Raw genomic sequence first — 1,153,433 nt, forward strand, 5'->3', positions numbered from 1 at the left:
GTGACGTGTCTAGTAGTGGAGCCCTAGACGGAAATCACACAGATAATGACTTTGATGAATAAATGTTTTCAGTTCTACATGTCAAGGCTAAACTCCCTAGGATTACCAAAGGTCAATGTCATTTTCATCTAAGCAATGCATCCCTCTGTTAAAGTTTAATTTTAAAAAGTTGATATTTCAATATTTTCTCAAATAGATATATACATAATTGTTTTAGGTTTGTCACCATTATGTTCGTGGGAGAAAGATATTGTACAAACGCCTAAATTGACCCATTTCTGACAAAGTTGTATTATCAAAAATTCCACCAGCTGGAGGACCTGGAGATGGCAGCTGAAGGGTGCGAGGGGGAGGGTAGGCAGTTAGTCCCTCTTGCCACTTAAATTATGATTCTGTAGATTTTTACATACCTTGCCTTTCTATCACTAACTTGCCACTTCCCCCAGAATGAGATTTGACTACATTATGCTCAGACGAAAATTACTGGTATGAATCCTGACTGAGTCAAAGATTGTGGGTGTGTGGGTGTGTGTGTACTTTAAATATAGACAGAAACAATTTTAAAACACTTTTGATAAATGATTATAGTACACTGATAGCAAACTGTGAAGGGATCAATATATTCAAAGACTTCTTGTAAGCAATTCTATTTTCATGGACTTGGTAGTAAACCTGCACCATATTCTTCCAGACATATTTTCCAGTTATCCTAACAGCTGTTGCAGCACTATATCCTCTTCTTCTGAAATGTTTCACTATTTAATTTACCAGAAGATCCATTTTCCACTGCTGTATTTGGAAAGTTCCTGTCAACTAGACCGAAGAGCCGCTGAGTTGATCTGTACGTCCAGTATGGATTAAGTATTAATGTAAGTGTACTTAACCCCATGAAAAAGACAATAAAATATGGAAGTCCCAGATTTTCCACCACTTCATTCCAATTGGAAATATACACCCACCACATGTGATAAATAAGGACCATGCGGCAGTGAAGCATATGGATATTTACCCATTGGGTTGCCTTCCAAAAAAGGGTATTAGCATAGCCAATCTGGAAGAGACAACAACCAAGAAAGAGAAATGAGATTGCAGCTTCAAGATAAGGCAGTCAGTGTTTTCTATAAATAAGAGACATATTTAGCTTTCCTGTTGTATTTAGTATAAACTGCCATACACACATTCTCTCAATCATTTTTCTCTGGAGTGCAAAGAGATTGCACATTTATATAGCACCTTTTGTCCAGCAGAATTCTAAACCACTTCGCCACCTATGTGCATTTAACATCACTTAGATGCAGCTACCTGTTGAAGGGAGGAAGACAAATCAAAACAAAGCACCTGTCACAAAAGTGCAGGGGGTCTGGGAAGTTATGGCAAACACCTCCCAAGCAAACCTTGACTCTAACTGCTCTAGCACCTACATGCAAAGACAGGACCTTCAAGTTTAAGTTCTCATTAAAAGCATCACAGGAGGGCTGAGGTGAACCTGTCAGGGCTTATGGCTATAGTTTTAAAGAGTCCAGATATTTTAGAATTTATGCTTAAGCCACTAAGACAGACCGCTTGGAACTGATTGTGGTTTCAGAAGCAGGGCTGATTTCTTTTCTCCTTACAAGCATGGAAGATCTCTTCAAAGCTGTTCTCCCTCTCTGCATCCATAGAGTATACATACACACTCAGATGTGTGAACACACATGCACACACCTTTAGTCTCCAGCAGAAATTCAATGGTCTATATTAAGCTTGTTGGAGCTGATGAGCTATTCTTATGTTACTATTTTCAGTCTTAAACAAATATTTTAAAAATATAGTGTAGTTACCTAATCTTTAGTCCTGTGCACTAGATCTCAACTAGTGAGTCTGTAAAGTAATTTTTTTAAATCTTTCAATTTTCTTTCTGTGCTACAAAGTGGGCAAAAATGTTTAATATCTAAGTATATTAGCATGTTATAATTAAGGATTACCATGGCTATTTCACTTCAAGTTTGGAAGGAAAAGTTCTTCCTTGATCCCAGAACTAATCTCTTAATTTGGAGGCCAATATTTCTTTGCAGATATTTTTTGAGCAGGAGGCAATGTGAGCTTTATAATGGAAACGTCTATCACCAATAATTAACACACCAAGTTATTACCTTTAAAAGCACATTGGAGATGCAGGTGGAAGGAGCACTCATCTCAAGTAGCAGTCCGATCAGGGGTAGATAGTGTCCAGACTTTATGTTTGTTATCACACCAAGAAGCCCAACAAAAGCAAATAAATGATGAACCACTGAAAACACATCAAACATCCTGAAAACAATATTAGACATATGAAGAACTACATTTTCATGCAAGAAGAAGCCAGCAGCTATTAAGCAGTGAAACCAGCTCCACTTTTGCTGTGCATACACTTGGTCAGCTTGAAAAACTGGATCTATGAGCAAGGCCCACAAGCCAGCTCCACAACTCTGAACTGCAAACAGGCCACGTGTTATAGACATATTCCAGAAGGCCTTCTCCTTTCCTGGCAAAGCACGATAACTGGCACTGATCCATGACGACAGCCAGTGAGCTAGAAGAAATACTCCCAGGTAGAAAAAAAATCCAGCTGCTAGTAACTTCAAACGAACATTCCACAGAACATAGTCCCAGTCAAATATGTCTCTGGATGTTGCGCCACGATTTGCAAGATTCATTTCTTCTTCTCTAATTCCAAATATTTGGAGGGAGTCTGAAGGTTCTCAGCCACATGTTGGTCTATGTTAAAGCTACTGAGCCTGTGCTGTTACACGGAGCAGAAACCCATCTGCAATTTAAAAAAAAGAAAAGAAGAGACGTGTAGAGAATGGCCCAGTTTATGTATATATATGATCTCCCCACTTATGAAAGCTCCACTAATATTTCCCAACAGTTCAGAACTGACAAAAAGACCCTCAAAATAAAATAACCTACACAAAGTTGGCCCAATTGGCTAAACACTGTTATGTGACCATCTTACTTTTTTCAATAACCTAAAAAAAACACAACTGAGGCTTACAATTGTCCAGCGGAATATTTAAGTATTTCTGAACCTTCATTTTTTCATCTGTAGAGCCCTCTGGATATGTCTACACTGTATCTGAAAACCTGCAGCAGTGAGTCTCTGAGTCCTGATCTACAGACTTAGGCTTGTGCAATGGCACAACAGACTCAGACTAGTGCTACGGCACTAAAAACACCTGTGTAGATTTTCGGGCGCTTGAGTTCTGGAATTCACAGAAGGGGTGAGTTTGAGAGCCCAAGCCACAATGTTTACAGTGCTGTTTTATGCTGTAGCATGAACTTTGGACTCTGAAACTCACTGCCACTGGTTTTAAAATGCAGCATAGTCATACCCTGTGACAAGGTGCATCAACCACACTGTGATGGGGTGCACTCAACCTGCACTGGATGGGGAAGGGTTAACTTCACATGATATGCTGAGGAAGCTTTGCCTGTTAACCCCATGCAGTGTGGCTCAGGCTTTGGCTTCAGCCCTGCCATGACTTGATTTTGTACATTTTTACAATGACTGTTCTGTGAATTTGGGTTAATTTTACTGTGACAAAATCATAAACATACAGGGTCTGGTTCACAGAATTAGTAAGCCAATCATAAAGCCTGTGATACAATGTAGAATGTAATGCACGTTAGTCTGTTTTAGAATATGTGTATAATCTGATTAAAAATTATGTACTTTGGAACTGTAATGCACCCTATCCTGCCCCCACTACTCCTGACCTGATCACCTCAGATGCAACTTTCTGAAACAAAACCTCAGTGATGAGCCCAGATTTGAACTGACTTGTGGATTCCAGAGAATTGGATAAAGTGTTCTGGATAAGCCAAGTGGAAACGGTCTCAGAGGGAATTTCAACAATGTTGCTTTTTGCAACATGGAATATCAGACACCAAAAAAATAGGGCATAATTCTACAAAATCTTATTCTAGTAAATGGGACTACTTACATGAGAAAGGGCTTGCAGGATCAACTTGTGAACAGAATTGCACTGTCAACGTCTGAACAGAATTAGACCAAAAGGTCTTTTATTCCTGAAGCTAACTAAGGGTATGTCTACACTTACAGAGTTTTTGCGCTGTAAGTTTCACCAGTGATAGGGAACTAGTGAAAGTAAAGTGCTGGTTTGTGTACTCACTCAATTCCTCAGATGTCAGAAAGTGTTTACACTACCAGCACTTCCATCCCCAATGAGAGTAACGCTGTAGGGCAGCTATCCCACAGTGCAGCTCTCTCGATAGGTCCTGTGGGAAGGGGAGGGGGTGAGGGGAAGGCATTCTGGGTCCCTGCTCAGTGCCCCGTGTGCTGCCCTGCTTCATGTCTCAGGAGCCCCTTTACTTCCTGGTTTCTTCCATGGCATTCTTTTTAAAACCTCCTGCTGTCTTGCTGCTTTCCCCGCCACATCTACAAACAAAGGGAAAGGGAGCTCCAAACTTCCCAGGGCTTACAGGGGGAGGGGCGGACATCCGTGCATCAAGGCAGATGCTGGCCAGAGTGGCTGCTTTTGGAACTGTGGCATATCCTCCAGAGGCCAAAAGGTTTTTACACTGCTAGAACATGTCTTCACTTTCACAGCCGCTCAAAAAGAACAGCGGTAACAGCTGTATGCCTCTCATGAAGATGGTTTTCTTTTTGCGGTGAAACGTCTGAGTTTCACCACAAAATGTCATTAATAAGTGTAGACGCTCCTGCAGTTTTAGTGCAAAAAAGAGACTTTTAAATGGTAAGTGTAGACATACCTAAGAGGGTAGGACATAGAGAAACAACCTCCCTATTGTCACCCCCAGTATCACAGTTATTACTAATTGTATACGCCAGGATTTTCAAGTTAACAAAAACTTCTCCAACATGATGTGGTTTAAAGAAGCTGAACATTTTCTTTTCTTTTTCTTTTAAAATATCAGTGAGCACTGGTCCATTTTGCCGATGCATTAGACTAGAGTGGCATGAGCACTGGACACAGCACATCCTGTCAATGTGGCTAGGGGAAGAACTGCCCAGAGAGTATCTAATTTAACACAGTTTGACTGGGACATCTGATGGGAGATAGAAGAGGAAGCCATATAGATCCTTAGTAGCATAAGTAAAAAGCTTCTGCAGAGATGCCTTTCTTTCCTGCTCCCCAATATAATAAATAACAGAAGCATCCTTATAGCTAGAGAGCAATGGAATATTGTTTATTTATATTCTCAGAGGGCCTAATTCTGTCCTCCTTTACACCAGAGTAACTCCACTGGCCTTTCCTTCCTACTGCCTTGCATCTTGGACCAGTGGGAGCGTTAAGAATTCTAATTTGGTAGCATTTTACACTCACCCTGCACAGATGTATACAACTACACAATGTACAAGGAAGTGGGGAATCAGGCCATTAACCGTAAGCATAGTTTACACTGGTGTGAAGAGAAAGTCCCAGAAACTTTCCTCTCTCAATTCTGCACAGAGAAAGCAAAACACCCTCCAACCCCTGCCTCCCCTCAGCACAAGCACAGTTAAATCCAGGCTGTGTGAAATTCCCCTGATTTCATGCAGTAGCATCTTTCCAGGAAGTGGGATGTTTTCTCAGCATTTAACCAAAAACAAGTTATTTAAAGCTGTCTAATCCCCACTTCGTCCTCCTCAAAAGAAGGAACAGTACAACACAGAGAAAATATTTGCAAAAGAATCAGTACTGGAGGGGAAACAACAACAACGAAATACTAATACGCAGGTTGTCCTAGGCCCACCCTTCCCATTCAGTAAAATGAGTGTAGTACTTAATAAAAGAAGAACAGGAGTACTTGTGGCACCTTAGAGACTAACAAATTTATTAGAGCATAAGCTTTCGTGGACTACAGCCCACTTCTTCGGATGCGGGCTGTAGTCCACGAAAGCTTATGCTCTAATAAATTTGTTAGTCTCTAAGGTGCCACAAGTACTCCTGTTCTTCTTTTTGCGGATACAGACTAACACGGCTGTTACTCTGAAACCTGTACTTAATAAAGCTCTTCTCCACCCAGCACCATTTGCTTGCTGCTTACTGGGTAGTCTGCTTCACTTGCTCTGCACTTTCTCCCCACAGCCTCTGTGCTTTCCTGTCATGTGCTCAAAAGCAGTGATCAGCCAACTGCAAAACAGAGAAGTCCGGGCTGCTTCTTCCACCTTTGCAGAAGCAGAAGCAGCCGCAATAGCCTTGAATCCCAGCTCCTCACCGCAGCAGGGAGAGACGCCCGCACACACATGGGATAATGTCGCTTCCTCCAGCCCCATCTTTTGTTTCTGTCTGAAGTAAACCTTTGCTCCCTCCCCGGGGTGGAGCGCACCAAATAACCCGCACTGGCAAGCCGGACTCTGGGGTTGTTCACAGTTCTCCTTGGATCTTAATTCTGCAGGGCAGAAGGGGGGGTCAGACCATACTCTGCCCTGGAGCTGCAGCCAAGTTTCGCGTTGCACTGAGCAAAAGGGCGATCGCCCCCCAGTACGGAGTCCTGACAAAACGCTGCACGGTGGATTGTGTTGCTATTGGCAGCCGCAGCTGGTAGGATGCAAAACATGTCAGGTGCAAAGCCAGCCTGAGCCCAGCTAGAACCACTGAGCTGTGTAGAAACGTGGGAGCTGGAACCGAGGGAAAGACCCCTCCAACATCCTGCTATGGGCAGAACGTGTGTGTGTGTCCTGCACAGAAATAGTGTGTCACACACGTGTGTTGGCTGTATCGCACCTCAACTGTGATATACGAAGGGACCCAGGTCTCGGTTTTGCGCAGCTTGGTGTGGGACATTTATCACCAGCCATAGTCACCGATTTCCCTCTCTGGGTGCTCCCCCGCTGGGGTAGGGTGGGGATGCGGCAAGAGCCTCTTCAATGTGCCCAGCAGGACTGGGGTAGGGATGAGCGGGGGTTGGCGAAGGCAGGGTGACTGGGGAAATCGATGGGGATTTAGGGTACTGAGTCGGGGGAGCACGTGGAGTAAGATGCCTGGGGGTTGTTTGGAGGGGGATTGCGGAAGAGAACAGGTTAACTGTGGGGTGGGCGAGGAGAGGCGGGTAATGGAGCCTGGACCAGATTGGAAGCATTTAAAGCCTCAAGCATTGGGGGGGAGGGGGAGAGTTTGGAGCATGCTCCCCGACCTACATTACTTCCAATTAGCTTCCCCCACTCTAGCTCTGTGCCCCGTTATTCTGCTCCTATCCCTGCCTGCCCCTTCCGCCCAGCCCCCAGCTTTGCTGCTCACCAAGTCTCCTCTCGCTGTTGCCTGGAGCGCTGCCATCTGCTGTTTCCTGCTGACACTGGCTGCCGGGGCAAGCCCCGGTTAGTCTCATTTCAGTTTCACTTTGCTTATCTTACGCCCTAGCAAAGCGGTGCAGTGTTCGGGTTCTTGTTTTTTAAGCAATCCTTAATATTTACATTAATTTTAGGTTTTATGAATTTATTTCTATCTGATGGAACCTAAATTTGGGGCTTAAACAACCTGACATTGTCCCTTTAATTATCACAACATTAATTTTAGAAGCCAACACCGAGATGGCCCTGATCAGTATCTTGAGCCTTTTTAGTTCACTAAACTTCTACAAAATATCCCTAAGAGGGGCCTTGTTTTGTTACAGCTCAGTCAATACTGCTTTTTCATAATAAACTTTTTTAAAAAATGCTTCAAATAGGCCTTACTGCATACAGAATATCCTTTAAAACGGTCATGTTATGTTACATCTCAGTCAAGTCTGTATTTTCGTGTTAAATGTTAAAAAACTTTATATAACGAAACACTGCATTGTTTAGCAAGTCTTAAAAGTATGGGGGGAAAGTCAAAGGATAAGGTTCTGTGGTTTTCACTCTGGCGTGTTTTCTGCATGCTCATTTTTTTTAATTGAAACGCATGTAAAAATTTTAAATAAAGGGCTCTGTCTTCATATAGGCCTGTCTTTTAAAGTGTTTATTCCTTTACAAAACTTAATGTAACTTTCACTTGTATTTGTTAAAAAGCAGGCAAAGAAGCAGCCTTCTTATCCCTGATCTACTGGCTTACAGAGGCTGTTTTTGCTGACAGCTGCTTTGCTGCAAAAGCCTGCTGTTCCAAACTGTCCTTACTAAAAAAATGACCAGTGCTAGCCTAAAACCCAGGGGGGAACTTTTTTATCACTATACATTACTTTTATAAACAGGTTCTGTGTTTTTAACCCTCGGTTGTTTCTGCATACTTACGCCAATGGGGCTAAATGAAAAAAGTGTCTTCATGTAGCCTGTTTTTCAAAGGGGTCTTCTTTTCTAATCCGCTACGTTCAAAAGGGTGTTTCAAGTTGTTCTCACTAAAAACATTGGGAAAAAGAGTTTAAAAATTTTTTCTTAGTCAGGGTTTAGGCCAGAGGTGCTTCTGCGTGCTTTCTAAAATTGAAACACTTCTGTAAATAAAGGGATGTATCTTTAGGTAGGTTTGTCTTTTAAGTGTTTATTTAATAAGTTAGAAAAGAGGGTTTTTTTAGGCATTACTTTAAAAAACACGTTTTAAAATTGTTTATATTATGTGTTGGTCAGCTTTTGTTACAGTGTGGAGAAAAAAAGAAGGTCCTGGTTGTTTAAATAAGAGCAGAGCAGTGGTCCTTTTACTTGTTTTTTTCTGGAAGAAAAAAAAAGGCGGGAATCCTCTGGCTACATACTTTAACTTCTTTAAACTTTAATGGTTAAAAAGTTTTTATTTTATATAGTAAGCTTATTTACAGTTAAAGTTACTATTCTTTCTAATACAAAGTATTTGGCATAATTTTATTTTAAAAGCAGGCCTAGGTCTTTCTTGTTATGTTCTGGCCTTCTTATCTCTGATCCACTAACTCACAGATGCTGTTTTTGATGACAATGGCTTTGCTAAAAAAGCATGCTGTTTCAAATTGTTCTTACTAAAAAATAATCCATGTTAGTTTAAAACATAGGGAAATTTTTTTTTATTATTATACAATAATTTTATAAATACGTTTTCTGTATTTTTAACTCGGGGCTGTTTCTGCATGCTCACTTTATATTGAAACACCTATGCTAGGGTTACCATCCGTCCGTATGTCCCTGGACATGTCCGGCTTTTGCGTCTCTAAATAGCCACCCAGGAGGAATTGGTAACAAGGTTAAAATGTCCGGGGTGTTTTTCTCCCTTGCCTCCCTCCCTCCCTTCCATGCAGAGTGCGGCTGCTGATTGGGTTGCTGGGCCAATTGAGCTGCTCCCATTGGCCTCCAGCAGCCAGAGCCCTCCCCTGCACCCCCCTCCCTCTGCCTGCAGCCCTGTGTAACACACAAACCGACCCGCTGGGCAGCGTGTTTTGGCTACACATGGAGCCAGAATGGTAAGGGGAGTCCGGGGGGGGGGGCAGTCAGGGAGCGGGGGAGTGTTGGATGGGTCCCCGACCTCCACCTGCCACCCCCCCTCCACGCGTCGTCCCCCCTGTGGGCCCCTCCCTCCCTGCCTGCCTCTACTGCCAGAGTCAGCAAAAGCAACTGCTGTCTGCTGCCCCCGGGTCCTAGCGTCCCCCATCCACTAATGGGAAGACAGGCTGCCCTTACCCTGCCCTTCCACCCTAGCCCTGAGCCTCTCCAACGCCCCAAACCCCTCATCCTCATCCCCAGCCCTCATCCCCCCGCACCCTAATCCTCTGCCCCAGCCCTGAGCCTCCTCCTGCATCATGAACCCCTCATCCTCAGACCCACAGCCTTCACCCCTGCATCCCCTCCTATCCCCAAACTCCCTCCCCCCTTCCCACACACCCCCTCGTGCCCTCAAACTCCCTCCCAAAGCCTGCATCCCCTCCCTTTGCACCGCCTCCCACCCCCAAACTCCATCCCAGAGCCTGCACCCCTCACCCCCTCCTGCACACCCACCCCCTGCCCCAGCCCGGAGCCTGCACCCAGCACTCAAACTCTATCCCAGAGCCTGCACCCTAATCCCCAGCCCAGGACCTGCACCCCAGACCTCCTCCCCCCACTCAACTCCCCTCCTACGGGGGCAGTTAGGGTGGGGGGTTCTCAGCAGGGGGCAGTCAGGGGACAAGAAGCAGGGGGGGTTGGAGTTCTGAGGGGGGCAGTCAGGGGGCGGGAAGTGGGAGGGAGTGGATGGGGGTGGGGCGGGTTTCCCTCCCCCCCCCAGTCTCCTCTTTTTTGATTGTGGAAATATGGTAACCCTAATCTATGAAAAAGGGGCTAAATGAAAAAACTGTGTTTTCAGATAGACTTGTTTTTCAAAGTGGCTTCTTCTTTTCTAACCCACTAATTTAAAAAGACACCTTCAAATTGTCCTCACTAAAAACATAGGAAAAAACTTTTAAAAACTTTTTCTTAGTCAGGGTTTAGGCCTGGGGTATTAAAAGGGAGGGGAGAGAGAGGAGGGGAGGAGAAAGAGGAGGAAGATGGCTCTTGTTTAAAATCTTGGGACTATAGGATTGGTTCAGGAAAATGAATTCTATGATGCTGTTGTAGAACAACATCTGATTGGTTCAATCCAAAGGCGGTGATAACAAGTCTGAGAGGGTCTGAACCAGGAAAGTTGCCTCATTCTACAGAAAGACTGAAAGGGTAAAGATTCTCTCTCTCTCCAATTCAACCATGTGCTCTTTATCTTTCCCCTTTTCTTTCTTTTAACCTTTCTTTTTTTCTTAACCTACCCTGATACTGAATGCTTTTTTATTCACATTTTTACCATGTGCTTATTAAACAGGCTCTGCCTTACTAAATTTCCTTTTCAAACCTAGATTTTAATGATTTTCTTAGCCACCCTGATACTGAATAGCTTAAATGTGTTTTTCTTAGCCACCTTGATAGCTTTTGGCCATGTGCTTACTAAACAGGCTCTGCGTTAGTAAATTTTCTTTTTAAACCTAGTTTTCTTTTTTATTTAACTCTTTTTTTAACCTACCCTGATAGTTAATACATCTTTTACATTTATTTCAAAATTTTCTATTCTTTAATAGCCTACCAAACTAGGCCTTTACCACCATCTCTCCTTATTCAATCTCACCAAAAATCTCTATTCTTTCAAACTAGCCCTTTAAAAACAAAAATCTTTCTATTCTTTAATAACCTGCCCTTTACCAATAGTTCTCCTTACTCAATCACATCCAACAACCTTTCTTTCCCTTTTTTCTCTAAACCTTATCCAAACTTTCTTTTTCATCTTTAAACTTTTCTCACTCTAGTCTTTCAACCTTATTCTCTCAATGTATACAAGGACAAAAACACACACACATAAATTTTTTCAAAATGGCCGACGGCGCTAAACTTCGGAGCCAATGGAAACGGGGTGGAAATGGGGTGTGGAAACCTGTCAAAAATGCATGGTGATGAATGCTATCGAGGTATATAATACTAATGTAGATTACTCTGTACAGTTTTATTTTACAAAAAATTACTAATTTTTTAGTCGGTTGCTAAATTCTGCAGCATGTTTTTTAATTCCTAGTGTATTAAAACAATATTCAGAAAATTTTATTCACTATATAAAATGTTTCCTGGTCTTATGACATACTGGGCAGCTCATCAAGTATCGTTCGAGGTGGAAGAGATCTCTGATGGAGTCCTATACTGATTTCAATGTTGTACAAAAGATGTGTAATAGATTTGCAACCTGCACACGGTAAGTAAACAAACATACAGGAGTAGTAGGGCAATCTAGACTCCTGCATGTTTATTTATTACCCAGCCAGACCTATATCAATGCCCATTTGTCCATGTTGCCACTACCACCTTCAAATTTGGGACAGGGAGTGCCTGGGCAGAGACTGGAAGTGGTATTATTTATGAAACCTTTCTATCAGGTTGAGTCAGCAGCAAAGGGCCAGGTTCAATGTCTAGGGGATCCTTTTGACAATACAACACAGATCCGGTTTGAGCCACCAACCAGTAATGTGGAAAAATTACACACACCTGAGGGTACCTCTAAGAGATAATACTTCCCCAATCGCAAGCAGTGAGTCTGTGCATAGAAAAGAAAACTTTTACTAAAAAGGGGAAAGGAACTGGGCATTAATTTGGGAAAACACCACAAGCATGATTCAAAATCATATGACTTTGATGAAAACACCCGCCCCAGAGTATATTGGGCAGCATCCTTTGCCTCAGGTTCTCAGCTTGCAGTGCGAAAGTCTAACAAACAAATGTTCATTTCACATGCGGTGCCCCTCTCCCGCCACTGCACCCCACTCACAGTTGTTCCCCTTGGTCAGACCTGTACCCTGATTGCCCCAACCCTTATCCACATCCCCACCCCCAGACAGATCCCTGGGACTCCCATGCCCCATCCAACCACTCCCCACCCCCTGACAGCCCCCCCCCCAGAACTCCCGACCCATCCAAATCCCTCTGCTCCCTGTCCCCTGACTGCTCCAATCCCTCTCCCCACCCCTTTCCGACAGCCCCCCCCCAGAACTCCCAAACACCCCCCCCTGTTCCTTGTCCCCTGACTGCCCCCTCCTGGGACCCCTGCTCCTAAATGCCCTCCAGAACCCCACCCCCTACCTAAGCCTCCCTGTGCCTTGTCCCCTAACTGCCCCCTCCTAAGATCCCCCCCAAACTGTCCCCCAGGACCCTACCCCCTACCTGTACCCTGACTGCCCAAAACCTTCTCCACCCCCCCCAAAACCCCCCCTCGAACTCCCAACCCCCCCCATCTCTTGACTGCCCCCTCCAAAATCTCCCTGCCCCTTCTCCTGCCCCCTGGCCCCCTTACCCTGCCGCTCAGAACATGGTGTTGGGCTCTGTGCGGAGCCGGACACGTGGCTGCGCTCCCCAGCACAACACACAACCCGGTCCCTGCCCCTGCACAGTGCTGCTGGAGCGGGGCGCTGGGCTGCAGGGGAGGAGGAGCTGCCGAGGCCCCGATGCAAATGGCCCGGCAGGCTGGCCGTCTCAGAATGCAGGGGGGGAGGAGGAGCTCTACAGCTGCTCCGGAGTCCAGCCCGGCAAGCTGCGGGGGAAGGGCTCTGGCTGCCAGAGCCCCATGCGAGCAGCTGACTTTCCTGCAGCCCTCCCAGCCGCGCCTCGCTCTGCATGGGGGGGAAATCCCGGACATTTTTAGTGATTTACAAATTCCCCCCCAGACGCTATTTTTAACACAAAAAGGAGGACATATCCGGGTAAATCCGGACGAATGGTAACCCTAGCAGGGGGCTGTCAGGGTCTGAGCAGCAGGCAGAAATTTACTGGCCGGGGGGCTCAAGCTACTGTAACTAGCGGCAGAAGAGGGGCTGAAGGGGGAAAACTCGGGGGTGAGGGGTGGGAGCCGGGGTTAAGCCCGGGGGGGGAGATGCTGCCAGACTCCGTGCAGGGACAAAACCCTCGTTTAGGGAGGGGGAAACAGTGATCCCGTGGGATGAGGCACCCACTGTGCTCGCTAATCTAGGGGTGTAGGGGGTGCAGAGGAGGTTTTCGTTCTGCTCACAGGACGCTGCATGTCAGCCCTGGAGCAGAGGGCGGGTTCCTGGGACCTTAAAGGCACAGGCCTCCAATTCCTAGCCTGCCAAAGCTTAATCACCGCAGCTCCTCTCTATCCTATAGAAGTGTTGCAGGGCCAGCGCCAGGGCTGCCCGGGAGGGCAAGTGGGGCAATTTTCCACAGGGGCCCCCACGAGTATATCGGAGGCTGCCCCGCCTCTGTCTTCCCCCAAGCCCCTGTGTCTCAGCACGCCGCGTCCGGGAGCGGCCCTGGCGCGCTGCAGCACAGTGGCTCAAACGCCACTCCTGGACACTGAATCCTCTGACCAGCCCTGTGCAGTTACTGCTCCAGCCAGGAGACTGAATGCGGTGAAATGTTGTACGGACACTCCCTCCCTCAAACTCTGCCTCTCACATTTTGAATATATAAAAGTGTCTATCAGTTTCTATGTCTATATGAAATCACTCACTAGAGCTCATTTCTCCTATATAACATACTGAGTTGCTAACTCCCTCCCAGAGCCCACATATCCGCACCCCCTCCTGTATCCCAATCCCCTGCCCAAGGTCAGAGCCTGCACCCTTCACTCAAACTCCCCATAGCCTGCAACCCTCCTGCATCCCAGAGCCTGCACCCCAAAAAGGGCTGGATTAACCTTTTGGGGCCTGGTGCTAACCATATTTGTGAGCCCCCATGGGGGAAATGGGGACATGGGGCAGGGGGGCAGAGTCCTCAGAGCGACGGGCTGGCTGGGGAAAATGGGAGATTAGATGGGTATTGGCATGGTAGGGACAGCCCATTCCACCCAGCGCAGTACAAGGGCACTGTTTACAAACCGGAAGCTGCCAGACGCACACTAGCCAGCCCAGCCCTGCGCTTCCATCGTGCTTCTTCCCCTTCGGGGCAGTCCCATGCTGCACCATGCTACCCCCCTGCCCAGCACCCCCCTGACTCCCTACGCCCAGTGCCACACCATCCAGAGACCCACAAAAACCCCCATGCCCAGTGCCCTCCCACAGACCACTCAGAACCCCCCCATAGATCCTCTCACTGCCCAGTGCCCCCTAGCTGGAGACACCCCCCCCCACAGTCCTCCCACAACTGCACAGTGCCCTGCACCTCCCCACCCAGAGGCCCCCCCCAGATTCCCTCACTGCCCAGTGCCCCCCATTGCCACAACTGCACAGTGCCCCACACAGACCCCCACACTTCCCAGCACCCTGACACACACAGCTCTCCCCCACTGCATAGCCCCCCCAACAAACACAGCTCTCCCCAACCCCCACTGCACAGCACCCCACCCCCCACTAGAGACCTACTCTCCCACACCCTAATCCCCAGCCACAATAGCCGGCCCTGATGGGAGGTGACTGTCTGCCAGGCACAGCCAGAGCTGGTTCTGGGGCAGGATAACTCCGGCCCCTTGGGGGTGCAATCAGCCAGGCTGGAGCAGGAGCAGAGCCTACCCGGACCAGGCTCCCTTAGGACCCACATGCCTGGCAGGATCCAGCTGAGCCACCCCCCGTCCCTGCCTTCCCCTGTGACTGGCTGAGACTAGCCCAGCCTCTGCACCAGTCCCAGGTGGCTCTTTCCCTGGGGAGGCAGGTGGGGCCCCCACAGGTCCCAGGCAGTGGAGACAGCTCAGAGCTGGAGCAGTGCTGGAGACTGGGACAGATCCCTGGGATGTGACTCCCGAGATCCCACCCACACCCGTTGGCCATGTGGCCCCCAGCTGCTGGGTGATGAGCCCTCTACAGCAGCAGCATAGCCAGGTTCTAACATTAGGGATTTATTGTATTATGTATAGTAAGTGTTTAATATAAAAATCAGGTAGTAAGGTTTACAATGTTATAACAAGAGATTATGCTATTACCATTATCCAGTCAACTTGCACACTATTTTGAATTAGTGATTGTGACGGGTTGGATCACAGAAACCCCCTTGGGATCTGCCACCCAATGTGCAAAGACCACCTCTGCTCCTGTTCTCCCTGCCAGCTCAGGACTCCAGTACCCTGTCTGGCTCCAGACACAGACCCAGGGTCTGAATCACTTGTCCCAAAGCTGCAAGTTTACCTGAAAACAGCTCACAGAAGTGTGCTTGTCTTTAGCACTCAGATGCCCAACTCCCAATGGGGTCTAAACCCAGATAAATCCGTTTTACCCTGTATAAAGCTTATGCAGGGCAAACTCATAAATTGTTTGCCCTCTATAACACTGATAGAGAGATATGCACAGTTGTTTGCTCCCCCAGGTATGAATATATATGCTGAGTAAATTACTAAATAAAAAGTGATTTTATTAAATACAGAAAATAGGATTTAAGTGGTTCAAAGTAGTAACAGACAGAACAAAGTAAGTCACCAAGCAAAATAAAATAAAATGCGCAAATCTATGTCTAATCAAACTAAATACAGATAATCTCACCCTCAGAGATGTTTCAGTAAGTTTTTCTCAGACTGGACACCTTCCAGGCCTGGGCACAATTCTTTCCCCTGGTACAGCTCTTGTTGCAGCTCAGGTGATAGCTAGGGGATTCTTCATGATGGCTCCTCTCTCCTTTGTGAAATCTTTATATATCTTTTGCATAAGGCGGGAACCCTTTGTCCCTCTGGGTTTCCACACACCCCTCACTGAAAAAGCACCAGGTTAAAGATGGATTCCAGTTCAGGTGACATGATCACATGTCACTGCAAGACTTCATTGCCCACTTGCCAGCACACATATACAGGAAGACTAACAGGTAAATACAGCCATCTGCAGACAATGGGAGTCATCAAGATTCCAAACCATCCTTAATGGCCCAAACTTTACATAACTCTGAGGGCCTATTGTAAATTATGTTTTATATTTCTAGTTTTAGATACAAGAGTGGTACATTTCTACAAATAGGATGATCACACTCAGTAGATTATGAGCTTTGTAATGATACCTTACAAGAGACCTTTTGCATGAAGCATATCCCAGTTACATTATATTCACTTATATTTTTATAAAACCATATAGACTGCACAACGTCACAGTGATAATTCAGAGAGAGAGAGAAAGAAAAAAGCTGAATTTAGAGAATAATTATTAGCCAGATTCTTAGTTATTCACCAGCCACTTTGCTCCAGTCCATAGCACAAAGCACCATAAACCCAGTAGAATCTGGCCAAGAGAATATTCACCTCAAATTGGCATCTGCTACACTCCCCCCCACCCCATTCCCAGTCACCACTATTCAGCAGGGCCGCCGGGGGGGGGGGGGGGGGGGGGAATTTGCGCCAGGCCCCAGGGGCCCCACAGGCCCCAAGTATGTTGGAGGCTCCCCCCGCCTCAGTCTTCCCCCATCCCATCCCCCGGCGTCCTGGATGTGGCACGCTGAGGCTCTGGGAGAGGGGGTAAGAGGTATGTAAGGGAGGGGCCAGGCACCCACCAGACCCCATCCCAAACATCACCATCACCCAGCAACAGCCCATTATGTAATTGCAAATGTATACATACCATTAAAGCATTTAATGTTTTTAAATTATGTATTTAAATTATGTATTTAGTGTTTTTCAAATTACTACAAATTAATTTTTGAATGTATTTCACTGGTTATTTTTTACATTTCCAAATACATGTTACTGTAGTATTGCAACTTTTATTTATGGAAGGGGCCCCCAAAATTGCTTTGCCTCAGGCCCCCTGAACCCTCTGGGTGGCCCTGCTATTCAGGATATAGCTAAGTGAAAAGGTGGCATGTCTGAAGCATTTAGCAGGCCATTGAAAACTAGTATAGAGTTATGTAGCTAGCCCTGAGAACATTCCTTAATTCTGAGCACTAGGTCTGCAGCTAGTCAGCAGTGAGACGCAGGAGACATAACTCGAACCTTAAAGCACCTTTACTCCTCTTTCCTTCACAAACTGCACAAAGCACAGTTTAGATACTGTATCTCAGGGGTAGGGTAGGCAACCTATGGCATGCCTGCCAAAGGCGGCACGCAAGCGGATTTTCAGAGGCACTAACACTGCCTTGGTCCTGGCGACCGGTCCTGGGGGGGCTCTGCATTTTAATTTAATTTTAAATGAAGCTTCTTAAACATTTTAAAAATCTTATTTACTTTACATATGTGACAGGGTCGGTAGCTCACCGCTGCGGCGCCTCCTCCTGGTCGTCTCGGGGAATTAGTTTGAGCCAGTAGAGCGCCCTCTTTGGGTGGCGTCCCGCCTGTCGTCTCACCTTTGTGGGGTGCACAGACTTGCGTTGCGTTGCTCCCAACATTCGGCATCCTCTTCTTCTGGAACACTGTCCTCCGACAGTGTCCCTTTGTCCATTCACACCCCCTTCCGGGGGGGAGAGAGGGGGTAAACAGCAGCCCCAAACCTTCAAGTCTGATCCTTACAGTCTAGGACCCGGCATGGTTCAGGCCGGCCGCTCCCTGCAGCCTGTGGCTGTGCGTAGGGCAGCACCGCAAACAAAGGGGGGAAAAGGGGGGGGGAACTCAGGCCCGCCCACTACTCTGAGTCCCGGTCCAGAGGCCCTCGGGTGACAGTCTCGCTGTCTTCCTTCTCTTTCCTCCTCTGTCTATCCCTCTGGACTGCTTCCCCAACAGCCCTTCTCTACGCGAGGCCTCCTCCTCCTCCTCCCAGGCCTACCGCCTGGCAGGCTATGGAGTAGGGCCTTCTCCCACTCTCCCAAGCTGGCCTGCACTGTGCTGGCCTCCCAGCTCTGGAGACAGACCTTCCCCTCTGAAGGCCTGGGACAGACTGACTGCTCCTGCTCTGGGCAGTCTTTTATATGGCTAAGCCGGGCCCTGATTGGCTGGCCCCAATCTGTCCTCTGATTGGCTCTCTGTAAGCCCTTCCCTGATTGGTTGTGCGTCTGCGCAGGCGCCTAGGCCTGCTGCAGCCCACCCTCTCTGGGCGTGGGGCAATCGCCCCACCACAACATACAACAGTAGTTTAGTTATATATTATAGACTTATAGAAAGAGACCTTCTAAAAACGTTAAAATGTATTGCTGGCATGCGAAACCTTAAATTAGAGTGAATAAATGAAGACTCAGCACACCACTTCTGAAAGTTTGCCGACCCCTGCTGTATCTGATCCATAGTATCTGTCATACTTCTGGGTCTCATGGAAATGAGTACACTTTGTGTATAAAAGAGTGCACTAAAGTATTTCTCTCTTTAAAAAAAAAAAAGTCTTTAACATTCTATCCTAAATTTTTGCACAAAACCAGTGATGTCCATGAGAGGTCTGCACATAGATCAGGGGTCGGCAACGTTCGGTAAGCACCCTGGCGGGCCGGGCCAGTTTTATTTACCCGCTGACGCGGCAGGTTCAGCCGATCGCGGCCCCCACTGGCCGCGGTTCGCCGTCCCGGGCCAATGGGGGCGGCAAGAAGCGGCGCGGGTGAGCGATGTGCTGGCCGCGGCTTTTCGCCACCCCCATTGGCCCAGGACGGCGAACCACGGCCAGTGAGGGCCGCGATCGGCCGAACCTGCCATGTCTGCGGGTAAATAAAACTGGCCCGGCCCGCCAGGGTGCTTACCCTGGCGAGCCGCGTGCCGAACGTTGCCGACCCTTGACATAGATCAATGCCAGTATATAGTAGCCTCCAACTTTTTTACAGCTTTCCAGTGTTTTATAGTGAGACATTCCAAGACCGCCCAGAGGATTCAGGGGGCTTGGGGCAGGCCAGGTCTGAGATGATGCACATACATTGCTTAAGCAGGTACAGTTTCAGCTGCATGGCCCTCAATTTGTGAATCCCCGAAGAGGATTTAGAAATTGAACACTTATTAAGGATCTGATCCTCCCCCAGACAGAACAGGCATCAGCTCTGCCCATTGACCAGGGGGATGAGTCTCTCGCAGGTCAGGCAGGTTTCAAACCCTGAAGGTTTAGAGTCTGCTTGTCGTGAAGCATCTTGTCCCCCCTCTATCGGGGAGGGGGAGAGGTGTTGTATTTTTTTTTTTTGAACATCCAAATTAAAGAAATTAAAGGGATAAGGAGGGTGAAAAGAGATTTTTTTCCCCAGCAAACTAGTTGAGAATAGGCCTTTGAAGATCAGAGAAAGCAGTGGGTCAGACATTCGCCAGGTTTTGTCTCACTATCATGGTTGATAAGAGGGAACTGCAAGGGGAGAAATAAATTTCACCCACTCTACCCGTTATGCCCTCATGCGGGAGCCTAAGGAGATACAGGGTGCATGTGCACCCCCAGACAATGCTGTTCAAAAAAAACCTGACCTCACTCACAAGGCACATATGCACCTACAGTGGGATTCATACAGACACATACCCGAAGAAGAAACTAAAGTTCATTTTTAACTTTAATCATTATACTTTTTATAGATTGTGTCAGAAATAAAGCAAGTGTCCCTCAACTACGCATCAAAATATACATGCAATATGATTTAACTGAACTATGCCTTGCCACAACCAGACATGCCACACTCAGTAAAGAAATAAACTCTATCACCCAGCACAGTGGCACTCAACCTTTCCAGACTTACTGTATCCCTTTCAGGAGTCTGATTTGTCTTGCATACCCCCAAGTTTTGTCTCACTTAAAGACTACTTGCTTACAAAATCAGACATAAAAATACAAAAGTGTCACAGCACACTATTAATGAAAAATTGCTTACTTTCTCATTTTACCATATAATTCTAAAGTAAATCAATTGGAATATAAATATTGTACTTATTTTTCAGTGTATAGCATATAAATAAGTATAAGCAAGTTACTATCTGTATGAAATTTTAGTTTGTACTGACTTTGCTACTGCTTTCTGTAGCCTGTTTTAAAACTAGGCAAATATCTAGATGATTTAATGTACCCCATGGAAGACCTCTTCGTACCCCCAGTGGTACGTGCACTCCTGGTTGAGAGCCAGTGCCCTAACACACCACAAATATTGTATGTCTTTCTACCACTATATGAAGAGACCATCATAATATGGCAAATTTTAGCACCACCCGAAGTTGAAAGCTCGCAGAAGAATAAACTTTCCTGCCAAAAGAATCAAGTCTCTTGGCATCTTTGTCCTTGGGGGTGGGTGCAGGCTGGCCATGGCGTTCCCGATGGTTGACTGACTCCACCATCAGGGAGTTAGGTGCCGGGTGGGAGTACAGGTACTCATGTCCCTTAGCCGGAACAAAGTACTTTTTTTCTGCTTTCTTGGAGATGGGCACCAAGGAAGCTGGGGTCTGCCACAGGGCAGTCGATATGTTGGCCACACCTTGGTGAAGGGGTAAGGCCACACGGCCCGGTGCCAAGGAGGACAGAACATTGAAAAGGGTGTCCGACAGCTCCTCCATCTCCTCAGCCTAGAGTTGGAGATTCGAGGCTACCCTTTTGAGGAGCTCCTGGTGAGCTTTAAAGATCTCTTGTACAATGGACGGAGGTGCTGCTATGGTCTCCTCCGGTGCCGGTGAGGGGGCCTGTCCAGCTACCAGGGCATCGGGAGCTGCCGCTGGTTCGACTCCCAAGACCGAGTCTGGGCCCGGTGCCGCCGGTTCGGTGCCCGTCGACTTCTGACTCTGTCGAGGTGGGGACACCGAATGGGTCTGGGACGCCCTGGCTACCGAGCGGGGTCTCGTCTGGACAGGCAATTGCGGCCACGGTGCCCATTGACACCATTGGCCCTGCCATGGCGCCCCTTGCCACTGACTGGCTTGGGTGCCGAGCGGTGCAGGCTGCTCTTGGGGCCTGGAGCGGCTCGGGGACAGGTGGCTGGGTGCTGAGGCCAAGGTCGCTGTTGACCGCACGGTGCCGTAGGAGCGACTGGAGCATCTACGGTCGTGCCGGTGCCGACCTCAAGATCTGGACCTCGACAACGATGAGGAGCAGTACTCGACCAAAGTGCTGCTCTCATAGTCGTCCCGGTGATCGTAGCTTCGATGCTTCAGTGCCGGTAACGCCTGTCTATGGTGTCTAGCGGAGCGGGCACTCGAGCCCGAGCGTCCATAACGATGGCGTCGGAATCTGCTCCTGTAGCTCCTATCCAAAGAGGAGCGTCGACGCCGCTTGTCTCAGTGCCTCCGCTCCCAATGGGGAGTGGAGGACCTTCGAGGTTCCTGTGCAGGCGAATCTGCCAGTCTGATCGGAGTGGAGGACTGACGTGAGCTATGTGAGGACCTCGGCAAACGGGGCGCACGGTCCTCGGAGCGTGGGCTGTCTCTTGCTGGGGAGGGCTGGTGTGCTCCCAATGGCCACTTCCCTCAGGACCGGGGGCCTGTCTCAGGTGGCGCACCCGGCACCGGGAAGGAAAGGATGTCATGCGCGGCCTGTGCAGCCTCCGGCGTCGACGGCATTCTCACTGCGGGAGAGGCACGCGTGGACGGGACTGGACTACTCCACTCGGCATGAGTCAGAGGTTTGGGTCCCGGGGGGGATCACGGGCTGCCCAGCACGAGTCCGGCCTCAGCCCTGTCCTTTTGTCGGCGCCGCTGAGTCTTCCCTTGCTTCGTAGCAGATGAGCGGTGCCGACTGGTGGAAGGTGCCTCGCTCCGCACCGAGGATGAGGCACCCGGTGCCGAGTCCGATCGGCGTGCCGGTGCCGTGGCCAACGCAGATTCCATCAGCAGGTCCCGGAGCCGGATATCTCTCTCACATTTCGTTCAAGGCTTGAATGACCGACAGATCTTACAGCGATTGGTTACGTGAGTCTCGCCCAAGCAGTGAAGACACTGAGTGTGCGGGTCGCTTCTTGGCATAGAACTGCGACAGGAGTCACACAACTTGAAGCCTGGGGCACGGGGCATGCCCCGCACAAGGCAACAAACTAAAGAAGTTATCCAACTAAGGGGAAGTTGAGTACGACTAAGGCTACTGGAAGGGCTACAGCAAGGCTGGAGCACAAAGTTCCGACTACCTTCACTGGCGGCAAGAAGGAACTGAGGGTGGAGGGCGTGCGCAGCTCCCCTTATAGCGCGCTATAGAGGCGCCACTCCAGGGGTCGCAGCGGTGCTCCCCCACTATGGGTACTGCTAAGGGAAAAACTTCTGGCACCAGTGCACGTGGCAAGTATGCACACCTACTGTGGAATACACAGGAGCAATCACTCGAAGAAGAATAGCTAGTTCCATATTGTTCTTCAAACCTCAGATCATTGAAATGCAGCTGTGCATTTGAGATACTATATGACTGTAGTACATTTTGCACCGCCTGCATCTACACTGACATCAGGAGAGGGGAAGAGGACAAGACTGTCCCTAGCATATATGATTAAAAAAAAGGGGCGAGACACACTCACCCACTATCAATGCAACAAGGAGGGAGAACAGTAGCTGGGGCCAAGAGAGAAGATGCAATGAAACCCTTCTGTACCCACAACTGATGTCTGAAAAGCATCAGTCACTCTGCATATCAAAGAAAGAAAGAGCAGCCAGTATTCAGACAGATAGGATCCTTATGACCTATATAGGAGAAGTGCACTTTCCTAGTAAACTGTAGCAGTTTCCCAATAGAGTTTTCTTATGGACTTATTTATTAAGCAAAAATTAAGATTAAGAGTCTGATTTAAATTATGTAAATTTTCAGTTTTAGTTAACTGTGGAACTATTGCAGCTACTTTTATTTTACTCCTGCCTTCATAAAAAGCTACAGAGTTATAACAGATAATTACAGAGACTAAAGTACATGTTTTAATATAATTAGGACCAGGCCACCCAAGATGAAAACTACACCATGGAAGAGTCCTACAACCAGGTATTTGAGGCCAATCCCTTTGTCAATAAGGAGACCAAGAAGACCAGCACCATTCATATTCTGGTTTTGGATAAAACACCTGATACTGCCTACATCATAGAAACCTTCCTCCCTCCAAGCCTACACCCTACCCCCTTTGGCAATAACGTAACCATTAAACAAGTTCTGAATCAGTAGTCTTTCTTCCCAATTTAGTTTTAACAAAAAAAGCTGCAATGTAAGTAGCTATGGGAGATAACAGTGCAACTACTAGGTATCGGTGGGGGAAAAGTGTGCTAGTAATGTCCTGGATATACTGGTCTGTTAAGTGTTATTGCTTTTAAAATGCTAATGCAAACACGGTAATAGAGTATTAATGTCCCAATGTACTGTAGCTTGTTTTAACTTACCGTAATACTAGAAGTGGTGCATGTGAAGCTCTCTTAAAAGCTGACACTACAGCAGTGATATTCCCAAGCCAGCATGCGTAGGGCTGGAGGTGGGGAAGGGTAGTGCATCTAGGTATAAGTAACATCTCTCACACCAAACAGGAACTTTTCCACAGTTCATTGCAATTTGGGAAGTGTGATTATTATACTTTGTCTTACAAACACCAAACACCATTACATATGCACAAGGTCAATAATTCCCCCCATATACAGAGTTGTGCTTCTGCATATAGTATCTGAGATGAATATTGAGGTCCCAGCTCTTCAGGAAGCAGTAAAGTCATCAGCCAAGCCACAGGTTGAATCCTATTGCAAACAGTATGGGTGAGACATTAGGCATTCTGAAGCAAGAGGAGATTACTGGAAAACTTTAAATAAGAAACAGAAAACAAACTTTCCTAGGTTTTGTTTCTGTCAGATTTATTGTATTATGTATAGTAAGTGTTTAATATAAAAATCAGGTAGTAGGGTTTACAATGCTTTAACAAGAGATTATGCTATTACCATTATCCAGTCAACTTGCACACTACTATTTTGAATTAGTGATAATTCAGGGAGAGAGAGAAAGAAAAAAGCTGAATTTAGAGAATAATTATTAACCAGATTCTTGGTTATTCACCAGCCACTTTGCTCCAGTCCATAGCACAAAGCACCATAAACCCAGTAGAATCTGGCCAAGAGAATATTCACCTCAAATTGGCATCTGCTACACTCCCCACCCACTCCCCCTCCCCCCATTCCCAGTCACTACTATTCAGGATATAGCAATCGTCCAATAGATCAATTTGTCACATTAGCCAGGAGGAAGCAGGTCGTGAGTGTTTTTGACCACAAACCCCATCCCTCCTGATTCGCAACCCCATGGACCAGTGACAGGTGCATGAGCAGCCAAGTCATTGGAAATAAGCAAGGAGGAAGCCAGTGAAAAAAGTGAAAGTGGCCATTCTGGTATCACCTTGGGCTCAGGGGCATGCTAGCCAGGAGGAAGCAGATCAATCAAAGGGGACACTGGTATCCCCTGGGGCTCGGGGGCATGCTCCGTCACCCCAAACCTTACCTCCCTTTTCACGGATTCAAACACAAAAACGTGAAACAGCGCTCAGGGGCATGCTAGCCAGGAGGAAGCAGATCGATGAAAAGGGCCACTCTGGTTTCACCTTGGGCTCAGGGGCATGCTCCGTACCCCCAAACCTTACCTCCCTTTTCACGAATTCAATGAAAGGGGCCACTCTGGTATCACCTTGGGCTTAGAGGCATGCTCCGTACCCCCAAACCTTACCTCCCTTTTCACAAATTCAATGAAAGGGACCACTCTGGTCTCACCTTGGGCTCAGGGGCATGCTCCGTACCCCCAACCTTACCTCCTTTTTCACGGATTCACACACAAAAAAGTGAAACAGCGCGCCTCAATCATCCAATAGATCAATTTGGCACATTAGCCAGGAGGAAGCAGATCATGAGTGTTTTTGACCACAAACCCCATCCCTCCTGTTTTGCAACCCTCCCTGGACCAGTGACAGGTGCATGAGCAGCCAAGTCATTGAAAATAAGCAAGGAAGAAGCCAGTGAAAAAAATGAAAGGGGCCCCTCTGGCTTCACCTTGGGCTCAGGGGCATGCTAGCCAGAAGGAAGCTGATCGATGAAAAGGGCCACTCTGGTCTCACCTTGGGCTCAGGGGCATGCTAGCCAGAAGGAAGCTGATCGATGAAAAGGGCCACTCTGGTCTCACCTTGGGCTCAGGAGCATGCTTCGTACCCCCAAACCTTACCTCCCTTTTCACATATTCAATGAAAGGGGCCACTCTGGTCAGGAAGCAGATCGGGATTGTTTTCGACCACACACCCCATCCCTCCTGATCCGCAACCCCACATTGGGCTTAGGGGCATGCTCCGTACCCCCAAAACTTACCTCCCTTTTCACATATTTAATGAAAGGGGCCACTCTGGTCAGGAAGCAGATCGGGAGTGTTTTTGACCACATACCCCATCTCTCCTGATTAGCAACCCCATGGACCAGGCGGTAGCAAGTAACCCAGATGTCAAGTTACGTGGCAGAAACCGCACCCAGTTGCAAAACGGGAGGGTTGTTATTCGTGGCGTCACAGCCTGCTGCCCTGTTAGCCCGGCGCACGCTCTGCATGGGGAGGGGAAGTCCGGACATTTACAAATTCCCCCTATGCTATTTTTAGCTCGAAAAGCGGACATGTCGGGGGAATCCGGACAATGGTAACCCTAATAGCCTCTCCTGGAAGTATGATATTTTGCAGCATGTAACCAAAACCAGCACTCAGTTAACTCTGTCTAATCCCCATTTCCTCCTCCTCATAAGAAGGACCAGTACAACATACAGAAAATATTTTCAAAAGACTCAGTACAGGAAGGGAAAAGCACAACAACGAAATAACCATATGCGGGTTCTCCTAGGCTCACCCTAGACGTTCGGTAAAGTGCGTGCTGTAGTTAATAAAGCCCTTCTCCACACAGCACCCATTGCATGGTACTTACCGGCTCGTTAACTTCAGTTGCGCTGCAGTTTCTCTGCCCAGCTTCTGCTGTGCTTCCAACCGCAGCAGCGATCAGCCCACGGCAAGATGATGAAGTCAGGGCTGCTTATTCCACCTTTGCAGAAGCAGCTGCAGTTGAAATGCAACAACTTGGAGCCTCAGAGCATCACCACAGCAAAAAGCGAACGTTGCTTATCGCTTCCTCCCGCCCTTACCTTTGTTTCTGCCTGACGTAAACCATGGCTCCCTGCCTGGAGGTGGGAGTGGACTGCACCAAATAACCCGCTTTGGCAAGCCGGACTTTGTGGTTGTTCACAGTTCTCCTTGGATCTTAATTTGCAGGGCAGGAGTGGGGTCGAACCACACTCTGCCCTGGTGCTGCAGCCAGGTTTTGTGTTGCACTGACTAAAAGGTCGATCGCCCCCAGTAGCGAGTCCTAACAAAACATTGCAGTGTGTTAATCTCCACAGGCACGATTAGTCAGTCTCCTTTCAGTTTCACTTTGCGTGTCTTATGGACTAGCAAAATGGTGCCGTGGTCGGGTTCTTGCTTTTTTAGAAAAATCTTAATATTTCTGATAATATTAGGTTTTATTTATTTATTTCTGCTAACGGAACTTAAATTTGGGGCTTAAGCAACCTGACACTGTCCCTTTAATTATTAGGAAATTTTAGAAGCCAACGTATGACACTGAGATGGCCCTGACCAATAGTTTCCAAGAGGACACTTTCTCATGACACCTACAGAGTCACATTCACCTCGTGCAGGGGTTCAAATAAGGCTGTAGCTAGCAGTGATTAGTACTCACCCTTTAAGCAGGTAAACTGAATTTCAGCCCTGTTGAACAAGCTTAAATTAGCTTTTATACATAGCATTTAGAACAGGGTCCATCTATTAACCAGATAGAGTAAATGTAAATTCTTCTGCAATTTTTCAGTACATGCGCAGTTTTTATTTTACAAAAGACTGCTAGAGTTTTTAATAGGTTGCTAAATTCTGCTGCATTTATTTTTTATTCCTACTGTTGTATTAAAACAATATTCAGATTATTTTATTCACTGTACAAAATGTTTTCCAGTCTTATGACATACTTGCAAGGTCATCAGGAATGATAGTAGTTGGAGGTTGGGACTTTGGAAGAGACCTTTCATGGAGTCCTATACTGATTTCTATATTGCACGAGAGACATGTAATAGATTTGCAACCTGTACATAAGTAAGCAAACATGGAGGACTAGAAGTTTAGTCTAGAATCCTGCACGTTTATGACCCAGCCAGACCTATTTCAATGTCCATTTCTCCACGTTGCCACTACCACATGCAAATCTGGTACATGGCATGCCTGGGCAGAGACTGGAAATGTTATTATTTATGAAACCCTGCTGTCAGGTGGAGTTGTTGGCAACAAGGGCCAGGTGCAATATCTAGGGGTTCCTTTTGCCAATACAACATAGAACCAGCTCCTGGGAAAATTACATGCCACCCCTGGATGCCTCTAAGAGGCAATACTTCCCCTGGTGCAAACACTGAATCTGTGTATAGAAAAGAAATCTTTTTCCACATCCTCACATCCTGTGTGGTTCCCTCGTGCAGGCAGGTTTGCCAGACTGCAGCCTCAGTAGGAAGCACTGGGATGGGCTGAGCACTGGCCACAGGCAGGTGTGTAGGGCTGCCACCAGGGAAGGCACTTCCCTGCACTTCCTTCCCTGTCAAAATGTCAGCTTTGCAAACCTGCCTGCAGGTGGGGCTTTTCTTTAAAAAAAAGTTGCTGGTAAGCACCAGGCCATTGCCTATATCTGAGCCCAATTAACACTGATGTTAATGGGATTGGATCTGAGCAATAGGTTGCCATTAACAGAAGTTGCTAATATCAGGACTGCTATTAAGTATAATCTACTGTACATAGATTCACAGCTTTTATGGCTAGAAAGGACCTTTATTATGATAATTCTAGTCTGACATCCTGCATAACACAGGCCATAGGACGTCCATGAATTAATTCCTTCTTCAAGTCCATTAGCGGTGGTTGTACTACAGCATGGCTAGATTTAAAAATTCCCAGTGATGAAGAATGCACCACAACTGCTGGTAAATTGTTCCAGTGGTTAACAATTATCCTCACTGTTAAAATTTGCATCTTATTTTTAGTCTGAATTTGTCTAGCTTCAGCATCCAACCATGGGATCTTTTTATACGTTTGTCCTGTAGGTACTTATAGACTGTGATCAAGTCACCGCTTACCCTCCCTTTGGTAAGAAAAATAAATTGATCTCCTTGAGTCTATCATTGAGACATGTTTTCCATTCCTTTAATCATTCTCATGACTCTCTTCCAACATTTTTCCAACATTGTTCTTAAATTGTGGACACCAGAAAAGGACACTGTAGTGAGGAGGAGTGGCCCTCCTCAGGTGCAGACGTGGAGGGAACGCTGCAAGCCACTTGGTGGGAGGTAGGGTGACCAGACAGCAAATGTGAAAAATCGGGATGGGGGTGGGGGGTAATCGGAGCCTATATAAGAAAAAAAACCCAAAATCGGGACTGTCCCTATAAAATTGGGACATCTGGTCACCCTAGTGGGAGGAGCCAGGAGGGCCAGAAGCAGAGGGGCGGGACAGGAAGGGGAACTATAAAAGGCCAGCCCAGCTGCTTAGTTGGAAAAAAACTGCTAGAGGCAATAAATGTTTCTTCCTTGCTGCTGGAGGTCAGCACCAAGGAGAACTGCTGTTGCCCTAGGGACCGGCAGGAGCTTCCAGGGAGCCCTGATGCTCTCAATGCAGAGGAGCTGCTACCGCTACACTTGGCTGTGTATCCAGAGGAGGTTGAGGATGACCACAGGATCCAGCTACGCCCGAGGGGGAGAGAAGGAAGCAACCCTGGGGAACCAGTCAGTAGTCTGGTGGAGAGTGAGCTTGAAACCATGTCAGCCTTTGTGGGTGGATCCCCACTCGCCCAGTGGTTGACTGCTCTGCCTCTGATAGGGCCTGGGTTGGGATGTGGTGTAGTTTGGTGGGCCTGCGTCCCCCCCGCCACCCTACTCCTGAGGTGGCAGTACTCCCACCCAGGAGGCCTGTGTTCCTCCATGTGTCCCAAACCCCATAGAGTGTGTGTGTGTGTGTGGGGGGGAGAGGGCTGAGCCCCATAGACTGTGTGTGTGTGGCACTTGCCCCAAACCTGAGCCCCATAGACTGGACTGGGGCTACAGCTTGGCCTGATTGCAGGCCAGAGCCTTAACTGCTGGCTGACCCGCCCTGCTTAGAGGCTGGGGAGATAGACTACCGCAGCTTGTTCAGATTGCAGGCCCAAGCTTTAACTGACAGCTGCCCTGCCCTGCTTTAGGACTAGGTGAAGAGACAGCTGTAGCTCCCCCTGGCCACCAGACAGAGCCCCGATTGTGTACGGTCCACCCCACTTGAAGGACAGACTGCTGTGAATTGCTAATTCTCCCCTCACACACTTCTTCTGATTAGAGAAGCCCCTGCAGACCCAACTCACGAGGCGGCATGGCCCCCTGCAGGCGCGGAGGGACGGCCCCACCAGCCTACAGACACAATATTCCCTCAGTGGTCACACTGGTGCCAAACACAGAGGTAAAATAACCTCCTTTCTCTTAGTGAAGATTTACCCTGTTCATACATCCAAGGGTCACATTAGCGTTTTTAGCCGTAGCATCACACTGGGGGCTCATGTTCAGCTGATTACCCACCATGAGCCCAAATTCTTTTTCAGGATCCTTGCTTTCCAGGATAGAATCTCTCGTTCAGTAAGTGTATGTCTATGTTACAGCAGCACAGCTATGCTGCTGTAAATACTTCCTACACAGACAGAAGGGGTTTTTCCGTCAATGGAGTTAATCCACCTCTCTGAGAGGTGGTAACTAGGTCAAAGGAAGAATTTGATATTTTTAGGTATACATCAGGCCCAGATATGGCCTATATTCTTTGTTCCTATATGGATGACCTTACATTTGGCCATACTGAAATGTACATTGATTCTCATCATATCACATCTGGTATGTGTTTATTTTTATGCCAGCTCAGAACATCTGCATCCCATCTCCACTCACTTGCTCCAGTGTTGGAGGTTTCCTGTAACAGATACTTACTGCAATATTGTGCAAATGCTTCTGTATGCATCTTGTTCAGTATCACAGACCCATTCCAGACACACTGTGACAGTGAGATAGTTCAGTTTGCTTTCCCTCCATTCTTGGGTTCATTCTGGCCCTGCTGAATGCAAGTTTTGCCACTGATTTCGGTGGGCCCAGGATTTCCCCCTTGGTGTTTACACTCTTAAACCATTTGTCAACCTTCAGGACTCTTCTTAGACATCTCTGATCAAAGATGCCTTTAGTCTTCCCTCAGATCAATCACTCCATCCCTTCAAATCATTTTTGTTGCTGTTCTCAGAACTCCTTCCAATTTGTCAATATCTTTCTGCTCTTGGCATGGCCAGAAATGCAATTTTGAAAAAAAAAAAAAAAAAAAAAAGATGAAAATCTTGTTGAATCCAGATCAGTCACAATACTGTATCTGTTCTTTAACATTATTAGAGGGGGCACTGGTAGCAGCTCCTAAATCTAGTTTGCCTAACACTTTCCATTATAAAAGATTTTGCAACATTTTTTGAGACTTTAACACCTCCACTGTTTGTAGCTGGTTTTTGAAGTTAAGCTGAGATAAGGCTTTGTGGCCACAGAAATGTCTTTTCTTTTCCTAATGAAATCAGTCAGGTTAGATGTAGATATAAGCTTCGGAAAACTCTCATTTCCCTTCTGTCACATGTGCTGTCAGCCACATGTTGGCAGCCTGCACAAATAACAACTGAACATGAACATTATAATATAAGGCCTGGTCCATGCTGCTATCTGAGAAGGCTGGCTCTTGTAGACCATCCTCCAGCATCTCCTGGGCAGACCACATAGGGATGGAGCAATACCTGCAGGGGGAGGATTCCCTGACAGTGGCCCATCCTACCAGGCACCCTCAAACAGCTGACCATGGCATAACAGGGCACCCTGACTCAGTTTTCCCTTCTTCAGTCCCCAGATCCAACCAAGGCCCATCCTTTCTGTCACAGACCAGAGCAGCAGCCATCAAACCCACCCAGGAAAGGAATGTTGTCCCTCTCAGTCTAACAAAACACCTGCTTCTGGGCATCATTTATTAATTTAAGTGCATCCATTTTCATGTCCTGCCAAGTGAAACAGTTCTCGGGTTCTGAGGTAAAACAAGTAAAAAGGCAGCCATTCACTAGTTCCATTGTCCCTATCCTAGGACACCCTTGCCAGGTCATCTACCCAAGACATAACAATCCCAGTTCCATGATTCCTGTGCCCCCATTGCAGGGCATATTCTCCAGCCCTTTCTACATGCTACAAGCTTCTTAAACTCTTCTACCACATCGCTCTCCCTAGGGCTTCTGTGAGTGGGCTCCTCCCAGTGTTCCACTCCCCAGGCCTCCTTCACCTCTGCATCCTTCTGGGCTTCCCCAGAATCACCTTCTTCTCTTCTGTTCGGCCTGCCTCCGGGTGAGACAGATCTTCCACTTTACCTAGGGCTGCCACATGAATCTCCAGCTCAGTAGAGTTTCCCAGTTCTGGCCAGTCCTCTCTCCACCAACTCTCTCCAGTTCTTTGTCTGTGCAGCTCCTCCCCTCAGCAGCTCCCAACTCCTCTCTTAGGGGGCATATGCAGCTGGGTTGCTTTAGGGAACCAGCACTTGCTCCGGCCACCAACTTTTTCTTCCTCCCAGTCCTAGCCAGTGCTTCAGTTTTATAGATGCCAGTTGCCTTCTGTAAGGTCCCTTTGGGAGACAACTAATTAGTTACAGATGAACTGGATGCATTCCCTCTTAAAGTGCTAATCACCAGGTGATACTCCCTTTGACCACATGCCAGCTCTGACAGCCTTCTGATTCCATTAATGTAGTCATTCCTGTAGCTCAAGTGGTAGCAGCCTATGCTTCAGTGTTCAGACTCCTTTGGTCGGGGGTGTTGTTACTGTTGTGCATAGGAGAATATTGTTTTTACCTTTTTCCTTTTAAAAAATTGCTAGGAAACTACATACAAAAAACTGCCTCCACTAGGTTTTTTTTAAACACAGAGCTCCTGTGGAAAAAAATAGTATGTGATAATGTAATTAAAGACTGTTATAATACATATGCAAAAGGACGAATTGAAAGCCCAAGAAAAACCTAAATTCCAGTGCTTGCATTTCCTAATTTCTGAGTGCTCATTTTTTAAAATCTAATAAGTAACTATATTAAAGAAAATATTTAATAATGGTATGCCCTTTACTTACCTGTTAAGTTTAAATTATTTTCCTATGCAATGGTTGCCAATATCATAAACATCACAAAAGGTAGGTTGCAAGGAAAGAGCGTTCTCTGACAGGCATTTTTGTAACCAAAATCAAGTTCTACAGCTCAGGAAATAGAAGTATTCTTGCTACTCTGTAAAATTAAACAATTCTAAAGAATGAACATCCCTTTGCCAGAGCACTGCCTTGAGTTGGGAATGAAATCTTTGACACCATTTTCAAATGTTTTAATTTGAGTTTAAGGACACATCTTACTCTATCCCAATTGCCAGAGTTGTATGTTTTCATATTTAAATGGGGAAATGCAGTGTGAGGTGCAGCGGCGTATTATCGCCTAGGCCGACAAGGCCTAGGCCTAGGGCGGCAAACTTGCAGGGGCAGCAAATTTGAGCACCCACGGAGAAGCTCCCCTGCTCCAGCTCGCCTCCTACGTGAGCACGCTGCCGCGTCCTGTTTCTCTCCCCTCCCTCCCAGCGCTTGCGCCGCGAAACAGCTGTTTCATGGGGCAGGGAGGGAGAGGGGAGGAGGTGGAACGTGGTGCGCTGGGGGAAGAGGCAGGGCCAGTGCTGGGATTTGGGGAAGGGATCCAATAGGGGCAAGGAGGGGGCGGAATTGGGTGGGACTTTGGGGAAGGGGTTGGAATGGGGGCAGGAAAAGGGTGGAGTCAGGGCAGGGCCAGGGGCGGGCAGGGCGGCAATTATTTCAGGGCCTAGGGGCAGCAAAATCATTAATCCGCCACTGGTGAGGTGACAATATAGTATATAAGGTAAATAGTTACTTTATTGTCTCCTAATCTGGTACTCAAACATTGATTTGTTTTTTATAGAAGGCTATGCTGAATTACGTAATATTGGTACTAAAATTAGTAACAAAGTTTCTATTAAAATCAGTAAAAAATAATTTTATATTGGGATTTGTATATCTATACAACAAATAATGTTTATTAATATATATGTGCCAAAAAATGTGTTTTACCAGGATATTTCTGTTAAAGTTAGTGCTCTTTTGTCTATGCTTTCACAGGAAAACAAGAGGATATATAATTTTTTTTATACCACAAATAAGGAAAATTATCCTTCTTTTCATATGAATAAATGAAAAAAAGGTTTGATAAACTTTGTAGTTCCCTAACAAAATAAATCCAGACTGTATATAAAATATATTTACAAATGTTTATTTCGATTTAATTTTCTCTAAAGTTGGGATTTTTCTTTTGCCATACTATAAAAATACAAACCTGCCGAGCAGAAAATCCCAGTCTTTTTTTTTTTTCTAGGCAGACATCTCTCTTCGCGTTCGCTTTTCTATCCTCTGTCTCCTGCAGGACCCTAATTCATCTCAGGTAAACACCTTGGACACACAGAGTGACAATAAGCTATATGCACGAAAGAGAGAGAATGGTAATCTCTAGACAGGCAGTGAGGGGAAAAACTAGCCTACATTCAAGCAAATATAATGAATATTACAGGCTTTAATAGCCTATAAATCATATACGCACATAGTTTGAAATAACTTGCTCTGAGAGTATTTTGATATATAGGTATCTTCCTTCACTTCTCTCAAACCCTCTATTTATCCTTTCGTCAGCACTCTCTGATATTTACTGTGATGGTTCCCGAAACTGACGGAGGGAAGCCAACACAAATTTATCCTCAAGATCCACTTGACCTAAACTCAATCATGTGAAGCATGGATAGTGCATGAAGCAGAAAGCAGCGTGCACACTAAAATACACAATTGTACAGATCAAAAGAAGAAATAACACACTAACATACAAGTATGAGCTTGGCAGGATTGCTTCACAACACTGCTGTCTCTGACCTCACATTTTTCCCAATTTGATCAGCAGTGAGATTTATTTATTTATTTCAATAAGTTATGAAGGCACGGTCAGAATTTTACCAATAGCAGCTGGCCAACAAAACGCTGCCTTAGGAGACTGATAGCAGATTTACTCGTAGAAATACTAATTTTACAAGTGCAATTACCTTTTTTTTTTCTCAATAATGAACAATTTGAAGGGTAGGATAAGGCTATTTGTGTATCCAGATGTGTATATTTTTGTCATATTTGAACGAAAATGTCTATATTTAGAGAGAATCTTCTTTTTCCCATATCACCTTTATTTATCAACTGATTTGATAACATTTGAAATGGAGTCGGTTTTTAATTGTTTTAGAGGCCCCTCATATTGTGAGGCCCTAAATTGAAGTTTAGTTAGTTTATACCTTAATCCGGCATTGGCAGCAGCCCAGCCACAGTACGAGCCACTTAGGCAGCTGTGGGGAGCCCAGTGGACCCTCCACCTGCCCGTAGTGCAGGGGGCTACTGCTATACACCAAAGATCACACAATACGCAGGTTGCGCCTACTCCCAAAAGACCAGTCACTTACCCAAGGACAATTTTATACTTTAGATCTCACACCAAAGACAACACGTTATCCAATCCTACAGTAAACTATCTAACGATTTATTAACCAAGAAAATAAATGAGTTATTATGAGATTAAAGCAGGCAAACAAATGAGTTACAAGCTATGGTTTCAAAAAGGTGACAGAGCTGTAGTAATCTGAATGTCTTTCAGGGCTAACCCAGGTTCATCCTGGGGATCTCTGCTTCTGGTTCATAGCTCTGGCCCTATGAGAGTTCTAACAGCAAAAGAGATGACAAATTTTCTTGTTGCTTTTTCTGTCCTCCTTCCAAAATTCAAGGGATGAGCCCTTTTGCCTGTAGCCTCTTCATGGGTGTAAGGGGGCAATTAACAAAGTCTTTGTATTGTGATGTTCCACAATGGTTGATAGACCTTCATGATGGGCAGGAGATGATCCCTCCTGACTGGTTTCACAATTTCAGAACAAACATTTTGTAAAACTTAAATATTTACCTTATAGCATGGGATAAAGGTATGATAAGTGAGATTAATGCATGCAGCAATTTACAAGCATTTCATAAAGTCTGAACATTAAACACATTTTTATAAGTCCAATACCCATCTCAACCTCCTAGTCCACAGGTAAAAAAGATTGGTTTCCAGCAATGAATTGCTGTGCTTGGCTGAGGCCTAAAGCCCCGGCAGGAGCAAGTACCTGGTCTGCCAGCATCACACTCAGTGCCCTTATCTTCCATAGAGATTGGACTGTATACTGGAGAACACCGTCATGCAATATGGCCAAGATTTTCAGAAGTGATTAGTAATTTTGGGGGCCCAACTTGGAACACCGCTGAAAATCAGGCTCCGCTAAGGTGCCTCCTATTGGCCACCCAAAATTACTAGTCACTCTTTGAAATCTTGGCCTGTATTCCTACCATTTAGCTATTTTACCCCTTTGATTTCAAACTACAAAAACAAATATAAAATTAATTGTAATTTGATCTCCTTAAAATAACCATAAAGTTGTTTTCCAAAGTCTTATAGCCACATTTCCAGGAACACTAAATGCACTGTAAAAAAATAATAGGGCTGACAAGTGATTTAAAAAAATTAATTGTGATTAATCGCGCTGTTAAACAATAATAGAATACCATTTATTTAAATATTTTTGGATGTTTTCTACATTTTCAAATATATTTATTTCAATTACAACCCAGAATATAAAGTGTACAGTGCTCACTTTATATTCTTTTATTCTAAATATTTGCACTGTAAGAAACAAAAGAAATAATATTTTTCAAGTCACCTCATACAAGTACTGTAGTGCAATCTATTGTGAAAGTGTAATTTACAAATGTAGATTTTTTTTTGGTGTTATATAACTACACTCAAAAACAAAGAATGTAAAAAAAACTTTAGAGCCTATAAGTCCACTCAGTCATACTTCAGCCAATCGCTAAGACAAACAAGTTTATTTACATTTACAGGAGATACTGCTGCCTACTTCTTATTTACAATGTCACCTGAAAGTGAGTACAGGCGTTCACATGGCATTTTTGTAGCTGGCATTGGAAGGTATTTATGTGCCAGTTATTCTAACCATTCATAGGCCCCTTCATGCTTCGGCCACCATTCCAGAGGACATGCTTCCATGCTGATGATGCTCGTTAAAAAAAGAATGCGTTAATTAAATTTGTGACTGAACTCCTTGGGGAAGACTTATGTATCCTGTTCTATTTTACCTGCGTTCTGCCATATATTTCATGTTATAGCAGTCTTGGATGATGACCCCACATGTTGTTTGTTTTAAGAACACTTTCACAGCAGATTTGATAAAATGCAAAGAAGGTACCAATGTGAGATTTCTAAGGATAGATACAGCACTTGACCCAAGGTTTAAGAATCTGAAGTTCTGTCCAAAATTTGAGAGGGACAAGGTGTGCAGCATGCGTTCATAAATCTTAAAAAAAAGCAACACTCCGATGCGGAAACTACAGAACCTGAACCACCAAAAAAGAAAATCAGCCTCCTGCTGGTGGCATCTGACTCAAATGGTGAAAATGAACATGCATCGGTCTGCTCCGCTTTGGATCATTATCGAGAAGAACCCATCATCAGCATGGACGCATGTCCTCTGGAATAGTGGTTGAAGCATGAAGGGACAGATGAATCTTTAGTGCATCTGGCACACTACAACAGTGCCATGCAAACCCCTGTTCTCACTTTCAGGTGACATTGTAAAACAAGAAGCGGGCAGCATTATCTCCTACAAATTGTAACCAAACTTGTTTGTCCGAGCGATTGGCTGAAGTAGGACTGAGTGGACTTACAGGCTCTAAAGTTTTACATTGTTTTGTTTTTGAATACAGGTTTTTTTGTACCTAATTCTACATTTGTAAGTTCAGCTTTCATGGTAAAGAGATTGGACTACAGTACTTGTATGAGGTGAATTGAAAAATATTATTTATTTTGTTTATCATTTTTACAGTGAAAATATTTGTAATCAAAAGTAATATAAAGTGAGCACTGTAAACTTTGTATTCTGTTTGGTAGCCATGTTAATCTGTTTTAGCAAAAACAACAAGGAGTCCTTGTGGCACCTTGGAGACTAACATTTATTTGGGCATAAGCTTTCGTAGGCTAAAACCCACTTCATCAGATACATGAAGTGAAAAATACAGTAAGCAGAATATATATTCTAGCACATGAAAAGATGGGAGTTGCCTTACCAAGTGGGGGTGGGGGGTCAGTGCTAACGAGCCAATTCAATTAAGGTGGAAGTGGCCTATTCTCAACACTTTTAGGTCTGTTATTGAGTGTTCAGGGAGACTGAAGTGTTCTCCTACTGGTTTTTGAATGTTACAGTTCTTGATGTCTGATTTGTGTCCATTTATTCTTTTGTGTAGAGACTGTCTGATTTGGCCAATGTACATGGCAGAGGGGCATTGCTGGCACATGTCATATATCACATTGGTAGATGTGCACTTTTAAAAGTGGCAATTCTTCAACAAGAAAACTCCAAAAACATACTCCAACAAGAAACTGCAGAACTGGAATTAATTTGCAAACTGGACACCATCAAATTAGGCCTGAATAAAGACTGGGAGTGGATGGGTCACTACAAAAGGGATGGTCTAGACAGTATTTGGTCCTGCCATGCGGGCAGGGGACTGGACTCTCTGACCTCTCGAGGTCCCTTCCAGTCCTAGAATCTATGAATCTATGAATAAAAAGTAATTTTCCTTCTGCTGATACTCACATCTTCTTGTCAACTGTTGGAAATGGGCCACCTTGATTGCATTGGCCTCATTAGCACTACAAAAGTAATTTTCCCTCCCTGACCAACCTGAAGCAAATACTCACCAGCAACTACACACCATACCACAGAAACACTAACCCAGGAACCAATCATTGTAGCAAACTTTATTGCTTACTCTGTCCCCATATCTACTCTAGCGACACCATCAGAGGACCCAACCACATCAGCCACACCATCAGGGACTCATTCACCTGCACATCTACTAATGTGATATATGCCATCGTGTGCCAGCAATGCTCCTCTGCCATGTACATTGGCCAAACCAGTCAGTCTCTACATAAAAGAATAAATGGACAGAAATCGGATATCAGAAATGGTAACATACAAAAGCCAGTAGGAGAACACTTCAATCATCCTGGACATTCTATAACAGATTTAAAAGTAGCCATACGTGAACAAAAAAAACTTCAGAAACAGATTTCAAAGAGAAACTGCAGAACTAAAATTCATTTGCAAATTTAACACCATTAATTTGGGTTTGAATAGGGACTGGGAATGGCTGGCTTACTACAAAAGCAGCTTTGCCTCTCCTGGAATTGACACTCCTCAGCAGGGTCGATGTAGTCCACGCCCAATAATTGATCAAATTGGCCCTGTCAACACTGGTTCTCCACTTGTGAGGTAACTCCCTTCTATTCATGTGTCAGTATAATAATGCCTGCATCTGTAATTTTCACTCCATACATCTGAAGAAGTGGGGGGTTTTTACCCACGAAAGCTTATGCCCAAATAAATCTATTAGTCTTTAAGGTGCCACCGGACTCCTTGTTGTTTCTCTCCCTTGGTATTCACCTCTTCTTGTCAACTGTTGAGAATAGGCCACTTCCACCTTAATTGAACTGGCTCATTAGTACTGACCCCCCCACTTGGTAAGGCAACTCCCATCTTTTCATGTGCTAGAATATATATTCTGCTTACTGTATTTTTCACTCCATGCATCTGATGAAGTGGGTTTTAGCCCACGAAAGCTTATGACCAAATAAATGTGTTAGTCTCTAAGGTGCCACAAGGACTCCTCGTTTTTGTATTCTGTGTTATAATTGAAATCAATATATTTGAAAATGTAGAAAAACATTCAAAATATTTAATAAATTTCAATAGGTATTCTATTGTTTAATAGTGCGATTAATCACGATTAATTTTTTAATTGAGATTAATTTTTTTGAGTTAATCGCAAGAGTTAACTGTGATTAATTGAATGCTCTAAAAACAACATCAAAAAAGAGGAAAAAACACCTTATACTTACAGGTCTAGAGAAATGTTGCTTCACCATGTCACTTTACTGCCATCTTGTGTGAAAGCAGAAACACTACACTAATTTATTTTCTATGTATCACTAAGAAAAGGTACCCTTAAAATATACTAACGAGTCAGAAGGAAAAATGGGGTGGAGGGTTATAATAAAATCTGAGATGTAAATATTTGGCCATATTTACTCGTTCTCAGAGCCTGAGCTGGAGGTACTCCAAGAGTACCTTTCAGAGGAGCAGGAAAAGAGATTCATTCATCCTCAGCAGGCACCCCAATTTTCTTTGTGGCTAAGATGGATGGGTTCCTGTGCCCTTCTGTGGACTATCAGGCTTTGAACAAGGTTACCATTCTGAACTGATGCATTTGGCCACTCATGAATGTACTTCTTGAGAGACTTCATTCCACAAACATTTTCACCAAGTTGGACCTCCACGGGGTCTACAACCTGGTCTGTATCCAGGCAGGGAATGAATGGAAGATGATGTTCTGCACCCACTACAGGATCTTCAAATACCTAGCCATTCTCTTCCGGCTATGCAGTGCTTCCACAACGTTTCAGCACTTTATCAACAACATAGGTTGTTGTTTATAGGTTGGACCAGTTTGTAGTCCAACCAGGATAGGTTGGAGCAGTTTGTAGTTATCTATCTTGATGACATTCTTATCTTTTTTTGAGAACCAGACCCTTCCTGACCAACATGTACGCCACGTTCTGGAAAGGCTCCACCAAAACTACCTCTGTTGTAAATTAGAGAAATGCTATTTTGATCATAGCACAATCAAGTTCCTTGGATATGTAGTGTCCTCAGGCAGGCTAACTATGGATCAATGCAAAGTGTCTGGCATCTTCTAATGGGCTGCTCCCATCGACATATGTGGGGTATAATGGTTCCTTGGCTTTAACAACTTCTATCGGCATTTCATCAAAGGGTTTTCCCACCTGGTCATTCTAATTACAGCACTCCTTCAGAAGAGGAGCCTATTCATCTGGTCCCCTGAGGCCCAGTCCACCTTTGACCAGCTGAGGAAGGCTTTTACTATTTCTCCCATCCTTGTCCATCCTGACCCTACCAGAGTTTTCATAGTGGAGGCTGATGCATCAAACTTCGCTATAGGAACTGTGTTATTGGAATAAGCAGGGCTGTTGACTGGTTGTAATCAGCTGGGGACCAGTCCTAGAGATTCGTCTCCCTTGTCCCGAGTCTATCAATTGGGTTTATATGCCCCAACATAAAACTAACAAAATATGTGGGTGCAAAACACGAGGTATGTTTATTAACCAAAGCAACAATTAATCAAGTAAGGATAAACTGGTGTAAACTATAAGGACTTCCAACACAGATAACAAGGAAAACAGGTAAGGGTGACACTGATATACTAGCTGTGACCAAAAAGGGTTTACTCCCTCCCCAGAACGTGTCCCAGGCAGGGGTATGGAGGACTAAAAGGTCTCTACCATCTTCTTGCAGCTTTATCCGAGAACCTCACAATGGTGACCAGCTCCGGATTCCATTTAGGTGGACCTGCAGGTGAAGAGTGGACCTCAGGATACAGGCAGGTGTTGGCTCTGTTCAATGTTGATGCCTCTTCTGTACTTCTTACCCTCTGTGGTCGTGGGGGTAAGTAAGATCCCGAACAAGGATGGCAGTTGGCAGCTCACCCTAAAGCTCAATGCTCAGGGCTATACACCTGCTGTAAACACAACACCGTGATACTCCACCTTCGAGGTATGTAGCAGCACCACCAGCACTCTGCCACTCAGATGGGCAGCCCTGTCTCACTGATCTGCTAGCCCCTATAAATCCTGCTGTTGCTGGGCAGACTTTGGGTCAGGTGACTACCCTGTTTTCTCACCTTACAGTGAAAAGGGTGCCAAAGTGTACCTGGGGATGGGGAAGAAAGGCAACCAAGATGGATTCCTACTTGTTACCTGGAATCCAATATGGCGCATAGGTGTTCACATAAAACAAAAAGGTTTCGCCTTGTAACCAACTCCACCCTTGTGCTTTGTACCCCTCCCATTGCTGTAGTGAGTGTCTACACTGAACTGCTATTGTAGCGTAGTTACAGCTGTGCTGCTGCAGCATTTCTAATGAAGTAGCCTTAGTTCGCTTTCATAGGCACTGCCAATGAATTTTATTTTATTTTTAGTATGTGACACTAAATCCACACTGTGAACTTCAACTGCTGTTCCTCTTTACTTATCTCTATAGCATTACTCAACACAGAGATTACTAATTCAAAGTAAGAAAGAGGTGGACATCACAGGAATGATATTGATACAGCCTAGTGGGTGGACTGTCTATTTCTAACAGGAAACTGATATCAAAAACTTGAGACAGAAGGTACAGATGACAGGGATCAGCCACTGTGCTCCATACTGTGCTGGAATTTCAACTAGGAACTCTAACTGTTCCTTTTGCTTTACTATCTTGATTCTCTCCTGAAGCAGTGACTATTAGTAGCCTCTGGGAAGTGATCCTTTGCTTTGAAAGTCCACAAAAGTAAGCCCCGACTCATCCCTGAACTCTTTTCTAGAGAGGTAAACAGAACACATATTTAATTTTCAGAGGATGAGAACTGAGATACCTGCAAGGTCTTTTCCACATCCTACCTGGAAGATACTAAGTTATGTTACAATCCTCATTAGAGAATGGTTACTGGGCATGGCACAATGCCACCTGGAAGTTAGATTTCCTCTATTGACTCTTCTCCTCAACCACAGCAGACGTAGGACTGGTACATTGCTCGGGCAATTTTGCGCCACTGCACGTGTGCAGAATTCATGTCCCCTGCAGATTTCTTTGCTTCCCCGCAGAAAAACAACTTTCTGATGGGGAAGAAAAGGGAAGCTGTAAGAGCAGTCACACACCACTTCTTAGCTGCGCGGGTACATTGTTTCAGGCACCTGGAGCATCCAGCAGAGAGGTAAATCACTGCAGGGCTGGGGACACCCCAGCCAGTGGCTCCTACCCTGAGCCAGGATCAGCTGCTAGTCCCAGCTGGGTTGGAGGCAGGAGACGATGGGACTTCCTTGTCCCCTGCAAGTAGTGGCTGGGGTTGTCAGACCCACTCCCAGAAACCTTCTCCACCTGCAAAAAACTCAGCATCTTCCCCTGCTTCCTGACCCCATTGCTCCTCAGCTGTGGGGGGATGGGTCACTGTATGGGGAGCTGCCCCCCCATCTGCCCAACCCCCATGCATCCAGACCTCCCATATCCAGATACCCGCACCAAGCCTCACCCAGAACTCCCCTAGCCCTCCATACCCAAACCCACTCCATTGAACCTCAACCCCTTTGCCCCAGACCCCCTACCTCAGTACACCTGCACTCTAAGCCCCATTCCCCTGCAGCACCCTGAACCCCCACATCCACACCCCATGCCACTGACACCCAACTAGTTGCACCCAGACCCTCATCCCACCAAGTCCCATGCTCCCAGCACCCAGATCTCCCTGCTGAGACCTCCACACTCAGATCCCTCCGCTGAGCCCCAACCACATTCACCTGAAAGTCCCTGCTGAATCCCATTGCCCCTGCACCTGGAACCCCCCCCCCCACAACAAGCCTTTGTGCATCCAGATTCCCCCACACCTAGACCCCCCACTGAGCTGCCTGCACCCAGATTGTCCCACACAGACTCCTCTCACCCCACACCTGGATCACCCCCATACTGAGCCCCTCAACACTTGGATCCTGCCTGGTTGAGCCTGCCCATCCATACCTGGTGAACCTGGCGCAGAGGGGCAGGGCCCCAGTGTTTCTGAGGCAGGCCCAGGCCTTGTGCTGTGTCAGGGTTGGGTGCAGCCTCACCACTGACTCTGTGTCCCGGGGATGGGGAGGCAGTAGGGTGATCTCCCACCTTTGTGCAGCCAGTGGCCTGTGCTCCCCACTGCCATGCAGGAGCCTCTGCATTTATTTATTGACAAATAAAACCTGCAGAATTTTAAAATATTGTGCACAAAATTTTAAATGGTGCAGAATTTTTAATTTTTTGGTGCAGAATGCCCTCAGGAGTAATTGAAGAGGGATCTGTGGCGTAGCCAGGTGGAGCAAACAGAGGGAGCGATCACAAAAAAAGGTGCCACCCACTGCAGAGCTTTTACTCACCCGGCGGTGCTTTTACTGACTGGGTCTTCGGCGGCAGGTCCTTCACTCGCTCCGTGGGTCTTTGGCGGCATTTCGGCAGCGGGTCCTTCAGTGAAGTGCTGCCAAAGACCTGGAGCACTGCCGGTGAGAAAAAATTAAAAAGGGGCCCAGAAATTGAAAAGACGCCACTTGTGCTCAGTGGGAGTGTGGCTGCTGCCCCGATCCCCACCCTAGCTACGCTACTGAGACGGATAGCTGAAATCTTCTCAGGACTCATATGTGAGAAGTCTATATCCATGTCTATGTCCTCATCATTCTCGTCTCCATGCTGCCGTCGCCTCCTTGCCTGGTTTCGCTTTGGCAGGTTCTGGTTCTGCATATACTGCAGGATAATGTGCTTGGTGTTTACAGCGCTCATAATTGCCGCGGTGATCTGAGCGGGCTCCATGTTCCCAGTGCTATGGCATCTACGCTGAAAAAAGGCGCGAGACGATTGCCGTTGTTCTGGCGGAGGCAGGGGCAACTGACGACATGGTTTACACCAGGGGTCGGCAACGTTTGGCACGCGGCTCACCAGGGTAAGCACCCTAGCGGGCTGGGCCAGTTTATTTACCTGCTGATGCAGCAGGTTCAGCCGATCGTGGCCCACACTGGCTACGGTTCGCCGTCCCGGGTCAACGGGGGCGGCAGGAAGCCGCGGCCAGCACATCCCTCGCCCGCGCCGTGTGAGTGTCTGGGCTGGGCAAGGCTGTGGCTGGGCTCTGGGGGAAGGGGGTGAGAGTGAGTGGGCAGCTGACCTCTGGGGAGTAGAGGATGTGAGTGTCTGGGCTCGTGGCTAGACACTGGTGGGGAGGAATGTGAGTGTCTGGGATGGGGGGGAAGGAGTGAGAGTTTCTGCACCAGGATGGGGGGGATGCAGCTGGGCTCTGGGGAGTAGAGGATGTTAGTGTCTGTGCTCTGGGGGGGAGAGTTTCGGGGGTGGGGGCTGAAGCTGGCCTTGGGAGGGTAGGGGGTGTGAGTGTCTGCGGCAGGGAGGGCCCCATGGCTGGGCTCTGGGGGAGTAGGGGACGTGAGTGTCTGGCCCCCTGGCTGGCTTACAGGGAATTAAAATCAACAAAGGGGGTGGCTTTGCATCAAGGAGAAACACAAACAACTATCACACAGAATGGCCCCCTCAAGGATTGAACTCAAAACCCTGGGTTTAGTAGGGCATTGATTTCACAGAGGGAGGGAGGAGGGAGCAAATGAATACAAAACAAATCAGGTCTATTTCTTGGTTTGATCCACTCCATCTATCTTTTACATCTTAGGCTGGCAGCAGACGGTGCAGTACGACTGCTAGCCATCGTCATCTCCTGGGTGCTCGGCAGAAGATGGGAATGACCTGGCTGAGTCACTCCCATGTCTGCCCAGGCGCCCCGACCGATCTCACCGAGGTCGGCTAAAAGAGCACCCAGGAGTACGACGACGAAGGCTACCAATCATAATGCACCATCTGCTGCCAAAAGGCAATGAGCTGCTGCTGTGTAGCAACGCAGTCCCACGTCTGCCACCACCCAGGAGATGTATGGTGACAGTGAGCTGAGCGGGCTCCATGCTTGCCATGGTATGGCGTCTGCACAGGTAACCCAGGAAAAAAGGCGCGAATCGATTGTCTGCCATTGCTTTCATGGAGGGAGGGGGGGCCTGACTACATGTACCCAGAACCACCCATGATACTGTTTTGCCCCATCAGGCACTGGGATCTCAACCCAGAATTCCAATGGGTGGCGCAGACTGCGGGAACTGTGGGATAGCTACCCACAGCGCAACGCTCTGGAAGTCGACGTTAGCCTCGGTACTGTGGATGCAGTCCGCCGACTTAATGCGCTTATAGCATTTTGTGTGGGGACACACACAATTGACTGTATAAAAATGATTTCTAAAAAATCGACTTCTATAAATTCAACCTAATTTTGTAGTGCAGACATACCCTGAGAGTCTACAGTTACAAAGAAAAAAAATGAGGGATACTAATGGACAGTTGTTTTTCTCAAGTCAGCCTTCTGTCCACTGTGAAAAATCAGTCTGCTTTTAACTTGCTGTTCTGAGTTCTCTTTTCATTTCCAGATTCCATTTTTTCTTTCCAAATCACAAAAATAATTTTTAAAGAACTTTGTAAAATGTCACTAATTCTCAGGCCACAAGTCTACGTATACCACAATTTTCCACACATGGAATGGCAGCCTATTTGCTAAAGCAAAGATTTAATGGCCATCTATTGTAGTATGGTTTCATGTAACTGACAGTCCATTATATTTACAAAATATACTGCAACTGGGAGACTGACTTATTATACATTATTGAAATTAAATGCCCTTTTTATTGTTCTGTGGTATTTTTGATCTATTGAGTTTTTCATGCACTAACAAGGATTATACATCACCTAGAGCTCTGCTTAGATGTTTTTGTAATTTGAATAAAAACCAATAAATAAAATAAATGAACACCATATATTTTGTGATGCAGCATCCTTGCTTCTTTTTTTTTATTCCCTATGCCTTTTTCCTTGTCCAGTAATTTACAATGGGTCTCCAAGTCATTAATTCAAATTAGTGAAGTTCTTCTGTGTTCAGGTAGGAACTTATCTTAATGCCATAGTGTATAACTCTGCTTGCTCGACTATAAATTCCTGAATTTGCTTATAGCAGCCTCTTGTTTACATGCTACACAATGACATTGACATTGGAATAAGAAGGACATGCAAACAGAATGCAAAAGAAACCTAACTCACACTCTACTGCCCAGGACTTTCTTTGTGACTAGTGGTCTCTGAAGGAAGCTGAGGGTTGTCTAGTGGTGACATTTGCCTGATTCTGCTTCTAGTGAACTCACTGGCAAGACTCCTATTCGCTTAATTCGGAGGAGGATTGAGGCTATTGTCTGCAAATGAGAAATTGATTTTTTTAATGGTACCATGTGACTGACCACTTACAACAAAACAGTTATGATAGGCATGAACTAGTTAAATCACATTAGGCACTGAAGGATACTTTCGACAATTTTGTTGTTCAGTATGTGGAGCAACCACTAACTGGGGTAGAGACAAACATTTTGTCAGTAGGTTTGACAGCTATTTGCTGACAACAAAAGAATATTGAAACTCAGAACCCTGAGTGCAATTCCAGGTCCTGGAAGAGAATGTGCTCTAGTGGTTACAGGTCCTTCTCCATAGCATGTCTCTGTGCCCCTGATTCCTTCCCCTTCCCCTCTGCTTCCTGGATCTTGCTTCTATTTCACCATCCCACACTCTGCTCCTAGCCCATCCTGTTCCTCCTGCTCCCATCCTCCTCATCCCTCTGCATCAAAGTCAGGCTGTTTCCTCCCTTCTGCTTTATGCTTCCTGGGCAATGAGAACACAGGAGAGAGATCCTTCCTTCAAGGTCTTGTGCCTGGAAGCTTACAGGGAAAGTCCTGCCCAGTTGCTACAGGTTTGTGCTGGTGTATATTCAGTTGCTCTGTGGGGATGGCATACACACAATCAGTCAGCACATGGGAGCTGTGTGGAGATGGAACATGCTCCGAAATAATTTAGCTGCCAAACTCTAACAAGCCTCTATTGAGCATGTGCACACTGTAATTTTTCAAAGGCTTACAATATGGCCAAATCTGGGCAGATTTTCACGATGATGGCAAAAGGCATAGCTCTGACACCACAGTGACTCTCCCCCCTTCCCAAATGTCAAGCCCCTGCTTCAAAGAATGCAGCTGTTAGAACGCCTTGGTAAGATAGTTGCAAAAATACATTGTTTTGCCCATATTTAAAATTTCTTGCAACTGGCTAAACTATTTTTGTTGACATATTGCAAAAACTTCAGCATGAAGCTGACACCTGGCATAAAAATGTTCAGGTTAAAGTATGGCAAAGTAATAAGCAATTAAAATCAGAGTCTTACAATATTAACTCTAGGTTGCTCTGCCCACAAGTATAGTCATGTTCAATAGTGACTCTTTCGGGGGAGGGGCAGGGAGGGTAGAGGAGATTATACTGAATGTTTGCAAAGGTTTAAAAGAAACACAAAATAAAAATATTGCAATGGTATGGAAGCCGTCATAGAACTGGATAAATATAAATAGACCCACATTTAATTTTATGAATAGCTTGTTGCATAGGCCATTTTTTGTTCAAAAGCTTATAGACATGAAAAATTTTGTAGGCTACAATATACGTTAAATACAATTGACAGAAGCACTAAATAAAGTCTTTTGCTCTCCAATGTCCTTCCCAAAAAAAACTGTACATGGACAAGCATGGACGCAACTTTTTGTTCCACCAGCTGCAGCTAGCTAGATATATGTAATCAATCCATCTTCATGTACCTTTAAGGCTTCAGCTACGTAAGAAAAATTGGGACCCATGGTAAAGTGCCTGGAGTAAAATAGCAGAAATAATAGGAGCCACTACCCAAAACACAGGCTGCATGCTAAGCCGATCAGGAGCTGAGATGGGGGGGCGGGAGGGGCTGAATGACAGTGCTATTCTGCGCCACTGCACAATTTTGCAGAAATTAATGTTGTGCAGAATTTCCTTTTTTCATCCCAGAAATGGGCTGCAGAGCTGTTGGCCGCCACTAGGGCTGCTGGACCTGGCAGAGCCCAGCTTGCAAATAGAAGACAAGGCCAAGGGGAGGGGAAGGGAACTGGAGGGTTCCCAGCAGCTGTAGTTCCCAGCATGCCCTGAAGGAAGGAGGAGGTGGTACGCAGGAAACTCCAAGCAAGCCCAGAGGCTGTTTCTCCCTCTGGCTGCCTGGACTCTGGGGGGTAGAGGGTGTGAGTGTCTGGGCTGGGCAAGGCTGTTGCTGGGCTCTGGGGGGAGGGGGTGAGAGTGTGTGGGGACCTGGCAGCTGACCTCTGGGGAGTAGAGGATGTGAGTGTCTGGGCTTGTGGCTAGGCACTGGTGGGGAGGAATGTGAGTGTCTGGGATGGGGGGAGGGAGTGAGTTTCTGCACCGGGGTGGGGGGGTGCAGCTGGCCTCTGGGGAGTAGAGGATGTTAATGTCTGGGCTGGGAGGGCGTGGCTGGGCTCTGGGGGGAGAGTTTCTGTGGGGGGGGGCTGAAGCTGGCTTTGGGAGGGTAGGGGGTGTGAGTGTCTGGGGCAAGGAGGGCCCCATAGCTGGGCTCTGGGGGGGTAGGGGACGTGAGTGTCTGGCCCCCCGGTTGGGCTCTGGAGGGGAGGGGCCAGAGAAACATGTTGAAATTGGCGTGATTATATACTGACAATTAAAATTTTGACAATTAAAATTTGCAGAATTTTGCAGAATTTTGCAGAATTTTAAAATATTGTGTGCAGAATTTTTAATTTTTTGGCGCAGGAGTACAATACAGAGGGCTGGGTATTGTGTTGGTGGAGCTGTGTGTAAGAGAGTGAGCATGAGAGCGAGCGAGAGCAGACAGAACTAAAAACGCCACAGAAGCAGACAAAGCAGAAAGCTTAATAACAGCCAGGGAAGCCCTGAAGCTGAGAGTGATCTAAAACAGAAAACTTTTCAGGGAGAGTGCTGGCTGGAGAAAGTTCTGAGATATTGAGCAAGGAACCTATCCCCTGATTGATTCCTACTGGGTTCAGGAAAACAGGACTTTTGAAATCTAAATATGGGGGATCAGATTATGAGCTGCTCAAATCAGCAGGCACAGCCCATGTGTGCTGGGAATAAGGTTGTGTTAATGCTTCTTTATGCCTTCTGAATTTTGGACCTAGCTGGAGGGTGAAAATTAGAGCAACCCCAGAGGCCTGTGCAGAAACAACTTAGAATACATTCCAATTAATATATTTGCTTTTCAGCTACTGCAAACATGTTTGTGAATTTCCTTGTTCTCTGTTACCATCTATGACAATATGGTTCCCACCCATTTTTCTTCCCTATGTAATTTCCCCTAGGTATTTTCTATGTGCACCACACCTTGTCCTTCCTTTCCTACTGACTCAGAGTTGTTGCCACATCTTGCCCCCCATAATCTTTTCCTAGCACAACAGCTGGAAATATAGCAGCAGCATAATCAGAAGCATTAAAACTTTCTGCAGAAAGACCAGGGTCCCAGTGTACTATCTGACACAATATTCCATGATGGATCATCCCAGAAAACATCTACAAATGTGTCACTTGTGACAATAAAGTCAAATATCATGCAATTTATGGGCTAGCTGCTCCATCTGTCATACTTACTGACAGTGAGACGCTAGGTCCCAGAAAAATGAGAAATGGTCGCAACATTTTAGGGCATGCGGGTCAAATGGCACTGAAGTGAAATACTTGTCACAGTTGTCAAAGGCTCAATGGAAATTGCTTCATATGACAAGTCTTTCAAATTGCCAAGCGGCATGCCACATGCAATGAAATATTGCAAACTGCCACTCCATGTGTGTAAGCAATTTCTCTTTCATTCTGAAGTGGTTAATTAAAGAGAATACTTTAACTCTGAACATAACAACCTGTTTTGATTATGTTTGGTTTATTTCACAGATGAAAAATGTCCATATAAAGTATCAAAGATAAGGAGAAAATACCTACATATAGCAGCATATTAACTTAAGTCATTTATTCATGACCCTTAAGGTCCCCTCTTTGGCTATGAGGATACATCCGTGTTATCCCCAAGTGTTGGATTCTTTGCTCTTCAATTATGATTATGATCAGAAAGTAAAATCAGATGCGGTTATACAGCTTCCTATGGATTATTACAAAGGAGATCTGTACATTGTTTATTCCACCTGCACCATAGAATAAGTTAATTGAGATTTCTTGTTGATATGTCTACTTGAGGAAGGTCATGAGAACAGGTGATGAATAAGAGGTCTTGATTTTGACCAAACAATGCGGCATTCTATCCCTCCTACAAAGAAGTAGGTAGCTGTCCTAATTCACAGTCTGGAGGATGCCAGGATGCTGTGAAGTAGTTATCTAAAGCAGTGCCTCTCAACCTTTTCCAGGCTACTGTGCCCCTTTCAGGAGTCTGATTTGTCTTGTGTACACTCAAGTTTCCCCTCACTTAAAAAGTACTTGCTTACCAAATGAGACATAAAAACCACAAAAGTGTCACAGCACATTATTACTGAAAAATGGCTTACTTTCTCATTTTTACCATATAATTCCAAAATAAATCAATTGGAATATAAATATTGTACTTACATTTCAGTGTATAGTATATAGAGCAGTTGAATGTGTGAAATTTTAGTTTGTACTGACTTCGCTAGTGCTTTTTATGTAGCCTTTTGTAAAACTAGGCAAATATCTAGATGAGTTGATGTACCCCCCCACCCCCCAGAAGACCTTTGTGTACCCCTGGTTGATAACCACAGCTCTAAAGTCAGATTATTGGCAACTTCTGAAGGTAAGAGCCTTACAGACAGGTTCATAATGGGAACTAATCAAAAGTTGCTTCTTCACATATGTAATTTAAACAAGATATGGTAAAACAAATTTGTACATCCCCAGAATTAAACTTACATTCCTGATTTGATCATAAGAAATGTAGAATTTCTAGCTGTATTAATGTGTACATTTCCTTTCCGCAGCAGCTCTCTCCTTAGCTTCCTTTTCAGCTTCCCCTTTCTGTGTTCCTCTCAGCAGTGCTCACTGAGCAGCCATGCATGCAAACACTTTGAATCAACTCCTCTGCTGGTGTAAATCATCATTAGCCCCAGTGGAACTACATTGACTTACACCAGCAAGTGGCGTGGTCCATCATATCTATCAGTCTAATTGTATGTATAGATATACTTAAAAAATCAGGTTAATTTTTTCTAAGATGTTGTCAATTGTTTTCTAGTTTAGATGCATTTTTGATCAAATTTATTTGGATATATTCCAATATCAGATAATATTTGTGTGCCTTCTTCACTCTTCATTTGGAGTTTGTTTCCTGAACTGTCAAAAGTGTATGTCCCATCTCTTCTAATATTTCTGATGTCATTTGTAATACTTACATCCTCAATCTTTACAATAGAGGGTTCTGTGGCACCTTTAAGACTAACAGAAGTATTGGGAGCATAAGCTTTCGTGGGTAAGAACCTCACTTCTTCAGATGCAAGTAATGGAAATCTCCAGAGGCAGGTATAAATCAGTATGGAGATAACGAGGTTAGTTCAGTCAGGGAGGGTGAGGTGCTCTGCTAGCAGTTGAGGTGTGAACACCAAGGGAGGAGAAACCGCTTCTGTAGTTGGATAGCCATTCACAGTCTTTGTTTAATCCTGATCTGATGGTGTCAAATTTGCAAATGAACTGGAGCTCAGCAGTTTCTCTTTGGAATCTGGTCCAAAAGTTTTTTTGCTGTAAGATGGCTACCTTTACATCTGCTATTGTGTGGCCAGGGACGTTGAAGTGTTCTCCTACAGGTTTTTGTATATTGCCATTCCTGATATCTGACTTGTGTCCATTTATCCTCTTGCGTAGTGACTGTCCAGTTTGGCCAATGTACATAGCAGAGGGGCATTGCTGGCATATGATGGTCAGGACCCTCTGTTGCTTTTTACAGATTCAGACTAACACGGCTACCCCTCTGAATCTTTACAATATTATTAATATTTATTTATTCATTGTATTACAGCTTAATTTCCTTTTTATAGCCTTTCATTTAAGGAGTTTATTATATTAAGATCCCAGATTCCCTATAGAGCTGTATTGCAATTGGTTGGCCATCATATCTCACATCACTGACCTAAATACAGAGAATTCTGAAGCATTTCAGTGCCGGGTTCTACATCAAGTGTGATGGGATTCAGCTGCAGTGGCACTGAGTTCTTGTAGCATTTTAGGGTCTGATTTTCAGAAGTGCTGAGTGTCACAGCTCCAGTTAAAGTTATGGATGCTCAGCACCTCTGAAAATTGGGTCCTTGGAAACCCTGAAAAAGACTGTCCTTACATATTTGTAGCTAATCATAAATAACATTAGCACACAGCAACACTAAACAACAGTTTAACTGACTACAAATGATTCAGTTTCAAGTATTTTAAATCTGTAAGGGGACGTTATTCTCTGTTAATGAAGAATACTGCATCCACTGGAAATTTCAAAGAGACTTTAGAAAGGCACAATATTATTACCCAACCTAGAACTTGGTCAGGACACCAGGCTCACCATCTCTGTTCACATGGGAAAAGCTAAGGGATCTTTAATGATCACCAGAAGTCAGGACCTTTCTTTTATGTCTCTATCTAAAGACTGCACATCTAGAGTCCCATTTCCTGCTAATATTGTGCTGGGACATTAGCCCAGTACTGACTCAGGGGGAAGACCATCACCAAATAAATCACTAGCACTTCCTGTGGCACCTACAGTTAGCTTGGAGGCCTTCATCCAAGCACTAACCTTGTCTGATGTTGCTTTTCTTTAGATTTGATAGAAACACAGCTCACAGTAATGGCCTGCCCTTGTCTACACTTAAAAGTTTAACTATGCTGGCATAGTTTAAGCAGCAACCCCCTCTCCACCTCCGAGTGTGGACACAACTATAGTAATATAAAAACGCTTATAGCAGAATAGCTTTGCTTATTCCAGTTCTGGAACTGACCTAAGCTATACTGAAATAACTTTATACCCGGATAACTGTGGCCACAACTAGTGCTTTTAGCAGCCGACATATTTATGTTGGCAAATAATCACACACATCTCAACCCCATATATGTACATGTCAGTAAAACTATGTAAGTGAGGCCAGCCCTAAAACTACTGTGCAGGAAACAGTATACGTTTAAAGAAAAACAACATTAACAATTCTGAGAGCAAATGCATTTCCAGAAAGGATCCTTGATTTTAGAGAACCCCCAAAAGTTGATTAGGGAAATGGGTATTGGAATGCCGCTGCTTGTGATCAAGGCATATCTTGGTTGCAGAGTATCAATGCAGAACTGCTACTAATGTCTCTTTCTGCCAAAACAGAACTTGGACTGGAGACAGTGATACAGACAGAAAGAAAAGCTAGGCGGCCTTTGGTCCTCTCCCTGAATTTCAGTTCTTATATGAAAATCACAGACTTTTGGCACTGAGAAAAAAATTCTTGGGATTTCCCCCATCCTAATATTAAAAGCAAAAATCCTCTCATCCAAATTGTGGGCAGGCAGACTACTGACTTTCAAACAGCTGCCCCCAATAAATTCATGGTTCTCACAGGGTCTCTTGTACCTCCTTCTTCTATTCTCAGAGATTCCGAACTCATCTTCATGCACTCCTATTGGCAGTGTGGGCAGTGCAAAGCACTACTCAGGTTTTCTTCTGAGACATGCCCTAAATACAACTTTGTTTGCTCTGGAACACTAAAGTTCTTATTGGCTAATTAGTTGCTAATAGGACAAATACAAACATGGAGAAACACTGGGATACATCTTGTACAACCAATATGATCTTCCGTTGTTTTTTTACATTCCAATACAAACTAATTGCAAACAATTCAGTTTAAATTATTTTAAATCTGTATGAGGCCATTATTTTCTCTGTTAATTAAGCACAATGAATTGATTCAAAATGCATGCAGATTAGATTCTATATCTCTTGTATGAATATTAATCAAACAGTGTAACTGTTAGTATTGCTCAATTGATTCTAAATGTATCACATTCCTTCAGCTATTATGTATGCGTTGCTTTGGCATTCAAACAACTATTTGTTAAAACTATTACATTTAGGTTGCAATTGCAGGTACATGAAACTTTACATCTGTAAAGTCCTTTCACAGTTATCATATGATTTGTTACACAATAATAGTAGGGGGTCTAAGAATTTCCTGATTGGGGAGGATATGCATTTTCCTGTGTATTTTCAACTAATGCAAATTGTTTATTTCAGTAAAGAGTAAATGCCACTTTTCTCAAAAAATTTAATTGCAGAATTATGTACAGGAGATGAACATAAACAATACACAAACCAATTGAAAGAGGCAACTTCATAAAAGAGCATGGGGCAAAAGAGTGAAGCACATTTTCTTACAATCAGCTGGAGGTGAGTAGAGAATCAAGAAAAGGAATAACTCAAGAATAAAACAATTCTCAAAAAATGTCTTCAAAGTAACAAGTAACATTTTGGTAACGAAGATATTACCTAGAAGCAAGTAATTATTGTAGCAATGAAACAGCATACTGTACATTCAATTTAGGTATCCTGCATGCTACTAAATAGAATTTATCAAAAGAACCATAAAAGCATGAAAAGAGAATTACATAAAATAGTTTAATTCTAGTGAAGTGTAGCTTTGTACAAATGGTGAATATTTGGCACTCAGTTCATCCTCATTGTTGATATGATTTCTTATGTATATATATTTATATATATATATTTATATATATTTTAATGTTAACTAAACAGCTAGTTTCCTGGTTCTAACATTCCTTAAAATTTTATAGGAGGCATTTAATTTAGTCCTTAGGCCACACTTGAATATTTTGGCATGTTACATGGTAAATGGATGTATGAGTTTTATCTCTGTACAGAAGAAACTGCACAGTCATAGTGGCTTTTCTTCAAGAAAGAACAGTTCTAGAGCAGTAGAAGTCACACGACTTCAAAGGGAAATTTTGTTAATTCAGAAAAATCACTGTATAAAGTGGAGTAAAGAATAGATACATGCTGAGCCCTTTTAAAGTGAGATGGCCAAACTATTTAAACCTCCACAGGGGGAAACCAAAGCATGAATATGAGGCTGTGGATTCCACAGATAACTATAAACAAAGCTAGTAGTTTTCTATGTAATGACAATTTTCATAGACTTGAGCCCAGTAACAAGCACTCTGTGGTGACTATGACCTACTTGAAAGGGAAGATCTACTACAAAAAGATTTGCATGCGCTAACTTCCACAGTAAGTGTTTTCCATTTCAATAGGACATGCTGCATCAGATTCTGATCTCGGTTGCACTGATACAAATCTGGCATAACTCCATGGATTTCAGTGGAATTTCTCAGGGTTTATATTAGTGTAACTGAGATCGGAATCTAGTCCCAAAGCTAAAGAATATTTATCACATAGAGCTGGAGCTTTGATTGCAGTTCAGCCCCAAAGATGGAAACAGCTCTCCGCTATCTATGTGTAGAATGACAAACTAGAAAGGGAAAATTTTCAAAATGGGCTATACTGATTTGAGGATTTTAAACATCTCTATGGTGAAACTAATGAGCATGTCTTCAAATAAACTCCCATTCGTTCCTCATTTAAATACTGTTTTTTTTGGTCAACTCAGCGTTAAAGGAGTACAAGACTGTTCTGCAACAAAATACCAATTTAGAAATGTGACTACTAATGATCCTTAACTACAGATATAAGGCTAGATTCTCAGGTGATCTATATCGGCGTTAATGTCAGTGGAGCTACAGGGATTTACACCTGCTGAGAATCTGACCCATAAAGCTCAGCGAATGGTAATAGGCACTACACCCATATCACCAAGGGCAGAATTAGGACCATAATGTCGTTCCCCAGTCATTACCTTTTATGAAAGGTGGCACACGTTTACCAACAGGGGTTCTTGGATGTGTCTTTCATATGTAATGAAAAAAACTGTACTGGCTACATACAGTCATTAGGAATTACATTTACTTGGTTATTTATTTTGTCATATGAGGAGGTGTGTTAGTCTCAGTATTCCAGCCAAATTCAGTTTTGGGCAAGTTCCCTTTTAACTTTCACTTTTACACATAGTGTCCTGAACATACTGTTATGTAGTGTTTCCTCTGCTGTATTTCACCTCAGAGATGGGTGCATTTCAGGGATGGACTAAGTGATTCCTATGCTTCTAGAGAACTTAATTCTAGCTAGGAATTTGGGTGTACACATGAGCATGCCACAAAAATACACCTGTCACTTATGATGGATGATGGCTGCCCCAATCTGCCGCCCCCCCCAAATATTGCATAGAGGTTGCCTTATCAATCTTTCATAAAATGAACTGTTAGGGTCATAAAAGGTGTAATCAAAGAGCATGGTCCACACACTGGCAATTGCCTGCTCCCTACGTACAATTTCAGAATATTTTATTCCTTTTTATTTCTACTTATGGCCTTACTACAGTCCACAAGCCGGCAGCGAATAGAGCGAGTTTCTCCTATAATACAGGCATACATCGTTTGCTTTTGCAGCAGATAGTCCAGATCATCCTCTGCTTAAAAAAACCATGGAAGGAGTTCTGCTGGGGAGTTATCTGCTGAAGATCCCTAATGGAGATTCTTCCATATCATGCTATGGGGGAGAGGGGTGGGTTGCCTCAATGGAAAAGACTGAGAGGCGAGATAGAAAAACCTGGCAAACCTGTACTACCTACACACTCTGTGCCTTCAGCACTGGTTGTGGCTCCTTCGTGAATCATTATCCAGTTCCCTGGTAGAATAGTTCCTAATAGACCTTCCCTTGGCCACAGCGGCTCTAAAGACCATCAAGTATCGAGGAGAGGCAAAGGCTATTTCTGAAAAGGTGCCATAACCTGAGGATGCACTCTCTCTCTTCTGCCTAATTTCTTGAGGGATGACCATGTGCATTGCCCCCACCCCTGTTATGGTCATTCCTTTCTCCTGGACCATCCAATTTCTACCTCTTCCTCCTCTAGCCTAGACCCTGGACTATGCAAAGTGGCCTCCATAAGGTTCTGAGGGGATTATAAACCACCCTTTTGGTGTGGAGGGAATGAGGACATGATCTAGCTCTATACCAGTTAAACCACTTTCCCTGCATGAGCCAGAATTTTGCCCACCCTTTGCAAATCACCTAATAAAGTGCTTTGAAATCCTTCTGGATGAAAGGCACTATATAAATGTAAGTGTTGACCTCCCGTACACTGGGGAAGCACCACTCTGAATATTAAAGGATTTACTGATATATGTCACCTGAATTTTAATTTACGTGTGACAGCATTGTCTAGTGATTTGCTCTGAAAGCAGTGCAGAGGAATAACTGATTACTGCTGAGCATTTTAACTCAACTATCAATCAGCATTTCTAAAGCCCCCTCACAGCGGACTTTATGCTTTTACACAATATTAAAGGAGGCAGCTGTACCTAATTTCCTATGGGATAAATTCAGCCTTCAGATTAACATGCACAACACACAATGCAGTCAGACAGGCCAAGCTCTAGCCTCCTCCACTTACGTTAATGTTGTAGTCCAGGTGTAAACAGGAACAGAATTTGTCTCAGAATGCGCTGCATGCAAACGACTGAGATGAATCTGGTCCTTAGTTTGCTAATATAGCTACCAAGTAGACTAAATACGTACTGGAATAAAACAGCACAGGGACCTAACACAAAGTTTACGTTCAGAAGAGTTGGTGATGAGCAGTAGAACTGGATAATGTGTGTTGTGAGAGAGGAATGAACAAAGAAGCCCAGGAAGACAGAGAAGCTGTTGAGAAGCACAAGTCGAAGGATTTGGAGAGATTCCTGGTACATTTGCGGCCTAACCTACATTTGTAGCCTAGTCTCTTAGTAGTAAATTCTATCCCTTTCAACATCACCAGCTGAGTGGAAGTTTCCCCAATTTGTAGAATCAACAGTGTTAAAGTAGTGAAAATTAGGGCACTGATTTATTGATATAGCAGGAGTTATGATTTAAAAAAAAATAACTTGTGTTATATGAAGTGCATTATATGTATGAAATCCACACACCTTCCTATTTATGCTTCAATTCTTTTCTAATTGACCTCAAATTTAACATACAGTGACAAAGTTTAAGCATGAACTAAAATGTAATTTTTGGTATTAAACTGTACAACATTTTCAGTTTTTACACATTGCCAAGGGCCATTCTGATCGAAGCTGTCGAGAAATAATAAAATGCATTGTAACGTATTTCAGCAATTTACAATGAACTTTAAATCTAAAAAAATATACAAAGCAAAAAATAAGTATAACAAGTATCGAACCTTAAACTGGTCAGGTCTTGTTCCTACATCGAAATAATACTCTTGAGAATTCTATTTATTATACTTGTGTTTTACGGACAATGGAATGACAAATGGTGGCTTTCTGTATCTTTCATCCTTTATGGATAAGATCTAGTATACAAATGGCCTAGCTAATGAAATATTTTATTGTTATGAGAATTTTGACTCCTAAAGATGTTCTAAGTATCTGTAGAGCATGAAGTCTCTAAAAAAGAGACATTCAGCTATTATCTTAATAGAACATTGTAAGTTACTGAATTTTCTCCTACATTGGTCCTGTAATCCATTCCTATGTATGAAATGAATGCTATTTCCAGATTTGACATGACCTCTCTGTAAGCGATAATTACTGAATACTGTGTATCTTATAGCAATGATTCAAGCAGATTGGGTGTGACTGACTTTCAACACAAGTATTATAAACATAATTTTATTTTTTCCAACTAATTAGATGTACAATACATAGGTAAACATGGCTTATGATCTGCCTTTATTGATAGAATGTTACCTGCACAACAAGTTGAATATATTGCACTTAAAAATGTAACACGCACAGATAACGTTTTATCAGATTTAGCAGTAGGCATCTATTTTACTTTTAATTCTTCTTCTTTGGAACAGAGGTGGAACAAACAGGGAATCATACATATCCAAAGACTCATATTGAGCATATTCCCATCATTGCATGGACATTGTAAAATTTAGGGTCTGATTTGCTCACACAGGTCTGTTTTAGCCAGACATTTAGAGTCCAATTTAGTGATGACATACTAACATAAAATACCCAAAAATATTTATCAATTACATCTGATGTGCAATTAAAACCATTAGGGACTGCTCCAAGTCAACATTATAACATAATCTGGGATCTAAATTTAACAACTAGTCTTAATTTTTACAATTCGACTTTACAAATTCTGTATACTGACAGGTCAAATGCTGTTTGCCTTAATCACGTGATCCCATTGTCTTATATGGGATTACTCAAGTGAATAAAACAAGTGTGATTTAGCCTGGAAGTATCCAAGGAAATTAGATAAAACATATCAGGTGCCATAAATATATATATAGGTCTATTTTAAATTTCCTACATCTAGGAAATACACTGGCTTTATTTTCATGTGGATAGTTCTAATTCGCAGCTCCACTTAACATTAAATATCACTTTTAAAGACTAAAGATGCCAATACCTGCAAATACATTTGTATTTCAAATAGTACAACAAATATAGGAAGCAGCATCAATATTGTACACTACCCAGGATTCAGCTCTTTCCGTATACAGAAAACGCTTTGAACACACTGGGGGTGAGGGTATAATAAGTTTTCATTTATATAAGAATATTTCAGGGAGGGGGTTTTTGTTGTTGTTGTTTTTGGAAGGGTATACATTCATCTTGGTTTTTGCTTCCAAATATAGTTTAAGGCTATTTGGTAAAATATATACCAGATATCAGGCTCAATTTACAGAGTTTTCTCCTTACAGAAACTTCTCAACTATTCAACTCTAAAGATTCATATCTTGAAGCTAAACATGCTTATATCAGCTTTGCTCCAAAACCAGAACTCATGCTTAACAAAATGCTCAGAAGGAAAAAAAACCCAAGAAACTAACCCAGATTTGAAGCAATGTCAGATCTGTGTAACCTGTGTTACTTAATGTTCTCAGTCATGTGGCAGGTTGCAGGGTGTGCCAAGTACATATTTAAAGTGCTCATCAAGGTGAACAAACCAAAGTGCTGGAGTATAATTAAGTAGCTGTTCTGCCTATGGCTAAGTACATAGTATTTGTTAAAGCAGTAAAAAAAAAAATGTGTTAGTTGGGACTATCTGTGCCATAGTTGTAATACTCTTTTGACCTAGAGTAGTAATCAGAACCCTGGTATCAGGATCTGTGGGCCATATCTTTTATTACATCTTTATTTGAAGACTTCTAAGAGCTGGGATGCTCAATTATCTATGGGAAGGTAAATGAAGTGGAATAATACTATATCTAAATTTATTTCAAATTAACATTTAAAGCCTCTTGATTGTAGTGGTTCCTATTTTTCTCTTGTAGTAATCAGAGGCTTGAAAAAATTACTTTCCTTATATTCCATGTGTGGAAGTCACTGTACTTTCAAATCATTTCTTTAAGTCTGACACAAGAAAGAGAATAATCTTGCCTTAACTGATACTGCATAGGAAAAAGATTTCTGGAAAAAAAAATGTAAACCACAGTTCACCTTTACCTTAAGATAACCATTTAAACTTAGATATACTTACCACTCACATTCATATTTCTTAAACTGGTTACAACATCACAACTGGCATTTTAAACAAGCAAATATTTTTTTTCAAGGATACCCTGGAAACTCAATTGATATAGCATGTTGAGAGTTTAAAATATCACATGTAGCATAGCTTTTGAAATTAAAGAGAGAAGGCTGGTAAAATAAAAAGTTAACACATAAAAGAACTGTTAAAATGCAATGAGTGTTCCAAAGGAGTAAGTATAACTGTTCTCTTTACACATCTTGCTACAGAAGATCTAACTTTTTAAGGCTTCCATTTTCCTTTCCCCATCACTCAATTTCTCTTGCATTATAATTTTGCTTTGATTTCTGAATGTCGTTATACTGCTATCACAAACATTTCTCACTGGGCATTCCCAATTGGACCAGGCTTGTATGCTTCTTGGTTCCTGATGAACTTTGGAGTTTTAGTGGCTGGATATTCCTGTTCATCTCCAGAAACTTGACTTGACGTGAGAGGCCTAATGTTATTTTGCAGTAACAAAGATGAGTAGAATGGCAGAGCACATGGGCAAATTTTTTAGCTAGGTTCAAGGAAAAGAAACTGGAGGTCAGAGAGATAAATGGGTTCTTTCTTTCCTGCACTTCACATTTGTAGCACCTTCTACTTGGATAAGCTAATGCCTCTAGTGAATGGTGAGATGCACCCATTTATAGTTTGTTATTCTTATCCCTAATTATCACACAATTTATAAAAATATAAATAACAAAAAAGTAAGCTGGGTTCCATCTCAAGAGGTGTTTCTTGTTGTCCTCTGAGAACATATTGGATAAGTCAGGTCTCAACAAGCCCTATCCATTGTAGCTGATTGTAAGTCAGACAATAAATACAAAAAGAAGTAGTTCTTGCAATGAGCTCAGCAACCTCTGAGGAAATCAAAAGCATTCCACTGTGCTTATGGCACAAAGAACACAACAGCAAGGGCATATTCAGTGGAGAGAATGAGACAAAAATTACCAGGTAAGTGACAAACTGTACAGCATTTGTTTTAAAAAAGGACACTCTGCAGCATTCTGTCTTTAAAGCCGGGTTTGGGCTTCTGGGATATAGATCTCAATGCTGTCTGCCCGCTCTGTGGCTGAATTCTGCCTAAAGGAGGCTGCTCTCTTAGCAGCCATTAGCCGTCTTCTGGCTTCTTGACGTTGTCTGTCAGGTAGGTCGAGAGACTTTTCTCTCGTTATAGGGAATTTTCCTTTTGGGGGCTTCTTTGGTACTGGAGGAGGAACCTTCCTTTCTTCCTACAATAGTTATTGAAAATTGAAAAGTGAGTTAAATGGGAAAGGCACCACATCAATAAAACATGCACATCAGAGAAATGTCAATTGAAAAAATACTTGTCACACAACTAATAAACATGCTCAATTTATACTCTGAGATGAGCTAATTAATGTATAACATTCATCACCATCAGTTCTGGGGACACAGGGGAAAAACCAGCTATTGCAGAATCCAGTGCAAATTCCAATGGATTGCATTGCAGTAGCACAGTTTAAAGAGTTTATCTCCATTTACTCTCATTGCAGGTACTTTACACATACATGCTGCAAACCTCACTTTCATCTTCGCGTTAATTTTATTTTACCTGGCACATCATTAGATCCATTACGTTCAGAAACACAGGCTGGCTCTCAGATAAGAACTCAGTGTATCTGGGTGTTCTGGTTGAGTGAAAAGCCTGTCTAAGATTAGCAGGACAGGATTTTTAATTAAATTAATCGTACTGAGTTTAGCCTCAGCTGGGTATGAGATAGCAGCTGTGTATACATCTCTATTAGTTTAGTCTCCTCTCTGAACTGCAAAAAAGGTAACATACAAAACCAAACCAAACAGATGGAAATGTAGGGCTAATTGTTCCATACATCAGCCCAAAATACCTTAAGAAAATCATATTGAGAAATTATTAGAATATAAAGTGTTTCTTAATACATGTTCGTATAATGCTTGTTGTAGCTCAATTCTGCAGCTATTAAGCCTGATATTGTTTTGAAAAATGAAATGCAGATTTTACTTCAAAATTTGGATCTCCCATTTCGACTCATTCACTGAGTGGGACTGTGAACTGAAAGCTTTGGATGATATGTATCCTTCTGCATCAGTAGCATTGTTATCATGATGCAGCTTTCCGCCATTAGTAAATGTTAATGCTGCAATAATTATTGATACAGTGGGTCACTATTTACATAGGACACACTGGTTGGTTGTTAATTTAATCCACTGCAAGACCTACATCATAAAGATCTTTTGAGGGGCATGAATTGTGTAGGCCTTCTTACTGCAACTGCTGAACCTAATAGTCAAATGCACTTGTCATTGGTTAGATTTTACAGTATTTGGCAGTCTTGTTCCAATTTTCCAAATTAAAGGACTTATAGCAGAGTCCTGAGAGAGGGCACAAGCACTGTTCTTCCTGAAAGCATGCTCTGCCAGAATACTTTGTTTTTATTTGCTATTTTCAGTCAGGAGCATTACATCCCCATGTCCTTCCTCCCATCTTCTCTCTCTTTACTAGGATTTAGTTCCCTCCTTAGACAATCACCAATGTTGCCACTAGAATCATCTTTTACTTTCACACGCACCATCAGCAAAAGCAAAACTCCCTACCTACCAGCCACCCGGCCAAGCAACCCAAGAGGAGGCGCAAGCAGTTATACTAAACACCTGAATAAGTGAAAGAGCATATCAACTTCTGAGAAGATGCCTCCTGTCGCATTCCAAAACCAAACAAGTATTCAGTTGGGGCCAGCTATTCTATCTCTAAGCTAAAGACACCCTCCCTGTTTGTACTATATTGTAATCAGCAGGGATGGAGCCAGGAGCGGGGACTGTGTAAAGAAGAAAGCAGGTACACAGCAACATTGCCACTGTGGCTCATTTGCAATCTGTGCTGCTACTGCTGTGAACAAGGGGGCCGCAGGGATGTGGAGCCTGAGAGCACAAGTGCAGACAGCATGAAATTACACAAGGATGCAACCTCTATCTACTCACAGGACGATCTGCAGTCCTCGAGGTTCTCAGAGGGATGGTACACAGCCCCAGAGAGCCAGAGATCTTGGGGAGTCAGAGCTCTCCATTAGGAAGGAAGTAGAGGATGCAGTCCCCAGATATTAACTGCTCACAGTGTGACAGCATGAGGGACTTTATTTCAGTTGTATTTGCAATCTGAATGAATCAGAGCATCTTTCAATTCCAATCTGCTCCTAGTCATTTGTTATCAGAATTCAAGGGGCCAAATGACAGTGGCTAGGCACAGGGCTGGTAGAGATAATTATACCCATATTATTTACACCTTACAATTTAAACCAAAAATGGAAGAAGAAAGTAAAAATAAACCTCAAGGCCCTGATTCTGGGCAGTGTCATCTGTTAATGAGGCAATGGAAAATAGTCACTTTTCAGGTTTGAAGCCAATCACTTTCTGGAACTGACTGTAACACCAGGAGGCCTTATCACTACAATCTGAAAGGAAATTTTATTGTCTCTGGCCTGCTTACCTTCCTTTCAGGTGATTCTATTAGTTTCCATTCATTGAGTTTCAGCTGGTGTAGTTCATCAAACTTCATGCTGACGTCTTCAATTGAAAGCTGCAATAAGTCCCAGAATCCTGCTAGGTCCTGGGAAGTTGGCCTTGGCATGGCACTGGGGTCCTGACATATGCACAATAGAGAAAATATAAATAGACCGGAAGCCATTGAACAACATTCTTTAAAGCACCTTTGTATACAGTTGAAAATGCATGGTGCCAGTTTCTATTGTTACAGTGGTACACAGTGCTAAGGCAATGTACTTTATGAGGCTGGGAACTGTGACTGAAAATATGTGCCTTCCATACAACCCCAAAATCTATGAGTTATACATTATATATTGATTCTTGTAGCTTGTGCAGATTCTTGTGCAAAGCTGACCTGCATTTTTAAAATGTAGTAAGCTGTCATACTGACTATGTTTGCTGATCATTACAGAGGAAGGAGAACATGAGAAACCAATTTTTTTATTCCACTAGTGATATCTGATTAGAAGTCAAAATTAGTCATGTTATGAATTAATTTCCAGCTTATGCTTTTTGTTGCTATTACATATTCTCAGGTCTTAGGGTTTATGTATGGCACAAATATCTTATCTGAGACATTTTAAAAGTTCTATTGGTTGGTCCCAAAAGGGCTGGGCAAGCTTTTCCCTCAAGATATTTTGATTAGGTAGTTTCTATGCCAAGGACAGGCAATATGACTTAATGGACAGCCAATAATAGTGGTAATGAGTTGGTCTGAAAACCCTTCATCTGATTATGAATCCATTTGGGTACTAATGGGAAATTATATAAGAAAAGCTATTATGGGACATAACCCTTAGCTGTGTAGGCATTTTCTTGAGATTGCTATTCCAGGTAGGAACCAGCTGGATGACTTTAAAGAGAGATGGCCTTAGTGGTAAGGATCTCTGTGAAGACAGCAGTAAGGAATCTTTCCCTCTAGGCCACAGAGTAGCAGTGGAGACAATCTACAATCACCACAGTAGACTTTTGCCTGCAGCAGCCTCCACACATACTGTACCCCAGTGTGTGGGGAGTCAATGGCTGGTGAATCTGCATGGAAGCAGATCTACTGCCTCTACTCCTGCTCCCAAATCCTGCCTAGGGGACAGTACACAAGGAATCTCCACAGAGCTGCACTGTATGCTGCACAGGAATGCTCATTCCATACACAGCCCCTCCCTAGTTACTGTACAGTTACAGGCAGAAGAACCACAGTGGGATTGTGTGTGGAGCTCTCCACACCTGATAAGGAGAGGAAAGGACGCCCCCCTTAATGAGTAGGTCTCAATTAGTTCACTTGAAATCCCACCTTTTGTTGGTAAAGTAAGTATCTTTTTTTTATGGGAGCTCAGTGGATCCAGTGGAAACTTCCTGGGGGGAAAGATGATGTTTAGATGGACTTAAAACATTTAATTTAAAATTTGTGTCTCTTCCAACATAACTTGCAGCCTGTACCCAAGTAAATCACAGGAGCCAGATCCTGAACTAGTGTAAACTGGTGCAACTCCACTCATTTTAAGATATTGGTCCCCTATATGCAGTCCACCAGGTGAGTCTTGTGGTGATGTACAACATTTAATATAGCTTGTATTTCAACCTGTTCTTCCTCCACTACAACACAGCCCTCTCAATCCTTCTTGTCATTTTCCCAGTTTACTTTACAGACCCATAAAAAGATGCTTGCTGGAGGCTACTTATTCTGAGTCGTCATCCCCTTCTGAATTGAAGGCAACGGCTCTTCTGTAACCCCTGTACACACAGTTCTGCTCATACCTATTTCAGTACAGTATATTTTCCAATGTAGCTGCGGTTGACTGGAGCTTGTTTTGTATTCTCTGGACCACAAGGGGGCTACCTCCTGCTGCTAATATGTATAAATCAATAATGTACATTATTTTCAACTGGTAACCCCAGCCAAAAGGACTAATATTAGAAACGTCTAAGCTTGGAAAAGCCTTGTTCAAGTTTGAATTTATTCAGCAACTTTTCATTTGTTTGTATCTAATTTTGAATTCAGGCTTTGCTTCTAAAACTAGATTATTTATGACTGCAGCCTTTATCCTGCAGGGAGCAAAGAACTAACAAAAAGGACCTTGACAACGCTTATGTGTTGGTCTGCTGCAACCATGATACCCTCGAGTGTGATCTTATTAGATCTCACAAGCTGAGCAGGATCAGTGCTGAATGGAACATTGGTGAGGAATCAAAGAAAACTCAGCAGTTACAAATAGTGGTGCAGTGATTCAGTAGGGAGCAGTAATGAACCAACAATGCACTTTCTAGTTGTTAGTGTGGGCCAGATTCTCAGCTGATGTAAGTCAGCATAGCTCCTTTGAAGCTGAAAGAGCTACGTGGATTTACACCAGTTGAGAGTCTTTGCTAAGAGACTTATAACCAAGAGCGTGACCAATTGTGCTACTCAAAGATCTCAGAGCACTACTCGCAAGTCTAAGGATGAGGGTTCATTGTCTCGGATAAATTCTTTTTTGGGTAATTACATTCTGTCTTCCTAAATCCTCGCTGTAGTTTCAATTGGTATAAGGTGGAATTTCCCCACTTCCTGTCCTAAATATTTATTTAGTCTTACTGCATGCTGTTGAAAAGCTGCTGTGTTCTACCGCAAAGAGAGTGACCGCATTTAAGTGGTAGATTTAATGCAAAATGATATGTATCTGGCTCAGTTCCCGTTGACGTCAGTGGGGTGGGATCAGGACCATACACAATATCTACTGTAGATACACTTCTAGTGAATACTTTACAAAATACAAACAAATGAAAAAAAAAACCAAACCAAACATCAAATATAAAGGAAGGGTATAAAAAACCCCAATCATACTAAGGGCTCAGTCCTGCAATACTTACTTCCCACTGACTCCAATGATAGTTTTACCTTAGTGTGTGCCGCAGAATGAAGGTTAGGGCTTGTCTACACATTAGACCACGGCAAGCTGGGGTGTGAATCTATGCTGTTCTAGCCTGCTGAAGTCTAACTGTCCACAGTGCACCCTCCTGAGGTGTGCTGACAGTTCATTAACAGTCCACTCCTGTTTCAAAGACTGCTAGATCAAAGCACTTAAATGAACTGTTGATGCGCATCAGCAGGGTGCACATGGACCATTAGGCCACGGCAGGCTAGTTCAGGGTAGATTCAGACCCTAGCTTGCCGTACTTTAATTGTTTTGTAGAGTTAATTTATCAACATACCAGACAGCCATGCTGTGTTGGAGGTTTATCAATCAAAAGGGGAAGAGAAAAAAATTCACACCATTTCTTCAATCATCAGGTCATAAAAGTCCTAGATTTTATCATATGTTTTCCTATTGTTTTTTCAGTAAGGAATTGATAACTGTTCCAGACAGCCAATGTATATGCTAGACAGGCAGTGTCTTTTCATCTTATTAAAATAATGTTCTTGGCTACAGTAGCAAGAGAGACCCATTTCACTTAGAGATAAATGAAGTGGGATGGAGGCTACGATTTCTTAATCCAAGTATGGATAGTTTAGCCAATCAGATAATGGGATGATACTTTAGATATGCAGCAAGACTTTTGTAGACATCAGTCAAGATTTCCTTCACCAGCAGACAAAAAGAAAGCATGTGACAGATCTTAATATCTCAAATATGGTTCCTAATAATAGCCTGGCTCAGTCATCTGTTAATATCTATTAAAATCATATTTTTGAAGCAGATAAGTGGATGCTTTCCAAATTGGACCACATAGAATCATAGAAGAGTAGGGCTGGAAGGGACCTCAGTAAGTCATAAAGTCCAGCCCCCTGCACTCAAGGTAAGACTAAGTAATAACTAGACCATTCCTGACAGGTATTTGTCTAATATGTTCTTACCATTCTTTATCAGATATCACTAAGTGAAAGTAAGACATTTTTTAAATGACTTTCTCAGTAACATTTTGGATACAATTTTCAAACCCTGGATGTTTAACTTTGTAGATGACAAGCAACAAAATGTGCATCTGCAGTGTAAATATGCTGTCATGACTTTAAAAGGTTATTCAGTAAATATTAATGAATGATGGATTTTTTATAGTCACCGGTCCTAGGTCATGTCTTCCGTTACACATGCTACAGAATTTAGCACTTTTTAAATAGAAGCACAGAGGGAAACAAAAGGTAAAGATTATATTCAATGTTGAAAGTGAACCTGAGGAAGTAGGAAGGGGTTTATCACAAACTGTACTTAACGAGAAGAATTATCTTCTTGTACAGATAAATATCTTATACCAACAGTTTCCATATTACTGATAGCAGCTGTCATTAGCATATTACTGAAAATAACATTTAGAACTGAATTAGTCTCTTGTGGACTTCCAAAACAATCATTTTACCAGATAATGCACTGTAGCTCCTCTAGCTCTAGGACGTATTATATATAATTGGCTAGGCAAAATATGGGGCCAATGCTGCAAGCACTCCGTGCATTGATTTCCCATTGACTTTACAGGATCAGACTTGTATATATGTAGTTATATAACCGAAACACATGCCATTCTGTTCTCTTTGTACTGCAACTTTAAATCAAGGGAAGTCTTCTCTTCCCTATTTCTAAGGCCGCTGCCATTCTCAGTTTAGATACAGAATGTTACAAAATGAAGTCACTGGATTTTCTGTGTCACAGAGAGTTTATATTTGTTTATTTTCTTTAATCTGAAATAAAAGTTGTCTAGCCTGAAATTACATGTTTATTCTGTGGGAAACATAAGAGGCTCGATGCTATATTTTTATGGCCAGACACAGTTTAAGAATTAAAAGAGAGTTCTATGACAAATATGGGCCACGGAAACCCTCCAAAGTGAAACTTCAGGACCTGTACAACTTTATGCAGTTGCAGTAACTAGATAGTTAAATTTGGCTCTGAACTGGGATGTTAAAACCAAGTTTTTGTGGATCACTGTAGGTATCAACTTGCTTAAATTATCCAATAATATGTATGCAAGGTAGTTGCAGCTGCCAGTCCCAGGATATTAGAGGGAGATGGGTAGGAATATTGACTTACCAGGTTCTGTTGACAAAGCCAATAAAACTGCTGGAACTTCTGAGACATAAGGAGCTGAGCACTTCCAACAGCACTTCGGATCTTACCTAGAACTGAACAAGCAGAAAGGTTTTTTCCAACCGGTATCTTTGAAGCAACATTCATGCAAAACTGTAATTAGATACAAGAAGTGTTGAGCTGAACTCCTATTATTTCAGAATATTAGTAACTATTTTGTTATGTTTTAGAGCCTATGCAGACAAACTACTTCTGAGGAAGATGCAGTTATCAGGAGTCTCTGAGGCTGTGTATAGCATTATATCCAACCGTTCTAGATCCATGGCAATAATAAATAATACATTCATAATTGGAAAGAATGCAGGGAAGGTTGACTTAGGAAAAGAGGGAGAGCCTAACACTGTCTCCACTTCCCACTGTCTCCACTTCCTAGGAAATCAAAGATTTGAGAAAATATTAAATAACTTGCTGAGGCTGGCATTCAGATTTTATTTTTAAGGCAAACCTTGATTTATACAGTAAATGACAAAAACAAAGCTCAGTCACAAGTGTCATCATCTTGAAGTTATTTTAGCAAATACTTTAGTCTCTGTCCAGCAAAGCACTTAAGTATGCACTTATCTTTAAGTACTTCAACAGCCCATGAAAGTCAATGAGACCAGTGGATTGTCACAAGCACTGTTCTAAATTGTTATTCAGCTCCACAGTCCATCAGTTTTTCTAACCTTACCTTACAAGCATCATCAGGCAGAACTAACAATCTGGAGCTCAACCCAATAATATCTTTACTCCATAGTCTTCACAGTGGAACATGATTTATTGTTGATGCCAACAGGCTTGGGATCAGGGCCTAAGAGCATATTGTAGGCAGCAGGCTCTGTTAACTAGGCCGGGCTTATTCCATGCATTAACATTCTAGTAACTAATTAAAGTACTACATGTTTCTAAAGCAGAGTCTCTATCAAATATTAAGTGCTAGCTCATGTGTTAATATCTTAATATAAAATAATTATGAATCAAGAACAATATTGTATTAGTTTTCCTTAAAACATTGTTTTATACTGAAAACAGAGTTTGTAAAATGGCATTGTAGACTTCTCTGTCAATTGTCTTTGAATGATGTTAAGACCAAATTTGCCCAGTTTATGGGTAAAAAAGATGATGCCTGCCTTGTACACCTAGTCTGGGAATCTCACAATCAAAATGTGTTCTCTCCTGGTGAAATCCAACCCCCACTGGAGTTTTGCCATTGATTTCAGTGGAGCCAGGATTTCACTCTCTACCTCTGAAAGCACAAATTATAAAGATCCTTCACTCGGAACTCCACTAACAATTCTGTGGATGCTGCCTTGACCCTGAACAGAACCCGGCTCACATTATCAGAGCTGTATTGGCTGTGCAGTGCTAACAAAGGTAAAATATATGTGAATTACCCTACCACAAGAACCTCAGAGGAACCTGGACCTCATTGACTCCCAGGGATCTTCCTGGAATGGTGCAGGTACATGTTGACCCATACTTAGGACTATCCATAAAGGCCCCAATTCAACAGAGCACCTAAGCATATGTGCTTAACTTTAAGCATACGTATTTAAATCCTGTTGATTTCAATGGGACTGTCATGGCGTTGCTGATCCCTTTAATGGATTGAGATATCTCTACGTGGCAAAAGAAACACTTTGGACACGCCGACGGAAATTACAGAACCGCAAGTCAGCTTGAAAAGCTGCTCAGGACAGTCAAACTCATTGGACAGCAAGTCATGTAAGCCAGTCAATAAATTGGCAGGCCCAGGAGTCTAACTGCAGATGACTCAGGGGTTAGTGCAGGAAGAGATGTTCCAGACACTGAGGCTATGTCTACACTACAGCTTATGATGGCATAATTTATGTCACTCAGGGGTGTGAATAAACTGCCCCCATCCCCGAGCAACATAAATTATGCCAGCATAAATGATACTGTGCACAGGGCTATGTAGACAAGAAAGCTTCTCCTGACGACATAGATTTTGCTTCTCAAGGGGGTGGGTGTTTTATGCCAATAGCTCTCCCATTGGCATAGAGCGTCTTCACCACATGCGCTGCTTCCACGCATGCTTCCATGTAGACATGGCCTGAGTCTCAGTACCTGGGTGGAACAGATGGAGGATGAGAAGAAGCAATTAAAAGAGCAGGTATGTGAAGGAGCCAAGCTAAGCCAAAACCTTGAGAAAGAGGTCTTCAGCCTAAAAGAAGGACAGAAGGAATTGGAATATCTGCTTGCTTTGGAGAGGCAATGGAAACATATTGAAATAGAAGTATGGGAATGAGAGAGACCCTCTGCTTAAGCAGAGCAATAGAGGAAGGCCTGAAACAGAAGCTGGAGTTAGAGAATGTCAAGTGTACTTTGGAACAGCAGGTTACCAAGCTGGATAAGGAGTTGGAGACAGACTTGTGAGCACCAGAAAGTGGCCCATGAGACAGTCGCCCTATACACCCTGGCAGAAGCAGTTGTGTTGTGAAGGAGTGTAGGAACTGACGCCGATGAAGAATCATGCAATAAGTTGGTGAGCACAGAAATGGCATCTTGTGTTGATACAAGGGGGTTGACTGACATGCCAGACCTCCAGAAAAACCTTCCAAGAGAAACTGTCAACTTCTTGACAAAAGATTGGGTGTCCCACGGCACAAACACTAAGATCTCATGCACAACAGAAGCTGCAATAATGGCAGTAACCTTCTCAGCTACACAGCAGACCTCTGCAGTAATGGACAAGAGTGAGCTGAAGGAGAAGGCTGCTACTGCTGATAGGAACCTATCTGAAATCATAGGGGCCGACTCTGTGGGTGTTCTGGGGCTGGAGCACCCATGGGAAACAAATGGTGGGTGCTGAGCACCCACCAGCAGCCCCTCTACCAGTGCCTCCCCATTCCCCCAGTGTCTCCTGCCTGCCGGCAGGCCCTGCCAATCAGCATCTCCTCCTCCCTCTCTCCCTCCCAGCACCTACCACCTGCGGGGGATCAGCTGTTTCGCGGCGTCAGGAGGCGCTGGGGGGCGGGGGAGGAGTGAGGGCGCAACATGCTCAGGGGGAGGGGTGGGAAAAGGCAGGGAAGGGATGGAGTGAGGGTGGGAAGAAGCAGGGTGGAGGTGGGACCTTGGGAGTAGGGGTGGAGTGGGGGCGGGGTCTGGGTGGAGCCAGGGGAGAGCACCTTCCGACAGATTACAAACTTGGCGCCTATTGCTGAAATCCTGGAACTTCAGCTGCAGATGGCTCAGTTCTGGTGGGAGCTGGAAGAGACAGGCTTTTTCACGGTAAAGTGGGAGCAGTAGCTGGCCCACCTCAAAGTTGAAAAAGAAACTGGGGAATAGCAGTGTTTGTTGCTGCAGAAGGAGCTGACTAAGGCACGGAATCTGCTTAAGGGTCCTCTGGGGTTGAAGTCCCATTTGGCTAAAGATAAAGAACTGGAATCATATGAGGTGAGCCCAGTATAAGAGGAAGATGGACAGAGCAAGGAGGTATATCAGCCTGCAGAAGCTAAGAACTACCCTGCCATGGGTCTAAAAACATGGGATCACAATGAAGCTACAAGGCCAAGTTACAAAAAGAGGTCTACCCCAAGGAACAAGGAAGACCCAGACAGAGCTACAGCCCAGAACACTGTTCAAAAGGGACTGCGGGCCTGGGAAGTGCAGAAATGGGTGCTGCTGAATGGATTGTTAACAGCTGTAGGAAAAAGGGTCCAGTCCTTAGTATTAGGAAGCCCTGAAAGGAAGTTGGACTTGGATAGAGGCGCTTTTAATTCTAAGGACTGTGCCTGTGTTTGTGTCCAGGGAAACTCCTCCCCAAAAGACCAAGCTGTTGCCTTAAGTCAGTTCAACGGTGGTGAAAATTCTGTGTTAACCACAACACAAGTAGCTGGGGAACTAGACTTTCAGGGAATACAACAGGTGGTAAATTATTACATTCCAAGAATGGAGGAATATATTCACTGCATGAAGCACTTCCAATATAGTGGAACCCAAATTGTGGTCACATCATATTTTATTGAGGAGGGGAGGAACATTGCCAAAGATTTAATAGTCTTACGGGGTGCTGCTGAACAGAAAATTCCCCATGTCTTGACAATATGACCAAGTGTTAGACAGTGTCAACTCTACATTTGTGTACAGGTCAGTTCTGCAGGGGAGGAAGGAATCATGGGGTTGCTTTAAGAGGAGTGCAGGCCCAGCCTACACTTGATGAGCTAATGTACGGAGCACATCTAGGCAGTTGATTGGATAATGAACACCTATGCCTGTTAAAAGGCTATCAGGGCTCAGTAACAGGGAGGGGCTCACAGAGAGAGATAAACTCTCCTAAAGGAGAGGAACTCCAAGGATTAAAAACCACGGGCCCAAAGGAAGAGGGCTGTACAACCTCTGAGCCAGGGAAACCAGAACTGCGAACCACAGGCCCCAAGGAGGAGAGCTGTACAAGCCCTGGGCCAAGGAGAGTGACCACAGGCCAGAGAGGCCAGAACTGAGAACCACAGGCTCCAAAGAAGAAGGCCGTACAGCTCCCTGAACCCAAGGGGAGAGACTTTCATTCCGGTTTATTTTAGGTTTAATAAAATAGAACCTCAGCAGGAGAACTTTATCTTACATCTGTTTGGACTCTGTGGAGTGCTTAAAGGCCCTGAGAGAAGGGAAACTAAGGCAGGGAATGCCTGCAGTCACACTAGCTCAGCAGGGACTCAAGCACCTGTGTAAGTGCTTGGCTAAATCAGGGCCAGCAAGCACAGTCCATGATAACTTTTCTGACCATAACTGTACTTTACATTTACAACCTGTATTCACATTTTCTCAGGTAACACTATATTCCACTACAAGTTTCCCAATTCTTACTGAAGTTCTAGCTTTTCTTGAAAAATCCAAACTTCCTGTAGTTTCACATGAAACATCCAGACTTTTCCCGGAACAAATAACATTTCCTTCTATGTGCAAGAAAATCTTTTTTTTTAAAAGCTTTGTAAGCTGGGATGGATATCGGATACACTAGGATTTCCTTATGTGGTGGTGGAGAGAGTTTTTGGGATGAGGATTGGGATGAGGATTTTTCTGGTACCTACCACTCATATATATGAAGTTGCACATATGCTTAAATAATTTGCTGAATGAGGGCCTATGTGCTGCAGATACGGTTAGGTACAAAGAAAATTATTATAGCCCTGGGATTGATGAACTAATATGTATTATTAAGAGCCTACTTGTTATTACAGTCTTTCTTAACTTTACTGACATTTAAATAAGTAAATCATATTTAGAAAGTTATAACAAGTGAGAATCTCTCTTATTCATGCCTCTCAGCTTTACTGTAATTAAATTAAAGTATTGAAATACTTCAGTTCATAATCTTTAGCACAGTATTAATACACAGCCAAAACCTTGTTATTAATTTCATGCATTGGAGAGTTATTCTGATGAGTGCAGATTGATTATCTCCATGAAGGGATGATGAATGTTAGAGAGTGTAGAGGCTGAGATGTTTGTAATGCGTAGAAAGAATTTTGCTAATCAATGAACGATGATAAAATTAACCAACATATCAATTCCATATAAGAAAAACCTATTAAGAGAAAATCAAGGTTGCACAGTTAAGCACTCAAAAGTCAGGAAATGGTCACACAACTTTAGCTCTGTTCCCTCATGAGTAGGAATTACAATACACGCTTTAATTAATTAACTAAACTTCTCCCATTGAGTACCACTATTTAGGAGCCTGCTCCTGCTCCATCTGAAGAGAATGGGAATTGTACCACTGACTTCAACAGGGGTAGGTTCAGGTCCTATAGAGAGATTGTGAAAGTTATTTGTATACAAGATGCACAAATAATGCCACAGAAACTTTTCCACATGGACCAAACATGTTACAATACTGTAGAAAATAAACCTGTGTGTTGATAGATCATATTATTTGGGATATATGATGTAATCATATAATTAAGTACAGTTCTATATCACATGTGTACAAGGGAACAGATAAAGTTTATACAGATTTACACAAAAGTAACCATGATTCTGCTTAAGTGCTACTCCTCGTAGGTTAAAATAGTTCTGCTCAGTTGAAGTCGATATGACAATAATGAGGAAACTACCAATAAGAATAAACCTCTTAAAACACTATCATTTTTGAATTCTTAGACATTAACATTTAAGTTATATATAATACATATACCGTATATGAAATCAAAGTTCTATATGAAAGCTGTCATTTTGATTTTAATCTACTTCTAATTTTCTGTGCCAGTGAGTTAATTATATTCAGTACTTACTACATAAACTTTTTTTAAACTTAAATCTTCTTACTGAACTGCAAATCTTATTCACAACACATGTTTTTTAGCACAATGTATAGGTTTGTTAGTCTGGTATGGCATTTTACTGCAGCACAAGTTGTGTCAGTTAAAAATGTCAAATAGTGTAACTGTCAAATATGTCTATTTTAGTTCAATATATTGTATAACCATGAGAATGGAAGATTAAAAATATATGACATATGTCAGTGGGGTGCTTTGGAAATCAGAACCAAACCTTCCTCTACTGAGTCAGTGGGAGTTTTGCCATTGACTTTAACAAAGGCAGAATCAGGCCTATGCCATGAATCTTACATAATTGATAAAGTACACTACAGAGTCTTGACTACATACCAAACCATTGACATTCTAGCTGCTTTTTAAAAATGGAAGTGGAGAGCTGCTGTTTCAAATCTGCAGTGAAATCTTGCAGGGCACGCTCAAAAGCACGACATGCTTAATTTTAGCTTGAGTAATCCCACAGCTATTGAGATATTACCTAAATGACAAATTTCCATGGAATTAATTTTACATTATGTCTTCTGTCACAAAAGTTGCACAATGGAATCTTTGTGAACAGAATGAAACTATATGTAGATCCACTTTCCAGCTAAATGAAGAAGGATTCAAAGAGGGGAAAATTTAGGCAGAACACTTAATATGCTAAGAGGGATTCTTAGATTCCCTCCACAGTGTTTTATTGGCTTTAAAATACTGTTTTGGGTATTTGGGTACTTTAGCCATTTAATTTTCTATTTAAATTCCAACAGATGATGATGGACTGGATACCTGAACAGGAAAGGGAAAATATGTAAGTAAGCTGTTTAGTTAAAATAAAAGTATAACTTTTACTTGGAATAAGACACCTGGAAAGTTTTCATGATTATTAATTGACGGACATACTAAAATAACTAGTTGAGATTTTCAGAGCAGTATCGGGGATTTAGCCACACCTCTTTCATTAATTTTAATATATATTGCTAAATTTCCTGCACTGCTTGGGAAATCCAAACCATTCCATTTAGGAAATGTGTACCCAAAGCATGGACTCAAGAAGAAGGCGGCCCCAGTTACAGACTGAACTTGCTCCCCTCCTTTCCAGGTGTCAAGTATTATGCTAATCCATTCATTGGGAAAGCATTTTTTCCCTCCACTGGGCAGTGTTAGCTTTTAAAAGCCGTAGAGGGCTGCATCCAATTTTCATCACTTGGGGGAAGGGTCACTTCACTGTGGCCCAAGGCTGCTGTGGTGAGAAGGGAAAGCAAAGTAAACTTGTTCATTTCTAATGAGAATCTTGCTTTGCTACTGTTAGTATTTGTAACATGCTGCTGTGGATACCCAGTATTGTGAGCCACTGTGTTACCTCTCTGCCTCAGTAAGGGTGAGCTCTGCTGGCAGTTAGACTGTCCCGGTCACCCTAATTTGTCTCCTTCACCAGCAAACTCCTCAAGGCTCACCTGGCCCAGATCTTGCTAGCAGGTAATGATCAATGAACTTCAGCCCCTGAGTGCTTCAGAGATGTTTCTCTGCAATGCACAGCCCGTACCACTGTGCATCCACAGACGATATTAAGATTGCTGCTCTGTTAACTAGTCAGTACATCACAGCTTATTAATTTAACTGGGGTAAATACACCCTTCCCTTCAAACACAAGCACAGAACTGGTTTAAAATAAATGTAAAACAAGTTTAAGTGATGCCAACTAAAATAGATAAAAGTAGAGATAGTTACAAGCAAATAAAAAGTGAAAACATGCATCTGAAAGTCTAAACCTTATCTAGCAAGATACAGTCTTTGTTCAAGAAGGTTTATTTTACCCCCAGTCTCTTACCCAACTTTTTACTGGCCAGGACACACCACAGATATCAAGTCGCTTGGTTTCTTTGTCTCCTAAGGTGAAGGATCAAGATGGAGTCTCTCTGTGTCAATGAAGTTGCAAGTCAGGACAGCCTCCTGGGGGCTCAGTCTGCTGTACAGGTCTGTCGCATCTTACGCGCATTTAACATGTGCGATTTCAGCTTTACGCGGTCAGGGGGTGTCATAACTATAAAGGGAAGGGTAATAGCTGTCCTGTGTACAGTACTATAAATTCCTCCTGGCCAGAGACTTCAAAATTCTTTTCCCTGTAAAGGGTTAAGAAGCTCAGGTAACCTGGCTGGCATCTGACCTAAAGGACCAATAAGGGGACAAGATACTTTTAAATTTTGGGGGGGGAAGGCTTTTGTTTGTGTTTTTTGTTTGGGAGTGTGTTCGTTCTCGGGGGCTGAGAGGGACCAGACATCAATCCAGGTTCTCCACATCTTTCTAAACAAGCCTCTCCTATTTCAAACTTGTAAGTAAATAGCCAGGCAAGGCGTGTTAGTTTTTCTTTGTTTTTCTTAACTTGTAAATGTACCTTTTACTAGAGTGTTTATCTTTGTTTGCTGTACTTTGAACCTGAGACTAGAGGGGGAGTCCTCTGAGCTCTTTAAGTTTGATTACCCTGTAAGGTTAATTTCCATACTGATTTTACAGAGATGATTTTTACCTTTTTCTTTAATTAAAAACCTTCTTTTTAAGAACCTGATTGATTTTTCCTTGTTTTAGATCAAAAGGGGTTTTGGATCTTGATTCACCAGGAGTTGGTGGGAGGAAGGAGGGGGGATGGTTAATTTCTCCCTGTTGTAGATCCCAGGGGGGGGTTGGAACTGATTCACCAGGAGTTGGTGGGAGGAAGGAGGGGAATGGTTAATTTCCCCTTGTTTTAAATCCAAGGGGTTGGATTTGTTTTCACCAGGGATTTGGTAAAGGTTTTTCAAGGTTTCCCAGGGAGGGAATCCATTAAAAATGGTGGCAGCCGAACCAAAGCTAAGCTGGTAATTAAGCTTAGAAGTTTTTATGCAGGCCCCTACATTTGTACCCTAAAGTTCAAAGTGGGGATCTCAGTCCTGACATGGTGGCAGAGGTGGGATCATTTTAAACCCAAAAGCCAGTGAGATTTTTTTTTCCTTCTAGCTGCTTGGAAAGCCGAGCTGGAAGTAGATAGATGCATAACTTATCTCTCCTTGCCTGAAGGCAGAGGTGTTAAGTTTTTTTTACAGGTCCTTTGTTAAGAGAAGGGTTCAATTAGCAAATGACTGGTAAAAGGTATTTACAAGCTAAATTGTTTTTTTTTCTTTTTACATCCTCGGGAGTAGCTAGTTAGAAAGTTACTGTTAACTCTGCAGCAGCCAGAGCTGAGAGCTTCCCAGTTTGTCAACTGCAAAGGGGGTGACCCAGCACAAAAAACCAGGAAAATAACTACCAAAGAAGAAAAAGCCAAAGAGAAGGCCCACAAAAAAGAGATAGAGCTGAAAAACAAAGAGGAGAAAGCCAAAAAGGAGGCCCACAAAAAAAAGATGGAGCTAAAAAAAAGAAAAAAAAAAGCCAAAAAGGAGGCCCATAAAAAAGAGATGGAGCTGAAAAAAGCCAAAGAGGAGGCTCACAAAAGAACTATGAAGCTGAAAAAAAAAAGATAAAGATAAAAAAAAAAGAAATGGAGGAGAGAGAAAAAGAAAGGAAGCATAAACTGGAAGTAGCAAAAGCTAAGCAGAATGCACCAGCCAATGCTAACAACCCCCCTCCAGGTACCACTTCCCATCCCAGAAAATTCCCCATCTACAAGGCAGGCGATAATACTGAGGCCTTCTTAGAAAATTTTGAAAGGGCCTGCCTTGGATACAGCATCACTGCAGACCAGTACATGGTAGAGCTGAGGCCGCAGCTCAGTGGACCCTTAGCAGAGGTGGCGGCTGAAATGCCTAAGAAACACATGAACAGTTATGAACTTTTTAAAAACAAGGCCAGACTCAAAATGGGGCTAACACCCGAGCATGCCCGTCGGCGGTTCAGAGCCCTAAAGTGGAAACCCGATGTGTCATTTACCCGTCATGCCTACCACATTGACAAAAATTGTGATGCCTGGGTATCAGGAGCAAATGTTAAATCTCTGGAAGATCTGCTTTCCCTAGTAAAAATGGAGCAGTTTTTAAAGGGTGTTCCTGAGGAAATAGAAAGGTACATCCTAGATAGGAAGCCCAAAACTGTAACTGAGGCGGGGGAGATTGGAGCCCAATGGGTGGAGGTGGCAGAAAAGAAAAAAACTAGTAGCAGTTGGAGCGAATATCAGAAGGGGCAAGCCGAAACAAAACCTTACCACCGGGGACAACCCAAGGCCCCACCCACATCCCAAGGGAAACCCCAGACGCCTTCTCACCCCACCACACCGGTCTCCACCAACCAACCTCGTCCCGGTGATACCTTAGCAGGGCGATGTTTTAAATGTAATGAACTGGGACATATAAAGGCTCACTGCCCCAAGAACCCCAACCGATTACAGTTCATTACACCCCAATCACACCAAAGATCCCCAAACCCAGATGCCTCTCTCATACCCTCGGAGCGAAAGGAAACCTTGAGAGTGGGCGGAAAGAAGGTTACCGCTTGGAGGGACACTGGGGCTCAAGTGTCAACTATCCACCAATCCCTAGTGGACCCCAAACTCATCAACCCAGAGGCTACAGTGACAATTCAACCCTTCGTGTCACAATCTGTAACCTTGCCTACAGCCACGTTGCATGTCCAGTACAAGGGCTGGTCAGGAATGTGGACTTTTGCAGTCTATGACAATTATCCCATTCCCATGCTGCTGGGGGAAGATTTGGCCAACCATGTGAAGGTAGCCAAGAGGGTGGGAATAGTCACCCGCAGCCAGGCTAAGCAAGCTTTCACCCCCATCCCTGTTCCTGAGCCGTCCACCAGGGCCCCGTCTGTGTTACCGGAGACCCAGACAAAGGTGGTGGAACTGAATCCTCTGCCAACAACTGCAACAGCCGTAGTGGATCCAATCCCAGAGACCCAGCCAAAGCCAGTCCCAGAACCGGAACTGGCAACGCAACCAGCACCAGAACCATTGCCAGCCCTGAGTCCAGCCCTTGCAAACCCGTCTACAACTCCAACGCCAGAGGGCACCAGCGAGCCTGAACTGGCAGAAGCAGCAGATAACCCTACCCAAGAGGCTCAGCCAGAGCCTGAGATACCACATAGTGCACCAGCGGACAGCGGTTCACAGTCAATGAAAACAGCCCCAGCACCTGCATCGCTTCCAGAGGGACCAAGCCCCAGTCCACAGTCCAAGGAGGAACTGATGTCTCCAGCATCAAGGAAACAGTTCCAGGCCGAGCAGGAAGCAGATAACAGCCTTCAGAAAGCTTGGGCGGCGGCGCGGAGCACCCCACCGCCTCTCAGCTCTTCTAACCGATCCCGGTTTGTTGTAAAACAAGAACTTTTATACAAGAAAACTCTTTCTGGTGGGCACCAGGAAAACTGGCATCCTCAAAGGCAGTTGGTAGTTCCCACTAAGTATCGGGTAAAGCTCTTGAGCTTAGCCCATGATCATCCCAGTGGCCATTCTGGGGTGAACAGAACCAAAGACCGGTTGGGGAAGTCCTTCCACTGGGAGGGAATGGGCAAGGACGTTGCTAATTATGTCCGGTCTTGTAAGGTGTGCCAACAAGTGGAAAAACCCCAAGACCAGGTTAAAGCCCCTCTCCAGCCACTACCCATAATTGAGGTCCCATTTCAGCGCGTAGCTGTGGATATTCTGGGTCCTTTCCCAAAGAAGACACCCAAAGGAAAGCAGTACGTACTGACTTTCATGGATTTTGCTACCCGATGGCCGGAAGCAGTACCCTTAAGCAACACCAGGGCTAAAAGTGTGTGCCAGGCATTAACAGACATTTTTGCCAAGGTAGGTTGGCCCTCCGATATCCTTACAGATTCGGGAACTAACTTCCTGGCAGGAACCATGAAAAACCTGTGGGAAGCTCATGGGGTGAATCACTTGGTTGCCACCCCTTACCACCATGAAACCAATGGCCTGGTGGAGAGGTTTAATGGAACTTTGGGGGCCATGATACGTAAATTTGTAAATAAACACTCCAATGATTGGGACCTAGTGTTGCAGCAGTTGCTTTTTGCCTACAGGGCTGTACCACATCCCAGTTTAGGGTTTTCACCATTTGAACTTGTGTATGGCCGTGAGGTTAAGGGGCCATTACAGTTGGTGAAGCAGCAATGGGAGGGGTTTACGCCTTCTCCAGGAACAAACATTCTAAACTTTGTAAGCAACCTACAAAACACCCTCCGACATTCTTTGGCCCTTGCTAAAGAAAACCTAAAGGATGCTCAGGAAGAGCAAAAGGCCTGGTATGATAAACATTCCAGAGAACGGTCCTTCAAAGTAGGAGACCAAGTCATGGTCTTAAAGGCAATCCAGGCCCATAAAATGGAAGCGTCGTGGGAAGGACCATTCACGGTCCAGGAGCGCCTAGGAGCTGTTAACTATCTCATAGCCTCCCCCACCTCCAACATAAAGCCTAAGGTATACCATGTTAATTCTCTTAAGCCCTTTTATTCCAGAGAATTAAACGTTTGCCAGTTTACAGCCCAGGAAACAAATGACGCGGAGTGGCCTGAAGGTGTCTACTACAAAGAAAAAAAGAATGGTGGCGTGGAAGAGGTGAACCTCTCCATGACCCTTGGACGTCTGCAGCGACAGCAGATCAAGGAGCTGTGCACAAGCTTTGCACCAATTTTCTCAGCCACTCCAGGATGGACCGAACGGGCATACCACTCCATTGACACAGGTAATGCTCACCCTATTAGAACCCCACCCTACCGGGAGTCACCTCATGCCAAAACTGCTATACAAAGGGAGATCCAGGACATGCTACAGATGGGTATAATCCGCCCCTCTAAGAGTGCATGGGCATCTCCAGTGGTTCTAGTTCCCAAACCAGATGGGGAAATACGCTTTTGCGTGAACTACCGTAAGCTAAATGCTGTAACTCGTCCTGACAACTATCCAATGCCACGCACAGATGAGCTATTGGAGAAATTGGGACATGCCCAATTCATCTCTACTTTAGACTTAACCAAGGGGTACTGGCAAGTACCACTAGATGAACCCGCTAAGGAAAGGTCAGCCTTCGTCACCCAGGCAGGGGTGTATGAATTCAATGTACTTCCTTTCGGGTTGCGAAATGCACCCGCCACCTTCCAAAGACTTGTAGATGGTCTCCTAGCGGGATTGGGAGAATCTGCAGTTGCCTACCTCGATGATGTGGCCATTTTTTCTGATTCATGGGCAGAGCACATGGAGCACCTGAAAAAAGTTTTCAAGCGCATCCAGCAGGCAGGACTAACTGTTAAGGCTAAGGTGGGTCAAGGAACTATAAATCCCATACAGGCCAAAGTGGATGCTATCCAAAAGTGGCCGGTTCCAAAGTCTAAGAAACAGGTCCAATCCTTCTTAGGCTTGGCTGGATATTATAGGCGATTTATACCCCACTACAGCCAAATCGCCGCCCCGCTGACAGACCTAACCAGAAAAAAACAGCCAAATGCAGTTCAGTGGACTAATGAGTGTCAAAAGGCCTTTAACCAGCTTAAGGCAACACTCATGTCTGACCCTGTGCTAAGGGCCCCAGACTTTAACAAACCGTTCCAAGTAACCACAGATGCGTCCGAGCGAGGCGTGAAAGCAGTTTTAATGCAGGAAGGACCGGATCAAAAATTCCATCCTGTCGTATTTCTCAGTAAAAAACTGTCTGAGAGGGAAAGCCATTGGTCAATCAGCGAAAAGAAATGCTATGCCATTGTGTATGCGCTGAAAAAGCTACGCCCATATGTTTGGGGACGGCGTTTCCAACTACAAACAAACCATGCTGTGCTACAGTGGCTTCATACCGCCAAGGGAAATAACAAAAAACTTCTTCGGTGGAGTTTAGCTCTCCAAGATTTTAATTTTAAAATACAACACATTTCGGAAGCTTCTAACAAAGTGGCTAATGCACTCTCCCGGAAAAGTTTCCCAGAGTTAACTGGTTAACAATTGTTTTTGAAATGAAACATATTGTTAGTTTTTATATAATCAGTCGTATGTCTAAAGGTACATGTGTCTTATTAACTCTGTTTTCTCCTAAAACTCCAGGAAAAAATCACAGCCAGTGTGGAACCAAACATCCAACACTATCTGTGATTTGGGGGGCGTGTCATAACTATAAAGGGAAGGGTAATAGCTGTCCTGTGTACAGTACTATAAATCCCTCCTGGCCAGAGACTCCAAAATCCTTTTCCCTGTAAAGGGTTAAGAAGCTCAGGTAACCTGGCTGGCATCTGACCTAAAGGACCAATAAGGGGACAAGATACTTTCAAATCTTGGGGGGGGAAGGCTTTTGTTTGTGTTCTTTGTTTGGGAGTGTGTTCGTTCTCGGGGACTGAGAGGGACCAGACATCAATCCAGGTTCTCCACATCTTTCTAAACAAGCCTCTCCTATTTCAAACTTGTAAGTAAATAGCCAGGCAAGGCGTGTTAGTTTTCCTTTGTTTTTCTCAACTTGTAAATGTACCTTTTACTAGAGTGTTTATCTTTGTTTGCTGTACTTTGAACCTGAGACTAGAGGGGGAGTCCTCTGAGCTCTTTAAGTTTGATTACCCTGTAAGGTTAATTTCCATACTGATTTTACAGAGATGATTTTTACCTTTTTCTTTAATTAAAAACCTTCTTTTTAAGAACCTGATTGATTTTTCCTTGTTTTAGATCAAAAGGGGTTTTGGATCTTGATTCACCAGGAGTTGGTGGGAGGAAGGAGGGGGGATGGTTAATTTCTCCCTGTTGTAGATCCCAGGGGGGGGTTGGAACTGATTCACCAGGAGTTGGTGGGAGGAAGGAGGGGAATGGTTAATTTCCCCTTGTTTTAAATCCAAGGGGTTGGATTTGTTTTCACCAGGGATTTGGTAAAGGTTTTTCAAGGTTTCCCAGGGAGGGAATCCATTAAAAATGGTGGCAGCCGAACCAAAGCTAAGCTGGTAATTAAGCTTAGAAGTTTTTATGCAGGCCCCTACATTTGTACCCTAAAGTTCAAAGTGGGGATCTCAGTCCTGACAGGGGGGGAGGGGAGGAAGAGCGGGCAATTCCACCAGCGTGAGATGCGAATCTGCTGTTCCCACTAAAATATTTTTTGGGGAGGACTTGACAGCAACAGCATGTCTTTAGGCCTGTGATAAGGTTCTCCCCTACAATAACCCTGGAGGGTTGGCAAAAACCCCCAACAACCCAGTTTAAATAGTGCGTATGCCCCAGAGTGAGTGTGAGATGGGAAGAGCGAATCTGCTGTTCCCACTACAGTACTCAGTCCCCCTGTGCCTCTCATACTGTGCACATCTTGCTGCGCTGAGTGAGATTCTACTGTACCTGTACTGTTTAAAGATACAGTACGTATTTTTCGTATAACATGGCCCCTAAACGCAAGCCACCTACTTCATCTGGTGTTCAACTGAAGAAACAGCGATCTGTTCCAATGCTGGAGGAAAAATTGGCTGTGTTGGACTTATTGAGAGACGGTATGTCCATAGCCAACGTGGCGCGTAATTACAGCCGCAACAAATCTAGCATCCGTGCCATCAAGATTCGAGAGAGAGAAATTCGCCAAGCCGTGGCATCAAGAGCTCCAGTAACTGCTAAGGTGACGAGCCAAGTGTGTGATAAGACTTTAGTGAAGACTGAAAAGGCATTAAACTTATGGCTGGAAGACATGAACCGTAAACGTGTGCCTATCAATGGCAACATGTTGAGATAAAAAACTCTTAGCATTTATGCGCTGTTCAAACCTCCTGCCGAAGAGGGACAGCCTTCTGATAAGAAGGAATTCATAGTCAGCCAAGGTTGGCTTAACAGTTTTAGGAACTGTTTCAACCTCAAAAACGTGCAGACTACTGGTGAAGCTGTATCTGCCAACAAGGAGGCAGCAAAAGCCTACCCCGAACAATTAAAGAAAATCATAGAGAAAAGGAGCTATCTTCCAGAACAAATTTTTAATGCTGACGAGACTGGACTCTTCTGGAAAAAAATGCCCACCTGCACTTACGCTTTGAAATCAGAAAGACAAGCCCCTGGCTTCAAAGCAGCTAAAGACCGTGTGACTGTGTTGCTTTGTGGCAATGTGGCTGGGCATTTAATAAAGCCAGGCTTGCTCTACAGGGCTGCAAATCCCCGTGCCCTAAAAGGCAAAAACAAAAATCTCCTGCCTGTGTTCTGGCAATCAAATAAAAAGGCTTGGGTGATGGCAGCATTATTTCTGGATTGGTTCCACAAGTGTTTCATTCTGGAGGTCAAGCAGTACCTTGAAGAGAAAGGACTTGACTTTAAAGTGTTGCTGATCATAAACAATGCTCCTGGCCACCTGGCAGCACTCCGGTTTGCGCATAATGACGTTGAAGTCGTCTTTCTCCCCCCCAGTACCACCTCCATCCTCCAACCTCTCGACCAAGGCATCATTAGCTGTTTCAAGGCTATGTACACGAGACTTACATTCTCACGGATCCTTACCGCTATGGATGCTGATCCCAATGTTAATGTGATGGAGTGTTGGAAGTCCTTCAACATTGCAGATTGCATCACTTATATTAAACAGGCAATAGATGCAATCAAGCCTGAAACAGTCAATGCATGTTGGTGAAACCTATGGGAAGACTGTGTGAATGATTTTAAGGGTTTCCTAACCATTGACAAAGAAGTGAAACTCATTGTTCAGGTGGCCAGGCAAGTGGATAGTGATGGCTTCATCGACATCCTTGAGGAAGAAATTGAGGAATTAATTGAGGGCCATAGAGAAACATTGACTAACAAAGAGTTAGAGGAACTAATAAAATCGTCTACAGAAGACGAAGATGATGACGAACAGGAAGAGCCAGCAACTTGGAATCTTCATAAATTTTCTGAATTTAATTCAAGCAGCGAAACACTTGAATGATTTAATTTCTGAATATGATCCTTCTATGGAATGAAGCCTCAAAATCACACGTAGTATTACGGATGATTTGCGACCGTACCAAGAAATGTTTGAGGAGCTCAAGAGACAGCGACAGTTGCCAATTACCATGTTTTTAAAGAAAAAACAACCAGCAGCAGCAGCAGAGCCTACAGAATCAACTTCTCGAGCTGAACCAGAGCCAACCACTTTGTCTACGACTCGCTCTCCATCACCCGAGCCTGGCCCATCATCTCCTGGATCGACATCAAGCCCTGACGACTCAATGATAGTGTTGTCAGGGGAAGAGGAAGACTAATCATTGGAGTGTGTACAGTACAAGATTAGCAAGAATATCCAGGATAACTGGTGACTGTTCAGGTTTACGGTACTGTACTGTTTTCATTTTTTATTCTTTCATTCTTCCGTCTCTCTGTTATGTTATTAAAAATACTGTAAAATTATATTTTGCATATGTAGTCTTTATTATATACTGTACTGTACATTGCTGTATACAATACATAGTACTGTACCGGGCTGTATACACAAAACTGTACTTTATGGGTGATTTAAGGGATTTTCAAGGGTCATTTTGACTATACGCGATTTTCGCTTTACGCGCTGACTGCGGAACGTAACCCCAGTGTAAGATACGACAGACCTGTATCAGTTTGAGGTGCAGGAGCCATCTTAATGCTCTGTCTCTCGAGTTCAGGACCAGGATAACCCCTGCTAGTTTAGCAATGGCTTTGTTTACTGCTAATATGTAAATAGAGGTCAAACCACATTCTTTTGTCTAGCACAGACCTGTTTATCACCTTTACCTAGATTAGGCTGTCTTGTCTTAAACATGCTCTAGTAACATCATATAGAGGGAATTTCTAACTTCACATATAAGGTTAACATATGCATTTTATAATGGTATTAATAATCAGCAGGTTTCTAGCTTTCATATGATACCTTATACTTTGTACAAATATCATTGCAATTGTGTGTAGGGTGTGACTACAGGTGTGTCTAGAGTCCCAGTATTTTGCTGCAGATAACCCTCTTGTCCCTGAAAATCCAGAGTGGTGCAAATCTATGGGTGCTACTGGTATATATGTCTTTGTGTGGATTCTGGAGAAACTGGGAAGGAGCAGCGGCATGGGAAGGGAGAAACAGTAACAGGTAACCACAGAAAAGGGGCTCCACCAAGACCTGGAAAGTAGAAGGAATAGTAGCAGGAACAGGTGAGGGAAGGCAAGAGGGAAAGCTGGAGAATCAGAACAGAGGCACGCAAGCAGGATGGGGGAAAAGTAGTGAGGAAAAGGTAGGCATGAGGTGGAAGAAGGGTCATAGGAGTAAAACAGATGGTGGTGGGTGAAGCGAGTGTGTCGAGATGGTGAGTCAGGAACATATCAAGAAGGTGGAGAATCAGAGAAGCAAGGAGAGATGCAACACTGTAAAAGAGGGATAGTCTGCAAGAGAGGAGCAGATGCTGCTTTCTGGCTGTGTAAGAGTCAGGGTTGCAGTGCAATAGGACCTACCACAAGAAATCCAAATATATACCCTCCACCTGGAGAAATCTACTGCCGTATGGACTGAAGTGGTTACGAAAGGAATCAAGGGAGTCTGAGCAGTGAATTTCATTCCAAATCTTTCCAAGACTGTTTTCTTTTCTCACACTATTCCACAAATAGGAGAATATTTTTTAAAAGTTTGCATTTTAGGCCTACACACACAAGTTGCCCTGATGTATGTAAAGGTGTGATTTTAAATCAGTTCAGTTAATCCAGTACAACTTTGTGTGTAGACACTTAAATTAATTTAAAGTTGGTTTTACTGAAATTTTACAGTACCAAGCTAAGCTGATATAAGTCTGTCCACTCAGGGATTTTCACTAGTTTAATTAACCATTTTAACTAACTTGGTGCAAACTGATATGCAGAGAAGCCTTTAGTTGGTCTTGAAAGCTGCCAGATTGACAACACTAGAATCTGAACTCCTCCCAGTATATTTAGCAATTCAATAGATCCAGCTTAGGTAGCGGCAATGTAGATCTTCTCCATAGTGCTCTGCTAATATGCCTCTCCCATCTAACCTAGAGACACTGCCTCGGGGCCAAAGGGTATTATAGTTGCCATACCCATTCTTTGGCCTCTGGCACCAGCAACAAGGGAGCCAATTGTTGAGGTACTTTGTGATATGGAGAATTTTGCCAGAGAAATGCATTGCCATTGACAAGTAATTTTCACCCAAAGCCCTGAACATCTGGAATCGGAGTGTAGTGACCTTTGGGCTGTCTTAAGCATTCGCTGAGTGTAATTCACCATAGTACTTGGGAATTGGGTACAGTATCTAGACTAGGTTGGGTGACTACACTGAGGCAGAATGAAAATGGTTTTGGACTAGGCATATTTATTTAGGATACTGTCTGAACTGTAAATGCATCTGAGTGTTTATCTACTTTCCCTCATATGTTAATTTCCATATATTTGAATGTTTGGGTGGCTTTGGCAGTTGGTTTGGTTTTCCACTGTAACATTCCTTGATGTGTTACTCCTGGAGGTATTCTGTGCCTCTGTGCATGTGCAGAATTCATGTCCGCCCACAGATTTTTTTTTTCTCTGCAGAAAATACATTCTGACAAATTTCAGAGTAACAGCCGTGTTAGTCTGTATCCGCAAAAAGAAGAACAGGAGTACTTGTGGCACCTTAGAGACTAACAAATTTATTAGAGCATAAGCTTTCGTGGACTACAGCCCACTTCTTCGGATGCATATAGAATGGAACATATAATGAGGAGATATATATACACACATACAGAGAGCATAAACAGGTGGGAGTTGTCTTACCAACTCTGAGAGGCCAATTAATTAAGAGAAAAAAAACTTTTGAAGTGATAATCAAGCTAGCCGAGTACAGACAGTGTGATAAGAAGTGTGAGAGTACTTACAAGGGGAGATAGAGTCAACGTTTGTAATGGCTCAGCCATTCCCAGTCCTTATTCAAACCGGAGTTGATTGTGTCTAGTTTGCATATCAATTCTAGCTCTGCAGTCTCTCTTTGGAGTCTGTTTTTGAAGTTTTTCTGTTGTAATATAGCCACCCGCAGGTCTGTCACTGAATGACCAGACAGGTTAAAGTGTTCTCCCACTGGTTTTTGAGTATTTTGATTCCTGATGTCAGATTTGTGTCCATTAATTCTTTTGCGTAGAGACTGTCCGGTTTGGCCAATGTACATGGCAGAGGGGCATGACAAAGAGACACTGCAGTTACACCTTTTGCCCACCAGGGTCATCTTTAGCACCAGAACAGAGGGCAGCCAGCTCACTGGCCATAGCAGTGAGCTACGGAAGAAGGAAGGAAGAGGAGGCTGCATTCCTCACAGCACCCTGCCCCTGGGGCCAGGTCAGGAGGCACATATGGGGTGAGGGAGATAGAGAGAGCAGGGTACATGGGGTTGTTGGGGGGGTCACATCAACTGGGGTTCAGAAGGGCTAGTGGGGTGTCACAACCTGGGGTGGGGGCTGAATGGGAGTGGGGAGGGGAATGCAGGGACACATGGGAATGGGGGAGGGGTGCAGGGACACATGAGGACACAAGCGAATGTGCCTGACTGGTTGGGAGAGGCTAAGGTCTGCATGGGGGAGGGTCCCCAACTCCCTAACAATCCCTCCTCTCCAAAACAACAACAACTGTTCCATACTTCTCCCATACCCAACAACCTCCCTGGTTCAGTCCCAGGCTCCTTTCCAGAAATTACTTCCCTCTCCCTCAGCTCCTCTGTTACCCCTTATTCTCCCAAGCCTTTGCACTGCTTCTGAGGGGTGCAGGAAACTCTTTTTTGCATTGTAGTTTAAATGAAGTATTATTCAAAGTTCTGTATTAGTATGCCTAGTAAGGAATCTATTTGTCAAAAAAAATTCTTGAATCTTTTTTATCATCTGTATTGTTACAGACATACTTGTTGACAGGTATTTTGAAATAAATTACCAAAATAACTGAAACTGGCACGATCATATTGTGTTATTTTGACACATAACATATGCAGAATTTTGCAGAACTTTAAAATATTATGCGCATAATTTAAATTTTTTGGGTGCAGAATTCCCTCAGGAGTAACAATGCGCATACGTAGTAGTTGCTCGTTAATTTCCAGCTTCTGAAGAAACAGGGCAAATGTGAAACTTAGGAGCACCACAGTATTCCTGGCTCCCCTGCTGCTCTCTATGTTGTGGTGTGGTGTCCTTAGCTCCCACAACTCTCAGTGCCCTGCACAACTTACTTACTCACTGCCTTACTTTGTAAGTCTCCCAGCTCCCATTAGAAACCAATTCCCTGCAGCACTTCTGAGCAACACATGGCTTCTAGCTCTTCTTGTGTTGTGGAGCTTTGGAACATGAATAGTGATCTTCTCATTACCATCCCTTCCACAATGCTAAGTCAAACATGGTTTCCCGAATGCAAAACTGAGACTCTAATTGCTATTGTTTAGAAACACATATCTTTGCAAAATAGCGTGGGGGCACTTTTCCAGTGGACATGGTCAAATGACTTACCCCGTAAACAGACAGAATTTCCTAACTATATAAAAACACCAATATCTACCCACATAAATAATAAATGACGTTTACAGAAATAAATGCACTATTTACTAACTTTACTAACTGAGCAAATAAATAAGTAAAATAAATAAAGTGAGGGACTTCGAGACATGAAAGGTTATTTTTGGTGCAGTGATTATTCTTTCTTTCTCTAAGACTCAATGAGTGAAGATCTTAAAACAACATTATGGGAGAAAGGCTACAGTAAAAGAAAAAAATCAATAGGGCAATCAAACAGTTTTCTAAGATCCCAAGGCTATTGTGCTAACACACAAAGTGAAATTGCTTTTTAAAACATAACTCTATTTTAAGCCCTCTTTTTCAAGTTTATCTGTGAAATATAAATGGTAGTGTAAAATGCGAGGTTCGCCTATGGGATATACATCTATATCTACACTTGTGGTTCAATTAATAGATCTGACACTCAAATAAGAGATTCAGCATTAACAGTGACATTTTGAATGGGTAAACTCTGCTGTGAAGTTTCTTGGGTATAGTATGTTCAAGTGGAAGATGGAAAAATACACTTGGCTGCCTCTGGCCCAGGCACTTCTGATTATTTTCTTCATGGAACTGCCAAATGTTTAAATACATCAAGATACATTTCATGCTGGGTTATCACTAAACCTTGGGTATGGTAGATAGAATACTGCTCAGTCTGCCAAGGCCTAAACGTGAGATGCAATGTGTGAAAAAGACCCAAAAATGAATAAAATTATTCATGCATATTCAAAATGCTGTGGGATTCATTCCTTTAATATAAATAACTCCATTGATAACTTGAGCTTCATGATTCTTTTTTTTTCCCTGAAGTAAATCATATCAATACAAATTTGTTTGTAATTAATGCATGTAAATTTGGGAGTAAAAGGAGGGATGTCCATTAAATGAGGGACATTTGAGACATATGGCTATATAAAGCAGAAGTATGAATGCCATATGTTACAACTAGTTGGAGCCAAAATCTACTCTCAATTACACCACGTAAACCTGTAATAACTCAATTGACTTCAGTGTCAGCAACAGCAGAATCTCCGCCAAAGTGCAGCTCTCTGAAACATAATCCTGTAAAAACAGCATCACAGGGAGTCCATGTTTATTTTATCTCAGGGACTCCATCTCAGCCACAAGAGGCTGGGTTTTTCTCCTTCTCTTGCCCCACCACCAGTAATAGAGTTGTTCAGCAAATGGAAAAAAATAAAATCATGACATTTCAATTCTCATTCCTTCCACATTTATTTTTTTGTTAAAATTGTCTCACTAGGTCTAAACAGCAATAAAAATGTAGCAAGCCAAATGATGCCCTCATTGACATCTGTCCAACACAACTATCTGAAAAGTATGGTTACACCGGCACAGCACTGTACTTTATGGTAATCTAAACTGTAGGATGCTATAAGCAAAGGGGATGTTAAGGATCCAGATATCAATATTAATCCAACATGATATAGTCAAAGCTTCCTAAGGTATTTAGAAGACTGTTTTATGTTCCGGAAAGTAATGACCCCAACCAAACCCAGCTGTATCTACCAGTTGAGGACTGAACAGTGACTGAGAATAACAGAGAACCTTGGAATCTGTGTCTTTGAGCTACTTGACTTCGTCAAAGCAAATGATTTACAGATTGCAATAATAAAAGGGCATTCGATTTGGGGGAACTGAGAAATCTGATGAATAAGGTACATGAGAGGGAGTATTAAAAATCCACTATTATGGAAGAAGTCTAGGGAGTCTTAAAAGCCACTCTAACAAAAGCACAATATTATAAAATTATTATTATTATTTAATAGCACCTAAGATTGTACTAAGCAGTTCACGGTATGAAGGCAAACTTCCTCGTCCGAATTGCTTACAATCCAATCTCAGATATGACATAATGAAAGGAATGACAAAAGAGAAAAGGATGGGGTTGAGGTGGAAAGACTGGCCTTGCAGCAGTATGATAATGCAGCTATTCAGCAAAGGCTTGTGCACAGTATGGTGGAGCAAAATAATTAAGGGTAATTAAATGAATTAATAACAGAACAGTCTGTCTTTCCTCTGAAAAAGAGGAGTGCAAGAAATAGGAATGGGACAGTGGTCTGTGCGACTGTCCAGAGATGTGAGGGTAAAACATGAATCTGACTGGAAGAGAGGAAGCAGTCAAACAAGAAATTCAGAGTCAGGCAGGGCTTGAAGAGAAAATATGTGGGCAGCGAAAGTCTAAATGAATTGATCCTGTGCCTGAGGAAGTCTGAACTGAAAAAAACAACTCAAATTGGCTGAGATAGGAACATTGTTATGCGAACTGAAAACTGGCCAAAAAGCCTGTCGACAAAGGCTAAAAGATATATGGCAATGGAGAGAGTTGTGGGGAGGCATCTAACAGAGTGGTAGGAGCAGTTTTATGTATCAGCATCATTAATGCCAACATGGCTCTTGCTCCAAGAGACCTGCATCACTTTTTAGTTCACTCCATCACTTCTCTCATGGTGTCCACAAGAAGCGAGCAAATAATAATGATTCTCTATAAAAAATGCAACAACAAAATGTAACCGAACCATCTAAAAGGGCACATGCCCAAATAACTACAGAATACTGTTACTGTAACCATTGTCTTTCCTTACTCTATTTCCTCGCCAATGTTTGTTTCCCCCACCATCACTCACGCCCCTTTACGCCAGGAAAAGGGCTGGAGTAGAGTAAAAGGGTTCTAAAAGGCCTCGATCCAGCTGGAAGAAAATGTTTGTGGTGTGGAACTGAAGAAGACAGTTGGAGGCTGTCTCTCAAGGATCCTCTCACATGCCCTGGCACAGGATTGCCAGAAAGGTTGCATCAGGGGTGGGGCTCACGCATGTAGCACTGAAGAGATTCTGGGCAATGCAACTGCCATACATAGGCATGAACAGGTTGCCGCAAGATAGAAGCTCCTCAAGGCTAAATTATGCCAAAGCCTGCTATGACCCCTGGAGCAATTTAGAAATCAGGCGGGCACAAGGATGACTTATTGCCGTATTAGCTCCTCCTCCTTCTCTTGGAGCAGAGCACAGAATCTCACTCATGATGTCAAAAACCATGGCTGATCCTGCAACTGACTGTGCAGATGGACCCTCATTGATTTCAGTGGGGCTCCACTCAGATACAGCAGTTTGCCCGCACAGTCAACTGCAGGATTGGGGGCTTTAATTGTAAGTGCCTCAGGGTGGAAACCTTCACTCTGTTTGTCTTGTAAAGTGTCTAACACACTTCCAAGTGGTATAGAAATTGATTAATATAATATATAAAATAATAACTATAAACCAGTTTCATATTCTCTGTCAAATGTATATAACGAAAGATACTGAGGTGTTCTTACTTTCTTCAGAAAGATCATTTTCTTCTGCTTCTCTCTCCATCTCTTTACACCATCCTTCCATCCTCTTCGTTTCAGTATGTAGCAACTTCATAAACCAAGACCCATCCCGTCGACATGGGGACATCCGACCAGTTTCTACTGTCTCAATGGCTGGCTCCAGCCAGGGTTCTGGTGGTGGAAGATTTGAGGTGTCAACCTGGGTCCTGTAATCTTCTCTGTAACTGAACAGTCCCTGTGTCCGTACAGTTCTTACTGCACCATACTGGGTAGGAGTGCTAGGCTCTGAATGCCTCTGGAATGATGAACCAAACTGAAGTCCCTTGTCCTCCATTGTTATGTGTCCTGGAAAGCCCTCCAGTTCCAGGTCAGCCTGTACAGCTGCTGTTACACTATTTGAACGTTTAAATCGTCCATGTCTTGGGCAAGGAGAAAAAAGAAAGAAAAATAGATATATAGAGAGGGAATAATGTGCTGGCAAAACAAATCTGATTTTCTTTCTGCATCTAATAATAAAAAATATTTTTGCTGGCATACAGGATATTTTTCAATTAATCTTTTTCAAAGTCCACCCTACAACTGATTTAGTTACTTAACGTAAGAGAGTGAATGACAATGCAAAAAGACTATTTATAGACTATATGGTGTCATTATTGATCTGAACAAAGAAATAAATGAAAATAATTTAAACCACCTTTGGAATCAAATATTGATCTTTTCTCACATTACATTATATTGCACATCATTAATAAACAGAACTGGAAATAGCACCAAAGACCTGCAGTGCTGCATATACTGTTGAAATGAAGACTATCAAATAAATATATACAACTATTTCAGATAATAAGGCCCCTACTCAAAGACATTCTGAGTTAAGGCTGTCAAGAATTTTGTAATAAACGTAAAAAGTGGTAGCAGGCTGGTGTGGTTTTATGTTTGTTTGTGCTTAAACACAGTATAGAACTACCATGAAATGGTGAGTGTCTCATGATAATTTTATCTTGGATACTGAAATACTAGAATAAATTTATGTTCAATAGTTGTAACAGAGGATCAAAAGATTGTTCATGAAATATACAGGTCAGTTGTTCAAATTTAGCTCATGTCAGTTGTAAGCAAAGGTAATTACCATCCCCAAAGGCTGTTTGATGGCTTCTGTGAAATGAGATAGTGGTCCCAGTCCAGTGCCAGGTGGACAAGTGTCTAAATAAAAAACCTACCACCACCAGAATTAGCACATTTGTCAGCAGTCTTAGCAGACTGGACAAGGATTGACTCACCATGGAAATTGACTCCTAGAAGTAGTCCCTGTAGGTCAGGGTTGAGATAGGCCCTGTCCTGCAAATGGACTGCATAGCATATAGATTCAGCCATGGGGATCCCTTTGCAGGGCTGGCGCTTCAGTCTGCTTGCACCTGTTCTGTGATTCCTCTCATTAATTAGGAGCACTAAGTTCACCATACAAACATTAACTTCCTCCAAATCAAAGAAAAAAAAACTGGAAACTCTGAGTAAATATGAAGGGAGAGCTAAAGCATCTCTTACAATATTAGCAGTTGGCCAACATACACGTATAAGCCTGGCCTTGTGAATTATTTATAGACAGCACCATCTACGTGTTTGTTCACAACAGTGTTTTGTCTTTTGAAAGATTACACTTTTATTTTGCATGAATTACCGTTTCTCATCTTCCACTTGCACTCCAACGGAATGGTATTCCCGTAGGCCTCTGCTCTCGGTATCTGAATCGGTTGCCGTTTCCACCTAATTCAACACAAAAGATACATCTGCAGAAGTGAACACGGACAATCCAACCTCATATCTACCTACCTTTATTTCAATTAATTATATATTTCCTTAATTACTTCAAAGAAACACCTAACTCAATAAAATCATTTAAATAAGCATTCAGTCTAGTATCATTGTTTTGGTGCTGTGTTTTACAAAACTGTGCATAACTTCTTCTGCTCTGCTCTGTAATTCCCTTTCTTAAATGTATGCAGATACAATTACTCAGTTTAATGCAGGCAGAAAGTAAGATTGGCTCGACTATTCTATTATTAGAACTAGGAACCCATAGGTTAGCCCCATTATATATTATTAGAATACAATCTCATTATATCTCAGGATTTCCAAAATAAAATAAAGAAAAGAAAATAGCCCCATAAAAATTGCAAGTCATAAAAATAAATGTTACAATGAATTGATTCAATTGGCATCTGTGCCAACAAATGCAGAAATATTTAAGTGATAAAGAAGATACAGTATAATACCATAACTCACCTTTCTTAACAACATAATCTTAAGAATGCTATATCAACTAAGTCAGGAATTTTAAATAGTTATCCCCCTGCAATACTCTTACAAAATGTATTCACAATAGTGTTTTCACCTTAATTGGCACTACACTTATATCAAAAATTACTGCAGGATTTTCTATAAACACACACACACACAAGTGCTGTGTGTGTGTGTGTGTTTATAGAAAATCCTGCAGTAATTTTTGATATAAGTGTAGTGCCAATTAAGGTGAAAACACTATTGTGAATACATTTTGTAAGAGTATTGCAGAGGGGATAACTATTTAAAATTCCTGACTTAGTTGATATAGCATTCTTAAATTATGTTGAATCAAAGGAAAGTCAAAGAAAAAATAATTAAAATAGAACATTTTTCTCTTTTGGAGGATATTTTGTTTGTTAAACCAAATGAACGGTAGTTACCCATAAGTATAGGTTTCAGAGTGGTAGCCGTGTTAGTCTGTATCCACAAAAAGAACAGGAGTACTTGTGGCACCTTAGAGACTAACAAATTTATGTTCCACTCTATGTGCATCCGAAGAAGTGGGCAGTAGTCCACGAAAGCTTATGCTCTAATAAATTTGTTAGTCTCTAAGGTGCCACAAGTACTCTTGTTCTTTTAACATACAATGTTACTTTGAAAAGGGATTGTATAAAACTGGCAACTTTTTATTCACAAGGTCTCTTTCTGTGCATTCAGAGTCACATCTGGTGACTTAGTAACAAACATATAGTTCTAGTAGCTTTTACTCCTGTTAGTTAACCGTGTTGAGCCAACACAGCTAAGGCAAAGTAAACTGGATCCTATTCCTTCTAGTCCATCATCAACAGAATTATTCACTAAATTACAATTCAGAAGCCAATCAGTTATACCTGCATAAATATACTGAAGATAATGGTGTTGCACAGATCTCACTAGGAGAATCATCTGAAGATAAAGGTAAACTCATGGCAATTTAGCCAGATATTTAGCCTCCATGTGGATTGCCCAGTGCCTCAGAAACATCAGAGCAGATTTCCCTGTGTGTTCCATATGGGCTAAATCTTTCCACTAATGGAATGATTTGGGAACATCTCCATGGAGAAAGACTTCCTCTTCCAAGGTGCCCTCCTATGGGTATTTCTGCAGGAGCTCTGGATGACTATAATTTGCCCAATATGTAACTGACACAGGAATTTATAGGAATATATATAGTTGATCTAAAGTGAACTTTTATATGATTGAAAACACAGTTATCAGTAAAATTACAGTCCAGGTGTCAAAATGGCCTGGCACACGTTCCTTCTAAACAGAAACTCTGCCAAATTATCCTCCCATCCAGCTTGCCAAAGCTGACACTAACTAAATGCTCTGATGATTGCTTTCACATTTTAATACCTTTCATTTGCTTGCTGTGCCCTGCAGCAGGAGGAGGATGCCAAATAAGGACTTTTGATGTAATTTGGAGAGCAAATATTATAACACCTGACAAACAGAAAACAATCCTGAAAAATGGAGTCAAAGGCTGAAACAAGTAAAAGCGGGAAAACAACAATTTCATCTAACAATGGTGTGGGGGAGGGATGAACAATTCCTACGAAACACAGGCAGCGTAAGGTCACCTTCTGGGAAAGAAAGGGAGATAATTCCAATGTGATCAGATTGGCCAGGCTTCATTTAGAGTTGGTCGAGAATTTTTCAACTAAATGTTTCTTTGTAAAAAATAAAAAATGCTGATTAATCAAAACAAACTTTTTGTGGAAACGTATCTGTTTTGACAAAACCTTTGAGGAAGGTTTCTCAGGATGAAATTTCTGGTCAAAAACAGAGACCCACTCCAGAATAGCTAATAGCCCAGTGGTTGGGGCACTCCCCCGGGATGCAGAAACCCAGGTTCAAATCCCTCTCTATTTGATTTGAAGCAGGAACTTGGCCATGAATCTCCCACATCCCAGGTGAGGGCTACTAGGCTCATGGCTATCCTGAGCTGGGTTTCCCTGTTTTTTTGTGAAATATTTTGAAAGGTCTTAGTTTCATCTCGATGCAGAACAAAAAACAAATGTAGAAACCTTGAAATATTTTGCAAAACAGAATTCTTGTCTTCCAGCCAGCCTTAGCTTAATTTACATAAATTTACATACAGACCAATGGTCCAACTAGCCCAATATCCTGTCTTCTGACAGTGGCTAGTGCCAGATGCTTCAGAGGGAATTAAAAGAACAGGGTAATTATCGAGTAATCTATCCCCTATCATCCAGTCCCAGCTTCTGGCAGTCAGAGGATTAGGGACACCCAGCGCATGGGACTGTGCCCTGATGATCTTGGCTAATAGCTATTGAGGTACCTATCCTCCACAAACTTATCTAGGTCTTTTTTTAATCCAGTTATACTTTTGGCCTTCATAACATCCCCTGACAAAGAGTTCCACACATTGACTGTGCACTGTGTGAAGAGGTACTTCCTTATGTTTGTTTTAAACTTACTACCTATTAATTTGTTTGGGTGACCCTGTTTCTTGTGTTATGTGAAGGGGTAAATAACACTTCCTTATTTACTTTCTTCACACCATTCATGATTTTATAGACCTCTATCATATCCCCCTTTAGTTATCTCTTTTCTAAGCTTAACAGTCCCAGTCTTTTTAATCTCTCCTTGCATTTTTGTTGCCCTTCTCTTTACTTTTTCCAATTCTAATATATCTTTTTTGAGATGGGGCGACAAGAACTGCATGCAGTATTCAAAGTGTGGGCATACCAGAGATTTATATAATAGCATTGTAATAATTTCTGTCTTATTTTCTATCCCTTTCCTAATGGTTTCTAACATTGCTAGCCTTTTTGACTGATGCACATTGAGCAGATGTTTTCAGAGAACTATCCAAAATGACTCCAAGATCTCTTTCTTGCGTGGTAAAAGCAAACTGAGACCCTGCCATTTCGTATGTATAGTTGGAATTGTGTTTTCTTTGCATTTATCAACATTGAATTATTATAAGCTTTTTTAAAAAAAATGTCGTTTTGTTTCAACTACAATCACTTCTGCTAAGCTTTTTAGCAAGGGAAGAAATAGCCATTGGATGAGGCAAGTCCATTAATTGGTTAAATCCATCGTTTTATGTGCTCATATCGGCATAGAACAACTTTTGGGGTCAAATTATGGCTGCTTCACAATGGATGTGCTGGTGGGGGATAAGGAACACAGAGAGATCCTTCTCCGTGCTCTGCCCTCATTGCTCTCATATTTAGTATCATCATTTGACAGCCAGTGCTCTTCAAGTACATAGTGAGTGTGTGTGTGTGACGAGGGTGAGGGGGAGTGAGGGTGAAGGTGGGAATGCTAGTGTGGCCAACACTGGTTACCTGCTCAGACAAGGTGTGTATGGAGGTGGTATAATGAGTGAATATGATTCAGAGATTTTTAGGGCCAGAAGACAGCATAGGGCATACAATTCACCAAGTGATTCCTGCATCAAGCCCATACCTTCTGGCTGGGCTACAGCATATCCTTTAGAAAGACATCCAGTCATATCTTAAAGATGTCAAGTGAGAGAGGATAAGTTGTTTCAATGGTTAATTACCCGCACTGGGTATGTCTACACTGCAGTTAAGAACCCATTGCTGGCCTCTGTCAGCTGACTCGATGCAAACATTTGAGCTTGGGTATGGGATCCTGTGGGGAGGGGGTCACAGCCCAAGCCCAACCTTCTACGCTGCAATTAAACAGCCCTTAGCCCAAACCCCATGAGCCCAATTTGGCTGACACGGGCCAGCCGCAGGTGTTTGATTGCAGCATACACATATCCGCTATTAAAAATATGCATCTTATTTCGAGTCTGAATGTGTCTGGATTGAGTTTCCAACCACTGGCTCTTGTTATGCCTTTGTCTGCTAGACTGAAGAGCCCTCTACTATCAGAAACCTGCTCTCCATGTAGGAACTTACAGACCATGATCAAGTCACCATTAAAGCTCTACTTGGATAAACTAAATTGACTGAACTTCATAAGTCTTTTGTTATAAGGCAGATTTTCCAGACCTCCACTAATTCGTGTAGATCTTTTCTGAATGCTTTCCAATTTGTTTACATATTTTTAAAAGTGTGGACATTAGTATTCCAGTAATGGTCTCCTAATGAATATACAGAGGTAGTAATGCCTCCCTACTTCGAGTTAATATCCCCAAGAAAATCCAAGGTTTGTATTTGCTGTCATAGGGTTAGTCTAAACACAACATTTGTACTGCTTTAAGTATACTTGTATAGTTAAAGCAGTACAACCCCGTAATATGCATGCAGTTATATTGGTAAAGGTGCTTTATACAGGCATAACTGTATGACTAGGGCGTGTGCCAGTATCGCTGTTTCAGTAAAAAAAAAAAAAGAAAAGAAAAGAAAAAAATAATCACACTTGAAGTGAAATAGTTCTTTAAGTACAAAAATCACGTTTAGACCAGTCTTTAGCATCAAACTGGCAGCTCATGTTCAGCTGGTTATTCACCACGACCCCTAACTCCTTTTCTGAGTCACTTCTTTCCAAAATACAGTTCCCTAGCTTCTGCGCATGACCAACATTCTTAGTTCCTGGATGTATGACCTTGGATTTAGCTGTATTCAAATGCATGTTGTTCAAGTTTATCATGCAATCCAGATAGCTCTGTAGAACTGACTTGGCCTTATCATTATTTGCCACTCCACCATTTTTTGTCTCATCCACAAACTTTAATAGCAACAATTTTATGTTTCCTCCCAGATTATAGATAACAATATTGAACAGCACTGGACCAAGAACAGATCTTTATGTGCTGCCAATAGAAACACCTTCACTGGATGATGATTCTCCATCTACAATTACTTTTTGAATTTGCTCACCTCCATGGTGACAGGGTGCACTTAGAGGACTGTTTGCTATACCTGTTTAAAAAGTATAACAAGGGCATATGTACAAATACCAACACTTGGGAGGTGCCGTGAATGCAACTCTTGCTCTTAAGATAGTGTTGCAGAAATCTGAATTTTGGAGCTTCCCAAGAAAGGTTGATACCATAGTAGGGTCTTATAATTAAATGTATGTATCATGACTGTGACTCGGGAAAGTGGCACCTGATAGGTTCTTGTCTCACAGAATGCTACTATGAGAGAAAGGAGAAAAATAAAACAAGCAATTTCTAATAATCTCTAATGTTTTCCATGCAATATATACAAAAATAGTGGAATCCACTTTGCCTTTCATCCAAGGCATGTATTCGGTTGCATCATGTCATAATGTAGAAAACTCATGGAGTCCAGCTGAGACTAACTGTACCACTGCAGCCCATGAAGCTTCATACTACAGCTGTCATACAGTGGATTGGCACAGCATCATAGAAATGTAGGGCTGGAAGTGACCTCAAGAGATCATCTAGGCCATCTCCCTGGGATGAAGCAGGACTAAGTATCCATAGACCATCCCTGACATGTGCTGTCCTCCAACATGCTTGTAACCTTCCCATCCTGGGGCAATCTGCAAATTTTAAAAGCATACTATCCACTCCATTATCCAAGTCATTAATGAGGATGGTGAATAGTACCAGACCCAGGACAGACCCCTGCAGGACCCCACTAGATACATCCTTCCAGATTGACAGCAGAGCATTGATAACTGCTCTGTGAATGTCATGCGGGACAGTGTCAAGAGCATTACCAAAATCAAGATATATCACATCAACTGCTTCCCCCCCATCCACTAGGCCAGCAACCCTGTCAAAGAAGGAAACTAGTTGGTTTGGCATGATTTGTTCTTGACAAGTCCATGCTGACTATTCCTTATAATCCTATTATCCTCCAGGTGCTTACAAACTTGTTGCTTAATAATTTGTTCCATTATCTTTCCAGGTATATAAGTTAAAATGACTGTTCTATAATTCCCCAGGTTCTCTTTGTTCCCTGTTTTTAAAGACAGGTACTGTTTGCCCTTCCCCAGTCCCAGAGACGACCCGTACCCGCCGATAGTGTGGGCGCACAGCAAGAGCAGCAGCTTCAGCAGTCCATGTGAGCATGCTCAGTACAAGCAAAGCACCAAATCTGGAAGGGCATGTGACCCCATGTGGTACCCCCCCATGTCACCTCTGCTCAGTCCTCTGGGACCTCACCCACGCTCCAAGAGTTTCCAAAGATAAATGCCAACAGTTTCGAGATTGCTTCATCTAGTTCCTTAAGTACCCTAGGATGAATTTCATTAGACCCTGCCGACATCCAATTTATCTACATAATCTTTAGCCCATTCCTTTCCTATTTTGTGTTGAGTATCCGGTCACCATTAACATTTTTAATGCAGACTAAAGCAAAATAGGTTTTGGATTTGTAACAATTACTGTAGAGAGGGTCCTGCAAACAATAAATACAAATTACCCATTTTGAAGGGTGCCCTGTACATGACAAATGAAGGAAAGAGTCCATTTTCTATACTACATATCACAACTTTCTCCAATAACGTAATCATGATTTGATCTTGACATACATTGGGTTTGTTTCTATATCAAAGTAGTTTCTTGTACTCTCATGACTTTCTGGTAATTTCACGACTCTCATTACAGAAATGACAAAACTGAAGACTTAACTACAATTCATATAATAGAACAGTGTCTAAATTTTAACCAAAGTTTAACATTTTATAGTTTGCCCATCTTCGGGAATAGAGGGCTATTGAAGTCAATGACTCCCACTGACTTGAATGGTGCAAGATTAAGGACAGAAAATGTTTCTTTTTCCTATAAAGGGCTGGGCTCTGTAGCTGTTCCACATGCAGGAACTGTACAATTCCACATGCAGCAGCATTGCTAGATTGGTGTTAATGTTAGTAATCTATCATCTTCACAACCTGTATGGTTGCAAGACTTTCATAGTAGCAGTTTGCCTTATGTTTCAGACTGTCTCATATTGTCTAGAACTGTAATAGAAATAATTTTCAAACCAATTTGTTAAATCAGAGCAACATTAATAATGCGCTAATTATCCATCCTGGAAGATGCAAAATTTATTAATGCAAATATATTCAGATGCAATGTAATAGCACTGCATTGCATTCTAATGAGAAAGCTAGTAATGCAGTCTATCAAGGTAATATGTAAATAAAAAACATCCTTATCTTAGGTGCTTTGATGCAGAAGGCTAACCGAACTGAAGTAGTTTAGTCTTATTTCTGAGGCATCAACTAAATTTTTTCTGTATTTTGAAATAAAATTATTCTACTCTGCTTTATTATTCATTGCAAACAAAGCAACAGGAATATGTCAAAATGTATTTTCTGCTAAGAAATGTTGCCAATGAATATTTTTCACACAGATGTAACATTTGGAACTTACTGCAGAAATAACCAGTACAAATATATTGTGTCCTGTGATAATTGTGTAATTTTAATCTTATATACAAAATCCTCCAAAAGATGCAGAAGAGCTATCTGCACTTCTGAAAATATATGCTTCAGCCTTTTTAGACTCTGACCTTTCACAAACAGCTTTTGTCATTTACAGTGATCAAACTTGAAAACTAGAATTAGGAACCAAGCACCAAATGCTGTGTTGCTGTAGGTATTCCTCTGTGTCCCTGTAAATCACTGCATGGATGGATTATAAACCCACATTACCAAAAATACTGCACACAAAGAATCATCAGAGCCCTACTAAAAATGTTGGTCATCACCTGTACTAAGAGACTGTATGAAATGAATTTAAACAGATGAGTAGTCTTAAAGTTAAGTATATGCCTAAGTGTTTGCAGGCTCAGAACCTGCTTCTACATCCTCAAAGGGTTCTGAATTGTTTGCAGGGTCACCTGCAGTATATTTATTAATAATCAGCATTTTCTAGAGATATAACTAAATGACAACCAGCACCAGTATCTGCTAGTCAGCAGAAGAAATATGATTTAAAATTTGCATTCTAGATCATCATATTTCATTCAACTGAAATAGTGTGACAGTATGTTCCATAGAACGACAGACATTTTGTAAGCCAAAAAATATATTTTGTGTGTCACACAAATTTACTCAAAGGACTTTCTTATAATTCTACATAATTATTGTCCAGTTTACAATTCCCTGTCCATCTATACTGACACATTTTTTATATTTTTATCCCAAACAAAGCTCCCGGTCCTTGTTTGCTTTTGGTGAGTTGGAGAAGTTATTTTTAAATAATAATTAAACAAAACAAAACAAAACAAAAACCATCCAGCCAAACAATAAACACAGAAGAAGCATGAGCACCCATCCCCCATGGTCAAAAAGGAAAGATAATGAAAAAATGCAGTCCAGGATTTTAAAGCTGACATAGTTCTATAAAAAAAGACTATGAATTCACAGAGTGAAAGAGATGAACATGCTGTTCACCTGTAGATCTTCAATATAATTTTCATATCAAGTGTTAATGACAGGTAACCTCCCTAGAGATTCATTCATTCATTTCACTTCCAGGTTTCTGCACAGCCACTTTGGCATGATGCGAATTACAATTAATGCTAAGCAGCCAGGAGTTGTTTGTTAGATTATTAGAGTCAGTGAAGCTGAATGACTCATTCTATGCTATTTACAGAACCAAGGCAAGCAATTCATCACAGAACAGATGTTAATGATAGGCTACCTGAATCCCTATAGAGGACCGTCGACTCTTAAGAAACTCCTCAGCTTTTGTCACTAAAATGGCCTTGTCACTGGTTCGTACTGAAGTGATTTGACTCTCAGAAGCATGGCGCTGTGCAGCGGCCGTTTCCATGGCAAGATTCATGGCCTTGTTACTGTCCAAACTGTCTGTAGAGTTGTACATCCCTCGACCATCTTGAGGCCATGGGGAAATCCTCTGAGTCCGGCTATCATGATATGCATCCTGGGTGGATTCTGTGCTGCTCTGTGCTGTAATTGAGATGAGTGGCTTGGAAGTGGTACGTGGAGGTACCGGTGGCGGTGTTTTTTTGTAACTTGTATAAGTTACAGCTACAGAAGGAATAAACAAAAAAGAAATCAAGATTAATTTGTTAATGGAAATATTGTGCTTTATTGGAGAAACATGTAAAATAGAGACTGTACTACTTAAAAACCAAAGACAATTGCAAAATAGTGTTCATCTGCAAAGCTCGCTATCAGCACAAACTCTTTCTCATACTAAGATGGGTATCCATAGCAACAGGTTTATTTTATTTCATCAGGGAAGCAAGGATTGAAAACGTTCCTCATACTAAAATGAGAACCCTTGATTACAGTGAAGATGAAAGGAGTTAGCACGGATTTGTTGCGCATGTCTGAGTACTGAGAATGATGTGCAGATTTGTATACGTTACTGCCCATGGGCTGGGTCTCCATGGGATAAAACTGATAGCAGGAATGAGGGATGATTTTTTCACCTCATGTAATCATTTGAACTCTGGACTCTTCACTGATTCAGTGGGGAATTAAGAAAGCGATAGCAATATATTGAAACAAGAAATTCTTCGACAGACTCTTCCACTGAGCAGCAGCACTTTACACTTCTGATCTTTCAATACTAATTTTAGGTTTACTGTTGGATATGGATTTACTATCTGACAGTAATATGACTACTTAAATGGGAATAAGGATTAAAATATATATGATTAAAACAAGCTACAAATATTAGTCAAGTAGGAAATTCTGTACATATAAATGTTTCTAAAATGCAAAGACTAAGAATTACCTTTAAAACCAAAACAGACTAAAATACCTTACTCTACAGTGACATTTTGTCCATATTCCTGTAGTAAATTTTAAATGCAGAGAGAGTATGTTGAAGGGTGCTGTTTTGAAACAGACAGAACCAGCAAAAGTACAGATCTAAAAAGTAGGACAAAAATGATGCTGAAAGAACAGGCTACACATCAGAGGGACAGTGAACTAATATCAACAGGATGAATCAGGTTTGCTTCTGGTTTGACTCTAATCCCATCCTACAGCAGAGAGTTTGACAAAGCATCAAGTGCATCCAGGAGAGACTACAAAAGGGAGAGAATCCTGACCTGGAGAAATCTCTTGCTTTTTGGTATTTCAGGGAACAGAAAAATAACAGTTTGCAGAATGGTAGAAAACACTTTATTTATTTTGTGATCACTATCATACCATAACCAATTGGAATTTTTAAATCCAACCCAACTGACTCGAAAGGGACTGCACTAACGCCAGGTCCATTCACTAGTTTGTACTGTTTTGGTAGAGGAGTGATTTGTTACTGAAATAGTTAGACCAGTACAACTGCTAGGGTGGATGCAATTATACGGATACAATAGTGCCTTATACCAGTATAACTTATTCCCCTTCCCATACAGGAGTAGTTATAGCACTTTCACATTGATATAATTGTGCCCACACTAGCGGAGTTGTACTACTTCAACTATACCACTATTGTTACCAGTACAACTTGTGTGTGTAGATAAGCCTAATAAAGCCACTTTTAACAGCAAGGGTTTTCATTTTGCAGGGTTTTGTAAAGGTGACCCAGGTAAGCCAGAGACTCAAGCAAAGAGTGCCTCCTGCTGTAGAGAGGTCACATGATAAGCAAAGCACTAGGCCTGAGTGACTATCCACTATCAGGAGAGGCTGACTAAGAAGCTGCTAGCCATTGTAACTTCTGCTGAGAAAGAATGAGAGGGTTACCACATGGGGAAAGTGGAGCCAGGAGAAAACTGCTATTCTTCCATTTTCTTTTTATCATTGGTAATCTCAGATGAAACAGGAAAAAGTGTGAGTACTGGGGAAGAAAACCTTTCAGTAGGAGCCCAGTTTGAACCTACCACTTATTTAAACAGCTCCAATTCTGGTGGGAATTTGAGGAGGCTCTTGCCTTTGAGTTAAAGAAGTTTAAAGGAACAGGGACAATAGATAGTGCCATCAGATTCAAGAGATGCCAAAGACCTCACAGACCAGACCATCAAATGTTTGAAATATAGAAGGTGTTGTGGTGTTAGTGGTGGGCTGAGTGGACATTGGTGACCAAATTCTAGACACAGGACAAACAGTTCATGTTTGTCGCTGCACTGACTATTGTTACTTTACTTGAAGGGCACTTGTGGTGACACAAAGACATACAAATCTTAAACTGATTATAATGAGTGGGAATGGGCAAATGACAGGTTAATGTGTAAAGTGATTGAATAAAGAGGAAATATGTTTAAAATGTTGAATTATAAAACTGGAATGTTCATCATTATACTTCCTTACATATTGTTCAGAAATCAGATTATGCTTTTTCTGCCTAATTCTGCTTGTGCCATGTCTTGCTTCCTTGAGATGGAAGGGAAACTGCAAAACTGGGAAGGGGTCTTGAGTGTAAATCTGAACCTGGGGTTCAAAAATATAACTGTTCAAAGTGTGGTGCTACCGTCTAGGTCTGATGGTCATTCTTTAGTGCATTGTATGCCCAGGTAACTAGATTCTAGACAGTAAACATTAAGGTTACTGGACTGAAATGGCTGTTCAGGAATGACTGAAACAATACTGAATGATCTAGAAAAACATAAAACATTTCTCTTTAATCAATAATTACAAATATCTTGATTTATAATTTTAATCAACTATGAATATTTTCACTTCTCTTTAAAACAATGGAATGCCTGTCTCATCAATTTCCCTTAAGCCATCCTTGTCTGTAAACACTAGGGCAACTATTCATAACAATCAGTATAGACTATAATAAGAACAGACTTTAATAAAAGAGTTTATTTGAGAAAATGAGAATGAAGAGACGGTCCAGATTCTGAGAGTTGATGCATTTTTTTAAAGCATGGTTGTACTGTTCCATCACCAAACTTATCTCCTATCAGATTTGTAACTACTGGTTGAGAAGACAAAACCAAACAAAAACACTTTTCAAATGCCAGGGCAGCTTTTCAGAATGTAGTTGTCCTCTCAGAGATGGAGATGAACACAGTATTTGGAAATTACAATAGTATCTGCAAAGCTTAAACAATGGCTCAAATTAATGATGGTGCTGGAAAAGGTAGATGCAGGTGGTCACAGTGCTGGAAAGCATTAGAAATAGCACTACTGGGATGAAATTAAGTGGGTGAAATCCAGATAAGGACATTAAACTAAGACAGGTTATCTGCATTATAACTAATTTATTATATTTCACCAGCTGTCTTCATCCCAAAGAACAGCAATGAGCAATGAAGCATATGGTGAATGTGACAATGAAACCTCATGGGCAAGCATAATCCTAATACACAGGCAATAGGTCCCATTTCTACCCTAACAAAATGTAAATATTGAACTTGTTCAGCATACTTCCACAGTTAGCTTAATTTCTATCTTGCTTTTATAAAGTTCCTCTCTTGGAAGAATTTGTGTGGTAGTTGTTTGAATATTAAATCTTACCCAAAAAAAAAAAAAGTAAGAGTTACTTCTGTGAACTTAATATTGTTTTTGGCCTTCTGCTGGGTGAGCTGTCTTACAAATACAGAGGTAATGATGAAAAAAGATCTAAGAACATAAGCAATCTTAATATATATTTACAGTGAGACATAGCAGCAAAAAAGTCAAATGAATTTCCAGGTTGCAGACACAGAGATAGGGTTTCCAACTTTCTAATCACGCAAAACTGAACACCCCTGCCCTGCCCCTTCCCTGAGGCCCTGCCCCTGAGCCACCCCTTCTCCAAGGCCCTGCCTCCTGCCGTCGCTCTCTCTCCCCCACCCTCACTCACTTTCACTGGGCTGGGGCAGGGGGTTGGAGTGTGGAATGGGGGTGAGGCTCTCTGGTGGGGCTGGGGTGCAGGAGGGGGTGTGGGCTCTGGCTGGGGGTGTGGACTCTGGGGCGGGGCCAGGGATGAGGGGTTTGGGGTGAAGGAGGAGACTCCGGTCTGGGGAAGGCGATGGGGTATGGGAGAGGGTTTGGGATGCGGGGTCACGGCGGTGCTTACTGCAGCTCCTGAGAAGCAGCTGCTACGTCCCTGCACCCCTAGATGTATGGGCAGTTCCTGGCCAATGGGAGCTGCAGAACCTCCCAGGCCGCCCATGCGTCTAGGGGCTGCAGGGACCTGCCAGCCACTTCTGGGAGCCATGCAGAGCTAGGGCAGGTGGGGAGCCTGTCTGAGCCCCCGGCCCCTGCTGCTCCACTGGCTGGACTTTTAACGGCCCGGTCTGTGGTGCCAACCGGTGCCGCCAGGGTCCTTTTCGACCAGAACAGTTGAAAACTGGGTGCCTGGCAACCCTACACAGAGATCAGATCATTAGGCAGGGAAATTAAAATCCATACCTATGCAGCTGGTGAGATCACACCTGGATCTGTGTTCTGTAAGGGCTGCTTTAGTGCCAGAGAGAACTAGAAGCTTGGAGGCACTAACAAAAAATGTTAAAATACTGGATGATCTGATTTATGGGGAAAGATTAAAGGGCCAATCCTAGTGGTTTAATCACTCAAGTAGTTCCAGTGAAGTCAATGGGATTATTTGTATGAACAAGGTGAGCAGGATTTTGCTTTAAATGAACACAAAATGTATTGCTTAGCTAAGTGATAACCAAATAGAAGGTGAGGGATGTGCTGACGGGGGCAAAAGAATCCTGCAGTAGGCAGATGTGGGAGCTGTCCCCTACATTAGGCCTCATCTTGATCTCTAATATTTAGAGATTAGCTAAAACCTGAAGCATCAGGTTTAATATCTCTTCCAAAACTTTTGTCAGCATTAACTATTATGTCTCTGGATAGTCTTCTTATCCATAAAAGTGTCCAATTCCTTCCAAATCTCGCCAAGTTCCTTGCCTCAGTGATCTCCTGTGGCAATGAGTTCTAACTGCACGTTGTGTGAAAAAATATTTTCTCAATTTTGAATTTGCTACCTTTTAATTTCATTAAATTTCCCCTTGTTCTTATGTTCTGAGATGGGGAGAACAGAAGCTCTCAATCTACCTGCTCTTTACCATTCCCTATTTTGTACAATTTTGTCAAGCCCCCTCTTATTTGTCTCCTTTTTAGCATACACAATTCCAGTCTTTTCAATCTCTTGACTCAGTTTTTTCATACGCCATTTTTCCTAGAATGTTCAATTAGCTCCTAAGTCCCGCCCTTCAGTGGAACAATTCACACACACACTGTGAGGAGGCCTGGAGCAAGTCAGTGCAGCCTCTGAATACATAGTGCGGGTTGAGCAGAGGCATGCCTGAGCTTCCTTGGAAATGCCCTGATTCAGTTTCTATGTAAAAGCTTATTTCCAATGTAAAATAGCATTCCTGGATAACACAGAAAATGCCCAATCTATTGAGGAACATGCGAAATTTGATGTGAGTTTTTTATTTCCCTTTTTTAGGTGAATGATTTTGATGTTTAATCGTTGGCCATTTTCAATACACTGTGCAACAATCTTGCTGTTGAACACAGAGGCACATACAAAGTAAAAATGACAGATTGCTTCCACGCTGACAATTGATCTGTGACATCTACAGCAGCTCTGAAGCACAAAGAGAAAAATGAGTTGGCACCAGTAGTCAAGAAATATTATGGGATTGTTTTAACCTGAAGATGTAAAGAAGTACGAATGAAAGAGGTTGAGACTCTCTTTCCTATTACATTTGTAGGTTACCTCAACAAAGATAGTTTTATTTTTATAAACAGGAGAAACCTTTTTCTGGAAATCAGAATTTACAACTTATCTCCATCAGTTAGTTATTGATCATCCCAAAACAAGGAAATGAAGTGTACAGGTCAAGACACACACAAAAACCTCTCTCCTTATGCTAAATTATACGGATGTCTTATAGGCCCCTTAGAATAGCAGTACAGGCTATTTAGATACTTGTCCATATACACGCAATTACCTTGTGTTTTCCTATTAGGAAACAAATTTTTAGGCAAATTTATGTCAGGACAATAAAGTGCTTCTATGTTGATTCACAGTGGGTTAAAGTAAAAGATGATATAAAGTTGGTGTAAGTTAGTCAAGAGAAAGGAGTTGGGTAGTGTAATATGCATAAAATTGGCATTTGGTGGGCAGGAAAAAGAAGAGTAACACCCTTCCCCCCCCCTTTTTTTTTGTAGGGACCAGATTTAGTCCTAGTAAAATATAAGCAGGTGCAACCTCATCCAAGTCAATTCCCATTAGCTGATGTTATTGCTATCTTCCCTCAATATGTAAATTACACATGAATTGCACACCCACTCAGTGCCAAATTGGCACACTATATTGTCACTTATCATATCATGTATAATACATAAAACTCTCTATCACCACTGAGTTTGGCCCAAAGATGCCCATGAATGACACATCCTCTGAACCATGTTCAACTTTCATTAGTACTTGCATTATGATATCTCTTATGAAGCATAATCAGAAATCAGCATGCTAAGCACTGTATAGACACATTGTACAGAAGACAATCTCTGCCCCAAAGAGCTTACAGTTTAGGTTTCAGATGAGACACAAATGGTATAAATCCAAAGTATTTATACTGATTTCTCTCTTCAATGAAAGGCATTTTTAGATGTAACTGGTATAACTGAAAGCAGATTTTCCCTTACACCTCGTTGCATTTGGCTGAATTTTCTGAATGTTGTAGAAACAGTTCTAGGAATAATTCGGTTACCCAGTCTAACCAATTTTTTTCAGTGCAAATATAATTTGTACTAGAAATGAAATGCTCTTCAGACTGAGATTATTACAAATAACTAGGCCTAGGATTATCTAAGTGAATCAGGAGATTTCAAGATGAAAGGCAGGAGGTGAGACCTAGTATTTTGGATTGGAATTTCATGAGGTCACAGTCCAGCCACCTTCAAGAGATGCAGTTTTCTAATTCACCCACAGTTGTCAGTGCATTTGCACGATGTGAGCACCCTTTTCTTATGAATCAATATAGCCATTAAACACTAACTCAAGGGGAAGATGCCATTATCCAGCTGACAGAGATAAAGTTAATTGCATGATGAATTTACTCAAAGATACCAGCAATTAAAAAGAATGGTTTCCCCTTGCTACACATGGGAGAAGATAGGGAAAGTACATGAGATTTCCTGAGTAGCACGCTTTATTCATCCTGGGTACGGTTACTGTGCTGGAGGTGATGCACAGGCACGCTCCCTCAGTAGGTGCTCCAGGGGGCATCTTGCTTCAGGAAGATACAATGTGCCCCAGATTTCAGAGGCACAAGACCACTGAGCTGCTGTTGAAGAGAATGCACTGTGCTTTCTCCTGTGGGTGCTAGTTCTTTTGACTAGTGCAGAAAGAAGGTGAGGATAGTGCTACCTTGGCACGTCCTTTGCTCTGCCACAGTGCAAAGCCTTCAACTGTGCAAGAGGAAAGGTTCCTTGTGCCAGCCACTTTAAGAGCGTGACAAAATCTGGACCCAAACGTAGAGAGTACTACATAAATTCATTATGTGATCTTCTGATCATTATGAGAATTCTTATAATCAAATGCATTTACATAATTGAAAATGGGCACCCCTCAAGTGTCCTGAAAGCACTGCCTTGCTTTGTTAGAAATGCTTTCATATGCAGCAGGAATATGGAACTCTTTTTTTTTTTTTTTAAGTACTCATGGCTGCAAAAAAAAAAATCACTTTTAAAAACAAAGAATAATGAACATTAAAAGACTATTGACTGCAGAAAGCAAATGAGCTTTTGAGTTATGATACCTTGAGCACTTAAATGATTTTATTTTCTGATCAAAGGATGCCCCTTTTCAGGAGTTTCCTATAAATCCAGTCCCATTTGAAGGATAAAAGCCCTTCCTTTAAAAAAAGGGTGTCTGAGACATGTTTTTTATATTTCATAAGCATGTTGTCAATCGACTTCACAATCTGGTCTCTAATGACCATGTAAAACAACTTTCAGAGATTAGGATAATAGCACATAGATTCATTTCAATTTGACATAGACAAAAGGAAAGTAGAAATGTGAGATCTAGCCAGGGGTCTCTTTCCTGCATCATTAATACATTTCTGCACTCAATAATAATGAGATGCTTTAGAAATGTTTAGATATAAAGCATATGTGGCTTTGGGCTATTAAACAAAGATGGATCAACTGAAGGAATGGGCAAAAGTTAACATAAATTAGTCACTTGGGGCTAGCCGGACAGTCTAGTAGCACTTGTAATGCACAGGATCCACATTTACACTCTTGAGCTCGGTCCCTCTCTTACATGCAGAAACAGTATGAACTTAGTATGTACCACAAGGAAAAAATGCCTCACCTTGCTGTGACCCTCCCCTCTACCTGACATTGAGTGCTGAAGGGCTCCCGAGGAAAAGGAGGTCACCATGATGAAGGGCATTTAAAAAGGAGAGCCACAAGAAACTGGGAGGATCCTAAAATATCTCAAACAAAAATGAGTCCTCTGAGTATAGATCTCAGGGAAATATTTCAATTTGTAGGAATTTTTCATGATCCGAATAAAGGAAAATACATTTTTGCACTTCTCCGCAGACACCTGTTACCATGCCCATTCCTTGCCTTCCAATTTAATTACTCCATGAAATTATTATTATTTAAAATCAAAACTGATCCGATAGCAAAAAGTATATGAAAGTCAATTAATTTGGACCAAAGAAAGTTAAATTGCAGGGAAACTTGTAATTTATAGAATACTATTTCAGACACAAAATAGGAGGAGACACAACACTTGCACCTGGTGAAATCAATAGTATGTGTGCAAAGTGAATGTAAAATGCTACCAAATCAGAATGGCAGTGTTTCACAGACACTCTGCATTTACATTGGACAAGGTTACTGTAGTATAAATGACTACACAAGGTGCAGGGTGGTGGCAAATCAGGCTTCAAGAATATATCCTTGTTATCCACTGGCTCTTCCACCCTGCTGGTCTGCTCTTTGGTTTCTTAGCCATTTCCTGCATGGGTGCCCACTTCTACCTTTTGTTCTCCTGGAAAAGGATCTTTTCGTCCTTATCCTGGGACCAGAGTGCCCCAGACTCCAGAGCCCGTCTCTTTCGGAATATTTCTGGGTGTTTTACTTCTAGGATAGAATTGGATATTGCAAACTTACAACCAAATTCTTTAAAAAAACAAGTTATATTGGAAATTAAAGAAAGAGTATATTTTAAACAAAAATAAATGATTTTCTTATGATAGCCAATCTGATTAGCTTTGGGGGAAAAGTAAAAATTTAGCTATCTTAATCACCATTCCAGGACAAAGAGGCTTACATGCTGACATGTTTCCAGAGATCAAATCTGAGGCTTGGTCTACACTACCAACTTATGTTAGGATAACTATGTTGCTTAGGCGTATGCAAAATCCACGCCCTTGAGCGACGTAGTTACAGCAACCTAATCCCTAGTGTAGAAAGCAATATGTTGATGGGAAGGTCTCTCCCATTGACATAGCTATCATCTCCCAGGGAGGTGGAGTACCTACATCAATGGGAGAAGCTCTCCCATTGGCTTATGTAGCGTCTTCACTAAGCACTACAGCAGAGCAGTTGCACTGCTGCAGTGCTGTAAGTGTAGTCAAGCCCATAGTTTGGCCCAATAGCATGTCCTCCTGCCTATTGCCAGGAAGCTTCTCTTGTCTCTCTCTCTCTATCTCTTTAAAAAAAGTCTTTCTTTCTGCTTTCCAGAGATGGGCAGGTGAGAAACCATTAATATAGTCACAATGACATTTGTGTGCTGGTACTTCCTTGGGAAGTACTCTGCTTTCCCTGCACTACAGTTCTACCAACTGTATCTGTTTTTATCACAGACTAGAGTGAAATCTGGCTAAATACTTAAAGTAAAATAGCCTCTTCCGTAGTCTGGTTGTTGGGCCATTGTGTTGTAATAGTTCCTATTCATTTTCCCTGATGGGTGACTCAAAGGTGGATTGGTTGTCAGGGATCAGATTTAATTGATCACAAAATATAATGTTTAGAAATCAAGAACAGGAGTGCACATCTGTCACACATCTAATATATAATTAAGAATTGACCACATATTACCATATTCTGGCACAATCCTTAAGATTAAGAAGCTGCAATTAGCCATGTGCTCAGGTTTTTTGATGGAGCTGTTTAATTACAAAGAATTCTATCATGCCTTTGAGGCACTGGCCTTATGTGGGGGGCAGTATATACATGCTTCATCTCAGGGTATAGCTATATGGCCATCAGAGGTGCAGATGCACCCAAGCTAGCTTTCATCTAGATAACACAAATACCAGTAGCAGTGAAGCTGCAGAAGCCCAGACTTCAGTGTGGGCTAGCTGCTCAAGGAAGTGCCCAGCATGCTGGGCGAGTTTGTACAGCCCATGCTGAAGCCCGTGCTGCTGCAGTTTCAATACTATTGGTACTTGTGCTAGCTAGAGTAAAGATATTTTGATTGTGCTGAAATCACATCCCCCTGATTGCAGTATAGACATACCCTCAGTCAGGGCCGGCTCCAGGGCTTTGGCCGCCCCAAGCAGCCAAAAAAAAAAAAAAAAGCTGCGATCGTGATCTGTGGCGGCAATTCGGCAGGAGGTCCTTTGCTCCCAGTGGGAGTGAGGGACCGTCCGCCGAACTGCCGCTGAATACCTGGACATGCCGCCCCTCTCCGGAGCGGCCGCCCCAAGCACCCGCTTGCCAGGCTGGTGCCTGGAGCCGGCCCTGCCCTCAGTGATAGCTCACCTGGAGCATTCTGGCATGCAACAGAGCAAAGCAACTACACTGAGTATTCCTCTCTGCAGTCAACCAACTTTGCTGGTCCAGATCAAGGGTCCTGGTTGTGACTGGCTTCTGTAGGGAAGAGAGGAGATAGCTCCATGATCTCTTTCCTCATGCACAGCCATGCAGCAAATAGTAATAATCTGGTCCAAAGTCTTGTCTGAAGACCTGCTGTATAGAAATGTTAATGGATGGGACCAAATCCTTTATATTTCTGTAGTTTTGAATTTGCTTGTAAAGTATTAAACATTGGGCCAGATCCTCAGCTGGCATAAATCGGTGTAGCTCCAATGAAGTCACCAACTAGGAAGTCAATGGAGCTAGGCCGGTTTGCACCAGCAGAGGATCTGGCAAATTATCATTATCACTGTGTGCAGTACAGAGGGGCTATGTTAGTGTCTATTGTGTCTGTATTTGAAAAAAATATAGGACCGTTTTCTGAAACACCAGGTCACTGCTGCTGGACAAATCTTACACCAAAGGATACTTTTAATGCAGCATGTGATGTATCCATCTGTTCTTGACATCTCAGCACTGAATCGAATCCATGAAGCCATTTGAGACAATACAAAAGCTTTATTGTTCATACGATACTTAAGATAAATTACAAGCCATTGGGCATGGTGCAGAAATGACTAGGTACAATTCTGTGGTTTACTAGATGATCACAACAGACCCTTCTAGCTGTAAAATTGATGAATCTATGTGATATTGTACAGGAAACCAACAAAACAAAAACTGGGAAATGTGACCACTACATTTTGAAAATGTTGAAGTCTAAGAGTAGCATTTTAACACACAGCAATCTCCTAATTAGAACTTGAAGGAGAACAATATAAAAGGAATTACAATAATCAAGTAATTCAGTGTGTAAATCATTGCTTCCATATTGGAAGAATCTAGCTCTGAAGGCAGTCCATTCTACATAGATGGTAAGATCTATTTTGACAGTGTAATTAATGTTAGTCTCAGAACAGAAATGTAAATCAAGCAAGACATCAAGGTCACACACTGTAAGCGTGTACTAAAGTTAAAAGAGAGATGTGGGAAACACCAACATTGTGGAATCGTTGATGGACTAGTTACAAAGGGTTCTATTTTAGAGCAGTTAATTAGCAAGAAATTATAGTCTAACCAGAATTTAGCATCCTGTAGACAGCAAAGTAGTGTTGACAGCTGTTTCACTGTTCTAGACAATTTCTTTGTTCTTCTAAAATATTTAAATTGCACTACAAAATACGATCTTAGATTTTCAGCAGCAGGAAGGAGGTGGGAAAAAGTGAATTTAATAATGCGACATTTAAAAAATATATTAGAGGCATTGAAAATATGTTCTTCGCTTATCAAAGGGCAGAAAAGAGGAAAAGGAACTACTGGGTAATCCTGCTCCTATTAAAATCAATGGGAGTTTTGCCACTGGCTTTAAGTGAAATAGGATCAGTCCCCATATTAGTATAATTCAGTGTTTCTCAACCCCATCCCTGGCCCAAGGAGGGTCATGAAAGACAATGAGAGGAGTCACAGGCTATTGAATATATTATTACAATCTATAGCCAAGAAAATCTTGCCACCCCCACCTTCCCACACACCTTTATCCTTCAAGGTCAAGTATTCTGTCAACCTCTCTAAACACACACACACACACACAAACACACAGAGTTATCATTATGATTGTTGATACATTTTTACTCTTACTTTTATAGGTGGTTGTGAAAATGTTTGACTTTCACTAAGGAGTCACCAACCTGAAAAAGCTGAGAAACACTGGTACAATCAATTAACCTTAAAAGAAGTATCATGCAATCATACAAGATGGTGCAAGATGACTGTTCTCCTAGATTAATGATCATTATAAATGACTAAACCAACTTTAATAATAAAAATAATACAACAATTAGTTTTTATATGATGCTTTTCATTTTAAAGGGCTCTACAAACAGCTAACCCTCACAATACCCAAGTGAGCTGGATAATTATATCCTGTGTGTATAGATGGGGAAACCCATTTACCAAGGATACAGAAAGAGTCACTACCAGAGCCAAAAATAGAGTGGCTTCCAGTCCTGTGTTCAGACCAAACATCTGACTCTTTTGTACATAGCACATCACTGGTTTAGGTCTTGTACACCTAGGGCAGAATCCTGGCCCTACTGAAGTCAATGAAAATTTAACCAATGGAGCCAGGATTTCACCTCTACTTTCATCCTTATGACTGAGCTGTTTTTGAAAAGAAAAGGGTGAAAAAACACACACTCTTCTAATTCTGATTGTTGAGTTTTGCAAAATAGGGTTGTACTTATATCTATATCTGTATAGATATAGGTTTTGAGATATATTTGAGATATATGTATCTACCATTTCTGAATAGCCCTAATAATTGTAATTGTGGGCTGTTAGGGGGTTTGCAAGACCCCTGATGTAATTTAGACATCCTTGAAGGTCTGTCTTTCCAGGCTACCATACGGGCTGCAGTGCTGTTTAGAACTGCAGCTCTATCCCCGTTGTCCCCTTCCAGCTTTTAGCTCTACTTCATAACCCCTGCATCAGAGCTTGAGAGAGGGTCCTCAGGAGCAGCCACACACCAATATTCTACAGTACCTCAGCCAGAGGAATCCCCGCCCCCCCCCAGCTGGATCTAGGGCTTTTTGGGGCCCCTTTATAGTATCCAAACCCTTCTCTATGAAATAAAGGGTCTAGAGCAGAGGAGAATCTCACCCCTTATCTTATTAATAACTTTATATAATTGGGCCCAGATCTTCAGTTGATGTAAATAGGCATATGTCCAATGGACTTCAATGCAGCTATGCTCATATACACTAGCTGAGGATCTGGGCCCAAGTGCATACAAATTTGTATGTGAACTGGCAGGAGGCTCTGGACAAAATAAAATCAAAACAGACTTTATACACCCAAAAAGAAGAACAGGAGTACTTGTGGCACCTTAGAGACTAACAAATTTATTAGAGCATAAGCTTTTGTGGGCTACAACCCACTTCTTCGGATGGGCTGTAGTCCACGAAAGCTTATGCTCTAATAAATTTGTTAGTCTCTAAGGTGCCACAAGTACTCCTGTTCTTTTTGCGGATACAGACTAACACAGCTGCTACTCTGAAACCTGTCTTTATACACCCAGCACATGAACCTTTTTATGCCAACTCAGATATCAATGTTATGGCTCCCTGCATATATTTCTATAAAAAATGAGGCAGGGTACCTGCAGGGCTTAAGGGAAGACTCCCTACAAGTTTTTCATCATTGCTAATGAAACCTTAAAGGGGAAAAAGAGCTGGAGGAAGGTTCCTGCATGCTTTGTCAAGTATATAAAAGGAAGGTATAGGAACACAACAACCAGTGAAGGTACACTAGGTCTTCCCCAGCTTCTACACAGGACAGAGTGGTTTGGTAGTATTGAACTAAATACTTCCAAGTGATGGAATTTACACATGCTAATGCTAGTCTCTAGCAAGCCAACAGAGTTCAAAGACCCAAGCAGTGAAGTTCCTTCTTTGCATGATTTTATTTTTTAGAATGATAGAATATAACACTGGAAGGGACCTCAATAGGTCTTCTAGTCCAGTCCCCTGCACTCATGGCAGGACTAAGTATTATTTAGACCATCCCTAACAGGTGTTTGTCTAACCTACTCCTAAAAATCTCCAATGATGGAGATTCCACAACCTCCCTAGGCAATTTATTCCAGTGCTTAACCACCCGACAGTTAAGAAGTTTTTCCTAATATCCAACCTAGTAGGATCAGGACATTAGTATATTTTAAAGAATTAGACTCTAATGATACCCTCAGATATATACTGAGAGCAATGGACATTATGTGAGAATATTTCAGTGTAGAATCAGGGTCACTGTGTGTTGATATATAATTTATTCTCATGGTACATGCATGCACATTGGCCCAGTGTCAGAATCCAAAAATGCTGCTACAGATATCTTCTATGAGTCCTAAAGAGAAAGAAATATTAAATAGGAGCTCTGACAGTAATTAAAGTCATTGTGCAAATCATGATATAGAGAAGAGCCTTCTCTATATTATTTTAATTAAATTATTTATATTTGTTTAAATGCACACATACAGTAGTTGCAATTACAAATCTACATTTACCAGCAATCTCTCAGATACTGCATTTATTTCCTGTTCTTTGTGTAGGGACAAAGTGTGGAACCTCGGATACCAGTGTGTGGCACTCAGCCCATTTGTTTGCTCTCATATAGCTGGGCTTTATGTGCCAAACTGCACTGGATTGAAAAAAGATCAAAGCAGCAGTCTGGACCCAATCAATATATCTTTTTTTGGGGGGGGAGGTAAGAGACTAAAATAATTATTTGTATTGGTCAGAAAACGTTTTATTTTTAAGCAATTGGAAGAGCATATTTTTCTTATTTTTAATAGATTAGGATAATACTTGGGCGTAATGCTCATCAATGCATCGTAGCCAGGGCAGTTTTTCAATGAGGTTATATTGCATAGCTCCATCCATGACTGATACATTTCCCTATATTCAGTATATCCATAGTCTTGAAGAAGTGGTGTAACTCATCTTTATGGTTCAGACGGCAAGAAGGATGCTTGCTGGTTCAGTAACAGGCACTGTGCTCAACTGCAGCTCACCAGCTAAATGAAATATCGGGCATCAGGGGAGTCCTGAAGCATGGTTGTTGGAACATAACCTCACAAGTATCATTATCATTAACAGGACTTCTGTGACTAAATACCTACAGATCACACTCAAAGCTTCCCCATTTGGATCTAGTTATTAGAGATCATTTTAAAATTACAGAATTAAAAATAATTTTCAGCAAGAGAAAGGAAATCTGAAAGTCCAAGGATATTTTATTATTGACTGGTGAAGTGAGCTATAATTAGGGCCCTACCAAATTCACGGTTCATTTTGGTCAATTTCATGGTCATAGGCTTTTTAAAATAGTAAATTTCATTATTTCAGCTATTTAAATCTGAAATTTCATGATGTTGTAATTGGAGGGGTCCTGACCCCCCAAAAAGTTGTGTGTGTGTGTGTGGGGGGGTCACAAGGTTATTGTAGGTGGGGTTGTGGTACTGCTACCACTTCTGTGCTGCCTCCTGCAGAGCTCGGCCCTCAATCAGAAGCCGCCACTCTCCGGCCGCCCAACTCTGAAGGCAGCAGCACAGAAATAAGGGTGGCATGGTAAGGTATTCCACTCTTCTGCGCTGCTGCTGGCAGGGAGCAGCCTTCAGAGCTGGGAACCCGGCTAACAGCCGCCGCTCTCTGGCTGCTCAGCTCTGAAGGTAGCAGCGCAGAAGTAAGGGTGGCAATACAGTGACCAACCTAAAATAGCCTTGCAACCCCCCTGCAATTCCTTTTTAGGTCAGGACCCCCAATTTGAGATATGCTGGTCTCCTCTGTGGAATCTATATAGTATAGGGTAAAAACACGCAAAAGGCCAGATTTAACGGGGGGAGACCAGATTTCATGGTCCATGACACATAACCCTAGCTATAACTGAAATCTATCTCATGCTATGTGACCAATTGGGGTTGGAATTATCAGTTCAATAGTTTAATAAATATGGAATTCTATCTACTGTACCCTTTACTAGTCTGAGTGCAACTGGTTGAGATAGGTTCATATAACTAAACCAATTTCCTACTATTCACCTATTTGCTACTCCATAAATTGTCCCAGCTACCAGATGACAGAAAGGGGTCAAATATTGATTCAAATTATGTGACTGATTCCAAGGAACAGGGTCCTTTACAAGTTCCAGAACTGGTTATTGGTCACCCTCTAGAGCAAGAGTTTTCTGCTGTACCAATATAACCCTTATCTCCAGCTATTAAAACTTAAATGGGTCTGGGATTCCTATCTGAGAGACAGCCTCTCACCTTACATCCCAGTGACTCAGTGAAGATCAACTGCAGTGCACTTGCTATTCATTCTTTTGGTAGAATTCTCAGAGGCCAGAGTTGGGTCTTTTTTCATTTAAGAGCTCCTGACTTTGGACCTCATTACCTTTGGTGATGCTCCAAGACCAGTTTAATGAGCTTCAGGGCACACAGTAAGATGATTACTATGCAGGTCAGCTCTGTTTGAATGCAGGTTTTTTTTTTCTTCTCTTTTGGTTTTATTTTAACTGATTATCTGGGGATTTTTTTCTATTAAGGCATTAGGGTCAAATCATGTTTCTCTCTTTCTCTCTCTTTCTCTCTCTCTCACACACACACACACACACACAGATCTTCTATCCAAACCTTCAGTGGGCAGAACACACCCAGGACACTACTGAATGGCAAGGGGGGAGCAGCAGACACCCTGCTTGCCTTAAAGATGGGAATATGAATGTTAATGTCACCATTCGATGTACTTGTTCAGTTTACTTTGATCCACCTTTTATCTTGGAAATAAGAAAATAACAGGAATAGAAACTTGCTCCTTTGCTGCTGAGGGACCTCCTCTAAAGCAAGCATTTGGAGAAGGCAGATAATTTCATTCTTTAGGGCTTTCTCCTGATAGGGATAATTGAAAAAGTACTAGGAAGGGAAGGTCACGGGTCTGCAGAGAGTGAATTGGATGGAATAAACTGTTGAATAACCTCCAGAACTGACTGGTCTGAAAATTCCACTCCCTGCTGCCTGAAAAAAAGAATGTAAGTGGTTGGAAATGGAGTGCACTGGCCCTTTAAGCTATTGAAAAAAATCCGCTGGGCCCAGCAGTATTGCATTCTAGGTTTTTACGCTGAGAACATACCTGGGCAACAAGGAAGGCAGCTAACAAGGAAGAAGAAGTGGTCTCAGGGTTGCAGTGTGCAGTTTGGAAAAAAAATCCAGGCTGCTAACTCTGTTTAGGGCCCGAGGCCACAGTTTTAGAGTGTAGGTGGGTACAAACTCCATATTCCTGCAGTAATGAGGACACATTGAACATGGTAGTTTCCTGGCAATTTTGAGAGTCATGGAGCAGGATGTCAGCAAGGCATGCTGGGAAGCAGATTTTGTATATTAGTAACTTTCTTCGCTCATAATGAGAATTTGACAGACCTGCAGAGATCCAGAAATACTAAGGGTCTCTCACAGAGACAGGAAAGTAAACTGTCAGTTTAAACTATATTTTTCCTTTCAGGACAGTGTTGTCCTGGATACATTTGGGGGTATGCATGTTTGACTTTGAACTTAGCTATAAAGAAGAGTTTGTGATATGTAAACAAGACTGGGGAAAAAGGCATCTCTGGGAATGGGAATTCTTGGTGTTTGCTTTGGACTTTGCCATATACCCTCTTAACCAGAATAAGAACTGGGCTGGGCAGTGGAATCTCAGAATATGGCATCACTACTAGCTTCAGTGACAAGGGTGAGCAGCAGCAGTGACAGCATAGCAACAGTGGCAAAGAAATCACTTGTTCACTCTCCTCGGTCCCCCAGGGCTAGAGGTGAACCCACTTGAGCACACCCCTGGACTCAGGTACTTCATTGAACTCAAGCAAACTGTGAGTGGGGTGCAACAGTGGGGAGTGGAATGTTAAAGGGACATTTGTCCACTGAACTTTCACACCACAAGATGGGAAACTGAGGCAAAGTGTTGCCCAAGATGCAATGGGGCAAGTGTTTTACTTATTGTCTGCATACTGCTGAGTCATTATTTTCCCAGATTAATGCTGGACAACAAAGCATTAATGCTCCCCTTCATAAACGTTTTCTTTTGTTATACACAGACTCAATGCTTGTGAGTGGGGAAGTAATACCTATCGCAGGTACCCACGGGTGGTGTTTAGTTTTCTCCGATTTCTGGGTGGGGGCTTGAGCTGGCTTTGTTTAAAAATTGAACTCAGCCCTTCCTGCTACTGACATCACTGGGCAGAAAGGTTACAACATTATCCCCTTAACAAACCAATGGAACATAAGAACAGCCACACTGGGTCAGACCAAAGGTCCATCTAGCCCAGTATCATGTCTACTGACAGTGGCCAATGCCAGATGCCCCATAGGGAATGAACATAACAGGTAATCATCAAGTTATCCATCCTCTCTCACCCATTCCCAACTTCTGGCCGTTCTTATAGAAGATGGACAGAAAGTTCTTAACCACAGTGAAGCCTAGTTAGTCTTGGCAAGAGTCACACAGAGGAGTGGGAGTTACCATTGGCCTCCAACAATGTGGACTGCTTTGGCTTCTTCCCGATTTAGATAAGGCCAAAAGTACAGGTACTGTCCCTGAGTCTCCAGGTTCACATTCATCGCTAATCTGGTGTTTCCTTTCTTGGAGTAAGATTACATCATTTTGAATTCTACCAAGTAAGTAGCCTGAGTTCACTGTTCAGGTGGTATGGCAAAAAATAACCCTGTTTGCCAACCTTGCTGAGGTTAGGAGAGAGTTTTGCTTCCTCCCACAGAAGAAAAAAATAAATCTGACAAGCAAGGGTGGATAGGGATTCGTCCAGTGGATAGCCCAGTTTACCAGCACAAAAGCTAGCCCATAGTAGTCATCAGTACTCAAGAGCATGTTCTGGGATCACATATGTCCCTGGAAAGTGGTTTAAATATTGGAAGAGATGACCATGGTAACCCCCTTTCCAAATGTTATGAGGATACCCTAATGCTTCTAATGGGATGAGCAAATGTGTCCCACATACTATTGAATAAAGCTGTAGTTTTCCTGCCATTCTGAATGAATCCTATGTGTCCACTGACATTTGTAATCATCTTTTGACAAACTAAGCTATATAAATGTACATCCAAAATAGATAGTTCCATAATTAAATTCAGAGATGAAATATTATACCTTTTCTGCTTCTGATTTACATTTTCTCTTACACTATTAAATCTTTTAGCTTAGTCTAGTGCTACAATTTCTAGTCTGTGCTACAATTTCATTTCATTACAACACTGATAAAAGGCAGCCACCCTCTTATCACTAACGTTTCAACTAATAATGAAATTGTGTTTCCTGTTAATTTTCTAAGAAATGGCTTTAATGACTTTGCCAAGACTGGCTTATAACATCAGCAGTGGGAAAATATCTGACCAAATTAATCTTCCTAAAGATTCAGAAGGTTGAATTTGCACTGAAGGTTGAAATGGAATTTTGACCTTTGTAGCTTTTATTTGAAAGAAGCCTATGGGCATGTTAAATATCTGCTAGCCTCTTATACCGTATTGTATCCAATAACTTCTTTTACAATTTTCAGATAAGTAAGGGAGAAAGTAAGGGGTTATTTGAAATGTAGCAATAATATGAAATGAAGCATCTAACCTGCTAAATACTGAAGACAGAATATGTAAGTGTTATTCCATGGTTTTATAGCTAATGACTTGTTTGGAAACTGGAAATTTCAATTAATATTGAACCACACAATTAGTGCTCTCCCTTGCAAATCTAATAAATATTTCTGATTTGAATATTTGTCTTACATCAGTAACCCCATAAAAGTTAAGAACAAACTTGTTCAGTGGCACAGGGGTAATAATTTTGATTAGAGAATGTCACAAACTGAAAAATCTGAACACAGATCCAGATTTGGAACTCACTAAAGACTATGGTGTTTGGAACCAGAGTTTTATTTAGGGCCCCATTTCTAATTACCATTTTTCCTATAGTCCTTTTCTTACTACGGTGTCACTATTCCCTGACCTTGACAAATAAGAAATATTACATATTTAGGCAACAAAATCTATCTGATAAATCATTCCAGAAATAAGAAGGAAATCATGCGTGAAATGAAGGTTAGAGTTTTCAAAACCACATCATTTAACCAGCAGACTGCTAATCAATGTATAGCATTTTTCATGAGGAAAAACAATGTGATGCAGTCATATTTATGATTTTGCCAAACGTATCATATTCTATTCAACTTTATGACTCCAGGAAAAAGAAAGTGATCTCCTGAATGGGATGGCTCTGTTTAAACTGCAATGCAAAGTCACAGTATCTCAAGTAGATAAATCAACCAACTTGTCTTCTAAGTTAGATCTAGAAATATTCTAACTTTGGTGCCTAAAGTTAGGTACCAAAATCCATATTTAGGCACCCAGGTTTGACTGCTTTGGCCTCAGTCCATGCAACAGTATCTTCATATTCATCATACAATGCTATACAACAACTGGGAAAAATGTAGTCCCATTGGTGGCTATTAAAAGTTTTATTGCTTTATATATTTTATCCCTTGATGACAGAGCTATTAAAGCTTCTAAACACGAGATGAAAATGTGTATACACATGGTGAGGGAAGTTACAATGACTATTTGTATTTTAGGAGTTGCTTACAATATCTCATTAAGCTGTGTTGTATAAAATGTTACATTGAAGATAAAATAACACACAATGCTCTTGGTAGCACTATATGCCAATGATATTGAAAGACAACAAGTGCTTTCTGCTCAAAAGCTCCTACTGCTCTTCTGTATAGTAAATATCAACAATCAATTTAAGTAGGCTTGTATCATTTTTTGTTTGGGTTATATTTTTACTTTCTATGAATGTGGCAGCTCATTTCAGCAATATGAGGATAGGGCAGTATCATTGAATATGATGGAATATATTTGGGAATGTAAAAATAGATTTGGATAACTTCACAAATGTTATAATGGATTCAGTTTAGTTTTCTAACTTATCTGTACAATCTTTGCTCACCTTTCTCTATAAATGACAGTTAAAAATAATAAAATAATAAAATTAATCTCTTTGTTAAGTAACTTAAAAGAGAAAAAAGTAACTCTAAAGGTCTGAAAGAATCATAAAAATGAGTGGAATAATAATGATTACTGATGAGTAACAGTGAAGATACGTGAAATAAGCCACAGTATATGCTCATCTGTCATAGCCTTTCCAAAGTTAAGTAAGTTACCTGCCCTACTCCTAAGAGTTTGGACCAGATATTTAAACCCCATCTTCCCTTTTTGCACCTGCAATTTAAGGGCCCCACTGATTGTGAATGTAACTGATCTCCTTTAGATGTTTACTTCAAGATATGCAGGTACAATCAATTATTTAAATATCTAAATAACACCATTTTTTGCCTGCAATTATTTGCACTTGCAAAACTGTGCAGGTGAACAAAGCAGGTGAAGTTAAGTCTAGGCTGAAATTCAGGCCCATTGTATTCCAGGCCCACTTACAAGTTCTAATAAAAATGAAATTATTCATAACTACACATTCAGACATGCAGGCACTAGTACAATATTAAAGGAAGGCCTGATTCTCAATGTACTATATCAATATAAAAGACAATATCAATTATGATAATTACACAGGAAAAACAGGCTTTCAGTCTCATGCACCATTTTCCATCCTGATTATCTTTACATGTGAAAGAGGCCAGCATAGATTTTCTTACCTGTTGTTGACCTGATAGTTGAGGTGATGTTGGAAGATCCCATAGCAGGGATACATTCATCATCTTGGGAGTAACCTGCCTGAATGGCCCGCAGGTAACTGTGGCTTCTTGTTCGGAAGCATCCAGGGAGGTCAAGGGCATCCATTGCCTGAGCTTCAACTTCGCTAAACACTGATTCACACACCGACTCAAATTGCCCATTGACCTCTGCTTCACTCATCTGAATAAATAACAACAATGCATTTGATTTTTGACTTGCTTTGTTTGTGATCATCACGGCTTCAACATCTCTCAAGTGGACACCTGTGCGTTGATGAAGAACTGTTTAGCAAATAATTAAAGATTAGGAAACCCTTCTGAACATGTTCACATTTTAGCACTTTACATTAGCAATATACAGTATGTACCATGCAATAAGTTTTAGATGATTGTCGTTAGTTTCCATTTGGTATATTTATTTTGAATAAGTATGAAGAACACTAACAGATAAATCCAACATCTGTATACACTGATTAGGAAAGCTATCCACTATCACAACTGGAGAGTCAAGACCCATTCAATACCATTTAATTGTATCTGGTCTTCTAACTGAGACATTGAATCAAACTAGTCTGAATTTTCAGACTCTGAGTTATATTTACCCTAGCCTGCAAGCATAGTGGAGAAGTGGACTGAGTAGTGCCTTCTGTGCACAACTCAACAAATTTACTGGCCACATAGGTGTGAGTGTACAATGCCCTTTAAAGGGGATGTTGCAGATTGTTCTTTTCCCCTTGCTATGAGGGAGCTTCAGGAGGTATCTATGTCACCCAGTGCCACGATTTAAGCCCAAAATGTGCTGACAGAGGAAAAGAATCACTTGCATTGCAACAGAACAGATGCGTCTGCAGCTGTATGAGTTGCCCTCGATTGGGATGGTGAAGTGTCTGTATGTGATTGAGAGCTGACACCACACTCTGGAGCTTTTTTATTAAAAATTGTCAACAAAAAGCAATACTTGGTCCATGAGTAATTGAACATGGGTGAGGCCTTATTTTTTTTCTTTAGAGACAGGTTTAGAGAGGTAAATGGACCAGCAGGCTGGAAACAGAATGTCTGTATTTAGCTAGGGGACACCAAGGAAACCATTTACAATGGACAAGATAAGTTGGGAACATAAAGATGAGGTAAACAGTAAGCTGTACATGGACAGTGCATGGAGCAGGATTGGTTTTTATAAAGTAAACCCCAAACACATAATGGAATGTCTAATGAATGTAATGTGATGTGTAAATGTATATAAAGGAAGGGGGTTTTTGTGTGACTTTGGATGTGTGGTATGCCCCATACCCACCCCTTATGGTTGAGTCAGATCAACTCAACATAGCTTTGATGCATGCCAAATAAAGGAACCAAACTGGCAAGACTGAATCGGACTGAATTTGGGGGAACCAAGTAGAAGAGGCCTCAGAGGAACCCTAACATAGTGGCGCCGTGACTTGGATCTGCTCGTCTGGAGCTGGTAACATATATACCCTTAGTATGAGGGTCGCAACCTAGGATTAAGAGAAATGGCATTGGTAGGGTTTAAATATGAGGTAGTTAGCATCATGCTGAAGAAGTGGATTAAATCTAAGGGAGGACCCTATAGACTCCCCAGAGAAAGATTAGAGGGATCCAGGTGAAAAAGGAACTCCAGGGAGTGGTATTCAATTAAAAAAAAAAAAAATGTTTGGCAGAGCACAGCAGAGGTCTATTGAATGTCACTGACATTTTCAAAAAACAGGACCCATTAACAGTCATAAAAACAGTATCTAGTTTGTTTGTTTTTATACTAATGCAAAGAAAGCCCAGATGAAAGCAGTGGCTTTACAAGGATTATTTATAGTGGCTAAAATGTTACAAACAAAATGTACTACTTTGAAAAATGAATGCTAAAGCATAAAAAGCAAATCAAAGTTGTAGGAGGAGGAAACAAACTAAATGGAAAAGATTCCTAAAATGTTAAAAAAGAAAATCCAAAGAAAAAGGCAGCCACCCTTGAAGGACTGAATTTAGAGAGTATAGCTGTGCAGGCAAAGTGTACTAAGTTAAGAAATAAGAGCAAAAATCATAAAAAATAAGCTTAGACTGCGGAGGAAAAGTCAGCTAAGAAATGTGTTATTCTAGGAAATAAAATAGAAGTGTTATGGTCCCAGACTTCAGTAGCTAGTAAGGTCTAGGGAAATGTCTTATTAAACAGTGAAAAACTGAAGTGAGTACTTTAAAAAAAGTACAAGCAGCTACATTTTTGCACAAATTAACACTGGAGATCTTGGAGGGGACTAAATAGTCAGGGGCAGTAAAAGTAATAAAGTGTTAAAAAGGACTTTATTATTTTTACTACCCCTGACTATTTAGTGTTTAGTGTATAAAATGTTAAAAAGGACTTTAAAGTGTTAAGAAAAAGAAAGAAAAAAAAGAATGCTTGGTTTAATAATGAAACCCAGTTATGGCAATATAACTCAGTGCAGTCATGCCTAGTGAAATTCTTAGTAATCAAATTATGCAAAGGAAGGTCAAGTGGTGACAACTATCACCACTATGCTTTTCTCTCCAACATGACTTTACAGGCACTCTAAAAAAGGGGGGGAGGAGCATTCTGTGTCTGTAATTAATTGTGCTGGCTGCTGCAGGTATAGGGACAATCTAATTTAAATTGTCTGACTATGGATGAGTTAGTTAAAATCACTGAAGGAATTAGGGATTTCTGTATGGCTTAACTGCTTCTGAATGTAGTAGTGGAAATGCAACCTGGGTACAGCAAAGTAGTGGAAATGTAACCTGTGTAAAAAAATAATTAAAAGCAATGCAAGGGGCATTGATCAGATCAAACAGCAAATTGTGAAAAAAAGAAAAAAATGTTTTAAAAAAACTTCTTGTCAAAAAAAGTGAAGTGTAACAGTTCACTTACTAAACTCTCAAATAGCTAAAAAAAAAAGAGAGAGAAAAAAAAGGAAGTAACAGTAGTAAAACAAAATGTTGCTAGAATACAGCGGTGTTTGGATTTTAGCTGTTTGAGATTTTAGTAAGTTTATGTTACACTCTATATAGTATACATATTTCTGTAATTGCTTTTAAAGAAGTATGGCATTAAGTGAATGTCTTTTAATAATAATATCTTGCGCAATATGTGAGGGATACATGCTATACAAAGTAAAAGCAGCCTAAAGTGATATGGATCAAGAAAACTTGCGCTCTTTTATCACCACAGAAAAGTTAAAAATTTGGCACAAGACAGGTAACACCAGAAGGGTATGAAAATTAATCAGGGTCCAATACCACAAAGTTAAATGTAAAACCACTGTGACTCATACAGTGTGGAAAAAGTTTGTTTTCCCTCCTCAAATACCGTGGAAAGACCATGCAAGGTCTGGAAAGCCCCAGACTTGTCCTGCTGTTGGCATCTAGGGGACATTTACGAGTGCAGGGTGTCTGTTTACAGACAGAGTTGCCAGCATGTGAGTTCATTCTTGGGGGACAGTCTCCAAATTTCACAGTTGAGATGCTGGGACATTGGTGAAGTAAAAACTGCTCATGCAGGTAATAACAATTATTGTGTGGTGGCTGAAGAAGACCACTTCCAGTACAGACCCAAGGAATGTTATTTTAATTGGCCTATGTTCTGTTTCACACTTAAATTTCCTGTATTAATAAATGAAAAAAGTACCAGTTTTTATAATGTAATTAAAATAAAAGCAAAGTTAAAATTACAGAAGGAGGCTTTAAAGGCAGAACAAGCCTATAATGTCATGGGTGGATAGACCACCAAACCAGGAAGAAGAAGAAGTGGATGAGGCTTTTTAAAACTAACAACATAATCCAAAATACACAACTTGGTGGTGATGGGGAACTTCAACTACCCAGATATTCATTGGGAAAATAATACAGCAAGGCAGATTATCCCGCAAGTTCTTGGAATGCATTGGAGACTATTTTTTCTTTCAGAAGGTAGAGAAAGCAACTAGGAGATAGACTGTTCTAGATTTGATTTTGACAAATAGGGAGGAACTGGTTGAGAATTTGAAAGTGGAAGGCAGCTTGGGTGAATGTGATCATGAAATGATAGAGTTCATGATTCTAAGGAATGGTAGGAGGGAAAACAGCAGAATAAAGATGATGGATATCAAGAAGGCAGACTTTAGCAAATTCAGGGAGTTCAAGAGAGTTGGCAGTTTTTGAAAGTGATATTATTTAGGGCACAAGAACAAACTATCCCACTATGTTAGAAAGATAAGAAGTATGGCAAGAGACCGCCCTTGCTTAGCCAGGAGATCTTCAGTGATCTGAATCTCAAAAAAGAGTCCTACAAAAAGTGGAAACTAGGTCAAATTACAAAGGATGAATATAAAAAACAACAACACAAGCATGTAGGGACAAAATTAGAAAGGCCAAGGCACAAAATGAGATTAAACTAGCTAGAGACATAAAGGGAAACAAGAAAACATCCTACAAATACATTAAAAGCAAGAAGAAAATAAAGGACAGGGTAGGCCCATTACTCAATGAGGGGGAAAGACAATAATAGAAAATGTGGAAATACCAAAAGGGTTAATAGCAATTGGACATCTAACAAAGTGAATGCCAGTGAAAATGAGGTAGGATCTGAGAACAAGTTAAAAGTTACTTAGACAAGTTATTTGTCTTCAAGTTGGCAGGACCTGATGCAATACATTCTAAAATTCTCAAAGATCTGACTGAAGAGATATCTGAGCAATTAGTGATTATTTTTGAAAACTCCTGGAAGATGGGAGAGATTCCAGAGGACTAGAAGAGGGCAAATATAGTGCCAACCTATACAAATGGGAATAAGGACAACCTGGAGAATTACAGGCCAGTCAGCTTCACTTCAGTACCTGAAAAGATAATGGAACAAATAATCAAGCAATCAATTTGCATACACCGAAAAGATAATAAGATGATAAGTAACTGTCAAGAACAAATCATGTCAAACCAACCTAATAGCTTTCTTTGACAGGGTAACAAGCCTTGTGGATGGGGGGAAGTGGTAGATGTGGTATACCTTTACTTTAGTAAGGCTTTTGATACTGTCTTGCATGACCTTCTCATAAACAAACTAGGGAAATATAGCCTAGCTGGAGCTATCTAAAGTTGAGTGCATAGCTGGTTGGAAAAACCATTCCCACAGAGTAGTTATCAATGGTTCACAGTCAAGCTGGCAGGGCAGAACGAGTGGGGTTGTTTTAAGGAGGAGAGTGAAAAATGGTTCTCCTTAACTTCTGAGGATAGAACAAGAAGCAATGGGCTTAAATTGAAGCAAGGGACGATTAGGTTGGAAAAACTTCCTAACTGTGTGGGTAGTTAAGCACTGGAACAAATTGCCTAGGGAGGTTGTGGAATCTCTGTCATTGGAGGGTTTTAAGAACAGGTTAGACAAACACCTGTCAGGAATGGTCTAATTATTACTTAGTCCTACCTTGAGAGCAAGGGACTGGACTAGATGACCTATTGAGGTAGCTTCCAGTCCTACATTTCTAGGATTCTATGTAGAATTACACTCCAGTGGGCTATACCAAAGGAAGTAAGGTTGTACACTCCGGTTCGTACACTGAGCCTATTATTAATGTTGATTCAAATAATTATAACTACTGTTGTCTTGGAAATGTGTTGATGGGTAATGAACTTAAAAAAGAAAGCATAGAAAACAGAAATAGAATGCAAATAAAACATATGATAATATAGGAAAGTAGTGGAATGTCGGCCCGGCTTGACATGAATAACTGGACATGGGTGAGATCTCATTTCTTGAGTGACAGGATTAAGGAGGTAAATGGATCAGCAGGCTGGAAATGGAATATCTGTATTAACTAAGATAGGTAAATGGGTCAGTAAGCTAAGAAACAGAATGTCTATACTAGCTAAGAAAAGGGACAACACCCAGGAAACCACTTACAATGGACAAGATAACAATGGATAAGATAAATTGGGAACATGAGGATGAGGAAAAGAGTTAGTTGTACATGGACAGTGAGTGGACAGAGCATGATGTACAGGCAGTGGTTTCTACAAAGCAATGCCAAACGAGTGATGCAATGTAAAGTGAATGTATGCATATAAAGAAATGGGGTTTCTGTGTACCATAGGTATGCCCTATGCCCATCTCTTATGGTTCAGTCTGATTAACTCAGCGTAGGTTTGCTATATGCTGGATAAAGGAGCTTAAATGATGAAACTGGAGTTGCACTGAATTCTTAGGTAACACAGTGGAAGAGATCTTGGGGAAACCCCAACAAAAATAATCTGCTCTGAACTGATGGAAACTATATAAATACCATGTGTCATAGCCATAAATGGTGTTAACTGGTGTTGCTCCATTAAATATAATGGAATTATGCTGATTTAAATCAGCTGAGCATCAGTCCTCACATCCTGATTTCATTTTTAAACACTCTTTCTAGCCCTATTGATGTCATATTTTTATTATTATTCTTTTTATTTAGCCAATCACAATATGGACTGAAATAGATTAATGTCAAGTGCTTGGTGTTAAAAAAGAGCTTAATTTTACTCTGTCCATTTACTCCGGACAATTGTTAGTTTCACCATGAATTCGTATGTTTCATTTTAGAGACATTCTGGGATAATTATTAGGAATGTACTAAGTATCTAATTGTAGCATTTGGCTGAGTAACTGGAAATGATATTTGTCCAAACAGAATTTAGAAGCTGAATAATGGAGAGAGCAGTAAATGACAATAATATGTATTTTATTTAATCATTTATTAAAGCAGAATGAAAACAACAAAATAATATAAATATCTAGTCAATCTCATAACCTCACCAGCCTCCACATCTGGATGATATTGCTTTTTATTACATATTGTAATCAATAACTCTCATTCATTTTGGGGAAAAAATCACTGCAAATTTTCCAGTTTTCATTAATCAAGCATATAGAAATTTCATACAGAATCTCTGAACCCAATGAAAGGCTGTTATTCTAATTTTCTAGAAAGGCATCTTGGCAATTAAATCCACTGTGAAATGAATTATTTTGTCCTTCATAAAATTATCATTTTTATATTTCTAATAAAATTAAGTGGACTAATGAAGTCTGGGAAGGGAAAAAAAAACCTTATTCTGAATCATCTTTTGCTTATACTATTGACCAAGAGAGTTATGATAACTTAGGCCAAGATTTTCAAAAGTTACGAGTAATTTTTGGAGCCTCCCAATTTGAGACACTTTAACAGTGCTTAATTCAAAGGATTAACATTCATCGCTTTGTGAAAATCAGGGACCTTAAAGGCATCTCAGGTTGGGCACCCACAAATGGAGGCACCCAGAATCACCTGTCACATTCGAAAACCTTGGCCTCAGTTAATAATTACATGATCAAATTCCTCACTACTTTTTTCAAACAAAGCTTGTTGACACCAGCAAAATAATTTTAAAATACAGATTGCAAGAGTGAATATATACTTCTTAAATATATAGTCCATCAGTATCCCTCAATTCAGTCCTGAGCAGTAGAAGGTGGGAATGGAACCCACTGAAATAACAGAAATAAAAATACTGAACTGCTATCATATTGATGGAACATGAAGAGTGTGATGTCATAGGAAGGGACCAGGAAACAGCAAAGGCTCAGAACTTGTTAACTGAATGTATTTAGTTTATATTCTGTGTTATTTAATATATATGTTACTGAGCTGGAAAAGGTTGAACACTGAAGTTGCAAAATATGTAGATGGCAAAAACTTATTTACGTTGGTCAAGACTGAAGGACATAGTGAGGAACTTCACTAGGATCTAATTAAGAAAGCTAATTGAGCAAAGGATGGCAAATGAAATTCATTGTGGACAATGGCAAGGTTGTGCATACTGAAAGAATCTGAATCATCATATACACTACCTTAATGAGTTAGGAAAAGGTCCTAGTCATCATTATGGACAGCTCAATGAAAAACACTTTCTCCATGCATAGTGATGGTGAAATAAGGCAAAGGATGTTAATTTATATGAAGGAAGAAACAGAGAATAATATTTAACATAATATCATTATATAAAGTGATGGTACACCTCACTGAATTCTGGTCATCCCATCTCGACAAGTATGTAGCAGATATAGTAAATGTCAGACAGGGGCAATGAAATTTTTTAAAAGCCTGGACAGACTTCTACATGAAGGGACATCGAAAAGGTTAGGTCTGTTTAATTGAGAGAGGTATGAAGATGAAAAGGTGACATGAGAGCGGTATACATAATAATGAATGGTCTAGAGAAGGGCTGAGTGTTCCTATTCATGCCCTATTACCGTACAAGACAAAGTGGGAACCCAATTAAACTAAAAGGCAACACTGTATATATTTATATGTAGGGTGGCTTTCTTAAAAGGGAAATTCTGATTTTGCAGTTTTTTGGCATAATTTGCAATTTGACTGTCTCTTTTTAATCATACCATCTTCATTCAATACTAAATTACTTGAAGCTTGAATTACTTTGTGACTACTTACATCCTCACTCCTCTAATATTAATCAAGAAAACAAATTTTCCATTTTTAGTAGCTAGTCCTGTATATGTAGAGAGCCCACAGTAAAAGATTTAACAATAGATTCCCACCTGACTAACACAGCTGGCCTGACTGAGTGTGCTCACTGCTCTCATATAGCTCTGATTCCTTGATCGGAACTTTGGGGAATTGTAGTTTGCGGAGGGATCCATGCTGTGGCCCCCAGGCACATCACTTGCAGCTTGAAGGTAGCTCTGACTATAAAAGAGAGAGGGGAAAAAAGAGGAGGCTATAAAAAAAACTCCAAATGGAATCAGTTTTGACACTGAAAACAGCAATTTGTATTAGCATCATAAATGCACTCCCTGGGGCAAAATTCTTGATCCACATGAAGAGGCACAGTGCTACTGAAGTCAGGAGAGCTGCATCATTTAATATAAGCGGAGAATTTGGTCTTAAGTTCACTACCAAAATGATTTGAAGCATTCAGCATTTTTACTGTAAATGAATATCACTAATATTCCCCCGGCTACAAATGTTACATTTTACTAAAATAAAATGTGAACATCAATATGAAGAACAACTACTGCAGGAATGGAAATGTTTCTACAGGGATAAAAATCGCTCTTCTCTGTTATCCTTTTTTCATCAAGGTGCTGGATTTCAAGATGCCTGATAGGTTAAAAATATCAATACATTTACAGAAGAGCAGCTAAAGAATGTGATTTGTAATGGCACACAGCACAACTGCATAAATCTCCTGAACCGGTCTTTTTACAATGCACCGCTCAAGTTACTTTTCCCTGAGTGTACTGCTGAACCTATGCCACCAACATCATCTCCTGTCCCAGAAGACGGTCTTGTTTAAAGAGACACTGGCCATGTCTTCCCTGCCAATAAAGGTTTTCTTTTTTCTTTAAACACGATAACTAACCCGCAGTAACTCTCATAGTGGAGACAAGGCACAAGTAGGGTTTACAATGATGTAGCGAAGCAAGGTCTGCACTATATCCCCAGCTGCAGTTGACCTCCCCTGGCTACATCACATTAAAAACTACAGAGCCTTGTCTCCAGTAGGATTTTACAGCAAGATATTGCATGTCATTATCTCACGGTAAAGTCACCACCTTTTTAGGCAGTGAAGACTTGTCAACTTGAGTTAAAAGCAGCTGCCCTCAATTCTCCCCTTGCCAATGTTTGCAGTTTTACTATATTGGCCTGGTCTGCTATGCCCATTGCTGTAACTGTCTTTTATGGGACTAGGAAGGAACTTTCCCTTCACTGCCAGATTGATCAGGATGGGTTTTTTGCCTTTCCCACAGCAGCTCACAGACCCAGTGGGTAGGTCAGGAGGTTAAGGTTCAAGTTGTCGCAACTGAACAGGTGTCAAGTGTCCAGGTACTTGTTCGGTAGTGGGTCCGATTCCGTGATACTTGGCATTGGAAGTGGACTTCAGGAAAGCATCACCTAAGGAAGCTGAGGAATGGGGTTGGAGCTCCCAATGTATTGTACAGCAAGGGGATAACACCCTTTCCTCAGCCCCTTAACCCTCAGATGGGAGAGGGCCGTGGGATCCCAGCAATGGGCTGGGATAAGCTGTGGAGGGCTTAGGGTCTGACTGCAGCCCTCCATGAGGTGGACATGATTAGGAAAGGAATCATGCCCTGCACTGTACAAGTTGTAGTTCCTAGATAGTTCCTAGATAATTTAATACATTTGCTGCCCACTTAAACCACATCCCTCACATCTTGTCTTTCCTTCCATGTGTCTGGGACAAAGATGCTCATTGCTCCCTCTCCCTTACACCTCATGCACTAGCACAGGCAAGAAAACAACCTGCACTTGTCCTAGTCCAGGACTTGGACTAGATCTGTGCATATTCACTGGGTGCAGGAAAAAGAGCAGTGAGCCTCCGCACCCATTTACAGCATGCTCAAGCACAATGCACAATCTAAGTACACTAGGAGCAGGGAACTCTAACACCAACAAGATATGTCAACACTAGACTTTCTTTTATCTTGAGTTAATTGTCAATTAATTTGAGGTAGTTAGCGCATTGGTAAGTGCCAGTGTGAACACTCCACAAACATTTGTTGCAAACTACAAAAGTTTATTCTTTGCCCAGGCGAAGTAAAGTTCTTTGTCCTAAGTTAGCAGAATCTTATCATTATTATTATTATTATTATTTGTATTATAGCAGCATCTTGGAGCCCCAATCATGGACCAAGACTGAACTGTACTGTATAAACAAGAACACAAAGATGGAATGCTAGTTTTGTTCTTTACCCAAGGCTGATGGGCAATTAATTCATTTGAGGGTTAAAAAAATACCCTAGTACCAACAAACCCCAACAGTGTTAGGAAACTCAAAATGGGCTGCAATATGGTCCTTTTCAAGAATATCAGGGTTGGAAAGGACCTCAGGAGGTCATCTAGTCCAACCCCCTGCTCAAAGCAGGACCCATCCCCTAACAGATTTTTGTCCCAGATCCCTAAAACACCCCCTCAAGGATTGAACTCTCAACCCTGGGTTTAGCAGGCCACTGCATAAACCACTGAGCTATCCACCCACCCTTTCCCCCTATGTTGGTATGGCATGGGAACAGCACATACTGCACTCTGTTAAAATGTATAGCATGTAGCAGCAACTGCTCTGTGCTCTGACCCAACACTGCTGGAGGCACGGTCTGCCCCAGTACCCAACATACTGTATTTGCACCACTATACTTCCTCACCACCCCATTGTAGGCAGTGGGTTAAAGTCAAAGATTGCCTTTTTGCCAAGGAAAAGTCACTTTTCTGATCTCAGTGGCTGCTGAATGGTCTACATAGCTTATTGCAAATAGTGTTAAAATAAATAAAAAAAATCATTTTTTTAAATAAAATGAAATAAGCGTCAAAGTTTGGTTTCTAATTTGTCCTCACTGGAAATGTATTGGTAGCTATGGGGTTCAATTAATAAACTTTTTATGTAATTTTCCTGTTGACTGGAATGTGGAATAAGATTGACCAAAATTATTTATGGACTAAAATTGGGCAAGTTGTTCCCCTTTATGTTTAAAAAAATCCCACATACTTCCCATGCAGCTTCTTCAGTTTCAACTTTGCATCATTGGGACATGACAGTATAACATTTTCTACATATATGTTCAGCTACAAGACATCACAGAGACTTTCCTAAAGAAGCAAAACAAGGACACCCCAAATAAATATGTCTGACAGTAAAAATAGACATTTCAAAAGAATATACGGACTTAGACTTGTTCTTTGCTTCAAGGCAAAAAGGACACATAGATCAAAGTATGTCACAAGAGGTCACTGATTTTGTGGACCTAACTTGAAACACATAAAATAAGAATAATGGTCCTTATTTGTAAGCACCTAGGCAGGTACTTACGTTTGGGACAACGCCCATACTTAAGCTAAACGCATGCTTGAGTGCTTTGTTGAATCAGGGCTTTAGAGATCTACTGATGAAAAGTGGTAATATCCAGTTTTTATTAAAACCTCCTGGATCTTTCAAAATGAAGCTGGATATTTTTAGTTGAGAAAATTGCCTCAAAGTGGGCACCCAAATATGAAGGCACACAGAGCCAAACATTCATTTGGCATAAGGTTAAAATACGACACACACATTTTCAAAAGTGGCTGCTGTTCCTGGATGTCTTAATTTTGGATGCCCGACGTCAGGTGTCTCAAATTGAGCACCCAAATTCCATGCCCACTTTTGAAAATTTGGCCTTATGCCAGAGGGAGAATGGAGGCCAAAACACCACTGCCAGCCCCATTTGAGTTTCCTAGCACTATTGTGGTTTGTCTGCACTAGTTCTCATGCTTCAAGTTAACTGACTGCAAATCAGCCTAGAATAAAGAGCAAGTGGTTACATAGGAAAAAGACTTTACTCTACGTACAGGAAAGAATAAATAGTTGTGAATGAAATTTGATTTCAGTGACAACTATGCGTTCACAGCACCTCTGAAAATCAGGCAGCTGGTGTCTCAAGTTGGGCACTATGGAATAGCAATGCACAAAATTAGTGAACTCTTCTGAAAATGAGACCTTTAGTCTATAAAGTATTTATTTCTTATACACACTGGACAGTCATTTTTTAAAGAAAATTTCTGCAACTTTTTTCTTCTGTTAGAAACAAACTTATGCCAATTAGACACTGAGACACCAGTATTATTTAAGGCATTATTTCAGAGACAGACCTTTTACCCTGCCCTGTGCAGTACTAGATATACCACTGGGCAGGTCTTACTAAAGGGCACTCAGCATCTGCCAAAAGTTGCTGATGTCACTGCACTATCGCAGTAAAATCATGTTGGAACAGATTCTAATATTGCTAAAACAAAATGAAACCACACAAAATTGATCCAGTGTAAGCTCAAAAGCTTGTCTCTTTCACCTACAAAAATTGGTCGAATAATAGATATTATCTCACCTATCTTGTCTCAAATATCCTGGGACCAACACAGGTACAACAACACTGCATGCACTATCCATGCTTTCCTTTTAGTGTGTCATCATCATTGTTCTCTCTGAACATGGCTCCTTTAAAACTGTTTAGTGTTATTAAATTGGCTATTTTCCAAAAATGGGTGAAAAACATTTTGGACCCTCTGCATGCTATCAGGTGTTACCAAATCCTGGATTCTCAGACCAGAAACAATCTGAAAAACAGAAAGACTTTGGGCTTCTTCACTGAGATTTGGGTTTATCCAGGAGTTGAATCACAGAGGCAACATCAAAAAAAAGTGACAATAGAAATAAGACACGTTGTATTATAAAGTGCCAAAAAATCAATTATCAGCAACAGTTAATAACTGTCTTCTTTCTTTGCCACACAATGTAATGGTCTAACAATCTAGTAATTAATTATGGAGATACTCAGTTTCTCAGGAAGTACTGTTATCATAAACCATAATTGACAATTTAAACAGCAATAATTTACTAAGGGAAAAAAAACAGAGTACTTTAGCACCCTAAGCAATTGAGTTTTGATGGATGAGGGATTGGATACTTCCTGGTAGTTAAGTAATTTTTCATTTATCAGCGCGCAGTAATTTATTCAAAGGTCTATAGCAGAGTAAAAGAAATATTACACACATTAGACACCCATTTAATTAATATTTTGAACTTTTTCTGATCTAAAAAGATACCATAAATTTTTAAATCAGATTAGCATTAAAACATTTATTTCTAAGATATACTCTCAATTTAATTCCTTAGGATAAATGGTTCACTCTATGATGCACATTATGACCCTGATATTAGTTATCAAGGACCAAATAGATAGAGAGACACCAATCACATACAGCAGTTGCCATCAAAAAGTCAGTCTCTATCTTCAGTGCATTTAACGCTCAGTGGTATATGGGATGCAACACAGAGTACGCAGTGTCTCAAATACTACTTTGTGGTAAGCGTTGACTTTTTAATGGCAGCCACAGTGTCTGATGCTGCAGAAACAGAACTCATGACCTTCACAGCCAAAGGTCACAGTTCTACTACTTGATAGAGAAGATAACTGTAATTTATTCTTAGTAGTAGAAGATCTTGTATTCTCCTCACAGACCAATAGCAGAGGGCAAGACAATGCTGGAGAAGATCTAACATTCCATACAGAACAGCACTGTGGTACATATACACGCATTCCAGTCATGAGGATTGCAGTCACTTCCTCTCCTCTTCCCTTTTTGTAGTGGTGGATGTTAATGGAGGAGATTTGGCTACCAGCTCTTTGCCTCTTCAGTTGCTTTCCCAGGAATCCAGGCTCTTGTTCCAATGGATAGCCCAGCATCCATAACAGAAACTGGAAACAAGGAACATCTAGCTCTGCCTTGACCATTAGCAACTGCCCCGCAGAGCACAGTGTGAGAACCACTGCCCTAAGAAGAAAGGCTTAGGGGTTATTGAGGATTGCTCAATGAAGATTTCTTAGCAGCACTTAGCATATTAAACTGGTTGCTCAGGTGCAACTAAAGAGGGCAACATGTTGTGTTATGATGATATAAATGAACCATGGCATGGCATACCAACTTCTGGAGTACTGTGAACAGATTTGGTCATTTCACCTTGAAGATAAGGTGGATTTTGAACAAGTCCAAAGAAGGACAAGAAGGATAGAGACACAGCAAGAAAAAACATAAGAGCTAGCAAAAACTATTTATCTTGTGTAGATGTACCTGCGCTACTCAAGCTAGTGCACTAGAAATAGCAGCATAGCTGGGGTAGCACTGGTGGTGGCTTGGGCTAGCCACCCGAGTATGTATTCAGTGGGTCTAGGTGGGTACATACTCAGGTGGCTAAGCCAAGCCGCCGCGTATGCTACCTCAACTACATTGCTATTTATAGCACACTAGCTTGAGAAGAGATGTTGGGTACATCTGTATGAGCTAGGAATCAGGTCCCCAGTTCCTAGTGTAGACATAGCCTATCTTAAGTATTTAAAGAGTACCAATTACTGTAGTATTTAGGAACCAGGTCTAATTTTATTTATCCTGAAAAGGAAAAAGAAGGAGATCTGAGAAAATTATGAAAGACTTAGTGAAATGTAATCTGTCCATCTTTTCCTCCTACCCAATTTTAGAAGAAGAAAAAGGAGACACTAAATGAAATTAAAGGGTAGTACTGTAGGTTTAGAACCAACAAAAGGAAGGATTTTTTGTTTTATTGTTTTGGTTTTTTTAAGGTAGCATAATATCTAGTCAACATGTGGAATTCATTGAACCAAGGAATAAACATAAAAACTAGTGTGGCTGAATTTTAAAAGACTGGAATTGCTAATAACATCTGCAGTTAGGAAAGATAAGCTAATATCATGGATGATCAAATATCATGCTGTGCCTAGGGATCCATTTCCTCCAGCATTACACATCTAGCTTTGTACTTTACGGCAGAATTTTCAAAAGTTACTGGTGGTTTTCTCAGCTGCCAGAGAAGATAACAAATAGTTTGAACTTTTATGCCTGCTATGGTCTATTGCTATTTTTATTGCAAAGCTAATTTGAAATCAATAATTTTAATCATAATTTTTAAAGCAGGCATTTCTGAGGCGAGTGAGGTGCTAACTTCATATGATTTATAAATGCCCGTATCTCTTCAGACTATCATCACAAAAGGGTCTCCTGTTGAGTTAACAGCAAGCACTTTTATTTTCAGAAATCTGCCTTCCTTTGCTTTTTATGAGGCTGTTAAACAGCTACAATGGACACAAAAATTATTCATGATACAGTCCAATCCTGGGTTTTAGTAGATTTTAGGCAGTTGCTCACTGGGAACAGGCTGTTTTAACTTACGGCTGGTCTTCACTAAGTGGAGAGCGACGCTGCAATCGATGCAGCAGGGGTCAATCTAATGGGTTTAGTAAAGACCTGCTAAATCGACGGCAGAGCACTCTCCGGTCGACCCTAGTACTCCACCTCTCCGAGAAGAGTAAAGGAAGTCGACTAGAGAGCGTCTCCCATCGACACAACACAAGGAAGACACTGGGGTAAGTTGACCTAAGCTATGTTGACACCAGCTACGTTATTCACATAGCTGGAGTAGCGTAACTTAGGTCGACTTACCCCAGTAGTGAAGACAAGCCCTTGGACACCTCTCTGGAGTTACTCTGGGAGTTGATTCAGCCTCTGGAGCAGCCCAGCACAAGAAGGGTGCAAACGGCACCTTAAAACCATGTTAGTGCACTCCCCAGGGTGGTGAGTTCTGTGCTTAGAGGCGAAGCACAGAATCTCACCGTTGAGTTCTTAAAATTCCACCAAGTTTATGAAGGGTGTGTCTGATTTACAGGAACCCAATGTCATTCAATGGAATTCACTTTGAGGGCAAAACATGCCCTGTAGGACTTAGGAAATTGTAATGTTCCAACACTGTATTTCTGACTTTTTAAAAAAATGTCCAGGATCACCACTGTATTAGTCCAAAATCGAAGAATGAATGAATACATTAAAGAAAATACAACCACCTTTAACTGTCAATAAATGAGATGGAGAAGCATTATTCTGTGATAAAAATTTAACATAAAATTTGTTAAAGACCTGAGACTTAACAAGCAGGTATATTAATGTTAGCAGTGTTTCATCAGTCGTCATAACCTATTTTATTGAGGGATTTGCATTTCAATGGATATTAATTTCTCTGACCCGGATGTATCTTAATTCTATGTTTGGATTTACATAAAAAGCTCATAAACCTGGATCTTACAAATGAAGAGTGCCATTCTGTAGAAGCTGAGATTCACACAGTGACTGTGGAGCCCTGCTGAAGTCAATGGGGCTCTCTGCATGGGAGAGTGGATGTACCCACCTTCAGTCAATTGCAAACCCTGGACTCTAGATACTAAGTTTGACTTTCCCTTAAGGATAGAATAGCTATTTTGGGTTCCTTGAAAGACAGCGGGTGTCTATAAATCTAGTTAATTTCTCTATAGTGGAAAATTTACTTTCTAAGCTTTGCCAAACTATAATAGTTTCTTTTTGGTCTGACAATGATAGAGATCAGGTTTGGGGCCGAATGAAATTAAAAAGGTTTTCTGTGTAGGAAAGTAGCCATCTATTTCCCTTTTTTGACAAACTCATCTTAGATATTGCACATTCGAGTTATTAAAATGAGACCATGTTAGGAACAGGGCATAGGATGTTGTTTCTTTCCCTGTGAAATTTCTATTAATTATTGGAAGGAAACGGAGATCCGCTTTTTTATGTCAGAGAAATTAAATGCCTTCTTAATTCTATAATTTTATCTTCAAAGGAGCAATACTTAAAGATGATTTAATGGCTGATTGTTATGGTGAACTATTTATGATGTAAAATTTTTAAAATTATTTTTTAAAAGTTGGTCCTGTTTAGCTGTGATTAATGTATTTAGGCAGTAGCACTACCAACTCTGTGATTTATATCATAACTCAGTATGAAGAATATTTTTATTGTAGCAATTTTCTAATCATTACCCTCACTTCATGATTTGCTTCCCAAAACGGTGGCCTACAGAAATCATAGATATAGGATAAAATTGTCAAAAGTCTCTAAATGACTTAGGCACCTAAGTCCCATTTACTTTCAATTAAACTTAGGCTTCTAAGTCACTTAGGTACTTTTGAAAACTTTATCTATTTTCTCTGAGGGGCTGCTTCTCATATTCTTCTGCTTTTATTTGATTTATTTTTCCATTATGTACATATCTATATTTTTGTAACAGGCCCTGATTCAGCAAAACACTTAAACATGGGCTAAAGTCCATCTGTATTGAACAAGGCACTTAAGCACGTGCTTAAGTTCCATTATAGTTGATGAGATTTAAGCACACAAGTGCTTTACTGAATAGGGCCCTCACAAGATGACTTCATGTAACTTAAAAAAATGAAATAAAAGTCACATCAGGAAAACCAGAATTTAATGTATGCATTTTTTTCTGCTTCTCTAACTAAAAACATCTTATTTTTCAAATTCTTTCCTCCGGCAGAGAGCATTTATACACACTGACTTTTTATTGTAGGAGATTAAATAAGAAAAAAACAAAAACACCTCTTGACTCAGCCTTTTAAATTAAAAGAAAAGTAAAAGTAAGATACAGTACAAGTTGAGAGCAGAAGTTAACAGGCAACTTTGTTTGGGAAAAAAAAGGCTTTGTCATCAGAAGTTGTAAATTCATGGTTGTGATACTTGCCCTTGTAAATGATTGTTTCTTCACATCATTGGGCTGAATTACAGCTTTGTGAAACAATGCTGTTTTATTCCTGGGAAGACTTCACAGATTCTTGTCAGAGCCTGAAGATCTACCCTTATCACCCACTGACATTCCCATCTGGTGCCTTGGATTTCAAGCCAATAACATAGTGGTAGTGTTCACTACCATTCAGGAGATTTGGGTTAGATTACTTCCTGGGTTTGGAATGAATGCTGGTGAAGGGCAACATGCTCAGCAACTGGGGGAACAAGGTATCCTGCATTGTTCAAGAGCAACCACTATTCTTTCTGCAAGGAAGAATGGATGGAAATTCCTTCTGACCCCATAAAATAGTGATATTCAACAGGTGGCCCATAGGCCAAATGTGACCTGTTAAGGCGTCCTGTGTGGCCCTCCAGCTCTCCTTAAAAATATTCATAATTAAATTCATGAACAGTGATGCTCAGCCTATCATTTGCCTATGACTTCCTTAGTAAGTAACTTACTGGCAGTGCTTAATTTGTAATGAAAAAAGTGCCAGGCTCAGCCCTGGCAAGCCCCAACACAAATGAAGCACTGGCTGGGGGCCAGAGAATGTCCGGATGCCGGGGTTATGAACTGCCAATCTTAGAGGTGCTGGTGCTTAGCCCCGGAACAAATTAAGCATTGCTTACTGGATCTTAAGTTCTCAAGGTTGCATCAGCTATGATTGAGACGCCACCTATTTTTCATTAGTGATGGAAATGGAGCCAAAAATGAATGTGAGTGGGAGTAAACGTCATAAAGTCGACAGCAAAAACCGAACTTTTAACCCAATCTGGACAGTGGATTTTCTTTTTATTATGCCACCTCATTTAAATACAAAACCTTTGTATTTAATATGCCAAACCACTGCATCCATCTATAAGGTGGTCAGCATGAGGCACCACTTTGAATCAAAGCACAGTAACTTCAACACAGCCTATCCTCCTGGCAGTGTTGCAAGACGTGACAAAACTGAAAATCTGAAGTCTTCATATCACACTTCAAATGTCATTCTCACAACATCAGTGACTGTGCAGGAAAAAGCAACAGCTGCTCAGAGACATCCCGTGCCTACTGATAGTGGGGAAGCAGAGTGAGGGTAGCCAGCTTCAGCAGTGTTACTGAGATCAGTCTGTGTGACCATGCAAGCCAAGCAGCAAATCTGGGGGGAAGGCACATGACCCTGCATGTCCCCCTCTCCCAGGCATCGCCTTTGCACTGCTTCTCTTTGGATAATGTTGGTACTAGCTAAAAAGAAAAAGCCTTTCCTGGATGCCAAGTCTGCGAGGGAGTGCACGTTGGAAATGCTGGAGGAGCTTTTTCCCGGAGACAAAAACAAAGATGACATTGTGAACCATGTGAAGCAAGATCCCCCTCTGATCCCATGGCAGTATGAAGATGGGAGGTAATTTATGAGGATTATTTGTCAACCCTTCTTTCCAATTAAAAAAACTGCCAAATACATGTCTCTTGCAATGGACGAATCAAGCGACTGAAGTGACACTGCCCAGCTATCACGGTTTGTTACATTTTATGATGGTAAAATTCTCAAGGAAGAAGTTTTGTGCTTAATACCATTAGAAACCTACACAACAGGAGAGATCATTTTTGAAAAGGTAAAAGACATTTTTGAGAAAAACGGTTTAGATCTGCAGAAAGTAAACTTGCTTGTTACACATGGAGGTCCCTCCAGGACACGGAAAGAGAAGGGCTTTGCTTCACATTTGGCAGCAATACACCCATCATTCACCAGACTGTCCTGGGCGGTAAGTTGTCTGGGGACTTGAAAAAAACAATGGGTATTGTAATGAGATTGGTGAACTACATATGCTCAACTTCTAGCTTGCAACATCATCTTTTTAAAGCTCTTTTACATGACGTTTCAGCTAAATACAGTGACCTGTAGTAGCACAACAGTGTTAACAGGTTAAGTGGGAGATGCATGTTACAAAGGCTTTGTGAACTTCAAAAAGAAAGAATAGAATTTCTTTCAAACCACAAGACCAACAAGGCTTGCAAGTTCTTGGAAATTATGAATGATGTCCCTTCCATGTCACAGGTAGCTTTTCTGTGGAATATTACTGGTCACTTCAATTCCCTCAACTTGCAGCTCCAAGGCTGTGCAAGCAGTGTTGGGGATCTGTCTGAAAAAGTGTGTGCCTTTCAGAGGAATCTTGAAATCTTTCAGACAAGCTTAACAGGAAAGGTGTTGCACTTTCCCACATGTGTTGTTTCTACAGATGAAATTTAGAAGAAAACTGTAGTAGAACGAGAAAACTAGACACATGAGGCCTGGTATGAGGCCTAAGGCCTGAACTAAAGTAGTCAGGCCCTGCTGATATAAAGCAAAATCAAGCTGTGAGCAGAAGTCAGGTCCTGTTACAAAACATGCCTGCTTGCCGGTTCCCAGAACCTGGCAAGAACAGGGTTGGGATTTCAAAAATGCAAATGTTCCTAAGTAGTGCTAGGCACAGGACACTCATGTAAACACATTCCAAAAGGGTGGTACCAGAACACACTGATACCAAGTATGGTATAAACACACTCCCCGAAGATAATAGGGACATACTGACTCCTCCTGAAGATAAGATCAGGATAACAGCTGATGGAAAGAGATGTTTTCATCGAACCAACATGTACAATGCAGAGTGATAACTAACCACGTCAGAGGGGCAACAAGTAACTTGCTTGTAACAGTATACAAAAGAGGGGTCACAGAAGGTGTGTCTTCGTCCAGCTGCAAGGGGAATGGAAAGTAACACTAGTATAATTGTAGCACATGTATGCCCATTACAATGTAATTGTACACTGTAATTGTAATTGATCCAGAAAGTTAGGAACATGCTTTATTGACAATAAACCAGGCCGAGTGTCTTTGTTACTGAACAGAATCTGTGGAATCTTGGGCAGTTCAATCGGAGCCCGCTGTACAGGTTACCTGGCCAGAGCCAGTGCAGCACGCAGAGAACACACACACATGAAGCAAACAACTGACGACAAAAACAATGTAAGAAATCCTACCCAATCTGACTGAAATTTTTAAAATGTGATTTGAGAATTTTAAAATTCCCAAGGATTTGCTTTTATTTGTTCCTGAGTGGTTTGCTGGCTCTGCCGAGGGACCTCGCCCTTCTAATGCAAAGACCATTCGTGATTCGTTGATGAAGGTGTCTTTCAATTAGAAACTGTAAAGCTCCAGAGCTCAGATGCCTTCAGAACAAAATTCAAAGGAAGTGGAACTTTGTGATTTCTGGACTCACTAGGCTGAGCAGTTTCGGAATAGCCAGAATCTAGCCAGCTATCTTTTAATGATGTTCAGATCAACGTACCTCTGCGAATCTGGATTTTCTACCATGAACATTATAAAAAACCACCACCACAATCATTTGACAGATGAGCATCTTCACCAATGCATGCGCCTTGCCCTGACCGCCTACAAATCACTCTTCACAAAACTTGCCAGCGATCGTCGATGTCGCTTCCCCATTAGAGATTGCCACAAACACAGGTAATAATGTTGATTTATCAACTTCGTTGGAAGATAGAAAAGTAATACTTATATTGTAATTAAAGTCTTTATGTATTGGCAGCTGAAGTTTTTTTTTTTTTTTTAATTTTGCCAGCCTTCTGCAAACATGGCCTGCAAAATAGCCTGCCTCTTGTCATAAAATTCTCAAATTGGTCCATGGGGAGATCTAATTAAATATCACTGGCATAAAAGATACTTTTTATTTCACAGGTTCATGGATTCCAAGGCCGGAATGGATCATTGCGATCATCTAGTCTGACCTCCTGTATAGCACAGGCCACTTAACTTCCACAAAATAATGCTTAGACTAAATCTTTCAGACAAACATCCAATCTTGATTTAAAAATTGACAGTGATGGAGAATCCACCACAGCCCTTGTAAATTGTTTCAAGAGCTAATTATTCTCACTTTAAAAAATCACACCTTATTTCCAGTCTGAATTTGTCCAGTTTCAACGTCCAGCCATTAGCCAGATGGCTTGCTCTTCAGCACTGCAAAACATCTCTTTTCCCAGGGGCTAAGCCTTTTGCCCCTCAAGCATTCTCTCCCAACCGAGGGAGCAGTCTAACCCAGATCTCCTGAATGACAGTAGAGAAAGTAGCTATGCCATTGGCCTGGCAATTGCCCTGTTAGTTTGATAAGGCTTTGTAACAAGCCATCAAACTGTTCTTGGTAAATCTCCACTTTCATCCCTGTGGGTAGGTCTAGATGAGGAAAAAAACTCGCTGCATGGCTGCGGCTGGCCCGAGTCAGCTAACTTGGGCTTCTGGGCCTCGGGCTGCAAGGTTAAAAATTGCTTTGTAGATGTTCAGGCTTGGGCTGGAGACCAAGCTCTGGGACCCTGCAACTCTAGCCTGAGCCTGAATATCTACACAGGAATTTTTCAGCCCCAGAGCCTCAGCCCTGCAAACCCGAGTCAGCTGACCTGGGGGAGCTGTGGGTTTTTTGAAACTGTATAGACGTACCGTCCGAGACTCCTAGCTGGCTGCTAGTTCACTGCAGAAACTTGGAAAGCTGCTAATGAAGTGTGCTGAAATTATTCCCTCAGCACCACCCTCTAAAGAAGCCATGTCTAAAATAAATACAGAACATATTTTAAAAAATAAGTTTTAAACTTAATAATTTAAACAGGGATGGATCAGCTACATGCTGCAAAGGGTGATAGTGAAATAGTGCATTAATTAATATAGCATGGAAGCAGGATTAAATTTGGCCCCTGCATGATCCTTCACAAGACTACCCAAAGGCAAGCTTCCTGTCTGCCTACCAAGCAGTATTTCATCAAAAGGATGCTATATCCAAACTCACCATAACTGCCACCACCCTGGGAGCTTCGGGTGTTGGCCACTGTCAGAGGCAGATGGTTGCAGAAAAGATCCTGTACAACAAATCCCATATTTCTTTTTTGTTCTTAGATTTTTATGTTATACTTGGGCTATAAAGGATTAAGCTTCAGCAGGAAGTTCAAATGTTTAAAGTGACACTATGCAATGTCATACTTCCTGTTCACTCCAATGGACTCACTCACACACATAGACAGTAGAGTCTCTCCTGAATACAGAATACTGAATACAGCCAGGCTAGATTATAGCAGAATCAATACTATGCTTATTTAATGTTATTTCTTGTTGTTAGTCAAATAAATAATTTGTCCTAAATACCTGTCAGATTCATAAATGAAATATCACAACACATACCATATGTATCCAATGTATATGGAGGATCTATTGCTATAGTAAAGTCTGTTATTTAGAGAAGAAGTAGGCAAAATACTGTATACACAACACATTGTCATTTTTATTGTTACCTCACCTAGCTCATTTCACTTCACTCTTCATGTTTGCAAAGGTAAGTTTCTCTTGAGTGGCTTCAAAAGCATAATGGAAAACACTAGCACCACATGATTATTCATCTACATGACTGTTGCCAATAAGATCAGAAAATCTATAACTTGAGGTTAAATGCTTTTCTACCAGCAAACAGTGGATTGAATTGAAAAAGTTGGTGATTTACTTCCTAAAGTCCATATTTTGATGTAGGATCCCAGATTATATATCAGGCAGCCCCCTTGCAAACTGAACCACAAAGCAAAATATGTTGAATTTTTCCACTCCTGATAAAAGGAAATTGAGACAATTTCCAAGGCAAATATGAGCATTGGCACTATTCCAAGAAGGAACAAACATGAAATAGGACAGATATTTGAATCCGCTTCTGCCTCCAACACAGAAGGCTTTATTATATTATATTTTACTTAAATACAGTAAATTACACTGGTAAGTTTTTCACACAATGTTATAGCAGTAGGATTTGCACTATTCTAGTGTTTGCTTTGTGTATCACAATACTATTCAAAGAAAAGGTAAAAATGCCTCTGTCAGATGAGAGACTAAGGGACAGATTTTTAAAGGGATTTAAAGGTATGCTAGCTTTTGAAAAACCCACTAAATGAGCCTACCTGCCTCTTTAGCCACCTAAATATTTAAAAAAAACCTCTGCCTTAGGACTTGTCTACACTTAAAATGTCAGTGCAGGTTTTTTTTGGGTCAAAGACATTAGTGCTCTTGTAGAGCTCAATTCTGAACCATTTTATGTACCAGAACAAGGGAGTAAGGAGTATAAGTACCTACTTACTTCTCTGTACAAGCTACCTGATCACGGTGGACAAGCCAATCAATGCAGCTGAGCTGGTGCACCAGAGGACATAACCTGTACCTGGTACTGGGCAAGTTGATAACTAGGAATCAGAAAGTGGCTCTCACTCCCAATCTTGTTCATGGTCTGGTCCTGAAACAGTTCACATACGTGCTGCCCTTGGCTCAGGGCTTGTGGCAAAGCCACAAATAAACCTTTAATCATTTTCTACAATGCTAAAATGAACCTGCTCCTGCTCCAGTTGAAATCAATAGCAAATCTGCCAATGATTTCCGTCATTTCTAGTATACTGCATTAGTACTGTTCTGTGTTTTTAATATTTTTGTTTTGTACAGTATATTTGCAAAACATGGCAAAATCGATACACTGTTTTCACAATGACCTATTGATAAACTCCTGCATTATGAATACAGTGAATTATAAAAAGCTCCCCTTTATAACATATAACTTATTTAAACATGTGTAATTTTTGATTTCTAAGAAGAAAACAGAATGTCCTTTACGTTGCACAAATAAATAGAGCACTACACTCTTAGAACTGTCTTCTGAAGCAAGATTTTAGATTCCATGTTGCTTTCATGACACTGGTTATTGTTAGTATTGTGAACATTATTTTTCCTCCAATCTGTTAACTAAATTCTGTTATTTAATGAAGCCAAACAGATTATACTTTGGTTGAGGTTTTTTATTATTACTATTATTATTATAAAAGTGTGCATCACTAAGGTACTTCATACAACATCTTCAGCACAGCTGGTGGATAAAGGTAAAATTGTCAGTCAGTCTCATTCTCAATTTCTTCACTTGGTGCATTTCTCACAGAATTCTGAAGCTATGTGGCATGCCCAATCTCATTAATGGAAGTTGCAGAGTTGGAGCTATGCTACCACTTTGAACATTTACCTCTCAAAAATACTTAAATGTATAGTTTTGTAATGGTACATTAAAAAAAAGACAAATAAAAACCTACTAGAAGCACAAGTCTGTCTCCATTATGTAAATACATATCTAGACAATTATAATATGTACATTACTTATTTGATAGACCACCCATTATGAATGCTCAGAAAAACATGTTATACTGTTTTTTAAATGAGTGTGATACAATATACTTGATACATGGGAAAGTTGCTATATGGAAAGCATCGTGTTGATAACTAAAAGTTATAGATGATATAAAAGTAGTAGTGCTGTATTTTTTTGCTGTGTATATATATATTTCATGAAAACCGTTTGTTGTAATCACATCAAAACATCATAAAAAATGACCTGAGTCATTATGGCTTTCAGTAAGATATGCGACAAAGTTTGGGGAAGCTTACTTTTGGTGATCTCCAAGTGGTCTCTGTCCAATGGATTTTAATAATGACTCTGGTCGAACCGCTACCTTTGGTGATGTTTTAGGGCTAGTGTCAGAATCTCCGCTTTCCTCATCTCCCATGGCTTTAATATAACTCCCACTTCTCATTCTCCTGCAGGGGATCTCCTCGTCTTTACCGCCAACAGGGTACCCTCCCCATTCATCTTGAGGCACCTGGTACCAAACACAAAATATGCAGGAATCTCATCATATTTTAAGAGACAGCCTTAGATATTCCACACTTCAAAGACAAGTCATTTAGGTTTGACCCTTGAGGCACAATGTCATTGGGTAAAATTTTCAAAAGTTCCTAAGTGATTTAAGTAACTGAAAAGCATTCTGGTTACTGGCATACAAGTGGGTCCCTATTTGCTTTATTTCATTTCTCAATTTCCTATATTAAGGATGAATTGCAGCCTCTGGTCTAAACACACTTTTCCAAGTGTCCATAACTTATTGTAACAACTTGATTTTGCTCTGAGATTTTCAATGCTTTGTCTCAGCTCTAAGATGATTTTTTTTAAAAAGTTTGAGAAAAATCAGTTCAGTTGTTTTTGAGTAATTCAAGTAAGAAAAAGCCTACTTTCCCCATATGCTCCAATCTGAAATTCTGTACTTCTGTAACTCAAAAATGGCTGAAAGCTGAACACGTTAAAAACAAGTTTATATTTTGAGATTCTTATTTGTGACTCAAGTTCAACTTAAGCCTTGTTTGTAAAGTTATGAATGTTCAAAGTTTGCAATTTCATCCTAAGGGCAGTTCTAGCTAGAAAGCTGGTAAACAGCTTTTTCAGGACAGCTTTCCACCATGGGCACATTAATATTTCATCCTGTTTGGGCTGATTAGATTTGTATGGCTACATGACCTGATACAGGTAAAGTTGGTTTTGCAGCTAAGTTCACAAGGACACTGGAATCAGAAAAAGTCCTCCGCCAAATTATTCTTGCTTGTAATATAACTGAGAGAGCACACAAGTACACCCAAACCCTTTTACATTAAGAGCCCTTACTGGCCAACCAAAGATCCTGGTGATTGAAAGAAGTTAATTGGTAGTCCAGTCCTCAAAAATGAAAAAACTTCTGGAAGATCCAGGAGAGAGAAGAGGCCACTAACCCCGTAGCAAATGGCAACTGTGAGTGGGAGTTTCTGGATCTTGGGTAGAAGGAGGGATGTTGCCTAGTGGCTCAACAGAAACATGTTTTAGTGTGGGGTCCAAATTTCCTCACATGGGACAAGATCCAAGGCCCAGAGAAGACAATTGGAGTCTTTCCATTGACTTCAAAGGACACTGCATGAGCCCCCTGTGAACTTCTTCCTACAAGATTTGAAAAACATGGCAATACTCAAGCTCAGCTTCAGTATGAGCAGGTTCAAGATTCACTTCAGCTCTTTGTACAATCATTATACTGTAGCTTAAACACCTGAATTTTTAAAAAAAATTCAGCCTCTTTCAGATGCCAACATGTCCTGAACCACAGCACAGCAACAGGGCTATAATACTGCATGAACATATTTCTCTTTTTTTATTATTTTGAAATGCTAACAAAAATCTGTTGCAGATCATGTAGGGGGTATTAAATGTATGCGTTCCAAAATGTTAAAGTGGTTTTACAGCTTGCAAAAATGACTTTTACAATAGTTATCAGTTCCTGAAATTCCCATCTGTAGGGTTTGCAGCTGCTAATTGGGAATAATTACCCTAATTACCTACTTGCATACAGTGATGAGTGCCGATATTTATAATTTCAAAAAAGCCTTCTTCCTGTTCTAGATGTTCACATAAATTCCTGTATCTGCCGTTTTTAATCCACAAAGCAATAGGACTGCATATTACCATATGCATTTTCCTTCAAAAAAACAATAAGCTGATAAGGCCCAGATCTTTTCATTTAATTTATCATTTGCTGCTGATTTGGTTATAACAACTATGGACAATGATGAGTTTTCTTTAACAAATTCTGTGCTCTCGTGGTGTGAGGAGAAGGGAGTGCAGGAGTTAGGGAATCTCTTCATTCTTGTGTTCCTGTTCCACTGTGGGATCTTAGGCTAGTAATTAGGGTCACATTTTCCAAAGAGCCCACCCCCAGCATTTGAGATCAGATTTTCACATCAGGATCAGCTTCCATTTAGGTACATATCTAATTTCCAGAGTTTCAAAAGTGTTCCACACTCACAGTGCTGGACTCATACAAATTAGGCTGCTTATTTGGTGTTTAAACAGGCACTAATGGCTTTTGAAAATCTGGCCTGAGTTTTGGGTTCTGAGCTCTTTTGAAAATCTCACTGTAATCTTTGTTGCTCCAAGGTTAAAATGAGTATTACCTACCACACAGAAAAACTATGATGTTTAATTATCATATAAATGTAAAATGCTTTGAAATTTTCAGATGAATGGGACTATATAAGTTAAAATTATCATCAAAATCTTATCATCATACACAATCTGTGCATGAAATTAGGTTAGAAATGTAAGAACAAGGGTTGAAGCTCTGTCTGGTGGGCATGTGTAGGCAAGGATAAAAGGTATCAGGTATATTTAGGATATAGAGGTGAAATTACAAGACCTACAGTCCCCAGGCTTGTAAAATATTTAGCTTAGCAAAATTAGACTTTAGGATTTAGGATAAATTACTATAAGTAAGTCAATAGTAAACCTGCTGAGCTTCTGTTTCTGTTTGTGATATGCTGATGTTTTGAAAATAACTGCTGAGTTTGGATACTAATACCTACAAGAGATCAGTAGACACCACAAGCTGACCATTGGGTAGGCAGAGTGAAATGTTGGAGACTTCCTTAAGGTAATTGCCTGTTCCTATGGTGATAACATGACATAAATGGGGCATGGACGTTCAAATAAGGAAAAGGGGTTAAAACCTTCATAAATATGTATGAACCCCACTCAGTGTCAGCATAAGACATTATAAAGGCTGTATCACACTCTGTGTGCCTCGGGGTGGGAGACTCTAGGATGAGGCCCACTGGTGGTGATGATGATGGTGCTGGTGAGGACTAACACTTCAGGTTTTTCCACAAGGGATGATGTAAGTAATGCAAATATTGTGCATTTTGTACTGGTCTCTCTGCTTTACCAGATTGCAATGCGTATTGTTTTGATGGCTAACAAATATAATCATTACAGAAAGAGCACTATGTAGCCTCTGCTGTGCACCTGGGGGGTCCCCCTTCTATTGATAACCTCTCTACTGTAGTCAATCTTGGGGGCTAAACTCTCTCAGATTATAGTAGATGTAAACCCACACTTTGGGGTGGGTAATTGGTTAAACTAAGTAACCCATTACTATAGATAAGGTAACACATGTAATTCTTGTTTCATTTAAAGCTTTCTAAGCCTGATCAAGAAGATGCCCACCCCCCCCCCCAAAAAGGAGAGAGCAAGAACTAAAATTTAGATGACAGATTCCCTGCCCCCCCCCCCCATGTAAGATTTCTTCAAGAGAACCCAGCATGTCATTGTATATAGCTATAGAGGGGCAGATAAATGGATGCGCTAGAAACTATTTCTAGATGTGTAGAGAATGTCTTTGCAGCATGAAGAAAACTTCCCAAGATGATAGAGAAACCATTCAACTAGAGCGCTAGCTTTTTTGAAAGACCCACATGCTTGTTCAGAGGGTCCTTATAGGGCAAGCAAGTCTTCCTAGCACAAGCATCCACTACAGAATTTACATTCAGGCTAGTGCCCACACTCTGATTTTGTCATGAGTATAACATGTATCATTTGGAGGAAAAAGTGCATAAATTAAAGTAGATATTGATGCCTGCCTGAATGTTTTCTAGTTTTTGGTCTGCTGGGTGGGAAGCATGAACATTGATGAGCTTATTCTCTCAAGAGTTAATAGGAAACACCCAGCATTCTGCTGAAGAAGGGTTAGGAGAACCTTAGAGGTTTGCACAGAGCCAGCAGTTTCTCCATGGAAAACTGCCAGGATTAGTCTGGAACTTATTTGCTAGTCCTTGCTCTTGTTTTTTGCTTGGGTTTCTCCCGTTTGTTTTCTCAGAGAATCCACTTTGGAGGCCTATCCAACCAGAAGAAACTAAACTAGAGAAAGTTCTGGAACAAGAAGAGGGAGCTCAGTCATGCTGCTTACTTTGTGTGAGGCTGGAGATTTTTGGAAGACACCTGAATGGCTGTTCAGAAAATCAAAAGGACAAAAACACTACCCTGGTCTAAATGTTTTCTTCTGGGGTGGGGATGATGGCTCTATAAAATCCAAACCCAGGGACACTGCGTAGACTATTCTTGGATGTGAAATTAGATGTGAAAGGACAAGAAGAATATTGTGAGCCTGATTGATAGTTACACTGAGACGTGGATTCTTAATAGCTTCTCTCTCTGTTGGTGACTTTTTTTCCTGACGCTTCTCCTTCGCTTTGTGACTTTTCTCTGAGTATAGAGGGCTATGCTTTTTGGTTTTGTTTTCTGCCCAAGCAGCACCTTTTCAATAAGCATCTAAAGACAACATTCTATTGCTGCACTTTAAAAATAAAGTAAAAAAAGAAATTCATTAGGTATTGACTATTTTCCTTGATTTACCTTGTCCTTAGAGGGTAAATGCCACAATGTCATGCTTGGCACTTTGGCAAGCTCCTGTTGGCATATGAAATATTTGCAGCAAAATTTGAAATGCTAAAATTGCAAGTCTTTTCACTTTAGATTGTGGATTTGAGAGTTTGGTCCCAGTTTCATGGGCCCATTTTTGAAAGAAATATTTTTTTCCTGAGAAAACACAAAACCCTGTGAGTAAATGGTTTTTAAGCCAGTTACTGGGCCAAAAACAAACAACAAAACAAACAAACAAACAAAAAAACCAAAAACAAAAAAGAGAAATTCTATGAAAAATATGTATGCAATTTTCCATAACCATAAAAATGCAAATAAATTTATTGTCTCAAATTCTAGAATCAGATGTCTCTAACCCCATACAAATTTGACTGACTCTATCTCCTCTAGCTCTATTGACTATGACTCTCAAGGTTTTGGAAGTAGGGAGGAGTTATAGGATGAATCTGTACCTATAAGGAAGGCCTTGGTTCCTTAAATACATAACCTTTTATCTCCTCAACACCATTTTCGGTGACATATCTTTCTCAATGCACGTATGTTATTTAGTTATTCTGATTTTTTTAATGTGCTGATTCATTGCTCTACGTACATGTATTATATAATTAAAAACATTCAAAAAGCTTTATAAAATGTACCAGGAATTCCTCTTCAACATTAATGAAAGCCACCTTCTCCATTCCCTTCAAATTTCATAAGCCGCCCCCTGAGCATGTGGGAGAACAGAGAGATCTTGCAGCATGCCCTGAAGGTCAACTGACACTGTCAAATAATGGGGAGTTAATTTCAGAGCTGAGGACCCCTTGCTGGGAATGTCCTACCAACAACTCTCCCATTTAAAGCAGGGGGACGTCATCCTGAGAACCTCACCTGATATCATCTGTCATGGTATCATATGCAGAAGGAGGTGGTCAGATAGATCCCAAACCATTTAGGGCTTTTATAGGTCAAAATCACACCTTCAATTGCACCTGGAAATGAGCTGGAAGCCAATGCAGATCACAAAGTACAAGCATAATATGCTGTGTGTGAGACACTCCACGAAGCAAGTCAGCAGCTGCATTCTGTATTAGCTGACATTACCAAACTTTTTTTTTCTCAAGAGTAGCCCCAAGCAGAGCACAACTGCAGTACCTGAAATTTGAGGTGAAGACGACATGGGTCCCATGTATTCAGGGATTCTGTATTCACAAAATATCCACTTGCTACAGAACTGTGCTCCAAAATCTCATCTTAAACTGAAATACATGAATCTAGTATAAATATATGAAGTGTCACCTGCCTTACTCTTCAGAGAGCCTTGAAGCAAAAGCTTGAAGAGGTGTGAAATGCCCCAATCGGGGCCCCACAGTCTCTGTGATTCCATGGCAATGGACTCCATAGCCAGAGAAGAAGAATGGTTTAGCGGTTAAGGTAGCATGAGACTCTGGAGATCTGGGTTTGCGTCCCTGCTTTGCCAAAGACTTCGGCAAGTCTCTTTTTGCCTCAGGTCCCCATTTGTAAAACAGGGACAGCAGAACTTCCCTACCTCACAGGAGTGTTGGGAGGATAAATGCATTATAGATTTTGAAGTGCTCAGATAGATACCATGGTAATGGGGCCACATTGTGCCACAGATAGATAGAGGGACTTTTCCAAGTTGCCACAGAATCCAGTCTTTCTGACATGGTATTCGCTATTTTGTTGTAGCCACACATGCAGCTTTGTTTCCCTACCCTTACTGGGACCTGTCTGTAGATGCACCTTGTTTTCCAGCTTTCCCCAAAATCTGATTTAATTGAATTACAGTGCAAGTTCTAGGGAGCAAAGAAACAGCAGGCAGGGAGCTAGAGCTGGAGTCCAGCTTGTAACCAGGGGAATCTGGAAATGTAAGCTAGCCAGCTGGGCTGCCTGGATGATGGGACAAGGCCCAGAGGACTAGGAGGATGGCCAAATGAACCTGACCACAAGCTTCCCTGGCACATATGGGTGGAAAAAGGCTTTGAATGATACAGGGACCTTTGCCTGGGTTGTGGAGCCAGGCTACCTACAGGATATAATGGAAAAAAAAATCCTCATCCATTCACTATAAAAAGAATCACTGTAAGAATACTCAGATGACTTTCGCATCCCTGAGTATTTTAAACCAGGAGCCATAGTTGTGCATGTTTATATGAAGAGGTGGGAATGAAGGGTGTTTATATGAGGAGGTGGAAATGAAGGGTATTTCATGGTGACAGACAAAATTACATTGTTGTAGAATTTAAGAGTGGTGGTTGTGTAATTTGTTTTCATTGCGCCACAGAGCTCTGGGTATATCTTTTTTGTCACAAGTCTTCTTAGGCAAGAAAGGCTGAGGAAAAACTGACTCTTTTGGAATTACTGGTAACTATCCCCTTCTGAGGAGCTACATCATTCTACCTTTGCATTTCTCCAGTCACTACCTCACAAAAGGGTAATCATGTGTCTTCCCTCTCTGTGGCCATAAAAGGCCCTGCATGAAGTACAAGTGGTGTAGTTCTGATGTACAGAGGAAAGAAATCCAACATGCTGGATTAAAGTCCTCCACAGACGATAGAGCCAAGACTATGGCCTCCCTCTGCATCTTCCATGGATGGATTCGGTGAGGGACAAGGGTGAGTTGGAAGATCAATCATTGACCATTATTTCAAATAGTGAGGACACAGCACAGCCTACAGTAGTAGTCATGGAGAAGCTCTGCTGTTGCTCTGCAGCCTGGGGAGAAGAGAAAAGCCTTTATTTCCTGCTGCCCTGGAAATCCGCACACCAACTTCGGCTATTCAGACTTGATGGGAGGCAAGAGGATTTGGCCCATAAGGAACAAGTGACATGCAGGGCATTATTTCTAGATAACCTAGCTAGTCTAATGTACGCTTGCTGAATGAACCAAAAAGTGTAGCCCACTTTTTTAAAATATTCACTTTCAGGATTCCAAAAATCTTAGCTGTTAAACAACTGTAATCTACAAGAGTGCATCTGTTTATAATCACTGAGGTACATGCAGAAGTTTGGTGATTGTAGGAATTGTAACAGAAAACCTATTTTGTGATTTAGTAAAGTAATAATGGAACAAGAAAAGTGCTCTGACAGCATCTCCAGGCCTGCCTACACCAGCACTTACTGCACAGCAAACTGGGGTCTAAATCTACAGTGCTGCAGCATGCTGTGCACTAACTATTGGTGTGAACCCTTCTACTGTGCACTAGACATTCCATAGAGCACATTGACTTACTGCTATTTCAAACTACCTGTTTAATCCAAGCAAGACACATTTTTCCTCCATGGGCTTTCCCCCCAGTCATTATGTTGGCATTACTGAAATGATAGCACAGATGTCTTTAAAAAACCCTCTTTTTAAAAGGGCTATATAGAAATGCACATATATTCTCTCTCTCATCCTCTCTTCTCACCCTAACAAATGAGTTTTATGGTTCTGATCAGCTGACTCAAAACTCCATTGGTAATTATTTAGCCACCAGAGGAAGGTCGTCATTTTTGTTACTTTCCAGCTGTTAGCAGACATTTTACTATCTGTACAATTCTAAAGGGGGGTATATTTATTTCCTTACTTGACGTAAGTGGGGCTATGAATACATTGCCACTAAGATATTTAAGCACATGAGCAACTAACTTCAAAAACAGCCTTTAAAGATGAGACTATAAGATGACCCAGAAAGGGTGGTAAAATCATGACCATTTGGGCGTCAGAGTCCATTCTTTAAATGATGTTTTTAAAGTGAGTGCTGTGCAATTTCCTCCATGACCCAAAACTGCAGTAGCTGATCAGCTCAGTCCTAGGCAGCCAAGGGGAGTGTGTGGTTATCTAGCATCAGTGGCAGTAGTCCGAGCAGTACCCCCAGCACATGTGTGAATTGGTCCAGGGCTCTAGAATATCAAGTTACTTGTGGCTGCAGACTTCTTGGGCACCTATGGGTAGCCCTGGACAAATGTGAGGAAGATCAACTTTCAACCTACCTCTCTGTTTAATGTTGAACGTTATTTTGACAACAAAAAAGTGCTAGAAATATAAAGGAGAATCATTCTTGATAAAATATTGGTAGGAATACAGCCTCTCCTTTCCCATCCTGGTGACAACACTTGTGCAATAATGTCAACTTGCACCGGCTGTTAGAAAGATATGAAACTATGAATATTTTTGTTATTTTGTTTGGAAAACCAGCCACGTCACATTTGCAGCAATATTTTCATCAGAAATGGTAAATGGCTTCTTAGCACTTGGAGGCAGCACACTATCATGTCATTAATCACGGTAATTACTGGAGACTCTTGGTGGTTTTAGTCATAACCTTGCCCAATGGTTGAGTCCATGTAATTATTTCACTTTTCTCTTGAAAAGAGCAGCACTTGGCCATGTTGATACCTCTGCATACCTGGAAACTGGGAAGGAGGAGTGTCAGTTTAGTGTAAAGTCCCCAGTTCTTTAAAGCCATTCAGGGAGTAAGTACAGAATTGTACAGAGATATAATATACTGGGAACATTATGAAATGAATGCATATGAGTAGTTCATTGTAACACACATTAGGAGTAATTTATATTCAATAGTTATTCAGCACTGGAAGTAGTTTTGTCTAGTTGGAATACAGGGTTTCATGTGACAAAATCTGGAGTTTGTAATCTGCCTTCATGACAGTGTAGTGCATATAAAGTTGGGTTAGGATGAATTCCATCCGCCCAACCAAGAGACAGCACACAGCTGCGGCACAGACCTTCTGAGGCTGTATCTCTACCTTACTGAAGCAACAGTGGCCTCAGTGAGGTTCCAGAACTAGGACCTGTGTAAGTGACAATTCAGTGGTCCCCTTCGCTGGCCTGTCCTCAGCACTCTTCTCCACATCGGCATACCTGAATCCAGAGTGCAGCCACACTGACACTGGGTCTATTTTTTTAAGATAACATGAAATGGAAGGACAGATAAACCCAGTGTTTTCCTTTCATGCTACAGAATCCACTGCTGCTATTATTACCTGCACGCTAGCAATGTTAGTGCAGTTAACGGATGACGCTAGCACTTTAATGCATCAGGAAGGCAGAAGGGGGCTGTGGCCATTTTTAGCACAACATGCTATTTTCTTTTTTAAGTGCTGACTCATTCGCTGTACCATTGATGTGTTTACCTTGATTTCATGCTGCTGCTTCAAATACTGTTGAATGGCTGAGGAAGGAATATCAATCAATGGCACATAATATTACGCTCCCAAACTGTAGTGGTTATTAGTTGTACATTTTTGCCTGAAGTAGTTTCCTTTTTTCTTCCAGCAGTGCTCACAGATATTTGAATACTGGAAACTGTAAAATCCGACTTTTAAGTTTATAATTTTACTACTGATACTTAGTTCACTTCCAGCTTTCTCCCTGAAAATCCTCATCACACCCAGGGATTCATGTCAAACAGTAAAATAAATCAAATAATAGGCTTCAGCTTCAAATGTGTTGTATCTAATTAGCCAAAGAATCCGATAATTGAAGATTTCCTTGCTCCCAACATCTTTCTATATAAAGGGAAAAATTATTTGGGGAGCAGTAACAACCACTATAGTTAAAGCTGCACAAGAGTTTCCATTCTAACCTTCTGTTTTCAGTTATTCATATTTTTTCAAAATTGTCATCTTTCACATTGACATTTTCCTGGCTTGGTCACTCCCCAGAGATGAAAATTTGAGGACACACAGTTCAGCTGTTTCTCAGTAAGAGGAAAAGGAAGGATGATGCAGTGATTAGGGGGCAGCCTGGGACTTGGGACACCTAGATTTAAGCGTGAGACCTCAGGCTCTGCCACAGAGTTTCTAAGTGACCTCAGGCAAGTCACTGGTCTCTCTGGGCCTCAGATCATCACCTGTAATAGGGGGCAGTAGCATTTCCCTACCTCATAGGGGTGTTGTGAGGATAAATATATGGATGATTGTGAGGTGCTCAGATACCAAAAGTGATTTGAGCCATATAAATACCCAAGATAAACAGACAGAAGTTAAAAATATACACTTCCTCTGTATGAAAAAAAATGTGTGCCCAGGATTCCATAGTTACATGACCATGATCTAAAAGGACAGTTCAATGTTTAAATTTGGTATGGAAAACACCCTTGTCTTTGAATGTCACGTACTTTTAACACTATACCCAGAGAGGTGTTTACATGGATTTTTTTTTCTGCAAAACTGATCATGTGGGTACCTCAGGTAAATGCTTTGCATGGCTGATTTAGCTGCATAATCAACATCTTAATACCTTCAATTATTCTGAGCTAGCCAGGATCCATTTCCAAATATGTCTGTGAAAAAGGGGTGCTAGCAGTGCCTTTACTTTTACCTTGGGGTCCTGAGAGCTGTCCCTATCTTTCAGATTGACCAGCCTTAGTAAATCTCATCATTTAGGAGGCACTCCCAAGGTAGGCAAATATTCTCCAATTTTACACATGATGTAACTGAAGCCCAGGGAGATTAACAAATGATTGAATCCACTTCTGATAGGAAATTTGTGGCAGAGCTGCTAACACAGCCCATCTATCTTCTATGAATGATTCATGTCTCATCTAATAGATAGTACATCTAAAAGAAAATGCTTCAAAGCTATATTTTTAATTATGTCATCTGCAGAATGGGATTTCTCATACTTGCTTACCCAACTAGGTCTAGTGCAGAGGTGTCTAACACCCAGCCTGCTTGATGGATTTATGTGACCTACATGTCATGTTCAGAGTCCACAGAATACAAACTTCAATAAAAAAATTAACCATCATATTTCTGAAAAAACTCTCTCTAATACAGAGCTAGGTGCAGTACTTTTTTTTTGGTATTTCTATGGCCCCTATTATTGTGGCATCTAAGCACCTCACAATCTTTAATCAATTCACCCTTGCAACATCCCATGACTTAGGAAAGTTCTATTATCTCCATTTTACAGATGCAGAACTAAGGCACAGAGAGGCTAAATTATTTGCCCAATGTCACACAGGAAAGTCTCTGGCAAAGTACAAGCTTGAACCAGGGCTCTCAAATCCTAGTTTAGAATCCTAATCTTTGAACGGTCCTTCCTTTCTAATATTTGCAAACAGGCTAAAATAATGATTTTGAGAGGTATGAAGTCTTCTGCACCCCACTCATCTCATTGGGCTGTTGACTCTAAAGCCTAATGATAATGCTTCCAATTTCAGCATTAACTGTTTCACTACTGATCATTTGAGCAGAATGAAGTATGGGGGAGTGAGGCTAACTGGGGTTTAGAACTGAGAGTTGCTCAAGGGAGAAAGAAGGAGACACAAAGACAGGAGAGAGACAGAGAGAGTAACACAGAAAGGAGGGAGAGAAAGAAAGTGAAACAAAGGACCGGAAAAGGATAGATATGGAATATTTCTACAGATGTTTGACAAGATACAGCTCTTGCAGAATTGGCTGTTGTGGGAGCGTGCTATTCCACTGTCCACCCCGTGGTGGCATGGTGTGGCCCTGCTGACATGCCATTCTCCTGCTTCTCCCAAATTACTTTAAGTAACATATAACCATAATCAAGTTATATTCACTTTATTGGGGTCCAGTCTTTATAAAAATATAGTCTCCTTGGGCCCACCTGGCCCAAACCCTATCCCCTCATTAAGGGAGTCCACAGCCCTCCTTCATGAGGCTGTGCTGTGCTTCAAGCCAGTTTCCCCAGAGCATCAGTAGCTGGGTTCCAGTGCTGTTTCACAGACTCTCCTTTCTCTCTCCTCCATTAACAGCTGGGTTTTTATCCTGTTCAGGAGATAGCTCCCTGATTAACACCTGGGCCCTATTCCCCTGTTTGTCTGCTGCTCCCTTAAACACCTGGTCCTTAAAGGGCCATGTTGTGGCATAGGGTTGGCTGCATGTAGAACCATTTCCTTAAAGGGGCCAGACCACCCTGTTACAGTCCCTTTCAGCTTGGAGAGACCAAAAGCACTGCACAGGACTAGAGCAAACATCCCTCTCTTGATTCTACATTTATTGGCTTCCACAGAAACCAAAGAGGTTTGGAGATACTCAAGATACAAAAGTTGAGAAGGGTTAGAGTTGGTTAATGCATAGGACAAACAATTTCTATAGGGAGAAAATCTGATTTTAAAAGAAAACAAGAGAGAAGGCACTCACAACAGCAATAGAGTTTTCAGGCCAGTTGTCTAAATATCAGATTTGAAATACTTACTCTCCCTGAGGCCATCCATTCAAATTTCAACAGGAATGGCTCACACCTTCATCCTCATGGTAGATACACTAAATGTCATGCAGCTCAGTACCTGAGTTTTTCAGACCAAGCCTTAAAGAGACAGGACCAGATTCACTGGTACCCTCAGCTGCTTTGCACCACTTCAGGTATGCAAAGCAACCATAAACCCAGTTTCTCCAGCCAATTAAACTACTTTGCATCATGACAGCAGAGCAGCAAAAGCAACTGAGCTTACCAGTAAATCTAGCCCTGCGTTGTTAAGAAGGTTTGGGAGGAGATGTAGGAGTGACAGAACAGAAGGAAAGATCTCTCAAGTTCTCACCCTGACTAACTTAATATCTTTAATTTATAATTGTCTTCTATAAATTTATTCAAGACACAAACTGTTGTGCAAAGTGTCCCTTTCTGTAATCTGAAACACAGACTTCATCAAGATTTAAATACAGGATAAACTCAGGTACTGAAAACAAATTCATTAAAATTAGACTAGTTAACATTATGTCAATTTTATTCACATTTCAATCTGAATCCTATTAATAAAGAATAAATACTGCAGATTTCCCACCTCCAAGATACCATAATCTTTGAGACAGATTTACAGGGCACCCCTATAGTTTTACAATGACTTTCTGGCATAAATTATAACTAATTGTTTTTCTATTGCAAATATTAACCAAATCTGGCTTTTACCTGAAGGTAATGGCACGGCCTCAAGGAAGGTTTGATTTCCTGATGAACCAGAGGCTTATCTAGGTTAAGCGATGACTTGCGATAAGCTTCTTTAGCCTGGCTTACTGTAAGTGTAGACCAAGAACTCCTTTTCATGTATTTACCATCAGGGGTCATTGCTAGCCCTTCACAAGCAGAACATTTCACATCATTGTTACTTTTGGAAGTCTTTAGTGAGAGATCCCCAAAGTGCCCCTGGAGAGTTTCAGGGTAGCAGTGGGAGATATGATCTACATGATGCCTATTAATCACGCTAGGTGTGCGATAAGTGCTATCACTGTCCAAATTATCATCAGAGCTCCACCAGCTACTCATTCCAGATTTATGCTTGCTCTCTGGCTTTCGCTCCTTACTTTTACTCCTTTTGCTATGCTTGGAATGATGTCCATGATGATGGTCGTCCCCTCGACTGTCTCCCTTTGTCCCATTGACATTGCCTTTGGATGATCCTTCCAAAGAATGAGACTTAGTGAAAAGTTTCTGGACTGAATGAACAAGATGGCGTATTCTTCCTGGGCTTTCACTGCGTTGTTCTGCAGCTGTTGAGGTCCTCTGATATTGTAAAGTGTGAAACCCATCCCTGTGGAGAGGAAGTTGTTTCTCAAACTGATCCAGGAGATTGGCAGGAATTCGGTTAATCTTAGGGTTAGCGTGAGACATGGCGCAATCGTCCCTCGTTTCGTAATGTGAGCTGTAGTGCATTCTGGGGAAAGTGCTACTTGACATGTGATCGCCCATAACCATGGGCATCATCATGCATTCTGAATGGATGGAGCTTCGCGGTGAGCAGCGATGATGGTCCAGTGGGCAGTTCTCTGTAGGGCTGAGAAGATATGATTGCCTTTGCTCCTGCCCATGGTGGATATGATCATGGGTGTGTTCACAATCTTCAGGGGATGCTAAACCACAAGTATGAGCAGAACATAATTGTGGTTGGTTGCGACTACCAGATAATCCTTTCATGTTCCTCGGAGCAGGCGAGAATCTTTCTTCATTGAAGTGCTGAGAAGGTGACCAGGAGTACTGCTGGTCTGTTGATAGAACACACACAGTTCAGTATTGTAGCTAATTAAAATATTAAAAGTACAAATATATTATGAAAATAAAGCATTTTTTCATAGAAACTCAATGGAAGTTACCAATCAGGGACTACAATCTCCAAATTAAAGCTGGTTAAATATTTGCTGCAAACAACTTATTTGGTGAATTTAAACCTTTTTTTCTTGTTTACAAGTTGTCTACAAACAGATCTAGATTTTTCTAAATGTGTTCATTATGCAAATCTACTCAAATAATTTTGATGGATACTTTTTGAGCATTTAATTAATTAATTTATATTTTGACTTCACTACTCAAGCTTTGTGACTGGTCACCTAAGTCATGTGGTATTGTTTCTGTTCCCCAATTGGATGACCAAATCCTTATAAACTGTTTTGTCACAAACTGAACTTCATTTTCTGATTAAGTGAATCTCAGCTACAGACCCCAAATTTGCTATTCAAAAAATATATATACAAACTAAACTACAAGTAATAAACAGCAAATAATAAAGGACAATGAAGACACTGACTTCAACCTGGTTTCCATGTCCCTAAATTTTTCATGAGCAGGTGTCTGACACTATTTGAACATCTCTTATCAGTAAAGCTACGTTTGAGTCACGAGTATTTTTAGTAAAAGTCATGGACAGGTCATGGGCAGTAAACAAAAATTCACAGCCCATGATCTGTCCATGAGTTTTATTATATATTCTGACTAAATGTTGGGAGGAGCGGCGGCTCAGGAGGGCAGTCCTGGGGGGCACCATGGGTGCTGGGGAGGCATGGCCCGAAGGACGCTGCGGGTGCTGGAGGGGGAGGAGGTTGGCAGGGCTGGGGCAGGTTCCCTACCCAGCTCTTGGGAAGTGGTTACCCCAGCTCCTAGCTTCACATGCTGCCTCGGCTCCACCCCACGCTGCGGTTCGGCAGCTCCCATTGGCTGGGAACAGTGGTCAATGGGATCTGCAGGAGCAGTGTCTGCAGGTGGAGGCAGCATGTGGAGCTAGGATCTGAGGGATGGGAGTTGCTGTTGCCTTTCTGAGGAGCCCCGCCCAAAGTAAGTACCACCCCTCACCCCAACCCCCAGCTCTGAGCCCCCCCAAACTCCTGCTGCTGGGAGGTAGGGGGCCCCAAGACTGCTCAGGCAGCCCCCAGGCCAGGCGCACTGACTGCTGCAGAAGATACGGAGGTCATGGGAAGTCATGGAATCCATGACTTTCCATGATCGCTGTGACAAACACGGAGCCTTACTCATCATCTATCCAGATGCACTCCCATAGTAGTCACTTTCTTATACTGTACAGTCATCTCCAAAATGTACTATTTGTCCCAGAGTACTGTAATGAGATACCATTTCTTTCAACCACTCAGATACCATATATCTACATGTAGAAGCTACCGCTTCTATTATAGTTAATTATTTGCTCCTGTAGTTTTTATAGTAAAGTTGTGGCTACTAAACAGGAGTGATTACTAATCAAGGGTGGCTTGTAAATGAAGGTATATGGTATTCAGTTTTTGATTAATTCATCTCCTTTTCTTATGCAAGTCCTTGCAGCTGTCAAATTCGGCAAACAAAAACTTGAAAACCTAAAGAATACTTCAGTTTGATTTAGACATTCATATTCCTCCTCAAAATTCAGCTTATTAAGGCAAACATTTCAAAAGCAGATAAATATCTAGGCTATTTAAAACCACTCCTTTAGAGGATCATCTATGCATTTAAGAATTTATACTTCCAATTCACTTCAGCACCGTCTTTCTGCAACTTGCTCTTGAGAACGCAGTAATGGGTAAGTTACTGCAGGTGCATGCTACAAACAAGTAGAGACTTCAACAGAAATGGAAGCCAGAGAATATGCTGCTTGTCATAATCTGACATCAGCAACCAGCTTTCAAAGGTAACACAATAGTGAAGGAGCAGCTGGAGTGATCTTTATACACCTGTGAAAAGTCTCTCCCCCTCTCAGGTCCCCATTGGTGGTCTAAAAATCAAAGCCTGGCTCTGAATACAGGCAAATGGGTATCTTCCTTTTTGCAAATAATACAATATCCATGATACAATAGCAATTCATTGATATTCTTTGGCAAGAGCAAAGTTATAACCAGAGCAGTCTGGTATATTGGGGGATATTTAAGTAATAATTTATTATATTTAATAGAATTTTAAGCAAGGTTTTAAAGGAAATTCAATATTCAATTAAAACAACAAAATCTTATTCTGCATCTTGGGTGAAATCCTGAACTCACAAAAGTCAAAACTGACTTCAATGGAATCAAGATTTCGTCCCCCGGCTTTACTGTGGTATTATATTAATCTTTCTCTACTCTTTTCTACTTCTGTTTTGTTTATATCAATCTATTTTACCTACTTCTGGCCTGTTCTCATATTAAAATGAAAACTCATTGTTCTATACACAGATTCTATTCTAGTCTATTGTACTGTTTAGCTCAGAATCTCCTGCACAAATATGGCTACACAAAAGAAACAAAAAATAGAAATGTTCCATTGGAATGACTTAATTTTGATTATCCAATGAAAAGCAGAACTATTATATAGACAAAACAATAAATTATTATAACAGTCCATTTGGATTTAGCCACATCACTAGCAGAGTATTTAATGGTAGTTAACCCACTATATCACCAAGTAGTATCATGAGAACAGTAATGTTCCATGCTTTGCATTTATAAAGCATCTCCCACTAAAGGATCTCAAAGAACCTAAGAAACATTACTGAATTAGTCCTCACAACATCTCCGTGAGATACTGTAGGTATTACTGACCTCTTTTTTAAAGATGGAGAAACTGAAATACACACAAACTTACAGCAACTTTTTCCAAAGTGGCCAGTGCTTTTAGTTGACAGCCCAAGAGCAGTGAAAGAAGGCCCCTCAGTCAAATCAAGAAACCAGCAAAAGTCAACTCTCCAGCACCTGTTAGGGTTGCCAGCCCTTCCGGATTGGCTGGGAGTCTCCTGGAATCGGCCTCAATCTCCCTGTGACTATTAAAGGCAATACGGGAGATTTTAATAAGCCAAAGTCCGGCTGGCAGCGCAGAGGGGCTAAGGCAGGCTCCCTACCTGCCCTGGCTCCGGGTGGCTCCCAGAAATAACCGGCAGGTCTCTGCACCCCCTAGGCACAGGGGCGGCCAACGGTTCTCTATGTGCTGCCCCCAGCCCGAGCGCCAACTCCGCAGCTCCAATTTGCCGGGAACCGTGGCCAATGGGAGCTGTGGGGGCAGTGCCTTCAGGCAGAGGCAGAGCATTGAGCCACCTGGCCGCCCCTGAGCCTACGAGCCAGACATGCCAGTCGCTTCTGGGAGCCGCCCAAGGTAAGTGCCGCCCAGCCAGAGCCCGCACCACAGAACGTTGCAAATATTTTCAGCTGGCTACAGCTCTAGGGGTGTGATCACGTTAGAATGGGTGATCTAACAGCAGCTTTTCCATCTCTAATGTCTATGATTCTTGCACAGTAAGATTGCACAATGAATGGGTATAATTGCCTGTATACTGTTATACTGTATAAAATCACATCTTTCACATACTTGGGTGGGATTTATGTATTTTTGTCACAATTAATTGTGTCCTTGTTGACTACTGTGCAACTTTATTACAAAGCATATTTAAAAAAATAAAAAATAAAAAAGGAGATCTTTTTTCCCAAGGAGAAAAGCTTATAATATATAAAATTCATAATTACATTGATATGCAAACTATCACCTATATCAAGGTCCCAAATCACTCAGCTAAGGGCTCTACTTTGGACACAAAACAGAATGCTCTTGGGCATCACTAGTTTTCCATTACCAGTCCTCTAAAGAATTTCATTTACTTTATTTACTTTCACTATGAATTTATCAAATTCTTGGAGTTTGTCCTGTACATTCCCACTCCTCAGTCCCTGCCCTACTCCTGAGAACCCAAGTACTTGGCCTAATTTGAATATTAACGTCAGAGCAATCTTAAAAAAATATAATAAAAACAAGCTAGAATGTGGCAGGAGTTTTGCCCTGTTTCTTAAAGGAGACAATAAAAATGACAGAATGATCTTATTCAGTCACTTTTCTACAAGAGCAGGTCGTATGTTTTCTTATAACAATATTTTACATTTTTTCATAATTGAGGATACTAATGTCTCCTACAAAGAAAGTTGCACTGCCATTTAGTATACAAAACCAAAGAAGCTTTGAATATAGCAAATTAGAGTAATCCAGACCAAGTTGGCCAGAGTAACTAGGGGCTGAGGAAATAAATCATGTTAATCCTGCAACAAGAGCAGTGGCTTTTATTGGGGTTCTATTGGAGAAAGAGAGGAATATTTCACTGACTTCAAGGGACTTTGGATGAGGCCATTAGAGACAACAGGGCTAGTCCATATATACAATTTATTCCTTTCATGTCATTGACCCAGATATATGTTGTCATATATGGATAGCATATAAGGATGACATTTGACCCTTAGTTTGAAGGCCCATTAGCAATTTTTAAAATCCTGTAAAACTCTTTAAAGCTGCCCTTTCTATGCAATGGAACACTGTATGAAGATGCACCAAACTTAAACTCTGATGGATGTCAGAATTACCATCCATTCCCTCTCTTCCCCCATTACAGCAACTGTCCCCTCCTCTGCCTTCTTCCACCTTCTCCTGGGTACTCCATTCCATTTCCAATTTTAAAAATGCTGCTCTTTTATTTCAAGTAGCTGCTAGGCTGTTCTCTTCCCTCTAAGCACTGGCCATAATTCTTGAGAACATGACAGTTTCTCTACCTTGTGTCAGCATCAAGGGAGGAGAGGCAGCTAGCATCAGTTTTAATTACTGAGAGCATTGCTTGAAATTGTGAAGTAGTTCTGTTAACATTAGTGTGCTAGGGCAAGAGGCCTGAAAACCTTTAAGCAATGAAAAATCAAGGCTCTGCATCTGTAACTTCCTGGAAGTCTGCTATTTGCTAAAGGGAATCAGTGTGAAAACAACTGGAAATGTCTCAGACATTCAAAGCAAGTATCTGTCATTGCAAATTTAGCTCTGCAAATCTATCTGTATGTCTCATATTGAATGCAAACTGAGAAACCATAACAAATGATAATGCCTGGAAGTAATAAACCATACCCAATACTTACCCACTTGTTTTGGAAAATTACTCTGATTTCCATTGAAAAATTATTTTATATTTGCAAATGTGTCATCAGTCAAGCAACACACTTAATTGTTTTAAGTGGACTAGTTCTTTATTTCTGAGTATGCCATGCAAATAACTTAGAAGCCTAACTACAGCCCATTGCAGGGATTGTGGCACACTAGTAGGAGGAAAAAGAACTACTACTAATAAAAAAAGCTTGCATGGATGTTTTGCCAATATACAGAGTGAATTTAAAAGAATTCCTCTATTTTTTGCAAAATATTGAGGACGTCTATCACTTAGGGCCTGAGCCAATGGTCCTGATCTGAAGAGGTGCTGAGCAACCACACTTCCAGATGAATTCAATGGAGCTGCAACTGCTCAGCACCTCTGAAATCTTGCCATAGGTTTCAACTGGAGCAGGAACAGCCCCTGGGGCCCATTCCTGCAGCCACTGAGGCTTTAATGGGAGTTTTGCCTGCATAAGAACCCAAGAGCAGTTTTCCCCTGTTAAATTGTTTGCTTATAACTTATTCCAGCACTGAAAGTGAACCTTTTGTTGGTTGCAATGGTTGACTAACTGGCCAACTGGAAGGAACAAATACTGGAAATGTCCCAAGGAGCTATTCTAGTCTTATGAGATTTCCAGCCTATTTATGGAGACCAATGAGGTTCATATAACATTTACATAAGCATCCAAATCATTTGGATGCTTACCTGATCTAAACCTCTGAATTTCAGAGATTGGCTTTTACTACTTTTATACTCACTCTGCAGCTGCATTTGCAAATGAGGATGTGTGTGTAATATGCCATATGTATGGATCCAGACATAACAAAATTGCAATTTCATCCAAACCAAACATTTATGCATTAGGGCCCCAATTTTGCAATTTCTCTTGCATGGGCGCATCTCTTGTCCTGCATAGAACCCCAGTGAGATATATTTAGTGAATGGGGCTGAGTATGGGTGCAATGGGTGACTGATGCACAGAGAACTGCAGGATCAAGGCCTTAGTTACTCTGGTGTATATTTTAATAGAAAGGAAATTCAAGCTCTTTGAATTGCTCTGTGGTATGATAAAGATGTTGCAGGGAAGGGATACCTAATATTAAATCTGGATAAAGACTTTGATAACCCAAGATAATGGTGGGAGGCACAATACAAAAGATGTCTAGGGATAGGATACAGGCTCTGTAACGCCTCTGCTAGATTATTGTGAAGCTGCAGTGATGGAAGGGAGCCACACATCCTTCCTCTAGACTAAAGGTAAAGCACCGGATTGTTCTTGCTACAGTGAAGGGACCAAGAATAAATTTTTGAAAAGTGCTTCTGTAACTTGGGAGGCTAAATCCCATTTTCAAAAATGATTTTGGTATTTAGAAACCTACATCCCATTGAAATTCAATGAGACTAGGGCTCTGTCTGAAGTGCCTGAGTCACTTTTGAAATTGGGTTTTAAGTATCTAAGGCACTTGGGTGCTTTTGAAAATTTTACCTCATGTCTCAATTTTAGGCAATCATTAGGGCTGTCAAGTGATTAAAAATTTTAATCGTGCAATTAATCGCACTGTAAACAATAATAGAATACCATTTATTTAAATATTTTAGATGTTTTCTACATTTTCAAATATATTGATTTCAATTATAACATATAATACAAAGTGTACAGCGCTCACTTTATACTTCTTTTTTATTACAAATATTTGCACTGTAAAAAACAAAAGAAATAGTATTTTTCAATTCACCTAATACAAGGACTGTAGTGCAATGTCTTTATCATAAAAGTTGAACTTACAAATGTAGAATTATGTACAAAAAATAACTGCATTCAAAAATAAAATGATATAAAACTTTAGAGCCTACAAGTCGACTCAGTCCTATTTCTTGTTCAGCCAATCACTCAAACAAGTTTGTTTACATTTGCAGTAGATGCTGCTGCCCGCTTCTTGTTCACAATGTCACCTGAAAGTGAGAACAGGTGTTTTCATGGCCCTGTTATAGCCGGCGTTGCAAGATATTTACGTGCCAGATGCGCTAAAGATTCATATGTTCCTGGATGCTTCAAAAACCATTCCAGAGGACATGCGTCCATGCTGATGATGGCTTCTGCTCGATAACAATCCAAAGCAGTGCAGACAAATGCATGTTCATTTTCATCATCTGAGTCAGAAGGTTGATTTTCTTTTTGGTGGTTTGGATTCTGTAGTTTCCGCATCAAAGTCTTTTTTAAGATTTCTGACCTCGTCCCTCTCAGATTTTGGAAGGCACTTCAGATTCCTAAACCTTGGGTCGAGTGCTATAGCTATCTTTAGAAATCTCACGTTGGTACCTTCTTTGCATTTTGTCAAATCTGCAGCGACAGTGTTCTTAAAATGAACATGTGCTGAGTCATCATCTGAGACTACTATGACATGAAACATATGGCAGAATATGGGTAAAATAGAGCTGGAGACATACAATTCTCCCCCGAGGAGTTCAGTCACAAATTTAATTAACACATTATTTTTTTAACGAGCTTCATCGGCATGGAAGCATGTCCTCTGGAATGGTGGCTGAAGCATGAAGGGGCATACGAATGTTTAGCATATCTGGCACATAAATACATTGCAATGCTGTCTACAAAAGTCCTATGTGAACACCTGTTCTTTCTGGTGACACTGTAAATAAGAAGTGGGCAGTATTATCTCCTGTAAATGTAAACAAACTTGTTTGTCTTAGCGATTGGCTGAAAGAGAGGTAGAATTCAGTGGACTTGAAGGCTCTAAAGTTTTGCATTGTTTTTTTTTTGAGTGCAGTTATGTAACGAAATCTACATTTGTACGTTGCACTTTCACAATAAATAGATTGCACTACAGTACTTGGATGAGGTGAATTGAAAAATACTATTTCTTTTGTTTATGATTTTTATAGTGCAAATATTTGTAATAAAAAATAATATAAAGTGAGCAGTGTACTTTGTCAAGGATGCAAGACAGAGTCCTTCAGATGTAAGTTTACCTCCTCATCTTCTTATACACAGAATTGCATGTCAATTTAAGTTATTTACATCTGTTAATAAAGATATTGGACATTCAGTTGTCACTCATCCTATGCTAGAGAATATATTACAATGCTGTCCTTAAAATGTACATTCCTATGGAAATTCTTGTATAAATAATATAACTTAACTGCCTGTTCATTGTACCACAGTAAAAAAAAAATTATTTGGCACCAACACACATGAAGCTCCCTAGCCCTTCAGACAACCTGCTCCCAAATACCTGGAAAAACAAGATGGACCTTGCAAAATTTCCAAGTAGGTTCACAAATTTATGGACATCAGAGATGCCAATCATGAATCTGATGTTATGGTTTCAAGTAGACTTAGAACTTGCTATCTTATATAAGTAAAATAATTGGAATTCACAGGTTTGCAAATGCTATGGAGTCCGATCCTCAAGCCTGCCACATGCAGAACTCCCATTTAAGACTGGCCCCTGTAAATCTTTATGCACATAAGTAATTTTACACACATGAACAATCCCACTGAGTTTAATGGGACAACTCATGTGCATAAATGTGTGCAGGACTGGATCCTAAGTCAATAAGAGCTCTGCACATGGAGGAATTATAGGACGGTACCATATGTTGGTGTTTTTACAGACACTTTTCTGCAAAGCTGACTGCACTTACATCTACAGTACATTTAGCCACAGAAGAAAGGTTACCTTTTCAAAGAAGAGGCCCCAAAACTTCATTTTTTTACATGAAAATTTGGATTCCATAGAATACAACAAAATCTGTGAAAGTAATAATAATACTTAATACTTAGCACTTCACAGTGCTTTACAATTTCAAACTGCTGAACAAACATTTCATTATTCTTCACAATATCACTGTGAGGGAAGAGGGAAGTGAGCAAAATGATTTTTTAAACCCATCATTTTTCACAGAATCTGTCCATATGTGGAATCTAGTGAAAAAATATGAAGAGCTGTGTTTGACAAGACCATAAAGCACTGGCATTTGCTGACCCATGTAAGTGTCATCTTAGAAAGAGCTAACCTAACTTATCAGTTATTTCCTGCCACCTTTTAGACACACAGCTGTTTGGAATTGAAGGATGAATACCTTGTAATTAGTAGGCCAAATACAGCCTGAAAGTAATGCTTCAAACTCCACTGACATCACTGGAATTGCAACTGATTATTCCAGGGCTGAGTTTGGGAAACTCACCAGTTCACCAGGAAACTCAGTAAGAAAGGACAGCAAAATGAATCTGTTAGTCAAATTCAAAGACACATATGAATTTGTCCACTAATCTCCATGTACAGATGAAATCCTGGTCCCATTAAAATCAAGGGCAAACTTCCCATTGAGTTCAGTGGACCCAGGATTTCACCTTAAATGGTTATTGAGAAAGAATCTCAGCTACTTTATTCAAATATCCAATTATAATAAAAACACAGGATCAGCTTTAGCTAGGATTGAATATTATCAAATTGCAATTTGAGCCTGATTGGTACAAGTACATTAGAAGCCTCGACAAATAACACAGCACAAGAAAGTAACACTCAACAAACTAGACATTTACATGGTACAACTCCAAGTAAGCATTGTTTGACATTTACCAGGCCAAATCATTTAGCAATGGCTATCCGTTTTAATCAATTTTAAAATTTCTGTCAGATGCCATTTCAAGCCCAATGGATAGCAGATTTGCTTAAAGTGGAATTGCGTTAACGGGAGGTTGCTGTAGTTGATAGACATTTATGCAAATTCCCCCCAGATACATGATAACATGACCACAGAAAATGGCCATTTTGGGCAACGAACTGAAAGGCATCATTGACTGATTGATTCTCAAAGTGTTCCTATTTCACTATTTTAATGTGGTTTATTTAAAAAAACGTGGATCATGATAATTTTTCAGATTCCCTATTTTTTTTATATCATTCACCCAGTGATCCCTAGTCCTACAATTTATGTGTGGTTGAATAACCAGTCCCAGTGGTCTTTATGATGTCAAGTTAAAGACACACGTTTTTCCTCTTTTTTCCCCTTACGTTAAATAAATCTAAAGATTTAACCTCATACTGTTGGAGTAGGAGAGTTATGACGGAAATGGAAAGGACAGGACAGGCGTTATTAGGGAATTGCTGAAAAGGAGGAAAACTGAGGATGGTGGCTAATTGAGGGCTACAGAAGGTGAGGATCCAGCTGGAAGACTATCAGAAAATAGTTTAATTTTTCTGACTCGAGGCAGAAAGTTCAGTAGTGAAATCCTGACTCTTCTGAAGTAAATGGGAAGTAAATTGGCATTTCTGAACCTCGTCCTGGCAGCGCTCCTCTGTGTGACTTCAGAAATATGGGAGCTTGATGTAAGAGAAAATAAAATGCAGGCTCACTTAAACTACTTCTGTGTCAGTTCACTGTGTAATCATGATCTACCATTTGCACCTCTATTGTATATTACAATAATGTACCTTTCACAGCGCGTAAGTGCTTTCATAAAGCTCTTCTGGCCTTATATATAGTGGATACAATTTAGAGGCCGGCATTTGCCAACTGTTATAATGCAATGGTATCTGAAATATATATCACAAGTCTCCCCTATACTTAGACACCTACAAATGTTGACTTTTTAAATGGTAATAGGTACATAATATATTTTATTTTTCCAATGCAGTTTATAAATAAGCTGTATTCATAACTCTTAACCAAGCTCAGTGAATGGGCAACACGACAGCAGATGAAATTTTGTGTTAATAAATGCAAAGTAATGCATGTTGTATGGAAAAATCTGAATTACTCATACATCTAACTGGGTTCTAAAGTCACTCTAATCATCTCAGGAAAAGGATGTGGCATCCCGCTCAATGAAGACCTCTGCTCAATATAGAGCTGTAGTCAAAAAGCTAACAAAATGCTAGACTACATAAGAAATGGGATGGAGAAAAAATATGGAAAATATTATGAAGATGTTATATAAATCAATGGTTCATCCTCCTCTGGAATACTACATGCAATACTGGTCACCCCATTTCAAAAAGCTTTTCAGATTAGAAGGGGTTCAGAGATGAGCATGAAAAAATTACTAGGGCATACGAAAGCTCTCATCTGAAGAAAAATGGAAAAGATAAGGATTAGCAAGGAAATGATTAAGAAGAGATGCAATAAAAGTATACAAAAATAATGAATGGTATTGAGAGAGTGGTTAAAGAACTTCTATTCTCACTATCTCATAACACAAAACCAAAGGGACACTTAATAAAACTGAAAGCAGCAAATTGAAAATTGATAAAAGAAAATATTCTTTCACAGACTGTGGAACTCATTGCCTCAGGATGTCATTGAAGTCAAGAACTTAGCAAGATTCAAAGAAAAATTTCACATTTATATGAATAGCAAGAACACCCACAGCTATAACAGTAAGAACTACAACAAGAAGTTTTAAAGGGGATATAAAGCTCATGCTTCAGAGTTTAAGCCAATCTCTAAATATTAAGGGTTAGGTGGAAACTCCCGTAGAGGCCAGACTATACCACCTCTGCCCATTGCAGGGTTTCTTGTACCTTCTTCTGAAGTGTCTATCGCTGCCAGATATAGGATACTGGAGTACATGGACCACGGTTCTGAGCCAATATAGCAAATTCCTATGTTCGAGTTGCACTCAGCAACAGCATAGAGCCTCTTAACTTCAGCAAGAGCAGATGCTCCTTGAACAGCTGAGAAGAGATGATAAAAGAGAGGCACAGGGGCGGAGCTGGCATTGCAATGGAGGTAACCAGGTGGCTGCAAGCACACACTTGGTCTGGGTTTCTGGTTGGTGCCCTCACAATCCCTTACCAAATCCAAGTCCTGAAAAGGAGGAACTAACTGAACATTTCCCAGCCTCATTGAGCCTTAAATCCCTAGTGGACATTCAGAATTAAACGACAACATCTGAGATGGTCTGGTTAGGGCAGCAGAGCAGAACTCAGGAAACCTACAGACATTTTATATAGGTTTAGGGAAGTCACTTAATCTCTCTGTACCTCAGTTCCCCACCTGTAAAATGACTGAAGTAATCCTATTTAGTTTGTAAACTCTTCAGAGCAAGTATAAGGGACTCTCTCTTACTGTATGGAATATAAGGCCTCGCACAATGAGGTTCCAATCTAATTTGGGGCCATAGGTGTTACTGTGATACAAATAATAAATTAAAATATAGTTTTATCATAAAAAGATCGTAAATATCCAATCAAAAGAATGGGAACAAGTACGCAGAGACTAATACAATATGACAACTGAGCAGTTCATGAGGGGGCACAGCTAAAATTAAACCATTCTGCATTCTTAGCCCTGCCTTAGATATGGCTGTATAGTGGAACAAATCAGTGCCTCATTTGAATGCTGCATTATGCAGACATTCTGACAAGATATTGTCTAATATAAGGGTTAGTGAGAAAAGATTGGATAATAGCCCAGAATACCAATATCTATTCTTCCAAACACACTTCAAACTCTGATGAAATCAGTATTGGACCCTTGGATATGCAGCAACAGCAAAGCAGCCTAGATAAACACAACACTACAGTGCTGAATATGAGTAAAAGAAAGTTGGAGTGTAATTGCTATGATTTTCCTTTGTTATTTGGAACTTTTCATTTGGATGGAGTTTGAGTGTTAGGAAAAAGGCAAGAGAAACTGTGCCATTCAATCCTAGTTCTTTTACATATGAAAATATCAACACAGCTGGTGGATTGTCTTTTTAAGCACTTTGATTTGCTTTGGTAGAGAATTCCACCATGGATATTTGCTACAAAGTAACAGAACTTTTTGTTACCTTTAATGGCTCTTAAATATGTCAGCACATCAAAACAATGGTCCCTCATGGTTGACAATAGGAACTGCTTTAATGCCTGGATGTTCTAAGGCAAGTTTTATATGTTGTTTATACTTTTCATAGAAAAATATATTCTGAGTAACTGTCTATTTGTCTGTAACTTCTTTGTGTGCCTAAGCAAAGGGTGTTCTAATAAAATGAGTTTCTTTATTTAAAGACTGTCTTTATCAGCCAATGACTATTCTCTGTGCAAATACTGAGATTCCAAAATGGCCCCTGAAAGAAAAAAATAGAAATGCCTTAACCACAACAAAAAAACTTTATACCTATTAATAACCATCACTGAACGGCAGTAAACTTTAAATGAGAAGGGAAGTGTCTATCTCTGATCTTGTATAGGCTTTTTCAAGGTCTCCAATTGTCCCTTTCTATGGTTAAAGTTACACACCGAGACTTTCACTTAGGAATCACCAGAAGGATTTCTCATCAAAAATCTCTCCAAAACTGGCAGATCCCTTTGATCCATGGGAGGCTAGGGCCACTCTGGCTCCTGGCTCCATTTGCAGGGATCCAGGGCTGTACTAACCTTTTTGTGGAACTTTTGGTACTGAGTGTGAGCCACCCCTGTCCTTCCCCATTTCTGCCCTGCCTTTCCCAGCTCCATTCCCTTCTCTGTCTACCTGGCCTCCTGGGCATATGGAGAGATTTAGGGTGGCTGTATTCACATCCTGCATACTGTTGTAATAATCTCTGTACAAAATATGCCCTGTTTAGTATCATTTGAAAACTATTAACTCACTGATCATTAATATTCATATGTGATGTATGCACATAGTGCGTATTACGAGTTATGGATATATGCTGGGGTTATGACTAAAATGTATTTAACCAGGCATGACAAGGGCAGATGATAAATGGATCTGCCCTGGCAAAGAAATGAGTTTACTTCTCTGACCAACCCAGTCATCAGGCAGACAATGATGGCACATTTACATGTAAACAGTAAATAGGGGCATCAAACTAACAAGTGGACTGGGGGAGATTGCAGGAAATAGAACAATTTGCATTTTAGCAGGTACCAGCAGGGGAAGAAAGAGCATGGAGCTTCCTCCACCACTAGACTCCACTTCACATTCCTCACAGTTTGAATAAACTTTACTTGGAAAGGTGACCCTCAGAAGAATCCATTTCAGAGGTTTACTAATTGATAAACATAGGGGGGCTGAACCTCAAGTGATAAGTAATTGAACCAAAGAACTCAAGGATCTGAATGTGGAGGAGGGGAAATTATTAATTAAATTGGAGAAGATAGGGATTAACATGAAAATTGAAAGGTGGATAAGGAACTGGTTAAAGGTGAGACTACAATGGGTCATACTGAAAGGTGAACTGTCAGGCTGGAGGGAGGTTACCAATGGAGTTCCTCAGGAATCGGTCTTGGGACTAATCTTATTTAACATTTTTATTACTTTATGACCTTGGCACAAAAGTGGGAGTGTGCTAATAAAATCTGTGGATGACACAAAGTTGGGAGGACTGGAAATACTATACAAAAACATCTAGACAACCTTAAAAACTGGAGTAATAGAACTGGGATGAAATTTAATAGTGCAAGGTCATGCACTGAGGGATTAACTACAAGAATTTTTGCTACAAGCTGGGGACTTATCAGTTGGAAGTGATGGAGGAGAAAAAAGACCAGTGTATACTGATTGATCACAGGATGACTATGAGCTGCCAGTGTGATGTGGCTATGAAAAAGGCTAATGCAAACCTAGGATTTCCAATAGAGATAGGGAAGTTTTAGCACCATTATAAAAAGCACTGGTGAGATGTCATCTGGAATACTGTGTGAAATTAAGTTTCCCATGTTTAAGAAAAATAAATTCAAACTGGAACAGATGCAGAGAAGGGCTACTAGGATGATCAGAGGAATGGAAACCCTACATTACAAGAGGAGACGCAAAAAGCTTGGCCCATTTAGCCAAATCAAATGAAGGCTGAGGGGAGATATGATTGCTCTCTATAAATACATCATAAGGATACATAGCAGAGAGAAGTTATTTAAGTTAAGTGTCAGTGTTGACACAAGAATAAATGGCTATAAACTGGCCATCAACAAGTTTAGGCTTGAAATTAGATGAAGTTTTCTAACACTCAGACGAGTGACTTTCTGGAACAGACTTCCAAGGGAGTGCTGTGGGCAAAAACCTAACTGGCTTCATGACTGAGCTATCATATTGATTATTAGTGCTATGTTACATTTTAACCTTATGTTTGTAGAGCTGTAAAAAGTGATACTGTTTTAACAAATTTGGAACTAATGCCCAGGCTGGTTTATGTGTCTGTAAGGAGTAGAGCATGACTAGACAGCTGCATAAACAGGCTGAACACAGGGTCACTGAGCCTGTGCATTGGTTGACCTGGGACGAAAGGTAAGCAGAGGAGAATAGTACCTGTCCCACTGTTTGAAACTGTATAGCTACTCAGGGATTTTCAGAAGCTACTGCTTGCTACAACCTCTAACAGCTCTAGCACGTATAATTATTTTTCTCTCCCACTCAAGCCCCCAGAATTGAAGGCTTTCTTCATCCTTAATGAGTTCCTACAGAGACCAGGGAGAAACTCTACACTGGGAAAAAAATTCCTTTTCAAATATGCTACTATGGTAGGCAGGTGGAAAATGCCCTTCTCTCTGCTACCTTCATACTGAGATTTTTTAACCACTGTCGCTATCTCTTTTCTACTGGCTGACAGCTCTATTCTGGGTTTATGAGGGAGATAATGCAAGTTCTCAGTGCCTCCCCTAATTTGCATTGGGACCTAGTGCACCTATATGGCAGACTCAGCCCATGGGAAGGTGTGGCTGTGTATGAGCTACATGACCATCTCCAAAGTGCTGAGCCATTGCCTTGAGAGTGTGTGGTCTAATTCTGCCAATGTCTGATTACTGATGAAGACAAAGTTACTTTTGGCAGTAATGAACTGCACAAAGGAAAGAAAACTGTGCATGAAACTCTCAGTTTAAAAGTCTTTGAGATAGCAAATTAACTCCGAACTGAAGTTTCTGAGCATCTGTATAAGGGCTTGGCTAGAGTTGGGAAATTTGATCTGGTATAATTATGCTGATTTAATTACAGTGGTGTAAACCCCTAATGGAGACACACTACACCAGTGCCAACTGTGACTGGTACTTTGTGAGATTTCCCATGGTCACTTATATCCACACTGGGGCTTGCACTGGCATAACTATATCAGTTCAAAAATTCCAGCATCGATAGGGTCTATGGAAGAGCAGCAAGTGGAGGAAAGGACACTGAGTGCAAATCAGGATAATTATTTTGTTTTTAAGGAATAAAATAAGAAACCCCAGTATATTAGCTGTCTGTAATGAGAGTAAATTTAAAACATACAATATGTCTTGCAAGAGGTAACATTACACTGAAAGTACTTGTGCGTCTCTAGCAAGCTGGCCAGATAAGAGGGCAAAAATCATTTGTACCAAAAACCAACTTTACTTCTTGACAAACTAATGAATAAATAAAACCATTGTCTATTCAATAGTAGAAATGGGTGAATAATTCATTATAAATAATTTATTTTATGAATACTAGCTCTTTTCCTGTTTGAGAATTGACTGTGAGATGATGTGGTGCTAAAGCAAAGGAGAATAGCACTTGCCTCACTGTTTTCATTTTCTAAATGAATTATTTGGAATTATGAGCTGCATCATAATTATTGGTCTATAGACATCGGTAAGCAGTTAGTTGCCAGGGATCAGTAATTAAAATCCAGGCTGTTTAATCAATTTTCATTGGATATTTAGGTCACATGGCATGGTTCTGTTCCCTGGTTGGATGGGTAACACTTAGAATCAGTTTTCAGAGTAGCAGCTGTGTTAGTCTGTATCCGCAAAAAGAACAGGAGTACTTGTGGCACCTTAGAGACTAACAAAATAAATTTGTTAGTCTCTAAGGTGCCACAAGTACTCCTGTTCTTTTTACTTAGAATCAGATTTCAGGTAAGAATATATGCAATTTCAAGTTCAAAATTTGTTTTCCAAAAATATTCTCCAATATTTGATTAAAATTCTCTGTGTTTATGGCCATTCCTGCCAGTAAATGCTCCACTAAAATACTTGCAGGTGGAGAACAGAAAGGGTACAAAGTAGCTATATTTAAAAATATGAATACATGTTCATAGAACTATTTTTCTTTTTAGAATTTGCACAGGTGTAAAGTACACAACAGACCTCAGGCAAGTCACTTAGACACTTTGTGCCTCAGTTTCCATATGTAAAATGGGAATAATAGCATTTCCATCCCTGACGGGGCTATTGTTAGGATAAATACATTAAAGATTGTGAGGTGCTCAGATCCTAATGGGGGCCATATAAGTACCTAAGATCCATTTTTTTCTTAGTGTGTTTATTAATTACAAATGTACATATTGCTCCTGCAATTGGGGGGGGGGGGGAGAGGGGCTTCTGAGTCCCATTGACTCCCATTACATTCCATGATGATGTAATGGTCTGCCATCAGGAACCATTAGGAAGAGGGATCGTCTAGTGGATAGGATACTGGACTGGGATACAGGAGTGTTGAGTTTTATTCACACTTTCTGTGACACCTTAGGCAAGTCTGTAAAATGGGGATAATACTTCCTCCTACTTCACCAGGGAGTTATGAGGGTAAAATCATTTAATAACTGAGAGATGCTCAGTGATGAGGGTGGTATAAATACCTAGTGAGACAGATCAAATTGAAGGATCAAGGGTTAAATGTTCAATTTGTGACATTAAAACCCTTTTTACAGCAATTCTTCATATGAATAGAGTCAAACACAAGACGCTGCCCACTGAGTGGTAAAAACTTGTAAAACACAAATATCTTTATTGCTACAAATGGGAATTTCTATGATTCTATGATTCTATAAAAAAAAATCAACTGTCCCATTACATTTTTGATAATGGTTCTCTTTTCCCTATTTATTCCAGTATGAAAATCACCCATTAAAGCTTTTTTGAAATGCAACCCCCACCTCCAAACTTTTCTTTTACAATTTGGTCCCTTTAAATATAATGTATTTTCCTTATTTCTCTCAGTGACCTTGGACTAGCATTATTTTGTGGTGTCCAAAGTCAATAATCACTTTACAGGCCAAAATGAGACGAGGCCCCTGCCCTAGGACTTTACAATTTAAACACTAGCATAACGCATAGCTTCACAGAATGCTATTCTCTATGGGCCCAATCCTACATTAATAATAATATTAATAAAACTGTGTATTTAGAGATCACACATCATCATAGATCTCAGCATATTGCACTGCGGCAGGCAAGTTTTAATACTTAAGTTTTGCAGAGCCAGAGATTTGAAGTGACTTGTTCAAGGTCACGCAGCATGTCAGACTTTATGACTCCCACTCCCAGGCCCTTCCTGGTTGACCATGTTGCCTCTCATGGATGTTCCCAATGGAAACAATGGGGATTTGGGTATGGGAGGAATGCTGGATCAAACTGGATAGTAGATTTCATAATAACGAAAGCTCTTTCCATACTGTGATCTCCATTAAAGAAACAACAATGTAGAAACCTCTGAAATATTACTGTAGAGAATAAAGTGGGTTCAAAAGCTTTGGTAAGCCTTTTTAAAAGAATCCAATAAGCTTTTGGCTGTATAAACTGATGAGCTGTTTTGCAGAATCAATACTATGCCAGAGTTGATCTCGGTCCTGTCCCTTGATAGCTTCTCTAACTTTATGCAGGGGATTATTAATAATTCTATTTGGCACTTACACAGTGCTTTTAAATTTGTAAAATACTGTACAAACATTAGTTAATCCTGACAATATCCCTGAAAGCTAGGCAGGTAATATTATCCAAATTTTAGAAACAGGAGAATGGAGGCAGAGAGATTAAGTGATTTGTCCTAGACTACAGGCAAATCGGTGTCAAAACCAGGACTTCTTGGGTCAGCGTTCTATGCTCAGATCAAAAGCCCACACCTATGGGATTGGAGTGCATCAAAGACATCATGTCTTTTTTCTCTACTGCAGGCTGTTTCTAAAATCACTTTAATATTAGAAAACAGGGGCCCTATTCTCTGCCAATAGGAGACTTCCACTGATTTCAATTGGAATTACCCATATCCTGCTGGGGACAATAGTTGCCTACATGTGTCCTGTACTAACTGTTGTTTGGATTAGAGTACAAGTGATAAAAGCAAGTTTCTCTTTTAGGATCTGATCTGGTTCCTGCTGATTTCAATGAGCACAGGACCAAACTCCACATCAGAGACATCTTATTCTGGTTCACATAGTAATAAAATGGAAATAATGCATACTGAGCCTTTACATAAAATTGCCATGAGGATGCCTCTTGTCTATCACATATCTTGGTGATCTGTCAGTTAAGGAAGCAGAATCCCTGGTTTCTTCTGCAGAAATAAGGTGGGAGGATGCACAAAAGGTCCATGAGGGAAGAATTAATTGGAAACTTAAATTGAAACTCACAGAACTTCCTACCCCTACATAGGTTATTCTCCTATATGGGAAGAATGGGGACCTCAGATTCTTTGGACTTGGAATCCAAGAGAACAATACTGTGATGCTGCACCCCATATTCTTCATAAAAATGTTGTTGTAATATGAATATAGAATAACTAAGATATGTTTTATGCAAGATGGGACACATGAGGTATCATTGGAAAGGTTATGATTTGCTGAATGTGATTATCCACTTTGTATGCATGTATCAGTTCTGTATCTGAAGTTAGGAATATTGACTAAGTAACAATTACAACTGTGTGTGTACTTGGGGAACGCCTACCAGACAGTAGGCAATCAGCCTGAATGGGCCATTAGGAAAGACAATAGAATGGGTCTTTGAAGATGCTGATCTCTCATCTTTCTGGAGTTCCTTCCTGTGGATGTTACAAATAAACCTTGTCTCATGGTAGCGTTAACACTAAAAAGGTCATGTGATAATGTCACCTGGTAGGGAGTACCACTTTGGACACTGCTGGTATTTTTTCCATTGGAAATAAAGGATTTCTGCCTTATGTACATCCTATTTAAGGCTGGAAAGTGAGTCAATCAGGGCTCTTCTCCACTGCCTCTCCACACAAGAAGGAAGACTGCTGAAAGCACCAAAAGAAACAAAGGAACTAAGCTGGGGAAAGGCAAGGACTGAGTCCAGGCTGAGACAGAGGTCTAGCCTGTGAAGAGAAATAAATGGAATGCTAGGCTGCAGAAACTCTGCAACCTGCCTAAAACAACATTTAGGGTGAGAAATTACTATTTGTAACCCGTTTCTTTAGTGAATTAAGCTTAGGTTGCGTGTTTTGTTTTATTTGCTCAGTAATCTACTTTATTCTGTTTGCTATCCTTTATAATCACTGAAAATTTACCTTTTGTAGTTTAATAAACTTATTTTTTGTTTATTTCAAAACCCAGTTTGTGCAATTCATAACAGGGGGTGGAGGGCAAAGAGTTGTGCATATCTCCCTCCACTTCAAGGGAGGAGGCGATTTTTATGAGCTTACACTATATAGATCTCTATTTAGTGCAAGACAATATCATTTTGGGTTTACACTCCAGAGGGTGTGTGCACAGGAGAGCTCGGCATTCCCCTAGTGAATCCTCCAACAGAGAGCTAATCCCAGACTCTGTGTGATTCTACTGCTGGATGTGTTCCTGCCTCTGTGTGTGCTAGAAAGAGGCTTGAGAGCCTGTCATAGCAGCACAGAGTAAGGTAAACCCAGGCTGGTAGGACAGGCGGACATCCAATGGCACCCCCAAAAGGGATGTCCGACCCATCACAAATACTTGTGTGGTATGACGACTACAGCACACAATATTTAGTGAATGCTTATACTGTAACAATATCACCTCTTCTTGTGTCCTCTGTTCCTTTGCTGATGCAGCTTTTTTTCTTATTGATCATTCTTTACATTTGCTACTGGTTTTAATTAATATTATACAATAACCCCACAATCTTTTCCTAATCAGGATGCTGGATGATAGATCAATGTAGCACACATTCCCAAGGCTGGTCTCTTATTCCTTGATTAATTATTTTCCATTTGCTTACATGGAACTCCACTAGCTACTGCCTACCCAATCACCTAAAGGAGCCACATATTTCTGCACCAGCTTGCATTGACCTATATATTATTTGCTTTGTCTTCAGAAATCCTGCAGGGGAAAGTTCCCAGTAGGTAGGCTGCAGTGGCACAAAGTGTCTACAGCTCCCACATGCTAGGAAGGGGACAGCTGGGAGCCAGAGTGGCATAAAAGGTAGGTGTAGTGTTGCCTCCATTGATAGTAATCCGGTGTTGTGTCCATTGATAGGGATCCTACTGAACCACAATTTTAAACCATGTCTGCCCCCTTACAGTATGAGAACAAACAGAGGGTGGAGGTGGAAATATTTAACTTGTGACCCCTTACTAAACTGAATAGTTTTGATCTCTAATTAGTACAATCTTCTATCCAGCACTATTAATGCCTTATCCCATAACTCTTTCCATTAACCTTTCATCTCTAATGTGCAATCTTGGGAAATGCATGTTTTTCAAAACTCATGTATTCTTCTAGTGATATCTACAAAACTCCCACTGACTTCAATAGGCGCAGAGTTAGGCCAGCACCTATTGCTTTTGAAAATCCCACTCCAAGAGATGAGCTAAACACAATGGCCTCCTGTCCCTGAATCACTGCTCCTTAATCAAACTGTGCTCTTCTGGGGGTTTTCCTAACCAGACCCTTTAGGATAATGATCAAGATTTACTTTCAGTTTACAAGTTAGCGGTCTAGACAGAAATGCTAAATATTCCTAACAAAATGCAAAACTACTCAAAAAGAAAAACAAGCAAATAAACCAAACCCCTAACATTTTAATTTGAAAATATGCACATACGGGTGAAGAACTTTACTAAGGTACATTAACATTTTGACAAAGACTATATACTTTCTTAGTTTATTTTCCTTTAGGGTTTTTTTTTTTTTTAAGGTTTTCTCTAGTACTTCCCAAATAATTGGGAATTGAATCTGGATATCTTAGGAAAAATTAAAGCTCCATCCATTTCCTTGCTCACTACTTTTAGAACTCTTGGTTGCATATTATCCAGACCTGATTCTTAGTCTACTTTAAGTGCCTCTAATCTTATTTAGCATAAAGTTATCTAAGAGATAATATCTGTACCTAGCTCCTCCTCTGTCGTCCCCGGAAAACTGATCCCCGACTTGAGCAGATCGCCACCCTCTTCCTCTGTAAAGACAGAAACAAAGTAACTATTTAATAACTCTGATATTTCCATATTCCTGGCTATAAGCTCGCCATTCATTTTTAAATGATTCACCATACTGTATGTGCTGATTGATGTGGGGGGAGGGGAGAGAAAAGGGATCTTAAATTCTCAAATATTTGTTGCCCTTCTTCCTTTTCTAAATTTATTTTCATGCTTTTCGTTTGGTTTTGTAACTTTCCCACCTGGGCAGATTCTTTGTATCAATAAATGCCTTTTGTTTATCTTGCAGGTTGCTTTTTCCATCTCTACTTAGTCACATTGATTTCTGGTGCCCTTTTAGGTTTTCTTTTTTAGTTACTTTGGAAAGAATTCTTATTGTAACTTCTCCAGCTGTGTCGTAAATGCTTCCCATTTTTCTCTGCTTATTTCACTGCTATCAATGATTTTCAGCCTATTTTCTTCCACTCATGACTTAATCTTTTGAATTCTGAATGTATAAAGTCCAGTAATTTTGTGTTTGTGACATTTTTGCCATTTTAGTTCAATTCTCTTCACCACAGATTTCCTGTGTGACCTTGGGTGAGTCACTTAGCCTCACCATGCCTTAGTAGAATAACTTTACTTGCTCAGAAACTACAATAACAAAGGGCATATAAGTACCTAAAATTATCCTTATCCTTACATTCTCTATTTTTTCTTTGTCATGTCCCTTTTTTTTGCTCCTATTCTTCACTTTTTTTTCCTGATACAGTTCCCAGGAAATTCTTTAAGTCAAGACAGTCTTTCATAGTATTTCTCCCCATACCCTGTTTTTTAATCAAAAGCACAAGTAGTCCAAAGTAGAAGAGTGAGTGGAAGTGAAGGGGGAGGTACTTCCGGTCTCCCACTGCTTAGCCAACTGGGAAACAGGGCACATATTTTCAGGGAACAAACACAGTGACACACTGGGCTTCTCTACACTACTTTTTGTTAAGTTGTAACCTGAGTTGCTGATTTCCAATTAACTCACATTCATGAATACAGCTGTTATTCTTAGGTGGACATTCAAACCTTTGAAATAGGCTACAAATTAGGCCACACCTGCTTTTCTTTTCAGGGACCAAGATTATATAATCACCACATCAGGTATGTAGTTTGTGTGGTTTGACTTATAATGAAAATAAAATTACAGTTTTTGCAGATTTCAATGCTGTATTTAATAAATGTTTATACCTGGTATATTTCTAGGCCTAGTACATTTTCTAGTCTGCAGTTTTTAGTTGTGTGGTAATGTGAATTAACTGATTTCCAATTAACTCAAATTAAATAACATGGTTGCAAATGTTAATTTAGACACTCACAAATGTTTGTTCCTGGTCATGCTTCACTCTAGGCTTCAGCTAATATAATTGATTTTATACGAGTGGGAAGTATAGTCCAGATAGTGTATGGAAAAGAGAATCAGAAAATATTTAAATTTTTTCAGAAAAAGTAACATGTATTACTACATTTATCATAGTTAAATACACTTTTTTATTCACGTTCAACCTCCTAGAAATCTAGTCAGTTAAGTGACAGAAAAGGAATCTCATACCATTTTAAAAATACATGGCACATGTATTCAAATTAAATTTCATTTGGAGAGGTAATGGACAACTCTAATTGAATATAAGCACAAATTAGACAGTTTCCATGGAGACTGTATCCATGTGATCTGCATATACTGTAACTTGTAAGTGAAGCCTCTAATTCAGCTGCATTGGAGTCTGGAATCAAGAGGAAGGCATGAAAAAATAGAGTCCCCCCAAAACCCAGAAGATCCTTTAAATTCTTGCAAATAGTTAGCAAATATCACAGGAAACTTAGTGAAATAGAAGGTTTCCTTTAAGACAGTAATTTTGTGCAAGTAGCTATATTTTGAAATCACAAATGATGTATCCATCCAGAAACACCTAAATCATCACCAAAAAGGAAAACAGAAATGTATGCAGTAACTCCTCCCATGCTAAAAGTCTGTAAAATTCATATTTACTCAACCCCAAGCTACACTAAGATTGTAGGGAACTTTCTGAAAATACCCTGCATACGTTTGACATATTTTAGACAGAAGAGGGAAATAACTCTTCTATCTAACTTAATTCTTTTTCCAACTGCCCTTGCTGCTAAGGAGCGGGGGGAGAAAGGTGGGACAGGAGAGAATGGCTGCTACACAAGAAAAGGGAGATAAAGAAGGTGAATGAATAAGCCCAAAAGAGGTCAGAGAAAAGATGTAAAACAATTAGCACAAACAATCGAGGAAGGTTACAGCACAGGATCAAGACTCAGGAGACCATGATTGTGATTCTGGCTCTGACACATGATTTCCTGTGTAACCTTGAACAAGTCATTTAATCTCTCTGTGCCTCAGTTCCCCGTCTGTAAAATGAAGATAATCCTTCCTTACCTTATTGGTCCCTTGTAAGAATAAACTCCTTACTGCTCGAGATGCATTCCCCTAGTATAATGTATGACAGTAGGTAGATAGTTAAATTGCATAAGGATGTGAGAACTGCCATACTGCAGAGTAGTATTCTGCCTTGAATGGTGGCCAAATGCTTCAGAGCAAGGCATAATACTCATGTAAAACACCTTGATCTATAACTCTGCTGTGGGGGAGAGAATTACTTCCAGTTTAAGTCCCAGGCACGAGGAGTAATTCTCCTTTTATTGTTTTTATCATAAATTTATAACTATTCACATGTAACCTTACTGCTTAGATCTTTTTTTCCCACATGGCTAGTGTCAGTTCAGTCAGCCTTTGAATAAATTCAATTCATGCATTCTGCACTGATGAAGCCAAAGTTAATCAAAGGTCTCAGTGACTCTTGTGGCATTACAAGGATAATCTTTGTCTGAGGTTCTTAAACAATTATTCGAACATATTGTAATTCCTTTAACAAAGGCACGGATGGCTTTTGTTTGGTCTGGTTACATTTTTTCCTATGAATAATCATTTTTATTACCGACTAACAACATTAAAATAATCTTTCATTCATTAGTGTTTTTCCTATTTAACAGTAATGAAGCGGGGCACATTGTTCTACACGCTCATAGCGTTCTTGTGTCATTCTAGCATTGTTCTAACATTCTAAAATACTTGCATGCATGGATCATCTGTTACTTTCCTCATCCTAGAACATAGATCCAAATTGTGCCAGCTGCCCCACTGCCTGCAGTGGCACTAACTCCAGAGGATTTGAAAGCAGCCGCTTTACATGATAATGCTAACCTTAATGTGAAACTACTCAATGAGGGATAAAGTGCAAGGGCGGTGGAAAAAAAGACATTGACAATAAAGGTGAGATTATGAAAATAGCATGATTTACATTTTAAGGATTTGAATAATGTAAAGAACTCACATTCTGCAGACAACAGATACAATTACTACTTAAGTCTCCTTCAAGTGCACACATTATAGATTAATATAAAGCGAAGTCCAAAATCTGTCCTAAGAAGAACATAACACTCCTGGTGAGTATGCTGGTCACCTTGAGCAGCTACTATACCACTTTGTATCTCAGCATATCTCCCTGGGAAATGGGGATAGGCATTGATAACTTGTAAAGCATTTTGAGATCTAAGGCATCATTGTAAATACAGTTGGTTGTATGAATCCATCTAGAATGCACTTTAAGTCGGACTTCTAAAATCCAAAAACTTCTTGCTTTAAATTATTAAGAACATCATGTCAATTATATTAGGCACAACATAATTTTTGTAGCACTGTAGCTGTCAATACAAAGATAGACAAGCAATGTGCCCTTACTACCTTTGAACCTTACTACCTTTGAGTCCAACATGTATTACTTGGCTGTAAGAAATATATACAGCTTTACTGTAATTATTACATAGGAAATCATGGCATTCTACTTTTATAACTTTGTTTGACTGTATTGCAAGAGGCCCACAACTACTTTCAATCACTGCCAGGCTTGTCCAGTTTTCCAGATGTGCTGTTAGTATAACCTCTAACATCAGAGATAAACTGAATTTGCTGAACCAGAGATATTGGGTTAATCATAGTATTGCTGGTTTATGAATACTGAAGACATTTAATATGAGAAGGATCTGTCCCTGATGGGGTATGGAATATGAACAAAAGCAGGAGTTCTCCTTCTGGGACTAAAAGAAAACAGTAATTAGTGTCAGTTGTAGCTTTGATCACTTACAATAAAGCCTTTTGGCACTAGATCATAAAGCCACCATATATTTGTAGAGATGGGACAAGTTTGGGTAGTTTGTTTTTGCAAATCCACACTCCTATTTTGTAAGCTCCAAACCAACACAGTGAAGCTTCTTCTGAATACACATGCCTTGTGAGGAGAGAGAAGGATGGATTTTCAATTAGATGAGACTCAAAATCTGATCTCCTTTAGCATTTTTCTAACCAAGTGGGGAATTTAAGTATTGACTGTAAACAATGCACCATTCCCTCTCAGATAAAATGGAAACCAAAACAAAGAGCCAGAGATCAGTTGCCCCTTTTCAGATATAGTCCTGTCCCTCAGCTCCCCTGAGCGCTTCAGGGCTTTCACCTTAGTTAGGGTTACCATATTTCCACAAGCAAAAAAGAGGACATGGGGGGGAGGAGCCCCGCTCTAGCCCTGCCCCTGCCCTGCCCCGCCCCCATCCACTCCCTCCCACTTCCCACCCCCTGACTGCCCCCTTCAGAACTCCCAAACCCCCCCTCTCCTTGTCCCCTGACTGCCCCCTCCTGAGAACCCCCCATCCTAACTGCCCCCCTAGGACCCTACCTGTCCCCTGACTGCCCTGACCCTTATCCACACCCCCAACCCCATATTCACACCCCCACCCCCAGACAGACCACCGAGACTCCCATGCCCTATCCAACTGCTCCCCGCCCCCTGACAGGAGCCCCAGAACTCCCGACCCATCCAACCCCCTCTGCTTCCTGCCTGCCTCAACCCTTCTCCACACCCCTGCCCCCACGACAAACCCCCCCAGACCCATCTAACCCCCCCTGCTCCGTCCCTGACTGTCCCAACCCCTCTCCACACCCTTGCCCCCCTGACAGCCCCCTCTGAACCGCTGACCTGTCTAACCCCCCCTGCTCCCTGTTCCTGACAGCCCCCCCCCCCGAACTTCCGACCCATCCAACCCCCCTCCCTGTCCCCGGACCAGGGCCGGTTTTAAAGAGCCCAGAAATCAGGCTGCGCTCTGGCCGGAGCTCCGGCCGGGGTTGCGGGGCTTGGGGCTGGGCCGGAGGTGCTCGGCCGGGGGTGGGCCGGCGTGCTCAGCTGGAACCGGGGCTGCTGCCCTAGGGCCCGAGCCGGGCTGGACCGGAGCTGCTGGGGCTGGGGGTGCTCGGCCGGCGCCGCTCAGCAGGGGCCAGGCTGGCGCGCTCAGCCGGAACTGGGGCCGCCGCCTTGGGGCCTGAGCCGGGCCGGAGCTGCTGGGGTTGGGGGTGCTCGGCTGGCGTCGCTCAGCCAGAACCGGGGCCGGTGCCCTGGGGCCCGAGCTGAGCCAGGGCCGGAGCTGCTGGGGCCACCGGTCGCCGCTTGGCCCGGGCCGGAGGGAGCTGCTCGGCCAGGGCTGCACCTCCCCAGAGCTCTCCTCCTCGCGTCGCCCCCGCCCCAGCCCCAGCCCCAGCCCCAGCTTACCTGCTGCTGCCTCCTGCCTGCCCCTGCTTTTTTTCAGACTTCCTGTGAAGATCTGATTCGCGGGAAGCAGGGGAGGGGGAGGAGCAGGTGGGCAGAGCGTTCAGGGATGGGGAGAAGGGGGAAGACAGCTGAGGGGCCGAACGGCATGGTACGACTGCAGGGGCTGCAGGGGATGGGGGGAGCCGGGAAGGGATTTTGGCTGCTGAGCGGTGCTTGGCCGCCGCTTTTCTGTCTATAAATAGCTGACTGGGGGGAAATCCCGGACATTTTTAGATTTTTAAAAATCCCCCCCGGACGGCTATTTATAGACCGAAAAGCCAGACATGTCCAGGGAAATCCGGACATATGGTAGCCCTACCTTAGTACAGGGACTTTGGGGTCTGGGCCCTTGAATAGTCAGGGTCTTCCCCAGCTGCACCCCTTTTGAGGGAAATGCTTCTGTTGTTGTCTGGTCTTTTGGGAGGGGATAGGAGAGCCCAGACTCACTCTCTCCGCCAGGCTCCAATTCAGGGTCTGATGGCAGGCTGCTACATTCTACACTTTGAGGTGCTACGCAGCTGACCCCAGGACCACTTCCTACCCAAGTTTCCCTTTTCCCCATGGAGTAAATTACAGAATTACACAAAGTCTCTGACTTTCCAAGTCAGTCACCAGTCTCTCTTTTGTAGGTTTCTATTGGGTCTGTTTTTCCAGGTCTCTGGTCATGAGAGCTCCTGGGCAGTACTTCCTCTTAGCTCAGAGCAGAGGTCTGTTCCCTTCCCCTGCCTGACCCCTTCTGAGCTACTCTGCATCCCCTTTTAAGCCCCTCCTCCAACTTGTGCAGGCTTTGGAGGTGGAGCTGGGCAGGGCTGCCTGGGCCCAGAGCTGCTCCTTAACCCCTTGCTCTCCAATGTGGGGTTTCTATACCCCATCACATACTCCAATACAAATAAATAATAATATCAATGATGTTGATGCATAAGGAAAAAGATATGCCAGTCTCAAGATGTGTGTGTGTGGAAAGAGGGGAAAGGGAAGAATCAATATATAGGACTTTATTTAAAAATGTGCACAAATGTATTTTGTTCATTTCCTAAACACTGAACAAAGAGTAAAGGACAAATCAAAAACTTGACACGGTCATTAATGTCTATTTCTGCTCTTAGAACAATGACACCTTTTTTCTCAGAGTCATAGTTTCTTAATCTGGGAACAAAAGTATCTACCACCATTCACTTCCGGTATCCAACTAAGATAACACAGCTAAGAAAGAATAAGCCAGATCTATTCTTTCCAATTCATCAACAGAATCACTCACTAAGGTCCTGATCCTGCAAGCTATTGTATATGGGCAGACACCTGCAACCACGCAGAGCTGAAGTCAATGGCATTCCACACAAGCATAGGGGTTCACTTACACAGTACAGCTTACAAAAGCAATCACGTACACCTTTGCTAACCCACTAAAGGCACTGGCATTAGATAAATGTCACTGGAGCATAAATTGGCCTTTTTCCCCACTTGTGACAATGCATGATCAGGAAAGAACCCAGTCTGAGTCTCGGATCTTAGGATGAGTTTGAAGTTAGAAGAAAAACTATGTATCTATTTGCAAGCTGAAAATATTTGAACTGGAAACGACTGAGCCCCTGTAAACATGTAACCTCACAATATTATTTTTACAGAGTCCCTTAGCAGAAAATAATTTCAATTTAAGCATGTCAGAATACATGCAAAAAATATTAAATGTAGTATATTTGTATCCAGTGATTTCTTTTTGAAGTGTATTTGTTTGAATAATTTTTAGGTATAATATTATACATTTGCTATTGTGTTATTCAATTCTGGGGGGACTGGAAGGAGAATTGTGTGGTAATCTTAAAGTTCACATTGAAAAAGTAAAACCAATTACTGGCCTTAGAATTCATATTTTCTGCTCCATGTCTTTGTTTACTGAAAGGTATAGATAGGGGCATAGAGTGGGTCAGGGAAGTGGAACTAGAATATTAACATTATCACTTCTGCTTCAGTGCTCAGTGCTCAGACTGGATGGGTAGTGACAAACTCATTGACTGAAAATGAATCTGTAGGGTCTGTCCAATTCCCAAAGGAAAGGAGTCTACATCTCAAAAACCAACACTCACGATTAGCTGTCTCAGAAGCAAAGGGGCAAGAAGAATAAACTAACCTCTGAACCATTTAGATGCCCTCCTGGTCAAGGTCGAGTCACATCAGTATGACTATGTGAGCAATCTTGCCTCCACATGACCATTAGTTATATCTAATTAGACAAATTTCCAGGGCTGTCACTCTGGCATTTTTAAAAGATACTGCAATTGCTTTAAAATGTAGAGTTTGTTTTATTTTCCAGGAAGCCATGAATAAGACCTACATGTTTTCAGCCAGTTGGTTCCTCAAGAATGGGATTTCCAATGTGTTTAATTAATGCTTCATTGCTGCTCTGCTAGGACAATGGCAGTGATTAGTTTTAATGTTGGACTTCCAGCTCCAGTTTGTGTACAGCCATACAACCAGTCCACATCCCACCACTGCTCTAACAATTACTAATGGCTTTACTTGGAGAGAAATACAATTTTTGCATTTGTACTCTGGATTCAGGGTAAAAAAATAATCTGAATGAAATTATACAGTCTGTCTACACACAATCTTCACATTTGAAACAGACCAGAGGGAAATTCAAAGTCACCAAAACCACACCACCTATCTATGTGTGAAACAATGAACATGATTGTGTGAAAGGGGATAGCAGCTAAAACTAATTACAGCAAAGTCACATTCAGATAAACAGAATACACAAATCAATTCTACAACTCTTCCTCTCTAGCCTACAGGGCTTTATCAGGTTAAAGCCAACCACTGCCACCACAGTTTTTTCATGCAGATTATGAAGTCATCTCCTAAAAGAAGTCAGCTATGACTATAAGATACAACACCTTAATTCCAAAAAGATGTGCATAGCCAGGAAATGCATAAAAGGATCAATTTGTGAAGTACTAGCATGGCTTCTATTCAAATACTGTAAAATTTTCATCATGAACTAGTGGGGTTTTCATTTTTAAGTGCTGTCTGTGTTGAGTAAGGCAGTCAGTCTAAGCATCATCCATACTAAAAGCGGTATTCATTATACCCTAATCTAATTTAAATGCAAGTCCTACCTGAATGCAAAGCTGAAGCCTTCATTCTACCACTATAATTGCATTAGGTCCTATGCTAAAACTTCTGCATGGACTGAGTATCTTATTTTATAAGAAGACTGTGTTCTAATGTCAATATACTGATATTTATCAACAGTTATAGTCCTTTAGATATTCCCAGGCTTAATCAGCAAACAAAATGTGTCTGTTTAAAAACTTCTGAAATATTTCTGAGGAAATGTGTTAAAACACCACCAGAGGTTTCTTTTGGTTATTAATTCACAGCTGTATCATTGGTTACATATATATATTATATCTTGTTCCTCGTATCTATGCGAAACTGAATGGCGGGCCAGGTAGGGAAGGCTGTGCCTCCCCAAACAGCCCGGCCCCTGGCCCCTATCTTCCCCCTCCCACTTCTGCCCCCTGACTGCCCCCCTCAAAACTCCCATCCCATCCAACCCCTCCTGCTCCTTGTCCCCTGACCACCCCCTCCAGGGACCCCTGTCCCTAACCACCCCCTGGGACCCCACCCCCTATCTAACCCCCCCTGCTCCCTGTCCCCTGACTGCCCCGACCCCTATCCACACCCCTGCCCCTAACTGTCCCCCAGGACCACACCCCCTATCCAACCCCCCCTGCTCCCTGTCCCCTGACTGCCTCCGGGGACCCCCTGTCCCTTATCCATCCCTCTCCCCACCCCCTTACCATGCTGCTCAGAGCAGCAGAGGCTCGCAGCCTCGCTGCCCGGCTGGAGCCAGTCACGCCACCCGTGCTGCCTGGCAGGAGTGGCGGGCCAGAGTGCTGGTGGTGCAGTGAGGGGAGGCTGCGGGGGCGGGGGGCAGCAGGGGAGGGGCCGGGGGTGAACCTCCCCATCCAGGAGCTCAGGGGCCGGGCAGGACGGTCCTGTGGACCGGATGTGGCCCGCGGGCCGTAGTTTGCCCACCTCTGGTCTAAGGCCACTTCTGAATCCTTGTTTTGGGGATGAAAGGCATGAGAAATCCCCCAGGTTAATGGAGCTAAACTCATTTCTTACACAGAACCATTCCAGGAAGGTGAGGAAATGTGTGGGAAGGAAATGTATTTCTCATCCCAATCCAAGGATTTATTTCACACATTTTGTTCTAAACTATAATGCCAGGGCACACCTATTGTTTTCTAGTGTTGTGCAACATGCTAAAATTATAATTCATGTATATGTACTCTGTGTCTGAAACCTGTCTACAGCACAGCTGGATACATGCTGTACTATACACACAATAGCAGTCTCTTCATCAGAACAAATCTTTCAATCCCATTCTGGGGAGAGATCCTGCATTCTTGGATTTCAGTGGGACTTTTCATTGCTCACAGAATGGGAGGATCATCTAGCTAGAGCTATGTCTGTGGAGCATTTAGAACCAATGGGGCTATTTTTCAACTGCCTTGCATCGTGTATAGTTATTTATTCCTGGGAAAAGGGTGGGACAAACTCATATAAGTCACTCCTAATGAGAGTAGTAGCATTTTGTGCTTGCTTCGCACAGCTGCAAATGACTTCACAAGAGGCATAAGGGTTTGGGGGTATTGGATGAGGATTCATTTAATTACATTTGGGAAGAATGTCATAATCACTGATATAGTTTCTGATACCCATTCTCTGAAGTTTTCAGTTATGGAAGAAAGGGGAGATATTTTCTCTGAAATTATCCAATTCCAGAGGAAAGTTCCATCCTCTAAGAGTTCAGGGAGCATCAGGACATGGGAATTAGGCATATTTTTGTGCAAATTCCAATCTTATTGTTACTGCATGCGAGCAAGAGGCACTTATCAAAAGCAGACACTGATCATTTGTAAGCTCCCAACAGCTCCCAACTCAGAACCAGGCAGAAGAGATCCTCTCTTTTGGGAGCACTAAGGCTATGTTGTCCCACTCCTCCCACAAGCCATGCATGCGGGCTTGGGGCAAGAAATTGCAGGAAGGAACCAGCCAGAGACTTAAGCTAGGTCTACACTAGAAAAGGTTTTCTAATATAGCTATACCAGAAAACCCTCTTAGTGTAGTCAGATCTTATACTGACAAAAAAGTACTTTTGCTGGTGTAGCTTATACCCATGGCTTCCCAATCAAAATAAACTTTCTTGCTGGTTTAACTAAATCAACAGTAGGGGTTTTGCTGGTATAGCAATGTAAAAAAAAAAAAATCACACCCCCAACTTACATTATTATACCAGCAAAAGTTATTAGTGTGGATGTGGCCTTAAACTGGCAGGAGCAGCTGTGAAGTAGTGTAAGCAAGGATGCTGGATAGTGATGTCATCAGGCTGCTTCCTGCAGTCTTCACTCTAAATGCTCTTGTCCTCTGTACTGATTGGCTGTTTGCTCCAATCTCCTTCCTCACAGGCTCCAAACCTTGCTGGCATGCTTCCTTCCTTTGTCTTTCCATTTAGCCACTTCCCTCCTAACAAAACCCCACCCAAAAGAGTTCACAACAAACACAAACCAATAAAAAGCACAATCATAAAATTTAACGTTTACAAACCATCATGACTCCCTTTGCTCGTGTGTTGTATCCCTTTCCTCTCTATTTTGTTTTTGCTGGTTAGAGTGCAAGCTCTTTGGGATAAGGACTGTCTCTTATCTTTTGTTTGTACAATGCCTCAAACAAGGGGGCCCCATTCTCAGTTGGCCCATCGGCAATACCATAACAAACATAATACATAAATAATCATAATGAAATAAATATGTACAGTTTGGACACAAAGTTATGGTGCTGCATATAATGCACTTAAGACAGCATCATTACAGTTCAGTGCAACACTGAAAAGAAATTCAGATAGCTCAAACTAGACCGAAAGCACTTTAACAATGGCATTTCCCTCCCTCCTCATTTTGTGGAAGACAATAAGAACGAAGATGAGAGACAAGATCAGGAAGAACAATATAAAACATCAAGAAAACAAATGCTTGAGAGTGGTAAGTAGGAAGATGAAATTAAGGCATTTAACTTCAGTTGCTGATAAAGACTGGAATAAAATAAATGGCAAGTAAATATCGTGACAAAATATGGAAACACAAAAGACTTCCAGATTTTTAAATTCATCAGCCTACTGTAATACTAATACAAAAGTACCTATGAATTGATTAGCAGTGTACCTTTACCCTTGTAGCATGGAGGCTACATTGGCAACTTGTCTCAACCGGAGGGCCATGAATAACTTGTACATATATTTACTTTAATTGCCCCCAGTGATGAATCCAAAAATAAATAAAACATAGCATGAATAAAAATAATTGTAACATTACATCCCACATTAATGTAGCTTCTGCAAAAGCAGTGTATTACTGTAATCGATTTATATTTTACGATATGTAATGTACTATAATTATGTTATTGTAAACTATTTCTGGGTCCCTTTCTGCTGGTGGCTACTGACTCCCTTTTTCTCTTGGTGACTTTCTTTTGTCTCCCTGGCATACAACTAGGAGCAATGTGAAGAATTTACGAAAAAAAAAATGTAAGCATGAAAGCTTACATATAAAAGCTATCCACAGAGAGATTTATTAATGGAATAATATTCTTCTAAGGGCAGTGACAGAAGCCACATTGCTTGTTGTTTGAAATTAGACTAGACAAAACTGTGGAAAATATGTAATTTGGAAACATTCTTCATTAGTTGAGGAAATATGTTTCTAGACCTTTTCTATCACTAATTTCTAAGACACCCAAACGTAGGCATAAATGCAGAACACTGATAAAAAAATGTTAACGCTGGTGAAATGAGAATTAAATATTATTTTAGCTTTATTAGCTGAAACTGATGGAACCCTGTGGTCAGTTTGACAAAATTATGAGCTTGCCATGCCAAAAAAACATGGCGTATATTTATTGGAATATCTTTAGATAAAACAAGACCATTTGTAACTTTCTCACAAGAAACCAAAGGAGTCAGAAAAAAATCCAACAAAACAGTTTTCCCTGGAATTCACTGATTCATCAAAATGTTCCATGTAGATGGTTTGATTGACTATTTCCTCCAGAACGCTACTTGCCAGGCAACTTTTGAAATCTGCCTGGTTTCCTGCCAGCTTGCCTGGTTGGCTCCTCGTCAGCCCACCTGGACGGCTGCTGGGCCTTCTAGGATCCACAGCTCTAGGGCACCCAGCCAAGTGGATGGCCTCAGAGTTGGGGACCTTAGGAACTTTCAGGATCTGTTGCTCCAGAACAACCAGCCAGGCAAACTGCTGATGAACCTGGGATCCCAGGGCTTAATGTCCGTGCCCCCAGTGCAGCCTGTCATGCAGACTGCCCCAGAGTCATGCAAGCCAGATTTTCCCTTTCACAGAGATTTTTTTGAAATTTTTGGTTTCAAATCTGAATTGAAATGAAACTAAGTTTCAAAATATTTCCCTGTGACTTTTTTTCTCCTTTGTTTGCTATTCTCCAGTCATACAGTGCCACCCTGATTTGATAGATATTTTTAAAATCCTTGCTACCAAACTTGGAATTTCATGTGCCAGTTCTTTCAGTATTCTATGATGGAGATTATTTTGTGTGTCCCCCACCACCACCCTGACTTGAGTGCATTAAACTCTTTGAAAGAATTTTGCTTCCACTTCAGATGTGGTAATTTCTATGTCCTCATTCCTATTAGTCATCCTGCCTTGTACCTCATGTTCTACATTGTCATCCTTACTGAACACTGAGGCAAACTATTCATTTCGTTTTGGGGCCATACGTAGATTATCCTCAATCTCTATCCCATTCTCGCTGCACGGCAACTCCACTTCTTCTTTTCTTGTTCTTTTTATACTTATATGGGGAAAAAAAACCTTTTACTATAGATTCGAATTTCCTTTACAAGGTCTAACTCAGCTTGTCTTTTGTCCAGTCTCACTTTAGCTCTACAATTTCTGACTTCCAAGACGTAGCTTTCTTTGCTGATCAGTTCCTCCTTCATTCTAGGTAGGCTCTCTGCTTACTCCTACTATCATCGAGTTAAGTCTGGAGTTCTTCCCTACAAGTTTTTTTCCCCTTACTTGGGACGCAAATTCCAGATAGCTTTTGCACTTTTGACTTAAAGAAATTCCACATGTAGGTCCCTGAGCAATTTGGTCCAGTTGAGTTCAGTAACGTCTTCCCTTTATTTTTCAAAATCTGCCCTTTACAACTTGAAAAACCTGCCCTGATTTTGATTATCATTCTCATAGACTCATAGACTTTAAGATCAGAAGGGACCATTATGATCATCTAGTCTGACCTCCTGCACAACGCAGGCCACAGAATCTCACCCACTCCTGTAACAAACACCTAATCTATGCCTGATTTATTTAAGTCCTCAAATTGTGGTTTAAAGACCTCAAGGTGCAGAGAATCCTCCAGCAAGTGACCTGTGCCCCACGCTGCAAAGGAAGGCGAAAAACCTCCAGGGCCTCTGCCAATCTGCCCTGGAGGAAAATTCCTTCCCCAAATATGGCGATCAGTTAAACCCTGAGCATGTGGGCAAGACTCACCAGCCAGTACCCAGGAAAGAATTCTCTGTAGTAACTCAGATCTCACCCCATCTAACATCCCATCACAGACCACTGGGCATATTTACCTGCTAATAATCAAAGATCAATTAATTGCCAAAATTAGGCTATCCCATCATACCATCCCCTACATAAACTTATCAAGCTTAATCTTGAAGCCCGATATGTCTTTTGCCCCCACTACTCCCCTTGGAAGGCTGTTCCAGAACTTCACTCCTCTGATGGTTAGAAACCTTCATCTAATTTCAAGTCTAAACTTCCTACTGTCCAGTTTATATCCATTTGTTCTTGTATCCACATTGGTACCAAGCTTAAATAATTCCTCTCCCTCCCTGATATTTATCCCTCTGATATATTTATAAAGAGCAATCATATCTCCCCTCAACCTTCTTTTGGTTAGGCTTAACAAGCCAAGCTCTTTGAGTCTCCTTTCATAAGACAGGTTTTCCATTCCTCGGATCATCCTAGTGCTCCTTCTCTGTACCTGTTCCAGTTTGAATTCACCCTTCTTAAACATGGGAGACCAGAACTGCACACAATATTCCAGATGAGGTCTCACCAGTGCCTTGTATAACGGTACTAACATCTCCTTATCTTTACTGGAAACACCTCGCCTGATGCATCCCAAGACCGCATTAGCTTTTTTAATGGCAGCTCATAGTCATCCTGTGATCAACCAATACTCCAAGGTCCTTCTCCTCCTCTGTTACTTCCAACTGATGTGTCCCCAATTTATAACCAAAATTCTTGTTATTAATCCCTAAATGCATGACCTTGCACTTTTCACTATTAAATTTCATCCTATTACTATTACTCCAGTTTACAAGGTCATCCAGATCTTCCTGTATGATATTCCGGTCCTTCTCTGTATTAGCAATACCTCCCAGCTTTGTGTCATCCGCAAACTTTATTAGCACATTCCCACTTTTTGTGCCAAGGTCAGTAATAAAAAGATTAAATCAGATTGGTCCCAAAACTGATCCCTGAGGAACTCCACTAGTAACTTCCTTCCAGCCTGACAGTTCACCTTTCAGTATGACCCATTGTATTGATCCCCATCTTTTCCAATTTAGCTAATAATTCCCATGTGGAACCGTATCAAATGCCTTACTGAAATCGAGGTAAATTAGATCCACTGCATTTCCTTTGTCTAAAAAATCTGTTACTTTCTCAAAGAAGGAGATCAGGTTGGTTTGGCATGACCTACCTTTTGTAAAACCATATTGTATTTTGTCCCAATTACCATTGACCTCAATGTCCTTAACTACTTTCTCCTTCAAGATTTTTTCCAAGACCTTGCATACTACAAATGTCAAACTAACAGGCCTATAGTTACTCGGATCACATTTTTTCCCCTTTCTTAAAAATAGGAACTATGTTAGCAATTCTCCAGTCGTACGGTACAACCCCTGAGTTTATTGATTAGTTAAATTTTTTTGCTAATGGGCTTGCAATTTCATGTGCCAGTTCCTTTTAATATTCTTGGATGAAGATTATCTGGGCCCCCCGATTTAGTCCCATTAAGCTGTTCGAGTTTGGCTTCTATTTAATGTAAACCGAATCAATGCACAATTATTTGATCCAAGGTTATTTTCTACAACCAGCTCTTCTATAACATCCTCACTACTTATGCAAAGCAATCTAAAATAGCCTCATCTATTGATGGTTCGGTGACTATTTGGTGAAGAAATCTGCCAGCTATTACATCAGAAAGCCTGTGGGTGGTACCATTACCAATAGCATTCGATCTCTAATATATATCTGGGATGTTAAGGTCTCCCATCAGTTCACAGCTTTTCCATACTTACACTCCCTACTCCCCTCCCACCCTTCCCTTCAATATCCCTCATTCTTTTGCTATCCTCTTATCCCTGTTGACTCATCCTTTCCACACTGGCCTCATCTGGAACAAGCATGGCATTTGCCAAGAACCATTCTGACCACTTTACTTTTACACTCTCTCTTTTCGCTACTCCGTCAGTTTTCTATTTATATTGTAAACTGGTTGGGGCAGGAACCTTGCCATGTTGTGTTTGTACAGAAAGTAACAAAATGAAGTCAAGAATAGAGACTTTGGGTGTTACAATATTTTGGGTCAATACAAATAACAGTAAGAACAAAGAGCCTTTAAAGTGAAGGTAAGGAGCTTGAACTTACTGTGGAAGGTAATGGGGAAACAAGTGATGGGAAATCACACAGTCTAAGCAATAGAAAAGGAAGATGACGTTATCTATGGCTTTTTGGATGCACTGGACGGGAAAGAGAGGAGAGCAGAGAGAGGATGATACTGCTGTGGTTAATAGTGCAGAATATCATGGCAAATAGAGAACATGATTTAGAGACAAGAAGGGGTAGTTCTGAAAGAGGATTTTAAAGAGATAATGATGACAACCAGGTTTTGGGGGATAGGAGAGAAAGGAGTCAAATACAACACTGGGAGCATGTCTGAAACTAGATAAAGTTCTGCAGATACTGCCGGGGCTGCCAGCAGGCTGCAAAAGTAAACCTTGCAGGTCATATTCAGACTGCATATAAAGACTTTTGTCAGCTCAGAGAGGATCCAGTATTTCCAAGTAATTTCCTACTTGTAGATCATTTGCAGATAATGAATCAGGCCCAAGATAAAGCTATTGATTATCATGAACCATTTTAAATAGATTTGGACTCTGCAGAACCACTTTTAACTGTGCAGAACACTGGAAAGACAGAAGAACAGTATATAAGACTCCAGAAGCATAACTCTCTTAGATGAATGGCAATGGGACAAAGCTTGGTGAGATAAGTGGAGAGACTGAATTGAAGCCTGGAGGTAGATAAAGAGTTGCTTTCACTTCAGCTATTCATTGGAGATCTTTAACAACTTTCTGTCAGCTTCTTTGTTACCATGCCATAATGGGAAAATTGATCTTTTCAATGGGGACTCAGGCCATAAAATTAAAAAAAGTTTTTCCAATATGTCCCAATATGATAAATATTTTACCTGCGAACAGGCAAAATGCATGTCAAATTCCCCCTTTCAATTTTCAAGGGGAAAACGGAAGTAGGTCTAATGCCTACTTTGAAAACAGAAAAATTAAAATCAGAGACTTTATGCTAAATAATAATATAATATAATATGGAGATATACCTATCTTATAGAATTGGAAGGGACCTTGAAAGGTCATTGAGGCCAGTCCCCTGCCTTCACTAGCAGGACCAAGAACTGTCCCTGACAGCGTTTTTTTTTTGTTTTGTTTTTTTGCCCCATATCCCTAAATGGCCCTCTCAAGGATTAAACTCAATACCCTGGGTTTAGCAGGCCAATGTTCAAACCACTGAGTCATTCTTCCAGCATGGCTGGCCTGTTTTTTAGACAGGAACCAATACACAGAGCCCAAAGCAATTTGACTCCTTAGGTGAGGGATCACTTAGGGGTTTTCTCCCTCCCCTCTGTATAGTTTAGCAAACCTATGAAATATATTCTTCTGAAGTGCATCCCTCAAAGTGTAGATGCCATGCTGTCTGGTGGAGAGACCAAACTGGCTTGTGTTATTTTTGTGATTTTTACAATGCCAATGAAGATCTTGCTATTTCCGAAACACTGTCCTTGGCCACATCTGGCTTGAGGTGTTAGTCCCTTTTCTTTGTCCAGAAAAACTTTATCAACTTCGACTGTCATTCCTGGTTTAAGCACATTTTAGTCATATATTTCCAGCACATCTGTATAATTCTTTGAAGATTAACAATACATACAACATGCAAGAATATTAATTATCAGTGAGTTATTAGTTTTCTAATGACATATTACATGCCACCTTTTGGATAAATATGACAACGGTGTGTGAGGTATTGTGAGTATGTCAGTCCTGACATGAGTTCCTGAGGCCTTGGCTACACTGGTGCTGTACAGCGCTGCAACTTGCTGCGCTCAGGGGTATGAAAACGCCCCCCCCCCGAGTGCGAGCGCAGCGCTGTAAAGCGCCAGTGTAATCAGCGCCTGCAGCGCTGCACGCTCGCTCGCAGCACTGCAAGCTATTCCCCTCAGAGAGGTGGAGTACTTGCAACGAGCGCTGGCGGCGCGACTACACTCGCGCTTCACAGTGCTGCCACTACATTCTCAAGTGTAGCCAAGGCCTGAGACAGAGTAGCGAACCACCACTAGGCTTCTGTGTCACAGTTACTAACGAAACCTTCTGAAAAAGGGTCAAACCCCTAATATGATTACAGTCCCATATTTCAATGCCATGTGAGTTAGACATTTTATAATCATTTGAAAGGAGGCACACATCCTGAATTGCCACATTTGGAATGCATCATCTGTAAATATTATATATGACTCTGTTAGCCCTAGACTATGCTGCCCTGGACTATTTGTAAAGCCTGTTTCCATGGCATCATTTACTTTTAGATGTTCTGTTTATGTTATTTAAAAGCCTTATGAAATGCAAAATATTTCTCTGTACTGAGTCATCATAAGCTAAGGAAAGGAGGAAACAAAGTAACACAAATTATAAAAAAGTCACTGGACTTACTCCTCCACCTTCTCCCCATTCCTCAGGTCACTGCCTTTTAAAAAAAAAAAATCAACTTGAGCCTACCTTTATACTACAGGAAGGGCCAAGGCACTCCAGTTTACACACAACATTACAATATTGCTTTATGTTTTAAACTATATTTAAGGCTAAGATTTTGTCACGGATATTTTCAGTAAAAATCACAGAAAGGTCACAGGCAAAAAAGAAAAATTCACAGAAGCTGTGACCACTCAGTGACTTTTACTAAAAATGTCTAGGACAAAATGGGGATCTGCGGATCCCCACACTGCCTGAAGGGGGGCAGCTGCTCAGGGACTAGGAGCTGCCTGCAGCAGCTGGGGGCTATGGGATACCCCTGCTGCCTGCAGCTCCGATTTTATAGGGACAGTCCTGATATTTGGGGCTGTCTCTTATATAGGCACCTATTATCCCCAACTCCCATCCCGATTTTTCACAGTGATCACTCTAGTTCCAACCTGACTGAGCTCCCCCTTGTGGGTGGTGACCAGGGACTACCAGCGTGAGTGAAAGCAGAACACGGTCAGCCATGCCAGCCAGCTCTGGCTGAAAGCCCAGGAGGTAGCACCTGAGGAAGGGCAGCACCTGAGGAAGAACATAGGCTAACTCTGCAGTGGAGACATAACTGATGTGCTCCAGAGAAGACTAAGCTTTTCTTTATTTTAAAGAGGCATTTCTATGGCACTCACCATAGTAATCTAAACTTTTAAACAGTGATAGATTTAGCCTCACAATTCCCCATACAGTAGAGAAGTATTTAATATCCCCATTTTACAGATAGAAAATAGGGAAACTAAAAGATTACAGTTCAGATTTTTGAAACCTACCCTTTGAAAAATCAAGCTTCTTTGAGGGGTCTCAAGTTGGGCAGCCAAAAACTGAAGCACACAAAATAGCTTGGCATTTTAAAACTTCGTTGTTTGTAAAACACAGGTTTTAATCAAAACACCATCCTTCCTGCTTAAGGTCCCAAGGTGGTAGTAAGGACATGGACCAAGCCTTGGTCAGCATCAAGCATGAGCAAATCCTCAACAAATCAGCAATAAATAATCTACCACAGTCCATCAACTAACCGTTATGTTGGCATGGGGAATAATATTCAGAATTGTCAATCTTCTGCTCCTCCCAAAATATAGGCTTCTATCACTTAAGCTACAGGAGAATCTCTATCAGTTATTTTTGAAGGATTTGATAAGCTTTTCTAATCAGCTGCCCAGATGGGGAGATGTTCACAAATGTTTAAGCCGTTTGATTTTATCCAGTGGAAGTCAGTGGTGCAGAGCCATAGTCACCAATGCATTACAGTGCCCCAGATGCCATCATCCATTTTGAAGATGAGACCTGTATCATGTGATCTGTTCATGTTCTAGAGCAGGGGTGGTGAAATGCACTAACCCTCCGAGCCACATCCAACAATCTTCAGAAGTTTGAGAGCTGCACCCCAGCAGCCATGCCCTGTGGGGCTGAAGTCCCAAGACAGCCTTCCCTGCTGGACAGAAAGAAGCTCCTAGCCGCACCACAGGGCAAAGCCCCAAACTCCCCATCACGTCTGGTAGGTGGAGAATAGAGGGGCTGGGATGGCGGGGGGGCTCTGTGAGATCCACTTTAACTGTAAAAGAGCCGCATGCAGCTCACATGCCACAGTTTGGCCACCCCTGTTCTAGAGCAAAGGTTCCCAGGTCCATGGACCGCTGGTAGTCTACAGGGAGCAGTCTTCTCCTCCCTATTTCCACATGCTAAATTGCATTAAAAGGTTAGAATAGTTTTCAAAGATTACTTTTCCATTAAAGCAATTGTTGTGGTTGCTACATGGATATTACGTAACTAAATGGAGAGGTGATCTGGGAAACCATCCATATTTAAAAAGTGGACCAAAATATTCTGCACCCCCTCTCCTCCTGCCTGGCCTTCTCTTTTGATTCTGGTCTGGTCCTTTTAACAACTCTTTCTAATACCACGTGTCTTCCTTCACTCCACTGGGGTTTTTATATTTGCTAGTCCTCTGTGTTCGTTACTGTGGATAAAAACAAGTCTACAGTCTTTGACTAGTAATCTACATTGTTGTGCTAGGGCTGCTGGCTCTGCCCTAAAATGAGGTTGGCTCTTTTGCCCCTGGAGAGGGGTAAAACAACAACAGGTCATGGCACCTGTATTGTTTATTAAGTATCCATGATTGTGCTGTCTACAACCATGTCTGCCATTCTGTAGGACTCTGCCTTGTCTATGCTTGAAAGGATTTGCTAGCCTAGCTATAGAAGTAAATCTTACAGCAAAGATACGGCTTATACTGGGGATATGTCTACATTACAGCGGCTACAGTGGCACAGACACGGTGTAGTATTGCAGTATACACAATTCCTACATCAATGGAAGGTTTTTTCCGTCAATATAATTAATCCATCTCTCCAAGAGGCATTAACTAGGTGAACGGAAGAATTGTTATTTAAACCTAGCTGCACCTACAAGGAGTGTTAGTTCGACCTCACTCTATCACACAGGATATACAATTTTTCACAGCCCTGAACAAGTAGATAGGTTGATCTAATTTTTAGGTGTAGACCAAGCCTGGCAAAAAAGAGTTATTTTGCCTACATAGTTTAAACCAGGTCCCCGAACAGATTGCGCTATATCCGCAAAATGACTTTTTTGCTAGTATAACTGTGCTTGCACTAGGGCTTTTAGTGGCACAGCTATGTTAGTCAGGGGTGGGGAGGGGAAATCACACCTTTGACTGACAGATATGCTGTCAAAATTTATAAAATATAAAATAGGCCAGACCTAAGTTAACACTTTGCACCCATGCAGCAGACATCATGATAGCAATCAGATGGAGAGTGGTACACATAATATTCATTACAAATAATACAGGCATCTCATACATTCTTCACAATGTGTATAGGTCCGTCCATTAGCTACAATGGGACTACACACATCCTTAAGAAGTTACGCATGCTGCTTTGCTGGATTGGGGTCACAGTGCTCAGTACTTGGCAGGACTGAGCCCTTAGTGACATGGGCCCTGATTTTGCTCCCACTGAAATCAATACTAATACTTCCATTGACTTCAATGTGAAGTATGAGGGCCTTAAGCAGTCTTTCAGTGTCTAAATATCCATTTACATCCATATTCTTTCTTAACCCTGAATTCCCTGGCTTATGAGGATTTCAGTCAGAACCATTTTTAACATTCTTTTTTTCAACAATCCTGAAGTTGATGAATCAAGTGGCGGACTGCTTTGGAATTTCTATATTTACATCAATGTGCACCTCAGGAATATCAAACTGCACAGCTTTTTAAAGTACTAAAGAGTTTTCTAAAGATTGAAATTCGGTGATTTTCACAGAAAAATATTTTTGAATTTTAACATATGGGAAAGTTATTTGTTAAAATTCAAGAAATTCTATAGGTTTACCCATTACCCCCTTTGAGGACTATTGTCCAAGGTGTCCTACCACATTAAAGCATAAAAAACTATAGTATGTTATTCATAAAACCACATGACCTCACAATATTTAACAAGCACTTTACTTATTTCCATTGATTTCCCTAGTTCTTTGAATTTCAGATTAATTTTTTTGCTGAACTGATTTTGTAAATCTTGACATGATATTGTTACCAGAAACTGTGTTGGGCAAACAGTGGCATCTTGGCCAAATACAATATTTTTCAAACATAATGTAATCGCTGATGTCTCTGGGTTACCTAGCAATGAAAACAGCAACAAAAGAACAGAAAGATTCCCAACAGCGACTCTTCCAGGTATTCCTTCTGTTAATGTTTCAAAGGGTTAGCAACTGCATAAATGCATGTATTTTTACGTAATTTAGTGACACCAGTGCATGATTATCACACTGACAGCTTCTCTGAAAATATATTTGCCTTCAACAATTTATCTTTTCAACAATGAGAATCCTGGCAATTTTATTCCATTTGGCACAAAGCACTTAAATATTCACCGGCTGGAAAAATAACAAAACATAAATACCTCACCATTAATGCTGTAGCTTTCCCCCGCCATGTATACAAGCCCACAGCTGTGCCACAGCTGATTCTAAACTGTTGCTAAGGAAATCAAACAATATGAATAAGAAACTTTTTTTTTTTTTGTCTCTTGGAATGTGTCAAGGAGACAGTGCTTTAATAGAATTTCCTTTTGCTTTTTGCAGCAAAATCGTTTGGGGCATGTTGGGCCCATGACAAACATACCGAAGGTTCTGATAAATGTGATTCCATCCTAGACTGCATTTTGTATTAGCACATATCCTCCACTTCCTTTCTTATTTTTGTCCTTTACATTCTGTTGTTTCCTAGTATTATAAAATTGTAATTAATGAAAAAAAGGACAAACTTTGTCTACATCTTTGTAGAAATGGATGAATCTAAGTAATTGCGGCCTATTTATCATGACTGGGATGTGGCGCTCTGGCCTAGCATGTAGGACCAGGAATCACGTCTAGTCGTTACAGTAAGACTAAAGCCTGGTGGTTGGAGCAGGAGTCAGAAACCAAGAGTCAGCCCTAAGGACAGAGCCAGAGTCAGGAGTCTAGGATCAGGAGTAAAGCTATTATTCCCTTCATGCTTAAATAGTGCATCTGGACCAATCAGAGGCTACAGGGGGCTGCCAATCAGGTTTCCCATGGGTAGTATTTCCTGTGATACTTAGTTCCACAGTCTTGATAGTGCATAGATCATGGCTGTCCCATGGGTAGTGGCATAGAAGTGTCAGTCACTAGGAGCCCCGCAGACCCGGCTTCTAGTTCTCTTGATCCTGACACTGCTTTACCTGTGGGAATTATTCTGTGTACATGTATTACTCTCTTCAAGTTCACATTTGTTTATTTTTTATTTAAGGGATGTTGGCTATATTTTCCTGAGAGGAGGGACAGTTAGCTGAGAACTTGGGAGACTTAAGTTCCTTGGTCTGCCACAGACTTCCTGTGTGGATTTGGGTACATCACAGTCTCTCCGGGACTCAATTCCCCATCTGTAAAACAAGGTTAAAACCTAACAGGGGTATGGTAAGGACAAATATATTAACAATTGTGAGGTGCTCAGATACCATCATGATGGGGGAAGGGGCATATATCTACCATAGACAGAGAAGTTAAAGGAATGGATATTCTTCTTAGTTAAAGTTGTTTTATAGGGGAGAGGAAAGTTTGACAAACCAACCTATTATATATACCCTTGCCTATCATCTTTTCACTCACAACATCCACTCTGTGCCTACAGATTCCAAAATGAACAGGCAGCTCAAAGCTCCTTACAAATGTCCTATTTGTGATATAAAGTGCAAGTAGAACTGGACAGAATGTATGTAACACCTCTCTTTGATTCCCAACTTGAGTAAAATCAAGCAATAAATAAAGTCTGGGAAATAGAAAAGACAGAGGCAGAAGAAATGCCAGTCATTTTTCATAGACTAATGCATAATCTTTACTCAGTTTTCCATTGCAATGGAGAAAACACGGTAAAATTAAGAACATACTGTTACCCCTGTGGCCGAGGAGAAAGCTGAGATTCAGGGCCTTGTGGGGTGGTTTCTGTTTGGATGAGAAATTCGTGATATGCAGTCAGGTTAATTTTTTATGTAATCCATTTATTTGTAGAAATATACGCCAATCCTGATTCTCTGAACTGCAGCAGAACTCTAGGGCAAACGGCTTTTGCAGAAAATCCAAGCTAGACACTCCAGCCCTGTGCTCAAGAAGCCTGTCTGTCAGCCTCCGCTTCTTTTCAGGGTCACACTGCAACTGTTTCTCTGTCAGGGCTCACTCAGACCTCCAACCCAACACTATTTCCAGCAGCTTAACACAAAGTCTCTCTCCAAGATCACATAATTTTACATTACTGTTTGGAAACAGCCTCCAATTGAGAGCTTAATCCACAATACCTTTAATTACCCTTTGGGGGTGCTGATTATATATCATTTCAACTTTCTAATGGCAGTTTTGCCCTGGCTGACTAAATCAAGGAGTGACAACCATTATAGTTGGTCATTAGCTATTTAAAAACAATATATTATCTTTACACATGCTTTTCTAATACACCCATAATCATAGTGTCTAAGTGCCATAGGAAGATAACTGTGTTATTCAGTTTCCTAAAATGATGATGTAATCTTAGTTAAAGAAAAGAGATTCAATATAACAAGTTTGTGTACAATGAATCATATGTAGAACTATAGCCAGATCATGCTTACGCTGTACCTTTGGATGTGCTAGTACAACTCTTGTCGAAGGTGATAAGTACTCTCCTGCGTGGAGCTGAATTCAGGATTGGGGCCTGTGTTGCCCATCTGTTGCTGTAGAGGCAGCTCACAGAGACTGCTTAGCCACTGCTTTATTGAGCTATTTTTGCCTGAGTGTAACTGTTTATGCCTTTGTAAAGAAAAACTAACAATGCAATTACTCAATTTAGGAATATAACTATGTACACATTTGTAAATGCTCATCATAATGCACTGAACTAATGTAAAAAAGAAAACAATCCTGGAAAAACTGGGGAGAGTCTCAACAACTTGCACCTGTACCTCATGTAGATTTTATGAAGTTTCCTGTCTTGTTTTTTTACTAGGTTTGTTTTCCTTTCTGTAGTCTTTCAGGAAGAAGCTCTGCACTTCAGAAGTACCAAGTGATGCAATGGTTGCCATGGTGAGAAGATATTTTTTAACCGAATGGCAAAGTGCTTCAATACATAAAATCTGCATACCTCGTTAGCACATAGGTTACCGCCATCCTGGGGCTGCAGCAACATGTAGCCTGTCTTTTGAAAAGCACAGTATGGAGCTGTGCCTCATTTTCAGTTGTGGCTATTTCTTTTGGGGCTGAGTGCCCCCTTGGGTGCACAACTGAAACATCCACCGAGGCAAAATTTAAATCAGGCACATTAATTACAATGTTTACATGATACAAGGGCACCCTAAATTGGTTCTGTTGCATATGCAATGTGACTTTCACGAGGACAGAGAGCATGCTCTTTTTTATCTTTGTATATATTTATTTAGGAATTAGGCCTCCGGTCACACAGAATCCTTTCTGCCTCTATAGAAAGTATCCAGGTAAACATTTACTATTAATTAGTGGTAAAGATGCCACTAGGTTTTGGCACTTCAGGAGTACAGTAAATCCTGTTATGGCAAATACACAAAGGAGTAACATGCATAAAGATGCTGAGATCACTTTCATCTCTACTTCTTACATCTGTAGCCAAAAGAGCTACATGCAGTGCTGGTGAATGGTGTAATTGATCTCTTTGATGTTCACATTTTATAACAAAGAAATGGGATAGATACCTGAGTTTTGTGTTTTTTAATGATGAAAAGATATAGTCTACCTTCTCATTGGGAGAGCTCACACTAATATGACCGCATCTATTATTTGTTTTATGGAGACTCAGTTCATAAGGATGCTAAAGTTCAAATGCTTATCTGAACCTCTGATTCTGTCTCCTTTGTCCTTCCTTACCCAAACAGTCTCACATAAGACCATAGATCCTACCACACTTTGGCAGGCAGTACAATCTGTGCAGATCCCTTGAATACGGAGATGAAAAATGGGCCACTCTGTCACCTTTTGCTCCATTTGCCGCTAAAAAAGACAGGAGCAGGCCACCTGACCCCATAGGTGCAGGAATTAGGGGTGTGTGTGGGTGTGTGTGCTGCAGCACCTCCAACTTTTGTGCAGGGTCCTGGCTGTGGCCCCAGCCTCGGCCCCCTTACCCCATCCACGTCACCCCCTCCCGAAGCCACAGCCCTGCTCCCGGCCCCAGCTTTAAGGGGCAGTGAGGGGCGTGGACAGGAGTAAGGGGGGAGCACAGCTCAGCACCCCCACTCTAAAAACTGTTCCAGCACCATTGCCTGACCCCATACTTATGTGAAATAGCGGAGAAAAAAAAACTTTCTCCGGCATAAAAAAAGGTTTTCTTCAAGTTCAGTTTCACACTCTTCCACATCTGGGGGAGAGATATGAGTACATTTCACACTTGTCCCGTGAGGAAGGCACTATTCTAGCCCTAACTCCTGTCTACTTGTCTCTTGCCATGCCCCACAATCACTCTCGATCTCCAGACTGCTGCCTTCTCTCTCCCCTCTATCCTGTCCTGTGATTGGTCTCCACCTAGCCTGGGGGGGGGGAATCCCCTAAACCATGACTGATCTCTCTCTTTCACACACACACACACACACACACACACACACACACACACACACACACACACTCTCTCTCTCTCTCTCTTACTTGAAGACGTGTGCTACTGAAAGGGGGCCAGAATTGGGAAGAAATTCCACATAAGCTTCTGCTGATCAAAAGGTTTGGTGTTTATGTTCAGAAAAATTCCCCAGAGTTCAGCTTACCATTATTCACACAACCAATAGCTTGGATGCTTCACCTTAAAAAAATTGCTGCAAGTCTTATACTAGAATGTTTCAAGTAAGCCTGTGAATACTTCAGCAAAGCTTATTCTTACAGTATTTCTGCACTTCTGTAGCCTGGGTGCTTCCCCCCGCTCCTACCTTGAAGGGCTTAGAACAGCCCTGGTAGAGGGCTATGGCAGGGGGAAAGCTGGGCTGATTGGGAAAGCAGCCACAGCTGCAGCCAGTGCAATCAGGGCCCAGCTGGCCCTTATAAGAGGGCGGTGGGCCAGAAGGAAAAAGAGACTCTCTCTCTAGCCTCTTGAGAGAGAAGAACCTGGCTGCCGGGGAAGCTGAGGAGGGAACCTAGGGTGGAGCAGTGCTGGGGAAAGGCAGAGGGTGCTGGGGAGCTCCAGCCTAGCTAAGCCCCAGGCTGCAGGCCAAGTTGGGGGCCCACAAAAAGGGTACTAGGGCTGCAGAGGGGCATCCCAGGAATAGGCAGAGGCAGCTGGTCCAACCCCCTTGCCAATGATGAGTGGTTTACAGACTGCCGTCTGCCCCAGTGAGCGGGGGCTAAATGGAGACTGGCAGTAGCCACTGAGGCAAGGTGGGGATAGGGGGTTGGGGGTTCTCCTGGGAGGGAAGAACCCCAAGAGAAGGGGTCTGGGAGGGACATGGGGCCAACGGCAGGCGAGACACCGGCTTGCAGAGGGTGCTCCGGGCTGGAAGAGCTAATTCCCAGGAAGACCAGCAGGAGGCGCCATTCTGGTGAGTCATCGCCCCGTCACAATTTCACTCCCCTAATTAGAACCCTCTTTCATGGGGTGAGAGTGGTCCAGTTACAAAGGTAAATCTTGGGTTCCTTGGAAATGTTTGGGCTATGACTCAACTAAAGGACAGGATGGCATGAGGTTGACTTTGGCCAGTATTGTACATTACTGGTCAGATTCTGATTTGTATTGAAAATGCATAAAAACACTTAAGCAGAGCTTCCTTTTAAAATCTATTAAATTAAACTATTTCCAGAAAAGGAGAGCGTCAGATATAGGTACAGATACATGTTTTCAAATGCAACTAGTGATTTTGAGTGCCCAACTGAAGGTGCTCAGAGTTCAAAAAATCTGGCTCAATAAGGTGTCTCAAGTTGTGAAGCCCAAACAGAGGCACCCCAAAATTATCAGTCATTTTGAAAATGTTATGTGAGTTGTCCCTTTCTATGGATTAGACAAACAAACACGATTCTGCATCTTGAATACTGCGTGCAGATGTGGTCGCCCCCATCTCAAAGAAGATATATTGGAATTGGGGAAAAAGTTCAGAAAAGGGCAACAAAAATTATTAGTGGTATAGAACGGCTTCCCTATGGGGAGAGATTAATAAGACTGGAACTTTTCAGCTTGGAAAAAAGACGATTAAGGAGGGATATGATAGAGGTCTATAATATCATGACTGATGCGGAGAAAGTAAAGAAGGAAGTGTTATTTACTCCTCCTTCTAACACAGGAACTAGGGGCCACCCAATGAAATTAATAGGCAACAGGTTTAAAACAAAAAAGGGAAGTATTTCTTCACACTACGTACAGTCAACCTGTGGAACTCCTTGCCAGAGGATGTTGTAACCAAGACTATAACAGGGTTCAAAAAAGAGCTAGATAAATTCATGGAGGATAGATCCATCAATGACTATTAGCCAGGATGGACAGGGATGGTGTCCCTAGCCTCTGTTTGCCAGAAACTGGGAATGGGAGACAGGGAATAGATCACTTGATGATTACCTGTTCTGTTCATTCCCTCTGGGGCACCTGGCATTGGCCACTGTTGGGAGAGAGGATACTGGGCTAGATAGACCTTTGGTCTGACCCAATATGGCCGTTCTTATGCAGAAGCACCATGATCCTTTCCGGCTCAACAACAATAAAGTCTTCTCCATATTCTAAGAGTGATTCCTACATGGTGGCTGAATAGATATTTATGAATTCACACAAATTCTCATCCTCTTATGGAGTGAAGTCTGTTATTCTACTAGATGATAAATGGGGATGTACAGAGCATGCTCACTGCTTCCTCTGGTATCTTATCATGACTTCAAGTTGACCTACTGCTGTCTGAGAGGAAAAATACTAATATGGGACACGTGGCCCAAAGCCTACACATAGGTTCCAATTTTTACTTGTTGCATGTTCTCGGGTCACTTTGACAGTGCTATAGCTTTTAATTAGATCAGTACTGATTATACAGTTGAGTCATATGTGCTGATTAGTAATGAAGCCAGCTCATATCTGCATTTATAATTTGATCTAAAGAGAAATACTTAACATTATTGTCTTTTGTCCTAGGATATAAAAAAGAAATATTTCATCAAAGGATAAAACGCAGTATTCTTGTACTTAATTACAATAAGGATGAAATTCATCAATCATTCTGATTGACTGTTCTCCACTGTGAAAGTTCATTTGTGAACCACACACTTGAAACGACATTGAATAATTTATTTTAAAAATACCTTTCATTAACATGAGGTATGTGGTTCCACAATGTCAAGGAGGTGATTCCAGGCCTTGAATATTATGTGATAATCAGTTGTGATTTATTTACCTCATGATGTCCTTGGCTAGGGTGGTTAGGAAAGACTTCATTGCTAGTGGGTTTGAGCCCAATACTGTAAACCTTCAGTATGAACTTCACAGGAGTTACACACCTGGGACTTGCAGGATTTTATTTGATTTTATGTGGGAGTTAATGTCTGGTTGGGAATTACAGGCCTGAGACAAACCTGAACTGGGGAGTAATCCTCACATTCATATTGGTATTATAAAAAAAGAGTAATCCAACCGTCCCTGCTGACAGACAAAACCTACAAAAAGTGTAGGAATGGGCTGCGAGGAAGAGGTAATAGTAAAATGACAGTTTAGCAGATTGAGTAGAAGCCACAAGTGGTCTATAATATTACTTAAAAACAGCTGCATTCACAGACAGACAGTCAAATAGAGAAATGTCATTGATTTGAGTGTTAGGCCTTACTTTGCTCAGAAAATTACTTAAATGCAGCAGACTAAAAACATCTTAAAACAACAATATAGCCATTCAACACACTGACACAGACAAACTGTAAGATTTATAATTGCTGTTGTACTGTGAACGTGTTCTTTACGTTATACTGCGATCCAGTAGTTTTTTTACAATTAAAGTGTTTTTTCCATTTTGCTACCAGAGGTGTAATATCTCAGCCACCCTAAATTCTACTGGACTAACTGGCATTATAATAAAATGAAACTGTCTCAGCCATTCAGGAGTTCACAAATGCTGTATAGTTAGTGCAGCTCAACATCAGTATTTAGTTATAAAGAGACTATCTGGGTCATTAAGGTGATCAGGAGCTGTCTCTTAGACTTTCAGTGTAAGAACTATAAAATAATATGCTCTCCTGAACAACTATAATAGTGGTTCAATTTCTTATAACAGACTTATGGCTCCCTGATTCTCAGTCTATTTCTGACATAGGTTACAGCAGCCCAGAGGCTGCTCTAACTCACACTAGTTAACAATCTAATGATCATAGACCAGCTGGATATAGCTAAATCAAAGCATGGTCTGTACACTCCTCCTTCTCTGAACCTGACGCATCTCCACTGGCCCCTTCCAAACTTCTTGTACCAGAGGAGGTAACGAGGGAGGTATAGGAACTGGCTATGCTCCCTGCTGGTGGTTATCAGCCCCATATCTAAAACTCTGTAAAATGTTTTCTGTTAAAACTAAATCCCATGAAACTAACCAGGTTTTAGTTTTTATTATTAGCTTGAAACTTGCCAAATTAGAAATGAACATTTAATTTCCCTAGATTATGCCTTCTAAGGCTGCCCATGTGGAACCAACTCCAGGACATCATGAACAAGCTGAAGTCCCAAAGAAGAAGACTACAGGTTACAACATCAAGTGATGCAGGTTCTATAACAAAAACAACAGAAAATACAAATAGACATTCATTTGATGCCACTCTCTGCTATTGTGGTATCCACTTGGGGCTTGAAAAGGTGACTGTTTCATTTAAAATTACATTGTTATTGATTATTCACAGGGTGGCAGAACTTGAGAAAAGGCTTATGTACATTAATGCCTATATATTAAAAAAAAAAGCAGGTCATGATGGCTATGAAGTTGCACTCCATATGTTTTATGGAAATATGCTTATGAGTGTAAATATGGTGTAACTGAAATATGCTTTATGAAAAAGGTCTCTTGTAAGGTATCATAACAAAGGTTATAACCTGCTGAATATATTCCTCCTATTTGCATGCATGTATCATTCTTGTATCTGAAGCTAGAAATATGAAGTATAACTCTGATGTCCTATTGCAATTATGCAAACTGTGGGCCATTAATGGTGGTTTAAAATCTTGATGGCTCCCATTGATTAAGACAATTGGTTGTAAATGGTTTATTTACCTGCAAACCTTCCTGAGTACGTGTGGGCCAACCCAGGAAGAATGGAGACTAGGAGTCTTACAGTGACATGAGACCATATCACATGAGACTGAAATCCATCTTAATCCTTGTACTTTTCTATTCATGAGGCAGGAGTGGGGACAAGCACAGACAAAAGATTCCTGCCTTGTGCCAAAGCTATAAAAGGGGGTGGAGCAGGACAAAGGGGGCTGCCAGTCATGAGAAAACCCCTATTTACCACCTGAGATGTCTGCTGAAGCTAACAAGGACTATACCAGGGGAAAGGATTGGGCCCAGACTAGAAAGAAGTCTAGTCTGTGAAAGAAGCTTATCAGAACATCTCTGAGGGTGAGATTACCTGTAATCAGTTTCTTAATGTATTAGGTTTAGACTTGTGTGTTTTTGCTTTATTTTGCTTGGTGACTTGCTTTGTTCTGTCTGTTATTACTTGAAACCACTTAAATCCTCCTTTTAATACTTAATAAAATCACTTTTGTTTATTAATAAACCCAGAGCAAGTGATTTATACCTGGGGGAGCAAACAGCTGTGCATCTCTCTCTATCAGTGTCATAGAGGGTGGCCAATTTATGGATTTACCCTGTATAAGCTTTATACAGAGTAAAACAGATTTATTTGGGATTTGGATCCCATTGGGAACTGGGTGTCTGGGTGTTGGAGAGGTAACCTGCTGAGCTATTTTTGGTTAAAGTCTGCAGCTTTGGGGGCATGGACAAGACCCTGGGTCTGTGTTGCAGCAGGCTAGCATGTCTGGTTCAACAAGGCAGGGTTCTGGAGTCCCAAGCTGGCAGGGAAAATGGTCTCAGAGGTAATTTCAGCACATCAGGTGACAGTCCCAAGGGAGTCTCTGTGACTGAACCCATCACAATGGCAACTACAGACCATTTCGTTTAACCTACACCCAAGTAACATACTCAGTTAATCATTAAGAGAAAGATCATGGGCTTGCCTACACTACCACTTGAGTCGATGTAACTTATGTTGGTCACGGGTGTGAAAAACTCACTCCCTGCTCTCCCACCAACATAGCTTCTGCCTTTCACTGAGGTGGAGTAATTATACTGATTATGCCAATTATGCCAATCTCCTGTTGGCATAGCGCATCTTCACCAGATGTGCTGCAGCTGTGCCAATGTAGCACGGTAGTGTAGACTGGCCCAATGTAATTAAAGGACAATGGGCTAAAAATTGAACATCAAGATAGATTTACTATGAATATATCTTGTCTACGTTTTTTGAAAGGATGACCAAGGAAGTAGATGATGGGAAGTTGATAGAAGCAATCTATCAGAATTTCAGCAATGCAGTTGATAAAGTGTCATAAGAAACTGGTGGATAAAATAGAGGGTTGGCACAAGTACTATATTGACAACTTGGATTAAAACTCGGCTTGCAGCCAGACCTAGCAAACATGAAATATTTGGGTAACTGGCTAAGATAAATAGGCCAGGAAGCACAAGCCTCAGCTTCAGCATTTCGAGACATTTGACTTCATCTTAATATTCTCTTAAATATTTTATGTGGAATTTCTTAGGCTTCCTTTAAAAGGAAAAAAAAGAGGTCTGGGGAAATCCACAGAAGGAGCTACAGCCTTCATGGTTTTGAAACTCTTCTGGCACAACAGATCCCACCATCCTTGACTAAGCCACAAGAACTCAACAGCATCTGGAACTCACCCCTCTCTGCTTATTTCCCCCCATTCCTTCTATTTCCAAACAGCTAAACTGTTCTTCCTCAAACGTAACAGAATAATTCACCTCTGGACAAAAATTGCAGCCTTAATGGTTAAAGTTTCTGGAAGGTCTGAGCTAACAAAACAAGAAGTTACTTTGGAAATTATTTCATGATCAGGGCCCTGCTGTGAGTGATGCTGTGGAAGACACAGAGTAAACCTCTGGTCCACCACAGTCAAAAGCAGAAGTCCCCTTGACTTTAATAGGAACAAGATTTCAGCCATAGTCTCTGCCCTAAAGTACTCACAATCTAAGCCCTTGCTGAGGGACCCATGCATCCATGTGAAGTCCTACTGAAGTCAGTGGGGCTGCATGAAGGTGGGCACGTGAAAATTCACAGCTTCAGGACAAATCTTTGAAATAGAAAGCAAAACTGAGTGGAGAGGCATGAGAATCTATATGGATCGAAAAAAAGGAAATATTTGCACAACGGTCATTCCACACAGCCCTCTATGGTTTAAAACTTGCATTTACTTCACTGGGAGCTGAGGGCCCTCAGCAGCTCAGAGTCATGCAGGTGGTAAGTATATCGCAGGATCAGACCATGTGTAACATATCAGTTTCCATAAGAAAATATACATTTCAGTTTACATTCAGACTTCATGTAAAATGAGAAACCTAGGCAGATTAAAGCAATTGTGACAGAATAAAGCAAAAGAGTGTACTTGCCTAACACAAATCTTCACAAACATTTTCTAGCTTTAATATTAATAATAAATGTATAAAGAATATTAATAACTACAAAACACAAATATGTCATACATAGCTTTTCTTTATTTTACAATGTTCTAAGTAATTGCTTATGAAAGCTTTCGCCTAGTCTCATAAGACTTATTTACAGAGCTGTACATCTGTACCTGGGTATGTGATCAACCTTTAAAAGTTCCATGTACAGTGTAATGTATAGCCTGTATTAGAGGGCTTTTCCTCAACCCTCCCACTTCCCTGGTTCTTGTCACGCAGACAGCAAGCAGCAAAAGACCAGAAGTCTGAAGCGCAGACAACGCAATGTTTATTGGGGTTAGTTTCCAAGCAAGTATATTCCGAAGCCCTTCACGCCGGTTGGGCTTATCTCTATACACTCATAGAGTCTGTTCCCCAGTGTTCCGTCCCCAGCTCTGATGCCACAGAGCGTTTACCCCATGTCCCCCTTCCTAGCTCTGACACCGCAGAGCCTTGCCTGTGTCCCTGTTCCCTATTCCCGTTTCCACCCTCCACCCCGCCTTAGCAAACACGATTCCAATTTCCCCTTCTACTTCCTGTTTGACCCCAGTTTATATAGTAATATTCTCAGCTATGCCTTAACCAATCCTTTTATTGAAATTTAACTAATTGATTCTAACATATTGTAACATAATTCCCTAACCAATTATATCCCACTACCCTAATTAACTTACACCTAGCAAAATTAATTATACAGCAGACAGAAACAATTAGAGAGCCAGACAGATTAACAATAGAAAAGTGGGACCATAAAGATAAAACACTACAGAAATGAGGGTTTCACAACCACAACCATTGATAAGTGATTTCTTGCCAGACAGGATCCCATCTTAAGATCTGTTTCTTTATCTGGTGGTGATGGGCACTATCCAGACAGAATTGGCTTCCTAACAGCCCAATAGCACCTTATTTCAATGTGACTGGTTTGGAACGTGAGGCTGTGACCATACTCTTCCCAGCTTATGGCTGCCTCTGCTGCTTAGCCAAAGGCCTTAGCCTAAGAACAAGGCCTCAGACTATCGTACTGAGAGAAGACCATACACAGGTGGACTGTGATTTTGATTCTTTGTTTTTATACCCCTGTAGCTAGCTAAGTGATAAAAATACACCTAAGTTCTTAAAGTATAGGCTTTACAGGCAGGCCTGAATATCTATATTCTAACAGTCTGTACCACAGAAGTGTAATATCAGGGAAGTAAATATCACAAATTTCAGCTTTTATGATATGCATAGCTGTATTTTCAGATATAACACAGTAAATACAAATTGTATGCTGGGCTAGTCTATGCAAAAACATGCTATTATTAGTTACCTTATCGTCACTTTTTTTATCCTCCTGCCACAATGGAACCCTGATTCCTTACTCCTGTAGGTACTACTGTAATCTAAATAAACACCATCATCATGAAGGCAATCTCTGGGAGATAAGGAATAGAGTAACTGCAACAATTCAAAGGATATAGTGGAATAAAATAATATACTGCAAAATAACATGGGAGATGCTTGGAGTAAAAGTTACTGATACTATTCAATGTATATTTGATCTGCCACCTAGTGCTGGGTAAAATTTTTCAGAATTTTTTTTTGCCAAAAAAATGCAGATTCAGACCAAAACATTCATGAATTTGTGCAGAATTTGTTAAATTGTGCTAAATTGTGTCAGTCAACACAAAACAATGTTTCATTTAGAATTTTATTTAAAAAACAAAATACAAATAGTTTGGGGTCTAATAAAACATTTTGTTTGACCCAAAATTAAGTTTTTTGGTTTTCCATATATGTATGTATATAATCTCCTAGAATAGTAAGAGCCCACCCCTGCCTGGGGTGCTAGCACAACATATATACATACGTACATAAATAAATAAATAAATAAATGAATAAAGTGAAAGCAGAGTTATTTGGGTCATTTGGTTTTTAGAGCAGAAAGTGAATGAATGAAAGGAGACATTTCGTTTTACTACAAAATGTGGTCAAAAGGAATCACCTACCTTGTCTTATCAGCAATTACTAGTGAGATTTTCACTTGGTTGCCTAGACTGCCTCTGTCTAAGGCATGCAGTGGGATTCAAATTGTTAATGATAAAGCCAGCTAAAAAAAGAGCATAAAAGGATGTCTGAATAAATAATAGGCCTTCTCTAGGGAAACTCCTCGATGTAATTATATTTTAAATAACGTCTAAAACAATGGTACTTGTTTTAGAAAAAGATGGTTGAAATACTGCAATATTCCCCTTGGACTCCTTTAAATCTTATCTCATGTTATTTTTAACTTCTGTATTGGAATTATGCTATAGATTTCCTCCCTCTATTATTTCATGCCAACTACAGACACAATATGAGAGATCAGGGTCTCTCAGACACCAATACCAAGTAGACAAACTCATGTATGCATAGATCTGCCTTATAGAAGGAGTGTACTTTGTTGTTATAGTTTATTTATGAGTATAATCAAGCTGGGAGCATCTTCTTTTTTGAAATTTCAGTGTGCTGCCCTAAAAATAATGGCTAGAAACCCTCCTTCAAAATGCCATCACACCTTCGGGAGCAGGATTATATTTATCCCAACAGGTATACAGGTAATTGCTCATACATGGAAGCAAAAATTTCCAGGGAGCATCTCAGATCCGTATGTTTGTGAGTGCTAAAGTTAGTACAGGGACAAGTACATGTTTGAAAATGCAGCCAATCAGGCATTCCTCTAGACTACTCATGAAAAGAGTGTAAGTTATTCTAAGAGAAGGACAGTTACACAATTTTTGGAAATCAGAATAGAAATTTGGGGATAATTTCTGAACTGGTGTTCCTATACAAATACATCCAAAAAGCAATGGCTGAGAGAGCCATAAGGCAAAACTGTTATGCTCCAATGCTGGCTCCTCCCTAACCTGTAAAGTTCATTTGTTGTTTATTTGTTGTTATTTCCATGGTGTTTTCACTGTAACATCTTGGCCCCTAACATGCCACCAGCCATCCACACATATCTCATGTACTGAGACATGAGTGGCCATTTCAGGGTAAGGACCTTTCACACACTATACAGCATGCTGGCTTCAAATGTTTTTGTTTCTGTCTTCAGGAACCTATGCTGGAGGCTGTGCAGGAATCCAGAGTGGGCCAGAATGTGGCTGTAAAATGCTGCTATTTTAGCACTATGAGGACGTGATCCTGCATTTCTTGCATTTCCAAAACTCATTAAAGAGCATTGTCCCTTTTTGGACAATGCCCTTTCCTGTTGAGGCAAACCATTCTTTATGAGACATGAGTACTTGTAGCAAAGCACTTTAGAGAGCATGGTAGAGTCCTGAAGATCAAATTGGGTGTTTTAAATTACAACTTTCAGAGTAACAGCCGTGTTAGTCTGTTTTTAAATTACAACTATTCACACTGTTTCTTCTTTTTAAATTACAACTATTCACACTTGACTGTTATGTTGATAGCATATATACAGAGAAGTTAGATAAAAAGATACTTTTGCTGGAAGGTTGCAAACTAACACTAATTTATTTCTTAGAATCCAGAATACTAACACACACAGTAATCAAAAACAGAGAGAGAGAGAGAGAGAGAGAAACAGAGCAGGTTGCTCCTTGAACAAGGAGGCACAACTCTCCCACCTCACTGTAGGCTGTCTGGCTTCAAACTGCTAGGCCCAGATTGCATGTTTCCCCACAGAGCTACCTACGCTGCAAGCAGGACCAGGAAACGCCACCACTCTTAAAGTGATAGCTTGCAATTCCAACACAATCCTAAATACACATTGAGACACTTTCTTGAGGTCTTATTCTGCTCTTACTTACAACAATTTTTCAGTGGCGTTACTCCATTCACTTCACTCACGTGTGAGAAGAATCAACTACTTGGAATTAAGCAAAGAGTTTGATTCAAAGGCCACTGAAATCAATGGGAATCTTTTTATTGAATTCAGTGGCCTTTGGATCAGGCCCATACAGAGCCAATGTCATCATTTGACCCCAATGATTACTTTTGAAATATTCCCTTATTAATTCATTAGGAATAGCACTCAATTACAGGATAAAAAAAACAAAACAGCCCCAAACACCCCAAAAAAAACCCATCACTAAAGGCCTTTTGGGACTTGAAGTAGGAACAGCTCAACAGCTAGAAACAGCTTGCTGCATGTACTGACTATATATTTATCATGTATTGAAGTATCATTTACACTTTTTAGGACAGAACAACAAAAAATACAATTAATTAGGATTAAGGAACATCATAAACATCTTCTATAAATGTATAGACAAATAGGTTTATAAAACACAGAAATAGTTCATGTATATTTTATAGTAAATTACAAAAATCTTAAATCTGATAGATATTTTATCAATCATTCTCTGCCCATTTTTCTATTGAATGAATAGATTTGTGTTTCAGAGCTTTCTTTGGGGACCACATTTAGTATAATGCTCACTTCAGAAGAAGGGGGCACTTTTGATTTAATTAAAACAAAAATATTTTTGCAAACCAAGGCTGCAAGATCAAGAGATTAAAGTAAAGTTTGCTCACACGCTGGTTATTTTCTAGCTAACAAGATATTTGCTGGAGGCTGGTTTAAATGGTTTAGTGACCACACTACATCTGCATTCTATTTGTAGCATTCACTTTTTGCCTGATAAATCTAATGAACAAGTTGTCTTCATGTCTCTGATAAAACAATTTTTCTCAGCTTAAAAAGTGTAAAAAGAAAAGAGATTTAATGACTTTGTATATACTGTGAGGCAGCAACTATACAGAGCTATGGATATATTGCATAAACCCTGCCATTCGATTGCAAACAATGTTGGTCAGTTAAAAGGCATATCTTTGAGTATCCATAACAACCATATGGAAGTTAAACATACTAATTTCCTTTTGACAACTGACCTCTTTTGTATCTTTCCTTGAACTTTACTTAACTTGCTTCCCTTGAAATGTTTTTTTAGAAGCCCACAGATTTTCATTACTAGCAAACTGAAGAAGTGGCTGGATGGAGTTAGCTGGCAGCCTTTGAAGAGAAATTAGAGACTGTTCAGTGCAGTAGCTTGGAGGCAGCAAAGTTCTTTATTACTGAGATATAATATATGCTCATGTTCTTGTCAGAGCATCGGTATAAGTATCAAGCTTGTTCTCTGTTGTATGTTGACAATTTTCTAACTCTGCCTGTCTGAATTGCTAGGTTCCGGGTATCATTTTTCCCTTGTTTCCTGTGGTTTCTCATTTCTCCCTACTTTGGCTATTTTCTCCTTCCTGACTTTTCCTAGAACATAAAGCACTGAACAAATGTTGATGCATATGGCTTATATTGTACCCCTCTTTGGTTTGGGTTTTTATTCTCCCTTATTTCATTGTAACTGTTATAGTTCTTAATTAAATATATTTTCACTGTATGAACAAAATCAGAGCAAGCAAACACTACGAAGAAGAAAGCCATAGGGGAGAGAGCGAGAGAGCTACTAACGTATACATCCTTTCATGTTATTTATTGTGATGAGACATGTTTTGTTTAGTACTAACATACACCACTAAGTAATCACAAAATACCCACTACTCCACCTTCCTAATTTAATTTCAGATATTATCAATAGCTCAGTAACAGCACTGTGAAGGAATAATAGCAAAAATAACTGATATTGCCATTTCCTCCTTCAGGGATAAAGTAACTGTTCACCTTGCTCTTGAGTTAGTGAGGTACCAGAATGTTACTCTTTGTGAGGCTACCAGAGATTGCTTTACGTGACCTGGAATTAAGTAATACAGTGTTTCTTCGTTAAAACACTATTCTCAAGAACCAAAAAAAAAATAAAAAATAAAAAACAAGCTTTGTTTAACTGTAGTGTTTTTTCTCTCCCTTTTCCTGTTTCTGCTGGAAAACAAAGAGCCAGTAGAAATGGAATGTCATACTGCCCATACTGATAATTGTCTGTTACAGGCCTTCCAACATTTCAGCTGAATTGGTGGGAGGGGAAGGGGTACAGCAGCAGTGTATATAAACATTGTATATAGTTCACTGGACACAATTTTTGCAATCAAGTAAAAAATTAGACATAGTGTATACCATACTGAGGGAGGCCTGTATTTATCCCTTCAAAGAGATCATTTTTGCCATGCCAGTCATTCAAAAAAATCTCACTAGCCTGCCGACGGTACATATGGCAACACTGTTTAATTGGGATTTCACAGGTTCCCCCCCCCCCAAGCACATATCCAAATTTTGTGGCACATAAAGACTCGAAAGACAAAAATAACACATTTGAACATTCAGTTTCTATGGAGACTGAAATAAAAGTGAAATGTCTAATGTGAGTTCTTATTCTGCCTGATGTTTCACAGATTAGAATACTTCACAATGCCTTAGGGACAGTTATTATTCCAAAAAAGAATTTTTCTGATATGCAACCATGTGTTCTAGTTACATAAGAATTACTGCTAACAGTTATTCCAACCCCACCCTACCCCACCTTCTTCATTTAGGGTATTTCATGTCATTTTCAATACCAAAAATAAGTCAGAACGTGATGAATTTCAGACGTCAGGACTCTGAGAACTCTACTGTTTACCCCAAAAGAAGTAGAGAATCATGGTTGCCATCCATAAGAATAAGCAGCTCTAGGATGTCTGATGCTGCTGGCACAGAGTAATGAATGTTACATGAACTGTCTGACCTTTTTATTCAGTATCAGCAAAAAATTCCTGAAAAGCACACCATTGTGATTAGAGTTGTAGCAGTACTCATGAGACTTCTAGCTGACAGTTGGTACAGAGACCAGCTTAAAAAAATCCATTTTAATTGGCACGCTGTTCAGTCTTAAAGATCATAATTTAAAAGATCCTGTTCAAAGTGATCATCAGCATTAACAGTGTTTTCCTGATTTTTGTGCTTTTCTAAGGCTCATTAGCTAACCTAACATAGCAGCCAACTTTTATTTTGCATATGCTGCAGGTAAATTTTACTGAGATGAGCTAGAAACATACAAGATTCAATATATTTAAATATGGATTCCAGTTAGAGGGCCAGAATTTCAACATAGATCCATTGATTTCCATGCTGATATGCCTGTTTGCACCAGCTACAGATCTGGCCTGGTTTGTTTTGTTATAAAGTGTTGATTCTCTGGTTCACTAAGCTCATTTTGTACAAAAATGGAACACAGTTGCTTTAAAGTGGCTGGAGGAGGCTGTGAGGCAAACTCAAAGCCAAACCAGGGCTGTTCACTTAGCTGCCCCTCAAACAGCCTGTATTAATTTGAGCCCTGGGTTCAGAAGCTCCTCCTCTTTGGGCTGGTCTACACTGGGGGGGGGGATTGATCCAAGATACGCAACTTCAGCTACGCGAATAGCGTAGCTGAAGTTGAAGTATCTTGGATCGAATTACCTGGGGTCCAGATGGCGCAGGATTGATGGCCGCGGCTCCCCCATCGACTGCGCTACCGCCGCTCGCTCTGGTGGAGTTCCGGAGTCGACGGTGATCGCGTTCGGGGATCGATATATCGCGTCTTAACGAGACGCGATATATCGATCCCAGATAAATCGATTGCTACCCGCCGATACGGCGGGTAGTGAAGACATACCCTTAGGCTGGAGGGAGGGGGGTTAGATGTGGGCAGGCTTGCATCCACCCATTCCCCCTGACACTTAATAACTGGTCTTCAACAGAGCTGTAGTGAGTCACCAATCAGGTATGTGGCCCCAAGTCAACTGTACTAACTTACTCTTCCCGCAGAGCCTGCAGTGACTCATTCTTCAGGCATGTGGCAGCAGTCTATCCAGGGGCAGAGCTTAGGTCAGATGATCCACAGGCTAAGGTATTTCCCCCACTATGCCAGAGCTGCAGATCAGGCTATGCAATAGCCTGCCAGGAACTCTCTTGGTACCTTACAGTGTATCAGATTCTTGAGACTCAGACTGCTCTTGACCCTCTACCATAGCTCCAGCCCTGTTACTGACCCGCTCCAGGCTTGCTTCTGCTTCCTCACTCTTCCTGGACCCTCAGACTCTGACTGTCCAGCATCAATCTTTGGCCTGTATCTGGACCCCAGCTACGATACTGATTTGGCTTGTCCCTGGACTCTGACCACCCAGCTTCAACCCCTGGTTTCACCTGGACTCCGGCTACGGTACTGATTCTGGCTTGACTATGTACTCTGATTTCGGTTCTGATCCTGGCTTGTTCCTGGATCTGAATTCAAGGACCACCTTTTCCCAGTCCCGACCAGATGTCCAGCTTTGACCTCTGCTCCACTGGCCCTCCACTTATCTTAATGGTGTAAATTAGTGCTGCTCCTGTTCAACTCTGACTTGCACCAAGGCCATATGGCTCTGAATTGAAGAGCCACAACTGCCTCCTTGCACCACTTCATCTCCATAGCCTTGTTTTATTTATGGTTCTGTTCCTCACTATTAGTACCGGATATTATTGTTCTTTACTGGCAATGTACACAAGTGATACCTCTTCCAACTAAACTTGGTGAAGTACCAACATTACTGCAGAATAGCTGGTGGCGAATCACTTGGCTTATTCCCCACTAGAACTCAAAGATTAAATTCAGTTCACTCAATTGGCAATCTTCTAATACATCATAAGGTCTAAGTTTAAATGCCTGAAATGACAGATAAAGTTATAGTCACATTATTCCTTATAATGGGTATAATCTTTAATTCCTTGCATAGCTAAACTTCCATTTGAATCAATGAAAGCTTTGGGTGCACATGAATGAAGAATTGGGTGTTTAATAAATAAAAGTTTTACACCATTACAGTATGTCAAGATTCCACTGAAAGCTCATATGAAATTGCATAATAGAGAAAGATAGATGAAGCTTACGGAATATGAGGTAAAACTTTCAAACTAATTACTTAGACGAGTTTATAAATACTTTTGTCCTATAATTTTAAATGCACTATTTTAAAGAGTAAGTCAGTTTAAAAACTAAATAAACCACCTTCCTAGCTGAAGAGGAAACCTTTGCAACATATTAGATCCAGAACCACAACCCCAAAAGCAATGAGGCTGATACACAGGCCTGTCAAGAGAAATTTGGGGCTCAGTACATCATATTTGTTGGGGCTTCCACCCTCCCATTTCACCCCGCTTGCAGATGTTTTGGGAAGCATCCTGAGCTCAGGGGCCCAGTACAATTGCCCCCTTCCTCCACCCCCCATCAGCCTTGCTGATACATAAAGCTCATGTGTATACGGTAGATATCTTGTATATTTTATATGATGTATATGGCGGGGTAGAGTTTGGACAGAAACACTGGTCACTTGGCATGCATGGGTTGTGAAGGTGGGGGAAATATGCTGTATTGTTACTGCTTTCCCCTTTCATGGTTTTAGCATAGCTTGTCCCTTTTTTCTACATATTACCTCCCTGAACATAGTGAAGAACAGCCTAAGTGTGCTCAACTGTAAATATTCTATAGTCAAAGAAATCAACAGTTATGGTGATATTAACAGTTAGACCAACCTCAGTTCCTGTTTTACTATCCCATCCAATGTCCTTACAATACCAAAATGTACTCAAAGACATATCTCCCCTCTGGATCTTACAGCATCTATCTATCCAAAATGTACACATCCAGTACACTCAGAGGCCTAACCTTAACTCTGCCCTAGATTAAGATCACTTACTAATGGATATACTTTCACTTTCTTACTATCTACATAAACCTGAGTGCTTTTTCTATTATATTAATTCCCTATCTAAAAGACTCTTCAATTATTAAGCTACCAAGGCCCAACTGTACTCACAAGCCCTGTTTTGAGTTGATGTGCAGCCACCATATCACACGGAAGCTAAGGGGGTATTCTGCAGACTCAGTAGGTGCATACTCCCATGTGAGTGGTGGAGGGAGGGGCAATGACATAGTCCTGCTTTCTCCATTCCCTTTTCACTACAGCTATGCCTGTTTGCTATATAGAAGTACAAGGGAGGAGGATCTTCACTGTGCACACCAATGAAAAAGTTGGGGATAATCTGATCCTACATATATGTGCTTATCTACAGTAAAACAGTCTGGGATTTCTAAACTAACAGAGTACTAATTTAGTGCTTGAGAATAGCCATCAGCTCCTTTTCTGAAGAGCTGATGGGAGAGACCATAGGGAATTTTTACCTGGCTGATGTGATGTTTCTGCAAATGGGTAAAAATGATTTTACTTTGTTATTTTTTTTAAGAGTTTACAACATATAGGGTACCATCAAACAGTTCCAATCCTGAAGGGCCTATGGTCTGCATCTTGCTCTACACAACTATGCTAAAATCCAATCCAGTACTCCTTGTGCATCCAACACTCCCAGTGGAAGCTCACTGGAGGAAGGAAAGATGGATTAGACCTTAGACCCTGCAGTTTTAATAATTCACATTATTATCTCAATGCATTCTCATTTCACTCTGCTTCATATCATACTACACTCTGTATTTGAAAATGAACTGCAAAAAATGTTGAACAAGTGCTATATGTGTTATTTTAAAGACTGAGGATTGCAAAATATGATGTACTGAGAGTTCAAAAAAGTCAACCAATAAAAGCTAAGAACTTAAACAACAAAACAAACATATTTTACATCAATTTTTTACACTTTGTAGAGACTGAATAATTCAACTTTTATTCAAAGCATAATGTTCATTAACATAGAAAATATGTGCAATAGTCAATTAATACAGCCCCACTACAATCTAACTCTTTGCAGTGGTTACTGAAGTTTTGCCACTGACTTGAATGGGGTCATGATTTCACCCAATAACTTTATTTTCTCTCATAGTAAGATTGTAACCCTTTATCAGGTTAATTGATACTAAGAGCAGAGAGAAATTTAAAAAAATATGAGACAAAGGAGAAAAGTTTCCGATCAGATTTGAAAACAGAGACAATTGATGGAAAACTATTGCTGATAACAGAAGGAAAGGCTTCCTTAACAAAAGTAGCAAGATCATGTGACGGAACATAGTCTAGTGAGGTAAGTTCAGAGAAATTTGAAAAGAAACAGTCAGTTTTGAACTGGATCATGAAATGCATCCCCATGAGCCAGTGCTTGGGGAGCAGGGATGACACAGTTAATCTTCTTTGTTCAGGTCAGAAAACAAACAACAGGGGGCAGATTCTCAGATGATGTAAACTGTCTGAACTCCACTGACTGGAGTCATAGCTCCTCCATGGATGTAAATGGGCATAGCTCTGTTAACGTCAATGGAGCTATGATAGTTTATACCAGATCAGGATTTGTCCCCCAGACTTCTGCACTGGCTGGAGTCTGGAAAGCTCAATAATAATAAGATTCTAGAGAAGGCAGTTGCAGTGGCCAAGGTGAAAGCAAACTGAGGCATGGATGAGGATTTCAGCCCAGGTTCAGGCATTGTCAATAATATGAGGACTGAACCAAAGGTCCATTGAAGTTGATGGGAGCCTTTCCATTGATTTACATGGACCTGGGAGCAGGCCATACAGAGGGAATGATAGCATCATAGACAGATGTAGGAAAGGAAGAGCTGAGGGGTCAAAGTGGCATAAGGAAAGTAGAGGGAAACTGAACATCTGAGTCAAGAAGGGAGACAGAAGGTACAGAGCTGTGGCTGAGGATGCTTCTCTGTGGAAGAGGGGAAAGCAGTAGTTGTGTTATTCCTTGACTTTAGCAAAGCTTTTTGATACAGTCGCCCACAGTATTCTTGTCAGCAAGTTAAAGAAGTATGGGCTGGATGAATGGACTATAAGGTGGATAGAAAGCTGGCTAGATCATCGGGCTCAACAGGTAGTGATCAATGGCTCCATGTCTAGTTGGCAGCCGGTATCAAGCGGAATGCCCCAAAGGTCAGTCCTGGGGCTGATTTTGTTCAATATCTTCATTAATGATCTTGAGGATGGTGTGGACTGTACTCTCAGCAATTTTGCGGATGACACTAAACTGGGAGGAGTGGTAGACACACTGGAGGGTAGGGATAGGATACAGAGGGACCTAGACAAATTAGAGGATTGGGCCAAAAGAAACCTGATGAGGTTCAACAAGGACAAGTGCAGAGTCCTGCACTTAGGACGGAAAAATCCCATACACTGCTACAGACTAGAGACCGAAAGGCTAGGCAGCAGTTCTGCAGAAAAGGACCTAGGGATTACAGTGGACGAGAAGTTGGATATGAGTCAACAGTGTGCCCTTGTTGCCAAGAAGGCTAACAGCATTTTGGGCTGTATAAGTAGGAGCACTGCCAGCAGACTGAGGGACGTGATCATTCCCCTCTATTCGGCATTGGTGAGGCCTCATCTGGAGTACTGTGTCCGGTTTTGGGCCCCACACTCCAAGGAGGATATGGAAAAATTGTAAAGAGTGCAGCGGAGCTCAACAAAAATGATTAGGGGGCTGGAGCACAAGACTTATGAGGAGAGGCTGAGGGAACTGGGATTATTTAGTTTGCAGAAGAGAAGAATGAGGGAGGGGGGCTGATAGCTGCTTTCAACTACCTGAAAGGGGGTTCCAAAGAGGATGGATCTAGACTGTTCTCAGTGGTACCAGATAACAGAACAAGGAGTAATGGTCTCAAGTTGCAGTAGGGGAGGTTAGGTTGGATATTAGGAAAAACTTTTCCACTAGGAGGGTGGTAAAGCACTGGAATGGGTTACCTGGGGAGGTGGTGGAATCTCCTTTAATAGAGGTTTTTAAGGTCAGGCTTGACAAAACCCTGGCTGGGATGATTTAGTTGGAGATTGATCCTGCTTTGAGTAGGGGATTGGACAAGATGAGGTCCCTTCCAACCCTGATATTCTATGATTCTATGATTTTCTTGCCCCAGAGAAGCATTCTCCCAGAGTGATTGGAGATGAAGGAAGCTCAGATGAACCCACAAGTTCACTTGATCAAGACAGGCAGATAAGAGTCATTAAAAGTGTTGGAAGATCCATATTCAGTTGAATAACTGTAAAAGTGGAAGTTAATGTTAGAGGCAGAAGAAAATGAAGAGACAAAATGCAGATAAAAGGCCAAAGGGCTAAAAATGATACCTTTGTTATTGATGGCTAAGGTGAAACAGGATATGAGAATATCATTTGGAAGAAATGATGATCACACATTGCAACAAAGTGGGAATTTTCTGTAATATGTTTATGATGCCTATGTGTGCGTCAGTTTCCCCCTATACTTTGCACTGCTACCCAGTGGGGTGGGGGGATTAAGTTTGCTCTCAGGGTAGACTAAGGGACATAGGTGTGTGTATGTCACTTACCTGTCTGGAGGGAATGAACAGAGTCATTAAGAAACTGGCTGAAACTGACCCAGTCCAACAAGGGGTCTGGAGACACACTGCAAGCTCCAATGACTCATGGATTGACACTCTCAGCAGGAATATGAGCAGAGAACTCAAGAACAAAGGACAGAGATATGCAGTTGGGAAATAAGTGTGGCCTTTGAGGTCTGGAGGAAGCTTGGGCTGTCACCTGGGAACTAATTGAAGGAAGGAAGGAAAATCAGAGAGCGACAGAGCCTGAAAACAGAGTTCATTGCAGCTTGGCTGGTGAATTGTGGTTTGGCCAGAATGGACTATGCAAACCTAAGGACTTCCTATGCTGTGTTCCAGTTGACTAATAAATCCCACTGTTTTGAAAGCACAGTTTGAGGTACCTGCAAACACTTGCTGAGGAGCATTAGTCCCTGAAGAGTGTACAAGAGTCTACCAGGAGTGCTGAAATAAGAGTGCTGCAGTCCCAGAGGGTGAATCTGGGAGGCTGTGAGTTTGAGTGGCCTACCCTGAAGGAAGAGTGAGATCCCTTGCATCTGGCACACAGAAGGGATTTCTTCTAGAGACTGTTCAAAAGCTGGAGGTGTAGCACAGATCCTGTGGATCTGTGACAAATGTTATTTTATAATAAACCAAGACAAAATTACTTTGCTTTTTTCGACTACAAGTAGTGTGACCAGATAGCAAATATGAAAAATCAGGACAAGGGGTGCAGGATAATAGGCACCTATTTAAGACAAAGCCCTGAATATCAGGACTGTTCCTATAAAATTGGGACCTCTGGTCACCCTAACTACAGGTATATGAAAAGTAACGGATTACTATGACATCTGGGCATTATTTAAAAAGAAATCTGAAATCTCACCTATCACAATCCATATGTAGTGTTGGATCTTTGGTTCTCCAAAAGCTGCTTATTTTAATAATGCTTTGAAATAGGATGTTTTGTTTATTTTAATGAAAACATGAGGCCATTCCATACTTAAAATAATGTAAAGTAGGAGAAAGTTCCCTCACTTAAAAAAGTTGCCTATACTGTTCAAAGTGACTATTCCATGCTATTAGATGAATGAAAAGTATTATCCTGCTTAAGGGAGAAATACTGTTTGGAACATTTTTACATTAATTTTATTTATGAATATAGAGCTGCATTAATTATTAATTGCTTTCCTCTTGTACTTTTTTACATGGATCAGCACTTAATATAAATGCAGTTTTTCCACCCAAGGCATCCTCAAATCAATTTATTTCCAGTTACTTGCATACAGGTAGATAAACCTCAGTTGCTTACCGGGTGCACAACTTCATAAAACAGTGTCCAGGGGGAAAACAGGCATTTCCAACTCAAGCATATCAAATGTGTGTATTCCAGTTTAAAAAAAGACAACACAAAACAGTTTCAAACATGAAAATAATTAGTTTGTGCTTGAGAAAACTATAGTACTTGGTACTAAATAAGACATGAACAGTTATAACAGCTGCCTCCTACTATGGTATAGCATGCATGGTACCAATTTGTAACTGAAATTTTGCAGAGACAAAAAATTATTATAGATGTGTTGGTGTGAAATTTCATATAGTGTTAGATTTCACGCAATTTGAACTTTTTATATAGTTTAGTTCAATTTAATAATTTTTTTAATAGAAAGTATTTGAAATTGGGCTCTGACGAAAATTCCTCAGGGTTTCTAATATTTTATTGTTAACTAATATTGATAAACAACATTGCCTTTCTACATAAAAGTGGATGACAAGTGAATCTTGAGTATAGGGGTGTGACGAACTGGGACTGTTCTTACTGTGGTCTTTGAATGCTGACAGGGGAGTGTGGCTAGGATAGTCTGCATTGGGGGATGGGAGACTGAAGGACGGAGAATACCTGAGCATGTAACATGAGAACCCAGGAAGGGGTTAGAGGCCAGGTGACACCTTTGCCCGGGAAACTGAATAAAGGCTGTGGGAGGGGTCGCTGAAGGCAGGTTTTCAGGAGCTGGCTGGGGTGCTGGCTGGGAGACAGACGGGGCTCTGACCTCCCAAGGGGGCTGGGGCGCCCTGGGAGCTCAAGATGGACCTAACCGAGGGGGGTCCTGTTGTCTGTGCCTGCAAGACCTGTCTTGGACTGTATTCCTGTCGTCTAAATAAACCTTCTGCTTTACTGGCTGGCTGAGAGTCATGGTGAATCGCAGGAAGCCGGGGGTGCAGGGCCTTGTGTCCCCCCACACTCCGTGACAAGGGGGTACAATTCAGTTTTTAAAAGAAATTCTTAGGATGAAAGCTGATATTTTGCTGTTATTTGTTGTTATCGCCACAAATAATAATGTAGTGGTAAAGAGGCTGTGCAGAAGAGAAGGGTGAGGTGAAGTCTATTTCATGATTGCAATGTTCTGAACACATAATGTTTGGTAGCCTTGTTCCAAAGCTCAGGCTTCAGAAATCACATTTTTCTATACCTTTATGTATTTTAAAACATCAATAATGTCTAACTTAAGTAAGGATGCTATCTCCCCATTGTACTGAAAATTGCTAAGTCTATCTTTATGAGGGATGTTTCCCAGGGAATAGTATATTATTTCCTCTTGTAGAATTATTGCTCCATATTCCCAGTAAAAAAATAAAAATAAAAATCTAAAACTGCAGGAAGGATTATTAGTATGTTAGCATAAGATGCCATATAAATTCTAGATTAAGTTCTTATATAAAACATTCTACAGTTCCCATAGCAACAGGCAACATACTTGAGCTAACACAGCTGCTTTCCATTCTTAGACCTTCACTGTCATCACAAATACAAAAGTGATTCTTCTAAGAAGCTCATATTGTGACAGATAAAACACCAGAAAAGGTCTGATGGCCCTCATTTCAGAGGGAGCTTGACAAATTGTTCCCCTCTTTACCCACCTGACTTTCATGGGGTTTTCAATGGTGCCCATCACTGTAGTGTTTTAAGTTAACTATGCTAGGCAAAGTTCCTAGTCTTCTGCTTTTCTCTATTAATTGCTAGAGAAGGCACTGCTTACAATACTCATCTACATGGTTTCCCATCTACCATTAGTTTGGTTATGGTGGGGAAGGTCCAAATGAGAGCCTTGCACAAGGCACTTAAAGTTTGTCAAACTCTGAATTAATCTGACTCCCTCTGGAATTTGAGGAACAAGCTGGATCTACTCCCCTGGGCTCCATCCTCCCCTGCCAGTCATACAGTATGGGTAACATTTACCCTGTCTTGTTGCAGAAAGGCCAGCACAACAAATACATTGAACTGCTTAAGTCTCTTGTGCTTACTCCACCCTAAGTGCACTCAAATCAGATGTACACAGTCCCAAGTTCCAAAATGGATCTTTCAACTTTGCATTCAAAAAACCCTGTTTTTTTTCAATACTTCATAATAAGTAAAAAGTGGCTGTGAAAATTTGTAAACAGCTGATGTAGCACAATGCCAAAGCATATTCTCACCAAAGCGATGCTTCATTTCCATACCCGGGTAGTTGTGGCTTAAATCAGAAGTTTGGAGCCCCGTAACCTTCACATATGCTCAGAGCCAGATTGAAATGACCTGGCTCACACTAAGTAGCTTATCCTAACCAAAAGTGGTTCCAGTGAAGGCAAAAGGACTCTTTCTGCAGAACTACTCAATCATTGAGTCTCATTATGAGTAAGAGTATCACAATCTGTTCCCTTATCATTAATGGTACATTTGAAGGTGATCTTAAGTCCTCCACTGAGCCTGACACCCATCATGAATCTTTTCCCTGACCCACAATATTTGGAAGCTGAAAGTGCAACACTGTACGGGGAGATTTTGGCAAACCAGTAAAGTGCCTAAAACCACTATGGCTTATTGTTAAAAAAGCAACCTAGTCAGCAGGCTGTAAAGTGGCCATACAGCTTGACCAAGGCAGGAGGGGAAGGGGCTTAGGGGTGCCACAGAAAGGGCAGCTTGACCCTGTGTCCTTCCTGATAAGAATTGGGTTGAAGTTGCTGATACATGCATTTTAAAAGAGCAGGATATGCCCCAGGAATGTCTATTGAGGTCTCAAGGCTGCAGACTCCGGAAAAACCCACACCTGGTTAATCAATAATCAGAAGGAGCCTCTTGCTTGCCCATTGGAACTGCTTGCTTGACAAGTTTTCTTTAAGGGACATGTCATTCTATTACTAATGTACAAATAAGGGGGAAAAGCTTGAGATGGGGGGACTCTTCAGGACTGGTCTCTCCCTCTGGATGCATCTTGTGTTCCTCACTGGCAGATGGGCTGCCGCTGTGTCACTCAAGAGCCTCACTCAACTTCGGTTGGGGGTGTTTTACTAATCTGTTGCAGACATGTGTAAGTGCTTGAGACTAAGTAAAGTTTAGCTTTAAGTGAAAGCACTCCTGTGTTGTCCTGTTTGTGCCAGCCATCTATCGGTCGGACGGCAGTGTCTCCCCTGATTTATTTCCTGACACATCCTCGCACAGAACAAAAGTTATCCAGAGCTTTGGGTTGAAAGAACCCCGGGTAACAACACTGTTAACTTAACAGCTGTCAATTAATTATGCACGTCATTGGGATAAAGATAATTTTTTTGACTTTCAATTTATTTTCTCATATTTCCGTGTTGGGCAATGCCTCAAAAGCAAAACTGACACAGTTACTTGGACAAGCAAATGTGGTGCTAGAATACAAATACCCAGCACTGTGGGTAAGTACAGAAAACGGGAAACAAAACGAGGAGATAATATTATAGTTCAAGGATGAACATCTGAAGTACAAGTTCTAATGCTGATGAAACTAAACTAAAAGATGCATTTAAAAATTAAATCCTGGCAACTACTATTTTTCCATCTGCAGTACAGCATCTCTCTGTTCTGTGTACCCATACAAAGTAGTAATCCTTTTTTTTTATTTTGTCTTAACTCCTCCTGTCTACCCTTCTTCTGAACATACATGACCTGCCTCTGATCTCATTTACTCCAGTGTCAATCAGGAGCAAATCCAATTAAGGAAAGAGAATTAAATTGATGTAAAACCAGAATTGGGCCTATCAGGTAGAGAAGGAAAATTACCACTAGAAATAAATAGTAATTATTACCAGAGTAATTTGCTCTTTGCATTTTTACTCCACACACAGGCTACTGTACTTGCTCACATACATATACATAGCAAATTAATCCCTATACTAAGGGTCAGCACAAAGCCATAACGCTCAAGTGGAACTTAAAGAGTGCATTCGCTTTGTACTGACCCACAGCACAGGCATGAATTTCATCCTCATGCTGAAGTACTTCCTCCCATACAGATTTCAACACAGTAGTCTGGTCCTGAGTCACAGGGCAGGTTATCTGCTCCTACAGGATAGGATAAGCAGCAAATTTCCTGCATCTGCACAGTGACAAAGTACTAGCCACCAAGCCAGGAACTGGCTGTCTCCATAGTGTACCAGCAGCGCACAAACTCCAATATTAAAAACCCAGAAAAATATCTGATTTTTAATAGACATATCTCAACTCTGGGACATCAAGGACAACTACAAAATTATAGAATTTTCCAAAATTTCTGGACACAGGACTCATGACCATGTTAGGTAAGAGGGGAAAAACCCAATTTTTAAAATGTATTGTCTACAATAGACCTGATTCTCCTCTGATTTACACTGGAGAAAGATCAGTCGGGCAGCATTTACTGGACTAACTAAAAAAGAAAAACGGTAAAGGCAAGCTTTCAAGAATTACACTAAAATCATACCATCCATCAGTCTAATCTTAAAACAGTAAATACTAAGCTTTATATTTGTACTTTTAACATTCTTATTATAGTAACTGACTGGAGAGTAGATTAATGTCATACCACTACTTATTCTTGTTAAAATCTTTGCAACAGGAAAAGGTATCAGAATTTTATTCTATGCAATACATTAAACTTGTCTTAGTATCCATTCAGTTTTCAGTAAGTTGGTTAGCTGCCAATTCCTCCCCTTCATAGCCTTGGTAACACGTGGGCAAGGCTGGTTGCTTATCATGATGAGAACTAAGAAATAGTCATGGCTTTGTCACAGTAAAAAATGTAAATGTTAAAAATGTACTTAGAAAAAAATAAAAAAAGTGTACTGGGGTCACATTATTTTGAGGACGCTGTCCTTTATGTATAATAATAATGATTATGGTAACTAATAGCTTAAAACTATTTTAAAATATAAGTTGCTCTCCTATATTCCACTGTGCTGGATATATAAAGAGCCAAAATTCATGGAACCTTACTTAATATTGAGCTATCTGGGGTCATAAAGATTATGAATGTTCTTGTAACCCTGACAAAAAGCATACTATGGTATAGAAAAATGTATGATACTAAATGAAGCTGTCATTTTGTAAAGTGTTCTGGGCATAATCTGCAGCTGATATAAATTGGAATCGCTCCACTGAAGTCATGAACTCTGAACTACGGAGCAACATCTATATGGTATGCTAGCGAGGTTAGTTAGAAATGTTACCAAATATTTAATAATAATACTTCTGTATTTTTAGAGCACCTCCTAGATGAAGGGTTTCAAAGCATATGATACATGTTAATGAATTTAGCCTTGGGGATTTTTTTATCCATATTTTTAAGATAAGGAAACTAAGTGACATGCCAAAGATCACGTAAGAAATCTACTTAGAACTGTAACTTCTGACTCTTAGACCACAGACCGGAACAACAGACCATTCTTTCTACTCCATGACAGTATGTTATGCAAAGTAGTTAGTTTCTTTTCAAGCAAATGTAAGATTTAATGAAATATCAGAACAGTACTTTTACATTTTCTGCATGCATCTAACAGGTACAATAATTATACACAATAATTCAGAGACCTGCCAGAATCTATATTTTAAAATATCATATTGGCAGATTAATGACATAAGCCAACCTAATTGACCACTTCTGCAACCCTTAGTCCAAATTAATTTCTTTTGGGATTTGCCCTTGGCTATAATTCCAATTTTACACCTTCCTTCATATGAGTTCCCCTGTAATATAGAATTAGCTTACAATGTCTGAATATCCTTCTTTTGAAAGAATGGAACAGATTCTTCATTCTGACCTGTTTCCTTCAACATACTGATGCACTGGAGCTATTTAAGATGTACTGCAATTTAAGAGGCTTTTGACAATGTCATTTCGAGCAGCGTCCCAGACTAATGTAGAGCAAGAATAGATGACTGACAATGCAGAAAAATCACTGCCTTAGCAGAATGTTCACAATAACTTGACAAGCCCAACATCAGAATTACTGCTGCCTCTGCAGCCCTCAAATAATTATGTTTTAGATTTTCAAGGAAGAAAATGTTTAATTGAAAAGATACCAAGTAATGGATTAATTTATTTTGTAAATCGAAGATACATCATCCTGTAATAACTATGGTCCAGATGAAATTTTCATTTTATTTTCCTTTATATTGCAGCCTTAATGTCAAGCACCTCCAGAGCACTTTACAACAACAACAATTAATTAATAAAATGACAAACAAAATTAGAATAATAGAATCATAGAATATCAGGGTTGGAAGGGACCTCAAGAGGTCATCTAGTCCAACCCCCTGCTCAAAGCAGGACCAATTCCCAACTAAATCATCCCAGACAGGGCTTTGTCAAGCCGGGCCTTAAAAACCTCCAAGGAAGGAGACTCCACCACCTCCCTAGGTAACGCATTCTAGTGCTTCACCACCCTCCTAGTGAAATAGTGTTTTCTAATATCCAACCTGGACCTCCCCCACTGCAACTTGAGACCATTACTCCTTGTTCTGTCATCTGCCACCACTGAGAACAGCCGAGCTCCATCCTCTTTGGACCCCCCCCTTCAGGTAGTTGAAGGCTGCTGTCAAATCCCACCTCATTCTTCTCTTCTGGAGACTAAACAATCCCAGTTCCCTCAGACTCTCCTCATAAGTCATGTGCTCCAGACCCCTAATAATTTTTGTTGCCCTCCGCTGGACTCTTTCCAATTTTTCCACATCCTTCTTGTAGTGTGGGGCCCAAAACTGGACACAGTATTCCAGATGAGGCCTCACCAATGTCGAATAAAGGGGAACGATCACATTCCTCGATCTGCTGGCAATGCCCCTACTTATACAGCCCAAAATGCCGTTAGCCTTCTTGGCAACAAGAGCACACTGTTGACTCGTATCCAGCTTCTCATCCACTGTGACCCCTAGGTCCTTTTCTGCAGAACTGCTACCTAGCCATTCGGTCCCTAGTCTGTAGCAGTGCATGGGATTCTTCCGTCCTAAGTGCAGGACTCTGCACTTGTCCTTGTTGAACCTCATCAGGTTTTTTTTGGCCCAATCCTCTAATTTGTCTAGGTCCCTCTGTATCCGATCCCTACCCTCTAGAGTATCTACCACGTCTCCTAGTTTAGTGTCATCTGCCAACTTGCTGAGAGTGCAGTCCACACCATCCTCCAGATCATTAATAAAGATATTAAACAAAACCGGCCCCAGGACCGACCCTTGGGGCACTCCGCTTGAAACCGGCTGCCAACTAGACATGGAGCCATTACAACTGAAAAAATAATTCCTTAACTTAACATTATATACAGTCAGGAGTTCACCAGACTTTATCTAGAAGGAAAAGTTTCACAAATGACTGGGAAGCAAAAGATAAAGTCTCCTGCACTTCAGCTATATTCAACCGTTGCCAAAGAAAAGAAAAGCATGGCGATAGGCAAAAGAGATGGAAGCCAGCAAATTACGAGGAGAGAAATATACCCCTCTGCAGAGAGTCACCACCTTATCTCTCAAGTGTACTTCTTTTTAAAGAACGTTACTTATTTTAGTTCCAAAGTTATCTTAATTCCTGTGTCCTCTTGGTTTTTCTTGTTGAAAAGTATTTATTTACATCTAAAATAAAGTATCATGAAACTGAGATGATAGAAAAAGTTATTTTCACCGAAGGAAAGAATCCCACATCGTTTTCAGATTCCTGCATGAGTAATTTTTTGTGTCCCTCATTTTGGGTCTTTATCACACATTGTGTTCCATGTTTGGCAACAGAGCTGTTGGCAATTTTCTAACAAACCGTTTTTAATCGAAATTGAAACATTCCACTGGGAATGTTTTGATTTTGACAAAAAACAGCCATGTTTCCAACAGACTCATGCTTTGTTTCCTGCCTCCTCAGCAGCATGCCTTGCTGGCTACCAGGTAGATCAAGCTCCGTGGCCTTCCAGGCTCCTCACTAGCTCACCTGGTGGACTGCCACAGAGCTGGGGATCTCAGGGCTTCCAGGCTTCCAAGTGGCTCGATAGGCAGGCTGCTGAGAACTCAGAAAGCCCTGGGAGCCCCAGCTCTCAGGCTCCTCAACAGCCTGTCCAGCAGGCTGCTGCAGACCCAGAAAACTGAAAAGCCCCTGGGAGGCGGGACTGGAACTTTTTGAAAAATTTCATATTAGTTCTTCTGAAACGGATTCTTTTGATATATCTCCCTTGAAAAATTCTGCATCTCTGTCTTTTTGTTCTGATTCTGAATGCTTTTTTTTTAATTTGGAACTGCAAAATTTTCTGTGGAAGAGAAATTCCAGTTCCTACACAGCCCTGCTTGGCAGACTCAGAGTTACGGTCAGCAAAAAGCATATGCACCACTTAAATCCCACTGCAGATGTTGAGGGCTTATGTGAAATTTCTTTGGTACGTAGGCGTTTTACTGGCATTCTGCTCAGGTGAAAATTTCACCCCAGGTGAGCCGCAAAAGGCCAGGCAAAACTTATACAGAATTAATGCAACTTTAAAATTACTGCTGAACCATGGGCCAGTGGCGCCCACCAAGACAAGTGCAATTTATGAGAATATTCACTCATTTCTGATCTTACCCACAGAATTCTGCAAAACATGGGAAACACAGGAATAGTCAATGAGTCACAATAGTCCTTTTTGTTTTGTCATCATGCCATTCCCCATGCATCGGTGATTTGATGTCTTTACTTTTTGTGTTATCTATCAAGACTGCACTGTATGTTCCTCAGCTTGCTCTGATTTATTGTGATGTAAATCAGGAGTAATCCCAACTAAACTTCAATTTAAGTGTGAGATCAAAATTGAATCAGTCTTCAAGAGGATAGTTAGAAAGTAGCATCTTTATAATATAATTTCTCCAACAATGTCTTTGAATAGATTGATTTGTCATCCAAATGGTAATGACTTAGATGTCAGAGATTTCTGATACTGAGAACCTTGGATTAAACACAGTTCCTGATCATTTGTTTTGCAATGTCCACCTCTTCCTAATGTTCCAAAGAATTCTGAAAAACCACATGGAAAACTTAGAGAATACAAAGTAAGATTTACTCTAACTTATTACTGAATGCCACAGTTGCCAACAGCATGATTGAGCAGACACTGGCTGGTAAACTATGATTTCAACCACAAGCAATGGAGAAGAATACAATGTTCACATGACATCTAAACTTAACAGGTTGGTTAGTCTGAAAAATGAACAGTTCAACAGATTACTTACTAACTGTAACCTATGCAATAACACACACTTTCTAAAAGGCAAAATGCCATTTCTTCAGGTATAAAAGTAGAAATTAATGGAGATATCCTATCTCCTAGAACTAGAAGGGACCTTGAAAGGTCACCAAGTCCAGCCCCCTGCCTTCACTAGCAGGACCAAGTACTTATTTTGCCCCAGATCCCTAAGTGGCCCCCTCAAGGATTGAATTTATAACCCTGAGTTTAGCAGGCCAATGCTCAAACCACTGAGCTATCCCTCCCTGCACAAACCAACTATCTTTCATTGTCAAATGCATTCAAGGAGTTAGAATGTATTCTTATTGGCATTTTTTAGCCATCCCTCTCTTAATTCTTCCTGTAAGGCACTAAAAGAATATGAAGGTTGGAAGGAACCTAAGGAGGTAATCTAGTCCAACCCCCCCTGCTCAAAGGGGGTCCAATCCCCAAACAGATTTTTGCCCAAGATACTCCACCACCTCCCTAGGTAATCCATTCCAGTGCTTCACCACCCTCATAGTGAAATAGTGTTTCCTAATATCCAACCTAAACCTCCCCCACTGCAACTTGAGACCATTACTCCTTGTTCTCTCATCAGGTACCACTGAGAACAGTCTAGATCCATCGTCTTTGGAACCCCCTTTCAGGTTGTTGAAAGCAGCTATCAAATCCATCCTCATTCTTCTCTTCTGCAGACTAAATAATCCCAGTTCCTTCTGCCTCTCCTCATAAGTCATGTGCTCCAGACCCCTAATCATTTTTGTTGAGCTCCGCTGCACTCTTTCCAATTTTTCCACAATCTTCTTGTAGTGTGGGGCCCAAAACTGGACACATTAATCTAGATGAGGCCTCACCAATGTCGAATAGAGGGGAATGATCACGTCCCTCGATCTGCTGGCAATACCCCTACTTATACCGCCCAAAATGCAGTTAGCCTTCTTGGCAACAAGGGCACACTGTTGACTCATATCCAGCTTCTCATCCACTGTAACCCTTAGGTCCTTTTCTGCAGAACTGCTTCCTAGCCATTCGGTCCCTAGTCTGTAACAGTGAATGGGATTCTTCCATCCTAAGTGCAGGACTCTGCACTTGTCCTTGTTGAACCTCATCAGGTTTCTTTTGGCCCAATCCTCTAATTTGTCTAGGTCCCTCTATATCCTATCCCTACCCTCCAGCCTATCCCAGTTTAGTGTCATCTGCAAACTTGCTGAGAGTGCAGACCACGCCATCCTCCAGATCATTAATGAAGATATTGAACAAAACCGGCTCCAGGACCGACCCTTGGGGCATTCTGCTTGAAACCAGCTGCCAACTAGACATGGAGTCATTGATCACTATCCGTTGAGCCCAACGATCTAGCCAGCTTTCTATCCACCTTATAGTCCATTTATCTTGGCCATACTTATTTAACTTGCTGGCAAGAATACTGTGGGAGACCGTACCAAAAGCTTCGCTGAAGTCAAGGAATAACACATCCACTGCTTTCCTCTCATCCACAGAGTCAGTTATCTCCTCATAGAAGGTAATTAGGTTAATCAGGCATGACTTGCCCTGGGTGAATCCATGCTGACTGTTCCTGATCACTTTCCTCTCCTCTAAGTGCTTCAGAATTGATTCCTTGAGGACCTGCTCCATGATTTTTCCAGGGACTGAGGTGAGGCTGACTGGCCTGTAGGTCCCCGGATCCTCCTCCTACCCTTTTTTAAAAGATGGGCACTACATTAGCCTTTTTCAGTCATCCAGGACCTCCCCCGATCGCCATGAGTTTTCAAAGATAATGGCCAATGGCTCTGCAATCACATCCACCAACTCCTTTAGCACCCTTGGAGGCAGTGCATCCGGCCCCATGGACTTGTGCTCGTCCAGCTTTTCTAAATAGTCCCGAACCATTTCTTTCTCCTCAGAGGGCTGGTCACCTCCTCCCCCTACTCTGCTGCCCAGTGCAGCAGTCTGGGAGCTGACCTTGTTTGTGAAGACAGAGGCAAAAAAATCATTGAGTACATTAGCTTTTTCCACATCCTCTGTCACTAGGTTGCCTCCCTCATTCAGTAATGGGCCCACACTTTCCTTGACTTTCTTCTTGTTGTTAACATACCTGAAGAAACCCTTCTTGTTACTCTTAACATCTCTTGCTAGCTGCAACTCCAAGTGTGATTTGGCCTTCCTGATTTCACTCCTGCATGCCTGAGCAATATTTTTATACTCCTCCCTGGTCATTTGTCCAATCTTCCACTTCTTGTAAGTTTCTTTTTGCTGTTTAAGATCAGCAAGGATTTCACTGTTAAGCCAAGCTGGTCGCCTGCCATATTTACTATTCTTTCTACACATCGGGATGTTTTTTTCCTTCAACCTCAATAACTTCTATGCACCTATGTCAATTTATATCAGCTGAGAATCTGGCATTATGACTAGACCCTTTATATCATCCACAATGATGTGTACTGAGATGTATTTGGCAAGTTTTGTGGATGACAAACACAGAAAGGACAGGGTCTACCTGGGAGTGAGATATGCTTGTGATACACCACTTTCTCTACTTAAAACAATTTTCCACCTGGTAAAAATCTATCAGAAACTTCCAATAGACACGATTCCACCTATCTCTAATTCTACTTAGGCATGCTGTACTCAAGACAGAAGTTACAATATGGGATTTGAATCTTACAGTGGAAAAGATTTCTATATATTATAGATTCCTAAAATCACATCAATTTTTAAAAAGAACAGGAGTACTTGTGGCACCTTAGAGACTAACAAATTTATTTGAGTATAAGCTTTCGTGGGCTACAGCCCACTTCTTCAGATGCACAGAATGGAACATCTATTGAGAGCATGTATGTATGTATATATATCTCCTCAATAGATGTTCCATTCTATGCATCCGAAGAACTGGGCTGTAGCCCACAAAAGCTTATGCTCAAATAAATGTGTTAAGTCTCTAAGGTGCCACAAGTACTCCTGTTCTTTTTGCAGATACAGACTAACACGGCTGCTACTCTGAAACCTATCAATTTTTAAATTATATTACTAAATTTGCCTAATGATTCATGTGAAAAGAATGCCACAGGCTTGTAGAAGATATTTGAATGAACTTTATATTGCTATTATTATGTTTAAGCACTGAACAGATTAACATTTGTCATACTGCTACTGCAGGAAAAAACTATAATAATAATAATAATTAATGGAGATATCATATCTCCTAGAACTGGAAGGGACCTTGAAAGGTCATTGAGTCCAGCCCCCTGCCTTCACTAGCAGGACCAAGTACTGATTTTGCCCCAGATCCCTAAGTGGCCCCCTCAAGGCTTAAACTCATGACTGTGGGTTTAGCAGGCCAATGCTCAAACCACTGAGCTATCCCTCCCCCCTATATTGTTGAATCATTTCAAAATTTCTACAATTGTCATGTAAAAATTCAGACCATACGTACAGCAGAGTTAAAATAGTTGACTTCTTGTTTTTAAATGTGTTTTTCTATCTTAAGTGTTTCTTCTCCATATTTTAAGACCTGGACAACATAAAACAGATTGTTATTAATAACCATCTTTAACCTAAGGCACTATGTAAACAATAAAAACAGTCCCATGTCTGTCCCAATCTGCAAGAGTCTAATATATAGGCTTGAGGCAGAAATTACTGAGGGAGATTCAATGGCTGGTGGTATGCAGGAGGTCAGACTAAATAATCATAATTCATTAACAGATTCAAACGCCAGAAGATTCCATTGTGATTATCTAGTCCAACCTTGTGAATAAGGCAGGCGAAAACTTCTCCAAATCAATTCCTGTTTCAACTAGAGCACATCTTTTAGAAACAGATCTAATCTTGATTTAAAAATCACCAGTCATGGAGAATCCATCAAAACCTTTGGCAAATTGTTCTGGGGGATATTTCCTTTCTGTAAAATATGTATGCCTTATTTCCAGTCTGAATTTATCTAGCTTCATATTATACCTTTGTCTGCCAGATTGAAGAGCCTGTTATCAAATATTTGTTCCCCATGTAGGTACTTATAGACTGTGATCAAGTCACTCCTTAATCTTCTCTTTGTTAAGCTAAATAGATTGAGCTTCTAGCCTCTACCACTGCAAGGCATGTTTTCTAACTCTTTAATTGTTCTTGTGGCTCGTCTCTGAACTCTCTTCAATTTATTAATGTCCTTCTTGAATTGTGGTCACCAGAACTAGACACACCATTCCAGCAGTGGTTGCACCACTGCCAAAAAAAAAAGAGAGAGGTAAAATAACCTCTTTACTCCTACGTGAGATTCCCCTTCTAGCAGATGAGAGTCACATTAGACTACTGGAGAAAGTGAATCTATATAGTGAAAGCTGCCACTAAGGGATTACTGGCATAAGAGCCACTTAATTCCTTCTTTTAAAAACTAAAAGGCTTTGTGGCAATTGCCCTTCTTTTCTCCCTTCTCTCCAGCATCACAATGGAGAAAGCACAAGGAGTGCATGAGGGAGGAAAGAAGAGGCTGTTACAGTCTGTCCCTTTAATGCAACCCAATAGAGTGCAGTCAGGGAAGGAGGGACAAGTAGCATCCAATCCGATCAATACAACACCACCAGAGTGCACCACAGGGGAGCAAGGGGCAGGCCGGGCTGGTTGAGGTCTTGCCTCTCAAGTGAGCTACTCCCTCCATTGAAAGGGAGCAGAGCTAAGAGCTGCACATGCTTGCAGGCTGCCTTTGTAGCCCCTATGGGTAGAATCAGAATACCCCCAAAAGGTTTGTGACTTAGATGCAGAGCTCCACCCACACCTCAGCAACAGCAACAGGGACCAATCAGAGGAAAGCTGAGGCACAAGAAGGGAGGAGCTAGCCAGCCTGTGATTTCAAGAGGGCAGAAGGTCAGAGCCTGTGGTCTATATTTAATGGGGTCCTACAAACATCTGTCCTGGCTCCGGTACTATTCAATATATTCATTTGTGGCTTGGATAATGAGTGTATGCTTATAAAGTTTGCAGATGACACCAAGCTGGGAGTGGTGAAAGCACTTTGGTGGACAGGATTAGAATTCAAAATGACCTTGATAAACTGGAGAATTGGTATAAAATCAACAAGATGAAATTAAATAAAGACAAGTGTAAAGTAAGAGAGAAAAAAAATCAAACGTACATATGCAAAATGGGGAATAACACGTTAGGTGGCCATACTGCAGAAAAAAAACATAAGAACATAAGAGTGGCCATACTGGGTCAGACCAAGGGCCATCTAGCCCAGGATCCTGTCTTCTGACAGTGGCCAATGCCAGGTGCCCCAGAGGGAATGAACAGAACAGGTAATCATCAAGTGATCCATCCCCTCTCACCCATTCCCAACTTCTGGCAGTCAGAGGCTAGGGACACCCAGAGTATGGGGTTGCATCCAGTGGTCCCTCTATTTTTTTTATGTCCATGTGCGGAATGAATTTTGTTATGTACACCAATATGGAGGTGGCGTGTGGTGGGGGAGGGGCTGAGGGGTTCGGAGTGTGGGAGGGGGCTCAGGGCTAGTGCAGCAGCTCCAGCGGGGCTGGGTTGGGCTGGGCCAAGCCAGGAAAGTGGCATCTCTCCTGGGCCATGGCAGTTCTGGAGGGGCTGGGCCAGGCTGGGGGAGGGGCTACTCTGCCCAGCAACTCTGGGGCGTGGGTTGGGCCGGGCCAAGGGAGGGGCTTCTCTCCCCGGCGCCTCTCCCTGCCTGCATAGCCCTTGATAGCCTGCTGTGCAGCCGCACAGCTTACAGGGAACTTAGGTTGTATCCCTGACCATCTTGGCTAAAAGCCATTGATAGACCTATCCTTCACGAACTTATCTAATTCTTTTTTGAACCCTATTATCCTTTTGGCCTTCACAACATCCACTGGCCACAGGTTAGACAGATTGTGCAAAGAAATACATCCTTTTGTTTTAAACCTGCTGCTTATTAATTTCATTGGGTGACCCCTGCTTCTTGTGTTATGTGAAGGAGTAACACTTCCTTATTCACTTTCTCCACACCATTCATGATTTTATAGACCTTTATCATATCTCCCCCTTAGTTGTCTCTTTTCCAAGCCTGAAAAGTCCTAGTCTCATTAATCTCCCCTCATATGGATGCTGTACCATACTCTTAATCATATTTGTTGCTTTTCTCTGTACCTTTTCCAATTTTAATATATCTTTTTTGAGATGCAGTGATCAGAACTTCACACAGAATTCAAGGTTTGGGAATATCATGGCTTTATATAGTGACATGATATTTTTTGTCTTATTATCTGTCCCTTTCCCAATGGTTCCTAACATTCTGTTAGCATTTTTGACTGCTGCTACACATTGAGCAGATGTTTTCAGAGAATTATTCACAATGACTCCAAGGTATCTTTCTTGAGTGGTAACAGCTAATTTAGATATAATTATTTTGTATGTAGAGTTGGGATTATGTTTTCCAATGTGCATTACTTTGCATTTATCAACACTGAATTTCATCTGCCATTTTGTTGCCCAGTCACCCAGTTTTGTCAGATCCCTTTGTAACTCTTTGCAGTCTGCTTTGGACTTAACTGTCTTGAATAATTTTGTATCATCTACAAATTTTGCCCCCTCACTGAGAACTCCTTTTTCTGGCTCATTTATGAATAGGGTGACAGCACTGGTCCCATTACAGATCCCTGGGGGACACCACTATTTACCTCTCTCCATTCTGAAAACTGACCATTTATTCCTACCCTTTGTTTCCTAACTTTTCACCAGTTACTGATCCATGAGAGGACCTTCTCTCTTATCCCATGACTGCTTACTTTGCTTAAGAGATTTTGGTGAGGGACCTTGTCAAAGGCTTTCTGAAAGTCCAAGTACACTATATCCACCAAAAAGGATCTGAGAATTATAGTAAATCACAAATTGAACATGAGCCAATGATGTGATACCATTGCAAAAAAGGCTAACATAATTCTTGTGTGTACTGACAGGAAGTAACTGTTCCATTCTGCTTTGCATGGGTGAGGCCTCAGCTGGAATATTGCATCCTGTTTTGGGCACCTCGCTTTAAGAAAGATGTAGACAAATTGGAGACAGTTTAGGGGAGAGCAACAAAAATAATACAAAGACCCATATATTTTGGGTGGTTAGAGTTTCCCTCAATGAAGAGCCTTAAATTTCATAACTAACATGTCCATACAAGACAGTGATTTTATGCTAGGGGTGTGAATCCACTTAAAGATCCACAGCTTTAGACCCATTCACCCCCCACAGTATCCCTATGAAGTCAGTGGGAATGCATATGAATGTAAACAGGACAAGGGCCTAAGTCAGCAAAGCTAACATAGTTACATATATGGCTTGCTGAAATACCACAGGAGGAGACAATTAATAACTAATGACCAAAGATAAGCATACAGTCCTCGCCTAGGGGGCATTGTAAAGCATTCCGCCCTGGAGATAAATCTCTCTGTGAGGAAAGAAAGTGTCATAACTCTGCCAGAAAAATTGTGTGTGTGCAGGGACAGGCTATTTGTTGCATTTGCCAGGGAATTAAATCTCCTTCCATAACAAATGCTAATAAACCAGAAGCTGGTGCCTTGGCTAAACTAAGCTAAGGTGGAGAAGTAGCAGCCAACTGAGCAATATCAAGCAGCACTGAAAACTCAGGAAATGGTTTCTCTGGGTTAAGTAGATCTCCATTTGGAGCCTGTATAAATCAAATCCCCGTTTCCAGGCTTTTACTCCTCATGGACACAGATATTATCAATCTGCATCTCTTTGATGGTTGACTATGCACAGGATATATGTATCCCTGTTATGCGAAGGGCCTTTTGATAGAGTTGCATGTGCTTACACTTGGGATGCATTTGGCCTTTACACTGGATGTTTTCTAGGCAGAACAAACAGGGAGTCTGCTTCCCACTCCTTTGTTTCATACAAAATAATACTGAAGCCCTACTGTTAGTCAGGTTGAGTAATCTCCTTCTGTTAAAGTGGCCATCTTTTCAAACTAAAAAGGCTGTTTTTTGTTGGTTTTAACAAATGTGTACTGATGCTACTTCTGCCAACTTCTGACTCAGCAGTGATTTTATTCCTATATTAAGAAACAGATTTACAGAACCCTTAGATCAACTGGAGGTATATTACTTCATGAATATTCTCATTTATACCAGTGGGACTACTCATAAAGTAAAGTACTTATTGAGTAAGGATGGCAGAATCTGGCCCCCACATGAGCACTTGAAAAACCCAGCACAAAACCTTCTCCCTTCTGTAGTTATTTAAAATAACACATTTATTGTTTGCATGAAAACAAAGATAAACTTGAAGTGTCCCAAAAGACATTCAGGCACTTGGATATTATATGAAAGACCAAGACTGTTCTATTAAAACGGAGACATATAATCTCTACTTTTGGATCAACAACTCCTTGGATACCTAACACGTTATGTCTTGGATTTCACCACCTGTTTCATTTTATTTGACTCATTGCTCTACCATGAAGGGACATTTTGAGTAGAGGTGGACATTTGGACATTTGTAAAACAGAGAAACCTTGCAGCATTACGGAGACTACTCATTTAAAAGCACTATTGCATCATAATTTTGATACATTCAGTAAAAACTACATTCCAGGCACAATGTAGAAATTCACCTGTTCAATGAGCATCAAATCTAGTTGCTGACTGGAAAATTCCCAGCCCAAAATGTTTACATTAGTTAAGTAAACTATGGTTCTGAGGATATAATAATGCTAATTCAGCCATCACAGGGAATATTTTTATTTTAAATCATATTGGTCATGTCATGTTAGATATAATTGTGTGCAGGAAAGTTGTGAGAATTACTATAATGATGTACCCCATCCTAGTTTGACTCTCTATGGGACACCATCCCGTGACTCTTCAAAACTTCAGCAGGATGGAAACAGAATCTTACACTTCCTAAATCATTATCCAGGCATAGGCTTATTAATGTTACCAGATTATTAAACTGAGCTCCACTTTGAACTCATTTCAATTATTCTAAATTTGGACTTGAAATTTTTAGTTCCACAATCTTTTTCCTTTGGTTTGGTTTTAATTTTTAAAGATAGCGTTGTTCCCATTGCAAACAGATTTTCATTTATATTTTTTTAAGATTGATATTGGTATCTCCTCTTCATGTACCTGGACAAAAATCTTAAGGCATAGCTTTCACATGAAATGGCATGTGGGGGAACCACACAATTTGACAAAGAACAAACAAAGAAAAAAACGTATAAACAAAATAAATATAAAACGCACAAGGTTACACAATATCTAACTGTAACTTTACCTGGAAATGCATGCCCTGTTAGAGAATCCAAACCTGAAATTAAAACAGTGAAAAAAATAATCTTTAACACTAATTTAATTGGCACCACAATCAAAACTTTTAATTGGCACCACGATCACATATCATTAATATAAAATTTGTCACAGGAAGAAAAGAGAAAAACCTTGGTGTTACATTAGGTAGTGTGTATAAATTTGGGCATGTATGAGAATAAAAAAAGCAGTATGTAAATATAAAACTCCTGTACACTTTAACAAGTTCACTTGCTTTGTTATAACAACTTTAATCATGCTGCACTATAGTTAGGTTGGGTTTAGCAAGTAATTCCTTTCCAAACCACTGTTTTCAGAGGTTTATTCCTTGAATGTGAACATATGTTCTGAGGTTGTACATATGAATTCTTAGCCCATAGTAATATTTTTCTTTTTCTTACAAATGTTAAAAAAATGATTCTTTAAAGATATGCGTTCAAAAGAAGATGAGCCTGATATATTACTGCAGGAGCAGGGAAGTGTAAATTACTCCTGTATCCCAGGAGAATTCACTTTGAGAGAAAGCATATACAATGATACCAACACAGCAAATCCTTCAGGCTTTTTCCCAGTGGCAGGACAAGAATATAGAATTGTAGCTTCCTGGAGCAGTACCCTGCCATTTACAAGTCTATATTTTTAACAGAGACACATTCAGTAACTTATGAAAAATTCTCTATAACTCACACACTTGCGTTCATATTTAGGTCTGTAGATGGAATTGAACCTAAGCTCTGCTTTGTAAAACAGGGTCACAAAATCATGATTCTTGAACAAGATTAGCAAGTTCAGGCCTTTTGACCATATAGCAAACCCTCATGGGTCAATAGTACCCCATCCCAATTCACAACTATCACCCTCACAATGGTATTATAAAATATATACTGCCATCAAGAGTTCCTTCTTCCTTTCACCCAAATTGTGAGATAAAAGTAAGCAGCTGTGTGTTCCCCAGGACAGCAGAGCAGGGGAGTTCTGTGCTTCCCATTAAAAGAAAAGAGGATAAGGTGTTGGAGGAGGACTTGGAGGAGAAAAGCTTAGTGGCTAGTTTACCCCCCTATGTGTGCATATGATTGTTTTTTTGAGTTCACTTGGTGTTATTCTGAAATGAATTTACTCTTTATTTTTACCCAGAGAAGGGTTGCTCAGGGATCTGAGTAAATGTATTAGAAATGTGCAGTAAGAGTTTTAAATAAACACAGCCTTGAAAAAGGATTTTCCTTCCTGTTTGTAACAAACAAACAAAAAAGCTGATGTGACTTGGATATTTGTTGATGCAGCTCAAATGTTGAGCCTCCTACAGTTCAGTTGTTTATTCTTTAAAAAAAATAGTTGTGGTGAGAAAATTATATCTTCTGCTGGATAGGCTGACACACAGCTTCTCCCGCTGGAAGGTAGAAGGAAAACACTCCTGACTGTGATAATTTATAAATGTCCAAATGAGAGAAATTTACTGGGCACCAATAACATGCTCAATGCTATAAAAGAACAAAGAAAACATGATTCCTGCCCTACAAAAAATCATACGGAGACACCGCACACTACACATAATATTCTAAATGCATGTTAGATCAGTGGTTTTCAACCTTTACCATCTGAGTTACAACAGAAAAAAGTTTTTAGATCTCCCTTTAGAAAGGGATCATAGTCATGACTACTCTCAGTACCTGTTCATGATCCCTTGACCATCCATGTGTTACAGATTATACACAGGTGCTAACATTCACCTGCCCCCGAGTTAGGCACCTAAATCCTTTGGTGAATCTGGGGCTTGAGTAATTGCTTGTTTACATAAAATAAAATAAAATAAAAATAAAAACAAAAACATGGACGTAGACTGTTACCTATGAAATAGGTGCACTGGAAATCTGGGTAGAATGAGTGTGAAATTGGATACTCTGCAGGCAATGCACATAATGCATCTGTCGCAGGATAAATCAGGGCTAGTTTGTTATACTACATGAATAGCTAAATGTTACATGGGCATGTGTTTATTTCCTTGCAACTAGACCTACATGAGGTGAAAATAAGGTAGTTTGTCACCTTCTTACAACTCTTCTGAGTGAAGTTTTGAATAAAGTAAGACCTCCTTTGCTAGTTGAAACCATAGAATTTTAGGATACATTGAACTCACAAATCATGATCCACATGACCCACTTGCATCATTACTGTCCCACAATAAGTGATATGAACTGATACTAAAGAAAGTGAGCAGTGTAAAGGTTTCCCAAATGCAGACAAATACAGTCTGCTGCTCTTCCCTGCTAAACTTAAATATATGCAATTATTACAGTTAATAATGGAATGAAATTTTTGCTGTGCCTGGAACAACTGGGGTTTCCAGTCTCTGCCATAGGGATTCTACAACTCTGTTACACCAATTAAAGGCCAGGATGATAGGAAGGGTTTTGAGCTGCTCTATTTTGTTTCTTATGCACAGAACTGAAAACATTGCTTTGCTACCATTAACTGAAAATGGGAAGAACGGAACTAAAATTAACTACATTGGTAAGAAACTGGGTGGCAGCAGTAGACCATACCATTAAGGTCCATACGTTAACAATTAAGCATATATTAAAGAAATATATTAAAGAAGATGGTTTATAGTTCAAACGTTTGGTAATTTAAGTGTCCATACAATGTTGGCACACAGCCAATGACAGAGAGATGGCAGTTTTGGCCTATGGCTAGTGTGTTGGTAGGCAGATATGGACTGAGGTCAAGTAAAGGTCACTCCAACGCTGCAAGGAGAGCTCAGTCAGGCATGCTCAGTCCAAAACTAGATTAGGATCACCATCCCATAATAGTAAATATCCCATAATACTAAAACTTGTTGTGTAACAGCTTTGATTGACAGTTACATTTAGCAGTTGTGATTGGTCTATAAGTATGGACCAATAAGAGAGAGTCTGAAGGTGATTAGGGGATAGGTATGCTAATGCTAGGATTGGGAAACAAGCAAATCAGAACAGGCCAAAAATTGTATAAAAGACAGAGAGCAAGCAAGCAAAGTCAGTCAAGTCAAGAGTAGGAGATAAAGAAGGAGAACCAAAAGAACATCAGAAGAAGCAGCAGTGCTTCTAGTGCAGACCAAAAGGACCCTGACAAATCAGAGGAGGAATAATCTACGGAGAGTAAGCATGCTAGGTAGAGTGTAGGATATAAAATAGAAGTAGGGTTAATGAATGTGTACAGTTGGGATAATAAAGATGAGTGTCTGTAGTGTGTATGTTTATGTTACCATGTATAAAGTTTAGAGTTTATTAAGATTGCTGGCAGTGTCCTACATATGACTGATCACCATGTGCAGAACATAATCACTCAAGCCATTTCAACTGTATAACATTACAATATTGGGTACTTTAGCTTGTATACCTGTGCTAAGAGATTTATGTGTATGTTTTAATTTAGGTTTAGATTAATTGTATTAGAAAAGGTTGGTTACACTAAATACAGAAAATACTTTGTTTTGGAAAAGTATTGCCTGGGTGTCAATCTTTTGACCAGAGGGATGTATCCGTGTTCTCCCAGGGGTGAACAAATCTAGTCTGTTCTGGGGAGTTTTCTGAAGGACAGATGGGAGATCTTTGGTTAACCCTGGCCATTCTACTACAGCAGGCCTGCTCCTTTCTCCTTGAAGGAACAGATTAACAGATCAGCATCTTGGGAACCTGGAAGTAAGCAACTTGGGTATCCCTGAGTCCGTTCTTGGGGTAACAGCAATAGTCCTTATTATCAAAAAGACTTTGCATTCCCTGGACTGATTTTCAACTAAGTATACAGGATCAGGCGGAATACAAGCTTCTTGCATTCCATTTATCAACTATTGCCCTGATTTGGTGGTTTTCAGTTTGATTCATACAAGATTTCCCAAACAAAAAACAGGAACATTGATTAAAGTGATCTACATGCAAATGAAACATATTTCCAAATAGCATAACTACTATGTCCACAGTAGCAATTAGCAATAAATTATATTCACAAATGCATATCTGATTGAGACAGTAATTCATTCATTTAAATAGAAGAAGGAAAAAACGACTGATTTGAAGTTAGTTCTGACTTCTATTTACACTGTAAAAAATGTAGATGATTTTAGAAAGGGAAAGGGGATATACTTGTTCTTTAGTACGCTGCAATCATTTCATTAGCTCAGTGCAGAACAGGCATTAGAGAGAGTACAGGCTTTTTATACAGATAAGCTCATTGTTTATTTCTTAGCATTGATTTGATTAGGATTTCCAGCATCACAAAGATGAAGTCTTCTCTATTTCCTGTCTCCAGGGCACAATTCCTCACATTTGAATAATAGTACATATTGTACACTGCCATATGAAAAGCTTTGTCTTTCACCTGGGTGGTCCCTTTAAAGCAGGATTTGCACCAAAATAGTGATGTACAATATATCTTCTTCCTGGATTAGCATCCCAAGTGTGTACTGCCGCTGCATTGTATTGAAAGAACACTGACACCTACTCTGGAAGCACAGTCATTGTGATGCCACACTGGGAAATGTACTTCAGGTGTAGAACACATGTAAGTAATTGTAATGTTAGGAATCTTTCCGTGGAATATCAGTGAGATACTGAAATGCCAAATTTAATCTCTGTGCACTGATTCATTCATAGAAGAGTGAAGAGAAGCCAAAGAAATTCTAAACTATGCTTCTTTGCAAATATATGTTCCTTGTTTCTAAATGTTCAATAACTTCACTGTCAGGAAATACATTTTCTCCTCTAATTCTTTGTAGTAGGCAAAAAAATATTACAAGAAGGCTGGACTCTGATTTACTCTGGGCAGGAGAACAAGGAGGCAGCAGTAGAAATAAGGGACCAAAAGTCATTCTGGGTGTGTAGTGTAAAATAGCTCAGAGGACCTGGGGACAGTGCATTTTATAGTGATCATTGGTCCTTTAGAAAGAAAAGGGGGTGGAGTCAAGGGCCAAGGGCTGGATCCAGAAGAATGCCCTACAAAAGTTTGGGATATGAAGGAGGGATATGAAGAGATGAGAAAGACTGGTCAGAGTCTCATGAAAGCAGGAGAAGTGGGATGGGGATGGACAGCAGAGCTGAAGTGGCTGGAGAACTGGGATGACTTGCACAGGTCAGAAGATGCAACTCTTCCAGCCAGGACATGGGAAATAAAAAACTATGTCAGCCAATGTGGGGATGGGGGAGGGAGCAGAAGCAGTGGTGAAGCAGCACTTGGGAAGTATCTGCGTTCTTAAGTTATCTATTAAAAGTTGATGAAAGCTTTTGTGTTTTAATCCCATTATTTTTTCTTCTGATTTAGGAGAAGTGAGACCTGAATCTGAAGCTCTTCTCCTGCATGTCCTATCTGGCAGACAAAGTGATCTGTTTTTGGCAGGATGCATTTTCTCCATCTCTTCCATTCTCTACCTCTTCTCTTACTTCGTTTTTTTCTCTCTCTTGTGTTCCATCTCCCCATGCCTCTCCTGATTTTCTTTCGGTCTCTTCATCTCTCTTAGATTTGGGAGGTTGGGAGCTCAGCGCCTTCTTCCCACCCTTGTATCTAGCTGAGAATCTTGTGAAAAAATTACAAGAGTTGACAAGTCTGCACACCCTAGAAGAAGATGTCTGCTAGTGGATATACCTTCTAGGTTTGGGGACCATCCTTAAGTAAAACTAGTAGGTAAGACATAACGGCGTCCGTGCTTCTGTATGATGGCACTATAATGGAAATTTGCTTCAGCTGCAGAAACAATGTACATTATTAATTAAAAGATTGTTGTTGCTGTAAAGACAATTCCCATATAATTCTCATTCCTAGACCTATATCTTCACTATTTATCATTATTTTATCCTCTTGCTCCCATCTCCAATTGATAAAACTCAGTTTTCAGACTCTCACAGTCATTGCTACATTATCACACTAGTTTGTCATTATTTCTATTAACAGTGCAATTATGATTTTTAATGTGAATTTATGTTTTCTATAATGATCCATCTGATAAAAATGGAGAAAAATGAGTTTGCAGATTACAAAGACATTCATAATGTTACAGTAGTCAGTTTAAGAACCCCATAAATAATTTGTACTGGTTGTTTGAACTCAATTTTTTTACCATCTCAGCAATAATTCAAGAAAAATAATAGTTTGGTTAGATAAGTTATGAAAACTGTACAGCAATGCACTATATAAAGCTATTTATTTCTTGGTTTTATCTAGGTACAGGCATAGTAGTGATTAAACTGTACATCAAAACGGGCCATTCAAATCAAATCTATAGGGGCAATCATGAATTGGTTCTGTCAGCTTTCGATCCAGTGCTGTCATTGGTTTCCCAAAGACACTACATTCATTTTTATCTATTCTGAGTATAACCACATGAACAATGCAAGAACTGTTTGGGATAAATGGTTGTATGGAAAATTAAGTGTCTTACTGTTAATAAACCTGTCTGACATCTCTGAAAAGCACAAGTTAAAGTGTCAGGACAAAAATGAACTTAGCATTGCTAACCCAAAGCATTCAAAACTCATGAGCCAGGCCTTCAGAATCATGACACTGGTTTAAAAATCATGAGATTATGAAATATAATGAAGGTTGGATTCATTTTGTCTTCTGATTTTTGAGCCTTTAGGCTTGAACTTTCAAACCTTTCCCTGCAACAATGCAACAGGGCTAGAAACACACTTTTTTTAAACTAAGGTTGGGATTTTCAGGAGCTGGGACTATAAAAAAAAAAAACACACATCAAACACTGTAAGATTTGTGATAAAATCCCAAGAGTTGTTAATGTTTTAAAATGTACGCTACCTCCAAAGGTACATTATTCCCAGGACATTGTCAACTTACATAATGTTATAAAATTTCTGTACCTCTCTTACTAAAAACACCTTATTAACACAGAAAGAACTGTAAAAATTCTGTTGACTCTTTTGCATTTATTTCAGCTTGGACAATGAAAACCAATTAAATCAATTATCTTTAGTTTAGTTCGTTTCACTTCGTCATTCTTAGTGCTGCATCCTTTGTGCTACAGAAACTGCAGCGGAATGGGTATTTGTAAAATAAATAATGATCACATGGATTTTTAAAAAATGGTTTTAGGTTTTGGATCTAACTTCCTCAAAAATATAAAGCTAAGCTCTAGGTCAACTTTGAATCGATGGAGTCGCATTAAGGCAGCTGAGTATACCCAGAAACATTTTTTTAAAAGAGAAAAACTTGGGGTCTATTGAAACCAGCTATCTTAACTAGATCACACTTTACATTGTCCTCCCACTTTCCTTCTGTTTTCCTTTTTCCTTTTTTTTTTCTTTTTTAACTCTGCTGACAGAAAAATTAAGTTTTCTGTATATTTAGGTAGTGTTCATTGGTCCATCTTTTCCCTTCTGTTGATCCCATGCAAGCTGCTTGCTTAACATTTCTGAGCGTAATCACAGTCTTGAGACTGATTTATTTAAACTCAATAGAGGAGTAAAAAACCCCACCATTCTTTAATATCTTACAGAACATTCAGCCACATACAAGTGCCTTAAGTTTGAAATACTAATGGTTTGTATTTGTCTTACTGCCTTTCATCACAGCAATTCAAAGAACATTACACCACATTCCTCTAATTCACACTCTGACAAAACACTGTAACTCAGCAAGGTCCCCATGTACAGAATACATAAATGCACACCTGATACATTAAAAGTAAATGAGAAAAGTCTAAAATTGGCAATAAGGTTTTGTGTTAAGAGTGTCAAAGAAATATGGTGTGGGTATTGTATTATTTAAATGTTGCCAAATGCAAGGCAGGTTCTTATGGAGGACCATTACCATGAGGTTTAGGTCTTAGACTCATAGACTTTAAGGTCAGAATGGATCATCATGATCATCTAGTCTGACCTCCTGCACACTGCAGGCTACAGAACCTTGCCCATCTACTCCCGTGATAGACGCATAATCTGTGGCTGAGTTACTGAAGTCCTCAAATCATTATTTAAAGACTTCAAGTTACAGAGAATCCACCATTTTCACTAGTTTAAACCTGCAAGTGACCCAGACCCTGTGCTGCAGAAAAATCACCAGGGTCTCTGTCAATCTGACCTTGGAGAAAATTCCTTCCCTACCCCAAATGTCGCAATCAGTTGGACCCTGAGTTTGTGGGCATGTTCGACCATGAGCAATCCCTATTAAGGGATTGTGTTGGATATTTAACACTTCAGTAAGCTAAACTGCAATGAAAAATGAAAGTTTTTGTTTGAATTATATCGATTTACTGATGGATAAACACAGAGGTATACAAGATCCGAAGCTGGTCACTCTGCAGTGGATGGAAGCAAGCAGTAAAGGGCTCTTAGAAAGCAAGGTGAAATCTTAAAGCAGAACATGGACAGTTCTTGTGTTCTTTCTTTTCTAGCTATTAAACTGAGCCCTCACTTACAATATTATTAAAAATAAACCAATTTTCACCATAGTCTTTTCTTTCTTTTAAGGAGACTCAATTAAAAGGCTGCTTTTTGAGCACTGTCATGGTTCCAGGAAAGCTGTACCTTCGATTTCTCTCTCGGTCCCTCATGTGACAATCCTATATCTGCCCTTCTCACACAGTGGAATCCCACAATTCATCCACTTTGAGATAGAATCAATAGGCTACAACACCTCTGTTTATCAACCAAGTTTCCTCAGCAGGTCCAACTGGGTTTGGCCCCTGCCATAGACCTCCCCTTGACAGCTGTGACACCAGACAGCTTTTTCAAAAGAAAGTAATATTTATTTGTCCATAGGAAAATATCTATAGGATAGCAGAAGGTTAATACTCAAAAGCCTAGCATTTCCCTCATGACTTAGGTGGGCCAAACTACTATTACTCCGCAAACCTTATATCTCTTTCTTTCCCACCAGAGGCTCGGCTTTCAGTCTCTGTGTTTTGGATTTCCCACCTGGATCCCCTTGAGGCTACAAACTGGGATGGTCTCCTTCCTATCAACCTGACTCCTGATTCCAAACTAGCGAAGGTAAACGTCAAAGGAATTAACACAGTGATATTCAGACTGAGGCTTCCGAGTTGCAAGTAGATCTTAAATATGTCTTCTGTGGCTCTTCGCAGCACATGATATTAAAACACTGTGTGATTTAATTATTAACAAATCTAAGTTATTAACCAACCGGGATGCTTTTGCTATGTTTTTAACCAATTATAGTTGATAAAATAATAATACTTGAGTCATTTTTCTGTAAGAATATTATATGTGTATATATATATGAATTGTAAATGAAACAATTAATTCACACTATTGTGGCTCTTTTGGGTAATGTTGATCGCTAATTTGGTTCCTGAGCCACTGAGGTCTGAGTATCACTGACTTAACACCTATATTGTCCATTTGAATATCAGCAGTTGACGTTGTCTATAGCCATTGACTTTTGTTCCTACAGACTGATATCTAACTAAGACTGATTTAACCCCTAGTTAACATTTAGCCAGCAACACAGTAATGACCAAACCCACAGGAATCCTCCATGTTGGCAGGGAGTTAGATTAGATGATCCTTGCTGTCCCTCCTAACCCTATGGTTCTATGAATACAGATATCTCCCACATTCTTTACAAGCCCTTTACTTTTACCCCTGGTGTAGTCATGCCTGAGAACTGGCTTATTTCTAACTATGTGAAGCAGCACTTATGAGCGCTGAGTTCTTTTGAAAATACTGGTTAGTTGATGATTCTGTAAGGAGTATTTCCTCAGTATGCTGCAAAATGGCTATCAATAAAATCATTATAATTTATTCTTATGTTAGGTCATTATAAACTTGCCTGCACCATTACTGAATTTAAGACATACATATTTTTCTACATGAGTCTTGGAGAATATAATAATTTACATGCTGACAGTTTTGATTGCTTGTTTTATTAAATGAGACGTTTAGGCTAACTAAAGAAATTCTGCCAAGGGACAAGCCAAGCATCAGGAAAGAGAGCACCTTTTTGACCATAAAACCATGTTCATTATGCCCAGGTGTGTTTATACAGACTCTAACATGCAGCTTTTATAACATCAATCTTGGTTTAACTTTCTATGCTATATTCTTTTCTGCTATGCTTTGGAAGTATATTTAAGCATTGGTTACTGTGATTTGTGCTTTGTATAAAATATGCATTAGAAATCTTTAGTTGAACATTGTAAATATACTGCAAATAGCAGGACATAAATACAAGGCCCATTTTGGTCAAAAGACAAACAACCAATGAATTGTCTTATTAAAGAACAGGACATGTCTCTTGTAGAAGATATCAGCTGATACAGATAAGGTTTTATCTCAAACAACAGGTGAAATATCTAGGTGTGAGAAAGATTCCTGACTTTAAAAAAATATAAGGATTCACAAAGAAGTGATGCATAAGGAATGTTACCAAAAGCTACAAAACTAAGTCGTAAAAGCAGGCTTCTCTTTCCCCAATCTCCTTTGCAAGAAAAAGACTCAGTTTCAAAGCCTCCACAAAGAATTATAGAAATACTAAAAATAATTTCTTACGGTTGGAAAAATGAAGTCTTATAGTTGGGAAATGTTTTGTAGAAGACCTTTCTTCTAAACTACTGTTTCTGCATAAAGGTTAAATTCTTTTAATTCCTTAGATTCTTAAAGATGGCATCAGCCTCTTTTGAGATGTATGTTTGCAAACATTTTGCATTTAAATGCAAGCATCAAATGTAATAACTTCCTACTATCAATGCTATGGTAAGATATTTTATGTACAGATATGGAGTCCAATGACCTCATTATAACTGATTACTAATTAAAGAAGCCATTTGAGTATAGAATATGTATATTAATTGAGAAACGCTTAAGCAATTTCCTTACCAAGCTGAGATAGACAAGAGCTCTCTCTCTAAAGACCTTTTAGAAGAAGAGACGATGTATTCTTGGATGGCTATTTAAAATATTTAAAAGACACTCTAAAAAAAAGTTTTAAAAGACTATTTTTAGAACTGAAAAACTTTTACATAGAAAGTAAGGGCCTGGACTTATCTGAAATAGAATTTCAGCTCGTAGTGACCTCTAATGAAACTGACCAGATCTCTCAGAAAGTGGACTGAATAAGAGAAAAAGCTAACTCTAACTTTAAAGATGTTCTGAGAATTTCCTGTTACAGAGACAAAGGCAGTATAACCATCAGTTGAGGAAAAATTACAACTCCACCACATATGTAGTAGCAGATCACCTATTTATCAGCTGAAACTGCTAATAAGCAATCCATGAAGACAGGGTAATAACAGCCAAGCCTGAAAAAGATGTGTTTTCCTCCTTCTACGAGGTTAGAAAACCCTCTAGATTTAACAAGTAATGTACTCTGATCTCCATCCACTCATCACAGCCACACATCTTTGCTCAGCCTGTCTCTACAAGCAAGGCTACTAAGAAGATAGTCACAGAGCACCATCAAGAAGCAGCAACCTTCCATTTCAGAGGACACCACCACCAAAACTTCAATATGAATTGGTGAGATGAAGTTGTAAAGCACTGCCAAGGAATCTGATTTCTATTTTCCTATGATGATTTTAAGGGGAAACTGAAATGCAATTGTAATTTAAAATACTAAAAGCTTCTCTTGTTAAACTCCAAATTGCACAGACCATGTATTCCTAGAGAGGAGATACAGGCTAACCTTTTGTAAACATAAGGAAACAGTGGGATTTAATTTCTGTCTTGAGATTCTTGCATGAATGCTTTTGAGTAAAAAGGTGGGTGAGGTAGTATCTTTTATTGTACCAACTTCTATTGGTGAAAGAGAGAAGCTTTCAGGCTACACGGAGCTCATCTGGAGGTCTGTGCAGAAGAATGGAAGATACTGATTTTTTTTCTTTTGAGTAACTGATGTAAATACTTTCTTTTCATAGGACTTAGTTAAGATTACTCACTTTTTCCCATTTATAATCTGAATGTTATCTATGGTATACCAAACAGGACTCATTATACCCTTAAATGAAATTTGTTTGCCCATCTACAAACGGTTTTAGTTATCTATGATACACAAAGACAGGACCCTCTATTAGTTTTGGGAATATAATACTTCAGTCCCCTTCAAGATTAGACCCACTCTCAAAGGTGTAATCTACACATAAAGCTCTCCAGAAGAGATTGTAGCAACCACTGAAGTAACCATTGTTCACTGTTTGTGGGTTTTTTCTTTTCCTTTCTTTAATAAGAGTCAGCATTAATAATTGTGATTATTTTGCTTGTCTTTAATTGTGGTGTCCACTAAGGCACGGCAAAGAACCCTATGTGACTGAAATAGCGTGAGTCAAGTACCCAAACTAGCATTAAGAAAGAAAATTATTAAGATTTAGTCTACCACTTCTTGCCTCTCTAGACTATGAATTTTAGTAGTTTTTGAGATAAAATTACTTGGCTCTTAACAAACTGAAATGCCCCTTTCATCCCTACAATTCCCCAGATAACATTTTAAACCCATTTTCTGTGAGTCCACAACTCCATGTGATTTGGACATCCCCACCAACAACTTAGTTTGAAAATCATCTAGATACCAGTATATAGGTATCCAAATGGCTATTTTCTCCTATGCAGCCTTTGGAAAAATGTGCCTTAAGTAATTTGTTAAGATCATACAGCAAATCAGTAGCAATGATGGGAATAAAACCCAGGCATTCTGACTCCTATAACTACGTACCCATTCAATTGCATTCACTTCCTAACTGCATAAATTTATAAATCATTGCTTTATAAAGCAATGACTGTTTTGCATGAGTTAGTGTAAAACACATGCGTGCCAAAACATAGGATAGGCAATGTCAATTTCTGCACTTCATGTCATCACCCATAATGTTGCAACATCATGCCATCGCAATTTGCATCCCTGCATTTTAAGACAAGATGATAGACTAAATAGAGTATAAAACATATTTGTATCTAGTAATTTATGCAAGTCTCAATGTAGAGAGACTAGCAACAGAAGTCTACTGCTCAAATTATGCGTGTTGGCATTGGACATAAAAAGTGCCAGGTTAGATTCATTAGTGATGCAAACAAAGGCTTGTGTTACACAAGAGCTCATTGCATATTAGGTCTAAATGATAAACTTGTTTAATATAGACTGAATACAAAAATCAGTGAATGTACAAAACAAATTACCTTACACACAGAAAGTGGTAGCTGGCCAAGCAACTAACAAAGGTATAATATAAACTACAGCAGCCCTTCACACATGGCATCTTTGTGTCACTCAACAACACCCAACATGTAACATCAAGACTGTTTATGTCATCATGGAATCTGGCCAGAGATGCTTACATTAGGTTTCATTTGGCCCATCATGCCTAGGTGTACACATTTATTTCATTAAAAGAGGTGCATAGTTTCATACAGTCAGACCTAAGAATATACTTAAAATATGCAGAATATTATTCCCCAAAAGGTTTAATGCTGACTGTGTTAATTTAATTTATTTGCTAGGTTTTATTTTAACTAACCTAACTGTGCATAATATGGGCAGAAAAATGCAGAAGGCAATTGTTCTATCTAATGCTGCTATTCATGTCAAACACAACAACATATTCCTTTGAGACCATTCCTTCCTGTCTCCTAATTCTTTCATTCTTTCTTAACCCTGCTCTTTTTTTCTTAACTGCTCCATTCCTCTCCTCTGACTCCTTTCCTTCTTTGTTCAAGTACGCTATAGTAAATCCCTATTCTGAAATAATAATACTCTCTTGGCCCAACCAATATCTGCAAGCACAACACCAATTTCCTCCTCTCTTTTACATCTAGAATCCTTGAGTGCGCTATCTCCTCCCACTGCATCAGCTTCCTTCTCTCGAATTCTTTTCAGAGCACTCTCCAATTTGGGCTGCAACCCTCCACACAGTTGAAACTATTCTCACTAACATCATTGATAACATCGTCCTCACCATCAAAGGGCTTTTTCTCTCTTCATACTACTTGAGCTTTTGCTTGTATTAGACACCATTGAACACTCCCCTCTGTGGGTATAGTGACTCTGTGCTCTCCTAGCTCTTCTCTGTAAGGGTAGAGATCATCTTCTATCAGAGGGGTAGCCGTGTTAGTCTGTATCCACAAAAACAATGAGGAGTCTGGTGGCACCTTAAAGAATAACAGATTTATTTGGGCATACGCTTTTGTGGGTAAAACCCCACTTCTTCAGATGCATGGAGTGAAAATTACACAGGTTTTTACCCACGAAAGCTTATGCCTGATCATCTCCTAGACACTAGTATGGGAATGACCATGCTAATAAATATGTTAAGCCTCCGAGCATGTCCTGTGTGAACTGGACGTTTTCCAAAGCCTGTGAGGAATCCAGTTAAGCTGAGTGTCATAAAACTGACTCAATTACTGTGACTCTAGGCACCCCTGTATTCACAGCCGACATGCTACTGCAATTATTTTTGTACAAAATATGCCTTGCGAGGTATCAATTAAAAACTAACACCACACTAGTCAATAATATTGTAGAATATATGTAACAGTGCTGTATGTGAAATTATGGATATTTAGTGATATTATGCTTTAAAGTCTGTGACTAAAAGGTGATAAACAGGTTTTCTCCTGACAAAGGAAAGAGGCAGATACCTCAAAGCAGGTGCAGCCAAATTCAATGGGCTATTCATTTGCACAGGAGGCTGAAGGAGGAAGAGATAATTCGCATAGTAGCAACCAACAACAGGGTGGGAAGAACCAGTATGGAGCTTATCCTCCAGACTTCATGGGGCCTTTAGTTAGCATGAACTAAGGAATTTATCTGGGGGTGCCCTTCAGAAAAATACATTTCAAAGAATCACTGGACTATACAGAGAGGAGGTATGAGCTTGTAAATTATCCTTCATTTTAAGGAGACAAAGAAACTGAGCTATTTGATCTCTGCCTTGGGTTCTGGCCAAGACAGCCATAAAAAACTGGAAAGAAGACTGGGGGTGAGAGAAACCATCTTGAACACGGGTTAGGTCTACACTGGGATAGCGAATAGCGTAGCTGAAGTAGGCGTATGCTCAAACCACTGAGCTAACCCTCCCACCCTGCCAGAGGCACCTTTTTATTTGGTCAGTGTATTTTAAGATCTCAGGTTTAGGCTTGGAAAGAGTAAAACAACCTAACCTGGATGGAGCCAGCTAGGTAACTTGTTCCCCCAGCTGATAGCCCAGCCATTGTTATCTTAACTCCTTTGAAGCTGGGTACCTGAGAGTCTGTGGCATTGTTTTACCTCTCCTGCTTGGTCCTTTACCAGGTCCTTTACAGCCTCCTTTGATATAACTTGATGCATTCAAGCAGATAGCAGTAGACAATTGAACAAGGAAGCCAAGTCTCACAATGTTCATATTAAATAAAAACAGACATTTTCCCTGTTTGTCACGTGTCATGTTATATGAATAAAAGAGCAATTATTTCCTCTGAGTATGCTGGATTTGCAAAAAAACCTTGTAGGAAAAAAACGGCACCTACTTAAGCAACACTGAAATTTCTCACATCACCGTGAAGGCTGCAGAGAAATCACCAAAGTGCAGGCAATGATGTGTTCCATGTGGCAAGCCCAGGAGTGCTGCTGTTTAATAATGCTTTTACATGGGGAAAGGAGCAGGCGGCAGAAGATAAAGGGGATTTGGCACAGATTATGCATAAATTTTGTAGCCTCCAAAAATACTACTTATGAGAGATGTTTAATAGTCTCAGGAGAAATCTGAAGTAAAGCTTGTCTTATTATCAGGAGGATATAAAATACCAGGGCAAAGGCACGCACAGTGACTAATACAGTTTATTTGAAAAAACACTATAACTTGACTTTCCATATAGAAAACACAGATATACCACCTCTGTTAGGATTAAAAACCTGCCAAGGCATGAAGCTGGTATAAAGAAGCTTGTTGTAAATGCCACAGAACTAAACACAGAGACTACAGGCAACATACTGGGAGAATTCTCAGATGTCTTCCAAGGCATGGGGTGTCTGGAAGGAGAACAACAGATTAAGACTCACAGATCAGTACCAGGAGTGATCCACCCACCAACATGAAAACTTACACTAGATTTAGCAGCTAAAGTAAAATTTGAACTTGATTCTATGGGAGTTAGAGAAAGAATAGAACAACCTATAAACTGGGTTAGTTAATTCCATTATTGTAATAGGAAAGCCAAATAAATTATGGATATGAATTAATCCAAATGATTTAAATAAAATAATATAATTAATATTGCTGACAAAATGGCTGCGATGCTTGAAAAAGAAAAAAATATTCTCAGTATTATATATGGGACATTATTTTTAGCACCTGAAATAGAAACTTTTAATTAATCACCTTAATACACTATTTAGACTTTGTGTGCATAGGCAAATGCCATTTGGCATTAGTTCTCCTCCCAAGATGTCTCAGGAAGTTTAAAGTGGTAAAGTTCTAAATGGATGATATTCTAATTTAAAGCCAGGACTTGTTAGGAGGCAAAAGGTTTGTCAGATCAACAAATATTTTGACCATACTGGTGTTGTGGTTCAAGGAGAAGCAAATCCTTTTTCAAGTCTGCTTTAATTATGGAGAAATGATTGCAGTCAACTCCCATTATAAAGCCCTATTTTAGTTTCCCCCACCCCAAATCTTGGCTTGGAAAATAAAAGATGATCTGAAAATTGCCAGATTTACTATGAAGGGAAAGGAGAATACTTAGCTTCAGACTTTGTAGAAACAGTCAAATTGTCTATGAGTTACAGGACATTAAAAATATACCCTAAAATGAAATTTAGATTTCTCTGTCTCCCTCCAGCTCAAACAGCTTACTATCCTTTCAAACTTTCCATATATATCCACATGCCCATGGCTATATTTGAAGAGATCAGGTTAAAATTAATCAAATCTATTACCAATTTTTGGGCCCAATCTTGCTTCTACTGATGTTGATGGGAATTTTCTTCCTACTGAGATCAGTAAAAGCAGGATCAGGTACTATGTTTAAGCAGGTTGTCCTATATTGGCTGGCTATACCTCAGAAAGAATGAGGGTGTTTCAATAGCTGTCAGCTGTTTTCTCAACACAACCAATAGAAGCCTGTATTTTTAGTTGGGGGAGGGGGGGAGTTAAGCCCAGGGATTGGATTTTTAGCTAGAATGCCAGGTTCAAGACTTGACTATAACAGTCTCTGTGCTATTTCATTACGGAGAGGTGATAGCCTCTCATTAGTTAAGCTTTCATAGTCCCATTTATAAGGCTAATTTTGACCCTCCTAAAAATTGAATTTCTGCTGCTTTCACATTTTTAAGGTGAAGTCTCATTGACAGTTGCAATGTTTTATGAAAATTTTGGTTAGATGGATGAAATCTTTGAGATTAAAAGACAAACACAGCTCCTCTTAATTTTTCTGTGTCTTAACTTTTCCTTCAGTCCTTTTATTACATTACATCATAGCATTTGAGATGTAGATACCTATCATTAACTGTAAATTAAACATGAGTCTCCGTCAATGAAGCAAACAGAGAAAAAAATAACAACAACAGATAATATATTAATGCTCTATTTGTGAGCAAGCTAGGTCTGCTTGGATGAACAGCTAGGTATCAGTACATAACAGTGAGGTATTATTATAATTTTCAAATATGAAAATAAACAGTTCCAGGATGTGGTAAAATAATCCCTCTTGCATACACCACCAAAATGCCCGTTTGGCTTATGTACAGGTCGAGTCTTCAGAGGAGTAATTGAGGTTCAGAGAGTTTAAGTGACTTGATATAGGTGACACAGGCAGCTGCGTCAGAGATGGGACAAAACAGAGATTCTGAAGGATAAACCCTCTTATCCACTAGACCACAGTGTCTCTCAAAATTGATTCAAAATAGCAGCTTGGAGGCCAAATATGAAATGGCAACAATAGTGCCTCTCAACTTTTGTACAGTGCTTTGAGATCTGCAGATGACAAGACAAGTTATAAGTGCAAAGCATTAGCTGACACTTTTTTTCTTTTCTTTTTTTTTTATAGGGCAACTAAGCCAGCGTGGTTCAGTGATAGCTGCTAGGCATTGTGGTCAAGTTTGTTAGGCACTGGCTCTAGAATCAAGAGACTAAGTTCTAGCCTTAGATTAGACACTTATTATGCTATCATTTTTCATGAAGTACTCTTCACTATCATTCAGAATGACAGAAGGCTGTGCTGTGTAAAATTGTGACCTATGCATTTCTTTATATTTGATAAGTATCCCATTTGTTTATTGTGTGGGCAAGAAAAGAATATTGATGTGCTTGACTATTCTTCCTTATTTTTAAGTGCTTGATTCTGTAAAATATGTGGTAAGTGACCATAATCTAATTACCTAGCAACCTTAACTAGTCTTTGAAATGAAGTTATTTTTGTTTGTTTTGGATTTAAACAGTCTATATAACTCATCTCAGCTCTACAAAATAATAAAATGTCACAGACATCTGAATCCAGATACTACTCAAGTTAAGACATGGTACACTCATCCAGGTCTTTCAAAGTCAGACAGTAAGTCACTCTCTCTGAGGAGGGTCCTTTCAATTATAGAATACCCCTATCTGATCTTCTTACAAGTGTAGCTGCCTTCCCTCTTTCTGCCATCAAAGCAGCGGGAGGGTGACAGTCATTTCTAGATAACCCAGGATGTAGAATTTGGACTGCATGTAATGGATGAGGCAAGGCACCACACAATGAATAACGAACATAACAAATAATCTTACTTATCTGTCTCATTCACTGAGCAACATCCAACCTATACACTGAGGGGACAATCATGTTCCCATTGAAGTCAGTAGGAAAACTCCTAGGGTGTAAAACTGACTCCACTGAAGTCAATGGCAAAACTTCCATTGACTTCAGTGGGATCAGGATTTTGCTCCTATTGATTACAATGGGAGTAGAAGAGAACCCTAAACAGGGTAGGGATCTTGTGGGGGCAAAATAGTACAGTATATGATAATAGAACAAAAATCTGTACCATCCTACTTATTTACAAGAGGGCAAAGCTAAGGCTGCACTGACATTTCCAGACTTTTGACTGCTTCACTCAGCTACCTTAGAATTCTTTTATAACATTATTTTGTTTTTTGTACAAAATATATGATCAGAATAGGCCATATTCTTCTATGATATAATCCCATTGGAGTCAGTGGAGTTACTCCAGTATTGCCTTTGGTCCAACATTTAATATACTTACTTTTATAGGTATTAAATACTGAATAGCCATAGTAGCACTTAATGTATAGGCTGAATCCTAGACATAGTCTTTCTGAACATGCTTAGATTAAAGAAACACACTCACATGGCTGTGGCAGAATAAGCAGTTGAGTTGGACTATCTAAGTAATCTCTAGACAACATACCTGTGAGTTGGAAATTAAATCTTGCTCCTGATATGCAAACAAGCACACAAAGCATCACATCTGATTTAAAAGGCCAAATTTTCAGTGGCTTGGTCTCCCTCTGAGCCTGCAAATAATCTCTGGTAAAAATCTTAATGAAATATCTAACTATGGATGGGGGGCAAGTTGTAAGATGTGCAGCTACTAAGATTTTCACCCCCAGCTTCATTTCTGGATGCAAAAACCTGTATTTACATTTCTGTGGGCACAAATTGTAAAGACAAATTGAAAGTCTAGCTCTCAGCCGTAAAATACTCATGTCCATTATTAATACTACATATACGACACTCAGTCGGGAGTTGGTTTTACCCTGGCGTGATATACAGTCACAGACAGACACCTTGCATCCTTTTCAATAATACCTAAAATATTACATCAGAGAGGATTCCACTGAAACATATCATACAGTTAGGACCATTGTAAGACTTGAAGGTACTTGATTTCTTGCCATGAAGTATTCTATTTAGTTAAACACAGAATAAGTGCTGCCACTGATTATAAGGTTATAGATGAACATAGAGGGTGCCAAATTCTGCACTGTTATTCTTGTGTAACTCAGGAGCATCTCAAGTAAAGTTAATGGAACTTCTTTGGAATTACACCAGGATAACTGAAAGCTGAATCTGGCCCAAAATGTGTAATTTTCTGTAATGGTATTTAAACAACAACCTCTCCCTTCCATGATTTTAACATATCTAAATACTGAATGTTCTACACTATTTATAAAGAGTATTACCTAGATATGGGCTGGAATATTCATAAACAGAATAATTTTGCTCAAAAACTGGATCTGTGTTGTCCCTATTTCTCTAATGGATTGAACCAAACCTCTGGAATGCCCCCTGATTTGGGGACAGTTTGGATTTAGAATTGACCTTTGTACTTCAGGCTCATCTCTCATTCTTCCATGAGACACTAATTTTCATGTCATGTCAGCAGTAAAGAATACACAGCAGTTGTATCATAAATAAAACAAAATATGTTCTGTAATTTACAGAGCTACCACACAAAACCTTTCAATGGCCTATTACCAGGAAGAGAAACTCTTGTTTCCATTGGTAACAGTAAAAATGGGAAGTGTTAATTGCCTTTAGTAGCATTGCTTGTGTCACTTTATTTTATAGTATCCCTGCCAGAAACTTGAGTTACACTGTAACAAAAATCAATATTTCCAGCTACAAACAACTTGTGGTTCTTTTTCTCAATTTAATGATTAAACTGAATGGCTTTGTGCTCATTTATTAGTCATAATATCTTCACTGAGTTACATTCATGAAATATTTTATCCATTTTTTGCACTGATTATTTTAATTGTTTTATTGCTATTGAACGTAGCATGTAGAATGTGTGAAATATTGAAGATATAACAGTGAGGTGAGAGAGAATTGCAGTCAACAGCCCAAGGCAAGTTACGTTCTCAGAATTTGCCTTCAAAATCTTGGAAAGATATAATCATACTCAAACAATTTTGCATACTTTATCTTTTTGCTGGGAGGTATATTTTTACTCAAGACTATAGCACTCCAGGGGATGTTTTTTTCAGGCTGATTTTTATCTTGTAAGCAAATCTGCAGTCTTCCAGTTTTTAAACGAATATATTTTTCAGTGATTACAGAAGTGTTAAATTCAAAGCTTTGATTTTTATTTATTGCTTCTGAAACTTGCTTAGAGTCACAAGTGTTATAAATAATTAAACATGATGTTCTATAGTTTCTGTCATAGTTGTCACAGGATTATTTATTATAGATTTCATTTTTGTTTATTTTCTGTATTTGTATTAACAATACCTTATTCTTCTCTTACATGGAATCCTAAAATATCTCAATTAACTCTTGGCCCCTAAAGATAAGTATTCTTAGATCCTGTACCTAAATATTTTCTACTCCAGTACCACTCTTTCCACTCCACTAGAATCCCTACCTTTTTGCTTCTCCTCTTCTCTTGGAGAAAGGGCCGGCTCCAGGCACCGGCTGAGTAAGCAGGTGCTTGGGGTGGCTAAGGGGAAGGGGCAGCAAGTCAGGCTCTTCAGCGGCAATTTGGCAGAGGGTCCCTGTCCCTCTCGGAGGGAAGGACCTGCTGCCGAATTGCCGCCGAAGAAGAAAGCGATGCGGTGGAGCTGCCACCGATTGCGATCGCAGCTTTTTTTTTTCCCGCCGCTTGGGGCGGCAAAAACCCTGGAGCCAGCCCTGCTTGGAGATCCTTCCCACATCCTTAGACTTCTCCTCTCTTCTTCCTGCACCAATCACCAAAATACCTTGCTTCCTCTCTCAGCAGGTCAGCATCAGCATATTGATGGCAGGTAAGAATGAGGTGACTTCTCCCACTTCAGTGCATTCACAGAGAGCACAAGTTTCAGGGTATAAAACTTGAATCTCAGGCAACTATGACAAAATCTCATTATGCAACCGGAAAAAAAGAAGCTCCTGTATACAACAGAAGAATATCAAGAAGATAAATTCGAAGGCAACAGAGTCCAAATAACACAGGAAAATGGAGACAGGGCAGAGATCAGACAGACAAGAAGCCTCAGCACAAAGAAATGACCAGCAATGAGCCTGGCAATCAGGAAGAATGTCCTTCAACAGGAAGCCACCATCAAGCCTCAAGCTTCATTTAGTGAGATAAAGTTTTGCATCTGTGGAGCCAAGGATTATGTTAACTTTATTTCTGATAATGATTTTAATTCAGCCCTTAAATTTTATTGTAATTTGAAGTTAAACAAATAGCTTCTGCTATTAAACCTTGAACAGTTGGACATTGTGTATCTGTGAAGAAAACATAAGCTGGCTGAGCTAAATAGATTTTGTGGCATTGAAACTTGAATGTAAGATTCTTAATTTTTATTTATCTTTTATTAGTATTTATTAGTTGTATGGCAGTAGTGCTTAGAGGCCTTGATTAGGCACTGTACAAACTGATAGTAACATGCCTGTTTTAAATCCCTCTTGAAGTGAGTCAATGGTGTGACAGACATTTCAATCACCTGCAATATCTTTGGGGACCATACTAGATTAAGTGTATTAATAGTGTATGTATTGCTGAGGGCCTGCAACTGTAAGCAACTGCAGTGGTGAGGGTTCCCACAGCTCCTCCAGGAATCAAAAACTGTGTGGGGTGATTAAGGTGACTCACTTAGGTTGTAAACATTTCCAGAGGGGTGCCACAAGAGAGGCTAGCATATACTGATTCAAACTGGGGGGTTTATTTTAGAGACAAAGAAAGTGCTTCTGGCATAAAAAGGGTGGATTTAAACTGACTCAAGCCTTCTTTCTGATCCAGCAATGGACAGGACATTCTGTACAAGGGAGCCCCCAACCCTGGCAGAAGGGGTGAAAAGGCTTTGGCCTACTAAGGCCCCATAAAACCAGTGGGTGACTCCTGGTATGTTTTTTGTGTGTTTAAATCTGTTTAATATTTTTGTGAGTCCTCTGTAATGCTTTTACTTTAAGAATAAATGTACTTGCTTAGAGAGAACTGTGTGGTAATATGCTGTTCATAGCCCTCAGAGAGAACACAGTTCAGCCTTTAAACCTCCAGTCAGAAGGGAGTGGTAGCAGGGTCCCTGCCAGAGACAGGTGATGGCTGGAGCCCTGATACCTGAGTGAGAACTCCTGGAGTGGACCACAGAGGGGGCACACAGGTGCAGTTACCCTGAAACAGAGACACATGGGCTAAGAGAAAGTTGAGATTATTGAGCATTTTGTTTTAGTAATTATTTAAAACATTCTTCCAATCCTTATTGGAGCCTCTGGGGACTTCCATAGTACAATGAATAAATATAAAAATAATATGGGCTACTACCAGAGGCAGGATACAAGATTAACTTGACCAGCATTCTGATCAGGTATTGCAACTCTTATGGTTGTAAAGGGACACTACTCTCATTCAATGTCAAACATCTGAGAGTTTTCTCATCCCATAAAAACTAAGTACGAAAACTGGTTTTGTTCTCTTGCTACCTGACTGTGCCAAGAGAGCCTTCCATGCAAACAGGATTGTTCCTGTTGGAAAAAAGTTTGGAAGAGAGCATTGAAAATGGCTAAAGTGGAAGTAAAATGACAGCCCTGACTAAAATTACTAAAGGAAATAAATATGGAACTTGTTCACTTTGCTAATACTACTCCATAACCTTAATGTCAAGGGAAACTGAACTGGGGCTTTAGTTTCCTCCTGACAATAAAAAGGTGAGAGTTGTTATGTTCCTCAAAAAAATATACTACAATATTGAGCCCATTTTGCCACCTAGTCCTGGATGTGGGGGAGGGAGTCTGATGTAAGTGGCAGAGGGCATGGCAAATTAAACCATCCATGTCCCCTGCTTGCTCAACTGACAGAGTTCTTACAAGCAAGTACCCAAGCACTGAATACCAAATAGGAAAGTGGGGCATAAAGAGGTAATTTTGTTGTGCAGGATATTTTACTGCAATATTTTAATACATTCTCTCTGGCAATTTAAATGACTGCAGGTGGTTTCATATTAATTTAAGAGCTTTCATAGTAAATGAACATGAAGCACTAATCTATCAGGATGGAGGGGGGAAATCCTACAATAGCTGCAACTGCAGTTTTATATTACTAATTAGCTACTCAATACAAGATACATTAATGCAGCTGTTCTGGTGAACCATTAAACTATAAAGATAGGAAGACAATGAAAGGAGAATGACCTTCTATATGTCAAAGTATATTGCTGAAGGCATCTGCAGCTAATGGGCCTGTGCTTGATCATTCAGAAAGAGTAAATAGGTTTATTAGCTTACTCAGCTGGAAATGCTTAGTAGCTGCTGGTCATATGACACCAAATTTAATTCATGGCTCCGTTAGCTCTAAAGTGAACATAATCTTTTCAAACTATTATTCAAATGTCCTGAAATGTGAGTGGAAAGCAGGAGATTAATGTGAACACTGGAGAGAAAAAATAGTCTCTCTATTTTCTGTCCTAAACTCTTACAACATCTGATTTGAATTTGGGGCTCTTACAACGTTAAGTACCTATTTAGGTCTACACTACAGCCGGGATCAACGCTCTGAGATCGATCCACAGGCAGTCGATTTAGCGGGTCTAGTAAAGACCCGCCAAATTGACAGCAGACCACTCTCCAGTCGACCCCTGACTCTATTCCTGACGAGAAAAGTAAGTTTCTTTTCTCCCGTCGACCCCCTGCGGTGTAGACCCTGCAGTAATTCGACCTAAGGTACGTCGACTACAGCTACATTATTCACGCAGCTGGAGTTGCGTAGCATATGTCGACTTACCATGGTAGTGTAGACATTGCTTCGTTTGATGTCTTCAAAGCTGCCTGAAGTACATATCAGGCTTACTGCAACTTTTTGCAACTGCAAAATTAGAGTCACAGAATTATAGATCATAGAAGATTAGGCTTGGAAGAGACCTCAGGAAGTCATCTAGTCCAACCACCTGCTCAAAGCAGGACCAACACCAACTAAATCATCCCAGCCAGGGCTTTGTCAAGCCGGGCCTTAAAAATCTCTAAGGATGGGGCTTCCACCACCTCCCTAGGTAATCCATTCCAGTGCTTCACCACCCTCATAGTGAAATAGTGTTTCCTAATATCCAACCTAGACCTCCCACACTGCAACTTGAGACAATTGCTCCTTGTTCTGTCATCTGCCACCACTGAGAACAGCCGAGCTCCATTCTCTTTGGAACCCCTCTTCAGGTAGTTGAAGGCTGCTATCAAATCCCCTCTCACTCTTCTCTTTTGCAGACTAAACAAACCCAGTTGCCTCAGCCTCTCCTCGTAAGTCATGTGCCCCAGCCCCCTGATCATTTCCGTTCCCCTCCACTGGACTCTCTCCAATTTGTCCACATCCTTTCTGTAGTGGGAGGCAATACTCCAGATGTGGCCTCACAAGTGCCGAATAGAGGGGAATAATCACTTCCCTCGATCTGCTGGCAATGGTAGCCTTCATGGCAACAAGGGTACACTGTTGACTCATATCCAGGTTCTCATCCACTGTAATCCCCAGGTCCTTTTCTGCAGAACTGCTGCTTAGCCCATCGGTCCCCAGGCTGTAACAGTGCATGGGATTCTTCCTTCCTATGTGAAAGACTCTGCACTTGTCCTTGTGGAATTCATCGGATTTCTTTTGGCCCAATCCTCTAATTTTTCTAGTCCCTCTGTATCCTATCCCTACCCTCCAGTGTACCTACCACTCCTCTCTGTTTAGTGTCATCTGCAAACTTGCTGAGGGTGCAGTCCACGCCATCCTCCAGATCATTAATGAAGATATTGATCAAAACCGGCCCCAGGACTGACCCTTGGGGCATGCCGCTTGATACAGGCTGCCAACTAGACATGGAGCCATTGATCACTACCCTTTGAGCCCGACGATCTAGCCAGCTTTCTATTCACCTTATAGTCCATTCATCCAGCCCATACTTCTTCAACTTGTTGGCAAGAATACTGTGGGAAACCGTATCAAAAGCTTTGCTAAAGTCAAGATATATCATGTCCACTACTTTCCCCATATCCACAGAGCCAGTTATCTCATCATAGACGGCAATCGGGTTGGTCAGTCATGACTTGCCCTTGGTGAATCTGTGTTGACTGTTCCTGATCACCTTCCTCTCCTCCAAGTGCTTCAAAATGTTTTCCTTGAGGACCTGCTCCATAATTTTGCCAGGGACTGAGGTGAGGCTGACTGGTCTGTATTTCCCTGGGTTCTCCTTTTTTAAAGATGGGCACTATATTTGCCTTTTTCCAATTTCCGGGACCTCCCCTGATCACCATGAGTTTTCAAAGATAATGGCCAATGGCTCTGCAATTACATCCTGCTCTGGAGCATACACATAGGAACCTCACATTGCCTTTATAATGTCAGATTATTGGACCTAAATCAGAATGTATATTCAGAGTAAAACTATCAAATTTATTTTTCAGACTACATTTCATTGGATTACGTTGGATCTGATTCTGCTACTCATACTTGCATTGAGTAGTACCATACTCCACCAGCTATGCACTACACCTGGAATCATGGTCAGGCACTTTAGCCCTTGGACAAGACTGTACACCCTAGATCCACAGGTGGAAGGGACCCTTTACACCCTTCCCCACATTAGATACAGAAGGAGGTTCCATGCACCTCAGTGACACCTTTCCCACTCTAACTCTGGCCCTATGGAAGCCTTTCCACATGGTCTGCTGAGGAAGGCTGAAGATTGAAGAGAAGGCTGACTGAAAGGAGCGCTGGGTGGACAGGGAAGGATACAAATTACACATGTATTTGCTCCTCAGAAATTAGTAAAAAGGAGATAATACAACTCTGGGCTCTTATTTTTTCCTGCTCCCCAGCAGAGGCCATTGCAACCAGGCAGAAGCTCTAGTAGCACAGATCCAACAGACTCTTACTTCCAGAGAACCAGAGTGGGAGGCGGTCAAGCTCTAGAGCTGATGTAAATGGCCTGGGGTTGCACCAGGTTTAAGGTGTCCCTTGAGGATTTTTCCATGGGGGTGACAAATTCCACCCCCACATTGGACAATATTGGAGAGGTTTCTGAAAAGGGTTTCCTCTGGAGAATTCCTTCCTCCAAGACCCACTTTGACTGTTTTTTCCATGGGAGGGAATGATCTGGATCTTGTAACTAAGTACACCTAAAAAGGATTCAACAGGGATTTGGGAACCAATCCCGCACCACTGAATTCAATGGGAGCTTTGCCATTGATTTCAATGGGATCAGGATCAGACTCTTTGTTTGGGAACAATAATTCTCTAATATTTCATTCCTTGAGCCACTTCTACTTCCATGTAGTCATATTTGTTGTTAAGTTTTTATGTATATGTACATGATGTTTGCCAGAATGAGATTTTAGATCAACAAAGTAATGATGTTAATAGAAATGTTTCTGTGGAAACTCAATTTATTTATTTATTTATTCATTTCCTGGAGGCAAGTAGGTATGGCCATTACCATTAACTCCCAATGTGGCTATTTTGTGAGGAAGTTAAAAAAATTAAAAGGTACTGTAGAAAACAGCAGGGCTTTGCTAAATTCCTGGGTTATGCTTTACAAACCCCAGTAAAATTTGGTAGCTCATATTGTGGTCTGAAATATTGTTCAATTTTTGCAAAGTGTCCATTATTTTGTAAATTGTGGAATTATTCTGAACATTTTCACGTAACTTTGAGAACTCTAACATACTTCAGAAAATTTCCCATTATTGCATTTCATTGTACAAACCACAAGCCAGGTTTTGCTGAATGAAACTTGCCTTTTGCTTATGACAAAATCTATGTAAAACTGCCATGATGACAAATGATTCTAATCAAACTTGCCAGTTTCACTTATCAGTGTGAACTTTCCACACGGTCATACAAAGCACATCCAAGAAGTTGGGGGGTTGTGATGTAATTGTCATTTTTAAAAGATATGATACATATATTTAAATGAAGGTAAAGTATGCATATTCTAAGTCTGTTTTAAAATAAGTTAACACACATATCTTTACTTATAACTGCTTATTCAGTATTGCAACTTAAAATGATATTTACCATATTGATCTGATTACAATAAATGTTGGCATTTTCCTGTCTGTTGAATGTAGCTTAGAGGTGAGGGATTTATAGTAAGATAAAATAAATGCTTCCTTTTAAACTTGCCAAGTATAATACATTCCTAAAAGAAGCAATACTGGCTATGATTTTTATTAGAAATGTTATACTTTTCATATACAATATTAAGTTTAATAATATGTTTCAGATATATGGGGAGCATGTTAATTCATATTTGCTAACTTACTGAAAGGACACGTGTACTAAAACTTGATACATCATCCCACACTACAGCTGCCTGCATTTATTGCAAAACCCATGAAAAAGCTGTTTGGATTTTTTAAAGTGAACACATTTTTCTTGCAATGCAGCCATGAAGGAAACAAGTTTTATCTGACCCTCCAGAAATAGAATCTAAGTAATTTTCAATAATTTATATTACTGTATCTTTAACATTTCACCTTTTCATAGAATCATAGCAGATTAGGGTTGGAAGAGACGTCAGGAGGTCATCTAGTCCAACCCCCTGCTCAAAGCAGGACCAACACCAACTAAATCATCCCAGCCAGGGCCTTGTCAAGCCGGGCCTTAAAAATCTCTAAAGATGGAGATTCTACCACCTCCCTAGGTAACCTATTCCAGGGCTTCACCATCCTCCTAGTGAAATAGTGTTTCCTAATATCCAACCTAGACCTCCCACACTGCAACTTGAGACCATTGCTCCTTGTTCTGTCATCTGCCACCACTGAGAACAGCCGAGCTCCATCCTCTTTGGAACCCCCTTTCAGGTAGTTGAAGGCTGCTATCAAATCCCCTCTCCTCACTCTTCTCTTCTGCAGACTAAACAAGCCCAGTTCCCTCAGCCTCTCCTCATAAGTCATGTGCCCCAGCCCCCTGATCGTTTTCGTTCCCCTCCACTGGACTCTCTCCAATTTGTCCACATCCTTTCTGTAGTTCGGGGCCCAAAACTGGACGCAATACTCCAGATGTGGCTTCACCAGTGCCGAATAGAGGGGAATAATCACTTCCCTCGAGATAGTTGTCAATGCTGCTACTAATGCAGCCCAATGTGCCATTAGCCTTCATGGCAACAAGAACACACTGCTGACTCATATCCAGGTTCTCATCCACTGTAACCCCCAGGTCCTTTTCTGCAGAACTGCTGCTTAGCCCGTCGGTCCCCAGCCTGTAGTGGTGCATGAGATTCTTCCGTTCTAAGTGCAGGACTCTGCACTTGTCCTTGTGGAACTCATCAGATTTCTTTTGGCCCAATCCTCCAATTTGTCTCGGTCACTCTGGACCCTATCCCTACCCTCCAGCGTATCTACCTCTCCTCCGCAGCTTAGTGTCATCTGCGAACTTGCTGAGGGTGCAATCCATTTAATCATCCAGATCATTAATAAAGATGTTGAACAAAACCAGCCCCAGGACTGACCCCTGGGGCATTCCGCTTGATACTGGCTGCCAACTAGACATAGAGCCATTGATCACTACCCATTAAGCCTGACAATCTAGCCAGCTTTCTATCCACCCTATAGTCCGTTCATCCAATCCATACTTTTTTAACTTACTGGCAAGAATACTGTGGGAGACCGTATCAACGGCTTTGCAAAAAGTCAAGAAATATCACGTACACTGCTTTACCCTTATCCACAGAGCCAGTTATTTCATCATAGAAGGCAATCGGGTTGGTCAGGCATGACTTGCCCTTGGTGAATCCATGTTGACTGTTCCTGATCACTTTCCTGTTCTCCAAGTGCTTCAAATGCTTTTCTTGAGGACCTGTTCCATGATTTTTCACCAGAAATCTTTCTGGTTTTACTTTAAACATGTTAAACATATCCAGCTAGATAGAAATGCGTAATCAAATGATCTTTTCCTCAAAAATGCTTACTGTAAATAAATTTTCTGACTTGTTACTCCTGAATGCAGATCTTTAAGATGCTAATTACTCTCATTACTCTATTTACTCTCATGACATCACAAAGGCTACGTCTACACTGCCACGTATGTCGGTATAACTTAAGTCACTCAAGGGTGTGAATAAACCACGCCCCTGAGCAACATAAATTATACTGACCTATGCGCCCGTGTGGACAGCGCTATATCGGTGGGAAAGCTTCTCCCATCAACATACTGCCACTTATTGAGGGTGGATTAATTAAGTCGACAGGAAAACTTTCTTGGTTTAGAGCGGCTACGCTAGAGAGCTTACAGCAGCTAGTGTAGCCACAGTCTAAATTACACACACACACACACACACACACACACTTTTGATGGAAATTATATACTGTATTACTTGTATTATATAATATGGCCTAGAGACCCAAGTCAGGACCTCCACTGTGTTAAAGTGCTGAATAACAGAGGTGGTGGCACAGTCCATACCCCAAACATCTTACAAGATAAATAAAATCTAAACATGTGATACTAATTTTGATAAGATTTGTAAATATTTCATCATAAACTTTTAACTATTAGTTCATTTACAGCTAATAATTTTTTTATACTTAGGATACTTTAGAAATCTTACATACACAAAATACACATGTGCAGGTACAAACACTCGTTCACACACTTCTGTAGTGGAAGACCTATATAAATTGTTATATTCTATATATTCTGTTTGGGCAACAGAAGTGACTCAAGAGCAGGTGCTGAGGATCTGGCCTTGTGAAAGGGCTGCCCAGAGGATTCAGGGGTCCTGGGGTCTTCGGCGGCGGGGGGCCCCCTCCGCCGAATCGCTGCCAAAGACCCGGCACTTCAGCGGCGGGTCCCGGGGTGGGAGGACCCCCTGCCGCGTGTCTTCAGGGCACTTTGGCGGCGTGTCCCAGAGCAGAAGGACCCCCCCGCCACTGAACTGCCGCCGAAGATCCAGAGCGGAAGAAGCTCCGGGGGCCCGGGCCCCACGAGAGTTTTCCGGGGCCCCCGGAGTGAGTGAAGGACCCCGCTCCAGGGGCCCTGAAAATCTCTCGTGGGGGCCCCTGCGGGGCCCAGGGAAAATTGCCCCACTTGCCCCCCCCCGGTGGCCCTGCCTTGTGATGGGTGCGCAGATCCCACACTAGAGAAGAAGGAACTAAGGAGCAGCTCTGGAAGTGACCCTGCCTGTCTGCACCTGCAAAGCCTGCACAAGCTGGAGGCAGAGATTGCAATGGGAGGCTGACAGTGGAAGGGAGCAGACCTATGCTCTGGGCTTGGCGATACTGACCACCTATCCTGCAAAGAAGGGACTGGTGACTTTTGAAGCTTTAATTTTGTGTTTGGTTCTTTATTTTTCCTGTGGCAAGAGGAGAAAATGATCCTGGTAGGAAATGATCCAGATCCAGGAAGGCAGCTACATAGCACCCCAAGGTGCAGGTCTTAGCTGCCTAACTTTTGGCCCTGGATTAGAGTCCAGTAGAGAGTGTAGGCCTGGGCTACCCTACCAACTCTTTCGGAGGGGACAATGACCAAGTCTATCCCTGGGTAGGGAACCTAATTGGGAAAGATCCTGAAGGTGCAAGGGCCTGGACCCTACAACCCCCACCCAAGGGGAAAGCACTGAAGGCCTTGCTGACTTCTGAAGATTTCCACAACACTTATGTGTACCTTAAAGACTTGAATGTGAGACCTGTCCAGAGGACGGAGTCGCTAAAAGGACAGATCCCACACACAGTGGATCTGTTGTGAGAAAGGAGAACGTCCGGGAGGAGGATAGCCTGCCACACCCAGCCTGACCATTAGGTGTCACTGCAGGTGAGCATTCCCCTTCACAGGCCTATAACGTCACATTTTGCAGCTCAATATTGTATTAATTGCTCCACTGACTTTGTAATGTTTAAAAACAATCACTCTATTAATGCTGGAATTAAAAGAGCAATGTGTGCTTCTGTACCAGTTCATCTTTGGGGACTGAATGAATTTATAAAACTAACGTTACGCCTGAGAAAGAGACCCGTCTGTCTTTATGTACTATTGTTTCTTAAGTAGTTCTTCACAAGGAAGTGTATATTGCTTACTTTTTCAGGTTTGCCTTATAGCCCGGTGATGTTATGTATGCGGACTTCCAAATCTAACCACCCACATGCAAAACATAGTTTGCATGTGAATCACTCACTGCAGCAGAAAAGACTCACCAGATTTCCAAAAGGGATTATGTGTATCTAAAAAGAAAGCATATACAAGTCTTAAAATAACAGTAGAGGACACATATATATATATATCACTGTTTGTACATATTTATTCATCATGGCTATTATGGCAGTGTCAGGGTGCCAACTAAGAACAGGACACTGTTGTGCTAGGTACTGGAGCAAAACAGAATGAGGGACAGTCATTGCCCCAAAAAGGTTTAATCTAAACAGACAAGAGAGACAAACAGTGGGGGAAAATATATAACACACAGGCAGAGCAAACAATGGGATGGTGACTAATGTTAGTTCTGCAATTTTATTTATTTATTTGATTTTGTTTTGTTCTGTAAATCCTTTCACTGAGGTTATGTTAGATGGGGATTAGCTAGATGGAAAGGCAAAGGAAGGGAGAGGAAGGGAGGGGCAGGAGGGGTTGGAGAAAACAGCCATTCAACACAGGGGAGAGGATGTTCAGAGTGAAAACGATAGAAAGCAGTGTGATATCATCAGTGTCCATCAGTCCCTGCTTGAACTGTTTTCTAAATCTGCTGTGCTCGCTTCAGTCTCTGGCCGCCTCCCCCCAAATCTCTTCCCCAAAGCCCATATAGGGAGGAGGAGAAACCACATGGGCCACAATGGCTCCAGAGGAAGATGGGGTGGCACCTGCACAGTTCAGAGTCTGCTGCTCAATGTTTAAGCAGACCCTCAGATTCTTCTTCTTTTTTTTAAAGATGGGATTTATGTAAAATTCTGGTGGGAGAAGGTACCACAGACTCTGCAGTGAGGATATTGTCTCTTTCAGTGGGCTTTACAATGACCCTTTTTAAAAATACAGTTATAGAGTCTTCACTACCAGTAACTCATGAAGATATGCTTATCCTAGTGGATATTTGTGATCATATGTAATTTATCATAAAAATAAACATCACAGTGCAACACAGTGTTCTCATTATGCAGCGTTTGATCATTTTGCCTTCAGTACTCTGTTTTGTCACCTTTTAGTATACATGCCTTTTCTATGTCTTCATGTAAGCTACAAGATCCTATTTTTCTATTAGCCTGAAAACCTGAAGAAACCTGCAATGAAACTGATGTGGGAGTTCTGCATCTTATAAAGAGGCCAGGCATATGATGGTCCTTTTCGCTTCCCCCACATTTTTCCTAAATATACTTTGGAAAAGAAGAATCAGGCGAACTGTAGGAAAACAACACAGCTCAGTACCCAGGCTATGTGAGGTACTACCTGGCAGAGTTTTGTTCTTGGGATTCCAAATAGGTACTGTAAAAAGATCTAAATCCATAACATTTGCTTTTTTGTTGCTTGTTTTAATTTCACTCTCTTCACCTGTGTTAGACTGGGAATGCTTTAGACTGTTGTAGGTGAGATACGTGCGCCTCAGAAAAAAAGTGGAAGATGATGATGGTCAGAAGAGCTAACAATTAAGTACTGTGCTATCAAGAACAGTTCATCTCTTTGCATAAGGCAGTGGGGACCAAGAAAAGTATCTTAGCATTGAAACAGTCAACTTATTTAACAGCACACTGTGCTGCAGGATGATCACATGACGGGTTCCACCCAGGGTACCACTTGGAACTGGGGTACTGCTGAGCCCTCTGACTCACCAGCCTGGGCTCCCTCTCACACTGTGCTGCTGTGACAAGCTGCAGACACACTCCCAGTCTTACACTTCCATCAGCATACACACAGGTAGGGACATATCCAGCTGCAGTTACATGCAGGCTCTCTCTCTCTCTCTCAACAGTAGAAAGGCTAAAGCCAAGGTAACACTCAGCTCCCCAGGCATGCTCAGCTCAGTCCCCGCCCCTCAATGTGGAGAGGAATATGCATCAGCCTCTCTGAGATAAGATTCCCATGCACTTCACTCCAAATTCACTGGTTTAGATTAAAACAATATAAATTTATTAACCACAAAAGATAGATTTTAAGTAATTATAAGTGATAGCAAACAGATCCAAGCAGATTACCTAGCAAATAAACAAAAACGCAACCTAAGCTTAGTATACTAAATAGATTGGATATGAATTAGCAGATTCTCACCCTAACCAATGGCACAGGCAGATTTGTAGATTCTTAAGGTACAAGCTGCATTAGCTTTACAGATTGGATTTATCAGGTCTTCATACACAGACTAGAAATCTCTTTAACCAGGGTCCAGCACTTCCCCCAGTTCAGTCTTTGTTCCTCAGGTGTTTCCAGGCGTCTTCTTGTGTGGGGAGTGAAGAACCCCAGATGATGTCACTCCCTGCCTTATATAGGTTTAGCATATGGTGGGAACACTTTGTTTCAAAACTTGGTTTCCAGACCGGTGTGTGGAAAAATATAGACGTCTCGAGTCCAAAATCATGTGGCCTGGTCACATGTCTTTGTAGAGTCATAGCAGCCATTACTTACAGGCTTACATTTATCTCAATGGAGTGTTAACTCTGAAACTAATGGTAATTATTTTAAATATCACACTTAAAAATGCAAATAATTAATTAAATATTTGATATTTGAAGACTCTGCTAGGGAGGAAAGAATATTATTAGGGAGGGGCTCAAGGAATGGGAAGTTCTGGGGGCATCAAGATTCTTTGAGATAAATGTATTTGGGAAAAGAAAGAAAACAGAGCAGAGGATAAATTTTTTTAAAACAAGTATTCATTACTCTACTGGAGATTGAGAAGTTCTGAAGGTTCAGATATTACACTGGAATTAGAAACTCCCAGAATATAATTCTAACGCATAATGGCTAGCTAAAATTACATACATTAGAATTTACAAAGCAGATTCCACCAAAAATAAGTTGAACATTATGCAAGAGTTGTTTAAACAAGTCCTTCTCTCTCTCTCTCTCTCTATATATATATATATACACACACACACAGCTTCGGACTGAGAAGAAATGTTGTTGAAGGAAAAGAATTAGCAGTTGTGAATATCTGATATCTAAAAGTAGCATAATGTACAGGGATCAAGGAGGGGCCATGTTTAGAAAATGTCAGGGTTTTTATGGGCACCCCAGTTAAAAACATACAAAAACGCAGATATATGCCTATGTAACCATGGTATATTGTATTTAAAAGCCCAGAAACTGGCCAACTCTGCTGGTAATGCACCACGTGGCTATGCAGGAGATACTTTCAGGACTAGGGCTCCTACACCAAATGAGGTCCAAATATGCAAGGGTGGCAGAAGTGTCACCATCCTGCTATATGAAGAGCATGCCTAATGTTACTCTATAATTCCTCTCTGAAAAAGCAGCTATGCGTGGTTACAAAGGGAGCACTGAACTGGCTCCTTTGGCCAGGAAGATGCATATCAAACTTGATGATTCAGAGAGAGAAAAAAATGGGGGAGAACATGAGTGGTCTGAGGAGGACTTTGAAGACATACAGGGCACCCCTAGAAAAAATGTATCCTTCTGAATTCAACATGACTATGACTATAATTACCCCCCCCCGGTGCCCTGCACACAAACGCGCACACACACTTAGCACTCAACAATGATGTCTAAATGCTTGTTAGTCAGTTCTGACTTAACTTACCCATTGTTCCTTGAATATGGATCACTGAGAATTTTGTGGTTTATTGTAAATATTGACTGTAGAAGATAAAGGTAACATGACTGTTTATAGTGCAAAGGCAACCAGCCTATCATTAATCCTAACTGACTAACTGCCGCTCTCACCAAAAACTTAACATCAGGATGAAATTGTCAGAAAAAATATCAAAGGAGGTTTTAGGGACTGCTTTCAGAAGCTGTTCTGAATAACCAAATAGTTAGTCCTGATATAAATCAGTTGGCTCATCTCAAAAGTGAGAAATAGTTCGCAACTTTATCTTTAGAGTACAGTAAAAGCTTTGTTATCTGGCATATTGCGGGAATGGGGGGTGCCACTTAGTCAAAAATTCTGGTTAAGAGTTATACTTATCAATGGAATACCAATTTTCAAAGAATTAGAATACAATAAAATGAATAAAGTATAAAATAGTATACAGGTTCTCACCAATCCAGTAGTAGAACTGCACTGCAGAGTGGTTGGTTTCCTGAAGCAATTAGGTGTATTCAGGTAAATTTTTCTATACAGTAGTTTATCTTATGACACTACATACAGTATCACTATGGGCAGTGCATGGCATACACCCAGATCACTAAAAATACACAACACAAAAACTATACAGCACATAATTTAATCTTTCTTTTATGATTCAGAAGGCACTTCAGGAGCTTGCAGTGTCTCAGGGTCATCATTGTCAACATCAATTATCATTGTAGATAGAGTCATTACAGATTCAGCCCAATGACACACCCTGGAAGCTGCTTTTTTGAATAAATCTTTGATATCAGCTTGCTTACTTGTCTTCTGCCTTTTTTGCATAAAAGTAGAGTGCAGAATGTGCAATTGCATAACCTCCTGGGCAGTATACTAGTTCTGGTTACTACATTGAAGATTTGTATTGGGAGATATAGAAATGTCAGTTAATTGAGCTTTCCAGTTTCATCATTGTTATTAATTTGTATTACAATAGCAACTAAATCCCCAGTCAAGGGCCCGGGACCCAGTGTGTTAGCTGTTGTCCACACACGGAATAAAACAGAACCTGCCCCAGAAAGTTCATACTTTTGGCTCCTGACACAATTCAACAGGTAGCTGAAAGTGGAACTAAATCAAGGTAACAGTAAAATGAACATATTGCATATTGCAGACCAGGAGTCGACAATCTTCAGCATGTGGCCCATAAGGGTTATCCACTGGTGGGCCACGAGACATTTTGTTTACATTGACCATCCGTAGGCATGGCCCCCCGCAGCTCCTTCTGGCCATGGTTCACCGTTCCCAGGCAATGGGAGCTGTGGGAAGCGGTGGCCAGCACATTCTTGTGGCCCACGCCATTTCCCAGAGCTCCCATTGGCCAGGAACAATGAACCACGGCCACTGGAAGCTGTGGGGGGCCGTGCCTGCGGTCGGTTAACATAAACAAAATGTCTCATGGCTCGCCAGCAGACGATAGGCCACGTGCTGAAGGTTGCCGACCCCTGTTGCAGACAATACTCTCAGCTCACCATCTGACTACCCAAGAATACAATTTAGACTATGTTGTCAGATTGCAGTACAGCAGCATTTGCCATTTTGCATGAATAGCTCAGTGTTCTTGGTATTTCTAAATTTCACTCTAACAGAAAATGTGACTATCACAGGACAGGAAAGAACATGAGAAGCAAGTTTTAATGAATATCAATTACTTCATAATCGAGAAGGTGTATTTCTAGTGTGATCCCACAGGGATTGGTTCTCAGTCCTACACTATTTAACATTTTTATAAATAACCAGAAAGAAAACATAAAATTGTCAATGATAAAGTTCACAGATCCACCAGAAATTGGGAGAATGGTCACTAATACAGAATAATCTGGATCATTTGATAATCTGGGCACAAGCAAACCATATGCATTTTAATATGGCTAAGTGTATACATCTAGGAACAAAGAACGGAGGCATACTTACAGGATAGGGGACTCTATCCTACAAAACAGTGCTTCTGAAAAAGATTGAGGTTTATGGTGGATAATCATCTGAACATGAGCTTCTAGTGTAATGCTGTGGCCAAAAGAGCTAATGCAATTCTGAGATGCATAAACAGGGGAATCTTGAGTAGGAATAGAGAGATTTACCTCTGTATTTGGCACTGGTGTGACCACTGTTGGAATACTGTGTCCAGGTCTGTGGTCCACAATTCAAGAAGGATGTTGAAAAATTGGAGAGGGTTCAGAGAAGAGCCATAACAATAATTAAAGGATTAGAAAACATGTTTTATAATTATTGAACTCCCTAAATCTATCTATTTAGCTTAACAAAGAGAAGGTTAAGGGAAAACTTGATTACAGTCTATAATTACCTACATGGGGAAAATATTTATTAATGGGTTCTTCAATCTAGCAGACAAATTTAATGTCTGGAAGTTGAAGCTAGACAAATTCAGACTCGAAGGAAGGCATAATTTTTTAACTATGAGAGTAATTAACCATTGGAATAATTTACCAGGGATCACGGTGAATTCTCCATCACGGCTGATTTTTAAATCAAGATTGGATGTTTTTCTAAAAGTTATGATTTAGGAATTATTTTGGGGGAAGTTCTCTGGACTGTTATACAGGACGTTGGATTAGATTATCACAATGGTCCTTTCTGGGCTTGAAAGCTATGAATCTTTTATAACCTTTATAAAAAACATAGGTAAAGACACAAAGATGGCATTTAACCATCTCTGGAAAAAAAAATAGCCTGTCGCATGTGTCAGCAAACAAGAGGCTGCTGATCAACACTTAGTCAATTAAAACATAAGAATGGACATACTGGGTCAGACCAAAGGTCCATCTAGCCCAGTATCCGACAGTGGCCAATGACAACATCCTGTGGCAAAGAGTTCCACAGGTTGACTATGCGATGTGTGAAAAAATACTTCCTTTTGTTTGTTTAAATAACACTTCCTTCTTCACTTTCTCCACACCAGTCATGATTTTATAGACCTCTATCATATCCCCCCTTAGTCATCTCTTTTCCAATCTGAAACATCCGAATCTTATTAATCTCTCCTATTATGGCAGCCATTCCATATCCCTAATCATTTTTGTTGCCCTTTTCTGAACCTTTTCCCATTCCAATACATCTTTTTTGAGATGGGGTAACCACATCTGCACACAGTATTCAAGATGTGAGTATACCATGGATTTATATAGAGGCCATATGATATTTTCTGTCTTATTATATATCCCTTTTTTAATGGATTTCCAACCATTTTTTCACCTTTTTGACTGCTGCTGCGCATTGAGCGGATGTTTTCAGAGAGCTATCCACAATGACTCCAAGATCTCTTTCTTGAATGTTAACAGCTAATTTAGACCCCTATCATTTTATTTGTATAGTTGGGATTATGTTTTTCAATGTGCATTACTTTGCATTTACCAAAATTGAATTTCATCTGCCATTTTGTTGCCCTTTTCTGAACCTTTTCCCATTCCAGTACATCTTTTTTGAGATGGGGTAACCACATCTGCACACAGTATTCAAGATGTGAGTATACCATGGATTTATATAGAGGCCATATGATATTTTCTGTCTTACTATATATCCCTTTTTTAATGGATTTCCAACCATTTTTTCACCTTTTTGACTGCTGCTGCGCATTGAGCGGATGTTTTCAGAGAGCTATCCACAATGACTCCAAGATCTCTTTCTTGAGTGGTAACAGCTAATTTAGACCCCTATCATTTTATTTGTATAGTTGGGATTATGTTTTTCAATGTGCATTACTTTGCATTTACCAAAATTGAATTTCATCTGCCATTTTGTTGCCCAGTCACCCAGTTTTGAGTGATCCTTTTGTAGCTTTTTGCAGTCTGTTTGGGACTTCACTATCTTGAGTGGTTTTGTATCAACTGCAAATTTTGCCACCTCACTGTTTACCCCTTTTTCCAGATTATTTATGAATAATCCCTGGCGGACTCCACTATTTACCTCTCTCCATTCTGAAAACTGATCATTTATTCCTACTCTTTGTTTCCTATCTTTTAACCAGTTACCAATCCATGAGAGGACCTTCCCTCTTATCCCATAACAGTTTACTTTGCTTAGGAGCCTTTGGTGAGGGATCTTGTCAAAGGCTTTCTGAAAATCTAAGTACACTAAATCCACTGGATCACCCTTGTTCACATGCTTTTTGAGCCCCTCAAAGAATTCTAGTAGATTGTTGAGGCATGATTTCCCTTTACAAAACCATGTTGACTATTCCCCAACAAATTATGTTCATCTGTGTGTCTAACAATTTTGTTCTTAGTTTCAACCAGTTTGCCTAGTACATCACCTCTGGAACCCTTTTTAAAAATTGGCATCACATGAGCTATCCTCCAGTACAGAAGCTGTTTTAAATGATAGGTTACAGACTACAGTTAGTAGTTCTCCAATTTCACCTTTGAGTTCCTTCAGAACTCTTGGGTGACTACCAGCTGCTCCTGGTGACTTATTACTGTTTAGTTTATCGATTTATTACAAAACCTCCTCTAATGACACCCTCTGATCCCATATTATCTTATACCAACAGTTGATACCTGAGTCAATCTGATTTTCTGGCTTGTTTAGATGAGTGTTGGCCTACAATAGGACGGAGTTTGATTTTGGGATGATGTGCCAATTTAGGGAATCCCTCTGTACAAATTATGAATACTTTGTGAGATTATGAACTCTATGTATGTATCTGTGCCAAGCTGCAAACTCCATTTTGAAGATGCAGCCTTTTGTCTTCTCTATCCTTTCATCTCTTTGTTGGACTGAAATTACAACAGGGGTAGTGGCAAAGACCTAACAATAGATGGTTGTTATACTGTGATGGACCCTATTCAAAAAGGAAGGTTAGGGGAGAGGTTGCTTTGACAATAAAGTCATCTGGCAAGAGTCTGTGATCACCTGAGGAGACAGAGCAGGACATCTGCTGACAAAAGGGGGAAAGGGGTGCAAAAGGTAGGAGTTACTTTATGCAAGGGGCCATTTTTCTCCAGCTCAAGATGAGGGAGAAGCAACTAAACATGTCATGGTGCATTGGGAGGTCCTGCCACATACCTGAACACAAATGGCCCCCAAGGAAACCCAAGGGAAGAGTGCGCTAATAAGGGGCATTGTGGTTATGGTTTTCTAAGTGATCTGTGCTCTCTTGTGCTTATCTGTTAAGTAAAAGAGCAAATCGTGTTGGAATCATATGTGAAGCATTTGTGTGCATTTATAGATGTTACACTTCCCACATGCCTCCTGAGAGAGCTAAACAGGAAGGCTTATGCCTTTGGAAGAGGGTGTGTTTAGACTGTAGAGAAGTCTGACGAGTCAGCACTGAGTGTAGGCAGCTGAACAGTGGGTTCCAGTTCTCAGGAAGGGGTGCGAGACACAAGGTCTATGCCCCGAGAGTTTCCCTAGGGACCCAAAGACTTGTGCAGTGGCTGGGCTCTGTTCAGGCTCAAGAGGCTTAAAACACCCAGGAACCCAGCAGCTGTTCCCCTCAACAGCATTCTGGTAGGTGGTCAGTAGGGGAAGCCCGACTGGATCTGTGATAGAAAACAAAACCTTGCAAAAACCATCTAAGGTCTAGATTGACAAGTTTTGTGTTTTAAAATTGTTCTAATACACTTAGAGAACTTCATAAATATCATTTAAGAAAATAACTAACATCTCTATTGTAACCATACATTGTGAGTTCTTTGGGAAATGACCACGGGATCTGGACAACACTGGAAGTGAAACTTGAAAGGGGGAATCCAGTTGCTGAACTAGGAATCCAGGTGCTGAACTGAGCTATCAGGGATTCAAAACCGTCTCCTAGTAACTTCATTTCAGATCTGAATTTGCCTGAAAAATTGAGTGCATATGTTAGACTAGGCTGTAGGAAAATCATCCTTATCTAGCTCATCAGCAATCCCTTGGCATTTGAGGATGATTGTCTTCCATAAAATTATAGCCAGTTATCACTGGTGGATCTGCAGGTGGCTAATGAGACCGATCTGGGATCCACAGATTTTGTCACAATTGGGGCAGGCATTTCTCAATGGAAGGGGAGGATCTGGATTGTTAAATCAGGCTGTGGGGCATACTTTCCTCATTTCTCCATTTCTTGTTGTTTCAGTTGGATCTCAAAATACTTGGATCCTTGCCACAGGGTCCCTTTCCAATTTGCTTGGTTGAGGGGTGGATTTCCTATGAGTTTATGTCAATATTGCACTTCTTCATGTTGGCTTATGTAGCTATCACATATATGGTAAATAATTTAGGACCAGATTCTGCCACTTACACTGAGTATCAATTTACTATGCACATAGTTCTATAGATATCAGTGAGACTAACTGCAAAGTAAGGTATCATATCAGTACAACACAGCATGAACAAGAGTGGCAGAATCTGGTTGTAAGTTTTGGACATAATTACAGGGGAAATATTTTATAAGGAAAGTGCTATTATACAATTTCTCTAATGTATTAGGGGCATGTTTTATTCTTCAGCATCAGCCATTTATGTCTCTTCTCCCCTGCAGACCATCACCCCCACAACAGACAAACATCTATTTTGGCCAGTGCAAGAGAAATGACATAACATTTATATCTGCATTCCCCATTCTCTTGTCTCTCTCTCACTAGGTATTGGTGCAGAAAGGGCTCTTGTTCCACATGTCCTTTTATGCAGGAACCTCTTACAAGACTTGAGCGCCTTAGAGGAATTGGTAGGATTTAGTGATCTTCTGCATCAGTAGGTCTGTCTGTTGCGGACAGAGTGATTTTTGTCATCTTGGCATATCAAATTCCATGGTGTCTAAGACTGTGCAGAGGCTGCAGTGGCAGGGGACACAGAGGTGGAAGCTTAGACTGTTTTCAGGCCATTCTTCAATCTTAGACTCTTACCTTGTCTAATGCATTTGACAGGGATAGTTTCCATATAAATGAATACCAATTAAACAAAGAATCCATAGAACAGATTGTGTAGTTACCGTTTATGTCACACTACCAGTTTTCTGTTAAAATAAACAGGATTGTAGGCCTGCTTCAGAAATCAGTTAATTGCAGATAGGAATGTTTAACTGATTTTCTTCTATTTCACCATTTTCTTCTCTTTCTGAGTTGTTTCAGAGGTGATGGCTAATGAGCACAAATGTGGATTAATATGCATCTTCAAAGAAGCAAAAGGAATAAAAGAGGGTGAGTGATGAAAAGGTAACAGTCTGAGGCTATCTTATATTTTCCATGGTGCTGAAGGAAGGCAGTTGTGCATCCCAGAGAACCTCAATACTGCTTGCGCACACCTCCCTACATCATCACAGAATCAGACTTGCAGAGAGGACTCTGCTGAATCTGAGTCTGTTTTCCTGAAATAGTGATTTCACCCCCAACCCTCTGAAAATAAAACACGAGTAGCTCAGTGATCATAAACACCTCTACAACATCTAGTGATTGGATACATGTTTGGAAAGGGAAAATGGCTAAGGAATAAGATTTCAGTGCTGTTCTATTTTTAGTGACACAAAAGAATTCTTTGACAATGCTCTTAATTTTTATAAATTGAGGGGTTTGTATTTTCATCAGGTAGCTCATTAAATGAGAAAACACACACAGACTGTGTCAGTAAGCATTTGACTGAAGGAAAGCAAAATTAGAGAGACAAAGTGGGTGAGGTAATCTTTTATTGGACCAACTTCTGTTGGTGAAAGAGACAAGCTTTTGATCACACAGAGCTGTTCTTCAGGTTTGGGAAATGTGCTCAGGCCTTGGCTACACTGGCAATTCACAGCGCTGCACTTGCTGCGCTCAGGGGTGTGAAAAAACACCCCCCCCAAGCGCAGCGAGTGCAGTGCTGTAAAGCGCCAGTGTAATCAGCGCCTGCAGCGCTGCACACTCGCTCGCAGCACTGCAAGCTATTCCCCTCGGAGAGGTGGAGTACTTGCAGCGCTGCGCAGCGCTGGCGGCGCGACTACACTCGTGCTTCACAGTGCTGCCGTGGCAGCGCTGTGAATCCGCGAGTGTAGCCAAGGCCTTAGTGTCACAACTAAATACCAGGTGGAATAGATTGTTTAGAATAAGTAGTTTACCTTGAATGGTTCCTTGAAATATGTGTTAAGTGGCCCATTAACACCTCTCCAGTCATAGGGGGGGAAAGGGGGAACAATGTTGGGTGGGGGAGGGGACCTTAAATGGGTTATAAGCCATAAATCCAATGTGTCTATTCACTCCATGATTGGTAGTGTCTAGCGACATTATGAACTTAAACTCCCAGGCTCATCTTTTGAAGGTGTTGTGCAGGTTTCCTTTGAGGATGAGGTCATAGAGTGAACCTTTTATTAAAGAGTGTAGTGATTATATCTCATTTCTCCCATGTAGCTGTTATTGGGGCACCAAGTGCACTGGATGAGGTACATCACACGTTGTGATAGACATGTGAAGAACCCATAGATCTTGAAAGTTATGCTGTGTGGGGTGTTAATCATCATAGCAATGGAAATATGTCAACACGTTTTGCATCTGTGGTTCTGGCAGGCTCTAGTGCCGCTTTGAGTTGGTGTGTCCTACCCCAGGGACTTTCTACATGCTTCCCAAGATGCACAAACATGGGAACCCAGGCAGATCCATCATATTTGGCTACAGCAGTCTTACTGAAGGAACATTAGGACTCACAGAAACCATTGTCAAACCACTCACCACACAAAGGGCCAGGTTTCTCCAGGACACAGCTGACTTCCTCCAAAAAGTCCGAAACATTAATGACCTCCCTCAAAACACCATCCTAGCCACTATGCATGTCACTATACACCAACATCCCTCAAAATGACGACATTTACAAGACACTCCAAATACATCAAACTCATCCATTTCATCCTCATCCATAATAATATTACATTCAACAATGAACACTTTGTCCAAGTCATCGGAACAGTTATGAGTGCTAGGATGGCTCCCCAATATGCCAACCTCTTCATGGACCATCTTGAAGAAGAATTTCTGGACAAATGCACCCCAAAATCAATGGCATACCTTAGATATATCTAGGATATTTTCATCTTCTGGACAGATGACCTAAACTACCTCACAGATTTCCACCACAAATTCAACAACTACCACCCATCCATTAAACGCTCTCTAGAAAACTCCCACTCTAGCATCCACTTCCTGGACACCTTGATCAGCTTCAACTGTCCTTCAACCCTACAGGCAACTGTCATGCTGTCTGGAGTGGCTTATCACTGTGAGTGCCTGCCAGAGAGCAGACTGTCAAAAACAGAGCAGACACTCCAAATCTCTGGTATGTTCTATAATTAGATTTCACCAAGCCAGTGACAAATGCAAACTTCTGGATCACTTGTAACAGTTTTACCATGGAGTCATAGACAGTTCCCTTAGGGCAGGTCTACACTAACCCCCCAATTCCAACTAAGGTACGCAACTTCAGCTACGTGAATAACGTAGCTGAAGTTCGACGTACCTTAGTTCGAACTTACCTCGGTCCAGACGCGGCAGGCAGGCTCTCCCGTCGACTTCGCGGTACTCCTCTCGCCGAGCTGGAGTACCGCAGTCGACGGTGAGCACTTCCGGGTTCGACTTATCTCGTCCAGACAAGACGCGATAAGTCGAACCCAGAAGTTCGATTTGCTTGCCGCCGAACTACCGGGTAGTGTAGACCTACCCTTAGACTCTCCAGTCAATCTTGCCACCAAGGCAAGCTGAACTTAGTGATAAATGGTCAGTTACATAAAAAAAAAAAAATCACAAAATATTCAGGTTGCTTCCAATCCCAGGAGACCAGCCACTTATCCCAGATCATTTGGTACCCTAGATCTTACACTAAGACAACGCCTGTATCCAATCCTGTAATAACTATCTAAAGGTTTATTAACTGGGAAAAAGAAATAAGAGTAATTTACAGGTTAAAGCAAACAAACATATACTGTACACACAAATGAGTTACAATCTAAATTCTAAGAGTGTCAGATTCAATTCAAAATGTCTTTCAGAGCGGACCCAGGGGGAACCCCTGGGGATCTGACTTCAGTTGAGTGTGTCTGGCTCTGTGAGAGTTCAGGCAACTTTAGATGAAAAATATTCATGACCACTTTAAGTCATCCCGGTTAACGTTGTTTCGTTGTTACGTTGCTGATCAATTAGGGAACATGCTCATTTAAAGTTGTGTAATGCTCCACTCTTACATTGTTTGGCTGCCTGCTTTCTCCACAGCTGGCAGCCTCCTTACACTCCCCCTCCCCATAGCGCCTCCCGCCCACCAGCAGACCCTGCAGATCAGCACCTTCCCCCGCCTCCTGCCTGCGGCAATCAGCTGGCTTGCGGCATTTTGGGGGCAGGAGGGACGGGGGAGGAGCGAGGACTTGGCGTGCAGTCTCCCCCTCCCTCCCGAACGCGGCAAGCCAGCTGATTGCCCCAGGCAGGAGGGAGGAATGAGGACTCGGCGTACAGGCCCCCCCTCTCTCCCCCCCAGGGCAATCAGCTGGCTTGCGGCATTTAGAAGGGAGGGGAGGGAGGGGGGAGGAGCGAGGACGCAGCCTGGGAAGTAAAGGGGGAGGAGGTGGTGTGGTGAAGAGGCAGGTTAAGGATGGGGGCTTGGGGCAAGGGGGGGGAGTGGGTGGGCTAAGGGTTGAGCCCCCTGCCCCTGGTGCTTGCAGAGTAGGGGAAGCTGCCGCTGCTGCGCAACATGCTTCTCCTAGCCTACAGCACCTTCAGCCTCCTTGTTTGTGTCATCTCCAGTGCCAGTGGAGGGTAAGGCAGGGGCACCTCCCAACTATAGTACAGTACCTGTATTAAACTGCTTGTTTAAAATGTATATAATGCCTTTTGTCAGGGAAAAAAAAATTCCCTGGAACCTAATCCCCCCCTATTTACCTTAATTCTTATGGGGAAATTGGATTCGCTTAACATCGTTTCACTTAAAGTTGCATTTTTCAGGAACATAACTACAACGTTAAGTGAGGAGTTACTGTATTTTTATTTCCCTCTTCCAGCATTCAAATGGATGGGGCAAGGACTTCTGCACATACTTCACCATGACTACATGGGGCAATTAACAAGGCTTTTGTCTTATAATGGCCCACTTACTTTTCAGAAGTCCTCCTGGATGCCTCCCAGGCCTGGGTTCACAAGTTCAGAGCATTTTCACATTTACTAAGCAAATCTTACATATTTCCTTATACTATGGAATACAGACATTACAAGCGAAATGAATGCATGCAGCAACTGACAAGTGTTTCACAGAGTCTAAACACTAAATTCATTTAGTGGGGGGCAGGGATAGCTCAGTGGTTTGAGCATTAGCCTGCTAAACCCAGGGTTGTGAGTTCAATCCTTGAGGGAGCCATTTAGGGAACTGGGGTAAAAATCTGTCTGGGGGTTGGTCCTGCTTTGAGCAGGGGGTTGCACTAGATGACCTTCTAACCCTGATATTCTATGATACATTCTTATAAGACCCATACTGATTTTGAACAAAATTAACATACAGGTGAGCTGGTTTGGTCTCCAGTTATGAGTTTGTCAGTTCATAGATAATGCCTGCAGCCTTGGCAAAAGCTGGCACTTGGTTTACCAGTGTCACACCAACTATACATAATTGCAACACCTACTTTCACAGATCCCATAACCACTCCAAATACACCAAGAAATCTCATACATATAGCCAGCCAGCCACTCCAACATCACAGAATATGCTCTGGCGCAGAAAATCTAGGATATGCACCTTAACAGACGTGAAAATGTGCAGGTTTTCTTTGAAGATAAGGAATTGTAACAGGGCACAGGTGAGCCCCTCAAACTTCTGCCCCCACAAACCAGCCAGAGACCTCTGCTTTGGTGCAATCACCCATGCTCTTTATTTACAGGTTACTCATAGACTCATAGACTTTAAGGTCAGAAGGGACCATTATGATCATCTGGTCTGACCCCCTGCATGCTGCAGGCCACAAAACCATCCCTATCCCTTCCCTTGACTCTGCTGTTGAAGTCCCCAATCCTGTGTTTTAGTGACTTCAATTGGCAGAGACCCTCCTGCTAGTGATCCCTGCCCCATGCTGCGGAGGAAGGCGAAAAACCTCCAGAGGCTCAGCCAATCTACCCTGGAGGAAAATTCCTTCCCGACCCCAAATATGGCGATCAGTAAGACCCCGAGCATGTAGGCAAGAGTCTCCAGCCTGACCCCTGTTAGCCATTATACTATTTATCTTGGCTAATATGTTTTACCATTAAACCATTCCCTCCATAAACTTATCTAACTTAATCTTAAAACCAGACAGGTCCGTCGCCCCCACCGTTTCCCTCGGAAGGCCGTTCCAACATTTCACCCCTCTGACGGTCAGGTTAATAAAGGTTCCCACCACCTTGTAGCTACAGACAGCGTCAGGCTTACAGCCTCAGGGACTGCTAGCTTCTGCAGCCAACAGGAAAGAGCCACCTGTAACTCCCTGGTTCCTCCCCTTCCTCTCTCCTTGGCTTCCTTCCTGCCAGCCTTTATGTAACCCCTGGCTAACACGGCCAGCAGCTGTTCTCTATTTGCCACTTAGGCCTGGGCTTACTCAGCCAGCTCCAATTCCCCTTTCCTGATTGGAGCTGGTGTGATAGAGGTCTGGCTCAGGGTTTCCTAGCCAGCACCCTGTCACAGGACACATAGGTCAGACAGAGTGATCACTTTGTGAAAATTATCCACCCAGAGGTGTTTTTGTCTTTCACAAAGCAATCACCCTATATCTGACCTATCAGTCCTCATCCTCAAAGGAAACCTTCATAACATTTTCAAAAGACGAGCCTGGGAGCTTAAAAATCACCACTCTGCTATACACTAAAAATCACGAACTGAACAAAGACACTGGATTTATGGCTTATTACAACAATCTGTAACCCACTAACCCCTCTTTTTGTCCTATGCCTGCAGTGGTGTTAACAAACCACCAGGGCCGGCTCCAGGCACCAGCTTAACAAGCAGGTGCTTGGGGCGGCCAAGGGAGAGGGGCGGCACTTGCGGCAATTCGGGGGCAGCAGGTCCCTCACTCCCTCTAGGAGCGAAGGACCTGCCGCTGAACTGCCGCCGCCGATCGCGGCTTTTTTTTTTTTTCCCAATTGCCGCCGCCGATCGCGATATGGTCCTTTACAATATGTGCTAACTATGCTAAACAATCTGTTCCACCTTGAATTTTACTGTGACACTAACAATGCCTTTCCCAGCTCTGAAGAAGAGCTCTGTGTGGCTTGAAAGCTTGTCTCTCTCACCAACAGAAGCTGGTTCAACAAAAGCTATTACCTCACCCACCTGGTCTATCACAACATATGGTGTACCTGAACCAGTGCACTAAATGACCCAATAACAACTAGGTGTGTGAAATGAGACAATCGCTGTGCTCTTGAATGAAAACACCATTTCACCCACAGGTGAACACTTTTCACAAAGCAATTACTCTATATCTGGCCTCTCAGTCATCATCCTCAAAGGAAACCTGCACAACACTTTCAAAAGATGAGTCTGGAAGTTTAAGTTCATAATGTTGCATGACACTAACAATCATAGAGTGAATAGAGACATTGGATTTATGGCTTATTACCACAGTCTAAAACCTATTATCCCATCCCACCACCTGCATCCCCCCCTCCTCTCCTGACTATGATTGGGGACGTTTCACCAGGCCACTTCAGCTTGAATGGTTCCTTCAAATATATGTTAACTTCTTATGGTAAACAGTCTGTTCCACCTGATATTTAGCTATGGTACTCTGAGTACATTTCCCATACCTGAAGAAGAGCTGTGTGTAGCTTGAAAGCTTGTATCTCTCACCACAGAAGTTGGTCCAATAAAAGATATTACCTCACCCTCCTTGTTTCTCTAATGTCCAGGGACCAACATGGAATACACGAATGACAAATGGCAGACTGTTGTCATATTTTGTTATTGTTTTCATGCAAAATGAGCAGCAGCAATGATACATAGAATTTATTGCTGATTAATATGAAAAAGGCATGACTATGAACAGCTCAACAAGAACATTTGGGCATCAATCCCACTGCCATTGAAATAAATGGGAATTTTGCCATTGACTTCAACGGAAGCAGGATCAGACCCTACATAAATGTGCTCATAACTATGTGATAATAATTCAAAAATTACCCAGAGTTGAGAGTAAGGGTGGCTGAAAATAACAAAGACAGGAAAGAGATTATATTACATAGACTGTCTAGAACAGGAGTTCTCAAACTGGGGGTTGGACCCCTCAGCGGGTCGTGAGGTTATTACATCGGGGGTCACGAACTGTCAGCCTCCACCCCAAACCCCACTTTGCCTCCAGCATTTATAATGGTGTTAAATATATAAAAAGGTGTTTTTAATTTATAAGGGGGGGGTCGCACTCAGAAGCTTGCTATGTGAAAGGGGTTACTAGTACAAAACTTTGAGAACCACTGGTCTAGAACATGTAAAACAGGATGCCTCTTCTGGAAGTTTCTGCTGTCTCTGCACCACTGGAACATTTGTTTAAAAAAACAAAACCCTAAGCTTTGTGCTGGAAGAAAATCTTGTGATTATGAATGGATGCCCTGGTACATTCCTGAGTTAACAGTAGGGAGTTCTTGAAGAGGCATCAATGGGGAGTTAATTCTAAAGCTTATTTATGTAGATTTAAAATGCTAACTATTTCACATCTAACCAAATTAGATGATGAACCACCCAGACTGATGTTATATAACAGATACTTAAGACAGAAAAGATTTGGGCTATTGTCATCATATCCACCCACTGCATGATTGTTCCTGACAATATTATTTGGGCATAATCTTTCATGCGTAAAAAAGTGGGTTTTTTACCCACGAAAGCTTATGCCCAAATAAATCTGTTAGACTTAAAGGTACCATCTGACTCTCTGACAATATTGTTGACCCACCACTCAAGCAGTTAGCCAATATTTGGAGCCTTGCCAGATTGTTTCCATTAAGAGGAAAAATTAGAACATAAGAACGTAAGATGGGACAGGATGCAGAGATAAAGTTTCTAGACACCATTAGTGATTGCTTCTTGGAGCAGCTAGTCCTGAAACTTACAAGGGGAGAGGCAGTTCTTGATTTAGTCCTAAGTAGAACACAGAATCTGGTCCAAGAAGTGAAAATAGCTGAACCACTTGGTAATAGTGACCATACATTTCATTATATTAACATCTTTGTGATGGGGGTGAGGGCTTGAGGGGAATACCAAAGAAGCCCATCATTAACTTCAGAAAGGGGAAACTACACAAAAACGAGGAAGCTAATTAAACAGAAAATAAAAGGAACAGTCACAAGAATGAATGTTAGGAACCAGTAGGAAAGGGATAGATAATAAGACAGAAAATCATAATGCCACTGTATAAATCCATGGTACGCCCACACCTTGAATACTGCATGCAGTTCTGGTCAACCCATGTCAAAAAATATATGTTAGAAATGGAAGAGGTACAGAGAAGGGCAACAAAAATGATGAAGAGTATGGAACAGCTTCCATAGGAGGAGAGATTAAAAAGACTGGGACTTTTCAGCTTGAAAAAGAGACGACTAAGTGGGGATATGATAGAGGTCTATAAAATCATGAATGGTGTGGAGAAAGCGAATAAGGAAGTGTTATTTACCCCTTTACATAACACAAGATTCAGGGGTCACCCAATGAAATTAATAGGCAGCCGGTGTAAAATAAACAAAAGGTACTTCTTCAAACAACACACAGTTAACCTGTGGAACTCATTGCAAGGGGATGTTGTGAAAGCCAAAACTATAATGAAGTTCGAAAAAGAATGAGATAATTTCTTGGAGAATAGGTCCATCAAACTCTATTAGTCAAAATGGGCAGGGAGGGATGCAAACGTGAAGCCTCGGATTGCCAGATGCTTGGACTGGATGATAGGGGATGGATCACTTGATAATTGCTCTGTTCTGTTCATTCCCTCTGAAACATCTGGCATTGGCCACTTTTGGAAGATAGAATACTGGACTAGATGGACCATTGATCTGACCCAGCATGGTCATTCTTATGTTCTTAATATCTGAAGCCTTGCCAGGTTGTTTCCATTACGAGGAAGAACTGACGATACGAGTCAGCTATTTCTTTGGTGCAATCATGTTTATTTACATAGAATGTACACAAAGGCCTGTAGGAACAAACAATAGCAGGCAGTTTCCTTGCTCATAATGTCCAAGCTCCCCCTCCCCCGCCAGTCCCAAAGAACTGTTTCTCCGCTCCCTCTGAAGGCCACACAGTGTTCTGTTTGTTCTCTCTTGGCTTTCTCATTGCTTTGTGTTTGCTTTCAACCTCTGACATCCACAAAAACAAACACAGCTGCAACCAATCAATGCCCAGCCCCCTGCATTTACAGTCAATCCCCAGGAAACTCCTCTTATTCTCAAGTTACTTCTTGCTCAGGCCTTCTCGTCAGGCCCAATGTCCTGGATGGTGGCTTCTATTGTTTCAGCTATTTTACTCCATAAAAGAGCTTAATGGCTTCTTCCATTGAGCTGGAATGAAGAGTGACTACCACATCCATCAGTTTTAGTAATGTCTGTGATTGCCTATAGATCAAAGACATGACCACTGGCAGCTATTAACATCTTCCAGAATAACAATGTATTTTCCAGTCTAGTTTCAAATGTCCAAGCAATGAGTGCATAGTTTCCCAAGGGATGTGGTATATTTCTCGCTGTTAGGAAGGTCCCTGATTTTACCAACCTACATTTTTCTGAATTCCATCCCTTTTCTTCCACTGCCCACTTCACCCACCCTGCCATCTGCATTCTTCTCTCCCTCCTTTTTTCACATTCCCTTGCTTTTACTTATTCACCCTCCTCCTGTAATCTGCCTTATTTCAACCCTGCCTCCATAATAATTTAAAAAAAATGAAAAATGAATATTTTTAGAAAGGAAATAGCACTACCAAGAGTTGCCCATTGTCACCTGATCACTTTGTTTGCATGTCCTGCCCTTTCCTCCACTCTTTTGTCTGTTACCTTGCTTTTAGACTGTAAGCTCTTCAGGACAGGCACTTTTCTGTGTCTGTGCAGAGCCTAGCACCACAAGGTTCTTATACTGATTAGGGCATTTGAATATAATAAATAAATAACCACACTTCTAGCTAGCCTCCAGAACAATGTGTGCCACCAGATGAGGGACAGGAGCAGAGGAGGAAGATGGGCAACAATTTCCAGGTGTGAAGAGAAGGTGTTTACCATCCACTCATGAGATGGTATGAGCAAACAAGGAAGATGACAAGGTAAGTTGAACAAGAGAATTCCACCAGATTTTTCCTCTACTTTGACCCCTGAATTAGAATAAGAGCACAGCTAGCCAACCAAATAATTTTTTCAACAGTCTGCTCACTGCTTTAAAGCTGTGTCAGGCATATGGGCAAGGATGACTTCACAAATATATAGAACCAATATTCAAAGCAAGGTTGAGGCAGTTCTTATATTTAAAAGGCAGTTCCATAATTCAGAAACCATAAATTGATTGAATGCAACTGAAGTAGTTACAAGTATAAGCAGAAGGTAAAGATAGAAATTAATCTTTGTGATGATTTATCTCTTTGGGAATTTCTGCATCTGTACGATTTTCATAAAAAATGGAACTCAAGATAAGAGCTCACATTTTTCAGTTATGATGGTAAGAGCATCATTTGACCTCACAGATTCATAATTAAGGAACAAAAGTTAAAAATATTCTTTTGCATATTGATTTATCCTATTTTATTAACCAATTTTTTATATTCTTGTATCCAAGTGTCCCTCCATACTCGTCGTAAAATAATCAAAATGTCCCTTTAGATTTATCATTGAAGGTTTAATATTGTTTAGGTCTACACATTCATTCTTTTTTAGAAGTTCAATCAATCCTTCTCTGAGTAATGATTATTCCCTAGGATGTAATAGGACTAGGCCCTTTTCTGTTTTGTGACAAGAATTTTTACTGTTTTTCTACCTCAGGCATAGTAGCAAATTAAAAATTGCAATTTAAAAAGAAAATCAATCCTCTTTATTTTAAGACCTTTATTCTCCAAAGAGTTTGCAAAGAGATTACTCCACCAATTAGAATGCAGTTTGTTTAGGAGTAAACAAAAGCTGTGGACTTGGAGCTGAAGTTAATACAATGTTCATTTCCCAGTTGCAAAGACCTGGTCAGTACTGCTGTGCTACAGTGTAAGGAACCCATCCATCTTGAAAGGATAGTCAAATTAATGTGAGCAGAGCAGATGCCTCAGCAGATCAATAATATCCCCTTGACAGTCACTAACATATGGCAAAACATAACATCTGAAAAACAATGAGGAAGCATAAAACAATAAGCACCTGTTACACTACCCTGGTTTTATAGGTAAGGTGACACTAAGCATTTTGAGTTGAATGCAGAGCATCAGACACAAAATTTGATGTCTTGTCGAAAGGTTTAAACTACACCTAAATCAGTCAAAAATGGGTGTCCTGACCCAAAAGGGAGTCACAAGCAGTGTTCCCCCTATTTTTTCCCAAGCATGTGCAAAACACATTTTATGTGCACTAATATGGAGGTGATGTGTCACACAACAAAATTCATGTGGTGGGTATGGGGTTGAGGGGTTCGGAGTGTAGGAGGGGACTCAGGGCTGGGGCAGTGGTTTGGGGTTCAGGGGGGTGAGGACTCCAGCTGGGGGGTGCGGGCTCTGGGGAAGGGCTGGGGATGAGGGGTTTGGGGTGCAGGTTGCCCCAGGCTACAGCGGGGAGAGAGGACTCCCCCCAGCTCTCTCTTCCCGCAGCAGCACCTGGGCTGGGGGGAGAGGCACCTCTCCCTGCCACAGCAGCTCCGGGGCTTGGGCTGTGGGATAGGCAGCTCTTCCCCTGCCGCAGCAGGCCTGGGCTGGGGCTGGGCTGGGGCCGGGGGAGAGTTGCCTCTCCTCCAGCTGCGGCAGGTCAGTCTGGGGCTGAGTTGGCGCATGGGGAGGGACTCCTCTCCTCCCAGCCCTGGCAGGTCCGGGGCTGGGGGAGGGGCGCCTCTCCCCCGGTGCGGCAGGTCTGGGGCTGGGTTGGGACCGGGGGAGGGGCACTTTTCCCCGGCCGCGGCAGGTCCAGGGCTGGGCTGGGGACTGGTGGGAGAGGCGCCTCTCCCTGCTGCGGCAGGTCTGGGGCTGAGGCATCTCTCCCCGCTGCAGCCCCTGAGTGCCTGTGTGGCACTTAGTAGGCTGCTGCGTGGCTGCACAGCTTAGAGGGAATTTAGGTGACAAGGCTGTTGTAGGGGGTTGCAAGATCAGAACATAACCAAGGCAGGGTGACGGGGGCAGCCACTCAGGGTGCAAAGCCAGGGAGGGGAGGAGTGGAAAAAAGGGGCAGACAATTAAAAAAAACCCCAATAGTGGGTAGAGCCCTGCAGTGAGCACGGTAGTACCACCTTTAGTTCTGCACTGCTGCTGTTGGCAGCGCTGCCTTCAGAGCAGGGCGGCTGCAGAGCAGCGGCTGCTGGCTGACCTCCCAACTCTGAGGGCAGTGCCACCACTGCTTTACCATTGGGGTTTGCTGTTCATAAATATTCCAGCAAGTGAACTCACTTGCAGTTTACAGGAGTGTTTCTGCCAACTATAAGGAACAAGTGCCAATTTTTAATCGAAAGTGAATTATGAATTGGTAAAAATTAGCATTTGCATTTTTGAACTTCTTGGCCTGATATGATTATTGCAGGATAAGGCAAGAATAACAACAACATTTGCATCAGAAGTCTGAATCTATGAGTTATACTCATCCAATCAGGAATCAAATGTATCATGTGACCTGTGTGTCCAATACAAATTGAATTTCAATTACTCAATTTACTGAATATTTGCAACAAATTGCACATGGGCAGTCTAGATACCAAAAACTTTTGGAAGAAATTATTTGCCAAGTGATTTTGCATAAGAATAGATTTAAGACAAATATGCTGTTCACCGAGAATTTGCAGAGATAGATGAAATTCAATCTGTTATGAAATTCAACCATTACTCATTGCAAAATTGTTCACTCAGTTTTACTTCTTACAATAGTTATTGGTCATAAAGGGTTAGGTGCTGCTTGGCCTTAATGTCAGCATACTGAAGTCTCCCTCAATCTAAATAACATGCAGAACCATGTTTCTGACCACATGAAGGGTAATAAATTGAATCTCATAAAGGGGTGCAGCAGTGTAGTTGCCTCTGCAAAACCATGAACCCTGAAAGTCTTTTTCTCCTGCCACTCATTATTACTTACTCGGAGCTGTGCCTAACTGGCACAATGTGGTCCAAAGGAAGTACATTTGTTGCAAATCACTAGTAAGGACAAAAATCATTTGAACAACAGGGGAAGAATATGTGCTACATCAGACATCCATGCAGGAGAATTGGTCTCCTACTGGCTCCACATCACGGTCTGCCACAAAGCAGTAACAGAGCAACTACTATGAAGAAACATATTATTGAATGCAAGAATATTAATAACCTAACAAATAGTATTCTCCAAAAAATATTAATGACCTCTGGAAAAAAAAAAAGGGGAAAATGCAAATAGCAATATTGCATTTTGAAAAAAGGACCAAGTACAGCTAACAAACCATATAGCAAAACAGAACACAAAGTAGTCTATTACTGTTAGACATTGAAAAGACAACAACCCACTGATCAAAATCTAACAATCTCTCACACAATAGATAGCTCTGTAAGAGACCCATTAACAGCACACAAGAGCAGCTGCTGTGTTTATAAACCCACAAGGGACATAATACAGGTGCACAAAGAAAAGCTGTGTCTATAAATGTAAAAACAACAAACCAGAGAATTGCCTCTACTTCTAGATATTAGCCCTACTAGCAAAATTAATATCTGTATTTGTAATTACAAGGCTCTTTGCAAATCAGCAATATATAACTCATAATGGGGCCTGATCCTGATTGGGACCTCTGGGTACTGTTATACTACAAATAACAACAGCAGCAGATCAAAGCTAGAGTAGCAGTGCAGAGCTCTAGATTCATAGATCCATAGACTCTAGGACTGGAAGGGACCTCGAGAGGTCATCGAGTCCAGTCCCCTGCCCTCATGGCAGGACCAAATACTGTCTAGACCATCCCTGATAGACATTTATCTAACCTACTCTTAAATATCTCCAGCAATGGAGATTCCACAACCTCCCTAGGCAATTTATTCCAGTGTTTAACCACCCTGACAATTAGAAACTTTTTCCTAATGTCCAACCTAAACCTTCCTTGCTGCAGTTTAAGCCCATTGCTTCTTGTTTTATCCTTAGAGGCTAAGGTGAACAAGTTTTCTCCCTCCTCCTTATGACACCCTTTTAGATACCTGAAAACTGCTATCATGTCCCCTCTCAGTCTTCTTTTTTCCAAACTAAACAAACCCAATTCTTTCAGCCTTCCTTTATAGGTCATGTTCTCTAGACCTTTAATCATTCTTGTTGATCTTCTCTGGACCCTCTCCAAATTCTCCACATCTTTCTTGAAATGCAGTGCTCAGAACTGGACACAGTACTCCAGCTGAGGCTTAACCAGCACAGAGTAGAGTGGAAGAATGACTTCTCGTGTCTTGCTCATAACACACCTGTTAATGCATCCCAGAATCATGTTTGCTTTTTTTGCAACAGCATCACACTGTTGACTCATATTTAGCTTGTGGTCCACTATAACCCCTAGATCCCTTTCTGCCATACTCCTTCCTAGACAATCTCTTCCCATTCTGTATGTGTGAAACTGATTGTTCCTTCCTAAGTGGAGAGCTTTGCATTTGCCATTATTATACTTCATCCTGTTTACCTCAGACCATTTCTCCAATTTGTCCAGATCATTTTGAATTTTGACCCTATCCTCCAAAGCAGTTGCAATCCCTCCCAGTTTGGTATCCTCTGCAAATTTAATAAGCGTACTTTCTATGCCAATAACTAAGTCGTTGATGAAGATATTGAACAGAGCTGGTCCCAAAACAGACCCCTGCGGAACCCCACTCGTTATACCTTTCCAGCAGGATTGGGAACCATTAATAACTATATAACACAATGTGGAATCCAGTGGCACCTTAAAGACTAACAGATTTATTTGGGTATAAGCTTTCATGGGTAAACAACCCACTTCTTCAGATGCATGGAGTGAAAATTACAGATGCAGGGAATATTATACTGACACATTAAGAGAAGGGAGTTAGCTCACAAATGGAGACAGTGTTGACAGGGCCAATTCAATCAGGGTGGACGTAGTCCACTCCCAATAATTGATGAGGAGATGTCAATTCCAGGAGAGGGAAAGTTGCTTTTGTAGTGAGCCAGCCACTCCCAGTCCCTATTCAAGCCCAAATTAATGGTGTTAAATTTGCAAATGAATTTTAGTTCTGCAGTTTCTCTTTGAAGTCCGTTTCTGAAATTTTTTTGTTCAAGTAAGGCTACTTTTAAATCTGATATAGAATGTCCAGGAAGATTGAAGTGTTCTCCTACTGGCTTCTGTATGTTACCATTCCTGATGTCCGATTTGTGTCCATTTATTCTTTTACGTATAGACTGTCCGGTTTGGCCAATGTACATGGCAGAGGGGCATTGCTGGCACACGATGGCATATATAACATTAGTAGACGTGCAGGTGAATGAGTCCCTGATGGTGTGACTGATGTGGTTGGGTCCTCTGATGGTGTCGCTAGAGTAGATATGGGGACAGAGTAGGCAACCCTAACCCTGTAACAAACCTCGTTGCCTACTCTGTCCCCATATCTACTCTAGCGACACCATCAGAGGACCCAACCACATCAGCCACATCTCCTGTTCACTATGAGCTTCGGTGTGTCATTTGAAGGACTTAAAAATATGCACTAATTCCAGAAAACTTGGTCATCTTTTATTATATTTCACCAACATCCTTTTTATTTTTGCCTTGTAATTGGAAAAGGGAGCAGGGGGAGAACATTTTGAAACTAAAACCCAGGAAATGACATCACTGAAGGAACGTTGGGGAGTTTTTCTTTCTTTCTCTCTTATTATGTATTATTTGTATTTGACATGCATTGGGACCCCACTGTGCCGGGCATTGTAAAAGCATAACATTCCTCCCCCATAGAGCTTACAGTCTAATAGGGATCAGATGTGCGGTGCGGGTGGAAACCCCAATGGAGAAGGGAAGGGGTAAGACAACAACAACTGCAATAGCAACATTAGCTAACATCAGAGTCATTGCTTCCCAGGATAGAGTCCGCCATCCTGTAAGTATGGCCTACATTCTTTGTTCCTAGATGTATATATACATTTACATTTAGCTGTATTAAAACACATACTGTTTGCTTGTGCCTAGCTTAGCAAGTGATTCAGATGGCTCTGTATCAGTGACCGTCCTTGTCATTATTTACCACTCCTCAATTGTTGTGTCATCTGCAAACTTTATCACTGATGATTTTATGTTTTTTTCCTGACCATTAATAAAAATGTTAAATAGCACTGGGCCAAGAACTGATCCCTGCTAGAAAACACACCTGCTCAATTGTGATTCAATTTTTACAATAGACCTATCAGTTAGCCAGCTTTTAATCCACTGAATGTGTGCCATGTTAATTTTATATCATTCTAGTTTTCTAGTCAATGGGGTAACAAGTCAAAGCACCTTAAAGAAGTCTAAGTTCATCAACACTATTATCTTTGTCAACCAAACTAGTAATCTCATCAAAGAATTATATCAAGTTAATTTGACAGGATCTATTTTCCATAAACCCATGTAGATTGGCATTAATTATATTACCATCCTTTAATTCTTTATTAACCCAGTCCCATATCACAGTTCCATTATCATGCCCAGGATCGATGTCAGACTGACAGGTCTATAATTACCCAGACAGGCCTTTTTAAATATTGAGACATTAGCATTCTTCCAGTCTCCTGAAGCTTCCCCAGTGTTCCAAAACTTATTGAAAATCAATAGCAATGGTCCAGCAAGCTACACAGTCAGCTCTTTTAAAACTCTTGGATGTAAGTTATCTAGACCTGCTGTTTAACATCCTCCTGGGATACTAGCAGAATGGAAAGATTATTATCATCATCATAAGATAAGACTACATCATCTGTTTTTTCCCACCAAATACAGAACAGGAATATTTATTGAACACTTCTAGCTTTTTTGTGTTATTATAGATAATTCTACTGTTTCCATCTAGGAGTGGAGCTATACACTTGTTAGGATTCTTTTTTGTTTCTAACATACTTAAGCAACTGCTTCTTATTGTCCTTAATTCTGCTGGCCATAGAGTTCTCATTGTGTCCCTTTGCTTCCCTTATCAATTTTCTACAATTCCTAGCTTCTGTTTTATATTAATTATCATCAAATTCCTCTTTCTTCCATTTGTTACATTTATTATTATTATTATTGTTATTTTATAGCTACCTTCATTTCTTCTCTAAAGCAGGTCATTTTTTAACCAATGTGGCCTTCTTCCTTAGTTGTGGGACTGTGGCTTTTTGGGCATCTAGTGCAGTGTTCTTAAACAATTCCCAATTATCATTCACATTTTTCTGATTGAATTCTTCCTTCCAGTTGATCTGGCTCATAATTGTTTTCAGCTTTGTGCAGTTGACCCTATTAACGCAGCAAGTATATATATTACTGGTCTGGACTTTATTCTGTTTGCACATTATAAATGTGATCAAGTCCTTTCCATTTGCACCTAAGCTGCGATTAATTTTTAGTTCTCTGATTTAGAATTCCCCCATTTTGGATGTGACACTTTGTAAGTTAGAAAATTGTCATCTGTAATATTTAGAAATTCCAAGGATGTTTTAGTCCTGGTAGCATGAGACCTCCAACATAAGTCACTTAGATTGATTGTCCCTGATGATTACATAGTTTATTCCCTTACACATTGTAGGTGGTCTGGAGTAGACACCAACTAATACCCCATCTTGTGCTTATCTGTTAGATCATTGATCCATCCACATTCAAGATCCTTTTCTTCTGAATTATCAGTGACTCCGAAACAGGTAATGCCATTTTTTACATAGAGTTCCACTTCCCCTATTTTTTTTTCGGCCCATAAATCCTTCTTAATAGGTTATAACTCTCGATTTTAACATTCCAGTAATACGAATCACCCCACCATGTTTCAGTAATCAAATTTATGATCATAAATTAGCATCTCCAATTCCTCTTATATTTTACCCAGGCTATTACCATTTGTGTATAGGCAATTAAATAATTTCTTCTGTTCATGCCCCTTGGTTCCTTGATACATTTTGTTTTCACCATCTCGATTTTATGCTAGATCGGTGCTTATTTCTTCCATCTTTTTGCCCTCCCCCTTCCTGTTATCAGTTTAACACCTTCTTGACTACTCTAGCCTGTCTGCCCTTGAGGAGATTGGTTTCCCTTCTACTGAGGTGGAGGCCATCCAAAGTATACAGCCCCATTTTCCCATAGAATGTAGACCAATGTCCCACAAAATTGAAACCCTACAACTTGCACCACTTACCTAGTCAGACAGATACTTGTGCAAGCATAGAAATGCATAGTTGTGCCCCAATTCTGCAAACACTTATGCACAGGAGTATCTTTGTAAGTCGAAAGTGTTCCATCAACAATCTTTTTTGACAGAAAATGGCTTTTCTGGAAACAAAATATTTATTGGTTACGGGTTTTCGGTTTTTCAACAAAATCCCCTAAAAAATTCAAAGAAAAAAAAAAGATTTCTATGAAAACAGAAATCTAAAGTTGAATTGGGAATTATCTCCTCCCCCTGAGAAAATTTCAATGAAAACAATAATCAGTGGGACTCAGGGTCCTAAGTGACGTAAGCATTCTTGAAAATTTTATCCATATTCTTTACATTTGTGATTACTTTATCAATGTTATCATAATGCTAAGTATACTATATGAGAAATATCTGTTGACATATTTTAATATTTATCATAACCTATAGACTCAAGAGGGCACTTAGGGTCACCTTTATCAGGTTTATCATCAGTTTCTGAGTCAGAATAACTCACTCATACCCATTTTACAGATGCAGTAAACTAAACCAGAGAGAGATTAAGTAAACTAAAACAGAGAGAGAGATTATACCTAATGTCACACAAGGTGGAAATCATCCCCGATGAAAGGGCCAGCCTGAGACCTATGCACCACTTAATTCCCTATTTTGGGGACTCAAGTGGTGTATGGATATTGTACAGATCCTCTGCACAGGGTTGAATTTCTCCAAGACAAATGAAGTGACAGGTACAAAAGCATGTCCCAGAAGTCCTAATTCACGGTCTGTTGCTCTAACTAGAGAGATCTATTACCGGTACAAGGACTACTACTGCTGCCAAACAGAAATAGTTTCTCTATCACATTTTTGCTTTCTGAAAAGGGACAGATTTGTAATGGAACTAGAAACTGGAAAAATTAGCTTATATAAATATATATGTATATCATACTCCTTTAGTATCATATTAACTTTGTCTTTAGCAAGCCTAACACTGAAATGCTACAAGATGGATTAAAAGTTTGTCTACTCATTAGAAATATTTATACATATTATTCCTATGAGGCTGGCAGTAGTGTGTTTAAAAGATATTTAGACAGAAGTACACCTATAATTCAAACCTACCCACAAAAGCAAAGGAAACTGTTTAGTGTTTAAAATTCATAGCTGTGTTTTAGAGAGACACAGATGTTATCAAAAACAGGAGATGTAGTCAACCAAGTGATAATAGCAACTGTGCATTGGTTTTACAGCCGAAAGACCCAACAGATGGCCCCAAGATGGTAGCAAGAGAGCTCAACGTGTATGTGACGTGTCTGGTGTTAAAGAACAGGACTACAGTCACAATATTAATTTATTTAACACTAAAATGCTTGGAAGCACAATTATTGCTTTTCTTTCCCACAAAACATGTTTAAACACTAGCTGTACTCATGATCAATGGGAATTGCATTGCATAATTCTTTTTTGAGCAGGCTATCAGCAGGAAGATGGCAGCTGGACATCCATTAGACTAACAGAAGGATATGGAATGCAGTCAAAAAACCCTTGCAATGATGGGAAAATGCCATAAGGAAACCATCCCCTTTCCCAAGAAACTTTTTCTAGTCTTAAGAGCTCTAATAGATTGAAGCCTCACATTACTGTTCTGCCTGCAGAGGGTCTATTGGCAATAAAGGCAAATTTTTTACTCATTTCACTGTGATTTTACTGTATACACTTCAGGCAGAAATGATTGTTCTTAATTCAGAGGAACTAATAAAAAGTCAGAACTGAACCAGTTTTACTTTCCATTTACTTCTCCTGTTAAAACCAAAGGGCCTGATTCTCATTTGGTGTAAACTGGCATGGCTCCACTGACTTCAAAGATGCAACACTGATTTATATCACTGAAGGATCTGGCCCATGATATGATTACATACAATAAGCTAATGGAACCATTAAGCATACAGAAGAATATCATTTGTAATGTTTGCTACCTTATGCTTTCCATAATATATCTTAGTTTTTTATACAGTTTCTGTGCTGGGGTGTATAGACCCCACACAGATGAGCAAGATGCCAGAGAGGCCCTGGGAACAGAGCTAGCCCCTCCCCTCAGGCCCCGTCAATCATGTATGATAGGGAGAAGGCCTTTAAAAGGGAGGAAACTGCAGCCAGGGGGAGTGGGGGAGGGAAGAGAATTTAGGATTGCCATAAACAGCAGACTGCAGGAGCAACTCCTAAAGCTACAGAGGGAACTCCCAACCAGAAGACCCTCATCCTCACCCTATAGAGAGTGCAGCAAACTCTCAGGGTAAACCAGACAGACTGAGCTTGACTCAGAAGCCCAGCCAGGGAGATTTCTCAAAACCCATGATGTGGGTGCTGTATTGTTGGCACTTTTTCCTACCATCCTTTTGAGGTTCCCTGGGAAGGGGGTGTACCCTCCAATGCATTGGTGTTTGTGACTTTCGTTTTGATCCCCCATCTGGGGTGACTTAAGAAGGCCTACAAAAGGCAGCCCCTCCCCGCCCCAAGTAGTAAGGAACTGGGGTCTGTGTTGGAGCCTCCCAATACAAATAACTGGGTGTGGTCAGGTTCTCCCACCATCTGGGGGAAGAACCGCAGGGGACTCTGTTACAGTTTCATATGGTTTTTATATATCTATCACCGTGGTATTAGCATTAGGACTATCTCCATGCTTAACATTAAGCACATGCTAAAATGCTCTGCTGGATTGAGGCAGAAAATATTCCACTTGTCATCTCAGGGAGAGACTGTGTAAAGTCTCCATACTTCATGGAGGTTCCTAGTAGTCTTTTTAGTTTATCTTTAACAAGAACATTGTACGCATGGTAATGAGGTAGGGAAAAACAAACAAAGAAATTCCAAGATTATTAACAGTGTACTAAACATATTCAGGAGACTAAGGAAAATCAGCAATACTAGGTTGTGGTTTTTTTTTGGGGGGGGGGGGAGGTTGTGTGTGTGTGTGTGTGAGGTTTGTGGTAACTGGTATTGGTTAGTTTGTTTGCATTATGGGGAAGGCTTCTCTCCTTACAAAACTTCCCACCAACTGCAGAAAAGAAAAAAACAACAAAAGAAGGAAAAACACTTAAATATAATAAACAATAATGTAGGGGTTTTTGTTTGTTTATGACTTATGCATTCGTTTAACTTTTCGGAACGAATACTACCCTAGCATAACAAGGTACAACTCCCAGTCTTGTTCTTGGAAGTTATGTCATTAAAAAGCCTTCCCCTCCAGTGGAGCCCATATTAATAAAATATACTTGTGATATGTGGGCTCGTGTCTCCATGTATTTTGATAAATATGCAACATTGAGGATCCAATGAGGATATATACAAAGTACATACTGGTACATGATCATGAAGCATTAAAGAATTTAATGCAACATTTACAATTTGCAGCAATGATTGCAATAAATCACAGACTTTAAGATTGGTATTGGTTCATCTTACATGCTCTTTACTAAAGTAATAAAGACATTTCATTGTCTGCAGTTCCTCTTCTCCCGCCATCACTATCCACAACCGGAACACCCATCCATATCTGTCCTGATGTTTCCTCTCTCCTTCCTCACCAATCACCTCTTCTAAATGAGCCTTCTTTCGCCTTGCTAGCCAGACTAATTGCTCTCAAAAATCCCAGTCTGACTTGGCACTCATTTCCCAAAACATGCTCTCTTTCCTTGTACAGCCCCCAGGCTATGCTCCAGCAACCCAACTGAATTAGTAGCAAACTGTCCCAATCCAGATCTCCTACCGTGAATATTTCTCAAAGTTCTCTCTTGGCTAACCTGGGCACTGGGACAAGGTTTCATTTCCTTAGCACTGCAATGACAGCAAAGTCACATCTCTTTAAGTTAATAAGACAGAAAAATGTAAGTGTAGGTGCACAAGTGTGTAATATTTTTAGTGTCTAGGCTCATTGAGCACAGCCACTGACTTCATTCTCCACACACCGAGCTGACAGCAATGTCACATACTCTTAAGTTAATGTGTGTGAGAAGAAATAATCATAAAAAAGGATAGCCGGAGGCAGACTGGACCAAGGGCAAAAATAGAAGTTTTAATAATAGTAGGGGAGGTTTTCTTTCTAAGGTCTGTTTTAAAGTTAGATCCAGAACAGAAAAACACAATAGCTACCACACAAATGTTTTTACATATCCATTCTTGCTTTCAGTCCTGCTTGACACTGAACTATGCTGGGTGCATACACATGTATGATACACTTGGGGTATGGGTGTGTGCGTGTGTGCGCCCTATCCCTATCATCAAGATACTGACATGCCAGGGGAAGACTAGCTGGCCCAATTATTGTAGCCCAATAAATAGTTTCCTGAGTCATGAAAAAGCTAAAAAAAAAGTACAAATAAACAATAGTATTGAAAATACAAAGAAATTCCCATGCTCAGGCCTTGTCTCAGACTATAACGCTAGGATTTAATGTAACCCTCCCTATGGCTGGGAGCCACAGGGCCTTTAAATCACCCTGGAGCTACCAGTTGCAGAGGCAGCTGGGAGCCCTGGGGCTCAGGGGCGAATTAAAGGGCCTGGGGCTCCAACCGCCATGGACCTCCGGGCCCTTTAAATCACTGCGGGAACCCGGCTGCCAGAGCTCAGGTGGGGATTTAAAGGGCCCGGAGCTTCCTGCAGTGGCTGGAACCCTGGGCCCTTTAAATCACCACTGGAGAAGCCAGTCCAGTCCGGCATGGTGTACTGGCTATTACCGGTACACCGGACCGGACCAGACCAGCTTACTTTCACCTCTCTTTCTCCCTTATGTCTCTTGTATGCTAATTTACACCTCCAGAACATTGTGAGAACTCCTCCTAACCCTAAATGAACTGATTAAATCACTATTTATCTCTTAGCTTCCTGCCTCAATCATTTTACTATGCACTATGATCTTCCAAAATCTCTATTCTCCAAACCTCAGGGTTTCCTGAATGCTGCAGCCAGAACTCTAATCCCAGAAAGCAAGACCATATCACCTCTGTCTTTACTGGCATCCTATCGCATCTTAAATTGTGTTCAAAAGCCAGTTCCTAGCCATGGGCGGTGGGTGAAACACTGACTGGGGGAGGCTAGCCCCCAGCTGGTCCCGCCCCCCATTCTGGCCCTGCCCCTCAATCCTCCACTGGAGCCCACAGCCCACTCTCCCTGCCGCCCCCACCCCTGCCCCAGACCCGGAGCACTGGGCGGGCAGGCAATGCGTGGCCCTCCCTAGCCCCCAAGAAGTGGGCAGGCAGGCAGGCGGTGCGTGGGGCCCCCGGCCTCCGAGTGCAGGGCGAGCAGCACACGGCTCCCCCTGGCCCCAGTGTCCCCAGCCCCCCCAGGTACAGGGCAGGCAGCTTCAGCATCCCCACCTCCTCCTGAGCACCAGGTGGTGGAGCCCCAGCAGCTGGGGCCCCCGCAGCACTGGGCAGCCCCAGGCACCCCAAGTCCCGGCCGCAGCAGCACTGAAGAGGAGCAGCCTGCCTGGGACCAAGGGAGAAAGTGCAAGCAGGAGGGGGCTTTGGGGAGGAGCATGGGTGGGGCCACACGGGGCTGTTTGGGGAGGCACAGCCTTCCCCAGCCTATTGGATGCACCGCCCATGTTCCTAGCCATACACTACACTCTGGTTGTGGCCTTCCTATTGTCCTTTCTTGTCTATTTCCCACTGTTGTGGAGGTTTAGTCTTTCTTCTGTGTTGTCCTAAACAACTGGCACAATCTTCCTGCACTCAGTAATTTTATTTCTGTACATCATAAGATAAAAATTTCCTTTACGTTATGACTCTCTGTGTAGAGCTTTTTCTGATACTAGGAAGGATGCTATAGATACAAATCACATTCTACTCTGGAATACGGATATCACTACTAGCGACACATGGGTGGGGAACAAACCACACCTTTTGTGTTATTTCACAGGAGTGCTGAATGCATAGGAACAAGTTACAGCAGGGGCTAAGGGTTTTGACAAAAACTAATGCAATGTGGTGCACAGATGAAAATCCAAACTCCTATTTCTTATTGGTTGCACTGGATTTTGAATTTAATCGCATCAGGTAGGATGATCCCAGACCTACATGGATTTGATAAGATCTTACACATGTATGCATACAACATACATTTTATTAAGTCTTTATCTACACTGTTACTGCTTTAGCATTACTTAACTCATTACCTTGGGAACCACCTTCCATAGCTTGAATATGAAAGTTCCTGTATTCCGTTCCATATTTTCCTTCTGAGTTAATATCTCATTGCTTATAGAAAATTATTTTTGGTGCAACAACATTTATGTGGAAAAGAAATACACAGAAATATTTTCCATTTCTGTTTACATATTTGAATAGGATGCAAATAAAAAATCCCACAAATCATTTTTGGCACTCAGTGGAAGCATTGATTGTAGCTCCCAGTAAATGTTCCTGGTGCAAAATATATTTGCCCCATAGTACAAAAAGGACATTTATTGAAAACCATTTGAAAAAGTACCCAAGCAGCTACACTAACTAGAAAATAGCGGAGCCAAGCCAGGCTTCCTTGCTCCTTTGCATGGCCAAGAAATGGATGTAAAAATCCATTCCTGAAATGTTGTGCTACTACTGGCTTGCTAACACAAGCAGCATAGACGCCAACTCCGTGGGTGCTCCAGGGGTCAAGCATTGACAAAAAAACATAGGGGGTGCTCAGTGGGACCACCAATCAGCTGTTTGGTAGTTGGCAGGAGGCACTTGGGGGAGAACGGAGAGCAACAAGCGACAGGCAGGGAGCCTAGGGGAGAGGCCGTAGTGGGGGCGGGAAGAGGTGGAGCAGAGGCAGGCCGTCAGTGAAGGGCAGAGTAGGGGTGGAGCATCCTCGGGGAAAAACAGAAGTCAGCACCTGTGACAAGCAGTACATTCCTGTAGAGAGATTCTGCCAAGTTGTATAGCTGTGGCATTGATATCAAAGGCCCTGTTATTGTTGAAAGCACTTCTCATGGGGAGGAGAGCTGAGGGATAAGTGTCTCTCTCTAGTCTTCTCTTATACAAACAGCACATGTTCGGTCCTACTAGGTGCTGCTGGAGTGTTATCAGAGCTGTTGCCAAGTTGTACATTTCTTCTACTGATATTAAGGGCTCCTTCTATATGTGCCACTGCTGTTTGTGAGACATTGTGAATCTGTCCTTCTCTGAAACAGCACACGTGCTTCCATCATGCCCCTGAATATTTCACTCAGTACCTATTCCAACAAAATTTGTAAATTGGAGTCCCAGGTTAATTTTCAGTACAATCTAGCAGTTGAGATTCCCCATGTCCAAAACCACTTGAAATTGTCTGGGCTTCTTTAGGATTCTGACTAAAGGAATAGCCCCATGCAAAGTGATCTTTTTAAGTTTTCTTCACAGATTACATAGCGCTGGCTTCCCTTAGCAGTAAAATAGATTTGAAAACTGAATCTCCTTTAAAAGAGTGAGGGCTTCATTTATGGAAAAAAGAAAGGTTCTGTAAAATGAGCTTCTTTGTAAATTGGCCAAATGTTTTTAATACACTGTGGCCTGGTCTACACTAGGCGTTTATGTCGAAGTTAGCGCCGTTACATCGAATTAACCCTGCACCCGTCCACACCGCGAAGGTATTTAGTTCGACATAGAGGTCTCTTTAATTCGACTTCTGTACTCCTCCCCGACGAGGGGAGTAGCGCTAAATTCGACATGGCCATGTCGAATTAGGCTAGGTGTGGATGGAAATCGACGCTAATAGCTCCGGGAGCTATCCCACAGTGCACCACTCTGTTGACGCTCTGGACAGCAGTACGAGCTCGGATGCTCTGAACTGCCACACAGGAAAAGCCCCGGGAAAATTTGAATTTGAATTCCTTTTCCTGTCTGGCCAGTTTGAATCTCATTTCCTGTCTGGACATCGTGGCGAGCTCAGCAGCACTGGCAACGATGCAGAGCTCTCCAGCAGTGATGGCCGTGCAATCTCAGAATAGAAAGAGGGCCCCAGCATGGACTGATCGGGAAGTCTTGGATCTCATCGCTGTGTGGGGCGATGAGTCCGTGCTTTCCGAGCTGCGATCCAAAAGACGGAATGCAAAGATCTACGAGAAGATCTCTAAAGACATGGCAGAGAGAGGATACAGCCGGGATGTAACGCAGTGCCGCGTGAAAATCAAGGAGCTGAGACAAGGCTACCAGAAGACCAAAGAGGCAAACGGACGCTCCGGATCCCATCCCCAGACATCCCGTTTCTACGAGGCACTGCATTCCATCCTCGGTGCGGCCGCCACCACTACCCCACCAGTGACCGTGGACTCTGAGGATGGGATAGTGTCCACGGCTGGATCCTCGGACATGTTAGCGGACGGGGAAGATGAGGAAGGAGATGAGGAGGACGAGGCAGTCGACAGCGCTCACAACGCTGATTTCCCCGACAGCCAGGATCTCTTCATCACCCTTACAGAGATCCCCTACCAACCCTCCCCAGCCGTTACCCCGGACACAGAATCTGGGGAAGGATCAGCCAGTAAGTGTTGTAAAAATCTAAACATTTATTTGTAACAGAACAGGAATATTAACAATTTAAAAAATGGGTTTCTCATGATTAGTTTGATTAGCTTAACGGTTCAGTCATGGGCAGTGCAACTATTGAAAAAAAATCTAGCAATGTCCGGTTTTGCATGATTGTCCTGCCCAAGCCGCTCTACTGGTTAGTCACTGCTACAGCAGCTACAGTAAAATGCGGTCTATATGTCCGGGGATGGAGCAGAAATCCTCCTGTGACATCTCGAGGAAGCTCTCCTGGAGGTAATTGGAAATCCGCTGCATTAGGTTCTTGGGGAGAGCGGCCTTATTGGGTCCTCCGTAGTAGGACACGTTGCCACGCCACGAGACTATCAAGTACTCTGGAATCATTGCTCTGCACAGCATGGCGGCATACGGCCCTGGTCTTTGCAGGCTTTCCCGGAGCATTCTCTCTTTCTCGCTGTCAGAGATCCTCATGAGGGTGATGTCGCTCATGATGACCTGCTTTGAATGAGGTAGGGGAATGTTAGTGTTGGGACTGCTTTGCCGTTCCTTTACAGAACTGTAACCGCTGGTTTGCAGCCACGCGGTGGAGGCGGGAGAGGGGCAGCCGAAAGGGATCGTTCCCGGGGACAGCCGCGAGGGTGTGGGACAGGAGCAGACTTCCTGCTTGCCGAATTGCTGGCAGCAGGGACCGACATTGATTTCAATGTGAAATGAGGCCATTGCTAATATTAAAGTTTTAAGCTGCCACAAGTCTACGGCTTACCATGTCTGCCTGCAACAGAAATTCCGTTCTCCTGAGCGGCTTCTCAAATGTGCTGTAGAAGACCCCAGGCACTGAATGCGAAGGCCGAGAATTCGACCTTGTGCTGAGTGCGCATGTGATAGGTGCTGTGCATGGTCTTGTTAACAGAGAAAGACTATGTTCTTTGTTCACAACTACATTTATCTTTCTGAGGAATTCACTCCCTTTTTCCCATTCCCACAGCCCCATCTGCGACTGTCTCACAACCTAGCCTGTCATCACACTCCCAGAGGCTAGCGCGGATTAGGCATAAGAAGAAGAGGACACGGGAGGACATGTTCTCGGAGCTTATAGCCTGCTCCAGAGCCCAGGCAGCACAGCAGACCCAGTGGCGGGAGAACTTGACCCGAATGCACCAAGCCAACATGGATCGGGAGGAGAGGTGGCGTCAGGAAGACCAGCAGGCGACTCAAACCCTGCTTGGACTAATGAGGGAGCAAACGGACACGCTCCGGCGCCTTGTGGATGTTCTGCAGGAACGGAGGCAGGAGGACAGAGCCCCGCTGCAGTCCATCTCTAACCGCCCTCCCCCGCCACCAAGTCCCATACTCCCCTCACCCAAGTGCACAGAAGGAGAGGCGGCAGAGTCCCTGCTAACTCTCACTCCACCCCTGCAGAGAGCTCGAGCAGCAGAAGGCTCTCATTCCCCAAAATTTGACAAGTTCTTTCCTTCCCGCCTGACACAAGCCCCCGTCCAAGTTTCACTTTCCCAGTTCCATGTTTGGTTGATAATAAAAAATACGTTTCTGTTAACTACTGTTTCCATCATGTTCTTTTGGAGGAGGGGGGGATAGGGGGTTGGTAATTCGACAGGACAGTCACCTTTGGCAGGGTATATAGTCGGGGGCAGGCACAGCAGCAGGGCACATACATAGTGCAGTGATGCAGTGACTAGTTACCCTGGTTAGTCTGGGAGGTTGTTTTCATGTTATGTGGTGGGGGGTGGGTTGCTCTGTGACTTTGTGGCAGGGGAGGGCAGTTACAGATCTTAAGCGGCGGTCCTTAGGCAGGATCACAGAGTCACACAGCAGGGGATCTGTAACCGTCCTCCCCCTGCCACAAAGTCACATAGACCACCCCATACACACAGTCCCTATCAGGAGGGGTGACAGGCTCCGTTGAAACAACCATCCCACCGCAGCGGAGCCTGTCAATCCTTGAGTTTAGAAGCTGCATTCGCGCCACTACAGTACACCCGCTCCGCACCACAGTCTGCGTCCCAGTTTTAAAAAATTCCCGCGAATACAGTATTAAAGAAAACGGTGTGCTTTAACAAAGTAGAACTATTTTTATTTTGAAACGTGTGTTGGAAGTGGGGTGAAGGGGGTATGTAACTGGATAGGATAGTCAACATTAACTGGGTAAAGAAACGGGGGCAGGTTTAGCTTCTCAATACACAAACTTTAAAGTCACAGGTTACCCTGCTCACTCAGGAACTTTGCTTTCAAAGCCTTCCGGATGCACAGCGCTTCCTGCTGGTCTCTTCTAATTGCCCGGCTGTCTGGCTGTGAGTAATCAGCAGCCAGGCTATTTTCCTCAACCTCCCACCCCGCCATAAAGATCTCCCCCTTGCTCTCACAGAGATTGTGGAGCACACAGCAAGCTGCAATAACAATTGGGATATTGGTTTCGCTGAGATCACAGCGAGTCAGTAAGCTTCTCCATCTCCCCTTGAGACGTCCAAAAGCACACTCCACCACCATTCTGCACTTGCTCAGCCGGTAGTTGAAGAGTTCTTTTTCAGTGTCCAGGGCGCCAGTATAGGGCTTCATGAGCCAGGGCATTAGCGGGTAGGCTGGGTCCCCGAGGATGACTATAGGCATCTCCACATCCCCAAGAGTTATTTTGTGGTCCGGGAAGTAAATACCTTGCTGCAGCCGTCTAAACAGACCAGAGTTCCTGAAAACACGAGCGTCATGAACCTTGCCCGGCCATCCCACGTAGATGTTGGTAAAACGTCCCCTGTGGTCCACCAGTGCTTGCAGCACCATGGAAAAGTAGCCCTTTCTGTTAATGTACTGGCTGGCCTGGTGTTCCGGTGCCAGGATAGGGATGTGAGTTCCATCTATGGCCCCACCGCAGTTTGGGAATCCCATCGCTGCGAAGCCATCTATGATCGCCTCCACGTTTCCCAGGGTGACTACCTTTGGCAGCAGTACATCAACGATTGCCTTGGCTACTTGCATCACAACAACCCCCACGGTAGATTTGCCCACCCCAAACTGGTTCGCGACTGACCGGTAGCTGTCTGGCGTTGCAAGCTTCCACAGGGCTATGGCCACTCGCTTCTGGACAGTCAGGGCTGCTCGCATCCGGGTGTCATTGCGCTTCAGGGCAGGGGACAGCAACTCACAAAGTTCCAGGAAAGTTCCCTTCCGCATGCGAAAGTTTCGCAGCCACTGGGATTCATCCCAGACCTGCAGCACTATGCGGTCCCACCACTCAGTGCTTGTTTCCCGTGCCCAGAATCGCCGTTCCACGGCATCAACATGACCCATTGCCACCGTGATGTTCTTGGCGCTGGGTCCCCTGCTTTCTGAGAGGTCTGTGCTACTCTCAGACTTCAGGCCATCACCGCGTTGACGTAGCCTCCTCGCCTGACTTTTCTGCATCTGCCTCAGGGAAAGGTGTATGATAAGTTGCGAGGCGTTGAGAGCGGCCACAACTGCAGTGATGGTTGCAGCAGGCTCCATGCTCGCAGTGCTGTGGCGTCCGCGCTGTCACTGACTAGAAAAGTGCGTGAACTGATTTCCCGCCGGCGCTTTCAGGGAGGGAGGGCGGGAGTGATGGACGGATGACGACAGTTACCCAAAAGCACCCTGGACACATCTTTTTTACCCAGAAGGCATTTGCGGCTCCACCCAGAATTCCAATGGGCAGCGGGGACTCCGGGAACTGTGGGATAGCTGACCACAGTGCACCACTTCCAATGTCGACGCTTTCCCCGTTAGTGTGGACTCACAAAGTCGAATTACTGTCCTTAGTGTGGACACACACGTTCGACTTTGCAATATCGATTCCAAAAATTCGATTTAAGTAAAATCGAACTACTCTCGTAGTGTAGACAAGGCCTGTGACTCTTGCAATTTCTCTCTGCCCTGGCTTTGCCCATCCCTAATTAAGAACATAAGAACGGCCATACTGGGTCAGACCAAAGGTCCATCTAGCCCATTACTGTGTCTTCCAACAGTGGCCAATGCCAGGTGCCGCAGAGGGAATGAACAGAACAGGTAATCATCTAATGATCCATCCCCTGTCGCCCATTCCCAGCTTCTGGCAAACAGAGCCATTGATGGACCTCTCCTCCATGAACTTACCTAATTCTTTTTTCAACCCTGTTATAGTCTTGGCCTTCACAACACCCTCTCGCAAGGAGTTCCACAGGTTGACTGTACGCTGTGTGAAGAAGAACTTCCTTTTATTTGTTTTAAACCTGCTGCCTATTAATTTCATTGGGTGACTGCTATGTTATGGTGTTATGAGACGAAGTAAATAACACTTCCTTCTTTATTTTCTCCACACCAGTCATGATTTTATAGACAGCTATCATATCCCCCGAGTCATCTCTTTTCCAAGCTGAGAAGTCCCAGTCTTATTAATCTCTCCTCATATGTCAGCCGTTCCATACCCCTAATAATTTTTGCTGCCCTTTTCTGAACCTTTCCCAATTCCAATATATCTTTTTTGAGATAGGGCGACCACATCTGTACGCAGTCTTGAAGATGTGGGCGTACCGTGGATTTATATAGAGGCAAAATTATATTTTCTGTTTTATCATCTATCCCTTTCTTGATTCTCAACATTCTGTTTGCTTTTTTAACTGCCACTGCACATTAAGTGATGTTTTCAGAGAACTATCCACAATGATTCCAAGATCTCTTTCAAGGCTGTGAATGGCTAGCCAACTACAAAAGCAGTTTCTCCTCCCTTGGTATTCACACCTCAACTGCTAGAAGAGGGCCTCATCCTCCCTGACTGAACTAACCTTGTTATCTCTAGACTGATTCTTGCCTGCACATTTATACCTGCCTCTGGAAATTTCCACTACATGTGTCTGACAAAGTGGGTATTCACCCACGAAAGCTTACGCTCCAATACATCTGTTAGTCTATAAGGTGCCACAGTACTCTTTGTCACTTTTTAACTCCAGTACTGATTTAATAACAATAGTTGCTCAGATTCTGCATTAGTTTCAAAATGCAGTACACACTTCATTTGATCTACCAAACTCTTCAATCTTTGTCCAAGTGGTCTTTCTGACCAAGCCTGCTTTTCACTCACTACTGCCAGTGGAGGTAATCTGATGCTATCCTACATTCACCACCAGTATCTACACAGTCAGTGCTAGGTGGAAGGACTATTGCTTTAACCATTCATCACATTCTTTGTGGAACTCTATGCCCAGCTATGTCAGGGATATCACCTCTCATTCACTCTCTAAATCAGAACTAATAACTCACTTCTTTCCCCTTTGTCATTTTGATCAGCATTAGAGCCTATATTATTAAATGATTGTACATCTTCTGCAAAGCGCCTTGAGTTGTAATGGCATGATAAGGTGATACAGCACATAACTCAAAGCTGTTTTCTCTAGCTTTCTTTCTTACAAGGTACACCAACTCCCTTTCATAAGATGTATAACTTCGTGCACTGCAAGAGGTAAATGCCAGGACCACTGAGTGATTCTGCAGCTATGGAAAATGGAATGTACAAGTGTGAGAGCTTCAGGAATTAGGTAACAGACGGTGGAATTGTCACTGGCTAAAAAATGTTACCACTGCAACAGAAGGTTGCAAAATACCATCAAATCTAAGGGATTCTTGGCATTGAACTCAGCCGTGGAGTAGCATGCTACCTCAGAAAATGTAGAGAAAAGCCACTTTATGAAGGATTCCACCCTCTAACACTTGCTGTTATTAAGAAAATGTAATCCAAAAGTGGAATGGAAACTGAATTTTACCTGATGTTTCATCTCTTTCTAGCTGTCAGATCTTTTAATAATCATAGTTTGAAAAAAGAAAAAAAATCTTGGTGTGGACAGAATCAAAAGTAGTAGTACATGAGGCAAGATTAAATGGCATATGGGATCAGGGAGGTGATAGAGATGTTATGGGAGAAAGTGTGAAGGCCCTTTTGTAAGAAGATTACACAGAAAGCATGAAAGGAGGCAGAGTGCATGGTGCAAGCAGGAAAAAAGAGGCATGATGTAGAAAGGAACAGAACTGTAACTAGCCATGAAGATGAGGAGAAGAGTTTGAATATGATGTAGATACGCAGCCGGTGAAGGGAAATGAAAGGTGGAAGGATTATAGGTAAGAGTAATGCGAGAGAAAAGTAAGTATGGAGGTGGCATATTGAGTAGAGGGGAGAGGTGCAACATGATAGTCAAATAGGCCAGAAAGAAGCAGGTTGTAGTAATCTGGCAGAAGATTACTAGTGCATGGTTTTGGTAGCAGGGATTGCTTTTTGGAAGCAAGGTTTGCTTTTGGAGATGTGATAAGAAACATAAGTTAGCAACAGGTTGGATGAAAGAGAGAAAAGCCAAAAAAGAGTTGAGCCTGGGAGAATGGTGGTGTTATCTAGTGTGATGAGAAGGGAGGGGGCAGGGAAGATCTGAAGGGAGAAAGATGACAGTTCTGACAAATACGGACAATAAATGAAATTGTCCCCAAGAAAACCATATACATAATTAGTTCTTGTGAGTACTGGTGGTCTAACTCTGCAAGGATCTGCTTTTAATATTTCCTCACTCTTCTTGTTTGAAATGATCAGTTCCAGTGACAAGCATATAAAATCCAATTACTGTACCTCCTTTGCTCCAAGAATTTTTGATAAATTAACAGTTTTTTCTGGCACAGTCAATACAATTGTTGCTTATAAGGACACTACCCCATACAATCAAAAGTGATCAAAATTATTTTTTTCTTCAAAAATACAATACAAACATTCTATTAAGATAGGGAAATAGTTTATAAATAAATACAGTTATCCCAGTGCTTTAAATCAGAAGTACTGTACATGCACATTAAAGTTTAGGTCAATAAAATAGTCATTTTTTATGAATTGTCAAGAAAATTATCGACTTCTGAGATAACAGAATATTGGCATGTATCCATTCAGGGGAAAAGTACAGAATAGAACTACAATATCTTATTCAACATCCCTCTTCTGCTGGACTGCACAGAATGAAGAAAGCACAATTAGTGACCATCTCTGAAAAGTTTGGTTTAAGTGACTTGACTAGCATAACACAGAAACTCTATGGCAGAGTCAGGGAGAGATGCCAGTTCTCCAGGGCAGCATCCAACTCACTAAATCATAAGACCACCCTTTTCTTCCTGCAGTCTCCTGCCTCATTCTCAACACAACCCTGACTCTTCCCTAGCACAGGTCCATCCTGTGCACTGAATGAGGAAGGGGCTCCGGGTGAAAAAATAGTAGGAAAATCATGTAATAAATGATTGTATCATAATACATGCACATATGGGAGCTGGATTAAGGTCAGAGGTGAAAGTAAGCCAGTCCGGTACGGCATACCAGCAAGAGCCAGTACATTGTGCCGGACTGGACCGGCTTCCGCGGCTGTGGTTTAAAGGGCCCAGGGCTCCAGCCACTGCGGGGAGCCCTGGGCCCTTTAAATCACTGCCGGAGCTCCAGCAGTCGGGCTCGGGTGGGGATTTAAAGGGCCTGAAGCTCGGGCCACTGTGGGGAGCCCCGGGCCCTTTAAAGTGCCACCGGAACTCCGGCAGCCGGGCTCAGGCAGGGGTTTAAAGGGCTGGTGCTCCTGCCGCTGCGGGGAGCCCCGGGCCTTTTAAATCCCTGCCCGAGCCCGGCAGCCGGGCTCTCACGGTGATTTAAAGGGCCCGGAGCTCCGCGGTGGCCGGAGCCCGGGACCCTTTAATTTGCCCCTGAGCTCCCAGCCGCCTCTGCAGCTGGTAGCTCCGGGGTGATTTAAAGGCCCTGGGACTTCCAGCCACAGCCGGAGCCCCAGGGCCTTTAAATTTTGAAAGGCCACACCTCTTCCGCCTGAGGCCACACCCCCGCTCAGGACTCTGGCATACCGGTAAGTCCTTTAAGTTACTTTCACCCCTGATTAAGGTTGCACAGGAAACCTTAGTTTTGATACTTCCTAACTTTGGAGCACTTGACTATGCATCCTTCAGTTTTACTGGGGCAGCAAAAGACACAGGCGACAGCCCTGCCAAATTTCAAGTCCCTGCTCCAATATATAGGGGTACTACAGCTTTTCCCCAAAAAAGGTCACCATTTTTGTTTGTTTGTTTGTTTTTTAACATGGACAACTTATTTTTCTCAAGCTTCATTCTTGGTAAGAGCTGAACCATGTTGGCTGAAATTTTCCAAAACCCAAACTGAAGCAGACACCTGGCACGGAAAGTTTCAGCACCAAGGGTTAAATTTGGCAAAGTATAAGCTACTAGGAAACTGAGTCTTATAATGGACAGGTTTGGATAATGTTAATAATAGGCAGTGTTAGTGGTCCCAGTTTAACATATAAATGTGCATACAAAACAAATCAAGCAGCAGCTTTAGCACCATTCAGTGACATAGCCTCCATTTTCCCTCCAAGACCTGTCAAACATCATTTTCAGACTATTTCAAACCAAGGAGCAGAGCAACCTCCAAACTCTAAGGGACATCACAAAAGCCCCCTGAAAGTGTGATCTGGCTGAAACCATACTCCTTTGCAACTTAGAAAAAAACTTGTATACTAAATATCCTCACAAGTTCACAAATTGTACCTTAGTCTGTGCAGCTGAACCTGTATGCATTATACCACAGGTTAAAAACACAAGACGACAATGGCAGAATTAAAATTTTTGCTGTAACTAAAATGATAAAAGTCCTATTCTGCATTAAGAACAAACAATTGAAATTGGATATTTTAGTATACTTTAATCAAGATCTTTTTATAAAGACCAAAAATGTGAAGTATTTTTCATAACTAAGTACCATATATTCAAAATTATCTTTGATTAAGATTGAACATGAAACCATTTGGCTTCTAAAACTCTGCAACGCCATTGTGTGATTATGTCAAAATTGATTTCCATTTTTTTCCTTCATAAGTGATTGTCTACTATATATTAGATAGGGCTGTTAGCAAGGGTCACTAACTTCCCCTGAAACCTACGTCTGGAAACTGACACATTAGCAGTTATATAACTTTTATATTTCTTTTTAATAAAATATTACATTAAAAAAAACTTTTGGTACAAAGAGCACAGTGAAAACTTAAATACTCAAAAGTCTGGAAATGCCAGAAATAAGGTTGTCTGTGCAATCATACTTTTATGTGTATGCATTTTGATACGGTCTTTAAATTATAGGATCACATACTATTTTTTCCCCACAGGGCCCCTGCCTCATTCAGTTCATAGGAAACTTTCCTCCACATCATCTCTCTCTCATATGTAATGTTAACAGAAACAATTTGGTTAAGGGTATTTTCATCTTCAAATAGCACCATTTAAATAAATACAAAATCAACACAGATTGAGCATCCATCTTTTCTTTTCTAAGGCCCAATCCTACATATTAAGCATATTCATGCATGTATTCATGTGAATAGTCCCATACAAGTCTGTTGGTTACTCATATGAGTAAAGCTATGGAAGGGCTTAAGAACTCCCAGGATCAGGACCTATATGCATATTTATTTCAGAAAATGGGGCCTGATTTTCTGTTGCCCTACACCTTTTATAGTCATCACCACCTGTGGCAAGTGATTGCAAAGTGGATGTAAAATGCTACCCAATCAGAATGGTGGTAGTTTAACAGACTCAGTCTCCCACCCCCTCCACACCCCCCACTTGACCCCCACCCCAGGTTCGATAGTAGCCACATTGCTTCACAAGTTATCAGCCCATAAGGAGGGACATGAAAGAATAAGGATACACAAGGCATGTAACCCCATGCTCTGGGCATCCCTAAACCTCTGACTGCCAGAAGCTGGGACTGGATGACAGGGGATGGATCACTCAATATATTGCCCTGATCTGTTCGCTTACTCTGAAGCATCTGGCATCAACCACTGAAGGCAGGATACCAAGCTAGATGGACCATAGGTCTGACCTAGTATGGCCAATTTTGTGTTTTACACTTTCAATTGTTCTGATGATGATGTCTGCTCTCTCAACTACATTTAAAAATGGCACCATTTCAAATTGCGTGAGATTGCACTGAGCCTTGAAGTCCACATAACGGTATCTGACAAAATTCTGAAATGTATACGTGTGTCTGTTCCAGTGTGTGTGCGGTTTTTCTACTAAAGGAAAAATTACTTCAACTGGTCTATAAAATATCATCTGGCACCCATACTTCTTAACTTTCAAATTACTTTTCAACCCAAGCAACTGGTAAACAACCAGAAATGACTGGTAACAACTTTAAATTATAGCTGGCCTAGGCCAGATTCCAAACAGCAAGCTTGAATTGAAAAGCTGCGAATCTCATCAACCTCCTTAAACTTTTACTATTACTATCAGAATAATTCTGGAATGATAAATGATGTTAAATAAATTGTGCTAATAAACATAATACATTGAATCTAGCAACAAAACCAAACCAAAACCAAGATGAAGAGAGAAGAAACATCTGCAAAAGTGGCCAAAATACATTTAGAATATCTACCCACTCTGGATCCAATCTTGCTCCCAGTGAAGTCAATTTTAAACATATGCCTTTTGAAGATTTACTACTGTTCTTTTTGTGGAGAAATTTTCTTAAAGACCTTTTACCCTAGTTCAGACATTCAGATGACATCATACCAGTTGTACTGCAAATAGGAGAACAGATGCGTATTCTGCATACCTTTAGGATTGTACCCTTACAAAAGAATTTGTGTACGAGGAATGCATACAGACCTCAGCAGCAGAACTGCAGGCCATGATATGATTTTACTACAGTACTACAATATATATCAAAAGAGGCTTGTAATTCCCATTGTGGATTTTGGTGGAGACACATGGGGAATCAGAAGATTGTCGCATACATTTTCTTAGTCTCAATTTCTGTATGTTATTTTCTCTGTTGCTTTCAATAGCCACTTAGAAATAATATTTGTTTTGTATTTTATTCTTCTTTACCCAGAAAGCATTCACTTCTCTGATGGTTCCTTTAGAGAAATGAAAACAGCAATTTTCCATTTGCCAATGTTAAAAGTATGAGGACAGAGTTTGTTAGCTGACTTGCTCTCTCTCAGGAGACTGCCTGTGTGGCAACCAACCAACAAAACCAAACAAACAGAGTAGTCTTTCAGACATCAGTCATTCAGTCATATAGTCTTTCCTGACAGTAGGGTTACCATTCGTCCGGATTTACCCGGACATGTCCTCCTTTTTGTGCTAAAAATAGCGTCCGGGGGGAATTTGTAAAGCACTCACAATGTCCGGGATTTCCCCCTCCCCCGGCACAGCAGAGCGAGCGGCTGGGAGGGCTGCAGGAAAGTCCCGGGCTGGACTCCGGAGCAGCTGGAGAGGAGCTCCGCCCTGCATTCTGAGCAAGTGTCTCAGCACAAAGTGCAGCCCTCCCCTTTTGCAACTGGGAGCGGTTTCTGCCATGCAGGGTAGCAAAACGGGAGCGAGAGCACTTTGTGCTGATACAAGGGCAGCTCTCCCCTGCAACCCGGTCCGGACCTGGGACCGGGTTTTGTTGTGCAGGGCCAGGGACCGGGTTTTGTTGTGCTGGGGAGCTCAGCCACGTGTCCGGCTCGCACAGAGCCCAACACCCTGTTCTGAGCAGCAGGGTAAGGGGGGGCAGGAGAAGGGGCAGGGAGGTTCTGGAGGGGGCAGTCAAGAAACGGGGGGGGGCTTTTTGGGGGGAGTGGAGAAAGTTTTGGGCAGTCAGGGTACAGGTAGGGGGTAGGGTCCTGGTGGGCAGTTGGGGGGGGGGTCTTAGGAGGGGGCAGTTAGGGGACAAGGAACAGGGAGGCTTAGGTAGGGGGTGGGGTTCTGGAGGGCAGTTAGGAGCAGGGGTCCCAGGAGGGGGTAGTCAGGGGACAAGGAGCGGGGGGGGGTAGGGGGCTGGGAGTTCTGGGGGGGAGCTGTCAGGGGGCAGGGGTGGGGAGAGGGATCGGAGCAGTCAGGGGACAGGGAGCAGAGGGGTTTAGATGGATTGGGAGTTCTGGGGGGGGCTGTCAGGGGGCAGGAGTGCGGAGAGGGATCGGAGCAGTCAGGGGACAGGGAGCAGAGGGGTTTAGATGGGTTGGGAGTTCTGGGGGGGGGCTGTCAGGGGGTGGGGAGTGGTTGGATGGGGCGTGGGAGTCCCAGGGGTCTGTCTGGGGGTGGGGGTGTGGATAAAGGTTGGGGCAGTCAGGGGACAAGAGGCAGGGAGGCTTAGATAGTCCTGGGGGGCAGTTAGGGGCAGGGGTCCCAGGAGGGGGTAGTCAGGGGACAAGGAACGGGGGGAGGGTTGGGAGGTCAGGGGGGGTGGGAAGTGGGAGGGGCAGGGGCGGGGCTAGGGCGGGGCTCCTCCCGTCCTCTTTTTTGCTCGCTGAAATATGGTAACCCTACCTGACAGCAAAGTGAATTTTATATATATTTGCAGTGTGTGTGTGATAAACCTAAATTCACATTAGATCCAATTTTGGACCTTAGTTACTTCATAATATCCCTTTAAATTATAAAGACTTTTTAGAAAGAAAATGAGTCTCAACTGGATCTCACATGTCTCATTTTTTTGTAAAAGCAAGGACTTAACCTGCTTAATCTGTATGGGTGCAGTGTCTTCCCTTGCAGATTTTTTTTGTGGCTTTAATGTACATAAGGAATACATGTTTTATATACTATAAGGCTAATCCTGCTCCATGTGAGAAAGGAGAGGAGGATTTGACCTTATGTCATTGATGATGTATTTTCAAAACAAGGCTTTGGTTATATTCAAACCAGTCATGTAGATTTGTTCCTGTACTACATTTCCACAAAACAAAATGATTATAAAATAAGGCAGACACAATAAGAAGTTACTTCAAAATCTAGTTGACTTTAATAAGAAAGTGACAGTGCAACTTGCTCATTTTTTGCAATCCATGTCTGTACAAAGGCAGACTGGAGACAGTACTGATAGTCTTGGCTAGGTCAAAATGACCTGTAGCTCACTCAGATCAGCAGCTACTGAATTATACAAAACAGACTTTTTATTTGGTCCAAGCACTAAATAGTTTGTCCTCAATTTAGTAAAGGTTAAAGGATATACAAAACAGACTGTATTAGTAAACACATCTGTGCACATCTTGCAAATATGTTCTATTAAAAGAGTAAGAATATTCAACAGGCCTTGCTAAATTGAGACACTGTTCTCTGGACTGGAGTGCATAGGAGAATGATGATAGATAAGTCTATCTATCATCTAAAAAAAGTAAATGACTACTAAAATCAACCTCATTTTAGAAAAGGAATTCATTTAATCAAGAATAATTTTTTACACTCTTCCTTACTATCTCATAAATGTAAGCATCAATCCTACTAAATGGTAATTAACACATCCAATGATCCACGAAGCATATGTTTTTGTTGTACTGTATAATTACCCATAGCTTTCTACTAAACAAGGAACTGCGTTAAGATTTATGAGAAAAGTAAAGGATTAAACAGTTTTTATGTTGTGAGTTTTTTAAAGTGCAAAAAAAAAAATGTTTTCTGCACTAGTCAGACAGCCTGGAAAATGCATAAGGCCTTCCTGGTGTTATGCAATACATGATTTAAATAATATGCCATGGTCTTACTGTTGTGGGGCTTCACTATTCTTCACATACCTTAGGTCACTGCTGGTTGTGAAGTAAGATACCAGAGAGCATGACAATGCTCTTTAATGTTCCCACTTTCACAAACAGCTTACCACCAATGGTTCACTTTACTGCAGGAGGCTAGTGCTAGTGGGGGCCGATGCCTCTGCTCCCTTAGCTGACAAAAGAACAAATTCGTGCCTGGAAGAAACAAACACAGCTAATTTGATCCATAGTTGGGGCCCCTCCTGCAACACTATATATTAGATTTCAGTGATGCAGGAAAGCCTCCGATTTATGTGCTTGAGCTGTGTTTAATAACATGGCAATGATAATTGATTATGAAACCATTCAGTGATATTCCATTTTAATCAAATACTTCTAGCAACATAACAAATGGTTATTACATTACAGTAAAATCCAAACTACAGAAGGAAAATGCTTTAAAAAAGAATCTGTTAAAAAAAATCAGGAGCTGCTAAGCATCTTAGGAGATCTTCATGGCAGCTATTTATCCTTCCTATACAGCTGCCAAATTAAACTTCCACTCTGTTACACTCAGTTAGACTCTGGACTAAATTCAGAAGTGATATGTAAAGGTGATGGGCAAGTTACACATTGGAAAGTGAGTATGAGTCTATGTAAGTAAGCATATGGGAATCTAGAAGGTGTCTATGTTGGGAGCTAAAAGACAGTATAAGTTACAGTAACTCCTCACTTAACTTTGTAGTTATGTTCCTGAAAAATGCGACTTTAAGTGAAATGATGTTAAGCAAATCCAATTTCCCCATAAGAATTAATGTAAATGAGGGGGTTAGGTTCCAGGGAAATTTTTTTCACCAGACAAAAGACTATATTTTATATATATATATATATATAAACACACACACCCACACATGGTGTACACACTATAAGTTTTAAACAAACAGTTTAATACTGGTACACAGTGATGATGATGGACTCCTCCACCTCAACCAAGCTTCACAGAGGGTGGGATATTTCCCTTACTGCTAAATGATGAACTAGCAATTGGCTGAGCCCTCAAGGGTTAACTCTCTCACGCTACAAGGCAGCAGGAATGGAGGGAGATATGCACATTTCCCCTTTAAGTACACTGCCTTGTTAATTACATCAGCTTGCTGAGGCCGCAGCTGCTGCAAGCTCCCTCTGTCCTGAGCCCTGGGGTGTATCCCCCCTGCTCTACAAAAGATGGTATAAGCGGGGTGCAGGAGCAGAGGGGAGGGGGACACCCTGACATTAGACCCCCCTCTTCCTTCCCTCCCCCCCGCAGGAGTCTCAGGGAACAGCTCCAGGGCAGAGGGCAGGAGCAGCACATGGCAGTGGGGGGAGGGACAGCTGCAATTGTTAGACTTCTGGGTAGCTGCTGCACAGGGAACTTAGGGGAGTGGCGAGCTGATAGGGGGGCTGCCGGGCCACCCTGGTTCCAAGCCCCCACTAGCTAGCTGCAACGGGCTGCTCTTCCTCCAAACAGTAGACAAAGCAGGTGGCTGCCAAACGATGTTAGAAGGGAGCATTACACAACTTTAAATGAGCATGTTCCCTAATTGATCAGCAACGTAACAAGGAAACAATGTTAACCGGGACGACTTTAAGTGAGGAGTTACTGTACATCAGTTCAGACTCCCTTATTTAGGCTGAACCCTCAACTTCACCCTGCATTTTTAAGTGCTGAATTCTTGTGCTCTATAGTCCAATTTTGAACTGTTGAGTATCTTGTAGTAGTGAATGGGCTCTGCCGTAAGTGGAGGAGTGAAATGGAGAATGCAGTTTAGCAACATGAGTCTGCCTGTTTCTAAAATAGAATGCTTTTGTACTCTACTCACTTGTCTAGAACTACTTAAATAAAACCCTTATTATATGTGTACCAAAAATAATTACAAAACATCTAAAGGTTTTGTTTTCTTGCAGCACAAGGATAGAAGCAAAGCAAAACATTGCAATGCCTCCATTTAAAGTGAAAAACAGCATGAGCAACTGAAAAGGATAGACCCCTGAAATTCATACCAGGCAGGCAGACAGTACAAGGCCAATGCACTCAATATGGGACCTAAGTGATGTATGGTAATTGTAATCCTGAGTTCCCACCAGGGACTGAACCTAAGGATCTCTAGTACTAAAAGCATGGGCCTCTATCATTTGAGTTAATGACATAGATAATTATGCCAGCTGGTTTTAGTAATAGTCTCATGTTTTCTGTGGAATAGTCACTAGAGGGGGATGCATGATACACACTAATCATGTAGGCTTAATGCCGACCTGATGAACTCCACTCTCGGTCCCCGTGAGTAACAGATCTAATCCCTCTGTCCTTTTAAGGGTCCAAAGCCAAAAAAACCCCATAGAAATATATAAAAATTTCAGTTGAAACGTCTGGAGTAAATTAAGGTGTATAACTCCAGTTAGAAAAAACACATAAAACAATCCAGAGGAGGAGTTCAATATTCTGTGTGTGTTAGCCAATGCAGATTGAACAGCCTGGAGCATTTCTGAAGGTTTTTTTAATCTACTCCTTACCTTAAATCAAGAGATGTAAATTGAAATCATAAGCTGTACTTTACACAAACACAAACCTAGCTCTGCAACAGACTGATCTCAGATGAACTGCTTGGGAAAAATCATTCTGGGATGTAGCTGTGGGTCATGACTGTTGACTCTTCATTATGTGATGTAGATCATGTGGTTATATATGTGACTGATGTGTTGTGTTTCACTACTATATATGATGTATACATTTCTAACAAGACAGTTCTGAATTAAGCTCCAATGGCCCCCTCCTCAGCCTTTTGGAACACTGTCACTACTAGGGTGACCAGATGTCCCGATTTTATAGGGACAGTCCTGATATTTGGGGCTTTGTCTTATGTAGGTGCCTATTACCTCCCACCCCCGTCCCGATTTTTCACACTTGCTATCTGGTCACCCTAATCACTACAGGCCAGAAACCAATCTGAGGATGCTACACCTACACAGAATCCCGTCTTGCTCCTCTCCCCTCAGTCCCACACCAGAATATTATACCAGATTTGCCCCCTGTAGGCCTACTTAGCCTAACACTGATATTGTAGGTCTGATAGGTCTTAGTTTTCAAAAGAAAAGGAGAAAAACATTCTTAATATGGCTCTAAAGTAATAAGGAGCACCTGTGCTATCTAATGTACTTATACTCAACAAAACACATTGATGGAACATGCATGACAAAAGAAAATAGATCTACATAGTTTATATTCCAGTCAATATTTTGAACCTTCCTATGCAACCTTCAAAAATCAAAACAGATTAGTAAAGGGAGTGCAAATGTTGAGCTAAAACTGAATTGTTGGTTTTATAATTCAAATGATGGCTCCAATCCCCCAAAGATTTGCAGAACATCTGTCACTGTTAGAGTGTGTCATATGATGTAGTTTATACTTATAGGCAGTGCTTAATTTGTGCCAGGGCTGAGCTCTGGGACCGCTAGGCTTGGCAATTCATAGCTCTGGCACCTCTGGGCTTGCTGCATCAGTTATGAATGTAATGAAACTGCTTGAGCTGCTACACCTCTTTCATTACAAATTACAGAATAGGGGACTTTATCATGGGAAGCAGTGACTGAAAAAGATTTGGGGGACATGGTGGACAATCAGCTGAGCATGGGTGCCCAATGTGATGCTCTGGCCAAAAGAGTTAATAATATCCTTGGATACATAAACAGGGGAAACTCAAGTAGGAGTAGAGAGGTTAGGTTATTTTACCTCTGTACGTGGCACTGGTGTGAATGCTGCTGGAATACTGTGTCCAGATCTGGTGCCCACAACACAAGAAAGATATTGATAAACTGGTGAAGGTTTAGAGATTGAAGTATTAAAACACATGCCTTGCATGACTCAAGGAGCTCAAAGTATTTAGCTTAATAAAGAGAAGGTTAAGGGGTGACTTTATTACAGAGTAAAAGTACCTACGTGGGGAACAAATATTTAATAATGGGCTCTTCAATCTAGCAGAGAAAGGTATAATACAATCCAATGGGTGGAAGCTCAGTGGTTTGAGCATTGGCCTGCTAAACCCAGGGTTGTGAGTTCAATCCTTGAGGGGGCCACTTAGGGAGCTGAGGCAAAATCAGTACTTGGTCCTGCTAGTGAAGGCAGCGGGCTGGACTTGATGACCTTTCAAGGTCCCTTCCAGTTCTAGGAGATAGGATATCTCCATTAATTTATTTAATTTAAAGCTAGAAAAATTCAGATTGGAAGTAAGGCTCACATTTTTTAATAGTTAGGGTAATTAGCTGAAGGAACAAGTTACCGGAGGTTATGGTGGATTCTCCATTACTGACATTTTAAAATCAAAATTGGATTTTTTTTTAAATATATGCTCTAGGAGAAGTTTTATTTTGGGGAAGTTCTGTGGCCTGTATTATACAGGAGGTCAGACTAGATGATCACAATCGTCCCTTCTGGCCTTGGAATCTATGACTCTATTATAACAGCCATGCAATTACCTACTGATGGGAAGAAGGCCAAGAGTGTTTCCCCCAGGAATTATATTTCACATCTAGAAATGCTAATATATTTAGCCTGTAATGTCATTCCAACTGAGTTTTTCTAAAGATGGTGTGGTTAGGACAGGGTTGCCTGCAGGAACTAATCTAACTCAGCAGCCACTTGGGAGTCCCCCTCAGTCATGTCCTGCTCAGAAACTCACCACTCATCCCTTCCCCACCCCCCTTTGCAACAGAACCAAAAGTGGAAACAGTTTTCTTCCCCCTTTCCTACAGCAGTTTGAGTCACAGTCAGCTGTAAAGCTGGCCTTGTCCCAGGATTGGCATGGCACTGCACCATGCATTTTGGAAGAGGGTTGTTTAAAATTGGGTAGATTAACAAGCCTGGCAGGTATGGGTATAAAAGGCAACATAGTCAGAAAATGATGATCCTCTACCCCTTATGTAGCTCCTGCTCCTTCCTCTCCTTGCAAGGAATTACCTGCCTCCCTCATACCCCTGGCAAATAAGCTCTCCTCCTTAGCCATTAGGCAGTACTCCGTGGTGGTGTCCTGGAGTGCTTTAACATTCTACCTCCAGATGCTCTGACTCCAGCAACACTAACACTTCTCCCCCATTCCAGCTAGCATGCCCCAGCTAACCTTCCTTCTGTACACAGGTCAGTAGCACTCCCTCCTCAAGGGGAGGATTAGAAGACCTTGTAGAGGCCCCAGAGGTAGGACCAGGGAACCCAGGTGGCACTTACTGGCCTTGCTTCCTAGGTGTGTTATCAAACACGCCAGGACTTCCAAAATAGGTTCTGCAATTAAGAGCTCTTCAGGGCAAGTGCTGTCAGTTTCTAAATGTTTAGACTTTATAGCACCTAGCTCCATGGGGCTCTGACCTGGTTAAGGCCACAAAGCACCACTACAATAGAAGTGTTAAACAATAAATAATAATGCAGTATATCAGGTAATGTCAAAAGGAGACAAAAAAATCAGGATGCAAAGCAATGAAAATGGAATATAATGGCAATATACAGAGATAAGCATTGGGACAGGTGGGAGAGAGTCAAACAAGAACTGGATATGGGAAAGGAGAAAGAAAGAGGAAGGGGAAATGAGAGAAATCACTACATTGAAGAACAAACACTCTATATGCATCCGAAGAAGTGGGCTGTAGTCCACGAAAGCTTATGCTCTAATAAATTTGTTAGTCTCTAAGGTGCCACAAGTACTCCTGTTCTTTTTACTAGCAGGTTAGTGGTTTCTATTTATTCAGGCTCCTAATTGAATTTCTTGAATTACTCATTCTTTACATAGTACAATTGGTGCACTCAGCATTTTAAAGACATAAGAAGAAAGTTTACAATCGAAACAGAATCAAACCAGAACTAAGATTTTTTTTAAAAAACACCGAAGGTAATTAACCATAGGAGCAGATTACAAGGGTTATGGCACTTATCCCATTACTTAGAGTCTTTAAATCAAGAGTAAATGACTTCCTAGAAGACACTGTGTGTCTAGTTCAACCACAAGTTGTTAAGCTACATCCAGGAATCACAGGGAGAAATCAATGGCCTGTGTTATACAGAAAGTGGGACCAAACGATCATAATGGTCCTGACTGGCCATAACATTTATCAATCTATGAAACTACTGACATCACTTGTGAGAGGGTAAAGTTTGTTCAATTGAGTTAAATGAATTATTAAAGTGGTTGAAGGGAGGTGGGATGCTAACTGGAAGAGGTGGATTTTAAGGTGTGAAGGAGGACTGAAGCTGTTCAAGGCACAAGGAGCAAGATGTATATCTTATAGATGTTAAAGGTTCTGAAAGGAGGGTAGAGTGTAACATGCCCAGAGTTCTGGATGGGGGCATTTTGATTAAACAAATTTATAGCAAGGCATGGTGAAAGCCATGCCATAGACAGGGTTGTCACTATATAGATACTTACAGGTGAGAGTGAGGAAGTGTGAAAATGCTGCGGAATGAGATTGGACAAAGACAAAGGAATATGAGAGCTGGCTGACATGCACAGAGTGAAGAGCAAGGATGGTAGCTGCAGCTGCAATATGATGGCGCGACCAGAGTGAAGAGAGAGAGAGAGAGAGAGAGAGAGAGATGTGCAGACTGGAGAGTAAATGGCATTAATTCCCTGGCAGATGCCTCATAACCCATGCAGACTCTGCCTTTGAGGGGATTCCCAGCTTATTTGCCTTTTGGGTCCTTATCTTTAATTTTAAGATATAGCACACTCCCAACTTTTTAAATAATTTGTAAAGTTATATATACACACACCATACACTATTCTGCTGTTAACTAGCAGTATAATGCACACTTTGTGTATTTAAATATTAGATACGCAGATTCACAAATAGATGGTTGGATATATCTAGCTAAATACATTCATTTTGCATTTCAAAGCAAGTTGGCCCTTTATCTGGTAATTCCTCCTATTGGGGAATTGTGCAGCAGGTGAGTAATCAACAGATAATCTACTTAGGTTCTTAGAAACAAGTTTATGAAGCTCTGTAGAGATTAATAATAAAACATGTTATTCAATTTTGTTCCCCAGGAATACGACAAATTGGATTTTTGTGTTTGAAAAGCAGATTAACATTTAGTTCTTATTGAGAGAGCCAACACTTTTAAAAACTGTTTTATGTAATTACAAAAGTAGTTTAGTGGTTGTGGGGTGCAGAAATATACCTGCACAAAACAAAAGCAAAACAAATGTTCATTCAAAACGAATATTATAGAAATAAGTGTCCTTGTGTTAGATTACTGCCATAGCAACATATTCCCACCACCCCAAGAGTACTCTTTTTCCCTGATTTTTTCTTAACCTCATATCAATAAAGGAACAAACAGCAATCAAGTAGCAATCTAAGAAAATAAGAATGTTATCTTGTGAGCAATGTGGGTGTGAGGCCAGTAAAACTAACCTGTCTACTGTGGCTGGTACTTTGCTATCAGATCACAAGGTGAGGTAAATGCTCGTATGGCTGGATTGCCTGAACCACCTAATGCAGGGGCGGGCAAGCTTTTTGGCCTGAGGGCCGCATCGGGTTTCGTAAATTATATGAAGGGCCGGTTAGGGGAGGGGGTCATGGCCCGGCCCCCACTCCTATCTGCCCCCCCCGGGACTCCTGCCCCATTCAACCCCCCCTGTTCCCTGACGGCCCCTCTAGGACCCCTGCCCCATCCAACCCCTCCTCTCATTCCTGATGACTCCCCCAGGACCCCTGCCCCATCCAACCACCCCTTCTCCCTGTCCCCTGACTGCCCCCAGAACCCCTGCCCTTGACTTCCCCCTGCTGCCCCATCCAACCCCCAGTCCTTCCTGACTGCCCCCCCGGAACCCCCGGCCCCCATTCAACCCCCTGTATCCTCTCCGACCACCATCCACACCCCCGCCCCCTGACCACCACCCCAAACTCCCCTGCCCTCTATCCAACCCCTCTGCTCCCTGCTCCTTACCGCGCTGCCTGGAGCACCGGTGGCTTGTGGCGCTACAGCCGCGCTGCCCGGCTGGAGCCAGGCCACACTGCTGCCGCCACTACACACACAGAGCACTGGTTCAGGCCGGGCTCTGCAGCTGCGCTGCGCCAGGAGCTAATAGCACCCCCCGCCCAGAGCATTGTGCTGGCGGTGGAGCAAGCAAACGGCAGCTGCGGGAGAGGGAGGACAGCAGGAGAGGGGCCGGGGGCTAGCCTTTCAGGCCAGGAGCTAGCCTCCTGGGCCAGGAGCTCGGGGACCAGGCAGGACGTTCCCATGGGCCGGATGTGGCCCACGGGCTGTAGTTTGCCCACCCTGACCTAATGGTACCAGCTAGGACAGTGTTTTATAGAAATGATAAACACAGATTAGGTACACTGAAACGCTTCAATTTGATGCCATTTATCCTCTGTTCACAAACACACACACACATTTGTATACTGAGATCCCCAATTTATGGATACAATTATGGTAACTGTGCACAAACATTGGGTAAACCAGTACCTACCTGTCCTATCCAAAGTCAGGCCCACATAATCTGTATTTTGGGACCCGATTCTAATCATGCATTCACTCATGTAAAGCAGGAGTAATTTCAACAGATGTCAATGAAATTATACTGATTTAAAACGGTGAGAACAGTATCAGGTCCTTTAACTAAAACACAGAAAAATATTTAGAGATCCTTACCTACTGCACATATATATTTTAGACAAACTTGTGATCTATTGTTAGAATATTCTCAGAATGCAAAGTTTCATGACATGCTAAATTCAGTGACTGTAAAATGAAACAGTTACAGTAGAAGAGCCCTAGTTTTACAGACCATTAACTAATGATATTTCACATCAGAAGACTCTTACATGAAATATTAAATAAATTAAACATTTTAATTAAACTGACAGATAAATAGAATGCTTTTGTTGCCACTAGAAAGATATATAAATGTTAAGATGAATATCTCCTGCACACACAAAAAAAGGCTGCTTGGACTGTTTTTGTAACATCCATTGTTCCCCAAAGGAGGCTCCATCCAACAGCAAGCTATGCTGCTTTCCTTACATTTACAATAGATGAATTTGCCCTTAGGTTTCTCAAGACATATGTCTATAGACTATGCACTTGTATGATCCTACAGCGACCCCCCAAACCAGTTAATGATCAGAGCAATGTAGGCATGGAAGTCAGGTTTTCAGAAAAGGAGTAAATATGGAATCATAGGAGATTAGGGTTGAAAGAGACCTCAGGAGGTCATCTAGTCCAACCCCCTGCTCAAAGCAGGACCAACACCTACTAAATCTTCCTAGCCAGGGCTTAAAAACCTCTAAGGATGGAGATTCCACCACCTCTCTAGGTAACCCATTCCATTGCTTCACCACCCTCTCCTAGTGAAATAGCATTTCCTAATATCCAACCTAGACCTCCCCCACTGCAACTTGAGACCATTGCTCCTTGCTCTGTCATCTGCCACCACTGAGAACAACCTAGCTCCATCCTCTTTGGAATCCCACTTTATGTAGTTGAATGCTGCTATCAAATCCCCCCTCACTCTTCTCTTCTGCAGACTAAACGAGCCCAGTTCCCTCATATAATACTATATGAATGAATTGTGAACTTCAACAATTTCTCTTTCAAGCCATAACTCATCATCCTTAATTTAGCTGATTACAATATTAACATAACCATATAAATTACAACATCCCACCCCACCCCACCCCCACAGCCTTGGATTAACATCATGTAGGCCAAACATTACAACATAATTGCTCCATTCACTTTGCTTTTTTGTTGCATTCCTTGTTATCTCCTTGATTATGTTTACAATTCAGGGCCAGTCAAAACACTTAATGAATTCACTGGGAGTTGAATCAGGCCCATCGATTGTAAACTCTTTGAAACAAAAATATTTTCTTCTTATATGGCCATAGGGACCTGGAATTAGGAGTGCTGGGGGTGCTGCAGCACCTCTAGATTGAAGTGGTTTCCATTATATACAGGGTTCACAGTTTGGTTCAAGGGCTCTGAGCACCCCCACTATAAAAATTGTTCCAGCACTCCTGTATATGACTGTAAAGCACATGCATCCCAGCAGCATTATGGCTGTGATTCACCAAAGAATTTAAACATGTAGACGCCAGTCACTTAAAAATGAGCATATGCTTCAGTGCTCTGCTGAATCAAGACCTTAAATAATAATCTGCTAAATTATTTTAAAATAATACTAAGCAATTTACCACAGTTGAATTTTATATTCAATGATGTGTCTACTGCTCTTGATCCAAGGTGCTGACAGCCAAGTACTTCAGAATGTCTCCTGAGATCCTGCTGTGAGATTTCTTTCATTTCCTCATGGCCCTATGGGTCAGTAGCATAATGCAAAAGGGTCTTGTGATAATGATGCTTTGATTAACTCATAGGCCTCTCTGATTCATAATACTGCATGAGCCATCTTTTCACTGCTCCCAAGCCAGACTAAAGACTCTCCTTTTCTGGATTCTCTCCATGTCCAACATACTTCAGCTTCTTCTGCTGAAGATGTCAATAAGAACTTTGTTAATCTTTAGATACTGAAATATTTATCTTATGCTCATTCCAAACATGGCCCACATCATATTAGTAGTTGTTGCACATCCCAAAACATTTCCACTAACTGTGATTCTGTTGTTTTTATTCAGTTCGCTCAGCCACACTGAGCTTTGGGACAAGCCAAAGCCCAGAGATGTCTATTCTTTGTAGTTACTGAAATATTTCAGTCTCCCTAGATCTTTAATAGTTATTCCATCATTGATCAAACTATTGCCAGTCTGCTGCAGACCTCCTGAGAGCTGTAACAGTTTTCATTCATCATCATGGAGTCCAAGTAATTGAAGCTCCAGGGCAACTCTGTCAACTGTCATACTTACTGGGATATGATACTTACGGTGTTGTCATGACTGCAGTTTCATGGACAATCTGTTAGAGAATGCATTGGAAATGGAGCAAGATTACTCCTCTTTTTACAGATATAGACACTGTTTTCTATATAAGATGAGTAATAAACTGTTCCTAAATCTTGAATTATGGTTCATTTTGTCATCCGTTCTGCTCTCTGTCCACAGAGCATCAAGCTGATTTTTTTTCTTTGAATAAGGCCCTGGCAAATAACTGCTAAGTGACCTGAAAGATAATGAGAGGTAATGATCTGATACTTGACTCAGTTTTTTAAGAAATCTACTATATTGAAGAAGAAGAACATGAGGTAAATACATAATATTTCAAGAGTGGCAAAAAACTCTTTCCCGGTGTCAATTCATCTCATCTTCCATGTAGATCAGCATTTGGCCTAAGCTGCAAAATCTGTATCTGGATTTGGATCTCAACTTCCCCAAGCTCCTGGGATGTTCAGACCTAGGGTTTTGCCTCTATTCCAATGTTATGTATAATTACAATATTTGATATCTTTGAACACCTAATTTAAATACCTAAATTTTTCATAACAACAACACACTACAGCCAGGGGCGGCTCTAGGCACCAGCTAAACATATGGGGCGGCATAATTAACTTCAAGCAGCGTCCTGGGCTGGATCCTGACCGCCCCGGGGTGGGGCGGTAACCAGCCTGTTGTTCTGCTGCCGGGTGCGTCGAGGCAGGGAGCCGACTAAGTGGGGAGTGTGTCCCTGCCGCTCTCCCGCGGGCAGGGGCCATCCCGTGCCCCTCAGGCGGGAGCCGTAGCACAACCCTGCCCCGGCTGCAGAGGACGGACCGTTCCTCCTCGGCTCGTCCCCACCGCTGCAAGCCGAGGAGCGGCCCGTCCTCTGCAGCTGGGGCAGGGTCACGCTACCGGCTCCGCCTAGGGAGTGGGGGTGGGGTGGCCACTGACTGCGGGAGAGCGGTGGGAGCTGGTAGCGCGGCCCTTCCCCTGTTGCAGAGGACGGGACACTCCTCGGCTTGTTCGCGCCGCTCTCCCACCGTCAGTGGCCACCCCACCCCCCCACCCCCCCAGGCGGGAGCTGGTAGTGCGGCCCTGCTCCAGCTGCAGAGGATGGGGGGGGGGGGAAACATGGCGCCCAGGCGGGCCGCTCCTCATCAGCTTGTCCCCACCTCTGCCTCCTCCTCCTCCTCCCCTGGAGGGGGGAGGGGAGTGGAGTGGAAGCCCAGGCTGAGCCCAGCTCATGCCAGGGCCAAGGTGAAGACCAAGGATGAGCAGGGCTGGGATCCAGCAGCAGCTCTAACCCCTGGCCCTGGGAGCGGCGGTGACAGAAGATGAATCCACCTCGGGCCAGATCCGCAGCAAGGTAAGAGTCGGGCCGGGCAGGAGAGTCCCCGGGACCCCTGGGGAGCTTCTGCCTGCTGGAGCCCCAGAAGCTGCTGCCTCCCTCCCCAGACCCTCACAGCACTCTAGTGCCTGGAGTCTCCTTCTGCCTCCCCTCCTGCAGGGGGCGAGTGACCTGGCAGAGAGGGGCAGCATCTGTCCAGCAAGCCCAGCACCTCTTCCTTGGCTCCTCCAGCCCCAGAGCTCTCTCCATTGCATGCCCCTCGGGCTCCCAGCTGGGCAGCCTCAGCGCTGGGAAACGCCAGCAGAGCTGGGTCCAGTGTGTATCCGAGCTCGTGGGGAGCTCTCTCGCCCCAGTGACTAGCACCTTACCTACAGCAATTACAGTAGTGCAATAGGAGTGTGACGTGAAAAATTATCATGTCATGTTGTGACACGGTCACTCAAATCACAATTACGTGTGTGTACTGTGCTGCCCTATTGGCGCCATTCACGCTAATTTCCGTTTCGCGTCGGTGCCAGTGGTTATAGGACTAAAATGCCGGGACAAAACCGAAAACGACTTTCCGGTGCTGCTTACCGGCAACAAAGAGAGAAACAGCAAAAAGTATTAGAAAAACTCTCTCTTACTTCAAAAAAGTATTTTTAAAAAGTCGACAATCAAGGAGAAAGCTCTAAGCAATGCATTGAAGGTGATTATTCATCAACTGATGAAGACCGATCGAACCAAATATTACCTTTATCAACTGATAAAGATGAACAAGAATCTGACCAAAGATTATCTTCGCTAACTGATAAAGACGAACAATCACAATCCATCCAAAGATTTACTACTTCAGCTGAAGAATCCAGAAATGAAAAACTGTTATCCAAATCTAAAACTGAAGAACAATTATTGGAAGGTGGAGAGACTGACATAGGATCAGATCCAAGTACATGGCCGACAATAATTACTGATACAATGCGAATTGTTATTGTGAAAAAAGGTCCTTCAAAACTAGATCCTATATTTGAATATCCATTTAATGAGTCGAATCATCAATTTATGCCATCCAGTATGAAGAAAAAAATGAAAAATGGCGAACAAATTAATAGATCGCGGTTAGTGTATTCACAAACCAAAGATGTAGTTTTTTGGTTTTGCTGTAAACTGTTCTGTAATTCGGACATTCTTCTGGCAACTGCAGGTTTTAATGACTGGCAAAATTTGCATCAGCATTTGAAAGAACATGAAACATCCAAAAATCATTTACGCTCATTGACAAATTGGATTGAGCTGTCAAACAGATTACATTCCGGTACAACAATCGATGCAGTACAGCAACGTCAACAAAATTCAGAAATTCTACGTTGGCAGGCGGTGTTGGAACATTTACTGGCAATAATTAATTTCCTAGCCAAGCAGTGCCTCGCATTCTGTGGATCCTCGGATATTTTATATGAGAATAACAATGGACATTTCTTAAAATTGGTTGAGTTATTGGTAAAATTTGATAATGTTATGGCTGAGCATGTACGAAGAGTGAAAGATGGAGAGATTCACACCCATTATTTGGGTAAAAATACACAAAATGAGATGATAGAATTAATTTCTAATAGAGTGCGTAATGAAATTTTATCGAATTTGAAACATGCCAAATATTACTCAATTATAGTTGATTGTACTCATGATCTGAGCAAAACCGAGCAAATGTCAATAGTTTTACGATTTCTGAAAACTGATGAAAATGCAGAAGTGAAAATTTGTGAACACTTTCAAGAATTTATACCAGTGAACAAAACTACTGGGAAAGCCCTCACAGATGTAATTCTACAGAGAGTGGAACACTATGGAATACCTTTAGAAAATATGCGCGGCCAAGGGTACGATAACGGCTCAAACATGCGAGGACAACATGCAGGTGTACAGCAAAGAATATCAAATTTAAACAATCGAGCTTTTTTCCTTCCTTGCCATGTGCCTTCGCTCAATCTGGTTGTCAGTGATGCCACCAAATCATCTAAAGATGCCGTTTCATATTTTACCACAGTGCAAGCAATTTACAACTTTTGTAGTGCTTCCACACACCATTGGGCAGTCTTGAAGAAGCATCTTGAACAAAAACTCACACTTAAACCTCTGCGTCAAACTAGATGGGAAAGCAGGATAGATGCTATTAGACCATTCCAATATTCATCAGGAGAGATTTACGATGCACTATTCAAAATAAGCCAGGACTTGTCGTATGATCCTTCATTTCGACATGAAGCTGAAACCTTGGCTCAGAAAATGATGCAGTTTCAATTTTCATGTTGCACGGTTATTTGGCACAATATTCTAAATCAAATTAATTTGACCAGCAAAGTTATGTAGAACATAACCATAGACATATCCGAGGCAAAGACGATTTTGAATAAAACGCTGGAATATTTAAAAATATACCGTTCAGATAAAGGATTTGAAGAAACTGTCAAAGAAGCAAGAACAATAGCAGAGGATCTTTATTTTGAACCGACGTTTGCACCTCAACAATTCATTTGTCCTTGGAAAAAAACAAGACAGTTTTGTTATGAGGCTCATGATGATTCTATTCTTGATCCAAACGAAAGGTTTAAAGTTGAATGTTTCTATTGTATTTCAGATGTAGCTATAACTTCCATTGAAGAAAGATTTTGTCAGTTGCATGGTCATTGTGAAACTTTTAAATTTTTATACGATATTGGACATATTAAAAATCAGTTTTCCAAAGAAGCCCTCATGAAGCAGTGCAAAGACCTACATTTAGCACTCAGTACTGATAACGCTGCTAACATTGATGCAGTAGAATTGTATGATGAATCAATAGCTTTATCTGAGCTAATAAGTCCTAAAACTTCTCCTCTAAAAGTATTAGAATTTATAGCAAGAAATGATTTTTTCACTCCAAACACTGCTATAGCATTACGCATTCTTTTAACATTACCAGTATCAGTGGCTTCTGGTGAGCGCAGTTTCTCAAAACTGAAATTACTAAAAAATTATTTGAGGTCCACCATGTCTCAAAATCGTATGTCAGGACTTGCATTAATTTAAATTGAAAGTACTATTGCAAACTATTTAGATTTCACTGACTTATTAAAAGACTACACAAGTATAAAAACCAGAGAAATTCAGTTCATATAAATACTTTTAATTTATGAGAAACTGGAAGACACTAACGTTTTTCATTACAATGTACAGTTGAACTCAAATTGTTTGTAATTGTGTTTTTGTTAAAATTAAACGTTAAAATTACACTAGTAGGAAATTGTTTTATTTCACTAACTACAAATTCTCAGTTTTCATTTTTTTTAAATTTTAAACAGTCAAAACAAAACTGCAAAGTGCAAACTTGTAAAAGCCCAAAAAAGCGGGGGGGAGGAGGGGCAGACAAATTTTTTTTTGCTTGGGGCAGCAAAAAACCTAGAGACGGCCCTGACTACAGAGCTGTAAATGTCACTGAGATAGCTGAGCTCTTGAGACTGTTACCTCTCATTTGCTTCGCGTGTGTCCATTTGATTTGAGGATCAAGATCATTTCATCACTCACCCTAATAAAATGGTAGGAGTCACAATTAATTTGATTGTAAACAAAACTGGCTAATGAATAGGATATTTCTCCTTCTCCTTTAGCCCCTCATAAACATTGAAAGCATGAAATTGAACATTAAATGGCCAAGCTTGGATTAGTCAGTTATTGTAGGAAGCCATCTGTTCTAGATCCAAAGTTTGAAATTAACACTTGGGTACAGATGACTACAGGAAAGAGACTGCTCCGATAGGTTGTGCCCACAAGAACCAATCACTCGCCTATTGTTTAAACTGGGACTGTCAACTCAAGCACCTGAGCTGGTGCAACTGCTGCAGTGTCACACAAAGGGTATGTCTATACTGGCAGTTATGTCGCCACTCAGAGAGCATTGAAGCACTGTTGTGTGTTCACTCTGTCAGCTGCCTGCGCAATAGTGTGTGCACACTTGCGGCACTTGCATTGGTATTCGGAGCAATGCACTCTGGGCAGCTATCCCACAGACCATCTCTTCCTCTTCTGCTGCAAAGAGTTGTGGGAAGGCAGAGGGGGTCGCGGGGCATCCTGAGTCCTTTCCCAATGCCCTGTGATGCATTGCTCCGTATCCCAGCAACCCTTGTGCTTCCATCTGCATTTGGTGCCATCTTTCAATGGTTTGTGTATTGCATGCCCTGTCTCTTTGGTCTGCAGGAATGGATCATTGTTGATCAGTATGCTGCTCACTCTCACTAAACACGTCACGAGTGGCAGTGGAGTTATTCCTTAAACTATGAAGGCAAGAGGAGTTCGACATTGATCTTACCACACATAGTAGCTATGGCACGAGATTGCTTGTGGCATTCACGGAGGTGCTGACCACAGTAGAATGCCGCTACTGGGCTCGGGAAACAAGCACTGAATGGCAAGATCACATTGTCATGTACGTCTGGGATGACTAGCAGTGGCTGCAGAACTTTCAGATGAGGAAAGCCATATTTATGGGACTGTGTGATGAGCTTGCCCCAGACCTGCGGCGCAAGGACACGAGACTGAGAGTTGCCTTGTCGCTGGAGAAGCACATGGTGATTGCACTGTGAAAGCTGGCTACTCTAGACTGCTACCGATCGGTCGCTAACCAGTTCGAAGGTGGAAAGTCGACCATTGGACTCGTGTTGATGGAAGTGTGCAGGGCCATTAATCGCATCCTGCTCCGAAAGAGGTTGATTCTGGGCAACATGCGTGACATTGCGGATGGCTTTGCACAAATGGGCTTCCCTAACTGCGGAGGGGTGATAGATTGCAACCATGTTCCAATTCTGGCACCAGACCACCTAACCACCGAGTACATTAATCGGAAGGGGTATTTCTCAATGGCTCTCCAGGTGCGTGTGGATCACTGTGGGTGTTTCACGGACATTAATGCAGGCTGGTCCAGAAAGGTGAATGACACACACATCTATCGGAACACTGGCCTGTTCAGGAAGTTGCAAGCAGGGACTTTCTTCCCGGACCAGAAGATCACTGTAGGGGAAGTCGAAATGCCCATTGTGATCTGGGAGACCCTGCCTACACCTTAATGCTGTGGCTTATGAAGCCATACATGGAGCACCTTGACAGCAGCAGGGAGCACTTCAACAACCAGCTGAGCGAGTGCAGAATGACTGTTGAGTGTGCTTTTGGTCATTTAAAGGCCCGCTGGCATTGCCTATATGGGAGGCTGGACCTGGCTGATGACAATATTCCTATGCTTATAGCCATGTTCTGTACACTCCATAATATTTGTGAAGGGAAGGGTGAAAGATTCACTCAGGGCTGGACCACTGCGGCTCAGTGCCTGGAGGCTGCATTTGAACAGCCAGAGACCAGGGCTATTAGAGGGGCGCAGTGCGAGGCCATAAGGATCAGGGATGCCTTGAAGCAGCAATTTGAAGCTGAAAGCCACTAATATTTGTTACTATGCTCGGGAGTGCAGTGCTTGTAATGCTAGGAGGTGATTGTGATTGGTGCAGACAATGCACTGTGAAGGTTTAAGGAAATTTAAGGGCTCTGTTTGCTTTCAATTAATGGAATGAAGATTGCTTTCAAACCAAACCAATTCTCTTATTAAAAAAACAACAACTGGAGGAAAGAGACAAACAAAAAAACACATCAGCACTTGTGGAGGATTGGAGAAAGGAGGGTCCCAGGAGGAGGTGGAATCCCGGGACGGTTAAAGATTTGTGTATGTCCAGGTATCATATGCAACCTTGTCCTTTGGAGTACAGTGCACCGGGTACTGTTCTTCAGCAGGGCTAAACTGCAGAGGGATGAGTGCAGAGGGTGCTAGGAGTCCGCAGTGCTGGACTGTGATGGGGAAGGAGTGGAATGCAGTGGGTACAGACTAGAGCCAGGAGGTTGATAAGTGTGTTGGCGGTGTCTGGGGGGCACATAGGAAAGAGTTTTGTGACAGTCGCTGCAGGGGAGGGCGGGCGCGGAGCTGCTCGGTTTGCAGTGCTAGTAGCTCTTGGAGCGTGTCTGCTTGGCACTCCATAACGTTTAAGAGTCACTCCATGGCTTCGTTCTGGCGCACCGTGTTCTCCTTTCAGTCTCTCTTCTCGCTGTCCCGCCAGTCCTTCAATTCTTGTTTTTTGGCCATGGAGTGCATCATGATATCATGCAGAAAGTCCTCTTTATGTTTTTGTGGCCACTTTCTAATTCTGCGCAGCCATTCAGCCAGCGATAACAAAGATGGAAGCTGGGCTCCCAACGTCTTATCTGTGAATGTAGTATTTTACAGAAGCAGTACTGTTTGCAACACAGAGACCACTGATTCAGTGATTTAAAACATAGCCACTATTCACATACCTGTCACTAACTGGCTGACACCAGGCAAGCACACATGAGCCACAAAACCCCCAAAATGATGAGTAACTGCAGGGGCCAGGGAAATCAGTGTTCCAGGACCATACTGTATGCTGGGCACATGGCTCTTGTGGAGACTCAGCCTTATAACCATTACTGTCCCCACATTTTCCACAGGCTGTGTTCATTATGAAAGATATCTCGCTTCTGAGGGAGAGTAGGGAATCTAAGGAGGGTCTTCTCCAAGACTGAAGCTTCCACCCTGGCCCTTATGTGGCTCGCCTGTGTGCAGCAATGGTCCTTCCCCCGAGTGACAGCACAGTGGCGTTTGAAAGTTACCCTTAGTGGAGCAAGAAACAAAACAGCTCTGCCAAAGAACCTGCGGCAGCGGATTGCCCAGTATCTCCTTGAGAATTTCGTGGAGATCTTGGAGGCAGATTCCCGTGAAGTGAGAGAGTCAATCAGCACCCTGTTCCACCACTCAGGCTAGGCATGTGGTGGTACATGTATCATACAGACACAAGCCTGCTTTCTGAAACCCTCCTGCCCCCAAGAACTCGCTTCAGTGATTCCCAAAATCAAAGCCACTCATCAGGGGCCTCCTCTCCATCCGACAGCTGTGACTGGCTAGCCTCCTCCGGGGTAGACAAGAGTTCCTGGCTGCATGCATCTCTGACCTCAGAGTCGTCCTCTGGCTCTGGGTCCCCCTGCCCCTCCACATCCTTGTCCAAGATTTCCTCCTCCTGGCTCGGTCCACTCTCGACTGGCATGCGAGCCACTGAAGAATCCACAGTGGTCTTTGCACTGGAGGTGGGGTCACCACCGTGCATCACGTCTAGCTCTTTGTAGAACCAGCAGCTTGTGGGCGCAGCACGGAGTGGCGATTTGCCTCCCGTGCCTTGTGGTAGGCGTTCCGCAGCTCCTTCACTTTGACCCTACATTGCAGTGTGTCCCGATCATGGCCCCTTTCTATCATGCATAATGAAATCTGTCCGTAGGTATCATAATTCCTACAGCTGAAGCGCAGCCTCCTCTCCTGAAATGCTGATGAGGTCCTGCAGCTCTGCATTGCTCCAAACGGGGGATCGCCTGGTGCATGGCGCAGGCATGGTCACCTGGAAAGATGCGCTGAGACAACTGCACACGTCACTGAACAAACAGAAAGGGGACTTTCAAAATTCCCAAGGAATTTAAGGGGTGGGGCTCACAGTTGGTCACCTGAGGTCAGGGCAGTAGAGTTCAAACCAATGACCAGAGAGGCAAGAACAGGCATTGTGGGACACCTCCCGAAGGCCAATTGCAGCACTGTAATTGACCGGGGTGTCTACACTGGCACCACGGCGCTGTAGCCCCAATGCAGAAAGCTGTACGCCTCTCGTTGGGGTGGTTTTTTTACAGCGCTGCAACTGTGCAGTGTCTGTGCACTAAGTACCTTGGCAGTGTGTACACCTTGGGAGTTACACCGCAGAAAGCTGCTTTACTGTGCAGAAACTTGCCAGGGTAGACAAGGTCCCAGAGGCAGTCAGGATGGTAACCGGAACTGAAAATATATATGTAACCCTTCTGCTCATCTAAGTTGGCAGCAACAAGGGCCGGGTTCTGTATCTAGGGGTTCCGTTTCAATAACACAATGCAAAACCGGCTTGAGCCCCCACCCAGTGACCTGGGACAATTACATACCACCCCCCGAGCGCCTCTAGGAGGCAATACTTCTCCTCTCACAAGCACGGAGTCTGAGTGTAGCAGAAAATGTTTAATAACATGAGGTAAACGACATCAGCATTAAATTGGGAAAACACCACAAACAGGATTCATAACACAAACCAGGAGCAAAAGACCCACCCCAGCAAATTGGGCTGTGTCCTTTCCCTTTGGTTCTTGAATCCAGCAACCCAAAAATCACCCAGAGTCCTCAAAGTCCAATACCCCCAAAGTCTCTTGGGTCCAGCAACCACCCAAAGTCTCTGTCCCTGGTCAGTGCAGCCCCAGAGTAAAAGGGAGGCACGCAGGGTGTTAAGGGGCACCTTATGTGATCTGAGGCCGGCCGTCCGTCTCTCTGCAGCCTTCACCACGAGCCAGTCCACTTCCTGCCGTCCCACGAACTGCTCTGCTCTAGGAGCTGCTCCGCTCACCGACCTGTGAGCCGCTCCAGCCGTCCCCGCAAACAGCTCCGCTCGCCGTTCCTTCCGTCCCCGCAAGGCTGCACGCTGCTCGCTGCTCCTCCAGCCGTCCCCGCAAACTTGCTCCGCCAGCCGCTTAGTAATATAGCTTCAGGCTCCCGCACTATTTAACACAGCACTCAGTGATCTCAGCTCTTAATAACTTTAGCTCTTTTGTGATTTCAGCTCTTAGTGATTTCAGCTCATAGTAGGGGAGCCACAGTGCTGGTGCACCATTGGCCCAAAGTGAATTCAGCTCAGCAGTCTGTAACTAGACTCCTAATGGAATCAAAGTTAGCTCTGACATTCAACAGTGGAGAGAGGAAATGATACAATTGGTGTTTCAAGCCCTCAAAGGGGGCCCATACCATCAGGTACAAATACCTGTCCCCATCCTCTCTCAATTCACTGGGTTTTGTAACCCATGCCCCTTGTCTAGCAAGTGCTACTTAATTACTGGTGAGTCTCTCTGTCATACAACAGTTTCACTGGCCTTGATTCACCGAATCAAGGTAACAACACTTTATTCTTCCTGCCCCAATAACAGAGAAACTGGGGATTCCACACCAGCCAAAGTAACCACTTTCAGTTGTTGTTGTCCCAGGCTAGGCGGGTAGGTGTGCCTATGCAAACAAGGTCAGCCCCTGAAGTTCTTTTCAACCCTCACCATAATTCACCACCAGATGTCAGGGTAGAGCTTATCCTGACTCTGCTTACATATAGGTAAAAACTAGCTCCAGAAACTTCATCAAGAAATCAACTGGCAACCAGTGCAGTAATATTTTTGTTTTATTATTTCAAGTAATAAACATTAAATTTGCCTTTGTAAATACAGAATCATTAACCCTATTAATTTAGCTTGTTCCGTCCAAAACATGACATTTTTGTAAATGACACCAAAATGCTGGTTTTGTTTTTGATTATCCATATCAACATTGTTTATGGGGAAAATGTGACAAAGGGAAATATTAGACTTGCAGTTAGTCACTCAGGAGAACATGGAACAAATAACTAACTGCGTGATCTCGTCTGTATGCAGCAGTGTGATGAGTTCTCCTTCATTTCACTCTTCCACCATGTATAACTTGGGACTTCACAAACAGGACAGCAGGGAAGTTCACAGTCATTTACTATCATTAGTGGAGGCCCATAACACCCCACACAGATTGCACCTTTTGTACACAAAACAAACCACACCCCTGAAAAGGTGAGTTTATATTGACTGTTTACACTCAGAGGGGCCCACTTCCGTTCTCAGTTACATCACTGTAAATCAGGAGTAACCCTGAAATCAATGGAACTAAACAAGTATAAGCGGTAGCAAAAATAGGTCCGGCATGTGAATCCCTACAGGAATTGGCATAGTATGAATTTTGAGATGGAGACAAATATAACCGTAGTCACGTTAATGTTATTACCACTTCTTCTGAGCACGGAAGATGTTGAATGAGTTTATTCTAACTAATATTAGAAGTAACAGAAACAGAAATAGGGGTTTGGCAAGAAGTCAATAGTGCTGGGAAGCAAGACTTATCACACTAAGAACAATCATTTCTCCAATAATTTATGTAACAATAATCAGTGTTACCTGTGCAAACAAGTAAAAGCCCCTGTGTATGTATATAAACACTGTTTAGAGTAGTCTTCATTTTTATGAAAGGAAACAGAATGAAGAGTGGTGTGGAAATCCAGAGTTATAAATACAAGGTGTGACAGAGAAGATGATTTCCTCTGGGTGAAAAATATTGTATAAGGAGGTGGTGAGTTGGAGGAAATGTTAAAGCTGTGAATATTTACAATGTGTTTACCTATTTCTAAATTGGTATGAGAGAAAAAATCCAATGTTTTCTGGAATCACCCTGCTGTGTTCCCACATTTTGGTGTAAAAACAATTACCATTTGTTTCCTACATTGCAGTGTTGCTTCTTCTGAAAAGTGTCACTTTCCCTGTGCAAATTTTATTTGGCTTGGCTGTAATGCATTATTGATTCTTTTCTTAAATCGCTAGGCCAATTAAAATGTATCAAGGAAGTTAGCCAAAAACACAGTAGACTTGACCTTATAGATCCAATGTACAAAACACTTTCATAATATTCCCAGAGATTATTTTAATACATAATAATTAATTATTTTTAATTATTTAAAATTAAATAATTAATAATTAATAATTGGGGGGGGAAAGATTCTCAGCCATTGCAAATCAAGCATGCCTCCATTGACTTTAATAAAGCTAGACCAATTTACACCAGCTGAGGACCTGCCCTAGATTTTTTATTACAAAATATTTTTAAAATTGATTCCCCAAAGGAGTACTCATTTATAAACAGGGGCTATAAACCCACCAAAATATCCTAATTTGGCATGCCTACAGCGCCCACATATTTTTAACAATTGTTTTAGAATATAAAATGCACTGCTTAGTACTACATCTCTGAATGCTTGAGGGTCATCTAGGCATGATTTGTTTTCTTCATAGTTTTCAACTGGAACACTTATATTCTCTTTAGGCAATGCTATCCATTATAATTTAGCCTGGAAAAAGGACCTCTGAGACAGAAAAAAAATACACACACACACCCTCCATGTCTTGTTGGTCATTATCTCTTTTTCTAGCTGGATCTTTAGCTGTAATTATATGTTATATTTAATAATGGATCAGACACAGTGGCCTCAAAGCTCCAGTGTGAAGCCACTTTTGTTCTTTTTATTTATTAATTTTTCAAGTAATTCTCTCATCATTTTCTTTCTAAAGATACCCTTGGGAAAAAAATAAACTGACATATAGTGATGTAGTCCAGCTGCTACAACTGACAGTCTGTTACTGTGATTTTTCCTAAAAACAATAGTTTATTCATGGGGCGCAGGGTTGGCTTTGAGACACATGGGACCCACAGGCATAATTCTTTTGATTGTTGTGGATCTCAGCAGACCAGACTAGTTTTCAGCTGTGGAAATAATGCTTGATCACTACAAGTTCCCTCCAGCCACTTCTGACAGGTGAGCTGGCTCCTCTGCTGAGCAGTCAAGGTGGCCTCTCCACACAAGGCACACACTCAGTATCATGCGAATCAACATGGTCAAGTGAAATAAGTATAGGACTTATTCTTTGTCCAGCTCAGGCGGTGGCTGCCTTTGTCGCCTTGGTCAAGTCCTGTAGCCTTTCTGTCTGTGTTATTCCCATCTGCAACCTCCCTATCTTCCTGCTGAGATGTGATAATTAATTAATTAATGACTAGTTAAAATTCTCTACAAAACCTCAAGCAGCCCCCACACCCTCACTATGGTTGCAGACTTGTCTTTTGAAAAGTTAAAATGCTGGCAACAATGAACGGCCCCTGGCACAAGGATCTGGGCTCCTGTGTCTTACAGCAGGAGGCTAGTGAAAAGTTCCTCCATTCCCCTTTTTCCTTATTGTATAAGTTTGGTGTGTGCTAAAGAATCCTCTTACTTATCCAACCCAAAATCCTGTGGCTATTACAGTGGACAGTGATTTAACCATGATGGACAGGAGTTGGGCTGGGCAGAATAGAAAAATTGTTTTACAGGCCTACCCTAAAGCAGGTATTTTATTACAAAAATCACAGTAGGCTTCAATACTACCATCACTAGCCTAAAGTAAATTCTAGTTAGTGACTACTAGCAGCTATCAAAAGGTTTGTGCTAGAAATAGACGATCTATGTGAGCCAGTTATCCCTGAAGTCAAAGAAAGTTCTGCAATTGCAGGATCGGTCCTCTTCCATGTTCTATCAGACTTTTAAAGGAAAGAGGTGGTTATGGGCTAGAATTCATTATCACTCATTTCCACTCCAATTGTTTTTTTCAGACTTGTGCTCTCAGCAGCTGGCTAGCTAAACTATGCAAGGTTGTAGAGTAGGATTCAGATAAAGGAAAAAAGAGACAAAAGTTGAACAGATAGACTTTACTTGATCGTAAACTCTCTACTATCTTTGTGTAGACATAAGTTGAATATTTTGGCCAAATTCACAAGCACCTTACAGCTGCTTTATGCTCCTTTGATGCAAAGCAACCATTAACTTAAATAGCCAGTTAAGCCAAGTTTTCAACTGCTTTGGGTTGGCAGAGAAGTGCAAAATGATCAGAATATAGCAATGAATCTGGCCCTTTAATGTTTATTTTTAAGCCACTTATATACCCTCCCCCCCAAAAACCCTAACAAAAATTAAAAAAGGAATGTTTTTCTTCAGCACCAAAGTATTTCACTTTTCTTCTGTGCCAATAAGATGATCTAAAGATTATTGAAGAAAAGGTGAAAGAGATAATCTCAAGGGCTACAGCTCATGCTCACACTAAACTGTTGAATGAAAAAAACTTAGAAGCCTCAGTTCAATTCATGATTAACAATAGTGCACATCATAAATGTGATTCTGTTGCTCTAGTTTTGAGTTCTCTCCCTGAAACATATCAAAGTATGGGCTGTTGAGTTAGAATACTCTTTCCAATTGCTGAACACTAATCTCTGCAGGCAATCTTTTATATGAGTGATAAAGCAATAATTTGTAAACCAGGTTCAGCTGTGCTTTATTCACAGCTGAACCTGGTTTATAAATACAGACATTAATTTTTTTTCAAAATAGATTACAGTTTATTGACAGGACTTGAAAGATGCAGTATTAGCAGTTTTGGAAGTTGCAACTGTAACGCCGACAGACCCTGGCTGTCGGCAGGCAGGATCAAACCTGGGGCGTCTGGAGCTTAGTGCATGAGCCTTACCACATGAGTTAAAAGCCAACTGGCTGTTAGGTAAGGCTATAGGGCAGACTCATTTTATCTCTCTCTCTCTCTAAGTGGTACCAGTGCTACTAGATGGGACAGAACACCAAACCCAGAAGTTTTGAGGGTTACACTATGAACAAAGAACATTCAAGTTAAACTTTTGTCAGGTATATAATAATATAATGAAAATATAACATTAAATAAATACTGTGGGATAAGGGTTTCTACAACATTGTAGAAGGCAAAGGCTTCTGCTTATTAAAACATGGGCATATTATATAAAAGAAGTTTGTATTGCAATGCACACAAATGAACACGAGTGCAACAATGGATGTTTCTTGTAGTCCGTGATTTTAGTTTATTATTCATTTATTGTGTGATGTTATGATTAATCAATGTTATATGACATATATTCATTTTATGTTAATTAGAGTTAATTTGTAGGATTAAACACATATAAGATTGATCAGTATTTAGAAGAATCATGTATTAAGACATGAGTAAGACAAGCTAAAATGCAAGAATCTGTAGACTGAGACCTGCAAGAGTTTAGCTTAGCTATTTTAGACCTTGGAGACAAGAAATGATGACATAAGTGACCAGAAAATAACCCGATGCCCTAAGATTATGGGAAAAGAGGTACCAAATGGTAATATTGCAAAAAATTACCCAGAAGATTAATATTAGATCACAAAAATACTGTAAAGGTGCATCTGTCTCCGACATGCATCATAACCACAGCATACAGGTTGTGCGTCAATGCTAATAAAAATAAAGGGAATTTACACAGCCTATAGAAAATTAGGGTCCCTTAAGTTTCCAGGTGACACAGAGAAAAGAGGGCTAACACTTTTATGGGCATGTGCATAAGGTATGTACAGACAGAATCACATTATAAAAAGGGGATGCCCCAAAAGGGAAAAATCGATCTTCCTATGGGAAACTCCAGCAGGAACCATCCCTCTACTGATGATCAAGCCATGAGAGACCCATCAGACCCTCATATTATTGTTAAGGATGTGAGTATAACTATATCGTGTAACTTGTGTATAGGTCTGTATAGACTTTCTATAAGCTTGGGTACTCATAACTTTCATTGTAACTTTAATAAAACTTGTAAAACAGTCGACACATTGTACTACTGAATATATGTATGGTCACTACCCTTGTCTTTATGTGTTTCTACAGACTAACTGTAAAACAAGTAGCAGAGGTTACTTTCAATCTGTTAAGCTTGAAACTGTAGCTGCCAGAGCTGAACCCACAATGGTGTTATACCACATTACAAAATTCACTTTAAATAAAATAAAAGGCTACATTCTAATTTAAAGAATGGGTCCACTCTGAAAAGTGACTAAGTAAAATGATTCTCCTTTTCTTAGCAGAAATGATTCTCCTTTTCTGCTCCTTTTATGTATTTGAGTCATATCTGTGACAAAATATATTTTACTGTTATTACTGCAGAGTTTATGAAGGTAACAGAAAAGGAGCTGGACTACATGCCATTGTGTACCATCAACAGAACAGTTTATTACATCACAACAGTTACACCTCTAGAAACACACTGAAGGCAGTGGATTTGTAAAAGCAGCATTGAGGAAAAAATACTGGAAGTCTAATTTGGCCTGCAGAATCTTTATCATAGGTGATAACGTGTAAGAAGAAAGAATCCACACTGATTCTCAAATCTCAGCTAGATGGTACATGGCTAGCAGTTAGAAAATTATCCTTTTATTTGTAAAAAGATCTGAAAGTCAAATTAAAATGGAACCACACAATAACTTATTTCAGAGTCAAGCAAAAATGTTCTAAATACTATAAATGGAGCACTAAAGAGTATGCATTTCATGGACCTGTGCAATGCCATTGCAATTAACAGTCATTTGTATCACATAACTTATCATAATAGGTAGTCAGTTACAAAATACAATAAGGTTCCAGCCACATATTCAGTGCTATGTATTTGTCACTGTCAAGGCTGCTTTCCCACTTTGAACTTTACGGTACAAATGTGAGGGCCTGCATGAAAACTTCTAAGCTTAACTACCAGCTTAGATCTGGTCCGCTGCCACCACTCCCAATGTGCTAATTCCCTGCCCTGGGTAGCCTTGAGAGACTCTTCACCAATTCCCTGGTGAATACAGATCCAAACCCCTTGGATCTTAAAACAAGGAGAAATTAACCATCCCCCTCCTTTCTCCCACCAAATCCTGGTGGATCAAGATCCAACCTCCTTGGATCTAAAAACAAGGAAAAAATCAATCAGGTTCTTAAAAAGAAGGCTTTTAATGAAAGAAAAAGGTAAAAAGCATCTCTGTAAGATCAGGAGGGAAAATAACTTTACAGGGTAATCAAACTTAAAGAGCCCAGAGGAATCCCCTCTAGCCTTAGGTTCAAAGTTACAGCAAGCAGAGATAAACACTCTAGCAAAAAGGTACATTTACAAGTTGAGAAAACAAAGATAAAAACTAACATGCCTTGCCTGGCTGTTTACTTACAAGTTTGAAATATGAGAGACTTGTTCAGAAAAATTTGGAGAGCCTGGATTGATGTCTGGTCCCTCTCAGTCCCAAGAGCGAACAACCCCCAAAACAAAGAGCACAAACAAAAGCCTTCCCCCCACCAAGATTTGAAAGTATCTTGTCTCCTTATTGGTCCTTTGGGTCAGGTGTCAGTCAGGTTACTGAGCTTCTTAACCCTTTACAGGTAAAAGGATTTTGGAGTCTCTGGCCAGGAGGTATTTTATAGTACTGTACACAGGAGGGCTGTTACCCTTCCCTTTATAGTTATGACAGTCACAGATTATCACAGACAAATTTTGGCTCTAACATTTTACTAGATGTCTGAGCTACTCTCATGTCTAAAGAGGAGGAGAAAGCTGATGGAAAAGGATCAGAAACTCATTAAGCCAAAAATCATTCTTCTTGAAGGTATGCACTTTAAAAATTCTATTGCATGTTCTGCACTCCATCTCTACATAATACTTTGATTAATATCAATAATAGTTCTGCACATGGTAAAAATGCAGAATTTTCATGGATCATCGAAGTGAATGGTGCCCTAAATTATCTAACATTTGTGCAAACAGGCTCTAGGAGAATCCAACATTATTTCTGCATGGAAATGTCATTGCAATTAATGCATGGTTTGCCTGCAGGATACAGGATTCCTTTACTTAGTCCAGTGTTTCACAACCTTCTCAGGTCCGTGACCCTTATCAAAATCATAAAATATCCACAAGACCCTTACATTTAGTGTAAGAGTAAAGAGCCTATCAATGATAATCCTAAATGATTTATGTGTGTTTCAAAAGAGGAATACTTGACTGTGAAGAGAAGAGGTGTGTGGGGAGTGAGATTTTCTTTGCTTAGACTGTAACCACATTTTTGCAACCTCACACCACCTCTGGATTGCCTTTTGTGATTCCCTCCCCACCTGCATTGGGAGTTGTAACTCACTGGTTCAGAAACATTTAATCTGATACTTTCTGGAACACCAAGAGACAGACAGCATCTTTGCACCTTGCTGCTGAGCAACTCTGTCTGTAAAACTGGTTTAACTGGTTAGTGCAAGGGGGAAGGGTATTCTCCAGGAGCACAGAGGCTGCTACCAAGGGGCTCTCAACCTATTCACCACTGCGGACCGCATATGCGACTCTCTATGTGTTATGTGGGGTGGGCTGCACCCACACAATATATATACTACCTGTATGGCCCTGAGGATGTCACATGGGCTGCAACTGTGTGCTGATTGGGTAAAGTGTTGAGAACCACTGCTCCTACCCCACCCTGTCTCTGCTGCCAGCATAGAGGTTCTGTATGTTTCAGTAGAATTATACACTCTTTATACATCAGTCAAAGGGATATTGAAGATACACAAAGTAATAAGATTGAGGAAAAATTTGGGAGATGTTACTGTGTAACTTAAAGGCTTAAAAATTGCTGCTTTACATATTGCAAGAAATAGTACAGTTCAAAAAAGGATAAACCTGAGCATTGCAATCTATTGAAATGAGCAGTTAAGGGAAAGCAGAAAATCCTCAAACACTCAGACTATTCATACAGTCTAAATAAAGAATGGGTAAGATACTGCATTGCATATTCAAAGAACAACCTTAACTCTACTAAGAAGTCTAAACAAAATGCTGAAGTAAAAGACGGCATATAAAAAAGAGACCTGAAATCCTCCAACAGCCCTCAGGTAATGCAGTATTTATGTCCACTTTTATTTTAAAATGCAGTGTAACAAATAGTAGAATAGCAGTAATCAACCAACCAAAGAATTTATTCCTAAACCAAAATTGCTTTAATACCACATCTTGGAGGTGATACTGACCTCGTTTATAATGGTTCTAATCCTGCAAATGCTTAAATATGAATGTACCTTTATTCATGTGGATATTGACATGAAGAGAACTAAAGAATGTGTGTAACTTTACTCAGATGAACAGACCTATTATCCATAGGAATATTCACTTTATAAATGTTACACACATCCTTAAGTGTTTGCAGAATGTGGGCCTTTGAGACTGACTCTCCAATTATTGAAATGAAACAGGGTTTTGCCATTGACTTCAAATGAAAGCAGGTTAGATGCACATTTATTTTAACCAGTGGCATGTAAAATGAATGGCCAGACCTCACTTTCTATGGCTGGGATTACATTTCATTTGAACAAATTAATTTGGTTTGTCTTTATCTGTACATCCCAGTAAAGTGAATCAGGAGTTCAGAAAATGAAACCCAGTGTTGTAGGATTTCATACATTTGAAAAACAGGGGTATCTGAACAATAATGTGCTGAATTTCTCTTCCACACAAGTGACGTAAAGATAAAGAGAGGCTTTGTGAAAAAGAATTTGAATCTTTAAATTAGAGTGATCTTACCGCAAATTAATCGCTGGGGGCCGTTGTCTGGCTTGTTGGAAAGACTATCTGCTGCCAGGGCTGGCTCCAGGGTTTTGGCCACCCCAAGCAGCCAAAACAAACAAACAAACAAACCAAAAAAAGCCGCGATCGTGATCTGCGGTGACAATTCGGCGGGAGGTCCTTCGCTCCCAGGCGGAGTGAGGGACCATCTGCCGAATTGCCGCCAAATACCTGGACGTGCCGCCCCTCTCCGGAGCGGCCGCCCAAAGCACCTGCTTGAGAAGCTGGTGCCTGGAGCCGGCCCTGTCTGCTGCAGCGGCAGACAAGATCAGCGTGGGAATTTTGACCCATTTCCCCACCCCCCAGGTGACCGGAAGAGAGGAGGGACTATATAGGTCCACGCTGGTGCAGGAAAAAGCCCTCTTTTACTTGGACTAGATGGGGCAGCATCCACCCTCCTAACCACGTGAGTGGTGAAATACTGGGTTTGTTTGGATCCTCTGTGGGCATTGCGCTAGTCATTCGTTTCCTGGGGGTCTGGGAAGGAATTTCCACCTCATCATCAGATTGGCCAAGGTGAGCGGAGGAGAGGGAGCTTATCTGGGGTAAAACGTGGAACGGGAGTTAGGCTATAATGTTGCAACTCATTATATAAACAGGGTAGTTGTCCGGAGCAACAGAGGGCCAACTCTCCCCTCCTGTATAGAACCCCCCTTATTCAAGGGGGCTGGGGAATGGTGAGGTCCCAGCAGAGGGTTGGCTGGGGATCAGGATGGGTAAGTGGGAGGGCTGGCTGAAGCCCCCGGATATATATTGAAATGATTATGGGGATTACCTTCACTGTGCACTTTTATCTGCTTAGTACTCCCAGACATTTAAGAATAAAGTTGTGGCCTAATTAAACCACATCCAGTGTCTTCCAGCATAGCCAGACAACATGATATTGCAGCATTTTCATATGTTGAGATCCTTGGTTTAATTACCAAAGGATCCATTGTAGAGAAAACATTTATCAAGTTTTAGAATAACACATGCATAAAATACAAATATTGAAAGATTCCACTGTTGCTTCAGCAGTTTGAGAAATGCTCTAGACTACACTAGGTGTAAGCAGCTGCAGAGAGGTTTTTTCATGAACTAGTCCATTAGCTGACAGACTAGCTGAATAAATCACTTCTCTATGTGCCCAAATGCAGTTTTGAAGACTATCATGTCAATACAATAGCAACATGCTGCTCAATGTGGTTTTAAAATATTAAAATTATTGTAATTTATTAGACAGCATTGCTTAAAAACCATAGCAGACTCCATGAATTGTCATACGATACATATATTACAGAAGGAAGTGACAGGAAGCAGTATATTTCTCTCCTCACATCATGTCAAAAACAAAACAAAAGCGCACACACACAAAACAAGACTCAATGAATAATGTAGAAAACATGCTAATTTGTTGCTATCAAAAGATATTAAAGAACCTTGTGAAGATGCATCAAAATTAGAGATATTGAAAGACATGCAGGACTACTTGATTTCCATTCTGTTTCACTAATGCCTGAACACCTAATGGGAGCAATGCATACAACTGATGAAAATACAGTGGAGTCGGTTAATCCAAACTGTCAGCATTTTTATTATTTTTTTTATTATTTTTTTATATTTTATTAATCTCATTGCAAAAATCTCTAACATATCCTTTTGATTTCCTATTACCATTAGTCTTATTTAAGATGGGGGGATACAAATACTATGGAGACATCATATAGCCATACAGATTGTGAACAGTAATATTAAGAAATTCTTTCTGAACTAAATATTGCCCAGATTCCTTATTTTAATAAGGAAAACAATGAGAATTTCTCCAGAAACACTAATCTTAACCAGAAGCACATCTGGCATGAAAGCTGGCAGTATTTGAAATAGTATAGTTCTACTTTAATAATGACCTTTAAAATGACGGATCTTAATTTAAAGAAGCAACTTTTTGCATAGAGCAGGGTTTTTTGTAACTAAGTTATTCTTCGATTTAGTTTTTAATTTTTTCAAAATATTACCAGATAATTAAGCATAAGTATAATTAGGCAGCCACAAAAAGAATTTGAATAGCAACTAGCCAAAGGTTCAAAAATTCACAGCAAAAAAATGTTTGAGAACATCAGAATTAGTGGGGCTACTGGATAATAGAGGTGCTAAAGGAGCACTCAAGGAAGATAAAGCCCTTGAGGAGAAACTAAATGAATTCTTTGCATCTTCACTGCAGAGGTGTGAGGGAGATTCCCAAACCTGAGCCATTCTTTTTAGGTGACAAATCTGAGGAACTGTCCCAGACTGAGGTGTCAACAGAGGAGGTATTGGAACAACTTGATAAATTAAACAGTAATAAATCACGAGGACCAGATGGTATTCACCCAAGAGTTCTGAAAGAACTCAGATATGAAATTGCAGAACTAACTGTGGTATGTAACCTATCATTTAAATCAGCTTCAGTACTAGATGACTGGAGGCTCAATTAGAGGCAGGTAAGGCTAACTTCAGTATCATAGAATATCAGGGTTGGAAGAGAACTCAGGAGATCATCTAGTCCAACCCCCTGCTCAAAGCAGGACCAAAGCAGGACCAATCCCCAGACAGATTTTTGCCCCAGATCCCTAAATGGCCTCCTCAAGGATTGAACTCACAACCTTGGATTTAGCAGGCCAATGCTCAAACCACTGAGCTATCCCTCCCCCCATACCAAACATTGGTTGAAATTATGGTAAAGAATAGAATGATCAGACACATAGATGGACACAATTTCATGGGAAAGAGACAACATGGCTTTTGTCAAGAGAAATCATGCCTCACCCATATATTAGAATTCTTTGGAAGGGGTCAACAAACATGCGGACAAGGGGGATCTAGTGGATATAGTGTACTTAGACTTTCAGAAAGCCTCTGACAAGATCCCTCACCAAAGGCTCTTAAGCAAAGTAAACAGTCATGGGATAAGAGGGAAGGTCCTCTCATGAACTAGTCACTGGTTAAAAGATAGGAAACAAAGCATAGGAAGAAAAGGGTCAGTTTTCAGAAATGAGAGAAGTAAATAGTGCTGTCCCCCAGGGGTCTGTACCAGGACCAGTGCTGTTCAACATATCCATAAATAATCTGGAAAAAGGGTGGAAAACAGTGAGGTGACAACATTTGCAGACAATGCAAAATTACTCCAGATTTTTAAGTCCAAAGCAGACCGTGAAGAGTTAACAATGAACTTACAAAACTGGGTGATTGGGCAACAAAATGTCAGATGAAATTCAGTGTTGATAAATGCAAGGAAATGCAAATTACAAAACGTAATCCCCATACAAAATGATGGGGTCTAAATTAGCTGTTGGCACTCAAGAAAGAAATCTCAGTCATTCTGGATAGTTCTCTGACAGCTAGATACTTTATATATTTTATGACTAGTTGTCTAAAACTCAGCAATATTGTTGGTTTTGATTATAAAACATTTATAATTTATTTTCTTTTATTTGGGAAAAAAACCTAACAAATCAATATTTCTAGTTGTTTTTCCCCAGGTGGTAGAAAGACAATAATATGTGGAAATTAGCATATTTTTCGGTCCAGGAAAAAAATGATTTTAAAAAAAAAATCACATGAAAAAGCCTTTAATCAGATCAACCACTTGCTAGTGTCAACAATGTGAAGCTATTTAGAGTCTAGCATTTTTGAAACTTCAGTTTTTTGCTAAAATGTAGTACTTAACACAAGTTGGTTTCTCCTTAGATAAAAATACAACAATCTAGATATGTTCTTCATTTGAAAAAGGAAATCTGCAGCAATACAGATAACCCATCTTTTCATTGTTAAAATGTATCCAATTATTTACTTTGAAATGTCCAGTGGTTAGAACCACTAGCCATAAAGGCAATGAGAATAAACCCTATCTTGATTTACAGGCACTTGAAATTAAAAAAAAAAAAAAAGTCATGTCTTACACATCTTGCAGCCCTTCCTCCAACTTTGCAGGATATAATACAATCACATATAATATTCTGTATGCTGATATAACTTTGCATATGGAACCCCAGAATATTTTTTGAAGTGCTTTAATGGTACAATTAAGATAACAAGAAGACCAGCCCTGATTAGCTGAGTCACCAGTGAGGCTCAGCTGTCTTGTCTGAGCTCATATAGTGTGGCACGGGAGAAAGGCACCTGAGAATCTGGGCCTAACTCCCATTGATTTCAGTGAATTGATATCAATGGGAGTTTGGCCCAGATCCTCAAAAAGTATTTAGGTGCCTAAATTCTTCCCTTCCCACTCACTCAGAGATTTGACTCTCAGGGACCCACATGATCCAGTTAAAATCAAGATTCACAGGACCATAAGAATTGTCATACCAGATCAGACCAATTAGGACTACAGCCAGTACCAGAGGCTTCAGAGGAATGGGAAAGAAAATGGGAAATTAAGAGATAACCTGCTTGTAGTGTCAAAGTTTCTTTCTAATCCCTTCAATTAGAGGTTGGTCTCTGCACTAGTGCCTAAGAATTTATGTACCTAACATTTGTTTTTCTTTAATCTTTTCTAATGTAGCTGTGGACATTCTCATTATTCATGGAAGCATCTAGTGCTTTTAAAACCCACTGTAACTCTTCTCCTCAAAGGTATCTTGTGGCAATGAGTTCCACAGGTGAATTGAACATTGAGTAAAATAGTATTTCCTTTAATTAGTTTTAAATTTTCAGCCTTTGTAACTCGTTCACTGTCCTCTTGATTTGGTATAAGTACGGATAATTGAAAGGGCCCATTTTTAATAGAATTTGTTGGTTTGTACTTGTTATGTTCCTTCATTTGCATCCTCTTTAGAGTAAAGGGTCCCAATCGTTCCAATTTCTATTCATGCGATTTTTTTCTCCATGCATCTGAATTGTATTTGTCATCTGTTTCCACACCTCTGCTATTTCTACTAAATCCTTTTTGAGATGGAGTGATCGCCAGATCATCTAGCCAGACTTCTGCACATCACAGGCCACCAAACCGCACCCAGTTACCCCTGTATTGAGTGCAATGACCTGAATCAATCTAAAGTATTACAGTCCTCTGGAGACTAAGCTAGTGTGTGCCACTGGCTAAGAATAGGAGATACCAAGGTGCACTATTATGTGCCACAGGCAGAGACCAAGAGGGAATGAGGGGCATCAATTCCTGAGGCCCTTGCAATGGGAACCGATTTGGAGAGATATACCCAGATGAATCTTATCAATGGGGCCAGGATCATACCCACAGCCTCTGACATTACTCTCAAATATATGGCATAGTATTTCTTGTTCCCCACTCCCTCTTCTCATCTCAATCTTTTCCATATGCACCAGATGGAGAAAAAGTATAAAACAAATTTCATTGTTCATTTTCAGTGTGATTTAAAGGCAAGCCCTTAAATGAACATCGTCTCCCTGATGTTTGTTCTGTAACATGAAGCACTAACAGTAGTTTGTATTTGCTCTAATCAAGGTCTTTATCCTTCTGTTTTTCTGGCAGAGTTGACAGCAGCTTAGTATGGTATATTATCTTCCACTTTTTCTGCCCCTAGTTCTGAAGCCAATTGTGCATAGCCTGATGAATAAACACTCCCTCCCTCTCCTTGAATATGCAATATTCAGAGTAAAAAAAGTCTCATCAAAATATGATCGCTGGTATGTAAATTACCTTGTGAATATGTAAATGTGTGTATTTCTTAAACTCACTGAAGCAAAAGAGCGTCAGTGGCACTTCAGTGGGTACATATCTAAAAACAACATGTAAAAACAACCACCTTTTAAATTCCATATGCAAACTAAGGGCTTCATTCAACCTTTTTTGTGTATATGTGCATAAATCCAAAATCATGACAGATCCTGTAATGCTATAAGGTCCTCCAAGATCCTCCTTTTTTAGATCTGTCTGGGAGCATAGTCTGAGTGTGTGTTTGGAAGTAGTCCTGATAAACTTCCAAAGAGAAGGTTTTAAAGAAAAAGGTTATTTATCTGTTCAAAATGACACTTTATATGAAATTCTGAGTGAAAAGAAATGAAAAGTGATGATCTCCAAATAGTCACATGATTGAACATGGATACTGTTCTGACACACCGTTCATTTAAGACCAGACAGCACAGGGAGCTCTCCACATTCCACAACAATGTGAAGCTCTCATATGAATACATCAGGGCTTTTGGAAAATTCAATCCAACTGACTACACACTAAGGGATAGTTTTTCACAGGGTTGAAGCCAGCCTCCTTCTTGTAGGCCAAATTTGTGCAGGCATTTTGCACCTGCAAAAATCAATAACTCAGGGGTGGAGAGAATCTTAGTACTTATCCCTCTGAAGTGCCTGACCGGCATCCAAATGCAGGTAGTAGGTTTGTGGGTACATGCTCAGGTTGTGCCCACACATGAATTGTAAGCACAAACTGCAACAATAATTCAAGCATGGTTGCAATTACTATGGAATACTTGGCCCTAAGATCCCAATTGTAAAATCTAACCCCTTGATAACATACATTTAAGATATGATTATACTGAATACATACAAAATATATTAATTATTAAGTTGCAAAGTCAAGCATTTAAAAGTTACGATATGCTAGAATGAAAGTTAACTTAATTGACCCATCTTTTGTATATGCCTTATGATGCAGTCTTTAATTACATGATCAAACTTTTTTTCCACAAGACCCCACCTCATTCAGTATACAGGATGGACCTACTTTAGAGATGAATCAGGACTGTGTAATAAAGGAAGAGCCTGTGACAGATAGGGCAACTTCTTGCAATATAGTTGGGGGTCCATTGTTTTAAACGAATGGTTTGTGTGTGATTGTATTCTACTTCCTGCGGGAGGACTACCACAACTCCTCCTCAACAGCAACAAAAAGTGATGATTAATGCAAGTCAGCCAGGTTGAAACCCTGCCAGAGAGGTACCACCTTCTGGGAAAGCTCATATAAGAAAATTGAAACTGGATCTTTCAGAGACTAGACAAAGAAAGGATTTTTGGATAAATAGCTTGAGTTTAAACTCACTCTTGGGGTTCTTTTTAATGCAAAAAACAGACAGAACCTTCTGTCCAAGAGTGGGCTCCAATCCTTGTGGAAAGGATGGAAAGACATGACCTACTAAGGGCCACATAAGACTAATAGATGACCTTTGGTAAGCTCTTAGCAGACGTGTAGGTTCTTCTATTGTTTTAATGTGTTTTCTCTGTAATGCTTTCCCCATGAGAATAAATGTGCTTGCTTAGAAGGAGTTGTGTGATAACATAACTGCAGACAATACACTGGCCATACTGTTCTGAAAGAAAGAAAGCAAAGCACAGGTGTGCAATGAATGAGGCAAGGGATTGCAGGAAGAGAAGAGAAAAGGATGGTTTCAGGATTCAAGAAGTTGAATGCTGCCCTTGAGAACTGGATTCTATCCCTGCCTTAGCCACAGAGTTCCTCTGTGATGTTAGTCAAGTCAGTTGAACCAAACTTCTGACAGGTGATCACTAATTGTATGTTCCTCCTTTTGTAGTGCCTGATTTAGGACCTTGAGATCTGATTTGTAGAAGTGCTGAGCACTCACAACTGCAACTGTAAGTCAGCATGTCAAGTGAGCTGTGCTTTGAACACTAAAGAGCACCTTATAGGTTCAATATTGTGAAAGATCAGGTTGTAGGCATCTCAAACTGGGGATCCAAAAAAAAAAAAAAAAAAAATCATGGGATACTTTGAATTAAGTCTTCAGTTTCCTACCATTGGTGGTTCTTATTTTGTTCTGCTAGATTAAAGTCTCCTTGACTACCTGGCATTTTCATTCCATGGAAGTTCTTATACTTATACTAAGAGTCACCTCTTACTCTTTAACACCCTTTAAATGTGGACACCAAAACTTTACACCGTATTCTAGTGTCAGTCTCACCTGTAATCTATACAGAGGTAAAAATCACTTCCCTGCTTCTATTCATCATGCTCTTTATTACACATTTAAGGATTGCATTAGCCCTCTTTGCCACAACATTGCACTGAGAGTTCATGGTTAGTTGCTGATCCACTCTGACCCCTAAATCTTTTTATAGAGTCACTGTGTTCCAGGATCAGTCCCCCATTCTGTAGGTAAGGCCTATATTATTTGTTTGTTTCTGTAGAACATTGCATCTGGTTGTATTAAAATACATTGTATTTAAATAGACCCAACTTCTCAAGCAACTCAGATCACTCTTTATGACTTCTCTGTCCTCATTATTTAGCATTACACCAATATTTGTGTCACCTGCTAATTTTATCTGGAGTGATTTTACATTTACTTCTGGATCATTGGTAAAAATAGGGAATAGCCCAGGGCTAGTCCCAATCCCTGTGGAATCCCACTAGAAACACTCAAATTCAATGATGATTCCCCTTTGACAGCTACTTGTAGATTTGTCAGTTAGCTAGTTCTTTGTCCATTTAATTTGTGCTTTATTTGTATTTTATAGGGCTAATTTTTTAATCAAAATGTAGTGCAGTACTAAGTCAAACACCCTACAAAAGTCAAAGTATATTACATTTATGCAGTTACCTTTGTCAACGCAAGGAACACAATAACGATGGAATACATAAGCTACAAGCCAAAAATGGAAGTGAAAGCTTTATGAGAGTGCTGATGTGTTATTAATACTGTAAGCAATATGAAGGTGGAAAAGAATGCACAAGTCTCTCCCCATAACTTAGTTCCATACTTTTAAGGTTCTGAGTGGCTGGAGTGTGCCCAGCAACCAAATTTAGGTTTTGTTTGCTAATTTCCCAATTTTTTTAATACAGGTTTAGTGTATTTCAGAGGATAGCTCAGGAGAGTCAGGAAGAAGAAGAGCTACATCTGCCTAGAGATCACAGGGAGCAACTGCTGCTGAAGTTACTCTTCACTTCATCCATGCTCCTCAAGAACATGAGAAATTATGCTGTGCCTCAGTAAATTTTTTGTCTACAACATTTTATCTCTGTTTAAAACGTTACTGAAAGTCAGTACAGCAAGAGCAACCCTCTATGCTTAGCACCAACAAACTTTCAGCACAAGGGAACTTCCGTGAAAAAATCTGTACCATCACTCACTTCCCAAAACAGCTTGTAGCCTCTCATGGACTCCTGGAAATTAGATGCCACCAGAAGCAGCTGCAGCAATAAGGTGAGAATGTCTGTATTGTACCAGCAGATCTGACTAATGCACTCCCCCTTCCCTACTAATATGAGGAATACCTCTCAACAATTAAACATGCTAATATGGTACAGCTGCAAGTGTGACAGTCGCCATCTTAGACAGTAACAGGGATTGAACTGATGAGCTCTGGATATAAACACTTGAGTCTTTACAGCTTGTGCTAAGAACCAGGCTTTCAAGCTGAATGTTGTCACAGTCACATCCTCTGTGAGCTTAGAAAAGGCATGTTACACATACACTGAACAGTTGATTGCACAAGCAAAATGTGTGATAAACAACAAATATGAAAAGTGTATTTTAATGATTCACATGACAATTTACAGATCATAGATTTTTAAGTAAAAAAATCTGCTTTGGAGTGGCCTTTTCATCATGAGAATCACATAATCCTTATCATGCCTTCAAACAGATCATCATCAGAGTTTGAATCCCTTAACCTTCAGATCACTAGCTTAAATTCTTACTATTTGAACTGCAGGAGTAAGCACAAACTCCTTTCTAGATGAGCCACCAGAGAAGGACTTCACATGCTCTTCCCAGTGTGTTCCACAACTAGTGACTAGTCCACAGTAGAATATTGGTGATCAGGAATCCTGGATTCCTCCTGGCTCTGGACGAGCAATGTGGTTTATAGTGGTTAGAAATAGGAAAACTCAGTGTGACTAAACCAGTATGGATGGCAATGTGGTGTAGTGGATCAGATGGGGGTTTGTCATATTAAAGATCTGGTGTCCGGGCCTGCTCAACTTTGAATAAACATTCTGCTAATTTATTTTAAAAATGGGGGTTGGCGGGGAGTGTTCAGAAGCACTTTTCTAACTGTTTTCTAGGGCAGGTTCATAGCCTTAGTCAATAGTGAACATAATCGACTGGATAGGAATTTAAACAGCATTTAGAAGAGGTAAGAAACTTGCGGCAGCCTCTTTCCTAGATCAGGGAACTGCCCCCTAAGTTACAGAAGTAGTGGATGAAACAGTCTCTGCCTTCCTCCCTTGGAAATGAACAGAAGTGTATTTTCCATGACTAAAAAAAGTTGGAAGGTACTCTAAAGACAAATACTATCTATGTATAGCTGAGCAACAGTGTAGCCAATGGACAGATCCCATAGTGTTTTAGATTTCTGGAGCGGGGAGGAAGAGATAATCCAATGAAATAATTGCCAAAATGGGTAATATTTGAACTCTCATTAGTCTCTCCCTATCAATTTATTTTTCATCAAACCACAATGAAAAATTCATATAGTGCTCAAAATTATATTCTGTGTATGGGTTTTTTTGCCATTTTATTGAGACTGCTACAAAAGTGTAAAGCTAGTGTTAAAATGGAACTTCATAAAGTAACCTTAACTCTGGTGCAGCTACCACTGCTCCATAATACTATGGTTAAACCCACTGAGCTTGCTCAGCACCTGGAGATCAGTGCACTCAGAAGCAAAGAAAAAACAGACTGTAAAAATCCTTTTCACTTATCTTTACTGAACTTAATGAGTAGGCTTTAAAAACTGTAGCTAAGATTTAACAATTAGCATACCAGCAGCACTGCACTCAAGGAGTTAGTTGGCGCGCCAGAAGAAATTTCCATCTATAACAGTTTGTTTTTGCTCATCTAAACAGCTGAATAACAAGTTAATACCTGTCCCACCAACAAAACAGTCACTCACCATTTGACAGATTTTTTTTAAACACATAAAAATGAAGGGCTTGTTATTGAGTACTTTAAAAAAAAAGTCTGAACCCTGTTATTCACTTTTAAGAACACACAAATGTTTTACTTCAAGTTTGCAAAACTGAGTATGTACTTCTAGTTTTCTGGGGAAAAGTGAGCATGATTGTAGAAAGTCAGTTTAGTCATGCACAACAACAGTATTAATCCAACACACAACTGTACACTGAGATAGTAAAGTCATCAGTTTGCCACATAAGGCCACTGAACATCTGTTGAATGCTTTTCCTTTATTTGGTCTAATTTTTTATAAGCTACAGGGAAAAAGCACAGCAACTAGTACTATAGCTTTTTGGTAAAAGGAACGCAAAAATGTCAAAACAAACCTCTCAGGACGGTTAATAAATTAATATGCAGATGAAAAATGTTCTTATGAACTGGATTGTTTCATTAGTTGCAAAGCCCCAAGACTTATCACATCAGACACCATCTTTAATTCTCCTGAATACGGTTATTAGCTTCTCCTCCTCCCCAACCCAAAATATAGAAAGCTTTGTTTTGCTTTTCAGAAATTATTCTGAGCATATAAAGTACTGAAAAATTAAGCTGCCCGTCATAATCAAGCTTCTGAGTTTTGTAAAATGGCTGAAAATGGATCCATCATGGCCAGTATTTTGGATTACTTTTGACAGAGAGGTTCCAGATAGCTGGGTTAGAAGATAATTTTCCTCTTACATTTTGTTTAATAGCAATAAGGGTAATAGAATGCGAGGTTTTTCTCCAATAATGGACTATCTGCTTCAAAAAGTAAAACCCTCAGATTCACCTCAATGCTTATTTAGGTAAATCCGACATCTCATCTTGGTGTTAATTTGGCACTGAAAAATAAATATCATTGGTGCATACGTTTGCATTAATGTTATTGCCTAATTATCCTTGTTTCAAAAGCAGTATTTATTCACTTCACCTGTTAAAAAAGAGCTTCTCTTAGTACTCTGAGTTACACTAAACATGAAAATGTGACCCTTTACAGATTAACTCATCTTCATTTACATTATCCAATGTCCTTTTTTTCCAAATGATGTCTTCAAGTGCCTCATCAGTGTTTCGTATCCCAAATTATACTGGCAAACACACAAAAACTGAACAAAAAGCAAATATTTCCATTTTTACTGTAATGGAATATTTGTCCTTTAAGATAATTTCCTTCTGCCTGGAGCGTGTGCTGTGCTTTACTCAGTTTAATTTGATTCATTTTGGTATCTAGCACAGCAAAGTGTGAGTGTTTCTTGTGTTAGCATCATTTTTAATACCATGTTCAATCTACTGTTACCTGTACAAATGAACTAGCAGACTAAACAGATCACTTGAGTCAAGCCTGTGCACTTTCAGCTTTGAAAATGATTAAGAATATAGAAACACACTCACCTTCAGGCTCACCACAGAGTGTACACTGTGATTCTGAAAAGAAAAAAAAGAGAGAGATAAAAGTCATTTCTTCTGCTCATATTTGAGATCATTACTTCTGCTCAAGGGATATCAAATCACAATCATTTACAAATGTAACCCAAACTGGCAGTACTCAAATTGTGCATGAATGAGAAGTATCACAAGAATGACCATAGTGGGTCAGACCAATGGTTCATCTAGCCCAGTATCTTTCTTTCGACAGTGACCAATGCCACATGCTTCAGAGGGAATGAACAGAACAGGGAAATTATCATGTGATCCATCCTCTATCATCCAATCCTAGCATCTGACAGTCAGAGCATGGGGTTGCATCCCTGACGATCTTGGCTAATAGCTATTGATGGACCTATCCTCCATGAATTTATCTAATTCTGTATTGAGCCCTGTTATACTTTTGGCCTTCACAACATCCACTGACCACAAGTTCCAAAGATTGACTGTGCATTGTGTGAAGAAGTACTTCCTTTAGTTCGTTTTAAACCTGCTGCTGATAAATTTTATTGGGTGACCCCTGATTCTTGTGTTATGTGAAGGGTAAATAACATTTCCTTATTCACTTTCTCCATCCCACTCATGATTTTATAAATTTCTATCATATCTCCCTTTACTTGTCTCTTTTCCAAACTGAACAGTCCCAGTTTTTTAATTTCTCCTCATATGAAAGCTGTTCCATACCCTTCATCATTTTTGTTGCTCTTCTCTTCACCTTTTCAATTTTTAATATATCTTTTTTTATATGGGGTAACCAGAACTGCATGCAGTATTCAAGATGTGGCCGTACCATGATGGCATTATGATATTTACTCTCTTAGTGTCTAACCCTTTCTTAATGCTTCCTAACATTCGGTTAAGCTTTTTTGAATGCTGCTGCACATTACATGGATATTTTCCCCAAAACTACCTACAGTGACCCCCAAGATCTCTGTCTTGTGTGGTAATAGCAAATTGAAACCACATCATTTTGTATGGATAGTTGGGGTGGTGTATTCCAATGTGCATTACATTGAATGTATCAACATCGAATTTCATCTTACATTTTGTTGTCTAGTCACCCAGTTTTGTGAAATCCTTTTGTTAACTCTTTGCAGTTTGCTTTGGACTTAACTATCTTGAGTAACTTTGTGTTGTCTGCAAGCTGTGTCACCTAACTGTTTACCCCTTTTTCTGGATCATTTATGAAAATACTGAATAGCAGTCGTCCCAGCACAGATCCCTGGGGGTCACTGCTATTTACCTTGGTTCATTCTGAAAACTGAACACATATTTCTACCCTTTATTTCCTGTCTTTTAACCAGTTATTGATCTTTGCGAGAACCTTCCCTGTTATCCCATGACTGCTTACTTTGTTTAACAGTCTTTGGTGAGGGACCTTGTCAAAGGCTTTCTGAAGTTCAAGTACACAATAGCCACTGGATCCCCCTTGTCCACCTGCTTGTTGAACCCCTCAAAAGAATTCTAATAGATTGGTGAGGTATAGTTTCCCTTTACAAAGCCATGTTGACTCTTCCCCCCATCAAATCATGTTCCTCTATCTGTCTGATAATTCTGTTCCTTTACTATAGTTTCAACCAATTTGCCTGGGACTGACGTTAGGCTTACCAGCCTGTAATTGCCTGGAGCTTCTCTTAAAAATTAGGGTCACATTAGCTATCCTCCAATCATCTGGTACAGAAGCTAATTTAAAAAGTACCACAGTTCTTACTTCCGCAATTTCATATTTGAGTTCCTTCAGAATTTTTGGGTGAATACCATCTGGTCTTAGTGACTTATTACTGTTTAGTTTAATTAATTTGTTCCAAACCCTCCTCTATTGAAACCTCACTCTGGGACTGTTCTTCAGATTTGTCACTTTAAAAGAATGGCTCAGGTGTGGGAATCTCACTCAGATCATCTGCAGTGAAGATCAATGCAAATAATTCATTTAGCTTCTCTGCAACATCCATGTCTTCCTTCAGTGGTCCTTTAACACCTTAGTCATCCTGCAGCCCCACTGACTGTTTGGTAGGCTTCCTGCTTCTGGTGTACTTAATTATTTTGCTGTTAGAATTTGAAGAGCAACTAGCAAAAGACTTTTAACTTATTACACTTTTACATTTGAGTTGCCAGAGTTTATGCTCCTTTCTATTTTCCTCAGTAGGGTATTCATGACTTTCAATTTTTAAAGGATGCCTTTTTGCCTCTAACTGCCACTTTTACTCTGTTTAGCCATGGTGGCATTTTTGGTCCTCTTACAGTTTTTTTAATTTTGGGTATATATTTAATTTGAGCCTCTATTATGGTGTTAAAAAGTTTCCATGTAGCTTGCTGGCATTTCATTCTTGTGACTGTTCATTTCAATTTCCACTTAACTAGCTTCCTCATTTTTGTCTAGTTTCCCTTTCTGAAGTTAAATACTACTGTGGTCAGTTTCTGGTATTTCCCCTCACGCCCAGGATATTAAATTTGATTACATTATGGTCACTATTGCCGAGCAGTTCAGTTATATTCACCTCTTGGACCAGAACCTGTACTCCATTTAGGATTAAATCCTAAACTCCCCTTGTGGGTTCCAGGATTAGCTGCTCCAAGAAGCAGTCATTAATGGTGTCTAGAAATTTTATCTCTGCATCCCATCTTGAGGTGAATTGTATCTACTCAAATATGGGGATCGTTTAAATCCCCCCATTATTACTGAGTTTTCTATTTTTATAACCTCTCTAATCACAATTATCATGACCATCCCAGTCAGGTGGTTGATAGTATATTCTTACTGCTATACCCTTATTATTCAAGCACAAAATTTCTATCCACCGAGATTCTATGGTACAGTTTGATTCATTTAATATTTTTACTATATTTGACTATGTTTTCTTTCACATATAGTGCCACTCACCTACCAGCACAACTACTCTGTAATTCCTATATATTTTGTACCCTGGTATTACTGTGTCCCATTGATTATCATTGTTCCACCAGGTTTCTGTGATGCCTATTATATAAATAGCCTCATTTAATACCAGGCATTCAAGTCCACCCATCTTAGTATTTAGACTTCTAGCATTTGTATACAAGGACTTATACAATTGGTCACTTTTTAGTTGTCTGGCTCCATGTGATGTAATTGAATGGGACTCTTTTGTTTGACTGTTTCTCTTCAGTTCCTACTTGTACTTCAATTTCTATTCTCTCCTCTTTATCAGGATATAGAGAATCCCTGTTAACAGATCTTCTCCAATGGGATGTCTCTGTCCAACTCATGTGCTCCTCAGCACAAGTCAGCATTCCCCCAGTCAGTTTAAAATCTCTTCTACAACCTTTTTCATTTTACATTCCAGCAATGTGCTTCCATTTTGGTTTAAGTGGAGCCCATCCTTCCTGTATAGGCGCCTTCTTCCCCAAAAGGTTGCCGGCTTCCTAATACACCTAAAACCCTCCTCCCTACACCATCATCTCATCCACTCACTGAGACCCTGCAGTTCTGCCTGTCCCTGAGCATGGAACTGGAAGCATTTCAGTGAATACCATTATGGAGGTCCTGGACTATCATCTCTTACCTAAATTTGGCCTCCAGGCTCTCTCTCTTGCCTTTCCCCTATGTCATTGATACCTACATGTACCATGACCACTGACTATTCCCCAGCACTGCACATAAGTCTGTCTAGATGTCTTGAGAAATGCACAACCTTCGCACCCAACAGGCAAGTCACCATGAGAGTCTCCCGATCATCACACACTCAGCTATATGTATGTCTCATGATTGAATCCCTCATTACTATTACCTGACTCTTCCTAGTAACCGCGATTCCCTCCTCTGGAGAGAGATCTTCTGTGCAAGAGGATATCATGATATCCTGGAAGGTGAGTTCAAACTATGGGATCATTTCCCTCCTCTTCAGTTTGATGTTCTCCTTTCCCAAGACTTTCATCCTCCTCAACAGCAGAGAGGCTGTCAGACTGGCGGGTTGGACTGCTCTATTGTATCCATGAAAGTCTCATTCCATTTTTATTACACCAAAATTGCAAAAATTACTTTTAATGAAAATAAAGTTTTGTACAAGGATTTTTTTAAAAATAGGTTTTACTCAAATGGTTAAACAATGACAAATCTGACTCTCAGTTACAGCCATGAAATCCCACAGAATATAGTGGAGTGCAAGGGTGTAACTAAAAATATTTGGTCCCTTAGTATTTTGGATATGGAAAACTGCATGGAGTCATTGGCATCTGAAATCTATAATACCCTCTTAATTTTATTACTAAGAATAATAAATAATAATGGGGGCAGAGTTTATACTCTTTTCTTCCAGAAGGTTTCTAAATTCTCTGGGTCAAGTCCTGCAAATTAGTGAATAACCTGAGTTATGCCCCTCTTTAGAATATTCAGCAATAACGCTAAGGAATAAAGACCCCTGATGCTTCTGTCCCCAACGCAGCATTTGGCAAAGCATGTGAGCCCTTCTAGTCAGACCTACAACATGCTCCTTTCCTCCTCTCTCAATTGCACTGTGGGGAGCTGCCAATGCTGCTCCTCAGCAAGGAGGAGAACACAGAGACTTCTTGCAAAAGATTCCTTCTTCCTGATATCTCAACACTCACACTCACTGTTCCAGCTGAGTTTTCATCTTTACATGGCAATGAAGGGCTGCCTGTGATTAGACTGTTTGTCTTACATGTCTTTTGTATAGCAAACACAAAAAATCTCTATTCCCTGAAATACCACTACCTCTGGTGTGGTGACTGTATCAAATTGTGGGATAACTCTATAATGTAGGACAAAACCTGAAAAATACTATCATCAGTTGAAATCACAAGGAGTAATTAAATCAGTGGAATATAATGACCTTGGAAGTAGCCCATTAACATCTCTACTCCTAAATATATAGCACCATATACAGGACATAATGACCACAGTCAGTCAGAGCCTCTGCTTATTTCCCAGATGAAACATGGCACCTCCAACAGCAGAGAAATTGCTACAGCCATGCTGAGACAGAAGTTCAATACTGACTCAGAGAACACTGCCATACCCTGAATCACCATCCCAGAAGCATTTTTTTAAAACTATCCGCATATGTTGATAAGTGTTAATCTTCAAATCTACATTTTTAGATTATGTCCCTTTAAAAAAAAACAAAAAAAACCCCCTCTTCTCCTTGCCAAAATAATGTCACTCCAAGGAAGTATTTTTAAAATACTCTGCAAATAGATAAGAACAAATTGCATATAAGCAACATGTACAGCATAGATACAACCACATGAGTGAGATTTCAAGACTTCAAGCAAAAAATAAATGTGAACCAATGCATTAGTACTAAAAGTTTAGCAACTAATGTACTCATCCTCTCAGTGGTATATGTTGCAGCCTTGACTATGCTTTATCTAGGTAAATGTTACGTAAATAAATAACAGCATTCTCCCCCTCAACCTCTTTGCCTCCACCTTTTTAAAGTTTGTTTCCATCAGAATCACATGCAAGCTGTCTTGGTGATGCATATTTAAATTTTCAATTGGCAGGCACAACTTCTAAAATGCGAATAGAAAAGTATTCATTTAAATCATCCAGTAACATTATTTGTACTGTAGCAGGAACCTCAGAACTTAGTCCATAATTCATCCCTTTTATTCACTTAACTCTTATAGGCCTTCCATTGCATTTTGTCCTTTTAGGCTCTGATACCCTGAACATTTAAACGAGTATTTAACTTTAAAGCATTAGCACTTGTGAGTAGTTATTACGTATTACTCAACTTGTGTAATTAAATAATTAAGAACAAGACACAATAAAATGATTGTTTTAACAGGTTTATTTAATTTTATTTCATGTTTCTTATTCTTGCTATATTAATGTGAACAATCTGTCTGATGGGTGGTAAAGTCAGATACACTTATAAGCAGTTCCTTCTGGAAAACTCTGAAACTGATTTAAAAAACAACAACACCACCACCACCACCACCACCACCACAGCCCTAAAGCAGTAATGGAAGAACCTCAAGAGTTTCAATATGACTGATTGAGACATGGCGCCCAAATACATTAGCTTGACTAAATTATCTCATCTTCTTTGGCTTAAAGGCCCAATCCAATTCCTACTGAATGGCAAATAGTGGACTGGGTTTAAAATCCCCTAGAAGCTGTTAGTCTTGACATTAAGGAAGAACTACCTCTGTGTAGGAAAAGGGGCATGGGGACTGAATTGATTACCAGCTTGACATTTACAGTGAATCCATGATATTATCCAATTTATAGAAGTATCTCTCAAGACAGAGAGCTAAGTCTGACAAGGCAATCAGAATCGTATAACAGGAAACCAGCAAGCCCTTCCTATATTTTAATACTGTCAGTTGGGTGTAACATGGGAAACTGAGATGTTTGAGAAGAAAAAGAAGGAAGTTAACAGTGTAGGTAACAGTACAGTTGGTAGATGGTCCAGAAGACTAAACAAAGGGTAAAACAGTGTAAAAAAAGATAGTAACATATGTTGTGTGCAGTTTAGTAAGCGAGTGATACTGACAAACATGTTGAGGGTTGCTAAGGCAGAGCAGAGGTGGACATACTGACTGCCTCAGTGCCACTATCAGTGGAAAGTTAGAAAACATATACCAGCGTAAAGCTTAAAAACTAATTTAAACCAGAAAAAAGAAGAACAGGAGTACTTGTGGCACCTTAGAGACTAACAAATTTATTAGAGCATAAGCTTTCGTGGACTACAGCCCACTTCTTCGGATGCATATAGAATGAAACATATATTGAGGAGATATATATACACACATACAGAGAGCATAAACAGGTGGGAGTTGTCTTACCAACACTGAGAGGCCAATTAATTAAGAGAAAAAAAACTTTTGAAGTGATAATCAAGATAGTCCAGTACAGACAGTTTGATAAGAAGTGAGAGCATACTTACAAGGGGAGATAGATTCAATGTTTGTAATGGCTCAGCCATTCCCAGTCCTTATTCAAACCGGAGTTAATTGTGTCTAGTTTGCATATCAATTCCAGCTCAGCAGTCTCTCGTTGGAGTCTGTTTTTGAAGTTTTTCTGTTGTAATATAGCCACTCACAGGTCTGTCACTGAATGACCAGACAGGTTAAAGTGTTCTCCCACTGGTTTTTGAGTATTTTGATTCCTGATGTCAGATTTGTGTCCATTAATTCTTTTGCGTAGAGACTGTCCGGTTTGGCCAATGTACATGGCAGAGGGGCACTGCTGGCACATGATGGCATATATCACATTGGTAGATGTGCAGGTGAACGAACACCTGATGGTATGGCTGATGTGATTAGGCCCTATGATGATGTCACTTGAATAGATATGTGGACAGAGTTGGCATCGGGGTTTGTTACAAGGATAGGTTCCTGGGTTAGTGGTTTTGTTCAGTGATGTGTGGTTGCTGGTGAGTATTTGCTTTAGGTTGGGGGGTTGTCTGTAAGCGAGGACAGGTCTGTCTCCCAAGATCTGTGAGAGTAAAGGATCATCTTTCAGGATAGGTTGTAGATCTCTGATGATGCGCTGGAGAGGTTTTAGTTGGGGGCTGAAGGTGACAGCTAGTGGTGTTCTGTTATTTTCTTTGTTGGGCCTGTCTTGTAGGAGGTGACTTCTGGGTACTCGTCTGGCTCTGTCAATCTGTTTTTTCACTTCAGCAGGTGGGTATTGTAGTTTTAAGAATGCTTGATAGAGATCTTGTAGGTGCTTGTCTCTATCCGAGGGATTGGAGCAAATGCGGTTATATCTTAGAGCTTGGCTGTAGACAATGGATCGTGTGGTGTGTCCTGGATGGAAGCTGGAGGCATGTAGGTAAGTGTAGCGGTCAGTAGGTTTCCGGTATAGGGTGGTATTTATGTGACCATCGCTTATTAGCACAGTAGTGTCCAGGAAATGGACCGCTTGTGTGGATTGATCTAGGCTGAGGTTGATGGTGGGATGGAAATTATTGAAATCATGGTGAAATTCCTCAAGGGCTTCTTTTCAGTACTCCTGTTCTTCTTTTTGCGGATACAGACTAACACGCTGCTACTCTGAAACCTGTCAATTTAAACCAGGTGACACAGGCTTGTTTCTGGGTCACTGATGGGTGAATGATGCAAGGGGCAGCTCAGAAGATTTTTTTTTTTGAAGTCTTTCTTGAGGTTTCATTGACAGAGGCAGCAGACCATGCATAGCTGCTTATATTGATCTCTGGGAAAGAATGGGCTCCAGACTCAGAACTTCTGGCTCGTTTGCTGACCCTGTGTGTTTTATTAACAACTGCTATTCTGGTTCGTAGGTTTTCACAGCATGACCAGTGTGGCGCTCTCTCATTATTCTCAAGAATTCTCAGCACTGTTTTCAAAAGGTCCTCATTCACTGATGTAATCACTATTCACTGATGGCATCACCATCCTCTTCCTCCCCTGTTTCTAATGCATCATAGTACCAGTTTGTTTGTTTGGCCAATATTGCTACAGGATTGCTGTAAATCTGTAGCAGAGTATCTCCTCTAATAGCATGCATTGAAAAATAAGGCTCAACCACCACGGCTGATGCCAGGTAGAGCTTTCCTATCAAGACTTCACTGGCACTTTCTTCCCAGATTTGTTAGTTTCAGGTCCTTGCTATAAGCAAGTCATAAGCTTCCTCTTTCACCTCTCAGCACACTCAGAGAAGGCTGACGGGATTTTCATTTTGAATTTCTCAATTCTTGCCCTGCTGAGAATGAAAAACACTTGAATTGACTGCGATGTCTCTGTGTGGATTGGGAGAAAGCAGACTAAGTGGATGTTGATGATTCATAAGTGATCTTATGCTTACAAATTTCCTCTATTCCAACCAGCTACTTGGGGCGGACCAGGCCTCCTTAAAGTTTTGCTTGGCTCATCAATCACAAAAATAAAAACAAGACTTGTTCTATTAGACATGTATATAAGAAAATGTTTGAGAGACTGTATGGAGGGAGTATTGTTTGTAAGAGTACCACTCACTGATGGTATGTTTGAACATCCAGCATAACTATAGTAAGGTTTCTATGGATATCCCAGTTGAGAAAAACCTTGAAGGACACACTGGCTTTGCTGGTATGCATGGCAGCACATAATGTATTTGTATGCTGCCTATGAGAGAATGAACAATGTTCTGATTGGTACTCACAATGGTACTGTTCTAAAATTAGATTCACTAGATTTCCAACGACCATACAAAAATACACATATTATGGATGTTTGTACACACTTACATATAAAAAACAAAGGCTTGAAATCTCATTAAGTTATTTCTTAAAAAAGTCTTTCAACTTTTTTTCTCAGCTAGATCTTATATCTGGGCAGGGAAGATTTCTCTGTGAGGTGGGTTCATATAGATACCTATTTCAGTGTACTCTCTCCTGTTGGTCTATTAGCCCTCAATTCTGTAAGCACTCACATGTGAGTTGCCTGATTATAGGAAGTATTTGTGACAAGATCATTTCTAGGCTCCTGACAAATTACTCCTGGGTCCCTGGTGAACTGCAAAAGACAAAACGGCTTTAATTTGGCTGTTCCCCCTTCCAGTGTGGGACCATCTGGAGCAGTCATACTCAGCAACAAACAGGCAAATCACTCAGAGCAACTCAAAACAATAGTCCCACATCAAACCTACCTTCCCTCCGGAAGGTTCTGTCAGGCAGTCTACTCAGTTCCTGGCCCTAGCCAGGCTGCTCTCAAGGACTGGAAGCCGAAGGACTGCTCTTGCTCCGAGCCAGTTCCTAACTCAGCTAGACCCTCCCCTTTTCATCTGCCTCTCTAAGCCTGACACCTATTGCACATGTAGCAGGGCAGAGCTGAGTGATCCCACAGCAGATAGTTAACCCTTTACAGTGTGGGGTTTTTAATACCCCATCACAGTATTATGTTAAATATCATATATTAACTCTACTTGGGGAGTTGAAGGAAGGTTTTCCCACTGCTGATGCTGGTCGTTTCACCAGGTTCACAAGAGCTATAGATAGATAGATACCTAGATATAGATTAGCACCTTATTTGTTGTTCCTCTCTTGACCTGACATTCTCAATTCAGTCTTTAATTCTTTTTCTCCTTAGTACACTGCTGGAGACATATGGCTAACTAAGGACCTCTCAATCTTGTAAACACTTAACGTGAGCAACTTCCATTGGACTAATAATAGTTATGATTAGTTTATGATTTTAAAGTGATTTCAAGTAGTGTATCTCCATACTGTGTACAAGGACTAAGTATTATTTTTGGAATAAGCATGAAGTAGATATCTAACATTTTTTGCCTTCACACTGACTTTCATTTCTCCTTGTTTTGACATCAAAAGAAATAATAAAAAAAACCCATAAGAATAGCTGCATCATGAAAAGCAAAACCCGGAGTTATATTTATCCTTATATTTCAGTGTCATGATTTACAAAAGAAAATATGCCAAAAAGGCCAAATATTACTGTTCGTGAAGCAGAACATTCATATGTTACACATAGCACACACCACAATTATGATTAATTATGCCATAAACTGAACTCAGCTGGCCAAATTCATTCCTGGTGTAATTTCACTCTCGTAAATGAATGGGCTAAATTTGGCTTAGTCACTAGTTATTTACCAAACTGACTAATTAAAATTTTTTCACATTTTGAGTATTTTAATTAAGATACACAGAACACACAGTATTCTTTTCTTAACCACTTGCTTTTATATAAAGTAACACAGTTCCCCCCCCCCTTTAATATGGCCAGTGAAGTCAATAGGAGTCAACATATAATACAAAGAGATTTTAAATACATTTTAAAGCCAGGTGGGAGCATCATCATAATCTAGTCTGACCTCCTATGTAACAAAGGTCATAGAACCTCGCCCAATAATTTCTGCATTGGGTCCATAACTTCTATTGGGCTATAGCACATATTTTAGAAAAATATCCAGCCTTGATTAAAAATTGCAAATGATGGAGAATCCACCATGTCTCTAGGTTTGCTTCAATGGTTAATTACTCTCAGTGTTAAAAATGCACCTTATTTTTAGTCTGAATTTGTCTAGCTTGCACTAAAAGATCATCATCAAAGAGACACAATACTCTTCTTCCTATAAAGTAGTATATGCTAGCCAAGACTTTCAGAAGTGACAAGTGATTTTGGCACTTAAACTGAAGCACCTCAAAGGACCCTTACTTTCAGAGGATGGATGCTCAGAATGTTCTAAACTGTTATTCCACCAACACCAAAATATACTATATGTAGCACACAGAGTTCTCCTCTGTAACAAGGCCTTGCTTTGTAGTATCCCACAAGGTTCATTTTTTGGCTCTCTGCTCTTTTCTATCTACCGTCTATCTTCATGCTTTTATCTCTATCATTATCCTTAACTACAAATTAAACCACAATAAATTCTAATTTTTCATCACTTTTAAAGACTCTTATTTGTCTATCTTGAGCAGGTAAACTTGTGACTTCTTCTCAATTTGTTTCAGCAACAGTAAATGCTTCAAAAGAAAGGTCTTCTCTTGGGAACAACGAACATCCTCAAGCACAATTTCACGTTCTTCATCTCACTTCTTAGTGTATGCACAATGTGCTTTAGGTGGCACATGACCAGGATTCATCAACATATTTGGTCTTCTGGTTGGATCATTAGCTGCCCTGGCTGAGGCCAGGTACTGACATGGAGTGCGATATGAATTCTGATCACACTACTTGATTCCTATTAGCCTACACAGACCATAATCTGAAGCTAGGTCTACACTACGGGGGGGGGGGGTGTCGACCTAAGATACGCAACTTCAGCTACATGAATAGCGTAGCTGAAGTTGCATATTTTAGGTCGACTTACCTGGCTGTGAGGACGCCAGCGAGTCGACCGCTGCCACTCCGCTGCCGACTCCGCTTCCGCCTCTTGCCACGGTGGATTTCCGGAGTCGACGGCAGAGCGATCAGGGATCGATTTTATCACGTCTTCACTAGACCCGATAAGTCGATCCCCAATAGAGCAATTGCTACCAGCCAATCCGGCGGGTAGTGAAGACATGCCCTGAGTGTGATCCACGACCTTGAACTCTTCTCATCCTACTGTATGTCCTCTTTCTGAAAACCTACCTATCACTATTACTGCAACATATGTCACTGTCCTGTGTCACTCCACCTCTCCTAAATCATCATTCACATTCTTGTCTTGACTCAGGCAACATTCTTCTCCCTGTGGGTCTCCCTAAGCTCCAGCATGGTCAGAAGGATGGCCACATCATCCCATAGTCAAACAAACTCATTCTTTTTAGGATATAGCTCAAAGTTGGTCTCCCTTTTTATAAAAAAATCTTCCCACCTATTGAGGAGAGATGGTCTTGTGGCTAAAGCATCACAATGGAACTCAGGAGATTGGGGTTTTGTTATACCTTTTCTGTGTGATCATGGACAAATCATTTAACCTCTCTACATCTCAGCTTCCTGTCAGTAAAATACTGACTACAATACTTCCCTGCCTCATAAGAGTGTTTGTGATGTAAAATTCCTTAGCACATGAGGTGATCCAATACACTGATGAGCATTCTAAATGAGACTACAAATAAAATACTTCACAGACCATGTGTGTGTGTCTCTCTCTCCTCCACTTCCCTGCACCCTCACTCTCTGTGTAACACCAGTCTTTTCTGTCTCTCCCTCATGTGATCTGTTGATTTAAAGGAGAAAAAAAAACCTTCTCTGCTGCAGCTCCTGTCTTCTGGAATAATCTTCCTGAATCTCTCTGCCTCAACCACTCTCCATCTCATTTTAAAGCTCAGCTACAAACATGTGTAGTCTCTCTTGCTTATATTTCTTAAAATTTCTTCTCTCTTCCAGTTACTACCTAACTCTGTAGGTCACAGGTTTGAATGAAAGAAGCTATAAAAATAAAATATTGTACTGCATTGTGAGTTTCACACTGATGAAGAAGGGAGTTCATAGGATTTTGAAAATACACCAATTTACAGACCAGCAAAAACCCATAAGCTACATAATATCACTGAACACTACTGTTGAAAAATCAGAATTCCAAGCATTACAAGAAGAATGGAGATTATTTCTGTTATGGAGTGAAATACACTTGTCCTCCCAGTGAAATATAGTTTTGTTTGTTTGAACATAAATCTTTTGGAATGAAACATAAAATCAAGTAGGAATTCCAGTAAAACTTTAAAAATCCATTCTAACATTAGCATTTAATACTTCAAATTTTCATTTCACTGATATCAGAGGAAGAAGGGTGCTGCAACTGTTTGTAATACTATTGCATTACCATCAGTATGTGTTTACCCTGATGTCACTGAAACAGAATTCCTTACTGTGCCATTTAAAGAGAAATAAAGTATCTGTATATTATATTGGGATTTAGCGAAGCTAGTAGATAAGGCATAATTTAGGGCTGTGCTGAGAGACCATTAGTCATTTTCAGGATTTTGGTCCAATATTAGTAACTAAATGCAACTATGAATAGTGTCCATAAAAGCTGATTGTATTATGAATTGTGTTTCATTCTCTCTTTTTATGTCTCCCAATTTATGACTCCCTATATTATCTACTATCCCTCTTCTTTTCTTTATCTGGAGCTCTCTCACCCTGTTGATTTCGCACTGTAGCACAGTGCTGTCAGATGAAATGTAAATGTGACGGACTCTGATTCACAACTAGCATGTATGATTCACTCCAAAGATCGAGTGAGTCCTTCTGACAGCTTCCCAGTTCAAAATGAATGTCTTAGCATTTCCTGCCCTATGCTCACATATCCACATAACTAAGAGAGGTCTCATCTCGCAGAGATATCCATAGGCAGAATTTTTAAACTCTACAAAAATGTCTTTAAGGATCATATGAGTGAAATGGTGCAAGTACAGAAAACTTTGTGAATGCAGGGGCGTCTCGTGAAACAAGGTTTCACCAGAGCAAGGACTCAGTCCTATTTTTGCAGTAAGGGCACTATTAGCCTGATCCAAAGGCCACTGAAGTCAATGGAAAGGGTCCCGTTTTACCTACCTGTCATGCAGCCAAGAAGTGGTAAGAAGAATTGTGTCAGCATCACTTCCTAATACACCGCTACCTCGATATAACGTGACCCGATATAACACAAATTCGGATATAACGAGGTAAAGCAGTGCTCCGGGGGGGCGGGGCTGCGCACTCCGGTGGATCAAAGCAAGTTCCATATAACGCGGTAAGATTTTTTGGCTCCCGAGGACAGCGTTATATCGAGGTAGAGGTGTACTGTATGACTTTTTTATTGAGTGTGTTCATGCTTGCAACAGTGCAAGCAAAAAAAATCAGACTCCAGAGAATATTAAAAACATACCAGGGTTTAAATAGGAACTTGGCTTATTTCCATGAACAGTCATAGAAGAGCCATATCGGAACAGATTCAGATAAGTTAAGCGGTCAAATAAATATTAATAATATTTCTATTTTAAAAGACCTTTCCTGAAAAGCACTGCACTAACATTTAAATGCAACATCCAACCATCAAAGTATCACAAAGAATGTATATAAAAATTGAATGATACTAGCTATTTAGAATCATTGTGACTGTAAGCCAATAAATGCCTTTCATCCCTGTGGATCCATTTCTACAAAAACACTTATGACTGAGCATATTGCTTGTTTCCATGAATAATCTCCTTCATTGCTAATCTAACTCTAACCCTTCCCTCTGTTCATTTACAGCGTGGCCACTCTTGAACGGGGTGTGCAGTTCCTGCCATATGGAAAAGACGTCTTGAATATCTTATACCTTCCGCATGGGTCAATTCTATTTGCTATCTTCAGTGATTTAGATAATGGCATACAGAGTGCACTTATAAAGTTTGTGGATGATTCCAAGCTGGGAGGGGTTGCAAGTGCTTTGGAGAATAGGATTAAAATTCAAAATGATGTGGACAAATGGAGAAATGGTCTGAAGTAAACAGGATGCAATTCAATAATGACAAATGCAAAGTATTCTTCTTATGAAGGAACAATTACACCTCTACCTCGATATAACGCTGTCCTTGGGAGCCAAAAAATCTTACCACGTTATAGGTGAAACCATGTTATATCGAACTTGCTTTGATCCGCCGGAGTGCGCAGCCCTGCCCCCCTGGAGCACTGCTTTACTGTGTTATATCCGAATTCATGTTATATCGGGTCGCGTTATATCGGGGTGGAGGAGTAGTTGCACACATACAAAATGGGAAATGACTGCCTGCGGAAAGGGATCTGGGTGTCATAGTGGGCCACAAGCTAAATATGAGTCAACAGTGTAACACTTTTGGGAAAAAAGTGAACATCATTCTGGGATGTACTAGCAGGAGTGTTGTAAGCAAGACACAAAAAGTAATGCTCTACTCTGCACTGATTTGGCCTCAACTGTAGTACTGTGTCCACTTCTGGGCACATTTCAGGAAAGATGTGGACAAATTGGAGAAAGTTCAAAGAAGAGCAAAAGAAAAATGACTGAAGCTCTAGAGAACATGATCTGTGAGGGAAGATTGAAAAAACTGGGTTTGTTTAGTCTGGAGAAGAGAAGATGGAGAGACGACAATACTTTTCAAATAAATAAGAGGTTGTTACAAGGAGGAGGGAGGAAATTAGTTCTTGTTAATCTCTGAGGATAGGACATGAAGCAATGGGCGTAAATTGCAGCAAGGACGGTTTAGGTTGGACATTAGGAAAAACTTCCTGACTGTCAGGGTAGTTAAGATGTGGAATACATTGCCTATGGAGGTTGTGGAATCTCCATCATTGGAGATTTTTAAGAGGTTAGACAAATGTGTGTAAGGGATGGTCTAGATAATACTTAGCCCTGCCATGAGTGCAGGGGACTGGACTAGATGACCTCTCTAGGTCCCTTCCAGTCCTACGATTCATCAGGACTACTCATGACAGCAAGCTCTACACTCACAAGGATCAGGCCTTAGGGATAGAAAACAAAATATCCACTGCAAACGTGGTCAAGAGCTGAAGAGAAAAGGAAAGACCTATTGGCTATATTAAATTAGCAACTGAACTACATCAGGAAAGATGGCTCAAGTGGAGTGAATGAGTTAAAAATAAATTAGACATAACTTTTATAACAAACATATGTATGCTTATTGTGACTCATCTTACTGTACTTCAACCACACTATTCTCTTTTCTTGTATATACTGTACCACCTTCCCTTTTGCTGCTTACATAAGATAATAATTTTGTACTGTCAATTCTGCTCATCTTTAATAAAAAAATAGAAACTAAGAATCCACAGTGGCATCAACAAAAATAAATGGGGAAACTGTGGGCTAGAAATGGAATAGAACAACAAAAATGGAAAGTATTTCTTAAAAATAACTGGTCAGTCAATTTTCAAAAAGGGGGAAGAAGTCAGGGACAGATGAATGAAGCAGATATTTGTGACACCAAAATGGCCAATCAATTTATACCTAGAGCCAGGAGCACCACCAAACATACTCCGTCTCCATCCCCCTTTTATTTCTTGTCTGTCTGCTGCATCTTCAGTTTTGGCTTTGCTGCTGGTTTTACTGTTAGCTATTAAAGGATATGCAGAAGAATATGCACGTAATATCCCCCTCCCACCCAGCAATGCACGAGCGCTGTCATAATACTTGTTCATGAGACAGGAATTGCAACTATTAACAAAACAATTAAACTGGCTACACAGAAAGTGCTGCCAAATACACAATAAGCAAGCTCCGCTGTAATATTTTAGTTATAGTAATCTTAGATGTTCCTTGTAACAATAGCAAGTACAAAGTTTCCAGACGAAGACATGATTTCCAAGGTGAAAATGTTCCATCTAATCATGATGGTCAAGAGCCAGAATGGCAGATCATAGACATTTGGGATCCCAGAAAATCACCATCATATAGGTTAAAATCCACTTTGAACCCAACCAGGTGTAGCGCTAAGAACTTAAGGTTCTTCTGAAGATGGAATAATAAAAGGAAAAAATTAAAGGATTCTGGCTAAGGTTATCAGTGAAAAACTGCAACATAAAAACATTTGAGAGAAGAGATAACAAGGTTTTATAGTGAAATGTCCAAAAGCATATAAACGGCCTATGGGACCACTAAGAAAATAAGAAAAACACAATTATTATATAAAACTTCTTCCCTTATCAAGATTCTAGTCAGGAAAATATCAAAGTAGTTTTTGACAATTATATTTGAAAGGGATGGGGACTAAAATAATCTACAATTAAAACAGAATATAAAATAGCCATTAGAGAGAGGAGCCTAAAGCAGAAGAAACTCAACAATTTTGCAATGTTCCAAAAACTTGACAACTAACTTCATAACATCCTTTAAAACAAATGAAATGACACACAATAAGATGTATGCAGCAATCACTAACACCTCACTATTTTACCCGGATGAAAATGCAAGGTTAATGCTCAAACCATTGCTAGAGTGCACTGGCAGATCTTTCACTATAAAGAAAAGTTATAGTTGATAAGCAATAGTAAATAATTGCTCAACCTGTGCTTCAAGTTCATTTCCAAAATTGGCATTCCTAAAGGATAAATGAATAAAATGCATATGATTGCCACACTCAGAAAAGTATATTTTATTTAAAACAAATCAAAAGAAGTGAAAACCTGCTGTTGATGCAATTTACAGAAAAAGAAAAGGACTGGTAACCAGCAGACATCTAATCTGAGTTGAGTCAGGAACTCACAGTGTGACCTTAAGCAAGTCCTTTGATCTCCTTGTATCTCATTTAACTAAATCGTGAACCTAGATTCTGCTTTTAAGAGAAGCTTCTAAATGTAAGTAAATTATGATTGCTGACTCAAAAGATCAGATATTAGAATAAAACAATAGCTATGTATGACTTCATGGTTGTCACTAGGTTGCACACCATGGCTACTTGGAACTCCACTACTGTGGTGGGAATAGACTACAGCAGCGGTTCTCAAACTTTAGCAACCCAAGGAACCACATTTTGATTTTAAAACTTTCAAGGACCCCCAAGCCCGCCTGCTCAGGCCTTGCCCCGCTCCCTTCCCTGCCCCTTCTCTGAGGCCCTTCTTCCCGCTCACTCTCCCCCACCCTCTCTCAAATTCACCAGGCTGGGGCAGGGGGTTGAGGTGCAGGAGTGGGTGCAGGCTCTAGGAGAGAGATTGGGTGTGGGGTGCAGGCTCTGGTCTGGGACAGGGATTTGGGGTGGGGGAGGAGTTGAGGCGTGTAGGGCTTACCTCAGGTGGCTCCCGAAGTGACCGGCACATCCCTCTGGCAGCGGCTCCCAGGTGGGCGGGCCAGTGGTCTCCGTGCGCTGCCCCTGACCACAGGCACCACCCCCGCAGCTCCCATTGGCCTCAGTTCCTGGCCAATGGGAGCTGTGGAGTCGGTGCTTGGCGCGGAGGCAGCATGCAAAGACCACCTGTCACACACATACCCTCCGCTGCAGGGACATGCTGGCCACTTCCGGGAGTGGCGCGGAGCCAGGGAACGTAGGAAGCCTGTTCCCCGGAATGCTGGGAGTGTGGAGGAGGAGTTGAGGAAGGGAGGGGAAGGAGTTTTTCAGCGGGGCCCACAGACCACTTGGATCACCCTCGGGGACCCCCAGGGTCCACAGACCCCAGTTTGAGAAATGCTGGGCTACAGACTTGCCTGCTTCAAAAGCACAGGCCCACACCACTTGAACTAATGGAGACTCTTTTAGCAGTAGACAATCTATAAGACACAACAAGATCCTTTTCACTAACTTCAGTGAGCCTTGGATCAGGTGTTACACACAGTAGAGTGCACTAGTACACATACAACCTAGCTATTCATTACTATTAATCATGGACTGTATCTCCTAAACCAAGCATACCATATATATATTACTGCACCAACAAATTAAAAATTCTGTGCACAATATTTTACAATTCTGCAAATTTTATTTTTCAAATAAATGTGGAGGCTCCAGCATAGCGTTGGGGAGCACAGGCCACTGGCTGCACAGAGGTGGGAGATCACTGTGCAGCTGCCCCCTGGGATATGGACTCAGCAGTGATGCTGCACCCAACCCTGACCTAGCACAAGGACCAGGCCTGCCCCAGAAACACCCCAGGGCCCTTCCCCTCCATGCCAGGTGCACCAGTTGTGGGCAGGCAGGATTAGTGTGGGAGGGATTCAGGGGTGGGTTGAGAGGGTTCTGTGTGGAGCAATCTGGATAAGGGCAGCTCAGTGCGGGATCCAGGACCGGGGAGATCTGGATGCACAGGGGCTTGTTGGGGGATTCTGGGTGCCATGGTAATGGGACTCTGCAGAGGGGTCCAGGTGAAGGTGGTTGAGGCTAAGCAGGTGGGGCCTGGGGGGGGGAGACAGAGCTCAGCAGGGGGTTCTGGGTGTGGGGGGGCTCAGTGGAATGGGTGCCAATGCTGTGGGATTGGGGCTCAGTGGGGTAGGGATCTGTGTGCAGGTTACTCATTGGGTCATGCAGGTATAGGGGGAGTGGGGCTCATCAGGGAGGGTTCTGAGTGTGGGGGGTGAGGCTTGGGTATGAGGGAATCTGGATGAATGGGGGTTGGGCAAATGGGGGAGCAGCACCCTGTACAGGGATCCCTCCTCCTGCAGCTAAGGAATTATGGGTGCAGGAAGCAGGGGGTGGAAGTTTGCAGAGCTTCCTGCAGCTGGGGGAGAAATCTGGAGGTGGGTCTCACTTGGCCCTGGATGCCGTGCAGGGGAAGAGGAAGTCCCGTCCTCCCCAGCCCAGCCGGGACTAGCAGCTGAGCCTGGCACAAGGAGGAGCCACCAACCGGGTCTTCCCCAGTCCTGCCCCCCTGCCGCACAGTGTTTTATCTCTCCGACGGCTTCCCTGGGTCAAAGAAACATACTGCTGGGGAGGGTCACATGACTGCTTGTGTAACTTCCCTTTGCTTCCCCCATCAGAAATTCAGTTTTCCATGAGAAAGCAAAGAAATCTGCGGGGGACATAAATGCTGTGCATGTGCAGTGGTGCAGAATTCCCCCAGGAATAATATAGTTTTATGCAGCTCCATACAGGGTCTGATTCAGAATATAGTGATATCAATGGGATTCTTTTATTGATTTGTTATTAAACTTTATGTTGTCATTTGTCCCAGCCATACCATGGGCCCAATCCTGTCCCCAGTGAAATTAACAGAACATTTCCTTTAGCTTCAATGGAAGCAGAAGTCCCCATGTATTTAAATGAATTTATTTAGTAAGAAATTCTCATTCTTGACCTTTTGGGACTGACAAAAAAGCATGTACCTTGTCATAACATTTTAGTCACATAGTTCACATTGAAGACTAACCTCAGGTTGTACTTATATATTTATTTATTTTATTTTCATAATGAAAAATAGCACTGTTCAGGTTGCATTAAGTTGATTAATGGATTACCAGGTATCTGTTGGTATAAGAAGGAACCGTGGTTACACTTTTCCAAAATGTTTTTGGAATTCATACTGAAAATGATTTCACAACAGTCACAGAATTATATCTAATGAAGCTGGTAAAATTGTTCAAATACATTTCAACTTCCTTTGAATTTTGCATTTTCTATAGTTTACTCGGGGAACTTAACCTTTTTGAAAAATTCCATGATCTGTGAATGCATAGCCTTAGAAACACAGAATTAGAGAAATGTAGGACTAAAAAGGACCTTACAAAATCATCAAGTCCAGCCCCATGAGCTGAGGTACAACCGAGTACTGTAACTTGGACCATCCATGACAGGTTTTTGTCCAACATGTTCTTAAAACTTCCAATGACAGAGATTCTACAATCTCTCTGGGATGCCTATTCCAGTACTTAACTACCCTTATACTTAGAAAGTTTTTCTTAATCTCCCTTGCTGATGATTAAGCTATTATTTCCTGTCCTATCTACAGTGGACATGGAGAACAACTGATCAGTCCTCTTTATACTACCTCTTATCATATTTGAAGACTGAGGGAGGACCTAATAACAGTCTTCTTTTCTCAAGGCTAAACATGACCAGATTTTTTTTTTTTAAATCTTTCCTTATCCTTCAGGTTTTCTAAACCTTATACCCGTTTTGTTGTTCTCCTCTGGACTCTCTCCAATTTGTCCTCAACTTCCCTGATTTCTGGTGCTGAGAACTGTATACAGCACTTCAGCTGAGGCCCCACCAGTGCTGTACAGAGCAGGACAATTATCTCCCTTGTCTTACATATGACACTCCTAATAATACACTCCACAATATTAACCTCATTTGCAACTGCATCACATTATTGACTCATTCAGTTTGTGATCCACCATAGCCCCCAGATCCTTTTCAGCAGTACTACCGCCTAGTCACCATTCCTCTTTTTGTAGCTGTGCTTTTGATTTTTCCTTCCTGGGTCCTTTGCATTTATCTTTACTGAATTTCACCTTGTTGAATTCAGACCAATTTTCCAATTTGTGATGGTTCTTTTGAATTCTAATCCTGTCCCCCAATATGCTTGCAATCCCTCTGATTTTAATGTCATCTGCAAATTTATATGCACAATCACCACTCCATTATGCAAGTCATTAATGAAAATATTGACTAGTACCGGACCCAGAACTGACCCAGCAGAACCCACTATATACACCCTCTCCGCATGAGAGTGAAATTGGACAGCAGTGCTGCTGGGTATTGACCAGATAATCTAAAATTCTAGAAGGACAAGATTGTATCAGTATTCTAAGTACATTAGCAAGGACCCCAATGATACTGAAAAACTGTTGCAAATTAATATTGCCATGAGAAATGAACATCCATGAGTACCCATGCCAGAATAACCACAGCAACATTAGAGATAGAAATAGACGGTGGGAGAGAGACATGGGAGGAGTCTAGAAATAAAGAGATTGGCCTGAAAAAGAAAGAAGGAAGGACAACTTGTCATCAAGGAGATTGATTGGTTCTTGGGAGGAATCCTTCAGTGCCATAGGCAAAAAACAAAGGGTCTAGAATAGCCAGACTGAATCTTTAAACAGCAACAGTTAGAAGCTAAAGAAAACCAGACAAGGCCGGGGAATAGAAAAGAGAAAGAGAGAACAAGTGTGGATTGATGTAGGGGACATATTTACTCTGCATGCAGTGTTTTAGATTCTGTCCTAAGTGATCTGATGGTAGATCATCTGCAATGTTCAAATAACTACTCCAGGCCTGTGTTCTACTAATGTACTCATGTAGTTTAGAAATGCCATAAAGAAAATCCAATGGATACACTATGACTAGGGATTTTAAAAAGCATTAAGAGTATAGGCCTAGCATGAATGAATAGTTAACTTAGATACGCATACAAAATAAGGTGCTGATAAAACTTGGCCCAGGAGCCTACCTGAGAGACAAGATGGTAATATTATAGACCAAAGTTTGTGGGGCTGACTAAGGCATTTATATTCTCTGGGAGGATAGGGATCTCAGAATTGGCAATGGTACTGTTGTGGGATTCTCTACTCACCTCTGGGGAACCTCCATATGGCTGCATCTGGGGAATAGTTCCATCCAGTCTGACAACCCTCTCTATCTCTTGTTCATGCTGTGGCCTCTCTCACATTCCAGGAGTTGTAGTACTTCCTCTTTGAGACCCGGGATGCTCCCTCTTCATGGCTTGGTCCTCTGGCCAGATCACTATAGTTTTCCCCATCTGGGGTATCAGTCCCACTAGACTGGCTAACCAAGTATCATCCCCAGCAGTCCTCCACTTCAAGGCTATGCCACTTCCTTATGGAGTAGTAGGGGAACCTGGACCCACCCTCTACTCCAGGGGCTCTACAATCAGCAGTCAAGGTCTGCTCTATCCCAAATGCTGCCATTTTCCCTGCTACTTCCTATTCTGCATCTAGCAGCTTCATTCTCCACCACCTCTCTGGGTAACCCTTCTTTCAGGGCCTGGATCCCAGAGTGTCTCCCACTGTGTTTCTTCCTTTCCCTGTTTATGTCCAGAGAATGACTGTAAGCTTTCACCCTGAAGCCTCCGTTGGTCCTCAGTTCCTGGCCATATATCAGCCCCACCTGCTCCTACACAGCTTGGCTCCATCCTCAAAACACTGCTCGCCTATCAAACCTAACCTTCCCTCAGGTGTGGCTTATCAGATTATTTAACCTGTTCTGAGCCATATTAACCCTTTCCAGGCTGTATGGGGTGAACACCCCATCAGAGGTGCAAACAAGAAAGGGAAGCAATAAGCACAACTCTGTTGAAATCAGTGGAGATACTTGACTGAGGTAAATTGGTGTATCTGGCCCAGCCTCTGCCAATTTGCAAATGATAATACAATTAGAGACAGAAGCAATAATTTAAAAGAATGCAATCAGATTCAAAAGGGTTTGGATTATTTTTGTGATTGGATGAACAGATGGTGAATGCAGTTTAATGCAGAAAAATGTGAGATAATTAGCATGGGAGCCAGGCATCAAGTTAGAGAATATGTACTAAATGGAAATCTCATCCTGCATGCTGATGAAGAAAAGAATTTGGGGGCTATTGTGAACAAATAATTGAAACTATCAGACCAGTTCACAGCTGCTGTAAGAGGCAAGATGATAATAGGTTATATTAATAGATGCAATATGAAATAAAAGAGGTTATATTATTAATGCCTAACACACTTGTTAAGAACCATCTGGAATGTATAGATCTGGCATGGGCTGAAGTGGGTAGAGAGGAAGTGGTGTTACTGACCAAAAGCACAATCCTGCCAACCGATCCACAAGTGCACATTTTTATTCCTGTGCAGAGTCCCATTGAAATCAACAGGGCTCCATCTTTGCAAGATTCATATTCCCACTATTACTTATTTGCCACACACATCTTCTCCAGTATCACTGCTTATCTGATGGTTTGGTAAATGATAGGAGCAGCAATTGGGGGTGGAGGATCTGGGAGATGCCTCTGGAAATGCAAGGCATTTTAGGTCCTGGATCCTGTAAACTCTTACCAATGTGAGTAGCTTAATTATCTCACCAAAGTGAGCAATGTTAGTCATAACACATGTGAGTCAAGTTAGTTGTGTAGGTGTTTGCAGGATGGACTGGGTACTTTATACAAAGATTGCCTTAGAATATTGAGTTTTGGTCCAGTCTTGCACCAACAATGGAAATCATTTGGAGTTTTGACACAGATTTCATTGTCACTATGTTAATTATGTGATTTAACACTGACTTTATCAATCATTATATTAATGATAATTTGATCAGAGAATTTGATTACATTAAACTATAATATTTATAAAAGTTTCCTTTAATTGTGTTTGATTCTTTTTATTTTAATAAACTATGTTAAATGATCAGCATTTGATTTGATATCTTATCCAATTCAAGACCACAGATAGGAAAAATCTATGCCAAGATCCAAGATAGCTTGTTTATATTCTCAAACAATTTCAGTATTGATAGTGTGCATAGCTCTAAAAACAATTGGAAATAAGAATTTTCTCATCGTAATTCCCCATTTTATCCAAAGAAGAAATATTCTGAAAAAAAACAAACCAGAAGAGTCAAGTGAAATATGTTTCTTATAGACATTTGTTAAGATAAAAGCCTCCAATCCTGCAGTGTGATCTGCCCACCCAGCCCCTTACACCAACACAGAGTAACATTGACTTTTTAAACATTTTTTATTAATCAAGATTGAGAATCTTTGGCCCAGAATTTTAGGAAAACTGCAAATCTTTAAATTATTGAATTTCAGCATATTTTCAAAGGGCTTGTTTGTCTTTTGGCTTACATTCCCCCACAAGGCTGTAAGGAAGAGTAAAACCTTCCCCTTATGTTTCTCTAGGGGTTACGTAGATCTTGGGTTCAGATGTGCAGGAGCAAACAGATGCTTTATGCCTTCTACTTCCCACCTGCTCCTTCCCCATACCTAGAGCAAGTGAGTGGGAAGTGAGTGGAGCCTTGTCTTCATGTACCAATGCACTGGGGATCAGTGGACATGAACCAACATGGGGCAGAGTAGTAATTTGCAGCAGGTATTGTCCACTATTCTTCAACTATTGCTGCACCTACGCAACCAAGTTAGTTAAAAAAAACATGAGAATTTCCATGTCAGGGGAAATTTCAATATTTTGACATTTGTTTTCATCCTGAATTGAGACATAGTCAAAATGTCATTTTTTTGTGGAATTAAACATTTGACATTCCTAAATTGAACTACACTGAAACATTTCATTTGGCTCAGTGCAACATGGAACTGAGTCTGTTTGTGTTGCCACAGTGCCTCATTGGAGTTGTGGTTCAGGTGCCTCAAGCTTCTATAGGCTGGGCTTCCTAGCTAGACTACATCTTCCATGATGCACCAGACATGCGACTCCTATAATGTGCCGCAGCATTCTGAAAGACTGTAGGTCAGCCAGAGAGTCTGGCCAATAGATAGACTGGGGGCATGAGGCATCTGAACTACAAATCCCATGAGGTGCCAGAGCTATTAAGGGGGATACAGTTCAATATTGAATTGACTCAAAACAAAACATTTCAACTTAATTCAAGAAACTAAAATATTCTGATTTGGGTTGACCGAACCAAAAATGGAATGACTACATTTAGACTTTTCTGATGGGGGGAAAAATTTCAGAAAAATCAAAATTTATCTGGGGAAAAATGTGAGTCTGCAGAAATAGCATTTTCTGAAAGAAAGAAAGAAAGAAAGAAAGAAAGAAAGAAAGAAAGAAAGAAAGAAAGAAAGATGATGGATGGAAATTCCTGAGCAGTTCTATTACACCATAATCACCCTTCCATAAAGTATGGAGAATACAATCTACTCCATGTGCAATAAGTTCTGAATTCAATTAAGCGTGGCCAATACAAATCCACGTTTCTGCCATCCCACAAGAACATTTATACAGTATAATTGCCCTTTTGATTAAACTCTTCGTTTTTTCTAAATTAATTATCGTCTTATGCACAGATGGGGAAGCAGGATACAATTTTTAATATAAAAATATGTATTGGAAAAAAAATTCCTTGTGGCCATTACAGGCTACCTTGTTTGTTTATTATACTTCCACCTTGGGCAATCAAAGCAAGGCTTTCTCCTTTCTACTGGTCACTACCCAAGTCTGTCACCCATTTTCTCTCTCCACTGACCTGGACTGTTCTCAAATGGAAAAGCAAACTCCTCTTCCTCATGGACTAAGGTCAGTGACAAGGAGCAGAGTTTTTGACTACTATAAAAATACATTCAGTCATTTAAAATCTACCTATAAAAGAACCTCAGATGCATTATAATGCCCTTTTAAGTGCTCCCTTACTTGTCTCCATTAGATATTATGAAGTGATGGGGTTTGATGTTTGGTTTGTTTTGTTTTGTCAGGGCAATTTATTGCTGAATAGTTTTTCAAAGAAAAAGAGTAATTATGAACTGGACCTAGTGGGTGTTTGAGGCTAGAGATGTTATGATTTTGATTCTAAGAATATATGTGAAAACGCACTATTAGTTAGTAATTCATATGTGTGTGTAAATGGTTTCTGGACTAGTCTCGCTGACAGTCTGTTGTGTACAGCCCATTGTAAGCAGGATGTGGAGTTGCAATACCCCAACAGGAGCAATGGGAGGCAAAAATGTCAGTGTGACATGAGTGAGGAGCTCACCTATTTCTAACAGGTTCATGCGCGGGGTATGATGTGAAGTGGAAGCCAGGGCACAGGGTACAAAGCAATCCCTGCACTCTCCTCTGCACAGAGACTGAAATTATCACTGGCCCTGATGAGAGCTATGTGAAGGCTCCTTGCACCCTCCCCAACCTATGCACCTGCATAAGTCAGACAGTATCTGTTGTTAAGTGAACACATTCTTCTCACACTTTCATGCTAACTTGGAACTGAAGTAAACAAAAACATTTCCACAGACTTAACATCGATTAAATGTGTCTTATCGGTAGCTCCAAAGACATTTTTAATCTCATGCATTTAAGCTTTTGTAGCTCCCTAACTTCTGCTCCCCCATTGATTATTCCTCAAATATATAGTTATAGTCTTTTTTAAAAAAGAATATTCATTCATTGGAAATTACTACATTTGACAAATACAACTGAGGTGCAGAAGCTCTCTCTCTCTCTCGCTCTCTCTCTTTCAGCTACAGAGCTGATCTTTATTAAAATTGATTAAAGAAAACACCTTCGAAGGAGGTGGGAATGGTTTCTCTGTCCCTGCGCCTGTGTTGTCTATCAACTCAGTCTCTTCTGATGAGAGTTTGTGTGTGTTTGTGAAGAGCGGGGTGACGGATTGGCTGGCAAAAAACGCTTTCGGTAAGACATTTGTAGACAATTATCCTCTTTGCTCAAAAATCCCACCTTTCTAGGAGAGTTTAATCTTATTATACCTATTTGTTTAATCTTTCATTATGAAGGAAAAACAATGCAGTTACAAATCAATTGACATCACATTTATAAGTTAGATCACATTGGCTGGAAAGATAAAGTATTTATGTGAAAAACATTAAGACAAAGCTTAGTTAATGCAGGCATGTGGAAAATACATTAAGATGTATTAGAAGGTAAAATGATGTATAGGGACTCTTATCTAGAATTCACAGTGGCAATCTCATATCCCTTGCCAATTTACAAAAAAAAAAAAAGACAATAGTAAGTTCAAAAATTCTGGCCATTTAAAAACATTCATGCTACAATATAAACCCCCCGAAATGAAACCATTCTCAGCCAGGTATCACTTTACCCCTCCTCAGATTTCCATGGGATTTGCAGCATGTCCAAAGAGTTAACAGATCTGAGCTCTGGCAGACCACTGGGAAAGCAATTCTAAATGAAAGGCAGGACTGCCCGAGAGTGGGCGGGTAAGTGGGGCAATTTGCCCCAGGCCCCAGGCCCCGCAGGGTCCCCCACAAGAATATAGTATTCTATAGTATTGCAACTTTTTTTATGCAAGGGGACCCCGAAACTGCTTTGCCCCGGGCCCCCTGAATCCTCTGGGCAATCCTGATGAAAGGAGCCTTTCACAGAGAACTCCCTGCCAGCAGCCCCCTCCTGTTTAAACTGAAGGGGCTCCAGTTTGAGAGTGTCTATTCTGATTGCAACCATGGAAGGGTGGCACACAGGCAGAGGTGGCAGAGATTACAGACCGTGGGTGTAATATGCTCTTTCTGTGAAGCTCCTCTGCTAAAAAAGCAGGTAGCCTCATTCTGCACCAGCTTCAAATTCTGAACTGTCTTAAGGTGCAGCCCAGGGAAGAGCCCACTGCAGAAAGGCACCATTGCAGGGTCTGTATCTGGAAGGAAAAGGGGGCACAGTACTTGAATTATAAATCTGCAGGGATTAAGGCCCAAATCCTCTCCCTACAGTACAAGTGCTAATTGGCTAAAAAAGGCAGTTTGCATGGATTAGGGGCAGGCTGTTAAAACCCTATTCATGAGGTAGAATTGCATCTCCCTGTGCATTGCAGGGCTGTATTCCATGAAAGGTCCATCCTAGCAAGATGAAGGAAGTGGGGTTTAGAAGAAAGCACAAAGAAGTATGGAACTCTGCAAACCAACCAAACCTCCCATGTGTGGAGGACATGGTCACTGTGGAGGCTATTATAGCCAAAGGATGGCAGTAGAATCTCCACTGGCATTCTGTGGTCTGGGAGTGGAGGGAGGATTCCCCATCCTGATACAAAATAATATGTTGGAACTCTGAGGTACTTCTAACAGCTGCTATTTAATATATATAAATTATATATATATCTGCGCCCTAGAGAAATGTTCCATTCTTCTCCTCCAACATGTGTGCACTTTTTACATCAACACTTCTGCCACTCTCCCAGTAGACACTGTCCTGAGGCCCATCACATACATTGAACAGTTCTACACCTGCAACAGGCTTAAAATTCACTTTCTTGCAATCCCACAGAACTAGTAACAGGAGCTTCTTCTCACTGGAAAGTCTATTTGGGAGCAATAAGTAACATCAAAGGCTAAATGGGAGTTTTGTCTAAATAGAGACATCTGGATTTTGACCAAATTACTAATACAAATATCAAAACTATCCTATTTCTGTGTTTTAAACTAAAATATGCTATCTGGCTATATCAGAAAGATGAGGATAATCCCAGTCCACCTTCTTATTTTGCTTTTTTGTTATAATTTGTGAGCCTGGCACACTAGAAGACAGTAGATTATTTCACTTGGCATGTGCACCATAATAGTTCAATAGCTGCAATATACACATTCTACATTCCTTACTCAAATGAATGACACAAAGATTGGCTGTCATATGTGAAGTCAGTGAACATAACATGCCAAAGACATCAGAACAAAGGAGATAATTTGCAGATGTTAGTTATGTGAGAATAACAGTGATATTTTATCACTGCAGAGTCAGAACAATAGAACTAATTTGCAAGATAAAGTTTGAGACAGAAGCTAGAAAAATGGCATTTTAAATCACAGTTAGAATCTTAAATTTGTGATTTTTACTTTCTGGGAGATTGGTATGATTCACTGTGAAAAGATGAGGCTAGATTAGATATTCTCCTCCTCCATCCAGCAGTACTTTGCTGACTAGATGCACAGGGGGCACTATTAGGTGACTGCCTGGAAATTTAGAAAAACAGCAATCATGTCGAAGTTCATGAACCTCTGAGCAAGTCAGTTCAAGTTTGGATAGGAATGCATGGCAAAGCTTCACCTCCTTTTTTATATTTCCCTCCCCCTCTCAAGCACCCTTGGTGTCATGAAGACTCTGACTTCCAAAGACTACCAGGATAAGATCCTTCCTTAATTTCCCCGTGGCACAGAGATATCTGATAAGAAAAATAAAAATATTTACCTTCTTTCTTGCCTGGTGATTGATTACAGCTGGCTGGAAAGTAGGAAAAACCCCTTTCACAATGAATGTTGTGTTTATTGTTGGTTTTTTGGGGGGAAAAGAAAAGGAACAGATTGCTTTTTCTGACCTTCTCTATTTAGTATTGAAAAGAATGAGTTTGTATTGATTATGCTAAAAGGCAAGATATACCCAAGATTTTTCCTGGAAGTATTAAAAACAATAGTCTTTTCCAAGTATAAAATTGAAAGAAGTAATCCTTTTAAATGTGATGAGCTGATGTCTTAGTGCATTTCCAAATGTACAGGAGTCCATATGAGGACAAATGCTGTGGCGTGGGTTCAAGACTGAGTCAGAAGGGAAAGTGCTAGTTTTGAGTTAACAAAACCATTTCCAGAAACACATGTATAGGGTCTCCTGTAAAAATATTGAGAGGCATGACTTACCCTACTTATTTTATGAGATTTCATAAATTAACCAACTGAAATGGTTGACATAGCTGTAGGATTAACAGATTAGAAAAAAATCACACTTTAATTTACATCATCACTTGATGAAGCTCAGGATATTATAGAGATACTCCTATTGCTTTTTCCTGGTAAGTATTATTTTTAAAACACTAAAAACCTGATCCTGTAACAGAATCCACATGGGCAGATCCCCATACAGGATAGGGGATTCTATCCTGGGAAGCAGTGACTCTGAAATAGATTTGGGGGTCATGGTGGTTAATCAGCTGAACATGAGCTCCCAGAGCAACACTATGGACAAAAGGACAAACGCAATCCTTGGATGCATAAATGGGAGAATCTTGAGCAGGAGTAGAGAGGTTATTTTACCTCTATTTGGCAATGGTGCAATCATTGCTGGAATACTGTGTCCAGTTCTGGAGTCCACAATTCATGAAGGTTGTTGAAAAATTGGAGAGGGTCAGAGAAGAGCTCTGAGAATGATTAAAGGAGTAGAAAATCTGTGTTATACTGATAGACTCAAGAAACTTAATTTATTTTACCAAAGAGATGGTTAAGGAATGACTTGATTACAGTCTATAACAGGGATCGACAATCTTTGGCATGCGGCCCGCCAAAGCAGGAAGCTTCCTGCAGCCCCCATTGGCCTGGAACGGCGAACCGCAGCCAGTCAGAGCCGCGATTGGCCGAACGTGTGGATGCGGCAGGTAAACAAGCCATCCCGGCCCACCAGGGTGTTTACCCTGGCAGGCCGCATGCCAAAGTTTGCAGATCCCTGGTCTAAAATAATGGGCTCTTCGATCTAGCAGACAAAGGTGTGACATGATCCAATGGTTGCAAGTAGAAGCTTGACAAATTGAGACTGGAAATAAGGCGTATATTTTTAACAGTGAGAGTAATTAACCGCTGGAACAATTTACCAAGGGTCATGGTAGAGTTGCCATCACTGACAATTTTTAAATTAACATGTTTTTTCTAAAAGATGTGCTCTTGGATTATTTTGGGGAAGTTCTGTAGCCTGTGTTATACAGGAGGTTAGACTAGATGATCAGAGTGGTCCCTTCTGGCCTTGGAATCAATGAATCTGTACCTAACACAGAGTTTGTTGCAGAATTAAAGCCTGAAACAGTATCACATAAAATAAATATGAAAGCAAGCTCTGTGGTAATTTGGTGAATAGTTAACTTTCGAATTTATTTATTTAATCCTACTCATGTCAGTATACAGCATCTTCAATTAGACGTTGCTACGGAAGGAAGATGCATGAAAATCAGTGAAATAAACCTTTTGGGGGTTTTGGTGGGGAGGAAAGGTTAATCAGAAGGGTTGCCTTAAGACTGCTAAGGCTATATTAATACTATTACACAGTATAGTATTTCACAGAAAATCATTAGTGATTACTTGCAGCAAGGAAGATTCTACAGAAAAGAAGCTGTACTACATATGATCGGTATAAAGACAGTTTCACGATGATATTCCTACTGATATACAGAACATTCTCCGTTCTTTCTGTTAGGACTTCTCATTAGCCTAATGAGCTCAAAAAGGAAATAAACATAAAACAACACTATTAGGATATAAAACAACACCCTTGACATCTAAAAATGTGGGCTGTTCAAGTCTGTTTTGGCAAACTAAAAGCAAAATGCACATTACAAGTGATAACAATTCATCCTTTGAAAGGTTACCAAAGGTTTCACGTGCTGCAGACATACTAGAAATCTTATAAATGTAGGGCTAAAAGGGATCTCAAGAGGTCATTTAGACCAGCGGCTCTCAAACTGGGGTCCGCAGACAGGCAGTCCTTAGAGACCGTACAGGAGTCCGTAAAATCATCTCACTGACAGAGGATGGATCATTTGATGATTACCTGTTCTGTTCATTCCCGCTGAAACACTTGGCATTGCCCACTGTGGAAAGACAAGATACTGGGCTAGATGGACCATTGGTCTGACCCAGTATGGACATTCTTATGTTCTTATCTGCTGGGTGGCCCACTGAGGTGAGTCAAAGGGTGGGAGTAGTGCTCTCTCCCCAAGCCCCACTGTGTGGGGCTGGCCTGAACCCCCTGGTGTCGCCGCCGCTCACCCCCTGCGTCACTGCTCGCCCCCTAAAAATGCCTCCGTGCCCCCCCATAGGGAATGTTCGGGGGGGGAGTGGCGATGCCAGGCGGCGCGGGCTGGCCACACACAGCGGATGGGAGTGCCTATGGGGGGATGCGGAGGAACGGTTGGGGGCAAGTGGCGACACAAGGGAGGTTGGGGCAGGAGCACCACCTCCACTCCCTGACTCACCTCAGTGGGCCACCCACCCTGTCTGAGTTGGGGAGGGGGCACAACTAAAAATTGCAGGATCACTACTGAAGAGAGATCTTCCTGTGGCATCAGATGGGGTGGCCTCACAGCTATTGACTCCAAGAGAAGGTAGCAGCTAGCTAAGGTGACACCCCACTGCTCTGCCCTGATACATCAGCACTTCAGGGAGCAATAAGAAGTAGGCACACCCATCTCGCGGATATCTGTAAGTACTATGATACCCTTTCTTAAAGCATTAATAACATTTATATGAAGTACACATATACTTTTTTCAATCAGTTTCTCAGTTGGGGGTCTGTGATTAACATTGCATTTGAAAAGGGATCCATCAACAAAAAATGTTGGAGAACCTCTGATCTAGACCGTCCTCCCATGCTGAGGCAGGACCAAGAATATACATAGAAATCCCTGTCAGGTGTTTCTCTAACATGTTCTTAAAAACCTCCAGTAATGGGGATTCTATAACCTCCCTTGGTAAACTATTCCAATACTTAACTGCCCTTATATTTAAGCTTTTTCTAATATCTAACTTAAATCACCCTTGCTGCAGATTAAACCCATTACTTCTTATCCTACCTTCAGTGGACATGGAGAAAAATTGATCAGGGTCCTCTTTATAATATCTCTTAACTTATTTGAAGGCTGTTATCAGTCCTCCCTCCCTCATCCCAGTTTCAAAGATTCATAGGCTTTAAGGTCAGAAGGGACCATCGTGATCATTTAGTCACTGCAAGACACAGAACCTCACCCACCCACTCCTGCAATAGACCCCTAACCTCTGGCCGAGTTACTGAAGTCCTCAAACCGTGGTTAAAGATTTCAAGTTACAGAGAATTCACCATTTACACCAGTTTAAACCTTCAAGTGCCCTGTGTCCCATGCTGCAGAGGAAGGTGAAAACCCCCTGGGGTCTCTGCAAATCTGACCTGGGAGGAAATTCCTTCCTGACCCCAATTTTGGTGATTAGTTAGATCCTGAGCATGTGGGCAACACCCACCAGGCAGATATCTGGGAAAGAATTCTCTGTAGTAACTCAAAGCAGTCACCATCTAGTGTCCCATCTCCACCTGCTGGGGATTTTTGCTACTAGCAGTCACCAGTGGGTCAAATGCCATCATAGGCAATCCCAGCATACCATTCCCTCCATAAACTTAACATAACTCAGTCTTGAAGCCAATTAGGTTTTTTGCCCCCACTGCTTCCCTTGGAAGGCTGTTCCAGAACTTCACTCCTCTGATGGTTAGAAACCTTCGCCTAATTCCGTGCCTAAGCTTGTTGATGGCCAGTTTATATCAATTTGTTCTTCTGTCCACATTGGCACTTAACTTAAATAACTCCTCTCCCTCCCTGATATTTATCTCTCTGATGTATTTAGAGAGAGCAATCATATTTCTTAGGTTTCAGAGTAGCAGCCGTGTTAGTCTGTATCCGCAAAAAGAAGAACAGGAGTACTTGTGGCACCTTAGAGACTAACAAATTTATTAGAGCATAAGCTTTCGTGGACCCACTCGAGTGGGCTGTAGTCCACGAAAGCTTATGCTCTAATAAATTTGTTAGTCTCTAAGGTGCCACAAGTACTCCTGTTCTTCTTTTTGCATATTTCTTAGTCCTCTTTTCTCAAGACTAAGCATACCCAGTTTTTCAAACTTTTCCTGATAGGTCAAGTTTTCTAAACCTGTTCTCATTTTTGTTGCTCTCCTCTGAACTCTCTCCAATTTGTCCGTATCCTTCTTAAAGTCTAGTCAAAACTAAAACTGGACCCAATTCTCCAGATGAGGCCTCACCAGTGTCAAGTAAAGAGGAACAATTACCTCCTATGTCTTATACACGACATTCCTGTTAATGCATCCCAGAATGATATTTGCCTTTTTTGCCACTGAATCTCATTGTTGGCTAATAATCAGTTTGTGATCCACTATTAAACCCAGATCCCTTTTTTCCTACAGTGCTACTGCCTAGTCAGTTATTCCACATTCTGTATTTGTGCATTTGATTTTCCCTTCCTAAGTATAATACTTTACGTTTGTCGCTATTGAATTTCATCTTGTTGTTTTCAGACCAATTCTCTTATTTATCAAAGTCATTTTGAATTCTAATCCTGTTCTCTAAAATGCATGCAGTTCTTCCTAGGTTGGTGTCATCCATATATTTTATAAATATATTTTCCACTCCATTACCCAGGTGTACTGAGACAGCATGGCCTCCCTCCAAGACTGACAGGGAGAAATCATTCTCCACTGCCACGTGGGCAGAGACAGACAAGCCACGCCCCCATGCTGGAAGCAGGGGGACGGGACAGGACATTTAAAAGGTGGGCTCTGAACTCAGTTGTGAGAAAGCCAGGAAAGGAAGCAGATATCTCTCATCTGCTGCCAAGCCCTGTGCCTGAGACTGAGCTCTACAGAACAGAGGACCCAGAGGAGGTGGCGAGATCGTCAGTCTAAGTCAGCATATTTTGGTGGGATCCCCACTGACTCAGTCATGGAACCCTCTGTCACTGTCAGGGCCCTGGGCTGGGACCCAGTGGAGTAGGGTGGGCCCGGGTCCCCCTAATGCCTGCTGCCAGCTCACCCTTGGGGGCAGCAGCCTACCCACCTTAGGCCAGATGACCTGTGTTGGCTTGTTGCTTTGCCCCACCCAGAGGTGCCAGACCTCTGAGACTGCTAATTCCCTTGTGAAGCATTGTACTTCTAGGCACAATGGAGGGGTGTATGTGGCCTCACTCCAAGACTGAAGGGGAGGTTATGGTCACAAATCATTACACATTAATCAAAATATTGACTAGTACCAGATCCCGGACAGGCCCCTGTGGGACCCCACTAGTTACATACTCCCAGTTTGACAGTGAACCATTAATAAGTATTCTTTTGAGTACAGTTTTTCAACCTGTTGTGCACTCACATTACAGTAATTTAATGTAGATCACATTTCCCTAGTTCGCTTATTAAAAATCATGTGGGACTGTGTCAAAAACCTTACTAAAATCAAATCTACTGCTTCCCTCCTTTGACAGGGTCACTGGCCTAGTAGATGAAGGATGATAGATTGGTTTGGCATGATTTGTTCTTGACAAATCCATGTTAGCTGTTCCTTCTCACACTATTGTCCCTTTAGGGGGAGGGATAGTTCAGTGGTTTGAGCATTGGCCTGCTAAACCTAGGGTTATGAGTTCAATCCTTGAGGGGGCCACTTGGTTCTGCTAGTGAAAGACAGAACAAGGAGCAATGGTCTCAAGTTGCAGTGGGGGAGGTCCAGGTTGGATATTAGGAAACACTATTTCACTAGGAGGGTGGTGAAGCACTGGAATGCGTTACCTAGGGAGGTGGTAGAGTCTCCTTCCTTGGAGATTTTTAAGGCCCGGCTTGACAAAGCCCTGGCTGGGATGATTTAGTTGGGAATTGGTCCTGCTTTGAGCAGGAGGTTAGACTAGATGACCTCTTGAGGTCCCTTCCAACCCTGATATTCTATGATTCTATGAAAGACCTTTCAGGGTCCCTTCCAGTTCCAGGAGATAGGTATATCTCCATACATTATTTTTTATTTTATTAGATAATCAGTTTCTAAGTGTTTAATAATTTGTTCTAGTATTTTTCCAGGTATCAAAGATAAGCTGACTGATCTGTAATTCCCCAGTCATCTTTGTTCCCTTTTAAAAAATAGATACTATGTTTGCACTTCTCCAGTCCTCTGGGATTTCACCCATCCTCCACAGGTTCTAGAAAATAAATCACTAATCTTTTTGAGATTGCTTTAGCTAGTCCTTAAATACCATAGGGTGAATTTCATCAGGCCCTGCAGACTTGAATACACCTAACTTAACCTGTTCTTTCCATATTCTGGCTTGTTTTCCTTCACTCTTGTTATTAGTTGTGTTAACAATTTGGTCACCATTAACCTTTTCAGTGAAGACTGAAGCAAAATAGACATTCAACACTTCAACCTTCTTTGTGTTGTCTGTTATCAGCTCTCCTTCCCCACCAAATAGCAGACCAATATTTTTCTTCATCTCTCTCTTGCTAGGTGTAACTCACTTTGAGCTTTAGCCTCTCTGTTTTTATCCCTACACGTTTGTTATTCTTTTGTACTCATCCTTAGCAATTTGTCCATGTTTCTACATTCAATATATGCTGTACATTTAACCCCCATAGACCTCCAATCCCTTTAATCCTCCCATACCTCATAACAAAGTGCTTCATTTGGATCCTTCTTTTATGCTGCCCTTTCCATCTATTGTAGTGTAGCAAGCACTATCCCTCTTCCTCAAGAACAAAAATTTTAAAAGTTACTGAACGCCACAAATACATTAGTTTGGGTTCTGTTAGATTTGTATTAAGGCATTGGACTGGAATCAGCATATCTAGGTTCAGGTCCTTATTCTGTGACAGACTTCCTGTGCAACCTCAGGCAAGTCACAATCTCTGTGTGCTTAAGTTCAGCATTGGTAAAATAAAGGAACTGTCACTTTCCTATCTCACATGTGTTTTGTGAGGATAAATCAGTGAACACTTTAGAGGTGTTAACTTGTAATACTATTGTAATTAGGGCTATCAATAGTACTGATACCTTAAACTAGAAATAAGATTTGTGTTTAACCACAGACTAGACAGGGAGTAGGATATGGAAGTCCAAACTTCCTCATATCCTGCCCACAATTATAAAAATTCTAAGACATCCATTCTGTTCTGCATATTACAGATTAATTATTCACAAGTATGGTAGAACAGACCTCCTAGAGTTGATGTCATTGGATAAAATGTCAAAGAACTTGCAATCGAGCTGGGAGTTTTGTGGTATGTGTCAAGAAGAGAACAGACCTTCCAGGGACTGCTAGATTCAGTCCTGAGCCAGACTGAAACAGAATCTATACACCACATTAAATTATGAGAAGTTTGATAAATAAAAGATTAGTTCATGGATATGAGTCCAATGTCCAAGATTTTTCAACTTGTCTTACATGGATCATTGATCCAAAATAAAGTGTTATTTATTTGATCTATGCTACCTGATCACATTTGCAGTTTCCTCTAGGAGGTCTAGCTTGTAACTATGCATGCATACACAAGTGTATGGTAGAATAAGAACCCCACCCTGACAGCCCTATGCAAGCTACCTAAACTTTGGGCCTGAATGAGTAGGAATAAGTCAGACTGTTCACCTGCTTATTCCCTCCTTGGAGCAGATGGGCAGACAAAGGGCATGGCTGGAACTTTAGCTCTCTACTCCTACTTGCCGACCAGAGCATCTGAGCTGCTGCAGAGGGGTCCTAATTTACTAATAATAAATTAGCAGTAAATTACTATTTCCTGGGAGTAAGGAGGAAGCAGGAGAGAAAATGTGAATCAGAGGGTATCTGAGTCACCATGCTTCACAGGGCTAACATCAGGGTAATACAGCATACACTACACCTGGCTTGGGACTGTGCCTAAAGGCATGATGTAGCCCCGCATAAAAATAGTAGAATTGTGTCAGCAGTTGCCAGTTTCTCTTAAGTAAGCAAACAAGCTTTATATAATTCACCTTTAAGAGTTAGGGGAAGAGGAAGAATCTAGGAAGATATGAAGCAGAGTGTTTGCTGTGTTCTTGTACTAAAATAGCCCTGTATTTCATGTTTGTGTCTGTACATAGCACAGAAAGTCCCCTCTGAGGAACAGAAATCCAGATGGGTAGTTTTATAATGATGGTTTACATGAGATACCATGAATCATTTTGGAAAAAATGCCGGTGATTTGTCTTGGAAATGAAGCAAAATAGTTTACCAAGGTGTTTTATGAGGAAAAGACAGGAGTCACCGTGGGCATGTGATCAATAAAAAAAAACAAAACAAAACACATAAATCCAGAAAATTAGACAGGAGTGGTTTAGAGGTTTTGTCAGTGCATTCCACAATGGTTGCTACTAAAATGTGGACATTCACCACTTGCATTTAATTAATGCTACTGTAGTATTTGCAGTGTTCCTTACTACTAAGTATCAGGAACAATGTGATAGTATTAGCAGCATTTTAACAGGAAACACTCCACAGCAGTCACACTTTAACAATTTCTCCTGATTTGAATGTCGTATCAATCCAGGAGAGATTCTCCTATACTTAAAATAAGGATCTCTCAAAATAGAAGAAACTTGTGAAATGTGACCACTCTATCTGACACAGCAAATGGAATAAATTAAAACGAAATGAGAGAAGGAAGACAGTATTATACAATGAACAGGAGAGCAAGGAGAAAAATTGCGAGGTACAGTGATCTCCATTAAAATGTCAGGGTCCAGCTATGGAACCCTTACTCATATGAATAGTTCCATTGATTTCAGTGAGACCACTTGTGTGAACCTTCAATATTTGCCAAAAGATACCATATAACTACCAGAGATATTCTTGCTACTACATACAGGAGAAAACTGATATTTTAAATACACAGCATGGAAAATGTTAGTATGTTCTGACTTTTTAGTGGGAAAAGGGAAGTGAATGCCACAAAACAGTTAATGGGGACAAAGACGTAAAACCAGGAAGGAATATATTAAAAAATAGAATGGCATGTAGACTATCTCAAACAGGCAGTGATGAGACACTAGATGGGGAAGACACTGAATTTATACAGAGAATTCTTTCCCTGTGTCTTGCTCCTGGGTCTTGCCCATTTGCTCAGAGTCTAACTGACCACTGATTTGGGGTTGGGAAGGAATTTTCCCCCATGTCAGATTGGCAGAGACCCTGGTGGGGGAGGGGGGTCCGTCTTCCTCTGTAGCATAGGACACAGGTCACTTACACCTTTAAACTATTTTAAATTCTCTTTGACTTGAGGTCTTTAAATCATGATTTAAGGACTTTGGTAACTCAGCCAGAGTTTATGGGTCTGTTACAGGAGTGGGTGGGCGAGGTTCTTTGGCCTACAATGTTCAGAAGGTCAGACTAGATTATTATGATCCCCTTCTGGCCTTAAAGTCTGAGTGCCTATGAGAAGGAATTCAAAAGAGCATGAGGTTTTAATTTAAAAAAAAATTGGAAAAACTATTATCTAGGTAAAAGAACTTACATAAATGTGTCTCAAGGTCACTTTCCAACTCAAAGTTACTGGTATGTCAAAGTAGTGGCATGAAATTAGCAGCACTGGTATAACAAAGTATATGGTGAGCAAGTATCTGACATTTGGTAGCATTTTCCTGCTTCAGCAAAACAATCTACATCTCCCTGTCCAGAGGTACAATAAGTTAGCCACACACCCTGCCCTTTGACACTACTGTCCTACTTTGTAAGAATAAGGCATGAGTTAAAGTAAAGGGAATGGCAGGGAAGAAATCTTCCTCTGTGATGTTGTGATGGGGTCTATCAGCCTCCTCTTCCCCTTGTTGGAGGTATAAATACCCAGACACTCCCCGCCCAAGAAAAATCCACCCAGATTGGGTAACCAACATGACAGTTCTCCAAAGGCCTACAAGGGCAAGGAGGAAATGCTGACTAATCAAGAACCAGCAGGCCAGTTAAGAAGGCTTGCCCACTTTTGCTCAAAGACCGAGCTGGACCAGAGGAAGAGCTCCTCAGGGTCAACCCAGAACCTTGCCCTGAGTGCTGCAATCAAGCATTTGCATTTTTTCTTCTGTTTAACGGTGCAGACAGAAGAATCCTGAGTAGCTATTTTTGTATAGGAACTGACACCAAGCTTACAGCCCAGGCTACCCTGCCTGAGTTGGCCAAACTTTGCAAACTAAGGTGGGGAGTAGCTACAATACCACATGTGGTCCTTAAGAGGGCACTGCAGAGTAGCTGTGCCTGCCATAGACCTGCTTAAAAAGTAAAGTGGAAAAAAACAAAAACAAAACACCGTTTTTTGAAATTTTATAGGATTTTAATTAAATAACATGTCTTATTTACATATAGTTTACCCTTTTACAATATATACTACGTGTTCCTCCCATAGTGCAATGTTTACCTTTTACTTGCCATAAAATTGTTAGACATATTAATTTTTACATGAACTCTAACTTCATTTTGTGCTTATAGAGTTTTTATGTACCCACCCCATCAAAGTGATTGTCTGATATCTCAGAGCTACTTTAAGGCTCAGTGTTTCTAACATTGCTACTTTTGTGACCCCTCCCCACTTGCTGTTACTTTTGAAGTACACTGTGTCCTCAGGACCGGTGCAACCACTAAGCGAACTAGGCGGCTGCCTAGGGCGCCTAGTGGTTGAGGGCGCCTAAAAGCCCGCTCAGGTGAGGAGATGGAATGGAGATGAGCTGGGACAGGGGGGCGCGGGGAGGGCCACCCGCAGTAATGGGGAGGCGCACAGGGGAACCGCTCCCCGCTCCAGATCACCTCCACTCTGCCTCCTCCGCTGAGCACACAGCCCCCGCTCTAATTCTCCTCCAATTAGTGCCGCAAGCCTGGAAGGGGAGGCGAATTAGAGTGGCGCTGGCATGCTCAGTGAAGGAGGCGGAGTGGAGATGAGCTGGGGGGGCCCCCTGGGCAGGGGTAGCTTCCGCGTGGGGGGAAGAGGCTCCCCGGGCGGGTTAGCTGCGGGGGGGGGTAGCTGCTGTGGGGCGGGGGGCTCCCTGGGTGTGGGAGGTTGCGGGCTGGGTTAGCTGTCGTGGGGGGGGGGCTCCTCTGGTAGAGGGGGCGGGTGGGTGTGGTTAGCTGGGGCGGGGTTGACTGGGTGGGGAGGGGTGACTCAAGGTGCACCGGCCCTGCGTGTCCTCAATTTTTTATCCTCCTTCTGCAGCTCTTTCAGCGGTTTTATTAATACAAAAGGATTTAGTGTTTTTTTTTTTTAAACTATCCTGGTTCTAGCCATTTCTACCACAACTACAAACTTATTTAAAAAGAAGCCTTTTTTTTTTTAAATTCAACAACCACACTGAGGTACTTAAAATGATTAAAGCTAAGTAATAAATCCAGATAACACCTGCTACTTGGGTCTGGCTTGAGAAGAAATAAAAGAATTTAGCAAAGACTACCAGGAAACATTGACAGCTGCTCAAAAAGTGTATCTTTCAGTTTTTGTAACTTTAAATGAAAGAGGCAAGTGGATTTGTAGTGGAAATAAAAAAAAATCATTTTAAACATATAAAATCGGATTTTACAAGCCAGGAGTGTGTGTTTAGGTCTTTAAAACCTTGCATAATTACACAAAATGTATTTTGTATTTCTTTTAAATATTTTTGTCAACACCTCTTGTATTACTCTAAATTATTTTTTACAAAACTATACCCAGATTACATTCCCTCCTTGTACCATCAGAGGCAGCCAAGTTCATATGGAAATCCCTTATTTCCTTTTTAGTGATTTTGACTAAATTGTCCATAGTCAAATGATTCAAGTCAAATTCTCTCTCTGCCTACAGCAGTCATTTATAATTATTTACAGATCATTCCTTTTGGAAAAGGCCCATTTTCCATTAGAATGACTGTAAAGGTTTCTGGGGACAGAAGCATAGTGGTAGTGTCACCACCTGACCTCCCTTTGCATAATTTGTCTGACTACCAGGGTTCCACTGGGTGAGACTACACTGAGTTGTACTGCCATAACCAGGTTTTACTATCAAACCAGGCATTCTTTTTTCCCTTCTTATTTAATGTTATGTTAACTTAACTTTCTTCTTGCATTTCTTGTCTAATACGATTTTCTAGAGTTTCTTTTTCACCCATCCCAGTCTCCTCCATCACTTCCCGGGGAGTCCATGCTGACCTCTTCAGATCTAACCCACTCCTCCAGTGCCTTGGAAACCTCAAATTTGAACCCTTCCAATGCCATTGCTCATTGGCTGTGATCCTTGTCACCAAGGCTACATGTATAATAAACTTTATGTTACCTGTTCCAAATGAATAGGATCTGAGTCAAGGCACCACTATGTTGGGATTCCCTCCAAGACCTCTTTCCACTTGGTGTCCCAAGAACTCAATCTGACTCTATATTTCGTCACTCAGGTATCTTTATTTGGCATACAGCAAAACTACGCTGAGTTGATCAGACTCAAGCATAGGGGGTGGGGATAGGGCATACCACACATCCAAAGTTACAAAGAAATCCTCTTCCTTTATATATATTTACAGGTTATATTGTATTTACTATACATTACATCACTTGTTTTGGGATTGGCTTGGTTATTTTGTAGGAATCAATCCCTGTAAAGCAAGCTCATCCACGCACTGCCCATGCATGATTTACTCTTTACTTCATCTTATGTTCCAGGCTTATCTTGTCCATAGGAAATGGCTCCCTGTGTGTTCCCTCTTATCTTAAATAGTACAGACATTCTGCCTCTTAGTTTACTAACCCATTTACCTATCTTCGTTAGCACAGATATTCTGTTTACTGCCTGCTAATGCACAGACCTCCCTAATCCTGTCTCCCAAGAAATGAAGCCTCACCCATGACTAATTACCTGTGTCAAGCCAGGCCTACAGTAAGAAATGCTCCACCAGAGCTGTGCCATTCTTCTTTGATGGAGTGGTGAGAGCCCCACTTCCTGTTTCTATCTACTTTAACCACTGCAGTAAGGCATCCTGTGCCTGCCCGACCTGTTACAAAAGCAAGAATGTTCACCCTGCATGATATAGGATTTCAAAGCTGTATAACTTATTTTTTAATAAAACATCTACAAGTATCAACAGCACTTTTCCTCATCAGGAGCTAAATCGATAAGAAGTTTGGAAATCAAGTCCTTAGCCTAAAAAAATCATCTGAGCAAATATCTAATGCACAAAGAAAAAATAAGAACAACTCCCACCCATCCGTTCTTGCTGGGATAGCTCTGAGATGGCCAAACTAAATTCTTATGAAACTTTCCAAAATTAATTCATTTTTAGGCTGAGGAAAAACAAGAAAAGTTTAATCCCCAAAATAATTTTTTCTAAAAAGTTACAATTATCCAAAAATGGGATGTGGGGCTTGGACTGAAAGTGTGAAGTGTCATCCCAACCATAACTACAGCACAGCCAGAGTGCACACAAGTCACCATTTTAAAGGTCTGCATTTGCCAGTAGTTACAACCTAGTGGAATATGAGATGCCATAATTTATTCCTATACTTGTGATAACACTACAATTTCCTATCTCAAATCCCTGAATAATAACTGTCAGAAAATGCTGAGTTTTAATAGCATACACTGTCATGTCAAAATCATTTATTTCTTTGGCCTGGTCTACACTATGACTTTAATTCAGATTTAGCAGTGTTAAATCGAATTAACCCTGCACCCGTCCACACAACGAAGGCATTTATTTCAAAATAAAGGGCTCTTAAAATCGATTTCTGTACTCCACCCCGACGAGCGGAGTAGCACCAAAATCAATATTGTCATTTCGAATTAGGGTTAGTGTGGCCGCAATTCGATGGTATTGGCCTCCGGGAGCTATCCCACAGTGCACCATTATGACCGCTCTGGACAGCAATCTGAACTTGGATGCACTGGCCAAGTAGACAGGAAAAGCCCCACGAACATTTGAATTTTATTTCCTGTTTGCCCAGAGTGGAGAGCACAGGTGACCACAGATAGCTCATCAGCACAGGTAACCATGCAGGCCGATAATCAAAAAAGAGCACCAGCATGGACCGTACAGGAGGTACTGGATCTGATCGCTATATGGGGAGAGGATTCAGTGCTTGCAGAACTTCGTTCGAAAAGACGAAATGCCAAAACTTTTGAAAAAATCTACAAGGGCATGATGGAGAGATGCCACAATAGGGACTCAGATCAGTGCCGCGTGAAAGTCGAGGAACTCAGACAAGCCTATCAAAAAACAAAGGAGGCAAACAGTCGCTCCGGGTCAGAGCCGTGGACATGCCGCTTCTATGCCGAGTTGCATGCAGTTCTAGGGGGGGCCGCCACCACTACCCCACCTCTGACCGTGGATTCCAAGGCGGGGATAATTTCATCAGCTACACCTGAGGATTCTGCGGACGGGGAAGAGGAGGAGGATGACGAGGAGGATGACGAGGAGCTTGCGGAGAGCACCCAGCACTCCGTTCTCCCCAACAGCCAGGATCTTTTTCTCAGTCTGACTGAAGTACCCTCCCAACCCAGTATCCAAGACCACGACCCCATGGAAGGGACCTCAGGTGAGTTTACCTTTTAAAATATAAAATTTGTTTTACAAGCAAGCGTTTTTTAATGATTTTTTTAATGACTGCCGAATTAATGTGCTTAGTGTGGCCGCATACATTCGACTTTATACAATCTGTTTCCAAAATTCGAATTATATAAATTTGAATTAATCCCGTAGTGTAGACATACCCTTTAATAACTGGCCAGGGCTTTAGTTTCATTTTTTCCCCCTGTAAGTCTGTCCCCTTTCCTGTGTCATACTTTCCTTTCTTACTGTTTCTTTCCCCACCTCCTTGTGTGCTCACATCTACCTTGTATATTCTCAGCTTTACACTAAGCCACTAGAGGAGCTTCGCCTTCATAAAACTATGAGGAGACAAAAGGCAACTCTTCCTCCCCCCTGCCCAGGTGTTGACCTCACTGAATGAGGCTGGATCTGAGCTCCACATTCAGCAGCGTAGAGCTGCTTTTTGAGAGGCTGAAGTAATAGTTCTGAAGGGGAAAAAGGGAACTACATCACACCTACATCCAGTCTGCTGGTCAGCCCACATCCTAACGAGTGACACCAAACGTTTCCACTCATCTGGAAAAACATGCAGCTATTCCTCCTCAAGAAATGAGATGATACGACTAGTTTAAAGCTGTAACATCCCCTGGAGCACAGGTGCAGCTGAAAACCCAGGTTTGTTTATGATGCTGAACGTTCTCTTTCTAGTAGATTCTCTTAAGTATCCACACACAGAATCAGCCAGGATGGGCCATGCTCTTAAAACATGCACAGAATGCTCCAGGCTTTTAGCTAAGTTATGCTTGCTCAGGCATAAGGTACAAATATTCCAAAATACATTCACCTTATTGCATTACTTTCTTGATGAACTAATGAAGTGTCCATTTTGAAATCCTGCCAGGGAAATTTAGGTGCCTCACTTTTTGGCTGAGGATATCTGGTCAGATTAAGAACATAACATAATGTAATGGGAATATAGAAAACCGTTTTTATTATGGACCTTTCTGACTAGCTATGAGTGGGAAGTTTGATAGAAAATGAATTAGGAAAAAAGAACAGATGAACAATGTTCTCAGAGTAAGAGACAGCTAAACATAGTTAATCACATGGAACAGGCAGTGTATGTAGGGGGAAGTTAACACTGGCAACAGTGCTCTTGCACTGAACAGCTGGTTTAAGTCAGTGGTTACCTGGTTTTGAATATAGTTTGTTAAAAGAGGGAGAGGGCCTCCACAGCCTGCTGCAATAGTGCAGCCAGAACTCCAGGGAAAGACTGGGATATCATTTTAGTACTGTATGGGGAAAAGTAATGAACACATCTTAAATCCTCTTTTTATTCTCCGAAACCCATGCTGAAAAATATACCAAATTCCCTCTGTCTAGCAATGACACTAAACTGAGAAAGGATGAGACACCAGAAAAACTTGTGAGGAACTTTTGCTATGATGAACCCATCTCTCACTTTTTAGGTTGCCAACAGCATACTCATCTGTCTTATAAAATCTTCCCCACTAGAATTCCAGCAGTTATCTTTGCCCTTTCAAATGCTACGCCCACTCCTACTCCATTATACTCAGTTGAACTGTCTTTAGGCTTTCAGAGTAACAGCCGTGTTAGTCTGTATCCGCAAAAAGAAGAACAGGAGTACTTGTGGCACCTTAGAGACTAACAAATTTATTAGAGCATAAGCTTTCATGGACTACAGCCCACTTCTTCGGATGCATCATTATAACTTCGGACAGTTATATGGAACCCAACAATGTCCGAAGAAGTGGGCTGTAGTCCACGAAAGCTTATGCTCTAATAAATTTGTTAGTCTCTAAGGTGCCACAAGTACTCCTGTTCTTCTTTTTAGGCTTTCAGACACTACTCTTAAAGGAAAACTACTTTTAAAAAATATACTTGCTTTATCTTAGTTACAAAAATGTGTTACCATAATTAATATAATACATTAAAGTGAAGACCACCATCTTATCTGTCTGCTATCTTAGGTACTGATCCTAAACCTTGTGCCCATTTGGAGTACCACGTCCTCAAAGGGTTTCATAATGGAACAGGAGTCTGCCCACATGGATCCAGTCAGAGGATAAGGATAAGTGTACCGGAACAGAGCAGTATTCCTTTAAATAATCATGAGCCTTCCAGTGGCACTGACTGTGCTCTTTGTTTTAGAAACCAGCCAGAGATGTAGTAAATAGGCAGTTAGACCTTTCATATCTGTGTATAGTTATTAAACACAGTTATATGGAACCCAACAATGTCCATGAATACTGCCCAATGTTCTCTAAAGTGGGTTGGGTCCTGCCCCTAAGGGGGAAGGGTGCTGCTTCTGAGAGGGAAAAGGCCAGGGGAGGGAATTGCAGAGTGAGCCCACCCAAAACTCACTCCACAGTGGCAGTTCCCTATCCTTTGGGCGTGGGAAAGGCCAGTGTGCATGTGTGGGGAGGGTAAGGCTGGGAGCAAGGAGCAAATGGGAGAGCAGGTGGGCTAAGAGGGAACTGCAACCAGATAGTCCCTTAGGATAGGAGCCATTTTAACTGGGAAAGCAAGATTTGTAGGTCAAAGCGTGACAATCCCATGAAACCTGGGACTGTTCAGAGGTCTGCCCATGTGGTTTCTTCATGTTGTTGTTGTGTAAAGAGCAAAAGACATAACAAAGGGACTGGATGATGAAGCCAGCTTCTTATGTCTTCCACTTAAGAATTCAAGAACATAAGAATGACCCTACTGGGTCAGACCAAATGTCCATCTAGCCCAGTATCCTGTCTTCCGACAGTGGCCAGTGCCAGATGCCCCAGAGGGAATGAACAGAACAGGTAATCATCAAGTGATCCATCCCGTTGCTTATTCCCAGCTTCTGGCAAACAGAGGCTAGGGAAATCATATAATAAAATGTTGCTGCACTATGTACAGAAATATTGCAGTACATACGGTGGTTAAGTGATATCATTAGTAATGTGTACTTTATGATGCAAAAGTCCCATATAGGAAATAAGAAAAGAGAATTATTATAAACTGTATATTTTATTTCCTGCTCTCAGATATGTTGGCTAAGCTGTTTAACAAAATGGCTATGAAACCTCTGCTTTATTCCTCAGAGTAAGGCAAAAAGTGCTGCACAAATTGCAAATTACAGCTGAGGGGCAACTGTATTCTACTAAACTGGCCAAGTGGGATGGAGCCAGGACTACAGGGATCTGTTCCCATCTATGCAATGGATTCCCTGCATGACCTAAGGCAAGTCACATTTTTTTAATCTTCAATTTTCTAGTTTGAAAGATATGGTGATAATATATCTTTATCACTTTGATAAAGAGCTTTGGTTGATACTATATATAATATAGCAAGCTCAGTGTAAGTGCAAATTATTTTAATACCTTAGTTAAAAATACGAATAAGAGTTGTTCAGGATGTTAGTATCTATTTTAACACTGTTCGTATTTATCAGAAATATAGATGTGGAAACCATGCCCCTAGACATACCCACAAATAAAGCCAGCAGTATGCAATGTGAGATGCTTGGCCCTATAAAGTGCAGAGAAATACTTCACTCTTTATCTGTGTTTTATTGATTCTTGAAATAAAGATCTCAAAGAGTCCTTAGTTACTGAAGAGTTTAAAAAAAATCAAAATAGGACAAAGTACAATACCTACTATTATACATGGGCCTGGACCCAGTCCTTTAGTCATTTCACATGAGTATTCTCATTCAAATCAGTGGGAGTTTAGCATGTGAAGGACTACAGGTTTGGGGGCCTTAATATATATTATAATCCTGGCCTATAATCAAGCCATCTTGTTCAGTTTCCTGTGTCCACTAATTCAAGACCACTCAAGCAGTCCGCATTTTCTTCTATTTGTTTTTTTACAATTTCTTCCTCTCAAAGCAGATGCTGTGCTCTTATATTCCACAGCTTTACAGACAACTTTATCACAGCTCAATTAACAGTGCATATTCTCAGCAAACAACCACTTAAAAAGGCTTTTTAGACTACATTCTAAAGTTAATAATTTATTGTCTAGCTTCATTAATAATAAAAGGTTTAAATTTTGCTACAGACTTTTGTGTAAAGGAGATCTAAGGAAGACCAACTTTGGATGTACTATATAAAAGCAATACTCCTACAGAGCAATGTTATTTTAAATAAGGGAAACCTGTCTTTATCAGCATTCATGAATAGTAGCTCCTATTGTGGAGCTTGACCAGAAGATCACTGGCCTCAAAACAGGTTATGCATCTTCAGTTCAGGATGCATAACAACTCACAGTCAATTAAGACATAATAGAGCCTGTAATTGTGAAGCCTATTGCCTGATCTGGAGGATCCACATCCAAGGGCACTGCAGCTTAATTTAACTTTAACATTAGTTCACAGCTGACCTAATAACTTGAATGTTTCAGGTGCTCAGATACCACAATGATGAGCTCATTAGAAATACTTAGATATACAGATGTCTAATAAATATTGACTAGGGTTACCATACGTTCGGTTTTTCCTGGACATGTCTGGCTTTTCGGCAATCAAACCCCCGTACAGGGGGAATTGCAAAAAAGCCGAACATGTCCGGGAAAATGCCGGCCGGGCACTTCCCCTCCCGCGGCGGCTCTGCTCCTCCCCTGACTCTTCGGCTCTGTTTAAGAGCCGAGCTGCCTGAGCGCTATGGGCTTCAGGCAGTCCCCTTGCCTCCGGACCCCAGCCGCTGGCCGGGCACTTCCCCTCCCGGGCTCCGGTGGCGCAGGGTCCGGAGGCACGGGGGCTGCCCAAAGCCGGTAGCGCTTGGGCAGCTCGGCTCTTAAACAGAGCCGAAGAGTCAGGGGAGGAGCAGAGCCTCCAGCCGCAGCGGCTCTGCTCCTCCCCGACTCTTCGGCTCTGTTTAAGAGCCGAGCTGCCTGAGCGCTATGGGCTTCAGGCAGTCCCCTTGCCTCCGGACCCCAGCCGCTGGCCGGGCACTTCCCCTCCCGGGCTCCGGTGGCGCAGGGTCCGGAGGCACGGGGGCTGCCCAAAGCCGGTAGCGCTTGGGCAGCTCGGCTCTTAAACAGAGCCGAAGAGTCAGGGGAGGAGCAGAGCCTCCAGCCGCAGCGGCTCTGCTCCTCCCCGACTCTTCGGCTCTGTTTAAGAGCCGAGCGCTACAGGCTTTGGGCAGCCCCCATACCTCCGGACCCTGCACCGCCGGAGCCCGGGAGGGGAAGTGCCCGGCCGGGGGCGCAGGGTCCGGAGGCATAGGGGGCTGCCTGAAGCCGAAGCGCTACCGGCTTCACGGTTTGCCGGGCAGCCTCCAGACCCTGCGCCCCCGGCTGGGCGCTTCCCCTCCCGGGCTCCAGCTGCGCTGGGGAAGCGCCGGCCGGGGGCGCAGGGTCTGGGGGCTGCCCGGCAAACCGTGAAGCCGGTAGCGCTCAGGCAGCCCTTTTCGCGTGGCTGGGAGTGGGAGGGAGGAGGGGCGGAGTTAGGGCGGGGTTGGGGCGGGGCTGGGGGTGGGGAAATGGGCGGGGCCAGGGCCCCGTGCAGGGTCCTCTTTTTTAATTTGTTAAATATGGTAACCCTAATATTGACAACCTTCAGCAATGCTCAAAAGTGAACTACAAAGCTTTTTATAAAACAAATCATAAAACAAAAATCAGACCGCAGCCAAAACCCACTTTTTAAAACCACTAATGAGTGAAAACATGGGCCAGATCCTGCTGCTTTATGCAATTCTAGCAACCATAAGAGCCAGTAGAGCCAAACACTAGCATTCCCCATACCTAGGAGTAGCTTTGTGTGGCAGAAAGCTACTGTCCAGGGAAAATGGATCATGACTATTCCCTGTTGATCCACAGCTGTTGAGACAGCTCATTGCAAACATGGGTGGCTGCTCAGCACGACCACAGGATAAGACAAGTGTAATGGAGAGTGAATACCCCACCCACACTCTTCTGCCAGCAGTCACTTGTCCAGATTGGATGGCATGTTTAGATGTAAAAGGATAACTGGAAAGCTACAGCAGAAAGTATGAGATCATGCATTTGAGCTCATAAATCAACTGCACCCATAAAAGTGAATGGGCATTTTTTAAATGTGCACACTTGTAATAGGTAAGCACCCTCTTTTGTTACACAAGAGCTCAAAGTCAATGAAACCATACCTACAGACTTTTAAATTTTTTGTGCACACTCAGCTTCACAACGCAGAAAGACGAAATAAATAAAAAAATCAGAAGTCAAAAATTTAGCCCTAGAATTACAATTGTTTTTAAAATTGGAAATCAGCTCTACATTTGTCCTGTAGCAACTGATAATAAATTAATAATAAGTAAGAATACTTTACAATTACAGTATTTGGAGCCTTTAATCTGAGGATTTTAATAGTGCTTTGAAAAACATTAACTAATTAAGTCTGACAACATTACTGCAAGGAGACAAGGCCGTATAACTCAGTCCCTTCCTTTTAGCTCAGGATAAAAAAATTAAGTGGACACTTACCTTCAGCGAGAGTACAAATGTGTCTTTTTCCTCTCTCTCTGCTCTGTGCTAGTTCAAAATCAGCAAACCTGCCTGTTCTCTCTGGGCATGTCTTCACTGCAGTGTTAGCACAAGGTATAACTCAAATGTTTCCCCTAAACCAAGTCCCATCTACACACAAAATTTCCATTTTCAGGTTAAGTGGTAGTTTAATCTTGAGCTAGCTGGCCCTGCAGGGCATGTGGGTTGAAGCTTGAGTACACTGACATTGGTGCTAGTAATGCAGTGAGGACATAGCTACTCTGTGCTGTTAATCCAATCAGTCTATGCTGATCAGCTGTTATTTTGCAGTGTGACTGCTGTCACTCAAGCTAAACTAAGTCAAGGGAATTGAAGGTGGAGATAGGTTCCGGAGTGACCTAGACAAATTGGAGGATCGGGCTAAAAGAAATCTAATGTTCAACAAGGACAAGTGCAGAGTCCTGCACCTAGAATGGAAGAATCCCATGCATTGCTACAGGCTGGGGACTGACTGGCTAAGCGGCAGTTCTGCAGAAAAGGACATGGGGATTACAGTGAACAAGAAGCTGGATATGAGTAAACAGTGTGCCCCTTGTTGCCAAGAAGGCTAACAGCATATTGGGCTCAGTGGCATAGCCAGGTTCTAAGAGCTGGGGGAGCAAACACATAAAAAAAGGCGCCCCCCCTTGGCTCCTCCTCCGGCCATGCTACACACCCTCTTGCCTCCTCTTCCAGCTGCGCCTCTCCTTGGCTGGCTCCTCCAGCCATGCCCCCCCCCCCGGCTCCTCCGGCCACACTGCAGCCATGCTGCGTGCATCCCCCCTCGCTCCTCCGACCGCGCCGCCTCCCCCTTGGCTCCTCCAGCTACGCTGCGCCCCCCCCCCGACTCTTCTGGCCACGCTGCGGCCATGCTGCACCCCCCCCGGCTCCTCCGGCCGCGCCGCCTCCCCCTTGGCTCCTCCGGCTGTGCCGTGCCGCCCCCCCCATGGCTCCTCCGGCCGCATTGCAGCCATGCTGCGCTCCACCCCCTTGCTCCTCCAGCCGTGCCGCGATGCCCCCCCTTGGCTCCTCCAGCTGCGCCGCCTCCCACTTGGCTCCTCCAGCCGTACCACCTCCCCCTTGGCTCCTCCAGCCGCACCCCCCCCCTCGTGCCTCGCTCCTCCAGCTGCGCCCCCCCGCTTTTTTTTTTTTTTGCTTGGGGTGGTGGCAAAAAAAGTTAGAGTCAGCCCTGCACTCCTCGCCCCAGCTCACTTCTGCTCTGCCTCTGCCTCCGCCTCCCTGGGCCTGAGCGCACTGCCGCTTGCTTCTCCGCCCCAGGCTTCCAGCGCGAACAGCTGATTCGCGGGAAGCGGGAGGGGGGCGGAGAAGCAGAGTGGGGCGGCGCCTTCAGGGGAGGAGGCGGAGCGGAGGTGAGCTGGGGCTAGGGGGCGGGGCGGGGAGCTGCCGGTGGGTGCTCTGCACCCACCCACTAAATTTTGGAGCACCCACGAGTCAGCGCCTAAGGCACTACTTTTGGATATGTGCTCAGTGGGGGAGCAGCCGCTTCCCCTACTCCCCCCCTAGCTACGCTACTGATTGGGCTGCATTAGTAGAATCATTTCCAGCAGATCGAGGGAAGTGATTATTCCACTCTATCCGGCACTGGTGAGGTCACATCTGGAGTATTACATCTAGTCTTGAGCCCCCCACTACAGAAAGGATGTGTACAAATTGGAGTGTGTCCAGCAGAGGGCAGGCTGGGGCAAATGACTTATGAGGAGAGGCTGAGGAAACTGGGCTTATTTAGTCTGCAGAAGAGAAGAGTGAGGGGGGATTTGATAGCACTCTTCAACTACCTGAAGGGGGGTTCCAAAGAGGATGGAGCTAGGCTGTTCTCAGTGGTGGCAGATGACAGAACAAGGACCAATGGTCTCAAGTTGCAGTGGGGGAGGTCTAGGCTGGATATTAGGAAAAACTATTTCACTAGGAGGGTGGTGAAGCATTGGAATGCGTTACCTAGGGTGGTGGTGGAATCTCCATCCTTTGAGGTTTTTAAGGCCTGGCTTGACAAAGCCCTGGCAGGGATGATTTAGCTAGGGTTGGTCCTTCTTCGAGCAGGGGGTTGGACTAGATGACCTTCTGAGATCTCTTCCAATCCAAATCTTCTATGATTCTGTGAACGTTGATAATCAAGTCACACCTCTCTCTCTCTCTCTCTTTAATTTCTAAGGGGGGATAGTTTCCTATTTTACATAAATGGGGTTACTGGTTTGGGGTAGTCCAGGGGAGAAGGGGAAAGTTGTTCTGAGGGAGGTATCATTTGCAAATCCTAATGAGAGTGTTTATTTTGGGAGGAGCTCTCCACTTCATTTTGGTTTTTGTGACCCTTGCTCTCCTGTTGACTAGGGACATGATGAAAGCTGGTGACTCAGGATCCCTGCATTAGGGTTAAAACGCTTTACAGCAGAGGAGTTATGTGTGTGTTGCTGGTGAAACCAGTGAGGATTAACCAGCAGAATGCAGGCTTTGTAGGAACAAGGGAAACCTTTGAAGGAGATCAAACAACTAAAGGGAGGCGAAGGTGTTTTTTTCAATAGTCTAATATAAGTTTAAATATTGCTATATTGGTCTAAACGCTTACTGGTGTCAAGATTTGTGCTCTATGTCATACAGAAATGTCTAGACTGTAATGGGATACCCCTCCCCCATTACATAGGTTGCAGGTGGGTGTTGTTTGAGACAGACGGGGGGGGTAGGATTTCAATCAAAGGTTTTTTTTGTTTGTTTTTTTTTAACACGGGGCAATGTTGCCTATCACCAGCTCTAGAGGCAGCAGATGGTCATGTGTGAAGATGCAGCCTGCATTGGCAGGATTGGTGGGTTGCTAGACAATGTGGTCTCCTCTCATACCCCTGGTGCTACATTATTACTCATTAACTTTGTACTGGAAATGGTTTTAGATCATGGAAAGATCCTAAGACAGGATTGTCGGGCAGCCAACCTCTCTTATTAAAAGCTCAGTTCCATAGAAAGCTTAGAACAGTGCGTTTAGCATTCTCAGAGTCAAAGTAGGGAGCAAAGGGCTGTCCTGAGCCTTTCAAGTGGACTACCCAGCGATTTGCCTTGGGGTCTGCTGAGAACATCTATTCATCCTATTTAAGGCTATGTGTTCTCAAGATCGTCTTTCTATTAAAATAAAGCAATTGATTGGAGCCCCAGAACTGATATCTCATGGAAAGCTGTTAAATTTAAACAACCATTTTTGACACACCATTTCACATGATTGTGACAGTATCACCATTCCCAAGACTTCAGATGTCATGAGATGAAAAATAGGGGGGCTATTTTATTTCCCTTTGGCCTGCCTGTGATCATGCAATCTACCTGGTCCTACAAGCAATCTCCACACTTCTAATCCTCTGTTGCTGAGGCCAAAGGCCACTCTGCTATCAGAATAATTTAGAGTAGCCTAGGGACCACAACTTAATTATGCTGATTGTATGGGTTGCCCCCTAGAGACAATTTCACCTGCTAGGAATTCACTGGAGTGAAGTGTGCCTTGCCCCCACTCTCTCATGCCCTTAGCCACAACCCTAGAATGCCCTCTGTGCTGAGGAGGGGAGCAGACCCGTCAACTTTACATCACCCGCGGTGCCTAAGCAACTCAAAGCAGCCGGACAGTGGCTGAACATCTGACCCTATATTTCTAACTAACTTTTAGCCCAAAATTTCTTAGTGAATGATGCTAAAAATGTGTACTTATGTTCCCTAGCACTGGTATTGTATATTGTTATGCACAACATGATAAGATTAATATTCCAGAGTAAACTTTAAATGAGACTCCTAATTTGAATCACTCTTTCAAGCAAAGGTTGCCATCACCACCTTCATCAGAGGCTAGTATGTAGTGAAGTTCAGTTTCGGTATTAGAGCTGAGCATGACATTTCTAGAAAGCCTAAAAGAGCCTTAAGTTAAAATTCATGCCAGAAAAAACAGTAACTAGAAAATATGTATTTTTATATTCAAAATTAAAATGCACATGACAAATACAGTAGCACAACTCTTGTGACCAATTGAAAATAGCACTTCCTTGAAGTGGTAGCTATCTGTATTATATCAGTTTTACAAGTGACCTAAGTACAGGACATTTACCGATAAATATTGATTTTTAATAAGGTCATTATGAAGATTTAGTGCTGAGAGGTTAATACCAGAGTATGGGAATCAAATTTCTATTGACTGCAAAGATAAATAGACTTTAATAGTGGCCGCAAAAAACGAACATTTCAGGTAATATATGTGTTTGTCACATCTATTTTCTACTTCCTTTCAGATGGAGCTATGTGAAGGACAGATGCAAAGTGCATGGAAAGTATGAAGATCTGGAGCCTGATTTCTCTCTCTCAGTTATAAAAGGAGGAGAAATAGAATGCATAAAACTAGAGAACGGAAGTTAAGGCAATTGGACAATCTATCCAAAATCCATCTTTAAGACAGCTGCAAAGCCAGCACTGACTGGTGTCACACAGAGTACACTGTGACCATATGAAGAGAGCTTTCATAAAACCTTCCTCACCAATGAGAGCACAGATAGCATAATATGCCCAAATAAATCTGTTAGTCTTTAAGGTGCCACCAGACTCCTCTTTGTTTTCGTGGATACAGACTAACACAGCTACCCCTCTGATAATGGGCCTGTACATTCCAGAAGTTTAGGATTCACCCCTCATATTTGCCTTACAACAATGCTGCTTTCTGTAAGTAACCTAGCATAGGACAGATTTTTCTTGCTGTCTGGAACAAGCTTACCTTGTTATCTCACTCACCTTCACATCTCCTACCTTGATGAGTGCCTAGCAGCTCTTATTGCCATTTCTAATTCCATTGTCCTGCCTACTCTAAATCACAGGCTGAAATGTGTCATTTAAAGTAGCTCCAAGCAGCTTTAAATTGAAACTCCTTTGTGCATTATGATTATGGAGGGTAGAATTCCACACAGTAGGTTTAATATTGACTGCACCTACATTTGTCCTGGCCATATCCTCTAGTCTCAACTGACTGGTAGTTCTGATGAGCACAGTCACATACATCACAATAGTCAGTGGGAGTACAACAGCAATACTTTCCCCTAGTCTGCAACACTTTACATCTGGTGCAATATGCAATGGTTGTCACCTATGTACATTGGAATTGATATTTGGACCCCTGGAATGAATTTAAACAATGCAGGTAATAGTGCCAATATGCAAGTTTAAGAAATCCAGTTAAAGAGTGTTCTGACCCCACCTTTTTGTATACAACCAGTAGATTCAGGAGCAGGTGGTTATTTATTGGTGAAACAATTATCAGTATTGGCAATGATCAGTTAGGAGTGAAATTTTCAAAAGCATCCAAGGAACTTAGACACATAATTCAAAATGACTTTTAATGGGACTTGTGCACCTAAATCCCCCTTAGGTAACATTTGAAAAGACTTCAGTCAAACCAGGGAAGGAAGTTACTGTTTTATTTCATTTTTACCTCCTTGCCTTATCTTATACTTGTCTTGTTTATTTAGACTTTAAACAATTCAGGTTAGGGCTTATTTCACCATGTATTTGTCCAGCACCTAGGACAATGGGACCTCTATTATTACTTATTTATATTACAATGTCACCTATAATAAAATATGCTGTTTTTCTTACCATTTCTTCATTCTTCTTTCCCACAAATGCCTCTAAATGTCTCTTATTTCTGTTCTGCCTCTCTCACCAGCATCTCTCCTCCTACTAGCCTCTCACCTGAGCGCTGCCTTGTTTCATTGCTGCTATATTTCTTCTTTCCTTGCCCTTTTTCACCTCTGACTTTCCTATTGATTTTGCTACTGCACTAAGTTTTGCTTTTGCAGAATAAGTTGTATTTGAATCTTTATTAATATTTAAGTTAATGAAAGTATCATGTCATGAAAACTAGGTCCATCAACTGTTTCTTCCAGTTAGGAATTATGCTAATCCTTTCAGAATTCAAAGCATTAATATTATATTGCCCAGACATGACAGCTTGAATAAGCTTTCAGGATCTGGTGTGCCACCCATTTCATTGTTCCATAGGGAGGATGATTAAGAATACAAATAGATCATTGGATAAGATAATTTTGCTGAATAGGAAGAAAACGAATTTTTCTTTGGGGCATGTAGCAGAGACTCACCAGTGTGGCGCCTCCTGCTGGTTGGCTTGGGAATTAGCTCAACTCCAGCTATGGAGCACCTCCTTCTGGCCAGTGTCCCTCCTGGACCCTGGTAACCCTTTCCTCAGGGTTCTGCCCCCAGCAGTACCCCCTAACTCTGGGTCTTCCCTCCCAGAGAAACCCCCAACCCTCTGTCCCCACCTTGCTTTAGTGGCTACTCCCAGTCATCATCTAGCCCCTGCTTACTGGGACAGACTGCAGCCTATAATGGCCACTCAACATTGGCAAGGAGGTAGGACCTGCTGCCTTTGCCTATTCCCAGGCTGTATCCCTGCAGCCCCAGTACCACTGTAGGCCTTCAACAAGGCCTACAGCCTGGGGTTTTACCAGGCTGGGGCTCCCCAGCCCAGCCCTGCTTCAGGTACCTTACTCCCAGACAGCTAGCTCTTCCCACTTCAGGGCTAGAGTGAGACTCCTCTGTCTCCTAGACCCACAGCCCTTTTATCCAGGCCAGCTGTGGCCTGATTAAGCCAGCCACACCTGGGGCCAATGACCTTGCTAGCCTCCCTCAGCTGCTCTGAATCCCTTTTACCTTGGAATGGGGCAGCTGCCCTACTACAGGGCATATACTGTCTTGTAATGGATTGGTTGAAACTGGTGGGTATAACAGCTGCCCTTCATTCAGGATAAATGTAAAAACAATTGAGTTCCTTTATGAAATGGTAAGCTGAAATAATACAGGCCTCCACCCAAAACAAAGCCACATGCAAGGCTGGAGTAGGAATTAGCTGCGTGGCACAAGGAGGGTCCCCTGTGATATGATAAACTCAGGGATGAGGGAGTGACTAAATTGGAGGGGTGTATGTGTGTGTGTGTGTGAGAGAGAGAGAGAGAGAGAGAGAGAGAAGCAGTGAGAAACAGCACAGAAACAGACACAGAAAAGCCCTGGTGGCAGCAGAACAAGCACTGGAAGCCTACAGAGAGTGCCTGAGAGAGAGCTTTTGGGGCTGACTGCTGGCTGAAAGAGGATAGGAGTTGTGAGCAAAGAAACTATCTCCTGTTTGATTCCTCCTGTGTTCAAAATGACAGCGGGGCTGTGTACATGCTTTGGAAATAAACAAGACTGCTTCTAAGAAATATCTGACTCCATTGTCAATTTCATGTCCTAATGAAAAGTTAATGAAAGTATCATGTCATGAGAACTAGGTCCATCAACTGTCTCTTCCAGTTAAAGTGATGAAAAGGAGCCTTCGGGTAACCGAGAATTCCCAGTCATGAGGCTCCCTAAGCAACCCTAGGAACACTCTGTGATGGAAGGCACTCCTGTATTCACACCCTACACACTATTGTAATACTTTTTGTACAAAATATGCCTTGTAAGATATCAGTTAAAACTGGTCAATATATCACGATAAAATGTATATAGCAACATTTTATGTAAAGTTATTAACATAAGCTTAAATCATGACTCAAGTGTGTTTATCAGCCAAGTCTAGGAAGTGGGTAAACCTGTTTCTCAAAGAAAAAGGGTAAGTTGACGCCCCAGCCAGGTGTCATCAAAACTGATGGGCCACCACTGATCAAGTTGGCCATTCTTTGGCAAGGACTGGGAGGTGGAGGGGAGGAGGCGGAGGAACAAAGCAATCTGATCTTAGCAAACAACAGCATGAAACCTTCCCCCTCGCCATAAGAATCCATGTCTCCTTGCTCTCCGCTGAAAATAACTTTATCTAGGGTCACTCTCAGGGAAATGCATTTTCAAAGGGTGTCTGAACTGTAAAAATGAGTAGCAAACCCACACCAGGTTCTCTCTCCCTGTCCATCTCTCTCTTTTCCATCTAAGAAGACAAAAGAAACAATCTATAGACTTTGGATGCAGCTCCTGACCTGAAACTTGGTCAGCAATGATACTGAGAACCTGTGGTTAGAACTTCACCTTAAACCAAGGCTAGTTTGTTAAATTTAGAAAGTGTTTTATCTTTATTTTTCTTGTAACTATTTCAGACTTTAATGCCTTATTATCTGTACTCACTTAAAACCTATCTGTATTTAAATAAACCTGTTTTTGCTCTTTAATTAAAATTAATCTAGTGTTGTGAACTATATGTGTAACTCCATTTAAGGTGGCAAATTGTTGTATATTGTTCCCTTGCAGGGAAAACAGATCTTTGTAATCGGAACTGTCCAGGAGAGAGCTGGACTGTACAGTACAGAATACACATTTGGGGGGGGAGGGAGGGAATCCAGAACTCTGAGTGTGTTGGTGTCACCCTGCACGTGGTAATCAAGACTGGTGGAAGCCAGAGTGTGGCTGGAGTGTGCTGACAGGTTGCAGCTATAGAAAGACACTCGGATTCTGAAAGGCTGTTTGTGAGTGGCCCATGTGGAAGTGACAGCAGCAAGGATTATAAGGCACCCAAGGTTGCAGGGCAGGAGTGACACAGCCCCTCACTGGTCTGGATTGCAGCCCAGAATGTCATATTCTCAAGCCTAGGGAAAAGGCTTGAACTGAACTTCATTATCTTATTGTTAATAAAGTAAAAGCAAACATCAGGAAGGGGAGTAAGGTTTTACTATTCACATTCTTATACTGCACTCATTACCGAGGTTTCTGAGGGCTGGTCTTCACTACCCGCCCGGATCAGCGGTAGAAAATTGATCTCTCGGGGATCAATTTATCGTGTCTTGTTGGGACGCGATAATCAATTCCCGAATCGACGCACGTACTCCACCAACCCAGGCAGGAGTAAGCGCCGTTGACGGGGGAGCCGTGGTGGTCGATTTGCCGCCGTCCTCACAGCGGGGTAAGTCGGATCAGATAAATCGAATTCAGCTACGCTATTTGCGTAGCTGAATTTGCGTATCTGAAATCGAACCCCCCCGTAGTGTAGACGTAGCCTGAATGCCTATCTGACTCACTGCTCTTTGAGCTATGATATGTGACTCTGTACAGTGCAGCAACTTCCTTGTAAAAGCACACCGGGAAAGGCACCTACTCACACTGTCCAGCAGTATAAATCTGCTGATTTAATAAATTGGAATCAAAACAATGAAGCCAAGAGCATGCACTAATCATGAACTCTTTGGGAATTCACACTGCTTCTCCTTCCATCACAAGGCAAGGATCAGGGTTTGAACTGGAGTTTCTAGTTTGAAGGATAGTATACTACTTCCTATATTCTCTGAAGAATGAATTTATACGATCTAGAAGGAAGAGATTTATGGTAAACTCAATATATTGAAGCAGAAAAAGCAGATGTTAATGCAGGACACGTTTGAGAGAAGTGTCCTCAGGAGAAAACACACTAATAGATGATCCAATAAGAAAGGGAAGTTGGCCAGCCATGAAGGAGGCCATAAATAACACAATATTTCTTTTCTGTCTTCCACACAACCTACTAGTAAATTACTTTAATATCTTCTGTGCAAATCCAAGACATATTTTCCCTGTTGGTTGTTCATGATCAGCTAATAGAAGTTAACATTCTAAGAGAACATAAATATGACAAAATCAGCAAGGCTGAAGGTGAAGAGAAGTAAACCATTCTGGATGAGATTGCATTCTTGCAAACAGATTTGAGGCAATGGAAACATTTACTCTATTAATAATTATGCTGTTTTGGACTACTAATTCATCTAATAGTTTATCCTCTAAATATGAAAAAATGAATTAGATAACCTCATACCGGCAAAAGGCTTTAAACTGCAGATTGTGATGTGCCTGCCAGGCAAATGTCATTCTTTGGGCATTCATAAAAAAGCTTTGTTCTTCTAATTAACAAGAGGAAAAGAGCTGATTCCAGATATTCAGGGAGTTCCTTACAATGCAGGAACAGTGGGAGCATGTTCTGCATACATACAGTAGTATTCTCACTTGATAAAATATTTATCTACTAATGCGTGAGTTAAAATGTTTCCTCTGATGTTTTGAGGTAGGAAGCTTTTACTTAGGTTTGAAGAAAAGACCTTGAAACAGCTTTTATGCCACAATAGAATTTTTTTTTACAACTATCCTGTAGGTAATTGTAATTAATCTTAGATGAAATTTAAATGTTTCTTGTAAATTAATATACATTTTAAAATATGTAATTTTTCAAATGTAATTGAGATTTTTCCCCTGAGAATTGATGATAATTGAATTCAATTCCACTAGGCTTGATATAGACTTAATGTGCCATTGAAAATCTATCGGTAAATACTGATAATTCCATATTCAGAACATGCAAAATAATTTAAATAAATAATCCAAATCTATGATATATTAGAATAATAGAAGATTAGAGTTGGAAGAGACCTCAGGAGGTCATCTAGTCCAACCTCTGCTCAAAGCAGGACTAACACCAACTAAATAATTCCAGCCAGGGCTTTGTCAAGCTGGGTCTTAAAAACCTCTAAGGATGGAGATGCCACCACATCCCTAGGTAATGCATTCCAGTGCTTCACCACACTCCTAGTAAAATAGTTTTTCCTAATATCCAACCTAGACCTCCCACACTGCAACTTGAGACCATTGGACCTTGTTCTGTCATCTGCCACCACTGAGAACAGTCTAGCTCCAACCTCTTCAGGTAGTTGAAGGCTATTATCAAATCCCCCCTCACTCTTCTTTTATGCAGACTAAATAAGCCCAGTTCCCGCAGCCTCTCCTCATAAGTCATGTGCCCCAGCCCCCTAATCATTTTCGTTGCCCTCCACTGGACTCTCTCCAATTTGTCCACATCCTTTCTGTAGTGGGTGACCCAGTACGCCAGATGTGGCCTCATCAGTGCCAAATAGAAGGGAATAATCACTTCCCTTGATCTGCTGGCAATGTTAATGCAGCCCAATATGCCGTTAACCTTCTTGGCAACAGGGGCACATTGTTGACTCATATACAACTTCTCATCCACTGTAATCCCCAGGTCCTTTTCTGCAGAACTGCTGCTTAGCCAGTGAGTCCCCAGCCTGTAGCAGTGCATGGGATTCTTCTGTCCTAAGTGCAGGATTTTGCACTTGTCCTTGTTGAACCTCATCAGATTTCTTTTGGCTCACTTCTCCAATTTGTCTAGGTCACTCTGGACCCTATCCCTACCCTCCAGCATATCTACCTCTCTCCCCAGCTTATATTAAATTTGATCTAATTTTACCTGAGGGTTTTTTCCCTCCTCTCCCCTTACAGATACTGTTAAAAAGTAAAGAAAATGAGTGTTTTAATTTTTTCAGCCCAGAGAAGACATGGCACAATCTTCAGTGGCCCCAAAGGAACTGAGATGCTCAGTCACCTTTACATTTCCTCTGAACCCTCTGCAGTGAGGCGGCAGAAGCTCCTGGCACAAATTAGACTAGCCAAACAGCTGCTCTAATTTATACTGTTTAGAATGGTTCTAGGGTGAAAATCCTGCTGTTCAGGGATTGGTAGAGTGCATCATGCTCTGGCTACTCCTTTCCCTTCCTTGGAATGCCTCAGTTAGCCCCAACATACCTCCTACATCAAAAGTACCAGGAGAGCTGGCATAAAGCTGGTCAGTCCAGGATTCTCCCATGCAGGGGGGATGCTCTCTCTCTTTATGTCAATGATAAGGTCACTTTGTGCCACTCCAGCAGTGACTTCGGGGTTCATGCTCTGGATCACAGTTTTCAGCATTAAGACTACCACTCTATTTGTAACTAACTGAAGATTACCTAAATTTGCATTTTAAAATTCCTTAAACCAGCCCCTCTAATTTGTTGCAAGACTGTGCTGGAGTATTATATTATATTTTCTAACTCCCTGTGTTATGGCGCTGCTAAATTTGGGATTGAGTAAATAATTGTAAACATTTTTTTTAATTATTCAGAATAAAGTCATTCTATCTAGGGGAAGAAAGTTAAAGTCTGAGCAAATCAAGTTTGCCTATCTGCTTACTGAAGTATTCTTACTGTTCCAGTCGCTAATTCAGTTGTGAGGTTGTGTTCTGAAAGATATCCTCATAACCCCAATGTCTTCAAGAGCTGTGCACAGGTTTAGCTGAGTAGAATTTGCTAAACAATCCTATTGAGGATACACAGGAGGAGGAAGAATCCAGCTTGATTTCTGAACTGTGTTGGCTCTGTAGATCTAACAAAAACACAATAACTTTGGGAAGGATTGCCCCCCGCCCCTTTCGGGTGCCACTTGATGTACTGGGATACTACTGAGCCCGCTGGTTCCACCAGTCTGGGTTCCCTTACACTGTCCTGCGGGGCCAGGCACTCAAGCCTCCTCCAGACACACGCAGCTAGGACCACATCCACCTGCAGAAAGACACAGACACTGAGATCAGCTGTGCATGGGAAAACTCAGCTCAGAAATTGCCTAGCATTCAAGTGCACACCCCCTCTGGGGGGTAAACCCAAAATTGTATGGTCTTGCGCTGCACAGAAAACTGGAGAGCGTTAAGCTCATGAAATTTGCTTCCTCCCTCAATGTGGAGGAAGAGATGCACAGCCACAGCTTTTGAGCCACAGACTCTTCCACATTGCAGACATGTATTTCCAAGCAGGGTGGGTGAACCTGGGATGTTGGTTCATGCCAGGGCATGCTCTTTCTGTTGCTCCCATTTTTCTGTTACATGTAGTTGTATCTGGTTCTCAAATTGCTGAGTTCCCTGCCTCAAGCAATTCCTCCATTGTTGTCAGTCCTAGGCTATACATTCCCAGGAGTTAATGTCACTGTTGCATTTCCTCATATTAGCCTTCAGGACATCTCTATAGTGTTTTTTCTGCTCTCCTATAGCACATTTGCCTTGGCTGAATTGAGAAGAGAAAACTTGTTTTGGTAGTCTGGAATCAGGCATCTGAACATGACTTGCCCAGTGAAGATAATCATCACCTCGATGCTCGTTATATCGGCTTGCAAGAGGACACTGATATTAGTGCATCTATCAGCCCATTTAATTTAAATAATCTTACTCATACAGCATTGCTGATACTTTGCCAGTCCCTTAAGATGTCTCCTATACGTTGTCCACATTTCAGCCCCATATAATAGCTTTATAAACCATATGTTTGGTTTTAATTCTGATGTTGCAATCTTCAACAGCCTCTTTTTCAGACGACCCAAAAGCTCGGCTAGCATATTTGAGCTGGTACTGGATTTCTCTACCGATGTCATCTGTCTGGGAGAGTTGGCTTCCAAGATATGGGAAATGCACAACGTTCTCTAGAAGGTTATCCTGAATCTTTATTGCTGGTGCTACTAGTTGTGCACTAGTAGCTTGCTCATAGTGGACCTTTGTCTTCTGGATGTTGTGTGTCAGTCCCATTATCTGGTATGCTTCAGCAAAGACACTGATGATCACCTGAAGATCTGTTTCCAAGTGAGCGACGATGGCTGGACGACTAAAGCCGGCAACATTTTGGTTCTCAATCAAAAGTGGCCCAGGTTGAACAGCTTACTATCCATTTGATAGATTAGCTGCACTGCTGTCAGGAACTTGTTAGTGATCAAATAGAGCATCACAGTGAGGAAGTTGGAGAAGAGCATCAGGGCAATGACACAACCCTGCTTAACGCCATAACCTTAAAAAGAGCCATAGTAGATCCATTACAAAGGAACTGCTTTGCAGGACAAAAAATATACTAGTTGCTTCACAGAACACATGGAAAGAGATTACCAATCTAAGTTTATGATGTGGTCCAATAATTATTGGTGATCAACAGTAGAGAACGGTTAGGGTTCAGAAGGATGAGGGCTACTGATTACTCAGTTAAGGCATATGTACATCTTGGTAGTTCACTAATCTTTTTTTGGACTGTATATACACAGACATAGCTATATAAATCTATATCCATATATAAACAGGGATAACACTATAATTATGGAACAAATTACTTCAAAATCTGATCCTTGGATTGGTTCCTGAAGCCAATTTTACTTCATTATTTAACAGATCAGAAGCTGTATTATGCGGCTAGCCAAGCTACTGCTTTGGGCCATAGTAGAGAATAATAAGGTTTACAAGGCTATTCTTTTATTATTTGATGGATGATAATGATGCTCTCAGTGCTGTGCAGAATATAAAGATGGGACTGCCAGATGACAATGTTTTCTATAGCCTAAGAGGTTGCCATGTGGAAGAGATACCAAATATCACAGGTATGCTACAGAGATTCCAGCATGCTGGAATTGCAGTACATGAGAAAATATGCCATGTCAGTGCTTGGGTTATTCATACAATTTGGGACAAGCAGGAAAGGACTAGCAGGCCTCATAATTCTTAGGGGTTTTGTACATGTGTAAACCCTCCATGGGCTCAGCTGCGCAAGGGGGAGCGCAACTCCTGGAGGTGCTGAGTCACTTCAAGCTCCTGTTGACTTCAATGGAATTTAAAAGCACTCAGCCCCTCCAGAATGTGCTCTGCACCTTGCAGGGGTGACCCATCTATGGTGCAGATTTAAGCCCTCATACTGCAAATACTTCTGCATGTGCTTAGGTTGACACAGAAGTAGTCTCATTCAGTCAATGGGATTACTCGTGTGAAGTTCAGCATGGCAAAATCAGAGTCTGACACAGTAAGTAAAGATCTCTAAGAGGAATTCTCATGCTAGCGGTAAGAAATCAGTGGTAGAAAGGATTTCATCAGACCAATATCAGGACTACAAAGGGATGGCATAACCAGTGCTTGGACTGGGGAGGCAAAGAGAGGGGAGTGACCGTATGCCTCACAGAGAGCAACAGTATGCCATAACTTAAGTGTATTTGAATGGGAGTTTTGCCTGAGTGAGGACTTTAAGATTAAGACCTTGGAATTCTCTCCTTAATTCGATAAAATGTTTGGGAAAGTCCTCCACCAATGTAAATCAATGCCAAATTTACACCGGCTGAGACTCTGGTCCACTGTGTAGAAATAATGTGAATTACAATAACAGGACTAAATCTGTCCTATTACATTCCTGTAATAAGGGACTGTTTATTCATTTAACATCAGGTTTGTCATATGTAGTCATCCCAGGAATGCTAATTAAAATCCCACAGGATCAACTTGGTACATCCATACAGAGGTAGATAAATTGATAGCCATGAGACTTATAATGTGAGAAAGCGTCTTCTGAGCTAGCTGTTAACCACTTTATATGCAAATTATCTACTTTAAAGATTCCATAGCACTGCATGGAAATAGAAGTTTGTCCCAGTGAGCTAGATCAAAATCTCCACACATCCCAGTTGTACGGCATATCATGTGCCACTTGTCTGCATTTCTGCCACCCTGAAACCAGAGGATCTGTATTTCTCTGGTGCTGTACAGTGCTCTGGGATCTTTCATGGTGAAAGGAATTAAATGTGAAATGGTTTTCTTTACAAGACATCAAATCTCTCTCTCTTAGGGTCATATCATCACAGTAAAATTAATAGGAGTGGCTTCTGTGGATCAAGGACAGTACATGGCCTTAAGTACCATGAATTGAAGAATTTTCCAATATGTTTCTATGTGACAGAATTCTAGTTGTGTCTGATCCATTACCTAATATAATTTGTATGCTGTTGCTTATAATCATATCAATTTCACTAAATGAACTTAGGTTTTTTTTGTAAAACATGCAGTATAACTTAAGTGTAAAATGTATCCAGAATGTATACCAATGTATCAGTACACTATTTAGGCATGCACTCTTGCAATATTACTGTTAGCATGCTACTTCATTGTCACGTTGACAGTCCACATATCCAGAATTCACACACAGAAACAGGCTTTCTCCTCACTTCTTGGCAAAGGTTTAATAGCCAAGAGCGTACTTCCATGAAGATCATAATTTATTTTAAAAAATGTACTATAGAACCATTTATCAATGCACTATGCACTTAAACATGGCTAGTTTATGTCATGGCCCTCTTACAGCTACATTTGATTTGGTCTGCCACATTATCTCCATTCATGTTCACCTGCCACTATAGATCCAGTACCGAGAGGGAAGAAGAGGTAGTTCCAGTGAGTGGCTGTCCTGCAAGAGGATGTGGTACCATAGCCTAAGTCAAGGAGAGGATGGCAGGCAGTCGCAGCAGCCCTGAGGCATTGGAGTGACAGCCCAAGCTGAGGTAATTGACAGTGTATTACACTAAAATACATACACCCCTAACAATGCCAGTAATCTGTGTATTGGCACAGTGGGAGTTTTAGTGTAGAAGGTGCCAAACACCACGGATGCTGCCTTTTGGAGTGACTTGTCATTTGTGGCACTTGGCCTACATGCTTGCACTTTTTGTTTGGAAGCCATATACTCAACTGCAGTCTCCTGAGGCTATTTGAAACCTGCCCTAACAAATTCTCTCAAACCAATCCTTCACCTCCAAACACACCACAGACTTTCAAGAAGATAACGGTCTAAAGAAAATTGTAGATTGGATAGTAAATAAAACAGTTCAGATGCACCAGCTCCAAGTACAATGAGTTCCTTACATTATATACCATATATATAAATTACTATACGTGATGTACACCGATTTGAAGGATTTTCTACTTTGTCTATGTAAAATGCTCTGGAAATATAAAAGCCATGTTACTAGAATGTAATAACATTGTAATTCAATAATTTTGTTCAAGCTGCTAAATCTCTAGTAGAAGGGTGACAGTTTAATAGTAATATAAGAAAGGGGTTAACACAACATGCAGGAAAAGAATACTGTTAAGTAATTCCCTGAATTTACAGAAGGATAAATCCTCTAGTCTTTAATCATGAAATCAAAGAGAGTTTTCCCTCAAATAAGAAACTGAGAATCTGGCCCAATGTTATTAAGAATGGTGATTGTTTTAAAAAAGGAAGCAATGTCAATGCCCTAGTATTGTGTGTTCAGATTTTCAAAGCCAATTTAGCTACACACTGTCTATTAATTGTAAAGAAATACTGGCAGCTAAATCTCCTGAACTGCTCTGACAATCTCAAACATAATTTAATGGATGATGTATAAACAGAATACTTAAAATAATATATTTTGGAGTTAGGAGTATTATTAGCATGCAAACAACTTGATTCTATATATTTGGTACTCATGTAAGTGACAGGCTCTTGGAGAGTTTGTTTTCAAAACTTTCAGAGTTAATTCTTCTCTAGTGACTGCAATTTGGGAGCATGACTGGATATAAAGTAAATGAAAGCTGACTCAAAACCTTGTAGAGATCTTTGAGATACTCTCAGGAAAACTCTGAACAGCTATTGAGAGATTATGCATTGTGGAATGGTCATGAATTTCATCTGCCTCCAAATATATGTACTCTGTTAGAGTAAGGTAAAAACTGTAATCTATTCAATTCAATTAATATATGGCAGTTCTACTCATAACTCCTAATGGCATTAGTAGAATACTGTTGAAAGGATAGGCAGTCATGGAGCTACCTATCAGGATCCCCAAATGAGAAGAAACAAGATAAACCTACTGGGCTCTGGTAAAGTATTCAACAGTGGTAGCTCTACTATGCTTTCATTTTCTATACCATGCTTTTTTTCTTGAAGTAGGGCCACTGTATAAAAGACTACAAAGAGACTTTCATTTAAAAACAATGACACTTGTATCCCTTCTGGTTCTGAGGATTCCCTTCTAAATATGAGTTGATGCAAGATTGTCTTCCTGAGTCTACAGAGGCAGTGTGAAACAATTGTTCTAAAAAGGGTGTTAAATGAAGGGTAGATATGTGACCATATTCCTTTTGAGAGTCTCCACTTAATATTTCCTCAGGCCAGTGAAACAGCTAGCATAATAAAAATAATACTTTGCACATATATAGCACCTTTCATCTGAGATGTTTGAGCACTTCACAAATTTTAACTGAATCTCATATAACCCAGATCAAATAATTATTATTCCCATTTTGCAGATGGGAGACATTGATGCCCAGGCAATGATGATGGTTAACCATCAGCATGTATATACACTTCTATCTCGATATAACGTTGTCCTCGGGATCCAAAAAAATCTTACCGTGTTTTAGGTGAAACCATGTTATATTGAACTTGCTTTGATCCACCAGAGTGCACAGCCCTGCCCACCCCGGAGCACTGCTTTACCGCGTTATATCGGGTCACATTATATCAAGGTAGTGGTATACTGCATTTCATCCATATACAGGATTTCAAAGCTCTTTACAAAGAAGGATAAGTATAATTTTCTTCATTTTCCAGATGGGGAAATAGAGTCACAGAGAGGTGAAGAGCTGACTCAATATCACACAGGAGGCCACTGGCGGAGCTGGGACTAGAATCCATGTCTCCTGACTCTCAATCCATTGTTTTAGCCACTGGACCCACTGCTCCCAAAACCTTAATAACGTTACTGCGTCCATGGTATTTAAAATCATAAGGTCTTGCTTCTTTACCCAAGACCTCAAAATAGAATACATGCATTCTGACTTCTAGCCTCAAGTTGTAATCACTAGACCCCCAAATATCTTTGCACTAAGGTCTGGTCTATACTCCCCGCCTGAATCGGCGGGTAGAAATCGACCTCTCGGGGATCGATTTATCGCGTCCCGTCGGGACGCGACAATCGATCCCCGAATCGACGCTCTAACTCCACCAGCGGAGGTGGTAGTAAGCGCCGCCGACAAAAAGCGGCAGAAGTCAATTTTGCCGCCGTCCTCACAACGGAGTAAGTCGGCTGCAATACGTCGAATTCAGCTACGCTATTCACGTAGCTGAATTTGCGTATCTTAAATCGACTCCCCGCTGTAGTGTAGATGTACCCTAAGAGTAACAATAATACATCTACAACCATGTAGGAAATACAGATACTTTTGCTTAGCGAAACTCTGAATAGAAATGTTGAGCTAATGTGCATATTTCAGGAATGTCTTTTTTAAGAAATGTAACCTCCTCAAGCAGTGGTATAATTATTGATTGCCATCATAAAAAATCTATACTGTAATACCATACAGTTTTTACAAAGTTCCTTTAGCAGTTGGGTATGTCAAATCAATGCACAATATAATTTGAAAAATTACAAAATCATTCATGCATAACGTAAAATATCAAGCAAGACAAAATTAAATAATATTAAGCTCAGGGGAGATTATTTTTAGATGGGGATTGAGTTTCTCAAATCTCCTGTGGAATTCTGTGCTATTGCGTGGCAGGTGCAAAAATAACTGCACAGTCCTCAGTGTAATACTATAAAAATATTCTTAAAAATTAAACTAATCAAAAACATCACTTTGTTTCTATTGAATGTATGTACTCACAGGGGGCCCATTACCCTAGCATCTGTGCTGACGAACCCCTGCACCAGTACAGAGCCTCACTGACTTCAACAGGGCTCCATGCAGGTGCAGGTGTCCACCTGTACGGAGTCACATGCAGGATCAGGGCCAGAGAGAGTGTTTAGGAAACTATTAAATGGTCACTATTTACCACATGGCTACGTTCCTACCTAGAACAACTGTGCTACTTTCAGACAGCACTGTGTGGTAATGCTGATGACCATTGTATGTGTTGAAGGTGTGTGGATAAGTCTTTGAAGGTGGGTGGGTACTTCAAGAAAGTGATAGAGACAACTGTAACAGAAGCCCTGAGAAAAAAGGAAGGAATGATGCATGGATCACTTGATGATTACCTGTTCTGTTCATTCCCTCTGGGGCACCTGGCATATCGGAAGACAGGATACTGGTCTAGATGGACCTTTGGTCTGACCAGTATGGCTGTTCTTATGTTCATCTATATCAGGGGTTCCCAAACTTGGTTCACGGCTTGCTCAGGGTAAGCCCCTGGCGGGCCGTGAGACGCTTTGTTTACCTGAGCGTCCGCTGGCCCAGCCCGCACCGCTTCCCGCAGCTCCCATTGGCTGGGAACGGTGAACCGTGGCCACTGGGAGCTGCGAGCGGCTGTGCCTGTGGACGCTCAGGTTTACCCTGAACAAGCCATGAACCAAATTTGGGAACCCCTGATCTATATCATTCTGTATCAGGATGTGTTTTTGCTGCAGGTGCATTGTGAGCCCCCTGTAAAATGCACTGTCTATTTCTGAAACCACTTTTCTTGGCATATGTATTACTTTCATGCCACAACCTTATGTTAACAGTGATTTCATCTCATTGTGTTACTTACAGAACTCTTGCTAGCTAAACAGATTCTTTTTCTTATCCAGCTTATTTTATACATCATTACCCTACACTTTTCTTCTATTATGTATTTGTAATTTAACGCACAACATTAAACTATCTTCATAGTGTAGTGCACTCTGACACAGGATTCGATGCCTCCTTTTTAACATCTGCTTCCATGCTGATGTTTCTATTTAAGGGTCTAAAACAATTCCTATTGAAGTCATTGGAGATCTAACTCCCCACCTACTTTCTGCTATGGATACTTCTAGCAGCTATTTTAAAAAATGTGTTTCCCTATTAAAATAATCACAACTTAATCTTAATGATGAAAACTTGATTTTTTGGCTTTCCTAAAAAGGCTAATGCTGGCAATGCATTGAGTAAGCACTATATAACCCTACAGTGAGACTGAAGCTATGTGTTTTCTTTCCCCTTGATTACGATGCTAATCACATAACAGCATGCCAGCTATATAAAACTTATGTTAACGAGAGAAGAGATTTTAAGGAAAATGTTTTACTCCTAGTGGGCCAAGTCCTGCAATCCATACTCAGGCAAAAAACTCAAAGTGAAATTCATGTTCTTTAAAAAAAAAAAATCTTTGCTCTTTTTTCATTGCATTTATTCCTATGCTGTAGAATTTTTCACTCTTTTAAATTCTCCTCTTTTCATGTTAATGATGTTGACTTGTACAATGTTCTTGAGATGGAGTGAATGAAATCCACACTAGAACAGGCTGGGAACGGAGTAAGAGTCTGTCCTGAAAAGAGGCAGAGAGAACTAAAGGTGTAGGCTGAGAAGGGCTGCCCAGATCTAGGAACCATGGGATCAGATAAACCTGGTTGAAAACATAGGCCGGACTTTATGTTGTCTTACAGAGCATTTGTTCATTGATAAACTCAAACCACAGGAAACGGCGTTTTATTTTGACCCTACACACTGTGTTTTCACGTGCTCAAAATTGTTATGTAGCCCAGGATTTGAAACACTCTAACTGTCTATTCTGGATTTAAACTCAAAAAAGCTATACATGCATTAATACTCATGGAACTTTTTATGAACTGAAGAGCTTTGCCCTGGCATTATGAGTACAGAAGGATAAATACTAAAGTAGAAGGGCTAAGCAGACTCTGCCAGCCTTTCAACAATTCTGAATGTTGCAGAAAGCCCAGAAGAAAAAGGGTGGACAACATAAGACCAAGGATGCCAATAATCCATTTTTTCTCCTATTTCCTTTCCTTTCTCTCATCATATATTTGTTCATCTGTCTTTGTCCCAAGAGGAATCACTGTAATTGTGGTAAATGGTTCAAATAAAGGAGGGTTATGCTAACTGAACTATGCAAAGATGTATTGTTCCTGCTTGAGATGGGGTGTCCACCCCACACTTACCCTGAAGGGGTCAATGTAAGCCAGCTACAGTCTATATCTCCCTGACAGATTATATCCTTGATTAGAAGGAATCTCACCTGAGCATAGGTGGACGGAGCTAATATAAACCCAGGAAGTTAGCAGCACCAAGGGTGGCTGGGAGGAAGTTTGTGGTCATCCTCTGCTTAGTCTGGCCCAGAGGCAGGGTGTACCCTGAAGAGAACAAGGTGGAAAAGAGAGCCTGTGGGACATGGGTTAGGGAGCAACCCAAGGAGGAAGCAGCAAGGTTGGGGACTGAACAGACCTTGGCTGTGTGTTGTAGGGTCCCTGACCTGGAAGCCAGAGTAGAGGGCGGGCCTAGGTTCCCCTACCTGCCACTGACGAAGTGGATCCGGCGGAACAGTGAACTGGATGACTTCCTGGGTCACTGTGGGAGAGAAGCAACAGAGCGTCCTGTGGCACCTTTAAGACTAACAGAAGTATTGGGAGCATAAGCTTTCGTGGGTAAGAACCTCACTTCTTCAGATGCAAATAATGGAAATCTCCAGAGGCGGGTATAAATCAGTATGGAGATAACGAGGTTAGTTCAATCAAGGAGGGTGAGGTGCTCTGCTAGCAATTGAGGTGTGAACACCAAGGGAGGAGAAACTGCTTCTGTAGTTCGATAGCCATTCACAGTCTTTGTTTAATCCTGATCTGATGGTGTCAAATTTGCAATGATGCTTGGTGAGCATTCTCAAAACTACGATACCCACACAAGAAAATAAAGAAACAAATCAACAGAGCCAGACATGTACCCAGAAGCCTCCTGCTACAAGACAGGCCCAAAAAAGAAACCAACAGAACTCCACTGGCCATCACCTACAGTCCTCAGCTTAAACCTCTCCAACGCATCATCAGTGATCTACAACCCATCCTGGACAATGATCCCTCACTTTCACAGACCTTGGGAGGCAGGCCAGTCCTTGCCCACAGACAACCCGCCAACCTTAAGCAACCACGCACCGCACCATATCAACTCTAACTCAGGAACCAACCCATGCAACAAACCTCGATGCCAACTCTGCCCACATATCTACACCAGCAACACCATCACAGGACCTAACCAGATCAGCTACAACATCACCGGCTCATTCACCTGCACGTCCACCAATGTTATATATGCCATCTTGTGTCAGCAATGCCCCTCTGCTATGTACATTGGCCAAACTGGACAGTCACTACGCAAGAGGATAAATGGACACAAGTCAGATATCAGGAATGGCAATATACAAAAACCTGTAGGAGAACCCTTCAACCTCCCTGGCCACACAATAGCAGATGTAAAGGTAGCCATCTTACAGCAAAAAAACTTCAGGACCAGACTCCAAGGAGAAACTGCTGAGCTCTAGTTCATTTGCAAATTTGACACCATCAGCTAAGGATTAAACAAAGACTGTGAATGGCTATCCAACTACAGAAGCAGTTTCTCCTCCCTTGGTGTTCACACCTCAACTGTTAGCAGAGCACCTCACCCTCCCCGATTGAACTAACCTCATTATCTCCATACTGATTTATACCCGCCTCTGGAGATTTCCATTACTTGCATCTGAAGAAGTGAGGTTCTTACCCATGAAAGCTTATGCTCCCAATACTTCTGTTAGTCTTAAAGGTGCCACAGGACCCTCTGTTGCTTTTTACAGATTCAGATTAACATGGCTACCCCTCTGATACTTGTGGGAGGGAAAAAGACTTTGAAGGGCAATACCCCAGAAGGGGGGAATGCTGAGTGACCTTGCCAGATGGCTGAGTTATGAAGAGGATGCTGCGGTTACAGCAGTGAGAGGGGGCCATAGGCTGACAGGGAGATGGTGTGCAACGCAGAAAGGGGCTTCGGCCTCACATAGCTAATCCCCAGAATGGCCAGGAGGAGACACCATCCCTGCGGTGAGTGGAGCACCCTGTTACACACCTCCCTTACTGGACAAAATAACCTCAATTTTAATATCCAAAGGCATCTTGACAGAGTAAACTAACATGCAAGCCAGTTATCAATTAAAATATGGCCAATGATTAAATCAACTCTTCAATCTGTAAATACGACATTTATGACTGTTATATCAACTTCTTAAAACAAAATTGTTTTGAACAACCTTACCATAGTTTTAACTTTTGTCGCTTTCTAGCTGTGAGCTATCAGCTCATGCTACAGGCAAAATCATGTTGTGCTGCTTTTGTATGTATGGCTAATCACTCTTGTCTTAACTGTGATCCCTACATAAACCTGCGTACAGCTTGTCTTGCAAACAACAACTCTAGCCTAACTATGCTTCAGTGGAGCAAAACTCCCATTGACTTCTGTGGGAACAGAAATGGACCAATACTCTAGAGAACAACATGACAGCGTTTAACTCATCAGCAGTGATTTAGGCTTCTGTTCTGAAGATACTTTGCTTTGCAAGAGAACCAGAGCCACCCTTCACCAAAAAATGAATGAAGTTTATTCTATCAAACCATACTCCTACTTTGCTCTTAATCAACAGACTATTTCCCAATGCTGTATATCTGTAGGTCAAAATTTACAGCTCTGTAACTTGCTTATTCCTTGGAGGCTTTCTGTGCATGTGTCATGGTTGCTCCTGTTGCCACTGAGGATTTAAACATTTCTATGTTATTTTTAAAATATAATTCCCATCTTTGAAAATACAGAGTTGCAAGATGTTCAGTCCCGGAGCTCTATTTATTTCCACTTATAAACTTTTTGCCACAGGTGAGCAATCGTTTCCATGTTCTCTCTACAGGTACTAATGCGGAGAGTGGACTAGATGTCCCATCTGAAGGAAGGGAGCAGAAGGAGACTCCACCGATTGGAAGGCAAAAGATGCACTGTCCTAGGGATGAGGGTTCCACAACCACCATTCCCAAGAGGAGGAGGAGGGTGGTGGTGGTCGGGGACTCCCTCCTCAGGGGGACTGAGTCATCTATCTGCCGCCCCGACCGGGAAAACAGAGAGGTCTGCTGCTTGCCAGGAGCTAGGATACATGATGTGACGGAGAGACTGCCGAGACTCATCAAGCCCTCGGATCGCTACCCCTTCCTGCTTCTCCACGTGGGCACCAATGATACTGCCAAAAATGACCTTGAGCGGATCACTGCAGACTACGTGGCTCTGGGAAGAAGGATAAAGGAGTTTGAGGCGCAAGTGGTGTTCTCGTCCATCCTCCCTGTGCAAGGAAAAGGCCTGGGTAGAGACCGTCGAATCGTGGAAGTCAACGAATGGCTACGCAGGTAGTGTCGGAGAGAAGGCTTTGGATTCTTCGACCATGGGAATGTATTCCAAGAAGGAGGAGTGCTAGGCAGAGACGGGCTCCACCTAACGAAGAGAGGGAAGAGCATCTTCACAAGCAGGCTGGCTAACCTAGTGAGGAGGGCTTTAAACTAGGTTCACCGGAGGAAGGAGACCAAAGCCCTGAGGTAAGTGGGGAAATGGGATCCTGGGAGGAAGCACGAGCAGGAGAGCGTAAGAGGGGAGGACTCCTGTCTCATACAGAGAAAGCGGGACAATCAGCGAGTTATCTTAAGTGCCTATACACAAATGCAAGAAGCCTGGGAAACAAGCAGGGAGAGCTCCCAGACTGCTGGACTGGGCAGCACAGTATTGGGAGGAGGTGACCAGCCCTCTGTGGAGAAAGAAGTGGTTCGGGACTATTTAGAAAAACTGGATGAGCACAAATCCATGGGGCTGGATGCGCTGCATCCGAGGGTGCTAAAGGAGTTGGCGGATGTGATTGCAGAGCCATTGGCCATCATCTTTGAAAACTCATGGTGATCGGGGGAGGTCCCGGATGACTGGAAAAAGACTAATGTAGTGCCCATCTTTAAAAAAGGGAAGTAGGAGGATCCGGGGAACTACAGGCCAGTCAGCCTCACCTCAGTCCCTGGAAAAATCATGGGGCAGGTCCTCAAGGAATCAATTATGAAACACTTAGAGGAGAGGAAAGTGATCAGGAACAGTCAGCATGGATTCACCAAGGGGAAGTCATGCCTGATTAACCTAATTGCCTTCTATGATGAGATAACTGGCTCTGTGGATGAGGGGAAAGCAGTGGATGTGTTATTCCTTGACTTTAGCAAAGCTTTTGATACGGTCTCCCACAGTATTCTTGCCGCCAAGTTAAAGAAGTATGGGCTGGATGAATGGACTGTAAGGTGGATAGAAAGCTGGCTAGATCGTTGGGCTCAATGGGTAGTGATCAATGGCTCCATGTCTAGTTGGCAGCTGGTTTCAAGCGGAGTGCCCCAAAGGTCAGTCCTGGGGCCAGTTTTGTTTAATATCTTTATTAATGATCTGGAGGATGGTGTGGACTGCACTCTCAGCATGTTTGCAGATGACACTAAACTGGGAGGAGTGGTAGATACGCTAGAGGGTAGGGATGAGATACAGAGGGACCTAGACAAATTAGAGGATTGGGCCAGAAAAAACCTGATGAGGTTCAACAAGGACAAGTGCAGAGTCCTGCACTTAGGACGGAAGAATTCTATGCACTGCTACAGACTAGGGACCGAATGGCTAGGTAGCAGTTCTGCAGAAAAGGACCTAGGGGTCACAGTGGACGAGAAGCTGGATATGAGTCAACAGTGTGCTCTTGTTGAAGTCTAACGGCATTTTGGGCTGTATAAGTAGGGGCATTGCCAGCAGATCGAGGAACGTGATCATTCCCCTGTATTCGACATTGGTGAGGCCTCATCTGGAGTACTGTATCCAGTTTTGGGCCCCACACTACAAGAAGGATGTGGAAATATTGGAAAGAGTCCAGCGGAGGGCAACAAAAATGATTAGGGGTCTGGAGCACATGACTTATGAGGAGAGGCTGAGGGAACTGGGATTGTTTAGTCTGCAGAAGAGAAGAATGAGGGGGGATTGGATAGCTGCTTTCAACTACCTGAAGGGGGGTTCCAAAGAAGATGGCGCTCGGCTGTTCTCAGTGGTGGCAGATGACAGAACAAGGAGCAATGGTCTCAAGTTGCAGTGGGGGAGGTCCAGGTTGGATATTAGGAAACACTATTTCACTAAGAGGGTGGTGAAGCACTGAAATGCGTTACCTAGGGAGGTGGTAGAGTCTCCTTCCTTGGAGGTTTTTAAGGCCCAGCTTGACAAAGCCCTGGCTGGGATGATTTAGTTGGGGATTGGTCCTGCTTTGAGCAGGGGGTTGGACTAGATGACCTCCTGAGGTCCCTTCCAACCCTGAGATTCTATGATTATATGGGAGGAAACATCTTTGCAGTTTGGACATAAAACTGAAAGCTCATGATGGACAGAATGGAAAAATATTGATCACCATTCCAAGAAGTTAACTTATCACATGAGATATGAGAAAAGCTGTCTTGTCTTAAAGACCAGAATGAGAAGAGACATAAAGATACTTCTCTGGAAACCAGCACCATAATTTCGTCTTAGTCCATACCACTGCCCCAATGTTTGGAAATGTTTAGCAAGACCTAAGCACAGCAGAGTGATTAAGGGCAATGTTTAGCTTTCAGCTTGAATCTCCTAGTTATTATGGTTAAATAAGATCTTAAACATTGAATCTTAATACTAAATGGTGTTGAGCAAATCTTGGGAGATGAGAACCATCCTCTTCCTTAAAAACCTGCTCTTATGTGCAGATATTCATTTTTACGTGCAATGGATGTTTGTGCATTTCAGTGGATGTAGTCATTGCATTTGCATTTAGGAGTCTGATCTTTAATGCTATTTCAACAATTTGGCTTTGTATCTTCTTTAAAAAAATAGATAAAAGTACAAATGGCTGTCATTTGACTTGGCACTGAAATACTTTTTGATCTGAAAACAAAGTGTTCATAATGTGACTTGACTGAGCCAAGTGAAATGTAATGCACATATTTTGTTGAAGATACTGAAAATACCAGTAAATTCATGGTCCCCTCGTATTATAAACTTTCCTTTTATGTATTCATGTGACTATTGGATTGTTTGGACAAACTCCTGTTGTCTTCAATAGGCAATGGATGGGGCCCAAAGTGAGCAACCAAAAGATGTTTCCAGCTCCAAACAATAAAATAAAATGAGCATATTCATAAACCATGAATTGCAGTGTATAAATTAGCAATTATAGTGAAAGAGACCAAAGCAAGAGGGGAAGACTCCAACCCTTTTAAAAATGAACCAAAATCAATATTCCTTTTCTATTATCTTTCATCCTGTAAAAAGTCATTTCAACCACAGCTTCCCTCAAGTCTCTTCTTGTGATATTAGAGCAATTAACTTTCCACTCATGCAGTCTCTAAAAAAAATCTTATGACCTCAAAATATTTTATCTTACACGGTCCCCCACCCCTCCACCCTTAACATATCTACAGCTCCTGAAGGACTGTAGCTTTACCTTGCTCAGCTGCCATTAAATATAGCAGAATGACAATTTTCCTTAAAGCTTCTACTAGGATATCCTCAACATTCTCATTACAAACCAGTGGAACCACTGAACATGTGAACAACTTTTCTGTGAGGAAAAAATGAATGCTACAACCTCCCTTCTCTATTCAGGAAGCCAAATTAGTAGAAAGCGACCCAGATATTTCTCCCAAGCACTTATACAGAATATTGGTTCTTATACATTTTTCTCTTTGCATGCTCCTCTTTATGTAGCCAAATACTACTCAAATTATTCTTCAAAGATTTTATACATTATTAATCTCTTAAACTCAGGAGTTTCTTACAAGCATAAATCAAATATCACTGAGATTTTAATCTTGTAGTCACCCCTTATCTCCATAGGATATACTGGTTCCAAGTTATTAGAATAATGTATCAAGTATTCTACTCCATGATTCTGAAGAGAACAGTGGCAACTGCTTACATGATGATACAGATTAAAGGAACTGTACTGTATTTTTATTCATTGTACTATATGTAGTTCATTAGAATGACCTAGGCTTTGAATTACTCTTACAGCAAGTGTAGACAATTTTTGTCATATACTAAATGGTGGAGAGAGAAGTTATTGATGGAAAGAGAAGAAATTGATCATGAATAGCTTTCTCTAGTAAAACATTTATTTTAGGTGCCAGTGAGCAGGTAACTTTGCTCACTTGTACAGCCCACACTGTACAGAAAGTCCAAACTTATCCCCTTCCTGGAGTTTGGCTTTAACAAAGAAAACAATAAGATTAAAAAAATCAGCTTGAGTCTTCTCCCCAGATCCAGCTACTCCTATAGATTCCCCTTCAAGACCTCTCAGGCCACAACACAGAACATCCCCCCAGGCAGAGAGCAGTTCCCATTTCCCTGGGAGAATCGGCATGTCACAGCAGGGTATCGGTACCTGCTGACTTGGTAGGGTGTTGCAAGCAAACACTGCTAGCCTGTAACAGTGCCATTGAGAAATCATGACCGTAGATCCTCCTGAGACAAGGAGGAAATATTGCAATAATCTAGAATTGCATTATACCTAATTTTCAGTTTTATATGTTACTTGGTTTAAAATATCCCTGAATCATATTCAATGACTATGATCCATAAAACTTATTTGGAGAGGAGACCTTTGAAAGAAAAAAAAAGATTGATTAGTGTTCCATTTGTGAAAGCTTTGAGAGATGCGGTAAGCACCTAGTCTTATTTTTTTGTCCACCCCCTCCTACATACACACTCTGTTCATTCCTTTTTAAGGAAGATTATTGTTCTACATTTAAACAGAAGAATAGATGGAAGAGAATAACTTTCACTTTTTTCCTTATGATGTATTCTTTCCATTGCGCCATAAATGATGCAATTCACTTCATTTTATACATGAAAGGTCTTTAGTTTTTAAAGACAAGCCATCAGTAGAGATGCAAGTCATACACAATATGTGTATGAATTCATCTCAGAGGAAAAGTCCTTCGTATGTTCCACAATATAAACTAATAAATAGATGTGATTAATAGTGGAATCTCATGACCTCTGCAAAATAGAAAACTCACTTTTTTTCCAAGAACAGATACAGAAATAAATCTAGATACTTTTATACATAAAGAAACTTTTGTGGTGCTTTTAGACACAATGAGAAATAGAAGAATTTTTTTAACTGCAGCTGTTTAAGGTTACAGTGGTTTATATATATTAAAACGCAGTTAAGTTATTCCAAAGGCAACACCTTTCTGTTCAAGGTATAAATATCATTGGAAATATACAAGGATGTCTCATTGAGAGAGGTATTGTCCAGTGTTTTAAACCCATTATTTGAAATTAGGAACCACTGAGCTCAAATCATTGTGCACTGTCATTGACTTGGCTTGGGGCAAGTCCCTTAACAACTCCGTCTGTCTCTCCTTTGGTAAAATATTAAAAATAATTCAAATTACATAATGTGTGTTTGACTATGAAGACCACTATCGTTAAATGCTAAGCAGTAGGGGTAAGACAGAACTTCGGGATCTCCAAATAGGAACTAAACACCAGTGCTAAATTCCACTTATGATTGAACTGAGAAAACATTTCCCAGAACAGTAAATATCATGAAAATGCAAAAATAGTAAGATTATGTTCACAATTTCTTCTTGGACAGTCATTAACTAAGAATTCAATTATTTTATTGTCATAACTTTGTATAATGTATTTGGATAATTGCTATTGTTCAAAAGAGCCTAATTCCTGTAAATATGTTATGGAAATCATCATAGGGCTAAAAGATGCTAGGAGGGCTACTACATTAATCTAGTTATAGGACTCTTAAATAATAGTGCAGAACAGTTGTATTCACAAAGTAAACATTTACTCTTCTACTGCTTTCACTTTATAGTTTCCCTTTTCGTGGGGTAGACTGCGTCCCCCGCATAAAAGGTGGTGGATAGCCGTCCTTCCCTCAAGGAGACATACCTCAAAGTCACAATTCCTTCCTTGCTCCGGGGGAGTAATAAGGTGCTGCTGGCTCATACCAGTACCAGATTCTTTCCCTGGCCCCTGTGCTGGCACAGCTATGATGGCAGGAGCATTGGAGAGCAGAGCCAAAGTTCTCCATCTACCCACGCCTGTCTGTCTACACCCTACACATCCGCTTCAGGGGGGAATTCAGGGATGCATATTGCTGTTTTACCCCTACATGCCCAGAGTGGTCTGAGGAATCCAAAGATGGGCGTGGAGGAGACTCACTCAACCGTACACCTTTAAATGACCATGCAGTTCAGGATATAATCTCACCCTTAGTTATTATGTCAGTAGCAACCAGAGGCCCCAATACAATGTATTTGTGCCAGGTACTTTGCATACATGCGTAACTCAGACTGTAAGCTCCTTGGGGCAGGGACTGTCTTTTTGTTTGTAGAGAGACTAGCACAACAGGGTCTTGGTCCATGAGTGGGGATCCCAGGTGCTATGGTAATACAAATAATTAATAATAATACTAATATGACACAATCTAAGTATTTAACTCTTTTCAGATGCATGTAAGATACTATCCAAAACAGAGTTGTAATGTCTTTTAATTTAATCTATTGAGAAAATAGGCTCCACCTATCTGAAAACACTGCTAAAACTCATCACTAATAAATGAACTTGCTAAATACAATTATTCTTTAAAAAGCAATAATGTATTTCAAATAATTCCCTTGTCACTTTCAGTCTATTCTCTTAACTGACTTAAATGTTCTCCAGTGTTTTCCCCCCACTCATTCAGATTTAGCCAGGAAGTAAAATGGACAGCTGCACTTTCTCCTAACTCCAGAACTTCCCCCTAGGTTTGCTCATGGGTAGAGTAATTTTTAAACTGGGAAACTAATTTGAACTTATGCACATACCATGCCTAAAATGGTTACTGAACACTATATATAAAATTGAAAAGGGAATATTGGACTGGTTTTAATTTTTAAGCTAGTTCTGCCGTATAGAAATACTTGTTTTAAATAATTGTTTATTAAAATACATTTTAAAAAATTAACTGTGTTGTAACTATAGGGGAGTGATTTTACAACCATCTATAGCCGTAACGGGGCATAAGAAACAGCTGCCTCACCCACTACTTTACAGGCATCTAGCAGCCACTGCACCAGTGCAGTTCAGTCCCAGCTTCCTGGAACAGCCAGGGGATGGGATTGATCCCCTTGTGGACGGGACCTCTGCCACTGAGAGCACATGTACATTGCAGCTGGAGGTGTGACTGGCATCTCATATAGACATACTCACACTAGCTGTACTCTAGCTAGCTCACTAAAAGTAAAATATAGGATGTTGTACGTAGGCTTCAGCGCGGGATGCACAAGCCCACCTAACCTGGTAAGTACTTACTTGTGCAGCCCCTACTGAAGCCCGTGCCTCAGCAGCCTTGCTTCTATTTCTAGCAAGCTAGCTAGAGTGCAGCTAGCATGGGTATGTCTACACAAGCTGCCATTCATGCCCACAGCTGCAGTGTAGGAATACCCTGACAGGCACTCCACCCAGTACCCTCTGGTAATTGTGGAAGAGTGTGTGTGAGGTTTTTTGGGGGTTCTCCCTTTGGTTGGAAGTACTCTGGGCTAGGGATGTACCTCGGAAGGGGCCAGAGGATTATGAGAAGTGAGAAGTTGCTTTCTGTATCTTGATTCAGTATTGGTCGGTGTGAGCCTTCCTACCCTTGGTTACGTGTTGACTACTGTCCGCATTCAGTGGCAGAGAGTGGCAGTAACTGTAGGAGGTATCCCTATTCCATTGAGGGTGACATCCCCTTCATTGACTCTTTACTTCCAACTTCCTCCTCTCTTGTTCACATTCACCTATTACCTAGCCTCAGTGGTGGGGGTGGGAATTGAGTAAGCTGAGCATCATGGGTGTGTGAAAGGTAATAGATGAGTGCCTCGTAAGGAGATTCACTTCACTTCTAGGGTGACATGAAAGAGAAGAGGGGGATTTAATGGATTTAGGCAACGGAGAAGTTATGCAATGCATGTGGCCACCTCTTCCTTTTTTTGGTCTCCTGAGGTTGACAACTCTGGATCTGCCTCTGCTTGTGGTTCAGATTTGCTGTGGGTTTGGCTAGATTCCCACCTGCTGTTACTAGCAGCCATAGTCAGGAGGTTGCAAGCATCTCTTTCAGGGGTGGATCTCTCTGCCACCATCCACTGTTCAAGACTGGACTGCTTAATGGTGCATATCTTAAATTCATCTGTAAACTGAAGATGACACAGCATGCTTGGTAAGTGGTGTGAACCCCAATGCTCCACAATCTCGGGTGGCTGCTGTTGATTTCCAGGTGACTTCAAAGTATTAGATTTTTAATCTCAGTGGCTAGGGGCCCATTTGAGGCACTGCCTTGCTCACATTTCCATACTGATGGAATTTGCAGTCAGCAGAGGTGCCTGCGCTGGAGAGCTGCTGGCAGGGAATTCTCTGTTTGGGCCCCTCAGCTTTAGAACATCGTCCTGTAACCTTAGTCTACAATAACTGCAATGTAGAGAATGCTGCAAAACTCATCAGTTCCATGGGAGGAGAGAGAACAACAAAGAGAAGGTGTGTGATGGGATGGGTGTATCTGTGTTCAATTGCTTGGCTGGATATTTCTGGCTATGGGAGTTGGGCTGAAATTGCTGGATGTATAATTTATTAAAGAGACTGTATTTTAAATATCTGGGCAACGCTACAAGTGCTTGGGATTAATGCCTTTTGTTATTCTGTACAGAACAAAATACAGATGACTAAGAAGTCTGGATGCAGCTGTCTGTTTTGACCTTCAAAGGTTTTTACTTAAACTTTTATTTCTGATGCGTCACTTTAGGCTGGAATTTGCAAGTCTGCCTAGGGGATTTAGATGCTAAAATACCATTGATTTTAATAAGAACTTAAACATCATTGAAAATTTGAACCTCAATGTATTTGAATGTGTGGACACTCCAGCCCGACTTCACCACCCCCTTCATGGCACACAGCTGCCTCTACTGCATGACAGAAGGGCACAGCTGTCACTCTGCTTTTCAACCAACAGAGCTGCAAATGTTGCCTGCTAGCAGCTCTTCTGAGTGTTCCTGCCCACTCCTCAGCACCTCCTGCTGCTCAGCCATCCCCACCAGCATGCAGATCTCCCTCTCCCCTTCTATATTCGTGCACCACCAGAATCATCTCTCCTTACCCCATTGCCACTTAGTTCCTGTTCCCACTCTCCCTGCAATCCTCCTTTCCAGTGGGGAGTGGAGGGGAGAAATTAAAGATCAAAGATGTTACTATCTACATTTATGTATAAAAAATCATGCAAATTCAACTGCATCACAGTTCTCAATTTCTATTCATTTGGAGACCAATGGTGTTCCTATTGAAACCAATGGGAGTTTTGATAATTGATTTCAATGGGAGCAGAATTGGGCCCTGCATCACTAAATGCTCAGGACGTGCCTGAATAAAAATATATGTAGTTCAAATAGTACAAATATATGGCTTTCAAAGTCTTAATCCATAATGTATCAATTCCGAAGGGCACAGCTGTTAGGCACACTTTTATTTAACTGGCAGCTGTAGAAATATTTAAGCATCCAGTTCAATTCTGAAAAGAAAAACAGAAAAAACTTTTTGAAAAGCTAAGGAAGTCTAAACAGTGAGAGCAGGCAACAGTAGATTGTAATAATATTATATGTATGCAGTGAACCTCAAACGTTGTGATCAAAACATCAATTCGGTCAACTTCCCCATCTTCAAATATGAAGATGCTGTAAATCTCCTGGGCCTGTTCTCCAGCCCAATCCATTCAAAAGTATTAAGTACTGCAGGGCTGTGGGGGTGGTGGTTGTTTGTTTTGGGTTTGCTTGTTTGTGTTTTTCCTCCGATTTAGATACTGGTGCATCTGTATATAACAGAAAATTTGTATCCACTGTTTCCAGATTCCTGCTTCCTTCCTTTCTAAATTCATCTTGGACAAAATCTTCAGTTTCACTTGTAACCCCATGTGATATTTACAACACATGCACAATCTTATTAGTCAGCAATATTTTTATTCAGCTGTTGCTTTTGCAGCCTCCTGGCAGAGTAGCAATAAACATTCCAGTAACAAACAAGCTTTTAAATGCACCAGTCTGAACTACACAGCTGTTGGTGGTCTCCAATCAAACCTTCAAAGGATTTATACAATCTCTGTGGCAGCTTACAATAAAAATCATTGTTATATAAAGACATATCTGATCTTAACCAGTGGGCCTGACTCTCCTCCAAATGACTCCAGTGCTTGTCTATTGATTTCCATGCGGTTTCTCCTGACGTGCATTGGTACTCTGTTGAATTATGCTGGTATAAGTAATAGGAGAACAAGGCCCATTAAAGCTGCCTAAACAATCTATTTCCATTGCTTAACTCTAAGACACAACGGTGTGTGTGTGTCACAATGGGATATCCCTTCACTTCATGCTGCTCATTGAGCATGAGATAGAAGGCTTAGCACATAAAGAGCAAGACATGTCTGGATATCTCACCACCACACACACCCTGAAAAGTCTTACTGGAAATATAACCTGGGCCTAGAGCAGCAATAGGCAAAATAATAAATGGATACCCCACACTTAGTGAGTGTGTGTGTGTGTGTGTGTGTGTTTTAAAAGCACCATTAAAAATAGCCCCACAAAGTGTAAATAAAATGCAAAAAAAACCCTGAAACTTACCTCTTAGTTTACATTGATTTAATATATTTTTTCTTCTATTTTTCCATTTTCCTTGCATCTTGGGAATATAGTGGTTTTCTCCACCCACTTCCTTCCTCTCACCTCCTCCCCCTCCAATCTGGCCTCCTTTCCTTCCTGGGAGGTTTTTAAGCTTTAATTTGAGAGGGTAAAGCTGAAAAATATTTGATACAATTTGTTTTTAATTAGAGAACTGAGCTCCTCATCATGATTGATGCATTCGTGGGAACTGCCCCAAACCGCTTGGAGTTTAACCACCCTGTTTATTTTATTCCAGACTATCATTGAAAGGTTATTTCACTGTTTTATCTGTAGGCATTCCAGTTTAGAAGGCTGCAGCTAGAAATAGGGCTGAATCCTAAAGTTCAGATGTGAATCTGAACCTCAGATACCACAATTCCAGTGTGGGCCCCATTTCCAGCTGGAACTGGAGTAGGAAGCACCAGCTGGGATTCTAGCAGATGCTAGAATGTGATCTCAGTCTTGACCCAGTCATACAGGTTACAAGTCATGTTTTTGTATGAGTTTAACAAGTCATTTGAGAACAGGTTGAAAATGACCTTTCAGAGTTGGCGGGGAGTTGTCTAATCTTTCTGCAGCACGTGAGTTACTGGAAGAGGAGGAGATGAGTGGAAAGGAAGATGTAATTCATTTGAGTCTGAGATTGTGAGTAGTGAGAGGACGGTGTGGAACACTTTGGAAATGTCTCCCCTCCAACAGGCAGAAGTCTGGACCTAGTGGGAAGCTAGCAGTTCATGAGTTCAGTGCTGCAAGATTCTGGGCAGCTCCAGGGTGTGTCAGGTGCCTGCAACTCCCAGTCATGTCAGAGGGAGTTGAAGCCATTCGCCATTTCCAGGAGCAGCTCAGCACCCTACAGGGTTCAAGCACTGTAGCCTGTTTGTGCTGTAAACTAGCAGATAACACCTTGCACTAGGACAGTGGCCCCCAAACTTTTCCCAGTCATGTCCCCCCTTACCTCTATCTGCCCCTCTCCCTCCCCCAGGAGCCAGGGCCAGGAAGGGGGATGGGGGGATTGTGGACAGGGGTAAGGGGCCGGGGCTGCAAATGGAGGCAGGTCTGGGGCCTGGTGCATGGAACGGCAGCTGAGGCTGGGGCTAGGGCCAGGGCTGGAACGGAGCTGGGGACAGAGCAGGGCTGGGTGGTGCTCCCTCCCCACTCCCTGTGAGGGCTGGCCCAGGCCCCTCCATGCACTGCCAAATATTCCTCTGTGTCCCCCTAGTGGGATGTGCCCCACAGTTTGGAGACAGCTGCACTAGTAAGTAGTTTGTATCTTGGCTATATTTTCTTTGATATAATTTTTTGCTGATGCTTTGCTGAGAGAGTCATCCTCTCACACCCTGCATAACTCACCTACCTCTTGGAAGTTTACAAATATTTCAAGGGTGTAGACTGTTTTATTCCCTCCATCCCCATTGATTACTTAACCAAACCATGTACATTTAGCTCCTTCAATCTTTCCTCATAAGTCAATCTCCTTAACTCCTGAATTCTGTTTGCTCATCTTTGAACTCCTTCCAATTCACCTATTCATGTAAAAGACGACAGTATCCTCCCTGTTCTGTTGCACAAGCCATCTGCACATGCTTCCAAATATTGCATAGGCTTTTTTGCTACCATACTGAATTGCAAATTTACTGTCTTGTATCACCCACAGGTGTCTTTCAGGATTACTGTTTTCCAGTATATACATATATCTGCTTTGGATTAATTTATCCCAGATGCATTCCCTTCCATTTTCCCAACTGAAATATAATATTACTTTTTTGCCCATGTTTCTAATCTTTAAGTATCTTGTATTTTCTGTGCTCCCTGCTGTTTACATCATCTGCTGATTTCATTAACATGCTGTTATTCCTGCTTAATATTGTTAATGAAGCTATTAAATAAGGCCGAACCTATGTCCAATCCAAAGTGTGGTACCACACTGGACAATGGATATTTCCCATCAGGAAAGCTCCTACCATCACATTGCTTTAGAACAGACTTACAAACTGATCTGTCAAAACCACTTATTTTAATTGATTTTAGTACATTAATTATTGCAGGATTGATTGAGCTTTATTTGTCATGTGCCATAAAAGATGTTTGGAAAGCTTGGCATAAAAAGGCTCAGTGTTTATCTAGTTATGTGGTTGTACTGGAAGAATGACAGGAGACACTGGATATGTTTAATTAGGCCACAACTTTATTATTAACTGTCTGGGAGTACCCAGCAGATAAAAGAGTACAGTGCAAGTAAATCTATGATCGTTTCACTATCTCTCTGAGGGGGGAGTAGAGGGCATCCATTAGCCCCCCTCCCCTTTTCCATCCTGATTACTAGCCAATCCACTGCCAGGATCTTTCCATGCCCTTGTCTGAATGAGGGTTAAGGTGGACTATAAATGGTTGTGGGGCAGTTGGCTCCCTGCCATGCCAGTCAAGGGAGTTCAACCTCCCTTCCCCATTTCCACTCCTTTAACAAACACCTACTTTAAATCTTTTACCAATCCATTTATCTGATCACTGTATCTCTTTCCTATGGAGTACCTGCACTGGTCATTCCCCACAAGGAGGTGCCAGCTATTAGCTTGGCTGCCTCCCCACAGCTGGGTTCCCAGACATCTCCTAATGCCTCCTATAACATCGACCAAAAATGTGTCCGTCTCCAAATCTGACAGGTCAACTCCATTCTCCCTGAATAATTCAGGTGCCCCATATGCTATGTCAGGATGAAAAATTATTGACTCCTTTATGACCCCCGATGAATTTGGGTCAAAAGACAGTGGGTGAGAGGGGGCTTTTACTGCCCGGCTTACCCCTATATATTCTCCCCTCCCTTCGGGTCAGGTCACCTGGGGGGATGAATCATCATACCCACACTGATCTGCTCTGATCCATGCTTCTCTGCCTCTTAATGAAGTATACCCTTTCTCGGGCAAGCCAGACAACGCGCCTCTCCACCCTCCCTCCCCAGCTTAAGGTGCGGTGAGGTCATGGAGTTTGGATTGATACTTGTTTCTGTTCTCTTTTTGCCTCAACCCATTCCAATTCTCTATTTTACACTACATTTTTTCTCTTTATAGAGCATAGGTGCTTCAATGAACTCTATGAAAACCATGAAACTGATTTGTCTGAAAACTGATCAAAAAAGTTGAACAGCAAATAAATAGAATGTTATAGTTATCTATCTATATATTGTAAATACACAACAGACACATAGTTACAACTAGAGTTCCATTATAAGCTCTATACTGACCTAACCAAAGAAACAAAAAACAACTTTGAACAGAAACATTCCTTTGTCCTCAAAACTAGTGATTATTCTTGGGTTAATTTTGTTGACTGTTCAAACTTTTTTTCATTATAGGATTTTAAAAAACTTGAAATTAGGACAAAATGTCTAATATTTTTAGTACTCTAAGACTAAATAAATCCTTGCTTTTAATATTTCACACAACTTAAAATTCTGTATGCGAAGGCCACACTTTAAAAAAATATTGAAAATAAAATCATCAGTATTTTTCATCATTACTGATTAGCTCCCTGTCAAAAATACTGGCATGTAAAATTTTAAATGTTGAAGTTGTAGCATTTAAAATATAATATATGAGTGAATTTGTGCAGGAAAAGGCTTCACGTGCAAAGGGAGTCTTGAAAATGATGGACTTCAACACATATAATTTTGTGTGCTGAAAGGTTTTTGTTCTCTCCTCACTCCACACTGCTGCTACTCTCCCCAGAGAAAGCCAGATCAAGGGTCCACATTCCCAGATAACAAAAATTTTCTAAGAGCTACAAACACAGTTAAACATTGAGACCAACGAGACAAGTCCATGCTGTTCTTCTAAGCTCAAGGTCAGTGAACCTGGAAGCCCCCCATGGATTGGAGCAGCTGGGAAATGTCTGGATCTATAATCTAGGTCCTCAGACTTAGTTTTGGATCAGAGGGAGGAGAGAGCTGATAAGAAAGGAAGACCAGGTATATTTAAGTTCATGGCGTTTTTTTCACATAATTAATTATGCACTGAGGTTTTGATTTCAGAGAGTCCTTTCTGCACGGAAATAATTCAGCAATTCAGTTTTATGCATAGAAAGCTATGCACAATGAAAAAAGTTTAGTGCTTAAAGATTTGAATGGAGCTTGGTACTCTGGAATCCCCTCTCTAAATTTTCTAAATCCTCATTTTTGGGAGTATGGACCTTAATAGAAGGACCAATGTGGCTTTAACTATGTCTTGTTTACATTGACCATTCAAGTTGTAAACCCATTTCTAACATGGCTATTTTTCTAGATTATCACATCTTTATATGCCTGAATTGTTCTTTTTCTATATTAGCTTGCTGTTAACACATGACATACCTTTTCAGGTCCATCTTTTATAATGACATGAAGAAAATCACAGTAACAGCAGAACCTTTATATAAGTTATATTTAATAAGCTTTATTCATCCCTGTTCTAACTCCACCAACTTCTGTCAAGAACAGGTTTATGTTTAACTATATCTGTTAGGGTACATAGTTTTAGTTAACATCCTTGGGAAAGCAGTGTCAACAAACAAATTTAGTGATTTAAAAACATTCAAGATGGAATGTAAAGATCCATAAAGGTAAAAACAATGCCCATTCACTGAAATGTCCTAAAAATTAGGCTTAATGTGCTGTCTATTTTACTATGTTAGTTCAGCAACAAAATGAGAATGAGAGGCTCAAAAAAAATCATATATTTCTTGGCTATAATAATATCAGTTACTAACATACATGGTAAATACATTTTATTTTATTTATATTATTTATTGCCACAGTGCCTAGGGACCCCAACCACAGACCAGGACCTCCTTGTGCTTGGTGCTTTACAAACACACAATAAAACAGTCTTTGCCTTGGGGAGATAACATTGTAAGTGTAAGACCAGAGACAAGAGATACAACAGACAGATGGGGAGCACAAGGAAACAACCAGATCAAACTGATCAGCATGTAAAGCAGTGCTCTTAGTACAACAGTTGCCTAACAATTATATATCATCTTTTGCATGTAGCAAGGTGACTGTGATGGGATAAACTAACTCCACACTGGACTGGAGGGGGGTGAAGCACAGTACTGGACCCAGGTTGCTCCAGCCCTGCAGAGCATGCTCCAACTGGAGACAGGGTTTAAAAGGCAGCAACCCAGTTCAGAAGGCAGACAGACGTATCCAGAAGGCTCCGTACAAAGGCACTGGAGACTTCTCCCTGAGGGAATAGTTCTATATACCCAGACTAGCTGGAGCTGACAGTTTAGTTTATTTTTAATCATAGAATATCAGGGTTGGAAGGGACCTCAAGAGATCATCTAGTCCAACCCACTGCTCAAAGCAGGACCAATCCCCAGACAGATTTTTGCCCCAGGTCCCTAAACGGCCCCCTCAAGGGTTGAGCTCACAACCCTGAATTTAGCAGGCCAATGCTCAAACCACTGAGCTATCCCTTTGCTGATTCGGGGCCAGAAGCTGAAGAAGGAAAGCAGCGGCAGGACGTAATCCTGGGAAGGTATCTCAGAGGGCCCCTTGGAGGCCAAACACTATTGACCTTCCTACGGTCCTGGGTCAGTGCCCAATGGAATGGATGGGCCAAGGCTCCCCTACCACTGCCCCAACTTGGGGCTGCTAGCCATTAGGCCACCCAGCCCACCAAGAACTCTTTTACAGTGACTTACAGAATTTCAGCATACACACAATATATAACTTTAGTGTTAGGCTTGTGCAAGTTCTATCTTACAATACTTGAGCAGAACACCTATTTATTTCAACATAAGATGATTCCTTTCCCATCCCCCCAAAAGAGCTTCAGTTCTTGGTATTGCCCTGACAAGCTTTGGCTGGTTGATTGTCAGCTGGGTGACATCTTACCTCCAGTGAACTAAATGAGAGCTTTGCCACAGACACTTCATGGAGCCAAGATTTCCTTTGGTAATGGGAGCGCGCTTTGGCATCATGTCACCCTCATGATTCTTATTAAAAATGCTGTATACCTTATAGTATACTTCTAATAAAAACAGTAAGGTTTGCACTTACATTGTGCCCTTAGTCTGTGAATCTCAAAGCACTTTACTAATACATTCGGCTGCAGAATACAAATGCTGGCTTCAATGGGAGCCATGGACACACAGGCGCAGAACATGGCCCTACATAATTAAGCCCCATATCACTACCATGTGATAACTAAATGTTATTAACCATCTTTTACAGATGAAAAAACTGAGGCACAAATAGGTTAAGAGACTTTCTTGTGGTAGTGCAGCAAGTCAGTTAGTGTGAAAGGAATAGAATACAGAGATCCTGATCTCTTGGGCTCATCACTATACCGTACTTCCTTCCTGTTATTTAAGAGGTCTGAAGTATCATATGATTATCTTATCTATCATGCCATATACAATATAAGTAATGAAGCTTAAGATTACACTCCAGCTAAATCATAAGATAACCATGCTGGTCTGTACCATTAAGCTTAGAGAAGATCTTCTGTTTACAGATAGGCCATGCCCAACAATTCTAACACAATGCTATATACAATACCAGTTTGTCTGTGCGTGTGTGTGTGTTTGTGTCTGTGTTTGCATTAAACAAACAATAGAGAGCACAGTATACTGATTAAGTTCAAATTAAAAGAGAAAAATGCAAAGCATTGGGAAAACACTGAAGCAACCTAGCATTGTGATGTGCAGAAGAATGCAAGCTGCAGTTCATGGGTGTCTCCATAGAAACAAGACATATTGGAGGGTGTAAAACATAGTCAGAGAACTAAAAAATTTAAGCCTCAGCAGAAAACAGAAAAGCACCTAAGGGATTTTTTTTTTAACCCAGGAAAACAAATTAATTATTCATTTCCTATCTCTGAAGCATCTATATTTCCAGATGAGGAGTTATTTGATATACATCAAGGATTAATCTATGGACCATCCAATCCTGCAATTTTGTAAAACATAGAATCTATATAAAATGTATGGTTAATTTTAAAAAATAGTTATTATAATAATGTGAAACAAGAATACAAGTAAACCTGTAATGATGAATAATTAAGAGCTCTATTCAATGTACAATAAATGTTCAACACTGTTTTCATACATGATTTCCACAAACTGCTAATTTATGCAGATAAATCCTGGCCTGTTTGCAGGACCTTGTCTTGGACAGTTCATGCAGGCTTCCTGAGGAGAGGAAAAGGCAGCATAGAGATGCCAGTTCAATAAGATGCCACTCTCCAAACCTGTACAGCATTCCTCTTATTTTAAATGAGCAGAGAATCACTGTGTGTAGCTGCAATAGCTATTTATAAAGGCTCATCTCTTTAACTAAAAATGCCAATTCTGAAGATCATAGATTCCAAGACCATTGTGATAATCTAGACTGACCTACTGTATAACACAGCCCATAGAACTTTTGCAAAATAATTCCTACAGAACATTTTTTAGAAAAATATCCAGTCCTGATTTAAAAACTGTCTGTGATGGAGAATCCACCACAACCCTTGGTATATTGTACCAATGGTTAAATACTCTCACTGTTAAAAATTTACATCTTATTTCCAGTCTAAATTTGTCTAGTTTCAACTTCCAGACATGGATCATGTTATACCTTTCTCTGATAGATTGAAGAGTCCATTATTAAATATTTGTTCTTCATATAAATTCTTATAGATGGTAATTAAGTCAACCTTTAACCTTCTGTTTGTTAAGCTAAATATATTGAGCTCTTTGAGACTATCATTATAAGTCCTGTTTTCCTTTAATTTTTCTTGTGGCTCTTCTCTGAACCTTCTCCAATTTATCAATATCCTTCTTGACCTGTGGGCACCAGAACTGGACACAGTATTCCAGCAGTGGTCACACCAGTGCCAAATATAGAGGCAAAACAACCTGTCTACTCCTACTCAAGGTGTTCATCTGATTATCCACCACCTATCCCCAAATCTTTTTCAGAGTCACTGCTTCCCAGAATAGAGTCCCCCATCCTGTAAATATGGCCTACTTTATTTGTTCCTAGATGTATACATTTACATTTAACCATATTAAAATGCATGTTGTTTGCTTGCACTGAGTTTACCAAGCAATCTATAACGTTCTATATCAGTGACCTGTCCTCTTCATTATTTACAACTCTATCAATTTTTGTGTCCTCTGCAAACCTTTATCAATGATGATTTTATTTTTTCTTCCACACCACTGATGAAAATGTTAAATAGAGGAGGGCCAAGAACCAATCCCTGCGGTACGCACTGGAAACACACTCTTTCGATGCCGATTCTCCATTTACAATTACATTGTGAGACCTAGCAGTTAGCCAGTTTTTAATTTATTTCATGAGTGCCATGTTAATTTTATATTATTCTAGTTTTTTTAATCAAACACCATACAGAAGTCTAAGTCAATTACATCAATGCTATTACCTTTATCAACCAAGTTGAAATCTCATCACAAAAAGGTATTAAATTCATCCAGAAACCCATGTTGATTTGCATTAAATTACATTACCCTCATTTAATGATTTATTAATTGAGTCCCATAGCAGCCGCTTTATTATCCTGCCTGTGATCATTCTGAGGCTGACAAACCTATCATTACCCGGGTCACCTTGTCTACCCTTTTTAAAAATTGGCACAATGTTGCCTTTAATCCTGTCCTCTGGAATGTCCCGTGTGCTCCAAGACTTATTGAAAATCAGTATTGATGGTCCAATGAGCTCCTTAGACAGCTCTTTTAAAACTCTTGGATGCAAGTTATCTGGACCTTCTGATTTTAAAATGTCTAACTATAGTACTGTTTAGCATCCTCCAGAGATACTAGTGGAATGGAAAGGGTGTTATCACCACCATATGATGAGACTATATATCTGTTTCTTTCGCAAATACAGCACAAAAATACGTATTGAAAACTTCAGTCTTTTCTGCATTATTATTGATCATTTTACTATTTACACCCAGTTACATTCCATTGTTAGGGTTCTTTTTGTTCCTAATATACTTTAAAAACTTCTTATTGTCCTTGACTCTGCTTAGCACAGATTTCTCCTTGTCCCCCTTTAATCCCCTTATCAATTTTCTGCAACTCCTAACTTCTGATTTATATTCATTACCATCAACTTCCCATTTCTTCCATTAGTTATATATTAAGTTATAGAAACATAATTTGTTTGTATGTAATCAAGAAGTCTGGTTTCTCTGCTTACAAGTTTTCAAAAGTGGTGAGGCAGAGGCACCATCAGGGACCCAGTTACAGGTCCCTGATTTTCTGCCCAGACTTGGCACATGTTAGAGTAGCCTCTAATCCCATCTGCTAACTGAGCATAGCCAGAGTAAAGCATAACCCAGCCACTTCTGTTTACTACCCTAACATATCCCCTTCACCAGGCGCTGCAATGGTTAGGAGAGGGCTACACTGGTTCTGTGTCCACTGAGGAATATCCCATGCTGGGGGGAATTCCCAGGTAGGAAGATATGTGTGGTTTCCATTCCCTTTGTGCCTCCAAGTAGAGTGAGGCCATGAATTTGCCAGTTTCCAAGAAGCTGAGATGATGGATGCAAATAGCTATTTTGTGCGACAAAGGTGAACAGGACTTTGATTTGGTCAGAGATACTCTAACTTTTGATAGAGGTCATTCTGCAGGTTCAAGAACTCCTCTGGAGGCTACATTAGCAACATCCTTCACCAATAAAGAATCTTGCCTGCCCGGCATGGAACATGTTGTTACCTACCAAGATGCCATGTCAGCAGCTATGGCGGCTTCAAAACTGGGATTTTAGTTGTTTTAAGGTAGCTAAAACTGTGAGGGTTGGGGAAAAGAGGAAGAATCTTCTAAAAATACCCTACTGGCAGATGAGAATGAGGGGCTACAAAAATACATAGCAGTGGGTGGAAAGTACAAGAGGATGTAAGTTAAATATGAGTGGGGACTGTTTTTATGTTACACCTTCTTCTGGCTCCTCAGGGTATAAGTCATATCCAATTATGTCTCTTACAGAGCAGCAGAGCTAGTGAAAGTAGTCAGTGATTCTGAGAGCACTATGGAGTCTAAACATCTTATCTGAATTTGACTGAAATTATCCAGGCCCTAGCATTTTCCCATAGAATGCAGAAAGGACTCTCCCATTTTCTTCAGACTTGTATCCAAGAGCAGAAATATTTCTATAATTACTAAAGCATATCACTTTCCAATAAACAATCAACATTGATTATAGACACCTAGGGTTAGGAATAAAAGTGATTATAGCTCAGTTGTGCTCATGTGTATGTTTTTCAATATTTCTAGGAAAGAGAAAATGATTGTTATATACACAGGGGAAGAGTGCAGGGAAAGACACTTATTTACAGTAGAAGAAGATATACAAGTTTTCTGATTTGTGCACAGTAGCTGAAAGCAGCTCATTGGGGCTGCTTTTGGTTCACAAATGGCAGTCTTGCACCCTGCACAAATTGGAGTCAAATGCTAAAAATAAAACCTGCTTCTCAGAGAAGCCTGGGGAAGTTAAAACTTTATTAAAAGCATATACATGGGATGAAAATAATTTGGAAGACACAGCAGAAAAACATGAAAGAGTTACAATTGGAGGGGAGGGATAGCTCAGTGGTTTGAGCATTGGCCTACTAAACCCAGGGTTGTGAGTTCAATCCTTGAGTGGGGGCCACTTGGGGATTTGGGGCAAAATCAGTACTTGGTCCTGCTAGTGAAGGCAGGGGGCTGGACTCAATGACCTTTCAAGGTCCCTTCCAGTTCTAGGAGATGGGATATCTCCATTAATTTAAAACAATTAGTGACTCCACTCTGGGTGGATAAATGAAGAAAGATCTATTAGGATGTATTTTTGCTCCATGTCAGTCTTACTATTGACTTTGGATCAGGTGCATAGTTATTGGTTTGATCTTGCAATCCTAGCTCATGTGTGGAGCTCTTGCTCATACAATTAGTCCCATCGATGTTAATGGGATTTCACATATAATTAAGGATTATTGACAGAACGAGAACGGTCCATTAAAAAGCATGAAGAAAGTTCTGTGGAGGATTTTACATTAAGTTGTTTGCTTTGATGGCTTGCAAGACTGAATATGCTTCTCCTTTAAAATTAAAAAGAAAACAGAGCTGCAAAAATATTTCATTTTAATTTAGTTTGCCGTGGTCATCTCTCTATTCATCTTGATTAAGTATCGATGCTAACAAAAGACAAAGAAAGAATAGAAAATTCTGAATTCTACCCCCACATCTCCCTATTTGTACGTGTTGTCCATTTGCATAACAAAATAGTTTAAAAAGAAAAGATCAACATTTGCATTAGCCAAGTTATACATGAATAAAAATGAGACTGAATCACAGATGGGGACACCAAGGGATAGCACTCAGGAACAGTCAGAGGGAGAGAGGGAGGGAAGGAGTGGAGGAGTCACACACACACACACACACACACACACACACACACACACACACATACAGACGCACGCATGAACAATGCATGCACACAGAGGGATAGCACTCAGGAACAGTCACACACACACACAAACACACACACACACACACATAGCGTCTCAGAGCCAAATTCTGCCCTAAATCAGATTGGTATAATTCCAGCTGATGTTAACGGAAGTGGTGGGAATATACTTGAGGACAGAAGGAACTGCAGTCCAACAAATGTAGGTCCTTTTTTATCATGGAAAACATTTGTCATCCACTTTTATTGATTAAAATATGGTACATTCTGATAGACTATCAAAATGTAATCTGAATAATGCTTTCTTTGATCATTGTTTATGGGCGTATTCTTTGAAATGGGATTTTCAGATTCATATACTAGATTGTTCACTGAGGAAACTTAACCCTGGATTTTGTATATTTGGTGTAATACTCTCTGAATTCTCATTAGTGGGATGTGAAAATGTTTTCAAGACTATTTTGTAGCTAGGAAACAGATAATGATGGGGCTGGTTCGTCCAGCTCCATCATGCTTAACTCCATGGACTGAAATATTAAGATGATTTTGATTCTACATCAGTAAACCAGGGAAAATTCACCTTTCTGGATCTGGGTAATTTACCTTTAGAAAGACTAAGGGCCAGATCTCGTCTCCCAAATAACCCAAAGAAGGGTCAAAATTATGCAGAAAAATTCAGCACTCCCAACAAGTCATCTTGCCAGGAGGACTCCTTTAGTAATATTGTGGAGGAGATAGGAGCATGGCTGAATATCCAGATACATACCATGACTAATGCATGAAGCTGAAGTGCACAACCTGCAGAGAGTCACTGCAGCCTTGGAGATCAGGTGGGACAGAGGCACAAACCTATGAGGTTGTGAGAAATAATTATTAAAAAATAGGAAACTATCTTACTAGATCTCTCAACTGGCCCAGTGGTTATGGCACTGGCCTGGGGCTAATGAGACCTAGGCAGGGCTGGCTCTACTGTTTTTGCCACCCCAAGCAGGGTGCCGAATTGCTGCCACCGACGGTGGGGGCAGTCTATGTGCCTTTAGGGCGGCACGTGCGTTTCCGCAGCGGTGGCAATTCAGCGGCAGCTTCTGTCTTCAGCCGTAAGACAGAAGCTGCCGAATTGCCGCCGCGGCAGCTGAACATAGAAGCTGCCGCCGAATTGCTGCTGCCGTGGAAACGCGCATGCCGTCCTAACGGCACACACACACGGACTGCCCCTGCCGTCCGCGGCAGCAATTTGGCGCCCTGCTTGGGGTGGCAAAAACACACGGACTGCCGCCCCTTGCAGATTGCCGCCCCAAGCACGTGCTTGGAATGCTGGTGCCTGGAGCCAGCCCTGGACCTACGTTCAATTTCCTGCTTCATCACTAGCTTCCAGTGTGACCTTAGGCAAGTCACTTAGTCTTTTATTTATGCCTTAATTCCCCCCCATCTGTTAAATGGATATAATAATACTTCACTGTCTCACAGGGGTGTTGTGAAGATAAAGATTGTGAAGTGCATAGATAATAAGGTGATGCAGGCCATATGAGTACTTTAGAAAATGTATGCTCATCATTCCAGTACAGTATATGCCTCCTAGTGATGGATGAAACTCAAAAGAGATTCAAAGGTTCAGTTTGGTTGAACATCCCTGAATTCAAATGCTTATTTAAAAAAAATTTAAGGCAGCAAAGCTTGTCTGAATTGGTAGCATGAGGTTATTTTTACTTCCTGAACTCATTCAGAACACAGCCACAGTAAGGAGGTTCTTTCTTGAAGTATTTTACCACTTTTGATTCAAACCTTGGCCACAGCAAGGAAAATGTGAAAATAAAAACTAAAATTAAAAAATGGGTGTGTTACACAAAGGTTTTTAGATCTCAGGATTTTTTTTTTATTATTTAGGCAAATTCAAATTTTGGGTGAAGATATAGAGTTGGTTCTTGTATCCAACCCAGTTTGCACAACTTTAATGCCTTTCCTAATAAAAATATTACTGAAAAACAGAAAAGGGAAAAATACATGCCAGAGATGTATTTTACCTAAAGTGTTTTGTATAGGGCACAACACATGACATGTTGCACACTAATTCTGCCTGAGGAAAATCCCTGATATTACATTGACAAGTATAAATCAGAACTATGTATATTTCCTTGTAAATTTAATTGTCTATGTGCAATCTATTAGTCTACCTTTGGACTGGATTTTCCTATCAGTTTATCCTCATGGAGCATTTTATCTGAAACAATATGATTTTATCAATTAGATTATTTCCTCTCCATGATAATCTGAGCAGTTTGATCAAGGCCTGGGCTAGAGTTGGATGACAACAGTATGAAAAATAAGTGTTTGATTTTGAAAGAGTACATAATATTTAGCACAGCAGGATGGATCTCGGCAGATATTCTGAACATTTTTTTTTTTCCAGTATGGATCACTTTATAATAGGGGACAGTCATGCAGACCATCATCCATTGCTATTTCCATAGCACAGGCCTTCTTCTCTCCTATTTGTGATCACACAACATACCTGTGATAACTACAGCAATTATTTACACTGTAGAGTGACATTAAGAAAATATCTAAAATCATTTGTTGTCCTGGATTTGAGGGGTATGTATACCTGAGAATGTGATCGAGCTAATTGCAACCATATTATGTGCACTCAGCCACCCTGAAGTAATGAAATAGAATGCCACATAGTTAAGGGTTAATTTGGAGACAGGCTTTCAGAAGCAAGGTCAAAACTAGCTACACTTTCTGCTAATCAGAATGGAAGGAGGGGACAAACAAGTAAACAATTGAGACTAAAAACCTTGGTGGTTGGAGAACCTCGAGTCTAGACACCTCTGATATTAAAAGTTTATTGAAAGTTAGAAAAGTGATGATATAGTAGGGGTCATTATGACCTATGTGTTTTGTAGAAGTTAGCTATAAAAGATTAGCTAATAGATTGTACTTTGGAGCAGTCCTCTGAAGCCATCTTGAGAGATGTTTTTCCTGACACCCTTTCTCCCCGGTGGGTGAGCAACTGGCCACTGCAAACCTGCTGTTAATTACTCAATACTGTTCCAGATGTTAAGCAAATGTCTGGGATGTTCTAAACCTATTGCTTATGTTTGTGTTTGCTTAAATCTAATAAACTGCAGTGTTAGACAAGAGCATGCTTACTTGCATGAATCTTATCAGACGGAAGTCCAGTGTTCCTTACGCTGCCTGGAGTGAAATAGTTAAGTTGCCCCTGTTGGGGGTTCTGAAAACCTCAGGTAACACATTTAGCAGTTGGAAACAAGATCGGCCATCACTGTGTCACCAACAATTCTCCATGGACCAGCTATGATCCTTGGTCTACAATATGGAGATCACTGGTTCTGGAAATTGGTAGTGGCATACAGGGCTCAGATTACTGATTTAATGACCTACATGAAAGTAGTTTGTGTTCTCAGTATAGTTACTCGTGAAGAGCTGTCCACACCACAGTTGGAAGCTGGGGTAGGTCAAGGATTCATTGGGCCTGGAAACTAAACTAACCTCTCAACCATATAGGATAGTTTCTCCAGATCATGTCTCAGGCACATCACTGAGGCAGCAATGGGGATGCATGCATGGACACTGTTCATGGTATACCTGTCTAATACCTTTCATAATCACTACATTCACTTTTTTTAAAAAACAGGCATGGATGAGTGCTAAAGTCTATTTAAGCACTGTGGCAATTCTGCTACAAAAATAGAGACTGAGCGTTACATTGGTCCGTTCGCTATTATTGTTAGTGAATATTTAATAGCTAACTAGTCCATCGGTGAGCGGATTGTGCACCTAATTTTACTATTTAGAAACAGTGTTACATATTTCAGATTTCCTTAAGGAAACTCCATGGATGGAATTGAGTTGATGGTTACTCCGTTAATAGCAATCAAAAACAGTCTTGACACAATAAGAAAAACCCACAGAAATGAAGACATTTTGAGTGAAAACTTGGAATTCAACACTGCAGCACAAAGAATAATGATACAAAGTATGCTGAGTACTTATCAGTGGTGTATCTAACTCTCTATGAATGAATGTCACAATGGTAGGCAATCTTCTATACCCTGGCTGAACATCTTCAAATTGTCTACATTGGTATCATCGGTATACTCCCGGATACAAAATCCATGCTTTTTTAGGTTTCCCTAAGTTGTATTATTTTTATAATTATATAAATTTAATTCCCTCACTTTTCTTTTTTCATTTTAAACTTTAGAAAAAATATTAATATCATTCATTGTGATGAAGGCTCTGTAGATTTATACTGATGTCACTTTGCCAGCAGGGTTCTAGAAAGACATGCACTAGTATAGTTTGTCATTGAAACCATTTAGCCATTGTACATTTGCATTATGTCACAATCCCAATACATCTGCATCTGCAATATTGGCTTGAAATCAGTGTCACAATCAAGTCCCATTCAAACGAGCTGGGAATTAGCCTTAAATATTCTATGTTATATGAAGTAACTCGTGTTCACAAACACAGCCAAATCCAAATCCTATCCTGAACGCAGACACACTGGCTGATACCTCCTTTGTAGATAGAATCCTGGAGAGCCAGGTAGAATCGGGGTGGGGTCAAGATGTTCTGGAATGCCCTGACAGCAGCGTGCATGCTAGATTTCTGGGGACTGGACTCTCCATGCTTTCTCTTTCATGGACCATACCCCTGTGCGCAGAGGTGAAAGTAAGCCGGTCCGGTCCAGTCCGGTGTACCTGCAAGAGCCAGTATGCCGTGCTGGACTGGCCCAGCTTCCCCAGGCTGGCGATTTAAAGGACCCGGGGCTCCCCTCAGCGGCTGGAACCCCAGGCCCTTTAAATCGCCTCCCAAGCCCCGTTGCTGGAGCCCTGGGGTAGCGGCGGCAGGGCTCCAGTGGTGATTTAAAGGGCCAGGGGCTCCGGCCACTGCGGGGAGCCCCGGTCCCTTTAAATCACCGCTGGAGCCCTGCTGCCGCTACCCCAGGACTCCGAGGGGCCCGGGTGGCGCTTTAAAGGGCAAGGGGCTTTAACAGGAGTAGCCGGAGCCCCGGGCCCTTTAAATCGCCCCTGAGCCCCGGGGCTCCCAGCCAGCACTGCAGCTGGTAGCTCTGGGGGTGATTTAAAGGCCCCGGGGCTCCCAGCCACAGCTCGCACCCCGGGGCCTATAAATCTTGATGTAAAGGGCCCGGATATTTAAAGGCCCTGCCTCTTCTGGTTGAGACCACGCCCCCTGCTCAGGACTCCGGCGTACCGGTAAGTCCTTTAAGTTACTTTCACCCCTGCCTTTGGGTTAAATTGTTTAGGCCAACATGTCACTCTTCTTTCTACTGCTATGGAGAGATTCTAGCCCACTGCTTGTATGTGGGAGAGGAGAACATGCCTCAGAAGAGCTGGTCAAAATTTTTTGAATGATTTTTTCCATAATAAATACCCTTTTTCCTAAAATTGAAATATGTTATGAAAAATTGCTGATGTCAAAATTTGGGTGTTCTGAAAATAATGCTAGGAAAAAAGACTTGGAATTCTTTGCGAAATGTTTATTGAAAACACTATCAAGCTTATCTAAATAGTTACCAAATTTTTCAGTGTACTGAAAATTGGCATTTTTTGGCAAATGATAAATCTCAACTGTTTTGCTAACGTTTTTGATAAAAATGTAAAAAAAAAATCAGGAAAAAATGTGTAAAGTTTTGAACATTTGTAATTGAAAACAACTTTGATTTTTTTGTGTGCAAATCTAACTCACACTCTTCCACTTTATGTGCACTAGTGTTTCAAAAGGGCAAGTTTTAGCTGTGTTTGCTTTTCGATTGTGCATGCTCATAACTAGCTATACTTTTCCATATTTACTATCTAAGGATTAAAAAACATTTGCTGAGTTATATGACAATCTATATTGGGCACTAATTATTATTTTTTAAATCATTTTTACAAATAGATTATCAGACCAAGTAAAGCATTGAAATCAGAAATAAATGCTACTCTATAAATTACTCATGTTGAATATTTTGGTATTTAAAAAATTGTTTTTGGCTCTGTCTTAATATTAGATCATCAGTATAAAAAATACTGTCTATATTCTGTCCAAATATATAACATATGTTTTAAGTTCACTAAATATTTGTTCAAAGTGGAAGACAACAGCTGCTAGCAGTGTAGTCACAATATCCCCTCTGTGCCTGAACCAGTCGCTGAGAGACATTTTTCTCTGTTGTTATTTTCCTGATGCTGACACAATATAATTGCATGGCAAAAATATTTAATTTTAGCACAAAAACATTACTTTAAAATGGACATGTTGGAAATATGCCAGTTATCCAATAGTTCAAATAAAATAAAATAATAATAATATGTAACTCTTTAGATAGTGCTTTTCATCAGTGGATCTTAAAGTGGTTTATAGAGAACAGTGGAATCATTATCCATTTTACAGATGGTGAAACTAAGGCACCAAAGATACTTGCCCACATTCACCTAGCAGACCAACGGCAGAACCAGGAATAGATCCATAAAGGACCTGATTAGTTCAAAACTTACAACATTTTTAACAAAATTAAAAGCATATTGTCATTGATTTCATGTGATGCACATAACCAAGTGCTAGATCCATGGTGACTAGGTTTTACAAAAACTTACTGTCTGTACTCCAGGAGAACAGGATTTTTTTTTTCTTTTAAAATGTAGCACCTGTCCCCAAATTAGATTCTTAATGGAAAACTGACTTGACAAGAATGATGTAGTTTTTTTTGTTTTCAGACTAAATCATTTGAAGATCTCCTGGTTGTATATCTGATTTCAGAACTATCTTGTACTCATGAAGAGTGGAAACTCTAGAAAGCAGATACACTATCTCACCCTTCAGAAAAAAAATGAGGCCCTATCATTACATTCTGAAAACATGCAGCCCAACTAAGATGGCTGTCAATACAGTGATATTTAAACTGCTAAAGGGACGCATCCAGAAATGCCGAGTTGAAATTTTTAAAGAGGAGTTGTCTAATTAAATGAATACCCTAACGTTCTTTTGAAATTCATCACAATTTAGTCAGTTGGGAAGGTTTCCAGGGCACCATGCTGCTTATAGCCATGTACAGCAGTTCTGCAGCACTTTCATGCCAAATGAAGCATAACTCATGGGTGTCTAACAGTTTAGACTCATCTGTAGACTTGTATCAAGCTGCCTACTCCTCACTGGACACTCATGGGGAGAGTACCAATGAAAACATGTCTTTCCTCTTGTAGAAATGATTTCCTCTTCTGCCAGCAAGTACAGAGGGACTTGCTGGCAGAGTCAGGTGCAATTTCTATTTAGGTACTGACGTGGCCCCCATCTTCATAGTATCTGAGCACCACCCCTATATTTATCCTGAAAACAGCCTTGTGTGAGGGAATTATCAGTATCCCCATTTTGTAGACAGAGCACTGAAGCACAGACGGATCAAATGGTGGAATCAGCATTACAAAGGAAGTCTGTGGCAGACCCAGATCTTCTGAATCTCACTATAACACCTGAACTACAAAACCTTCCTTCCAGCATCTCCTCTTCATCAGAGAAGAAGAATATAACCCAGATTAGTTCTTTCATATGTCCACATCCTTTTTCACTGCTGTCTAGCATATTAATGATGGCATCATAAAAGTGAAAGGAGCACATCTGAACCAGTTGGATGATAATGTGTACTTCAGGCACATGCAGGAAGCTGATATAATTGGCCCGTCACACTTCAGGAGTCTGGCATGTTGGTGTCACAGACCGACAGAATTAGACTCAGAGCTGCTATGTAGACTGCTGAAGGTTGAGATCTTTATGAAAGGATTAATGAATGACCCTATGGACCAGATAGTTTTTGTTTGTCTATTTAAGTTAGGAGTGGGGTTCTCAAAAGCACTTAAGTAATCTTATGAGTAGATGTCCTATTTAGTTTCAAATCCCACCCTATGACAATATAACCAGACTTGGTCTTTTGCTCACTTAATTACTTGATTTCTTTAAGCAATTGCCCACATTTTGCTTGAATAATTACACACCTAAATAATAAAATCAGGCCAAAATTTCCAGGCCTGCCACTGGAGCGATCATACATCCTAGAGTTCCCATCTAAAGGAGGCATTTGTGGTGTATGCAGGTGTGAAAGATGTGCAGTACACAGAAATCAAGGCACCATTAAGCATCTACATTCTTCCTGTGCCTGGAGTTCAGAAACAGTGGTTGTTCTCACACTACAGAACAGACTCTCAGAGGACAGACACACTGTGCTCTCTCTCTATGTCTGACCGAAAGTATGTTAGCTCTTTTTTGTGTGTGGATGAAGCATACATAACAGCATTCCTTTGGGAGACCTGTTAAATAAGATATGAGCTTCTATGAGAACAGAAACTGCAAGTGTCTCTCACTTTTACATAACAAGCATAGATGTGCTTGGTCCTGTCTTAGCGTTGGGGGCTGGACTAGATGACCTCTTGATGTCCCTTCCATTCCTACATTTCTATGATTCTATAATAGAGGCATATTAGTGCTTGCTTACTGAAACACAAACATACACCTAGACCCTAGTCCTCTATTCTCACATTCACAGATTTAATAGAAATCAGTCAGGATCTGGACAACATTGTGTTATCTGGGAGCCAGGAGAACAATGAAATGCACCTCCTCACTGCACACAAGTTCACATGTGGGATGTGTGAGAGTGCTTCAAAGGAATTAGGACACAAAAGGCTGCAGGAGGTGTTATGCATATTTCAAAAGTGCCCGATCCTAAGCCAATGGGAAGCCAATAGTCATTTACATCTACAGTACACATGGTGTTTTTTAAGCCCTTCTACATTCTTTTCGGAGGCACAGTTGCATTACAAGATTGGATTGAATGGGGAATGTAACAAGGAAGCTAGCTCCCATAAAACTACGTGGGGATTTTCAGTACATGAGAGAAGTATAAGACTCAGTCCTACCACATTTACATGAATAGGCCCAAGGAATTTAATAGACTACATATGTGTGTACAACAAGATTAGATTCTAATTACACAAAATGATTTTATGGCTTTATATTTGCGTATTGTGTGCTAATTTAAAAAACATGCTTTAACTTAACCTTAAAATTAACATCTGTTTTTTTCATTTTGTTACTTCATCATCCCAACTCCCATTTGTCTGCTTGATCCACCTACTGAATCCTGTCTGATACCTACATTGTAAAGTCTCTGGGGCAGAAACTATCTTCTTTGTTATTTGTTTGTATGGGGACTAACACAAGGGGGCCCTGATCCTTGATTTGGTGATTCAAAGGTGCTTCTGTAATAGAAATCACAATAATAAACGAGTTGCTCTAGTTGTTGCAGCTATATCAAAAGACATAAGGTTGAAAGTCTGGCCCCCATAATCTCTCTGAAACTTTTCATCTGAGGGTAGAATGTGGGCATGTGACAGACGTGAGAACTGCAGCCTTGAATCACTCGCCACATGAAGTCTATATTTAATGCTGGCTACAATATAGTACACTATATGGCCTCAGTCTTTAGTCAGACTTTGTTATAGTTGGCTTTCAGTGTCTGTTTGATGATCGCTGGGCGAAGGGAGGGATAGAAAATCCAGATGAATCAGATCACTGATTTTAAAGGTTTTTGTATTGTGTTAATTCAGTTTTAAATATTATTTGGGAATTCACAAAATCTAGGCTGCCAAAACATTTGGGTTGCAATATTTACAGAAGGGATACCATCAACTTCACCTAGTCAGTTAAAAAAAATTAAAAAGGCATCCACTATGAGTTTCAGGTATTTCACCTGCAGAAATTTGTGGTAATACCATCAGATTTTCCTGTTTTAAGATGTTTTCTCGTTTCTGCTGCTGTGTGTAAAAGCCTGCACAAACAGGGGGAAACCAAATGACTGTACATAGAGAACAATAAAGCTGAATAGAAACAAAGGGCTGTCAAATACACCAAGTGAACAAACAGAAAAAATATTTCTTTAATCTCTTTCAGTTACTTCTATCAATAGGAGGCACAAAATACATCTGATACAAGTGTGAATACTGAGCTGACAGTGACCTGTTTAAAGAGATACTGATAAAACTGATAGGCTAAAAGTGCAACTAGAAAAGTAGTTCGGGTTAGAAAAGTAAATTCCATGGAGAACTGTGCAAAGAGGCCAAAAAATTCTGTGCACAGTCAAATGTAGTGCTTACTACCTTGAGTCCTCATTCACCTGAATGGGACTATTCACAGTACTAAGTGCTGTGCCTGGTAGTGCGGGCTTGCAGATTTGGGCTATCTCTGAGACTAGCCTTCCAGAGTTACCAACCAATCGCATTCTCTTAAGTGAGCTGGAGGTTTACTTCCGAATCATGGACACTCACAGGAATGTAAAGACTTAGCCCCACAAAGACAGAAGGCATCAGTCTAGAGGCCAGCTCTCCATGCATTGCTATGCTGCCTTCTGCTTCCAAATTGTAGCATGGCTCCTTCAAGAGCCACACTACACTACCTTTGCTTTGGGTTCCCCTGCAGCTGCACAGTACTAGCCGTGGAATGAGAATTAATGTTGCTTCATGCTGCATTAATGCCTGATCTGTTTTCTGCTTGCAAACACACTGGTTTCAGCAGGGGAAAATATAACAGAGAATGGCTGGTACCCCTATCAATCATCTCCTGCACCAGTACCCCACAGAACTCTGGCAGGGTCCTAAGGAGCTGCAGGTGGATGACACTACAGCCTCAAAGCTCCCCTTTGTGTCAGTTGAGGAAATCTGCTGGATCTGACTCCCCTAGCAACACTCACAGAAGTACAGAATATTAAGCATCCATTTGCTTTGGTTCACAAGAGTGTGCATCATGCCATCCATTCACTCTGCCTCTTCCCCTCTTGTGAGCAGGATTTGTATACAAAGTCCACAAGAGTCTTGGAAAATTCCAGTAGCCTGTCTGCTCATAAAAATAGTTCCAGGCAGCTAGCAGGTGAGGAAGAAGGACAGTATCCATTAGCCCTCCAATGAAAAACAATGTATTGCCCTCATCTTGATCCCAATGAAGTCAATAGAACTTTTGTTATCAACTTCAGTGGGAGCAGGTTTGGGCCCTCTGTGTCCAGAATTTGATTTGGTGGGTCACCCATCAGATTAGCTGAGATTTATAACCACTGTTGCAGGTCTCATTTTGGAGTGGCTGATAAAATGATCAAGATCTAGAGGAAATGTTTGTTACCATACAACAACAGGTTACTAAGAGGCAAGTTTAATTTGGGATCTACCAACCAAGACTGTTTTTCTAAGAAACTGCATATTACTGTACAATATGCATGTGACTTTCAGCTCTGGATTTTTTTTTAATGGTCACTGGTCATTTTTAAAAGCTTTACAATTTTGCCATTGTAACTAATTACCATTACTGCTTCCTCGGATATTGCAGTAATATTTATTACTTGCAAATAGCATCTGTCAAGATTTTAATAGTGTCCACTGCACAATTTCATTTCACTACAGTAAAGCAAGATATGCACTACTTTGTGACTCCTTCTGTCTTCCCATAAATGCTTTCTGGTGATTGCTTGATAGTAACAGACCCGTTACCCAATTTTTACTTTGGCAAGATACTACTAAGAAGAATTCCTAGCTTAGTAAGCAGAATAACTTTGTTCTTTCCTGTATACTTAGCTGACATTAATACTGTTCTGTATGATTTTCAGGACATTGTCAGTCTTAATATCCTTTTTGTAAATGTACCTGGTAAAGATGTACCTTAGGTACAATTCATGGTAGACCTATGAATACAAATATTTCATTGTTGAATTTATAAATATTTCCTAATGTACAATGAGAAACCAAAAACAATGTAATTAAATTTAACTGCAGCCTTTCTGGTCAATGGTGTGTGGCCTACCGTGTACTATACCCCACAGCCAAATGTTTGAACCATGCTAATAAAAGTAACGGCAATAGTTACATAGTGTATATGAAGTTGACAGCCAGCATAAATGTCTTTCCATGAAATCATATTATGCATTCATGTGTATGAAGAACTCCCCTTTGAAATGAATGTGGAAAGTTAGCAAACATTATTACACTCAAATATCTCATTATTATTTAATATTTATATTATGGTAGCACCGAAAGGCCACAAAAAAGCAGGGCTCATATTCACTCCTTCATGTGTGAACATAGCTCTTTTATGTGTACATGTCAAGAGTTGACCAGCGGCCTCTATCAGAGATCCCTTACCCCAGTATTATCGTAGTGTTATTCCAATGCACTTAATGCGCTTACTCTTGATTTACATTGGTGTACATTGATGAACTAAGATCACATCCAGGCCTTTGTCCCCTAAGAATATATTTAAATTACAAACTGTGCAAGTTGTTTAGATTTAAGCTAAGAGCAGCCTTAGTATTAAAAAAGCTTATTTTTTTTTAACTTTCCAAGCGCACAAACCCCAAACTTTTCAGAAAAATATGTTCAAGATACTACTAATATAACACTGCTTCAAAGAATACTTACAAATAAAACCTATGGAATGTCTGTAATATGACACAATCTATATTATTTAGCTGTATGACAAAATTTCCTTACCTGACATAACTGTTTTGAAAAGTAGAACATTTTATATGCTCTTTGCCATGATTACTTATTAAGTTCCCTGTATCTGTTAAATATTTTTATGCATAATATTAAAGCAATAATAATATGAAGTTAAAGAAATAAAATCATGATTGCATAGCTTTCATTCATATGATCTTCAGAATAGCAATTATTATTCTAATTATGTAGGTTTACTTTGTATTTCATATATTAATAAGCTGTTATAAAATAATTTTCTATTGCAAAAAGGCAATAAAGTATATATCCAAAATTGCTATCAATCTTAATTTGTTGAAAATAAAATTTTAAAACTGTAGATTGTTTAACAAAAAAAGAAGATCAAATTGTAACTTGCTCAAAATTCTTCTAAAAGATACACTATATCAACCACATTTTACCTCAGATTAGATGAACCAGGATACATAAAAGGTTGCATGCCAGAATTACAAAGTATGTAGCAGTATGACATATAATAAATGCAGAAACTTAATTACATCTTTTGCTTAATGTGGATGCATGCAGTCTATGGAAATCATTTCCTTTTCTAGTTCACTTTAAGATGTATTTACAATTAAATAACTTTTACAGAATATATTTAGAATGCCAACTCTATGCATGTTTTAAACTTTAAAATAGTTATTATTTGGCGAGATGTTAGCAAAACCAGAGGGTAATGCCTGATAGTAATCTGATGCTTAATGTGCTTATGAGCTGAAGTAATTTCACTTGCCTTCCAGCATTTCAAACACAGTATATGCAATGTAAAACTGGATACTTAAGGCCACAAATGTTGTTGAAGATGTAGATTTTATAAATCTAGTAAATATTATCTAACTGTATTTACATATCAAGGCTTGCATTTTAAAATGTTCTGTATTGTGAGCTGAATAATCATGCTGATCACTTGTTGCTAAATAAAGAGTACATGAAATGACTGGAAAGCATGCTGGATATTGATCCTATCAATGACTTATGAACAAATGTAAAGCACTGATATTAATGCATGTGTACAGAATAATTATTCTGCTAATGCACATATCAAGCCAAATCTAAAAATTAGCAATAGGAATGAAAATAATTGAAGGCCATTAAAACTTGTGAACATATTACAATTATCCTATAGCCTTGTTTTTATATATATAATACACAGTTTACTTCGGTTTTCTTGGTCACTGAAGAGGCTACATCCCTGTACAAATTTTAAAAAAGATAAGCTATTTTAGCTAGATATTTGAGAGTTAATTAAAACCATGGGCAGTGTCAGTAAGTATAATTTTACTAACAACTTTTGATAGGTATAATCTGGTGTGTCAGTGCTAAATATTCAAGACAAGTGTTGAGAAGCATGAGCCATGAAAAATAGCTGTGTAGGATGCACATAAATTCATACATTTCAATCCATCCAGACACCACTCACTTGTTACAAAGTTTCCTTATCCTAAAGACCCTACTTTAAGAGACCTAGTAACCTAGTGATCCTCCGGACCCCTGCTTAAACATATTTCTTCTAAAATAATTCTTAGATAAAACAGAAACCTTCACTATACAATTCATATATCAACTAATTTGGAGTACTACATTTGAGTGCATTGACACTAGTATTTTAGGTTCAAAGCTTTTTAAAGAGTGTTTCTTTTAAATAGCATATTTTTACCAATATTGTTTCTATAATATGAACCAACATAGCACTTCACAGCATACTAAATCTATCTTTTCTCTTTTATCCCATTTAGTGCAGTTGATAAGAGATACTACTGAATCTTCTTCTGCACTCTGCACTACAGAGAAAACTGCCTTTTTGTAAGGCTTTTCTTTTCACAGCTTTCAATAAAATAAAGGGTTTTGTACCTGCAGGTCCTTATATTTACTAATTCCCATCAGCAACACACGTACTTTAACAGAAGTATCAAAACAAAATGATTCTTGCCTTACAAATTATTACAGGATTTACTGTAATGAAGGTTAATACCGGACTGAACTTATTTTATTTTAGTATCACATGTTTAGTACTAGACTTCTTTGTACAATCTGTTTTCCTATTTACCACTGCAATTAAGGTATACCATGTAATGCAGCAATATTATAATAAAAAATAATGTAGCAAAAGCATTTTCCGTAAAGACAATACAAGCCTATTGCTTGCATGGGGGAAAAAACATGGTGCAAAGTACTGGGGGAGGGAGAAAGACAGCATGTATTGGAAATTAACTAGTTTAAGGATAATTAATACATTATTTTCTGATCGATAACATGGTGTTGAAGAAAGTATAAACTGAAGGTAAAAAAGTAAGAAATGAGTCATCTTTGACTTACCGTCTTAAAGACTAATGATGTATTGCAGGCAGCATCCAAATACAGAGCATGGAGCTTCTCACAAATCAGAAAAATATTCAGGCAATGAACAATTCAAATTCATTGTAAAAAATGAAGGCCAGAAATTAAAGTATGTATCCAGGGGTCTGGTTAGTCACAGCTTTGACTTGCCTGCTAGAGAGCTCTGCAAAACAAGTATACTGCAGCATTGTGGCAAGCATAGGATTGCAATGCATGTCCCATATATTCAAGCATAATAGAAAACATGGTCTGGAGCTTATTCCATGTGGATGTGGGCTTTGTTTTGTATAGGCAGAAAAAGGAGGGTTTTTTTCACATAATAGAATTGGAAATGAAGATTTGTCTTGATTATTGTACAATATGATTCCCCAGGATATCAATTACATAAAGCAGGTGCCTCTGTCTCCTGTTTTCCAGATAAATGCTTGTAATCTCATTTAACAAATGATCCCTATTTAGACAGGAGCCACCTATTGTGATGATATCATTTGCTCTAGTATCCATAAATGGACAACTTCCTACACAGCGTCACAGCCCCTGAAGACACAAATCTTTATAATATTGAGGGGGCAGGGTGATTGATGGGGTCCCATCAATCTACAGCAGCTTCTGCTGATGTGATATCATGAATCCTGCATAATCATCCACAGAGCCGCAAATGAAGAAGAAACATTCAAACTGCCTGGTTGAGCTCATTACAAAAAATATCCTTTTAGAAAGGTGGTGAAGACAAATAAGATAAAACCACTGGCACCTTCTCAGAAACCTCATGTTTTCAGGGAAACACTGGGGAGTTTAGAAAAGCAAAATCCATCAGTGGTTAAGATGTATGGGTGACTATTTCTTTTTAGCAAAGTAAGAAATACTGTATTTCTTGTTTCTAGCGACTGCAAAATATATATTGACAGCAAAAGTACCAATGCTTCCACGCTGCACAAATATTAGCCATCCTTGTGGAATATTTTTAGGACTCTGCTTGCCAGTGCTATTTGCTCAATAGAGAAACTTCTAATAAAAAATACTTAGACTGTTTTCCTTTTGTGTTTCAAATTCGTTCAGTTAGATTGATTTGGTTAAAGCTCCAATTGCATCAGAGCAACGTTCAAGCTAAAATTTCCTCAGCAAAGCATTCCATTAGATATGTTTATTTGTGAAGTTTTATGGTGGAGGTCACAGCTAGCTAAAATCAGTTGCCACTTTGCAATACCTTGTTCCACATGTGGACCCACTGGTTTCAATAGGACTGTTTGTGGAATAAGGTACTATTCAATGTGACTCAGGGCATTGCAAATTGACACATGGTGAGCAAATCAAGATTTGAGGGGACAATTAAAGTAAATGGTAATACAGGGTGTTCTTTCTCTCCGTCTCTTATTTTTTTAGTCTAGTGGCTCAGTTGCTAACAAGAGGTAGACAGAGTTTCTGCACTTAGTGACTGTTATTCCTCTGGACAGCAATTGATGAAAATGGTGAGATACAAATATTCAAGGCAGAAAAATGTCAAGCATTGAGAAGCATGAGCCACAAAAACTAGGTATGTAAAAATGTGCCTTAATCCACACATCAATCTTTAGAAAGGCAAGGGATTGACAATATAACCCATGGGAATCTCCCAGAATCTAGTTTAATTGCCCCTTTGTCAAACAGACCAAGAAGTGGCTCAACTCCTCTTTAGTCCATAAACAGAAGGCTATATTTCCTGCCATTCAAGACAGTGTATTAGGACCCATCTACACTATGTCTTGAGCAATGCATATTACAAACACGTTCAAGATGGTTAAGCATGTTTCTCTGAAAATACAGACAATGCCACTGCAATAACAAGCATAGTTGTAGCTACAATAAATTCCACATCCGGGTGTCCAGGCTTTTCTTCTAAACAAAAAGGCTAATGGGAAAGCATTCTATAGACTTTTGCACAGTTTCTTAACACAGTTATAGCATAATTAGTCATAACTGTTTAAATATGGAGCCATGCTTGAAAAATTGCCCATTGATATGGGTAGACAGGTGGCCTTTTCAGAGATTTAATGAAGTATCTTCATTTACATGAAAAGCTTTATACCTAACAGTTATGCACATAGCTACCTCTGAAATTGTGTCTTCCCATTACTATTACCCTCATCTTCTCACCCATTCCCTCCATTGTGTACTACACTTGCCTGTTGTATCTTGGATTTTTTTAGATTGTAAGCTCTGTGGGGCAGGGAGTGTCCTTTACTATATGTTTGTACAGCTCTCAGCATCATGGGGCCCCTATTGCAAGCAGTACATCAATAAATAATAACATTTCAGACATGACTAACAAGCTCTGTGACTCACAGCAGGACTACAGCCACGTCCTGGCCACACTAGGGCTCCCATTGTTCCACCAGTGAAGCTACACTGGTGGTACTGAAATATGAGAGATTTCCTACAAATGTCTAATGTAGACATGGCATCACAGGGTTCCAAGTGAAGTAGACGAAGATGTCCATTTGAGAACATTTAAGGGTGATTTAAACACTGGTAAGTACTTTCCTTCTCATCCTTCATTTACTGATTGTGTACTTTGGCACTGCTTGTCCTCATGTTGCAGTTAGTTCCTCTTTGCTCTGGGTGTGGCAATGGCAAAAATGCAGCCTTGACAGAGGCATCTGGGGATCATCACACCTTCGTCTTGGTATTGAGATAACATTGGGAGGAAGCAGAAAAGCATAACATTGGGGTCCAGAGGACACTAATACTTTTCATGCATTTCCATGATAAAGTGTGAAGAGAGGCAGTTAAGGGAAAAAATGGGGCATATGTGGGTATAAGAGGTATGCAAGACTTCAATTTCTCCATAGCCCAGAAATTGTTGTTTTGGCCTGGTGTGAGATTATAAAATGGGAAGGGGAAAGCAGCAACCTAAAATGAAAGTTTGTGAGAGTACCATCATCCACAGAGTAGCGTAAGGAGAGGGCCTGTTACATGATTGATATAAAGATTCTCTGAAGGATATGCCAGAGTTAAAATGAAAATCATTTCTTTTCTTAAGGCTAGAGCACAATATAGGATTCCTTGTGGGACCTGAGCCAAGAGACACACATACCACACACCCCACCACTTTACATTAAACTGGTTTTGTGCTCACCAGCAATACATAGCAATATATTTAGAGAAGAGACTACCTACTTATTTGCCTTCCTAACCAAGGGTATATGCTAAATGGGGTTAAGTAGAACCATTGGCTTGGGCCTTGTTGGAGAAGCCCAGATTTAGCAGTAGGTGAGAGGCAGAACAGTAGGTAGTGGTATTGCATGCTGCTGATTGCTGTCAGACAGACAGCAGTTAGGGTAGACTAGGCTGTCCCACTTCGAAGGAAGAGATGAGACCATCTGAGTGTACTGAGAGAGGAAGAGTTCAGTTGAAGGATTAGGTTCGGAGGCACAGTCACTATACTGAAAAGGTATCTGGGAAATTCTTTCTGAAGGGCAAGGTAATAAACCAGACCAAGTAGAATTGATTGAACAAAAAGATTCTCATAAATGATAAGTTTGTACAGAACACAAAACAAGATCATGCCCCTTTAAGAGCAAGTGGCTTTCTTCTGTCACAATGCCAAACGTAAAGCAGTACTTCAGTCAAGCTCACAGCAACACTATCCATTGTCCACCTCTGATCCTGTCTCTGGATTTCCTTTCTGTCCTTCCTTCCATTCAGGTTTGTCCTTTTCTAGCATACTTGGGAATTAACTTTGTCCCCACAGTTGGGCCAGTCCATAAACCTGCATGTTCCTGCACTGGGGGTAGGCAACGTGGACCTTCTGTGACATTTCTATGCCCTACACTAAGTATAACGCATGACTTAAGTGGTGATGGAATGTCCAAGCCAGCATTATGGTGACTATGAACTGATCCCTCCATTTATTTGGCTCTCTGCGTTTATGAACTTGAAGGAAAAGATGAGACCATCTCAGGGTACTGAGAAGAAGAGTTCAATTGAAGGATTAGGCTGGGAGTCCACTTTGCTTTGTGGAGTTAACACAAAGCATCTCATGACCCATAAGTTTCTGAAGCTCCATTCTAGTAGGGAGGAGAGAGAGCAAGACATTATATCCCAGCCTTAGCTTCCAAAATACACACATTGACATGTCCAAGAGCTAGTCGCTTTTGAGTAGAAACAGAAAGATCTGCTGCAGTGAAAAGAGGTTTATCTCTTGAATTAACTGAGAGGAAAGCCTGCCATCCGCAGTACGTGCCATTGTAACTGATATTAATTAGTTTGGAAATAGAAATATTACAACAAGCAGAGGTATACAACATATGATTTAAAAACACACACCACATTGGAGTTATTTACCCTTAAACTGCAACCAACCAGTAGTAATAAAAATAAAACAGAGCTCCTCACATGTCGTCCAGTTACAAGTGCACAGTATGAGAATAATTACTGTGCACTATGTGAAATTTGATGCTTCCTTCTTTAATTGTATTACTAAAGATACTTCTTATTTGTGACTATTAACTAGAAACAGGCAAATTGGTACATGGAAAAAGCCTTAGGAGATAACCTCCACCTGTAATCTTTTCTCATTTCTAGAACAAAACTGAAGTTTTATCAAGGTTCCTGAACATTCAGATTTTGTAAGTTGTTTTCACATTTGGTTTCCAGCCAGGACCAGAAATATCCTGTAAAGGGCATTTTTGTGATTTCTCTAGCTAGGGGTAGACATGTCAGAAATCTCTTGAGGAAGCCTGGTCTTCCAACTTTTTAGCCCAGCTTAGTGGATCATCGGGTTCAAATAACACCACAATGAGATATGCCTGAAATAGGCATGAAAACTTAAGCAATGCTTACGCAAACCTACATACTGGACCTTCTGGGATTCACCATCAGAGCTTTAGTATGAATGTTCAAAGGGACATTTTCAAACTGTTCAGGCCCAAATGTAATTTACTTTAACACTACTATGATGTTGGGGAACAACCTCCAGTTTCTAATTATTTTTCAAACCTTACTATACACATATTACATAAGTGTTATACTATCCAGTAGGAAAATAAATGACTTTCTATCTTCTATATGAATATTAAAATAATGGAGAATAAAAATCATGCAAAAAACTGCAGATGGGACAATGAGGTATTTTGTTTTTGCAAAACCTGGCTACTCCAGTCTTAAAAATCAAGAAAAGCAGCAGCAGTTTGGATCTAAGACCATTTTACCTAATTCATTAATAAATGGTAATGTCACTCTCCAGTTAAAACTGAAAGCACAATACCAATGGGCTATCTTGTGTCATCCAATCTTCAGTGGAATTTCCCTATTGATTTGGAAAGGGAGTTTTGTTTAAACACTCATGGCACAATATGGCTTAAGTGTCCATTTAAGCGGCCTCTGAATATAAACAGTAACTAAATACAGTCTCCTACAACAAACCTCAACACTGTTATTGAGAGAAAGATATTGCAAAGAGGGGGGTCCATAGTCATCGTAACATCTACTAAAAAGCAGTTTCACAGCTGCAGGTGAGCCAGTGATGATCCCCTGCTTCTACAGGTCTAATGTTTGGTGCTGTTGGCATCATTCCTGATAACTGCTGCTGTTGTGGCAAGACAACAGCAGGGACAGCAAGAGGGTCTCTAAAAAGCTAGGGCCCTGTACATTGATGATCAAAGCCATACATTTGTCCCATCAAAGAACCAGGCCATTGAGATGTCATAAACTTGTGCTGCTCAGAAAGAGGGTAGTTGTGTCTTGGGATATCTAGGATTTCTTCATCCCAGCCTCTGTCATTACCCAGGTGCAGTGTGTTGCTGTAATTAAGCCAGGAAGTGATGAATATGTGGATTACATGTCTTCATTCAACAGGAGGAACACAATTTACTGGCCAATCAAAAAAGTATAAAACAAAACAAAACAAAAATCCTACCATATTCCTGGCTACTCTGTTATATAAGCCTCCAAGAGCAGAAGAGAATTTAGAAGACTCAAAAACCATGGAGCACCATGAAAAAAGGAGGCCATCCATCTTCAATCAATCTTGGACAGCTTTTCAAAATATGTTCCTCTTCTAATCGGCAAACCCTCAGTCTTACGAGGGTTTCACTTAGAGATTGTCTTGTTCCTGCTAGTCTAAACTTTTTCTTTTACTTTTAAAGTTTGCAACCTGTTTTCTTGTAGAGATGCTTTCAAGGTGTAACCAGGCACTAGGCTACTCATTGTGATTATTAGGAAAAAATATGCTACTCAGTCACCAGGCCTGCACTATCATGTATAAATTTACAATGGTCAAGACATAAAGCCTTACTGTGTTTAAATTTCAGTCATTATTAAAATGATCCATAACTGAATTGCAGCATTATTTTAGCCAGACTTGCAAATAGTTTTCATAGGTAACATTATCTCAGGCATCCCCGGATTGGGAATGTTAGCTTTGCCTACCCAGTTGCAGAGCTTCCACTGATCTGAATAATAATTACCTGAGGTGACCTGTGCCATGTGATTGTAACATTTTACAATCCTGACCCTTGTCATGCAACTGTGTTCAGGAAATAAAGACCAGCATCTTATCAGCACTCCTATGTGTTGATTTATTATACCCTGGATTAACTGGGTAGTTCAAAAGGTTAAAAGGGACCTCCAACAGTGATTCTTGGTGAAGCCATGGCTGTTTTTCTTCCTCTCTTGGGGCTTTGTACATGTTCCCCTCCTTGAGTGCCTTTCTGGGGTAATTAGATAGACTAAGTGACATCTTTGGTGGAGGTGGAGGTGGAGGAAGAGGGGGGATGCGGATGTGGGACAGGGAGCTGTTGCTACAAAAGTCATTCTGGTTATGATGGAAACGTTTTGGCATAGAGGCATGACCTAAAAGTGATCAGACTCTGGTTAAGTATCATCTCTTCTGGAAGTCTTCTCCCTTGACCAAGAATGCCTTACATCTCCAGGTCTCTCATGTTTCAGCCTAGATTTTGTGAACTGCTGACATTCACTGCCAAGTGTTCTGGCTTGGTCTCACAATGAATTAGAAGATGTTGGAAATCAGTGAAAGGGCCATTGCCATTTCTCCAACAGCGTGCAGAGCTGCTGCAGGTTCATAAGAATTTAAGGCCAGAAGTGACCATTAAGAACATCTAGTCTCTATGTCACAGGCCCTTAAATTTCACCAGTTACCCTGTACTGAGCCCAGTAACTTGTGTTTGGTTAAAGCATAACTTGTGGTTGGGCTAAAGCATATCTAAGCATGTAGCTTTAGGATTGATCAAAGACTGATTCCTCTCAGCTACTAGGTCACATTGGGATGGTACTGGAGACAGAAGACATCTTGGAACACTGGACAGTAAGGCAGCAGCTCTGGGAAGCAGAGAAAGCTCCTAGGACCTGTCCTGAGGGAGGAAAAGTGTGAACAAAGAGCTTTTCACTTCAGACACAGGCAAACTTCTGGTTTGAAGAGAGAGTTGGAGGGTTCATGGATCCAGCCTTGGGAAGGAAAGGCCTCATACAGGCTTGAATATGATACCAGAGAGAATGGACTCAGGACAAACTGTGTGAAAAGAGAGGGCTCTGACGAACCCAGGAAATGGCCAGAGGTAGCTAAGGGGGTGGGGTGGGGTCAGTAGGGCCAGAGAATGGAAGCAGACATGGGCTTACAGTGCAGCCTGTAGTTATCACTGTTAATTTTGCTATGCGCTAACAATGTAATCTATTGCTCTTTAGTGTAATCCCCTTACCTGCATTCCCTTTACATTGTGTCTGACCTCATCTCTGCCAGACTGTAAGTAACGCTCCTTGTTTGTTTTGTGACCCCTGCAGAGAGTGTCCTTCCTGAATGAAGCCAGTGCGTGTTAGGTGTCTACATGGCTGTCACAGCTGGAGCACCTATAGCACTTGCTTCCAGAGTTTGTGGTGCGGTTGTGACTAGAGCGACTCAGGACATTTAGTCACAGCTGAAACATTTTATGGAGATGTATGTTTTGACAAAGTTTTCATGAGGAAGTTGTGAGGGAGGGAGGGAGGGAGGGAGCGAGCAAAAGTGTGATCTCATGCTCTATAGCCTTGTGCAGTGTTTCCCAAACTTGGGACACCGCTTGTGTAGGGAAAGCCTGGTGGGCGGGGCCAGTTTGTTTACCTGCTGCATCCGCAGGTCTGGCCAATCATGGCTCCCACTGGCTGCGGTTCGCTGCTCCAGGCCAATGGAAGCTGCTGGAAGCGGCAGCCAGTACGTCCCTCAGCCCGTGCCACTTCCAGCAGCTCCCATTGGCTGGAGCAGCGAACCGCGGCCAGTGGGACCTGTGATCAACCGGATCTGCAGATGCAGCAGGTAAACAAACTGGCCCGGCCCGCCAGGGGCTTTCCCTACACAAGCGGTGTCCCAAGTTTGGGAAACACTGGCCTAGTGGTTAGGGTAGTAGTCTAAAATAGGGGAAATCCACATTCTAATCCCCATACTGCCTCATTCAGAATGGCTTGGGATGAAAATCTGTGCTCTGAATGTGAAAGGAATATAAATTCCAAAGCCTCAAATGTTTCTGTGATATGGAATTGTCACCCTCTGCTCAGCTAAAGTCATGGCTACTGGCTCTAACCAATTTCTGAACACCACTGCTTGCTCAGGCCTATCAAGGGAAGGATGAGATCATTTATTGAAGTTAATTGAGGTAGAATCCTTTAGCTGGTCTGGAAGGGAAAATGAAGAACAGTATTTTTCTTTTTACACCTGTGACTGAAGACACTTTTGAGAGGCAGCATGGTCTAGTGGATAGGGCACTGGACTAGGCCTCAGGAGACCTGGGTACTGAGCTTGCCACTGGCCAGCTGTGTGATCATAGGCATGTTGATTCATCTCTCTGTCCCTCTGTTTCCACATACAACCTTTGTCTTATCTATTTCGTTTGTAAGCCCTTCAAGGCAGAGACCACCTCTTACCATGGGTTTGTATAGTGCCATGCTTAATGGGGCCCCAATCTCTGTTGGAGCCTCTTCATGATACTGTGACACAAACAATAGCAACAACTTTACACTCTACTTATCTTCTATAAATTTGAGAGGTCAAATTTTAAAATATCAGCAAATCAATGTTACGCTCCTCAAAGGCCGATCAACCACTGTGATTTGTTCAAGAGAGTTTTCCAAAGCTTCTGAAATGGGAATAGAAATTAAAGAAGCTGAAGTGGTGGTGCTGAGAGGGGATGCAGTGCACTAGTCCCTTTAATTGTTCATTACAGAAAGTGAATTATGAAGCAAATTATTTTAGGCAGGTTTTAACCTTGCAGTCCTCAAAACAATGCAGCAGTATTAGTGTGTGCACTTTATTGCTGCCTTACTGAAACACACACCATACATAGATCTATGGATTACAAATGTCAAAATAGTGAATAAAGCCTGCTGAAACTTGCAACACAATATTTAAAAAGTAAGATTGTTTTACCATGTGACTTTGCTTCGATGTCTTAGGAACAAATAGAACTATACTGAATGCTGCATGTGCTATTTACATGCTTTCAGAAAAAGAACAGCTAACTTTTTCATGGTAAAGACTAAGAAGGCTGTGGTTATTTTGTTTCATTGGGTTTGAAAAGCAAAAATAAAAGGCATTAATGAAAAACACATGGCAGTGAAATCCCCTGCTTCATCACATTTGTTTTTATAGCAGTTTGTTCCCAGTCCAAATAATAAGCTTTTTGGTTTGAACCACAGTAGTTTCCTAACCCGTTTATGAGTTGTATCACTCCAGAGGCTTATAGCAGAAACTATGATGGTTGAAATGTGCAATAGGAAGACTACTTAATTGTGGCTCCCTAAAAATAGTCATGTTATTTCTGGCACAGCAAACAAAATAGAGGTATGCATTTCACCAAGTCCTGTGTGTCTGCAGAATGATAAAAGGAGCTAGACTCTGCCAATAACAGCAGAAAGGAACAACAAATGAAACCCCCTAGAAATATCACAGAATATCATTTATATTGCAGGTATCATGGGGAATCCTGTTAATTCTGGCTACAGGCCTGGGTATAATATGGCAAATATACTGGTTTCATTGATAGATGATCTGTCCCTAACAATGGACAAAGGTAAAGTGCCCATGCTATTTTTTATATATCTGTTGGCAGCTTTGAAACCTTTGATCATGAGGGTTTTTTGACTATACTCGGACACCTAGCACAGTTGAGTTATACTTCCGTGATTCTAGTCCTTTGGGGACAGGATACTTATACACCTGAACCCACTGTATCACATTTTTTGTAATGGTTGCCCAAATCTGTTCAGGAAAAGCTCACTGATTTTTAAGTTGCTAGGATGTTGCAGACTAGGACCAAAGAACACTGGCAACGCTTATATGTGCAGAAGTCACTATGGTTACTGCCTGCACTCACTATGCCTAGAATGAAATCCTTCATTTTCATAAGCATTAAAATTCAGCAAATGCACCAACAATATTGAAACAGAGAGAAACGTTCTTCATATGATGCAGATCTTTTAACTGTGTTGCTTTTATCATTTTAAAATATAGTTGCGTGTATGTATATAATTATTTTACATCTGTTTAAAGTGAAAAGACTTGCATTAGAAATCTTGCAGTATGAATACCCCATTAGATGCAAGTTTCAGCACTCAAAGATGAACAGCTCCCAGTTGCTGAGAATATAAAATCTGCAACCCAGGAAATATTTCATGTGTAATGCCAAATAAATAGCACTAGTTGTGGATTTGGCATGCTGATTCAGAGTAAATGCTGATAATAATATAGGAGTACTTTCAGTCTAAGGGTATGAGCCAAACACTGCCTGTGCTGTGGGAAAAGTTAGTCTTGGTTAGTTTCATTGTCTCTTGTAATGAAAAATGAATGTATAAATCTAGAATCAAAACTTTAAAACATTACTAGGACTACACATACATATTTGTTTTACTTTATTTTTGGTGTCAGAGTGAGTATTTTTTTAACCTTCTTATACGCATTACTTCATTTGCTACCTATATAACATCCACTGGTGGGGTGTTTCACAAGATTTTGTTCTCACTTTATACTCCATAAAATCCCAGCAAATATGCAGTCTGATTAAGTTGTGTACACTATCTGAAACCTTCATGGCCACTAAAAATCTTTCCTTACTTTTTCTCTTCCACTAGCTTCTCCTCATTGCAGTTCCTCTCAGCATGTCAAATGACTTTGCTGACCATGATTACCTGTTACTCTGAAAACCGGACTAAAAAACAGTCACCACATGCCTACATCTAACTTGGTAACCTATGCCACCAAATCCTTATTACAGCAAATTCTCTCCAGTAAAGGAACAATGACCTCTTAAAATTTTCTTTACCCTTTTCTAGTTTTATTTTCCCTTGAAAGGTAGTTCAAGGTCTTTGTACATTAATTTACACCACTGAATTGGAACTTCTTGGTTTCTATGATACATGGAGCCTGCAGATGAGATGGCAATCTAGGAGTTTCTAACAAAAAGAATGTCAAATCAAAGGTGAACAAATGGCTTTGCACTTTACAAAATACAATATTTTGCATAACTTTCCAAACTTAACATGAGGACATCTCATGTGTTCTTTCACAGAATCACTTAAATTGCCTTTTTCTCCTTCAGCCAGTAAAGCTAGAATGCACCAGTTGGGCATGAGACATACAAAAAGGTTCAATAACATATTAGTAGACAATTAAAAATTACTGTATTGAACTACATTTATAGATATTTAACTACTCTACCATCGCAATTAGCAGCTATTCTAACAGGGCTTTCACACAGCTTATATGTGCCCCCCTGGAAGGCAGCTCAAATTTCCCTCCCAGATCCTCCCCTCCCCCATACACACACACACTGCATGCATTCTCCTGGTGGTATTGCTCACCCCAAGCATTCAAGAATCATGATCCCCGCCCCTGCCACACACGCAAAATAAATAAATCATGAAAGTAGCTTAAAAATCATGAGAACTTTATAAAATAATAAATTTTGGGTTCTATTTGCCTTCTGGGGTACACTTGGATCATGATTCCAAGCTTTTCTCAACAACCGTGAAAGCTAGAAACTTACTTGTTTTTATTTAAGGAAAGCTAAAATTCTCATGTAATCCCCTGAGTTCAGCATTTTGGGCACTCAGTATCATGAGAAATCATCAGGAAACACTCTCCTTTTGATGCACAAAAAATATTAATGTTTATGGTAGTTGGGTAAATCAAGGGGGAATGTATTACCCAGAAGTTCAAAGTGGCTCAGCTATTAGTGAAGAATAGTTGAATGCATTGACTGTGTCTACAAGCTTCAAGGAAAAGCATACCACAATCTGTCTACCTGCTGCCTTTAATAAGGCTTGGCACCAGTCAGACAAACTATAGTACACCCTCGCTATAACACCCTTCAAAATTACAAATCTTCGGCTGTAAGGAACCTGGTCCCTGGATCCTAACTACAATACGGTAAAAAAAAAAAAAAAAAAAGGGCTTATGCACATACGTGCACAATTTTTCTCCAGTGTCATGCGTTCATGCTGTGCTTCTGAAATGGAAGTGTCACAAAAAATCGCATTGTGCCTCTGAAACAAAAGTGTCACAAAAGTATGAGCCAGTGCCCTGAAGTGAAAATCAATTTCTGTTGCAACAAAGCTAGAAATTATTGAGCATTTGAAAAAGGAGCAATGCAGGCAGATCTCCATTGTGAGTACGGGCTATCAAAAAGCACAATTGGAACATTAAAAAAAAATTCTCCAAGCATTTGTCCAGAAAGTCAACATTGACAAAGGACTGTCACAAAAGAAATTAAGAGAATCTGATGATGCACTAGATGAAACAGTCTTGTTGTGGTTCCTGCAGTCCAGAAGCAATGGCAATCCTGTATCTGGACTGATCATTGGCAAAAAAGTAAACATCCAGGCAAAGCAAATTAATCCTGAAACAACATTCAAAGCATTTGATGGATGGCTGTGGCAATTTCAAAAAAAAGGTCTGGCATTTGTGAACTGAATATTGTTGGTGAGTCCTGTTCATGCAATGACAAGGCTACAGACAGCTTTCTCCCAAAACGAAAGCAACTTTTGTTAGAAGGAGGTTATACACTGGAGCAGACATACAATGCCGATGAAACAGGGTTGTTTTGGAAATGTGTGCCTGACAGAACTTTTTCCCAGAGGGCAGATACAGTGAAGGGATATAAAGTGCCGAAGGAAAGGCTGTTCTGTACATATGCAAGTGGAAGTCACAAAATTACCCCACTTTGCATTGGGGAGCCACAACAGCCATGATGCTTTCATCACGTTAATATGAAGTCACTTCCAGTCAGTTACAAGACCTCCAGAAAAGCCTGGATGATGGGGGGAAATTTTAATGTCTGTAGTGTTAAGAAACATCAACGACAAGTGCATCAAGATGGAACAGCCCAGTGACCCTTGGACAACCGCCCACACATCTCCCTGCAGCCCAGTTAGTGACATCTGATGGAAAAATTAAAGTTGTCTACTTATCTAAAAAGACAATGTAAAAAATCCAACTGATGGATGGTGGGATCATTGCAGCATTCAAGAAGCAGTACAGAAGAAGGCTACTGAGAGAAATCCTAGTCACAAGGAATACAGGCTATGTGACTTCTTTGACGTCCTTCACCCTGAAAGATACGATATATCTTGCAGCTGATGCGCAGTCCAGTATTCATTCAGGAAATGTCAAAAGCACCTTCCCTGCCAACTGTCAATCAAGATGCAGAAGTGCTGCAACTGGAAAACGACAGCAATGAGCAACTTCTGTCAGATGTCCAGACGCTTCATTTGCTGGATGGTGTAGAGGATCCTGAAACTGTAGTGAATGACTGGCTTCATGTGGATGATGAGTGTGCAGTGACCACCATTTTGACAGATGAAGCCATTGTTGACAAAGCATTGGGGAGGTTAGATGCCCAGGAAAATGAAATTGATGAGGCAGACAAACCAGCGCCCCCACTGCATCTGAGGCAGTAAAGGGGTTAGAGGCTGCTCTTGCATGGATGGAAACACAGGATTTCGAGGCAATAAAAATCCTGCAACTCCATCCAATGCTGATGTTGGCTCAGACAGCTTCCATGCAACCGGCACGGCAAAGCAAAATTGAAGATCTTTTTTAGAACTGAGACTGAAATCAACGTTTGGAATTTTTATTTTTTCAATTGAAAGAAAACTGAACATTTGTTGATGCACTTTTACATTTTTCATGTTTGACTGGTTTTGAATGTTCTCTTTCAATTTGGGATTTGTGGTTTTTTGTACTGTGTTCTTTAAAGAATTAATGCAGAATACTGGATGCATATCACAAATAGTTATTAATTATTATTATTATTAATTAATTAAGCTAACACCTTTATCCAAGATGACTTCATTAAGTTACTCCAGCAGTCTATTATTCATTTTGATTGTCCTTTCATTATAACGAACCCCTGGCTATAACGAACAAAAGGCTTGGATCCCAACAGGTTCATTATAGCAAGGGTGTACTGTAATTTTAAAAGCTACAACAAATACTTCTGAACAGCTCTCTTTTTTAGCATTTTTCAGCATATATGAATACGTGAAATGGGCCTGCCTTCTGATGAAGTACTATTAAATGCAATGATTATTGGGTCCAAAACAAATAGAATAGCAATTTAGTACCAATTCAGCAAAACTGTGTAATTGTGGGATGGGATCATGCTAAATGGCTAATCTGTATTGGGAAAGTGCTGCTCAATGCATTTGTTTTGGTAGTTTTGCTGTCATTCTTCACCTCTTATTTGAACTCCTGACCTGTTCGCAGGGAGAAATGCCAAACAATAAAAGTGTGACTATTTTATGCAACGTATCTATTAGCTTTGTAATGCCATGTAATATGCAGCATGTGACAGGCTGGTTGGCATGTAAACATTCTCTTTGTTTAATTAACATGCATGCAACGTATCACAAAAATGCTGCAGCCCTATAGTTTTCATTTGGAACCTAACATCTTGACAACAAACATGACTAGACAGAGGGTCTGGCTGAGATTTTACAACATGTGGCCCATGTGTGACTTTTAACATTTTGAAAACATGGTCTGGAATAATCCACTGTGGAACATTATGGACTAGCTCCTGTGACAAATATGGATGTGCTTCAGATAATATCACTCCTAGTTAGGGATCTAATGGTCCCTTCTGGCCTTAATCTCTATGACTATGAATTATTATTTATGGAGCACTGTACATAACACCACAAATACATAGAAAGCATGGTCCCTCTGTAACATAAGGACCGTGCGGTCTAATACAGACTCACAAATATAGTACATGAGAAGATAGTACAAAGGGAATATGGCCGTGGGAATGTCATCATCATGGAGAACCCCACTAACGGGTTAAGGAAAGAGGTGGGTTTTAAGGAAGAAAAACTGAAGATGGAGAGGAGATGCCACCGGGGGACAAGAAGGAAGAGCTTGTTTCAGTGCTGGGCATGAAGCCTGGAAGATGATGCTAAGCAAAGTGTGGGATAAAGAGATAAAGGAAGCTGCTAGGAGTGAGAACTAGGAGGAGCACAGAAAGCTTAAAGAACAGTATATGGGGGACGAAAGCAGAATTTAAAGGTCAAGCTGTAATTGGGGAGAAACCCAACCTACAGCTGGAACCACAATGTCCAAATCTGTATGGCAGACAGAGGAAAATTTGTAATCATATCCACTGACATGCTCATGTATGGTAATTAAAAGGCAAAAGCAAGTTCTGCCGACAGATCTCCAGAAAGATTTCACCCTTAGTAATTATATATTTGTAGTCAACTTTGTTGTAACACAAGTGGACAGCTCCATCTACAGGGCAAACAATCCTTCAGCTGTTCAAATTTCAAAACCATAGCTCTAAAGCCTTTTATTTATTTTTATGTCAGCACATAATCACAAAAAATACCCATTCCAGACACCCTTGACAGATATTTTAAACACTCAGTCCAACTAACACCATAGTAGCCAACCAAAACCACCTCTCCATAAAGAGAAGCCAGTTCATAGACTCAAATCTCACCTAACGTACTTTCTGTAAAACTTTAATCCCTGGGAAAAAAAAAAAAAAAAAAAACCTCCTCACCTCCACCAATCCTACTCCCAACCTCCACCCTCCTCAGTGGCTGCCCATTAGACTGACTTTGCTGAATCCCTAAAAGTCAACAAAACCTGGGCTATTACAAACCTAGTGGAGCAGAGGAAATGAATTCCAAAGTCAAAGGGCATTTGAATGCTTTCCAGTAATTCCTTCTTTTATATACTAAGAGTTGCAGCTCAGGTGTTTCACACTGATCTGTCAACAAATAGAGAGGTTTACATTTTTATTACATACCAAACTGAAGTCAATCGTTTGAAGTGATAGCTTAAAATTGTTCTCATGGACTACTGAGAAGGATGTTTACAGCCCTTTCTGTGACAAAGAGCATCCTTATTGCACTTAGAGAAAGTCAATTTACTATTAATTAATAAATATCTCCAGCCAAACACCAGCAGCATTAAGGAGCAAAGCAATCTCGAAAACAAACACTAAATCACACACCTTAAAAAACTTCATTACATTAAAATCTCACCCCACCTCCTCCATTGTTCTGGTTTCAACTCTCTGCCAAGCATTTGTTACGGCAGAACTTTCCTGCTGCACTAAACAGGCTAAAAAAAGTTGCTTTGAATGGTTGTTTCTGTATGTTTCATTTGGCCCTACAGTTACACAGTAAATTAGAACTCAAAAGATGTGTCACAGTTTAATTAACACAATTAATTCCACTATAGGTCAAGTACTGCTACCATGACTTATATAAACAGGGAAAATTCTATATAGATGTCATCCGATTTCCTCAGAATTGTTTAGGCTCCCTAGAAATACATTGCCAGATCTACAGCTGGTATAAATCTGTATTGCTCCACTGAAGCTACTCAGATTTAAACCAGCTGAGGATCTGGGCCACAGCACAGCAAGTAGAGACTCTGACTGTCATTGCATTAAATTAACTCAGATTACCCATTTATGCTTGTTTAAAAAATGTCATAGTATATTACGTTCTGCCCATGACTAGCAGATGCGTTAGTTTACTGTATTCATTAGTGAGGAAAGGTGGAAATCAGAGAGTGAGTGAACTCATATTAGCACATTATGAAAGTTACGCACGTGTAATTAATTTTTACCAGTTCAATATGCATAATTTATAGAAAATTGTTGTATGTACATGAACTGGGTACCACAAGCAAGATACTCCTCACTTAACGCCATCCCGGTTAATGTTGTTTCATTGTTACCTCGCTGATCAATTAGGGAACATGCTCGTTTAAAGTTGCGCAATGCTCCCTTAAAACGTTGTTTGGCAGCCACCTACTTTGTTCACTGCTTGCAGGAAGAGCCTCGTTGGAACTAGCTGGTGGGGGCTTGGAACCAGAGTGGACTGGCAGGCCGCTATCAGCTCCCCTAAGTTCCCTGTGTGGCAGCTACCCAGCAGGCTATTAAGTGTTGGGCAGTTCAGGTATCCCCCCACACACACACTGCCATGTGCTGCTCCTGCCCTCTGCCTTGGAGCTGCTCCCGGGAGCCTCCCGCTTGCTGTGCAGTGGGTGGAGGGAAGACGGGTGCTGATGTCGGGGTGTCCCCCTCCTCCCTCTCCTGTACCCCATCTCCACGGAGCTGGGGAGGGACAGGACAGGACTCAGGATGGAGGGAGCTTGCTAGCAGCAGCTGCTGTCTCAACTTGCTGATCTACTTAAAAAGGCAGTGTACTTAGAGTGGGGTCAGTGTACTTTAAGGGGCAATACGCATCTCTCTCACACACACACAGTGTGTCTCTCTCTCTCTTACACACACACACACACACACACATATGCACCCTTCCCCGGCACTTTGGAAAGTGGAGGGAGTGGTGCGCTCTAGTGGGATGGTGTGGGTTCATCATCACATTCAGTTTCTTCCACAGGGAATGTTTGCAGCCACTGCCATGCTGTGTCTCCTCCCTCTATTCCTGCTGTCTTGTAGAGTGTGAGGCTACATTAACAACAGTGTGTTAACCCTTGAGGGCTCAGCCAAGTGCTAGTTCATCATTTAGCAGTAAGGCATTCTCTGTGAAATATCCCACGCTCTGACTTCATCACCTCAACCAAACTTCACAAACATCATTGCTGTGTACAGTATTGTTTGTTTAAAACATATACTGTTGAAAAAAATTCCCTGGAACCTAACGTCCCCTATTTACATTAATTCTTAGATTAGATTCGCTTAACATCATTTTGCTTAAATTAGCATTTTTCAGAAACATAACTATAAGCAAGGAGTTACTGTACCTCCCTGTTCCTGGTTTTTCTTATTTCCCCTTCCTTTTTTGTGTTCTTTTTACAGTCGGCAAATAAAGCTAAACAAGCTAAACCACCTTTTTTTTTTTTACAATGCTACTGACATTTTTCTTTAAAAAAATCAGGCACTTCCCCCCTAAAGTAATGTGTATTCTTTAAAAGGCAGCATCATTACATTTTTGTAAACCATTACTTCTAACAACTTCTTCATTCTTTCAAGATTATAATTAGACTAAGAATTCCAAAACATTTTAGCATCCTAATGTTATCCAACACAGAATTCTAAAAGTTAATGTACTTCTATATTTAGGATAAAAATATAGGGGCAGGTTACAGGATCCAGATATAAACCAGCGACTAGAAAGTGGATAAAGCAAAGAGCTAGGAATCAGATGAGGACTCTATTCCTGGATTTACCAGAAACTTGCTTTGTAACTTTAAGAAAATTTTAACCTCTCTGTGGCTCATTTTTACCCATTTGTAAATTGGGGAATGACACAGTGACATGGGCCTTCTGTGATAGTGGAGACTATTAAGAAATGAGTGGGTGTCTGACTACAAAATTTGTGATAGTTTGCTTGAAATGTTGTGACTTCTCTTTTGACAGAATTTTGAAGTCATTCATGCTGGGCAAGCTTAACTGCTTTAGACACAATTGCTATGTATGGTCTCAGATGTTTTATACATACAAAGTTGCAAAACTGTATGTTACTCAGTGGGGTTGAACATCTATAAACACACATGTGAAGGAATGTCTATAGGCCAAACAGACATTGACTTTAAATGATACCGACTAGTTCTCCTTTTTGTTTTTGCTCAAGTAGTTTCTCAGGCTGTGAACTCAGTATGATGCCATGAATTCTACTTGGAATTCACAGGTCCTGCAGGCATAAACTGCCTTTTTGCTCAAATTGCTTGCATTGTAATTCTCTGGCCATGCTGTACAGAATTTTGAATGATTTTAACAGGGCTTAGTCATGGCTTGGGCTCCTGGGTAAGGGAGGCTAAATGGCTGCAGAGGTAGAGGCACCAGTGCACCTTATAGCTACCTATTCTCACCCTGTCTGAAACAGGTCCTTGCATAACTGAAACGAGTTAGTGCTCAGCAAGCTACGGTGTGTATCTACAGTGCACCAGCTAGCCATACACCAACTTGTGTGGATCATACTACAGTGGAGTAAGTCCTGGAGCATCGATTAGAATCATAGAATCATAGAATATCAGGGTTGGAAGGGACCTCAGGAGGTCATCTAGTCCGACCCCCTGCTCAAAGCAGGACCAATCCCCAACTAAATCATCCCAGCCAGGGCTTTGTCAAGCCTGACCTTAAAACTCTCTAAGGAAGGAGAGTCCACCACCTCCCTAGGTAACCCATTCCAGTGCTTCACCACCCTTCTAGTGAAAAAGTTTTTCCTAATATCCAACCTAAACCTCCCCAACTGCAACTTGAGACCATTACTCCTTGTTCTGTCATCTGTACCACTGAGAACAGTCTAGATCCATCCTCTTTGGAATCCCCTTTCAGGTAGTTGAAAGCAGCTATCAAATCCCCCCTCATTCTTCTCTTCTGCAGACTAAACAATCCCAGTTCCTTCAGCCTCTCCTCATAAGTTATGTGCTCCAGCCCCCTAATCATTTTTGTTGACCTCCACTGGACTCTTTCCAATTTTTCCACATCCTTCCTGTAGTGTGGGGCCCAAAATTGGACACAGTACTCCAGATGAGGCCTCACCAATGTCGAATACAGGGGAATGATCATGTCCCTTGATCTGCTGGCAATGCCCCTACTTATACAGCCCAAAATGCCATTAGCCTTCTTGGCAACAAGGGCACACTGTTGACTCATATCCAGCTTCTCGTCCACTGTAACCCCTAGGTCCTTTTCTACAGAACTGCTGCCTAGCCATTCGGTCCCTAGTCTGTAGCAGTGCATGGGATTCTTCCGTCCTAAATGCAGGACTCTGCACTTATCCTTGTTGAATCTCATCCAGTTTCTTTTGGCTCAATCCTCTAATTTGTCTAGGTCAATCTGTATCCTATCCCTACCCTCCAGCCTATCTACCACTCCTCCCAGTTTAGTGTCATCTGAAAACTTGCTGAGGGTGCAGTCCACACCATCCTCTAGATCATTAATGAAGATATTGACCAAAACCGGCCCCAGGACCTTGTGGCACTCCGCTTGATACCAGCTGCCAACTAGACATGGAGCCATTGATCACTACCCGTTGAGCCCGACAATCTAGCCAGCTTTCTATCCACCTTATAGTCCATTTATCCAGCCCATACTTCTTTAACTTGCTTAGCATACTGCTGTTATGCTGCAACATGGACCACATGGTGAGTTAGGGCATGTCAAGTTGCTGCACTTAGATTCACACTGTGGCTTGCTGCATACTAACTCTCTTAGTTTTTTTGCATGACATTGAGAGTGAGACAGCTGCAATGCACCTTTATAGACACAGAGGTCAGTTGATTTGATTCATACCGAGAAAGAACGATGAGGTCACAGTGCCCCTGCTGAATGGCATCCTATTTTTGCAAATGAATGTATTAAGCAGAAGGCCTATTGTAAAATTAGCGACTGGTAATCACTCTTCTGGTCGCTATTGTGTTCTGCTTCAATAAGATGCATACCCATCCAATGAAAGAAACATTACTTAGTGTAACTGTGGTTCTTCAAGATGTGATGCAGACATGTATTCCACTGAGGTGTGTGTGCACTCTGCGTACTGGAGCTGGAGATTATGCCTAGCAGAACCTGTAGAGGGGCAGTGCTCACACCTTGTGTCTGTAGTCCCTTCCCCCTCAGTTCCTTTGCACTGAAATTCCAGAGGAAGACTCTGATGCAGAAGGAACAGCGGGTGGGTCGGGGAATACTCATCTGCATCATATCTCGAAGAACCACATTTAGAGTAAGTGTTTCTTCTTCTTTGAGTAGATGGAGATGTGTATTCCACTTAGGTGACCCACAAGCAGTACACCTTGTAGAAGGTGGGACTCAGAGTAGAGATTGCAGGACCTACCTTCTGACATTAGCGTTCACTCTGGAACATGCAGTGATAGCATAATGATTGGTAAATGTATGTCTGGATGACCATGTGGCCGCCTTACAAATGTCTAATATGGAAATGTCATTGAGGAATTCTACCAATATTGCCTTTGCTCTCATCAAATGAGCCTGTATCTGCTGAGGAGGCGTAGCTGATGCTATTTCATATGCAGTCCTGATACAATATATTATCCATCTAGAGATGGTCGGGCCAGAGACTGCTTGTCCCTTCATGTGATCCACATTTGACATAAACAGGTGAGGTGAAGCATAAAATGGTTCAAACCTGTTCAGATAAAGGCTAGACACTAACATCTAACATATAGAGTTGCTGCTCCTCCAGGGAGGAATGCAGCTTAGGGAAGAATGCACGCAAGTACACCATTTGGTTCAAATGAAACTGAGAGACCATTTTGGATAGGAACTTTGGGTGTGTCCGAAGCGTTACCTTGTCCTTGAAGAACTCTATGTAAGGAGGCCACACTGTCGGTGCAACTCTATGTAAGGGGGATTGATCCAGATGCAAACAGCCGTGCCGGAGCACCGTAATGCCTTGACAACAAGGATGGGGACAGCCACCACAGAAGCATCTGTAGTGTCAATGAATCGGTACTGAAAAGATCCTGGTACCTTGTATTAATTCTGGTGCCATGTCCATCCCAACCACTGGGAGGGGTGTATCTGAGTGCAGTGATGAAAGTCCTGATGATTTGGTGGTACGCTCCATCTCGGGGGGCCACTGAAGGCACCAGTCTTGGAAAGTCTTGGACCAATGGTGAGAATGGGACCGAAAGGCATAGTAGGTCTGCCACAGCCTGGTATGCTGACGTCACAGACATAGTCAGTACTGGCATCACTCCCATTGGTACTGGACTCGTTACCAGTCCCCAGCCAGTCCATGCTCTTCTTAGGGAAGGCAGAAGAGTCTCCCGTGACCTGTTCTGCTCACAACTGGTCTTATGAGACCTCTTCTTTGGTGCTGACAATGGAGACTGACTCCTGTGCCTCTTCAGAGAGGCACCTACCCCGACAAGAGAGGGGGCAGCACTTTCCAAGTCCAAGGGTGCTCTGTGGCCCAAGGAGGGTCTCAGTACTGGGACTGGCCACGTGTTTGAGGCGAAGATGCTGTGCCACCTGAGTCCTCTTTTTGAATGATCTACAGATTGAACCTGCATTCTTTAAGGTGGGCTTCACCAAGGCAGAGCAAGCACCGCGTGTGTGGGTCACTGGTAAGAATTCCCACTCCACACGTACGGCAATGTTTGAACCAGTGAGCACTACCTCTAGCACCATACTCTGTAACTTTTTTTAAAAAATGACACTAACTAAGTGCAATAAACTAGGCTAAGAAAAGGATGAATGCAAGGTTGTGACACTACAACCACATAAACCTCTGACTCCAGCCAGCAGGCGGTGAGAGGGAACTGAGGTGGGCCAGGCCACTGCCACCTCATGTAGCCAGGGGAGAGGCTACAGACATGAGCACTGCCCCTCTATGGATACTGCTAGGCAAAACTCTCCAGCTCTGGCATGAGGGGCATAAACACACCTAAGTGGAATACATGTCTGTATCTACTTGAAGAACCATCAGCGGTGTAAAGGAAGAGACAGCCTTTCATCATTAAAAGAGCTAAAAGCAAAACCTATAGCTTGTAACATGTTACTCTGCACCTTTCTTACTATCTTCTAACACACTTCTGTCATAACTAAAAAGGGAAGGGTAATAGCTGTCCTGTGTACAGTACTATAAAACCCCTCCTGGCCAGAGACTCCAAAATCCTTTTCCCTGTAAAGGGTTAAGAAGCTCAGGTAACCTGGCTGGCATCTGACCTAAAGGACCAATAAGGGGACAAGATACTTTCAAATCTTGGGGGGGGGGAAGGCTTTTGTTTGTGTTCTTTGTTTGGGAGTGTGTTCGTTCTCGGGACTGAGAGGGACCAGACATCAATCCAGGTTCTCCACACCTTTCTAAACAAGTCTCTCCTATTTCAAACTTGTAAGTAAATAGCCAGGCAAGGCGTGTTAGTTTTCCTTTGTTTTTCTCAACTTGTAAATGTACCTTTTACTAGAGTGTTTATCTTTGTTTGCTGTACTTTGAACCTGAGACTAGAGGGGAGTCCTCTGAGCTCTTTAAGTTTGATTACCCTGTAAGGTTAATTTCCATACTGATTTTACAGAGATGATTTTTACCTTTTTCTTTAATTAAAAGCCTTCTTTTTAAGAACCTGATTGATTCTTCCTTGTTTTAAGATCTAAGGGGTTGGAACTAATTCACCAGGAGTTGGTGGGAGGAAGGAGGGGAATGGTTAATTTCCCCTTGTTTTAAGATCCAAGGGGTTTGGATCTGTTTTCACCAGGGATTTGGTGAAGGTTTTTCAAGGTTTCCCAGGAAGGGAATCCATTGAAATGGTGGCAGCCGAACCAGAGCTAAGCTGGTAGTTAAGCTTGGAAGTTTTCATGCAGGCCCCTACATTTGTACCCTAAAGTTCAAAGTGGGGATCCAGCCTTGACATGGTGGTAGAGCGGTGGGATCATTTTAAACCCAAAAGCCAGTGAGATTTTTTTTTTCCTTCTAGCTGCTTGGAAAGCCGAGCTGGAAAAAGATAGATGCATATCTTATCTCTCCTTGCCTGAAGGCAGAGGTGTTAAGTTTTTTTAACAGGTCCTTTGTTAAGAGAAGGGTTCAATTAGTAAACCTGACTGGTAAAAGGACTTTACAAGCTGAATTGTTTTTTTTTTCTTTTTATATCCTCGGGAGTAGCTAGTTAGAAAGTCTCTGTTAACTCAGCAGCAGCCAGAGCTGAGAGCTTCCCAGTTTCAGTCAACTGCAGAGGGGGTGACCCAGCACAAGAAAACAGGAAAATGACTACCAAAGAAGTAGCTAAAAAAATAGAACTGGCCAAACTAGAAGCAGAAGAAAATGAAAGAAAACATCAGAGACTGCTTCAATTAACAAAACTCGAGACAGAGCAGAGAGAAAGAGAAGAAAAGGCCAAAAAGGAGGCCCATGAAAGAGAGATGGAGCTGGAAAAAGCCAAAGAGGAGGCCCACAAGAGAGAGATGGAGCTGAAAGAAAAAGAGATGGAGCTGAAAGAAAAAGAGATGGAGGAGAGAGAAAAAGAAAGGAAGCATGAACTGGAAGTAGCAAAGGCTAAGCAGGATGCACCAGCCAATGCTAACAACCCCCTTCCAGGTACCACTTCCCATCCCAGAAAATTCCCCACCTACAAGGCAGGCGATGATACTGAGGCCTTCTTAGAAAATTTTGAAAGGGCCTGCCTTGGATACAGCATCACTGCAGACCAGTACATGGTAGAGCTGAGGCCGCAGCTCAGTGGACCCTTAGCAGAGGAGGTGGCTGAAATGCCTAAGGAACACATGAACAGTTATGAACTTTTTAAAAACAAGGCCAGACTCAGAATGGGGCTAACACCCGAGCATGCCCGTCGGCGGTTCAGAGCCCTAAAGTGGAAACCCGATGTGTCATTTACCCGTCATGCCTACCACATTGACAAAAATTGTGATGCCTGGGTATCAGGAGCAAATGTTAAATCTCTGGAAGATCTGCTTTCCCTAGTAAAAATGGAGCAGTTTTTAGAGGGTGTTCCTGAGGAAATAGAAAGGTACATCCTAGATAGGAAGCCCAAAACTGTAACTGAGGCGGGGGAGATTGGAGCCCAATGGGTGGAGGTGGCAGAAAAGAAAAAAACTAGTAGCAGTTGGAGCGAATATCAGAAGGGGCAAGCCGAAACAAAACCTTACCACCGGGGACAACCCAAGGCCCCACCCACATCCCAAGGGAAACCCCAGATGCCTTCTCACCCCACCACACCAGTCTCCACCAACCAACATCGTCCCGGTGATACCTTAGCAGGGCGATGTTTTAAATGTAATGAACTGGGACATATAAAGGCTCACTGCCCCAAGAACCCCAATCGATTACAGTTCATTACACCCCAATCACACCAAAGATCCCCAAACCCAGATGCCTCTCTCATACCCTCAGAGCGAAGGGAAACCTTGAGAGTGGGCGGAAAGAAGGTTACCGCTTGGAGGGACACTGGGGCTCAAGTGTCAACTATCCACCAATCCCTAGTGGACCCCAAACTCATCAACCCGGAGGCTACAGTGACAATTCAACCCTTCGTGTCACAGTCTGTAACCTTGCCTACAGCCACGTTGCATGTCCAGTACAAGGGCTGGTCAGGAATGTGGACTTTTGCAGTCTATGACAATTATCCCATTCCCATGCTGCTGGGGGAAGATTTGGCCAACCATGTGAAGCTAGCCAAGAGGGTGGGAATAGTCACCCGCAGCCAGGCTAAGCAAGCTTTCACCCCCATCCCTGTTCCTGAGCCGTCCACCAGGGCCCCGTCTGTGTTACCAGAGACCCAGACAAAGGTGGTGGAACTGGATCCCCTGCCAACGACTGCAACAGACGTAGTGGATCCAATCCCAGAGACCCAGCCAAAGCCAGTCCCGGAACCGGAACTGGCAACGCAACCAGCACCAGAACCATTGCCAGCCCTGAGTCCAGCGCTTGCAAACCCGTCTACAACTCCAACGCCAGAGGGCACCAGCGAGCCTGAACTGGATGAAGCAGCAGATAACCCTACCCAAGAGGCTCAGCCAGAGCCTGAAATACCACATAGTGTACCAGCGGACAGCAGTTCACAGTCAATGGAAACAGCCCCAGCACCTGCATCGCTTCCAGAGGGACCAAGCCCCAGTCCACAGTCCAAGGAGGAACTGATGTCTCCAGCATCAAGGGAACAGTTCCAGGCCGAGCAGGAAGCAGATGACAGCCTTCAGAAAGCTTGGGCGGCGGCGCGGAGCACCCCACCGCCTCTCAGCTCTTCTAACCGATCCCGGTTTGTTGTAGAACAAGGACTTTTATACAAGGAGACTCTTTCTGGTGGGCACCAGGAAGATTGGCATCCTCAAAGACAGTTGGTAGTTCCCACTAAGTATCGGGTAAAGCTCTTGAGCTTAGCCCATGATCATCCCAGTGGCCATTCTGGGGTGAACAGAACCAAGGACCGGTTGGGGAAGTCCTTCCACTGGGAGGGAATGGGCAAGGACGTTGCTAATTATGTCCGGTCTTGTGAGGTGTGCCAACGAGTGGGAAAGCCCCAAGACCAGGTTAAAGCCCCTCTCCAGCCACTACCCATAATTGAGGTCCCATTTCAGCGCGTAGCTGTGGATATTCTGGGTCCTTTCCCAAAGAAGACACCCAGAGGAAAGCAGTACGTACTGACTTTCATGGATTTTGGTACCCGATGACCGGAAGCAGTACCCTTAAGCAACACCAGGGCTAAAAGTGTGTGCCAGGCATTAACAGACATTTTTGCCAGGGTAGGTTGGCCCTCCGACATCCTTACAGATTCGGGAACTAACTTCCTGGCAGGAACCATGGAAAACCTGTGGGAAGCTCATGGGGTGAATCACTTGGTTGCCACCCCTTACCACCATGAAACCAATGGCCTGGTGGAGAGGTTTAATGGAACTTTGGGGGCCATGATACGTAAATTTGTAAATGAACACTCCAATGATTGGGACCTCGTGTTGCAGCAGTTGCTTTTTGCCTACAGGGCTGTACCACATCCCAGTTTAGGGTTTTCACCATTTGAACTTGTGTATGGCCGTGAGGTTAAGGGGCCATTACAGTTGGTGAAGCAGCAATGGGAGGGGTTTACGCCTTCTCCAGGAACTAACATTCTAGACTTTGTAAGCAACCTACAAAACACCCTCCGACATTCTTTGGCCCTTGCTAAAGAAAACCTAAAGGATGCTCAGGAAGAGCAAAAGGCCTGGTATGATAAACATTCCAGAGAACGGTCCTTCAAAGTAGGAGACCAAGTCATGGTCTTAAAGGCGCTCCAGGCCCATAAAATGGAAGCGTCGTGGGAAGGACCATTCACGGTCCAGGAGCGCCAAGGAGCTGTTAACTATCTCATAGCCTCCCCCACCTCCAACATAAAGCCTAAGGTATACCATGTTAATTCTCTTAAGCCCTTTTATTCCAGAGAATTAAACGTTTGCCAGTTTACAGCCCAGGAAACAGATGACGCGGAGTGGCCTGAAGGTGTCTACTACGAAGGAAAAAAGGATGGTGGCGTGGAAGAGGTGAACCTCTCCACAACCGTTGGACGTCTGCAGCGACAGCAGATCAAGGAGCTGTGCACAAGCTTTGCACCAATTTTCTCAGCCACTCCAGGATGGACCGAACGGGCATACCACTCCATTGACACAGGTAATGCTCACCCTATTAGAACCCCACCCTACCGGGAGTCACCTCATGCCAAAACTGCTATACAAAGGGAGATCCAGGACATGCTACAGATGGGTATAATCCGCCCCTCTAAGAGTGCATGGGCATCTCCAGTGGTTCTAGTTCCCAAACCAGATGGGGAAATACGCTTTTGCGTGGACTACCGTAAGCTAAATGCTGTAACTCGTCCTGACAACTATCCAATGCCACGCACAGATGAGCTATTGGAGAAATTGGGACATGCCCAATTCATCTCTACTTTAGACTTAACCAAGGGGTACTGGCAAGTACCACTAGATGAACCCGCTAAGGAAAGGTCAGCCTTCGTCACCCAGGCAGGGGTGTATGAATTCAATGTACTCCCTTTCGGGTTGCGAAATGCACCCGCCACCTTCCAAAGACTTGTAGATGGTCTCCTAGCGGGATTGGGAGAATCTGCAGTTGCCTACCTCGATGATGTGGCCATTTTTTCTGATTCATGGGCAGAGCACATGGAGCACCTGGAAAAAGTTTTCGAGCGCATCCAACAGGCAGGACTAACTGTTAAGGCTAAAAAGTGTCAAATAGGCCAAAACAGAGTGACTTACCTGGGGCACCAGGTGGGTCAAGGAACTATAAATCCCCTACAGGCCAAAGTGGATGCTATCCAAAAGTGTCCGGTTCCAAAGTCTAAGAAACAGGTCCAATCCTTCTTAGGCTTGGCTGGATATTATAGGCGATTTGTACCCCACTACAGCCAAATCGCCGCCCCGCTGACAGACCTAACCAGAAAGAAACAGCCAAATGCAGTTCAGTGGACTGATGAGTGTCAAAAGGCCTTTAACCAGCTTAAGGCAACACTCATGTCTGACCCTGTGCTAAGGGCCCCAGACTTTGACAAACCGTTCCTAGTAACCACAGATGCGTCCGAGCGAGGCGTGGGAGCAGTTTTAATGCAGGAAGGACCGGATCAAGAATTCCATCCTGTTGTGTTTCTCAGTAAGAAACTGTCTGAGAGGGAAAGCCATTGGTCAATCAGCGAAAAGGAATGCTATGCCATTGTGTACGCGCTGGAAAAGCTACGCCCATATGTTTGGGGACGGCGTTTCCAACTACAAACAGACCATGCTGCGCTACAGTGGCTTCATACCGCCAAAGGAAATAACAAAAAACTTCTTCGGTGGAGTTTAGCTCTCCAAGATTTTGATTTTGAAATACAACACATTTCCGGAGCTTCTAACAAAGTGGCTGATGCACTCTCCCGGGAAAGTTTCCCAGAGTTAACTGATTAACAATTGTTCTTGGAATGAAACATATTGTTAGTTTTTATATAATCAGTAGTATGTCTAAAGGTACATGTGTCTTATTAACTCTGTTTTCTCCTAGAACTCCAGGAAGAAATCACAGCCAGTGTGGAACCGAACATCCAACACTATCTGTGATTTGGGGGGCGTGTCATAACTATAAAGGGAAGGGTAATAGCTGTCCTGTGTACAGTACTATAAAACCCCTCCTGGCCAGAGACTCCAAAATCCTTTTTCCTGTAAAGGGTTAAGAAGCTCAGGTAACCTGGCTGGCATCTGACCTAAAGGACCAATAAGGGGACAAGATACTTTCAAATCTTGGGGGGGGAAGGCTTTTGTTTGTGTTCTTTGTTTGGGAGTGTGTTCGTTCTCGGGACTGAGAGGGACCAGACATCAATCCAGGTTCTCCACATCTTTCTAAACAAGTCTCTCCTATTTCAAACTTGTAAGTAAATAGCCAGGCAAGGCGTGTTAGTTTTCCTTTGTTTTTCTCAACTTGTAAATGTACCTTTTACTAGAGTGTTTATCTTTGTTTGCTGTACTTTGAACCTGAGACTAGAGGGGAGTCCTCTGAGCTCTTTAAGTTTGATTACCCTGTAAGGTTAATTTCCATACTGATTTTACAGAGATGATTTTTACCTTTTTCTTTAATTAAAAGCCTTCTTTTTAAGAACCTGATTGATTCTTCCTTGTTTTAAGATCTAAGGGGTTGGAACTAATTCACCAGGAGTTGGTGGGAGGAAGGAGGGGAATGGTTAATTTCCCCTTGTTTTAAGATCCAAGGGGTTTGGATCTGTTTTCACCAGGGATTTGGTGAAGGTTTTTCAAGGTTTCCCAGGAAGGGAATCCATTGAAATGGTGGCAGCCGAACCAGAGCTAAGCTGGTAGTTAAGCTTAGAAGTTTTCATGCAGGCCCCTACATTTGTACCCTAAAGTTCAAAGTGGGGATCCAGCCTTGACAACTTCTAATGTGAACAAGGTAATATAGTTTGCTATTTTGCTTGGAAAGATGGTTGGTCCGATGTATGTTTTCATCAAGGTGAAATAACTCTTCACTGTTTAAAATCAAGCTAAAAGTTCTCTTAATGATGGGGGAGGGAAACACAAGTAAAGTGAATGTAAAATGAGCAAATTACATACTTCAGTCTGTTTGACTGCCCAGCATTCCAGCCCTTGTGTCATATGTCATCATTGCTATGCATGCAGATAGTTAACTCCATCAGTCTTATGTAACCCTTCTGCCCATCAGAGTTGGCAGCAACAAGTACCGGGTTCAGTATCTAGGGGTTCTGGTTTCAATAACACAATGCAAAACCGGCTCGAGCCCCCACCCAGTGCAGCCCCAGAGTGGTTCTTGATTCCAACAACCCAAAAGGCATCCCTCCCACAGTTTCTGTCCTTCGTCAGTGCAGCCCCCAGAGTTCAGATGTTCATCTGCAGAGTTTGCCTCCCAGCCTGGGTGGAACTGAGGAGAAGTATGGGAGCATCTTACATGCTCCTCTGCTCGGGTTAATGGCCGATTGCCATGCCTCTCCGTGGGGTTCTGCTGCAGTCTTCACCACCAGCTGCACCGCTCTGCTATCCGTGCCTCTCCACTAGCCACCCTGCTAGCCCCCCACCACATAACACAGCTCTCAGTGATCTCAGCTCTTAGTACCTTCAGCTCTTTAGTGATTTCAGCTCTCAATGATTTCAGCTGTTAGTAGGAGGGGGAAAGCCTCAGCGCTGGCACACTCAGAACCACTAGCCCAAAGTAGATCTAATGCTTAGACCTAGGAATCAGAGATTTCAGCACTGCCTGCAACACCTAACAAGACTCCTAACTGAGTAAAAATTTGCTCTCTTTTTACACCGTGGAGACAGGAGGGGGTAAGGCAGTGTTTGGGGCCCTCAGACAGCCTCCCCCACCAAGTACACATACCTGACCCCAGCCTCTCTCAATTCACTGGGCTTTGGAATCCCTGTCCCTTGCCTAGCGACTGCTACTTAGTTGAGGGTGTGTCCCTCCGTCATAAAATGCCAAGTATAGTTCTACTGTCCTTGATTCACATAGCCAGGATTACAACACTTTATTACTCCTGCCCCAATAACAAAGAGACTGGGGATCCCATAGCAGCCAAAGTGACTATTTGGGCAAGCAGTCCATCATGCTAGGCAGGGTGGGTGTGCCCATGCAAACGAGATCAGCCCCTGAAGTCCTTTTCCACAGCTCACACCAGATGTCAGGGTAGAGCTCATTCTGACTCTGCTTACATCATATCACTACACTGATGAAGGGAAGGAGCTGCAAAAAGTGTAAGCAAGTATTATTCTGATTTGTCATTACTATTTTTATGTTAATTTGATAAGAAATATACCACAGGAGCCTAAACCAGTCAGCGTTTTTAATAAATGAAATTAATCAGTCTGATCCATACTGACTCAGTCTTGCTATTGTTCTCTTTACTTAGACAAAATGTCCATTGATTTCATTGAGTGACTAGGGATTGTTGCAGAGAGCCCACTTTAAATTGAAAAATAAAAATATTTTTCTAAAATGCTTTAACTAAAAATATTGGGGTTTCAGCACTGGGGGCCAAACTTCAAATGAACTGTTTGATGATTTGGCACAGCTTAAGCTACTCTTTAAGCTATTGTGAGCAGATCTGTACTTACATTCAGTTACAGTGAAATAGGATAGGATATAAACAGATCAAAATTAGGCACAGACTCTATGCAGAGAGACTGTCAACAGCGGGATCAGGACCTTGGTTGAGAAGAAATATCTAAGATATAAATGAAAGCTTTTTAGAAAAGGGTATTCTGCTCACTGAAAAAGGATTTTCCTAGTATAATCTATTTACAGGAAACACACTTGAAGAAAATTGAAGATATATACCTGAGTACTTCTTAGACACAGCTACCACATGTCTCTCCAGGGCAATCTAATAGAAGAGAGGCGGCAATGCTCTTTCATAAACACTTCCCTTTTATTGTCTCAACACAACTCATAAATACAGAGGGCAGATATTTTTCAACTAAGCGGTCCCTGAAACACCTTAGCCAACGTATACGCTCCCAATCAAGATCAAGCTTCTTTTTTTGATTAGTTTGTTAGGGATTTAGAAAATTTTAGATAAGAGGATATTATTCTAGGGGGAACTTTAACAAGGTGCTTAATTCCATTTTGGATAATGCAAATGTACACGGTGGGCATTTGAGAGGAACAAGTGCAAATGTGTTGCATCGCTAATTAACCTGGACATCAGGGACTATATTATTCTGTTACTCATAGATTTTATTCTAGGATTTATATGAATTTTGTTTCTAAGACCCCGGTTAATTAGAAATAAAAATGGTTATTTGGTTGATTAGGACAACAAACCTAATCTGGGAGTTATAAAGATTGGGACTCAGTGGAAAAACAAAGGGCCTGGCAGTTGCATGGAGCTTTATTGTATGGCTTCCTTAGAAGTCAAGAACTGGAAGAAAATTTTCAGAAATATATACAACAAAATGATAAGGAAGGGATCAATAAAAGTGTTCTCTCGGATGCTGCAAAGACAGTAATGAGGGGAACCCTTAATAAAGCATCATACCTCAAAAAGATGAGTAGTTAAATAACTTTATCTTTTGGAAGGTAAACATAAATCAACAGGATCTAAAAGAGTATATAAGAAAATAATTGAAATAAGAGGGAAGATTAACCTGTTGCCAATAGATAAGGCTGACCAAACAATTAGCTATATTAAACAAAAATAGTATGACAAAGGCAATCAAGGTGATTGGCTTTTAGCCAGACAATTCAAAAAGAAACAGGATAAATCAGCCATCCCTCTGATTAGAAATAAAAAGAGAGATTTAGTAATGGACAAACGTCTCTGAAACATTTGCTAACTTTTTACACACTTTCTGTGCTTCAGAACATCCAAATCCTGAATGTGTAGATATTTGAGATGTGTGAAACTACCTCAGCTCTCAGAGGATGATGTGGCACTCTTGATAGGCCAATTGCTTCAGAGGAAGTTGAAGATGTAATTAAGAAGTTACAATCCAATAAAGGTCCAGGTCCTGATGGGTTTTCTGGGGAGTATTTAAAGCTTTAAAGGAAGTAGTGGTCCCTATTTTAGCTGAATTGTTTAATGATATATTTCAGGGGAACAAGATTCCAGATTCATGGAAAGAGGCAAAAACTGGGGTCATTCCCAAAGAAGGAAAAGATCTTATTGTGAATCATAAATTTCTTTAATTAATATGGATACTAAAACGTATGCCAAGATGCTAGCAAACAGATTGAGTGTTATCTTGTCCAAATATGTTCACCCTGACCAATGTGGCTTAGTTGGTGGCAGGCATCTATCTCATAATACCAGAAGAACTCTGGATTTGATCTAAAATGCTAATTCTACAAATTTTTCCTATGTGCTGCTTTCTTCGGATGCTGAAAAAAGCCTCCAACCAGCTGTAATGGGAATACCTTAGACAGATTTTGGTAATGTTTGGTTTGAAAATCACTTTATAGGGGAGTATTGGCCCTATATACTCATCTTCAATGTGTCTGCTTTAGTTAGTGGTCATCAATCTCCTCCTTTTAATTTATCTAGGAGTACGAGACAGGGTTGCCCATTATCCCTCTCCCCTGTTGTTTGCTTTAGCAATGGAGTAGTCATTTGTAATAAATGTGAAAAACAGTCCCTTGGTAGAGGGTATCAAAACTTCTGGATTAAAACACAAAATAGCTTTGTAAGCTGGTGTCTTTTTATAATTGCAGGAGCCAGAAGCCTTGTTAAAAATTATAGAACAATTGACTTTGGAATTTGAACAGGTATCTGGCTTCAAAATACACCTGTGGTTTGCAGTGTCATTACAGCCATGTTGATCCCAGGATATTAGAGAGACAAGGTGAAAAAGAGCTCTGTGTAGCTCAAAAGCTTCTCTATTTCACCAAGAGAATTGGTCCAATAAAAGATATTACCTCACCCACTTTGTCTTGACAAAGAATCTGAAATTTGAGGTATTTATATTCCCCAAAGGCTCAGAACAAATAGTTTGCAGCAAAATAAATTTAAATGGATAAAGTAATCTTTAAAATATTTAGGAATAAATATTTTGGAGAAATATAAATATCTTTTTAAGGTAGATTACCCCCTATTGTGAAGTAAACTAATAAAAGATTTGGAGTAATGGAACAAATAAGAAATTTCTTCGTAGGCAGCGTAGCTGCAGTAAAGATAAATGTCTTCTCAAACTTGTTATTTTTGTTTCAGCATCCCTATTGATATCCCTGACATGACATTAAAAACGTGGCAGGATGCACTATTAAAATTCATAAGGAAATGTAAAAGACAAAGGATGAGTTATAAAGTTCTGATTAAAGGCTACAAAGAGGGGTGGTTTAGCTTTCCCTAATTTTGCTTATTATTATGCATCACAAATCAAAGATGTGATCAACTGGGTTAGCAATAGACCATCCAAGCACTGGGGAAAATTCAAACAAGACTGGAACCCAAATATAGCTATTCATAGTAACTGTTGGGTTAAAAAGAAATTTAGGTAATCAAAAATAAAAAAAAAATCTTACCCATTTATCCCGCTAAGCAGCTTTGGACAAATTTTCTAAATTCCTGTCGCCTAGGTCCTCTCCCTTAGCTACTTTAATGAATAATCAGGAATTTATCCCTAGGAAATATCAAAGTGACTATTTGTTGTGGGTAGGAGCTGAGATTACTGAATTTAGACAGTTACTCCTTGGATATCATACCAATAGATATGTAGTAATGGAAATATTTAAAGAGCCTGTATTTTCAGTATTTACAACTCAAACGTTTTATTGTGAAATCTGGACATGAGGCAGCTCTATCTAGACATTTAAACACAGTTAAGAAATTGACCCAGATTCAAGCTGGAACAAAAAGTTTAATTTCTAAGATATATATAATTTTGATTGAAAAGGAAGTGAATAATGAAAAGATGGGAGAGGGATTTGGACAAAGATATTTATCTGGATGAGATATATATATCTTCAATTTGTGTAGCTCTTCAAGAAAAAATGCATAAATTACTGTATAGATGGCATCTGACTCCAGTTAAGAGGTTTTTTTGCTACTAGAAAGGGGTTGGACAGGTTGTGGGGAAAGGGGAACATACTGAAACATGTGGTGGTGGTGGTATCTAGGAATTAGACCGTTTGTGAAAAAAATTATTTAAAAGATTAATCCTATGACAAAATGCTGGCTTTCTAGACCTGCTTATTTAATGCCCCACTAAAAGATCTACGTTTTAAACAGAATAACAAATTTGCAAGTCTTTGTACTGTGCATAATTGGAAAAATGTGACCCCCTCCTTCTATGCAATTGTGGTATAGTAAAATATGGATTGTCCTTGTAATGGAAAAGCTTTCACACCACAGATGTACACAAGAAAAATGCCAAAAAGAGGATAAAGAATGAGGAGTACTTGTGGCACCTTAGAGACACAAATTTAAGCTTTCGTGGACTAAAACCCACTTCATCCGATGCATGCAGTGGAAAATACAGTAGGAAGATATATATACACAGAGAACATGAAAAAACATGCACTGCCATACCAACTCTAACGAGACTAATCAATTAAGGTGGGCTATTACAGCAGGAGAAAAAAGACTTTTGTAGTGACAATCAGGATGGCCCATTTCAACCAATTGACAAGAAGGTGTGAGTAACAGTAGGGGAAATATTAGCATGAGGAAATAGTTTTTACTTTGTGTAATGACCCATCCACTCCCAGTCTTTATTCAAGCCTAATTTAATGGTGTCCAGTTTGCAAATTAATTCCAATTCTCGTTGGAGTCTGTTTTTGAAGTTTTTTGATGTTGGAGAATTGCGACTTTTACGTCTGTAATTGAGTGACCAGGGAGGTTGAAATGTTCTCCGACTGGTTTTTGAATGTTATAATTCTTGATGTCTGATTTGTGTCCAATTATTCTTTTGCATTGAGACTGTCCGGTTTGGCCACCCTAAAAAGAGGATAGGTATTTAGTAATTTGGTCAGTCTTTTTAGTGTAGCCAGAGAAGGAGACCATCCCAGCCAGCAAGCTAGAATCTTTAGCCTGCTTCTATGAATATTAACCTGATCCTGAATAAGTAATGTATGATGTAGTATGCTAACTTCCTATTACAAGTCTGCCTTAATAAAAGGGGATAATGACACTTTCCAAAAGACAGATTGCATTTCCTGGGTTCTTTATATCACAGCTGATATTTCTAAGGAGCCTAAGGGTGGGGGGAGGGAGAATAAAGGGTTTAATATCCAAACCCCAACTGAATTTAGACCCCTAAATTCCATTGGCTTCTTTGAAAATCCCACCCTACCACTCTGTCCCTCTGCCTTGTGTTTGTTCCTTTCATAACAAAAAAACATATTAAAAACAATGAAATGATTCAGTGTCATTATAGGATCTGTTGTGCACATAAAGCAATTCATTTTATATTAATAATATAGGCTGTATCATATTATATAAATAAAATCCATATAGTGTGATACAACCATCTGCTAGAAAAGTCACAAATTTGACTGCGACAGATGCTATGAAAAACCTACAAAAATACAGGAAGCAGACAACAGAGATCAGTGAGAAGAAAAAGACTTTTCTGGACAGTTTTGCATGAAAAACATTTCTATCTTCAAAAAGGAACAAAACTCCTTGCCATGATCTTGTTTGTCTGCAGCAGATGCTATAATTGTGAACCCTTCTCCTTTCCCATCACCTTCAGCCCCTTAAGAGGCCCAGAGCTGAAGATAGTGTCTTCATGAGGGATGGGATCTCTACCAGCATGTGCCATTTTCTGCTGCTCAGACAGTTCTTCAGAGATTTTTTTTCTTAATTGTGTAATTTTTCTGGAGATATAACTTGTCAGCTTTTATTAGCATTTTTGTTAGCACTGCAGCTACGTGCATACATTTAACTGCTAAGCAACAAAGAGTACGTCTGCATAGCGCGTTCAATTACTGGCATTCCCTGTGCCATGCATTGGTACTAATGCACTTACATTAAAATATGTATTATTTGTTTGCAGTAGCATGTAGAAGCCACAATCAGGGATGAGGCCTAATTATGCTAGGCATTGTGCAGATGAGGGAGCGGGGGAGGAGGGGGAGAAGGAAGTCCCTACCCCAGAGAGCTCACAACCTAAGAGGAGAGAGAATAAACAGACCCCTGCAGACATCAGGAGAGGACAACAGTTAACATTAAAACTGAGTTTAAGTATTTAAATAAATGAGTTGTCTAATGGTCACAGGTGACTGCCTGCCTAAACAATACTAGATGATTTACAGGCATTGTGAGAATACTCCCATTGATAAAGTTACTTACGTGCTTAAGCATTTGCTGCATTGAGGCTCAAAGACACAGTCCAATATTGTAGTGTTACAATAGCTTTTCAATTTGGGAAAAGAGATATGTCTACAGCACAGCAGGAAACAATCTTTGTTCCCCTTGTCTCCATTTAGGGCCCAGGCAAACTGAGGTGATAAGGGTTTGCTTGCTGAAAGTAACTTGAGTTTCATCATTGCCCAGGGTTTGCATTTAACTGCATTTTTGGTTGCTATCATTTAAGTACTGCATGCACAATGATGGGTTATTTGGAGGAGAGTTAGAGTTGATATTCCTGAGTTATATGCATTTCATCATGAGAGAGGCTGTGAATCTCCTTTTGTTTGGATGAAAGATCACTTGGTAAAGAGGTTCAGCATTTGTAGACCTGAAATATGAACAGATTCTCTTTCATGTCCAATTTTGTTATTAATGTTCCATTAGCATTAGTTATTATGGCCAGCACTATCAAACTTGGATGCCTAAATAAAGGCAGATAATTTCAGGTATCAGTGGGTGTTGCAGGTCCTCAGCAGTTATGAAAAACAGGCCATTTTTATTAAGTGCCCAAATATGGATTAAAGTAACTTTCACAATGATATTTAACCATTTTGTAGCATGGATGGGAACACAGAGTGTCATTTTGGCTTGATTCTCCTTGAAACGGGGTGTCTGGCTCCTGTGATTAAAAATGGGTCCAGTGCCCCTGTGCCAGTGCAGGTGTTCCCAATTAAGCCAATAAAGGCGGTGGGGCTGCAGCTGGGCTATCAAGGGTGAGAGGGAGTTCAGGGAGGGCAGAGCTAGAAGTGGGGCTGCAGAGTGAAGCTGTAAGGAGACAGGATCTCCTGCAGTGGTGTTGGGGCTGGGAAAAAAGCCCAGCGGAGACTACCTCAGGGAGGAGGGGCTGTGCCCAGCTTAAAGCTGGCTAGAAGATTTGTTTGCTACTTTTTTGCTTTCTTTTCTGTACTTTGTAAGTACAGGGCAGTAACACAGGACTTGAGAGACATGGGTTCAAGTTTCTGATCTGCCACGGAGTCTCTGTAAGTCACTTAGTCTTGGGCAAGTCACTTAGTCTTTCTATGCCTCAGTTCCCCATCTGTAAAACAACAAACTCCCTACCTCACAGAGATGTTGTGGGGATAGAGATTATGAGGGGTGCAACTACTAGGGTGACGCATACTATGCAATGGTATGTTATACTGTTCTATATGCAAATACCAAAATGTGCATAATTGCTATCAACATATTGCTGAATTTTTCTAATTACCTCCGCTTACTCATTATGCACCAGAAAATACACAATTTGGGATATATCTCCCCTGTATCAATAAGTTATATTTTCTAAAATACACACCTAAGATATTCAGTATATGTACCATGGATCTTACTCTTTAGCCATATTTATATACGTAAGGACAGCAGGATCACATCCCTCAATGTGTTTTGTCCTTAGCATGGGCTTGGTCCTGCAAACAGTTTGGGCCTAATGCTTACTGTCATTATTATTCCTATTGAAACCAATGGTTTCTAAGCCCAAGCTCCAGTAGTAAATATTTACAGGATTAGGCCCTTACTGACAAATTGAATGCACATATAGTCTCCCATTTTATTGTGTATGTTCTGAATTTATGTTTCAATATAAAAATGTACAGTGTAGCTCAGTTAAAGTTGCAGAAAAATAAAGAGGGATGACCAAGCCATCATACTCTCAAATGCAGGGCACTGCTAAGGCACACAGCAACAGCTTTACTACTTCTATTTCTCCGCAGCTTTCTTTTTTCAGTTTTTCGGGATGTGAATTTTAGTGCCAGTCTATTTGACCTCCAAGATGGTGGGGTGATGGGATTGGGCCACAAATACACAGAGGTCAACTAAGGGCAGGGGACATATGAGAAGTATAGGGGGATGGGAGCAAAGGTCAAAGAGATAAACAAAGGAACTAGAAGTGGACATTAAACAGAGCACAAAAAGATGCCCGACTGTCATCCTTGGAGACCAAAGCCCTCCAACTATATATCAGATACATCTCATGCAGTAGCAGCAAATGCTTTCTCTTGCTCTCCCATAAGATAAGTACATAAGATCGGCCATACTGGTCAGACCAAAGGTCCACCTAGCCCAATATCCTGTCTTCTAACATCAAGTGTTGCCCATTCCCAACTTCTGGCAAACAGACACTAGGGACACCATCCCTGACCATCTTGGCTAATAGCATGTGCTAACAGATGTATCTGTATACTAAACTGGAGGGACCACCTCTCAAGATGGAAAGGCATGCGAGTCAGCAAGCCTATTCATTTCTTCTTGTCTCTTCTGAGACTGGTAAAAATTGATATAATTTTTGCCCACTGTGATGATGATTTTCGTTATGTACCAGGAACTGGACTGAGACCAAACTTAATTCACACAGACCACTAATGAGACATAAGATAATTTTCTATCAGTATGTAAGCTGGAGAACTTAATTTCTAACTCTAATGTCCTTATACATTCATCACTGAAGATCAAGTCCCAGCCAAATATGAATTTTGGTTTTAAAATCAATTTTCAATTGATTTGAGTGTAAAAAAAAAATCTGAAACAATTCTGAACTGGTAAAAGATTTTTTTTCAACAGTTGGTTAATTCAAAAGAAGCCAAACAGGTAAAATATTTTAAAGTAGTCACTTTTAAATTGAGAACAACCATTTGGAAGCAACCAACTGTCCCACTGCCCAATGGTTGCCTGTCCAACATAGCTATTGCCAGGTAACTCTCCTAACATCCTTTACTCCCCACTACATTCTTCACCTCCTTCATTCTCACTTTTGTGTGATATATTTATTAGTTATTAGATTTGAATACATTTTATTATTGCTCTGTCTTTGTGATACAAGACAAGAAAAGGTCTTGTTCATTATTAGGTCTGAGCACTATCATGGTGCAAACAGCAATTCTCCAAGGATCTGAACATCAATCAACATGGTTTTTCTTGTTGGGATACTTCTAACTAGGGACCAAAGCCTTCCAGAAAAGGACTTATTAGATGTGGATTTGGTTGCAGGAGATAATGCAAGTTTTCATAATGTAGTGTCTCAGAGGAAAGGAGGGAAGTACAGTGAGACTTCAATAACTCAGTCCTGGAGTCTTTGTTCTGTACTTGTAATGTGAATGTGGGCAAAGCTTCACCCAGAGTGCTTCAGAGGGGATAAAAACACCACAAGGGATAACATTTTCAAAAGCACTGGATTGACCTGGAGCCTAACACACTTAGGATTCTAACACACATTGAAAACAAATGGGACTTAGGCACTTCTGCAAATAGGACCTGGGGCTCCTATATAGACAAGACTTGGCACCCTTAAATTAAAATTTTATCTTCCATCTTTGCTCTGATCATGATAGAGGGAAAATTCCATCCTGATCCTGAAGCTTGCAGTCAATCCAACCCAAAGCATGTGATCAAGATTCGCCACTTGTAGTTCAATACAAGTTCAAGCATGCAGAATTGCAAACTATGAGAAACGAGGGATAATTCAGGTCCAAGACCAATAACTCTCTGAACTACTATAATAAATTAGTATAATCTTATCTTCTTGTAGAGAGATCCTCAAGACATATTTCATCTAAAGAAGTCTAACTTCTGATTCCATGATCTTACATCAGCACATTTTAATATGACAAAGAAGAACACACACAAACTTTCAGTGGTCTATGAGACTTAAAATTCTGCATGCCCAGGCAAAAGTATTCAAATTTGCCTCATCTGCTATGAAATCCATGCTTCCTCTAACCTTTCTATGACAAGAGAGAAGCCAGACACAGCACTTTCATGGTTGTCTTGAATTTAGACCTCTTCAGGAGATTCAAAGAGTAGTCCACCGGCACTAAAATTATGATACTAATTTCTTTTTTGTTTCATTTGCCTTTGTCTGGATTTATTCCAAAATTAGGTCAGCTGCAGCTAGATCAGGAGACCTATAGAAAAAAAAATCAGAAACATTCTAACATTCAAGAAGATTAAATTTGCCTCAAAAAGAGTATTTAGTTGGTGGGAGGAAGCCTGCACTCAGTTTCTGATATAATCAAGATGTCGGATGGGATATGCTATGGGATTTTGTTTGTATTACAGACAGACAAAACATTTATGGTAAAATAATGTTTGAATGTGAAGAGGGGAAAAAAAATCAACAAACCAACCAACCAACCAACCAAAACCTAATCTGAAATACCAATGGGATATACAGGCGGTAAAATGTAGTTAGTTGTACAATGGAATACTCTATTACACTCAATATGATTTTCTATGTAGTAGTACAGTGCAGTGGGTTGTGCCTTAGAAGCACTGATAAATACCAAATGCTTTCACAAATGGAACAGAATCTTTCATGATATTCACTTGGATATAAGTGTGCTTCATAACTTCTGCCACAATAGAAGGAAAAAGAAGAACAGGAGTACTTGTGGCACCTTAGAGACTAACAAATTTATTAGAGCATAAGCTTTCGTGGACTACAGCCCACTTCTTCGGATGCATATAGAATGGAACATATAATGAGGAGGTATATATACACACATACAGAGAGCATAAACAGGTGGGAGTTGTCTTACCAACTCTGAGAGGCCAATTAATTAAGAGAAAAAAAACTTTTGAAGTGATAATCAAGCTAGCCGAGTACAGACAGTGTGATAAGAAGTGTGAGAGTACTTACAAGGGGAGATAGAGTCAACGTTTGTAATGGCTCAGCCATTCCCAGTCCTTATTCAAACCGGAGTTGATTGTGTCTAGTTGGCATATCAATTCTAGCTCTGCAGTCTCTCTTTGGAGTCTGTTTTTGAAGTTTTTCTGTTGTAATATAGCCACCCGCAGGTCTGTCACTGAATGACCAGACAGGTTAAAGTGTTCTCCCACTGGTTTTTGAGTATTTTGATTCCTGATGTCAGATTTGTGTCCATTAATTCTTTTGCATAGAGACTGTCCGGTTTGGCCAATGTACATGGCAGAGGGGCATTGCTGGCACATGATGGCATATATCACATTGGTAGATGTGCAGGTGAACGAGCCCCTGATGGTATGGCTGATGTGATTAGGTCCTATGATGATGTCACTTGAATAGATATGTGGACAGAGTTGGCATCGGGGTTTGTTACAAGGATAGGTTCCTGGGTTAGTGGTTTTGTTCAGTGATGTGTGGTTGCTGGTGAGTATTTGCTTTAGGTTGGGGGGTTGTCTGTAAGCGAGGACAGGTCTGTCTCCCAAGATCTGTGAGAGTAAAGGATCATCTTTCAGGATAGGTTGTAGATCTCTGATGATGCGCTGGAGAGGTTTTAGTTGGGGGCTGAAGGTGACAGCTAGTGGTGTTCTGTTATTTTCTTTGTTGGGCCTGTCTTGTAGGAGGTGACTTCTGGGTACTCGTCTGGCTCTGTCAATCTGTTTTTTCACTTCAGCAGGTGGGTATTGTAGTTTTAAGAATGCTTAAAACATTCTTAAATGCTTAAGCATTCTTAAAACTACAATACCCACCTGCTGAAGTGAAAAAACAGATTGACAGAGCCAGACGAGTACCCAGAAGTCACCTCCTACAAGACAGGCCCAACAAAGAAAATAACAGAACACCACTAGCTGTCACCTTCAGCCCCCAACTAAAACCTCTCCAGCGCATCATCAGAGATCTACAACCTATCCTGAAAGATGATCCTTTACTCTCACAGATCTTGGGAGACAGACCTGTCCTCGCTTACAGACAACCCCCCAACCTAAAGCAAATACTCACCAGCAACCACACATCACTGAACAAAACCACTAACCCAGGAACCTATCCTTGTAACAAACCCCGATGCCAACTCTGTCCACATATCTATTCAAGTGACATCATCATAGGACCTAATCACATCAGCCATACCATCAGGGGCTCGTTCACCTGCACATCTACCAATGTGATCTATGCCATCATGTGCCAGCAATGCCCCTCTGCCATGTACATTGGCCAAACCGGACAGTCTCTACGCAAAAGAATTAATGGACACAAATCTGACATCAGGAATCAAAATACTCAAAAACCAGTGGGAGAACACTTTAACCTGTCTGGTCATTCAGTGACAGACCTGCGGGTGGCTATATTACAACAGAAAAACTTCAAAAACAGACTCCAAAGAGAGACTGCAGAGCTAGAATTGATATGCCAACTAGACACAATCAACTCCGGTTTGAATAAGGACTGGGAATGGCTGAGCCATTACAAACGTTGACTCTATCTCCCCTTGTAAGTACTCTCACACTTCTTAGCACACTGTCTGTACTCGGCTAGCTTGATTATCACTTCAAAAGTTTTTTTTCTCTTAATTAATTGGCCTCTCAGAGTTGGTAAGACAACTCCCACCTGTTTATGCTCTCTGTATGTGTGTATATATATCTCCTCATTATATGTTCCATTCTATATGCATCCGAAGAAGTGGGCTGTAGTCCACGAAAGCTTATGCTCTAATAAATTTGTTAGTCTCTAAGGTGCCACAAGTACTCCTGTTCTTCTTTTTGCGGATACAGACTAACACGGCTGTTACTCTGAAAATAGAAGGAAAATTACTGTAAAAGGAAAATACTTTGCAGATGTGTACATTAACATCCAAAACTACAATTAGCTGTCAACACATCCAGGATACTCTACAGCCATGATAAATCTGGCTTCAATTTGCAGACATCTCAAGTTCGCAAGCTCTCTCATGGATAAATAAGACAACTGTAAAATTCCTTCCAGACTCTTTCCAATTCCTCACTTGCTGTACACATTAAGAATGTAAGTGTCTGATCATGAGTATTGGTTTGTTCTAGAAAAGCAAATAAGCTTTATTAAATACTATTTCTGAATCAAATTTTGCAATTTTATCAATAGATTTGGGTGCTATAAAACACTGTAAGCAAATACCATGCTATATAGTGATCTTATCTTATATTTCCATGTTTCAGACTGAATTTTTGATGAACATCTTTCCCAGTTGAGTCTGATATTCTGAGGCTGTCATGCTGAAACAACTGGACAAAGACCTGCTGGCTTCTAGCAACTTGTCCCCTTCAAACATGTCTTCAATGGTCTTATCAACCTCACTATTTGAGTGAAAAAAGATGTGCTACATAGTTATGTTAGCTGGTGCAGTACCATTCAATATGATGCTTAGAGACTACCACTCACAGGAGATTCCAAAAATGGCCAATATTTTACAATATCTTGTTCATTTTAGTGGTTACTGCTTTATTTCTCTATTTGGCAGAAATGTATCTTGAATTCAGAATTGGAATCTCGATGCCTGTCTTCTGTAGGCAAAATAGGAATTCAAAGCATTTTTTTTTCTTTTTAAAAAATTCTACTTAGCTGACTGTTGATCTTGGTCTCGTTTGAGTTCTGTTTGCTTGACATTTTCTCTGTCCAATGACTGCGAAAGGAAGTGTGTTAGATGCTACTATATTGCCAAATTCTCCCTTTGGATGTGTAGGCAGGGCTCCCCTTAAGATCACTAGATGATAAAATTCAGTCACTAACTTTTTGCATGCTGGCAGTTGCTCATTTCCTTATCTGATGTAGCACAAGAACCAGGGGAATGTTTATAATATTATCCCAAACCTCATGAAATAGTCATCCGCTTTATTTTTAACACTCGATTCATGCCTATGGATCAGCAAACTGAAGATATGCTATGACAAGAATTGCTTTTAAGATGACTGTCTTACTGCACACTGCAAGTTCCACATTCTTGACAATGATAACTGGCACAGACACCACACACTGCTCTGGTGAAATGAGAGATGTAGGATTGACCTACTCGAAGCAAACCTAAGGAGATGATATTTAAAGGGATTCAGAAGTCAAGATTCACCAGCTGGGATGTACGATCTCATTCTCTCCATCTTTAAAAAGCTGCATTCTGATACTAGATGCTGCTGTTTTACAGAGCTCTTATTGTACCCAAGGGTGGTACAATCTTTTTCAGATCTGCAGACAGGAGTGATGTTTGAGAAATACACCAAGATATATTGGGCATACCAGGGCACAGTTCTGATTTAAATTAGTGTGTGTGTGTGTGTGTGTGTGTGTGTGTGTGTGTGTGTGTGTGTGTGTGTGTGTGTGTGTGTGTGTGTGTGTAATACTCTCCCAGGGTTCACCCACGAGCTACGCTCCACATACTTGAGCTGCTACTCACAGTAGACTGTACAGATGTTCAAGATAGGATCACACACATGCTGAATGTATTCATCAATGGGGTTCAAATGTACTTTTGGGCAAATCCAGATAAAGTACAAAATGGTAGGCCCTGGCCTTCCCACAGCCAGGCAGTGACATCAGAATCTAAAAATTGTATTTTAAAAAATAAATATAATGTTAGCTTCAAAGTTGTGAAGAAAACTTTGCAAATGTGATCTGGGTATAACCAGTGGAGTGATGTCCGCATAAGAACTTGTCTACCTTAAGAAAATTTGCAGTGGTTTAATTGCATTAGTGTAGTTATACTGGTGCAAATCCCAAATGAACATGGGCTACACCAGCACAGAGTGGGATGCAGTTTACTTTAGTAAATTGCTGAGCTAAGCTATGTGGGTGTAAGTCCCTCTTCAATCCAGTGCAACTCATCTTATTTAGGGGGCTGCACCAGTCTAAGTGCAAATTTTCTTAGCATGCACAAGCCCTGAGTCTCCAGAGAGCTCCATCAGAGGGCAATGCAGCAGCTGCTAGAGCCAAGGAGGAAGCCGTTTAGTCCCAAACCCACCCACCAGAGTAGACCAGGACCCTAAACTACACTGGGGAGAATTTTATAGCATTAACCCTAGAAAAACAGTCATGGAAGTAGAACAACTTTTCAAGTATGCCAACAGTACAGATTTCAAAGAAATCTCTGCAGGATACTCATCCATATACATCTGACGCCCCTCTACAGAAAGATCAGTACAGCGGAAAGATTGCATGGAAACATGGCTAGTGCTACACACTTTGATGTCTTAGGCTGCTGCTAGATGGTAGTTCATGGGGGAGTCCTTAAAGGGAAAGAATCCAACAGTGCTCACTCCATTGTTGGACAAGAGCTGGTCTGGCTTGTTGGAACTGCTTCAGTGCAGCAGTTCCCAGCCCTGGCCACTGTTGCTGTCCCAGCAGTACAAGGGGATGTGCACCTGTAAAGGGGCAAAGTGCTCTCCCCTTCAATAGAGGTGATGATGCATGAACAAAAATAATCCATTGTGACAAAGTTCCTCCTCTATCTTGGTGGATCCTGCGCTTATTGGTGGACTTTCTTGCCTCAGAGATTCACCATGTGGGTTGGGGAACAGCCCAGAGACCTTCCCCTCTGGAAGAACCCACAGTCCAGGTCAATTGGGAGGTTTGGGGGGAACCCGGGCCCGCCCTCTACTCCGGGTTCCAGCCCAGGGCCCTGTGGACTGCAGCTGTCTATAGTGCCTCCTGTAACAGCTGCATGACAGCTACAACTCCCTGGGCTACTTCCCCATAGCCTCCTCCAAACACCTTCCTTATTCTCACCACAGGACCTTCCTCCTGGTGTCTGATAACACTAGTCTACAATTTTTGAGAAGTTGTCTGCTTCAGAGATAAAATGTGCTATTTATTATGTATTTTGATGTGCTGAATTCAAATATGACAATTAAAACAACTGATTGGCTACTGTTCCTAAGATATTTAAGTTTTTACATTTTATGTCTATGTATATTGTGTAGATAGTAGAGTTTTAATCATAAATTGTAAACCTAGGTCTTTTCATGTGTTTATGGTTGCTTTACATGATAATATTTCACCTGTCCTGTTTATGTAACACTTTAAAAATCAGCAAAAGGGTTATATAAATAAAATTTATTATGAAACAAAAGGCAAAAAACTATTCTGTACATAGTTTAGTCCTATTCAGTGTCTACTCGGCGCTTCTTGGCTTGTCTCTTGTATTCATTAAATGGAGCATCTCTTGTCACTGTCCAGCAATAGTCTGCAAGCATTGATGGGCTCCTTTGCCCTGATAGCATTTCTCCATTGTTGCAATGTCCTGGTGAAATCGCTCACCGTGCTCGTCGCTCAGTGCTCCGCAGTTCAGTGGAAAAAAATCTGGATGAGAGTGCAAAAAATGTATCTTTAGTGACATGTTGCAACCAAGGCTTTTGTATGCCTTGAGGAGGTTTTCCACCAACAACCTGTAGTTGTCTGCCTTGTTGTTTCCGAGAAAATTTATTGCCACTAACTGGAAGGCTTTCCATGCCGTCTTTTCCTTGCCACGCAGTGCATGGTCAAATGCATCATCTCGAAGAAGTTCACGAATCTGAGGACCAACAAAGACATCTCCCTTTATCTTAGCTTCACTTAACCTTGGAAATTTTCCACAGAGGTACTTGAAAGCTGCTTGTGTTTTGTCAATGGCCTTGACAAAGTTCTTCATCAGACCCAGCTTGATGTGTAAGGGTGGTAACAAAATCTTCCTTGATTCAACAAGTGGTGGATGCTAAACACTTTCCCTCCCGGGCTCCAATGACTGTCAGAGTGGCCAATCTTTCTTGATGTAGTGGGAATCTCTTGCACGACTATCCCATTCGCAGAGAAAATAGCAGTACTTTGTGTATCCAGTCTGCAGACCAAGCAAGAGAGCAACAACCTTCAAATCGCCACAAAGCTGCCAATGATGTTGGTCATAGTTTATGCACCTCAAAAGTTGTTTCATGTTGTCATAGGTTTCCTTCATATGGACCGCATGACCAACTGGAATTGATGGCAAAACATTGCCATTATGCAGTAAAACAGCTTTAAGACTCGTCTTCGATGAATCAATGAACTGTCTCCATTCATCTGGATCGTGAATGATGTTGAGGGCTGCCATCACACCATCAATGTTGTTGCAGGCTACAAGATCACCTTCCATGAAGAAGAATGGGACAAGATCCTTTTGACGGTCACAGAACATAGAAACCCTTACATCACCTGCCAGGAGATTCCACTGCTGTAGTCTGGAGCCCAACAGCTCTGCCTTACCCTTGGGTAGTCCCTGACAAGGTCATTCAGTTCACCTTGTGATATGAGGTGTGGTTCAGAGGAGGAGGATGGGAGAAAATGTGGGTCCTGTGACATTGATGGTTCAGGACCAGAAGTTTCATCCTCTTCCTCTTCTGACTCAAGTGAGAATGATTCTGGTGCATCAGGAACTGGCAGTCCTTCTCCGTGGGGTACTGGGCGTATAGCTGATGGAATGTTTGGATAATGCACAGTTCACTTTTTCTTTGACACACCTTTCCAAACTGGAGGCATCATGCAGAAGTAACAATTGCTGGGATGATCTGTTGGCTCTCTCCAAATCATTGGCACTGCAGAAGGCATAGATTTCCTTTTCCTGTTCAACCACTGGCAAAGATTTGTTGCACAAGTGTTGCAGCATATGTGTGCGGCCCACCTCTTTTCCTGATCTCCAATTTTGCAGCCAAAATAAAGGTGATAGGCTTTTTTAACCATAGTGGTTATACTGCGCTTTTGTGATGCAAAAGTCACTTCACCACAAACATAGCAGAAGTTATCTGCACTGTTCACACAAGTACGAGGCATCTCTGCTCACTTTGGATAAACAGAAATGTGTCTCTTTGCAAAATCAAACACTGACAAATAAGAGAGCACGACACTGTATGATTTCTAGAGCTGATATAGGGCAATTTGTTCAGCAGAGTGATGTAAGCTTCGTTATGATTGCATCATCCATGACTTCTAGGAATAACATGATGCAATTCATATCATGTATGACGCAATACCAGCTTCAGATTGCATCATTCATTGTTTTGCCTAAAAAGCAAGTACTGTCCAAACCTAGTCATAGATTTATTCATAGATCCAGTCAAAGATGTATTTTGGTCATTTCTGGTTTAAATTGAGATCCCTTCCCTTTATAACTCACTTATCCTCCGCCATTCCCAAGTCAAGGGTCGTATATAGTGACCCAATAGCATATCTTGAAAACTAGAGCCAATCAACAATTTTAAGCATCATTTTCGTTCTCAGTGACCCAGAATTAGTAAAGTTTGACGACATTTATTTCAGAAGCATTTTGGCTGTAGAGCAGTGTAATGCTTGTGCTCCTCAGTCCTCCAGCAGCACACCCTCTCACTCTCAGCTCCTTGAGCCTCTTGCTCCCAGCTCCTCACACTCGCCCCACAAACTGAAGTGAGCTCCTTTTAAAACCCAGGTGGCGTGATTAGCCTGCCTTAATTGATTCTAGCAGTTTCTTCTTAATTGGCTCCAGGTGTCCTAATTAGCCTGCCTGCCTGAACTGGTTCTAGCAGGTTCCTGATTACTCTAGTGCAGCCCCTGCTCTAGTCACTCAGGGAACAGAAAACTACTCATCCAGTGACCAGTATATTTGCCCTCTACCAGACTCCTGTACCCCACTGGTTTGGGTCTGTCACATATCCCTCCCCCCTGCTCAACGCCAGGGGGTTGGGCAGCTTGGGACGCCAGACAGTGCACATGTGACAAGCCATCGGCGTTGCCATGACGGCTCTCTGCTCTGTGTTGCACACGGAACTGGAAAGGTTGGAGGGATAAGAACCATCTGGTCACCCTTGTGTTCTTCTCCTTGTTCCGCTGCATCCATTGAAGAGGGACATGGTCGGTCACAAGGACAAATCTGCGCCCGAGCAGGTAGTAGCGCAATGTTTCCCTAGCCCATTTTACAGCAAGGCATTCTCTCTCCACCACTGCATATTTTTGTTCCCTTGGAAGGAATTTCCGACTGAGATATAGAATTGTGTGTTCCTCCTCCCCAACCATCTGTGATAGAACGGCCCCCAATCCTACTTCCGATGCATCCGTCTGCAGGATAAACTCCTTGGTGAAATCAGGGGCTATCAGTACAGGGTTACTGCAGAGGGCAGTCCGTAGGTCCGTGAATGCTTCCTCTGCTGCGTCAGACCATCTCACCAGATCAGGTCCACGGGCTTTCACTAGGTCTGTCAGGGGGCTTGCCCTTGTGGCAAAGTGGGGGATAAATCGTCGGTAATACCCCACCACACCTAGGAACGCCCAGACTTGTTTCTCGCGACTTGGTTGGGGCCAATTTTGGATGGCCTCTAACTTGTTCACTTGGGGTTTTACCAAACCTTTTCCCACAATGTAGCCAAGATATTTGGCCTCTGTAAACCCTACAGCGCACTTGGCAGGGTTTGCTGTAAGGCCAGCTCGCCTGAAGGTATCGAGGACTGCCTCCACCTTCTCCAGGTGGGTTTCCCAGTCGGGGGTATGAATGATCACATCGTCCAAGTCTGTCACACCATCTTGACTCCCTGATTCCAGGTTCAGATTGCAGGGCTGACAGTTGGGAAAGATGCCTTTTTATTTGTAAAATGAGAAACTTTGATGTGAGAAAATGAACATGGCACTTTTACTAAAATAAAATTTTAGAGTATTTTTCTCTTTGTCTGGTAAATGAGAACTAAGGCCCCCATTCTGCAAACAGCTTCATTTTAACGGTTAGCCCCTAAACCTATGTGCAGTAGTTTTGGATACTAGGGCATAAGAGTTTCATATTTCATATGCCAGAGTCCATGCTGAAATGAACTAAAACAATATTTATGGAAGCCTACTAATTTTTAATAATGGTGCAATTTAAAAAAAATGCAATCTAGTGCCCAAAAAATTATAATTTAATCTGCTTAAACCAATCTCCAAAACTAGCACCAGAATGAAACAGGATCCATATTTTTATTAGATCTGTTTCCTGAAGTTCATTTTTAGCACTATTTCACTGTTCACCACCTGATTAAATTGCCTACTGTTTCTAATTTAATGAGAGACTAAAAAATTCTGAATGATATTTGAGGACAGTTGTGTTTTTAAAGGAAGAAAGTGTGTGGGTAGCTAGCTGAGACAGAGAAGAATGCTTATTAGTGTGGAGGTGGAAGAAGGCCTTACAGAGAACAACAATTAAAGTCTATTTTACTGGGAAAATACTGTACTTGACTTATGCTACTCAACTGGAACTTTGTATCTCAAGCCTATATTGGCCAAAAATTCTCCCTCTAATGGCATATAATATGGGAAATCTAATGTTTTGAATTTTACAATATTTTAAAAAATGTAAATATAGCCAGGAACCTGTTAATATTTTTGTTGTGGACTGCTTTCTTTTGGAAAATAAAGTGCTGTTAGTGGAATTTGAGGCCATTCTGGATTAATGCAAATATATGAAGAAAGTAGCAGCAGTACAAGTTTTCTCACCACCATGTCTTATGCTAGAGAACTTGAAAGCAAGAAATGAATCCAACTTGACTTTAGTTGAGTCCTGAGTATTTACTGGACAAGGTCTCCAGATTATGCTGTACTACCTGTAGTGAGTCTTTCACAGTGTCATTTCAATCCCTAGAACATATTTATTTTTTCTTCTATTAAAGTAAGTCACGCTGTGGCTTCAACATGGATCAGGAACACAGATGAAAGGGCAGTTTTCTTATTCAACCTGTTTCTCTTGAAATTTTGCTGTTTCTGTCCTACGTCATCTTGATACCAACATTTTATAGGAAGTCAAGTGAGTAACTGTGTAGAAGTCTGAATTGAAACACATATCTATAAAGATATAATACATCACTAAAGCAATACTGCATTTTATTAAAACATAGTTGCAACCAATTAAAACCTGTTTCTTCAAAGATCTTGGGGGTGGGGGGTGGGGGAAGGAAAGTTAATTAAGTGGATCCTGGATTGAAAGGAAAAGTAATATAGTACAATAGGAGGGCTTCCAAATTAGCCTATTCTGGTATTGTGATCTGAAGATTCCATTGCCCTTTTTTGGATCTCAGCAGAGAACAACAAGTGAGACAGAAGTTGACTGATATCACTATCTAATAGTGTTCCACCCTGACTGCCCCCACAACACAGACCAGAACAGCAATGACCCCAAAAGGGCTGTTTTGAGTCAGGGATCACCACAACACAGGGGGAGTTACACAGAGTTTGCTAGGATGTTTCTGTTTCTCCTGATGCAGGACAGATCTTCCAAGAGCTGGATCTGCCTGCTTTGGGGCACGGTGTGCAAGTGGAGTGGCAAAAAGCAATCAGATTATGATTTAGGAGTAGGGCCAAAATCTGCCCTCAATTCAAGGTGATTCTGGTTTATGACTATATTCAGTGTCGGAGTCTGTTTGTGTGTGTGTATATATATATATATAAAAATCTTGATTTTCTTCCTTGATGACAGTTAGTTGTAGGGAGTCACAATTGCCTATAGCTAAGTGAAGAGGGTAGACATCAACTTGAAATTCCTCGTTCTTTATTGTTCTGGTATCATATGTTTACAAGGCTTTGTGCAAGTGGCAAAACGTGCAAAACAAAACAACCACCAAGTTCCTCCTCTGAAGAGCTGTAGTGGGGCGGCTGCCCCGCTCCATGAGAAAAAGGGCTGGAACAGGCCAGAGAGGCTGTGCAGACTGACAGCCAATCAGAAAAGGCCTGTGGAGAACCAATCAGTTAATTAAGTGGTTTCAATAAAAGAATAAAACAAGTTTATTAACTAAAGAAAGATTTTAAGCGATTACAACTGGTAAAAGCGTAACAGTAAGAATTGGTTACAAAAGAAATAAAAGATTAACATGCAAGCTATTTCCTAAATGTTACCAAGCTAAATAACATTTGAAAGCAAAAGGATTTCGCTCACCTAAAACTTTCAGCAGTTCATACCAACTGAAAAGCCTTCCATTTTGGACCACTCCCCCCAGTCAATGATGGTTCTTTGTCTTTCAAATGATTTACTGCTGTGAATAAAGATGAGGAAGGAGAGGTGTTTAGAAGCATTTCTCACCCCTCCTTTTCATACTCTAACTCAGTGGTGCACAACCACACTGCATCCTGCAGCTCCCATTGGCTCGAAACGGCGAACCACGGCCACTGGGAACTGCGGGTGTCTGTGCCCGCAGACGGTCAGTGTAAACAAACTGTCTTGTGGCCCACCAGCGGGTTACCCTGATGGGCCGCATGCAGGCCACAGGTTGCCCACCACTGCTCTAACTCCTTGTCCTGGAAAAGTCTTTGCTGGGTCATGGGGACAGGCAGTTCCATGGCGTTTATGAGCTGCCTACAATTTTTTCTGGTTGCACAAAGGTATTTCCAGTCTGAGGTTTTATTTGTGCCTTGGACTCTCTCCCCTCACCTTCCTCCACAAGTTTATTCTGTGTTCTTCTCAGCAGCATCTAATGTCCTTTCCTCCCCGTCAAAATGTTTCACCATAAGTGGAAGCTTACTTTTGGCCTGATTAAAGTATGTGTATAACTTTAAATATGCCTTTAGTTTCATTGAAGTCAATGACACTACTCATTCTTAAATCCTTTCTGAATCTGGGCCTGTACATGCAAATGCATTTTGGAAATTGCAACATTCTGAAATAAGCATGACAATTTTATTATGTTTCACTATAAACAAAGTTTTACTGTATCTGAGTTCATGATATGTGAATGCTACTCTGTGATCCTGATTCTCATTTACACTGAGGTCCCTTTCCACCACACTGGCCTTGTAAATAGGCCTTAGAGTTAGCATAAATTACATCTTATTCCCATATAAGGCCACTAAACACAAAGTGAGAATCATGTCCTGAATCACATCTCATGTAAAAGTATAATAAAGCATGTGAACATACAGTGTAATGAAGCAGCCCATACTGAGTTTATTTTAATCTGGGAGGTACACATGTTACTAATTTGGCATATTTTACAAAGATACAAGGGCATTTAGTTACAAACCTACTGTACAACTAATTGATAACTGACAAGAAACTGTTCTGCATAACACTTGTTTCTTCTGGATTTAATTTAACTTTTAAAAATCTGAATATTAATGTGCAGCAAAAATAGTAGCTTGTGTGTGAAACTGCTGTGTTTCTACTGAAGACACCCCCACTTCCTCCTACCAAACAGCTGTCTCCAATAGTATATTCCAATTATTTTTTTAAATGCTAGGACACCAAAGAATGACTGAGAAGACTGGGAAGTCTTTTTCTTCCTCACCCACCTGGTTTATTCAAGGCATTTTAATTTATTTTAATTACATTTTATTAATTATAAAGCTGCTGTTGTGTTTCATAACTTATGATTCTGTAATAAAGCAGTATCAAAGATCTACATGTAAGGTTGTGGTCTGAATATCCACAGAGAAGGAGCTCTCTGTTACCATCTATTGGTGAACTGGAGGAAGACATGGAATGAGTTGGACTATTTGCATGTTTGTTATGCATCATTCCAGTGTGACAATTCTAGTTATTTTGTTTAAAAAATAAATATTGGAAGTAGGGATAATGAAATGTTATCATCTTTGGTGGCACCATCAGTCTTGGATAGCTGGGTAATGGACATGGACAAAAATTGGGAAGAAGAGGAGAAATGGGCTCCTATCTTTGGCTACCGTTAAATCACTTATGACAAAGACTCGGCTCAAGGTTACTATATATAACTTTAGCATCCTCGTGGCCAAGATGGAGTCTGCTCTGCAGGCAGCTCTGGCCAAGAGATGGTGCACGCAGGAATGCAGCAGGAGAAATCCCTTCCACCCCAGGGGAACCTGTTCCAAACCCCCCAGAGTGAACACACACCCCCACAGGAAAAGTACAGTGGATATAACAAGGGAAATATTTATTTACAGAGGGATGAGAGGAGAAAAACAACAAGGGGAAATATAGGGGGAGCAGTAAGACAGGGCTGCATCCAAGCCAAGGCCCCACAGGCCCAGTGGTAGCACAGTCTGGAAGGGCAGACACTGAGCAATGCATCTGCACACAGAGTTCAGAAGTCCTGAGCAAAGTTCCAGTCCAGTGGTGAGTCTTGGGTGCTCCTGGTCGTCTTCGGCGCCAGTGAACTTCCCCCCAACAAACCCCTCTGGTGCCCTCTTCTGCCGCTCTCTGCAAAGCCAAACAGAGCGACCCCCTCCCCACTTAACTAGCCAGCAACCTCCCTCCTTGTCCCCAACGCAGAGTCACAAGCCCCAGTACTCACAGCCCCATGCAGCTCTGGGCAGCAGTGATACTGGGTCCAGCTCCGGCCTGTCCTTCTCGAGCAATTCCTCCCTGGCACAGTGCTCCTCCTGGCTCCTGTCCTGAGCTGTCCCCGATCAGCCCTGTCCTTCCCAGGCTTCAGGCAGCTTCTCTGCTGCTTCACTTTTCCAGGGCTGCAGGCTGCCCCTCCCTCTCCCTCAAGCTCCAGAGCTGCCCCCTGGAGTTTTTCTTACTCTCCCCCTCCCCCTTAGGAAAAAGATTTAAAGGGCCAGGCTCTCTAAACCCCGAAGAGGTTACATATATGTCATTGGAACACACACACACACACAGTGTAATGACAGAGGTGAGTGAACTCTGATAAGGACCTGTCCACTTGACACCCCTAGAGATAAATCCGAAGAAGTGGGCTGTAGTCCACGAAAGCTTATGCTCTAATAAATTTGTTAGTCTCTAAGGTGCCACAAGTACTCCTGTTCTTCTTTTTCCGGATACAGACTAACACGGCTGCTACTCTGAAACCTAGAGATAAAATCACATAGCTGGGTTAAGTAGTGTCAGTCTGAGGACCCGGACTCAGTATCAGAGCAAAAAGTGGCATTAAGGTAACACTGTGGTGATATACAGGGCAGTAGCAAGTCTTACCCAGCACCACTAGAACTGTCATCACTGAAGCTCGCCAAACTTTCTCCTTGATAAAGTGGGGTTTTGTTTGTTTGTTTGTTTATAGACAGACTCCATGCTTGCAAAAGGGGAAGCATTGTTAAGGGTGCCCAGAGAAGGTATTTAGTTTTTCCCATGTTTCTGGCTGGAGTTTTAAGCCTGAGGTCTTTGCATATTTAGAGGACCCCTCTATATATTTGGAGCTGGCCCTTTTTGCTGCCAACAATACAAGACAGAAGCGTTACATACATTAAGTGCAAAATATATGTCATTATTTGAAAACCTCCAAAATGTCTTACCTTGGTTTAGAGTCTCCATATTTGCAGATATTTAAATAACACCACTGCTCAAAAAAATAATGTTGATTTAAGTACTTGAGCTTTGAAATATTCATATTAAAAGTGGATGTTTAAATTCAAAGTAAAGCAGGATATTTACAATTAACTAAACTGATGAGGATGTACATTTCGTTTACTACATCCATCAGTCATCTGATGCATTCATATAATTATATAGATAACTGCCTCCATTTAGTCCATCTCCTTCCTGGCCTGCCATTTTTTGAAGGTCCATTCTGAAGAGGTACCTTCCTTGATCCAAGAGAAAGCATGAGTGTCCCCCTCCATATTACATGGTCACGGATACTTTCCTACAGCCCAGAGCAGAGGCCGACTCTTCCTTGACCACCTAGTGTATATGCCAACTGAGTAATAATTAATTATGTTGAGGGAAGCTTTGAGCATGCTCACTCCCTCCCTCTGGTGAGCTAGCAGGTTCTGCTACATATGCTAGGCCTATCCTGTCAGTGAAAATAGAACTTCAACCTCCATGGCACTCAAGCTGCCACTGTTCTAGTGCCCTAGCATACCCTTTAATTTTTTTAAATAATATGTTCCCAATATTCATCATCTTTTATTTTGAATAAAAAACAAAGGGTTAATATACCTGGGTGTTCCTATCTAATGGTAGAAGTCTAATAGAAATGTGGGGAAATTCCTTTTTCTTCAGGCTTCAGTGGAATGAAACAACAGATTTCAGTGCATAACAAAATCTGCACTTGGTGGTCCATTTACTTAGATTTGGCTTCTGGGCAAGGATCCAACAGCAGAGGGATTAAAACTGCTAAATTATATAGTTTGCATAGTTTGGTACTTGTGTTGATCCCAGGATATGAGAGACACAAGGTGGATGAGGTAATATCCATCCAAGTCAGATCTGAAGATGAGCTCTGTGTAAGCTCAAAAGCTTGTCTCTTTCACCAACAGAAGTTGATTCAATAAAAGACATTACCTCACCCACCTCGTCTCTCTCAAATGATGTGGTCTCCTTTAGAAATTCAACAAAAGTACCAGATACATGTTTCCATATAGAATGTGTGTGGGACCCGAATAGGAGCAACACATAATAATTCCTTTCATTTATATGCAAAGACAGCATAGAAACAATGCCAGAGAGGCGAAGAAAAGCATTCTTATGTTAATACTACACTGAAAGACTTAGTGCACTGGTAATTGTCATTAACAGAATTTGAAAAACTAATTTCCCAGTTGTATATTAAGTTAAAAAATTCACACAATCTAAAATCTTCATTATTAACTGAGGGAAAATACAAGATATGTCACAAAATTATTGTACAGATACACTTATCTTATATCAAAACCTCAACATTGTACTTTTATGAGTGAAACCAGTAGGAGAAGATGATGAAGATGTCATCAATGTAGCGCAAGTAGAGTAGGGGCGTTAGGGGACGAGAGCTAAGGAAGCGTTGTTCTAAGTCAGCCATGCATCCGAAGAAGTGGGCAGTAGCCCACAAAAGCTTATGCTCTAATAAATTTGTTAGTCTCTAAGGTGCCACAAGTACTCCTGTTCTTTTTGCAGATAGAGACTAACACGGCTGCAACTCTGAAACCTGTCATTATGCAAGGCACTGCATTTAACCGTATGGAGTGGAAATCCATCAACTTCATGAAAAAACTCGTACAGATACAGACAGACATCATCTTCCTTTCCAAATGCAAGCAGATGGACATCATACCAAAAGGACTAAAGGTAAAAAATCCATTACAATCTACATATCACAAAGACTATGCTGAGAGACTGTGTCACACACTCTCAAAGAAACTGCGAAACCACCTGATCAGCAGCCTATACAGCAAACAGGGAAAGATTAAGAATGAGCTCTCAGAACTGGATACTCTCATAAAAAAATAACCTTCCACACAAACTTCCTCATGGATAGACTTTACAAAAACTAGACAAGCCATTTACAAGACAAACTTTGCCTCTCTACAAAGGAAAAAGGACACTAAACTATCTAAACTGCTACATGCCACAAGGAGCCACAACAGTAGTTCCCTTAACCCGCCCAGCAATATTGTTAATCTTTCCAGCTATACTCTTAGCCCAGCCGAAGAGTCTGTCCTATCTCGGGGCCTCTCCTTTTCTCCCTCCAGACCCACGAACATGATACAGTTCTGCGGTGACCTAGAATCCTACTTTGGACGTCTCCGACTCAAAGAATATTTCCAACATACCTCTGAACAGCATACTAACCCACAGAATCCCCCCTACCAGCACTACAAAAAAAAGGATTCTGCGTGGACTCCTCCGGACGGTCGAAACAACAGACTGGATTTCTACATAGATTGCTTCCGTCAACGTGCAAAGGCTGAAATTGTGGAGAAGCAACATCACTTGCCCCATAACCTCAGCCATGCTGAACACAATGCCATCTACAGCCTCAGAAACAACCCTGACATCATAATCAAAAAGGCTGACAAAGGAGGTGCTGTCGTCATCATGAATAAATTGGAATATGACCAAAAGGCGGCTAGACAGCTCTCTAACACCACATTCTACAGACCATTATCTTCTGATCCCACTGAGGATTACCTAAAGAAACTACACCATCTGCTAAAAAAACTCCCTGACAAAGCACAGGAACAAATCTGTACAGACACATGCCTAGAACCCCGACCAGGGGTATTCTATTTGCTACCCAAGATCCATAAACCTGGAAATCCTGGACGCCCCTTCATCTCAGGCATTGGCACCCTAACATCAGGCTTGTCTGGTTATGTAACTCTCTCCTCAGACCCTACGCTACCAGTCTCTAAGGTGCCACAAGTACTCCTGTTCTTTTTGCGGATACAGACTAACAGGGCTGCAACTCTGAAACCTGTCAGTATGAGAAGAGAATCAAGAACCTCCACACCAGTAACTGCAGAATGGCCAATACGTAGTCAATATCTGCTTCAACTCAATTATACTATTTATTCATTTTATTTCATTGCTACTTTGTAGCCTACAATCACTCATTTGTTCAACATTCAACAAATGTCTAATGTATTTTTTTTCAGTGGCAGCATGTGAACATGTAATAACATCAGAGCATACTGCATGTGCAAGAGGAGATGAATTTATGGTAGCAGACAACCTTAGCTTTGCTGTTTTCTAGATTTTGTTTTAAAAGAAAATAAAAAAACAGAAACATTCTATCAATGTGCAACTATTTACTAGACAACAGCACAATGCTCTGTCCTGCATGATACATGCAGTAATCGGGGCAGGAACTCTTGCGTCTTTTCACATGCATCTTTACATATTATAAGACAGAGCCCTACCACTTTCCATCTTTGTCTCAGACGACCACAGACACTATCTACCTATCGAGTTTCCTAAATGGTCTGCCCCCACAGTGTCTGAGCAGCTCCAAAGTAGTTACAGGAACAATAATCTGTCCTCTCCTCCCCCCACACACACTTTTCAGCATATAGAAGTAAATCACTTTTTCCATGCATATGCACATGTCAAATAAATGAGTTTTGTGTGGAGTTTGGAGGTCAGTAGTCATTCTTATCTTATACGGGAGGTATTCCATGGGTTAGTGCCAGCTCCCAGGAAAGTTCTGTCTCCTGCATATCCAATCTTCTCCACACTGGAACAACAAAACTATTGAACCAATGGAAAGTAGCTGTTGTGAGTGGTGAGGGTTATAGAGAATGCCAGACACACCTACATATTAAAATACAAATTCTCACTGACCTGCCTAATGCACAGAAATGTAATTCCACTGTTCTGTCCTGTCTTGTTTCATGTGTGTGGCCAATGGAACCTTGACAGATTGTTAATTTTAACATTTAAGAGAAACCAAATTCCAAGTCCTGAACTACTTTTAGCTAAAAGACTCAAAACATTGTTTGAACTGACAACAAAATTAGCAAATATTAACTTTTATCAATCTCTTATCTTTCATGCTAACAATTGAAAATGACTCTTTCAAATGATCCTTTCTGTAGCCTTAACTATAAGAAGAACAGGAGTACTTGTGGCACCTTAGAGACTAACAAATTTATTAGAGCATAAGCTTTCGTGGGCTACTGCCCACTTCTTCGGATGCACGAAAGTTTATGCTCTAATAAATTTGTTAGTCTCTAAGGTGCCACAAGTACTCCTGTTCTTTTTGCGGATACAGACTAACACGGCTGCTACTCTGAAACTTAACTATAAGGCTTCACTTACCTTTTAATCTCTATCCTATCTCTAGTAGATATCTGTATCTCATATGCATGTAGGGTCATTAGGTTTGGGCTGCGCTGTATTCAATGTGCAGATGACACCCAGTTCTATAGCGCCACTCCATCAGATTGATAGTGTAGTTAACTGGTTTACCTAGTGTCTGATCTGAATTGGGGCTTGGATGAGGACAAGGTAGCAGAGACCCAAGCCTAAGAAGATGGAGGTAATGCTGTTCAGCTAAGAGAGAAACCAGAAAAAATGGAAGAGATAATAATAACTTCTTCCAGCTGAGGTGCCCACTTTCGTTACTCAGGTTTGCATTATAGGAGGATTATTTGCTCCTCTGATGTTTCCAGAGGTCCAGAGATGAGCAGTGGCCAGGAATGCTTTTAACCCTATATTTCTGATGACGGGGCTGTGACCTTTTCTTTCAGATGCTCAATTTCCTACAATAATCCACAACTTGTCACCTCCAGACTGAATTTCAACAATGCACCTTAAGAACACCAAGAAACTAAAAAAGTGTAAAATGTAGATCTCCTGGTGCCTGATCCAAAGCCACTGAAATGAATAAGTCTTTCCACTGACTTCAGCAGGATCTGGATCACACCATTGGTTAGCAGTTTTTCTCCAAGAAAGCACATTCTGTTTGCTTTGGTCTGCATTGGGTACCAAAAATGTTATAAGCAGAACCCTGCTTGCTCTCTCTGCATCAATTATAGATGGGGCTGGTATCACCACAGATTAAGGTTGCCTGACACCCTACTTAAAACTTTACCAAACTTCAACCGTTTGGGTTGACATTTTCCATGCTGGGTGTCTGCCTCAGGCTGAATTTGTCTGGAAAATTTCAGACAAAACACTTCAGTTATTGAGACAAGGGTTGGGAAACATGTTTTGCCCATCTTAAATAAATTCTGGTGACCTTTTCCTTGAAAAGCTGTAGAACACCCATACGTTGCAGAATAGACTTGGAATTTGGCAGGGAGTGGCCTTTGTGGCAGGAATATGGCTTTTGCTGTCCCCATGAAAGTCTGCCAAAATTTGGCCAAGTTGTAAGCCTTTGCAAAAACAACACACTTGCACATGCTGAACAGAGATGACTTAGATTTTAGCAGCTCAATTCCCCAAATATTCTGTTCACAGAGTACACTGCAGCCTGGGGTTCAGCAGGTCTTTCATTGCAATTGCAGTTCTGGGCTGGGACTCAGTAACTGAACGGAGAGCAGGGAGCCTGTTTTTCCTGGGCTCTTGGGGTATATTTACAGTGCAATTAGACACCTGAGTCTGGTCTCAGCTGGACTTGGTGTCAGGGGCTTGGGCTAAGGGGCTGTTTAATTGCAGTGTAGACTTCCAGGCTCGCACTGGAGCTGTGAGGACCCTGTGAGATGAGAGAGTTCCAGTGCTCGGCTTCAGTCTGAACCTGAACATCTACATTGCAATGAAACAGCCCAGCAGCCCAGGACCCAGGAGCCCAAGTCAGCTGGCACAGGCCAGATGCAGGTTTTTACTTGCAGACATACCCTCAGTGACCTCCCTGCTAGACCCATGCAGCATGGAGGGCAAAGCCACCTGATTTGAAAGCAAAAGGAAAGAGAGCCAGACCTGCAGGTAGTGTGGGAAATAAAATGGGACAGGGAACCTGGGTGGGAGGAAAGGCTGGCCATTCAAGGAGACTGGAACTAGGACTGGGAGCCAGGGAGGGAAACAGCGTGGGGGAGACTGGGAATCAGTAGGTTCAGTGTGGGATACTGAGACTGGATGAGAAGTGGTAGGAAGGATATTGGGGCTGGGACCATGGAAGCCAGCCTAGAGAAGAGAGATTGGATGAAGAGCTGGGGAGGAGGAACTGGGACTGGCTAGGCAAGGAAATTGGGGATAAGGAGTGGGGGAACAGGGATGGAGAGTCCAGAGGGATAAGACTAGGACTTGCTGGCAAGGAGATTGGCACTGGGATGAGAAACCTGATGAGTCAATACTGGTACTGGGTAAGTGAGACAAATGAAACTGAGACGAGGAGCCAGAGATGGAGAAAAGACAGGACTGGGACAGGGATAGTTTGGAGGAGATGGGGCAGGAAGGGTGAAGCTTGGAGGAGAAACGGACAGTCTGCACCCACTACAGCACACTCATTATTCCTTTTCTGTCAGTAAATACCTGGGAAACCCAGTAGCAAGTCCCATCCCCCTATAGTGCAGGTCCACATGGAGGATGACAACCTACTCCTGCTATGTTACTCCATTAGCTTAAGCAGCAGGGATCTGTGCAGTGGATCTAAAAGTTCCAAACCTAATGATGGACCATGTGAGTGCCAATATGGTGACTCATGATGGATTTTCAGTTTGTTCAGTTTGTTTTTTAAAAACCTAGAAAATTGCGCACACACAAATGACATTAAAATAACATTCTTGAGGTTACAAAGAAAAGCACTAAAAATTAGGAAATGCCAGAATTAAGGTTGTTTTTGCAACCTTAATTCAGTCTACTCATGCATCTGTATGTATTATGATACAGGCTTTAGTAACATGATCATATACTATTTCTTCCACAGGATCCCTGCATCACTCAGTGCACACTGAATGCTATTCAAACCTTGCTCTGAAGACAGAATTATTAATTTTGCGTGGGCTTTTCTAAGGTCCTCATCACTATAGGGTCTGAGTATCAGAGGAGTAGCCATGTTAGTCTGGATCTGTAAAAAGCAACAGAGAGTCCTGTGGCGCCTTTAAGACTAACAGATGTATTGGAGCATAAGCTTTCGTGGGTGACTACCCACTTCGGGTGATTCACAAATATTAAATGAGAGAGAGAGAGAGAGAGAGAGAGAGCAAGCGCACACTTCCCAGGATGTGCAGGTAAGCAGACAGAAATATTGTAAACCTAGACGAGAAATACATATTTCTCATTTTTAAACAAGTTCTCCTCTGACTTGTAAAAATGGGAAGAGATGTGACATGAATGCACCCCGTCTGGAGAGGGAGTGGTTTTATAAATTCAACAAATCAAAGATCTATTTAAAATATATATTACAATTAAATAAGAACAATAATGCTTCCAATTTACAATAAACCCACAAAGGCAAATAATCTTAAAAAAGCTGAAAATCTCTCTACAAGTGTCTGTGGGGGGATTATTGTGCACATATTCAGGGCAGCATGAATTTGCATCCAAATTAACAGTGCACATTATTAACTTTGACAATACTGATATATTTGTACAGCACCTAGCACAATGACATTGTGGGGTCCTGAATGAGGCCTTTGCGTGCTACCAAACACAAATAGCGATACCTAGTTCTACTTCTTACTATTCAATGCCCAAGTTCCAGAGTCTGATGTGCTTACTCACACTGGATAGTACCAGTGGTGAGTGGTGCAAGAGGACCATTTGTGGAGCAAGATGTTACTCAGCATGAGTAAGGGTATCAGAATTTGGCTCCTAATGAAGAGAGATGGATTGTATGTATCCCTCTGCATTCCCCTCCTCTTTCCACATTTTTTTCATATTTTATCCATAGATAAACATCATTTTTGGTAGAGTCATCAATTCACAGGGAGCAAAGTCTCCGTATTACACAATAGTTCCTTTGCAGGGCAGGCACACAGTCAATTACTGCCTCATCGGGTTTTATATATGTTCCTCATCTGCTATCTCTTTGCAAGCTATTGTCAGGAGCTCTATATATTTGATAATGTAATCTTCATTTGCTTATTATTTGTTTTTTATTATTATACCATTATAATCTCATTACAGTCTGTACCAGTTTCAATTATTTTATTTATTTTTTCTGAGTCATTGTAATTGCTTTAAGTTTTTAATAATGTTTAAAACTTCTAGACTCTGAACAGGCATCATCATTCAAATTATAAAATTCAGTTAAGGGGTTGTCACTGACTCTTGGATTACACAATAAGTGATCCTTTTGCAGTGCATGATACATGGAGCGTGCCCTGGTCAATGACTCAAGCTTAGGGTTGCCAGGTGTCCAGATTTTGACTGGTATGCCCAGTTGATAAAGGACCCTGCCAGCTCCGGTCGGCACTGCCGACAGGGCCATTAAAATCCTATCAGTGGTGCAGTGGGGGACTGGGGCTAAGGCAGGCTCCCTGCCTGCCTCAGCTCCGTGTGGCTCCCAGAAATGGACGCCAGGTCCCTGTGGCCCCTAGACTCATGGGCAGCCAGGGAGGCTCCGCGCGCTTTCTTTGCCCCCAGGGCTGGCTTCGCATCTCCCATTGGCCAGGAATCATGACCAATGGGAGCTGAGGGGGTGGTGCTTGCGGGTGGGAGGGCAGCATGCAGAGCCTCCCTGGCCACCCATCTTGGGGCTGCAGGGACCTGGCGGCCACTTCCTAGGAGCCACGGGAAGCATCACCAGGACCCCGCACCCTCTCCCACACACCAACTCCCTGCCCCAGCCCAGAGTCCCCTCCCACACCCAAACTTCCTCCCGGAGCCTGCGCCCTGCCCCTCCACATCCCAACCTCCTGGCCCCACCCCAGAGCCCACACTCCCAGCCAGAGTCCTCAAAATGTAGACAACGATTTTTCAAACTGTATGTAAGTTTTTCATTTCAGAAATAGGGAGTTTTGCAAAAAGAAGTAGGCCAGATTCAGCAAGGCGATTAGGCACATGCTTATAACCATCTCTATTCAGAAAAGCACTTAATTTCCTATACATAATTTTCATTCTAATAATGGACAAAATTTGAATGCATAAAGGTTGAAGAAGAGTTTTAATATTTAAACATATTAAATGTAATGAGAGAAGAAGCATGGAATATGATTTGAGATTCATAACTCAACATCTCATGAAAGGGATAAGAAGTTTACCTATATATGTGTTTACCTAATAGGTATTCACACCTAATAACATTATCTATTAGACACAGAACTTCAGAGTGCTACACATTCTTAATACACTTCTTAATTTCACATTTAATTCAAACATGCTGTGCCCTGCAGCATCTTCTGTTTAATTTAAAAGATGCATATGTCTCATATGGTTTTAGTAAAGCTTTTGATAGAGTCCCACATGACATTCTCATAAGCAAATTAGGGAAAAGATGGTCTAGATTAAACTACTAAAAGGTGGTTGAATAACTGGTTGAAAGACTGAACTGAAAGAGTAGTTATCAGTGGTATGCTGTCAAACTGGGAGGACATACCTATTGGGTCTCGGAGGGATCTGTGCTGGTTTAGTACTATTCAATAATTACATGAATGATTTGGATAATGGAGTGGAAAGTATGATTATATAATCTGCAGATGACACCAACCCGGGACGGGTTGTTAACACTGTGGACCATAGAATTAGAATTTAAAACAAACTGAACAAACTAGAGAATTCCTCTGAAATCAGCAAGATGAAATTCAATAAAGATAGGGCAAAGTACTACACTTAGAAAAGAAAAAATCAAATGCACATGCACAACCACAAAATGAGGAATAACTGCAAAGGATCTGGAGGCAGGGCCGGCTCTAGGCACCAGCAAAACAAGCTGGTGCTTGGGGCGGCACATTTTTAGGGGCGGCATTCTGGCGCAGGCCATGCCGCCCCTAAAATGTGCCCCGGCCGCCCTAACTCACCTCCGCTGCTGCCGCTCGCGCGCTGCTGCTCGCCCTCCCTCCCAGGCTCTCAAACCAGGGAGGGAGGGGGAGACCCCGAGCGGCTGCGGCGCGCTAACCAGCTGATTCGCGCGCCACGGCCGCTTGGGATCTCCCCCTCCCTACCGGGTTTGAGAGCCTGGGAGGGAGGGGGAGACCCCGAGCAGCTGCTGCGGCGCACGCGCTGCTTCTCCCTCTCTCTCCCTCCCTCCTAGGCTTGAGAGCCTGGGGGGAGGAGGCAGGGCTGGGGATTTGGGGAAGGGGCGGAGTTGAGGCGTGGCCGGGGGGTGGAGTAAGAAAAAAAAAGGGGGAGGGCGGCCAAAATTGTTTTTGCTTGGGGCGGCAAAAATCCTAGAGCCGGCCCTGTCTGGAGGTTATAGTGGATCACAAATTGCATATGAGCCAACAATATGAAGCAGTTGTAAAAAAGGCTAATATTCTGGGGATCTATTAACAGGAGCATCATATGTAAGGCGTCGGAGGTAATTGTCCTACTCTCCTCAGCACTGGTGAGGCCTCAGCTGTAGTACAGTGTCCAGCTTTGGACATCACACTTTAAGAAAAATATGGACAAACTGGAGGTAGTCCAGAGGAGAGCAATAGAAAGGATAAAGGGTTTAGAAAATATGACCTGTGAGGAAAGGTTAAAAGAAACTGAGCTTCAGATATGTTAAGGGCTGTTATAAAGAAGATGGTGATCCATTGTTCTCCACTCCACTGAAGGCAGGACTAGTAGTAATGGGCTTAATCAGCAGCATGGGAGATTTAGGTTAGATATTAGGAAAAGCTTTCTTACTATAAGGGTAGTTAAGTCCTGAAATAGGCTTCCAAGGGAATCCCCATCATTAAAGGTTTTTAAGAACAGGTTGGGCAAACCCTTGTCAGGGATGGTCTAGGTGTTCTTGGTCCTGCCTCAGCACAGGGGGCTGGACCAAATGACCTCTCAAGGTCCTTTTCCAGCCCTACATTTCAATGATTCTGGCCTTGAGTGTGATGTTAGGCACCACCAGGAATATTCCTGGTGTCCTTGAATCCTCTTATTTTGAGAAACATTCACTTTGATTTCACTAGGAGCTTCGCGTAAGGTCTGCAAGATGGTGTCTATATTACTTTGTACAGTTGGCTGGTTAGCTCAGAGGGAAGCAGAAAGGCACTGTGACATGACACAGAAGAGCAACAGAGGGTCCTGTGGCACCTTTAAGACTAACAGAAGTATTGGGAGCATAAGCTTTCGTGGGTAAGAACCTCAAAGGTGCCATAGGACCCTCTGTTGCTTTTTACAGATTCAGACTAACACGGCTACCCCTCTGATACACAACACAGAAGAGTGTTTCTAAGAGACAATGCTTCCCAGGGCTACTCCTGGAATAGTGCAGCTTGGTTGCAGCTAACTTCAGAATCTATCCCTTAAATAATTATCATCTGAACACAGGTCCATAACCACTTATCTTCCCAAATTAAAGAGTCTGAGAGTGCCTAAAGAAAACCAGGAAAACTGAAGCAAATAACACAATGACCATCATACCAATGGTTTGGCAGGGCTGTGTTTTTTAAGTTGCTGAGCATAAAAGTTGATGTGAGTTGAGGATGTTCAGCACTTTACAGGAGTCTCTGAGCAACTTGTAGGATTGCGCCCTAATACAATAACCAGTTGCATCATACAATGTTAGAGTAATAAAAATATGCTAGCTGGAAAAAGGAAATTGCTCAATAGACTTTAAAGTTAATATTTAGTATAATGTCACCAAAAAGGGAAATGATCAATCCAAACTTTAAAAAATAGATGGTGAGTTATAAACCGAAATATTCCAAGAACCAAATTAAAATGCCACATCTATAGAGAGACAACAGTGAATGCAAGAAACCCTCCAGGGAACAGCAAGATATTATGTAAAGAAATCAGCAGACTATCTAACAACATGAAAAAGCTACTGGGTAAAAAAATAGATGGGAAAAAAAATACCAACAAAGGGGAAAGATTGAAATTATTGACAACATTGAAACATGAAAAAAAAAATCTATGTGGTCTGTGACTCTTGTTCCAGTGCTGAGGAACCCTCATACAGAAGACTCTACTGCCACTCCTCTCTTTTTTAAGCCAAGGGGATCCATCTTGACTGCCTAATTGTAACCATCACAGTATGGAACAGGAAGAGAGGTAGGAAAATGTCAAGCCATTTAGGGTTTTATACATCACAACAGACACCTTAAATTCAGTCCACTAGCCTTCAGCCAGTGCAGATCACAGTGCACGGGTGATATGTGCTGCCACTGAGAAGGCCTGCTCAGTAAGCAGGTTGCTGCATTACATGTGCCAGTTTAAAGGTTCTGAATCAGCCCAGTTCATATCCCACATCATCTAAAGCTTCAGTGATATGCAATGCACTGCAAGACAAATGGAAAGGGAGCGCTACAGACTGATTTCAGTTTAAATGCAGCAGCAGCCAGGCCCTACAGCTGTCACTTCTGCTTCTGGTGAGAGAGCCAGCATCTCTCCCACTCACTTTCCCTGAGATCTGTGCATCTTTCTAGGGTATTTATAAATGCAGCTATCACCAAACTAAATTATAATCAACTGATCTAATCTAATACTTAATAGAACAGACATTAAGTGATGAGCACATGAGTCAGTCACTACCCAAAATAATAATAAATAATAATGATACCTGCCTCTTATACAGAACTTTTCATTAGTAGATCTCAATGTGCTTTACAAAGGAGGTCAGTATCATTATCCCCATTTTACAGATGCAGAAACTGAGGCACAGATGTAGAGTGACTTGCCCAAGGTCACCTTGCAGGCCAGTGATAGAGCTGAGAATAAAATCCAGTTCTCCTGCTCTATCCACTAGGAGAAAAACAAATGGAGATTGTCCCTGTTTCAAACATTCCTAAGTTTATGTAAGCCACTCCTCTCAGAACATTTCTTCATTTGAAAGATGCTTTCTTTTGTGGACAGATTGTGCCATTACATCAATGAGCTACAGGAAATAGCACATTAGTAAGTCATAGATATATGCCTCATAGAGTGACCAGACAACAAATGTGAAAAACCGGGATGGGGGTGGAGGGTAATAGGAGCGTATATAAGAAAAAGACTCCAAAATCGGAACTGTCCCTATAAAATTGGGACATCTGGTCACCCTAATGCCTCATGTGAGTTCAACCTCATGGCATCAGCCATCCAAGAAGTGCACCATAACCTGTGAGGGCCCAGTCCAATGCCCATTAAAGCTAAAGGAAAATGTCCCATTGAAATCAACGGGCAACGTATCAGGATCCAAACGCACAAGCTGGAGTAGTTTATTGCTATCGGTGTGGTTTGTTCATTTTCCATTTAATCTAAAGAAAATATATGAAATATTTTTTCTAAGGGGTTAGGTGCCATTTCAGCCCATTATGAAAAGTAGATTCCTGGAAAAATATATTTACTGATTGTTAATTTATTCTAATGCTCTCATTGTACTGTTCCCTGGACCACTTGGCCCCCTTCCCTCAGCAATTTTACCTGACCAAAATCTGGCTGTCTTTCAGCAGCAGTTGTTGGCCCTGAAGCTTGTTGGCCCCTTTAAAAAAAAGAAAAACCAAACAAACATATGTCTATGCTGCAATGTAAGCCCAGGGTCAGCTGACCCATATTAGGAACCCCTGGGCTTGAGCATCTACATTGTATTTTAACCCTATGTTAAGACTTTTCTAATCTGTGCTCAAATCTAGGGCTCTGAGTTCACGCTGCAGTGTGCAGACCTGAGTCAAAATAACCATATCCCAGAGTCCCTAGCACCTCTCTCAGCCTGCCCTCCCCCCTCCCCCTAAATGTGGCCAATCTAGTCCTAGAACCATGGTGTACTGTGGGAAGACCAGGAAGCAGCTCACTTTGCAGAAGGCTTGATAGGTTCACTCTCCATTGCAAACCCAGGAGGCTCTCTGATTATGTGCTTGCAGATTGGTGATCAGAACAGAATGGGTTGACACTGACCTGAGCTACTGCCGTTTGCAAAGGGGGGAGGGGGGAGGCGATGGCGGCTTCCATTTTCAATAGAGTGGATTGCAGACTGTTAGGATAGAAAGGACTAGAAGTTGATCCATGGAATTTGGGATACTCCCAGCTGACTCCCAGGACCCAAGTCCAGCGAGGCTGCGTCTACACCGCAAAGCAACAAGGCTCGGACCCTGGGTCCCAGTTTAACTTGAGCTTGGACAGTCCAGCCCTGCAGGGTCCTGGGAGCATGGGTCAGAGCCCGAGGTTTGCGCAATTGCCTTGTAGGTGCAAGGGGGTTAGGCTTGAGCCCAGGCTTAAGCCCGGATTTATGGTGCAATGTAGACAGTCATTAACCACAGCCTGACTCCACTATAGCTCAGGCCTGCACTGGGGCACTGCGGAGCTCTGCCAACACAGGGCGGAGCTCCATGAGGCATTGCATCTGCTACAGATGGGGGACTGTCCTCAATCCCCTTTGGAAGGTGCAGCACATACTCCTCTCTGCAGTCAGCCAGCTCTGCTAGCCAGTATGGAGGTGGCAGGGGGGAGGGGAAGAAGGGGCATGGCCAGCACCATGCTCCTCCCTTGGTGTGCATAGTACTCCAGGAAGTGCTAGGTGGGAGCAGTGCCTGTGCTGAGAGTAGTGGAAGGCCTGCAACAGCACCTGGCTCAAGGTGAAGATGCTATTTACACTCTCCACTATTGCCAGGCATAATCTGGCCCACGAAGCTATTTCATCTCACCCACTCTTAGCAACTGAACCACATCTTTTAGAGCTATGCCCCTGGAAAGTCATACATAAACAGCCAGGGCAACACACGGGTCCCAGATACTCACAAAAGAAAAGAGCATGGTTTGTGATGTAATCATATGAATCACACTTGGCATTTTTATAAAGCTATTAATCTTTGAAGCACTTTACAAACATTAACAAATAAATCCTCACTGCACTCCTGTGAACTAGGTAAGTATTATTAGCAGTAATGTCTAAACTAGAGTTAGGTGAAACTTAGAATGTCCAGTTTGCAGGAAGTTTCAACGTTTCAAATTTTCTTTTTGATTTGGAACAAATTCAAATAATTTTGGAAATTTCCCACAAACTGGAATTTCTGAAAAATATCCAGCTATGGAAAATTTTTGTTTCAGAATTTTAAAGTTTCATTTTGGATGTTATTGTGTGGAGATTTTTATTTTTATAAATATTATTTTTACAGTATATCATGACATAACAGTATTAGTGCAAAATATGCACTATTATTGACATGCCATAATATGACAATATCATAGTTGAAATAGTCTATTTAAAAACACTAAGGACCATTGCTACTTAGTACTGATTGAAACATTTATTTTCTTTTCCAGATGAAAGTGTCTCTTGATTGCACTGTAAGGGAAGAAAATTTTAAAATTTTTCATTTTTAAAAAATTGTGGGAACTTTCACTGAAATCGACATTTTGTAAAATATTTTTATTTTGATGAAAATGGTATTTTCTGTCAAACATTTTGCTAAAAAATTTCTGACAATCACTAGTATAAACCACTGGTATATACAATCCCATCAATTACTTGTGAGAATGATCAAACACCAAAGTGAAACCACTACATTTGTTAACATGGATTTATTCACAATGGAAAGAAAAAAATAAGAATACCACTTGTTGGATGGCAGCACAGCAACAAATATTTCACTTGTCATTGGAACAATTTGAATGGATATTAATCAAATGACTACACTATAAAAGAAGACTCATATAATGCGGTACATCTGTTTACTGTATCTTCTTACTATAACAGTTTCCATAGAAACAAGATGGAGTTAGAAAATTTCAGTAGTGGGCAACAAATTCAAATGTTTTTTTTAAATGAATCATTATAGTATATAGTTATACATATATGTATATATACACACACCTTGCATATAAATTTATTTTATGCATTTATGCCACAAGAAATGGTTCACTAGTCCTAATATATAAATACTTATTACTATACATTATTTCTAAGCCTCCACAGTAGCTAAAGATTGAGTTGAAACATGAAAAAGGTGTACAGTTAATCTCTTTAAAAACATTTTAAATAAGGATTTTTTCCCATTAAGTGGGAGAGCATCATCAGCTGTGAAGAAATTATTTGAAAATCAACTGGAGAGGCTAAAGTGGTATGGAATGAACACAGCCTGAAGAATTTTATTTTTAAAATTCATTCCCTTTTAGTCTGAGGCTGATTTGATTTTCTTTACCCCTTATATTTATATCACCTACAGTTTAATTGTGATGTAATTTCTTATGCACTGTGGGCAGACTTCAGTGACTCACCACCTCCAAATATATTTGTGAAGGTCATTCATGAATTAGAATTCTATCAACCGGAACCTCCTGCATTGTACGGTCTATATTTGACATGGAAATTCCAGGCTCATATAAAATTTCAATGACAGAGTAAGAAAGACTGGTCCTTATAGATTTATAAAGGAGGCACTGAGATCATATCCTTTAAAACTGTCCACAAATGCCCTCAGGGCTCCAAAATCAGGTCTGACAAACCATCTACAATTTGCAGCCCTCAAGCCCCTGCTGGTTAACCCACTGAGGCTGCTATCAGAGGAATATAGCTATGAGCTACAGCTACAACCCCTTGGGTACCAGCCTCTCCACTACTTCTTCTATGACTCCAGTGATGTTTGGATTGGGCAGGCAGGGGAGTGAGGCACACAGCTCCCAGCAGTTTTCCTCTAATAGCTGCTCCAGCTGTTGACACACACTGGTATTTCCTGATTTGAATGTTTAACCATACCGTTTTAATATTCTCCTAATACAGTTTTTTGTTTGTTTGAATTAAATGGAGTAAACCATATATGTTATCACCTGCATGCACTAGCAAGTGTGCGTGTGATTCTGTGCAAATTGTTATGCTTGCCCATCTAAAGGTCAAATTTTGAATATTTCACCATAAAAGATGTCTTTTGCCAGATATTTTCCTTTAGTGATTGTGATGGGTTGGATCACAGAAACCCCCTTGGGAGCTGCCACCTGATGTGCCAAGACTACCTCTGCTCCTGTTTTCCCTGCCAGCTCAGGACTCCAGCACCCTGTCTTGCTGGACCAGACACTTGTCCCAAAGCTGCAAGTTTACCTAAAAACAGCTCACAGAAGTGTGCTTGTCTTTAGCACTCAGATGCCCAACTCCCAATGGGGTCTAAACTCAGATAAATCCGTTTTACCCTGCATAAAGCTTATGCAGGGCAAACTCATAAATTGTTCGTCCTCTATAACACTGATAGAGAGATATGCACAGTTGTTTGCTCCCCCAGGTATTAATACATACTCTGAGTAAATTACCAAACAAAAAGTGATTTTATTAAATACAGACACTAGGATTCAAGTGGTTCCAAGTAGTAACAGACAGAACAAAGTAAGTCACCAAGTAAAATAAAATAAAGTGCGCAAATCTATGTCTAATCAAACTAAATACAGATAAGTTCCTCACCAGTTCCAGAATGTTCCCTTTTACAGGCTAATCTCCTTTTAGCCTGGGTCCACCAATCACTAACACCCCCTGTAGTTACTGTTGTTTGTTTCAGTTCCCTTCAAGTATCCTGGGGGGGTGGAGAGGCTCCTTCCTTAGCCAGCTGAAGACAAAATGGAGAGGTCTCCCACGGGTTTAAATAGACTCTCTCTTGTGGGTGGAGACCCCCCTTCTCCCTCCTATGCAAAGTCCAGCTCCAAGATGGAGTTCTGGAGTCACCTGGGCAAGTCACATGTCCCTGCATGACTCAGTCTTTACAGGCCAAAGCCATTGTCCACATGGTATCTTGCATGTCTCCAGGAAGACTTCGTATGTGGATTGGAGCATTCCAAGATGCATTGTTCTCCAATTGTTTCCTGATCAGGTACTTAAGCTGGCGAATTCCTTCCTAAAGAAGCTGACTAAATGCCTCCCAAAGCTTACTTAGAAACCAAGCCAGCATACAGCCCATATTCTTAACCTCAAGTAGAAAATGATATACATGTACAAATAGGATGAATAGATATAGTAGACCATAACCTTTACGGAGATATATTACATGGCACAGGCAGCACAAAACATATTCCAGTTATGTCATACATACATTTATAAGCACCCCCCCATAAAGCCTTATGGGGTACACTGTCACAGTGATTTTACAGGATGGAGAACGTTATGGTGGAATTAATACATTTCCTGCTGCCTCTTGGTTCTTCAGCTACTTAGGAGATTGTTTGGAGACTGTCAGGAGACTGGGTCATAGGCAATCAGGCCTAACTGTCAGAGCAGGAGTAAGGACTACTGGTTAAAGTAGGAGTCAGGCCTAGTGGTCAAAGTCTGAATGCCAGAGCCCATGATCAAAGCAGAGTCAGTCAGGAATTGGAGCTGATGGTCAGAACTGGATTATCTGGAGTCAGGAAAGACAGGAGCAAGGCTGGGACAGAACTGGAACAAGGCCAGGTGCAGAGCAGGGTCTAGGCAAGAGCAAGGCTGGGTGCAGGGCTTGGAGTGAGGCCAATATAAGAAGGCTTAGAATCTGCAGACATATGTGTTCAAGAGCAAGCCACCTGACTGTCTTAGCCAATCAAGTGGTTCTGTTGTGGCCCAGCTGCACTCATTCGTTGCCCAACGACCGGGCAGATTCAGCTGCAGGTCCTCATTACCGACAAACCTCCACTGAAAGAACTAACCATCATCTGTGCAAACTATCACAGGGTTTCATATCATACATAGTGCACAACATGGGCTATATAAACCACCAGTAACAATATCGGTCATCATACACATTATGGTGCAGAAACATCTGCCATTTCCTATCACAATGAAAAGGAGACAAATTACTGCCTATGGTAGATGACTGCAGACACTGGTGACTATTACTGTATTATTATACAGTAGTATCCAAAAGGGCTGTAAAACCAAGCCAGCCAATGTTACAAGTAAAGCTATGCTAATTTAGCAAAGTCCTTTTAAACTTATAGGGTAACTATAGCTTGTTGGGTATCTTTAAACCCTCACATTTTGATTAATAACTATATATTTCTACAGTTTTTAGTGATAGGAGATGAAATGGGAAGTGAAGGGAAATTTACGTAAAAGGAATTAGCTGAAAAAATATATATAATCAGAAAAATCTCCCCATGCTCTGAGGGTCTCTTGAATGTAATCTTTGAATGAAGGAGGATTTCTCAGATCCTCTAGAGAATGGGCATAATTAGAGAAAAGCTCCCATGCTTCTTTGGTGACAGAGAGGCTTGCAAGTTCACTTCAAAAAGTTGAGTTTGTTTCCCTTTCCCTGCATACTTGGGTTCTCCCCATCTTATTATTTGCCTTAAGAACATATCTTTCTCCTATTCAAAAAGAGAAAAATCACTGGCAAAAGAAAGAAGTCACAGACTAGAACCTAGGTGCTGGAAAAACAGCAGAGGATCAGGACAGTAATAGTTCCTTCTTGTCTTCACTTGTTTCTTTTGCTTCTTATTGCTGAAATAAGAGCTGTTAGCACATTCTCACTCTGCACCTGTGTTTGCAGACACAGTATCTTGAAAGTACTTCCAAGTCACCTCTTCACATCTGGCATGCAATCAGATAGTATTGAAACAGGGAATGCAGATCTCGCTTGAACATTCCCTGTTGCCTTACATAGGCCAGAAGATCATTTCTGTTTGCTAAGAATTATAACAGGACCCTGATCCTGCAGTGAGAAGAAAATGCCAGCACAGACTTCAGCACCTTTGCAGAATCAATGAGCCCTAAGTCTACTTTGGCATTACCTATTCTGATTCCTTGAGACCTATGAAAACTCTTTTCTCCTTGCCATTGATTGATAGCTATTCCACAATATGGTAAGGACTAATATTTTACTGTGTGTATACACAAGAATTTTACCTTATTGACTTGAAACTGACAAGGAATTTCCATTGTTTGATTTTTCTGTTCTCAGTTACATGCTTCCTTTGACTCTGCCCATATACTGCACTGTGTTGGCATGCCATGCATTTTGGACCTGGATTTCAGTACTTTATCCACACAACTCCCAAAGAATGACCCCATAAAGTAGACTTCTTCTAATGTGATATACGTACTGCCTGAGTATTTATTTAGCAAATAAACTGAACCAGTCAATAAACAAACTCTGGCTTATTGAAATCAATCATTCTTTGTACCTGCTGTTTTCATTTAACTTTATAGTTAGCCTCATTATAACTATTAAGAGTTGTGTGCAGTTTGTGTTGCTTATTGTATATATTTTTTCTGCCTTTTCCAGGTGGTTACTTGTGTACATTAGGAATTCTCTATTAATTGTGTAAAAAATATAGAGCAAGGCAGTGTTTTCTTTTCTTCCTTTCCTTCTTTTTCTCATGATATGATAAAGGTATATAAAATCATGTGTGGTGTGGAGAAAGTGAATAAGGAAAAGTTATTTACTTGTTCCCATAATATAAGAACTAGGGGCCACCAAATGAAATGAATGGGTAGCAGGTTTAAAACAAATAAAAGGAAGTTCTTCTTCACACAGCGCACAGTCAACCTGTGGAACTCCTTGCCTTAGGAGGTTGTGAAGGCTAGGACTATAACAGGGTTTAAAAGAGAACTAGATAAATTCATGGAGGTTAAGTCCATTAATGGCTATTAGTCAGGATGGGTAAGGAATGGTGTCCCTAGCCTCTGTTTGTCAAAGAGTGGAGATGGATGGCAGGAGAGAGATCACTTGATCATTACCTGTTACGTTCACTCCCTCTGGGGCACCTGGCATTGGCCACTGTCAGTAGACAGGATACTGGGCTGGATGGACCTTTGGTCTGACCCAGTATGGCCATTTGTATGTTCTTATGTTCATCTTCCTTCTCCCAAGAAATGCTATGTTTTTGATAGACTTGCCTAGCTACATAGTTAAGTAGCACCATCATTGCCTGAAAGAAGACAACAACACACTCTCCCTCCCATTCTGCCTGTAGGTTTAATCTTGAGTAAACTAGTAGATTTTTTCCCCTTTTGCATTTGGGTCTAATTGTGTATGTGCTAAGATTATTGTGGGAAAGCTGAGTCAGAGATATGGGTTTAATATTTAATGCAGAAAGGGGTGAAGCTAGTGGACATTCTGGTCGCTTGTGGGAATGAGTGCCGTAATCCAGGAATGGTTGTCTCCCATAAACAAAAACCTCCCCATATACATCCACAGGTCCATGGGTTTGGGGAAACATAACTTTTGTGGGGAAGGTCAGGGTCACAGATGGGGAAGTGTAACTAGTACCAAACACATGGAGGGATTTGACTATCAGGTGAGAAACCTTGGACTGGACTTTGCATTCAACAGGAAGCATGTACAAAGACTATGGCAGTGGGGTGATGTGTTCAAAGCACACCTGTGTTACTTAGCAAATGGGCATCCAGGCTCTGTATCAGTTTGAGGTTTTCCAGATAGATAGATTTCATTCCTAGATGTAACAAATTACAATATTTGGGCCTCGAGGTCATGAATGTATGCACAACAACAACCTTGGTTAGGTCTGTCTGTGTGGATTGAACTCTCAAGCTCTAGATCTGAAAACATGCACTGCTGCTGCTTGAGATAATGGATCTGGTCCCTTAGCTTGGAGGCAATAGCAGACTAATAAACCTCTATATCTTCCCACTAGAGGAGGTCAAAAAACCACTCTGGGTTCACGTGGGGACCAGTAGTTTTCTGACCAGTCACAGATGGAACTTCAAACGTTTACAGCAATGGCTATTTTGACATCCAGCAGCACTGAGAAGTCCAAAGGGATCCTGACGATGCAAATTCATTTTACAATCAGCACGATATTACAAAAAGAGGCTAGGGAGCCTACGTGCCACACTAATAGAAGTAATAAACGTTTCCCCTTCCTACCAGCATCACTTCCATCGTGCCAGATTTCAGGTTTAGCCAGCTGCATTTTATCCAGGTGCTGTTCTCATATAGGCATTGGGAAAACTTGGGATGACGTTAGTGACATAGGAGATTTAGAGTCTGGTCTGGTCTGCATGCTGCTGGTAATTCAGCCCATGTTGTCTCAGCAGCTAACCAATGATTTCATGCAGATGCTGAAGAACTGAATGTTGAACCAAGCTAGAACTCTGGCAACATTCTGTCAATACGTAATCAGGTGCCTTCATACAGCTTTTTGAAAAAAGACATGCTTTAACTCATATGAAACCCACTGATTAGGAGAGTTAAAATCCTATTTTACCATCTTTACTGCATACCTCAATTTTCTGCTCCCTTTTTTTATTAAAAAAAATCATTTTATTCCCACTTATTACATTGCATTTCCTTTACAAAGTGAATTGGCCCTTAGGAGAGTACTGCTTCCTCTGCAAGTGTAGTGCTGAGAAGACAGACTCATAGGACTGGAGGGGGGGCATGCCTGTGCTCTGGGGGGAGAGGAGGCCTGTGTCTGGGCTTGGGGGGCCTGCGGCTGGGCTCTGTGGGGGAGGGGTGTGGGTATCTGGGCTCGGGGTCATGGCTGGGCTCTGGGGGAGGGGTGCAGGTATCTGGGCAAGGGGAGCCCCAGGGCTGGTCTCTGGGAGGGTAGGGAGTTCAGGTGTATTGGCTGGGGAGGAGAAGGGTTGTGGGTGTCTGCCCCCCCTCAGCTGGGCTCTGGAGGGGGCAGAGAAACAAAGAACTGGGTTGTCATAAGAGTTTCTTTAACTCTCTACTCCTGGTGGAATTTTTGTGTGTGTCTGGATTGTTACAGACATACTTGTTGACAGGTATTTTGAAATAAATTATGGAAATAAATGAAACTAGTGTTATTGTGTAATGTTAATTTGACAAATAAAATGTGCAGAATTTAAAAATATTATGCGCAGAATTTTTGTTTTTTGGCGCAGAATTCCCCCCAGCATATAATACATCCTAGAATGATGTTTGCTTTTTTTGCAACACACTGTTGACTCATATTCAGCTTGTGATCCGCTATGACCCTCAGATCTCTTTTCACAGTACTCCTTCCTAGGTAATCATTTCCCATTTTGTATGTGTGCAACTGATGTTCCTTCCTAAGTGGAGTACTTTGTATTTGTCTTTATTGAATTTCATTAGATTTATTCATTCATACCATTTCTCCAGTTTGTCCAGATCGTTTTGAATTTTAATCCTATCCTCCAAAGCACTTGCAATACCTCCCATTGGTATCATCCACAAACTTTATAAATGTATCTCTATGCCATTATCTAAATCACTGATGAAGATATTGAACAGAACCAGACCCAGAACTGATCCCTGTGGCACCCCAAACCCTGCCAGCTTGACTGTGAACCATTAATAACTACTCTCTGGGAATAGTTTTCCAAGCAGTTATGCACCCACCTTATATTAGCTCCATCTAGGTTGTATTTCCCTAATCTGTTTATGAGAAGGTAATGAAAAACAGTATCAAAATCCTTACTAAAGTCAAGATATACTACATCTACTGCTTCCTCCACCCCCATCCACAAGGCTTGTTACCGTGTTAAAGAAAGCCAGGGTAGATTGGTCTGACACAATTTGTTCTTGGCAAATCCATGCTGAAACTTATCAACTTATTATCTTTAGGTATTTGCAAAGTGATTGCTTAATTATTTGCTCCATTATCTAAGATGATTGGTCTGTAATTCCCCGAGTTGTCCTTATTCCCCTTTTTATATATTGGCACTATATTTGACCTTCTCCAGTCCTCTGAAATCTCTTCCATCTTCCGGAACTTTTTGAAGATAATTACTGATGATCAGATATCTCCTCAATCAGCTTCTTGAGTATTCTAGGTTGTCTAAGTAATTTTTAATTTGTTCTTTCCCTATTTTAGCCTCTGATCCTCCCTCATTTTCACTGGAATTCACTATGTCAGATGTCCAATCACTGCTAACTGTTTTTGGTGAAAATTGAAACAAAGAAATCATTTAGCACTTCTGCCATTTCCACATGGTATCAGGGGGTAAAAACACTCAATAGAACATGTGGAAATGGCAGATCTCCTGGTTAAGCCAGGGTGGTCTCTTGCCATACTTCCTATCTTTTCCACGCTGCTAAATAGGCAATTTAGCCTATAAAGAGATTGAGGGGGTAGCATATATTTGAAAATAAAATAAGGATGTGTATTTTGTAAAAGTGTGCATTTATAATAAAGATGCTTGTGTTGTGACATAGTACATCTGGAAATAGATGTAGTCAGGGTCCCCGATCGGCAAAAATAAACAGCTTTTACGGGAAGTTTAACATGGACTAAAATCTTTACCTGAGTTTTTTCCCCCAATATTGAAGGTCACTAGAATAAGGAGGATTTATATAGGAAGCACAGTCAGTCCCTATGTGGATGCTTCAGTAATCCCTTTTGGCTAATCAAGAAACACTCATCAGCCTCAGAGCCTGCTGTCCCCAGCCCTCCTCCGCTAAAAGAAGGGTTGATGTGATACACAGTTTAGGGAAACAGATGCAACTGGGGGGGAACGAGGAGGACATGTCTCTCTCAATGGTTATCCTCTTTGTGTGTCCCTGTGTTTCCACTCCTGCTCCCTTTGAATTGTTTTATGTTGCTTCACCACTATTCGGAAAGAGGAGAAAAAATAATGGATCTTTAGGTTACAAAAGGATCTTGCATTAGATTCTCAAAGTGTCAAATTTAACTGGAGGCTGAAATCACAATTTAAGGAATTTTTCAGACAAAAAATAACATTTTCCCCAAAACTGTTTCTTGTACAGCAATAATTGTTTCCTTTTTTAATGCAGTTGAGATGGATGGAGTCCACATGAATTATGAAATGCATAATTACCAAACCCAAAAGAAAAATCCATATATAGGCTGAATTCTGCCCTTCTGAGCCCTCAGAAGGGCATATGTGGCTTCCATTAAAGCAAGTGCACCACAAACCACAATGCAGGAATCCATGCATCTCAAATTTTTTCATAACATAGACCATGTCTTGACAGAGAAATTGCTTTACTGACCACCACCCCTCCCATTCACTACTGCCTAGTCCACCGCCCCTCCACTTCGTTGCTGCACAGTCCTTTTTCTGTCCCAGTGATGATCCCATATATACCTACAGCAATTACTTTCATGACAATAATATTAGGATATATTTCATGTATTTTTAGCTTCTATTAATGAAATTTGGCAGGAGGAAATAAGGAGCAGAGCCAGCACCATATGACTAGCCAGCTCTTCACAGAGCAAAGCAATCTGGAGACCACAGTTTGGGAACTTCTGGATTAGATAGAAGATTAAGAAAGTACTTATCCTTGCTTTATTTTCACCCCTCTAATTCCCATTTCCATGGAAACAGGGCTGGAAAGTATCAGCAGGCAGTCTGCAGATGAGCATCCGAATGAGAACACTTGTAGAACTCAGCAGGCAGACAGCAGGAGAAGTCTACAAGCTCTGGTTTCAAAACCCAGCTATAGATTTTAAGCAAAGGGAAGTCTTATGACTACAGCAAAAGGACTTGTAAACAGGTCTGGGTTCTATCCCTAGCCTTGCCACAGATTTCTGTCTGAAACTGGCAGGCAATTTAACTTCCTCCATTTCCTCATTTGTAAAATTAAGAAGGAATAATACTTTCTGCCTCAAAGAGGGCATTGGGCAAAATCCACTATGATTAGCCAAGCATTTAATATACAAGTAAAAGCCTATTTTGTTATTGTTGTAGTGTTTTGGATCCTAAACTCTGTAGTGTAATGCTCTCTGAGAAATCATACTGGCTGCTACACAAGTCATGTACACCTGGTCACAGAAGCCAAAAACCAGAATGTCTGGGTAAAATCCAGACAGGTGGCAACCCTATCACGTCCATACATTTTGAACATTTACCAGCCCTTCAGATAACCCATTACAAAAAATCAAATAATTAACCACTGGTTAATAATATAATAACTGGAAAAACTGCACTTTTTTTCCTGAATCCTGATCCAAAACTCTATTCTCTAACAAAAGCAGCTAAACCAAATGATAAATGAATGTAGATATACTTTTTAGAGGCAAGTGCACAAGTTTAATTTCTTTAAGTAATTTAATGAAGTCAAATATAAACAAAATTACATCTGAATATAAGAATTCTTTTAAAATCTACCTTAGATTTTCTCCTAGCAAGTATTTGCTGTTCAAATAAATGGGAAAAACATAAACAAAACAGTGAAATAGTATTTTCTTAGCTAACTACTTTTGGCCAAAGAAGTAGATAGGTTACCAGGGTTGTGTCCCTGATACTACATCTATGCCACTTTATCAGGTAGAAATTATAAGTTTTGTAAAAGAAAGAACACCCAAACAGAGTATGACTGATGTGATTTTAGCCCATATAATGGCCTCATGAAAATGAAAGTGGATATAAACACAGAATAATGAGGGTTTTACTGTCCTGTGAAAATACAATAACGAATAGCAAAAGCTGGAAATTGAATTGATAATGAAGAATGACACAACATAAATCCATATTTTGCTAGAGTTGCTGTATAACAATTTTTACCAAACTCTTTATCAAACTCAGATTAGCAACATAGGTTTGAAACAGTGTATTGAACTTATGTTTTACTTCAAAATCACAGATATAAACTCCCCCGCAAGGTTTTAAAAGGGCAGGAGGACATCACTAGTTTAAAACCAGGTGGAGAGGAGTGCAAGGCCTACTATAACACGGTGTCAACCTCTTTAAGGTTTAGCAGATATTAATATTTCTTAAGGAGGCTGTAATGGAAACAGTGATTCCAATCTTAGCAAATATGGAACTACATAAGGGGGACTCAGATGAACAGTGTATTCTACTCAAGTGGAATGAGAAAGGATAGTACAGAGCATAGATAACTGTATACTTTGGTTTAATCTGTTCTATGCCATCTATGTCAGCAATTCACGGTTTGACAGATCAAACCAGCACAAAATACACATAGAGGTCAGTTACCCTACTACCTTTGTCCCATCAACAAGGATACATTTATGAAATGTAACAAAAGTAATAATTAGATTGATCACAATTTGATAATGTTTCACTGCTTTGGGGAGAGCAAATAGTAAGGTGAGGCTGGACAGAAGAAGAAAATGGAGCTTTGAAAAACCAAGGAGCTGATTCTCATTAAGTCCAGAATGCCTTTAAGACCACTGTACATTGTCAGAGTTATGTAAAGTGGGAGTGACTTACATTTACACTTCCTTTAAGGCTGTTTTACACTGCCAGAGCAGTGTAAAGGTGGCCTTAGTGTAGATTCAGTCCCCAGTCTAATCTATCCTTTTTTTGAATACACCAGTCACTATTGAGTATGTTTACATATATTTTTCTCTTTTTAGTAAATAACAATGTCTGAGCAGACCACTTGCTCTCTATTTAAGGAGCCTTCATCACCATCTTCAACAAGGTTGTAAACAAGAACATGCGTCCAACAGCAATAACTCAAGGTTCTGTTTCAAAGTTGTAATTGTACCTATGTTCAAATACACTTTTTAAAAAATCTGCCAAACAGACAGTTTTAAAAGGCTAATAAGCGGACCTGGAAATGCTGCCTCCATTTCAGATGTAGACACCAAGCAGGTGCCATGTGATCTAGTCAAAAACAAGCACTGCACGTGCCATGGGAAAAGCTCACTGGACCAGTATTGTACCTGGAATCTTGCCAGGGTATACTACAGGTGTTATCACTTGTTTTCAATATCTCTGAATGATCTCAGTTGAGAAGGGACTCTTGGTTGGCTAAAGATTAGGCAGAGCTCTTTGTGAGCAGGGGACAGAACACAGTCAATAAATATTTATAAGGGGAATTCAGGCTGGCAGTATTCTGCACACACACAGAGGGCAGATGGTGGTGATCCCAGTGAAGTCAGTTGTAATTCCCAGTTGGAGCTCAGTGGAAAAAGGGATACAATACAACAGATTGCACAGTAGGGCCCTTTTGAGGTCATTAGTATCTTTGTACTGTACACTGTGATTGCCTTACAAGAGGTTTAATCACACTGTCCAACAGGTTATTCAACCTTTTTCTTTGGAATAACTTCAAAGCCATTAATTTATAAGTAGCCTTGGCTGGTTAATTTATGGGTAACAGTAGGAGAGTGAGAAGGTATGATCATGTCACCATAACATTCAGGATATGGCTTTAGCACATAAAAAGCAAGGAAACACAGTGTTTGGGTTTCAGTTCTGTGACATTCCCTTGTCCCATTGTGCCAAAGCATTGTGCAATCAAAAAATAAAGTGATGTCAAGTGAAGAACACAGATCTCATATAATGGACCCTTAATGCAAGAACTACTGAAGAAAAGAACATATATAATGCCTGTGCAAACTGTGTACTATTCAATTTGTAAATTCCTTATAAAAATGTATATGATTAGTAGTCACTTCTCATATGTCAGTCATTCAGCATATTTAAATACCACTAAAGGACACCAGTCTCCCTCATAGACCAGTGACCAGCAAAATGTTCAGTCTTCTACTTCAATGTTAATTTATATAAAAAGCTTTTTTTTTAATAAATCCATGACACATCAATACAGAAACCATTTTGAACCAATATCTTGATATTCTCTTTAAAATGTTCATTACTGTGGAACAGCTAAGTTACTTTCTCCCCTATTTTGCTGAGAAACATAACTCCATGGGGATAGATCCTGCTATGTCACATTTTAGCTTGGACTGTATTTTTACAGTCAAGTTACAAATCCTTGAAAATAAGTTTACAGAGGAAAATCTAAAACACCTTCACGATCGGAGTAATACAAGTAACACTACATTGAGGGTATAATAAACTAACTGCATTATTTAAAAATATTCAGTATCAAAATTCACAGAAAATTAATCTTTACCATTTCAGCATCTGAACAGCAGGTGCATAAATAAAAACAAATGTGAGAGTCTACCACTGTACACCAGATTTATTTCCTGACTGCTTTGCATCTCTTTTGGCTCTCACAGTTAGATCATTCTCAGACGCTTCTCTCTCGTCTTTAGAGGTTTCTTCCTAGGACTTAATAGTTATAGAATTTTCTTCTCTTAGGTTCTTTTCATATAATCATAGAAGATTAGGGTTGGAAGAAACCTCAGGAGGTCATCTAACCCCCTGCTCAAAGCAGGACCAATCCCAAATAAATCATCCCAGCCAGGGCTTTCTCAAGCTGGGCCTTAAAAACCTCCAAGGATGGAGATTCCACCACCTCCCTAGGTAACCCATTCCAGAGCTTCACCACCCTCCTAGTGAAATAGTTTTTCCTAATATCCAACCTGGACCTCCCAAACTATAACTTGAGACCATTGCTCCTTGTTCTGTCACCTGCCACCACTGAGAACAGCCTACCTCCATCCTCTTTGGAACCCCACTTCAGGTAGTTGAAGGCTGCTATAAAATCCCCCCTCACTCTTCTACAGACTAAATAAGACCAGTTCCCTCACCCTCTCCTCATAAATCATGTGCCCTTGCCCCCTAATCATGTCCGTTTAGGCCTCATCAGTGATGAACAGAGGGGAATAATCACTTCCCTCGATCTGCTGGCAATGCTCCTACTAATGCAGCCCAATATGCCGGTAGCCTTCTTGGCAACAAGGGCACACTGTTGACTCATATCCAGCTTCTCATCCACTGTAATCCCCAGGTCCTTTTCTGTAGAACTGCTGCTTATCCAGTTGGTCCCTAGTCTGTAGCACTGCATGGGACTCTTCTGTCCTAAGTGCAGGACTCTGTACTTGTCCTTGTTGAACCTCATCAGATTTCTTTTAGCCCAATCCTCTAGTTTGTCTCTTTTCTCTTTCCAGTACCAGCATTTTTAAAAATTTGCTGTTTCATTCTAACTCTTTTTTTCCTTTTAATGTTTTTGTGTTTCATTTCATGCCTTCCCCACCCACACACTTTTTCTGTCCCTCCATCCCTCCCTTTTTATTTTTTAAATAAAATTATTTAAATTGTATTATTTATTAGGATCAAGGAGCCACAGTCACACTCCCTGCCCCAAAGACCTGACAATCCTAATTCCAAGCACTCTCAAACTTTGGAGGAGTTCAAAATCTGGACCCAAACCTGGATCTAAAGTTTGCCAGTAGGGCATTTCTCAGGACTCCATTGTCACCAAGCCCTTCATAGCATAGTCGCCAATTCTGGAGGTGCTCCGGGGTCCATTTTCAGAATGGGGAGAGGTTTATAATGGTGTCCCACTAGGGGCTTGTACTGGTCTGGGATCAGTGCTGTTCAACATATTCGTAAATGATCTGCAAAATGGGTAAACAGTGAGGTGGCAAAGTTTGCAGATGGTACAAAATTATTCAAGATAGTTAAGTCCAAAATAGACCACAAAGAGTTACAAAGGTATCTCATAAAACTGGGTGACAGATACAACTCAATGTTAAATGCAAAGAAATGCACATAGCAAAATATAATTTCAATAATGCATACAAAATGGTGGGTGCCTAAATCAAGAAAGAGATCTTGGAGTCATTTGATGTACTCTGGAAGCACTATGTTTCCAGAGTACTTCAAATTTATAAGAATCCTTCTCACTGTGCCTGTATCATCCTGAACTGTGAAATGCTCATTCTCCTGCTTCAGAAGACTTAAAAATTATCTCCAGTCATCAGTGGGACAGATGCTACAGAATAATGTAGCTGTCCTTAACATGCATCAAAATAATACCAGGGAACCTAGATGTAAATAAGATTGCTGAAAGTTTCATCCAGAAAGCTACAATGAGACATAATGTCTTTAAACTGGGATGTTAGTGAAGACAGCTTGTAGGTGATTGCAATGATCTTAATATACAGTAATTCACGATAATGTAATTATGTAGTTCATAACAATTGAATCATTATTAAAATAGTAAAGATACCAATGATAAACATATTCAGCAACTAGAATATGAAATAAGTGTATAAATATGCTGAAAATAGCCTCCCCCCAACACACACACTCCTCTTCAGAAAAACAAAAGTCAGTACCTGTGCTTCATAGCCACATCCCTACCTCAGCACAGTCTGCAGGACCAGGAGTCCAGTAACAGAGAGAGAACAGGTTCTCCACTGATAGCAAGTGTGTGGGAAGTGGATATGGAGGAACAGGGAAAACCCTGATTCCATTCTCTGCCAAGGGCCAGCCAACAGAGTTGAGCCAGTATGAGATGGGAAGACTTCTCCTTGCTGGTGGACCTGCTTGGCACCCTTTATTCAGAGCTTAGCAAAGGCACAATCTATCCTCCTATGAGCCCTGAAATCTATACCACACAGCTCTGGCTAGAGTCAAATCAAGGCAATCTATAGGCCTTCCCCTGAGTTTTGGTTAGCCCCTTATTCACTGGAATCCAGCTGCTGCACATGCAGCCTCTTTGCTTCCTCCCAAAAGGAAATGCAAGAAAAAATACTCTTGCTGCCCTATTTTGTTTTCCAAATATATTATGCATTGTTATGGGAGCCAGGAACACACATATTTACTTTGAGCACTGCTGGCAGCGCTGAACTATGTAAAAAAACCCAACAACTGGGCATATGGTGACATACCAGCCACATGCATGCATGCAGTTTGTACAGCAGTGTCACAAGGCAATTACAGAAGACTGGAGTTATTTATATAAAAATGTCATGTGAATGACACTGTACAATGAATGAGGTGCACCAAATATAAACAACAGGTTTCTCTCTCCTAGAACATAGACCAAGATTTTTCAAAACTAGGTGCATTAAGGCACCTAAATAGGGGTTTGACTTTGAAAAGTCAATGAGTGGTGGGTGTTGAGCATTTTTGAAAATTGAGCCATTTATCCAAGTGGATGGATTCAAAAGCCTAATTTTAGGCATCAACTTTTGAAAATTTTGGCCTTAATATCTACAGGACACAATTACGTACCAATGAAATCAGTGTGAATTTCACCATGGACTTCAATGGGATTGGGATCAAGCCCTATGAGTGAGCCAGAACAATACACTAATGAACAAACATTAATGGAAATGGAAACACTAAATGGAATGTTGTCATTATAGCCATTATCTTGCACAGAATTTTTCAAGATTGTTTGAAAACAGGAAGGAAGGAACTTTGGCTTTTACACGTAGTCTATGCTCATGTTATTAATGACTTCCAAATTTGATAGGCAAGACAAATTATTTGTTTTATTATTATTATTTTATGTCTTGCAGCTTCTTCACAAACAAATATGTAAATGAAATTTCAACTTATCTTTAATTACAATAATATACCCATGAGTCACATGATGTATGGGTCACGTTCAACATGCAAGTGGGCTGAGGGAAAGAAATCAGGTTTATTTTAATTTTAGTTATTTTTGAAAAAATGGAAGTGCCTCATGCATTGATATATGTTCTCAACAGATCACACAAATGATAAGTTGGTGTTTGTGTATTTTCTCAACCTCCATGAAATTAATGCACAACTACTTCAAGTATTTTAAAACATTCACACAATTTGTCACACAGCCAAATTTCACCATATTTATGATGATGAATAAGTTTTATAAATCTTCACGTTTTACAATGACTCCAAGTTTCAAGCAAGGGCTTCCGATTAAATAAATGCATTTCAAATTGATATTTTGTTTTTTTCAGGGTAGAGGGGGAAATATTAACTCAACAAATCTCTCTTCTCTCACTCACTCGCCTTGAGATTTTCCTTCCATATAATTGTTCAAAAGCCAAACTTACCACATCATAATCCATACACAAGAGTAAGAACTTACCCAAAGAAGTAATTTCACATCATCTTCCACTTTATTCTTTTATGCATTGAGAAACAGAGACTTTAAATATATACAGTACCAACATTTATAACTCAACTGTCAGTGTGAAAAGCTAAGAACCACAGGGACCCAGTCAAAAATGGACTCAAGTGTTGAACCTCTTTGCTAGCCAGAAAACTACTTTTATAATTAATAATACAAAGTAGTTCAGGAGTTAACATATTCAACTTTATAAAGCAAGATCTGTTAGCAATTTCCTACAAAGATAATAGCCAAAAATAGCATGTAACTTGTAAACCTACTTCACCTGAAAACAGATCACTTAAACACAGGAGTCAACTTACTGTTTGAAATAAATATCCAATTTTTCACTTCTTTCAGTGATTTTCAAGTCCTATTCTAGAAACAACAAACAAGAAATCTTCTCAATCTTATACAATTGTGCTTTCATGTTTCTCTGTATCTCACACGAAAGCCACATTAACAGATCAAAAAATAAAAAAGGAAGATTTAATGTTTACCTGTATTCCTGTCTGGTAAAATACAGCAATGCTTCTGCAAAATGCCAGGCAGAATCTATTGCAACATAAAAAAAAAAGAGTAAGTTTTATTACTATTTGAGGGAAAGGTGACATTTATTATTCAACATAAAGTAAATAGTTCTTATGATGCTCTGACAATCCAATCATTCAGCTTTTATACAGCTGAACTTCCACTGAAGTCAATAGGAGTTTTAAATGCTTGATGGCCACAATGAGAATAGTTGTCTCCTGTCAGCAACAACTTCCTTGCAAAACTATACTCGCCCAACTTCCCGTGAGTTTAATATTGTATTTATCATCAAGTATTGATAGACAAGTACATTAAGTGCCTGAGCTGGTATGTCTCCATAACAATTTTGCATAGCTTGTCTTCAAGGTCATCTAACAAACTGCAGCACAGAAAATGCTTGAGAGATATACTCAACTAAAATAAGGTAACACTTAGATCAATAGATACAGAGAGTATAATTTTCTCTCAATAGGCAATCATTCCCCTTCAGAGGTGTCAGAGTAATAGGGTAACGGAAGCTGAAGAGGTAATATGATGAATGGATAAAGCAAAGGACTGGGCATCAGCAGATGTGGATTCTAATCGCCCCTTAGGTACTGATTCACTGTGTGACCTTGGACTAGGGTTTACAACAGTCCTTTATTACAAGGGACATTCCTTATTTTTTCATCTCTGTACGAGATCAGGAGCTGCTGAGTGCTGCAAAAAGCAGCAAGAAATGCCCCTGGTGAATGCAGGTGAGTATTGCTTATTAATACAGTAAACCCTCAGCGTTATGAACACCACAGTTACAAACTGATCGGTTACCCACACACCTCATTTGGAACTGGAAGTACGCAATCAGTCAGCAGAAAAAAAAAAGGCAAATAATGTACAGTACTGTGTAAGACGTTTTTGACATAAACTGTGATCGTATAGATCATTGTTGCAACCAGAGTCCTATGGTTGCACCAGTTCTTATACAGAGAAGTCCAAGTGGGGTGTCTATGGAAAGGTTGTAGTTTGCTGATTATGATTATGCTGTCTGTATGTATCATTTATTTTATTTAAACTTATGAACATTGGTTATGTACTTGTTTGATTCTAAGTAGCCTCAGTGAAGCATTTGGTCAGCTTCTTGAGAAAGAACTATTCTCAGTAAGTGCCCAATCAAGAAACACTTAACTGACAATGGACTTTGGGAGATGCCATTCCACATCTGAGCTCTCCTGGGAACGTTCAAACTAACATGTAAACAGTGGCACCGGCCAGCAAAAAGCTGAATCATCCATAGACATGTGACTTGCCCAGGTAGCTACAGACTCCATCTTGCTTAGGGTGACCAGATCACCCAAGTCAAATATCGGGGGGGGGGGGAGGGGGGAGAGGGTGACGCGGGGGGGGGGGGGCAAAAAAAACAAAACAAAAAAACCAACCCTTCCTCCGCAAGCGCTGGAGGGAGGCCCGGGAGACTCAGGGGAAGTGTGGGGCCGGGGTGAGTAAGAGTCCGGCCTGATCCCGAGCAGGCAGGACTCAGTTGGGTGGTAGGGAGAGGAGGGGGGCGGCCCGCGGGGCCAGGCGGCAGCTGTTCTCACCTCCGGGCAGCGGGACTCGGGAGCAGCCGCTGCTGCAGCTCCCACTGCCGCGGGAGAGGAAGCGGCAATGGAGCTCGGCGGCTGTGGCTCTGGCGCCCCCGAACCCCCCGAGCCGGGGCCTGCTGCGGGGACCCAGCAGCGCGCACGCTGTGCCCAGCCCCTGGCCAGTCGTGTCTGGGCTGCTGCCCAGCTGGTACTATCCCGCGGTGGCCCCGGAGCGGGGGCAGCAGGCCCCAGCCCCCCGTCCCACTCGGGTCCCGCAGGGGAACGAACGGGGCTGGGCTGCCGATGCCTCTGCCCTGGGGCCGCCGTGGGATAGCACCAGCTGGGCAGCAGCCCAGACACGACTGGCCAGGGGCTGGGCGCAGCGTGCGCGCTGCTGGGTTCCCGCAGCAGGCCCCAGCTCGGGGGGTTGGGGGGCGCCAGAGCCACAGCCGCCGAGCGCCATGGCCGCTTTCTCCCCGCGGAAGTGGGAGCTGCAGCAGCGGCTGCTCCCGTGTCCCGCTGCCCGGGGGGGAGAACAACAGCCGCCGCCTGGCCCCGCGGGCCGCCCCCTCCTCTCCCTACCACCCAACTGAGTCCTGCCTGCTCGGGACCAGGCCGGACTCTTACTCACCCCGGCCCCGCGCTCCCTCTGAGTCTCCCGGGCCTCCCTCCAGCGCTTGCGGAGGGAGGAGGAATGGTGAGCCCGGGGAAGAGGCGGGGATTCGGGGAGGGAGCCAATCAGGGGAGGAGGGGTGGAGTCGGGGCGGGGGGGAGTGGGTGCGAGCACTTCCGGGCTCCAGGCTCCGGCGCATTTCCTTGTTTGTCCCGTGTCCCGACCACACGTCGGTCGGGACACGGGACAAACACGGAAATATCGGGACAGTCTCGATAAAATCGGGACGTCTGGTCACCCTAATCTTGCTGTTGTAATTTTGCACAGGAGAACAAATGGGTTTCCACCCACAATAGAGAGAACATAAAAGGCCCTGGAAATCCCTAATCTTTCTAGTCTTTCCTCATATGGAAGCCACTGCATACCCTTGATCAACTTTGTTGTCCTTCTCTGAATCTTTTCCAGTTCCACTATATCATTTTGATATGGGGTAAGCAGAGCTTGACACAGTATTCAAGGTGTGGCATACTATAGATTTATATAGTGGCATTACGATATTTTCTGTTAGCCTTGTCCACAGTCTTGTTGACTCCTTCAAAGGATTCTAACAGACTGGTGAAACATGAATTCCCTTTACAAAAATGTGTTGCCTCTTTCCCAACAAATCATGTTTATCTATGAACTTGATAATTCTGTGCCCAAATATAGTTTCCACCAATTTGCTTGGTACTGAAGTTAGGCTTACTGGCCTATAATTGACAGGGTCACCTTTGGAACTCTTTTTAAAAATCTCTGTTACATTAGCTACCTTCCAGTCATCTGGTACAGCAAGTTATAAACTCAATGGTGCTGTGTGCTGGAACTTCCCCAATACAGAATCTTCTGAAGAGATGTTACACACTTAAGTGATTTCAGTAAAAAACTGTCCTTTCTTTAAAACTAAGAATCTGAAAAGTCACCAAGGGAAAAGACGATTTTTCTGATTGTTTGGATGTAGAGGTGATCTGCCTAATCCAAGAGATGCAAGATTGGGCCTCTCAATTTATCCCTAACATTACTGAGATGAACCCCAAAAGCCATCTGATTCAACTTCTCTGCCCTCTTTTGGATAGCACAGAAAACTTGTCGCAATCCCTAAGCCGACCTACTTCATAATAAAGATTCTCTGTTTAGTGAGGAGGTGTGGCCTCCCTGTGAGCCAAAGGGGGAGGAACAACCACCACTGCACTACACTCTGTTTGCAACTGACAGGACACTCTGGTACACTATTACCTCAAATGGAGACAGAAAATATCTTTACTTGTTTAAAGATGGACAAGATTTCTTATAAACTGCAGATAGAGGAACAGCAAACATTACATGTCACATTTGAGAATACTAGTTGCATCTCCTGTCTTTGTAAAAGAGAGAAGCTGGCAAATACCAAGATCCCAAAATGCTCAGCAGGGAACTTGGCGCTCTATGTCCTGTTGATGTAAGTGGCAGAGAAGAGGCATGGCTAATGATTAGAGCAGAGGACTTGAGTGTTAGGAGTTAGGCTCTTCTCACCTTTGCCACTGATTAGCTGCATGACCTGTGTAAATCACAAAACCTCTATCACAAAAATTGAGACAATAGGTACCTCCTTCATGGGGTCAGGAGGCTTAATCCATTATCATAAAGCACTCTGATATGCTCAGAAAAAAAGTGACTATACAAAAGTTACTATACTTGTGGCATCTTAGGCCTGGTCCACACTAAGCCCCCAGTTCGAACTAAGATACGCAACTTCAGCTACATGAATAACGTAGCTGAAGTCGAAGTATCTTAGTTCAAACTTAAAAGTACTTACTGCGGGTCCACACGCGGCAGGCAGGCTCCCCCGTCGACTCTGCCTACTCCTCTCGCAGAGCAGGATTACCGGTGTCGAGGGCGAGCACTTCCGGGATTGATTTATCGCGTCTAGACACGACGCGATAAATTGATCCCAGAAGATCGATTGCTGGCCGCCGAACCAATGGGTAAGTAGAGACGTACCCTCAGAGACTAACAAATTCATTTCAGCATAAGCTTCCGCTGCAGCTCACTTCTTCAGATGCATAGAGTGGAATACACAGAGAGAAGATATTTATACATACAGAGAACATGAAAAGATGGAAGTACGCATACCAATTGAAGAAGTGAGCTGCAGCCCACGAAAGCTTATGCTGAAATAAATTTGTTACTCTCTAAGGTGCCACAAGTACTCCTGTTCTTTTTGCGGATACAGACTAACACGGCTGCTACTTTGTAAACTTTCATTATGCAAGGCACTGCATTTAACCGTATGGAGTGGAAATCCATCAGCTTCATGAAAAAACTCGTACAGATACAGACAGACATCATCTTCCCTTCCAAATGCAAACAGATGGACATCATACCAAAAGGACTAAAGGTAAAAAATCCATTACAATCTACATATCACACAGACTAGGCGGAGAGATTGTGCCACACACTGCGAAACCACCTGATCAACATCCTATACAGCAAACAGGGAAAGAGCAAGACTGAACTCTCAAAACTGGATTCTCTCATGAAAAACCAACCTTCCACACAAACTTCCTCATGGATAGACTTTACAAAAACTAGACAAGCCATTTACAACACAAACTTTGCTTCTCTACAAAAGAAAAAGGACACTAAACTGTCTAAACTGCTACATGTAATAAGGAGCCACAACAGTAGCTCCCTTACCCCACCCAACAATATTATTAATCTTTCCAGCTATTCTCTTAGCCCAGCAGAAGAATCTGTCCTATCTCGGGGCCTTTCCTTTTGTCCTTCCAGAAACACGAACATGATACAGTTCTGCGGTGACCTAGAATCCTACTTTCGCCGTCTCCGACTCAAAGAATACTTCCAACACACCTCTGAACAACATACTAACCCACAGAATCCTTCCTACCAACACTACAAAAAGAAGGATTCTGCATGGACTCCTCCTGAAGGTCGAAACAACAGACTGGACTCTACATAGATTGCTTCCATCAACATGCACGGGCTGAAATTGTGGAAAAGCAGCATCACTTGCCCCCTAACCTCAGCCAAGCTGAACACAATGCCATCAACAGCCTCAGGAACAACTCTGACATCATAATCAAAAAAGCTGATAAAGGAGGTGCTGTCGTCATCATGAATAAATTGGAATATGAACAAGAGGCTGCTAGGCAGCTCTCTAACTCCACATTCTACAAGCCATTATCCTCATCCCACTGATGATTACCAAAAGAAACTACACCATCTGCTCAAGAAACTCCCGGAGAAAGCACAGGAACAGATCTATACAGACACATGCCCAGAACCCCGACCAGGTGTATTCTATTTGCTACCCAAGATCCATAAACCTGGAAATCCTGGATGCCCCATCATCTCAAGCATTGGCACCTTAACAGCAGGATTGTCTGGCTATGTGGACTCTCTCCTCAGGCCCTACGCTACCAGCACTCCCAGCTATCTTCGAGACACCACTGACTTCCTGAGGAAACTACAATCCATCGGTGATCTTCCAGAAAACACCATCCTGGCCTCTATGGATGTAGAATCCCTCTACACCAACATTCCACACAAAGATGGACTACAAGCCATCAGGAATAGCATCCCCGATACCATCACGGCAAACCTGGTGACTGAACTTAGTGACTTTGTCCTCACCCACAACTATTTCACATTTGGGGACAATATATACCTTCAAAGCAGCGGCACTGCTATGGGTACTCGCATGGCCCCACAGTATGCCAACATCTTTATGGCTGGGGACTTAGAACAATGCTTCCTTAGCTCTCGTTCCCTAACGCCCCTACTCTACTTGCGCTACACTGATGATATCTTCATCATCTGGACCCATGGAAAAGAAGCCCTCAATGAATTCCATCATGATTTTAACAATTTCCATCCCACCATCAACCTCAGCCTTGACCAATCCACACAAGTGGTCCATTTCCTGGACACTACTGTGCTAATAAGCGATGGTCACATAAACACCACCCTATACCGGAAACCCACTGACCGCTATACTTATCTACATGCCTCCAGCTTCCATCTAGAACACACCACACGATCCATTGTCTACAGCCAAGCTCTAAGATACAACCACATTTGCTCCAATTCCTCAGACAGAGATAAACACCTACAAGATCTCTATCAAGCATTCTTAAAACTACAATACTCACCTGCTGAAGTGAAAAAAACAGATTGACAGAGCCAGAAGAGTACCCAGAAGCCACCTACTACAGGACAGGCCCAACAAAGAAAATAACAGAACGCCACTAGCCGCTACCTTCAGCCCCCAACTGAAACCTCTCCAGCGCATGATCGAAGATCTACAACCTATCCTGAAAGATGATCCCTCACTCTCACAGATCTTGGGAGACAGACCAGTCATCGCTTACAGACAGCCTCCCAACCTTAAGCAAATACTCACCAGCAACCGCACACCATACAACAAAAACACTAACCCAGGAACCTATCCTTGCAACAAAGCCCGATGCCAACTCTGTCCACATATCTATTAAAGTGACACCATCATAGGACCTAACCACGTCAGCCACACCATCAGGGGCTCGTTCACCTGCACATCTACCAACATGATATATGCCATCATGTGCCAGCAATGCCCCTCTGCCATGTACATTGGCCAAACTGGACAGTCTCTACGCAAAAGAATAAATGGACACAAATCTGACATCAGGAATCATAAGATTCAAAAACCAGTGGGAGAACACTTCAACCTCTCTAATCACTCAGTGACAGACTTGAAGGTGTCAGTTTTGCACCAAAAAACTTCAAAAACAGACTCCGAAGAGAGACTGCTGAACTCAAATTAATGTGCAAATTAGACACAATTAACTTAGGCCTAAACAGAGACTGGGAATGCTTGGGTCATTACACTAATTGATTTTTTTTTTCCCCCCATGTTAAGTTCTCCTCACACCTTCTATGGATCATCTCGATTATCACTTCTAAGTTTTTTCTTCTGCTGCTACTGATAGCTCATCTCAATTGATTGGCCTCTTACAAATGGTATGCGTACTTCCATCTTTTCATGTTCTCTGTATGTATAAATATCTTCTGTCTGTGTGTTCCACTCTATGCATCTGAAGAAGTGAGCCCACGAAAGCTTATGCTGAAATAAATTTTAGTCTCTGAGATGCCACAAGTACTCCTGTTCTTTATACAAGTGCTTTCAACCTAAATGTAACTGTGGCTGAAAACTTAATAAATCTGCCACTGCTACTCCAAAGAGAAGCCAATTAGAAACTATTAAGGTATTTGACAGCCTTCTTTATATCTATCTCTGCCATACCTAGCTGCTGATCACTTAAGACTCACTGAACTCCTTGCGAGTATCAGAAAAGCCTGATTAAGCTCTGACTGAAAGGAGAATACTGCCACTCTCAGAAGATACCGGTCATGCTATAACTCAGGGGTAGGCAACCTATGGCACGCATGCCAAAAGTGGCACGCCAGCTGATTTTCAGTGGCACTCACACTGCCCGGGTCCTGGCCCTGGTCCGGGGGGCTCTGCGTTTTAATTTAATTTTAAATGAAGCTTCTAAAACCTTTTAAAACCTTTTAAAAACCTTATTTACTTTACATACAACAATAGTTTAGTTATATATTATAGACTTATAGAAAGAGACCTTCTAAAAATGTTAAAATGTATTACTGGCATGCGAAACCTTAAATTAGAGTGAATAAATGAAGATTTGGCACACCACTTCTGAAAGGTTGCCGACCCCTGCTATAACTGTTGGGGGTTTTGTTTGTTTATGTTTGTTTTGGCAAAATAGCACCATGGGGGAGCTGGCATTGCCATTGTGGTTAGTTCAGCATAATACTTTCCACTAGAAAAAGTTCTTGCAATTTATTTGCATTTATTGCTTGAGGAAAGTTTTGGCAGTGTGCCAAAAGAATAGCTGAACACAACAATTCCAAAGACCCAGGCTTGCACTGTCCCCCAAACAGCAGCAGCCCCATAAATACTACACTGGGAATGCCTGGGAGCTGCCATATAGGGGACGTATGAGAGGAGCATCCCCAACTTTCAATGCATTTGAGGGAAGAAAGAGGGCCAGGTTGGACTCCCCCCAACCACTCCCCAGACCCAGTACATGCGCCAGTACATGCCCACTCCTCCTGCCCATCTCCACCCTCCCATGGTAACAGTGCTGCCAGCTAATGTAGTTAATCTTTTAATTCAAGGCTGACATCTTCTGAGAGTGGCAGTGTTGGTCTCCTTTCAGTTCAAAAGCAGGTTTTTGTGATATTTGAAAGGACTTCAGTGGGTCTTAAGGGATCAGCACCTAGATACTGCAGGGATAGATATAAATGAGGCTGTCAAGTACTTTAATAGTTTTTAATTGGCTTCCTTTGGGTTTACACCCAAGAGAGGTGACAGCTAGGAGCCAGAAACCTTACGTGGGTGCCCTCAAGGGATCATGGAGGAGTACAGGTGCAGTTACCCTGAAACTAAGACACAAAAGATTTACTGTTGCCTGTGCAACCTTAATGCTGTTCCTTTATGCATATGCATTAGGATACGGTCTCTAACTACATGATCACATACTATTTTTTCCACAGGACCCTAGCCTAATTCACTTAATTGGACATAGGACACCAGGGGACAGAATTGAGGTTGAACAGGCAACTTCAAAGCTGCCATTTCTGGACTTTTGAGTGATTGCCTTTGCAAGCTAAAATCGTGTTCTTTAATACACGTTCTTTTGTATGCAATACACTTCTGAGTAGATAAGTTACAGTAAGTATTTTCCTATGGCACTACTTATTACTGTCACAGAAACCTGCAGACCAGAGGCCAAATCCTACTTAACCTAATCATAGAAATAGTCCCATTGGCTTAAATAAGTAAGGGGAGCAGGATTTGGATTCAAATATCCAAGTGTTCTTATACCAATTCATAAAACAGCTGGAAATTTGAGTTTTAAAAGAATAGCATTATTATTACCATAATTTTCAGAAAACTAAAATTGTTCTATTACATTTCATGGAGGGTTTTTTTTTAAGTACAATGTAATAAATCTGAACTATGACATTTTCTTTATACCTATGGATATAAATAACAGCATCAGAGTTTAGGTACCGAGAGTGAAAAATCAAAAGCAGAGAACAAAGAAATCCTAAAATGAAAAGGGACAATCTTTTAAAGCAGTCTTACACAGATCCGGAGTTTAGAAAACACACAGTCTTATTGAGTTATCTTGTACCAAAGCTGAACATTTAGTTCCTTCCCACTCAGGCACAATTTTTTTCTGCAAAATTCCAAATCCATGAAGAAGCATTACGTATTTCTTAGGAGGGCTTGATTTTTCAATCAAATTAGACTGAAATTAAGAAAAATAAAGCAGACATTAAAGAAAAAGCAAGTATACAGGAGACAGACTAAAGCTTTAGAACTCAGTTATTTGCTCCCTAGTGTAGAATAATGGAGAATCAGGCCCCTAGGGCAATTTATTGCCCATTTTCTACATCAGGACCAGAAATAGTGCAGAAGAGACTATAACAATTCTTGCTGTCTTTTCTTTACGCTGCTGCCCTGCATAAAACCAATTTCTGGCTGGCAGGAGTTTAATATCAACCTACCACCTACTGATCTACAGTATCTAGATTTTTATACTGTACCCATCTCCATGGCACCCGAATGCCTCTTCTCACTGCTCTCCTCCCACTTTCTCCCCTCCATTTCTTTACTCAGTAGAGGGAGTAAGAATTCTTTAGCAAATTATCTCCCTTCCCTCCACTTTTTTCTCCTCTCTCCTGCTTTCTTCCTTTAAATTAACTACATACTGCAATCCTATTTCTTAAAATGCCTTACTTTTAATTACATAGAGAAATCTTGGATTTATGTTTTAATTTTTTGCATCTCTACCTAAACAGGTAATCCTCATTCAAATTAGATCAGATCTGGAGTGACTGGAACAGCGGTAAGCAGAACTGTAGTATGTTGTAGACAGAAAAATATAAAAATGCAGATACAGAATGGAATGTTGTTTTAGACAATGCCCTTTTTCCGCAGCAAAAGCAGAAATAATACAAGTTAGCAAGACAAAGCCTTCAGTTGTGTGATAGACCCCAGTGAACAGCTCAGGAATTCCCTTACTGGATATGGGACACTTAGTTCAGAATTCTGTCTCTGACAGTGCTCAGCATCAGATGCTTCAGAGAAAGGTGGAAGAATATCACCGTAGGCAGCAGATGTGGGGTAACCTGTCCCCCCACTTTACATCTCATTTGCATCTCTAATAGTTAGAGACTGACTTAAATGCCAAATAATAAGGTTTAAGATCCCTTTCAAAAATTCTCTTAGCATTAAGTATTCTGTTCAGCAAGATATTTCAGCATATTCCTAGCTTGAAGTCAAAGACAACTGGTCACATGCTTAGTTAGAAATGTGCTTATGTAACCAAATCAGAGCCAAAGTTTCTCGCAATGTGAAATGAAGAGGTAGAGTGACATGTGTTTTAATGCAGACACTTTGGAAAATAAGAGGATTTACGCTTTTTTTTTTTTTAGGTCTCATAGGGCAGAGCAAGTTGAGCCATGTGGTCACTTGCCAAGGTCTAGCATTCAGATAACTCCCACCTGCAAACGCATGTTCACTCATACTGCTGTAACTTGGCAGAGTCACTAGCAAAACCTGGCATTTTGCTTCTTTTCTATTTTCCCCTTTCACTCTGTGTTTCATCTTTCCCACACCTGAACTGAAAAACAATTTTACCTCCCCCCCACCCTAGGGTCTCCCAATCTCCCACACACACACACCCCACATACCAGGGGTTCTGTTGATCACCCATTTTTCTCTTTCTCCCAATCTCCCCCCACTTCCAGGGGTTCTATGAGTACTCCTTTCCCGAATTCATCCCTTCCCTGGGTCTCTTTCTGTCCCTCATCCCCACTCCCCCTATGCTAGGAACACTGTGCCATGATCTCAGCATAGCGGGGCCCCCAGATTCTCTCCCAACAGGGGACCTATGTGCCTCCGTTCCCCATGCTCTCCACCCCCTCATCCCCATGCCAGGGGCTATGGCATACCCCCTTTCCCCTCCCAGCTTATTAACTGCCTGGGAGATAAATCATTCAGGGTATCAACATGTTAAACTCTATTAGGAGGAGTTTCAGAGTAACAGCCGTGTTAGTCTGTATCCGCAAAAAGAAGAACAGGAGTACTTGTGGCACCTTAGAGACTAACAAATTTATTAGAGCATAAGCTTTCGTGGACTACAGCCCACTTCTTCGGATGCATATGCATCGTGGCTGTAGTCCACGAAAGCTTATGCTCTAATAAATTTGTTAGTCTCTAAGGTGCCACAAGTACTCCTGTTCTTCTATTAGGAGGATAAGCAAAAGTTTTGTTATACCAGAAAGATCAAACCAAGGGGCACTTGAAGCTGTGGCTGTGCTAAATAGATGGCAGGGATTCCATGTATTCCCCATTTCCGGCACGCTCCCCATCAATAGAGTTTTGTCCATTGATGCCTAGAATATTCCCAGAAATTTTGGAATTAATTGGCTGCAGAATCCAGAAGTTACAGTTTGACAGCCAGACAAATACAATAATGTCATCAAGTTGAGAGGAAGGCGTTATAAGCTCAGCCAATAAAATATTTTGTTAAGAAAATACAAATGAGTACTTGGTGAATTTTGAGCAAGCAACAATCTTTGAAGTTCTTTAACAAAGAGCATTACTTAATTCCTACTAAACCTCTTTGAGGTTGGTAATGATTATTAAACTCCAGTCCCCTTTTTTTCTTTCACAGACAGAGAATCTAAACTTTTTGTATTAGAATTGTTCTTTAAAGTGACTATGTAAAAATTATACCAATTTACTCAGCAGTTCTGGTCTGTGTGTGTCTCCAGGCATCCCTATGTCTTTAGTGAGAAGCATGTTTTAATGCTCATTATTCGTGTTAGCACTACACAGCTAGTATGGCTGTAAGAGAGTGAGTTTGATTCCATTTTTTTCTTCTCCATCAACGTAGTTGTTTACTAAGTTACAAACAATTACAATTGTGCAAATCAACTGACGATGAAAAGGCTGCATAGGTCCTAAGTTACTGAGGGCCCAATGGTTTTGTTCTGGTGTAACTCAACGCAGAATTCGACCTAGAAAACTTTTATTACAGTAGATATGTGAGAAAAAAGAGCCCAGCTTGATTTTAAGATTCCATGGTGAATCCCTGATAAATCACATCTGGCTGAGCAGCAGCTCTATATCGTATTTGCATCCAGTAATCCCCGATTCCCTGGAGCCAGTTCAGCCCCTGACATAAACTGGAGTAGCCTCAGAGTTACTATCAATTTCAGCTGCCTGCAACCACCTCCAAAGACCACGCCCTGACATGCCCCCAGAAAAGCAGGCAAGTTTACTTTATATGGTTAGAAGTAACTTGTGGAACACATTGCCATAAAACAGAATTGATTACAAGAGCTCAGTAGGATTTAAAAGACTAGACATTTATATGGATAAACATCCACAATTATATCACATAAATTAAAAATATATTAGGATATGAACTCATTCTTCAGGACATTAAGACAGCAGCTAACTGCTGAACATTAAGAAGAAACTTCTCCTATGATGTGGTTAGTCCACAATTGTCCACTAATGAGCTTTTTGCACCTTTATCTGAAGCATCTTGTTACAGGTCAGTTGGAGGCAAGATACTGGACTAGATGATGTAGTTTGATCTAGTAAGGCAACTCCTATCTTCTCATCATCATTTATCCTTTGTTTTCTTTTTTCTTAAAAAACAGGCACACCTTTAAACTTTCGTGTTATTTGCAGCTTCTCAGTGCTAAATATTGCTGGTTTCTTCTTTCCCAAACCTAGTGGAATCAGTCTTACTTGTTTTTCAGATTACAGATCACATTATTTTGTTTGCTTTTTCATATTTTTTATATGAGGCTCGTGTTTTGTGCAAGATTTCTCCATAATCAGGTACAAGGACACTTTGGGATAAGTTGTTTGTACCAGTGCAGAATTTGTAATGCTAATGATTTCTACAACTGTGCTGAAATTTCACTACTTAGAATTGTCCTTTGCTTCCTCCAGTTATTATAGATGCATTTTCTATTTTTGCCTCTACTGATTTGGGTTTTTTTTGCATTTGGAGATTTATTCTATTTTTCCTTTATTCCTTTCTTTATGGATATCATACTGTGAGGTACCTAGCATCACGTGAAAGATGCTGAGAACCCCAACTCCGAGTGATGCATTGGGAGTGGAGGACACTCAGTATCTTGCAGGATGAAACTCTTGCTGCTTTGGGGAGTTATTCCACACTCCTTACTTAGGACAAATGAGGTATGTAGAACTGAGCCACTTATAATCACCAGTTTTCTACCAGATTTCTGAAGGGATACTTCTCTTCTAGGGGGAAAAATAGCTCTCCTATTTGCAAGCCGTTGTGAGCTGCAAACTATTATAAATCAAATGTTGTTTTCCTTTATAGCATTACTATATTTCATTTTTCAGAACATACAAGCAGCACTAGTGGCAATAGAGGTGCTGAAATGCTGCATTGAAAAGCTGTGTTTGCGGCCTAGACAGGGACGGTGCAACCATTTAGGCAAACTAGGCGGCCGCCTAGAGCACCTAATGGTTGGGGGCGCCTAAATGCCGATCCACGTGGTGCTCGGACACCAGCAATATTCAGAGCCAGGGGCCCAGCTCCAGCAATACTTGAGGCCGTATGTCCCCCCCTGGCCCCACCTGCAGCCCCTCCCCCATGCCTTCCCCGAGTGTCCCCTGGCTCTGACTTGCTGCCCCCACCTCCCCGCTCGCCTTTCACGGCCCCCGGAGCCTCTGTCTGGGAGCAGAGCCTGTCTGTCTTTGTCTCCTCCATGCTGCTTCCCTGCAACAACTGCTGCCTCAGGGTCCTAGTGCCCCCCTTCTCCACTGCCAGGGCAGACTGACTCTGATCCTGCCCTTCCCCCTCAGACCCTTTCATTTTCCAATGGGACCCTCCAGCAGCACAGGGGATCCCCCTGCCCGCAGTCACTACTCCTGCAAGAGGCAAGGAGGCACCCCCATCCTTCACCCCCAGTGAGGCTACAGTCAGGGGCAACAGCAGGGGAGGAGGCGAACGCAGCACCCCACCATGGGGGGATGCGAGGGAGATTCCAGGACCTGAGAGGGATCCTAGGAGCACATGCAGTGACAGTGGTGGGGGTGAGTGTGCTGCTGGGGGGGGGCAGGAAAGGGGGGCTTGTACCCCAGAGCTTGCTGCTGCTGGCAGGGAAAGAGCTAGGGGAGTCCTCCTCTCTGGCCCCTGTCCCAGAGCAGCCTGCCTGTACCCCAAACTCATCCCCAGCTCTGCCCCACCCCAGAGCCCACACCCCCAGACAGAGCTTTCACCCCCCCACTGCACCCTCAACCCTCTGCCCAAGCCCTGAGCCCCTCCAGCACCCCAAACACCTTATCCCCAGTCCCAGCCAGAGCCCTCTCCCCCCACACTCCTACTCTCGCCCTGAGCCCCTCCCACACCCCAAATCCCCCATTCCCAGTCCCAGACAGAGCCCTCACCCCCTACACCCCTACTCTCGCCCTGAGCCCCTCCCACACTCCAAACCCCTCATCTGCAGCCACACCCCACAGCCCTCATCCCTGCACCCCATCCCTCTGCACCCCTCCCATCCCAAAACTCCCTCCCAGAGTCTGCACCCTGCACCCCAATTCCCTGCCCCAGCCTAGGGCCTGCACCCCAGACCTTCTCCCTCACCCAAACTCCCTCCCAGAGCCTTGGGCAGGTGGGGGGCAGAGTTTGGGGAGGCGGAGCTTGGGCGGGGGCAGGTTCTGGGCACCACCAAAATTTCTAAAAACATGCCACCTCTGCAAGGAGGTGGAGTGAAGGTGAGCTGGGGCGGGGAGGGCCGCTCGCAGTAATGGGGGGACGCACAGGGGAACCGCTCCCCGCCTCAGATGACCTCCACTCTGCCTCCTCCGCTGAGCACACAGCCCCCGCTCTAAGTCTCTTCCAATTGGCGTTGCAAGCCTGGGAGGGTTGGAGAATTAGAGCGGCACTGGCGTGCTCAGCAGAGGAGGCGGAGCCGAGGTGAGCTTGGGGGGCTTCCCGGGCAGGGTTAGCTGCCGCGGGGGGGGCTCCCCGGGCGGGGTTAGCTGGAAAGGGGAGTTAGCTACTGCGGGGGGGAGGGTTCTCCCCAGGTGGGGGGGTGTGGCGGGAAGCTGGGGGGGGTGTCCCCGGGTAGGAGGGGTGGCGGGCTTCCCGGGTGGGGGGCTGGGTTAGCTGCTGTGGGGGGGGGCAGGGTTAGCTGGGGCGGGGCGCAAGGTGGAAGTTTTGCCTAGGGCGCAAAACTTCCTTGCACTGGCCCTGGGCCTAGGCAATGCTTAGAAGATTCATCTTATATGGAGCCAATGTGACCAACTTTCTACTGTCAAGAGTATTACATTTCACTACACTTTTTTAGGGGCGACTAGTCTTGATAATATCAGTGAGATCTTTGGTTTCAACTCAATTCCCATAACTATTCAAAGGTGATCTAAAATAACCAGCAACTCCATTGAAAGTATTACTTTATACTATGTTATTAGGTGCCATATCCACAGGGATTAGCAACGGGTTCCCCGATTATTCGTGAAATTGCTCTTTGGAATATCTGGTTGTTGAAGACCAAGCATAAATAGAGTGATCTTGCTTTCCACTTCTAACCCAGACCTGCATATACTCTTAGGTAGGTTTTTACTGTAGAAATCTATGTCAAAGCAACACTGGCCTTGCCATTATGAATGGAATATCTCAGAAACTCAGTATTAGTGCCAGAAATATTAATGCCCAAGTTTTAGTGCTTCTAGTGCTGCTGAAACTGGCAAAGCATTTGCAATACCTCTCAATCATTCTCCGCTAATTGTCAGCATCTCTGCCATCCCTAAAGAAACAATCTTACACAGTAGCTCTTTATTAGTTCCCATCTGCTGGCAAAGGCAGGCTGTAGAAAACTTCTCCCACCCACAGGGATTCCAATAAAAAGTCTATCTTGTCAGTTGATTTCATTGTATTCTGATGATATGTCCCGGACTTGTCCAATTATGTTTCTTCAAAATTTTACCAGACTGCTGTTGTCCAATTCTCTGTTTCATATTCATACTGGTCAGCTTTCATACCAAGTTAATGTCAAAAACTAATCTCTAATGCTAGAGATTCACTTTGGGGGGAAAAAAGCATTTCTCCCTCCTCCCCCACCACCACTCCACTATCAGTCTCTGCAAAATTCCACCTTTCCAGCTAGATCAGTGGTTTTCAACCTGTGGTACGCAGACCCCTGGGGGGTCTGCAGACTATGTCTAAGATTTCCAAAGGTGTCTGCACGCACCTCCATTCAAAAATGTTTAGGGGTTCACAAATGAAAAAAGGTTGAAAACCAGTGATTTAGATAGCAGGAGCATACATGACACAGGTCCAGGATATTTTGTCAGGAAGGACAACTTTTGTTGAACAATTTAGAGGAAATAAAGAGAAATCAGATTTAAATTATATACATTGTTTTCCTTTTTTTGCCCACTAAAACAAAATCTCTAAGGTTAAAAAAGGAAATGCTCAGCAATAATAAAAAGTTTGTTGAAAAATATTTTATATGTGAATGTATAATCTATACTCTGGAATCAGAACTTTGTTCTTCTTAATGAAATGAAGCCATCAAATAAGACTTTTATAGAGCCTTATTTCAGTTTCAGTTTCTTTATGTACATATTTTAAGAATTGTATTAATTTAGAATTCTCTTTCAGATAGTAGCAAATCTGCAACCAGATGGAAATTTTCTAAAACCTTTTCCATGATTAAAAAAAGATCTGGAAGAAGTAACACAGGGCTGTAATTTGAAAAGACGTTGTGGGCAAAAGCAATAAAGGTTGTTTCCTTTTACCCCCAAATTAAGGATTAATGGGAGAGGATTCCAGTAATGGTGAACCCAATGAACATATAATATATGTTGTATATCAAAATCAAATTAAAACAAAGGAAAGTCACCTTCCCCCCAACAAAAAGATAAAATCTCATAAGGGCTAGATTTTCAACTGGTGTAAACGGATGCAACTCAATTGGCTTCAGTTTACACCAGCTTATGATCTGGCCATCAATGTCACACAACAAAATGAAGCCCAACTCAGTTTTTAAAACGTTACTTCCCGATGTCCCAGGAAAGAAAACATGAGTTAGCTCTACCGCAGATTCTTGTCAATACCAACAAGAAGAGTTACAGTAGTCCCAAGCTTGAAGACCACTGTTACTTTTAATCACCAAATCCTCACACAGGCATCATATCATGCACATTTCCTGAACACAGCCTTTGAAGAGCAAAGGTTTATTTTGAAAAAACTAACTAAAACAAACATCTCAAAGGGATTGAGGAAGACTGCACCACTTTCTGTTTTTAAATTACTTAAAATAATGCCAGAAGTTAGCCTTTTTTCTATTTGATAATATTTGAAAATAAGAGTTGGCAGCAACAACAGCCTCAAGCCTGTCCCTCCTGGACTCCTCTAATACTAGACACTCAAATAGCAAGAGCAACAAAAACAACACTTCTTCCTCCTTTGACTGGTCAGAAGGTTACAACCTATTCTGTCAGACGCAGACCTGGCTATGGAGATCCATGCACTTGTGACTTTCAGATTCAATTATTGTAATTGACTGTACTTACGAAGGAATCCACAGCTACTAAAAATCCCCCACCCCTCAAGCTAGTGCCAAACACAGCATGATAAATGCAGGTCAATGGGAGCATGTCTCGCTAATGCTCAGACAGTTGCGCTGGCTGCGCATTGAATTTCAAGTTCTAATCTTCACAATCTGAGATAGCTTGGTCCCAGCTCATACAAAGACCATGACTACAATCTCCTGAAGCATCTGTGATCCTCAGAGATGATGAATCTCTCAATTAATAAAGTAAGACTGATAGGAGCAGCAGACAGAGACTTTTCAGCTGACGCTACAGTTCTTCATTCCAGAACACCTGAGAATGAGGACAAACCTGAAAATGTTCAGAACAAAGTGCAACCCCCACTGGTTCAGTGTAACTTCCCCTATACCACCTGTGCGCTCAAACAACCCAGTAGCTATGTACACACACCAATGAATTTGCATGAGCTCAGAATGGGGCACTCAAATACAAGGAAGGGCAGGAAGAGAGAGAAGACATTCTAGCTACTCCTACTTGCCTATTAGCACCGGGGGAAAGGGGTTGTAATGGGGGGAAATGAAAAAATTAGGTTTCCAAGTAGAGCATTCATATAGCATATTTAATTCTTTAAGATGTTCAGCCACCACACTGAGAGGCATAGTATTAACAAAAACCCTCTAGCTACAGAAGTAGGTGAAAACCAAACTAATGTTGCTACCAAAAAAGCAATTTCAAACAAACACAGACATATGCAATTCCCATTCCAATTTCCTGCTAGTGGATTATTAAGTTTGAATAATGCAGGAATTTGCTGCAACTAGCAAAGGAAAACAGGGAGAAATATAATAGGTACTCACCAGCTGGAAGAAAGTGGGAGAAAAAGATTCAGCCAGAAGCTGCTAGTTACAAAATACCTACACTAGGGCTGTAGAGCAGGGATCGGCAACCTTTGGCACGGGAAGCAGCGCGGGCCGAGGGATGTGCTGGCCGCAGCTTCCCGCCACCCCCATTGGCCTGGAGCGGCAAACCGCAGCCAGTGGGAGCTGCAATTGGCCGAACCTGCGGACACGGCAGGACACAGCAGGTGCTTACCCTGGCGGGCCGTGGGCCAAAGGTTGCCGATCCCTGCAGTAGAGGTTTAACTCTATTAAATTTAAAGAGCCAGCCCTAGAATGGCATGTGGGGAGGGGGGAAGTTCATATAAAAAGGCAACTTTTCATTGGAGACAGTTGTTGAAGACTATGTGTGTTTAGGAACTTGACTGCAGAATTTGGGATGATTCCAGGATCTGTTGCAGACATCTTGTATTATAATGGGCAAGTCACTTAGGGCTAAATTCACAAAGAACATGGGCATGTTGATGCTTTGGTGTCCAGGAAATCACTGGAATTCACAAAGCCTGAGTTTGGTGCCTAGGCTGCCTGTACAATGAGTGAAGGAAGATGGCACCTCAGAATGGGATTCACAAAAGCCAGCACAATAGGAGATGCCAAACCAAAGAGTGTGTCCTAAGCCCTACCCCTCTCAAAGGTAGGCACCTATGTCTGGGTTACAGGGAGGCTCCTCCCTCTGCTTGGGATTCTCAGCTGCAAACCTGCTCCTGGCATTAGGCGCCTATGACATTTTTGCAAGAGGTTGGGGCAGCAGCCCTCCCTCATAATTTTTAGCCCAGTGGAGAGAGTACTCATCCAGGATGTAGGAGTCCCTCAATTCAAGTCCCCTCTCTGCCTGAGTGGAGTGAAAGAATTTGAAGAGGGATCTGCCACCTGTAACCACTAAGCCAGTAGTTCTCAACCAGTGGTATGTGCACTCTTGGGGATACGCAGAGGTCTTCCAGGGTACATCAACTCATCTTATTTGCCTAGTTTTATGACAGGCTCTAGAGCCATGCAGCAGGACTGGGAATCCAGGGGTCCTGCTGGACCCACTGCCATAACAGAAGGAGAAAGATAATAATTCAACAATGCAGGAGTGGATGGGAGTGAGTATTGCAGGGCGGGACAGGATTGGAGCAGAATTAAAAAAAAATAATCCTCCCATGCCGCAAACAATATGAATACCCCGGCCAGCAGCCACCACTAGCAGCAACTCAGAAGTAAGGGTGGCAATACCATACCATGCCACCCTTACTTCTGCGCTGCTGCTGACGGCAGTGCTGCCTTAAGAGCTGGGTAGCCAGAGAGTTTTTAAATGAGGTGAAACTTGGGGTACACAAGACAAATCAGACTCCTGAAAAGGGTACAATAGTCTGAAAAGGTTGAGAACCACTGCACTAAGCTTCGGGATATCCTAACTGCGGGGAGGCTCCCTCAATCTCTCCTGTTGAAGCTGTTGCACTCTGAATAAATACTGAAAGCATTATCATGCCAGAAAGAGGACACAAGCATGATAATGACTCTGTAATCTGGTAGTTAGAGAACTCATGTGAGGGGTGGGAGACCAGGATCCAGGCCCCTTACTTCAGTGACTTTTTAAAAATTATTTATTCACTGGTTCAACAGGAGAGAATGAGGTAACCCTACATCAAAATATCCCATAATCCAGTGGTTAGGGCACTCACCTAAACAGAGGCTGATCCCTGTTCAAATTCTTTCTTCCCCTCAGGTGGAGAGGGGGAGACTTGAAATGGAGTCTTCCACATCCCACAGTGAACATAAGAACATAAGAACGGCCATATTGGGTCAGACCAAAGGTCCATCCAGCCTAGTATCCTGTCTACCGACAGTGGCCAATACCAAGTGCCCCAGAGGGTGTGAACCTAACAGGTAATGATCAAGTGATCTCTCTCCTGCCATCCATCTCCACCCTCTGACAAACAGAGGCTAGGGACACCATTCCTTACCCATCCTGGCTAATAGCCATTAATGGACTTAACCTCCATGAATTTATCTAGTACCCTAACCCTGGTCTAGAATTTATTAGAGAAGTCCACTCCCTGTTTTGTGTGAGCTTATCTATAGGGGCCCAATCCAAATCCAGTTAGCATGCTCAGAGCACTCTTACTGGATCGGGCCCTGTAGGTGAGTTAAGCAGAGGAATGCCTAGTTTTGTGAATCACTCTGGGCCTTAGGATTCCTGACACACATGCACACAGGCAAATAGATAGGTGTCTAGGGACCTTTTACTGTAAAATTTAGGGACCAAGCAAATTTAGACATCTACAAGGTTTGGGGCAGCTGAGCGAGGACTTGTGAATTCCAATGTGGCCTGATTCTGGGATGTAGGCACCTAAAATGGCAGTTAGGCGCCTAAGTCCTTCTGTAAATCTAGCCCTTAAATCCGTCTGTACCTAGAAAACAGAGCTATGACTCTTCTTCTCCCATCCTTTTCTGTCTTCTCTAGTTAGATTATAATATGAACAGAGCACGGATTGCCTCTTCCTATGCATCTGTACTAGGCTTAGCACAATGGGGTCCTGATCTTCATTGGGGCTGTAATATAAATAAATCACAAGACAGTCACAAAGGGCCTTCAGAAGCGGCTGCTTTGGTACGACACTTATCATCATTATATCACACTGTTCCACATGAAATGCTTGTGTGGTTTATACTGATACAATATGGACAGACCATATTAACAGCAAGCATAGTTAAATGTTCTCAGGCCACTGAACTTTAAACCCTACAATAAACAGGTGGATCATAGTCACCTCAAAGCACACTTCTCTTTCCAGTGCAGTGCTGCAATAGAAAGGTCAGCTGGTGCACTCTTGCTATATGTCATACCTTACAAGTAGGGACAGATTCAGAGCCTCTGTAGTAGATGACCGCTGACTCAGAATTGCTTCCTCTATTGATAGGGTGACCAGACAGCAAATGTTAAAAATTGAGACAGGAAGTGAGGGGTAATAGGAGCCTATATAAGAAAAAGACCCAAAAATCGGAACTGTCCCTATAAAATCGGGACCTCTGGTCAACCTATCTATTGATATGATATGTCCAGAATTACTTGACCTTTAGGACAAATAGTAAAGCTCATATTTACTCAAGGCTAGAAACCCAATCCTACATAGCAGGAGCTCAGCAGAAGTTCACAGTAATTCTGGCTGATTTGGGGAGGGTAATTAACCATTGAAACAACTTACCAAGAGTGGTGGTGGATTCTGCATCACTGTCAATTTTTAAATTAAGATTGAATGTTTTTCTAAAGTATATGCTGTAGTTCAATGAGGAATTGTTTTGGGGAAGTTCTATGGCCTGTATTATACAGGAGGTCTGATGGCCTGATCATAGTGGTCCCTCTTCTGACCTTGGATCTATGAGATTCCCTCCTGGGAGCCCCCAGAAATGCATGCTGCAGTGGATAGAGCATGTACTCTTCCTGTTGTCTGCCCAGTGATGGTTGTACTGGGTCTGATGGCATCAGCTGTGCACCATCCCTCTGCGCCTTAGCCATGCGGTAGGTAGCCCCTTAATAGGACTGCAACATCAAATGGAAGGCTCCAAGGCTCTCCCAACCCCACCCACATGCAGCTGTCCTGCAGGCTTTTGTCTGGGAAACCGCATTGGGATACGTTTATACTCTGGTTTCTCAGGTGAGACATATATTTAATTTACGGTTGTGCGATTAAATAGTATATTATTTGAATGTACACAAGAACACAGAGAGGATGTATGTATGTTTTAAGAAAAATGCAAGCAACCTGAGTACTGGTGTCAAAAGCTTTGGGTGTTATTCCCCTTTGTGTGGAATATAATACTGTATATCAGATTTATACTAAACTTGGCAGTCTAAAAGGTTTTGATAACTCTATGCAGTGCAACCAAACAAGCAAATCGATTAAGTGGTAAGAGTAGAATTATAATCATCCACTGTATCTCAAGTAGAAACAAGCTGATCCTCATTAAAATTTAAAATGGATAGTTTAGAGCTAGGACATGAAGATATAAAACTGTCCGAATAGCATGCTTTGGTTTATTGCCTAAAGCCACAGGTGTGTAAGGAAAATCCATCTGAAAAGTGATGAGTGAGGTCAAAAGTGTGAAAATGCAAAACAATCAATCTTTTTATAGGAGATCAAGAGAAAGACCTTTGAGAATGTCCTTTGACTACAAATACAGTGAATTAAGTTTAAAAGGCATCCCAAACTATGGAAAGTTCGCTAGCATTTAAGGGCTTGGTTCCATGTGAATAGGCTCATGTCAATAGTTTCACTGTGGATAAAGGGGCTACTCACTTTTGCCAGGATTGTATGCAGGATGATACCCTAAATTAGTAGGGAAGTCCTCAGCCACTTTATGAATAATGTAATGAATGGTCAGTTAACTACTATACATGATTGCTTTTTAACGTTACTCTCGTATATCCAGGGCACATTTTAGTAATTAAGAAATAGTAGATCTGGAGTGGGATGGGGTGTAGAAAAAAGAAACATATGACAAGAGAACTCCTCTCTCTATCAGAATCTGAGGATTATAAAAGTATTTATCCCTTATGGTTCCAAAAAAATTTTTTCGAATGTAATCAGGAGTAACAGGCTAAGAGTGTAAAACAACACCTATAACCAGAAGTGTGAATTCCTCACCTTCAGCTCAGTGAGGTATTTACTCTGAAGAGTTAACTGTTAGCACTATTAACTATTCATTTCACTGGTCAGGTGAAAGGCGGGTTAAGAACAGGACACCAGCCTTGGCATTTCCAGAGATAGCTTCTTTATTAATAAATAAATAAATAATAATAAACAACTTCTAGCTCTTATGTAGCACTTTTCATCAGTAGACCTGAAAGAGCTTTGAAAAGGAGGACAGTATCATTATCCCCATTTTACAGATGGGGAAACTGAGGCATGGAGCAGCAAAGTGACTCACCCAAAATCACCAGGCAGGCCAGTAGCAGAACCAAGCTTTCCAAGTCCCAGAACCACTAAGCTACACTGCCATCCAATGTGATCACCCTTTAGCCCACAATACTATCTGAAGTAGCAGTGTTCCCCAAGGATTCAAGATTACTTATACAGACAAGAACAGAGGACTTCAAGCAAATCATCCCATCTGGACAAGAGTAAATGACAGCAAAGAAAGAATGAAAGAAAGAACACATAAAGTTTATTTTTAAGAACAGTCATTACTTAAATTTAGGTTTCACAAATCTTGCATGCAAAGGACAGGGATGGTAGAGCCTTGTTCATGCCTTAAGCAATGTTTGAAGGTGCAGGAAGGATTCGCATTCATAACATGGTTTGATTTTTTTTCCTCTAGCACAAACACACTCTCTTATAATGAATGCCTTTCCCTTAAAACAATAACTTTGGTTTTACTGCCCGCCTGAGCTTTGTCTGAGATTGAACAATATTGTCGCTTGTGGCAAAGCCCGGCTCTTTTTCAGGGCTTTGGGGAAGGTGGATTTATTGAAGGATAGGTTCTGAGACAGAGTGAAGCATCAGCTGGCTATTATGATTGGACTAATTTGCTTATGGCTATATTCTTTGGGGAGGCAGATTATATAATTTGTGGGGACTATTGTCAATGTCTCTCTTGAAAGCATAGCATAGGAAAAAACAGCCCAAAAGGCAGGAGGGCAAGGATGGTTTTAAGTCACCTTTCCACTGCCTGGATTCTAGGCTAGCTGGGAACTGATGAGACTCAGTGTAAATAACAGCAGCCCCCGGGCTTGCTCTAATTTAAGGCAGCCTCTTGGGTAATGACCCAGACTCTCCCTAGTGTAATGTGCTATTGCAGATGTGCCCTTTCATCCCTAGCAAACCCCCATCACCTTTGAAGAGGCTTGCAAGCAGAGCAGTGTTTACAGTCCCCATACACCAATAGGGAGGCATATGGAGATTGGGTTGGCAGAAGAATCTCTCCTTGTATGTGTATCTAAATAATGGCAGGCTGCCTAGAGCTTTTAGAAAGGTGCTTTATTTATTATTTTTATTGTTATTATTTTATAAATCCAAATAAGCAAACTTTTTTAAGGGGGAAATTTTTGCCAGCATGGCTTTGGAATAGATAATTGGCTGATTTCAGCCTATTTATTTTTAATTCAATTCATGCTGCCTTCAGGAAAATGCCACCTCCACAGAAGAAAAGGTTAAAAGACAAGCAATGCTGGACTATACAACCAGACTGACTGACAAGCCCACCCCATTGAAACATACTAAAGAATCAGCATCATGACTACCAGACAAACTGTCTCCATTGACATGCGCTCCTGTCTTAGCACTTTAATTATCCTCTTGGGTCATCTCATGTTCAGATGCTTCTGCACTTATATTACCTTGTCATTTGTCTACTCTGGCCTCTTCTCTGTTTTCAGCAACTGAAATCTCTTCTTCTCACCTCCCAGATACACGTGCTCCAGAATCACTAATGAAACTACTTGAACCTGCCCCATCAAGAACTGTCTGCAAAGGATGCTGGACTATTTTTGAATAGCAACCTTAACACCCTGGTGTTCTGCTATGTACAACAGTGCCAGGTTGCAGCCATATTATGCTTCACTTCATCACAAACGTTATCCAAAAGGTTAAGGAGAAATGGTATTTTCATCACAAGCATGTTCCAAAGAATGACCAGTTTATTTATTCAAATGTTCAGAAGGGGTTTTAAGCAACTATATATAGTGGGTTTGGGGGGCAACAGAAACATGGTTCACACACTTGGGGTTATTTGTGAAAAAGTCCTTCATGCCCCTCCATAAAATACCGGCTATAATCTTGAATCACAGCAAAACAGAATTTTATATAGAACTTTCAGATGGGGGTTAAGAGGAAATATACATGGGTGGACTCTCTTACCAGCCCTGGGAAGAACCAGTGTCATGCCCACATCTGTTTCAGGCCCTTGTCTGAGGGTACAATTTATTACTCAAACACACAAAAACTCATGAAGTGTAACACAAAACAATTCCCCTGATGAACACCAGCTGCAGTCCCCAGAAACCTTTCCTCTTGTGTCTTTCAGCTGGAAAAAGACAACATGCCCCTGCTCCTTCAATCCCTTGCTGAGTCATGACAGTCAGGCAGCCCTTTATCTTTCATGTGTTTTTTACTCTGTGACTAAGAGCCTGATATTTGAAGTCCACTCAGTTAGATCTGGCATAATAAGGTTAGGAAGAACAGCAAGATTCTGTATAAGATTATATAGGGGTATGGTTCTCAATCTCTCCCATGTCATGATGCCATGTTACAACAGAAAAAATGTTTCAAGGCCTCCCGCTCATGTAACCACAAACAAAGGAAAGGTGGTCATGAAAGTCCCTCTGGATCTATTGGCAATCCACTCATTATACAGACTGTTCTTGTTCATGGATGTGATGCGGTTCACTCTTTGATACAGAGAGGGAGCTCTGTTTAAACTAAGGTTCATCCACCTCACAGTGCTGGAATCCTGTGGGAAATTTGCTGTGTGCTTGTCACGATTAGTGACAAGAAGCTAGAATCTTCTAAACTGCGGTCCTGGAAACACACAGCGCATAGTTAGCTTGCCTAGTGTTCTTGGCAAGACATAAGACACTTATGAAACACATCAGCAATTCAATGTTTGTGATGTAGTTGCAGATTTAAACAACTAACACTGAAGAAATGGAAGGAACAAACCCTATGCTTAAATTATTTGCACAATAATGTCATCTTAGAGGACTTCAGGGAGGAGGGTTTACAGAAATCAATAGGACTGGAAGAGGCATAGCGAAAAAGGTATTAATTGAGCTGCAAACGCAGGAGTGGCTCTCAAGGGACTTGTGTGTTTGGGCTTTGACGGAGCTAGTATAATGAATGGATGTTTTGCTGGCGCTCAGGAGCTCATTTGCAGTTAGTTCTCAGTTGCATTTCCATTGTGCAAGTCACTATCAAGAGCTCTGATTCAGCAGTCCATCTCCAGGCTTAACTTTAAGCGTGTGCTTAGGTGCTTTGCTGAACTGCATTCTTGACTTTGGTGTCAGTACATCCACTGAGATTCCTGCAGTTCTTATATGTTAGGGCATGTGATGGGATGTATAAACCTCATATTGGTAGACAAGGGTTAACAGGAGTCGGAAAGCTCAATTAGCTCACTCTGTTGCACCTGGAGGGGTATCAGACTCAACTACTTATCTGATGCAGCAGGGGAAGGGCTTGGGCTGTTTCAGAAAAGAAGGAGTGGTGCTCTGGGGAGTGAATGGGTGACTGATGAGGGAAGGAGAGATTTGGAACAAAAGGGGCCCAGAATTCCCTTTCTGTAGGAAAATGACTACAGGGAAGTTATGGAGTTGGAACTAGTCCTGTGGTGGTCTGTGAGACAGGCGCAAGGCTCCAGAGAGGTAGCCTTGTGGGTTGGTGTTCCCGAAGAGAAACAGTGAGCTGTGGAGAACCCAGAGGGACTACAAGCTCAAGCCCAAGTCAGACAGAAGTAGCTTAAGATGTATTTGGTTTTATTTGGGGGTTGTGTCTCCTGCTGGGGGATGCAGAGAGGAATCTGAGAGCCTGCTACTCAGAAAGAAGAGTGGGATTGAAGAAGACTCTAGGAGAGGCAGAACATATGGTATTGATGACCAGTATTGTACTGGACACTGTTTATTTGAGACACTTTCATTCTGGAGGGGATGAGACTGCACATGACTTGGCCAGACAGCCAAGCCATGAGGAGAACTGGCCCACCACAGGTCCTGAAATGCTGTGTCCAGCCACAAGCTGGTGAGTCACTCTTCTACAGAGCACAACTACAAAAACAACATTCATAGTATTTCAGCACCACTCAAAAAAGTGACCTTACTAAAACATCATGTAAAAAAAATGTTTGAGGTGATACCTCTCTGCAGACTTACTACTATTGGATGACTTAGTGCTGTGATTATTTCCCACAAACTTTATATATTTTGGATATCTGGACGGCATAAAAGACTGCAACACACCAGGAGATGCAAATATTCCTCTTTATACTTTGCCGGATGTAGTTCATCATGGCACTTAACATTCCTGAAGCAGCTTTCTGAGACAGAAAGGGGTCCTCTTGGACTACCTTGCATTGCAACTGACTAGCCGGGGCTAATAGACATTTTTAAATAGTGAAATAGAGCTTCCAGGATTAGTTGCAAAATAAGGATGAATTTGACAAATTATTTGCAAAAGCAAAACAAAGTGCTGTTGACATAGAATTGTTAATGTCTCATACTATCAAGAGATGACGTAGCAGCATAATGTACCATCAGGCAATGCCTAGCAATATTACAAATGTTTTTTTTTCCCTTCCCATTTATGGATGCTTTATGCACATAGATAAGCAATAAATTTACAGTAACATTTCTTCTAATTATAGTGTCTATGGGATAGACTGGGCCATCAAGCGCAGCTCTAAGCAAGGGGTGGTATATAAACTGAATCATGGCAGAAGTAGCCCCAGGAGGCATTGTGACTCTGAGTCACAATTTGAGTTCTGCTAATAGCAAACTACAACACCCCCTGTTCTGGCTCAGCTTGCTCTGGAGCATATGGGTGGGGAGTATGTGGGCAGGCAGTACCTGCTTACTCCTACCTACCCAGACCCATGTTTCTGGGCAACTCACATAATGGGAGTTTGACTCCCTCTCGCTCCCCTGTGCAGGCATATAATCCAAATAAAAATCTAGCCCTGTACATATCAGAAAACACAATCACAGTGAACTTAATGTATTTACTAGATTATATTATAAATTTAGGGATCTGTTCTTGATTTCACATACACTAGTGTAAGTGCAGTCTACACTGGTGTAAATGGAGCCTAATTCTGATCTCAAGTCTTCAGCAAGCACTAGGAATGGAGGAAATACTGGCAAAGAAGGCAGGCCCTACCCAGTGCAGTCACTGAAACTCCGGGACAGATTCACTGCTTTGGCTGCTTTGTGATCCTACAGCAAGGCAAAGAAGCCATACTGCTGACTTAACTAGCTGCTGTGCAGCGTGATCACTAGCTTGCCTCACCAGAATGGCACAAAGCAGCCAGTCCGTAATGGTGAATCTGGCCTTATTCATCAGCGTGAGACAATATTCTTTCACAATATCCACACATGAAGGATATGTGTTGCATCTAGGGTTGCCAGTTTTGGTTGGATCTATTCCTGGAGGTTCCATCACATGATATAATATTTAATTAAAGATTAATCTTTAATTCCTGGAGACTCCAGGCAACCCTAGTTGCACCTGAGATTAGGCTCACTGATAAACTGTTGTTCTTTCTAGTTTACTTGGAAAACTACTGCTGTACTAGAATGAATGGAAGATGTTACAATGGACTAGCATTTTTGTTTCATCATTCAGAGATGACCCTACAGTCAAAAAGATAGAAAATGAAGCTGACCACTTTGCAAGAGAGACAAGATCTCAGATTCTTGCTTGCCTAAAGTATTTGGTGTCAATCAGTCACATCCATGTAACCAGTTTGTGTACTTGTGTATACATACATCATCTATTGTAGCATCCTAGATTTTCTAGTTAAAAACCCCCAAAATCAGAATGTAAATTAAGAGGGACAAACCTGTAACTCATAGTCTTTCTGTATCTGTAAACTGATGAGGTGACTTTATATCTTTCACATCAGCCAAAACTATAATTAAGTCTCTCTCAAAAAACAGAGCAGTTATAATAATGTGCCTATTCCCTTCTCCCAAATTACCCTCCCATAGCTGACTTCAGCCAAAAGGTAGCTGAGTTATTTGGTTTGAGTTCAGGTGTTTTTATCTACTTATTTATTTTTTGTTCCTGTTGTTTTTGGGACGTTTGAATGAAATCTGTTCAGCTCTCTGAGTTTAGTGTGTAGGATAAAACGTACTGCTCCTTTCTAGAAAAAAAAATAACCTAAGGCATTTTTGTGCATAAATAGCTGAAATTTTAAATTTCAAATTTCATATAGAAATAGTAGTCAAGAGAAAATAATTGCTTTGTGAGAATGGGGGTGATTGCAGAAGAGAATCTTCACTAGAAATGTTTAGCATGAGGTCAGTGCTATTGTGACCAATATGCTTTCTACTGCAGCATTTGACTTTGTTTCTCTAGGGGAGTGGAAGGGGGATGTTAGGGCTAGTCTACTCTTCAAATGCTACAGTGGCACAGCTGCAGCTGCGCTGCTGTAATGATTCAGTGTAGACACTCATTACAGAAAGGGATGGGTTCTCCCGTCAGTGTAGTTAATCCATCTCCCTGAGAGGTGGTCGCTAGGTTGACAGAAGAATTCTTCTGTTGAACTAGCGCTGTCTACACTGGGGAATTAGGTCATCTTAACTAAGTTGCTCTGGGTCAGAGGGGTGGAATTTTCATACCCCTGAACGACGTACCTGGGTCAACTTAACTTGGACTTAGTTGGATACTCTGTCTCTGCACCTGCGCAGAAGGCACAGCAGGACAACTCAAAAAGACACAGAACAGGCTGTGGTAGCTACTGGACATGCTCAGTAGATGTTCTGAGGCTGTATAGGAAGCTTTTATTGGGGGCACCCCTCGTGGCAGGTCATATTCTAGTCACCCTCTGAGCCAACTAAAGAGAAAAGGGCGGGAGCAGAGGAATAGAAGTTTATAAATAGAGGAGTTAAAAACAGAAAAAAACTCAGTGGCTGGCTGACATAGGACTAAGAACATGAGAATGGCCATACTGGGTGAGACCAATGGTCCATCTAACCCAGTATCCTGTCTTCCAACAATGGTCAGTGCCAGATGCTTCAGCGGAAATTAACAGAACAGGACAATTATTGAGTGACATTGTCCTGTCCCAGCTTCTGTCAGTCAGAGGTTTAGGGACACCCAGAGCATGGGGTTGTGTCCCTTTCCATCTTGGCTAATAGCCACTGATGGACCTATCGTCCATGAAATCATCTAATTCTTTTTTTTAACCCAGTTATATTTTGGCCTTCACTACATCCCTGGCTATGAGTTCCACAAGTTGATTGTGTGTTGTGTGAACAAGGACGTCCTTTTGTTTGTTTTAAACCTGTTCCTTATTAATTTCATTGGGTGACCCCTGGCCCTTCTGTTATGTTCAGGGGTAAACTCTTCTTTTTTCACTTTCTCCACACTAGTCATCATTTTATAGACCTGTCTCATATCCTCCTTCAGTTGTCTCTTTTCCAAGATGAACAGTCCCAGTCTTACTAATCTCTCCTTGTATGGAAACTGTTCCATACCCTATGTCATTTTTGTGGCCCTTTTCTGTACCTTTTACAATTCTAACATATATTTTTGCGATGGGGCAACCAAAACTGCATACAGTATTCCAGAGGTGGGCATACCATGGATTTATATAGTGGCATTGTGATATTTTTTGTCCTAATATAAATCCCTTTCCTAATGGTTCCTAACATTCTGTTAGCTTTTAAGACTGCCTCCACACATTTAGCAGATGTTTTCAGAGAACTATCCAGATCTTTCTTGAGTGGTAACTGCCAATTTAGAACCCATTGTTTTTTATGTATTGTTGGTATTACATTTTCCAATAAGCATCATTGTGCACTTATAAACACTGAATTTTATTTGCCATTTTATTGCCCAGTCACCTAGTTTTGTTAGAACCCTTTGTAACTCTTAGCAATCAGCTTTAGATTTATCTTGAGTAATTTAGTATCATGTGCAAACTTTCCAATTCACTGTTTACCCCCTTTTTCCAGATCATTTGGGTATACAGTGAACAGCATAAGTCCTATTATAGATCCTTGGGGGACCCCACTACTTACCTGCCTCTACTGTAAAACTGACCATGTATTCCTGATCCATAAGAGGACGTTCCCTCTTATCCCACAACTACTTACTTTGCTTAAGAGTCTTTGGTGTGAACCTTGTCAAAGGCCTTCTGAAAGTCCAAGGACGCTATATGAACTGGATCACCCTTGTCCACATGCTTGTTGACACCCTCAAAGAATTCTTATAGACTGATGAGGCATGATTTCCCCTTAAAAAGTCAGTATTTGGCTCAGTTCAAGAGAAAGAATGGGGCAGCAATTGGTGAAGTGAGGGTTTGTTAATTCTTGCACAATTTAGCTGGGCTTATAGGGAGACTATGGTGTGCTATCAAGTGAGAGCCTTAGACAGATCCAGGAAGTGGATATTTTATATGATGATTCCAATAGCTTTGGATATGAGCTAGAGATCTTAGTTTCACCAGCAACTAAGAGGACCTAAGCTATTAACCCAGGGCTGGAATGCTGCAAGTTGTGGAGATCCCCAGACTGTTTGTTAGTTGACAGGGTTCTAGATTGTTTGAAAGGACTGAGACACTGGCATTTCTCAAGCTTTGAAGAGTCCAGGTGACCCTGCATACTGTGGTCACACCATAAAGACTGAGAAGTCATCTCTGAGAGAAGATCAGAGGGGAATGTGTTTTGATGTGTGCTAAAGTATAGAAAATTTTATGAAAATTGACTAGGATCTATTAACATCCATTTATCAGGGTTTTACATACAATAGCCCCAAGGTTTAACTCTGTGTGCTATTTTTGAAAAGTCAGAATTCTGGCAAGTGCTTCTGCAAAGAGTTAAGCTAAGGTGCAGGAAAAAGGAGGAGTGTAATAATTATACAGTATATTGCCTGAGCATCCCCTGCTCCTCCTCCCCTACACCCTCTAATTACACTGCAAAAAGCAGGAACTCCATTTTGGCTGGAATCCCGTTTGCTCCACTCAGCAGCACCAGCAACCTCTACAATTAATAGAACTCAATTGTTCTTGAAGGAATCCAGATAAGAACATGGAATCCTGATGGATAAGCTATACTGTGACAAGGGCAACAGCACTTCCCAGAGGACAACATTGTTCTTATAGAAATGTAGAGCTGGAAGGGACCTTGAGAGGTCATGTATTTTTTCCCCTACCCCTGCCCTCCCATGCTGAGGCAGGACCAAGTATACCTCCTACACCATTCCTGACAGGTGTTTGGCAAATCTGTTCTTATAAACCTCCAGTGATGGAGATTCTACAACCTCTCATGGAAGCCTATTTCAGGGCTCAACTATCCTTATAATTAGGGAGTTATTTCCTAATATCTAGTCTAAATCTCCCTTCCTGCAGATTAAGCCCATTACTTCTTGTCCTGCCTTCAGTGGACATGGAGAACAATTGATCACCATCCTCTTCATAACAGCCCTTAACATATTTGAAGACTTACCAAGTCCCCCCTCAGTCTTCTTTTCTCAATATTAAATACACCCAGTTTTTCTAACCTTTCCTCATAGGTCAGTTTTTGTAAGCTTTTTATCATTTTTGTGGCTTGCCCCTGGACTCTCTCCAATTTGGCCTCATCTTTCTTAAGGTGTGATTCCCAAAACTGGACACTATACTCCAGCTGAAGCCTCACCTGTACCAACTAAACTAGAACAATTACCTCCATGTTCTACATGCAACATTCCTGTTAATATACCCCAGAATTATATTAGCCTTTTTTGCATCTGCATCACACTGCTGATTCAATATTCATTTGTGATCCACTCTAACCCCCACATAATTTTAGCAGTACTACCATCTAGCTATTATTCCCCATTTTCTAGTTGTGCATTTGATTTGTTTTCCTTCCTGGGTGTAGTACTTTGCACTTGGCTTTGATTTGTTGATTTCAGACCAATTATCCAATTTGTGTAGGTTCTTTTGAATTCTAGTCCTGTCCTCCAAAATGACAGCAACCCCTACAGTTTGTCATTCACAAATTGTTTAAACACACTCCCTGCTCCATTATCAAGTAATGAAAATATCAAATACTACACGAAAGACAGACCTCTGTGGGACCCCACTAGATATATCCTCCCAGTTTGATAGCAAACCTATTGATAACTGTTCTTTGAGCCATGATTTATAACTGTCTTAATAGATGAACAGGAGGGGCCTGATTTGCAAAGGTGTTGTGCACCCAAAACTCCAATTGGAGAAGACGTTACTTACCTTGTGCAGTAACAATGGTTCTTCAAGCTGTGTCTCCCTATGGGAGATCTACTGTAGGTGTGTCTGTGCCCCCGCACTGTTCATCAGAGAATTTTGGTTACGGTCTGTCCCACCTGCACATGCACTGCTTCTTGCCTTGGGCATTCCCTCCTCAGTTTCTTTTCTACTGCCGAGTCAACTACTAGAACTCCAAAGTAGAGGAGAGAAAGGTGGGTCGTGGAGCACTTATAGGGACAAACATCTCGAAGAACCATCGTTACTGCACAAGGTGAGTAACTTCTTCTTTGAGTAGTGTCCCTATCGCTACTCTACTGTAGGCAATCATTGTAGGCTGGGACTTGGGAATCAAGTCTGATATAGATATAGTACTGTGGCACCGAATTTGGCATCTGCAGCTGAATCCCCCAGGATGGCATTGTGACAGTGTACCCCATAAGGCTTTATGGGGAGGGGGTGCTTATAAATGTATGTATAACATAACTGGAATATGTTTTGTGCTGCCTGTGCCATGTAATATATCTCCGTAAAGGTTATGGTCTACTATATCTATTCATCCTTTTTGTACATGTATATCATTTTCTACTTGAGGTTAAGAATATGGGCTGTATGCTTGCTTGGTTTCTTAGTAAGCATTGGGAGGCATTTGGTCAGCTTCTTTAGGAAGGAATTTGCCAGGTTAAGTACCTGATCAGGAAACACTTGGAGAACAATGCATCTTGGAATGCTCCAATCCACATAAGAAGTTTTCCTGGAGACATGCAAGATACCATGTGGACAATGGCTTTGGCCTGTAAAGACTGAGTCATGCAGGGACATGTGCCTTGCCCAGGTGACTCCAGAACTCCATCTTGGAGCTGGACTTTGCATAGGAGGAAGGAAGGGGGTCTCCACCCACGAGAGAGAGTCTATTTAAACCCATGGGAGACCCCTCCATTTTGGTCTTCAGCTGGCTAAGGAAGGAGCCTCTCCACCCCCCCAGGATACTTGAAGGGAACTGGAACAAACGACAGTAACTACAGGGGGTGTGAGTGATTGGTGGACCCAGGCTAAAAGGAGATTAGCCTGTAAAAGGGAGCATTCTGGAACTGGTGAGGAACTTATCTGTATTTAGTTTGATTAGACATAGATTTGCGCATTTCATTTTATTTTACTTGGTGACTTACTTTGTTTTGTCTGTTACTACCACTTAAATCCTACAGTCTGTATTTAATAAAATCACTTTTTATTTAGTAATTTACTCAGAGTATGTATTAATACCTGGGGGAGCAAACAACTGTGCATATCTCTCTATCAGTGTTATAGAGGACGAACAATTTATGAGTTTGCCCTGCATAAGCTTTATGCAGGATAAAACAGATTTATCTGGGTTTAGACCCCATTGGGAGTTGGGCATCTGAGTGCTAAAGACAAGCACACTTCTGTGAGCTGTTTTCAGGTAAACTTGCAGCTCTGGGGCAAGTGATTCAGACCCTGGGACCGTGTTGGAGCAGATGGGAGAGTCTGGCTCAGCAAGACAGGGTGCTGGAGTCCTAAGCTGGCAGGGAAAACAGGAGCAGAGGTAGTCTTGGCACATCAGGTGGCAGCTCCCAAGGAGGTTTCTGTGATCCAACCCATCACAGGCATAATGTTCTGCAAAGGTATGCGCAGATGCCTATGTAGCTGCTCTACATATTTCTGATATAGGGATACCATTGGAGAAGGTAATGGACGAGGAAACCGACCTTGTAGAATGTGTGCGTACTGAAGATGGGGGTGCTATATTACACAATTGGTAACAGAGTTTAATACAGCTAGAGACCTACTTAGCCTCTGAGCTGAGATCACAGTACCTTTAGACCTATCTGCAACGGAGAGGAAAAGTCTTGGAGATTTCCTAAAGGCCTTTGTCCTGTCCAAATAGAAGGCCAAGGCTATGGGATAAAAGGCTGGAAGCTGAATAAGATGATTCATGTGAAATGCAGAAGTCACCTGAGGGGTGAACTTTGGAATGTGGTCTAAGTGTGACCTTGTCAGGGAAGAACACATTAAAAGGGGGATGCACCATCAAAGCCATTATTTCCCCTATCCTTCTGGCAGAGGTGATGGCAATGAGGAATGCCATCTTCATGGAAAGGTGAGTTAGTGAACAAGTGGCCACTAGTTCAGTTGGCAGTCTAGTCAGTCCTTAACACTAGGTTGAGGTCCCATAGGGGAGTGGGGAGCTTGGGTTATGGGAAAAGGTTTGCTATGCCCTTACGGAACCTCTTTATATCTGGGTGGGAGCAGAGTGAGTATCCTTCTACCTGTTGCAATTGCTGCTAGATGAATCTTCAGCAAGTTAATAGAGAGACCTGATTTCTTTAAAGTCAACAACCAGTAGAATAGTCACAGTAGGGGTGATATCCTTGGGCTGGCACCAGATCTGGAACCTTTTCCATTTCTGAAGGTAGGTATGAGTAGGTCCCTTTCTACTGTATAATAGCACCTCTTGTACCTCCTCTGAGCAAGATGTCTCTATGTGCTGGAACCATGAAGGAGCCATGCTCTGAGTCGCAGAATCCACATATTGGGATGGACAGTGCATTTGTCGTTCTGCAACAGGAGGTAAGGAGTGTTGTGAGAGTTATTGGTGGACATAATGCCAGCTGTGACATTTAAGGGTACCACATCTGCCTGGGCCAAGTGGGAGCAATCAATATGACGTTTGCTTTCTCTCTTCTTATTTGCAACTGGACCTTCAGTTGTAGAGGGAATGGGGGGAAAGCGTAAAGAAGGCCCTTGTCAAAAGGAAGAAGGAGAGCAACTCCAATGGAGTGTCATCCGATCCCCACCATGGAGCAGTACTATTGACATTTCTTGTTCTGGTAAGTAGCAAATAGGTGTATTGCCGGCATCCCCCATTGCCGGAACATGTGGTGTAGTATCACTATCTCCCATTCATGGTCGTGTGGGAATTTGTGGCTGAGACTGTTGGCCATTGTATTGTGTATTCCCAGTAGGTAGACACTGATATTAAGACATCGTGGGAGATGCACCAGTTCCATAGTTTAAATGCCTCTCTGCAAAAAGAATGAGACCTGGTGTCTACCTGCCAGTTTATGTAATAAATGCAGGCCAGGTTGTCTGTCATGACCCTTGTGTGTGTGTCTGATTAGTGAGAAGTGAGCATAACCATTTCTGACTGCTCAAGCAGGTTGATGTGGAGGCATGTCTCTGCTGGAGACCATTTGCCCTGTATTGTGCTACCATTGAGATGTACACCACATCCTATGAGGGAATGCATCAGTGGTCAGGAGTAGAGATGGGGAAGACTGAGCAAATGGAATTCCCATACATACGTTTACCAGGTCCTTCCACCAGCCCAAGGATTGCTTGACCCTGGTGGGCATCGATATAAGTTTGTTTATGTTGTTTCTGTTTGGCTTGTAAACCCAACTGAACCATGCATGAAGGCATCTCATGCATAATCTGGCATGAGCAATGACTGATGTGCCCATGGCCATGTGCCCCAGGAGGCAATGTCTGGCTGAAATTTGTGGGCTGGATTGTACTGTCTCTATCAATGAGAAGAGACTGAGAAATCTGATGTGGGAGGAGCGCCTTTGCCTGAATGGAGTCGAGGTCGGCTCCCATTAATTTTTTAGTCTCTGTACCAGTGTTAAAATTCATTTTTGTTCGTTGATCTGTAGGCTCAGATTCAAAAACAGGTCCTGTGTGGCCTGAGTGACTCGTTGGGCCTCTGTGAAGGACCATGCCCTCGTAAGGGCAAATCATGATGCCTTGAGAGCGTAAGTGGGCCGCCACTAACGAAAGGACCTTGGAGAATACCCTGAGGGCTGATGAGAGGCCAAAAGGAAGTACTCTGTAATGGTAGTGGGCCCAGCGCAGCATGAATCTGAGATAATGCCTGTGACTCGGAATGATGGAAAAGTGGAAGTTTATGTAATCTTGAAGGTCAAGGGCCCAGAACCAACCTCCTTCCTCTAATGTTAGAATGATCATTGATACAGTGACTATCTTGAATTTCCGTGCTTTGACATATTTGTTGAGCGCTCTGAAGTCCAGTATGGGTCTCCAATCTCACTTTTTCTTTGGTAACAGGAAGTAGTGAGAGTAGAAGCCTTTGCTTCAGATATATGGGCACAGGCTCTATAGCTCCAACGCTGAATAGATGGTTTACCTCTTGATGTAGTAGACTCTCATGAGAAAGGTCCCTGAAGAGGGAGGGGGAAAGGTGTTTGGGGAGGGTGGAGGGAGGAGAAATGGATAGTATACCCCAAGTGCTGCGAAACAGGGTAAGGCGGTCTCCGAAAGGGTGAGCAAGGTCTTCCAGCCTGAGGGGCATGGAAGTGGCTTAGAGGTGCCTCAACTACCCCATCAAAACTGATGTCAGCTTCTTCCTCTGCAGCTCATAAACTCTTTGTGACAAGAGCTGAGACATGTATTGTGATGATCGGGATTTAAACAGTGGCTTAGGGCTTATTTTCACTTGTAGGCCAACGTGTATATCGCTTGGGATCCTAGAGTTGCCCACGAATCCTTCAACATGTGAAGAGATGTGTTGGTCTTTTTGGGGAATAACTTCATCCCCTCAAAAGGAAGGTCCTCCACTGTGGTTTGGACTTTCTTAGGGAAGCTGGACAAATGCAGCCACAGAACCTTGCTCATAACAATGACTGTTGAAATTGAGCGTGCCACCGTGTCAGCCATGTCTACTGTGGACTGGAGGGACATTTTAGCCATCAGTTTGCCCTCACTGATTTTGGCCTTGAATTGATCTTTATGGGAGTCCAGAAGCTGCTCAATAAAGGAACTAGTTTTGTATAATTCTGGTAGCTGTATTTTGCTAGCAAGGCCTGGTAACTTGCCACGCAGGACTGGAGGGTGGCTGATGCCGAACAGGTCCAGACGTTTCCCATATTAGTCATACGAGGTGGATTTAAACTGGTGCTGGGGGCCCCTAGAATTAACCACCTCCACAATGACGGAATTGGGAGGTGGGTGGGAAAATAAAAATTGCGTGTCCTTTGCTGGCACGTAATACTTTTTGTCCGCCTGCTTACATGTTGGTGGGATGGATGCAGGTGTCTGCCATATGACTTTGGGAGGATCCAGGAGTGTCTCCTTGACTGGGAGGGCCACTCTAGAAGAGGTGGAAGAGTGTAAAATGTCCACCAATTTGTGGTGAGGCTTAATCACTTCCTGTAAGTGTATTTTCAAGGCTTCTGCCACCCTCTGACCTAGACTCTGGAATGATTTCAAATCATCAGCTATGGATGGCGGAGGGGGCATCACTACTTCTTCTGGTGAGAACAAATGAGAAATGAGCTTGAGGAGTGTCTTCTCCTCTGCCTCCACCCCAAATTCCTCCCCCGGCTGCTCAGGGGGTTCCAAAGCCTTCAAAGTCGAAGCTGCAGGAGGGTGCCTCCTTGCCTGTTGGTATGCCACACTAGGGGACTGGGAGACTTGCTGCCTCTGGGCCAGCTAAGGGTCCCAATATGGCCATTGAGGGGTCTGGCAGCTGGTACCACAGTTGGCCAAACCATGGAAGCTGAGGGTCAGATGGACGATATGCCTGGTACCCATAGTGAGATTGGGTTCCATATGGCGGGTAAGAAGAGCAGTGGAAACCCAAGTCCTCTCGCTGACTTTCCAACTCAGATGATGAGAAAGGCGATATGTGGCAGGGAGATGTCAGCGAGTCCAGTGCTCTGGGAGAACTCAGTACTGGGGCCCCAGTACTGAGTAGAGGCGAGTCCGGTGAGTCGGACACAGAGAGATCTGTCATGCACTGGAAATCCAGCGGTGCGGATGGTTGTCAGTGCTGAGAGGCTTTTACCAATGGAGTCAGAGATGTGGACCTGGCCATACAGTCCATCGGTGCCATTTGCCGATATCTGTGCTGACATAGCGTTCCCCGGGGCAGATCTTCCATGCCTTTCACGCCCCACACAAGTACTTCTTTGCCCATGTCCATCGGCTCTTTGGGTAGATCGACTTGATTTGTCGGCTCGGTACCATTCATGCCCTGGATACCAGCTTCAGGCGGCTTTGGCGCCATCGGTACCAATGATACTGATGGAGCCGGAGATCATTTAAAGCTCAATCACAGTTTGCTACAAGTCCATGGGGCCAGATGCGCTGAATCCGAGGGTGCTAAAGGAGTTGGCAGATGTGATTGCAGAGCCATTGGCCATTATCTTTGAAAACTCATGGAGATCCAGGGAGGTCCCGGATGTTTGGGGGTGTTGGTTTCCTTAAATAAACTTAGCTTCACCCTGCAGCAAGTGGACAAAAACTGCTCTGTAGCACAATTCTCTGTTATGATATGGCCCCTCTGTGGGTGCAAAGGAGCTGAAAGGCCATATATCTGGCTAGGTGGGAATCTCCTGCTAGTGTGTATTTGGCATTGCAGATCTATGCTACTCCCTGCAGCTCCTGGCAGAGGGTGTGGCCAGAGAAAGGGGCATGCACTCTGGCTGAACAACCCCTTGGCTACTATAACTTGCACCAGGTGTCAAACCAGATGGACCTAGAATGTGGGGAGCACAAAAGCGGTGTGATGCTAACTTCACTACTCTTTAGACATCCCCATTCCTGGGCTGAGCAGAGTTTGATCAGAACAGAGCATCAGTCCATTTATCTCTTTAAGGAGCAAGAGTCTTAACAACAATTTCCGGAATATGCTTCACCTAACATTTCTCATGAATCAGGTTTTTCCAGCTCTCTCTCTTTTCAACAGTGACTATGAAGACCAATGTAGCTCAAAAAGTTCCCTTGAATTTAATTTTCTGTGCAGTAGCATATGGACCCATGCACATGAGTTCACAGTACTTTATGAAATGCTGGCAATGCAGTAACACCTGCTGTCTTCTCATTGGCCCCCAAAAATGATGTCTCCTTGTTTACTAAATTTAAATGTTCAAATACTGAAGTCAATGAACAAGATGTCTTACACTAATGACTCATAGACTCATAGACTTTAAGGTCAGAAGGGACCATTATGATCATCTAGTCTGACTTCCCGCATGATGCAGGCCACAAAGCCGTCCCAACCCTTTCCCTTGACTCTGCTGCTGAAGTCCCCAAATCCTGTGGTTTAGAGATTTCAATTAGCAGAGAATCCTCCAGCTAGCGATCCCCGCCCCATGCTGCGGAGGAAGGCAAAAAACCTCCAGGGCCTTTGCCAATCTACTCTGGAGGAAAATTCCTTCCCGACCCCAAATATGGCGATCAGTAGAACCCCGAGCATGTAGGCAAGATTCTCCAGCCAGACTCTCATTGGCCATTATACTATTTACCAGCGATGGCACGCTGTTCCTTTGACAAAACTCACGTTATCCCATTAAACCATTCCCTCCATAAACTTATCTAGCTTAATCTTAAAACCAGACAGGTCCGTCGCCCCCACCGTTTCCCTCGGAAGGCTGTTCCAATATTTCACCCCTCTGACGGTCAGAAACCTTCGTCTAATTTCAAGCCTAAACTTCCCCACAGCCAGTTTATATCCATTCGTTCTCGTGTCCACATTAGTAGTGAGCTGGAATAATTCCTCTCCCTCCCTAGTATTTATTCCTCTGATATATTTAAAGAGAGCAATCATATCCCCCCTCAGCCTTCGTTTGGTCAGGCTAAACAACCCGAGCTCCTCGAGTCTCCTTTCATACGACAGGTTTTCCATTCCTCTGATCATCCTAGTGGCCCTTCTCTGTACCCGTTCCAGTTTGAGTTCATCTTTTTTAAACATGGGAGACCAGAACTGCACACAATACTCCAAATGTGGTCTCACCAGTGCCTTGTACAATGGAAGCAGCACCTCCTTATCCCTACTAGATATACCTCGCCTAATGCATCCCAAGACCAAAATGATAATCTGCAAAGACATGATCAGCAATTTACTGGATTCCCTTATGCTTTAGATACTTTTTTCCCAGCTTCTAAATACACAACAACAGGCTCACATCTCCACATTGTCAGTCTAATCATGTATTGCTGTCTCTGTCCTTTCCTGAGGCCTTTTCTCCTTTTTCCATAAATCCAGGTCTGTAGTTGAGACAATCTGATGTAATTGGTCTTTTATGACACAACATCCCAGTATAATGTGGCAGTGGATGACAGGAAAAAAAAATCAGAGCTAAACAAGGCTGCATTTCTTTCTACCCTTCTTATTAGGCGGATAATTGACCCAGAGGGTAAATGAGCAGCAGTTCCTTAGAGAGTTGTCAGCAGTTCTCTGTGGATCAGCTGATTGTCCAAAGCACGAAAGCACTGAAGCCAGCTGAAATGTTATTGTCTATTATGTTGTTAGCTGGAGCATAGAATTGAACAAACAATTCCCCCTACAATTGCTTATTTTATTCACTTTCAAAGGAGATTTTAGGTATAGGGGCACCGGAACGGGTGGGCCCAAGGGGCCATGGCCCTCCCACTTTTTGCCACGGGCTTGGCCTCCTGCCCTTCCTTTTCTCCCTAAGACCCCACCCCTCTGCCAGGCCAGAAGCTGGAGTGTGGCCTGCAGGGCCAGCCTTAGGGAAAATATTACCCTGGGCAAACTTGTATTTTGGACCCCTAGCCCCAGCTGCCTTCCCAGACTCCACACCCCACCTCCATCACCCTAGCCCCCACTGCCTCTCCCTCCACCCCTCATTGCCCCAAACTCCTTTCCATGACCTCGCACTCCAGGCCCACCCGGCTTCTTGCCTCTTAACCACAGCACCCCCCTGACCACGTCACCCACACATAGAGCCAGTCTTGCCCTGCAGTGACTCACCTCTGGATGCCATGGTGATGGGCATCATAGGAAACCCCAAAGCAATAACTTTGACTCCCCCAGCCAGTGCTACAGGGACCCCCCTCATGTGGTCGTTGAGCAGGACAGCCAGTCAATGTAGTAGGTGGTCTTCCACACTCTGACAAGGTAAGCAGCTTCTGGGACAGAGTTGTATCTCTCCTGCACCTCCCAAACTCTTCCACTCAGCACAGCATCCAGCTCTTCTGCCAGATCCCTAGAGGGTCAGCAGCCCAAGGGGAGGCACAGTGATAGGAGGGCATCAGAGGGCTGTGGTGACAGAGGAGCATGGTAACCTGAGAGCCCCAGAAATGAGGGAGGGAACCAGAGGTGTACAGATGGAATCACATTGGCGTGGGGATGCCAGGAGCACAGTGACATGGGGGCTCCAGAAGGGCAGATCTCTCCCCATCCCAATACTGTGCATCCCCAATATTCAAGTATCCCTCCCCAGGGAAGAGGGTTATTGGGGGAGGGGGAGATTTAAATGCTCGAGCACACTGAAGATAGGTAGGATGGGTGGTGATGATGAAAGGTTGGCTCCCGAAATATCCCCAACCCCCTGCACTAACACCTCCCTTTGAGATGAGTAAGAAAAAGGGGGAGCCCCTGAGAGCTGGGGAGCATGGGGAACTGTGGGGTCAGAGTGTGTCATGCAGGAGGGGGACCTCGAAGACATGAGGGACACCCTGAGAACTGGGGAGAATATGGGGGCCCTGAAAACTGGGAGGCTGGGGCCTGTGGGGCAGAGAGAGGGGCCTCCTGGGAGCTGTATGGGCATAGAGGGGGACTGTGAGCTGTGGGCACAGGGAGGGGTCCCTTGGGACCTCAGAGGGGAATGGGACCTAGAGGCACAGAGAGGGGTCCCCTGGGAGCTGAGCGGGGCTGGGAGCTGGGGGCACAGGGAGGGGTCCCCTGGGGGCTGGGAGATGGGGGTCCAGGGAGGGGTCCACTGGGAGCTGGGTCCACTGGGAGCTGGGGACGGGCTGGCAGCTGGGGCACAGGGTCAGGACCCCCTAAGACTTACTAGTCTCTTTGCCCTGCAGTTTTAGTTCCCAGTCCCTTCCCTTCCCCTCCCAACCTGGAAGAGGATGGCAACTTCCAGCTCCTATTGGCTGGCCAAGACGCCACACTCACTGTCCATTGGGCGGCATGGCTTTCATTCAGGCTGCCCATGGAAAGAGGAATGGCAGGGCTGGGACAGTCTGGGGGGAGGAAGGGGAAAGAGCCCAACTCCCAGTTGCAGCGTGCAGAGGCAGGACTTGGAGCTAGGCTGGGAAACCACGTGGTGCAGTGAGCAGGGGGCCTCTGCTCAGGAGAAGGGAAGCGGACACTTCTGCCAGGCCAGGCTGCACCCCGCAGGCAGCGAGGGGAAGCCTGAGCCCCTGGCCTCTTCACCACAGCGCCTCCTGGCCACGTTGCCCTGCCCTAAGGCCGGCCTTGACGGCCAGGGGAAGAGCAGCCCGGGCAGCTAGGGGGAGCCACAGACGTTCCACTTGCCTGCGGTCAGGGGGGCCGAGAGCAGCCCCTGTCCCATTTCCCTGCTCCCCTCCCAAGGTAAGTGAAGGGTCCATGGCTCCCCAGAGCTGCCTGCATGGCTCTTAACCCAACCTGGCTCCAGTTTCTGGCCTGGCCTGCGGGCAGGGCCTCGGGAGCCAATGAGCCGCCTGGGCAGCTGTGGGGAGCTACGGACCCTCCACCACTCTCAGGGCCCTCCCACTCAGGGCAGGTAGAGGGCCAGGTTCCCCAGCCTGGCTCCGGCTTCATCGGGGGCAGGGCCATGATAGGGGTGATGACTCCCCCCCCAGTTTTAGGAAGCATCCGTCACCCCTGCTTAGGTACAAGGTGTGACGATTTTGAGAATTTGCTGTATAAGTGTATTTGGAGTTCATCCATATGCTGTCAGGGCTGTGTCACATCTCCCAGACCAGGAACAATGGAGGGTCGTTAAACCTTAATGGTGCCCATTCAAACAGAAGCCCCTGGGGACTGGATGGCCTGTCTCAACAAGTTTGCTTGAAGGACCTGGGATTTGGAAAGTGGGAAACACCCAAACCTGCAATCAAAGAAGTGCAGACAAGGGTGCAGACAAGATTGCAGATTCAAAATCCAAAAACTCCTCTCACTTGCCTCCCTGGGACTTTCACAGGTCAACTTTGGTCCAACCATACAGCCTGATCTACTGCCTAGATATCAAGATAGAGGACATTTCCACCCAGATACTGTCTTGGACAGACCAACTCCTTATTAAGGCAGTGATCAGAAACCTTCCATTGCCCAGGCAAGAAGAAAGACCAATGATCCTGATGTGACAACAAAGACTCATGGACTCCAACAAATTCTGAAGCCTGCTAAAAGACTACAGCATTCCACCCGCAGGCTGAGGAGTCAAGCGCCTGGTGGATCCTTACAATTCCACACTGGTCTTGACCATTGATATGCTGGCCCACCAAATGGGTTCTTCCTCCCCATCATCCACATGGATCTCCTTGGTTTTCTGACACCCTGCAACAGAGATGGGTTGAAACTCAAGCACTGATGGTAGAAAACAAAGGCTGATACAGAAAAGAAGAAAAAAAAATCCTCATTGCCTGTGCTGAGGGTGTATTACTGGACGAAAGAATCTTTCTATCAGCCTCCATTGAGGCTGCCAAATCCCACCTCAAGGAGTTATCCAGGGTGGTAAACCGCTTCATCAATTCTGAATGCAAAGGCTTTGGTTGTCAACTTTGCTTCTCTGGCCCAACCAAACTTTCAGCGGTAAGAACAAAGCTTGTTTGTGCAGGAGACAAACTTCTCTGGACATGGTCTGAGACTGTGGCATGAACTCCCCCAAGAACTGAGGGACCATCACAAATCTCACCACTTTCCACTCTAAGTTCAAGGCACATTTTTTTGACTTTGCCTTCTCTAATATGAACACACAGCAACAGGTATATTTAATAATTTTCTTAAAAAAATACTTCCCAAACAAGACACTTCACTGCATATGCTTCTCCTTCTGAGGTGAGGATGACAGAACAAACAACACCTGACAGGTGTGCAGTAACATTTGCCTAACGCACAACTGGAAGATGCTCAGATACTATGGTGATGAGCATGGTATAAAAACCTATATAGAATGGAATAGGTGTTAACAGTGAATCTCAAATGCCACTGAGCCTGAGAGGCTCAAGAGGAACATTGTGGGACTCAGACATGGGATGTTTGGGCAGGAGAAAGGAAGAGAGGGACATGCTTTTGTAGCCAGGGCTTCTTTTTTAAACTGCAGGACCAGCTGACAAAGATAAAGTTTGTGGATGACACACAGATGGGGGAGTGGTAAAAAAATGGAGAGGTCACTAATAAAAAGCAATCTGGATTGCTTGGTGAGATGGGTACAGGCAAATAATGTTTTAATACAATCATATGTAAAGTTATGCACACAGGAACAAAGAATGCTGGCCACCGACAGGATGGGAGACTCTATCCTGGGAAGCAGTGACTGAAAAATACTTGGGGGTCGCAGTGGGTAATCAGCTGAACATGGGCTCCCAGTGTGATCCTGTGGACAAAGGGGCTATTGTGATCCAAGGATGTATAAACCAGGGAATCTTGAATAGGAATATATTACCTCTGTATTTGGCTCTGGTGCAACAGCTACTCTAGTCACAGAATAATAGAAATGTAGTGGCTGGAAGGGATCTCTAAGTCATCTAGTCCATCCCCCTGGACTAAGACAGGACCAACCTGTTCTTATAAACCTCCAGTGATGGAGAGTCCACAGTTTCCTTTGGAAACCTATTCCAGACCTTAACTATCCTTACAGTTAGAAATTTTTTCCCTAATATCTAACGTAAATCTCCCTGGCTGCAGATTAATCCCACTACTTCTTGTCCTACCATCATTGGACATGGAGAACAAGTGATCACCATCCTCTTTATAACAGAGAAGCACTATGCCCCGTGTTTTACATGAGTCCAGAACCAATGATCACAGTGGCCCCTTCTGGCTTTATCTATTAAACTAGCTTCATAAGAGAGAGAGATTCCATGATTGGGAGGAGAAGCTACATGCAGGAAGGGGGATCCAGTCTCCTTTAGAAGTTGTGAGGAAATTAAGGCAGGGAAATGTGTACAGGTGTTTATTATTTTTTCTAGTTCTCCATATTTCTTGTGCTATCTAAATAAAGAGTGATTGATTGGGGGAACCCTGACAAAGCTTGTCTGTTTGCTTGCATTCGCTATCACATGTCCCTAAAGAGGAACGGTAAACCCAGTGCACCCACAAGACTGGACCTCTGGAAAAGGGTGTGCTTAAGCTACAGGGGAGTCTGAGATGTTAATCCTGGTCCTTGGGCCTAGGGAAGCTGGTCTGTGGTCTGTGCCTCACAAGAGTCTGTGCCTCACAAAGGTGTCAGAGAGGCCAAGAAAAGAGACAATGCTGCAGCCTACTCAAACTAAGGAAAGCTGAAAAGCACAAGGGCCCAGTTTGGTGGGACCCAAACAGCAGCCTGGTAAATATCCACAGAGGGAGCTTTACCAGGCTGTATGACACAGGGATATATTACTTTTGGAAGATCCTATAGTCCAGGGGTTCTCAAACTAGGGGTCGGGACCCCACAGGGGATCACAAAGCTATTACAAACCCTACTTTGCCTCCGGCATTTATAATGGTGTTAAATATATAAAAATGTGTTTTTAATTTATAAGGGGGGTCGCACTCAGAGGCTTGCTGTGTGAAAGGGGTCACCAGTAAAAAAGTTTGAGAACACAGCTATAGTCCTTACATAGGCAAAATTCTCAGTACTTTCAATGGAAACTTTACCTGGGTCTGTACTGTAGGATTGGCATCTTCAACACATTGTTCTTAGGCTTTTATAAACCTAAGCATCTTTTAGCTTTTCCTTTTCTGTCTGCCATTTCAACATCGTTTGGATAGAAACAAGCATTGTGGCTAACGGTATTGTGGACATTGCTGCTGAAAACTGGGGAAGCTGCTTATACAAGACATGTGGGAGGCTGTTCGGTGAAAACATTGAGAGCAAATGGAGAGGTGGGTGGAAAGAGATTGGATAGAGGGAGTGTGGACTGAAGAAGTGTGAAGCTGGCAGCAATAAGCCGGGGGAGAAGTCTGTTCTATGGAGAAGAGAGGTAAAACAAATGAAGATTAGAAAAAGAGACAAAGCAGAGACAAGAGAGAGCAGAAGTCAGAACAGTGTGATCAACATATCTGGGGACCTTCCCATAATTCATAGTTCATGACAAAAGGAAAATAACTTGCTTAATGGCCTAGCTTAGATACAATAGGCTTGACCAAAACTGGGAATAAGCAGACAAGGTGGTCTGTAAATAGTGGTATCTAAGCTAGGCTATTAAGCCTCTGAAAGGCAGCCATTAATCATCATTAAGAGTCTTTGTATCTTCAATGGTCCATTTCCTAAATAAATCCTATTGTGGGAGGTGCAGAAAACTGTTTTTTTAAAGCAAGGATAGTGGCCCAGGATGGCAGAGGACTTCATAAGAAAGATCTTTGCAGACAGAGCAGAGAGTTGTGCTGCTCTGGGCAGGCAGTGAGGAGAGGAATTTGCTTTCAAGGGGTGTGAGCTATGCACTCTTCCTTTTGTCTCTGTAACTAATTGCCTTATCTTATGAGAACTGTCAACCTAGATATGTTAAGCAAACTATTTCTTCCATGTTCTTGCTGTTTTTAATAAATCTTGCTGCAATGGGTAATTTCCCTCAGACATGTCCCACAAAAAGAAAACTCCACAATCCAAGGAGAGATGCTGAAGTGTAAAGAGATTCTGGAATCTACAGTCTCATTCAAGGTGCATGGACAGAAATGGTGCTCCCACTAACTTGTGTTGCCATCAAAGTATGGCAAGTGAACACAAAGGGAGAAGCGGAAGGCTCAAGCAGGAGAGAAGAGCTGGTAAGGGTGTTGGTCACACATTGCAAACCAAAAGATCCCTGTACAAATATATGCACACAAAGGGATGGGGTTGGGAAGGAGAGAAATAAGTGAATAATTATAAAGTTCAAGTAACTAAGTGCCAAATTCTAGCATGGCCTAAACATGGTCCAACTCCATTCAATACAATGAGTTACCCTGGGTGTTGGTCAGAGTAGAACTGGGCCATAAGTAGCAGTATCTCAACTACATTAAGAAAAGTACACATAAGTAAGGCTACAATTTAGTCATGGGTATTTTTAATAAAAGTCATGGACAGGTCACAGGCAATAAGCAAAAATTCACAGCCCTGTGACCTGTCCATGACTTGTTACCTATAAATACCCCGACTAAATCTTAGCTGGGAGGACCCCGGGGCCCTGCTGCTCGGGAGGTGCTGCTCTGGGTGACTCCCGGGGGGCTGTTACTCAGGGAATAGTGGGGTAGGAAGGCCTTTGCTTTGGGGGGAGGGGTCTGGAGGGCTGCTGCTCTGAGAAGGGTCTGGGGGGGCCACTGCTCTGGGAGGGGCTAGCAGCACCAGCTGCCGGGGGCCACGGAGCAGCAGCTGCTCCAGCCCTCTCCCCGCTGCTGCTCCCGCTGCCTCCAGGACCGCTGGTCCCTGGGGCCAGCCGCACTGGCCACTGCTTAGGCAGTCCCCATTGCCAGTGTTCTTATTAAAGCCCTCCTCCTAGAATCAAAAAATTGCAAGAAAATCTAAGTCTCCATTTCAAAAAAAAGTTTCTAGCCATCAAAAAGAAGAACAGGAGTACTTGTGGCACCTTAGAGACTAACAAATTTATTAGAGCATAAGCTTTCGTGGACTACAGCCCACTTCTTCGGATGCATATAGAATAGAACATATAATGAGGAGATATATATACACACATACAGAGAGCATAAACAGGTGGGAGTTGTCTTACCAACTCTGAGAGGCCAATTAATTAAGAGAAAAAAAAAAACTTTTGAAGTGATAATCAAGCTAGCCGAGTACAGACAGTGTGATAAGAAGTGTGAGAGTACTTACAAGGGGAGATAGAGTCAACGTTTGTAATGGCTCAGCCATTCCCAGTCCTTATTCAAACCGGAGTTGATTGTGTCTAGTTGGCATATCAATTCTAGCTCTGCAGTCTCTCTTTGGAGTCTGTTTTTGAAGTTTTTCTGTTGTAATATAGCCACCCGCAGGTCTGTCACTGAATGACCAGACAGGTTAAAGTGTTCTCCCACTGGTTTTTGAGTATTTTGATTCCTGATGTCAGATTTGTGTCCATTAATTCTTTTGCGTAGAGACTGTCCGGTTTGGCCAATGTACATGGCAGAGGGGCATTGCTGGCACATGATGGCATAGATCACATTGGTAGATGTGCAGGTGAACGAGCCCCTGATGGTATGGCTGATGTGATTAGGTCCTATGATGATGTCACTTGAATAGATATGTGGACAGAGTTGGCATCGGGGTTTGTTACAAGGATAGGTTCCTGGGTTAGTGGTTTTGTTCAGTGATGTGTGGTTGCTGGTGAGTATTTGCTTTAGGTTAGAATCATAGAATCATAGAATATCAGAGTTGGAAGGGACCTCAAGAGGTCATCTAGTCCAACCCCCTGCTCAAAGCAGGACCAATTCCCAGCTAAATCATCCCAGCCAGGGCTTTGTCAAGCCGGGCCTTAAAAACCTCCAAGGAAGGAGACTCCACCACCTCCCTAGGTAACGCATTCCAGTGTTTCACCACCCTCCTAGTGAAATAGTTTTTCCTGATATCCAACCTGGACCTCCCCCACTGCAACTTGAGACCATTGCTCCTTGTTCTGTCATCTGCCACCACTGAGAACAGCCGAGCTCCATCCTCTACAGCCGAGCTCCATCCTCTACAGCCGAGCTCCATCCTCTGGTTGGGGGGTTGTCTGTAAGCGAGGACAGGTCTGTCTCCCAAGATCTGTGAGAGTAAAGGATCATCTTTCAGGATAGGTTGTAGATCTCTGATGATGCGCTGGAGAGGTTTTAGTTGGGGGCTGAAGGTGACAGCTAGTGGTGTTCTGTTATTTTCTTTGTTGGGCCTGTCTTGTAGGAGGTGACTTCTGGGTACTCGTCTGGCTCTGTCAATCTGTTTTTTCACTTCAGCAGGTGGGTATTGTAGTTTTAAGAATGCTTGATAGAGATCTTGTAGGTGCTTGTCTCTATCCGAGGGATTGGAGCAAATGCGGTTATATCTTAGAGCTTGGCTGTAGACAATGGATCGTGTGGTGTGTCCTGGATGGAAGCTGGAGGCATGTAGGTAAGTGTAGCGGTCAGTAGGTTTCCGGTATAGGGTGGTATTGATGTGACCATCGCTTATTAGCACAGTAGTGTCCAGGAAATGGACCGCTTGTGTGGATTGATCTAGGCTGAGGTTGATGGTGGGATGGAAATTATTGAAATCATGGTGAAATTCCTCAAGGACTGGGAATGGCTGAGCCATTACAAACGTTGACTCTATCTCCCCTTGTAAGTACTCTCACACTTCTTATCACACTGTCTGTACTCGGCTAGCTTATCACTTCAAAAGTTTTTTTTTTTCTCTTAATTAATTGGCCTCTCAGAGTTGGTAAGACAACTCCCACCTGTTTATGCTCTCTGTATGTGTGTATATATATCTCCTCATTATATGTTCCATTCTATATGCATCCGAAGAAGTGGGCTGTAGTCCACGAAAGCTTATGCTCTAATAAATTTGTTAGTCTCTAAGGTGCCACAAGTACTCCTGTTCTTCTTTTTGCGGATACAGACTAACACGGCTGTTACTCTGAAACTTTTCTAGCCATCAGGGCTGTGAAGGAAAGATTGAAAATGTGAAGTGAGTGCACACAAAAGGCTCAGAAACCAGAAGGCAAATAAAAAGAATTCAAAATGAATTATTATTTTTTAAATCTCATCATTTGTAAACTAATTTCATTAATTTGGGGGGACTGATTTTTGAAGGGTAGAGGCCGACTGGCAATGATTTAGATGACGAATCACACCCTCTGCATTTCTGATAGTCAAAGTAAACAGTTTGTGAATAACCGACAGGCTAGAAAATGTTTGTCTAGACTCTAAACTATCCAGGGAAGTCTTATACAAAACTGGCAATGATCAGGATCATTTCTTGTGAATGATTCACAAACAGAGAAAAAGAGCTGAATCAATCAAGTTATTTTATTTGCAATACATACTTCCACCAGATGCAGTAGTGAGTATCAGCAGGAACAAAAAATATAGAGAGCATAGCAGAATAATGTTTAAGCTAAAAGGAAACAAAGAGGGTTTACAGAGATCAGCGTATTTAAAATACAAGTAAAAACTGATGAAAGGGCATATGCAGTAAGATTATGCACCAGAGACAAGAAAACAAAAACGGGGAAGAAATACAAGAGGTAATCAAGAGGATGGGACAGCTTCCTGTGGTAAAGAGGTATGAAATCCTGCTACACAAATCCAAAAATAGGAGAGCTAGAGGAGTGAGTGTATGCAGAGAATTAGAAATGAGTGAAACATGAAATTAATGGAGAATGAATATGGAAAGCCACAATTAAACAAAAATTGGAATATAAGTGGGTCGTGTCATATGTGAAAAGGCCTTGAAACAACAAGGTTGAGCCTATAAATAGAAAAATCGTATTAGGTTACCTCGTATATCACCCTGTCAGGGCAAGGGAGTTTCCTGCTGAATACTTTCTCATGTTTTGCTCAGTATGTTTTTAAACAGATAGTATGAAAATGTGGATCTAGTGTATGCTCAGTAGTAAGTTACAACCCTGCTCATCCAATGTATGGGGCAAATAGATCCTTGGCTGACCAGAGATGAATGACATTCATAGAAGCTCAACTGTCTAAACATATGACATCACTCTGGCTAGGTAGAGCCCTGGAATGGAAATGAGGAGGCACTAGAATTTATAATTAAAAAGTTACTTAAAGTAGAGATGGGGAATCCTAGTGAGAGGAGAGGCTAATATGACTGGGAACCAGACAGTATTGGGATGTATTAGCAGGAGTATTGTAAGCAAGACATGAGAAGTAATTATTCCGCTCTACCCTGCGCTGATTAGGCTTCAACTGGAGTATTGTGTCCAATTCTGGGTGCCACATATCAGGAAAGATGTGGACAAATTGGAGAAAGTCCAGAGAAGAGCAACAAAAATGATTAAAGGCCTAGAAAACATGACCTATGAGGAAGACTGAAAAGATTGTGGGGGACTGGACTAGATGACCTCTTGAGGTCCCTTCCAGTCTTATGATTCAATGTTTATCAGGTAAAGTAAGAAAACACAATAATTACACAGAGAAAAAAAGACTATTCATTTATATGAATATTTGTAGCTATGTTAGATAGAGAAAAGTTATAAAAAATATACAGCCTTCTCTATCAGGTAAATATGCCTTTTAAAATAATCACTAGAGTTTGGGGTTAAAGGAAAATTTCCCTGTGGGCATACCTCTTTGCAATTATGCAGTGTGGAAGTTTTATACCTTTCTCTGAAGCAGTATGACAGTTCCTATGTTCCCAGGGTAGGAAAGAGGAAACATTATTGTAATTGAAGGTCACACCAGAGCAAGTAAAAAAATAAATAAATCAGTGAGTAAAACAGAATGATCTATCTACATTAGAGCTCTCTGTGGCACCTGTCCTCTTGCACCCATCACCATATCATCTAAACTGCTCCGTAATTTGGAGTTGATACTAAAATTCTAAGAGAGATTGTAGATTACATTAAAAAGAGGAGGAAATGTATTTTATAGCTGTCAGCAGGATAGGTATTTAGGGTCCATCTCTTTCAGCAGATGGAGAGTTAATGCAACTCCCATATTCAGGCAGTGATTAGGGGCAACTGAGATGCACAAGTCCCTCCATAAGACACACACAATGCAGCCTTTCATTAACCACGTAGCAAGAAGCTCTCTATCTCTGCTGCAGCAATATGCATGAGTCAGGGGAAAATCAACATAATTAATCACTTGGATTAGCAGGAATAGGGTCACTGGAACCCAGTGCTGTCACAGGATAAATGTCTCAGCCTCAGAAAGAAATGTCTTGGCTTCTCTTCTATGTTTATTTTTAATAAATGCCTCAGCATTAAGTACAGCACTGTAACTGTGGGAGACCACTCTCTTGTGACAGCTTTCTATTCCATTGACATTATCTCTTAATTAACTGTGAGTGTCAGGGTTGGTCAAAATAATAGAATAGGCACCTGGCAAAAAGATCTTTGAGAACTCAGAGGAAAGAAAAGGTTTTCATCAGTATGTGGGGAAAATAAAATCAGTTGATGACTAAGAGCCCTTACACTACATCACACAAAAAAGAAAGCAAAATAAAAAATGGAAAGCTCTCACACACGTACGTTTGGTGGACATGAGTAGCTGAAAAATATTTAAGGAGCATAGCTTTGTATGTAGTATCCTTACAAAGCACTGCCAACATAACAATGTGTATTTTAAAAGGCTCGTTTTAAATTTCGGTACAAATAAACATTTATTTTACCAAAACAAGCTATTCATAATATTTATACAAAAATGTACAAAATATAAAGTGAAAGTAGTCTTCATTATTTTACCATGGCCTATAGATTTCCAACAAACTACGCTGCATATTCCAGCTACTCCCACTATTCACTGGAATCTGAATCTTTCCCGCACTTTCAGATGTTCACTTGGGGCACAAACAAGGTTCTGCCATTCCTGTCCATTACACTGTTTGCTGGAATGATTGCCTTGTTGTGTTTCTGTAACTTAACTTTTGTTCGAGGATAGGTTGTCTGTCACTGTCGAGGATAGGTTGCCTGTCCCTTAACCCCTAATCTAGAGGACCAGTGGATTGTTTTTCATTTGGTCCTTACTGTGACGTTGTGCAGTCTATATGGTTTTATAAAAATATAAGTGAATATAATGTAACTGGAATTTGCTTCATGCAAAAGGTCTCTTGTAAGGTATCATTACAAAGCTTATAATCTATTGAGTGTGATCATCCCATTTGTATAAATGTACCACTCTTGTAACTAAAACTAGATATATGAAATATAACTCTGAGGGCCTATTGTAAGTATGTAAAGTGTGGGCCATTAATGATGGCTTGGAATCTTGATGACTCCCATTAACAAGGACCATTGTCTGCAGATGGCTGTGTTTACCTGTTAGTCTTCCTGTATATGTGTGGGCTGGCAAGTGGGCAATGAAGTCTTGCAGTGACATGTGATCATGTCACCTGAACTGGAATCCATCTTTAACCTGGTGCTTTTCCAGTGAGGGGGGGTGGAAACCCAGAGGGACAAAGGGTTCCTGCCTTATGCAAAAGATATATAAAGGGCTGGAAGAGAACAAGGGGAGAGAGGAGCCATCATGAAGAATCCCCTAGCTATCATCTGAGCTGCAACAAGAGCTGTACCAGGGGAAAGAATTGTGCCCAGGCCTGGAGGTGTCCAGTCTGAGAAAAACTTACTGAAACATCTCTGAGGGTGAGATTATCTGTATTTAGTTTGATTAGAGCATCTTCGCCAGCAGGCTGGCTAACCTAGTGAGGAGGGCTTTAAACTAGGTTCACCGGGGGAAGGAGACCAAAGCCCTGAGGTAAGTGGGGAAATGGGATCCTGGGAGGAAGCACAAGCAGGAGAGCGCAAGAGGGGAGGACTCCTGTCTCATGCTGAGAAAGAGGGATGATCGATGAGTTATCTTAAGTGCCTATACACAAATGCAAGAAGCCTGGGAAACAAGCAGGGAGAACTGGAAGTCCTGGCACAGTCAGGGAACTATGATGTGATTGGAATAACAGAGACTTGGTGGGATAACTCACATGACTGGAGTACTGTCATGGATGGATATAAACTGTTCAGGAAGGACAGGCAGAGCAGAAAAGGTGGGGGAGTTGCATTGTATGTAAGAGAGCAGTATGACTGCTCAGAGCTCCAGTATGAAACTGCAGAAAAACCTGAGAGTCTCTGGATAAAGTTGAGAAGTGTGAGCAACAAGGGTGATGTCGTGGTTGGAGTCTGCTATAGACCACCAGACCAGGGGGATGAGGTGGATGAGGCTTTCTTCTGGCAACTAGCAGAAGTTGCTAGATCGCAGGCCCTGGTTCTCATGGGAGACTTTAATCACCCTGATATCTGTTGGGAGAGCAATACAGCGGTGCACAGGCAATCCAGGAAATTTTTGGAAAGCGTAGGGGACAATTTCCTGGTGCAAGTGCTGGAGGAACCAACTAGGGGCAGAGCTTTTCTTGACCTGCTGCTCACAAACAGGGAAGAACTAGTAGGGGAAGCAAAAGTGGATGGGAACCTGGGAGGCAGTGACCATGAGATGGTTGAGTTCAGGATCCTGACACAAGGAAGAAAGGAGAGCAGCAGAATACGGACCCTGGACTTCAGAAAAGCAGACTTTGACTCCCTCAGGGAACAGATGGGCAGGATCCCCTGGGAGAATAACATGAAGGGCAAAGGGGTCCAGGAGAGCTGGCTGTATTTTAAAGAATCATTATTGAGGTTGCAGGAACAAACCATCCCGATGTGTAGAAAGAATAGTAAATATGGCAGGCGACCAGCTTGGCTAAACAGTAAAATCCTTGCTGATCTTAAACGCAAAAAAGAAGCTTACAAGAAGTGGAAGAGTGGACAAATGACCAGGGAGGAGTATAAAAATATTGCTCAGGCATGCAGGAGTGAAATCAGGAAGGCCAAATCACACTTGGAGTTGCAGTTAGCAAGAGCTGTTAAGAGTAACAAGAAGGGTTTCTTCAGGTATGTTAGCAACAAGAAGAAAATCAAGGACAGTGTGGGCCCCTTACTGAATGAGGGAGGCAACCTAGTGACTGAGGATGTGGAAAAAGCTAATGTACTCAATGTTTTTTTTGCCTCTGTCTTCACGCACAAGGTCAGCTCCCAGATTGCTGCACTGGGCAGTACAGCATGGGGAGAAGGTGACCAGCCCTCTGTGGAGAAAGAAGTGGTTCGGGACTATTTAGAAAAACTGGACGTGCACAAGTCCATGGGGCCGGATGCGCTGCATCTGAGGGTGCTAAAGGAGTTGGCGGGTGAGATTGCAGAGTCATTAGCCATTATTTTTGAAAACTCATGGCGATCGGGGGAGGTCCCAGATGACTGGAAAAAGGCTAATGTAGTGCCCATCTTTAAAAAAGGGAAGAAGGAGGATCCAGGGAACTATAGGCCAGTCAGCCTCACCTCAGTCCCTGGAAAAATCATGGAGCAGGTCCTCAAGGAATCAATTATGAAACATTTACAGGAGAGGAAAGTGATCAGGAACAGTCAGCATGGATTCACGAAGGGGAAGTCGTGCCTCACTAACCTAATTGCCTTCTATGATGAGATAACTGGCTCTGTGGATGAGGGGAAAGCAGTGGATGTGTTATTTCTTGACTTTAGCAAAGCTTTTGATACTGTCTCCCACAGTATTCTTGCCACCAAGTTAAAGAAGTATGGGCTGGATGAATGGACTGTAAGGTGGATAGAAAGCTGGCTAGATCGTCGGGCTCAACGGGTAGTGATCAATGGCTCCATGTCTAGTTGGCAGCCGGTTTCAAGCGGAGTGCCCCAAGGGTCGGTCCTGGGGCCGGTTTTGTTTAATATCTTTATTAATGATCTGGAGGATGGTGTGGACTGCACTCTCAGCAAGTTTGCAGATGACACTAAACTAGGAGGCGTGGTAGATACACTAGAGGGTAGGGATCGGATACAGAGGGACCTAGACAAATTAGAAGATTGGGCCGAAAAGAACCTGATGAGGTTCAACAAGGACAAGTGCAGAGTCCTGCACTTAGGACGGAAGAATCCCATGCACTGCTACAGACTAGGGACCGAATGGCTAGGTAGCAGTTCTGCAGAAAAGGACCTAGGAGTCACAGTGGACGAGAAGCTGGATATGAGTCAACAGTGTGCTCTTGTTGCCAAGAAGGCTAACGGCATTTTGGGCTGTATAAGTAGGGGCATTGCCAGCAGATCGAGGAACGTGATCATTCCCCTTTATTCGACATTGGTGAGGCCTCATCTGGAATACTGTGTCCAGTTTTGGTCCCCACACTACAAGAAGGATGTGGAAAAATTGGAAAGAGTCCAGCAGAGGGCAACAAAAATGATTAGGGGTCTGGAGCACATGACTTATGAGGAGAGGCTGAGGGAACTGGGATTGTTTAGTCTCCAGAAGAGAAGAATGAGGGGGGATTTGATAGCAGCCTTCAACTACCTGAAGGGGGGTTCCAAAGAGGATGGAGCTCGGCTGTTCTCAGTGGTGGCAGATGACAGAACAAGGAACAATGGTCTCAGGTTGCAGTGCGGGGGGTGCAGGTTGGATATCAGGAAAAACTATTTCACTAGGAGGGTGGTGAAACACTGGAATGCGTTACCTAGGGAGGTGGTGGAGTCTCCTTCCTTGGAGGTTTTTAAGGCCTGGCTTGACAAAGCCCTGGCTGGGATGATTTAGCTGGGAATTGGTCCTGCTTTGAGCAGGGGGTTGGACTACTGTCTGTTCCTGAATGGGGGGACTAGGTGGATGAGGTATTATCTTTTATTGAACCAACTTCCGTCTCATCTCTCTCACTAACAGAAGTTGGTCCAATAAAAGATATTCTCTCACCCACCTGTCTCTCTCATATCCTGGGACTAAGACGGCTACAATTACACTGTTCCTGAATCCAGAACAGTTGATAAGGACCATCAACAAATGAATAATCTTGCCCAAGCAGGACAATGGATACTACCAGCCAAGGGCCATTCACTTGCTAATGACTTTTATCAGTTTCACCACCCCCTCTGAAACAAAGGTTGGACTACATGGGAAAGCAGCATGGCTGGGTCATGAGATCTCATGCAGATGAAATTGAATAAAGAGAAGTGCAAAGTACTACACTAAGGAAGGAAAACTCAAATGCACAGCTACACAATGGGAAATTAGTTTCTCTTTGGAGTCTGGTCCTGAAGTTTTTTTGCTGTAAGATGGCTACCTTTACATCTGCTGTTGTGTGGCCAGGGAGGTTGAAGTGTTCTCCTACAGGTTTTTGTATATTGCCATTTCTGATATCTGACTTGTGTCCATTTATCCTCTTGCGTAGTGACTGTCCAGTTTGGCCAATGTACATAGCAGAGGAGCATTGCTGGCATATGATGGCATATATAACATTGGTGGACGTGCAGGTGAATGAGCCGGTGATGTTGTAGCTGATCTGGTTAGGTCCTGTGATGGTGTTGCTCGTGTAGATATGTGGGCAGAGTTGGCATCGAGGTTTGTTGCATGGGTTGGTTCCTGAGTTAGAGTTGTTATGGTGCGGTGCCTGGTTGCTGGTGAGAATATGTTGTCTGCCAACCTTAAGTATATTCTTCAGGACCAGACTCCAAAGGGAAACTGCTGAGCTCCAGTTCATTTGCAAATTTGACACCATCAGATCAGGATTAAACAAAGACTGTGAATGGCTATCCAACTACAGAAGCAGTTTCTCCTCCCTTGGTGTTCACACCTCAACTGCTAGCAGAGCACCTCACCCTCCCTGATTGAGCTAACCTCGTTATCTCCATACTGATTTATACCTGCCTCTGGAGATTTCCATTACTTGCATCTGAAGAAGTGAGGTTCTTACCCACGAAAGCTTATGCTCCCAATACTTCGGAATGTCAGGGTGGTTTCTGAGGCTGTGGATGGCATTGCGTTCTGCACTACTTAGGTTATGAGGCAAGCGATGTTGTTTTTCCACAATTTCTGCCTGTGCACGTCGGCAGAAGCATTCTATGTATAGGTCCAGACTGTCATTTCGACCCTACGGAGGAGTCCATATGGAGTTCTTCTTCCTGTGTTGTTGGTGGGAGGGTATCTGTGTATCAGTGCGCTGTTCAGTGTTATCTTGAAAGCATTCTTTGAGTCGGAGGTGGCGAAAGTAGGCTTCCAGATCACCGCAGAACTGTATCATGTTCGTGGCGGTGCTGGGGCAAAAAGAGAGTCCCCGAGATAGGACAGACTCTTCTGCTGGGTTGAGTGTGTAGCTGGATAAATTGACGATATTGCTGGGTGAGTTAGGGGTACCCCTGTTGTGGCCCCTTGTGGCAGTTAGGATTTTAGACAGCTTGCGGTCCTTTTTCCTTTGTAGAGAGGTGAAGTGTGTAATGTAGATCTCCTGTATTATTTTAGGAAAGTCCATTTGTGTGGAGGGTTGGTTATTTATGAAAGTCTCCAGGTTGGAGAGCTCTTCATGTTTTTCTGTTTGCTCTATAGGATGCTGATCAGGTGGTTCCTCAGTTTCTTTGATAGTGTATGGCATAATCTCTCACTGTGGTCTGTGCAGTATGTAGATAGCAATGGATTTTTCACCTTCAGTCCATTTGGTATGATGTCCATCCGTTTGCATTTGGAAAGGAAGATGATATCTGTCTGTATTTGTGCAAGTTTCTTCATGAGGTTGATAGATTTCCATTCCATACGGCTAAATGCAGTGCCTTGAATGGTGTCAAGTATCAGAGGGGTAGCCGTGTTAGTCTGACCCAAAAGGCAATTTTCTAGATAAAAGATTGGTCCCTGCGCAGAAAAACTGGTTTAGCAGGGAGGGAGTCACCTTGGCAACAAATTCACCTGGCAGGGGTTTGTGCTCCAATGGGGAAGCTGGCAAAGGAATCACTCAAGACAAGGATGAAGATTTTAGAAGGGCAGAGGCTGTTCTGCTAGTCAGGAGTCCAGTCCAGGAGAGAAAGGTCAGCCAGTATGTAGCATCCTACTGTGTGCTCCTGGGGGAGTTCTGTAAACCAGAAGCTTTACACTTTTGGATGGAGTTCTGGGAGAAGGGTGTGTTTGAGTATCTCAGGGGTCAGCGCTGGCTCCTGAGGGCCTAGGGCAGGTGGCCTGAGGAGCACCATTTCTGAACAGGAGTAGCAGACTGATAGTGCCCAGGAAATGTGCCAGAGAGGCCAAGGGAGGAACCAGTGCTGTAGCCTGCTGAGACTCTAGAAACCTAACACACCCCAGGGGATCCAGAGCACAAAGGTTTACAGCAGTCCTAGTGGATGGCCATGAGGGACCGCTTGCTAGGATCTGGGACAAAGGGGGATCTCAGCTAGATCCCCAACAAAAAGAGAAGACAGTCTTCAATCCAAAGGTAAAACGAAATCCAAGGCCAATGATGTGAGGTATTTTTAAATGTCATTTTTTTATCAACATCAGATCCATTCATTTTATACAAATCAGATTAATTATAAACATTACCATGAAAAATTCAATTTGTACATTAATCTTGGGCATCTATCTCCTGATTTTCCACTGAGGCCTTAATGGGATTTAAGTGCTGCATAAGCCTTATGCTGGGTCTTTGCATAAGGGCAAATTTCACCTAAAGGTCACTGTATAAATTCTCCAGTTATAATCAGTTTTCAAGTATTCAAAATGAGCAAGAATTTGCAAAGGCTATGTGTTTGAACTTAATGAATGTAATAAAATAAGTTGGAAAATCAAGGGAATAATTTCATGCATTTAAATATTGCAGTATGTTTTTGCTTACAAATTGGTTAAAATGCATCTCTCCTGTTTAAGGTCACTTTTTTAAATGATTGAAGAAAAGCCTTTTCTCCTAGAGAACCTACTGAACCATGGCCAACATAGGCCATTTTAATTAGTTTCTTAATTTATCTCCATTTCCAAATATAATATGGAAAGAACTTTGTTTCTGGTTCCATGAATATGTTTCTATGCACGCTAAAAACACTTCACTAATCATTGTACTACAAAGTTTAAAGTGATGTGTTTTGCAAAAAGCTGAAAACTGCACAGAACAGTTTAAATTATCTTAATTTGCAAACTTCTGGAAGAACTTACAAAGGTACAGCAAAACTCAAATGTCACTGTAAAGTTTACAAGGGTTAGATGGCCTGGACCCATTTAAAAGCTAAACATGATGCTCAATCACTTCAGCTCTCTTTCCAAAGAGACTCTTAGAAACCTACCCCTTTCAAAATTAAATTATTTTTTTTCCAGATCTCTCAGGCATTTAGATTTGGGCTTCTTCTCAGCTATGCCAGGTGTGATCCTAGTGTGTCTCAAGTGTGCTCTGGCCTGCCTGTGGTAAGATTGCAGCCAGTCTGAGAAAGTACTTCAAAGGCTGTCACTTACCCTTCATTTTCAAAAGTCTTTTTACACTAAGCCATCCTCTTGACATCTTTTGCTCAAGTCACAAATGGAAAGAAGACTGAGAGGCATTAGGAAGTGCAGCACACAGAAACATGCATCTCAAAGGAAGGTATTTTGGCATAATAAGACATCATAAATGAGTTTCTAACTTTTGTTGCTAGACTGGACAAAACTGTGCTTTTGCAGCCCTAGAAAACTAAGACATTTATTTTGCAACCTCAAAAATTGCCACGAAATGGAACTGTTGTTTTCTGGACAGCTCTATTAAGAACGTGCTTATATGGTTTCCTAAACAGGGATGGACTTAAGTATTTGCTTAAATACTTCCCTGAAACAAGCAACAGAGGGTCCTGTGGCACCTTTGAGACTAATAGAAGTATTGGGAGCATAAGCTTTCGTGGGTAAAAACCTCACTTCTTCAGATGCAAGACTTGCATCTGAAGAAGTGAGGTTCTTACCCACGAAAGCTTATGCTCCCAATACTTCTGTTAGTCTCAAAGGTGCCACAGGACCCTCTGTTGCTTTTTACAGATTCAGACTAACACGGCTACCCCTCTGATATTTCCCTGAATCAGTTACTCTGCATTTAATATAGTTGAGATATTACATATTTAGTGCCCAAAAGTGCTAGGCATTTTAAAGACATATAAGACAAGGCTCTTCCCAAGGACCTTATAATCTAAATAGACAAGGAGTAGCATCAGATGGGATGTGACAAAAGCAAGTGAATGAGCAAATGGTGATGTTCAGCAGATGTCATGTTAATTCTATATTTTGTTTTCCTTTTCAATCTGACCACTCCAAGAAGGGTACAAGGCTTGCTAGGGATTGCAGTATTTCCCTATCCTTAGAATGAAAACTAACTCTACTATTTCAAATGCCACTATATGGCTACAGAAAATTGTAACTTTTTAAAATGATGACCACAATCATCACTTAAGCATCAGTTATGCATTTCATCCCAAATGACTGGTATCAATATTAATACTTTGAATCCACAAGGACACTGTTTGGGTGGATAAGCACAATTATCCTTATTTTATAAACCAAGTAACTGAGAAATGGAGTTAACTGATTTGCTCCAACACCAGCGAGCTTGGAACAGAATCTAGAGGCTGCATTCTCTGGGGTGTTCTATCCCCACTGCACTGCTCCAGTGGTGCACAGAGATGAGAAAGTGGATATATAGAATCATAAAAGTGTAAGACTGGAGGATACCTTGATAGGTCATCAAGTCCAATCCCCTGGACTGTGACAGGATTAATTATTTAATCTAGACCATCCCTGACAGATGTTTGTCTTACCTCTTCTTAAAAATGTCCACTGTCGTCTTTATAAAAAACTTGTACATACTTGAAGACTATTATATCTCTCCCCCATGCTCCAGTCTTTTCTTCTCCAGACTAAAGAAAACTATTTTTTTATCTTTAATCATTGTTGTTGCTGTCCTCTAAACTCTCTCCAATTTGTCCACATTTTTCCCAAAGTGTGGTACCCAGAAGTGGACATAGCACTCCCACTGAGGCCTTATCAGTGCTGAGTAGAGTAGAAGAATTACTTCTTGTATCTTGATTACAACACTCTTGTTAATACATCCCAGAAGGATGTTCACTTTTTTGCAACAGCATTACATTGATGACTCATAGTTAGTTTGTGATCCACTATAATCCCCAGGTCCTTTTCTGCAGTACTCCTTCCTATGCAATCATTTCCCATTTTGTATTTGTGCAATTGATTATTCCTTCCTAAGTGCAGTATTTTGCATTTGTCCTTATTGACTTTCATCCTGTTTATTTCAGACCATTTCTCCAGTTTGTTAAGATCATTTTAAATTCTAATCCAGTCCCCCAAAGCGCTTGCAAATCTCACTGCTTGGTATCATCCACAAACTTGTTTGGGTTTGTTCATCTAGACTCCTTAATTACTTGAATTGATTCCCAGTGTCACTGTCTGTTTTAACTTTGTCTCTGTACACAGTGTTTGTCAGTTGTATAATGCAAGTCACTACAAGGTAAGAATAAAAGCACCTTTCATATAAAGCAATCAAGATGTATTTTTAAAATCCAAAGTACAAACAAACGTGAATCAGAACAGGACTAAGAAAAGAAAGATATTAGATTGGATTGAATCTATTAACCAGAATTATAAATTATAAAACCAGGACTATTTTTTTAGCACACAATCCACATTTTAGCTTTCATTCAGAAATAGTAGCTGGGTCCAGACAGCTCATAAGGAAGTAGATCAGAACCAGTGATATAGAGTCTGGCTTGTGCCTTACTCTCCACTTTTGTGACCTGAATTGGAGTTGTAAAGAATAAGGCTCATGAAAAGCCTTATATCCATTATTGGGCAAAAGAAACGTCTAGTGCTGTGAACATTTTATAAAATCCCCTCAAGGAAGTGTCCAACCCTTCACAAACCAAAAACCAAAGTCAACTGTATGAATTCAGTTTGACCCCATATATCTGGTTTATCACATATAGAATTTGACACTCTACCCCAATGCTTACTGAACATTTAACAATATACGCTCTACTTTCATTCAACTTTTTTGGAGTAAACTTTAATTAGAGAAGATTATGGTATTCTTTAGTGGTTAGGACAAAATGAAATCTTTAAGAAATCTTGATGGTTTGTCATGTAGGATGGGACTGATTTCTTATGAAAGAAAATGTAAGAATATAACAAAAGGGGGTGTTCATTATCAGTCTAAAAATACCTTCAGTTGAGAGCATAACACAGAATGCAGAGCTGAGCCCATCAGACTTCTGACCTAAATTGCACTCTGCTTTATAAGGCATTATCCAATTTCAGAGTGATTTAATATTTCCCAGAGAGCCAGTAAAATTTCTTTATAGCTGCAGTTACTCACTTCAGTCTATTGTGAGTGAGTTAAAATAAGAGTAATATCATTGTGCACAAGTTGGAGCCCATGCAGAGGTTCTTCAGGGAGACCACAGGACAAGTCATTGCTATAGTCTAACTGAGCAGTTATCAAAGTAAGCTCTATAGTCCCCATATTACTCTGAAAATATTTTCTGAAATCTGGAAAGTAATTAGGAAGTGGTAGCACTAGAAGATGATTATAGTCCCAGATAGAGCGAACTCTGCTGTAATCCAACCATAAGAGATCTTGTTTGTGACAGAAAAGATCAATCAAGTCAGTGTTAACAGAAAATACATGAGTTTGAATAAATGAGGAATAACACTGAAAGCCTGTGTTTTTTAGATGTGCCATCCATAAATAAGCTTCATTTATTCAAGACAGCAGTACTAAGACCACTGCAGAGTGATCAGTCAGAAGCATGGAATAATTCTGAGTACTATCCTGATAAGAGCCATGTTTCAAACTCACACAGATGAAAAATAGCAGGAGGAGAAAGAAAGCACCATATAGAATAAGACCCCCAAATGGTTCCTGGAATATCCTTCAGTGTATGTCAACGAAGACCAATGAGCCAAATAAAAGGTCAAACTGCTGTCCCATCCAACTGCAAGATTCAAAAGGCTCGATTCTGTGCATTGAGTTCCACTAGGTATAAGGGAAACTTTTAGAAGCCAATTATATCTCCCTCATTCTGTGCCAGCCCAGGTCAAGTAGCAGTTAGTGAGTGCAGCTTAGTAGCTGCTCTAACTTATGCCACTGGCATGAGGTCCTAATTGACCTTACACTTGTTGAGAACCAATAAAACAGAGCATCCCTTTCAGCATGCCCCTATACCACCATCTCTCTCTTCTCTGAAGGAAGAGGGGATTGCTACACCAAGCAAAATAAAATAAAATGCACAAATCTATGTCTAATCAAACTGAATACAGATAATCTCACCCTCAGAGATGCTTCAGTAAGTTCCAGGCCTGGGCACAATTCTTTCCCCTGGTACAACTCTTGTTCCAGCTCAGGTGATAGTTAGTGGATTCTTCATGATGGCTTCTTCCCCTCTTTGTCTTTTCCACCCCTTTATATATCTTTTGCATAAGGCTGGAATCCTTTGTCCCTCTCTGGGTTCCCACCCCCTCCTTCACAATGGAAAGACACCAGGTTAAAGATGGATTCCAGTTCAGGTGACATGATCACATATCACTGCAAGACTTCATTGCCCACTTGCCAGCACACAGGTATACAGGAAGACTTACCGGCAAAACACACCCATCTACAGACAATTGTCCTGGTTAATGGGAGTCATCAAGATTCCAAACCACCATTAATGGCCCACACTTTGCATAATTACAATAGGCCCTCAGAGTTATATTTGACATTTCTAGTTTCAGATACAAGAGTGGTACATTTATACAAATAGGATGATCACACTCAGTAGTTTATAAGCTTTGTAATGATACCTTACAAGAGACCTTTTGCATGAAGCAAATTCCAGTTACATTATATTCACTCATTAGCATATTTTTATAAAACCATATAGTCTGCAACGTCACATTTTGGTTTTGTTTATTTACTAGGCAATCTGCTTTGATCTGTTTGCTATCACTTATACAGGGAGTCTTCGGTATACGTCTGGTTTGCGTTCTTGAAAAGGGCAATGGATACTGAAACAACTGATACTGGGGAATTTTTCCCCATAAGAAATAATGGAATAAGATGGGGATGCATTCACAGTGTCGCTACACTCACCTATGACAATTCTCTTTTTGCCTAAACAATGTGCCTTTTTAAAATGAGAGGTTATATAGTACACATTTTACACATAAAACATTGAATAATGTAGAATCATACTATCACCATTCAAACACATAGAACATTTTAATACAGTAAATACAGTAATATAAAACAGTGTCAATTACGCTTAACTTAGGTAGGAGTGGCGGCTGGGTTTTCTTGGGCTGGCTTTTCTGTGGCTGGCTTTTCGGTTTCAGAAGTCCTAAAAAGGATTTTATCAATGTCTGCTCTCCTGCATGAATCTTTGAACGATAGATCTCCCTGTAGCAAGCCACTGCATCATTGAGAACCCTAGAGACTTGGGCAGACCATTCACGAAAAGGATCACCGGTCTGCATGATTTCCGTCATATCATCCAGCAATCCAAAGAAACAGGAGAAATTCTTTGTTGTCAGACTCCTGGCTTCTTGCCCTATGTCATCTTCATCGTCGTCCTTGCTTTCTTTGGATATCCGTTGTTGGTCCAGCTCGATCAGTTCCTCATTTGTCAATTGCTCAGTGTGAGACTCCAACAACTCCTCTACATCATCCTCCTCCTCCACCTCCTTGAAGCCGACATCCTTCGCCAACTTGATGATTTCTTGCTGGAGAGCAGGAACTGCATCAAATCCCACAAAGCTGTGAACAGCATCTGGCCATGCATGGTGCCAAATGCTGTTTATACATTGTGAAGTGACTCTTCTCATGACGTGTCAATGTTTTCCATGCCGTTCAAGATGTTGTAGGACTTCCAAAACTCCTTTACGGTGGGCTTTTACTTCACCTGCTGTTTCCTTAATCAACATGGAGAACATCCTCCGTAGGTAATAAGCATTTAATGTGGCCATTACACCCTGGTCCATAGGCTGCAGCAATGATGTGGTGCTTGGGTGGCAAAAATAGGACCTCGACGTTCAGGCAGAGGGCTTCATACTCCAGTTTGTGGGCACTTGCATTATCCAGCAGAAGGAGAATCTTAAAGGCCAAATTTTCTTTCTGACAGTAAGCCTTAAATTCAGGGACAGCATGGTCTACAAATCACTCACTGATAATACTGTGTGTTATCCAGTCCTTTCTTTTCAACTTCCAAATTATGGGGAGACAAGATTTGATGTCTCCTCATTGCTCTTGGGTTTTCACTGTAGTAGGCAAGCAAGGGTTTTAACTTGTAATCGCCTTCTGCATTTCCCCCAAGCAGGAGGGTTAAGCAGTCTTTTGAGGCTTTGAATCCAGGAGCTGTCTTCTCATCATGAGAAATATAAGTCCTCGTTGGCATCTTCTTATAGTAAAGGCCCATCTCGTCGACATTAAAAACTTGTTTTGGAGAGTAGCCACCTTCCGAAACAATTTTCTTTAGCTGCGCAGGAAACATTTCAGACACTTCTTCATCCACATTAGCCGCTTCTCCTGTGAGTTTTACATTATGTAGGTTGGCACACTTCTGGAATCTGTGGAACCACCCATGACTAGCATTGAAGGTCTCCTTTTCCCCACTCTCTCCCCCTCTCTTTCCTTTAAATCGTTATACAGCCTTTTGGCCTTCTCCTGAATCAAGCTTAAACTCACAGGCATTTTCTTTTGATGCTGGTCATCAATCCAATCAGCCAGCAAACATTCCATCTTCTCCATTGTACTGCTTCTCTATTTTGTTATCTTCATCTATGACAATTTCATAGCACTTCTAGCACTTTCATGAATTCGATCAGCACTCTTAAAAATCCTGTGCGTACCGTCATAGCAGGCAAACAGAGAATACAAGCAACATCGGCTGCACGCTCACCTCTTTCAATACGCTTTATAACATCTAATTTCACTTCTACTGTTACACTTTAACGTTGCCTCCTAGACACAGGCCCACTCTTAACACTTTGAACACATTTTCCACTCATGATGGGTAGTACTGTACAGTACTGTACTCAGAGCCTGCCCCACCTCTTCTCGCCTAGTTCCGCCCCCTCCTCCGAGCGTGTCCCATCCCTGCTCCTCCCCTCTGTCACAACGCCTCCTGCATGCCACTGACCAGCTGATTGCAGCAGGCAGGAGGCACTGGGCAGGAGGGAGAGGAGTTGATCAGCGGCCCTGTGGCCACCAGCGGACAGTAGGTGCTGGCTGCTGGTGGGTGCTAAGCACCCACAGAAAAGCGACACAAAAAGCGAAGCAAGTTGCAAATGACAGATATGCGGATGGGGACCAACATGAATTGGAACACGTTCCCCTATTGATGAGCGACAGATATGTGAAACGATGGATAAGGGGGAGATGTATACCGGGGACCCCCTGTAATCACTTAATATCTATATCCTTTTGTAGTTAATACACTTATTTTATGTTTTAATCCAAACCAGTGTGCATTTGACTAAGATGTCTTGTCCTCTTCACATTGAGGGAGAGGCGAACTGGGTATTAAACCCATATGCTGGCCAGATTTGACCAGGGCAGGATGGTACTTCTCTGGGGTCCTAGGCTGGGAGGCTGGTGGTTAGAGGGCCTGCATGTGACTGCAGTTGGGTGTGTCCCAATACTTTGTTTACAAAACAGATCAAGAAGTGAGAGCCATCAAAACAAATGACCTCAACTGCTCAAGGTTAGGGAACCTACAATGTAAAGTTCGAAGCAGGAGTTTGGAAAAGATAGTGATAATAAGTTGGTATATTTCCTTTCGCATGTTGAGTTCCTTTCCAGGAAATTCCTGTATTATCAAACTCATTCCCACAAAACCATTAATGATATTCAAGATATTTTTAAGATGTAAGTATTTGTTGAAATAGTTTATTCAAATTTTTCTGTGAGGGTGTTCATATGCTGTTCATTTGATATTTGTGGTGTGTGATTAGTCACCAAATTCGCATGATATTGTTTCTGCTCTTTGAATGGATGAGTTAAACTTAAATGATCATAATGAATAATTCACCTCTGGTGTGATTTTTTTTAGATGAATCACTCATGTAAATTTCAAGATTTATTTACACTTGCACCAGTACACTGTGGCCATATGAAAAAATGACCACCCAAATAGGAAACAAATACACTTCAATACATGAACTACTTCTGTATTATTCAAACACAAAACTATGATTAGTCAAGCTCTGTGGTTAATATTTCATACAACTATATGAATAACCCAAAATTTTATTTGCAGGTCCTGCCTCTTTCCTGTTACAGCGTTAAAAGAAACTAAAATATTTTTTTTAAAGTTCACTGTTGTCAAGGAAGTCAGAATTCCAGTAACAAATTGGTCCTTTTAATGTATTCAAAACTAATTAAAATCAAACTCCAAAAGAACTCTAAAAATGGCATGAGGCCTGGACTTTTTATTTAGTTTCAACTTCCGGATATGCAAATAAAAACTCCTACAAACAACAAAAATAATCAATAAATATAGTTCTTTTATAATTTGATAAAAGTGACATTTCCCCAATTAAAAACAGTTTATAAAAATACTTCAGGTTTAACAATACCATATTCAGAAATTTAAAAACAACACCCCCCCGCTCCTTCCCCCCCAAAATAACCCACCCACATACAAATACCTGGAGTCTGATCCTTCTCCACTTTGAGAGACAAGGTGGATGAAGTAATATCTTTTACTGGCCCAACTTCTGTTGGTGAGAGACACAATATTTCAAGCTTACACAAAGCTCTTCTCCCCTTACTTATCTGCATATTTTAATGACTTGCTCATGTGAGTAGAGGATGCAGGATTGGGCCTCTAATAAATATATTTCTTAAAATGGGATTTTATCTTGACAACACTGACACCTTAACTAGAGCAACACTAGGGGGCACTGCTGTAATAGTCTTTATATGGTGCTTGTAAACATAAGTGCACTTCTTTCCACACATTTTAATTTCTTCTGGTTTTAACAAGATTGCAGAATTTGTTGGTTTGTTGTAATATTGAAATGTTAGAAATTAAACTTTGTTGCAACTAAATTGCTAACTTGAATTCTAATTAGAAAACTTTATAATGTAAACATTCTTATGTTACAGCCAGCATGAATGTTCAGGACATCAATGGTTCTTCTTTGGGCCAGATTCTGCTACTTCTACTCACCTGGAGTAAGACCACACTCTCGGAGTAGTCCCACTGATTTCAATATGACTCAATATCAGTAAGCATGGCAGAACTAGCCCCCATATGATGTTATTTAACACTAGGAATCCAAATAACCATTTTGTATTCTCAGTGCAGTAGGGAAGTAATTTCTTCACTGGAAATAAAGGCATTTCCTAGGAGGTTAAAATAGTACCTGAGTTGTCCCCATAATGTCTGAGCCTTGTGCACGTTGCAGGCATTCGCAAGTAGCAGCAGTGGATGAACTTGCAGTGATTACACTCGCACTTCAGAGGATGTGAAATCCTAAGATGAGGAGTGAATAGAAATGGGGAAAATATGATAAAGATGCAAAAGACCCCCCACCCCCACCAAAAAAAAGTAAAGTATAAATCCATGTGGTGTGCACATACAACAAAAATAAAACCATGGTCCCAAGCAGTATTTAATTAAATTGAGCACAGCAATGTAGCATGAAAGCAAGCAAGCATAGAGACTGCACATCTACAATCATACCATAGAAAAAGCTTTAGAGGTGTTTAAATTTGCCACTGTGTATTTGTAACAGTTCTCATCACTTCTTCTGTTCTTTACATGCAAAACCATGAGCTAGTTCCTATTGAATTACAGATAGAATTTAGTATCCGATTCCTCTGCTTGCACATTTGCTAAATAGAGTATGTATTGTACATTGGACACTTGCATACAAGTATTGGATTAAAATAAGTATTGCTGTTTCTTAGACTAATCAACTTAGCGTCATATTTCATTAATAGCCCTCACCAAATGGAAAATGCAATTTATTCAGTATCCACTAACCTTTCCCTTACAAATCCCAAGAAATGTGAGGCCCATCTCAGATAAAAAACAAATAGTGTTTTAATTAAGAAAAAATAATTAATATAACTTTTCTGATTCTAGCAAACAGTATATCCTAGGTACAAATCAATAAAATGAGCAGTGAGATCACTCAGTCAATTACGTGGTGAAGGAGAAAAAAATATCCATTTCCATTCCCCAGAAAATTAAACACTGGGCTAGATTGTGACTTGGGTTATATGTTCATGCAGAGATCCCTCTGACACCTCTACATGGGCTACCCAGATCTTGAGTGTAGCCTCTACTCCCCACACTGAGCAGAAGGGCAGGAAATGGACAGTCTTGACTCTGCTTCCCCACCCCAGTGCAGAGGCCAGTGCAGTTGAGCCTAAGTGAGGGTGTCACTTACTTCTGCCCAGGAACAGTAAGATGATTTGGAGGCACAAGACGATAGGTCTGCAAAGTGGAACTTGTTCAGCTTTGCACTGACTATTAGGCACCGTGCCACCTAGTGGAATCTACAGCTCTGAGTTAGGCACCCAGGCTCCCTACACCAGGGGTCTCAAACATGCAGCCCGCGTGCCCCGCGCCCGCCCCCTGCCTCCCCCGGCCTACCTCCAGGCCAGGGATGGGCAAACTACACCAGTGGGATTGCCCCTCTCAAGCCCCGTGCCAGCTGGCATCACGTCCCTGCGGCCGGAAGGGGTGGGAGGGAGAGAAGCAGAGGGTTCCGTCCCTGTGTTGCCCTGGCTTCCAGGCACGCCCTCCCCCCCCAGCTCCTATTGGCTGGGAACGGGGAACTGCGGCCAATGGGAATTTCGGGGGAGGTACCTGGAAGAGCAGCAAGCAGCGTGCGGAGCCCTGCGTCCCCCTCCCCCAGGGGCCGCAGGGACATGGTTGCAGCTACTTCCAGGAGCGGAGTGGGGCCGGGGCCAGGGCTGGCAGCCTGCCCTGACCCCGGCCCCAGTGTGCGCCGCTGCCACCCCGGAGCCCGAATCCCTCCTGCACCCCACTCCCCAACTCCCTGCCCTGAGCCCCCTGCTGCACCCCACACCCCAACCCCCTGCCCTGAGCCCCCTGCTGCATCCCACACCCCTTCTGCACCCCGAGCCCCCTGCCTGCACCCCAACCCCTTGCTGCACCGCAACTCCCTGCCCTGAGCCCCCGCCACACCCCTCATGCACCCTTTGGGGGCAGGGAGGGGGCGGAATTGGGGTGGGGACTTCAGGGAAGGGGTTGGAATGGGGGCAGGGCAGGGAAGGGGTGGGAAGAGGCGGGGCCTGATGGAAGGGGTGGAGTGGGGGCAGGGCCGGGGGCAGCGAGGGTGTGTGTGTCAGTAATGAGGCCCTCAGGCCAATGAACTAGCCCTCATGTGGCCCTCTTGGTCATTTGAGTTTGAGACCCCTGCCCTACACAATGCATGGATAGAGATAGGTGCCTAAGTACAGGATTCACAGAAGCCAGCATGCTGAGCAGGGAGCTGCCTAAGGCAGCTAACAGAAAATGCTAAGGAGAGGGGTGTTGCTTGAGCCCTGCCCCTCAAAGGGAGTTAGGCATTTAATGGGAGGAGTCTCCTTCTGCTCAAGATTCTCCGCCTTGAACGTGTTCCTGGACGTAGAGCTGACCTGGCTCAGGCACCCTACTCACTACATATACATATATACACACACACAGCTTCAAAACATTCATTGGGCATCATGGGAGTGAGAATTGACTCTAAAACCTGACGACTAGGACACACAGCTTGGAGGGGGTGTTCTGGGTTCTGGTCCCTGCTCCAATTAATATTTAATTATTTTGTAAAAAGTGGAACAGCTTCGACAAGAGAGATAGAGGGCTTAGCTGTGAGCTGGGTGCCAGGTTTCAGGACTGAGGGAACTTTGCACATGCTCAGTGGCAGAAACATAGGTGCCTTTGGGAATTTATTGGCAAAAACATTGGCATCTAGGAAATGTAGGTCCCCTGCAGTTAAAGGGTAGCTGAGCAGGGTTTTGAGGGTCTACATTCGATTCGGGGATCGATTGTCGCATCCCGACGAGACGCGATAATTCGATCCCTGAGAGATCGATTTCTACCCGCCGATTCAGGCGGGTAGTGAAGACGTAGCCTAAGTCCCTTTGTGGATCTAGTCCAAGGTTCGTGGGGCTAGCCTTGGAATGGTGCAGCTTACACACTGCCCACAGCTTGGGGCTGTCTCTAATAGCACACTCCAGCCCTGGGTTTGGAACACAGCTCTATAGCTATAGGTCCTTAGATTTTTAAAACTTTAAAGGAAAAGAAAGTAGCTAAAGCAAAGCTTAACAAAGAAATATATTGCACCCTATATTTTACACAGTGTTATTTTAATAAAATTATTATTACTATAACAATAAATGCATCTGTATTATTGACATAAAAAGGTGCCTCTGCTACTCTGGATCTCTTTAACATTATTTAAAATAACAATAAAAACAAAAACAAACAAGGAGCAAATCCCTGGCTGAAAAACTCCAACAAATCTCCATCCCCAACACAACCCAATGGGTGAGTCTGAGGAACAGAGTTCTGATGGGAAAAGAAATAGTCAGCCCTGAAAGGGATGGAGAGGAATCTTCAGTTGTTATTGGGACTTCCAGTTTTCAGTAGTCATTGCAGTAAACAGTGTATGTTTAAATACATGCACAAGAAGAATGAGAAGAGAAGGGGCTAATTGGGTGGAAGTAGCCCCAGCAGCTATGACTACACCTCTACCATGATATAACGCTGTCCTCGGGAGCCAAAAAATCTTACCATGTTATAAGTGAAACCGTGTTATATCGAACTTGCTTTGATCTGCCGGAGTGCACAGCTCTGCCCACCCAGAGCACTGCTTTACTGTGTTATATCTGAATTTGTGTTATATCGGGTCGTGTTATATCAGGGTAGAGGTGTATATAAGCAAACTGGAAGGCTATGCTGGGAAGGCAGAAGCAGGCAAAACTGGATGCTACAGTATTCTCTGGAAGTAAGTGAAAAGGCTAGCTATTGATTGTAAGTATAACATATAATAAGGCACAGTGGTGGTTAAAAAGAGCAGGAGGATGATTGTGGTCAATGACTGATATTGGAAAGAACTCAGGGAACTACCCTATGACAGTACCCTACTGCAGGACTAAAAGTTACCAGGGAACTCCTACTCATTCCCTTCTTTGTGGGTTTTTGGGAGAGGAATACCTATGTTTAGGAGTTTAGATGCCATTGCCTACACTGAGGCTGCAGAAGCAGAAACATAGGCACATAAACAAAAATCTAGCCACCTACAAGGTTTGCGAGTGGCTGAGCAAGAGTTTTGTGAATCCCTGTGGGGGCTGATTCTGGGATTTAGGTGCCTAAAGTGGTAGGTAGACCCTTAAGTGAAGTGAAGTCCTTTTGTGAATCTAGCCCTCTATGCTTCAGTTCCCTATTTGCTAAATGGGGGTGTTATGAAGATAAGTATATCAAAGGCTGTGAGATGCTCACATAAGTACCAAAGATGTAAGAGCATGTGCTTCTTCTTCTTTTTTTAAGGCTAGTTCTTTGGTTTGACTTACAACTGAATATTTACATTAGCAAAAACACTTGTAATTTTTCAACACAAGTTCATTTTTACTGAAGAACCAGTAGTGTGATATTCATATAACCTTTAGGATCAAAATTAAAATTAGCTTGCCTTTGCCTACCAGCATTAAACATTAAATCACAACTCTTCTTCCATCACACTGATAAAGATTATCTACTGTGACAGACCCAGACCAGTGGGGTACAGGAGTCTGGTTGAGGGCAAACATACTGGTCACTGGATGAGTAGTTTTCTGTTCCCTGAGTGACCAGAGCAGGGGCTGCACTAGAGTAATCAGGAACCTGCTAGAACCAGTTAAGGCAGGCAGGCTAATTAGGACACCTGGAGCCAATTAAGAAGAAGCTGCTAGAATCAATTAAGGCAGGCTAATCAGGGCACCTGGGCTTTAAAAAGGAGCTCACTTCAGTTTGTGGTGCGAGTGTGAGGAGCTGGGAGCAAGAGGTGCAAGGAGCTGAGAGTGTGTGCTGCTGGAGGACTGAGGAGCACAAGCACTATCAGTCACCAGGAGGAAGGTCCTGTGGTGAAAATAAAGAAGGTGTTTGGAGGAGGCCATGGGGAAGTAGCCCAGGGAGTTGTAGCTGTCATGCAGCTGTTACAGGAGACACTATAGACAGCTGCAGTCCACAGGGCCCTGGGCTGGAACCCGGAGTAGAGGGCGGGCCCGGGTTCCTCCCAATTGACCTGGACTGTGGGTTCTTCCAGAGGGGAAGGTCTCTGGGCTGTTCCCCAACCCACATGGTGAATCTCTGAGGCAAGAAAATCCGCCAATAAGCGCAGGACCCACCAAGATAGATGAGGAAATTTGTCACACTGCATACATCAAATCATTTGTATATGTTGCAATTTCCGCCTTACATGTTTCATTGTACATACAGTGGACTAGAGCCTCACCTGCTATAAACTGGTGCATTTCCATTGAAGTCAAGGGAAACACTGATTTATACCGGTTGCAGTGATAAACTCCGGTTGCACTGATAAACTCCGTTTTCAATGTAAGTTTATCAGTCAAGAATAAAGTTACAATCTGGCTCTCCCAGTATTTTAGCTCATATTCAGATGTAATGATTTCACATATATTCTGAACAAACTGGAAGATATTAAAGAACTGATGACTAACAATGGATCCAACCATGTGTGGCACACGGTCATAAAAACACAAACTGTACTATCGCCCTTGTGTTATTTAAAGGTGAGGGTGGGCCTTTAGACAATGTGTTGTGATTTTCTCAAAGAACATTAAGAGTTAGAAGCCTCAAAATTCAAATGCAAGTTTGTACTTTAAATCTCATACCACCCATACAAGCTTTTTCTGCCTCTGCATCAGTGTCACAGAACCAAAAAATTGAGTCAATCATATCATGACCTGATATACATCCTAATAATACATGACTAGATAGTGACTTGGACTACATTCCTCTGCAGAGAATAAGAAGGAGTAAAAGAGCCTCCCCTTAAACTCCTCTGTGGGCCACTCAGAACTTGGAGCCAGGCCCACATGGATAACCAGGTACTGCCCACCTGCTTACTTAAAGCTGCCAAAAATCTCAGAGCAAACCAGTAGTAGACTACACATTTATGTAAAATCTCTCTCTATATATGCATACATGTGAATTGATTTGCATAAACATGCCTTGAGATGCACAGAAAGAGGTGAAGGGGGACAGAGTGAGAAGGGAGAGAGAGACTCCAGTAATTCATCCTCTACCTGTTACCTCCCCCTCCCCCCATGGAAGTATTTCATTCTTCTTTCCCATCTCAGCATCAACATTTCAGACCAACACCCACCAAAAAAACAAACTTAGTTGTGCTAAAAATAAATAACCCCCCAACCAATTTCACATCAAAAAGACCCCTCCCACCCTCGACTTTTGGAGACCCATCGAATGGACAACAGTGCAAGGAAGATCATCTTTTCTTTCCAACCTCCCAAACTTGGGAGAAGGGACGGGGGGGAGCTAGACTTCAGCTCTAGGAAGATCTTCACTCTCCCCGCCCCACAGACAGCACAAGAAACCATAACAGGAGCTGCAGAGCCCGTAGGAACAGCTGATCCCTAATTGGCTGTACTAAGAAGTACCCCGAGCCCATCAGCTGGGAAGTGGGAAGCAGAAGCTCTTCAGGCTTCCTGACTTGAGACACTAGGCTGACCTTCAGCACAGAAAGCAGTTTTGATTGGTTGTCCCTCTTCACAGATCCCTAGCAAGGTCTGAAAACCAGTAGAGTTGGCAGGCAGGTCTGTTTATTCCCTCCATGGAGCAAGTGTATAGAATAATGGAGAATTTCCTAATTCCCTTGGCAAATCACTATCCTGCTACTGCAAGGTTGTGTCTGTGGCATAATCCCTCCTAGCATTACATCTGGGGTCGTGAAGCTTACTCACCACCCCTTGCTCAGGGCTGTGCCTAAAATCAAATAATAATAACTGACTTGAGAAGTGATGTAACTGGACTACCTTATTATTATTGGCAGACTGTTTGTCCAGCTACTGTAGGTCAAGCACAGTGTAGTGGGGTAGAGACCGTCGAATCGTGGAAGTCAACGAATGGCTACGCAGGTGGTGTCGGAGAGAAGGCTTTGGATTCTTCGACCATGGGATGGTGTTCCAAGAAGAAGGAGTGCTAGGCAGAGACGGGCTCCACCTAACGAAGAGAGGGAAGAGCATCTTCGCCAGCAGGCTGGCTAACCTAGTGAGGAGGGCTTTAAACTAGGTTCACCGGGGGAAGGAGACCAAAGCCCTGAGGTAAGTGGGGAAATGGGATCCTGGGAGGAAGCACAAGCAGGAGAGCGCAAGAGGGGAGGACTCCTGTCTCATGCTGAGAAAGAGGGACGATCATTGAGTTATCTTAAGTGCCTATACACAAATGCAAGAAGCCTGGGAAACAAGCAGGGAGAACTGGAAGTCCTGGCACAGTCAGGGAACTATGATGTGATTGGAATAACAGAGACTTGGTGGGATAACTCACATGACTGGAGTACTGTCATGGATGGATATAAACTGTTCAGGAAGGACAGGCAGGGCAGAAAAGGTGGGGGAGTTGCATTGTATGTAAGAGAGGAGTATGACTGCTCAGAGCTCCGGTATGATACTGCAGAAAAACCTGAGAGTCTCTGGATAAAGTTGAGAAGTGGGAGCAACAAGGGTGATGTCGTGGTTGGAGTCTGCTATAGACCACCAGACCAGGGGGATGAGGTGGACGAGGCTTTCTTCTGGCAACCAGCAGAAGTTGCTAGATCGCAGGCCCTGGTTCTCATGGGAGACTTTAATCACCCTGATATCTGCTGGGAGAGCAATACAGCGGTGCACAGGCAATCCAGGAAATTTTTGGAAAGCGTAGGGGACAATTTCCTGGTGCAAGTGCTGGAGGAACCAACTAGGGGCAAAGCTTTTCTTGACCTGCTGCTCACAAACAGGGAAGAACTAGTAGGGGAAGCAAAAGTGGATGGGAACCTGGGAGGCAGTGACCATGAGATGGTCGAGTTCAGGATCCTGACACAAGGAAGAAAGGAGAGCAGCAGAATATGGACCCTGGACTTCAGAAAAGCAGACTTTGACTCCCTCAGGGAACAGATGGGCAGGATCCCCTGGGAGAATAACATGAAGGGCAAAGGGGTCCAGGAGAGCTGGCTGTATTTTAAAGAATCCTTATTGAGGTTGCAGGAACAAACCATCCCGATGTGTAGAAAGAATAGTAAATATGGCAGGCGACCAGCTTGGCTAAACAGTGAAATCCTTGCTGATCTTAAACGCAAAAAAGAAGCTTACAAGAAGTGGAAGATTGGACAAATGACCAGGGAGGAGTATAAAAATATTGCTCAAGCGTGCAGGAGTGAAATCAGGAAGGCCAAATCACACTTGGAGTTGCAGTTAGCAAGAGATGTTAAGAGTAACAAGAAGGGTTTCTTCAGGTATGTTAGCAACAAGAAGAAAATCAAGGAAAGTGTGGGCCCCTTACTGAATGAGGGAGGCAACCTAGTGACCGAGGATGTGGAAAAAGCTAATGTACTCAATGATTTTTTTGCCTCTGTCTTCACGCACAAGGTCAGCTCCCAGATTGCTGCACTGGGCAGTACAGCATGGGGAGAAGGTGACCAACCCTCTGTGGAGAAAGAAGTGGTTCGGGACTATTTAGAAAAACTGGACGTGCACAAGTCCATGGGGCCGGATGCGCTGCATCCGAGGGTGCTAAAGGAGTTGGCGGGTGAGATTGCAGAGCCATTAGCCATTATTTTTGAAAACTCATGGCGATCGGGGGAGGTCCCAGATGACTGGAAAAAGGCTAATGTAGTGCCCATCTTTAAAAAAGGGAAGAAGGAGGATCCGGGGAACTACAGGCCAGTCAGCCTCACCTCAGTCCCTGGAAAAATTATGGAGCAGGTCCTCAAGGAATCAATTATGAAACATTTAGAGGAGAGGAAAGTGATCAGGAACAGTCAGCATGGATTCACGAAGGGGAAGTCGTGCCTGACTAACCTAATTGCCTTCTATGATGAGATAACTGGCTCTGTGGATGAGGGGAAAGCAGTGGATGTGTTATTTCTTGACTTTAGCAAAGCTTTTGATACGGTCTCCCACAGTATTCTTGCCACCAAGTTAAAGAAGTATGGGCTGGATGAATGGACTGTAAGGTGGATAGAAAGCTGGCTAGATCGTCGGGCTCAACGGGTAGTGATCAATGGCTCCATGTCTAGTTGGCAGCCGGTTTCAAGTGGAGTGCCCCAAGGGTCGGTCCTGGGGCCGGTTTTATTTAATATCTTTATTAATGATCTGGAGGATGGTGTGGACTGCACTCTCAGCAAGTTTGCAGATGACACTAAACTAGGAGGCGTGGTAGATACACTAGAGGGTAGGGATCGGATACAGAGGGACCTAGACAAATTAGAGGATTGGGCAGAAAAAAACCTGATGAGGTTCAACAAGGACAAGTGCAGAGTCCTGCACTTAGGACGGAAGAATCCCATGCACTGCTACAGACTAGGGACCGAATGGCTACGTAGCAGTTCTGCTGAAAAGGACCTAGGGGTCACAGTGGACGAGAAGCTGGATATGAGTCAACAGTGTGCTCTTGTTGCCATGAAGGCTAACGGCATTTTGGGCTGTATAAGTAGGGGCATTGCCAGCAGATCGAGGAACGTGATCGTTCCCCTTTATTCGACATTGGTGAGGCCTCATCTGGAATACTGTGTCCAGTTTTGGGCCCCACACTACAAGAAGGATGTGGAAAAATTGGAAAGAGTCCAGCGGAGGGCAACAAAAATGATTAGGGGTCTGGAGCACATGACTTATGAGGAGAGGCTGAGAGAACTGGGATTGTTTAGTCTCCAGAAGAGAAGAATGAGGGGGGATTTGATAGCAGCCTTCAACTACCTGAAGGGGGGTTCCAAAGAGGATGGAGCTCGGCTGTTCTCAGTGGTGGCAGATGACAGAACAAGGAGCAATGGTCTCAAGTTGCAGTGGGGGAGGTCCAGGTTGGATATCAGGAAAAACTATTTCACTAGGAGGGTGGTGAAACACTGGAATGCGTTACCTAGGGAGGTGGTGGAGTCTCCTTCCTTGGAGGTTTTTAAGGCCCGGCTTGACAAAGCCCTGGCTGGGATGATTTAGCTGGGAATTGGTCCTGCTTTGAGCAGGGGGTTGGAGTAGATGACCTCTTGAGGTCCCTTCCAACTCTGATATTCTATGATTCTATGATTCTAGTGTCTTTACATCACTGCAGTAGAGAAGACTCAAGCCTTTCTTAACTTCACAAAAAGACAGGTGATACCAAAAGAGACCCCATTCAAAATTCCCCAGAAAGAAAAGGGTTTCTATTAATGTTATAGGGCCTTACTCTCATTTACATTAAGGTCTTTCAGTGATATCAGTGTCTAAAGAGGGTGTAAATTATATTTTTACTTCGTTTCAGGTCTCTTTACATTTCCAGAATGGTGTAAAGTGGCCTTAGTGTAAAGGAGAATCTGGCCCACTATGCTCTACACATAAACTAATGGCTGGATCAAAAGTTAAGTAGCTTACACATGATGCAGCACAGTGGTAGAGAATCACAGTTGTATAGCATAGGCTTATATATACATTGCCTTTTCTTAGTCCTAAAATTTCTTTCAAATTACAGACTGCTGTGTCAGTGTCTTCAAATAACCACTATATCAAAGCTTTTGCATCAACTATAAATCAAAGAATTGAATGAACAACATATATATTCTATGGTAGATGCTATACCCCCTGGGGATTCAGGAAAATAGAGGTGCAGTATTACAGGGTCAATTGGTTTAGGTTCCCTTTGAAGTCTGAAGGATATGTGTAACAACTTAGACAAGTGTAACCCAGAAAGAATTGAACACTAAAACATCCCTCACTCTAACATTTTTGTGTTACTCTAAGCTAATACACTACATAATTGCTTACGTCTCTTTGAACTTAAATGAGACTCAGGGAATTTTAAGCATAAAGCATGCAATACATGAGATAAAAGGAAATGTAAAGCATCTTAACATCAGATGAATCTTTACAAGTGACAGCTTTAATGTAGGGATTATCTGTATTTATGAGTACATATTTTACATGATAATCAGGGGACTCATTTGCAGACCCTATGTAAACATATGTTTGGCCATTCATCTAGTCATGTGCATCAGCAAAGGCGTACATGCAACTTGAGAATTTATGTGGTAATATGTATTGGAAAGGAGAAGCATAAATGCATAGGCACAAAGATGTGTTTACCTAGGGAATTAAAGTCAGAACTTCTCTTTCTATGAAATCTCTCATACCAACACAGATACTAGAAATTTGTTTCCTCTCTGGCAATTGCTAGAAATATTGCATTTTTCATGGCTTTCCCTATACAGACTGATAAAAGCATAGGGTTGCCAGTCATCTGGTTTTCGACTGGAATGCAGTGCCGTAGCCAGGTGGAGGGAACAGGGGGAGCAATAAAAAAAAAAAGGCGCCACCCGCTGTGGCGCTTTTACTCACCCGGCGGCACGCCGCGTCTTCGGCGGCAGGCCCTTCACTCTCTCCGGGTTTCTTCGGCGGCACTGAAGGTCCTGCCACCGAAATGCCGCCGAAGACCCGGAGCGAGTGAAGGTCCCGCTGCCGAAGACCTGGACTGCCGCCAGGTGAGTAAAATAAAAGCGCCGCAGCAGGTGGCGCCTTTTTTTTTTAATCGCTCCCCTGGGTGAGTAAAAAGGTGCCAAGAAATTGACAAGGCGCCACTTGTGCTCAGTGGGGGAGCAGCTGCTCCCCCGCTCCCTCCTTAGCTATGCTACTGCCAGAATGCCTTGTCAAAAAGGGACACTGGCGGCTCCGGTCAGTATTGCTGATCAGGCCGTTAAAAGTCCGGTCGGTGTTGCAGCAGAGCTCAGGTAGGCTCCCTGCCTGCCCTGGCTCCGCATGGCTCCTGGAAGCGGCCAGTATATCCCTGTGGCCCCTATGTGCAGGGGCAGCCAGGGAGGCTCCACGCGCTGCCCCCACTCTGAGCACCAGCTCTCCAGCTCCCATTGGCAAGGAACCACAGCCAATGGGAGCTGCAGGGGCAGTGCTTGTGGGCACAGGCAGTGCGCACTGCACAGAGCTGCCTGGCCACCCTGGCGCATAGGAGCCGGACATGCCAGCCAATTCCAGGAGCCGCATGGAGCCAGGGCAGGCAGGCAGTCTGCCTTAGTGCTGCTGCACCACCAACCAGAAGACGCCGGAGGTAAATGCCGCCCAGCTGGAGACCGCACTCTGAACCACTGTCACAGCCCTGATCCTCCTCCCAGAGCCCACACACCGCAACCCCTCCCGCACTCCAAACCGCTGCTCCAGCCCTAAGCCCCCTCCCGCACCCAAACTCCCACTTGGAGCCCACACCTTCTCCTGAACCCTACCCCCTGCCCCAGCCCTGAGTCTGTTCCCGCACTCTAAACCCCTCAGCTCCAGCCCAGAGCCTCCTCCCATAACGCAAACACCTCATTCCCAGCCCCACCCCAGAGACCGCATCCCCCAGTCAGAGCCCTCACCCCCTCCCACACCCTAACCCCCTGCCCCAGCCTGGAGCCCCTTCCCGCACACTGAACCCCTCAAGGCGGCACGCAAGCTGATTTTCAGTGGTGCACACACTGCCCTGGCCACTGGTCCGGGGGACTCTGCATTTTAATGTAATTTTAAATGAAGCTTCTTAAACATTTTAAAAACCTTATTTACTTTACATACAATAGCTTAGTTATATATTATAGGCTTATAGAAAGAGACCTAAAAACATTAAAAATGTATTACTGGCCAGCGAAATCTTAAATTAGAGTGAATAAATGAAGACTCGGCACACCACTTCTGAAAGGTTGCGACCCCTGATATAGTCTCTTCATATGGTGATAACTCTTTCCATTCCACTATTATCTCTGGAGGATATTAAACAGAAGCTACTAAAATCTGACATTTTTAAATCAGCAGGTCCAGATAAATTTCATCCAAGAGTTTTAAAAGAGCTGTTGGAGGAGCTCACTGGACCATTAATGTTGATTTCTCAATACGTCTTGGAGAACTAGAGAAGTTCCGGAACACTGAAAGAAAGCTAACATTGTGTCAATTTTAAAAAAAGGGTAAATGGGTTTACCTGGGTAATTATAGACCTGACAGCCTGACATGGATCCCAGCCAAGATAATAGAGCGGCTGATATGAGACTCAATTAAAAAAAGAATTAAAGGAAGATAATCTAATTAATAAAATCAACATGGGTTTATGGAAAATAGATCCTGTCAAACTAACTTTTTTTTTTGAGATTACAAGTTTGGTTGATAAATGTAATAGGATTGGCATAATATAATTAAATATCTGTAAGATATTTAACTTGGTATCACATGCCATTTTGTTTCAAAAATAGAACAATATAAAATTAACATGGCACACATTAAACTGATTTAAAAACTAGCTAAATGATAAGTCTCAAAATGTAACTGTAAATGGGTAATCATCATGAAGTGAATGTGTTTCCAGTGGGGTTCCACAGGGATCAGTTCTTGCCTTACACTATTTAACATTTTTTTATTAATGATCTGGAAAAAAACATCAGTGATGGTTATATAAAAAGTTTGTAGATGACACAAATTGGGAGGTAAATAATGAAGAAGACAGATCACTGATCTTGGATTGATCTAGATCGCTTGGTAAACTGGAGGCAAGTAAACAATGTGCATTTTAATACACCTAAATGTAAATGTATAATCTAAGAACAAAGAATGTAGGCCATACTTACAGGATAGGAGACTCTATCCTGGGAAGTAATAATTCTGAAAATGATTGGGGGTTGTGGTGGATAATCAGCTGAACATGAGCTCCCAATGCAACACTGTGGCTGAAAGAACTAATGCAATCCTGGGATACATAAACAGGAGAATCTCGAGTAGGAGAAGAGAAGTTATTTTATGTCTGTATTTGGCATTGGTGCAACCACTTCTGGAATACTGTGTCCAGTTCTGGTGCCCACAATTCAAGAAGGATGCTGAGAAATCGGAGAGGATTTTTATGAAAAAAATCTTTGAAAACGATAAACTGTTCATTCTAGAGACAAAGGAAAAAACTCTGACTTAAGCTTTTTTAAATTCCACAAAATACTAAGAAAAATTATGTGTAATATAAACACAGCACTCAAGTATTTTTGAACATCTTCTATGCAAAAATAAATCACTTTCTCTCCAGAGATATTTTTGATGGAGTGAACTGAAAGTGTATTATAGGGGAGTGGGAGGCACAGTGGGTGAATACAAAAGATCTTCACCTACGAATGGGGTGTTCAAATCTATAAGGAGGATTGTGTGATTGTCTTGTTTAATGGACATTAGCCAGAATAGATGTCATATAATTCATCATTACTGGCTACTCTGGAAGGTAGGTAGGTGGTAGTAGTGGGGATTTTTAAGGCACAGCTGTAGATCAGAATTAAACACAATTACAAATTGGATGGTGAAGCTTGCACAGCACTTCTGTTTCTGGCAAATGCTATCATCCCTCATTTTCATGAGCACAAAAGACAGCGAACATTGTTTTTTTAATTCTTCAGTTTTCAACCTCAGCTTTCTCCGCTCGATCCCACGTGGTTTATATGTAATTTTTTCAAATACTATTCACAGTATTTAAATATCAAACTGTAATTAGAGACTAAAGATTTTTTTTAAGATATACTTTGAAATACAAGGAGAATTTCTTTTAAATATATAGAATAATTTTATTTTTAATCATTTTGTTAGTATAGTAGGTAATCTCTCATATAATACATTATATGAAAATTATCTTCTCTGAAGCTGATAAAGAAGTTGAAGTGTTTATCTGTAAGGGAGTATCTATATGCTGTTACATTCTCTCCCCAGCCCAGGAAAGAACCTCTGCCACCACTGAGCCTCTTTCAGGCCCTTATTATTTGATTACAAAAAACACACAACAAATCTTTCCCCCTGACCCAAGCAGACTGCAATGGCTGAGAGGCCTTTATCTTTGTCTTGCCAAGCTAGAAAAAAAGACATACCCCTTCCTTTAAACATATGAGAGATAGGCAGCCCATAACTATTTCCTGGCTGTTTTGCTTTCTCACAGTATTGCTACATTCTGTCTCCATGTGTGATCCTCTTTTCTGTAGTTTCCTAGAAGGACAAGGTCACTAGTGAGGAGGGCTTTAAACTGGGTTCACCAGGGGAAGGAGACCAAAGCCCTGAGGTAAGTGGGATACCGGGAGGAAGCACGAGCAGGAGAGCGCAAGATGGGAGGACTCCTGCCTCATACCGAGAAAGCAGGATGATCAGCGAGTTATCTTAAGTGCCTATACACAAATGCAAGAAGCCTGGGAAACAAGCAGGGAGAACTGGAAGTCCTGGCACAGTCAAGGAATTATGATGTGACTGGAATAACAGAGATTTGGTGGGATAACTCACATGACTGGAGTACTGTCATGGATGGATATAAACTGTTCAGGAAGGACAAGCAGGGCAGAAAAGGTGGGGGAGTTGCATTGTATGTAAGAGAGCAGTATGACTGTTCAGAGCTCCAGTATGAAACTGCAGAAAAACCTGAGAGTCTCTGGACTAAGTTTAGAAGTGTGAGCAACAAGGGTGATGTCATGGTGGGAGTCTGCTATAGACCACCAGACCAGGGGGATGAGGTGGATGAGGCTTTCTTCTGGCAACTAACAGAAGTTACTAGATCACAGGCCCTGGTTCTCATGGGGAACTTCAATCACCCTGATATCTTCTGGGAGAGCAATACAGTGGTGCACAGACAATCCAGGAAGTTTTTGGAAAGTGTAGGGGACAATTCCTGATGCAAGTGCTGGAGGAACCAACTAGGGGCAGAGCTCTTCTTGACCTGCTGCTCACAAACAGGAAAGAATTAGTAGGGGAAGCAAAAGTGGATGGGAACCTGAAGGCAGTGACCATGAGATGGTCGAGTTCAGGATCCTGATACAAGGAAGAAAGGAGAGCAAACCGTCCCGATGTGTAGAAAGAATAGTAAATATGGCAGGTGACCAGCTTGGCTTAACAGTGAAATCCTTGCTGATGTTAAACACAAAAAAGAAGCTTACAAGAAGTGGAAGTTGGATTGGACAAATGACCAGGAAGGAGTATAAAAATATTGCTCAGGCATGCAGGAGTGAAATCAAGAAGGCCAAATCACACTTGGAGTTACAGCTAGCAAGGGATGTTAAGAATAACAAGAAGGGTTTCTTCAGATATGTTAGAAAGTTAAAGGAAGTGTGGCCCCCTTACTGAATGAGGGAGGCAACCTAGTGACCGAGGATGTGGAAAAAGCTAATGTACTCAATGCTTTTTTTGCCTCTGTCTTCACGAACAAGGTCAGCTCCCAGACTGCTGCACTGGGCAGCACAGTATGGGGAAGAGGTGACCAGCCCTCTGTGGAGAAAGAAGTGTTTCAGGACTATTTAGAAAAGCTGGATGAGCACAAGACCATGGGGCCAGATGCTCTGCATCCGCGGGTGCTAAAGGAATTGGCAGAGGTGATTGCAGGTATTACCACAATATTCTTGCTGGCAAGTTAAAGAAATATGGGCTGAAAAAAAGAGAGTGACACAAGAGAACTTTCTAAGCATACTGCAAAACTCAACAAATCTGGGCTGAGGTTAACAATAGGGGAAGCTATTTCCAAACCTAGGACCTATAACAGAGAAGGCTCTACTCGCAGTCCCCTTGTTTTGTTGTGGGACCCCTAAAATCATGGAGCAGGTCCTCAAGGAATCAATTCTGAAACACTTAGAGGAGAGGAAAGTGATCAGGAACATTCAGCATGGATTCACTAAGGGCAAGTCATGCCTCACTAACCTAATTGCCTTCTATGACGAGATAACTGGCTCTATGGATAAGGGGAAAGCAGTGGACGTGTTATTCCTTGACTTTAGCAAAGCTTTTGATACAGTCTCCCACAGTATTCTTGCTGGCAAGTTAAAGAAGTATGGGCTGGATGAATGGACTATAAGGTGGATAGAAAGTTGGCACTGCTACAGACTAGGGACCGAATGGCTAGGCAGCAGTTCTGCAGAAAAGGACCTAGGGGTTACAGTGGACGAGAAGCTGGATATGAGTCAACAGTGTGCCCTTGTTGCCAAGAAGGCTAATGGCATTTTGGGCTGTATAAGTAGGGGCATTGCCAGCAGATCGAGGGACATGATCATTGGGATGATTTAGTTGGGGATTGGTCCTGCTTTGAGCAGGGAGTTGGACTAGATGACCTCCTGAGGTCCCTTCCAACCCTGATATTCTATGGTTCTATGATTCTATGACTATAAATCATCTTGTATGGTGTTTTCGCCAAACTAGTTTAAAAAAATAGTAATTACAGGTACAGCCTTGAAGCATTATCTACCATGTGCAAGTTTCTTCAGATTACTGAAATTCATTTAAACTAAATAGCTTTCTCTTTAATTTACTAAACGAAGCAACTAGTAGCTTGCTTTAATTTAGTGAATTAAGCATACATAGCTTAAGCATATTTTTGTTAACATTTTAAATTATTTTGATTAAGTCTTCATAGTATAATGAACACAATTACAGTTTCAATTATTTTTTCCCAAAGTTACACTCTACCTTTAGAATTATCTTTGCTGAATATCAACATTTGACTTGCAAAATCCAGGGATGCTGTCCAAAAATATGTTCCAGCTACTGTACAGTATGTACTATCAACAGAACAGCTCAATTTTGCATTTTTAGTTAGATCTGAGTATCCCATATTAAGCTTAGGTCTAGGTTCCAGCTTTTATAATTATATTGTTTAACCATAAAAATGAAGCCAAGATCTAATTTTCTTGGTCACATCAGTGAAAAACAATCAGCCTTCGTATAAACAAAAATATTGGGTCATATTCATCCTTGGTGTAATTCCATTGATATCAACAGAACTACTCCAGAAAATAATTTAGACTATTAAGTTGTCATTCAGCTATGAATACTTACCTTCAAGCTTCGTTATTAAACCATGGTTAAACAAAGCCATTGCTTCATTTACTGGCTCCAGGCCTGATCCAGTGCCCATTTGAAACAATGGGAGTCCTCCCATTGACTTTAATGAGCCTTAAATCAGGCCCATAGTGCACCACATGTGAAGTTTACATTCAGAAGCAAAACTGAGGCTGACTATTTAAGGTAAGAGTTCCAGGAACTGACCATGCAGCTCTGTAGCAAGAGAGGTGGTCAGCTCTCCCAGATCCATGGCCAGAGCAGCACAACAAAATGGGAAGGGGAGGGGGCAGCGTGGAATTACAAATCATTGCATGAAATGGCATCCCAGAATTAAAATCCAAACAACACATTTTGTTATCTTGATATTCTGATTCACTGCACTATGAACCTCTCTTATATAATCATCTCCTGCAACACATAAATAAGTACAGTCTATCTTTCATAGCCAGAGGGCCAATGCAGAAATGGCAAGCATTTGATAAAGAAAAATGCCTGCATCTGTGCTATAAACATAATGCAAGTGCAATAAGTTTCAAGGTGTTCATTTTATCCTGTAAAGCCCTTCCTGGTTTAGGACTATGCAGGGATGCTGGGAGCCAATGAATGAAACTGTAAACCCTGTATATGATGGAAATCATTTCAAGCTAGGTGTGCAGCAGCACCTCTAGTTCCAACACTTATGGGACTATGTTACCTGAGAAATTGCCTCTCTCCCTCTATCGTGGAGTCGTGGTTCGCCGCTCCAGGCCAATGGGGGCTGCAGGGAAGGGCGGCCAGCACATCCCCCGGTCTGCGCCGCTTCCTGAAGCCCCCATTGGCCTGGAGTGCAAACCGAGGCCAGTGGGAGCCGCGATCGGCCAAACCTGTGGATGCGGCTGGTAAACAAACCGGCCTGGCCCACCAGGGGCTTTCCCTGAACAAGCGGTGGACCGGCTTTGAGAACCACTGAATTAGGGGATTGAGACAGAAATTACTGGGTGAGGTTTCCAGATTCCAAGGCCAAAAGGAACCATTATGATCATCTAGTTTGACCGTCTTTATAACACTGGCCATAGGACTTCCTCTGAATAATTCCATTTGAATGACAGCATCTCTTCATTAAATTCAAGCTTGATCTCATGACTCAGCACTTCACCCAGATCACTTTAAAAGTCTCTCCCATCTTGGGTGGCAAAGTCCAACAAATAATCCTAAAACCTTGTATCAGGTCTCTAGCCCCTGACTCAGAGCCTAAAGGTCCTTATGCCCCTCTCTCTGGGCTCTGAATTGTCCTGACCCCCTTTACAGAAGGGGCTTCATGCCACCTGCTCATTGGCTGGTAGAAGATGGGCCTGTGTTCCCCTACGTTGGGTTTCAGTCCAAGGTCTGCTCTGTCAAACACCTTTCCACTGCCTCCTTGGACTCCTTCCTACCATTAGCCTGTTCTCAGGACTTTTCCCCAACCCCTTTCTTGGCTCTTTGTAATAACACCACCTCTCCAGAGGTCTGGCTTCTATCCTTTATGTCAGGATCCACCAGTGAAGCTAACACCAATCCTGTGTCTTCCAGAAATCTTCACTTTCTAGTGCCCTGAGTGTGACTGCATAGTTCTTCCTCCTCTCCCTGCAGCGCCTTAAATTCCAGTTCAAATGCCCTTTATGCTTTACCACTACTACCTCTTGTGCTTCACTGTCTTTGGCCAATGGCAGAGCCAGGTTTTGCTACAGGGGCGGGAGGGGGAAAGAAGGAGGCTGTTCTATGGCCTGGGTTATGCAGGAAGTCAGACTAGATCAGGGGTTCTCAAACTGGGGGTTGGGACCCCTCAGGGAGTCACCAGGTTATTATGTGGGGGGTCACGAGCTGTCAGCCTCCACCCCAAACCCCGCTTTGCCGCCAGCATTTATAATGGTGTTAAATATATTAAAAGTGCTTTTAATTTATAAGGGGGGGGGTCGCACTCAGAGGTTTGTTATGTGAAACAAAAGTTTGAGAACCACTGCACTAGATGATCTAATGGTCTCTTCTGGCCTTAAAATTTATGAAGTGCTGTGAGTCTTTCCTCACCACACTATGATGTTCTCCTCTTTCTAGAGCATCTTCTAGAACAAATCAGTTAGCGTTATCCAGGCTGTGCCTGTACCTCACAGTTGTGTCTGAAGCACATTGAAATTGGCAGGTGACTATGTTGTGTTCACACTGCTAATGGTGCAATTAGATGGAATGTGTACTATGCAAGAGCACAGTAAGAACATAAGAACATAACATAAGAACATAAGAATGGCCATACTGGGTCTGACGAAAGGTCCATCCAGCCCAATATTCTGTCTACCGACAGCGGCCAATGCCAGGTGCCCCAGAGGGAGTGAACCTAACAGGTAATGATCAAGTGATCTCTCTCCTGCCATCCATCTCCACCCTCTGACAAACAGAGGCTAGGGACACCATTCCTTACCCATCCTGGCTAATAGCCATTAATGGACTTAACCTCCATGAATTTATCCAGTTTTCTTTTAAACCCTGTTATAGTCCTAGCTTTCACAACCTCCTCAGGCAAGGAGGTCTACAAGTTGACTGTGCGCTGTGTGAAGAAGAACTTCCTTTTATTTATTTTAAACCTGCTGCCCATTAATTTCATGTTGTGGCCTCTAGTTCTTATATTATGGGTACAAGTAAATAACTTTTCCTTATTCACTCTCCACATCACTCATGATTTTATATACCGCTATCATATCCCCCCTTAGTCTCCTCTTTTCCAAGCTGAAAAGTCCTAGCCTCTTATCTCTCGTCATATGGGACCCGTTCCAAACCCCTAATCATTTTAGTTGTCCTTCTCTGAACCTTTTCTAATGCCAGTATATCTTTTTTGAGATGAGGAGACCACATCTGTACGCAGTATTCAAGATGTGGGCGTACCATCGATTTATATAAGGGCAATAAGATATTCTCCGTCTTATTCTCTATCCCCTTTTTAATGATTCCTAACCTCCTGTCTGCTTTTTTGACTGCCGCTGCACACTGCGCGAACATCTTCAGAGAACTATCCACAATGACTCCAATATCTTTTTCCTGATTAGTTGTAGCTAAATTAGCCCCCATCATATTGTATGTATAGTTGGGGTTATTTTTCCCAATGTGCATTACTTTACATTTATCACATTACATTTCATTTGCCATTTTGTTGCCCAATCACTTAGTTGTGTGAGATCTTTTTGAAGTTCTTCACAGTCTGTTTTGGTCTTAACTATCTTGAGCAGTTTAGTATCGTCTGCAAACTTTGCCCCCTCACTGTTTACCCCTTTCTCCAGAACATTTATGAATAAGTTGAATAGGATTGGTTCTAGGACTGATCCTTGGGGAACACCATTAGTTACCCTTCTCCATTATGAAAATTTACCATTTATTTCTACCCTTTGTTCCCTGTCTTTTAACCAGTTCCCAATCCATGAAAGGATCTTCCCTCTTATCTCATGACAACTTAATTTACGTAGGAGCCTTTGGTGAGGGACCTTGTCAAAGGCTTTCTGGAAATCTAAGTACATTATGTCCACTGGATCCCCCTCGTCCACATATTGTGTTGACCCCTTCAAAGAACTCTAATAGATTAATAAGACATGATTTCTCTTTCAGAAACCATGTTGACTTTTGCCCAACAATTTATGTTCTTCTATGTGTCTGATAATTTTATTCTTAAAATTGTTTCAACTAATTTGCCCGGTACTGACGTTAGACTTACCGGTCTGTAATTGCCGGGATCACCTCTAGAGCCCTTTTTAAATATTGGTGTTACATTAGCTATCTTCCAGTCATTGGGTACAGAAGCCGATTTAAAGGACGTTACAAACCATAGTTGTTAGTTCCGCAATTTCACATTTGAGTTCTTTCAGAACTCTTGGGTGAATGCCATCTGGTCCCAGTGACTTGTTACTGTTAAGTTTATCAATTAATTCCAAAACCTCTTCTAGTGACACCTCAATCTGTGACAATTCCTCAGATTTGTCACCTACAAAAGCCGGCTTAGGTTTGGGAATCTCCCCAACATCCTCAGCCATGAAGACTGAAGCAAAGAATTCATTTAGTTTCTCAGCAATTATTTCATCGTTTTCAAGTGTTCCTTTTGTATCTCGATCGTCCAGGGGCCCCACTGGTTGTTTAGCAGGCTTCCTGCTTCCGATGTACTTAAAAACATTTAGTTATTACCTTTTGAGTTTTTGGCTAGCTGTTCTTCAAACTCCTTTTTGGCTTTTCTTATTACGTTTTTACAGTCTCAGTGATACTAACTACATAGGACTCCCCTATTCAGCACAAGGAAGGGAGGAAAAAGCAAGCCAGCGTGGGACAACTTGGAATTCACGATACTGCACTGAATATGATGCACAAGGATTTTTTCAATAGTGATGTGCCCTGTTCAGAAGGACATATCAGAAAACATGAGTAGTTAGAACTGTCAGGATACCAGTGTAACAACTAAAGAAGATATAGAGGGGAAGAGGACTTTGAGGTATTATTCATTAGGTCCAACAGAGAATTTTGATAAAGCTGGAATAGCATCTACAGTACAGAGTGGGAACAAAAGGTGCACTGCAAAACTGCAGAAACTGGAATAGCATCTGCAGTACATGGGCTCAATCCTGACAACATAAAATTAATTGTGAATAATCTCATTGATTAAAGTAGGTCTGCTCACATGTGCAAGTGTCTGCAGAATTGTGGAATGGTAAATTGTATTACTAATTGCATGTTCATACATACACGCACACACACCTCAGCAACCACTATATTTAGTTACCTAAAACTTTCTATTATAAAAAATTCTTTTGACGATTTTTGAAGAGTTCTTACATCATTCCCATGGTTTGCTGCAGGACTTAGAAATTTGGCAGGCACACATGTCTGGGGTCAGGGAGGTGCCTGCCAAATTTGGAATTCACATGCTGCACTGAATGAAGCACAGAGAAAATCATGAATCATAGAGTTTAAGGCCAGAAGGGACTACCAGCTCATGTAGTCTAATCTTCAGTACATCACAGGCCACCAACACACTAAATCCAACAACTGGACATAGATTACAGGCTTCAGGAGACTAAACTACTCAGAAAATCCAATGCCAGAAAGGACACTGGACCATCTCGACTGACCCTCTCCATAACACAGGCTATAGAATTTCCCCAAATTAATTGAGTGACACAGGCAGAGAATAGGAGGGATTGAGGTGCACCAATGCCCCTGTAATAGCAGGGAATTGTTTAAGTGAGATTTACCCAGATGATCCCAGCAAATAACCGATGCCCCACACTGCAGAGGAAGGCAAAAAGTCACTGACCATCTGACCTGGCAGGAAGTTCCTTCCTGCTCCACCTAAGGTGATCAGCTAGACCCTAAGCATGTGAGCAAGAACCAGCCAGCCAAGCACTCAAGAAAGAGATTAGTCAGTACCATTGCCATCTCTGATGCTTGAGACAAAACAAACAAACAAACATAATAGTAGGAACAAATCCCTTCCTGCTCCCTGTAGCTTACTGGAGATTTTAGTGAAACATGAGATTTTAGGAACATAAGACGTAAACCACTAAGGACCCTCAGGTGGCTGAGCCCCGCACCACCTTCCCAAGCAGAAGTGACCTATCACACAATCCCACTCATAAATTTGTCCAGCTCTACCATAAAATGAATTAGGTTGTTTGGCCCCACAATGCCTTCTGAGAGACTATTCCAGAACCTCAGTTCTCTGATAGTTAGAAACCTCTTTTAATTTCCAGTCTGAATTTATTCATGGCCAGTTTATACCCATGTTCTTGTACCAACATTGTCCTTTAGCTTAAAAAGCTCTTCACCCTCTCTGCTGTTTACCCCCAATATATTTATAGAGAGCAATTATATCCCCTTTCAGTCTTCATTTTGCTAGGCTAAACAAGCCAAGCTCTTTAGTCTCCTCTTATAAGATCATATAATCATAGGTCTGGAAGGGACCTTGAGAGGTCATCTAGTCCAGTCTCCTGCACTCTTAGCAGGACTGAGTATTATCTAGACCATCCCTGACAGGTGTTTGTCTAACCTGCTCTTAAAAATCTCCAATGATGGAGATTCCACAACCTCCCTAGGCAATTTATTCCAGTGCTTAACCACCCTGACATTTAGGAACTTTTTTTCCTAATGTCCAACCTAAACCCATTGCTTCTTATCCTATCCTCAGAGGTTAAGAAAAACAATTTTTCTCCCTCCTCCTTGTAACAACCTTTTATATACTTGAAAACTGTTATGTCCCCTCTCAGTCTTCTCTTTTCCAGACTAAACAAATCCAGTTTTTTCAATCTTCCCTCATAGATCATGTTTTCTAGACCTTTAATCATTTTTGTTGCTCTTCTCTGGATTTTCTCCAATTTGTCCACATCTTTCCTGAAATGTGGTGCCCAGAACTGGACACAATACTGTAGCTGAGGCATAATCAGCATGGAGTAGAGCAAAAGAATGACTTCTCATGCCTTGCTTACAACACTCCTGCTAATACATCCCAGAATGAGGTTCGCTTTTTTTGAAACAGTGTTACACAGTTGACTCATATTTAGCTTTTGGTACACTATGACCCCCAGATCCGTTTCCGCAGTACTCCTTCCTAGGCAGTCATTTCCCATTTTGTATGTGTGCAACTGATTATTCCTTCCTAAGTGGAGTACTTTGCATTTGTCCTCATCGAATTTCATCCTATTTATTTCAGACCATTTCTCCAGTTTGTCCAGATCATTTTGAATTTTAATCCTATCCTCCAAAGCACTTGTATCCCCTCCCAGCTTGGTATCGTCCGCAAAGATAGGCCCTTGATTCTCCTGATCATTCTAGTAGCTCTTCTCTGCAACTGTTCCAGTTTGAATTAATCTTTTCTGAACATGGGTGACCAAAACAGTACACAGCATTCCAAATAAGGTCTTAACAATGCCTTGTACAATGGTAGTAGCAATTCTCTAGCTCTTTTGGAATTCATTTTGAGTTAGCCAAGGTATAAGCTGCTGAAAATGGCCATTACTTGTCAGTGTTTCACACAGCAGTTTTTTGGCAGTGTGGCAAAATCCCTCAGCATTCCATGAGCACTGCACAGACACTACCCCAGCAGCTCACTCCAGCAGAGCAGAACATCCAGGTGAGACATTGAAAATGTGGAAGAGGAGGGTCATTATCATTTCTCCTGCTGCAAACACCTGTCAGGGATGGTCTAGATCAGTGATTCTCAAAGTCAGGCCGCTGCCTGTTCAGGGAAAGCCCCTGGTGGTCCGGGCCAGTTTGTTTACCTGCCGCGTCCGCAGGTTCAGCTAATCGCGGCTCCCACAGGCCAATGGGGGCTGCAGGAAGGGCAGCCAGTACATCCCTCAGCCCACGCTGCTTCCCGCAGCCCCCATTGGCCTGGGACGGCAAACCACAGCCAGTGGGAGCCGCAATCGGCCAAACCTGTGGACGCGGCAGGTAAACAAACCGGCCCAGACCACCAGGGGTTTTCCCTGAACAAGCAGCAGACCGGCTTTGAGAAGCACTGGTCTAGATAATACTTAGTCCTGCCTTGGGTGCAGAGGACTGGAGTAGAAGACCTCTTGAGCTCCCTTCCAGTCCTACGATTCTATGATTTTATGATTTTCTCCATCAGAGCAGACTTATAGAATTCAACAGATCTTACACAAGTGAAGTTATTCTCATGTATGTTTCCAGGTCTGGACCCATACAGTGGGGCTTCCTTAATTTTGCCAGGACTTCTTCTCTCCTGGCTCCTCCAGATCTTTCTGTTGTTCATCTTTTCTCACTCCTTCTTTTGAGTTTGATGTGATTACTCAAGATAATAAGCACTATGATAGATAGTATGACGATTGCAGTTCTGGGCCCTAAGTTAACAGACATTAACAAATGCTGGGGTTTAGGAGAAGGAGAAATCGTGGTTCCAACAATAAGATTACAGGATTGCTTTGGTTGGTAATTCTCTGAGAGAAAAAACGAGGGCTTATAGGCCCCTGGAAAGAAGCATGTTCAAGAGGAGGTTTGGAGAAGCTGCAGTCCTGGTGGATTGGATCAGGACTGAGAGGGAGGGGCAGAAATTGGAAGATGTATGGAGATAAGAGTGAGACTAGAAGACCAAGGGAATGAGTAGGGTGTGACTTGGGTAGGGTGAAGGAGGGGAGGTAAAAATAAAAAGATGAGAGGTAGCCAGGAGCCATGCTAGGAAGGGTTTTGAAGGCAACAAGAGCTTTAATATGATGAAGCCATATGGCTGAATTAAATATTTTTTTTCCATTGAATACTCTGATACTGTAGCTCTTAACTGCTTGTGCAGTATTCACTCTCATTGATATAGTGCAGACTTTTGGCCAATTCTTTGTTTTAACAAAAGGTTGTTAACACTAATACATTCATGATTTATTACAGTTACATCTATACTGGATTTCAAAATCTGCATTTTACATTTTTGCTCATTATTTTGGTTTGAATTTATTGAATAGAAAGAGGTAAAAGGTTACACTATTATTCAGCTCTCTCTTTTCTGCTTAGGGAAGGAGCAGTCTTAATAAAGACACAACAAAACAATTAATGAGGACTAATTAACAAAATATTTTTAAAGAAGGACTTCAATACTGGACATGAAGATTTAAAAGAGAGAAACCACAAGTATACTCATTCATATTACACCTGATCTGGCTCTTATTGAAATTAATGGAGGGATTGGGCCCTTAGCTAGTCTTTGTGAATTCCCATTTCAGAGCTTTCTCCCTCAAAGTACTACTTCCCCTTCTGCCTTAGCTGCATTGACATCAGAATACTCCATTTCTGACATTTGTAAATTGTTATGGAAATCACTATAATATCACAGATTCCACACACAGACATGATTCTCCTTGTCTTGCCACTTGTGCAGTCATTTATTTACACTTTGATAACTAAGTGCAAAGTGGTTGTAAAACACTAGCATTCTGTTTTACAGTTTCCCCAGGTGAAAAATCACTTCACAAGGTGCAAGGCAGGTGAGATTTAGACACTGTAATTTCCCTACAGGCACACATACTGAAGAAGAGGATGGGTTAGTGCAAAAAAGATACTTGTACATGTGGCTTTATTAGCAATGACGACTTTATCTATGCTAAGAGTTGAAAATTAATTTAAATTATCATAATTGAAAATGATGATAGATGTAATAAGAAGCCTCCTTCTCACTGTGCTGAATTTGAAATCTTTGTTATTTTCTTATATTTTTCCTCTTCATTTTAATTAACGGAATTTAGTTGATTGAAGGAACATGACTTATTGTGCACCTGGAAACATAACACACAAGTATTTAAACTAGTTAGGAAAACCAGCAAGTTAGATTCTAAAAATTGCAATATAGAAACCTAAACATACACAGCCACATCCTGGCCCACATTCCAGATGCTCTGCACAGGACAATTTGGTATTCCCACTGTGTGTGTGAATCCCTGACTGGTGTAGAAACAATGCTGTAGGCCTCATACCATCCCGGCACACATATCTCATAGGCACTGGGCTCTAGATTTGGTTCTAAGGGAACAACCCTTCACATCTGAAATCAATGGAATGTTTACATTTCTTTCAAATTGAAGTCCTACATTTACACCTGTAATTCCTTACATTCACAGAATGATAGAAATGTCTTTGTACTTGAATGCAAATCACTTAGCATGCTTTTGCTACTATTATGGAAGTGCCACTCATGGTTCTATAGTAAAGGTTAAGTTGAATTTTGTACTTAAAGCAGGGTTTAAATTATTTTTTTATGTATTAAGAACAAAGTGTATGCTCCCCAAATTTACAGAACTTACTGTTTGAGTTCATTATTCATTTTCTGAAAAGTTACAAGTAAATTGACCAGGGCCCTCTGTGAAATTTAGTACCATGTCTGACCATTTCTTTGTCTCAAATGATCTTAACAATAGAATAACACAGACTCTTCAGAATTCCTATATATTTAAAATTCACTAAAACCTTGTGCACAGGCTATATTTGAAGAATCTTTTAAGGATTAATGGTAATTTGCATACAAGCTTCTTCAGTAGAGGCTGATCAATAATGTCCTTCATGGAATTCCACAAAGATCTGTCCTCTTTCAAAATGGCTACTATCTTCCGTTGTTCTCAATTACAGTGAAGATCCCCTTTGCAAAATGAGTTATCACCTCCAAGTGTTCCCCCTGAGAGGAAGTGCCATTTTGAAAATAGTAGGAACCAGGCAATTCTTTGTGGAATTTGTTGGACAACATTTGCTTTTAGCCTCTACTGAAGAAGAACCATTCATTTATGAAGAAAGGCAAAAGTGACCATTAATCCTAAACATTTATTTTAAATAATTCTTGCACCAGATCTACTTAACAAGGACAGGAGGGGGAATATGAAGGAATGTAGGAGGAGGACATTGTGCATGGGCAGAGGAGCAGGTTAGAATTGTGTGTGTGTAGAAGAATGTGAAGGATAGCAGCTGTGAGAAAGTGGCTTATATGTTCTGGTTGCTTTGTGGTGCTCCAGAGTTGATACTCGCTATGTTTCTTTGAAACTCTCACTTCTGGAAAACAGTCAAGAGCCTGATTCAATCTGGAGAGGGGAATGACTTGTTTCTATGGCTCTTCCCTGGTACAGAGGGTAGAGCATGGTTGTGTGAGGGGGTCATCTGTTCTGGACATTCCCCCAAGTTATTAGTACAAGATTTTTCTTGTTTGCTTGTTTCTCTAGCATACTCATGTGGACTATTCCTTTAGGACTTTTTCCTTACGGCTTGATATACTATATCAGGTGGTTGTGTGGAACAACTAGGGGTTTATTTATTTTTTTCATTAACTGAAAGTGTTTGATATAAAAATTAGTCTTTTTAGTAACTGCTTGAAATAAACTCTTTGGAGATGCTCCTTCACCTGATATTTGATGTGGAGCAGAGGATAGTTAAATGCATACTCTTAAACAGCCAACCTTTGAGCTGGAGCTATATATAATCTGCTTAAAAATAATTTAATATCGGAAATGGTTCTACCTATATTGCACTTGGTGAACTATGGCAAATAACCACATGATAGGTGAAGCTGCACCCTCTGTGTTACAATGTTTTTGTTGTAATTAAAAAATAACACTTAGCACTTTAGACATTAACTAATTAATCCTCCCTCTCCCCTTTGGGTTGATAAGTACCATCACTGTACTGATGGCGAAATGGCAGCAAAGAATGAATGACTTTCCCAAGGCCTCAGAAGAAGCTTGTATTAGAGCCATGACTAGAACATGGGAGTGCTGTGCTCAGGCTAGCAGTGCACACCTCTCTTGGTTGTGACTCTTTAATTGTTTGTAAAGCACTTTGAAATCCTTAGGTGAAAGGTAATATAGATATGTGAAGTGATGGTGTTATGAGATCTGATTCTTCTCTGGTTCTGGTTTACTTATCTGTGTTTCATTGATGAGGTTTGCATGAACCTCAAATTCCCACAACATATGTTACTATTGGAAGTATTAGAACATTGTCTAATTGTGCTCCCATTGAACTCAACAGGAGTTGACGGGAACCAAGCTAGGACCAATGTTGAGTGTTTTTGAAAGTCCCAAACAAAGTCTACAAGTAACATTCTTGATTTCCTAGAATTCCATCAGTTAATAAAGTCTTAGCAAGATTTGGCTGTTCTTAACGACTAGAGGGCTGTGTTTACAATAATAAATGTCAGCAGTTTAATATTAATGACTAAATTCCTCAGATGGGGTTCAATCCATAAGATGGAGCCCTACCTCACCAGACATCTCCTTCTGTCTCCCAAGAGGCAACTTTTACAGAGCTTTCCTGATGCATCTATGCCAGGGGAAGAAAAGGCTAATCTGCAGGAAACACTTTGCTCATCAAGAATCAAGCATTATAATTATTTACTGTTTATTGGTATTGTGATAGCAACTCAGAGCCCTAATCATACCCCCGCATCCACTGTGCTAGGTGCTGTAATAATACAGAACTGACAGTCTCTGCCCCCACAAAGCTCACAATCTAAGTAGTGCCACTATACCGTGTCACAGTTGTGGAGAACAGAATAAAGTTATGGCCAATTTTCCTTCTGTTGGTATATTTACTCTGGGAGTAGGAAATATAAAGAATTATCATGGAGATTGGTTACTTAGTTCTGCTGTTATAGCCTTCTCTAATTTGTTAATACAATGTTTTATTTAATTTTTTAAAAAAAGATATCAGTTGATACTAAGAATATAGGGGGAATAGATGGAGGAGAAACAACCGGTTGTACCTTTAAACTTATTAAAGGGTTATTTTGTTGTTCTACAACTCAGTATCTCATTCATAAGATTCAACAGACATAAGATACATGTTTCAGTGGGAGCATTCACTTCATAAGAATAGATTCAAAACCTAATCCAAAATTCAGTGAAGTGAATAGGAGTCTCCATGTATATTAAGGGCATTTTGGTCAGGCCCCTTCATAGCTAAACATTATTAACATGATCCATTGTGGCCTATTTTTATGTGTGTCCAAACTTCCAAATACGGACAATGTGTACCACTTAACTCCTATTTTAAGATTAGGAAAAAAATTATACTTTCAGATTCAAACTATGCAATGCTGGTCTTAGTTTGGGAGTGATTATAAATTTGTTTTTGACTGGGTTTGATTAAAATTTACCTCAGTCAATTTTGACTCATCTAAATACAGAATATAAAACACTGACTTCAAGACTTTTTTCCATGCTTCAGCCACTCAAGCATTTTTGTTTTACAGTCTGAAATTTGGCATTCCTTTAAGCGCTAAGGACTAAAGACTTTACTAAATCAGGAATAAAAGAATTTTTTAAATTGGCAAAGATATCTGTTACTGGAAAAGACATAATGAACATGGACAATTCATCATTTTTATGTTCCTAGCATTGCTGAAGTTTAATTTTGACCAAACATTCCATTGCTGTGGCCAATTTATATTTAACTATTAGCACCCATTTTGACTCATACAAATGGCAAAGAATATTTACTTGGTATGTTAAGTCTACGTGAATTACTTTAATGGAAAACATCTTTCACTGACATTTGAGAGTCATGTGAAACATAGGTTTTCTGCAATTCTATGTCTAAGGAAGGGCAGAAAAAAGATATCTTTCTTAATATAAAAACAGCAATGTATAGACTGCTGCTGTTTATAAAATTGATAGCCAAATCAACCAAATAGAAGAAGCATATATTTTGGGAAGAGGAAATTATCCTCTTGCAGTCAGATCTGTTAAAGCTGAAGATTCTAGGAGACTGTGATGTTGTGTAATTTATAGTGTCAGGTAGCTAGTACTACTGCTGACTGCAAATTAAAATTCTTCTCCAGCTTAAAAGGTAGAATTTTGAGATAAAAGGTTTACCTGAGATTCATTCCTCACAAATAAAGAAACACCAAATGAGGCTACTTCTTCATTTGACTCTCACTTGCGGCTAAACATTGCCTTAGATTACAGGCATGCAACTCTAATTGAAGCCAGTGCAATTTATGTACATATCTAAGGACACATTTTTAGCCTTGCTTATCTTCCTAAATCTTGAACTGCACCTGTGATTTTTACCTACCAAACTTTCTCAATGTCAAGATGTTTTATGCATCTGATTCTTTTATACAGTTAACTTCAAGGAGTGATTAGAATGACACAACACTTACCACTAGAAGAGGCACTTCATATGGCTATGAGAAATAGCATCATTAGCACAAACTGCTATCATTGGCTTACTCTGTGCATGCACCAGCTATGCCCTGTACTCCTTCTTAACAGTGATAATCAGCTCCATCTAAGAGAGCAAATCCCAGAATATTTTAGCAGGTTAATCCACAGTCAACTGACCTACTTTAAAAGACTGACCAGGTACCAAAGCCAACCCCTTTGGTTCTAATTCAGATTTTTCTCCCTTTAAAAAAAAAGCCTAATATTCAGTGCAAACAACTCAAGTTAATGCAATGTTAGGAAAGAATTTTTAAATGCACATAGATGAGAATATAAATCTTAAGCACCCCATGACAACTGTGGGCCTGAATCCAATCACCAGTGCAAAATCAGGAATATATCAGTGTAAATCAGGAATAATTCCAATGAACTTGACTGAATTATACTGGTGTCAATCATTGTGAGAATTGTGTCAAACCTATGAGCTCTAACCACCTCACCTCTCCCATGAACCTCAGCTCTGAATTTCTTGCTTTTGGACGCTTTAAAATCTAAACCTTAACATTGAACTAATAGATTTTTTTTCACTGAATTTTTAAACAAGCTGACTTGACATAAGGTGTCATGAAGCATTCTGGTAAGAGGCTGGCAATACAGAAGGTAAGACATTCAATATCAAAACACCTGACAGGATAAGTCTGTTTGTCTGATCTCAATTTCTCAATGTGCATCTTCAAATGTTTCCAAAACCAGGATCTAGCCACACAGGCATTCAAAACATATCAAGTACTGTTGCTAAATTTTGGCTATGAAAAGTAGATATAACATGAAAAGGAACTAGCAGAACATGTTCCATAGAGGTTGCTAGGCAACACTTGATAATAGCATACATATAATACATATGCCATTGGCATTATCCACAAAGTGTTTTTCAAGTGTGAATATGAAGATCATTCTATACATTCAAATGGGGAATTAATAGTATTAGGCATCTAATGACGAGAGGGGAAGGGAGGTGAGGAGAGAATTTAAAAAAAGTTGACAAGGAACATCTACTCCCGTTTTTAAAAACAGCTTTAAAAGAATTGCTTTGATTATAGAAATCACGTAGAGTTGCAACATATATAAGGATGGTGTGGTCACACTTCTTTGCCCTTGTGGGAAGCTATTCAGCAGTATTCTGCACTTGCCAGAGTTTGGAGAGCTGGAGCTTGAGAAGACAGCACAGAAAAATTTGCAACAGTCTAAATAATGAAGGCACGAATGCAGACTTCAGCAACACTGAACTTGGCAGTGGAATGTAGAGGTGATGGGAGGAAGATTTGCTGAAACAGATGTGGGAGCAGGGGAGTTTAAGGTCAAGAATTACACATCAAGATACAGACACTGTAGACAAATAGGAAGTCTGAAACGAGGGGGATACAAAAAATGGAGCTGTGCATATCAATATGCCATTTTAATAACTTAAATGAGGTGGGGTTTTTCAGCAAATGTTTAATAGAAGGTGGATATTAGTTGGTTCAATTGTTGTCAGATGTCATCTGTACTGGCATATAGAATAAGCAATGAAGATCACTTAGTTATTACTCATGTAATTTTAATTTTAAATTTAGTATTGCTATTGTCTGACAGATTTTATTTAAACCATAAGTACTTTAATCCCCTGAAGTATTCTTAAAATAAATCGTGCGATATCAGATCTTTCAGAGATAATTTCTAAAAGTTACCAAAATTATATACAGTTTTGTACATGATGAACAGTGAAGGAATCCTTATTCCTTTGTTTGGAATCATTTAAGGGAAGTGCAGAAGAATGTTAACTGTGATTTTCCTAGAGTAAAAGGATTCAAAGAAAAGTCTGAATTCTAGTAATGAATGAGGTGGCAAGTTATGACAGGATTTGCACTCTTCATTTGCTTCTCCAGTGCAGAAACAAATGTAAGAAAAATAAAATTTAGACAGCAGAGGGCACCAAAGCTATCATGTCATTGTAGTATCTGTCCATAAATACAGAGCCCCAAGAAAGTCAGCGTCTCTTTGTTCTTATGGCCCTGATTCAACAAGGTACTTAAGCACTTGTAGAAAGTTAAGCATTTACTTCAATAGGACTACTCACATGCTTAAATTCTGCATGTGCTTAAGCACCTTGCTGAATCAGGGGTTTAGACACCACTTTATCTGCTTCACAATAAAACTACAGTAACTGAAAACTGATTTCTTGATCTTCTCTCTCTGAAACAGGACAGAACTAGGAGGCACAGCCATCTCTGATAAATAATTAGCCAAAGTTTCTGGCGTTTCTAAAAACCCTGGGAAGCTGGAACAAAACATATATATTGGAGTGTTGAGGGGAGAAGATGTAAGAACTGGTATCTTAACCTTTTTTAGAATTCTGGCTTTCCTTTAAGCTCCTGCTCTTGGAAAAACTGCAGCTGAGGTTTATTGATACAAGCTTCATATTAGAGCCTGTGATTTTAATAGTGGCACACTGTATAACTGCTTAGTGGTAAGACTGCCTGAATGCAGACTCTATAAACAAGGAAGCAGCCTTCGTGGGGACAGATGGATGGACACACACATATACACACACCCCAAATTGTGGCCCACATATTTCAATATTAATTCCTGCCAATTCCAGCAGCTCAGGGGATCTGGTAACCCTCCATGAAGAGACACACAAGTGATCTTAATGACTGAAAGTAAGACTTATCCAGCTGGTAACCAGTCTCCATTTAATCATCATAAGCCTAAACCCAATGGCTTACATATAGCCTGGGAGTTGGGACTGTCTTTCTGTTATGTGTTTGTACAGCACCTAGCACAGTAAGGCCTTGGTTTATGATTGGGGATACCAGGCATTACCACAGTACAAATAATAAATAGTAATAAAATAATAATTAATAATATGGGTAAAATAAATACTAGGAGGAGGATCATTATCCTAGCAACAAAAGACAGAACCTCTTTGGCAAAGAAACTGGCCTCTGGTAACACCAAATGCTATATAACAGTCAAATCACCTTAGCTTGTGAGAACCAACAAGACCACAGCCCAAGTAAACCCATAACTGGTCACCGTTTGGATGGCAGAAAAACAGAGGTGATAAAACATGCTACCTATATTCCTAAATAAAGATAAGTGCTTTTTGTTAAACCTATTTATTACCTGAAAGGGTGAAAAAATACATATTCCCATATAATTAAAAATATCCTTGTCACACTTTTTATAGATAGGGCTACAACAAAAGCAGATGAAGTTTGAAGCTTAATATATTCATAATCCTAATCTCACATGCTTAATGTTAAGGACTTGCTTAAGTACCTTTCTGAAGTGGGGCCTAAAGCACTAGACTGGGACTTCATTGCAAAATCTGGCCTTAGGGAGCTTTTAAGATGATTTTTTGCTCACACACACAAATGGCTGAATGTTAATATTTGAAATATTTAAAATGACTAGATGTCACTGAGAAATGGGCTAATTTGTGACAACTGAATAAAAATTAACTGAATTATAAGCATTTAAAAACTCAGGTTTGCACATGGGAAGTACAATGTTCTTATTAGTTTCTTTGAGAAAGAACACATGTTTATTATGGACTTGCCAAATTTGAAGCCACTAGCTTTAAAACTCTGTGACCAACCCCAACCTTTTCTTAATTTTTCAATAATTTTCATTGATGTTAATGGGACTACTCAAATGCATAAAGTTAGACATGTGCTTGAGTATCTTTCTGAATTGGGGCCTAAATGTGTTAAAAGTATACATTTTTTTCACCTTCATCTAATGTGAAAATTGACTGAAATAATTTTGCTTCAACTTTCCCAGATATTTACTTCTTGAATGACAGCAAGCATGAAAAAAGTCACCCCAGAAATGGAATTTTTCAAAAGTTCTGAGCACGTGAAATTGGGGGTTTAAAATAAAAGTCTTAATTTAATCTTATCTACAGTGCTTATTAGCAGGTGAGTGCTATTCAGTATCTACTTTGGAAATTCTTCTTAATTCTAGGTGCAGATGGAAAAAGGTGGAAAGGATTCAGAGAATAAGCATTATGTATTTACTCAATGTTATATAATGCTCCTACACACATCCACACCCTCACTTACAAAAAATTACAATCAACCATCAAGATTAAATACTTGCAAACCTAATGTTAGCCAATATTACCAAAATAAATCCCTCATTATAACAAGCAAACTCCAAAACCAACTCAAATGTTAGTTTGAGAATAGAAATGTCTTGGAAAATAGAAGTATGGAGAGATGGCTTGTAAGGTACACAGGACCTGGACCATGAAGGGCTGTAGAAATTTCAATCAACCCCTTGAACTGCATCTGGAAACTGAACAGAAGCCAATGCAGCCTATAGAACAAAGGTGTAATGTACTCCCTGCAAGTACTGCTAAATAAATATACAGATATATTTTGTACCAGCTGAAGTGCCGAGGGGTCTGTTGTTACCATCTATAGGGAAAACAAATAGTGAGATTTTTATTAACATATTTATGTTATGGAAGTTCTCAAAGAATGTCATTATTGTTTCCTGGTGATGTACATCTACATTACAAGAAACTGTTTCCTTTTTTTTTTTTTTTTTAAGTCTTTGTTTTTACCTATACATGAGGGAAAATGAACATAATTTTTCTTTGAATAGTTGTGAAATGACAATCTAGCATATATAGATTGCTAAAGGGTTTTAGTCTATTCCCATTCCAGTCAATGGGAATTTTGCCATATACTTGGATAGGAGCAAGAGTGAGCCTGCACATGGAATTTTGAAATTAAATCAATAGGAATTTCATCTCTATAATGGCTATAATATTATTAGTACTAATTTGTTGTGTCTGGTAATTCTCAGTTCTTTGGTATAGTAATCTTCCATGTCTTTCATTCATTTTAGTATGTTTTAGTCATTTATATTTTGGATTTTTTCAGTGAGAAAACGTAGTTTATTTTAAAAAACATGGGAAATTAAAAAAAACAAGTACAAAGGGCTTTTTAAGGTTGTGTAGTGAAAAAGTACGTAAAACTGGAAATGCAAAAGTTATGATTATATGCATAATCTTAACCCTGTCTCCACTCTCCCTTGTAGAGATGCTTTTTAATACTTTAATTAAATTATCACAAAGTATTGCTCAAATAATAAACAATTTTTCTAACTTACAGTAGATACCTGTGAACAGCATCTTGTAGTACTGTTTAGCACAAAAAACAATGCATGAAAAATCATTCATATGAAAAGTACACAAAAATATAAAGGCAACACACTATTACCAGTTTATAGTAAAATGTAGTAATCTTGGGTAACAAAAGTGGGTTTTCATAAATAGAGTTTTACAATTAAACACTTGAAAACTTTTTCATCTGTCTAGGTATTTAAACCATGTCTGATCCCCTTACAAATTTATTTGCATGAATATATAAAGTTATCTGTTTCTCTACATCTCTCAATATACATCTGGAATTTGTTGACTTTTCTCAGGAGAGGATGGTACTATTGTGGGAAGGCAAGGCTGGTGAAGTGGTTCACATTTTGCTATGAAGATGTGAATATTCATGATCATTTTGATTTCTTCCTGAAGGGAGTACCACAGACAAGGGCTTGAGGCCAAGAAAGCTCTGCTGCCTGTGCTCCCAAATCTGAGACTGAACTTTGGAGCTGGTAGTTCCATTGTTCCAGACAAATGTAATTGTTGCAGGAAGTCATGATCATGCCAAGTGAGCCATTCCTCCAGGTAACTTGGACAGGCTGTATGAAAGGCTTTGAAGATGAGGAGTGAACCGTAAATTTGATTCATTATTCAGCCTGGAGCCAGTGAAGAGATAAGAACACTGGGAAGATGTTCTGTTGTTCAGGGATTAGACCATTGTTGTCGGAACCAGTTGTAGCTTTTTAAGTTATCCAGTTTCAACCTGATAACTATGTCATCATCAGTTAGGCTTCTTTAGTAATTTTTTATGGAAATACAGTTAAATATTGAGCAACTATGAAATAACTATGTCAGCTTAAAAAAATAAATTTTCAGTTTGGTTTAACTTGCAGGATTGGAAATATGTTTTCCTTTCAAATCCTGTACATTATATAGTTAATGAAGTGTTCGGAGATCCTTCAGAAACAAAGATCAGGGCCACTTCTAGGGGCATGTGAGCAGGGCAGTCTCCCAGGTTGCCAATTTCCAGCAGGTTGCTGTACTGCTCAGCTTTTTTTTTTCTCCACAGATTGGCCAATTTTGGTTTTTCTCCTCAGCTGCTCATTGGGTGTGGAGGTAAATGGCCAGGGGGTGCCAAACAATGTTTTCTGCCCTGGCTGGCAAAACAGCTAGGGCTGTTCCTGGCAAAGGTGCTAAATAACTTCATTTCCAGCCACCCACCCATATCTTCTCCAGCATAACCATAAAGTTGCAGCTAAAATAATCTTCCTCTCCCACTTCACTAACCATTCCCTTCCTTAACTCTTTCTCGTTTCCTCGTCCAACATCAGGTTCAAACACTTCATCCTCAGAGCTTTGCCCCATTCATGTGTCCATTTTCATTTCCTTCTACTCCTCCATCACTGCATGCTTCCATCACTCTTATCCTTTGCTTGCTCTCTTTTATAGTTTCTTTGTCTCTCCTCCTACTCACAGATCCATAATTATTTCCTACCATCTACTTTGCCTGGAACTGCATTCCTCTTCTTGGGTGCCAAGCAATCTCTTAATTCTTCTTCAAGTCCCTCCTCAAGACTCTTGGCTAGCTTTCCAACATTAATCTAAGCCCACTCTTTCACATGACCTTTTAAATAATACATCGTGACAAACAACAAATGCATGGTAATACAAAACAGTTTGTGACCAGCTTTCCTTGTAAAGCAATGCTCTCTCAAGCTGGGAAGTAATACAACTTTGTCAGTCTTCCTTTTGGTATTCAGTTGCTTTGCAATGAAACCATCAATTTAATGAAAGTTTTGTTTCTAACATATCAAGTCTGGTAACTTTCAATGGCTACATATATGCTATGGAATTCCAATAACTCAGACACCACATTTTCTACAGTGCTTTGAGAAAGTGTGTGTGGGGAGCGGGGGAGGGAGGGAGAATCAAAAAGAAATTAAGCATAAAAACAATCTTTCTTGGGGAAAATATTTTATTTTTATAGACCTATCCTCTTCTAAAGCCACACCACCTCTCTTATAGTCAATTATTTTAAAGCATTAATCCATAAAAATGGTTGAGTATGATTTAAAAAAAAAAAAACCAACAAAATAGACACTATGAAAAGTGATGCAACATTAAAAGAAGTCAAAGGGCTGTATTTTCTCTATTTCTAGAAACCCTGTCCTGAAATTAAAAATGGTTTACAAGACAGAATGTGTTGTATTTGAGTTAATAACCAAGCTGAAAAGATTATCCACAGATAGAAGCCAGTAGAGTTCCTGGAAGGAATTTTTGCCAGTCTATTACTAATCAAGGGGATCATTAGCTGACAGTTCTAGTGGAGAAACATCTCTATCAAAGTAAATAGGGCAAAATTCTCCAGTCAGATCTGCATTGTAATTTTAATATTTTGCTCTCCCTCGATTTAATTTGTGAGGCTCCCACTGATATCAATACTATCACCTCTCCCTGACAGTTTTTTTTCCCCACAGCCCTGGGCAAGCTCTCCCTACTGAACACTAACCAGGCTACTGTGTTTGAATCCCACACTGGATCAATGTGCTTTTGGCTTGTTGCGTCTCTGGCTTTGCATCTCTAGGCAGGCTCTCAGAGTACAGCACCTCCATCTACCACCTCCTTCTGGGAGCTGGGATTTTGCAGCCCAACTCTCTAGATTTAAATGCCCCAGGAAATGATATGCAGAGTCGGAAATGATATGCAGAGTGTGTCCTAAGCAGGGCCAGCTCCAGGCACCAGCAAAGGAAGCAGGTGCCAGGGGCGGCCATTAGAAAGGGGCGGCACTCCATCCGTTATTGGGGCGGCACGTCCGGATCTTCAGCAGCAATTCAGCGACGGGTCCTTCACTCCCTCTCTTCCTCTTCGACGGCAGTTCAATCGCTTGGGGCGGCAAAAAAGCTGGAACCGGCCCTGGTCCTAAGTGTCAAAATCTTCCTGGGGTCCTCAGCAGTACAGTGACACTTTGCCATGGTTGTAGTATGTCACAAATGTACAGCCGAGTGGCAACTTAGCTACCACATCTGTGGCTTCCCCTTTCCCTGTGATTGGAGATGCAGTAGTACTTGTGTCTCCTCTGTTGCAGGGGCTCCACTCAGGGGGTTACCAAGGATGAGAGTCAACTGAAGGGAAAAGAGGCATTTTTAGATTCTGAAGTGGGGTCTTTTGTTTTTTTTCTGGATCCTGAGGTCCCCAGCAACATAAAAGGAAGTCCCAGTGCTGTTGTGAGTACAACTGCCTATTTTGAGTGAGCATTTGAGGAAAAGTGATGATATGGAAGGACCTGGGGTGTTTGTTTCCAGCCCTGGAGCTGCCAAAGAATCATATGCAGAAATCACAGCTGATCAGGATCAGGCTTCCAGTCAGGACTAGTCACAGTTGGAAACATTTTCCTAAGATTCCTTGGCCGAGATACATGATCCAAATGCACTACACGGGAGCTGTAGACAAATGTCCCACTAGAGATTTTATTACTGGGACTCTGTTAAAAACTGTAGGATTCTCTCCTGCACAAGTCATAATTCATGTGCTAGGCAGCAGAGAATCTGATACCAGCTTTTACTCCTACGGTAAAGTGGAATTTTTCTTGGAATGGTTTGGATTTAGGAAGGGAACCAGGGACTGAGATGGTACAGTAGCCATTTTTTTATTTCAGCCTTCTATTAACCCAGTGCCTGTTTTTTTCCACAATGAAAATATACCGGGAGCAGATATTCTGCACTGGTTTCCCATTAAGCTTAAATCTAAAATCTACAATACATTTAGGAATTGAAACGGTGAATTTAAAGGCTCCTTCAAACTTTTCCTGATAAATAAAATAGTGCAGCATCTTCCCAATATATTATATTTAGGTTCTGTGTGTGGTTACTTTAGGTATCCCTGGAAGCCATACACTTGTTTTACCTGTGATTCTACAGAAAATTTTAGTAATGACTGTGGGGTGAGAAAAGGCATGCCCTGTTGATCACATATTCACAAGACTGACAACTGCAGGGACCTTATTAGATGCTATATGTGTGGGAACAGTGGACATGTTTATAGAAAGTGCCCAGAAGCATGGCACAATAGGAAAAGATATCACTCCCAGTCATACAAAGCCAGGGGGTCTGAGGATTCCAAACAGCCCTGCAAGGATTGATGAAGGGCTTATTTTGAGCATCTGGGCCTCTCTACCTTTGGGGAAAGGACTGATTTTGTCCTTCGCTGATACAGGATTGGGGATGGGTCAGGGAGAGGAAGTGGGAACCACTGAGAGTCAGGATGCTAAAGACTGGGGCATGAGCTCTGGTAATATCAGAAACAGAGATAGGGAGGGGGCAAAAGAGAAACTGGAGGAGGAACACCTGCAGGCACAATTGGTTACATAGGAATCTCAGGCACCAGGGATGGATAGACAGGCTACCAATAAGGCAGACTCTCTAGTTGGAGAGCACGTTTTGATGTGCCCATCTTCAAGAACAGCAATGTTTCTTGAAATTGTAAAGTGAAACAGAGGATCCAAAGACAATGCTCAGTTTATCCTGAGGGTGGCCTGCAGTTGCCTGAATTACATATATGGTTGCCAAGTGTCCGGTTTTCAACCTGAACACCTGGTCAAAAAGGGACCCTGGTGGCTTTGGTCAGCACAGCTGACCAGGCCGTTAAAAGCCCAGTTGGTGGTGCAGCAGGGCTGGCAGGCTTCCTAACTGGCTCCACAGAAGCAACCAGCAAGTCCCTGCGGCCCCTACGCAGAGGCGCAGCCAGGAACTGTGGCCAGTGGGAGCTGCAAGGGTGGTGCCTGTGGGCAGGAGCAGTATGAGGAGCTTCCCTGACCCCTCCGCCCCTCAACCTAGGGGCCACAGGGACATGCCGGCTTCTTCTGGGAGATGCCTGAGGTAAGCACCGCCTGGAGCCCGCACCCTGCACCCTCCTCCTGTACCCCAGCCCCATCCTGTACCCCAACCCCCTACCCCAACCCTGAGCCCCATCCTGCACCCAAACTCCCTCCCGGAGCCCGCACCCCAAACCTCCTCCTGCATCCCAACCCCCTGCCTCAGCCCTGATCCCCCTTCTGCACCCAAACTTCCTCCTGGAGCCTGCACGCCACACTCCCTGCTGCACCCCAACCCCCTGCCCCAGCTCGGAACCCCCCCCCAAACTCCTTATCCCTAGCCCCACCACAGAGCTCGCATCCCCAGCCAGAGTCCTCACCTTCCCACTGCACCCTAACCCCCTGCCTCAGCCTGGAGCCCCCTCCCGCCAGGGCCGGCTCCAGGCACCAGCGCAGCAAGCAGGTGCTTGGGGTGGCCAACGGGAAGGGGCGACATGTCCGGGTCTTTGGCGGCAAGTCCCTCGGTCCCTCTCGGAGGGAAGGACCGGTCGCCAAATTGCCGCCGAACAATGAAGCGGCGGAGGTAGAGCTGCTGCCGAAGTGCCGCCAATCGTGGCCTTTTTTTTTTGGCCGCTTGGGACGGCAAAAACGCTGGAGCTGGCCCTGCCTCCCGCACCCTCAAACCCTCATTTCTGGCCCCACCCCAGAGTCCCCAGTCTCAGCCTAGAGTCTGTAAGCCCTCCCACACCCCAAACCCCTGCCTCAACTCGTAGCCCCCTCCCACACTCTGAACCCCTCAGCCCCACCCCCCGATCTCCCTCCTGCATGCCAAACCCCTCAACCCTGGCCCCAGCCCAGAGCCTACACTCCCAGCCAGAGCCCTTACCCCCTCCCGCACTCCAACCCCCAGCCCCAGCCTGGAGCCCTCTCCCACATGCTGAACCCCTCATTTCTGGCCCCATGCTAGAGCCCACACCCCCAAGAAGGGATGAGGCAGGGGCGGGGCAAGGGTGTTCAGTTTTGTGCAATTAGAAAGTTGGCAACCCTAATAGCATTTTCACCAATCCAATGAATAACAGGTTTTCTGTATTTGGTGCTGCCTCGGGCAAGGGGGAGCAAAGAGAGGAGCTTGTGAACATGTTACAAACTCAGAGTAGATAAAAATTGATGATTTCAAAAACATCTGTTTTTTTAATTGAAATCAGATTTTATTTAATTAAAATTAAATGCACATTGAAATAAACCTATTTAAAATTAAATCTGGAATTGACCACCTAAATTAAGGTGCAAATTTATTAAATTTTAAATTAAATACAAAAATAATTGTAAGTGCTACATGTTAGCTGCCAAGAAAGCTAAACACATGCAACCAGAGTTTGTTGAAATGCTTCTGACAGCAGTAGCCTCTTCTACAGGTGCAGAGAGAATATTTTCTTCATTTCAGTTTATTCAGCTAGTTCAGTTCAACTGCTAGTTGGTTCAAAATTAATAAATCAATTGAGTGCTGACAAAGCAGGAAAACTTGTTTTTCTCTTCCAATTTATAAATAAATACTAGATAAGATAATTCCTTTGTTTAATAAATCAGTTAGTTTTAAGTGCAAAACTTGTTTTGATAAACCTTTTTCTTTTGTATCCAACACTTTTAAGGTAGTTTAATTTTAAATAATAATACTAAAACAACTGCTCTTTGGTACATTTTTATTTGCATTTGTATTTGCATCCAAATATAGCTTCACATAAATCATAAGTAAAATGTTAATAATCACTTGGTAAATAAGAAATGCATTATTCACCATTTTCTAACACAATAAAAAAGTAAAAAATTAGAATCTGAATACATGTCAGTTACACTATGTACTTGTTTAAATAAATGTGTCTTGATAGCGTGTATCATCCTGGTTAGCAAAAAGAACATCAATTTTTAGTGTAAAGGCTATATTTAGTTGCAAATCAACATGTTTAGCTGCAAATCAAATAAGAATCAACCTTTCTTTAAGAAAATAACTAAAAGGTAAAAATCCAAAACACAATTAAAACTGATGAGCTAAATCACGGTTTCCTGCTTGCTAATTGAAATCATGATTAAAATTGGTGATTTCAGTTGCTTTGATTTAAGTCAATCTGCCCTGAAAGCACATTTATGGGGGGATGAAGATTGGGGAGTTACTAAATTTGAGCAACTTCAGGAAGAACCATGCTCATTGGGATTGAAATCTGGGACTTGGAAAATTAATGAATCAGTCAAAAAAAAGGGGGGGAGGGGAACAAAAAGGAAAGGATGAGAGAAAGGGGTAAATCAGAGGGATTAGAAACAGCACCAAGATGGTCAACTAGGCAGGGATTGCAAGTACCTATGATGACTCAGACCTGAGCCTTTGTTTAGAAGTTACTGAAAATAGCAACTTGGAATGTGCACTCCATCCTGTATGTGTGCTAGCGACAAATGGTCTTTAGATTTTGAAGGGTCTTTAGATTTTAAATCCATGTTTTGGATTTAGTAGGGCTCCAGGAAACAAGATTATGTTCTAGGAATGATGTTTTGGTGCTCAGAGGACTTGGAGGAGGGGCCCATCCTTCTGGTCCACTGGGCCTGCTACTTATGATAGAGTAATGGTAAAATTTATACATCTGCAATATTTGTGCAGAGAGTAGCAGAAATGTAATCAGGAAAGAGATTGTTATTTGATTTCTATTTTTGGGGTGTGAGGTATTACTGTGTCGTCATTTATAGCCCAGAGCATCAAAGGCTGACGAAAGATCTTTTTATGGAGATTACTCCTTTCTCATTGCTGTCTCAACAGCTGGATTTATTTGTGTGTGTGTGTTGGGGGGGGGGTTATTTTAACAGTTTATCTGTAGTGACCAACAGACAAAATAACCTAAAGGCTTATGAGTTGATGAAACTTATTTACAAGCAGTATGAGTTGCCACAGGGTTGCAAAATGTTTCAGGCATTCTCATTTAAGAATGGTTGGGGCTTTCCCATTTTTTAAAAAGGGAATCAAGTAGTTGATTGGACACGCGTATGTGAACGCTACTTCAGTGATACAAGATGTGTAGTGCAGCTTGTAGAGTTCTCTGACCGCTGTTTGGTCCAGGTTGAATGGGACAGGGATTTTTTTGGCTGAGGTTACTGGACACTAAATACTTGTTTACTTAATAATGCTGTTGTTAATTAGGAAGGCTGAAGGTGTCTTTATGGAACAAGAAACTGTCGGGAGTTTTATGCATCCCAGATGAAATGGTGTATATTGACCACGTGCAACTTGGAGCCCTCTCTGTTTCATTCAGAATGTTGATATACAACTGATTACAAGTGTTATTTAGCATTGCAGAGTCATTTGAGAGTTCATAGTTGACCACAAGCTAGAGAACATGTAGACAGGAGGATCTTAGAGGAAGCAAGAAATGATTTAATACCAAAGGAGAAAGCTGGAATCAGCTACATTTGAAAAGGACTTCAGGACAAAAGGCAGGGCAGCCTCCTCTGATGTATTTACAGGATGTAAAGGAAAGACTGCAGTGGGATATGGTAGAATTACAGAATCCTAACATGGCAGGTCTGCAGGGTCCTACTGCTAAACTGAGGTAATTCCAGAGTATTACAGTGAGCTCATTCAGGGACAAAGCATTCCTCCTTTTCTGCAGCTGCAAGTTGTTGAATATTATTGCAGGTTTTCCAGCTTTGGCAGATGAGGAATGGTACTGGTTTGTGAGGCCAACAGGGGAGACAGAAGTTCCTGCAGCTATGTTGTCAATAAAAAAGGAAACTCCTCCTAGGGCTGATGCATAGATGGCAAAATCAGAGATTTGTTGTTCCCTTTTCTATTGTGCTTCCATGGACTTTCACTGATGCCTTGACTGGAGGTAAGTTAAAAACTTCCTTTTCTGAAGGCCCTTCCCCCCCAACCCAGAAAAGGGGGACTTGGAAGATATCAGTAACTGGAAATCTATTGTCCTTTTGAACATGAATTACAAATGTTTTGCTTCCATGTTAGCCAAGAGTTTGGGGAAAATAGCAGGGAAACTATTACATCCCAGACACTATAACACAGTTAAAGGTTTCAAACACTTTGTCTAGTTTGCAGGAAATATTTGAAATTGGGCTATGGAGAAAATGGGAGGGTAATGTTTGACCTCAGATCAGGCTAAAGCTTTCAGTAAAGTAAACCTACCTTATTTATGGTTTGTCCTGTTCAATCTTGTATTTCCCTGCAGTTTATTAACTGGCTACAGACCTTGTATCTTCATGCACTATGCTTCCCCTACTTATGGGTGGAGGGGAGAGGTGATACAGGCACATTCTGAAGTAAGACAAGACAAGAATCTTTAAATTGCTAATCCTCAATTCAAGTGAGGTTGTGAAGGATTTTAGTTGTTCCAAGTTTCCCTAAAGAGATCAATGCTGCGAGTGTATTGATCTACAGAAAGAAGAAGAAGAAGATATTGTAGTAGTCCAGAGATATTAGAGCAACACTTTTAGAAGTGAATACCTACAAATATTGGAATTTTTGCAGCGCATTCTAAATTAATACTTGGGGGAAACATTGACTGAATTAGTCTTACATACAGTATTATCAACTGGTGCATTATTAGCAGAATTAGAATCTCATCATTGATGGAATTCTTAGTTTCTCAGGTTTACTAATTTTTGAGACCATCAACACTTTAGTTCTCACCTATTAGGGGGGTAAAGAAACTTGCTGCAAGAAGATGGGACCCTCTGAATTTCAGGTTCTCATTTCATAGCATAAACAATGTTGGACTTGTAAATGCACAGCTGCACTTTCTAAATACTATACTATAAGCAGCTCTCTCAGCAAATATTCCTGACAATTTCCAAAATCGACAAATTATTTAAGATCCCATATAAAATAATCTACCCAATATTAATGAAACTTAGCTATTTTGTCTGATTTTTGAACCTTCAGCCAAATGGAACTTACTAAAAAGTGATTGGCAGTCAGCAGATCATATGTTTTGTCTGCTTCCATTTCAGAAAATAAAATCAACAAACTTAAATTTCTGAATCGATTGATTTTGCTGCTTTCTTTCCATTTAGCCATTCTGAGAACTTCATTAATAGTGGGATCTTTATTATCAAGATCTCTTTAGTACAAAATTAACTCTCTTAAAACTGAAATAGTTAAGAGCAACTCCTTGAATTGAAAGAATATCAGATTCAGTGTTACAGATGCAACTTCCAAGACATTAAAATAAATAAGTAATTTTTAAAATTAGTTGTCCTTAAGTAACACATAAGTAGCAGATCAAAGTAAGAATTACAGTCAGCCAGAAAAAATGTGCCAGTGGTTAGAAGATAGAGCTATGAGCTGCCATGAAGGAAACCATGCAGCCAGCTTCATGTTTCAGCAGCTAGCAAGAAAAGAGAGAGGTTTGCATTTTACTTCTAAGGGAAGGTGAGCTTTATTCTCTTAGCAGCCATCTTTCTCACCAATGGGAGCCCAAAAGAATTACCAATCAGTGGAAAAGAATAATATTTTGCATATATGTAGCATTTTTCAATTGTAGATGACAATGTTTTATAAAAGTGGGTAAGCATTATTAAAACTACATGTTACAATCAGAGATCCTATTCAAGGAGGGGGCATAGAAGGAAGAGAGTTTATGTAGACAAACAAGAGACTTCAAATTTAATTGTTTTACTGATATCTCCTCTTGTATGAAATAAGATCTAGAAAGCTACTGGTAATGCAGATTTATAAGATTTGGAAGTGAGATGGAGAAAGATAATTCAGACTCAGTAAAGTAAGCGATGTTCCCCTCCTATCTATCAGAGTGAGGATAACTAGTATCATCCCCTTTTCATTCATTTAGGGTGAAATCTACTGCTGTGCAGAGAGTACAAGATAGGCCTTGCACTGATCCACTGCACAGAGTGAATTTCACCCTTAGGAAATCTCTGCACTGCAAAAAAGGTGCGTTCTTAACACAGTTAAAATAGCAGTGAAGACACAACAACTCTGCTTTTAACTTAGGCTAGCAGCTTGAGTTCAACTTGAGGCTGCCCTATAGGCTTACACTTGACTTTACACTTTAACCTGACTTAAAAATCAAATTGCTGTATCTTCACTGCTATTTTAACTAGAGTTAGCTAAGTCAGGTTATCTAACCTGAGTTAGGACACTTTTTGGGGGCGGGGGGGGGGGGGGGTTGAGTGTAGACAGACCCTAAGTGGATGAAGCAAAGGTGTCAGCTTCTCTCCCACTCTTTTAGGGCTCTGTTCAGACAAAATCTGATTTGTACCAAAGTTCATGCTACATAGCTTCATATCCCAGTGGCTTATTAAACCATAAATGGTCAAGGATTGAACAGGCATAGGTCATAGGTCTGTTTTATGGGCTGCCCAGGGAGCGCAAAAAGGAAGTGGAGAGTGCCTGAGATTCTCTCTCTTTCCTGCCTTCCATTCAAAGAACAACATTCCAGGAACAAAACCTTCACACACAGCTACTGAAGCAATTTGTTTTATGCTATTGTTATGGGCTACTTGTGAAGGTATGAGAATGACATGAAAGCTGGGAACTTCATTCTATTCCTTGCTTCAAACAAGACACCCACTAAGGGATTTGGAGCAATCAAATTTTTGAATTGCTCCGCTCATGCTCCAGGCAAAGACCTACTGGTCCATGCTTCAGCTCCAGGCTCTGCTCCAAAGCTCTGCACCCACGAATACAAAACTGGTCCTCTCTGGTACCTGACTGATAACGTTTCTGTAAAGCACTGAATTACCCAAAATCATAATAAACACTTTTTTTTTACTTGCTTGAATTTTATTCCACAATACAGTCACTGGCAAAGCAGTCCAACTTCTCATTGTAGAATATAGGTGCACAAACTGATGTGTTCATAGAAGCTGCTCTGATTACACTGCAAATGCCATATACTAAGTGTTAAAGAGGCAATGTCAATATTAATAAAAATACTTTCATGAACAAAGTTTACCCACTAAAGTTATCCATGACAACTAAGAGTAAAGAGGAAATATTTTGTTTACTCTTTCAATTTGTTTACTTTGCACTCTGATAGCACTTTGTATGTAATCAGTTTCACTACTGTCAGATTGGCCAGTTATTTTTTTAGCAACAACTGTAAAAGCAGTCACTGGAGTTAGTGGATGCTGACTCCTATTCTGTGATGGGAGTATTAACTATTAGCATATCTGACCTATATCAGGTGACTGCAGCTTTGAAATAAAGACTCCACTATTCCTCTGTGTCACACATTTCATTATGAAAAGGAAAGAGAAAAACATTTTTAAATGATAGAAGAATGTGGCTATAAAACACAGAAATTAGTAGGAGAGCTAAGGGCCAATGTCTTGCTTGAAACTATTTGAGAGACATAAGAGGGTAAGGTAATATCTTTTATTATCTCACCCACTTTGTCTTTCTAATAGCCTGGGACCAACACAGCTACAACAACACAAGCTATCTGCAGTTCACTTCTCAAAACTCACCAAGACAGAGAAAAAGGAAAAGTCAGTGAGGAAAATGGAATAGTTGGGTAAGCTGTGTAAGAAGTATAGTGTCTAGGAAATCAGAGAGCAGATAAAAGTAAAAAGCTAAAACTGAGAGTCAGAGAAAGAAACATAGCAAAAAAGGTTACTCACCTTTGTAACTGTTCTTCGAGCCCTGGAATGGCGCCTGCATGACGCTCAATATATGACCCTGCCAACCCGGTGCCCCCTCAGCTCCTTCTTGCCGACTACTCCAACGGAGGGAAAGGGGGGTGGGTTTGGAATGGATATGAGCAACATATCTTGAAGAACAACAGTTACAAAGATGAGTAACCATTTTTTCTTCTTTGCTCATATCAATTCCAATTAGGTGACTCCCAAGCCTTGCCTAGGCGGTGGGTCGGAGTGAAGGAATGTTGACTGCAGTACCGCTCTACCGAAAACCGCATCATCTCTGGTGTGTCGGACGATGGCATAGTGTGAGGCGAAGGTATGGACCAAGGACCAAGTCGCTGCCCTGCAGATTTCTTGGATTGGTACCTAGGCCAGGAACGCCTCTGATGAGGCCTGGGCCCTAGTGGAGTGTGCAGTGAGAGCTGGGGTCAGCACACCGGCCAGGTCATAGCAAGCGTGGATGCAGGATGTGATCCAGGAGGAAATTCTTTGAGAGGAGACCGGGAGGCCCTTCATCCGGTCTGCCACCGCAACGAAGAGCTGGGTCGATTTCCTGAATGGCTTAGTGTGTTCAATGTAGAAAGCAAGGGCCCTGGGGACATCTAGGGAATGCAGCTGCTGTTCCCAGGGACCAGCATGAGGTTTAGGGTAAAAAATGGGCAGGAAAATATCCTGACTGGTGTGAAAGGCCGACACCACCTTGGGGAGAAAAGTGGGTGTGGTCTGAGTTGTACCTTGTCTTTGTGGAAGACCGGTAGGGCGGTTCCGAGGTGAGGGCCTTCAGCTCGGAGATGCGTCTCACCAACATAATGGTGACCAGGAAAGCCATCTTTCAGGAAAGATTCAGGAGGGAGCATGTGGTTCAAACGGGGGGCCCACGAGTCTTGAAAGGACCACATTAAGGTCCCATGCAGGGACAGGCTGGCGGATCGGAGGATAGAGACGGTCCAACCCTTGAGAAAGCGACCAACCACTGGGTTAGTGAAGACAGAGCGGCCAGACGCACCCGGGTGGAAGGCCGAGATGGCAGCGAAGGGAACCTGCTGTTTCAGGTGCAGGAGGTACTCCAAAATGAGGGGCACCTGCACCCAGAGGGGGTGTGTGTGGTGCTGGTGCCCCTCATTTTGGAGTACACACCAACATGAAAACAGTTTCCACTTTGCCAGATATGTGGCTCAAGTAGAGGGTTTCCTGCTGCCCAGCAGGACCTGACTTACGGGGTCAGAACACAGAAGCTCTGTAGGGTTCTGCCATGCAGCATCCATGCCATGAGATGGAGAGACCACAGGTTGGGTTGACAGAGGCGACCGTGGTCCTGAGTGAGCAGGTCGGGAAGAAGAGGCAACGGGACTGGAATGTCCACCGACAGTTCTAACAGTGTGGTGTACCAATGCTGGCAAGGCCACGCTGGAGCTACCAGAATCACCCTCGCCCCGTCCCTGCAGATCTTGAGCAGGACCTTGTGCATGAGGGGGAACAGAGGAAAGGTGTAAAGCAAGCAACCTGTCCAGGGAAGCAGGAATGCGTCCATGAGGGAGCCCGGGCTGTGACCTTGGAAGGAGCAGAACGCTGGGCACTTCCTGTTGCTGCGGGTGGCAAACATGTCGACCTGGGGAAACCCCCACCTTTGGAAGATGAGGTGAACAACATTTGTCCAGAGGGACCACTTGTGCGAGTGGAAGGACCTGCTGAGGCAGTCCACTAGCGTTTTCTGGAGCCCGGGAAGAAAGGATGCTACCAGGTGAATAGAGCGGGCTATACAGAACTCCTACAGCCGAATGGCTTCCTGGCAGAGGGGAGAGGAACGGGCCCCCCCTTGCTTGTTGATGTAGAACATGACCATGGTCTTGTTCGTGAGAACGCCGCACAATGACCATGCAGGTGTGCCTGGAAGGCTTGACAAACAAGGTGCACTGCCATCAGCTCCCTGATGTTGATATGGAGGGAGAGCTTGGACAGAGACAACAGGCCCTGAGTAAAGGTTTCCAAGATGAGCACCCCACCACAGAGCTGATGCATCCGTGACCAGGGACAAGGAAGGCTGGGGTCTTTGAAAGGGGACTCCCTCGCACACTGCCCAGGGATCGAGCCACCAGCGGAGGGAGGCGAGGACCCACTCCAGGACGGTGACCACCGAATTCAGGCTGTCGTGCACCGGGTGGTAGACTGAGGCGAGCCATGCTTGTAATGGCCGGAGCCGGAGCCTGGCGTGCCAGGTCATGTACGTACATGAAGCCCTATTGCCGAGGAGACTCAGGCAACTTCTTGCTCTCAAGGTCGGGAAGCTCTGAAGGCCCCAAATGAAGCCCACGATAGCTTGGAAACGGGAGTCCGGTAGGACGGCCTGCACCTGAACGGAGTCCAGGACTGCCCCAATGAACTCTATCCTCTGGGTCGGTTCCAGGGTCAACTTTGCTACATTGAGGAGGAGCGTACACCTGACCAGGTGGAGATGGGACTGCATCTGCTCTCTGGTGCAGCCGTGAAGCAGCTAGTCGTTGAGGTAAGGATACACTTGCACCCACTGTCGACGGAGGAAGTCAGCCAAGACCGACATACACTTGGTGAACACCCGGAGGGCTGTGGAATGGCCTAATGGGAGGGCCATAAACTGGTAATGTTCGCAGTTGACCACAACCGCAGGAAGCGCCTGTGTGACGGATGAATCACTATATGGAAGTACACATCCTTCATGTTGAAGGCAGCGTACCAGTCTCCAGGATCCAGGGAAGGGATAATGGTACCCAGGGAGACCATGCAGAACTTCAACTTGCCCATGAACTTGTGGAGCCCGCGCATATCCAGAATGGGCCGGAGGCTCCTTTTGGCCTTGGGGATTAGGAAATATCGGGAGTAAAACCCCTTGCCCCTTAGTTCCCACGGAACCTCTTCTACCGCCCCCAAGGCGAGGAGCACCTGAACCTCCTGGATAAGGAGTTGCTCATGAGAGGGGTCCCTGAAGAGGGATGGGGAAGGGGGGTGGGAGGGCGGGCAGGAACAAAATTGGAGAGAGTATCCCGCTTCCACCACGTGAAGGACCCGGCGGTTCGAGATTATTTGAGACCAAGCACGGCAGAAATGGGATAAACGATTCAAAAAATGTGGGGAAGGATCCTGGGGTAAGTCTGGTATGCCGTCCTCAGGCGTCCCTTCAAAAGGCCTGCTTGGAACCCAACGATGGTTTGGTCAGGCCCTGGCCTTGCCCAGACAAGGGGTTGGAGGGCTTCCTCCTGCCATCCCATCCCCACCGCCTGTAAAAGTCCTGCCCCGGCCAAGGAGAGTAGGAGCACTGCTGTGGCTGCTGGAGCTTGAAGTGCTTTCGCTGGATTGCTGGGGTGTGCATACCCAGGGACTTCATGGTCACCCTCAAGGCCTTAAGGCTATGTAGCCTAGAGTCAGTTTGCTCTGCAAACAGACCCTCTCCATGAAAGGGTAGATCCTGCAGCATCTGCTGAACCTCCAGGGCAGGCCAGAGGCTTGCAGCCAGGAGGTGCACCTCATGGCAATCCCGGAGGACAAGGTACCCGCAGCTGAGTCTGCAGTGTCCAGTGAGGCCTGCAAAGAGGTCTGTGCCTCTGTCTTGCCCTCATCAACAAGGGCCCCAAACTCCTCCCTGGACTCAGGAGGCACAAGCTCCTTGAACTTCAGCATGGAGTTCCAGGAGTTAAAGTTGTAATGGCTCAGGAGTGCCTGCTGATTGGCAATCCGGAGCTGGAGCCCACCTGTAGAGTAAACCTTGTGGCCAAACAAGTCCAGCCGCTTGGCATCCTTTGACTTGGGCACAGGGGCCGGCTGTCCATGCCTCTCCTTCTCGTTCATGGCCGCAACCACGAGCGAGCAGGGCTGCGGGTGTGTGAACAAGTAATCGTATCCCTTCAAGGGAACAAAGTATTTATGTTCTACCCCCTTGGCCATAGGGGAAATGAAGGCCAGATGGTTTTGGCATTAGTCTGGATGAGGGGTAGGGCCACCCTCAATGGACCTTCCGGGGCCAAAATGTCCACCGCTGGGTCCTCCGATTCCACCACCTCCTCGGCCTGCAGGTTCATGTTGCATGCAACTCTGCGCAGGAGGTCCTGATGGGCACAGATATCAATGGGGGGTGGCCCAGAGATGGAGGTGCCCAACATAGCTTCATCAGGGGAGGAGGATGAAGAGGCCACGGGGGGGAAGAAGGTTGTCCTGACCCCCCTGTGCCACGGGGGCCCAATGTCCTGCATCGCCGACCGCAGGGCCCGGCTCAGAAACCGGAGTCAGAGGGGGTGCTGAAGTGGGAAGAGTGCACGACATCTCCTCCATGCCCCCATGAGCGGGCTGACTGGCGGAGGCTTCCAGCACCCGTGGTTCAGAGATGGCCGATCGGGAAGCACCAGACGGTACACCCATGGCGTCCAGAACAACTACTGGGCGGGTCCCTGCCCAAGGCCCTGCCCCCACATCAGGGTGGCCACAGTCCGACTGGCGGCAGTCCCAGTCCGAACGTAAGGAACGAGAACCGGACCGTGAGGGCCAGGGCAGTGCTCAGCAAATCTGCTTCGGTGAGCAGTGACGAGGAGAAGGGGAGTGATGCCACGAAGCTGAGGAGCGGTACCATGGCCTGGAGCTGTGCTGAGACGATGAATAGCGCTGGGATTGGTGCCAGATCCGGGATCTGCTCTGTGACAGCAACCGGCGGGCAGAGCGTGCCATGATCAGGAGCGTCGGCACGAACCGGAGCGATGCCACGAGTACAACCAGCAGCAGGACTCCGAGCAGTGCCGGGAACGGGAATGGTGCCAGGAATGGGAGCAGTGCTGAGGCTTGACCACTGGTGCTGACAGTGCCGACAGGTGGATCAACGCCGGCTTGCCCTGAGATGGTGCCATCCGCTGGGGCACCAGGAGCTTGGCGTGGAATGAGTAGACCCCGATGCTATCATGGCAATAGGTCTTTTGCCACCGCAAAGGGGTCCAGAGTAGAAGGCAGCTGGACTTCCACCATGCTTCGGGTTGGGGAGTCCTGCGACACCGGACTCAACTGTTTCCCCCAGTGGGTCTGGAGTCGACGGCGCCGTGGCCACGATCTTTGCTCCCAGATGCTCCCCTCTGGGATGCTCCCCAGTGGCTGGGGCTCCAGGGAAGCGGGTCTCTGCACAGGAGAGCCACCCTTCTCCGGCTTCCAGTGTCACTTCGGTCCCGGAGAGTGGGAGCAGAACCGAGCCAATGTCGCCAACTGAGGTGCCGGGCAGCGGCGGTGCCATGGGTCTCGGTCACAGTCCAGCCATGGTGCTGCCTCCACCACCACCGCCACTGGGGCGCTGCATACCAAAGAGCTCGGTGCCGGGTCTTGCTGTGCCAAAGGAGACTGGGGACTAAGTGCCACCTCCATAAGGGGCTGCTTCAGGCGAAAGTCCAGCTCCCTTTTAGTCAGAGGATGAAAACCCTTGCAGATCCTGCACATCTCGACTTGGTGAGCCCCCCCCCCCCCAAACACTTTAGGAAAGAGTCAAGGGGGTCGCCAGTTGGCATGAGCTTGGAGCAGGACCTGCAGGGCTTGAGTCCCAGGGACTTGGGCATGGAGCCCCAAAGAAAAATAGTTGGGATGGAGGGTAACTAAAACCAAAAAACAAGAACTACCAACAAAACAAAACAACAACTATCTATAGAGCTAGGGAAACGTGGAGAACTTGCAGAGCAAGATGCCAAGGTTCCAACAACCGTCACGGGCGGTAAGAAGGAACTGAGGGGCGCCAGGCCAGCAGGGTCATATATTGAGCGCCATGCAGGTGCCACTCCAGGGGGCTCCACAGCCGACCCGATGGATGCTGCTAGGGGAAAATCTTTCTGATGCCATGCACATGACACGCGCACACCTAATTGGAATCGATATGAGCAAGCACTCGAAGAAGAATAATTAATTCTGCTGAAGTGTAATATGGTTCAGGGGACATATGCTTATTATTGAGGTATTTGCGAAATGTAGCATGACAATTTGTGGTCACAGTCAGGTCTATTATAATAGGGATTCTGATTCATCCATACCTTTATACTTATGTTTGATCATAACCGTTGACATACTGTCTATGTTATACACAGGTATTCTTAACTAGTATAAGAAAGGAAGCTGTACAGTTCATGGATATCTATGAGTTTAGCAAAGTAAGCTGTACAGCATTTATTCCCCCCGCCCATATATTAAAAGGAAGGGTCCTCCCTCTACCCTAATAATGAAATACTGTATCAATACAGAAATATTTTGTACTGTATAGTACATTTCTAACAACTGATATAAAGTATCTTTACCATCATACTTGAGGGGCTAACATTAGTTTTCTGCTTTAATGGACCTAAATTGTCTGTTTTATCATGCATGTTTAAATAAGCTAATTCACTATGGTGATGAACAGAAGCAGCCGAATAAGGATTGTCTTGTTCATGCGCTAAAATTGCAGCAGCTGTTTTTGTTTGACTGATGTAGTTTGAAAGAGCCCCCTGACGGCAAACCATAGAAAAAACAAGGGACGTTTCAATGTTCTCTCTATTACCAAAATTACTCATAGGATTATAATAGTCATAAAAGGAAATTGCTTTGTCCACATGTAACTGCAAGAGATTTTTCCCCTTGCATATTAAAGGTAGGTGTACAATTTTAACACTTTTCTTAAACCTAAAAAAAAATTATTCCATTGAGTATTCTGCATAATGTATTCTAACAAAGTTCTCTATCAAGCCAAAGTTCCATCACTGAAGATATCATTTTTATGAATCCCTTTCTAATAAATATTATTGTAGCATCCACTATCAGTAAAATGCTGTAATTGTGAAGAGAAGGGACAGCTCTATCAGGATAATCAACATACGATGAAGACAGTAAGGGAGATCTCATAGTACTGAGTTTCAATGGGAATTTTTCATAGGTTCCAAGGTCAGATGGGATCATCATGATCATCTAGTCTGGCCTCCTCCTTTAAATCATGATTTAAAGACTTCAAGTTACAGAGAATCCACCATTTGCACTAGTTTAAACCTGCAAGTGATCCATATCCCATGCTGCAGAGGAAGGCAAAAGAATAAACAAAGAAAAAACCCCAGGGTCTCTACCAAAAATTCCTTCCTTACCCCATAATATAGGACTTAATTCAGGGAAATCCTATTTGAACTATAATATATCGTGCAGAAAACACATCCAATCTTGATTTAAAAATTGTTGTGAGTGCTCAGAACCTTTCAGGATCACATATGTTGAATACGTAATAGAGCAACCACTTGCCTTCACAGTTATCACATTTTATTTTAATAATGAATATTCCAGTAACTTGACTTTAGGCATGAGTGAGGGCTTTATTAGAATACAATTATGCCTGAAGTGATCTCAGTCAGATTTGAGGGTTCTCAGGACCATGCAGATTGAAACCCTAATCAAGCAACTTTTTTTTTTCTTGAGAATATACCATTTATAACAGTGTTAAATTCTGTGGGACTTTTTCCTAAGTAAAAGCTGTGAGTGAAATCCTGGCCTCGTTGAAATCACTGGGAGTTTTGCCATTTATTTCAATAGGGCCAGGACTCCACTCTGTAGATTTTGGCTCTTGCTTAATATAGTACTGCTCCTGATCACCTCTGTTAAGTACTCTTTGTTTATTGAGTGCTTATTTTAAAAAGGTTTCACTGTAAATTTAGTTTAAAATTACACTAGATATTTAAATAATCTGCAAAGGAGGACTACAAATTATAAGAAGCTAGTCAATAAGTATGTCCTACATTTTTTTCCTAATGGAAATTAGGTATATTGCTTGAAAAGTGTAATTGCGTGCAAATACCATTTTACAGCACTAAGAAAAAAAAACACTAAAAAAAAATCTCAAATAGAATCAACTACATCTGACAGATCTAGTCTTTATTTTTTGTTTAGTTAAATAATGCAGGCATAATAAATGTATTCTTTATTCTAGGATCACACAGGGTCTGAACGTAACACTCAGAATTAACTCTCCAGTGCATAACATTCTGTCATAAAATCATTAACATCATCTGATACAATTTTAAATTACAGACCAGAAATCTTCAAAAGCATACAAAATGATTCATGAACAAAAACAACAAAATCCATTTTAAAAGAAAAAGTAGTAAAATCTGGTTGATCTTTTTAAAAATAATGCAGCTGGAAAAATATAAAGTTGCATTCATGAAACTAAATGCTTTGTTTAATGCATGTGGAATGACTTTTTAATAGGTTTATTTTACGTATAATTGCTGAGCTCTGAAAGTACAAAAAATGGAAATCTTCTACTACTCCTGTTTTGTCCTAATAACTTTCCAGAGAGAACACAAATATTGAATGGAAACTGATAGCGTAGAGAAGCGGAACATTAGGTATCTTGAATATATTTGCAGTAGAAAATAATTTCAACATCTGCAACACATCTAGAATCATTTCTTAAGATCAATCCTTTACAGCTAATGTACTCCCATGGTGTATTCCAGGATACAGTACAAAGAATTAAGCTCACACTACCCTGAGGAAAAAAATAACCCACACCAGGGTTGTCAGTTATCCACAGTTGGGCTACTTCACATGTTCAAGAAAAGCTTTGGTGTAGAAGTGTTCATATTTCTAGTCATGTACTACATAGATAGGGTGACCAGATGTCCAAATATTAAGGGCTTTGTCTTATATAAGCAACCATTACTCCCTCCTCACCCCCGCATCTCAATTTTTCACTCTTGCTATCTGGTCACCCTATGTAAATGATCTGAAGTATTGGATTTCTTCAAATTTTGTCAGTTCTCCAGTTTATGCAACATTGTAGCTTCCAGAGAAATACAGATGAAACACACCAACAATTAAAGAGCACTTCAGTTTCATAGTCTTGTTCCTGGGTCTACACAATCTGGAGTGATTTAAGTTTAGTGGAACACTTGATTTTGTTTTAAGTGCTTTAATTTGGAAGTGTGTCAACTCTCACTTGCTTCCAAGACAATTAAACCAATTTAAACCTGTGATGTAGTAAAATACAAATGGAAACAAACTGCAAAAAGGGCATATTTAATGTCTTGAGTTAAAAAAGAATTTATAATGCTAGGGGGAAATGCCACTAGTTGTATGTATAATGCAACTTGAAGATATACACATATATAAAATGAGTTTATGGATAAGAATACACAAATTACTATTGAAAAAAATCAGGGCCTTAATAGTGAGATCATTAGATTGCAAACTGTCAAAACCTGGACAATTAAAGAAATAAAACATAGTCTCAGCATCTTGACTAATTTTTGATATCTATATATTTTCATCTTTGGATAGTGAGACTTCCCCATTGAATCAGAATTACTAGATTTGGTCTAAAGTTGACATTGGTATTGTTTAGACAAACAATTTAAAGCCCTAATCCTGCAAAGCCTTATTCAAATCCAGTATTTCCATTGAAGTTAATTGGACTACCCATGTCAGGAGGAACTCTGTAAGGGTGCTGAGGATCCAACTCTAGTGAAAAACTTCACCATCTATTTGATCCTAACCCCTCAGAGTTACAAGGGAAAAGAGGAGGGATGAGAAGAAAATGGCTCTGGGAAGCTTTTTTTAAAAGGTGAAAATTAGGAGTTCTTTATGCTTTTGCTGGCATATTATTCAGCTGAATTTTGCATAACTGATGTTACTGAACATATTGGTCTTGGTAAAATGACGGGGGGGGGGGTTAATTATTTCTATTTCTGAGTTGAAAGATTTGAATACCTACAGAATGCTATTGTACTCCTCCTTTTCCCCTCATCCTCCAATATGTACTTGGTGCATACAAATTTTTAATCTGTTCTCTGCATCTAAGGAAGTGATCACACCATCTGAAATTCACCATCTGAATTGCCATGAAATAGAAAATGCAACAAAACACACTGAAAACGGTTGCAATTGCTAACACAGCCTTAGTCACCAGCAGCCACCACAAGACAATTTGGCTGATAGAAAATCCTGATTAATGACTTCTTCATTTTAGCATCAAGGCAACAGCCTGAACTGCTATGACTATTGGCTCTTCCTCTTTACAAGCCTTGTATGATCTACTAGTTTCCAAGAGCAACTAAATATCGTGGGGGGGGGCATATTAGAAGTGTTTTATAACTTTCCAGTCATGATATGCCTACATAGAAATTAGCTCTGACTTTGTTATAGTAGGGGGAGAGTGTGGGTGTGGTCCTAGCTCCCTAGGGGGTTTCTAGAGAGAGTGTGCAACCCTTTATTCCACAAAGTAATTAGACATGGTAGCTGGTAATTGATTCCCCACCACAAAGGGTGTATTTCTATTATTATTATTATTATTATTTTTATTAATAGTTATAATTCGTTGTACATAACAACGTGTCTAGTACATCAATGCAGCTGCATGAAAATACCAAGTGACAGTGATTTTGGTTGCTACAACGGCACTTAACCTGGGTTTCCGAAAAGCAATCCTCAAAATTCCCTGATCACTATGTGGGATATAATTCCGACCTATGTATCTCTCCCCCCTCCCGCTCGCCCCTCCTTTTATCTCCCTGTTTAGGAAGATGGGAGGAAGTCACTGGAGCTTCATCTTTCCCAAGTTGGTTACATTGATAAGACACACGCAATATGATTTATTGCCTTAGCCTTATTTGGTCTCTGATACAAGATGTAGACTGCACAGATCAAGCTAACCGACCCTCAAAGCCGGAGTTACCCTCCCCAACAGGCAGCACCCCAAATCCGGGCAGGGGACAACGCCAGCAGCATCTCGGTTCCATTTCTTGAAAAGAGTCCGGACTGAGCTATCAAAGCAAGGGAAATGGATCTCCCCCTTTTCGCCAAATCCAAACTCCCTCCGAGCCCGTTCTCTCTCGTCCCTGCCCCTCCCTTCACTTTAGCAGCACCCTGCGCAGCCCTCTCCATGGCACCCTTGTTCAGGGCTGAGCCAGTTATCAGTTACCTCCGCACACACCCCAGCATCCCCCCCTACCTCCAAGCCATTGCCCCAGGACTAATACTCATTGCTGGCCGCGTTAGAGAACAGCCGCCGCCGCCAGTGCAGTACACCACGAAAAGGAGGTGGAGGAGGCGGCTTGGTTACACCAGCCTTTTCTCTGGTTTCATCCTCACATAGCAACCCTTAAAATGATGGTCTGTTAAACCCCACCATCCTCGCTTACAGCACTTTCCTCCCTTCCAGGCAAAGAAATCAGATGCCAGGTGTCCCCCTTCCCACACATCAATTCTCCATTCCAGCCAAAAGCCTCACTCTGCCCTACTGCATGGAAATAAATCCGGGAGGGGGACCCCCGGCCGGTCAGCCTGTAACATACACGTTTAACATGTTCTCGGTGTGTTTCTAGGCATGGTGCGCGCGCGCCCGCGCATTTTGTGCAATGCTTCTTTTAATCGCAAATCCCCTCAGCCCGTTTCACGCTCCAGTCAGCTGTATGGCTTCCACTTTTGCACGCGGGGCCAAAAAGCGCAATTGTCACCGTCTCTTGCCTTCTGCAAGAAGAGCCGCAGCTGACGGGTTCACACCTTGTGCCGCCGGTCAGCACCTTGGACACCCAGCGGCGGCAGCAGCCCAGACAGCTTCGCAGCGGCAGCCCCCAAAATCAGCTGCATCCTCATCAGCACAGAAGTGCTGGGACCAGAGCGAGCGTAGCGACAACCAACAACCCCAGCAGCAGCCGCTCAAACCCAACATCCCAGCGGTGCTCAGCAGCTGATGCGCCCCCAACGCAGTGCAACGAGAAAGACCCTCTCTTGCAACTCTCACGCCGATACCTAACAGTAGCAGCCCCATCCCTAGGACCTGCAACAACCCTGCTAGCATCTGCTGCCGCTCTCTAACGTTGCCCTCCTGAGGCACAGCTGCAGATGCCCCCTTCCCTCCCCCAACCCGATAGCAGCAAAGCAGCTCCTGCTAAGACCAGAATGACACAAAAAAACCCTGACACCTCACCAGATGCACTCCCCCCCAGCAGCCACACCGCCCCCACTATTCCAACAGGATTAGCTGCGCCCACAAAACAAGCCCAGCAGCAGCTGTACCCTCGCCCCCAAACGCGCTCAGCAGCTGCACTTCTCATTGTTTTTAAGAAGAGTCTGTCAGACTTTGCAGCCCAAGACCCACGCTCAGCCCAGTCGGTTCACTCCCCTCTCTTCATGCTTACACCCCAAGCCCTGCAAATCTTTGGCCACTGTGTCCCCTGGTTCCCCGCCTGCAGAGGCTACATTAGCCCGGGAGTAGCAGTGCCCCCAGCCTGGGGCGCCCAGCGGCATGAGACAGAGGATACCCATCTTCGTCTCCTTACCTTTTTCAGCGCTGACATTCTAGTACATTATTGATTTAGCAGGTGCCGGGTTGCATGTTGGGCTGGCGGGTCAGGTGAGGGGGAAGCCAGGGCAGGAGGTGGCGGCGGAGGAGGAGCGGCGTGTGTATAGCATTCTCCCCGCGCAGCGGTCACACACGCTGGGGCATTGCACCGCTTGCCAGTCCCCTCGCGCTAGCCATGCGCTGCTGCCGCCGGGGCTGCTGCTGAGCTTGCAGCTGTCAAACCCCGCTCTACACACAGCTCGCGCGCTCTGCGCAGCCGCGCCCCCCCGGCCGGAGCCCGGCAGGCGCGGCGCGGGGCTGTCCGGACGCAGCCGCCATGCCGAGAAGGTCCGCTCTGCGCCCCGGCGCGGGCCGCCCCTCCGCCGGGAGCGCCAATGGGCGCCGTCCCCGGCCTGGGGTGGGCGCGGCTGGCAGGAGACTGAGCAAAGGCGGAAGCCTGGGGCGCGCTGTCGGGGCCGTGCGCTGCGGCCGGAGCTGCTTGTGGGACCATGTCTGTCGGCAGGAGGCAAGGTGCGGTCGGGGGTCCCTTGTCTGCTCCGGGGCGTTGGGGGCTGGCGGTTCCGCTCGCCCACTGCTGCGGGGGCTGCGCGGCTAGGTCCGGGAAACGTTTCCAAAGTTCCCGTGTGAGCCCTGCCCCGGGGAAACAGGTGTGGAGCCGGTTTCCCCGCGAGCCTCGGAAGTTGCGGGAGCCGGACGGGGAGCTAGCGGACAGCAGGTGTTGGAGGGAGCCTGGGCGGCTGGTTGGGGGCGAGGAGCCCCGGGGCCAGGGAATAGGAGCGGGGAGGAAGCCTGGGGGCTGCATGGGGGTTGTTACTGGTGGGGGGAGCCCATTAGCCCAGGTAGGGGAGGCTGGAGTGGGAGACCGAGTCTGAAGCAGCCTGTGGGAAGGGTGCTGTCTTGAGGAGAGGATGGGTGAAGAGGGGATCGCCTGAAGCAGCCTAGGGGGTGCTATGGGGTGGGGGGGTGCTATGGGCAGCTGCCTGGGAGAGAGTCTGGGGTTTGCCTACAGTGCCTGTGAGATTTGGTGGTGGTCTGGAACAGTCACTGCCCTACCTCTCCACTTCCCTCCCCCCCCGCCAAAGCTCCTGTCCCATGCTGCTGCTGCTTTACTGCCAGCCGCTCCACCTGGGCTCAGAGCTAGCATGAAGAGGCTGCCTGAAGACCCAGCACCACAACAAATCCAGGTGGCAGGGAGGAAAAACTATAGCCAAAACCTGCTGCATGTACGAAATTCCACGAAGTATACAGATAGGCATGGACAGGCAGGGAGCTGGCTGTGTGAGTGTCATGTCCAGTGTGTGACACTTAGGTCTGCAAGGATGGACTATATTTGTAGATGAACATGTGGCAGCCTCTGGATGCTCTAATTAATTGGCCTTGTGTCATTAGAAAGAGTACCTTGCAGGGTGGGTTTTTTTTGCGGGGGGGAGTGTGAACGGGGATATGCAACAAGCCATTAAAACAAGATCCTGCCTGCCCTATGTGGATCCTGAAGATTGCAGTAATTTTAGAAGACTAGGTGCTTGTACCTGTGGTGTCGGGCAAAAGTTACCCTTCTTTCGTTGTGCACTTGTTGCTGCTTCTTCCTTTCAACCCAGAAGTTGAGTTCCTGTTAAGGTTGTGTAATGCTTCTATGCAACCCCTTTCTAAATTCATCTTAACGTGCCCCCCCCCCCAAAAAAAACCACCCCCTCTCACTTTTGGCTGAAACTGTCAATGCTTTTTGTTGTCCTCGAGATGAGTGTGTGTGCACAAATGCTTGGAGCTGTTTTATGCAGTTGGAGTTATAACATTTTGGGAAAATAGACTTTCCTGTTTGTGCAATGTGACTGTCTTTGAGGGATTTTTGGTTTGGGGGGCTTGTTTTTGTTGTGTGCATCTAATTCTAAAAATCTGAACTTTGAAAGTTGAAGCTTTGCACTTAAATAATCCTAATGCAACAGTGTAATTGCTAGGCTTCTAAAATGCAGTTGTTTTTCACAATTTTTTTATCAGTTTTAAAACTTAATATGGAGTATGAACAGTAGAACATTTTATGTTGTAAAGTGTGTATATGCAGAGATGCACAATGAGCTTGTATATGCAGCTAGTTAAGTATATACTGGCTGGTTCTCGATCTTGTAAGCTCTACAAGTCTATCCCTTACAGAGCAAAGACTTTGCAATTTCTGCAAGCGAGATAACTATGGATTGTATTTATTTATTTGAAAAACAAAACCGGAATTATATAAACTTAATGCAATGTTAGGGATCCTGAAATACTCCGTCAGAGAATCAGAAGGGATCCTCTTTGAGCCCCTGCTTCATAGAACCTCCTGCAGTCCATATACGTCAGGTTCTTCTCCATCAAACAAGGGAATAAAACAGTGTTCTGAAGGATTAATTCTTGACGCTCTGCTTCTGTATCCTCCTCTTATCTTAGCATAAGGAAGAACCAGCCACTGCCTGAAGACAACTGCAGCTTTAGCCTGTGGAGGCTGGCCTGGGACTCTTGATATCAGACTTGGTAATGCAGACAAGGTTGATGGGCTGATGCCCAAAGAATTGATATTTCTTTCACCTACCTTCTCTCACATCATCTGATACTACTGAGAAAGAAATTTAAGTAACAGTTGAAAGAAACATGTCTTTTTGGAACATTTGTTTTTGTATGATAGGAGTAGAACAAATAAGGCAGGCAACTCCTAATCCCCTTAATTTGGAGGAATTTTCAGTGTGAAGTAGGGTGCGTATAACTCTCCAGCTGTTAAAAAAATGTTTATATGGCCCCCATCTCTGCACTGTTTGCCTAGAATGTGATCTATTTAGCTTCTTGTAAAATAAAGACAATTGAGTGAGTTTCTTCCCTAGGAAAAATGCATGTGTTTCCCCCTCCCCCTTTAAAAATAAATATTGAACCCATCATACATAATGCTCATACAATAAACCAGGGTGTATAAGAATTATATATCTTGTTACTTATAAGGATCTACATGTGCATAGCTGGGAGCTGCAGTGGGCATTGCCTCGCGGCCTCCCCCTCCCCCCACTGCAAGTCTCAGACAGGCAGGGAATTTGCCTCCTCCCCACTTGTGGCTCCATTGGCCTGACTGGAGATGCACCCACTCCCAAAGAATAAAAGTCAAACTACTCCTATGCCTATTACCATAGTATCTGCACACCTCAGAACACAAACAAATTAATCTCACAGCACTTCAGTGAATTAAAACAGTATTACTATTCCCACTTCAGTTTGGGAACTGAGATATGGAGTGATTTGCTTGTCCACAGTCACACATGTAGTGGAACTGAACCCAGATTGTCTCAGCCTCAGTCTACTTCTTAACCACAAGACTGTCCTTCTTTCAAGCAGAAAAGATATTGCAATTTGTGCAATAAGTTGTTTCCTTTCTGAGCATCTATCAAATTCTTTTATTTTAAATGGTGAAACATATTTTGAGTACCTTTCATCTTACGATTTTCAGTACTGCTCCCATTAGAAACACCATGTTAAGGTATTACTATGTCAGGTCAGACACTAAAGTGAGATGTTTACTTCCCAGACTGTGCTTCAAATCTGCCATACTCATGATCGCAGCATCAGACTTTAAATCAGTGAATAAATATTCTCCTTAAACTGTGTCTAAGCCAATGTGTAATTACCGAACAGCTACCTAACATAGGGAATCAGAAGAGAAATGGAACCTAGCCCGTCTAGGCTTTTATAGAGAACCCATCACCTATGATATCTGTGGAAACCCAAAGTTAGATCTTAACCTAATAGAGAATCTTTGTCTCTTCAAAGCAACGTGTAAGCAAGAATATCTCTGTGGCAGAGAGGTTTGCTGGAAGAGGAGGGGAGGGGCATGAGGCTGGTACGCACAGCATTAGTGTGTGTGATGAGCTTACCTATATTTTTTATTAATATGCTGCATGTCTATGTGCGTTCATGATAGATTACTTGTTGTGGAGTTAGGTCAAAAGGGATTGCCAGGGGAACCAAGCAGGAAAGGTAAAACAATTCTCTAAATAAAGAGCATCCCAACAAATACTCAAACATGATAGTCAAGCTTATAGTCCTGAAGACATGACTCCTCTGGTGCCCAAGCTGTCTTGTCAGGGTTGAGAAGAGAAAGATCAAAAAGAACACGCTAGAGGACCCTGGGCTGAGAAAAGGGTGGCAACTCAGTGAGTGCCCAGAAGTTGCTCAGAGTGTCAGCAAGAGCTGGCAGGGTGGCCAAGGATAGGGTGACCAGATAGCAAGTGTGAAAAATCAGGACGGGTTGGGGGTAATAGGTGTCTATATAAGAAAAAGCCCCAAATATCGGGACTGTCCTTATAAAATCGGGACATCTGGTCACCTTAGCCAAGGAACACACACAGACAGACTGTATCTACACTGAAATAAGTAGATAAATAAATATGTTCTTAACTCGGGTTAGCTAACCTGCTTTCAGACTGCAAATAAGACATAAATTTTTAATGGTGGCAGTAATTAGCCATTGGAACAATTTACCATGGGTCATGGTAAACTCTTCATCCCTGACTATTTTAAAATCAAGATTAGATCTTTTTCTAAAAGAGATGCTTTAGGAACTTAACATACCACAGTACAATTCAGACTAATGGGCAACTGGGTAATCCCTGCCTTGGTGAAGTAGCTCCCACTTGAGCCACTCACAAACAACCTTCCACCATCCAAGCCACAAGCCGAGTGTCTATGTAACTGCAGCCTCCCAGCCACACCTGGGTTACACTCTGGGTCTCACAAGCCTTAGTTATTTTGCAGGATGATCCTAACACACCCCCAGTACCAGATTTCCCCCCAGAAATGTATGTCCTATACCACCCAGCCCTCTCCTGGAGAGTACAAAATATCTAAAGTCTGTTATTTCTTAAAGGGAATAATATGCCAGTTTATTATCTCAAATAGTTATTCAGACACTTCCGTTTCAGACACCTTCTACACCTTTTTGAGCTTTCTTTGTTTCCCTTCCCACTTGATGACTCGATTTGCTGCTTAAATGCAAATTAAGCAGAGCAATATTTCTTTGGTTAGGACAGACCTGTTTTCTGCTTGGGCAGAGCTGTGGGGTTTGGAACACACAGTGTTAAAATCATACAGGGAATTCTTGTAACTTTACAGTGTTGCTGCAATTTTATCAATATGATCCTGACTAGCAAATTGAGATTTAAAATGCTACCTTATAAGATATGCCTGTGACATTCCCCTCTGGTGTTATCTGGACCAGTGATCTGATAGGTCACTCGAATCTTTAACTCTGAGCCAGCCTTACTCTGCTGTGAGAACCCCCACTCCGGGGTTGTTCACGCACAGCCTCTGGCATATAAGCTGCTCCTTGTATTGTGCAAGCGAATGACACTAACCAATATCTCTGGTCCCAGACACAACCCTAGGATCCTCTGTCTTGCAGTGTCCAGTTATGCCCGCTGGACACTGCAAGCTTATATGAGTTGGTCGGTTTCACAAAGAAATGGATATGTACTAGGCTCATTATCCCAGGGAGAGTCTCTGACACGCTTCAAACCAAAAACACTGCTTCAGGTAGAATAAACAAATAGGTTTATTAACTATAAAGATAGATTTTAAGTGATTATAAGTCAAAGCATCACAAGTCAGATTTGATCAAATGAAATAAAAGCAAACGCATTCTAAGCTAATCTTAACACTTTCAGTGCCCTTACAAACTTAGATGCTTCTCACCACAGGCTGGTTGGTTGCCCTTCAGCCAGGCTCTCCCCTTTGATCAGTGCTTCAGTTGCTTGGTGTGGTGTCTGTAGATGTAAGTGGAAGAGAAAGGAACACATGGCAAAGTCTCTCCCTTTTATCATGTTCTTTCTTCCCTCTTGGCTTTGCGCCCCCTCTCCCTGCAGAGTCAGGTGAGTGTTACCTCATCACAGTCACAAACTGGTTAAAAGAAGGGGGATGACTCGAGAGTCCAACAGATCCTTTTGTTGCTGCCTAGGCCAGGGTCCTTTCTTCCTGTGAGGCTCGGCTGGGTTTGTCCCATAACTGCCCTGATGAGGTGTGAACTGCCTCTCTGCTCTTGGAGAGTTTTTTGCCTGGGCTTATTTTAAGTCCTGAGGATACATTTTCAGCCTCATAACTACATACATGAAATTATAACCTATAACATTATTGTAACAACAATGCTCAGTGCATCATGAGCCTTCCAAAGACCCCTGACATGACAAACTTTGCATTAGATACCACACAATCATTTTACAAGAATGAACATGAGGGTGCTGGGTGTTATCCTGAGGTACAGTGCATCACACATCCTCTTAGTTTACTGCAAGAGGGTTAGTCACTGACTAACTCAAAGGCAGTTTGTTATAGTTCTCTTGGCATCCAGCCATTAAGGTTGTGAGACTATGCAGTTCCATAAGTTTGGAGGGTAATAATATGACAAGACAGCCTGATCTAATAAAATCGTTAAACAGAGGTCTCTTAACCATGGCTCCTTAATTGGGGAACATGAGTTTCCAACTATTTGTTTAATCTTTTTATTACTGACCTTGGCACAAAAAGTGGGAGTGTGCTAATAAAGTTTCAGAGTAGCAGCCGTGTTAGTCTGTATCCGCAAAAAGAACAGGAGTACTTGTGGCACCTTAGAGACTAAACAAATTTATTAGAGCATAAGCTTTCGTGGACTACAGCCCACTTCTTCGGATGCATCCGAAGAAGTGGGCTGTAGTCCACGAAAGCTTATGCTCTAATAAATTTGTTTAGTCTCTAAGGTGCCACAAGTACTCCTGTTCTTCTTTTTGCTAATAAAGTTTGCAGATGACACAAAACTGGGAGGTATTGCCAATACCGAGAAGGACCAGGATATCATAAGAGAAGATCTGGATGACCTTGTAAACTGAAGTAATAGTAATAGAATGAAATTTAATAGTGAAAAGTGCAAGGTCATGCATTTAGGGATTAATAACAAGATTTTTTGTTATAATCTGGGGGACTCATCAGTTGGAAGTAACAGAGGAGGAGAAGGACCTCGGAGTATTGGTTGATCACAGGATGACTATGAGCCGCCAATGTGATACGGCCATGAAAAAAGCTAATGCCGTCTTGGGATGCATTAGGCAAGGCATTTCCAGTAGTGATAAGGTGTTAGTACTGTTATACAAGGCACTGGTGAGACCTCATCTGGAATACTGTGTGCAGTTCTGGTCTCCCATGTTTAAGAAGGATGAATTCAAACTGGAACAGGTACAGAGAAGGGCTACTAGGATGGTCCGGGGAATGGAAAACCTGTCTTATGAAAGGAGACTCAAAGAGCTTGGGTTGTTTAGCCTAACCAAAAGAAGGCTGAGGGGAGATATGATTGCTCTCTCTAAATATATCAGAGGAATAAATACCAGGGAGGGAGAGGAATTATTTAAGCTCAGTACCAATGTGGACACAAGAACAAATGGATATAATCTGGCCATCAGGAAGTTTAGACTTGAAATTAGACAAAGGTTTCTAACCATCAGTGGAGTGAAGTTCTGGAACAGCCTTCCAAGAGGAGCAGTGGGGGCAAAAGACATATCAAGCTTAGTCTTGAACCCAGATAAGTTTATGGAGGGGATGGTATGATGGGATAGCCTAATTTTGGCAATTAATTGATCTTTGACTATTAGCGGTAAATATGCCCAATGGCCTGTGTTAGGATGTTAGATGGAGTGGGATCTGAGTTACTACAGAGAATTCTTTCCTGGGTGTCTGGCTGGTGAGACTTGCACACATGCTCAGGGTTTAGCTGATTGCCATATTTGGAGTGGGGAAGGAATTTTCCTCCAGGGCAGATTGGCAGAGGCCCTGGGGTTTTTTTTGCCTTCCTCTGCAGCATGGGGCACTGGTCACTTGCTGGAGGATTCTCTGCACCTTGAAGTCTTTAAACCATGATTTCAAGACTTCAGTGGCTCAGACATAGGTCAGCGGTTTGTTGCGGGAGAGGGTGGGTGAGATTCTGTGGCCTGTGTTGTGCAGGAGGTCAGACTAGACGATCATATTGGTCCCTTCTGACCTTAAAGTCTATGACTCTAAAAGTCATGCTTGACATAATTCCAGCGAGCATAGATAGTAAAGTGCCATATATTCAGTACCTTGGAAATACCATTGTGTGTATTAGGATTCTGCCCTGGCCAGAGAGACAGCTGGCTTTGCTCATAATTTTACCAGCAGTACAATGGAAATTGACATTAACCAGGCACTCTTAACAGAATCCTGAAAGAACTGACCAACATCTTCAGACCACTTATTATTTTTTGATTTATGCATGCAAAAAATAACAGTACTTATCCTACAGATTGTTTAGAGCTAGGGATAAGTATAAAATTCAAAAATAAAGTTATATATATTTCCCTAACCAATAAGCTGTGTTGTAAAAAAAGGCCCTGACTAGTAAGAAGGAAGGAAGGCCTTGAAAATAATGTTTTAAGGCCAAAAGGAATCAAGTGTAGAGAGGATGTCTGGTTCAAAGAATAACTAATGAAATAAGGAGAAGTTTCTAAAAAGAAGGCCTCTAACTGATAGGAGTGACTGATTTAAAACTATCTGCGATCAAAGAGAATTTGTCTTAAACTGAGCCAACACTGACCTTCCCATCCCACATATCTATGTGAACCCCAGTGCAATGGAAAAAACTATTGGACACCAAGAAGGAAGGGGAGGAAAGGTCTTGGGGACAAAGGAGGTTATAAATCTTATCTGAATTAAGACTGGACATAATGGTAAATTGTCTCAAGTTGGATTTTGGCTGAAGTCAGTAATTGGCAATGACATCACTTGCTTGTTAAAAGGAATAAAAAGACAACTCTTAAAGGGTTCATTGCTAATACCTACCTGACCACGCTGAAGCCTACCAGCATGGGTCTAAGCACCTCTTAGTCTAGCCCATTTGTCAGTATCTTGATCAAATACTTATAAAATTATTTGTTACTGTTTAGATATAGTAAATTGCTTATTATTTAGGATTTATAGGCATGTTTAAAGCAATTGCATAAAGTACCTGTACTTTGGATTTAGTAAAAGAATTTATAGTTAAATTAGTATTTGATGATTTCCTGTATTAATAATAATAATTTCAAATATTATTTATTCCAAAACTGTCCTTGACAATGTTTAATAATACAGTCCTCATAGTGCATAACTCCCATCAGTTTCTCTAGGAAGAAGCACGTGAATTGTTAACTCAAATGCAGCCAAGATTTTTTTTCCTCATTGACCAAAGCAGTTCAGCATTACTGATCCAAGTGTTTCCGTAGAGACTACCCGATATGACCAAATTTTGATCTTTATGGCAATGTGGTATTTCCTGCACTTTTACTTCAACCTGTGACCTTGTCTTAAATTCACACTGGAGTTAAATCATATTAGTCTCTGACACCTGTACACCTCTGTCACTGAGTATCGAGTATAACAGAGAAAATAGTCTTGATTGAAAAGGAAGCTGACACAGTACACTTGTGCTACATAGCACATAATTCACACTACACCAGTCCCAAAAACTAACTAGATTCAATTATAGTCAGCCAGTCTGTAATCCAATGCAGTGACAAAAATAGATCCATCCACTTGCGCTTCTCATGAGTGGCAGGTCCTGGAAAGACTGACTGAAAGGAATTCTGTGTAAATAGTAGTAGAAAATGTGGATCTTGTTTGCTAACAGGTATTGGGTTAGGTGAAAGGTGGTAGGAGGGGTGGGGAGTTATTAAAATGTAATCTGCATAACATATCTTTTCAAAACCAAGCAAATTCTGGGCAATCTGGGCTACAACCTAGCCAAAACTGACAGTTTAGGCTTTGGACCTCTACCTGCAGCATGATGATGTGTATTTTTGTTAGATATGTTTTTAAAACAAACAAAAAAAACCACATAAGAAAATAAGAATGGCTGTACTGGGTCAGACCATAGGTCCATCCAGCCCAGTATCCTGTCTACCAATAGTGACCAATGCCAGGTGTTCCAGAGGGCGTGAACCTAACAGGTAATGATCAAGTGATCTCTCTCCTGCCATCCATCTCCACCCTCTGACAAACAGAGGCTAGGGACACCATTCCTTTCCCATCCTGGCTAATAGCTATTAATGGACTTAACCTACATGAATTTATCTAGTTCTCTTTTAAACCCTGTTATAGTCCTAGCCTTCATAACCTCCTCAGGCAAAGAGCTCCACAGGTTGACTGTGCGCTGTGTGAAGAAGAACTTCCTTTTATTTGTTTTAAACCTGCTGCCCATTAATTTCATTTGGAGGCCCCTAGTTCTTCTATTATGGGAACAAGTAAATTACTTTTCCTTATTCACGTTCTCCACACCGCTCATGATTTTATATACCTCTATCATATCCCCCCTTAGTCTCCTGTTTTCCAAGCTGAAAAGTTCTAGCCTCTTTGGGACCCATTGCAAACCCCTAATCATTTTAGTTGCCCTTCTCTGAACCTTTTCTAATGCCAGTATATCATTTTTGAGATGAGGAGACCACATTGGTACGCAGCATTCAAGATGTGGGCGTACCATGGATTTATATAAGAGCAATAAGATATTATCCGTCTTATTCTCTATCCCTTTTTGAATGATTCCTAACATCCTGTTTGCTTTTTTGACTGCTGCTGCACACTGCGTGGACGTCTTCAGAGAACTATCCACGATGACTCCAAAATCTCTTTCCTTATTAGTTCTGGCTAAATTAGCCTCCATCATATTGTATGTATAGTTGTGGTTATTTTTCCCAATGTACATTACTTTACATTTATCCACATTAAATTTCATTTGCCATTTTGTTGCCCAATCACTTAGTTGTGTGAGATCTTTTTGAAGTTCTTCACAGTCTGCTTTGGTCTTAACTATCTTGAGCAGTTTAGTGTCATCTGCAAACTTTACTACCTCACTGTTTACCCCTTTCTCCAGAGCATTTATGAATAAGTTGAATAGGACTGGTTCTAGGACTGACCCTTGGGGAACACTATTTGTTACCCCCCTCCAGTCTGAAAATTTACCATTTATTCCTACCCTTTGTTCCCTGTCTTTTAACCAGTTCTCAATCCATGAAAGGATCTTCCCTCTTATCCCATGACATCTTAATTTACGTAAGAGCCTTTGGTGAGGGACCTTGTCAAAGGCTTTCTGGAAATCTAAATACACTATGTCCACTGGATCCCCCTTGTCTACATGTTTGTTGACCCCTTCAAAGAACTCTAATAGATTAGTAAGACATTATTTCCCTTTACAGAAACCATGTTGACTTTTGCCCAACAATTTATGTTCTTCTACGTGTCTGACAATTTTATTCTTTACTATTGTTTCAACTAATTTGCCTGATACTGACATTAGACTTACTGGTCTATAATTGCCAGGATCACCTCTAGAGCCCTTTTTAAATATTGGTGTTACATTAGATATCTTCCAGTCACTGGGTACAGAAGCCGATTTAAAGGACAGGTTACAAACCATAATTAATAGTTCCGCAATTTCACATTTGAGTTCTTTCAGAACTCTTGGGTGAATGCCATCTGGTCCCGTTGACCTGTTACTGTTAAGTTTATCAATTAATTCCAAAATGTTCTCTAGTGACACTTCAATCTGTGAAAATTCCTCAGATCTGTCACCTACAAAGGACAGCTCAGGTTTGGGAATCTCCCTAACATCCTCAGCCATGAAGACTGAGCAAAGAATTCATTTAGTTTCTCCGCTATGGCTTGATCGTCTTTAAGTGCTCCTTTTGTATCTTGATCATCCACCGTCCCAGATACTTGAAAGAATAACCATGCACCAAAATGAGTTATGAAAACACTAATGACTTGCATTAGGAAGGAGGGGGAAAAGTCTCTCACTGTGTATGAGTATGATTATAGTGTTTAATGGCACGATCACTTTTTTTTCCTGTGAATCCTGCCTTATTTGGTGCAGATATTGGATGTATAAGGAAGCAGTATATGCACAGGGAACTAAAAAAGGCTTATATTTCCTCACTCCAGAAAGTTTGACCTTAAATGATCCTTGCATCAACCTAAATCATTTGGTCTTTGTGTAAACACACACACATACAATGTACTCATTAGAAGGTGTGTAAAAATAATTGTAACTTGGGTATTTTGTTATAGTTTAACATGACTCTTGATTTGCATGGTGGTGAATATTTTCTAAAATGAATGTATAGAATTCATATATTCTGTTTGGAAATAATTATAGGATCAAGTTATACTAAAATAGGTGTTAGATTTCAGAGTAGCAGCCGTGTTAGTCTGTATCCGCAAAAAGAAGAACAGGAGTACTTGTGGCACCTTGGAGACTAACAAATTTATTAGAGCATAAGCTTTCGTGGACTACAGCCCACTTCTTCGGATGCATATAGAATGGAACATATATTGAGGAGATATATATACACACATACAGAGAGCATAAACAGGTGGGAGTTGTCTTACCAACTCTGAGAGGCCAATTAATTAAGAGAAAAAAAACTTTTGAAGTGATAATCAAGCTAGCCCAGTACAGACTGTTTGATAAGAAGTGTGAGAATACTTACAAGGGGAGATAGATTCAATGTTTGTAATGGCTCAGCCATTCCCAGTCCTTATTCAAACCGGAGTTGATTGTGTCTAGTTTGCATATCAATTCTAGCTCAGCAATCTCTTGTTGGAGTCTGTTTTTGAAGTTTTTCTGTTGTAATATAGCCACCCGCAGGTCTGTCACTGAATGACCAGACAGGTTAAAGTGTTCTCCCACTGGTTTTTGAGTATTTTGATTCCTGATGTCAGATTTGTGTCCATTAATTCTTTTGCGTAGAGACTGTCCGGTTTGGCCAATGTACATGGCAGAGGGGCATTGCTGGCACATGATGGCATATATCACATTGGTAGATGTGCAGGTGAACGAGCCCCTGATGGTATGGCTGATGTGATTAGGTCCTATGATGATGTCACTTGAATAGATATGTGGACAGAGTTGGCATCGGGGTTTGTTACAAGGATAGGTTCCTGGGTTAGTGGTTTTGTTCAGTGATGTGTGGTTGCTGGTGAGTATTTGCTTTAGGTTGGGGGGTTGTCTGTAAGCGAGGACAGGTCTGTCTCCCAGGATCTGTGAGAGTAAAGGATCATCTTTCAGGATAGGTTGTAGATCTCTGATGATGCGCTGGAGAGGTTTTAGTTGGGGGCTGAAGGTGACAGCTAGTGGTGTTCTGTTATTTTCTTTGTTGGGCCTGTCTTGTAGGAGGTGACTTCTGGGTACTCGTTGGCTCTGTCAATCTGTTTTTTCACTTCAGCAGGTGGGTATTGTAGTTTTAAGAATTCTTGATAGAGATCTTGTAGGTGCTTGTCTCTATCCGAGGGATTGGAGCAAATGCGGTTATATCTTAGAGCTTGGCTGTAGACAATGGATCGTGTGGTGTGTCCTGGATGGAAGCTGGAGGCATGTAGGTAAGTGTAGCGGTCAGTAGGTTTCCGGTATAGGGTGGTATTTATGTGACCATCGCTTATTAGCACAGTAGTGTCCAGGAAATGGACCGCTTGTGTGGATTGATCTAGGCTGAGGTTGATGGTGGGATGGAAATTATTGAAATCATGGTGAAATTCCTCAAGGGCTTCTTTTCCATTGGTCCAGATGATGAAGATGTCATCAATGTAGCGCAAGTAGAGTAGGGGCATTAGGGGACGAGAGCTAAGGAAGCGTTGTTCTAAGTCAGCCATAAAAATGTTGGCATATTGTGGGGCCATGCGGGTACCCATGGCAGTGCCGCTGACTTGAAGGTATATATTGTCCCCAAATGTGAAATAGTTGTGGGTGAGGACAAAATCACAAAGTTCAGCCACCAGGTTAGCTGTGACATTATCAGGGATACTGTTCCTGATAGCTTGTAGTCCATCTTTGTGTGGAATAAAATAGGTGTTGTGGATACCACTGGGGACAGAGAGGAGATAAGGATATATTGGTTACAAAAACAGTATAAAATAAAGAACTAACGTGGAAAAACCAAAGCAGGAGATCATCCAAAATTCAGACATTGATTAAAATAGAAGAAACCTGTAATTGCTAGAAGACCCCCTCCCCCCCACCAATAGTAATGTAATTGACATTCAAAATGGTAGCAAGTATGTTTTTTAATTTTACAGATGTATTCATAGGTGTCCATTAGACAAAGTCGCTCAATATAATTAAGTGCCCCACAGTTGCACCTCTTGTGTGTGAGGCTGGCTGGGGTTGGCTCTCCACTCTGGGTGTTACACCCTGGATGCTGAAACCCCAGAGATCGTAACTACGGCGGGGCGATCAGGGCAGCTACCCCTGGTGCAAAGTTGGGGGTGTGGAAAAATGGGATGGTGTGGGTAGCACGATGCCCCCTGGAGCCGGCCCCTGCCCACGGAGCCTGGCTGCCACGAGATGCTCCCCTGGGCAATAGCAAGGAAGCGTCTTCATTTCAAAGAGTTTGAAAACCTCTGTGCTAAATGGAGGTCAGAAATCTGGAGGGCCCCGTGGCTCCACCTCCTACTGCCCTGTTTTTTCCTCCCCATGGCTTTGCATCTTGGGCGGCTGCCCCACTTGCCCTGCTGTGGTTATGGCCCCGCATTATCATGACAGCTGGGCCAAACCTGGGTGGCACTAGGACCCCAGAGGTTGCTGTGCCTGGGGCAGGGAGTCGAGCCCACACACCCACTCACAGCCCCTGACTGTGGGCCCTGGCTCCGCTCCTGCCCTGGCTCTCAGGGACAGAGGGGACGTGGACTGGGTAAGGGGGGGCGTGACTAAAATAGTTTGGGGACCCCTGGCCTAGGATGACCATATGTCCCATTTTGGCCCCAGATGTCCTGACTTTTTTGAGGAAACTGGGCACTTGTCCCATTTGCTCTCGTCAACTGATCACCAGTTGGCAAGAGCAAACGGCACAAATGTCCAGTTTTGCCAAAAAGGAGTTGCAGGAGGGGGGGAGGAAGTGGTGGTCTTCGGGGCAGGATGGCTATGAGCGGTGTGGCTCAGGCCAGCCCTGCGCAGGGGAGGGAAGAAAGCCAGCTCTGTGTGGGGCAGGAGACAGGGGCTTGGGGGAGCTCAGTGCTACACGGGCGTGAGAGGGCTCAGAGCAGCGCCACGCTGGGGAGGGTGGAGAGGGGCTCAGAGCAGTGCCACGCCGGGGAGGTTGGAGAGGGGCTCAGAGCAGCGCCATGCCAAGGAAGGGAGCGGGACTCAGGTGAGCTCCGTACCTGGTGGGGAGGGGAGAGAAGGGCTCACTCCAGCACTGCCCTGGGTGGGGGTGGAGCTCAGTCCAGCATGGGGTTGGGGGCAGCACGGAGGTGTGAGGGGAGAGCCTTGGGCCTGCTCAGCATGAGGCTTGGACAGCACTCAGCCAGCTCTGCCTAGGGGCAGGGGGAATTGCTCATCACCTCCACACAGTTTCTCTAGTTGGGCTGGAGGCAGGGCCAAGAGGAGGAGCATGGAGGGGGAGAGAGGAGGAGCAGGGGCTGTGGCTAAGATTCCAGCCGCTCCTGCAGGGCTCCCCAATTGGTCGGGGCCCCAGGGCACAGGTTCCATTGGCCCATACGGTAATCTGCCACTGGATCTAATGCTGTCCTTGTATGCATAATCAGAGGAGTAGCGAGTAGAGGGTGACTTTAATCTCTTATGTACGTCATTGGTGAAATGGAAATTGGAATACTGTATCGAGTTCTGGTGTCAACATTTTAAAAAGAAGACTGAGCAATTGGAGTGGTGCAGAAAAGAGCCAAAATGATTTGAGGGCTGAAGAAAATGCCTTAGTGAAAGACTTAAAATTGCTTAATCAGTTCATCTTATCAACAAGAGGATTGAGGGGTAACTTGACTACAGTGTATAAGTACATGAGCAGGAGAGAACACTGGGTACTAAGGAACTCTTTAATCTAGCAGAGAAAGGCATAATAAGAGCTATTGGCTGGATCCCAAAGCCAGGCAAACACAAATTAGAAGTGGGTGCAAAGCTTTAACAGAGGTTGATTTAACCATTGGAACTTGCCAAGGAAAGTGGTGGATTCTCCATCTTTTCATGTCATCGAATTCAGACTGGCTGCCTTTTCTAGAAGAAATGCTTTAGCCAAACACAAGTTATTGGAGCTCAGTACAGGGGTAACTGGATGGAATTCTGTTTCCTGACAGGAAGTCGGAGTAGATGACCTTCTGGCCTTAAAATCTAGGAATAGTATTTCTACCCAGAAGCCTGTTGGCAGCCAGTGAAAATCCTAAAGCTCTGGTATAACGTACTTCCAGTATGAGACTCTGCTTAATAAACAGGCTGTGGCAAACTGCCTTAGCTTCAGTTTCTAAGTAATCGTCATGTCACCCCATGCACAGTTTGTTGTTGCTCAGCAATCTAATCTTGAAGTGACCAAGATAAGGATACTTGGGATACAGCTCACACCTGAAATAAACTGCAGCACTTCCTTGCCATGTGCAGATTTAGGTTGGGATAGGGAGGGTAAGCACTCTTGGCTACAACTGCTATGTTAGCATCAAGGAACAGCACAAATGCAACAACACACCTAAAATTGTACAATAGTAGTCCATCTAAGTCTAGCTGCCACCTAAGCCTGGGGGGGAGAACCCAGAGTTAGACATGACTTGTTATCATAAGCACTCTATATAATATCATATGCAATATTTCAAGGCATGTGAATGGAAAATTGCATGCTGTTCTGGGCACTTCAGTATCAGACACTGACTAATGGGCAGAAGTTCAGAGAGGAGAATGAAAAATTATTAGGAGACAGGAGGGATCACGCTAGGAGGAAGGATGAAGAACTAAATATGTAGAGCTCTGTTCGGTACAAAGGAGCTTTAACTAGAAATAATGTGACTACGTTATGAATAAGCTTAGGCTGGATAAGCCGAGGGTTGGGGGAGCACTTTCTTTACGGAGAAATTTATTATACTATTCCTTAATCTTCCAAGGAAAAGTGTGGAAGCTCCTTGACCAGAAATGTTTAAAACAAAGGACAAAACCCTTAAGAAGGCCAGTGGAGAAAAATCATGCAATGCTTTTATGTATTTTCTTTATTGTGTGAGAGATGAACTAGGTAACCTAAAATGCGTGTGTGTGTTTTTCCATCTGTGTTTTCTGTGTAGACTACCGAATCAAGATAATGTCTCTTTTTCCCCCCTCTCTGTCTTATTGCACACTGTCATTCCATACTTGGAGGAACAGATGCTGTTGCATTTTACACATGGAAGGGCTTCAGAGGAAGTCCTGATCCCTAGTCGCTTTCCTATGTAGCCTTTCTTAGTTGAAAAACACTTCTGTTTTTGATGGAGACAGCAACTAAGTAGAGAAAATCTCATGTTTCTAGTCAGTTTTTCCTTTTAATCCAGATGTAATATGTAGAGCATGCTTGATATTATTTGCTTTCTTTTGGCTGCCCAAGATGCATCTGAATAGGCAGTGGGCAACCAATTGCGTTACATGGTAGGGGTGCTCACAGTATGTATGGCAGGTAGCCATCAGTGTATATCAGGCACTCCATGCAGAAGGCCTCTGGAGGAAACTCTCCTCGTACGCTGAGCCGAGAAAGGAGCTATTGTGATGTTGATTGGGGCTTTAATTTTGTGTAATCAGCACAAGCGGGATAACTAAACAAACTAGATGCTCAAATAAGTGTTAGATAACTTTAGTAACAGCAGGAGAACCTTTACATGTGGAATTTTATGCTGGTGTTGGCCTATAGCAGGGGTCGGCAATGTTCGGCACGCGGCTCACCAGGGTAAGCACCCTAGCGGGCCGGACCAGTTTATTTACCTGCTGACGCGGCAGGTTCGGCCGATCGCGGCCCCCACTCGCCGCGGTTCGCCGTCCCGGGCCAATGGGGGCGGCGGGAAGCGGAGCGGGCCAAGGGATGTGCTGGCTGCGGCTTCCCGCCGCCCCCATTGGCCCGGGACGGCAAACTGTGGTGAGTGGGGGCCGCAATCGGCCGAACCTGCCGCGTCAGCAGGTAAATAAACTGGCCCGGCCCGCTAGGGTGCTTACCCTAGGGTGCTTACCCTGGCGAGCCACATGCCGAACGTTGCTGACCCCTGGCCTATAGTGTTAACTTTTGCCTTGTTTTTCAATTTCTCTTATACAGCTTTGGTTTTGGTCAGCACTTTGTACTGAACAGCGAGTCTACGTGGGGTTACAGCTGTCTTTGCATTTCAGTTTCTCTTACTAATATTGGGTCTGTCTCTTCTGGGAGTGGGTGGGAAGTCTCTGGATACCACATTGTGTTCTTCTATTATGTGAGTTCCAGCTTGAATACCTCTCTTTTATACTGGCTTGCTTTCTCTTTAATGGGGATTAGTGCTTGGTGAACTGTGTATGGGGTTTTGTGGGATTTTGTTCTGGTTAAACATTTGTTGCTTTTATTTTTGCAATGTATTATATGCCTCTTTCTATATACTGCTTTTATGTTTAATTCTGCAGTGACTAATGGTTGTCTAGCAGTTTAGTATCTGTCACAACTTGCTCTCATTGCTAAAAATAGCAATAGCAATGTGCCTATTGCCCACACTAAGTACCAGGAAAGATAAAACATGGTCTTTGGTTGCTGCTTCAACTTTCTTGTCCAATTGGAACATCCCACATTTTTAGCGCTTATTTTTCATATATTTCAGCCTTTCACCGTGACAAGAACCTGTGAACTACTTATAGATTTCATTTCTCTCCTACCCTATCCAACTAATCCAAGAATCACTAAAGCTAAAATTTGTATCTTTCACTCTTGGATTTAAAATGTCAACTGAAAAATCCACAGGCTGTTTGACATGATCACACTGAAATACCATCTTGTATTTCTACTACTAGCTCCTCAGACACAAAACACTGGGTACTCATATACAGCAATGGGCACTCAGTGTTCAGAGATTGCGCCTGTGAAGTGCTGAATGTTTACAGCAATGGTTCTCAACCTGCAGCCCAATCGGTGCACAGCTGTGGCCCATGTGACATCCTCAGGGCCATACAGGTAGTAATGGATGCAGCCCATAATGGTAAATAGGTTGAGAACCACTGGTTTACAGTGTGACGCTGAACATCCTCAACTTTCTTGGGCTTGAATGGGACTTGTATTAAGTGCAAACCTTGAATTTGTCATTTAGCACCTTTCAAGATTTAGCCTTTCTTTAATATATATTTAACTCTATAAAAGCCCCTCTCCAGTTCCTTATAATGATTTGTACAGCATCTGTTTGCAATGTCAGAATGATTACAGGGTTTTAAACCTTTCTTACTCCCTGCTGAAAAGTCTTTCCTCCCAGAAATCTATGCAAACTAACACCTGGCAAAATAAATCAACCTTGCAGGATGTCATGAAGATCAGAGAATCTGGGTTCTCTTGGACACAGTGAAGAAGGGAGTTCCAGAATTGATGACCCTTGCTTTAAAAACTGACACAAGCCCCTCCCATTTAAACAAGAGGAATAAAATCAGACTCAGGAAAAGATGTCAGGATGTGTGGGCAAGAGGCCTGTATGTTCATGCGTGCTTTCAGAATCAGCCCATTTTCTTCAATAGTGAAAGTAATAAGCTCATAACTTGTTGGAAATTCTAGCTGGTATTGTGGATGGGTTTAACTATGCAAAAATTAAATTGATATTTAAATGGATCCCAGGTCCTTTGCATTTTCATTTTATATATGGATACCATAAATGGTGACTTACTTGTTGTAGTTTGGCAGCTGTTTTTCTCTCTTGAAATTTACATCTGCTATTTGTATCTTCTTAATTCATATTTCCAGTAAAATTTAACTGTTTTTGCTAAAACACTCCAAAACCCTTCATTCTAAATATCATGTGTAGATCACAGCTCTTCATAAAGGAGAGGAAGCCAGGGTACAGAGAGGGAGCTAGGTTTTCAAAAGTAGACTCTAATTTTGGGTGTCTGAACTTGCATATCATAGGGCCTGATTTTCAGAGGTACTAACTAAGCTTATGTAACTTCAGTTGATGTAAGTGGGAGCTGGATAGTCAGTAACTTTGAAAGCCAGGCTATCTGCTGGCCTACTGCCTTCAGTGTCTGTTTAGATCTTAATCTTCTGCAGATGTATCTGCCTGCATTTATTTTTTTAGGTTAAAATTTTGTTTAATTTCCTTCAGTCCATTATATTTTTCTCTGCTGGTGTTCGAAACACACTCCAAACTTCCAGAGCAGACTAAATTAATGTGTTGCTTTTACCTGTAAATGTTTAATGAAGAGCATAGCTATAATTTAGCATTCTTCCCTATTTTACTCAAGATAAAGCCCCTCCCTCTTGTTTTGATTTACTTTGTATTTATCATTGGTTCCTATGTGTAGTCCTTTATTTGGTCTTCAGATCACACGACAGTGCACATAATCCAATCTGAATTAATTGTCCTAGTAAAATTTCCATTTATGACTCTATCAATACTTTACCAAGTTCTGGCACTGAATAAATTAAAACTATTTCTGTTCAAGCCAAAAAATAACCTTACCTAAAAAGGTTATCTCCTTCATAGCCCTAACTTCAAATGTTCTCAAATTTATGTAAATATAGAAAATGGTCTCCTAGATTAGAACACGCTTTCATCTCAAAAGGGTTGTAGGGCACCATAGTGACCAGTGCAAATAGTTGTTACTGTCTCACTGAGCAAAGAATATATATTTGCACACTGAACACACACAGCATGGGGAAAATCTTCTCTGTACTTAACCTCGCTATATCTTTCCTAACACTTCTAGGAAGCTTTTTCTTTAATGAATTTAGTGGTCATGAAAGGTGCTGGATTGGAACCAATTTGTTTGGATCGTTATCTGTAGTGGCCACTTGAAGGGATGACAGAACACAGTAATGCAGTCTCTGCTGTTGTAAATTTGGCACCATTCTTGAGCACAAAACTTTAATTGGGCTAGATTTTGATTTGCCAGAAATATAGCAAGGCCAGGGGGAAAGCAAGGCCACACCCCCTGCCATGTGCAACTGCATTAGAGCTGCTTAAATCAGAGCTTGGCATATGGGAAAGGAAGACAAAGAGAGCACAAAATGCATGCCTGATGCACCTACCTTGACTCCCATATGTACACACACAGGTCAGTAGCAGGCCAGGCAAATGCTCCATGAAAATGGGCAAAATAATTTAGCCTTCCTTTCCTTTTTCCCCCTCTCCAAAAGCAGGGTGTAGGCACTGGAGGAACTGAAAGTGATTCATTATTTCTTCTTGGGGTGACATGTAGCTGCACCATCCCATCCTCTGGACTGAGTCTAAAGGCTCTTTTACCCTTTATTTCCCCACACCACCACATTATTCTCAATATGCTTATTGAATAAGAATCTAAGTCACAGTCGCAATGAAACTACTCCTCTAGTTAATGAATAGAAATTGTGATTACAGCATAAAATGCCTTTTCTCCCTGAATGTCCCACACTCGTTGTTCATCCCTTGTCATTTCCTAGAGGCACAAGACTTCATTCGTAGTAAAATAATTTAGGCTTTTAAATAGTGCTATGAGACAGTTTAAATATTTAAAGAACATCTTGTTCTGAATGAAATTGCAATGGGTGTATGTATACTATGGTCGATGACTGTTTCCCCGGTGTCTTTTAAGTTGCGTAGTACTAGTACCGCTAAGTGCCAAACTGTGCTCACTTTACTGATGTAAGTTGTTCAATTGAAGTCAATAGGACTAATCCTATGAGTGAGATGAGCAAAATTTGGCCCTAAAATGGGACTGATACTGCTAAGGACCTGGCAAGAGTACTACTACTGATGTCAATGGGACTAATTATTATAAGAAAGGATAGAAGCATCTGGCACTACATTAGGGACCTGTGATGGGTTGTCACCCCTGGGGTGCAGTCTGAGAGCTGTGGGAACCACTGCACCCCTCTAAGATACACAGCTGGGTGGGGACACATCCAGCCTAACCCAGGCCCCGTTATCATCCGACATGACAGCAGGTGGTGCTACCTGAGTGCAAACAGACACCAGCCAATTTCCCAGCTCCCCAGGCTTCTTCTCCCCGCCACCCCCCAGAGTATAAACCCAAAATTATACCGTCTTGTGCTGCACAGGAAACTGTACAGCATACGCGCATAGAGTTTGCCTCTCTCTCAATGTGGAGTGGAAATACAACAAGCCCCTCTGAGCTAAGATTCCCAAACACTACACTCCAAACTCACTGGTTTAGATTAAAACATAAAATAAGTCTAATCACTACAAAAGAGAGATTTTAAGTGATCGCAAACAGATCAAAGCAGATTACCTAGCAAATAAACAAAAGTGCAACCTAAGCTTAATATACTAGATTGGATATAAATAGCAGATTCTGACCCTGAAAAATGATACAAGCAGGCTGCAGATTCTTAAGCTTGCTTTACAGCTTGGAATCCCCAGGTCTTTCATACACAGGCTAGAAATCCCTTAGCCTGGGTCCAGCACTTCCCTCAGCTCAGTCTTTGTTCCTCAGGTGTTTCCTTCTTGTGTGTGGGGGTGAAGACCTCCCAGATCTTATATAGCTTTAGTATGTGGTGGGAACCCTTTGTTTCAAAGCTTGGTTCCCAGGCCAGTTTGTGGAAAAGTACTGGCATCCCAAGATGGAGGGCAGCATCATGTGGCCTGGTCACATGTCCTTGCAGAGTCATAGCAGCCGTTACTTACAGCAGCGATGGGCAACCTTACAGGGACATGCTGGCTGCCGCTTCCCACAGCTCCCATTGGCCAGGAACGGCGAACTATGGTCACTGGGAGCTGCAGGGGGCCGTGCCTGCAGACAGTCAACATCAGCAAAATATCTTGTGGCCTACAATCAGATTACCCTGACGGGCTGCAGGTTGCCCACCACTAGCCTAGAGGGACTACTATTCCTTAAAAATGGCTTTATAATGTAAAAGGGAGCCCTTCCACCTGCCAGTCTGTTAAAGTAATAGAACCCCGTTTCTCCAGGCCACATTATAATTACACCTCTACCTCGATATAACGCTGTCCTCGGGAGCCAAAAAATCTTATCACGTTATAGGTGAAACCGCGTTATATCGAACTTGCTTTGATCCACTGGAGTGTGCGCGCGCACACACACACACCCCCGGAGCACTGCTTTACCACGTTATAGCCGAATTTGTGTTATATCGGGTCGCATTATATCGGGGTAGCGGTGTATTTTGTTAGAATCCCACAGTAGGTTATCCTTAGGATAGGTGTGCCTTTTCCTGACAAAAATTTAAAAGTGGATCAAAGGTTAAGTAACTACCTTCAAACCTGTTCTCCTCTGCTCTGTAAAATCTCTGCTTGACCAGGCATACATTATAACCCAAGAGTGTGTCACTCTAGACACCAGCTTTCTGTAACTAAAACAAAATATGGCTTAAGTGACTAAAATACTCAGGCATGCTCATTAGGAAGAAGACAGTTTTAGCTATAGTTTGGTTTTATCTAAATGACCTTTGCATTTAAATAATTAGTAGCAGTTTGTACTGCAAGCCTGAGATGATAGGGTGGGGTGGAAGGCAAAAGGGCATGTGAGAAAGCTACTTCTTTAATAGCACATGCTAACCCTATTATTTCTATTGCTGCCATCCTCGTTATTTTCATGTATGATTAAAATGACTCAATTATGACCGTTTAATCAATGGCTCAGAGAAAATGTCTTGCTGTGCCAACAAGAGACTTTAAGCAATCTTAAGATGCTTGTGTAGGATTCTTGTAAAATGTCCTGGCCTGGCTGCAGAGGATAGTAGTGTACAACTGCTGCCACCAGCTAATATTTACTCCTTTAGCTCGGGGAGGGGGGATGCTGACTATTCCAGGTTGAAAATTTTGCTGATGACCCTTGGGGGGGTTTTACATGAAAAGATGGCAGCTTGCGTTTACAACTGGAGGAATGGGAAGCAACTCTTAATTGATTAGAGGGTAAAAATGGATCTCAAAATACAGTGACTTACATCTATTGTAAAGATGTTTCTGCTTTTATTTATTACAATTATTTTTATTATCCCATAGTGTTCATAGGGAAAGTACTGAAGAGGCTCTTTGCTGCTACTCCCTCCACTTCTTATATGCCTGTTCCAAGTGGAGAAGAGATGGTACTAAAAACTCCTGCCTCAAAACCACAGCAGAAGGATTCTGAGAATGCTCAGGCTTCATCAGAATGTGCCAGTTCCCCAGGTAATATAATCTCCAAATTACTACAGTGTGAAAATATTTGGGTTTTGGTCATTGTTTTTAAAGAGAAAAAACAGTTAGTGCAGAGCCTTGTCCTATGTATGCATTGAGCCCCAAATTTTAAACGCAAAATAGCTTTTGGGTCTGTCTATAAGTTCTATGCAGTGCATACCATTCAGCATCTTGATCAAACTAAATTTTTCACTGACAAAAAAAAAAATCCTTTTGTTAATGTAAAGTTAGGGTTGCCTGGTGGTATCGTGTGTCCTTCAAGAATGTCAAGTTCAGCAAGACTCAGAAGTCTGAGAGTTAAGGTATGCACCAGAGCAACCTTGATTTTGTACGTTCTGGTTTTCAGAATTCTGAGTTTTGTTGAACTTGAAATTCTGGAAAGGCACATAATTCTATCAGGCAACCTTAACTCTGCACTAACAAAAGGATATTTTGTCAGTGAATTTCCTAACTCTTTTTTTAAACATAAAAATGCTCTTTGTAGGAGTTCTTTATTTGGACAGCTCTCGTTATTACAGAGATGTACAGTAGGGATGCTACTGTGACACTAAATGCAAAAGATGCAATGTGATTCCTAAGTGGTCTGTAGTTCACCTCACAGTACGTTTTGTTATAATGTAATGGTTTGTACTTTGAAATGTTAGGAGGGTGGCTGACAGGGCAGGCAGAGAAATGGGCATTGACTGTCACAGAATGTTGATAGACATTCTGTGTTGGTTACAGTAAGTTTAAGCATGTGAGAGAAGACTTTGTGTGTCTCCTTCTCTACACAGAACCTTTCCCATATTTCCAGCTAACCCTCCCCTTCCTGTCTTGTAAATTATTACACTCTAGAAGCAAAGTTGTCCGTTGCTGTTTGGTGCCCATTATTGGTGCAAACAAATCATAGGCAGCACTTTTTTTTGTTACATAGGCTGAGCTTTACATTGAGCTGCTTTCCATGGAGAGAGGACTCTGCTGGACTGGCAGAGAGAGGAGGTGATGATGGCCGAGGCAGTGAAGGGATCAACATGCAGACAGGGTAATCGTTGCTCTGGCTAGGCTCACCCACACCACTCCACACCAGCCTGCCTGTCCACATGGGGAATGGCATGTACCTCAACTTTGTATTTCCTTATTTAGCCACTCTCCTCATTCTGGAATGCTACGAGGTGCCACAGTGCAACCCAAACTCTGTGTCAGTTAGGTTTTAGAATAATCACTCAGAACTCACACTTACCACAGCCCAGTTCTCCCCTACCACTGTTTTTGCTGTCATCGCCTCATCGCCCCTCTCTCTGCCAGTCATGAGTTTCCAGTGCAACATTGTGGCTAAAAAGGCTAATGTGATCCTTGGATGTTGTAACAGGCCTTTAAAGGCCGGAAGCCTGGGGGCAGCCAGCCGTGTTTATTTACCCCATGAACATGAATGGGGGTTATGTTGTACTCCACGAGCATGTAGTGTTAACACATGAACTAGTGGTCCTCCAACTATGCTGTTCTTCGGACATGTGTACTTGTGCTTAAGTGACAAATTCAGCAAAAAAAAAAAAGTTTTTAATTTAGTGTGACAAACACTTTTTGATAACGGGAAAAATACATGTGGGTAAAATGTACCCCAAACATGTTGTACTGTTATCCTGTATTTTTAGTAGTTCTATATACACTTTTGCCTCTAAGAGAGTATCTTTTATTGTAATAGAGGTAACTGTCTTCCTCACTAGCAAGCTGGGTTTTTTTACATAAATGTAACTTGCATATGATAATTGATAAAGTATATGTGGAATAATGTGGCTATGTTGCAATATCTCATGAACTGGTGGTCATCCAACTGTGTCGCTTTAGGATATTGCATATGCTAACTGATAATGAATTGCAGTGACAGTAGTTGCTGCATTCAATTACAATAAGGTAGGAAGTCCTCCAAGGATGTGTGAAAATTGCATATGGGCCCATGCTTAATGAGACTCCTGCTAGTTCTTTCAATTTCCAAGTTAAATAAAGTTGTTGGGTTTTTTTCATCGTGAACATTAAAGAATTATTCTTCACTTCTGAATACACTTGCTGGACAGTTCCCCACAACACAATTAATGTAACTTTTTTTTCTCAACACTGGGTGAAGATTAATCACATGAGGCTGAGAAGGGGACAGCTGTTAGCTATAAAGAGTTGTGGGGGCGGGTGGAAGGAGGGAGGGAGTAACACAGAGAAGCTGCAGGAAAGAACCATCTAGACAGACTGGGTGGGAAGTCCTAGGACTGGAGTTGTGACTGAGTAAAAAGCCCTATCTGGAAGTTTTTTGTTTTCCTTTGTGAGTTTGTGGTTGTTTAGACAAAAATTGGAGCCTGGAGGGAAAGACTAAAGACTGATTTGGGTGTGGCTGATTCCCCAGGCTAGTGAGTGAGATTGGTAGTATACAGATGTATAAGCAGGGGAATCATGTATGAGTAGGAAGTTTATATTAGCTTCCTTAGCAACTGCTCCTGGAAAACTGTCCACAATTCAAGGATAAGGATGAGTTGGAGAGGGTTCAAAGAGCCGTGAGATGGATTGGAAAACGAGCCCCTCAAGTCTTTCATTATAAGGCATAATCTACTTACCTTAACAAAGAGAAGGTTAAGGGGTGACTTGAACACAGTCTGTAAGTACCTATATGGGGGGGAAAATTGATAATAGGGGGCTAGCAGACAGATCTAACAAGATCCAGTGGCTGGAAGTTGAAGTTAAACAAATTCAGACTAGAAATTATATTAGCCAAGATGGGCAGGTATGGTGTCCCTAGCCAATGTTTGACAGAAGCTGGAAATGGGCGATGGATCACTTGATGCTTACCTGTTCTGGTCCTTCCCTCTGAAGCACCTGGTATTGGTTGCTGTTGGAAGACAGGATACTGGGCTAGATGGACCTTTGGATGTGCTCTAACTCTAACAGTAATTAATTCAGTGAAGTCCTATGGACTATGTTGTACAGAAGGCTGAACTGGGTGATCACAATGGTCCCTTTTGGCCTTCTAATGCATTAAACTGTTTGCTCCTCACTGCTGACCCTCCACATTCTCCACCTACACACTCCCAAACTAGTCAGACTCCCTCACCACTGCTCCAACATTCTCTCCTCTTGCCATGCCAACCTTAAACCTTCCACATCTCCGCTGCCTCCCCCATCGTGGAATTCAGTCTCTGCAACAAAGCCTTCTTGTAGTGTGGAGAAGGAGAACAGTGCTATGAGGGTAACTGAAATGGCTCCCTCTGCATTCAGATTTGTTAGATGATCTAGGCCTAATTTTTTTTCTTGTCTCGATTACGAACTTCCAAATTAGTCAGTGGCAGTGCCAAATATTACGTGCTTTATATCTTCAATGTGCTTTACAGATATTAACTACTATTTAAAAGAATCCTACAATGTTTGTGAGTAACTATTATCTTCATTCTCCATCTGTGTAAAAAATTAGGCATATAGAAGTGATTTATCTGGCTTTGTTGATGGTAGAACTGTGATTAGAACTGAGAAGTTCTAGCCCTGAGTCCTTTTCTTATACCAGGCTGCCATTCAAAACTAACACCTTCCAAAAAGACTGTCTTGTTCCTATGTAAAATAGTATGTAATTTCACATGGACACAAGTCTGTCTCTTCTGAAGACTGCTGCTTTGTTTCCTTTAGACTTCATGTATGAACACAGGCTCTTTTTTTAATTACCTTCTCATAGAATAAATGTTTCTTTCTAAAGCCTATGAATAAACTCATCTGACTAGAGTTTCCTAAATGTGCAAGAAAAAAAAGCCCAAAACACAACAGTCCCCTTTTCTGGGAGTGCAAGCATTGATAGTTGCCCACTTTATCACCAGTAAATGCTAATAATAACTTGATAGTTGGAATTCTGGTAGGGATAAATAGCACTGCTTGTGTTTTGTTGTATTATCACTGTAAAGATAAACAAAACACACTAGCACAGTAAGAGCCCTATTTTTGGAAAGATGCAAAAAATAGGAACTCCTTTTAAAAGACAGTTATTTTTTAAAAACACTCAGGCAGCACCTGCCTAACTGTTTAAAAAACACTTTTCATAATGTATGGTTTTAAATAGGCTACAATTTAAAATTTGTTTTAATTCTCCCAAAAGTGACAAATTAGTAGTACTGCATAGTATTAATAAGTTCTGGGATGAAAGCTCAAGAAAAAGCCCCAAATAATTGAGGAACTCCAGGGAGAAATCCATGTCCTTTGTGGCGGAGGACTTGGAGAGTAGATATCATTCACAAGCTCAGTCTAGTCAGCATTCCCTTTAAGAAAGGAAAGCTGTTTGGCACTGGAACTAGAAGATCGCCTCTGAATCTAAGAAATGCTTGTATCCTTCTCTGCCTTTCTAAGGGGTTCTATTTTTCCTATTTCTTAGGTCTACCCAGGAAACTAGCATTTTGCCTTTGGTAGCTATCTTTTGGTCTTGAAGGTACTAATATCACTGCCTGTCTAGAACACTGTACAACTTTTCAAATTCAAAATTGGTCATGGTAAAATCTTCACTCTTTGACAACGGTCATATTGGCTGAAATGATTGGAAAACTGAACCCTGCTGATATTGGTCCTCTTCAAGTACAGATAGAAAGACCAAATTGTTCTCCATCCAGCTTCCCAAAGTGTTTCCAAATGCCATATTAAAAAACATGTTTCAAAACCTGTATCGCATCAAAGAAATGCCTGGCAACATTTAATTTATTAGGAAACTTGTTTGATATGGGCACGAAAGACTCACTTTAATAGACAGCATTAAAACTTTACACCTCCTGGCTAATGGAAGTAATGTTCTTGGCTTTTGTTAAGGCCTGACCTAGCTATAGCAAGGATAAATATTGGGAAAGATGGTTTCTTTTGAAATCTACAAAGCCTGGAACCTGATGGGTGGGGGGGTTCTGTCTTTAGAGCTCCAGTCCTATGGTGGAGGGGCTTTGTAAGTAAGTAGATGGACTATAAAGTAGGCTTGCACACTTTTGACAGCAGATTTCTAAGGGTGTCTTAGAATCATGTTTTCTCTTAAAATTGTCTACAGTTTCCCACTTGATCTGCACTATAGCCTCATTTGGGATTTGGTACTGATTGATTCTAAGAGGTTCTGAGCAGCAGACCTGTGCTGAGGAAGAGGCTGAAAAATAATTACTCTACGAATAACATCTATAGTCTTCAATTATTCTCTTCTCTGTGAAGGCCACCATTCCACTTGGCTTTTTCTTTTTCTTCACCACTGAGAAAGGAAACTGAAGTGACTAGAGCTATTCTCAGTTTAAGGTCCTGCAGAAAGAAGTCACTTGAACTGTTTTGTCTTTTCAAGTCTGAAGCAGCACTAATGGGGAAGGGAAGCAAACCTAACAAATATTATTTAAGTTTAATTAAACAGCTTACAGTGCAGCATACTAGAACTGCATGTAATACTGTATAATTGACCACAGTACAATTAAAATCCTGAGAGTATAAACTGCATTCATGATGAATTTCCAATAGTAAAACAGGCTGAATACATTCTTTAATATGAGGTACTTCCATTTCTTCTTTGAGTAGTGTCCCTGTGGGTGCTCCACTTCAGGTATCGGTGCGTCACTGCGCTGCAGACTGCAGATTTTCGGTAGCAGTGCTCGATCAGGGCACGCGTGCGTGGTAATAGTTTCGCGGTGCCATTGGCACCTCATGTAGGGTGCACACGACCTGACCCTTCAGTTCCTTCTCAACCGTCCTCGGTTGCAGACAGAGCTCAGTGGCAGTGAATCCTAGAATCCTAGAATATCAGGGTTGGAAGGGACCTCAGGAGGTCATTAGTCCAACCCCCTGCTCAAAGCAGGACCAATTCCCAACTAAATCATCCCAGCCAGGGCTTTGTCAAGCCTGACCTTAAAAACCTCTAAGGAAGGAGATTCCACCACCTCCCTAGGTAACCCATTCCAGTGCTTCACCCCCCTCCTAGTGAAAAAGTTTTTCCTAATATCCAACCTAAACCTCCCCAACTGCAACTTGAGACCATTACTCCTTATTCTGTTATCAGGTACCACTGAGAACAGTCTAGATCCATCCTCTTTGGAACCCCCTTTCAGGTAGTTGAAAGCAGCTATCAAATCCTCCCCTCATTCTTCTCTTCTGCAGACTAAACAATCCCAGTTCCCTCAGCCTCTCTTCATAAGTCATGTGCTCTAGCCCCCTAATCATTTTTGTTGCCCTCCGCTGGACTCTTTCCAATTTTTCCACATCCTTCTTGTACTGTGGACACAAGTACTCCAGATGAGGCCTCACCAATGTCAAATAAAGGGGAATGAGAACGTCCCTCGATCTGCTGGCAATGCCCCTACTTATACAGCCCAAAATGCCGTTGGCCTTCTTGGCAACAAGGGCACACTGTTGACTCATCCAGCTTCTCGTCCACTGTAACCCCTAGTCCTCTTCTGCAGAACTGCTGCCTAGCCATTCGGTCCCTAGTCTGTAACAGTGCATGGGATTCTTCTGTCCTAAGTGCAGGACTCTGCACTTGTCCTTGTTGAACCTCATCCGGTTTTTTTTGGCCCAATCCTCTAATTTGTCTAGGTCCCTCTGTATCCTATCCCTACCCTCCAGCGTATCTACCACTCCTCCCAGTTTAGTGTCATCTGCAAACTTGCTGAGAGTGCAGTCCACGCCATCCTCCAGATCATTAATGAAGATATTGAACAAAACCGGCCCCACGACCGACCCCTGGGGCATTTCACTTGAAACCAGCTGCCAACTAGACATGGAGCCGTTGATCACTACCCGTTGAGCCCGACGATCTAGCCAGCTTTCTATACACCTTATAGTCCATCCATCCAGCCCATACTTCTTTAACTTGGTGGCAAGAATACTGTGGGAGACTGTATTAAAAGCGTTGCTAAAGTCAAGGAATAACACCTCCACTGCTTTCCCCTCATCCACAGAGTCAGTTATCTCCTCTGTGACAGACCCAGACCAGTGGGGTACAGGAGTCTGGTAGAGGGCAAATATACTGGTCACTGGATGAGTAGTTTTCTTTTCCCTGAGTGACCAGAGCAGGAGCTGCACTAGCATAATCAGGAACCTGCTAGAACCAGTTAAGGCAGGCAGGCTAATTAGGACACCTGGAGCCAATTAAGAAGAAGCTGCTAGAATCAATTAAGGCAGGCTAATCAGGGCACCTGGGTTTTAAAAGGGTGCTCACTTCAGTGGTGAGAGTGTAAGGAGCTGGGAGCAAGAGGCGCAAGGAGCTGAGAGTGAGAGGGTGTGCTGCTGGAGGACTGAGGAGCACAAGCGTTATCAGACACTAGGAGGAAGATCCTGTGGTGAGAATAAGGAAGGGGTTTGGAGGAGGCCATGGGGAAGTAGCCCAGGGAGTTGTAGCTGTCATGCAGCTGTTACAGGAGGCACTATAGACAGCTGCAGTCCACAGGGCCCTGGGCTGGAACCCGGAGTAGAGGGTTCCCCCCAAACCTCCCAATTGACCTGGACTGTGGGTTCTTCCAGAGGGGAAGGTCGCTGGGCCGTTCCCCAACCCACATGGTGAATCTCTGAGACAAGAAAATCCACCAATAAGCGCAGGACCCACCAAGATAGAGGAGGAACTTTGTCACACCTCATAGAAGGCAGTTAGGTTAGTCAGGCATGACTTGCCCTTGGTGAATCCATGCTGACTGTTCCTGATCACTTTCCTCTCCTCTAAGTGCTTCAGAATTGATTACTTGAGGACCTGCTCCATGATTTTTCCAGGGACTGAGGTGAGGCTGACTGGCCTGTAGTTCCCCGGATCCTCCTCCTTCCCTTTTTAAAAGATGGGCACTACATTAGCCTTTTTCCAGTCATCCAGGACCTCCCCGGATCACCATGAGTTTTCAAAGATAATGGCCAATGGCTCTGCAATCACATCCGCCAACTCCTTTAGCACCCTCGGATGCAGCGCATCCGGCCCCCTTGGCTTGTGCTCGTCCAGTTTTTCTAAATAGTCCCGAACCACTTCTTTCTCCACAGAGGGCTCGTCACCTTCTCCCCATACTGTGCTGCCCAGTGCAGCAGTCTGGGAGCTGACCTTGTTCGTGAAGACAGAGGCAAAAAAAGCATTGAGTACATTAGCTTTTTCCACATCCTCTGTTACTAGGTTGCCTCCCTCATTCAGTAACAGGCCCACATTTTCCTTGACTTTCTTCTTGTTGCTAACATACCTGAAGAAACCCTTCTTGTTACTCTTAACATCTCTTGCTAGCTGCAACTCCAAGTGTGATTTGGCCTTCCTGATTTCACTCCTGCATGCCTGAGCAATATTTTTATACTCCTCCCTGGTCATTTGTCCACTCTTCCACTTCTTGTAAGCACTGTGCTGCCTCTTTGTTTTTTCTCTCTAGAAATAATTAGATGTGTTGTAGTTTAGTGTGTGTTGTTTAATTAGTTAGTTACCGTTTTACCCAAAACCGCATGGAAACTCACAAGAGGCTATCCTACACACACTCAATGTCAGACGAGCTATAGCATTTTATTTAGACAGAACCAAACCGTTCCAGAAATCTACAGGACTTTATTTTCACAACAGAACGCACCAAGGGCTGTGCTATATCAACCCAGAGACTATCTAAATGTATCCAACTTTGCTATCGACTGCACAACAAGGAACCCCCAATGAGGATCTGATCCCATTTTACGCATACCAAGGCCACATCTATAGCCTTCCTGAACAATGTCCCTATAATAGATATATGCAGGGCTTGAGAGCATACCTTTACAAAACATTATGCCACCACTCAATGCTCTATGTCAGACACTATACTATGCCTTACCATGCTCTCTGCAACAACACACATGACTCCAAAGCTCCTACCATCTACAGTAGGGCACTGCTCTACAGACACCTGAAATGGAGCACACATAGAGACACTACTTGAGGAAGAAGAGGAAGTTACTCACCTTGTGCAGTAACAAGGGTTCTTCTAGATGTGTGTCCCTGTGGGTGCTCCACTACTCACCCTCTTCCCCTGTACTTTGGAGTTCGTCATCGAGCTCTGCAGTAGACAAGGAACTGAAGGGTTGGGTCGTGTGCGTGCTACGTGAGGTGCCAACAGCACCACGAGGTGACTACTGTGCACGTGTGTCCCAGCCGAGCAGTGCTACTGAAATGTCCCTGCGCAGCAGATCGGAGATTACCGACACCTGAAGTGGAGCATCCACAGGGACACGCATCTCGAAGAACCCTCGTTATTGCACAAGGTGAGTAACTTCCTCTTTTATTCAGTGTCCATAGATTAATTTTTTCTACCCCCCCACTCCTTAATTTTTGACTTATGCAAAATTATGCTATACAGGGATACCAGTGCTTTCAAAAACCTTTTCAGCCGTAATATCAGAACTGGCCCTCTGACCTCCTGTTGTGTTAATTCTTTGGGCTCATGTATTCCATCTAAATTAAAGGTGTTAACAAGACCCTGTCACTGTCAAACATTTAACAGTTTTAAACAAGGTTGGGTACACAGAGACCTCAGCCTCCATAGTATCATAGAAAACAAACCACTAAAAATAATTTAAATGTTTTATTAAAGATAGAGAAAAGAAGGGGAAAAACAGTTCAAGCATTTGAAATGTAAAGTATTAAATGAGGCTTTCATTTTAACAACCTCCCTTGTTCCCTTTTCCTTTAACTGGAGAGAGGTTTTTAGAAGGAAAACGCCCTTTGTTTGACTGTCTCTTGGAGTTAAATGTGGTAACTACTGGGCTTTTTGGGAAAAGAAAAGAAGTTAGTTGGGATGGGATGAGGCGGGCTGGTGTTATCGCAGCTGCTGTTAAAGTTTTGATTCTATTTGCTAGAAGGCGAAACAAGACCAACACATACAAGGGGAAAGGAAAGAACAGCAAAGGTAGAAAATGCGGCTTTAGGCCTTGGCTATACTTGCAGATGTACAGCGCTGTGAGTTAAACCTGACTTCGTGCAGCTGAGTAGGGAAAGCGCTGCAGTCTGTCCACACTGACAGCTGCCCAGCGCACAGTCGTGGCCGCATTTGTGGCAATTGCAGCACTATTGGGAGCGGTGCATTATGGGCAGCTATCCCACACAGCACCTTTTCCCATTCTGGCGCCATGGGTTGTGGGAAGGGGGCGCGGGTGCGGGGCATTCTGGGTCCTGTCCCAACGCCCCATGATGCATCGCTTCGCATCCCAGAAATCCCTTTGTTTCCATTCACCTTTGGCGCCATCTTTAAAAGGTTTCTGTGCAGCGCCATCTGTGTGCGAGAAATGGAGCCCTAACTGCTGAGGCGTATGCTGATTTATCTCGCCAGCACGTCACCTTTGGCTGTCTAACTATTCCTTAAGCTCCAAAGTGACAGTGAGAGTGAGGAGTCTGACGATGCTATCGAGCCGCGTAACGCATATGACACGAAATTGCTTGTGGCATTCACGGACATGCTCAGCACCGTGGAACGCTACTCTTGGGCTCCGGAAACAAGCACCGAGTGGTGGGATCACATCGTCATGGAAGTCTGGGATGACTAGCAGTGGCTGCAGAACTTTCGGATGAGAAAAAGCCACTTTCATGGGACTGTGTGAGGAGCTTGCCCCCACCCTGCGGCGCAAGGACACAAGATTAAGAGCTGCCCTGCCAGTGGAGAAGCGGGTGACCATTGCAATCTGGAAGCTGGCAACTCCAGACAGCTACCGGTCAGTCGCAAACCACTTTGGAGTGGGAAAGTCGACCATTGGAATCGTGTTGATGCAAGTTTGCAAGGCCATTAATCGCATCCTACTCAGAAGAACCATGACTCTGGGTAACGTGCAGGAAATAGTGGATGGCTTTGCACAAGTGGGGTTCCCTAACTGTGGAGGGGCGATAGATGGGATGCACATTCCTATTCTGGCACCATCCCACCTAGGATCCGAGTACGTTAATCAGAAGGGGTATTTCTCTATGGTTCTCCAGGCGCTTGTGGATCACCGTGGGCGTTTTATTGACATTAACACAGGCTGGCCCGGAAAGGTGCATGACGCACGCATCTTTCGGAACACTTGGCTGTTCAGGAAGATGCAGGCCAGGACTTTTTTCCCAGAGTGGAAGATCGTGGTAGGGGAAGTTGAAATGCCCATTGTGATCCTTGGAGATCCTCCCTACACAGGGAGCCTTGACAGCAGCAAGGAACGGTTCAACTACAGGCTGAGCCAGTGCCGAATGACTGTGGAGTGTGCCTTTGGCCGTTTAAAGGGCCGCTGGCGATCTCTGTATGGGAAGCTGGACTTGGCCGAAAACAGCATCCCCGCTGTTATATCCGCGTGCTGTGCCCTTCATAATATTTGTGAAGGGAAGGGTGAAAGCTTCACTCAGGCATGGACCTCCAAGGTTCAACACCTGGAGGCTGAATTTGCACAGCCAGAGAGCAGTGCTATTACATGGGGCCAGCGCGGGGCTGCAAGGATTAGGGATGCCTTGAGGGAGCAATTTGAGGCTGAAAACCAGCAGTGATATGTGGTGCCCTGCACGGGAGTGAAGTGCAGTAGTTCCAATCTTTAGGAATCAGTGTCTGCTTAGCAGACAAGCAGACTTGCAGTGCCTGTTTATTTCCTGGGCTAAGGAGTCTTTTACTTTATGCAATAATAAAGAATGTTTTCAAAGCCAAAGAATCTATTTAATGAAAAGAAAAAAAATTATTTATTGAAAAGAAACAAGGGGGTGGAGTGGGGAACGGTGCAATCACAGATTCGCATATGTCCTGTCTGGTGTGCTGTGCAGTGAGTGCTGCACTTCAGGATAGCTATACTGCATGGTGATGGGGGTTGAGTGCAGATGGTAAGGGTCGTGGTTTTCAGGGCTGGGTGGTGAAGATACTGATGTTGGAGGCAGCGGATGGCGTGAAGAACACGGAAGTTGGGGAAAGTGGGTTGGAGGTGATAGTGGGGCACAATGGAAAGAGTTTTGGGACAAGGGCTGTGGGGCGGGGGGAACGTTTGCGTTTGTGGTACTGCTCCTCTTTCTGCATGGCTACGAGCTCCTGGATGCTTATGAGCCGATCCGTGCTTTGCTGCCAGTGCTGCGTGCTTTGCCGCCGGTGCGCTGTGTTTTCCTGGCGGATCCTGCTTTCTCTCTCCCTCCAGTTCTGTGCTTTCTCATTCTCTTTAATAGATTGCCGCATCACTTCTTGCACCATGTCGTCTTTGCTTTTTTGCGGTCTCTTCCTGAGTCTTTGCAGTCTCTGAGCAGGCGATAAGAGGGACGGCTGAGGTCTCAAGGTTGATGCTGCTGTATAGGCAAATGCAACATTTAACAGAGGCAACATTGTTTATACCAGACAGAGTAATGATTCTCCCCCGCACTTAAGGAGTAGAAAACACACAGGGTCTACACAATAGCATAATTTTCCCGTCCGAAACAGAGCGCACACATCCAACGGGAGCCTCAAAATAGTGAGTAAGGGGGACTGATTGTTTCAGGGCTGCACTGTCCTCTGGGTTTCTGTGCCCTGGGGAGAGCCAACACCGAAAAAATCCCTTCCCGAAAAAAAAAATGCTTACCGGGAACCTGCTCTTCTGTTTGTCCTCCACCAAGTACCGGCCGCTATGACTGGCTACCTTCCTCCTGGCTCGAGAAGAGCTCCTGGCTTCATGGCTCCAGGGATTCCGGGGTGTCTCCATCCAGCCCATCACCATCACTCCCATTTTCTTCCTCCTCCTCCTCTTCCTCCTGCCCCCCCCCCAACACCAGCTCTGAAGTGTCCATGGTGGTGCTCGGAGTGGAGGTGGGGTTAACCCCAAGTATCACATCCAGCTCTTTGTAGAATCGGCAGGTCGTGGGGGGAGCACCCAAGCGGCCGTTTGTGTCGCGGGCTTTACGGTAGGCACTCTGCAGCTCCTTCACTTTAATCCTGCACTGCAGGGCGTCCCGGTCATGGCCCCTTTCCATCATGTCCTTTGATACCTTCCCGAAGGTATCGTAATTCCTACGGCTGGAGCGCAGCTGGGACTGGACAGCTTCCTCCCCCCAAACACTGATGAGGTCCAGCAACTCACCATTGCTCCATGCTGGGGCTCGCTTGGCGCATGAAGGCATGGTCACTTGGAAAGATTCGCTGATAGCACTCCACACCACGCCGGGCTGAGCAAACAGGAAGGGGATTTTTAAAATTCCCGGGAAATTTAAAGGGTGGGTCACATGGTTGGTTACCTGAGGCCAGGGCAGTAGAGTTTGAACTGATGACCAGAGTGGCTAGAACAGGCATTGTGGGATACTGCCGAATAATTCTGGAGGCCATTCACAGCGCATTGGGTGGCCACGCTGGCGCCGCAGTGCTGCAGTGGTAGCGCAATACTCGCTATTCCTCTCGGGGAGGTGGAGTACGTGCAGCACTGCAACCATGGAGATACAGCACTGCAAATGCCTTGCCAGTGTGGACGGGGAGTGAGTTACAGCGCTGGGAGCGGCTTTACAGTACTGTAACTCGCAAGTGTAGCCAAGGCCTTAGTCTCTGGTGTTGGCTATCACTTGTAGCCTCACTGCTGGAAAAACACAAGCATGGCACTCAGTCTTACTAGCGACTCTGAGACCTGGCAAACTTGTACCAGCACCAGGCTATTTAGGGCATTGCCTTTATTTGCTTCTTTGGTCACACGCTTACAACAGTGTTGCAAGATGTGTAGTCTTGGCCAGCTAAGCCAGACTGTTATTACAGAAGGAAAAAGAAGACCGATAGGAAAGACAAGAAATCGGGTAGGGAAGGAAAAGGGGTGTGTGGAAGGGAGAAAAATGTCTGATATCCCACATGGTGGTCAGGATTCAACAAGAGGTGGTAGGGGTGGTGATGTCATCTGCCTCGCTTTCTCTGGTCCAGTTAGGTTAGGACATCTTTCAGGATTGGAAAGAAGATGATCTGTGGTCCCAGCAGATGGTGGGGGTGGCAGCCATGATGGTGAAGCTGATTCGTTCCCATTTTTCTCATCTTTCAGTCAGCTAGTGTCAGGGTTGCCTTTGGTCATCTATATTTCCCCCCAAAGTAGTTTCTTAAAATCCCAAAGAGGAGTGATAGGCAGAATAGTCTGTCCTCTTATTATTTTGTCTACTAATAAACTTCTACTTTTCGACACACCAAATTTGGTTAATTGATTTTCAGACTCAATTCTCCTTTTTTCCCAGGTATAATCTTGAATTAGATCAGGAAGCCTTTTTATTTATACCAATTCAGTCCGTCTCCCTCTTGTAACTTTTTGTCATCAACGTTTATTATAAGTTATCGTGATTCTTTATGAATTTTCACAGTTGAGCTTATAGTTAGGGTCTGTATAATAATGTTTTATAGGAAAAGGTTAAAAAGATTTTTAATGGTGTGTTGCCATGGTACTAAGCAGTTTGAAGTCTCTGTAGACCAAACCTTGTTTATATCTGTTTAATATTGGACAGCAACAGGGTCTTATTAACACCTTTAATTGTTTGGGCCCATCTATTCCATCTAAATTAATAAACACCCCCCTTCCATGGCTGCTTCAGAGGAATGCCCACTCAGTCTAAGGCCCCCAGCTGTTGCCTTTATCTGGGCAGGGACCTACATCCCACTCTTTGCTGGCTGGGGGCTTTGAGCTGCAGTCCTCTTGCCCTTCACTGTGATTATCCCCAGGCAGGTCTGACAAACATCTAGCCTCCTGCTTTTTAGTTACTCTGCAATGATGGTGACTTCCCAGATACCATGCAGCTGTTTCAAAGCAGAGTATGTTTATTCAAGGATAAAAGCATACAGAGAAAACCTAGAACAAAAACAGGGATTTAAATGCTTTATCAATAGTTCTGTAGAGACCTTTGCAGGTTCCAATTTTTCCAAACCTCCAGCAAGTTTGGGTCCTGACCCCTTGCACAAAAGGTGATGTCTTTTTGCTGAATCAAAAAGACTCTGTCTCAGTTCAAGATGGCCCTTTTAACCCAAAAGCCCTTTCTTCTTGATCTCTAGTACTGCTCTGACCCAGAATATGCACGCCACCCTAGGGGGTGGTACTTCTCTGAAGCCGTTTACAATCACAGGGAGTGCAATTATTACCCCACACACTGTTTTTAGTTCCTGGAGGAGCTGTGGTAACCCTACCTGGGTAGTAGAAGAATTCCTCGCCCATAACAATATAAAGAACATTGATATATTTAAAACAATATGGTTCCCAAAGATACTGCATGTGGTTGCAATGTCTGTCACATTACTATTCCAGAGATTTTTAACCGAAGCGACAAATGTCTAGGAAAAGAAAACTTAAAGATGCAGACAATATTTGGCTTGCTGATTTGTTAGAATTGTTGAAGTGCACATGCTTAAGGATCTCTTGCAGCATACAATGCAGTAAACCGCTTTGGAGACTAAACAACTCATCTTCCCTTTCGTTGTTAATTACTCCTGATAAGCTGTCTATTGTGAGTAAAGGAAAGAGCTGTAGAGATAACTGTCATAAAACAAATTGGAATGTCACACATTTTTGTTTGTCCCTCAAGGGTGTGAAAGTGCACAGGTGTCTCATTCTAGTGGCATAAATAATCAAATGTGAATGAATATATACTAATACTCCATTCACAGTTAGAAACCATCATCCTGTCACCATGGCAAAAGTGGTTTTCAATTGATGCATTTTGCACTTGGCATCAATTCCCTTCCCCACCTCCTCCTCCCCCCCCCAAGGTCTGAGTGGGCTACATCTGTTATACGTGCAACCCTGGCCATCACAGGAATGGTCTTGACACCAAGATTTAAATCCCCCACATTGAAATGTGTTTTGCTGCTGGATGGACTCTTTCCACCCCACCCGCACGCACACACATACTTCTCTTTTTGGTTGCATCTTAATTTCAAATAATTTAGCTGTCAGAGCGCTGCTTGCTTCTGCAACAACCAAAAACAATTTAACAAGTAGTTCATCTAATAGTATGTAACAGTTGCCTAATTGGAGTAGAAAATGCTAACATTAGCTGTAAGTAAAAACACTCTAAACCTAAATGTAGCCAGCTGCAGGGAAACTAATATCTTAAGAAAAGAAACAGTAAAAATGGTACATATATAAAAACTTGATAAAATGGACTTGTCTTAACTGGCTGGGATAGAGGATATAATGAGCTAAGTTTGTCCCTTTTGTAACTCCCTTGACTGTATTGGCAGTAAATCAAGTAAAGTTGGGCCAAATATATTTTTTTATTTTTGGGTGTTGTCCTTTTTCCACTGGAGTAGAATGAAGGGAGTGTTTTTCTCTTCAGATTCAGTCATGCAAATCCCCACCTATCAGAAGCTTAAATAGCTTAAGAGATGTAGTTCCAAAATGTCCTCTAGGACAGGTATTGGCATGTCTGTTCTGTTGTAGCCAGAAGAATCTCTAGACTACCCATGGGGAAAAAGGAATTTCTAATAATAAACTGAAAATAATAATCTAACTGGGAATGAGCAACAGGGGATGGATCACTTGATTACCTGTTATGTTCATTCCCTCTAGGGCAGGAGTGGGAAAACTACGGCCCATGGGCCGCATCCGGCCCATCGGACCTTTTAATCCAGTCCTTGAGGTCCCACCAGGGAGTGGGGTCGGGGACTTGCCTTGCTCCTCTCTGCTTGTGCAGCAGCTCCGGTTGGCTCCCAGAAGCAGAGGCAGCCAGGGGGCTCCGCACACTGCCCCCGCCCCAAGCACCAGCTCCGCAGCTCCCATTGGCTGAGAACTGCAGCCAATGGGAGCCGCGGGGGGGTGGTGCCTATGGATGGTGCAGCGCACAGAACAGTGTGGCCCCGCCTCTGCGTGGGAGCTGGAGGGGGGGATGGGCTGATGTTTCCAAGAGCCGCTTCAGGTAAGCACTGCCCGGATCCTGCACCCCTGAGCCTCCCCCTGCGCCCCAATCCCCTGCCCCAGCCCTGATCACACTTTAAACCCTTTGATTGCAGTCCAGAGAACCCTCCTGCACCCCAAACCCCTCATCTCCAGCCCCATCCCAGTCTGCAGCCCCAGCCAAGAGCCGCCTCCCGCCCTCCGAACCTCTCCATCCCAGCCCAGAGCACCCTTCTGCACCCCAAACCCCTCATCCCCACCCCCAACTCAGTCTGCACCCCAATCCCCCTGCCCGAGCCAAGAGCCGCCTCCCACCCTCCGAACCTCTCCATCCCAGCCCAGAGCACCCTCCTGCACCCCAAACCCCTCATCCCCAGCCCCAACCCAGAGTTTGCACCGCAATCACCTGCCCCAGCCAACCCACCATACAATTTCCATACCAAGATGTGGCCCTCAGGCCAAAAAGTTTGCCCCCCTCTGCTCTAGGGCACCTTGCATTGGCCATGGGCATGCTTAATGTGTGCCTGGGACTGAGCATCAGCACCTCTAGGCTTGGCAGTTCATAGCCCTGGCACTCTGGGCTCCCAGTCAGTAGCTGCCGCTCTCTGGCCACCCAGCTCTGAAGGCAGCACCACCGCCAGCTGCAGCACAGAAGTAAGGATGGCAATATGATACCATGCCACCCTTACTTCTGCACTGCTGCTGGTGGCGGCATTACCTTTGGAGCTGGGTGCTCGACCAGCAGCCGCCGCTCTCCAGCCACCCAGCTTGAGTTCCGGCACCTCTGTCATTGCAAATTAAGCACTGCCCCACTGCCTCCCCATTCATCCCCACCCCGAGCCACGTTGCCTCCCCACCTTCTATTGCCCCAATTAGATAGCGTCCGGGTCGCTTGTTCGAGCAGGGGCAAGGTCCAATTCAGTGCATCTCCCATTACGAGGCTAGTAATGAGTTTTCCTTTTGCTTGATTGATGGGGTAGTATTGGGGTTGAAGCAGAAACAGCAGTTGGCATTGGTTAATAACCCCCCCCCCCCTGAATTTTTGGTAGTCCCCATTAAAATGTTCTGAGAAGGGGTCACAGGACTAGGTGTTCTGGGTCCGGGTACAAGGCCATAGCGCATACCCCAGTGCAGCATTCTCGCCCACAGCTGAGCCATTTGCTCTCATAGCATCTGCGGCATGGTGTGCCAGCTGGGCCCACAGTCCCACATTTTCTTCATTGAGCTAGGTAGATTGCCTGCACAGAGCTTGGTTCTCTGTTGCAAGCTGTGATACTTGGGCTCACAGCATGGGGAGCTCCTTCTGGGAGCAATCAACTTATGCGGGCATCTTGGTAGGGAGTGGACCGTTACCTCCATATTCCCTCAGAGTAGGCCTTCGCCACGGACTATAGTGGTCCAGGCAAACTGTCAGGATCCTGACAAGGGCAGTTGGGACCAAGGGTCAGAGCAGGGTCAAACCTGAGGCTGAAATAGCAGAGGAGTTCATAGTCAATCTCTGAGAATCAGCATCCCAGTATGGTTTCAGGGTGTGGATCAAGAGGCAAGGTACAAATCAAACTGAGATTTTGCCAGGAATTTAAAAGAGGAAAGCAGGAATAGTCGTGGCGGCTACAGGAGATCAGTGCTGTCACTTGGATACTTCCTGAAACACCCCTTTGGATTCATATAGGGGCAGGAGCCAATCAGGATGCATGAGGCTGCTGCCTGTTGGATCCCCTGAGGTGGGACTTCCTATGGTCTCTGTCTGCAGCAGATTGTGGGTTGTGTAGCATGAGCCAGTTACAGCTGCTACTGGATGGAAGCGTGGAAGTGTTTGCTACTGATCAGCTTTGCAGGCCCAGATTCAAGACCCACTGGGCCTTACACCTGGGAAATTTTTGCAAGAGATTGGGGAGATGAGTTGATAGAAGCCTAGTCTCTAGCCAGCTTTGTTTTCATTAGGTATGTTGGAGTATCTGATGGATGAGTCATTGGGAGCCTTCTAGGTTAGCATCTTTTTATTTCCATTTCTTAAAACTAGTCACTTATTTTAAATGTCCAGTTAGATAACATTCCAGTGGTAGCTGCTCTTCAGAGGCAAAACCATGGGCATTTTGGGCCAAATTTGACATTGTCTTCTCTTACAAGTGCCTGCCTCCTCTACCCTCCCCCACAATACAAAACCATTATTTGAAGTCAGTAGGATTGCTTAAGATGTAAATCTGTGTTGAATTTGGCATACTATACATTGTTTTTTCCCAAAATATGTTTCTTACTATAACTCTTGTTCTTAACAGGAACTAATTGCTATATTGATTATTTTTCAATTATCCAAAGTAAGGAAGGATATTAGAAGAAAATTCAGTTTAAAAACGAAATCTTTGAGCAAACTTGTACTTTGTATAGGGTTATGGATAACTTTTTTTTCCTATGACTGTTCCAGGAAAATGTCCCAGTAATGATATAATCAGTTAATCATTGAAGGTAATTAACAAATTGCAGCATAGACATGGCCTTTTGGATTTGAAGCTGCTGCATTCTATAAAAATTACATTGATTGACAGAGGGTTCTATTATTAGACTTTTGGAAGGAACATTCAACCAATGAGATCTACAGTTCTGGCTGAAATAATTGGCAAAGTGCTAACTTAATTATAAAGCCATATTGGAAATATCACTATGTGCTCTCCCAATATGTCTGAAATCTGTAGACATCTGAAAAAATAATGCTGAACACAAAATATAATTGCCTATGTCACAGTTCAAGGCAACTGCAACCTGTATTCATTCTCCAGCAAGCACTCCTACTATAAGATCCCAGCTCCTCAGTCATCACCTCTGTTGAATAGACACCCGTGTCTCTCTCCCTTCTGACCAGGGTTTTTCCAAGCAGCACAGTTCCCTGCCTACCCTGGGAGTTCCCCAGCAAGGCAAACTGCCTAAGCAGGCTCGCTTTGTTTTCTTCCAGAAGCTATGTAGCAATGTAATTGCCCACAGTTAAGTTACCTCCCAGCTCTTTATAAGCAATCACATTTATTTTTAAGGTGAAAGCATTGAAGAGAAAATATATTACAAAAAGTAAAAGAATTTACCCGCATGCTAATAAGCTTACCAGAGATCACCCCCTCACTCCAACAAGAGCTCTGGTAGAAGTCAGTTCCTCAAACCCCACAAAGGATTTTTCCCTGTGGCTACAGGTTCATAACAGCTGTTACCTCAGAACAAGCACCCCTATGAATAGGTTAGCCTTTCTTTTATACAGTCTAGGACAGTGATGGGCAACCTGCGGCCTATCATGGTAATCCACTGGCGGGCCTCCAGACAGTTGGTTTACATTCGCACAGCCGCGTGCAGCTCCCAGTCGCCGCAGTTCACCATTCCCAGCCAACGAGAGCTGCAAGAAACGGCAGTCAGCACATCCCTGTGGCCCACGCCACTTTCTGCAGCTCCCATTGGCCGGGAACGGTGAACTGCGGCCACTGGGAGCTGCAGGCGGCCATGCAAATGTAAACAAATTCCCTAGAGGCCTGCCAACAGATTACCCTGACGTGCCACAGGTTGCCCACCACTGGTCTAGGACTTTGATCTTCAGAGACTTTGAGTAGGTAATCAGCCAGAGAGTGATCCTCTCCTTAGGGCATAGCTTCTGTAGGTTAGGTCTGATGGTGAGAATTTACATTCCTCTCCCCCTAGGTATTTCCTAGGAAACCCACTTTATTTTGTCTATCCTGCATGTTCCATTCTGTCTGGCACATTGTTTAAAATACTCCTTTTGAAGCTCAAAACACTTCCCAAGGTATACACTGGCCACGTTTCCTCCCTAGAGAAGTTATGTAAAATCCCACAATAATAGATAAATGCAAAGTTTGTAGTACAAATGACTCCACAGCTATTTAAATTTAATTCAATAAGATCTTCCAAAGATATTGCAGGAAATTGGCCTATACATCACAGCCTATATTGATTCACAAGAAAGTACATGATAAATAGCTTGATACTTAACTCTATAATTTGTTTTTATCCTTTTACATAAAACAGCTGATGGAGACTAAGCTACTGTATTTACAGAATAGCTTAATTTCAGTTAATGGCCTAATACTGTTGCCTATCATTGTAGGTGGTCAGACTTTGGATTTGCTAAAGATCTGTAGCTGGATCTCCTCAATCATGATTTGTCCCTAGCTCTCATACACTTTGTTCTGAGCTTTGTGATCTTCATTTTCCCATAGGAACAAGGTTGTCTTTAGCAGTTCGTGGATAGAAATTTGGTCTTTAATGTAGCTGGGGTCTAATCTAAAACCAAGTGAGACTAAATAGAGAAGAATTGCTCCAGTTTTTTAAAAGCTACTTTATCCCTGTAACAAAGAGACTATCTAACATTTTTAATGTAGTTAAATTGAGACTGATTTTAAATTAATAAAACTGATTTTCAATAAAATGTACTATAATCAATTTGTTTCAATGTTAAAGGGGTGCAGAAATTCCAGGATACTGTAAAAAATGATCTTCATACTTCAGAATGAGAATTATGCATTGAGCCACATTTTCTTCCTTTTTTGTGATTCCCTTGTAGCCAAATTCAGCCCTGCTAAAAGCAGCAATGTCACTGACTTTGCTTTCTCTTTAAATTGGTTTCTGGTCTTCCAAAGATTTAAAATTTAAATTTTCCATTGGGTAAACTTATCTACATTAATAGATTCAGAGGTTGACTGTTCCAGATGAATCCTTTTGCTCAAGCATACATTTTGGATTAATCCATAGGGAGCCTGTTAGGAAACTCAGTAGCCTAGAAGCATATCTTTAAGCCAGTCTTCTAAATGGTGATGTCCTGGCCTGATTGGTCATGGTCAAACTTATTGCAGGCAAATGCATGGAATGGAGGAAAGGAGAGACACATGACAGTGCTGGGGTTTTTTTCTTCCATAAGAAGACAGGGAGGAGTTCCTCCTCCTACTTGTAAGCCTGCCTGAAAATGTAAAAGTAATTATGTAAGAGGGGTGGGAAGGAGTAGAATTTGCTTCATGTCCTTATACACTACCTCTATATAACACTGTCGTCGGGAGCCAAAAAATCTTACCACGTTATAGGTGAAACTGCGTTATATCGAACTTGCTTTGATCCACCGGAGTGTGCAGCGCCCCCCCCCCCCCCCCCCCCCCCCGAGCACTGCTTTACCACGTTATATCCGAATTCATGTTGTATCGGGTCGTGTTATATTGGGGTAGAGGTGTACTTTGATTCCTTAAGAGGAATCAAAAGTCATTAATTTAGGGCCTTTGCTTAGCTATAATAAACTGAAGGGGTCACATAAATACCTGTTGACAATATGCTTTTGCTCTAAACTCAATTTTATATAAGGAGCATATGCCCAGCTTTGTGTTAAGTACTACAGTTTAATAGAAGAAAAGTCAGGTTAGGAGAACAATTTAATTTTTTGTAAAAATTGATTGGAAATGAGAGGCAACATATTAGAAGTAATTTAAGTGATCAATGGTTAGTATAAGAAATGACATTTTAAAAAGATATTTAAGAAATCATCGAATCATAGGGCTGGAAGGGACCTCGAGAGGTCATCTAGTCCAGTCCCCTTCACTCATGGCAGGACTAAGTATTATCTAGACCATCCCTGACAGGTGTTTGTCTGACCTGCTCTTTAAAATCTCCAGTGATGGAGATTCCACCCTTCCCTAGGCAATTTATTCCAGTGTAATTAACCACCCTGACAGGAAGTTTTTCCTAATGTCCTACCTAGACCTCCCTTGCTGCTATTTAAGCCCATTGCTTCTTGTCCTATCCTCAAAGGTTAAGAACATCATTTTTTCTCCCTCCTCCTTGTAACAACCTCTTATGTACTTGAAAACCGTTATCACATCTCCCCCTCAGTCTTTTCTTCTCCAGACAAAACAAACCCAATCTTCCCTCGTAAGTCATGTTTTCTAGACCTTTAATCATTTTTGTTGCTCTTCTCTGGATTCTTTCCAATTTGTCCACATCCTTCCTGAAATATGGCACCAGAACTGGACACAATACTTCAATTGAGGCCTAATCAGCGCCGAGTAGAGTGGAAGAATTAGTTCTCGTGTCTTGCTTACAACACTCCTGCTAATACATCCCAGAACGATGTTTGCTTTTTTTTCAACAGTGTTACACTGTTGACTCATATTTAGCTTGTGGTCCACTCTGACCCCCAGATCCCTTTCTGCAGTACTCCTTCCTAGGCAGTCATTTCCCATTTTGTATGTGTGCAACTGATTGTTCCTTCCTAAGTGGAGTGCTTCACATTTGTCCTTATTGAATTTCATACTATTTACTTCAAACCATTTCTTCAGTTTGTCCAGATCATTTTGAATTTTAATCCTATCCTCCAAAGCACTTGCAACCCCTTCCAGCTTGGTATCATCTGCAAACTTTATAAATGTGCTCTCTATGCCATTATCTAAATCATTGATGAAGATATTGAACAGAACTGGACCCAGAACTGATTCTTGCGGGACCCCACTCATTATGTCCTTCCAGCATGACCGTGAATCACTAATGATTACTCTCTGGGAACGGGTTTTCCAACCAGTTATGCACCCACCTTATAGTAGCTCCATTAGGTTGCATTTCCCTAGTTTATGGGAAGGTCATGGAAAACAGTATCAAAAGCTTTACTAAAGTCAAGATATACCATGTCTACCGCTTCCCCCCAGCCTCAAGACGTGTTACCCTGTCAAAGAAAGCTATCAGGTTGATTTGACACTATTTGTTTTTGACAAATCCATGCTGACTGTCACTTATCACCTTATTATCTTCTAGATCAGGGGTTCCCAAACTTGGTTCACGGCTTGCTCAGGGTAAGCCCCTGGCGGGCCGCGAGATGCTTTGTTTACCTGAGCGTCTGCAGGTACGGCCACTCGCAGCTCCCAGTGGCTGCGGTTTGCCATTTCCGACCAATGAGAGTTGCGGGAAGAGGTGGCCTGGCCTGCACCACTTCCCGCAACTCCCATTGGCCGGGAACGGCGAACCGCGGCCACTGGGAACTGCGAGCGGCCATATCTGCGGACGCTCAGGTAAACAAGTGTCTTGCGGCCTGCCAGGGGCTTACCCGGAGCAAGCCGCAAACCAAGTTTGGGAACCCCTGTTCTAGATGATTGCAAATTGCTTAATTATTTGCGCCATTATCTTTCCGGGTACAGGAGTTAAGCTGACTGGTCTGTAATTCCCCAGGTTGTCCTTATTTCCCTTTCTATAGATTGGTACTATATTTGCCTTTTTCCAGTCTTCTGGAATCTCTCCCATCTTCCATGACTTTTCAAATATAATGGCCCAGATATCTCCTCAGTCAGCTCCTTGAGTATTCTAGGATGCATTTCATCAGGCACTGGTAACTTGAAGATATCTGATTTGTCTAAGTAAATTTTAACTTGTTCTTTCCCTATTTTAGCCTCTTCTCATCCTACCTCATTTTCACTGACAGTCACTATGTTAGATGTCCAAACACCACCAATCTTCTTGGTGAAGTCATTAAGCACCTGTACCATTTCCACATTTTCTGTGGTTATTTCTCTCCTCCCCCCCCCCCCCCCCCCGCATGATATATGTGGGGGAAATGGACCATGACGTATTTTATACCTTTCTGTTTGAGATCTCATTACACCTGATTTTTGCTTTTGTTGAAGGAAATGAGTTTTTCCATTAACATAAATATGAAAGGAATTGGACACTATCCCTTAGAAGAAGTGAAATATGCCAATGAACCATGTGGGTGTCAATATGATGCCACATATGAAATTTCTCTTTTCGGTTAGCTTTGTTAAAAACCTAGGAAATTATACACACATCTCCCAAAAAAAACTACCCCAAACCAAAAACAAAACTATGTTAAAAGAAAATTAAATTTGTAAAATCAAGCGCTGGGAAATGTTAGAATTAAGGTTGTCTGTGCAACCTGAATTTGACCCTCTTGTGCATATGCATTATGATAGTCTTTAATTCTGTGTCCACATATTATTTTTTCCACAGGACCTCTGCTTCATTCAGTATACAGAATGGACAATGCTCACTTAATGAGCTGCCATTAAATATTGTGTTTTGAACATTGTTCAGTGCGTATGATATCTGACTGCTTCTCAACTGTTAATTTATCTTCACAGCATCCCTGTGAGATGAAGTATTATTCCCATTTTACGGGTGGGGAACTGAGGCACCGGGAGATTAAAGCTAAAATTGTCCACTAATTTTGGGTACCTTGAGATGAGATGCCTAGGACCAACCTGACTTTTCAGAGTACATAGCATTATAGCACTTCATGTTTTCAAAGCACAGCTCCTATTGAGGTGAGATGTAGTTGTGAGTGCTCAGCACTTCTGCAGATCAAATCCAAGGGCATCAGGCTGGACAAGCATAAAATTAGGTGTACACAGTTAGTGACCACCTGTGAAAAGTTTGGTTCATGGGACTTGACTAGCATCAAATAGGAGCTCTTTGGCAAAGACAGGGTTAGAGGCCAGTTCTCCAGGGTAGCATTCAACAGCCTTAACCTCTGTTCTCTTTCTGCAGTCTTCTGCTTCATTCAATACATACCTTCCAACTTCTGCAACAAATGAGGCAGACAGCAGTCTCCTTTACCACACAACTCTGACTGATCCTGAGAGCAGGTCCTGTGCATTGAAGGAGACACTGGTCCTGTGGAAAAAATAGTATGTGATCATGTGATTACAGTTGCGATGATAGTCTTTAATTCTGCCTGTGCAGCCTTTAATTCTAGCACTTCCTACCTTTGAGTAGGGCTCTACCAAATTCATGGTCCATTTTGGTCAATTTCATGGTCATAGGATTTTAAAAATCATAAATTTCATGATTTCAGCTATTGAAATCTGAAATTTCTTGGTGGTGTAATTGTAGGGATCCAGACCCAAAAAGGAGTTGGGCGGAGGGAGGAAGTCACAAAGTTAGTGTGGTGGTGGGGGGGGGGGGGAGGGTTGCAGTACTACTACCCTTACTTCTGCGCTGCTGGTGGCGGCGCTGCCTTCAGTGCCGGGCAGCTGGAGAGCGGTGGCTGCTGGCCAGGATCCCAGCTCTGAAGGCAGAGCCATCGCCAGCAGCAGCACAGACGTAAGGATGACATGGTATGGTATTGCCATCCTTATTTCTGCTCTGCTGCCTGCAGAGCTGGGCCCTAAGTCAGCAGCCGCCACTCTTCCGCTGCCCAGCTCTGAAGGCAGCAGAACAGAAGTAAGGGTAGCATGGCATGGTATGGTATTGCCAGCCTTACTTCTGCGCTGCTGCTGGCAGGCCGCTGCCTTCAGAGCTGGGCACCTGGCCAATAGCCACCACTCTCCGGCCTCCCAGCTCTGAAGGCAACACAGAAGTAAGTGTGACAATATAGCAACCCCCTGCAACTCCCTTTTGGGTAAGGACCCTTAATTGGAGAAACGCTGGTGTCGTTTCCCCTCCCCCCCCCCCCCCCGTGAAATTTGTATAGTATACAGTAAAAGCACACAAAAGACCAGATTTCATGGTCTGAAGCGTTTTTCATGGCTATGAATTTGGTAGGGCCCTACTTATGAGTGCTTGACTTTGCAATCTTAATATTTCAATGTATTTTTGGTGTGTTATATATAATTAGTTTTTATCCTGTACATTGTCTAGTATAAATGAACTGTGCAATCCTAATTCTACACTGTTGTGCATGTGTGTTATGAAACAGTCTGTGGTTATGTAACTAAATCCTATATTTTTCCAGGGGACCCTTGCTTCATTCGGTGAACAGGAGGGATGGTGTATACTGAAGAATCAGGGTTGCTCATTGAATGAGACTATTGTCTGTAAGATCTCCGCCTCAGTTGCTACAGCTGCTAGGAGTGTAGTGAATGATTTAGGGAACTCTATAGGAAGGGCAAGGGTGATATACCTATACAATGTTAGCAAAAACTGAGGGTTTATCTGCCCTTGAAATGCTATAGCAGCACAGCTACAGCTGCACCACAGTAGTGCTTCAGTTTAGACACTGCCTACTCAAACAGGCTCTCCCATCGGCGTAGGTATTCCATCTCCTCAAGAGGTAGTAGCTAGGTCAATGGAAGAATTCTTCAGTCAGCCTAGCTTTGTCTCACCAGGGGTTAGGTTGACTTAACTATGTCATTCAGGAGTATGGATTTTTCACACCCTGGGGGACATAGCCAGGGTCGACCTAACTTTTAGTGTAGACCAGATCTAAAATGCTGTGCATGTTAAAAGATCTATACGTCTGTGCCCTAGACTTTTTATTGAAGAGTACAAATTTAAACACAAATCAAGTAACCATATGGTATTTTTTTCAAAGTAGTTAAAATTACCCCTTGAATTAATCACTTGTCTACCTTGTCACAGTAATTATTGCTGTCCTGAAGAGAATTTGGTGATACACGTTCACAAAAAAAGCATATTTTGCTTAAACACCTTTTCCTAAAAAGGCTTGAGATTCCTGCAGTGTTGGTGCTGCAGTTTACTTTAAATCAGTATGAGGCAGTAGCTGTCATCACAATTAACTCAATGGAATTTCTTCAACCATTAGACATATTAGTCTTTCTTGCATATCTATCAGCAACTGTGAGTGCTTATCATTATCTTATCATTACATAGTGGCACTCTAGAGTCAAAAGATTGAAACTGAAAATGACCTTGCAAATTGTATTTAATGTTTTGAGTAAAAATTTTTTGTAGGACTCAAATCCAAAGTATCCAAGAATATTGCACTGAAAAATTAGCAAACGTTGATATTTTTCAATAGAGTGTAACACATTTAAGAACATTCAGATGTCCTTGTCTTTTAATTCTAGCACTGATTAACACTTCATCGTTAATCAACACTGGTGGAGAAAAATCAGTCCCAAATACTGGCAGTTCAAGGTTTTGGCATCAGCGTAATGAAATGAATTCATTGAAGAATAGTTTAAAATTAATTTTGGTGATGTTTTTTTCCAGAGTGTATAATTAATTAGTTTATATCTTATATCATATTTCTTTGTTTTCCTTTGTTAGCCTTTAAAATGAAAAGATTTTAATCAGCATCTGTCAAATGTTCTGGCTTGCTCAAAAAAGCAAATTATTTTCCAACATGCTGTCAGAAATAAATGGGTGCATCCTGATGATGCATGGAACTGTGATACAGCTTTTCTGAAACCCTGAACTCTCTGAAATGTCCTTATTGCTGAGATATAGCGCCACAAATCAAATGGAAGTTTCTTTATTTTTAAAGAGTATTTTATATGAGACACGACCAACTGCGTGGTTCAGCAATCTGTGTACTTGCCTTTCAGGCTAACCAGCAGCTGACCTGGTTGATATCCTAATCAAAGCAATCTGATCTTGGAAAAGTGCATCCTCAGCAATGTGTTCCTTTTCTAGATATCCAAATAGTTAAAATACCATCATTGCATAACAATAGTGACAGCACTGACTGCTGCAGTTTAGTACTGGGTTCAGGGCAGGACCGGTTCCAGGCACCAGCTCAGCAAGCAGGTGCTTGGGGCGGCCAAGGGGAAGGGGCGGCACGTCAGGCTCTTCGGCAGCAATTCAGCGGCGGGTCCCTTGGTCCCTCTTGGAGGGAAGGACCTGCTGTCGAAGAAGAAAGCAGCATGGTGGAGCTGCTGCCGATTGCGGCTTTTTTTTTTTCCCCGGCCGCTTGGGGTGGCAAAAACCCTGGAGCCGGCCCTGGTTCAGGGAGAAAAGCCACCCCTTACCCAAATCCCCTGCACCTGACAACCACATTGGCAGTGTCTGCATTTCAGGATCATATGGACTGGTCCTTCTCTTACTCCCAAGGGCACAAATCAGTCCAAAAGAACAGAGAAGTAGAGCCATGGTTCTGCCCCTCACAGTTTGCAGAGTTAACATGTGCAGACTTCCCGAGCCTCCTGGACCTCAGGGAAGGATTGTCCACCCTCAGTACAATTCCTCCTGTAGTAACTCCAAACTTGTCATTTGGACAAATCAAGTCTAGCCCTTAGTGTATTGAAATGGAATGGTTTCCTCCCATTGAAGCTCAGGGATGCTGTATGGTTACTGACTCACACCTCAGCTTCTCACTCTCACCCATTTCCCAGTCCCTTCAGTCCTCTGCTCTTCTGAGCTGCTGAACAAAGCTAGCCTTCCCATTCTCTAAAGTGGCTATTTTAAGAGGTGCTGCCAACACCACCACCATAACAAATCTTTCCTATAAAAGATATGTAAATGGAGAACGGCAACTCACTGGGCACTCTCCTCCCACACAACTCTGCACAGAGCTGAGCCACACCCAGACTGCCACTGTGAATGGAACTATTCAGACCTGGCCAGGTGGTGGTTTTCAGATTCTCTATAAACCTTCAGAGCCGCAGCCACATCTGAGAAGTCTCTCCAAATGGGGCAGTAGAACCCCACTTCTTCCTATTGCTTCATTATTGTCTCTGCTGATGGGAAAGAATTTATTACTCCCCATCCATTTTTTTTAATAAACACTTAATAGAAAAAGTGCCCATTTCATTCAAAGGGGGAGGAAGTAGGGCAGTTTAAAAAAATATAACTAAAATGGCTCATTGTGGGGGACACTCCTTCCAAAGCTTAGAAGAAGGAAAGCTCTGAAAATAGGGACAACACGTTTCTGAATAACTTCAGGGTCCTCCCTGATTGTTCTGTAGCAACCATAAAATTTAACCTCCATAGTTTGTTTGTTCCAGTTGTTTACAAAATAATTTGACAATTCTCCGCGTTTGAAATGCTCTATCTTTTTGGTCGGTTTTCCTAGATGTCATATTGCCATTGTGACTATGCATGGGTGAAAAACTTGTATGAGCAAATCTATGCCAAAATCAATAGACAGACACTTTGTTTCTCCCTTACAGGTAGGGAAAATGAAATCCTGCTTCCAAGGTTATACACAGTAAGTCTTCCTCCTGAAGGCTACATCCCAGATAATCCAAGAACAGATAGTCCCACAAATGCTGAAAACTCAGAGAGTAGTGATGATGCAGCAGGTAAGGAATTGCTCTAAATGACATTTTCTATAATACATTTTCTTTAAGAAAGAGATGTTAACAACACAAGTATCAAGTAAAACCTAACTGGAGCAACCTGGTATTTAACTGTTGCTGCCAGTAGGTGTCGCTGTTTTGCAACAAAAAGAAGTGGCTTTTCTTAAGATGTGTGTCCACATGGGCTGACTTTCTATTTTAGAATTAAAGAGCCAAATTCAGCACTTGGTTACATCTTTGCAATGCCATAGATGTTAATGAAGTTGTAGAGATGTATCTAAGGATAGAATTTGACTAGCTCCTTCTTTTGTAGCTCAGGTGCCACATATGAAGAAAGAGCTCAGATTAGCTGTGCAGTGAAGATGTACTTTAAGAGTTAATTCCTGCTGGAGTTCTCCACATGTACATGGCAACCAAGCAGTGGCTGAAGCTCACCCAATTGCTGATACTCAAATGGACAAGGGAAATATTAATTCTTTTGAAGTTTATCTCCACCAGTATGGAATCAGGAGTCTGGCTGATCCTTGGAGGTGTGAGGGTGAAGATCCCAGCTTCTGACCTCATGGGATCTACAAGCAGGAGACTGGAAACAAAGGCCTTGAAAGCCTTTAAAAAGAGCAGCCTGGGGAAATGGGGTAGGGGAAAGGAGAGAGAAAGAGAGACACTGGAGAGAGAGAAGCAGACTGTATCTTTTACTTAGTCTACTTAGTCTACAGGATTAAATTCAATAAGGACAAATGCATAGTACTTCATGTAGGAAGGAACAATCCGTTGCACACATGCAAAATGGGAAATGACTACCTAGGAAGGAGTACTGCGGAAAAGGATCTGGGGGTCATAGTGGACCACAAGTTAAATATGAGTCAACAGTGTAACACTGTTGGAAAAAAAAGCGAACATCATTCTGGGATGTATTAGCAGGAGTGTTGTAAGCAAGACACGAGAACTAATTCTTCCACTCTACTCTGCACTGATTAGGCCTCAACTGGAGTATTGTGACCAGTTCTGGGCACCACATTTCAGGAAAGATGTGGACAAATTGGAGAAAGTCCAGAGAAGAGCAACAAAAAATGATTAAAGATCTAGAAAACATGACCTATGAGGGAAGATTGAAAACTGTTATCCTGTCCCCTCTGTCTTCTCTTTTCCAGACTAAACAAACCCAAATTTTTCAAAAGGTTGTTACAAGGAGGAGGGAGAAGAATTGTTCTTTTTACCTCTTATCCTCTAACCTCTGAGGATAGGACAAGAAGCAATGGGCTTAAAATGCAGGAAGGGTGGTTCAGGTTGGACATTAGGAAAAACTTCCTAACTGTCAGGGTGGTTAAGCACTGGAATAAATTGCCTAGGGAGATTGTGGAATCTCCATCATTGGAGATGTTTAAGAGCAGGTTAGACAAACCCCTGTCAGGGACGGTTTAAATAATGGGGGACTGGAGTAGATGACCTCTCAAGGTCCCTTCCAGTCCTATGATTCTATGATTTAAAAGTCAGACCAATACAGCTACGTTGGTCAGTGATGTGAAAAAAACACACTCCTGACAGACATAACTATGCCAGCCTAACCCCAAGTGTGGACACAGTTAAGTCCGCAGAAGAATGATAGAAGTCGGCTAACTAACTTAGTTCGAGGAGGTGTAGGCTGTTGGGAGGAGTTCAGAAAAAGTTCTTCTGTTGGTGTAGGTTGCATTTACACACTAGGGCGCTATGCTGGCACAGCTAAGCTAATGTAGCTATGCTAGTATAGTCTCTGTAGTGCAGACACCCTTGGCACCCTCCTCCTCTTCCCAGGGACCAAGGCTGTAAGTCAGGCCTACCTAAATCTTGAGAGAAATGCTAATCTTTGGTGTTTGTTATTTTAACCCTTTTTCTCTTTGTTTGATCTGTTCCTACAGATAAGTACATAATACTTTGTGTTGAACAAACTTTTCTCTGTCCTTTTTCATGCTGTTCTCAGTCCAGGAGGGAAGTCTGTAGCACAGCCAAAACAGTTGGACCTGCAGAGTAACCTGGGTGTTAAACAGGGATGCTGTAATGTGGAGACTCAGGCTCAGAATAGAGTAAATCATGGGGTTCCCCTACAGAGACAGAAGGGCAAGCATGAGCTTGTCACTCGAAAGAGGTGCCCACAGAGAGAATGAGTGAGGGATCAAAGACATAGGTTACCCTGGAACTGTGACATCACAAAAAAAAGTTTAGGGTAATCTTTCTCCATATAAAGACTGTGGACAGTCTTTTTCATTTTAAAAAAAATCCATTTATAAAAACAAAATATACACTAGCAAGGTTATTTTATTAAAATTCTGTTGGGATTTAAAAATAAAAACCAATTTTGCTAAACCATTTCTCTTCTTCTAAATGCCCTTTAAGGTGGTTGATCTTCCCTTGTAGGAAGCTATTGGAGAACCAAATTTAAACTGTGCACTTTTTTCTTTGTGTTAAATCAGACTCACATTCTGAATAATACACCTATTCTTAATTTATTGTTAAGATTTATTTTAATAACACAATTATCATAGACAGGTTACTGGGTTTCTACTTTGCAGTGCATATAATTGAAACTTCTTGTCCTAAGTTTCAAGGCCTTGATGGACAATCTCTGCTGACCCCTTTAACTTGGTCTCCTTTCATGTCCCTTACACAGACAGGTGTACACACATGCCCCTTTTCCACATTTCACAAACATGAGTGAATTAGGAATCCCCAGTCTCATGTGGTAATATCATTTTACAAGTGGAGAAAATGAGACACTTAGATGACTTGAGAGTAAAACATGGGATGATAAAGAACACAGGCCTGAGAGTCATCTCAATGCTCTATGCTTTAACCATCAGACCATTTTCATTATGATAACCACAGTAGTCCAGGACTGGTATGTTCCTCATCTGCTGTTTGAATATTTAACTGAAGCAATATTTGCATATTGGGTACCAATATATTTTATAATGAAGTATAAAACTTACAATGGTATTATAGCTCCTCCTTTAAAGATAGTACAAACATTGCGTTCAAATTTTTGCAATGACTACTTCACTGATATATGGCTGATCAACTCATGGGTATAGTCACTGTAACTCATGAAAATAAAACATGCCTCTCTCCTCTTAAGCATCCTTTCATTCTTTTTATTTTAAGTGAATAAATGTGTATATCTAATACATCTGTTTCACTCTGCCAGTTCCAAGCTCACTTTTGTGGTTTAAACTTACTTTTTCCAGTACTCCAAAATTTTGATTGCAAATAGAGTTTCTCGACCTCTTTTTTGCAAGGAGTATTCGCACAGAACCACTCATTGACTATTCTGACCAATGGAAGGCAGTCTCTGATTTACTTGATGCCTCTCTCAGATGTTCAGAAGGAGTCAATTTAGACTCTGATCACTTGTACAATAGTTGATAAATGCAACTGTATTTATTTTTAACAGATTAATGCTAATCCTACAAAGATTTACCCATATGCCTAATTTTATGTACATGAATAGTCGCATTGAAATGAAAGCGTATAAACTTCACCAGTAAAATTTAATCCATGCATAAATCTTTGCAGGATTGAGGCCATAATCTCAAAGAAGGCTCAGACAATACAGCAAGAACAGTTTAAATAATTGCAGGGTGGAGATTTTTCCCTGGGCTTTTTTAACTAGGTGTAGTTACAGGCTGTAAAAATAAGATGTATGTAAAACAAAATTTCTTAAGTGAAAGTAACAGCATCTTGTGATGTGATCCTTAGGGCAGATACAAAGCTATCCCATATCACTCCCTTGATGCTCTCTTGCTAGCAGAGTCTCAAAGCTCTTAACACCTAAAACATATTGCCTGCTTACTGACATTTTACTGCTGCTAATAGTTTTCCATTTCTAACTTCCTGCCTCAGAAAAGTAACTTTCTTTCACAGGAGCCGTATGAAAATATTTTTAATTAGACCAAATGAGGGTTTTGTTTAATCAAACATGCACCCAGCTAAAGACTTTGCCCAGATGAATAAACATCTTGGCCTAATTCTGGTCTTAGTTATATCCCAATAGTGACTCTCTTGAAGTGTAAAATTACTGTGACAGTGATCAAAACTAGGCCCCAGGTGAAGGTTCATTATTGGGTATTAACACTCCCATTAATGGATGGCTGATTCTTCACATCAACAGCTATAATGTTGCTTTATAAACATATCTGATGTTATAGCTAGATAATTCCTTTGTTTTTAACATACTGGCAGTGCCGCTACTAATGGCACTATAACACAACTTCGGAAATTAAGACACAATCTTTTCTGCATATGTAACTCTGTTGCAGCAAACCCTTAAGAATAATTTATCCAGGCCAGACTCTGTCTATCGCCACCATCCGGATCAAACCAGTTCAAAATGAGAAAACAATTCCCTGTTGGCTTAAATTCCCCCTTTTTTTCCTACTTCATCATTTTCTGTTGTGCTGATTGTTTTATTTGGAATTTATGCCAGTAGCAAACAAGACTTCATAGAGGGTGTCACAGTTTAGGGCAACTGTATCCCCCCCCTGTGATCCAGCAAGTGCTTCCACTTTAGACTCCCAGCTCTCTAGCTGTCATCTCTATTGAGCAGATACACATGTCTCTCTCCCTCTTGACCACGATATTTCCAGGTTGTAGAGTTCTCCGTTTACTCTGTGAATTCCTCAGCAAGAAAGCTTGCCTCAGCTGGCCTGCTTTGTCTTCATTCCTCAGAGGCAATATACAGCATGACTGCCCAGAGTTATATTTCCATACAAATATTTCTAAGCAAGCACATCTATTCTTAAGATGAAAACATTACAGAAAAAAAAGTATTGAGAACAATAGAAGAACCTACATACATGTTAATAAGCTTACCAAAAATCACCCCAGCTCCAGCAAGGCCTCTGCCAGGTGAACAGCTCTTCAACCTTCCTTTCCCCTCTCCTCACTCCCCTGTTGTTTTTTCCTCCCCTGTGGCTACAAGTTCATAACTACCTTAGCTCAGAACAAGCCCCACCGTGAATCCGAGTCACTGCTTTAAACAGTTTGGGTCTTTGATCTGTCGTCCTGTAACAGGTGATCAGCAGACAAAAGGTTCAGGGCTCCAGAAGGATCCTCAAGGCAAAGCTTCAAAAGGCTGAGTTCTTTGTAACCAAAGCGTTTACATTTGCATACATCTTCCTCTGAAAATTTCCTGGGAAACCCACTTAACTTTAAAAGTTCACATTGTTTCAACTGGTCCCTTTTGACGCTCATAATACTTCTACTCTTGGGGGAATTCTGTGCCACTGCACAATGCAGAATTAGCACAGAAATTATTGTTCTGTGCAGAATTTCCTTCCACCAACCTCTCCTCCCCACCCCCCAAAAAATGGGCTGCAGAGCTGCTGCACGTGGCAGAGCCCAGCTCACAAATAGAAGAGACTGCTTGGGGAAGGGGGGGGGAGCTGGAGGGTTCTGGGCATCTGTGCTTCCCTGCTATGCCCTGAAGGAAGGAGGCAGTGTGCAGGAAACTCCACACAAGCCTGGGACCCACCATCAGGCTGTTTTTTCCCTCTGGATTCCTGGGCTCTGGAAAGGTAGGGAGTGCAAGTGTCTGAGCTGGGGGGGCCTACAGCTGGGCTCTGGAGGGCAGGGGTGCTGGTGTTTGGGCTTCGGGGGCCCTGCTGCTGGGCTCTGGCGGGGAAGGGGTATTAGTATTTGGACTGGGGTTGCCCCGCTGCTGGGCTCTGGTGAGGATAGAGAGGGTCTGGGTGCCTGGCCTGGGGGGTGCCCTGCAGCTGGGCCCTGGGGGTAGAGGGTGCAGGTGTCTGTGCTGGGGGGTCCCTGCAACTGGGCTCTGAGGGGAAGGAGGTGTGGGTGTCTGGCTCCCCCATCTGGCGGGAGGGGACAAAGAAACAGGAACTGTGTTGTCATAGGAGTTTCTTTAACTTCTACTCCTGGGAGAATTTTTTTTTGTCTCTATTGTTACAGGCATAGTTGCTAACAGATATTTTAAAATAAATTACCAAAATAATTGAAACTGGAGTGATTATATAGTGTTATTTTGACAAATAAAATATGCAGGATTTTGCAGAATTTTAAAATATTGTGTGCAGAATTTTTATAAACCCCAGGAGTACGCTTTCCAGGGTTTAGGTTAATCAGATCTCCTTAGAGAAGTTACATAAAATCCCACAATAATACATAAACATTTTCATTTTTAATATAGTGAACTCCTAAGATACTTAAACTTAATTTAATTAATTCAATAAGGTTTGTCCAGGATATAGCAATATAGAAATTGCCATATCTGTCACAGAAGGTTCATGCCACTAATCCCCTCTTTGGTTGTGTCCAAGTCCCTCCTTCAGTATTCCTTGCAGGAGCTGCAAAAAGTGATGAGATGTTACTGTGAACTTCAATTACCTAGGGAGGAAAAATGGGCTAGAAAGCCATAGAAGCTTTTCTCAAAATTCCAGAATGACCACACAATCCCAGACCTTCACTACACAAAGTTCTGTTTGAATTCTTAGCCTGTTTAGGTGTGTTGAGGAGTGTCTGAAAATAAATACAATTCCATGTGCACAGAGGAATATATACCCTCACACATCTGTCTGTGTGCATGCATGATTCTTTGAAAATGTGTATTTATATGATTGCTTTATAGCTCCTAGAATCATAAAATATGATCATTTCAAGTGAAACACAGGATGCTATGGCTATGTTGATCAAAATAATTATAGTGATATTCTTTTGAATAATATCTGTAAAATGTTCTCATTCATATCTTTTTACTGTGATCCTAGTGTATGGAGTGCTGCCATCTGTTTAGGCATTAAATCTAATTTATTTCCTTTAGAAGTGCAACAATAGTATAATGACAAGAGATTAATTGCATTTGGGTACAATATCAATGGTAATTGGATTGTAGACTTTTCTAGGTTTATTCCACTGCAAGGTCAGACAGGAACTAGCTAATGTATTCCTGCAGGTCAATTTGCCTTCTGAGATATTGCCTCCTGAATTGATGGGCCCTGCTGCTAATCCCACGTTCATTCATCTCTATTTATTTGACCTGTATAGTTTTTTTATGGCCTGATCCAGTGTTCACTGAAGCCAATGGAATGCCATTGACTTTAAAGAAGGAAGATACAACATCATCAGACATAAAAAAAATAGGAGCAGATAGCCCAGAAAAAGACATTTTACTAAATAAAACTGTCATGGTAAAATGGAATATCACGCATCTAGATTGAGAACTTAAACACAGTCTGTTTTGTTTTATAAATTGAAATACTTTTTCATTTTTAATATGTAACTATTTGTCAGCTTTGGAATGTAGCAGGGTCAGCCCTAAGATGCTGCACATCTCTATATCCGTTATTCCTCTTCCTCTTTTCTGTGATAGTTGCCTTGTGGTTGATCTGGCTAGAAGATGAGAATTCTAATTTATGACAGTCTTGTCGAGGCTTGAGTCTGAGGAAGAAAAAGAACAATAAAGTATATCTAGGTGAATATCCATCACTCTGTTTGCACATTATTCTAAGTGCTTCAAGCTCTTTTCCCTATCGTGAAGGATAAATAATATACATTGCTACTGTATTTACCCTTAGTTTAATTACATATACATCATTGTGACTGCATACGTTATTTTCAGGTATTTTGAGGTAAAGCCTTGGGTTGCATCTTAATGCTTGATGTTATACCAATAGAATAAAAGCCAGCAGGATCTTATTAAGAGGGATAAGGCAAAGATGCCACATTTATTGTAAATATACTGATAAAGCAAAAGATAAAAGTAAACAACGTTGTTTGACTACTTATTTCTTATATATATATATATAGACACAGAGAGGTTCATTCACACAATCATTCATTCAAGTTCTGTATAGGTGTTATAGTTACCAGCCTAGAAGTTGCTCACGCCAAGTTACTGGCTAGGTATCTTGGTCATGAGGATGGAGCCGAGTCTGTGTCAGGTGTACCTGATGCTCCTGGAGGTTGGCAGCAGAACCAGAGACTCAAAGTCATCAGTCTTGAGAGTCCATTCTTATAGGAATTAATTCCTATGTTAGTCTATGGGAACTGTTTCATCCTGCTGTTGCTGACTCAATCAGCAGATGGCACATTCCTGTCCAAAGTGGCACATTCCTGGTGGCTCCACACTGTCCAAAGTTTGTGTTTCTCATCCTTCCAGGTGATGGGGTGGATCCCAGTTTACCCTCAGGGGGTTGTCTGGTGGTCCTACTCAACACGTTCTTCGGCCGATGGATACTCCCTTTCTAGGCTGGCACCTCCCTAACCATCCATATATATCAAGCATTCATCAGCATACATTCCATACCTTAACCATATTTTAATATACTGGCCTGGTCCCCACTAACCCCCCACTTCGGACTAAGGTACGCAAATTCAGCTACGTTAATAACATAGCTGAATTCAAAGTACCTTAGTCCGAACTTACCGCGGGTCCAGACGTGGCAGGGAGGCTCCCCTGTCGATGCCGCGTACTCCTCTCGCCGAGCTGGAGTTCCGGCGTCAATGGCGAGCACTTCCGGGATCGATTTATCACGTCTAAACCAGACGCGATAAATCGATCCCAGAACATCAATTGCCTGCCGCCGGACCCAGAGGTAAATGTAGACATACCCACTGTCTCCACCACTTTCAGGGTGTGTGCTAATTCATTTGAGACTCCCGGCCCTTTAATCACAGAGGGTGGGGGTCTGTCCTAGGAGCCCTTGAATGAAGTGAAAATCACGTAACAGCTTATAGTGTTTGTTTACATTGTATCAGTTACTTCAAGAACAAAGTCAATTAACTTGTTTGTAAGTTTTACATAGTAATAAAGTATCTTTCACAGGATAGATATAATCAATGGTTTCTACAGACAATAGCTTACAAGTTTTAACAGAAGACCCAAGAGATTTTTGTACTTGGTGAAACTGTTGGATTTTAAAGTGTGGGGGACAAATTATGAGGAGGTCACTGTCACTTGGGGGAATCACTGTTAGCACCTTCTTTAATATCCCTACATTATCCCCCTTTTGACACTAGGATATTTATATAATCGTTATTGTCACTTTCTTTTTAACCTGTTTAAGAGAAGGTACTGTGAGGCAACATGTGTTTGTGATTCCAATTTAGCGTACGTTCTTTTTATCTGAACATACATGCCATGCATACCAATTATACAAATGCAATTTAATATCAAGACTACCATCAAAGGGTGTAGCATTACTGATAGGATGCCAGTGGTAGTCGAGGACCATCCAGAGAAAATATCATACCAGTGGTAGATTGTAATTTGTTTCTCTGCGGTGGCAATCGTAACATGTCCCCACTGGCATGTATAATAGGACTAATCCGATTTCCTACTTGGTCATCTGTCTGTTCTAAAATTTGGTCACTTCTTTGCTTTTAATGAGGCTATCAGTAAGGTCTTGCCATCTAATTCCAAGGTCAATTGAGAAGTCGGCCAGCTCAGCTGTTGGTGTTAGCTGGGACTTCTTTTGGCCACGGTAAATAGTAAGTGTGATTTCTAGTAAAAACAGTACTGACATTGCATTTACATTCATCTACTGGGGGGTTGCTAACACTCCTATCCTCCCAAAATACTTCCTTCCACGAGTGGATACATACACATTGTCCATTGTACAATACTTTGGTATCATTATCCAATTCATCCCACATACATGATCCCAATGAAACATCTTTACTACAAGGCTCTAGGGCAACAGGTAAGGTGAGGCATACCCACTTTTGAGGAGTCCATTTGGTACAACCTCTGGTGTCCAATAGTTTTCCTCCCTCCCCGGCCCACTGTCTCGAGGTCCGAGGCAGCCAGAATGATCCCATGTGTAATATGGGGAGTGGACTAACCTTCCACACCTTTTCCTCCAGAGACTGTTGGTGTGCTATTTTTACAATTATTTCCCCAATTAACAAGTCTGATTTCAGAGTGCTGGAAACATACTGCATCCCGTCATATTGGTAAGTATCAAACAGAGATCATTTCCTTTGTTTTAACAAATGCATTAAAAGCTTAATATTACCCAAAACATTTTGTGTTCCAAAGTAGATAGGGCAAGTATCTGCATTTCAGTGCATCCCATAGCTATAGCCGTTTGCATACAGATCACTGCTGCTCCTACAACACTCCGCCCCTTGATCTATGATCATTACAGTACAGTAGTTGTTGTCATTGTAGGGCACAGGTGATCTGTTGTAAATAAAACCAAACAATTATAAGCAGGTGAGTATAACTAAAATCATTACAATTGACTAAACACCAGATATAATATAAACAGAAATGCAAACAATTATAATAATTGGGAATACAGTAAAACCTAAAACTATTACAATAATTAGGTACATTGACAAATAAAATGAGGCCCAAGTTTGATGCTGCAATAGACATCAAACAATAAAAGTTACTGAGATTAGGACCTTTTTAATGCAGAATCCCCTATTTCTAACAGTTGTTCTTAAGAGGTTGCCTGAGACCTGAAAGATGGGGCCGTGCAATCATGGGCTAAGGTTTTACAGGTTATGAGGGCCCAAGAACTACCCTTCAGGGCTTGGGGAAGTAGAATACAGAGTGCATAGAGGAAAGTGTGGAATTAACAGTACAAGCAAATGTAACTAACAATACAAATGTATCAATAACAAAAATTAACAACAAAATGACTATTAGAGAATCTAACAAAAAATAAACTTGATGTACTGGGGACCAAAGTCTTTTGGACACAAGTGGTCATTGATAAGTTGGATGGATATGGGGGAAGTAGAGAGAAGAAAAGACATTTGTCCTGTCTAGTGTAGTATCCCCTCTTTCTCTGGACCCAATGCTAGCACAGGACACCACTAGAGACAGACACAGAATATGCAACACAATACAGAACATGCAACACAGAACTCTGAACACAGACTTTGTCGCGACACTTTAACCATGGTATTTTATAACTCTTCAGCTGGTACCAGCTCTCCTGATGTTCTGGTTCAGATCCTGAAAGATAGAAGCTTGGAAACAAATTAGCACAGTGCTCCCACCATGGCAGAACCTGATTAGTCTCTACCACAGTGTGTTCGGTACTTGGGGCTGCACAAATGCTAATTAAGTGGTGCATTTCTTTGTGAGTTAAATTTTTTTTTCTTTCCATTTTAAAATCCCCAGCCACTTTGCCATGGCCTGGAGGTCTGAGGCAGAAGCAGGCACTGTTGGTACTGTTGCAAGGGCATTCTGGCCCTGGGAGGAGGAATTTACCCAAATATCTCCCTTCCTAATCTCCAGAGGGGTCCCAAAAATCTGTCCCTTCTGGGGTCTTAAATGTTCCTTCTTCTGATGTTGCTGTTGCTATAAGATTTGAGAGTGCTGTTTTAACTCTCTGTACCCAACCTTAAGGACATCTAACTAGATTTGGGTACTAATGGACATACATTTTATTTCTCTGCTTTTGCAGCAGAGGCTTGTAAATCTTGGTGCAGTTTTTCATTTTTGCATGTAGCCAATTGAAGGAATTTGCCTTGTTACAGGTCTTCCATAGAAGCCAAACTGCAGCTGCTTCCTTTTGTTTTCACAGAGTTTTCATGTACCCTCGTCAAAATGACAGTCTGATTACACGGAGCCATCTTAAGGCTCTGTTTCTAGCAGTGCTTCTTTTTGTTTTGTGCACCTTACCCCTGGTGTTGCTTCAGAGAGCACTGTTAATTTCTTATTCTTTTACAATAGCTCTCATCTGCTATTTTGTTACACATTAGAAACAAAACAAAACTAATTTATCTTAAACCTACAAAACAGGAGTTTTACAAATCAGATGTGTTGGTTTAGGTTCTTAGAACCTTACATATTTCCACAAATAGATACATACACATTTTCTTTTCCTTAACATCTCTTCTATATTGCTGTTTTTACATAGCTGTACATAGATTATATTCCCTTCATACATTTGGGTCAGTTAAGTTCCAATAGAATCCCCTCATGTTTTTAACAAATTTGACTAAATTGTCCATAGTCAAATTATTTCAAATACCTGGATTATTTACAGACATTCCTTTGGAAAAGGGCCCATTTTTCCTTCAGAATGGCTGCAAAGAAACCAAGAATTCCTTTTCTCTTTAACATGGTACTTTTTAACATTTTCACAAAGTTTAACTGCTTAATTCTCTTCAGCCTCTGTAGAGTTAACTTTTCAGGGTCTTTCCTTAAATTACTGTTTATCTCCCAAAATGACACCTTTATCAATTAGATTTTACCATTTTAAGTATTGTTTCAGGGATTCATGTCTGCACTTACTGCTTTCTTACTCTTCCACTATGCCCTTTAAGGCTTCCAACCAATTTTCCAATTTCTCTATTTGTTGCTTGCCTGCTTGTCTGGGCCTGATCCTGCTTTTTCCAATGAACCTTTCCTTTCCATGGGCACAAGCTTTGTTCCACTACCAATTTAGCAAGGCGGGTGGGCTTCTCAACCAGCCCCCACCCTTCCTGGTCCCTTTCCTTAAACATTTATTTCAAAATTGTGAAATGACCACAATATCACTCACACACAAAAAACAAACCAAAACAAACAAACAAAAACCACACTACATTGCCCAAACTCCTATATTCTTCAGAGTTTGGTTTAACAGAACGAGATTTGTATCTTATGATTTTAACCCACTCTGGGCCAGAGGGAGAGACGCTAAGCTTCCCTCTGTATTACTCGGGCTTCTACCACCGAGGGTTCATACACCAAATATAAAAATCCTTCCCAGGATCAGAGCGAGAAACACTAAGTTTTCCTCTTTACAGGCTGTTAGGTGGAGGTAGCTGTCATTACAAGCCTCCCACAGCAGCCAGATCCCTGCAGCGTCTCTTTTTGCTGCATTTGGGGGTTTACATATGAGGATATATTGGGCCAATATAATCCTCTAGATCTGAAATAGAGCAAGCATCTGCAAGGGCTTGTTCAGTCCAAGGACTGTGCCCGTATCTCTAAAGGATTTGTTTAAAGGGTGTTATTTCTTTTACAAAAGGTGAGGTTGGAGCTCCTTCAAACTCCATTCCTCCCCCTGAGACTGTTCTCCCTTGTCTTTTCTTAAACATTTTTAACACATGTATAGTTTCCTTTGTCACCCCTGAACCCTTGCAGCGAGTGACACAGCCTAAATTATCTTATCCTGCTACCCCTGATCTCGTTCAGCGAGCAGCTTTACCTATAGGCTCTTGTTACCCCTGATTTCTCAGTGAACACTTTGGATAAGATTAATTGTAGCTTAAAGTTTCTATGAGCTCTTTTATGAAGCCTCTACCCTCCGGAGGTCAGTAGGCTTTGGTTATCCAAAAATAGAACCGCTCTCTATAGAGCCGGCTGTGTGCACACCAATGTTTACAATAACTGAGGCATTTTACCAATATTCCCCCTTTCGCAATTCTCCACCAAAAAGTTGTTTACTTTTATCTTTTGCTTTATCAGTATATTTACAATAAATGTGGCATCTTTGCCTTATCCCTCTTAATAAGATCCTGCTGGTTTTTATTCTATTGGTATAACATTAATACTTGTTTTGTACAGTTCCAATACATATTACAGGATTGTTTGAAGATGACTGGGCTCCGCTGTTGGGTTCCTTCTATAAAAGATCTTGCGGGGAGGAGGGAGAGTTGTTTTGTTTTTCCATGTAGGTGCTTGTCAAAAACTGTGTTTTCTTTCAAGAGAAACATGCAACATAGACTCAACAAATACTCTTAAGATTAGGATCTGAGAGAAGCTTTGTGACACTGAGAGTCATACCACTTGGCTTCTAGGCTCCTAGAAAATCACTAATTCACAGAGCCTGATTTAGGTGCCTAGGCTCCTATACAATGAAAGGGGATAGTTAGGCACCTTATACTGTGATTCACAAAAAAACAATATGCTAGAGAGGGAGCCGTCTAAGCTAGCAACTGGGAGATGCCAATGCGATGGATGTGTGATCAGACCCACCACTCTCAGACAGAGGCAACTATTGCTGCTAGCAATTCATAGATGGGGAGGAGGTTGACTTCCCTCATCGCTTGTAGCTTGGTAGTTAGAGTACTCATTGGGATGTGGAATACTCCTGGGTTCAAGTCCCCCATCCCCATGAGGGGGAGAAGGGATTTGAACCCAGGAGTATTCCACATCCCACGTGAGTACCCTAGTCTCCAGGCTAAAAGTTCTGAGGGAGCTCCTTTTCCTCAGCTGTCTTCTGAGAACTCGCCTGAGGGGCCCAATGAGTCAGCCTCTGAGCACAATGGAGGCAGCCGAAAGCCTGTCTACCCTAGTTCATTAACTTCTCTAGGGCTTAAGTGAGAGGTAGGCATCCAGATGCCTAGAGAGAGGCAGCAACTTGCATGCTCAGAGGCACAAACGTTGGTGCCCAAGGAACTTTTACTCAAAAACTTTTTGGGGCCAAGTGAGTTTAAACACCTTCAGAATTTGGCTGGAGTTTTGTGTATCACGGTGGTCCTGAAAGTGGGACTAAGGCACCTAACATAGGGACTTCATTTTGTGCACATATTGAGATATTTGCAGGAATTGGGCCGTAGTGATTTAAAGCCTGATCAGTCTCGTTTGATGCATTATAGGGTTTTAAACAGAAGAAGGAATAGAATAAAAGGAAAAATGCAGAGTTCTTACTTTCTCTTACAAATATTTCTCTGTATTCACTTTGATATTACATATTTTTAAACTCATGTAGCTAACTTTCTTTTAGCACTAGACTTAATGCTTTCTGACAAGGGCATTAACACAAACTTCAATGTTGAAGCTATAGATAAGCTATCATCCATCAAATTCTGGTAGCTAAGTCAATATCTTCATAGCTTCAAGCTCTTTAATTTTGATCTCTGACTGCCAATTTTTTTCCATATTATCTCTCTACTTAAATATACTTCTCCAGGATAAGCCCCTTGCGATGCACCATCTTGTTTATAAGGGCATTCTGAATGAAAGTAGAGCAATGAGAAGTTACGTTATCGTGTATTCACTTACTCTGACTTGGTACGCAGCATTAGCTGAACATTTTTTTTAAGCTAATGAACTAGAGTTGAACTGCAGACTTTTTATTTTTTATTTCAAGGTAGGTTAAACAATAATGCTATACCATGCAAAAAAATGTTAACTGTTTTTGTTTATTTAACTCCCTCTCCTCAAAAAACTAACCCTTAAAAGGAGCAGTTGCTCCAATATGTTCAGTAATGCTCTCCATGAGAGCCTGTCTGTCATAAGCAATAATAGCGTATAACATATAAAGTAACTTTATCATGCTTGATGTGAAGCACAGGGATCTACTCTCTCTGTGAAGTGCATTCATATTATGTTTATTTTTTGTGTAGTGCCCCAAAGTGTGTTAGGTGTTTTCCAGGATGCAGGGTAGAACAGATCCCTGTGCCAGAGATCTTGTAGTCTAAAAAGACAGTATGCAACCAAAAGAATAGGGGAACCTAGATCAGCAGATAAAGAAAGCAGCAGGTTTTTTTCTTCCTTACTTGGTCACCCCTGTTTTATTCCTGCCCCAATCTCAGTTATGTATTTCCTGTTTTTTAAACTGTAGTGTTGTGTATGTAATATACTATTACTGCCAACGTGGTGATGAGCTACATAATCTCAAGTGAGATAAGACCATATACCATTCTTTCAGTGTAGGAGAGTAGGGCCAGATTGCACTTGGCCTTTCCGCTCACATAAGGCCCACCCCCGTATGGTCTCTCCAGACTAAGTCCAAATACAAAGGAGATAGTAAGTTCTGCATTTCCCCCACTGTAAGCAGGTGGACAGAAAGCACGCTGGGAGTGGAGCGACGAGGCGTTGCAAACTCCCCATCCTCTGCCCGCTACCCTCCCATCCTCCCATTTTAGCGTTTGGGGGTGAAGGGAGAAGAGGAGGAGGAATGGGTAGGAAGCATTGCACCATCATTTGGGAAGGCTGTGCAGGGGTATGACAGGGGGGGAGGGATAGCTGTGGTTTGAGCATTGGCCTGCTAAACCCAGCGTTGTGAGTTCAATCCTTGAGGGGGCCACTTGGGGATCTGGGGCAAAATCAGTACTTGGTCCTGCTAGTGAAGGCAGGGGGCTGGACTTGATGACCTTTCAAGGTCCCTTCCAGTTCTAGGAGATGGGATATCTCCATTATTTTATTTTATTTTTTTTTTACTTCCTGCTATGTCCCTGTGCAGACGCATAAGCTGGTCCATCATCTAGCCCAAATCTCAGACTACACACTGCCTCTTTTACTGGGCAGGTTGCAAAAGTACAATATAGCCTTACATAAGTACACTGTTCCAGATTTCCTTCCTGATAAACTGGGGCAACTAAGCTTCTTGGTAATAGAGCTGAGCTTTGAGCTTCATGAAGGAGAATCTCATCTTGTGATTTTACTTTTTTTTTAAGTATAGTTCTGTTTAAAAAAAAAAAAAAAAAAGTTTTTTGAAAGTAAGAACGGCCATACTGGGTCAGACCAATGGTTCATCTAGCCCAGTATCCTGTCTTCCAACAGTGGCCAATGCCAGGTGCTTTAGAGGGAATGAAAATATAAATGAAAGTGACTACTGGAGATGAAAAATAACCCAGTACTTCTGCACCAGGAGGCTGGGGCAGAGAGGGAGAACATAAAGATGTCCCTCATCATACTTTTTACATACAGTAGAACCTGAGAGTTACGAACACCTTGGGAATGGAGTTTGTTTGTAACTTGGTAATGTTTGTGACTGAAGAAAATGTTATGGTTATTCTTTCAAAAGTTTACCACTGAACTTTGACTTCATACAGCTTTGAAACTTTATATGCAGAAGAAAAATGCTGTTTTCCCTTTTTTAATAGTTTGTTTAACACAGTACTGTACTGTATTTGCCTTTTTTTTTTTTTTTTTTTTTTTTTTGGGTCTTTGCCGCTGCCAGATTGTGTGCATCTGGTTCCAAATGAGGGGTGTGGTTGACCGGTCACTTCATAACTCTGGTGTTTGTAACTTTGAGGTTCTACTGTAAATAAGTCAGTTAAATATAGGGATTTATCCCAAAGAATTCTTAGGGCAGTAATTTGATCATGTTAGACTAGAATTTTTTATATTTCAGGGAATGGTGATTGTTTCACAGGTCTCCCCAAAAATATAAGTCAGTTCTATTTGTAAAACATTCAGCCCTCATTGAAATTGGGTTTTTGCTGCCCATGGCTTACTCAGGCAGCTGCTGCTTCTTGTGCATCTATTAGGGTTGATTTGTTAAAGAAGATCTGGTGCAGGCATGCGAGGAAGGCTTAATAATATAAAAATCTGTTGTTGTTGAGGCGATTCATATTTGACTCATGCTTGGCCACTTGCTCACTAGATTTATTAAAACTTGGAGTGAGTGTACAGAACCAGTGCACCCCACACCTGTAGGAAGGAAGAGGGTTAGCCTTACAAGGCAACAACAAGCCTGTTTGATTGATCAGTAGCAGTGTTTGAGTACAAATGACTATTGCAGCAATATGGAGTTTATGCAGAAACCAGGAGGGAAAAGAACTAAGGGGAATTGACAAAAAACTTCATGAAGGTACATGAAGTTGGACTCTTACTACTCCTCCCTCTACCCTCTTTGTCTCATATTTGTATTTTTTGTCCCTACCTTCTCTTTAATGCTGTCTAATGTAAACTAGACTGTGCAAGCTATCGTCTACTTTGTGACCTTGAACAAGTCATTTAATCTTTCTGGCCCGGTTTCAGCAAAGCATTTGAGCATGTGCTTAAGTCTTATTGAAGTCAATGAAACTTACAAATGTGCCTAAAGTTCAGTGCTTTGTTAAACTGGGGCCTCTGTGTTTCAGATTCCCACATGTAACATGGCTATCAGAATACTTGTCCGCTTTTGAGAAGCACTTTGAGATCTATGGTTAAGAAACATTCTCCAAGTGTGTGATTATTTACTACAGTAACCTGAGATGACCTTATGGAAGAACAGATTGGTCAAAATCCAGAATTATAGTTTGTTTTTAAAAGTATAATTTGAGAGCCTCTTGGAATCTTGACTCAACCACTGTTACTTTTGCTTTCAGTTAATTTAAAATAACTTTAAAAATTTCTGAACAGTTCTTTGCTTATCCATCATTAACAAGCTCTGTGAGTAACTTATTAAACACATTAGAATCACACCATATAATTCGGTCATGACAGTGCCAATAATATAATATATTATTCAGTAAATCATAGAGTTAATTATAATATTTCCACTCTTGGATACTCTCTCTTTGTCAACATTTATTGTCCCTGAGAGTTTGAGATTAGTATTCTTTTATCTATTTCTCTCTCTCTCGTGTGTGTGTGTGTACATGGCAGATCTTAAAAGATGTAATACTAGAGACAGAGGCCGGAGCCCCAGGCCCTTGAAATCACCGCCAGAGCTGAGGGAAGATGACCCCTGAGGCCCCGCCCCTTCTGCCCAAAGCCTCGCTCCTTCCAGAATTATGAACATCTTGGGAATGGAGGTTGTTCGTAACTCTTAACAAAACATTATAGTTGTTCTTTCAAAAGTTTACAACTGAACATTGACTTTAATACAGCTTTGAAACTTTACTATGCAGAAGAAAAATGCTGCTTTTAACGATCTTAATTTACATGAGCAAAGCCCAGAAACAATTTCCTTTCCTTGTCAAATCTTTTTTAAACTTTCCCTTTATTTTTTAGTAGTTTACATTTAACACAGTACTGTACTGTATTTGCCCTTTTTTTTTTTTTTTTTTTTTTTTTTTTGTCTCTCTGTCTCTATTGCTGCCCGATTGCATGCTTCCAGTTCCAAATGAGGTGTGTGGTTGACCAATCGGTTCATAACTCTGAGGTTTTCCTGTATAACTTCCTTCCTCATCACAGAATCCAGATGTTTTTTACCCTTAGAAAGAAAAAAAAAAAGGCATATACTTTTAAAGGGAACCTACAAACAAAATCACATTTAATTTAGGATTGTATTGAGAATGTCCTCAGTAGTAAGGGTAAGAGGGGCATTCAGAGTTTTATTTGACTTAAATTTAACATAATATTGTAGTCTGTTTTTTGAAGCCCATGATGTGTCCAGACTCACTAATTTCTGCTCCATGGAATGGCAGTAGGCAGGCGATATCCAGTTTACCACAGATTTCTTTGCGATTGCAACTGGTTTATAAGGGACAGGGATTTTCTCATCTCACACCCCTTCTTTTTTAACCTTTTTTTTTTTTTTTTAAATCTTTTTACACTCTATCAGCTTGATTCCACAAATGCCTAGTTACAGGAGTTGTTCCTTCTCATGAGGCTATTATGGATTTGTAAGATGGGGACCTTATTTAGTTTTTTTTTTAAGTAAGTAATACTTTTTTAAAAACAAAACTGGAATTTGACATACCCTGCGTGTCCAATAGCTCAACGAGCAAGTAACAGTGATAAATGGTGGCTGTGGCTTTCCTGGGACATTGAGAGGTTGGGGAGAAAATGGTAAATGTTGTGTTTGAATAATGTGCTTGATATTCCAGCTCCCGGGTTATTTTGGAACATTCAGCCTGTAATTCTCACCATATTCAAATAATTAAAAAAAAATTTATCACCTTGTAATCAAGAAATCAATAATTTTTGCTTATTGTAAAACTCTAGGTGTTTGGACCTGACTCACAGTCGGGATCTTTCTTGTAGAAATTAATATATGGCTAATGTTTTATAATTAGCAATTACTTCAAAACTGTCAAGACCTCTTGTGTTTGCCATCCTGGGAATGCAAACTAGGGCAACAAGGATACTTATATTGAGGCCCTTAATACAAGCCTCCCCTGGATGCTGATGATGTATTTAGATTCATCAATAGCTACAGAAGGCTTGGTGTTTATGTGGTTAGCGACTTTCTCCTGTATAGTCAGTTTCTTTTGTTTAAGTGTACTTGACATTTTGTAATTAGTTGCAGAATAAGGAGCATCACTAACTGCTACAAATGTTAGATAACTTGGAAGAATTGTCTGAGAAATTTGGGCTTTCAAAGTGTCTCTCCTTGAAGATCCTTGTTAGTTAACTCTTTTTTTATGCAATTGCTCAAGCTTCTTCCTTTTGCAATACTGTACCTTTTCCCACATATATCATACTAATGGATGCAATCACTGCTATCATTTTTAGATGAAATGTTAATCAGGCAGCTTTATTTAAAGAGTTCAAATAAATACCCAGTGTTTGATTAGTCTTTCTTACTACATTTTGTCTTGAGTTCATGAGAAACTCAAGGTCTGATGGTGATCACACACTGTTGTAAATCAGGAGCAGCATCATTTAAATCAGTGGGATTACTCTAGTTTCATGGTGTTGAGTGAGATCTGAATCAAGTACTCTGCTTGGTTTAAAGTTATCTGGGTGGTGGTGAACTTGTCTTTACTAGTCACTTCCCAGTTGTGCTAAATTTGGAAAAGGTAAAGATATATAGGGATCAGTTTTTAAAACTTATTAATATGAGGCCTGACTCGACCACCTTTTATTAAGGCTCCAATGCAGCAACTTTAAGTATGTTCATTTCAAGTGGATTAATCAATGCTTGTATTTAGATACGTGCTTATGTACCTTGCTGAAGTAGAGCCTAGATGAGTAGTACTCGTGGGCTACTCCAGGCGAAAAAGGGCATCACTCTGTCATAATCAAGCTTGTGAACATTTCCAGACTGACATATATCTACTGAACCCAGTAAAACTTTGCCTCACTATCCAGCCAATGTACTATAACTTTGACATGCTAGTATAATGGCGATTTTTGGTGATGCGTATAGCTGTCCACTAGGACCTTAAAACAGACTCTTATTTCAAATGAAAGCAAGCCTAAATCTCATGTAGATGAGTATGAAACTCATTGAGGAATTGTGCCATCCACTGAGGAAGTATTCAAGATTGTTAAACGGAGCTTAGTTTTTATTAAATTGTATTTATATTCATTTCCCCCCTCAAAGTGTAAGTTTATGTGTAACAGAAGTACCATTCCTTCCATAGCCCTCACCATCTGTATTTCTGTTTATTTCCCAAATGCCAGCATCTCCACAACCACATGTATCATGGTAAGAAGTCTTGAGCTTCTACATACTATTGACTTTTTAAGCTGCTATTCCAAGTGGCGTTAGACATTGTTCTTACAGCAACTATAAATACAGTAGGCCTTTTCAGGAACCTAGAAAGACAGGATTTCTACCTAGAGAGCTAGCTGTGATGTCAGTTAAAGACCATATACATTAGGGTGGGGATGTGGTAAGGAAAGGCAAAGATTACAGCAATGTTATCATACAGTGATTTAGTTTAGGCTTGGGCATAAATTAATGGTTCAATGGAGATTTTAAAATTATATTTATACACTACTGGTTCACTTTGTGTATGCATTGGAGAAGAGTGAGTCTTGAAGATTTGAATGACACAGAGTAGGTTATAAAGTATTTGGAGCCAGGACTATGAATGTCAAGAGATGGAGAGAAACACCACCCACACATGTAGTGAAGAGACATTTAAATGCTGTTTATGGCATTTACATTGTTTTATTTAGCTCTGTATAATATATTCCTCCCTTCGCCATCTTTTTGCCTTCCTGAATTAAATTCTTAGTTTCTCAAAGGACCTGACTGGCCTGTCTCTCTTACACTCCTGTAAATCAGGAGTAGCATGAAGTCAGTGGATCTACATGGGTGTCAGACTGGGGTAAGTGGGAGGAGAATTGGGGCCTTTGGCTGACTGTTTCCAGTGTTTCCAAGCTTGTTTGGTTAGACATTCCCCCTCCTCCCCCCCATGACAGGTTGTGCCTATCAGCCACTTTGTGCTTTCACACCATGCCATGGTTCAATGGCAGTGTCTCACCAATTTTTTTCTCCCTTTCCTGGTTGTTTTCTCATTCTTTCCTCTATCTTATACTTTTTATTTCCTGCCCCCGCCCACCCAGTCTCTTTTCCTCTCTAGACTGCTGCTATATGTTCTCTTTCTTCCCCTGCAGCTGTGCTGCAGGCTTCCTGTTGTCATAGTGATAGCAGGCAACTTGCAGGAAGGGGAAAGGAAGAAAACATGCAGCTTCTGTCTGGTTGCAGGGACCTACAGAGGAGGACAGGCACGCAGACCTGCCTCAAGGTCCACCTCATTCAAACCCCTAATGCTGCTAGGAACTCTAAAGGTGTTAGAACATACCAATTAACCCTTTCCTCATTAATGCACAATTTCCTTCTGAACCTGTACTTCTGTATTAAAATTGGCCTACAGCAGCATGATACAGTGAATAGGGCCCTGGACTGGGAGTCAGAAATCCTTAGTTTTGTTTGTGGTGCTGACTCACTGTGACTGACTTTGAGTAGTTTGCTTCACCTTTCTCCGCCTCAGTATCTTCGCCTGTAATATGGAAATAATTATCCTAACCCTCCTTTTATAGATCTCAAAGAACTTTACAGATTATTATTCATACACAGTATTCTGATTTTGGCATCAGTTGCGTGGTTGACAGCATATAAAACTATAATCCCCAATAGCGCCCCCTCTATCTACTAACCTTCCAATATCACCACTGAATGGTATATTGTTTCTCTTACTCACCTAGGCCCACGTGTCCACTGGTGCACATCTAATTATGCTCTCTGTTTTGCACACACCAGGCTCAAGCATATGACCCTGAGCCACTGCTACCCCAAAAATATACATGTGCAAGATGAGGTTGTGCTGGGTCATGTAGGTTTACACATACATTTGGAAGCTTGTGCACCTATGACAGGTGCAATCACTTAAGTGCACATCTACTTGAAACTGGCTCTTACTCTCCAACCTAACTTATTCCAATGGACTTGATTCAGTTCTCTCTCATCATTAAAAAAGGGGGAGGAAGCATTGTGAGTGAATTTTCTACTAAAGGCTCCAATCAAGATCAGTGGCCCATTGTGCTAGAAATTTTACCAAGACAGATGAAGAAACTCTCCCTGACCTGAAGAGCTTACAGTCAGCTTAAGGCATGATTCAACAAGTCCATGTAACAATCTGTCTGAATAATATGGGGAAGGAAGATGAGGGCAACAGGAAAAAGAATGTATGTTACATCATAAGTTAGAGAAAACAATGCTGAGGCAGTCTCCATAGGAATGCTCACAGACCTCTTCTAGAAGATAGAATCATGCCAGTCCAGTGATTTCCTTGTTATGGTTGTCTCATTCTACTTGCTGATATAACAATAATGGCCCTTTGTAGGGTCATGGCCACAGGTTGTTACCGCTTTTAGGGTACTGGTTCAATTCTGTCTCAGGTTAGGAAATTTAATGGCTCAAAGGATGGTGCTTTAAATGTCTACGTTACTGACTTCTACCAGCACAGATTAGCAGTGACTGAAAGTCATTAAGTTGCTAGTGGACAGTTATATTCAGTAAGCATTAAGGCTTTAAAGTTGACTTAATCAGCACTTTGTAGCAGTGTTGTCGCTCTGTTGGTCCCAGGATATTAGAGAGTCAAGGTAGGTGAAGTAATATCTTTTACTAGACTAACTTCTGTTGATGTAAAAGGAAAGCTTTCAAGCTATGTAGACCTCTTCTGGTCTGTGTAGCTCAAAAGCTTGTCTCTTTCACCAACAGAAGTTCATCCAACAAAAGATACTAATCAGCATCATTGTAGGTCATGGGTTTTTGTTTGTTTGTTGTTTTTTGGTTTGGTTTGAGATACTCAGATGCAGTGGAAAATGCCAGGGTTAAATGGACATAAAAACTCACTTTTATGAATTATCTATCTGGAGCAGGGTTGAAGTTACATTTGAGTGGGGTGGTGTATTCCAAAAAGTTACACTTAGTTGCTGTATGTATTATACTTGTTCTCTAAATAAATAATATCTATACCCTGATTATCTCTCATCCTGCTGTTGTAATGTACTCCTATCCTGCTCTCCATGACCAATATGGTACTATTCAAAATGAATCTGCTGAAATTCTTTCTTTCCCATGGATCAAATCACATCATGTCCTTCTTCAAATTCCTTCACTAGCTTTCCCTTTGGACGCGGTACCAAGTTTGAACTGCCTGCAATGCCTTGCGCAACTCTGCTCTGACCAATGTCTTGGATCTTGTTTATCATGTTGCTAACTCCAATTATGTCAGCCTTCCCACCCCATTAATTTATTTTTCTTGTTCATATTTCCTTGTTGCTTTCAGTGCTTGTGGCCTCAGAATTTGCAGATTTTTTTTTAATTGAACAACCTCCTGGTCTTGTACACCACACAACTTTATGAGCATAAAAAACTCCAATTTTTCTAACTGCTATGCTTTATAGGTTTGTAAATTTCATGTCCATTGTTGTAAAAGCTGAAAATGGTTTACACCATGGTCAGGTGTATTTGGGATAGAACTACTAGTAACTTGGGGCCAGATCATGGCCTGTTGTGGGAATGTAATGGAGTACGTTACTCCGCAGCAGAGCTCTGGTAACATGCCAGTCAGTGCCAGGGAGTACACACCTCATCAGGTATAGAGTGGGTGCCATACATATATATCACCTATTTCCCAGGTTCAGCGGGGAACCAGGAGGCAGATTATGACTAAGCATCAATCTGCTTCTAGGCTGCTTTGACAGTATGCAGCCACATACACAGGCCTTTTATGGCACAGTCACAATTTAGCCCTTGATAAAGAAAGCCAATAACTTAAGTGACTGGACACATAGTTCACAAGCTGCAGCAAGATACTTAGTTGCTTGGACCCAGTGTGGTGATGCTATATTTCAAAAACTCCTCTGCAAGAAATCTGGAAGTTCTGATTGGTTCAAACATGTTGCTGCCTATGGGCCATATACTCAGCTAGTGTAATCAGCATAGCTTCATTGAAGCAAATGGTGAAACGCCAGTGTTCGCCAGCTGGGAATCTAGCTGTGTGTGTCTGCAGTGGTGAAATCAGCCTTTTCCCACCTGTGAATCGTTGCCAATATCCAACTGTTCCCTTCCTTTGTTGATGCAGAGACTTTGATCCATGCCTTTGTGGTGTCCTCTTGGATCAATTATTATAATGCTTCACTTGGCATTCTAACCCATTTGTTTAATAGGTTTCAATTTAGCTTAGATTTTGAGTAGTTCTAGGAAGTTCAAATTTGAGTCTGTCTTAGCTCAATTGAACTAATGACCTAGTTAAGTCTTTCATTAATTCTAACTAGCTTTGCTCGTATACCTTATAAATAAGGATCAAGTTACCTTCCTGAGTAACTCCTTACTTTCCCACTTGGTTGATGGTTGTTGGCAAGAGCTTCCTTGCAGTTTCACCTGGAAAAATGTTTCTCTATCTGATTTTGTTGAGGGCATGTGAGAAATACAGTAGAACCTCAGAGTTACGAACATAGAATCATAGAATATCAGGGTTGGAAGGGACTTTAGGAGGTCATCTAGTCCAACCCCCTGCTCAAAGCAGGACCAATTCCCAACTAAATCATCCCAGCCAGGGCTTTGTCAAGCCTGACCTTAAAAACCTGTAAGGAAGGAGATTCCACCACCTCCCTAGGTAACCCATTCCAGTGCTTCACCACCCTCCTAGTGAAAAAGTTTTTCCTAATATCCAACCTATACCTCCCCCACTGCAACTTGAGACCAATACTCCTTGTACACCAAAGTTACAATCTGACCAGTCAACCATACACCTCATTTGGAACCAGAAATACACAATCAGGCAGCAGCAGAGACCAAAAAAGATAAAAAGGAAATACAATACAGTACTGTGTTAAATGTAAACTATTAAAAATAAAGGGAAAGTTTAAAAAAAAAAGATTTGACATGGTAAGGAAACTGTTTCTATATGTGTTTCATTTACATTAAGATGGTTAAAAGCAGCATTTTTCTTCTGCATAGTAAAGTTTCAAAGCTGCATTAAGTCAATGTTCAGTTGTAAACTTTTGAAAGAACAACCATAATGTTTTGTTCAGAGTTAGGAACATTTCAGAATTACGAACAACCGCCATTTCCAAGGTATTCGTAACTGTGAGATTCTACTGTATGTTGCTTTTCTAGCCATTATGAACCTGCTTTGTGGAACTAGTTGCTTTCTTAGGGCAGATGTGCCAGGCCTCCACCAAAATAATACTAGAGGATTGAAGTTTCCCAGAAATATTTCATTAGTGGGTATTTATTAAAAAGCTGCATGTGTGACACTTTAATAGGGAAGGAGAGTGGAGGTGGCGTAGGTTTGAGAAAGTTCAGGTGGAACACTGTATCAGGTATCAGTGTTCCTGTACAGCATGTTTAATCCTTAGTACACAGAAATTACTGTGTATTGTTGTTCTGTTGTATTTCTGACAGATAACGATTACACTGTCACCATGTCAGATATAAAATTAAGCAAAGATTTTCATACTAGTGCTTGAGCAATAGAGTGATAATATAGCAAAGGTACAAGTAGTTTCTATGAACATCTAATGATTTGTACCTTTTGTCATGTAGTCTGTAGTGGCTCAAAACTGTGAGTGCCTATTTCAGAGCAGACTGTCAAAGAACAAGGACCGACATCCCAAATGATAGATTTATTAACTAAGAAAAGGAAATTAGAGTTATTGAGAGGTTAAAGCAGGTAAACTGTATGCACAGGTGAGTCACAGTTTGTAACTCCAAATGATGGCAGTGATATAATAAACTGACAGTTTTCCAAAAATCTTTCAGGGCTACCCAGAATAATTCTGGGGATCTCCATCTTCTCGATCACTTATTCTGCCCTGTTAGAATCTAAACAGTGCAGAGATACAGGATTTTCCTTTGAATCCATATTTATATCTTCATAAGAATGGCCATACTGGGTCAGACCAAAGGTCCATCAATCCCAGTATCCTGGCTTCCGACAGTGGCCAATGCCAGGTGCCCCAAAGGGTATGAACAGAACAGGTAACCATCAAGTGATCCATCTCCTGTAACCCATTCTCAGCTTCTGGCAAACAGAGGCTAGGGACACAGAAGACAAGCTGACAGTCTGTCTACACATGTGGCTTTTTCCTTTGATAACAGTGAGTGAGGAAGGCAAATAGAATTTTGATCTTGGACCATATGCATAATGGCCACTTGCTGTGAAGTTAGCATTTTCTTTTAAAGTGGTAAGTTCTTCATTAGCATTTCACAAGATTTATTTGATGGGTAATTTAGTTAAATGTTTATTACATTATGACAGGAACACATAAGTGAAAACAATGCATGTAACATCCCATTAGTTTTATGAAATTTAAACACCCAAAACACCTACACATTTACAATCTGGCTGATCTAATACACGAGTGAATTGACCTGTATACACTCTAGCATGACCTGGTCAGCCAGCATTGCACCTTTTTAATAAGCACTTCATAAATATGTATTTCTATCCATCCCAAATATATCATGAGTTAGGGCAGTTAGCCAAATACATTTCATGACATTGTCTCAAACAACTGAGGCAGCTTCAAATCTAGCCTTGCAATGTTTTATGTATCATCTGTTTGTATTCATAGAGTTTAAGGCCTGAAGGTACTATTAGCTCATTTAATCTGACCTCCCATATGACATAGGACATTAAATTTCATCTGATTACCCTTCTGCCGAGTGCAGACTTGTGTTCAGCTTAGAGCTGGAGGTGAAAAGGTTTTCCCATCCTATACAAATATTTGTGATGTCAACATCTCTGTCTATGTGAGTGTGAGAGAGACTCCTTTTCTCCTCAATACTCCAGTGGTTATATAGGCACCTCGGATGTGGGGGACTCAGTTTCAAGTCCCTCTTTTGCCTGAATTGGAACAAGGACTTGAACATGTGTCTCCCAGATGAGTGCCCTGACCACTTGGCCATTATGGGGTGTATGTCTCTTTCTCGGATTTTGACCAGAAATTTCATCCTGGGCCTGAGAAACTTTCCTGACAAAAATGTTGTCTAAATTGATACATTTCAGGTAAGAGTTTTGGTTCTTCTATTCTGTGATAAAAAACTGTTTTGTCAGGAAATTCCCGACCAGCTCTAGTTTAGCTACAGCATGTCTTCTAGAAGAGCATCCAGTTTTGATTTGAAGACATCATCTGATGAAGAATCCACCACTTCTCTTGGTAGTTTGTTCCAATGATTAATCACCCTCACTGTTTAAAAATTTTAGCCTTATTTCTAATTTGAATTGGTGTACTTCAGCATTCAGCCATTGGATCTTGTTATACCTTTCTCCACTAGACTAAAGATCCCTATCGTATCCGCTAGTATTTGGACAGAGAGTTGAGGTACAGAAATTGGAACAGTATAATGATAAAGCAGTACAGAGAGGCAGACAGCAATTGTTGCTGCCTACATTATTAATCATAAATAAAGCCTATTTCTTATGTAGCACTTTTAATGAGTAGATCTTAAAGCTCTTCCTTATCTTTTAATGTATTTATCCTCACAGCACTTCTGTGAGGTCGGGAAGTAATATTATCCCCATTTTACAGATGGGGAACTGAGACATAAAGAAGCTAAAGGTAGGTCTACACTTACCCGGTAGTTCGGCGGCGAGCAATCGAACTTCTGGGTTCGACTTATCACGTCTTGTCTGGACGAGATAAGTCGAACCTGGAAGTGCTCACCGTCCACTGCGGTACTCCAGCTAGACGAGAGGAGTACCGCGGAGTCTACGGGGGAGCCTGCCTGCCGCGTGTGGACCGAGGTAAGTTCGAACTAAGGTACTTCGAACTTCAGCTATGTTATTCACGTAGCTGAAGTTGCGTACCTTAGTTCGAATTAGGGGGTGAGTGTAGACCTGGCCTAAGTGACTTACCTAAAGAGACATAGGAAGTCCATGGTAGAGCAGAGAATTGAACCAAGGTCCCCTACAAACTGGCCACTCCCCTAACTACTGGACCATCCTTCCTCTCTAGCTTTTCCTCTTCCTTCATGTCTGAGTTGGGACACAACTGTGCGTAGCTGGTGCCTTGAAGATGGACTTGTCCTAGTGAAGCTTTGCTTTTATTTTTGTACAAAGTATACAAGAACTAGTGTCATTATCATCATCATGTTCCCATTATGCCTCTGGTGTTTTAGGGCAGCAACAAAGCTCTTCCACTCCTGTCTGTTTCTGGCAAGTTTCAGTGGTTCCCCGGCTGTGCCCCAGGTTTTTCAACTCTGCTTCCACAGCTCTTTGCCATGTTTTTGGGCGGTCTCATTTTCGCTTGCCTTCAGGTGTCCCATCTTATTGCTACTCTGGTAATGGAATCCGTTTCCATCCAAAGCACATGGCTAATCCATCTCCAGCGCCTCCTGGCAATGATGGTGCTCATACCCTCTTGGTTCTATTGTGTCAGTAGATCTTGGTTTGAGATTGTTCTGAACCAAGAGATATGGAGGATTTTTCTGAGGCAGGTTGTATGGAATGAAGACAGTTTGGACATCATACTTTCTCATTCCCCAGCATTCTGCACTGTAAAGTAATGTTGAAAGTACGCAGATCTGATAAATCTTGAGTTTGGTTTTGGTATTGTATTTTGATGATTTCTGGACTGTATTTAAGCTCCTGAAGGTGTTCCTGGCTTTAATGATTTTGTTCCTGATGTCCTGGCTTGTTCTACCGTCCTGGCTGATGGTGCTGCCCAAGTATATGAATTTTTCTACATTGGTGAGAACATAATCCTCTATCCGTACTAGTGATGGTGAGGCAATATTAAATGTCATGATATCTGTCTTATTGAGATTGATTTTCAGTACAATTTGCTGGCTGAATGCATTGAGTCGAGTTGTTTTTTCTTGTATATGGTGTTGGGTATGTGATAGGAGAGACAAGCGAGATCATCTGCGAAGTCCATGTCTTCAAGGGATAAGAAGGGTGTCCATTTAATGCCTCTTCGCATGTCTTCTGTTGTACGCTGCATTACCCAGTCAATGGCAATGTTGAAGAGGATTGCAGACATGTCACACCCCTGACATACTCCTGTTTTGACTTCAAAACTGAGCTCCCTGTGATCAACACTGCATATAAAGTTGAAATAAAAGCTTGTGATGATGTTGATTATATGGGGAGGGCTTCCATATGCCCACAGAATGCACCATAGGCTGGTCCTGTGAATGCTGTCAAAAGCCTTCTCAAAGTCTATGAAGGTTATATAGAGCTGCTGTTGCCATTCTAAGCATTGTTCTATTATACACAGCTTCATTCTAAGCATTATATATCTTTAATAACTAAAATACTTCTCCATATGTTAATCTAAGCAAAGCTTTAATGTATAACTGACTTGAATATGCAATAGTGTGACTGATAACAGTTCTGTTCCTCTAGCTCCATAGCTACTGTATTTTTGTGCCTTTTAAAATTCTTTTTTAGCACTAGTTTAATTATGCGCTTATCAAAATGAAAGTCCTTGCTGAAATATCATGGGTTGTGTAAACTTTCAGTGTATTGTGTGTCTTTTTAGCTCAAATATATAGAAATTCTGTAATACACTTTCCTTCTTTTAAAGGTACAATACATGCTATACAGGAAAACAAAGTTACAATGAAACTGTGCAATTCCACAATGTGTAATTCTGTTGGTGAACCTGTGCTGTTGGTTTCTGTGCAGTTATATAGCTTGTTAATGCAATGGAAGCCCTCTTTTAGCAGCGAGAGTGCAAGATGATGAAAAAGGGACAGTTGCTTGCCTGTTGTCATGAGTAGCATGTCTTTCTTTCACTGATTGAGAGAAGTTGAGCGCTATAATTTACAACCTCCTTTGTTCTTGTCTAGTGCCAGCTGCATAGCCAACCTAGGGAAAAGCATATCCGCTTCTTCTCTCTATCAACTGGCCCTCATTCTCAGTCATGGCCTTACTATGGGAAATGATATTGCTGCTGTCTCCAGGGAGCTCACAGCCACACACTGCAGTGAATCACTCAGGTCACTTGCTTGCAGGATTTTTCAGGATGTACATACATTCCAGCATGCAACACAGACCCATAGGCACAGACCCTGACAAACTCAAATCTCTCCCCACCAAAGCTCTGAAGTGTGTGTGCCTCTGAACATATTGGTGAATCTCATGCCCACCACGTACACATTTCAAGCTGGCTCAGCTGATGTGGAGAGAGTATTTTCAAAATTCGGCTACATCCTGGGAGAATGAAAAGATTGCTGTGAGCCTACACTACGCAGGACTTTTGGCAATTGCACTGAAAGACTTCACATAAGCCAGTGAACATTTATAAATATTTTAAAATATTGGGCCCAATTATTAAATATAAATATTTATAGGCTAATAGTTTTAAATCTACAAAAGTAAACTGTTCATTCAAATGAAAAGTTTTATTTGGGGATTAGAGATATGTTTTCTTAATTTCTTAAACTGTTTTGAGTTCTCTTTTAGTTCTGCAGCAAACCACGTTGAATTCCATGCATCAAAGCATTAATTTACTGCATACTTTTTCCCCCTATCCTTCCATCCACCAAAATAAACCCCAGTATTTACCCAGAAAAATTAATAGTGTTTTGAACCAATTTTCAGCTGTTTTTGTTGTTGTAGTAATAAACATTGATAAATTCCTGGGGGGAAATTAAATAAAATAAAAACCAAAAACAAAGGGTCCTATTAATATTGTACTTTTGTTTTAAAAAAAATCACTCCTTTTATTTATTAAAAATATATACATCCAGTGGTCTGGCTGTATATCCTCATATATAAAATTTAAACAAAAAATAGGTGAATATCACAAGAAACTGAATCCTTTCCACCTCCTGAGTCTCTACAAAAATTTAAAACTGAAAAAAGGAAACAATTGTTTATCCCTGGCATAATTTACCTTTAAAACCACTGTTACAGCTGTTTTTGAGGCAAGAGTTTAGTAGAATTAAAAACATGATTAGATGTGTGGATGGGAACATCCACAATTACAAGATATGAATAAAACGTATAAGGTATATAAAACTTCATTACAGAAGCACCTTGGGCTGGGTTCCATCAGAGCAAGGATACTGAGCTAGATGGACCACTGGTCTGATCTGCTATAACAGTTCTAAGGTTAAAAAAGTCTACAATAAATCAACAACAGAAGTGAATTCTAGTGAAAGACCGCTTCAGTGATAATACCATGGGGCAGCTCTTCATCTGGTGTAAAATGGTCATAGTTTCTTTGACTTCAATGGAGTTATGACCGTTTATACCAGCTGAAGATCTGTCCCCATGTCTCCGGCTCCTCACAACTAAACTAAGAGCCTCAGGTTGTGCCATCTGCCCCCTGTATTACAGCGGAAGAGAATTAGGCTCTGCGGTCACCAGAAACCCACCTATGCAAGGCTCCCTTTCCATGTAAACAGTAAGGTAAGGTGGTACAAATACTGTCTTGTTTGTAAAGCCTTCTGTACAGATGCTTCACTACTGCATGTCTACAGACGTTGGTTCTTAAAAACTTCCTAAGATCTGGCTGCCCTAAATTATGTCAGATTTGAGTTGTGCAATTTAAGCACAGTGTGAATTAACACTTTCTCAAAAACAGATGTCAGTCAAATCAGAGAGACAAGAGCGTGTAAGTGGAGTCACAAGGCGTAAAAAACTTTGTTCTCTAAGAAGATCCAAGGCTCTGGAAATTGTCAGATTAAAATGTTTGGCAGAAAGCCATTGCAGATACCACAGCACATCAGTAATGTGATTTGTAACCCTAGCACAACTCTGAACATGTGTAGCTTCATTGAAAATCAAATTAGAGATGCCTTACTTGAGTTGTAATGAAGTCCTGACAGTTCTGAATATCATGCTACTGGAGAAATTCTGAAAGTCTTCATATTTTCTGGAAATGAGGAAACCGTACTTTTCACTCTAGTGTTGAAAGAATAATGTCAAATGATAAACAAGAAGGAAAAAGGACTCCAAGATGTTTGGACAGGGATAGCATAACAGACACCTCCTAAAATGTGTTTAAATTGGGGTGGTGACAGACTTCCTGACAGTGAGTCTTGGGGGGTTTTTAAATGTTTTAACAATATTGATCATCAGCTTATTTGTAACCTCCCATACTTCTACAAGCCACTGGAACAGTAAAACAGTAATAGTTGCTAGATGTAGCTGGGTGTCATCAGCAAAAAATGCCCACGCTTATTTTAATGGTGAATAATGAATGATAGAGACAGCATATAAATGTTAACAAACTTGTATAGCAAAGGGGAATTCCAAATCTAGTAACAGAGATGGATGAGAAGCTACCCATAGATGCTAACAAATCTATAAGCAGATATGATGAGAAGGAGGTCAGAACAGTGCCAACCAAATTTACTTGCCGTCACAATCACTACATCAGTCTGTTGTGGTACACCATATTAAACATTGCTGAAAGGTCAGGAAGGATGAAAGAGAGAGAGTTCCCTTCTCGCTATGTTAAGTAATGCACTTGTAAGATGCCACAAGGCAATCTTGACACTGGGTGCAGATCTCCAGCCACCTAACTACATTCTGCATTTTTGTACCTGATGTAGATAACAGGCTGCTTATTAATGATTCACCAATTTAGATAATGAAACCTTCATCCATTTCTCAGTTTGGCATTTAGGACAATAAAGGTGTAAAACACATGAAGACTGTGCCTCGTTTCCCATTCTTGTCCTTATATGTTGATAGTGTACAATAAACGATGCAAGGTAAAGATTTTATATCTTCTAATCTAAATAATGGGTTTTGGCAGTTGTAATTTGAGACCAATCAAATACTGTAATCCACCATAATCCAAAAGGATTGATGGGGTAAATGCTAGAAGAAACACTCTAGCCTGCTGTCTTGGTGTATCAAGATCAAATAATCTTTCAGTTTTCGGCTGTCTTTGACCATTTTCCATTTCTCATTTTCAGATTGGAAGAAATCTGACTAAAATTAAACCAGAGGAATTGTGAGTTCCTCTGAAGCTTGTGTTCTTCCCTGTCACTAAAGAAGTCTTTACTATTAACTGCATACTGAAGGGTACATACAATGAGAGAATCAGATCTAGCTCAAGGTACTCCCTACAAAATGCATGTTTCCCAAGCTACACACATACATATAGTAATACATTTAAGAAAGTTAGATCCTTGTTTCTTTGGTATCAAATCTCTTCACATATCAGTGTCTGCTACCCCAAATCTCCAGTTCTGTGTGTGCAAATATGGAGAGGAAGAATGCCCTTGTCCTTAAGAGACTGGACTGAGACTTGGGAGGGCTGGGTTCCATTACCAGCTCTACCCCTGACTTCCTGTCTGATCTTGAGCAAGTCAATCAGGGTTTGATCATATGCCCGTTGATGTTAATGACAAACCTGCCATTGGCTTCAGTGGTGAAAGATCAAGGGCCACATTCACAAAGATACTTAGGCAATGAGTCCATTCTCAAAGCCACTGCTCAGCTGTTGCCTAAGTTTCTGCTGGTAGGCATGCACAAAGCTGCCTAAGTCCTGACACTGACCCACAGGCAACAAGCAGCTCAGAGCTCTGGAAAAACCAGGCTGTGACGCAGGATTCTTAAATTAGTCATTAGTCACCTGTCCATTTTGTCTGTGGGGTCTGATTCCCTCCTAATGGGAATAACAATATTTCCCTAAATCGTGAGCCAGCTGGGAGAATCAATTAATTCATTAAAACTTGTGAAGTATTCAGATATTTCAGTAATCGGCACTTTATAAATACCTATGTAGACAGAGTATCAGAAAAGTGAAAAGAATTACTGTGCATGCTTGTAAAAATTATATAGACACTGATAGTTGAAATAGTATGAAGTGAAAAAGATGACACATTTTCAGTCTATAAAGATGCTGGGCAGTGCTCCAGTAAATAATAAAAGCAATAGCATCACCACTAATCTTGGTTTGTGGTGTTAAATATGTAACGTGAAAAGCTTTATTTTGGATGCAGATGCCATATTTTTAGGCTTATATGAAGTATAATGTCAAGCGCAGAGAGGTTTGTGTATTTTCCCTTATTACAGCAGGGATCTTATTTCACTGATGGTGCCATATCACTGAACTGAGATAATAAAGTCCATCTCCTTGGTGTTTAAAGGAAGAGGTGCTAAGCAACCCCGGCTCCCACTGAAGTAAATGGGAGCTAAGGGGCACTGCACGTGGCAGAATCAAGACCCACACATCAACACTTCCAAGAATCTGCTAAGTTTAGGTGCCTCTGTGTTTGGGTGCCCAACATGAGACACCTTGGGACTGATTTTTCAAAGTACTGAACACTCCCAACTCCAGATCACCACAGTAGCATTTTACACAGGATATTTGTTATATCCCTGACTAGAATCCACATATTTGTTAAAATAAGTTTAGTTGTTTAAAAAAATTATGTGTACATTTCATAACAAATTTAAATCAGTGGGGAAGATTCTTGAGCCAGATCCTCAGTTGCTTGTAAATCGACATAGATCTGTTGACGTAAATTGGTGCTATGCCAGTTTACACCACTGGAGGACCTGGTCCATGATGTTCTTCATTCCATTTCTCAGAATATACCTGGGGTGTAGTTAATGTAGCATTGTGCCTCCTCACCCATGTCTTATTGCTTACATTAAGAAGTTTCTAACTTAATTGTACATTTTAAGCTATTTAATAAATGAAATGAACTTTGAATAGCCAGTGTTAGGAAATAGCTGGCCCTGCACCTTGACGCATGCCTGTTTTCATCCACTATTTTATATGTTTACAAATTTTAATCCAAATCTGAATGAATAGCACAAAATAACCCTTCTGGAGGAGATACTGCAAAATAAAAATACTCCAAAGCTTTGCATTCCTTATAATACTTCATTATACTTCATTCTCCACTCTTTTAAAAATGGTTATATTGGCAGCTAAAAATTACTAATTGTAGCCTTAGGAACTACATCATAAACAAGGTTACACCATAACTAACAATCAGGCATGCTGTCAGAAATTAAAAAATCAGTAGAGTTTAGTACAATGCAATAAATTAATTAAAGCAGAATTTAAAATATTTAAATATCTGATAAGCACATTAACTAAAATTGATAAATTAGGGCAGAGTTTTAGTGTTCAACTATATCATTTTGGTCTTTCAGAAGTCATTTTCAAATTGGAACTAAATTTCTGTCCTTCATACTATTAATTATCAGGAATTAAAATAAATATCACACTTTTCCACATTAAATCACTTGTCATTTAATAGTCTGTAGTCCACTAGTCCAAATTAGGCCTTATATCCTACATCAGTGTATCCTGACTAACTGAACATGCAAATTTTAAATGCTGCTCAAGTGTTTTAATAGTCTGGCTTTTCTCATAATTTCAGTTTTATTTTTCTGAGGAAATGGGAACTCTTTGGGTTCTTTAAACTTACAATTCATTGAAGACCAAATCTGAAAAAATGATTGTAAAGAAGACTCTTTGAAATGTTAATCTGTGGCCTACAAAACTAGAAGAAAATCAGATTGATTTTATTGCAATTACCTGTGCTTTGAAATGTTTAAATGTCTTCAGTTTTATTAATATAAATGATTTGGGGGGAAGACCTAGCAAGCACACAAACTTGATGATACTTTCAGTTCAAATACAAAATCATAATCTTATTAAGAAAAGATTCTCCCTATTTAGCAGCAATTAGGCTCTGCAGCTGCTAAGTTGTAAAAGTTCTGTGCGCACCCACAGCTTGGTACCTTTACAGCATTTCTGATTCAGTAGCCCTAAAAAAAGGATAATGATTGTCATAGAAACCTGGCTTTAACCTTCATTGCCACTTCTCCCCAGATTGTCAATCTTTAGATCTGCCTACTTTTTTTGCTCGAAAAGTCTGTCTTCACCACAAATTAAGGTGTAATTGTAACATGGGTAGGCAAATCCATGCTATCTTTAATCTAGTTAGCAAGGATAATAATAGCAGTAAAGACGTGGCGGCACAGCAAAGACTAGCAACCCAAATATGTATTCAGGATCTTCGGTAGGCTTCTACTGGGGCTGCTAGCCTGTGCTGAAATCTGTGCCACCATGTCTTCAGTACTGTCGTTACATGTGCTAGCTACATGAAAGCTAGCACAAGTATGCCAACCCATGCTACAATTACACCTTCAACTTGCAGTGTAAACATTCCTTTTGTGTCAAAAGTCATTACAAATGGTGTTGTAGAACACCATTGAGAAAACGTAGGAAGTGCTGGTTAGGGTCTAAATGTGAAGGTGGCTGATTGAAAGGTCCTGGTTGGAAGTCAGTCAAGAAAAGCCAAAATGCATAAAATGGAATTTAAAATAAAAATTGATAGAGATCATTAAGCATTCAAGTTACTTATGTTCAAAAACCAAGCCATTGAGTTGTCATAGCTCCAAGAGGCAGATTCATTCCTATTTTTTAAAATGTATTATTTGTATTATTGTAGCACCTAAGAGCTCTAATCATGCACTAGGATTCCATTGTGCATATAAGCACAGAGCAAAAAGACAGCCTTCTCCCCCCCCAAAAAAAGCGCTTACAATCTAAGCGTAAGCCAAGAGATAACAGATGGAGACAGACTGACAGGAGACTACAAGGGTACAGTGAGGCCGGCATTGGTCAGCATGATAGGCTGTCGTCTCTGCACGCCAGCAGCCTAACTGTTGTCAGATTTTTGTAGGCATCATGGCAAAAGAGAGTTTTGAAGGAAGATAATGAATTCGCTTTGTGGATGTATAGGGAGCTCCTCCCAAACGTGAGAGGCAACATGGGAGAAAGCATGAAGGTGCTTGTTTGAAAATGTAACAAGTGGGTTGTCATAACTATAAAGGGCAGGGTAACAGCCCTCCTGTGTACAATACTATAAAATCCCTCCTGGCCAGAGACTCCAAAATCCTTTTACCTGTAAAGGGTTAAGAAGCTCAGGTAACCTGGCGGACACCTGACCCAAAGAACCAATAAGGGGACATGATACTTTCAAATCTTGGTGGGGGAAGGCTTTTGTTTCTGCTCTTTGTTTTGGGGGAGTTCGCTCTTGGGACTAAGAGGGACCAGACATCAATCCAGGCTCTCCAAATCTTTCTGAACAAGTCTCTCATATTTCAAACTTGTAAGTAAACAGCCAGGCAAGGCGTGTTAGTTTTATCTTTGTTTTCTCAACTTGTAAATGTACCTTTTACTAGGGTGTTTACCTTTGTTTGCTGTAACTTTGAACCTAAGGCTAGAGGGTGGTCCTCTGGGCTCTTTAAGTTGATTACCCTGTAAAGTTATTTCCCATCCTGATTTTACAGAGATGATTTTTACCTGTTTCTTTAATTTAAAGCCTTCTTTTTAAGAACCTGATTGATTTTTCCTTGTTTTTAGATCCAAGGAGGTTGGATCTTGATCCACCAGGAGTTGGTGGGAGAAAGCAGGGGGGATGGGTAATTTCTCCTTGTTTTAAGATCCAAGGGGTTTGGATCTGTATTCACCAGAGAATTGAAGTCTCTCTCAAGGCTACCCAGGGCAGGGAATTAGCACATTGGGAGTGGTGGCAGCGGACCAGATCTAAGCTGGTAGTTAAGCTTAGAAGTTTTCATGCAGGCCCCCACATCTGTACCCTAAAGTTCAGAGTGGGGAAGAAGCCTTGACATGGGTGATAGAGGCTCGCATCCTGGGCTGATTGGAGATGGGAATCAACATCTCAATAGCAAATGAGCAATGATAGGTAGAGTGGGGAATGGGGATAGCCTATGACGGGCTTTAGAAAGTAAGATAAGCAGTTTATGTTTGATGCAATGGAGAAGGGGGAGCTTGTGGAGAGTTGTAAAAAGAGGGGCAACATGGTCAAAGTGACAGGTTAGGAAAAAGATCTTTGCAGCAGCATTTTGAACGGATCTGAGCAGGTCAAGATTGCATGTGTGAAGGTCAGAGAAAAGGATGTGTAGTAATCAAATATTGAGGTAATCGGATCTTGGATGCAAGTTTTAGCGGTGTGGATGGTTAAAGAAAGGCCATATCTTAGAGATGTTATTCAGAAAGAATCTGCAAGATTTAGATGTAGCCTGGATATGAGGACCTAGAGCAGTGTTTCTCAAATGCAGCCACCAGCAGATTTTTTGAGGGCCATGACAGCCTCCAAAGTATGGGCAGAGATTGGGGGGGGAGGGGCAAAGTAGCAATCCTTCCCTGCAGCGCCCAGCTGTTGCTCCTGAATAGCTGTTACCAAGGGCCCCCGCCTTGGTGTTTGTGCTGACGCCACCAGTGGGGATCAGTGCCCTGCACTGTGCAGCCTCTTCAGGGGCTCCAGGCATTGCCTCTGGAGACACACAGGGATGACGTGCAAGGTATCGGAGGCAGCTCTCATCAGTGGAGGCAGCTGCAGTGTTCAGTCAGCGGGGCACTCCCTTGGGCGGCTCCCCCGCTCCGACCCGGCCAGGGCACAGGGAGCCTGAGACTCCGCAGTCAGCTGGTGAATTCCTGATCCACCTTCCCTGGGGTGGGCTCTTGCTGAAGGACCACAGGAGGCAGGGACAGAGAGATGGGTTTGTCAGAGCAGCCCCCAGTAAACGTTGGTGGCCACACTCTGAGGCCACCAAAAAAATTGTTGTGCGAACCTCTAACGTAGAGAGAGATCCAAGTTCAAGATGGCACCCATATTCTAGATCTGGCAGACAAGCAGGGTGGTGGTGTAACCACAGGTCCCTATGTAACATACCAGCACTCCTGATCACAAATCTATTGAAGTCAGTGGCATTCTTTTAAGTGACTTCAAGATGCTTTGGATTGGGGCTTTCATGTATTGGGTATAGATATTACTAGGGAAAACAAATTCATTACTAGGAGCTCTTTGCAACCTGTGGATTAGTGCAGCCCACGTTTGCCTGAAGTAAGAACATATAACATGAACCAAGCTGAAACTAGACAAATTCAAATTAGAAATAAGACACAGTTTTAGCAGTGAGGATGATTAACCATTCGAAGAAACTAGCAAGGGAAGTTGTCAATTCTCTATCTCTTGATGTCTTCATATCAAGATGGAATGCCGTTCTGAATATATGCTTTAATCAAACATACAAATTATTGGGCTCAATACCAGGGTAACTGGGTGAAATTTAGTGGCCTGTGATATACAGGAGTTGAAACTAGATGATCTACTGGTCCCTTTTGGCCTTCAACTCCATAAAACTGTGAAGAAGGTGTCTGGTGCAGGCCTACTCAACCTTGTGGGATGAAAAAGTGAGTTTATCATAGAGAGTAGAGATTTTTACTTTATTGTTGTTCATTTTTTTTACAGTAGTGCTAAGATATAATGGTCCTTGCCTTGTAGAGCTGATAATCTTTTGTTGTCTTCTTCAGCACCAACAAAATTACATAAGAGTAAAATCATTACAACTGCATTTTCTGTGTTTCAGAAAATCAAGAGACTGAAAATACCAATTTCTAGTGCTATGCTCTTGAGATCTTTTCAGAATTGTTATCATTTCCCATGCACCATAAGTCTTAATGCATTTGCTAACCATTGTTTTTCTCTCTTGGACAAGTTACAGCCTGCTGATAATTTAAGTTACACCAAATATAGCGTATTTTTTCTCTCTCAAACAACCTAAACCAAAATGTAATTCATCTTCAGTTACTGCTTGGTGCACCATGGAAAAATATGTAATGACAGGGAAGGAAAAAACAGCTTAAAACAGATGGAAAATAGGGAGACACAACTGATTTCATTTGAGCAAAAGAAGATGAATGCTGTTCTCTGAATATAAATAGCACAGACATCTTCCAAAAAGCCCATTGTGTGAATTAGAAAGTCCCTGAGCAAATATGGTAAAGTTGACTGCTACAGTTGCCCTATCTGTCACTAACAATGCATTTTAAAATAATCTTTTCATAAACCTGTTATGTACAAGAACTATATTTCATCAGACATTACACTTGACTTTTTATCTTTCCCCATCTCTACTTTTTTTGTACATAGCTATCTTTTTGGGGGATAAGTAGTAAGAAAAATCACAGTGCCCTCTTGAGTTTGTGCTGAACCATGTCCAGCTTTGTCTTCCTTGTCATAGTTTTCTATGCACGTGTTACCACCATGTTGTACTATTATAATGCATACTACTTTGAAAACCACTAGGACGCTTCAGCTAGTGAAGAACACTGCAACCTTCCTGCTTTCGATTGTGTCAACATTAGCACACTGTAGGGGAGATTTTCAAATGCACATAGGATTTCCATGTACCTATTCTTTGTGCCTTTAAAAATCTCCCTCAAAATCTGTGCTCTGTGCACTGCACTGTCTTTCTATCAGTTTGGGGTGCTATTGACTCTAATCTTCAAAGGTCTGCCTGCCTGATTTTCAGAAGTGGTGAGCACCCGCAACTTGAATTAAAGTTAGTAGGAGCTGCGGATGCTCAGTGCCCTAAAAATCTGTCCCTATGTGGTGTAGGACCCTCTACCTTAGGCACCACCTCTCCCTATCATTCCTTTATTTCATATATTTTTATCATTGCCTCTCTTATTCATCTGGGCTGTAATTTAAATAGTCCCACTCTCTTCAGTCTCTCGTTATATGGTAGTTTTTCCATTCTCTTAATCATTTTCGTTGCTATTTCCTAACTCCCCTCTGTTCTGCTATATTTAGAGGGCTTTCCCTTCACCCTCTCCCCTGGTTCTTGTCATGCGGACAGAAAGCAGAAGGCTGAAGTGTAGACAATGCAATGTTTGCTGGGGTTAGTTTCCAGCAAATGTGTTCCATAACTCTGATGCTGCAAAGCCTTGTTTCCCAGTGTCTCATCTCCCCCCCCCCCCCCCCCCCCCGGAGGCATAATTATACCAGAAATGCTTGCCCACAGTCCCAGCCCTTACAACTTAGGGTCATGTTCCATTTTGGGTCTGGGGTCTTCATCCCACCTCTTTTGTATCCTATGGCAGGGGTAAGGAGTGAGGTTGTGCTCAGGGACAGGCATTTCTTTGGTCTGTTAGTGTTTTATACCTTCCCCCCAAACCCCTTTGCCCCTCCCGACCGCTTGCTTGATTTTGCCTTAAGATGGGGTTGAGGCGGTCTTAAAGTGTGCTCTGAGTAACACTTTAACTGCTCTTATCTATTCCCATTGTACTAACAAATCCATCTGACTAGGCAGAAGCAACATCACAGTGTCTTTGTCCTTTATTTACACATATTCGTATCAGAGTATCGAAAAGTCAAACTCAAAATTCTATCCCAGGCTAACAAATAGACCAGTATACTAACAATTATCTATCCCATTTCTTATCCATCTTAACATTTTTGTTTATTTTTTTGGTCAGCGATGCACATTGAGCAAAGATCTTCATTGTGCTGTCCACACTGATGACCAGGTCTTTTTCCTGCATTGATACAGTTCATTGAGAACCTAGTATTGAGTTTTTCAAATTATTCCCTCCTGCTGTGTGCATTACTTTGCATTTATCAACACTGAATTGTTTTTGCCATTGAGCGTCATATCGGTGATACAGTATCTGAGGCTGCACTTACTGATTGGCCAGCAGGGAGTGCCATGGAGTAATCAAGCAAAGTGGCAAGTTCACTTTTTTGGACTATAATACCAGAAAAATGTAGAAACACTGGAAGATGTTCAGAAAAGGCCCACAAGAAATGACTAGAGGACAGGAAGTTTAACTTAAGAAAGTTGAAGAGAACTAAGTACACCTTATAAAAATGCTGGGTCTGATTCTGCTCTAACTTACACTGGTTTAAATCAGGTGTGACTCCATTGAAATCAATGGAAGTACACCATTGGGGAGCCAGTATACATGAGAGAAGAATCAGTTCATTCTGCCTCCTCACCCCGCTGTCTCCAGACCTCCTCCTGTCCTGAGCTACAAAGGATAGGAAAACCTTTGGACTTAACTCAAAATTTCTATTATCTTAAGCCCTTTCCTCCCTTTTGAGACCTTTACATGGCGGTTTCAAGCCTTTTGGGGGTGCCTTGCTCCACCGTATGAAATTGCTGCCCTGAGCCTTAATGGTCTCAGGCTACCTTAAAAATGTCTTGGAGCATTTGGCAGCTGAAACAGGTTACAGCTGCTTTCATGATCCAAAATTGATGTGCTTATGTAAACAGGGTTAAGTAATTTCAGAGAAGAAAAGTTATCAAATTTTACCATAAGATTTACTTATTATTACAAAGTGAATCCAGTCAAGGCCAAAGTAGATCTTAAAATGCAACTTCGGTGCTTTGCTTATATTTTCTTCCCCCATTCATCCCTGCCTTTAGCTCTCATATTTTACTCCTCCAGGGCTACACAGACGGTATTTTTCCTACATCCCATATGTCCAAATCCTACATAAAGATGTTTAGCTCAAATGTCATGCATGTGAAATGCTCCACAGCCTCCTTCATAGAAAGTATCAAAAACGTCTTTGCAGTGAGTCATCCATAGCTAAAGAGGAACTGAGGGTCTTGTAGTAATATTAAAAGAGAGAAAGTGGCTCAGAGCTAATAGAGTTTGAGACAGAAGAGGAAGCACAAATGCTTCCCAACTATTGAGAAAATAGAGGCCATGATTGGAGGATCAGATCAGTTGTGGATGTCAAAGGCAAGTGGACAAAGTGTGCAGAGCAACCAAGAGTGTGGACCTGATTCACTAGCATAACACTGGTGTAATGAAGTAGAGAAACTCCTTTGACTTCAGCAGAGTAACACTGGTGTAAAACTAGCTTACAGAGAACCAGGGCCTGTGTTTTCAATTGAATACAGAATGCGAAAATAAAGGATAATAAGGGTTAAATGGTCTTGCTTTCTGAAGTGAGACAGTAGAATGGCAGCAGTGTTCAGGGCCCCCTGAAGTTTAAGGGAGTAAGGATGTCATTAGACCATAAAAGAGAATTGCAGTTAATTAGACAGGAAATTATTTTAGGCATAAATAAGGATTTCAGCAGCAGCACAGTCAAAGTTAGGGTGGATTTTGGCAATCTTCTGTGAGTAGTGACAGGCAAGATTTGAATTCTGAGGTGATGTGTGGGAGAGGAGGTAAGTTCAGTGTTATGGATGACGTCAGAGTTTTGGCTTTGGGTGCAAAGATAAGCTCTGAATAAAGGAGCATGAAAGCAGAAAGAGGGACTTCATCCCCTTGACATTTCAGCCTTTTAAAAAATGAAGCAGTAGGGAAGTTAGTGTTATAGCCAGGGAATGACAGTCAAGAGAGGCAGTTAGAGAGATCAGCAATTGTGAGTCAAGGACATTGTTACCTTAAATGTCTTTCCCCATAAAGGTGATGTCCAAGGCTAGAGCTATCAGTGGTGTCAATGGAGAAGAGGAAAGAGCCAAAGACTGAGAACTAAATTGTGCCTTTAAGTTGGGGCATACAGGAGCTCCATCAATTGTTTGTAGGATATTGCACACAATGTTCTTCTGTGCTTGGTCAGCTCCACTAGCTGGTGTTCGGACGGGTGGGGTCTTGGCTCTGTTATCAGCCACCAGTAGTAGCCTAGCAGAAGCTCCACCCTCATTATGTTGTGCCCCCATGCGTGGTGAAGGAGGGATGCTCTTTTGTCCTCTTCCCTATGTAAGGCCATACGTAATATGGCCATGAGTCTTGAGGCCTTTCATACCAATGGGATGAAAAGAAGTAAAGTCTCCATCAGCAATGGAAGTGGAGAGACACTGGCCTTCCTGTCTGATGCATTCAAGAAGATGTTTGCAGTGTTGTTGTAGCTGTGTTAATTCCAGGATATTAGAAAGACAAAGTGGGTGAGGTAATTTATTTTTCTGGACCAATTGGACTCAAGAAGTGTCGTTGATAGGTAGTACTGAAAGCCACACTGAGGAAAGAGAGTAAGATTAGGGTTACCTAGATATGTCAGAATTGGGCGGGAGAAGTGGTTAATATGCCTCTTTTAAATCTACAGAGGAGGATTCTCATGGACAACCCAAGAGAAGGCGCATTCGAAGGAAGAAACGAAAGAACACTGTTGGAAATCCTGATAATTTACATGGCGAACAAACAGAATCTGGGAAGCATGAGACTCTGTTTCAAGATAATTTACAGCTGCAGCAGACAGACGGCACAAAAGTTAGCAAAAACAAAAAGAGGAAAATGAAAAAGAAACGACAAAAAGAAAAGATGAAAGCAGCTGGCATGCTAACAAAAACCACTGGTGTGGATTTTACATATCAGCCTGAGAAGGACAACAGTGAAAGAGCAGACTTTAAAGACATATATGAAAAAGCAGATGGCGTTCTGGACTTCTTGCAGGCAACACAAGAAATCTATTTTGCTGACAGTATGTACCAACTTTTTTTTTCCCCCAGTAACAATAACAGTTTGAAATTAGGGAAAAATATGCTTATTATTTCTATATAAAATGGGCTATATCCATTGCTAGTATAACTGCATTGAAGTCAGTAAGGGCTGCAAGTGCATAGCACTTCTAAAACTCAGTTCCCCTTTTTAGGTCTCTAAATATGCAAATAGGTACCCCGATGTAAAAGATGAGATCTCTGGTTCCCCATCTTTACAATGTGTATAATATTTTATAATGCATTTTGTGAACCTTGGATAAAAAGTGCTAAATCATCCAATTTTTTTTTTTCTTCTGTGAATGAACATCTAGATGAATTGCTTGATGTCAGAAACATTCAAATTAGAGAAGTAATTTCTGTTCTAATCTGAGTTTTCTTGTCCTTATCTTCCAACCTATTTTTCTGGAAGCCTCCCCCTTCTCCAGTGTCTGATTCATTTGTGATGTACAGGGAGAGCTACAATGACCTTCCAACTCACCAGTCACCCAGAGGAAATGGGGAAGCACAGTAGGAGCTTTACTGGAGGGCCTAAGGATCTTGTGGATGGGATGCATAGCTGAGGTTTTAGTAACCTGTGGTCATTAAAGATGCTGTAGCACCCTTCAAAAGACTATCAAGGTGTTAGATCTGATGTCCTATTATATTCTAATTCAGGTGACTGGGATCAGGCAGATCCCTATTGTTTCAAGTGGATACAATATTCTTACTTTGTCCTCCTACTAAAGTATTGTTCTATGGCACTTCTGTCATGAATCCACTTCAGAAGTGACTAGTGATGAGTGAAGTGACTTAATTATGGGTGAAGTGATTCCCTGTGCATATTCTAAAGCAATTTAGTATAATGAAGAATGGAACATGCTTTGTAAGTCCAAAATACTGTTGTTTACATTGTTGGGATCCAGAACATATCTTTAAAACTGGGACATGTAATGTCACCTTTTCACAACTCACAGCTTTGACATTCCCGGTGAAACTATGTGGAGAATTTTAAATAGTTTGCCTGCATATAAAATGTCCATCATAAGCCAAAGCTGTCAGACCCCAGTCTCATAAAATTCACCTTTAAGGTATAGAGCTTTTTTGAAAATGACTGTAAAAATGGCATTTTGGGAATTCATATTTATTTTTTCCTCAATGATTTTCAGATAAAATTTGTTCAGTTTACACGTAAAAAGATGTCTACTCTATCTCAGGTCTGTATACTAAGGGCATGTCTTCACTAGTAACATTATAGCGCTGCTGCCACAGTGCTTTAACATGACTGTGTAATCACCGCACCAGCGCTGGGAGAGAGCTCTCCTAGTGTTGTAAAAAAACCACCTCCACAAGGGGAATAGCTACCAGCACTGGGAGCGCAGCTGCCAGCGCTTGTGCACTGCCTACACTGCCACTTTACAGCGCTGAAACTTGCTGTGCTCAGGGGGGTGTTTTTTCACACTCCTGAGAGAGAAAGTTGCAGCGGTGTAGACAAGGCCTAAGCCTGTTATATGAAAGCCAAACACAGTTTTTTCAGGCTCATATGTTGTCATCAGTAATAAAGATTTTGCAATTAGAATTTATGACTAAATTACGCTCTTGTTTAAATCGGTGTAAATCCAAAGTAACTCAAGTGGCCTTAACAGAGTTACTCCTAATTACACTGTTGTAATTCTAGAGTATGTCTAAATTTGAGCTGGGAGTTGTGATTCAGACCTGTGTACCCACCCAGACACCTTAGACACATACTCAGGCAGCTAGCCCAAGCTGCTGCCTATGCTACCCCACTTACACTGTTATTTTCATCATGCTAGCTCGAACAGAGCTAGTGCAGCTATATCTACGCAAGCTGAGACACTCACCTCCCAGCTCAAATGTACCCTGAGAGTAGAATTTGACTCTTAGTTAACAATTCATTGAGCCAGAATGGAATCCTGTTCACTTTTCCATAGCTGTGTTGGCTGCACAGTTCTAACAAAAAGTATTCAGACTGTCAGTTTCCAAAATAGGCAAAGCTAAATTCTGTCAGTGATTGACAGATTGGCCCTAACTCCAAAGCTGCAGAGCAGACAGTAAACCCAACATGGACCTGGTTATTCACAAAAGAGAAATTGTCAGGCAAAAGCAAATCTATGTTTTGGATTATATGTCACATCTACATATCAAGGTATGACTAACTTGCCTGTTAGGCAAACAGAGTTTTATATATAGATCTGAAATTATGCTGTTTGTTTTTATCACAAACTTTCTCATTGGGTACCTTACCACCCCACTTCCCTCCCCATTTTAGATAACATTGGAAGTCACTGCTTTCAGCATCATTTACCAATGGCCACATTGCATTATACCTTTATATTTCTGTTAGAAAGATTAATGAGGAGGAATCTAAACACATTGCTAACAATTGTTTTTATTAGAAAAGCTAACTTTAAAGAAAGCCTGTCTAGAGAGGGTTTATAGGGACAAACCATTCAAAGGTACTGGAATTGGAGAAGTTAGGAGAAGCAATGGCACAGTATGAAAAATCATAGTCTCCTTTTGAGTTTTATTGCATGCTATAATATATATTTTAAAGCATAAATATTAATACGCAGGAATAAGATAACCAGTTGTCTCCCAAAATGCTTTACAGCAGACCCTCTCTATATATATGTATATCTATAAAAATATGTTTGTGTACTCTACACAGACACGTGCTTTGACTATAGTACAGTTTTTTCCTTAGTCCTTCCTACTTTATCATAAATCACAATTGTTTTTATTAGAAAAGCTAGGTGGTGAGTTTAGATTTCTCACAACTCATTGGTAGTCCTATTGGCGTATTCTTTACTTTTCATATTCAGCGTCTTCCTGCCTATCATGTTATTTTAATATCTAAGAAGAAATAAGCTGCATGTCAGTACAGCATAGTATTGGTTTTAAGGAAGTGTAAATAAAAAGGAAGGAAATATATTTTAAAAGTAAAGGTAATTAACAAATTTTCAATAAAAATGGAGAAAGTTCCTACATTTATTTGGTGTTCTTTGTTCAGATAAATCAAAATGCACAGATTCACCTATGAGTTCAGCAACCGTCCAAGAGATTTTACAACATCTTGAATCTCACAGCATGGCTTCCTCAGATGTGACACTTCTACATCAGATGAAATCCCTTGTACTTTTGCAGGATACTGAGAGATTGAAGGGCATTTTGGAACAATTCCAAGAACATTCCATGATGCTGCCTGGTATGTACAATTTACTCCTCATACTGCTGATGTTCTTCTCAACATTTAGAAATGTTCAAATATTCAAATTTGTCATGATTCTCATACAGAGATAAAACAGTAACTAAATAACTACACAATGGTGAAAGTAAGAGTATTACAAGATTATGAAAGCATCATTCTTCACAAGGAAGACATTAATTTGCCTTTGGGGGAGGAGGGGTTATGATTGATATGAAACCACAGCAGAGGCCAGTACTGCAAGGTGCTGAGTGTCCTCAGCTCCCAAAGAAGTTAGTGAGAGGTGAAGGCTCTCAGAATTGCATAGGAAGAGATCAACTATTTGAATAGGTTTAGTTCCTGTTTCTTCTCAATGCTTAGAATAAGAAACCAGCATTGTGAACTATACCTATACCATTGTATATAGTGTTTTAAAGTGTCTTGAAAAGTAATGAATAAGATAGTGGTAGTTGTGACCTATCAAGATACAATTCAAACTAATAAATAGTTGTGTCATCCCTGCCATTTAATCTGGGGTGCCCTTTCCAGTGTCTTGCTGCTGTAGTGGCTAACCTGGACTGCTCACAAACAGCCTCCAGCATGGAAGTCAATCCCAGATATAAGAACAGGAGTACTTGTGGCACCTTAGAGACTAACAAATTTATTAGAGCATAAGCTTTCGTGGACTACAGCCCACTTCTTCGGATGCATATAGAATGGAACATATATTGAGGAGATATATATACACACATACAGAGAGCATAAACAGATGGGAGTTGTCAACTCTCTGTATGTGTGTATATATATCTCCTCAATATATGTTCCATTCTATATGCATCCGAAGAAGTGGGCTGTAGTCCACGAAAGCTTATGCTCTAATAAATTTGTTAGTCTCTAAGGTGCCACAAGTACTCCTGTTCTTTTTGCGAATACAGACTAACACGGCTGCTACTCTGAATCCCAGCTATATCTATGTGAGCTGCAGACAGCCAGCCACACCTTGATTCTTACCAGACTTAAAAATTACCACAGGGTGACCCCAACACAGTCCTAGTCCCACATTTCCCCCCAGAAACGTGTCCTGTACTGCCCAGCCCTCTCCTGGACAATACAAATATATTAAGTCCATTATTCGTTTTAGGAAATAATATGCATACAACTTGTTACCCCAAATGGAGTTACCCAGATGCTTCAGCTTGAACACACTGGATGAGATAAAACAATAAAACAAGTTTATGTAACTACCTCTTTCTTTGTAGCTAAACAAAAATAGAGATAAAAAGCTTACTGGTACCTAACTTAACAAACTATATTAGATTCAAAGCAAAGTTTTTTCACTACATGCTTCAGCAGTCTTACTGGCCAAACTCTTTAGGTCAGGACCCCTCTCCCAGACTCCAATGGCTGCTTCCTTTGTCTTTTCAGATGTAGTGAATGTGATGGTCTAGTAGAGAGAGGGGTCCCTTGTACTGTTTTTCCCTCCCTTTTTTAGTTTCATTTCCAGCTGAGACGCAGGAGACAAAGGGTCTATGTGGAAAGATATTCCTCGCTGGGTTTTTTTTTTCCACCTGTTTGAACTTCCTTTGTTTTCCCTCCCTGTTTGATGACTCTATTCACTGCTTAAATGCAATTTAAGGCAAGCATACAGGACCAATCCACATAAGCAGTCCATTTCCTGGACACTACTGTGCTAATAAGTGATGGTCACATAAACACCACCCTATGCCGGAAACCTACTGACCGCTATACTTACCTACCTGCTTCCAGCTTCCATCCAGGATGCACCACACGATCCATTGTCTACAGCCAAGCTCTAAGATACAACCGCATTTGCTCCAATCCCTCAGACAGAGACAAACACTTACAAGATCTCTCTCAAGCATTCTTAAAACTACAATACCCACCTGCTGAAGTGTAAAAAACAGATTGACAGAGCCAGAAGAGTACCCAGAAGTCACCTACTACAGGACAAGCCCAACAAAAAAGATAACAGAATGTCACTAGCCATCATCTTCAGCCCCCAACTAAAACCTCTCCAGTGCATCATCAAAGATCTGCAACCTATCCTGAAAGACGATCCCTCACTCTCACAGATCTTGGGAGACAGACCTATCCTCGCTTACAGACAGCCCCCAAACCTGAAGCAAATATTTACCAGCAACCACACACCACAGAACAAAAACACTAACCCAGGAACCAATCCTTGCAACAAAGCCCGATGCCAACTCTGTCCACATATCTATTCAAGTGACACCATCTTAGGACCTAATCACATCAGCCACGCCATCAGGGGCTCATTCACCTGCACATTTACCAATGTGATATGTGCCAGCAATGCCCCTCTGCCATGTACATTGGCCAAACCGGATAGTCTCTACGCAAAAGAATAAATGGACACAAATCTGACATAAAAACCAGTAGGAAAACACTTCAACCTCTCTGGTAACTCAGTAACAGACTTAAAGGTGGCAATTTTGCAACAGAAAAGCTTTAAAAACAGACTCCAATGAGAAACTGCTGAACTGGAATTAATTTGCAAACTAGATACCATTAGCTTGGGCTTGAATAGAGACTGGGAGTGGCTGGGTTATTACACAAATTGAATCTATTTCACCAGGTTAAGTATCCTCACACCTTCTTGTCAACTGTCTGAAATGGGCCATCTTGATTATCACTACAAAAGTTTTTTTTCTCCTGCTGATAATAGCTCATCTTAATTAATTAGCCTCTTACAGTTGGTATGGCAACTTCCACCTTTTCATGTTCTCTGTATGTATACATGTCTTCTTACTATATGTTCCATTCTATGCATCTGAAGAAGTGGGCTGTAGCCCATGAAAGCTTATGCTCAAATAAATTTGTTAGTCTCTAAGGTGCCACAAGTACTCCTATTCCTTCCTTTGTTTATGAACTGACTTCTGCCTGGGCAGGGCTGTGGGGTTTGGAACAAGTGTTAACAACATCATATAGGGGAATCTTATAACTTCACATACAATGTTGCCACACATATTTTACCAGGACAGAACTGACCAGCAAATTATTTTTCGAATGATACTTTACAAGCATACTTTGTACAAAGATTATTACAATAGAGCAGAGGTTCTCAACCTATTTATCATTGTGGGTCACATATGCAGCTCTTTCTGTTATGTGGGCCACATCCACACCATATAAAAATACTACCTTTATGGCCCTGAGGATGTCATATGGGCCACAGCTGTGTGCTGATTGGGCCACAGTTGGCCCATAGGCTGCAGGTTGAGAACCATTGCAATAAAGTTTAGGGTGTGAATACAAGGGTGTATTCTGTCCTAGTAGTGCAGTAACCGAGTAAGCGAAAACAGTAGTCATTGGATACCTGACAGTAATTCTCATAAAGGACTGGGCATTAGAACCTACTATAATTGTATATGATTGTAACACACAAGCCCCCAGTAGGGTTTGGAGCATCATTGTCCTGCCCTGAAGGGTTTACAGTCTGAGGCTATTAACCAGAACTCAGCTATTATTCCCTAATCTTTCAAAAAGTAAATTTGAAATGTTTCAATATTTGAAGACCTGGTGGGTTGACAGTGCATCTGCATGTGGAATAAAATGCATGTCTACAATAAATGTAAAGAATCATCCTTCACTCTGATCACAGGTGAACTGCCTAAAGTTGCAGCTGGAATTTTAGGGCCAGATTCTGCCACCCTTAAGTACATTGTGTTATCCCACTGATTTCAGAGTAAATACTCACAAAGGAAAATACAACTCGGCATTAATAGGGTTAACAGAATTGGGCCTTTAATAAAAGGCCTAATTCAGCATCCATTAAGTCAATGAGAAGTGAGAGTTGAGTCATGTGCAAAGTCATTTTAGTCACTGGGCGTATGACCCAGAACCCATTGAAGTTAATTATCAGAGGGGTAGCCATGTTAGTCTGAATCTGTAAAAAGTAACAGAGGGTCCTGTGGCACCTTTAAGACTAACAGAAATATTGGGAGCATAAGATTTCGTGGGTAAGAACCTCACTTCTTCAGATGCAGCTGAAGAAGTGAGGTTCTTACCCACAAAAGCTTTTGCTCCTGATACTTCTGTTAGTCTTAAAGGTGCCACAGGACCCTCTGTTACTTTTTATTGAAGTTAATGGAAATCTTTCTACTGGCTTCAGTGGGCTTTTGGATTAGGCTCACCTTTTCTCTCTTGGTAAAACAGGACTGTTGAACAGAATAAGGAAAAGAAAACAAATTAATTTGGAAATTTGTCCACTCAGAAAATGTAAAATAAGCATTCACAGCAGAGGTACCCTTTGAAATAAGTATTTTTCCTCTTTTAGAAGACTGAAAACATCCCTGCTGGTGTACAGCCTTATTTATTCTTCCAGTTGATTTTCTCCTCATGTATTTAGTCATTCCTAGTTCAGTTCTACTGTCACTCACACCTATTTTCCACTGGTCAATACAGTCAAATTTCTATTCCTCATGTACACCAGTGTAAGAGAAGAACCAGCCTTCTGTATTTTAAGTGTTATTTAAAGGCCTGCTCTATACTAACTTCGTAATCACTTTTCAACTTTATTTTTTGAAATCTCAAAGAGCTACAATGTAATGGTAAAAATTACTTCTGACATAAGGTTTTTAATTATGCATTTATTTTTATAACTTTTTAATGAATAAACTTTTTCTTTCACAGTCCAAAAAACCCCAGATTTAATCTACAATAGACAGCTGATAAAAGCAGAGAACCTTCCTTGTAGCTATTACAGAAGTTTGCTGCCTCAGCAAACTCCAGCTGCTCATTACAGAAACGCTATTCAGGAAGATAAAACATGAGTACTTCTTAGTAACCCCAATATTTCCCAAACATGATATCTAAATTCCATCAGGACTTCCTCATATGATTCTCTTGCCTTTGTTTCTGGTGTGTGTGTTTGTTTTTTTACTGGGCCATGATGCCCTAGAATAAAGGGTCATTCCTCATTAACTTCTTGAAAGGAGAACAGTTTTTATTAGTATTAGCATAGCAGGGAGGCTTATTTTTGCAAAACAAACCAATTCTTTTTCCTGTTTCAAGAAACAATATGTTAACAAAAGAACCCCTTTTTCCTGTGGTTATGATTCAGCGTAAGACACCTGGGTCAAATGGCTAATAATTTGTGTGGGTATTTTTTCTTTAATGAAGGATGTTGCAGTGGGGAGTCATGAAGAATGAATAAGTCTTTAAGCAGACCCTCTCCTTATACATAATAATGTATCTTCCTCATCTCTGAACTTTATAATGGTGTTATTGCTTTACCCTGTTATTGAAAAGATAATTGAATAAAGCATTCATGTGGAATTCTCTTCACACCTCCCAGAACATTACTGTGATTGGGAGGTATTGTTCAGTAGACAGAAGGAAGAAAAAAGAAAAGAAGAAAAAGGAAATGTACATTTTATTTTAAGTTCTTAGTTCCTATTCTTTGGCAGAGCATGGAATGGTGGTGGTAGAGATGCCAGGAAGAGGAGAGGTGGGAAACACCTCAGAGTTGCAGGGAGATGACATGGCAGAGACTTCTTAGGACAGTGAAACTGTAGAGATGCGCACTTCAAGCTGTCATTCTCTCTCTGGCCCTTAGACCTTCATACCAAGTGAGGAAACATACCTGAAAAGAGAAGGGGAAATCCAGGATGCCTATGATTATGTGGTGCACTCTAACCAATCTAGAGGTGGTCCCCTAGATCACTCCAGAACCAGAAGAAGGGGATTGGGTGGACAGACTGATGGTGAGCAGACTGATTGCAACGTGAAACTGCAGAACTGGAATTAATTTGCAAACTGGACACCATCAGATTAGGCCTGAATAAAGATTGGGAGTGGTTGGGTCATTATAAAACCTAAACCTAATTTCTCCAATACTAATTTCCCCCTGCTGTTACTCATACCTTCTTGTTAACTGTCTGAAATGGGCCACTCTCATTACCACTTCAAAAATTATTTTTCCTCCCTTGGTATCCTGCTGTTAATTGAATTGTCTCGTTAGACTGACCTCACACTCGGTAAGGCAACTCCTATCCTTTCATGTATTTATACCTGTTCCTGTATTTTCCACTACATGCATCAGATGAAGTGGGTTCTAGTCCATGAAAGCTTATGCCCAAATAAATTTGTTAGTCTCTAAGGTGCCACAAAGATTCCTCGTTGTTTTTGCTGATACAGACTCACATGGCTACCACTCTGAAACCCAAAGTTAGAGGTGATAAAAAATTTTCATTTTAAAAATAAGATTAAAAAATGGCTATTTTTCTAAAAATATTTTTGTTCATTTTCAAAATTTAAAAAATTGTGAAAATGTTTGCAAGGAAAACCTAACATTTTTCAATTCTTTTGAAATTTTTTCACAAAAAATGTGTACCATTCTCTAGCCCTCTCCACCCAGAGTCTTCCATACACCTGAAGAGGGTAGGGATAGGGGTCAAATATAAAGGAATCTCTCATAGTAGAAGCTTCACTCACCTCTTCCAGAAAATGTGGGAAACAGAATGCTGCTTGTGAGTCTACTTTGGAGGGGAGGTTGGGCTGCTTCATGTCACCTTATTGTGCATCAGACAAAAAATGGTCTGTGACTAGAAGATAAAGCTTTTATATGCTGTTGGGAATTGCAAATTTTAGAATGAGCGATTCTTAGTCCTAATCCTGACAGTGTGTTAAGAGCATAGGTAATTATCCAATAGAAAAATAATGTCATTATTCCCTGATATGACCTCATTCAGTTTCTACTCATTAGCCCTCTTCACTTGTCTGTTAACATTTTCTCTTTGTTGGCGAGTATCAAGTCTAAAATAGACTCCTCTCTTGTTGCCTAGGAAATTATCACTCTCTAAAGAGCTGAAAGCTACTTTTTGCTGGTTTTCTTGGAGAGATGTCCCCTAAAAATATTTCGTTTGTGTTTTGCAGGCCAGGAAAAGTAATAGTTATGCTGCGCCTACGTACAGTACATATGCCTTCACAGTGTTCAAAATAACATTTTTTGCAGAGTATTCATACAAAAGGAAATAAAATAGGAAAGCTGCGTTAAAATGACTTTATAGAGCAGTCTTAAATGTGATAGAACAGCAATAAGTACCGTAGATATACCTATCAAAATAGAGTTAAATAAATGGGAATCTCTGTGTTAAGGCTGAAGCTCTGGCCATACTGTGCTTTTAGGTAGCTGCACATTGCTTAGCACAAGCTCAGGTGGGGCTCTGAGTGCTGCTATAATACAAATAATAATAAATAAAGGATAGGTGAAATCACTCTCCATTCAGAGAATACCTAAGGAAATGGTGCAGATCACAGACTGTTTCAGCCTCAACTATACACTTGCGGTTGTGTCATTTTAATCCACTTTTCATCGTTGATTAAGAAATAATTCAGTGGTTGCACTGAACAGTATAAGGCCAGAGTCAGCCCTGGTACAAGCAAATAATCGCCTATGAAGAGCTGCGCTTGCTTATTCCGGGAATGAATTAGGTCTGTTGTCTTCAAATTTATATTGGTGTCTCAAGCTCCAAGGGTTATTTTGTTTTTCTTAAATGCTAATGTCAGATGAAAACAGATGTTTATACGGCTTTTCTTTAACCTTCATCTATTTGATTGCTGAAAAATACCACAAAAATATTTCAGGAAGAATTTGTTTTTTCTTTTCAGATCATGCCAAGATAATCTCTTCTCTGTTCCACTACTGGATTACAGATATCCTTCCCGTGAAGAACAGGAAATAAAGCATGTGTGTGTGTCCATCTGTGCAGAGTTAAAATTTAATGTACAAACTGTAAGCTGAATAGCGAATGTTCAGAAATAGCAGTGTACATGCTGTATATTCAGCAAGGTAAATGAGGTATTTTTCATATCATTGACTTCCTCCAAAAGACAATGGGCAATATAAAAGTACTTTGATTTTGTATTTTGGTTGGTTGGGAACATCTTACATATGAGCATGCATCAACCAAATCATTTAACATAGACCCTGTGCAAACAGATGCAGCTTTTTGCCGGATTAGGGACATATAGGATGGTTTCTGGTGCTCAAACCCTTTTGATTCAAGAAAAAAGAACAGGAGTACTTGTGGCACCTTAGAGACTAAGGCCTTGTCTACACTACGAGAGTAGTTCGATTTTACTTAAATCGAATTTTTGGAATCGATATTGCAAAGTCGAACGTGTGTGTCCACACTAAGGACAGTAATTCGACTTTGTGAGTCCACACTAACGGGGAAAGCGTCAACATTGGAAGTGGTGCACTGTGGTCAGCTATCCCACAGTTCCCGGAGTCCCCGCTGCCCATTGGAATTCTGGGTGGAGCCGCAAATGCCTTCTGGGTAAAAAAAATGTGTCCAGGGTGCTTTTGGGTAACTGTCGTCATCCGTCCATCACTCCCGCCCTCCCTCCCTGAAAGCGCCGGCGGGAAATCAGTTCGCGCACTTTTCTAGTCAGTGACAGCGCGGACGCCACAGCACTGCGAGCATGGAGCCTGCTGCAACCATCACTGCAGTTGTGGCCGCTCTCAACGCCTCGCAACTTATCATACACCTTTCCCTGAGGCAGATGCAGAAAAGTCAGGCGAGGAGGCTACGTCAACGCGGTGATGGCCTGAAGTCTGAGAGTAGCACAGACCTCTCAGAAAGCAGGGGACCCAGCGCCGAGAACATCACGGTGGCAATGGGTCATGTTGATGCCGTGGAACGGCGATTCTGGGCACGGGAAACAAGCACTGAGTGGTGGGACCGCATAGTGCTGCAGGTCTGGGATGAATCCCAGTGGCTGCGAAACTTTCGCATGCGGAAGGGAACTTTCCTGGAACTTTGTGAGTTGCTGTCCCCTGCCCTGAAGCGCAATGACACCCGGATGCGAGCAGCCCTGACTGTCCAGAAGCGAGTGGCCATAGCCCTGTGGAAGCTTGCAACGCCAGACAGCTACCGGTCAGTCGCGAACCAGTTTGGGGTGGGCAAATCTACCGTGGGGGTTGTTGTGATGCAAGTAGCCAAGGCAATCGTTGATGTACTGCTGCCAAAGGTAGTCACCCTGGGAAACGTGGAGGCGATCATAGATGGCTTCGCAGCGATGGGATTCCCAAACTGCGGTGGGGCCATAGATGGAACTCACATCCCTATCCTGGCACCGGAACACCAGGCCAGCCAGTACATTAACAGAAAGGGCTACTTTTCCATGGTGCTGCAAGCACTGGTGGACCACAGGGGACGTTTTACCAACATCTACGTGGGATGGCCGGGAAAGGTTCATGACGCTCGTGTTTTCAGGAACTCTGGTCTGTTTAGACGGCTGCAGCAAGGTATTTACTTCCCGGACCACAAAATAACTCTTGGGGATGTGGAGATGCCTATAGTCATCCTCGGGGACCCAGCCTACCCGCTAATGCCCTGGCTCATGAAGCCCTATACTGGCGCCCTGGACACTGAAAAAGAACTCTTCAACTACCGGCTGAGCAAGTGCAGAATGGTGGTGGAGTGTGCTTTTGGATGTCTCAAGGGGAGATGGAGAAGCTTACTGACTCGCTGTGATCTCAGCGAAACCAATATCCCCATTGTTATTGCAGCTTGCTGTGTGCTCCACAATCTCTGTGAGAGCAAGGGGGAGACCTTTATGGCGGGGTGGGAGGTTGAGGAAAATAGCCTGGCTGCTGATTACTCACAGCCAGACAGCCGGGCGATTAGAAGAGACCAGCGGGAAGCGCTGTGCATCCGGAAGGCTTTGAAAGCAAAGTTCCTGAGTGAGCAGGGTAACCTGTGACTTTAAAGTTTGTGTATTGAGAAGCTAAACCTGCCCCCGTTTCTTTACCCAGTTAATGTTGACTATCCTATCCAGTTACATACCCCCTTCACCCCACTTCCAACACACGTTTCAAAATAAAAATAGTTCTACTTTGTTAAAGCACACCGTTTTCTTTAATACTGTATTCGCGGGAATTTTTTAAAACTGGGACGCAGACTGTGGTGCGGAGCGGGTGTACTGTAGTGGCGCGAATGCAGCTTCTAAACTCAAGGATTGACAGGCTCCGCTGCGGTGGGATGGTTGTTTCAACGGAGCCTGTCACCCCTCCTGATAGGGACTGTGTGTATGGGGGGGTCTATGTGACTTTGTGGCAGGGGGAGGACGGTTACAGATCCCCTGCTGTGTGGCTCTGTGATCCTGCCTAAGGACCGCCGCTTAAGATCTGTAACTGCCCTCCCCTGCCACAAAGTCACAGAGCAACCCACCCCCCACCACATAACATGAAAACAACCTCCCAGACTAACCAGGGTAACTAGTCACTGCATCACTGCACTATGTATGTGCCCTGCTGCTGTGCCTGCCCCCGACTATATACCCTGCCAAAGGTGACTGTCCTGTCGAATTACCAACCCCCTATCCCCCCCTCCTCCAAAAGAACATGATGGAAACAGTAGTTAACAGAAACGTATTTTTTATTATCAACCAAACATGGAACTGGGAAAGTGAAACTTGGACGGGGGCTTGTGTCAGGCGGGAAGGAAAGAACTTGTCAAATTTTGGGGAATGAGAGCCTTCTGCTGCTCGAGCTCTCTGCAGGGGTGGAGTGAGAGTTAGCAGGGACTCTGCCGCCTCTCCTTCTGTGCACTTTGGGTGAGGGGAGTATGGGACTTGGTGGCGGGGGAGGGCGGTTAGAGATGGACTGCAGCGGGGCTCTGTCCTCCTGCCTCCGTTCCTGCAGAACATCCACAAGGCGCCGGAGCGTGTCCGTTTGCTCCCTCATTAGTCCAAGCAGGGTTTGAGTCGCCTGCTGGTCTTCCTGACGCCACCTCTCCTCCCGATCCATGTTGGCTTGGTGCATTCGGGTCAAGTTCTCCCGCCACTGGGTCTGCTGTGCTGCCTGGGCTCTGGAGCAGGCTATAAGCTCCGAGAACATGTCCTCCCGTGTCCTCTTCTTCTTATGCCTAATCCGCGCTAGCCTCTGGGAGTGTGATGACAGGCTAGGTTGTGAGACAGTCGCAGATGGGGCTGTGGGAATGGGAAAAAGGGAGTGAATTCCTCAGAAAGATAAATGTAGTTGTGAACAAAGAACATAGTCTTTCTCTGTTAACAAGACCATGCACAGCACCTATCACATGCGCACTCAGCACAAGGTCAAATTCTCGGCCTTCGCATTCAGTGCCTGGGGTCTTCTACAGCACATTTGAGAAGCCTCTCAGGAGAACGGAATTTCTGTTGCAGGCAGACATGGTAAGCCGTAGACTTGTGGCAGCTTTAAACTTTAATATTAGCAATGGCCTCATTTCACATTGAAATCAATGTCGGTCCCTGCTGCCAGCAATTCGGCAAGCAGGAAGTCTGCTCCTGTCCCACACCCTCGCGGCTGTCCCCGGGAACGATCCCTTTTGGCTGCCCCTCTCCCGCCTCCACCGCGTGGCTGCAAACCAGCGGTTACAGTTCTGTAAAGGAACGGCAAAGCAGTCCCAACACTAACATTCCCCTACCTCATTCAAAGCAGGTCATCATGAGCGACATCACCCTCATGAGGATCTCTGACAGCGAGAAAGAGAGAATGCTCCGGGAAAGCCTGCAAAGACCAGGGCCGTATGCCGCCATGCTGTGCAGAGCAATGATTCCAGAGTACTTGATAGTCTCGTGGCGTGGCAACGTGTCCTACTACGGAGGACCCAATAAGGCCGCTCTCCCCAAGAACCTAATGCAGCGGATTTCCAATTACCTCCAGGAGAGCTTCCTCGAGATGTCACAGGAGGATTTCTGCTCCATCCCCGGACATATAGACCGCATTTTACTGTAGCTGCTGTAGCAGTGACTAACCAGTAGAGCGGCTTGGGCAGGACAATCATGCAAAACCGGACATTGCTAGATTTTTTTTCAATAGTTGCACTGCCCATGACTGAACCGTTAAGCTAATCAAACTAATCATGAGAAACCCATTTTTTAAATTGTTAATATTCCTGTTCTGTTACAAATAAATGTTTAGATTTTTACAACACTTACTGGCTGATCCTTCCCCAGATTCTGTGTCCGGGGTAACGGCTGGGGAGGGTTGGTAGGGGATCTCTGTAAGGGTGATGAAGAGATCCTGGCTGTCGGGGAAATCAGCGTTGTGAGCGCTGTCGACTGCCTCGTCCTCCTCATCTCCTTCCTCATCTTCCCCGTCCGCTAACATGTCCGAGGATCCAGCCGTGGACACTATCCCATCCTCAGAGTCCACGGTCACTGGTGGGGTAGTGGTGGCGGCCGCACCGAGGATGGAATGCAGTGCCTCGTAGAAACGGGATGTCTGGGATGGGATCCGGAGCGTCCGTTTGCCTCTTTGGTCTTCTGGTAGCCTTGTCTCAGCTCCTTGATTTTCACGCGGCACTGCGTTACATCCCGGCTGTATCCTCTCTCTGCCATGTCTTTAGAGATCTTCTCGTAGATCTTTGCATTCCGTCTTTTGGATCGCAGCTCGGAAAGCACGGACTCATCGCCCCACACAGCGATGAGATCCAAGACTTCCCGATCAGTCCATGCTGGGGCCCTCTTTCTATTCTGAGATTGCACGGCCATCACTGCTGGAGAGCTCTGCATCGTTGCCAGTGCTGCTGAGCTCGCCACGATGTCCAGACAGGAAATGAGATTCAAACTGGCCAGACAGGAAAAGGAATTCAAATTCAAATTTTCCCGGGGCTTTTCCTGTGTGGCAGTTCAGAGCATCCGAGCTCGTACTGCTGTCCAGAGCGTCAACAGAGTGGTGCACTGTGGGATAGCTCCCGGAGCTATTAGCGTCGATTTCCATCCACACCTAGCCTAATTCGACATGGCCATGTCGAATTTAGCGCTACTCCCCTCGTCGGGGAGGAGTACAGAAGTCGAATTAAAGAGACCTCTATGTCGAACTAAATACCTTCGCGGTGTGGACGGGTGCAGGGTTAATTCGATGTAACGGCGCTAACTTCGACATAAACGCCTAGTGTAGACCAGGCCTAACAAATGTATTGGAGCATAAGCTTTAGTCCACGAAAGCTTATGCTCCAATAAATTTGTTAGTCTCTAAGGTGCCACAAGTACTCCTGTTCTTTTTGCGGATACAGACTAACACGGCTTCTACTCTGAAACCTTTGATTCAAGAGTTACATTAAACTGAAATGTTTATTGGTAATTTCTTTCTAGAAAGTGTGGTTCTTAGCTATTATTGTTTACAGAGTGTCAGAATGTATTCTAGGTGGAATTTATAACACCACCTATTGGTAAGGTAGCCCAACACTTCCTATATAAGACCCTTTTTTTAGTTGTGTTTAATTTTGCCAAACTTTAATAATTTGAGCTGAAATTTTCCGTGCTGAGTGACTGCCGCAGGCTGACTTTTTTGGAAAGTTCAGCCACAACAGTTCCGCTGTTTTTGAGAAAGACAAAAAGGAAAATAAAGTTGTTTTTAAAACTTTGAGAAATCTCTTTTCTAACTATGCTGTTTTATTAAAAAATTAAATAATTTAAAATTGCATATATAATTATAAATGTATTTAAAAAAAAAATTCTGATGATCTTTTCTTTAGAAAGCTCTAGTAAGTTCCTCCATGCACTGTAGCAGGGACTTGAAATTTAGCAAGGGCTGGCATTTGTGTCAGGGATGTGTCTCTTGTGGTCATTGTGAAAATCTGTCCAAATCTGGCAAAGGTATAAATCTTTGAAATATTGCAGTTCGCACATGCTCAGTAGAGATTTTCTAGAGTTTAATAGCTACCATCTCCAAAGATTCCATCTCCTCACAGTTCCTGTGTGTGACTGGTCTGTGCCTGCTCCCTCCAGCCCAGAACTACAGGGTGAAGTCTGACTTTCCCTGTAATGGCTATTCTGGGCAAGAGTGGAGCTGGGTACCAGAAGTGAGCGCAGGGAACCTCTCTCTCCTGTGCCCTTAATAACCCCCATATTGGCACACAGGCTGGGAATGAAGAGGGAGACTGGGACCCAACATAAGGAATATGAAGGGATGGGACTAGGACTTACCAGTGCAACTTTCATTCAGCCCCCTTATGCATATACATTATGATAGTCTTTAATTACATGATCACATACTGTTTTTTCCACAGGATCCCACCTCATTCAGTGCACGGGATGGACCCCTCTGGGGATCAATCAAGGTGGTTTTGCGGAAGTGGGAAGATGTGCAGTGAAGGAAGCAGGGTATTGTTTAAAGAGAAAGGATTGCCTCCTGGTTAAGGCAGCTGAATGCTGCCTTGGAGAACTGGATTTTTTACTGCCTCTGCCAGAGAGTTCTTATGCTAGGCAAGTCACTTAAATCAAACTTTTCACAGGTGATCACTAATTTCGTTCTTCATTTTCTGTTTACCTGACTTGAGAGGCTGGGGTCTGTTTTGCAGAAATGTTGAGTACTCACAGCTGCAAACATCCGCAGAGCTACTTCATTGTCCTTCAAATCCCTCCATAAAACTCTTCTTTCCTGTGAGGCCTACAAACTTGACAGTTTAATTATGCTGACCAAAATTATCTAATTGTTTCCTTGTACTCCCCTGTCGGTCTGTCTGCTCCATTGATTAACTCTTGTTGTATACTTACATTGTAAGCTCTTTTGGGCAGGGACTTTCTTTTCTGTGTTTGCACAGTGCCCGGCACAATGAAGTTCAAGTCCATGACGAGCTCCTAAGCACTACTGCAATACATATAATGATGGTGATAAGTGAATGTATAAAGTGCTATACAATGCTAAGCACCTGGAAAAGTCAGGTACTGGGTATCTCAGATTGGGCACCCAAAACCAGTTGACACTTCTGACCTTGATCTCCTGTGCCTCAGTTCCCCACACCTTCACATCACAAGGGTGTTGTGAACATTCGTGAATGTTTGTGAAGTAGTTGGATGCTATAGTGAGAAGCACCATAGAAAAGGAAATTAATAATTATTTTTTCAGAGCAGGGTTTGAATAGTGCGCAGCAAATAAGGCCGGTATTGCACCACACATTGAAAAACGAGGAGAAGACAAAATATTGAATAGCTGCTCATTAAGTGAGCACTGTCCATCCTGTGCACTGAATGAGGCAGGGGTACTAAGCACAATATACTTCGTGTTCATGTAATTAAAAACTATATAATAAAGAACATAGGAGCCAAATTAAGGTTGCATGAGCAAGCAGCTTTAATTTGACTGCTTGCACTTTGGCAGCACAAAGGAAAGGAGAATTAGTCAGTGCTGCTGGGAGCACACCCCAGGCATGTTGGGACTGGATGGGGTGTGGTCCATGGTTCCTATCCATTTACTAACATTCTGTTGCTGGCAAGACAGGCCCGTTACAGTGTAAGAGGGTGGAGATCACTAAGTGATTGGAAGGGGTTGAGATGTATAATAGAAATAGTTTCATATCCATTCCTCCCAGTGCTGGGACCTATTTTATTGTATTGTTCCAGATGGAAGAACGTTGTATTAATAATGGTAGAACATTGATTAATGTAGTTGATCTTCCACAAACATCTTCTCTGTACTGTAATATTCATTTTTAATTACCGTATATACTCGTTCATAAGCCAAATTTATTTTAGTAAAAAGGGAAGCACCAGAGAAGGGGGTCGGCTTATGAACGAGTATAGAGAGGGAGAGGTGGGACACAGCCCCTCCCCCCAACAGGGGGAGCAAGGAGAGGCAGCAGAGCCAGAAGGAAAGAGGCGGAGCCAGAGTCTCTCCGCTTCTGGCCACGCTGCTCTACCGCCAGCCTCTGAAGCAGCTGCAGCTCCGGGGCTGGCAGGCTACAGCCGTGCCACTCATCCCGCTGCCCAGGGCAGGCTGTGGCCGCACTGCCCGGCCCGCCGGATCACGCTGCAGCCATGCCGCCCGGCCCAGCCCACTGGAACATGCTGCGGCTGTGCCACCCGGTCTGGCCTGCCGGAGCATGCTGCAGCCGCGCTACCCAGCCTGCCAGAGCAGCTGCAGCCAGATAAGGTGGGAAAGGATGGGATGGGGGGAGTGTGGGGGTCCCGGGCTAGGGGTGGGGTCATGTGGGGGGTAGTCACAGGGGTTACTCCCCTGACCCCCAGCTTCTCCCCCCCAAAAAATGTCCCCACCAGTTGCTGTCCTGGCCCATCAGGGTAAGCAGCTGACACACCGGGACAGTTTGTTTCCTTAAGTTACCTCCATGCCTGCGGACGCTCGAGGTAAACAAACCATCTCAGCCCACCAGCGGCTTATCCTGATGGCCCGGGAGCCAAAGATGGCTGACCCCTGAATTATAGGGTCAGCTTATGAACGGGTCATAAAAAATTTCCATTTTTACTTACCCATCTTGGGGGCGGGAGGGGTCGGCTTATAAATAAACTGGCTTATGATCGAGTATATACGGTAATTAATCAATGTTTTGGTGGATTAGACAATTTTGTCCTCTATGTAGTTAGGATTGGAATGGAAAAGGTGCTGTCCAAGTAGGAAATGACTCTAAGAAAACGAGCCAATAGTGAAAGGCTGTGTTCAGTATGATAGAATTCTATAGTTGGAAACTCTAAACCATGTCTTGTAATAATATTTCCATTTTAATGCTTGGACTGTTCCCTCACCATACAAAGGATTTGATCATGTGCAGTATTTATTTAAAACAGTGCAACTCAATTTTAAGTTGCTACATACATATTGGCCAGATTCTGATACCCTCACTCACAAGGAAGAACATTTTACTCCATGTGTAATCCCAATGACTTCTGTGGAACTACTCGCAGAGTAAATTGCTACTCAATATGAACTAGGCTATCAGAAGTTCGGCCAATAAAAGATATTACCTCATCTGCCTTGTCTCTCTTCTTCTTGTTTGACAGTTTGAATTCTAATCCCTAATCCAGAGGTCCGCAAACTGTGGGATGCAGCTGGGGCCCAAGCCAGCCCCCACAAGGGGTAGGGAGGGAGCACCACCCAGCTCTACTCCTGGCCCCGGCCCTGCACCCTGGGTTCCAGCTGCCAGCCCCACACCCAAGACCCCAGCTGCTGGCCAAGGCTCCACTCCCAGCCCTACCCCTGCCTCCAGCTATGGCCCCAGCCTCAGACCCCTTACCCTGTCCGAGTCCCCCCCCTCCCGGAGCCACATCCCCGCTCCTGTTCCTGACCTGGGGGGGGACGGGACGCAGACTGGGGTAAGGAGGGGCACAAGGTAAAAAGTTTGGGGACCACTGCCTTAATCCATTTTAACTAACTGAGTTGCTAGTTTGATGTTTTGTCTTTTTCAGCCATAACAAGTTCCACTTAGATATTGACATATTAGGGTAGAATTAAGACACAGGGAATATTTCACTCCTCTCCCCAATTTTTGTAAATACTCATTAATTAATAAGATTCATTACCTGGTTATCCCTTGTAGTAAAATGCCTTATGCTCCATTCCTCCTCTTCACTTCCAGAAATTCCCAAATGTTTGCTGATTGCTTCTTCAAAAGGCTCCAAATTTACCATACACCGTGATGGTGATAGTGGACAGCACTAATCCTTCTGTCTTTTTTTTTTTTTTTTAAGGGACTGATTATTAGAAAGTGGAAAGTTCTTGTGTCCTGTTCTTGTACTCCTGTTCTTCTTTTTGCGGATACAGACTAACACGGCTGCTATTCTGAAACCACTTTTTAAAGACTGTTATGTTGGCATAGCAGAAATTACTTTGTGAGCATCTTCACTTTTGTCATTTGTCATGAATAATTTCATGCAGTAGGGAAGAATTTCTATGTAAAGGAAAACACAAATGATTATGAGATTGTTAAGGAAATAGTGTCAACTGAGAGATGGTATATCACTTGAGGATTTTGTTAGGATTGAATAAGGACTGGGAATGGCTGAGCCATTACAAACATTGACTCTATCTCCCCTTGTAAGTATTCTCACACTTCTTATCAAACTGTCTGTTCTGGGCTAGCTTGATTATCACTTCAAAAGTTTTTTTTTTTCTCTTACTTAATTGGCCTCTCAGAGTTGGTAAGACAACTCCCACCTGTTCATGCTCTCTGTATGTGTGTATATATATATCTCCTCAATATATGTTCCATTCTATATGCATCCGAAGAAGTGGACTGTAGCCCACGAAAGCTTATGCTCTAATAAATTTGTTAGTCTCTAAGGTGCCACAAGTACTCCTGTTCTTTTTGCGGATACAGACTAACACAGCTGCTACTCTGAAACCTATTCATAGTTTGTTATTCTTATGTTCAATTTGTAATAGTATTTTAAAGCCATTTATTTAAAAATTGAAATGTACCTTCTGGGTTACACGCTATTATATAGGGATATTGTCTCGTAAACCATCTAGTCCCAAGAATCATGAAAAGAAATTCCTCACTCAAAAAAAAAGTAATATGAATTAGAAGTGGAGAGAAGGGTTGTTTTTAATCTCTTAATTTGTTTTCACTGTAGCCACTTTAAAATCCATAAAAAGAAGAACAGGAGTACTTGTGGCACCTTAGAGACTAACAAATTTATTAAGGTGCCACAAGTACTCCTGTTCTTCTTTTTGCGGATACAGACTAACACGGCTGTTACTCTGAAATTTAAAATCCATGCATTTTGTGCAAAAAAGTCAAGTACTGCAAACAAAACAAGCCTAAGAAACATTTAATGGTTTAGCTGTTTGATATCTTTATAAATGATGTGCAATATGAGATAAATTGTATGCTAATCAAACCTGCTGCTCTGAAACTAACTAGGGTTATAAACGCAGTTGAGGATAAAATAAATCTGCAGGAGATTTTGGAGAGTTATTAAATTTGGGCCAGTTTCAATCAGATAAAGTTCTCTGTGGATAAATGCAAGGTTATAAGTGTGTGTTTGTGTATGAGTGTATATAGTAATGCCATACTAAAATATAAGATGGAAGAAAGCTGTTTTAAGAGCAGTGTTACAGAACGACACTTTTGAGTAATAAATGTAAGTGCACAGACAGACCATGTGGATAAATAAAGCAAACCCTGTTTTTTTAGTAATATCACAGGGGTAACTAATATAATTGTCATTTTCTTCATAGTTTCCATTCTAACATCCTGTTTTTAGTTCTCAAAACTTACCAAAATTTTGACCTTTCAGGCTGAAATTTCCCAGGCTTGTGGTCACTGCCTAATTTAATTTAATTAAAAAGCTAGAAATTCAAAACGAATAAAAGGAGTACTTTTTTCACACATTAAACAGATTAAACTGTGGAACTCCCTGCTACAGGAAATTACTGATGCCAAGAACCTAACATGATTCAAAAAGGGATTGGACATTTATATAAATAACAAGAATATGCAAAGTTATCATTATTAATGGTAAATTTTGGATGAGATATTAAACCTTATGCTCTGTTACAGTTTAGCATAAGGGGGGCAGATTACCCCATCTCTGCCTGTGTTAGGGTTTTTAGGTTTCTTCCTGTGAAGCATCTGGCCACTGTCAGAGACAGAATACTAGATTAGTATTGGGTCTGGTCCCGAATGACAATTTCTGTGTTTTTTGTATTTAAGTTTTAGCAAAAAGAGTTTAGCTGTATAGAATTCTGAGGAGAGTTGAGGGGTATACTCTCACCATTATTTTAAATACATCAAAAATCCTGGAACAAAGTTATTGAAACAGCCTTATAACCAACATTGCTGAGTTATGAAAACTGAAAATTGGAATAATAATAGTCCCCACTAAGCAGAAGTGCCTCGTATTGGTTACGTTCTGAATTAATTGAATCATGACCCTTTCAAAGATGCATGCTGTGCATGTGCAGTACATTTTACATTGGACTTTCTTGCTAAGTTGGTAAGGAGCACAGGTGGGAGCCTAGAAATCATGCACCTTATAAGCTGTTCAGCTCCTATTGAGTATAAGACAGAGATTTTCACCTCTGGTATGCAAGAGAGGGACAGTGTCCTAACATATGGAGGAAAGAGGTGTTCCAGCATCTTCGAGCCTGATAGTTTCAAACTGTGAAGTATACATTTTCTATTATCAATTTTTTGCAAACCACCAGAACTTCAAAGCCTGGAAGAGGTAAGGTTTTTTTTTTTTTTTCTCTTAAACCCCCTCCTAGGAAATGCCAAACAAAAACCTAAATCAAGAGAACATTAAGGACCAAATAGTGAGTGGCCCACACCTGGCTGTGCAGGATCTTCAAGGTGTGCAAGAAGGGCTGTTCACAATTAGAGCTGGTTCGAACATTTTCAGCAAAATTTCAGTTAGCCAAAATATACTATTTTGTCAAAGCTGAAATGTTTTATGGAGACATATCAGTTTGAAAAAGTTTTCATGGGGAAAAGGAGAAGAGAGACTCATGATGTATAGACTGATGATTATGGCACTGGTCTGGAATGTGGGAGAATCAAGTTCAAATCCTTGCTCTGAGTGATCTGGGATGAAAAACTCTGCTTTTAATCAGACAGAGCAAGCTCTTAAATCGAGTGCCCTAACCACCAGGCCACATACCAGCCTTTCCACCTTTATCAAATCAAAAAGCCCAGGTGGTTCTTCCAGTAGTGTCCGTATGGGTGCTCCACTGTAGGTGTATTCACATCCCTGCACCTCAGATCGGAGATTTTAGATAGCTGTGTCTGTTTGACTCACACATGCGCTCTCCTAGTCTCTTGCTCTACCTTGCTGCTATATAGCACTGTGTGGGAAAACTGCCCTCAGTTCCTTTTCAGCCGCCCTTGGCCTGAGAGAGCCTTAACAGATCCCGTTAACAGAGTTTCTTAGTTTTCTTGTTTGTTTCCTTCAGTATATAGATTAGATTAACAGGGGTCAGGCTGGAGACTCTTGCCTATATGCTCGGGGTCTTACTGATCGCCATATTTGGGGTCGGGAAGGAATTTTCCTCCAGGGCAGATTGGCTGAGCCTCTGGAGGTTTTTCGCCTTCCTCCGCAGCATGGGGCAGGGATCACTAGCAGGAGGGTCTCTGCCGATTGAAGTCACTAAAAACAGGATGGGGGACTTCAACAGCAGAGTCCAGGGAAGGGGTAGGGACGGTTTTATGGCCTGCAGCATGCAGGGGGTCAGACCAGATGATCATAATGGTCCCTTCTGACCTTAAAGTCTATGAGTCTATGAGTAATAGAGCTTCCGTTAATTAGTCTTAATACTGCCTTCTTTGCATTTCTCTCCACCCCCCCCCCAAAAAAAATATTACTTCGCTTGTAGAATAGTTATCGTCCTAGCGTAAGTTAGTTCTCCTTAGTTTCTTCCCATTCAGGATATGAACCCTAAAAGGGTATGCCCAACTCCCTCGGATTTAAATGCTGCCTCTCCTGTGAAGAAGCCTTTCCTATCAGCGATGGCCATTTCCACTGCATTCATTGCCTCGGAGAGTCACTCATGCCTCAGAAGTGCACATTTTGCCTCAAACTAAAATCGAGAGTTAGAAAGAACCACGAGCGAAAATTAAGCCTGCTCATGACGGAAAGCTCACTCCGACCAGCCTTCAACCCTGGACTCAGTACCCCGCAGTACAGTGATCCCCGACAAGGCCAATCTTGTCAACATTGTGGGCTAAGTACTCTCTAGGGACTTCAAAGAGGATTTGGATTTCTCTCAAAAAGTCTCAAACGTGCGACTAGTCCCCGGAATAAGGAATCAGCCAAGAGAAAGAGACCCCTTCAACCTCCTTCTGGAGCTCAAACTCCCTCTGCAAGATCTTTCTCCATTTCCATAGCTTTCCTCAATAACATTCTGATCACAGAAATATGCAGAGCAGTGATTTGGGCATCTACTCATACATTTGCTGAACATAATGCAGTCACCCATGACTCAGCTCGACCGTACTATCTTCAATATTGGACTCAACTCCAAAGCCCCACCCCTCCATTAGAGGTACTGTTGTAGAGTCACCTAGAGTGAAGCATCCATAGGGACATTATTTGAAGTAACCTCATCTTGTGCAGTAACTGGTTCTTTGAGATGTGTGTCCTTGTGGGTGCTCCACTACCGCCCTCCTCGCCTCTGCTTCGGAGCTCTTATCGATGAGCTGTGCGGTAGAGAAGGACCTGAGGGTGGTTTGCCTGCACGGCAATATATAATAGCAAGTCAGAGCACGCTACAGAAAGAGCAAATGTGCAGGCCGAACAGACACTGCTACCTAAAAATCTCTGATCTGAGGTGCAGGGACATGGATACATCTACAGTGGAACACCCATAGGGACACACATCTCTCTATATTATATACACTATACTAAACCTTGAGGACAGTGGAAACTACTATAAATTTTAAAAGTGTGGAAAATTGTATAAGATGTTATATATATATATGTGTGTGTGTGTGTGTGTCTAAAGTTACAGAAAAAATGTGTGATGAATTCTATTTGAGAAATAGTATGTGATCATGTAATGCAATAGCATTTTAATGAATATACTCAAGGTGTCAGAGTCAGGATCATACATATAACTTTAAACATTGGCATTTCATGACTTTAGTGCTTAAATGTGTTACCTTAATATTCTCATTTCAGTGTTTTTGTATGGAATCTATACTTTTTGTAAGACCAATCAAGTAACAATTTCTCTTTTACTCAGCCTTACTAAGAACACATTATATAACTACAGCACTGCATATGAATTATATGAATAAGCATTGGTTGCTTGGAGTCAAAATAAAGGCTACAAAAATAAAGGTTGTAGGACATGAATGTGAGACTGAAGGAACCACACGCAGCAACAGGAAGTGTCAACTATTTTGTTCCTTCATGAATCACAGCCCGGGTTCCATCGCAGATGCCTTCCTTCTCCTGTGGGGGGACCGTCTGCTTTACGCGTTCCCACCGATACCACTGGTCCACAAGGTGTTCCTCAAGGTCCACAGGGACCAAGACCGGGTCATATTGATAGCTCCAGCATGGCCACGCCAGCACTGGTTCACACAGCTCCTGGAAATGTCTGTGGTGACCCCGCTCACCTTACAGACCTAATCCCAGACCTAATCACGCAGGACCACGACCTAGAGTCGCTTCACCTCACAGCCTGGATGCTCCATGGCTAAATGCTATGGAACTGTCCTGTTCTGATCAAGTCAGACAAGTTCTCCTTGGCAGTAGGAAACCCTCGACAAGGGCAACGTACCTTGCCAAGTGGAAGAGATTCTCTCTCTGGTCAGAGCAGCACCATCAGTTGCTGATGCTCACCCCAATCCCATTCATACTGGATTACCTCCTCCATCTTAAACAATGGGACCTGTCCTTGTCATCGATAAGGGTCCACTTGGCTGCCATCTCCACATTCCATCCAGGTGTAGACGGCTTCTTGGTTTTCGCGAACCCTATGGTCAGCCGTTTTCTCAAAGGTCCTTGCCAGGCTTATGGGCCCTCCATCTGAGCCGCTGGTGACGTGCTCCCTGCTCTATCTCTCTTACAAGGTGGCCTTCCTGGTGGTGATAACCTCAGCTAGAAGAGTGTCGGAGCTCAGGGCCCTTACATCTGAGCCCCCTTGCACAGTATTTCATAAGGGAAAAAGTTCAGCTCAGGCCACACCTGGCTTTTCTCCCTAAAGTTGTCTCCCAGTTTCATATGAGCCAGGACATCTTCCTCCCAGTGTTTTATCCCAAGCCACATTCCTGCTACAGGGAGCGAAGGCTTCACTCTGGATGTCTGCACAGTGCTGACCTTCTGTATACAGAGAACTAAGCCATTCCGAAAGTCCATCCAATTATTCGTAGCAGTGGCGGACAGAATGAACGCCTCCCTGTCTCATTCTAACACATCTCGTTGTGGATCACATCATGCATTCGGGAGTGTTACGGCCTGGCGAAGGTGCCCGCTCCGCCGATCACTGCTCACTCCACCAGGGCTCAGGCCTCCTCAACTGCATTCCTGGTGCAGGTTCCCACCCAGGAAATCTGCAGAGTGGCAACGTGGTCCCCGATACACACGTTTACGATGCACTACGCGATCACACAACAGGCCAGAGACAATGCGGCCTTTGGACGAGCCATGCTCTAATCAGTGGATGACTCCAGTCCCACCTCCTGAACTTTAGCTTGTGAGTCACCTGGTTGGAATGGACATGAACAAGCACTCGAAGAAGAAAAAACAGTTACTCACCTTCTTGTAACTGTTATTCTTCGAGATGTGTTGTTCATGTCCATTCCAATACCCACCCTCCTATCCCTCTGTTGGAGTAGCCGGCAAGAAGGAACTGAGGGGGTGAGGGGTCGGAAGGGCGCAATATTGGGCACCATGAAGGTGTGTCTCCAGGGGGTGCCCAGGTCGACCCTACGGATGCTGCTAAGGGAAGAATCTTCCGGCAGGTGTGCACGCAGCGCGCACACACCTGGTTGGAATGGACATGAATAACACATCTTGACGAACAACAGTTACGAGAAAGTGAGTAACCGTTTTTTTCGTTATGCAGAGACTCATGTTATGCAACGCTGATCAGTTAGAACTCAGACTCTGAATTAAGCATGCCTTTGTCAGACTCTCTGGCTCTGAATGTTTACCGAATGCCACATAGTACCAGAAATAAAATTAATTAAGAAAATACCCTAAGTAGAATGAATGGACCAATTTAAAAGCCCCTCCAGAGCTGAAACTCTCTGAAAATATGGAAGACAATTGGAGAAGGTTTAAACCATGCTTCACTCTTTATCTGCAAGCAATGGATGCCATCAGAAAGGAAGACAGTCTAAAGGTAGTCTTGTTTCTGACAAAGGTGATTCTGAAGCACTTAATGTGTTTTATTGTTTTCATTTAACTCAGGCAGAAGAGACTAATTATGAAATTTTATTATAGAAATTTGAGTACTGCACTCAACATAAAAATGAAACATGAGATTTTTTTAAAACTGAGTACAAAAAGAATGTAAACCTATAAAAGGGTTTGTGACTGATCCAAGTCTGAAGATATAATCTTGCAATTGTGAGGGGTTAACAGAATTCCTGATAGGAGACCAGTTTGTGATGGGGATCTGAGACAAACAACTCAGAGAGAGAAACTATTGGAAGACCCAGAACTAACCATTGACAAAACAATTACAATTTGCCAAGCAAAAGAAGTCCCCTAGTCCAGATTGAAGCTTGAGGAGGGTGGATAGTGCCCTGACAATGTAGAGATGATAGGTAATCCAAAACCACACAAGAGAGACATGAAGTAGAAAAGCATGCAAAGCTCAAAGTCGGAGTCCATCAAAAACAGCACATGGAGTTGCACATGATGCAGCAAAGAGCACAAGCCAAGAAGATGCCCTGCATATGAGAAAAGATTCAAGAACTACAATAGATTACATCATTTTGCAACAGTTTGCAAGCACCAACAGACTGTGCACAGCATGGACATAGAGGCTGACCACAGCACCTTTGGCTGAGAGGAATTCTTCATAGGAGCACAAGATGATTGGACTACCAATCTGAAAGCAAATTTTAAGTTGGACATAGATGTACAAGCCACTGTGGTGTCAGAACAGTGGTATTATCACTGAAAGAAAAGCCATAGTGGAAGGTAAACAGGTAGAACTCAGGGCTGCCTGTCATGTATGTATGGGTAAATAACATATTGGAAAAGATACAATTTGTAATATTACCAGCAGAAAGAGAATCCGCTATTGGATTAAAAACATATCAAGCCCTTGGTCTCGTCAAGAAGGTGCACTCATTGGAAGGCAGGGGACCAAAACAACTGAGGAAGTGTTTGAGCTCTCAATATAGAATAGAACTGAAAGAGCCCAAGTGCCCCACAATTCACATCCCTAGGAAAGGGAAAGTTCCCCTTGCCCTAAGGCAGAGGCTAAAAGAGGAGCTGATTCAGCTCATTGCTCTGAGAATCATAGAGAGGGTATCAGAGGGGTAGCTGTGTTAGTCTGGATCTGTAAAAAGCAACAGAGTCTCCTGTGGCACCTTTAAGACTAACAGATGTATTGGAGCATAAGAAAGCTTATGCTCCAATACATCTGTTAGTCTTAAAGGTGCCACAGGACTCAGAGAGAGGGTAGAAAAGCCAAGAGAATGGTATACTTGTTGGTCATTGTAGAGGGAAAAAATATGTTCTTCTTATGTATAGATCCAAAATAATTAAATAAATATGTTAAAAGGGAACATTTTTCACTGCCTACAAGGGGAGAAAGTTTCGGAGAGATAGCTGATGCCAAATGATTTTGTATGTTTGATGCATCCTCCCATGAAGGAGTGACCAATTCCCTTCAGGCAGATGCATGACAGATATGAATATCCAATAACTGATCACGGACCAACTGATGGCATCTCTTAGGTGGCATGATGGGGTAGGTAGTGGTGCAGCTACCTGTATAAAATGCACATAGACCCTTTGAAAATGGATGTCAAAGCCAATAAACTTCTCCTTAAAGTCAGGCTTTCCGGGGCAAGTGGGGTTTCGAAGTCTTGGTAGGCAGCTCACTTAGAAGGCAAACTCCGATTTTAAACCAAGGGTATGAGGCTTGGACAGCCAACTTGTGAAGCTTGGACAGTCAATATACTTGTGAACTGATATCCATGTCATTGTACCTCAGAGGGCTAAGACGTTCCCTGCAAGCAATGTACAACAGCCTTGCCTAACTGTTGTAACTGGGCACAGGCTGCTAAAGTAGGAAGCGAGTGATTAAGTGGAGTAAGCAGTGATGTGCAAGTTGTAATGTAGTAATGCTGACTGGAAGAAGCTTGGAGCGATGTGAGGGCATAAAGAGGAGAAGAGTAAATATGGCATGTGTACAGGACACTAAATGAAAAGGTTGTAAAGCTAAGATACTGGTAGGGGGTTACAAAATCTACTATTCAGGCAGTAGTGTTGGAGTTATTCTGAATGAAACCATGGAGTGGCATGTGTTTGAGGTTACCAGAAGATCAGAGCGACTGATAAGTGTTAAACTGTGTTGGGAAGAGATAACTATCCATACAGTAAGTGGGTATGCATCACAGCTAGGAGAGGATCAAAAGGTAAAAGAGGAGTTTTCCCATACCTTATTGGAAACATACCACCCAATGAGAAGATAATTATCAGAGCAGATCATGCACATGTTGCAATTTTAAAGGCTGGATATGAAACATTCCACAGAGGATACGACATTGGAACCAGAAACCCAGAGGGGTAAACATTCCTACAGAGTTATCTGGCACTAGACTTGGTCATTACAAATGCACACTTTCAAAAGAGGTAAAGCCTTCTCATAACTTATGCCAGTGGAGGACGCAAGTCCAAAATTGATTTCTTTTTAACAAGAAGTAATAGATCACGAATAATCAATTGAAAGATAATACCTGGTAAGTGCAGCATGAACCAGCACAGACTTGTTGTGGACTTCAAAATGCAGAGAACTCGGAAACATCTGAACCTTTGCCATTGGAAATGCCTAAGTGGTAGAAACACAAAGATGGAAATGAAAAAATCTTTAAACAAGAAGTAATGCACAACTTCCTTCCTAAACGCAGTGATGTGTGGAGGTTAACTGGCATAAACCGAAGTTAACATTGCTGGAAATGGCACATGGAATCCTAGGAGTGATTAAACCAGTGCCAAAAAGAATAAGGAGGGAGACTTGGTGGTGGAATCCTGAAGTTAAAGAATCTTTTGAGAAGAGAAAGATAACTTTTTTTAAAAATGGCAGGCCAGTGGCATATAAGATTATAAAATGGCATATATGGAGGCAAAAAAGAAGTGTTGCAATAGCTAAAAATTTGGCCTTTGAATGAACAGCTATATAACTGACTGGGAGGATATAAGGGAGAAAAGATCATCTACAAACTCACCTAGGAAAGAGAGAAAACAACGAGGGATGTTCATGTTAGAAATGAACATATTATAAACAAATAGTGAATCAATCAATAAAGTCTGGAGTGATTATTTTGAAAGAGTGATGAATGAGGAAAACCCAAGAGAGGAACTAAGAACATGTAAACCAAACCAGGGTGTGATAGATAGCATGCAAGAGGAAAACATTGTACAGGCACTTAAGGAAAATGAAAAAGGAGAAAGCACAGGGCTAGATGAAGTACTGGTGGATGTGCTGAAGTCATTACGAAGGGGAACCATTGAACATTTTACAAGTCTGTTTAATTATATTGTTAAGAAAGAGAAAATATGAGATGAATAGCATAAAAGCTTTATGGCGTTCATTTTTAAACATAAAGGAGATATCACACTGATTGTAATTATCAGCCAATTAAGGTGATGTCACATGCTATGAATGTATGTAAGATTATTGAAAAGCATCTGCGTGGAAGAGGTGAAATTTGGAAGGGTCAGTACAGATCTATGCCAGGAAGAAGTACAATTGACACCATATTTGCTGTACAATTCCCCATGGAGAAGTTCAGAGAAAAGAGCTGGCAACAGGGCATGATTTTTGTGGACTTGGAGAAGGCTTACAATCATGTACCAAGAGAATGAGTTTGATGGCGCTTGCGATGGAAAAGTGTGCCGGAAGGATATGTCTGTCTTATCCAGGATATATATGTTGGAGTGACTACCGTAGTCAAAACTAAATGGGGCTACACAGAGAATTTCCAGTAAACATTGGCCTACATGAGGGGGTCAACGTTCAGCCCTTTTTTGTTTTTCATTTGTCTTGATAAGTAAGAATCTATGAAAGGAACTGCCTTGGAATATGCTGTTCACTGTTGATGTAGTTATATGGATGGAACATTGTGAGACCCTGCAAACCAACTTTAAACAGTGGCAACACAGTGTTGAGCAGGTGGAACTTAGAGTGAATGTTGATAAGACTGAGGCTATAATAACTGAGGGAGGAGGATCCACCATAAAGGATAACACAGAAAGAGAACTTAGAAGAGTGAAAGAATTTAAGTACCTTGGATTAATGGTTGCTGACAATAGTGTTCTCCTGAGCGATTCCTGGCATTGTACCAAAGGTACTTAGTGCAAATGACCCCATTTCTCTGTGATAAAAATATGCTAATAAAGTTAAAAGGTAGAGTATATAAAACTATACTTTGACCCATCCTAATGTACAGAACAGAGACATGGCAAGCCATAAGAAAATAAATCAACATGCTCTCCACCATGAAAATGAAGATTTTGAGATGGGCAAATGGTTGGACACTCCATGACAGGAAATTAAATGAGGTTGTGAGGGGCCTAATGCTAGGTGCCCCAGTTGAAGACAAGTTGAAGAAGGCTAAGCTATGTTAGTATGGACATGTCCAGAGGAGACCCAAGAGTTATATTGGTTGGATGGCTGTTACAATGATCGTGGATGGAAGATGAACAAAGGGAAGACCAAAAACTCAATACATGGACTGGATATCAGTGAACCTTAGAAAGACCAATTTGCACAACACCCAGGTTTATAATCTTGAGTTTTAGAAGAAGGCGGCTATAAAAGTAGCCAACCCTGATTAGATAAGTGGCAGGAAAGAAGAAGCTTAATACATCAGCAGGATTCTGGCAGATGCCATTAGAAAACAGTGCACATGTTTGTGCATATTCAACAGCTTCTCCAGATTCCAGAAGGGAGGGAGATAAGTAGGGCCCTACCAAATTCACGGTCCATTTTGGTCAATTTCAGTCATAGGATTTTTAAAATAGTAAATTTCATGATTTCAGCAATTTAAATCTGAAATTTCATGGTGTTGTAATTGTAGGGGTCTTGACCCAAAAAGAACTTGGGGCAGGGGGATCGCAAGGTTATTGTAGGGGGGAGGTTGCGGTACTGCTACCCTTACTTCTGCACAGCCGCTGGCAGTGGTCCCGCCTTCAAAGCTGGGCAGCTAGAGAGCGGCGGCTGCTGTCTGGGAGCCCAGCTCTAAAGGCAGAGCCGCCACCAGTAGCAGCGCAGAAGTAAAGATGGCATGGATGGTATTGCCACCCTTACTTCTGTGCTGCTGCCTGCAGAGCTGGGCCCGCAGTCAGCAGCTGCCGCTCTCCAGCCACCCAGCTCTGAAGGAAGCGCAGATGTAAGGGTGGCAATACTGTGATACACACGCCCCTAAAATAACATTGGGGCCCCCCCTGCAACTCCCTTTTGGATCAGAACCCCGAGTTTGAGAAACGCTGATCTCCCCCGTGAAATCTGTATTGTATAGGGTAAAAGCACACAAATGACCAGTTTTCACGGCCCGTGACGTGTTTTTTCATGGCCGTAAATTTGGTAGGGCCGTAGAGATAAGGGTCCCTGAATTGGCCATCTTTCCCAACAAGGTCTTAGACAGGGGTGAGACAGCTGAGCCTCTGGATAAGGAACAACCAGAAGTAATGGACTTACTGAGAACAGTGGTGCTGATATCTCCGGGGTGCCTTGTAGGTGTATAAAACAATGATGCAAGGCACCTCAGAGACTAACTGAATATTCCTAGTTAGTTTAGTTAGCAGGTTGGTTATAAGTATTTCACATAATGCTGATCAGTTAGAACTCAGACATTAAATGCAGCAGAACTCTGTCAGACTCCATGGTTTTGAGTGATCAGTGGACACCACATCATTGTTTTCTTGTATCCTTTCATCTGTCATTTCTTACCTTATTCTTAGATTGTAAACTCTCTTCTGTGTTTGTACAGCACTTAGCACAATGGTGTCCTGGTCCGTAACTGAGTGCTACGATGATGATGATAATAATTAAAAAGTATATGCCAAAACATATGTTCACTAAGGCTGTTTTATGACTACAAATGAAATAATATTTTTATATTAACCCTACAATTAATGTATAGAATCAAGGGACCAGATTTTGCCTGATAGGTGCTAGTTGCTTGGGGGACAATACCCAGCTGCACCTTATCAGGGAGAGCTTCAAGCCAGAATGTGCCTCCCCGTGATTCAAAGCAATGAGGGGGAGCATGCCCACTGCACCAACCCTTAAGATGGTGCTGCATGCTCTCCCTGTGTTACTGGTAAGATCTACTGATGAGGGTTGAGTCCATGGGCCCACCTCCTCCTTCCCCCTTTCTGCCCCCTTTTGGATAACTAGTATCCCAGGGGGAGCTAAGAGGAAGTAGTCCAGTCTCAGGAGAGTGCAAGGGCTGCAATTATTCCTATTCCTGGCCCAGAAGATGCAAGAAGAAGTGCTTCTTTGTGCCCTTCTCCTCAGTTCTTCTCTGTGCATGGGGCAAACACAATCTGGCTCCAACTGTTTATCAAACGGCTTCAATAATAGACTGCTGTCTGATTTATGCCCTTTCCCGGTGACAATAATAAAATGGAAGTGAATACAAATGCACACCCAGGAAGTAGCCATCACTAGAAATATTTAACTGATTACCCTTTATTTGAGTTTAGAAAGTGAATCGATAAGTGAATATATAATTGAATAACAGAGGTTGTCACCAAATTCTACAGACATAATGATAGCTGTTTGATCTATATCTGAGCATGTTGAAGGTCATAAAATGAAGGTCATGTTCAAATCCAATTGCAATTCAGGAAAAGTATCCTGGCTTATTAGCATTAGTGTAGTGCTAGATTCTGTTTACACTGGTAAACAGATTAAAATACTTGACATGTTATTCAATTAAATGTGAGATTGCTAACTGACAGACCAAAGTGTATTGATTTTTCCAGCCACATTAAACTAAATACATGGCACAGTGTTTCATTAGCTTTTGTGCTTAACCCTTTCACATTAACCCAGTTACCCAGTGTAACATGTATGTGCATCAAATAAAATAGTCTTAAACTTCTAAATTGGCAGTCATTGGAAAAAATGGATTCTTCTTGAGGGATTCTGATATATTCTTATCACTGGATGTGTTTCGTCTTTGCCATGAGTCAGTGTTCTCTAAATGTCCAAAGACATGCAAAAAGACTCTCACTCCATGTTCATTCAGCAAGTGCATAGATTCATAGAGTTTAAGGCCAAAAAGGACCAATAGATCATCTAGTTTGGCCTCCATTAAATGTCATCCATTTACTCCTGTACTGAGCCCAATACCTTGTGTTTGGCTAATGGATATCTTCCAGAAAGGCATCCAGTCTTGATTTGAAGACATCAAGAAATGGAGAATCCACCACTTCCCTTGGTAGTTTGTTCCAATGGCTAATCATCCTAATTGTTAAAAAATATGCCTAATTTCATAGATTCTCAGGCCATAAGGGACCATTGTGATCATCTAGTCTGGGGTTCTATAGAACTTCACCAAAATGATTCCTAGAGCAGATCTTTTAGAAAAACATCCAATCTTGATTTAAAAAGTCAGTGATGGAGAATCCACCATGATCCTTGGTAAACTGTGTCAATGGTTAATTAGCCCCACTGTTAAAAACGTACACCTTATTTCCAGTCTGAATTTGTCTAGCTTCAACTTCCAGCCATTTGATCGAGTTATACCTTTCTCTGCTAGATGGAAGACTCTGTTATTAAATATTTGTTCCCCATATAGGTATAGACTGTAATCAAATCACCTCTTATCCTTCTCTTTGTTAAGCTAAATAGATTGAGCTCCTTGAATCTATCACTAGAAGCCATGTTTTCTAATCCTTTAATCATTCTCATGGCTCTTCTCTGAATCATCTCCAATTTATCAACAACCTTCTTGAATTGAGAACACCAGATTTGGATACAGTATTCCAGCAGTGGTTACACCGGTGCCAAATACAGAGGTAAAATAACCACTCTGCTACTCAAGATTCCCCTATTTATGAATCCCAGGATGACATTAGCTCTTTTGGCCACTGTGTCACACTGGGAGCTCATGTTCAACTGATTGATTATCCATCATGACCCCCAAATCTTTTTCAGAGTCACTGCTTCTCAGGGTAGAGCCCCCCATTCTGTAAGTATGGCCTACATTCTTCATTCCCAGATGTATACATTTACATTTAGCTTAATTAAAACTCATATTGTTTGCTTGTGCCCAGTTTACCACGTGATCCAGATCTCTCTGAATCAGTGACCTGTTCTCTTCATTATTTACCACTTTTCCAGTTTTTGTGTCATCTGCAAACTTTATCAGTAATAACTAGGTTTTCTTCCAACTCATTGATAAAGATGTTAAATGGCATAGGACCAAAAACCAATTCCTGCAGGACCCCACTGGAAACATACCCACTCAATGACCATTCCCTGTTTACAGTTACATTTTCAGACCTATCAGTTAGAATTAGTTTCTAATTTGAGTTTTTCTGGCTTCAACTTCCAGCTGCTGCTTCTTATAATGCCTTCCTCAGCTAGATTACAGAGCCCCTTAGTATCCAGTATTTTCTCACTGTGAAGGTAGTGACACACTGTAATCAAGTCACCATGCAATCTTCTTTTTGGTAAACTAAATAGATTGAGCTCTTTAAGGTCTCACTGTGAGTCTCCAGCCCTTGAATCATTTTTGTGGCTCTTTTGTGCACCCTAACAATTTTTCAATATCCTTTTCAAAATGTGGACACCATTACTGTGTGCAGTATCCCAGTACTGTTTCACCATTGTCATATACTCCCTGTTTATACATCCAAAGATTGCATTAACATTTTTTGGCACAGCATTGCACTGGAAGCTCATAATGGTATGCTTGTCCACTATGACCACTATATCCTTTTTAGTCACTGCTTTTCAGGAGACAGTCTCCCACTCTGTAGGTATGGCCTATATTCTTTGTCCGGGGATGTTCAACTTGCATTTGGCTGTATTAAAATGCATTTTGTTTCAGTGGGCCCAGCCTACCAAGCAATCCAGATTGCTCTGTATGACTGCCTTGTCGTCGTCATTATTTGCCATTCTGCCAATCTGTGTGTCATCTCCAAATTTATATTTATACACTAAATTTATATTTACTTCCAGATCATCGATGAACATATTAAATAGCATCACGCTTAACATCAATCTCTGTGGAATCCTCCTAGAAACACCTTCATTTGATGATGATTTTCTATTGATACATTTTTTTTTAGATCTGTTAATCAGTTCTTAATCCGTTTAACCTGTTCTTTATTGATATTATATAGTGTCATATTTTTAATTGGAATGTCAAGTGTGTTACTAAGTCAAATACCTTACAAAAGTCTAAGAACTAGCCCATATTGATGGTCATAGTATACTACTATCCATAATATTTTCTATGAGTGGGACATATTTTAAAAATGCAGTTACAGGGAAAGAAGATAGGGTTTCCATACGTCCGGTTTTTCCCGGACATGTCCGGCTTTTTGGTAATCAAACCCCCATCCGGGGGGAATTGCCAAAAAGCCGAACATGTCCGGGAAAAATACCGCCGGCCAGGCACTTCCCCTCCTGGGCTCTGGCTGCTGTGCTCCTCCCCTGACTCTTCAGCTCTGTTTAAGAGCCGAACTGCCCGAGTGCTACTGGCTTTGGGCAGCCCCCATGCCTCTGGACCCTGAGCTGCCGGCCGGGCACTTCCCCTCCCTGGCTCAGGGGGCTCAGGGTCTGGAGGCAAGGGGGCTGCCCGAAGCCGGTAGCGCTCGGGCAGCTCGGCTCTTAAAAAGAGCCGAAGAATCAGGGGAGGAGCACAGCAGCCAGAGCCCGAGAGGGGAAGTGCCCGGCCGGGGCGCAGGGTCCGGAGGCTGCCATAGTCCAGAGGGGAACACAGGCAGATTCCTAGGAGGATTTTTAAGACAGACAGAATTCAGTGCCTCCTCACCCAACCAACTCCCCACACTACAGGCTGCATCACAATCTGGAGCTTCACTATGAAAAACAAAGGAAAAACAGTTGCATAGTAGCACAGTAACAAACACAATCACAGCAGGACCAATTAAAACAGGAACTATACATGAAAGGAAAAGGAATTGAAAACAAACTGTAACTTGAAGTATCCCATCCTTCCTACTGTAAGGGCCACAATTAGATTTGTTTAGTTTTAAGGGGGAAGGGAGAATTGAAATGTTTCGTACCATACACAATAAAATAAAGGAAACAGAGGGACATGATTTTTACAGCTACTCGATGTGAATGATGACCATGAGCCAGTTTCTACTGCTCTCAAAAGTCTCATTGACATAACATAACAGAATTACATTAGAATTTGGCCTATTGTGGTCTCTGTGTAAATGACCCACATGTAAAGATAGGAAAGAATGAGTTCCCCCAATGCTGATCCTCACGAAGGGATCTGAGGGATTCTAACCGTCTCTTTGGCTCAGGCCTCCATTGGAAGGCTAAAAAAAAAAAGTCTGCCGGTATGGCCTGGGAGGGTTCCTTCCTGTCTTCAAATCTGGTTAGCTACTTAGCTTGTACACATAAGCCAAACTAAGTTAATCCTCTAACCCTCTTTTTAATCAGAGGTATCCTAGCTACCCTAGAAATTGCCTTTTTACTTAAATCCTATGGAAAGGGATAGGGCCCTGACTCATCTCATTGGGGAGGAGGGCTTTTTAAACTCTTCAAGAGCATTTTCTTTGCTTGGAGCTAATCAGAAAATAAACTATAAAACCTATAAGCCTACAAAAGCTATAAGCTGTAACAAACCCAAATCAAGTCAACCTTTGTCATTCTTCCTTTTTGGAGAACTGAGAGAGAAACATTTTGAATGAAAAATGTGCATGATCAAGCAGACTACCCAAAAGCCTGCTGGAGAAAGGCATCTTAGGGTATGTCTACACTACGGGATTAATCCGAATTTATATAATTCGAATTTTGTAAACAGATTGTATAAAGTCAAATGTATGCGGCCCCACTAAGCACATTAATTCAGTGGTGTGCGTCCATGTACCGGGGCTAGCGTCGATTTCCGGAGCGTTGCACTGTGGGTAGCTATCCCATAGTTCCCGCAGTCTCCCCCGCCCATTGGAATTCTGGGTTGAGATCACAGTGCCTGATGGGGCCAAAAACATTGTTACAGGTGGTTCTGGGTACAGCCTCACCCCTCCCTCCATGAAAACAACGGCAGACAACCATTTTGTGCCTTTTTTCCTGGGTGAACACAGCAGACTCCATACCACGGCAAGCATGGAGCCCGCTCAGCTCAAGACAGCAGTCATGAACATTGTAAACACCTCTCACATTCTCGTGCAGTTTATGCTGAGCCAGGACCAGAAAAACGAGGCGAGGAGGCGGCGGCGACGGCAGCGCAGCGACAAGCGTGATGAGGACATGGACATGGACACAGAATTCTCTCAAACCGCGGGCCCCGGTGCTTTGGAGATCATGTTGTTAATGGGGCAGGTTCTATCCATGGAACGCTGATTCTGGGCGCGGGAAACAAGCACAGACTGGTGGGACCGCATAGTGTTGCAGGTGTGGGATGATTCCCAGTGGCTGTGAAACTTTCGCATGCATAAGGGCACTTTCATGGAACTTTGTGACTTGCTGTCCCCTGCCCTGAAACACCAGAATACCAAGATGAGAGCAGCCCTCACAGTTGAGAAGCGAGTGGCGATAGCCCTGTGGAAGCTTGCAATGCCAGACAGCTACTGGTCAGTCGGGAATCATTTTGGAGTGGGCAAATCTGCTGTGGGGGCTGCTGTGATGCAAGTAGCCAAAGCAATCACTGAGGTGCTGCTATGAAAGGTAGTGACTCTGGGAAATGTGCAGGTCATAGTGGATGGCTTTGCTGCAGTGGGATTCCCTAACTCTGGTGGGGCAATAAATGGAACCCATATCCCTATCTTGGCACTGGAGCACCAGGGTACCCACTACATAAACCGCAAGGGGTACTTTTCAATGGTGCTGCAAGCACTTGTGGATCACAAGGGACGTTTCACCAACATCAACGTGGGCTGGCCGGGAAGGGTTCATGATGCTCGCGTCTTCAGGAACACTACTCTGTTTAAACGGCTGCAGCAAGGGACTTACTTCCCGGACCATAAAATAACCGTTGGGGATGTTGAAATGCCAATAGTTATTCTTGGGGACCCAGCCTACCCCTTAATGCCATGGCTCATGAAGCCATACACAGGCAGCCTGGACAGGAGTCAGGAGCTGTTCAACTACAGGCTGAGCAAGTGCAGAATGGTGGTGGAATGTGCATTTGGCCGTTTAAAAGGTGGCTGGCGATCGTTACTGACTCGCTCAGACCTCAGCCAAACCTATATCCCCATTGTTATTTCTGCTTGCTTTGTGCTCCACAATCTCTGTGAAAGTAAGGGGGAGACCTTTATGGTGGGGTGGGAGGCTGAGGCAAATTGCCTGGCCGCTGATTACGTGCAGCCAGACACCAGGGCGATTAGAAGAGCACACCAGGAAGCACTGTGCATCAGAGAAGCTTTGAAAACCAGTTCCATGACTGGCCAGGCTACAGTGTGAAATTTCTGTTTGTTTCTCCTTCATGAAAACCCGCCCCCTTTATTGACTCATTCTCTGTAAGGAACCCACCCTCCCCCTTCCCCCAGCTTGCTTTCAAAGGAAATAAAGTCACTATCATTTAAAAATCATTTATTCTTTATTAATTGATTATAAAAAGAGGGAGAGAACCCGGGTGGGGTTTGGGAGGAGGATCGGCGGGAAGGAAAAGGCCATTAAAAAGTTAAAAAAAGACAGTCTTTTGCTTGGGCTGTCCACTGGGGTGGAATGGGAGGGTGTACGGAGCCTCCCCCCCCGCATTCTTATACGTCTGGGTGAGGAGGCTATGGAACATGGTGAGGGGGGGTGGGGGGTTATACAGGGGCTGTTGCGGCACTCTGTTATCCTGCTGCCATTCCTGAAGCTCCACCAGACGCCGGAGCATGTCTGTTTGCTCACGCAGCAGCCCCAGCGTTGCATCCTGCCTTCTCTGATCTTCCTGCCGCCACCTCTCATCTCGAGCGTCTCTCCTCTCCTCACATTGGTCCCTCATGTCCTCACGTTGGTCCCTCCTGTCCTCACGTTCACTGGCTTCTTTCCTATACTTTGAAACCGTGTCCTTCCACTCATTCAGATGAGCTCTTTCACTGCGGGTGGATTCCATGATTTCTGCGAACATCTCGTCTGGCGTCTTCTTTTTCCGACGCCTTATCTGAGATAGCCTTCGGGACGGAGGAGGGAGGCTTGAAGAATTTGCAGCTGCTGGAGGGAGGGAAAAAAGGAGAGAATTTTTTAAAAAGATACATTTTGCAGAACAATGCTTATACTCTTTCACGGTGACCAACACTATTCACATTACATAGCACATGTGATTTCTATGCAAGGTCGCATTTTGCCTCTTAATATTGAGTGCGTGTGGCTTTGCTGCTAGAGATCACAGACGCAGGTCCGGGCAACAGAATTCGGCTTGCATGCGGCCATGGTAAGCCATTGTCTTTCGGCTTCTGTGCCCTCCTTTCCCACATACCAAGCAAAGCCCGTTGAGTGCTGCGGTTTTCCTGTTAACCTTCAGCAGCAGAAACTAACCCCCCCCCATCCAATTCTCTGGATGATCGCTTTATCCCTCCCCCCACCACGTGGCTGGTATCAGAGAAGATCTCTGCAGGAACCAAACTAACACCCCCCGACCCCGCCATGAATTCTCTGGGATGTTCACTTTATCCCTCCCCCCACCGCGTGGCTGGTATCAGGGAAGATCCCTGCTAGCCAAACGCGAAAAGCTCTGGGCCAATTCCCATCCCCTCCCCCCGCACTTGGCTAATTGCAGGGAAGGATTTCTTTTCAGCCACAGGCAAACAGCCCAGTAAGAACGGCCATCTCTGTCCCCTTAATTAAATTCCCGTATTTCAACCAGGTTACCATGAGTGATATCACTCTCCTGAGGATTACACAGTGAGATAAAGAACGGATGTTGCTTGAATGCCAGCAAACACCGGGACCATACGCTGCCAGGCTTTGTCATGCAATGATACCAGATTACTTGCTGCAAGCATGGCACAGTCAAGTGTCCTACCATGGAGGACGGAATAAGGCTGCACTGCCCAGAAACCTTGTGGCAAGGCTTTTGGAGTACCTCCAGGAGAGCTTCATGGAGATGTCCCTGGAGGATTTCCGCTCCATCCCCAGACATGTTAACAGACTTTTCCAGTAGCTGTACTGGCCGCGAATGCATCCCAAGTCCTCAGGGCAAAGTAATCATTAAATAACGCTTGCTTTTAAAACAAGTTTTATATTTTAAAAGGTAAACTCACCTGAGGTCCCTTCCATGGGGTCGTGGTCTTGGATACTGGGTTGGGAGGGTACTTCAGTCAGACTGAGAAAAAGATCCTGGCTGTTGGGGAGAACGGAGTGCTGGATGCTCTCCGCAAACTCATCCTCCTCCTCCTCCTCTTCCCCGTCCGCAGAATCCTCAGGTGTGGCTGATGAAATTATTCCCGCCTTGGAATCCATGGTCAGAGGTGGGGTAGTGGTGGCGGCCCCCCCTAGAACTGCATGCAGCTCGGCGTAGAAGTGGCATGTCTGCGGCTCTGACCCGGAGCGACCGTTTGCCTCCTTTGTTTTTTGATAGGCTTGTCTGAGCTCCTTGACTTTCACGCGGCACTGATCTGAGTCCCTATTGTGGCCTCTCTCCATCATGCCCTTGGAGATTTTTTCAAAAGTTTTGGCATTTCGTCTTTTCGAACAAAGTTCTGCTAGCACTGAATCCTCTCCCCATATAGCGATCAGATCCAGTACCTCCCATACAGTCCATGCTGGTGCTCTTTTTCGATTATTGGCCTGCATGGTTACCTGTGCTGATGAGCTATCTGTGGTCACCTGTGCTCTCCACGCTGGGCAAACAGGAAATAAAATTCAAATGTTCGCGGGGCTTTTCCTGTCTACCTGGCCAGTGCATCCAAGTTCAGATTGCTGTCCAGAACGGTCACAATGGTGCACTGTGGGATAGCTCCCGGAGGCCAGTACCATCGAATTGCGGCCACACTAACCCTAATTCTGCACCAAGTGAACCTTCCATTTCTAGTGCCCTATGTGTTTGTTGCTGTGCCTTGCTTTTCTATGACAATTAGCAACAGTGTGGTAAGGTGGCCTATGCACCTGTTTCACAGTACCACATTCAGATTAGTGGCCCGGTAGGTCTGTATTGCTGCCACTCTCGGTTGGGTTAACCTTTGTCTGGATATGGTGCTTCATCTTGTATGGTGCCAAACAAACTCAGGGAAATTTCAATAGCTTCCTGAAAATGTGCACTTACTTTCAGCTCAGCAACTGAATTACCTCTGTAGGATAAAGGCTTTTAGTACTGCAGATGATGTTAGAAATAAATTGATCTGTACACTACATCATGGAAAGTGTAAGGAATGAAACTTTTGTAAAAACTGAACTGCTAGCAGGTTAATGAAGGGCAACTTTGGTCCAACAGTTATTTCAGCACTTTTCCTCCCATCTTGGCCCATGGCTTCATCTTGACTCCATGAAGCTGCATGAGCCAAGGAACAATATCAGGAATCACACAGTGGCTTAATGTCTATCTTTGGCTCAGATGGGAAGAAACTCATGCTTCTCGGGTCTGACTGGATTTCAGAGCTGGCTTGAGCTGAACTGGTTGATCAAATCATCAGAAAGCATCAGTGCCCAGTCGGTTTTTATAGTTACTGCACTGCAACAAAAATAAAAATCCATATGTGAAATGCAAAATTGAAACATGCAGTTGAAACCATGCTTGGCTAAAAGCATTGTCCATCTGTCAACAGTGAAGCAGGTACCTTGATTGACATTGAAATTATTGTGATTAGACTGGAAAGTTAACGGTCTTTTAAAAGGAATGCGAGTGTGAAATTCTCTGAAGGAAGAGACTGTGCAGTGCAGGCCCCATGCAGTATCCCTGCAGTGCAGTCTTAAAGCATTGAGGTGGAGGGGAGTCTAGATCACAATTTTAGGTTCCCACTCTGCATGAAACTCACCAAGCAGTGCCTATGCTTGGGAGTTAGTGAAGATCCGAGACCATAGCTACGTACTCCGGTGGCTAGCCCCTCCCACAGCTAATGCCACCGTGGCTACATTTCTATTTTTAGCATGTTGTATCTTTGCAAATTGGAATTTACACCTCCAGTGCAAACATGTATTTACAGTGCTTTTTTGCTGTTTGGGTTATTCAGCACTAGCTGTTCCACACCAACTATTTTGGGCTTTTTCCACCTTGCGAACAAGTCCTAAATAAGGGGTGAATAAAGGGGAAATCATGAATGAAGAGTGAAAATAGAGGGATAAAGAGAGGAGAGAGTGGTTGAGTTTAGGGGAGAAAGTGGGAGCGGAGGAAAGTGAATGTGAGTGAAGGTCACAAGGACTGCATTTACCACTGTCACATTTGTGCTTAGTCTGGTTGTCATTCTTGCACACAAGAAAAATGAAAATGGGTCCCCATGATGGTTTTTAGCCATGTCTGAAGTCATTTGACACGGCAAAATGATAGAACAAAATGGCATCTCTACAATCAAAAGGGCTAGAAACTTTTTTTAGGCCTTTATTCTGGAGAATACAGCAAAATCTTAGGAGAAATCCCAAATCCCCACATCCTACGGCTGTCAGAAGTGTAGATTTTCACTGTTCCTCCTCTTGTGTTACACTTTCACTCCACTAAGGTATTTAAATTCTTAATATCCTTTCCACCTCACCTCACCTCACAGTCAGGAGGCCTCAGCAGTGAATCAGAATAAAGGCCGCCTAATCAAAAAATAAACGTTGTACAAATGTTTCACTTTTTAATTAAAATATTTTCTATGATTTAGTTACCTGATAGGTTCTTTTACCCTGTGTTTAAGTTAATGTGAGAATCTTCCAGTGATAGTGTGTACAGCATAATTAATGTACCTTTACTTGAGATTATACCTAAGAATACCTATCTAATCAAGTTAAATAGCCAACAACTGTGCTGGCACAATGCCATTCCAAAAATAATAGATGTCTTGTTAAGGGATTAGGACATTTAAATAAGAACACAGATAGGAAAAGATAAGAACCATACATAATCTACAATGTAAGGCAATTACAAGAGAACAGAAACAGCAGTGAATGTGTCCAAAAGGGTGCAAGAATAGAAATTCAGCTGGCAAATTCCTCACCAAAACTCTTTAATTTAATTTAAAGCTTTGAATCATTTTCTATCACACTAAGAAGGCTACAGTAATTTATCTCGTGGTATGTTGTTGGAATGCACTTTCTGTAGTTTAGAGACAGCAAGCGAATTCTCTGACATTTTATATTTATTATTGGCCCGATTCACTAATGTATTACAATGGAGTTAAATTGGCATAAAACTGGAGTAGCACAGTGGTGATTCAGGCCCATGAATGTTTCCCAGGGTAGATACAAGCATGTACAATTTCTAAATTAGGAAGTATTTGTGGATTCTGAAAATCTCCTTATCAATTATTGTTGAATTTAAACAAATAACTTTCTTAGAAGATTATTTAGATAGAGGGTAATTTAGGGTTTTTGCTCCTTGTTCCAGTACACTTTTCTGAAGCTGTAATAATTAAACATGTCAATATTTTCCACTTTAATATTAATCCATTGATTAATTTTGACCTAAGTCACATACAAAATATTGTCCAGCCCTGCCCACCCCCCAAAAAAAATATTAAAGAAAGAGGTTTCTACAGCTTTGCTGATCAGATATTTTGGAGGTGACATCTAAAAATGTATTACTAGGTTAAAAAAAAAAAACTAGGATTCATGACTCACAACTTCTAAAAAAAACCCACATAGAATACATTAACCCACACAATCGGTGTTGGTTTGATAAAAATCTGAATGTTTGGTTTGCGGGGAAAAGTGACATGTAGGTTCTAAGAATGACTGGAATTATGTATTTCTGGTATAAACCTGTGCTGTGGAATTACAGCTAAATGATGGCTATTCTACTTCATCAACCTGCTGTGTGCTCTTAAAACAGCCACTGTGTTCCACCTGAAACATTTCAGCATTGAGCGAAGTGAATTATATACCACTTGGTAAAGCCTTAAAAATAGAATTTATGTGGTGTTTAGACCTTGTGTCGGCCCTCTGCATTAGGGGTCAGTTCATCTTAAAGGCATATAGTCCCGCATCTTCACAAAGGCCTATCATCACAAGAGGAGCTGAATAAAAAAAATCCACCACCTTAGATCTTTAGTGAGCACCGAACAAGATCCTTATTTGTACGATTGCATCGTAGCAGTGAATGGAGTTGAAGCCGCATTACTGCTGGCAGTCCTCTATCCCAAAGTAGGGCTAAGAATTGGGCTGGCCAGAAAACAGCAATTCCACTTTGTGAACAATTTCGAGGTTTCAAAAAAGGAAAGAAAATGAGACCTTTTGATTTTTTTCTTTTGTGTTTAAAAAAAAAAAACCCTGAGCAAGACCTAAGCCAGAATAGTCAATAGCTGCTGATTAGGGCACTTGTCTGGGAAGTGGGAGACCAGGTTCAAGTCCCTGTTCTGTCTGATTTGAAGCAAGGACTTGTACCTTGGTCTCCTACAGGTAAGTGCCCTAACCACCAGGTTATTGGCTGTTGGGAGGTCTCTCTCTGGCTTTCATTTTGACCTGAGAAATTTTTGTCAAACCCAGTACATTTCCGTGAAATATTTAGATTTTGACAAAACAGCATTTTTAATAGAAAACGGTTTCTTGAAAATTTTTCAACCAGCTCTGTCTATGAATGACCCATTTTTCCAGACCCTGCACTGTCTGAACGTTGGAAGCAGATAAAAAATTGAGAAAATCATCATATGTTTTCTGCAGCAGTGCAACAGGTCCCTTGAGAGTTCCAAGAGCAGTGAAGCTTGTCTCTCTCACCAACAGAAGTTGGCCCAATAAAAGATATTACCTCACCCACCTTGTTCCTCTAAAAGCAGTGAAGTTAACAGAAGGTAAATGACATAGTCAGAGCCAGGTTTTCTGGAGTGGCATTTATGGCTGCAGCTAGAGTCTCTCAGTAAAATGTTGTACTGTAAGGCAACATTACAATGTAAAGTGTAGTAAGGTTGAACTACTTTATTGCCAAAGTGCTGTGCTATGCTAAGAAGACAAACACTGATTTTTGCTGGAACATTTTTGTACTGTCACATAACTGCAGTATCCATCCCAGTCACTAAATAAAAGTAGGATTGGAAAAAAAAATCCACCTCCTGTCATATGATCCTTAAAATGCATGAAATTTAAAGCTCTGCTAATAATGGGCCAACTGCTGAAGATCTTTGCTGTTTTTATACAGGCTTTCCTTAGGGAAGACTCCTGTTAACTTGATACTTTATTTTTAAAGTAGCAGTCACATTATACAAAGTGAAAGAGTGACAGGCAAGGAGTCATTATCAGACCTAAAAAAATTGATATTTTTGCTAAAATAAGATTAGTCAAATAGGATTTATATATATATATTTATATATTTTTCAGTGCAAGACAGAAGTATATGCACAGTATACATCTAAACTCTGTATACTATGCGTATACTTCTGTCTTGCAGTGAGAAATATCAGAAGGGTCAGAATGGCAGTCATCATTAAATTCAGGTCCCTTGGGCCATCCCGCACCGGAGCCACTCCCCATGGTGACAATAACTTGCATTTGTAGCTTTGAACTTAATCCCTAAAACTATCTACATACAGCACCAAAATACAGCTACTTGGCAGTCACCATGACGACCTGATGCCGCACTGCAATGCAGGAGTAAGTTTGACCAAAGACAGCTTGGCTGCATCCCAGTCTTTGAGATAGTGCCAGGAGACCTTTCTTGTTCTCAGAGAGCAGATGGGACCTCAGATTTTTCAGTTCAGCCTTTCTTGTACACAGAGAGCAGACGAGACCTCAGATTTTTCAATCCAACCTGAAATCATGGATCTCAGTTTATCTGCTTTGAAGGGCATGCAAAAATATCTGCTGTAAGAAATGGAACAATAAACAATGATGACTTTCAGCAAAGTTTGAAAAGTATTTACATGTTTTGTTGAATATCTTAACTGATATAATTGATAGCTGTTAGTGTTTAAGACTGCCTCTCATGTATATACATCTGCTTTGCCCTTTTCTGGGTTTATGCTGAAGCTTCTCGTACAAACATTTAATAATTTCAGGTTGTCTAATCACATCTTATTGTTTGTTTTTAAGTGTCATATTTTCTCACTGGTGTCTTGCTATAGAGTGAAAGCTGTGTCAAGTTTATAGGAATATCCTGCTAAAAATACTGGACCTGAGTCTGCTTTCAATGTTTGGTGTAAATCAGGGATAACACCACTGAAGTCAATGAGGATATATTGATTGTATGTCAGTGCAAAGTGAGGTGAGAATCAGGCTCACTTTAAAAAAGAAGGCTGATGGACTGAGCCTCTGTTGCTGAACTTCAAACCCATGGCTCTAGGGAATCTAGGATTTAGTGAAGGAATCTGCCGATGCAGTGGCCAGGAAGAAAGAGAAGAGAGATCATTGCTGTTTTTAACTCAGATATATGGAGGTGAAGGCCCCCTTTAATCCAGGAGCACAGGAGAAGCCATCAGTGCCAGTTTTCCTACCCAAGGATTGCCTTCTTGAAATATGTGAGTGGATTAGAGACTGCAACTAATTAATATTCTCACATAAAACAGCATGGTGGCCAAAACTCTAGTGAAGGCATCCATTGAAATGAATGAGTACTAGTTTATATTCTCTTTATTTTAATTCCTTCACGCTGCCAATTTGAATTCTTTCTCTAGAGGATGGTGTTGGTGTCCTTGTCTTTCCTCATGTCCAAAGAAGGCTTAGAAGGAGGCTTGTTTAAGAAACAAAACACAGAGGAAAAAGGGATGGGTAAACTGCTGCAAGCTAGAGGGAGGTGGCGCCAAAGGCTTCCAGTACTCTCATTTTTGCATTCCTAGCGCAAGAAATCATTTTTATCCAAACACTCGTGACATTTTGATCTGAAATAATGATATATAATATAGTATATAATATAATAAAGTACCATAAACCATGTAAACAATGTACAGTAAGTGCTAAGTCAAGTTATTTTTGAGGAAAAAATCTTAAAGATAATGAACTTTTCTTAAAATATTGTTATGCTGGGGGTTGCATGAAACCTTGGAGCTAGCAGGCCTAAAAGTTGCCCTTCATTCAGGATAAATGTGAAAAGCAATTAAGCTTCTTTATGGACTAGATAGCTGCCAGTAGGAGCCACTATCCAAAACACAGATGGCATGCAAGACTGGAGTAGAAGTGAGCCATGAGGTCTGAGGGGGTTTTCCCTGGAATCTTACTGCAAACACAGGGAGGTGGGTATTTGAGGGAGCTGCGTGTGAGAGAGAAGTGCCAGAAACACTACAGAAGCACCCAGAGACGGCAACAAGGAAGCCCTGATTCTGAGAAAATGAAGAGACAGCTTTTTGGGTAGAATGTTGGCCAAAAAGAGGCTTAGAACTATGAGCAGAGACAGTAAGGAGTACAAAAATATCGCACAAGCCTGTAGGCAAAAAATTAGGCTACAGTACAAAATGAGTTACACCTAGACAGGGACATAAAAGGAAAGAAGAAATTCTTTAAATACATTAGGAGCAAGAGAAAAACAAAGGAAACTATAGGTCCACTATTTAGCAGATAAGGAGATCTAATAACTGATTACGTCAAGAAGGCTGAGGTGTTTAATGCCTATTTTGCTCTGGTCTTCACTAAAAAAGTTGAGGGTGCTCATATTAACAACAAGAGGAAAGGTATGCAAGCCAAAATAAGGAAAGAATGGCTTAGAGAATATTTAGATAAGTTAGACATATTCAAGTCAGCAGTGCCTGATGGAATTCATCCTACTGTATTTAAGGAACTAGCTGAAGCAATCTTGGAGCCATTAGCAATTATCTTTGAGAACTCATGGAGGAGATATGATGTCCCAGAGGACTGGAGAAGGGCAAACACAGTATCTATTTTTGAAAAGGGGAATGAAGAGGGCTCGGGGAATTATAGACCAATCAGCATAACTGGAAAGACACTGGAACAAATTATTAAACAATCCATTTGTAAGCAGTTATAAGGAATAGCCATCATGGATTTGTCAAGGACAAATCATGCCAAATCAACCTAATTTTCTTCTTCAACAGGGTTACTGACCTAGTGGATGGGAGGAAGCAGTATACATGATATATCTTGATGTTAGTAATGCTTTTGACACATTCCCACATGATATTCTCATAAGCAAGCTAGAGAAATGTGGTCCAGATGAAATTACTATAAGGTGGGTGCAAAACAGGTTGAAAGAATGTACTAAAAGAGTCGTTATCAATTGTTTGCTGTTAAACAGGGAGGGTGTGTCCAGTGGGATCCCACAGGGATCAGTCCAGTACTGTGATGGGAAAAAATCACGTTTGCAACTAGATACACTTGGTACCTGTTAGAAAATGGTACCTACACCAAATGGTGAAGCCATGTTTGGATCGATCAGATGATCCAGACTCTGTTCTAAAGTTAGGGCCCCCAGTTTTTCCCCAGGAGGTCTGCTGCTTGTGGAGTCTCTGTTCCAGCACCAACTCTCTGGTCTTTCCCCCATGGGCATTTTGGGGAAGTCACATTGTTATCTCTGCACCATTTCTGGCTACTCCAGTAGGTAGGATCCTGTGTTCACATAGGCTAGGATTTTCAGAGGACCCTAAGGGAGTTCGGTGCCCAAAATCCCATTGGCATTCACTGGAAGTTGGTCACTTAACTGGCTTAGGCTCCTTTGAAAATCCCAACTATAATCAATAATGATTTTAAATATCCATGGTATCCCAAAGGAAGTTTGGAGATAAGGCAACCACTCTGTCATCATCTTGTCTTGCAAAATATTCAAACTGCCTTTTAAACTCACACCTGCAAACTTTGTATGTGCACACTGTCCACCCCAGTGAGGAAGTTAGGTGTGCTGTTTCCTACAATACATATTAAATATCTTGCAGATTTAGGTTTGGTGCTTGAAAATGGTTGTGCATGTAAAGTAGTCGTGGTTCATGAGGAACACTGGCTCAAATTCATCCCTGCTGTAACTCCATTGACTTCAATAAAGTTAGGGATGAATCTACCCCATTGTGTACAGATGCTACAGCCAGGGCCGGTGCAACCACTAGGCGAACTAGGTGGGCACCTAGTGGTTGAGGGCACCTAAAAGCCCACTCAGGCGAGGAGCTGGAGTGGAGGTGAGCTGGGGCGGAGTCGGGGGGGCACGGGGAGGGCCGCCCGCAGTAACAGGCAGGGGCACACAGGGGAACCACTCCCCGCCCCAGATCACCTCCACTCTGCCTCCTCCACTGAGCACACAGCCCCCGCTCTAATTCTCCTCCAATCAGCACTGCAAGCCTGGGAGGGGAGGAGAATTAGAGTGGTGCTGGCGTGCTCAGCGGAGGAGGCGGAGCGGAGCTCCCTGGGCAGGGTTAGCTTCTGCGCGGTGGGGGGCTCCCCAGGCAGGGTTAGCCGCCACGGGGAGGGGGTTAGCTCCCGTGGAGGAGGGCTCCCCGGGTGGGGTTAGCTGCAGAGGGGAGGTAGCTGCTGCGGGGGGGCTCCCCGGGTGGGGGGGGTTGCAGGCTGGGTTAGCTGCTGCGGCGGGTGGGTTTAGCTGCCACTGGGGGGGGGGCTCCTCTGGTACGGGGGGCGGGTGGGCGTGGTTAGCTGCCGTGGGGGGCAGGGTTAGCTGGATGGGGGGGATGTAGGCCTGGCTACAGCTATGGAGGAATGGTGTATGAAATACGTGCTAGAGTACAGACGCCCAGCAAAGCAAATTTAAATATAGAACTACTGTCTAAATTTTGAATTTTCTCACTTTCAGATTATGTAACTGCCTCAAAATTATTGGGTCAAATTCTGCTCTAAATTACATACATGGGAGCAGAATTTATCATGCTTAAATGTGTTTTTTCACATGAATTTCAGTCTGGTTTTTATTTTAAGGAAAAAAGACAAATATATTGGGAAATTGTGCAGCTGCTGTTGTACAATGCTGGCCCTTCTGGAGTTATGTAAATCTGACATATAAATACATATTTCTGCTTTTTGAAAAAATGTATTTACCTAATAGATTACTAGCAGTTTTGGTTAATCTCTGTTTTTATACAAGTAATAATTTTGAAAATGTGTGCTGTTAATCTAGATTTGACATGTTCCAAAAGTAGATTTTGTCAAAAGAAGCCATTTGCAGAGCTCTCACAATGTAAGGAATATTTTCACTATAATATAGACTGTGGTAATGCCCTATGTGTAAATACATTTCTACAATTTAACTGTCACTGTTGTCCAAGAAGCTATTTTTAAGGAGAGCTGAAGTACTCAGGAAATACCGATTTCCTTTCCTTTTCTTTTTGAATCCAAGTATTATAGAGCTTGCACAGAGTGATTTAAAAATTCACCATTTCTGAATGCAGTACACAATCAGCTGTTTTCTGATCATCTATGTCAACACCACAAAAAAGTTACATTTTCAAAGTGGAATATAAGGAATTGCACACAAAATCCTGTTATCAGTAATGAAATTTGTGCAGGTACTGTAATTCCTCTAGCACAGCTCTTAAGCTCTAGTTCTCCAAGTATGTGCGTGCATCCACATCTATATGTGTATCTACTCAGACCCATCCATTTGAGACCTGATACTGCTCCAGCTGAAGTCAATGGGAAAATCCACATTGATTTGAATGGGAGCAAGACTGGACTCCAAAGAAAAATTCTGTTTACTTCCAAAGGGATGCAGTTCTTCTGTCTGATGATTTAGTATGCAAGCTTTTTTGTGCAGGGATCATGGCTTCTTTTGTGTTTGTACAGCAGGTAGCACATTGTATGCTGCCAGAACCAATTATTAATAATAAGAAAGGAGGCTACCCTTGCTGTTTTTATAATACATCTCCGTGTGTTCAGTGACTTTAGAGATGCATTCCATTTCAGTTGGTTTTTCCACTTATAATGGGAAGACCGGCCTGATCCAAAGTCCACTGATATCAACGGGAGTCTTTCCATTCACTTCAGTGCCCTTGGATCAGTGCCCTGAATGTTTTCCAGTAATATATATGGGTAAAATGAGTCTCATGGGGCTGTATTCACAAAGGAACGTAGGCGTTGTGATTGCCAGGCATCACAGTGCCCAGCTTTTAGGTGCCCAGAAAGTCACTGAGATTCACAAAGCCTGAATTAGCCTAGACTCCCTGTACAATAAATGGGGAGAGATAGGTGCCTAAGAATGAGATTCACATAAGCCAGCATGTTAGGTGTCTCCTTGCCAAAGCTAGCCAAAGGGGGATGCCACGGCAAGGGGTGTGTACTAAGTCCCACCCCTTAGAGAGTTCAAAGAGCCTAAGCGTGGGCTGCAGGGAAGAACTGGTACAAGAACTAGGGGTCACCAAATGAAATTAATAGGCAGCAGGTTTAAAACAAATAAAAGAAAGTTCTTCACACAGCGCACAGTCAACTTGTGGAATTCCTTACCTGAGGAGGTTGTAAAGGCTAGGACTATAACAGCATTTAAAAGAGAACTGGATAAATTCATGAAGGTTAAGTCCATTAATGGCTATTAGCCAGGATGGGTAAGGAATGGTGTCCCTATACTCTGTTTGTCAGAGGGTGGAGATGGATGGCAGGAGAGAGATCACTTGATCATTACCTGTTAGGTTCACTCCCTCTGGGGCGCCTGGTATTGGCCACTGTCGGTAGACAGGATACTGGGCTAGATGGACCTTTGGTCTGACCCAGTACGGCCGTTCTTATGTTCTTCTTATGTCTCCCTCTGGCTGGGATTCTTCGCTGCAAACCCTCTCTTGGCATTGGGTGCCTATGCTGTTTTGCAAGAAACTGGGGAGGGGGAGGCCCTTCCTCATAATTTCTAGCCCATTGGTTAGGGTGTTTACCTGGGATGTGGGAAACCCCTGCTTCAGGTGTCCTCTCCACCTGAGAAGGAGAAGGGATTTGACCAGAGATGATGTGCCCCCTCGTAGGGGCTTGCCCTAACCACTGGGCTCTAGGATACTCTGGTTTGTTGCAGGGGAGGCTGCTCCACTGTGGATAAATAATGAAAGAATCATTGGGCCAAACAGAGATCATGAGAATGACTCGGCACTCACCTGGGATGTGGGAGCCCCAGAATCCAGTCACCCTGCTCCAATAACTTTTGTCTTAATTATTTAGCCACAGTGAATGAGGAGAGACAGGCCTATCTCCATGAGAGGGGTGGGGCTGAGCACCCACCTCTTAGCTTTGGCATCTCCCATTGACTAGCTTAGGAGAAGCATCGTCTAGCCTGCTAGCTTTTGTGTATCCCATTCGTAGGTGCCTGTCGCTCCTCATTCATTCTATAGGTGCCTAACGCAGACTTTGTGAATCCCGGTGATTTTCAAGGTGCCTAAATATTAGGCTTATCTAAGATCATGCTCTTACATGGGGCTAGGAATACTGTGGGCTCCCAGTCTCCCAGCTGTAAGGAATATAGCAGACACCCTGGATCTGATTCTGTCCTCAGTTACATTTTTATAAATCAAAAGTAACTCCACGGAAGTCAATGAAGTTAAACTGGTGTAAAATTGTTGTGAATGTGTTTTGTGGGCCATATCATCAGCTAGCGATCCTCCTTTATAGAAGTCTGGGGGCTTGTCTACACAGAGCAGCAATGTGCACTACAGGGGTTTACTTTCTGAAGCACACTAATGTGTTGCACATTCATCATCATCATCGGCAGTCCCTCGATTTGAGGATGATCTCTACCACAGATTTACATATGGATCCTGAGATGACTCAGAAGTCTGATCCTGGAACTACAGATCCGCCCAGAGTAGATACAGAGATTTCTTGGTGGGTCAGCTGCCTGCTGAGAGAAAGTTCTCTCTTTTTCTTTCCTTCTCTCTCTCTTTTCAGCTTCGAGGGCAAGGTGCTTCTCCTTGAAGTGGGCAGGGGCGGCTCTATGTATTTTGCCGCCCCAAGCACGGCAGTCAGGCAGCCTTCAGCAGCATGCCTGCGGGCGGTCCGCTGGTAACGCGGATTCGGCGGCATGCCTGTGGGAGGTCTGCCGGACCCGCGCTTTCGGCATACCCGCCACCGCTTACTGTGCTGGTGCCTGGAGCCGCCCCTGGAAGTGGGCCACTGGATGGTGATTTGTGGTCAGGTCATGTGCAAAGCCTGAGGCAGGCTGATGGAGCACTTTAGTCTTCTCAATATTGAGTGAGGATCCTAGGCTTTGGTAAGCTTGTGCAAAAAAACCCAGTGTGGCCTGTATCCTCTTAAACCAATTACTTCCCTTTGCTGAGGAAATATTGCTGGAATCTCAGTGCAGTTTTAGACCATCCCGCAGGATAACTGCCAAATCCAGGAAAAGTCTTGGGAGCAAAATCAAGATCTGTATATGGCCTTCATCGATTTGACAAACTCCATCAATCGTGAAGCCCAATGGAAGGTGCTGGCCAGATTTGGCTGCCCTCTAAAATATATTAAGGTCCTAAGGCTTCTTTATGATCAGATGACTGCCACCGTTTTCTGTGATGGCCCGGAGACGGACCCTTTCATCATCAAAACTTGGATTAAGCAAGGATGCATTATTGCCCCAACACTGTTCTCCATTTTTAAGCAGTCATTTTTGTCCTCGTTAAAAATCACCTCCCCAATGGAGTTGACATTCAATACAGAATGGATAGGCAGCTTTTTAATCTTCTACGTCTCCGCTCAAAGTCTGAAGTCCTCAGGGCATCCATTAGTGATCTTCAGTATGCTGATGACTGTGCCATCCTCACGCACACTGAGAATATTGCACTCTAGCTGTCTTCTGGTGTGAACTAAAGGTTCCCTCAATTGCTTATGCAATTGACTTGGGCTTTATGCTGTTTCAATCAGTACTGCCTTAAAGTGCACCGGGGAACGTCCAGTGTGCACCAGCAGAGCCTACACGGACCAATTAGTGTGCAACACATTAGTGCACTTTAGAAATCACAATCCTTAGTGCACATTGCTCCTCTGTATAGACATGCCCTTAATTAAGCATCTGCTGAAAAGTAAATGAATCATGATAATTCTTGATAATTGCTGTCATGCTGGAATACCTAATGCAGAATAGTTGGAAGGAGATGCATTTCATCTTTTTGCTGTATTTAAGTGATGAATATTTCTTCACTAAGCATAAGATTTCAATATTCAAGGACAGATTGTGCTAAGATAGAGAGATCCTCAGCTGTTGTAAATCAGCCTAGTTCCATGGAGTATTTCACATCCTTAGTTGGTGTAAATTTGTGTAGCTTCATTGTGTTCACTGGAGCTATGCTGATTTGTGCCAGCTGAGGATCTGGCACTGACTCTGTGTGTGTGTGTGTGTGTGTATATATATATATATATATATATATATATATATATATATATATATATATATATATATATATATATATAAATGAATATAAAAATATTTGGGAGTAAATTCTGCCTTGCCCTTATTCATGGGGGCACAAATTAATGTAAGGGATCTTCCCCATATTTACCACAGTCTAGCCCTGAATATTTCTATTTACAGAAAGGGAAATGAATGATAAAAGACCAGATTCTGCCACCCTTATTCACACAGAGTAACACCTTACCCCATGCGTAAGAAGGGCAGCATTGGGACCAAAGTCACTACGGTAGATGGCATCCACAGTTAAGAGAAAATGTATTTGTATTATTATTATTAATTTGCATTTGTCTTTTAAAATTAATTGAAAATGTTCAGCCAAGTGATGGGGACCCAATTCCATGAGTTAAGGATGTAGCAGTAGAAAAAGGGACCATACCTGTGATGCATACAGAATATAATAGACTACACATAGAAAAGAAACAGCCTACTTCTCAGTGTCTACTCAAATTTATATAACCCTAATATAGTACATCCTTTTAAGTTGGATCATGGCTCAATTAAACTGACTACATAGTAAATTGGCATTCAGATGCAAATATATGTACGTAAGATATTAAATCAGTAGAATCCAATTTGCTCTGTCACTGCACAATGCTTCAATGACCTCCTTCTTTATCTCAAATACTATGTATTACATAGGCTTAGGGCCTTTTGTTCTAAAGCAGGGCAACTGTTCCTTTCTTTTCCTAATGAGCTTCGGACATATCTAAAGAGTTTTCCAATATTGCAGACATACCTAGCCCCAGGCATGATAGTTAAGGCCTTCTGCCAACACCTAAGCTTTACAGATGGATCACATGTGACAGCTTATGCAATTGACTTGGGCTTTATATACTAGTAGGACACTGTCATGTAAAGGGCTTATGGAAAGAACTGCACCAGGTCAGGAAAAATGTACTCATTCTTCTAATATTGCTTCTCAAAGTGCTTTGGCATTATAACAAACGAAATTTGATTTAATCTTTTATTTCATTAAGATGTCGTCTTGTAAAGAAACCCCCAGAGTTTAGTAACACTGTGTTCTAAAATTTTAGGAACTGAAACTCCACAAAAACTCTGGTAAAATGGTTATTCGTCTGCGGTGGATCACTCCTGGGTATATAAGATTATTGCAGGTATGAAAATTCTCTCTTCTTCCCGTCTCTTTTAATTAGAACTTTGAAATACTGATATCTGTCTTGCTCAAAGGGATTCCAGTTCATAACATCATGTGACCAACCCAAGAGAACATTGGCTTCTGCTGGGTTAACTTTCAGAAGAATTCATAGAAGTCTTAATTAAACATCTGCTGAAAAGTAAATGAGTTACAATAATGCTTGATAATTGGTGTCATTCTGGAATACCTAATGCAGAATATTTGGAAGAAGATACATTTTAAGTTTTTAATGTATTTAAATGATGAATATTTCTGAGTGAAGCTTTAGATTGCAATAACTTAGTGTATTTGAGACAGTAGGGAAATGCTAACAACAAAGAGAATGGCAGCATTCCAAAACAGCTAAAACAGATCATTAATTAAACATACCTACCTAGTTTGGTGATTTGGATGAAGAAATCTGGAACAATTATGAGCTCCGGAAGTAAAGTACATGAAGAAATAATTCTGCTAATATATAAAATGCCTTTAAATAAGTTTAATACTTTGGAATTAAATATCAATATAAAGGAGATTGTGACTAAAGGCTGTTGGGGCATCCTCCTTAACTCAGTTCATATCTTGGTATTTGCAAAACTTATAATTTTTTCATCAGTGGGTCCAACAGCTGTAGGCAATATAACACACATACCCGAAAGCATGAAGTATTGTAGCTTACAGACAGTATGGTTGAGCTTAGGATGCTGTTGCGATCTTAACACAGAATTTCCTTCCTGTTTGCCTCTGACTTGCGATATCTTTATATAGTAATTTTTTGTGTCGAAATCTTTCTTTTTACATGTTAAAGCATCCTGTTGTCTACGACATTTATCAGGATTAGAGCAGCAAACTCTCATTCACCTATCCATACAATAACTATGGTCTGGGAGCAAAATCCTGGCTCCACTGAATGAGGGTTTTGCCACTAATTTCAATGGGGCCAGGATTTCGCCCTGGGTGAACAGGGAAAAGAGTAAAAGAAATAATCCCTGAACGGTGCTTAAACAATATTTAATGTTACAAATGCTGCCACTGGAAAGATACGCAGTACATTGTAATTAATGATTGATGTTCCAAGGACTTAATTAATTAATTTCCATGCATTCATTTCTTTGATTCTTAAGAAGACGTATGTACCAGTCAACACCAGTCAGCTATAGTCTCCATTCCTTATTCAGACTTTCAGTAAAGAATTAATGTCTAACATTCAAGAAAGTGAGATTGCAATCATAGCTGGCTTGTAGAAGGCAAGAAATCTTAATATTTCTCAGTACAAGGAGGTTTTGCCTGATATTTTTCAGCAGAAAGCAAAGTCGTGCCATATTAAATAATGTGAAATAGGGGGAAGGGTGCGGGGGGGAGGGGGGCGGACTGTCTTGGAAGTTGTAATGAGCTACCTTAGTATCAAACTCAGCAGAATTGGCATGTAACTTGTCCTGGTTTTCCCATAGACTCAAGCTGCTGGAAAAATTGTTATCAACACAACAGACATATTGATGCAACGTACAGCTTTGCTCCTAGGAATGTTTGGGATCAGTATATCTGGTTATAGCACACGCCAGCTAACTCAAGAGAAGAGACTCCCCTTGACCCTTTAAACTGATGGAACATGATCCAAGAAATAAAAGTTTATGTCAATAGAGCTGATGAATTATTTGTCTCTCCATCAGCTTGGAGGTCATGAGACACTTTTCAATCTTGATTTTCAAATGCAAGCTGGAAAAGACGGAAGAAGGGTTGTAGATCTCGCCGGCAAAAAAATAAAATAAAATAAAAAAAGACTAATGATTTGGGGAAGCATTAGATTTGCAAGCAAGATGGAGTATTTGTAAATGTGATGGATTTCTGTCAATATGCAGTATGTACATTGAGAAAAATGTAAATGTATGAAATACAATTAAAATCAGAATAAGTGCAAACAGATTGATGGGGGGTGCTATGCTCAATTAGGGTCACCTTGTTACTGCTTCTGCAAATCATCTACAATACAAAGCCTTGTTTTGAAAGGGAGGTTGGAAGCAATATATTTTTCATGACAAGCAAATAGCAAAACACATCCCATGGACTGTTGGCACTGTTTTATATATATAGCTATGTGTATTACAGAATGTGCAGGATCTACCATCTAATATCACATGTTACAGCTACAATCCTTTGGTTACCTTTGTCTGGAAATGTTTATACAAAAATATATTCAGATATTCCAGTGTAATAAACAAAAAAATGCTGCAGATTATATACTGTGCATATGGTAGGAGAAAGGAAGGATAATGCCAAAGCAAATATATAAATGTCTTTATTGGTGTTTTATGTCTTAATATGATTTTTTTAAGTCTGGTTTGATTTTGTGTATGTGGCTGTGTAGCTTTTGAAATTTTCTATTCTAGAAGGGAACAGTACAAATAAAGAATTGTCTCTTGTGCAGAGTTCAACCTGTCTGATCACATTCCTCTGCTTAGCCTGTTGATCCCACAACACATATTCTGATTAAAATAGAATTGGAGTTTGTGCTTTTCCCTTCCCCCATTTGTGTTTCTGTGCAATTTTATTTAATGAGCATTTTACTCAGGCAAGCTCTATAACTATTATTCATTTTGTTTTAACTGTTTCAGAGATTTTGTGCAAACATAGCTTTGTAGGCACTTTTCTGTATGGATGTAGTTAGTATTTAAACTCTTGTGTTCTAACCTAATAACCAAACGTAATACTATTTCTTCTGTCAACAATATTTATAGTCTGCCACTAAGGGGCATCCTACACAGCTGAATATTTTCAGGTCTCAAGATTGTTCACTGAAACATTCTAAATCACAGAGAGATTCAGATTTAAACCCTGCTGTGCTATTTTTTGTTTGTTTGTTTGTTTTCCAGTAACATTAAATTCAAGCAAATTAGAAAATGAGTTTTTAGCGGGTCGTTTTCCGACAAATTACCTAGCATCTGCTATCATTTTGTTTCTACTTAAAATATAAAATGGTGTGGTGGAATAGTCTATCTTTTGCCTTCACTTGTGAGGCAGTAGAGAAAACATCAATCTTTAGGCAAAAATAAAAGTAATAATGCGTTTGGAAAATATTTAATCATGTCAGACCTCTCATCTATCGCGGAGGGATTCAGTACATAGATTGTTACACAAAATGTCTGTATTTCTTACAACTTTCTAATCAATGTACATTACATTGATCAGCTGTATTTTTGTACTATATCCAGTTTGCCATTCATTCAGCTCGTGTGCAAAGGTGAATATAAGATAACTGGATTTTACCACTTCCACTAACTGTGTTAAAATAAAAGCTTTTGCCTCGATAAGTGTATCATGTATTGGACCTGCTTTTAAGTAGAATAAACACAACAAAATAAGATGCTCAGTAGATATACTACAACTGTATACAATGGCTGAAATGCAGCTATAATTTCAAAGTTATGAAAGTCATGAGGAATGTGTGTTCTTTTTCTCAACATTTGCTTTTAATAATTTTACCAGATTTATTTGGTGCTGATAAAAGTGATGGATTGACTGCATTGGTGATAGGCAAGGATAGTGTGGGGATGTTTGACATAAGCATATGTCTCTAGAACATCAACAATATCCAGCCATAGGCAACTTATGTGACCACAAAGTTAATTTTACTATAATCCAAAGTTTCTAGCAGTGAAAAATTAGGGTTGTAGGCAGGCTTAATTTTCAGCATGTTCTTAGGTCCCAATGAGGTAAAAGGGATTTAAGCATATGCTAAAGTGCCTTGCTGAATCAGGTATTAATGTGCTGATCTCCTTGCCTCTCCTTGGACCTCCAAAGAGAAATATTTGTATTTTCGACATCTTCACCTTTTTAGTGTATATGACTTTAAATTTGAAAATCTTGGTGATTCAGTGATTCATCAGCAATTTAACACAGAGCAAAAGTGTTGAGTGCTTGTAAGTTAAATCTGCTTACTTAATACTGTAAAGCTTTTTAGAAACACCAGAGATGTATTTAATTTGGCACATAATTTGTTAGTTTTGAGACATTATACGCCAAGAATTACTTTTTATCTTCCCTCGCTGTGTGAAAATATTTAAATAGCAGCGCTGTATGAGTAAACACTAGGCCTTGCTCACTAATGTGTGTTAAAAGCTGCTTCACAGAATTTATCTCTTGTTTTTATTAACTCTCAAAGTCAGGCACATCTAAATGAATGTCTCTTGATGCCAAACAAACTTTAAACTAATCCACTTTGGTCAGCAATAACTTCTCAAGTCTGCATTACAGCTTGATGGTTCAAGTTAATTATTATATTCTACCAGCAGCAACCTCAGAAGATTTTGTAGCTGTTTAGTTTGCATGCGTAAGTGTATCTCTTAAAGTCAAATGAAATGAAAATGTTAAATAGTAAATCAAATATTTTCATTATTCTTCTCATCAGCCAGAGATACTGAGTTTGGTAAGGGATCCTGTGGAGAAATACACTGGGATTGGTTTTGAGCTATTTGAGATAAATGCTGTAGCCCATGTATATCAAAGAATGTCCAGAAGTCCAGTATAGAGACTTGAATAATGTGTTTTACTAATGACTTATGTTTATATATGGATTTACTGAATATATCTCCTAACATAATGATTCTCAAACTCCTCCATATCTGGACCACCCCAAAACCACCACCTCATCCCAGCTAGCTGGGATCTAGCTCTCCTTTGGCAATATGGAAAGGGCTGTATGGTTGCAACTCCCCCGGGGTCACAACCTCAAGGTTGAGAATCCCGGCACTAAAATAATGCCTATCTGTAGAGACGCTTGGATATAACAGTAGCTATGCTAGTACTTTTCCTTGGAAAATATGGGGTGGTAGAATCATAGAATATTAGGTTTGGAAGAGACCTCAGGAGGTCATCTAGTCCAATCCCCTGCTCAAAGCAGGACCGCCCCAACTAAATCATCCCAGCCAAGCCTTTGTCAAGCCGGGCCTTAAAAACCTCTAAGGATGGAGATTCCACCACCTCCCTAGGTAACCCATTCCAGTGCTTCACCACCCTCCTGGTGAAATAGTGTTTCCTAATATCCAACCTAGACCTCCCCCATTGCAACTTGAGACCATTACTCCTTGTTCTGTGATCTGCCACCACTGAGAACAGCCTGGCTCCATCCTCTTTGGAACCCACCTTCAGGAAGTTGAAGGCTGCTATCAAATCTCCCCTCACTCTTCTCTTCTGCAGACTAAATAAGCCCAGTTTCCTCAGCCTCGCCTTATAAGTCATGTGCCCCAACCCCCTAATCATTTTCGTTGCCCTCTGGTGGACTCTCTCCAATTTGTCCACATCCCTTTTGTACTGGGATGACCAAAACTGGACACAGTACTCCAGGTGTGGCCTCACCAGTGCTGAATAGAGGGGAATGATCACTTTCCTTGATCTGCTGGCAATGCTCCTACTAATACAGCCCAATATGTCGTTGGCCTTCTTGGCAACAAGGGCACACTGCTGACTCATATTCAGCTTCTCATCCACCGTAATCCCCAGGTCCTTTTCTGCAGAACTGCTGCTTAGCCAGTCAGTCCCCAGCCTGTAGTGGTGCATGAGATTCTTCCTTCCTAAGTGGAGGACTCTGCACTTGTCCTTATTGAACCTCATCAGATTTCTTTTGGCCCAATCCTGCAATTTGTCTGGTACGTCAAAAGATTGCTGTGGTTGTGTATCTGTGGCAAACAAAGTTGTGAAAGATTTGATCTTGCTTCTATTGAAGTATTTGTATTACTTTAATGGGAGGAAGATTGGGCCCCAAGTATCCAGAGTTTGGCTAGGGGACTACATAGAGACTGAGGGAAAAAGCAATGGAGGTTTTGGAGTCACAGGATATAATTTATGTAAACAGCTTGTTAAAATGAATGCACCGTAGAACAAATATGCTGAAAACTCAGGAAAGGTAATAAAAAAGATTACTTCAAAGGGGCTCCGTGTGGGCTCAGGGGCCTAACTCTGTGGAACAATTTGCCTAAATGACCTAAATGATGAACAAATGTGGGAAGAGAACTCAGAAAAAGTATTTCCTGAACTATGAATCCATTGAAAACAAATTCACGGTATTCACAACGTCTGTAGCTATGATTGTTTAAGTTAGACTCCACAGTACTCAAATAATAATCCTCATAAAGCTTAAATGGCAACGTGCATGTTTCCTTCCCTGAATTATGTATATGTTTTCACTATGGAGAAGAGGTGCTGCAGTTTGAATAATCAAATCACTTTTCTAAGATATTTTCTGCCCTCCAAACATTGTAGGATTTTAGACTCTGTAAAATTGCTATCAAGTTTCTAATTAAAAAATGAAAAGCCACGAGGGAGATTTTTATCTCTATGTCAGATGCTTCACTTTTGTAACTGTATTGATAACACTACAGTTGCCCCAGGGATGATGATGACCCAGAGAGTCCACACGGTTAGTAAACAGGGAGGCAGTATTGTCTAGTAGATAAGGCATTGGCCTAGGGGTCAGGAGAGCTGCATTCTAATTCCAGTTCTGCCAGTGATCTGTGATGTGGCCTTGAGCAAGTCACTTCACCTCTCTGTTTCGTCTCCCTCTTTTTTTCTTGTCTGTATAGTCTATAAATTTTTCAGGGCAGGGATTTATCTCTCGCTGTGTGTTTATTCAGTGCCTAGCATAGTAGAACTCTTATCTTGGTTGGGGCCTATAAGGTGTAACTGAAATGCTGTTATTACTACTACTACTACTACTACTAATAAAAAGGATGCCCAGGTTAATACAGACTTATTCTGTGCAGAAGCTTCCCTTAAAAGATACACCTTTCCATGTCATCATCTGCACTGTTAGATGAATAGACTACATCTAAATTGCAGACTACCTTTTTATGCTTATACAGGTGTTTGCTTTCAGAAGAGTCCTTTGAAATGTTATACAGGTTACAGTGATTGCAGGTTTTTTTACATTGTTTTTGATACTAGTGCTCATCATTTCATGGCCTTTACCCTTTGGTTTAAAAATAGTGCAACAGCACTAACAAATAGAATAAGTGGATACATTTGTCTGTTCTTTTCTATATGACTCTCGTGTTACTGTTCTACAAATGCAGTAGTTTAATCACGTTGCTGAAAGTTTAATCAAATAGTAGTGTATCAAGGTTCAAGGAGCTCCATTCACTTCAGCTTTTAACTGAGCATCTAATCACTTACTTCCGCAGTAATCAAGAGCCATATTGTGCCATTGATTTGTAAACAGTGCTTCCCACTGCTTCTAATGGAGAATTCTGTTTAAAAACCCATGACACAATGTGGCCTGAAAGAGATGTTTCTTCACTTTCATATCGGAATGTTATGTATACACACATCATTCTTGCCTAAAAGCTGTTACCCAGTAAGTTATGTGAGTGATTTTACTTCAGTCACTCTTGTGATCTTACAAAATACAAGCATTTTAATCTCCATCTTCAATAATAATAATAAGCATTTGTCAACTTAAAATAAATTCTATGATCAACAACACCCCCAGAATGCAGGTGGGTAATACTGATAGCCCTATTTTACAGATGAGGGAAACTAAGGCAAGAGGTTAAATTATGTGACAAGTGTCACAGAGGAGACCCAAAGTTAGAGCCACAGAATTAGATCTCAGAAGTTCATGGAACTCCTTTCTGTTTACAAAGCACTAGTCCATGTTTCCCTTGTCTGATGGAATGTGAATGTTCTTACTATACATGTAAATGTTCCTTTTTTTTTCTTTTAATCATGCTGATCTCTTGTTTATAAAAGTAGAGGAAGAACAACCTTGCTGCTAAGGACTTTGGCAACTTAAAAAAGGTATCAGAGTAAACAAGAGAATTGTTTGTCCTCTAATGTGTGTTATACACTAAGGAATTTACTGATCTGAAATTGCACACTGGAGAAGTGGTGATGGTGCATAGCTGGGCAATGCACAGAACCTTGAGCATAGCCCCCTCACTACTGGTTGTGAATAATTCAGAGAGTATAGCTCATGCTTATACTTGAGTTATACCTAAGTTACTATAGTAAATTCTTTCTCAGGTGTCTGACTGACATACTCAGGGTCTAACTAATCACCATATTTGGCATCAGGAAGAAATTTTCCCCCAGGTCAGATTGCCAGAGATCCTGGGGCTTTTTCACCTTGCTCTGCATCATGGAACATGGGTCACTTGCAGGTTTAAACTAGTGTAAATGGTGGATTCTCTGTAACTTGAAGTCTTTAAATCATTATTTGAGGACTTCAGTAACTCAGCGAGACGTTATGGGTCTATTACAGGAGTGGATGGGCAGGCGAAGTTCTGTGGCCTGTGATGTAAATAAGATGAAATTCAGTGAGGGCAAATGCAAAGTGCTCCACTAAGGAAGGAACTATCAGTTGCACACATACAAAATGAGAAATGACTGCCTAGGGAGGAGTACTGCAGAAAGGAATCTGGGGATTATAGTGGACCATAAGCTAAATATGAGTCAATAGTGTAACACTGTTGTAAAAAAAGCAAACGTCATTCTGGAATGTATTAGCAGGAGTGTTATAAGCAAAACATGAGAAGTAATTCTTCTGCTCTACTTCACGCTGATTAGGCCTCAACTGAATTATTGTGTCCAGTTCTGGGCACCACATTTCAGGAAAGATGTGGACAAACTGGAGAAAGTCCAGAGAAGAGCAACAAAAACAATTAAAGGTCTAGAAAACATGACCTATGAGGGAAGATTGAAAAAATTGGGTTTGTTTAGTCTGGAAAAGAGAAGACTGAGAGGGGACATAACAGTTTCAAGTACATAAAAGGTTGTTACAAGGATGAGGGGGAAAATTGTTCTTAACCTCTAAGGATAGGACAATGGGCTTAAATTGCAGCAAGGGAGGTTTAAGTTGGACATTAGGAAAAGCCTCCTAACTGTCAGAGTGATTAAGCACTGGAACAAATTGCCTAGAGAGATTATGGAATCTCCATCATTGGAGATTTTTAAGAGCAGGTTAGACAAACACCTGTCAGGGATGGTCTAATACTTAGTCCTGCCATGACTGCAGGGGACTGGAGTAGATGACCTCTTGAGGTCCCTTCCAGTCCTATGATTCTATGTGCGAGAGGTCAGACTACATGATCACGATGGTCCCTGCTGACCATAAAGTCTATGAGTCTATGGTCTGGATTTCTTTCAAAAAGATAGTAAGAATTCCATCTATTAAAAACTAGTGCATATGATTGTGCTATACTCTCTGAGCCAGACCTGCAGCAACACGAGAGCTCTGCTTGACACAGATGGAGAGAAGGGGAGAGGAATGGTGCCTTAAGACTGTCTTTGCACTACCTTGCTCCCTAGGCTTGCCAGGTGCCATTCAACCCCTTGCATAATTTAAAGGAGCCTCAGAGCTCTTCTAATGTCTCCTGGGTTGTAACAGCCCCCTAAGGATTAGGGTTTCCTAAGTATTATGTGCTCTGGCTGCACATCAAGATACACCAGGGGGATTGGCACAGAGCTGGCAATGGAAGCTCTACACTAGCAGGGATTCACCATACTGACTCCATGTCATCATTCCCCATATCAGCTGTCCTGTTAGAGCAGCTTTCTGGCCCCTTTGTGCTACAGGTTTAGAAAGAGAGATTGAGAGAGAGCATTCAAGGGCAAGGACAGAGCTCTGATACTCAAATTACAGAAGAGCTTAATAATGAAGAGGTGTGAAGAAGAATGCCATTATATAACCTACTCTTTGTGCAAATCCTTGACCCTTACCTATCTAGAAAACTATAGCCTTCCTTGGTTCTGAGTTTCTGTCTGTAGCGTAGATCTGGTAAGAATCTGATCTTTCATCAGACAACTCCGATTCTTTTTATCCTTCCATTTCATTCATTAAGGGATTACACACTGTGTTTCAGACCTTGAGCTTGCCTTGGTATTATTTTCACCTTTTGCCTCTTACTGGAATTTGATAATATCAAGTTTCAAGAGGAGGTGTCTGAATAGAAGCTTTAAGAAACTGCAGGGGTATTTTCCATATGTAAAATAAAAAGGGTCATTTCCCCCCATAATTTGTAAATCATTTTTCTTCATTGTTGTTGATAACATTTTGGAACATATTTAAATCTCCTCCCTCCCCCGCTCCTTTCCACCCTTTCTGTGTGTGTCCCTGTGTCTCTTTCCTTTGCCATATAAAAAAGCACAAAGGCCTCAACTGACACTATCTTGCAAAAAGGAGTGAAAGGAAAGGAGATGACCATAACACTGTGAAGAATATGGGAAGCACAACGTGCACCCACCTGTCTAGCTGAGATGAGCTCAGATAATCATATGCAGAGGGCTTTGGGATGAGTTTGACTATCTAGTGCTGTAAACACAGCAGTTCGGCCAAGTGAGGGAAATGGACCAAAGCACCACATTCAAAATGTGTATTGTATCAGGCCATTGTGGATAGAAAGTATTAGGTGAGAATATACCTTTGATTTATATAATGGCATTATAATATTTTCTTTATAACTTGTTATCCCTCCTTAACACAGCCCAGCTTCTGCTTTGTTGACTGCCATTGTGTATTAAGCAAACATTTTCACTGAGCAGTCTATCAAGATGCCCTGGGAGACAAAAACTCAACATCCTTGTGTCTGCAAAATGCTGACTAGCTAGAGATGTTCCAGATGGTGGATCAATTTAGTGCATTCTCCCAGATGAACACATCCTGCTGTGTAGGGCACTCCGTTTGTTTTTCAGAAAAGGTCAGCTGAGTTTCAGACTCTTTCCAATGAGTCTGAGGAACTGGAATCGGAGCAGTGGCCAGCAAACCCAACTTCTTCTTTGATAGAGGCTGCCCAAATCTCAAAACCAAAGGTTGTCAAGGCAAGAACAAAAATCTGTGCATATGAAATAGAACTATGACTTTCATGATTGATGAATGCTAATGAGGAGTGCCTGGCCTGAAGCCACTGCTAACTTAGACTACAAATGCCCTTTTCAGAAATGACAGCCTTCCAACCATTCTGAAAATTTCAATAGTCCAATCACACCTCAGGAATCCACAACTCAGCACATACAATCTCATCAACTACTGCCTTATACTTTAGCTCCCCTTCCTGGACAAAGTTATCAACTGACCCTAACACCTGATCTTACCATATCCTGATCTGAATTCCTCCCAGTCAGGATTCATACCAGGATACGGTATGGAGAAGACATTGTTTACTCTTGAGCTTCTTTCACTTATAGAGAGAAGGCAAACATCCATCTTAGTAGTGTTAGATCTAGTGACAGCTTTCAATGCTATTCATCATGAGATGGTCCTGACTCATTTATGAGTCCTGGCAGAGGTGGCTGGAATTGCATTAAGCTGGTTTCCTTCACACCTTCATTGCCAACAATATGCTGATAACACTTATCGCTACATCTCTTTCACATTAACTGCAGGCATTGCCATTGGCCAACTGTTTTAGTGCCAGAGAGAAGTAAGTGACTGCCTGAAAAGCAGCGGGCTCCAGCTGAATGCACGTAGGACTGAAATAATGTAGGTACAAATGGAGTAGCAGTAAGCTGTCTTTGCTCATTCTTATTGGATAAATCCCAGAAAGTTATGATGAGTAATTGCTCATTTTGACTTTCAAGAGCTCTCACCTTTATGTTAAACCATTAACAGAAATAGTGCGATGCTGTGAGCTTTGATGCCAGGCATACACTGACAATACCCAGCTGTACATAAATCTAGCAGAGACAGTGCCATCATCAAGCATCACAGTTCCTGGGAAAAATAAATATCTGGATGAAAAGCAGCTGACTCAAGTTCAACTCAGGTAAATCAGATGTGATGCTCACAAAATGGAGGAAGCAGGTTGAGAAACTGGCTGGGGGTCTGCCATCATTGTTCATTGAGATCATTTGCTTTCTGATTGTCAAGAGGGTGAACAATGTTGGATCTAGAATGATCTCCAGATCTGGACAGAAGCTCCCAAAATGTTGACCTTCTAAGCAGATGGAATCCTGGAGTCATGTTGTTCAGAACATTAACAGCAATAAGGCACTTTGAGAGGTTTTTGTGTACCAAGAAAGGCAGCTTGGAGTAAACCACTTTGTCCTCCTGGAATCCATGAGCTACTGGATGGCCATTCTCAAAGTGTGTGAGGCACAGATTGTGATAACAATCTTAGTGTCCCCAGTTTGAATGATTGTTTAACAGCCCTTTCTACATTCCAGGCCAGAGTGGTTATGAAGAAAGTTAAGGTTTTTGTCCTGTGGAAGACCAAGTATCCCCACTGTTCCAGCATGATCTCCTAAGGTTTTCTGAGGTGTTTGGCGGGGAGGGGAAGGGATTGTGCTAAAATGCATGGGTCCCGCTTTGATTCTAGTTCACCCTCTGGATGACACTGTCTGAGCGAGGGAAGCAATAAAGGACAAGGATTTTGTTGCTTTAGGGGTGGAGAAGAGGTACCTTCAGACAAAGCAGAATGGCCCATTTAACTGCTCACTAAGCATGGGGAGCTCTCCTGGGAAGCCTCTTTTGGAGGGGAGGAGAAAAGAGCCATTGTGCGAGAGAGCTGGAGCCAGCAAAGGCCCTTTGTATCTGAGCTATGGATCTTGGATGAAAGGCCTCCCTTGTGCTGATGGTAAGATAGGGCCCTCAGACTAGATATCCTGAGAGCCCCCCCATCTGAGATGTAGACCTCCTGAAGATCCCTTTCTTTGGTGTTGGAACAAGGGGGACTTTAAAGTAGTCTTATGGGTATTGAGTCCTAGGATGAGGACTGAATTCAGACATGTTCATTAGATTTAGAACCATCATGTTTTGTATGAGACTGTGGTGAGCAATCTCAGAAACCACCTCTCTTTGTGTGGCCAACTATATCAGCTATACTCTACTGGGGCTTTACTACCACTGAGGGTCCCCAAAGTGAAACTATCAGGGGCTAGGCATTCTCCCTCAGGCCCTCAGCTATTCTCTACCACAGAAGATCAAGCTGAACTTGAGTCCTGCCAACTTCAGGGCAAATGTAGGACACATCCATTTGTATTAGCCTTCCCTAAATCATGATGCCATGCTCCTTGTCAGACAGAAACAATGCTATTATAATGTATATCCATGGCACTTTGATATGATAAGGATACATTTGATAGATTAACAGATACTTGTATTGACTGTGTAGAAATTCATCTGCCATTGGGCTGCATTGTTTGTGTGTTTTGTGACCATTCCAAAACGGAATTAAGAAGGGAATTGTGCTGCACAGCTGATATTTTTGGTTTCTTAAAACTAGACTTATACATACCTTTTTATAGCCTAGTAACCTTTTTAATTGAATATTAATATGGCAATACCTTTATTGTTTAATTCTTTCTGTAAACGAAGTGTTTGCTATATAGGGGTTGTTACTTATTATTATGTTGTTCAGCCATGGGTAATGTTGAAGGATTGTATATAAATATTTTTTTCATTTATTTTCAGTACATGCATCTGTGTGTACATAGTTGTGTAATAGCTCTGTGGGTGATTACCCGTAGATCCATGGTGTACTGTAAATAATGTGCTGTGAGAGTTCACAAGATGCCAACGACCTGCAGTCACCCACTTTACTAAGGGAGAGAGAAATGGAGACATGGGCTATGGTGAGTAAAATTCAAACTTTATATTTACCTCTGATCATGGAGATTATTCTTCGCCTCCCTTCCTCATTTGTAAAATGTGGATAATAAAACTTCCTTTCTTCTACTCTTTGTCTGTCTCACCAACTTGGTTTCTAATTTCTTTGTGTCAGGAACCAACTTTTCATGATACGTCTGTACAGTGCCTATCACAGTGAGGCCCTGATCCTTGATGGGGGCCGCTAGGTTCTACTTTCATTCAAAAAATAAATCATTTTAATTATAAGTTCTTCAAGGCAGAGTCTCTTAATATCTGTTTGTACTGTGACTAGCACAATTATAGAATCATAGAAATGTAGGGCTAGAAGAGACCTTCAGAGGTCATTTGGTCCAGCCCCTTGTGCTGAGGTAGGATCAAGAACACCTAGACCATCCCTGACAGGTGTTTGTTCCACCTGTTCTTAAAAACCTCCAATGATGGGGATTCCATGACCTTCCTTGGAAGCCTATTACAGAGCTGAACTACCCTTATAGTTAGAAATATTTTCCTAATATTGAATCTTAATTTCCCTTGCTGCAGATTAAGTCCATTACTTCCTGTCCTATCTTCAGTAGACATGGAGAACAATTTATCACCATCCTCTTTATATCATCCCTTAATGTATTTGAAGACTGTTATCAGGTCCCACTTCACTCTTCTTTTCTCAAGACTAAATATGCCTAGGTTTTGGGGTGTTCAACCCACACTGGAAAGAGAGGGTTTAAAAGCAGCCTAGGGAAGCTGTGCAGGGAGCAGCCAATTGGCAAGAGGCTGCATGGGGCAACCAATCAGGGCCCAGCAGAAAAGAGCTGCAGGGCCAGAGACAGTCAGTAGTTGCTGCCTGGAGTTCAAGGAGGGAGGCCTGGGCTCCTAGAAGGTGGATAGAAGCAAGCACCTTGGACAGAGCAGCTGTTGGCAGGCAGGGACTGAAGGAGCAAGAGGGATCTCCTGAATGGCTGCTCGGACATGCTGTCTGGAGTCTCTGAGAAGAGGGGGAAGAAGATGCTGGGACTGCAGGGAAGTGGCCCAGGGAATTGAAGAGCACTGGCGGAGAATTAAGGAGAGGCAGCAGGAGGCTGTTCTCTACAGGGTCCCTGGGCCAGGAACCAGAGTAATGGGTGGGCCTGGGTTTCCCCCACTTGCTGCTGGGGAAGTGGCTGGACAATAGGATGGGAATACTCACCCCTGCAAGGGGGAAACCTGGATGATGACACAGTAAAGGGCTGAGTCGTGAAGAGCTCGCTGCAGTTCTGGAAGCTGAGAGAGGGGCTGTAGGCAGAAGCAGAGACGGAGTGATGGTGTGCAGATTGTCAATGGGGGTTTTGGCCTCGAGCTAATCCCCAGAGCAACCAGGAGGATGTGCCAGTCTGGTGGTAAGAGGTGCACCTCATGACAGTCAGGTTTTCTAAAGCTTTTATCATTTTTGTTGCTCTCCTCTGGACTCTCTTCAATTTGTCTACATCTTTCTTAAAATGTGATGCCCAGAACTGGACACAGTACTCCAGCTGAGGCCTCATCAGTGCCAAGTAGAGTGGGATAATTACCTCTTCTGTCTTTCATATGATGGTCTTGTTAATACAGCCCAGGATTATATTAGCCTTTTTCACAACTGCATCACATTATTGACTCATATTCAATTTGTGATTCACCCTAAACCCCAGATCCTTTTCAGCAGTACTATCACCCAGTTATTCCCCCTTTTGTAGCCGTGCACTTGATTTTTCCTTCCTAAGTGAAGCACTTTCTATTTGTCTTTATTGAATTTCATCTTGTTGATTTCAGACCAATTCTCTAATTTGTCAAGGTCATTTTGAATTCCAATAGTGGCCTCCAAAGTGCTCGCAACCCCTCCCAGTTGGGTGTCATCCACAAATTTTAGAAGCATACTCTCCATTCGATTATCCAAGTCATTAATGAAAATACTGAATGGACCAGATCCAGGACTGACCCCATGGGACTGCATTAGATTTGTCCTAGTTTGGCAGTGAGCCCTGATCTTAGTTAGGGTGCATAAAAGTTACTGTAATACAAAAATGTGTAAAACTAAAACTGTAAAAACAATTGCCTTTGACAATTTTCTTTCTTAAAATCTGTTAATTAGAACTGTGACCTTCTGGACACCTGCAGTCCTAGCTATCACAAGAGTCCCCCGCTTCCCCCGCCATTCCATCTGACACCTCCCTATATTCCATATCTTTCTTTATTAGTTTCTATATTTTCCCCTCCCCAGCTGTTTATGCTGTGTGGTAGGTGTTTTACAGGGAGCGATGGTAGCAGCCTATAACAAATTAATTATTATTTATTTATTATTTGTATTCCAGCAGTTCCTGGAGTCCCCAGCTGAGCTCAGGGCCTTATTGTGCTAGGTCCTGTACAAATGTTGGTAAGAAACAGTTCCTTCCCCTAAGAGTGTAAAAACTAAACAGACAAGAAAAACAAGGGGTGGAAGAAAGAGAGACGATATCCAAGCAGAGTTTAACAAATTCCAAGGTATTAGCTCAGATGAGCACTTCAATGGTTGAAATGTGAAAGGACAAACTAGTGATCTCTGGTATTCTTTGCTGGAAAAGTCAAAGTTGAATGTTGGGATTTGTTTTTTCCTCCTGTACTCAGTGCCTCAGAATGACCGAGTGTACCAAACATCAATACTCCAGTTCAACAGGAACTCAATCAGTCACCTTGTTGCAAATATCTGCATTATATAAGAAAATGTTGAAATGGAGATGTTGTACCAAGAATCCTGGGATGCTGTACAATTACTGAAGCTGAAACTGGCAGGTTATTTCCTAGCTATGGAATTCTTTGAACGCTGGTTATCTAATAGATATAATCACTATATGATTATTTTCTAGAATGAGAATCCATTTACTTGGATGAGCTGCATGCCATTATTACCAGAGTGCATGCATTTCCCTGTACCATTATTTCTCTATAACTACTGTTTTACAAATCTCTTTACTCTGATGGGCTACTATAATCCCTCGGATCTGACTGGCTTAGATTTTTAATCTGTTTGACTGCAACAAAAACTGTCCTCTTATATCTTGTTACCCTCAGAGAGACTCTTAAACTGATATGGAATGGAAAACAATACAAACAAGCAAAGAAAACAGGGCTGTGAAACTCATGAAAGGGGAATAGGATGAATTAACATGTTAAAAATCCGTGGACTCATTTCACTCCTTACTTCTGTTTCTCTCTGGTCTCTTCCCCTTCAGGACAGTTCTTATCTCTTTAATAGCTGCTCTATCTTGCTGTTTGGTTTAGTTCGTGACTTACATCAATGGTTTATATTGTTCACAACACAACTCCTGCCTCCCAATTAAATTTTTAAACAAATATAACTAAAAATACACCCAGAACAAGCAATTCCTTACCCACATGAGTAATCTTTATTCACTGGAGTAATCTCGTTGATTTATTGGGCTACTTCTTCACGGAAAGATTGAACACATGAATAAGGTTCTGGAAGATTAGTTCCATCTAGTGAAGCTGATCTACTTTGTATGAGACCTGTAAATTCATTGGTACAGAGACAAAGTGGGAATGACTTGATAGCTTAGTGCACTCTCCTGGGAGACCCAGATTCCAGTCCCTGCTCCAATTCATGTTTAAGTATTTCATACCAAGAGGAACAGATTCAGCAGGAGAGATTAGCTACCTTCCCCCGTGTGTTTAGCATACTCATGTCAGAGGGAAGAGATATGGGTTCAAGTCCCTGCTCTGAATCCAGCAGAGGCGGTGATTTGAACTTCAGTCTGCCTACTTGTAGGCGAGAGTTCTGACCACTGGGTTATTGGGAGGGAGGTGAGTTATCACCCCCTCTCTGTTTTGTACAAGGCCCAGTCCAATAGGTGATCTTTTACGTGGCATCTGAGCATGCCAACTGGATCAGGCCCCACAGGTGAGATAGGCAAGGAAACTCCTAGCTTACAAATCCCACTGAGGCTTAGGCATGAGTTAGGTGACATGCTGCTTGGCAGTGTCAGGTCTTAGGTGGCTGTGCATATGTCCAGCAGCAGAAATTTAGGCACCTCACCAACTTTACTGCTGAAAATGTAGCCATCTAGGGACCTTCAGTGCCTGCAGGGTTAGGTGGCAGCTGATCGGCAGTTCTGTGGATGCCAATGGTGCCTAAATGTTGGACTGAGGTGCCTGATGTGCCAGTTAGGCACCTGAGTCTCTCTTGTGAATCTAGCCCTTAGCCTCTCAGTGACTCAGTTACCTATCTGTAAAGTGGGGATAATAGCACTTCCTTGCCTCAAAGGGGAGTTGTAGAGATAAATACATTAAAGATTGGGAAGTGCTCATATACTATGTTAATAGAGGCCATATAAGTACCTTAGATGGATAGATGCCTCTCCAACTCATGCTAAAGTTGTTCTCTAAAGCAATGGTATTCAACCTGTGGTCAGCAGACTATGTCTAAGGGGTCCATGGATGGTGACTATGAAAATACGGTTTCAGATCCCAGTAAAGGCATTCCGTTTTTCTGATCAATCAAAATTATGTGAAGATCCCCCACCTCCAGGTCAAAACCCAGCAGAGTTGTCATTACCATAGAAACCCACAGTTCAGTGCCCTTTCTCATGCTGCATCAAATGCCGTGCTGAGCACGTGCAACATTTATAGTTGAATTCTGTTCAGTCTAAGAATCCATTTTGCTTCCTCCAGGCCATATTGTGATACCTTACTCCAATTTAGTAGCACTTACTTATTGGTGTCAATAGGTCTACCCATGGAGGAAGGTACTATTCAGTGTGAGTTAGGGGATCAGAATCTGTTCTCTTTTCATTGGGGAGATGTTTTTAAAGGCTTTATGCATTTTATTGAATCTCATATTCATTATAAATGCTCCAGGACTGGAACAGTGTTCTGTATAATGCTGACTAGATTGTCGTTGCAAATAATAAGTAATAGTAATGATCTCTGATGAAATATACATCTCCAAATAAATATTATGCAATACTGTAGTACTCAGCACACCTGCAGCACTACACATATCATTTTTCAGAAAAATAGTAAGAGAAAATATTTCGTCACCCATTAGTAGTGCTCTCCAAGGGAGGATGCACTGATGAGGAGTTGAAGTGGCATATCTGAATTTTACTTTTAACTTTTGTGTTGGCCACAGGTAAGTTGCCAAAGAATTGCTTGGAGTGGAAGTGAAATCCTGGGCTTGCCTGAGGAGTGAACTGAAAGGCCTGAAGTGTTATCTTTCACTCTCAGGGAGTGAGCAGCAGGCCAACTGGCAGGGTTGAGACATTGGATAGCTGACATCATCCATTTTCAAAGCAGAAACATAGATAGCTGGTTGTGATGACTGGGAGAACTGTATGGTGACTTGCCTGCCTGGTGCGAAGGTTGCGGATCTCTCGAGGCATCTGGATAGACTTATGTGTAGTGCTGGAGAGGAGCCGGTGGTCATGGTACATGTAGGTACCAATGACATAGGGAAGGGCAGGAGAGACATCCTGGAGGCCAAATTTAGGCTGCTAGGGAAGAGACTGAAATCCAGGACCTCTATGGTGGCATTCTCAGAAATGCTCCCAGTTCCACGCGCAGGGCCAGGTAGGCAGGCAGAGCTTCAGAGTCTCAACGCGTAGATGAGACGATGGTGTAGAGAGGAGGGGTTTAGATTCATTAGGAACTGAGGAAACTTTTGGGATGGGGGGAGCCTATACAGGAGAGATGGGCGCCACCTAAACCAAAGTGGAACCAGACTGCTGGCACTTAACATGAAAAAGGTTGTAGAGCAGTTTTTAAACTAGGAAATGGGGGAAAGCCGACTGCTGCAGAGGAGCATGTGGGTCAGACAGAGACTTCTCTTAGAGGAGAGTCTATTGATCGAGATTCTCTAGGTTATAATCAGGAGCAGAGAATGGAAGAGGATAATGTAAGAGCCAGATCAGATGAGAAACATTCACATAAAAAATCGGACACATCAGAAAAGGGCAGACAAATAAACAGTGATAAGTTTTTAAAGTGCTTGTACACAAATGCTAGAAGTCTAAATAATAAGATGGGTGAACTAGAGTGCCTTGTGATAAAGGAGGATATTGATATAATAGGCATCACAGAAACCTGGTGGACTGACAGCAATCAATGGGACACAATCATTCCGGGGTACAAAATATATCGGAAGGACAGAACAGGTCGTGTCGGGGGGGGAGTGGGCACTATATGTGAAAGAAAATGTAGAATCAAATGAAGTAAAAATCTTAAGTGAATCCACATGTTCCATAGAATCTCTATGGATAGTAATTTCATGCTCTAATAAGAATATAACATTAGGGATCTATTATCGACCACCTGACCAGGACAGTGATAGTGATGATGAAATGCTAAGGGAAATTAGAGAGGCTATCAAAATTAAGAACTCAATAATAGTGGGGGATTTCAATTATCCCCATATTGACTGGGAACATGTCACCTCAGGACGAAATGCAGAGACAAAATTTCTCTATACTTTAAATGACTGCTTCTTGGAGCAGCTGGTATGGAAACAAAGGGAGAGGCAACTCTCGGATTTAGTCCTGAGTGGAGCACAGGAGCTGGTCCAAGAGGTAACTATAACAGGACCGCTTGGAAATAATGACCATAATATTTAACATTTAACATCCCTGTGGTGGGAAGAACATCTCAACAGCCCAACATTGTGGCATTTAATTTCAAAAAGGGGAACTATGCAAAAATGAGGGGGTTAGTTAAACAGAGATTAAAAGGTACAGTGACTAAAGTGAAATCCCTGCAAGCTGCATGGACACTTTTTAAAGACACCATAATAGAGGCCCAACTTCAATGTATACCCCAAATTAAGAAACACAGTAAAAAAACTAAAAAAGAGCCACCATGGCTTAACAACCATGTAAAAGAAGCAGTGAGAGATAAAAAGGCATCTTTTAAAAAGTGGAAGTTAAATCCTAGTGAGGTAAATAGAAAGGAGCATAAACACTGCCAAATTTACTGTAAAAATGTAATAAGAAAAGCCAAAGAGGAGTTTGAAGAACGGCTAGCCAAAAACTCAAAAGGTAATAACAAAATGTTTTTAAGTACATCAGAAGCAGGAAGCCTGCTAAAAAACCTGGATGATCGAGATACAAAAGGAGCGCTTAAAGACGATAAAGTCATTGCGGAGAAATTAAACCAATTCTTTGCTTCAGTCTTCACGGCTGAGGATGTTAGGGAGATTCCCAAACCTGAGCCGGCTTTTGTAGGTGACAAATCTGAGGAACTGTCACAGATTGAAGTGTCACTAGAGGAAGTTTTGGAATTAATTGATAAATTTAACATTAACAAGTCACCAGGACCAGATGGCATTCACCTAAGAGTTCTGAAAGAACTCAAATGTGAAGTTGCGGAACTATTAAATAGGGTTTGTAACCTGGCCTTTAAATCGGCTTCTGTACCCAATGACTGGAAGATAACTAATGTAACACCAATATTTAAAAAGGGCTCTAGAGGTGATCCCGGAAATTACAGACCGGTAAGTCTAACGTCGGTACCGGGCAAATTAGTTGAAACTATAGTAAAGAACAAAATTGTCAGACACCTAGAAGAACATAAATTGTTGGGCAAAAGTCAAGATGGTTTCTGTAAAGGGAAATTGTGTCTTACTAATCTATTAGAGTTCCTTGAAGGGGTCAACAAACATGTGGACAAGGGGGATCCAGTGGACATAGTGTACTTAGATTTCCAGAAAGCCTTTGACAAGGTCCCTCACCAAAGGCTCTTACATAAATTAAGATGTCATGGGATAAAAGGGAAGGTCCTTTCATAGATTGAGAACTGGTTAAAAGACAGGGAACAAAGGGTAGGAATAAATGGTAAATTCTCAGAATGGAGAGGGGTAACTAGTGGTATTCCCCAAGGGTCTGTCCTGGGACCAATCCTATTCAACTTATTCATAAATGAGCTGGAGAAAGGGGTAAAAAGTGAGGTGGCAAAGTTTGCAGATGATACTAAACTGCTCAAGATAGTTAGGACCAAAGCAGACTGTGAAGAACTTCAAAAAGATCTCACAAAACTAAGTGATTGGGCAACAAAATGGCAAATGAAATTTAATGTGGATAAATGTAAAGTAATGTAAATTGGAAAAAATAACCCCAACTATACATACAATATGATGGGGGCTAATTTAGCTACAACAAATCAGGAAAAAAATCTTGGAGTCATCGTGTATAGTTCTCTGAAGACGTTTATGCAGTGTGCAGAGGCGGTCAAAAAGCAAACAGGATGTTAGGAATCATTAAAAAGGGGATAGAGAATAAGATGGAGAATATATTAGTGCCCTTATATAAATCGATGGTATGCCCACCTCTTGAATACTGCATACAGATGTGGTCTCCTCATCTCAAAAAGATATACTGGCACTAGAAAAGGTTCAGAGAAGGACAACTAAAATGATTAAGGGTTTGGAACGGGTCCCATATGAGGAGAGATTAAAGAGGCTAGGACTTTTCAGCTTGGAAAAGAGGAGACTAAGGGGGGATATGATAGAGATATATAAAATCATGAGTGATGTGGAGAAAGTAGATAAGGAAAAGTTATTTACTCATTCCCATAATACGAGAACTAGGGGCCACCAAATGAAATTAATGGGCAGCAGGTTTAAAACAAATAAAAGGAAGTTCTTCTTCACACAGTGCACAGTCAACTTGTGGAACTCCTTGCCTGAGGAGGTTGTGAAGGCTAGGACTATAACAGCTTTTAAAAGAAAACTGGATAAATTCATGGAGGTTAAGTCCATTAATGGCTGTTAGCCAGGATGGGTAAGGAATGGTGTCCCTAGCCTCTGTCTGTCAGAGGGTGGAGATGGATGGCAGGAGAGAGATCACTTGATCACTACCTGTTAAGTTCACTCCCTCTGGGGCACCTGGCATTGGCCACTGTCGGTTGCCCCAGATACTGGGCTAGATGGACCTTTGGTCTGACCCAGTACGGCCATTCTTATGTTCTTACGTAGAAACTGAGAAGAGAAGCCTAATTTAGAGCTTGATGGGGTGTTGTTGCTGCTTGGAATTCAACCTAAAATTTTAGTTTGTTTTCCCCAAAATATATGTAAATATTTGTTCTTTTAACAATATATCATATTGTTATCCTTTCAAGCATGCTTCAGTTCCTTTACTCTTTCTGTGTATCTGTATATTACCCAATACCTAGTGTTAGACTCTCAGAGAAAATCGGATCCCATTTTTTTTCTGGATATACCACCTTATGAGATAATAGAATTATAGAATGGAGGAAAAGTAATCTAATGTGACTTCTTTTAAGGAACACTACTCATTATTATAGAGGGATCAGGGAAACTGCCCTTAGCCCCAAATATATTTAAACAATTCAAAGAGTGTTAATGGGTATCAACAAACTTGTAATTTATTTTCCCTGAGTTGAAATGGTCCATTGAATTGCGTTGCACAGATAGTTGATCATCTAGGGACTGGAACTCATCACAACCACTTTGTTTGTTCTTAATTCTGTATGGTGCTTAGATACCACAGTGATGGGAGCACTAGAGAACCAGAAAAGAAGAGAAGAGAGTTCTCCTGTAGAAAATAAGAAGTCAGCAGAGCTGGTCAAAATTGGCAAAAATGTTCAGTGAAAAGATTCCGATTTTTTGGTCTTTCCTTGGATTTTTAAAAATCTTTTGGCAATCTCTAAAACTAGACAAAATATTGTGGGGGACCCGGGAGGTATTTAAGTCAACATGTTGATCAGCCTTCATAGTGAGGTCAGGCAAAGCAGCTTTCATTTTAACTGCTACTGCCAAGATTGGCCCCATTTTGTTGTAGTAGCAAACGTCAGTGGAACACCCTTGCCATGAAGAGGGTGATTACATCACTGTAAATCCCAACTGAAATGTCAAGTCACTATAAATAAGCCTTCTGAATTAGCATAACATTCCAGCAGATTGCAAATCTCAGGAATGAAGTGCATTTCACAGCTCAGTGGGCCTAAGGAGTCTTATTGAACACAGCTCTTTGATTTGTTGTACAGCATTTTGCAATATTGCCTGTTAAGGCTGTTCTATAAAAATAATCCAATGTGTTCCATCTTAAGTTAGCTCTGATGCCTAACCCATCTATAATGCCAAATAACTCCAGTTGAATACTCACCTTGAGAAACCACTGCTATGCATAAAGGGGCAGCAGATTTCCAAACAAGTCTCCTAAATTATGCCCGTAAAATATGTGCATGCAATAGTCCACATGTAAAAATTTCTGTATTTGTAAATGTAAATGGGCAGGTTTTGTTTTCATTCACATTTTACTTTCAAAATAAATTGCACAAGGAAGGCACAGCAACATGTGGTGATGTAGTGAATTCCTTCCACATCTATTTACAAAATAAAAGAAGAGGCAGAGAAGAAGGAAAAGCCACAAAAGAATAAAAACAACTCCTCACCCAAAGTGAAATTATTATTTCAAATGATGTGTAAACCATCCTATTGGCATGAAAATACACCATATCACATGGTTTGAGATGAGAATTAAAAACAGAAAGAAAGAACATAATTTCCTTCCTTGTTGGGGGGGGGTGCATGTGGGTAGATGGAGCCATTAAAAGATATTACCTCACCCACCTTGTCTCTCTGGCTCTTTAAACAGCAGACGAAGATGAAATGAAATCTAATGGCTGGAAGCTGACACTAGATAAATTCAGACTAGAAATCTGATTAAAACTGAGGGTGATTAACCATTGGAATAGTTTACCTGGGGATGTGGTGAATTCTCTGTCACTCCAATTCTTTCAATCAAGATTGGTATTTTTCTAGAAGATATGCTTTAACCCAGTCCGAAGCTGTGGGCTTGAGGCAAAAGTCACTGGGTGATTCTGCCCATTGTTATACAGGAGGTCAGACCCCATGATCATAATCGTCCCTTCTGGCTATGTATCTCTGAAAAGCATGCAATAAAATGTGCAGTATTATTAAGGGAGCGAAGGGGTGGTGTGGATGGAGAAGAATTTTCAAAAGCACTCAGCGGTGGCCTACCTCAGTGAAGTAAATGGTGAAAATTTCATTGACTTCAGTGGGAGCGGAGTTAGGCCAATGCTAAGCTCTTTTTGAAATCCCACCCATGTGTTGATCTTACAGCTCAAGGAATCAAGGCCTCTTCCATGCTATGTTTGTTAAGTGGGGTTCTCTGTAGAAAACATGTCATGTCAAGCACCTCTGCATGCAAACAGATTTCACTTAGGCAGCTCCTTGAAAAATCTGACCCATAAACTTGCCATTTTAGATATTTAGATTTATTGGGCCAAATTCACTTTTGGGGTAAGTAGGCACAAATGTGATTTCAGTGGGGTGTGTCCACTGATGCAAGCAATATAGTCGGTTTGTCATCTTAAGACTTACACTTTTCCAATAATTTGGCCATTTCCCCCTGTAAAACCCCAAACTGAAACTTAGGTCTCCTGAAGTACCTCCATTCTTCTCTGGGAAGAATGGGCTTGGACTAACAAAATACTGTCTGACCAAAGGTCTGCCCTGGTTTTCCCATTGCTTCCTCTGCCCTTAGAAGCAACTGTTTTTTTTGTCCGAAGAATTTCTTCCATAGTCAGTGTGACTGAGGTCTGAGGTACTCTGGTGACACTGAAAGCAGAGAGTTGACACTAGAATAGTCAATAGGACGTTAGTGTGCTGAGCCAGCATAAGCCCCATTATAAGATATTGATTGGGTATAAAATGCTGTTCTCCATTTTATGCTTTTTACAGCTAGATAGGCAACAGAAATGCAGAAAGGCATATCTCATGCTATAAAAGCCACATACATGCACATTGCAACCATATCATCTCGAGGCCAAGAAAAAGAGCCTACTGGTGAAATATAGACATATGACTGGGATTTGGTTATAAGATGGATTCATGGTGACAAATTCTTAAGAGAAAACCATTAACAAGATTTCCTATATTAAGGACATCTAGGGACAAGATGATCAATAATGAATTTCTGCTTTTTAGTAGCTATGAGCCTCCTTCCTTTATTCACTAACACCCTTTAACCTCCTCTACTCCAGCTTCTCTTGATAGGTTTATGTATTTTTTTTATTAGTGTGGCTTTTTTAGCCTGTGTTTCAGGTTCTATCACTACCTAATTTTATTTATTTCTCATAACATAACCAATACAGATCTTTCCAGCTGTTGCCATATGGAACCTAAAACTTGTTGCAGTGTTTGTGGAAAATGGCTGTTTTGTCTGAGGCAGTTTGGTAAACAGACACTTCGACGTCAGTGCTGCTGGATGAGAAATGGTACTTGTTTGAACATCGGGTTTTTTTTACTAAATATGCCACTGTCTCGTTATCAGAGCATGTTAAAATTGTTGAAATGTGCCCCTTGTAAGGAAAAAGAACCTCATGATTTTTTTAAAATGTCAATTTCTAAATAGACCCAGCATTGACTTAAGTCAGTTTGTATGAGTCCAGATTCTGACACTCTTACTCACATTTGGTTGTTACACTTCCAGGAGCCTTATTGACGTCAGTGAAACTACTTGGTGTTACTCATTGTGAGGGGGGTGTCAAAATCTGGTCCATAGTGTACATAATCTGTACAAATGTCACCTCCTGACGGTTTTTCCCTTTGACCTTGAGAAAGCTGTGCAAATGGCCCTTACTTACAGTCAATGGGAAGAATCTTTCCTCTTAATTTTTCCTACCCTTATTCATGTATTGATATAAAGAAGGGCAAGCAGGCTTTTGTCTCCCAGATCTTACAACTGTAATGAGAGAGATGCAGGAGTTGGAATAGTCAGGGTACGTCTCCACTGGCAAGTTTCTGTGCCACAAGTTATACCACTTTTATTAAAATGGTGGAATTAAACCGCTGTTGCGTGTCCACACTGTGCTCCTTGTGATGCTGGAGTGAATCCACATTAGCAGCTCTTGCAATGGCAAAGACAGCAGTGCATTGTGGAAGCTATCCCACTGTGCAACTGGCTGCAGGGTGCTTTGGGAAGTGTTTGCAATGCCTCATGGGGCAGGCACAGCATCCCATGATGCAGGTTTCCCAATCCCATTATTCCATGGGCATCCTACTCCATTGCCAGCTGCTTTTCAACTGAAGTGGAGGGCGGGAGGGCGGAGAGTGTGTGGCAGGGAGAGTGTGTGTGTTTGGAGGGCAGGAACGAGACAGTGTGTTTTGGGGGACAGAGAGTGTGTCAGCATGCTCTCTTGTGTGTCAGCGGCAGGAAGCAACCAGTCCTGAGGCAGGGGGAGGGGGAAACCCCAACATCAGCCCCCGCCTCCTCCCTGGGCTCTCTGCACAGCAGTGTCTCTCTCTCTCTCACACACACACACACCTGCCTCTGTGTTCAACAACACGAGCATTCCACGCAACGGCTGTCAGAAATGGTGCTTTGAAAGGGGAGGGGCGCATGTCTCCAGGGCAGCCGAGTTCAAAACAATGAGCAGAGCAGTCACTTGAGGCATTATGGGACAGCTCCGGAGGCCAATTACAGTGCAGAAAGCAATCAAGTGTCTACACTGGCAACAGAGCGCTAGAGCCTCTGTGAAGATAGCCTTAGGACTCTCGTCAAGGTGGTTTTTTTGAAGTGCTGCAACTGAGGAGTTTCTGTGCACAAAGTGACTTGGCAGTGTGTACACATCTGCAGTTTGAGTGCAAAAAGCTGCTTTACTGTGCAGTAACTTGCCAGTGTAGACAAGTCCTTAGTAGTCAAACTCATTGATCTACAAGAGTAACAGTATATGGGCCTGATCTAAAGTTCATTGAAGTCAAGGACAGTCCTTCAGTTGCCTTCAATAGGCTTTGGATTTGGACTTAAGTGCATTCTACACTGCTGTCAAGGAAACATTACAAAAATGTAGCCAGTCCTGTGTGTTGAGGCCCCTAGGCCGATTTGAGAAAAAGAGAAAAGTTTGAGATGTTTCTAGAAATCAGGGAGGAGGAAACTATTTCATGTATTGATGTTTTTATATAAAAATATTGCTACTGTAAAAGTAGTAAGAAAAATATCAACGTAGTCTCTTAAGTAGAGACATCTATCTTTTTCAATTAATAAACTGTAGGCTCATTAATAATAAATAAAGGCCAGATTTGGAGAACCATAGAGGACAACTTTAGAAAACAAAACAAAAAAATATCACTGGTCTGATCAGCTAAGTGTCAGTGTGGTTGGAAAACAGCAAAATGCTCATTCTTTTTGGCAAACTGGAAATTTGTTCCCGGGTTTGGTTGATGGAGGCTATTTCTGAAAATTCCAACCTGTGAAGTATTGGTCTTCTAGAAAAATCTTTAGGAGAATACATATCCTTCCTTTTTCAGGGTCTTCTGAATATTCTGTTTTATCAATTAGAGAATCCCAGTGTCTGGCATTAGTGTCTGGAAGTTTAAAAAGCACATTTATTCTGAGATTTTTTTTTAACCCCTCTAACTACTCAGTCTAATCAGCTCTTCATTTACTTTAGTAAAGTGTCTTCGTGATTATGACAAATAGCAAAGTGAACAGTGCATATTACTTTTCTTAGGCTGTGAATCTTATATCTCCCTAGGAAATATAATAAAATCCACGTTCTCAGTAAAAGAGCCACCTTTAGAAATCTTCGCTTGGTATTTAATCTTAGTCCACATTATTGCTTAGGAATTTAAAGTATTCCCCAAAGAAAAAATAAACATGGAGACAGAAATGTCAAGGTCAGTGATTCGCAGCAGGATGTCATTAAAAGAAATGGAAGCTTTGTGCTTTCATATCCACTGTTATTTCCTTAATAACAGTATCTTGCGTAACATCTTTAACATATAACTGAAAAACCAGCCAGGAAAAAGAACTAGACACCACAGTATTATTTCTCAAAATAAAAATTAACGGTGCTCTGCAAATGCTCATATAATAATACCTCTGCTCCCCCATTCTCCTGCATGAAGAACTTGATCCTACACCCATTTGAGTCAGTCGCAAAACTCCCATTGATTTCAGTGGTTCACAATCCAGGCCTAAGGCTTTATTTGTATACTTCACTGACTCTTGTCTTTATGCCTTGTTTCATACTGCCATTAAAGCTTAGTGCTATATGCCCCATCTAACAGCAATGTAATATCTTACTCTGGCATCTTTATTATATTTGCATAGCCTCTGATGATCATGGTGCCAAAAAATGCATAAGGCCTGATATGTTTGCAGTGCAGTAACTCCTCTGACCAGATCCTCAGGTGTGCTAGAATTCTACTGAGGAGAGGGAATTGAACAAGTGGCTTTAAGCATCTTTCTGCTTTCCTGATCCCTAGGGCTTCCAGAAGCCAGGTCAGCCCCCTGTGTAAATTAGAGCAGCCCCAGGGCAGCATGTAACTAATAAATTAGAATTTGGTCAAGATGGCAAAATGGACACATTTACTCCTGCCAAAAGTGGGATATGAAATGACTGCAAATGGTCAGGAACTCCAGCTTTTCATCTCATCTGAACCATGGGACTCCCAGCAGCACAGTGCTCTTGGCCCTCACACCATGTTAGGACTTCAGTTCAGTTCCAATGAAGCAGGAAAAGTGATACCTACTGAGTCACTAAGATCTACAGCAACATGGGGTTTCCTGGGAAGTCCATCATCGAAGTACTAACAAGGCTCAAGCCTGTTTATCTTGGGAGAGTTGTTCAGCCTGAGACAGTAAGGCTGCAGGCTAAAGAAAGGAGCTAGCCTGAAGGCTAAGGCTTGCCTTATATTTTCCCCACTATTATCTGGTACTGCAAAGTTAAAAAAATATATATGTTATACATTTTAAGTTAAGAAATAAATATATAAGAAGCATTTTCAACAGTATACAATAGATTTGTTTAAAGGTACTTATCTTACTTCATAGTAAGACCATGCTCCAACAAGCTTCCATTGTAAAGGTAGAATTACTAGCATTCTGCATGTTGGCATGTCTCGTAGAGGTAAGGTTTACATTATGAATATGCCAAATGTCCATTTTAGGGTTTGTATTTGGAGCATAATGCGAAAGTTGGCAGATTGACAAACTGGCAGCAGAGTTTGTTTAATCAGGTTTATTGAGACATGCAAAATCATTTAAATCTCTTTTTTTAAATAAAGAGAACATTTTCCCACAGAACCAGAATTAAGCACACATGTAAAGTTCTCATTGGATTACATTTCTTCATCCATGAGTGAGAGTACCCTTGCATTTTCATGGTAAGATTGTCCTCCAGAGGCTTGTCCTCTGGAGAGCACAGTATACCTCAGATTGGCAATTTTGTAATCAGCTTATCATGATTATGTGCTTGCTGCTATACATAAACAAAGGAAGAGCCAACTAAAATATCAACAAACCAATTCAGACCAACAAAGTACCACATGACCAGGAGATGGATCTATCACAAAGCAAAGCTGAAAACAATATACATGACAGCATAAGATTGATTAAAGATTGTACTCTAGGTTCCATGGAAAAAATGTGTTTCAAGAAGAGATCTGGATGAAAAGAGGGAGGCTATCTGGTGTACCCAGAGAGGAAGAAATAAGGGGCAGTGTGAAAAAAGGTGAGAAGAGAAAAGTGGGTGATGGATCCAAAGGAAACAGAAATACAGACATGGCAGAGCAGAAGGGGTGAGTTAAAAAGCAGAAATAGATTAGAGCAGATATAGACAGGCACAGAATTGTGCAGATCACTAAAGGTGATGACAAGATGTTTGTGCTTGATGTGGAAGACAATGAGATTTCTTGTAACCTCCTCATTGCATTCTGCAACTGGATCTCAGCTGCACAGCACAGCAGGTGAGATACACATGAAAATGAAGATTTTTCTATATCTGGCTGTGGCAAAGTAAATTATTGCTCTGTTTTATACCTGATCACCAATTTTCCTCTTCTGCTGCACTGAACCAGTATCTCTGAAATGAGCAAAGAAAAGAAAGCCTTGAGTCTGAAGCTTCTGAGATTCATAGCGATGCTCTTGAAAGAGGGATCGGCAACTGCCAGTAGTAGAATGTTATTTGGTAGGGGAGGCAGGGGAGGGCGCCGAGCCCGGCTGTGGGCCCACTCTCCCCGGTGGCCAGAGCGCCGGGGGGAGGGCAGAGAGCCCCCGGCGGCCAGAGCGCTGGGGGGAGGGCGGCGAGCCCAGACGGGGCCCCGCTCTCCCCGACCGGATGGAGCACCGTGGGGAGGGCGGCAAGCCCAGCCGCGGCCCCGCTCTCGGGCCAGAGCGCCCCGCTGCGCCGCCCCCCTCCAGGCACCGCCCCAAGCAGATGCTTGGTAGGCTGGTGCCTGGAGCCGGCCCTGGGTCTCTCAAGCTGTGTCCTTTACTCAGAAGGCAAATATCATGCCTGTCAGTATGTTGATGGATATCATTATTGTCGATCCTTGGGCCTAGTGGCTACCCAATATTTGGGGTGTTGCTGGGTAGAGACAAAACATTGATGATAGTCAAATACTTCTTTGGTGCAATCCTGTTTATTTGTGAGGAATATACACAAGGTCCTCTTTCCCTGAACACATTGGGAACAAATAGGAGGCAGTTTTGTTGTTCAGAAATCCAGCCCTGTGCCCCAAAGAGCTCAGTCGCCGCTTCCTCTCAGGACCATCCCACCAGTGCGTCTTTAGCTTTCTCCCAGCTTTCCAATTTCTTTCTGCTTCTGACACTCACAGACACAAAGAGCTGCCAATCAATGCCCCAGCCTCTACATTTTCAGTCAGTGCCAGTGAAGCCCCTACTGTTCTCCCTGAGTTTCTTCATGCTTAGGCCTTCCCGTGTGGTCTAGTGTTTTGGGCACTGGTTTCTATTGTTTCAGCTATCTTAGGCCATAAATACGTTTAATTGCTTCTTCATTTATCCTGAATGAAAGCTGGCTGGCATGCACATCAGCTTCAGTGAGGTCCATGATAGCCTGTAGATCAAAGCCGCTCCCACGGGCAGCCTTTAACATATTATTTGCATTATAATAAATAAGATAACAAAATGGCTGTTCCACTTGCTATACTAGTATAAAAGAATGATTATTTACCTTATAGTGATGTTTTCATCCATGCGCATCCCACTGTAAGTTCACATGAACCTCCATGCATGCAAGATCCAACTCATTTGAAAAGTAGTGTCCATTGGGCTGCACCTGCCCTCTGCATGACCCTCATTACCCTCTCTCAACCCCCAAAGGCAAAAAGGGCAGAGCAGCCACAACGAACCCTCAGTTTCCTGGATAATTCAGAATTCCAGATAATAAGGACTCTAAAAAGCAAGGATGGTGGCCGGATCATGGATCCACTATAAAGTACATAAGTGTTCTCTCTTCAAGTATGTGTCTGTGTGGTTCCCATTCTGAGTAACTGATATCCAGTGCCCAAGCTGGAAGGTAAGATTGAGTAGTCCTGACGCTAACTAAAAAGTTATTGCAGCACTACCCTCCTGAAATTAGCATCTGATCTTGCTTCCGGTCAAGAGCATAGTGCTTAACAAAAGCCAGTGGGTTATTCCATGTAGCTGCCTTGCAAATTTCAGATATGGGGATAGTTCTGAAGCATGCAGAGGGAGCTTTTGCTCTAATGAAGTGCACTTTAACATTGAGGGGAGAGGTATATTAGCCATGTGGTATGCTGTGCATAGCCTGTTTTGATATTCTCTGAGAGGAGATGGCTCGACTCTTTGAAGCACCAGAGATGGCAGTGAAGAGATGGAAAGAGAATCTAAAGGACTTTGTCCTGTCAAGGTATATACTAAGTCTAAGGTGTGGATTTTTTTCTCTCCTAGAAGAGAGAAATGGGAGGGTTAATGAGGGCCTGTGGAGCCAATGGACCATGCACCACTACACCTGCACTAGGTGTCAGACATGGAGAGGGGGATTAAAGGGAGGAGATCTAGCCTAGTTCAGGGCTGTACAGGAAGGAAAGTAGAGTTCTGCAACTCCTAATGTGAGAGAAGCCGGGTTGCAGCCCAGAGACTGAGCTGGCTTACTGGCAGGGCTGGCTCCAGATTTTTTGCCGCCCCAAGTGGCGAAGCGGGGGGAAAAAAAAGGGTAAAGCCGCGATTGGCGGCACTTCGGCGGCAGCACTACTGCGCCGCTTCATTCTTCGGCGGCAATTCGGCGGCAGGTCTTTTCCTCTGAGAGGGACTGAGGGACCTGCTGCCGAATTGCCGCAGAAGACCCGGACCTGCCACCCCTTTCCATTGGCTGCCTCAAGTACCTGCTTCATTCGCTGGTGCCTGGAGCCGGCCCTGCTTACCAGATGGACAAGCCTCCTGCTAGAAGCTTGGCTGAAGTATGGCCTATGTGAAGACAAGCTCTGAACAGAAGGGGGGAGTCCCACTGATGGTTCATTGGATGAACCTCTTTTTGAGTTGTGGGGTTTGGGGTTTTTTTTTTTTTTTTTTTGGTTTTGTTCCCAATTTCTTTAAAACTATAGCACCCTGGAAGGGTAGGACTGAAGTGTGCCTTGGCCAGGGAGCCAAAGCACTGCTACCTCAGACTTCCCAGAGACAGCACTCTACCAGTGAAGACTCATGGCTAGGTGATGCATGGCCTTACAGCAGGATGCAGGTGTGGAGTGACCAACTGTTGAGGAAGATCGTGGTGTTCTTTGAGAGTATATAGGCTTTTCCCTGGGAGGATAATTGGAGGATCTGTTCTGATGCTGGGTAGATGTGTTTTGTACGCACTGCCCTTGGTACTTGAAGGGCTTATAGTGCAGGGCTGAGGTGCATATGCCCAAAGAATAGAATACAGCCTTGGAATTTTTGAGAGAAAGCAGTGCATTGTCCATACACACGCTGAGTAGTTCTCTTCCCTCAACTGGCAAGTCCCTTGGTAATGCCTTGCACTTCTTTTGGAATGCAAGAGGCTTGGAGCCATGAATCTCTGCACATGATCACAGTGGTGGCTATGGATCTAGCTGCTATATCCAAAGCATCCATGGAAGCTTGTAGTGATATTTTTTGCTACTAAATAGCCGCCTAAGATAATATCCTTTAGCTCTTCTCTGGCATCTTGTGGGTGCTTAGAAATGAAGGGAGATACGCTCACCCATTTTGAAAATAAGACCTGATAATCATAGAATCATAGAATATCAGGGTTGGAAGGGACCTCAAGAGGTCATCTAGTCCAACCCCCTGCTCAAAGCAGGACCAATTCCCAACTAAATCATCCCAGCCAGGGCTTTGTCAAGCCGGGCCTTAAAAACCTCCAAGGAAGGAGACTCCACCACCTCCCTAGGTAACGCATTCCAGTGTTTCACCACCCTCCTAGTGAAATAGTTTTTCCTGATATCCAACCTGGACCTCCCCCACTGCAACTTGAGACCATTGCTCCTTGTTCTGTCATCTGCCACCACTGAGAACAGCCGAGCTCCATCCTCTTTGGAACCCCCCTTCAGGTAGTTGAAGACTGCTATCAAATCCCCCCTCATTCTTCTCTTCTGGAGACTAAACAATCCCAGTTCCCTCAGCCTCTCCTCATAAATCATGTGCTCCAGACCCCTAATCATTTTTGTTGCCCTCCGTTGGACTTTTTCTAATTTTTCCACATCCTTCTTGTAGTGTGGGGCCCAAAACTGGACACAGTATTCCAGATGAGGCCTCACCAATGTCGAATAAAGGGGAACGATCACGTTCCTCGATCTGCTGGCAATGCCCCTACTTATACAGCCCAAAATGCCGTTAGCCTTCTTGGCAACAAGAGCACACTGTTGACTCATATCCAGCTTCTTGTCCTCTGTGACCCCTAGGTCCTTTTCTGCAGAACTGCTACCTAGCCATTCGGTCCCTAGTCTGTAGCAGTGCATGGGATTCTTCTGTCCTAAGTGCAGGACTCTGCACTTGTCCTTGTTGAACCTCATCAGGTTTTTTTTGGCCCAATCCTCTAATTTGTCTAGGTCCCTCTGTATCCGATCCCTACCCTCTAGTGTATCTACCATGCCTCCTAGTTTAGTGTCATCTGCAAACTTGCTGAGAGTGCAATCCACACCATCCTCCAGATCATTAATAAAGATATTAAACAAAACCGGCCCCAGGACCGACCCTTGGGGCACTCCGCTTGAAACCGGCTGCCAACTAGACATGGAGCCATTGATCACTACCCGTTGAGCCCGACGATCTAGCCAGCTTTCTATCCACCTTACAGTCCATTCATCCAGCCCATACTTCTTTAACTTGGCGGCAAGAATACTGTGGGAGACAGTATCAAAAGCTTTGCTAAAGTCAAGGAATAACACATCCACTGCTTTCCCCTCATCCACAGAGCCAGTTATCTCATCATAGAAGGCAATTAGGTTAGTCAGGCACGACTTCCCCTTCGTGAATCCATGCTGACTGTTCCTGATCACTTTCCTCTTCTCTAAATGTTTCATAATTGATTCCTTGAGGACCTGCTCCATGATTTTTCCAGGGACTGAGGTGAGGCTGACTGGCCTGTAGTTCCCCGGATCCTCCTTCTTCCCTTTTTTAAGGATGGGCACTACATTAGCCTTTTTCTAGTCATCTGGGACCTCCCCCGATCGCCATGAGTTTTAAAAAATAATGGCTAATGGCTCTGCAATCTCACCCGCCAACTCCTTTAGCACCCTCGGATGCAGCGCATCCGGCCCCATGGACTTGTGCACGTCCAGTTTTTCTAAATAGTCCCGAACCACTTCTTTCTCCACAGAGGGCTGGTCACCTTCTCCCCATACTGTACTGCCCAGTGCAGCAATCTGGGAGCTGACCTTGTTCGTGAAGACAGAGGCAAAAAAATCATTGAGTACATTAGCTTTTTCCACATCCTCGGTCACTAGGTTGCCTCCCTCATTCAGTAAGGGGCCCACACTTTCCTTGATTTTCTTCTTGTTGCTAACATACCTGAAGAAACCCTTCTTGTTACTCTTAACAAGAATTACCTGTTACTCTTAACAATAATAAGACGTGATTCGTAACTGTAATCATGATGAATAGGCTTTTCTCCCAATTGATGGCTCTTAGACTGGTGCTTGGTGAAAGTATGCATTTTTAAATAATCTTTGATTCCAAGTTGATAGGCACCTTGTAAATACCTAATATAGACTACAGTAGACCAGATTTACCTGACAGACCAGAAAAGGGGAATCCATCTGGTGTTTAGAGCAGAGGTCAGGGAGCTGTGACAAATGGGTCATACTTCTTGTTTCAGCTGCTACCTTCTTGTGTGTCCTTGAGCAAATCACCTCTCTCTCTGTGATTCAGTTTACCCATCTAACCTTCACAGGGGTGTTATAAGAAGTTAGTTGATGTGTAAATTACTTTCAGGTCCTTGGATGATGTGCAAAGTATTGGTATTCATAACAAAATAGCTTGCAAATTTCAAACTCTAAGAGTTTTTTCAGGGTTATACTGAAATAGTATGGTTTCAATCAATCAAAGCAGAGGAATTCTGTAGAGTTACAGACCACCCTACACAGTTATTTCTAATAAAGCAGTTCTTTGCACTCTGATTGACTGAAGGGTTCTGATTTGCATAGTTATTATATAACTAATAATTAATAGCTATGTTATTATTAGTATTTTTCACTGTCCAAAAATGTGAGGTGCTTTTGGGTGCTGAAAATACAATGAACAACCATTATTTTTCACTAACTATACATCATGCAGATCCCTGTACTATGAATAACTGAGGCCTTTTATTAGCCAAACTGAGCAGAAGGATTTGTATAATCACATGACAGTTATCTTTTGGGCGTGTAACAGTAACCAATGGAGTCTGTGGATGCTGACTTCTGCCATGTAGCACGTGTATTAACCTTTTCTAAACTAGACCCAGATGATGTGTCTGGGACCAAGAAATAAAGTTGAGTCTTCTCAGCATTCCTGGGACTCATACCTTTTATAACAGGCCTCTTAACTTGCTTTCTGCAAACACCTTGGACTTCCATCTTTAAACTGTATGAAACTGAGTATTACAGTCTATAGGAAAACATACCAGTTACATAGTACTTACTGGGATATGAACAACACTTGAAACATATGTACTGTATATGATCTGTCCTATCCTCTGGTCTGACAGAACTCCAGATTCAGGGCTGCTCTAATTTGTAGCTGGCTGCAGAAGCCACAAGAGGTAATTCCGGCAGCTGGAAATCACTGGAGTAAAGCAAGAGAACTCCAGGTGCAAATTCTCCATTGGCCATGCTCCTTATGTTTAGGAAGGGAGGGGGCATAGAACCAATTACATCTACTTTGTACCACCAGAGGATTCCCTAAAGTTAGTTAAACTGGCTTTATAGTCCCTTTCAGTGACAAGGCCCAGTATCTGTCCCTGTAACTATAATGAAAAACCTCAGTAACAATGCAAGAGAAATGAACCAATGCATCATTTCAGTATTCTAAACAGCATTTCCTTTCCTTGCCATTAGATACAAGTGAATCATCTTTCCCTATTTAAGATTAAAGCAACTCAATGAGTAATACAGTGATGCAATACAAGCTAAAATTCTGGTTTCACTTCTTCAAGCTCCAAAAATAAAGTGCAGTGCCTATTGACTGATCATTTGTCACAACAGCTGCAGATAACATTTTTAAAGATTTTTCATTTATCTTGTAAGACTCTTTGGCAAAAGGATTTTCCTTTCCCAGAAAAGTACAGGTTGCAGAATGCTAAGAGTTTGTCTACACTTGGCAATTTACCAAAAAAGCTATTCTACTTATTATTCTGGAATAGTTATTTCATTATAAGCCCCCAGGTGGATACTCTTTTTCTGATTTTGCTTTGAAAGCGTGTTAAGCTAAATTGGAAAGAAACACACTTATTCTGGAATAAGAGTATCCACATGGGGGCTTATACTGAAATAATATTCTGGAAAAATTATTCTGGAATAGTATCAGAGGGGTAGCCATGTTAGTCTGAATCAGTAAAAAGCAACAGAGGGTCCTGTGGCACCTTTGAGACTAACAGAAGTATTGGGAGCATAAGCTTTCATGGGTAAGAACCTCACTTCTTCAGATGCAAGACTTGCATCTGAAGAAGTGAGGTTCTTACCCACAAAAGCTTATGCTCCCAATACTTCTGTTAGTCTCAAAGGTGCCACAGGACCCTCTGTTGCTTTATTCTGGAATAGTTATTTCAGTAAGTTTCCAACTCAGACAAGCCCATAGAGAAGGTGATCCAAGAACTTCTTCCACTGGAGCAGGAGATGCCAAGTACTGCATTGTGGTGCTAAGAAGCTGCTCTGCACTGTGTATCATCATACCAAAGGCTGAGTCAAAGATACAGACATAAGGGTATATTTTTATCTATAGCAGTAGCAGAAGCCAGAAGAAAGTTAAGAGCTGTAGAAGGCACAATATAAAAGGAAAGAAAGTTGATACTTGTATTTGTTAATATTTCCATAGGACCAGATTATAAGTCAATATAACGTGGCTGGCACTGCGGAGTAAGATGCCCTCTCCTCCTCCTCACCATACACAGGGATGGTAACACTCCCCACATCACAGCTTCAGTAGGTGAGCATGGAATGGGTGGAGTCATGGTTCTGCCTTCCAATGCCTTGAGCCAGCAGTGGTCAGACAGCACAAGGGAGGAAGAAAGACAGGAGTGAGAAGAAGCAGAGAAGGAGCTATGAGTCAGGGGATATGTCTACACAATAGCTGGGAGGTGATCCCCAATCTGAGTAGATGTACATGCACTCTGCTTGACCTAGTGAAGCAAAAATAGCAATGTAGCCACAGTGGCGTGGGCGATGGCTCAGGCTCGCTGCCCGAATCTCATACAGGGTTGTTCTCAAGCAGAGCTAGAGCATGTACGTCTACCTGAGCTGCGAGCCAAACCTCCTTCACAGGGCTCCTTGTGGGAGGTGCCGCAACTGTGCAATGACCTTTACACAGGGCTGAGCCTAACGTCTCTATCTGGGCCACTGCATCTTCCATCCTGAGCAGCCTTGAAAACTTAATTGCAGATGTCCAGTTTCTAAAATGCATTTCCTCATTTTTGAACTGGTGTGTATCTAGATTAATAACTTGTAAGTCAGTGTCCACATCTTCCAGTAACACACTGCAAATATTTTAACAAAATGTTTCCCCTGTAGCCTACAATAAAACTCTATGTACCGGGGCCATATCATGACCAATTCAAAGCCAAGCCACCTTCACCCACCCCCCAAAAGCTCCCTATTTTCTGGAAAAAGAACAGGAGGAGTCCACACAGGATCCTTCTTTTTGTAGTGCTGGTAGGGAGGACTCTGTGGGTTAGTATGTTGTTCAAGGCAGCGGCACTGCTATGGGTACCCACATGGCCCCACAGTATGCCAACATTTTTATGGCTGACTTAAAACAACGCTTCCTTAGCTCTCATCCCCTAACGCCCCTCCTCTACTTGCGCTACATTGATGACATCTTCACCCATGGAAAAGAAGCTCTTGAGGAATTCCACCATGATTTCAACAATTTCCATCCCACCATCTACCTCAGCCTAGACCAATCCACACAAGCGGTCCATTTCCTTGACACTACTGTTCTAATAAGCGATGGTCACATAAACACCACCCTCTACCAGAAACCTACTGACCACTATACTTACCTACATGCCTCCAGCTTCCATCCAGGACACACCACACGATCCATTGTCCTCAGCCAAGCTCTAAGATACAACTGCATTTGCTCCAATCCCTTAGACGGAGACAAACACCTACAAGATCTCTATCAAGCATTCTTAAAACTACAATACCCACCTGCTGAAGTGAAAAAACAGATTGACAGAGCCAGAAGAGTACCCAGAAGTCACCTAATACAAGACAGGGCCAACAAAGAAAATAACAGAACGCCACTCTCCGTCACCTTCAGCCCCCAACTAAAACCTCTCCAGCGTATCATCAAAGATCTACAACCTATCCTGAAAGATGATCCCTCACTCTCACAGATCTTGAGAGACAGACCTGTCCTTGCTTACAGACAGCCCCCCAACCTGAAGCAAATACTCACCAGCAAACACACACCACAGAATAAAGACACTAACCCAGAAACCAATTCTTGCAACAAAGCCCGATGCCAACTCTGTCCACATATCTATTCAAGTGACACCATCATAGGACCTAATCAGCCATGCCATCAGGGGCTCGTTCACCTGCACATCTACCAATGTGAGTGATATATGCCATCATTTGCCAGCAATGCCCCTCTCCCATGTACAGTGGCGAAACCAGTCTCTATGCAAAAAGAATAAATGGACATAAATCTGACATCAGGAATCATAACATTAAAAAACCATTAGGAGAACACTTCAAGCTCTCTGGCCACTCAGTAACAGATTTAAAGGTGGCAATTTTGCAACAGAAAAGCTTCAAAAAGAAACTCCAAGGAGAAACTGCTGAACTTGAATTAATATGCAAACTAGATACTATCAATTTAGGCTTAAATAGAGACTGGGAATGGCTGAGCCATTACACACATTGAATCTATTTCCCCATGTTAAGTATCCTCACACCTTCTTGTCAAACTGTCTTAAATGGGCTATCTTGATTATCACTACAAAAGTTTTTTTTCTCCTGCTGACAATAGCTCATCTTAATTAATTAACCTCTTAGAGTTGGTAGTGGAACTCCCACCTTTTTATGTTCTCTGTATGTATATATATCTCCTCACTATATATTCCATTCTATGCATCCGATGAAGTGGGCTGTAGCACACGAAAGCTTATGCTCAAATAAATTTGTTAAAGTGCTACAAGTACTCCTGTTCTTTTTGCGGATACAGACTAATACGGCTGTGACTCTGAAACCTATTTTTCTGGATCGCTCATTACAGGGCCTAAAATTCAGGGTGTGAGCTTTTCATCACCACTTGCCCCAAGCTTCTTTACCCTAGTTTCTGGGTGTGGAAGGGGAAGGCAACAGCGAATGTACCCATAAATAGTGTGTTTCTAAAAAAGAGTTCTGAGAACAGGGGAGAAATACTTTTATTTAAAAGGAAAAAAGGGAGAACCCCATGAGCCCCAGCCAGAGCAAAAGCAGACGTCATAATTCTGTAAGGTGGCTTAAGTGAGCTCGGTCAGCTCAAAATAGCTTGCAGCTCCGCACCATGTAGCACTGGAATATGATCAGGAAAAGAAAGCATATTAGCCTGTCCTCTGTGAGGTAAAGCTTGCATGACCTGAAGAGCCCTCTTTGGGTGCAGGTTTGGCATCATTGGCTGACCAGCCCTGTGGCATATGCTTTCAGAGGGGAAGACTGAGAGATTGGAGAACCTAACAGTTTCCCATTTAAACAAAAAACAGTGTAAGTGTCCTTTTACAGGAAAAGGTTATACGTTGTTCCTGACAAACGTACTAAAGATAGTGTTTAATTGAGCTCATCTCAAAAAATCTGAAGTCAAGAGAAGGGATGAAGGTATTTAAGCGGAATATGGGGGGAAACTTTGTTGAGGACTTTTTTAAAAAAAATTCAGCTCCTGTTGCAATCTAGTTCCATTCAAAGAGAAATGTTTGCTTCAGAGTACTCCTGAGTCTGAACAATAAGTCATTTCCAGTAAGGGTGAACTAAGGGTATGTACGGAACTTTATCAGAGGCAGGGAAATCAGACCAATTTTTCCGTCAAAATGATGCTACAACTTTAACGAAGTGGCCCCTATGAGACAGCTCCAACACATCAGTGGCTTTATCTTTATTGTAGCATTAATTATAATGTTACTTTAAAAAAGAAAGGCAAACCCCACTGTGTTTGATATACCAACCAATATAAATTTTAAATAATAAAAAAAAGCCATTCGTGTTTTCCTTCAAAGGTTATGCTCACATTCTCAGTCCACCCCGTCTGTTCATGAAATCTGCTGAGATTAAAAATAGTAAGGAAGATAAATATATCATTGCCCTAAGCAATTTGAATGGGAGCACCCAAGAAATGATGATAGCTCAGTTGTGGACAGTAAGGAGGAAGTATTACCATAATCTCCTTATTTTGCCAAGTTGTGGCTACTGCTCTTATTCTGCCTCATCCTCCAGACTATGCAGTTCCTGCTCATACCCACAAATCAGAGGATTTGACATAATCCACATAATCTTCTTGTAACATATCTATCTTGCAAAAATCAAGAGAGTAGCATAATCAGGGGATGGTCGTTAACTTTCACTCAACTGTAGTTACAGAAATACAGACATATGGTGACACAAATAAGAACTTAGCTAATGTGGCTGTAAATTATTGAGTATGTAGAGGAGGCAGAGAGGCCCTCTAACAGACCCATACTGTCTGAAGATGAAAATAAAGCCAATATCACATCATGCAATCTCTCTTGAAGGAGAAGAAACTGAGGAACTGACAGCTGTTTGCTTTATAAGTTTCCACTCCCAGAAGAAGGAAATCTATATCTGCTTTGTCAAATATGCAACTGATATTTTTTGAGACTGTTGTAGAAGAGAAACTCCTGCATGTCTTCCCAAAACAAAAATTCTTGGCATGGGGGTGATTACCAGATGACAAGCTTGGGGGTTGTTTTCACTACAGTTGGTTGGAATATTTTTATAATATTAATTTTGATAAAAAAAAAAACAGAAAATGGGGAAAATGCAAAATGTTTTTCCATTTTCTGAGTAGCTTTAGCTTTAAACTTGTTCTCTGTAGTGAGCAATACATAGTTTTATAGTAGGAATTAAAAACAATGCTCATTTCTCTGTAAGTCTCCTTCCATATCTGATTTTTATCTTCCCCATGAATCATATAGAGATATACACCTACCTATCTCATAGAACTGGAAGGGACCCTGAAAGGTTATTGAGTTCAGCCCCCTACCTTCACTAGCAGGAACAAGTACTGATTTTGCTTCAGATCCCTAAATGGCCCCCTTAAGGATTAAACTCACAACCCTGGGTTTAATTTCCATTACTTGCATCTGAAGAAGTGAGGTTCTTACCCACGAAAGCTTATGCTCCCAATTCTTCTGTTAGTCTCAAAGGTGCCACAGGACCCTCTGTTGCTTTTTACAGATTCAGACTAACACGGCTACCCCTCTGATACTTGGAACCTTGGGTTTAGCAGTCCAGTGCTCAAACCACTGAGCTATCCCTCCCCTACTTATACTATAATGTTGTCTGTTTTCTATATTTTTCTAGTATTTACTCTTATATTGTTGGATGAATTTTTCATATTTTGTACCCTTTCTATGTGAAATAGTTGCACACCTCCTGAATTTAGTTAGAATTTTCTACCATGTTTATGCTAATACACTGGCAATGAAGATGGATTTTTTTTGTGTGTGTTTCCAAGTGTAGGCTTATTTAATAAGTTTCGTCTCCATTAGAGAGCTTGAAGGAGCCAAGAAATGAATAATCAAAAGAAGCATCCTTCTTTCATGTATAAAAATTAACAATCAGAAGTTACAGGCTGAACTAATGACCGAGTATTCATATAGGAATATATTCTGTTTAGTAAACTAAATGTTAATATATGATTAAAATGGCTGCTGTCTATATGGTGTTATAGAATTTAAGGTCATATCTACACTAGAAACTTTTGCCAGTATAATAATGTTGGTTAGTTGTGTGATTTTTAATACTAGCACAAGCCCTAGTGTTGATGCAGTTATACTGGCAAAAAAAGCATTTTCACCAGAGTCATTTATTTAATTTGGAGAACTAGTATAAACCATACTGGCAAAAATCACATTTTTTTCCCATAGAAGTTGCATCTACACTGGGAGGGTTTGCCAGTACAGGTATACAGGTATAGCCACACTAGCAATCCACTTGCGGATGGCAGCAGGTGACAGCATCATGGTCTGTTGCCAGAAGAGACTTGTAATGAGCGGGAGGGTATAGTGGATCAAACCGAATGAGTCAACAATGTGATGTGTTGTGAAAAGGCACGTGTTATTCTGAGATGTATTAACAGGAGTGTCATGTAAGCCACATGAAGTAATTATTCTACTCAGAACTGGTGAGGCCTCAGCTGGAGAACACTGTGTCCAGTTTTGGGTACCCCACATAAAGAAAGATGTAGACAAACAAGAGAGAGTCCAGAGAAGAACAAAAAATTATATTAGAAAAATTATTTAGAAAACCTGACCTATGAGGAAAGGTTGAAAGAACTAGGCATGTTTAGTCTAGAGAAGAGAAACGAGAGAGAGGACCTGATAACAGTCTTCAAATATGTTAAGGGCTGTTATAAAGAGTACTGCAATCTATTGTTCTCCATATCCACCAATGGTAGGAGAAGTAAATTAAGCCTATTACTACAACAAGAGACTTAGAAAGATTCCATGATGTCAAACCTAACTATGAGGATAATTTACCTGTTCCAGTGCTTATCATGGGAGGTTGTGGATTCCTTGTCATTTGTGATTTTTAAGAACAAGTTAGATAAACATCTGTCAGGGATGGTCTAGCTATAGTTCATCCTGTGTTGGCATTGGGGGTTGGACTAGATGATCACTTAAGGTTCCTTCTAGTGCTGCATGATTCTAAGATGTTCCTCACCCACAGTAGACATGCCAGTTATAATGCATCTTTCTTAGAAATAGCTGGGTTACTAAGTACAACGGGCCTAATTTTTAAAGATCCTGAGTATTCCCAGATCCCACCTAAGACAATAGCAGCTGGAGCTATTGAAAGATAGCTAAATGGAATGAACATAAGTATGGATTTAGAAACTTATGTTTAAGTACCTACATTGGAAAATATTGGCCTTCTTTCCTAGTCATTCCTTCTCCTTTTTTAGTATCTGAACCTTACATTAAATCTTATGGCTAAATCCCACCTTCCTCATTCAGTCAAAATTCCTTTTGCCTGTGGTCTACAGAATTTGATTAAAGTGGATCATCACAATTCTTTTCATAGTAACAGACTGACAGTATAAATATGATTATAACTTCAATTAACAGTATAATACTTACTAATACTTTGCACTTCTACAAGGCCTTTCATTCAAGGATCTCAAAAGGCTTCAAACTTTGAGCCCAATTCAATGCAGGGATGAATTTGACCCATTCATTTATATTCAAAACACCTCTGTGAGGTACATAATATCACTGCTGGATCATGGGCAGTCAGAGATTAGAGCTCACTGTCACACGACAGGAGGTCAGCTGGGTCAGCAAACTGGGGATCAGAAAACAATGCAGGAACCAGGAAACAAATTAGCAGTCAGGAAAAACAAGTCAGATGCCAGGAATCAAGGCCCATTGGAATGCCAGGTGATCAAGCCAGGGAAGCAGCAAGCACAAATCACACAGTCCAGAGGAGTGGGAAGTTCGGTTTTTCAGACAGCTTCCTGGGTTTGCTCTTGGCTTAAGTAGGCCAGCAAGCCAGTCAGTCTGCCAATTGGACCTTGGGCCACAGCTTCACATTGGGGCTGGGGTTCCTGGGTCTCACGATATGCTCTTCCTGGCAGGCTGCCAGGTGGAAGACTGGAGCGTGGCTTCTCCCAGGAACCATAACAGCCTGGGTTTGAAACCTGCATAACATAACAGTTAAGTATTATACCAACTTTACAAATGACTCTAACACACAACAAGAAATACTAGAACAGAAACAAAATCTGGATGGTTGATAAATATCTTTAAGAATAAAAAGGACATACAGAAATTTGTAGCCAAAAAAGTGCTTTTTGTAGGTGTTCTCTTTTCCTGGGCAACATATTAGATCCCCGCCTTCCCCACACTACATAATTTTTACCTTCCTTCTCCCCCTTAAAGACCCAATCTCAGAGCATCCTGTCTTTCCACACAATGAGGGTTGGACATAGTTTCTTCTGCCGTTCCTGGTTTGACAGGTAGGGTTGCTTGAGAATGATATGAGGTACTCCCTATGATCTGAACTTGCTGCTTTTGCTATGGTTCCAGCCTAAATTGACCTGGATAGTGAAGAATGAGCTAGAACCAGGTCTCTTTTGTGGCAGCCCAGAGGCATTTCTCACAACCTTAATATCATTTAAGTTTGTTTTATATGTTAATCATAGAATCATAGGACTGGAAGGGACCTCAAGAGGTCATCTAGTCCAGTCCCCTGCAGTCATGGCAGGACTAAGTATTATCTAGACCAGTGGTTTTCAAACCTTTTTTTTTGTGGATCACTTGAAAAATTGCTGAGGGTCTTGGCAGACCACGTAATGATCTTTCCAAATGTTTGTACCGTTATAAAAAAAACCTTAATAATAATTAACATTTTTGGTTTTACAAATAAAAGCACACATCTCATATTTTAATATCAGTAGTCTTTCCTTTCTAATGCGATGGATGTGCCCTCTCTCCCACACCACGGCAGCCCTTGAGCTGGGGCTCTGGAAGGAGGGTCGTCTCTCCCTGGCAGCTGCAGCCCTTGAGCTGGAGAAAGTCGCCTCTTTCTCTTGCCGCTGCAGCTCTGCATGTCTCAAATTCCCTCCACCCTCTCTTCTCACCCCACTGCCCCCTCCCACCTATCCTCTATTTCCCCCAAGGCCACTACCTCACCTTACGTGTGCATCTTCTCCAGGGGCCAGGCCCCTAATTAGTGGAGCCACGCCTGCGCAGCTCCACTAATTAGGTGGGTGGCCCTTCATTCTCTCGTGTGCAGCCACCCAGGTGTGCAACTTAGAGGGAACTATCCGTGGACCACCCGAATGGAGCTTGCGGACCACTGGTGGTCCGTGGACCACAGTTTGAGAAACTCTGATCTAGACCATTCCTGACAGATGTTTGTCTAACCTGCTCTTAAAAATCTCCAATGATGGAGATTCCACAACCTTCCTAGGCAATTTATTCCAGTGCTTAATCACTCTGACAGTTATGAAGTTTTTCCTAATGTTCAACCTAAATGCCCTTGCTGCAATTTAAGCCCATTGCTTCTTGTCCTATCCTCAGAGGTTAAGAAGAACAATTTTTCTCCCTCCTCCTTGTAACAACCTTTTATGTACTTGAAAACTATCATGTCCCCTCTCAGTCTTCTCTTTTCCAAACTAAACAGACCAAATTTTTTCAATCTTCCCTCATAGGTCATAAATATATGATTATGTGTTAATATAGCAATTGTGTTAAACTATGATAAACTGACATCTTTTCAGCAATTGAAGTTCCATCAGAAAAGCACTCGTCTCCAAAGCAGTTTTCATTCAGAGCTTATGAGACTCAGAACTTAATTTGCAAGCCTCCCTTAAATACTTTAAAATGTTATATTGCAGATACTTGGTAACATCCCAATGACTGTTTCAAATTGGCAGTGCTAAGTATTAACTGCTTTAGAATTATGTACAGTATTTTAAAATAAAGTAGCTGGTGTAATTTTCAAGAGAAATAAACTTTTATTTTATTACAGGCTCATATTTTATAATATAATTTTCACCAAGCAAAAATTGACTAGCTGAAAAGCAACCGAAAAAAGGGGACTTTTTCTGCTTGGGTTTTTAATTTTAATTACACTGCACTGTAACTTCAGCTTCTTTGTTGGGAAATAAAGGAAAAGATACCTTGAAATGTTCTCTTGCACTGCATTATAAATTTCAACAAAGTAGCATTGTTGGTCAGTTATAAAGTGAGAAATGTCACCAAGAAAGCAGTTTCTTTCAGAAATGCTCACCACTGTCTTACATTTGTATTAGTAGATTGATGTTATTTGCAGGCTGTGAGTGACTGCAATCTGGTTGGGTATTTTATAGAAATTGTAACTAATTTTCTTTGCAAAAGTAAGAAACAGTCCTTCCCTTCTGCTGGGAGGCAGTACATAATCTTGTCAAAACATACAATATGATATATACTTTGTATGATAAGGTTACATAAATAGTTTATAAAGTATTAATAAATTGTTAATAGATGTTTTAAGTATTTATAGATGCCAATAATATGTTATAGATTATTTGTAACATTGGCAAGCACCCCTCATGACCGAAGGTCATTCTATGGCTAGGGCCCTACCAAATTCACGATCCATTTTGGTCAATTTCACGGTCATAGAATTTTTTAAATTGTGCATTTCATGATTTCACCTATTTAAATCTGAAATTTCATGGTGTTGTAATTGTAGGAGTCCTGACCCAAAAAGGAGTTGTGTGGGAGTTGCAAGGCTATTGCCCAGCTCTGAAGGCACCACAGAAGTAAGGGTGGCAAATACTGCCTAAAATAACCTTCTGATCCCCCTGCAACGCCCTTTTGGGTCAGGACTCCCAATTTCAGAAACACTGGTCTCCATCATGAAATCCATATAGTATAGGGTAAAAGCACACAAAAGACCAGATTTCATGGGGGGAAATCAGATTTCATGGTCCGTGACGCATTTTTTCATGGCCATGAATTTGGTAGGGCCCTATCTATGGCACCTTGCCTCTGTATTCCCCCTCTTCTTGGCCCTTTAAGGACTCACAGTCCACAGGTAATTCTAGTAATCCCCACAAGGGGTTGCATTTATTTAGTCCTCTTCAAACAAACTGGCCCGCCAGGCCCCCAAACTAGGTCAGTATATCGGTATAACTATAGCTGTATAATTACACAGCTATATAAAATTATAGTTATGGAAGTAAATTTCCCCATGTAAACAATCCCTTATGTTAAAATATAGATATGCAGGCCTGCCTGTAAAGGTCTATACTTTAAGAACTTAGGTGTATTTTTATCACTTATCTAGTTATAGAGGTATAAAAACAAAGAATCAAAATCACAAGTCTGCCTGTGTATGGGCCTTTTCTCACTAGGATAGTCTAAGGCCTGGTTCTTAGGCTAAGGCCTTCTGGCTGCCTCTGCTGCTTAGCCGAAGCTGGGAAGCATATGGTCACATCCTCACGTTCCAAACCAGTCACATTGAAATAAGGTGGCATTGGGCTGTTAGGAATACAATCCTGTCCTGGTAGTGCCCATCGCTACCAGATAAAGAAACAGATCTTAAGATGGTTAAAGAAAACTTAGTTTGATAGCATCCTGTCTGGCAAGAAATCACTTATCAATGGTTGTGGTTGTGAAACCCTCATTTCTGTAGTGTTTTATCTTTATGGCCCCCACTTTTCTATTGTCAATCTGTCTGGTTCTCTAATTGTTTCTGTCTGCAGTATAATTAATTTTGCTAGGTGTAAGTTAATTAGGGTAGTGGGATATAATTGGTTAGAGAATTATGTTACAATATGTTAGGATTGGTTAGTTAAATTTCAGTAAAATGATTGGATCAGGTAGAGCTGAGAATATTATTATATAAACTGGGGTCAAACAGGAAGTGGAGGAAAGGAAAATTGGAATCATGTTTGCTAAGGGGTGGGAACGGGAATGGGAATGATGAACAGGGACACGGGCAAGGCTCTGCGGTATCAGAGCTGGGAAGGGGGACACGGGGTAAACGCTCTGTGGCGTCAGAGCTGGGAAGGGGGACAGGAGGTAAATGCTCTGCGGCGTCAGAGCTGGGAAGGAGGACACGGGGTAAACGCTCTGCGGCGTCAGAGCTGGGAACGGAACACTGGGGAACAGACTCTATGGGCGTATAGAGATAAGCCTGACTGGTGTGAAGGGCTTTGGAATATGTTTGCCTGGAAACTAACCCCAATAAACATTCATTGTCTGCACTTCGGACTTCTGGTCTTTTGCTGTTTGCTGTCTGTGTGACAAGAACCAGGGAAGTGGGAGGGTTGAGGGAAAACCCTCTAACATCTTATTAGACTATACACTTATGCGGGGGAGTAAGAACCCTCATCCACTCCTCTATGCCCTACTCAGATTTTGGGTCCAGATGCACAATTTCCCTCGCAAAGCACATGCATGGCGAGCATGCTTAATATAAGCTCCTTCCAAAATACAGTTGCAGAATTTACATATGAGGAGGTCATAATTTGCTGATAGAGTCTGGAACCAAATTACTAATCCTCCTAGCTCCAAAAGGGGGAAACAAGGAGGGATTTCTGCCTCAGAGGGCTATCTGTGAGGCACCAGGAATCCTGGAGCTACTCCCGTAGTGGTGTAATTTACATAATAAACTTTGTTCAGGTTGTACCTTTGTTCAGGTTGCACATCTAGCCCCGGATTCCTGGTGCCTCACAGATAGACCTCTGATGCACAATTCTCTTCCTGTATATCTTGATAATGGAGTATATATAATGGAGTTTCTTTAAATTTAGTTTAAAGTCAGTCATTGTATTGTTTCCCAGTAATTCATGTACATGTACCCAGATGTAATGTAATCAAATCAAAGAATAAAATTAAAATAAATATTTCTAATGAGTGTTTCAGAACACTAAAATCAAACCACCTGAGCAAAGGATGTAAGTTTTTATACATTGTAGTAACTTTAGCTGCCCAAGGGGGAAATCCACCCCAATCTTCCAAAGGTATGCAAGACCTGAGATGCAGTGGAACTGCTAGGAGGCTACAGGGGGAAATGTGTCTCTACTAGTGTGCCCTGGAGGTGACGGTTCAGGGGAGGAGTAGGTGCGTCCAGTGGGTCTGTGCACTAAACCACCTGATCACTGATCACATACGCTGCAGTAAAGTCTGGAGTGAGTGCCTGGTGATTGGTTTGTTGAAGGAGCACTTATGCAGGTCACCTACACAAGTCCTGTTTTATTGAGCACTGCATGGGTGACAAAGGTTTCCCCCTAAGTTACTAATTATTTTTATGTACCATATTATATACATAACCCCTGAGATATATTGCCTCTGGCTCCTGATGAGTGTATGGGAAAGGCACAAGGAGCATCTTCCCCTTGTGTGCCCTGTGTAAGGACCAGCGACAGTTGCAGTTCATACGTTTGCAGAAACACAATGACAGCTTCCTCTATGCACCTTTAGGGGCAAGCATCACCAAAAAAGCCTTCAGGGAGAGGTGGGAAAGGAGCAGGGACATCCCTCCTTCCTCTACCACAGTGGCTCTCAACCTTTCCAGACTACTGTATCCTTTGAGGAGTCTGATTTGTCTTGCATATCCCCAAGTTTCACCTCACTTAAAAACTACTTGCTTACAAAATCAGACATAAAAATACAAAAGTGTCACAGCATACACTATTACTAAAAATGGCTTACTTTCTCATTTTTATCATATAATTATAAAATAAATCAACCGGAATGTAAATATTGTACTTACATTTTAGTATATAGTATATAGAGCAGTATAAACAAGTCATTGTCTATGTGAAATTTTAGTTTGTACTGACTTTGCTAGTGATTTTTATATAGCCTGCTGTAAAACTAGACAAATATCTAGATGAGTCGATGTACCTCCTGGAAGACCTTTGCGTACCCCCAGGCATACCTGTACCTCTTGTTGAGAACCACTGCCCTGCCACACTGGCCCACTGAGGAAGTTGGACATGTAGTATCCCAAAGTGTGGTGCAACCTGCACAATGGCCCTCCACCTCCTCACACACAATTGAGCTCAAAGAGATTGTGCCTCCTTAAGGGACAATCTCTCCCTGAACTCCCCAACACAGGGTTTCATTTTATAGGTACAAGTGCATCTCTTGAGTTTTGAAATGTTATATATAAAATCTAATATTTTAAAGTTATAATTAAAATGAGAGCACTATTGGATTTTCATTGTCTTATACAAAAAAGACATGATGTAATATAACATTTGGTATCCAAGCCTTGTTTTCTAAAGAAAAATACTTTCTTCTCAGTACTGTAGTGTTAAGATCTGTTGTATTTAAGTTGCTTCTTAGGGGGGTTGATGGCTGAGCTCACCTATACCATCTGAAGCACTCTTGAATATTTGCCATTAAAGGCAATGGGAGAACTGCTCAGCTGCTTCTTTGCCACTGATCATAGCCAAAAAAGTTTCACAATATGATTATAGCAGATGTTCTTTGCTTTTTAAGTCCATTGGCATTTTACATACTAGATGTTTGAGGGCAAATGGTAGCATGGATGAGATTACAAAAAAAAAAAAATCAGTTTAACTTCAGGATCAACACACTGGTAGCCTAACATGAAGATCTGAACATATATTTACAAAAACAGGTTTTAACAATTATAACCCTATGTTATAGCATTATAAGTAATATATAATTATTTGTGATGGCAACTCTTAAAAGTTTAAAGGTTTGAGCTTACTTCAGATTTGGTTCCAAAAGTTTTGATGCATATGCGCAAAAGAATAAATGGACACAAATCAGACCTCAAGAATTATAACATTCAAAAACCAGTCGGAGAACACTTCAACCTCCCTGGTCACTCGATTACAGACCTCAAAGTCACAATACTCCAACAAAAAAACTTCAAAAACAGATTCCAACGAGAAACTGCAGAATTGGAATTAATTTGCAAACTTGACACCATTAAATTAGGCTTGAATAAAGACTGGGAGTGGATGAGTCACAAGTAAAACCTATTTTCCCATGCTAATTTCCCCGCCCCTACCGTTACTCACACCTTCTTGTCAACTGTTGGAAATGGGCCATCTGGATTATCACTACAAAAGTTTTTTTTCTGCTGCTGATAATAGCCAACCTTAACTGATGGATCCCGTTATAGTTAGTATGGCAACACCCATTTTTTCATGTCCTCTGTGTGTGTATATATAGCTTCCTACTGTATTTTCCACTGCATGCATTCGATGAAGTGGGTTTTAGCCCATGAAAGCTTATGCTCAAATAAATTTGTTAGTCTCTAAGGTGCCACAAGTACTCCTCCTTCTTTTTGCTGATACAGACGAACACGGCTACCACTCTGAAACCTGCATAGAATAAGGAAGCCTCATATTAAAAACTTCTTTCCCAATCCATCTATGCAAAAGCATTCTTCCTACCAAACCCAGTAGTAAACCTCCTCAAGCATCTGAGTGAGTTAAATGGATGGACCTAAAGATTTGTCTTCATGAAGAGTTTTCTCTCCTAGAATCATAGACTATTAGGGTTGGAAGAGACCTCAGGAGGTCATCTAGTCCAATCCCCTGCTCAAAGCAGGACCAACACCAACTAAATCATCCCAGCCAGGGCTTTGTCAAGCTGGGCCTTAAAAGCCTCTAAGGATGGAGATTCCACCACCTCCCTAGGTAAGCCATTCCAGTGCTTCACCACCCACCTAGTGAAATAGTTTTTCCTAATATCCAACCTAGACCTCCCCCACAGCAACTTGAGACCATTGCTTCTTGTTCTGTCATCTGCCACCACTGAGAACAGCCGAGCTCCATCCTCTTTGGAACCCCCTTCAGGTAGTTGAAGGCTGCTATCAAATCCCCTCTCACTCGTTTCTCTTCTGCAGACTAAATAACCCCAGTTCCCTCAACCTCTCCTCGTAAGTCATGTGCCACAGACACCTAATCATTTTCGTTGCCCTTCGCTTGACTCTCTCCAATTTGTCCACATCACTTCTGTAGTGGGGGGACAAAAACTGGACGCAGTACTCCAGGTGTGGCCTCACCAGTGCTGAATAGAGGGGAATAATCACTTCCCTTGATCTGCTGGCAATGCTCCTACTAATACAGCCCAATATGCCATTGGCCTTCTTGGCAACAAGGGCATACTGCTGACTCATATCCAGCTTCTCATCCACTGTAATCCCCAGGTCCTTTTCTGCAGAACTGCTGCTTAGCCAGTTGGTCCCCAGCCTGTAGTGGTGCATGGGATTCTTCTTTTTTTTGCGACCAGGGGCTGCTAACAGGGAGTTTTGCAAGCGTGTTCTCCAGGTGAAGGAGGAGCAAATACAGGACCCTTGGGGTAAGTGATTGTCTGTAGTGTGTGTTTGTTTGTGTTTGGGGGTTACTTGCTGTGTGCTGAGCTTGTGTTTGTCAGTCTGTTTGTTTGTTTGGTTGTTTGAAGGACCATGTACTATGGCTGGCAGTTGGAAGCTGTGAGCTTCAAAGGAACGTCTGAAGGCTAGAAGCCTCTGGTAATTGGCTGAGCCTTAATCAGTGGGTGGGGCATTTATAAAGCAGCGCACAAGCGACCAGGGAGCTTTTGCGACCAGGGGCTGCTAACAGGGAGTTTCGCAAGGGAGTTGGGAAGGGGAGCAGGAAGGGGGCGCGGGTCCCTTGCCGGTTCTATCTTATACCCTTTATTCCCCTTAAAACCTATAGCCCAAACTACATTCAAAACTTCTTTCTTTAAACAACCCCTTCATTAACTAGGAGACAATGCAGGCAGAAGCCCAGCTGCAGAGTGGGGGCTATCCAGTTTATTGCACTGAGTGTAGCATGTATGATTACCTGCCCTGTGGGCGTGTGGCGTATGTGTGCATTCGGTGCAAGGAGCTCCTGGACCTCGGAGACCACGTATGGACTCTGGAGGCAAGGGTGGCGGAACTGGAGGAGCTAAGGGAGGCAGAGAGGTATGTTGATGAGGCTTTCCGGGACACTGTAGAATTGTCCCACCTCCGGTCAGACAGCCCCTGTGCTGTTGAGGAGGATGAAAGGCCCAGGGAAGCAGAGCAGTCAACGGGAGCAGAGGGAAACCTTCCCATAGTTGGTACCCTCCTTCCAGACAGTGCTGGGGTTGCCTCTCGCACTGAGGTTACCTCTCCAGGGGAGGGAACTCCAGTTGCTAGGAAAAGGCAGGTATTAGTATTGGGAGATTCGATCATTAGAAACATAGATAGCTGGGATTGTGATGACCGGGAGAACCGTATGGTGACTTGCCTGCCTGGTGCGAAGGTTGTGGATCTCTCGAGGCATCTAGACAGACTTATGTGTAGTGCTGGGGAGGAGCCGCTGGTCATGGTACATGTAGGTACCAATGACATAGGGAAGGGTAGGAGAGATGTCCTGGAGGCCAAATTTAGGCTGCTAGGAAAGAGACTGAAATCCAGGACCTCTATGGTGGCATTCTCAGAAATGCTCCCAGTTCCACGCGCAGGGCCAGGTAGGCAGGCAGAGCTTCAGAGTCTCAATGCGTGGATGAGACGATGGTGTAGAGAGGAGGGGTTTACATTCATTAGGAACTGGGGAAACTTCTGGAATGGGGGGAGCCTATACAGGAAGGATGGGATCCACCTAAACCAAAGTGGAACCAAACTGCTGGCACTAAACATTAAAAAGGTTGTAGAGCAGTTTTTAAACTAGGAGATGGGGGAAAGCCAACTGCTGCACAGGAGCATATGGATCGGACAGAGACTTCTCTTAGGGGAGAGTCTAATGATAGAGAATCTCCAGGTTATAGTCAGGAGCAGAGGATGGAAGAGGATAAAGTAGGGGCCAGATCAGATGATAAACATTCACATAAAAAAGAATCTGATACATCAGAAAAGGGCAGACAAATAAGCAGTGACAAGTTTTTAAAGTGCTTGTACACAAATGCTAGAAGTCTAAATAATAAGATGGGTGAACTAGAGTGCCTTGTGATAAAGGAGGATATTGATATAATAGGCATCACAGAAACCTGGTGGACTGACAGCAATCAATGGGACACAATCATTCCGGGGTACAAAATATATCGGAAGGACAGAACAGGTCATGCGGGGGGGGAGGGGGAGGAGTGGCACTATATGTGAAAGAAAATGTACAATCAAATGAAGTAAAAATCTTAAGCAAATCCGCATGTTCCATAGAATCTCTATGGATAGAAATTTCATGCTCTAATAAAAATATAACATTAGGGATCTATTATCGACCACCTGCAAGTAATCCCATCATCCAGAGCATTAATAAATATGTTGAACAAAATCGGTCCCAGGACCGATCCCTGGGGCACTCCGCTTGATACCGGCTGCCAACTGGACATTGAGCTATTGATCACTACCCGACAATCTAACCAGCTTTCTTTCCACCTTAAAGTCCATTCATCCAATCCATATTTCTTTAACTTGCTGGCAGGAATACTGTGGGAGACTGTATCAAAAGCTTTGCTAAAGTCAAGATATATTACATCCACCGCTTTCCCCATATCCACAGAGCCAGTTATCTCATCATAAAAGGCAATCAGGTTGGTCAGACATGACTTGCTCCTGGTGAATCCATGTTGACTGTTCCTGATCACCTTCCTCTCCTCCAAGTGCTTCAAAATGGATTCCTTGAGGACCTGCTCCATGATTTTGCTGGGGACTGAAGTGAGGCTGACCGGTCTGTCTAGGATGACCAGATAGCAAGTGTGAAAAATCGGGACAGGGGGCTGGGAGTAATAGGTACCTATATAAGAAAAAGCCCCCAAAATCGGGACTGGCCCTATAAAATCAGGACATCTGGTCACCCTAAGTCTGTAGTTCCCCGGGTTCTCTTTCTTCCCTTTTTTAAATAGGGGCACTATATTTGCCTTTTTCTAATCATCCGGGACCTACCCCAATCACCACGAATTTTCAAAGATAATGGCCAGTGGCTCTGCAATCACATCAGCCAACTCCTTCAGCACTCCTGTCCAAATCAAGATATTTTTGGGGTGAAATTCTGACCCCAGTGAAGCAATGAAAGTTTTGTCATTGACTCCAATGAGGCCAGGAATTCAACCTGTCTCTCTAATAATGGAACTTTAAAAAGTCTGTCATTTACAATAAAAAGAAATTCTGATTGAGACAGTCATATTCCAGTGAATCACTAGAAGAAATGAGGAAAAAAATTAACAGGAGTGCTACATTCTCTAGGAAAATATAGGGGTATACCACTGCTATCCTGTACACATTTACTAGAAAATTAGTTTATAATCCTAACTATGCAAAGAATTTTGTAAACCTATATATAGTTCTCTTCCCTCTCCCTCCCACTGACTCAGGATTCTGCTCTTATCAAAGGCTGTAGCACTACTGCATTGTCTCTGATCACCTTCCTGGACTTCTGTGTCACTCACTGTACAGTATTTCTAAGTAATTATATGGGCACATTTTATGGGCCTTAACTCTGTACTCTATCTGTTGTCTCCCGATTGATCCAGCTCATTCTCTATTTTCCTCAGTTCAGCCCAGTCAATGTCAGATGGAAATTATATTGAAACTGAAATGTTTCCTTAATTTCTCCATCTAGATGGCATGGCGTAATGTTTTTCAATTCTCTATAGAATTCTCATTTCTCAATGCACTTGGTAGTGACTTTTTATTTATTTAAGGGCAGGTCTACACGTAAAACACGGGAGTGGCAGAGTTGCACCAGTGCAGCTGCAGCTCTTCAGTGAAGATGCTACCTATGCCAATGGGAGGGCTTCTCCTGTCAGAGTAAGAACTCCACCTCCCCAAGAGACAGTAGCTATGTATATGGGAGGAGCCTTCCCGTTGACATAGTGCTGTCTACACTGTGGGTTAGGATTTTTTACACCCCTGAGTGAGGCTCATTAAAAAAATGTGTTAATTAAATTTGTGACTGAACTCCTTGGGGGAGAATGCAACAGAGGGTCCTGTGGCACCTTTAAGACTAACAGAAGTATTGGGAGCATAAGCTTTCGTGGGTAAGAACCTCACTTCTTCAGATGCAAGCATCTGCAAGCATCTAAAGAAGTGAGGTTCTTACCCACGAAAGCTTATGCTCCCAATACTTCTGTTAGTCTTAAAGGTGCCACAGGACTCTCTGTTGCTTTTTACAGATTCAGACTAACACGGCTACCCCTCTGATACTTGGGGGAGAATGAATGTCTCCTGCTCTGTTTTACACACATTCTGCCATATATTTCGTGTGATAGCAGTCTCGGATGAGGACTCAGCACATGTTCGTTTTAAGAACACTTTCACAGCAGATTTGACAAAACACAAAGAAGGTACCAATGTGAGATATCTAAGGATAGATACAGCACTCATCCCAAGGTTTAAGAATCTGAAGTGCCTTCCAAAATCTGAGAGGGATGAGGTGTGGAGCATGCTTTCAGATGTCTTAAAAGAGCAACACTCTAATGCAGAAACTATAGAACCCTAATCACCAAAAAAGAAAATCAACCTTCTGCTGGTGGTATCTGACTCAGATGATGAAAACGAACATGCATCTGTCCGCTTTGCTTTGGATCGTTATTGAGCAGAACCCGTCATCAGCATGGACATGTCTTCTGGAATGGTGACTAAAGCATGAAGGGACATATGAATCTTTAGCGCATCTGGCACGTAAAAATCTTGTGATGCCGGCTACAACAGTGCCATATGAAAGCCTGTTCTCACTTTCAGGTGACATTGTAAACAACACGTGGGCAACATTATCTCCTGAAAATTGTAACCAAACTTGTTTGTCTGAGCAATTGGCTGAAGTAGGACTGAGTGGACTTGTAGGGTCTAAAGTTTTACATTGTTTTATTTTTGAATGCGGTTATTTTTTGTACATAATTCTTCATTTGTAAGTTCAACTTTCATGATAAAGAGATTGCACTACAGAACTTGTATTAGGTTGTAATAAAAATAAATATAAAATGAGCACTGTACACTTTGTATTCTATGTTCTAATTGAAATCAATATATTTGAAAATGTAGAAAACATCCAAATATATTTCAATAAATGGTATTCTATTATTGCTTAACAGTGTGATTAATCACACAATTAATTTTTTTATCACGCGATTAATTGTGATTAATTTTTTTAATCGCTTGACAGCCCTATTTTTAAGACCTGCCAGTATGAGAAGCAAGTAACGAGCTCCACTGAGGAGCTGGAAATCTCCCCTTTTTAAGGAATAAAGTGCTTGTTTGTAATGAGACAAGGCAGTGAGATATAAGATTTTAAGTCATAACATCTTTATGTATAGAAAAACTGTTTCTGCTTCAGGAGTAAATCTTGCTCAGCCTTAAGCCAATGTAGTTTTTTAGTGGAAAAGCAAAAACATTTTCCTAATAAGCTGCTTTTTTAGAATTCGAGCTGTTTGAAGAGCCATTTTAATATCATGTCTGTGCAAGACTTCAGTCAGTCAGAAGTGTGAACAGGTGTGATACCTGACTAACATAGCTACACTGGCAGACGTCCTTAGTGTAGACACAGATATACTGGCAAAGCTGCCTTTTTATCAGTATAGCATGTTTCACTTGTGGGAGATGGTTTTACTATACTGGTACAAACCTGGATTTACAAGAAAAGAGTCACAAATAAAAAATTGTAAAACTCTCTAAATCATTTATAAATTAGCTTCTCTGAAACAAATATGACAAACAGAACATGATGGTGTGATGTAATATAAAGTTTTTATTAGTATGAGTTCAGAGTTTGGGAGACTTATATAACTTGTGTACTGTTGCCATCCAAAACCTGTTATTGTCCTGCTTATCACCCATGATCCTAGATTTTCTCATGAGGTGGACATCATGGGAAAATGTCGAGACCCCTGCAGGGGACTGGAGTAGATGACCTATCAAAGTCCCTTCCAGTCCTACATTTTGATGATTTCTTTGATTACTGCCATGAGATTGGGAAGAAATTTTCATTTATTATAGCAGTTTATTGTGCAGAAGCCTGTATTCTATGTTGCCCAAGGCAACAAAAGTCCAACTCAGCTTATTATACCATATTGTATAGAAGGGTAAGAAGAAGTTGGAGACAGAACGACTGGTACGAACTAGATTGTTTAAGTTAAAAGAAAGATGAGGGGTCTTTAAAGCTCCTGACAGACTCGTGTTTGAGTGGGTTTTGAGTGGTTAATTTTAATTGGATGAAGTTGCCACCCCTTTTTGGACATTGCTTATTTGGGGGTCCCTGAAAGAGAACAATGGGATGAGTGGATTGGAAGGAAAGAGTTTTGCCATAATGGCTGCAACTCTCCCCGCCCCCTCCCAGAAATCTCTTGGCATCCTGGGCTCTACCGTAACACCATTGGGCCTTTTTTGTCCTGATTCAGACAGAGGTCCTGACCACACTAATCAGAGAGAAAAAAGGAGGACATCACCACCTCTACCGGCTTCAGCTAAATCCTGAAAAACCCTGGGATGTGAGCCTTAGGCCTGGTCCCCACTAAGCCCCCACTTCGGACTAAGGTACGCAAATTCAGCTACGTTAATAACGTAGCTGAATTCGAAGTACCTTAGTCAGAACTTACCGCGGGTCCAGACGCGGCAGGAAGGCTCCCCCGTCGATGCCGCGTACTCCTCTCGGCGAGCTGGAGTACCGGCGTCGACGGCGAGCACTTCCGGGATCGATCCCAGAACATCAATTTCCTGCCGCCGGACCCTCCGGTAAGTGAAGACGTACCCTTAGCTTCTGACTGTCATCATCTTCCTAGTTTGGCATTTTCCTTCCTCTACCCTAATTGTCTTCTTTCTTATCCTGCTCATTTTGCCTTCTATCTAATAAGAATCTGGATTAGTCAGCAAAAGCAACCTCACTTTTTGCAACACTGCTGAGAGCCTGTGTTGAAAAAGCCAAGGTCAAAGTACTGCTTTAAACAGCCTGAGGCTGGTAAAAAGTATGCAGGCTCTCATTGTGGTATATACGACCCTGTACTCTGCCTTCACTTTCCCAGCAGCTAGTATGCAAGTAAAAGTAAGGACCAGAGACAGAAGCTTCATTTTCTGTGTTTGTTGTTCTTTTTTGGTCCCATTTGGCATATGTTTTTCTTAAAGGAAACAGGATTGAATTTCAAAAATAATAACAGCTCAAGACCATATAAATGAATGCTGTCTCTCTTCTTCCAAAAAGAACTTTTAATACAATCTATAATGCTGTCTAAGTTTTTCCGTATGGAGACTTTGCACATCTAAAGGGAATAAGGAAAATTGTTAAAATGAAAGCTTTCCTTAATTCTTAGTCTTGAAATGCTTTAAAGATTTTGTTTATTTTTCTGTGAGTTTAATAATGGGTTAAAGAGATTTTAACTGGTGGTTGTTACAATGGCCATAAGCCAGCAATAACTTGGCATGAAACCCTGAATCATACTTAACCATTTAATGTTGCAACAGTAAATGATATTTTTTAACATCTTATCCCTTGCTGGACCTGGGACACAGCCTATTCAATACAATAGGTATTGACACTGATTTGTTAATTTTTTAAGAAGTTAAAGTTAAGAAGTATTTCCTTTTTATAATGGTTGCACTTACTACTTTATTTTCCACCTGTGACAAAAGCTTTGCCCTAGTTGGAGCCATATTACTAATGTGGGTGGATCAGATCATTTGGTATTTTATAGCAGGGCTTGATAAAATTTTATTTATTTTTTTTTATAATTTCAACTGATATTGATATTTATCTTTAAACTTTTTTAGATTTGTATTGATTTACATTTTCACAGTTGTGTACAAATATGAATTTTAAGCATTTTATTCTGAATTTTATTGATTTAAATTTTCAGTTGTGAGAAACTATGGGGTGTCAGAAAATAATTATTTAATGACAATAGATGTTGACGTTCAAAAAGTTAAAACTTTATAAACATTAACGCACAAACTGTCAACATCAAATTTCAAAATATACAAAGTACATAGCCTTAAATCAAACTCTAAGAAGTTTTCAAACAACAATTTTCTGACTTTGCCTATCTGTAAATTTTGATTATTCGTAGATGAAAATATTTTTGAATTAGTTTGTGTGTATGGTGAAATTGGTTTTTATTAATGTTTACTGATAAAAATCTAATATTTCCAAGTCTGTTTATAATCACTATTGCCACTTCTCTTCTCATCAGTTGTGGACCTAGGTTTTTACTTCCAGGAAGACATCACTGATGTTGGGGAGAGTGGTGATTCGCTTTAATAATTAGATAAGAGCTTCTCCTTTTCTGAGGTGTGGAAATGATTTGGGAAGTTGGGTTTTTATATATTATTGGTAGGGGACACTCACTATGGAAGGGGTATATTTTTAATATTTTTTTCTTGAGTTAATATTTGAGGCATAATTGGTTATGTCTTGGTGGGATTTCTCCAGACACAATCTTCCTACATTATAAAGCCAATGCATTCTAGGAAATAAGTCACACTGCTAGAGTGACCGGATGTCCTGATATTATCAGGACCATCCTGATATTAGGGTCTTTGTCTTATATAGGCAACTTTCCCCCCTGCCACCTGAAAAAAATGTCCCAGTTTCTCACACTTCCTATCATGCTGCTGATAGCCACCACCGAATCAGTTTTTAGACGATGCTGTAGCAGGATAAAAGATAAAACATTGGAACTGAGTGCATCCCTTAGGAGTCTGGCCTCCCCTTCACACCAGGCAAGCCTAGTTTATGGGATGCACTTTCTAATCTGAAGGACAGAGGAAAAATTTTGATATTTTTATATAATTAGTTTTTAAAAGAGGATGAAAAACCCAAAGGTTTCTAAACTTCAGAAGTCTGTAAAGTAACTGAATTGTTTAAAGAAACAGGATTATGAAATATTGATACTGCCCAAGAGTGTGCTAGGCATCTCAGAACAAACAGAAAGGCAAGGGGTGAAATCCTGACTCCACTGAAGTCAATATAAGTCTTTCCATTAACTTCAATGAGACCAGGATTTAACTCAAGGTTCCTGCCCCTGAAGAGTTTGCACTCTAAGGCCCTAATCCTGAAAACATACACATGTGATTAATTTTAGTCATGTGACTAGTCCAGTGGGTCCACTCATGAGAGCAAAATTAAGCATGTGCATAAGTATTTTCAGGGTTAGAACCTAATGTTAGACATGATGTTTCAAGTTAGGGTAACAAACAACAGTGAGGGGAAAGGGTGAAGAAAGACAGAAGGTTGAAACTGTAGGATCATGTATTCATAACTATTTATTTATATAGTAACTAACATGATCAAATGAAAACTAAATTAAACAACGTAAGAATCATTATCTACTATTTTAATATGAGAAAATATAATTAAATGTAAATTAAACATGTTAGAGATTGTCTCTTGCACTTGATTAATCTTTGAGTTTTAGATATGAATGAGGAGTAAGAGGCTAAAAAACTAGTTACAAAGCAGCTTGCTCTTTTAAAGGGAACTTTCATGCTAAATATGATCTGTCTTTAATAATTGAAAACGTGCTTTGTCTTTCAGCCTCTCAAGTTTCAGTTACTATTAATGGAGGATGTGGAAAGGAATTTTACCATACACTGTTAATAGATTTTAGTTCTATGGGAGATGGGATAAAAAAGAAAATAAAGCAGACTTGGATGGAAAACCTATTATAACATGTAAGGCCCCAGTTCCACAAACACTTATGCATTTTAAACTTAACACAAATGAATGCCATTGAACTCAATGGAATGCCTCAGGTGCATTTTCCAAGGTGGGGCCTAAAACGGTATTGCTGTAGATTGTATGACTGCAGGTTCAAGGGAAGTGCATGCATGTGTGCGCATGTTTAAATTATACATTATAATTAACTAGAAAAATCAGAAACCCTATCTTCATTCAGAATAGACCGGTGCTATGGTTAGAATGATGATACATCTAAGATTTCAGTTCATGTTATTCAGACATTGTTTTATGACACAAAATGTGATACTGTTATATTGAACCTGCAACCTTTGACTCAGTGTGGGATCAGAATCCACTAGCATTGAGGTAAACTAACTCTCCTTTTGTAAGTACAACATGTTGAGTAACAGGCCTTGAGGACTCAGCATTCCATCTTAAATATGCCCACTTTTCCTGACAGGCAGGTAGGAGTGCATTGCAGCCCAAAGGGCCCTAAGCAAAACACTGCTATATGTGCTTATAATTGGTTCAGAAGAGCAGAGCAAGTAGGCTACAGATATACTCACTGAGGCCTTGCTGCTGCAAGTCCTTGTATGGTGCACAATAGGGAGTGCAACATTGTCACTCTCCATTGTGAGTAAATGTGCTGGATATGTAAGGATAAGCAATTCATAGTCTCAAATGGTATCAGTCAGCTTCCAAGAGCACTGTGACAGATCTCTGGACATCTATCCCTAATTCATAATTCATGACAATGAAAAATGAGTGCATGTGTGGGAATTTCTATTGAAGAAAATACCAATCTGTCTATTTGAAAAAGACAAAACAGAAACTGGCTGGGACAGACATGCAGATTAGTTTGTGAGTAATGGTATCTAAGCTTGATTGTTCAACCTTTGAAAGGTGAATATTAATTTACATGAAGGGTCTTTGTATCCACAGGGATCATCTCTTGGAGAAAGCAGCAGTTCCAAACCTTATTTCATGCAGATGTCTCTGGAGAAAAGAGAACCCTGTAACTTTCAAGGAGAGGTACTGGAGGTTAAAGAGTTTCTAGAACTTACACCAGCCTCTCAGCCTTGCTGAACAGGTATAGACAGAGATGTTCTCTCCTCAAGAGGTGTGCTGCAAAAGGCTATGGCTGGTAGTACACAGGGGATTTAATCTTTTAGTGTCTCAGTTTCCCTATGTGTAAAATAAGTATTAGAATAAATAATAATAATGATTCCACCTTTCCAAAATTCAGGGAAGACTGATGAGTGACCTAGATTCTCCTACATACTTGTCCCAAGGTTTAATTAACATTTGTAAATTGTATAATTACTCAGATCTTTAAATTTAATTTTGATTTGAAATGTTAAGTAGATATTTTTGGTGAAATTTGAATGAATACCTAAAGAAAAACTTTTATTTACTGTTACATGTTGTTATTACTGTTGAAGGAAAACTCACTGCTCTTTTGCTCAATGGCAAACTCCTGTTTCTGTCACTAACCAGCAATGATAAATAGACACCACTTCATTACAGTCCATTTCATAGTATGCTCTTAAACTTTTCCATTAACTTTTTTCCCTGACAGCATGAGCTAAAGTTTAAAGATATTTGCCTGCTTATTTTTTACCTATAAAATATTAAAAATATCAAATCTGGTATTTCCAGGTTGAACATACAGAGAAATGCCATTGAGTTGAGTGTAAGATCTCACTTTGCTCAGCTAATTAGAGATTTCAGTCTTTTCTCTCTTGGAAATCTTTATGGATGGTTGAAGAACTAGTGGGATGAGAGGGAGGTAACTGCATGTGTGGGGACACTGGGTGGAGTGCAGTCTCTGCATGAGTGAGGAGGCTACTTTGTGTAGAAGGTGATGTTTGTGGGGTGAATTGTGATGACTGGGTGCTGACTGTGTAGTGGTGACTGTGGAGGTGGGAGGGCACTTTTAGGGATGCTGTGTGTGTGCAATGAGTGAGAGGTGATTGTGTGTAGAGTACTGTGGGAATTTGTTCTCGGGGTTGTCTGTGTGGGGGTTATTGTATGGGTGGTGGGTGATCAGTGGGAAGTGACAGTGTACAGATAATGTGGCAGAGTACTGTCCGTGTGGGAGTAGTGACTGTGTGGGTTGCTGTATGTGTATGTATGGAATGCTGTGGGGGATACTGTCGTATGTGAGGTACTGTCTATGGGAAAGTATTTGTGTGCAGTGGCATACTAATATTATAATAATAAAATAATGATACTGATATTGGTCTATAGTACTTTTCATCAATAGATCTCAAAGCACTTTACAAAGGAGGCAAGGGGCACTGACTGTGTAGCATGCTATGTGTGGAGACTGTACTGGGTGCTGTCTCTGTGAATGGTTTGTAAGGGGTGCCATCTCTGTGTTTGGGGGGAAGTGATGGGTGGGGTGCTGTGTGTGTGGAGGCTATTGTGAGAAATTCTCTCTGTGTAGATTGCTTTGTGTGTGGAGTGCTATGAAAAGTTGGGGTGTGTTGTAAGGTGCTGTGTGGGGGTAGTGAGAAGTACTCTTGGTGTGGGGGGCCTTGGGAGTTGCTGTCTGGGGGGTGATGGGTGGGGTGCTCTCTGTGCATGGGGTGCTATGAAATGATGAGGTGCTCTCTGTGTGTAGGGTAGCCCAGAGATCTTGTCTGTGTGGCGAGTAATGTGCAGTTGCTCTCTGTGTGGGTGTTGTTATGGGGTGGATTGGTGGGTGGGGTTGCTCTCTGTGTGGGTGGTGTGAGGAGTGGTGTGTAGCCTGCTCACTATGTGCAGTGCTCTGTGTGGAGGTGCTGTGAAGAGGTGGCATGCTGCTGTCTATGCGTGGGAGGTCTGTGTGGGATGCTGTCTGTGTTTGAGGTGATGTGACGAGGTAGGGTGCTCTCTGTGCAGGGTGCTCTATGCATGGGGGTGCTGGAAAGGGGTGAGATCATTGAATCACAGAAGATTAGGGTTGGAAGAGACCTCAGGAGGTCATCTAGTCCAACCCCCTGCTCAAAGCAGGACCAACACCAACTAAATCATCCCAGCCAGGGCTTTGTCAAGCTGGGCCTTAAAAACCTCTAAGGGTGAAGATTCCACCTCCCCCCTAGGTAACTCATTCCAGTGCTTCACCACCCTCCTAGTGAAATAATTTTCCACTGTCTGTGCCAGGTGTTTTCTGTGTTGAGGCTGGTCTAAGGGTGCTTTGAAAGGGTGGGGTCCTCTCTGCAAGGGTGCTGTCAAGGGGTGAGGTGCTGGCTGTGTGGGGGTGGTCTGAGGGTGCTGTGAAAGGGTGTTGCCTGCATGTGGGTACTGTGATGGGGTGGGGTGCTCTGTGCGGCGTGCTGAGTGTGGGATGCTGTGAAGGGGAGGGGTGCTGTCTCTGTGTGTGTGGGGGTGTGTGGTCTGAGGGTATGTGAAGGGGTATGATGCTGTCTGTACAGGGCTCTATCTGTGGGGGTGCTGTGAAAGAGTGTGGTGCTGTTAAGGGCTGGGGTGCTCTCTGGGCAGGGGTGGGGTGCTGGCTGTGTGGGGGTGGTCTGAGGGTGCTGTGAAGGAGTGGGGTGCTGGCTGCGTGCGGCACTCTCTGTATGGGATAGTGTAAAGGGACGGGAGGCTCAATGTGTGGGGGGCACTGGAAAGGGGGCGCTCTCTGTGTGGATGCTCTGGGGCAGCGCGCGCTCGGCAGCGGGCACGTAGAGGGCCGCCCCCCCGGTAGGCCCCGGCGGGATGTCGGAGGCCGGACGGAGCCGCGCTGGTTGCCGTGGTGACCGGAAAGCCCGTGCTCCCCCCGCCCTCTCCCCGCAGCCACTCGCAAACATGGCAGCGGCCGCTCGGCGGCTCCGGGCCGCGGCTCCGGTGGGGGAAGGTCACAGGTGAGAAGGGGACAGAGAGTCGGCGGCATTTCCCTCCCCCTGCCACCGCCTTCCGGCCCCGTCCGCCCCGCGCTCGGACCGCTCCACCGGCCGGGGGCGGGACCTTCCCGGCCGAGCTCCTCGCAGCCGCTGCGACGAGGGGACAGAGCGGCCGGCGGGAGGGGCCCGGGAAGGCGCAGCCCCCTGGTACGGAGCCGGGCACTGGGGCCGCGGAGTCACTCCCTTCCCCCCGTCCCAGGGCTGAGTGAGGCGGAACCCCCACGCCCCAGCATGTGGAAACTCAACAAGAGCAGCAAAGTTCTCCTGGACGATTCTCCCGAGGAGGAAGAGACCCGGCTCCGAGACCCGCCGCCGCCACCTCAGCCAGCAGCCAGCGTCGCCGCCTCCGCCGCGCAGGTAACCGGAGTGGGGACTCGATTAATAACCAGAGTGCCCAGCATCTCGGCACCCCCGTGCGCTCTGGGGGACCCACTCCCCCCGGTCACTTGTCTGTACCCGTTGGGTGGCGAGGCTTGGCGTGACTCGGGAACGACGAGGCATTTGTAGAGTGGGTATAAATTGCTGCTGTTTGCTGGGATTCTGGGTTTCCCTCCTTAAAAACGGTCCTCTAGCAGTGCTGGGACCTGCCACCCTTCATTCCCACGACTTCATACTACAAGATACTTTCTTTCTCCCACCCCAGGCACAGGCACTGCAACTAGTCCATTAAACACAATAAACAAATGATCCCCAAAGGCATAATCCCCATTACATATAAAAGGGGGGTGGAGGGGACTGCGGTTATAGCTGGAGTGTTTTTATACTTAAAGAGAGGCAGCTGTTACTATTATTAAAGTAGACACAATGTTGTTTCAAGACTTTTCGCTGTCAGATATCCCTCAGCACACAAAAGATTGTATAAATACTATAAAGATACATTTACAGGCTGGAGTAAAAGCTGTGTTTGGGTAAGGGAGAGGTATCCGTCAAATGTCAAACAGAACAACTAAAATAGTTACTGATTACATTAGTAATTGTGAGTCTAATGGCTTACCTCTGTTATCAGTTTTGATAAATTCTTTTTTTGCAAGTGCCTTGTAATTATAGCCTTTGATTGAAGTTTAATTTTACTGGATGGGTGTGCCAGCACAGGAGTATACCGAGTTATTCATTCCATAACGCTTGATGTCTTACCATTAGTGTGTAGTCAGAAATTCTTTACCGATATAAATATATAAATTATAATATATGTTATATTAGTGCAGTAATTATAGAGATGTCTGTAAATCAAAATAAGCTATAATTGCCTTTGTTGAAATCAAAACAACTTTGATTGTAGTAAAATATTAAATGTAGTGTAAAACATTTGTTTAGTTAACAAGGATTTCCTTTATTTAAACCTTTTATTATGAGAGAGAGGGAGAAAATGAAATGTCAGAGTATATGTTAATGTTTAAAAATATGGCCAAGGCTGTTTTGGATAAAAAGAATGAGGAGTACTTGTGGCACCTTAGAGACTAACAAATTTATTTGGGCATAAGCTTTCATGGTCTAAAACCCACTTCGTCGGATGCATGCAGTGGAAAGATATATACACACACAAACAGAGAACATGGAAAAAAATGGATGTTGCCATATCAACTCTAATGAGACTAATCAATTAAGGTGGGCTATTTGTCAACTGTTTGAAATGGGCCATCCTGATTATCACTACAAAAGTTTTTTTTCTCCTGCTGATAATATTCCACCTTAATTGAGTAGTCTTGTTAGAGTTGGTATGGCAACACCCATTTTTTCATGTTCTCTGTGTATATATATCTTCCTACTGTATTTTCCACTGCATGCATCCAATGAAGTGGGATTTAGCCCACGAAAGCTTATGCCCAAATAAATTTGTTAGTCTCTAAGGTGCCACAAGTACTGCTGTTCTTTTTGCTGATACAGACTAACATGGTTACTACTCTGAAAGCTGTTTTGGATTAATCTATTTTAATTCTAATGAACTATCTGGATAGAACATCACTCAAAACAAAGATGCTGTATTTTTACAACTCAGTATTTAGATAAGTCTTAAGGAGGATGTATAACATAAGGAAATAAGGTTGTACAACCAATTAGATCGGAGTTGATATGGTTTAGGGCCTGATCATGCACCATTGAGATAAATGCATTTTGCCACTAATTTCTCTAGGACCAGGATCATGCTTCTAACATATAGCTGTGGAGTTGGTTCTGCTTCGGCTATGAATTCTGCTTGAGAGTGATTCAAGCCTCACCCACTAATACTGTGTACCTCCTCACTGCACAGCCTGGCTAATCATGCTGTACATAGCATAAATATTTGGCCCCGATCAAAGAGTTAGCTCAACAAGAACTAGGAGCCAGGATCTCTTCAATTATCTGAATGTATGTATCTGAATGTATCACAAAACTAATATTTGTTTGCATGCTTGTAAGTAAATGAGAGAGCTCAGTATTGTTTTTTGGCATAGACTTACTTTTCATGGGACAAAATAGATCCCCTTAATGTGATCATTATTCCTTTTCCTTGAATGTACATTTTCTTTTGCTAATCTTCTAGTTTCTTAAGAGAAAATCAATAATTTCAGGTTGTGTTATGAGAACATTTCAATCTCACTTTGAATTTGTGATATATTGTCTTCCCCAAGCATTAAAATCAGATATCTATATTTTTATAAGTCAAGTCTAATAGGATTTTCAAAGACTTCTGGCATACAGTTTACATAATTAGTGTTAAAACATTTATAACTATTATAGTTTCTTACTTTTAAAAATAATTTGAAATAACATCTATGTTGTCAGAGATAGAGCTGGTCAGAACATTTTTAGACCAAATGAAATCTTGTAAAAATATGCTTTTTGCTGAAGCCGAAATATTTTGCAAATATATATCACTTTTTCAAAAGAGATATATATTTGCATTTTGGGGAGAGAGCTCAAGCTTTTGCTGTATAGACTGGTGGTTGTGGGAGATTGGGAATCAGAGTTCTTACTCTGCTTGCTTCAGAGTGATCTGAAACTGCTTTGAATCATCCAGAGCAGGGTCTTGAATCTGGGTCTCCTACACCACTGGTTAGTGCCCTAACTGCCATACTATAGCAGCTAAAAGGTATGATTCCCTGTTTGCTTGTACATACATGCATTTTCTTTGCTAACCTTCTGACTATGTACATAGGGAGTCTGGTGGGTGTAGTTAGATGGCTGGCCTGAGCCGTCTTCCATGCTGCCACAGCCACACTGCAATTTTATCCTGCTATCTTGAGCAGAGCTAGCATGTGCCCCTGAATTGGAACCGTAGCTTCTGTGTAGACATACCCTTAACAGACACCAACCTAACCCTATCTTCCCAAGTCAAAAGGCTCAGGTTTTGATCAGAAAATGGACATTTTGACACCATTTTCACAAAAATGTTGAAAAGATTTTCATTCCAATGCAATTTCAAAAGTTTTCTAAAACAGAATCATCATCCTTGAGCTACCTGAAGATGGAAGCGTCTGCATAACACAAAGGTGGGTTTGGTTGTTGACGCTGTTTAAAACTGTTTCCTGAGAGTGAAACGACAGACAAACTCTGAAAGATTAGTCAGACAATAAATTTGACTTCATGTACTTTTTACTAGACAATTTTTCCTTAAATCACAAAAATGCCTTTAATTATGTGTATAAACCCCTTTGCGCACAAAATGTACTTTGTTGGCTAAAGTAAGAATTAATGCACGAGTAGATTTTAAATAAAACTAAAGAGCACAAGTATTTAGTAAAATCTAATGTACGTTCCTTAACTTTTTACTGTGTTTTCAAAGAGCTTTTCAACTTTGCATGATGAATATAAATTTACTTTGTAAGATACTCATTGTGATTCAAGTTGTCAATTGTCTGTACTTGAAAATATGTTTTGTACTTTTGTAGGACTTAATGCGTTGGCATTCATATTGAGTAAGTGCTCATTGACTTAAGTTCTTATGTATGTTTAATATTTTTAAAAGTATAGTATATATCAAATGAAACTTTAAGAAGTCAGTGATGTGTCAATATGATATGCAACTCTATACATGAGATGTTGTTGACTGTTTTAGTAAGATAGCTGATTACATATTGGCGGGAGGGAGAATTGAACTAAATTTTCATTCTTAAATTAAAGGAAGAAAATAAAGACAATATAAAATACTGGAGTTCCTCTTCCTTGACCTGTTCTCATTTGATCTTAATTTCTATTATATTCAAATAGAAAGAAATGCAGAGACTTGTTTCATGTTAATTACAGTTTAGACCTGCTCACTGAACATTTCAAAGCTGGGCTCTACAGAAATGTAGTTATCTTTTTAATTAATGTGTTTAAAAGTCTTTGGTACAGTTTTGACACAAGCTTTCATGTTAAATTAATAAAACTCAGACAGGCCCTGAAGGAGTGGATAAGAAATCAGTAAAGCTTTCAGATGTATATTAGTGAAATAAATCAAATAAGGGCAATGACATCAGTTTTTGATGTTAAGGATCAAGAAACAGTAAAGCTCCGTGAACAGCTTGGCTAAGTTGACTGAATTGGAGAATGAGGTCTTGGTCTTTTCGCTTCAGAGAAGAGATTCTGCTAACAGGCACATTCTGATTTGGACTGTAAGCCAGACATATTTCTACTTTAATTTCATTCCTGGTTCTTCATTTAGAGATTTGGGATACCCTACTAAAAGTCAGAAATGGACTAAAGTATTAGTATTTCAATTTTGTTTATAATTAAATCAAATTATTTTTGTTAAGTGAAAGCAGTAAATGTTCATCCAACTAGCTTCTCCCCTTCACTTTCCATTTCCTCAAATTATGTCGCTTACAACGTTGCCTCTTTCCTGTCTTTGCAATTGCATCGTGGGTCTCCTCCATTCTAGCTTCAGTCTTCTCCACTTCAGCAAAACTTCTCTTGACAAGTTCTTCAATAACCTTTTCCTGGCCAAAATCGAAGTCTTCTATTCCATCCTTATCATTCTTGAACTCTACTGGTTTTGACTCTGTCAGTTGTACATATTTTCTTGAAACATTGTTTTTCCTTGGCTTTCATGACTGTCCTTTCATGGTTCTCCTCCTACTTCTCTGATCCCTCCTTCAGCAACTCTTTAAGTCCTCCTTCTTACTCCAGCTCCCCACAAAGGTCCTACAGAGTTCTTTTTCTGTCCCGTTCTCTCCTCCTTTTACACCTTCTGTCTGGATGACCCTATTTGCTCATATTGTTTCTATTACCATCTTTACATTGATGACTTGTAGGTCAGGAAAAGAGAGGTAGATCAGTCTACTTCTGTCCAATCCTGCCTATTATTCTTTCTCTTTGAAATCACTGCCAAAAACAAACAAAAAAACCTCTTTCTCTGTATCCCCAAACCTCTACTTTCTGCTTTCTCCCACAGTAGTCAATATCACTGTCCTTACTGTCCTCTGTTGTATTTGACTTCTTCCTTTCTTTACACTGCACAGTTCATCTGTGTCCAAATCTTGTTGCGTCTTACTCCGTAACATCTCTAAACTCTGCCTTTTTCTTTTTGTCCAAACAACTGAAACTCTTCTGCAGGCCCTTATCTCCCATCCTGATTACTGTAACCACCCCCTCTCTGGCCTCCCTAATGCCTACATTGCTCCCCTCTAGTCCATAAAAATCACAGCTATTGACAATGAGGCCATATCTACACTACAAAGTTTTGCTGACACTAGTTATGTTGGCATGCAGCCGCCAAAGTTAGTATATTGCTTGTGCACAGGCATACTTGACTCCTTTCGTTGGCATTGTGCATACCCACCAGGAGTGCTGTGTTGATGCAGAGTGTGGTGCACCATGGATAGGTATCCCAGTGTGAAACTATTCAGTGCAATGTCTTTTGAGTAGTTTTGGCAATGCATGGTGGGACAGAACTGAGTCACACAGGGGTGACTGGGAGCGAAGGGTCAACTTCCTATAATGCAGTGTTCTTCATCCCATAATATCTCTGTTCCATAATATTTGTGCCTATTTTCAAATTCCTATGAATCTGCGCAAGACTTGTCGCTGCCTGCCATCTCTGGTAGAAGCATGTAGCCTGCACAAATCTGCACTATTGTCATGAGCATTGCAAGCACAGGATGTACGATTCTCTGGTATTTGCAGAGCTTCAAGAAGAACTGCAGGGAACATGATGGCAGTTGTTTTGTTTTGCTGTGGGACCTGGTGAGAATTATTTCAAGGTTATTGGTGTCAAGTATCAGAGGGGTAGCCGTGTTAGTCTGAATCTGTAAAAAGCAACAGAGGGTCCTGTGGCACCTTTGAGACTAACAGAAGTATTGGGAGCATAAGCTTTCATGGGTAAGAACCTCACTTCTTCAGATGCAAGGCTATTGGTGGCGTTCATGGAGCAGCTGGAAATGGTGGAGTGCTTCTTCTGGGCCCAAGAAACGAACACTGACTGGTGGAATCTCATCATAGTGCAGGTTTGGGATGATGAGTAGTGGCTGCAGAATTTTCGGATGCTCAAGGCCACATTCCTGGATCAGTGTACTGAGCTCACCCCAGCCATCCAATGCAGGGACACCAAACTGAGAGCTGCATTGACAGTGGAGAAATGAGTAGCAATCACACTAGGGAAACTTGCAATGCCAGATTGCTACTTGTTCATGGAAAGTCATTTTGGAGTGGGCAAATCCACCGGGGGGCTTGTCATGCAAGTGTGTAGAGCCATTAATTATCTCCTGCTATGCAGGACTGTGATTCTCAGCAATGTGCTGGATGTAGTGGATGGCTTTGTATCTATGGGGTTCCTGAACTGTGGTGGAGCAGTTGATAGCATACACATCCCTTTTTTGGCCCCAGAGCATCTTGCCATAGAGTTCCTCAACAGAAAGGGCTACTTTTTCATAGTTATGCAAGTGTTGGTGGCTCACTGTGCATGCTTCACTGACATTAGCGTTCACTAGTCAGACAATGTACATGATGCTCATGTCTTTAACAACACAGGCCTGTTCAGAAAGCTACAAACAGGGACTTTTCCCCCCAACCTGTGGATTACCACTGGCAATGTTAGAATGCCAAAAGCGATCCTGCGGGTTCAGCCTACCCCTCACTCTTCTAGCTCATGAAGCTGTACACCGGCCATTTCAACAGGACTGAGGAAAGATTCAGCTACTGGTTCAGCAGGTGCAGAATGACAATTGAATGTGCTTTTGGTAGATTGAAAGGGCACTGGTGTTGTTTACTCACCAGATTGGATCTCAGTGTGAGAAATATCCCAATGATTATAGCTGCCTGTTGTGTCTTGCTTAATATCTATGAAGCGAAGGGGGAAAGGTTGCCGCAGGGTGGAGGGCAGAGGTGGACTGGCTGTCGGCTGTGTTTGAACAGCCAGACACAAGGGCTATTAGAAGAACTTAGCACAGAGCTATGTTGCTCAGAGAGACTTTGAAGGAGAGCTTTAACAGTAAGCCACATTAATGTGCTGCAGTGTACTGTGCTCAACCTGGTGCTGCAGTTTGGGGGCCTGCTAGGAATTGTGTGGTGCTAGATGCCTATCTGTGCATCTATCACTAACAGTGGACCTATTAATATTGGGGTGCTTGCTGTGTGTTTATAATGTCTGCACTGTTTGGCACTAATATTATGGATTGTGAGTGTACAAGACCACAACTGTCACTGCAAGCAGGATTTATATACCATGTGTTGTAAACTAACAATGATGAATAACTTTCAAAACAAAAAAGTTGTATTTACTTACAAAAAACAGCTCCAAAAATACCCGAAGAACTTGCAAGTAAACACATTTTAATTTAAAAAAATTGAACCTTAATAAATGAAAAGAGGAAGGAATACTGATCTCCACTATAGCTACACATACATCAACTGTGGTTCTAACAGATCAGTATAGTGAAGTGGTGGTTGTCCATGTTTGCCCAGGTGTAGAGTGGTAGGGGTAGGCATGCGGGCGCTGAGGCCATGTGGAATGCTGAGGTGGCATGTAGGGAGGTACTATGCTGCAGTTCTTCACAGACTGCAATGGGAGTCGAGCCCAGGATTGTTGAACTTGAATGTCCACAAGAGTCTGCAGCATCTTAGGGTATGTCTACACTACGAAATTAGTTCGAATTTATAGAAGCCGGTTTTATTGAAATCGGTTGTATACAGCCGATTGTGTGTGTCCACACAATAAAATGCTCTAGGTGCTCCAGTCGGCGGACCGCGTCCACAGTACAAGTCTAGCGTCGACTTCCGGAGCATTGCACTATGGGTAGCTATCCCACAGCTATCCCACAGTTCCTGCAGTCTCCGCCGCCCCTTTGAATTCTGGGTTGAGATCCCAATGCCCGGATGATGCAAAACAGTGTCACGGGCGGTTCTGGGTACATGTCGTCAGGCCCCTCCCTCCCCCGTCACAGCAACGGCAGACAATAGATTCGCGCCTTTTTACCTGGGTTACCTGGGTTACCTGTGCAGACAACATGGAGCCCGCTCAGCTCAGCTGAGCTCACCGTCACCATATGTCCTCTGGGTGCCGGCAGACGTGGGACTGCATTGCTACACAGCAGCAGCTGCTAACTGCCTTTTGGCGGTAGACGGTGCAGTAGACTGGTAGCCTTCATCGGCGATCTGGGTGCTGGCAGCCGTGGGGCTTGCCTTTTGGCAGTAAATGGTGTATTACGACTGTTAGCTGTCCTATTGCAAGTCGGGTCATCGTACGTTAGCAGAGTCTTTCCTGAGCAGCCGATTGTGCAATAGGCCTGAAGACCATCGTCATACACCGCCCCGTATTTGCTGCCAAGCACCCAGAAAGATGCCGAGGGCTATCAATCACGCTGCACCGTCGTCTTAAGATGTAAAAAATAGATTTGCTCTGTATTCATTTGCTTCCCCCTCCCTCCATCAAATCAACGGCCTGCTAAACCCAGGGTTTTCAGTTTAATCTTTGGGGGGGACCATTCTGTGACAGTTGTTTGTGTCTCTCCCTGATGCACAGCCACCGTTCTTGATTTTAATTCCCTGTGCCTGTACGCCATGTCGTCACTCGGCCCCCCTCCCTCCTTCCCCTAGTCCGTCAGATACTACGTTTGCGCCACAGCTCAGAGAGCCGAGAAGCGGTTCGCGCCTTTTCTTTGAATTCTGGGTTGAGATCCCAATGCCCGGATGATGCAAAACAGTGTCGCGGGCGGTTCTGGGTACATGTCGTCAGGCCCCTCCCCCCTCGTCACAGCAACGGCAGACAATAGATTCGCGCCTTTTTACCTGGGTTACCTGTGCAGACAACATACCACGGCAAGCATGGAGCCCGCTCAGCTCAGCTGAGCTCACCGTCACCATATGTCCTCTGGGTGCCGGCAGACGTGGGACTGCATTGCTACACAGCAGCAGCTGCTAACTGCCTTTTGGCGGTAGACGGTGTAGCATGAGTGATAGTCGTGGGGCTGGCAGCCGTAGGGCTGCATTGCACCAGCCCCTTGCAGGAGATGGTATATTATGACTGGTACCCATCATCGTCATACTGGTATGGCTGTCAATCATGGCCACCTGGGCAGACATGCTACTGTTTTGATGATGATGGTTACCAGTCGTAATATACTATTTTCTGCCAATTGCCCAGTATTGTCTGCTAAGCACCCAGAAGAGGCCGAGGGCGATGCTGGGTGCTGGCGGACGTGGGGCTGGCAGACGTGGGGCTTTTTGCAGATGATGGTATATTATGATTGGTACCCATCGTCATCATACTGGAGAGGCTATCACTCATGCTGCACCGTCGGCTGCCACCTTAAGATGTAAAAAATAGATTTGTTCTGTATTCATTTGCTTCCCCTTCCTCCGTGAAATCAATGGCCTGCTAAGCCCAGGGTTTCCAGTTTAATCTTTGGGGGGACCATTCTGTGTGACAGTTGTTTGTGTTTCTCCCTGTTCCTGTACCTGTACGCCATGTCGTCACTCGGCCCTCCCTCCCGCCCTCCCGCCCTCCCTCCTTCTCCTGGTCCATCAGATACTACTTTCGCGCCTTTTTTCTGACCAGGCGCCATAGCTAGCACTGGGATCATGGAGCCCGCTCAGATCACCGCGGCAATTATGAGCACTATGAACACCACGCGCATTGTCCTGGAGTATATGCAGAGCCAGGACATGCCAAGGCGAAACCCGGACCAGGCGAGGAGGCGATTGCAGCGCGGCGACGAGAGTGATGAGGAAATTGACATGGACATAGACCTCTCACAAGGCACAGGCCCCAGCAATGTGGAAATCATGGTGTCACTGGGGCAGGTTGATGCCGTGGAACGCTGATTCTGGGCCCGGGAAACAAGCACAGACTGGTGGGACCGCATCGTGCTGCAGGTATGGGACAATTCCCAGTGGCTGCGAAACTTTCGCATGCGTAAGGGCACTTTCATGGAACTTTGTGACTTGCTTTCCCCTGCCCTGAAACGCCAGGATACCAAGATGAGAGCAGCCCTCACAGTTGAGAAGCGAGTGGCGATAGCCCTGTGGAAGCTTGCAACGCCAGACAGCTACCGGTCAGTCGGGAATCAATTTGGAGTGGGCAAATCTACGGTGGGGGCTGCTGTGATCCAATTTGCCAGGGCAATGAAAGACCTGGTGATAGCAAGAGTAGTGACTCTGGGCAACGTGCAGTCAATAGTGGATGGTTTTGCTGAAATGGGATTCCCAAACTGTGGCGGGGCCATAGACGGAACCCATATCCCTATCTTGTCACCGGAGCACCAAGCCACCGACTACGTAAACCGCAAGGGGTACTTTTCAATGCTGCTGCAAGCCCTGGTGGATCACAAGGGACGTTTCACCAACATCAACGTGGGATGGCCGGGAAAGGTACATGATGCTTGCGTCTTCAGGAACTCTGCTCTGTTTCAAAAGCTGGAGGAAGGGACTTTCTTCCCGGACCAGAAAGTGACCGTTGGGGATGTTGAAATGCCTATCGTGATCCTTGGGGACCCAGCCTACCCCTTAATGCCATGGCTCATGAAGCCATACACAGGCAGCCTGGACAGGAGTCAGGACCTGTTCAACTACAGGCTGAGCAAGTGCCGAATGGTGGTGGAATGTGCATTTGGCCGTTTAAAAGCAAGCTGGCGCAGCTTACTGACTCGCTCAGACCTCAGCGAAAAGAATATCCCCATTGTTATTGCTGCTTGCTGTGCGCTCCACAATATCTGTGAGAGTAAGGGGGAGACCTTTATGGCGGGGTGGGAGGTTGAGGCAACTCGCCTGGCCACTGATTACGCGCAGCCAGACACCAGGGCGGTTAGAGGAGCACAGCAGGGCGCGGTGCGCATCAGAGAAGCTTTGAAAACGAGTTTTGTGACTGGCCAGGCTACTGTGTGAAACTTCTGTTTGTTTCTCCTTGATGAACCCTCCAACACCCCCCCCCCGACCCGGTTCACTCTACTTCCCTGTAAACCAACCACCCCACCCCACCCTCCCCTCCCGCTTGCAGAGGCAATAAAGTCATTGTTTTTTCACATTCATGCATTCTTTATTAGTTCCTTACAGAGGTAGGGGGATAATTGCCAAGGTAGCCTGGGATGGGTGGGGGAGGAGGGATGGAAAAGGACACACTGTATTTTAAAACTTTAACTCTTATTGAAGGCCAGCCTTCTGATGCTTGGGTGATCATCTGGGGTGGAGTGACTGGGTGGACGGAGGCCCCCCCACCGTGTTCTTGGGCGTCTTGGTGAGGAGGCTATGGAACTTGGGGAGGAGGGCTGTTGGTTACACAGGGGCTGTAGTGGCGGTCTCTGCTCCTGCTGCCTTTCCTGCAGCTCAACCATACGCTGGAGCATATCAGTTTGATGCTCCAGCAGACGGAGCATTGCCTCTTGCCGTCTGTCTGCAAGCTGACGCCACCTATCGTCTTCAGCCCGCCACTTGCTCTGTTCATCCCGCGATTCAGCCCGCCACCTCTCCTCTCGTTCATATTGGGCTTTTCTCATCTCCGACATTGACTGCCTCCACGCATTCTGCTGTGCTCTATCAGCGTGGGCGGACATCTGCAGCTCCGTGAACATATCGTCCCTCGTCCTACGTTTTCTCTTTCTAATGTTCACGAGCCTCTGCGAAGGAGAAACATTTGCAGCTGGTGGAGGAGAAGGGAGAGGTGGTTAAAAAAGACACATTTTAGAGAACAATGGGTACACTCTTTCATTACAAGGTCGCATATTTTGGCTTGCAGGCAGCCATCGTAGGCCACAGTGTTTTGGCTTTTTTAACCTTCTTAACATGCGGGAAAGGTTGCAAACAGCAGCGCATTTCCCATATCAAGGATGAATTGGGTTGTCCATTTAAAATGGGGTTTCAATGTAAAAGGAGGGGGCTGCGGTTTCCCGGTTAACATGAGGCACAAACACAAGTAACCCCCCCCCCCCCCCCCCACACACACACGATTCTCTGGGATGATCACTTCACCCCTCCCCCCACCGCGTGGTTAACAGCGGGGAACATTTCTGGTCAGAAGAGCAGGAACGGGCGCCTCTGAATGTCCCCTTAATAAAATCACCCCATTACAACCAGGAGAGCTTTCTGGAGATGTCCCTGGAGGATTTCCGCTCCATCCCCATACACGTTAACAGACTTTTCCAGTAGATGTACTGGCCGCGATTGCCAGGGCAAAGTAATCATTAAACACGCTTGCTTTTTTTTTTTGTAATGTTTACAAATATTTACAAAGTTACACTCACCAGAGGTCTCCTGTGTGACCTGAGGGTCTTGGGTGAGTTCGGGGGTTACTGGTTCCAGGTCCAGGGTCACAAACATATCCTGGCTGTTGGGGAAACCGGTTTCTCCGCTTCCTTGCTGCTGTGAGCTACCTACAGTACCTCCATCGTCATCTTCCTCGTTCCCCGAACCGTCTTCCCTGTGTGTTTCTCCAGTGAGAGAGTCATAGCACACGGTTGGGGTAGTGGTGGCTGCACCCCCTAGGATCGCATGCAGCTCCGTGTAGTAGCGGCAAGTTTGCGGCTCTGCCCCGGACCTTCCGTTTGCTTCTCTGGCTTTGTGGTAAGCTTGCCGTAGCTCCTTAATTTTCACGCGGTACTGCTGTGTGTCCCTGTTATGGCCTCGGTCCTTCATGGCCTTGGAGATCTTTTCTAATACTTTTCCATTTCTTTTACTGCTACGGAGTTCAGCTATCACTGCTTCATCTCCCCATATGGCGAGCAGATCTCGTACCTCCCGTTCGGTCCATGCTGGAGCTCTTTTGCGATCCTGGGAGGACTCCATCACGGTTACCTGTGCTGATGAGCTCTGCGTGGTCACCTGTGCTCTCCACGCTGGGCAAACAGGAAATGAAATTCAAACCTTCGCGGGTCTTTTCCTGTCTACCTGGTCAGTGCATCTGAGTTGAGAGTGCTGTCCAGAGCGGTCACAATGAAGCACTGTGGGATAGCTCCCGGAGGCCAATAACATCGAATTCCGTCCACACTACCCCAATTCCGACCCGCAAAGGCCGGTTTTATCGCTAATCCCCTCGTCGGAGGTGGTGTAAAGAAACCGGTTTAAAGGACCCTTTAAATCGAAAGAAAGGGCTTCGTTGTGTGGACGTGTCCAGGCTTAATTCGGTTTAACGCTCCTAAAGTCGACCTAAACCCGTAGTGTAGACCAGGTCTGAGTTTGTTGATGGAGAAGCTCCATTATGTCTCAGTGAATCTCTCTTCCTCCTGTGCCCCACATCCCTCTTATCTGGGTCAGTCATTCCACTGGTGTGGAGAGGTACCCCTCAAGGCCTCACTGGCCACAGCTGGCTTCCCCTGCTTCATTACATTAAGTTCAAGGCCCCTCATAACTCTGCTCCTCCATACTGGTTAGCTCTTGTCTCTTGTCATGTCATTTCGTGTGCCACCTCTGCTCTGCTCCCAGGCATGCCAATGTCAGCTTTTCACAGAAATACTTCCACACTGGCCTTTATGCATGGAATGCTCTCTGTTAACTGATCCATAAAGCCACTATCCTCTTCTCCTTCAGTTCTCTCCTCAAGATCCCCCTCCGCTATTCTGCCCATAAGAAATCAGGTAATTAATGTCTTTCTGTATGTTTGAACAGTGCATATTGTTTGGGGCCTCTTGGTGCTATTGTAATACATATACAATAATGACTTAGAGGAGGTAAATTAAAATATCCAGTTTATGAAAGAGAATTAAGCTTTTTCATCTGGGTTAAACTTTTAATCATTTGAGGATTCAGTAGAAGAAGATGGTTTAAAATAAAAAATGAAGTTAGTAAAAGAGTAAAAACCTTTTGCCAATAATTGCACACTCAAGTTACAGATTCCCTTATGGAGACTAATTAAACAAAACTAGTGAATGAATTCTGCAGCAAATAAATAGCGTCTGATCTTCTGGTCCTTACTTAGATAAAACTCCCAAAGAGTTCAATGGGAGCTTTGCCTGAGAAAGGACTACAGTATTAGGCCTAATACAGAAGTACAGTACAAATAGGCCTATGTTAACACCAAAATTGGTATTAAAAGCAACATACCATACATACCTTTATTATTTGATAATAAAGTAAATGCTAAATCTCCAAAACAGTGTGTTCAGCTTCAACATTTGAAAACTTCTTTTCAGATGCTAAACTGGCATATGTTGCCAGAACTGATGGGGGAGAACTTTTGAGTTTTCAGATGTAGTGTTTATGTCCTGTCAAAATGCCTCTGGGTGCTTATAAATATAGGCGTCAAATACTGTGTTCTTTCAAAATGGTGTGACTGCATTCTCAGTTTTGGAGGGCTTATTTTCTGGATCAGGAGGCATGTAACAAATATGCACTTTACTGTGTGGGTGAGATGTCACCTTTTAGGTAGAGCATGGCTAAAAAATGTGGATGAAACCGTATTCCCTCAAAAATGTTGTTTGGTAAATCAAAATGTTTCAGAATTTCCATTCCGCAAAATATTTTTATATTTTTACTTTTTATCCTAATTTGAAATGTCAGAATTTCCAGCATCGTGGACATTCCTTTTTCTGACCAGCTATACTTTTAGGTTTGTATGGTTCAATGGTGTTCCTTTTTAAAAAACATTCTATAATGAGAAAAGTCTAAATAACATGATCTTTTGGACCTAACTCCACTTAAGAAGGTTGAGGTGGCTCAGTATGGAGGTACACAAAATAATGGGAAGAATTAAAATATTTAATAAAAAGAAACACCTCATGTTGGTGGAAAAAGTCTGTCAAATGATATCACAACCAATGTTGGCATTCAGGTAAAACGTTCACAATATTTCACATAAAGTATTAAACCTGTGGAATTAGTGCCCAAATAAGGGCATTTAAGCAAATAGTTTCAACGAATTTGAGACTCCTAGATGCTTTTGTTAAGAAAGAGTGAACCAAAGGATTCAGCAACCAAGCAGGAAAATGCAGAAGAGATATCCTTAAAGGAATTGTATATTCCAATTCAGTAGTTCTCAACTTGTGGTCCTTGAAGCATTTTCTGATCACAACGTGCTGCTCCTCTCTTGTTTGCATCTGCTAAACAGCATTTGAAAAGTTTTTAAAATACATTAAATACTTCTTACAGTTAATATTCTTACTTGTGGTAATGACAATAAAGTTACACAATTGTGAATGGGAAAGGAGGTGGTTCGTGCAATCTGGAATGAAAGAGGTGGTAGTCCATGAAACGCTCTCTATTAAAATGTGGTCAACATATGAAAGAGTTTTTGTGAGCATCTGTGCTCGATCACCTTTTCCCCCTCCAACAGTCCTTTCGCGGTTTTTCCTCACAGTAAGGTGATAAAGTAATCCTTGAAGATGAAACATCAATCTCATTGTCAGCAATGAAACAATAACAGTAATGTGATGGTCTGGGGATTGGAAGATGTTTGCAGTTGTGTTGTCTGGTGCTATGTTGTCCTGTGTATCTGCACACTTATGTACTGCATGAGTGGTGGAGGTGGAGAATGGAAATTGAAAATGCAGAAAATTATTATTTGAACTCTTGGTCTAATAATACTTTCACATATCTATTGTCTTTCATCCAACAATCTAGAGACACTTCACAAAGGTAGACAAGTAATAATTCCATTTGATAGATGTAGAAAACTGAAATGCAGATACGCTGAGCCTCTTGCACAAGAACACACAGTAAGCAAGTGGAAGAGTCAGGAACTGAGCTGTTGTATCCTTATTCTAAGTCTTCTTTTCTAACTTCAAGCAAACAATGCTGCTTCCCATTCAAAGATGAAAACACGTAAGGGAAAAATGATGTGCAAACACAATGTAACTTAAGATTATTTGAATATGATCAGAAGTGGCAACAAACAACTATACTGGGGCTCTGCTACTTGAGCCTCATCTGCATCAGGGAATTTCTGCAAAAATTGCCCATCAGTGCCATCACAGACTTTTTTGTAAAAATTCCATACAGTAAACAAGATTTTCATAACTAGATCAAGGTAAGACTTTGATTACTACTTTTCAGGCTGGTAGAGATCTAACTGTGATGACTTTCCATAGGCCAGTCTTCTGAACATAGTCACATTTAAGTATGGTTTTAAAACATGCTTATTACCCAGTTGCTTTACAGTAGTTTCTTTTATGCTCTTTATGGACAGAAAAAAAGTTGTTTTAATCTAGATATTTACCTGTGTGTTTCTTTCCTTTGTGGGCAGAACAAAGCATAATATAACATGTTTTATTCACAATCACGTTTAAAGATGGTTTATTTTGTAGTGTAGATACGTTTTAGGTTTGATGATGAATAGCTTTGGGGGTGAAAAAGTATTATTTTTTTTGTATAAGAAAACAGTGGTTGACCCCTAATTCATATCTTGAATCTGCTCTTCCTCTGAAATAATCTAGTTAATACTTTTCACCATTGATAGTATTGGGAAGTCTGAAGTTGTATAATCTGTCCAAATTGATTTTAGCTACTTTGCCAAGATTTTAGGCTTCGTTTTGTGAGATTCGTTTGCCTATTTTCAGAGCAATCTTATAATTAACCTGTTCTAGTTCCCATCCACTGTTTCTAGCACAAGGATCTTTGATTTATGAATTTTTGAAAGGCTGGCACCTTACAAGGTGAATTTTTGAAAGGCAGCACCTTTAGTAGTCAACATTGGATATACAGCCAAATCATTGCATGGTACTTGAACATGTAGCCTTATGTCCTAGAGGTAAAAAATTATTGCTGAGTAATATTGACAAACAACCCTTCTTAATTTCTTCTTCTGAAATGTGCAGATTTAGTTTTTCTAACATCTGCATGCTCAGTCATGTGACAGCACTCATCTCCGACCCAAGTTTATTTTATTTCAGGTAGTTGTCGTAATATTAAATGAAATATGTCACTAAAGCTTTTACTATGTCCGTTCTTTCTGTGTTCATTTAAACATGATCACTCATCTTCTAATGTTGACATGACTGTAAATATGTATATCTTCCTGCACAGTCCCTTTTCCAGATATATTCATGCACAACGAACAAAATGGAGCATAATACTAATGTCACTCCAGTCCCTCTTGTTGCTTCCTTCGTACCTGAAGCTGTTGACATTTACCATTGTCTTTTGTCCTTGAAGCCAATTCTTAATTCAGACAAGAAGAAATTTTGCCTTAATAATATACTTAGCCCTGTGTATCTTTTTTGACACAGTCCCAAAGCCACCTTGAACTCCAGTAAACTATCTACTACTTTGCAACAGCTCTCATTGTCACTTCTTCGAAGAAGTTAATCAGGTGGCATGACTACCTCTTCTAAATCTGCGCTGACTGTCTCTGATCAGCCTATATAGTTGTTCTACTGTTTGATCTGTAATCTGTGACTCAGGAATCTTTCCAACTATTGAGGCTAATTTGCAGGTTTGTAGTTTCCTGGGTGATTTTCATATCCCTTTTTCAAAGCATGTTTTCAGGCATGGAGGGAGGCTGGGAATATCCTTTGATCTTTTCCCTGAGAAATTAAATATCTCAAGTTTTTAACCTAGCCTAAATTTGTAATCACTACAATATAGACATTTTAAAATTACAATGCCTAACTCCTTGATCAATTGCGGGGAAGGGGGGGGGAGGGGATTAAGAAAGGTGAGCAGCAAAGCAACAATTTACATTTAAGGATTTACCGTAAAAGTGATCATTACCCAAATCTGTCTTACAGATGATTTATTTTTGCTATCAACTGTTCACTTTTTTCATGCTTTTGATTTTTGACATCCAGACTTACTTAGTATGAGGTTGACGCACTGATTGGAAATAATTAATAATTTGCCGTTTATGTAGTAGGGCAGCTCTTGTCCTGTATGGCCCCTTTTGATACATTCTTTATTATTAACGTGAATGATCAAAAGAGACTAGTTTATTACTTAACCACAAGAGAAACTGAGGAAAAGTGGATCAACAGTATAATCTTTGTATAAAAAAGTTTGTTGCTTATTGAATTAATCCCTTGAGTACTTTATGATTTACAGTATGTCCAACAAAAGGACACTTGTGTTTCCTTGTGGAAACATTGTGTGTACTGACATTCTATTGCCAAACCGGGAAAGTTGTTTTTGATCAGAGTTTCCCAAATGCATGGAACATCCCTACCAAACTGGGAGGGATTGCAACTACTTTGGAGGACAGGGTCATAATTCAAAATGATCTGGACAAATTGGAGAAATGGTCTGAGTTAAACAGGATGAAGTTTAACAAAGACAAATGCAAAGTGCTCCACTTAGGAAGGAAAAATCAATTTCACACATACAGAATGGGAAAAGACTGTCTAGGAAGGAGTACGGCAGAAAGGGATCTAGGGTTTATAGTGGACCACAAGCTAAATATGAGTCAACAGTGTGATGCTGTTGCAAAAAAAGCAAACATGATTCTGGGATGCATTAACAGGTGTGTTGTGAGCAAGACACGAGAAGTCATTCTTCCGCTCTACTCTGCTCTGGTTAGGCCTCAGCTGGAGTATTGTGTCCAGTTCTGGGCGCCGCATTTTAAAAAAGATGTGGAGAAACTGGAAAGGGTCCAAAGAAGAGCAACAAGAATGATTAAAGGTCTTGAGAACATGACCTATGAAGGAAGGCTGAAAGAATTGGGTTTGTTTAGTTTGGAAAAGAGAAGACTGAGAGGGGACATGATAGCAGTTTTCAGGTATATAAAAGGGTGTCATAAGGAGGAGGGAGAGAACTTGTTCACCTTAGCCTCTAAGGATAGAACCAGAAACAATGGGTTTAAACTGCAGCAAGGGAGGTCTAGATTGGACATTAGGAAAAAGTTCCTAACTGTCAGGGTGGTTAAACACTGGAACAAATTGCCTAGGGAGGTTGTGGAATCTCCGTCTCTGGAGATATTTAAGAGTAGGTTAGATAAATGTCTATTAGGGATGGTCTAGGCAGTATTTGGTCCTGCCATGCGGGCAGGGGACTGGACTCGATGACCTCTCGAGGTCCCTTCCAGTCCTAGAATCTATGAATCTATGAATTAGCATTTAGTTACCTGTTCAGCAACAGAAGACTGTAGCCCTAAGAGTTCAACATGGAAGCAAAAAGAAATAGTGTAATATTATACATTATCTAAACCTAAATTACAGTGAATAATTCTGAAATAATCAGAACATCAAATGTTATTATGTAGGAAAAATTGGCATGGTAAAGGAAACTGAGCATGAAATATGCGGGTAGAGAAATTCTAGAATAACACCTTTTTTTTTAAAAAAAACCCCTCTAATCTCTCCCCACCTATAATAATAGGAGTAATAAATATATACTGTTATTTATCAATCACAAAAGCATTTAGTAATGTGTGGTGTTGAGAGAAAAAAAGCAGGGAATGTAGTTTCATTAATAGTAATAATTGTCATCTTGAAATCACTGTGTTCAAAATATATATTTATAAAGATATAATAAGTGTGGAGGGAAATGTTTAACTGGCTTTTTCCTCATCTGTTTCTTTCCTGGGGGTTTCACTGAGCTAATTTGAATTTGTTTAATTAACTCTGTGGTGTTTCCCTACCCTGCTCACATCTCCATTACACAAGCATATTTGTATGTGTGAACACATACAAAGAATCTTACTTCTCAGACTGCAACAAAAGATCAGCAGAGTTTTGGACTAATGTTGGTATTAATTGTGTGCCAAACCCTTAGTTAAAATACTAGTAGGCCACACATTGTTGCTTGTGTAGGCCAAGCTCATTGCAAACAGCAAGGGTACCTTGCATTCTTTCACTCTCCTGTGTCAATCTCCCTTGCCTCTTTATTTAATAGACTCCCTGCAGATCCCCACCCCATGCCAGGAGCTCCCTCCCTTCCCCTTCCCCATTCTTTTTCTGTCTAAATTGTAGTGGGAGGATGGGCTGAGCTGAAATGAGGAGTATTGGTATGATGGACTGTGTTTACTGGCTGCTATCAACTGGTTCTTTGCTCTATAGACAATGAAAGAGGTGTTTGAACCTGGTAGTTCTGCTAACCAGATGCCAGGTGCTCTGTGTGTCCCCCATGTCCTCCTTTTATTTTTTTTACTTTTTACCAACATGAGTAAGTTTCTCCCCATTGATGCCTAGAACATGCTCAGAAATTTTGAATTGATTGGATGCAGCAATGAACACATTATATCTAAACATCAAAAAAGAGAAGTGCCATCAAGTAGAGCGTAAGGTCTTGTAAGCTGGGCCAACTCTTTTAGAGCTGACACAGGAGTGAGCTGAAAATGAGGGGTGGAGGATGACTTTATTTTTAATATAGCTCCTTTTCAAAGCCTCAACATTTTTTAAAAGAAAAGTATTAACCATTTAATAATACTTAGAATTTGTATAACACTTTTTCATCGTTAAAGTATTGTATAAGCCGTAACTCTTTAATCCTTTCAACTCCCATCTGTGATAGTATTCTCCCATTTTAAATATAGCTAACCAAAATGCAGAGGTTAACTGACTTGCCAAAAGCCCCAGCAAGTAACTTTTTTAGTTTTTTTCTGATCCCAGGAGGTCCTGACATTGTCCTGTACTCTAACAACTAGGCCTGCTGCTGCTAATGTAGAGATCACTATACTTATCTCCAAAATGCAGCTTTCTCTGGGATGTAACAACCAGTGTAATGGTTCCAGAAACACTACACCACATTTAGTGACAGGAACTGAAGTAGGAGACTATAGCCCATGGTGGGGAATTTGGGTAAGCAGAATAAAATTTGGGTAGGATGTTAAGGAAGACATGCATAGAGTCTCTAATTATCACAAGTGATTAGGATCTTACTTTGTCTCATTTTGAAGACTGCACCTGTGGCAGCATGGTGTACTAGTGCCTCAGTAGGATAATAGTTTTAGCTCCGAGTTGGAGAGAAATGTGCTACTACTTCCCGCAGTACTTTGGTTTTCCTTGGAAGTCTCCAGTCTATATAATGAGCAGGCTTGACCTGTTGAGAAGGCTTCATCTTGCTTAACTCGTGAGAACTAGTAAGATTACATCCAAGGAAAAAAAATAGCTCTATACATGAGATAGTAATAAAACATGGTCATCGAAATGAGACTTCAAATATAGTTCAAAACGACATCAGTAGAATGTTGAGGTAAAGATAATCCCTGGTGGAAGTTTATTTCTTTACTTTTATATATTGCGATGGTTTGTCTATTTATAACTTTTGAAACACAACTTGGCATTGATCTGAATGAGGTTTTGTTTACATCTTTCATTTTTCATTAGGTTTTATAAACATTTGAGTTGCATATTATATCTTCATAATTTACCGATGAGATGAGTAAAATAAAGACACGTGAATATTCTGAAACAAGTATTACTTACTGTTCAACTGTAACTGACTGTAGTATTTCCTTTTCTCTGCCTCTCCCCCGTCCCTCCCCCTCCCCAAGAATAAGGACCAGTTTCCTCATGATGAAGTTACATCTTCTGTGTCACAACTTGCAACAAAGGTAAATATTTGTTCCTTTGGTAATGATACTTGTTTCATGTTATGCATTTTTCTGTTAATGCATGTTAGGAAAATCCTTATTTCTTTTCTGCACCCTGACTTGAGTTTTTATTAGCTATGGCTTTGTACTAATTCTTTTTTTTTTTTTTTTTTTTTTTTTAAAGAAAAACATTTTTAACATCTGTTCAAGTCTTTTACTATTTTTTTTCTCAAAAGTTGGAGTACTATTAAAATAAAATTAAAAAAGCAAGGAACCACAGGAATAACTGAAGTAGAGGGCTAAGAAAATTTTCAAAGGGTATGTATAACAGGCTATAAAAGATAAAAAGTCAAATGGATGTATCTTTCCACGTTTGACTTGCCCTCTGACCACAAGTGGTTTGGGACTCTGCTTTTGCTTAACATGTAAAACAAATTAAAACAATTTGTGCAGCCAGTAAAATTTATTACTTTAAACCTCCCCAGAACAAACACTCTTTTAAAAATGCATGAGTTGAAGGTTAAAGGATCAGAAGTTGAGCTTAATTATTGCAAGTAAGAACTTGTTTTGAAATTCCAAATGAATTGAGCAAAGTGATTTAACTATAGTTTAATTAGTGTAAAAGGATACTTTCTATTAATAATGTATGAAAGTTACTTCTTTGCCTCATCTTTGTTAGATCAGTGGTTTTCAAACCGTGGGTCGCAACCCAGAACTGGGTCCTGGAATGGAAGGGACAGGGCAGCGGCTCTGGTCAGCACTGCCGACCAGGCCATTAAAAGTCCCATGGGTGGTGCTACCCAGCTAAGGCCGGCTAGTCCCTACCTGTTCTGACACTGCGCTGTGCCCTAGAAGTGGTCCGCAGCAGGTCTGGCTCCTAGGCGGGGATTGCCCCCACCCTGAGCTCTGCACTCCCATTGGATGATTCCTGGCAGGGGCGCGGGAGAGGGGAGGCCCAGAGTTGTCCACGGTGCCAGGACAGGCAATAAGCCTGCCTCTGCACCCCCGCTGCGCTGCTGCCTGAGAGCTGCCTGAGGTAAGCCCACACCCCAGTCCCCTGCCCCAGCCCTGAGCCCCCCCAAACCCAGAGCCCCTTCCTAGACCCCAAACCTCTCATCCCCAGCCCCACCCCAGAGCCTGCAACCCCAGCCCAGAGCCCTGACCCCCTCCCGCACCCCAACCTCCTGCCCCAGCCCAGAACCCCCTCCCACACCCTGAACTCCTCATTCCTGGCCCCACCCTGGAGCCCTCACCCCTGCACCCCAACCCTTGACACCAACCCGGAGCCTCTCCCACACTCCAAACCCCTCATCCCCGGCTCCACTGGGTCGTGGGCATCAACAATTTTCTTCAACTGGGTCACCAGAAAAAAAGTTTGAAAACCACTGTGTTAGATGATGGTTTTTACTGAAATTATAAGATCAAAGTGCACTATAATTTTCCTGGATTTTTTTTTTTTGCTTCATGTAAAATATGGTAGTGGAAAAAATTGACTCCATGTATGAAAGATAAATTTAAATAGATTTCAGGCCAGATGTTGGAAATTCAAAACAATGAAAAAGAATTCTTTAAAATTGTTTCTATTTTGGGACTTTTTGTAGACTTTCTTAATCATTTGTAAAGACTTGTAACCCTTGTTTTGGTTTCAAGGAAACATTTCACCAGCTAAATCAGTGAGCTGTCATTATCATACAAACTTCTGTTAAACAGATACATTAGAGAAATTTTTTGGCAGCTCTGCCTTTTCCCTTTATTGCCTTTTTCTCCAACTGTTAGTGTCTGTGGAATCATTTCAGTTCTTTATTTGGGTAATCTAAACTTTTAAAAACTGTGATGCAGTGAGGTTCTTTGGAACATTTAATCTCTGATAAAGAATTACACATGTTGGGAGGCCATTCATGTACTTCATGGCTATAACAGAATCCCTGTACTGAATCAATATAACTAAGGACAATAAAGCACAGCTGGAAGTTTTCTGTGGTTGGAGAGGGAATCTGGTGACTCTCACAGTGACTAACAAGACAGTTTTGGAAAAGATGGAATGGAGCTGGTTTGTGGGGAAGTAATTCACTTTTTACCATGTGTATTGGAAATTGTAGGTGGATATGAAGGCAGCTTAGGCGCTGGAGCTGCAGCCTATTCAAACCACAGAGCAGAGTGGCCTTTTGTCAGCAATTGAGCCCAGAAACAGTTTTTCTTGTCTTTTGGTATTTGGGGACAAGTTCCAGATTGGATAAGAGATTTATTTGATATTATATTTAAATTCATACATGCAATAAAGCCTAATGTATTTATTATAGATAGTGGAGTTAGCAACACTTGTAGTTAAGGTTGCCTGACACTTTCCATTATAAGACCTTGTTTTCAGTTGCTTATAACTTTGCCAAACTTCAACCATTTGGAGCAAAAATGTCCATGTCAGGTATCTGTATGAGGCTGAACTTTTTTGGAAACATTCCTGTGCAAACAGTTCACTCATTTCTCAGATCATAGTTAGTAGAAAATACATTATTTTGCCCAGGTGAAATAAATTCTTACAAATCTTTGCTGAAAAGCTCTAGTGCATCCATGCGTTGGGGAATGGGCCTGAAATTTGGCAAAGGGATTGACCTAGTGTCAGAAATGTGCCTTAAGCTATCCTGGTGAAAATATGGCCAAACTGGGTCAAGTTATGAAAAACTCAGTTCACAAATGCTAAGTAGAGACTTGTTAAGAGTTTGGTAGCTAAATTCTCTGAAGATTCCATCTGCACAGCATATTCTCCATTGTATGGCTGTGGGAGCTGAGCAAGACTTTTCTCCAATTGCTACTCTTGGAAGCCAGGGACTGCTGTGGCACCAGAACTGAGAGCAGGGAGACCCTCTCTTGTTTTCTTAAAGCTCCCCCCACTTAGAGTCCATGTAATCAGGAGGAAGAGGAAAATGTCTGGGTGGAATGCAGTCAAATTTATAACCAGTGTTTACTTTAGAAAGGAATTATTTTTTTGTAGTAAACCCAAGAGCCCAAACATATTTTACTCTCCTATTTTGACACCATCTGTGTCACACCTGTACAATCTTATCTCCAGATGTCTAACTTCACTGTCTAACTCTTACTGAATTTTGTGATTTCTCAAGATAAGGTATTCTGTATGTTTTAATAACTGCCATCCTACCTTCAGGTACATTTACAATAGTCTCTCATTTTTATTTTTGTTTAAATTTAATTTAATTTAATTTTTTTAGTGGAGGTTCATCATGTACTTAATGTGTCAGACTTCTAGATAATGTTTTGCAATTTCCTTTTTAATACTGTCAGAATTCCTGCTCTGTTTCCTTTTAACTGTGACTCTCATTCTTATAGCTTCCAGTTCTTCATGCCCATTCTAGCCCTCTGGCACAGTTTTAATGATGAATTATGTACCTTTGGCAGTAAAATTAACTTAAAAGGGACTCTTCAGTGATGATTTACTTCTTCTCAGAAGGATCTTATGTTGTGTCATTTCTTGTTTATTGGCTAACAAAGGTGCCTGCCTAGTATAGAAATCTAGCATAATATGCACTGTCATGCTACATTGAGTAAATATTAGTATAGTTGTGGAGAGTTATTTATTTCTAGTAACACTCACTAAGTGGGCTTTCTAAATGCATAAGAAGGACGGCCCCTCATCTGAGAAGCTCATAATCTAAGGGCAAACTGTAGATCCAAACAAGTAGACAGAGCGGTCTGAGGAAAAGGAGTAACAGTAGGCAATCTATACGCAATTTATATAGAAGTCAACTTGAATCATTATAGTCAACATGACAGAAGGTATTTTAAAAAGGACTTAAAGGAGGACAGAATAGGGGCCTGTGGATGAGTTCAGGGAGATTGTATTGTGCAGAGGATGCTGTAAGAAAGAGGGAACAGAAGACACTGAGAATCTAACAGATAGGTGATGAGTTTGGAAACATTGGTGGAGTGGAGGAAACAAAACTAAACTATGGAGTAGTAGATTGCATCCTGTTGTGGAAGTGACTATGCAAGATCCCACTTTCAGCTATGCCAATTAAAGGCAGCTTTTTCATGGTACAGAAAGTAGAGTACTGCTGGAGCTGGAGTTTTAGCCAGCTGAAGTGGAGGAATTTGCTCTGAGGGCATCAGATCCTTAGAAACCTGTAAAGAGAAGATGGTTTCCCTGATGCTAGTTGATTGATCTTTAATCATTAGTCCTATTGACCTTGAATGGTACTGAAGGAGGGTTGTGTGGGACACTGCATTACAGCAGCCCAGTCCTTTAATCACCTAAAATGTCAGATAGGATAAGAAAGGGGGTTCTTGCAGTGGCTGGCTTTTCTCTGAAGGGAACACTCCTTGCTTTCATGAGTCCAGCCAACATAGGTCAGACCTTCATATACCTCCAGTTCTATTGGTGAGTATTGGACTTCAAAGGGATGCTCCTTCATTAGTTTCTGTTTTGTTTCTCAGAGACACTATGAGAACAGTTGACTGCAATCTGTAAGATGGATTCTGGCCCCTCATGGGTCTACTTTAAAGTTACATTTCTAAAAGGCTAATATCACAGGCAAATATAGTTTTTAATAGTATTCTATTTTCTTGTCAGACAAGAGATTTTAGTTGAATTATAGCTTTGTTAAATTACATCTCTTTAATTTTAAAGGTCAATGTTTGAATATATAACTGAGTTTGGGCTAATGATACCAATAAACTGTGGAAATTAGATTGTTTCCTGTTCATCAGAGATGTGAAACAACACTCAAAGAGATTGGGGATCTACAAATCATCCAATTACCCTTCAATGGATTTTTCCCTCTAAATACTTTATGGAAAAGAGACTTCTAGAGATGGGAGTACCCACTCCTGCCCTTTACATTGACAGTGGAGACTTGCAAACTAACTATGAAATCATTGGTCATAACTTCATAGGTAAGGTTGAGTGAGAATTTTTCAGTTTAACTGGAGCTTGAAACCTTTATTTTGTAATAATGTCATTACGATGACAAAAAATTAACAAAGTAAATTTTTACTACTATGACTTTTTCATTGTGGTTTGAAAATTGGGTTTCTACGGAGAAAATTATAAGGTTTGCAAAATGACCTTTTTAAAATTTTCACTGGATGTCTTACCTCTTTTCAGACACCCTTTGGAAATCTAAATACTCTGGGGTTTGTGCTTTTCTTCATGAGCTGCTCTTCATGTTCTGGTTATACAATATCAGTTATATGTTAGGTAATCTGGGTCATGATTTTTCACTTTCTTTCCATAACTGAAAAGAAATGAACCAAGTCAAACCTATCAGATTTATCAGTAGGCTTGGAAGGATTAGTTTTTATTGGTAAATGTCAGTAAACATTGATTTCACAGTATACATACAAACCTACTACAAATTATTTCCAGCGATGATCATTGAAATTTACAGATAGGCAAAGTAAGAAAAATGCTGATTTAGAAATTAGAGTTTGATTTAAGAGTATTTAATTTGTATTTTTTGACATGTGATATTGACAGTTTGTATTTTAAAGCTTTATAAAACTGTTAACTTTTTGAATCTCCTGTATGGTCATTACATCATTATTGTCTGATCCCTCCCATAATTTCCCTCACTGTGAAAATTTCAATTGATAAAAATAGTAAAAAAACAAAAAAACAAAACAAAACAAAAAAAAAGCTTAAAAATAAACATTAATATTATATATCAAAATTGCAACAACAACAAAATCAAATTCTACCAAGCCTTTTATCAGTAACAACATAACATGACACGTCTACGGAGGTGGGGGGAGACAGTGACACTCCCCCAGTAGTTTAGGGGAAAGTTTGAAAGAGGAGTTCATGAGTTTAAATCTTACGACTGATGGGAAAACAACATTTCTGTTTCACAAAAAATGTTGATGTTTTGACATTTGTTTTCCTCCCTCATTGGAGGAATGATACCTTTGGAATGTTGGGCGTGCGTGTGTGTGTGTGTATGTGTGTGTGTGTGTGTGTAAAATCATAAGAGCAACCCACTGCAGAATAGTCAATTGCCCAATAGTTGGGGCATTCACCTGGGATGTGGGAGATGCAGATTAATGTCCCTGCTCTGAATCGGACAGGTGAGGTGAGTGTCCTGGCTATTCTGGAGGGATCTCTTTGTCTCAGACCAGACATTCCATCCTTGACCTGAGAAACCTTTCCAACAAAATTTTAGCTGAAACCAAAATGTTTCCACAAAATATTTTGGTTTTGATCGGCAAAATGTTTCATACATTTTTTTTTTTTTTTACCAGCTCTAGCTTTTATTCCCATGCACTTAACTGCTCGAGAAAGCTGTCACGTATGAGCTGCCTACCTATTCAACAAATAAATTATAGTGGTTACATCAGGTCACTGCAGATAAACAACCCAGGACTTTAATGTGATAGACTCAAATCCTAGCTATCCAGCTGCAGTTGAATACATTTTGTTGTTCTGACTCTAACTGCTAAACCACACTCTTCTCCTGGTACTGAACTAAGAATTTCTGACTTTCAGTATACTACTGTTGTCTAGAAAATAGATGTATTGGGAAAGTGTGCGTAAAATCATGTGCTAGTGGCTGAACTAATTAGAGACTTGCAATTACTCTTGTAGGTCAAATGGTAGATTTCTGGTCTGATGGTTCAAATCCTGCTATTGACCTATGTGAAAGGGTGTTATGGTTGTACGTGACAAATGTTGTTTATAAAGTTTTCTTTTTAAAAACAACTGATTTATTTAATTCACACAATGAGAAAACACCCTGTAACACAAATTTGTAGTTTTAAGAACTATTATGTATAAATTGTGGCTTTGACACATTAAAATGAAGGTGTCTTCACATTTCAGTCATTTGTCAACTCTTCCTCTCACCTCCCTGACCCTGGAGAACTATCTACTAAGAACTATCATCAACCCTGTGCAAGTGTATGAATGAATGTGTGTCTTATATATAAAACACTAAGAAATAAACATACACCATCTTCATTTAGTGACAGTTAAGGTTGCATTAGGACACAGCCCATGAACTCAAAACCTGAAAACCATGGAAATAATGTGACAGATGAAAAGCCTTGTAGATTCCTTGTATTTCTACTTCCAAGAGATATGAAAAGCAATATGTGTTCCAATTTAGTCATAATCTGATGGTAGTGTACCACTCTAACGATGATCTCAGCAAAGTTAAGGTAGAATAACTTCCCAAATAATGGAATGTGTGATGATACAATTATGAATCATGTTTATTATTACAGTAGTCTCCAGGTCCAATTGAGAACAGGCTCCCAGAGTAATAGGCACTGTACAGACACAGAACAAGAGACAGTCCTGCCTCAAAGCACTTACAATGTAATTAGAAAAGTCATACATAGAGTAGGAGAAAGTAGTAGAACTTTCAAGCAGAATACACAATGAATTGATTGCAAATGTCATGTTAGTTCCACAACTTTTTGGTTTGTTATTTCAATGCTTCCAGTGAGGTTATGTTAGAAAGAAATTAGCTAGACAGAGAAACAATGGAAAGGAGAGGGAGGAAGAGCATGAAGGAAGGGCGGGAAGGGCTTGGAGAAAACAGTCAGTCAGCACATGGGGGAGAGCACATCAGTGCAGCAGCATTTGAAGTCACTGTTAAGGTACTGCGCTAGAGTGCGAGTTTGAGGAAGTTCAAGTATGCATTGTTTTTTGGTTTCTGTTGGAGTTGAAAGTGAAGGAGGGGTGGGGAATTTTACTGAGCGAGAGGTAGACAATGTGAAAATGGCAAGGAACACAGGAGACTTTACCGTTAACTTATTTCCATACTTTTCAGGTTTTGAGTTGGTGAGATGTGTCCTGATTCAAATTTAACAGTCATTAAATGAAGTGTGTGTGTGTGTGTGTGTGAAACTTTTTAATAATAATGGCTTTTAAGGATTCCTCTTTTACTCACACTATTATTATTATTAATTTGTATTATCGTTGCACCTAGGAACCCTAGAATCCCATTTTGCTAGGATCTGTTCAGACACACAAGAAAAAGACTCTTCCTGCTCCAAGAAGCTTACAAAGCCAAGACAAGAAAGAAACAGATGGATACAGATGTACCTATTGGGGGGGAGGGGGATACGAGGAAACCATAAGACACTGTTGGTCAGCATGATAGACTGTGGTCTCAGTGCACGAGCAGCCTAACTGTTGTCAAGTCTTTTGTAGGCATCATGGCAAAGGAGAGTTTTGAGGAGGTTTTTTAAGGAGAATCATGAGTTAGTATTGCAGATTCATAGATTCATAGATTCTAGGACTGGAAGGGACCTCGAGAGGTCATCGAGTCCAGTCCCCTGCCCGCATGGCAGGACCAAATACTGCCTAGACCATCCCTAGTAGACATTTATCTAACCTACCCTTAAATATCTCCAGAGACGGAGATTCCACAACCTCCCTAGGCAATTTGTTCCAGTGTTTAACCACCCTGACAGTTAGGAACTTTTTCCTAATGTCCAATCTAGACCTCCCTTGCTGCAGTTTAAACCCATTGTTTCTGGTTCTATCCTTAGAGGCTAAGGTGAACAAGTTCTCTCCCTCCTCCTTATGACACCCTTTTATATACCTGAAAACTGCTATCATGTCCCCTCTCAGTCTTCTCTTTTCCAAACTAAACAAACCCAATTCTTTCAGCCTTCCTTCATAGGTCATGTTCTCAAGACCTTTAATCATTCTTGTTGCTCTTCTTTGGACCCTTTCCAGTTTCTCCACATCTTTTTTAAAATGCGGCGCCCAGAACTGGACACAATACTCCAGCTGAGGCCTAACCAGAGCAGAGTAGAGCGGAAGAATGACTTCTCGTGTCTTGCTCACAACACACCTGTTGATGCATCCCAGAATCATGTTTGCTTTTTTTGCAACAGCATCACACTGTTGACTCATATTTAGCTTGTGGTCCACTATAACCCCTAGATCCCTTTCTGCCGTACTCCTTCCTAGACAGTCTTTTCCCATTCTGTATGTGTGAAATTGATTTTTCCTTCCTAAGTGGAGCACTTTGCATTTGTCTTTGTTAAACTTCATCCTGTTTAACTCAGACCATTTCTCCAATTTGTCCAGATCATTTTGAATTATGACCCTGTCCTCCAAAGTAGTTGCAATCCCTCCCAGTTTGGTATCATCCGCAAACTTAATAAGCGTACTTTCTATGCCAATATCTAAGTCGTTGATGAAGATATTGAACAGAGCCGGTCCCAAAACAGACCCCTGCAGTACCCCACTCGTTACGCCTTTCCAGCAGGATTGGGAACCATTAATAACAACTCTCTGAGTACGATTATCCAGCCAGTTATGCACCCACCTTATAGTAGCCCCATCTAATTTGTATTTGCCTAGTTTATCGATAAGAATATCATGCGAGACCGTATCAAATGCCTTACTAAAGTCCAGGTATACCACATCCACCGCTTCACCCTTATCCACAAGGCTCGTTATCCTATCAAAGAAAGCTATCAGATTGGTTTGACATGATTTGTTCTTCACAAATCCATGCTGGCTATTCCCTATCACCTTACCACCTTCCAAGTGTTGGCAGATGATTTCCTTAATTACTTGCTCCATTATCTTCCCTGGCACAGAAGTTAAACTAACTGGTCTGTAGTTACCTGGGTTGTTTTTAGTTCCCTTTTTATAGATGGGCACTATATTTGCCCTTTTCCAGTCTTCTGGAATCTCTCCCGTCTCCCATGACTTTCCAAAGATAATAGCTAGAGGCTCAGATACCTCCTCTATTAGCTCCTTGAGTATTCTAGGATGCATTTCATCAGGCCCGGGTGACTTGCAGGCATCTAACTTTTCTAAGTGATTTTTAACTTGTTCTTTTTTTATTTTATCCGCTAAACCTACCCCCTTCCCATTAGCATTCACTATGTTAGGCATTCCTTCAGACTTCTCGGTGAAGACCGAAACAAAGAAGTCATTAAGCATCTCTGCCATTTCCAAGTTTCCTGTTACTGTTTCTCCCTCTTCACTAAGCAGTGGGCCTACCCTGTCTTTGGTCTTCCTCTTGCTTCTAATGTATTGATAAAAAGTCTTCTTGTTTCCTTTTATTCCCGTAGCTAGTTTGAGCTCATTTTGTGCCTTTGCCTTTCTAATCTTGCCCCTGCATTCCTGTGTTGTTTGCCTATATTCATCCTTTGTAATCTGTCCTAGTTTCCATTTTTTATATGACTCCTTTTTATTTTTTAGATCGTGCAAGATCTCGTGGTTAAGCCAAGGTGGTCTTTTGCCACATTTTCTATCTTTCCTAACCAGCGGAATAGCTTGCTTTTGGGCCCTTAATAGTGTCCCTTTGAAAAACTGCCAACTCTCCTCAGTTGTTTTTCCCCTCAGTCTTGATTCCCATGGGACCTTACCTATCAGCTCTCTGAGCTTCCCAAAATCTGCCTTCCTGAAATCCATTGTCTCTATTTTGCTGTTCTCCCTTCTACCCTTCCTTAGAATTGCAAAGTCTATGATTTCATGATCACTTTCACCCAGGCTGCCTTCTACTTTCACATTCTCAACGAGTTCCTCCCTATTTGTTAAAATCAAGTCTAGAACAGCTTCCCCCCTAGTAGCTTTTTCAACCTTCTGAAATAAAAAGTTGTCTCCAATGCAGTCCAAGAATTTGTTGGATAGTCTGTTCCCCGCTGTGTTATTTTCCCAACATATATCCGGATAGTTGAAGTCCCCCATCACCACCAAGTCTTGGGCTTTGGATGATTTTGTTAGTTGCTTGAAAAAAGCCTCATCCACCTCTTCCACCTGGTTAGGTGGCCTGTAGTAGACGCCTAGCATGACATCTCCCTTGTTTTTTGCCCCTTTAAGCCTAACCCAGAGACTCTCAACACTTCCGTCTCCTATGTCCATCTCTACCTCTGTCCAAGTGTGTACATTTTTAATATATAAGGCAACACCTCCTCCCTTTTTCCCCTGTCTATCCTTCCTGAGCAAGCTGTACCCATCCACACCAACATTCCAATCATGTGTATTATCCCACCAAGTTTCAGTGATGCCAACAATGTCATAGTTGTATTTATTTATTAGCACTTCCAGTTCTTCCTGCTTATTCCCCATACTTCTCGCATTTGTATATAGGCATCTAAAATACTGGTTTGATCTTTCCTCCCAGTTTTTTCCTGACTCTCCTTTCTCTCTGCCAATATAGCCCACACTCCCTCTTGTTTCCGACTCATTTCCCCGGTCTCCATGTTCCCCACTTACCTGTGGGCTTTGCTCACCTGTCCCCGTCGAACCTAGTTTAAAGCCCTCCTCACTAGGTTAGCCAGTCTGTGTCCGAATAGGGTCTTCCCTCTCCTCGAAAGGTGAACGCCATCTCTGCCTAGCAGTCCTTCCTCGAATAGCATCCCGTGGTCTAGGAAGCCAAAGCCCTCCTGGTGACACCATCTTCGCAGCCAGGCATTCACCTCCATGATGCATCTGTCTCTGCCCGGGCCCCTACCTTTAACAGGAAGAATTGAAGAGAATACCACCTGTGCTCCAAACTCCTTCACCCGTGCTCCCAGAGCCCTGTAGTCACTCTTGATCCGCTCAGTGTCACACCGCGCAGTATCATTTGTGCCCACATGGATGAGTAGCATGGGGTAGTAGTCAGAGGGCCGGATAATCCTCGACAATGCCTCCGTAACGTCTCGGATACGGGCCCCCGGCAGGCAGCATACCTCTCGAGATGAAATGTCAGGGCGACAGATGGGCGCCTCCGTCCCCCTCAGCAGAGAGTCTCCGACCACCACTACCCTACGTTTCCTATTCGCAGTGGTGGCAGCAGACTCTCCAGCCTTAGGGGTACGAGGCTTCTCCTCCTTTACTGTAGGGAGTGATTCCTTCTTTCCTGTATCAAGAAGAGCATAACGGTTACCTATAACCACGGCAGGAGGGTTCGGAGCAAGGGTGGAGCACTGCCTGCTGCCAGAAGTAACCAGCTGCCAGCGTCCACCCTGAGCCATCTCCTCCTCCACCAGTGGTGTATCAGCAGTCCTGTGTACTGGGACAGCTACCTCAGCTGTCTCCACATGGACACTGTCGAGGAATTGCTCGTGGATACGGATGCTCCTCAACCTAGCCACCTCCTCCTGTAGCTCTCTCACCTGCTGCCTGAGAGATTCCACCAGCAGGCACCTTTCACATTGGATGGTCCCCCCAGCCTGGATATCCGTAAGTGGAAATTGCAAGTTACAGTCTTTGCAAAACCACACCAGGATCTGGGTAGAGGCATCCATGCTTAGGCACTCTGTCTGGCTACAGGCACAGGTGGAGGAGACAGCAGCAGTGCTGGCACAGGTGTTGCGGGTCTTCCTAACCATCGTAAGCCTCCCTCTGTCAAACTCCCGTCTGCAGCCCCCTGTCAGCTGAAAGGGTTGTTTAAGCAAACAGTTAGAATGTAGTTGCTTTATAGGTATTAAGGGGAATCAAGAGAAAACAGATGGAACCGGCAAGGGACCCTCGCCCCCTTCCTGCTCCCCTTCCAAACTCCCTTGCGAAACTCCCTGTTAGCAGCCCCTGTTCGCAAAGCTCCCTGGTCGCTTGTGCGCTGCTTTATAAAGCCCTGGCCTGTATGAATGCCCCGCCCACTGATTAAGGCTCAGCCACTTACCAGAGGCTTCTAGCTTTCAAACCTTCCTTTGAAGCTCACAGCTTCCAACTGCCAGCCACAGCACACGGTCCTTCAAACAACCAAAACAAACAAACAGACTGACAAACACAAGCTCAGCACACAGCAAGTAACCCTCAAACACAAACAAACACACACTACAGACAGTCACTTACCCCAAAAGGTTGCTGTATTGCTCCTCCTTCACCTGGAGAACTCCCTTGCGAAACTCCCTGTTAGCAGCCCCTGTTCGCAAAGCTCCCTGGTCGCTTGTGCGCTGCTTTATAAAGCCCTGGCCTGTATGAATGCCCCGCCCACTGATTAAGGCTCAGCCACTTACCAGAGGCTTCTAGCTTTCAAACCTTCCTTTGAAGCTCACAGCTTCCAACTGCCAGCCACAGCACACGGTCCTTCAAACAACCAAAACAAACAAACAGACTGACAAACACAAGCTCAGCACACAGCAAGTAACCCTCAAACACAAACAAACACACACTACAGACAGTCACTTACCCCAAAAGGTTGCTGTATTGCTCCTCCTTCACCTGGAGAACTCCCTTGCGAAACTCCCTGTTAGCAGCCCCTGTTCGCAAAGCTCTGCTCTGCCTCTCCCACCGTCAAGGTTCCTTCCCCACTCTGAACTCTAGGGTATAGATGTGAGGACCTGCATGAGAACCTCTAAGCTTAACTACCAGCTTAGATCTGGTTTTGCTGCCACCACCCAAATTATTTATGAGTTATTTGGGAAACTCTGTCTACCTCCCCCCCAGAATATCTCCCTCCCAAGTACTCCCAAAAAAGATGTTTACTGGGAATAGGGTTGCCACCCAGACAGTCCAGTTTTTGGCTTCTGTGTCCAGGTGCCATTTAGAGTTTTTGACTGGAAAGTCCAGTCAAAAAGGGGACCTGGAAACCTTAAATGGAATTCGAACCAAAAGTCTTGTTACCATGGAGTGGGGGGAGGCGCTGGGTCATTAACCCATGCCAGCTCAGCTGGGGCTGCCTCCTGCCTGCAGGCAGGCTCCTTGAGACAATCCATTGGGGTGGGCAGAGAGGAGTGAGCAATGGGGATGGGGCCCTGGGGGGTGTCATAACTATAAAGGGAAGGGTAACAGCCCTCCTGTGTACAATACTATAAAATTCCTCCTGGCCAGAGACACCCAAATCCTTTTACCTGTAAAGCTTTAAGAAGCTCAGGTAACCTGGCTGACACCTGACCCAAAGGACCAATAAGGGGACAAGATACTTTCAAATCTTGGTGGGGGGAAGGCTTTTGTTTGTGCTCTTTGGTTTGGGGGTTGTTCGCTCTTGGGACTAAGAGGGACCAGACATCAATCCATGCTCTCCAAATCTTTCTGAACAAGTCTCTCATATTTCAGACTTGTAAGTAACAGCCAGGCAAGGCGTGTTAGTTCTATCTTTGTGTCCTCAACTTATAAATGTTCCTTTTGCTAGAGGGTTTACCTCTGTTTGCTGTGACTTTGAACGTAAGGCTAGAGGGGGTTCCTCTGGGCTCTTTGAATCTGATTATCCTGTAAAGTTATTTTCCATCCTGATTTTACAGAGATGATTTTTACCTTTCTTTCTTTAATTAAAAGCCTTCTTTTTAAGAACCTGATTGATTTTTCCTTGTTTTAAGATCCAAGGGGGTTGGATCTGGACTCACCAGGAATTGGTGGGGGGGGGGAGAAAGGGGGAATGGTTAATTTCTCTTTGTTTTAAGATCCAAGGGGTTGGATCGGTGTTCACCAGGAAATTGGTGGAGAAGCCTCTCAGGGCTACCCAGGAAAGGGTTATAGTACTTGGGAGGGAGATATTCTGGGGGGGAGGTAGACAGAGTTTCCCAAATAACTCATAAATAATTTGGGTGGTGGCAGCAAAACCAGATCTAAGCTGGTAGTTAAGCTTAGAGGTTCTCATGCAGGTCCTCACATCTATACCCTAGAGTTCAGAGTGGGGAAGGAACCTTGACGGTGGGAGAGGCAGAGCAGAGGCAGGGCTTTGGGGGAATAGGGTGAGAAGGGTGGAGTCTGGGGGAAGAGGTGGGGTGGGGCCTTGGGATGGGGCTCAGGGGTCCGGTTACCAGCAATTAGAAAGGTGGTAAATCTAACTGGGAGTTCCTCCCAAATATGAGGGTCAGTAAGGGAGAAAGTACAAAGGTGCTTCTAGAAAATTTAACAAGTGGGCAATAGAGGCTGAGATCATAACCCAATTGTAGGCGAAAGTTGTCTTCTATATAACAAATGAGAGATGATAGGTAGGGTGGGATAGGCTGGGAAGAGTCTTGCAAATGAAAGCAAACATCTTATGCTTGATGTGATAGCGGGTGGTGAAGGGGCAGTGGACTCTGGCAAAGAGAGAGGTGACCTGGTGAAAGCAATGGGCTAGGGAAATGATCTTTGCAGAAGTATTCTGAATGGATATGAGCTGGGCAAGGTTGTATTTGTGAAGGATGAGAGAAGGATGTTGCAGTAATTGAGATGTAAATAGTGAGAGCTTGAATGAGAGTTTTAGTTGTGTGCATAGGAAAGGATATATCTTAGAGATGATTAGCACATAAGAATGTCCATATTGGGTCAGACCAATGGTCCATCTAGCCCAGTAGCCTGTCTTCCAACAGTGATCAATGTCTGGTGCTTCAGAGGGAATGAACAGAACAGGCAATCATTGAGTGGTCCATCCCCTGTTGTCCACTTCCAGCTTCTGGTCTTGACAGCAGATGGATGACTCTGTCCCCCTTAGGAGCGAGTCCCCGACCACCCGTCTCCTCTTCTTGGGAGTGGTGGTGGTGGAACCCCCATCCTAGGACAATGCCTCCCATGCCTTCTGGTCGATGGGGTCTCTTTCTGATCCCTTCCCTCAGATGACTCTCCCAAACCATTTTCCGCCATAGTACCTGTGCAGAGAGCCTGAAAATGGTTTCTTACCTCTATCTTCATTGGGGGTAGATCTCGCTGTTTACTCCTTTTTCCAGATCATTTATGAATATGTTGAACAGTACTGGTCCTAGTACAGACCCCTGGGGGACACCACTCTTTCCCTCTCTCAATTCTGAAAACTGACCATTTATTCCTATCCTTTGTTTCCTATCATTTATCCAGTTACTGATCCATGAGAGGACCTTCCCTCTTATCCTAGGACTGCTTAGTTTGCTTAAGAGCCTTTAGTGAGGGACCTTGTTAAAGGCTTTCTGAAAGTTCAAGTACACCATATCCACTGGATCACCCTTGTCCACATGTTTGTTGACCCCCCTCAAAGAATTCTAGTAGATTGGTGAGGCATGATTTCCATGTTGATTCTTCCCCTTCTCTACCCCTACCCCCCCCCCCCAACAAATCGCGTTCATCTGTGTGTTTCATGATTTTATAGTTTACTATAGTTTCTACCAATTTGCCCGGGACTGAAGTTAGGCTTACCGGCCTGTAATTACGAGGATTGTCTTTGGAGCCTTTTTAAAATATTGGTGTCATATTAGCTATCCTCCAGTCATCTGGTAGAGAAATTGATTTAAGTGATAAGTAACATACCACACGTAGTAGTTCTGCAGTTGCATAGTTGAGTTCCTTCAGAACTCTTGGGTGAATCCCATCTGGTCCTGAGATAATACTGTTTAATTTATCAATTTGTTCCAAAACCTTCTCTATTGACACCTCAATCTAGGACAGTTCCTCAGATTTGTCACCTAAAAGAAATGACTCAGATGTGGGAATTTCCCTCCCACCCTCTGCAGTGTATACTGATGCAAAGAATTCATTTAGGTTCTCTGCAATGGCCTTTTCTTCTGTGAGATCTGCTTTAGCACCTCAAATGTGCCGTGCCCCCACTGATTATTTGGTAGGTCTCCTGCTTCTGATGTACTCTTTTATTTATATATATATATATAAAAGAAATAAATAAATTGCTGTTAGTTTTTGAATCTTTGGCTAGTTGCTCTTCAGATTCTTTTTTGGCCTTCCTAATTATACTTGTACACTTTACTTGCCAGAGTTTGTGCTTCTTTCTATTTTCCTCAGTAGGATTTTACTTCCAATTTTTAAAGGATGCCTTTTTGCCTCTAATCACTTCTTTTACTTCGTTGTTTAGCCATGGTCCTCTTACTATTGTTTTTTAATTTGGGGATATATATTTTGTTTGAGTCTCTATAATGATGTTTTTAAAACTTTTCCATGCAGCTTGCAGGCATTTCACTTTTGTGACTATCTTTTAATTTCTGTTTAGCTTGCTTCCTCATTTTTGTCTCCCTTCCTGAAGTTAAATGCTACTGTGGTTGGCTTCTTTGGCATCCCCTCCCACAAGAATGTTAAATTTAATTATATTATGGTTGCTATTACCAAATGGTTCAGATATATTCACCTCTTGAACCAGATCCTATGCCCCGCTTAGGAATAAATCAAGAATTGCCTCTCCCTTTGTGAGTTCCAGGACCAGTTTCTCCAAGAAATAGTCATTAATGGTGTCTAGAAATATTATCCCTGCATCCTGTCCTGAGGTGACATGTATCCAGTCAATATGGGGATAGTTGAAATCCCCTGTTATTATTGAGTTTTCAATTTTTATAGCCTCTCTAATCTCTTGGAGCATTTCATAGTCCCCATCACCATCCTGGTGTGGTGGTTGGTAGTATATTCCTACTGCTATATTCTTATTATTCAAATATGGAATTTCTATCCATTCTATCTGCGAGATTTAGACATAGCCTGGGTGCGAGGACCTAGAGAGGAGTCCTGGTCGAAGATGATGTACAGCATGTTTAACTTTCAGTAAAAGTTATATTCATGCTGTTTTGGATGTTAAGACCTTTCTATAAATTGAACTGGAAGTTTTAAATTTGGAAATTCTGAATAAGCTTTAGAAGTTTCCATTAAGGGGTAGGAAATATAGTAAATAATTTTTGAAAGACTTCTGGTACAGAACTATTACTATAGCTATATATCTGACAAGAGCATAGGCTTGTGTTGAAGGCACCCCTTTTTTTTGTGAATATGTAAATTGCTATGTATTGAAGGAATAGCTCTCTGAAGAGGATATTATATTCTTATTGAATAACATCATGACAGATAAGAGATTGGCTGTTCATTCTTTCTCTAAAGTGCATCTGCAGACCTATACATTTTATCGGTTTGGAGTACTAGACCTGTTAATTATTCCAAATATAGATCTTTAAATCGATATCAAGTTCAGTGAAATTAATTTAGATATTTTAAATTGAATATAAAACACAGAAGAGATTACCAGGCTTTCACTGGGAAAATTACAGCTTCGGAACATTTTGTTCTTTGGTCTCTGGGTTATCATGCTAGAGGCATTGCTGGAGGAGTTCTCAAAACAGTGCAAGGCAGGTTAGGGATGCAGAAGTTGCAGCTGCACATCTCAATTCTGAATTAAGGAATAGTGCTGATAAAAGGTGAGTTTGAAGCGAAGTCTGCAAAATTCTTGTTTTAATCCCTACACTTCCTCTTTAAGACACTTGTAATTTAGGCTGGATTGCATGATTTCTAATGGGTTAGACTGCCATTTGGCTAAGGAAAAATAAGTTATTTATAATTAGATCATATTATAAAAGATAAAAGGCTATTGTAATAATTTTCTTTCTCCCTTCTCCGACATTTTGTTCTCTACCTTGTGTGACGTGGGGTGCCTAGGGCAGCCCTCATTGGAAATGCCAAGGTCAGGGCAGGTCGCAAAAGGGAGGGCAAATACTCCCAAGACTGGTGGGTGACAGTGAAGTTATTCTCCTCAACCAGTCACAAACTCTGCTTCTCATTCCCCACACTGGTTATCAAGAAGCAAAAAAAGAAAGCACACAGACCCCTTTATTGTATTCCAGTTCTCTGGCTCCCAGTCAGCACATAGGTCCAGTAAAGTGAGAAGTTGTTTTAAAAACAACATCCTCACATATACATATGACCTCAAAGGGTCAGCCACATTACCAGGACAATATAGGTTTGGATCTTACCCCAAAATACCATGCTGCCAGCCAATCCTTTAGTGTCTAAAACTAAAGGTTTATTATAAAGAAAAAAGAAAGATAAAAAAGAGAGATGTTAAATGGTAAAACAGTCACATACATACAAAGACTTCAAAGTCCATATATCAGGTTCCTAGCAGTATTGGTGAGTTTGCTGGCTTGAAAGTCCCTCTGGAATACATTCACAGCTTGGATGGGTCATTCAGTCCTTTGTTCAGAGCTTCAGTTTGTAGCAAAGTTCCTCCAGAGGTAAGAAGCAGGATTGAAGACAAATGGAGAAGATGCAGCTGCCTTTTATAGTCTTTTGCCATGTGGCCTGTGCTTCCTTTGTTTCAAGCACAAGCTGCCCAGATGTAGCCTGAAAGCCTTAGAGTTCTGTCCATAGGCTTCCCCCTGCATGTTTTGCTGAGGGACCATTATGATTGTCCTGCACAACGCAGGCCACAGAATCTCACCCACCCACTCCTGTAATAAACCTCTAACCTATATCTGAGCTATTGAAGTCCTCAAATCATGGTTTAAAGACTTCAAGGTGCAGAGAATCCTCCTGCAAGTGACCCGTGCCACACGCTGCAAAGGAAGGTGAAAAAACCCCAGGGCTTCTGCCAATCTGCCTTGGAGGAAAATTCCTTCCTGACCGCAAATATGGTGATCAGCTAAACCCTGAGCATGTGGTCAAGACTCACCAGCCAGACACCCAGGAAAGAATTCTCTGTAGTAACTCAGATCCCACCCCATCTAACATCCCATCACAGGCTATTGGGCATATTTACTGCTAATAGTCAAAGATCAATTAATTGCCAAAATTAGGCTATACCATCATACTATCCCCTCCATAAACTTATCAAGCTTAGTCTTGAAGCCAGATATGTCTTTTGCCCCCACTGCTCCCCTTGGAAGGCTGTTCCAGAACTTCACTCCTCTGATGGTTAGAAACCTTCATCTAATTTCAAGTCTAAACTTCCTGATGGCCAATTTATATCCATTTGTTCTTGTGTTCATATTGGTACTGAGCTTAAATAACTCCTCTCCCTCCTTGGTATTTATCCCTCTGATATATTTATAGAGAGCAATCGTATCTCCCCTCAGCCTTCTTTTGGTTAGGCTAAACAAGCCAAGCTCTTTGAGTCTCCTTTCATAAGACAGGTTTTCCATTCCTTCGATCATCCTAGTAGCCCTTCTCTGTACCTGTTCCAGTTTGAATTCATCCTTCTTAAACATCGGAGACCAAAACTGCACATAGTATTCCAGATGAGGTCTCACCAGTGCCTTATATAATGGTACTAATACCTTCTTATCTCTACTGGAAATACCTCGCCTGATGCATCGCAAGACCATATTAGTTTTTTTCATGGTCATATCACATTGGCGGCTCATCGTCATCCTGTGATCACCAATGCTCTGAGGTCCTTCTCCTCCTCTGTTACCTCCAACTGATGAGTCCCCAGCTTATAACAAAAATTCTTGTTATTAATATCTAAATGCATGACCTTGCACTTTTCACTATTAAATTTCATCCTATTAATATTACTCCAGTTTACAAGGTCATCCAGATCTTCCTGTATGATATCCTGGTACTTCTCTGTATTGGCAATACTTCCCAGCTTTGTGTCATCCGCAAACTTTATTAGCACACTCCCACTTTTTGTGCCAAAGTCAGTAATAAAAAGATTAAATAAGATTGGTCCCAAAACTGATTCCTGAGGAACTCCACAAGTAACCTCTCTCCAGCCTGACAGTTCATCTTTCAGTATGACCCGTTGTGGTTTCCCGTTTAACCAGTTCCTTATCCACCTTTCAATTTTCATATTGATGCCTATCTTTTCCAATTTAACTAATAATTCCCCATGTGGAACCGTATCAAATGCCTTACTGAAATAGAGGTAAATTAGATCCACTGCATTTCCTTTGTCTAAAAAGTCTGTTACCTTCTCAAAGAAGGAGATCAGGTTGGTTTGGGATGATCTACCTTTTGTAAAACCATGTTGTATTTTGTTCCAATTACCATTGACCTCAATGTCCTTAACTACTTTGTCCTTCAAATTTTTGTCCCAATACCTTGTATACTACAGATGTCAAACTAACAGGCCTGTAGTTACCTGGACTACGTTTTTTCCCCTTTCTTAAAAATAGGAACTATGTTAGCAATTCTCCAGTCATACGGTACAACCCCTTAGTTTACAGATTTATTAAAAATTCTTGCTAATGGGCTTGCAATTTCATGTGCCAGTTCCTTTACTATTCTTGGATGATGATTATCTGGTCCCCCCGATTTAGTCCCATTAAGCTGTTCGAGTTTGGCTTCTACCTCGGATGTGGGAATATCTACCTCCATATCCTCATTCCCATTTGTCATCCTGCCATTATCCCTAAGCTCCTCATTAGCCTTATTAAAAACGGAGGCAAAGTATTTGTTTAGATATTGGGCCATGCCTGGATTATCCTTAACCTCCACTCCATCCTCAGTGTTTAGCGGTCCCACTTCTTCTTTCTTTGTTTTCTTCTTATTTATATGGCTATAGAACCTTTTACTATTGGTTTTAATTACCTTTGCAAGGTCCATGGCTACATGGCTTTTGGCCTTTCTCACATTAGCCCTATATGCTCTGACCTCAATAAGGTAGCTTTCCTTGCTGATCCCTCCCATCTTTCATTCCTTGTAGGCTTTCTGCTTTTTCTTAATCACCTCTCGGAGATGCTTGCTCATCCAGCTTGGTCTACAACTCCTGCCTATGAATTTTTTCCCCTTTCTTGGGATGCAGGCTTCTGATAGTTTCTGCAACTTTGACTTGAAGTAATTCCAGGCCTTCTCCGTGTTTAGATCCACAAGTTCTTCAGTCCAGTTTTATAGCTGATGGGCCTTAATGGGCCATTAAGCAGGCTAGGCAATGCTGATGCCAAACAGTCTGCAGGGTGTTACCCAGAAGCATAGTACAAGTTTGAAATACAGACATCTCTTTAACTCATAATACAAAGGTGATACAAACACACAAATTATATTATAATATTTGGCAAATTATAACATTTTTGCAGATACCTTATGTGGCCTATCTGGAATAACTCATTACAAATTTACAATATTGATATTCATAATATCCTCAAGCATCCCACAGATTCCATACAGCATCACACCTTGCTTCCTGTATTTTTCCCCTTCACCCACACTTATTCCAGTCTTTCTTACCCACCTCTTCACATTCATCTGTGTATCCTTGTGCACTCCCACATAGGACTGGAAGGTGTACTAAGTTTTTTGTAGCCAAAGGACTAAGTCTACTCCCGAAGACCAGTATGGAAAAATAGGAAGGTCCCAATGATGATATCTGGGAGAGATCCTTTTCATTCTTCTGAGAAAAAGGAGTGTGCCTGGACTCCTACTAGAGTGTTGTTCTTGGATTCTGTTTAGAGTTTCTTTTGTATCTACGTCTGACTAGTTAGCTGTGGACTAAATTTGAAGCTACCTCCAAATCCCCTCTGGCTACTGCAAGGTAAGAAGATTCTCTCTCTTCTTTCTTCCTCCTCCCCTCCCCCCCCCCCATAAACTTATAATCACAGAGTCTCCTGGCTTCTATGCACAGGGTGTCTTTGCTCCTCTACCTTGCTGCTTACATGACCTCTGTTTTTGTGCCTCCTCAGTGAATAACTCCAATGTCTTCCTCCATTGATGTTTAAGGGCTTTCCCAAACAGCCACTTCAGAGTGAAAATAACCTGATTCATGTCCATTTCATTGCTGGCCACAGGGTTTTAAAAAGTAGCAGTGAAAACTAAGAGGACTGGTCAGATTTTACTATATTCCAGCTCAGGAAAGCTCTGAATAGCGGCAGAGGTCCTGGAGCTGTCTGTCTGCAGACTTGGGAAGACTTCATTTTACACGGTGGTCATGTTTGGAAGATTATCTTCACAACCAAAGGGCTAAGAGCCATTCTTTGGTGTGTCTGTGCAGGACCACAGCACAGATGGAGAAAGGTTGACAGAGGTGGCTTTAAACTGTCTTTGCATTCCCCAAATCCTAAGGCCATGAGACTGCTGGGGTATGTCTCTGGCATAAAATAGCCTCAGGCCCCAAGAAAGGGGTCTGGTAGCTGTTTGAATGCCTGGATGTAGAGACACCCTAGCCACTCCTATTGTGCCAGAAAAAGAGAAGCGGGCTGGAGGTTGTGACGTTGCACTCCATATGTTTTATGGAAATATTCTTATGAATATGACATAACTGGAATATGCTTTACGCTAAAACCTCTTGTATGGTGTCATTAGAAAGGATGAACACACTTCGTAGATAACAAGCTATTTGTTTGCATGTATTATTTCTATATCTGGAGTTAGGAGAATAAGATATAAACTTGTATCACTGATGTAAACATATTAAGTGGAGGCCATTAAGGGTGCTCCAGAAACAATCAATTGTAAATGGCCTTAGTTATTTGCAAAAAGAAGAAAAGGAGTACTTGTGGCACCTTAGAGACTAACAAATTTTGCCACAAGTACTCCTTTTCTTCTTTTTGCGGATACAGACTAACACGGCTGTTACTCTGAAACTTAGTTATTTGAAAGCCTTCCTGTGTATGTGTGGGTCAACCCAGGAAGAATGGAGACTAGGGGGTCTTATAGTGACATGTGACCATGTCACCTGATAATGAAATCCATCTTAAATCTAGTACTTTTTCCATTTAGAAGGTGGGGTGGGGACCCAGAGAGACAAAAGATTCCCGCCTTGTGCCAAAGCTATAAAAGGGGGTGGAGCAGGACAAAATGGGCTGCCAGTCATGAGAAAACCCCTGCTTACCACCTGAAATATCTGCTGGAACTAACAAGGACTGTACCGGGGAAAGGATTGGGCCCAGACTAGGAAGGAGTCCAGTCTGTGAAAGAAGCTTATTGGAACATCTCTGAGGGTGAGATATTACCTGTAATCAGTTTCTTAATGTATTAGGCTTAAACTTGTGTGTTTTGTTTAATTTTGCTTGGTGACTTGCTTTGTTCTGTCTGTTATTACTTGAAACCTCTTAAATCCTACTTTTTATACTTCATATAATCACTTTTGTTTGTTAATAAACCCAGAGTAAGTGATTAATACCTGGGGGAGCAAACAGCTGTGCGTATCTCTCTATCACTGACATAAAGGGCATACAATTCATGAATTTACCCTGTATAAGCATTATACAGAGTAAAATGGATTTATTTGGGGTTTGGATCCCATTGGGAGCAGCGTGTCTGGGTGCTGGAGAAAGGTAACCTGCTGAGCTGTTTTTAGTTTGTCTGCAGCTTTGGGGGCATGGCCCACACCCTGGGTCTGTGTTGCAGCAGACTAGCATGCCTGGCTCAACAAGGCAGGGTTCTGGAGTCCCAAGCTGGCAGGGAAAACGGGCTCAGAGGTAATTTCAACACATTAAGTGACAGTCCCAAGGGGGATCTCTGTGACCGAATCTGTGTCACAGGGTCATAGAAGCCACTACTTTTGTCCTCACTGGCCAGCTCAGCTGGTTTTAAGGTGCAAAGTAGCTTTAATGGACCAGTGAATCTGGCCCAGGATATGTCTTTAAGAAATGCCTTTCTCTCAGAAGGATGATTGGGAGGTAGGGGGAAGGAGGAGAAAGAGATTCTGTGTAAGCTGATGGTAACTGCCTGGAAAAGATTTATTTATACTTGCCATAGAGGGTGGGCTTTTCAAGCGCTGGGAGTAAGTTTGTAATGCATTTTCATTGGTATTTTTACTACCTTGTGTAGGTTCAGAGTGCAGGTTTTCGGGGTTGGAAAGAAGTGACCTCTATGTTCAATAAAGACGATGAACAACAATTGCTAGCAGGATGCAAGGCTCCAAAATCAAAAGGGTAAGTCAAACTTAGTGGCAAATGAATTAGAAAATCAGCAAGCTGAGGATAATGGCTGCAGGATCACTGGAGTTAGTAAAGATAGGACCTAAAGAACCAATGTAGAAAAAAAATATTAATCTATTGAAAATTTCTGAAAGCTAAATGGTTTATATTTTTGAAACTATTAAATTTGCATTCTTCATATTTGATCTTTTATTTAAGCTTTGAACTTAAAATGTGTAGGACCTGCTCTACTAGGCTGGGTGATCTCCTATACATACTGGGGGACAGCCACAATAAATGTAGTTGGAATAACAGCCTTTTACTGTAGAATGAAGTTTTTTGAATTTTTTTCCCTCTTAGGTATAATTTGGCACTTTAAACTGTGATTAATGCTATATGCATAATATCTATTGCACTGCAATTCCTCCTCTGGTTCAACTAAATTTCATGTTGTAGAGAAAAAATCAGTCCAAAGCTTCTTTTAATACTTATGACTGATTTTTCTGTATTAATCAAAATTAAGTAACTGATTGGGGTGCAAGTGAAGTGCTGGATAACCAATAGCAGCACTCTGAAATTTTAAGCCAGTATTACTTTTTTTATTTAAAAAACACAAAAACAAAACAAAAACCCTCTCAAATAAGTCCTTAAAGTGTGATTGGATATTGAAAGGGGACAGCGTAAAGTAGTACTTTCTAATCCATCATATCTGTTCCTTGCATATAAAGATTTAGTTTAGCAACAAAAAAAAGTTTTGACTACTTTTATTCTTAATAACACTCCAGAACAAACATAGCTTAGAAAGAATCTAACTTTCTCTCGCTCTTCTGCTTCGTTTAGTATAGTTGTTTTCTAAGCTCCAGTGACAGGGCCAATCAAGTTACACCTGAAGACAATAGTTACACAGTCACTTTGAGGCCAGGTTACTTATGGAATGCTAATGTGAAAAGAAAAGAACCCAGTTTAAGTCCAGATTCTCAGGTTGAGTTTATAGAATTGCCAGTTGCATAATATCTTCTGACTTGTAAAGCTAGCACACATGATATGGAAATTGAGACTGTAAACATGATAAAACATTGTGGCACCTTAGAGACTAACAAATTTATTAGAGCATAAGCTTTCGTGGACTACAGCCCACTTCTTCGGATGCATATAGAATGGAACATATAATGAGGAGATATATATACACACATACAGAGAGCAAGGTGCCACAAGTACTCCTGTTCTTCTTTTTGCGGATACAGACTAACACGGCTGTTACTCTGAAACATGATAAAACATTGTCATTTTTAATCAGTTTTCAGAGTACAACTGCATTTTAAGGTTAATTTTGTTGTAAACAGCTCTTGATTTTTTTTTTTATTATTATTATTTTATAGAAAATGAAACTAAGTGATCTAGCGATGAAAAATGAGGAAATCACTGGGAAATCTAAGGCTGAGTCTAATTAGATTTGGGGTTGGAAAGGAATTTTCCATTGTATCAGATTGGCAGAGACCCTGAGGGTGTTTCACCTTCATCTGCAACATGGGGCACCGGTCACTTGCAGGTTTAAAGCACTGTAAATGGTGGATTGTCTGTAGCTTGAAATCTTTAAATAATGATTTGAGGACTTCAGTAACTCAGCGAGAGATGTTAGGGGTCTGTTACAGAAGTGAATGGGTGAGGTTCTGTGGACTGCAAGGTCCAGGAGGTCAGACTAGGGTGCTGGTCCCTTCTGACCTTAAAATCTATGAGCCTGTGAGATTAAAATAGCTCATGATGGTCCCTTCTGACCGTAAAAATCGATGAGTCTATGAGATTAAAATAGCCAAAACAGATTTTTGGTTTTAATAACAGAGGAAAGATTGCTTAAAGTACTGATATTCAGTCACTTCTGTTTAATTGGGATATTAACAATTTCCCTATTGCAGAGGTTGCAAGCTGAAATTGAAAACACTGTTTTCATCTTTAACCCCCTCTTCCACAACTACATTCAGTGGGTACTTTAACTGCAGTAAGGACATTTAACTGTGCATTATTAGTGGGTAATGGAAACTTTGAATCTGCTTCACTTCATAACTCACTGCACATCGAAGGTGATGTCTGTATCAGCACTAGTACCCGATCTTCTGTGGCTTACTAATTACTTATATACAAACTTACTTGTATAAACACTTGATATTTTGTGTTTTTAAATGCTGTACACTGTTTATTAAATGCTGTACATGTTTATTAACCTATACACAGCTGAAAATCTAAATTATTATTTCAAGTACCCTCTATAAAGTCTTTTTTTCTTTTAAAGGAGAAAGATAGCAGAGATTTCATAAGGTGATTTTTATGGCAATGCTTTGTGGCCAATATAGTACAAATCTTTTCAGGAAATCTGGTAACTATAAAAGCATTGCAATGCACATTAAATATTTTTGGACATAACCTGGCAGGGTGACAATTGATGTATGAAACTTAGCCCTATAGTTGCTAAATACTAAAGCTGGTTGGCAAATGATAAACATTTTCATAATTCAATTTCTTTTACCACTGGGGTAAATTTGCCTAATTGTCTTAATGTATGTTATAATGTTATTAAGCATAGTTCAAAAATAATGTAATAAAAAGATACAATTCAACCAGATCTTATGGTTTATAACACCTAATTTGTCTTGCGTTCACCCACATAGCTTGTTCTAGATTATCATATCACTGTACCTTGCTTGGGACCAGAAGTCTGGCGAGCTGCTCTTTCTGAAGCTGACAGTAGGGAAGCCTGGATATGTTAGCGTGGCATGGTCACCATCAGGGGCTGACACCTTAACCTTAGTGAATGTGTCTGCATGCTCAGTTTTGGATAAACTGCAAACATAATTTTAACATATAAGAATTACTGCATGACCTTGTTGTTATTTCTGGAGGACAAGACTATAACTTGGAATTGTAACCAATTACATTAGTATTATGAATGACCATTGTACACTTTGCTTAATTAGAGAAATGAAATTACATAACTTCATATGCATGTGTTAAGTCAAACAAAGTAGTTTAGATAATTGAACGTTTCTCTATGAACTGCTCAAAGAAAGCTGGAATAAATTATTTTTAGGATGCAATATATTCTTCAAAGTTGATGGTTATAAACACTCTTTAAAAAGTCTTTAGAACTTGGTTGCAAACAAAATTTAACTTCTCAAAACTTGGCTCCGTTTAAAAAAAAAACATACAAACTCTGGTTTAGTGCAAGGGTAAGTTAGGGCATTAAATACAAAGGGGGTACAGAGTATCAGGTTCAGTAGCACCTTACTTAACAAGTGATTCCACTAATTGCAGTGTGATCATTCATAGAGTAATGAATACTATTCCTTATGAATAAAGATAATGAAATATGGCACAAAATATTTCAAATGCTCATATTGATAGCTTTGTTGTTTTTTTTTGTCAGAGTATTTCTTTGGGAACTAGGAAAAAATCTCTTGTCTCTTTCCTCCTTTTCTCGTATCTAATTATTGTATTCCTCAGTCAGCCTGGAAAGTTTTTGTGGTTGTATGTGTTTGCTCTTTATTTTTAAAATTTTTATTCATGATCTCCCAGGGCACAGATCCTGCAAGTTGTTCATATTGGGAGACTCATGTGCACATCCATTGACTTCTTGGAAGCTTAACACAGACAGAGGGGCCAACTTGTGAAGAACAACTTGCAGGAACATCTTGCAGGGTTAATCTCTTCTTCAGTGTATAAAATCTTTCTATTGAAAAAATGTAGAGATTTGATTTGCTTGTGTGTTGTTAAAAATATTCTCCTTTTGTTCAAAAGAAAAAATGTGCAAGGATAACTTTGAATTTTCCACACTCTCAATCAAGGGTGTTGCAAACATATCCTTTTTGGTAGCTGGAGATGTGAAAATATAGTAGAGGAATGAAGTCCCATATAACAATTATAAATAATTTAATGATACAAGGATTTGTTACATATTTAGATATTTATTTTGTGGTAGCTTTGTATGAAACAGAGAGGATTTTTTAAAAAGCTATTCAGTTTTTAAAAAATCGTCTTACACTTAGGCAAATCTTTTGTTTTTGAGAGTTGCTTTGGCAGAACCAGTTTAGGAAAGTTTATCTTTTGCTATCTTGAATAAGTATGTGCGCTAAAGAGAGTTTGATGTTTTTAATGGGGAGAAACATCAATGTTTAAATAACACATTTTTGTTATTCTCCAGAACTAATTTAAAATTAAAAGAAGATGTGAAGTCAGAAAAGAAATCTGGATTTTGGGACAGTTTGGCAATAAAACAGAACACCCAAAGCAGGAAACCAGATCAGATTGAAGGTTGGGAACCACCACAGATTACTGCTGGAGACCCCATCAGTGATGCAGGAAATACTTTAAGTGACTATCCATCCTGGTCAGGCTGGGAAGATGAGACCAAAGGCTCCACAAAATACACAAACCTAGCCAGCTCAGGAAACAGTTCCAGGTGGAGTATCAAATCAGCGGGAAAGCTGGTTAGTATTAGAAGACAGAGCAAAGGTAACCTTACTGATAACTGGGAAGAACTAGAATGACATTGATAATGTGAAATACTTTACAAATAAGAATAGAAAAGTTCCATGATTTACATGTGTATTTAAACCAAAATTAAATCTGCTCAATATTGCACCTTTATACTGTACTTTGTTTTATTCAAATTGTTAGAGATTTTTTCTCACATTTTCTTATTACATTGTTGGATAGTTAGGTTTTCCACACTAAAAAGATGGAGAACCTATTTGTGCCTATATTTCATATTCAGACGCTGCAGTATGTTGGGCTGTTGGTTTTACCAAAAAGAAGAAAACAAGTAATTCCTTAGTGAATGTAAAACACAGGTTGTAAATTTTGACTGCCTTATGTAGGAACTTCCATGAGCCTGGGATCCCGGGTTTTCTGATTCTTAAGGGTCACTCAAGGTTTTATTTTTGATTCTGTCTCTTTAAGTAACAGTGCCGATCTGCAGCTTGCCACAACAATGCTTCCATTTGGTACACCCTTTTCCATATCTTCAGCGTGAGCCCATGCTTCTCCGGGAGTTTGTCCATACAAGATGCTAAATTTTCACAATGTGCTATGTATAGTACGTGAAATGTGAGAACACCAAATGAGTCTTCCAAAGTTTATACTGAATGGTCCTTATTGTTGTGAAAAGTTGGCAGTTTTTAAAAACAAATTTGTCACGCTAAAAATAAAATGTAAAAAAATGTATTAAACATCAGGAAAACAGACATTACAGTTGGATGTAAGGAGAATTCAATATTCAAAACCCTTACCCTTCAATCTAGGGATATATTGCTTCTCATGGAGGTGGTGAATGTTCTTGTTTTTTACAAAAGCTGGTCCTTGTTCTCCTTCAAATTGTTTAATCTTGGTCCTACGTTTACTTTTTGCTAAGAAAGGATCTGATGATGCCCTTTGGCATTTTCAGTATAGCTAAGCAATTGCAAGTACATTCACACAAGTTTTAATGCTTTTTTATTATAAGGCTCCATCTTATTAGCTACTGATACTTTTATTTTTAGTGAAAAGGGGCGAAGCATGAAACTTTACACTAGAGATATGAGATGTATATAAAACACTAGAAGTGCCTCTTTATAACATGCCATTATTTTAATGACATAATTAGCAGTATGTCCAACATCAGATCTAAAACCAGTTTCCATTTTGTTTTATATATACTGTATAAACACTACTTTAACACTTAGGGGTGAAAAAAACCTAATGTTTCATCAAATACAGATGTTAGGATTTTTCAATCCTGAATGTTAAACTGGTATTATAGTTACAAATTAGATAGAGTATAACATAACATATGTCATTTGTAACTCTTTCTATATTATATATTCTACAGCAATATGACTACCATGAGTAGGAAGATCAAATACCCATTTCAAACAAAATCAAAACCTTTATAAGAAATTAAAATGTACTGTTAATATGCTAAGCATGTCTTGTTATATAAATATTTTTCACAAGAAGTCTCTGCTAACCAAAAGGGATGCTTGCAATTTTCTTAAAACGTTTCTGCTGTTGCCTCTCTTTCCACTGCCACATTTGCCCCCCCAACACATACACATATGTATGTCCCCCTGGTTTGCAATATCCAAATGGATATTTTTTTGAAATCAGTGAAATCTCTGCTATATAGAGCTGTCTGTAGGGAAACAGTGTGTCAAAGCATGTCTTTTTTAAAAATAGAATGTTATGAGACACTATTTTAAAATTATATAAAGGAACATCAATGGTTGGCTGCTGCAAAACTGGGTCTCTTGGTTTGTAAATGTATTAATACAAAAATTAATAGGAGAGAAAAGGCTGAAGTTACGTTATGCTGTATACGAGTTAGGTATTATTATTATTTGACCCCATTGGGAAAAATACAAATTAACCTTAGGCAAGAAACAGGCTTATACTTCTGTCCTGGGCACGAGTATAGAAAATCCTTGCTAAAAGGATGCTCTGTTCTACAGTTTATGGAAAGCATTTGCAGAGCCGGAGCAAAAGTGTGGCATGTTGGCAGTTAGTGCTAACATAAAGGGATTGAAGCAAATCTACTGGGAACCCTCAATGTTTGACTGGGGGAGGAGAGTCAAGGATGCCATTTTTTCCTCCAGTGGAAGCTCCGTTTATACTGTTACCAGTAAAAGTTATGCCTTGCACATTATACTGTTAAGTGCCTGTATTTCACCTTGATGATGTATTTGTGATGCACAGCTTAACTGAGAAGTTAATTTTCATTTTTTGTTTTTAAATTTCCAATAAAGGATATAGTCTCAAGGCAGAAACTTATTATAAAAGAAAACTGTATCTAAATGGGAACTTGAGATATGTAAATGTAAGGTCTGACTTTCTTAGATATACAAATGTTTTTTAAAAAGTGGTTTCCTCAGACATAATTCTTTAATTATAAAGACAAATATTAAATTTAATATAATTTATTGTTATGCTTTGGTAACATTTCTGTTTTGAGAACACAGTGGTGTGACATTTTCTTTTGTAATGTTCATAGACTTTTTGTTAAATATCTATCCGGAGATTATGATTTTTTTACTTTTTAAATGTTTAACTAAACTATACATTCATGGATTTATACTATACATAACTCCATGTGTGGAACAGGAATAGAATATGCCCCTTAAAGTTTGTTTTGAAATTGCATTTCAGTCTATGTGAACTGATTTAGAAGAAGATAGCATCAAAATTGTATACTAAGATTGCACAATATGAATAAAATCTTGTTTATATTGCTTTTTCATTGCCAATCTGCATGATTGTTGTCTTGAATTTAATTGGAGTAAGATGCTCCATAGCTGTAACTAGTCACTTAACATTAAATAAAAGTTCTTTACTGGGTATTTTTATTTATTAGCATCACTTGCAAAAATATAGTATTTTCACATCTTAATAAAGAATCAATTTGAACTGAAATGCCTCATTCCATAATTTTTGTTCCATATTCATGCCTGTATATCTGATCTTATTTGCCATAAAGCTATGTGATTAGTGTTTGTATGTAACTCTCAGGTTCTTGAGTCATCTTAGAATTCATCCAAGGAAGTAATAGATATGTCTAAACAAATACATGTATATAATGATGCACGTTTGAATTCTCCTAGAAGTAGCAAATATCATAGCTATGAAGCATTGCCCAGGGTTCTTGTAGTGAGAGAATTTGATTGTCTTGACTGATATTCACTTTTTTATTAATAATTCCATAATTGTTGTGAAAGCAAGAGCAGAATGGTACCCTACTGAATTCTGAAGATTTCAAAGTTAGTAATATGTTATCTTTATGTAGGAAGGACATCTCAATATGCTGATTCCTCCTTGCTTGTTTACTGATTTTGTTGGGATTGTGATATATAACGAAGGCCTGAAAGATGTTTGGTGGGTTTTATTGTTGTATGTTTTGTTTTGTTTTGAGTTTTTTGCTTGGTTGTCCTTGCTGACTGTTTTTCCCAGCCACAACTAGTAGGATTGTAAGAGTGGTATCCTTTATCATTCCGTGCTGGATAATCAACAAATTGATAAAAAGCACAATGTTGAGAAACAAAGGATATTGAATGTAGTGTACATTTCACTTAACTTCAGATTTCTCTGTAGGAATAGGGCAATGAAGCATGTGGTGAAAAATCAGGCAAAAGGGACTAAAATACTTGTATACTCTTTAATCTCATGTAAACTCTGAGCTAGATTAACAGGGAAGGAGAAGAACTGCTTGTAAAGTAAATTACAAAGACTTGTCCGCTATCTCAAATGGAAGAGGATATTTGCTTTGGAATTTGGGAAGTCAGATGCATCAAATTTTAGCATTCACTGAAAGACACAAGAAAACAATTATATTGTCTTCCCTTTACCAGTTTATTAAACGGTTCAAGAACTTGTCTGTTTAAACTTTTATGCTGCTGAGAGCAGGGTGGATAAAAATGGATGATTTATAAAAATCAGATTTTTAATACACATATATTTTTCTTTTAAAAATCTATTTAAAAGTATTTTTTTTAAATCAATAACCTGTGTTACAGCCTAAATTTAATGTATTACATTAATTTAAATAAATAAAATTAAGCAGTACTTGTGTAACCCTTCTGCCAGGTGGTGCTGGCTGCAACCAGAGCCGGGTTCAATATCTAGGGGTTCCTTTCCTTTCCATTGATACAACACATAACCAGCTCAAGCCCCCCCCCCTCCCCACCCAGTAACCTGGGAAAGTTACACAGCAACCCTGGGCACCTCTGAGAGACAATACTTCCCGAGTCACAAGCACAGAATCTGAGAGTAGAAAAGAAACTTTTAATGAAAGGAGAGAAGTCACCTGACATTAATTAGGGAAAATGCTACAAGCAGGATTCATAATCATAAAACTGTGATAGGACACCCAACCCAGAGTACATGGGGCAGTGCGTTCTGCCTCATATTTTTGAGTTCTACAACCAAAAGTTCCTTTTCTGTGACCTTCTGCTCCCTCACCATATCCCACTCCCAGTGGTTATCCTTGGTCACCGAGGACCCAGGGTTCAGAGGCACATCTGTGTGAGTTCACCTCCCACCCAGGGAAGAAAGCACCTTGCTTGCTCTGAGCAATTATTCTTGCTGGCCACCCTGTCAGTCACTCGTTCTGCTCTGCTGGCTCCCTGCCAGCCGCTCACTCTGCTTGCTGCCCCCCTATTCCACTCACTGGTCACCTTCTGCCACCTGCCTCTCTGCTGTGACCTCTGCAAGTCAGCTCTTAGGCTGGGCAGAAACACTGACCCAGCACAAGTGATTGCCAGATCTTTGGAGCACCTAAAATAACAAAAGGCTCCTAAAGGAGCTTATTTAGCTCTATCTTTGAAAAGTGGGGGGGAACAGGTTAAACCAAACCGGGGACACTTGGAGAGAACCCACTCCTCCTGGCTCGCTGTCCCCACCCCTCTTACTTGCACAGGGGTCTAGTATTTGAGCCCCTGGCTCAATCACCCTTTCAACTGAAGACAACCCCCTCATTTGGGACAGGTTAAGCACAGTTCTGCTCCCCTTTATTTATATATTACAGACAATAACATTGATAAAATTTCACTACCCCTGCATTCAGTACTAAAGTGATTTGTAACCCAACACTAGCCAAACTTGATCACGTGGAGCCACACAGCTCCTGTCTGCTGGACACCTATGCAAAGTAGGTGTGTTCATGTAAATACAGTTTGCTCCTGAAGTCTCTCCTCCCAGATAGCTGTCAGGGGAGAACTCATTTAGACCTAGCTTACATCTGTTTGTTGCCAAAATTTTAAAGCAAGCCAAACTAATGAACAGGCTAAGCACATGAAATCTGGGTTTTGTGTGTGTGCTGTGTGTTTGTTTGCTTTTAAGTGCCAAACCAGCTTTTGATAACAATATCTTCATTTCACTTATTCAGGTAGTTAAGTTCATTTAAAGTTAAGAAACTGATTGGAAGTTGAAAAAGCAGGAAAGCTTGTTTTCCTCTTCCAGTGTATAAATAAAAACTAGTTGTGGGGATGAGATTTACAAGTTCTAAAGTCTTGAAGGACATGATGACCAGAAATAATCAGCTAGATTCACTACCTACAGGTAATACTTCTTTTGTTTAATAAATAAGTTAGCTTTAAATGCAAACCATTCTTTTGTATCCAGCACATTTAAGATAGTTTAACTATTAAAAGTTTTAAATGCTATTTTTATACATTTTTAATTGAACTCCAATTTCTATCCAAACAGAGCTTGACATAAATCACAAATAAAAAATTAATCATCTAATAAATAAGAAATGCATCATTTACCATATTTGTAACATAATACAAAGTTGTAAAAATTAAGACTCTCAATAAATGTATGTTAAGCTATATAATAGCTTAAATAAATTTGTATACATGGTATGTCATCCTGGTTAGCAGAAAGTACCAAGTTTAGTGTGTGTGTGTGTGTGTGTATATATATTTTGATGGTTACCAACCAACAAGAATCAACCTTTCTTTAGGAAAATTATTCAAACACACATGCAAAAAAAGATTTAAATTATTTATGTAAGAACAGCCATATTGGGTCAAACCAATGGTCCATCTAGCCCAGTATCCTGTGTTCCTACAGTGGCCAATGCCAGGTGCTTTGGAGGGAATGAACAGAACAGGTAATCATCAAGTAATCCATCCCCTGTTGCCCATTCACAGCTTCTGGCAAACAGAAGCTAGGGACAATTCAGAACATGGTTTTGCATCCCTGCTCATCCTGGCTAATAGCCATTGATGGACTTATCCTGCATGAACTTATCTAGTTCTTTTTTTAACCTTGTTTTCGTCTTGGCCTTCACAACATTCTCTGGCAAAGAGTTCCACAGGTTGTCTTTGCGCTGTGTGAAGAAATACTTCCTTGTGTTTGTTTTAAACCTGCTGCCTATTAATTTCATTTGGTGATCCCTAGTTCTTGTGTTATGAGAAGGAGTAAATAACACTTCCTTATTTACTTTCTCCACACCAGTCATGATTTTATAGACCTTTTCTAAACTGAAAAGTCCCAGTCGTCTTATTAATATATCCTCATAAATCAAAGATTTCCTGCTTGCTGATTTTAAATCAGGATTTAAATCACTTTGATTTAAATCAACCCATTCTGTCTGAGAGTAAAGAATACAGATGAAAATTAACTATTGTAATTTGAATATGGTTCTGAGGGCTTTGTTGGCCACCTTTAATGGAGGTCTCAGATTTCTCCAATTCTAAGGATACAAATATTCAACATGGTCCACTGCTCTCATTCTGGAAGCGTGACTACTGAAGGGTTCCAATGGCACTGTAGCAGTTCCCCACATTGGCTTACCAACAGAGCTGGTACCCAGCTCCTTGGACACAGGTTCAGCAACAGCAGGATCAACTGCGTTTGTCATAAGTATTAGAGGGATAGCCGTGTCAGTCTATATCCACAAAAACAATGAGGAGTCTGGTGGCACTTTAAAGACTAACAGATTTATTTGGGCATAAGCTTTCTTGGGTTGAGGCCATAAACTTAAGTGGGTTTTTTACCCACTAAAGCTTATGCCCAAATAAATGTTAGTCTTTAAGGTGCCACTAGACTCCTCGTTGTTGTTGTGGGTTGGTCATAGTGGAACTCATGGCCTCAGTATTCGTTTTCAGAATGGTCCTGTTCAACTCGGGAGGACTCCATCATCTTGCCCCCACAACCTTTGTCTGGTAGACATTCAGAAATGGGGTTAGATGATTAGCCCAACTCTGATGGTACCAGTGAATCCAGAGAGACTCCCTTCGTTGTCTCCAGATGCTGCAATGTCACCGAACCTTCCTCTCCACCAGACAACTACTCACAGTCTCAAGAGCTGCTATGGATGATAGCCAGTGCTCTAGAGATCCACTAGAAGAGGTGCAAGACAGTCAGCATCAGTCACTAGACATTCTGCATGCATTAGTACTGGCAAGGGTGACTCTGCCAATCAATGAGGCCATTCTTCAATCAGTGCACACTGTGTGGCATACCCCAGCCATGTGCGCGCCAACCTCAAACGGGGTCAAGAAAAATACTGTGTCCCCCCCATAAGGGGTCAGAATTTCTATTTTCACAATCTTCCACCTAACTCCTTGGTGGTACAGGCTGTGTCAGAGCAATCCAAACACCACCCACACTTTACCTCGGCAGACAGGTAGGATAAGAGACTACACCTCATGGGTTGAAAGGTCTTCTCCTTGGCTGGACTGCAGTTCCAGATCTCTAACTACTTGGCACTGATGGCCAAGTATGACTTTATAAACTATGGCTGGATGGAGGAATTTGCAGATAAGCTCTCTCTGTCAGATCGTACTAGATTCCAAACGATTTCACAAGAGGGCAAGTTGGTTGCCAGGTCTATACTTGAGGCTGCAGTTGATTCAGCAGACATGTTCTCGCGTGTATTGGTGAATGGAATTGTCATGAGGAGGGAATCCTGGTTACACTCCTCAGGTTTCCCTAGAGATGTGCAGAACACAATTGAGGATCTTTCCTTTGATGAATCACACCTCTTTGACCAGAAAACTGATGGTTCCTTTCACTCTCTAAAAGACTCCAGAGCCACCTTAGGCATATATATACCAGCACCAAGGAGAAAACTTTCACTCACCACCAGTCCAATGCTATAGAACTCCTCACTTCTACCACCAATGGGCCTATGAACCTCCTCAGAAGCACCCTCAGGTACACAGAGCCTGTCCGCCTGTTCTGGCAATGCAGACCTCTGCAGAACACACTTAGTCATTGCAAAAATGATGCATAGAGAGCTGTCAACCACTTTGTACACCAGTGCTTCTACCTGCCACACCTTTTGGAGGTCATCTCAAACTTTCTACCGGCTTGGAGAGCTATAACAATGGACAAGGGGGTCTTGGACGTTGTTCGATGTGGCTACACTAGAGGTTTATGACGAATCCTCCTCCACATATCCCATTCCAACCCTCTTCAGAGATCCCTCTCACAGCAGTATTCTTAACCTAGAGATAGACTCCCTTCTATAGAGAGGAACAGTAGAGCCAGTCCCTGAAGCCTTTCGGGGCATAGGGTTCTATTCCAACTTTTTCCTGGTACCCAAAAAGAAAGAGGGATGCAGACCAATCTTGGATCTCTGACACCTCAACTGCTCAATTAGCAAGCCGAAATTCTGTATGGTCATGCTTGCAGCCATCGTTCCCTCACTAGAAAAGGGCATGTGGTTTACAGCTCTTGACATGCAAGATGCCTACTTCCATATTGACACACATTCAACCCACAAAAAGTTCCTGAGGTTCAAAGTGGGGCATTGACACCTCCAATATAAGGTTCTCCCATTCGGCCTTACCACTGTCCCACGAGTTTTTACAAAGGTTTTCTCTATGGTAGCGATGCATCTATGACATCAGGGAATCCTTGTCTTCCCATACCTGGATGACTGGCTGCTGGCAGTCTGGCCCAAATAGGAAGCTCGAGCATCAATCTCCCAGCTTCTACTCCTCTCCTCCGTAGGAGTGAGCATCAATGTTGAAAAATCAACTTTGCACCTTACTCAGTCCCTGGAATTCAACCTCCCCACAAGCTTATCTGTCAAAGAACAGACTACTGGACCAAATAGGCTTGATAACCTCCAACCCTTTTGTCTCAGCCAGGACCTGACTCTCCATCCTAGGTCACGTGGCAGTGTGCACATTCATCATGCCCTTCGCCCACATATACCTTTGCTGTCTACAGCTATGACTGCAAAGAGTCTATTCCCTTATGTACCAGTCAATGGACATCATACTCAATATTCACCAGAGGTCATCTCTTCTCTTTGATGGTAGATCAAGTCTGCTCTGGGATGCCCTTCCTCTCATCCTTGCTGACCATGACAGTCATCATGAATGTGTCATTCTCAGGCTGGGGTGCTCACATTGGAGATCACATGACACAAGGCACCTGGACTACGCGAGAGGCCAGGATGCACATAAACATTCTTGAACTTTGGGCAGTACGCAAAGCATGCCACGTGTTCTTTCCAACTATCCTGTATCACCACATCCTTGTCATGTCAGCTACCACCAGCACAGTATACTACATAAACATACAAGGGGGCATGAGGTCCCCAGTGCTGTAATGGAGATGATTCACCTTTGGGAATGGTGCATCAAACAACATATCCTTTTGTCAGCAGCCTACCTGTCAGGCACCAAGAATGTGATTGCAGATTCTTTCAGCAGGAACTTTGCAAGCGACCACAAATGGGAGTTGCACAACACTATAATCATGGACATCTTTGGTCACTGGGGTACACCAATCAGAGATCTCTTTGCATCTTACAGCAACACCAAGTGCACCCAATATTGCTCCAGGGAAGGACTCGGTGCCCACTCATTGGGTGATGCTCTGGTTGTCGATTTAGTCAGACAGGACAAACTACACCTTCTCTCCCACCACCACTCCTACCCCATGCCCTCTATGAACTCCAGCAGGAGAAAATGACAGTCATTCTCATTCTGGTTTTCCCAAATTTGGTTCCCTCTTCTTCTTCACATGTTGAAACAACCTCCGCTCCTGCTGTAGCCATTTCCAGAGTTGCTGACACAACGCAATGGCAGACTATCATCCAGATCCATGGATGCTACACCGGACAGCATGGTTTTTGAATGGACAAGAGAATGTTCATTGGCGGTGCAAGACATCCTCTCCAGTAGCTGAAAGGACTCCACGAGGTGATCGTATCAGGCCAAATGAACATGGTTCACCTCCTGGGCATCCCCATGCTCTTAGATTATTTCCTCCATCTGAAAACTCCGGGACTTGCTCTCAGCTCTATCAGCACTTTCCATCCGCCAGTCGAAGGGAATTCAATTTCTGGAAGGGCCTTTTACATAAATATCCACCCATTCAGCCAAATGGGATCTCAACCTAGTCCTTACCTATTTAATGAATTCTCCCTTTGAACCCTGGCCTCCTGCCCTCTCTCTCGTCTCCATGAAGGTCCCTTTCTTATTGCCATTACCTCAGCGAGGAAGATTGGTGAGCTGGGAGCCATGGTGACAACCCTCCCCCCCCCGAATCCTTTCATCACGTTCCATATGGACAAGGTCTTTATGATTGAATCCCAAGTTTCTGGTAAAGATGGTTTCCCAATTCCATCTGAACCAACCCATACATCTGCCAACCTTCTTTCCAAAACCACATGCCTTGAATGAGGAACGGTGGCTTCATTTCCTCGATGTGCGTTGGGCCCTGGCCTTTTATCTACAAAGTACAAAGCCATTCTAGAAGTTTCCCAGGCTATTTATCACCATAGCGGAGAGAATTAAAGGACATGCCCTTTGCACCCAGAGAATCTCTAAGTGGGTCTTAGGGTGCATTACACGCTGCTATCAATTGTCAGGGCATTCCCCACCAGATGGGATATGAGCCCATTCCACAAGAGCACAAGCATCAACCATAGCTGTGCTCCACAACATGTCACTCGCGGACATACGCAAGGTGGCCACATGGAGTTTGGCACAGACCTTTCCCTCTCACTATGCTCTAGTATGTGATTCCCCAACAGATGCCTCGTTCAGCACAATGGTCCTCTGTTCTAAGGTTCCATCATTTTCCTCGCATCCTTGTATCTAGGTACTGCTTGTCAATCACCCTGAGTGGAATTGCAATAAGGACCATCACTTGAAGAAGAAGGAGAAGTTACTTACCTGCAACTGGAGATTCTTCGAGATGTGTGGTCCCTATGTGTATTCTGATACCATTTTCCTTCCCCTCTGCTGCGGATCTGATAGGTCTGTGATGGAGAAGGAACTGGAGATGCTGGTGGTTTGCCCTGCCCTTTATCGCCTCAAGAAACCATGAAGAAATATAAAAGGCGCATACATGGACCGCCGAATGATACTACTTTCAAAAGCTCTGGCTCTGGGTGCATGGCACATGCGCATAACTCTCAGTGGAATACAGAGAAAGTTCACACATCTAGAAGAACCTCTAGTTACCCATAAGTAACCTCCCCTTTCTGCAGATGGGCTTACATTTGGGTTGACTCCGGTAAACTGTTTACCTTTTAAACATTCAGACAATAACTTGCATTCCAGCATATGAGAGAGGCAAACAAAGGGAAACAAATCAAGTATCACTTCCCATTAGGAAGTAAACTGTTGTTTCATAGGATGAGGACCTTCATTTCCCTAAATTCTTAAAAGGATTATGAAATTCATACTACAGATCTAGTAAAACTTTACTGCAAAATAAATAGGATTTTTATATAAAACTGCAACATGTATCAAAATAGATGTAATTTGCTTGAAATTTAAGTATAAATTTCTGACTGAGGAGATTTGAAATTATCTTTGAATTGTCATAGAAGACAGGAGAGGTTATAGAGGACTGGAAAAGGGCAAATATAGTCCCCATCTATGAAAAGGGAAATAAGACAATCTTGAGAATTACAGACCAGTCAGTTTCAATTCAGTACCTGGAAAGATAATGGAGCAAATAATTAAGCAATCGGTTTGCAAACACCTAAATATAATAAGGTGATAAGTAACAGTAATCATGGATTTGTCAAGAACAAATCATGTCAAATCAGCCTAATAGGTTTGTTTGACAGAGTAACAAGCCTTGTGGATACAGGGTCAGTGATAGATGTGGTATATCTTTTGACATTGTCTCGCATGACTTTCTCATACACAAACTGGGGAAATACAGTCTGGATTGAGCTACTCTAAGGTGGGTGCATAACTGGTTAGAAAACCATTTCCAGAGAGTAGTGGTTCACAGTCAAGCTGGAAGGGCATATCTAGTGGGTTCCTACAGGGATCAGTTCTGGGTCTGGTTCTGTTCAATATCTTCATTAGTGATTTAGATAGTGGCATAAAGAGTACACTTATAAAGTTTGTGGACAATACCAAGAGAGAGGGGTTGCAAGTGCTTTGGAAGATGGGATTAAAATTCAAAATGATCTGGACAAACTGGAGAAATTTATATGAAGAAAATAGGATGAAATTCAATAAGGAAAAATGCAAAGTTCTCCACTTAGGAAGAAACAATCAGTTGCACACATATAAAATGAGAAATAATTGCCTAAGATGGAGCACTGTGGAAAGGGATCTAGGAATCACAGTGGATCACAAGCTAAATATGAGTCAACAGTGTAACACTGTTGCAAAAAAAGCTAGCATAATTCTGGGATGTATTAGCAGGAGTGTTGTAAGCAATACATGAGAAGTAATTCTTCCACTCTACTCTGTGCTGATTAGGCCTCAACTGGAGTATCATGTACAGTTCTGGGTGCCACATTTCAGGAAAGATGTGGACAAACTGGAGGGAGTCCAGAGAAGAGCAACAAAAATGATTAAAGGTCTAGAAAACATGACCTATGAAGGAAGATTTGAAAAGTTGGATTTGTTGAGGCTGGAGAAGAGAAGATTGAGGGGGGACATAACAGTTTTGAATATGTAAAAGGTTGTTACAGGGAGGAGGGAGGTAAATTGTTCTTGTTCATCTCTGAGGATAGAACAAGAAGCAATGGGCTTAAATTGAAAAGGGCAGTTTAGGTTGGACATTAGGAAAAGCCTCCTAACTGTCAAGGTAATCAAGCACTGGAATAAATTGCCCAGGGAGGTTGTGGAATCTCTGTCATTGGAGATTGTTAAGAACATGTTAGACAAATACCTGTCATGCACAGGCACTGGCTTCTAATTTTCCCTGGGGTGCTCAACCCCCGCTCAGCCCCAGGCTCCACCTCCACCCCTTCCCCCAAGGCCCCACCCCACCCCCACCCCGCCTCTTCCCTGCCTCTTTTTCCCCCCTCCCCCAAGCGTGCCTCATCCCTGCTCCTCCCCTTCCCCCCAAATGCCTCCTGCATACTGTGGAACAGCTGTTCCATGGTGTGCAGGAGGCACTGGGAGGGAGGGGGAGGAGTTGATTGGCAGGGGCCACGGGTGGGAGTGAGGGAGGAAAGCGGGGAGCTTGGCTGCCGGTGGGCACCTGTGATGTCAGGGATGGTCTAGATTAGGGGTTCTTAAACTGGGGGGTTGCAACCCCTCAGGGGGTCATGAGATAATTGCATGGGGGTTGCGAGTACATGCACGAAACAGAGCAACTGCTAGCAAGTCTGCTGCGAAGTCTGCACTAATAAATCTGTTGTGAAAAGTGATATTGACAACGTGTTTGTGGCCTTTGTAGTATTAAACACTAAGTAGTTAAAACTTTTCTGCTTATAACAATAATTGGATAGAAGTGTGTTTTAGTCTTAATTTAATAGCGGTCAGAGAAGATAAACTCATTTTAAACTATAGGGTTATAAATTTAGCATTTATAATAGCAATAACAATGTTTTTAATTTATAAGGGGGGTTGCACTCAGCGGCTTGCCATGTGAAAGGAGTCACCAATACAAAAAGTTTGAGAACCACTGGTCTAGATAATACGTAGTCCTGCCTTGAGTGCAGGGGACTGGACTAGAAGACCTTTCAAGGTCTCTTCCAGTCCTACGATTCTATGAAATTATTAAATCTAACTTACTAGAAGTGCTAACTGAAATGTGCATCTGCAGGATGTAAAAATATTGTTGCTATAACCTAGAATCTTCCCTCCAATGTTGCACTGTGAGGATGGAGAAGGGAACAGAGGGGAATGTTGGCGGAGGCAGAGGGATCAGTTCTTTGCTTTAAAACAAACTAAAAACAAAAAAGCAAACCCCACCATTCCTACTGAGCCATCGTTCTTTGCTCATCTCCTCAGCTCTGATAGTGTTCTCACGTAGGATGTGTTGCCATACTGCACCCAGCATGAATGGCACATTACATAGATTGTGCTGAATCAGGCCCATAGAAAGTGGGCGGCCTGATTTGACAGCTGATTTCAAATATTTGAGACTGGGGTGGAGGTCCTGAACTCATCACCCGTATAGTACTGTGGGAGCTAGGTGTGGAGGAAAAAAGGAATGTTAAGGACAAGTGATGGAGCGGATGTGCTGGCATAAGGAACGAATGAAGGATGGTGAGGAGTAAGGAAATGGGAGCAAGAGAGAATGTAAAATTGGAGATTGCTCTTTTTATGTTCTATTGATACAATGTCATCTTATATTAATTGTACTCCATTTCTCCATATTTCAGAAAGAGCTGTAATACAGGCTGAAACGCATATCCAAACAGGCTCTCTTACATGCCAAGTGAAATCATTTAACAGGGTAGTTTACCACCTTCTTCGAGTGTTTGCATGTGAATTCCACTGCAGGTTTGTGTGCACCTCATGCACAGTTGTAAGAGATTTTTCCTTCAGCAGTGTGAGCACCTTCTGATTTTCTCACCCCACTGCACACAGGTATAAAGGGCCATGCTTTCCATGCCTCCCTCAGTTCTTTCTTACCGCCAGTGATGTTTGTTGGACCCATGGTCTTTGCATTTGCAAGTTTTCCCTCCCTTCTTGTATCTATATAGTACCTGTCATGTTAGTTTAGCCTAGAGTAGTGGTTTTTGTACATGTTTAGTGACTAGAGTAAGTTTAGTTCATTTCTTAACTAAGCTCGGTCTCCAGTGCCTGTTTGGGTACTGGGTCTGGTTCCAGACTAATGCTGCTTTCTCCTGGCTTCCAGGCCTGTCACTCCTGTGGCAAACCTATGCCAGTGAGTGACCCTTACCCCAGCTGCCTTAAATGTCTGGGGGAGGCACATATAGGTGACAAATGTCACATTGGTAGAGGGTTGAAACCTTGTTCCAAAAAGGCTAAGGCTGCCAGGCTCAACTACTTCCTCCTGGAGCCTGTGTTCTGCCCTCCATCAGAACATTCCTGCTCAGAACATCTGATTCTGTCAGGCTAGTCTAGCTGAGTCTATAAGCAGGTCACCCTTACTGGTACTGAAGAAAATATTCGGTAAGTCTTTGAATGACTCCAGGCTGGGGCCTTTGAAATCTTCAGGCAAGGCACCGAGTTGTGGCAAGGATGCTGAAGGGCACTCGAAGAAGAGGCACGCCTAGGAAGGGTCTGTTGAGTCTGATCCCAGGACTGGCACAGCCCTAGTTACACCAATCAGTATTGGTAGCTGCTACTGTTAGTGTCTCGGTGGCTTCCATCAAGGGAAAAGCCTGCGATGGTCTCCCTGGCAGGGAGAGAGGATCAGTCCTAATACCATACATTTAACGTGAGGAAAAACAGCCAAGGTACAAAATGAGAGATATATCTAAACAGCAGCAAGCATCGTATTAAAACAAATTTGTTTTTCTTCTCTTTCCATGCTACTGCCACGATATTACTTTTTCATCTAGCCCACAACGTATTATATTGTTGCACGGCAGTTGTGTAATCCACTTTAGGAAGGGAGTGTACACAAAAGAGTCCGTGGTGTTAGTGGATCCCAGGAGGAAAAAGTCGGAGAATCACAGCCCCTGCCCCATGCTTGTCAGGATAAAGGGTATTAAAGCAAAGTAGAAAAAATGCTTTGTGAATGAGGAATTTTGATCCACAATCTGATCATTGTATGGGAACAGAGAAGTATGACTTTGGCAAATTAATTACATTTCTTCCATTATTACTTAGTTTTAAATAATATAGAAAAAGTGACCATTCAAGTGGAAAGAGACTATATAAAAATTAAATACGTCCAACTTTAAGTAAGCTCAGAATTAAGCAGTAACAGTTTGTGCGTGCCTCAGGGATTTTTACACAGCTTTAGAGCTGAAAGTTAAAATTACCCATAAAGTGCAATAATCCCTTAGAAATGGATGCCTGAGCAAGTTTTAATCATATTTTAAACAGAACTTATACAGAAACAAAATTGGGGAAAACATTCAAAGCCATTTGTTAGCTAAGTGTTATTAGCAGAATGACTGAAAGACAATTAGACAAGTATATGTGCTTCACAAGAGAAAGGACATGTATAGCCTGTGTAGGAGATACAGCATCGCCCAAGAGTTGGACTGCGAGCTGGGAGTTCTAGTTTACTGCCCCACCTCAATTACTAACTGGGTCAGTTTTCCCATCTTTAAAATAGGTATCATCCCCCTATGGCTACGCTTACACTGGCATGCATGCTTGGATACTTGATCGTATGCATGCTCACACATGTTCCCTTCCTCCTGCAGTTTGTCCACATATGTTGTGCTAGAAATGGGCATAACACTACATATATATGTATACCTGCATCCACACTGTCACTATTATTATGTGACATCAGCACTACCATTTCAGGGATGGTATCCCAGGTTTTAGTGCATCACAGGGAGACACTCTAGGAACTTCTTTGCTTTGTGGTGTTGATACTGTCTCCCCCTCCCTCCCTCGACCTTTGCACACTTGCTTATGAGAGTTCCTGCTCATATGTCCCTCCTGCCAAACTGGGTGGAAGACATAGCAATTGGATAATGATCTGGTTTTGCTCCTGCTTCCTGTTGCGAGACAAATGTTTATGCAGTGGAGTAGGTGTACGGCAACATGCTAGCTGGAATTTCTGACACATCCAAGGAGGCTGACTTTGAGGGTGAATGACAATTCATCTGGTTCCCAAGGTAGATATGGTAAACGCTGGTAATTGCCCAGGGTGGACCGTTGCTTCTGGTGCAGAAGAACCAGCATGGTGTAGTGGGATCACATCATTTTGGAACCCTGCTGTTACAGAGTGGGAATTTTTTTGTAAATAATTTGTATGAATATTGTGTACCTCAGTTTCCCCTATATCCTGCATTTTTCACCTGAAGGGGTGGGAAAAGGCTGTTTACTCTCAGGCAAGCATAACTGATATCTGGCTGTCTTGAGTTTGAGGCCCATGTCATTGGAGAGTCCATGAAGACAGTGGCAAAGCCAACCTCCAGGACATTTGTTATCTAGCAACTAAAGACCATGGATGGTCCACCCCTCTGCAGGAAGCCTGCTGTGTTTGACCAGCTGGGAACAAAGGACTGAGGCGGGGACTGGCCTGGGAATTTGAACAAAGAAGACAGAGGGGGAGCCAAGGATGGACACCGCTTGGCTGAGACCCTTGGTAACCAGAATGGACCATGCTGTAACTTTTTTCTCTATGCTAACCAAGGACTTTCTAGGCTGTGTTCCAGACATCTAATAAACCCTACTGCTTTTACAGCACTGGCTGAGAGTCACTGCAGATGCTGAAGGCGGGGGGCATTGCTGCCTTTGAGTGTAGAAGTATCTCTCAGGTGCCCATCTGAGGTGGACTCACTGACAGGAGCTCACTGTGTGAAGCAGGGGTGATGAAGGTGTGGAGGTTCAGTCCAAGGAGATGATGAAGCCAAGTGGCTTACCCTAGTGAAAGAGTGAGATCCTAAGAGGGTCTGTCACACTGAAGGAATCCTCCCAGGGACTGTTCCAGAGCTGTTCCAGAGCACCGTCCCTGACCCCTGGAATGATCAGCAGTGGCATCAGAACTTCTGAATGAGGAACCAGACCTTCATGGAGCTGTGTGAGGGGCTTGCACCACGACTCTAGTGCAAATCACTTCAGGGTTGGAAATTTTGTTATCAGGGTCAGGATTGTGCAGGTTTGCAAGACTATTAACACTGATCTACCCATGGGTGGTTGCCATAAGCAGAGTTCCAGAACTAACAGCTCAATTACAGAGGATCAGGTTTCCAAACTCTGCCATCGATAGTGCTCACATCCCAATACTGTGCCCGCCAAAAGGGGCGAGTATGTGAACCTAAATGGTTACCATTCACTTACTCTGCAAGGATTAGTGGACCACAGAGGCAGATTCATCAGTTCCATCGTGGGAAACACTGGAAAGTTTCATGATGCCAGGGTGCTGAGGAGATCGGGATTGTACTTGAAGAAGGAACTTAACGTCTCACAAATGATATTGTTCTCTACGGCATGTCTGTGCCAACTGTTATTTTGGAGGAATCCTGCATACCTGCTCCTAATTTGGCTTGTAAAACCCCAAGATAACTGAATCTGGAAAAAGGGAATTTAGTTACAAACTCAATAGCTGCAGAATGATTGTGGAATATGAGTTTTGTAGGCTGAAATCTCAGTGGTGCTGTCCACACACGTCTGGATGCCAGCGTGGCCAATGACATTCATATAACTGTTGCCCCCTGCACTCTCCATAATGTTTGTGAAGGTAAAAGGAAGTACTTGCCTCTTGTGTAGGCACAGGACAAGTTGGGTTTACAAACTCTATACAGGAAGCTAGATCTCACCCACATGCATGCTGGTCCTGGGTCCCAGAAGTCAAGGGAAATCAGAGATGCCATATGTGCACATATCTTGGCACAGCAGGGAGGCAGAGGATGACGTTTACCTGTGCTGAGGAACAGTGTCACCCACTACACAGCTGCTGGAAAAGCACATGATGGAACATTGGCACATACTTGTGGGGCTACGTGGTTTTGTTCACTTGTAGCTGGAGATCATTAGCCCTTCGTTCCTGTGATAATTCACAAATCACAGACTATAAGAGGGCATCTCTACTGTGTTATCATCTTAGCGTTGTGTTAGTGGTGGGTGAGTTGTTCTGCAGTGATTGTGGAGAGCTTTCATCTTAACTTTTCACACTTATTTCCAAACCTCTGGTATCGGGAGCACTCAATCTCTCCTAATGACCTTCTCAACATTTGCTTTATGGGGATAGTGTGGTGTGGGCACCCAACCCTTTTTTAAACTATTCTTTACAGCAGTGCTACCTGCACTTAGTGGCTGTTATGGAGCACGAATCCCAGAACTGAAACAGCCCAGAGTTTGGAAGGCGGGGGAGAGAAGGGCTGTTTATCACAGGGTAATGGCAGAGGCCTGTATTGTTACTTGGACTGTGCTTTGTTTTCCTGCATATGAGGCAAGCCATAAAGATATTTCTCTACCTATTTTTAGTACTGTGAGTTCTGTTGATTTAAAACTAGCAGTGCTCTCTGTAAGCACATCACACTAACCAAACTTTTCCCATTCCGCCCCTGTATCCTTCAGACTGTGGCTATTTCCTAACCTAGGGGAGGAGCGGGCGGGAGTTGTCGGTGTGGGATGGACAAAATTGTGTTGCACTGTGATGGCACCAGACAGTTACACTATTCCAATTCACGTGCTGTGATTCAAGTGACCCAATCCAGAACCTGAAAACATCTTACATTCATCACAGTGAAGAAGGAGTTAACACAAGTGAAGAAAAGTATAACATCTATTAAAAGTACTATATGGAATGGGTAATTGAAATAGTTTTAAAAGGCAATGTAAACCAGCAAAACATAACAGGACTGACTCCATGAACAACAGCCAAATTTTAATGTCTCTGTACCTGTCTCTTTGCCCTTGCCCAACAAGGGGGGGATGACTGGGATCAAACAGAGACATCTCCTGTTTGGGGTTTGGGGGTTGGGCACTTGGTGGGGTTCAGGAAGTCCTTCTGGCTTATTGTTCTCCTCCTGGTTTAGGGGGCCAGTGGGGGATGTGATCCTGGAAATCCTGGAGGCTCCTCCTGGTTGCTCAGGGGTGGACTGGGAAGAGGTGGTGGTGGTGATTCATGGAGAGAGACAGTGGCCGTGGCAGCAAGTGGACCTCAAACGCATTAGGTCCCCAGGTCTATCAGTCTCTCCATTATGGCATGCTCCTGTTTCCTATGGTGTGCAACCTGATCTACGAACTGATGCATCAGTGTGTCTTCCTGCTGAAAAGCCTGAGCCTAGTTTCTCCTGTCCATGCCAATGAACAGGTCCTCCAAGCTTCTCCTCCCTCTGTGGTGCTGCTCCTGTCCACCTGGTGGAATGGTTTCCCTCTTGGGAGCCAGACATCCTGCCAGTCCAAAGACAAGGGTAGTATTATTTTTTGTCCTTTGGAAGAAGCCAAGAAATTCCCCCACGTAAGTTTGCTGTGGAAGGCCACAATCTTGATGCTTTTCAGCATTCCAGAGCTGTGGCTGTTAGACTACCCTGGATTTTCAGACTTTTGCAGCCCATGAGGAAGGAGCAGTGGCTACGAAGGGTAAGATACATGTACTAATGTTTTATGAAATTTCCATAGTGTCTCAAAGGGTGGGGTGGGGGTGACAGTTCCCTCCAAGTTACCAGTTTATGATTTCTTTTTTTAAAGGCTGGGCTACCTTTGGAGAACATAGAATGTTTTCAAGGTACCCAGGCTGAAAAGAGATGTGGCTTTTAACTTCTGTGGAGGAAACCTATGCCAGAGAGATGTTTCTGCTAAGGGGCAATGTTAAGAGGGCTTTCCCTTCACACTCTCCCCTGGTTCTTGTCACGCGGACAGAAAGCAGAAGGCCGAAGTGTAGACAATGCAGTGTTTATTGGGGTTAGTTTCCAGCAAACGTGTTCCATAACTCTGACGCTGCAGAGCCTTGTTTCCTAGTGACTCATCTCCCCTCCTGAGGAGGCATAACTATACCGGAAATGCAGGCCTACAGTCCCAGCCCTTACAACTTAGGGTCATGTTCCATTTTGGGTCTAGGGTCTTCATCCCACCTCTTTTGTACCCCATGGCAGGGGTAAGGAGTGAGGTTGTGCTCAGAGACAGGCATTTCTTTGGTCTTTTAGTGTTTTATACCTCCCCCCACCCCCGCCAAGTCCCTTTGCCCCTCCCGACTGGTTGCTTGATTTTGCTTTGAGATAGGGGTTGAGGCAATCTTAAAGTGTGCTCTGAGTAACACTTTAACTGCTCTTATCTATTCCCATTGTACTAACAAATCCATCTGACTAGGCAGAAGCATCATCGCTGTGTCTTTGTCCTTTGTTTACACATATTAGTATCAGAGTATCAAAATTCTATCCCAGGCTAACAAACAGACCTATATACCAACAAGCAACCTCTACATATTGCTGAAGGGAGGGGTTTGGTCACCTACAACAATGGACCAAAATGATTTGCACTTCCATTGAAGCTCAAGATGCAGCTGGAGTTTTTGCTACACCAAAAGTTTGCTGGAATATGCTTCCAGAACTTGGAGGCAAGTCAATTGGAAATAGACTATATTCTCAGCTAGCATACGGAGCATTGATGGAAAGGGAAATATGAACAATGCCCACCCCCTCTCATGCACCCTGGCATCCCCACAAAATCTTGCCCCTGTGCTGCCTAACAACGCTGAATTAAACAGAGAAAGAAAAAGACACAGTACAACTTTATTTTTGTTCCCTGACCTTTCAGGTCAGCACCAGGTCACTCTTGCCTCTCCACTGCAAAGGGACATCCTCTTGTGTTTATGCAACTGCCAGTTAGGATCCTGCTCTCAGTCCCATTTTGTGCAGCATGTCTCAGTGTGGGGTAATGACAGAAGACAACAGAATTTTTACCATTCCTGAGTCTAAGTGAGAAAGGACTGTTGTGACTAACTTTTCCTCAGACAACCAAAAAGTGTTCCCTTCTCCTTCCTGGGCCTACCCCCATCCACCACCTCAACCCCTGCCTCCATTCTTGGGTGGTTTCTGTTTGTAAGGGGACAGCATGATCAGGCGTGGCTGGGAGAGGAACTGAAACTGTATAATCTTCCAAGGGAAAAAAGACAGCTGTTCCTAACTTTAGACAAACTACTATGTTTTCTATAATGACCCATCCCCAACTGGGATTTTTCTAAACCCACTCCCTCTTCCTCTGAGCCACACAGAACCAAGACCATCACTGCCTGCATGTTGGCTGAAAAATGAACAGAGATTGTTAATCTGCTTTATTGCTTCTGCAAAATGCATAATAAGGGCTAACTGGCAATCAGTAAAATCATTAATTTATAGCTGGGTTTTGCTCAGGGACCCTGTAAAGATGGAAGTGGAGTGGGGAGTTGGATTTAAAATTAGGACTATAGCACCAGAGCAAGAGGGGATATTGGCAGGGAGGGTGAGGGAGTCCATTCTAACTCACCAGCCTTAGGTCCTGCTGTGGTTCAGGTTTGTCGGGGGCGGGGTGTGTGTGGATTTCGTCAACCAGCTTCTCTGGGTAGAGGGGGCAGAATCACATGCTCAATGTCCTGCAAGTCTTCAAGGACCTCCTCCACGGTCCCTGTTGCCACCTCATCCTGGTCTCCATTGGCATCCCAGCAATGAGGCTGGCAGGGTTGGGCAGCGGTGGGGGTGGAGGGTTGTGAGCAACTTCAGGCTCTGCACTGGCAGCCCTGGACGGCACCTGGTCCAGCTCATCATAGAAGGGGTATGAACGAGGAGCCTTCCCAGAGTGATTGCTGGAGTCTTTACTCTCCTGTGCAAGAGCCTCACATGCTTAATGTGTTCCCAGCACTGGGCCAGAGTCCACTGTTTGCCCACATCCACCAACTTTGCTCCAGGAGAAGTTGTGGAGGATGCTATACCCCAATCGCACTGATTGGGGGCCAGCTGGCTGCTCTCAGAACAGGCTCCATGTTCATGGGTACTGGTAAAAAGAGTGCAGTGGAGAACAGTTCTAGTGGGGTCAGCACAGTTTGCTCCTACTGGTGAAAATGGAGCAACAGGGATCTTTATGGATGGGGTAAGGGACAGACAGAAAAGAGTTCAGTGCATTGTGGGTATTGGAGGACTACTGAAATGCAGAACCAGGTACATGCCCATTGCCTCTATCCACCCAGCCCACCGGCAGATGTACAGGGCCATGCCACAGCCCACGATGGGTCCTTACATATACCCCTCAGGCATGGTAACTTATTCATGTGTACTTACGTGCAGTTGTGTGTTTCCAGGATTTAGCGGTGGAAAATAGTGGGCTTCTGGCACAACCACATGCATGAACATGTGTACAGTCACTAGTGATGATGTAACCTATGAGTGTGAGATTTATTTAATGTTTGTAATGCATGGGGCACCTCAGCTGACAGCACTAGACAAAGTAACCACCTAGCACGAGCTCAATCTGTGCAGTACTGTAGTAGGTCAAGTACAGTGAAGCAGTTAATAAATATTTACTGTGCAATGCTCCAGAGGCCAGAGCACACATTTGTTATAATTTATGCTAATGTGCAAATCCAGGGGTTCCCAAACTTGGTTCGCGGCTTGATCGGGGTAAGCCCCTAGTGCGCCCCGAGACACTTTGTTTACCTGAGCGTCCGCAGGTACAGCCGCTCACAGCTCCCAGTGGCCGCGGTTCGCCATTACTGGCCAATGGGAGCTGCAGGAAGTGTCACCGGTGCAGTGGAGTAATTGGAGCCCAAAGGTTATGTATGTATGGTGGTCTGTCCCGTAGAGGAGGTGGCAGCTGCATTCTGCACCAACTGGAGTCTCCGCCCAGTGTCACATTCAGCCCCGCGTACAGCAAGTTACAACAATCCATTCTGGAAGCGGTGAATGGATTGAGAATTTTAGGCAGATCCTGTCCTAGAGGGTGGAAGAAAGCATTTATCACCATGCTCCTTGATCCTTAAGCTTTAACAATAAGTCAAGCAGGACAGAGTTTGCAGCACTCTGGCAAATCGGAGCAGATGTCTTTGATAGAAGGAGAGAGAAGTGAACCTGAGTTCGATGTGTTTCCCTCTGCCAATCAGCATCACTTCAAGGTTGCCAGATGGAGTCTGAGCCAGTTACTGATCTCCTGTAGGTATTGAGGTATTTGTTGAAGAGCACTGGTTATACCACTACAAAATTAAATATGAAATAGGGTATGATTGGCAGCAGAGGCAGCCATGCCATCATCTGTCCAAGGGGGGACTGTAGATGTTGAAGTGAAGGTAGCCAGACCAACCCCTGATGAAAGAATCATTGGTTAATGGGTATAGCTGGGAGCAAGAGCTAATGCTTTATTATGGACATGTTGTATGTCCTTGGACAAGTCACTTAACCTCTCTCTGCCTACAGTTGACCCAATTGTAAAATGTGGGATAAGCTATGACTACATCCCCAGGACTGTGAAGCTTCAATAATGTGTGTAAAGAGCTTTGAGAGCCACTTACTACACTGACAACCCCAAGTGCTCACAAATCACGAGTGAGCCCCTGCCCTCCCCCCCCCACTCATGAGACTGGCTTACAAATCATGAGAGTTCTTTTTAAAATCTATTTGAGGACTCTTATTTGACCTCTGATGTTGAAACGTTTTGGGTCCCATTTTCAAGCTTTTTCTCCACAACTCTAAGAATAGAAACATAATTTTAATGAAAGCTGAGGTTCTAACACAAGTCACCTGACTCCAGAAGCTGGGACTTAGGAAAACATCACGTCACAAGACTTGCAATAAAATCAGTTAGCAATCAAGCAAATGCAAAAATAGTAAACCTTGCTTCTTTACCATCAGATTCAGTTTCTTTAACCTTTTACTTGGGATGCTTGGAATGTAAACTCAAAACAAAACACCAACACAACCCCAAAACCAACTGCATCAAGGAGGGAGTCTTATGAGCTCAACATCTGATTTTTATTTATTTAAGCTTTAGGGCAAAAAGGTTTGTGACCTTTCACATCTGCATTGATAAGGACAGGTCATCGGTATTAAATCCAGGGAAGAATAGTTCACTTATTGTGAAGAGCTAACTTCTTTTCAAGCACTTAAATATTCTCTCTTTCCTGCACAATCCACTAGTGCTAAAGTTCTGGCTCTGTTAAAATAAATTAAAAATGATATGGGAACAGTAGATATATACATTTTTCTTGTTCAGTTAGCAAATGCTAACCTGCATTGGTGATGGACACAGAAGCCAGTGCTATAAATTCAGACGGACTAATTTCTAAATGCAAAAGAAATTGCTAAAGAATAATAGGTAAAACATGATTTATTACATTGTATACAAAACTAGATTGAAAACAAGCAGTGTGATATATAATATGTTTTGTATTTTGTCTTTACATTACACAGTTGGTAAATGATCTCTCCAAAAAACTTTGTGAACAACTTAATTATTTTTTCCTATCTCTGGACAGCGCCCCCCCCCCCCCTTCTGTAAATTTACAAGGTATAAGAAGGTAGCTTCTTGCAGAATTCATGTCACTATGGGGTTAGTCAGCAGAAGGTGCTTCAGATCAACAAGCTGCCTTTTAGTGCAAAGAATTTCCAACTCAGAGCCTCCGTTACTAGAACAATGTAATACCACCACTATACTAGTGGCCTAGCAACACACTGTATTCATTTTCTGCATTAAAGCTCAGTAATGTGTCCTTTCTCGAGGATGTCTAAAAGTCCTTCTGCAATAGTTTAACACCTAATTTAAAATAAAAATTAAATAAAAATAAAAAAGACTGTGGCTACCATTGGAAAAACCCATCATTCTTCAGCAACCACTGAACAGCCTCCCATACTATTTAGGATGTCTTTAAAAACAGGTTTGATGTGGATAATAAAATACCTTTTAAGAAAAATAAATATTCTGCATAATGTATGTACAGAGGTTGGTTTCCTTCATAACAGGTTCAACAACAGATAATCACAACTCTATATTTTATTCACACACAAACTCACAATGATTAACGCCACCTTGGTAATTGACTTGATATTTATGAAGGAGTCCAAAAAGGAATCAGATGAATATTTATAAATGTGCAAATTGTATGTAAGTATTTGGAAAATGGTGGCATAAAAAGAGTGAAGGATTAAGACAAATTGCTTTTGGTCACTCCAAGAATAGCCCTTCCAACAACTCTCTCCCCCCAAGTCTCAATAGCCTTAATGAAATGTTAAATCAGTACAAAATGGACTTAAAGGCAGGACTAAAAATGTACTCTTTCTTGGATTCAAAAGAGCCTTTTGTAGACATCTCTACAGAATGCGTCTTCTTTGGAGATATTTATCCCTCTTCAGTTCATTTCTGCACACAAATAGCATTTGGAATACACCTCTCCAATTTCCCCCCTCCCTCCTAGACATCCCTTTTTACTATGAAGTACATTTAAAAAGATATTGCACACAAAGCATAATACATACTGCATGATTCTTCACAAAGATGATCAAAAACAAAAACAAGGCTATTGGACCTCTTAAAATTTGAAGAGATCAATGAAGTGCTGCGGAGAAACTGGCATGAAACAGGTGTCTGGATCATTGGCTGTGCAGGGATGCCCTGTATCCTAGTGAAATTAAAAGGAGGGGAAAAGGTTATTTTCTCCTTTAAAAAAAATACCCACAAAAACAAAAAGCTGCTGAGCATTGATTATAAAAGAAAAGAATTGCAAGAATTCACACCTCAGTTTTACATTTTAAAAAGACAAATTAAGTAGCTGGGCAACTGACTACACCAGTTTTTAAGTCACTGGCCTTTTGGGACTCTGGTTCAAAGCCTACAAGGCCCTCACAGAGAAAAAATTGCCAAGAACATACAGTTACTTAGATTGTAAGCTCTTTGGGACAATGACCGTCTCTTGTTATGTGTACACAGTGCCTATATAGCAACACAATGGGGCTCCAAGCCCTGATTGGGGTTCCTAGCCACTACAGCGATATAAACAAGAAATCATAACAGAACAAGCTTTTCCACATTCCCTCTCCCTTTGTCCCAAGGGCTTTTGGCCCTGTATAAAACAGACAGAGACAGCCTGTACTCCAGCAAACTTACAACCTAGAAAGCAGAGAAGATGCACTGGGTGGTGCAGAGGAAATAGTTACCGTAGATCTTTACTCTAATCTAATTTTGCCTGGCTTTAGGCCTTAAGGAAAATGTGGGCCTTTATGATGGATACGAATGGGGAAGGGGTGTGTGTGTGTGTGTGTGTGTGTACACGTACGTACGTACACACACACTGGAATAGGGATGACCCACCATGAGCAGGTGCAGCATGGAAAGTAGGGGTTTGCGAGGCTGGTGGCACTGGAAGAGAGAATGGGGAATACAGTAAGTGATTAGATCTCTAGGCAGACAGTTGTGTGGGACTCTGAAGGCAAGGTTGAGAGCTTTAATCTTGATATGGGGGCCAAGGCAAAGCCAGTGGTGTGCTTCAAAAAGGGAAATGATATGGTCTGATCAACCACCAAGGAGCATAATTTTGGCAATGACACTCTGAATGGCTTAGAAGAGAAAGAGAGAAGTGCTAAGGCAGTGGTGGTGATGGTGGGAGTCGCATTAAAGGTCAGAGATGGCATGGGTATGAATTAGTATTTTAGTGATATGCCTTAACTCACTTTTGGGCAGATCATTTATAGAGAGGAGAGAGTACACAAGTAAATGGGAGAAGAACTGTAATTAGAGCTTCGGTATTGGATACCATACATTACAATATTGGCTTTACACACACACACACACACACACACACACACACACGGTATGGTTAACACTCCTAAGGCAAAGTGACTGGGGAAAGGAAATGGAGAGAAAACTGTAGAGACAGCTAAATAAAAGTAGCAGCATTTACATTTTATCAATCCGAATGACCAATTGTTTATCAAACACGGCTGGTGGATCAATATGTTTTGGAGCAATATCATTCTTGGAGAATTGTACAGTAGCACAACTTGTGTTTCTTTTTTCTTCTTCCTCCCTATATAATTATTTTTCCTGTCTTCTCTCACTTTAGTGCTAGCTATGTGCTCAGCAAGACAATCCCTACAACAAACGTGGTTACACATGAAGAAACAGAAATACTGGAAACATCTGTTTCTTGTTTTCCCTTTTTTCCAAGCTGTTCCCCCCCCCTCCACCTTCCCCTTCTAGTATTTTTTTTTAAAGGAGTAAGCGCAGGAGCAATGTGGAACTTTACAAGTGGAAAATTCTGCAGAATCAGATTCTCCTTCTGCAATGGGCTCAAGTTCTAAAGAGCTTCAGTGCTACTTCCTTTCCTCTTCTGCAAGGGAGGAAGTGGTCAAGTCATTGAAAGCTACTTCAAATTGTTCCTCAGATCTGTTGGGAATCTACGGCAGGAAACCCAGGGCTCTTCCCCTCTACAAATACCATGGACTGGAAGGAACCAGTAACAACATAGTTCTTGTGTTGGAGCTAGCTGTATTTGTAGTGGGGAAAAGGCCCTTTCCTGTGCATGCCAGGAGGCTTAAAAAGCAGTGGGGATTGCCACATACATCCATTTGGGAGAAACTCTCAAGGGGTACATATTGTTTGTCATTTATAATTTCAATAGCATCACTTTTGAGTTTTAAAGATTTCACACTCTTAATGCTTAAGTGGTAAACTGTGGACAAAGAGCCGTGTGTGGCAGCATAAATTGTAACAGGAGACAGAGGTGAAAGCAGCTACTTTTATTGCTGATCCCTGTGCTGCTTCTAACTCATAGCCAACAAGCTATGCTCCATTAGTTTTTCCATTTCAACACTTCCTTTATCGTCTGAAAAGATTACTTTCAGGAGAAGGATGACAGAAAACTGAAAACAAAAACTGTCAAAATGTATTAGTTATATAAACTGGGCCACATCCTAATTTCCATGCTTTGAGCTGTAAGGAGACCAACATGCACACTTCTATGTAGTTTTTAAGAACTCCTTCCCTGCTATGGTTATTTTACTATTTTCTTATATTTCACGGTACCAACATAAAATGCAACCGCAGGGATCGGCAACCTTTGGCACACGGTCCTGGTGGGCCGGGCTGGTTTGTTTGCCTGCCGTGTCCACAGGTTCGGCCGATTGCGGCTCCCACTGGTGGCGGTTCACTGCTCCAGGCCAATGGGGGCGGCGGCAAGTAGCGGCCAGCACATCCCTCGGCCCGCGCCGCTTCCCGCAGTCCCCCTTGGCCTGGAGCAGCAAACTGCAGCCAGTGGGAACCGCGATCGGCTGAACCTGCGGACGCGGCAGGTAAACAAACTGGCTCGGCCTGCCAGGGTACTTACCCTGGCGGGCCGCATGCCAAAGGTTGCCGATCCCTGTACAACAGCATTCAGAAGGAACGTGAGACAGGGTGTGTTTTAAAGTTATGTGCATTCTGGTTAATATATCTTGCAAATACTCAACCATATACTAAGCATGCCTAAAATGCCAGTCATACCTTCAGTATTTTACCATGCATAATTCTTTTCAGTGATTAAATTCAACAAGTCTAAAAAATCCTATCAAAGGCTTGCCTAAATTTGGCACTTTAAAATGCAAGCTTTCATAACAGTGGAAAAATCATAGAAATTGGATCACTCCTCCTCACCCCCGCCACACACACATTTACTGTACTGTATTTAGTTATTGGGGAAGATACAAGGTTGATGTCTCATTTCCCCCATGCCCTCCCCCCCCCGAAACAAAACACCCCCCCACACACACACATATATACACAAAAGAAGGACCGCAACAGAGCAAGCTTCCTTGTTCTAGGCAGAATATTTGTAGTAGGGGTGAGGAGAGTGTAATTCACACCCAATTCTCAGTTTCTCAGATACAGTCAATTGTGACACTGGAGGAATGGCTGACAGAGCACCAGTTTGTTTTGCATATGGCATTTTCAGTCACTGACTTTTGATCAATACTGGACTGGTCAGGGTTTAAATTGGTGACTTCAAGTTGAAAGGCTCCGTCAATGCTATCCCACTGAGCCATCTGGTCCTGCTTTAAAACTGTTATTGAGAGCCTAGCCTCAGCATGAGGCTCTTGTATTGCTGAAAACTCAGGATTTGAGTTAATTTTATGATTAAATGCTAACATCTCTTTTGTAACCTATAATAACAATTACCAGAAGGAAATGCTATAGCTGCAGTAAGCACAAAGTCCTGAACAAGTCTGGATAGTGAGGTTAGTAAATATCTTAAAAGACAACGTTCATAAAGCTCATAAACACCTGCTTTTTAGTGTACTTGCTATATATAACCATAAATCCAGTGTGTTGAGCAGGGAAGTTCAAAGAAGGTAAAAACACGTTAAAGAAATCATACAGCCTCTACCATTAATGTTATGCACTACTGCTGTCGATGGAAGTATTCCACTGACATGTCAATGAGGAAAAAAAGAACTGTATTTCATAGAAAGCAAGAACTTTAAATGGGAGCTCTGAATTCAATTCCTTAAAACCTAGGTATGGAAGCACACATATGTAGGCACAATAGTACAAGCTAAGGATGAAGCATCCATTTTAAATGGGGGTCTAGATGCCATGGAACTTTTGAAAGTTATAAATAAATACCCTAATCTGGGTTTAAAGAAAAAAAGTGTTAAATGAGATTTTAAAATTAAGATCTATTTATGTTCCTTCTTTTGCTTACTGCATAAGGACAGAGTCTGAGAGCAGGGTGCTCTTTTAATGACAAGGGAAGCAGGGAGAAAGGCCGTTAAAAAAGCAAACATCTAACAATAAGGTCCCTAACTGAACTGCCTTCAGAGACAGGGAGAAGAGGAGATGCTGCAGTCAGCAGAGAAAGATGCCAAGGGCTTGGATCAGATGAAAACTGAACCTCACTTATTCTCTTGAGAAGGCCTCTTCTACAAACTGCAATGGCAGAGGAGTCTTTCTCCCTGAAAATCAGATACTGTAACTAGCCAACTAGCACCCCCCTTCTCCCCATTGCCACCAGAACTATTTCCCATCTTCTCCTCATTGTCACCAGAATTAGATTCTTGGAGAAGAGTTAGTTTTGTTTCCCTCGACAGTCTTTCTAAATGTAATTCTAAGGCATAGCCTGTCAGGTGTTGTCTGTTTTGCTCTTCACAACAGCATGAAAAACACCCTCACAAGTTCCTCCTTTCATTCAGGAAGAGAAGCTGAAGAACAATCTCAACTAAAATCCATTTTTGTTTTTTAAACCCAGATAGCAATTTTACTATGGAAGAGCCTATGGATTTGAAGAGCTATGTGCATGTTTTTTTATCAGAGGTAAGACATTGCATATCCACTGGTGATTTTGAATGCTTTTGCTTCTGAGAGTTATTTTAATTTAAAATCTTGCTCATGCATAATGATTCACTTCCAATCAAATTTCAATAAATCTATTTAACTAGATCAAAATAAATGTAAGTTGCATGAAAATGTGCACTGTCTACAAGGAGCACCAAATGACAAATATAATTGTTTTCTTCCCCAAATTTCAGCTTAATTGCAAATTATGAAGTTCCCATGACAACAATAGGCCTCTGTGTAATTCTTTTCTGTAAATTTCTCATTCAGAAAGCAATGTCATAATTTCCTTTTCCTCCAATCACAAGAGGTCTTCTTTAAAAAACTACTATTTGTAGAAGGCCTTTGAATAAAACAGGTTAAAGTGTAATTAAATTATTCAGTGGGGTAAAAGCAATTTCAGTACCTTTGTTTCATACTGCAGAGACAGAATTCTGTGATGTTGCCTTTACTGTTCTTAGATTTCAGTGCGGAACTAAATCCATTAGAATGTGGAAACAGCCATTAATGCCTACTTTGTGCAAAATTCATCCGTAGTGTAAAAGGGCGTAACTGTCTGAATTCAGTGACAGCTGCACCTGCTTACATCAGAGGCTGAATTTAGTCCCTTGAGTTGAAACAGTACAGTGAGGAACACTGCAATAAAAATAGCAATAACAACAACAAAAAGTGCAAAACTGAGGTTGGAAGATGAGAGTATCTAACATAGTGTCAACAGCTGCAGGAATAGCTTGTTCTTAGCCAGTCATGACAAACTGAAACATAAATTACAACTGAACATCTTGTTCACTTCAACATTACAGAACCAGCACAGATAAAAGCAGGGATGAAACACACATGAAATACCTTGAGTAACAAAGCAAGGTGGTAGTCCTTGGGGATCATGAAGGAAGAAGCAGGAAGGAGCGCAATAAAGTAAAAGAGAGGAAACATTAAGATTTATTGGACTGGCTGTCATTTAGAATAAGAATCTTAGTACATGATTTTGATTATTATTCACCACAAGAATATTCTGCACTAGATTATTTTAATCTGTTGGAAAACAAAGCCCACATACAAACTACCGCTAAAACTCTGAGAGGAGTAAGAACAGGTGTTAGATTGCATCATCTGCTTGAAATAGCTTTTAGTCACTGCGTAGTGCTTCAATGATCCGCCTACCGTTGAAAAAATTACCATTAAAGAAGGACAAATACTCCATCATTCTTGTCCATCTTTAGACCTGCTGAAACGTATCATCCAGTTACCAATGGAAGAAATTTACCCACATTGGTGACACCACATAATAATGTAGAAGAGTTATGATATAAACAAAAAGCGCTCACAAAAATGCATCACTTAATAGTACTAGATGCCAGCATTTTTACTCCACTGAGTAATTACATATTTAGTCTCTATTAAAAATGAACATCAGTCTTTTTTTGAAAAAATCACTTTTCAAAGTGTCATTTGAGGTGATGAGTGTGCGCTATATTCATTTTCTCTTTTAATATTAAAGAGTACAAGATATTCTTTTATATATTATCACACCTCCTATGAAGTAGGTAGTAATGGTTTCACTGCTGTATTTAAGATTTCTATGATCATTTGTTTTAAAGGAATGCCATCAATTAAAAAAAACCCTATACATTGCTGTCTGAAGGTTTTTTAAAACTATTATTGCTACAAATAACAGCTAAGATTACTAGAACTGAATGACTGAAAAACTGAAAAGTCACTGCTTCCATGTATAGTCAGACAGACATTCTCCTTTTTGTTTGTGTTTTTCACATAACAGGAGATAAAACAACTTTTTTTTTTTTAAAGATAGGAAAGCAACTGTAAAACAAAAACAACAAAAAAGCAAAGTCTACAAAATTACTTTGAACTTTTTAAAAATTGACCAGCTTTTGAATTATAGGCATTCAATTAAGAAAATATCTTCCTTTATTTTCTTCATAGTATGTACTGATAATATATAATTTAACGAAGTGTAAATGTCTCATCAGTTCCTCCCCACACACACAAAATGTAAAGTAACTAACTAGCGTTTTTCCTTTAAAAAAAATAAAGAAATCAAAACACATGGAAATTTTAAAGTTACAGAATAAATCAAACATTTAGAAAGTGTCCAAAGTATTGTAAAGGATCAAGTTTCAGTTTGGAAAAAATAGGTGTTAATTACAGATACTATAGTGATATTTGTCAATCACTGTACTGTGTATATTTTATTGACACCAAGTTAAAACCATGTACCACACTAAACCCTAACAGACGGTTTGTCACAACTAGGTTTACTACCATTAATATATTTAAACTGGTATACCTTTTTTTCCAGTTAAGATAGCTGTTTCCAAAGAGCACAAAGGCTCATCAGAGATGACAGGAGCAGAAGTTTCATTTCCCTTGGTTGATTTCTCTTTTTTTGCTTAAACAGCTTGTGAAAGGGTCAGAGCAAGGAGGCAATTCAGGCTCTATGCTGATCAAGCCTTTGGCATCTCTGCCAACAAGGGTGCCAGTTATAGTGCAGAAATCATCCATTTAGAAATGAAGTAACACCACTAATTATTTCAGCAGTGTCAAACATTTGTTAGATGGTATTGATGTGGTTCACATTCCAATGCTGTAGAGGAGATAAACCTCCATATCTCATCACTAATCCCAAAACACATCCATGCTTATTCTACAACAGAAGTCATAATCTTATCTGATATCACGATCAGTTGCTATGGAGGTGATTATGGTGTCACAAAGATTACTAAATTTGCATTTGGAGTAATGCGTTTATTAACTCTGCAGTCATACCACTTCTACTAGATCCCTCAAGTCAGCAGAATCAGGCATGGTCACAGTACTGGAATGGTAATTCAGTCTTCTCAGCATATGCACAACATGCCTCAGGTGACACGTGACTAGGATTCACCATCGAATTTGGTCCTCTGGTTGGATCATTAGTTTCTCCGGCTTGGGCTGGGTATTGACTGGGAATGCGACATGAATACTGATCCATGCTCCCCGGTAATTCAGTAAGTGGCCCTCTTTTCCCAGCTTTAGTGCTGAATCAATAACCCACAACAAAGTTGTGTGTGTGTGTTCGTTCTGCTCCAGCTACCATCTTTTGGATGATGTACACCAGAGATTCTGAGTCACTAGCAATCCTATAGCAATTCCTACAAGAAAGAGGTATTAGCCTGGGTACACTGGCCATACCCCTGGTTGGAGGAGTAATTAAAAAGGTACACAATACACAGAAGACACTCAACTTTACAGCACCTTCACATCAGACACAAACAACACATTCTTCCAACTACCCAACAGCTTGGCTTATATTAGCAACTGGAGGAAATGCAGCTGGCTGAAGCAGAATCCTGGAAAGACTGAAATGATGCTGGTGGAATGACAGAAACACTCCAAAGAACTCATCATTTTTACATCACCATCTTCCTTTGAGGGCATCTACTTTCAGATAGTTCTAGTTCATAGCCTCAGGGACCATTTGTCCTGTGGAGGCCAAAACTGCCACTGCTGCAAAAAGCTCCTTCTTCATTCACAGCTGGTGGGAAACCTATTCAGATTTAGCCACGGTGTCCAATGATTGGCATGTTCATCACCTCTAAACTTGACTATTGTAATTCTCTGCACCCAAGTACAAAACCATCAAAATAAATAATAATAATAAAAAGCTACTACTGGTTCAGAACACAGTAACTTCTCTGCTCAGCCACAATGGTGGCCCGGTGCTCTGCCTCCTGCTCTTGTTCCCCTTGGATTCAAGGTTTTCATCCTCCTCTTCAAATGTCTTGATGTGACTGTCACAAGTTACCAACAGGACCTCTCCATCCTGCATGATCATGACCTCCCATGAAACCTACATTCCAGTGGAACTGGAAACATCAAAGTGAAACATGCAGAAGATGCAGTTTTTTTGCCCATAGGCCCATGAATTTTGAACCTATTCCCTCATGAGATCAGGGTGCCAACAAACTTCAGTACCTTCAGAACCAAATGCAAATACCCCTTCTTTGACCTAGCCACCTTAAGATAACACAACAATAAAAAGTCCCACCAAAACAGAATTAGTAGCACTAAGCTGAGCTGTTAGACCACTTTGCATAGAGAAAGAATGAAGTTCCCCACTACTGGCAAACTTTAACAATTTATTTTAAAAGTTGAAGTTTTTTGTCACATTCCCATATCCGCTTTTTCTGAGAGCCTGAAAACTAAAGCCACTCCTTAATTTGAGAACAGTTTAAAAACGGTCTGAAAGAAGTTATGAAAATCCACAGTCAGCCCAATCAAACAACTCACTTCTGTATATGAAGTCTTGCAACAGCTATCACTAGTGCTAGTGCCACCAAGAAATTATTGTTACTCCTGCCTGGGAATTGATCTGTAGAGCAGCATTCATAACTCCTATCATAGGCGGAAGGAATCAATAAGTATACTTGCATGGAATACTCCACAATTCTTAGTACACCTCTACCCCGATATAACGCTGTCCTCAGGAGCCAAAAAATCTTACCGCGTTATAGGTGAAACCGCGTTAGATTGAACTTGCTTTGATCCGCCTGAGCGCGCAGCCCCGCCCCCTCAGAGCACTGCTTTACCACGTTATATCTGAATTCGTGTTATATCGGGTCGTGTTATATAGGGGTAGAGGTGTATCTAGCCATTCTATCCATGTACGTGGCATTTCTGCTTCCTCCTATACTCCTCCATGATCCTTCAACTTAAGTTCTAGACTCTTAAGAATACCATGAAACTGGTCATTCCCAGCATTAAATGCATGAAATACACTCTGAAGCACAACAGTTAGCAAACATTTGAATGGAGGCAAAATGTCAAATAGTATATGGTTATTCCCTTATACAGGAATACTCCAACAACAAAATCCTTTAGAAATTAGAAGGGAAACTAGTATACACAAGAACTAAAAAATCCAACTCTCTCATAACTGCATCGTTATGTCACCAGCGGCATTTTATCAAGGGAAAACTGTCTTCTACTGACTAGGCAGCAAGTTACAGGACAGAATCTACTGCAAAGGAAAGCTTTTATTCCCTAGCAAACCTTTATCAGAAGTGCAAGAACTATATATCAATAGGTTGTCTAGACTTTTTTAAAGTAGAAGGCTATACTGACTGTATGTTTTTGTACTGCTGATTTAATTATTAGTGTCTGCAGGTACAGACAAGATAACAAGGATATTCAAATTCAGAATGACATAATTCATACATTGCTATTGGCATACATGCTATTACTCCTCATTGGACAAATTATAAAGTCACACAGAGGACCCATCATCACACAAGAAGAATTATCTTCTTTGGGAGGAGAGGGAGGAAAGAGCAGAAAAGGAATCTTACACAGTCTTGCTTTCATGTAAATGTCTTTAGAATTTCAGAATAATGGAAAAAGAACAAAATATAATGTATAAAAGCAAAATGATTTCTCAGGAGAAGATTTTTCAAGGTTTCCAAGCAACTCTTGCTTCTTAATTTCCATTTGAAATCATAATCTACTGTAGTCTTTGGGTTGCAAATTGAAGTCAGTCAGAAAGAGGCATCTAATCCACTTTTCCAGCCATCAAATGTTAAACCAAAATAGGATTATTATGACTTCAGGTGAGAGTTAAGAAGCAGATTACCCTCGAGAAACAAAATCCTCCTTCAAGGCCAAATATACTTACTACCAAAGAGCAAGATAAGGGAAACACAAAATGCATGTTTAGAAAGATCATTTCTAACATGTTCTTCAGTGCTTTTCACAAGACACAGCTGGTTACTAAATCATGTAAAATATTACATCACTGCTGTGGAAATACTGTGGTAAAATGTTTTTACTATTGATCCTTTTTATTGGCTGCCATAATGTTGAAGTTAGTCCTCTGCCTGCTTCCTCCTCATCCCTGAGCATTTGTGCATTACAGCTGTCTAACAAAAAGGCTGCTGGAAGGTAGGGAGTAACACTCTTCCCTCCTTTCTTTATAAAAGCACAGAATATGAATTTCTGGTACAGATTTTAAAACTAAATATAGCACAGAACTGAACTTTTGATTTTTCATTTGGTCTGGAATCCTCTTTTGGAACAACACACCAAGCTCTGTAGGTGTGACTACTTTACTTAGTTTGATTTAAGGCCCAATTACTTTCCACCTGAGATGGCACACAATTATGCGACACTAACATTTTCCCTGTCAACTATATTTTTTTCAGTAGCTAATTCTCAAAGTATTTTCTAATGTTAATTTATACATTGCCAGTTCTTACCTTCCAAAATAGAATACTACAATGTCGACAAAAATGTAATGTGTCCCCATATTGTTCCTTTATTGGATAACACTTCTGAAGTGCAAAATACATCAGCTTCCAGTCAATGTGACCTTTTTCCGATAGGATCAAATGCCTACAGAACTGGACATAAAATTAATATTTTTCTTTAAATTGTTAGCAGAAAGTAATCAAGTCAATCAAAGACTTAAGTATAAAAGAATAGTTCAACATTAATTATTTTATAATGGGGGCTCTCTCAGGCTAATATTCTGACTCATATACACAACTTCATGGACTGTCAACTTGAAACTCTGAAGCACAGTTTTAGAGACCCATCCATATAAAGGTGATTTATGCCATATTCTGGTCCATACCCCTCTAAATATTTGAGACCTTCCCAATGAAACTAAATTAGGTAGAACAATAGAAAACAGAAAATACCGATTTGTTAAACTACATTGGGCCATACTCCTAATTGGGGCAACTCCACTGACTTGAAAGGGCCAAGTTAATAATTCTCTTGTTGCATACGAGTATTTTTTTAAGAGTTATATAGAAAAAATATTGCACTGAATATTTTCTTCACTTCTAAACTGATGAAAGATGATCATGTATTACAACTGGTGGCTTATTGTGAAGACCGCAGCTGTAAAACACTCCCCTGTAAAGTACAGACAAAGCAACCAAGGCTTTAGACTTTATAAACCTAGCCTTAGGCTACATATTTTTCACAATTAAGGTATTTTACACAACTATTATTAGAAACTTAAATAATGTTTTTCTTTTAATTTTAAATAAATGCATGCTAGTCTTACTTGCACATGCTTTGTATATCCTTTTTGGAAGCATGGGACATTGAAGCACATGGACAGCTGTACTGCCTAATTTTTCCAAGCAACAGTGCAAGAATCCTTCAAATCAATGTGGTTTCTACTAGCGTATTGAGAAGACAGCAGAAAACATTGGAACATGGTGAAGGTTAAGGTCATATTGCTGCTTGTAAAGGGACACATTTTTAACCTGAGGCAAATTACAGTTTAATAGCCCCCCCCAAAAAACCCTAAAGATTCAGTTATGTTATTAGTCCACTTACAAGCTGCTTGGAAACTCCATGTTAGAGTTCAGAAATACTTAAAAAAATAAATAAAAATTAAAAAAAAAAAGTATTTTTACACTAGTATGTAGAGATCCTGAATCTGACATGTTACACTGATGTGCTGGAGTGATTTTTATTTCTTATACTATCTTAAGAAAACAGCTTCCTCTCCAGCCATTGTGATCTTTGTTCAGAATCTTTCTCCCCTTCCCCTCTTCAAAATTCCCTGACTTTGTACATCAAATTCAAAATGCTCAACCCCACCCTGCCTACTTCTTAGCTATTGTTCTTCCTACGCCTGCTCTCATAGCCTACATTTCCCACAAATCACCCTCCTAAGCTCTCCTTTGGCATACTACTTCTATTCCCCTGCCTTTGCATCTTTTGCCAAGATGCCATGTCAGTTTGGGACTCCTTCCATCCCCCTCCTTGTGAAACAATCACCATTTATTTATTAGTTAAGATACATTTTGAGCTCAGTGCTATATAGTCAATAAAATAAAACCATTTTGCCCCAAGAAGTTTACAGTCTTAAAGACAGAGGAGACAGGATGGGATACGCTGGGCAACTCAGACGATGAAGGGACATTTAAAATCAACGTTTCTTGTGAGCATGTGGAATTAGCAAGTCTTTAGAACCACTGTCTCTATTCAAGCCCCAACTTAGAATGCCTCTATGAAGATATTCACATTAATATCACCTTGCTGGATTACAAACAAACAATCTCAAAATAGTACAGATTTTTTTTTATCATCAAAGATAATTTGTTGTGGCCAGTTTGTATAATTCACTGAATTTAGTATTTTTTGAGGTGGCATTGATGCCTTCTTTGATGCTTTGAATGGCAGAGAGCACACTGATGGCATTCAAAGAATACAGTAATACTAATGTGGGACTTTATCCTGAAAGAATAAAACATTGGTACAACTGGATTAGCTCAGCCCAATGATCAGAGAACAATTTCTGGTCAGCTCTTCTCCATGATGTTTGCAAGAGTGCCACCTGGAATACACCCCTCTCAAATCTTCACAAAACAGTGGCCATGCCTACCTCACGCTTGCAACTTCTTGAGAATCCCAGAATTTCCTGTAGTGGAATATTTACTATTCATCTGATCAGGCCTTCATTCTTGCCCTCTGTATCTCTTTATATCTATTTTCAGTGTGCACTGTATTTTGTACATATATTCAACATTAAGTAGTAATTTAGTTTATTACAACATTAAGTAGTAATTTAGCTCAGTGTTTGTATAAAGCCACGAATGGTCAGACATGAAGTTCTACACTATTCTCCTCTTTGACTATTAGGAGTGGAAGGAAGGTTAATTTTTCTAAGTTTGGTCTAAGGCCTTAGAGTTCACCCAATGTAACAGGAAGAGGCTATTCTGACTCACTTCCAGCCAGTACTGGAATTTCTTTGACAGTTGTTTGGAAAGCAGTTCTTAAACTCTTAGCCTTGTGTGTTAAAGGGCAAGGGTGCGTGACACACAAACACACACCACTAGTGGGGGTTTAAAGAATGGGTAGGTTAGCATAACAACATAAGAATGGCCATACTGCTTTAGATCAAAGGTCCATCCAGCCCAGTATCCTGTCTGCTGACAGTGGCCAACGCCAGGTGCCCCAGAGGGAGTGAACCTAACAGTAATGATCAAGTGATCTCTCTCCTGCCATCTATCTCCACCCTCTGACAAACAGAGGCTAGGGACACCATTCCTTACCCATCCTGGCTAATAGCCATTAATAGACTTAACCTCCATGAATTTATCTAGTTCTCTATTAAACCCTGTTATAGTCCTTCACAAACTCCTCAGACAAGGAGATCCACAGGTTGACTGTGTGCTGTGTGAAGAAGAACTTCCTTTTATTTGTTTTAAACCTGCTGCCCATTAATTTCATTTGGTGGCCCCTAGTTCTTATGGGAACAAGTAAATAACTTTTCCTTATTCACTTTCTCCACACCACTCATGATTTTATATATCTCTATCATATCCCCCCTTAGTCTCCTCTTTTCCAAGCTGAAAAGTTCTAGCCTCTTTAATCTCTCCTCATCTGGGACCCATTCCAAACCCCTAATCATTTTAGTTGCCCTTCTCTGAACCTTTTCTAATGCCAGTATATCTTTTTTGAGATGAGGAGACCACATCTGTATGCAGTATTCAAGATGTGGGCATGCCATCGATTTAAATAAGGGCAATAAGATATTCTCAGTGTTATTCTCTATCCCCTTTTTAATGATTTAACATCCTGTTTGCTTTTTTGACTGCCGCTGCAGACTGCGGGGACGTCTTCAGAGAACTATTCACAATGACTCCAAGATCTCTTTCCTGATTAGCTGTAGCTAAATTAGTCCCCATCAAATTGTATGTATAGTTGGGTTTATTTTTTCCAATGTGCATTACTTTACATTTATCCACAATAAATTTCATTTGCCATTTTGTTGCCCAATCACTTAGTTTTGTGAGATCTTTTTGAAGTTCTTCACAGTCTGCTTTGGTCTTAACTATCTTGAGCAGTTTAGTATCATCTGCAAACTTTGCCATCTCACTGTTTACCCCTTTCTCCAGCTCATTTATGAATAAGTTGAATAGGATTGGTCCCAGGACTGACCCTTGGGGAACACCACTAGTTACCCCTCTCCATTCTGAAAATTTACCATTTATTCCTACTCTTTGTTCCCCGTCTTTTAACCAGTTCTCAATCCATGAAAGGATCTTCCCTCTTATACCATGATAACTTAATTTACGTAAGAGCCTTTGGTGAGGGACCTTGTCAAAGTCTTTCTGGAAATCTAAGTACACTATATCCACTGGATCCTCCTCCAAATGTTTGCTGAGCCCTTCAAAGAACTCTAATAGATTAGCAAGACATGATTTCCCTTTACAGAAACCATCTTGACTTTTGCTCAACAATTTATGTTCCTCTACGTGTCTGACAATTTTATTCTTTACTATTGTTTCAATTAATTTGCCCGGTACTGACGTTAGACTTACCGGTCTGTAATTGCCGGGATCACCTCTAGAGCCCTTTTTAAATATTGGCGTTATATTAGCTATCTTCCGGTCATTGGGTACAGAAGCGGATTTAAAGGACAGATTACAAACCATAGTCAATAGTTGCACAATTTCACATTTTATATCTTTCAGAACTCTTAGGTCCCAGTGACTTGTTACTGTTAAGTTTATCAATTCATTCCAAAACCTCCTCTAATAACACTTCAATCTGTGACAATTCCTCAGGATTTGTCACCTACAAAGGACGGCTCAGGTTTGGGAATCTCCCTAACATCCTCAGCCGTGAAGACTGAAGCAAAGTTTATTTAGTTTCTCTGCAATGACTTTATCGTCTTTAAGTGCTCCTTTTGTATCTCAATCGTCCAGGGGCCCCACTGATTGTTTAACAGGCTTCCTGCTTCTGATGTACTTACAAAACATTTTGTTATTACCTTTTGAGTTTTTGGCTAGCTGTTCTTCAAACTCCTCTTTGGCTTTTCTTATTACATTTTTACATTTAATTTGGCAGTGTTTATGCTCCTTTCTATTTACCTCATTAGGATTGGACTTCCACTTTTTAAAAGATGCCTTTTTATCTCTCACTGCTTCTTTTATGTGGTTGTTAAGCCACGGTGGCTCTTTTTTAGTTCTTTTACTGTGTTTTTTAATTTGAGATATACATTTAAGTTGGGCCTCTATTATGGTGTCTTTGAAAAGTGTCCATACAGCTTGCAGGGATTTCACCCTAGTCACTGTAGCTTTTAATTTCTGTTTAAATAACCTCCTCATTTTTGCATAGTTCAACTTTCTGAAATTAAATGCCACGGTGTTGAGCTGCTGAGGTGTTCTTCCCACCACAGGAATGTTAAATGTTATTATATTATGGTCACTATTTCCAAAAAGTCTTGTTATAGTTACCTCTTGGACCAGATCCTGTGTTCCACTCAGGACTAAATCGAGAATTGTCTCTCCCCTTGTGAGTTCCCGTACCAGCTGCTCCAAGAAGCAGTCATTTAAAGTATTGAGAAATTTTGTCTCTGCATGTCGTCCTGAGGTGACATGTACCCAGTCAATATGGGGATAACTGAAATCCCCCACTATTGTTGAGTTCTTTATTTTGATAGCTTCTCTAATCTCCGTTAACATTTCATAGTCACTATCACTATCCTGGTCAGGTGGTTGATAATAGATTCCCTACTGTTATATTCTTACTAGAGCATGGAATTACTATCCATAGAGATTCTATGGAACACGTGAATTCATTTAAGATTTTTACTTCATTTGATTCTACATTTTCTTTCACATATAGTGCTACCCTCCCACCACACCCCGCACAACCTGTTCTGTCCTTCCGATATATTTTGTACCCTGGAATGATTGTGTCCCATTTATTGTCCTCACTCCACCAGGTTTTTGTGATGCCTATTATATCAATATCCTCCTTTATCACGAGGCACTCTAGTTCACCCATCTTATTATTTAGACTTCTAGCATTTGTGTACAAGCATTTTAAAAAACTTGTCCCTGTATATTTGTCTGCCCTTTTCTGATGTGTCAGATTCTTTTTTATGTGAATATTTCTCGTCTGATCTGGCCCATACTTTATCCTCATCCATCCTCTCCTCCTGACTAAAACCTAGAGAATCTCTATCAATAGACTCTCCTCTAAGAGAAGTCTCTGTCCGATCCACGTGCTCCTCTGCAGCAATTGGCTTTCCTCCATCTTTTAGTTTAAAAACTGCTCTGCAACCTTTTTAATGTTAAGTGCCAGCAGATTGGTTCCACTTTGGTTTAGGTGGAGCCCATCCTTCCTGGATAGGCTCCCCCTATCCCCAAAGTTTCCTCAGTTCCTACTAAATCTAAACCCCTCCTCCCTACACCATCGTCTCATCCACGCATTGAGACTCTGAAGCTCTGCCTGCCTACCTGGCGTGGAACTGGAAGCATTTCTGAGAATGCCACCATAGAGGTCCTGGATGTCAGTCTCTTTCCTAGCAGCCTAAATGTGGCCTCCACGACATCTCTCCGACCCTTCCCTATGTCATTAGTACCTACATGTAGCACTGGCTCCTCCCCAGTACTACACATAAGTCTATCTAGATGCCTCGAGGTTAAAGTCCAGATGGTCATGAATATCGATGTTATTAGGTGAACGCTGAGACTAATGCATGCATGGTAAAAGTTACGTGTATACAAGAAAATCTACTCATAATAGTCTAGGTAGAGAAATATAATCTAGAAGCTCATGGCTGACTGCTCAGATTTGTACAATTTATGAAAAATCTTAGCTTGAAGCACCTATTACCTTGGCATCTAAAATGCATATACTAAAGCTTTAAGAGTCCAATCTGCCACAGTTGACAGGAATGGTGGGAAAAATGGAGGAAAAAAAGCTTAGTGTAGACACTGCGTCTGGCCATTCAATGTCAGACCTGCGGGTGGCTATCTTACAACAGAAAAACTTTCAAAACAGACTCCAACGAGAGACTGCTGAGCTGGAATTGATATGCAAACTAGACACAATCAACTCAGGACTGAATAAGGACTGGGAATGGCTGAGCCATTACAAACATTGAATCTGTCTCCCCTTGTAAGTATTCTCACACTTCTTATCAAACTGTCTATACTGGGCTATCTCGATTATCGCTTCAAAAGTTTTTTTCTCTTACTTAATTGACCTCTCAGAGTTGGTAAGACAACTCCCACCTGTTCTGCTCTCTGTATGTGTGTATATATATCTCCTCAATATTTATTCCACTCTATATGCATCCGAAGAAGTGGGCTGTAGTCCACGAAAGCTTATGCTCTAATAAATTTGTTAGTCTCTAAGGTGCCACAAGTACTACTCCTGTTCTTCTTACTGCCTCCACTGTCCTCCCCACCACTGCACGGGGAACATCCGGATAAAGTCTCTTGGGTTGATGTAGAGAGCACATTTCTCACAGAAATCAATGGGAACTGAGGTTAGACACCACCTCTGAAAAAAACAGATCACTTTCCTGTTACCCACACTGCCATAGTTCAACGTGAAAGCAAGGGCAGATTCACTGAGGAATTCATACTGAGATCATCTTCATCCAGTATGACAGAAAACAGTATCAGATTTAACACACACACATAACTCTCTCTCTTGTTACCTGTTTTTCTGCAAAATGGTACTGGCAAAGTTTTTTCCACAACTGCCTGTCTTCGCTGAGCATGTACAGTGTTGGGGTCACTTGACCTAGCGTAATAATGTCCCAGCCATCTGAGAACCTGTATAAAATGTTGTTCAGCATATGCAGAGGGAGATCACTGAGCGTGAGACCATTGTTGACTTGCTGAAAAAAAAAAAGTTAACTTTTAACTGCATGGAGTTGTTAGTATAACATAAGTAGGGTTTCAAGTATCAGGGGGTAGCCATGTTAGTCTGTATCTACAAAAACAACAAGGAGTCTGGTGGCACCTTAAAGACTAGCAGATTTATTTGGGCATAAGCTTTCGTGGGTAAAAACCTAACTTCTTCAGATGCAAGAAGTAGGGTTTTCAATTTTAGGTTTAAACCAATAAAGCTACCTCCGTTTTTTTTATTTCACCTTTTAAAATTTAATATTTTTTATAATTATATATATATGTGTGTGTGTTTCCCTGAAAAAAATATGGACCAGGTTTTTTTTTTTTTTTTTTTTTTTTTTTTTTTTCCAGTTTGATATTTTGATCATTTGGTTTTCAACATTTGTTAGATTATTCTGCAAGTTTGTTATTGAAAATTAAATACCTCAAGGAACAGAAGTTGAAAATATGGTTTTGCAGCTCTTAGTTTTTCTGGTTTTAAGTGAATGAGAATTCTTAGAACCTAAAGTTATGCTTTGGATGAAAAAGCTTTTGGAAAGCAGTCTGAAAATTAGTTAAAAGTTGCACACAACACCAACTTTCAGAAAAATGCACACGTTAAAAACGTACTCATAGTTTCCCTGCACTATAGTCAATCCTGAACCTTATTATAGTTAATTGGACAATCAGAAATAAGAGAAACCATTATTAAAAAGCACTGACGTTTATGTTAATTACTCAACAGGATATGCAATAGATATGGAATGTAGGATTCGGAGGGAAGAGGCTAGGACAAATCCCACCTCTGCAGAGAGCCCCCAACAGATGAAATAGTGATTCTGCCACACTGATAGGAGAGCGAATATAGAGTGGGCGACCCAAAAGAGTATGTATCACTGACCAGAGTCCTCTTCTATGGGGGTCTCTGTGTAGCAGCACCTAGGGTGGGTACTAGAGAGGTTCTCTTCCTTGCAGCAGGGGCATGGGAGATGTAAAAAGTGCCTCGTCCTTTTCTCTATTTGAACCTACTGGAAGGGGCTGGGCACAATAAGAGACATTGTTAGGGACTATATAGAGCTAGCACTGCTGTCACTGTTTTGTGCGAGGGATGACAGTGGCCCCACCTAGTGGAACTGACCAGATGCAAAGGGAAGCATATGCATCATTCTCTTCAATCATATTACAGCAGTTGCACTCCCTAGGGTGGCTGGGTCCAATAGACAGCTCTAGCTTAATGCCACAATTTAGTTCTTTACACTTATTAGTCTTGCTTATAGAATATACTTTCTGTAGTGACATCTTGTGTATAGTTTTTCAGAGTACATCATGCTCAGGCATCTGTGAACATAATGACTCCAATCTTGCATTTGTAATACATAACTAAAGCAAAAGCACTCAGTGGAAGTTACTGATATAAAATAAAGGAAATAACAAGTCAAGCAACTATCTGTCAAGCAAGGATGGTGTTTTGGTTTGTTGGCCACATGACAAATATCTTCAAGGCTGAATTTCCCGGGTTTTTTTAGTGTGATCTATCTTCTATTTAAAAATTTATTGTGATTTATTCATGGCAGAATGATAAAGTAACAAGTCAGAGTAAATTCCTGATTCCATCCCCGCTACCCACCAAATAAGCAAAGTTGCATATTAGATAAGCAGTTATATTAGTTTATTTCTGCCAAGATCTTGTAACTTTGCTTCAGGGTGGATTGATTTAAATAATCTATTTTAATCATGTTTTGCACTGATACTTCTTTCTTTAGGAAAATAACTAAAGTCTATTCTCATTGGTTGGTGTCCATTAACACATGTTGATTTGCAGCTAAATATAGCTTTTACACTAAATTTGCTACTTCTTTTTGCTAACCAGGAGACACAATGTATCTATCCTCATTTATTTAAGCACTTAGATAGCTTAACATACATTTATTCATTCTTAATTTTTATAATGTTAGAAAATGGTGAATGATACACTTCTCATTTACTGGATGACTGTTTACTCGTGATTTGTGTCAAGCTCTATTTGGAAATTGGAATTGAATTAAAAATGCACAAAAACAGAATTTTAAAAGTGTTTTTGTTCATTAAATTAAACTACCTTAATTGTACTGGATACATATAAAAAAAGTTATCAAAACATGCTTTGCATTTAAAACTGACCGATTAAACAAAAGAAATATTATCTGTAGTTAGTGAATTAAACTCCCTGTTTCTAGTCACTATGTCCTTCAAGACTTTAGAACCAGTAGGTCTCATCCTCTCACACCTAGTTTCTCTTCCTAGACTTGAAGAGGAAAACAAGTTTTCCTGCTTTTTCAACTCCAAATTAGTTTCTTAACTTTGAATGAACTAGTCGTTGAACTGAAACTCAAATAAACTGAAATGAAGAAAATATTCCTTTTCCACCTCCAGAAGAGGCTAGTGCTGTCAAAAGCATCAACACACTCTGGTTCTAGGTGCTTCACCAGTGACTTCTACCAGTTTGGTGGTTTCACTTTCTTTAAAACTTCACTAGCAAATGTGTGCTGTTCAATATGATTTTAAGAGATTATAATAAATGTAGGCCTTAACATATGTAATCCATTTCAAATTTAGTTCTAAACGGGTTTATTTTTAAAAAGAAAAATGCATTTAATTTAAATCCGATTTAAACCAAAACAATGTGATTTAAATTTATTTTTTTTTAAATAAATGTGTATCCCCCATGATTATCACACAGACCCTTAGAAACTTCAGACATCTTATCTTATTTTCAAAAATTGCCATTGTACATGCTTAAAGTGATAGACACAGCATTGGGGTGGGTAGTGGAACTGGGTGAGATAGAGGGCTAGTAGGGGGGAGGGATAGCTCAGTGGTTTGAGCATTGGCCTGCTAAACTCAGGGTTGTGAGTTCAGTCCTTGAGGGGGCCACTTAGGAATCTGGGGCAAAATGGGTACTTGGTCCTGCTAGTGAAGGCAGGGGGCTGGACTCAATGACCTTTCAAGGTCCCTTCCAGTTCTAGGAGATATGATATCTCCATTAATTTTTTTAATTTATTCCACCCCTAGGTAAACTTGCGCACACCTCAGGGAGGAGGGGGCTGGAGGAGGCAAGAGCCCAGAAGCAGAGAGAAATACCTGGGACTCTCCTTCCCAGCCTGCAGCTGAGTGCCCTTCCTCCTACTCCCCCCACCGAGTCTCAGTACTTCCCTTTGCTGCCTCTCCTAACCCTCTGTTGCCCCCTACAGTATGCTTAAAAAGAAAAAAAAAGCTGTGACCCAGATCCAAACTTTGCTTCCAGAAGTGTTACCTAGTTTCATAGAAAAAAACACCCTGTTGGCTTGCATAGCTTTGGAATCTCTACTTCAATGCTTTATTCATGTTTTCTTGGTCCTTCTCTAATCTTGGATTTCAGGTCTGTGTCTCCTTAGTAAGGTAGAGTTATTGTATCTGTCTGACCAGTGAATAATTATCTCTAAATAGTCAGATTAAGGTCAACAGAGAGCTATCAGTTTTGAAATTTATGGTTGGGCTATCAGAAAATTAAGTCTGTGAACATCTGCCAGCAGTCATTTAATGCATGTTGCTAAAGTTTAAAGTTACTGTTGTTCTTTTCACAAAAAAAAGGATATTAAAATGCTTAGTGAGTGTAAAATAATTGAACTTTAATTTTATATCTTGATATCATCATTTGTGCAGAATAACTAATGAACTCAAGTAAAAATGGCTTTAGACATATTTAAAACTTTGCTTGTACAAAGATCAAAAGCCAGTATTCAAAAGCACTTTCTCCCTTTTTACCTCGTATTTCTGATTTAACAAATTTAATATACCTTGTTCATCTGAAGATTTTTTAGCTGTTGTTGCCATGTAAGGATAGTTTCTAATCGGCAAATCCAAATATTGATGTTCCCCACCAACACAGATTTCCCTACTCCCCTAATTAGTATACAGAGAGTAGAACTCAGATCCTGAAGAAGATCTTTGATTAAGCGTGGATTGTGTTGGTCTTCCAAAACTGGAAAAGAAGAATAAGAGGTACTCTTTTGGTTTGTTACATTTAACCCAAGTTATTGACATTTCCCTATCTAAACTAACTCAAACTGCAGTTGAGCAGTGGTTTCACTTCCAAACTAAATGCCCTGATCCCACAATGGAATTTGCTCTGGTAGGTCCCACAGGTGCAGGATTGATGCTTAAGACAATACTGCTATCAAGGCATCAGTGCAACATTTCATGCCATGTGTTAATAAAATTAATGCTGTATCTTAGTTATTCAAGTGGATTGCCTATTTTCAATAGATAGTATTAAATGTCTTCCATATACAGTGGTCACCTTTAAAAAAACCCAACATTTTCCAACATTAATATGCAAGAGCCCAGTTTTCTTATTATACACACTGGGAATAACTGCAGTTTCTTGCATACCTCTGTTGGGCAACTTGGCAAATTTGGACTAAAATGTTTTAGTTCACCATGCAAAGGAATTTAAAAAAAAAAGACATACACATGTATTCATGTTAATAAAAACAGGAATAGTTTTGTTCAGAACTAAGAAATTTTAGATTTGATAAAGAATACAGAATAGTAAAAGAGAAACCTTGAACTTCTGACCGTGAAGGATAATCTCGGATTTCACTTTATACATTTGTTTTAAATGATATTCTTCAATGTAAAGAAACTGGTTAAAAAGTATATTAGATTTCCACTAATTAAATATGCCATTACCTTTGTTTTGTGACATAAGCAGTACATATAAAAATAATGAAACTAATTGAAAGGTCAGAAAAGCAACTCAGTCAATGCTAATGAACCCTGAACATACCCTTTCGTACAATTTTGTCCAAAATATTAAAGTAGTTCTTCTGTGCTGCACCACTCAGTGACGTTAGCTGAGATTTTGCAATTAACTGCAACAACTAAAACAGAAAAAAATTAACATTAGAATGAAGTACTTCAAAATCAAACATGCTTTAAATAGATATTCTTCTATGAAAGATTGTAGCATCACAGTTATGGCTTATGAAAAAACTTTAGTAGCTACAGTGCTAGGGAGAGAAAAAAATAGGATATAAATTAAAGAAAACTGAAAGTATACAGAAGGTTCCCCTAACTATTTAAATAACCTCCCATTAGTAACTCATATTGCGACATACATTTTCATTGTACTGTACAAATATTAATTATATTTCTATAGTTCCAAATAGACTTCAGAAAAAAATCCACATAGTCTAAGATTAGTAAAATATAGTTACATTTCTTGCAGCTCATGGGGTAATTCCTCTCTTCACCTTAGTTCTTAGAAAAGCTACCATGTACAAGAAAAGCTACCATGTACAACTGCAAAGGGCACATAATTCAAAACTTGCTTTAAGTGTTAAGTTTTCTGACAGAGCATGTACACTGATGGTCATAATTTTTTCCCTTTTAAATCTTAACATTCTGATTTTATTTTAAATTGCTATGCCATATTCAAAATTCAAATTGAAGGACTGACTCTAAACAATGTTAACAGAAGCCATATATAGCTGTCTGAAAGGCGCTACTGCTGAGAATTCTCAGAAAGGGTAGCTGTGCATCTAAGGGCTTTCTGCAACTCCATGATCGCAGTATTCAATTGCTCATGAGATAAATTACATTTGCCTACTGAGGTCCACTGAACATCATGGAGTTGCATTACTTTAGATAGAATACACAGGCCAAAGGCATTAGCATAACTCAGTCACTATCCAACATTCAAATTGTGTATCAAACCCTGAACCTTGTTTAAAACTGAGACTTCAGCCTGCATAGTACCCTAGTAAAAAAAAAATTAAATCTACTTTAAAGTAGAGGAGAGGAAAAGTGATCAGGAACAGTCAGCATGGATTCACGAAGGGGAAGTCATGCCTGACTAACCTAATTACCTTCTATGATGAGATAACTGGCTCTGTGGATGAGGGGAAAGCAGTGGATTCCTTGACTTTAGCAAAGCTTTTGATACGGTCTTCCACAGTATTCTTGCCGCCAAGTTAAAGAAGCATGGGCTGGATGAATGGACTGTAAGGTGGATAGAAAGCTGGCTAGATCGTCGGGCTCAACAGGTAGTGATCAATGGCTCCATGTCTAGTTGGCAGCCAGTTTCAAGCGGAGTGCCCCAAGGGTCGGTCCTGGGGCCGGTTTTGTTTAATATCTTTATTAATGATCTGGAGGATGGTGTGGACTGCACTCTCAGCAAGTTTGCAGATGATACTAAACTAGGAGGCGTGGTAGATACACTAGAGGGTAGGGATCGGATACAGAGGGACCTAGACAAATTAGAGGATTGGGCCAAAAAAAACCTGATGAGGTTCAACAAGGACAAGTGCAGAGTCCTGCACTTAGGACGGAAGAATCCCATGCACTGCTACAGACTAGGGACCGAATGGCTAGGTAGCAGTTCTGCAGCAAAGGACCTAGGGGTCACAGTGGACGAGAAGCTGGATATGAGTCAACAGTGTGCTCTTGTTGCCAAGAAGGCTAACGGCATTTTGGGCTGTATAAGTAGGGGCATTGCCAGCAGATCGAGGAACGTGATCGTTCCCCTTTATTCAACATTGGTGAGGCCTCATCTGGAATACTGTGTCCAGTTTTGGTTCCCACACTACAAGAAGGATGTGGAAAAATTGGAAAGAGTCCAGCGGAGGGCAACAAAAATGATTAGCGGTCTGGAGCACATGACTTATGAGGAGAGGCTGAGGGAACTGGGATTGTTTAGTCTCCAGAAGAGAAGAATGAGGGGGGATTTGATAGCGGCTTTCAACTACCTGAAGGGGGGTTCCAAAGAGGATGGAGCTCGGCTGTTCTCAGTGGTGGCAGATGACAGAACAAGGAGCAATGGTCTCAAGTTGCAGTGGGGGAGGTCCAGGTTGGATATCAGGAAAAACTATTTCACTAGGAGGATGGTGAAACACTGGAATGCGTTACCTAGGGAGGTGGTGGAGTCTCCTTCCTTGGAGGTTTTTAAGGCCCGGCTTGACAAAGCCCTGGCTGGGATGATTTAGTTGGGAATTGGTCCTGCTTTGAGCAGGGGGTTGGACTAGATGACCTCTTGAGGTCCCTTCCAACTCTGATATTCTATGATAAACTTTTTACTGAAGTTATAGAAAAGAAGAAAAAACAGTTAAAGCATTTGAAATGTAGAGTATTACATAAGGCTTTCGTTTTAACAACTTCCCTTTCTCTTTAGCTACAGAAAGTTTTCAGAAGAAAAATATACCCTGTGTTCGACTGTCTTTTAGATGGTATCAAAGATGGCAATAACAATCCTTTCTGGTAGAGCCCTGAGCGGATATGAAATTTATATCCGCATCCGATCCGTGGATATCCACATCCCCGGATGTGGAGATCTGTGAATATAAGTGGATATCTGCAGATTTGCAAAGCTGTACTTTTTGGGAAAAGAAGTTAGTTGAGATGGGCTGAAGCTGTCATTGTTGCTCTTGGTGGTCCTTTCTCTAGACTTTAACAAGGAAAGAAAATGCAGCTTCTGTCTCTGAGATGACTCTCATTTGCAATCTCACTGCTGAAGAAACACATGCAGATCTCACAGTCTTATCACCATTCCGAGACATGCAAAACATATACCAGCATTAGACTCTTTAGGGCATTGCTCTTAGCTGCTCATTCCTGGTCACAGGCTTACAGCAATATTGCACAACAGAATCATGGAATCACAGAATATCAGAGTTGGGAGGGACCTCAGGAGGTCATCTAGTCCAACCCCCTGCTCGAAGCAGGACCAATTCCCAACTAAATCATCCCAGCCAGGGCTTTGTCAAGCCTGACCTTAAAAACCTCTAAGGATGGAGATTCCACCACCTTCCTAGGTAACCCATTCCAGTGCTTCACCACCCTCTTAGTGAAAATATTTTTCTTAATATCCGACCTAAACCTCCCACTCTGCAACTTGAGACCATTACTCCTTGTTCTGTCATCTGGTAACACTGAGAACAATCTATATCCATCCTCTTTGGAACCCCCTTTCAGGTACAGGGAAACCCCGCTATGACGCGCCCCGCGATAATGCGAATTCGGATATAGTGCAATCATAAGGTGGCTCCCGCTGCCCCAAGCGCGCAAAAAAAAAAAAAAAAAAAAAGCAATGTGCCTTCCCCACTGCCTCTTCCCCCTTACCCCTGCTTCTCCTTTTGGCAGGAAGAGCCATTCTCCTCCCCAGCTGCTCCTCACTCTTCCTCTGCCCCTTGCACATCTCCCCTGCTCTCTGCCCAAGAGAAATTGACCGGCTTGAAACTGACCGGCTTTAAATGGTAAACTTTTCGTTACCCCGCTATACTGCGACCCCGCATTTATCGCGATCGAATTTTTTGGACCCTAATCATCGCGTTATAGCTGGGTTTCACTGTAGTTTAAAGCAGCTATCAAATCCCCCCTCATTCTTCTCTTCTGCAGACTAAACAATCCCAGTTCCCTCAGCCTCTTCTCATAAGTAATGTGCCCCAGCCCCTCTCAATGATAGGTGGGTGGTGAGAAGAAGGTAGGGTGACCAGATGTCCCGATTTTATAGGGAAAGTCCCCATATTTGGGGCTTTTTCTTATATAGGCTCCTATTACCCCCCACCCTCTGTCCCGATTTTTCACACTTGTCATCTGGTCAGCTAGAAGAAGGGTTGGGACTGGCCTGAAAGGGGAAGCAGCCAGAGATGATCAAAGTCCTTCTGCACATGAATGTCCAGCTTTTAAAAAGTCAGGAGCGATTTTTCCCCTCTGTGTCCCCCCCCCCTTTCTTTCCTTCTTTCAAGTTGTACTTGTAGGCTTCCCTTGTTTTGAGGCTGAAGAGGGGGCTATCTCCTGGACAAATAGGCTGCTCTGAGCCCTTAAGTGGTGTAAAGGAGCTTCAATTGAAATGCATGGAAGGGAAATCCTGGTGCAAGAGACACCACTAAAACCCATTTCCACTGAGCTCTTTAGACAGTTCTGTTACAAAGACCAGAAGGCATGTCTAAGGGAAAAATATTGCTTTTTGTCACAATTAACATAAAATCACATTAAACGTAAGGTAGAAAATAAGAGAAGTTACATGTTGGGGCCTACATTAATGATAAATCAGAAGTTGGAGATGGAAATGAGACTATAGAATTTTGATATTGGCACAAATAATTTGTTTGCATAGTGAGACATCAGAACAAAAACAAAAACCTTATTCACAGCTGCAATCACTATATTAAAATACTTTTACATATCAGCTTTCTAGATGTGTTGATTGAATTCACACTCATCTCCTACCATACCACAATGGGAAAACTGGATAGTTTGCTACTCACACTACTGATTCTCAAAATTTCTCATAAATTTTCTGTATTCATAATAGAAGAGTTATATGCATAAAAAGAGCTTGTTTAGATAGACTTTTTCCTAAAGGAAAAAGGCAGAAGTTACAATTTCCAGCATTCACAAACTGACGTTTAACTAATGTGCACTAAGTGTGCTCAGCCTTTTTAATTTCATTACTTTAAAAAGGAGATCCAAGGTCAATTCTTTTTGACTACACTGTAGTTAAGTCACATTATGAGAGAGAACTTTTTGAACTTGGGACTGGACAATTTCAGCAAAGCTCAATTAATCATTTTACAGGATCTAACACTTCAAAGGTGGTATTCCCGATCCCTTGAAAAGCCGTACGGACAGTTTTATTCTATACTATAGTACCTTTCTAATTGGTGCTAATAAGTGGGAAGCCCATTGCCATTTTGAAGGTGAACAAATAAATGCATTAAAGCTTTTAAAGTACAATTAAAAATACATTTTATTGTTCTGGTCTATAGTAGTTGTTTTCTTACTGTATAATGTATTAAAGCATATTTTACAAATATAAGTGATGTCATAAGACTTTATTATAAACCCTCACTACAAAACTCTACTAAATACTTACTTGAGAAGTAGGGGGAACAGACTGCTAGGTTTGCTGGGGATTTTTAATACAGATTAGGACTGTAGTTTTTGTATGGGGCTTTCATTTATGCTCCTGAAATATTAATTTCTAGCTTCCTCTCAGAGAAGATAAATTCCTACCAAAGGAGAGATGCATTAGGTCATTAAGTAGGAATAAAAAAATAACAGAGATAGAGAATACCCTTCTGGCTCCTAAGGGGAAGAAAAAGGAGAAATAATGCCACTTCATGAAACACTAACTCAATTTAGATAAAATTGGAACTGTGAGCAACTGATAATTGGGAACTATTTTATTTCAAGCAAATCCACATGAAGCATTTGGACCTTGATGCAGCACAGGGATCGGCAACCATTGGCACATGGTTCACCAGGCTAAGCCCCCTGGCGGGCTGGGCCAGTTTGTTTACCTGCTGCCTCTGCAGGTTCGGCCGATCGTGGATCTCACTGGCCGCGGTTTGCCGCTCCAGGCCGATGGGGGCTGCGGGAAGTGGCGGCCAGCACATCCTTCGGCCTGCGCTGCTTCCCGCAGCCCCCATCGGCCTGGAGCGGCAAACCGTGGCCAGCGGGAGCCGCGTTCGGCTGAACCTGCGGAGGCGGAAGGTAAACAAACCGGCTTGGCCTGCCAGGGTGCTTACCCTAGCGGGCTGCATGCCAAAGGTTGCCAATCCCTGCTACAGCAAATGTGCAGGCAATTTGTAGTGACCAGCTAGGGAGATAAGAGAGTCAGCAAATCCTAGACCAAAACAACCACTGTCTGCTGAGCTAAGGGCTGACTGCTTCTCCCCTCTCTTCGACACTACTGAATGCAAATGCACAAGATGTGGCAGTTTTTAAGAATCCAAAAGCACAGAGCACAAGAGCTTAAAAGATGTATTTAGGATGAGATTTTAAAACATTTTCTAGACACGCCTATAAACTCCACTGCAGAATGATGCAGATAAGTGGAGGAAAATGAAACTCTAAGCTTTCCTACATAGTATGAGCTTCGTAATTGGTTGACCCTTTTCCAAATATTGCAGAGATTTGCCGACATCACTGACTGTTGGGGGATTCCAATGTTGTTACAATGGACCTAAGAAAGGAATGAAGTAGAAACTTGAAGCGTGATTGTGTTTTTATTGAGAGCCCTGAGACATCCAGAAAGGGGCTTTTACAATTTTTCAACAAAACAAGTGTCATTTCCCACACCATAAATAGGTTTGCCAACTGTCTAATCAAACAAACCCAAACACTCTTGCCTGCCCCACCCCTTCCTTGAGGTCCCACTCCTGCCCTGCCCCTTCTCCGAGGCCACGCTCTGCTCATTCCATCCCCCTTCCCTCTGTCACTTGCTTTCCCACACCCTCACTCACTTTCACCAGGCTGAGGCAGGGGATTGGGGTGCGAGCTCTGGGCTGGGGCCGAGGGGTTTGGAGTATGGAAGGGGGCTTGGGGCTGAGCCTGAGGCAGGGGGTGCGGGATGCAAGGAGGGGGTGCGGGCTCTGAGAGTGAGTTTGGGCACAGGAAGAGGCTCCAGGATGGGGTAGGAGTGCAGGAGGGGATGTGGGGTGCGGGCTCTGGGAGGGAGTTTGGGTGCAGGAGGGGCCTCCGAGCTGGGGCAGGGGGTTGGAGTGTGGAAGGGGATGAGGGGTGCAGGCTCCAGCCACGTGGCGCTTACCTCATGCTGCTCCCGGTCGGTGGTACAGCCTGCCCTGGCTCCATGCTGCTCCTGGAAGTGGCCGGCACATCCGGCAGTGGCTCCTAGCGGGAGGTGCGGCCGGGGGGGTCTCTGTGTACTGCCCCTGCCCTGAGCGCTGACTCTGCAGCTCACCTTGGCTGGGAACAGTGGCCAATGGGAGCTGTGACGGCGGCACTTGCGGGCACGCACAGTGTGTGGAGCTCCCTGCCACCCCCCCCCCCCCCCAAGGGCCGCAGGGATGTGCCAGCAGCTTCCGGGAGCGTCGCGGAGCCAGTGGGCCTGCCTTAGCCCCGCTGCACTGCCAGACTTTTGGTGGCCTAAAATCTCCCGGTTTGGCTTCAGTAGCCTCCGGGAGATAGAGCCCGATTCCGGGAGACTCCTGGTGAAACCGGGAAGGTTGGTAACCCTAACCATAAAGAATGATGTCTTCCCCTTCTGGCCAAACATTTTCATTGTACTGCACATACTGCTCACCATTCCCATGTCAGGACAAGAACTTTCCCCATATTAATTATTTTGGAAATAAAGTTTTAATTGAGAGAGCGGCAGCTCTGGTTGGAAAATGCTGTTTCTCACAAAGTCAGCTTTTCTGATTTTCTTACTAATTTGACAATAAAAAAGTCAGATGACTGTTCTGTGTTTGTTTACACTTTGCCATAATACAGGCACCTACATAGAGCTGGACTGGTGCCTCAGAAGAGTTACTTCGTTCCACATGACAATGGAAGAAATTCTTTAATTACATCACACTGCTTTAACTTGACACAGCAAACAGAAGTATGTTACAAACACACTGTATAAACATAGTCAGCATTAGGTCCATTGACAACTAAAGGTTACTCTTGGACACCAGAAGAAGACTGCAACATAGGAACTGTCCTACTGAATCAGAACTGAGGATCATCTAGTCCACTATTCTCTCTCCAAGAGAGGCCAACACCAGAAGCTTCAGTAGAAGATGTAAGAACTCTGCAACAGGAAGATGTGGGGTAATCTGCCCCCCTGCATTAGGTCTTTTTCTGATTTCCAATAGTTAAAAAAAGATAGGCTTAAACACTGAAGCATGAGGTATAATACCACTTCCAAAATTTATCATAAAATATCACTACTTTGGATATTATTGATATCCATATAAATATCCAATCCCATTTGAACCTTGATAAGTTCTTGGCCTCAACAACTTTCTGTGGTTAAGAGTTCCACAGCTTAATTACAGGTTATGTGAAAAAAAGTATTTCTTTTTATTGGTTATTTACTTCCCCAACTCTTACCTTAATTCAATGTTCCTTTGTTCTTATGTTATGAGACAGCAAAAGCCTAGGTTCCTAATTACTTTCTCTCTATTATTTATTTTAGATACTTTTACCTTGGGTCACAAAAGGACAGGATATCTCTGTGTTCACCTGCTACACACTACTGCAATGATATTTGTACAAAATATGCATTGTGAGGTATCATTTGAAAAATATTATCACAGTGGTCAATATCATCATATGTAAAGTTATGAATTCTCTCTGTGTGATGTTACTAGAACGTGTTTAAAACCAGGCGGTTTAGCCTGGGCAGAGGTAATAAACAGGTTTGTCCTAGACAAAGAAATGTGGGTTTACCTCAATTTACATATTAGCAGTAAACAAAGCCATCAAGCGAAACCAGCAGGGAATACCCTGAGACTGAACTCAAGAGATGGAGAATTAGCATGGCTCCTGCACCACAGAGAGAAATAGGAGACTGAATCTCTCGGAGACCTTCCTGACTTTCAAAACAAAAAACAATACTTTTGGGAATGTAAGGGACAGATAGAGACTCCATCTTTATCCTACCTCGCAGGGAAAAAGAAACCAAGCAGTTTGTGTTCCATGTGTTGGGTCCTGGCCAAAGAATGACTGGTGAGAAAACTACCTTGAGCAAAGTCTGTAGCTTTTTAAGGTAGGTCTTAGCCATTAGAAAGCGTATTTTAACTTTGGTTTGTTTGTAACTTGTCCTACCTCCAATATCTTCTACTTTGTATCACTTAACCCATGTCCTTTTGTTAATGAACTTGTTTTACTTTTAATCTAAACCAACCTAGTGCTGTATTTGAATTTAAGTGATTCTTAACTCCAGTTAAAGTGATAAGCTGTACTTTGGTCTCTTTAAAAGAGCATCGAACCTTATTATTTCTCTGCGTGTGCCAGAAGAGGGCTGGACACTTCAGGGCAGATGGTTGTGGGGAAATTTGGGACTGGGGGTGCACTGGAATCACCCTGCAAGTAGTAATGAAGACTGGTGAAGACCACGGGCTGCTGGGGTTGCACCAGGGCTGTACAGCATACAGACTCAGGGAAACTATCTACATGCTTCTCTGTTGGCTATTGGTATCCGGGCTGTGAGCCATAGCAGAAGACCATGGCAAGCAGTGACATAACCTCTCAATGGTCTGGGCTGAACCTCAAGATGTTACACCCCTCTTACTCATCTCTTTTCTAGAGTAAACAAACACAATCTTTTCACTCACTCTTGCTATGAAAATTTTTCCATGCCCTTGATTGTTCTTGGCATCTTTCTCTGAACCCTCTCTAGCTGTGCAATATTCTTTCTGAGATGGGGTGACTAGTACTGCACACAGTGTTTCAGAGGAAGCCACACCTGTTCTATATAGAGACATTTTAATATTTTTCATATTATTCACTGCAATCCTTATGCATCCAAGCTTTGAGATCTCTACAATGACACCCATGTCCCTTTCTTGATTTGATACTGCTAATTTAGAACCTTTTAAGGTGTGCACATTTAAATTTTTCCCTCCAATGTGCATTAGTTTGCATTCATCAACATTTAATTGTATATGCCATCATATTGCCATTCCTGCCTAACCTAAGTAACTTAGTAACTAGGGCTGTGGATTAATTGCAGTTAACTCATGCGATTAAGTTTTTAAATCACGATTAATCACAGTTTTGATCACATTGTTAAACAATAGAATACCAATTGAAATTTATTAAATATTTTGGATATTTTTCTACATTTTCAAATATATTGATTTCAGTTACAACACAGAATACAAAGCGTACAGTGCTCACTTTATAGTATTATTTTTTATTACAAATATTTGCACTGTGAAAATGATAAACAAAAGAAATAGTATTTTTCAATTCACCTCATACAAGTACTGTAGTGCAACCTCTTTATCATGAAAGTGCAACTTACAAAGGTAGATTTTTTTGGTTACATAACTGCACTCAAAAGCAAAACTTTAAAGCCTACAAGTCCAGTCAGTCCTACTTCTCATTCAGCCAATCACTAAGACAAACAAGTTTGTTTACGTTTACAGGAGATAATACTACCCACTTCTTATTTACAGTGTCACCAGAAAGTGAGAACAGGCGTTCGCATGGCACTTTTGTAGCTGGTATTTATGTGCCAGATATGCTAAACATTTGTATGCCCCTTCATGCTTTGGCCACCATTCCAGAGGACATGCTTCCATGCTGATGACGCTTGTTAAAATAATGTGTTAATTAAATTTGTGACTGAACTCCTTGGGGGAGAATTGTATGTCTCTGGCTCTATTTTACCTGCATTCTACCATAGATTTCATATTATAGTAGTGTCGGATGATGAGTCAGCACGTTGTTCATTTTAAGAACACTTTCGCTGCAGATTTGACAAAATGCAAAGAAGGTACTGATGTGAGATTTCTAAAGATAGCTACAGCACTCGACCCAGGGTTTAAGAATCTGAAGTGCCTTCCAAAATCTGAGAAGGATGAGGTGTGGAGCATGCTTTCAGAAGTCTTAAAAGAGCAACACTCTGATGCAGAAACTACAGAAACTGAACCACCAAAAGAGAAAATCAACCTTCTGCTGGTGGCATCTGACTCAGATGATGATAATGAACATGTGTCAGTCTGCACTGTTTTGGATTGTTATCAAGCAGAACCCATCATCAGCATGCATGAATGTCCTCTGGAATGGTGGTTGAAGCATGAAGGGTCATATGACTCTTTAGTGCATCTGGCATGTAAATATCTTGCGACGCCGGCTACAACAGTGCCATGAGAACACCTATTCTCACTTTCAGGTGACACTGTGAACAAGAAGCAGGGAGCATTATCTCCTCCAAATGTAAACAAACGTGTTTGAGTGATTGGCTGAACAAGAAATAGGACTGAGTGGATTTGTAGGCTCTAAAGTTTTACATTCTTTTATTTTTTGAATGCAGTTTTTTGTACATAAAGTCTACATTTGTAAGTTCAACTTTCATGATAAAGAGATTGCACTACAGTACTTGTATTAGGTGAATTGAAAAAATACTCTTGTTTTTTACAGTGCAAATATTTGTAATCAAAAACAAATATAAAGTGAGCACTGTACACTTTGTATTATGTTATAATTTAAATGAATATATTCAAAAATGTAGAAAACATCCATAAATATTTAAATAAATGGTATTCTATTACTGTTTACCAATGCAATTAATCGCGCAATTATTTTTTTTAATTGCGCGATTAATTGCCCGACAGCCCTATTAGTAACATTTGCAAATGTTACTCTCTCATTACTTGCTGCCATTTCCAGATAATTAATAAATGCATTAATCACAGAACCTAGAATGGAACCTTGAGATACCCTGCTGGGAACCTTTTGCCATGATGAAAATTAACCATTTAATTTTACTCTTTTAGTTTTCTGTCTCCCAGCTAGTTTTTAATCCATGGCAATATGTTGCCTGTCACCCTGTGACTACTTCACTTCTTTAGTAGCCTCTTGTTTGGGACCTTGTCAACTGCTTTTTGGAAATCTGAAGAAATGGTTATATACAAAAACTACATCAGAAATATTAAGGTTACAATCCAAGCACTCAGATTAAGAAATGCTGCAAATAAGGTTGACTGTGCCAACTTTTAATGTAATATTTTTGTGTATAGTTTCCTAGATTTTTAACAAAGAAAACTGAAAAAAAAAAGTATATCACATTGCATCATACTGATTCCAGCATGGGTCAGTAGCAGGATTGGAATCTTTAGATTCACAGCACAGACCTCTAACACTTGAGCTAATGGAGTAAATCAATAGTAGTAGGATGTCCTCCTGTGTAGTTGTGGCAGGGTGGACTAGGTCCAGAGGCCCCCTGCTGGAGGACTCATGGCCCTGCATCACCCTGTCCCAGAATAGAGCAGCGAGAAGTCCTCCAGGCAGCCTAGAATTGTGTTTGTAGGAACTATCGGCCAAAAAAAGGGGGCACGCACAAGAGGCAGGTGCTGACTCCGTTACATTATGGTACCAGAAGTGGGATCTTCAGACCAACCTTGTCTAAAGAGGGTTGGATCAGAATCTACTGGGGCAAGCTTTTAACTGTTTTATTGTGTGAGGCCAGAGGCAAAGTTCAAAGGAGGACCAGAGGCAGCCATGGAAAACAGGCAAGATTTTAATTATTTATGGGGTAGAGCCAGAGGCAGAGGCCGAAGGGAGGCAGAGGTAGCCCAAGCCGAGTACAACCTGACTAACGGGGCTTGAGAAAATACTGAGTGGAAGAACCACCACCCCAAGTCTGCCTCGTGGCCTGCATCACCCTGTCCCAGAATAGACCAGTGAGAAGTCCTCCAGGCAGTCTAGAGTGGCTGCAGAAGAGCGGCCAATCATAGGGGCTGCTGGAGTGACCAATAAGGGGCCAGAAGAGATAGATAAAAGGCAAGCAGCAGAGCAAAGCCTTCAGTTGTTGTGTGGAGCTTGATGAGGGAGGACCAGGTGCCTGGCTGGTTAGACAAGGGCAGCTCACTGCAGAGAGTTCACCAGGCAGAACTGAGCCCAGGATTGGTTGCCAAAGACCAGGTGCCTTGCTGGATGGACAGAGTAGCAGCAGGACCATAAAAAGGTCAGAGTGGGCAGGCTGAGACCAGGACCTGGCCAGACCAAATGAGAGTACTGAGATGGGCCCTGCTGGTCTCGTTGCAGACTGAGCCCAGAGAGGACTGCTGAAAAGGACACCAGCTGAGGGTACCGACATGGGCCCCAGCTGGGTGATTGAAGGAGGCAGTGCCTCTGAGGAGAAGCCTTAGAGCTACGACCCTATACCAGGGCCAAGAAAGAACTTGGAGCGTATACACCGGAAGGGGGTGACAGCGTGTGCAGCTCAGCTGGAGGGCTGACCTGCCAAAGACCAGCCAAGAGAAGGGATCGGTGCTCCTGAGAGGCAGGTGCCAGCTCATACCTAACCGAGAGAAAGGGGGCCATCCACAAGAGGTGGGTCCCCCCCACCCCCATGAAAAGAACTGTGTTTGCAGGTACTATCAGCCAGACAAAAAAGGGGCTATGCACGAGAGGCGAGTGCTGACCCAGTTACAGTAGTCCAGTACTATAGAAGAACTGGGACACACACTTTGCCAGGGGCTTTCACAGAGATTTGTTGACAGAGGAATGGTAATACTAAGGAATCTTGAGTTCCATTCCAGATTCTGGAGGGGAATGGGCGTACATGCCACTGTTCCACCTACCAAACCTGAACCCTCCTGAATCAGTCCCAGTCTTGTCTCTCCCCTTCAGCACACAGTTAAATTTTGGAAAAGCTAAAAGTCACTGAAAACAGGTTCTATAAATGGGAAGAATTATGTAACCTTAACTAATGCAGATCTGGTTGCACTGCTTATAATGCCAACTAGTTCTCCTTTATTTACTACTTTTGACATGTTCTTTGATTAGTTGTTTGCAAAGACCCAGATGCCTAGACTCTATTATATCATGATCTGCCATGTGCTTTGTTAATCTTTTGCTAAATTATTGTTTCAACCAATTGGAGAGGTACATATGTAAGGCTTACAGGACTGTAAATTCACTGGATCAACCTCTAGAGGTGGTGTTTTTTTTTGTTTTGTTTTGTTTTTTGTTTAAAGCTTGTTACCCTCCAATCCTCTGAACAATGGCTGTTTTTAATTATTGCATGTTTTTGTTAACAGCTCAGCTACTTCTGCTTAGACTTCTTCAGAACTCTCGATTTACCATTTGGGTCTGGTAACTTACTGCTTTTTAAATTAACAATTTGCTCCAACACCTATTCTGACACCTCTGAATATATCACATTTATTACAAGAAAAGAGCAGGTCCTGGATAAGAAGCTCTTCAGCATTCTCGGTGGTGAAGATTGATGCAAAGAAATGTCCTTATCGTCCTTAATTGCCCCCTTCAACTATTGATGATTTAGTGGACACATTGATTCTTCTGCAGGCTTCCTGCTTCCGATACTTAAAAAAAACCAAAACCCTTTTTTACCTTTAGCTGTTTGCTCTTTTAAATCAATTTTGGTCCTTCTAGTTCCATCTCTTATTGGCTGCTGTAATTTATGCCTGTTTATTGGTTTTACTATAGTCAGATTTTCAAGTTTCGAAGTATTTCTGTTTGCTCAAGTAGCCTCGAGTACTGTCATTTAGCCACATTCGTTTAAACACTCTTCGCTTTCTCGCAGTAAACATTTTCTGAGACTGTTACTGTTTTTAAGTGCCATCCCTGCATTCACCAAGGATTTAAATTCCTTTATTTTTAACTTCAGAGCCTTTTTGACTAACCTTCTCATTTGACTAAAACCTCATTTTCTCAAGTTTAATGTCACTGTCACTTTATAGTACACTACCTGCCCCTTGGCTTTTGAATCTAGATACAGTGTGTTGCTTAAAACTAAGTTAAGGCTAGCCTCTCTTGTTGGATGCTCTAGGACAAATTGTTCCAAGAAGCAATCACTAAAGGTGTTGAGAAATTGTTTCTCTTAAAAATTTTGCCTTGTTGTATCATTTGTGAAATAGATGAAGACAAACATGACAAGAACAGCTTCTCATTAAAGCCATTTTTGGAAGATGGACAGGCTAGAAGATTTTTTAAAATCTGGGTGCTGTTCCCAAAGTTTTAGAGGAAATAATAATAACTGGTATTCCCTTTCTACTATCTCACTAAGTACCTGCCACTTATAAAGCATGTGGAGCAGCAAAGATTGACAGAGGGGTGTAATGACACCCATAGCTAGGGTTGCCAACTTTCTAAATACAGAAAACTAAACACCCTTGCCCCACCCCATCCTGCTTCTTCTCCTGAGGCTCTGCTCACTCCTCATCCCCCTCCCTCAGTTGCTCGCTCTCCACCCCCCACTTTGCTCACTTCCCCCCTCACGGGACTCACCTGCTGCCTGCAGAGTCAGGCTGGGAGGAGCTGACATGGAACCTGCCCGTCTGCAAAATCAAGGCACAGCAGAGGTCGATCCCCGGAGCAAGAAGCTGGGGGGGGGTGTCAGTCCCCATAACGAGGGGTTAGGGTTGGGGCAATCAGGGAGTGTTGGGGCAGAAAGGGGGATGGACAGGATCCCCCCGGGTGGTGGGACCTACCTCTTGGAACCTGGTCCGGAAACAAGTCAACACTCTGTCAAGCAGCTGAGCAGAGAGCAAGCTCCTCTATCTAGGGTGACCAGATAGGGACAGTCCTGGTATTTGGGGCTTTTTCTTCTATAGGCGCCTATTACCCCCCACCCCCTGTCCTGATTCTTCACACTTGCTGTCCGGTCACCCTAAGCTCCCCTCCTCCCCCAGTGGCAGAGACCAGTTACTGCGGTCAAGTGGACTTTTAGCATCCGGTCAGCACTGGACATTCCTGTCAAAAACCAGACACCTGGAAACCCTACTCATAGCACTAACACTGCATTGTTTTCAGAAACAAATACGCTACAGAAAATGTACTAATTCATAATGCATTATCAAAAATTGTTAAAATTGCAATTGTGAAAATAAGTTAAACAAACATGATGTATTATAGTTTATTTTGCAGAATATTAATAGTGGGGTCTTAATTTGCTGTTTTATGAATTTTTTTTTTATAATGCAAAAAAGTAACTACTGAAGTTACCAATGTTTCTCTGAAAAGCCATCAGAAAAGAGTTATTGGCCTATTTTCTTCCTTCTGCAGTCTGAGGAGTTTCACAGTATAATAAATCAGTTTTCAACACACACAAAATCAAAGTTTACTCCAGAACTTGGATTTTATACATTTTAAATGCATATTTTTATGCAAACAGCTTATTTATGTAGTTGCAAATTGCCAGTGTATAATTATACCAGACAAACCAGCAAAACATTTATGAAATAAATATAAACAGCTTACTTTGACCACATAATTGAATCTTCTGATGTCCTGAATTGCACTTGAAAAATCTAAGCGATTAAAAGCTTCTCCCAATGTGCAATAGCCATGTCTCTTGAAAAAGAAGAAAACATACTTTTAGAGCAAACAAAGAAAAAACTGGTTCGGTTAATCATCACTAATGTTCTGATTCAAGAATGCACTTAAGCATGTACTTAAAGGTAAACATAAACCTAAGCACCCTTATGGAACAGGGATACTTTCCTAATCTAGGCCAAGCATTCATTTGATTTCTTAGGGTATGTCTACATTACGAGAGTAGTTCGATTTTACTTAAAGCGAATTTGTGGAACCGATATTACAAAGTCGAACGTGTGTATCCACATTAAGGACAGTAATTCGACTTTGTGAATCCACACTAATGGGGCAAGCGTCGACATTGGAAGCGGTGCACTGTGGGCAGCTATCCCACAGTTCCTGCAGTCCCCGCTGCCCATTGGAATTCTGGGTCGAGCCCTCAATGCCTGCTAGCACATTTTTTGTGTCAAGGGTGGTTTTGGGTAACTGTCGTCATTCAACCCTCACTCCCGCTCTCCCTCCGTGAAAGCACCGGCGGGCAATCAGTTCGCGCACTTTTCTGGTGATTGACAGCATGGACGCCACAGTACTGCGAGCATGGAGCTGCAGTTATGGCCATTGTCAACACCTCACACCTTATCATCCACCTTTTTCAGAGGCAGATGCTGAGAAATCGGGCGAGGAGGCTATGGCAGCGCGGTGAGGACATTAAGTCTGAGAGGGGCACAGACCTCTCACAAAGCACGGGATCCCGCACCGTGAACATCATGGTGGCAATGGGTCATGTTGATGCTGTGGAACGACGATTCTGGGCCCAGGAAACAAGCACGGACTGGTGGGACCACATAGTGCTGCAGGTCTGGGATGAATCACAGTGGTTGCGAAACTTTTGGATGCGGAAGGGAACTTTCCTTGAACTTTGTGAGTTGCTGTCCCCTGCCCTGAAGCGCAAGGACACCCGGGTGCGAGCAGCCCTGACTGTCCAGAAGCGAGTGGCCATAGCCCTCTGGAAGCTTGCAACGCCAGACAGCTACCGGTCAGTTGCAAACCAATTTGGAGTGGGCAAACCTACCGTGGGGGTTGCTGTGATGCAAGTAGCCAACGCAATCGTTGAGCTACTGCTCTCAAAGGTAGTGACCCTGGGAAACGTGCAGGTGATCATAGAGGGCTTCGCTGCGATGGGATTCCCAAACTGCGGTGGGGCTATAGATGGATCTCACATCCTTATCCTGGGACCGGACCACCAGGCCAGCCAGTACATTAACCGAAAGGGCTAATTTTCAATGGTGCTGCAAGCACTGGTGGACCATAGGGGATGTTTTACCAACATCAACGTTGGATGGCCGGGCAAGGTTCATGATGCTCGCGTTTTCAGGAACTCTGGTCTGTTTAGACGGCTGCAGGAAGGTATTTACTTCCCGGACCACAAAATAACTGCTGGGGATGTGGAGATGCCTATAGTAATCCTCGGGGACCCAGCCTACCCGCTAATGCCCTGGCTCATGAAGCCCTATACAGGCGCCATGGACAGTGAAAAGGAACTCTTCAACTACCGGCTGAGCAAGTGCAGAATGGTGGTGGGGGGTGCTTTTGGATGTCTGAAGGGGAGATGGAGAAGCTTATTGACTCGCTCTGATCTCAGTGAAACCAATATCCCCATTGTTATTGCAGCTTGCTGTGTGCTCCACAATCTCTGTGAGAGCAAGGGGGAGATGTTTATGGCGAGGTGGGAGGTTGAGGCAAATCGCCTGGCTGCTGATTATGCCCAGCCAGACAGCCGGGCGATTAGAAGAGCCCAGTGGGACGTGCTGTGCATCCGGGAAGCTTTGAAAGCTAGGTTCCAGAGTGAGCAGGGTAACCTGTGACTATTAAGTTTGTTTAAACAGAAGCTGAACCTGCCCCCGTTTCTTTACCCAGTTAATATTGACTATCCTCTCCAGTTACCAACCCCCTTCCCACACACCTTTAAAAATAAAATAAATGAAACTTTGTTCATTAACACAGTTTCCTTTATTAAGGATTTCGTGGTAAAGTGTTGAAACTGGGACGCAGACTGTGGTGGGGAGCGGGTGTAGTGATAGAAAGGATGCTTCTAGACTCGAGGAATGACAGGCTCCTGCTCCTAGAGCGGTCCAGAGTGGTGGACTGGTTGTTTCAACGGAGCCTGCCACCCCTCCTTTTTGGGACTCTGTGTGTGGGGGCTATGTGACTTTGTGGCGGGGGAGGGCAGTTACAGATCCCCTGCTGTGTGGCTCTGTCATCCAGGCTAAGGACTGCTGTATAAGATCTGTAACCGCCCTCCCGCACCACAAACTCACATAGCGCCCCCCCCCCCCCCCCCAGAACATGAAAACCACCTCCCAGACTGACCAGGGTGTCTAGTGACTGCGATGTGTGTGTGACCTACTACTGAACCTGCCCCCGTGTCTGTACCCTGGTAAAGGTGACTGTCCTCTCCAATTACCAACTCCCTTCAAACACACTCTCCTCTAAAAGAACATGACGGAAACAGTAATGAACAGAAACGCATTTTTTATTAACCACTACACAGTTAGGGGATGAAACTGGGACGGGGGCTTGGGTGAGGTGCTTTTGGGAATGAGAGCCTTCTGCTACTTGAGCAGTCTGCAGGGGTGGAGTGACTGTTTTCACGGACCCTGCCGCCCCTCCTTCTCGGGACTTTGGGTAAGAGGGGGGATGGGACTTTGTGGCGGGGGAGGCCGGTTAGAGATAGAATGCAGTGGGGCTCTGTCCTCCTGCCCTGCAGAACATCTACAAGGCGCCGGAGCATGTCCGTTTGCTCCCTCATTAGTCCAAGCAGCGTTTGAGTCGCCTGCTGGTCTTCCTGCCGCCACCTGTCCTCCAGTTCGCTGTGTGATCACTGGTATTGCGACATGTTCTCCCTCCACTGGGTCTGCTGTGCCACCTCGGCTCAGGAGCAGCCCATAAGTTCTGAAAACATCTCGTCCTGTGTCCTTTTCTTTCGTCACCTGATCTGCGCCAGCCTCTGGGAGGGGGATGCCGGGGTAGCTCGGGAGACACTCGCAGCTGTGGGATGGGAAAAAGGGAGTGAATTCCTCACAAAGATCATTTTTTGTGAACAATGAACATAGTCTTTTCTCTGTGAACAAGACCATGCACAGTACCTATCACATGCACACTCAGTACAAGGTCGAATTTTTGGCCTTCCCATTGAGTGCCTGGGGTCTTGCTGTACAGATCACACAAGCAGGGCCGGACAACAGAATTCGGCTAGCAGGCGGACATGGTAAGCTGTAGACTTTTCGCTGCTTAAAGCTTAATTTATAGTAGTGCCCTCCTTTCACGTTCCAAGCAATGCTCCTAGCGTTGGCCAGTTCCTGCTGCCGGCAATCCGGCCAGCATGAACTCTGCCCCATCCCACCCCCCTCGCAGCAGTCCCCGGGAAAGATCCCTGCATGCTGCCCCTGTCCCGCCTCCACCGCATGGCTGTAAACCACCGGTTACAGTTATGTAAAGGAACAGGCAATCAGTCCCAATACTAACATTCCCCTAATTCAAAGCAGGTCACCATGAGTGATATCACTCTGATGAGGATTTCGGAGACAGAGAAAGACCACATGCTGCGTGAATGCCAGCAAACACCAGAGCCGTATGCCACCATGCTTTGCGAGGCAATGATCCCGGAGTACTTGCTGCTAGCCTGGCGTGGAAAAGTTTCCTACCATGGAGGACGCAATAAGGCCACTCTCCCCAGGAACCTGATGCAAAGGCTTTCACAATACCTCCAGGAGAGCTTCGTGGAGATGTCCCAGGAGGATTTCTGCTCTATCCCTGGACATGTTGACAAATTTTTCCAGTAGCTGCACTGGCAAGGACTAAAAACTAAAGCGCCTAGGGCAAACTAATCATGAAAAACCCATTGTTAAGATACCATTCCTATTCAGTTCAAAATAAATGTTTAAAAAACACTTACCTACTGATCCTTCCCCTGATTCACGGTCCGGGTTACCGCCTTGGGAGGGTTGGCAGGGGATCTCCGTGAGGGTGATGAAGAGATCCTTGCTGTCGGGGAAATCACCGTTGAAAGCGCTGTTGACTGCCTCGTCCTCCTCATCTCCTTCCCTATCTTCCCCGTCCATGAACAGCTCTGAGGAAGCGGCCGTCGACAATACCCCATCGTCAGAGACCAGCGGTGGGATAGTGGTGGTGGCCGCACCTAGAATGGAATGCAGTGCCTCATAGAAACGGCATGTCTCGGGCTGGGATTCGAAGCGGCCGTCTGACTCTTTGGTCTTCTGGTACCCTTGTCTCAGCTCCTTGATTTTCACGCGGCACTGCGTTGCATCCCGGCTGTATCCTCTCTCCATCATGGCTTTTGAGATCGTCTCGTAGATCTTCGCATTCAGTTTTTTCGATCGCAGTTCCGAAAGCATGGACTCATCGCCCCACACAGCGATCAGATCCAAGACTTCCCGATCAGTCCATGCTGGGGCCCTCTTTCTATTCTGCGATTGCATGGTCACCTCTGCTGGAGAGCTCTGCATCGTTGCCAGTGCTGCTGAGCTCGCCACGATGTCCAAACAGGAAATGAGATTCAAACTGGCCAGACAGGAAAAGGAATTCAAATTTTCCCGGGGCTTTTCCTGTGTGGCTGGTCAGAGCATCCGAGCTCAGACTGCTGTCCAGAGCGTCAACAGAGTGGTGCACTGTGGGATAGCTCTCGGAGCTATTAGCGTCGAATTCCATCCACACCTACCCTAATTCGACATGGCCATGTCAAATTTAGCGCTACTTCCTTCGTCTGGGAGGAGTACAGAAATTGATTTAAAGAGACCTCTATGTCGAAATAAATAGCTTCATTGTGTGGACGGGTGCAGGGTTAATTTGAGTTAATGCTGCTAAATTCGACATAACCTCGTAGTGTAGACCAGGCCTTAGAGAGCAGATGAGGAAACTACAACTGCTCCATTTTGAACTAAAAGATATCTAAGTGATGCCACACATTAGTAAGGCCTTATCTTCATTACAGGTGAATTCTCCTGGGACAATTCTGAACCAAAAATAAAAAATTCTGTGCACAATATTTTAAAATTCTGCATATTTTATTTGTCAAAATAACAATTTAATCATACCAGTTTCAATTATTTTGGCAATTTATTTCAAAAGACCTGTTAGCAAGTATGTCTGTAACAGAGACAACAAAAAAGATTCAGGAAATGTTTTTTTGACAAACAGATTCCTTACTAGGCATATTATTACAGAACTTGATGTATCTTTGTTGACTGTTATTTATTTCAGTGAAATTAAATATTTCATTTAAACAAAGTCATTATACAAACGTACTGTAATGACCTGGCGTAAGGGAGTGCTAGCATCCTTAAGGACTGTGTCTGTCTGTCACGTCCTGTCCAAGTTCAAACTTCTGTGTGTATTGTAAGGTTTTACGGTCACGCCACTGTAGCAGGAGGGGGGTTGGTGAGTTAGTGGTAGTTTAGTTGTAGGATAATGGTGGTTAGCATGGGGAAATGGAGAACCCAGGTAGAGTGTGTGTTGGGGTGATTGCGCACGTGTGTGTTTGTGTGGGCTGGGTCATGTACATGGTTCACCAGCCAACACCCTTTTGTCTCTGAAGGTGGTATGCATGCCCTGTGCCAGGCGTGGGCAGGACTGCTGGAGAGGTACAGTGATAAGTGGGAATGGAGGCGGTGGGTTCAGGCTCATGTGTGCGCAAAGACTTTACATTTATATATAACTAATACAACTGAAACACACAAAACTGGAAAATGGAAACAGTTTGGTGGAAATCGCAAATTCTGCATGAAAAATAAAATTCCACAAGGAACATTAATTCTGTGCAAATTCTGCATTTGCAATGGCGCACAATTTCATCAGGAACCATGGGGTAAGTAAACATGTGCTTGTAAGTGCGTGGTAGCCTACCCCACTACTACACAATTGTTGTAGGTATCAGTACACTGCTGTTACATCCTATGTCTGTACTGGCATTGTATGTGGCAGTGACAAGCAATACAGTTATCTTGGCTTGTATCTTAAGATTAATTGTGTCACTCTGTGCTTACATTTGCAGGGTGCTGTAGGACAACTTGTCTGTTCGCTCTTGGGATTGTGGGAGGAAATAGTCTAGGACCACAAAATTCACTTACTGGCAGTAACCAAGCTGATGTAGTAGTGTGCCGTTTGGCTACCTAATCACCAGGGCCAAGAACTACTCCTTTTTATTGATGCGATGTTTTGTTTTTGTGTCTCTGCACTAGCTGTTAGATGAGGGCAGGGACTTCAGAGGCTGTTTTGGGGCTAGAGGAGATTGAGGTAGCAGCTTGCAGCCAGAAGTAGCATCAAAGCAATTGAACAGGACTAAGTGGACATGGAGGCATAGACTAAGACTATGCTGTTTTTAAATGGCAGATAACCCCTACTTCGGGGTAGGAGCAGAGGCACACGCTGGTAGGAGCACATGATGATGGAAACATGGGATAACTAGTCATGAGTAAGCTGTGAGGCTGTCACAGAGGTCATGGAATCCATGACTTTCTGTAACTTCTGCAGCAGCCAGCAGCAGCAGTTTGGGTGTGTGGGAGGGGGTTCAGGGTTAGGGGCAGAGGGTGGGGGTGGGGCTCCCCAGCTCCCACTGGCATGGCCCTGCAGCTCCTAGGCGGAGAGATCAGGGGGCTCCGCGTGCTGCCCGCACCCACAGGACCTGCCCCCGCAGCTCCTATTGGCTGCGAGCTGCGCAGCCAGTGCTTGTGGTGGGAGCAGTGCGCTGATCCTCCTGTCCCCTCCACTGCCTCGGAGCTGCACGGACACGTGGAGCCGGGTAGGGAGCCTGCCAGCCCCACTAACCTTCCCCTCCCAGCATCGCGTGGCCTGGCCCCCTTCCACCCAACACCATGACTTCTCTAGTGCTGGACTATTGTAACAGGGTCAGCACCGTCCATGACTTACTAAAAATACCCATGACGAAAATGTAGCCTTAGCCATGAGGCCAGAACTTTCACAGACCATTGCTTCTGGGTAGGAACACAAGCACATTATGACGGAAACGTGGGATGACTAGCCATGACCCCAGAACTTTCACATGAAGAAACACACATTCATGGAACTGAGTAAGGTGCTTCCCTGGCGCTTAAGAGACAGACCACCCAGATGTGAGAACGAATAATGGTTTAGAAGTGCGTTTCTATTGCACTGTGTAAACTGCCAACTTCAGACTGCTGCAGATCTGTTGGCAATCAGACAAGATGCCGACTTCTCCCCTGCTTCTTCAGCGTGGATACCCTCTAACACACTGTGCTCTTCCCGGGATGTTTAAGGGAACAGCTCTTGTGAATTGGAGACAAACTTGTGGACCAGGCTAGAGCCATCCTCCTCTGCCTTTCCCTCTCCTTGCTGTCTGGGCTAGGTCACATCTCCATGGACATCCAAATTCTGAACCCACACGCCTCCTAGCTCCACAAATGAGTCCAGGCTGAAACGGGTCTACGTGCTCCTCACAGGGCTGCTCAGAGCACAGTCCATTTCATTGTAAAATGAACATGTTGCTGGGGCACTACCACACTTCTTATTCTTTTTCCTGGTCTTCCAATAGCTCACCTCGAGCCCCTTTATTCTCTCTCTGCACTGCTGTTTGGTCTGCTCAATCCTGTGATCAGCCTGCAGCTCCTCAGATATACCTTTTGTACAGTTTGACATTCCTCTTTGTACAGTTAAAGATGTGGGTTTACTTCAGTCCAAAGCTGCACCAAGAAGATTCTGGTGCGTTTGTAAGGCCAGGAGGCTGCATACCAATACACATGCTTCTTAGGGGCCACTGTTTCAAACACTGGGGATAGGATAGCTGGGGAAACCGCAAGCAGGGTGGGACTATGCACTTTCTTGAGAAGAAGGAAGTGAAGGTAGACCATTTCTGGTCAGGGCTCAGGGAGATGGCAAGATAGAACACATGAATATGTACCCAACGGGCTTATGGGAATTAATTGAAGGACCATCGTATCTCAATTGTTGAGCAGCTACAGACAGGGCGTCTCCAGGTACCAGCTGAGCAAGCAGGTGCTTGGGGCGGCACGTTGGGCTCTTCGGTGGCGGGTCCCTGTCCCTCTTGGAGGGAAGCACCTGCCGCCAAATTGCCACCGAAGAAGAAAGCGGGGCAGTGGAGCTGCTGCTGATCGCAATCGCGGCTTTTTTTTCTTTTTTGCCGCCGTTTGGGGTGGCAAAAACCCTGGAGCCGGTCCTGGCTACAGATACCCTTGTTTTAACTATGCTGACCTTGTGGTAGCAACGTGTTAAAAGCTATCTTGTGGTCTGCCCTATTGTTCCGAGTGTGATGGCTGCCCCACTGTAAGACTGTCTGAATGAATACCGTGTTGGGAGGGCCGGGGGGACGATGACCCAGGGTTGATCATGAGGTTAACATACAGTGAAGATAAAGCTTAAGATGTGTACTTAAACACCACTTGTAATCAGGCAGTAAATAAGGACTGCAAGACAGCTTAGAGCACTTACTTCTCTGGTGCTTTCTTTGTGAACATAGATCCATTTTTCACGATAAAAACCTAAAAACAAATAAATTAATGTAACAATTTTAACTTTCAGCACATTGGGTAATAATTATTACATAAGTTACACAAATGTATCATTCTTGATAAAACTCTGCAAATGAGAGGTTTTTTTAAGATATTAAGATGAAGGCTACTTACAAAAGTTTGAAACAGCTGATGGATAAACAGTTCCAAAAGTACCTAAGTGACTTAGGCACTTACAAAAATTTTATACCATGTAGTAAATTACACATATAAAAAAACTAAACAAAAAGAAAATTATTTAGGTTGCAAAGCCAAGCATTCAAAAGTAAGGAAACTCCAGATTTTAGGCGGCACCAGCAAGCTATATTCTGCCCTCTTGTGAGTATATTTTAGGATACAGTTTTAATTACATGATCTCATATTTTACACAGGGCCCCACCCTCATTCTGTGCACATACTCTGCTGTCTCCCCAGGAATAGTCTTTGTCCCAGGGTTCCTCAACCCCAAACAATTTGTGCCCCCCCTCCAGTGTTCTGTATGCCCCTTTCTGTCCCTCCATGCTCTGTGTCTTTAAGGATTGTGGATCACTGTATCCCCCAGGTTTTTTTAAAAATCATTAAGTACCCTAGATGCTGTGATTAAAAGTAAAGGGGGGGGGGGGGGGGAAATCCATAAAAATTCATTTTTCCAAGAGCTGTTTCACTACCGACAACTTGAATTAAAATTACATACAAGATTAGCACATGCTTATAAAGGCAGTAACTAAAAAGTAAGCTTACGTATTCAGAAGAACCTCAGTTTAAAGTAAAATTCCCCCAGAAAAAGAAAATAAAAGCAGCGTCAGTAGACTTTGATTATTAAAGTGATTTCACAATTCACAAATGTAATTTCATGGGATCATCAAGATCTTATGCTCACTGATAATGATAGAGTAGTTTAGAAAAGCTGTATCATTTATGTATGCATTATTAATACTGAGTTTTTGTAAACGTAGTACTAATAAGGATTAGCGAATTATGCCCTTATGAGTAAGCTTAAAGAGAAATATTTAAGTACTTCAAAGTTATAAAACATCGTCCAAACTAGAACTAAAAGCAATCTAGTCTTACATTGTGATTTTGTGTTATTCCGAAAATGGTCTTTTTTCCTTTTCTTGGCTGCAAATTCACAATCTTCAGTTCTGTAGATTTCTTCATCATCATCAGTTAAGATGCTGAAATAAAACACACATTTAACTAAAGAACTGTCTAATGATAAGTATTTAACTATAGAGGGCTTGCACCTCACTCTGCCAATTGGAAATTAACAATTTAAAGAGAATATTATGTCAGGGACCTTAGCAGAGAAATTGTCATGTTCAGCACCTCCTCTCTCATTTTCATAATTGTGTAGTATCCTTGTTTCAAATATATAATAGCTTCCATAGGAAATTCATATTACGGACATATTTAAAACCTTAAAAAGTGTAATTTAGGAGGTGGAACTAATGAGGAGCCAGCACTATATGATCAAACACCTTTCTTCAAACTGCTATTGTGTGTGCATAGATCACCACTGGCTGATGGACTACAGTCTGGAAACCACTGCAGTATATCAAGGTTCTCAGATTCCAAGGCCAGAAAGGACCACTGTGATCATCTAGTTTGCCCTCCTGTGTAACACAGCCCATAGAAATTCCCAAAGTAATTCATAGAGCATCCAGTCTTGATTTAAAAATTGTTTGTGATGGAGAACACCTCACGACTCCTGGGAAATTGCTTCAATGATTACTCACTCTCACTGTTAAAAATGTATAGCTCATATCCAGTCTGAATTTGTCTAGTTTCAACTTCCGGCCATTAAAATGAGGTCATACCTTTCTCTGTTAGACTGAAGAGCCCATTATTAAATATTTGTTCCCCATGTAGGTACTTATAAACTGTAATCAAGTTACCCCTTCTCATTCTCTTTGTTAAGCTACATAGATTGAGCTTCTTCGGTCTATCGCTATAAAGCATGTTTTCTAATCCTTTAATCTTTCTTGTGGCTTTTCTTTGAAATCTCTCCAATTTATCAACATCTTTCTTGAATTGTGGATACCTGAACTGGACACAGTATTCCAGCAGTGGTTGTACCAATGCTAAACAGAGAGGTAAAATAACTTCTCTACTCCTATTTGAGATACCCATTTATGGATCCAATGATTGCATTAGCCATAGCATTGCACTGGGAGTTCATGTTCAGCTGATTATCCACCATGACCTCCAAATCTTTTTCAGAGTCGCTCCCTTCCCAGGATAGAGTCCCCTGTCCTGAATGCATGGCCTACATTCTTTGTTTCTAGATGTAGGCATTTACTTATAGCCATATTAAAACACATTGTTTTATTGCACCCAGCTTACCAAGTGATCCAGATTGCTCTGTGTAGGGTACCTGTCATCTTCATTATTTGCCACTCCCACAATTTGAGTCATCTGCAAACTTTATCAATGATGATTTAATGTTTTCTTCCAGGTCATTAATAAAAATGTTAAGCAGCATATAGTAAAGAACCAATCTCAACACCCTTAACACCACACCATTTAAAGATGATTCGCCATTTAAAACTACGTTGTGACACTTATGAGTTAGTCAGTTTTTAATCCATTTAATGTGTGCCAAGTTAATTTTATATCATTCTAGCTTTTTCAATCACAATATCATGCGATACCAAATCAAATGACGTACAGAAATTGAAGTATATTACAATTAACACACTATTTCCTTTATCAACCAAGCTTGTAAGATCATCAAAAAAAAAAAAAAAAAAAAAGGTAATGAGTTAGTTTGACAGAATCTGTTTTTTCATAAACCCATGCTGATTGGCATGAATTATATTATTCTCCTTTATTTCTTAACTGAGTCTGACATCAGCCACCTCATTATCTTGATTGGGATCGATGTCATACTGACAGGCTTATAATTACCCAGGTCATCCTATTTACCCTTTTTAAACATTAGCACAATATTAGCTTCCTTCCTGTCTTCTGGAACTTCCCTGATGTTCCAAGACTTAGTGAAAGCAACTTTAAGGTCCAGTAAGCTCCTCAGCCCGCTCTTTTAAAACTCTTGGGACACAAGTTATCAGACTTGCTGATTTAAAAAGTCTAACTTTGGTAGCTGCTGTTTAACGTCCTGCTGAGATACTAGTGGAATGGAAAGAGTGATATCAGTTACCCCCTCCCCCCCAAATACAGAAGAGACATATTTATTGACCCTTTCAGCCTTTTCTGCATTATTATTGATTTTGTCAGAATGCGCAGTTCCTTGAATCTAAATGCTTTGTCCAATTTACCCAATTTCATCCGAATTTATTTTTGGACGGAAACCGAGTTCCAACAATGTCAGAGTGTCCCGTTTTGACACTTTCTGAATGAAACATTTTGATATTTTTTGTTTTGAAACAACTTTTTGATTTTGAATTTTTTTACTTTATATACTATAATTCAACAAAGCATTTTAAAAGTCAAAACCAAAACTTTTCAATCTTGTCCAAACAAAACATTTTGATCAACCCAAAATGATTTCTTTCTGAGTTTTCCTTCAGGGAGAATTTCTAAGTTTTGGGTTTTCATTCTGATGGAGAATAAAGCCATATTTCAAAAACTTGAAATTCTCCACGAAACAGAATTTCTGTCCTCCATACAGTTCTACTCCTATGGTATTTACAAACATTGTTCTGCCATAGTGCTCAAATGGAGGCAAGTGGATTTCTTCAGGGTTGGCTTCTTTTTAAAAGGATTTGCAGTCAATATTGTCAGTTGCCATCACTGGGGACTAATAACCACCAGCACTAGGAACAAGTTGTTGATAGTTTATTGTCTATAGCTGGTTTATGACCTACAGCTGATTTTAATGATATTGTGTTATCTGTATTGTATAAACATTATACATCATAAACCCGCCAACGTGGACTTGGCTATATGTTAGTTTAATTCCCTTCCAACCTTGAACAAGCAGCTCAAAGTTCAGCTGAGGTATAAGGAAGTAATGGCCTGTCTTTCAGGGAGCACATTCCTGAGCAAAGGAGTCAAGCAGCAGAATCAGAAGAAAAGATTTCTTGGGCTTGAATTTCCCCTGTGGAACATGCTCTTAGAGGTTAATAGTGCTCTACCTAAGAGTCCAGCTTCTCTCTGGAATCCAGCCCTGTCACTCACAAGCACAGCAGAGTACTTGACATTGGTTCTTTGGCTCCATTATATCCTCATTGACAAACACTTCTCAAGAGAGAAGAAAATCCACCTTAATTGTACGACTGTGACACAGCTCAATTCCTACCACGTATGTTTGTCTTTTTTTACTCTAGATTTAGCATTCTCGTCAGATGATTGGGCCGAAGTTTGATTCTCATGTAAGAGTAGGGTCACCAGACAGCAAGTGTGAAAAATCGGGACAGAGATGGGGGGGGGGGGGGGAATAGGAGCCTATATAAGAAAAAGACCCAAAAATCGGGACTGTCCCTATAAAAGCGGGACATCTGGTCACCCTATGTAAGAGAAGGAGAAATAATGCTCCCTAAAGCCAGGCAAAAATGGTGCAGACCTTTCTACAACACAGCTCTGTCAAAGCACCTTATTCCTGATCTGCATGCAGCTCCACCTGCTTCCCTAGTCCTCAGCCCCACACAACTTTGCCAGTGCACCTCAAACAGCTGGTCTGCAGTTCCTATAATTATGATATAACATAACGTTAGTGTCTTCGATACAAAAGTACACCTCTACCCTGATATAACACGACCCGATATAACATGAATTCGAATATAACACGGTAAAGCAGTGCTCCGGAAGGGGCGGGGCTGCGCACTCTGGTGGATCAAATCAAGTTCGCTATAACATGGTTTCACCTATAACGCGTTAAATTTTTTGGCTCCCGAGGACTGCGTTATATCGGGGTAGAGGTGTATTTCAAAATGCTTTACCAAAGTTAAACAACAGCCAAGGAAGAGAAAAATGCAGGGGCAAAGGTAAGGGAGAAAACAATGGTTTGTAGAGGAGATTGAAATTCAGATTATTCTGTTATTTTTAAAGAGACTAAAGCTATGCTAAACTCTGAACAGAGACAAAAAGGACAAGGGAACCTGCCCCAACACATTTACAGTCTGCATTTAGCAGTGATGCAATGGGTAATAAACTGCAAGGTGGGTTTGGAGTGAAGTGGAGTATGGCAAGGATAATAGATCACCTTGTGATTACATTACTATCTACTCTATTGCAGTTCTATTCAAATTCTTCTAACATGTCAGCAAAATAGTAATTAAAGGGAGAACAAGTCAATATAGGTTATCTGGACTTTCAAAAAGCCTTTGGCAAAGTCCCCCACATGACTATTAAGGAAACTAAGTCGTGGAGTGGAAGGTAAAGCACTGTGTGAATTAAAGAGGAGTTAAGAAAAAGAAGACAAAAAATAGAAATAAATGGCCAATTTGTAGCATGGCAAAAGATAAACAGTGGGGCAACTTAAGATTTTATTATTAATGATCCTGAAGAGGAGGTGTGCATTCAAGTAGCAAAATTTGCAAATGACATAAAATTATTTAGGTTAGTCAAGGCCAGAAAAGACATGATCATCAGAGGGACCTCGGAAAGCTAGAAAAATGGGCCATATGATGGCAGATAAAATTCAGGCATATAATCACAGCAATGTAGGGATGGGAGGAAACTCAAGAGGTCATCTAGTCCACCCCCCTGCACTGAGGCAGGACCAAGTATACATAGACCATCCCTGACAGATGCTTGTCTAATCTCTTCTTTAAAACGTCTAATGATTGGGATTCCCCAACCTCCCTAAGTAGCCTGTTTCAGTGCTTAAGCTTAACTATCCTTATACGTAAAAAGTTTTTCCTAATATACAGCCTAAATCTTAATATACAGCTTAAGTCTCCCTTGCTGCAAACAAAGCCAATTCTTGTTCTATCATTGGTGGACATGGAGAACAACTGATCACTGTCCTCTTTACAACAACTTTTTACATATGTGAAGACTTAGCTCACCCGAGCCTTCTTTCCTTTGGACTAAACATGCCCAGTTCTTTCAATCTTTCCTCATAAGTCATGTTTTCCAACCTCCTACTTTTGTTGCTCTATTCTGGACTCTCTCAAATTTGTCCACATCTTTCTTAAAGCGTGGTGCCCAGAATTGGACATAATACTCCATGAGGCCTTACCAGTGCACAGTAAAGTGGGACAATTACCTCCCATGTCTTACATATGACTGCCCTGATAATACATCCCCAGAATTACATTTCCCTTTTTCACAACAGCATTGCATTGTTGACTCATATTCAATTTGTGATTCACCTTAATTCCCAGATCCTTTTCTACAGTGCTGCTGCCCCGCCAGTTATTCCCAATCTGGTTTTGTGCATTTGATTTTCCTATCTAAGTGTAGTATTTTGCACTTTCCTTTATTGAATTTTATCCTACTGATTTTAGGCCAATTCTCCAGTTTATCAAGGTAATTTTGACTTTTAATTCTGTCCTCCAAAGTGCTTGCAACCCCTCCCAGAGTGGTGTGATCCACAAATATTGTAAGTGTACTTCCACTCTATCATCCGGGACAGACCTCTTGTACCTTCCCGATTCTGCCCTCTGTTCTTTCCCCTTGTTAATATTAATTGTGTGAAGCATCTGGCCACAATTTACCTTTTTAGCGATGAATGAAGCAAAAGTGGCATTAAATACTTATTTTGTCAGTGTTCACAAATACAAGGTACTGTACAATAAGAAATAATTTGATGTATTCATAGACGTTGAATTCTAAATTAACTGTAACTAAAAAAAAAAAAAAAAAAAAAAAAAGACCAGGGCAAGAGTATCTCAAGCACTTTGGTAAGAGTCAACTAGAAGGCTAAGCATGGGGGATGGGCAGAAGAGAAGCATGTCAAGGAAGGGATAGACCATGGCATATTTGAGAGAGTTACACAAATTACTAGCAAAGACGCATGTCCACCTCATGCAGTAGGTGGTGAGAACAGGGAGCAAAGGGCAGAGAAAATAGGGTCAAGCCATAGGAAAGGAAGTCAAGAGAAGAAGTTGTTTTCTTAAGGGGTGGATGTCAGAAATGCCCAGGGATGACAAGAGAATTAGAATTAAATGGAGAGGGAGGCATCTGGCTCTGAGGCAAGTGTGAGCAGAGTAGGTAGAAATGAGAGTGGAAGTTTCCAGCATCTTTGGAAATGTGGGGGGAGTAGGAAGTACACTTTGGAAAGCAGGGCTTTGGAGCTTTGCTCCGGCTCCGCTCCAGCTCCAGGCAAAAAACCTGTGCTCCACTGCTCCGCGCTCTGGCATCCGCTCCAAAGCCTTGTTGGAAAGAACCCTCTGTTGTTACAGTCAGGTCATACACTGCTCTGTCAGTGCCCTTCAGTCCTCCCCTGAAACACTCCCTTCTATTCCAGTCCTGGGCAGGGGCCACTCTATAGGCAAACAAAGCAGCTGCCTAGGCTGTAAGGATAAGGCCTTTGTCTGCAGCCATATTGTAAGGCCTAAAGCTGAAGGCCTTCGTCTGCAGCCAGATTAAAAGACAGCCAAGCAGCAGCCATTAGCTAAGAAGCAGGAAGTCACATCCTCACATTCCATCTAAATTATGTAAAAACAATGGAATATCCGGCTGTTTAGAAGGAGACCCCGTCCTAATGGCACCCACTATCGCCAGATAAAGAAAGAAACAGATCTTAAGATGGTTAAAGAAAACTTAGTTTGATAGCATTCTATCTCTCAAGAAATCACTTATCAATAGCTGTAGCTGTGAAATCCTCATTTCTTTATTGTTTTGTCATTATGGTCCCCACTTTCCTATTTTTTATCTGTAAGATCTCTGTCTGGTTCTTTAATTCTTTCTCTCCGTTACATAATTAATTTTGCTAGGTGTAAATTAATTAAGGTGGTGGGGTAGGACTGGTTAAAGAATTGTGTGACACTATGTTGGGATTGGTTAATAAAATTTTAGTATAAGGATTGCTTAAAGTATAACTAAAAAGGATTCAAATTTCACTATATAAACTGGGGTCCAAAAGGGAAGTTCTTTGGCACCAACTCCAGGACACAACCCCAAAGACCAGAGCTGCCAGACCTCAGCACTCTGCCAATGACACTGTGCAGAAACTGGAGTCCCCCAGATGGACCTGATCCTGACTGGTCATCAAGAAAAGTTCATCTGCCTTATTGGGAGTGGTGAGCAGTGTACGTATAGCATGTGCATTCTGTTTTTTGGTGATTGTTAATAGAGGTTAAGGATATTAGTGTGTAAGGCTCTTTCACTGGTAAAAGGTCCTGCACGCCTGCAGAAGCAGTATACAACCGGAGCCCTAGGTATTGGGAAAGGTTGTGAGTAAATTGTCCAGGTTAGTTACACCCTGAGCCCTACGAATTGGGTAAGAGTAGATGCTTTTCACCTGGAGCCCTACAAATTGGGAAAAGGTGGGGGTGCCTAAATTAACTGGGTTAGGCCTGAAGCCCTACGGTCTGGGAAAAGGTGGGGTGCCCTAATGTGTGCAGGTAACAAAGCAGCAGATTCTGCCTAGGGCAGCAGGGCCAAACCTGAGTGGTCCTATGACCACATGCACCAGGTTGCAATGCCACCCACTCAAATTTCACCCAGCCGTCCTCCCATCATGAGGTGGTGGCCAGGCCAAACCTGAGTGAGTGGCACTGCGACCTGGTGCGTGGGCCCTCCACTTCTGCCATAACCATTGAACCATCAGAAGGCTCACTGCACCCCCATAGAAAGTCCTTGTCCTCTTGGCTGAGAACCTCTGTTCTAGGGTGTAGGATGCAGAGTGGCACACCGAAGTTTCGCCTAGGGTCGTACACTGTCTTGAGTGGCCTCAATCACTCTGCTAAAGCCCCTCTATCCTACCCATAACCAACTAAGATCCAATAATCAAACCCGTGTATCTTCAGTTAATGAGCTCCTTGCTCATACTAATCTAATGAAGCACCCAGAGCACCAACCTCTCCATAAGAACACAAATGATAAGCACCCTCACAAAGTGACCCCCAAATCAAGTACATGCCCCTTAATATGCTTAAAATATTGCAAATATAGGTAGATATGAGTGGCCAATGGAAACCCAGTGACTTGTCAGTCAAAAGAACATTCAGGAGATGGGAAAAACAACTCTGGATCCACAAGGGCCAGTGAGAATGTTCTCAAAGTGGGCCTAATCTGATCTGAAATAAATGGAAAGATTTCCATCCACTCTAACAGACACTAAAATAGTGCAGTGTTTTTCATGTGCACTGGCCCCTACTTTCTAGCATTTCCCTTCTCTAACCTTCCCAGTCTCCCATTAGATTTGTTTCAGGCTCTGTGTACAATGTGTGACATCCACTTTCATCATCTATCACTCTGAATCATTTCTGAAGATAAAACTCTGCCTTTTTCATTTCCTCCTTTTGGGTCAGGGCTGTCTCCATGCCTGCTGCCACAGCCTCCTCACACTAGCTGCTCTCATGGCCCTTCTTACTTCCTGCATCACCAGTGAGACTGTCCTTGAATTTCCCTGCAAGTCACAATCACAGCATCTCTAATCAGCCCAAGAATCTCTCAGGTTTAGTAACAAAACCACCATTGACTGATTACACAGCAGAGTTGTGCTGTTAATCCAGCATTAAAGCCACAGGGAAACGGGGTTTTCTTTCTGATACGTAGCCTGACCCAGCTACTAAATGGCTACAAAATTCTGTAGGCAACAGTGCTGTCAAACGATATGGGTCATAAACCAGGGCCCTAGCTACTGAGACAGACATCTCAATAAAGGATCAACTAATCAGTCTCTTGAATTTCCCTAAAGGCCTCAAGAAGTATCAGCTTCTGACCCTCCTGGGATATGCTCTAACCAGGGGGATGTCTCAGTCCAGAGAGAGTAGTGATCATTAACTGTCAGTAATTAACAGTTCTTAAAACAAAGGCTGAAGAATATGCCTGCCTCCAAAACTGGCCCACAACCAAAGGGTCTGGGTGGGGATGGGAAGTGGGGGAAAACAACAACAAAAACTGAAGAAAGAGTCCGCTAAATCCAAATCTCATCCACAGTCTTGATCCACGTCAAACTCTAGATCAGAGTCCTAGATTAATCCCAAACACCCTGATGTCTAAGCAGGGCCGGCTTTAGGAAGTGTGGGGCCCGATTCCAACAGTTTTGACGGGGCCCCGACAGGGATGACTAAAAAAAACAACACACGTAAAAAAACACGTGGGGTTTGTACTCACCGGGTGGCGCTCCTAGTCTTTGGCAGCGGGTCCTTCACTCGCTCCGGGTCTTCGGCGGCACTGAAGGACCTGCCGCCAAAGTGCCGCCAAAGACCCAGGGCGCTGCCAGGTGAGTAAAAATTAAAAAGGTGCCTCTAGCCAGGGAAGGGATTCTCTGCCACTTGCCCCCCACTCTGGGCGGCCCTGCCACTGGGCGCAGGGCCCTCTTAGGCACGGGGTCCGATTCGGGGGAATTGGCCTAAAGCCGGCCCTGTGTCTAAGTGTGCAAGTCTGTTGATTTTAAACATATAGTTTGCTTACACACAATTGCACTGGCAGGAACGTCAGCTGTATGGACTAGGAATTGTTATCCGTCCCCTGTCTCTCTGGCAGGTAATTGTTATTAAGATAACAAAGTTGAGAAGCTTAAAAAACCCAAAGTCAGCTAACACAGATTCTCACAGTCACCTTTAAACTGTGATCAGAAAAGTGACTATGTAAAAACAGGCTCTTCTTACTCACCATCTCCACTCCCTATATGTCACTGAGTCATATTGGCTGACTACAATGACACAAACAAATTTTTACTCCTATCAGGCCTGAAGCTGTTAAGAATAACAGAGTGCCAGAAATGTGCCCAACACTTTATTAAACAAATACTAAGACAATATCCCTCCCTGGAGAGCCTGAATTGAAGCACAAAAACAGTCGTGGACCAAAAGTTGGGCACAAGAGCATATGGAACCATAGTTATTGAGATGGGTGAAGGAAGAAAAGGGGTCTAAGCAGAGTGAGGAGGATTGGTGACAGGTGGTGGGCAGAAGGTGCCTTCGATTTTGTCTCACACAGCATTGACAGAATCAACAGCTATATTCTTGTTTGAGAGGCAGTAAAAGCCCAGCTGGAGTCTCAGCTCTCAGATGGAGTTTGCAGAATCAGCAGAGAGAGAAACTGTCTTCTGACATGTAACTTGAGCATACTGGATCCAGAAGGAATAAATATGCAACTGCTTTCCTCTCCCCAACCAACTCTCCCTACCCGAACCAAACCAACCCCCCTAACATTCACATATGCAAATCAACAGAGGAAGTATACAAATCAATCCAAAGTCAGCCCCACCCAAGGAAAACACACCTGACAAAAAGTACCAATGTATCAAATTGTTTGGGTTAATTTTTCTCCTTCCTTACCCAGAAATGAAATGACCAGAAATAATAACTTACACTGTGGGATAATTTAAGTTTAAAGTAAGAACTAAAAGACCAACAAAAGGGAGGAGAAAGAGAAAAAAGGTTGTGAACAGCTAAGCGGAAGGGTTGCTACAAACCCCTAGAAAATTTCCTGTGGGGGCCAAACCTGTGCTAGCCCTGGTAGATGGACCAGAGGGGACTTAACAGGCCTTCTCCTATCTATATTACAAGTTGTTTCATTGCATGATCATGCAACAACTGTGTACAGTTGTGCAACATTCCAGAGTCTGTACATGCATCTATGGCCAGAGTAAGAGATGCAGCTTATTAATTATTCCTTGTTAAGCACTGACCATAGGCTCAGCTCTGTAAATACACAGAAGATATGGTCTCTGCTCTGAGGCACTCAGACCTTCGCTACTTGGGAAAGTTTTATCAGCATATCCCACCACTGTGTAAACACCCTTATACTAGAATAAGAACATCCACAATGGAGGGGTGTGTGCGTGTGATACTGGGAGAACTTTATCTGTTTAAAATCACACCTTAGTTCATACCGAAAAACAACTTTCCTGGGTAGACCAGGACTGAGGCCTGGTCTCTAAACAGGTTATGCACGAGTAAAACTAGGTCAATCAGGGGTGTGATTTTTTACAAAACAATTACATCTATACCTTTATTGGTTTCAATTAATACCGTAAGTTAGAGCAGTGCAACTCTCTCCTGGGGACAAACCCCTAGCCCCAAAGTTGCACAGTTACAGTGGTACAACCCCTCCAGTGTGGACACAGGTACATCGATATTAAGATGTCTTACCCCACTATTGCTTATTTCCCTTTCCTTGTGGGAATAAAAACTTTTCTGGTATAAACCCCTTTATACCTGTGTAACTGCGTCCACACTAGAGAACTTGTACCCCTTCAGCTATACCAGCCCTGCCAGTGTTTGATCCATGACAATACTGTATCTGCTCTGCTAAATGCAAAGAATAAAATGCTAATGCAAAGTAATGAGGTTTGTAACACAATGCACATTTTTATGCCTTGATCTAAGTGCTTCATCCACTACTTGAATACATTTTAACACAAATTACAACATATCTATTGTGCTAAATTGTGATTTATTTTAAAGCAAAGGTGTTACAATTATGTCTAAGATACAGAAAACTTAGCAAGACAGTGATACAATTCTCCCAAAACAAAGATTTAGAGAGTTATTTTGCAGAAGGGAAATTTCTGACTGAAGGGTAGTTTTTACACAACTACTGCTTAAGAAAAAACAGTAGTTGTTTTTACCTTTTAAGGTAGTAAATCCTTCTTGGAGAGTGATCAAATGAGAGACGCGATACAGATCAGATAACTTTAAAAGCAGCAATTCTGACCAAGGGCAGATTTTATTGCCTGATTTATTTAATTACCCACTGATTTTACAGCCAATAATATTGAACAGTAAACCACATGAGACTGTTTCAGCCAGTCATTCAAGACAAGAAACTGGAAATGTAATATTATACATTAATGTCAAAACACAAATAAAAAACCCCTTAGTTTAAGTTATACAAGTAAGGGAGTAAAGGCATTTACAAATAAACAGATTTAATAAAATATCTGCCTTATTGATAAAAATTTAATACCTGTCACTGATTTGGCTGAGCTCCTCCAGCTGGACACTTGCCAGACTGCTGTGAGGAGATCCAATCCTGAATCCCATCTGCCCCTAGCTTGATGGTGTTAGGCAGAGCTTAGGCACTGTCCCAGGCTTTGCGCCTCTAGGCACGCACTCCAGGTAGCAGACCTCATGTCCGACACTACTTTTTGTAGTGGAAATCCTGCAGTCCAATTGCCTAAGGCCCTGCAACTAGTGATGTCTTCCCATTGCCTCCTGCAGCAGTTTCTGAGTGTTCCTCAGAATCTCACTAAAGCTGGGAACCTTCTGTTTGCAGTTCAACTCTTAGGGGTACAAAATATTGAAAGCAAACAGAGAGACAGACTTTGTACAAGATTATCAAATATCATCACTCTTCACTTATGTAGCACAAGAAATATATAGATCTATATTTAAAAAAACAAAAACAAACAAACAAAAAAACAACAACAATGACCACACCTGTGTGCTTTTCCCTACTTCAGGTTCCTTGCCATTCTGAAGATTTCTTTGGGCTTGGCCAGAGCTTTCTGCAGTGTCTGGGATCCTTCTCCTGCAGCTCATGGGTCTCTTCAAAATCATGGTGCATTCCTAGGTTGGCTAGCTTTCTCTGCCTTGACTGGTTCCGCAAACACACACAACCCTCCCACAAAAGCATGCCAATTTCTTCCCATCTCCTGCCCAAAGTTTCCTGTCTCAATTAATCTCTTGAGTTTATATGTCCCACCAACAGCACCTGGTTCCTTTGTTGTAATTGCTGGGAATTTTCTTCTTTCCACTTCTCCAACCCCCTGCAGAGAGACACAGTTGAACTGGTTCTCCTGGGCTTCAGCCAACCCATTGTGCCAAAGTGCTTCCACCTGACTAGGTGACCATTACAAGACTAACAATCCATCACTGTATGTAGTCTGGGAGAGACATGCTACAGCTGTCACCAAATGGTGTATTTCACATCAGCATAGAGGCATTTAATAGTACAACATCTTCATAACTACCACCACAATTCACAAGTTCTACATAAACAGATTCCCCAAATTTGTCACAACTTTAAATGACGTGTATATATAGTCCAGAGGGTGACCCAAGAAGATTATCTGTAGAACTATATTAGATGCTGTGATCATGCTGTTTTGCAATGGTTTTATATACTTAAAATATTCTTGAGAAGCAAAAAATTAGAGTCCTTCCTGCTCCCATTCCTCTTTTTATCACATTTATTTAAAACAAAGAAAAAAACTACTCACCTGTACATTAAAAACTTTTTTTTTTTTAAAAGCTTGGAAAAAACTCCATAGCACAGCATAAAGTCAATGCAGTTTCTTAAAGTAAGGCTTTGCTTTCCAGGTCGGAAGATAACTAGAGGAAACTGCAACGCTAACCATACAAAGACATAAAGATAAGCATGAGTCTTTACTTTTCAAAACACTGATAACTAAGATTGTCTTCACTGTGAAGGCAGCCAACCTTGTGTAGATAAGCAGAATCGCTAAAGCTATAGGACACTGAAGCTCAATAATAAGTAAAATTGCTTTTATTTCCCCAGCATCATTCTTTGATAGAAAAAGTGTATACAAGCCTTATACCACTCATGAGTATTCACTTTTATTAAAACAGCTGAGTTTGCCATATGAATCTATTTTTCATTGTCAGTGTAGATTTAAGAAATGTCAGCAATAGCCTAGATGTTGTAAATCACCTGCGCAAGTAAAAGCGCATTTGAAAACAACCCATGCCTAGGCATTAAATGGCAAACATTAAATTACATCAATCCATGGCTATTTGTTGATACTAGTTAAATCCAGGATTGAGCGTTAAACTACTTTTTATCAAAGTGACATAACTCAGGGTACCAAAAGCTTTAAGAGGAAGATCTTTTTCACACCAGAAATATTGTCCTATTCAGCAAAAACTATGTTTAGCTTTTGCCCTGCAGAAATTCAAGTCACAGAAACAGACTCTTTTAGACTTTCAGAGCTGAACTAAGTATCAGAGGGGTAGCCGTGTTAGTCTGAATCTGTAAAAAGCAACAGAGGGTCCTGTGGCACCTTTAAGACTAACAGAAGTATTGGAGCCCATTACTTGCCTCTGATGAAGTGGGCATTCACCCACGAAAGCTTATGCTCTAATACTTCTGTTAGAGAAGAGCTAAGAGTCCAATTTAAACAGAAAACGAGATTTTGGACTCTAATCCTGCAATGTGCTCTGGCAGACAAACCCCTGTGCTTCTGAAAATTTTACTTCTTCAAATTTTAAGTAGAAAGTACAAATGAATTTCTTGGTAAAGTGGGGAGCCCATAAACCTACAAATAGTGTAGCATATAAAAATGCCAGACGATGGGCTTCCTTCACAGAGTCATAATATAGTAACAGTGCTCTCATAAGGACTTTGCGTAAAGCCGTGTTAAGAAGTAATTTAAACATTAGAAATACTTGACAGGACCATCCAAAACCACATAAATCACTCCACTAGTGAAACATGCTTCTTTCAGCACACAGTGACAACCAGCAAATGGTCTGTAAGTGAGTGAACCAAAACCCACTAAGAGCTTGTTAGCTGCAACTGAACACAATATGAGAGAATGGTATGTTAACTGCAACACACAGACTAGAGATACCTCACAAAGAGAGAGTGCTTGTTACAGCAAATTTATTTCATGCCCCTGTAGTATTAACTGAGACTAGGACCAAATCTACAGATGCCTCTCTAATACCACAGCCCTTCTTTTGTTGACAAAACACCTAACTAATGGCAAACTATTTCCTGCAGAGCAAAAACCAATGCTTTTTTTTTTTTTTTTTAAATGGCCTAACCGGTAAGATGCTTTGTCAAGGCTGATTCCCCACTCTGACACTTTGAGTGCAGAAGGTGGGGGCCCACAAGGATTCTAAAAATTAATACTGGCCACTCCAGGCTGGTATTAAACTCCCAAGGTCACTGCTTCTCTCTGACCTTGGATGGGTAGATGCTGCCACCACCCAAGAGCAAAAAAAAAAAAAAAAAAAAAACCCCTTTGGACCCAGGAAGGCGCACTTGGGAATTCCTCCCTGTGGGGTACCCTCAAGCCCTTTCACCCCCAATCCAGGGAAGGGTTGAGAAAGAAAACAATGGAAATCAGCTGTTGCCACCAGCTAATTAAACAACATATGCACAAACCCCTTAGGACACACACACAAAAAAAAAACAATCTTGTTCTTAAAAAAGGTAAATGTTATTAAAAACAAAAAGAAAGAAAATACATCTGGAACTTAGGCTATTTCTAGATTTTAAAAGAGCAAATATAATAATCAACTATCAAGAATGGTTTTCTTGAGGTCCAGCTTAATGGTTACAAGCAAAACAAAAGCATTTGGAGGTTAGCACAGAGAAGTCCATAAGCCTTACAGAAATAAAAGAGAGAAACCTATTCACGTCTTTCTAGACATTTCCTGAGCTACTTACATATCTGGGGGGTTCAAATTGAGTAGTTCTAGGTATGATCTGGTGATTTTCATACCTGGTTTACAGCTTTTTACAGCATAGATTCAGCCCTGTTTCTGCTTTGTCCCCTCTCTCCAGAGAACAACAAATAGACAGATAAAGGGAAAGTTCTTTCCCAATTTTAAAAACTTCAAGCCCTCCCATTAGCTCGTTTGGTCAGGTGCCCACTCTCTTCCTTTTACCTATGATTTTTTTTTAACCCTTTACAAGTAAAGCAAGTAGAGAATAGCTACTAACAGATTTTTGTAGCTAACTGGCTGGCTAGGTGTCCATAAAAGGGAGCTCTCCCCTCCACTCCCCCTTCATTTATCACAGGCTCTAAGTAACAAAGGAGGAAACCCTTTCTTTATTAGCCCATCTCTACTGACTTAAAACATACCAGCCCTTTTTTTTTTTTTTTTTTTTACCTGTAAGACATATGTAAGAGTTGCACTCAATGTAGTGGTAAAGTAAAGTTCTATCTGGGAGATATTCACACACAGCTCCCACTTTTCAGCCATTCTGCACTGTTCACAGGACTGCATGGTTTTCTCCAAAATTCCTCTTCCAGGAAAAAAAAAAATATTCTCAAGGGAATGATATGCCTTTAGGAGGAATTTGCAGAGACAAACTGCAAGAGATATGTCAATGTTCAGCCAACAGCTAGTTTTATATCTAATGTTTAAGTGCATTTTATAAGCTCAAGGTGCCTCATTCTGGCTGCTAAGCAAAACATGCGCCTAGTCATTTCTTTCTCAGAATGAAGTCTTTCCAACCTACAATAGTGTTTTCTGAGGAAAGACAGCAAAGCACAATCTGAAAGACTATCCCCATGAAAGACAGTCACCTGCATCAACTGTAGAAGAAGTGCTTGAATGGTTCCCTGCAATTTCTTCACTGCTAGAAAATTAATCTCTGCACTGTATGACTCTGGGCTCCAAGATTAATAGGCTTTAGGATAGAATAGGTGAGCATTTCTTTCTGTGGATATTCCAGTCATGTGGCAGGGACGTTTCACTCCTGGCTGTATGAAGAGAAACTTCCCTAGAAAGTTGAAACTTTGGCCGAGAAGATCATCTAAACTGGAACTTCAGACTTTTCACAGTATGGACCAGATTTTAGTAAAGAGTGCCTGCATTTGGTCTTATGTAAACCCTGTGGCAACTATAGCAGTCAGTCAGGCGGAAGAGTATTTCTGTGATTTTCACTATTATTTTACAGAAAAAAGTTTTGTCACTAAGGGCTTGTCTATACTTACCGCGCTGGTTCGGCGGCAGGCAATCGAACTTCTGGGTTCGATTTATCGCGTCTAGTCTGGACGCGATAAATCGAACTCAGAAGTGCTCCCCGTCGACTCCGGTAATCCTGCTCGCCGCGAGGAGTACGCGGAGTCGACGGGGGAGCCTGCCTGCCGCGTCTGGACGGCGGTAAGTTCGAACTAAGGTATGTCGACTTCAGCTACATTATTCATGTAGCTGAAGTTGCGTACCTTAGTTCGATTTGGGGGTTTAGTGTAGACCAAGCCTAATTTCCATCCTTAACAGTAGTACCCTGTTCATCAAACTAAAGTGGTATTGCCTCCATCAGCACACTCGTTTCTAAATACTTCAGTGTCTTGGACATGATGGGTACAATTTTACGCCCCTTACTCACACCAACCAGCAAAAGGGCTTCAAAATTGGAGTCTCTATTTTTCCATCCCAGTTTCCATAAATGTATTTAAATTATATCCAACAACTTAAGGGTTTAGGAAACAACTCAAATTGTTTCTGCATAATGCTGTTTATTTACAGTTAAATGGCTGTTTGCTCCAGACTATAGTTTTCATTAGGTACTGGTTTTTAGCCAGTTTACAACTGAATTACCTGAGGCAAGAGATGTTTAACCGAGCCACTGACCAGTCCCTCAGTTTCCAAGAGAACCCCATGCTCTAACCATTAGATAATTATTCTCCTTTAATTGAAGATTATGAATAAGTGCCAAAAGTGTCCCAAATTATTTACAAAGACAGGATCAAATAAAAGACAAAACTGAATATTTTCCCCAAATTAAGAACAGAAGGATGGCCTCCTGGATCATACCAATGGTCCATCTAGCCCAGTATCCTGTCTTCTGACAGTGGCTGGTGCCAGATAATTCAGAGGGAATGAACAGAACAGGGTAATTATTGAGTGATCCATCCTTTATTGTCAAGCCCTAGCTTCTGGCAGTCAGAAGTAAAGAAACTTATTCGTTCATAAATTTTTATAATAAAAAAGCATTGTGTTTAACTTCCTCAGGGGCATTAAAAAACTCTGAATCAAAAGTATCAATGCCTACATCTACCCCTTACCTCAAATATAACAAGAATACCAGCAACAGTAAACAGTACAACAATTTTCAGTCAGTTAAATTCAAGCTCTCTCTATATAATAAACAAAACTGAACTGAACGTGAAAAATGAATAAACCTAATACACTTTCTCAAACTTCACAAAGCAAGTTAAGCAACGTCACTCAACCCATTCACTTCCATTCCTCTCCCAATGATGGGATTTTAGAGAGAGGGAAATAGCATCACAATTACCTTATATTGCAATTTAAACCTAAGGAAATAATCCATTACCATTACATAGTAACTGTCTTTGAAAGACTGTTTGAATTTTATATATAAAAGCCAACAAAAGTTCTCATTTGAAAGTGATGTTCCCCAATGCCAGCAAACATCCAAGTACTATCATTAGCATTACTGCAATTTTTTTTTTTTGGGGGGGGTAAATCCACTTTTGGAGAATAGACTTGTTAGAAATCTGTGTAAAATGAGTTTAGCTCTTGTCTACCCACTTTCACAGACTGCAAGGGAACAGTCAGACCACTAAGCACAGTAGTCCCTTTATAAAGAAAGCACACAACACATCCGAAGAAGTGGGCTGTAGTCCACAAAAGCTTATGCTCTAATAAATTTGTTAGTCTCTAAGGTGCCACAAGTACTCCTGTTCTTTTAACACATTCACGGATGCAGTAAAATATACTGCTACTCAAGGACCACTTACAACATGCTACTTCTATTAGCTGGAATTAACTGTCCCACATTTAATCAAGCTTTATTCTTCCTCATTTAGTGTTACATTCCATTTTCAAAAGTAAAAAGAGGGGTTGATGGGATTAGTTGTCCTTCAATTTCTGTATTTGGTGGGTTTTTTTTGTTTGTTTCAAAGGAGCTTAAAGTGCTATTGTAGAATCAGCAAGCAAAATTGGATGTATTGTTTCATGTTGCATAAATAACTACATATATGGTGTTTAACAGTGAAAATGGAATTCTATAGATGGACATTCAAGTTTAAAGGGAATTCAACAAATTATTACAGGACAGATGCAAAGTCCACAGTAACTCTAAGTATTTCATATGCAATCACTTGGAAGGGTATGAGTGCTCCACTGCATCTGTCTAGAACTTTAAAAACTTACAATCATCCTTCTACAAATATATCTAGTTTCATGTTAAGATTAACAGATACTTAAGGAAAAAAATCTTTTAAATAGCAGCAGATTAGTTCCTTTGAAAAGAAAGCTATAGGATTTCAAGATCAATAGACTTTTAAGAGATCAAGCTGGACCATTTCCTAATTGTGAAGAGGAGACGTAAGTACAAAAAAAGAAATTAAGGATTTTTTTTTAGTCAACACTGGAAACAAATATGAGATATGAAGATACAAGCAGAATAAAGTCCTTGACAATTTAAATGTTTGCTTACAAGAACACAAAGATATAATTCATATCATACGTACAATTCCAGGAAACTTCCATTAAGTTAACACAAAGATATTCTCTACAAGTATTACGTAACGTCATATATAGTGTCTTCCACAAAATGCTTGAGTTAAGCCTCCTGTTTCCATTTTTCAACTGCAACTATTATTTAAGGGATACAGGCAAAGGAGAAAGGATCTGTTTCAGAAGATATCTGAAGGCAAGAGTCGATAAGATGAAAGGATAACTGAATACTGTTCCAGACAACAAGAGCAACTACAGAAAAGGAGCCTTTCACACTCATGTTAGCAAACTGTCTGAAAAACCAGAAAGGTCTGTGATAGATAAGCACAGATAGAAGGATGGTATGTAGAAAGCAGCAAGGTCTGAGATGTAAGCAAGTCTCAAGACAGGTTTAAAAGAGACGGGCACATCACTCGCTCTTTGGTCACTCAGCAATTTAGGATTGCATTTTGCACATGACCAGTTGAGGCATTTTTAGAGCACCGGGTGCAAATATACGCAAGGTTTTCCATGTTTGCTAATAAATTCTCTTTTCAGTTAATTTTTTCCACACCCAAATCAATTAACATACTGTTCTCATTTGTACATTAATTGCAGTTCTCAATGAACTAACAACTTGAACACTATCTGCTCCCTTTCCTCAGGATGGTAAACTGGTTACACTGGAGGTCCTAACCAAGAGCACTGTCCTCTGGCTAATTTTTGGGGAAAGGAACTAATATAAATTCAGCAAGAACAGAACTACAGAAAGATCATTTATTCCATAAAAGTTTACTAAAATTTGCAATATATATTATTCCACTCTCAAATTAGCTAACATATTAAACAGGCTTATTTCTCAATAGATCCGAAGAGTCAAATGGATTCTTGACTCATTGCAGAGAATTTTCATTAACATCAATGAAGTTTGCATATGGGTTAAAGGCACTATGTGGCAGCTTTAAATTAGGGTCTGATCAAATGCCAATTAAAGTTAACAGAAAGTCTTCCAGCTCCCATTGAAGTTGGTGGACCAGGGTTTTAATGCCTAACATTTGAATCCTGAAAATGCTATCAATGCTGTCTGAGGATGACTTTGGCAAGTAAGTCAGATATAACCAATGGTGGCTAAAAACAGGCTTAATGTGGGCAAGAGTTCTGAAAGCTTCATACAGCACTATTAAAGCATCTTAATCTGTAGTGCTCCTACTTAGAATAAATTTCAATGACTGTCCTAAGAGAAGAAGACTGTAGTTGTAGCCATGTCAGTCCCAGGATATTAGAGAGACAAGCTGGGTGAGGTAATATCTTTTATTGGACCAATTTCTGTTGGTGAGAGAGAGACAAGCTTCAGGTCTGAAGAAGAGCTCTCTGTAGCTCAAAAGCTTGTCTCTCTCACCAACAGAAGTTGGTTCAATAAAAGATATTATCTCAACCACGTTGTCTCTCTAAGAGAAGACTGCCATTCATGACATATTGCATGGTAGTTGTGATCTGGGCAACATTCCAATAAGGACTAATATGAGGCCATCAACTTTCACTTGTAACAGTGGCTAAATTTGACCCCAGTTTTCAAGAGATGATAAACTAACACACTATTCCACCTTGTCCTGACACATGAAAATACTAGAAGTACTGCAAAAGTTGTATACCTTTTACTTGTAATATACTATTAGGTCTGTACATTATCCAAGTTTACTAAGATATCTAGAGCAGCCATTTGGCAAATGGACATCATCCCATGGTGGACAGATGTTATTTAAAAATAAATAAATAAATAAATTTTACCAACTACCTTGTATTATTGCTACACTCTAAACAATCACATGATCTTCATTAAAATATTGATTAAAAGTTGTTGTAATGTTTTCCCATTATTCAAGGAGACTATAAGTTTTGAATATATAAATTAATCACATATCAAGTGAGCTCCGCACAGTTGGAGTTTCAAATAATTTCCTTTCATCAAAATGCTGATTGACATTCCCTGCCCAAGGTGCTTATGATTACAGCTCTGTATTGCTAATGAGTGCAGATGCAAAGAATGTGTGGAACACAAAAAATGTCTGATTTTGAATAAGACACGCCCTGTTATAGCAAACTTTAAACTGTGAGCACAATCCCTCCTACTTCCTGGTAGGATTCTATTAATCTTTGTTCTGAAACTTACACAGCGTGACTGATGTTGTTATTAAGCTGGCTGTTCTCATCCTCAAGTTCTGGACTGAAGGACTCGCATCTTTTCCAACCATCTTCTGTTTTAATCCATCTCCATCCTGGAGATCTCCAGTCTTGGCCCAAAAATGGCATGGTTTCCCTATAAGCAATAAGTAGTTTATTCACGACAGGTATGATATTTAATTTAAATATTCCTGAAAATGTTTCAGAACCTCCCTCATATTTCCTAATTCATTACTTCACCTTCCCTCATTTTAAACGGAGCAATCAAGTTTCAGAAAAATTAGGTTTCTACAGTTAATGGTGTCTGGCAAAGAAAAAGCTGTTCCCTTTTCTCCTTCGTGATACATAAAAGGATGACCTGAAATTTTATAAAATAAACTTTTTACTGCATTAGAAATTCAGGAGTCATGTACCTTTCTCTCCCCTAGAATTCTGAAAGAGATGGAGAACTATTTAAGTTAGACAAAGATACTGAAAGCTGATTAAATTGAGAAAGGAAGTGATTTTTATTCGGATAATTTAAGAGCTGTTTTGTTAACATGTATTTAACGCAAACAAGTCAAAAAGATGAAAGAAAAACCTGTTAAAGATTCAAAAGCTCCTTTCATTAAGGAGTTAGTGAATTTCCAATCCACAATTCTTGATTTTCCAAGTTCTCTCTCCAGAAAACAGGCAAGATTAAACATGGCATTCGTGATATTTCTAAGGCACAAATGCAGCACATATGTTTGAAAATTGTGGGGGACTTTTAAAACTCAGTTATCTAATAAATCAGCAAAAGGGCACACACACACCTCTCACACATGAGGCTGATAATGGGTTATATTCATTTTATATTTTTGAAATTCTACAATCTGTTGTAGAGATCTGGTAAAAAATTGAAAAATAATGTTGAGATATGTTAAAAATTTCCCCATTTCATAGGATTTCCAATGGAATAATTTATTTTTTCCAAAACTTTTAAACAAAATACTTTTGGGGAAAAAAATGAATTTTCTAAATATTGGACTTGTTTCTCTTTCTTTGACAGAGTGTCAAATTTACTCTGTTTCGTTTTTCCTTTTGCCACTAACTCCTCCAACTTTGGAAAAGGTTTGAAAATTTACAAAATGTCAAAAGGAAAAAAGTCTAGATTTCATTTTATTGTTTGGAGTAACAAGGAAAACAAAAAGAAAAGTGAGAAATGGAAAAGACAAAGTCCAAAACTCTTAAAAAAATTTTTTAAAAAAATCTGATTTTCAAAACCTGAAAACCAAACAAAAAATTTCAATTTGAAGCGAAAAATTTCCATTTTGATGTTTCCTGATTTTTGCAGGGGAACATACACCTCAAATTTGTTTGATAAAACCCCCTTCATTTTTCTAATGGGCAAATGTTTGGTTGAAAATATTAAACAGTTCTAGTGAGGGAGGTGTTACCCATATTTTCCTCCATGAGTTTTAAATAGTGTGCTGAACAACTACATAGTATAGGTTGTGCCAATGGCATAAGCTGCAGTTATATTTTCCTGGACTCCTTAATGGCAATATTCTGTAGGGTTTTTGTTTTTTGTTTTCTTTTTAGGAGAGAGAGAGAGAAAGTCAATTATGGCTGCCAATTTTGGTTGGAGGTTCCTGAAGGTTTCATCACATGACATAACCTTTAATTAAAAGATTAATCTTTAATTTTTGGAGACTCCAGAACAATTCTGGAGGGCTGGCAACCCTAAAATCAATAGCATTAAATAGTAGCATGGGAAGCCTTAATCAGGACGCGTCTCATGTTCAAACCATCTCGTACTAACATCAATGTTCCTACTTTTAGTTCTGCCTTTAATTTCTCCTGTTTCTTCACTTCTTTTAGGTGAATTTCCATTTTAAATCTGTCCGCATGAGTGCACGTCTCTCCAAGGCAGAGTTTTTCAATAATTTCTTTAAACTGCATACATTGTGCTGCACTGAAGGCAATGTTGTTCCTATAAAAGGCTGTTTTACCTTTCTTATCGAATATCTGGCATTCAGGTGTTTGTGACAGTCACCATCTGAGCTATGCTATTAGAGTGTAAAAGAAAAAAAATAGATCCTGCTACATTAAGTCAATGTGTTAAGTGCTGCAGAAAGAACTGGAACATAGACAAAGTAATCACCAGTTAATGTTTGATTTTGGACATCTCCTTCCAGGTTGTCAGTATCTTTCTGGTAATGAATTCAGAGCATCCTACATCATTAGAGACTGGATGGAATGCATGTGAATAGTCCCACTAAAGTTATTAAGAACATGAATGGGAACATTAAGGCAGCGAAGAAATTCAATACAGAGAGGAGCAACAGAGGGTCCTATGGCACCTTTGAGACTAACAGAAGTATTGGGAGCATAAGCTTTCGTGGGTAAGAACCTCACTTCTTCAGATACAAGGCTTGCATCTGAAGAAGTGAGGTTCTTACCCACGAAAGCTTATGCTCCCAATACTTCTGTTAGTCTCAAAGGTGCCACAGGACCCTCTGTTGCTTTTTACAGATTCAACTAACACGGCTACCCCTCTGATACAATACAGAGAGGTTCAGGTATTGCTTTGTGATCTTGTGTAGGGCTTGATTATAGTTACTACTAGCATCAAATTGTTTTAAAAAAGAAGAAATCGAACTTTCTTTTAATGTCTTGAACCTAGAATACTTATTTACTTCACTGGTAGCAGAAGTACTGATATTAAAGATTCTAAAGATGACAAAGAGCTACATTGGCTTCTGGGATTACCATAGTTTTCTCCACAAATAAACGTAAAGCCCATATCAAGCAATGGGCTTCCTCATATCCATAAAGGTAAGCAGGTGTGCAAGTATGGGTAAGACTGGAACCTAAAACTGTGTCATTCAAATTTTACATCAAACAGGAAAGATATAAAGTGGAAAAACTGATTATCAGTGAAACCCTAGTAAAACAGTGAATAAATTCAATTCTTTTAAAAAAAAGTTAAATTTGTTTTTTTAAGCTCTTGAACTTTGAGAACTTCCAGCAGTCAAACTGAGTCAGTACAATTATGCATAAACGCTCCTATAAAAGTCGTGTCTGTTTCAAAACAACATGCCTTAGTATACATGGTCAATAAACTCTTGATTACTTTATAGCCTTAAAGATGACCTGCAAACCAATGGGACTGAAATGAAAGTCTTCATTAGGAAATATAAATTCAGAAAATGTTTTCTCTACCCCTACAAAACTGATAACTGGATTAAAGGTTTTAAAAATACTAATGGAAGTGGCAGCCACATGCACACGTCAACAGACAATACTTGTGCTGCTCCTACATAAACTTTAGAAACTTGTATCTAGAATCTGGATCACGTAGGGCTTTCTTTCTTGCCCTAAACATGGGAGTCATAAAAGTATAAGTAAGCACATTTATACTTCAGGGGTGGAAAAACAAAAACAAAAAATCACTAGGAAACCACCAATTTAATTAGCAATAAAACCCTTGTTGAGAAAGCCATAGTGAGAGACAGCCACAGAAAGTCAATATCTCCATGTGAGATTAGCACATGATGACCTGAATTTTCTATTAGAAAAAGAGAACAAAAATACTTCCATCTTGTGCAATATTAGAACTATCTGTCTAGTTCTGGCTAAAAATTCTGCAACATGCTTCTCACCCATCTTTAGTTGAGATACATAGACCATGGAGACTACAACCTGCTATGCAGTGATCTGCTTTTGTGGGACATGGCTTCTCTCCTTGAGCATTTCAGGCTCAAAACTCTTACAGACATTTCAGAAAACAAGAGAACCTGCATTTAAGGAAATCAGAGCCAATGGGGCTCTACATTAAAAAGTGGTACAGTTGCAGAATTGGGGCTTAGCTTTGATCCTCATCATCTCCTGGAAAATTACTAACATAGCCCTCAACTGAACAAAGTTTGGCCATTCCTGAACTCACCAGTTTAAAGAGCTGCCAGCCCACATGAACTTTATGCGATTTTACATACCTCTTACATAGAGTGAGATTTTTATTATCTCATTACCTCATGCAGAGAAAACTCCTTTGCACTACCACAGCAAGAATAGAGTTCTCTAGACTTCTGAATTATGTTTTTGTTTTCCTCACATCTCTTTCACTAAAAAAAACTTATCCTCCAACTTCACATAACAGATAACTTACAATAAACTTGGTTATTTGATTTGCAGCTATTGGCACTACAAAACAGATATTGTTTAGCTTCTTGGTTTCCAACCACTGGAAGCACAAATGAGAGTTAATTTATTGGGTTTTTTTTGGGGTCTCCCACCCTTTCCTCAAAAGAAATGGAAAATCTTGACAGGCTAAACAATTTGAAGGCATTTCTGAGATTGTTCTGCTTTTGGTGGGGTGGATAAAGCATCAAACATGACAGCACGTGAAGTCCCATTCAGAACAGAAAATCCCTCATCAGACAAAGTTAGGAAAATGTGATCCTACGCTACTCCATCCTCCCCGTTCAGCACTCTGGACTCTGCACCATGAGGACTTCCCTGCTGAAAAGCCATCTCCACATTTTCCTTCACCAGCCCTGCTCACTCCCCGGCTCCTTCTCAGCAACCAAGGAATATGGCATCCTCCCTTGAATCCTCCCATCCCAAGTCTCCCATACCTCCTCATCACAGACAGCTGCCTTGCTCAAACCCAGAAACCCATCTGCCACTCTCTACCCTGGACCACTAGGCCTATGCCTCTAATTCACCACTTCCCCATCTACTCCATTTCCCTAATCTGCAGACTCCTAAATGTACCCTGTTTCTAACTCCAGCAACTCCTGCCCCCAACAACCTGGGGTAAAAATCTGTTCCCCCAACTGCCTTCACGCCTCACATTGCCCAACCATACAGCCCACTGCTATCCTATTCCTTGCTCCTCTAGACATCCCCAGCCTAGTGCAGCCCCAGCCCCTTGGTCCCAGGAACCCCCTCCCCATGTTCAGCTCCACCCGAACAACACATTGCCCGCTCCTGTCACAGTCCAGCCCTCCCGATCCTTGCCCCGCCCCCAAACCCCTGTCCCAGCCCTCTCGATCCCTGTCCCTCCTGTCATACCCCCCAAATCCCTGTCCCAGCCCCTACCCCCTCCTGCCCCAACCCCTGCTCCCTTCCCTCTATCCCTGTCCTCTCCTCTTCCAGCCGCGCCCCCCTGCCTCCTCTTGCCCCAGCTCCCCAACCCCTGCCCCAGCCCCCTCCTGCTCCGGTTCCAACCCGCCCAGGCCCCCACCCCATTCAGCGCCAGCCCCGCCCTCAGCAGCCCCACCCCGCAAACCCCAGCCTGGCTCCCGCTGCCCCTCTCGGCTCCTCCAGCTGCCCTGGCCCTGCGGCGGGCCCGCGGAAGCGCAGCGCTCACCTGACGGAACCCAGACGGCTACAGGGCTGTTGACGGAACTAACATTGAGACTGAAATCCCCACCCTCCCGCTCCCGCTGATTGGCCGCTTACCGCGGCGCTTGTTGCTACCCAGCAGCATGATTTTCGATTGGTTACGGCCTTTGTGTCGTCACGGACTTTCTAAGCCGCCCGCGTCACGTGACTGAGGAGAGCCAGAAGCACATGTCAATGTTTTGGTTGGCGGGGGAGAGGCCCGGCCCCGCTGTGGGCGGGCTGGGCGGGGCAGGGGGCGTGTCCCAGGGTCTGAGGCTGTTGGAACCTGGTCACCGCTCGCGCACAGCTGGAAGAGTCTGTTCTCCAGGGGCCCATTGTGATGTCACCAGATCTGCCCCCTGCCCTAGAGTCGCGAGCTGGAGCTCGGCCCCGCTCCTGGGTGACTTGGGTGAGGCAGCGGCTCCCATTGAGCCCCCTAGGAGAGTGGCTGGGGCGGTAACAGACCAGCCTGGGTGCAAGAGCCTTTCTGCTCGGGCTCGTTTCTGCCCCGCACGTGACTTGGTGCCTGAGCGGCATGTGACCTGCGTGGCTCTTGGCTCCTGCGGGGGCAGCTGGGCGCGCAGAGGAGTGGTTGGGTTTGGACTATCCACGTTGCTGTGTACTTATGGTAGAGAAGGTCTGGGCAAAGCAATATGCTTGGAGCAAGAGGTGGTGAGGGCTTAGTTCCTGGGGTGGTAAGTTCCACGGTCTCAAACCTGCCCTAAAAGGTGTGTCTGCACTGCAATCAAAAACCCACCGCTGGCCCATGGCAGCTGACTAGACCTCCAGGCACTAGGCACCATTTCAGATTGGGGGAGGAGAGCAACTTTAACTGGGATTCCAAAGGCTGCTTGGGCACCTGAAAATTTTCTTGTTTTTTACAGATAGCAACTTAGATACAGTGCGCCTGTTAGATAATAATTTCTAATTCTTATATAAAGAAAGAAAATTAAATAAATATTAGACCGACTCCGCTCTAATACTAACATGTTTTGACATCTTGTGTCAGTTCACTTAAGTGACCTTGGTTAGGTTTAAAAAATTAATATATTCTTACTTACAATTTAAACAATTGTAGAAAAAACCTAGATTACTTTCTATCACTTTTTTGCAGTTCATCAAGCTTGGAGTAGATCATTTAACTTTTGGAGACATCCTATTAGGGCAAGGCCCTGTGAGGTTTATATTGCACTTGCCTGGGCTCTAGGGGTGTTACCCCACTACAAATAATAGACTAGAAAATGACTTTAAAAAGGAGTGAAACTGACACTTTCAAGTAACTTTCATAGTATTGCCAACCCCAAATGTTCAAAAATTAAGAATCAGGCTCACCAAAAACCACGAAGTTGGCTTTAAAATAATGAGATTATGTAAAATTAATAGATTTGGTGTTCTTTTTATTTACATTCTGCTTTTTGAGCATTTAAGGTGCACTGGGGTCACATTTTGAAGCTTTCTCCACAGCCGCAAGGGCTAGAAACTTCATTTTTCTTTAAGAATGAAGGCTGAAATCATCACATATCACTTGACTCCAGCAGCTGGGGCTTTAAGGAAAACAATAATTATGAGACTCCTGACAAAATCATGAGAGTTGGCAACACTGCTTTCTTTTTAAAGGCTAGTTACTTTCTAGAAAGGTCTTAAACACAACACTACAGTGATTGAGTTGCAGTTTTTACAGGAGAATATTTTAAATCAAACACCAAGAAAATTCAACGTTTTAAAGTTGCGGAAAAAATTGAGACGTCTGAGGTATATCAGGGCCACTGCAGGCAGGAAAGGAAAATAAACAGGCACAAGAGCTCTGGGCAGCTCTTCCTCTTAAAAGAAAGTTGGAGGGTCAAATCTTCTAGTCCTTAATCAAGTAAAACTTCTATTGCCATCGGTGCCTCCACTCATAGATATAAACATCACAGTGACCATGTGATAACATGTGTAGTCAATAACTATACACTTCATACTTAAATATCAGAGCCATCTTATCCAGAGTTACGCATCTTGTATGCATTGGCTCAGGAACTACATTTTCTGGCGTATTCTGAACAGTGCTGAGCACACAGATTGTGCCCAGTGAGTAACACAAATCATGACAGTAATGGTCGACTTTATAGACTCTGAGGGTGCAATTTCTGTTCTTTGGCCTGGATACAGCTGAAACCCTAAGAATTTGATGTATAATCACATCTGATACTCATGACACTTTCTCGTTCCTTCCTTTTCTCAAACTCAGAACAAAAAAAGACAAAACAAAATGGTTTTCAGTCAAAATCTAAAATTGCACAGCAGGCATTGCTGTACAACTCAGCCTGGGGCAGAATCTGCCACTCATTGGCAGTTAAGTGCTCTCCTCTCATCTGACTCTCATTCTCTTTCTTTCTTCATCCTTCCTGATCTCTGTGCTGCTTTTGATACTGTCAACTATGACATCGTTCCGAATCATCTGGGACCATGTGCTGGAGTCTTAGAGAACTGGCCTTCTAGGTTTTGCTCCTATCCATCAGAGGCCTCTTTTTTGCAGCATGCAGCAGAGAGAAAGGCTGGTCCAGAGGATAGGGAGCTAGCCCTGAGGGACCTGCTTTCCCCTCCCCCCCATGGACTTCCTATATGACCTCAGGTCAGTGCCTTAGGGACTTTTGAAAATCCCACTAGATGCCTAAATACCTTTGAAAATCTGGCTGTTAGTCTCTCTGTGCCTCAGTGCCCCACATGTACAGTGGGGATAACAGCACTGCTACCTCACTAAGGTGCTGAGATGTGAGGCGCTCAGGTACTATGGTGATGGGGCCACAGAAGTATCTGAGCGGAGTGGGAACTTCTCTATACCACTGCTATCCCTTCCCTGGGTTTTGGCCCCTTCTTTTCACCTACGCCCCTCACATCGTCCTCTTTTCTGAATGTAACGTTGGCTCAGAAAGCTTGGCTGTATTTCTTCTGAGTCCCCTGTGTCCCCTCTTCAACTCCCCTCCCCCCTCCACCCCCAGAGGGATTCCTGTTTTACAGGTTCATCTAAGGACTTCCAGATCCTTAATTTAATTATAGTATCAGCCTTTTCTTATTTTAATCACCCTGCCTCTGTTTGTAAACAAAACACTGACTCCCCGCTCCAGGGACACAAGCTGGGAGAAGCGTCTCTCTGTAGAACTCACATTCCACACTAATACTGAGCAGTTAAGAGCTCTGCCTGGGAGCACACTTCCAGTATGAAACAGCCCTCCTCTGCCGTACCTGCATGGCACCCTTGCTGGCGCTTGGACTGTGGGTAGGGTTACCAGCTAGGGTGACCAGACGTCCCGATTTTATCGGGACTGTCCCGATATTTGCTTCTTTGTCCCGCGTCCCGACCAATGTTTGGTCGGGACACTGGCCAAAGAAGAAATTTTCCCTTCCGCTCTGGCGCTCGGGCCCCCCTCACCCCAGCTCTGCCCCTCCTTCCCCCATTGGCTCCCTCCCCAAATCCCCGCCCTGGCCCCGCCTCTTCCCCAGCATTCCTCCTCCCTCCCATGCTTGCAGCATGGCGGCGCAAGCCTGGAGGGAGGGGGTGGCGGTGGTGCCTGGATCCTGGAGCTGGTGAATCAGCTCCAGCACCCGGGCACCAGGCGGGCAAAGGGGGGCTGGCAAGGGAGGGAGACAGGGGGGCTCAGCTGTGAGCCCCCCGCCGCGCCAGAGGGCTTCTGCCCGGGCTGCTGCACCCAGGGCTGGGAGCACAGCCTGGAGGCTGCTCCAGCCCTGCAGCCTGTGGGGCAGCGCGGTGGGTCCGGTCGGGGGCAGCGCGGAGCGGGCAGGGGCCAGGTGGGCGGCGCGGGGGCCTGGGCCGAATCCCTGCTGCTGCCGGGGAGCCCCGCGCCTCTCCCTCCCGCTCGCGGCTGCGGCTCCTTCCCGGCGGGACGCGCCCCCCGGCCTGCGGCACGCGTCCAGCTGCTCCTTCCCGCCGGGAGGGAGACTAGGCGCGGGGGACGTGCGCCGCATGTGCCCGGGGCAGCGGGAGGCATGTCCCGCCGGGAAGGAGCCACAGCCGCGAGCGGAAGGGAGAGGCGCGGGGCTCCCTGGCAGCAGCGAGGATTCGGCCCCTGCCGACTCCCCCGGCTCCTGCCCGCTCCGCGCTGCCCCCGCCCAGACCCATTGCACCCCGCATATGCCCGTGGCGGGCCACGGGGCGGGAGGCTCCGCGGGGAGGGCAGCGCGCGGGGCCTGCTAATGCCCCAGGCCCTTAAAACTTTTTTTTTTTGCTCCGCCCCCCCCTTTTTTGGCTCCGCCCCGTCCCGATATTTTATGCTGGTAATCTGGTCACCCTATTACCAGCTGGCCAGTATTTGACTGGCCTGGCTGTTTTTTTATGGAGTTGCCAGAAAAATAATTTAAGCTGCCTTTTCTTTTCCCATGTGTCTAAAGATTTGCATTATCATTACAATACACTGAGTTTTAGCTAATGTAAAAAGTTTAGGTATGCAACTAAAGATGCTGCAGTGCTCCCACTTCTGTAGTTTAAGACAGTGATAGATCAAAACTGTTAAAAACACAGCAGCTGTTTGCCCACCAACACGCAAGCGCACTGAGTGTGCCTGTGAGAGGATTTGAGTCATGGGAGAGTGAGGATATGTGCGACGTTCACCTGGATCACCTGGATCGATTGGTCTTCAGCTGTCATTAAGACTGTGCCTATCACAACACATCCGCCGTTCTTCTCACGTTCTTGCCTTTCTTCTCCATGTTCGTCCGAAATGTTTAGCAATGTCATCTTCCCATCTTCCAGTATAGTAGGCCCCAATCCTGCCTGCCACTAGCTCCCAAAGGAAGTATCCCTGAATTTTCATGAAGCCCCATTAAAATACAGAACTGTAGCCATAGGTGAAAGTAAGCCGTTCTGGTCCGGTCCGGTCCGGCATACCGGCAAGAGCCAGTACACCGTGCCGGACTGCACCAGCTTCCGTGGCGGGGATTTAAAGGGCTCTGAGCTCCCCGCAGCGTCAGGAGCTCTGGACCCTTTAAATCCCGGCCCCAGCCCAGCAGCCGGGCTCGGGCGGGGATTCAAAAGGCCCGGAGCTCCCGCAGCAGCAGGGAGCCCCAAGCCCTTTAAATCCCGGCCCCAGCCTGGCAAGGCTCGGGGCTCCCCGCAGCCGCAGGAGCTCCGGGCCCTTTAAATCCACGCCCAAGTCCTAGCCACAGCCGGTGCCCCAGGGCCTTTAAATCTTGAGAGGCCCCACCTCTTCCGGTTGAGGCCTTGCCTCTTCTGGATGAGGCCACGCCCCCCTCAGGACTCCAGCAGTACCAGTAAGTCCTGTAAGTTACTTTCACCCCAGCTGTAGCTCACAGTCTTGCAATGAGCTCCACAGGGGTATAGAAGTCTGCCTGCGCAGAGCTCATTGCAGGATCAGGACTTTAGTGTATGGCTATACTTGAAGCTGGGGTGTTATTCCTAGCTTGAGGAGACATATTTGTGTTAGTTCTGATTAAGCTAACATGCTAAAAATGGAATGTAGCCCTGGCAGCACAGAAGGGGCTAGCCACCCTGAGTATGTACCTCGTTTCTTTGACAAGCACTCACTTAGGGCGGTTAGGCCCTCCCAGGGACAGCTCTAACTTTTTTGCTGCTCCAGGCAAAAAAGAAGAGCGCCGCCCCGCCATAACACCCCCCCCCCCCAGCGCCGTGCCGCCGAACCCTCCCCTCCCCCCCAATGCCCAAACCCCCGGAGCGCCGGGCCGCTCAAACCCCTGCCCCCTGAGGGGTTTGAGGGCCGCTGACCCCCGCTCCCCCCGAGCACCGCGCTACGCCGCCCAAACCCCCACCTCTCCCGGAGCGCCGCGCCGCCCAAACCCCCGCCCCCCCCCGGGCCACCCAAACCCCCCCGAGCACCGCACTGGGCCGCCCAAACCCCCGAGCGCCGCGCCTCGCCGGGCCGGCCAAACCCCTTGAGCGCCTCGCAGGGGTGGCTAAGCACCACGCTGCGCCTCGCCAGGCCGGCCAAACCCCCGGAGTGCTGGGCCACTCAAACCCCCGAGCACCGCGCCGCCCCAACCCCCGCGCCGCGTCGTCCAAACCCCCGGAGCGCCGGGCCGCGCCGCCAAATCGCCCCCCCCCAACGTCAAGCCCCGCCCCGCTGAACAACAACAAAAAAACCACCGCTAGTGCCCCCCGCCACCCCAACATTGGCCGCCCCTTCTAAGGTGCCGCCCCAAGCACGTGCTTGGTCGGCTGGTGCCTGAAGCCGGCCCTGGGCCCTCCTGCTGGTTGGGCTGCTGCAGCTACATTATGTTTTTAGCATGCTATCTCAATCAAAGCTAGTGTGAGTACCGATATGTCTCCTTGAGCTGGGTATCACAGCCTTAACGTATATGGTCCGTCTCACTGTGTAGAGACCTGATCTTGCAATCTCTCGTGTAAATAGGTCTCTGTAAGCCAGGATTTGCAGGATCTGTTCCTCATCATGACAGTTTTATTACGTACTTGAATGTTTGATGGGATACTTCAATTATCTGTGAAAATACTGTTCAACTGAGTAAAGTAGTAAAAGTTACAAAGATAGCATGTTAATATTTTTAAAGGATCGATGTTAATGCTGTTTTGCTGTGGCTTTTTCCACAGGGTGCATTATGCATAACATAGCGGAGGAATTCTTTAATTTGTATGTATTTGTTCATTTTTGTCTGATCATAAATTCATGGATTTTAAGGCCAGAAGAGACTGTAATGATAATCTAGTGACCAGTGGTTCTCAACCTATTTACCATCGTGGGCCGCATCCAGTACTACCTGTATGGTCCTGAGGATGTCATGAGGGCTGCAGATGTGTGCTGATTGGACCCAGGGCCGGCTCCAGGTTTTTTGCCCCCACACGCAAAAAAAAATAAAGCTGGAGTGCTGCCACCAAAGCAAAAAAAAAAAAAAAGTCGGAGTGCTGCCCCAAAGAGCCGGAATGCCGCCCCTTGGAAAGTGCTGCCCCAAGCACGTCCTTGGAACGCTGGTGCCTAGAGCCGGCCCTGATTGGGCCACAGGTTGAGCACCACTGATTCTAGTCTGACCTCCTGCATCACACGGGCCACAGTACCTCCCCCAGTAATGGCTGCAGTGGAAGAAATTATTCTTTCCTGCTTTGTAAATTTTATGTAAATTGTAATTATTGTATTAAATTGTTTATAAATTCAGTGAAATATTTTGTAAAAATTGTAAATCTTATGATTTTTAAGAATAATAATTTGAAAAATCCAGTCCAGAGGTGATCCTTGTCAAAAGTGATAGAAAGCTGTTGCTCTTTGGTGGCTGATGTGAAACAGTTTGATGATTTCACTCTTAGTTCCTGGTGGACTAGCATCAAAACCACCCTCATATTTGATGTAATGGTGGATGCCTCAACAGAGAAGCCAGTGATTAAGTGGCCATTATTAATATTTAGTCTTCAGAACTATAATTCCCTTGGATATTATGGGCGATGAAGGGGAAGAGATGGGATGCAGAGGATAGAAACTGTCTTATTACAGAGGGTATTGTTATTACAGAAAGTAAAGGAACTGATTGTGTTCTCACTTATCTTGGTGTAATTCAGAAGTGACTCCACTGACTTACACACTGGTGTAAGTGAAATTAGCACCAGTCCCATTTCAGAGATTCAGAGATTTTTAAGGCTGGAAGGGACAATTATGATCATCTAGTCTGATCTCCTGTATATCACAGTCCATAGAACTTCCCCAAAATGATGCTTAGAGCATAGCTTTTAGAAAAACATCCTATTTTGATTTTTAAAATGTCAGTGAGTAACCATGGTTAATTATTCTCACCATTAAAAACTTACTCCTTATTTCCAGTCTGAATTGGTCCACCTTCAACTTCCAGCTATTGGATTCTATTATACCTTTCTCTGCTAGATTGATGAATCCATTATTAAATATTTGTTCCCCATGTAGGTACTTATAGACTGTAATCAAGTCACCCATTAATCTTCTCTTTGTTAAGTGAAATAGAGTGAGCTCCTTGAGTCTATCACTACAGTAATTGCAATCCTTCAGTCATTCTTGTGACTCTTTTCTGAACCCTTTCCAATTTATCAACATCATTCTTAAATTGTGGACACCAGAACTGGACACAGTAGTCTAGCACTGGTTGGATCAGTGCCACATACAGAGGCGAAATAATCTCTCTACTCCTACTTGAAATTCCCCTGTTTATGCATCCCAGGATTGCATTAGCTCTTTTGGCCATACTATCACACTGAGAGCTGATGTTCAACTGATTATGCACCACGACCCCCAAATCTTTTTCAGAGTCACTGCTTCTCAGAATAGAGTCCCCATCCTGTACCTATGGGCTACATTCTTTGTTCCTAGATGTATCCATTTATATTAGCTGTATTGAAATGCATGTTGTTTGCTTGCATCCAGTTTACCAAGCGATCCAAATTGCTCTGTATCAGTCATCTGTCCTCTCCATTATTTCACCACTCCCCAATTTTTGTGTCATCTGCAAACTTTATCACTGATGATTTTTATGTTTTTGTCCAAAAATGTTAAATGGCACAGGACCAAAAACCAATCCCTGTGGTATCTCACCGAAACATATCTGCGCTCAATGACGATTCCTTGTTTACAGTTATAGTTTGAGACCTAATAGTTAGCCAGTTTTTAATCCATGTAAAATGTGGCATGTTAATTTTATATCATTTTAGTTTTTTAATCAAAATGCGGTTTGGTACCAAGTCAAATGCCTTAGAGAAGTCTAAATATAGTATGTCAACACTGTAACCTTTATCAACCAATCTTATAATCTCATCAAAAAATATATCAAGTTAGTTTGACAGGATCTGTTTTCCATAAACAATGTAAATTAACATTGAATTACATTACCCTCATTTAGTTCTTTATTAATTGAGTCTCATATCAGTCACTCCATTATCTTGCTCAGGATGAATGTCAGGCTGAGAGGCCTATAATTACCCAGGTCAGCTCGTTTACCCTTTTAAAAAAGTTTGCACAACTTTAGCTTTCTTCCAGTCTTCTGGAACTTCCCATTGCTCCAGTTCTTATTAAAAAGCAATATTAATGGTCAAGTGAGCTCCTCAGCCATCTCTTTTAAGACTCTTGAATGCAAGTTATCTGCACCTGGTGATTTAAAAATGTCTAACTTCAGTAACTTCTGTTTAAGATCCTCCAGAGATACTAGTGGAATGGAAAGAGTTTTATCACCATATGATGAGACTATATCATCTGTTTTTTCCCCAAATGCAGAGCAGAAATTTATTGAACACTTCTACCGTTCCTGCATTATTATTGATAATTCTACTATTTCCATTTAGTAAGGGATGAATACCATTGTCAGGATTCTTTTTGATCCTAATATATTAAAAAACCTCCTTATTTTCCTTAACACTTCTGGCCATTGAGTTCGCCTGGTGTTCCTTGGCTTCCCTTATCAATTTACTATAATTAATAACTTCTGATTTAATTACTATCAGCTTCTCCTTTCTTCCATTTGTTATATATATGTTTTTTGTTTTTTACACCTGCCTTCTCTTTCCTTCTAAACCAGGTCAGTTTTTTAACCAGCACAACCTTCTTCCTTGATTCTGGGATTGTGGATTTTTGGGCTTCTAGTAAAGTGTTCTTAAACATTTCCCAATTATCATTCAAATTTTTCTGATTAAATTCTTCTTCCCAGCTGATTTAGCTCATAATTGTTTTCAGCTTTGTTCAGTTGGCCCTATTAAAGCCAATTATATATATATATAAATATATCTATTACTGGTCTGGATTTTATTCTGCTTGCACATCATAAATGTGATCGAGTCATGATCTCTTGTATGTAAGTGTGACATCCCCGAGGGTACAATCTGCACTGTTGAACTGCTGTGTCCCTTTAACACTCCAGCCCAGGGTGCCTTTTACATTGCTTTGCTAGTGAAAAGCAGACCTCTTTCCAGGCTCTGATCACTCACAGCCATCATGTAAAGTCAGTCCCAGCTAAGTTACACGAATGCTGTCCCAGCCACTCATGAACTACATATAGAGTGACCCCTGCAAATTCTTATGCCCAGCCATTCAGCCCCAAAATGTACATCTTGTACTGTCCAGCACACCACTGAACAATGCAAGCTCATTAATAGTCCATCATTTCATCAAAGGAAATGATTATGCACCAGCCTTTTAACCTGAGTAGTGATTCCTCAAACACTTCAATCAAACACACTAGTTTAGATAAAACAATAGAACAAGTTTATTAATTAGAGAGAGAATTTAAGTGATTAAAGTGTTAAGGCATAAAAGTTAGAGTTGGTTACAAAGTAAATAAAACGATAAAACCGTAATTTAATTCCTAAACTTTACCAAGCTAAGTAAGATTTGAACGCAAAAAGGTTTCTCTCACCCAAAAATCTTCAGCTGTCCATACTAACTGGAAAGCCTTTCAGCTAAGACCACTCCCCCCAGTTCAAAGATGCTCCTATTGTCTTTCAAGCGATCTTGCTGCCATGAGTAGAGATGGGGGAGGAGAGGTGGCCAGAGGCCTTTTTTTCCTCCCTTCTTCTATTCTGACCCTTTGTACTGGAAAAGTCTTTGCTGGGTCATGGAGTCAGTAGTTCCATTGCGTATGTGCACTACCAGCCGTCCTTCAGGTGAATTGTAAATACTTCCTTTATAACGCCCTGATTAAATTGTTAATGGCCTTTTATCACCCAGCTGATGTGCCAGTGTGCCTTTGTCTTTGAGAAAATGGTCTGAGGGCATTACCCAGAACTACAGCATATTTCAGTAACAGTCATAAGTAAAACCTCATAGCTCCACATAGTGTTAATACACACTTTTTAACAGGACAATGATGTTCAGTAGATTATGCATTTTACATGATACCTCACAAGGCATAGTTTTGCACAAAATATATCAAAATCATATAACGGGGTAAACATGGGGTGCAGGGTGTCACAGTAAGCTACCATGATTTTAGTAGAAATTTTGTGTCCAGAAGAATCTTTTGACTAGATATAATGCAAATGAAAACTTTGAGAAACTGCTAAAATCAAACCTTTTCTAGTCAGACTTCCCAGTCATAACCAAATAAACAAATACCCCAAATAACTGGTAAGGTGAAAGGTAGATGTTTGCACCTTTTATAGCAGGGATCGGCAGCCTTTGGCACACGGCCCATCAGGGAAAGCCGCTGGCAGGCCAGGACAGTTTGTTTACCTGCAGCGTCCAAAGGTTTGGCCGATCGCAGCTCCCACTGGCCTCGGTTCACCGTTCCAAGCCAATGGGAGCTGCGGGAAGTGGCATGGACTGAGGGATGTGCTGGCCACTGCTTCCTGCAGCCCCATTGGCCTGGAACGGTGAACCGCAGCCAGTGGGAGCTGCGATCGGCCAAACCCACGGATGCTGCAGGTAAACAAACTGGCCTGCCAGCAGATTTCCCTGACGGACTGCGTGTCAAAGGTTGCCGATCCCTGCTTTATAGTTTTATGCTTCATCCAATAACTGTGAAGAAAGCAGGAATATAATATTCTTGCACACATTGTATGCTACCTTTTAAATTATCTGGAACAGGCTATTACTTAATTGTATCTTTGTTATAATCTTGGTAGAACTGTGAGGGACCCAAGTGAATAATATGTTTGACATTTGAATATAAGCAGGCAAATTGTTTATAGGATAATATGCTTTATGCTTTCATTTTTTCCTTTGACAGTTGTTGAATGAATATGTTTGTGGCTGCTACTAATTGTTGACTTGCTGGAGTGACACATATGTGCCAACTCCCTTCCTCCTTGATTGTAGACAATAATTAAGAGGTTTGACTTGGTGCCAACTATTACAGTATTTTTCCCTTGTCTTCAGCCTTTTTACCCTAGTTATACATTTGTGGGAATTATAACAACGTGCCTCTTTTGGTAATTATATTTGTTCTAGCACAAGAATGTTAGTTGTTTGGGACAGTAACTTTAACCTTTTGTGTGTCCAGCATTTTAATCCAAATGGATCAAAAACTTTTACCGAATAAATGTACTTATTATAGAATGACTGTTGCCAACACCATAGTTAGTGTTGAGACATCCTTTCCATTTTAAGGATAATTTTGGCAGTCTTTGTACCCCAATAAAAGTCCTTTCGGCTTCAAATTTGGCATGTTTGTTCTATGACCATCTGACAATATTTTGACTAAATTTGACATTCTTCAGAAAAGTCATTTTTGAGAGATAGGACATAGAAAAAATAAGTGATAATCATGTTCATGTTTGAAATTCTAATACTTTTTTGCCAACTCCTAGCTACAAAACAATTTGTCTGAGAGTCTTCAAATAAAATGTATTTGAAAGATCTTGGCAAGATGTAGAACAATGCCTGGGATGTAGAAAAGCAAATTTAATAAGTCATTCATTTTCAGTTTGGGAGCATAAGAATAGTCTATTTAATTTGAGAAATTATTAAGAGGGCTCCAATCAGCGTTAGGAAATTTGCCTGATTCCTTATAATATTTGCCAATCCTTTGTCTTAGATATAGTGTCCCTCCTAAAATCCATATGAGAGCTAGGTTGGGGCAGGTGAGCATGGGATACTGGATAGCCCTAAGGAGTCAGATAATACAGAAATTTCGGTCATGCTGGAGGAAGGAATCATCCTGGAGCTCCTAACTCCAAAGGAGCAAGTGCTCTGAGACTTAGTGACTATTCTTCCATTGAGGTTCAGTCGCATGTATTCTCCTTCTGTGAGCCATTTAAGGTCCGCAGGTGTGGGTCTAACCTCCAGGAGTCCCCTGCTCCATGGAAGAAAGACTTCGCTTCTGCAAACCTCCACAAGTTCTCAGAAATGGGATGGCCTCCAGTGGACTTTCTGTTGTCTGCAGAAGTGTAGCAATCCTACTATAGACTTACAAAAGTTTTCAGGACGCAGGGCTTTGGAGCTGTGCTCTGGCTCCGCTCCAGCTCCGGGCTCCGCTCCAAAGCCCTGCAGGAATGGGGATCCCTCTGAAGGCTTTCTGCTCACTTTAGGAGCTCCACAGTATGCTGGAACTGGGGAATAGCCTTTGGCCCCTGTCCTCACTTTGATCAGTTTCCTGACTTCAATGACTGCTGCTCCAGCCTCTTCTTGGCTCTCCTCCTCCTCCTCTTTCCCCTTTGATCCAATACCATAGCAGTGAGCATGTGTAGGCTTACTGGAGCCCTAGGCATAACTAACAGTGTGAAGCTGTGAACCAGAGTAGGCCTGGTTTTGGCAAAATAACAAGACACTAGGTATTGGCTAACCAAATAAGCACATTCCTGACCAGAGAGGACGGTACAAGAACACCCAGAGTTCCCAAGTAACTAAGTAAACACATTCTTAAGACATGGTACAGGAGCACAGCGACCTCTTGTAAGATAAGGATGGGATGACAGGATAATGGATAAGGATGTTTTATTTGAACTAGCAGAGATGCAAGGTGTAGGATTGGTAACTAATCAGATAAGGAATGTAACTTGTTTGTATCGATGTATAAAAGGAGACGTCTTACAAAGGACACTGTTGGCCAGCATAGGGGACAGCATCCTGGTGTGCTGACTGAGCTGGTACTGTTGTCGCAGGCAAATGTGTTAGTTAGGGTTACCATATTTCAACAATCAAAAAAGAGGACGGGAGGAGCCCCGCCCCCGTCCTGCCTTAGCCCTGCCCCTACCCCTTCCACTCCCTCCCACTTCCCGCCCCTTCAGAACTCCCAACCCTCCCCCCCACTCCTTGTCCCCTGACTGCCCCCTCCTGGGACCCCTACCCCTAACTGTCCCCCAGGACTCCCCCCCAACCTAAGCCTCCCTGCTCCTTGTCCCCTGACTGCCCCCTCCTGAGACCTTCTCCACATCCTAACTGGCCTCCTAGGACCCTACCCCCTACCTGTCCCCTGACTGCCCCAACCCTTATCCACACCCCCACCCCCAGACAGCCCCCCCCAGAACTCCTGACCCATCTAAACCCCTCTGCTCCCTGTCCCCTGACTGCTCCGATCCCTCTCCCCACCCCTGCCCCCTGGCAGGCCCCCCCAAGAACTCCCAAACACACACCCCCCTTGTCCCCTGACTGCCCCCTCCTGGGACCCCTGCTCCTAACTGCCCTCCAGAACCCCACCCCCTACCTAAGCCTCCCTGTGCCTTGTCCCCTAACTGCCCCCTCCTGAGACCCCCACACCTGTACTCTGACTGCCCAAAACCTTACACCCCCAACCCCCAGACAGCCCCCCCTGAACTCCTGACCCATCCAACCCTCCCCCTGCTCCCTGTCTCTTGACTACCCCCCCGAACCTCCCTGCCGCTTCTCTGGCCCCCATACCGTGCTGCAGAGCGGCGCGCTCGACAGCGGGGGAGGGGAGCAGGGTCAGAGCTCCAGACTGCCCGAGGCGAACGGCCGGCCAGCGATCTGCGAATGCAGGGAGGGAGGGGGAGGGAGAGAGAGGAGGGGAGTGGTGTCAAGTTGCAGGGGAGAGGAGGGGGAAGTGGAGGAAGGGCTCAGGCTGCCGGAGCCCCGTGCGAGTGGCTCAATCCAGCCGGCTGCCCTGTAAGCCGCGCACGCTCTGCATGGGGGGAAATCCGGACATTGACAAATTTCCCCCGGACGCTATTTTTAACTCAAAAAAGCCGGACATGTCCGGGGGAATCCGGACGAATGGTAACCCTATGTTAGTGTACCTGTAGCTCGTATAGGGCACGAATACTGTGCTTTGTCGACAATAAACCTGGCCGAGTGCCTTTGCCATTGAACTGATCCCGTGGCCTTTCTTCTGAATAACATTGAGGTCTGCTGAATTACCATGCTGCACTGTCTGCTAGTGCAGCTGACATCAGTGCTCCAAGAACAGTAACAGTGCTGCAGCAGCAACAACATTCCTTAGCACTTAACAACAGCATGAAGCTCCTAAGGTATGCTGAAGGAATTTAGGAATTTGACAGTATTGGAGAAGGTATGGAAAGACTCTGACCCTCTTTCAACCACTACTTCCCAAGTCCCTGGATGGCCATCACATTTGTGCCAACCTCCACTGTTCAGCCCCCCACTCTTGCGGTTTCTCCTGGTACCCATCACATTTGATCAAATCCTAAAGCATTTTGGGACTACAGTTTCCCCGAGTGCTCATTGCTTATAGAGGGGAATGCTGAGTCAATAGATCTGTTAGTGCAGGGATCGGCAACCTTTGGCATGCGGCCCACTAGGGTAAGCACCCTCGTGGGCCGGGCCGGTTTGTTTACCTGCTGTGTCCGCAGGTTCGGCCGATTGCGTCTCCCACTGGCCGCAGTTTGCCACTCCAGGCCAATGGGGGCTGCAGGAAGCAGTGGCCAGCACGTCCCTTGGCCCGCGCCGCTTCCCGCAGCCCCCATTGGCCTGGAGCGGCAAACTGCAGCCAATGGGAGCTGCGATCGGCTGAACCTGCGGACGCAGCAGGTAAACAAACCGGCCCGGCCCGCCAGGGTCCTTACCCTAGTGGGCCATGTGCCAAAGGTTGCCAATCCCTGTGTTAGTGCAAGAGCCTTTGGTTTTGCTGGGTCAGAGAAGACTGTAGGATTACATTAAAATCAGGCTGACTGCTGATTTATTGGGATGGATAGTCACCCTGATTTTCTGACCAGCCTTCTGAGAATGAGGTCTATGGTGATTGCCCCTAGGACATTTCTAACTGAGCCTCACTGCTTTTGAGACAGTCACCTCTGATATTATAAGAATTCTGTTGATTCACCTATGTTTATATTTAAATAAGGGGAGAAACTGCAGAAAATAACATGAACTGATTTGGTTACTTAGCAACTGGACTAAATCCAGACCCCAAGGGATTGATGAAGACATCACAAAGACGTGTGATGCTTATAGTTGGTGAGAAACAAGGAAGTGATGGAGCAGCAAGAAAACAGGAAACAGCAGCAGAGAGTCCATGGCAGTTATAAAGACAGATATCTTAGGGTTTCCTAGAAAAGTTGGAAAAGGATTGCTAATTCAGGAAGTTTTCACTATTCCAAGGAATTGAAGATTTGCTGGCACAGGTGTTTATTTTTTTCAGGAAAAATCTCAAACTAGTACAAGAACAAAGCTTGGACAAAAGCCTTATTTGTCCTGAAGATTATTTATTGTATTTTTTCCAACCTATCACACCAGCTCCTCAGAACTTTTCTTCACTGCTGGCATCAACTTTTCCAAACACTTCCCATCAGCATCATCTACCTAGGGTCATCTTGCCACTGTTTCGTCATTGTCAGAACATGCTATATTACCATTCTGCCAAAATTACGATAGCATAATATTTCTGGGTCACACAGATTAAGAAAACAATAAGGGTGACAATGGCCCTTTAAGAGAGAAGAGGCTAGTGTACCTGTGACTGGTCAGCTGACTGCCAACTGGGCTTCAAAGGGACATATGAGCCTTAGAGGGGAGAGATTGGAACTGCCAGAGATCAGGAGTCATAGAGTTTAAGACCAAAAGGGATCACTAGATCATTCAGTCTGACCTCCTCTCACAGGCCACCAACACCACCCAGCACCCGCACACTAAATCTGACACCAAAATGAGACCAAAATATTACAACCCACAGGAGACTAAACTGTTACATGCCAGGCAGAGAATAGGAGGTGCCTGCATCCTTGATAATGGCAAGGAAATGATTAAGTGAGATGTATACAGATAATCCTGGTAAGTAACATGCACTCACACATTTCAGAGGAAGGTGAAAAGCTCACAAGGTCACTGCCAATCTGACCTTTGGGAAAAATCCTTCCCAATCTCACATACAGTGATCAGCTAAACCCTGAGCATGTGAGCAAGTACCAGCCAGCCAAGCACCTGAGAGAAGAAATGCTCAGTGCCACCTCAGAGCCCTGGCCCACCCTGTCCAGTGTCCCATTTCCAGCCATGGCCATCCTGATGCTTCAGAGAAAGGAGATAAAAAAACCTGCCCAGAATATATGGGGTGAGGGGAGAGAATCCCTTCCTGATCCCAGTAGTTGGCTGGCTGAAACCCTGAAGCATGAGCTTTAGGAACATAAGGTGAGCTAATTCTCCTTGACTTTTAGCAATTCTCACTTTATTCCTATATTTCCTAATCTCCACAATGCAGCTTTCTTTGCTGACTGACCCCTTTTTCCCATTCCAAACAGGCTCTCTGCCTACTCCTAATAACCTCTTGGGGGTGCTTATTCATCCAGCTGGGTCTGGAGCCTTTCCCTACAAATTTTTTTCCCATGCTTGAGAAGCAAATTTCATATAGTTTTTGTATAGCTGATTTGAAGAAATTCAAAACTTCCTGCACATTTAAGTCCTTGAGGTCTTCAGTCCAGCTGGCTTCTTTATCTAATTCCTTTAATATCCCAAACTCTGCCCTTTTGAAATGAAAAGGAGTCTGTAGGAGGGCTCTGAAGGAAGCTGTAGGTGGTTCTGGGGAGAGGTTGAAGACCAAAGAGCAGCAAAGGGAGTTACCTGCTGATTTCTAAGATGGAGAGGGCTGAAGGAAGGGGATCAGCAGAGGGGATTACCTGCTGATGCTCCATTCTGGTGCCAGAGGGGTAGAGAGGTCTGAGGACCAGCGGGAGTGAGGGATGCTCCCCTGGTGAAGATGAACTCACAGATGAGAGGCTGTGGAGAGTACCTATTGGAAAGAGCGAGTTTGCAGTCCAGCTGGAAGGGCTGGAGTGGCTGTTCTTTAAAAAGGACAGGAGAGGACTGAAGAAGAGTCTAGGTGTGGTGGAAGATGCAGGAGTGTGGTTATGCTATGTTCATGGACTAGAGCACTGGTGGGCAACCTGTGGCCCATGGGCTGCATGCGGCCCATCAGAGTAATCTGCTGGCGGGCCGCCAGACAGTTTGTTTACATTTGCACGGCCGCCAGCAGCTCCCAGTGGCCGCAGTTCGCTGTTTCCGGCCAACGGGAGCTGCGAGAAGTGGCAGCCAGCAAATCCCTGCAGCCTGTGCTGCTTCCTACAGTTCCCATTGACTGGGAACAGTGAACCGCGGCCATTGGGAGCTGCGGACAAACTGTCTGGCAGCCCGCGTGCCTCAGGTTGCCCACCACTGGACCAGAGGATGTGGAGTTTTAAGGACGATATACTCTGGGTGTGAGAAATGGACTATGTTTGGAACTTTTATTATGGATTATTTGAACTATATTTTGGTAATAAACTGGCTCCAAAGAGGGGTATTATTAAGACAAGAAAGCCTGTGTGTAGGTCCTGAGGAAACTGAGGCAGACATGCACCTGTTCTGTCTCTGAAGGGTGCTCAGGGCAGAGCTGCCCCATGATACTCTGCCAGGATTGTTAGCAATGTCCTCTATCCCTTCTTGGGTAAGACCCTTGACGCACCTTTTTTCTATATAATTCAGAGGAAAAGTCATATGTTAACATTTCAAAATGAAATAATGAGCAAAGAAACAATATACAACTATGTTGATTATCCTAGTCAGTTTCAACTTTCCTCTTTCTAAATGTTTATGGTCAAGTTTTTCTTTGCTAATTGAAATATTCTGCGGATTCACACACACATAACTAAAACTTTGCCTAGCCTAAAGTTTGTCCCCATATCTAATATGTCCCAAGAAATCCAAGTTTACCCATAATGCATTGGTCAAATATTGTCACCACTCTGCCCATAGATTTTCTGTTGAATTCAGTTAGAGTTCTATGAAAGAAGCAGCAACAAAACAGGGCACTTAAATGGTGAAAAAAGGAGTTTTCCATAAATTTCTAATCTCTGAAAATATCTGTGCTGCAATTCTAAGAGTTGTAAACGGAGAGGGAAATGGGGTATCCAGGGAATTCTAAACTTTATATAAAATTTTTGCAAAAAAATTTTCTAGGATAAAAAAATTACTTAAAGAAAAGAGAAACTGCTGTCTAAGAGGAAAATAAGTAACAGCAAACATACCAAAGAAAGCAACATCTCAGAAAATTAGAGCTTTGTAGGCTTTTTTGTTTGTTTTTGGTTTTAAATCCTAATAAACATTTTGTCCTGAGGGACACTAAGAGTTATCAAAAGATGCAAGTATTTTTGGTAACGATGCATAAACAAAAGTATTGTAGGTAGGATTTAGTATAAAAGGAGGTTTATTAGAAATAACTTATGGCTGGATGTTGACTTGTCCTGGTGGGAAAAATTAGAGGTAAGTATTGGGCAAAGATTTTTGAGAACTGATGATTGTTCTGAGAGTAAATTGGCAACAATTTGCAAGGGAAATAGTAGTAAAGGTGAAGCAGAGTGAGTCCAGTAATGCATTAGAAACCCTGGTTCTTCCCTGAGAGGCAGGGCTTAAATTCAGCCAGAGCTGTCCGGAGTGGAGCTCTGGTAAATATTTTCAACCCCACTGGAAAATAATCTATGAGAATTTAAGCCATGCTGAGAGGAATATTGATAGTAAAACACTGGAGAAAATGTTAAGTACAGTGAGTATTTATCTGGAGAGACATATTAAAATGAAAGTACTGGGAAATTAACAGAAATTGCACTGGTTGATAAAAGGCAGGATGCATGGTAACACTGGTTAATACAAAGTAGGAAAAAATGGGATGTGAGGAAAGATTTAGAGCAGAAATTTTAAACTTTTCAAATTAATGTCTGTACTGATGCTGTAATGAAATAACTGTGTTTTAAGAGCAGTAATACATTCTTCTAGAAAATTGCTATGCTGGGTGGATTGTGGCTGGATTCAGTGGAGAAATCAATGGGAGTCAAGTTACTAAGAGAACCAGATTCATGGTTTTGGCGCTTATGAAGCATAGCGGGAGCTTCCCTGGTGACCTACATAAAGTACAATATTGTCTTCTCTCAAGATACCAATAAAGAGTCTTAGAGCTACAGTATCTGATTGGATTTGACTACTTCCTCCAGATTTTTACACATTTGATTCTAAAAATTCATCCTGTGAACCAATAAATCTATTTTATGGTCAAAGACTTAAAATGTGTTTCTAAAGCATTAACAGCTGGTAAAATTGTGTCAAATGTTGCTTTAGATTACAAGATGGAGGGGTGGAATGATAAGAGGCCAATTTATCAGCAGTGGGAACACCATTTAAAGCTGCTTGGCAAGAGGGGAATGTGATTGTGATGGGAGAATGAGGGCAGTGTTCAATTTTATCCCATTACTTTTGGGCATTGCAGGGTCTGAAACTACAGATTTTCTCTTTGGGAGGCTGGGAAATTGTTTCTTCCTTTTTGGAGATGATGTTAATGAGGAAGCAGGGTTAAAAGCTTTCCCTTTCTGTAATTTGTCTGTTTAAATATTATGATTTCCTGAGGGGTCTTTACTGAAATAAATTATATCAGTTTTGGCAGCAGCAGGGCCTACATTGGACAATAGATTTTAGTGGTGTGGTGAGTGTTCCTATATTGTGTCAGGTTGTGCTTAAAATACAATATTTTATCTTCTCTCTCTCCCGCTCCTTTCCTATCTGACATCTCTCTGTCTTTAAAGAGACAATTAAAAACAAAAAAGTAGTATGTAACAAAGACAGTGCACTATAATTAAGATTTCCTTGAATCACTTCAACTTCCTACAGTCATACACTTTTAATTCCTGCGTTCCAGCCCCTGCAAGAGGTACTATTTTAATTTATTTCCATTCATACTGTATTACTTTCTATATCTAGCCATAATTAAAGTATCTAACCATATCACGTTTATCTCCTATCTAGCAATCTCTCTTCTAAAATAATCATTGCTTAATGGAATAATGTAAAACCAAACTGGATAAGTATTGTTATGAGTGATGCTATCAATGTCTCAAAGGTTGTAACCATATCTGTTACAATAGAATCATTCTCTGGATAAACAGGATCAGACAGGAAGCAAATTGACCACAATGGAAAAATACATTTGTAACTGTAATCAGGGGCTGAATGAGCTCTTCCCTGACATCTGTTGGTAAACTGTGGGAAAAGACCACAGGAGCAGACCATATAGGCGATCAGCTGATAGACCTGCTTTGTTAAAGTGATCAATTTTGGCTGATTTGGGTTAAAATTCAATTTAGTCGTGGATGTAGGGGTAATGAAATGTTATCCTTATTGTATGACTAAGGGCAATAGAGCTTCATACTTAATATGCTCTAACTTGAGGAGGTAATTTTAAATGTAACCTCACTCACTAAGCGTGTGGTAGTCATGCAAATCCAATTGAAAGTCAGAGAGAGAGATGTTCCCAGTGCTTAATTTGTAATGAAAGAGGTGCTGGGACTCAAGCACTTAGGTACCAGAGCTCAACCAATTTTTTTTTACGTTCATAACTGATGCAGCAAGCCCAGAGGTGCTGGGGCTATGAACTGCCAAGCCTAGAGGTGCCGGGGGTCAGCTCTGGCATAAATTAAGCACTGGGTGTTCCTACCTGGCAGTGTAAACTCAGTTTGAGTACCATCCTTGCCCCATTTGTCTACACTCCCCTTCCAGTCTTTAAAGAAAGAGCTGATCAGAGTCAATTTAGACTTCTGGCTTCTGCTCAGGTATAACTGGAGGTGAAATCACTGATGAACAAGTCTAGGGGGCTGAACCTTAGGGCTTGTCTACACTTACATTTTATAGTGCTCTAACTTGCTGGCTCAGAGCTAATCCCCTTGTGGAGATGGAATACCAGGAGTGCTGGGAGAGCTCTCTCCCACCCCTCACGCGCTACCACATGCACACTTCAAAGCGCTGCCGCAGGAGCGTTCCTGCGGCAGCGCTTTGAAGTTTCCAGTGTAGACATATCCTTAGACTTGGTGTTGGGAGTGTTGCAGTGAAAGACATCGCAGAGGCTGCAGTAGCAGTGAGGTTACCCACTACCTGCTGAAATCACCTAAGAGCTAGGCTAAGTGGTGGAACCTCAGAATATGGCATTGTAGCAGGCAGCATGAGCAGTAGAGGCATTGCTTGACACTCCCCCACCCTGTAAATGCACTCTTGAATTCTGGGATTTTGCTGACCTTAGACAACAAAGCATGAGTGGGATGCTGCAGAGGGAAAAGGGAAGTGGTGTGTTAAGGGGACAGTCACACACAAGATGGGAAACTGAGGCAAAGGATACTGCTCCAGATAATGTGGGGCCGGTGTTTTACTTATTGTTACTTTATTATTGTTTACTTACTTTTGAGTTATTGTTTAGTGTTTTCCCAAATTAACACAGTGTTTCCTTCTGTAACAGGGTTCAGAACCCACCCCTCTTCCTGGGGCCTGCTTGCTGCCCCAATAAGGCTCAGAGAGGCTTCAGGGTTGTGCAACACCCATGTCTTTATTTACCTACAGTTATCCCACCACTAGTGTCTTAACTATTTACAAGCTTTACAGGATTATTCGCCCTCTTTTACAGGCAGAGTCAGCCTTCAACTAGGAGGCAGTTAGTTAGTTCATTCCCTCACTTCTTTCTGGTGCCCTCCCTCCCAGCCTTTATAGCCCTTGGCTTGTCAGGCCAGCAGGTGTTGCCAATCCTCAGGCCGGCATCAGGCCTTTTCCAGTCCCAATCTGCTTCCCTTGATTGGAGCTGACTGGGAAGGGGCTAATTAGGCGCTTTTGCACCAGCACCCCGCTACATCTTCTATTTTTAGTAAGTGCTTGCAAGTGGGGAATTATTGCCTCTTAGAGGCACTCTGGGGTGGTGTTTAGTTTTCCAAGATTTCTGGGTGGGGGTTTGAGCCAGTTTTATTTTGGATTGTTAAGAGGCCTGAATTTGGCCCTTGTTGCTGCCAGTGCTACATAGCAGGAGGGACACATGATTATGAGCCTTTTACTGCTTTCACTTCCACTGATGTAGCTCCATTGACTTCAGTGGAGTTATTCCTGACTTACATCAGATCTGTGGGAATAGAATCAGGTACTATGGCTTATCCCTAAGGTTTATGACAACAAATTCACAGATTTTCGATGATGACTTGTTCTAGTTAGGGTTGGGTGGAAAGTCCTGTTTGTAATCTGTTAATTAAAATAGGTTTACTAACCCATGTCAAAACATCATCCGTTTTCCCAGTCTAGACATGGGGTCAATTACAGCAATACAGCCCCACTGATGTTAATGAAATGTAGCCCTAGTTCTCTAAGTGTTCCCCTTCAAATGTCCTTTAATGTAAGTAAACAATGGGCATGGAGCAAGAAAGAGGAAGGGAAGGGAGAGAGACTGTATAATAAAAGCCTGATCCAATGCCCATTTAAGTCAATGAGAGTCTTTCCATTGACTTCAGGGGATTTTGGATTAGATCCTAAATGAATTAATCTATTTTCTTATTATTTCATCTCCCTCTTCAATCTCACACCCAAATGATTGATCAGAATTGGTAAATTTTCTACCATTCTTTATAAATGAGAAATTTTGGATGTGCAATTTAATGGATACAGGTGGTATGTGGAGACATGCATTTTACCCCTCCTCTTTCTTGGCTATAATTTCTTTAGTTCTTGGTAGTTTCTTTTGTTCTTTTTGCAGTTCTGTCACTATAAATGTGGGTAATACCTTTGATGGAAATTAGTGGTAGAGTTAGGTTTTTGATGGTCAGACCTTTGGAGTACTCTAATGCATTTTATATTATGCTGCTGAATGTATGTACTACATGGGCTCCAGACTTGTGCTGCTGATCATTTTTATTTTATTGGAAAGGTAACAAATACCCTTAGTTATATTTATTACCTTAAAATTTAAAAAAATCAGATTGAGTGACTTTGTGACAACCCCTTATGCAATTGACATTTCAATGGAAAGGGAGCAGTGAGTGCTGGTGCTGTCTTGTAGATATCTCAGTATCTTTCAGATTCGTTTTCATTGCTGCTCTTCAGTATGCATTATTGCTGTTGTATGCAATGACAGACATAGTTTGTCTTCAACCCTCACCATCCAGGAGTCCACTGAACCACTTTGAAGCCTCTTTCCCTCCCATTTTTACTCTCTCTTTTCTCAGAAGGTGCGGAGTTTTGATGGCCTTCCCTCCAATGATGAGATGCAGATTAGCTCATTCCTGAGCTCTTCAACACCGTTAGGGGCATTGACCAGAGGATTCACTTGCAAATATAAAGAGGTTCTCATTCCCTCTTGAGGCTGAGTGCACTGTCCCTGCAGTCCCTGACAGCTGTGGGAGACTAAGTATATCTGATCTTTCCACTCCTATAAACCCAACTATTAGTCTTTAAAATAAATAAAATGTGTTATAATTAACATTGTCAAGTTGTTTTTTAAGGAGTAACTTGTAGTGCTGCAGAAAGAGAGCTGCACTAGTGGAATATCAATCTCACCAGAGATGAGAAAGCACAGAGAGAACAGGCAAGCTGATAGATGCAGTTCCTACAAGCCCTGTGGCTGATAAGCTTTGAAGGTATTAAAGTGAAGAAGCTCAGAATAATTTTAGTCTCTCTTTGAAAGACATGAAGATAAGTGATTCTAATTAGAATGAAATTAAAACCTGAAGGTCAAATAAGATATGAGTTACTGTATGTGAAGCTAATTAGACTGCTCCAAAACCCACTGCAGAAATACAGTAATAACTTACGGTTACTAACCCTATAAACTCTTGCAACTGGAATAGAGTTCCCCTTTGGAAGTGCTGGATCGAGAAAGCATTTCAAGTAATATACATTTAAAAATTGGAATACAATATACATTTATTATCTTTATTCCCAGCCTCATTCACCATTTAATTACAGTCTCTAAATTCCCATTGCCTATTGAAGAGTGTAGAAAGCTAGCTTTTTTATTATTATTGTGAATCCAATAAAAAAAGTCACCTATAACTCCCTGGGTTTTAGTTGCTTATTCTCTGCTTACTGTGTTAATATGATCGCCACTTTGCATCCAGTACTCTCATAAGAACTACCCCACGCCCACTGAGGCCAGTAGGAGTTTTGCCCTTGATTTCAGTGGAACAGGATCAGGCTCATGGTGTAATAAACTTAATTACACACAGATGGGTTATTTTTGCAGTTCATTGCTGAGTGCCTGGCCCTAAGATACACCTGGGTTGCATCTACACTGGTAAACTTTGTATCTGTAATTCAACACTAGCCCAACAATGGTGGAAGCTGTATAGGGTGACCAGATAGAAAGTGTGAAAAATCGGTTCAGGGGGTCGGGCGTAATAGGAGCCTATATAAGAAAAAATCCCAAATATCGGGACTGTCCCTATAAAATCGGGGCATCAGGTTACCCTAAATCTGTAGGGTTGACAAGACTCAGGTGGTGTTAAAAAGCTTGTTTCACCCTAGGAGCAATGCAGAAACAAGGACAAAATTGTGACTCTGAGTCACAAATAGGTCCTTGGTCTGCCCCTGGGGCCACACACATACATGCTGCACCTAGCTCAGGGCACACTCATCCCCCATGAGTGCAGGGGACTGGACTAGATGACCTCTCGAGGTCTCTCCAGTTCTAGGATTCCCATGCTGTAGCCCTAAACAAGGGTCGATAGCAGTTGATCTTGAATATACCTTCTCTCTCCCTCTCAATTGGTAATATTTATAATTTGATTTTTACATGTAGCTTTTAAATATTCAATCACTATCTTATTAAATGGAAATGAAGGCTTAGGAACCTTTAGGGAGACAATCCAGTTGCCTTGGCCCTATACAGTATAATCCCTTTCCCTGGCACACCTTGGTAGAAAGGAAAATGTGCCAGTTAAGTATATCTCATTGTCAAAGGCTCCTAGTGTTAGGAGATAATCACGCTTACTTCATTAATTCCTTTAAATACGGCAATGTGCAAAACATTAAATTATTTTTTAAAACTATTAAAATAAAACTGACTCATTTACAGACATATTAGAACAGAGAAGCAGCATGAAGTGAACAAATTGCCTTAGAGCAGGAAATTTATGCTAGCAAACACCAATAAACAACTGTGAATAGGCATGCAGATAGCATCAGGCATGCTATTTAAACTGACTTAGCACAGCTGGATATACAGTTCTCCCACTGTCTAGAGCCACTGAAATACATTACATTACATTTTTTGTCTTGTCTCCATCCCAATTAAGTGAGCATACCATTTGTGAAAGTGCTGGTTAAATTCTTAACTCCCAAAGGATGCATAAACACATCTTTACAGGTCTAAGGTGAGGGACAGATGCCACATTTAATAGCTTACCATTCTCTTCTTGTCTTCTCTTTGACAGCTGGAACCCCCTAGCTTTTATATATATATACACACACACACACACACACGCACATCCCTCTCTCTCTCTCTCTCTATGTTATAGCAGGCAGACAACGTCATGTTGATTGCCCATCTCCTCTGAGCTGTCCATTGGCCTCTGGAGATATGTCTACACTGCAGATGAGAACATGTCTGCCAGTACAGACAAACAAACTTACTTGAGCGAGTGTGCTAAAAATAGCTGTGTGAATGTTGTGGGTCTGGTGGTGACTTGGGCAAGCCACTGAGCTCAGACCCAGGGGGTCAGAGAGGCTTGGACTCAGGTGGGGAGCCTGAGCCTCTGCTGGAGGTGCAATGTCCACACTGCTATTTTTAGTATGCTAACTTGAGCTAAGCTAGCGTGAGTTCGTCTACCCACCCTAGGAGGCTTGCTCCCAGCTGCAGTGTAGCCATACTCTAGGTTCATGGTGGATTCTCTTCTTCATCAACCTACCCAGAGAATGGGCAGGCTGCCCCAGACCAGCTTCCCTCACACTCCTTCTCTCACCATATCACCTCTTATACAACCCTTAAGAGGTTGGGGGAGGGGGTTGTACTTTGGGTCAGGATGTGCCACCTTTACTTGAGGTGAGTAATATGAGACTACATGTAGAGTAAGATACCACTCAACTTGATAAAAGATGGCAAGACCTGATCCTCTTGATTTGGCTATTATCTTTAAGGTTAAGGGTCCAATTCTGCAGTCCTGGAACAAGGAAAACCTATATTAAAGTTAACGGGAGTTTTGCATAAGTAACAGCTACAGGATCAAGCCCTAATTGGATTCTGCTGTATGTGATCCATCTTATTTTTAAATCAATATGTTTAACAGAACATATTGACATTTACACTAGAACTTGTCACCATTAACCTCAACCATCATATTAATTCTTCAACTTTGGAAAGATGCAGCAATTAAATATTGATAATTAGATTAATCACATCTTCTTGATTTACAAACTTGAAAGATATTATGCATTTCAGCAAAATAAAGGAGAAGATTCTCAATGTTAAATTTAAGAAGCCTGTAGTTGTTTTCCTGTATTCGTTTGCATTGAAGAAATAATTTTCCGTTACAAATGCTCCAATTTCTAAAATGTCAACATACACAAGGTACTATTTTTGTATGCTTTGGAATATGTTTATATTTAGATATTCGATCCAATTTAAATAAAATCTGAAGAAGGAAGTTATCTGGATTCGACATACTGGATCGTCTGATTCCAGTCCTTGGATCTGTACAAGCTGTGCATAGCAGAGTGCCTGGAGGATGCGGGACACGGTTAGCCCATCTTTGTGCTTTCTCAATCCATATGGCTGCTGGGGGTTTGTCTGACTCCTGCCATAAGTCGGAGCAGCCTCAGAGCTACTCTAGTTTATGGTGGCAGACAGGTTGTATGCATGTGGAGATCACTGGAGTGCAGCAGAACTCTGAACGTGCCCCTTCCCGGGCAACCTTTGGCATGTACCCAGTATGACATGTCCCCTATGCTGGTGGATACCACAAGACTGTGGTTCTGTCTGTTCAGCTCTGTCCCACCCAGGTCTTCCCCAAAGCAGGGGAATTCTCAGCTGCCTGGTTATGGTAGTAGCCACAGCAACCCCCAGCAGCCATATGGATTGAGGAAGTGCAAAGGAAAGCACTAACTCCTGAGAAATTATAAAGGAGGAAGCACTGCCTATGTGAATCCCCAAAAACAAAACAAAACAACATCAATGTTTGTGATGCTTCTGCTGTCTCAGCAGTTAATTAACAAACATTATTCCCAGAACAGTGCTGACATCTGTCAACATCGGGCCTGACCCAGCAGTTCTCACTCAAGCATAAACTCCCATGACAGTCAATGGGCCAATTCCACCGCTGGTGTAACTTGGTGCAATTGTTTTGCCAGCTTACATCAATGATGATATTGTCTCAGTGACTTTAATAATTTGTTAAGGGTGCTGAGGAGGAGTCACATCATTCCCTACGCTGGCTATTGCTGTGGAAAGGGCAGGGAACAGTGAGCCTGCATCTGTAGAATTTCTATCCCATTGTTCTGCAACAGTGAGGAGGATTTGTGTCAAGGTAACTGAGAATTTTGCACTCAAAACCAATGGCTCCTGCAGTCTGTGGAGGTGAGGCATATTCACATGGAGACTGTGTTCCTCCACAATAGTTCCCAACTCCCTGCCATCTCCAGGCTCCATGACAGCATGGCTCCTCCAGGAGCTGCACTTCCACTGACTGCTGCCCATGAACTCTTTCAGGGAATTACCCATCACAGGGGAATCAGCTGATAAATGTGTGCTGACAAAGTCAACCGCTAACTCCCCTGTTAAAGTCCTGTGGGTTTGCTAGGATGATGATGCTATGGATGGTGGCCCCATCCACTGGGCCCTGCCCTGGCCCAACAGCCTCCCCTATTCCAATCCAGATCCCTGCAGAACACACACCTAGGGGCTCTCAGGACTCAGTCAAAAAGGGAGAATTAAGTACTATTGGAAAACCAAGAGTGGCATGTTAGTCCCTAGCTGGAAATGGTAGAATTGTCAATAATGCAGAAAAGGCAAAAGTGCTCAATAACTATTTCTGTTCTGTATTTGGGAAGAAAAACAGATGATGTAAGCATATGATATAATGATGACACTTATTGCTCCAACAGTATCTCAGGAGGACATTAATTTTAGTAGTTGCTATTAAACATTTTGAAATCAGCGTGTCCAGATAATTAGCATTCAAGACTAATGAAAGAACTGGCCAAGGAGCTCCCTGGACTGCTAATATTGAGTTTTAATAACTCTTGGAACAGGGGAAGTTTCAGAGGACTGGAAGAAAACTGTTGTGCCAATATTCAAAAAAGGTAAACTGGATGACGTGGGTAATTATAGGCATGTCATTCTGATATTGATCCTGGGTAAAATAATGGAATGGCTGATAGGGGACTCGATCAATAAAGGATTAAAGGAGAGTAATGTAATTAATGCCAATCAAGATTGGTTTATGGAAAATAGATCCTGTCAGACTTGATATCTTTTTTTAGGAGATGAAAAGTTTGGTTGATAAAGGTAATAGTGTTGTTATAATATTTTTAGACTTCTGTAAGGCATTTGACTTGGTATGACGCAACATTTTGATTAAGAAATTACAATGTCAGAAAATTAAGATGGCACACATTAAATAGATAAAAAGCTGGCTAAAGTATAGGCCTCAGAATGTAATGGTAAATGAGGAATAATCATTGAATGGGTGTGTTTCTAGTGAAGTCCTCTAGAGATTGGTTCTATACTATTTAATGTTTTTATCAGTGATCTAGAAAGAAACACAAAATCATCACTGACGAAGTTTGCAGACAACACAAAAAGTGTGAGTGTGGTCAATAATGAAGAGGACAGGTCCTGATACTTGGTAAACTGGGTGCAAGCACACAGTGTGCATTTCAATTCAGCCAAATATAAATGTGTACATCTAGGAACAAAGAACGCAGGCCATACTTACAGGATGGGGGGGATGAACGGACTCTAATTTAGGAAGCAATGACTTTGAAAAAAAATAGGGGGGTCATATTCGATAATCAGCTGAACATGAGATTGAACTTCCAATGTGATGCTGTTGCCAAAAGGACTAATTCAATGGTTCTCAAACTTCTGTACTGGTGTCCCCTTTCACATAGCAAGCCTCTGAGTGCGATCCCTCTAATAAATTAAAAACACTTTTTAATATATTTAACACCATTATAAATGCTGGAGGCAAAGTGGGGTTTGCAGTGGAGGCTGACAGTTTACAACCCCCCCCCCATGTAATAACCTCGCGACCCCTTGAGGGGCCCCAACCTCTAGTTTGAGAACCCCTGGACTAATACAATCCTCTGATGTATAAACAGGTGAATCTGAGTAGGAGTAAGAAGGTTATTTTTATATCTGTATTTGGCATTGGTGCAATGGCTACTGGAATCCTGTGTGTCCACAATTCAAGAAGAACGTTGGAATCAGATTGGAAAGGATCCAGAGAAGAGCCATAAGTATGATTAAAGGCTTGAAAAAAACATTCCTTATAGCAAAAGACACAAAGAGATCAATCTGCTTAGTTTGCCAAAGAGAAAGTTAAGATGAGATTTTATCACAATTTCTAAGTACCTACAGAGGGGGAACAAAAATTTGATAATGAGCTCTTCAGTCTAGTAGTCAAAGGCATAATGCGATCTAATGGTTGGAAGTTGAAGCCAGACAAATTCTGACTGGAAATAAGGTATAAATTTTAACAGTGAGGATAATTATAATTAGAACAATTTATTGAGCATTGTGGTGAATTCTCTATGACTGGCATTTTTAAATCAAGTTTGGATATTTTTCTAAAAGCTATGCTATAGTTCAGTGGCTCTGAACCTTTCCAGACTACTGTACCCCTTTCAGGAGGCTGATTACTCTTGCGTACCCCCAAGTTTTACATCACTTAAAAACTGCTTGCTTACAAAACCAGGCAAAATACAAAATTGTCACAGCACACTATTACTGAAAAATCGCTTACTTTCTCATTTTTACCACATAATTATAAAATAAATCAACTGGAATATAAATATTGTACTTACATTTCAGTGTATAGTATATAAAGCAGTATAAACAAGTCATTGTCTGTATGAAATTTTAGTTTATACTGACTTCACTAGTGTTTTTTATGTAGCCTGTTGTAAAACTAGGCAAATATCTAGATCAGTTGATGTATGCCCTGGAAGACCTCCGTGTACCCTCAGGGGTATGTGTACCCCTGGTTGAGACCCACTGCTGTAGTTCGGGCAAGAAGTAATTTTGGGCAATCTATGATGTGTGCAGGAGGTCAGAGCAGATGGTCATAATAGTCCGTTCTGGCTTTACAATCTATGACTATATATTACAGCTCCAGAGAGGGGAAGTCAAGATTTGTTAAATAGGACTCAATCAGTATGGGAGGAAATGTTTTTATTTTCATGTTATCTAGAGTTACTGAATTAAAACCAATTTGCGATTATATACATTTCCCAGCAGACAACTATTTAATTTATAGCAATACTGGCTTCTGAATTGATGTTTTAAAAGTTGTATTTAGTATATCCATAATTTCAGCAGGTGGCATAAATTAACACAGCCTTCCCAGATAGGTTGTTAGGAAAATATATCCAACATCAGCAAGATGAAATGAGTCACAATAACTGGAGGCCTGAATAATGGCAGAAATTGCATCTCTAATCCATCCCAGAGGTGGCAGCAATTCAGGGGTTGTAAAACTCTGAAGTCAAAGGATGAAAAAGCATTAGGGAAATGCAACATTCATTCATCAATTCAGCACTGGCGAGTCTAGAGACTCCTGCTCCTTTAATGAAGTCACCTTTTAGTAGCATCAGCACAAATGTTTCAGAAGATTTAGACAAACATTTGCGCTGATGTTGCTAAAAGGTGACTTCAATGACAAAACTCCCATTGACTTTAATGAGGCTAGAATTTCACCTTTAGTGCACACACAACTGTAAAAATCTCATTAGCATTAATGGGAGGTATCCACAGCCTGTGTCAAGGCCAAGAGAGAACAGATCCACTAAAAGAGAACTAGAGGGACTAAAAACAGGAATACATGGGGTGCTTAGTTTTACAATAAATAGAAAATATTACTTAAGTACGTTGCTTGGTTTTGACACTAGATGGCAACAGCATACGCTGGAAATAATCATTTACTAAACCTGAAAAAATAAACATGCTGTAAAGAAGTGAACTGAGTAGAAAATCAGCCAGTTTTGCAAAATCGTTTCTGCATGAAATTAGAACAAATTAAAATAAGGCTTAAGTACCATATGTTTCGGCAATCAGCTTAGAGATCCTAAAGAGATTCTGAGATCTGCCAGTCATATGTTTGAACTGTTTATACTTCCTTTAGGTGAAAATATGCCCTCATTTACTCCCATTAAACAATCTTTATTGGGGTTTTGTTGGTTCAAGTAAAGGCAGAATTTAGCCCTTAAATGTTGGAATATTATGGAACCAGATATAGGGTCTAATGATCAGCTGCTTGTGTACCTAAAATTCCTATAGAAGTCAGTGGATGAACCAGTGTCAGGCTCTTAAAAGCATGTTAATGCATAGAATGACGGCAAATAATGTTTTATAGCTTAGTAATCAAATGATAATAATCTACAACAGGGGATAGCAGATATCTATTGTACGTTTCATTTACAAAACTACTTATCTAGATATTCAGGACTAAAAATATCTTTGAAGAGTTTAGTAACAGGCCAGATTGTTCCATTTAGGAAGAGTCTTTGGTGGGGGAGGCTAGATAGAGGCTGTACACTCATTGCTAAGGCTTGGATTTTGCCACGGATATTTTTAGTAAAGAAAAATTCATGGAAACCCGTGACCTGTCCCTGACTTTTACTAAAAATATCCATGACAAAATGGGGTGCTCAGCTGCGGGATCCCCACACCGCCCCGCAGTGGCTAGGCAGCTGCGGGGGCTGCTCAGAGCTCTGGAGGCCCCCACTGCCTGCAGCAGCTCAAAGCTCCAGTGTGCCCCTGCCACCCACGGTGGCCTGGAGCTGTGAGGGACCCCTGCTTCCTGCGGCAGCTGGGAGCACTGGGAGGTTGTGGAGGGACCCTGCAGCTCCCGGCTGCCGTGGGCTGAAGTCACGGAGGTCACTGGAAGTCAAGGATCCTCTGTGAAAAAATCGTAGCCTTACTCATTGCCTCATCCCTTTGGGGGTACAGCTTACATCCTCCGTCACAGCTGGTCAACCCCACACTAGCCATGCATAGGGATAAGAAGGAGTGAAGCCAGGGGCACTGCCAGCTCCTTTCCGTTCCCTGACTCATTAGGAGCACTATGCAATCCCAGAGAGAGGGACTGGAAATCTCTGTGTCTCTACCCAGCTCCTGGAGCATAGTGGGGAGAAGGATCCTTACATACTCCTCCTCCCTACTGTTCACCTGTGTAAGGCAGAATCTGGCCCTTAAGGGTATAAGTGTACCCTCATTTGCATATGCATGACTCCCACTTATGTCTGTGGGAGACTCGAGTGCAGGGCTGGATTGGGGCCCTGTGCATTATGGAAACTCCAATTTGGCCCTGTCACCCTTCCCCTATCATGATGGAGGAGTGGCTGCGCCAAGCCTGAGTGGCACTGCAACCCTGCTCTAGCTCTGCTCCGGCTGCTGCCACTCCCTGCCCCATACAGATTCCTGAATGCCTGTTTCACCCCACATATATCCCAACAACCCTCCACCAGCCCCCACTTATCCTGACAGCCGTCTCACACATTCCAGAAGCTCTGACATATGTCCTATTCACAGCAGCCCCCACCGGCCACAGCCCCCAACATCTGCCACTGACCCCCAACATCCCAGTCACCAATTCCCCCCAGAAACCTCCATTCCCACCACAACCCCCACAACTCACCCACCTCCCCGCAAATCCCCCACTCGCCCCTCCCCCAATGTTTCCCATTCCTCCCATAGTCCACCACCAACTCTTCCCTAGGCCCTCACGCACTGTCTCTGATACCTTTCTGGCTGCTCACTGGTGCCCCCATCCCCCAGCTCAGCACTTTTTTCCTGATCTGGTCTAGGGCAGCTCCCCCCAATCTCAGCCACCCAGTGGCTCTGTTCACTCCCATCACCTTCCCCACACTCACACAGCATAGGCCAAATTTGAATGAGTGGCTTTGCCAGATTGCAACACCACTCACTCAAATTTGGCCTGCTTGCCCCTCATCATGATGAAGTGGTGGCCAGGCCAAACCTGAGTGGTGCTGTGATCCTGAACGACACTCACTCAAATTTGGCATGGCCATCCCTCCATCACTGGGGGCAGTCAAGCCAAGTCTGAGTGAGTGGCATTGTGATCTGGCTTGCAGGGTTGCAGCACTGTTCATGTTTGGCCTTGTGCCAAGTGCACTGAGTTCTGCTCGAGTTTTGACACTAGTTAGTTTTGTGATGTTACTTTGGTATGAGCTTGTTTTCTTAACTCACTGGGAAATCTGGGTCTGTGAGGAATGCAAGGCTGGGCTCCCTTGAGAATAACCAATGTGTGGGAGTAACCTTCCAAGTCCACACACAGAGAAAATATTTTCTATAAATCTCATTTATTTTGTGCATTATTGTGATGGGAAATGGCCATGTTTGCTAAAAAAACAACTGATGAGTGAACACATTAACATACATTAGACATTCTTATTTGGGACTCATCTGTGCTTGTGTTTTTATGAGAGACTGTATTTTCAAGATAGGGAGATCAAATTTTTCATATTTAAATGGACCATTTCATTCTTTTGATGCAAACACCATATGGTAGAACGCACTGTGAATATAATTCTACATAGCCACAATACTTATTTAGTAATTCTATAAAAGGAAAAACGTCTAGTCTATAAAAGCTTAGAGACACACAAATATATGTATATATCAAGAGAATCTTTTTGTACCTCAGGAGTCCAATAATAATAATACTTAGCATTTATATAGTACTTTTCATTTTCAAAATGCTTGTCTAATTCTCACCTCCCTGTTGTGAAGCAGGTAAAGTACTGTCATCTTAATTGCATCCAAGAAACCGAGGCAATGAGATTAAGTGTCTTGCCCAACTTGACAGAGGGCAAGTGTCAGAGCCAGAATTACAACTCAGGAGCACCTTGCTACTGTTACTGTGCTCAGACCACAAGATCATATCTCTTTCATATAGAAAAGACTACAAGCACCACTGTCATGCAGACATATCTGGGGTGAAACACAACAACAGTATTAGGAGAAGAGGCGAAGGATACTGTATCCAATTAGAACAATAAAGCAAGTATTAGGTAGGCAGATTATAATTACTAAAACGGAACGAGGACATGTCTGGGTGAGCAAGAGTGTCTGAACCTGGCTCTAAGTAATTAATCCTCACAACATGGCTGTGCTATGGGCAAATACATATTTCTATCCTTATTGTACGGATGAGGACTCTGAGGCAGAGAGGTTAGGTGAGCTGCTCAAGGCAACAGATCATTTGTAACAAAGCCCAGATTAGAAGGCAGGAATTGCTGACGCTCAGTCCTGTGCTTTAATACCTCTATCTGGGGTAACAAGCCTATGAGCCATCTTAAAAGCCAACAATAGTGTTTTATGAGGCTCAGCATTGCAAATGCTAGTGGTACTGGTGAGAGGGGACTTATTGAAAAATATACAGTAATAACAATTCTTAGCACTTGTATTGCATTTTTCCATATTCAAAACTCTTTAAAATCCAAATCTAACTGAAGATGTGTGTTCACAACCCCATTTTCCTCAGGGCTGTCCATGGGTCTGCTTTTATCCAAAAAATCTTCTAACTATTGTTGCTTTGCAAAAAGTAGCTTCCCAAGGCTATATAACTGTCTCTGAAGGCATGTCAGCATGCTGAAGCCTCCTCTCTTCCCCCCTTCCCTAAAATTTATTTGCATTAGGCTTCTCAGTGGCAGAAGTGCATGAGAGTAAAAGCAATCTTAATGCGGGTTGTCATTTTTCAGTCCATGTCTCTATTTGGTTCTGCTTGACTGATAATAGCAGCTTTTCTCAGTGCTCCTCCAGATGTGAACAATTTGATTCTCCCTGGATGGTGAATAATGTGCATGGGTCTGGGTATGGGAGGAATCCTGCCCACTTGCCCCCCCCCCCCCTCTGCCAGCTGACCCACTGGAGCAGAAGGCTCAGGATAAGGCTGAAATGGTACATTTCACTGCTTGGAGAAGGAAGGAGAATTTGGGGAGTCTGGACAGGGTGGAATGGATCTCCAGGCATCTATGGAGGGGAAGGTGCACCAGCTGTGGGGCTACTTCAGCCTTTAGGACCTGATTCAGTAAAGCAGTTATGCACATGCTTAACTTCAAGCATGTTAAAGTCCCACTGATGTCAATGGGACTTAAACACATGCTTAAGTGCTTTGCTGAATCGGGACCTTAGGCTACAGTAACAATGTGGGAGGACTTCATCTCCCTGCAAACTTCCCCAGTGCACAACATACTCACCTAGGCTCTGGGCTTTGATGATTTAGACTCTAATGTTTATGGTGAAAGGAGAGGAGAACGTATTGGCACTATCTCAGCAAATGCCTCAGGTTGAAGGTCAGCCACTTTTGCGTCTTGAGATTTTAGAGGTACTGAGGGAGCTCTGGTTTGTGACCTGCAGGTTGGAGCCACATCCTACGTGGCTGGCACAGGACTGCACTGGCTCCTTATCTGCTTGCAAGGGTTGACTGACCCATAAAGCCCTGTATGGTTTGAATTCTGATTACCTTTTCCCCAATGTGCCACCACTGGAATTGAGGCCAGCTGGGTTGCCTAGATTAACTGTCCCTGGATTTGAACATCTGAGGGTGGAGTCAAAGAGCATGATTATTTTCTGACTTACACCGGTGTAAATCAGGAGCCACTCCACTGAAGTGGGAGAGGGGAGTCAGGTCCAAAATGTTCCCAGGGTAGGTCCCTGGACTCTCAAATTCACTTTCCTAGCTGGACTGACAAGGTCCTTGTTCGCTGATCTTCAGTGGATACACTGACTTAGTCCCCAAATAGATAGTTTTTATGTCCCTCTGTTCTACACCACTCCTGATGCAGCCCTAGCATCGGAGGCATGTCAGGGGCGTGGAGCAGCTTATCAGGGATGTGGCTGGAGCATACTGTGCTCTGGTAATCCCCAACTGGTAGATGGCATAGATTGGCTTGATATCAGGACAGGGGTCAGAGCTGGCATAGAACTGACTCCAGGATCAGGGAGCCATAATCTACTTCCTTGCATCCCCCTCCCACCCTTCCCCAAACTTGTGTCTGGACGACTTTGCTCACTTGTAAATGACTACATAACTGCAAGGCACTGGAGAATCAGGCCTACTGTAGCTATCATAGTCTATTTTGAATATTTGCTTGAATAATATAAAGCAAACTACCTGCAGAGATAAATACCTTCACACATTGTACATGACCACATTCACAGTTAAGCTTCAAGCAAAACAAGAAGCTCTATATTGAATACAATAACATGAGTGTTAGACATTTTGGAGGCCTCTATGTCTGACAAGTGTGGCACTGCCATCTTTCGTCTGGAAACAAGAAAGTGTTTTCGGTATTGTTAGTAAGTTATAACTTGACTATCAGACATGAGCTCATGCAAACATTTAGCTAGAAAATCTGCACAGGCCTGTTTCCATAAAAACAAATACTAGAGCTTATTAGCTTTAACTCTTTAGATAATCATTCAATTTTTAAAGTCACAATATGCACCCTTAATATTTCATCAGAATTATATTGTGCACCCTATGACCGCTTGACCATTATTCAACAGAGATGTACATACACGTATCTAGCAACCTATATAAGTAGTCCAGTTGAAGCTAACACCAGTCAATGGCTGACATATGTATTTATAATGAACATGTGTTCTTGACATTTGAAAAGATATCCTGAGGCTTCTTACATATTCAGCAGAGCAATCAATTTTTGTTTGTATAGACGCTAGGATAAATTATATTTCCAATGCAAACATGTGCCTGCAGTAATTGGTGTTAGGCAGTACCCTCTAGTGATTAGGGAGGGAACTAGATGAGCAAGGATGTGGATTCTAGTCCTAAATCTGCCACTGACTCACTGTTTGACCTTAGTCAAGTTGCTTAAATGCTCTCTTAGTTGTATAATTCTCAGATTTGCTAAGCATCATGAGATGCTCAAGCATTTTGAATGTATTGGTATAATACACTGTAAATGCCAAGTATTTGACATCTTTTAGCCAGCATCTATAAAGATTACATTTCTAATTCAGAATAAAACAATAGAACAAAACTTTATGACTAATACAAGGTATCACTGTATCTTCTTCACTGGCTTTGTAACTACTGCATATCACCTGAAACTGTGATCTTATTAAATTTAAACAGCCAAGTGGTTTGGACCTAGTCAGTATTTGGAGGAGAAGCCATGGGGTGCTATAAAAAGAGATGGTGGTGATTCAGTGACCCTGTTTCTGCTCTTACTTACACTGCTGTAAAAATCAATGTGACTCCACAGCTGATTTACACAGGTGTAAGAGGAGAAGCAAGCTCTGAAGGTGGAACTCTTCCTTCTGAATTAGGATAAGTCTATACTGGAGCTGGAGGTGTAATTCCAAATGCAGGTAGACATACTAGCACTACCTAGCATGCTAAAAATAGAAGTGTAGCTGTGGCAGTGTGAGTGGCAGGATTGGCTAGCTGCCTTGAATACCATCCCACCTATGATGGAGTCCCTAGGGTGCAACCTGGAGTGTGGGACCGCTGAGCCCTCCAAACCCACCAACCTGGGTTGCCTCTCACAGTGTGATGTCAAGATACAAACCTCTGACAGGCACTGTACTTACCACCAATGTCCACAGACAGGGACACACCCTACTGTGTTACACGAATGATCTCCCAGCCACTCATGAACCTTCAATACAGAAGCTCCAGCCAATTCCCCCAGCACCCCAGCCTTATACCCCAGAACAGTACCGTCTTGCACTGGTCAGAAGCCTGGCCAGTGTAAGTTCATTACCTACTTCGCCATTCTGACAAAAGGGTAGTGGCCGTGCAACAGCCCTTGTTAGCCTGAGCTTCAACCAAAACACACCATTTTAGGTAACATATAAAACAGATTTATTAACTACAGAAAGATAGATTTTAGGTGATTATAAGTGGTAGGCATAAAGGTCAGAGATAGCTATCTTAAGAAAATAAAAAGTAAACACACTTTCTAAATCCTAAATTTTTAATCTAAGCAAGAGCTGAATCGAACAGGTATTGAGAATTTTTAAGTGAGTAACCCAGAATATTTATACTATAACAACAACTATTTACTTAACACCCCCAATAAAAGACCTGCCTGCTTAACAGGGAAGAAGCTTAGTACATCTAGTTCACTTACATGAGTCAGTTGGTGTGGCCCACTATCCTCACACAACAGTTATAACCTAGGATCGGCTTTTCCTTTGCTTTGCACCTTTGGTGGCCATTCGCAACTGTGCAATGTGAGTGCAACACTCTAACAAATAATCTAACAAGATTATTTCTGTCAATTTTGCATTCATTTTGAAAAGTGTAAATGCCAGATTCTGATGTCATACACTAGTGTGACTCCAATGAAGTCAACGGAGTTACTCCAGATTGACCTAAATGACTACACAAGGTGCAAAGCAATGTAGAATTGGACGCTGGAAACTCTTGGAAACTGTGTTCTCTTATCCATTTCTGGTGTAGCCAAGTTAGTCATTTAGCAGCCATTACCAAGGAGTGTAAAATGATGAGAAGGACACAGGCAAGGAGATGTATGCTCAGGTATAGAGCTTACACATTAGCTATACCACTGCAGCTGAACAGTTGTTGAAAAAAGGTATGAAATTTCCAAGGGAAGATGCATCGTATAGATGTGAACTATTGTTTGAGAGCAACAGAAGCTTGATATTTCATAAAATTTGTGGACAGACACAGATATGCAGAATGTGTTCCTGATCACATCTTGATCAGTTTAGAAATTATGAACTGTCCTTATTAAAAATGAAAGCTGAAGTGAAGAATTCAGTGACAGTTGGAATAATAATTTCAAGTTCCAAATTTCAGTCACTAAGAATATTCAATATTATTTTTTTATTTCAAAGGATTTAACTTCTTTCTCCTCCCACTGAACAAGTGTAGGCTGTATTCACATATTTACATCCTATAGACAATTCATTTGAAAGAGAAGATGTAAAATCTGCAAATGATCTTCAGGTTGCATGGCCCCAGGTTTTCTAATATCTAGCTAACCTACAGTACAGAGCAGTTTTCCAAAGGCAAGCAATGGTATTTTTTAAAAACACATCCTTAATTCAGTGCTCTGTGCAAAAAACAGTTCCTCCCGCCCACATATTAGAATACAGGGCTCTCAGAAAGTGTGCCTATCCTAGGGCCTGAACCAAATCCCATTGAAGTCAATGGGAGTCTTTATACTGACTTCAATGGCCTATGGATCAGGCCCATAATCTGCAAATGAGTACAGTTGGGTAGGGCTATTAATTTGGCTAATTTGGCAATCTCTGGCTATCTAAAAGAGAGGTGTTTGCTTTCCAGAACTGGGAACAACTTCCTTAGCTGTGGAATCCAAGAGTTTCAGGCCTTTGTGGACTAGCAGCTGGGGTGAAAGTAATATTAAATTCTTATTGATAAGAAAGGGTGGAAGGGGCGGGACTGGGGGTCAGCCTACCCCAGCCAGCCCATCCGTGCTGTCTGGCCCGGGGCTCCAGCCACTGCCATGGTAGCAGTGGTGGTGGCCGGGAGCCCCGGGCTCTTTTAAATCGCTGGCCCTGGGATAGCTGCCCCTTTTGTCCCCCCCCGTCGGTGGCCCTGCCGGTAGGGTCCCTACTGGCAGGGCCGCCAACGGGGGACAGAAATGTCAAAGTGCTGCCGCAGCAGCACTTTAAGGAGGGTCCTTTGCCGCGGCAGCGCTTTAATGTAGGTTGGATATGGGCTGGTACCGGCTTCTTACCGGTACGCCGTACTGGCCCATACTGGTGCACTTTCACCCCTGACTAGCAGCTCAAGAGGCTGCTTTTTGCAGACTTGGCTCCTTTGTTTTAGGCCCACAGAGGTGATACGAAATTTTGGCCTGAGACTGCAGTGAGAAATTATTATTTTAACTTTTCAGTTAAAATTCAGGTACTTTTCATTGCATCCATTGTCAGTAAAATTATGTTCTAAGAAGCACATTTATGTGAAACATGACTCACTTCTTTTAAGTAGAAAAGTTGGCAAAACTAATAGAGAACTTGTCTTCTAGTAACATTCATTTTGCAAATTACATTCAATTACTGCCAAACTTTGTGTCATCTCAGTTGATTATGAAGGTCCATTAGAAACGTGTCTTTTGGTTTATCAGGACTTTAAGGGCTTACTTTCCCAGCGATACGAGGGTGATGTATGAAGGTAACTCCCTTTAGTACTAATTGAAATTAAGGGCCCAATGCTGTGAGGTGCTAGGCCATTAGATTTCATTCGGAACTGAATGTGTTTAGCACATCACAAAATTTGTCTCATATGCATAAATTCCTCATGTATCCAGAGGAGCACACCCTTTAGAATATATTTATCAATGTTTTTAAATGAGAGAACCATTTTTGAAGTATTTTTATAAATCATACCTGGCTGTATTCCTTAGTGCAGGTTTTTAAATGACCTCTGTACATTGTATTAAGAAAAATGGTAGTGGACAATATTATCTTTCTTTATTGCAAATCTTTCAGGGCTTCAATCTGTGGTTTTTCCTTTAGCATTCAGATGATGGAGTGTTCAGAAAAAGTACTGAAGATAAGACGCGTTCACGAAAGAAAACCCACTGGAGTACTGAGTATTTTTTCCAGCCTGCTCTTGTATGGTTCCATCGCAGTCTAGGGATAGGGATTATTATGGGGATCATCACTCCTATCCAAGTAAGAATGCGGTGGCATTGGCTGTGTGGGAAGTTTCCATGAACTCTGCAGAAGGTAGAGGTGGCCCAACTGAAGTCAGATGTGATGCCTACCTAATCACTGTTAGCATTTTTTTTCTTTTTTGACTTTTATAGCCCTGTTTTATTTCCCTACTCTCGATTTTTGTATTTTGAAGTTTTTTTCATCTTTATTGTACCACTTGTGCATTCGCTAATAATAATAATGGGAGAACTGGGCCACTGCTATTGCAGCATGTGCATGCACATGGAGATGAATACATGCATATGTAATACGCCTAATTAAGATGAACTAGAGATGTCCAGATAATAATTAGAATACATTTATTTGGTTCTGGTAGCATTCATGTGCTTTCCAAATATTCAGGAAGGGGCAGTCTCTGCGAGCTCACAATCTAAGGATAAACAGGCAAGTAGAGAAAGGGTATGGAGAAAAGGAAGAAGAACAGGCAATGTAAATACTAGACAAATCAGTCACTGTAACCAACACAGCAGAAGTGGATTTAAATATGAACTAGGTAGAGGCCTTGCAGATGAGCTCAGGGATGTCATACCATGCATAAGGACTGTGTGGGTGAAAGGTAGAGAGGTAGTTATATGAGAAGTTGGAAAAAAGAGGGATGAAGCTACACTGGTGGAGCAGAGGGGAGACACAAGATTCTACAAGGGCGGATAAGCAGAGGGGGCAATATTATTTAAAGCTTTTAAAGCTGTGACAAGAAGCCTAAATATCATGCAATAGCTGATGGGGAACCAGTGGGGGGATTCAGAGAGGAAAGTGACATGGTTGAATCGATAGACAAGGAAGATGACTATAGTGGCTCCATTTTGTTTGGAATGGTGGGGGGCAATATATGGAGTGTTTGGGCTGGGGAGATGGAAAGAAAAGGATGGATCTTGGAAATGCCAAGGAAGACAAAGCACTGGGATTTGGACATGGCCAAATGTGAGATGAGGAAATGGGAGTAGTGAACTCCCCCTCTCTCCAGAGATTGTGAGTCAGAATGATAGAGATGAAGGTGGTGGCATTAGAAGTTAGAAATACCTAGTGAAATGATGAAAGTAAATTAAGATAGATGCAGTATCGAGAAGCCAACAAGCCCGATAGTATGTAAAATGGAACATTTTAGTGTTAAGTGAAAATGAAGAGAAAAATGCAATAGACCTTAGGGAAAAGTCAAAGGACGCACAAACAGGTAATTGTCTTATACAAAATACTGTGAGGAACTATCACTACAAGTAGAATTACATGAGTTGTGGTGCTATGTTTATCAATTAGTCATTATGTCTAATTTTATCAATTGCTTCTGTCCTTTTGGAAACATAGAAAGAAAGGTAATAATAATAAGTCAGCAGAAAGGACCTATAACTAGGTGGGAAATGAAAGTTTTATAGTTTTCCTATTTGTTGAGTAAAGTCTGTGAATAAAGAACATTTAGTTTACTTCTTGGGCATTGCTAACAAAAATTGATAGGGGAACTACTGGTAAAACACCTGTCAGGAATTGTCTAGGTATATTTGGTCCTGCCTCAGTATAGTGGGATGGACTATATTACCTCATATCTATGACTCTAAAATACCAGGAGAGGCCTTAAGAATTTTCTTTCCTCAGTGACTGTGTATTTGACTCCCTGGCAATAATTTCATAGGTAAGTTGGAAGTATTGCTTTACTTTCATGGCTAGAATTCTTGGAATGTTGGGCCACATATAAACACAGTATTAGAGGCCTAAGACATTTTCATTTTTTTAGTATGCCTAGGGGAGGAACACTGTTTACATTATTATTTTTATACTACCTGCAAAAAGGAATGCAGAATGGCAGCAGCAGTAACAAAGACGGTCTCATGCAAACCCCCCCACAATGCATTGCTCTCAGAAAGAGGCAGCAGTTTCAAGGGTTGTATTAGACTTGGGGTAGGAAGCACTGTTTCCGTCATTACACAGTTTTTACAAATGGCACAGATCTGTTGCCCTTACATAAAAACTGAACTGAAAATTCTACACAAGGACCAAGCCCTCAAAGCAGCAAAAGGCAGACACTGATACAAGTCTGGTGATTCTGATAATTGTATTGTGCCATCTCATGAATAGGGTGACATTGAAACTGATGCTGGAAAAGCCATGGGACTGGATTCAGAGTTGTGGCTAGTATTGGCTGGGTGCAGCTGAGGAGGGGGATTGCAAAGGAGACAGCTGTAGCTCTCTGACTGGGGACAATTCTGTGCCTTCTTTGCATATACTTTAGAACAATATCAGGGCTGCTTTTAAATTATGCCAGACAGTAACAGCTCCCAAAGTTCTGTCCATTGGCCAGGCATCACTGGAGCACAGTAGTGCTTTGGCCACCCTCCCTCCTGCTCCCAACACACCCTCTAAGCCAGGGGTTGCTATAATGCAAATTGTGGAAACTGTCTACACCACCTCTATGCTATCTGGGGCTAGACCTGATTTTGTGAGATGCACAACACCCTCGACTTTTGTGGAAATCAATGGAAGGTGAATGTTCTGAGAGCTTAAAAGAGTAATCTTCTAATTCTTAACATTGGCACCACAATGTTATTGAAAATGCGGACCTAATATGGAAGGGCAGGAAGAATCTCATATTACTAGGGGTTGACACTAGCATTGTGTGGCACATTCATGTCGTATGTATAGAGGATATGGAGAGAGGACCTTCTCCCAACCAGTGTGATACCCTGTACTCAGCATTTCTCTCAAGGTATTGACTGTGAAAATTTGATGCAGCGGTCGTTCACAATTTCCAGGGAAGCCTATTTAATGCTGTTGAAGTTATCCCAAAATAACCCTGTTGTCATGGGTAGACTCTGGTGTTGAGAAGTCTGGGACAGCTGGCCCAATTCATCCTTTGTGTAACTCCACTGAGATAATTCTAGCATTTTCAATTTTTCTTGGAATGTGTGAAGTGTGACCACAATGCACAAGCTGTACTGAAAAAAAAAAGTCAGGCTGCCAAACAATTATTGCTGTTACAGTGGATAGGTCTAAGCTGCATCTCCCCACTATAGCATGTGGAGGAAAGCTCTAAGAAATTTTAACATATTGTCAAACTTTAATGCTAGGGTTCAGTTGGTTATTAAATGAAAATAAAATTTATTTAATTAAACCATAGTTTAATTTAACGATAGTTAAAGGAACCATAGTTCCTTTCCTCCCTCAGAAAGACATATTATTCACTTTGTGCTGCATTGTGGAAAATGCTCTTCAGATTCACCAAATGTTCCTCTTCTCTGAACATATCTTGATAATTGCAGCCTCTGACCGCATGTCTTTAGACAAGGAATATATTTAATATGTTAATTTTTCAGTTCTTAAAGGCTGAAGGGATTTTGTAGACCATTTTTCTTTTCACTCATGTCTAAATTAATTTTAAGGGCTGCTGCTGCTACCTGAAACCTTTTGCTTAATAACTCAGGCATCATTCAGATTACAATTACAACTGACTCAGAATTCGCATCTATCAAGCCATAACTTATACCAAACGTGACCTTTACTTCAAAGGCATTTCAATAGCAAATTGTATACAAGGGGTCAGATCTACAGCTGATTGAAATCCGTATAGCGCAATGAAGGTAATGGAGGAATGCCAAGTTACACTGACTGAGAATCTGTCCCATGATTCCTTTTTCTAATTTTCCACAGTGAAAGTCTGGAGCTTTTGTATTTCTCAAATGTATAAGGCAACAGATGTATATCTGGTGGGCAGAACATGCTAACACCTTTTCCTTTGATTTGTCCATGAACAATAATATTATCAGGAACTTATATCTTGTTCAAAGTAGGTGCACATGTGAGATCTTATGCTTCTGCTATTTTGAAAATTGGTCCTTAATGTTCATCACTGTGTGTATAGTTGACTGTAGAATAAAACTGACTGGGTAATGGCCACTACGTTTGTTTGCAGACTCACTAAACATACTTCACAGGGATAGAATAGATGTGCTTCACTAGAACTTTTAATACTAAGTGTCAAGCACTTGGAACGTCCACAAACTCCAGTGGGAGTTGTCAACACTTGACACCATTCAGGATTTGGACAATATTAATAACAACATCTGAGTCATTGTTTTGTCAAGAATTTTAGGACATTTTGAGCATGAAAACTGCTTAGTCCAAAATAGTCTGGATTTCCTGGCCTTTGGGACACACTGCCAACCCCATCTGTCTGAGTATGTGTCTGGGGATGGAGTGTCTTTTGCAGGGTGACCAGTTAGCAAGTGTGAAAAATCGGGATGAGGGTGGGGAGTAATAGGAGTCTATATAAGACAAAGCCCTGAATATCAGGGCTGTCCCTATAAAATCTGGTCACCCTAGTCTTTTGGGGATTTGAGGGGGAAGTTTTTTGTTTTAGTTTGTGATATGTTTTGCTGCTTGATTGTTGCATGTACAGAATGTATGGGGAATGGGTTGCTATTTTGGTTCTATAATGGGTTTTGTCATGTATTTTGATGGCAAGGGATAAACTCTCTTTTTGGTGTGTCTATTTAAATCTCAGTTAATAAATAAACGAAACATAAATCCATGTGAAACCTAAATCCATTTTGTGATAGTTTGCTCTTTCAGAGAGCAGTCATTCCATTGTGTGCAACAGTCAGCCACCAATATGAGAAGACATGCACATGACACTGGACTTTGCTGCCATCACTGGGCCAGATCCCGAGACATGTTGAGTGTCTGTAAACTCCCAACACAGGGCAGCAGCTAGGGCCAAGATTCTGGCCCTTCATTGAGAGTTTGCAATTGATCAGAACTTCTCAGCTGTTAGGTCCCAAACCTACAAACGTGCTTATCTTTAAGTATATAAATAGCCTATGGTGAAAGATTGTAGAGTTTGCAGGATTGGGGCCTTATTGATAAGGTTCATGCTAATCCTCTGAAGCAGTGAAGGCAGAAATATTATTATGCCCATATATAAATTTATTATATCCCAGTATAGATTTGCAAACTGAGCCCAGAAAGGTTTAGTGACTTGTCTAAGATCACACAGCTGGGAATCAATGCTTGGAACTCTGACATGTCTTTTCTTCTACCCAGTTCCTTGCCATAAGCTGTAAAAGATCTGTACAACAAAAGCTTAGTATGTGAAAAGGCTCTTGTCTTCACCCTAAGGTATTATGGCATGCTTTAGAACCTAGGATGAAAACAGAAACCAGCCCAAACTGCAAGCAGAATGATAGAATTTTCTCAGGGCAGAAATAAGATTCAAGAGGACTGCATTTATTTTATTTTATTTACTATTTTAACATGCTAATAGCTAACATGCATGCTAATAAAAGAGAAGAGATCTCACATGGTAATAAAAAATAAGGTGAACAGTGAGTGCAGTTGGGGAGAAGACTTAAAGCATAGCTCACAGCTCATCTGGCAGAGATTTTCTGGGAAATATAAGAGAAATTTTCTCTGCTGTCTAGCCCTCCTTTTACTCACAGCCCTGTCCTACTCAAGACAAAGCCCATCTGGTCAATTTGGGACTGAATAAATGTAAAAACTAATGGTCGGCAATTGGGTTTATGTGGCTCCTCTCTCTAGCACAGTGTTGCTTGAAAAAATCTTGCAGAAACAGTAAATGCTGTTAACATGTTCTTGGGCTTTTCTCCAAACTTCTTTGAAACCAAGGTCATAACAATAGTTAAGTATCACATTCTCATGAGCATCCCATTGGGGCAGCCACTGTAGATAGCCTAGTTATCTCAACCTCATGATTAATGAGAGTTGTGAAGGCTGACAGGAAGATTGTTGGAGGTTGGCTGTAGCTTAATTAACTGTGACACCACCTGGAAAGATTCATAAGCAATGGAATGGTATTTTAAAACCTGTCTCTGGGTTTTGGTCTGACCCATAAATAATTATGTGTTTGCAGGCCAGTAACAAACAGACTATGCATAGACAAGATTACTGCCTTTTGGTAGTTTGTCCTGCAGGATAAACTTACTTCCCTATGATGTTGCGATGAAGTGTCATAACATCACCATGCAATGTGACAATGTTCAAAAAGCGATCCTTGGCAGGATGGCATCACAGCATGATTGTGCTGTGAAACAGTGTCAGAAACTGATGATATCATGCTGACTATAAACATTTTAGGGATAGCTGATCACTCCTGAAATCCTATTTATGGGACTGGGAGTGATCCATTGTGTCAGGGACAGCCCCACAGTGTTCAGAGTGATGGCAACCATGTCTGCTTAGTATGTCTGAGAGAAAAAATAAGATATATAAATGGACAGACAAAATATACTAATTCTTGGAATTATGTTCAGGAATTGTCTCACACCTGAATGGTACAGGACAATAAACTTGTTGATCAACAACAATAAAATGCATCTAATGCAGAAATAGGTTTGATCCACAGAACTGCACATGCCAAAACTAACCACCTTTTTGTTCCATGAAGTGTTGCTTTACTCTCAAATAATGAAACGGGGTAAGAAAAGGAGGTACTCCTTAGTTTTCAGTACAACCTTGCTGATTTGGAATGCTTCAGTTAAGACCTTGTAACTCTTCCCCTGTGGATCATAAATAATCCCAGTTTTTGCAGTCTCCCAATCTGTTTTACTCTACCTAGTCTAACCATCTAATTGTTCTTCTCAGACCCTTTTCTAATTCCACAAGCATACTTATGGAGAGATGACCAGTTTTGCAAATCAGGAATGATGCATTTACATTGTCTTATTGTACAAGGATCAAGTTAGAACTATTTAATCAGACAACATTGCACAGAAATGATTCAATCTTGAAAACTAATGCTAAACATGACAAGAATTTAATGACAAATGTTTAAATAAAAGCTATCAAGAAACAGTCTTTGTACATATCGTTGTCTGATATTTTTTTCTACATGGTATACTTAAAAGAAAAGGGACAATGACATTCCCAGAGAGTAGTTATCAGTGGTTCACAGTCATGCTGGAAGGGCATAATCAGTGGGTTCCTACAGGGATCAGTTCTGGGTCTGGTCCTGTTCAATATCTTCATCAATTATTTAGATAATAGCATAGAGAGTACACTTATAAAGTTTGCAGACAATACCAAGCTGGAAGGGGTAGCAAATGCTTTGGAGGATAGGATTCAAAATGATCAGGACAAACTGGAGAAATGGTCTGAAGTAAATAGAATGAAATTCAAAAAGGACAAATGCAAAGTATTCCATTTAGGAAGGAACAATCAGTTGCACACATACAAAATGGGAAATGACTGACTAGGAAGGATTACTGCGGAAAGGGATCAGGGGGTCATAGTAGACCACAAGCTAAATATGAGTCAACAGTGTAACACTGTTTCAAAAAAAGCAAGCCTCATTTGGGGATGGTTAGCAGGAGTATTGTAAGCAAGACACGAGAAGTAATTCTTCTGCTCTACCCCACCGTGCTGATTAGGCCCCATCTGGAGTATTGTATCCAGTTCTGGGCACCACATTTCAGGAAAGATGTGGACAAATTGGAGAAAATCCAGAGAAGAGCAACAAAAATGATTAAAGGTCTAGGAAATATGGCCTATGAGGGAAGATTGAAAAAATTGGGTTTGTTTAGTCTGGAAAAGAGAAGACTGAGAGGGGATATTATAACAGTTTTCATGTAAATAAAAGGTTATTACAAGGAGGAGGAGGGAGAAAATGGTTCTTCTTAACCTCTGAGGATAGGACAAGAAGCAAAGAGCTTAAATTGCAGCAAGGGAGATTTAGGTTGGACATTAGGAAAAACTTCCTAACTGTCAGGGTGGTTAAGCACTGGAATAAATTGCCTAGGGAGGTTGTGGAATCTCCATCATTGGAGATGTTTAAGAGCAGGTTAGACAAACTCCTGTCAGGGATGGTCTAGATAATACTTAGTGCTGCCATGAGTGAAGGGGACTTCACTAGATGACTTCTCGAGGTCCCTTCCAGTCCTATGATTCTATGATTGATTCTATGATAAAAGAGCATTTCCAGACCTTGATTATTTTCATGTGAAATATTTACAATTTAAACTACAAAACTGAGGTGGTCCTATGCAAAGAAAATGCTGTGTGCTATATTAAATGTTTAGCTGGTGAGAGAAAGTGACATTTCTCAAAATGCTGACACACACAAAAGAAGTAATAGCATAGGACTTTAAAAATATACAAGATTTATTTCTTAGCTGCTTATTATTTAGGCCATGCCTTCAGCTGGTGTTAATCAGCATAGCTCCCTTGACCTTGATTGAGCTACATCGATTTATACTAACTCAGGATAATACCACCTCGCTGTTTTCATCAGTAGCTCTTAACGTGCTTTACAAAGGAGGTCAGTATCATTAACCCCACTTTACAGATAGGGAAACAGATGCAGAGGGAGATGAAATGTGTTGCCCAAGATCACCCAGCAAGCCAGTGGCTGAGACAGGAATAGCAGCCAGGTCTCAGTCCATCCATCAGGTCAGACAATGCCTGCCGCTAATAACGTTATCATATATTAATCTATAGCATACCTCTTCTAAGAGCACAGTACTAAAATTAGAACAACTCTCACTTTAATTTTTTTCAAATAAATATTTGATAACTGAAAATAAAATAGCATGTGTCCCAAATACTGTATTTATTAATACAACTTCATTGTGATACTGGACCAAACTAAGATCTGAGTTACACTAGTGTAGATCTGAAATAATTCCAGTGTAGTTAATGGAATTGCTTCAAATGTAACACTGCTGTAATTAAGGGCTTGTCTTCACTACGGGGGTAAATCGACCTAAGTTATGTTACTTCAGCTATGTGAATAACATAGGTGGAGTCGACGTAGTTTAGGTTGACTTACCCTGGTGTCTTCACTGCGCTGCATCAACAGGAGACGCTCTCCAGTCGACTTCCCTTACTCTTCTTGGAGAGCTGGAGTACCTGGGTCGACTGGAGAGCGCTCTGCCGTCAATTTAGTGGGCCTTCACTAGACCTGCTAAATCAATCCCTGCTGCACTGATTGCAGCAGCATTGATCTCCCCATAGTGAAGACCAACCCTAAGGGCCTGATCTAGCTCCTGCTGAAGTCAGTGGGAGTCCTTCCACTGGCTTCAGTGGGCATCGGATCAAACTCTAAGAGCAGAATTTGTTTCACAGGCTTTGTACAATATAGCTATTCTTCAAGGAGGCCTGGTACCATGCCTTTTTCTAACAGGTGCCCATTCAGGAGCCAAGCTGTGGCATTGCCCTACGCAGCTAATCTGGTAGGGATCATGTACAATCTCTCCTTGAGTGGGCCAGTGCACAGGGGAACTGCAGACATGCTGGTGGAGCAGTCCACCTGCTCCCTGAACTCAGGGTCTGCATCTATGTCTTTGTGCAGGGGATCTTTTCAGCCTCCTGGCCCTGTCTTGTCCACTCTCTTTGCACCCATTTAATGGGGACCCTCTTAGTCTGGTCCTAAAGATGGCTGTTTACACATCGGCACATTCAATATATATTATTAAGGCAGGTTTCACACATGGTTTTCCAATTTCTTTTTCTTAGCATGCGAGCAAATATTCAGGCTTGGGAAGTCATGCTGTGTGGTGGTGTTAGCTTTGTTAATGCAAAATTCTAGAGGGAGCTGTCTGAGCAGCAGGAGAGTTTGCTCTCTGCCGTGGTGTCTGATTAGAGTCAATTCTTAAGGCATAGTTACTCCTAGGGAACTAGGCAGTGGTGTGAGGCTGAAATTACCGAAGGAATTTTGACCACCTCTGTTTGACCACTTTTGTTCCATGGAGGGTGTCAAGTATCAGAACCGTGTTAGTCTGAATCTGTAAAAAGCAACAGAGGGTCCTGTGGCACCTTTAAGACTAACAGAAGTATTGGGAACATAAGCTTTCGTGGGTAAGAACATCTGAAGAAGTGAGGTTCTTATCCACGAAAGCTTATGCTCCCAATACTTCTGTTAGTCTTAAAGGTGCCACAGGACCCTCTGTTGCTTTTTCCATGGAGGGTGTAACTGTAAAAAATATTCTATGTTTTATACCCAGGTTCTGTCACTGATTCCTCCTCCACTGGGAAGCTGATTTGTAGGACCCCAGCATCTGCTAGCACTTGCTAGAGGTGCAACAGTATGAATAGATGGCCCAATTTTGAACGATGACTGCCTAAAATTAGATACCTAAACCCACTTCAAGGAACCTTAATCCATATTTAAGTACTGTACCTAGAATAAGTATTTAGGTGCCTAAATACAGATTTAGGCACTGAACTTCAGGTCAAATTGAAATACTGACCACCGTTATGTGATAAGTGTTTAAGTATCTTATTTGGTACATTTTCACACGGTTTAACAGGTTCAGACTTCTCAGTAAATGGTTAAATCATTTGCCCTTAAAATACAGAGACTGTCAAGCCAGGAGAATAATTCCATTTTTAACAGGTTTATCCATATTTCCAGGATTCATTAAAGTCGTCATCTCCCTCTGTGGTAATTGAAATGATGCTATTAAACCAAGCATTATATTAAAACATTTGTTAAAAGCCTCAGGTGGTGTAAAGACAAGGGGCTGGGGTTGTGAGTGGAGTGGGGAGTTTACAGCACCACAGTGTGTGCTTGGGGAGGGATTCTGCTTCTCTCAGCATCCCAATCCCCCTGGTACTCTGAGGTACTGCTCTTTACAATGTACCAGGCACATTCCATTTACCAGTACACAGAGGGAAGGGCTGTTACTGCCCCCAGAGCTTGTGCAGGCAGCATTCCCTGTACTGTGATTGTGACTGGCCCTTGCTCAAGTACATGAGTAGGGGAGGCTTCTTGTACACTATATTTACTAGTGTTCACAATGACAAAATACTTAAAATGATAAATGCATTTGGATCTCTCTGACACCTCCCTGAGTTATTACTGTAGCCCTGAAAAAACACTGGCAGCCTAATGGTCTCTAATTTGGAAAATGGCTTCTAATTTCATAAAAAGTCCTCCTTCCTCAGCTGAATTGTAATTTGTTGGCTGTCGGAAGGAAGAAGGACCAAAAATAGCTAATGACCTTGAAGATATAGTGCAGTGTTTCAAAAAAAAAAAAATCCAACTGCTGGACAGTGCCTTTAAGATACTGGACTGCATATTGGGAGTGGTGCACCTGCATTCCTTTCACTTTCCACACAAGGCACCTTGAGTCAAGCACCAAGTGCTATCAAGCCCTAAGCATGCGCTATACGTTAAAGGAGTCAGAGGGGAGAAGCAGAGAGAGGACATCTGGTGAGAAATACGGAGCACAGATTATCTCATGGCATTTCAATACTTGCGGGGTGTGCCCCAATTTGAATTTTATTCTAAGAAAGGGGAAAGTATCAGGACAGGAACACAGTTATTATTTTAACAACAAGGAGTCTGGTGGCATCTTAAAGACTAACAGATTTATTTGGGCATAAGCTTTCGTAGGTAAAAACCTCACTTCTTCAGATGCATAGAGTCATGCATCTGAAGAAGTGAGGTTTTTACCCACGAAAGCTTATGTCCAAATAAATCTGTTAGTCTTTAAGGTGCCACCAGACTCCTTGTTGTTTTTGTAGATACAGACTAATACAGCTACCCCCTGATACTTGACAGTTATTATTTTATAATCCAAACTGGCCATCTTACCCTATTCTCCAGTAATTTGCCAGAGAAACTCTTGCAAAACCCCAATATTGGGGAAAAAATTAGGAATTGGAATGATAATGAATTACATTTCTATTGAAATGAAATAATTGCTATTCCTTTCAGAGGGTTTTGATTGGTGCATTAACCAAAAAAAAAATAATATGGGGATTAAGGCTAAATAATTCCCTTATTTCCTCTGATAAACCTGGCTCTTTGTTCCAGAAATTCATGCCAAATCTAGTCAGGCTAAGGGAAGATGAAACCAGAATGTTAAAACCTGATGTTGCATATGTACTGGCCTGGCAGTCAGTTCTGGGTTCAACTTCCTACTGTCACAGACTTCCAGTGTGACCTTGTGCAAATCACATAAGAATTTCCTCATTTCTAAAATGATGGCAATAATACTTTACCTCACAAGGATATTGAGAGGCAGTCTGTAAAACACTTTGAAATCCCTGGGTAGACAGAGCTACGGGAGTGTGAAATATTTATACCCAACAGTAAAAAAGTGATAAAGGTGGACTTGATGTTTGAACTGAGATCGAGACAGAATTAAGTGATGGTGGCTAAAAGTGGAGTATAGCCTTCCACAAATGTGGGTACAAATCATAGAGAGGAAAAAGCCCTCAATACCTCCACAAGTACACTCTAAAACTTTCTATTTGTTCTTGGAACAAAGCCACCAGCGCTATTATGAAATAGCTATTCATGGAAGAACTTTCTGGTTTCTGACATGCAAATGATCACACAAACATTTCCCCCTTGCTTCTGAATTCCCATTAATCTAGTGCTGCCATAACAAGTACCTTTTAAACTGCAGCAGATTTTACACTGGCCAGATTTGCAATGTACATTCCTAACCCCGGGTGTCTAGGGGAATTTTTTACAAAACCACAGCACTTTCAACAAGTGCCACTGACGTTCTGGTTGGCAACATTTGCAGGCAACAGTCTTTAACTGTAAGAAGTGTTATTGAATAGAACAGAGGAGAAAGAGATCCTGTCCAAGGAGCACATAGGTCCTAGAAGAACACTTTGTGAGCTCTGTCTTCCACATTTATTTGGGCATTTTTATTTTTAATTAGGAAAATTAAGATACGTTTGATGTGAATCCTTTTTCAAATGGCAGAAAGAGTCCTGAGTAAGATGGTGGGGAGAGTGGTAAAGGCATCACCTGAGAGAAAATCTCAGGGTTTTCAATTTCCCAGGGTAAGCAGCTGTGGTTAGATATTTAAAATTGCACGACCACTTTGGCCTATTACATGGCGTAATCTGACATTTGTCATCAATAAATGAAGCCTCTCTTTAGTTTAGTGAAGCACAGATGCTTTTTGGGCAGGGCCATCATTTAGTTCTGTGCTTGTAAGATACCTAGCACACTGGTCCTTGACTGGGACTTCTAGGTGCTACCATAATAATTATAGTAGAACCTCAATGATACGAACACCAGAGTTATGGACTGACTGGTCAACCGGACACCATGTGAAACCGGAAATAAGCAATCAGGCAGCAGCAGAGATCAAAAAAAGCAAATACAGTACTGTGCCTGTATTGCATCTTAAAGATAGGCACATCTGGACGCCTTGTCCCCACACCGACATGCAGGGCAGTCATTTACAGCTAGGAGGTGAAGATGCTGATGCTGCCAACCCAAGGCAGCCGGAGCCAGCAGAGCAGGAGTGGCACTGGGGTCTGTGCCGGTTTCACTACTCCGCCGCCCCTCGGCCAGGAGAGAGATGCGCTGTTTTCTTTCTCTCTCTCTCACACACACACACACACACACACACGCTTGCAAACTCAGCCGGACCCAGGGAAAGAGGTTGCCTGCAAGGAAGCTGCTGGCACTGAGGAGGGAGCTCAGCTACTGGTGGAGCCTGGCCTGATGTGTCAGCTGCTGGAGCCCAAACTGTGCTTTGTTCATAATCAGAGGGTAGCCGCGTTAGTCTGTATCTACAAAAACAACAAGGAGTCTGGTGGCACCTTAAAGACTAACAGATTTATTTGGGCATAAGCTTTCATGAGTAAAAACCTCACTTCTTCAGATGCACTTTGTTCAGAGTTATGGACATTTCAGAGTTATGGAAAACCTCCATTCCTGAGGTGTCTGTAACTCTTAGGGACTACTGTATATTAATCCAAACAAAATTATGTATTGTTTAAAAGAGCTTGGATCCGTACAGGTAACTAAAAGCTCATATCCCTGTCCCCAGATACTTACAATCTAAGTTGAAATGACCCTTTTATTGGTTTAAGTCTATATAGAAATGGTTGGACTGATTTCAGCTGTGGGGTGGAAAATGTCTCTGCTACCCTGAAAACCTGTTTAAATTTCAACCTAGGGCTAATTTTAATGGTTGAGATATGAAACACCGGCGCTGAGTAATATTGCAGACGTCAACGTACCCTTATCTGGGAGCTGCTGCCAGAAGCTGCTGTAATATTACCCATTTTCTAAGTTACTCATTTGAAAAATCTTGTGATGGTATTTGCGTGGGTAGGGAAATGAGAGTCATTACCGTCACAGGAGGGCTAATCAGGAAATCTGTCTTAGTGCTCCCATCGCTGAGCAGAATGGAAAGTGGGGATTTAGTAAATGACAGCAGACCACATCTCTTCTGGGAGCTCCCATTTTAACAGTAATAGCAATTTCCAAGGCTTTGTTTAATATCAAACAGCACCGCTATTTACAATTACTATGAGTGCCTATTTGTTGTGTTGCAGTCAGACTACACCGGGGTAATCAATAGGTGGACCACAGGCCAAATTCGGACCGCCAGATGCTTTTGAACAGACCACAAAAACTTTTTATTTACTTATTATTATAATTATTGTTATTGTGATGTGAAAAATGTTTCTCTGGCATCTGGACCTTGACTATACTTTGACCAAAAAATTTGTACCTTGACAAAAAATAATTGACTACCCCTGGACTACACCTTTCTATCGCAATGCATCAGGAAGCAGGGCTTGCAGCAGAGCCAGTCTTTGGGCAACCTAATGAGCGCAGCTGGCCTATAGGAGGCTGCCTGAGTGACTGCATGGCCTGACTGGTTGGAAGAGTCAGGAGACTGGCTCTTAAGCCCAGTAGCAGCACTAGTTCAGTGGCTGCTCAAAGTATTTGCCCACTGCTGTGATCACTCCTGTGCTTGCTTATTCCTAGTCCTGCTTCTGCTTTGGCTCACTCCTACTAACCTGGTCCTGACCCTGGGCGCTAATCCCTGATTTCTGACTCTGACCCTGATCCTGGGCTCTGATTCCTGATGACCTTCTCCTGTACTAACCACAAGGGCTGACTTCTGCTCTAATCACTGGGCATGACTGCCCACTTCCCAGTCACTGACACAATGCCCTGGAAGGGTCTTATGTTTCCATACAAAGATAAAAGATTGTACTTCCGATGTCTAAGGCAGCCTTCTTTATTTTACATGAAGGAAGAACAAAACAAAGTCTCAATGAGAGAGTATAGTGAGTGAGTCTCCTCTTTTACATGCTGATATCATAATGGCTGCTGAACTCAGCACAAAGGAAAAATGCATAGCAATTTAAAGGTGCTACAGTGAGAATACAAAAATCAGTATTGTAGCTACAGAGTTATAGCAGCGGGGGTTAGGAGGAGGGTCATGGTCCAGGAAACAGAGTTGGGACTGTTCTCTGTTTGCCCATATTGAATGTTATCAGGTCATGATCACTCATCCCCACAGACTTCCAGTCCAGTGATTAATTCATCTGTATCTGTCATAATGAGGTCCAAAAAAAAAAAGTTACCTCATGTTGGATGCAGTGTTGCCAACTCTCATGATTTTTGTCATGAGTCTCATGATAATTATTGTTTTCCTAAAAGCCCCAGCTCCTGGAGTCAAGTGGATATGTGATGATTTCAGCCTTCATTCTTAAAGAAAAATGAAGTTTCTAGCCCCCGTGGCTCTGGAGAAAGCTTCAAAATGTGACCCCCGGTGCATCCTAAAGGCCCCCAAAGCAGAAGGCAAATAAAAGAACACCAAATCTATTACTTTTACATAAGCTCATGATTTTAAAGCCAATCTCGTGATTTTTGGGGAGCCTGACTCATGATTTTTGAACATTTGGGGTTGACAATTCTGTGGGTATAAGAAAATTATCACCTGTCATTTTAAAAAATCTAATGGTGTTTTATTACTGGCTGCATAACTCCTCCAATATGTCTCCTAAAGTTAACTGCTCTTGAAAATTGTACCATAGATAACATTGGCTTGAAGCACAATATTTTATATCACTGGAATTCCTGGTATGAGTCTAATAAATTTGTTTAATTGTATTATTTATATGAATTAAAATATTGAGCCTCAGAAAATTAATTAAAAAAATAAGAAAAAAAGAAAATATATCTTTCATAGATGCTGAGGCCAGGAGTGATCACTGTGCTTCAGTTCTTCTTTTAATCCTGTTTCCAAAGCACAGTACATTTTAAAAGTACAGTACAATACGCTTTGACCTCTACATTATCTTTAGATCAGTTGTTGTTCCTAAAACCAAGTGTATTTTTCACCAGACCACAATTTACTGAATTACTCACAGCACTTCCTGAAGCACACATGGATAGCCGTTCTGTCAACATCTGACATACAAGGGCTGACCTGACCCAAACCTGCTTAGCTTGATAAGATCGAAGCATAAAGTGGCCTGCCTGCAGGCCCTGTAACAAAGGCTGTAGGTGGAGGGAGGGGGAGGGTTTGTTGTTTCACACTTTGGCTTTCCATTGTGGTGGAAATTCAAGGTCTATTTACAAACCAGTCCAATTTATGGACTGGGTAAAATGATAAATGATCTCATTGTATCTCACCTGGATATTTGTTTGGGGTTTTTTTCCATTATTTTATAAGGTTAAGAAAGTGGAAAGGTTTATTCATATCAGACAGCAACAGAGAAAACATAAATACATAAAATGAGTGCGTGCTCACCTCAGCAGTCAAAGCTTACATGACCACATACAATTTTCCCATTTGTTGGTCCCACACCGCACACAAACATGAACAGATCCTTTGATACCTTGTAAATCTACCAGAAGAAAGTTGTTGTGCCCAGGCAGTGTAGTGGTAGCTGTGTCAGTCCCAGGATATTACAGAAACAAGGTGGGTGAGGTGATACCTTTTATTGGACCAACTTCTGTTTATCAGAGAGAAAAAGCTTTCGAGCCACATACACCTGAAGAAAAGCTCGGTGTAGCTCAAAAGCTTGTCTCTCTCACCAATAGAAGTTGGCCAATAAAAGCTATTACCTCCCCCACCTTGTCTCTCTTGTTGTGCCCATGCAGTCATGTTCCAACACTGTTGATTCCAGATGCATTATTATATCCCAAAGATAGATTAATCAGATATATATTAAACAGCAAAAGTGTAGTCATTTTTTAAACACAATGTTGTAGCTTGCCATTTACTTTTTCCGTAGTGCAACAGATAGAGCTAGACGCATAGAATGATAATCAATAAAATTTGAACTATGACAACAAAACAAACAAACAAACAACAGAAGGAGGGGGTATGGCAAACATACTTCTAAGTAGCATATGTAAAATACTTGCAGTAGCAAGATTTGGTTTGTTTTGAATAAAATGGGTCAAATTCTTAAATGAGTTACAGCTCTGTTGTGCCACTTAGGTAGTATGAAAGAACTAATCTGGTTGCACGTTCCCAAAAGAGAAGTCTCCTGGCATAGGGGAACCCTCTGCTGGGCATAACTGTGGCAGATCTGGACCTCTGGGCTCTGCTCTCCCAGGTATAGCTGGCTGGCAAGTAGGTGAGATAGACTATGCCAATCCTCGAACAGAATGTTGAGAATCATTAAGAAAGGGATAGATAATAAGACAGAAAATATTATATTGCATCTATATAAATCCATGGTACGCCCACATCTTGAATACTGCGTGCAGATGTGGTTGACCCATCTCAAAAAAGATATATTGGAATTGGAAAAGGTTCAGAAAAGGACAACAAAAATAATTAGGGGTATGGACCAGCTTCCATATGAGGAGCAATTAATAAGACTGGGACTTTTCAGTTTGGAAAAGAGACGACTGAGGGGGTATATGATAGAGGTCTATAAAATCATGACTGGTGTGGAGAAAGTAAATAAGGAAGTGTTATTTACTCCTTCTCATAACACAAGAACTAGGGGTCAACAAATGAATTTAATAGGCAGCAGGTTTGAAACAAACAAAAGGAAGTATTTTTTCACACAACGCACAATCAACCTGTGGAACTCCTTGCCAGAGTATATTGTGAAAGTCAATACTATAATAGGGTTCAAAAAAGAACTAGATAAGTTAATGGAGGATAGGTGAACCAATGGCTATTATCCAGGATGGGCAGGGATGGTGTCCCTAGCCTCCGTTTGCCAGAAGCTGGGAATGGGTGACAGGGGATGGATTACTTGATGATTACCTGTTCTGTTCATTCCCGCTGGACACCTGGCATTGACCACCATCGGAAGTCAGGATACTGGGCTAGATGGGCCTTTGGTCTGACCCAGTACGACCATTCTTATTACTTTATTTTCTAAAACAATGTTTCTCAAAGACTGGTGCTGGTTCCTGAGATCACCCTCACACAGTTTTGGAAGGCAGCAAGCTAGTCCCTGGTATCCAAAGGCTGAGAAACTCTGCTCTAAAAGACTCTGTGTCAGTGGCACAATTTAGAGTGCCTGGCAGCAGCTGTAAGTGGAATCAGGGCTGAGGTCGGTGGGGAGCAGTTTGTAACACTACACTCTCAGGATATGTCCAGACTACCCACCGGCCGCCGTATTGGTGGGTAGCGATCGATTTATCGGGGATCGATATATCACGCTCGTTAAGACGCAATATATCGATCCCCAAACGCGCTCCCCGGCGGTAGCGGAGTCGACGGGGGAGCCGCGGCCGTCGATCCCGCACCGTGAGGACCCAAGGTAAATCGATCTAAGATACAGCTATTGACGTAGCTGAAGTTGTGTATCTTAGATCGATTTCCCCCCCCCCCCCCCCCGGCAGTGTAGACCAGCCTTCAGAAGCAAGGAGCTATAGCGAGCTCACCCATTCCTCTCTGCCGGCCGGCTGGCACTCCAGGGCAGGATAGAATCTACCTACATTCATTAGAGTGCTTTATTCAGGATTTCACTTATGTGTTGGAACTTGCCTTTTATCTCAAGTTCATCAATACAGAAAGCAGAGAAAAGCCCATAATACTGTAGTCTGACTTTATATATATCTAGGGTGAATAGCTGTCCCAATATTATAGGGACAGTCCTGATATTTGGGGCTTTGTCTTATATAGGTGCCTATTACCCCCCAACCCGTCCCGATTTTCAGGGATGGCTCTTTGTTTTTTGCCGCCCCAAGCGTGGCAGTCAGGCGGCCTTTGGCGGCAAGCCTGCGGGCAGTCCGCTGGTCACGTGGATTCGGCGGCGTTTCTGCGGGTGATCTACCGGTCCCGCGCCTTCACCGTACCTGCCGCTGAATTGCCGCCGAAGCCGCGGGACCGGCGGACCTCCTGTAGGCATGCCGCCGAAGACTGCCTGTCGGCTGCCCTCAGAGCAACCGGCAGGCCGCCCCCTGTGGCTTGCCGCCCCAGGCACGCGCTTGCTGTGCTGGTGTCTGGAGCCGCCCCAGCCAATTTTTCACACTTGTCTTCTGGTCACCCTAGCACTATCCCAGTGACAAACAGGATATCATTACAGCAAACATTTGGAAGGGAGGGCACCTCAGACATTACAGATTCCTCACGCTTTAAGGCTCTTTGCTAAGCTGCTCTTTGCTAAGCAAGTAAAATGAAAAATAGAGCTCAGTGAAATGAAGGAACTCAGAATTATTCATCTCACCTCCTACTGCTTGCACCAGAGAGCATGCAATCTGCTTCTTTTCTACCAGCTGTTCTTTACCAGGAAACATTTTGTGGTTTAGCTGTTAAATATTGCTGCCTTACAAAAGTAATATGAGATCAAAACCCTCCATTTGAGCCAGAAGCACCTTTTCCTGTCTCACTGTGGAAACTTTTTAAATGGTTAGACCCACTCATGGCAATAATAATAATAAAATATCCTGCATTTCTGTATATTCCATCCAAAGATTTCAAGACAAGTTACAAAAAACAGCTACTTAGAGCCAAATCCTACTTGCCTTTCTCAGATAAAAATCCTCAGTAAAGGAAATGGAGCTTACACAGGGGAATAAAATGAGCAGGATTTGATCAGTAGGCCTCCCAACACCAATGTGAGGTGTACAGATGAGGATGGTGAGGAACAAAGGTTTCAAAGTTAGGTGTTTAGGTTTGGGCACCTAAATCAGTGTCCTTCAGGTGACTGTAGATAAATGGGGATGCTTAGATCAGGGTGCTATATATCACAGCCACAGCCACAAAGTGCCATTAGGGAAATGTGGTCTAGATCAGTGTTTCTCAATGATTAGTCCATGGACCAGCAACAGCTCCTGAGATCTTCCTGATAGAGTTTAGGAAGGCAGCAAGCCAGTCCCCGGTATCAAAAAGGTTGAGAAACACTGGTCTAGATTAAATTAATACAAAGCGGGTGCACAGCAGGTTGAAAGACTATACTCAAAGAGTAGTTATTAAAGGTTAATTGTCCAGCTAGGAGGGTGTATCTAGTAGGGCCCTACAGGAGTCAGTTCTGGGTCTGGTACTATTCAATATTTTCATTAATGACATGGGTACTGGAGTGAAGAGTATGCTTATAAAATTTGCAGATGTCACCAAGCTGTGTGCAGTTGCAAGCACTTTGGAGGACAGGATTAGAATTCAGAACAACCTTGAGAAATTAGAGAATTCCTCTGAAATCAACAAGGTGAAATTAAAAAAAGATAAAGTCAAAGTACTACATTTAGGAAAGAAAAATCAAATGCACAATTACAAAATGGGGAATAGCTGGCTACGTGGTAGTACTGCTGGAAAGGGTCTGGGGGTTATAGTCGATCACAAATTGAATGAGTCAACAACAAGATGCAGTCGTGAAAAGGCTAATATCATTCTGAGGTGTATTAACAAGAGTGTCATATTTAAGACATGGATGATTATTGTCATACTCTACTCAGCACTAGTCAGGCCTAGTTTAATCTTTAGAAAAGAAGACTGAGGAAGGACCTGATAACAGTCTTCAAATATGTTAAGGGTTGTTATAAAGAAGATGGTGATCAGTTGTTCTCCCGGTCCACTGAAGGTAGGACAAGAAGTAATGGGCTTAATCTATAGCAAGAGAGATTTAGGTTAAATGTTAGGGAAAACTTTCTAACTATAAGGGTAGTTAAGTTCTGGAATAGGCTTCCAAGAAAGGTTATGGAATCCTGATCATTGGAGATTTTTAAGAACAGATTGAAAAAATACCTGTCATGGATGGTCTAGGTTTACTTAGTCCTGCCTCAGCGCAGAGGTCTGGACGTGATGGCCTCTCGAGGTCCTTTCCAGGCCTATATTTCTATGATTAGGGGACTATAATCCAAGTAAAGACATGTAGTGAAAACTAGAACACCACAGGTTACCCACTTTCTCTCCAAGTTTTACACCATACCATTTTTTTCTTGTTATGCCAGGCCCAGACAAGCTGCAAAGCAACAGAAAGTCCTGAGAAGACAGCAGAAGGGAGTAGGACCTAACCTAAAGCCTATTACATAAATGGAAAGACTCCCATTGACTTTGGTGGTGTTTGGATCAGGGCCTAGGTCCAAATCCTGCACTCCTTGTTGTTGCTGTTGTTATTTTCAGAGGAAACTTCTACTGAGGTCAAAGGTAGTTTTGCTTGTGAAAGGACTCAAGGATCAGGTTCTAGGCAAGTACTTGGAAAAGGTCTGGGTGAATACTTCTGTTTCCAGGTGCACTATGAAAAGTCAAATTCAGAAGGGGAGGTGCCCACTTCAGGAAGGCACTATGAAGTTCAAAGGGGTGTTTGATTTTTGCTTGAAGCTAAATAGAAGGTAACATATCAAGTGTCAGATAAATTTCCCTTCACTGATCAAGTGTTTTATTAACTGCCTGTTTTCATTTTTAAGTGACAGAATATTTATGCTCCCCTTGGCAAGATCAAGCAGGTTTGTACATGGATATATGAAGATACATTTTGTCCTGGCACAATGACTGATAAAAACCCACACAGAATGACGTAGAAGTGAAAAAATG

General features: G+C 41.9%; 6 protein-coding genes across 17 annotated transcripts; 2 read left to right on the plus strand and 4 right to left on the minus strand.

Moving 5' to 3' along the window:
• Positions 1-526: 526 nt before the first annotated feature.
• LOC128834633 (protein CLN8-like) lies at positions 527-26,424 on the minus strand. Of its 6 annotated transcripts, none has more exons than XM_054023574.1 (4): positions 26,226-26,424; positions 26,012-26,139; positions 2,133-2,785; positions 527-1,051 (listed from the first exon to the last, which is right to left on the minus strand). In XM_054023574.1, the coding sequence occupies exons 3-4, from the start codon at positions 2,673-2,675 to the stop codon at positions 728-730; spliced, it is 867 nt and encodes a 288-aa protein (XP_053879549.1). In that variant the 5' UTR covers positions 2,676-2,785; positions 26,012-26,139; positions 26,226-26,424; the 3' UTR covers positions 527-727. The 6 variants fall into 6 exon arrangements, with proteins under 6 accessions (XP_053879549.1, XP_053879551.1, XP_053879552.1 ...); XM_054023576.1 differs by lacking the exon at positions 26,226-26,424 and adding an exon at positions 8,195-8,298 and having other exon boundaries at positions 26,012-26,216; XM_054023577.1 differs by lacking the exons at positions 26,012-26,139; positions 26,226-26,424 and adding exons at positions 8,195-8,298; positions 12,693-12,882.
• A 34,750-nt stretch (positions 26,425-61,174) lies between these two features.
• DLGAP2 (DLG associated protein 2) lies at positions 61,175-715,749 on the minus strand. 2 transcript variants are annotated; one of them, XM_054024256.1, is made up of 15 exons: positions 715,635-715,749; positions 584,079-584,133; positions 382,499-382,531; positions 256,831-256,863; positions 189,755-189,820; positions 166,544-167,613; positions 153,039-153,250; positions 135,948-136,095; positions 127,346-127,565; positions 105,039-105,388; positions 95,826-95,911; positions 94,151-94,566; positions 69,092-69,183; positions 64,039-64,191; positions 61,175-61,786 (listed from the first exon to the last, which is right to left on the minus strand). In XM_054024256.1, exons 1-15 carry the CDS (start codon positions 715,650-715,652, stop codon positions 61,568-61,570), a joined length of 3,171 nt encoding a protein of 1,056 aa, XP_053880231.1. In that variant the 5' UTR covers positions 715,653-715,749; the 3' UTR covers positions 61,175-61,567. The 2 variants fall into 2 exon arrangements, with proteins under 2 accessions (XP_053880231.1, XP_053880232.1); XM_054024257.1 differs by lacking the exons at positions 584,079-584,133; positions 715,635-715,749 and adding an exon at positions 468,613-468,685.
• Positions 715,750-716,081: 332 nt separating this feature from the next.
• ERICH1 (glutamate rich 1) lies at positions 716,082-825,694 on the plus strand. Of its 2 annotated transcripts, XR_008444551.1 has the most exons (7): positions 716,082-716,167; positions 739,580-739,744; positions 769,318-769,449; positions 814,038-814,412; positions 817,439-817,633; positions 823,212-823,359; positions 825,266-825,316. XR_008444551.1 is itself a non-coding variant. In XM_054024297.1 (6 exons), exons 1-6 carry the CDS (start codon positions 716,146-716,148, stop codon positions 825,337-825,339), a joined length of 963 nt encoding a protein of 320 aa, XP_053880272.1. In that variant the 5' UTR covers positions 716,082-716,145; the 3' UTR covers positions 825,340-825,694. The 2 variants fall into 2 exon arrangements, 1 of the variants encoding a protein (XP_053880272.1); XM_054024297.1 differs by lacking the exon at positions 823,212-823,359 and having other exon boundaries at positions 825,266-825,694.
• A 111,978-nt stretch (positions 825,695-937,672) lies between these two features.
• TDRP (testis development related protein) lies at positions 937,673-991,429 on the plus strand. The gene is given in 6 exon segments (XM_054022937.1): positions 937,673-937,729; positions 937,731-937,818; positions 938,057-938,214; positions 959,597-959,656; positions 983,913-984,016; positions 988,194-991,429. Coding segments are annotated over 6 exon segments (813 nt in total). The 3' UTR covers positions 988,540-991,429.
• A 22,139-nt stretch (positions 991,430-1,013,568) lies between these two features.
• On the minus strand, positions 1,013,569-1,090,319 carry FBXO25 (F-box protein 25). 5 transcript variants are annotated; one of them, XM_054023635.1, is made up of 11 exons: positions 1,090,244-1,090,319; positions 1,084,895-1,085,041; positions 1,063,607-1,063,710; positions 1,062,477-1,062,526; positions 1,053,918-1,054,010; positions 1,038,019-1,038,112; positions 1,037,027-1,037,211; positions 1,033,037-1,033,219; positions 1,025,808-1,025,951; positions 1,020,406-1,020,432; positions 1,013,569-1,014,874 (listed from the first exon to the last, which is right to left on the minus strand). In XM_054023635.1, the coding sequence occupies exons 2-11, from the start codon at positions 1,085,032-1,085,034 to the stop codon at positions 1,014,785-1,014,787; spliced, it is 1,110 nt and encodes a 369-aa protein (XP_053879610.1). In that variant the 5' UTR covers positions 1,085,035-1,085,041; positions 1,090,244-1,090,319; the 3' UTR covers positions 1,013,569-1,014,784. The 5 variants fall into 5 exon arrangements, with proteins under 5 accessions (XP_053879610.1, XP_053879609.1, XP_053879611.1 ...); XM_054023634.1 differs by lacking the exon at positions 1,090,244-1,090,319 and adding an exon at positions 1,088,901-1,089,476; XM_054023636.1 differs by lacking the exons at positions 1,020,406-1,020,432; positions 1,090,244-1,090,319 and adding an exon at positions 1,088,901-1,089,470.
• On the minus strand, positions 1,056,490-1,059,105 carry LOC128834671 (myb/SANT-like DNA-binding domain-containing protein 2). Its single transcript, XM_054023639.1, has 2 exons — positions 1,057,930-1,059,105; positions 1,056,490-1,057,022 (listed from the first exon to the last, which is right to left on the minus strand). The coding sequence occupies exons 1-2, from the start codon at positions 1,058,498-1,058,500 to the stop codon at positions 1,056,961-1,056,963; spliced, it is 633 nt and encodes a 210-aa protein (XP_053879614.1). The 5' UTR covers positions 1,058,501-1,059,105; the 3' UTR covers positions 1,056,490-1,056,960.
• Positions 1,090,320-1,153,433: the final 63,114 nt, after the last annotated feature.

The sequence above is a fragment of the Malaclemys terrapin genome, chromosome 3 (genome assembly GCF_027887155.1).
Source record: "Malaclemys terrapin pileata isolate rMalTer1 chromosome 3, rMalTer1.hap1, whole genome shotgun sequence".
Classification (NCBI taxonomy): Eukaryota; Metazoa; Chordata; order Testudines; family Emydidae; genus Malaclemys; species Malaclemys terrapin.

What these genes read in the sequence shown, in the direction of transcription:
- FBXO25 (XM_054023634.1), bottom strand. An exon ending in ACAAAGAAAGCACCAGAGAA is followed by an intron (nt 1,054,011 to 1,062,476) that starts GTAAGTGCTCTA and finishes TTCTTTTTCAAG; the next exon opens with AGACATGGCTATTGCACATT. An exon ending in GTAGTATTCTATTTTGGAAG is followed by an intron (nt 1,020,433 to 1,025,807) that starts GTAAGAACTGGC and finishes ATGATCCCCAAG; the next exon opens with GACTACCACCTTGCTTTGTT.
- DLGAP2 (XM_054024256.1), bottom strand. An exon ending in CCACTTGGAGATCACCAAAA is followed by an intron (nt 136,096 to 153,038) that starts GTAAGCTTCCCC and finishes TCTCTTTTATAG; the next exon opens with TCAGAGCTACCTTCAAGCTG. An exon ending in AAATGATCTTTCTGAAGAAA is followed by an intron (nt 69,184 to 94,150) that starts GTAAGAACACCT and finishes CTGCTTGTTCAG; the next exon opens with TTCTAGGTAAGATCCGAAGT.
- ERICH1 (XM_054024297.1), top strand. Translation starts at nt 716,146, where the DNA reads ATGTCTGTCGGCAGGAGGCAAG. An exon ending in AGAATGTGCCAGTTCCCCAG is followed by an intron (nt 739,745 to 769,317) that starts GTAATATAATCT and finishes TCTCCCTTACAG; the next exon opens with GTAGGGAAAATGAAATCCTG. An exon ending in GAGTAGTGATGATGCAGCAG is followed by an intron (nt 769,450 to 814,037) that starts GTAAGGAATTGC and finishes TTAAATCTACAG; the next exon opens with AGGAGGATTCTCATGGACAA.
- LOC128834633 (XM_054023578.1), bottom strand. Translation starts at nt 2,675, where the DNA reads ATGAATCTTGCAAATCGTGGCGCAACATCCAGAGACATATTTGACTGG. An exon ending in TCTCCAATGTGCTTTTAAAG is followed by an intron (nt 1,052 to 2,132) that starts GTAATAACTTGG and finishes TGTCTCTTCCAG; the next exon opens with ATTGGCTATGCTAATACCCT.
- LOC128834671 (XM_054023639.1), bottom strand. Translation starts at nt 1,058,500, where the DNA reads ATGCAGAGCTCTCCAGCAGAGGTGACCATGCAATCGCAGAATAGAAAG. An exon ending in ATCAGGGGAAGGATCAGTAG is followed by an intron (nt 1,057,023 to 1,057,929) that starts GTAAGTGTTTTT and finishes CCCATCCCACAG; the next exon opens with CTGCGAGTGTCTCCCGAGCT.